The 1,153,433-nt window shown below is 41.8% G+C and overlaps 1 protein-coding gene and 4 long non-coding RNA genes across 16 annotated transcripts; 4 read left to right on the forward strand and 1 right to left on the reverse strand.

Annotated features, from left to right (window-relative positions):
- The first annotated feature begins 161,604 nt into the window (after positions 1 to 161,604).
- Positions 161,605 to 248,627, forward strand: LOC123370250. The gene is made up of 5 exons (XR_006579328.1): positions 161,605 to 161,710; positions 174,641 to 174,741; positions 244,096 to 244,152; positions 244,818 to 244,946; positions 248,085 to 248,627. It is a non-coding gene; the product is annotated as an uncharacterized LOC123370250 (long non-coding RNA).
- On the reverse strand, positions 185,650 to 233,730 carry LOC123370251. Its single transcript, XR_006579329.1, has 3 exons — positions 233,652 to 233,730; positions 231,174 to 231,233; positions 185,650 to 185,937 (listed from the first exon to the last, which is right to left on the reverse strand). It is a non-coding gene; the product is annotated as an uncharacterized LOC123370251 (long non-coding RNA).
- Positions 248,628 to 249,484: 857 nt separating the features above from the next.
- On the forward strand, positions 249,485 to 819,226 carry LRRC4C (leucine rich repeat containing 4C). Of its 12 annotated transcripts, XM_045016616.1 has the most exons (8): positions 249,485 to 249,616; positions 288,491 to 288,580; positions 436,537 to 436,605; positions 452,639 to 452,759; positions 667,657 to 667,743; positions 700,236 to 700,355; positions 784,356 to 784,474; positions 816,324 to 819,226. In XM_045016616.1, the coding sequence occupies exon 8, from the start codon at positions 816,365 to 816,367 to the stop codon at positions 818,276 to 818,278; it is 1,914 nt and encodes a 637-aa protein (XP_044872551.1). In that variant the 5' UTR covers positions 249,485 to 249,616; positions 288,491 to 288,580; positions 436,537 to 436,605; positions 452,639 to 452,759; positions 667,657 to 667,743; positions 700,236 to 700,355; positions 784,356 to 784,474; positions 816,324 to 816,364; the 3' UTR covers positions 818,279 to 819,226. The 12 variants fall into 12 exon arrangements, 10 of the variants coding, with proteins under 10 accessions (XP_044872551.1, XP_044872552.1, XP_044872555.1 ...); XM_045016617.1 differs by lacking the exon at positions 700,236 to 700,355; XM_045016620.1 differs by lacking the exons at positions 249,485 to 249,616; positions 288,491 to 288,580; positions 436,537 to 436,605; positions 452,639 to 452,759 and adding an exon at positions 537,269 to 537,334.
- Positions 819,227 to 829,432: 10,206 nt separating this feature from the next.
- On the forward strand, positions 829,433 to 847,923 carry LOC123370263. Its single transcript, XR_006579337.1, has 3 exons — positions 829,433 to 829,510; positions 844,218 to 844,292; positions 847,193 to 847,923. It is a non-coding gene; the product is annotated as an uncharacterized LOC123370263 (long non-coding RNA).
- A 107,187-nt stretch (positions 847,924 to 955,110) lies between these two features.
- On the forward strand, positions 955,111 to 971,628 carry LOC123368587. The gene is made up of 3 exons (XR_006578829.1): positions 955,111 to 955,236; positions 970,879 to 970,940; positions 971,346 to 971,628. It is a non-coding gene; the product is annotated as an uncharacterized LOC123368587 (long non-coding RNA).
- Positions 971,629 to 1,153,433: the final 181,805 nt, after the last annotated feature.

Raw genomic sequence — 1,153,433 nt, forward strand, 5'->3', positions numbered from 1 at the left:
TTAGATTGAAAATGCTTGCAAAGTTAGTGATCCAAAATTTGGGTTTGAGTGACACTTGTGCATACCTTATGAAGACTTGCAAATCCTTGTGTGTCTGCAATATTTGGCTGGAACTATCATGGGGACAAAATATATCACTATATTTTGGCACTTCCTTTTCTGGTCCCAGCCAGAACACAGACATAGTCTAATCAAAAATGAAAAATAATAATGAAAAATATAATTTGACAGTTTCTCAGGGGTGGCTTAAAAAAAGATCAGATAATATTTTGGGTTAGTTCATGCATTATCCAATCTTTATTTCAATTTGCCATTCCTGATTTTGGCTTATTTATGTGAAGAAACCTTCAAAGAAATACAGTGTGAGTAAAATTTTTGGCCAAAATAATCTTTCAAGTCATTTCAAGATTTTCTCTATCTGCAGGAGTAGGACTCAAATTATACCTCTTCAGATAGATTTCATGATTGTTAGTATTGGTTTTCCAAATGACATTGGTGGCTTGTTTAGCCAATAATTTCCACTTAAGTGCTATTTCCATAATATCATTATATTTATACTTAGTTGTATATTTGCCAATATTTTCCAAATTCTATGCCAAAATTTAGGCACCTAAATCCATTTTTTAAGTGAGCTATGGGTGCTCAGCATCTTTGAAAAATCAGGCCACTTTGATTTAGGTGCCTAAAATGGACTTAGGTGCCTAGCTCTTGTTTGAAAACATTGGCTGCTATAACTTCAACACCCCCTTATATATATTCTATACATATATTACAGCATCCCTGGTATATCATCAGACTGTTGAAGTCCATGGTGTTATATCGGGGCTGAGTATGGCTATAGATGTCTATTTAAATCAGGATACAGTTATCTTAAATTAGACAATATTTCATTCAAATTAGAGCTGAGTAAATAATTGATTTTTGTGGCTCAGAAGCTAACTGTGGGAGTGGGGGTGGAGGGGATGGATTATTTTGAGCAAAACTGATTCCCCACCCTCCCATTTTCTTGCTGACATTAAAAAAACAACAAAAAAATGTTCAGGTTGATTCAAATTGTCCCTTTTGAAACGGTTCATTTGAAAAGCGTCTAAATGAACCTTTTTGACTTTTTTGAAAACAACAACAACAAAACAACTATTCTTTTTTTTTATTATTCAGCAGAAAGGCCAAGTTGTTTCATTTTTCCTGAAAGTGCATTGTTCAGCAAAATTTGCTATTCATGAGGAAAAAATGTGGCCAAGCTCTAATTCCAGTAAGTCTGCTTCTGTTATACTGAATGAATTATGTGGATTTCATAATTTGGCCTGATACATATAAATGCTGTCAAAATAGGGTTGGTTCAGTGCACACCGTACAGGACCATGATCAGGCAAGAGAATGTGGTGACACAATAGTGAAATGATCTGGCTTTTGTTTGCACTATTGCCACATACTGAATAGAGTCAGAATTACTGAGCTGTGTATTTTTGGCACTAAACTGCTAATTGAGATTCTCCACTAGCTCAAGTATTAGACGCCTGTAACTTTTGTACAGGAGGACCTGAGTTCTCTTCCTGCTGTGGGGAAGTTCCACATGACCAGAGTATGTACTGCAGTGACAAATGTGAGGTTTCCATGGAGTTGCAGATTTGTTACATGGGGGCCATATAGAATACAGGAATAGACTTTTGGTTGGTGGCATGTGAGGTTTATATTCGTATAAATGAAATGTACCAACCTGAATTAAGTGGGGGTTGCTCTGCTGGGAGAGTACTGCAGCGGAGAATTTCCAGTTATGTTTCTGTGCTATGCTGTGTACAGTCAGGTCTGTCATTGTTGGAGTCATGGCTGACAACATGTATGGTTCACAATTCTTTCCACAGCCCTCCTCAATTGGGATTGAATACTGCTTGGCCTTCTATGTGGTCTCTTCCATGCTTTCTGTAACAGAGATACTGAATACAGTTAGCTCCCATCTACACCAACAGCCAGACTATATTCAATCCCAGCTGAAGGAGGAGACAAGGAGGCTGTGATTGATACCCATTCTCACCCAGGTTTCCAGATCATAGTGCTGGCACAGCTTTTTACCTGCTGTCAAGGGAAGATTCTGATATCCAAGGACACTTTTCTAGGAAGCATCCGTCAGAGTTTCCATATTTAGCTACAGGAGATGACAAATTGAAACATCACTTTGAAGAGTAAATAGCCTATGGTATTACCCCTGTACTGACCAGCTACTGTCTGACGGCTTAAAGAACAGACTCCTTGGTGAGCTCAGCTAACTGGAAACCAGCTTATTTTGACAAACCTGGTTCTTTAAAATGATGATGTTACCTTTATGAACAGCTGGATTTTTGACACCTCCCCACAATGCAATGCATACACCACAGCTCTGTACACGCAACCACAGAGATTGTTCACTGGGACTTAAGGTGGACTTAATTGTGCCTCAGTACATGGCTGTCTGAGGGGCTGGGTGCATTTATATGCTGGCTCCCTTCTTTTCCCCCAAATTATTAGTGTCAGAAAGAGAGATAATTACAAGGTTGAAGATGAACGGCCTAATCCTCTGCCTTGAATCCTTTCATTTTTCTGCATTATTCATATTTCTTGGCTGGGTTCAGGAAGCACAGGCTGAATACTAATGCTTATGCCACTTGCTGGCTGCTCGCTGCCACCATATTTCTTTCCAGGAGAATATCTCTAGTGAGTAGCTATTCTTAAATTCATGATTTTTGGAAGTGTCACAGCACTGAGTCTCTGGCATTCTTTTAATCCTATCCTATCCCCCTGCTTTAGAATATTCACACAGCATAGGAGTTTTCTAACTAGGAATGAATACAGGCGGTGCTATTGCCTGGGGAATGTAAGCATCCAGGAAGGAGATAATTTTGTTTGTCTGTCTGTCTCTTTCTCTGGTAGGTGGTTACCCTATGGCATGTTTTCTTTTTCTTCAGCTGTTCTGTTTTCCCCTCTTCTTACCTTCTGAAACTGTGCCTGTTCCCTTGTATGAAATGGAGTTCACACTATCTTACATTAGTTAGAAAAGCCCCATATTTTCACATCTGCCCCACTACTTCCCAGCATAGGACCAGCTGATGCATCATTTTGAAATGTTGCTCTCTGTGCAATAGGCAAGTCCCAGCTTCCAGCTTGCAGAAGTATAAATCCATCTGAGATACAGCTCGAGGAGGACCTTTATAGCTGTCCTTGTAAATCTGATATCTATGAGGATCTGAATTCAACTTCTAGCTGAAGGAATGTGCAAATCACACAGTCAGCAAAATGGGATTGTGGATGACGTTCACTCTGTTCATAGATTAAAGGTGAAAATCAATGGGAGTTCTGCTCCTAACTCACTTAGGGTGGAATTTTAATCACTTCGGGTGACTGGCCTTCACCTGAGAGGCTATCCCTGTTAAACCCTTGTGGATGTGAGGTAGAGTATCCACAAGTAGATGCATGGGAGAAGAATTTTATTTGCCCATTTTCTCTCTCTCTCTCTTTTTTTTTTAAATTTTTTTAATTTTTATTTTTAATGTGAAGGGGCAGAACGGTATCTGGAGAGCTACCCTAGTGTAATGATATCATGGAATTCACATAACCACAGAGATTGTTTTGGGCACTCTAGTACTTAAACTTCTGTGGCTAGGTTTTCACTGGCACAGATCGATGGCAACTAAAAGTTTTAACAGCTGTTCAGTGAAGTGAGTTTGTGCTATCAGTCCACTTCTATTGAAACAACATTCAATCTACATCCCCAAAATCACCACACTTCGAAATACTTGGCACCTTTGCTGGCAGAAACAGAGAGGACAAAAACTGAATGAACCACAGACAGTAAACTATAGAGGTTGATAGGAGGTAGATTTTCCATTTTATGGGAGATCTCATGATTTTTAATTTTTTTCCATTCTGAAATGGGATAAAAACAAATTTGAAATTTCCCACAAAATGAAATCCTGGAAAAAATTCCTTCAGGTGGACGGAAATGTTTCATTCTGATTTCAACTTTATAACCTGGAAAAAACAATGAGATGCAAAGTCATTTTGAAATGGAAAATTGAATCTTTCTGTTTCAAAAAAGTCACACTGGGACGTTTCAACCTTATTATAATGCTCTATTTCACTAAAATCAATGTTTTTCTGCAGAACATTTTCTGATTGGAAAAATGTTAGCTGGAAAATTTCTGACCTGCTCTACTGGGTTATCAATTCACACTGGGGTGAGTCCTCCGGGTCAGGATGGAAACACATTTGTGGGATAAAAAGTTATAGGATCTTTTAATGATCAAGTCTCATCCTGGAAGAACACCTCCAGGACAGCATCCTGTAATGCCACAGGGGGGCGTTCGGTTCAGTACTGGGACAGTGCCTCCAACTGAAATAACCCTTCTTGCAGTACCTGGATTTGTCTTGGAGACCTTCTATCCAAGTACTGACAAGGAGCATGTCTGTTCAGCTAGTAGTGCTCTATGTGCATTCATTTTGTGGTCTCACTGCTGAAACTAACAAAGATGGCTATTGTACCAACAGTTATGGTTTTATAGTAATGTGGGTGACTATCTGTGAGGGAGTACGCTAAAGCTTCTGGCACATGTCAAGACACTTGAAAGACATATAAAACTGAATTCTAACTAGGACTCTGTTAAAAGGTTTTCTGCTATGCTATAATCTTTCTCCGTGCACCCCCACTTCACCTCCCTGAGAGTCCAAGGGGGGAGAGATCAATGGCAGATATTGATATGGCCAGCTTAATTTCAGGCTGAGATACTAGACCCATCAGCAAACGTATGACTCTGGAGCCACCAACAGCACCAGCCCTTCCAATTAAAGTTGTTTCTGGGCACAGAGCTCTTGCAGCAGCAGTCAAGGGGTTAATGAGTGAAAGCCAGGAGTGATAACTCACAGCTCACCTAGGATGACCTCAGCTCTGTGAGAAAACAAATTAGCATCTTACTGACTGAAAAGCTGAATCCTGATTGTGCAATGTCTCCTTATCTGAGCCATGTGTCAGTCTGCACAGAGTCAGTGTGAATAGAATGCCAATTAATGCTCAAGTAATACCAGTGCATGCATAGCCAAATAATGCCTGAGGCACATGGTATTCCCTAGGAACAGTGACTGGTTGGGAGGAGCTGCATCTCATCCCTGGGCAATGCTCTGAGCTAAGGCTCTAATTGCAATTAGAATCTGAATCTAAAAATATGTCAGCGGGTATGTGGGAGCACTTGAGTTCAGTCAGGCTTTTGGATCCTCACTCCCTTCTTCCCAGTGAGAATAGGATAAAAAGAGAAAGTATCCCCTTCTCCATGGAGCAGTGATTGAGACAACAGGCATTCTCTCTTCTAGGTTTGAAGACAGAAAGAAGACCTGCCTGAGGAGCCCTGGTGCTGCTTGAGAAATGGTAGTTGAGGACTCCTTCACTGATAATGACATGAAAGAAGAGCAGTCACACCCTGGGTGTAGCAAGATAGTGTAGAATTTGCCTTTGAAACTTTAAATACTGGCCTAGATTGATTCAAGCATCCTTGTTTTTTACTCTGTCTCTAGGCATTTTTCTCACTCCTTCTTGCTGCATATTTGAGCTCCTAGAAAGACTCCAGTAGCTCATGCTATTTGCCCAGGGTGCTGTACATATTTTGCCTGAGCCTGAGAAGCTTTGCTTTCCCTTGTGTGCTGGTCTTCTCCCCTTGCACTGGTTTACCTGATACCATGACAGTTTTGGGTTCCCTCCATGTACTGGTTCCCCTCCCCTTGGACTGGAAATTGCAGATATGCCCATTGTGCTGGGTTTTTCCCAAGTGCTGGATTATCTCCTCATGCACTAGCAGGTTCAAGTATCCCTCATGTGCTGATTCCTCTCAAGAAACGGCAGTGTCAGGAATCCCACATGTCCTGATTCCTCTCTATATGCACTAGAAATTTCAAATTTTCCCCGCGCATTCCTTCATTTCCACATCGTGGCAGGTTCAGGTTTTCCCCACACACTTATTCCTCACCATATACTGTCAGTTGCTCTGTGTGTTTAGATTATCAAATTTCTGCCTGGCACTCTTAAGAACTTGCTGTTGGTGGGACTCTTTGCAGGCAGCTTTCTGGAATACTTCCCTTTTTTTATTATTCCATTTACTGAACGAATAGAATGTGGTGGAGCCAGCGATTAGGTGGGTCTTTCCCTCCTCCTCTCCCGCCCCCCCTTCACTTTTTTGTGATAAGGAGCATTGCTATCTCCAGCACATTAACTATTAATGACCCTCATTGCAATTTCTCTCTTTAATGTGCTTTATTTTGGTACCAGTCCAAGCTGTGGAGATGAAACCCCCCCCCCTCGGGACCTGATGTAGGATATAATTTGCTCTGCAGTTTTGGCTGTAAACATGATAATAAATTAGAGGATGCAATGAATATTCATTGAAGCATGCAAGGTTCCTTCTCTTCCCCCCACCCCCACTCCATCTCTACCCATCAATTCCCCCCGCCACCTCAACCCTGATAAAAGAGCCTTTCATGGATGTTGGCAGCCAGTGACTTGATGTGTTCACTACATTATAGACAAGATATCTGCCTTGGGAAAAATATTTACTATAAAAAAGGTCAGAGGTGCCTTGTTCTTACAAAACCCACTGCAGAATCCCCAGGTCCCCCAGCTTCTGTTTAATGTAGGTTAGCAAATTACAGGCCATAATAAGCCCTTCTTGATGTGGGTATAGCACCATTAACTTAAATGGGGCTATGCCTGCTTATATTGCAGTTGAATTTGGCTCCTTGGCTGCAGTGAGATCCATGTCTACAGCCCATAGTTTTTCAGGTGTACGTCTATCAGGTCTTGCTTCTCAGCAGGGTCACCACAGGTCAGTTTACAGTTAACTCGGTTAAAGTAAAATACAGTTTATAGAATAGGGAAAGAAATGTCCTGAGTTGCTACAGTAACATTTTAATGCATTTTCACCCTGTTATAGTAAAATTTTACTCCACTCAGAGTGACATTTCACTGTACTGCAATAGTCCCCCTTGAGATTATAACTTGGAAACTGTCACTGCTTTATGTGGAGAGGGGAAGAGGAATCCCTGGCTTCTGAATTATTTATCCTGTGGAATTATTGCCATCAGATGTGATTGAATCATCAAATACTGTGGCTGGATTTTCAAAAAGAGCTGAATCAACTGATGACCAATGATATTTGTATTCTGCAGGCTTGAAATAATGGCAGTGAAATATTGGGCTTCAGAGAAGAAGCTGATCACTTAGAAGGTTGGGAAATAATTTTTTTCCTATGCACAGCATTGAATTGGTAAAATGTATTATGGTAAGTTTTCACTTTCTGCAGGAAGGAGATTAGACTAGTGGTCGCATTTAGAGCTGGTTGGTGTAGAGAGATGTTTATGAAAGATTGTGATTTGGAGATACTTCCTCACAAAGGACTGTGTTGTGAGTGTGAGGATTTGGAAATGTGCCTTGGAGACAAGGGTTGGGAACAGTGCATGGCTGTGTGAAGCAGTTCACCAGAGATGCTCTTTAGTATTTTTTATTAAAGTTTTATTCCTTTCTCATTTACTGATTTGTTATTTAATGAACTCCAAGATAGTTACAGTTGGAACATATATGAATATAAGAAAGGTCTGACTCAATATGGCCAATGATTTATCAAGCCCAGCATCCTGTCATCAGACAGTGGCCAGTGCCAGATGCTTCAGAGGGAACGAACAGAACAGGGCAATTTATCTAGTGATCTATACCTTATCATCCAGTCCTAGAATATGGCAGTCAGAGGCTTAGGGACAGCCTGATCATGGGGTCGCATCCCTGATCATCTTGGCTAATAGTCATTGATGGGCCTATCCTCCATGAACTTGTATAATTATTTTTTTAATCCAGTTTAACTTTTGGCCTTTACATCCCCTGGCAATGAGTTCCAGAGGTTGACTCTGTGATGTGTGGAAAAAGTACTTCCTTTTGTTGGTTTTAAACCTGTAGCCTATTAATTTTCATTGGGTGACCCCTGGTTTTTGTGTTATGGGGAGGGCTAAATAACACTTCCTTGTTCACTTTCTCTGTACCATTCATGATTTTATAGATCTTTGTCATACCCTCCTCTCCCCCCTTACTTGTCTCTTTTTCAATCTGAACAGTCTATCTTTTTAATCTCTCCTCATTTGGAAGTAGTTCCATAAGCCTAATAATTGTTGTTGCCTTTCTCTGTACTTTTCCCAATTCTAATGTCTTTTTGAGATGGGGCAACCAGAACTGCATGCAGTAATCGAGGTATGGTCATAATATGGAGATAGATAGGTACATCTTTCTTAATTGTTCCTTACAATCTGTTAGGTTTTTTTAGGATTGCCACTGCACATTGAGCAGATGTTTTCAGAGAACTATCCACAATAACTCCAAGATCTCCTCCTTGTGTGGTAACAGTTAATTTAGACCCCATTCTTTTGTATGTATAGTTGGGATTATGTGGGAATCTCCCTCACATCCTCTGCAATGAAGACCAATGCAACGAATGCATTTATTTTCTCGCAATGGCCTTATTGTCCTTTAGATAATCATTTGATTATCCAGTGGCCCCACTGATTGTTTGGCAGGCTTCCTACTTCTGAGTACTTAAAATGTTTGTTAGTTGTTGAGTCTTTTGCTAGTTGCTCTTCACATGTTTTTTTGGCCTGCCTAAATACACTTTTACACTTGACTTCCCAGAGTTTATGCTCCTCTCTATTTTCCTCAATAGGATTTGACTTCCAATTTTTAAAGGATGCCTTTTTGTCTTTAATCACCTCTTTTACTCTTTTGTTTAATCATAGTAGCATCTTTTTTTGGTCCTCTTGCAGATTTTTATTTTCTGGTGCATCTTTACTTTGCTGAAGTTGAAACATTTTGCACAGGCATATTGGCCTATTGGTTTTCATTGGTTTGAGAACACTTTTAGAGAGACAGAGATTGACTCTCTTAAACTATAGTCAGCTGGTTAGGGCATTAGTTAGGGAGGTAGGAAACTGAGGTTAAAATCCCTGCTCTGCTTAATTTGGAGTGACCTTAGATGAAAAATGTGCTCTTATTTAGGCAGAGCGTGAACTTGAACCTGGCTAGGTCCCATGCCATTGCTATAGAGTGGGAGTCAGTTTCTCTTGACAGAAGTGACCAGAGTCCCCTGGATGAAAAATCCTTCCTGAGTCAAAAAGCTCTGAAAACAGACATTTCCACACAATTTTATTTTCAGCAAATAGCTGTGAAATGTTTCATTTTTGTTCCTCAGTGGAACAAAAATAAAATACGAAGCCCCCAAGTTGCCAGGAAGTGGAACTGTAATCCTCAAGACAGCTATAGTCTCATTCTGCATTCCTTTTTTTTGCTGTTGCTTCTTAAGATACTTCACAAAGAGGAGACTCAGATGCAATGAAATACTGTTTTACATATATATAATTACCTTGTTAAAGTTGCCACTACAACAGGATATTCTGAGTTTGGAAAATGGATTAGACGTACATAAATAGGAATATTAGCTGTAGTGACAATAGTGTAAGGAACCAGAGCACAGGTGGTCTGGCTTGAGTGAAGTAGTGATCCCACCAGGGATGGTAGTCATCAGATAGCAGTTGGAGGAAGAGGAAAAAAATAGGTTCCATAAGCAAGAGTCATGGTCAGAGTAAGGCCAAGGTTGGAGACCAGCGATCAGAGGTAGTGCCAGGCTGGAATTAGGAGGCAAGAGGGTCAGGGTCAGAGTCAGGCTGGAGTCAGAGACAGGAAATGAAGCGAAGTCTAGGATTGCAGCAGGCTGAAGTCTGGATAGCTGCCCAGACAACTTCCTGGGGCAACCCTTCAGGTTTAATAGGATGCTTGGCCAATCAGAGGGCCACAGGGTACTATCACTCTGGGTCTCTTGGTCAGTACTTCCTGTGTCACCTACTCTCCATAGTGCTCCTTGTCTGTACTTCTGCATGGCCTCCTGGTGGTACTGTGGGAATATCAGCTGTCCTGAGCTCTGTTTAAGACCTTATAAATAACTATGGCAAAAATGTTAATAGTTATCAATGTTTGAGCTTTGTAGTATATTCTGAAGATCAGCTAAAGTTGGAAAATATCCTCCAGTAATAAACTATGCACAGTTAGACACATCATGGAGATTTTATACCTTCCTGTAAAGCATCTGGCATTGATTTTATGTGTAAATCACATAAAATACCAGCTTTAGAATGACCATACCTCTATCATGATATGGCATTTCATAAGAAATCTGGCTCCCATTAGCCCAAGGAATGAAACTGGTTTATTTGCTCATCAGTATGTCATTAATACAGTGTAACTCCACTATTGTGTTTTGTAGAACACAAAACTACTCCAGTGCTGTAACATTGGGTAAAGAATACACCCCCTGCCTCAGTATTGCTAGCTCATGACCTGTTTGTAACCTCAGGGATTTGGATCAGCCTTGACTTCAGTACATCTTGCTGTATACATACTTTGTGTGTCAGTGAAACAATTCACTATGTAACTCCTGGTCCCTAAAGGGTATGGTGGGGAGAACTCATGTTAAGAAAAAGACGTATTTATTTATATTTTAAACATACAAACCTCAGAGAACCTATCCCAGGCTCTGCATGTCACAGACAAATAATAAAAAGTGCAATCCTATAAAGACACAGACAGCAGCGGCAAACTAACAATCTTTCCTTGCACAAAGTCACGAAACTAAAATTTTCCAAACTTCAGCTCCTACAAAAGCTGATTTCCCCTCTAGTAAGTCCTAAAGGTCTAAACATGGGACCAACTTCAGACCAAGGTGTACATGGAGGGAAAGGGATGAAATCCAAAGTGAAATGTCCTTCACAGACAATGCCCTGACAGAAGCAACCTCTTTTATTTACCAAATAGCTTCAGCTTGAGTGCCTCTGCACTCAACTGGGACATTAGGGCACAGGGAAAGAGTTGGTCCCTTGTGTAAACAGTTGTAATGCTCCTCAGGGGCACCCAGAGTTGTGAGGCACTCACCACCACCTGCCCTTATCTTGAGGAAGTCATGTTTGTGTCTGCTGTGGACCAGCTCCCTGAAACCAGCAGCCTCTGGCAGCACAAGCCATAACTTCCAGGCCTCGCTTGTTCTGTACAGGTAGCGACAGGCACACATCAATCCCTGAGTCCTCAGAGTGTTCCCTATAGAGTTCAGCCCCTTATCCACTGGACATTCACAGGATTACCAGACCTACTGTTCCTAAAGTACAGATCAATTTGCAAGTTTAAATTTAGGATTACTACTTTGCTTAATACCACAGCACTTGGAAATATTTATAGTGAAAATAAGAATAAATGTATTATCTCAGATTAGAGATTCAAGAGAGTAAGTATACTGGAAACAAATAGTTACATAGAAAAATCGTTAACATGCTTTTAAGAGACTAAACTTAACTAACAGGTTAACCTCCTGTCTAAAGAAGTTTATCTCACCCAAATTTCTCTCTTTTGTTTTCAAGGCTGGTTGAGACCCTTCTTTCATGAAGAAAATGTGCTGTCCATTTTCTTTCTAGGTAAAGGATGATTCTTTGCAGGGGCAATGCTAGAATAATTAGTTCAGGGGGATGAAGGGGTTGCAAAGATTGGGGGAGCAAGGATTTTGCTACACATACTTTATGGAATGGGGATAAATAATGTTTGTAGCATTTTATTTACCTTATTGAAGCTGGCTACACCTATTGTGAGCAGTAGAAAAGCTGTTGACAAATCTCTTCAGATCAAGAGACATTGACAACTATTTTCTTCTTATTATTATTATTTTTTATTAATAGCCATGACAGGAAAGTCCCGTAATTGGTCACGTGTCATGCAGTTCCTCAGGTAATCTTTCACCTGCTGAAGGCATGAAAATGTTCTTTCACATGCAGCACTTGATGGAGTAATATTAACACCAATCATACATAATTTATGCAGTTTGTGGAAGTCAAGTTTATATTTATCCAAGAAAATTAGCAGCTGCAGCAAACTGTCAATCTTGGACTTCTGTTATTCTTCATAACATTCAGTTACTATTAGCAAGAGTTTTACCTTGGTCTTCACAATGTTAATATCACATTCATAGTGTTCTGCAAGTGGCTTTCATTTTAGAAAGTCAAGAAAGTTCTCATACTTTGGGTTAGACACCAACAAGAAAAGATATTTTCAGAAAATCTTCTCTGAGGTTCTCTTGTTATTTGATCAAGCACTTGCATTTCCTGAAGTCTCCTTTATCTCAAAGGGGCTGTTCTGCACTTGACACTTCTTCAGTCAAAATGTTTTCCTGAAATTTTTAAGGCACTTTCATACACGGCTGTGTATTCCCCAAACTTTACAGGGCTTCAAATAATTTTGTGAATCTATGGTAACAGCTTACATAAGAATGTCCATATTAGGTCAGACAATGGTTCATCTAGCCCAGAATCCTGTCTTCTGGTAGTGGAAAGTGTCAGATGCTTCAGAGGGAATGAACAGAACAGAGCAATTTATCGAGTGATCCATCCTGTAGACGAGCGGACTCACCCCTGTGGTGCCTCCTGCTGGTGACTTCCGAGAATTAGCTTGTTCCAGTTCTGGAGCATCCTCTGCAGGCTGGTGATTGCCTGTCCTCTGGCCCCGTGTCCCTCCCTGGACCCAGTGCCCTTTTACATGGGGTACTGCCCCCTTGCAGGAACCCCTTTCTCTCAGGGTCTCCCCTCCCCGGGAAACCTCCACCCTCTATCCCCACCTCACCTCAGTATATGGCTACTGACAGTCGTCTTGCCCCTGCGCCCTAGGCAGACTGCAGTGTCAGCCTACTCATCACTGGCAAGGTTGGGTTTGGACCTTCTGCCTTGGCCTACCCCTGGGCTGCCCTCTGCAACCCCCAGTACCTGTTAGCCCAATGCTAGGCCACAGCCTGGGGCTTTCCAAGTTAGAGCTCCCCAGCTCCTTAACCTTTCCCCAGCCCTGCTTCACTCAGGTGCCCTGTGTCCAGCTCCCTGCAGCTAGGCCCATCTCCCTCTACAGCTAGAGAGAGACTTTTTTCTGCCCCTGGCTTCTCTGCCTTTATAGGGCCAGCTGAGTCTGTTTGGGGCATGGCCCCAGCTGCAGCCACTTCCCCCAATCAGCCGAGCCTAAAAGCTGCTTTCTCCAGCCACAGCCCCCTCCCAGGGCTGTTTTTAACCCTTCAGGGCAGGAGTGGGGGTCCACTCCGCTACACATCCCCTGTCATCCAGTCCTAGCTTCTGGGAGTCAGAAGTTTAGGAATGCCCAGAGAACGGGATTGCATCGCAGGCCATCTTTGCTAATAGCCATTGATGGACCCATCCCCCATGAACTTATCTAATTACTTTTTGAAGCCAGTTACACTTTTGTCTTCACAACATCCCCTGACAATCAGTTCCACAGTTTGACCCTGTGTTGTGGGAAAAAGTACTTCCTTACATTTTTTTAAAACCTGCTGCCTATTAATTTCATTGAGTGACCCCTGGTTCTTGTGTTATGTGAAGGGGTGAATAATACTTCCTTATTCCCTTTCACATTTATGAGCTTATAGATCGCTATCATATCTCCCCTTAGTCATCTCTTTTCTAAGATGAACAGTTCTAGTCTTTGTAATCTCTCATCATATGGAATCTTTTCCATATCCTGAATCATTTTGTTGCCCTGTCCTGTACTTCACTCCATATTTTATAAAATGTCTCTTCCAAATCTCTCATTTTCAGAAATTCACTGATTAGTGTGTCAAGAGATACATATGCCTGAGACAAGTCACACTCAACTGCCTGCAAGTAGTCAGATATAACTTTAAGCAGGCAAATAATTTTCGTGACCATGCAAAGAAGGACAATTAAGTCAGTCTAACACTGAACTAAAACCTTGTGCACCCACTTCCCTGTCTCTTCTTGACATATCTTGAAGTAGTACGGTGAGTGTCACAAGCATGGATGAAATTGTCTTTTTCACAACATTACGAGCAGAAACTTGGCATAGCCATTGAGTGTCAGAGCTTCTTCCAAGACTTTATTTTTGGGTTGCACTGGTTTTTTTTGAATGGCTATGAATTTTGCATATATAGATGATCCAGAGAGAAACATGTACAATTTCTCCAGGATCATGGGAAAAAATCATTTCCTGATTGTTTCCTTTGCATACACCAATAATACCTAAATTGAGCCTGTGACTGAAACAGTGAACATGCTATGATTGCGGTACTTCTTCCCATAAGAGAGCTTGCACACCATTAAAATTTTCCATTGAATACTGGCATCTGGGCAATGCAGTTCTGTGTATCAATACCACACAATGACAGTGTGTTCTTCATGTGCTGAAGGAAAGACATCAAGTGACTTAGCAGGATAGAAACCAAAACATCTTTCCCATACAATGCCATGCAAATAATATCTCAACATGACTGACACTTGTTCTACCTTGCTAATGTCTTTAGTTTCATCAACCATTATCTAGAAACATTAGCTGCTTTCATTTCTTGACTTATGCATTCAAGTACCATTTCTGACATAACATGAATAATTTCATTTTGTATTGATGAATGAGTGTATTTTGCATTCCACTTACAATTTTCTTTCTTACCATATCATTGCATTGGCTATTAGAGTCAGGAGCTCTAGGACATTGCCTTCCTGGTTGTGTCCATTCAGAGGGAAAGAATGGAATCCTGCTTGCTGGGGTGGGGGAAAGAGAGGGAGGGAGTCTGTATGTGTGACACTGTGACTGTTCATTGCAGCCACATAACCTTTGGAGATATTCCCCAAACAAGCAGGGACAAAGGATGGTCATCAGTGTGAATCTCACTTCTGCTGGTGTGTGCCCTGCAGGCTGCACATTGCAGCCGCAATCTCCTTGCTCCCTGAGGTAAGGAACTACCTGCTTATATTTCACTAATCACTTCTACAGTCACAGCTCACACACTATAGTAAGGGAACAAACTGCCTCTGCTGCTTATTCCAGTGGGGTAGTGGAAAGGATAGTACAATGTTTTTTTGTTTTTTGTTTTGGGGGGCGGGGTGTGCCTGCTACTCCTTGGCATCATCCCTGCTTCTTTGTCCCCCAATATACTAGACCAAACCTTTGATGTAAACCTCAAGATAGGGTTCTTCTCTCCCCTCCGCCCCCGCACTGTTTGCTTCTTCAGTTCTTCCTTAATATTCAGTTCAGACTGGTGGGAGGAGGCCCAGTGTGGATTATAGAACACTTAATGTATATGTAAACAGTCAGTTAGATAAACATTTAGACAACAAATCTTGGCTGGTGACCAGTACCTAGACACAGACTTTAAGAACATATTTTTCAATGTATATATATATAATTAGGGCCCTACCAAATTCACGGGCCATGAAATCTGGTCTCCCACCGTGAAATCTGGTCTTTTGTGTGCTTTTACCCTCTACTATGAAGATTTCACAGGGGAGACCACTGTTTCTCAAATTGGGGGTCTTGACTCAAAAGGGAGTTGCAGGGGGGTCACAAGGTTATTTTAGGGGGGGTCGCGGTATTGCCACCGTTACTTTTGCACTGCCTTTAGAGTTGGGCAGCTGGAGAGCGGCAGCTGTTGGCCAGGCTCCTATCTCTGAAGGCAGCTAGAAGCAGCGCAGAAGTAAGGGTGGCAGTACCATACCATGCTACCCTTACTTCTGCACTGCAGCTGCCGCTCTCCAGCTGCCCAGCTCCGAAGGCAGCGCCGCTGCCAGCAGCAGCACAGAAGTAGGGTAGCAGTACTGTAACCCCCCCTCAATAACATTGCAACTCCCCACAACTCCTTTATGGGTCAGGACCCCTACAATTACAACACAGTTAAATTTCAGATTTAATAGCTGATGTCATGAAATTTACGATTTAAAAAATCCTCTAACCGTAAAATTGACCAAAATGGACCATGAATTTGGTAGGACCTTATACATAACTCCTTACACAACATCCACATGTGAGTTTCACAATAATATTAATTACTTCTGTGTCACCAGCTTTTATTTCAGATGTCCCATTACACTCTTTGGTGAACTAGAATGTACATGCCAGACTCAAGAGATACCCATAACCCCTCCAGTTGGCATTAAGAGGTTCTTGGGTCACAACATACCCAAGTCATTTATGGCTTTATAGATTTGAATAAACCTGAGTCATGCTTACATGCTGCTTGAGGAGAGAGTTAATGCTTTGTGTCAGCTTTAGTTTTCAAACTGATTTTAAAATGGAGCTCCATGTGTAGCATATTGTAAGTGTCTAATCCTGAAGTGACAAAGGCATGGATGACAGTAGTAAGGTCCTTATTGAAGAAAAATGTCACTGTTATCTAGGCAACCATCAATTTTTAGTTCAGTGATCAATTCATATTACGGCAATTAATCAGAATGAACCCTAATATAGAATTACCCTCAAGTTGGTTGCAAGATGTTTTGTGTTACAAAGTTATGATCTATAATTTTTAGAAGCACAAAGGATGTTTTCCTAGTGGCAGCATGAGACCCCCAGCATGTGCCCCCAGATAGAAGTTCCCCAGGATAATGCAGTTTCTTTTTCTACACATTATAGATGCTTAAGGAGCCGCTCATTCTGTTCCTTTGTCTGATTGGTGGGTTGTAAGCGACCCCCACAAGTTCCCTATTTTGGGGGTTATCAAGTTAGAACATTGATCCATAAACATCCCAGCCTTCTATATCCTGTCCTTTTGAATTATCAGTAACTCTGAAGTAGGTAATGGTATAGTTCTTCCTCCCATTCTATCTTTCCTATATAGGGTGTATTCAGTGATTTTTTTTTACCATTCCCATCATGTAACTCATCCTATCATTCCTGCTCTGATCACTGGACAATACAGCCAATAACCTCAACTAATGTATGGGCATCTGACCTTCTGCCTTCCAAACCACTTTCAAATAAGAACTGGCTCACCCTATAGGCCTTGAGGTCAGAGATTCCTTGACAGCAACAGCTAATGAAGATCACATTAGCAGTAATTGTCTGTATATCTTGACTCTTAACCCCACCGGATTACAACTTTAACAACTCACTTCATTATTAACAACATGAAGAAAGAGAGCTGCTTTTCCCTGCCTCTTGAAATATACCTATCAATAGTAATTCAATGCATCAGGCTATTAAGCGAGAGGAGATAGCATGACCTTCGAGAAAATATGGGATTCACTGCAACCTCATGAATTGTATCAGCTGCCTTGCTCACATGGCCTGAGTGAGTGGAAATAAGATTGATGTCTCAATGGAGGCATTACTATGGGCAGACTCCAAGGGTTCAGAGGCATCTCACCACAGTGCTAGGTGAGAGAGAGGAGTTTCAAGTCCATGCCGAGGCTGTAGCTGCAAACTGTGCCATGCTTTTGAGGGTTCTATTATGGCAGTACTCCCTTGCAAGTCGGGCCCAAGGCCATTCTGGCCCTGATGAAAGGTGCCTTGATCATGCCCTTCATGCAAGTGCTGAGACCCTCCCCAAACCACTGCTAACAAGCACCCCAATTCCCCTCTCAGCTAACAAAACCTTCCAGACCTCCCACTGTTAAACACTGTAGCGCAGCACATGGTGTATTATGAACAACAGTCCAAGTGCATTCCTTCATATACTCCCCTGCACATCCTAGGGTCAGCACTGGCTGTTCAACCTCTGGGAGCTGGAGAAACTTTTTTTTTTTTTTTTGCTCTCTGGCTCTCCCTGCTCAAATGAATCAAAATCAACATTAACAGGTTCCTGATGGGAATGATGGTTGCAACCTTTCTTTGATGAGAATGGGCCAGTCTTAAGTAAAGCCCTGGATAGGGAAAGGAGAGAAATAAAGGGAAAACATAAAGGGGTCCTGACGTTCCCTTCCCTCACTCAAAACCAAAAACTCTATGAGATCTAGAGACAGACCTGAGCTATGAGGTTCCTCTCCTGAGGGTGTTCCATTCTTAGGCAGTACGCTGGATGACTCTCTAGGGAAAGCCAGGTTCTGAGAGCTGTTCTGCACTATTCTTGAAGGTGGGAATTCTATTTTAGACACTATTTCTCAATGTTTAAAATGCATCAAGTGATGTATATTAAATTATCTTCAAAGTAGCTGTGTCGTTAAAAATAGATCTTCACAGTCACTATCTGCTGTTAGATCTTCCTTCCTTCATTTCTCTAACTAATCCATTATAGGGCTACACGTGTGCCTCTCACCTAAAAAACTTCTCATTATCAGGGCAAGGATGTAAGCAGCCAGGCCTATAGGTCAGCATAAGGTGAGGGACTGGATCTCACTGCCAGGGTTCAGAACCAGGAGGTCAGAAACCAAGAGTCAGATACCAGGAATCAGATCAAGTCAAGAATTAGGAGGTCAGGACAGTCCAAAGCAGGGTGGAGCCCAGTTGTACAGCTAGCTTCCGTTCCTCAGTTTGTCTTAAGTAAGGGAGTGAGCCAATCAGGAGCTCTGGTGTTTCCCCAGTCAGAGCCCAGGGGTTAACTCATCTATCTGCAATGAGCTTCAAGAAATTCTGGTTCTAACTGATGCCAGTAAGCCATTGGATGGAGGATTGGAGCATAATGACCCCACAGGAAACCTGTGGACTTGGGTTTAAGACCCATAGGTCATGACACTCATACAGTCATCTTACATAACACCAGCCTTATGCCCACTCTCATAATATACAACATGCTCCCGAAAGAAAAGACGATTCTTAGTTTGGGAGACAAAATCTTGTTGTTTTCACTAAAGAAAGTCATAAAATGAAATACATGGCCCTTCCCTCTGATCTCAAAGCATTTTGTAAATGCCACTGCAAGATAGAGAAGTATCACCATTTAAAAACATATTAGCAGAGGGACGCAGAGGCAGTGATTTACTTAAGGACACAAAGCTGGAGGTAGAACTCTGCTATTAAGATCCTCTTCTTCAAGTACTAGACCACACTCCCCATTTGAAACGAGAGTGGGTAAACTAGTGGTGGTAGTCTGCATTACCAGGAAGAAAGTCTACTATGAATTCTAAAAAAGAGACATGGAGGACACCCAGGGAATTTTGTGTGGTGGAGATAAAATAATTAAGACAATGCCCAGGAAGAAGCTTAAATTGTAAATGACTGCACTTCTGATTGAGTTTACCTCTTCTACATGAAGATGCAGCATGTCATGACTTCTTCTTTCATATGATGATTATAGAACAATGAAAGCAATGGCATGATTACACTTGGTCTATTATCCAGCCCAGAGCAAAAGGAGTAGCCATGTGAATGGCTGCAACATGTCCAGGATGAGCATAAATTGGGCAATTGTCTGTGATGTATCCAAAAGTTTGCACCATGTCACAGTTGCAGTTTGGCAATTCCTGCATTTTCCATTTATGGAATAAGTATACGTATGTTCTGTGTCAGGTGTGGATATAGTTTAGAACTGTCCACATGCACCCTGGGGAGAAGTCCAGAACTTGCACCGTTGGGTCATTGATTAGATTTTTGTTTGGTATGTCGGCAGCCGCCCAGGCTTCTGACCATCTTCTGTGAATATTCTTATCTTCCACAAGGAGGGCTGTGGCACAATGTTATGACTAACCTGAAAGAACGAAGAAATATATAGAATCATAGATGAATTACTCTGTAACATCCTGGCTTAGATATCCCACAAGCCTTTATAGGATAGAATTTATATTAGATCTTAGTTCTTATTGATCTGGTCCTCTGATGACTGGAGAAGTGGAAATGAAACAATAAATTGGTACAGGTACCAACAGGTAATGGAACGAATTTCAGCTCAGTGGTAGATGCATGTGGGGTCATAGTTCAGATGACTATGATCTCTTTGTACTGTGTGAGTGCAATCATTAGTTTGCTAATAGCATATGGTTTTCAGACATCAGATACTTTACTAGTATACACAATATTTGGCTTGTACTTAGTATTGTGGGAGATACAGGAAAGTGAAAGTGATCTTAATGTCAGTACCCAAATAACCTTAAATATCAGTATAATGACTTTTTTAAACCAAATATTTACACTTAGGAGGGGAGAATTGGTATAGTGGTCTCCACCTATCATAACATTTCCATTTAAAATATCACATATATAAATTATGACAATGGTGATAAATACACATCTCCAAAGTGCTTTACACAAATGGATTAACTAAGCCTCACAACACTCAGTTGTGGGTATGTATCCTCCTCCTTTTACAGACAGGAACATAGAGGTGCAGAGAGGCAAAGTGACTTGCCTAAAGTCAGACAGAACATCAGTGGCATAGCTAATACTGGAACCCAGGATTGACTCCTCACAAGTTTGTTCCAGCCAGTAGCCAGCACTAGCTAGTATGTATAATACATCCATCCACATCTCACATATGAAACTGCTTTGATTGAAGTTAAATTTAGCTAGCAACTCTCTGAGGACACAGATTTATCAGAATGATTCAGCTGAGCTGAAATTTCTGGCAAGCTTTTAAATCCCTAGTATGTTCAATTAAAAGTGTGGAGGGGGAAAAGAAGAAAAGAAAAGAGAGCTATTTTTTCTGGTTTGTGTTTTATATACACTCCCCCCAAAAAAGTAATGAGGGAACTCCAGGGTATGTGTGGGTATCACGAGATAAAGTCAGGTTGGAAGGATTAGGTATACTTGACTGATCCTCATTCCTTATCACCTTCTTCTTAGGGATATAATAGTCTTCTGATAACTGCACCACTTTTTTGTGTCATTAGCGTTGCAGCAATTTTCTGTCAAATCCCGTGGTTAGGAAATTCAGGAATGGAAGTTGTGTAGGCAGGAACAGAATGCTTGATATAATGATAAATAATATTCTAGGATAATTACAGACGAAATTAATAAATGGGGAAAAAAACAAGATAAAAATTCAAAACCACGAAAATTTTCATGGGAAGAGATTAAAAAAAATTGTCTCAGAAGAACTGAAACAGAATTTTGCAGCTTCCCAGCCACTTGCCCAGAAGGTTCTTGTCAATTTCACTTTCTGCCTGCAAGAGTGCTCTGCCTCTTCACCCACAGACCTGGGGGGTGGGGGGGGGGTCAGGAGACTGAGTGGCCAGGCTCTCTGCCTCTCACATCCCAAAGCTGGGAGGGAGGCCAAGTGTACTGACTCTTTGCCTGTTTGGTCCCAGAGTTGGCGGGCCAGTGGGAAGGCAGGGAGGCTGGGGGAAGAGAGCTGGGTTCTCAGTCCCAACAGCCTTTCTGGAAGATTTTTGTCATTGTCAGTTTCTGCCTGCAGAATTGCAAGAGCCATCCAGGTGGGCAGCTGGGGAGCTGTCATCTCAGTCTTTTGCCGCAGAATTAATGGGGGAAGGGAAATAATTTTTTTCAGCCGGGAATGTTGATTTTGCAAAAAGGGTATTTTCTGTCAGCATATTCCAAACGAGCTCTAATGACAATAATGATGGGCTTTTTCACCGGATATATTTTCCAGTTTGCTCACTGCCACAGATTGACAAATGAAACAGACATTTCCAATTAGCATTTGCAAATGATTGCATAACACCAGCCAAAGGAAAGTAGATTAATGTTGATCTGTAAAAACAAATTATGCTGCAAAGTACAAAATGTAAATTGCTGCCTTTTTATTTCTGATGCAGTGAGGCCCAGGGTCAATTCATCGTTTGAAATGCCATGAAAAATCCTTTTATCTCTTTCATTAACTGATTCACTGCTGCTGAATTTGATAGGCACATGTCTTCAGTGCTGCTGAAAAGAACCTGTTGGAGAGGGAATGGATGCAAAGACTTCTCCCATTAAAACCTGGCCAACTCTGGTCACTCAGCCACCACTGAATCAGTGGTTCCTTCACTGATGAGTTGTTCAGCATGGAGAAAATATTTGCAGCCAAGAAAACAAATGCTGTGAAGGCTGGTTAGGGCTCCCATGGATTCTCCACAACAGTGGTGTGAAGGGGAGACAACCTCTTGATGTGTTGGATCTGGTGAGAGGTAGGTGCATGGAGATGGTCATAGGAGAGAACAGAAGATTATGCATAAAGTGGGGGAGCGTTGGGGAGAGGCCTGGGAGAGACAGATACACATTTTCTGCATTATTTAAATGTGTAACCTTAACTTTATACTAGCATAGGTGAGGGTTTTTTTTTTCGTGTACATTATAATTAGACCTAAGCACAAATTTTCAGTATGGATGTCCCCAAAGTTCAAGGCTGACAGTTGTGGGTATATGTTGCTATATACTTACAGCAAAAAAGAGGTCATTCTGTTTTCTTTCTACTATTTCATTAAAAGTAGACGTGTTTCTCTTTTTGCTGTGGCTGGTTCCCATTTTCTGCATTCAAATCAGATGTAGATTTGCTTTCTCTGAGCTTGCTTGCTTTCTCTCATGGAGATTTTGTATTTACCTTTTTTTTCTTTGCATTTTCCATAATCTAAAACAGTTAATATAGACTGAAAATAAGGAGCTTGGATCCAAAGTTTAAATTCTGAGTTTGGATTCGGATCAGACTCTATCTATATGAACTGTCCTTTCCTATTTTAATATAATACCTTAGTTTATTTAAATTGACTAATTATTATTAATAGTTATTTATATTAAGATGTTGTGCATACACACTAGTCAGGATTAGGTACAATTTTACTGTGTATTGAAAAAACCCATAGACTTTAAGGCAAGAAGGGGCCATCCTGATCATTTAAGCTGACCTTCTGCATATCTCTGGTCACAGAACCTCACCCACCCAATCTTATAATATACCCCAGTCATAACCTGTTGCTGAAGACCTCAAATCATGATTTAAAGACTTCATCATAGGAAGACATGATCCCAAAATTCTTATAGTCCAGCTCATAGGTGTACTGCTATTTTGTTCACTTTGTACTTCTCCAGGTGAAACTAGGCTGGTCAGTTTCACTTCCTGATTACTGTGCACTAGTCACAGGGGCGGCTCTAGGTATTTTGCTGCCCCAAGCATGGCAGGCAGGCTGCCTCTGGCTGCTTGCCTGCGGGAGGTCCCCGGTCCCCCGGATTCGGCGGCACACCTGCGGGAGGTCCCCCGAAGCAACCTGCCTGCCACCCTTGCAGCGACTGGCAGAGCGCCCCCCGTGGCTTGCCACCCCAAGCACGCGCTTGGTGTGCTGGTGCCTGGAGCCGCCCCTGACTAGTCAATTCTGTTGTGTTTGGGTTGCCAAAAATGCAGAGGAATATTTACATTTTGAAAGAGGAACAGAAGGCAAAACCTTCCCTGTTTTCTGTGTAATTTTTAAAATTCATGATAACACTTTTGACCTGTTTTGGTAAAAAGAAATATTTTCTCTCAAACCCTACACTTTTAGCCTAAATGAATTGGTATGTTCTGCTACACATGTAGTCTCATTTCCTCATCCTCCCCCATCCTCTACTCCAGAATGAATGGAGACATGAGCAAAGGAAATCCATTTATGATTGTTATGAGTAAAAATTGCATTGGTATTTTGAACCAACTTTTCCTAGTCAGGAATGATCTTTTCAGGGGAGTAATCTGTTAATTATATGAAAATAATAATAAAAAAGTAGCCATGAAACAATTGTTAAAGAGAAATTCCACACTGAGAAAAGTCAGCGTAGAATTACCTTGTGATTACAGACACGTAAACTCATCTTGAGATCTGGCAGTGCTGGTTTTTTTCCCCTAGCTCATGCGTCTTCATGAATAAAGATTATGCAACTCTGATTCTGTCTTCAGTTAGCCTTTTGCCTCCCATTGCCTTCTGTGGGGTTATAATTGAGGGCAGAATTTGAACATGCAAATTGAACTTCATTAACTATCTCCTTTGAAGATTCAGGAGCCAGAATAGAATCCAGCTCACTTGTCTGGCTCTGCAGAGCTAACAGTGAAAAGCAGTAAAAGCTTTAGTTGCTAAAGAAGTCAGAAAGAAAAGCAGATCATGCTGAGTAAGACTGTCTTTTTTTTTTTTTTACATTCAAAATGAACCTTGGCATTCTGAATTAATGGAAAGATTGGGTCATAATAATAATGGTTAGCACTTACAGTATCTTTCACATTATAAACATTATCTAACACCTGTGAGGAGCTGATGGCCCTCCTGTCTTTGTGCTTTGCTGGAGAGGATAGTGAGATGCTTTCCCGGTTGCTTGTTCTGTCTATTCCTTCCTTTACTAATAGGAGTGGGTGTGGTGGAGGAGTTTAGCCTCCAACATCCCCCTCTTCTCCAACTCACCACTTGCTCTTCCTCTTCCAACTCCCTTGGCAGCAAGAGCAATAGGCCATGAGTCTTGGTTTTCCTATTTTGGCTGTGGGAGGAAATGGGGAGCCTTTTCTTTTTTGGAGGGGAAGACAGCTTTATATATATACACAGTTCCTCCTTCTGGAAGCCAGGATTTAGGGATAGGCTCTTGGCTTTGGGCATCCACACAATAGCTTTGCCATTCAGTGCTCTGTGAATAGTAATGCCATCCCTGATTTAAAGAGACAGTACCTCTGTCTTGTTTGTTGGAATTACAGATCCAACTGAGATTATTGTGCAATTTATCTCAATTAGCAGATTAGTTTATATAAAAACAATTTGTCTCCTTCTTATTCACTCCCTTATTCCTCATGCTGTCCCTCTCCTTATTTGTTTCTAGTGTTGGCTGGTTAGTGCAGCAGTTCTTCGGGAGGTATCTTTAAATTACTATAGCCGGTCATTAAAAATGTACTGTGTTTTTCAGTCAGTTAACACACACAAAAGAAATAAAACCCCCACTGCTTCCTTAGTTGTTCAATTGGAGACAATAAAAATGAAGTGGCCTAATTGCCAATGTGAGTGTTTGAGGGAGGGGTGGGAGGAAATTCTTCTGTAGAGGAGAAAATATTCAACAGCAGCTTTAACATGGCATGAATATTTCACAAGAAACAAGACATAAAATCTTCTGTTTGCAGCAAAAGTAAACAAACAAACAAATAAAAGTCCATTCCTGTGAAGTGCTGAGTGCATTGTGAAAGCTGTTTTGTTGTATGCCCTCAGCTCCTTCTGAAATCAGTGAGAACTGAAGACACTTCCAGGATTTGGTCTTAAGCATCTTCAGGTGATATATTAACTTCTTTCAGGACAGAACTGGCATGCTGGACATAGAGTTGAACTAATTGTGGGATCATATTATTGCTACTGACCCCCTTCCTCTCTCTCTCTCTCTCTCTCCCTCCCCCACTTTTCTTGCCTGTCATTTCTGCTTGTTCCATTGGATATGAATTCAGATTTTAAGCTCTTTAGGGAAGGAATGTTTTCTCTTCTTGTTTGTATGAAGTATCTAGTACTGTTTGAGGTGCTCGCACATTACATATAACAAGGACAGTAAAGAACATGCTTTATGTCAGAACATGTTTACACTACAAAATTATGTCGCTGTAACTTACATAGGCATACAGCCATGACAGTTGTTAAATCACTTGTGTGTGCACACCTGGCTTTTGTGTCAGTAATGCATGTCTTCACCAAGGGTACTTGTAGCGATTGTATTGGCATTGTGGGATGGCTTCTGAAAGCCAGTAACAGTCACTGTAAGCAATGCAGTGTCTACACTGACACAACATCGACCTAATTACATTGACTGTGGCTCTACACCACTCAGGGAGATGGCATTACTTAAGCTATATCTACACTGTGCACCTTAAAATGGCGCAGCGGTGCCACAGCATTGTAAGGTAAGCAAAGGAGCATCTCTTTGTCACCAGGAGAGACCTCTCCAGACATCATTGGGAGAGCATCTTCCGCTGACGAAGTTCTGTCCACAGTGGCGCTTTTCATCGTTAAAACTTCTGTAGTTCAGGGGCAGGTTTTTTTCACACTCCTGAGTGACAAAACTTTAACAACGAAAATGCAGTGTAGACATAGTGTAAATCAGTATAGAGAGGCAATTAGGTTTGTGGGAGCCAAATTTAAGTGAAGACACTTCCACAGCTATGTCAACGCACCTAACCCTGAAGGGTAGACCAGGCCTCAGACTCTACGATAGGGTGGTGATCACAGTGTAAAATGGTTGGATAGTTTGGCAGAAGAAGGCAATGTAAATTCAGAAAGCACTAGGAACCTAAAGTAGAACTGATTAGGAACAAGAGCTGATTGAAAAACGTGTTTTTTAAAAAAAAACAAACTCCAAAAATTTGGTGGTTTTTCCCCCTGTTTTTAAATTTCGAAGTTTTGCTGAAATTTTAAAGTTGAAAAATTTCAACCAGCTCTACTAGGAACACCCTTGAGATTGCCCTCTCTACTTTCTCTGTCCAACATAGATAGGAAATGATAGATGCCTGTGTAACTCGTATAAAATAAGGACACTGTTTTACTCTTAAACTATTATTTTACATTTGCATCTCACCCATCTCGGACAGAAAACCTAGAGGGGTCAAGTTCACTTTGGCGCTAGTCAGTTTCATTTTCTAATTCCGGTCTATCGTGAATCCAGTCATCCACACTGAATAGATCCTAGTCTAATTCTACAAGACTATTGTGTTTAGTGCCCCATGTTAATGTAGATGATTATCTACAAAAACAACACTGGAACAGGCTGCAAATTTGGAATAATAAACATGTAATTGACATAAAAACTGATGGCATTGGTTAAACAAGGGGGGCAACAGGGGAATTGCAGGACAGGACTGAGGTGCATCGGAACTGCTATGTATGTTGGCAGGACCAGGACTGGAATAGTGTAGGGAAAAGCTGGAAGGGTGGAAGAAGGGGCAGCACATCAAGACTGAGCTGCACTAGTAAAACCGTGCAGTTGTCCAGGATTGGGATAGCAGGGTGTCTGCAGCTCAGCATTAAGATACATTAAAATAGCTGTGAGGGTATACAGAGTGTATTGCACAGTCTTTGCCTGCATTATGGTTATCTCTTGAGAGTAATGCATCCAGGATCTGACTTTTATAAGTACTACATTCACCCACGGACGAACAAAAATTAGTTAATTGATATTTCAGCTGTAAGGAAAAGAGGAATATCTGGTCTGTATTTCAGTATGAACAAAACGAGGACAAACAGATCCAGCTTCCCTTCCTTTACTGTACAGATGACACTGTGCTTAACCTCCCATTATTGAATTTCATATTACTAGCGTATCATATAGCAATGAAACATCTGTCCATCATTTCTGCTGAAGTTAGGTACCATTCTGCCAGGGAACAGTGGATAGGAACTGTCTGTCAGACACGCAGCCAGGGAGGCATCTAAACAACAGGTGCATTGTGAACTTGAAAAGTGAACAAAGATTAGCCCTAGTGTTTTAAATTAAAATAGTTATGATGCATGGATCATGAAGGAGGCAGATCTCATTCTCCCCAAATATGCTTTCATAAAGAAAAGAGAAGAGAGTGAGAGGATTTAATGAGGTCTGTTGTTTTTGACCAGATTATGTACTCAGTCTACTTCATCTCTTTCTGCTCTTGGCCTCTGCTGCTCATAAATAGTTCTTGGGATCTGCACACTGACAAGGCCACTGCAGGCAATAGGTTTCTTGCCCTTGCTAGGTATTATGATTGACAGTGTAATCTGTGAGAATGTTGTGGTGTCATGCCTGCAGTGATATATATGAAATTTCTATATTGGCTACTGGGCTTTTTCTTAATTGTGATGGAGCACAGAGCTGGATTTATTGATATGCAAAATATGGGCAGGCTAACCAGATTTCCAGCTTAACCTTCACAGATCTTCAGTCTTATTTCTCCAAGTGCCTAGGCACAGCAAGATCTTGAAAATAACTTGACTGCAAAAGCGTGCACCTTTCAAATGGATATTTTTGTGTTGATTTTATATAGCTTATAAGCATTCTAGTAACAAATCCAAGTGCTTAGATAGACACAATTGCTAAATAAATCATACACACATGGTTTAGGAAGCTGGGACTAAATACCTGGCCCTTCAGCTTCAGAAAACACAGGTTTTCATCACTTGAACTAAAGGAAAACTTTCTTATATTAGAAGTAGGTCCCATATCCCCTCGATGAGCTAACATCCAGAGAGCAAAATCACTCATTTGCCCATAAGCACAGTATCAGTATATTATAGTGACAGCTCCTAAATATTCCCCCTAACTCCTATCATCATGTTCTATTGTGATCCCAACCCTTGGTAACCTACCAACTCTCATCTCTGCCCAGAGCCATGTGCTCTAATATACATGGAAACATATATTTCAATGTGCAGGCAGGTCACCTGTGGACCTTGTCTGCACTGAGAATTTTCAGGAATTCTTCCAGGGTTAGTCTATGACCTGTGCAGCTCCTCAGGTGCTAGCCTGATAGGCTGGTCTCCACTCCTCCTCCTCCTGGTAGGAGCAGTGGTGGAAACTAGTCTCAGGTTGTGGTGTGTGTGTGGGTGGGAGGGGTTAACCACAGTGTCATGTAGAGGTACTCAGGGTTAGATGATGTGTTCGTAGAGGGCAGCAACATGTTTGCACTGCTGCTTCCACCACTGCCAGCACCAGTACTAGATCAACCACTGCAGAATCCCCTAAAATTCTCTTTGTAGATACAGCCATTCAGATGAAGGTGAATGCTCTCTTGACCTGAACCTGGGCTGGGCTGTGCTTTTTTGTTTTTGCACAAGTTTGATACGGAGCTTTTTACTCCAACCACTCACATGTGTATTGACTAGTAAACACACTATGAGATACAAGTAAGACTCTCCCTTTTTAATATTTCAGTTGCCCTGGGGTTACTGATAAAATACAACAGAGAACAGAAAACTAGCTAAAGTCTGCCCAGTAATTTCTTCCCACAGCTTTAAGGAGGCTGTAGGGTCAAATGGTTGTGTCAAAGCTTCTTTTCAATTCCTAGTTCAGCCAAAATGGAACATGAATGGAATACACCAGATAATAACCCCACAAAGGCACAAATTTCACAGTTAATGGTCTAAACGTTCTGACGTATCTTCAGTTTCATTTGGACTCACCTTAGAATGCTGGCCATAGAACTGGTTCCAGATCTTGCCCATACTACACAAGTGGCAAACTGATTAAAGTAGATAATACTAGTTGCAATAGTCCATAATGGAAATACAGTACATCTGATTTAATTGCAAGGAAATTGTATGGTCATAGGGGTTAGCCTCCAGGTTGCAGAGCCAGAACTTCTGTTTTTTATTCATGGCTCTACTACTGTGTGACTTTGGGGAAATCACTTCACATTGCTGTGCCTCCGTTTCCCCATCTGTGCCAAGAGTACAAACTATTATAACTGGGATTTAATCATTTATAAAAGTGCTTTTTAATCCTCAAGTGAAAGGAGCCTGTGACTGAAGGGTCATATCCTTAGGTGGTGTAAATTGTCATAGCTTAATGGAGCTATGACAGTTTCACCAGCTGAACATCTGCCCCAAACAGTTTCAAAGTCAGATTGTATGTCATATAGTAGGGTTTCTCAAACAGGGGTCGCCGCTTATGTAGAGAAAGCCCCTGGCGGGGCAGGCCGGTGTGTTTACCTGCCCCGTCTGCAGGTCTGGCCGATCGCAGCTCCCACTGGCCACGGATTGCTGCTCTGAGCCAATGGGAGCTGCTGGAAGTGGCAGAATGTAAGTCCCTTGGCCCATGCCACTTCCAGCAACTCCCATGGGCCCGGAGCAGTGATCCGTGGCCAGTGGGAGCCGCGATCGGCCGGACCTGCAGACGGGGCAGGTAAACACACCGGCCCGCCCCGCCAGGGGCTTCCCCTACACAAGCGGCGACCCCTGTTTGAGAAACCCTGCGCTAAGAGATACTACAGTGTATTGGCCTATGAACTCAGATCTTTGTTTCAGAAGAAAAGGAATAGAAAATAAAACCATGATTTCTTTGCAAAAGTCTAGCTTGTAAAGTTAATGATGCAAAGTGTCTGGCAGAACCTAGCCCTGTCTGACGTACTTAGCACAAGTTGCTGATGACTGACTTTATTTCTACCCTGTGAAGTCACTTGTTATTTCGGCTGGAATGATCCTTATGGTCTCACTTCGCAGCCTGACAAGGACAAATTTCGGAATATGATTTCGAACACATACAAAAAATGTGGTGGAGAATTTTGATATACTGTGGTTGCTGCTTTTCAGTTATTAAAGGAACCTCCTGCTATCTCTCCTGAATAACAATAGCCTTTACTGTAAGCAACAATGACAGGCCCATTATGGTGGGAACACAACCAAGGTTAATTATGGTGGGTCATGGGGAAATATAAAGAATTATGGAGTTACAACATTAAACAAACATTCTTCTCCCAAAAGACAAATACGGTTGATTGCACTGTAATTCACATGTAACTGGGTGGGGCGGGTGGGAAGTCAGAAAACTGTATTTCTACCTTGCAGCTGTGAATGTGGCAAAGCTGATATAACAGTTCCTTACGTGGGTCATGGGCAGGGTTTGATTATGAGGCTTTCAGCACCACAGCATACATCTCTGCCACTTGAGCTGGAGTAACTCCATCAGTTAGGAGCACTCGCAGGATGTCATTCTCTGTGTGCACTGGAGAGAGAAGCAGCACATGCTTTGTCACTCTTACGTACATCCCCTTGTTTGTCATAGTTCACCTATGTGTTATAACGGTAGGGCATATTCTAAATATCTGATAGGGAAGGCTAAAGCTGGCCTTTGAAGCAAACTCGTTAGAGAGAGACGGTAACTGAATGGTCAAAGGAGGTTGAATTCCCTGTTCACACACCTAGAGATTGTCCCACCAGACTGGGCTGCATACATTGATGCAGGCAGGAGGGGAAATAACTGTGTGCTGGAAACTTGCACTATTTCTGCTCCATGTTGTCTCCTTTCTTTAGTTGAAAGGGGACATAATTCTCCTGGGCATGTCACTATGGTACTTTTCAACCACGGTTTTTCTATCCTTAAAACAACAAGCAGTTTGTAAGGCGATGGTGGCTGAGGGCTGGGAGCAAGTTGAATTGATGCTCTGGTCTCAGCTCCTGTCTGTAGATGGCAACAAAAAGTCCTGTGGCACCTTATAGACTAACAGATCTCAAACCACTTTATAAACATTAATTAAGTCTCAGTTCCCCTATTTGACACAGAAGTGTTGATAGTCCATAGAACAGACAAGAAGACTGAAGAGACACAGACTGGTAAAAATCACACACACACGGTCTGTTTTACATCATTGAACAAAAATTGAAATTCTGATTTTTTTCTTGAAAATATGTTTTAATTTTCTGACCAGCTCTACTAGTGACTTGGAGCTGACATTTTAAAGAAGCCTGACTTCTGGTAAGTGCTAAGGCACTCCAAATGACTAGTCAATTTTAAAATTTGGGCCACAGCTTTAAGGCCATGTCTGTACCACCACTTATGTTGGCAAAACTAATGTCACTCGGGGGTGTGAAAAAACACACCCTGAGCAACATATGTTTTGCAGGCCTAAGAGCTCATGCTCACAGGGCTATGTTGGAGCCCCACCGACATAAGTACCACTGCTTGTTGAGATGGTTTTATTATGTCGATGGGAGAGCTCTCTCCCACTGGTATAGAGCGGCTACATAATCAATCTGACAGTGGCAACACTGCATTGGTACAGCTGTGCTGCTGTAAGTTTGCGAGTGTAAGTATGGCTTAAGTTTACACTCGGGTGTAGGCTCTCTTTGTTGGGTCCAGCTTGCTTTTCCCTGTGCAGCCAGACAGCTATGCTCACTTTGTGTGTGTGTGTGTGTGTGTGTAAAACTAAGGCTCTGCCTACTGCCCTCCCCCCCACACCTCCTCTGTGTGCCAGGCATCCCCTGGGACTGAGCCTCTGCATCATCAGACAGTAGGGGCTGTAGTTCTGCCAGTACTTATATGGCTTGTGCAAGTGAAGGGAAAGTCTTCAGAGCGCTGTTTTACAAGATAAAGAGTAGACAGAATTAGGCCTTTTCTTTGTAAACAGTATCCCAGGGTTACGTAATATGCAACAGCAGGTTGTAGATGGTCCAAACTACAGCAAATGGTGGCATAAGGGCATTGCCTAATAAATTAATCAGAGCATTCAGTCATAAGGCCCAAAGTAGAAGGAAAGAGAAAACAAGAGGGTTAGGTATGGGAGACATTTTCAGATGAAATTTGAAAACCGATACATTATCAATGAGGCAGAGAGATGCAGGAAGGCTGCCCGAGACAACAGGAGAATGCTCACGCAGCCACAATAAGCCACTTGCTTACAGAAGAATAGCTTCTAAAATGAAAATGTTTTCCCAGCAGTGTCACTGAGGCAGTGGCAGCTTTTCAACTGTCTGCTATTTTATTACTTTTTGGTTTCAAGACACATTGGTGCTATATTCCACTGCAGAGGGCAAACGTCAATATTTTCTAAGGATTAGTACAGGGGACCAGGCACGGGTTTTGATCGAGCTTTGCAACTAACTTGCTGTGTGATCTCTCTTCATGCCTCAGTTTCTTCATCTGGGGGGAGGGTTATGAGTGTTAATTAATTTTTGTAAAGTGCTTTTAGATCCTCAGGGGAAGGGCTAGTGTAGATCCACAGTGGTAGTATGACGGTGAAAGAGGAGCAAATTCGGCAAGGGCAGTAAAATCTCAATTCTCTGAGATGTTTCTCCATTAAACATTCTGTCCAACATAATCATTTTTTTTAAATAAAAGGATGAGGGGAAAATCCATCTTTTATTGGGTCCTACTGTCCTCCTAAACTTCATTAAAGAGACACACACAGTCTATCAATAATGAGATTCTCCATCTCAGCCAGCTTCATTGTCTATTCATTTTTCTTTCCCACCTGCACTCACAATGGTTGCTGTTTGCTCCCACATACATTCAACAAGGCATCATTTGTAAGCTGGCTCTCATTCATTTCATTCCTGTTTGAAAGGCCTGACAGAAAGCCCTGTTTAAAAGCCTTTCAATGCAAATGCCACTTTAATGACTTGGTTCATTCAGCAGAGGCAAATCTGCAATAACTTGACTTCTTCCCGCTGCAAATACAAGAAAATGTTTTCATAAAGACCCTAACGTGTCCCGATTGTTAATGAAATGCCTCTAGTTTGAAAACAAAAACCTGCAACTGTAGTTTTCAGTTAATAAAATCTCAGAGTCCTGCTAATATCTCACCCCAAATAAGTGTGTGTGTGTCCATCTGTCTGTTTGTCCATCCCCTGCTTTGGAAAAATCAACAGCTTTCTAAGGCTTTAATTTGGTTCATTTCCTTAACAGAATGGTATTTCCCCTTGGGGATTAAACCCTTGTTTGATTGGTTCTTTCTGAGCATGTTTAAATATCAAATTATTGGAGAATTACATGTGTAGTTACCCTTGTTAAAGCCAAAGGACAAACAGACTTAGTCTGTTTCAACAGCTTGGTTTGGAGTTTGGTTTCAGGACAAATATTATTTTTCTTAAATTAATTTCCTTTTATTTTTTAAATCTTTTGTTTACTGACTACACAGAGAAAAAGGAAAATCAATATATCAGTGGGACGCTCTCGTCAGATTGTGCATGTATGGTAGACACTTGAGTATATGGTTACAGCAGTGGTATCGCAAAAAGAAATAAACAGAATATCTGAGTTGTGTTTAAATTTAGAATGGACAACTTCATTTGGTTTATGGGGAAGTTCTATGAAACTGAATCAGGATGAAACCATCAGAACTTATATAGAAATATAAAAAATGCTTTAGAAATGAAACTTGCAGAATTTAACAGAGAATGATCTCCTTACGGTAGACTTTCTGAGCCAGTTTTTGAATGCAATGGATACCATTGAATTCTACAGGATGATTTGAATAGAATAACAGACTGTGAGGCAACAGCACAAGTTTCCCATAACTGCTCAACCAAGACATCTAAACTTTCACTAAAGAGAACCATCTCTAATGTACTGTTCACTTTCCAGGTCCATTCAAGCTTTGATCTTTTTAAAGCAACATTGAAAACAGGTGGCAGTTTAGATGATGGCTTTTGACATATGGATCCCTCTCTTATGTTTGGAACTTACAGTGATGCTTTCGAATAAAGAATAGAGCACAACATATCAGAGGCAGCTCAGCAGCTCTTACCTTGTTTTTCTATAGAGAAACAGACTGAAGATGTCTTTTGCCATCCCATAGCTTTAATGTGATAACTGTTAATGTGGACCCATCTTTCTGTGCAAAGTCATGCAGTGCATTTGTTTCATTTGAAAAGAGTGAAGCTTAACTCTGGTTAAGCTGAACAAGTGAAACTTCATTAAATTCCATGCACTGCTCCATCCATGTGGCTGAGTTATTTCCTGCCTAACTGCCTGCATTTCCTGTTTCATTAGTGCTGCCCCCACCCCAATAATAGTCCTTTGAGAGAAAAGGGCTCCTTTGACTCCAGTTCCACTGATTCTGATGCATCTTCACTATTTTACAAATATTTTAATATAAACATTAAAACAAATAATTGATGCCCAGACCCCCACCCCATGTCTTTTCAGCAAGAGGTTGCTTGCACATAGCCAAGTTGGAGTCTTGTCTTTAGCACAGACTCAGCTGCTTACATAGTCTTTGAGACAGTTTGGTGTTAGCAGGCACCAACACTGGGAGTGACCCATCTTTGTCTCCTTGTGACCTGTCTCCAAGTCTAGCAAACTATTTCTCTGTGGATTGTCCCTCTTCCCTGTGGGATTGGCCTCTGGCTGGCCCTCTGTCTCTCTGTTCTTTGATGTTCTCTGAACGTCTCTCAGGGTGTTATCTGCTAGCTCATTAGTACCTCTTGTTCCCTCAGGTCACTTTTACCTCTTGTGCGGTCACCTCATATAATTAACAGAACAGTATCTCCAGAAACATGGGCCCCTCTGACTTCAGTTCCCCTGATATAAGACCAAGAGCACATTAGGAAACAAGAGCAAAAATGGTTTAAATTAGGCCATTGAACTCCTGCTAGATAGCAGTCACATTTTGTCACTTCTGATCTAAGTCAGGTGCAAAGCAATGCCCCTTGTAGAATCTCCTTTGCTTGTGTATTTTGAAACTGGACTGGACAAATACATTATAAGGAAACATTCTGCACTGAGCTAAGGAAGGAAAATGTGGGGGGAATGGAGTGGTACGTAATAGGCTGTTGCTACATCTATCTTCTTAAAAGATGAAAGGTTTCACTTCTTATTACCAATCCCCTGAGCAAACCACTTCCCGAACACAATTTTAAATGCAATAAAAACAAAACTACTTTTGGCAGTATATAGTGAGGCACATTTTCCAGACATCATTGTAACACTTAGCAATTATGCAAAGCTTTTCATCTTCAAAGAGCTTCACAAATATTTGCTAGTTAATTAATCCTCACAACAGCCAGTGATGTTGGAAAGTCTCGTCCCCATTTTACAGACAGGGAAAGTGAAGCAGAGAGAGATTAAGCCATTTGAATAAGGCCACAGTGAGACTCAGCATAAGAGCCAGGATTAGAATTCTGCTGTTCCTGCTCCTATAACTAGAATTGTCTGACGTGCTAGGTTTGTTTTTGTTTGTTTGTTTTAAATCCTCAGTGAGTTTTTGCCATTTTATTTCCTTCTCTTTGTATGCAGAATTTCTAAGTGTAGAAACTCTTTTAAAAAGCCACAACACAATGCATGATTAAAAACACTTTTTCACTTCATGCACAGCATGTATTGCAGCTCAATTACCCTCACCCTTGTTAATTCGTTTCTGTGCTGCAATAATTTTATTAGGATGCATTATGAAACATGTACCACCATAAATAGCCATGGATCATGTCATGTTTTTGTGTAGTGTTGGTTGCTCCTGAAACAAAAAAGCAAATGAAAAACAAAATATTATGCAGTCTTTACCATTAGAGAATACGGAGGAAAAGATGTTGCACAGTAATTCATTTTATTAAAATAATAACAAAAGCATTTTGCAGGGTGTGATTCAGATAAATGAAAAAAAAACTGATCCAAAGAAGCAGCAGAGTATATTAATTGTATTGTTAGCATCTAAATAATTCAATTAATCCATTATCTATACATCTATAAACCTCACTGCCTTGTCACATTTATGCACACACTCCCACACAGTTTATCCCACTTAGGCAAAAGATTTTCTCTCTCCATACATCTAGGCCTTGTATATCCCCTACCACTGCAATATCTGTTTTTGTTGCAGATTTTTGGATCAGATTTTCATTATTCTTCTTTATTTGTATTATGGTAGCAGCTAGACGCTCCAACAAAGATCACAGTAAAAGATAGTTCCTACCCTGAAGAGTGTATAGTTAAAGAGTGGGAGGTGAAAGAGAGGCCCCAGTGGCTTGCCCAAGGACACATTGTCAGTCAGTGGAATAGCCACAAATAGAAACCAGGTATCCTGACTCCCAGTCAGGTGCCATCTGCTAGCCCATGCTGTCTTCATTGATCTCAATGTACACAGAGAATCTTTAGGTAGTCATGGAAGTGAGTGACATATATTTAAAACTAAATGTATCATTTAGAGTTCTTGGAACCTGTACAATGGTTTGGATTGCCGATGCTTTTGTTTTATCCTCCATTCTTGTGGAATCTTCTCCATTCACTCTCCTTGATGCTTCCAATTTCCAGAAGGGTCCCAGGATTCCCATGGGATCTCTGATTTTTTCCATGGTACTCCATCAAAGATTTTCCATCCAAGGCCAGTCTTTATCCTCCCCGATGGCCATGCTGCCCTGTGCATCACTACAAAGAGCACTTAAGAGTTATGTTTGGATCTGTTAGCTGAATGACAGTTATGAGTCTGACCCTGTCATGACTTTTTTTCTTTATTATCTTTTTTTCTTTGTGATTGAAACTCTCTGGAATACTTTCTTGGCACCTCTGCTACTCTGTGTAGAAAAGAGATCACAATGACTGACCCATTGGTTTCCTCATACTACATTATGACACAGCAACACAAGATATGAGAGGGAGCTGGGATCATAACAGGTACCTGCCTCATCCACTTTCAGGCAAGCTATCCAGAAGTCACGGCAAAGAGGGTGGGAGATTAAGGTCACACACACTCTCTCATACTCCTGTGGAAAAGATGGGTGCATCGTCCTATATACCGCTTGATGAATTTAAATCCAAACTAAGTTTCTGAGAATTTTCTTTCAGCATATTCTTTATAGCAATAAAAGTACTGTAACCCACAGGGAAAATTAGTTTCAGTGTCTTTACAATTCCCATTTAATGAAAAATATCATAAAGTTATTTATCTTTCCAGACTAATTTCTGAGATTCTCCTGCTACAGCTCAGCAGGTGACATTAACTGACACTCAGAGAATTGGAGGCAGCTGAATTCTATGTGTCTTTAAGTGTTTGCAATATAACTGTCTGGGGACCGCTGTGATAATAATTACTGAAAGAAAGAAAAAAACCTCTGAAATTTGTTCATTACTTCCAGAAAATTTGCGGTAATATTGTGTACTTACCACACGCAGCATTTTTTCATTTCAACCACTAAAAGCACTATACAAATCTATCTATCATCTGCTGTGGTTATAGAGGAAATCTGTGGCACAAGCCAGGAACTGAACCAGTGTTTCTAAGGTCCAGTCTAGTGTATTGGCCACTGAAACATATTTACTCTGTAATCCAGATTGGTGGGTGGTGCTTTACTCCCCCATATAGTCAGTTTCACTTTCTCATTCTCAAATGCTGATATGAACATAAGTTTCTTAGTTTTTGAGTTTCCAGTATGAGAAAGGATATTTAAATATCAATAATTTTCATTGATTTTGCTTTTAAAAATCATGATGCTATTGTTAATCATGTAAGATTTTGTAAAACACTTTCCCATCTCCTCCAACCCTCCTCCCCAATTACTACATTTTTTTCCCAACAAACCTTTGTTTATGGGTCTAAATCCTGGAGTGTAGTTGAAAGTAAACAGGGTGCCCACTTCTCACTCAAGGACTGTGGAGTTTAGATTAGGTTACCTGCATCTTTTTTTTTACCATTACTCGACAGCATCTAACTCCACTTTATACTGCCCATTAAATATATTAAAATAACCCCATTGCATTTAGTACCTTATGTTTGTTTGTTTTCCCTTTTTCTTTTCTTTGGTCTATTGAAACCCAGCACCTCCCTGCCCCTGCTCCATCCCAAGAGTTTCATTGCTCAACAGACTGCCATTCATTCCCTGGCTCACTCACGTATATGATTTTCAAACCACTTCTCTCAGATGAATGATCCAAGTCTTTAGGCTATGTGGCTCAAGAGACCAGCATATGCCTTGTAAGTAAAACAATTCACTTGTGGGAGACTGATAAACTTCATAGCACCATTGTTTTAGAAATACAAATTCCTATAGCCAATCAAAAAAAGAGTGATGTTTGAATACTACAGATGTAGCCCTGCCACCTGCTTTCAGGCATGGCTGCATTTATTTATGCATTTCAGGTTATTTTATCATTTATTTTAAAAATATAGCGAGTTAACACTTTTGTGTGTGTATATACTGCTTGTGAAAGATGCCAGATTGGTTGCTGTATCTGCTCTTTTTCCAAAGAGCAGATACTTGGCAGGCAACAACAGAGGAAACTTCCCCACTGCCCCCTGTGAGGTATCTCATCCTGACCTGGAATATTACCTTCAGGTACCTCCTCACCAGTTATATCTGTGGCCTTTCAGCTGAGACTGCCAGTGAGGATTCTAACTGTGCCGGTGCCTGTGTTTAATGTCCACCTGTTCCCTAGGAACTGCACTGAGACCACTAAAGGAAGTCATTGATTGTTAACTGTGTTAAATCCCTTCTATCTTGAGTCAGATTTGAACCAGCAGTCTAGAGATTTAATCTTAATCCCATTCCCTGTCCCTTGGACTATCTCGTCCCCAAACGTGTCTCATTTACCTACACAAACACATAATATGCTGCTTCAAGAAACAGGCTATAATGTCATGGTAGGGAGACATTTCAGACTATCCTTACAGGTATTAGGCTGACCAGCTAGTAAGTGTGAAAAATCAGGATGGGGGTGGGGAGTAATTGGCACCTATATAAGAAAAAGCCCCAAATATCAGGACTGACCCTATAAAATCGGGACATCTGGTCACCCTAACAGGTATGCTTCTCAAGATGTGCACTGTGTGTGTCTGAGAGGGAAAAATTGAGAACATTTGACTATGCCCCATGTGTGGTCTGTGGAGAAGGCAACTTCGGAAGTGTCCTGAGTGCCATTTTTAAATCTCACTGATGACCTCTCTCATTATTTTATCCAAAGTCTCATTATTTTTATGGGGTTTTTTCTTTGAGCCCCAACTCCTGGATTCGATTGATTAGGTGAGAATCTCCACTTTTTAATATATTTATGTATTTAATTATTGAGCAAGCTTTAGCCTTCATAGTTGCAGAGAAAAGCTTTAAAATGTGACCTGAGTGCACCCTAAAGGCTCAGAAACTGAAGGTAAATAATATGACTCCCAGATTATTATTTTTTTTTAAAAATGTAATGATTTTAAACCATTCTCACGTTTGTTTGGGCCTCACTGATCATTCTGAAACATTTTGGATCAGCAATACTGAAATCTGCCTAGAACAGTAACCTCTAGAGACCCATTGACTTTTTTAGATCTCTTCTAAAACTCTTAGGAGCCTAGGTCCCTTAACACTGTTTCCTTGTTATATAGAGATTGTTGTGTAAAGAAAAGCAAAGTGATATGCTTAGAGCTGCAGAGAATAGCTCTGGATGAAGAAAACCAGGAGCCTGACTTGAACATTACTGGTACAAGTGATCAAGATTGGTATGAAACATTATGGTTTCAGTGTGTAACAACCAGTCTCTGCTCCATTTCTCTATCAAAATGTGAGACTGCTCTAGCTTTAACAAAATGGCTTCTATGGGCTCAAAGATATTTGACAACTGTCAGCATTCAAATGTCTAGGAGAACATTCAGGTTTCAGACCAACAGTCATGACCTGGAGACCCAAAACCTGTAGTCCCAGAAGGGAAAAGGATTACCCCAAGCATTACTGGGAAGGGCAGATATGGAAGTATGGCCCGGCAAGGAGAGTTGGTTCTTAGGATAGTGGGTGTTCTTCAGGCCTTCTGTAGATTGGATTTTTGTCAACAGTTTTTTGCACAAGGAAGGGAAAGAGAGAATGAGAAGTGTGATTTAGGTCTGAGAAATAAAGCAAAAAATCTCCTATTCTGCACATATTTTTATGGCTCAATTGGATTCTGGCCTCCAAATCATTCCATGTACCACTTATTTGCTTCTGTTCTCTCAGAAAAGAAAATGCTTTGCATATCAGATGTGTGTAGGGATATGTAGCTGTGCAGTACCACAGGCTTGTATGAGAGTTTTAAATTTTACCCTATGTTGTGCCAGCAATCTCTTTCTATTTCTGTCAATGTTGAAATTATGCCAATTGAAAGGGAGAGAATATGTGCCCAAGAATGAAAAAATGGTGCAGAGGATATATCTAGTCTATGCAGGGAGCAAACCAAAATCTGCAAGAACAACAACAAAAACAATTCCCAAGGTATCTGTTCTTTGCTTCTTTCCTATGCTGACCAAAGAAAATAAGGAACATTAACTATTCTTTCCTGTAATCACACCTAAGTTCCCTGAAAGGTCACAGGTGGCAAACTGTATATCCACTAAGAACAGTCCTTATTGTGACAAACAGAGGATGTAGAAGGTAGAGATTTCCGGGAAGAACTATTGAAGGATATAACTTTTTAATATTAAAGAATTTTGGTGTAAAGGGTCTGATCCTGTATCCACTGACTTCAGTGGGCACAGAATCAGGCCTCAAATGCTTCACAGTAATGATGATGCTAGCATCTGGCAATTATCTCATCTACAAGCCACAGATCTCAAGCTGCTGCAAAACTTTATAAAATTAACTTTATATAGGGATCCCGCTACCTGGCACTGAAATTCAGCCACATCTGGGATAGAGTGTGGCCACATTTAAACTGCATTCAGCAATATTACAAAAACATTATAGATGTACAGTCTTCTTTATTTGAAAACAGAGAAAAAATGTGGGCTGAATGCAATTACCCTACTGGAATTTGGCCAGGACACCTTATTCTTTCAAAAAGTACTCAAGGGTGTGCAATGACCACAAGTGTTTAAATCTATCTTTTGAAATTTCATCTAGAAATCCAGTACTTCCTAATTCTGTGCTAGGGCATTGGTTCAGTGCTGACTCAGAAGGAAGACCACACCTTACTGAAGCACCAACACCTCTTCATACCTCCACCAGCATTTTCCCTAGGGGTCTCTTATGGAAGTGCCAGCTGGCCCATTTATGGAAGAAACCTGGCTTAATTTATGAGACTGAGATTATAGTGTGAGATGTGGAATGCCTGATTTGGCTTTCAAGGGCTGGGTTTATATCCAATCTCCTTCCCTAATCCTGCAAAGAAAATTTAATGTCAGCTCCATCACTACAATTGAGTTCCAGAACCACTGATCTACCCACAGAGCAGTTGCTGGTGTGCTGTACGAAAAACTAACAAGGGACTTTAATCTATCTAGGGAGAGGACAGTGGAAGACAAGTGTTTGAGTGGAATTTATGGTTTGGTAACATCTTTGGGATGCAATTGTGGCTGTTAGTTATATGGTGTCAGCTGAGGCTATTGACAATTAACAGGCCTGATGATTATATGGTTTTCTTCAGATATTTACATCCAGTAAGGATTCCAGATGACCAAAGACACCAATTTCAGTGATTGCTTCCTCTCAATATCTTGTTTTCAATAGCATGGGGAATTTTCTTTCCAAAATGCTGCTGAAAAGCTGTTTCCTGTTCCTTCATCCCCATGACAGTGGACCTGAGCGTTCTCAGCAATGGGACTCTCTATACTTAGACCCCATGAGTTCACACTTTGCAGCCATCTCAAGGCAAGGCCTGGATCTGAGGATCCATAGATAAACCTTTAGGTGTCAGTAACCAATGTCTGATTAATGGCAAATAGTGTTTAACTGTCAATTTCTCTTTCCATCAGGGAAAGGCTTACTTGACAAGGTAATAAATTTACCACTGTCACTAACAGACATGTATAATACCTCCTCAATTGTGATGCATTGCAATGTCATTTATTGCCTCCAAAGCACCCTTTTCATGAAGGATCATATAAGACTTTCCTGTTGGTGGCTGAGTGGAGAGCCCTGGGCTGTGTAATGGCTTCTGCATGAGTTACCAGAATGGAGGTATCTCTGGACTGATACTGGAGTTTGGTACCCTTTGTAAGCTAACTAGGAAAACAACTCGGAGGGAAGTGCAGATGCAGGCAGATGGAACAGTACTAGTGGAAGAAGCACCCCCAGTGGGTAGAGCTGGAGGAGGAAGAGTCAGAGAAATAAGTCTGAGTAAATCCATAGAAATGCAGGAGTTTTCAGGAGGGACCAGGAACTTCATGCATACAGTTTTTTATTAGATCTTATTCAGCAATTTGCCATAATATTATCCATTGGCCATGAGTTCCATAAGCCAAGTGTTTGTGTGTAGCATTTGTTGTCTTTGAATTTCAAGAATGCCTCCTTTTTCTTGCATTAGCAAAAAGGGTAACTAAGAGAGCCTGATATGGTAGAGACAAGGTCATACTTCTCTAATTCTTTTCCTTTCCATACTAATTACATCTGTTTAAAAAAAATCTTTTTATGTCCATTGCCTTTTCATCAGGACATTCTCTATTTCTGTCAAAACTAAATATAGTATTCAATATAAGAGGAGATGTCTGCATTTCAATAATGACACAGTTATCTATCCCTTCTTATTACTCCCTCAAGTCTTTTTTAAACTATGGCTGTCACTGAACGCTAAGCAGATATCTTCACTAAATTGTCAAATGAGGAATCTCAATCTGATAGGTTACAACTAGAACATGGCGGGAATTGTGTTTCTCCTCCCATGAAACGTCTCGAGATTTCAATTTTTGTTCTCATTTTAAATTGGGACAAAACCTAGACCTTTCAGTTTTTTTTCATGAAAAAACAGAGAAAGAGAGCTCTGCTCCAGAATGGCCAATAGCCCTGTGCTTCTCACACTCATCTAGAGGCATGAGCGACCCAGGTTCCACTCCCTGGTCTGAATCAGGTAGAGCAGGCACTTGAACCAGGGGCTCCCCAATGAGTGCCCTAACCACTGGCCTAATGAATATTTATACAAAGTGCAATAGCTCGAACAGGCGGGATTGAGAGAGATCCAGCCCAGAATCACCAATAGCCTCGGCTGAGTTAGTCAGAGCAAGGACTTGACTGTGGGTTTCCCATATCCCATGTGACGATCCTGACCACCCTGTAATTATGGTGTCTCTCTCTCTCTGGTTTTGAATAGAAATTCCATCATGGACCTGAGGAAAGTTTAGTCAAAATCTGGTTTGAGCCAGTGAAGTTTCCATTTCAACGACTCAGCATTTTTGATGAAGAAATGCTAATGAAAATTTCCCCATCAGCTCTAGTTATAACTAGGGCTCCGTGTCTGTCATGAAGGTTGCGGAAGTCACGGATTCCATGAATTTTCGTGCCCTCCATGACTTCTGCGGTGGCTGATCCCAGGGCTGCACAAGCAGCTGGCTCTGGGACCAGCCACTTGGGTGGTCCCCAGGGCCAGCCATGCTAGCCGCTGCTTAGGTGGCCCCAGGCAGCTGGTCCTAGGGTCCACCCAAGCAGCAGCCAATTTGGCTGGTCCTGGGGACCACCTGAGCAGTGGTCCCTGGGCAGCCAGAGCAGCCATGGTCGGCAGCCCCCAGCAGCAGTCCTGTGGCAGCTAGAGCAGCTGCAGTCGGCAGCCTTTGGCAGCTGGTGCCACTGCCCCCCCACCCCCGGTAGCATCCACCCATCCACCTTCCACAGCAGTGCCCCCCCAGACACCCTCCCTAGCAGCATCCCCCCAGCAGTGACCCTGCCCTCCAAGATTTAGTCAAGTGTATTTTTAGTAAAAGTCATGAACAGGTCACGGGCTGTGAATTTTTGTTTTATTGCCTGTGACCTGTCCATGACTTTTACTAAAAATATCTGTGACTAAATCGTAGCCTTATTTATAAATACATCAAGATACAGCCTCATAGGGACAAACTGTTAAAATCTTTCCTCCCAATGTTCATTATCTTCCACTTGAAATTCAAACTAGAGTCATCTACCACGTCTGTTGCCCAGTTACAATGTTTTTAGGCCTTTCTGAGTTCTTCACAATCTTCATACATCTTGATAGACCTAATTATTCTGTGCTTTCAGCAAATTTTGCCACTTTGCTCTCCCCTCCCGCACCCACTTCCATGTGCCTAATGAACTTGGGGATTCAAGACAAGATCAAGAGCTCAGGAAAGTGTATATTCTTCCTTTCTCATATGTTTGATTTGCTGCACAGCATAAAGAAAGCTGTACAATAGATATTAGTAATATCCATATGTTTGATGCTTTATCCAACCATTAACTGTCTAGGGTTAGGAAGAAATATCCTTTATAGGCATCTTATTGCTTAATAGTCTTTTATGAGCAGTCTACACTCACTTTGAAACATCTGGTACTGATCACAGAGACGGGATATCATGATATAACATTTCCCAATCTTTTGAAATATAAGTCTCACTTCAGGAAAATAAAACTTTTGTCTTTCAGAGGTGTCAACCCTCCCACCCCACCAAAAGACAAAAGTTTTCCTGCAACAAGTGCCAGTGTGAACAGCACATTGTCAGCAGGAGTGCTCTCCTGCCGACAACACAAACGCTGCTCTTTGTGGCTGGAAGTTTTTGTCAGCAGGAGAACCAACAAATAGTGCCTGTGCCACACAACTGTTAGCAGCATGACTGTAGCAACACAGCCATGTTGCTAAAAGCTGTAGTACATCACCCCCACAACCTAACATGTGCTGTTAAAAGTTCTGCACCTCTTAATTTACGTAAATCTTCCACACACCCAAAGATTTCCTTTGTAATCTGATACTCCCTCTCCTTTACAGGCCTTGATGATGAGTGAAAGAGTCAACAATGCTGACATTTAAAGTATCTCCATTGGCATCTAAGTTAGCCTCCATTCAAATAAATCAGGCCGTTCACCCCTCAAAGATTCTCTGTATCAGGGTATGTCTACACTACAAGACTATTTCGAATCAACTTAAGTCGAATTTGTGGAATCGACGTTATGAAGTCGAATTTGTGTATCCACACTAAATACACTAATTCGACTGTGTGAGTCCACAGTAACGGGGCCAGCGTCGACTTTGGAAGCGGTGCACTGTGGGAAGCTATCCCACAGTTCCCGCACTCCCCGCTGCCCATTGGAATTCTGGGATTTCCCCCCAATGCATGCTGGGGGAAAAATGTGTCGAGGGTGGTTTTGGGTAACTGTCATCATTGAACCGTCAATCACGCCCTCCCTCCCTCCCTGAAAGCACCTGCGGGCAATCTGTTCGTGCACTTTTCTGCTCAGTGACAGCGCGGGCGCCATAGCACTGCGAGCACGGATCCCACTGCAGTTATGGCCGTTGTCAACTCCTCGCACCTTATCGTCCACCTCTTCCACAGTCAGCTGCTGAGAAATCGGGCTACTTTTCAATTGTGCTGCGAGCACTGGAGGACCATGGGGGACGTTTTACCAACATCAATGTTGGGTGGCCAGGCAAAGTTCATGACGCGCGTGTTTTCAGGAACTCTGCTCTGTTTAGACGCCTGCAGGAAGGTAGTTTCTTCCCGGACCACAAAATAACTCTTGGGGATGTGCAGATGCCTATAGTGATCGTCGGGGACCCAGCCTACCCGCTAATGCCCTGTCTCGTGAAGCCCTATGCAGGCGCCTTGCACAGCGACAAGGAACTCTTCAAGTACCAGCAAGCAGCGAGCAGCATGACCTGTGACTGTTCAGTTTCTTTACATAGAAACTGAACCTGCCCCTGTTTCTTTACCAAGTTACTGTTGACTAGCATCTGCAGTTACATACTCCGTCCACCCCGCTTCCCCCACTTCCAACACACGTTTAAAAATAAAATACATGTTCCACTGTAACTTTACAAAGGTTTCTTTATTGATGACTTTGCGTTAAAGGGTTGAAACTGGGACGCGAACTGTGCTGGGTAGGGTGTGCGGTGATGTAAAGACCGCCTGTAAACTCGAGGAATGACAGGCTCCTGCTCCCAGAGCGGTCTGCAGTGCCGGACTGGTTGTTTCAACGGAGCCTGCCATCCCTCCTTTTTGGGACTCTGTGTGTGGGGGCTATGTGGCCTTTTGGCGGGGGAGGACGGATACAGATTCCTCTGCTGCGTGGCTCTGTGGTCCAGGACAGGGACCGTTGCATGAGATCTGTAACCCCCCTCCCCCGCTACAAAGTCACATACCCCCCCACCCACACAGAACCTGCAAACTACCTCCCATACCGACCAGGGTGCCTACTGATTGCACTGTGTGTGTGACCTGCTGCTGATCCTGCCCCCGTGTCTGTACCCTGGTAACGGTAATTGTCCTGTCCAATTACCAACCCCCTTCCCCCCTTCAAACACAGTCTCCTCTAAAAGAACATGACGGAAACAGTAATTAACAGAAAAGTATTTTTTATTATCAACTAGACAGTTAGGGGATGAAACTGGGACGGTGGCTTGGGTGAGGCGGGCAGGAAAGGACTTCTCAAAATTTAGGGTATGAGAGCTTTTGGGTACTTGAGCACTCTGCTGGAGTGCAGTGACAGTTTTCACGGCCCCTGGCGCCCCTCCTTCTGGTTATTTTGGGTGAGGGGGGTATGGGACTTTGTGGCGGGGGAGGGCGGTTGCAGATACACTGCAGGGGGGCTCTGTCCTCCTGCCTGCGGTCCTGCAGAACATGCACAAGGCGCCGGAGCGTGTCTGTTTGCTCCCTCATTAGTCCAAGCAGCGTTTGAGTCGCCTGCTTGTCTTCCTCACGCCACCTCTCCTCCTGTTCGCTGTGTGAGCGCTGGTACAGAGAGAGGGTCTTCCTCCACTGGCTCTGCTGGTCTGCCTCGTCTCGGGAGCACCCCATAAGTTCAGCGAACATCTCGTCCCGTGTCTTTTTCTTTCGCCGCCTAATCTTTGCCAGCCTCTGTGAGGGGGATGCTGTGGCAGGTCTGGAGACAGTCGAAGCTGTGTGATGGGAAAAAGGGAGTGAATTCCTTGCAAAGATACATTTTTGCGAACAATGAACACATTCTAGTCTGTGTCTGTGAACAAGGGCATGCACAGCACCTATCTCGTGCGCACTCCTGCTGCAGGAAATCCGGAAAGCATAAACTCTGCCCCTGTTCCACCCCATCGCAGTGTCCCCCAACCCTTGGAATTCCGGGTTGGGATCCCAGTGCCTGATGGTGCAAATTTCATTGTCGCGGGTGGTTCTGGGTACATGTAGTCACTCATGCCTTCCTCCGGGAAAGCAATGCCAGACAATCATTTTGAGCCCGTTTTCCCTGGATTGCCCTGGCAGACACCATAGCGTGGCAACCATGGAGCCTGTTTTGCCTTTTGTCACTGTCACCGTATGTGTACTAGATGCCGCGGACAGAGGCGATTCAGCAGCGCTACACAGCAGCATTCATTTGCTTTTGCATGATAGCACAGATGGTTATCAGCCATATTGTACCATCTACCATGCCATTGTAAATTGGCAAGGTGATGATGGTTACCAGCCATATTGCATTATACCTTCTGCTGCTGTCATAGGTGCCCCTGGCCGAGATCAGCCGGGGGCGCAAAAGACAAAACTGGGAATGACTCCCCGAGTCAATCCCTCCTTTATGGTATCTAAAAATAGAATAATTCCTGCATAGAAGACGGGGCTAGTGTAGTAGAGATCCAGTGTTTCAGAGAACCAGAGAGCACAGCCACTCCGTGTCAGATTATGCAGGAATGATGAGCTGCATGCCATTCACAGGGGGTGCTCCTGCAACAACCGCACCTGTTGCTTCCCTCCTCCTCCAGCCTTCCCGGGCTACCGTTGCAGTGTCCCCTGATTTGTGTGCTACAGTAATAAAGAATGCAGGAATAAGAAACAGTGACTTGTTACTGAAATGAAATGAGGGGAAGGCAGCCTCCAGCTGCTATGATTGTCCAGACAGGACATTAAGCAGTGTGGTGGGAGAGGAAAACAGCATCCTGCTGCTATGACAGTCCAGGCAGTACAGAATCTTTTCTTTACACATGAAGGGCGGGGGCTGATGGAGCTCAGCCCCCTGTTGCTATGATGAAGACGGTTAGCAGGCCGTCTACTTATGGGCTGATGACGAGGACGGGTACCAGTCGTATTGCACTACACCATCTACAGCAAGGCTGATGATGATGACGACGGATATCAGTCTTATTGCACCATCAGCCACCCATGAGGCGGGGGGGGGGGAGAGGATGCTACAGTACAGTGCCACAGCATCGCATCTACCAGCAGCATTCAGCATTTAAAAGAGTCAAGAGACAATTTCTTTTCCTTTTCCTTCTGGGGGTGTGAGAGGGGGGTACATTGACGAGCTATGCCCTGAACCGCCGCGGACAATGTGTTTGACTGTACAGGTATTGGGAGCTCAGCCAAGAATGCAAATGCTTTTCGGAGACTGCAGGAACTGTGGGATACCTTGCGTCCTCAGTCCCCCCTCCCTCCATGAGTGTCCATTTGATTCTTTGGCTTTCCGTTACGCTTGTCACGCAGCAGCGTGCTGACTCTCTGCTACGCCGTCTGTCCGGAGATTTTTTAAAAATACTTTGGACCAGGTGTAACATTATGGTAATTTTCCTAATTAGATGCAGGAGTCGCCAAGCGAGATCGCCCTGAGGAGGGTCACTGAAGGAGATAGAGAGCGCATGCTGCGTGAAAGCCAGCACAAACCAGGGCCCTATGCAGCCGTGCTCGGGGAGGCAATGCTCCCTGAGTACCTCATGAAAGCCTGGCGCGGAAAGGTGTGCTACCACGGAGCACCCAATAAGGCAGCTCTCCCCAGGAACCTCCTGCGGAGGCTTTTCGATTTCCTCCTGGAGAGCTTCGTGGAGATCTCCCTGGATGATTTCTGTTCTATCCCCATATATAGAGAGACCTCCTTTACACATACTTCAGATTCCTGTTATATTAAGAATAAAAGTTTACATGTTTAAAGCACTTACCGACTGCTCCTTCCCCTGATTCAGGGTCCGGGTTCACGGCCGGGGAGGGTTGGTAGGGGATCTCCGTGAGGGTGATGAAGAGATCCTGGCTGTCGGGGAAACCAGCGTTGTAAGCACTGTCGCCTGCCTCGTCCTCCACAAACCCTTCCTCATCTTCCCCGTCCGCGAACATCGCCGAGGAACTGGCCGTCGACACTGTCCCATCGTCAGAGTCCACAGTCACTGGTGGGGCAGTGGTGGCAGGCTCTGTAGCGTCCATTTGCCGGTTTGATTTTTTGGTAGCCTTGTCTGGGGTCCTTGATTTTCACCCGGTGCTGCGTTGCATCCCGCCTGTATCCTCTGTTTCTCATGGCTTTGGAGACCTTCCCGTAGGTCTTTGCATTCCGTTTTTTGGAGCGCAGCTCCGAAAGCACAGACTCCTTGCCCCACACACCGATCAGATCCAAGACTTCCCTGTCAGTCTATGCTGGGTCCCTCTTTCTATTCAGAGATTACATGAACTCCTCTGCTGGAGAGCTCTGCATTGCTGCCGGTGCTGCTGAGCTCGCCCCGATGTCCAACCACGAAATGAGATTCTAACTGTCCAGACAGGAAAAGGAATTCAAATTTTCCCGGGACTTTTCCTGTGTGGCTGGTCTGAGCATCTAAGCTCGGACTGCTGTCCAGAGCGTCAACAGAGTGGTGCACTGTGGGATAGCTCCCGGAGCTACTAAGTTCGATTTGCATCCACACCTAGCCTAATTCGACATAGCCATGTCGAATTTAGCGCTACTCCCCTCGTCGGGGAGGAGTACAGAATTCGAACTAAAGAGCCCTCTATGTCGAATTAAATGGCTTCCTGGTGTGGACGGGTGCACGGTTAATTCAAATTAACACTGCTAAATTCGAATTAAAGTCCTAGTGTAGACCAGGCCTCAGTCACACCTGCTTCATGCTATGAAGTTTTTCTTTGCAACCATAACAGCACAAAGCTTTTAATTGTTTTTAAAGTGAGTCTCTGATGAAACACTGTCCCTTTCCCCCACATGCTAATAATTTATGTTTCCTATAGTGGGTGCACCCACACTCTGGAAAACTGCTGTACTGGCAAACCATTGGCAAGCTGTTAAGCACCTTAGCTTTACTGGGTGAGCTGGATCTAAGCTATTAGGGTCTATGCTGAGCAGCTGGTCATACTTCAAGTCACCGTTTGCGTAGTTTACAGCAGCCCTAGACTTTGTTTTCAGGACTCAATCGCCCCATTTTTTTCATGTCTTCACTGACATGTCAAGTGTATCATTTTCAAGACTTGTCTGTAGCCCTATGTCATGTTCTGCCCATTCCTAGCAAAAGGATGGGAAGCTGTATGGTCTATTTCCAGACCTGCCATGAATATTTATATATTGCCTGCATCTTTACAAATTAGAAAGCAGCAAGATGAATGAGAGTAGTGAATCAGAGAAGACACACAGTGTAATGCTGGCAGAAATTTACTATCTCATTTTTATTTAAAACCTGATGACTCAGAAGGAGGCAGTCCACATCATTTCAGTAAATTCTTTAATGCTCCCAAACATGGAGGTTTGAATTTTATTGCTTGGTGGGGGCTATTTGATTTATTCCCACAAAGAACCAATAGATTAAAAAAAAACATTTTAAAGACAGCCCCAATAATTCTAGTTTAGCTAATCTCTAACTTGTCTCCTTTTCCAATACTAGGAAGCCATAGCCTCTGGCAGTAAACTATGCACACAGCACTCTTCACAGGTTGTTTGTGCACATATGATATGTGGTTTTGTTTTGCAAGTAAAATTTTAATTGGCACGTAGACACCATGGTGACTCTGTTACCTCATTGGCTTGTGATTGTGCTATGCAACAAATTCAAACTTCATGTCCTTGCTCTCAAGGACTTATCTAACTCAGCACCATTTGCATCTTTGGTCCGACTTCCATTTGCATCCCTCCTCTGTGCTCTTTACTCCCCCAGTGATGCCAGCCCAAATACCTCTCTTCCATCCTCCTTTCACAGCTGTGTCCTCGCCCCCTTCTTTGTGAGCCCTTATGCTTGGAACCTCTTTGTCAAGTCACCACCTTTGCCATATTCAAACACCTCCTAGAAAATTGTTTTTGCCATTAAGCCCATAAAAAGCTAGAGGGAGGTAAAGAAGATAACAACAAAGTAAAAGAACCTTCAAGATGTGTCCATGCCTCACTGAGTAGCCCCCTTGCTAGTATAATACTCATCATCCTCTTCCCTTCTCACCGTCTTGTCTTTTTTTGACCCTCCCTCATATAAAATCAGGGTTATGTGCTCATTTTATGAGCTGTCTGGAATGTCACTGATTGCTAGAGAAATATTAATGAGTAACTGTCAATATTATAAATAAATGAAAATACCGTGTTATCTCAGAGGTCAGAGAGCAATAACAGGGAAAACTAAAAAGCTACTGTGAGGGTGATGTAAAATTAATATGTGATAAAAATTAACAGTGAGTCCTAAGCAGCATGTAGTAAAATTGAATTGTAATACTAGATACTAACCAAAGCATTTTGTTCTGGGTAGTAGTGTTGCTTGCAAAATGGAAATATGTCTATTATTATAGAATTCTTCACCAACAGTGAAACATTGGGCTGCAAATACCCAGCAAATTTTACAACTGGAAGAAGCCTGGTACCAAAAAGAGGCCAAGTTATTGACTTAGGTCACATTTGACTCCCTTGTATTGATCTCAGGAATGAAAACTGCATATCCTTGAACTGAAGTCAGCCATGACCTACCGTTATCAGCACAAACATGAGAATACTGACTACATAAACAGCTCAGTGGATATTAATGATGATAATTATTCCTGGGAAACATGGGGCCAGATCTTCAGCTGCTGTAAATCTTCACAGCTCTAGTGAAGTCAGTGGCATGACATTTATTTACATCAATAGAGGATCTGGACTGGGTAGTGCAAAATGCACACAACATACATGCCAAATTTGCTGTTTGAAGATTTTTATTATAATGGTTGATTTTAATTGTGTTATGTTTAAATTCACAGAAGTAGGATATGAAATTTCCCTTTGGATACTTTTTGCTGGGAGGTGAAATGTCTGTCTTAGAAGTACAGTGAGGGATGTACAATGTTTTCACTCTTTGACTCTTGCTTAACATCACCCGTCTACATCATTACCAGTTGTACTGGCCAAAAAAGTGTTGAAAAGTTGATATAATGTGAATCTGAATATTTTCTGGCACAAAGGCAGTATTTGAGAGCTTCTCATGTAGTTATGGGTTCACTTTTAGGAGCTGGGAATGTGGATGTTGAGGAGGGAAAATTATATCTGTTCATTTGTTCTTTGAGCTCAGGTGGAGGATATTGCATACTAGCAAGAGACCATAGTGAGCCTGCATGATTTGTTGTTTCCAGCCTCTCAGTGGGAACTGGATAAGTGGTTCCTGCAGCCAGCTGATAGCACTTTATTTCACACCAGTCTCTTCCTTCGAGGCCAGATATTTCATCCTAATGCATTCCAGGGTATAAATTCATTGGCCTCTACTTTGTTCTCTCGAGGAGAGGTAAGACCCATGTAATAGTAATATAGTGTATTTGATAAAAAAGGGTAAACTTTATTTTTCACATGAAGAAGGAATGCAGTAACTGTCCTTATTGTTGCGGGGAAGGAAGGGTCTTTATTTGTAAACCAAGTAACTGTAGTGTCATTATTTTCAAATGGTCCCTCCAAAAATTCTCTCAGTACAATGTATTTCAATGGAGTTAACAGGTGTAATTTCTCCCCCACCCTTCACATTATAGCTTTCAGCTGTTGGCAGGTACAGCATGGGGTATGTGTTAGTAAACAGCCAAAAATGAAATCTGCAAGGGAATGTTAATCCACTCTGTGGAAAGTGTGCTATGTTGACACTGGCTGAATCTTCATAGAGAAGTCAGGTTCATTTATTTATAGGCATTTCTGGTGTGCTCATTACAATAGTATCTGGTTACCTCACAACATTAATATATTGCAGTAGGTAAGCAATACCCCCACCCCGCCCCCATTTATAGCTATGAATCTGAGGCCAGGGAGATTAAGGGAGTGATTTTCAAAAGCACAAGGGGTGATGTGTGCGCCTTTGAAAATCTCTTATGCGGGGCCAGTGCAAGGATGTTTTGCGCCCTAGGCGAAACTTTCCACCTTGCGCCTTCCCCCGTCCCCGAGCCCCTGCCCTGAGCCCCCCTCCGCGGCAGCTCCCCTCCCCTGCCGTGAGGTGCCCCCCCTGCAGCATCTCCCCACCCCCCACCCTCTGCCCTGAGGCACCCCCCCCCACCCCAGCTCACCCCTGCTCCGCCTCCACCCCGAGCACGCCATCGCTGCTTCACTTCTCCCTCCTACCAGGCTTGCGGCGCCAATCAGCTTAGGCACTGCAAGCCTGGTAGGTGGGAGAAGTGAAGCAGCCACGGCGTGCTCGGGGTGGAGGCGGAGCAGGGGTGAGCTGGGGCGGGGAGTTCCCCTGTGTGCCGCCCCCCCCTTACTTGCTGCAGGTGGCCCTCCCTGCACTCCCCTGCCCCAGCTCACTCCGCCTAAATGCCGGTGGTGACTGGGGCAGCCGAAGATCTGGCCACTGCGGTCACTGCCGAAGAAAATGCCACCCCCGAAATCCTAGTGCCCTAGGCGACTGCCTAGGTCGCCTAAATGGTTGCACCGGCTCTGCTCTTATGTGACTTAACTAAGGTCACAGAGGAAGTCTGTGGCAACAGGTGCGGCTCTAGGCACCAGCAAAACAAGCTGGTGCCTAGGGCGGCAAAATCTAGGGGGCGTCCCCTGCAGCCGGGGGGGGCGGTAGGCTGGGCCGGCGGACCTGCCGCAGTCATGCCTGCGGGAGGTCCACCGGAGCCCCGGGACAACTGGACCTGCCGCAGGCATGACTGCGGAGGGGGCGCTCGTCCCGCGGCTTGGCTGGACCTCCCGCAGGCATGACTGCGGCAGCTCAAGCGGAGCCGCCGGACCCGTGAACCGTCCGCAGCCGCGGGAGTTCCAGCTGAGCCACGCGGGACCAGCGGTCCCTCTGCAGTCATGCCCGCGGGAGGTCCGCTGCTCCCGCGGCTCCGGGGCGCCTCCCGCGCATGACTGCTTGGGGCGGCCAAAAACGTAGAGCCGCCCCTGTGTGGCAAAGGCAGGATGTGAACCAACATCTCTTGAGTACTAGTCCTGTGCTTTAACCACAAGGTCATCCTATCCTTCCTTGTTGCTTATAATCAAATATTTGTAAAGAACAGATTTCTTTACCTATGTTATGAATAACCGTGAAAATTTAAATCCAAAAGAATTGTTACATTGCAATGCACTTTTCTCCTCCATTTATTATGTTACTGGGTGTTATTATTTTGCATTCCTCTTTGCTTGAGCACAGGTGGAGGATATTACTTGGTAAGTGTCAAAAAATGGACTCATCAAACGCTTCTGTCTCTAGTCAGGGTATGTCTACACTACGGGATTATTCCGATTTTACAGAAACCATTTTTTTAAAACATTGTATAAAGTTGAGTGCACACGGCCACATTAAGCACATTAATTCGGCGGTGTGCATCCATGTACCGAGGCTAGTGTCGATTTCCGGAGCGTTGCACTATGGGTAGCTATCCCATAGCTATCCCATAGTTCCTGCAGTCTCCCCCGCCCATTGGAATTCTGGGTTGAGATCACAATGCATGATGGGGCAAAAACAGTGTCGCGGGTGATTCTGGGTAAATGTCATCACTCAATCCTTCCTCCGTGAAAGCAACGGCAGACAATCATTTCGTGCCCTTTTTCCCTGGAGTGCCCTGGCAGACACCATAGCATGGCAACCATGGAGCCCGTTTAGCCTTTTTTCACTGTCACCGTATGTGTTCTGGATGCTGTTGACAGATGCAGTACTGCAGTGCTACACAGCAGCATTCATTTGCCTTTGCAAGGTAGCAGAGACAGTTACCAGCCCTATTGCACCGTCTGCTGCTTTGGAAATTGGCGATGACGGTTACCAGTCATGTACCATCTGCTGCTGTCATGGGTGCTCCTGGCTGGCCTTGCTGAGGTCGGCTGGGGGCGCATTGACAAAAATGGGAATAACTCCCCAGGTCATTCCCTTCTTTATGTTTTGTCTAAAAATAGAGTCAGTCCTGCCTAGAATATGGGGCAAGTCTACTAGAGAACCAGAGAGCACAGCCGCTCCGTGTCAGAGCCCCAGAGAGCCTGCAGAAATGATGAGCTGCATGCCATTCTAGGGGGTGCCCCTGCAACAACCCCACCCGTTGCTTCCCTCCTCCCCCACCCTCCTGGGCTACCGTGGCTGTTATCCCCCCATTTGTGTGACGAAGTAGTAAAGAATACAGGAATAAGAAACACTGACTTTTTAGTGAGATAAAATGAGGGGGAGGCAGCCTCCAGCTGCCATGATATTCCAGGCAAGACATCTCCATTACTCATTAAAGGGTGGCGGGGAGAGGAGCGCAGCGTCCCACTGCTATGATAGTCCAGAATCTCCATTAGACATGAAAGGGGGTGGGGGGGAGAGGAGCTCAGCCTCCAGCTGCTATGATGAGGACGGTTACCAGCCCTATTGTACCGTCTGCCAGGACTGAATCTCCAGGACACAAAGCTTAAAGAAGAGAATGACCGGGAGTCATTCCCATTTTGCCCAGGCACCCCCGGCCGACCTCACCGAGGCCAGCCAGGAGCACTCACGGGATGATGACGAGGACGGCTATCAGTCATATTGTACCGTACCGTCTGCCACTGGAGAAGGGAGGGGAGGGGATGCTGCTGTTTAGCGCTGCAGCACCCCGTCTATCAGCAGCATCCAGTAGACATACGATGACATTGAAAAGAGGCGAGAAACGATTTTTTTCCCTTTTCTTTGAGGGGGGGAAAAGGGGTAAATTAACAACATATACCCTGAACCACTGGTGACAATGTTTTTGATCCTTCAGGCATTGGGAGCTCAGCCAAGAATGCAAATGCTTTTCGGAGACTGCAGAAACTGTGGGATAGCTCGAGTCCTCAGTCCCCGCTCCCTCCCTCCATGAGCGTCCGTTTGATTCTTTGGCTTTCCATTACACTTGTCACGCAGCACTGTGTTGAGTCCTCTGCCTATCATAGCCTGGAGATTTTTTCAAATGCTTTGGCTTTTCATCTTCTGGAATGGAGCTCTGATAGAACAGATTTGTCTCCCCATATAGCGATCATGATCCAGTATCTCCCATACGGTCCATGCTGGAGCTCTTTTTGGATTTGGGACTGCATGGCCACCCATGCTGATCAGTGCTCCACGCTGGGCAAACAGGAAATGAAATTCAAAAGTTCACGGGGCTTTTCCTGTCTACCTGGCCAGTGCATCTGAGTTCAGATGGCTGTCCAGAGCGGTCACAATGGTGCACTGTGGAATAGCTCCCGGAGGCCAATACCGTTGATTTGTGGCCACACTAACCCTTATCCGACATGGCAATACCGATTTGAGCACTACTCCCCTTATTGGGGAGAAGTACAGATATCGATATTAAGAGCCTTTTATATCGAAATAAAGGGCTTTGTTGTGTGGACGGGTGCAGGGTTAATTTGGTTTAATGCTCCTAAATTCGGTATATACGCGTAGTGTAGACCAGGCCTCTGTTTCACTTTCTGGCTTCCATATGCTAGTGCAATGCTGCAATGGTTCAATTACAAACTGCATGGGAATGTTCACATTCCCATTCTAGCCCCCATACCCCCAAAAAAGTAGTTTAATCCTTAATGGTGTACATTTTCAAAAGTGACTAGTGATTTGGGAGTGCCACAATTTCTACTAGAGACTTGACACCTGAGAAGCATTTGACTTCCAGCGGGTGGGTTGCTCAGTACCTGAAATCGGGTGTCCCAAAACTGATGCAACTTAAAATACTAGTAGCTCCTAAAAAGGTAGGCCTATGAAATTAGATTAATATTTGGTTTGGTGGTGCATTTTTTTCCAAACTAAAATGTTGGTTCTAAGTTACCTCCCAGTATATGCTTAATGGTAGCTGACACATTTTATTATCTTATTGTTCATATTATCCTTGATACTTCTGACTATGATTGAACTCATTAAATAGAGTATAAATGGAATATACCTGATAAAAACTTAGTAAGGTTGACAATATGACTGGGGCTGGCCATTAGGTACATTCTAAGCAAACATCTAGGCCATACGTTTCTGGGAATCTTGCTATCTAACCATACTTTGCAACTCCTGGGTTAACTGTGTGGGAAGGTGACCAAAGGGGGGAAAATCCCTGACAGTGAGCTGTTACTCATTCATTTCTTTACCAGTACCTTTCTGGCTAAATTCCCATGAAGCATTTGCTTATGTGTTATCTTCTCCTTGGCTTGCCAGGGATTCTTCTCATGGGGATTGTAGGCACTGGCCTCACTTCCCACTTAATTTTATTTTTTATAATCTAAGAGTCATTAATTTAAGGTGCTCTGCTGCTTCTGAATATTAATATTGCTTAAACGTAGAGGATCATCCCTTCCCATGTTTTCTCTTGGAAAGAGATTGCAGCTTCCTGAGCAAGTTGTGGGCTATGGTCACACATCATGAATGACCAATTATAATGTGGGGAGCAATGCAAATATACCTTTAGAACAGCCCATGCACATGGGCCAGTTCCGCAGTCTATTCCCCTGCTATTGAAGATATGGGTCAAGTTTAGACCCAGTTTTAATCAGGTCAGGAATTTGCAAGCAATTATATAGAGCATGGAATTTCACATGAACAGAACTCCATAACCTCTTTATCAGGGTGTGTAGCTACACTTATGGACACCAGGAATGTAACCTAGATAGAGACAGTATGTTAAAATGTATGAGCTAGGTTGTGATTTTTCCCTTATGTGGCTGCATGGCAGGGCTGAAAAGTGCCCCACAAGGAGCCTGTGGGAGGGCTACAGGTGCCACACAAGAGCAGATCACAATAGCAGTCACTGTAATGCTCGGGTCTTGCTCCATCTGGGGAGAAAATCATCCAGAAAGAGGCAAAGAGGAGGCAAAGCCATGGCCTCACTTCCTCTGGCTCTACAAGCCGATATGGACGGAGAAGTTCATGCTTATGTAACTCTTCTGCCCCTCTGAGTTGGCAGCAACAAGGGCTGGGTTCAATATCTAGGGGTTGCGTTTCAATAACGCAATGCAAAACCGGCTTGAGCCCCCACCCAGTGACCTGGGACAATTACATACCACCTCCCCGGGCGCCTCTAGGAGGCAATACTTCCCCTCTCACAAGCACGGAGTCTTAATGTAGCAAAATCCTTTTAATAAAGGAGGGAAACAATGCGGCATTATGTTGGGGAAACACCACAAACAGGATTCATAACACAAACCATGGGCAAAAGACCCACCCCAAGTAAGTTTAGCAATATCCTTTTCCCCTCAGGGTAAGTCCAACTACCCAAAAGATCACTCCAGAGTTTCTTGAGTCCAGCAACCCAAAAATCACCCAAAAGTCCAACAACCCAAAAGTCTCTGTCCCTGGGCAGTGCCGCCCCAGAGTTCAAAAGTTTATCTGCAGAGTTCTTACTGCACCCTCCCCAGCTGGGTGGAAATGGGGGCGGGGGGAGAAAGGGGCATGCAGGGTGTTAAGGGGCACCTTACATGGTTTGAGGTTAACTCCCCGCCTCTCTGTGGGGTCCTGCTGCAGCCTTCGCCACGAGCTGCTCCAGCCATCCTACAAACTGCTCTGCTCTGCCCTGCTCCACTCCACTCGCCGTCCCATGGGCCGCTCCAACCATCCTGCAAACAGCTCAGCTCTGCTCCACTTGCTGTCCCATGGTGTCATAAATAGTTAGTTAAGGGTTACGTTTCCACCTGTAAAGGGTTAACACATAGTACCTGGTGAACACCTGACCTTAGGACCAATCAGGGAAGAGAATTTAAAATTCCTAGGAGGGAACGTTTTCACTCTGTTCTTGTGTGTGTTGTTCTTAGCCGTTTGGAGTTACAAGGGTCCAGATGTTTAATCAAGTCTTCTGCAAGTTTCCATCTTTCTGAACTAATTTCTTCTAGTCAAGATAGTGAGTATTAGAAAGGTACTTTGTGTCCTCATCTAATAATCCTATGTTTGCAATTCTGTGTGTTTGTTATTGATTATTCTTAATTCTGCCTGTATTGTTTGTACTGAGAAGGAGGGAGGATTCTCTCCAGAAATTGATAAGGTTGAATGAATGTCCAGCTTGGACTCATAGAGATTGTGTATTTTCTTGTTTTTCTTTTAATAAATTCTTTCTATAAAGATTTGATTAAATCCCTTCTACTGTGGATACAGGGGGAGGGGGCTAAGAAACTCTCTCTCGGTGGTGAGACAAGCTTATCTCCGGGCAGAGAGGGGAGGGAGGAGACGGGGAGGTTTCTCCCTCTGTGAGTTGATCTGTGTTTCCCCAGGGAACGTCTTTGGAAAGAGGAGGGGGAAAACAGGGGTGTCCTGGCCCACGTAAATTGACCGGGTGGTGGCAGCAAAAAGGAGACCTACCCTAAGATTTTAGGGTGGGGGGATACATGCTGGTCCTCAACTTGAAACCCCCCAGTTTCAAGTGAGGGTGAGACCATAACACATGGTCCGCTCCAACATCCCACAAACTGCTCTGCTCTGCTCTGCCAGCTGCTTAGCAATATCTCTTCAGGCTCCCCCACTAGTTAACACAGCACTCAGTAATCTCAGTTCTTAGTAGTTTTAGCTCTTTAGTGATTTCTGCTGTAGTAGGGGGGCCCCAGTGCTGGTGCACCCTTGGCCTAAAGTGAATTCAGTACAGCAGCCTGTAACTAGACTCATAATGGAATCAAAATTAGCTCTGCTAGCCAACAGTACAGAGAGGAGGAAGTACAATTGGTGTTTCAGGCCCTCAAAAGGGACCCATACCATCAGGTACACATGCCTGTCCCCAACCTCTCTCAATTCACTGGGTTTTGGAACCCATGACCCTTGTCTAGCGAGTGCTACTTAGTTGATGCGGAGTCCCTCTGTCATAAAACCGTTTCACTGGCCTTAATTCACATAATCAGGGTAACAACACTTCATTCTTCCTGCCCCAATAACAGAGAAACTGGGGATCCCACAGCAGACAAAGTGACCATTTGGGCAGCTGTGGGCTCATGCTAAGTGGGGTGGGTGTGCCTATGCAAACAAGACCAGCCCACAACTCACCATAATTCACCACCAGATGTCAGGGTAGAGCTCATCCTGACTCTGCTTATACTTACAAAACAGAGTAACAGCATAGGCAGTCCTTGACACCTCCCCCTGCCCCCAGTAAAGACCCTGTGGTTTCAGGAACACATTTCTAATGTGACATAAAATAGCAACAAGCAGTGCACTCACAGAACAGCTGGTGGATGCTCTTTTCAGCTTCAGCTTTCATTCTGGAGGAAGTATCCTATATAACTTTCCCTTAAGTCAATTTACTGTCCTACACTGAGTCTACATGTCCCCAGAGTGAACACTTTGGATCATATTTTTACTTCATTCTGAAAAAAAAATGGGAATAAGATTTAAAGAGATGTTGCATATCGCTGTTAGATAACTTTCCATAACATTAAGAAAGAGGGTAATGCTAGATCCCTTCTGCCCAGACCACTAATGGAATTCACCCATGTGAAACACAAACATCTGCACAAGCTATTTTGGGTTAATATGTCTCTATTATATTTCATTTTTTTGCTTTCAGTAGAATGGTGGGAGATGAACAGATTTAAAAGTTTTGAGGATGTTTAATTTGGATAAGCAAAGTGGAACCTTATCTAAACTATCATCACCTCCCAAGATTGGAAAATCTGGGCTGGAAATCTCACAAAGAACAATAGTATATTGTGAGATTTCCAGTGCTTGTCATCTGCCTGGCTGCTCAAGACCATTTAATTTCAATTCACTTCCTGGGAAGCTGTGCTTATTTGAAAATATTTTCAGTATATCTGATCGTTTTGTCTAAACACAATACAATTTTCCCATTTGCTATCTAGTAACAAAAAAATATTTTCCTTCCAATGTCAATTAGAAAACCATTTTCCTGATCTAAACAATGTCAGTAGAAGAACACAATATGAGCAGGGTCACAAAATTTGAAGGGGTAACACGGCTACAGTTTCTTCTATAATTGTGAAATTGCTTTGTATTTAATCATAAATCTCAAAACCCAATCAAATACAGCAAATAAGCATCATTAAAATGTATGTTTTGGACAAGTTCTGAGAGTACAACTTGTCATCTGTCTATAAACCTTAAAACAGAACTAACTGTATAGGCTTGTGCACTGATTGTATTGTATGAGGATTTTTCCTAAATTCCTGTGATAGGGATCATTAAAATGCATCAGGTTATATTCAGTTTAAAGGGCCAAATTCCTGTGGTCCTTACTTGGCGTTTACAGGCAAACTCCTATTGAAATCAGTAAGAGTTTGCCTGAATGACCGAGTACGGTGTTCCCAACAGTATAGTTAACACAGCTGGTAAATCAGAACAAGAAGTGCTTAGATACAGTGGTAATTGGCCATCATAGAAACCCCATGATAGAGAGAGATAAGGTCTGACCTAGATGTCTATCTTGGCCTTTTCCTGTCTTTATTCGTCTCCAATTATTTATATGGAATACTTTTTCCTGTATTTTGCATGCAAATGCTGCTGTCAGAGCAAATTGATTGACTATTTTGAACGATAATTTACCAGATACATGTCTGTGCTTTCATTTCTATACAAGTTCCACTTCTAAGAACCTTTACCACTTGCTCTTCTTTGCCTTGACACCTAAAACAAAGTCACTGACTTTTGGTCTTGACTGCTTTGGACTTGTGTGCCTGGGTGTGTATTCAGCCCATGGGCAAGATAGTTTAGAGCAAGGCTTGAAAGAGCCACAGCACTTGTGAAAAGAATACATCTCTTTCAAATATACTTGCTCTGCTGGCCTTACAGTGGTCATCTGTTTCTGTCTGAGCATTTAATCTCGCACATTTCAATTTTCCTTGTTAGGAGACTGTAATGTAGACTCTGGGCACAATTAATTTGCAAAATTACTTCTGTCTGAATCTCTTTTAATATTGTTTTCTCTCTTGCCTTTAAGTTATTATTACACTTCAGACACTGGGGGTACAAATTACTATCAAGATGCCCTGTTAATATTTAGACAATTGTTTTCCCTTTAGGAAAGAACAGGACAGGATTTATAATCCGGACCTGGTCCCTGTATTGTGGTTATACCATGTCAGATAATGGTCGCCTTGGGAAGAGGTATTTGTTACACATTCTCCTAGTTTTTATTATATTTCTTTAAGTACATTCCTTGGCCAGCTGCACCGAGGAAAGTAAGATGCTATTGGAGGATGAGCAATAGACTGAGGGATGAATTCACCTACTAAATCTTATATAAACCATAAGAGGTTATAGTATATGTATACTTTAATAATAAATAAATCTGACCCACTCCTCAATCTGCCTTTAGAAAGTTAATCAAGTCATGCTAGAAAATACTGAGCATTTTCTGTGTTTAGAGCTTTGCATCTTTTAAAAACTTTATAAACATAAATGAATCCCTCCCAACGCTCCTTAGAAGTGGGTAAATACATACATACTGAGACATCAAGAAGTTCTGATTTGCCCAAGGATCCAGAGGGATCCAGTGGCAGAGCCAGGATTAGAGCGCATGATTTCCTGACTCCCCATAAGCTGATACTTGTTTTATTTACAGAAGATCACTGTGTAATGTTATGCTCTGTAACAGTTAATTAACATCACAAATTGTGTAATTTCCAATTTAATCATTGTATTCATCTGAGAGATAATCCAGTGTGATGTGTACTGTAGATATGCTTATAAAGCAATGTTTGTAGTTTTTCTTTTATTGATGTTTTTGCTTCTAAAGCTCTGCTGGAATAGCTTTGAGAGTATTTTAACTTTTTAAATGAGTAATATGTCTTGCTTGTCTAACTTTGATATCCAATAAGTTTGGTGCTTGTACCCTGCATCCTCCAAACACAAACTAGTAGATTTCTCAAGTCCCTAGTCTCCATGGCTCTCTCCCTTGAGGATGGTAGTTCATCACCACTAATGGAATTGACACTGATTGTTTATATGCCCCCATATAACTCTCAAACATTACTGCATTTATCCTCACAATACCCCTGTGAGATGAAGAAGTATGGAAAAAGGCTAATATAGTGCCCATCTTTTAAAAAGCGAAGAAGGAGGATCCAGGGAACCACAAGCCAGTCAGCCTCACCTCAGTCCCTGGAAAAATCATGGAGCCAGGTCCTCAAGGAATCAATTCTGAAGCACTTAGAGGAGAGGAAAATGATCAGGAACAGTCAGCATGGATTCACCAAGGTCAAGTCATGCCCGACTAACCTAATTGCCTTCTATGAGGAGATAACTGGGACTATGGATGAGGGGAAAGCAGTGGATGTGTTATTCCTTGACTTTAGCAAAGCTTTTGATATGGTCTCCCACAGTATTCTTACTGGCAAGTTAAAGAAGTATGGGCTGGATGAATGGACTATAAGGTGGATAGAAAGCCGGCTAGATAGTCGGGTTTAATGGGTAGTGATCAATGGCTCCATGTCTAGTTGGCAGCCAGTATCAAGCGGAGTGCCCCAAGGGTCAGTCCTGGGGCCAGTTTTGTTCAATATCTTCATTAATGATCTGGAGGATGGCGTGGACTGAACCCTCAGCAAGTTTGCAGATGACACTAAACTGGGAGGGAGTGGTAGATATGCAGGAGGGTAGGGATAGGATACAGAGAGACCTAGACAAATTGTAGGATTGAGCCAAAAGAAACCTGATGAGGTTCAACGAGGAGAAGTGCAGAGTCCTGCACTTAGGACAGAAGAATCCCGTGCACTACTACAAACTAGGGACCAAAAGGGTAGGCAGCCGTTCCGCAGAAAAGGACCTGCGGGTTACAGTGGATGAGAAGCTGGATATGAGTCAACAGTGTGCCCTTGTTGCCAAGAAGGCTAACAGCATTTTGGGCGGTATAAGTAGGGGCATTGCCAGCAGATCAAGGGATGTGATCGTTCCTCTCTATTCGACATTGATGAGGCCTCATCTGGAGTACTGTGTCCAGTTTTGGGCCCCACACTCCAAGAAGAACGTGGAAAAATTGGAAAGAGTCCAGCGGAGGGCAACAAAAATGATTAGGGGGCTGGAGCACATGACATATGAGGAGAGGCTGAGAGAACTGGGATTGTTTAGTCTGCAGAAGAGAAGAATGAAGGGGGATTTGATAGCTGCTTTCAGCTACCTGAAAGAGGGTTCTGAAGAGGATGGATCTAGACTGTTCTCAGTGGTACCAGATGACAGAACAAGGAGTAATGGTCTCAAGTTGCAGTGGGGGAGGTCTAGGTTGGATATTAGGAAAACCTTTTTCACTATGAGGGTGGTGAAGCACTGGAATGGGTTACCTAGGGAGGTAGTGGAATCTCCTTCCTTAGAGGTTTTTAAGGTCAGACTTGACAAAGCCCTGGCTGGGATGATTTCATTGGGAATTAGTCCTGCTTTGAGCAGGGGGTTGGACTAGATGGCCTCCTGAGGTCCCTTCCAAACCTGATATTCTATAAATATCATCTCCATTTTACAAACAGGGAAACAGTGGCTCAGGGAGTTTGATTTACCCCAAAACAGACAGGGTGTATATGGCAGAGCTGGGAACTGAATGCTGATCACTTGAGTCTGATCCATGGTTTTAAACACAAGGCCAGCCTTCCTGCAGACACTTAGCTACTAAGGAATGAACTGAGACTACCAGTTCCACATCTGACAGGCAGTAAAACAATCACTAATAGTAATGGCAAGATTTGACCCTGTGAGCTAGGAAATGGAAAATGAATATAGCGCTTTTCAATTGTCTGAGCTCTCCAGATACCCCCTATTTTTTATTTTATTTTATTTTTTGCTTTGGTGTCTCCCAGCCATTTCTGTCTTTTGTTAGAGCTCTCAAAGCCTGCACTTACTGCGAATGTGTTTATTAAAAAAAAATCTTTAATCATGCATTCTAACTAGATCAAAATTAAAATGACCTGACTCACGGAGAGGTGAATCAGGTTCTGTTGCAGCAGATTGGTGGAATAATAACAAAAGACAGCTCCACACTCAGTATGTCTAATGTGGTTTCAAGCAGTGTTAATTTATAAGTAGTGGTTACTATTAGACATTGGTACGTAATAGCAGAGGTTAGAGACTGAGTCTAATTGCGTAAATATTTAATACAGTATAGGGAATATGATCAGGAGATTTATACTGGGATATATAGAGCCTTTCACTCCTATACCAATTGTTTAACTCCAGCCCTTCGGGCAGAGAATGAGTTGTTGGTCCTACCCATATTTAAAATAAAACACAGTAATATTCCAGGTTATGCAGTCCTGAATTTACACGTGCTTATTTATTTGTATTACGGTTTGGTGCAAGACTCAGTTGAGACCGAGATTCCATTGTGCTGGATGCTGTATAAACACATAGGAAGACATTGTCCCTGCCATGAAGAGCTTATAATCAAAATAGATGAAACAAAGAATGAGAGAAAAGGGAGAAGTGAAATAATTTGCCTGAAGTCTCCTGACTCCCAGGTCAGTGCTGGGATTAGAATCTAGGTCTCCTGCCTCCCAGTCCAATACTGCATGCACTCTGATGTAGAATTACTCTGTAGTAAGTCTGTTTGGAAACCATGACCATTGCTGTAGATAATTCAGTATGCTTCTAAAGGGTGGTCCCTCCAGGTCAAGGTAGAGGCACATAGGTTGAATGTGGTACATTGGGTTGTCGTTCGCTGCTACTGCCCATGTTACACTTGTTGTAGGAATAACTAAGGCTTTAGTCTTCAGCATGTCAGGCTGGCACCTTTCACTAGTGCCCCAAATTTACTCTAGGAAAACATGACAAAATATAGATTTGCATATCATGTAGCAGTGATATCACTGCAAAAGATTCACCTGTCAAGTTGTGCATTAATATAAGGGAGATGGAAAATACAGAGCGACAGACAGATTTGTAATATATTGTGCCTGATTGCTATGGGGATATGTGTTTAAAAAGCACCTTTTTTGCTATGCATGTGTCAGACAGGGAGAGATTGAAATTACCTGATGCTTATTTTTAAATGAGGATGGAAGTTCTCTGCTGTCCTTCTGTCAGTGTAACTGATGAAATGCCAGAAGGAAAAGAAGGTGACGCCCAATCAGTTTTCATCCTGATGGATTCCGACCCTTTTCTTTTTTAATGTATTCTGCCACTTTTCTATTTCATGAAGAATATGAGACCATTCAAGTTTGGATATTTTTCATAACTTTGTTTTTCCAAATTTATCAGGTCTGACAAATTAATCTATATATTTTTGAAATGTAGAAGTTTCATAAAAAGATGTTTCTTTAAGCTCATGACAGTAGCAACCATCAGAGCATGAGAAACATTGGATAGTACGTGAAATACTGAAAACAAAATTGAATAATGTTACACTTCTAACTTGAAGATGATAAAGGCAAGGCACTTAGAGATGAGACAAAATTAAGTCTCTAACTTCTTTTGCTGCGATCTGGAAAAGCAGAGCTGTCTGAATGTGATTAAACTGTCACAGATGTTGCAAGGCCTGGGCACCAGGAGTGGCATAGGGATGGACAGAGGTGTTTGTTAGCCTCTGCATCTCTTGGAGTTAAGTTGGCACAATTGACAACACAACTTGGCATTAAGTTGACAACACAAATGCAATATGAACATTTTTTTTTGGACACTGGAATTTGTTTTATGAGGCGTGGAGTTGAGGGGGGGCATGGAGGGGTGGGGAAGATTTGGCCAGAACAGCTTGTGATAGGATCTTTTACTTTAAATTCATGTAGCCACCACAAGCCTTGGTGAAAACCTTTTCTGAAAAACTGTGTCTCTAGCAGTGAGGCTTCTTCCACCTCAGGATGATGCCTCCAGTGTTAGTACTGGATATAAAGTCAAAGGCTGGTATAGGACTCTGAGTCATAACCTGCTGGTTCAGAGGTAAGTACTGATAACCAAGCCACACTGAGACAGTATCCTTTCAGTATGGTGATTTGGAAATCTTCTGGTAACCAGGAAACAAATGTTTCCTAACAAAATGTCTGCCATTCTAAGAGGATTTCAAGCAAAAATTACTCTGGCAGATGACATTGGATGAATTGTATTGTCCATTGTGATATGCCTGCTTTGGAGAGCTAACTAGCATAGGGGACTAGTATGTCCTACAGGGCAAGTTTTCACTGTGCTAAATCCAACATGACTATTAACACTAATATCCTTCTGGACAATCTCAGTGGAGAATGAGACCTTCCTTACCCTCTCTCAGTTCTATGAATGGCTCCTCTGGGGAAGGGTTTAGACACAAAGAGAGTGCACTTGAAGGTTGCTTATGAAGAACCCATTCTGTAAATAACTAGAGTTCATCTCTCTCTCTCCAGGGTTATTAGTCTATTTTCCATGAACACTATTTTTTTCTTATCTCGCTAAACTCTATGGCAGCCAAACATCAAAAGTCAGTTTAATGGGAGAGGAGTTGTGTTAGGGGTTTCCCCCTCACCCTTCCCCTGGTTCTTGTCACACAGACAGAAAGCAGAAGACCAGAAGTCCGAAGTGCAGGCAATGTGCTGTTTATTGGGGTTAGTTCCAAGCAAGCATATCCATAGCTCTACATGCTGGCAGAGACTGTTTCCCAGCTCTGATGCTGCAGCATATTTGCTCCATGTCCCCTTCCCAGCTCTGATGCCGCAGAGCCTTTCCTGTGTCCCCGCTCCCCATTTCCCCCTTCCTCCTCCTTAGCAGGCCGAAGTATACCAACATGCATGCCCCTGGTCCCACCCCTTACAACATATGGTCATGTTCTGTTTTGGAGGGTTGTGAGTTTGGGGTCTTTTGCCCCACCTCTTTTGTATCCTGTGGGAGGGGTAAGGATTGAGGTTGTGTACTGGCCAATGCCAGGCTTTTCTTTGGCTTTTAGTGTGTCATATGCCTCCCCCCCAATCCTAACTGGTTGCTTGACCTTGGCTTGAGAGAGAAGCAAGGCAGCTTTCCAGTGTATGTGCATATATGACACTCCTACCATACCCTGTAACACTTTCAGCTCTACCCTTTGTCTTTTCTCATTGTATTTAAAGCCCCATCTGGTTGTGGGAAATGTAGCACAAAGTGTCTTTGTTCATTGTTCTTCACACATATTAGTAAAGATACAAGAGTATCAAAAGTCAAACCCCAAATTCTATCTCAGGCTGACAAGCAAGCCTTTGTACTAACAAGCTGTAGCGGGGGAAATGCAAAGCTACACAAAAACACAGCATTATCATTTTATTCCAAAGCATTCTGATTTTTTTTTTTGAGGAATGTTAAACTGTTGCTGGTTCTCTGTGTATTATTTTCCTTTTCTTTTCCCCAGTCAATGAAAGCTAGTTCTTCTTATCACCAGTTAGCAACCTGGGATATGTGAGTGCCTTAATTTATGGATATTTTATTAACTCCATGGACTAGACTCAATAGAACAGTGATATATGTAAAGCTCAGGGACACCGAATTTCACATTTCCCATGCAAGTGTTCACATATTTCTGACACAAGACCTTTGAAGACGTTATCCCTTCTGTCCCTGGTTTCAGGCAATATTCACCCAGTGTTAGTCATTGCTCTTCCGCTACATTAAGAAGTAATTTGTGTGAGTTTGGCTTCTCTCTGTATCTATATGTAACCAGTATCCCTAACTCTTAATTTTCACAAATGAACAGTTCACTACACTTAATTTCAAGGACAGAGTACCTGGGCTCCTGCTTAGCAATTTGCTACTTGGTTAATCAGTCCAAGGGTATCTAAAGGGCAACTCAGCTTACACGCAAAACCATTACATTAAAAACAGCCAGGCTCTCTCCCTCTTTCTTCTTCTTCTTGAAATAACAATATCTGCTGGGCAAATTCTTGCTGAGAGGAGCTGTAGACAAAAATAGCATCCATAAATAGGAATCACTGGTATTAAATTAGACAAGTAGCATACAAGGAAATGAACTTTATTTTCTAAAGCGCCTTTACACAGGGAAAGTGGTCCAGTGTTACAGCTGGTGACTAAGACCTAGGACTAGAGAGTTGCCTTCCTTGCTCTGGTACTGACTTATTGTGTGACTTTAGGCAAAGACATATTAACTTTTCTGGATGGGAAGCGGCAGCCAGCACATACCTCACCCGACGCCGCTTCCCACAGCCTCCATTGGCCTGGAACAGCAAACCACGGCCAGTGAGAGCTGCGATCGGCCAAACCTGCGTATGCTGGAGGTAAACAAACTGTCCTGGCTACCAGTGGATTTCCCTGACGGGCCGCGTGCCAAAGGTTGCCGATTCCCTGCTCTAAGCTTTAGTGGGGCAGATTATCCCACATCTGCCTACTTTGGGGTTCACCCACCTTCCTCCTAAAGCATTTAGTTCTGGTCACTGCAAGAGATGATGGACAGTGGATCTGCTTCAGTATGGCAGTTCCTATGTGACTTTACCCAAAAAATCAGTGGTGTTAGGAATCAGATTTTTGGCTTGGACCTGTCACTAATATTAAGAGTTGTTACTAATTGTATTTATTCATTTTTATGTTCCATTTAGTTGTATCACTGTGAAGCTCTCTGTTTTATTTTGTACAAGGACTTCCTCTACCTGCAAAGGCTGCCCATATCACAATCTATTTGATAGACAGGCTTCCACATGTATTGCCCATCCAGCATGTGTTTGGGGGCTGCATTGCCTCCTGAAGGGCATTTAGCTGATGTAGCTCAATATTAAGAGCAAACCTCAAAAGCTTATTTGCTGCTGGCTGTTGGAACACTAATGACTGAGGTACAGGGAGGGTGTTTCCTGGGTTTTAATGGGATGAGTAGATGGCTTATGGCAAAGTTTTGGGCCATTAACTATGCACAATGACTCATTAGACCCCATGAAATGTACTGTTAGGGTCATTATTGCTATTATAACCTAAACATAGTTTGAAATCACTTTACACTGGTACCTTTTTAGGTGTATTTTTCCTTGAATTTCCATTCTTTGTGCGTGACTCCATTGATTATGTTGATGCCGTTAAACAGCAATAACATGTTCAGCTTTGATTCATCTCATATTTTGTTGTGCTGATCCCTATTTATTACCAGTCCTTCCTCCAATCGCCTTTTAAAGACAGCTTTCATTTGGCACCAAAGTCAGTTATTCTATAAATAGGCTTTCACAAACCTAACACAAATAGAAAATTTTTATTTATTTATTTATTTATTTTAAAATAAACATTCCAACACTACTCATGGAATAAGTTGCTATTCAACATGCATAAAGTTAGAAAGCTGGGCATTATGATTTTCATGATTTATATAGTACTGTAATTGAACATGACAGTTACAATTAGAGCTGGCTGAAACTCAGGATTTCTGGTTAGCAAGAACTTTTGGCATCTTGAAATTTGGTTTCATTCTGATTTGGAACAAAACCAATTTTTTCAAAAATTCTCACACATCGGAAATCTCTTCTCCTCACCCCCCCCCAAATGTTTTAGAAACACTGACATGTGGTCCCTGGTACCAGAAGCTGTTGTATGAAATTGACATTTCAGGCAACAGCTGTCAGGATATCAAGAATCTGTGGCTGCAGGGCAGCCCCCCATGCAGAATGCCCTGGGGCCAGGGCAGTCTGAGTGGCAGGGCTACAGCTTCCCACTCCCAAGAGGAATGATGGTCCAGTAATTTCAGGCACTAGCATAGGACTTTGGGGACCAATGTTCAATCCCCTGCTCTGCCACTAGGTAGCAAATGCTAAAAATCAGGAAAGGAGGTGGGGGGTAAATATTGGGACTGTCCCTATAAAATCAGGACATCTGGTCACCCTATCTGCTACAGACTTCCTGTATGACCATGGGCAATTCATTTAGCCTCTTTGTGCCTCAGTTGCCTATCAGTAAAATGGGGATAATAATTACCTCCCAGGGTATTGTGAGGAATAAGACAATAGCTTTGAGATCCGCTGACTGAAAAATGTTTTATGACTTACATATTATTGTTATTTCCAGGATCCCTGCTGTGGAATTGAAAGCCTAGATTCAGAGTCCTAGTCAGAGTTGTTCTCCCAGGATTGCCCCAGAGCCATGGGCCCTAGAAGCATAGGGTCACTGACTTTAGGCTATGCCAGAGCTGTCAACCCTAGAAACCCGGGATCCTGGGCACCAGGGCAGGCCACTAGTCAAGCTGGCAGGGAATCAGGAAGATTTCTAACAGAAAACCCTGCCCATGGTTCAGTGAAAGTGTTTCAAGCCTAACTCACTTTCATGTGAAATTTCAGGTTCAATGGACCAACATTTTCTGATGCAACAGAGGAAATTTCCAACCACCTCTACTTGCAACCTGCAAAACCAGAAACATCCCAAACATTTCCTACCTGAAGTGTTACAGTCGTCTTAATCTGATAAACTGAGATCTCTCGCTGCTTTTCAAAATAGATCTTGTATCCCTAGGCTTTTCTGCAGATGCCATCTCCTGCTATCCAACCTTCCCCACTCTGACATCTTCTCTAACCTAAGAGACATCTGCAAAGTTCATGTTTGTTTTCCACTGCTCTGACCATGTCCAATTTTTCCTTCTGTGTTTACTCTAATTCCCTGTCTTTTCCCTCCATGCCCATGACATTTAAATTTCCCACTGAGTTATGTCCTTATTCCCCTCCTATACCATCCTTTGCTCCCTGCATTTCATCCATGCATCTCCTCTTGTCCTGACTGCTCCCTTTGGATCTGTCTGCTGTACAAATACATCAAAGCCAGGGGTATTGTATTACAATGTGGTTGTCCCCTGGCATCATTGAAACATGTTTGTAATGTATAATGTAGATGAGTCCTTTATTGTCTTCCATAACTGGGCTAACACCTTTTTCCCTTTGATAGCACAATGCTATACCTTTCGGTTTTGTATCTTTCACTCTGTGTTCATGATGGGGCAAATATGCAAGGGTGTTTGTTGGCATGTGGTTTTGTTGTTTTTAGTGAGTGTCTGCTTATAGTTTAAAAGAACATAATTTGCTACTGGTGAGTCATACTGCTACAGAATTCAAGATGAATACGAAAGAAACACTGATTTTTTTAGAAATATCATAAAATCTCTCCCAATTTGGGATATTGCACCTAGTGTTTCTAAATTCCATACGGCAAGGATTCCCAGAACCTCATGTTTTGAATTTATTTTGCATGAAACAAAATTTCCCCTCTTAGGACCAGAGCCTCAACTACTATAAACTGGCATAGCTTCCTTGACTTCAGTGGAGCTAAGCCAATTTACATCACCTCAGGATCTGATCTTCAGTATTATCATGCATAATACAGCTGGCCAGAAATAAACAATTCAATTTTGTGAAAAAAAAATTGAGGTTTGATTTTTTGTTGTTGTTGTTGTGATCCAGCACAAAATCAAGGCTTTTTGATTATTATTATTTTCTTTTTGCCAAAAATACATGGGAGAGACAGGCACCTCTTTTCTAGAATAGCCAATAGCCTGGTGGGAAGGGCACTCATCTGGAAAGTGGCAGGCCCTAGTTCAAGTTTGTGCTCTCTGTAATTCAGAGAAGGATCTTGAACCTAGACCTCCTAGATGTGTACTCTGATCACCAGGCTATTAGCTCTTTTCAAGTGGCAGTTGATTTCTAAATTCCATTGTGGACCTGAGAAAGCTGATCTGATTTTCATCATGATAAATATACTTGTGCAAAATATTTCAGTGTTGATAAAACTGCATTTTTAGCTGTAAAAAAGTTCATCAAAAAGTGCTGATCATCTCTCGCGTACCGTACTGAACATAAGAATAGCTATACTGGGTCAGATCAAGGGTCCAGCTAGTCCAGTATCTTGCTTTCCAACAGCGGCCTCTGTCCGATGCTTTATAGGGAGTGAGGAGGGTAATTTGTTGAGTGATCCATTCCCTGTCATCCTCTACCAGCTTCTGGCAGTCAGAGGCTTAGGGACACCCAGAGCGTGGAGTTGCTTCCCAGATTACCGTGACTAATAGTCATTCATGGACCCATTCTTCATGAACTTATCTAATTCTTTTTTAAAACCAGTTATACTTTTGGCCTTGACAATATCCCCTGGCCATGAGTTCCACAGGTTGACTGTGTGCTGTATGAAGAAATACTTCCTTATGTTTGTTTTTAAACTGCTGCCTATTAATTTCATTGGGTAACCCCTGGTTCTTGTGTTATGTGAAGGGGTAAATAACACTTTCTTACTCACTTTCTTCACATCAGTAATGATTTAATAGATCCCCCCATAGATTTTTTATCATACCACCCCATAACTGTTAATTCTTTTCCAAACGGAACAGTCCGGATGTTTTTAATCTCTCCTCATATAGAAGGTGTTCCATGCCCCTAATCATTTTTGTTGCCCTTCTCTGTATTTTTCCATTTCTAATATATCTTTTTGGAGATGGGGAGACCAGAACTACACACGGTATTCAAGGCATGGGTGTATAGTGGCATTATGATATTTTTGTCTTTTTATCTATCCCTTTTCTAATGGCTCCTAACGTTAGCTTTTTTGACTGCTGCTGCACATTGAGCAGATGTTTTCTCCCCCAGTGACTCCAAGCTCTTTCTTGAGTGGTAGCAGTTAACTTAGACCCCATCGTTTTGTATGTATATAGTTAGGAATGCCTTCCAATATGCATTATTTTACATTTATCAACATTGAATTTTATCTGCCATGTTGTTGCCCAGTCACCTAGTTTTGTGTTGCACTTTGTAATTCTTTGTAGTCTGCTTTGGACTTTGCTGTTTTGAGTAACTTTACATAATCTGCAAACTCTGCCAGCACACTGTTTACTTCTTTTTCCGGATTATTTATGAACATGTTGAATAGCACTTGTCCCAGTATAGAGCTTTGGGTGACACTGCTCTTTACCTCTCTCCATTCTGAAAACTGACCATTTAGTCCTACCCTTTGTTTCTGATCTTTAACAACCAGTTATGGATCCATGAGGGGACCTTCCCTTTTATTCCATGACTGCTTAGTTTGCTTAAGAGTCTTTGATGAGAAACCATGGCAAAGGCTTTCTGAAAGTCCAAGTACACTGTATCCTCTCAAGCACCCTTGTCCAGGTGTTTGCTAACCCCTTCAAAGAATTCTCATAAATTGGTGAGGCATGACTTTCCTTTACAAAAGCCATGTTGACTCTTCCCCCAACAAATCGTGTTCCTCTACGTGTCTGATAATTCTGTTCTTTTCTATAGCTTCAGCCAGATTGCCTGATACTGAAATGAAGAATACCGGCCTATAAGTGTCAGGATCAACTCTGGAGCCTTTTTAAAAATTAAAAAAAAACACAGCATGGGGCACTCTTTACACTGGCGCTTTGCAGCACTGAAACTTGCTGCACTCAGGGGGGGTGTTTTTTCACACCCCTGAGTGAGAAAGTTGCAGCGCTGTTAATCGCTAGTATAAACAAGCCCTTAGACTGCTACTGTCCTACAACAACAATGGTACTTTTGTTTGGTTGAGCATGAAGCTTTCTGGGAGACATGAACTTTGTCTCAAAGTAACGCCGTCTCCTGTCCCTTTTCCCTTCCCCATGCTGCATTCCATCACCACAAAATGACACAGTGGCACATTGTCATGTGAGCTCCCTATCATATACTTCTACCACTGATGATAGAACTCTATATCTGGTGCCTGCTAGCTCTGTGCACAATTTATATTACTAGATGTAAAATACTTTTGTACTTGTGAAGCATATTACTGAAGAGGAAGAAACAACAGCAAGAAGTGGTCGGATTATAATGCTTATGAGCTGCAACAGTCTGGGTTTTGTCTGCACTGAAAACATTTTCAAACTCAGTAGTAGTAATTAGCAATCTTCTGTTCTGACCAAATTCATTGTTACTATACTAGGTAATGGCATAATGGAATCTGACTGACCTCGGAGTCTCCCACTTCCTGTTGTCTGGAAAGACAGCACAATTCATTAGTGAGCGTATCTAAAAAGTGACACTAAAGAGCAGTGCAGTATATTAAGATAATGGGATGGAAAAGCAATCAAAGAAGAAAGCTGCTGATGGAATTCACACAGTGGCTTCATCCCAGAGGAATACATCGTAAATTCTGTAGAATCTCAATGTGGTTTTCGATGCAACCCTCACTGAAATTTTTTGCATTGACTACTAGACCTAAATGGTGGATATCAGGGGTAAAATCTGTTGCAGGGGAGTATGGTAAGCATAGAAAGTCATGTCATATTTAGCCATCTCTATAAACTTTGCCACTTCAGTTCCATTCTATTCTAGTCATGTTTGATTCTGCTTTGGTGTAGAATTTCATCATTACTATTTGTAGGAAGGCACTTGACAATAACCTTTAGGAAAACTGTTGAAGCTTCCCTTGTTGTTTCACTATATTTTGTTAGGTAAATCTTAGTGCAGAGAAGATCTTTATTTGGCCAGGAGTTGCAGAGGTTATTTGCCTTCCTGATTCGGAAAAGGGACTTTAACCTAGGTCTCCCACCTTCAGACAACTGCTCTGATCACTAGGCTAAAGAGTCAGTCTTTCTGTCTCTCCCAATTTACGTTTATTTATACAAAGTAGAACAGTTCCAACAGGAAAGCTTGAACCTGCTCAAAATTAGGTAGAGTTGCAACTTGAAACTGGTTTCCTGCATCCTACCTGAGTGCCCTGATGACTGAGCTATTCTGTGGCAGGTCGGTCTGTCTGCCTCAACCTTAAATACTATCCTAGAAGTAAGAAAATGTCATAGAAACATCTGTTTCTATGAATTGGCATTTTCTGATAAAACACTTGGTCAAAAAATTCCTGACCAGCTCTAGTATGTACTGTATGTAGATGCTTGGACAAATGTTTGTATTTCTGGATAGTATTTGTTACAGTAAATTCAATTGCTTTCTGGCCCTCAGGTTAGGATTAAATTGTGTTTGTATGATAATTCTGAGTTGTAGACATATAGAATGGCTTTATCAGTTGCAAATTAATTTGTTGGAGACTACATTTCTCTTTTGTGCTATACATATGCCCCGATTCAGCAAAGTATTTAAGCATACTCTTAAATGTAATCATGTGAGTCGTCTGACTGTAATGAATAGGACTACTCGTGCTGAAAGTTAAGCAGAGTCTTAAGTACTTTGAAGAATCAGGGCCATAGTGAACTCCCTTAAAGAACTTGCCAGTTTCCATTTTTACTACAATTTGCACTATTCCATATATTTAGGAAAGGATCACAAATGTAATGGTATCGGCATGATCAGATAAAAGTGATATAAACAAAACTTTTTAAGGGCACCTTCTTAAGCAGTGATTTGCTTGGCTGTCTGGAAACTGCCAATTTTCTAACTGCCAAGATTTTAACTCATAAATGTAATTGTGTGTTTTAGGTGGTCTGAATATAGCTGGGAATATGGGGGTTTGTCATGTGTAAAACCAACATTAATGTAGCCTGCCTAATAGCTTTCTGATGCAGGATGAAGATTAGAAGCACAAAAATCAACCATTTAAAAAAATCCCTGATCTTTATTCATTACCCAAATTCATTTAACATATTTTTCCATTCTGTTATTTCTAGCCGAGTAGCACAGATGGAATGTTTGGGGGTAATGATGAGCCCTGTTTCTGCTAGATAGTTGTGATGGTTGACTAAACATTGCAATCCTCATTTAATTTGTCACACTGGTGGCTGATATAGTCACTGGATATGCTCACCTACTTGGAAAAGCTTGGGAAACTAAAAGCTATGGCTTGAAGATTTCTCAAGGATGGAGACATGTTGGAAGCAGCTTGCTTGACGTTGCAAAACTGTGGATCATACAACTGTATATTAGGTTTCTGTGGAACCCACTGTTTCCAAGACATGCAAGAACACTGGCACTGGCCCACTTTTCCTGTGGAAGATGGAAACACTTTATCTAAAGACTGTAACAGTCAATTGCAAACTGTTCAAATCAAGCTACTTTTTACTAAACTGTCATTCACTATGAACATGCAGTCATATATTAATTAATTGCCAATTAAGTGGGTTAAGATTCTATCTTTGCTCCAGTTGGTTCAATAGATTCATAAAGTTTAAGACCAGAAGGTCTGATTGGATCATCTAGTCGGACCTCCTGCATATCACAAGACATTACATTATACCTGGTTACTCTTGAGCCCAATAACTTATGTTTAGCTAAAGCATGTCTTCCAGAAAGGCATCCAGTCTTGATCTGAAGACTTCAAGTGATGGAGGAGCCATCACTTCACTTGGTAGTTTGTTTCAAAGGGTAATCACACTTACTGTTTTTTTTAAAGTGCTTTCTTTCTAGAAGCTGTGATATCCTTTATAAATAAGAGATTCAGACACAGTCCACTAACATAACTGTGTGCTGTGACTGAGGTAGTCACTTTGGTAGGGGGAGATGAGTAAAATGCTGTGGCTAATTTAGATTCATACTGTACATTTACCATATGGTTCAGTGGATATGATTCTTCCCTTTTGAACAACAAAGCTAATTAACCTCCTGCCAATACTTGGACAGATACCTTAGTGTGGCTGATACCACGATCCAGAACAAGAACACTGCACAGTTGGGGAGGTGTGTTCCTTCACAGGAAACAGTATGCTGAGTTTCCATCTGTCTATTTTCAGCAGTTAACCAGTGTATAAAAAATATCTCACAAGAGGAAAGTAAAGGGGACAATAACTTCAGCATCCCAGTTAATGATCTGTCAGTGAACCTACCCCTCATGCTGCAATCTGCCCCCCTCCCCTTTTGAATGTACAATATTGTCCAATGCAGTAAAACAAATGAAGAGAAGAGCCCAGGAGACTAAAAGGCCAATGGATTATCTGTTAAGCAGCCCAATCTCAATATGCCTCAATTTGTCTAATGCTTGATTTACTGCCTTTTGTGCAAAGGTCAGAATCTGCCAAACTTTCCCTTGTGGTCCACCTCTCTTTTTACCAGCTCCATCTGGTTTGTGTAGATCCAAGCCATGACCACTGTGGACCACTTTATCAGTTGACAGTTATTCTTTGGAAATGACTTTTAATCAGCAGAGAGCTTTGACAATGTAGATAAGGAGAGGAATGTTTTGAAGGTTAAAGGCAAATGACTTAGGGAAAGCTAATCTGGTTAGCAGAGGACTAAGAGCCATCTGTAGTGTGCTGAATCCATGGGGCAGATAGCCAAGTTTTCTCTCCAGCCGTAGCCTGTTTGAAAAACAAAAAAAAAAGCCAAGGCTGTAGAGTTTCTGTGGAGCCTCTGTTTTTTTTCCCATTTGGAAAGCATGCTCAGTTCCCAATGGGTTAAGACAAATCTAGCACTACAGATTAATAAAAAGCTGTTAGAAGCAAGTCTGTAACACCAACATGATTCTGTCCCTCCTCCTCCTTATTAAACATGATGATTCCACTGGATCCTTATGCAATTGATGCCTTATTTTTCATTAAAAATAATGTAATTACTAGTCATAAAAGTGACTTTGAAAAAATCTGCATTGCCTGCCAGTAGCCAGAGAGAGGCTATTCTAATCAAGATGGAGCAGTGAAAGTTGCCACATGTCTTCATTGGCACTTTCCATGTACTTGCACTCACTCTCCCCCTTCTAATTTAAATTATCCTTCTCTCCACAAACCCTATCCCTCCTGCTAGTTAAAATAACAGTCTCCCCAAATACATAAACCCACCAACCAATCTGTGTCAAAATAATGTTCCAATTTTACACCTGCAAAATCCTATAGCATCCACTGTAATACCGTTGTTGTATCTTGGAATATGCCTCCACAGACTGGACTAGTCTTATTGGCTATATGTGTTATAGCACAGTGCCCCTCCATTGCAAAGTAGTGGCACATGAGCAATGAATAATTCCCTACGTCTGAAGATTCAGAGTGGATAAGCAGCCAAAGTATAAGTAGTTTCTTGGAACTATCCAAACCTTTTGGGTTTCCAAAACTGGACTCTAAAGTTTATGCATTGAGAATTTCTTGTACTGTTTTGTTCTTCACTTCCTGGTTCAGGCTGGTGCAGGGGTGGAGGAAGGGAGGGCAGGGCAGGCAGTTACAGAAAGGAAAAATGAAAATAACACTCAACAAACTCTGAAACTCAAAATGTGTGTGCGTGTGTGTTCTGGGGGTTGAAGTGCAGGGGGCTTTTATGGTAATGAAATCACCTTTGTCTCTAAGGGCAGGCTTGGAAAGTTTAGACTTTTATTGATTAATGTTGATAAACAGTGATTCGTCTTCCATATACAAACAGATTAATAAATATTTCCATCAAAGATGATCGAAATTTACAGACAGGGAAAGTAAGAAAAATGTTGATTGAGAACTTATTAGAGTTTGATTTAAGGCTAAACTTTTGACATACGGTGTTTACAGTTTGTGTTGTAACTGTTATAAAGCTTTTTTAACTTTCTGATTCTCAGTGTTCACTGTTGTTAAATAATTATTGTTTGACACCCCCCCCCCGCATTATCTGACCTGCCATAGTTTTCTGTAGCTGTGAACATTTAAATTAATAAAGATAAAATGCTTAAAATAAAAAAAATCCATAAAAAATGTAAAAATATTTAATTCTGCCAAGCCTATGGGACATATAGAAGAAGCTCCCACGAATCTCCACAAAAATTTCTGGGCTTCCTGTGTGACTAATGATTTTTATTTCCCTTGCCAGTGCCTCTGAAGTTCTGTCAGTTCCAGGTATGGGTAAAATGAAGCTTATGTTCAGAAGTCTCTAGAGAATGCTTGGTTTGGAGGCCCTGTTCAATTTCTTAGGCCTTGTCTACACTACAAGACTATTTCGAATCTACTTAAGTCGAATTTGTGGATTCGACCTTATGAAGTCGAATTTGTGTATCCACAGTAAATACACTAATTCGAATTTCTGAGTCCACAGTAACGGGGCTGGCGTCGACTTTGGAAGCGGTGCACTGTGGGAAGCTATCCCATAGTTCCCGCAGTCCCCGCTGCCCATTGGAATGCTGGGTAGAGCTCCCAATGCCTCCTGGGGGAAAAATGTGTCGAGGGTGCTTTTGGGTAACTGTTGTCATTGAACCGTCAATCACGCCCTCCCTCCCTGAAAGCTCCGGCGGGAAATCTGTTCGCGCCCTTCTCTTGTCGGTTACAGCGCGTACGCCACAGCACTGCGAGCATGGAGCCCGCTGCGATCATCGCTGCACTTATGGCCGTTGTCAACTCCTCGCACCTTATCGTCCACCTCTTCCACAGTCAGGTGCTGAGAAATCGTGCGAGGAGGCTCCGGCAGCGCGGTGAGGACAGGAATTCACAGAGTGGTGCAGACCTCTCACAAAGCAGGGTACGCCGCGCCGTGGAGATCATGGTGGCAATGGGTCAAGTTCATGGTGTGGAACGGCGATTCTGGGCCCGGGAAACAAGCACGGACTGGTGGGACCGCATAGTGCTGCAGGTCTGGGATGAATCACAGTGGCTGCGAAACTTCAGGATGCGTAAGGGCACTTTCCTTGAACTCTGTGACTTGCTGGCCCCTGCCCTGAAGCGCCAGGACACACGGATGCGAGCAGACCTGAGTGTGCAGAAGCGAGTGGCCATAGCCCTCTGGAAACTTGCAACGCCAGACAGCTACCGGTCAGTAGCGTACCACTTTGGCGTGGGCAAATCTACCGTGGGGGTTGCTGTGATTGAAGTAGCCCACGCAATCGTTGAGCAACTTCTCTCAAAGGTAGTGACTCTCGGAAATGTCCAGGACATCATAGATGGCTTCGCCGCGATGGGATTCCCAAACTGCGGTGGGGCTATAGATGGGACTCACATCCCTATCCTGGCACCAGCCCACCAGGCCAGCGAGTACATTAACCGAAAGGGCTACTTTTCAATGGTGCTGCAAGCACTGGTAGACCATAGGGGACGTTTTACCAACATCTTCGTTGGGTGGGCGGGCAAGGTTCATGACGCGCGTGTGTTCAGGAACTCTGGTCTGTTTAAACGCCTCCAGGCAGGTACTTTCTTCCCGGACCACAAAATAACGGTTGGGGATGTGCAGATGCCTACAGTGATCCTCGGGGACCCAGCCTACCCGCTAATGCCCTGGCTCATGAAGCCCTATACAGGCGCCTTGGACAGAGAGAAGGAACTCTTCAACTACCGGCTGAGCAAGTGCAGAATGGTGGTGGAGTGTGCTTTCGGACGTCTCAAGGGGAGATGGCGGAGCTTACTGACTCGCTCGGACATCAGCTAAAAGAATATCCCCGTAGTTATTGCTGCTTGCTGTGTGCTACACAATCTCTGTGAGAGCAAGGGCGAGACCTTTTTGTCCGGATGGGAGGTTGAGGCAAATCGCCTGGCAAATCGTCTGGCCATAAGTACGCTCAGCCAGACACCCGTGCTGAGAGAATATCCCAGCGGGAAGCGCTGTGTATCCGGGAGGCTTTGAAAGCAAGTTTCCTCGGAGAGCAGGGTAACCTATGACTCTCCACTTGCTTTCAAGAGAAACTGACCCTGGGCCTGTGTCTGTATGTGTCGATTTCGATCTGCGGTTACATACCCCGTTCTCCAAGTTTCCCCCACTTCCAAAGCACGTTTTAAAGCAAATTAATTGTAACACTCATTATTAATAAATCTTTGTTTTACTTTGCATTTCTGTTCAGATGTTGAAACATGGACGCATACTGTGCTGGGCACGGTGTGCACTGATGTACAGACCGCTTGTTCCATAGAGGAATGACATCCTCCTGCTCCTACATAGGTCTCTGGGGTGGGGGACGGTTGCAAGTGGTTGTGCATGAAGGGGAGGGTTTGCAGGAAGGGGTGGGTTTGCAGGAAGGGGCGAGTGGTGCCTTCGTTGGATAGGGGTTTGGATGACGGCAGTGGGCTGCGGGTTTGGGCGTAGGAAGGGGTGAGGGGTGTGGGGGAAGAGTGAGTATGTGTCCGTGGATGAGGGCTCTTGTTGGGGCTCAGGGCAGCGGAGAGGCTCGTTGCTACGGTGGAAGTGCATGGTAAGGGCAGCGTGCCTTAACATTAAGGGGGTGGCAGGCGCTAGGACCCTGGACAAGCATAAACATCACAGAATGACCCGGGGCAGCATACACCACACAGAGTGACCCTGGTGCCTACTGACTGCAGTGTGTGTGTGCCCTGCAGTTGATCATGGCCCCAAGTCTGTACCCTGGTAATGTAGGCTATACCGTGCAATTATAAATCCGCTCCCCCCCCCATACACAAAAAAATCCTCTGACACGAAAGACGTGACCGAAACAGTGAATAACAGCAAACAGCTTTTAATAATCTAATACACACTGGGGGGATGAAACTTGGATTTGGGACTGGGTGAGCCTGTAAGGGAAGCACTTCTACAAATTTATAGCGTGAGAGGTGTGTGGTACATTAGCGCTATGCAGTGGTGCAGTGACAGTTCTCACGGCCCCTACCGCCCCACCGTCTTGTACTTTTGGGTGGGGGGGGCAGGACTTTTTGGCGGGGGAGGGCGGTTGCAGATACACTGCAGGGGGGCTCTGTCCTCCTGCCTGCGGTCCTGCAGAACATCAACAAGGCGCCGGAGCGTGTCCGTTTGCTCCCTCATTAGCCCAAGCAGCGTTTGAGTCGCCTGCTGGTCTTCCTGCTGCCACCTGTCCTCCCGTTCGATGTGTGTGCGATGCTGTTGACATAGGGTCTCCCTCCACTGTCTCTGCTCTGCCGCCTCGGCTCTGGAGCAAGCTATCAGTTCCGCGAACATCTCGTCCCTAGTCTTTTTCTTTCGCCGCCTAATCTGCGCCAGCCTCTGCGAGGGGGATGCCGGGGCAGTCCGGGAAAGAGCCGAAGCTGTGTGATGGGAAAAGTAACTGATTTCCTTGAACAGATACATGTTTGCGAACAGTGAACACAGTCTAGTCAGTTTCTCTGAACAAGACCATACAGGGCAACAAGTCTCACGAGATCTCAGGACAAGTTCGAGATTTCGGAATACGCTCTCATTGGCTGCGGCATTGCACAAGAGAGCGGACAAGTGGGGAGAGACAGCTGAATCCGTCTAGCAGACAGTCCTGGTAAGCCTTACAGTACATTCTGCTTATCAGTTAATGGATAGCTGTGCCCTCCCGCTCAAGGCAATCTGGAAATCATATACTCTGACCCTTTTCCAGCCACTCCCGCCAGTGCACAGGAAAGATCAATGTATGCTTTTCCTATGTGGCCTACAACACGTGGCTGTTAAGCGAGGGTCATTGTTATGCAAAGTAAAAGTCAACCATTCACAACAGTAACAATACACTAATTGCCCTAATTAGATGCAGCATTTCATGAACGAGATCACCCTGATGCGGGTCCCTCGGAGTCACAAAGAGCGGATGCTAAGGGAAGCCCTGCAGAGACCAGGACCATATGCGGCCATGCTTGTGGAGGCGATGATTCCCATCTACATAAGGATGTCCTGGCGCGGAACAGTGTGCTTCCACGGAGCACCCAACAAGGCACCTCTCCCCAGGAACATCCTGAGGAGGCTTTTCGAGGACCTAAATGAGACCTTTCTTGAATTGTCCCTGGAGGATTATTGTTCAATCCCTATATGTGTGGACCTACTTTTCATATAGTTTTTCATTGAAAATTTTATATATAGTATTTCTATTTTTTTATACCTGTTTTATAAAAAATAAATGTTTACATGTTTATAGCACTTGCCGCCTGATCCTTCCCCTGATTCAGAGTCTGGGTTAACGGCCGGGGAGGGTTGGTAGGGGATCTCTGTGAGGGTGATGAAGAGATCCTGGCTGTCAGGGAAAGCGGTATTGTGTTGGCTGTCGCCTGCGCCGTCCTCCACAGACCCTTCCTCATCTTCCACATCGGCGAACATCGAGGAGGAACTGTCCAGGTTCACTATGCCATCCACTGAGTCCACGGTCACTGGTGGGGCAGTGGTGGCAGACCCACCTAGAATGGCATGCAGTGCCTCGTAGAAGCGGCATGTCTGGGGCAGGGCTCCGGAGCGTCCGTTTGCCGCTCTGACTTTTTGGTAGCCTTGTCTCAGGTCCTTGATTTTCACGCGGCACTGCATTGCATCCCGGCTGTATCCTTTCTCTATCATTGCTTTGGAGACCTTCTCGAAGGTCTTTGCATTCCGCTTGCTGGAGCGCAGCTCCGACAGCACAGACTCCTCGCCCCACACCCCGATCAGATCCAGGACTTCCCGGTCTGTCCATGCTGGGGACCTCTTTCTATTCTTGGATTGGCCGGACTCCTCTGCTGGAGAGCTCTGCATCGTTGCAGGTGCTGCGGAGCTCGCCCCGATGTCCAGCCAGGACGTCAGATTCAAAGTGCCCAGACAGGAAAAGGAATTCCAATTTTCCCGGGTCATTTCCTGTGTGGCTGGTCAGAGAATCCAAGCTCCGACTGCTGTCCAGAGCGTCAACAGAGTGGTGCACTGTGGGATAGCTCCCGGAGCTACTAAGTTCGATTTGCATCCACACCTAGCCTAATTCGAGCTAGCCATGTCGAATTTAGCGTTACTCCACCTGTCGGGGTGGAGTACCAAATTCGAACTAAAGAGCCCTCTAGTTCGAATTAAATGGCTTCCTGGTGTGGACGGTTGAGCGGTTAGTTCGAATTAACGCTGCTAAATTCGAATTAAAGTCCTAGTGTAGACCAGGCCTTAGAGATCTAACTGAAGCCTGGTCTACACTAGGCGTTTAAACCGGTTTTAGGAGCGTAAAATCGATTTAACGCCACAACCGTCCACACTAGGAGGCACCATATATCGATTTTAATGGCTCTTTAAACCGGTTTCTGTACTCCTCCCTAACGAGAGGAGTAACGCTAGTATCGGTATTAACATATCGGATTAGGGTTAGTGTGGACGCTGATCGACGGTATTGGCCTCCGGGAGCTATCCCACAGTGCAGCAGTGACCGCTCTGGACCGCAATCTGAACTCGGATGCAGTGGTCAGGTAGACAGGAAAAGCCCCGCGAACTTTTGAATATTTCCTGTTTGCCCAGCGTGGAGCTCCGATCAGCACGGGTGGTGATGCAGTCCGAAATCAAAAGAAAGAAAGAGCTCCAGCACGGACCATGCGGATGTGATCGCTGTAAGGGCAGGCAAATCCGTTCTATCAGCGCTCCGTTACAGAAGATGAAATTCAGAATCCTTTTTTAAAAATCTCCAGACAGACGCCATAGCAGGGACTCAGCGCACTGCAGCGTGACAAGCGTAACGGAAAGCCAAAGAATCAAATGGACGGTCATGGACTGGAGGACTGAAGCTATCCCACAGTTCCTGCAGCCTCCGAAAAGTATTTGCATTCTTGGCTGACCTCCAAATGCTTCTAGGGTCAAACACAGTGTCCGCGGTGGGTCAGGGCATAGCTTGGCAATCTATTCACCCCCCCCACCCACCCCCAGAAGCGAAAGGGAAAACAATCCTCTGACTCTTTTACATGTCACCCTATCTTTACTGAATGCTGCAGATAGACACGATGCTGCAGCCGTAAACACCAACATCCTCACTCCCCCGCCTGCCATGGGTGGCTGATGGTACAAAAGGACTGGTAACTGTCCTCGTCATCAGCCTATTGGCACATGGGGCAGTAACCATGCTGATTAGCATCCGTGGGCGCCTGGCCCTAATTTTTTCTGGTGGATGGTGGATGGTGCAATATGGCTGGTAACCATCGTCATCATAGCAACAGGGGGCTGAGCTCCATCAGCCCCCACCCTTCATGTGTAAAGAACAGATTCAGTTGCCCCTGGACTAGCAGAGGGATGCTGGGCTTCTCTCCTACACACTGCTTAATGTCCTGTCTGGACTATCATAGCAGCTGGAGGCTGCCTTCCACTCATTTCTCACTAACAAGTCACCATGTCTTTTTATTCCTGCATTCTTTATTACTTCATCACACAAGTGGGGGGACAATGCTACGGTAGCCCAGAAAGGCTGGGGGAAGAACGGAATCAACAGGTGGGGTTGTTACAGGAGCACCCCCTGTGAATAGCATACAGATCATAGTTTCTGCAGGATCTGACACAGAGCAGCTGTGCTCTCTGGTTCTATGATACAGTGGTTATCTACTACACTTGCCTATATTCTAGGCAGGACTGATTCTATTTTTAGATACCAAAAAGGAGGGATTGACTCAGGGAGTCATTCCCAATTTTGGCTTTTGCGCCCCTGGCTAAGAGCAGCCAGGGGCACTTATGACAGCAGCAAATGGTACAAAAGGACTGGTAGCCATAATCATCCTCAGTTCCAATTTATGGAAGGGTTTGGATGGTGCAGTATGACTGGTAACCATCTCTGCTGTCATGCAAAAGCAAAAGCATGCTTCTGTGTAGCGCTGCTGAATCGCCTCTGTGAGCGGCATCTAGTACACATACGGTGAGAGTCACAAAAGGCAAAACAAGCTCCATGATTGCCATGCTATGGCATCTGCCAGGGCAATCCAGGGGAAAAAGGCGCGAAATGCTTGTCTGCCGTTGCTTTCCCAGAGGAAGGAGTGACTAACGACATTTACCCAGAACCACCCGCGACAATGATTTTTGCCCCATATGGCACTGGGATCTCAACCCGGAAGTTCCAAGGGGCGGGGGAGGCTGCGGGAACTATGGGATAGCTAGGGAATAGCTACCCACAGTGCAACGCTCCAGAAGCCGATGCTAGCCTCGGACCGCGGACGCACACCACCGAATTAATGTGCTTAGTGTGGCCGCGCGCACTCGATTTTATAAAATCTGTTTTACAAAACCGGTTTATGCAAATTCGGAATAGTCCCGTAGTGTAGACGTACCCTGATACCTAATATGTTCTCTAATACATTTACTTATTTATATTCTTAATGGAAATGTAAAATTGCATGTTTCCCCTTTTTTGCATTAGCTAGTCATATTAAACCAGCTGGGATGACACTCAGGTGGCAGTAAATGCCATTAGAGAAACTAAAAATATCACCTCCTAAATATCTTCGGCCTCTGTTGGTGCACAAAAACATGCTAGGAGAATACACAGAGCAAGAAAAATAAGAGTAAAGGAAAGAGCTGGAGAGGAGCAAGAGGTTATTTACTGTGTCTTGGGTCCAGGGTAGAAAATGCATATAACAGGCAGTTGTTTGTTCAATAAATTAGATGTTGTTAAGATCTAGGTATGAGTTGTGCCAGAGCTGTATGTGGCCCTGTTTGTTACGTCTGGCAGAATGAAATCTGCATGAGAGTCATCTAGCACATCTCTCAAGTTCTGATTATGAAAATGGCAAGACGTCAAGCCCCACCATAAAAGATATTTCTGAAACAAATGTGCAGAAACTCAGGTAGCATATTCTAATCTGGAAGGTGGTGGGTTTTGGTGAGGACCCTGCGTTATACTGAAAAATGTGGTCACCTAAAGAAAAAATCAATGAAAAGGATTTATCGCTGTCAGACAAGTTAAGCTAGGCGAGTCGTATAACATTTAAAAGAATTCACTGAACTGTGAAGACTGACGTTTGAGTCATAAAACCAGACTTTGTTTAACAAAGGTAATACATTTTAAACTTGTTCTGTCTTTAGATTTAATAAAACTGGAGCAATGAGTGATTGCAGAATTGAAAACAGATTGGCTTGCATTTTAGACCACATCGGGTTTAATTTAACAGATATTAATTTTGATTTTTTTACAGTAATAGTTATGGAAAGTGCTTGTGAACAATCTGCCAGTTTTACCATTCATATGCACTGCAGATAAGGTCTTTAAACTACGTTGAGATGCCAAATAATTAGTTTCATGTCCTTCTTGGTACCTGTAGTTGATGCTTGTTGCTGAAAAAATGTTGGAAGCCTGAACAGATAGACTTTTTTCCTCTCTTTCCACAAAAACAATTAATTACAAAAATATTATGTTGCTGCTAAGAAACTCAGAGCAGGGTTTGCACCTGAAATGCCAGGTGCACTGGAGACTTGGCAATGTTGGGAAGTCACATTCTAACTTCTTTCCTCCCACTAGTCCATCCAGCTTAGCAAGAACACTTCCCATACCTTGACTGTACTTTATACTCTTCTGCAGTGGTTCATAAGATTTTGCATGCCAAGAAAGCATAAGTGGGTTCTGTGCTTGGATAGAAAATTTCAGAATAACTATTTAGAGGCTGCAGGAGGTTGTGCTGGTGATTCAGTAGTTGCCATTCTTGGTTGTGATTGTTGAACTGATACCCCAGCATGGTGCTAGAGGGTGCTGTATTGCTTGAGTGATACCATCTTTCAGAGAAGAAGTACCGTAAATCATTAGGGCCAAAATGCTCAAAAGTGACCACTGATTTTGGTTGTCCTATTTCCTGAATGCTTGGTCTGAGAAACCTAGTACCTGATCTTTTGTAATGGCTGAGCACCCATAACTCTATTTGGGAGCTGCAGGTATGGAGCTCGTCTGAAAATCAGACTCAAAGTTCAGCAGCTGTGGCACCCAAAATCAGTGGTCACATCTGAAAATATGGATCAAAATGTCACCAGTTTGGCTTCTTTTTTGGGGAAGGGGGTTTGATGAGAATGAAGGGTGTTAGCCCATGAATTGGACACACTCCTACCTGGATAATTCTAGAGCTGGGTAAATAATGGAGACAATATGTTAATTTATTTTCAGGTCAGTGACAAATATCAAATAATGTATATGATGGACATTAATCAACTAGTTATAAAGTTGGCTGAATAATAAACCAATTTATTAATAAATGATTCATTCATCAGTTGTATGAAATATTCTTGACTTCCATGGCTGAGTGAAATATTCTGACTGCTATTCAACCAAATTACATTCTGCGTGGTGTCTGTATTGCCTCTGTAGTTTCAGTGGGATACAGTATTACTTTAAAATGTGAATTTCAAAACACTTTCCAACAAATATTCAGTCAGGTTTTTTTTAATGACGTTGTTTTGACTCTTTTTTTTATGCTCTTTAAAAAATTTTCTGTCTATGAACATTATAAAAACATTATTGCTTGTAACTCAATATTAACTCCAGTTCATGACAACAGCCCTGTTTCAGAAGGGTACTTAAGCACATGTTTAAGGCATGCATTAATTAATGGAACTTGAGTACATACTTCAGTGTTTCCAAAATTGGGTCCTTTTAACTGAATATTGGAATAAAATTGTAGAATGTGAATTTTGAACTTGTACTCAAAATAGTAACACTGGAAACCTAATTCTAATATTTACATGTATCCAGTTGGGAAGTGAAATAATACCATGTGACTTCCATGTCCAATCAGACTAATAAATTTATCTTTTGGTTACTACTTGCAAAAGATTGATTTTGAACAAACTACAGAACAAGAACTGTTTACCAAAGTTATTCATCAAATGAGCAGTGGTATTTTCATCTTGCTCCAAATAAAGTCTGTGTTATAGAAAGTTACATTTTTCCACTTCATACAGTTTGTTTTTATTATTATTATTTCAGAAATTAATAACATAAACTTAAGCCTAAACTTTTTCTGTGGTGCTGGTTGTTCTAGGATATCTCTGATCTTAGTTTCCTCTTTCCAGATCCACCTTGCTCATTTCCTGGTGGAGTTCAGGGGCTGCACTAGCCAGAATGATTAAGCAAAATTTAATCATCAAGTTGACGATGCAGGGTTCTAACTCTGGCCAATAGGATGAAGTATGAGAAAAGCCCAACATTTCTGAGTAGGTTGTATATCATATTTAATGGGATGGTGTTGTTATTCCTGTTAGGAAATGTTATTGTAATCTATGTGTATACAATATAAATTGCAGTGTTCTCGCTCCAGTGTTTGCCAGTGCCCTCTGCTGGATATAATCAGAACAGATTAACTGTTACCACAAGTGCTATAGTGCCAACAGCTAGAAGAAATTTTCCTTTATCTTAAGTGGCAGACATTAAGAAGCCAGCTGTTGTCATGAGTGGCTGTATTCTGCTTCCTGTCAATTCCCTAGATGGTTATGAATATGTTAGCTTTTAAAAGAATCATGTGTCTGTTCCAGCGATCTTGCAAAATGACTAATATCAGGACTAGGAATCTCTTTTAAATAATTCTTCGGGGTGGTTCTTGAGCACTGGCTTGATCATTTGGATTCTGTCTACACTAATCTAAATTAGCTGCTATGGTACTGATGACAACAAGCAGGTGTGAGCCTCAGAAAAATAAGAATCATTAGGAAACTTCAGTCCGATAGCTGGAAGAATATTTAGAGATGTAGAATACAACCAACCACTGGAGTGACATTTTATCTCCTGCCTAAAATAAACATAGCATGACTGTTCACCTTAGGGATCCAATATTTGTTTCTTCCTAATACCAGGTTTGGGACCAGTGCATAGGAAAAATGCAGATTGTTTCTAACATAACCAAGATGGCTTCTGCTTCTCCTTATATTGTCTTCCCAAACTGACCAGCAACCATACAACAAAAACACTAACCCAGGAATCTATCCTTGCAACAAAGCCCGTTGCCAACTCTGTCCACATATCTATTCAGGAGATACCATCACAGGACCTAATCACATCAGCCACACTATCAGAGGCTTGTTCACCTGCACATCTACCAATGTGATATATGCCATCATGTGCCAGCAATGTCCCTCTGCCATGTACATTGGCCAAACCGGACAGTCTCTACGTAAAAGAATAAATGGACACAAATCAGACGTCAAGAATTATAACATTCAAAAATCAGTTGGAGAACACTTCAACCTCCCTGGCCACTCAATTACAGACCTAAAAGTCGCAATATTACAACAAAAAAACCTTCAAAAACAGACTCCAATGAGAGACTGCTGAATTGGAATTAATTTGCAAATTGGACACCATTAGACTGGGAGTGGATGGGCCATTACACAAAGTAAAACGATTTTCCCATGCTTATCTCCTCACCCCTCTCCCCCACAACAGTTCCTTATATCTCCTTGTCAAGTGCTAGAAATGGGCCATTTCATTACCACTACAAGCAGTTATTTTTCTCTCCTGCTGACAACAGCTCACCTTAACTGATCACTCTCCTTATAATGAGTATGGTAACACCCATTGTTTCATGTTCCCTGTGTGTATATATATATATCTTCCTACTGTATTTTCCACGACATGCATCCGATGAAGTGAGCTGTAGCCCATGAAAGCTTATAAATTTGTTAGTCTCTAAGGTGCCACAAGTACTCCTATTCCTTTTGCAATCTCACTGTGTTATCCCCAGACTCAGGATGACCTCACACTGTTCTTCCTTCCTGAAGACTTTCCATCCACTTGCTGATTCGTATGTAAATAGAGCTTCCATTGTTTTGGGTCACGCCTTGCTTAATTTCTTTGGAGACAGTTAGATATCTGTGAGAGAACCAGTTTCTCAGTGTGTTTTGGTCACAGACTTTAAAACAAAATATCAATAAGTATCCGTATTTTCTTATTTAGTGTTAATACATACATATTGCAATGATATTAATCACCAGTTGCCATTAGCTTTCAGAAAAGACCTTACCTGATACACTTCTATTATGCAATAATATTGTATATAATCAGTTAATTCAATTAATTATCATTTGATGGTCAGATCCCCCCCCTCAAGAGGCAACTTCCCCCCTTATAAGTGTTTGTTTACCTTTTATATAAATGTGCTTTCATTGTCGCTGCCTGATGACAAGCAAATACACATTCCTTTGTCTATGGCAGATTGGGTGTATGCACTGCTTTCCAAACACATTTTAAGAATATAATTTCAGCACATACTCATCACTCTCTGTACACACCCTGTAGATACACCATGCAAGAATAGTAATGATCAGCGAGTTGGTAGTTTTCCAATGATATTGTACATGACACAGAGTAGTGCACCACCAATGGGCCTGTGTGTCATAGACTGAACAAATACAATGAAGACATGCTTCATGCCCTGTGGAGCTCACTATCCTCTGCACTTCAGTTCTGAACTCCTAGAACCGTGAATATTCTAAATGCCATTTGAAAACTGGGATTACAAGCATATTGAAGGTGTACAGCATGTTGTCTAATTCTACCTCATTTCGGTGTGCTGTTCAAGACTTACTAGAGCTAAAGTGTTGGAGAAAGGCAATTTAATCAGAATGATGTGATTTTTTTTTAAGGGTGGATTTCTCATGTTGCAATAAAATTTAACTGACCCTTTTGTTTCATGAGAAATTGGGCCTCAGAATGGCCACTGGTCCCTCTACCCAAAAGTGCCATTTGGGCATTGCTCCAAAAATAATTCAGTAAGCTCTGCTCCTTGGACCAGTGACATTTTCAATCTCTAGTTTTGTATATATTTTTTTATTGAATTAAATGTAGTTATATCATGCTTGCTGTAAAGAAAGTGAGACGTAAGACTCAGAATAAATAAAGCAAAGATGTCATTTATTTTATGCATATACACTTCAGAGCTGTTGAAACCTCATAATTATTTATTGTTTCATGTAGCACCTTTCCTAGGGCTCATGAACACTTACATAATTGTTGATTTGCTGTATGCTATAGATACATAGTCCATTTCACCCAACACAAACATTGAGCCCTCTTTGGAGAGGCAAGCTGCAACCATTATAATGGCACTTGAAAGCGAACCTAACAATTTAGGGGCTACAGGAGAAGAAAAAAGATCCATCCAATTAAATCAGTAACTGTAATTCAGCTAGGACATTGGGGCACAAATCTTCCAAAAACTTCATGGGATCTTTAAAGACTAGGAATATAGTCAGGACCTTGGTTTTATATTTCATCCCCAAAAGACAGCATCAACAGTAGAATGCTGCAACAGAAGATCTCTAGCATGATCTTGACGGAGAAGAGCACCATGCACTCTATTGCCAACATATCTCATCCAGCTACCAACCTGGCTCAACCCTGCTTAGTTTGTAAACTGTAACAAGATGGCAGCCTGAGATGGCATGGCTGCAGTTGCTCAAGGCTAAACTTTCCTGCCACCTCACCATTTTAGGACAAGAACATTATTTAGGTCCCTACCTTGCAGTGAGCTGGGACAGAATCTTGGGGGTGTTCTTTCCATTTCAGACCAGTAACCCGTTTTTCAGTAGCTTTCTTTTCTTCACAGCAGATGCCAACTTGGCACGATGCAAGCTTTCTCTGAACTAGATGCCACTACTGTTTCCTAGACTGGTGAACAGGGAGTTTTTATGTGAGCAAGTGCAGCTGGAATCCTCTTTTCCATCCACCCTCTCTGGGACTAGAGAATATTACCTCTTTGACACACCGCAGGCTGCTGAACCATGGAGTAAGAACACAGAATCTCCTGCCAAAAGTGAGCCTTGTGCAAGTAGTGCAATGTGCCACAACTAAAATCCTGAGCTAATTTGGAACTACCACTTGATTCAATTAGATTAATATCTGATGCTCAATTCTGCATAGTAGCTATGCATGTAATCTGGCTGAAATGATGCATGACATACAGCACAGCCACCTGCCTCTCTTCCATTTTGATTTCCTTTTGCAGTTGATTGAAATGACTCCCCTGATTCTAAAAAAAGAACATTACGATTTCTCCTCTCCCTGCCTCCCTCCCTTTTTAAACTTTTACTGTTGCTTCTGAGACAATTAAGATATTTCAGCCATTTAGGAAGCAACAGTCACAGTGGTCTTAGAACCATTTACATTTTTAGTGTTAAAATGCAATAAAATGCCATTATTGCTTATTGGAGTGTTAAAGTTCTCTTATTGTGTTTGGGCTATGGAGACTGGCTGTGTTAAGTCTATGTGTTCATAAGGAAACTTGTTGCTAAGAACAAGTAGAAATGAAATGGTTACATTTTTAGAATTCCAAAGAGCCATTTTCTTGAGAAGGAAGTTTAGTTAAGCATTAATAATCACATTTAAATAGTGTGTTTCAACAGTAGATCCTCAGCTGCTTTACAGACGTAGTTAAGCATTAATATCCCTATTTTACAGATAGATAAACTAAGGCACGGAGAGATTAAATGACTTGCCCTAGGTCACACAACAGGTAGGTACAGAGTCTTGAATAGAGCCCAGGTTTCCCTGACTCTGACTCTAGTCCCTATCCACCTGCTCATCTGGGCTAAACATGATGTTGAACTTTCTGTGCACTGACTTCAGTAGAAGCAGGTTCAGACTCTACAATAGAAATATTCTACAATATCTTAAAAGAAACCCTGCTAAATAAATGTAATTCACATGTTATAAATATATATTTCTAATCCAATATTTAAATCACTTTGAAGCTTTTTATAATGTTTTCACAGTAATGGTTCAATGCTCTACTCATGTGAATAAAATAAAAGGCAGAAGAAAAGAGGGATCACCTATGGTTAAGAATATAAGATCGGCCATACTGAGTCCGACCAAAGGTCCATCTAGCCCGGTATCCTGTCTTCCAACAGTGACCAATGCCAGGTGCCAGAGGAATGAACAGAATCATCAAGTGATCCATCCGCTGTCACCCATTCCCAGTTTCTGGTTATTTTTGACTAATTCTTTGCCAGAGATTGTTTTTATACAGTGTCTGATAATTCATCTTACTATGCATCTTCCCCCACTGTCCACCTCCTCATCACCCCAACCCAAATGCAGTGTAGGAAGAGGCAAGCGATCAGCATTTGGGAGAAGCCTGGGTTGGTTGTTAAGGATGAATTAGTGTCTGCAGAACCAGCAGAGATAGCACAGCTAATCTAAAACCCAGGTACTGCCTTGTAAATGTGACTGTACTAAAGGAATTGTGATTAAATTCATAATGTCATGGCTCCAGCTAAAACATTACATTGTATTAATAGTGGATATTTTAACAAACCTGCTGGAAACAGGGATGAACTGATCCTTGCATTTGCATTATGGCACAAATTTGGGCATGTTTATATAGCAAATTAAGTTGTGACTATAGTGTGCATAGGCATACCATCGCTAACTTTAATTTGTCTAGCACACGTAACAAACCAGTGAAGACATTGGGGCATCAGCTTCGGCATGGGCTAGCCACCCCAGTACAACCCAGCTGGGAACCCTATGCACATTGTTGTGCTTCTAGCCTGTGCCACTAATCTTCACTGCTATTGTTACCTGTCCTAGCTACATTAAAGCTAATTTGGGTATGACTACCTGCACTACAATTATCCTTTGTGATGTAAACATACCCATTAAGTAGCCTTATATCCTAAAAGAGCAAGCAACATATTGGAAAAAACTACTGCAATTCTGCTTGTCAATTACAGGATGCTGCTTCAGATTTGTTCACTCTATCCGCCATCTCGCTGGGGACTGAATTATTTGGAATGTCTTGAGTCAAGTGTCTGGAATTTAACTGAAAGATAATACTTAGTGTGGGCTTTTGTACACACACGAGTTGTAGTTTCTGTGGTACACAATATAGTTAAAGAGGTACAGCTCCCCTAGTGTAGACAGAGCTATATTGTTACAAAAGTGCTTGTGTGTGTATAGCTTATTCCGGCACAGGATGGGGACTACACTATATTGATATAAAAACAACGAGGAGTCTGGTGGCACCTTAGAGACTAACAGATTTATTTGGGCATAAACTTCCATGGGTAAAACACCCACTTCAGATGCATGGAGTGAAAATTACAGTTACAAGCATAAATATACTGGCACATGAAGAGAACGGAGTTACCTTACAAGTGGAGAACCAGTGTTGACAAGGCCAATTCAGTCAGGGTGGATGTGGTCCACTCCCAATAATTGATGAGGATACAAAGCACTTTTAGCCTGGTACAACAGCATTCATACTATTCTATTGGTATAACTATGTCTATAAAAATATTACATCCTTAACTGAAATAGTTATGCTAGTACAAAAACTGATCTCAATAATGGGCATCATCGACTTGAAGGATTACTTGGATATGCTAGCCTTCTGAGCACCTGTCAGAGATGCTACCTAAAGGGATTCCTAATGGACAGGATCTGACCAACAAGCAGAATTCTAGCTCATCTGATTGTTCCTGTGTTGTTTTCTTTTTCTCCTGTATGTTGGTCTTTCATCCTTCCAGAATCCATTGTTGCTATAGCAGCAATGGGTTTGGAAGAATGGAAGGTTCACTTTAATTATTTTTTTTTAATCAAATACATACTTGTGTTTTTAATTTCACTTACCAAACCAATTCCCCCACCCCCATCAAAATGATCAGTGTTCAGAGTAAATTGAAACACCATGATAAGAACCAAACTTGTTTCCCGGTAATCTAGCCTATTCTCCCTACAAACATTATAGAAGTGGAAAGTATTATTGCTATTATTAGATGTTCTGTGTCTCAGGGACAGGAGTGTGAGGTGGCAGTTGCTACGGAAACTAGTACAAAATTATTATTAACAGCAAATCTCCTTGTAAGACAGCTGTCACTTCTGACACATAGATTAGGTCTATCCTCATTTGTGAGGCTCTCTTTTAGAATAAATACAAAGTTCTTGTGTTTTCCATATTTATTATGGGAACTTTCCTTCGTCAGTGTAACTTTGTCACCCATAGGAGCTGTGTAGCCTTAGTGGAGTTCATATAGTTTGACATATAAGTTCCTTTCTGTACCGGAGTGATGTTTGCTCTCCAAGGCTGGTGCTGCAGAAAAAGCTTTTCAGTTTCTCAAATACTGGAGATAATGACACCACATCATAGAACACTGAAGGCTTTTGTTGCCACAGTGGCAGAATTCTAGGTCCCTAGTCTCCAAGTTTTGATTGATTTCTGTCAGCAGAGGTGAATATCTCAGCCTCATAGGTTATGGGTATTTCACAGTTGTGCTAGGACTGCTGCCTTAGACTTGTGGATCTTTTTGTTATTCCAGTAGTTCCTGAAACATGTAATATATGAAGTTGCCATTGTAATTATCTTTTGCTAGATGATGTCCTCAGCCATTTGTAATTTAGCATGACCAGACTTGAGGTTGTCTAGGTCCTTCACATATCAGACAGAATGTCCACAGTTCTTCCATTGTATCCCTATCAGATTTTCACTCCTCACGTAGAAATTTCTTTACATTTAATTAATGCTGAGCCCATGCTGTGGGTCTGTCTAGTGCCGCATTCCTTTGCTCTCAAAACCCTTCTTCCTGAGCCTCTTGACCTGGGAGAGGAGAGAAGCAGATACAGAAAAGGAAGCTTTCATCCTCAAGGTTGTGAACATATTGACCAAATAGCCTCAATCAAGAAACTTAATCATGGGTCTAAATAAACTTTTCTAACTGGTGCAGGTGTAGGTGTATCACACCCTCGAGTTGTTCCCCACAAAAAGTCTGTTTGTTTTAGTCAGGTTTGATAAGGTATAGAAGTTTTCCAATGGACCATCACTTCCTATGCTCATCCTTCCCTATTTTTTAAAGCCTTCTCCTTAAGGAGAGCAGTTTTCAGAGCCATACCCCTTGATGTGATCTGTGGTGGATATGCATGAAAATTTTCCTTGCACCCATTGACTTTGGGAATTAAGTTTTTTTCTGATTTAACTCCCATTCTTAGTTTTTGGCCAACAAACTTTTTTTCATCTGCCTTATGTAGTTTTGGGCTTCCATGTGAATGAGTGTTTGTGCCTGCTGACTTTCCATTCAAATACCTTACCACTCTCTTCCCCCTACCCCCCGCCTTTTAGTAAGTAACTGTCTTCTCTGGATGTAGTAAGAGACATTAACTTTTACCTGTTTCATACACAGCACTTTTGTAGGAAATAAATGTTTTTTTGTTTGCTTCCAGGACCCAAAATGTAGGGTCTTCTGCTGTCACAGACCCATTAGACATTGGCTAAAGTCCTTATATGCTAATCTGACTTGTGAACAGATGTGAAAGACTCTGTCTCTGCCATGGAAGACCATTCTAGCCAGAATATTTCCACTTGCTGAGCTCAGAGGTCTGATGTTACCACTCTGGAAATCTGTAACACAGAACTATGGTCCTTTCATCACAATTGTGCCTCACTTTCCCAGGTGATTATAGATTATAGCTCCTAAAGTGTTCCTAGCATTCTCAAGCACATCTCCTCTGACTGGATAATTTGCTACATAGGCTTATTATCTGGAAAGTTCCACAGGATGGAAGAAGAGGATGACAAACGAGGGAAAATTACTCATTGGTAATCCAGTTTCTTGGAGTTCTTCCTCTTCTCCCCTCCGGCATCTCTTCCTCCTCCTCTTCTCAGTTGGAAGTAGAGGCTTTAAAACTTAACTAAAGGCTGGGTGTAGTGGAGGACATGTGGAAAGTGGAGTCTGCCTGTCTATCCTCAAACTTTCACTATGCTTGGACTATTTTTACCCTGGTAAAATATGCCATAACATTGATTGTCTGGAATGTCCCTCAGGATGGGAGAAAAGGAATCTGGATTACAGTGTATAAGTAGCTTCATGGAGAGAAATGCTGGGTACTAAGGGGGTCTTAAATCTAGCAGAGGAAAGCATAATAAGAAACAACGGATGGAAGCTGAAGCCAGACACATTCAAAGTAGATTATGGTGATTAACCATAAAAAAAAAATGAAGGAAGTGTGGGTTCTTGATGTTGTCAGATTAAGACTGAATGACTTTCTGGAAGATAAATTTACAATTGGCTAAAATATTTCAGCTCAGTCCAGGGGTAATTGAGTGAAATTTAATGGCCTGTCATATAGAGGAGGTCAGCCTCCAGGCTAGTCAATTATTTCTTGTCAAGGTCCAAATCTCTTGATAAAGGTCCTGAGAAACATTTTTCACACCACAATAAAAATAATGATAATAAGTACATCAAATATTTTGTGGTCCATTCAAAAGCATCTGGCGGTCTGGATTTGACCCACTATCTGACTGTTGACTAGCCTAGTCTAGACACTTGTGCAGAAGGAAAACACTAATTAATCAGTTAATGGTAGAGATTATGTAATAGGATGAAATCAGTTCAGCAGCACAGATGCCCATTAGAGGTTTGCATTTAATGACTAGATAAACATGTAAACAATCATTTAATTATATTAAGAGGTGAAAGACAGTATTTTGTTCTGATTTAAGGCAGAACTTTTCACATGACTGACAAGGCAGTCATCTCAGATTCTTCTGTTTCTGATACTGGTGGCTGGCATAAACATTGATAAGTAATATCATTTGCATTATTAGAAGTTTATTTCAGTGATATTATTGTTCCATCTTGAAGTGGAAAAGAGAGGTTCAGGATTTGAGAGACAGCTGCCAGTTGCATGCACTGCATTTTGTTTTCTGCTTGCTGTTCTTGGTTGTTTTTTTATTAAAAAATAAATAAATAAATAAAAAACTGTTCAAATTTGAGACCAGAAGATGTCAAATATCTTGCTCCCAGGAGGTGTGTGGTGCCAGGGTTCAAAATCTGTGCGTGACTGCAACACATCTCTGACTTTAGCTTTATCAGAGTGTGCACAACTAGGGAGAACAGCACTGAGGGAATTTAGTGAGAAAACAGTGTGACACTTTGGAGTTCAACCCAGACCAGTAAGGATTTGTGTCACCACCTGTTCTGCAGCTCTGGTTCCTTAAATGCTATGCTTCTGTGCCTCACACCCCTGACACCAACATCCAGCATACAAGCATGAAGGTCACTTCCTGGCTTCTACCAGCCATTTACTTTTTGCAGGGTGACCCCAATACCTGATACAGTAAAAAAAAAAAAATCCCAAACTGTCTGCTCTGTAGTTTCCAACCCTCTTGCCTAAAGAGAAAGTACACAGCATCTTATTACCTTAACTAGGGTTAACAAACACACTATGGTAATCAAAGCATTGAATTGATTTATAGAAAAAGTAAAATGAGTTTATTAAACAAAAACTCATAGTGTTAAGTGATACCAAGTGTAAGGAATAAAGATAGAAAGTGTTACAAGAAAACAAATGTAAAAATACAAATATGCTTCTAAGACTAAAACTTAATTTAATCAATTTACAATCTTTGCCTAAGCAGTTTCTCACCTACAGTCAGGTCTCAATGACATCAACCCCCTTGGGTGAAGGATCCATCATCATGTGATTTCAAGAACTCTGGCTCCTTTAGTCACTCAAGTGATGGATGAGAACATGGCCTTTCTCTTAGTTTATATCTTCTCAAAGTTTATTGACCCTGCTTCAAGAGGCAGGAAAGCTTCCTGAGGGTGCAATCTCCAACCCCTGTTGAGATTAAGTAGTTATCTATCTCCATTTCCTCTTCTGATGGCTTTGTTTACCATCCATGTAAATGTGCTTTTCCTTTGTCATTGGTCACACAGGCGCCGCCAACTTTGTCCTTTCTGGGCGCTGCTCAACCCTCCGCTCTGCCCCACACCCTGCCCCCACTCTACCACTTCCCCCAAGCTCCTATCCCCACCCCGCCTCTTCCCACGTCCTTCCACCCCCTCCCCGAGCACGCCCCGTCCTTGCTTCTCCCTCTCCTCCCCCAGCTCCTCCTGCATGCTACTAAACAGCCCCAGAGCACCCACAGAGTTGGCGCCTGTGGTTGGTCACACTTTGCTTACTTTACTTTGGAGACACATTCAAGCAAGCAGAACCACATTCTCTTGTTTGGAATCGGCATGGCTTAGGCAGTGCTTGCCAGATACATTTTAAGAGAATATTTCCAGCACATATATTTAAAGTCCTTTGTGGGTTTACCACACATACATCACACAAGAATATTAATGATCAATGAGTTAATCTGTTTTCCACTGATAAATTACATGTCACCTTTTGTGTACATATCATGGCAACAGTGTGCCAACTGGTATTGGGGTGCTCTTACGATCAGAGTCACTACCATATATATATATACACACACATAGTAACTCTCAGCAGTTTGAAATAGAGTGAAATCCATAGAAGAAACACACCTTAGTGATCACCTAAAATTATCTTCAAACATTCTAAATACAATTTTGCTGTATCGTTATTTTAAGACTACATTAGTTAAGCATCTAATTTCAATTAGTCATTGCAGCATTGCTTAAGACTACAGAAAAACTATTCCTAGTAAATAATATATTTGAATGTAGCCCTTTTTCTATTCATGAATTATCCACAGACATTGTTTTTACTGATTTATTTATGTGTATGTGTATTTGTGGGACTTTCACTTTCTGTGAACATTCTTGTGAACAAGAGTCACTCATACTAATATTCACTGAAAATAAATAAATAAAAGGATTATGAATACAGGCTTTTATTCCCTGCTTTTATTAAAATAAATGCTCATGAATATTTCTTGCAGTATTCACTCAACTGTTGTGAAAACAGATTTCACTGTAATAGATTTAACCAATGATTGAGGAACCGAAATATGTTCTGAGATTCAGTTCAAAATGATTATAACTTCTCGGGTCTTCAAAATTGGGCTAGAAATCTTGTGAGAATAGACTTTTGTCTACCTCGTGCTTCCAATGAGGCCCATAAAGTGTTTAGAATAGATTGTATTGAAGTATCAGAGGAAGGCTGGTTTCGTGTGTTAGGCATTGGCCTGTGGTTTGGGAGATTTACATTTGTTTCCTACTCTGCTACAGATGCCCTATGGGAAGTCACTTATGCTGGGATTTTCAAAGAATCTTAAGGGAGGTAAGTACCCAAATCCCATTGGAATTCTGTAGAAGCTGGGTCCCTAACTCTCTTAGGCTCACTTGAAAATCGCAGTCATGGTTTCTCTGTGCTTCAGTTTCCTATCTGTAAAATGGGGCTTATAGTACTTCTCTATCTCATAATTGATGATTGGTGTTGGATACTATAGTGTTGACAGCCATATAAGTACTTATGTAGATAGATATATTGTCACATCCTCTTCCACTCCTGGTAAGAATCCAGGCATACAGGTAAATAGCTGATTTTCCCTATTTTTTTATGGTAAATATTGAGTTTGGGGTCTTTTATTTTATCTGAACTGGTTCGGCCAGCCTAAATTTTTAATCCTTTAAACACCTTAGAATATGGCCAAGAATGGGATTGCTGTGAGCCCTTGTGACAGGGTATCTTTCCCCATAGTCTGGAGAAGCTGGGAATAAGCAAACCTGATTACAGAATGAGCACCACATGAGGGGAATCAGGCAATTCCCCATAAACAGCAGAAAGGGGCTGCAATAAAGAGGTAAAGCAGGTTCCAGTGCTGATAAATGGTAGCTGGAGAAAAAGCTAGAATGAGATCTAGGAGGGAAACTCAGAGCCAGAAGAAAAGCTCACCATGCATGGAGGCCTGGGAGAGGCCATGGCAAAACAGAGAAAAAATGGAAAATCTCCTTAGCAGGGAGGCATAAGAGAGAACCTGATTAAGCAAGGAAGAGACTGGGGGTCCCAGAAGGGAACTTAACAAGCTGGGTAGAAAGTGACCCAAGGAAAATTGTAGCTTGATTGAAGGAGCAGACCTAGTGGTTCCAGCCCAAGGCACTATGCTGAGTAGAGGGTGGGACTGGATTTCCCTACTGGCCCCTGGAAAGGAGGCATACAAGCCCATTGTGAGGATTATGGAGCCCAGCACAGGGGCTGCAGGCTAAGCCCTGAAGACAGGTTTAGGAATAGCCATGGAGAGAGTAGAAGGATTTTGTTTGTGTTACAGGCTTTTGGGGACTTTTCTTTGGACATTTGTAACCCCAGAAAGGGTGGACTTAAGATGGTGACCTGGCCAGAGGGCCAAAACATTGGAAGAGATGTCACCTCAGAACTGGAGCAACTGTTGGCAGAGGGTTCCAGAGAAGTGAGAGCTGCTACACCATGTCTTGCCATGAGGGGGCACTTGCTGGTGAGTGGACTCATTTATAACCCTAGAGATTTGCATTATGCACTGAGCATTGTGTGTTATTTTTAAAGACAGTCAGTCTAGACATAGAAGGAGGCATGATTCAGGAAGGTTTAAATAAAACTACAGCAGGGCAAGCCCCTTGGTAGCATAACATTTAGTTATTTTGCCTCAGTTTCCCTCCTGGATTTTCCAATAACTGACAACCAAGAGTAATTAAAATATTTCCTGTCTCAGGGTCTAATGTATAAAGTCCTTTATAAACTCAGTTCTTGTGGCCCTTTCAATTTCCATTTTTTTTTTCATTTCTGGGGCTTCAGGCCCTGGATCTCTTGGCTCTAAGCAGTAGAACTCAGCTGGTTCCACTCATTTCCCTGGCTTCTCTGGAGAGTCTCTTTCCTCAGGTCTATTCTCAGTCCCAATACTGGGTTTAAATTTCTTCTCCTTTGGGACAGGATAAACCGCATCTCTCTTTCTGGGGATTTGCTGTACTCCTAGTATACCCCAGTTTCCAGGTTCTCCTTATGGTGGATTCTGGGCCTCTGAGTTCTTTCTCCAAGATCTCATCCTTGCCCCAATCCTGGACTCAAACCTCTTGTCTGTTGGGACAAGGTAACCTCAGTCGTCATCCTTGAAACAGTGCTTCACTTCTGGCAGTCTTCCTCATCCTACAAGGATTAAGTTTTGTTCAATCCCTGGGCTATCCCTCCGAGTATGTACTTCTAGGCTCCCACTTGATTGAGCTCAGGGCAGGGCTTTTTCATGCCCTCTAGAAAATGGGGCCAGAATAGCTGTCATGTCGCTCTCTAGAGGTAGCTGTGTTTCACTGGTGGAAGCGTGAAAAGAACAAAACATATTCTGGGTTTACACTCAACATTCTTCTGTTCTATATAGGTTCTACACTCATCACCAGAGTATCTGAGCACCTTCCAGTAGCGTATTAAGCAACATGACTACATGTCTGTCACATAGCTTTCTATGTAAACGGATGTTTTCAGTGTGTGACACTGTTCACACTGGAAACACATTCGCTTGAGGTTCTGTGGATTAGGGAGGGTTGAATGAGTGGAAGGGCAGAAAGAGAGAGAATTTTATCTTACATGGGCTACATTTGAGGTCATTGGACCCATTTTATATTTTTCATATTCTGAAATATTAATACTTTTTTTCTGATTCAGATTAGGTCAAGGGAAGGGTTATACCCCAAAATTTGGGTTTTGATTTTAAGTCCAGGTTTTGGTGGTACTGGGATCCAAGGCTTTTGTTTGGTCCATTATAAAAATAGGGACCATCTTCAAATTTCAGATTAAAAAATCTCAAATTCAGCCCCAATTCTGACTGTTTGAATAGATTGTTATGCCACTTCCCATCTTTGTGGTATCTGAGCACCTTAACAGTTCTATTGCGAAGTACACAAATTGAGAGCCCATCTTGATATGCTTCATGTGGCTGCAGGACCGGCTCAGAAGATGGCTGGAATTACCCAGGAAGATAATTCACCACTTGCTTGAAGTAATCCAGATACAAATTAAATCATGCAAGACAAATAGTAGTGCCATAGAGATAATAATGAACAAGGGCAGCTCATTATTGTAACCACTGTCTATTAATAACCAATGTGCAGTATGGATCAGATGTCTGCATTTAAAATGTTTATATCTTATGATTTGCAATTGCTTTCACGAAACTTCACTCCATAACTCAAGTGCTTATTAATGTCTTCTTTGAATAATGGAAAGGCTTGAGAGAGCGTGTGCTTGCACAATAGTTTAGCTGTGATCACAAACCTGATCAATTCAGCTGTCATCATAGTAAGATTTGCCTATCATAGTGATTATTGGTGATGGGTTTTGTTGTTGGGTTTAATTCTTGTTGCTGTAGAATAAATCATGCATGACTTCAGTTAATTCCCTAAAATTTTTGTACAGCTTAAAAAATTGAAGATTGAATCCCCCTATATGGGCTTGATCATGCCAGATGCTGAAAAACCTCTGAAGTGAAAAGCCCCCTCAAGTTGCATTGAAGGATGAACCCTCTATCTTGAAACTAGCATGTTGGACTCTAGCAGTTCAAGCTTCCCTTCCACTGCGCTGTCCCCCTGAGAGTGCCCATCAGCTGTGGTCTGGAGGGGTTATGCTTGCATGTGAAAGATTATTTCAATTTCCTAAAACTGCAGCTAAGGTAGCAGTAGTGGTTTTGTGACTCTGAACATCACTTAATGGCTGACATGCCCTGAAGAATAGAGATTTATATCCCATGTATTAAGTCTTTCTAGCTGTAGATGTTGAAATTAGCCATGTAAATGATTTTTTTTTAATCCTTCTTAAACTCTTGGCCGAAATGACATCTAGTGACAATGGATTCAGGTGAATAAATACACATGGAAAAACATGTTAAAATGTCTTCTTCTTTGTGCCATTTTAGGGATGAAAGGCTCTGTACTTTTAGAATCTAAGGCAGGGCCACCCGGGGGGGGGGGGGAAGTGGGGCAATTTGCCCCAGGCCCCGCAGGGGCCCCCACGAGAGTTTTTCAGGGCCCCTGGAGCGGGGTCTTTCATTCGCTCTGGGGGCCCCAGAAAACTCTTGCGGGGCCCGGGCCCCTGGAGCTTCTTCCGCTCCAGGTCTTCAGCGGCAATTTGGCGGTGGGGGGTCCTTCCGCTCTAGGACTCACCACTGAAGTGCCCCGAAGACCCGCCCCGGGGGGTTCCTTCCACCCTGGGACCTGCCGCCGAAGTGCCGGGTCTTCCGTGGCAATTCAGCGGCGGGGGCCCCCCGCTGCCGAAGATCCCAGGCCCCCTAAATCCTCTGGGCGGCCCTGATCTAAGGTAAAATTTCCAAAATTTTCCAACTGACTTAGGCTCCTAAGTGTCTTTTGGAAATGGGACTCTCTCCCATACTTCCTTTTCCGCCAGCCAACCCCTCCATATGATGGCACCATTAATTATTTTGATAGTACTGACCATTATGTTGTTGTAGGGAGTAATAGGTGGAGCCTATAATAAGGGAGTTAACATTTTAACTCCTCTGTGGATGAAGACAGAGTGAAAAGATGGTCTCGTGGTTAATGTAAAAATATAAGGGGCACTGTGACCTGTTGGATTAAGCAGAGACTTAGTGTCAGTACAGTTTGGTTCTAATCCTAGCTCGATACAGACTTCTTTGTACATGGGATCATCCTTCTGTGTCTTTGTCTCTATTTTCTCCTCCCCCTACTTCTTTGTCAAGCCATGTGATAATACCCATAGTTTTTACAACAATACCAATCAAGTATGTTGGTGTTGGCCCGTTTGCCACTGAGAAGTAGATAGAAGTTCAGGTGGGAAAACCCTTGGCAATAAATGCAGTTGGCCTGCCTAAGTCTCTCTCTGCCAGTATACTATTGTCTGCTAAAGTTATAATTAAAAATATAGCCAATTATGGAAATTATTAAATGAGTTTGTTAGACAGTCAACCAGCTCAAATCATTAACTAAAAAAGTCTTAAATGGTGGTAATGGCCAATTTCTTGGGGATTATTGCTTCATTAATTATCCCATCTTGGCACTTCTATCTTATTAGAATTAGAATGTGGAAGTGTTTTTCTGCAGGCAGGCGCTGATTATGTCAGTGTATGCAATGAGCTCTTTGCATGGCCTTGTTTTTAAAGCATGGTGCTGGGAATCAGAAGATCTGCATTCTGTTCCTAGCTTTGCCGCTGTCTTGCTGAGTGAACCTGAGCAAACTATTTTCCTCTGTTTCCTCTCTATAAAATGAGAATACTAATACATGGCTACTATATAAATTAAATAATTGGAACTAACATGCACTTACCCATTGCTTTGCTCATAGATTATCAGAGTTGGAAGGGACCTTAGGAGATCATCTACTCCAGCCCCCTGTTTAAAGCAGGACTAATCCCCAAATCCCTAAATGGCCCCCTCAAGGATTGAATGCACAACCCTGGGTTTAGCAGGCAAATGCTCAAACCACTGAACTATCCCCCCTGTTTCATGCCTTTCCTCTGTCTTGCCTAGTTAGACTACATGTTTTTAAAAAGTGGGGTTTTTTTTCATAATACGTTTGCTAGGTGCTGTACAATAGGGCTTTCAATGCTGACTTGATCAGTGTCAGTTTCTGCAGTATACACAATAATGACAGCAATAAATGCAATCTTTCTTTCTAATGGTAGCCATGTTAATTGCACAATCTCAGGACAAGATTAATAGGCTCTAAGGCCTGACCTCCTGCTTAGCCCAAACTGTAGAATTTCACACAGTGATTCCTTCTTCTAGGTCTGCAATTTATGGTTGAGGCAGAGCATACCTTTTTGAAATTTTGATTTAAAAACAATGATGGAGAACATACTACTTCCCTTGGTAATATGCCTCAATGGCTAATTACCCTCATTGTTAACAATTTGCATCTTTTCTACAATTTGAACGTTGCTGACTTCATCTCCCAGCCATTGGCTCTTGTTATAGATGTATATACTGGATTTAAAAATCCTTGTGGTATCATATATCTTCTGCTTTTGTAAGTCACTATAGACTGTGTTCAAGTTGCCTGATCTTTCTCTCTTCCCTACCCTCCCCCCCGCCCCCCCCGCGCCCCCCCCCCGGCCTCGTGAAAAAAAGAAAAGGCTCTTTGAAGACTGTCATGGACCTGGCCCCAGGAGGTGCTCTGAGTTGGGAAACTTTCCACTCCTTCTGTTCTGAGGAAGAAACTGAACCATATCCCCTCCAGACCGCTACCAGGGCCTGATATAACTGCATAGGAGGGGCATTAAGACATCAGAAATGAGCCTGATGCTGGCCATACATGGCTGAACAGATATAATCTTAAAACTGAAGAATAGTAATGTTTCACATCTTTAGGTATAGATAATATTGCTGGAATTAGTAATATCACTAAAACCTGGAATGCACTTTTTACATAGGCCCACTGTATTTTAGACTATTTCAGTTACTTAGCTTTTGTTGTTGTTTGTTTGTTGTTTTTGTGGTGTTCTTCTTACCCATGTTTCCACAGTGGTGTTTGTTAGGGTGACCAGACAGCAAGTATGAAAAATTGGGACAGGGGTTGGGGGGTAATAGGCGCCTATATAAGACAAAGCCCCAAATATCAGGACTGTCCCTATAAAATTGGGACAGCTGGTCACCCTAGTATTTGTTGTTTTGCAACAATAATGATAGTGTATAGTAAAATGCATTGATTAGCTGCAGTCATCAGGATGCTAAAACTCAGGACACTGGACGCATGACAAGTTTAATTGTGGAATTCTGCAAACAAAGGCGCTCAGGTGGTTTAATTTCTCTGCAAACACTCAACAGATCCATCAGGTTTGTGTTTGGGCCCTCGTAGGGTCTAGTCTATGCTATTTGGGGAAAAATATTTTAAAAAGCATAAAGCCAGCACTTAAATGAAATTTTCGTACATTGGGATGTTAGAAAAAGAAAGGTAGCCTATTCCTTCACCAAAAACCTGAAGCCATGTCAAATCTGAACAAGTTTTCCTCCTTTTCCTTGTTCCATTAGTTTTCATGATTATTGACTCCAAACCACTGATCCACCTTGGACCAGAAGTGAAAGACAAACTTGGGGCTTGTCTGCATACTGTGTTAGTACTCATTAGAGGAGTGTAAACTGTAGCACATTCTAAAGTGTTGCACTCTAACTGCCTTGTGTAGACCCTGCTGAGGTGCATTAATGTAGTCTTGTTTGAAACATTAATGTATGCTAGGAACCTTTTAGAACATATCATCTGGGGCTACGCAGGGCAGTTAGAGCACACCACTTCAGAGCTCTGCGGTGTGCATTGTCACACTTTGTAGACAAATCCTTGGACAGTAAGCTCCTACAGTTGAAAAGAGAACTGGGGACATGACACATAGTATATATGGTTATAAGATTCTCCTCAAATGGATGTCTTATAGCTGGTTGAAATATTAACTGCAGAATTAGCCCTTTATTTTTCTGTTTGAAGAATTTTGTGAACCACTCCTAGTTGCTGTGAATTTCTCAAGTTCTTTCAGTGTTCACTGAAATTTATTTGCATGAATTATCTGAACAGGTTGTCAATAACTGTTAACTTTGAGTATTAGCAAATTCACTAAGATCTGTGACAGATCACCTAACTCACTTGCTGTTTCTGTTCCCTGATTGAATGTTGGAAAAAGGAGACGAACAAATGGGTAATGATATCATTTCCAGTACAAACTTTCAGATGAATAAATATTTGTGCTAAAAATTCATGAAACTTTTGGGATTTACCAACATACTCATAACTATCAGGAAGCCATCCAGATACTTGCAAACTACAAGTAGTATGATCCCAAAGTAATGATGAACTGAATTTCCTTCTTTTAGTCGCATAATAGTCATAGATCACTTTTGTGTCTTTTAACCAGTTCCAGATTAACATTAGTTGTATTACATTTGTGTTCCAAATGTGCTAGTCTCTACATGGAGATATAGTGAAGACCTAGGGTAAAAATTTCAAAGGCACCTTCATAATCTAGGACCATGCAACCCATTTTCCAAAAGGCTGTAATATTTTGGTCTCCTTTCATTTGTCTGGCTTAATTAGTGTGCATGTTGGGTGATGGTGGTGTTGGGCTGGATATAAAAGAGATCAGCTCAGATGATCTAGTAGTTGCTTCTGGCCTTAAGCTGTATGAATAGGAGTCAGATTTACATAGGTGTTTAAGCATCCAAAGATGCAGATAAGTGCTTAGTGGAATTTACAACATTTAATGGGTAAGTCAGTTAATTGTAAGGGAAAGTCAATGGAAGTTAAGTATCTACTGATATTTACAAAGGCACCTAGATGAGTTAGGTGCCTAAAAATCTAGATAAATACTTACATCTGGTCCTCATATTCAGGAGCCTAAATCTCATTCAAAATAAACTAGTTAGGTTTTTCCATAACTTGGGGATTTTTACCCACAGCCTCTGACCCAAAGAGTCTATATACGTAGAGGGGGTGGGGGAACACTTTGCACCAAACCATCATAGTAGTGCAAGCAAGTTCAAGTGAGGCATAGTGTGAAGAAAGTCCAGAAAACTACTCTGAACTTGACAATGTGCAGGAGAGATTTTTATCTCAGTCAGTTCAACTATTCTCATTTTGTCAGGATATTTGTCACACAGCTACAATGGATTTAAAAACATGAGTGAAGCTCTTAGAAAGAAAGAATATTCTTTCTAATAGGCACTTAAAGGGTTAAGTGTGTAGCTACCACTAGGTGTCATGCTGGGATCATCTACTGAAGCAGGACTGACTGTGGGGAAAGTGCTGAATGAGGGGATGGGACCTCTGTGCTGATAGGTTAGTTTCTGTCACTATTATCTTCATTCCCACAGAAGCTCCTCCAAACAGACTAATTTTGCAGGCTGTAATCACAGTGGGCATGTCCAGTGTGTCAGGAATATTTGTGAGAAGCCAAAATCATTAATGCATGGATCACTGAATTAGAAATGATCGGAGAAGAGATTCCATACACCAAGCCACACACTTACTGTCTTCTAGGAACTTTATTTATTCTCTTGCCTTTTAAAAGCGGGTGGGCAGGAGGGTTGAATTCTGAGACATCCACAAGCCAGAATTACCTTTTCCTAAAACAAAAAATGTGCTTCAACTCCCTGGAGAGACAGTTGTGATATATTTTTAAAAATAAACTTGTCCTTGCCTGATTACACAAACTTTCAAGGATTTTTTTTTAAACTCCTAATTTACTCTTCTTAACTTGTAAGATACTTGGGAGAGGAATCATCTTTGATACAGCCCTGAGCACATTGTCAAATAACTATTACTGTTCTATCCATCTTAAGTATTTTAATTGCCAATCACTATTGGATTTAGGTCTCCAAACCCAGTAGGAGGGCATAAATCTTGGACTTAACTCTGCTTATGCCATGTCCTGCTTGCACTTCAATCTTCTTGGATAATGAAACTCCTCAGTTTCAGTGGGTTTGTAATGTTTGTTACAGCATTTTACATCTTCAAAACACACTGAAGTGCCAAGCATTATAATCAGTTAAACTTTGTGATTCTCATAACAGAACAATGATCTTCTGTTTTGCAGGGAAATGTTTTGATTTTAAAAAAAGAAGAAAGTAATGTTTATATTGAAATAAACAAACACACAAAACCCCCTATCATATTATTAAAATGTTAGTATCTATGATAAGGTAATGTTTTGGCTCAAACTTTAATCCGTCTTAAAGTATTCAACACAGCGGATTGTCCTTCCATATTTTTAAACTTTGTTAAAAATGCCCTAACATTTTCCATGTTGCAAATCAAATAATTACTTTGGATTATCTAAAATGCTCCTTCCATTGTAATTTCTTTGGGGTCAAACTTGTGAACAACAAGCACAGAGACGCAACAATATTTAAACAGGCAAGCAAGCAAAAAGTCTCCTCCAGTCCCCTAAACTACCGGAAATGTTCAAGTTTGGTTTTATGTTGTGGGTAAGTCCTTACTTTTACCTGAACTGGTTCACCCCTTCAACAGCCACCTAGCAAAGACAAGCAAATCGGACATCCTTTTACTATTGGTTGTAAGTAATTCTATTTGTACAGTATATAGCGCACTTCCTGTTTTTGGACCCAAAGTAATTTAGAGAATGAAGAAAATAGGGATCATTCCACTCACCACTGATAGGCATTTATTTCTGAGGTGGAACATGGCAATTGTTGAACAGTGTGCCGCAACACTACCCAGGACTTTAGGACAGGAACTAAAGACCTTATGCATTTGAAAAGGCAGGGAATATTTTTAGATAGCGAAAGGTGATTACACAAATTGGAATCCAAACAGGACATCAGCATACGTGTATCTATGCCTGAGGGAAGTGTCATGGGATCTGCATTGACTGCAAGTGGGCTAGATCTCAATCTTCTGTTCCACTGAAAAATGGGTCATTAGAGTTTTGGGTTTATATGGTTAATTCAACTACTACATTAATGAAGAACAGCAGCTAACATATATAATAATAGTGTGACCAAGATTTTCAAAAATAAAAGCGTAAGGCTCACTTCTAACTCAATGTTTAGGCACCTAATAATTGGCCTGGCTTTCAAATGAACTCCCAACAGTTCCTTTTAGTTGATTGATATTGCTGCATACATGGTGCTTTTGAAAAGCCAGCCATTTATTCATGTGCCTTGAATATAGATTTAGGAGCTAACTGTATTTATTTACACAGCACCTCCACTCCCATCACTTCAGAGTTAAACTAGAAAAGAACTACAGTAACTCCTCACTTAAAGTTGTCCTGGTTAATGTTGTTACGTTGCTGATCAATTAGGGAACATGCTCATTTAAAGTTGTGCAATGCTCCCTTCTAATGTCGTTTGGCAGCCGCCTGCTTTGTCTACTGCTTGCAGGAAGAGCAACCCGTTGCAGCTAGCTGGTGGGGGCTTGGAACCAGGGTGGACCGGCAGCCCCTTATTAGCTCCCCCATCAGCTCTCTGCTCCCCTAAGTTCCCTGTGCAGCAGCTGCCCGGAGTTCAGCTGTGTCCCTCCCCCACTGCCATATGCTGCTCATGCTCTCTGCCTTGGAGCTGCTCCCTGAGACTCCAGCTTGCTGTGCGGGGGGGAGGGAAGGAAGAGGGGGGTAATGTCAGGGTGTCCCCCTCCCCCCAGCTTCTGCACCCTGCAGGGCCAGCACTTCCACTAGGCGACCCTAGGCGGTCGCCTAAGTTGCAGGATTTGGGGGGCAGCATTTTGATGCCCTCGGCGGAAATTCGGCGGCGGGGGATCCTTCCGCTCCAGGTCTTCAGTGGAAATTCGGCGGCGGGTCCTTCACTCACTCCGGGACCCGCCGCCGAAGTGCCCCAAAGACGCAGAGTGGAAGGACCCTCGCCGCCGAATGCTCAGAGGAGGAGCGCTGCCGCCTAGGGCGGCAAAAAACGTGGCGCCACTCCTGGCACCCCGCTTATCCCATCTTCCATAGAGCAGGGGGGACAGACCAGGACTCAGGACTGAGGGAGCTTGCAGCAGCTGTGTCTCAGCAAGCTGATTTAATTAACAAGGCAGTGTACTTAAGGGAAATGTGCATATCTCCCTCCATTCCTGCTGTCTTGTGTAAAGAGAGAGTTAACCCTTGAGGGCTCAACCAATTGTTAGTTTATCATTTAGCAGTAAGGAAAATATCCCACCCTCTGACTCCTCCACCTCAACCAAGCTTCACAATCATCATCACTGTGTACCAGTATTAAATTGTTTGTTTAAAACTTATACTCTGTGTGTGTGTGTGTGTGTGTATGTATATGTATGTATATACATTATATATATATATATATATATATATATATATATAATCTTTTGTCTGGTGAAAACAAATTCCCTGGAACCTAACCTCTTCATTTACATTAATTCTTATGGGGAAATTGGATTTGCTTAACATTGTTTCGCTCAAAGTCGCATTTTTCAGGAACGTAACTACAACGTTAAGTGAGGAGTTACTGTAGTGACCTACAGTGGTGCGGGGGGAAATCTAGTTCTAATCCTGTAGATCATCAGGCAGAGAGAATGAGTTGAACAGAACAGGTCTGATGTAGAGTTAAATATTGTACCACCGATCTGATCGAATGGGAGAAAAATAAGCTCAGCATAGAAAGACTGAGGAATGGTTCACTTGGCTAATTTTCTAGCCAGCCATCATTGCAAAGTCTCCATTTGATCACACTTGGGTTTCTTGTGCTTTACCTCTTGAGACCAAGGCAAGTCATCTCTCAGTGAAGGGAGGGACAGAGGTTCAGAAACTGTTTATGAAACTTTTTGGCAAGAATGGCTGGACTTAGTTTCTGCCTTCCAGTTTGCTACACGTTCTTTGTCATGATGCTAATGAAAGGAATCAGGCTGACCACAATCATGGAAACAATCTTCTGTTTTGTAGAGCACAAACAGGGCAATGCATTCTTTTCCAGCCCAGCCCTTCCAGTATGTTTCAACCCTGACCTGTAGGGACCACTTGTGTGGATGACTTATTAAAACTGCTTTGCTATAAAAAAATAGATGCGGGAAAGGTGCACAGGCAATGTAATATTTAGCATTTGTATGGAGCCTCCCACCTACGCAGCTCATGCTTTATGCATGAATAAACTCTGACCCAGACAGAACACTGCTGTGACAGAGGCAAAAGTTTTCCCCTTTTTTTGGATGGGGAAACCGAGGCACAGAAGTTAAATAACCTCAGATCACACAGCTAATCACTGTTAGTCTCAGTCCTGTGCTCTAGCTATTAGAAAATACTGCCTCTCCTGCCTGCGAAGAGCTATTTGGGATGCTATAGGAAGAGATGAGCAGTGTCTTGGTATATAAGGAATATTCCCTATTGCTTAATAGGGGGTTCCAGCCCTACTCTTGCTTTGCTCTTTGCTAAATCATAAATGTCTGATAACTGCAATTTTAATCAATTTCATTATTTCAGCTCCCACCAAGAGTATTCTATTTTAATTTCATTTTCTAGCCTCACTGAGGTTCCTTTCCTATCAGCAGCATAGCAGAGCTTCTCAGCTTCAACTGAGAACAGCAGTGAAAGCCTGCAGCCATACCTTGAAGGACTTGACTTCATTGCAAAAATATGCCCTGATCCTGTAAGAAGTTATACACATGCTTACATTTACTGTTAATAGTCCCATTGATTTCAACATGCAAATCTTTTCAGGATCAAGGCCTGAGTTACTTGTCATACATTCGGTGAGAAACATAATAGAAATGAGAGGGAGGGAGAGGTAAAAGCCACTTGGGTGCCTGAGTAGAACACAAGAACAAGCAAGTACTTGATCAAATTGTAGGCAATAGATTTGAAACTGAAATATGTATATTCTAGTAATGTTAGGTGCTTTCAATCTTCAGATCACAGGGAGTACATTAATTGTTTGCACAGGTCAAAAAAAAATTGCTACCACTGATTATTACTCCAACCACCACAGCTATTTGGACACTTATCGGAAAGAGCTTACCTTCATGCCAAATTTGTATTGCTTTAACTATGCTAGTAAAGCTACTGTGGTATAACTCCCGTAGTCTGAATGCAGTTACACTGATAGTCATAAAAATTAAAGGCTAGAAGGGACCAGGAGCTCATCTAGTTCGACCTCCTGTATAACATAGGCCCTCAACACCACCCAGCATCCACTGATCCCATTTCACTTGTTGGGTTTAAAATATTATGCCCCTTAGAAAATATGCTACAGGCAGAGAATAGGAAAATCTGAGGTGGAACAGTTTCTTAATGCCCCCCACAATGGCAGGGAACAGATTAAGTGAGATGTACCCAGATAATCCTGGCAAATAACCAGAAAAACCCTCACCCTCACTGCCAATATGATCTGGGGGAACATTCCTTCCAAACTCCACATATGGAGATCATTTAGACCCTGAGTATGTGAGCAACAATCAGCCAGCAAGGCACTGAGCGAGAGACTCCTTGGTGCCACCTCAGAGCTCTGGACTTCCCTGTTCGCTATCCCATCTCCAGTGTTTGCTATCTCTGAATCATAGAATCATAGAATCATAGATTATTAGGATTGGAAGGGACCTCAGGAGATCATCTAGTCCAAGCCCCTAAAGCTTCAGAAGAAGGAGACCCAACCCCTCTTTACCCTGCCTCCCCAAAATAGCACGTGTAGAGGGAGGGGGAATCCCTTCCACACCCCAGCCAGGGGTTGGTTAAAACCCTAAAGCAGAAACCTTTAGGAACATAAATGAGCGCCAGGGCTGCTGAGCTCGGCCCTTTTCCATTACAAGTATCCCTGTAATACAATCACACTTATAAATTTGTCCAGCTCTCTCCCAGAACTAGTTAAGTTGTTTTCCCCCACAACTGCTATTGGCAGGCTGTTCCAGAACTGCATTCTTCTGATGGTTGGAAACCTAATTTCCAGCCTGAACTTGTTTGTGGCCACTTTATATCCATTTGTTCTTTTGAGAACATTGTCCTTTTGCTTAAATAGGTCTTTACCCTCCCGGGTGTTTACCTTTTTGAGGTATTTATAGAGAGGTGCTTATACTTGCACAGGTAATTCCTATAAGGGAAAGGGAATAATCTGTGATGCTGTATACCTTTATACCATTATAACTGCATCCACACTATGGGCTGTAAAGGTATAATTTCCTTAAATAAACAATATGGAGGATAGGATCATAATTCAAAATGATCTGGACAAATTGGAGAAATGGTCTGAGGTAAACAGGATGAAGTTTAACAAAGACAAATGCAAAGTGCTCCACTTAGGAAGGAACAATCAGTTTCACACATACAGAATGGGAAGAGACTGTCTAGGAAGGAGTACGGCAGAAAGGGATCTAGGGGTTATAGTGGACCACAAGCTAAATATGAGTCAACAGTGTGATGCTGTTGCGAAAAAAACAAACATGATTCTGGGATGCATTAACAGGTGTGCTGTGAGCAAGACACGAGAAGTCATTCTTCCGCTCTACTCTGCACTGGTTAAGCCTCAACTGGAGTATTGTGTCAAGTTCTAGGCACTGCATTTCAAGAAAGATGTGGAGAAATTGGAGAGGGTCCAGAGAAGAGCAACAAGAATGATTAAAGGTCTTGAGAACATGACCTACGAAGGAAGGCTGAAAGAATTGGGTTTGTTTAGTCTGGAAAAGAGAAGACTGAGAGGGGACATGATAGCAGTTTTCAGGTATCTAAAAGGGTGTCATAAGGAGGAGGGAGAAAACTTGTTCACCTTAGCCTCTAAGGCTAGAACAAGAAGCAATGGGCTTAAACTGCAGCAAGGGAGGTTTAGGTTGGACATTAGGAAAAAGTTCCTAACTCTAAGGGTAGTTAAACACTGGAATAAATTGCCTAGGGAGATTTTGGAATCTCCATCTCTGGAGATATTTAAGAGTTGGTTAGATAAATGTCTATCCAGGATGGTCTAGACAGTATTTGGTCCTGCCATGAGGGCAGGGGACTGGACTCGATGACCTCTCGAGGTCCCTTCCAGTCTTAGAATCTATGAATCTATGAATACCACGTTCCTAAAGGAATTGTTATACCAATAGAAAAACTGCATATAGACTAGGCCTAAGTGAATTTGCTGTGGGGAAGTATTAGTCAACTTCCCTTTCTCTGAATGTTTGTTTTAAAAAAACAAACAAACATGCAACACCATTATGGGTCAATTCCTGGCATTATTGATGATAATAAGAGTTTTGTTATTGACTTGAGTGGGGCCAGGATTTCACCCCATATATTTATTTTCATCATCATCATATCTTTCCCCACTCCTCATGAAAGATGAAAGCAGGTTTACTCTGATGAATGACTCCCCTATTGTTGGGGAATGCTGTGGGGCTTTATGTGGAGGGGGTCATCTGAGAGAGGTTGTGGGACCAGAAAACTGCTTATCTGATGTATTCCTTCTTTCCCTTATGCTTTTTTAGACGTTATGCATTCTGGCCAGAGACTCTGTTACTCTGTGTTTTGAAAGAGCCCAGCACATCTTGAGAGCTATTAAAATCTAATTAATAGTAATTCAAGAAAATGGAGGCCATTTGCTCCTATTATGCCTTACTAAAGCATACAGGCAACAAATTGTAGAACAGAGTGAACCATTTAAACAGGAGAGAGCCTCCTCCCAAGAGGTCCAGAATACAGTTTTGAATAAGCCTGGGGGAAACATTAAACTTTTGAATGCTATTCTGAACCTAATTTGAACCGTCACACCTTTAGAAATTTACCTTTTTGCTAGTTATTTAGTCAGCCAAAAGGGTCGAAAGTCAAATGTTTTTCTTTCCTAAAAAGATTTGTATGGAATCTTTATGTGTACATGTTACAGTTAGCATCTCCTTTTCCTGCTGCTGAATGGAATCCTAACTGATGAGCTGTGTCATAGACTATATACTGCTAACACTTGGTAGACATTCTCTAATAGCAATTGGTGTGTGTGAGGGAAAAACCTTATTTCAGCCCTCTTGTGAGTATGCATTATGATATACTCTTTAATTACATGACCACATATTGTATTTTCCACAGGAGCCCTGCTTCATTCAGTACACAGAATGTATGATGCTCGTTAATCAGTAGCTATTCAATATGTTGTTTTCTCTATTTTTTGATTTCAATGTGTGGCCACATGCCTTATTTACTGCACACTATTCAAACCCTACTCTGAATACAGATTTATTTATTTCTTCTTGGACTTTTTTTATGTGATCATATAATTATAGACTATGTCATAATTAAAGCTAATCAGGAATTTCCTATTGGAATAATTTTCCAAAAATATACCTTTGTAAAATTGAAATTGTCCAGTTCAAAACTGACCTTTTTTTCCTAACACATTTTTAAATGGGAATGGATTTCCATTTTCTGGCCAGCTGTAATCATAAAGCATATGTACAAGGAGAATGACTTAAGGTTGCACAGGAAACCTTAACTGGCATGTCCTGACTTTTGAGTAATTGCCTTCACAACTTTAATGTTCTCTTAACATAGGCAATTGCGCACGTACACACACACACACACAAAACTAGGTTTTTTTCTTAAATGGAAACTGGCAAAAGAGAAATTCTATCATGGTATCCTGTTAACTCACAGACAATCAGCAACTTTGGGACACAGATTCACCACATAGACCACTGACATTTGAGTGAATGGAGTAACTGATAGAAGATGACAGACTACTATTGCTTTGTGGACCAGCACTAGTAGGGGATGAGACATAAACTTTGGCATAGGGTTCATAGATATTTGCTGACAGCAGAGGAATAGTGAGACTCAGATCTCTTTGGTTCTATTCCAGATGTTGGAGGAAAATATGTTCTAATAGGCACAGACTCTTCTGCCCATTTCCCCCCAGGTTTGACACCTTCTGCCCCATCTCTTTAACCTGGCCCTATTCCAGTACTGGCTCTTTCGAACCCTGGCTGCTTGTCCCAGCCAAATTCTCCTTACCTAGCTGCACCTTATCTCAACTCCTCGGGGTTCTCATTTCAGTCCCAGTCTCCTTGCCCAGCTAGTCTCAGTTCCTTCATCCCATCTCACTGTCCAAGCTGTCTCTTCCCTCCCCACCTCACTGGCCAGTCTTCCTTCCCAGGATTCTCATCCAATCTCAGCCTTCCTCCAACTCTCTTTCTAGCTTCTTGTCCCAATCTCTTTGAAATGTTTTGTTTGACCTGAATCATTTTTCCCCTCTAAACCACCAGTGAACTGGAAAAAAAACAATACCTGAACAGCTATAGTGGTGTCAGAAGAGATTGCCCCCAGGCTGCTAGAGGTTGTGGCCAGAAAGACTCATACTATGGAGGAGTAGGTGACACTTCCAAATTCCAGAAGGGAGGAGATAAGGGGCACTTGGCCATCTTGCCTGAGAAGGTCTCAGAAAGACAACCACAACAGGTTGAGACAGCTACGCAGAACCAGAACTAATGGATTTACTGCTGCCTGACAACAGTGCTGATGTCTCAGGAGAGACCCACATGTCCCCGCAATAGTCATGGTCAACTCAGATCCTGATTGAACATAATTTGTTTAGGTAGTAAATTGGCTATAGTAGTTGAATTTCTGTATTCTGTTAATGTTTATTGATAATGGTTTGGCTGAGGAAGGAAGATGCGGGGAACTGCATCTTTAAGGGGCTCTAGCAAGGGCCAGTTGGCATGTTATACAATGCTTATCAGTTAAAACTGGGACGCTGAATGATGCAGAGATCAGTGAGACTTTGTGGCTCTGAGTAATAAGTGAACTGGCCTGGAGGAGCCATTACAAGTAAAGCATGGCTTCACCCCTGTAGCTTGGGCTGGAGGGAGTATGCTCAGTTGCTTTGTGGGGATGGTGCCTGGGCAGTCCTGACATGTAGAAGTGAGAAGGGATGGAACGTGCTCAGTTGCTCTGAAGACATGGCACATGCAGAGTCTGGCCACAAGTAGGAGCTGTGAGGAGGTAGAGCATGCTCAGTGAGAATGGAATCTTCAGAGATTTTAGCTGCTAAGTCAAGAAGTCTCTACTGAGTAGATGTGAACTGTGATATTTCAAAGACTTATAACTTGGGAAAATTTGGAGGGATTTTCACTGGGATAGTAAAAGGTACCTCTTAGAAACAATGATCACCCCCTTTACCAAACTGCAAGTCCCTGCTCCAAAGTAGGGGGGTGCTACAGCTGTTCAAAACCAAAAAGTTACTATAATTGTTAACATGGAGGAAAACAATTTATTTTCCCCAACCCTTGTTCTTGGAAATGGCTGAGGTATCTTTGCTGAAATTTTCCATAATAATCAGCCTGAAGGAGATATCCAGCATGGAGAAATTCAATGCAAATGATTAAAATTTGGCAACATTATAACGTTCTGATATCTAGGGTGTTAGCCCAATGCTTCTCATTATATCTTAATAATAGTCAGTGCTACCAGCCCTGCCTATAATAATATTTCAAGTGAAGACTATTGAATTGGAATTATAGGTTTTCGGCTATACATAACATGCTAGAATGTGAAAGAAATTTGGTTGAACAACAAAAAAAATGGTTGTGTTGCATGCTGTTTTTAATCAATATGAACCATGAAGTGAGGCAATTTGGTGCAAGATGCTAGTGAATCTGCAGGAGAAGATGAGAGAAATATTTTGATGGCACTGCAGAAACAATTTGGATAAAAGTATCAATAATAAACTATGATAGCTTGGTGATTCCTGGGTGCACCTTACAATTTGGGAAAGTCAATTGCTCTTGTTTGTAAAAGCAGTTCTCAATCTCTAAGTAGGCTTGAATTTTGATCTTGCAGAACTTGAAATCTATTTCTAGAAGTAGTGCCAATTTAGTCTCATCCCCAATTTGTTCAATAATCTATACCATTAGAGGTCTTATTTCTTGGCTCCACTCAAGGAAGAGGCAAACAGGAGAAAAATAAGACTGAAGTTATAGAGATTCCGAGATCCAGCACTCCATGGTTTGTAATGCCCATGAGAGAAAATACCTAGGGAGAAAGTAAAATAAGAAATTTCAGTTCTTGGTAGGATGATTCAAAGGGAATATACACAGCTCCCAACATAAATGTGATATGAATTCTAATAATGAATATGAACTCTATACTACAAGTGTATGGCAAACAAGATCATTTCAGAATCAGTGTTAGAGAAGAGAAAAGTGAAATACTGCTGGATATTTCAGACCAAATTCAGAAGGAAACTGAGCCTCAGTCAGTTTAGAAGGAGTCTGACAGTGTATTTTTCACCTTCTTCCAGTTCCACAATTATCTTATCCCACTTCAAATAAACAAATCATAAAATTATATTAAAAGGAAATTATTTAAGTTGCAAAGTTAAACATTCATAAATTATAAAACTTCAGGTTTATGGCTTTCTATGGACCTTGAATCTTCTGTGTCCCTCCTGTGCTCCAAAAGAAGTTGGGGTCCTGAGAGAAAAAATAGTATTGGATCATGTAATTAAAGACTGCACCATAATGCATGAATGCAAGGGGATTGAGTTCAGGTTGCATGAGCAACCATATAGTTGGCACTTCCTAACTTTTAAGTTCTTGAATTTGCAACCTAACTTTTTTTTTCTTTTTATAGTTTTTTATATATAATTTCCTAGTTATTTTAAAGGAAAAAGTAAAACACATTCTGTTATGTTAATCTGTAATAATCCTTCCATCCTACCTCAGTAGGATTTGACCTCTAAACCAGTGGGCAACCTGCAGCCCACGGGCTGCACGTGGCCCAACAGGATAATCTGCTGGCAGGCTGCAAAACAGTATTTACATTGACCATCCACAGGCACAGCTGTCCGCAGCTCCCAGTGACCGCGATTCGCCTCTCCCGGCCAATGGGAGCTGTGGGAAGCAAAAGAAGGCTGTTATCCTGAAGGCTTGGCCCAGGTGCTGGGTCTGGGAGGGTGGTTGATGGAAGCTGGCCTGTCCACAATGGTGAAGGAGGAAAGGAAACTAACAGGAGGGTGTAAGAATAGGTAAGTAAAACCACTCATGTCCTACTGCAACTCACACCTTCTCATCCCTTTTTCCAGCTCCTCAATGTGTAAGTTTTGGGAAATGGGTGTGAGTAGGTCTAAAGAGAGTCTGCGTCTAAAAGCTGGAGTATAAGGGTGTGTCTGCCACATGATACCTTTTGAATTTTACCGTCTGGGTCAAAACAGGATAAGTAGTGATTTTCCCCCACCCCGTACTCTATCTTCTGAATGGACAATCAGTATTAAGAAACATCATGTCAATAATATTCCTTTAGACATTTTGCCTCTCATGATGCTGCCATTTGTGGTGCTTTGAAGACTCATGCTCTTGTGTCACACTGCTTCCTCTATGAAATGCTGGGGTTGCAGGTTGTGCTGTGTGAACTCTTTGGCAATTATTTCTGTAGCTGCAGAAGTATTTGGTTCAACTTGAGATCAGCCCTAGTTTGAATATGAATAGCATCCATGGAACCTCCATGTTTCCTATATGCCCCCAAACTGTTGATGCTTTTTTTCCCCCTTTACTTTATCAGTTTACCCACACACTTTCAGCTTGTTCTGAGATATGGTTCATTTCAGGACTGCTTAAATGGGATGGGCAGTATGGGGCAAATCACATGGTTATCTTTCCATTTTGAGTGGTCCTGCTTCATATGCAGTCAAGAAGGGTCATCCAAGCTTAGAAGCAATTTTCAGCTGGTTTCTCAGAGGAGGAAGCTACATCTCAGTTAAGCCTCTTGATCCATATAGATAAATCTTGGACTTAAATACTCTCCCCTAGTCTTAATTTCCATGCCTGCCTGACTCTGACAGGAAGTGGGATAATACAGTAGAACCTCAGGTATAAACATCTTGGGAATAGAGGTTATTTGTAACTCTGAACAAAACATTCTTTCAAATGTTTACAACTGAATATTGATTTAATACAGCTTTGAAACTTCACTATACAGAAGAAAAATGCTGCTTTTATCCATCTTAATTTAAATGAAACAAGCACAGAAACAGTTTCCTGACCTTGTCTAATCTCTTTTTAAACTTTCCCTTTATTTTTGGGAGTTTACATTTAACACAGTACTGTACAGTATTTCCTTCTTTGTTTCATCTCTACTGCTGCCTGATTGCGTACTTCCGGTTCCAAATGAGGTGTGTGGTTGACCAGTCAGTTCATAACTCTGAAGTTCTACTGTATGTTCTTTCTTGATTGAACCTTAATAGTAGGTTCAGCACTGTAAAGAACAAGATGTCTAAATAACATTTACTACCTTGTGTTATTCCTCTGGGAACAATTTTATTTTTATTTTATATTGGCGTGACACAATTATCTCAAAATGAGCAGTTTGTCTCATCAATAACAGCTCAGTTTTCTCTTGCACCCTGAGCATTGAGGCCTACAGAGAAGAAATGGCCCTGACTGATTAGAATATGAAAGAGGGAAGATGAGAAATTTTCACTTCTGTATCCTGTTTCCTATTACAGAACACACAAACTCTCCACATAGCACCAAAAGTTTAGTATGGAATTATAAAATGCCACATAATATTAAGGAGAATTATGGCAATTCTGTTGGTGGTCCTTCTCATGCTGCCACTAAGCAAATGGCATACTCAGTGTCTTGTGCTATGGTTGAAGACAGAGAATGGGCAAATCATCCCTTAACCCCAAAGCACATGCTTAACTCCAATAGCACCAGTAATTTGGTTTGCACCCATCAAAAAAAGTGCTGATTATCAGACTGTGGTTTTGTGTACATGTTAAAGTTTCAAAACACTTAGCTCATTGCGTAAACTAAGGTCTTGGACAGCAGAATGTTGAGCGGCAGCAGGTGAAATTCTCTCTAGTTTTTATACATGCTGTGGATGGAGGGTAACCCACATGATCCCAGTGTACTGTCAGGACAAGTGTTTCTGTTATGGATAAAGCTCTGCAGCAGCTATAGTAGCATGATATGCACCAAACTCCTGGTTGCTGCTCTTTACTTGTTTTCTTCTACTATCTTGTAATCAGTGATGATCTGGATGGTGCTGCTTGACAGCAGCGGCTGCATAGTGAAGGATGTCAACAACTTACCAAAGAACTGTAGGCTATGCTCATGCGCACACATGATTTTGTGCTTGTAGGAATGTGTGGCATTCTTTCAATTTGCAGCTCATGATTTGTACATGGCCTGTGCTGTCAGGGACAGGCTGTAAGAAATTGGATTGAAAATGTTCGCTTAGCTACAGTTTTAGGTATGTAGGACTGGAAGGAATCTCCTGAGCCACAGAGCCCAGTCCTCTGCTATCATAATAACTTAGTCACTTAATCCTGTTCATAAACATAAGTTAAACTAGTTTGGTTGCTTGCTCACACTGCTCCTATTGGGAGACTGTTTCAGAATCTCACCCCACTGGTGATTAGACAATCTTTTTTTTTTATCATGTCCAGCCTAAATTTATTCATGTAGAGTTTATACCCATTTGTTCTTCTGTCAACACTCTCACTAGTTTAAATAGCTCTTCTCTCTCCCTGCTGTTTACCCTGATGTATTTATAGAGATGTTCATATCACCCCTCAGCCTTCAATATTTTGGAACAATCCATACAGAATTAATGCATTATCATCTACCTGAATATTGCATGCTAGTTTTGACACTCCTAACCCAATTCCAACATAATTAAAGGTATGTCTACGCTGCAGTCAGAGGTGTGACTGCAGCGTGCATCAACATACCGGAGCTACCTTTGCTCTAGCTAGCTCGGATAACGGCAACACGGAAACCTTGGCAGCATGAGCTGTACAAGCCTGTGTGGGGCCGTGGGTATGTAGTTGAAGAGGTAGCCCATGCTCTTGCCTGCCTGTGCTGCTGCAGTTGTACTGCTATTGTAATTTGAGCTAGCCAAATCAAAGCTTGTGGGTAGGTCCACACATGCTGCAGTCGCACACCTCTGACTACAGTATGTACACAACGTATAAGTACACAACACTACAACACATCTGCCTCTACTGCAGCAAACTCCAAAAAGAGAGGACATAAAGACTGAAACCAAGGTGGGCTGGTCAGACACCTGTGTTGAGGACTGTAGGTGCATAGGAAGGAAATAAGAACATATAGTAAATGTATAGAGTGGATGGCAGAAATAAAAATGAAGGGATAGACATAAAGGTGCCAGGAGAGGATATGCTGCTGTTAACTGCAGCCTTTCATTGTTTTACTGAAAGACCATATACCCCACAAGGGAGTGACTCCATTTTTTTGCAGCTATATACATGGAGAACACTACACATGGAAGCATCTGTAACTTCTGTATGTTTTAGAGTGTGTAAGAATGTTATGGATTATTTATATAGCACTGAATGTGTTTGGTGCTGTACAGATAAGAAGAAGATGAGGTCTTTGCCTTGAAAAGCTTAAATTCTGAATAGATAAAATACTGATGAATGAGGAAGGAAAAGGGATGAGACAAAATTACAGACAAGATATGGTGGTGATGGCAGGTGTCGTGTTCCACTTCAGTTTTTATGCTTGCGATTCAGATTTAAGACAATGAAGTCTGATTCTCATCTGAGGCAGCATCACTTGTGCCTTCTATATTTGGATTATCCAATACTTTACCAGTTCCTGAGTGCTTCCAAGGGATGCACTGTAATGGGAAGTGGTGATATTTGTTGAAAGTATTTTTCTGTATCCTTGATTGTACAGGGGGCACCAGGCAAGGTGAAATTTATATGTGTGCACACGTAAAGTTATAATGTAGATGTATTTCCCCCTCCACTCTGAGAAGTAGTACTCTAAATCTTCCTGTATGTCGCTATCTTACACTGTGTCCCTTTGCACATATAAGTACGCAAGAAGACATGAGCTAAAGCACTGTCCTCATCTTACTAATGGGCACTTAGCTATGTTCTCACCTGCTAGACCTCCCTCTTCCTACTAGGCAAGAGCAAGTTGGCACCATTCAGCCATGCTCTTATTTCATGCAGGATTGGGGTGTCCTGCTCATCACGCTAAGTATTTCTTGTAAGCACAACATTTCACATCTGCATTGGGCAGTATCAGGACTTCCAAATCTATTGTATGTGATTTCATCATAATAGAATAATTCTATTTTTAAAACATGCTTCAATTATTAGTGTGTGTGTGAGGGGGTAAGTTCAGAAGATGGGAAGCAACCATGACCTTTATATTATCATTGTGTTATAAAACATAAATAATGTAACATTTTGCAGATCAGTTAGCAGAGGTCACGTGCATGAAGATCTTTTACTTTCACTTTTTTAATTAAAAAACAAACAACTATTTGGTTATTTCCTGCTGTCCAACATCTTGAACTCAAGAAGAACAGAGGGGGGAAAAAATCAAAGCCACCAAATTAAGCACCAGTTGGTTGGCTCTCAAAGTCTTGCTTAATGCACTTGACTGAAATTCAACCTCTTTTCCCTCCATTTTAATGCTATTTCTTGCTATAGTACACTATCCAGAATTCAATGCTTAACCTAAAACATAGTTCCTTGTACACAATAAATGATGGATGGCTGTGTAAATGTTGGACTGTTCAACAGCAAATGCATGGTGAGCTGTCCATTGAAGCAGCACAGAAAATGGTCCAAGTTAGGTGGAGATATTTGAGCAGTAACTACTTCCTCCCATCCTCCTTCTTTCTTTTTCCACATAGTGGAAAAGGATTTGGCTGCATTCAAGAACTTCTGCTTGTGTCTTCACCTTGCATCCTGTCTCTCTTCTCTGACCCCAAATCCTTTTTAAAAAGAATGAGCCGGATGCTGGAAGGTGAAGAGCTGCCACATCTCCCATTGGAATAGGTGGTATTTGCAGGTTGTGGGACCAAGATTGTGGTAGTAATAAATAGTAATAGTATTTTCTAAGTTCTAGATCCTCTTATACTCACTGGCATGTTCATTCTCAAAGCATGATGGTTACCATTAAAATATATCAACTCTGCACCATAGATGCCTCACAATACACTACCACCATTATTTCCTATGCTGAGGAAATGGAATACAATGGTATGCTAGGAACTGCTTGGTGATAAATGTAGGTATATACTGGTTTTTAATGGCAACTACTGGTTTTGGTCCACTTGAAAGTAGGAAAAATGGTGAAATCTTTAAGTCTATTCTTGATGAATTGCTTGTGCAACTTTGCAGATGCAGGAGTTTAGGATGATTTGAAGGTATGTATCCTCTATCTACAGATGCTTTCAGCTGGGCTGCATAAGTTGTGCTAACCTGTATATACTGAAAGAAGTCTGTTTCTGGGGGTCTGATAAAAAATGTAATCTGATGGAGCTTATTGCAAAATGGGTCTTAATGTTAATACTTCAAGAAACCACTACAGGCTATACTACATAGCAGAGACAACTTAGCTTTTCATTGCTGCAGTATGCAGCATTCTATTATTAAAGTAGGGTAAAATATAGGAATACAGGCTACATTAATTTGCATTACATTATGATAAAGTATCTATGTGTGAAAGATCTCTATTTCAAAAGTATGTAATTACTAGAGCTGGTCATTTTTTTTTTCAAAAACATTGGTGAAAAAAGTCAAAGTGAAGATTCAGGAGTGGAGAGAGGGATGTTGATTACTTTATCTGAAATGATTCACCTATCCTAATTCTCAGTCTGTCAGTTAATTTGGCAAATGGCCAGTAAGCAGAGACCCCTTGGCTCTCTGTTTGGGAGGAAAACTCTTTCTTTTCCTGGATATTTTTCCCCTTCACCCTAATCGGAAAAAAATGTTCTGCTGTCATTTGCTGAAGACAGTGGCCTTTGGAAGACTTATCTGTGCATTTGATATTAAGCACTGAGCTATCCCTTTTCCAAAAGAGAGATCAGAATGTTGGAGGAGGAGAGATCCTCTTTTATAATTGCATGTCACATTGAGGAATGGAGGGACTGCTGAATGGTAAGCCTTTGCCTTTTTCTTTCTTTTCTTTCTTTTTTTCCTTTTTTTTTAACCAGAAAGCCTTTGCCTATTTTATTATCTGACCTATTCTTATCCTGTCAAATCTGCTCTGGAATTTTCCCTTGGGACTTAACTGGCAGGAAATCCCACTTTATGCATCATGGAACCTTCAGCTGAGCCATCCTGAGTAAAGTGTGTGTGTGTAAGAGAGAGCACAGAGAGGGAGGGTGACTGATGTTTGTCTGTAGGTACTGAGATTTGCATCTCTTTTCCATAATTACCACTTGACTGCTGGCATTTTTCATGCTGCTTGTGCCTGTGTTAATCATAAGAATAATCTATGGAACCTAAATGGAAGTTATTATTGAGAAGTGTTCCTAAACCAGCCGTTCATATGTGGACACCCCTGAAATTTAGGATGTTCTAAATGCAAATCCAATCTAGCAGAGTTATCCCAGCTCTGTTTCTGACATCCAAACTTTCTGATGACAGTGAAAGGATATAAATTTTAAAATACATATATGTGCTGGATCCCATAGAGAAAAGGAGATAACCCGGTAGAAGTCTAATTGGGTCTGAGCATTAAGTGTTTTATGAGCAATCATTGTTGACTTGAGCACTCATTCTGAAAAGTAGTATTGCTGCCATTATTTTATTTGCACTGGTAACTACTGCAGCGGTGCTAGACTTTGAAACAACTGTCCTGATCCATGAATGGGAACTCTTAAAGAAGAAAGAGGAAAAGATGGGCAACCCTCAGAAAAAAAAATGTGGGATTTTCCTAGTCAGGATTAGTGGCAGTCAGAAATTTTCCATCAACTTTTTTCAATGAAAACTGGTGTTTCACCTTTGAAAAATTTGGATTGTACAATAAGAACATAAGAATGGCCATACTGGGTCAGACCAATAATCCATCTATCCTAGTATCCTGTCTTTTGACAGTGGAAAGTGCCAGGTTCTTCAGAAGGAATGAACAGAAAAGGGCTATTATTAATCCCTCCATCCCCGTCATCCAGTCCCAGCTTCTGGCAATCAGAGGTTTAGGCCTAGTCTACATTGGGGGAGGGGGTAATTGACCTAAGGTACACAACTTCAGCTAGGAGAATAGCGTAGCTGAAGTCGACATATCTTAGGTTGACTTTCCTCACATCCTCACGGTGCGGGGTCAACTGCCGCCGCTTTCCTGTCGACTCTGCTTCCACCTCTCGCCGCGGTGGAGTACAGGACTTGAAGGCAGATCAGACGTACCCTTAGGGTATCTCAGGAGTTTACAGAGGATGGATGGCTGCAAATAGATCTTCATACTCTGATAGAAGTGGCATTCCCCCCTTTAAAAATAACCTCTCACTTTATCAGACTTGGTTTTCTGGATGTGAACCAAGGACTGGAATGCCTAAAGGGGACTTTATGCAACCCTGTGCTCTGGGTGTCCGGATCGGCAAGTAGTGCTCAATCTATTGGAGATTGATTTATCGCGTCTAGTGGTGGTGGTTCAGTTAGTAACACACACAAACCAACATCTACTTCTTTCACAGAAAAACTTTCTCAGTAAGCTCAACCACTATAACAGCAAGGATAAATTCTGAATGGTGCCTGCCAGAGGATAGGTTTAATCTATTTCAGAATATAAATTAGACAGACTTGAGAAGAAAATGTAAGCTGTAGTATATCCAGAAGCAAATGTCTTTAATCTTGTGAGATATAAAGATATGAGCTGAGTGTGGGCATTGCAAAAATAAATGCCAATTTTAGATAAACAATTTTATGCATTTTTCCTTACACCATTTAAAAAAAATACTTGCTGGGAGAATGGAGGGAAAAAGTGTATTGCACAGAGTATGTGTAAAGGAATAAAGAATATTTTATAGCAAGGTTACCAGTTTGAATCCAGCACCGAGATGAAGTAGTGACTAAATGTCATTACCTTCTGATGGCTGTTGAGTGGCCTCTGTGAAGTGATTTAGGGTCCCATACAAACCACTAAAGACACCTTCATAATTCTTATTCTTGTTCATAGTCTTGAAAGAATGCCCAAGGAATGGGCCATGAATAGTGCATTGGGCTCATGGGCAAGGTAGGCAGGGCTAGTGCTGGGAGCTTGAAAGTCAGGAACTGAAGCCACAAGTCAGAGCCAGTATCAGCGTCAAGTGCAGGGATGAGTCAAAGTCAGGAATCAGGCGGAAGGTCAATGCTAGGTAACAGAGTCTGTGTTGGGGTTCTGGGGGTGGGTGGGGAGACAGAATCCAAGTCAGAATCCTGGTCAATAGCAAGAGTTCAGAAACCAAGAAGTAGCACCATCATGGCAGCTAGCTAGGGATCCACATTGGCTCCTTGATCCTATACAAGCCCATAGGGTGAATCAGGAAGCATCCAAGAAACAATCAGGCATCACTAAGACAACTGTCGCTCAAATCACTCAAGACAGAACTTCCCATGGTGTGCAACCTTTGTGGGCATCAAGGATCAGCCAGGCTACAGCACCAAAAGTTTTGTACTGTGCTTTGACATTTCAAACAGCAGTACAGCAGTACGTACAGCAGTACGCATTTCGTACAGCAGTACGTAAAGTGCACTACAAAACTTTGGGGAAGGGAGTGGTCTTCTTACATGTTTGTAAAAGCATTTCAATAAGTGGTGCTATATAAATTACAAATGATTCATTGTCATGTCTCTGAAGAGCAGACAGAACTCAGTTATTAAGGTTTCCCACGAACAGCTCTAAATATACCCCGTCCAGCTAATGGAGGGAAATGGAAGGGGTGAAACATAAAAGCAGAGAGATAGGACAGCAATGTTTTCCATGTATCTTATTGGCTGTGAGGGCTTCTTTACTTGATTTTTCTTTTTATGTGTTGAAGTTTCAATATCAGGTTCATGAAAGGATTACAAGATATTGTGCAAGATTATCAGGAACTCTTCAGAGTGTCTCCAATTTGGGAATGGGGCTTATTGCTTGAGGGTGGGGAGAAAAGATGAGGAGAACAATGGATCAGGACATGTGGATGAGGAAGAGCTTCATGGCAGAGAAAAGACAGGGAACATCCACATCAGCCAGAGGAGAAAGGAAGGATACAATATCTTAGTAAAGAGGAGAAGGAGATGCATGACTTGGTGTATGGTGGTTGTGTGTGTGCATGGGGGGAGGGGGGGAGGGAAGAGGGAGAAATTGAGTTTCTGCTGTCTCCTGTCAATTTTCCCTTTAAAGGAATTGATAATCTGGCCACAGGGCAAGGATTATTATTATTTATTTATTTATTGGAGGAAATGGGGGGTAGAGACATTAAGGACCAGATCTTCAGCTGTTGTAAGTCAGTGTAGTTCCACTTATTGGTTCCTGTGGCGCTATGTTGATTTACTCCATTTGAGAATGTGGCTGTAAGGCATTCATGGCAGTGTTTTTATGAGGAGGTTATCCTCAATACAGTAGTGAAGGAAAAGGGAATTTCACCAGTTGGATGTTATCATTTGCAGCAGAGATGGCTGTATTTTCACTGTAGCTTTGTGTGTGTAGTTTATGAAGCATATTGGGGTCCTTTGGAATGAAATGTGGTACCTGAAGGTAAAATACCATTATTATTATTCCCAGTTCTAAATTTTGACTGCTTCGAATGAAAATCCACAGCAGTGAATGTTCTTGCCTTAATTAAAATAAATTAACAATTTAATTTGCAGTACCACAGCACTAAAATAATCCAGTTGTGTTTTATCTGACCCCTCCAAATACTTCGGGCAAAGGAGTGTGATATAAATGTCTGGGTAAAGAAATAGTTTCGTTGTCTGGCTGCTTTGCATTTCATAACTGAATCCAAAATGCTAAGCATGTTCATCCCTAACTCCCCAAAGGAGGAGGCTGGGTAGTTAGTCAACAGGAATAACACACTCCTTTGATCATTACAGACTCACGGGTATTTGAACTGAGGTCTGACCATCATTATTTCTTCCAGCCATTCTGTTTATCAAGCTGGAAACAGATTACTGCTTCATTTTGCATCACTTTGCAATTTATAGCAGTAAATGTTTTCTAATGGCAGCCATAGATGTCAGGCCATAATAATAAAGCAGCAATATAATGAATCCCAGCCTGCTCTGTAGAGCTCATAAGGTAAAGCAAAAATAGATAGATTTAGATGCTCTGCCAATAAGGTCTATCTCCTCCCTCTCAGACCCTATAATAAAGCAGTTTGGACCCACCAGCAGACGTTTCCTTGATTGCAATTTGACCATGCTAGACAGCTATTTATTTTTAAGCAAAAATGTGAACCTTCATTTATCTCCAATTATTATGAGCAGAGTTTTGTCTGCATGAAACTACCAAATCTAAAGCCAACTTAATTTCGACATTCAGATCAGGATCCAAATCTGTATCTGGTTCCTGTCCTGTTTCAGAACAACCTGTAAGAGTGAGTTTCATTAATTCATTCAGTTATTAATTCATGTGTTTAAACTGCCAGCATGAGTGCCAGTTGTGGGGTGGACAGCTGTCCAAAAGGAGCTAGTCTTAACACCAACAGCTTAATTCATATACGTCACAAAGTGGGACAGTTAGTCTTCCTGTCTTTTAGCAACTATGGACCAGGGCATTATCCAAGACAGTGAACTAGAAAAGAAAAGATCGGTGTCTAATTCATAGTTAACTGGGGTCTCCATTTGATCTCTAAATCATAATTATCATACCCATTTAAAAATGAAAATTACCAAAATAAACTTTGTTGACAACTCCACTAAATTTCTTGTCCACCAAGGATTGCAAACACATGGTCATGTTTGACTCCTTTCTTTCTTCCCTATGCATCATAAGGTAGTTCTTCTGCTGTCTAACCATATTGGCATTGGTTACTGTTGGAAGACAGGATACTGGCTAGATGTACCATTGGTCTCACCCAGTATGGCCATTCTTATGTTCTCGTGCACCACTCAAGCCTTTGTTAATGACTTGGCCCCATTTCACTTTTCTGGGCAAATTTTGAGACAGCATCCATTCCAGTAGCTTCAGTGGAATTATGCAGATTTATACAACTGAGGATCTGGTCCGTGGTCTGTGAACGCTCTGCACTTCACCTCACTCTCCTTCAGTCCACTCAGCAAACTGCTGCTGCAATCCTCTTTCTGTCTTTTCTCTGCCTTTTTTCAGTTCCTTTTTGGGTTTTCCCCCTTACTTTCACCATCAGTTTCAAACTTCTAGTCCTCACCTTCAAGGTCCTTCCAAAACAATCTCCTCCTTTTCGGTTTGTCTGCACTCATTTCCTTCTAAGCCCCCTTTCACAAGCTCCACTCTGAATCCTCTTTCCTAACCACAACGTTTTTATCTTTTCCACCCTTGCCCCTCATGCTTCAAATTGTCTTTTTGTGCACCAGCCTCCACCTTGTCCTTTAGATCACTCCTCAAACTACATTCCTTCTGCAAAGCCATGGAAAAATGACCTCCCCAAGGGTATGGCTACACTTGCGAGTTGCAGCGCTGGTGGAGGCTTTCCAGCGCTGCAATTAGTAAGTGTCCACACACCTGCAGGGCACATCCAGCGCTGCAACTCCCTGGCTGCAGCGCTGGCTGTACACCTGGCTCAGCATGGGGAATAAAGATTGCAGCGCTGGTGCTGCAGCGCTGGTCATCAAGGGTGGCCACACACCAGCGCTGTTATTGGCCTCCAGGGTATTAGCAGATATCCCAGAATGCTTTTATAAATTACTCTCTTTGTTTTGTTATGCAGCCTCTCTTTGTTTTGTTGTGAACTCCGAGCTCTGTAGCTCCGTTGATCCGTTGATCCCGGAGCTGCTTATCTACAAACACAGCTCCTGTTTGCTGTGATCAATCTGTGAACAATCAAATGAGATAATGAGGCAGGCAGGGAGTGAGTGTTTGCTTGACAGAAACAGCGGGGGCAGAGGGGAGAAAGGGAGTCATGTTGGCTGCAGGCTGTTTGCAGTTAAGAGTTAAGGGTAAGGGATCGGGAACATGTTCTGATTTTTCAAGTCAGGAAGCTAACACACAGTGTTGGCTCCAAAAATCCCCCCTCTCTCTCTCGCCCGCTCCCTGTCACACTAGACCCCACCCCACCCCCCTCTTTTGAAAAGCACGTTGCTGCCACTTGAACGCTGGGATAGCTGCCCATAATGCATCACTCCCAACAGCGCTGCAAATGCTGCAAATGTGGCCACACACCAGCGCTGGTAGCTGTGAGTGTGGCCACACACCAGCGCTGGCCCTGCACAGCTGGATGACCAGCGCTGCAACTACCAGCGCTGCAGATTTGTAAGTGTAGCCATACCCCAAGAGTCAACCTTAAACTCTCATTGACAATTCAGTCTGTGCTATTTAGTCTATACTGGAGTGTAAGTTTCCTGGCACACAGACTTGCTTCTCTGTAAGTTGGGAGAGTATAGTGAACACTGTCAGAACACAGTAAGTAACTATTTACAATCATTCTGTTTATTATTGTCTGTTAATCTAGGTTCTCCTAGGATCATTAACCATCCTGTTTTGTGGGTTTGCTTGCTTAAAGACATTCCTCATGGGATCTGATCAACTAACGAAAAAGGTAATTCCAAAGTAATAGTGCATGAAACCAAACTAAGCCTTTTTCACAGGCCTGACTACTCTTAGGGTTCCCTTTCTGAGGGCTTCTCTTCCAAACCCTAGTTCTGAGTTCTATTCCTATCTCTCTCATCTCTGTGTGGGGTTATGATGCAACTGCTCCAGTAAGTCAGTAAAACTTTTTCATCTTTTCCCATTAGACCAATATTTACTAACTGGGGTGTTTCAAGCAAATGCTGCTAGCCTATTACACTCCACCCATTGCTATGGTATGTGTGAACCTCTACGGTATGTGAAAGGGAGACTCCATGTATTATAGCATCTCTGTCTGAATCAGCATTATCCAGTGCCCTGATTCAGAACATCACAACATCAGACATTCTTTCGCTTTTATCCTCAAAATGTCCAGCCAGCCAGAAAAATGTTTCTGTAGTTAATGGAGCAGGAACAAAGGAAATAGGAATAACAAATAGATGAACAATTGTTCAAATAAAATATCTTCATTTTTTCCCCTTCGTGTGTAAGTCTCGCTACTTTAAGAGAAATAAAGTAGCCTTCTCATGCAGGTAACAACAATAAAAACAAAATGGTTGCCAGATGAAGATGTAAAAAGAAATGTGTAAGTGGATGAGTGAAGTTCTGAAAAACATACTTCAAGGACCAGTCTTCTATAGAACGTGGGGAGGGAGGGGAGGGAATGGCATACTAGAACTCTAAATTGCCAATTAACTTGAACATGTGTTTATCCTCCCTCAAAAATATGTTTTCAAGATCATATCTGACGTCCAGTATTGCTTGGATGCTGCAGACATCTATTGACCACTCACAGCTCCAGCTCACGTCAATGGAGTTGCAGATGTTCAGCATTCATGAAATCAGGTCCTGTGCTTCAGAACATGAGTTTGAAATTCTAAATGGAGATCAAGACCTCTAGTATTGTTCAGATGATAACAAAATGAGTAAGAGGTGTTGCCAAATCATCTTAACTCTTTATGGGGAAACTACCTGTAAAAACCAGATCACAGAATTGTTAATTCAGATTAGTTGGTAGTGCTTGCTTTGAAGTTGTACATGAATGAACACATGGCATGCAATCCAAAACCTTCTGTTAGTGGAAAGCAGTCATTTCAGATAAAGGCTGTAGTTCATTAGTACAGGAAGACAGAATCTGTTCTTTCCAGAATGGGACATCTCAGCAATAGGCTTGATCAGAAAGATTAATTAAACAAGAGAAGGTACAAAAAGAGTGTTCTGTTGGTGCTAATCATATACTGTGTGTATGGTGTAGTAATTTCAGCACGGGAGTAGAAGTCGGGTGTCCTTAGTATTCTATTCTTGAGTCTGCCTTTGGAAAGTTATTTGTGTCTCGCTGTGTTTTTATCTCTTATACACTTAATTTTTAACTTTATCATTGTTTACTTTCTCTAGCAACAATGCACAGCATTTACACAGTGCTTTGTATCTAAAGAACTAAAAAAAGTGTTTCAGAAGTATTAATGACATCTTTAAGTAGTATCCTAGAAAACAGAAATTTGATAGCAGCATTATAAGCAATCTGAGTACTCTGTCTTTGTAATGGATCAAGATGACACAATTATGCCTGGAAAAAAAATCTTTCACTTTTGTACTGGAAAGATATAATCAAGCAAAAATGACTAGTTTGCTTGATAGATAAATACAACGAGATGGCCCATTCCTGCAAGACCTTACTCTTGGGTGTAGCCATTGCTCATAGGAGCAGTACCTGTCCCATCAAAGACAATGTAAATATGCCAGTGAGTAAGGATTAGGAGAATGGGACCCTCATTATGTCGCACATTTCTCACACCAATTATATCCCCAAAGACTTCAAGGTGGTACATAATAATAGGGTGTGTGAAGAGTTAAGTAGCCCATAATGATGGGCATGAGGAAGAAACAATAGGGGGATAGAGGATTCTTTCAGGTGAAATTTGAAAAGAGATGAGTGATAGAGAAATACAGGGGAAGGGACTACAAATGGCAGGAAGCACATCATGGACAATGGCATTACAACTGCTTCAGTACTGCCCTTTCATTGTTCTTTCACCATGCCCTGAGGGGGCAGAGTGTAGGAATGAGAGAGAATAGGCCATTCTCCAAGGCCCATTCAGTCCTTATTGTCTGTGATTATATTGTCAAGGAGAGAACCAATTATGAGGTGGTAGCTTTTGTGAGGACAGCTGTCCACTAAGAATTGGACTGAAATCATCTTTAGGATTATTTTTTTAAATGAATTGTAAAAGTGCCATGCAGTAACTGACAATCTTTGGCTACCAACAAACTTTGATTATTCTTCCTCTGGGGGAGAGAACTCCAAATCAATTATGTATAGGTACCAAGAAGCAGGGAGAGAGGGAAAAGAACCCTTGATCTTTTACATATTTCTGCTGAACTTACTTGCACTCAGTGTAGTGTTCAGTTCCAGGGCTCTCCTCCTTTAACCATCAAAAAGAAATCCACAGTCTGCTTCCACTATTAATTCAGAGGTGAGGCTGGGGAGCAGCCACTGCTAAGAACTTTTGGTGGATGAGAACACACAGAGAGAGAGGCTGTGAGGCAAATCCTCAGCTTGTATAAATCAGCATAGTGTATTAGGTAGGATAACATGATGAGCGTTTTCAATTCCTATGCTCTGTACATAATGATCACTATCTGGGATCTGGGGAAAAAATCTCCATTTCATAGCATATTAGCACTTGGGTTGGTACATTAATAGGGTTTAAAATTCCTTTGAACATCTGGTGTTGGCCAGATATTCTGACATAGGATGTTGAAATTAGATGGATCATTGGTCTGTTTGGGAATGACAAGGGCTGACAAAAGGAGCAACTATCAGAGTACCACTTCATATCCTTCATGTGATTGTGTGAACTAATTCATTTTAAGTCCTGTATGTATGAAGAGGCCCCTGAGAACTGGAGCTATTCCTTGGTTAGGTGGTAGTCTTCAGAGACTGAGGGCTGGCCCTGGATAGAATAATGTACACTTGATGGGAACAAAAACATTCTATTCACAGCTGCTTGAATAATCCTGTCACATACCCCAAAGCCTCATGTGGAGTGAAATTATTCAGTGACATTTTAAATATATGTCCTTGTCTATCTATTTGTCTTTCCTAAGTTTAGTGGATTTATTAGTAGTGAGGGAAGTTTCTTTTTTTTTTTCTTTTTTTTTTGAAGCCTGCTGGAAAGTTGTCAGATCAGCTAAAAGTTGCATTGATTTGAAACAAATAATTAAAGTTCATTTCATAACAAATTGATTTGAGCTGAACAGCCGTCGAACTGCTAGGAATTCAATAAACAAAGTGAGGACTCAAATGAGTTCAGCTATCAAGCCTTTGTCATTCATCAACAAGCTAATCTGAGTCATCCTCGGTTACAAAGTAATAATTGCTCTCGTTCATCCTTTGTGCTGCTGTTATTGTTTTGCTGTGTGATTTTTTTGGTAAATCGATTTCATCAAGAAAGATGGCCAGTTTGTGTGTGTTTAAAATTTGCCTTAGAGCTACTTGGAAGCAATGCTATGGCATAGCAAATAATGTCATCCTTGATTAGCAGGGTGTTCCGTGTAAGACTGTGCTAGAGTTGGAATGAACTACTTGTCCATTCCAGCATGCACACTAAGATCAAAGTACTGGTTGTTCCAAAGCTGCAGAACTGGTTTCTTTGCTCTGCTGGGGATAGAGAATGGCTCACCTAAAGATTTGTTCACAGTAGATTCTGTTTCTTTGAGGTATGAAATACAAAAGAACATAGTAATTTCTATTGTGGACCAGACCTGTGGGCCATCTAATTCAGTGTCCTGTCTCTGACAGCAGCCAGTACCACCTGCTTCAGCTAAAAGTGCAAAAATTCCATGTAATGTACAAATATAAAATAATGTATCCATAGGGGATGTTTCTTCCTTCCCCCCAGTCGGTTAGTGGCTTTTGACCTGAACCAAAAAGGTTTATATTCTTATTTATTTTTTATTTTTCTAATCCTGTACAATGTAACTGTAGATTTTCTCATCAGATATATATATATAAGGAATCCAGAAGTGAATGATATAGAACACATATATATATATATATAATATGCTTTATTTTTTTTGTCTTAATTATAGCTAGTGGCAATGAGTTTCCTGGGTTAAATTCATATTTTCAAAATACATTCCACAATTATCAGCTTTTCATTTGTGGCCTGATACAGCGCTTGCCTGATAGAAAGCCTCCCATTGATGTCAGTGGGCTTTGGGTGAGGTTCTTGCTTTTGTACTGAGGGGTATATAGCACCTGGTGTACTTGTTCTATATCATTCACTTCTGGATTCCTTACGTCTCCTCTTAGGCCTTGTCTGCGTTATCTTTTCTTTCTTAAAAATTCCCACAATTGTTACTATTGGTGCAGCTCCATCTGTCATAGCAACAGTGGGATTTGTAATGTAGACAAGTTGCCAGTAATCAATCTACATGAGTGCTACCCCCCCCCCAAGGCCATGGTGGAAACATATTAGGGGGGAAATGCTAGTGGTAATGCACCTTATTCATCTTCTTTCTAAATGAAATAATGTTAATCTTTTCATTCTTTGTTCATATAAAAGTATTTCCATGTCTCAAATCACTTTGGATGCCCATCTCTTGACTCCTATTGAATTAATGTTGATTTTTGTTTTGACACTTTAAATTACAGTGCACAACCATCATATAACTATTCTTTAATTACATGGTACTTTAACTCCCTTGTTGTTTTCTGCTGCATCTTTGGCATTGCAGTGAATTAAGATGGCATTCCTTAAGTGACAACAATCAATGGAATGTTGGCCCTTGAGAGGAGATATACTTGATACCATAGGGTAGACCTATAAACTTTCTCCCTGTGTACTGGTGCCTAGAGGTAGCTCTGAGGTGGCTAAGAGGTTTTGCCAGCAAATGTCAAATAATGAAACAGTATTTATGGGCTTTAGTGGATAGCAGTGTAATTTATGCTTAATGGAGTAAAAATTAACTAGTATGAAATCTGCCCTTGTTTTAAAAGATTAGGTAACTTGCCACGTTCTCACTGATGTGGCATTTATCATGGCCATCCTCGGTCACTGTATGTCAATTACTGTGCTTGCAGTTAAAATGTTAATAATGAGTAGGATATGAGAAGTAGTAATTCAGTACTATAGGGTGCACTTCCTCTTCTGTCAACAGAACTGAACTGATTTCCCATCATGGTACAAGGCAGCACCATGCTGCAGGAAGTACTACTTATCAGAGGTCGTTGGTTGTACATCTCATCAGAGTTCTGGCCATTAAAAGTCCCATGGCACTTTTTTCAGGTGTCTTTTTTCATGGTGTCCTGACTAACATCCAAATTGGATAACAATATTCTTCCTCCCTACATTCTCCCTAACTTTTCTGTGTAGGTATTTTATATTGTCCCATCAAAGTAATACATGGGCACTTCTGAAACATTTATGGACTAATCTTTGTGATAACCCTGTGACAGGGAAGTATCCTTATCCCCATTCTGCAGGTAGGGGACTAAGGGAGATTAAGTGTATTGAAATGATCTCACAGACCATACCGTGACACAGCTGGGAAATTAACCCTTTTGACTCAATCCATTATTTTAACTAGAGCTGGTTGGAAAATTTATATTGAAACAGTTTTCCATCAGGAAAGGTCTTTGTTGAAACTGATTTTTTTTCATGAAATCAAATCAATTTTGACAATTTCATTTAAAAATGGGAATAAAACAGGACACTCCAACATGTTTAGAATCTATTTTCTAACTAGCTATAATTTTCACCACAAAACTATCCTTCCTTTTAGCTATGATATTTTTTCCCCCTTGTCCTAAACTGTTGTGTAATGTTGCTGTATTGTGTGCTATTGGACAGCTGCTATGTTCCTTTTGGTGATGACTCCTCTATATGTACAATGCCAGATTCCACACTAAAAAAACTAAGATTTGATTTATGAAGTTGTATAAAATTACAGTATGTTCTAAGTGCAGTGTATTCTGAAATGTGCCCCAATCCAAAATGGTAAGTCACTGTTTCTCTAAATCTTTTGCCTTAGTACAGAGGATTCCTTTTCTTAGTCAGTCATGTTCCAGCTGCTGTGATGTAAAAGGAAATGGTTGCCACAGTCCTATCCCAACATCTCATGTTAGCACTAGCATGCAAACAAACAAGCCCTTTTTTCCAAAGACAACAATACAACAGCTACCAATGACTTGTAAGATTCTGTGCTTCTGATTTAGCCTGTGGTTTGCTTCCTTTACATGCATGCTATATAATGAAGGGGTCAGGGTAGTGCCACATCTTTTTAAAGCATCCAGTTTTTTTCTTTGATCACTTGAGATATGCCTCATTAATAGCATGTTGTATTCAGCTATGTAAATGCCTTTTGTTTTTTAGCCTCTGAAGCTCTTAATCTTTGTGAAACCTTTTGTCTACAGAGACAAGCAGTTATTTTGAGAGGCAGAGCTGCTGCCGCCAGTTAACAGAGGAGAAAGACATTGTTTTCTTTTATGTAGCCTTCAATTTTTTTTCTTGGTTTAGTTTCTTTAATCTAAAATAAAAATATTCTTACTGGTGTTTTCATATACCATGTGCTTGGTAATACCCTGAAAGGACTCCATATTTCTTAAACTAAATTGGCTCTTTATTAAGAGAACTATTTACAGAGATGCCACACTAGCAGCTAGCATTCCAATCATATGCACACAGACTGGCTTTCTGGCGTCTCCTCCAACTTCTTCCCTTTTGTAATCTGTGCTCCTCCCTCCAAGTTCCATGCAGATTGCTACAGCTGGAAGTGTCTGCTCTTTCTGTATAGAGAAACATAAGGTAGACCTGGAAAGTGATTCCCACCCCCCACCCCCCATGATAAAACTGATTCACAGGGGCAGCAACAACACATTTTCCACACACTACCCTGAAAAAAGAGTTTGAATTGTGACCTAGAGGGACCCGCTCTAGAAAGGATGCTCTGGACTTCATGTCTAATCATACCTGTCCTTTCTCTATTGTTGGGACAAGTGCATCAGCTGTGATGCTGGTTTTTGTGAGATGGTTTCCTTTGACTGAAGTCACCCATTTTGCACTTAGATATTTCTAGGGTGACTAGTAGTACCATGAACAGATGGGAGAGGGTGTACAAAAGTATAAGTGTAGCCCACTGAACAGCAATCTGATAATGTTTGATCATTGTCGGTTTGAACACAGTGATGACTAAATAACTTTATTGCCATTCAGCTGTGCACCCTTGTTAAATACTTAGCACATCTTACATTGTGTGCTTGTGTAAGGATTTTCAATGGTACCTAAAAGTTGAACTTCAGTGAGAGTTGGGTGCCTAACTTCATTAGGCTCCTTTGATTATCCCAGCCATTCACAGTAAGGACTAAGGCATAGGACATTTTGTAAGGGATTCAGGATACAGAAGGTATTGCTGGCCAGAGGTTCAGCACTTAAGTGCCATTAATTCCCAGGGAATGTCCTGCACTATATTATTGCTATTATAAATTAAATTTAATCACCAAAGATTTTTGTTATGGAAGCTGCAGTTTCAGGCTTCACACAGGCAGTATTACATGACAAAACTGGCCATTCAAATTCTGTGAATTTCTCTGAATTCATCTTCTAATTGGCATTTATTTTTTATTATTGCATTAGGCAAACGTGCTTCAGGGTAGCAACAGTCCCATAGCCATATTGATTGAATATGCTTTTAGTATTGTTAAGTAGAGATTGTGATTTGAACCAGAACTCTACCAAAGTTGAGAGCTATTTGAGTTCTTGCCAAAACAGACTCCCCTCCTCTCCCTCACCACTTTCTATTGATGATGATGATGATGATTAAGCTTGAAATACCTGAGGGGAAAAATGATCTTTTAGAACAATATAAAGCTGTCCAAAGGCACCTTTCTTTCAGACTCCAATACTGAGTGGGCAAATAACTCCGGTGCACCACAATCAGTGACTCATACCAGGCACCTTGGGAAACTGTAGTGATCCAATCTTGAATGACTTTGTAAAAATCCTTGCCTGAATTTTTAAAATAAACCGCCAATAAAAAAGAAATGCAGGGAATGGTCAGCCTTGGTTGTGAGGGTATTAGCTGTTTGCACACATAACAGAAGTACCTGTCCCTACACATGCTGGAAAATGTGTGGCTTCTGACTGTAGATACAATTCACAGAACCTGGTGTTGTATATATGCTTTACATGAAGCATCGCAAAGCACTTTACAGGGAGGGACTCAGTTAGAGGCACTGCCTGGTCAAGAATGTTGTTATAAATGTTTTTTTCTTTCTTGTCTTGTAGTTAATAACATTGTGTACTCTGGAAACTGACCACATTAAAAAATTTTCAAGCATTCAATTATGATTATTTCAATTTCAATTAGCTTAGATAATGAAATTAGACTGGTCAATTTCAAAATCAGTGTAGTGCCTTTTGTGTTCACTTCTGTTTATCTCAGAGCTTAGTTGTCCTGCACTGTGGTATCTTAGGGCAAAGTTCCAAGCAAACAAGTTTACTGGAAAGAATCAAAGAAACAGCAAATTTTAAGTAAATATTAAGGAATAGCAGAAAGTGTTTGAGCATTAGTGTGTATACTAGAAACCTGCTAAGAGTTCCAGAACCAATTTCATGTAGCCTTTGTGTACAATCAAAACAAACTATAACAGCTTAAATACTGTATACATAATACTCACAGTGAACTGTTCCTGTCTGATCTGTAGGCCAAGGATTTATTCAGAAATGTTATGTACATGTAAGCAGAGTCAGGATGAGCCCCACCCTGACATCTGGTGGTAAATTATGGGGAGTGCGGAAAGAAGTTTCGGTTATTTGCATTGGCACTCCCACCCCACTTAGCATACCGCAAAGCAGCATGGGATGATTATTTTCACAGCTGTGGGACCCCCAATTTCATTGTTATTGGGGCAGGAGCAATGAAATGTTGTCACCCTGATTGGGTAAATGGGGAACTACAAAATTGTCTTGTGATGGGGGGTTTCATTGTCAGCAGGATAGTGCTTGCTAGACGGGGGACATGGGTTCCAAAACCCATTGGAGAGAGAGAGAGGCTGGGGACAGGTATCTGTACTTGGTGGTGCAGGCTCCTTGTGTGAGCCAGAAGCACCAGTTCCACCTATGCTTCTCTCCACTGTGGAATGTCAGAGTTAATTTTTGATTCCCTTAAGAATCTAGATGCAGGTTACTGAGCAGAATTCACTGGTACTGGGACTCCCCTACTATGAGCTGAAATCACTGAAGAGCTGGAATCACTGAAGAGCTGGACTTGCTGAGCTGAGAGCACTGTGCTAATGAGTGGAGCTGAAATCACTGAAGAGCTGGACTTGCTGAGCTGAGAGCACTGTGCTAATGAGTGGGGGAGCCTGAAGCAATACTGGCAGAGCGGAGTGGAGCAGTTTGTGCAGCCACTGGGTGAGTGGAGCTGAGCAGCTCGTGAGGACGGCTGGAGCGGATCACAGGACAGCTGGTGGACCAGAGCAGCTGGCAGAGTGGAGCAGCCCACAGAGTAAGCGGAGCCGAGCTGTTTGCGGGGACGACTAGTGGAAGCAGAACCCCACGAAGAGGCAGGGCAGTTGGCCCCGAACCACGTAAGGTGCCTCTTTCTACCTAGGCTGGGAAGGGGGACCTCTGCAAAGAGACTCTTGAACTCTGAGGCTGCCTGACCCGGGACAGAGACTTTTGAATTGTGGGACTTTTGGGACTGTGGGTGATTTGGGGGGTTGCTGGACTCAAGGGCCCAGAGAGAAGGACACGGCCCAAGTTGCTGGGGTGGGTCTTTGCTCACGGTTTGACCTATGAACTCTAGTTAAGGTATTTTCCAAATTTAATGCTGCTTGTTTATCTTATGTAATTAAACCTTTTCTGCTACACCAAGAGTCTGTGCTTGCAAGAGGGGAAGTATTGCCTCCTTGAGGCACCCAGGGGTGTGTGTAAGATTTTCCCAGGTCACTGGGTGGGGGCTCGAGCTGGTTTGCATTACGTGGTGGGGAACGGACCCCTATGTATTGAACCTGGCCCTTGCTGCTATCATTTCAGCCTAGCAGAGGGGTTACATACAGATAAAGAGACCTGAAAAAACATACAATCTAAAAGATACATACAAATAATGGGATGCCATGAAGACTGGGGAAGTTGGGTTTTGTTCATATAAAGTCCTTGTGATCCTTACAGAAAGCAGGGAGTTGAAGAAAAACTTGAATATAAGAAGGAGATGGCTTTTGAAATGGTTTCAAATAACAAATGTAAGAAAAGCCTGATATAAACAGACAATGAGGCAAAAATCATCAAATAAAAAAATTGCTATGACTTATTTTTCCAGCTCTAGTAGTTAGTTCCTAGTGCAAATGTTTTTGGTAAAGCTGGTTGAAATGTTTTGCATCTAAAAGGGGTTTCCTGTGAAAAAATGATTTCTTTATAGAAAGCTTCCGACATCTTCAAAATATTTTTCTCACAAAATAATCCATTATTTATTCAATATTTTAATCAACATTTGTTGAACTCATGCATGAAATCATTATAGAAACTTATTTACTGAAAACACAATTTTATTAAAAAACATTGAATAAAAACATCATTTAAAATGTTATTTTTTTTTTCACAAAAAATATAGAATGGGTCCATTTCAAGCCCTGAAAAATAAAACCAGTTTCAAAATTTAGCAGAAAACTTTTTCTCCCACCACAAGCTCTACCTGCTGGGGAGTCTTTACGGTCCAAACACAAAAACTATTTCACTGGATGTTTTATTAAATGTACAAATATTTATATCTATGTTCGTTTTATAAAGCTTTGAGCTTCCCATATCCAAATGTTGAACCTAAATCAAACTGGCAATGCACCTCTTAAGGGGAAGAGGGCACTTTAGAGATAAAACTTGTAGAGAGGAAATGAGGAGGAAGTGAGAGAATTCAAGACACTTGGGGATCACAGACAAAAGATTCACCTATCCAGATGCCAACTCCACGTGGAGTATCACCGGGTCAAGGCTGGAGAAACAAAGGCGGGTGTCATTGCACTAGTTCCCTGGAGAGTTGTGCAGTCTAGACGTGGGTGGGTGGTGGTGGTGGTGTCTGTTTATTTTAAATGGATTCTGACCTGGGCTATGTTTTTTATTTTTACTTCATTATCTGTTGTTTTGGTATAAATGGCTATGAAGACATGAATTCAGCATGGTATCATGCAGCAGGCTCAGGAAGGATGGGAAAACAGAGTGAAGCAGAAAAAACCATTATTTATTTTTAAATAACAGTGAATAACAAACACATTAGGAAAATGAACTGGAATTTGTTTAAAGTAGAATATGCTTTGAAACTTTCCCTAGTGTACGAGTTATCCTTTAACCACAGAAATAATACTAGTTAGCATTCACATAGGATTTTTTTTTCCACATCCAGAGATCTTCACACAGCTAATTATTCTTCACGCTAACTCTGTGTTGACCAGGATGGGAAAGCAGAGGCAGACCTGTTACCCAACCCCTGTGCAGTAACATTTACCAAAGAAAGGATTAGAATTTGGGCGTTTCTGATTTCAGCTTGATTGATCTCCTGTTTAAACTACTAGCCCTGGCCACTTTCTCTGAGAATAGCCTAAGTTTGGTCTGGAAATATTTGAGCACTTTTGTGATTCATAGACTGACTGACTTATACCAGCTGATGACACAATTTAGAAGTAAATGGAACTAAACCAGAAAATAAATTGTCCCAGAGTTTCATTTCTAAATTGGGAAAGTTGGCATAGGAAAAAAAATCATGGGCCAGAAAAGTACCCGGTAGCTCCATTGATGTCAATGGAGTTAATTTTCCCCCATTTTTTATCATAGCTTTTTATCAGTACTGAACTTCCCTCTTCCCACCCTCAAAAAGGTGCAAAGCATAACAAAGGGATAATAAGTTTCTTGTTATACACATGGAAAATTGTGATATTGAATTCATTTTTAAAGCAAAATTTATTTTGCTTTCACACACTCATATCTCTTCTCGTCTTGTGTATCTCAATGGAGTTAGAATGCACTGCTGTGTGTTTTCTCTCTAAATATCCCTGTTTGTAGATTTTGGACCTTCAGGTTGATTGTCAGAAAGTAGAAAGTAGGCAACCCATGCCTGAATACACATCCACCATATACCTACTATGATCACCTTTTGACGGATGTAGGTTTTTTTGAAGATATTTGAGTTAATTTAATGAAACCAGGGCTCATTCAATCAGTCCCACACAATTCTAGTTAATAAAACAGAAACTCTTCCTGCACAGTGCTGAAATTCTCCCTCTGACTCAGAGATCTCCTTTCCTTCCCTCATCTTGGTGAGTCATCCTGCAGATTGTTTTGTTGTTGTTGTTGTTGTTTGTGTTTTTTTAATAACATTAGTTTGGATTGCCTTAAATGTGTATAGTGAGGAAGTACAGATTGTGTGGATGGATGGGTGGGACTTGCCTATAGAAAGTGTGATTATGAAGGCTGTGTAAGTTACACGTTAAATATATTTGAGCAAATATAGGGTCTGATCTTGCATAAGCTTACTCACATAAGCAATCTCATTGACTCCAGTAGGACTAGTCATGAGAGAGAATACTACTCAGAAGTGTAATGACTGTATTTGTTCCATATTCCTCTAATCCTGTCCCAGACACAACTGTAGCTTGTATCTGATTTCAAGGAATTCTATACATAAATTTGCTTCCATCCCACACAGACCTGGCGTTATCACACTGTTTTGTACAGTGAATCTTTGGTGTCAGAAGTGTTGTATCATGAAAACCAGGTTCTAGAAAAAATGGAGACTGGTTAAAGAAGTGACTACTGTATTACTTCTCAGATTTCTTCTTCCTTGACCCTTATTTAGGGCTGTTCACTGATTTTAACAGGCCATTCTTTAGCTATTTGAAGCACTGTGAGATTGTAATCCATTTAGTCTGGTATCCTGTCTACAAAATGCTTCAAAGGTCATTGTAAACACCTCATTCATGGTTTCTCACTTTGAAATATTACATGATAGGACAGAATGATTCATCCCTGATCTTGGCTGATGATAAGGTGATGCCCAAACATAGTGAGGATTAATTGCCCGTAGAATTGGTAGAAAATGGTATTTCTCCATTAAGGAAAAGAAAATAAATAAGACTATATAATTGATTTGTTCAATTTTTTCTATGGAGCTTTTTTTGATGGGGGAAGGAGGAAAAGGGCCAAAAAAGAGTAACTTTCAGTTTTCAGGATTGTTTTGTTTTTGTTTTTTGCATTTTTCTCCATTTTTTTCTTTTTCACCCCCCTTTCCTTTTTTGCACTTCCAGTCTCAGTCTCTCTCTCTCTCTCTCTCTCTCTCTCTCTCTCACACACTCACACACACACACTCTCACACACACACACACACACACACACACACACACGGGAAATGAGCAGGAAAAGAGTCAGAAAAAAAATATGGGGGTATTTTTTTTAATGGAAAAAAATCAAGTATGTTTAGTCAAAAAGCCATTTTTCACCATTAACATAAAATATATAACTTTTCAACCAGCTTTACATCCTAGTTAGTGTCTCTTCATATAGCATTGTTCTCAGTAAAGTTCTGAAAAGAATCAGCTCCCATAAATATGGCATCTGTAGAAATAGAGTTTTGTCATATAATAGGGCAATCTTTGTCCTCCCTGGTGGTGGTAATGTTGGCTTGAGCACATCCCACTGAGGGGTCTTTTGGTCAATATTATGAGCTCAGCTAATCCCTGTCTCTTCCATGCTGCCTTCATGCTGAATGTTGTGATAGTCTGAATACCCCCGAAGTCACTAGATGTAACTGTAACAGGCTGAGATTGCTTATTTAAGTAACACCCACAATTCTTAGAGTTACATAGTTCTGTAAGCCCCAAAGCAAGCTGTATGGGCCATTTGTGTAGGTAACAATGTGAAAATGACAGGTGCCATTTAAATGTCCAGTTTCTGTTCAAATTGAAAACACTTCTGTTCTGTTCAAATTGAAAACACTTAAACTACATAAATTGGCTGACATCCCAAATCATTAAATGATACAAGGCAGATTAAAAGATTACAAATAAAAGTGAACAGAGAGCAGTGTCAGTCTTTGTCCCAATTTTCCTCCATCCATACCCTCAGCGGTCTTGTCTAGACTAAGGATTTAAAGTGTGATACTAGCATGTGTTAGCCAACACATGCCAACTAGCACATTTTAAAAGTTAGTGTGACATTTCATTCAACATCTGCTAAACTGGTCAAGTTACGCTAAGAGGGAGCCTAAGCTATAACCGGAATGTAACACCTGAACTTTAGGTCAGTTAAGATTCTGATTCAGATCTGAGTGTCACAGGGAAACCTTTAATGTGGGTAAATTGAAATTATAGCTCCTGGCAATTTGGTGTCCTAGACATGCTCTGAATTGCCCCATCCTCATGCCATGGACCCACGCTGCTTGGTTTGATAGTGACCTTGTTGGGGTGGGGGTTTCTTCCTACAAAGGCAGGGACGGTAGCATGAGGTCCCCTTTGTCCTTTTAGGAGTAGCAGCAGGATCTCTTCCTCCAGGAGTACCAAGGCTGGCAGCAGGGGTCCTATCTCCCATGACCAGAGATGCAGAGAGTGGCAGCCTGGTGAGCCCTCCAGTACTTACCCCAGCTGCTGTTGGGACATCTGGTGTACCTGAGTGGTTAGTCTGGTCCCGCTGTACTCTTCTTTTCTTGCCAAACACACATGGAGGTAGGATTGGATTGTAGGGTTGCCAACTTTCTAATTGCACAAAATCTGCTCCTTCCGGAGGCCTCACCGCTTCTCTGACAAGGAGCCTGCCTAGAGTAGGAGGAGGGTTTGGCTGAGCAGGACCTGGCACAGGTTAATGACCCAGCACTTCTTCCCACCATGCAGTAATCAGGCTTTTGGGGTCTGGTCATTACATCTGACCAGACACTGCCAGGTCCCCTTTCCAACTGGATTTTCCGGTCGAAAACTGGGCACCTAAATGGTACCCAGAAACAGAAGCCAAAAACTGTACTGTCTGGGTAAAACCTGAACAGGTGGCAACCCTACCTGATGATGATGGCAGGTGCCCCCAGAAGGGTGCTTCTTGACATTTATATCCCACTGAGATTAATGTAGCATGACACACATTCCAGAACTGCTATTTTAGGCTCTTGGTAGACATTACTGGATTGATCAAGATCAGTTCACAATTTCAAGCTTTTTCTTTGTACTCATGAGGACCAGAAACATTCCCCCCCCCGCCAGTGAAAGCTTAGATTCTGCTTTAATCACATGATTTCAGGAGCTGGGGCCCCAGGCAAGGACCTTTAGGGTGTGCCTACACTGCAATCAGATGCCTGTGGCTGGCCTGTGCCAGCTCAGTGGAGCTTGCAGTGCTTGGGCTGCAGGGCTGTTTAACTGCAGTGTAGATTTCTGGACTTGGGCTGGGGCCCTCCCATCTTGCAGGGTCCTAGAGCTCAGGCCCCAGCCCAAGCCCCGAAGTCTACACCACAAACAGCCCCGCATACTGAGGCCCACGAATCCTAGCCAGTTGACACGGCCCAGCCACAGGTGTCTAATTACAGTGTAGACATACCCTTACTGCCTATGCCTTGATTTGAGCCTTCTGCTGTCTGGAGCCAAAATCCCTTGTTTGGGCACTGTTAATAATTGATGCAAATGTACACATTTTAAACATTAACTCTGGAATTTGTGGCAGATGTTTGTTGGTCCATAGAAGAAATACCTGTCACTATGACAGGCTCTTCATAATTTTCAATCCCCCAAATCACTTTTCTGAGATTGTTTTCAAACAGCTGTTTTTTACCCCTTCCCCCTTTTCTTTTTTCAACCAGAAGAATAGTGAGTGGGACAGATCAGAATTGCCGGTCTGAGTGCCTCTACAATTTGTGTAGGAAGATTTTTGTTTTATTTGTAATTGGCTTTGCTGAGAAAGGAAGAGCATTGGATGAGCAAAATACTGTGTGTGTGTGTGTGTGTGTGTGTGTGTCCTTCTCTCTTTTAAACCTATCATTCTTCCTATTTGGTTTTCCATTCTCATTCATTTATTCTGATTCAAGAGAATTTTGTCTCTTACAAGTTTGTCTGTTTCTTTAATCTACAAACAATTGCAAACAGGGTTCCAAATCACACCTCTTCTCCCTCTTCCATTTGCACTCTGGCCCCTATAGATTGAACTTTGTCTCCCTAAGTATTTTCCCCATGTGAGATAATCTTTTTTTCATCTCAAGAAAATCTTACGCAGCAGTTACAGCAGCCTTGGAAACTGGTAATACAGTGCCTTAGCTACCAGTAATTTTATTCCCAACTGAAAACTGTGTAGAAGTAGCTATTAAGTTATCGTCCATCTTCAGTGGATGAGGTATTTCACTGGTTTAACTCTCTAGCGCTTTAAGTTTACCCTTTCCTGGTACAGTATATATGGTTGGTTTGGGTAATTTAAATGAAGGCTCAGGTATCGCATAAGTTCTTATATATTCTATCTGTTAAATATTTGCTATTTGAAAGGAAACTCTAATAGAGCTCTTTATTCTGGTAGGAGGTGTATTGAAATGACCCCCTTAGCAAATGAATACTTCTGTCTGTTTCTGACCCTCCACCCCTCCTTAAGCCCACTGAGTACCTGGCCCTACTAGTTCTTTCAAGGAATCATACAGACACCAGGTATATGTGGGCAGCCCTGGAAGTCTGTCACATTACACCCCATAGCCCAGCAATATTCAAAGCCAGGGGCCCAGCTCCAGCAATATGTGGAGCTGGGTGCCCCCCCCCACGCCTCCCCCGAGTGTTCCGCGGCCCCGACTTGCTGCCCCCGGGCCCTGCTCCCTGCTCGTCTTTCCCGCGGCCCAGGAGCAGAGAATCACTGACTCTCTCTTCCCTGAGCAGCTCCATGTTGCCTCCCAGCAACTGCTGCTGCAGAGTCCTAGTGCCCCCCATCTCCATGGCCAGGGCAGACTGACTGAGCCTGCCCTCCCCACTCAAACCCTTCCCTTTTCTGGCAGGACCCGCAGGCAGCACAGGGGAGCCCCCCTCTGCCCGCAGTCACCACTCCTGCCCCAGTGAGGCTACAGTGACAGTGTGCTGCTGGGGGGCAGGAAAGGGGGCTCCTCCCCCAGAGCTGGGGGGGAGTCCTTCTCTCTGGCCCCTGTCCCAGAGCAGCTGGCTTGCACCCCAAACTCATCCCCAGCTCTGCCCCACCGTAGAGCCCCCCCACCACACCCTCCACCCTCTACCCTAGTCCTGAGCCCCTCCAGCCCCCCAAACACCTTATCCCCAGTCCCAGCCACAGCCCTCATCCCGCCGCACCCTGACTCTCTGCCTGAGCCGAGCCCCTCCAGCCCCCCAAACACCTTATCCCCAGTCCCAGCCAGAGCCCTCATCCCCCACACTCCTACTCTTGCCCTGGGCCCCTCCCAAACCCAAACCCCTCATTGCCAGCCTGAGAGCCCTCACCCCCTACACCCCTACTCTCGCCCTGAGCCCCTCCCACACTCCAAACCCCTCATCTGCAGCCACACACCACAGCCTTCACCCTTGCACCCCATCCCCCTGCACCCCTCCCATCCCCAAACTCCCTCCCAGAGCCTGCATCCTGCATCCCAATCCCCTGCCCCAGCCTAGGGTCTGCACCCCAGACCTCCTCCCTCACCCAAACTCCCACCCAGAGCCTTGGGCAGGTGGGGGGTGGAGTCTGGGGGCGGGGCGGAGTTTGGGCAGGGGTGGGTTCTGGGCACCACCAAAATTTCTTCAAACATGCCACCCATGCCATAGTCTGCATAGAAATATGCTTATGAGCTGAATATGGCATAACTGAGATGTATTTTATGCAAGAGTGGTAATGTGAGGTATCCTTGGAAAGGTGATGATTTTCTGAATATGATTATTCTATTTGTATGCGTGTTTCATTGTTGTATCTGAATTTAGGAATATAAACTCTGTATCAGATGCAAAGTGTTTGCATCTGGGAAACACCCACTAAATAGTAGGCAATCAGTCTGAATGGGACATTAGGAAGAACAGTAAGACTTTGAAGATATTAATCTCCTGCCTTCCTGAGAAACTTCCTGGGTTGGTGCTTTGACACTGCAGGATCATGTGATCATGTCACTTGGTACTAGACCTCTGTCTTGGGCTTCCAGTGTTTTTCCATTAAAAGAGGGGTTGGGGGTCGAACTGGGAAACAAAAGATTCCCAGCATATGTAAACGCTATTTAAGGCTGGGGAATGTATTAATCAGGGCTCTTCTCCACTGCCTCCCCAACTAAGAAGGAAGACTGCTGAAAACACCTGAAGAAACAAAGGAATTAAACCAGGGGGGCGTGGCAGGGGCTGAGCCCAGGCAAGACAGATCAGCCTGTAAAAGGAATCCCTGGAGATTTAAGCTGCAAGCAGTGCAGTTTACTTTCAAGAAACTCTGCAACCTGCTTGAAACAAAGTTTAGGGTGAGAAATTACTATTGGTAGCCAGTATTCTTTAGTGTATTAAGCTTAGTTTCCATGTTTTATTTGCTCAGTAATCTGCTTTGCAATAATCTCTTTGGTGCATTAAAACAAGGAAAAAGTCTGAGGCTTTAAGCAAGCTCTGTGCTGCGGGAGTGGAGAGTCCAACTTAGTTCTTTGTTCAGAAGGAAAGTCAAGATTATGATATCCATGATTGACATTTATTTGTAACAATAATGCTGTTTATTTGGTGTTTCTTCTACTAGGAAACTATTTATTTTCTTTTATCTGCTGTTCCCTTCTACTTCTAAGAGACACCCCCCTCCACCCCGTTGTCTTATATTGTGAATATAATATAAGACACATCCCTCGGCCCACACCGCTTCCTGAAGCTTCCATTGGCCTGGAGCAGTGAACCGTGGCCAATGGGAGCCACAATCGGCTGAACCTGCGGATGCGGCAGGTAAACAAACCGGCCCGGCCTGCCAGGGGCTTTCCCTGCACAAGCGGTGGAACAAGTTTAGGAACCACTGGACTAGATCATTCTTCCCCTGCCATCTGGTTGGTGGGTCTTGCCCATAGGCTCAGTGTCTAACTGATTACTATATCTGGCGTTGAGAAGGAAATTTCCTTTGGGTCAGATGAGCAGAGACCATGGTTGGTTGGTTGGCCTTCCTCTTCAGCATGGGGCATGCATCACTTGCAGGTTTAAACTAGTCTAAATGGTGGATTCTCTGTAATTTCAAATCATGATTTCAGGACTCAGTAACTCAACTAGAGGTCTATTATGGGAGTGGGTGGGGTAACTTCATGGTTATCAATAAAGAGGCAAATCCTATAATACTTATGAAAATCTCCAATTTAAGTCAGTTCATAGATTATTATGGTTGGAACGGACCTCAGGAGATCATCTAGTCCAACCCCCTGCTCAAAGCAGGACCAATCCCCAAAATTGCCCCCTCAAGGATTGAACTCACAACCCTGGGTTTAGCAGGCTAATGCTCAAACCACTTTCAGAGGTTGGACTGCAATTATTTAAAAATAACAAAATAAAAGATTAACTATCTCTCTCCTCTCCCAGAGATTGTAATAAAGTCAAGCATAATTCTCTGGAAAAATCTTCAGTAGTGATAACCTGGTTGTGGTAATTGCTTTCCCTTTCCTCACCAAAACTCAGACCTTCATGTTTGGATCAAGTTCATGGTTCATGACTCTGTTTGTTTAATATTAGTCTCTTTTCTCTCACTTCATATTGTCTCTTCACTCTTGCTGAAAGAACCATCTCTTCTGTAGCTTTTCCCTGCCAGTTTTTCTGCCTCTTTAGTAGAGCTGGTGAGATAATGGAATTTGCATCCGATGGGAAATTCTGACACTTCAAAAATTTTCATCTGAAATTGGGACAAACTTGAAATTTTGACATTTTTCAATTGCACTGAAATTAAAAACAAAATTCAGAAACATTGAAATGACATAGAAATGTTTCATTTAGATAATGGTGGAACATACAATGCAAAAATATATACAATTTAAATATAATAGTTATAACAAAATGAGAACGAAGCAAAATAGTCAAATTCTGAATTATTTAAAAAAAAATCCAATGAAAACTTCATCTAAATAGACATGTTCCTATAAAAAAAAAAAGTTTAACTAAACAGTGTTTTCTGATTGGGGGCTGGGGAAAGAGGGAAATGTTTCAATTGATTCTAGTCTTCAGTTTGTTTCCTACTACCTTTTACTCTAAAGAACCTTGGGAAGATGAGTATGAAATTCACTGTGCAGAATAAAATGGTCTTATATTTTAAATGCCTTCTCTCTCTGTCCTGCTACCAACTGTGCTCAGACGCATCCAAAGAGCGAATTTGTTCCTTTGTTAAAAAACTCTACGTGCAGTCCAGGAGAGTAAAGTAGCTAAGATGGTTATGTGATTGTGAAAAGAGGTGGAGCGAAGCCAGTTATAGCTTCTAATATCTCTGATACTTTCACAGCTTATTTAGGAATTTACATTAAAAGATTATGTGGGGGGGGGGGACTATCTGTAGGCTTTGAAATAATCTCTTTGGTGCATTGAGACAAGGAAAAAGTCTGAGGCTTTAAGCAAGCTCTATGCTGCAGGAGTGGAGAGTCCAACTTAGTTCTTTGTTCAAAAGGAAAGTCAAAAGAGTTTGCTAAGCCTTCCACAGTTATTAGGGGAGAGAAGCGTTCTCCGAGTTTTAGAAATCTCTCTTAAAAGTCCTTTGTTTCAGTTTCAAAGGCAGTTTAATTACAAAGAAAAGCTTGAATTCTCCCTTGAGGGGATAGTATTTTTTATAGCCATAATAATCTTTTTAATGTAGCAATCCTCTTGCAAATAAGAAATCTTCCTGTTTTTGGAGCACATTTGATACTTATTGAAATCTGTGCCCACTCCCACAGGGCTATTCATGAATGAAGATAGATATATTCATGAGGCCTGACATCTGTTATAATTGTATATTTACAGTTTGGACTTCCCATACTTGTCCTCAAGAGATATTGGAGAATGCTGACATAGTCTTTATACCAGTTGCAGATGGATGGAGAATTTTTTTTCTTCTAGGCAATTACCTATTACATCCATAAGAAACCCAAGAGCAAAATTATGGTTGTTTTAACAATGAAATGGTTCATCTTGAATACTTTGCTTCAGCTGTTTCTCTGTCACTGTACTACCTAATGCTCATCGCACATTGAACTGTATCCAACACTTCTCTGGAAATGCTTGGTTTCTCTGATTATGATGTGGGAAAGACTAATTCTACTGAATGCTTGAAATAATGGTGTTACCATTTTCAGAACCAAGTGGAATGTTAATCCTCCTTTCAAGGCCAAACCTCATGTGAGTTAACATCAGGAGCAATGTATAGTCACTAGCCTTTTATCTCGTATGCAATAGGATTTGTTTGGGTTTTTTTTGTTTGCCTAATTGCTACCCTTTACATGATATCTAGCTTATCAATTTTGGCATGTCTGTTTCAGAGCTTGGGACAAGCATCCAGAATTCAGACAGTTCTCTGAACATCTGTGCTCTAGGAAAACCGAGTTGAAATTTCTCAAAACCTGTCATTCTTGTAAGACTTTTTGGTTTCATCTGGGTTGAAAGTACATAGGCTGACTTTGATCTTCATCTCCCCTTGAAAACCATGGGGGGCCTTATTCTCTGTTGTCCAACCCCTTCTGCAGTCATGTAGACCTGTGTAAGGTGAGTGCAAGGTAGAAGTAAAATGATGCTATTCCGAAATGGTAGCATGTCACACTCTGCACAGATTAAAATGACAAGACTACCAAAGTACAAGTTAGTGGAGAATTTGGCCCTGGGAGTTAAGGGAGCTAACCAACACACAAGGTCAGACCACATTATGGGGATGTCGGGACTAGGTGTTAGATGGGGTTTTCATTGAGTTAAACTAATTTGACTTAAATAACTTGACTGGAAAAAAGCAACTTTTAATAAGACCTTATTAGAACATACCCAGTGTACCATGGAGATAGTACATTATTTCCATTTCCTAGCCTGGCCTGAAAAATAATGTAGCAAAAAGATATATGATCCACAACAAATGTTCAGGTTTTAGGAAGAAGCCTTCAATGATTGGGGAAAAGATGTGGCTTTATTTTTATAACACACAGCTTCACCCTTCTCTCATTTCATGGCCTCCCTCTCAAATCTATTTTAATCTTTAAAGCTGAAGCTATGCAGCTACCTTGACAACAATAAAAAAAGGAAAATGTAATTAAAAAATGAAATTGCTGGGATTGCTACAGCAATGAAGTTCCTGGCTGCAAGCCTTGTTCTTCTGTGCACATTTGTAAAATTGTAACTTTATTAAATTTTGTGAATGGGTGCCATGCCTTTATGCCAAGCACTCTGAAGTTCATAACATTTTCCTTTCATCGGCTTCTCTATTGTGGAATTTATCTTCAGAGGAGCCTCCAAAACTGTCTCCATAAAGTGTGTGCTTGCTCTACATAGTACGTGCAAACAGGTACTTATGAATATAACTGTCATATTATGCTCAATGGTTTTGCACACATTAGAAGTTTCACTTAAAAGGTTAAAGTTCTCTGAATCTTCTATTAATCCATAGAACTAATAGTGTATGAGCAGCAGTACTGATTGGTTCTAAAAGACCTGATTAGAGCTGGTTGGATCATTTCTGGTGAAATTTCATTTAGCCAAAATATGCTGGTTTGTCAAAACCAAATTGTTTCATGGAAACCTATCTTTTTTTCATTGGACGGGGGTGGAGGAGAAATAGGGAGATAGAGCTGTCTCACAGTTTGTAGCCTGATGATTAGGGGACAGGCCTGGAAAGTGGGAGATCAGATTCAAGTCCTTGATTTACCTGATTTAGACAATCTGGGATGGAAAACAATGCTCAGGATCAGACAGAGTAGGGATTCAAACTTGGGTCTCTCACATCCTGGCTAGCCTCTCAAACCTCATTTCTCCTCCCTTCCTGAATTGAAAAGCTAAGGTTTCACTCTGAAAAAGGAAATCTTCAATAAAATAGAATTGTCAGTGTTTGAAAGGTTTTGTTTTAATTCCAGTGCATAATGAAAACAAATTTTGATGCTTCAAAATTTAACAGAAAACAGAATTGTCATCAACCAGTTAGCTCTAGACATGATGTCTCAAGGCTGAATGCCTTTAGGGTTATGAGATGGAAGTATTGTCTCTGGGCCCAATGCTGAGTCTTACATTTAGAGTAAATTATAAACCTGTCTACTAAGAACTAGGATTTGAAGACATCAACTCATTTCACATATATTGCTAAACAGCCATCAATGAGTTTAAAACAGACTCAATGAGATTTAGATTTAGGAGACTTTTAATGTATGGTGGTGGTAAGTCGTCCTCCCTTAGGATATTTGCTTTCATCCATAACTAAAGCCGCCAATTCTTCAAAAAGGGTGTTTTAACCACCTGTTCATTTCTGATCTGTGAATAACAACAAAGTGCCCATTTATCTGTTGATTTGTGACGTGGAGGGTAAGCCCATTGAGACCCAGGGAGCCCTCCATGCAAACACCACACCATGAGTCATATCAGGTCTAACACCATTGTCCCAACATACTGTTGTCATAACTTGTCCTAAAGGTGTCATGTAAGAGATGATATGCAAACCGGTAACCTACTGGTCATTAATATTGTGTGTGTATGGGTGGTGCATAAAGAATTAAAGATGTGTGATGGAAATATGTTCTTAAAAGGTGTTATGCGCTGCTTGCAAAAGCTACACCTTTCCTAGACAAAAGGATGTTGTTTAGCCTGTTTTCCTGTCTCTCCAATGTAAATTGAGTCAGATATACTTTGCATTGTCCTCTGAGGTTATTTACATACAAGGTAAACTAAGTAATCATGCTATATGAGCAGGTAGTGGGGATTGGACTGCTTACTGATCATGACAGGATCTGACAGAGACAATAGACTTTGGGATATACAAGCAAAGGCAGAAAACCATTCTGGCATCCATTACTGAGGGAAAGATAGGGTACAGCAGCCTTTGAAGCTGGGTCCTCTTAACCTGGAAGGCAAAATTTGCTGGAGACTTAGGACTTGTCTACACTTACCAGGGAATCAATGCATCAGCGGTCGATTTAGTGGGTCTAAGGAAGACCGGCTAAATTGACTGCAGATCACTCTCCCGTCAACTCCTGTACTCCAGCAGATTGAGAAGAATAAGGGGAGTCGACGGGAGACAGTCTCCCATCGACATTGCATAGTGTGGACCCTGCAGTAAGTAGATCTAACCTACGTTGACTTGTTACGTTATTCATGTAACTCAAATTGCATAGCTTAGATTGACTTTTCCCTGTAGTGTAGACAAGGCTTTGTCTACAAGTGAGAAACCTACTAAGACAAAGATTGTAATTTGCTCAAATTTTTAGACCCTAGAACGTGTGCTTTGATTTTGTTTTAATAATAAGACATATGGTTGCATTTACTCATTTCTTACATCTCGGTTCTTTGTGAATATACTTACTCCTGGTTTATTACAAAACCATCTCCATGCTATATATTAAACTGAATGGTAAAATTCTCTGCTCAACTAACATGCTGGTGTGTGCTCTGTTTCTTTGGAGGCAACAAACTTGATGACTTCTATGAATATCCAGTGAGAGGGATTGGACACTGCTGAGGAGACAGTTTTGCAGAGATTCAGGACTGGAAGGGCTCTGGTGTCACCATGCAAGAAATAATCAGGCTGGTGGAAGTCAGGGTGAGGCTACTGTGCTTTGAGAAGGCTGCTGGTGTCAGGGCTCTCATACAAAGCTGCACAGCAAAGAAGCACCCAGGGTTATCAGCAAGGAGGTGACATAACTCATTAGCGATCTGGGTGAACTCCCAAAGCTTCCCACCAATATGGTGAATAAGGAGGGGTGAAAAAAAGGAAACACATTTAATCAAAGAGGGCCTTTGATTTTCAGTTTAAAGCTGGATGAGAAAGCAAACTGTGTAGGTGAATTTATCCTTTGTATATAGGGAAAGCTGATGAATAGGACAATACTTTGTTTACAGTGAACAAGGAATGGCCTGAGCTTACAATGTGTAGAGTATGTTAAACCAGATTTTCAGGCTGCATTTCCACAAGCGTCTTAATATTTCTAGACTAACAGACGTTTTGCAGCATGAGCTTTCGTGGGTGAATACCCACTTCTTCGGATGCATCCGAAGAAGTGGGTATTCACCCACAAAAGCTCATGCTGCAAAACGTCTGTTAGTCTATAAGGTGCCACAGGATTCTTTGCTGCTTCTACAGAACCAGACTAACATGGCTACCCCTCTGATACTTAATATTTTTAAGGATTTTTAGATGTTTTTTCAAGCTTATTTTCCAGAAGTTAGTATTTTTTATCTGTACTTATCCACTCTATAGTATATGGTAATTATGATGGCTAAGTTTTTAATGTAGATGTCTTAGATTTGATTTCCAAAGTAGCTTTTTTTGGCAGAAAGTTTTCACTAGTCAGCAAGACATTTAGCATTGTATTTGGTGCATAATGTGTGGAGGTGTGAGACTGGTACAGAAATGGTGCACCCTCTCTCCCAGAGAATAGAAATATAAGTAATCAAATGCTAAATGAACAGAAGGGGGTGAAGGAAAGGTGGGCATCCATAGGAGAAGGAGTAAGAGAGAAGAGAGACATTTTTAGATAAAAGGGACAGGGCACGAGGGGAGAAGCAACTAGTTGTGAAAGGGCAGACAGAGGGATGAGGCTGGCAGAGATAAGTTTTTAGGGTAGGAAGAATAGGTAGGCAGCTTAGAAATGAGGTAAAAGTTGGAGCAGGAGTGCAGCTTTAGAAGAATGGGGGAGTGGGAACAACAATGTGAAACCCCAGCTACCTGAAATGTTCTTTGCGTATAGCCAGAAACAAACCAAAGTCCTCATTTGCTATTAAGTTAAAACCAGACCCACAAATTAGAGGCAAGTCAGCTGTTAATGGAAACCCAGTGCATGGCCTTTTCAGCCTACAGCAATGCAGATGTCTGAATTTGGCAGCAATAGAGATTTGTGACTGCAGAAAATTGGGGCAGGAGACCTGCCAGCCACCCTGAAAGTGAAGGTATGTGCTCCTTTTTGACTCCAGATCTCTACATCATCTCTCTTTAGTTGCTCCCTCATGCTACCAATTTAGGCCATGTCACACTCTCCAGGTTCATTTAGGCGGTCTCCCTGGATACTAAATTACAGCAGTGTATTTCAGAAAAAGAAGCTGTCTTTCCAGTAATTCTAATGCTGGGGGGGAGGCATGTTTCAGGAATTCATTACCATACTGAATCCTTTTCACAAAAGACACTGAAAATCAATTACCACAGAGGGGTATGATAAGGGAAAGAACCTTAAGCCTGGATGAAACCTTAACACTTTAAAGATGAACATTAAGAATCAAACATCAAAATAATGGAGTTTGCCAAATCCCCGTACAAAGGGAGACATTGTTCAACTGACACTGTTGCTGATCTGGCATCATATATGCAGTGGAGTAAGGTTTGCTTTTTCTTGTGACTCACCAGCAAAATGTAGCTCTGGAGGGAAATTTAGGCCTTATCCAAAGTCCTCTGAAGTCAATGGGAAAAAAAATCTGCTAATTTCAGGGGCTTTGGATCAGGGCCTAATTTTGCTCAGGTATAAAACATTACTTTTTTGCTTCTCAGATCTGAAGCTGAAAGCACATAACTAATAAAATAAAATATGCCTAAAATACACTGTTTTCACAAATGTTCTTGACCGTAAGCTCATTTAACAGAATATAGAATGGAAACAAAACCAAAGGGGATTTGAACAAAAAGTATTGGGTTTTTTGTTTGTTTTGTTTTGTTTTTTAAATTTGCTTTAATTGCCCAGGTCTGCTAATGACTAGCTCTGGTGATGCACCCCTCAGTGTTGCTAGAATATTATTTGAATTCCATGAACATATAGGAACCCCATGAACCGAAGTCCTAAATGTGGTATGCATAGTGGAAACATAGATTAGAAGCTCTTTGAGGCAGAGACCTTTTTATAAGTATAAGACACCAGTACATTTGGATAAAACAAACCAATGGGGTGCATAGTATGATAGGCAATAGCTTCAGTATAATAGGACAACATAACGTTTCTGGAACTTCTAAAACTAATAGGATCATAATGTGTGTTTAGATTTCCCGCCCCCACACACACACTTTTCTTGAGCCTGATGATGTTCTACCCACACTCACTGATAAAATAAGAGGAAGCAGTAAGGGGAGTTTACCTACGTTAGGGTGATGACATCTTATGCAATACTTTGCAGTTGTTTTTTAAAACTTTCCAAATCCAAGAGGGGAAACTACAGAGCATTCTAGAAATGTGTGTAATAGCTGCTGCTAACTAAGTAGAGAGAAATTGTTTGTGTGCAAAAGTTATTACTCTCACATCAGGCCTCTTGTGGGAAAGAGGTTCCAGCCTGAGATAAATATAGTCCCAAAACAAGCAATACTGATCATATTCTATTTTTCCTAGATATTAGCTCTAGCATTTTTTCCTCAGCTGATATGTTTTTCAGTGGGCAAATCCCAGTGTTGTCCTTTCCAACAGAACAAACAGTGTTTCTGGCAAGGCAGCCAAGTTGGACAATGAAGCCTGTGCTCCTTTTAATGGAACTCATGCAATACCATCCAACAAGATAACCTATGTGTCTAGATAGTGACCCATTATCAGCTCTCACACTCACTTCGTTCTCCGTCATGTTACTTTCTCACATTTCTGTGGGTAAACGGTGATGAAGTGTATAGACCTGTGCTGCAAGAGTGACAATGGGGTTAACGGACAAAGCAGCTACTGACCCACCTGCAGCTAATTATTTAACCAGCAACAGCTGGAGCCAAAGGCTGCAGCTCAGGCAGAGAGGAGCTATTGCCAGTTAACTTGAGGAGCTCTTAGCAGTGACTGCAAACTGAAAGAAAGCAGTGCAAGAAGCCAAACCTCTAAGGACAAAACACTGGAATCAGCTGCTCTTTGAGGCAGATAAAGGTAGGAAATATCCCAAGGAAGCAGCTGTGAGTCTGAGGGAGAAGATCTTAGTTGCTTAATAGAAGGTTGCTGGGTTGGGATTCAGAGCAGATGGAGGGTCTGGCTTTCCACAACTTACAATCAAGGAAGGGAACGAAAAGCTCTCCTGGCACAATGGCTGTCTGAGCTCAAAGTGAGGCTGAAACGCTGACACAAGGTCACTGGACTGCTTGATTCTATTACTGTAGAAGGAGTAAGGGATGTGGCTATAGGGATGAGTTTGGACAAGGGGCAAACCACCACAGGCTTGGAATTGCTCTTTACAAGGGGTGCTTGAATCTAAAAGACTGATACAACACACCTAGCCCATGAGTAAACCTTCTAAAGTAATACACCATCAGCTTAATTAGCTGTTCATCTTTCCAAGGCAGACAATCATGTGGGTTGCTGTGTAAATGTCTTTTTTCAAAGGAGACCTCACATTTGTTATGTATCAATATTACAAATCCACTGATGCTTTCTATAAAAGTAAGAATTTGTCCCTTTGACTGGAATTTTATACTTTCCACACTGCTGTGTAGAATCATTATGTTGCAGCTCTTGCAGCCCTCAATCCCAGAGGTGGCTGTGTTTTTTGAGTTTTTGTTTTTTTTTATTTATTTATAATACACAAATAACAATGCACTATTGGGAACACACAACAACATAGGGTAAGATCCACACTGGGGGGTAGGGGTGGGGAGCTAAAGAACTGAGGAAGAATGAGAGGTTTCTTGGTAAATGGGAGGGCAGTTTTGCCTTCCAGTGAGAGACTCAAGAAACATGATCCCTAGTCCTCAAATCATTCTTGTGGTTGTTCTCTGAATCCTCTCCAATTTCTCATCAGACTTTCAAAAAGGAGATAGGAAAAATTTAGAGAAGGTTCAGAGAAGAGCCACAAGAATGATCTGAACACGAGAAAACCTTCCTTAAAGTGAGGTCAATCTGTTTAGTTTATTGAAGAGAAGGTTAAAAGGTGACTTGATCATGGTCTAGATGTACCTACACAAGGAGAAGATTTCCAGATTAAGGCACAACAATATTTAGTGGCTGAAAGTTGAAACTAAACAATCTCAGACTTAAAACAACAGATTTTCATAGTGAGTGTAATTAACCATTGGAACAATTTACTGAAGGATACAGGAGCTTCTCCATCACCCAAAGTCTTTAAATTGAGATTGGATATCTTTTTTTAAAAGATATGCTGTAGCTCAACCAGAAATTGTCAGGCTTGATGCAAGAATCACTGGGTGAAATTCTATGGCCTATGTTGTGTAGACTGGATAATGAAAGTGGTCTCTCTGGACTTAATGCCTATGAAACTGAAAAGCAAAGCTGTTGACGTAAGGGGAAAAAAAGTAAATGGAAGGAGGAGACAAAGCATTAAGGAGGGAGGATTACATAAATGCTATTTTCTCTTCCATGCATATTCTCTCTCACTCCTACTAATATGCAGCACATACCTTACATATCCTATTATTCATACACAGTGATTCATCATATCTCATACACATAGGTTTCCAGGTAAGATTTAGAATCTTATGATTCTTCTTGACAAGGTTGTTTGAGGGGAACTTAAATCCCAAAGCCAACAGGCCCTGAATATTTCTGTCTTCTTTCTCTAGCAGAATGTCTGTAGCTATTGCTTTCCTTTCTGAAGTTATATATATTTCCCCTCCTTAAATTGCATGATCAATGCTGCTCATTATTCTGACATTAAGGAAATGAAAATGCAAAAGCCTGGTCTGGTGCAGAGCAACAGTGCAACTTTTGGGGGGGGGGGTTGGTTTGAAGAAAGCATTAACTTTATTCTTAATTGATTGTGGCTGATTGAAATAATTTCCAGGAAGTGGCTTGTAACCTGCATAAAATCTATAGTTAAACTGGATGATATCAGATAAATGAAAGACACTGTTTAAGGTTTGCTAATGGTGTCCGTTTTATAAAGGGAAAATAGTGATGTGTGTTTCTAATGCCATAACGATGTATCATTTTGGGAGATAAAGATAATTTTGATTGTCACTATCCTCTTCACACTTTTAAGGAAACCATTTAAATGAAGTGTTTAAACAAACATTTTATGATCCTAGGATTGGGGTTTTGATGACATGCAGTATCAAATATAACAGCCTTTCAAAACCCTTATGCTTTTAGTGTAACATTTGTCCTTGTGCAAGGGGCCATCGTGGGGCATATGAAACACTTTAGTTCCATTTATGTTCTGTTTTGATGATTTAAGTGGAATTTAATTAATGCTATACAGACCTTTTGCTGGCCCTCTGCAACATGGTGAATTCCATCTTACTCCTTAGGGCACTGAGCCGTTTCCAGGGTGGATGACAATTGGATTCTAGACTTCTTTTTTTTTCCCCCTCCATAGGGGTTTGGGTTGCTGGTCAGGCAAAATGTGCTAACCTTGGGGTCATGGAGGATTTACAGCATCTTGGAGGCAGGCCGAGGCAGGGATCTTTCCTCCTTGCTAAACACACTCAGGTGCTTGGTACTGTACATGCATTATGCAGCATATGATCCTATCCAGAGGAGCTTACAGCCTCAAAACTATAAAAAGATGAGACCAGTTCCATTAAAAAGTCTGAGGAACATGACAACTTTATTTTAAATCTTAAAAAATGTTGGGATGGGGAGGGCAATTGGCCAAGGTTAGTGTCTGTAGATGGAATCAAATAAGTGGGTGGCTTCAGGAAGGAATTGAATGAGGAGGAGGCTGGTGCTTTATAGCCTGAGCTGGGGAGGGTGTTTTCTACAGGAAGGTGGCATAGAAGAAATAATAGAGGCGTGTGGGGGATGGGGATGGAGGGTTCTCATTACTGTGAGAGTGAAGGAGTGTGGGAGAGGGAGGGCAAACATATTAGGAGTAGAGATCTGAGATGTAGGCCAAGGTGGGGATATGCAGAGATTTGAAGGTGATGATAAGAAGTTTGAGCTTGATATGGATGAGGATGAACCAGTGCATGGACTCAAGGAGAGAAGAGTAACATGGTCTGACTGGCAGGCAAGGAAGTGCACAATAGCAGCTGTGTTTTGGAAGAAGGGAGCTCCAACTTGCGTTGTATCTCTACTGCTAGAAACCCTCCTTGACCTCTTGGATATTCAATCCCAGCTCACTTACCTTCCGGCTGCTAGGTATGATTCAGGTGGGAACACACTTAGGGGAAGTGTTTGGTAAGGTAAAGTGAATATCTGGGGAGACAGGAACTGCCGGAAGAGTCAGGTTGATGTAAAATTACTCTCAAGAAATTAAGGAAGATGAAAGTAGCTAGGAAGAAGTTTGTTCTCTTGTCAGGCCTGATCAGTGGTTTGAGATGGTAGGGGTAGCTTCAATTTCATAAATTCTACTCTATGTAGTGTAGGTTTAATCACTACAGTGGAGTGGGTTTTAATTGGTCAGCTGGTGAATGCACCTAAAGCACTGATGTATTTCATGCAAATGACTGGGTGCTAGGCCCCCTCCCACTCCACCTTCACCTGCATCTTTGATTTGAGACAATGTTAAAAGAAAAAAAGCAGAACAAGAGGATTTGTGAGCAACACTGAAGAAGCTCCTTATTTTATAAGCTTGAGATACCGGTATATTGTGCATGCCTCTTTTACGATACTGTTGTATTTTCAAGGCACTTTGTTGGATGATGAATTGCCCTGGCCATAATAAGATGGCAGATTTTTTTTTTGAACTGAGTCTTTGGCCTAACTTGAAAATTAATAGTGTGTGCAGGGAGGGGGTAGGAGGGAAGTAAACAGTTTAATTTTGTAGAATTATATTATTTTCCTGCCCCCTTTAGGATGTTAGCTTTTACACTGGGAGGAAAAAATATAGACCTTTAACATTGGTAGTTTCTGTTGAACTCCACAGCTGCTCTAAACTGTCAGCAGCCCACAGAGCTTTACAAACTGTTTCCTCTTCATCTCATGACCATTTGGCATGAACCAGTGCTAACTGTACTTCTAAAGTTGGAAGTACTGAAGGCCTTGTTCCATGACTCTCCCTCAAATAAATAAATAAATAAAACAGAAGTTATTTTATGGAACAGTCATTTAGGACAGTGGTTCTCAAAGCTGGTCCGCCGCTTGTTCAGGGAAACCCCCTGGCAGGCTGGGCTGGTTTGTTTGCCTGCCGCATCTGCAGGTTCAGCCGATCACGGCTCCCACTGGCAGCGGTTCACTGCTCTAGGCCAATGGGGGTGGTGGGAAGCGGCGGCCAGCACTTCACTCGGCCCGTGCCGCTTCCCGCAGCCCCTATTGGCCTGGAGCGGCAAACCGCGGCCAGTGGGAGGTGCGATCGGCTGAACGTGCAAACGCGGCAGGTAAACAAACTGGCCTGGCCTGCCAGGGGCTTTCTCTGAACAAGTGGCAGACTGGCTTTGAGAACAATTGATTTAGGATATATTTCCCTGATTATGGACTAAGAGGCATGACTTGCTTTCCAGTTGCTGTAATGATGCCAAAAGCAAGACAGCTGAGAAAAAAGAAGTTTCTTAGAGATTGTGAGAGGAGTGTGGGGAGGTGGACTCCTGTGAACCTAGGCACCCCTATATTTACATGCCACAGAGTACTGCAATAATATTTGTACACAATATGCCTTGTTTTCTATGAAAGCTAACATGCTGGTTATTAATATATTATAAATGCATGTATTAACATTACATGTGAAATTATGATACTGAAATGTGTTTGAACCAGGCAAGTCTTGGGAGTGGGTAAACAGGTTTTTCCAGACAAAGGAAAAGCCAATGCCAATCGTCTATCTGCCTCTATCCAAGTGCAGTCAGTCAAGTGGCCGTTCACTGACACATTGGAGGCTGCAGGGACAAACAAATTTGCATTGTAGAAAGCACCAGAATGGAAGAAACTCCATCAGATTGCATGGTGCCCCGGATGTGAGTAAAGGCACTTGGCCTTGAGAAGTATACATGGGACTATTAAAAGAGGGGCAAGGAACTCCAAGTTTTCACCAGAAACACAAAGGAACCAAGTAGTTTGTACTTCATGGGAGATCCTGACTAGTGGGGTGGTCAGCCCTCATTAAATAAACTTGGTTTACTTTTATTCTAAATCAACCCAGTGCTGTGTTTGACATGAAGTGATTAACTCTAGGTAAAGCAACAAGCTGCCGTCTGTTGGTCCCTTAAAGGAGCGAAAGCACCTTATTAGTCCTCTGAATGTCCCAGAAGAGGGCTGAACATTTCAGGGCAGAAGGTCTTGGAGAAATCTGGGACTGAGGGTGTGCTGGAGTCACTTGGCTAGCAGTAACCAAGGCAGGTGGAGAAACCAAGGCAGGGTATGTGTGTGGTGTAACAAGCAGGCTGCTACAGTCAGAGTTGCTGAACCAGGGCTGCTGCAAATGCATCTGCCCCTTACCTGTTGAGCTACTGCACCAGAGCAGTTTGAGGCATTCAAGGTTACAGGACAAGAGTGACCCAACCTCTCACTGGTCTGAATTCTACTCCCAGAGCATTCCCTTAAGGACCCCACTCCCTTAAGGACCATTTCCCCTTTCCAAAGACAAGTGAACATTTGACTCCTTACATCTGGTACTTTATCCTTCAGATGGAGCCTAGTATGATAATGACTGATCCAGTCAGCATGTCAGAACTAATTTTACACAGCCCTCCAGGCCGAACTCTGGGAAGCTACACAATGGGGCCTGAGGAGGAATCTCTAGCACAGTTGTTAATAGGGAGCATGGGCTGTAATTGTATTTGTGAATATCCCTTAACTCTTAATGCCTTCTGAAAGCACCGATGTGCTATATTCTTGAAGCAAGCAGCGTGCTGCTCTGATCTGTTACCACATGCTCCTGGATCAGAATGGTGCTAAAGAGCAATGGCAGGGAAATATGCAAGTTACAATTTCTCTCACTGAATAATAATCATGTTGAGTTATATGCACCGTAAATAATAAAAAATGCAGATTAATCTTCTGTTGATTCCTAAGTGACTCTCAGAGGCAACTCTTCCTGTGGCACAGTGTAGTCAAAGCCATTATCCTACCACACAGTGCAATAATGACAGAACACACGCAGTGTAATGTAAACTTACAACCCAGTTTTAGGCAGACACGATTAGTCTGTCATCTTTTCCAGCAGCAGCAGTGAAATAAATATAAATAACCTTATTCACATTTATTAGATGGCTTTTGCATTAGTTGAAGAAAGGGAAGTCTTGTGCCGACTTTTTTTTGTTTGGTTTGGTTTTTCTTGTCTCACTTGCTGGGGTTCAGATAAACCCAATTCACACAATCTTGAGAATGTGACCTTCAGAAGGATTTTTTTCCTCCTGCTTCTGAGTATGCATGAGAGAGTTTTGCTGTTGAAACAGATTTTTTGCAGGGAGGGTGGAGGGACAAGAAGGACCTGGATAAATAAACTTTTAGGGAATTAAGTTTGCTACACTAAAGATTGGTCCACTCATAAATGCCACATAAGCCCTTCATGTGGATTCAAAGCCAGGTCCTGTCAAAGACTGTCTATTTTAGATGCTTACACGCCCTTCATTACTACAGTAACTGAGCACCTCCCAATCTTCAGTGTATTTAACCTCACAACTCCACTCTGAGGTAGGGAAAACTTTGCATATCACAACATTGCGTGCCCATGGTCACACTGGAAATCTGTAGCAAAGCAGGGAATTGAACCACTGGGTCAGCTTATTCCCCAGTTTCACTGCTCCCATTGACTTCCTGGAGACCAGGTTATGGTGCTAAAAACTGAAATGATGGGCAGGCATTTGTCTAGGCCTTTAGCTCTGGTGTGAATTTCTCCTGTAGAGCTTCACATTCTCTTCGCTTGAAAATGTGTTGTTTAGTTATATAATCACATTGCCACGCTATCTGTGTTCGTGTGTGTACTATCTAAATTGACAGCTATGGAAACTCCAGCTTTCTGCTCACAGGATACATAAAAGAGGACAAAACATTTCCCGAATGATATGCCTTAACCTGGGGGGCAAGAGGGAAGACCCCTCTAGGCATGACAAGGGAGTTCATTCTCCAGGGGGTTGTACAGTACTAGGTCTGTGTGCTGACACTGCCAATCCATGTGCCTAAGAAATGCTATTTGTCAGTGCTCCGCTACCTCCTAGGTGGTGGAGAATTTCTCTCACTAAGAACTAGATCAGACAAGCAAGTCACTCCACCCAATCCCCAGAACATACGATGGTGTGATACATGGATCCGTTGTCATCCCATTTTCTCTTATCCCACATAATGACACCATGAATTATTCACACCACCTTCTTTGCCTGAAGCAGCCTCCTTGCTTCCCTACACGATGGAACATTTTATTTTTTCCTTCAAACCCTTCCTCAAAACTCCCATTGTTTGGCTGGCTTCCTATTACCAATCTCTACGTCAGGGCACTCTACTGCTTCTCTTGGCCTTGGCCATGCAAACAAAAAAAACCCCATAAAAATCAAGATATGAAACAGCCACTTGTATGATTTGTTTTCCTGTCAAAATAAAGCTGCCCTATAGGTGGGCTTCCTATCTTTTGGTTGCTGTGATTTTTCCTTCTTTCCTGTACTCCCACGTGTTTGTTTTTCCTGGAATTCTGTATAGACAAACTCCTGGGCATAGGGACTTATTAGATGTGTATAAAGCACAAAGTATGGCACTGTAAACAAATAATCCAGCCACAGCACTGGATTATGATATCCATAAAATGTGTCTGCCTAGGTTCCCAAGATGCCTAGAGAATAGGGTGCATGGGAGCTATCCCATCAAATTATTGCAGAGGTGGACATGCTTATAGTTACCTGTGCACAGTTATTGACTTTCTTACATAACCACTGGATATGTACAAGTCCAAATTTAAAAGGAACTTTTTCCATGTAGTCCTACTCTTTGGAAAGCAGGTTCTGTGTAGGTCCTATAGAAGCTACAAAATTTGCCATTTCAAGCCCTAGGAATGTCTTCCTCTTAAAGTAGAAGCATGTTACTTAGAGAGAGTTTTCTTCAGATGGTCTATCACATGGTGCTAATGTATTGATGTTTCTTTCTATTTGGCCTTTATTTTGAACATTTGTGTTTTGAGTTTGGCCTAAATTATGATTATTAGTTCTTTAAATTGCCCACAATTTGCCAAGGACTTCCCAAATCCTTATAAATATGTGATCCCAATGGAGCAGGGAATAAAGTCTAAAAACCAGATCAAAATTTCCTCTGTTCAAGAAGTGGTGTAGATCTGAGTTTGGTTTGACTTGGCTCATCATATGGATAAAAGCCAGCTCCAAAGTTCAGATGAGGAGCTTTGGGTCAGGCCTTTCTCTAATTTACAGTAAAGTTCTCTTTTTACCTATGCATGCAATCAGCTGGCAAGGAAAGTGCAACCCCTTAAATAAAATCTCAACTAACAGGTGAAATGGAATGATGTGTAGTTGCTTCATTGCTTGAGGTTACATTCCTTTGTGGAAAAGGGCTGTTAGAATGTTTAGCCAATTGAGTGATCTGATGGGCTGAACTGTTTTAGGTGCTTTACAATATGCATTAATCAGGTACTAAGTCTTCCAAATTGAAGACAAACACATGGGGTGGGGGGAAGGGGGAGAGACAAACAAATTAGCATTGCCAAGAAAGGATTGTGTAGCCCTCAGGATTTATTTCCAACTATGAACAGTTTTCCCAGTAGAGAGTAGGAAGAGGTAAATTTTTAAACAAGGAAATCCTCAGTTTGGCGAACAGATGGGAAGATCATCCAAGATTTTATTCTGAAACACTGCTGGAGAAAAGGGAAATGTTTTGTTAAAAAACACTCCCTTCCAAGTGGCTGTTTGATATTGCACATGTTTAGAAGAGATGGGCCAGGATAATAACTTCCCATCTGAGTCCCTTTTGAATTTCAGGGGGAGTTTCTCAAATCTTTGTGTCAGAAGCCATTGTTTACAGTCTTTGTGCCAAAATGGGGGTGATATTCTGATTCTAATTCGGGCACTTCTGAAATTTTGCCAGATCTTACAAGGTTTTTGCTATTTGAGAGTGGTTGGCCTTTATCAATTTCCACCACTTTGTGTCAAAATCTGATGAAAATTATGGTTGTTGTGAGATTACCTGCTATCAGATCCATACCCAAACTTTCACCTTTACTCCAAACCCTTGTCTAAATCTAATATGGCTGTATGTCCAAAACGTTGTTTCCTTTCCTCCATCTTTGTGGTGTATGTAGCTGTGATTGTGTTTTTACTTCATTTTTAAATATAAGTTGCTTGCCTGCTGTGCATGGGAGAGGAGAAAAAGGAGGGATAGGTGGTAGAGAAGCAGTCCTGTGAGACATGTTGAGATTTGAGGCTCTTACAGAGTGAGAGACTCACTCGGCTTTCCCTGTCATGGGGAGGTTTTTTTGTGTTGTCCCCTTAATCTGATCCAATCTGGATGGAAAGTATGTATTTAGCTCTGTATTCCTGTGAAATGATACAGTAACTACTGTTACCTCTGTTTCCCTAGAAACCTATTCAGGATTACACTTGTATTGGTTTTATTAAATGCCACTATTGGATCAAACTGAAAAGGGATGGAGCTTATTCATGAACTCATGCACTCACACAGGCGGAGAGTTACTGGAGACGGCAGAGGAAGCCGAGAAGCCGAGGCATAGTAGATCTAGTGTGTCCACCTGCGGTCACGGATCTGGGCCAGCAAACAGGTCAAGAAGCGGCAGCCTTGTGTGCATGCCTTCTTCCTTTTTGGAACTGGGCAGCTCCTGTCATGTACACTGAGTTTCCCTTCTGTGTCGGTCACTGAGAAGCATTTCCAGCCCTTGTTCCTTTCATGCATACCAGGTTCTTCTTTTCTTTACAGCACCCCATGATTGCCTTCTCAAGGCAGATTATATCAGACACAGCTGTTTCCTGTCTCAGGGCTCTTTTTCTCCTTTCAGTTCCTCTCCACCCAGTCCCACATACATTCCCTTGTTCACACTTTCTCTGATTGCATGATGGAATATCACAAAGCTTGGAGGTTTATACAAGTGGTAACTGAAAGGGTTACAAAGCTTGCAAAAGTTACAAAACTTAAAAAGCCTATGCTAACAATAACTAAAAAAGTTAAAGTTTGCAAAAGCTTACAGAACTTAATGATGTACTAGCAATGACTGAAAAGTTACAAATCTTACGATCATATTCTACTGGATTGAGCAGAGGCTTTACAAAACAACTACTTCTGAGTTACTTGAGTATGCCAGAAGCGTTGTTTGGAATCACAAGAGCATAACACAACACCTAGTTGATCAACCAGTCCATCTCCTGGCCAGGGCAGATTATGGCTTTTCAATAAAAGAAATAGAAACTGCTGCTTCTATTTCCTCCTGTCATCATGCTTGGATAAAACAGAATAATTCTACTGTCATGTCCCTGAGGGCTACACAATTTCTGTGATACCAATAAATATGTTTCTATTATACCTTCTGTAAAGATTCTGTGGTCTGCAGAAAAAGCAGCCATTTTGTGTTAGGTCCACTTCAGATTGTTAAATAGGGGTTGTGTATTGTCTGCTGTCTCCTGAAGACTTTACTTTTGTTTTCCTTTGAATTTCTGTGAGTAAAAGCATCTATTTGTTCTTTGACTTGGTAAAAACGTAAGTTTGACTAGTAGTTCTGCAGGTTAAGATGGGACATGCAAATGATCACTTGTTATCAACTCCAGACCATCACCACCCCTTTTAAATACATCCACTGGATCTGGCAGTATGTTGTCCGCCCTGTAGACCATATCTGTGCACGCACTATATCTTTATGTCCAAAGCTGAGCACACTGTCAGCATTTAAGTAATAATAAACTATAGCAACTTTCACAAGAATTCATAAGTTTGGTCAAGGTGTAAATATTTCACAGGCCTAGCTGAGTGCTCATGGTGAAAAATGGTAAATACCCCACTGAAATAAATGATTGTTCCTGTAACACAACTCCCTTTTGTGCTCTTGTCTCCCTTTTGTGGCTTGTCTGCATTAGAAAAGTGTTTACTCCAGCTGCTATCTAGAGGCATTACTCTGTAGTCTAAGTAGAAGTTTCTACTTTTAGTGCTAAAGGTCCCAGGCTCAAACCCCACTGATGGTTAGGGGAGTGTTTTAAAAGTATAAATTTGTTGCATAATAGGAAGAATAAATACAATGCTGCATAATGGAAAATGGAGAGAGAGAGAGAGAGAGAAATAAGACTGGGGGAAAAAACACACAGTGCCAAGTCATTTGAGATCATTTCACATCATTGCTGCTACCAATGAAGAGTATATCTGCTCTAATATGTGGCCTTTCAAAGAAGATCCAAAAGTGCTTTAAAATGTTAAATCATTAAACCCCATAACTTTGCAGTGTGTCAGGTTTGCCCCCATTTGTCAGAAAGATACATAAGCCCCTATTTAACTCAGGCAAAAAAACAAATAATACACATTAACCACTAGAAAATAGTGTTTTGTAGCATTTCTGGCACTTCTGTTTTTCTTTCTTTGGAGGAAGATAGTAGTAATTTCTCTTTTCTCTCTCTCTGGTCTAACGGGAAGCTAAAGATAAACAAGGCTGAGAAATGGCTCAATTGTCTGTAATGAAACAAATGCCTCAGTGGACACTTTCATTTTACAGCTATTACCCTTAGGACCCTCCTTATTCTCTGAACTAGCTTTTGCTGATGATTAAAGTCTTGACTGATGATTATTCTTTGGGTTGCTTTGGCAGGATTTATGACTTTGAAGTGGCCACCTTATTTGCTGCTAAGCTATTTCACTCCTCTTTTCCCACTCCACCACCTCCTCCAACCAAAAGGGGCAGGCTGAGCTGGAGCTTTATTGAAATTTGAATCATAGCAGCTTTGCCAGTGTAAATGTCCTGAGACCCAATTTAGTACTAAGGCAAGCTGGAAAAAACAGGTTTGCCATGTTTTAGATGATGATTATTCCTGGGGAAGGTTTAATGATGCCATTTGTGAAAGTCTTTTTCTACGTTTTACATTATTGTTGAAGTGAACAGGAGGTTTGGACAAATTTACAATGGAACTTATATTTCTTTTATGTGAACACAACAAGAAAGTAAAGAATTTTTTTTTCAGTAGGCTTCTGGCTTTTCTTCTTAGTATTAATAAAGAGTGAAATTGAGCATGCTACTTAAGAGCATATAAAGTAACTTTAATGACTTGCGTTGCAATGAGCACCAAAGAAAGTTCTAAGATACTGATAGTGAGGATCTTCTTCTTTTTAAAATATTAGTGGGTTTAACCGAGTTATATAATTTCCCAAAGAATTCAGATGTGACCTCATATAAGCCAGAGTCAAAGGGAGGGGAAACTAAGTCAGTTTTAACTGTCCATGACCAAAACACCTGGTGGATGTGGGAAAACTGAGGCACAGATAAATGGAGATGTGATTCCAGCCCCCACTGGGAGAAGGGACAATTAAAAGTAGTCAATGTTATACCTGCTGGAGTCCCAGATAAGTGTATCAACTGGTTGAGGAAGACAGGGAAAATGGAGATGGAAAATTTTCCATCTCAGTCTATAACTTCAGGTTGGTTAGTAAAGATGTAATTGAACCTGAGAGGGGTGAGGGAGCAAGCAACAGCCCAGCTCTCCTCAGCAGATGGAAAGGAGAAGGGGACTTAGCTCAGAGGGAAGTGGGGAGATTCTACTCCCCACGGGTCAGAGACCTCTCAGCTGCCTAAAGCACACTGTTAAGACCCATTCTGAAAGGGGTCAACCCTACTGTGGCTTCTCTTCCCAATTACAAGTACTAGGGTCATAACTGTGTGTGTGTGGGGCGGGGGGGCATGATCTTCCCCTATTTACTCCTTCCCAGAGGGTAATGAGGAAGAAGATTTGCATTATGTAGATGGGGAAACCTATAATGATTTCAAGAAACTGTATATTGGTCTAATCATTAGACTCTTACTGTATGAATGTATAATGTTTTAATCAATAACAGTAATGGCAGAAGTTCCTTCTCAAAGAGGATCTAAGAACTTTCCTGGGAGAAGAGTCTGTGTGCACCAACAAAAGCTTAAGAAGGCATCAGTACACCACTGGGTGAGTATCCAAAGGGGAGCTCTGACACTAGGCATTGGGACTGGCTTGGCAAAGAGACAGGGTCTGGGAGATGAGTACAGAAATGGGGGAGAGGGAAGTGGGAGCCAGTAGGTAGAAGGGAGGTGGAGATGTGATGAAGAACCAGGGAGGAGACTGGGACTGCCTGGACATGGAGACTGGGGCAAGGATCCCCACACGGGAGGTGGGAGGACAGACCCTGATATTGGACGATGTATCTGGGAAGAGTATTGGGACTGGGAAAATGAATGGGCGATGGAGGGGTACTGGAGGCCAGGGTGTAGGAGAATGACAGACTGGATGATCACCCAGGAAGGAACGTACTGGGACTGGCTGGACAAGGAGACTGAGGACAAGAAGCTTGCAGGGTTATGGGGGACTGGATGTGGCTGGGGAAAGAGACTGATGCTGGAAGGGGATACTGGGATAAGGAGTTTGAAGGGGGTGAGACTAGGACAATCTAAACAAGGAGTCGGGAACTGGAATTAAAAGCATGAAGAGTGAAGACTGGGACAAAGTCAGGGATGAGGAAGAGACAAACCTGGGACAGGGGCAAGTTTTAGAGGATGGGTTAGAAGGAGTCATACTCAGGGGGATTGGACATAAGAGTCTGTTTTCACTAGAGTCCACTGGAATGGAACCCAATCTTCCTGAGTGATACTATTCCTCTGCTATTGGCAAATTTGTCTGGTTCTGGTCCACGCAATCTACTATTGCTGTTGATTTATTTCAAGTGGTAGAGGTCTGTGTGGTGGATCTAAGGATTCCACCTGGCTGATGACCTTATGTGGGCATCTATATGATATCACATGATAGAATTTCTGATTTATTTATTTTTTCCTAAAATCCTTAGGTGTTTTTTTAAGTGTAGTTTCCTACGGTAAAACAACCTTATTAGGGTTGCAAAGTCAAGCATTCAAAAGATAGGACATTGAGAATTAAAGTTTCCTATACAATTGTACAAAAGAGAGAGAGTTGGGCACAATTTTCTTCTACTCAGCTATCTTCCACATCCCCCTCTATCTGACAAGTCTACAGGGGATCCTCTGTGTAGGTCAGAAGGTGGTAGTTAATCTCCATGTGCATCCAGTCCTTTTCATCCCCACTGTAACTGCCAGTGAAGATATGTTTTTTTGATGTCTGGTGGCCAGAGCTGGTCAATAATTTTTTTTAAAGAGACATCTGACATCAGAAAATGTCCATTTGTCAAATCAAACACTGTAGAAAAGGGTTGGTTTTGACAAATTTGCTGTGTGGGTGTTTTGTTTTGTTTTTTGGGGGGGCGGGGGGAGGGAAGGAAGGCAAATGCCTTGTTCTGACACATTTTAAAAGGAAAAGGTTCTGTTTCGTGAAGATCAAAATGGGGTTTTGGTTTTGAAATTTAAGGTAATTAATATGTTGTGGTTTTTTTGTTAAAACTCATAGATTCTGTGGCCAGAATGGATCATTATGATCTTCTAGTCTGATTTCCTCCTGTATAGCACAGGCCATACAACTTCCCCCAAATAATTCCTGGAACATATATTTCAGAAAAACATCCAAACATTATAATAATAAAAAAAGACAAACAATTTTGTTTGACCCAATCCATAATTTTGGAGGAGATTTTTTGTTTGCAAAACTTTGATATTTTAACTTTTTGTTCTCATTTGGAATTGGAATATATTTTTTAAAAAACCTGTTCCCTGCTCCGTTTCAGTGCTGTCATTTTCTGTGACCAGGATTACCTGTTTCACTAGCAAATGTTCTGATGTCCCCAGTTCATTTTCCTTAGACCACAGCAACTTATCAGATGAACAGTATTTCCCTCATGCTATTCACCTGGACTAGGACTGCATGGTGAAAAGCTCTATTTTACCCTCATTCCCTTGAGGCATTCAGCCCACACCTCTTGCAAGTCAGCAGAATTGCTGCCTTTGATGGTCCTCATTATTTGCTTTTGTCAAGCATTTAAATATGTATCAATTCCATTAGAGGAACTTAACTTGAAAAAGAACATCACTGCTGACTCTCCCACCTCTCCAAACCTATTAGTTTCTGTGATCCAGAGTGGATGATGAAAGCTCCAGATCAGTACCGTGCCCTGGCATGAAGGTCTGTGAGTGCCACTGATTAGCCTTGTTATGTGCTTTCCTCTGGATATGATGTCCACGGTTAACATTTTTATCATTAAGTGGCAGGGTTCAAGGACAGAGGAGCTGCAGTGAATGCAGGCTGTGAATTTCAATCCTGTGTTTACTCTGTGCCCTTGGAGAGATTACTTTTCAGCTATTGTCTGACACCCGCTGTGCACAGGGACATTCCTGAACGCAATGCCAGATTCTCATTCACCCTCAGTTAACAACCCAACATACCTTCTTCCCCCCCCCCCCCCCCCGATTAAAAATAATTGCACAAAGATTTTCCTTTCTCTCTCCCACACACCTCACCAAGCATCCCTGAAAAAAACTGGCTGAGATGCTGTTGCAGTATTGACAAGAAATGTATGAAGGACGACAAAACACACATGTGAAAGGTAGCTAATTGACTCCAGCACAGAGCACAGTCTCTCCAGGTGCAAGATGGGACAAAAAGGAGGTGAATTTGGTGGCACTATAGAAAGACCTTTTCATAGTACAAATGTACTAGCGTTTGTATTACAGATACAGCTAACAGCATTACATGCATCTTATGACAGAAGATTACTACAGCAGTGAGCCTCTAAAATATGGCTGTTACATTACCTGGAATTAATGGCTGGATTGTAAGTTAATGTCCCAGGGCAAAGCAGAGAGTCATTTGTGTTCTAACTAACCAGTCATTAACCATGGTAATGGCCATTTTTGGGAGAGGGTTATTGCTCTTATAACCATAACCAACATCATACAATAGCAATCCCTGCTACTTCATTTTGGCTGTTCATTTTTCTGAACTGTTGGTAACCAATGTGTCTGCTTTAGGAAATTGGTAATTTCTCACAAGATAATTATTTTCAATAGATTGATAAAAATAATACAAATTACAAATACAAATTATTTTGCTGTAGAAAATCATCCATTGTCTTGATGCGCACTGCAACGTGGAAGGAAGAATGTTGAGGTGGGGTCTGGCTGTCTCGGTGGCTTAATACTAATATACCTTCCTCTACATACCTCTAGAAACTTGATTTCAAATGAGTTTTGGTGGTGTGGAAAGGCACCACTGTTCTCTCACCAGCCTTAGTGTTTCTCCCCTCTGGTGGTGATGGGCATGGGGTAATCCATCCCACTAAGCCAGGGTTTGCCTTCCCCCTTCGGGGCTCCCTTGATTGTGTCTTCAGGGTGGGCTTAAGATGCGGGTGTGGTGCTGCTGGTTCTAGGCCCAGGGTTCCTTTGCTTCGGCTTCTTGTCTGGACCAGGCTCTCTTCTCTCCCCCACCCACCCAATCTTGCTGCCTGGTGGACTCCCTGGTTGCTTCTGCTTGGGGGAGGGGGGCTGCTGGCCTGCTCCCCGGAGGTGAAGTAGGGGACCGTGCCCCTGCTGTTGCTGCTGCCACCACCTGGTTTCCAAACTGCCTGCTTGTGCTGCTGCCTCTGCTGCTGGGAGAGCGTGCAGGAACCCTGCAGGACACTGAGTAACTTTCCAACTTTGCTCTTGCAGTGGGGGGTCATGACTGTTGCTGTGGGGAGAGCGGGGGGGTGTGGCATGGAGCCTGCCTTCTGGTCCATCTGTCTTCCCTACCCCCCCCTACCCCCCCCCACACACACACTTACCATCTGCCTCCACTCCTTCCTCCAGGACTCAGCTGCTTGCCTTGCCCCTTTTCCACTACATGGGCCTGTTGCAGCAGCAAACATGGACTGGGTTTTTGTAAGTGCACGTGCCTCCTCTCTCCCCTGGAACTGGCCCTTACCTTTCCTGCTGCTTTTGGCTGCTGGGCTTTCCCATCCTCTCCCTTGCGCAGCAGTTTGCCCCCCTTTCCTCTTGTTGCCTGTTTCCCCCACACACACCTTTTTTGTTTCGCCCTGGCTCCCAGTAGCTTCAGTTGGTTCGCCTGCCCCACACGTTGCCCTTGGGAGTTTTGCTTGTTTGCCTGCCCCGCCCCAGCCCCTGAAGCTAGTCCTTTCAGTTTGCCTATGCTGCCCCCATCCCACTTCTGGCTCATCTGTTTCTCTCCTCCCCATCTGCACGGCCCCTGCATTGGTTAGCCTCCTTGCACCCATGTCCCCTGCCACATGTTTGTGTCCCTCACCCTTTTATGTTGAACCCTAGTATTCACCGCACTCCCCAATGACATTATAGTCCTTCCCCATCCCTTAGTGCAGCTAGAGGAGCCGGTAATCCCATCTTGTGTGGGTGGTTGTCTAATACCAACAGACCCAGTCACCGGCAGGCAGGATCGAACCTGGGATCTCTGGAGATTAGTGCATCATCCTCTATAGCGTGAGCTAAAAGCCAACTGGCTGTTAACCAAGGTTGTAGATCAGACTCATTTTAGCTCTCTCTCTAAGTGGTCTCATTGAGACTAGATGGGACAGAACACCTCACCCAGGAGGTGAGAGTTACAACTGCACCCCTCCTTCCTTGCTTTGATAGGTGCCATGGTGTCCCCTCCCTGATCTGGCCCCTGATCCCAGTCCCATCCCTGTTCCTTATGCCGCTTCCATACCCCCACTTACTGTGCTGACACTGCCCCTGTAGTCATCTCGTTCCCCTTCCCTTTGGAGGACCCTTGGGGTGGCCTTCATGTTCCCCTATCCTGACCCCTTCACAGTTGTTGTCTTCCCTCTGCCACCCCCTCCTGAGATGGGATCTGAGATAGCCCATGTGGTGATGGTACAATGGGCACCATGCTGAGGGTCCGCCCCTTGCCTGCCCGTCTCAGTAGGCCACGGGGCTGTCATGGAGACTCCACTAGAGGACAGCCAGGGGCCAGTGACCCCATCCCCTGATAAGCTTCAAGATGAGCTGCGTATTTTTCTCAGGGATATCCATGAGTCCGGAATAAGGTGCAGCTCGCTCTCCAGTGCTGGGGGGGATTTCTGTCAAGTTCTCCAGGCCATGAGGGCCATTTGGGGGGAGGGTAAAGGGATCGGGAGGCAGGACACTTCGGCCTATCAGCAGGCCCGTGGCTTTCGAGACTCCCTGCTGACATTTGGGGTTGGTCAAGGATTGCTGCGAGTTCCAACAGGGGCTGCAAGAGCCCCTGCCAGTGAGGATTCTCCCCAGCCCTCACTATGGCACCAATCACCTTCACCCCATTAAACACCCAGGGCTGTAGGATGGGTCTCAGAAGGTGCCATGTGCTCTCCTTCCTTTGCGGGGAGGGGGATATTCTGTTGCCTTCCTGCAGGAGACCCATATGGATCCAGCCGCTGCAGCTAGCTGGTGGCTGGAGTGGGAGGGCAGGGTATATGTTAGCCATCTTATAGCTAGTACGGCTGGAGTGGCTACCCTGTTCTTCTCCGACCTATAGCCTGAGGTGCTGGGGGTTGCCAAGGTCATGTTGGGCTGTCTGCTACACCTCCAGGTTTGTATGGAGGGGCTGGCAGTGAACTTTGTCAATGTCTATGCCACAACATTGGGCCTGGAACAGATACGCTTTTTCCAGCAGGCATCCAACTTCCTCGGCTCCCTGGATTCTTGAGAGTGCCTGGTCCTGGGTGGGGACTCGAACACCACACTCGATGAGCATGACTGCTTGGGGACCAAGCAGTGCCCAGCTGCTGTGGACGTCATCCAGGAGATTGCTGACCATCACTCCCTGGTGGACATCTGGCATGACCACCACCCGGATGACGTGTCAGCGTTCACCTATGTCCGGGTGGAGGTACATCGGTCGCACCACTCCTGGTTGGACCGCTGTTATCTTTCATGGGCCCTCTCCTCCAACATCTGGCTGGCTCTGTTCTCAGATCACCTTTTGGGGACTGTGACAGTCTCTCTCGCCTCGGAGGGGTCAGGGACAGCCTATTGGCACTTTAATAACAGCTTGCTGGACCGGTGTTTTCAGGCGAGAGGTGTGTCAGAGGTGTCTGCTGTCAGGCCAGCTATATGCTCTGGCGATCGAGCCCTTCCTTTGTCTCCTTTGTTGGAGGTTGACAGGGTTGATGCTCTGAGAGAGCAGAGTTGCAGCTGGTCCTGTTGATGTACACTGATGACATGCTCCTCGCGGTCCAGGACCTGGTGCGGGTGGAGGCCTGCCAGGCCATCTACTCGGCAGCCTCCTCTGCCTGGGTCAACTGGGTCAAAAGCTCTGGCCTGGTGGTTGGGAATGGGTGGCAGGCAAGCTCCCTCCCACTCACGCTTCAGGCAAATCAGTGGAGTATGGGTCTGCTGCTCTATCTTGATGTTTACCCTTCTGCCATGCATCTATCTCCGTCGGAGAACTGGAAAGGTTTAAAGGACAGGGTGTCGGAGCGGTTGTGGAGGTGGATGGGACTACTCTGGTGCCTCTCCCTATGGAGGAGAGCACTGGTGCTCCATCAGCTAGTCGTGTCCATGCTCTGGCATCGGCTCTACACTCTGGTCCTGGTCCTTTATGGTGCAGGTAGTCCAGCGTGGAACATGTTGGCACACACCTTCCTGCTCGCTTCTGAGGACTCTGATATGACTGGCAGCTCCTTTATCTTTATCTGAGAGGTCGTCTGCGAGACCTCTCCAAGCTGCCGATCTTCTGCCAGGACATCCTCCGGACCTGGTGGCTGGTTTTGGTGACCAGGTGTGACGTTATTCTGGGACCATATAGAACATGGTTGCAGCCAAGGTCCTGTAGTGGCACCAAATCTTATGTAAAGGGGGCCATATAAGGCGTCTAAGACCACGTTATGGGTTGCTGGTTATGATTATGCTGTCTAGATGTATGTATCATCATTTTGTAGTTGAAGTTATAAGTATTGGCTGTATACTGTCTGTATTTCAAATTTGTGCTGTGTTTCTGGGAAACATCCCAGACAAGTTGGTGTTAGCTCTGCCTTGCCTGCTTGATGGCCCATTAAGGACCATCAGCTACACAACTGACCCATTGAGAGGAGGCAGATGTGCCTTGTAACTCAGCAGGGTGTGCAGGAACTTGCCCATGTGACTGCAGACTCCATTTTGCTGTAATTTTCCACAGTAAGAACAAAGAGGTTCTTACACCTGGAAAAGCCTATATAAGGCTAATGCCTCATCTCCATCTTGTCTTCAATCCTGCTTCTTACCTCTGGAGGGACTTTGCTACAAACTGAAGCTCTGCACAAAGGACTGATGACCCATCCCAGTGGGGGATGTTCTCCAGAGACTTGATTTGAACATGCAGTTTACTCCATCACTGCTACAAGCCTGAACTAGGAACTTTGCCATTACTGTATGTAATTGATTCCATTTAACCAATTCTAGCTCTCATCTCTATCTTTTTCCCTTTATGAATAAACCTTTAGATTTTTAGATTCTAAAGGATTGGCAACAGCGTGATTTGTGGGTAAGATCTGATGTGTATATTGACCTGGGTCTGGGGCTTGGTCCTTTGGGGTCGAGAGAACTGTTTTTCTTTTATTGGGGTGTTGGTTTTCATAACCATTCATCCCCAGGACGAGAAGGACTGGTGGTGATACTGGGAGACTGGAGAGTCTAAGGAAATTGCTTGTGTGACTTGTGGTTAGCCAGTGGGGTGAAACCGAAGTCCTCTTTGTCTGGCTGGTTTGTTTTGCCTTAGAGGTGGAAAAACCCCAGCCTTGGGCTGTGACTGCCCTGTTTAAGCAATTGGTCCTGAATTGGCACTCTCAGTTGGGTCCCGCCAGAACAGCATTGTCACACCAGGTCTGCGGCGGACACCTCATGGAGCCCCTACTACACAATCCCCAATTTTGTGTGCAAGTGGCAGAGTTCCCCTTGGTGTGCCAGAGGTTGGTCCTAGCAGAAGTCACCAGAATCAGAGACCTCCTGGACTATGACTGGGGAGACTGGGTGGATCTCCTGATGCTTGCTCAGCGCATGGGGATTTCCATCCTTTTGTACTCCTTGGCATGTACTTCAGGAGGTGAGGGTAGCCCGCCCTGCACCCTGGACCCTCCAAACATTTTCATCAGGCCTCTTCCCTTGTGAGTCTTCCCAGCCATCCAACCCATACACCATGAACCGGCTGCACAACTTGCAGCCAGTTCACTTCTGGACTGTGCCAAAGAAACATCTGTAATGCTCATGCTCCATGCCCTTCATTTCCTCACCCTTGTGTGCCACCCTGATACGAAGTGGCAGGAGCTATTACCACCTCTTGAGGGTGAGGAACCCCAGTGGGCCAGCCTATACTCCACTTTGGTCTCACAACCCACCGGGGATATCAGTTGGTGGCTCTTCCTTGGAGCCGTGAGCACGGGCCCGTACTTGGTTCGGTTCATCCCCATCCCTGACTCCTGTCCCTTCTGCAGCGTAAGGGAGACCCTGGTGCGCACATACCTGGAGTGCACCAGGTTGAAGCCCCCTATTCCAGCTCCTCCTAGACATCCTTTTATGTTTTTGGCTTCACTTTTCCCCTCACCTTTTTATATACGCACACCCTATCTATGGCCCCACAAAAGTCATGGAACCTCCTCTTCGACCTCCTCCTAGCGTGGCCATCTATAAGACCAGGAAGAGGAGGTTGGCTGAGGGTGTTTCCTATGACCGTGGGACCTATTTCTGATCCTTCCTCCATTCACGCATCCGGGCAGAGTTCCTCTGAGTAGCATCTGCTGACAACTTTGACCCCTTTGAGGAGCAGTGGGCGCTGTCCAGGATTCTCTGCTCTATGTCCCATTCCAGTTCCTTATTTTTGGCCCTTTGACCCTCACACCTGCCCTTGTTGTTTTTTCCATTGTCCCCCGTAACTACTTGAATTCCTGGGCCTTGTGAATCCTTCCTAAAAGCTGGGGGTGGGCCCTTTAGCAGTGGGTGGGCTTGCCCACTTCCCGGAACCCAATATGAGGACTAACCTCTTGCAGCCATCTGGCTTGACTTTATCATGGTGGCTATATCTCAATATGTCTTCGTTCACTTTTGTTTTAAAGACCATGCAATTATAGCATAATTCACAGCCTCTGATCTAGAGAGGTTCAGGACTAGAATATCAGAGGTTCTGCAAGTTAGGATTGAGATACATTGGCAGAGATGTGTTTGCGGAGTACTTGACTGGAATAGCAGAAGTGTTACATGTCTGCACTGAGATCCTTTGAAGAGATGTGTAGAAGGTCCAGAATTGGAATAGCAAGGCTTCTGCAGGCCAGAACTGAGGTGATTCGGTAGAGCTGTGTGTGTTTATAAGTGGGTGTTGTAAGCACTAACAAAGTTGATTAAATCTTATCTAGTATTTGCCTCCATTATCTGTCAAAGATTTTATTTCTTTAATATACTCATACACGACAAGCAACTAGTGAGACATATCCACTGAGGTAAATGTCTATGGTAAAGGTAAAGCCCTGTCTTGCTATGAAGGCAGCCTCTCAAACAGGGACACTGCCTTTGCTCCCTTTCTCCCTGCGCTAGCCTGCTCTCAAGAGAGGACTATAATTAACTGCAGGTGTCAGTGGGGAAAGCATGCATTTAGTCAGTGAGCACTATATATTTTGCCTAATGTATTGAGCCCTTGAAAACCTTCTTGAGAATATTTTCTATGTATGAGGAGCTACACCGTCTTTCCTTAAGGAAGATGTGTTACTTGGCTCAGTTTTTGGAAGCCCTTCCAAACTTCAGCCATGCTTTGCAATTAACCCTTAAGGAGCACAGTCTCTCAGTCATGCCCACTACTTGCTGCTCAATGTCTCTGTCTTCTGGAATTTTATGAGCTCTCATTCACAGGAGATGTTTCTTCACTGAGGCTTCCTCTATTATTCCCTTCAAGAATTTCTAGACTTTTTGTGTCCCTCCCCCCCCCACCTCTTAGCTATTGCTTAGCAGGGCCACCCGGGGGGGAGGGGGGAAGAGGGGCAATTTGCCCTGGGCGCTACAGGGGCCCCCATGAGAGTTTTTTGGGGCCCCTGGAGCGGGGTCATTCACTCACTCTGGGGGCCCCGGAAAACTCTCGCAAGGCCTGGGCCCCTAGAGCTTCTTCCGCTCTGGGTCGTCGTTGTCAATTCATCAACAGGGGGGTCCTTCCGCCCCGGGACCTGCCACCGAAGTGCCCCGAAGACTCTGGGTGGCCCTGTTGCTTAGCCAAGCTACACATTTAACTTTTCCATCTATTCCATGATCTTATGCTGTTGGGAAATATTCCTATTGATTGATCTGTTTGTTCCATCAACTTTCTGAACCTTGAGGGACATTTATGCGAATCCCTGATGCTAGTGAACAGGTTGTTTTGTATTTCTGCCACTGCCCTGCACTGCTTGGAATTGGAACAGATGAATTGTGTCTCAGGTTCTGTACTAGTAAAGGAGATTCTCTTTTTTTTTTTTTTTCCCCTCAAGTAATGAAGTCATATGCTTTTTGGAACAGGAGAATCTGAAGGGGCCTCGCTCACCATGGAGTTCCAAGCAGCCATTAGAGACAGCAAAGTGACAATTACAGAATCCTGTGTGGTAAAAGTTTTTTTTTTTTTTTTGCTATAATTTTTGGCAAAAAAATTATAGGTGGTAAACACTGGATTAAGTTAAACTAGAACCGGTAGAAATGATTAACGGCTCTCCAATTTTCTTAAAGTGATATGATCTCTGTAGCCAATGTGTGTTTGTTGGTCTGCCTATATCTAAGTATTTAGATGGTCCTCATCACTGTAATTTTAGAGCAACTCACATAACAAATTTATCATCACAATAAACCATGCATGTATTTATATACATTAACGCACAGATGGCATTTCCCTTACAGATGTGTTTGCTTTTATTGTCCAAAATGTCCTAAATGTTAAACTTAATGACCACATTACTGAGAGATTGCTGCACTGCCTCACTAATGCAGGGAGAGATCTGAGATGGTCTGCAAGAAAAAATCCCATTATACTTTAAAAATGGTCATTAGAATGGATTAGGTGTTATAACATTTGCTGCTCACATTTATGGTTGTGATCACAGAGATGGATTTAAGTTGTATGGTCTCCTGTTCTTGTGGAATGTAAAATCAGAATTTGAACCGTCTGCAAAACTGGATTGTAAAGTGTACAGCTCTGTGACCCATTTAATGTGATGATTTGGATATTCTGACTTCCTTGCACGGTTTAGTAGGTCCAGTAGAAGACTGGCATTCTCTCCCCATTGACAACATCCATCATCTGTAAAGAAAAGGGAACATGTAGTCAACCAGTGCAGATGCAAAATATTTAAGCATTAGTTTTGTTATAGTGTTTTTAAAAAAATAAAATAAAAAAGCTAGATTCCTCCCAGTACAAGTAAGACATGGTCTCTGTCTTGAGGTCTATTATAAAAGAGTGGATTTAGGAGGTTGCATGAATCTGACATTTCTATTAACACGTTGTATAGTATGTGATACAAACTGATATAACTCTGGTGATTATATAGATCACCAAATTGGCTAGCACATTTAGTGACATTTCTGTAGCACTTTTCATTCAGATATCTCAAAGGGCCTGATTCATGCCTGTTGTCATTAATGGGAACTGCAAGTGCTCAACAACTTTTGAAAATAGGCCCTACATAACTATACAAACAAGAATCACTTCCCCTCTGATAATCTCCATCCCCTCTAGCCTCTCTTCACACAAGCACTCACACCTAGAGCCAAACTGTGCACACATTTGCCCTAATGTAAATCTGGAATAACTGAGTTGAAGTCAGTATGAGTCTGGTTTTACACTACGTAAATAAACTCTAATTTGGCTTCTGCTGAGTGTGCTTGTGTGGAGAGTTCAGGGATGGAGTAGGTGGCATTTTCCTGCTAAACAAAAGGGAGGGAATATATGCAGTAAGCCTAACCAGTGCAGTGATAACAGAGAGATACTCTGATTGCACAGAGTGGTTTGAAGTTACCACCAGAGAACTGCCAATCAGCATGAGCAGTGAAAAGCACATGAGTAGAGCCCTACCAAATTCACAGTCCATTTTGGTCAATTTCATGGTCATAGGATTTAAAAAATCATAAATTTCATGATTTCAGCTATTTAAATCTGAAATTACACAATTTTAATTGTAGAGGTCCTGACCCAAAAAAAGAATTGTGGGGGTGTTGCGGTACTGCTACCCTTACTCCTGCGCTGCTGCTGGCGGCGGCACTGCCTTCAGAGCTGGGCAGCTGGAGAGAGGTGGCTGCTGGTCAGGAGCCCAGCTCTGAAGGCAGATTTGCTGCCAGCAGTAGTGCAGAAGTAAGGATGATATTGTGTGACATTACCATCTTTACTTCTGTGCTGCCTTCAGAGCTGGGCACCTGGCCAACAACTGCTGCTCTCTGGTACCCCAGCCCTGAAGGATGTGCTGAAGTAAGGGTGGCAATACTGTGGTCCCCCCTAAAACAATCTTACTACACCGCTTCAACTCCCTTTTGGGACAAGACCCCCAATTTGAGAGATGCTGGTCTTCCCTGTGAAATCTGTATAATATAGAGTAAAAGCACACCAAAGACCAGATTTCATGGTCCATGACAGGTTTTTTCATGGGCATGAATTTGGTAGGGCCCTACACATGAGTGTTGGTGTGGTGCTTTGTGGTTGCAGGTTTGGCAGCATTATCTGAACTGTCTGTGAAGCCCTATTGGCAATGAGATCCTCAGCCAGGATTTCAAATTTGCTCCTCTGCTAACATTTCAAAGATGCTTATTTTATAGTGGAATTTTATGGCAGCAGGACTAATAATTATAAAGAGAGATCTCCCTCTCTCTCCTTAGTATCACAAGTCACTCAATTCTCAAGTCATTAAAACAATTTCTACTATTGGCATGAGACTATATAAAAAACGCTGTCTCATCACAGCCTCTTACTCTTCACTGGCTGAAAGAAGCTCTCAAGTAACCAATAGATGTGTTTGCAATAAGCCTGGCAGGGCCTAATTTGTTATCTCTTCAGGAGTGGCCTAGAGTACTAGCGGAGTGGAGCATGCACCCTTCAGCAGTTCACAAGCCCAGCCTGACCGTGAAAGCCACACTGAGCTCAGGAGATGACACCTTGGCTGGTTGCTAGAGTGCAAGGAAACACTCAAGTGAAAGAAAACGTCTGGGCACTACCCCCCCCCCCCCGCCGCCCCCAGGATTATATGGGAATAACTTTTCAAATAGCCAGTAGGCAACACCCTCATCTCTCTCTCAGGTGCAGATGTGGGGGGGGGGGGAATAAACATGATGAAAGATGGTGATAACTGCATGAAAACCAGGAAGCTGCTCTCTGATACTAAATTGGTTGGAGTGCTGTGGTAAGGAAGAAGCAGGCAGTGCTTGCTGCACAGTGCTGTCTCTATTAGCTTTTAGACAGGCTGCTCATTAGCTTTGCCAAGAGCAGCATGTTGGCTTAGCCCCCTGAGTTTTGTTTTGAGCCTTTTCTTAGGGCTAGTCTACACTTACGAGCCGGGTCGACGCGGTGAGTTCGACTTCTCGGAGTTCGAACTATCGCATCTAATCTGAACGCGATAGTTCGAACTCCGGAAGCGATAGTTCGAACTCCGGTACTCCACCACTGCAAAAGGCGGTGGCGGAGTCGACCTTGGAGCCGCGGACTTCGATTCCGCAGCGTCTGGACGGGTGAGTAGTTCGAACTAGGGTACTTCGAATTCAGCTACACTATTCACGTAGCTGAATTTGCGTACCCTAGTTCGACCCCGATTCTTAGTGTGGACCAGCCCTTAGAAGGAACCTTAAAATAGGCGAGTTTCCCATTGTTTTGCATTTATTGCAGAGGTCTCTTATGAACTTTCTGGGGCCTGAAGTGCTGTAAAGGGACTTGTTATTGTATTTACAGGTGGAGCTGAGCCACAGATTTCTGTATCTGGATTGGGGATTTGAGTTCATATACATTTTATTGTGTTCCTGGTCAGTTTTAACACGTTAATCAGCAAGTTATTTGGTTCCCCTGAGTGTGGCATTGGGTGTGTGTGTGTGTGTACACATTCCTAAGTACAAATAAGTGATTTATTTTGGTCAGTTTACTGTCAATTAAACCAATTTTTGAGTCAACTTGAAAACACAACTTTTCATTTTTTTTTCGAGAATTGAAAAGTTTAAAATAAAAACAATTTTGGGGAGAACTAACTGTTCTGTTTGACCAGACACTATAGGTATGACTACACAGCAAAGAAAACCCTGCAGCTGGCCCACGCCAGCAGACTTGGGCTAGAGCTGTGGAGCTGTTTCATTGCAGTGTAGGCTTCCGGACTTGGCCTGGCGCTTGGGGTCTAGGACCCTCCCACCTCACAGGAACATCAAACCAGGTGAAATCAATTCATGAAACATTGTGACTAGGTGAGAAGGGGTTTTCACACAGATTTGTTTTTAGTGAGGTGTCTGAGATGAGTTTAATTAGCATGTTTCAACATGGACTTCGGCCTCACTAAGGCCTGGTCTACACTAGGCGTTTAAATCGGTTTTAGGAGCCTAAAACCGATTTAACGCCACAACCGTCCACACTAGGAGGCACCTTATATCGATTTTAATGGCTCTTTAAATCGGTTTCTGTACTCCTGCCCAACGAGAGGAGTAGCGCTAATATCGGTATTAACATATCGGAATAGGTTTAGTGTGGCCGCAATCGACGGTATTGGCCTCCGGGAGCTATCCCACAGTGCACCACTGACCGCTCTGGACAGCATTCTCAACTCGGATGCACTGGCCAGGTAGACAGGAAAAGCCCCGCGAACTTTTGAATATTTCCTGTTTGCCCAGCGTGGAGCTCCGATCAGCACGGGTGGCGATGCAGTCCGAAATCAAAATAAAAAAAAGAGCTCCCGCATGGACCATGCGGATGTGATCGCTGTAAGGGCAGGCAAATCCGTTCTATCCGTTCTATCAGCGCTCCGTTACAGAAGATGAAATTCAGAATCCTTTTTTAAAAATCTCCAGACAGACGCCATAGCAGGGACTCAGCGCACTGCAGCGTGACAAGCGTAACGGAAAGCCAAAGAATCAAATGGATGCGCATGGACTGGAGGACTGAAGCTATCCCACAGTTCCTGCAGCCTCCTAAAATTATTTGCATTCTTGGCTGAGCTCCAAATGCTTCTAGGGTCAAACACAGTGCCCGCGGGTCAGGGCATAGCTTGGCAATCTACTCACCCACCCCCCACCCACCCCCAGAAGCGAAAGGTAAAACAATCCTCTGACTCTTTTACATGTCACCCTATCTTTACTGAATGCTGCAGATAGACGCGATAGTGCAGCACTCAACACCAACATCCTTGCTCCCCCCCCCCGCCATGGGCGGCTGATGGTACAAAAGGATGGAAATCCATCCTCATCATCAGCCTCAGCTGATGGTACAAAAGGACTGGTAACCGTCCTCGTCATCAGCCTATTGGCCCTAATTTTTTCTGGTGGATGGATGGTGCAATATGGCTGGTAACCATCCTCATCATAGCAACAGGGGGCTGAGCTCCATCAGCCCCCACCCTTCATGTGTAAAGAAAAGATTCAGTTGCCCCTGGACTAGCAGTGGGATGCTGGGCTTCTCTCCTACACACTGCTTAATGTCCTGTATGGACTATCATAGCAGCTGGAGGCTGCCTTCCACTCATTTCTCACTAACAAGTCAGTGTGTCTTATTCCTGCATTCTTTATTAATTCATCACACAAGTGGGGGGACAATGCTACGGTAGCCAAGAAAGGCTGGGGGAAGAACGGAATCAACAGGTGGGGTTGTTACAGGAGCACCCCCTGTGAATAGCATACAGATAATAATTTCTGCGGGCTCTGACACAGAGCAGGTGGTTCTCTAGCACACTTGCCTATATTAGGCAGCACTGATTCTATTTTTAGATACCAAAAAGGACGGATTGACTCAGGGAGTCATTCCCAATTTTTGCTTTTGCGCCCCTGGCTGATCGGCCAGGGGCACTTATGACAGCAGCCAATGGTACAAAACGATGGAAGGTACAATATGGCTAGTAACCACTCTTGGCTTTTGCGCCCCTGGCTGATTGACCAGGGGCACTAGCAGCAAATGGTACAAAAGGACTGGTAGCCATGATCATCCTCAGTTCCAATTTATGGAAGGGTTTGGATGGTGCAATATGGCTAGTAACCATCTCTGCTGTCATGCAAAAGCAAAAGCATGCTTCTGTGTAGCGCTGCTGAATCGCCTCTGTGAGCGGCATCTAGTACACATACGGTGAGAGTCACAAACGGCAAAAAAAGCTCCATGATTGCCATGCTATGGCATCTGCCAGGGCAATCCAGGGGAAAAAGGCGCGAAATGCTTGTCTGCCGTTGCTTTCCCAGACGAAGGAGTGACTGACGACATTTACCCAGAACCACCCGCGACAATGATTTTTGCCCCGTCAGGCACTGGGATCTCAACCCGGAAGTTCCAAGGGGCGGGGGAGGCTGCGGGAACTATGGGATAGCTAGGGAATAGCTACCCACAGTGCAACGCTCCAGAAATCGACGCTAGCCTCGGACCATGGACGCACACCACCGATTTAATGTGTTTAGTGTGGCCGCGCGCACTCGATTTTATAAAATCTGTTTTACAAAACCGGTTTATGCAAATTCGGAATAGTCCCGTAGTGTAGACGTACCCTAAGTTTCCACTGCTCCAGAGGTCTTGTGCTGACCTCTTAGCTAGGGACTGTGCATCAGCTGCACCTATAATAGACAGCATTTAGGTCAGAGCATAAGATCAAGTGATCATTTATATTCAGCATACTGGATGCAACTCACTAGTGTGTTAGCTCCCAAATGAGATCTGGGCATTGTTTGCTTGCTTGTTTGTGTTTTGTTTTTGTGTTTTTATTTTGTTTTGTGTATTTCCTCTAAATTATAAAGTGCATGCAAAGCAGCCTTCTGTCAAGGAAGCCTGAATATACAGTTTAAATAAAATATTGCCCCAAACAGTCATAAATAACTTTGCTTTTAATGCATAATTAACACTGAGTAGTAGCTACTAACACAGTTGAATAATAATGCCACATTTTAAGGCTATTTTTTGCCTACGTCAGCCACACAGTCAAGCAGTTAAAATATGTCCAAATCTTCCAAATCTGGCACAGTAACTTTGATTTACAAATTCCCAGTGAGCTCTTTAAAAATCTAATTAGTAACAACCATTAGTGTTGGCTTATTCCTCTGCATTAGACAGTAAATAAGCAGCATGTGTTTGCAAAGTAAACTCCTCTTAATGTGTTCAGAATACTAACCACAGTGGTTCCTGCCCCCCCCCCACTCCCCAGTCCCTCTGGTTTATCTGCTGAACTGAACAGTTCAGTGGGTTGGAATTACACACACACACAATCCCTTTCAGTACACATGCACACACAGTTCCTTCTCTTGCTACCTTTCATTTTGATTTCTGCTCCCACCAGCAGCCCTTTTCTGTGTGCAAACATGGGGAAGTGTTTTCGCTCACAGAACTGCTGCATGGCAGCACTTCGGTCTTTTACCATATTTGTACAGTGGCCAACATAATGGTGTCCTGATCCTGATTGGCACCTATAGGTGTTACCCAAATGCCAATAATAAAACTGCATGCTGGAAGTTAGCTTATTATTTTCAGGCAGTCAGGGACAGGGGAGAGATGCTTCATACCTACTCCCCTCTCTGTTTTCTTGGTTAGAGGATATCAAAGCAGATCTACATTTATAATGGCTTCCATGTACTATACTTATGTTATAGAACACAGTCTGGCAACTTCCTGTCTGGCTCTTTGGCTCAATCATTGGCCTCTGCCTCAGTGCTTTATTTAACACTCATCCACATTCAGCGGGTAATGTTGCACCCTATGAGCATGTATGTTGCGATAACTCATGAACTAGTGGCCCTCCAACTATGCTGTTTTGAACATTGTCACTTAGGCACATGTACATAATTCAGCAGGGGAAAAATAGAAAGACACAACATTTTTCTGTATCAAAAAATATGTAGGGTAGAAATGCACCCCAAACATGCTACATCATGTATTTGTAGCAGTTCTATGTACATGTTTGCTTCCAGTGAGAGAATCTTGTATTGTAATAGGTAGCATTTGCTAACTGATGATGAATTGCAGTGACAGTGGTTGCGGCCTACATTCATCCGAAGGTAGAAGGTATTCCAGTAAGGCTTGTTCCTTCCAGTCTGGGCTGGTTAGGTATCCTTAACAGAGTAGACGGATGCTGGCTCTCTTTGCCTAACACTTTTTGAGGGGATTTTCTGTGGAGGTATTGTGCTCCAAACACTGCCAACTCAGGACACTCTCTTGAGAGGATTTTCTGTATTGTGGAATTCAAGATGGTGAACAAACAGGCCCAATATTTCTGCTTCTGACCCTATACAAATAATTTGAAACTCTGAAAGTGAGTTCTCATGTGATCACAGCATATTAGATTATACTGACTTTGTGCAAGATTATGTTGAGAGCTGCTCTGAGAAGGAAGACCATGTTTCCCTTGATTGTTCATCAGGTTCATCTTTGGACAATGGGGAGCTTGTATTTAGCCCTGGAGATACGTAGATAAGACTGGAAGATGTGTAGTTGGAGATAGCTTCTTCATTAGTATTAACTTGCTTAAGATCTACTCTCACCCTGGTTTCCATTGTTCCAAAGAAAGCATTATTACTGACTTGCCAATCGATGATACATCACAATGAGAGTGTAGAAGGAGACAAAAAGAAACCTCAGATAATTCTCCACTACAATGACACTAAAAATGGACAATGTTACAAGAATTAACTCCTGCAGGTGCAAAATAAATAGGTGGCCAATATTTCTTTTCTTCAACATGCTTGATGTTGCTGGCATTGCAAGTTTAATTACAGCAACAATCCTGGTTGGCACCACGCCCTGCCAAGACAAAGAACGTGCTTATTCCCCCTCAGTCTATATGCAGACAAAAAGAGATTAATCCTAGATGCCCATCATCTGACCATGCCCTTCAAAGTACCACTCTTGTCACTGGGCTCCTATTGAAAACCGCATTGGGTAGTCAAAGTAGTAGAGCTCTTTCTCCAAAACAGGTGATTTAGAGTGCACGTGGGCAACTGCTGTAGCTCTTGGAAGTGGCAGATCAATATCCTTCCTCAAGGTTCAGTTCTTTCACCAATACTGTTCAATGTGTGCATCAACAATCTCTTGCACAACTTTATCTATTCTGATGACATCTGCTGCAGCTACCAAGCTCAGTCCTTCTCAGCAATTGACAAGCTCTTGAATGGCGATATGAAGCTCATGGCAGACTATTGTAGTCAATGGGGCCTGCAGTTGAGCTTTTCCAAAACATTTCTAGTGTGTTTCATCTCCATAATGCAGGTGCAAACTATGAGTTAAACGTTTTCCTCAACAGCCAACGCCTGCAGCATGATCCAAACCCAGTTTACTTTCTATCTTCCTTTGGGAACTCACAATGAGATCATACATGCAGCTCAGACAAGCATACATGATAGATTACCTACAGTTGTATGGTGTGGACAGGTATTTGATTCTTTTTAAACAGAAAACAGCAACAAAACCCCTCTCTTGGGAGATCTTGATGCCTCTGTCAGAAAGAAGAAAAGATCAGTTGGAGGAGTTGTTTGTGAACATTGAATTGCCGTGCCCAGTTTCTAATCTGAATCAAGGAATAACCTGTACAAAATCTTATCTGATTCCTCCATACAAATGCCATCTAGTCTCTAAGGTAGGTATGACATCACTGGCAGAGAACATGCTGGGTGAGAGAGAGCCTGTAAAGCTATTTTATATTGTTAATGTACTGAATTCCCTATTACCCTGGTTACATGGGGAATTCAGCACGTATATCTAGAGCTCTTTAATTTACAATAAAATAGCTTCACAGGTCACCTTTAAAGAGCTCGGTTGGCAGTTGCTATGGAGCACACACACACTTCTCCCTAATAGGGGCCATACTGACTATATTATAGATGGCACATTTTCCACACTCTTCTGTAGACAATGCTTAGAACTCCTGTGAACGTTACAGAGGCACCTTGCAGAATTTGCTACTTTAAAGTATGTCTACACTGAAATTAAACACCCACAGCTGGCTTGTCAGCTTATTCGGGCTGTAGGGCTGTAAAATTTGCAGTGAAGATGTTTCACCACTAGCATATATGGTTGTCCCTCAGGGACCTTACACCTGAAAAAAATTGTTGCTGTTCCATTCCCCCATGCCTCCTCCCGTTCTCCTCCCTGTCCTGACAACCCAACCTTCCCCCTCCTTGCCTTTATTATGGGGTTCCTGGAACACCTGGCATAAGAGGAGGCACAACTGCCTCCTCTACTCCAGATTTATGCCAGTGGAGAACTTTGTTGTGCTGGGGGAATGTTCTACTGGCCTCTCCAGCCATTTTAAGGTCCCTTTGCAGTGCCAAATTGCCTTAGCAGACTGCAAAATCTGGCTTGTGCTGCTACTACCATCGGTGCTAGTGAAATACTTTTTCACAACACCAGAGAAAAGACTGTCTAGAGATTGCATTGTTTTAGGGGAAACGAGCCTTACACTTTGCTCTTTTCAGATGTGTAATTTGGCACAGATGTGTAAGTAGATCAGTAATTATTGTAGAGCTGTGAGCCTTGTGGTCTTGACATGCACAAAAGCAGAAAGTTGCCTTGAGGCATAGAGATGCTATGTTTCAGTGGGATCTGATTACTTTGCACAGCAGAAGAAGGGAGTTAATCGGAAACCAGCCAGTTGCCAAAATGGGAAATAATAATTCTGCTATCTGAAGATCTAAAAAGTCCTTTATAAATGTAAATGAATTAAGCCTCTGAACACCCTGTGAGATAGAGAGGAAGAAACCAAGATATGATTAACTGAAGTGGGCAATAGGTCCTATACCCGCTATCTCCCAGTCTTATGCCTTCACAGCTAGACCATCCTTCCTGCAAAGGGAAATTATTTGAAGTGCTCTGGATCTGTTGAACCTGCACTACATGTTAGAAGATGTGGTGGCTGGTTGGTTACGTGAGAGCTCAAAACATCTTCCCCGCTATTGCTCTGCTTATAGAACCTTTGAACAATCCCTAAACTAGATTTGTCATGGGTGAAATTCAAAATGCGTGCATAGAGGCTAACACAAGGGCTATACACTACTTAGTGCTCACTGGATGAATACAAATACACAGCAAAGGGTAGTTATCTTGGGAAACCAATAAATGACTACAAAAATGGTACTGCACTGCTAGAATGTATTAACATTTTACAGTCATTCTCAATATTTTTTGTTTGCAGAGTACTTTGAGAAATCCTCTTGTTGGCCCCCTAAGTCTCAGTCCTTGACAGTCCTCGCAATTTTTTTCTATCATTTTGATTGTCCTGTGGACCAAGGGTTCTTGCATCATAGTTTGGGACCCAATATATTATTCATAAGCAGCGAAGATCCCAACAATTACTTTTTTATATAGAGAGGAAGGATTGCTGGTGGAAAAGACATTGGGTGCCATCTCCTGCAGATGTTACTATTGGCTTCACCTGTTTTGAGTGTACCAGAGAGAAGCAGCTCAGGGAACAGAGAGGAAAGCCTGAGGCAAATAAAACTTATTGTAGCTAAAACTATGACACCCTTTTGAAATGATCTCCTCCTCCTCCTCCTCTGCCTCAACAATATCTACCTGAGATTTGATTTTTGGGGCTTTCTATTATAATAGGAGATCTTAGATTTTGAAATAGTCAAAGTCCCCTGTCTTACCTAGAACTGGGCAAACTATTCATATTTTTTTTTAGTTAGAGAATTTAGCCCCCCTCCCCAAATTAACTGTGAATAGACTCTCTGATTTTATATATTACTAATCCACAGTATTTAAAATGCTTCAACAAAGACTTTTACAGACTTATTTAAACTTCTGGGAAGTTCAAGCTATTTATTCTGAAGATGTCTTCAAGTGGTTGCTGTTTGAGCCACCTAAATGACATGGTGATGTTTCTACTTCCTAATTATATGACTGACATTTGTTATAAAGAGGAGGGAAAGCAACGATCTTACAAGGTGGTGGTATGCAAATGGTCCCACAAATGTTTATTAATGTGAATATTTGTGAGACATTTTTCCTCTCCTCAAGCAATTTTTTGGGGAAAAAATAGTGCACAAATGTTAACTGACAATGAATAAAAGGGTTGTAAATATCATTGAAGTGACTCCAGTGGTATTTTGCAGGGATTTTTTTTCTTCTTTTTTGCACTGACCCAGCTCTACTTTTCACCAAGAAAGGACTAATTGTTTGAGTTCCACTTCTTAGATAACAATCCATCCCATCTTTGTTTATTTTATAAACTTTTTTATTTTATTTTATCTAACACAAACTCTATCTGACAGATATGTCTCTCCCATCCACATTTTCTAATGAAGGCGGTGTTTTAGGGACAAGACTGAGGTTTGTAGTGAAATGAGAGTTTTCAAGGACTTAAGATGAACTTCAACTGTAATCATAAACTATCATCACAAATTATGCCTGTCATAAACAGATAGTTAAGGGTTAATGTCTCTTTTACCTGTAAAGGGTTAAGAAGCTCCGTAAACCTGGCTGACACCTGACCAGAGGACCAATAAGGGGACAAGATACTTTCAAATCTTGGTGGAGGGAAATCTTTTGTTTGTGCTCTTTGTTTGGGGGTTGTTCGCTCTTGGGACTAAGAGGGACCAGACATCAATCCAGGCTCTCCAAATCTTTCTGAATCAGTCTCTCATGTTTCAAACTTGTAAGTAATAGCCAGGCAAGGCGTGTTAGTCTTATTTTTGTTTTCTCAACTTGTAAATGTTCCTTTTTGCTGAGAGGATTTTACCTCTGTTTGCTGTAACTTTGAACCTAAGGCTAGAGGGGGTTCCTCTGGGCTATATGAATCTGATTACCCTGTAAAGTATTTTCCATCCTGATTTTACAGAGATAATTTTTACCTTTCTTTCTTTAATTAAAAGCTTTCTTTTTAAGAACCTGATTGATTTTTTCCTTGTGTTAAGATCCAAGGGAATTGGATATGGACTCGCCATGAATTGGTGGGGGAAGGGAGGGGGATGGTTAAATTCTCTTTGTGTTAAGATCCAAGGGGTTGGATCGGTGTTCACCAGGAACTTGGTGAAAAAGCCTCCCAAGGCTGCCCAGGGAGGGGAAGGTTTTGGGGGGACAGAAAGTGACCCAGACACTGAAATTTCTGCATGGTGGCAGTGTTACCAGATCTAAGCTAGTAATTAAGCTTAGAAGTGTCCATGCAGGTCCCCACATCTGTACCCTAAAGTTCAGAGTGGGGGAGGAACCTTCACAATGCCAGAGATGTGTCCCCACTATGGCCATAGCTCTTATAGGCAATTTGCTGTAAGGGCTGCTTATTTTGTCAAGTCATCTGAACTTGAAGCAAGACACTCTATGTGCCTGTATAATATCTATCCTACATCGCCGAAGGCCTGGAGTTAAGCAAAAGGAAATGCAAAGTGAAATATCTTGTTGACTTCAAAAACAACTAACAACCAATTTAAGACACTTGACTTCAGAACATAACATTATGTAGAGTTAATGTTGACTGGATGTTAATTGTCAGTAAGAATTAATCCTGTGCCATATAACCAATGACCATATCAGTAGTGGTTGACAGGACCAGTTACACCTGTGTCCCCGTTCTGGTTTCTGAGTGCACTCATTGAGATGACTTATGTCTTTACCAGTCCTGGGGTACAGTTCCACACTTAGCTCAAGCCCCGGGCTACCACACTCTGTGTCTCAACCATGCCTACCCAGCAGGGCTGCCCAGAGGGCGGGCAAGTGGGGCAATTTGCCCCAGGCCCCGGGCTCCATTCTCTGGAGGATGGTGAGGAGACAAGGAGCAGGATGGGTCGGGGATTCTGAGGAGGGTGGGCAGTTGGGGGGCAGGAAGTGGGTGGGGCCAGATAGGGGGCAGGGCCAGGCTGTTTGGGAGGCACAGCCTTCCCTACCCTAAAGCTCATTCAGCCCCCTGTGGCTTGCTACCCCAGGCACATGCCTGGTGCGCTGATGCCTGGAGCCGCCGCTGCATTCGCCATTGTCGGTAGACAGGATACTGGGCTGGATGGACCTTTGGTTTGACCCAGTATGGCTGTTCTTATGTTCTAACCTAAATGAACCCAAAGTTATGGAGACAGATATGAGTCAAGGAAGCCAGCAAAGTATCAGAAACCTGGAAAAATCTCTGACTGGATGGGCTCAGGCGTTTGGTCACAAGCTGAGGTGGTTCAAAAGTTTTGGATTTTTTTTTAAGCAGAATTTTTTTATTGTTTCTTTAAACAATCAAACACAGCAAGCAGCAAATATTTGGAGACACACTTCTGAAACCCCAAACCATATTCAGGTTTTGGCAGACTAATTTCAGCTTTTCAATTAAAAAAATCCACAACAAATTTTGAAGGAAAGCAGACATTGTCCGTGATTTTTTTCTGCTTTTTAAAACCCCCTAGTTTTCGATCCAGAAAAAGTTTTGACGGAAAATATTTGTCCAACCCTTTTAATGAGCCTTTTAGCACTAGCTGATGCTGAGAACCAGTGATACCTTGTAAAGAAGTTTTCTCAAAACTGGGTTTGTACCGAGATGCAGAAGGTTTATTTTTCCCTTGAGGCGGGGAGAGCAAATGGGGCAATTTGCGCTGGGCCCCGCAGGGGCCCCCACGAGAATATAGTATTGTATAGTATTGCAATTTTTTTTACGGAAGGGGCCTCTGAAATTGCTTTGCCCCAGGCCCCCTGAATCCTCTGGGCGGCCCTGCTATCCAGCAGGACTGACTGAGTTCTGCCACCTGTGTCTCTTCCCCTCAGAAGTGCAACCACTGATATACAGTGATCAGATAGCCTTCCTAAAACCAAAATATTGTTTGTTTTAACAGCAGAAACAAACATTTATAGAGAGAAGGATTTTTAAACAGTCTATGGTCATGTCTATCTTACTTAAAGGCTTACTAGCCCCGATGATAAGCTTGGCAGGCCTAACTTCTTCACACACCCCACCAAGTGCCTGTCTCAGTCTTGTTCCCCAAAACTACTCTCCTGAAAAAATACACCTCTCCCATGAGAGAGTCCCTTTTTAAACTGCTGTTGGCCTTTTGATGTCTGGTGTGTGCAGGCCTTTTCCTTTAGTAGCGTCGCTTAGCAACCCTCAAATGTTTGCAGAAACGTGGCCTTATCTTGAGCTGTTCTGTTTCTTTCCTGCTTATTTTTCCTTATAGCCTGCTATTTAACTAAACTGATACATATTCATACATTAAACCTTGAATAACCAGGTCAACATATGGTATTCATAAATTACTACAAAGCACCTCCAACTCTGTCACACACATTATAGTATATATGTGCAGAGATAAGACTGAAAGTGACAGTCAATGGGCTGTTGAGTATAAAATAGTGTGAAACGTCCATTGAACTCCCCAGTACTGAACTCCCCAAGACTTATTTTGATTTGGTGATAGGAAGGTGGTTATGGATTCTTAGGAAAGCTGTGAGGTGTGTATTTCAGTATTTAGATGGGTATATTTAAGGGTATAGAGATAATTGTGCATGTATTGCACGTGTGCATGCTCATAGCACTACTTTTTGCCAGACTGAATCAGAAGTACTCAATTGTGTTTCATGTGTCCGATGTTGGTAATAGCTAGTGGATATATTCCTTTATCTCCCGAAATGGCAGAGGCCTGTGCTGTTGAAGCAGAGGATCTGAGTTCTATTTTTGCTGTTGGAGCTGCATTTCAAAATAGCTGTGGTGTGCAGCGTAACAACAGTATTTTGGTCACAAGTAGAGCTGGTCATGGATTTTCTATCAAAATGCTCTTTTGATGACTTTTCACCAGAAAAAATTAAATGAACTACTTTATTTTGGGTCAGGGTGACCCAAATTGAAACATTTTGGTTTGTCAAACCTTTTTTAATAGGACTTAAAATTCAACATTGATTACATATTTGGAGATAATCACTGCAGTTTTTGATCCATTTACTTGACATTTAAAAGTCAGATGAGATTCTTATTTGTATTTCTCTTTTGAATGTTTTGTCAGTATTACAAGTTCTATTTGGTTGCTACCATGACTTGCTGTGTATAAAGATCCAAACCCTTTGCCAAAATGAGTGATAGTTTTCTGATTTGTGTTAGGGCGTCAGTTCTGCAGAAATAATGGGCTATTGTGATGGCTAACAATGGCTAATCGTGAACTGTCTGTCAAATTAAGTGTAGCTCCAGAATGAAACTAAGCCAGGGAGGAAGCATTTTGTTGTGGTTAAAAGACCAGGTCTTGACATAATAGTTTCATAGATTTTTTTGAAGCCAGAAGGGACCAGTAGATCATTTAGTCTGACCTCCATGAAAAGTCATCTAGTTACTGCTGTGTTGAGCCCAATAACTTGTGTATGACTAAAATGTACCTTCCAGAATGGCATCCAATTTTGATGTGAAGATTTCAAGAGAGGGAAAATCCACCACTTCCCTCAGTTGTTTGTTTCAAGGATTAATCACTTCTATTGGTTCGTGTTTGCCTTTCTTCACTAGGTTAAAGAGCCCTTTTGTGCCTGGTATTTTTACCCCATTAAGGTACTTATACAGTGCAATCAAGTCCCAATCTTCTTTTTGATAAACTAAACCGATTGAGCACTTTAAGTCTCACAGTGCTGGGTATTTCATAGAGTCCTTGATATTTTTTTTTAATGGCTTTCTGATCCCTTTCCAATAAAGCGGACACCAGAACTAGATTTAGTATTCCAGTACTGGTGTCAACAATGTCGTATACAGAGGTATAATCCTCTCCCTACTTCTACTCACTATTCCCCTCTTTATGCAGCCAAAGATTGCATTTCCTCCCACAGCATCTCATACTCAGTTAAAGAGAATCGGATTTTATTTTTTAGCTCTGTCTTTCTCTGGCCAAATCAATAAGTTTAAAATTTTCAACCTGGGCTGCCTAAAGCTAGGCACCCACATGTGTATTTAGGCACCTAAAAGTGGCCTTATTTTCAGAGATGCTGAACGCTTAGGGGATGTCTGCACTGCAGTTAAACACCCATGGCTGGCCTGTGTCAGCTGCATACTGAACTGTCTAAACTGAGGTCTATGTTTAATAGTTGCATTTTGCCAGTAGATTATGAAGTAGCTGGTTATTATGTTGGTACTATACATACTTGTTTGTTATTAGCTTACTCCACATTGAGTTTGCAAATTGCCTAGCCACAGAATGCAGTATACAGGGCTACAGATAATGAGTGTCATTGCAGTTCTCGAAAATAGGAGGTATTTCATATGCTTGTTCATTTTATTTACAAATAAAATGATTTGGCACAGCCAAAACGTGGAGTATAGAAACAGCTTTCAGCACTAATAAAAAGTGATGCACTCTCAAGGATACTTGGAAGGTCTTCTCCCCTACCCCACCCTCAATTTCCTGTGGCTATGTAAAGTGTTCTTTGAAACTGTACCTTTTGTATTTCTAGCCTTTTTCTAGTGAGACTAACTCTTCCTCCTCCTCCTTCTCTCTCTCTCTCTCTCTATCTGTGTGTGTGTGTGTGTGAGGGAGAGGGAGAGAGAATTTTTCGGCTGTATAACTTGATTCAGATAGAAATTGTAATGTTCTGATTATCTCTGATCCTAACTGATCAGCTGTCTGCCAAAATAGTTTGATGGATATTTTCAGTAAAGTAGAATAATTATAAGGCTTTGCTGCCACCAAGTTAACCTTATTTTAAATATTTAATGTTCAGGACTTTAGTATGTCTCCCTTGATTCCCCCTTTTAATACTAGTGTATATGATTCAAAAGTGAACTCTGTTCCCCCCCTTCTGTATATTACATCCATTATTATACATCTCCCCACAAGATCCAAAGTTAAAAAGTACTTACAGAGTCTTAGACTAGCAATGGTTATTTAACTGATATACACAACCAGAGAACAAAAACTGAATTAGGCCTCAAAGAAGAACAGCAGCTAGAAAACTGCTGAGCTCATTGGAACATAGCTATGAAAACAAAATTTCAATGAAAAATGAAAACACACAACAAACAAAATTCTGCTTTCCAGTTATCTCTGATTTTTATGTTGATATGAATTTAAACTTATGTTCACACCACATCCTTGTTTATAGTCACAAATTGTCTCTTGTCCCTTATCTAAGTCTTGAGAATGAGGGGTGCTTTTCCTTTATAGATTCAGCTCATGAACTTCCCAGAGACTGACTAGCGGGTAGCCTTTGATATTAAGAAATCAGACCTATCCTCCATTCATCAGATGAGCCTGGGACTTCATTTCCTCTCGAAGCACAACCTCCACTCAACCTATTTGTAAATGAATTCCCTTTTCCCTCCGGAAAAATATTAAAATGTGAATTTCATGTGTTTTCTTGCCAGCCACCTCCTCTCCCTTCTTGTCATTTACTCCTTTCAGTCACTTGCAGACAGTTATCATGGCTTACCCCTAGACTGGCCAATCTTACAAATGTGTGGTTCTTTAAATCTTTGCTTATTGGACTGTCCTTTGCACCTTCTAATCCTGTCTACTCTGCAATATGAGCTTTATTGCTTTGTGATTCTAGAAGGGGAAAGCTGGAAAGGAACACCAATTGCTGTCAGTTTAATCTCTGAGCACAGATTTTGACCTTTCACTCCATTCCCAGTGACACCACCTCATCCCTCAAAAACCCTCCTCCTAAAATGAACTGGCAATATAAAGTGTTCTGAATGCAATAAACATGATTTGCTGCCTCTGCTGGTGCTTGCACCTGTGGGGTTCCTCTTGCTCTGATGTGGAATTCAACATTTCTTTTTTTTGGAAGAGCAATTTTTGAGGCAGAAACTGAGAACTCAAGTTTTCATGCCCCTGCTTTTAAAATGACGCTCCCCTTTCCCCATTACGCCCTTTCCTCTTAGCATGTAAGATGCGTCTGAATTTTACCCTTGCTCGAGCTAACAAGTAAGCTTGTCACTGCATGCTAACACAGCTAAAGCAAAGGACAACATGTTTGCCTGAATTATTGTCTGATCTGTTGGCTCTCAGATTGTCTAGCTGGGAGTTCTCAATTTTTTTTCCCTGTGTCTCTTAATTCCATCGCTTAATCTCTTTATAGTACACTTTGTCCTTTCCCTGGCTTTGTTTATCCAGGCAGGTGATGGGAGTCACTCCAGCAGGGACACTGCAAACATAATGGTTCATTGCAGAGAGCTGAAGGCAATGGCCTTGAAAGGCATCCACCTCATTTCTATTCCCTACTATGGTCAGAGTAATTTTTCTTGTAGTAAGAGTCTGTTTGCTGATACAGTCCAGTAACTAAGATTTCTGGCCTGCATGTATCCCTGGTGTAAATCACTTCTTTGTCTGCAGTGAAGTTATATCTGAGACGAATTTAGTTCTTTCTCTCATTAAATAAAGTTCTTTCCTATTCCTCATTTTTCTTATTTCCCCACAATATGAAATACTGAAGCACTACCTTGGATCAGCTTTTTATTTTCAATGTGATATGTGCAAAGAATTGTTCCAAAATGTTGGGCTAAACTGCAGGTAGCAATATGATGAACTGCATTAAAATGTGTATTGAGGTTGTGAGTTCCTCTGGTACTTTGTGGAAGGAGCTGAACATGAGAGCTGCCTGCAGTGCAAATCAAGGCTTTTGAACAGTTGCTGAAGGGAAAGCCTCGGGTAGAAGAGGTGGGAGGAATTCAGTTTTGTCCATCCAGATTCATCTTTTGACCGTGTGAGGGAAACAGAAATCCTAAGAGCCAGCAGGGACAGACAAGCCAGTTGCATGGTCATTATTCAATACCCAGATGACTTTGGAAGGACCTGAATGTGAGAATAAATGATGTAGCTAGTCCTGGTGCCATCAGTATCTAAGCCCACACAAAATGGCCAGTGGGGGAAGATGGGTTGAGGACTCTCATGACCGTTAGCCTACTGAGTAGGGCACTTACTGGTGATGTGGAAGACCTGTGGAAGGTTCAGTTCTTCTCTCTGCCTGAGGTGGAGGTAGGGACTTGAACTTGCATTGTCCACCTCTCAAGTGAGCACCCTTGCCACTAAAACAGCTTAGGCTCCTAGAGAGGGTTCCCAACTGTGAAGCCGAAGTAGAGATATGTGCCTCCTTCTGGTCCAGACTTAAGCAACTAAGTCAATGAGAGGAACCAGAGTTAGGTCACACCCCTCTCCTCAGGATTTCCTCTTGGCTAGAGTAAGTGGTTCCCTGCTCAGCATGCTTCTTGTGAATCCCGGTCTTAGGCACATAACTCTCCCCATGTATTGTAAAGGGAGTCTAGGTGCCAGACTTGGACTGTGAAGTCCATTGTATGGGAAAGTCTATAAAGTTAAGCCTTGTGATATTGAAGTCCCTTTGAGGATGTAGCCCTTTGAGGATGTAGCCCTAACTATCTGTATTGGTATCCAGGATCTATTCTATAATGAAAATTAATCAGTCTTCAAAGTTCTAAGCTATAAAAGTGTCTCTAGGTGATTAATTTGAATTGTTTGACTGAAACAGATGGCTCAAAGTACAAAGAACAAGAGAGAAAGCCCTTGGCCTCAGGTTGGTAGTCACTAAAAATCATGATCTGATGGCTGGTGTCATGTGGAAATTTAGCCAAAGATTGAATGGACCATGGAATCTATACTACCTTCATACTACTAGAGGAAGATCTGTCCAAGCCATTACTGAAGCACACTGGTAGGATGAGGAGGTGAGCTGGGGTTGTTGGCTTGTGTTACTGGTGCTCCTGTCCTGTGAATAAACTTCATTTTGGGTTCCGGGGCTTTAAATCCATCATCTGTCACCAGGACCAAATTAATTGAGTAAACAAAACAATCTAAAAAATGTTTGCCTGGGGACACATTGGTGTTTCTTTGACCTGATATTAGGGGAGGAATGCTGAATACTGGGGATGTGAACTCAATGAATGCTTGGGAACTTGGGTGCGGAGGCGAAACATATTTTGGAGAGAGTTGATTTTGTCTGTTGAAGACACACACAGACTGTGCCATTCTGATAGCCATATACACTGAAGAAGAATTTTCTCTTTCACTTTGGCTAAAAGCTAGGCATTAAAGTGAGTGACTTTAAGGTATATGGAGAATTTAAGGGCTCAGCAAGAAATTATACATATGGAGGGAGTCGGAAATAAAATGAAGCTATACAGCTAGATTTAGTAAAGAGATCTGCCATTATACATTCTTATTAAGAGGATGAATTGCAGAGTTCAGCTCCAGACTTTCCCAAGCTTCAGGGATGTTAGATTTTAAGATTTTTTTTAATTTTTTGGGGGGGAGAGGGGAGCTTCTACAGCAGAGTATTAGGGTCAGGAGATTGGGGTTCTTTTCCTTACTGTATTACAGATATGAAGAACGACCCTGGGCACTTGACCTCCACCCATAAACTGGGGATAAAAATACTTCATAGATGTGTTGGAAGGCTTGATTTATTGTCTGTAAAGCTATGGTGCTCTGAGGGAGGATGTTACATACATGCAAACTATAATGCCCAGGGGACAGCACTTGCAGTTTGTATTGCTATATGTCCCATTTCACAGAAGTGGAAACTGAATGACAGAGTTAAGCAGCTTGCCCAAGGTCACTCATAGTTGTGATTAAAACTGAGAATCACCTATCTTCCTGTCTCAAGCTTGTTCAATTAAACTCTCTGCCTCTCTCAATCATGGATAGCCTTTCTTTGGGCCAGAGTCTGATACGCTTGCTCATGCTGAGTAATACTATACTCTGCAAGTAACCACATTAAAACTAACGAGGCATAAGGTACTATTCAGTATGAATAAGGATGGCAGGATCTAGTGCTTTCTTACCTTTGGCAATTTTCCTGTGTAAAAGAGGCTGGGCACCTATGACAATCTGTTCTATGTTAACCAGATTTCACAAGGCCTTCTCCGCAACTGTAGTATTTTAACCCAGTGTGTCAGTGTACCATCTGCACTGGGTAAGTGGATCTATATACTCCTTCTTTTATGTCTTGTTCTTGGAGTCACCCCCTAGGTCTCCCCATCATGCTGCAAGACATCTTCCTTTGATGTGCTAAGCACCATGGGAAGTAGGGCAAGGGATGAACAGGATACAATCTTTCTCAGCCAACCACTAAGGTCTGCCTGTCTAGGTAGGAGGAGCAGTGACAAAAGAGCTAAGCTTTTCCCACTAGGGGGGTTTTGATTCAACACTCAGTTGATTTTCCTCAGGGTTAAGGACAACCACCTGCTGTGCTGAAGGAACACTGAGGGGAGAGAGTGCTCTCTCTGATAGCTAAAGCATGTGCCTGAACTAGGGAATGGGTGAATCAATCTGAATAAGACAAAAAGCAATGTGGATTTTAGCAGAATTGTCAATCCACTCTATAGATCCCCCCCCACTTCTCTGATCATCTCTGCATCCTTTCCTCCTTAAAACACACTGATTCTGAGATGTCTGTAATTCCTAGACAAATAACTATTCTTGCTTCCTCCTTTCCCCTTCCTAGTTGGAAATTAAGCACTGGATTAAAAATTCTTCTATTGCTTTCATCCATTTTTTTTCAGGCCCAGGAAGTCCAGACACTTGGAATAAAGTTTATTATAGGTCTACCTGGTCAAACTACTAATTGCAAATACTGTGCGTTGCAAATGTCACCCCATTTTCTGTAAGTCAATCTTCTTGCCAACAGATCCCAATTTCTGTTAATGTTTCTGTCATTTGTAAATCCCTGCCAAATACTTCTAACAAATAATTCCCAGTCTGTGGACTTGAAACAAACTGTTGAACATGAACATGCTGTTTGTTTCAGTTTCTCTCTGTTCATTACTTGTGGTATTGTTTTTGTTCCTTGCCAGGATGCCAAAATTTTTAAGCATAAGAATCCTCTCCAGCTTCTACATCACATTCAATACTTCCTTAATTTTAATTCTCCACATACACAATTGCTATAGTCATGGTAGGGACATTGTTCAGTGGGAAGGGAAGTGATCCATATAGTCACAAAGAAGGGAGGAGGCAGTGCAGAGGATCAGGAATGGGACAAAGTATGTATGACTGTGAGATAATCTTGCTATTGAGATATAATGCAAACCATGAAAAGATGTGAAAAACTCTGATGGTTCTCAGGGTACACAGGACTGAGTCACCTAGTTGCTCGGTGTGTGTAGCGAGAGTGAGACTTGCCATGGGGCTGGATGTCAGCTCCCTATCACCACCAGCCTTTCAGACACTCAAGTACTCTCCTCCAAGTTATGCCAGCCCTGTCTTGGCCTTTCAGGCTAATCAGAGGCTAATCCTTGAGCCCTCTTAAAGCATTACCCTGTGATATCCAGTCCCTGGCACTGGCTACTCACAGAAATTCCCTGATCCTCTGCTCCTAAGGGAACATTGCATCCCAGTTTACCAGTTTTACCTTAAATAACAGCTCCTGTATAAACACACAGCACTTGTGAGTACTGAAAATAAAACAAAACTAGATTTAGTTAAAAAAGAATAGTGATTCAGCTAGAAACTGGAGAGTGTGATGGAAGCAAATTGTTACAATACAAAACAAAATAATAAAACACAAATTAGGGCCTACGCTACCTTTCCTATCTAATAATCTAGAGCCTCTTCCCCCCCCTCCCCACACCCCACATTTCAATCTGTTGCAGAGGTGGCTGGTTTCACAGAATACAGGGTCCAAATGTTCTGTTTCACAAGGGGTTTCCTCAGTACTAGGATTCAGAGGCCCTCTCCCATCTCTGTGTTATACTGAAACAATTGTTTGTCTTTATTCATACAAAGGGACATCCCCATCTGTTATAATGATCCTTTTTACCTTTTAAGTGGTTTTGATTATAGTTTCTTTAGGGGATTTCTTTAGGGGGTTTCCATTGACTTCTCTGTGTGTTTATAATGGTGGACAATTGAGCAATGCATTACATATTCAGCTAGCTAGGGAGGGGTGAAACTCTATCGCACTTGAATGGGTCACCACCAAGTCATATAATTTCCTGACGGCTCACTCTCGCTCCAGGAGAATAAGGGCATAATTTCAATATAGGTACATTATTTCTTAAATATCACCCAGGCATACATCTCACAATGATTGTGAGAATTGATACGTGACAAGCTTTTGGTAGAGACCTCACATGCTACACAAAGAAGAAAGGAGAGCAGTAGAACAGAGACCCTGGACTTCAGAAAAGCAGACTCCGACTCCCTCAGGGAACTGATGGGCAAGGTCCCCTGGGAGAATAACATGATGGGAAAAGGAGTTGAGGAAAGCTGGCTGTATTTTAAAGAATCTTTATTGAGGTTGCAGGAACAAACCATCCCGATGTGTAGGAAGAAAAGTAAATATGGCAGGCGACCAGCTTGGCTTAACAGTGAAATCCTTGCTCGTCTTAAACACAAAAAAACAGTTTACAAGAAGTGGAAGATTGGACAAATAACCAGGGAGGAGTATAAAAGTATTGCTCAGGCATGCAGGAGTGAAATTAGGAAGGCTAAATCACACTTGGAGTTGCAGCTAGCCGGAGATGTTAGGAGTAACAAGAAGGGTTTCTTCAGGTATGTTAGCAACAAGAAGAAAGTCAAGGAAAGTGTGGGCCCCTGGCTGAATGAGGGAGGGAACCTAGTGACAGAGGATGTGGAGAAAGCTAGTGTACTCAATGCTTTTTTTTGCCTCTGTCTTCACAGACAAGGTCAGCTCCCAGACAGCTGCACTCTGCAGCACGGTATGGGGAGGAGGTGACCAGCTCTCTGTGGAGAAAGAAGTAGTTTGGGACTATTTAGAAAAGCTGGACAAGCACAAGTCCATGGGGCCGGATGCACTGCATCCGAGGGTGCTAAAGGAGTTGGCCGATGAGATTGCAGAGCCATTGGCCATTATCTCTGAAAAATCATGGTGATCGGGGGAGGTCCCGGATGACTGGAAAAAAGCTAATGTAGTGCCCATCTTTAAAAAAGGGAAAAAGGAAGATTCAGGGAACTACAGGCCAGTCAGTCTCACCTCAGTCCCTGGAAAAATCATGGAACAGGTCCTCAAGGAATCAATTCTGAACCACTTAAAGGAGGGGAAAGTGATCAGGAACAGTCAGCATGGATTCACCAAGGGCAAGTCATGCCTGACTAACCTAACTGCCTTCTATGATGAGATAACTGGCTCTGTGGATGAGGGGAAAGCAGTGGATGTGCTATTTCTGGACTTTAGCAAAGCTTTTGATACAGTCTCCCACAGTATTCTTGCCAGCAAGTTAAAGAAGTATGGGCTGGATGAATGGACGGTAAGGTGGATATAAAACTAGCTAGATGGTCGGGCTCAACGGGTAGTGATCAATGGTTCCATGTCTAGTTGGCAGCCGGTATCAAGTGGAGTGCCCCAAGGGTCGGTGCTGGGGCAGGTTTTGTTCAATATCTTCATTAACGATCTGGAGGATGGTGTGGACTGCACCCTTAGCAAGTTTGCAGATGACACTAAACTGGGAGGAGTGGTTGATACGCTGGAGGGTAGGGATAGGATACAGAGGGATCTAGACAAATTAGAGGATTGGGCCAAAAGAAATATGATGAGGTTCAACAGGGACAAGTGCAGAGTCCTGCACTTAGGACAGAAGAATCCCATGCACTGCTACAGACTAGGGACCGAATGGTTGGGCAGCAGTTCTGCAGAAAAGGACCTAGGGGTTACGGTGGACGAAAAGCTGAATATGAGTCAACAGTGTGCCCTTGTTGCCAAGAAGGCTAATGGCATTTTGGGTTGTATAATTAGGGGCATTTCCAGCAGATCGAGGGACGTGATCATTCCCTCGATCACGTATTCAGCACTGGTGAGGCCTCATTTGGAGTACTGTGTCCAGTTTTGGGCCCCACACTACAAGAAGGATGTGGATAAATTGGAGAGAGTCCAGCAGAGGGCAACAAAAATGATTAGGGGGCTGGAGCACATGACTTATGAGGAGAGGCTGAGGGAACTGAGCTTGTTTAGCCTGCAGAAGAGAAGAATGAGGGGGGATTTGATAGCTGCTTTCAACTACCTGAAAGGGGGTTCCAAAGAGGATGGATCTAAACTGTTCTCAGTGGTAGAAGATGACAGAACAAGGAGTAATGGTCTCAAGTTGCAGAGGGGGAGGTTTAGGTTGGACATTAGGAAAAACTTTTTCACTAGTAGGGTGGTGAAGAACTGGAATGGGTTACCTAGGGAGGTGGTGGAATCTCCTTCCTTAGAGGTTTTTAAGGTCAGGCTTGACAAAGCCCTGGCTGGGATGATTTAGTTGGGTTTGGTCCTGCTTTGAGCAGGGGGTTGGACTAGATGACCTCCTGAGGTCCCTTCCAACCCTGAGATTCTATGATTCTATGATACACTTTAGGCATAAATCCCATGAAGGTGGTATATTTGATGTAGTGAGTTTGTCAGATCTGAGATGAGTTATATGCAAAGAACTGAGACCTTTTGCCAATGGGCCATTGTGTCACACCCTGTTTACACTATGGGCAGTTGGATAACTGTCTTTGTAATCCAAAAGTAGTAGAAGTTCTTAAACTAAGAGCTAAGTCATAGAGAGCATCTTTTTTTTTTATTTTCCCTTTACTTCTGTCTCATTTCCTTTTTCCCTTCTGCTCCCCCTTCCTCCCCAGCTCCTTTTTCCTCGTGGTGGATATCTGTTAAAAGAGTTAGATTTACTCAATATGTCCGGTCTACATGGCTCATGCTCTTTCTGTGTGTGTGTGTGTGTGTAATGTTATATGTGACATACTGTCACAGTGCAGGGCAACTGCACCTGTACAGTATTTCCTTTCAGTGGTCCAGCCAGGGCACGCACTCTCAGGCTTCCACCTCTCCAGCTGTGGCCTCTCTTGGGTGGAGAGCCATGTCTCTCTCCCTTGTGACTCAGTTATTTCCAGGCTGGATAGTTCCCTGCCTTCACTTTGTAATTCCCAGCAATGACAGTCTTCCTAAACAGACCTGCTTGCTTTCTCTTCAGAGACTGATAACAGTGTAATTGCTATGGATATAACTTACCACACAATTCTTTCTAAGTAAACTTACTTCATTCTTAAGGTAACATTCTCTGCATTACAGAGAAAACACATTAAAAACCATGAAAGAACCTACACTCAAGCTAATAAGTTTACCAGAGTTCGTCCAAAGTCTCACGTGGGTAATGGCAAGATCAGTCTTTCAACACATGATACTAGGGGGCTTCTTTGTGGTTACAAGTTCATCAGATCTTCAGTTCAGAACAAGCATACAGTCTTATGAGGGCGTACGGATCTGCAGCTGCTGATTTGTATCTATCTATCTATCTATCTTAGGTACCTAATGGCCCCCATTACTGCAGTATCTGAGTGTCTCACGATCTTTAATGTTCTTAACCTCACAACACCCCAATGAGGGAGGAAAGAACTATTTGCCGCATTTTACAGATGAGGGACTCAGGCACAGAAAGACAAAGTGACAAAGTAACTTGCCATTTCAAACAGCAGTTGGTCAAAGTCAAAAAAGCAAACAGGATGTTAGGAATCATTAAAAAGGGGATAGAGAATAAGACCGAGAATATCTTATTGCCCTTATATAAATCCATGATACGCCCACATCTTGAATACTGTGTACAGATGTGGTCTCCTCATCTCAAAAAAGATATACTGGCATTAGAAAAGGTTCAGAGAAGGGCAACTACAATGATTGGGGGGTTGGAACGGGTCCCACACGAGGAGAGATTAAAGAGGCTAGGACTTTTCAGCTTGAAAAAGAGGAGAATAAGGGGGGATATGATAGAGGTATATAAAATCATGAGTGATATGGAGAAAGTGAATAAGGAAAAGTTATTTACTTGTTCCCATAATATAAGAACTAGGGGGTCACCAAATGAAATTAATGGGCAGCAGGTTTAGAACAAATAAAAGGAAGTTCTTCCTCACACAGGGCACCATCAACTTGTGGAACTCCTTGCCTGAGGAGGTTGTGAAGGCTAGGACTATAACAGGGTTTAAATGAGAACTGGATACATTCATGGAGGTTAAGTCCATTAATGGCTATTAGCCAGGATGGGTAAGGAATGGTGTCCCTAGCCTCTGTTTGTCAGAGGGTAGTGATGGATGGCAGGAGAGAGAGAACACTTGATCATTACCTGTTAGGTTCACTCCCTCTGGGGCACCTGGCATTGGCCACTGTTGGTAGACAGGATACTGGGTTGGATGGACCTTCAGTCTGACCCAGTACAGCCATTCTTATGTTCTTACTACAAAACTGGTAGTGTGCAGCAGCAGGGTCCATGCAGATTCTTAGTTTGTGGCAGGATAGTGTGCTATAACTCTGCACTACAGAGGTCATTAACTTTGTGGCTGATTAGACAAGCCTTAAGAAACATCTGTTGTTAAAATAAGAATAATAAGTAACAGTGCACTTCATCCAGAAAGAGAAGCTGTAATTAGAGCTTACATTCCTGTATGGAGGTTCTATGTGGAGACAGATTCAGATCTTTGTCTTCAGAAGAAGACGACTGTATTAATAGATGTGAGGTATGAGATTTGGTACTTTGTTGAGTCATTCCCTGCAGAAACCATGAGCCTGAGACTAGTCCAGAAGTGAATTTCCACATATCTATCCAAGAGAAGACCCAATGTTCCCTCCCCTCCTGGTAGATCTAAAGACAAATGTTAGCTCACAATAGTAGCTGTGAGCCTTCGATCGCTTCTTCAGCCAGACGTTTTCATGCTACCAAAGTCAGAAAACGAGAGGGAAGAAAACCACTGGATCAAATGGAAAACTTGATGTTAAAAGGAAGGATTATTCCCCTGCCATGCTTTTCACTTCTTACTGCAGCCTTTGTGCTTCTTCATCTATTGTGCAATGAGAACTCGGAAAGTGGTGTCAAGAGATTATTGGAATACAAAGGTGCAAACCTTGCTTGGTGTTTTGTTTTTTTGTTTTTAATTTTAATTAAGTAATTGTATCATGTCTCAGAGACAGGCATGCCAATTAACACTAGATTATTTTTTTTTAAATGGGTAAGATCTAAAAGACAGCTGTTAAGTTTATTACTGTGTGTGTGTGTGTGTGTATGCGCGTGCACAATTGTATGCCACATATTTTCTCTGCTCAATCTTTTCTCCACAGTAAAAACACACACAGAGAAATAATGAAGGTGCAGAGTGACACACATTAAAATATGAAATATGGGTCAGCATGCAATTACTGGTATTATTCTATTGTCCATTAGCAAACGGCAGGTTTCATTTATACACTGAAAAACACAAAGACAAATGATGTGGATAAGTTGCACAGAAATATTAGAGGGAAGTGATGGAAGGGTATGTCTGGGGAGAGGTGCGGTGAGGAAATATGCATTAGACAATAAATGATGCCTCCATTTTAATCTTTCCACCTACACTCCTTATGGTCCTGCCATGTGGTTCTTTTTATCATTTTTGCTTGTCTGTCTTCGTAATTGAACAGCTTCAAACTTTTGAAAGGATGAATAACTTTGAGGTATAAATATCTGAAGAAAAACAACTTTGTCAGGCTCTGTCCACCAAGCTGCATTTGTGTTCTGGCAAACACTGAGGACATAAGGATCACTTCCAGTTGTTCCTCCCTTGTCAGCTTTTGCATGTTCATTTTAAAGACATATTTGGAGTCTGAGTAGACTAGCTTCTTGTGCTCCTTCCCGGGTGCACTTGAACACAAAGTGCAGCAAAGGAGCAAAAAGCATATGGGAATGGAGTGTAAGCAAAAGAGGATTTTCCCTAGAATAAAGATTCTGAGTGATTTCTTGGTACATTGAAGTCAATGGCAATTTTGGCATTGATTTCAATGGTACCAGGATTTCACCCTTTCTTTTCCTTGTATGAGTGCACAAGTAGGTATCCCTTCACCATGTCCTTGTGCACTGTGCAGGGGTCAGACAGAATCCTGGTGCTTACAGTGCAGCAGTATGCATCCCAAGGGTTGTGGCCAGGTCCCTGTCTCCCCAAAACAAATGCCAGCACTAGTGGAATACTTGTGATTCTGCTGTTAGTCTATAATCCCACCCCCAACACACCGTGTCTTTAAAAGCCACAGTCTGGACATATGTGTTCAGTGCAAGCACATGAGGGGGAAGAAGAGGAAAAGAGAGAGGTAGAAGAAAAATTAGCAGCCACAGAAAGAGAGGAATGCAGTGAAGGGAAAATGAGAGCAGGAGTGAGGGAGGGGAAAGGAGACTTGCGCAGGAATGAGACAGATGAGTTACAGAAAAGAAAGCAATACTCTTGACTGACTAGAACTCCCGCTAGAATAGGTGGGTATGTTTTATTTTCTAGACTTATTTTTCTCTAGCCAAGAAAAGGGGAGATGTGATTTGGAGAGGCCATGAGGCATGCTCCCTTTCTTCCTTTTAATCTCCAGCTGCTGCTTCCTTCTCTCCCCATCTTTCTTCAGAGGTGAATGGGCTGTGACTTCTGAGGGTACGTCTACACAGCAATTAAAAATCCATCGTTGGCCTGGGTCAGATGACTTAGGTTTGCAGAGTTTGGGCTGTAGGGCTGTAAAATTGCGGTGTAGATGTTCAGGCTCGGGCTGCAATCCCGTGAGGGAGGAGGGTCCCAGAGCTTGGGCTCCAGCCCAAGTCTGAATGTCTGACTCTACACAGCAATTTTCATCCCTGCAGCCTGAGCATCTGGAGCCCAAGTCAGTTGACCCAGGCAGCACCCTCTCAGTGTTTTTGCCCAGTTCTGTTCAATAAAGGCATGGTACTTATGTTTTGGTGAAGCTTTTGAGATACTGATTTAAAGAGATGATGGTACAGCTTCAGAATTTGCATCCAGATTTCAAACCCTCAAAGTCAGACCTATTCACACATGGATTTTGGTTGGGCCATTACAGAGGCTAAGGGAAAGCCAGACATAAAGTTTAGATCCGGATTTGGGTGTGGATGCTGAATCATCCCCAAATTCAGAGATCAGGGGTCTGGTTTTGGCCCATCTTTACTAGAAACCAATGACAGAGATGAACATTTAACAGTGGCAGGAAAAGTTGACCACTTCTCATCACCCTGGCTTGATTGACATGCTTCCTTTCCTGTAGAAGCTTCACTGTACTTTCCAATTGGCTTTGAAGGGAGTTAAAAGGCACTCAGCAACTTGCATCATGGAGCCCAAAATACACACTCAAGTGGGAGTTTTAAGGCATTTTCCCCCATTTCTTAGAATACTGATCTCTTTTACGTAAGGTGCCGTGAAGGTTTTGGGCGTGTGCCCTGTGATGTTCATTATAGCTCCTATGCATTACAATTTATATTAAGTGTTTTTATTCTGAAAGCTAAAAGAACTAATTCTTGACCTGCAGTAGTACAAACAAAAACAGATAATTAGAGAAGGAAAACAATTTCATTTAAAACATTACCAGAATCAATGTTTCCTTCATTAAATCATGGTATTGCCATCTGCAGATTTTTTTTTAAAGTAATATTTTTTCATACTGAATTTAAATATCAATGAATTGTAACAAATCTAGCTGTGTGTGTGCGTGTGTGTGTGTGTGTACTACTGCCTTCTACAGGATGAAAGCATAAATTGTTCTGCAGTGTTTCATAGGCCTTATACTCCTAACAAGTACTTTATAGCACAGTATATCTTTTAATTCAAGTTGAAGGGAACAGTGATTTTGGAGGAGGAGGATCTGAGTTCTATTCCAGCTGTGGTCATAAGGTTTGCTTTCAATATAGTGGTAAATACCTACACCTTACCACTCTCTCTTGTTATGTGTACTGAGTGCATAGATAAAAATATGAATGTCAGTTCCTTCAATGGCTTTTTTTCTTGCTCTTCATTGCATAAGGGCAGCAGTATTAATGAGACATGCTCCATCAGTGTCAATGTTACCATTTGTTTCCTTAAATACTTTAATAGTATAATCAATTCTCCTTGATTCTGTTGCATTAAGACAAAACTGCTTTCACCTTGTCAACTAGACAATGCAATCTAACTCACTAGCTGACACCACAATATTTTCTAGCTAGAATTACAGGGATATAGGGAGACAAGATGAAGTGGGAATGAGCTGAAACTCTAATGGAAATACCTTACCTAGAACAGCCAGAATCTGCTGGGAAATTAACATACAGAAGGTAAATCAATCTAGAGGCATGAAACAGGACTAGCAGTTGAGGTTTAAAAATAAAGGGGAAGGTAGCTGACAAGGGATTTTTTTTTAAAGACATTGACAGTTATTTCTTCATTTTGGTGATACCACTCATTCAAAAATCTCTGCTCACACACATTTTATTTATATATAATATAATGTTATTCAGTCCCCTTTTGTCCTAAACAGTATCAAAATAAATTTAATAGCATTGTTTTATCTGAAGTGTTAATTTGATCTTTATTGTGTCATTTTCAGTGTTAATGTTCATAATGTTCTGGCTAAACTCCAATCTAGGTAATTACATTCTGCTGCTGTAAACTCTCCTGGCAGTTTCAGGCAGAGTGTTCTTCTTCCCTTTCTGCTGTGCAGCATGACTGACCACTGTTACACCTTAGAAGTGGCTGCATGATTCAATGTACGGTGTAATGCATTGTTGGGGAGACCAAACATCTCTTTCAGCCTCAATTCTGAAATAACCTAATTGACAGACAAAACATCAACCACATTCAATGCTAACTTGCTCTAAGTTTCACTTGCTGAGTCTGGGAATTCCTGCTGCTCAGCTAACAAGCAGTTCAGGCCTGTAATTAATCAGCTGGGCCCTGATCCTGCAAATGTGTACATGGGTGCTTAACTTACTACCATCAGAAGTCCCATTGTTTTCAATGGGGCTACTCATGGTAGTAAAGTTAAACACATGCATAAATGTTTACAGGATTAGGGATTTTAGGTAGTGAGAGGGAAATCTCTTTAAGCCTTTAAAATTAGAAAATCTCCTTTCACAGTATAGTAACTGCAGATTACTTGTTTAGCATCATCAAGCTACCAAAGATCTTTAAACCCCAAAGGAACTATAAGGCATATTTTGTGTGTTTTTGTGCATGTAGGGTAGGGAGGAAAGTATTTTTATTGCATTGTGTTTTTATTGATAAACACATTTATGCAACATGACAGGCAAAATGAAATAAAGGTCCATATTTTTGGAGTTGTTTTTCAAAAATAAATATTCAGGTTTTCCCCTAAAAGGGTTTTCCTTATCCTGTCTATGCCACAAAGTCTTTCAAACCAGAAGTCCAGTGTTTCTCTGGTCTTGCATAAGATGGAAGTTCAGTCCCCTTCGCTATCTTCTGACTTCTAGTTTTGGCTTGCCCTTGTATGAAAGCCTTTCCCCAGCTTTTTTAGTGGTTGCTCCTTTAAATTTGCAAATGACATAGCTGTGTTCATATTTCCTCTAGCTGCTTCAGGCTGCAACTTCTTCCTTTTTGGCTAATAATTATTTAGTTTCTTTATGCTGTTTTCTCCTGTCTTTTACTCTGTGTCTGAAGAGCAGGTTATATATCTTCATAGTGGCTAATTCCAGATGCTTCAGGGAGAGAGTTATACTTTCCCCATAACCCCCAATCCCAGGCATTTAGCGCATGGCTTACATCTGGTAGCAAGAGGGATTATCCATTTTGTCTATCTTACGTTACTCAATATTATCTCCATTTTATAGATGCTTAAACTGAGGAATGTAGTACATGGATAATTTATTCTGAACAGCACTATTTGTGTGATCATATAATACATGCCTTCCAGATGAATACAGCCTAGGCATAACAGTAAATATAATTAATATTCTGTATTTGCAGAGCACTTGCATTATTGTGCTCAGTACTGCAAAGAGGTCCTTGCCCTGAGGAATTTGTTTTAAGACAAATCTAAACCACCGACAAAACATATAAGTGCTGGTGGGCATTGTGACGGACTGACAATATCCTATAGTATCCTGAACAAATCTTATGGAGTTAAAATAAACTTTCTTGAATTAAGCTAAACCTTATTGAATGTTGTTGAATGGGGTTAATACCTTAGGGGTACATTGTGTTTGTGTATTGTGTATGTGTTGTGGCATTGTATATACCTTAGTAGTGAAGGGGGCTGCTAATGAAGTCCCCCAGTTACCAGCCTTTGAAGCCACCCCCATACTAGTTCAAATTGAATTCTTCAAAAACCAACAGACAAAGAAGAGACTTTTGGATAAAAGCCTGGCTTTTAAACTGACTCAGGGTTTTAAATCTTCCTGATCCAGCAAACTGACAGGACCTCTGGTCCATGGAGGATCCCAGTCCTTAGGAGAGGATTGGAGAGACTTGGTCTACTGAGGCCCCATAGGACTATGTGCTTGCTCTGAGCTGAAGCTCTGATGAACTTGCAATCTCAATGAAATCTCTAGTGTGGGGTGATGCCCGGTAAGCTTATTGCATGTATGTAGGTTCTTTTATTTTTTTTTTAAATATGTTTTCTCTAATTATTTTTACCTTAAGAATAAAGTCTGTTTGCTTAGAAAGAACTGTATGGAAACTTGTAGCTGTAGCAATTACACTGTTGTCTTCTCTTCTGTAAAGAGAAAGAAAGCAGTTCTGTTTAGGCAAAGACTGTCTTTGGTGGGAAATGTACAGTGAAGGCAAGAAACTGTGCAGCCTGGGAATATCCTCATCAGAAGGGAGAGAGACAGGTCTCCACCCAGAATGGGAGCAGCTGGGGAGCTGGAAGTGTGGGTACCCTTGCTGGACCACTGGGGGGAAATACAGTTGCAGTTATCCTGCAACAACCACGGTGAGAACTCTGTTTTTTAAAAGAACTCTTTTTTGTTTTGTAAATGAATCATACCTCTTTTTTGGGGAGGAAGTGGGTGTGCAAAGGGAGATTTACACTGATAGTCTTCTAGTAAGTTTGCTGCAGTGTATGAGTTTCTCTTTAATGCCTAAACATTTTTTTTTGTGGGGCAGGGAGGGGAATCATCAAGATTACTTTAACAAATTCTGCAGTACCTTTGAAGTCAATGCATTGTAATGGAGACTTCAGTCTCCTGTGTTGTATTAACTGCAGCATGACAGCTCTTTTAAGCAGCCTTAGTCAGCCCTAAGTACTGATAAGGGAGAGCAAAGGCAAGTGGATAATTTATTAAATAAACAAGATTTTGATAAACAGTGTTAAGGGAGGGAATCATATTCACATCAAACTGTGAACTACATGTGAACATGAATTCACTCCTGTTTCATTACTTAAGGTAAAATGTAAGGGGATTTCAGAGTTGCCTATAGGGTCTTCATAGCAACAGCGATGAAATGTGGTTTTTGTTCTGTTTTTGATTTTTTTGGACAGCATGCTGTAATATGGGCTATAGAGAATTTAATCCAGCATTCCCCTGAGTATGCATACCAGTAGGAAAAGTGATAGAAAGATACTGGCTATTTATACAGTTCAACTGATAATGAGTTAAATTCTCTTACGGTTAAATTCACCGGTGTACAGGACTAGCAACAATGCACCACATAAGCCTGCAAAATAGGACTTAAGTGGTTCATAGTACAGTGTTCCTACCTCTCATGATTTTTATTAAGTGTGTCATAATATTTGGTGTTTTTCCTAAAGCACCAGCTCCTGGATTTATTTTTAATTCATACGAATCTCAGCTTTAATATAAAAATAATAATAAAAAAAAAGTTTGTAGCTGTGATGGTTGCAGAGATTGGCTTGAAAACATGAAGTGAGTGCATTCTATAAGCTAAAGTTTTAAAAAAATAACTAAAAAGCACTCCAAATCACCCCAAAATTACTATTTTAAAAACATCATGATTTTAAAGCCAATCTCATAATATTTGGGAGGCTGATTCAAAATGTTTGTATCCTTGGTATTTACAGTACTGTGAAAGTTGTCTTCTGGCTTGTGCAGGCCTGCTGGGATGAATTTTACCCCATAAAAGAGCATCCTTTTGACTGCCTTTCAGTTGAAACATTCAGAACTCAAAGGGAAACCCTCCTGCACACTGGGGCCTTGTGCAAATACAAGCAACAAAAAGAGAGGTTGAATCTAGTCACTAACTCCAACGTGGTGGTGATGACAGTACAAGAGACATCATGCCAGATGTGTTCATTTAAAAAAAATATGAACAAACAAAGCAGCCTCAAGAAATTATCAGCATAATATTTATGGAGGCACAGCTGCTCTCCTTAACACCTTTCTGCTCCATCTGTATTATGACCTTCTTATAGCTTCCAATTGCAGTGAGTGTACAAGAGCTTATTATTTCACAACCTTCTGAGTACAGAATTTTGGATTGTTTTTTTAATTAGCATTTTAATTGCTTATCAAAGTAATTGAAGACAGTGTTGGAAAAATGGAACATTTGCTAATCCCTTTGGTAACAGTCAACACTAAGCTTTTCCCAAGGTCAAGTGTTGTGCAGTTGTGATAGAGGGAGCTGCCTTTGCTGCTCCCTTACAGGCTCATAGCATCCTAACCTTATTCCAATGACTTGGTAGGGGGATATGTTTTGATTATGCCCTGCAGACTGCCTCTGCTTGTGAAGGGATAAAGAAAGAGGTGTCACTCCGTGCATAGCCACCTAGAAAAAAATTTGCTTTGAGAAGACATATTACTCTTAAGAACAACCATACTTGTTTGTACCAATGGTCCATCTAGCCCTGTATCCTGTCTTCTGATAGTGACCAGTGCTGGATGCTTCAGAGGGAATGAACAGAACAGGGCAATTTACTGAGTGATCTATCCCCCATCATTGAATCCCAGATTCTGATAGTCAAAGGTTTTAGAGACGCCCGGAGTACAGGGTTGTGTCCCTGAACAACATGGCTAAAAGCATTGATGGACCTATCCTCTGTGAATTTATCTAATTCATTTTTGGACCCAATTATACTTTTGATCTTCACAACATCTCTTGGCAATGAGTTCCACAGGTTGACTGTGAATTATGTGAAGAAATACTTCCTTATGTTTGTTTTGAACCTGTTGCCTATAAATTTAATAGGATGACCTCTATTTTTTGTGTTATATGAAAGGTTAAATAACACTTCTCTATTCACTTTCTCTATGGCATTCATGATTTTATAGACCTCTATCATATCCCCCCTTAGTTGTCTCTTTTCTAAGCTAAACTGTCCTCATCTTTTTAATCTCTCCTTGTATGGAACCTGTTATATACTCTTAATCATTTTGTTGCCATTGTCTGATATTTTTTCCAATTCTAATACATCTTTTTTTGGGATGGGGTGACCAGAACAGCATTCAGTATTCAAGGTGTGGGTGTACCATGGATTTACACAGTATACTTATGATATTTTCTGTCTTCTTATCTAGCGCTTTCCTAATGGTTCCTAACATTGTTAGTTTTTTTTGACTGCCACTGCACATTGAGTAGATGTTTTCAGAGAACTATCCATAATGACTCCAATATCTATTTCTTGAGTGGTAACAATTTAATTTAGACCCCATCATTTTGTATGTATAGTTTGGATTGTTTTCCAATGTGCATTATTTTGTACTTAACAATATTAAATTTCATCTGCCATTTTGTTGCCCAGTCACCTAGTTTTGTGAGATCCCTTTGTAACTCTTCACAGTCAGCTTTGGACTTAACTATTTTGAGTAATTGTGTATCACCTGCAAATTTTGCCACCTCATCGTCTATCCCCTTTTCCAGATCATTTACGAGTATGTTGAACAGCACTGGTCCCAGTACAGATCCTGGAGGGGGCTCTTTTCTATTTATCTCTCTCCATTGTGAAAACTATTTATTCCTACCCTTTGTTTCCTATCCTTTAACCAGTTACTGATCCATGAGAGGATTTTCCTTCTTATCCGATGACTGCTTAATTTGGTTAATAGCCTTTGGGTGAGGACCCTTGTCAAAGGCTTTCTGAAACTTCAGGTACACTATATCAACTGGATCACCCTTGTTCACAAGCTCAATGCCTGCCATAGCCAAAGCTCCCTTATTGCAAATATGGGAGAAAAGTTTTAGGAGGCTAAGACTGGTTGGGCAGTTGCTTTAATTTATGCACAGCTCTTGGACAGTGAGTGAACTCCAAGGGAGTGACTCCCAGGACTATCATTTAACTTTATACATCAGTAGAAACTAAACTAAGGCTCAGTCCTGTGACTAGAGGGTATTGAATAGGCAAATATTCAAATAGTCTGGGTCACATGGAGCTGCAGACTTCGGGGGCGGGGGAAGGCCTATGAGGCTAGTGGTTGGAACATTATAAATATATGTTAACAAGCTCACTGAGCCCTCAGAGTTTTCTATAAAATTCCATCACTAGACACTGAAAGATCTCAATCTCCTTTGAGGCCATTTTCTAAATTCTTTTTAACAGTTCTCCATTTCTAATTTTTATGATTCATCCTGTGATTAACTTATTAACTCCACTTGTGCTATAAAATCCACTTTGGGAGAAGTTAAGCAGCCTCTCGAGAGCTCACTGACCTCTAAGAGTACTGAAATGTTACTTTCTCCCTTTCCATTTTAAATGTACAATCCTCTGTAATTGAAACAGCCAAGGGATATCTTTCCTACTGCAGTGGAAGTAACTTCCGCTCATGCCAGTGTGAGCTGAAATCAGCATGAAATGGGGGGGAAATTGGACCCTGAAAATGTGGAGAAATTAAACATAAATCCATTTTAAAATTGCTCTTTTCCAGATTACTAAATAAATTTATTTTTAAGATTAAGGGTACACCCTTGTTTTCATTAAGGCCAGTGGCAAAATGTCCAGTGACTTCAATGGGAACAGGATTGGGCCCTCCCCCGAGGCAGCTCTAGCTTTTTTGCTGCCCCAAGCACAGCAGTCAGGCAGCCTTTGGTGGTGCGCCTGCAGGAGGTCCTTGGTCCTGCGGCTTTGGCGTACCCGCTGCCGAATTGCCACCGAATCCACGGGACCGGCGGACCTCCTGCAGGCAAGCCGCCGAAGGCTGCCTGACTGCCGCTCTCACAGCGACCGGCAAGCCGCCCCCCTGCGGCTTGCAGCCCCAGGCACGTGCTTGGAGCGCTGGTGCCTGGAGCTGCCGCTGGCCCTCCTCAACTTAGATATATACTAACCATATTCATGCAGCATTGTGGAATGGAAGTCACAGCTTTCTGCTTCCAAATATGCAGGCCTCTAGCTGTGTGAACTAAAGAATCCCTATTACCTGTTACTACCTGTACAGCTTTTTATGCCCATTATTTCCAAAACTGGCCATGGATTTTTGGGTATTTCAAATTTTGAATGCCTATTTTGAGATTCCTTGGGCCTAATTTTCAGAAGTGCTGAGCCTCCACAGCTGCCATTGAAGTTAGTGAGTATTGCAGGTGCTTAGCACCTCTGAAAATGGGGTCCAAGGTGTTTCATGTTATGTACCCCATAAAACAGTGACCATTTTTGAAAATGTAAGCCTCAGAGGTTTTAGTTACCCATTTGCCAGAGGGAAATTGATCAATACAAGGTTGTTCATTGCACTAGCTCTGGTAAACCCTAAACAGACATACCAGCTATAATAATGGTCACAGAATCTCAGAGGGCTAAGGAAAAACATATTGCTTGGAAACACTTTACATTTTTTTCTTCTTATCCCTCCTTGGTAAAGGGGGGTTAATATCTTGCTGAGCTTTTTATTCCCATGAAATGAAATTTTGCCAGCCATCACTGAGTAGAGTTAAGAGACAAAGCTGCCTGGCTAGTTGATTTGAAAGTTACAAATGCAGTCTGCCATGTTTGAAATAATAAAAGCAGCCAGAGTCTGACCCACTAAAATACCTCGTACTTTTCACTGCTGATGGGGGATCCTCAGCGAAGCAGAGGAAATTTAATTATTGACAGAGCACAAAGAAAACATGTTTGTTTGCCCTGTTGTAATGGGGACAGCTCAGCAGGCTTGGGCCTGTGTGTGCTAGATCCTGAATGAGACACAGGGTGATACGCTGCAGAGTTGGCAGGGGGTCTGAACCATTTAATTATAGGGAGTTATTTTTATTTGTGTTAACATCAGATTTTTTTTATTAAAGTTCAGAGTCTAGAATATTTAACTAACACTTTATATCTTCAAAGCACTTTACACCCATTAAACAGTTAGCTGATTTCCCATTTCCCTCCCCCCCCCGACGGGGCAGCTTGAGTTTAAAGCACAACCGCACTTGAGTGAGCTTTCGGTTGGGGGCAACACTTGCATAAGAACCTAAGGGAACTTTGCCGTGAAGACATGCCTTTGTGACTTTCCCAGTGTCACACGGGGAATATGTAGCACAGGAGGGATATAACCTGGTTCTCTTCGGGGTTTCAGTAGTGCACCGTAACCACTGGGCCATCCTTCCTCTCTAGTACTTGGCATTCCGGGTAAATTCTGCCTTGTAAGTGGTCCTCTCAATACCTATGCATGCTGTTTATTTAAATTAAGCTGATATTAATTTATACACAAAAGAACCCGGCTTCGCTTCCTCTTCCATTCATTTGGAATAATAACGGAAACCTAGAAGATCCATAGATTTTAACGGTCACAGACTGTGCATCTGCAAAATGCAAAATACTGGTAACGTTGGCTGGAGAAAATACTTTTAGAACTGTTCTGTTTTTGAAAGCCTGAAACAAGACAGGGAGATGTGTTCTGTTTCTATCTTTGACTTTTTTTAAAAAATAAATAAATTAGGGTCTTTTTAAAGTGTACTTCAGCTTGTAAAAATCTGTGTGTTTGATTATTAGGGTCTCATTTGTTAACCTACATTTGAAAGTATTTAAAATTCATAACCATTTCCCAATGGGTACGAAGCATGTGAAATCATTTTCTTTACTTACCTAAGATTCAGTTAAACAAAATGTTAAGTATTATGAGTCTTATCATCACTATGTCCAAATTTGGATTTGGAGCAGGAAGAGTATTGGGCTCTTCATTGAAAAATGAACCCTGAATCCCTGAACAGCCTTTATTTTATTTTATTTTATTTTTATTTATTTATTTATTTATTTTTTGCATGTGATACGAACCAGACTGCAAAATGTAACCCTTGATCTAAGGAATTTCTGAATGGAATTATTTCTTAAACAACTTCTGAATTAAGTAGAAATGTTTATTTTATCATTTCTTCTTACAAGAACAACAATTACTGAACTATTTATCTGAAACACCCTGTTAGCAGAGAAAGTGTTAAGTGGGTTTTGCTGAATGAGGCAGATGACTTTTTATCCCACTGCATATAATCAAAGTGAGAGTTATTCTCTAGGAGAGAGAGGATCTAGGATGTGAGCTGAGAACTCTTGATGGGGGAACCCCTGGAATAACCATGTCTGGGGAGTTGATCTTTGTTACCTTATTTTTAATATCTTTACTAATACAGCTAAACTTTAGCACGGGATGAGTTTCGAATTTGCATTGTGTCAACTGTGGATGTAGAGCAGGTTGGGAAAAAACACCTGCTTAGATACACCATATGTTCTGCACCCATTTATTAGAATCTAGGAAAGCAGAGACTCTAAAACATCTTGGAAAAGGTATTTTTTTATTATGGCTGATATAGGAATTTTAAATAGATTAAGAGAAGGGACCAGATGTCCCAAGAGGATGGTAGTCTGTGAAACCCACCCAGTTAGGTAACATAAAGATTGATGATTTGAGTCATCTACTAATTGCTGTCTCTCTCACCATGATATATATATATTTGAGTCCCCCGCACTGTAAATTAAAGGGGGCTTGTGGCCAGGTATTCTCCCTGAGGATGCCTCAGTTTTGAAAATTGCTGTCCCTCAGCAGCTGGACCTTGGATTTGTTAACTCCCCTCTGAATAACATATTTTCTTTCTCTTTTCCCTCAGGTTATTGAGGATGAACTATATTGTGAGTTGGAGCAGTTATATTAATGGACTGGTCTTTTATATTAGTTTGTGAGTTTTCGCCTATGATTGACATCCAAAGCATAGGCTGGGTGCTTATTGCCACATTAAAAATAAAAAGAAACGCATAATAAAATCAACTGTCCAAGGATGAACTAACTTGTAAAGAATCTAGGGAGATCTGATGACTCATAGAATCATAGACTTCAAGGTCAGAAGGGACTATTACGATCATCTAGTCTGACCTGCACAATGCAGGCTACAGAATCTCACCCACCCACACCTGTATCAAACCTGTGTCTGAGCCATTGAAGTCCTCAAATCATGGTTTAAAGAATTCAAAGTGCAGAGAATTTTCCAGCTCATAAGATTCATGAGATTTGCCATGACCTTTCACCATAGGGTACCTCTGTGGTCTTGGCCCAGTCACTATCATCACACAGCTGTTTGAACTATGTGGAATGACCTGGTCATCTCAGCCCAAGGCCTAAGGGACAGGTCATAAATGACATTATGTAGTGTAGTTGTAGCAGTGTTTGTCCTAGGACAGGGTTTCTCAAATGGGGGTCGCTGCTTGTGTAGGGAAAGCCCCTGGCAGGCCGGGTTGGTGTGTTTACCTGCCCCGTCCGCAGGTCTGGCCGTTCACGACTCCCACTGGCTGCGGATCGCCGCTCTGGGCCAATGGGAGCTGCTGGAAGGTTTCCCTACAGAAGCGGCGACCCCTGTTTGAGAAACCCTGTCCTAGGATATTAGAGAGACAAGGTGGGTGAGGTCATATCTTTTATTGGCCCATCTTCTGTTGAGAGAGACAAGCTTTTGAGGTACATAGAGCTCTGTTGAAAGTTTGTCTCTGTCACCGACCGAAGTTGGTCTAATAAAAGATATTATCTCACACACCTTATCTGTCACAAATGACATTATTGGCAAACTTAGCAGAGAGGCAAAGTATTGAGTGTGGGCCATGTAGACTCAGTTGTTTCCTCCAGGTCAGACTCATGGCTCATTAGGAACAATAGTGGGGGAAGCATCAATTGCTGCTGTCTGTGCTGTACTTGCTCATTACAAGATGACTTAAGTCTACATTACCTGTATAATTAGTACTTAAAATCATTCTCTCCCCTCCACCCCCAAAAAGATTAATTCTCTGTATTCCCTTTTGCTGCTTTTGGACTGATATTTTGTTTTTGTTTGTTTGTTCGGGTACTCACACCTCTCTTACATTCCTTCTAGTAAATTATAGTTTTAAAAATAAGCGTTGAAATGATTTTAAAAAAATCAATTAACACTTCTTTTTCATAAGTAACATCTTGTGATCTGATGAATGCACAAAATGTTTTTAACTATAAGGAAATGACTTGTGCCCCTCTCCACCTCATGACAATCATGTTAGAGCCTAATCACAAACAGCCATGGACCATTATCATGAGAGGGAGGGCAGAATAAAGGAATTCATTTAAAACCTTCTCCCTCCCCAGCTATGTTTTAGTGTAAGGATGCCCTGGTCAGGTCATGTGCAAGGATTGAATCTGGAACCTCCTCTTCAAAAAGAATGAGCGACTTGAGCTGAAGGACCAGGTCAGTTGTTTCAGAGCTAGTAGCGAACTCATAAACCTCTATACGGACACTAGAAGGACACTGAACACTAGAAGGAAACAAAGAGCCGCTGTGTTAAACATACACCTGATTGGGAACTTCCAAGCAAACATGTTTTCAATTGAAAGTGTTGAAACCACAAGGTTTCACAGAAACATTTTGGTTTTGACAAACTTCTGCTAAACACAGGCACAGGGTTCACCTGGACGGCTGCAGTGAACCCCCGCGCTCTGGGGTCTGCCATGAATTTGAGGACCCAAGGCTTCCAGGGTCCCTGCTGCAGAGCTGGGGGGAGAGGAGAAGCTGGCTGCTCTGTTTTGCTCAAAAAAACCCCACCTTAAATTGAAACATTTTTATTTTTCTAAAATGATGTTTGGAGGATTTCTGTTCCACTGGAAATTTTGTACGCAGCGTAGCGGTAGCCTCATCAATCCCAAGATATTAGACTCACCTTATTACTGGAAATTTTGAATTTCTTGTTTTTTCTTGTCTGATTCAGAACAAAATCTTTTTGGACATGTCAAAATTTCTTGTGGAATAGAAATGCCTAGTTTCAGCCCTCTCTAGTTAAATATGGGCTGCATCAGTAAAAATATTGACTACAGTTAACACGTTCCTCAGCCTGTTTGGTTCAAGTCAAGCATAATGATTCTGTAGAAATATGTGGAAAAACATTACATCTTCAGCAAATTCAATTTAAAAAAAAATCTTTGTTCTTGTCTTGGGTGGACAACAGGAGGTTCTTTGAGGTAAAAAATGGTTTTAGCTCCTCTTTATCCAGAAACAATTGAAATGTTTTTGTGTTCCCTTTTGTTTGTTTTTTCTTGGAAGAAATTTAATGATTTGGACTTGCATGAAATTAGTGAATGTTGTTTTGCTGAACATCAGAAAAAATATGTTGCCAATTTATTTTGCATGTTTCTGCATGCCTCGATTGATTGCTCTGTTATGGTTTCTCTCCTTTCCCCTCCCCCCATACCAAAAGCTACTGCAACTTGAAATATTAAAGGTATTTTCTGTCTGAAATAAAAGGGGGATGTAGAGGAAATGGATGTATATTTATGCATTTAAGGAGGATTCATTCCTGGATATCTCAGTACTGATTGAATGTTTCCATATCCAAAACTGATTTCCTTCCAAACTATCTCTACTCCCTCTATTCTCTGTTACTGTTGACAATATCATCCTCTCTGTGCCACATACCTATAACCTGGGAGTCATCGTCCACTCCTCCATATCCCTTGCTCCTTGTATTAGGCCAGGTTCAAATCTTGCTGCCACTTTGCAAAACATCTTAAAGATCTGAGCTTTTTGTTCTGTCCAGGCAGCTAAAACTATTCTCCATGCCCTTATCAGCTTGAAGCTTGATAATTGTAACCTCTCCTCACTGACTTCCTTAACATTCACTGTAGCCTACTGTCAGGGGTGGTGCAACCATTTAGACGACCAAGGCAGTTGCCTAGGGCACTGGCATTTGGGAAGTGCCATTTTCTTTGGGAGTGACCACGGTGGCCGGATCTTCGGCCGCCCTGGTCGCCGCCGGCATTTAGGCAGAAGGATCTGGGGCAGGGAAGCGCGGGGAGGGCCGCCTGCAGCAAGTAAGTGGGGGGGCACGCAGGGGAACTCCCTGCCCCAGCTCAACCCTGCCCCGCCTCCTCCCCGAGCACGCCGTGGCCGCTTCACTTCTCCCGCCTCCCAGGCTTGTGATGCCTAAGCTGATTGGTGGGGCGCTGCTGCAAGGGGGGTGCCTCAGGGCGGAGGGGGGGAGCTGCCGTGGGGGAGGGCGCCTCAGGGCGGGAGTGTGGGGGGAGGCGCAAGGTGGAAGTTTCACCTAGGGTGCGAAACATCCTTTCACCGGCCCTGCCTACTGTAGTTCATACGAAGTGCAGCGACTAAGATTAGTTTGGACTGTCATTATAACCATATCAGCCTACCCTCATCTCCTTGAATTTCTCCACCATCAGGGCCTAACATAACTATCTTCCTTACTTACTGCCCTCGTCCTTCAGCACATTTTCCCACTCCTTACACTCTGCTTCACCAATGAGGCCAGTTTCAATGCCTTATTTGTCCATTTTTTCACAACCATCTCCTTGTTGAGTAGCCATGTTTTCTTGATGTTACCTTTCTCTGTTACCCCTCCTCATTACATACTATCTAATACTGATTTGTAGCTCCTTGTCTAGGGACCTTGTATTTTTTTTTTTGTACTGCTGAGTGCTCAAGGACACTGTAAAGAATATTAAGTAGTAATAATACAAGCAGTATGCCTTGGTGGATTAAGCACAGAGCTATACTCTGGGAGATCTGTGTTCTTCTGACACTACCTTAGGCAAGCCTCTGAACGTCTTGTGCCTCAGTTTCCCTGTTTGTAAAATAGGAATGCTATTAACCTACATTAGAAAGGACTTCCTGAGACTTTACTACATAATGTTGGTAAAATGCCAGATAAGTGTAAGAAGAAGCAGGACTAGGACCTGGCTCTGTGGATTGCCATCACCTAACAGCTGTGGCAGCAGAAACACTAGGCAAGTCATGAGCCTCAGGGGCCCAACCACCACAGGGTGTGCCACACACACAAGGCCCAACTGAGAGGATATTTGTGATTGGCCCAGACATATTATTTTCGTTGGGGCAGGATACAGGCAGATCACCAGCTAGCTGCTGCTTCAATCCCTGCTTCCTCACACTGCTCTTAATCCCTGGGTCTTGACCTGGCTCCAGGACCCAGTTTCTGACTTGGCCTTTTCTCCTGTGTATGATTTCTCATTCCTAATCTCAGCCTTACCTCCCAGTACCAACTCTCCTGACTTAACCTTGATGCCTGACTCTGGCCCCAGGTTTCTGATCCTTGATCAACCCATGACTCCAATTCCTGCCAGCCTACTCTGGCTCTAGCCCCTATGCTGATTGCCCATGACCCAGTCTTGACAGTATTGTTAGTCAGTTGTAGAGCCTGGCTTCAAATTTAGCCCTGTGTTCAATCTAATGTACAAGTACATATGGAAAAATTGTCCAGTGACATTTTTCACAAAAAATTCTGATGTGTCATGGAAGTTTCATGAGCTTTAGATAGGTCAATTTTGTCAACAACACCACAAACCTTTTGCAATTAACATTTATATTTTCTGGGGTTAATCTGGACCTCCCATTTCCTCTTTGCCTGCTGCTACTTACTGCCCCATGGATGGACATTTGGCACTCATCCAGCAAGGTGGCACTGCAGTGGTCGGATACCTGCTTTAAACAAAAACAAAAACAAAAAAAAAGAAGAATCCTCGTTTAATTAGATGACCTAGCATTTGGCATGGACAAATCTTTTTTGCCCTGAAGTGAATGCTGCATGTGGCCCTCAAAAATTCATTGGATTACATGTCCCCATGAAAGGATCAGTGTCCAGTTAACCACTCCCCTCTGCTGGATGGGATCTGACCTATTTAAGTGTTCATTATGTCACCCTCTAGTCAGGGCCGGCTCCAGGGGTTTTGCTGCCCCAAGCAGCCAAAAAAAAAAAAAAAGCTGCGATCACTATCTGTGGCAACTCAGCAGGAGGTCCTTCGCGCCGAGCGGGAGACCATCCACCAAATTGCTGCTAAATACCTGAACGTGCCGCCCCTCTCCAGAGTGGCCACCCCAAGCACCTGCTTGCTAAGCTGATGCCTGGAGCCAGCCCTGCCTCTAGTTCCGAGAGGCAGGCCAAGAGGTTATAAGCACACCACCGCTACCAAATAATGGCAATTTGGGTGAAGTAGTAGATGCCTGAATTATTATACCAATGGGTTCTGAACCCATTTACACCTTCTAGAGATGCCTGATTTAAGTAATAGAGATCATGCTATCTGTATGTTTGTGTTTGCTACAGATTGGTGTCTGAATAGACATCTTAAACTTAATTCAGAAATGTAATCTGAAAGGAACAGTGCAGGTGAAGATGCTTTGTTACCAACTCTTCTGAATTTATCACAAGTCTCACAATATTTGCTGTTGTTTTTAAGGCCCCAGCTCTTGGAAACATTTTATTATGTGAGAATTCCTGCCTTCATTTTAAAAGAAAAAGTTTCTCGATCTCCTGGTTGCAGAGAAAAGCTTGAAAACATGAATCAGAACCCAGAAAGCAAATAATAAAAGAAAAACCCTCAAAGATTATTTTTATTTATTTATTTATTGAGAATCTCATTATTTTAAATCCAATATCATGATATTTTGGAGCCTGACTCATGACTTTCAGATACACGTGATGGGCAATAATGCAATCTCTTTTCCTCCTCCACATGAAGCCCTTTGCATGTGAGGAACCAATAGAAGATATAAATCTCAGCTATGTCAAGGGAAATAGAAATACCCCCACAACCAGGGTCAGTCAGCAGGCTAAAAACATGATCCAGGCCTTCTTGGAGTGTAGGCCACCCCCATACTGAGTCATCATCTCCAACATTATTCTAGTGAGCTAAGAGCATATCGCAGTGTTTGTGAAACAGAACAGCAGCTTCACATCCTTGGAGAGGAACAATAGGGTGCCACTGAAGTGATCCACCTCTTGTTTGTTGTTTCAAAAGTGCAACAGCAAAGGAGGAGTATCTATTTATAGCCAGATGAGAAAAGGGAGAGGGCTAGAGGAGAAACAGTAAGCAGACACTATTTATTAGTGTTACAGGAGAAGTGTCGTCAGCCCCACTTTTCTCCTTTTCTGGAGGGATTTTCAGATGCAAATTGTCTGATATATTTTTAAACTGCTGAGTTTTATTTTTCCTTTTTAAAACTTTTTTTGCAAACACGTTTCAAAGGAGCTTTAATTTCCACTCTTCCACCTCCATTCCAGAGATTATTTCTGTGCCTGAGTGACTGATTGGGAAGGTAAAAAGAGAATTCTATTTCCAAAGTTATAATTGGCTGGAACTACACATCAGTTATCTTCACAAATATCTGACCTGAAGTGGGGGATAATTGATTATTATTTTTAGCTAGAGGCATTTACCTGCTGGCATTATGTAAAGACAACAACAGGTAAAATGAAAGATATACTTATCAGAGACATTACCAACTGTTAATTTTCAGAGCTCATTTTGCCAAGGCTTCCCCTCGCTTCCCAATATACAAAGAATAAGAAAACAGCCTTGTGTATTTAGGCATTCAATAAATATTTGACACATACAACATGTGATGGTCAGACAAAGGTTCCCTATCTGTTATCAATAGTAATACTCCACAGCAATGAGGAATAAGTGTTACTGCAATGTCCTTTGATTCTCTGACACTCTAGTGGATATTGCAAAGCGAATCAGATGCATTAAATAAATTGAGATTTTTTATTGAACAACATTGTAGCAGAGACTTATCCAATCAGCTTTGGGCTTGTCCGCTGCCTCAGTTTCTCCTTCTTCCCCAGATAATCACAGAGGGTTTAGTCTCAATAATCTTCACTTTTGGGGAGTCTGCTTTATTAGCTTAAAGATCAAAACAATACCGATTTCCCACCTAAGCAGGATCACTACCCTTAGTGCAGGGTTCTAACGTCATGTACCTACTGAAACTTTCCTCTGACAAGATTTTCTTCCCTGCAGATCTCTCTCCCAAGCCTTCTTAAAAGGAGATCTACTCAACTTAGGCCTCTTCACTAGCCTTTCCCCCCCCAATAGTCTTTAACAAAGCACTCACTCTCAGAGCTGCTGTGTACCTGGAGTTTCCCTCATTGAATGCAGGCTGCTCTTCATATCTCCCAGCAGGCCTGGTTCTGAGTCACATGCTTCCATCATGTGACCCCTGGATTCATTCTCTTTGCTTAGGGAGTTGGGCCACACCTGATACAGGTGAGGCTGAGTTCCAACTTCCTGGAAGGGCCAGCTCATTATGTGACAAATACAATCAATATGCTAACTGCTGTGTCAGTTTATTGTATGTCATTCCCACATTTTCTGCTTTCAGGGTGTTGTGAATTTTTGTAATGGCATTATCTAACTGCATCATAGAAATTTTCAGGGGAAAGCTAGAGGCTCTGGCAGCGACGTAGGGCAGTTGGTACCAGGGAGGCACTGGAGGCAGTTTGGAATTGTGGTATAATCATATTACCTGAATATTGCTGCTAAAATGATCAGCAGTGAAATAATTAATAATGTTATTTAAGAAAACATCTTTAGATCTCATTGTTAACATAGTATTGTGAGGAATGGGGCTGTTCACACTTCTCAGTAGTTCCATGCTGTTTGGAGACTCAGAAAGTCAACAGTACATCAGTTTATATTTGAGTCTTGTTTTCAAGGTTATTTTTTTGAATCACAAGCTCTGGAAACATATGGCTAGACTCTCAAAAGTGCTCAGCACCCACAACTAGGGTCAGAGTTTCAAAAGTAGTTAGCTCTTATTATAGATGCATAAATGAAGTGGTCAGATTTTCAGAAGTGCTTAGCAATCAGAAACACTTAAGAAGAAAAATAGAAGCTGCTCAGAGCTACTGAGATTTTTCTGAAAACCTGGCCTCTATTTTGGGGCCTTACGTGGAAGCTGTGGGTCCTCAGTTCTTTTAAAAACATGACCACTTCAGTTCCAACATTGTTAAATATTTCTCTGCAGATCATTTTAGCAGCAATATTTTTCTTTACATGGTAGCTCAGATACTGGAGGTCAATTCTGCAGCAATGCAAATTCATGGGTATAGAATGGCAGAACACATGGTGCCTTGTTCTAGAGTATACATACTTATGGGTTCTACCTTCTTCCTACCCTGTTCCCTTCCTATTTCACCACAGGTTCCAGGCTTCAGCTAGAGAAAGAACGTGGTAAACTCAATTCTGCATGTTTGTTGTATGTGTTACAATATTAGATGGTACTGTTTAAACTACACACAGCTGGAATCTCAAGCACCAGGATTTTCTTTGACTCTTTTCTGTCTCTAACACATTGCAGTATCTTGTCAACAGGGACGGCTCTAGCTTTTTTGCCACCCGACGCACGGCAGTCAGGCAGCCTTCGGCGGCTTGCCTGTGGGAGGTCCATGGTCCTGCGGACTTGGCGTACCCACCGCCAAATTGCTGCTGGTCCCGCGGATTCAGCGTACCCGCCACCAAATTGCCGCCAAATCCACGGGACTGAGGACCTCCCACAGGCAAGCCACTGAAGGCTGCCTGACTGCCACCCTCGCAGGGACTGGCAGGGCGCCCCCCACGCAGCTTGCCTCCCCAGGCTTGGTGCACTGGTGCCTGGAGCCGCCGCTGCTTGTCAATTCAGCTCCAAAGTTCAATTTTTCTTCCTGAAAATCTATAAACACTCAAAAATGGAATGTAAATATGTGCATAGTATGTTTTTCTAAATAATGATTTACAAATAATTCATTGTTTAAATTGAAGTATGAATTCCAGTAATCCATGGATAAAGCAAGCAAATAAATAAACAAAACACGACCTCTTTAATCATCTTTTTTCCTCAGCAGCCTTTCATAATATGTTATATAAAGCCTGTCTTCATACTCTGATTTTTTTCCATGGGGGGTGATTTGAGCTGGCTTCTTTCCACACACACACCACTTCTCCCCCTGCCTTTGGTGTGTCTAAGTGTTTAATTTCCTTTGTCTTTATTTGTCTTGTGTGTGTATCCATAGCGCCGAGGAGCCCTAGCTATGGACCAGAACCCCATTGTGCTAGGCACTATACAAAAACAGAACAAAACAAACAGTCTCTGCTCCACAGAGCTTGATGTTGGAATAAACTCACAGCTGTTGTATGAGGACGCCAATCCATTGACTTCAGAGTATTTCTATACAGGTACACTGGATGCTGAATTTAGTCCATAGGGTTAGTTTGGTTATAATCTGTCCACCTTATTATTTATTAGAGACAAAGACAATATGATTCTATAGGAGTTATTTTCAGAAAATGTGTAAATTTACTCCTTTATGTGAGTTTATTGAACTATTCAACATTGAACAATCACAATTTCTTTATTCAATTCTACTAAATGATTCATAAATCCTCTTAATTATATAATTTTCTATTGAATTCTACATGACTTTTTTCATGAGAGAGAAAAAAACAAAATAAGTAGCTGTTATAAGCACCACACCACAAGGCAGTAATACGGTGAACAAAATTCAGCAAATAGGAATTCAGGAAACCACTTAGTACTGCAGCTTTACATTTCCCTTTTCACTGTTGGTGGGGTGACTGTTATTGAATATCACTGAGCTCCTGTTTTAAAAAAAAAATCTATGTGGTTAGACTGGATTATTTCATGTTTGTTTTTTTGTTTGTGCACCTTAGAATTTACTAGACATTAAACTAATAGGATTCTGTAGGCATTATTTTTAAAACCTTACATAATGTACTTCTTTTTTCTGAGTTTATTGAACCATCCTGTGGCATTTTCTGGCACAGATATAATTCTCTTATTTTATCACAAATTCCTGGGACCTTAAAATTCAATCTGACATGCACAATACTCCCTTTCAGCAGGTCAAGTTGAATTTTAAAGCTTCCGAACAGTACCTGTTGCACAAACATCCCTATAAGCATCCCATCTCTGAGGCTCATCTGCAGTCAAACATTCAGTGTTTGGGGGAGAGGTAGGGAGTTAGAGAGAAGAGTCTCAAGAAGAGCAGGAAGTTGCTCTAAGCTTCATCAGTTTGGGACCTGCAGCAATCCTGTGTTGTTTGGGTGGTGGAAAGCCCCACTCCACTTCTTCCTGGGCCACACCTTCTGCACTGCTGCCACACAATTGTGCAGTAACAATTTGTTGTGGAAAACACATAAGACAAATACTTTAAATAGGTAGAAAGGTGCTTGGTGTCAAGTGCAGGCAGGGCCAGCTCCAGCTTTTTTGCCGCCCCAAGCAGCGAAGGAAAAAAAAAAAGAAAACCCCGATGAACTGCCGCCAAAGTGGAAGAGAGGGATTGAAGGACCCCGCTGCCGAATTGCCGCCGAAGACTGAAGCAGAGTGATTGAGCTCCTGCAGAAGTACCGCTGAAGACTGAAGTGGAGCGATCGAGCTGCCGCCGAAGTGCCACCAAAGAGGAAGAGAGGATCCACCATCAAATTGCCGCTGCAGACCCACACGTGCCGCCCCAATAACAGACGGAGTGCCTCCCCTTTCTATTGACTGCCCCAGGCACCTGCTTCCTTCGCTGGTGCCTGGATCTGGCCCTGAGTGCAAGAAAAGTGAAGCATAATTTAGGATCACTGTTTGGTAGCAATGAAGCAAGCTCCCTCGGAGATATGGGTCTAGTTGCCTATAGCAACAGATAACTGCATTAAGTGCTTCACCAGTAAACAACCACACTACGTACACAGTTACTGTAGGAACTGGTGGGTAACAGAATAGTTCTTCCAGAAGTGCATTTTAAAATAGCAATGTAATTAAATTTTATAACAATAATTGAACATTCCCTTTCCTCCTCCCCCTTACCCAAAAAGAGGAAGATACAGAGTAGTTTAACAGGAATATTGGCTATTTAATTCATTTATGTTCTGTGGTAGGGGATTATACTGTAATGCCTTTATTAATCACTTACAAATAGAGGGTTACAAAACAACAGATTGTCTTTTCTACATTGAAGTCACTGGAAAGACTCCCATTGACTTTAATGGGCTTTGGATCAGAGCCTTATTGGTTATGAAAGGTAACAGATTGACAGCCTTTTATCCACAGAACAGGTATTATACAGGCATAAGCAGTGCAAGCATCCCCATATAGACCAACTCTAATGCACCTCAACCATGATTTGAAAGGAAACCCAGTCAAGAGAGTTTATATTGTCACTGCATAATTCTAAGGATATATTTCCCCCCCACAGCTGTAATTATGACATAGATTTTAAATTTATCTTCACTCAATTTTAAGCAACTGTGAACCCACATGGACTATACATATGATATATTTCTGTTTTTATGGGATACATTCAAGAGTGGCCCCTTTCATTGGACAATGTGCTATGCTAATAATAAAGGAAATTTAGGATACATGTTTAGGTTTCTTTGTTAGCCTTATGGATGCTGTTAGCATTGATTTTGCTTTTATTCATGTCTTACATACAGATATTAAATCTGATGCAGTTCTGTTATTCTATGAGAAAAGTAGAAAAATATGAGTTAGAATACTTGATTAACTTCTCAAATAATTAACATTAATATGGAAGCTGAATTATGTCATTTAAAATATGTATAAGGTGAATAAGCAGCCTAGGGTAGGGAAAATGGAAAAATATCATACACTTTTTTCCCAGGCAAAAGCAGTCAGACATTTAATTAATTTCAGTTAGTGAGAACACTGTATACTGAAGTGCAATTATACTCCAAATAGCAACCCTGTAAAAATGATTCTTATTCACTGTTTGTGGCTACTGTGTTTCTTTACAAGCCAAAAGACATTTCCTAACTGCCTAGTACTTCAAAGCCCACCAGGGATCTCAAGCTTCTTATTTCTTTCTGCCTCTTACAGTGTAGCATGCACTATGTTTCTGTTTTTATGGGATAAATTCCCTTCCTCTTGGAAAATGTGTTATACTCATTTTTAAAAGATGTAGGATAAGTACCGTACTTTAGTTTTCCTTGGCAGCATTACAGATTGCTTTCAGCATCATGCTTACTTTTATACTTCTATTGTATGTACAGATATTAAATGTAATGAAATGGAGTAATTCCACTGGGAAAGGTGAGATAGCATAGTCTAGTGCTTAGAGCAGGAGATGCTTAATCAGGAGAGTGGTGATTTGAAATCAGGAGAACTAAATGATCATAGACTTTATTTCTGACTTCTAAACTGTTGGGCAAGTTTGTTTTCTTATTTGTTAAATTAAGACAATAATACTTTCTCCCTTTTTTCTAATATTGTCTGAGATCTCAAGATTGCACCTGCTCTACGTTGCAGGTGTATAATAGTTATTTTAAATTGTTATCATAAATAAACTTTGTGCAATTAAATCTTCAGTCATATTTTCTTTATAAGGCAGAACAAGCATCCAGCTCTCTCCTTAGTGTCATTGGTTCTGCATGGCTAATACTAGGAAAAACTTGACATTATCAGTAATGTGATCAAAAGTGACTTAGGCACACTTACTTCAATGAGGTTCTGCCCAAGTGCAGTAGTGTGCCTGCACATAGTGAATTGGTGGATAAGGGCCTTAATAGCTATGTCTACACAGCAGCTGGGAGTGTGGTTCCCAGTGCAGGTAGACAGACCTTCACTAGCTCTGCATGAGTAGCACACTCAAAATAGCAGTGTGGCTGTTGCAGCACTGCCCCAGTCCTAGCCTGCCTGATCCCCTGGGTCTAAGTTTGGGTGGCTAGCCAGAGCCATTGCCAGTGCCGCAATTTCCACAGTGCTCTTTTTAGCTTTGTTGCTCAAGCTGAGATAGTGCAAGTTTGCCTACCTGCATTGGGAATCACACCTCCCAGCTGCAGTGTAGATATACCCAATGATAAACCAGGGAGCAGAAATGTGTTAATACTTTGGCAGAGTGTAGGTCATGTTATCCTTTAGGATCTCATCCACTAAAGGATGATAACCTCTCTATTCTGTGCAGGGGAAGGATGGGCCAGTGGTTAGCTTGCTGGCCTGGGAACTGAGGATACCTGTGCTGAATTTCCCATTCTGCCACAGACTTTGTCACTCAGTGCCTGAAGTCAATGGGAGCCTTAGCCTAGATTGCAGTGGGCACAGGATCAAGGTCTTAGTCTCTATGGGTCTACATCTCAACTGCAATAACACACCTGTGACTCAGGCTTCCGGGGCTCGGGCTGCAGGGATATACTGTTGCAGTGTAAGCAGCAAAGAGTCCTGTGGCACCTTATAGACGAACAGATGTATTGGAGCATGAGCTTTCGTGGGTGAATACCCACTTCGTCGGATGCATGTAGTGGGTCGGATGAAGTGGGTATTCACCCATGAAAGCTCATGCTCCAATATTTCTGTTCGTCTATAAGGTGCCACAGGACTCTTAGTCTGGATCTGTAAAAGCAGCAAACACAGCTACCCCTCTGATACTTGTTGCAGTGTAGATATTCAGGCCCAGGCTGTAGCACGGCTCCTGAGACCGTATGGAGGAGGGAAGGAGTCCCAGAGCCCAGGCTCCAGCTCAGTTTTATAGCCTCATAGTCTGAGCCCCAGAAGCCTGGGTCAGGTGACCCAGGCCAGTGGCGGATGTTTTATTGCAGTGTAGTTGTGTACCCTCTGTGTCTCAGTTCCCATCTGTACAATGGGGATAATAGCACTTTCCTACCTCACAGCGGTAGTATGAGGATTCATGCATGTATTCATGCTTATGTGACACTATAATAATGAGGACCATATAAGTATCTTAGATGGATAAGATAGTTAAAAGTTAGCTCTAGTGCTGCAGAGCTGAAAGTCTTGGGTTCAAATGCTGCTGATTATTCATGCATGGAAACATTACATTACTTTTCCCTTAGCTGTTTATTTAGTGGGGGTTCAAGGCCAAAACTTTTGGTGAAGCTCTGTAACTTACCTTAGTTACAAGCACTTGTGAAAGTGCTCTATTGTAGCTGCCAGGTTATTCAGTGTAGTCCTGCATTTGAGCTGCCTTCTGGAACATGCACTATACTCCCTAGGAACTTGTCCGCAGATCCTTCATATGGCAGAGATGTGGATGGTGCATAGAATTGGGACCAATCATTTTACTCCGGTGTTGCTTTTTTTATTTTTATGAATATACCAGAGCTTTATCTGCCTCACTGACAGAACCACCACCAGATTGATTATATATTATATCGCCCTTTGCGGCATGCTTCATAGCAACTGAAAAATGATCTCTTGAATGAGTGCCTGAATTTAATATGCACATCTAATGAAAGATTTTGGAACAGCTTCTTCTATTATCATCGATTAAGAAATTATTATTAAATGTCTTTTAAGCTAAAGTTTTATAAAGATCTATTAAATGATGTAGCTGAATGCTGTGTTTTGAAGGCATAAACTTCAGTTTGGCTCACTTGCAGGGCCCTGAGCATTTCATTATATGGTAAGGCCTCTTGTAGTGACAAGGTGAGTATACAAAAAGTAGTATGTAATTACAGAATAACTGCATGTTGTGTCTTCCAAAACACTGAGCAGGCTACATAATTACTTTTGGAGCGACTAAATGAAAATACACAGCAGTATTCAGGAACATGTAATTACTCATAGGATTTGCTTATTAAATCTCTAGCTTTTGTGAAAATAAGAATTATTTTCACTCGTACAGTACTGTCTATTGGATGACCTCAAAGCCCTTTACACATTTTGCTAAATGTATCCCCCATATAACTCCATTCACCTTAATGTTATAACATCAGAGGTTAAGCCTAGCCCATTAATTAAGCCTCACAACAGTCCTGTGCAGTACAGGGGGAGTATTGTACTCATTTTTTCAGATGGGGATATTGAAGCACAGAGAAGTTAAGCAATTTGGACACAGTGAATCAGTGGTAGAGATGAAAGCCTCACTCTAAGTCCCTTGCCCTAATCACCAGTCAACATTCAGTTCTAATATGTAAATGATAAATAGCAGTGGTGAGTTATTTATGCATTGCAAAATATGGCAATACTAAACACATACTCAAACAATTTACAAGTGGAACTTGCACTGTACAGCATCACGTCTCTTTCTATTTATCAAGGCTTATATCCATTTCTCACATGCCTTCTTGCAATACAGCTGTTCATTCAGGGTTCACAATTCTGCGCACTTTCTTTCTGAAGAAAGAAAATCATGGCCTCAAAGTAGGCCGTTTTCTCGCTGAAGGACAAATACGTCTGTGGGGATTTCAGATGCTGTGCAGCACATTTTCTAGGAGGAATTCAGTCATGTAGACATTTTCAACATGTAGTCAGTGCTGAGCTGTACAAATACCAATATACATCCAAGAAATTCATTTGCATATTAAGACTTAGTTTCAATAGTGTCAGGTTCCATCTCATTCATTGTTTTCTTTTTTGGTAAGATTTATGTTACAAAATACAGTTCAATCACCTGTGGAAGCTACAAGAATGAAAATGAACTGAAAGTATCTGGATGTGCCTAATAATTTATAGTGGACAGGGAAGAGCATACATTATTGACACAACAAGCCACAAAACACTGAGACAATTACATTTTACACTTTGTGTTGTAATGTTTCAAAAGATTGGTTTAATAATTGATCTGCTCTAATGTCTTAAAAGAGAGAGAATCTACTATGCCGAATAGTTAACTCAGAGGTTAGGGCGGCAAATTTTAAAGGCACTTGTGCAATGGGGGGGTTCGTGGAGAGGGCAACTGTACCTAGGGATGTGAGGTTTAAAAGTGGCCCAAATCAATGTCCCAGATCTAGCAGATGGAAAAGTACCTGGAGCTCACAACACACAGGATTGCATTTTCAGTAGGTGACGCTCTGGGCACTCAGTACACGAAAGAGCATGGTCAGTTGTGCATATTCAACACTAAAATAAATTAACTGAAACTTGTTTGCACAACTAGCTCTTCAGCGCACACCTCCAGGAAACTATATCTATGTGGGAACTGTACTCATGCCTTTCTACTAATTTGTTCCATGTACAATATGTTGTTCTTTTAGGCACCTTTGCCAGGTGTTGGCAGAGAAAAATAGTGGGTTTGAAGTAGAAGGTGTGTGTGTAAGGGGGAAATGCCAATGCACCCAGATGAAAATCAGGTACCCAGAAGAGGGGAGACTTGAAATGTGGAGTGCTTTAAGTTAGACCATTTCAACTAGGCGTACTCTGAAGATGTCTACTACCAGTAAAGTAGTAGACACCGCCTGAGTCAGTGGCAATATCTGAATGATATTGGATGAAAAATAACAAATTGTGGTAAAGTGAGTGGGAAGATTGTTCACTTGCAGGGGGTACCCCAGGGGCAATTGCTTTCTTACACTTTAGCAGTGTCTATATGCTTCAGCAAGGTTGCTGAGCAGGTCTTTACCACTTTACCATACAGGCCCGAGAATGTGGGTATGGAATATGTGTATTAGTCCACATTAAGTCCTTTATTTCAATTTTGGATAAGACCTCAGACTGAATAATAATGGCAGACTGTTTAAGGAAAACAAATTTATGATACATATTAATCATGAAAGGGGAAAGTGCAAGGCCTTAAACTGATTCCAGACTCCAGGAATAGGGACTTGTGAACTGTTTCCAGTGAGAACTTCATGTCTACAAAAAGCAGGGGTTCTCCCTTTACTTGCCATTGCCTTCAGATTGCTACACTGCTGGAAGGCATGGGAATAGGACACATGAGGTACTCCCCTCCTCTTGAGATTTGATCAATACTTTTGGAAAAGTAACTGGGCTTCTAATCAAAGAAACAAGATTCTTTACATTGGCCCCTGGACATTATATTTTGAGCATTAACAGTATGCTTGGTGGCGTATAATATGTAGAGGCAGATGCCATCTCTGTCCCAATCTGTCAGGTGAATAGAATTCTATTCACAAGGGCAACTTCAAATTACAGGGTTTGCTATATGATACATAACTCATGGGCCAATGGCAGATGGTCTGGATAATCTAACAGGCATTTTCCATCTCCAGCATTTGGTATCAGAAAATGCATGAGACCTCGCAGGTGATGTATTAACTGGGGTTCAAGTTTTATAGCAAGGTTCAAGACTTTATTTGTTCTCTTGCCTGGCAGTGTTACACTGCATACTGAAGAAGAATATTTGAGATGCTTTGCCACTCAGGGAGGATGGAACATTGCTGCAATTCTTAGTATACTTCAGCTGTTCCTTAAGTGCCTTTTTAATTCCTTGAGCAACTAGGTAAGCAATGTGCAATTTCTTGGAGAGGTAGGGATCTTTGTTCACCAGGAAATCTCTATTGCTATGTGCTCTGTGTACCATATTCTTGACAGACGTGGGGCCATGTATGAATGTACAGTGGGTTAGGATATCTTAAATTCTGGTGGGGGAAGTAAATCTACCAAGAGACAGGTTGTAGCAACACAAAGAAAGTTTAGGGCAGCAGTGACGGCTAAAGCAGCCCTAAATGTGGATGACACTGGCTGTGTTGGGGGCATAGTTCTGGCATTAGGGAGGAGGTTTCAGTGAGGCAGGATGTATTTCCCTGACCTGGAATTAGGCCATGACACTATGTTTAACCCTTCTGTTTCTTATTCAAAGTGCCACTTCAATGACTTCCCTTTTTACATCACATCCTGTGCCTAGAATGGTGGAAAGGTGAGTAAATCATCAGGAAACCTGTCCTTAATGTGCTGACTTAGCTATAATTTTTGCAGCTCACTGTGTGGTGACAGGTGCTTGATAGAGCAGGCAGCACAGAGGTAGATGAAAGCCGCACTACATCCAGCACTGTCTGCTAACTGTCTTCTATTTATGAAACTGACCTCCCATGAGGCTTTTCCTAATTTTAGCAGGAACTGCTCTGTTGAAGCTTACAAACTTCAGGCAGAGATACAATAGCAAGATGGATAATGTGTAATCAAAGAGTAGCACTTAGGAGGAACCTGTGGTGTCCTCATGCCAGCATAATGACCTTGCGTTTATTAAAATAAATATCCCCAAGCAAGGCAGTGCCAAGAAGTTTAACAGCAGAAATATTTTCCCCATCTTCCTGCTGGTGAGTGAGCTTAGTCTAAAGGTGTCATCTTCAACTGAGAGCAGCCTATGTGTTCATAACAGTTAAGGTTAATTTAGTTGCATATGATAAATAACTGCAGGCAGGAAAGTGGTGGTTTAAAGCAAAATTGAGAAATTCTCCAGCTGGCTGAGAAAAGCTAGCGAAGTCCCCTGCATTATTACAACTAGTGGTGATGATAAAAATGTTAAAAAGTAAAAATGAGCCAAAGCAGTTGCAAACCTTGTCCTGGTTTATGGGTTCATAGGCTGCTCCAGTGATACTCTTATATGGCAGTCTAAAATGTCTCTAGGTCCAGTAGGAATAATGCAAAAATTGCAGACTGATCATGCGAGAACTGATGTCACTAAACCAGAAGTAATCTAAGCACCCAAAGGTCAGAATCTATTTAACTACTCTTGATACTAGAGCTGGTGGGAAATGTTTCATCACAATGATTTTACAGATGGGGAAAATGGCCTTTTTCACAAAACTACAATTTCCTGTGGTAACATTTCAGTTTTCCCAAACATTTTCAGGAATGTTGAAATGATGATAGCTCCCTGACTGCCTGCTTGGATGCTTTTTTGTCAATTTCACTTTTGGCCTGCAGCCAGGACAGGAAATTGGCAAAAGCTTTCCCTTAGGGCTGCCCAGGCTGAGTGCCCTGATGCTCTACCTTTCAGTATCCCCTGCCTCTCCCCAGCTCTGAATCTGGAGAGGAAGAGAGCCCACTCTCCTCCCCAGCTCTTTGCCCCTCTGGGACCCAGAACTGGACAAGGAAGGCTAAGTATCGAGGCCCTGTGCCTCTCCAGACACAAAGCTATTGAGGGAGGCTGACTGATGAGACTCTGTGCCTCACAGTGTCTGAGATCTGGTCTACACTAGGAATTTACTTCAGTATAGCTATGTCTCTTAGGCTTTGGCTACACTTGCATTTCAAAGCACTGCCGCGGCAGCGCTTTGAAGCGCTAAGTGTAGTCAAAGCGCCAGCGCTGGGAGAAAACTCTCCCAGCGCTGTCCGTACTCCACCTCCCTGTGGGGAATAACGGACAGCGCTGGGAGCGCGGCTCCCAGCGCTGGGGCTTTGACTACACTGGCGCTTTGTAGCGCCGCAATTTGCAGCGCTGCAGAGGGTGTGTTTTCACACCCTGCTGCAGCGCTGCAAATTTGTAAGTGTAGCCAAGCCCTTAGGGGTGTGAAAAATCCACACTCTGAGCAACACAGTTAAAATGACTTCACCCCCAGTGCAGATGAGTGCTAGGTCGACGGAAGAATTCTTCCATCAACTTAGCTTCTTCCTCTTGGGGAGGTGGATTACCTATGCCAATGGGAAAAGTTCTCCTATTAGCATAAGCAATGTGTACACTGAAGTGCTACATTTTAAGCGTAGACATAACCTGAGTGACTCACAATCATTAATGAACATATCCTTACAACATCCCTGCAAGGGAAGGGAGTATTATCCTCTCTTCATAGTGGAGACTGGAAGTATAGAGAGGTGCAGTGACTTGCCCAAGTTCACAAAGGAGTTCTGTTGGCAGAGCTTGGAAATGAATCCACATCTTCTGAGTTTCAATCCAATCCCTTAACTTCAAGGCTTTCTTACCACCACCACGAAAGATCCATGTTATATATGGAAGCCAGCCAAGATAAGAATTGGTTAAATTATCTGATCAATAAACAAGGTCCTTCCAGGAAACCAGTTTCATTTGATTAATATGGCAGGTCAGGTAAGGGCTTTATTGAAATTCAGCACACATTTGTATTGCAAGAGCATTTTTTAATTTCAAACAGTCCTGAGTATGTGACTCAGTCAGTGAAAGATTTTATAGAAGAACCAATGCTAGACAGAGTTCAATTGCAGTCTGACAGTGACCCTGATTGCCTTGTGATCTATTACACCAACCTGCCAAGGATGCAAAGACTTAGCTGATTAGCACCATATGCATTCAGATTTCCATATGAAATTAAAAGGTTAATTAAGCCAGAGAGAGAAAGAAAGGAATGTGATGAATGGGCCTTGAAGTGGAACTTAGGTTATGGAGCATAAATCCCGTTTCTTCCAAAGACAGATCAGAGAGGAAAGTGAACGTTGTCAGATGGGTTTTACTAAAATGGGAAGAAAACAAAACTGACTGTGTTAATGTGCAACAATTGCCATGAAAATGTCAGCATTTACTCAGAGCTGGCAAAGAGTGATATTTGAGATACCATGTACCCCTCTTCCTCATATTTGCCATAGCATATAAGTGAGAGAACAGTGTTGTCTGTTGGTAAATATTTATTTTAATAGCAATGATTTTACAATGGATGTTAAAGTCTCTCAAATTTAGTTAACCATAAATACAGAGAGCTTATTAATGGGGAAAAATAGATCATTTATATTACCTTTTGGATAATGGGCAGTATTAACAAAATTGGTTGATCATCAAAGTACAGAAGGTCCTAAATTGTCCAGAAAGAAGTGGAGGTGATAGAGATTGGAGAGGAATAGAATGGATTACAAATCGGTAAATTCAGTCCCTTCCCAGCAGCCAGTATGGAGACTTGCATTTTTGTGTGCACTTGTATGGTTGAATTTGGAACCTGGAATTGAAGGTCACATTTATGAGATGGAATATAGTATCCTGGAATTCAGCAACATGGAAAGGGATTTTGGGGTAATGTTTGATAACCAGCTGAACATGAACTCCCAGTATGATGCTGTAGCTAAGAAGATAAAGGTAATCCTTGGATGTATAAGTAGGAGAATATCTAATAGGAGTAGGGAGGTGGTGTTTTGTCAATATAGGACATTAGTGAGACCATTACTGGAACACTGTGTCTAGTTCTGATGTCCACATTTCAAAAAAGATGCAAAAATATTGGAAAGGGTTCAGAAAAGAGCTACAAGAATGACTTGACATATAAAACCATGTCTTCTAGTGAGGGACTAGAAAAGTTTAATCTATTAGTTTATCCAAGAGATGATTAAGTGCTTATCTGTGGCCCTACAATTTGGACTATGGGGGTATGAATTACAACATGCACTGTAACTCCCCCTCGTGGATGATGCTGGCATGAAGTAAAAGGTAGCTAGTTCATGTTACTATAGTCCTTTTTAAAGAAGACTGTTAGTGGGAACTAGCTACCTTTTACTTCATGCCAGCACACTGTACATGGGGGAATTACAGTGCAGCATGCTAGTGCACTCTACAATTCATACCCCCATAGTCTGATCTGGGACCATGTAGACAACCCAAAGAGGTGAAATGATCATTGTTTACAAGTATGTGAACTCTCTTGTGAATAGATTTCTGATAGTAAATTACTCTTTAATCTAACAGAAAAAAGGTATAATGAATGTTACTCAGAGGCCCATTGATGGCTCACTACTCTGTGTCAGCAACTCTTATCAGGCCTAACATACTCACTATACCCAACTCATTGTTGTCATAACTTTTAAAACAGTGTTTCCCAAACCTGGGATGCTGCTTGTGTAGGGAAAGCCCCTGGCAGGCCAGGCCAGTTTGTTTACCTGCTGCTTCCACAGGTCCTGCCAATGGTGGCTCCCACTGGCTGCGGTTCGCTGGTCCAGGCCAATGGGAGCTGTGGGAAGCGGCGCGGGCCGAGGGACGTACCAGTTTTTTCCAGACAAAGGAAAGGGGTTGACAACTCAAGCCAGGTGTGGCCAAGGACATTGGGCTATTCATTTGTATCAGAGATTTAAAGACGATCATTTGCTTTATAAAAAATCAAAAGTGTGAGAGAAGGCAGCATGGCATCAATACCAGACAGCCTGGCTTCTATACACAGCAGGGGAAAGGAGCTTTATCTGGGGATACACATCAAAAGAATACATTTCAAAGGTTTACAGGACTATGAAGAGAGGAGAAGAGAACCTCTAACTTTATCCTTCACCTGAGGGAGAAAAAGTAACCCAGCTTTTGGGCTCTGTGTTGGATCCTGGCTAAGAACCATCCAACCATGCTGGAAGAATCGCTATGGTGAAGAAACTTTGAACAAAAGACACTGGTTTGTTAAGCTGAGTTTTGGTTTTGGTAGCATATTTTCACGTTTGTTTGTCTGTAACCATTTCTACCCCTATTACTTCTACTTGGTATCACTGAAACCTATGTCCTTATGTCAATAAACTTGTTTTACTTTTAATGTAAACCAACTCAGTGCTGTGATTGAAGAGAATGATGTGTTATTTCAGTTAAGTTAATAAATTGCTGGGCATTGACTCTTTAAATGAGCAGCAAACTTCATATAGTTTTGGGGGTGTTACAGCAAGAGGGGTTGGGCACTGCAAAAATATGTTTGTAGGGCTGGAAGTGTTGTTGAGGTCCCTCTGCGGAGCATTTAAAGCACCCAGAGTTGCAATACAGATGATGACTGAATACCTTACTGGCCTGGGTGAACTTCAAAGTGTCTCAATGACATCCAGTAATTGAAATCTGAAGCCAAAGTCAGAATAGAAATAAGGTGCAATTGTTAAGTGAGGGTAATTGACCACTGGAACAATTTACTGAGGGGTGTTGTGGATTCTCCATCAATTGAAGGTTTAAATTAAGGCTGGCTGTCTTTCAGAAAGAGATGCTGTAGCTCAACCAGAGATTATGGGTTTAAGAACATAGGCTTGATGCAGAAATTACTGGGTGAGTTTCTTTTCTCTGTGTTATGCAAGTGGTCAAACTATATTATCAAAAGGATCCCTTCAGACCTTAAAATCTATGACTATACACAAACTTGGGGTGGAGGATTTCTCCCTAAAATGTCACAACAAATCTGAATTTATTTATTTATTTTAAATCTCAGTTTTATGATCTAATTTGGAACCTGACTCCCCAAGAGTTTTGGACACCTGAGTTTGTCAATACTGTCCTTAACTGCATAAAAAGGAGGAAATAAGCCCTGAAAGACAGCTTGAGCAGCCAGACTTAGAAGAGAAGAGCTGGCAGCTGCGGCTTGTTGAGCTGCTGGGAGGCAGAACTGACAGCTGTGCCTCCTAAGCAAAAAAAACTGAGAAGAGAGAGAAGTTGCTCTTTTCCTAACCTAGAAGTCTCCAAAGCCAGACCACAGGTAAGGGAAAGGAGTAGCTGGGAATTCTTTGCCTTGTTTCTGCTGAAGATGACTATACTGGTGTGCAAAGAGTAATATTTACTTTTGTTTTCTCAACCTAGAACCTTGGCTTAATGAAACAGCCTTGTGTAGTTTGCAGGCAGTAGGAGTAAATAGAAAGAAAACACCATGCTTGGTTTGTTTCATTTGGACCTGTCTGTGATTATTTTATTCCCTCTGGAGGGGGGACCTGACTTATAGGGAACTCCATGGGAAACTAGTGATCCTACTCCATGATCCCTTCTTAAATACCATCTTTTTAGATAGTGCCTTTCCTACAGGATCCCTAATTACCTCTCCCTATCCCTGTGCCCACACATGTACAGGAACTGTCTTATCAAACACTGAAATTGAGCCTCCCCTTGGGTGAATCATGGTAGCTCTTTAAAAGTGTACAGCAACACTATGCATAATCTAAGATAGGAAAAGAAAAGTAATATATGTGATTGCAGATTCCTCTTCAGCATTGGGAACAGAATACAATTGCTTAAACTGAGAATGTGGACAAGTGCAATTAAGTTACTAAAATTAAAAATACGAACATTACCCATAAAAGACCAGATACCCCCTTCCATTGACAGTCATTCAGAGAGTTATGGAGTGGCCAGAAAATTCCACTGCAGTGTATTCTCCATATGGAATACCCTCCAAAGGGGGATGGTTTGGGAGCAAGAGCATGAAGGAAGATGGAAAGATTCCAACCTTCTAAATTTAGTGGATCATTGAGGAAGGACATACTATCACTCATGGAGACAGGATCTCTCCTTCACAAACTGCTCATTCTCCATGCTGCTTCAGGATCAGAGTCCTGGACATGCCTCCTTTTGGTTTTCTGCTGCTATCAGTTGCTTTCTCCTGTGGTTGCTTATATGCAACAGGAGTCCAGGATGTTTTAAGAAGGAGTGCAGGTATTACAGCTAAGCTGCCATTTTGTCAGACACCAGACTGCTGTGTTGGACTCAACCTTTGGATCCCTTATGTTTTTAAGCTTAGTGGATCTGAGCAGCACCCAGGTACTGTCTCTATGGGTATGCTTACACTACAGACTGGGGGTGTGGCTTCCCCTGCTTGCATAAACATAGTAATGAATATAAACAGTACTGTAGCCATGATATCATGGGTAGCAGCAGTGGAGGTGTGGCTTAGTCATGCAGCATATGTATCCACCAGTTTCAGGTGGGTTGTTAGCCCCTTGCTAGGTATAAGGATTCTACCCAACACCTCCTGAGTGTCCTGATCAAGAGGGAGGCTATGATGCAAAAGTGATGGGTGCAAAACAGTGTACAATCAAAATGGTGTTCACCACATGGAATAGAGTTTCCAGATTGATTATAGGCATTTTACAGATGTACTAAATACTCACACAGGGAATATAGAATGACACCATGGAAATGGCTCTTCTGTCCCCACCTTTATATGCCAGTGAAAAGTTCAACCTCATTATGTTGCTTTTTTTCATGGAAGTCAAGGGGACCATTTGAGCCCAGGTCATGCCACCCTCCTATCTGTGGTGGTAGTGACAAATTTATTAATTTTAGAAGCCCACTTTCAAAGATGGAGAAAACATTGTGATCCCTTTGAGCATGTGACTTGTAGCCCTTGCTGCCCATCTACCTCTTCAGCTGATATGCAGCTGTTTGAAATGTAGACTGTTTAATCAGAAGACAATCTTTGTGAAAACTAGGTTGGAATGACTGATAACATTGGGGATTTTAGTCTGTAACAACAGCCAAGTGCCTAGACAGCTTTATTGATGTGTTATCATGACGTGGAGTGAACAAACCTCAGCAGGAGAGGCAAGGACATGTTCCTTGTGTTTATTGATCTGCAGTCTCTTATGTAAAATACCACATTTCTGAATTTCTTGAGTGGTGTTATTGATGTAACTTCTGCCAGCATAAGATCTGAACTGCAGCCACCAAATTGATTTGTCTTGTCAGATTTGAAACGCCAATCTCCTTCACAAAAATAAATAAGCAAATAAAAAAATAAATAAAAAAATAAATAAATAAATTTGAAAGGTTTGTGCAATATCTCACTGCCCCATTCAGGTCTTGCTACTACTGTGAAGAGCTGAAAGAAAACAAATATCCAGGCAGCCAGCCAGTTGGCCCTGAATGCACTTAGAAAGCGTGTCGCATATACTCAGTGCAACATATGATTATGTTGAATAATGGAATCCTATGCAGGGGCTCAAAAGATGGTTGTTTATCATCATTACCTGGCCATCCTGTCAAGGGTAGAGCTGTCATCCAAAATGATCACCAAACTGCCACAGCAACTTCATGAAGGGCCAAAGTAATTTCATTCCCCAAAACATCAGGGGGTAACTTTCTTTAAACAGTGTGAATGACTGATTCAATCAAGCAGGCCAACAGTGTTTTCTTTCTGGAGTTATTCAGATACTTTTTGTTTTTTGAGGGTGTGATTTTTGTTTTACTGTAATGAAGAGTCTGTATTAGTGCCCTTTTGTTTGCTTTACATGGACATGCACAGAAATACATCTTGACAGGAGCATGTACAGTTACAGTGAATTTTAAGCAAACATTAAGGAATATTCACAGAAAGCTTTTAACTTATAAACACGAGTATTGTACCCAACACTTGATTGGGAAGCTATAACTTCTAATCAGGGAGTTGAAACAAAATCATATATCCTATGCATGAATTCAAATGTACTGGGTGTGCTGACACTTGTATGTTTCACCCACAACATCCTTTTAGCCCCAGTGGGGTTTGTGGGCATACATTCTAGCACTTGCATGTCTTTGAGAGTTAGATGTCTCAAAGGGCTCTCGTGTAACTGTTAGCAGGAATTTGCACTTGTGAAGTGTAGGCACAAGCTATGGCTAACACAAGTGGACGCTGAAGGCTGGAAATATGTCCCCTTAATGCCATATAGTACCTGTTAAATCAATGGAAGTGTGAAAAATGTTTCTCTTGCTGTTTCTTTGGAACAAAATTGTGCTTAGCTGTTTGGTTCATGGAAGAATAACCTCATCCCAATACTTGTGAGATTTCTATAACTTTTGCAGTACCGTTACCAAACAGATGTGTTCTTAGCTGCTAATTTGCAATGCAGATCAAAGAGCACTTCAGCAGCAAGACTTCAGTGTTTTGCCAATAACTTAAATGTTCATTTAAAACAATGTTTAAGAAGTGTTGAGAAGAGAACATAACAGAACTCATTAAGGGGGAACATCAGTGTAATATACAAGATATTCTAATCGCCGCAACTAATTACAAAGAAGAATACATATGTAAAAAAGCTGTTTTCAGAAGTGTCTTAAATATATCGAAGCAGGATTAACAATAAAACAAGAAGATGACTATTTGACAGATGTAAAGAATGTCTCAGCGAATTGGCGTCACAACTAGAAAGCATTTGAAATAGAGAAACTTTACAACAAATTTTGAATTTCTCCATTCCAATCTCCCCTCAGACTGTAAGGTTGGAGATCCCACTTAAAGAGATGACTCCTATAGGCTGATGGAAATATTGAAACAGTGATAGTCATTTCTTAACATTCACTATTTAATGTATATTTTTAATCTAAAAAATATTTAGCCCTTTAAAATATTCATACTGATGGATTTTACTTTGCCACTACATTGTCTATGATCCCTGCAGTCTCCCATTATAATCCCACAAATAATCCTTATTTGTCCATTTACAAATTCTTATGATTGTTACTGTCTGTTTCCAGCATCACCGATTCCTATTCATTTTTCCTGCCTGCTGTATTATTAGTACAAGTAAAGATGGACTGAAATCTAAATTGTCAAAATCTGGACTTGTGGTTTTAAATCCAGGTCCAGAGCCAAACATTCCCAAATTTCCTGAGTATTCAGCCCATTTTAGAAAGATTTCAGTCAGAAACTACCATCTGAATCTGGTATCATGAATCAACCTGAGGTCCAAGCCCATCTCTAAATAAAATAATTTTGCCAACTCTTGAAATATTTTGTGGTTTTGTTAGTGTAATATTTTATAATATTTTTTTAAATTATTCTAGTCCTTATGAGTTCAGATAAAACTTGAAAATGTGACTGAAAAGCTCAAAAACCAGAAGAAAAAGAACACAACATAAAAAAAAATCTAATTTTTGAATGGTTTGGTTTGGCAATGCTGGTAAGAGATTCTCCCACCCCATTAATTCATGGCTTCATCCTACAACCATTTGCTACTCATCTTAGTGCTTATTAATATGAGTAATTGTTTTAGTCTACTCACAATAAGAGCCCCTCTGCTGGTGATAAGCATTTGCTTCTTTGGGTTTCTTGTCTCAAGAGGAGTCATCTTTAGTGAAACATAGTGTAAAATGGTTACTCTTTACATTAAATTTCCATGCTGACCAGAATAATTTTTGCTTTCTTTATTAAATGCATATAAATAAAAATATTCAGTCAAAACAATGTACTTGGAAGGGGTTGAAATACTCTTCCTACTCCAGCCAAACAAGCTGATTTGAAAATGGAAACAAAATAGTGAGGAGACAGAAATGAAACCATAACATGTTATGTCAGGAAATCTTTGCCTGTGCAGACAGGCCCTTTGCATAGAGTGTTAGGGGCTTGTCCATCATTCCACACCAATGATTTTCAGAAGCATTAAACATACTCAAGTGTGTGTTTTTCTGCAAGCAGTTTCACTTCAGCCTGCTGGCTAATTTGATGATTTTGACATAAAAAGATTGTTAAAGGTAAACTGGAAAGCTTTATTTTATGTAAATTGTTTAAGGTCCCAAATCAGTAACCAAATACATGAGTAGGGCTGAAAAAGTAACAAGGGATTACAATTTAAAACAAGAGGGTTGAAAATCCTGCCACAGCAGCAATTGATGGTACAACACTGTAACGGCTCCAGTTGTTCCTCCCCCACTGAACTTGTTCATGTGAGGTAACGGTTCCTGCTCTATGAAGGCTCTCCACTGCAGGGTCCCAACTATCAACACTTCTCCTCAAGACCTACATGAGAACACTAGGAGAGACAGAGAGATGCCATGGGCTTGGCTGCCAACACATAGTACGCCAACTATGCTAACTATATGACTCATTCTCAAGTGATGCAACCATTGCCACTACTAAAATATCAAGCTGCATCTAGGAAATGAACTCTTGGATGGAGAGCAGCTGGCTCAAGTTGAACCCAGGCAAGACTGAAGTTCAAAGCAGAAACGTTTCAAAGAACTGGGCATGAGGCTTTTTCTGCCTCCCATCAAATCTATACACTTCCCATTCATCATAGGGGAGCAATATGTTAGCTCATATTTCCAAAAATGTCATCTTTCACCTCCAGCTGGCTAGGAAACTTCATCCTGTCCTCCTGGAGCAGGACCTAGCCATGGTAATCTATGAATTTGTCACCTCCAGGCTGGATCACACATAGGCTTTAGCTGGTACAGAATACAGCTGCCCACCATGTACATGGCTCAAGAGTAAATGGATCAATCCATAGCTACATCAAAGACCAAATTTTGTTGTATGAGCCATCACAACAGATATAGACTTCTGAGATAATCAGACCCCTGGAGGAAACTTATGAGAGCTGAGGACAAACCATCATCTGTCAAGGGGATCTAGATATGTGAACAATCTTCCAGAGAACTTCAGGCAAATTCAGAGTCTGACTATCTTTAAGAAATGCTGTAAAGCCCTTCTCTTTGAGAAAACCTTTCCACCATAAGTGATGCTCACAATTCCAACACCCCTTTTTATTACTAATTCTCTGCCAATGCCTTCACACACACCCTCCCAAGAAAAAACCCTCTCCCAAACAGAATTGACCCAAGAAGGAGAAGACTTAATGAAATCCACAAGGGGCTTCATTATTGCTATTAATTTTACAGGGAAGGCATTCAGATACCACGATGGGTGCGCCATACAAAATTCTGAAGAAAATAAATGAAGAGGAAAACTAGTTTGTAGTTTAGTTGATTGATTGACTTTTGCATGAGAGATACAGAATTCTGACACGTTTTGGGACTTTTAAAAACATATATTCTACAGAAATTGGCCCGATTATTGGCATGATGCTATATTTATATGATATCTTTATACTCTGCTGCAGGCAGAATCCAGGGAAATCAACTATGACATGGAATCACCGAGAGAAAATACATGTAGAACCTTACAAGGTCATCTTTATGTTTTTTGGGACTGTCTCCTTACTGGAGTGTGGTGTGAATAGTGACTCTCTGAAAGTGGGCTACCAGGCTTCTGATGTCCTCTCCATGAGTCAAAATCAAATTTGCCAATTTTTAAAATATATTTCCTAGTTTTGTTGTTTTGTTTTTCCATAGCTGAAAAACTCCTACTTCAGTTTGGAGAATTGGGATGAATACTTTGGTTCTTGTGGATCATCAGCACCAATAATACAAGATATAGGCAAAATCATGCTTGTTACATTCTTCTATTATGCCCTCATTTACAAGTTTGCAACTCCATTATGCTTCATTGATGTAGCGCAGGATATAAATGAGAGACTAACTTGGACTTTTTCACTAGTAGGGTGGTGAAGAACTGGAATGGGTTACCTAGGGAGGTAGTGGAATCTCCTTCCTTAGAGGTTTTTAAGGTCAGGCTTGACAAAGCCCTGGCTGGGATGATTTAGTTGGGTTTGGTCCTGCTATGAGCAGGGGGTTGGACTAGATGACCTCCTGAGGTCCCTTCCAACCCTGAGATTCTATGATTCTATGATTCTATGACTTCAGAGTCTGTATTACTGATGATAATGTATGAAGAGGAAATAATCCACCTTGACTTTCAGATTCTCAGTAGAATTTTCAGGGCTGGCAGTTAGAAAAACATCTTTAACTTTTAAATGGTGAGAACAGGGTATTAGTGAGGACACTGTAAACACCATGATGCCATTTTTACATAAGCACCAATCTCTCTAAAATGAATTCTTCTTTTAACCTGAAGTCTGCTCATGCAGAGGCGCAAAGAAGGGTCTTAAGGCATATCAGAGAATTAGCTGTTCTGGAGCTAAAAGCCTGAGGAAGGGCTAGAATTGAAATACTGAAAATCAAATGAGAAAATGTGAAGTTTTGCTGGGAAAGGAGATACCTGGCTAATTTTAATTAATAAGAATTAATCTCTGGTTTTCTTATGAAATTCATCTTCTAACTCCACTTGGAGAGACTTTGATTCCATCTCCAGTTCTTATGGGAGCCATTGTTCCTCATTAAAGTAATAAGAATTACTGGAGTAAGGAACTGACTTGGCAGCTTGCCTCTTCCCAGCAGTCTTGATGGGAGTTCTCAGAATGTAATAAAGGATAACAGAAAAGACCCATAGTCCTCTCTACTGGAAATCTGACCATATGGTACAATCTTTTTTTAAGGGTTAAGACGTTTATTGCAGGGGTAAATTGGATCACAATCTTTATTTACTCAAGACTCCTCAGCAAACACACATCTTACCATGATGCAACCATTTACTGTAATTTCATCCATAAAAGCTGCAAGTCTAATTAAACATAATCCAGCAAATTGACTTTTATGCTATTCCAGGTTCTCTCTCTCTCTCTCTTTTTTTTTTTATGACAAGTTGTTGACATCTAGGAGAGGAAGCCTAGTCCATGCTGAAAGTTAAGAGTCTGCAAAATGCAGGCTATGAGAAAAGAGAACAGAAAACACATCTTTGTTACTATAGCAACAATAAGGAACTTTCCCCACTCCTATTAACTTAAAAAACACTCAATCTCTCCCTTCTTCTCCCACCACCATTTCTGCAATAAATTAGATATAAAACATTAGCCTTAAAAAAATTCCCCCATCTTGACTGAACTGACTAGTTCCTTTTTGAAAGTAAAACAACAAAAATCAGTGTGTTAGCCCAAGGGTATCATAATGATGTTTTTAATTATCCTCAACACCATTTTAATTTACATCTAAATTATCAGGATTTTATAGAAAAAAATCAAAACTCCAATAATTTTAACTTTCTCTTTATCTTAACCTTTTTTTTTTATAAGAAACTAAACTAAAATCCTGCAAAGCTGGAGCAGTGTTAATGAGTGTCAGGTCCAGATCAGAGGCACATTTCATTACCATCCGAGGAACATCAGTTGTCATAGTGATTGGATACATTTCTTTATTACAGCCATTGCCTTTAAATACAACAGCCTTTCTTGATTCTGCTTTTCTGCACTGATCTTTTTCTGCCAAGGAGAGAGCCAGTGGCTTTCTGACTGCCCTGAAGTTTACCACAGGTTTGTACTACCCATTATCTGCATGCAAAGCTTCCTTCGGTTCCTGTAGGAGTAGCATGCACATTCTGAGGGACTGTCTATGGTTGTCAATTGGTATTAAAAATGTAAAAGGCTGCAACCATATTAAAATAAATGAAAAATTGCAAGCCTTCAAGTGCAAAGAGGTTGAAACTCATTCCAGTGGTTCCCAAACTTTAACAACCTGTGAACCCCTTTCACCAAAATGTTAACTCTCGCGAACCCCTCCTAAAAAAAAAAAGAATATTTCCAGGAATTTTCTCCTTTACCCGAGTATAAATTATAAAAGCAGTGATCTTGGAAATATAAAATTTGTTTTTATGACTTGCTTATTACACACTATTTATTATTAATTATTTATCATTACAGTACTTTTATTACATTATGAAAATAGCAACACTCTTTCAAAATCTCACTTTCGTAGCTTGTATCACTTTGAGTAAGCCTGTTATAAGACAAGGCTCCTATGTTTCATCAGGGAGTATGACTTAGAATCATAGGGTTGGAAGGGACCTCAGGAGGTCATCTAGTCCAACCCCCTGCTCAAAGCAGGACCAATCCCCAGATTTTTATCCCAGTTCCCCAAATGGCCCCCTCAAAGATTGAACTCACAATCCTGGGTTTAGCAGGCCAATGCTCAAACCACTGAGCTATCCCAGATGTGAAACAGTATGAAGGTATCTAAGAAGACAACTCAAAAAGTTCCTCTTATACAAGCATTCAGGTCTTGAGCAGTTCAGACAAACACCACAGGTTACAACAAAGGTTAAACTTGTTCTTCATAATAATTTAAAAAACAATACTAGCTGCCTATTTAATTTAAAAAACAGCAAAAAATATCCATCTCCCTTTCCATTTTTTATGAGTCTTGTAGTTTAAATCTCCTCAGTATGATAGATATGCTTGCTTTGATCTGCTTAGCTCTGGGAAGTCCAGGGGTCCGGGCTGCTGGTCCATGCTGCCTGTGGTCCCTAGGGACAGCTCTGTCCGCCGTTAGGGATTTTTTTCCTGAGAACCCCCTGTAACATATCGCAAGCCCACAGGGGTTCATGAACCCCAGTTTGGGAACCACTGATCTATGCAAAGCTTAAGACTCTGGTTTCATTGTGATGTACATTGCATCAGTCTTTACTGATCCTCTGTGCAGGACTGAAATTCACCTGGAAGCAGTGGTAAGCTGGAGCCGGTTCCCACAGGTTCCCAAGAACCGGTTGCTAAAATTAGACCTCCGTGGAGAACCGGTTGTTAAAGGGCCAGGAGGTGGGCAAAGAACTCCAGTCCACGGGCCGGACCATCCTGTTGTTCCCAGGATTCCCAGCTGGGGAGGCTGAGGCTCTCCGGGCCCCTCCCCCGCTTCCCCCCAGCTGCAGGGTGGCCAGCCACCCGCACCAGCTGGGCAGCTCAGCTGAGCTCTGGAGTTGTCCTGCTGCGCTTTTTGAGCAGCTCAGCAAGGTGTGTGAGTGTGTGTGTGTGTGCGGGGGCTGCTGCAAGCTCCAGGGCTGGCCGGAGGGGAGGGGGCAAGTGGGGCAATTTGCCTCAGGCCCTGCAGGGGCCCCCGGCCCCACGAGTATGTCTCTCCTAACCCCGGCCCCTCCCCCACTTCCCCCCCCCCATTAAATCAGAACTTTTTATAGGGAACCGATTGTTAAGATTTTGGCAGCTCATCACTGCCTGGAAGGACTATGAATAGGGAACATTAGATCATACATTGCATGTCTCCAGATCATTTTGAATCAGTCACTGAACATATAATCCATATTAATACTATACAGACAATCTAGCAGAACTATTTTGATTAAATCTGCAGCTAGATCACTGGAGTGTACAATATATCCAAGATTAATAATGTTTCACCTGAAGATTCTATTTTTTAAAAGAAATCCCTCTAGCTCCCTCACTTAATTTGTCTGCCAGCTATGTTTTTGTTTCTTACATATGTCTAAAGATATCAGATTTAGTGGACACAATTGAATTTGTAAAATCATCTCTGTATCCACCCCCATTGTTTCCTCCTTCTGGTTTTTATTGTATACCTGATGTGCTTAGTGTACCAGTCAAAACAAGATACAATATCTATTGGCCCTGGCAGCACAGTCCATCATCTAGAAATCCAGTTGTGTTCTTTCTGCTTTTAGAAATTATCACCAGTCATCGCTGAACAATAAAATCTTGGAATGGAACTAAACTGGCCAAATGGCATGCTTTGCTCTGGTTACATTGGCTCAGTAGTGCTGATTTCAATAAAAAAGTGTTTTTGTCAGTAAACTAAGCAGCTATGATGCAGAAGGGAGGTGAGGCCATCCACTACAGTTGATATATGTAATAACAAAGTGCCCTTTTTTTTTTTTAACAGATTCAGTTTTCTAGCCATAACTGTTTTATGTACCGTATGCTGGGTAATAACATGAAGAGGATTCTATGCTTGTAAAATGAAACTTTCTTTATTAAGAGAACTATTTACAGAGCTGCTGCAACTGTAGCTAGCATTCCAGCCATTTGAATACACAATGACGTCCTGATACCTTCTCCAAACTCCTCCCTACATGTTCCATGCAGGCCGCTGCTGTAATCATACTTTGTGGGTTTTTTTCTCATACCACATAGACTTTTATGAACATTTGACTTGCCACACCAGAATAGACTAAAGGTCCATGTACTGTGATAGTAACTCCTGCCTCCAGCAGTCATGACAGTTACACATGGCCAGTTTTCCAATGGTGCCTGTGAGAAAAGAAAGATTGTAGCATAGTGTAACGTACCGGATATATGAGCACTACTGAACTTCACTGGATAGAGTATCAGAGGTGTGCATGACTTCTGATCCAGTGACTACAGTCTAGAGAAGATGTAAGATCTACTACAAAACAAATAATGTTCTTCTTTAGCTCAAATGGTAAACAAGTGATCTCTTGAACAAAATGCATCCTGAATTGTATCCTTGTTGGTAACTGATTTGTTTGTACAGTTATGGTATGCAGAATAGTTGATGTCCGTGAAGTGCTGTTTAGGCATGGTGTCACTACAGTAACTAGATTGGCTATACATTTTCTTGGCCAGTTCCCACACCCTCAGTTTGATAAGCTGGGTTGGGTTTGAATACTGGTGCTGAGAGGAAGAATGGTTTTGTGGTTAAGGGTCTGGACTTGATCTTAAGAGAGCTGGGTTCAGTTTCTGGATCTGCCACAACTTTCTAGGTGATCATGTAATCTCTCTGTACCGCCATTCCCTATCTGTAAAATGGAGAATATAAAATGTCTGTTTTTATATTGCAAGTTATTTGGGGAGGTACCCCAGCTTATGTGTTTTGTACAGTTCTTAGCACCACACATCCCTGATTTCAGTTGGGAGCTTTTGAGCACTGTCAGAACCCATATAATGGTCTTAAACCAGAATTACCGGGGGGCACCAAGTCAGTGGGAAGTTCCCAACTAATGGGACAATAGTTTAAATAACATTGTTAAGGCTCAAAGTCCAGTGACACCTTGTGCTGACTGACAGCAGTGTGGAAAAGTAACTAGATTCTCCTGAGGGTGAAATAGAACACGCCAGCTAAGCACACATTCCCCTCCAGCCTCCTACTCCCCATCTGGCATTTGCGGTACAGGGAGGAGGTCAGGTACAAAGACATGCACTGAATCTTGGTCTTTATTGCTAGCTCTTAGCACACATTTATCTCCTAACCCAAAAGTAGTGGAAGGGTGCTTTTCTCCCCTCTGGACAGAAATAGGGCTGGTCAGGAATGTTCACACTACATTTTGACTTTGACCAACTTTTGCAAAAACAGGCAAGTTTCCATCAGAAGCCTGGTGGGCTGGCAGGGAGACTGGGTTTCCATAGTTCCTGGCTCAGGGGCAGTCCCACCATGCAGGCTGCCCCAAAGCTGGGGACCCTGGTTCAATAACTGTTCCACATGATGGTTTCAGTTACATATTTTTTTTTCCAAATGAAACTAACTCCTTGGGCTGCTCCTGTCTCTTAGGGACTTCCTGGGCTATTCCTGGTGAGACAGTGGTAGCCTATGGAATCATCGAGGGTGAGTGGAGTCCCACACAAGTAGGGACTCTAGAAGCCTTAAGAGTTCTGACTGCCGCTGGGGCTCTTGGTGCTTCCAGGCTTCCTTCTATGGAGGCAGGGGCCTAGACCCTGCAGCCCTAGACTGACACATGGCATTCAAGTTTCCTGCCAGAGAACTGGGAAGCCAAACAAATTGGAAACTGAAACTGTTCGGGTTTTTTCAGATTTTTTTTTTTTTGCTTGGGGCAGCAAAAAAGCCAGAGCCAGCCCTAGGTGAGGCAACTTGGGCCCAGTATTCTCCTTTAACCCCTCTGACCCAGTGTGACATTTGTGTAACCCACCACAATCTCTTTATATCTATGCTTTAGAGTATATAGATTGCTAATGAAAAGGGGTACAAATGATGTACTGAATAGATAAAACAATTCCTCACTTATTTTTTTTCTTATAGCACCATTTTGTTACTTAAATTGCAAAAGTTTTAAAAATTGAATGTGCTTTGACTTAAATATGCCTTTTCCTCACTTTTTTTTCTATCATGTAGTGTGGATAATAAAATGAGATGGGACAATCTCACTTCTTAGTTTGTCTCCACTGTCTATGCCAGGTTTATAGTGGGGTGAATCCATTAACTACAATGGACTTACCCTAGCATAAAATCAGAGTAACACACTGTTCAATATGTCCTCTGGTTCTCATGTACAAGCCTGATGATGATGTTTAAGTTCACAACACCATGGGGAATAGATAATTACAGGAAGGAAAATTAAAAAAAAAATCAACAAAAAATATTTCTATTCACATAGGGTTTAGTTACTATTAGATCTTTGTTCATATTCATTGGAATTATTCCCCCAACCCCACCAATAGTTATTAAAAGTGGAAGGAAAATATCATTCAACTACCTATGTTTGTCAGCTGCAGCCACCTTCATCAACCTTCTTTCAGTATTGCCCATTCTAATAAAAACAATATTTCCAAGTCAATGAGCACATAGTTCTGAAAGACATAAGAAGACATTTGTCTTTTACTTGAACATGTTACGATGGATGTTTTTTGTTAGATGAATTTGTTTCAATTAAACGAGGGTTGCAGATACTATGGTTTTATTACAATATACTGTACCCAGATGTTTCCTTTCTGTGTACCATCATCAGACTTCTGCTGCTGCTTTTTTCTCTCTGTCTCCTGAACCAGATTTTGGTGTGCTCCATTTGTCCTTTTAGGGGCTGCCATTGCCTTACGTGGATATGATGTCTTTGCAGTCATTGGGAAACAGCGTGACTTTTGCAGCATGTTTCCCTCAGTCCATTTCATATCTCTTGGGAAATAGTTTATGTGAAACATAAATAGTTAAATGTGAAACATAATTAAATATTACACATGAGCAAAATGTATGTACAGTTAAAATATTCTCTCTGTAGATTGACTAAATATGAAAATACCTCTTGTAGCCTCAGAGGTGGGGGATGTGTTTTGTTTTTGTTTGTTTCTCTCCTTTAAAAAAAAAAAGTGAAGGACACAGGAAGGCAAATCCCCAGTCAAGCTGTGATTTAATCACGTCTCCGCTTCAGAAGCTAGCTGTGGTTCCTCAGCTGGGGTATTTTAGGTAGTCAGAATAAAAATACTGTCTCAGTGCCCTAGGCTAATTTTTAGTTTAACATTCCCATCTCTTACATAAAGTTCACCCATCGCTAAGGTCTCCCTATTGACTCAAATTGAGGTAATCTAATTTGAGCAGCTGACAAAGGTGGATGTTCCACAGCTTCTGGAGATTCATCTCCTATTGCCTTCATAGAAGTCTAGGGTAGAGCTGGTTAGAACAGCTTTGATGGAACAGTTTTCTTTTTAAAATGCTGTTCTGTCAAAATCTAAACACTTTGCCAAATTATCTCTTTCACTGCAATTACATTTTGTATTTATAAAAAAAAAAAGTAGGGGGTGGGGGCAAAGTTCCAACAATGTCAAAACATCCTGTTTCAACATTTTCAGAATGAAATGTTTTAATTTCCCACCTCACCTCTTTTTCCTAACGTTTTGTAAAATGCATAAGTAACTTAGGAGTCTCTCACGGAAAACTAATGGGACTTAGGATCCTCAGTCACTTAGGCACTTTTGACAATTTTACTCAAGGTCTTTTTTGGTTGGTAATTACTAGGAACTTCTCTCTCTTTTCCCACAAGCTTTTAAAAAGTGCTGCTATTAATAGGTCAGAGAGCAGCAGGCTGGTTAAAATGTCTTCTGACAGATACACATACAGTAGATACACTGCAGACCTACCACATCACAGAGTACTCCCTGGTAACCGTGTTTGTTCTCCTTCTGATGCTTGTGCATAGGTAAACAAGAAAAATTAATTAACCAGAAAGTTAAACATCAGGAAGCAAATGGAGTTCTGGAGCAGGTGATTAAATTTAGGACTGTATGTTGTACCTCTCTGATAATGTATAAAACAAACATACACAAACACACAGGGAACAAAGGTTTGTGAAATATAGTAAGTCCATCTCCTTTAATTTTCAGTATTTACATATATTAATTATCCTATTGCAAGAGAAGAACATTCACTTAGATCTTATCAGAAGAAATTGTGAGTGCATACTCTTTATGATGAAGAGGTACATGACTGAAATGTGTGGAGGAGGTAACTAAGAGCTAAGCTGTGTGGATCTGCTCAATACCTGGATTGAGAAGGTCCCAGGGAGGGTTTCAGGTAGTGGTTTTGGTGACTCTGTAAGTAGTGCTCTTCCTTCTCTGTTAAAACTATACTGATGTTCTACCTGGGATAGCTGCTTGAAATTCAACCTTTTTATTTAAGATTTAAGCAGAATCTCTGGATACAGTTCATTTTTGTGTGGAGTTCTTTAAAGATCTTGAATTGCCTCAGTTGCTTAATCTTAGAACTCCTTTAAAAGATGGCACCTTCAAAAGCAGTGTCCCTGATTCAGAGGGAAAACATTCACCAAAATAGCCAACTTCCTTTCCCAGCAGCTATTTGTGCCTGGTTCTAGAGACAGAAACTTTTTCAGATTCAGTATACTTATTTAAATCACATGTTTCCCCAAGTCAGAGCAGACTGGTGGAGCATGATATTTAGTGAAACTCTGCCTAGGTCAGCAAAAGGTAAGAAGGAAATGAATATAACCAAGCCATGCACATACAGCTGTAGAACCAAATGGACACATGTGACTGTTTGGATGGAAAAAGCACAGATTGGGTGAGTCTTTCATCAGATGAACCCAAATGTATTATGGGAGACTAGAGAGCTATCCATTCTTTCCATAGAAATGACCCCTTCCAGCTCTAGCTCCAATATGTCGTATTCATTGTATCTTAGTTATTTCTGTAGCACTTGTCACCTATGTATCTAAATACCCCAAACATTACAGGTGGCTGCTGAATGATTTGGGCCTCCTAGATACTGCTGTGAAGTGGAGTGGTCAAACTTACTGTCCTAATTTTGGTATATCCACCATTAGAAATACTGGGAGCGCCACATATAACATGGAGTAGTACAAGTCATGGACCTCATTCTCCTGTCACAAGATATTAGTATTTCCCACTGGGAAATATAAAACCATGGAATAGGAACTCAAGATTTTTAAAGATATCCACTGTAGGTAAATTTTATTACCTCATTTCACAGCTGAAGAAACAAAGGGAGCAAAAGATACAGAAATTTGCACAAGGACACAAAAAGAGTGTGCAGCTCTTCTGATCCCCAGACTTGTGCCTTAGTCACTTTTCTAACTACAAATACTTTAATATATATATTTAATAAAGATGGCCCTATGATTCTCTTTAAAACTCAGTTCATACATCTATTCTGTAGTTAATCTCCCTTAATTGTTCCATAACAGTTTACCCAAGAGACGATTTGCTTTTTTGTTGCTTTTTTCAAATGATCAGTTCTGTGAACTCCACCTAGAATTTACACAAGCTGATTGTTTTATTCATGAAGAGTGATTCTGAATGCAGGTTAAACTGACCAAGTGGAATTTTATTAAACTCTGTACACTGCTCTACCCACAGGCTGGAAGCAACTCAGCCACAACTCTCTCTGTTCCCTGTTCCACGGGTGTCCCGTGAATAACAGTTACTCTAAGGAACATGGACCCTCTGAATCTAGGACATTTTCCCTATTTTATAATAATTTAAACATAAACATTACAAGCTGATCATTGCTGCCCAGGCTGCTGCTCCCGCCAGAGGTTGCTAACACAAAACTGAGTTGTACTCTCATCTTTACAACAGGCGCCGTAAATAGTTTGCTCTCCTCAGCAAGCAACCACACTGGGAGCGACCAGTCTTTCTCCTATCTCTAGCAAACTCTTTCTCTGTGGAGTCACCTCCCTCCCTGTGGGGTTGGCATCAAAATGGTTGTATGTCGGCTTTCTCTGGGTGTTGTCTGCTGGCTCGTTAAGTGCCTCCTGTTCCTTCAGATCACTTCTCTCTCTCTTGTGTAGTCACCTCATATGACCTCATGACTCCTTTAGTCCACTCCTTCTGGTATCTCTCAGATGGCTAGATCCTTACAGGAGTGCCTGTCTCCATGGTAGGTAGGTCCTGGGTGGACCTGTCATACTCCTGTGCCTGCTTTGTCTGATTGTTGGCAGTGATGTCCTCTCCATGGTGTCCCCATTCTTCTGGAGGAAATAGGTCTTCCCTCTTTGGTAACAGGGTTTTGGTCCTTCATCCCATCAGCACCTGAGCTGGACTATTTTGGCACTCCATGATGGGGTATTCCTATCTGCCAAAAATGCTAATAAGAGGTCTGATCCAGAAGAAATGGTCTTGTGTGAATTTCTTAACTGTTTTCACAGCTGATTTCACCTTTCCATTACTCTGTGGATATACCGGGAAGGAGGTGTAATGGTCAAGTTCCCATTTATGTGCAATTTTTTTGAATTCTTCTGAGGCAAATTGGGCTCTGCACTTGGTGAATGCAGTGTCTGGAATACTCTAACTTACAAGATGGGCCTTCAATTTGTCAATCACTAACTTGCTTCTTGTATCTGACAGGATTCTGAGCTCCCAAAATTTGAATATTAGTCCACTGTAATCAAGTATTGCTTTTCACGGAAAGTAAATAAGTCCTCTCTCACCTTTTTCCTATGCTTGAAGGGGAAGCTCATACGTTAAATCTCTTTCTGCTGGTGGTTATCACATGACAGGCAGGTGTCAGACCCTTCTATCAAGGAGCTGAGTTGTATATTCATTCCCACCAAGTCAACACACTCTTGAGCCTAAGTCAGCTCTCAATACCCAGGTGTGAGGCATGTATTATTTTCATATTTTACATATGGATGGAGAAAAAAGCTCTCTGTCCTCCAAATATGATTTCATCCTTCACATCCAGGTCATAAATTAATAGATTCCAAAACCAGCTCAGACAATTGTGAACATGAAGTCTGACCTGTATAGCACACGCCATAGAATGTCCCCAAAATAATTCCTAGAGCATATATTTTAGAAAAAAATCATCCAATCTTTATTTTAAAATTGCCAGTGATGGAAAATCCACTAAGACCCTTGGTAAATTGTCCCAATGGTTAATTAGTCTAATTTAATTTCCAAAATAAGGTTCTGCCCCTACGGGTACTTGACTTTTGTCTTCTGGCCACCCTGCTAATATCGCTTTCTTGATTCTCTGCCACTGGATATACTCTTTCCATAGCCTCTTTGATTTCCATCAGCCTTGCTGTTGAAACTGGGAGATAGTGGAGCATGTAAATGGATTCAGTGTCCTGATTCCCTTCCCCATACTCACTGATGCTGGATACAAGCCCTGCTAAGGGTCCTGGATAATACCTGATCTCTAACTGGTCTCACTGGAGGCACGTGAATATGTGCTGCAATGTCTGGGGAGCACTAAGAAAGGCTTTGTAATGATTGTCTCTAGGTTTGAAGTCTGATTGAATTATTACTGGGTGGCAAATACTACAGCCAGAAGCTCTCCCTCCAACCCCTGGCATTTGGGCATATCCTTTATCAGTCTCTGACAAGGCTTAGCTGGCATAAGCAACCAGCTGCTCCTGCAAAAGGGTGATTTCCAACCCTTCTTCCAGTACATCTCACTTGAGTATCAGTGGCTCTTCTGGCTGGTAGTACTTCAGGACAGGGGTATCTATTTTTTTAAGCATATCAAATTCTTGCTATTGGGGACCTGCCTGGTCCCACTCAGCATCCTGCCTTGTGAACTGACGTATAGGTTCTCCTGCTTCAGCCAGGTGTGGGCACAGCTTGAACAGAAAATTTGTCATTCCTAAGAAGTGCTGTCCCCCTTTCACATCCAATACAGCTGACACGTCTGAGTGTCTTGATCCTGTTGAGATTCTGCTTTCCGTCCCTGTGCTATGAGCAGATGTTCAATGAATGTCATCTCACACTGTTTAAGTCACATTTTTCTGGGTTGAGATTTATGTTCTTGTCCCTGAATCACTATAGAAAAGCTTGTAGTTTTCTGCCATGAGCTTATTCAGCTTTTGTATTATTCTCCCTCCATCTATAAGAAGGATATTTTCTGCAAATATTTTCACCTAGGATGAATCTTTTCTGGAACACCTCTGGTGCTGGGCTGATGCTTATTGATGTGTTCAGCCATCTTTATTGACCAAATGGTGTTGCAAAGGTTACCAGCATGCTGGACTCTTTTTCCATGTTTATGTGCCAAAACTCATTTTTCAAATCACAGACCATAAAGTTTCTGGCTTTGGAAAGTACTGGCAAGATGGTATCAATTGTGGACAGTGTATAGTGGCAGCTTTCCGATACCAGTGGCTTTAGGTCTATGCAGTTATGTAATTTGCCTGATGGCTTCTCTGCCACTATGATGCTGCTTACCCAGGCTGTACTGGCCTCTACAAGTGCTATCATAACACTGTTCTGCAGACTTTCAAGGTTCTTGAGTGCTGGATTACATAGTGCCACTGGAATTTTCCTTTGTGGTAAAAACACAGTTCCACTGTTGTCCTCTTGCATGGCTAGGTATATGTACAACTAAAACGCCTCCTTCCATTGGGTCCATTGCTGAGCTGGGTTTGTTTCTGCAAAATGCATGGCTCTGTGGGCTTCAGACCAAGTTCCCTGGCTTATGCTGACAGCTTCTGAACTTCACACACCTCACAGCTCAGATGCTGCTGTGATGGGTTCGGTCACAAAAACCCCCTTGGGACTGTCACCTGCCATGCTGGAATTACCTCTTAGCCCATTTTTCTCTGCCAGCTTGGGACTCCAGAACCCTGCCTTGTTGAGACAGACATGCAAGTCTGCTGCAACGCAGACACAGCATCTGAACCACATCCCCAAAGCTGCAGACTTTAACCAAAAACTGCTCAGCAAGTCATTTATTTCCAGCACCCAGACACTCAGTTCCCATTGGGACCTAAACCCCAAATAAATCTGTTTTACTCTGTATAAAGCCTATACAGGATAAACTCATAAATTGTCCACCCTCTATAACACTGATAGAGAGATATGCACAGCTGTTTGCTGCCCCAGGTATTAATCACTTACTTTGTGTTAATTAATATACAAAAGTGATTGTATTAACACAGAGTAAGTGATTAATACCTGGGGGAGCAAACAGCTGTGTATATCTCTCTATCAGTGTTATAGAGGGTGGACAATCACTTTTGTATGTTAATTAAGTATAAAAACTAGGATTTGAGTGGTTTTAAGTAATAACAGACAGAACAAAGTAAGTTACCAAGCAAAATAAAACAAAACATGCAAGTCTAAGCCTAATACATTTAAGAAACTGAATACAGGTAAATCTCACCTTTTGAGATGTTCCAATAAACTTCTTTCACAGACTAGACTCCTTCTTACTCTGTGCCCAATCCTTTCCCCTGGTGTAGTTCTTGTTAGTTCCAGCAGGCATCTTAGGTGAAAAGCAGGGGATTTGACATGACTGGGACCCTGTTTCTTCTCTTCCACACCCTTTTATATCTTTGACACAATAATCCTTTGTCTCTCTCTGGGTTCCCACTCTTCCTTCTAAATGGAAAAGTGTACTGTTTAAGATGGATTCCGGTATCATGTGACATATTCACATATCCTGTGAGATTTCATTACTCATTGGCTGGCACCCAGGTATACAGGAAGGCTTACAAGTAAACAGAGCCATTTACAATCAATTGTCCTAATTAATGGGATTCATCAAGATTCCAAGCCACCATTAATGGCCCATACTTTGCATAGTTACAATAGGACTTCAGAGTAATATTTCATATTTCTAGCTTCAGATACAAGAAATGATACATTCATACAGATAGGATGAACACACTCAGTAGATCCTAAGCTTTGTAATGATACCTTACAAGAGACATTTTGCATAAAGCATATTCCAGTTACATTATATTTAAACTCATAAGCATAAAACACCATCATAGAATCAAGAAGGGATCTTGATGGGTCATCTAGGCCAGTCCCCTGCACTGATGCAGGACTAAGTATTATCTAGACCAGTGGTTCTTAACCTGGGGTGCACGAACCCCCAGGGGGTGCTAGATGCCCTTTCTGGGGGTGCAAGACATGCCAGATTTTTTTGAAGGTAAATCATCAAAAACACAAATTAAGCACAGGCACATAAGTACAACTACTTTGTTTCATCAAACCTATGTATGTATTAACAATTTTTTAACGATTACTGTAATATACAAACAAAAATATATCTAGGTTTAAGGGGTGTGAGAACATATTTTTATTTTTGATAAGGAGTGCAAGAACATATTTTGAGAACCAAAGGGGTGCAGGCTGCAGTAAATGTTAAGAAGCACTGATCTAAACCATCCCTGACAGGTGTTGTCTAACCTGTTCTTAAAAACCTACAATGATGGAGATTCCACCATCTCCCCAGATAAATTGTTCCAGTGCTTAACTACCCTGACAGTTAGGAAGCTTTTCTAAATGTCTAATCTAACTCTTCCTTGCTGTATTTAAGCCCATAACTTCTTGTCCTGACCTCTGTTGATAAGAACAATAATTTATCACCCTCCTCTTAATAACAACTTTCCAGTACTTGAAGACTGTGCCTGCTTAGTCCTCTCTTTTCCAGATTAAAGAAACCAATTTTTTAAATCTTTCCTCATGTTTTCTAGATCTTTTAATCATTTTTGTTGATCTCCTCTGTACTTGCTCTAATTTGTCCACATTTTTCCCGAAGTGTGGTGCCCAGAACCAGACACAAGACTCTTGTTGAGGCCTTATCACTGCTAAGTAGAGTGGAAGAATGACTTCTAACCTCTTGCTTACAACACTCCTGCTAACACACCCCAGAATGATTGCTTTTTTTTTTTGGCAGAAGTATTACATTGTTGACTCATTTTTAGTTTGTGATCCACTATAACCCCCAGATCTTTTTCTGTAGTACTCCTTCCTAGGCAGTCATTTCCCATATTGTACTTGTGCAATTGATTATTCCTTTCTAAATGAGGTACTTATTGAATTACATCCTATTTATTTCATACCATTTCTCCAAGATCATTTTGAATTCTTATCCTGTCCTCCAGAGCATTTGCAACACCTCCAAGGTTAGTATTATCCACAAACTTTATAAGCGTACTGTTGAATAGATCTGGACTCAGGTCAGATCCCTGTGGGACCCCACTCAGTATGCCCTTCCAGCTCAACTGTGAACCATTGATAACTATGTTCTGAATATGGTTTTCCACTGAGTTGTGCGCCCACTTTATAGTAGGTTCATCTAGGCTATATTTCCCTAATTTGCTTATGAGAAGTTCATGTGAATGAAACTTTTGATCCTGTTTAAAGTTGAGAAATATTACATCATCTGCTGTCAAAGCAGGATATTAGGATTGTTTGACATGATTTGTTCTTGACAAATCCATGTTGACTGTTACTTATCACCTTATTATCTTCTAGGTGTTTATAAAATGATTGTTTGATTATTTGCTCTATTATCTTTCCTGGTACTGAATTAAGCTGACTGGTCTATAATTCTTTGGGTAGTCCGTATTCCCCCTTTTATAGATAGGTACTATGTTTGCCCTTTTCCAGTCCTCTGGGATCTCTCCTATTCTCCATGAGTTCTCAAAAATAATCACTAATGGCTCAGAGTACTCTTCAGCCAGTTCCTTAAGTATTCTAGGATACATTTCATCAGGCTCTGCCAACTTGAAGACATCTAACTAGTCTAAGTAATTCTTAACCTGTTCTTTCCCTATTTTAGCCTCAGATCCTATCCCCCATTTATGCTGATGTTCACTATGTTAGTTGTGTGTCCATCGCTAACCTTGTTGTCTTCCCTCCTAATTGAGTAAATAGACCTACCTGGTCCTTGGTCTTTCTCTTGCTTCTAATGTATTTGTAAAATAGTATTACCCTGTATGTCCCTAACTAGTTTAATCTCATTTTGTGCTTTGACCTTTCTAATTTTGTCTCTGTGCTTGTTTTTCTTTTGTTTTGCTTTTTGAATATTCATCCTTTGTAATTTGACTTAATTTCCACTTTTTGTATGACTCTTTTTTGAATTTCAGTCACTGAAGAGCTCTTGGTTAAACCAGGATGGTCTCTTACCATATTTCCTATATTTCTTGTGCATCTGGATAATTTGATCTTGTGCCATTGAAATTGTCTCTTTAAAAAACTGCCAAACCTCTTAAACTATTTTTCCCCTTGGATTTGCTTCCAATGGGATCTGTCTTACCAATTCTCTGAATTTGCTAGAGTCTGCCTTCTGAAATTTCATATTTTTTATTCTGCTATTGTCCCTACTATCATTCCTTAGAATCATTAACTATCATTTCATGTTTACTTTCACCTAAGATGCCTTCCTCCTTCAAATTCTCAACCAGTTCCTCAGCAGAACCCCATGTTTCATTCACAAAGAGTGATCCTAAATGCAGGTTAAATTGACCAAGTGGAACTTTATAAAGCCCTGTGCACTGTGCTGGCCATGTGACTGAATATCTTCTAGTGTAATTCTCTGTGTTCCCTGTACCCAAGGTGTCACTTTGATAACTGTCCCTTCTGGTATCATGGACCCTCTAACTCTAGTGCCACTGATCATAGTCTGCTGGTGAGAGCCTTCTGCTTCTTACATAAAATCTGAAATTTGGAAGTTGGCCAACACTCTTGTTGACGATGGATGTGTCCCACTAGAATCTAGTTAATACTGCTGTAGCAGTAGTTACATTGGCTCGACAGGGCTAACTGTGTAAAAACATGTTTGTATAGGTAAAGCAACTCAACTTGGCTAAAAGATGCACAGAGGGGAGCACATATATGAAATAAGAAAGTGCCATTTTTATAGTCTCTTTTTCTGCCCATAACTGCACTTCAAGTAATTATCAGGAAGACAGGCTGGATGCAGAGTGGAGCTCCTGAGCAGAGTCTATCTAGTCAGTCAGAGGGAAAGCAGTTCAGTGATACAGTTGTCATTCTTTACTTTAATAAAGTTCCTTGCTGTTTGCTGAAGAGTGACTGTGTTATTGTGTACCACAGAGACATGAAATACACTGTGCTATCTGTTACCACTATTTTTTTTTGAGCCAGCACATGGGGGATGTTTTTTTTTTTCTTTTTAATTCAGAAATTCTCATAATCTAGAACCTCTGTAAGGATTCTGCCTTCTATCATGTACTTCTATGGGTCAGGTTTTCTTATTCATTCAATGTCACTAGAAAAATTCTGATCAGATGTAGCATCCAGTTTCAGAAAAATGAATAGCCAGGTTGTGAGACTGTCTGTTTCAAGAAATGTCCCTAATATAATAGTCTAATAGTGTTGTACCTGGCACTGTGCTGTGGATGTTTAGTGCCAAACATATAACTGATACCTATCCAGTGAAAACAAATGGGTTCAGGACTGACCAGAATATTCATGAGTGAGAGGTAGCCTTTATATTGTTGCTTGAGAGCATTGTGGAATAGCAGGGATTTGAGAAGTTTATTCAGCTTATCCTAGGTTGATAGAGAGGCTATTGCAATGCAATCAGCAGTCTCCTGTATATTAAAACCACTCCTTGACTGAATCAGAACTGTGTGTTAGGTGCTCTATTCTTCTAACTACTTATAGTCTCCTTAGAGGAATGGTTGGAGCCTGTGCTGCTTGAGCAAGAAGATTGGAGTTTTATCCTTGCTGTCACCGTGAATCTCCAAGGCACAAGCCATAGTGACAACCATGAAGCTTTAGGTGACGGTGGTTTTATTACCTGTTACTACTCTTTCTCCTTTCCATCTTATAATTTCCCTCCATACTTCTGAAGTCCATATTATAGACCGGTGTGGCTAGTAATGTGACTAGTAATTTCCTGTGTGGCTAGTAATGCATATACTGGGGATTACACCATCCGTTGTTATATGGCAAACAGGTTTTTCAGCAGCTGCCACTCTGTTGGATTACACTTCTTTTCACTCTCTTTGACATACTCCAGATGCCAAATTGTTTTCAGGTTATTTATTTGTTTAGATGTTTTCTTCCTTCTCTCACTTTCAGCATTGATAATCTACTATCCTTAACTGGGGCTTCAGCCACATATTCCCCTCTGTGAGGTCTCCTTGCAGAGAGCTTTTATGTCTTTCTAATTCAGGTCACCTGTTCAAGATATCAGCACTTACAAAGTCCTGGAGACATTTCTTCTCGCAGTTTCATTACACCATTTTCTCCCTTTACGCTTCAAGGAGGGCTTTCATATTCCCTTGCTTGAAATTTTCTTGTAAGACTCTCTTAAAGCTGTAGCATGTCACAGAACTCTGCTACTAACATAGACATTTGGCATTATGTTGTGTTCATTCTAAGGTGTATATTTTCACTGAGGTTAGTTTCCAATTCTTTACCTTTGTAATATTGACAAGCACCTGAATGGGATAGTGAAAGCTGTTTCTGCTTCATTTAATCTTTGCATTATAAGGTAAAATAAAACCAGTTACTGAAGTAAAAAAAAAAGGGGGGGGGAACACAGTGAGATTACAGGAACACTTGTCAATTAACAGTATCACTGTATCTTGATAAGATATTGCTGCTAGGATAATTTGATTCATGTGTAATTAAGCCATCGGGATCTTCTCTCTTGTGTCAAAATGTTTAGGGCAGCTAGAGAACATGTACTGTACTTTCTCCTTACAAAATTTATGAGATACTTTTTAATAGGAAGAAATAAATGGTCAGTTGCAGATCCCAGGAAAATATTTACAATAGGTAGTTATTAGACTGCTGAACAGTGGAAGAGCATTGGATAATATACTGTAGAGGGGGCAGTCTTACACTGGGAAGTGGGAGGATAGATGGCTTCACAGAAGATGAACTAATAGGTCTTTCCTGTGTACAAATTCTGATCATAATATGGTGATAGCTGCATTATAAGGCCAACTGAGTTGGCTGATACCAGGCACAGTATGGTTTTTTGCATACAAGAAAAGTTCTTCAAATCAGTTTTCAATATCCTTGTTAATCTGGAATCATTTCCCCAAGATATTGAAAACAGCTGTTCCTCTAATAAGTATTAATTATACTGACATATATCTTTGCTATATAAAATTTTCAAACTGTCATACTGTTTAATTACAACACAAACATGAAATACATTGATCAAAAAAAGAATATAGGATGTTCTGATCACTACTGAGGAGCACCTGCCCCTAATGATTCTAAAACCAATATTTATTCAAAATTTTAATGATGTCATAGTATGACGAATCAGAAGTAGTACTGTATGATATGACATATTGCACTACTGCTGACATGTAATGAAATAATGTAAAAATAAGAGTAATAAACAAGAAAATTTTTGAAACAATATCATTCTGAATTTTTTTTAAACGTTCTGAAATGATTTTTTCCAGATTTTTGTTTCAGAATTTCCATGTCACAGGAAATTATGAAAATATGTATTTTTGTTACAATTTGGAATTAAAGTAATTTTTTAAAATGTCCGGAAAAATGGAAATTCTGAGTTTCAACCAACTGTAGAAATAAGCCCTTTTTATTGAAAAGTAAGAGTTTTCTCTGCCTCTTTTGTCTTCTTCCCAAGCATGTACAGGGAACATTCATTCTATCACTGAGACTATCTCCTTCTCATGTGTGTTGGGTATCCTCTTGCTGGGCTGAGGAAAGTGCGTGCCTGCTGTGACTAGGTAAGAGCACTTATTTGCCCTTATGATCACTTTGAGTTCTTTAATGCTTGCTCAGCAGACCATCTTTGGCAGCTTGGGACTGAATTGACATTTCCTTGACTAGAGGCAGTGCATGCGAAGAGAAACTTGGCAAATAATATTCAAAAGCAAGCAAGTCCTCAAACAGCACAGATATGCCTTCTGTTGATCACAAACTCTGTGCTTGGAGCATTGCACTGACAGAAAATTCATCAATTTTCCATGCAGTTGTCTGAAATTTCAAATAACATCTCCATCTTAAAAGAGAAGCTTTTTTTAAAGACTACAATGTAAGATGCTCAGGATATATGGATAAAAAAATACATTCTGAGTCTTTGTAATGATAGAATATCAGGGTTGGAAGGGACCTCAGGAAGTCATCTAGTCCAACCCCCTTCTCAAAGCAGGACCAAACCCCAAGTATCATCCCAGCCAGGGCTTTGTCAAGCCTGACCTTAAAAACCTCTAAGGAAGGAGATCCCACCACCGCCCTAGGTAACCCATTCAGGTAATTGAAAGCAGCTATCAAATCCCTCCTCATTCTTCTCTTCTACAGACTAAACAATCACAGTTCCCTCAGGCTCTCCTCATAAGTCATGTGCTCCAGCCCCCTAATCATTTTTATTGCCTTCCTCTGGATTCTTTCCAATTTTCCACATCCTTCTTGTAGTGTAGAGCCCAAAAACCAGATGAGGCTTCACCAGCGGGAGATAAGCTACTGAACTCTTAAGTTTCATGGGCTGGAATGGGGGATGGACCATATTACAAGGTATTTTTGGTACAAATGGAATGAAGAGAATTTGGCACTGGTCTATGTTATATAGGAGGTCAGACTAATTGTGTCTTCTGGCCTTAAATCTATGACTCTAGAGCCACACAGGAAAGCAGAGGTTGGGTGGGGGGGAAAGATTATGAAAAGTGAGGTAGCATACTATGTGTGTTTTATGTCTGGCTTCATATTGTGCTAATTTTCCATCCCAAACAAAATATTTCTCATGGTGGAGCTGTAGGTAGTAGCAGGTGTCCATAGGGTGGTATTTAGTTTAATTAGGCAAAACTTGACCAGAGTCACCAGTCTGACATGCCAGAGTGTGGGACTTTCAGAGCCCATATCAGCCAATGTGTTGACACTGCTTTGATTCACCACAGGAAATCAGTATTAGTGTAACAGTTTGGGGGTTCTCTCTGTGTACCACTTCTTAATTGTATCATGAAATTACTATCATGGAAGTGTGTGTAGATCCACCAAAGGAAGGGTCAATTAGAAAGGGACAATGCATTTAGGAGGTTTTATTGTTTTGTATGTTCTATACTCTCCTGTGCTTTTACATGATTAAGGATAAACAAGCATAAATATCCCCCCTGCCCCAAGTCTAATGTGTGTCTTTCTGTGTGTGTTGATAGTGTCACAACTACTCCATGCGTGTCAGAGAGTACACCTTTTGGATGGAATTTTGGAAAAGGGGCATGATTCAAATAACCATGAGTCTGAAGGGTCATTGCTGAGTCTAAGCAGCTTGGCAGTAGATTCCAGCACCCATGGATTCCAACACTCAGAGGCTTGTGCCAAATGGAAGGTCTGTGACCAGAGAGTATGACTAGGGATCACAAGATTGGTGTAGTGTCTGGACTGCTTTTAAGCTCCAGGAGCTTGAAACATCCTGCAGATCCAGAGCACAGAGGCTTGGATTTCCCTCACAGCAGTCCTAGCAGGTGACTGGGAAGGGATGCCTGCTAGGATTCGAGACAAATGAGCATGATACATATTGAAATGCTCTTCAGATAGCAGCAGAATTACAGCAACACTCTTAGGGATTGACTAGGATCTAAGCCCCAGCATCTGCATCTCTGGCTCTATTCATCATCTGATTCTCTGGTTTCTGGCTTCTACCACTGGAAGATTGCCAGGAGAGTGTGATGGTGGCTTTTATGGAGGACGGGAAGTATACTAAGACTATGTCCTGAGGGTGAATTCTGAAAGAGCTACGTGGCTGGGCTATAAAATGGACATGTCTGAATGCTAACCAATCTCTGTTTATCACTTGGTGGCTGAACACCCAAGGAGAATTAACTTACTAGCCAAACACCTATCTAGTAAATGTGTGTGCGTATTTATCTTGTGCATTGCTGCATATGAGAGTTGAATTTGGAACTCTCATGGTCAAAGCTCCTGAGTAGGACTGGAGCTGAGCTTGTCTCAGCTAGGCAGTCATATTTGTCTATAGCGGACCATTACTGCTGGAAATGTTAGTTGTTCACTGTAGCAAGGCCTTAAGGACCTTAGGCTATGTCTACACTACAGACCTGACAGGGGCACAGCTGTACCGCTGCAGCTGCACTGCTGTAAGGTCTCCTGAGTAGCTGCTTTATGCCGATGAAAGAGTTCTCCTCTCAAGTGCCATTGAAATATCAGGCCTTCAAACAATGATGGTATCTTTAACCATTGCATGTGAGCTGTAGAAGTAGCCAGCATCAAAGAAGATAAATTACCACAATTCTGTACAACAACTAGGAAGGAGAACACCTGAAGTAAACAGCTCATGTTAGATTGTAAGAGAAACACCATGGAATGAATGTGTTCTGGATACAAGACAGGACCACTCATTTGTCATCACTAACCACATTAGGGCTATAGTGCACACTGGTAATTTGTTGGCATGCTGCTTCCAGAACTGTTGGATGCTTTTTCTGGCCAAGCTAGTCTCTCCCCACCCCCTCAATCACAGTTATAAATATAGCTATGGAATCCTTGTCTTATAGTCCCCATTTGAAATTTGCTGATATAGTCCAGATACAGTCCAGATACACTATTTCTGAATAGCTTTAGGGGGGAAAAAGGAAATGTTTGGTTTTTGTATCTTCTTATGTGTAAAGCCAGGTATGTCAGAGGGAGAGAGAAATCAAAATTAATGCATGTAAAACACCTCCAAAATTGACCTAAAATAGCTTTTCTAGACCTAAAAATATTAATTTAAGGTCATTTATCTCAGGAACTTCCACATCTAGAAGTGAGTTCTGTCCCATTTCTAGTCTGGCAGGACTGCAAGATATCATACTTTCAAAAGAATGGCATCTCTGTCTAGAAAAAGCTGGCACTTCCCTTGAGGTGAATCTTAAACATCCTAAGCTTTGGATAGAGGCAAATCCAATATTTGAATGCAGCTGGGAGGAAACATTTCCCTTGCTGGTGGATTAAAACAAAGATGATGAAGCTCCTCAGGGTCTGGGAATGTTAAGATAAGTCCCAGATAGGGAATATGTGATGTGGTCAGCAGTATGGGTTAAATACTTGTATCACATGTATATTGCCATTCTATGTATGATATAAATTCTAAAAAGAGGTTTTGAAAAGAAGTCCCATATTTTATATTCTCCTTTTAAACAAATAGTTATGTGCGTAACCCACTCTAGAATAAAAAAAGAGCTATTTTGAGAGCTATTGATATTTGAGAGCTCTGAATTTCAACGGTGGATCTGTAGCAAATTTCCAATCACAGGTGTTTCAGTAATTATGGTACTCTTGAAATTTCACATTGTTCAATGGCTCTTGGTTCAAGGGTTCTCAGACTCTCATTCACCGTAATATAGTCTACTGTCAGTAAGCTGCACTGTAAAGAAAGAAATAAGATTATCAACTGGCTTGAGAGATCCAAAACAGATTTCCCTCTACACTCTGTCTTTATCATCTAAAGTGTTTCTGTTTTGTATGCAAAAAAAGGAATGTTAAATGGGGAGCAAGATAGATGTTATGAAACTGGTTTTGAAACAGGGAGTCTCCTGGTTTCTCAGGTGTATTGACACAGGAACTGATGAAAATTTATTATAGTCACCTCAAACTGCTTTTCCACTATCAGTCTCAGGTGAACAAACCATTCAAAATGTCATATACTCTTTTAGCCTAGATTAATGCATTCAACTTTCATTGATATTTGAGTTCTGCTGCAGGATGCAAAACTATGGTCCTTGCAAACTTTCAACTGTTAAACTTAGGCTTGCTGTTTACTGGTTGCTATCACGATTAATGGTATCAAATTATAATCTGTTACACCAGTGTATTTTCATAGATTTCAAGGCCAAAAAGGATGATTGTTCTCATCTATTCTGATCTCCTGTATAACACAGGCCAGAGAACTTCTCTGAAATAATCCCTACAACATATGTTTTAGAAAAAAAGCAATCTTGATTTGAAAATGGTCAGTGATGGAGAATCCACCACCACCCTTTGTAAATTGCCTGAATGGCTAATTATCATCACTAATAAGGCACATTTTTTTATTTCCAGTCGGAATTTGTAAAGTTTCAACTTGGATCTTGTTATACCTTGTCCACTAGACTGAAGAACCCATTATCAAAAATTTGTTCCTCGTGTATTTAGTTACTGACAGTGATCAAGTCATTCATTAACATTATCTTTAAGCTAAATAAAGCAAGCTCCTTGAGTCACTTCCACGGCTCTTCTCTGAACAGTCTCCAATTTATCAACATTTTTGTTGAATTGTGGACACCAGAACTGGACCCAGTATTCCAGCAGTGGTTGCACCAATGCCACATATAGAGGTAATATAACCTCTTTTCTCCTACTTGAGATTCCCTTGTTTTTGCATCCAAGGATCACATTAGCCCTTTGGCAACAGCATCACACTGGAAACTCATGTGCATCTGAGTATCCACTGTGACCCCCAAGTCACTGCTTCACAAGATTGAGTCTCCCATCCTGTAAATGTGGTTTACATTCTTTGTTCCTAGATGTATACCCTTACATTTAGCTAGATTAAAAAGCATATTATTTGCTTGCACTCAACTTACCAAACAATCCAGGTTGATCTATATTGGTGATCTGTGATCTTCATTATTAACCATTCCCCAATCTCCATGTCATTTGAAATCTTCAGTGATTATTTTGTTTTCTTGTAGGTCACTGATAAAAATGTTATAGTGTAGGGCAACAATCCTGCAGGACCCCACTAGAAACACACCTGCTTAATGATGATTCCCTATTTACAGTTACATCAGTTAGCCAGTTTTAATCCATTTAATGGGTGCCATGCTAATTTTCTATCATTCTATTTTTTTTAATCAAAATGTCATGTGATACCAAATTAAGCATTGTATGAAAGTCTAAGTATATTACATTACAAGTTTCATAAATGTGTTAATCTCGTTAAAAAAAATGACACCAGGATCTATTGACAGGATCTATTTTCCGCAAACCCATGTTGATTGGCATTAATTATATTAGTCTCCTTTAATTCTTTATTAATAGCGTCCCATATGAGCCACTCCATTATAACTACACTGGTCATCCCACTTACCCTTTTAAAATATTGACACAACATTAGTTTTCCTCTAGTCTTGTGGAACTTCCCCAGTGTTCCAACATTTATTGAAAATCAGTATTAATGGTCCAGTGAACAACTTAACCAGTTCTTTTAGAACACCTGGATGCAATTAACAGGGGCATTTATATTAGCACCTCTTTAACATCCTCATGAGTTACTACAGGAGTGAAATGTGTCACCATCATCATATATGACTACATCATCTCGCTTTTTTCCCAAGTATAGAATAGAAATACACACACACACACACACACACACACACACACACACACACACATATATAGAATGTTTCTGCCTTCTCCACATTATCATTTATAATTCTACCCTTTCCTTCTTGTAATGAATCAATAACATTGTTGGGATTCTTTTTGTTCATCGTATCTATTTTAACTATATCTCCTTGTGTCCCTTTACTTCCCTTATCAGTTTTCTGCAGTTCCATGCTTCTGATTTATAATCATTACAGTTGACTTCCCCTTTTGTCCATTTGTTATATATGCATATAAAAATAGCTGCCTTCACTTCCTCTCTAATCCAGGTCAATTTTTTTAATCAATATGGCCTTCTTCCTTGATTCTGGTTTTTGGAGCATCTAGTACAGTATTCTTTAAGCAATTCCAAGTTATTCTCCTTCTTGTTTGATTAAATTCTTCCTCATAGTTGACATGGCTTACAAATCTTTTCAGCTTTATGAAAGAGGCCCTTTGAGAGCACCATATATGTATCACTGGTTTAGACGTTGCTCTGTTTTGCACATGACAAATGTGACCAGGTAATGATCACTTATACCTAAGCTACCAATAATTTTTAGTTCTCTTATCATTTTTTTATCTTCAAGACAAGATCTCATGTAGAATTTCTCCATGTTGGATACAACAGTTTTTGAGTTAAGAAATTTTCATCTATAATATTTAGAAATTCCAATGACATTTAATACTGGCAGTGTGAGTTCTCCAGTATACGTCACTCAGATTGAAGTCCCCCGTGATTACACAGATTTTTTTTTCCCCACACATTATAGATAGGTGTGTAACAAGCTAGTCGTCCTGTTCTCTAGTGTAATTAGGCGGTCTGTAGCAGACACCAACTAATACCCCATATTGTGCTTTTTTTCTATTAGGATATTGAACCACAATATTTATATTTAATTAAATATTTAAGATTCTTTTCTTCTGAGTTGTTGGTGACTCAAACAGTTAATGGCATTTCTGACACAGAGTGCTGCTCCCTCTCCCCTCTTGCCCACTCAATCTTTTCTAAATAGGTTATAACCATTGATTTTAACATTCAAGTCATGTGAATCATCCCACCAGGTTTCAGTAATACCAATTAGATTGAATTTATGCTCTTAAATGAACTATTACAATTCCTTTTGTTCATTATTCAAGCTCCTAACATTGGTATATAGGCAATTAAAGCATTTCTTCTCATCACCTCCTTTATTTACGTGATTAATTTTGTTCTCAATGTCTCGATTTTGTGCTACATGAGGGTTCACTTCTTCCCTCTTTTCACTCTTCCCTTTTGGTATTAATGTAATGCCCTCCTGACTAGTCTAGCCCACTTGTTCCAGAGAAGCATGGTTTCCTTTCTGCTTAGATGGGGCCATCTGAAGTATACGGCCCTCTCTCTCCCCATAGAAGATGGACCAATGTTCCACAAAACGAAAATCCTGTACCCTAAACCACTTGCCTAGTCAGCAGCTCACTTCCAGAATCATCTGCTTTCTGTTTTCCTTCACTCACAGGAGAGAAAGTATCTTTGAGAAGATAATTTGGATGTTCTTCCTTAATATTTCTCTGAGTTCCCTGAAATCATTACACAGTGTCATTTATATCTCTGTGAACCATCATCAACCAACACTTGGCCATTGACTTCAGAAGCCTATCTTATCGTAGAGTGATGTCTTGTGTACTGGCTCTGGAAAGACAGCATACCATCCTGTTTTCTGCCTCTCTCTTGCAGAATATTCTTTGTTATTTTTAATCTAGAATCAGCAACAAGGATCATCTGTCTTTTTTAGCTGATTAGAGGTCTTTGTAGGCAAGCTTGATTTTCTTACAGGTTTGGCCATGCAGCCATCTTCAGGTGTTTCCTGTGCATCTCTCCATTCCCCTAGACCACCTGGATCTTCAGAGAGATCTTCCACAGTTTCCATACTGAGGACTTAGCATGGATTGGAAACTTCTAGCTTTGTGGAATTCTTCCTGGTCCTCTTCTCTCTCTGGTGGCCACACACAGCCTGCCCATTCTCATCTGTGTCCAGTCAAATAGAATGCTGCCTTGATCTCTTGCCTCTGGTGTCTACAAACTGTCAAACCTCTTCTCTAAGTTCCTCTCTTTCCAAATCCTTTATGGCCAGTTCCATTCTTCCTTGAACCTGGGGTACTCATGTTTCCTGAAGCTGGTTGTCTAGGAAAACCTCAGATTCTTTTATTCTCTATTTTCTTCCAGCACAGCCACCAGCTTGCTGTCCATTAATAGAAGTATCTTCTGGCTTGAAGCAAAAAAGCAAACATGGCATTTCCATTGCAGATCACCACTATTGTTCCATCACTTGCCAGCTAGAATTAAACATAGACCTTGAAGGAAAACCTCTCACAATCCCTCTTCAAACTCTTTCTGAAACTCTCCTGTTAGCTGTTCATGGCTTCTGACTTTTTATGCCAAGTATCTCTACTAAGCTCAGTTCAGTTCCACTCCTCATCAGGGAGTGATTAACCACTCAGGGACTTTGGCCAGTGAAGTTACTCCTCATTTACACAGGTATAACTGAGCTCAAAATTTACAGGTAGAAAAGTTGCATTATATTGTTTGGTCAACCTCTTTAGAAAAATAGGATCAGACCCTGTTAAACATGGGCTTTGTCCATACCCAACACCAATCTCTCTATGTACCACAACTGATGACTCCTGACAATTCAAATTGTCATTTATCATCTTTTTTGTTTGTTTTTTAAATGCAGGCCAAGTTAACTTAAATTACTTTAGAGAATAAGATTTCATGAGACAATGTACCAAATTATTTCCTAATATCTAGTTATTTTACAGCCACTGCTTTCTCTCCATTCGCTAATTTAGTACTTCTATTAAAGAAGAAATCAATCAACTTTTTCTAGTAAAATCTAGTCTGTAATAAGCCTCAGTGCTGTCTATTGTTTGTTTCTGTTATGCTCTAGAAATTGTGATTTATTTTCTCTTACTGTTTGTTCCAATATTTTTCTAGAGATAAAAGTTAGATTTTGGGATGGTGATTGCTGTCATAATACATCCACTAGCCTTACAAGAAAGAGAGTCTGCGGAAACTATTTACATTTGCATTGCTTAGTCAGCTATATTTATTTGCAAAGGCTGAAGTCAAATGAACAACTGGGGGAAAAAATAGGTGTGTTCAGAATGGGGTCATGACGCAGGAAAGATAACCTAAAGCCACATTAACTATTGTACTACAGCAAGTGAGATGGAGGGGGGGCTGTGACTGAGCCTTGAAATTGCATTTTTAACACATCTGAATTGTGCAAAGGGTGTCTAATGGAATGACAAATGAGTGTTGATTGAAACTCAGAACAACATCTTTACATGCTGTTCTCGCTCCCAATAAGCTATTGCTCAGCCAGAACATGCACAAATAAATAGTCAACTTTGAGAAAGACCTTGGATGGAGGTAGCACGTTGGAAGACCATGGAGGCAGTCTCTCAAGAATACATTGGTGGAGCTACTATGCTTGCTGCTAAAGTTGTCTCCCTTTACTAATATTCTGACCACATCACCCCAAACCTACCACCTCAAATCTCTTCTGACATCCCACCTTTTATCACATTAAGTTCAAGTTGTTTCCCCCCACCTTCATAGCTCTTCATAATTCCTCTAATGCCCTTTTCATCTCACAAACTATTTCTTCTTAGTCTTACTCTTTACAGTCATCTCAGTTCTATCTATAGTCTCCTTCATTCACTTTAAACTTTGCAACTTCTTTCATCCCTCCCCTGATGCTTGGAGTAACCTCCCATTTGTTCTGTTCAAAGTGTCCTTCCTCTCTCTGACCTTTCAAATCCTTCTTTAAGCACAGGTTTGGGTTTTTTTTGCAAAGACTTTCATAATTTTTTGCCCTCTAACCAAATTGTTTAGCAAGGAAAAAAATGTCTATCCTGAACTTTACTTTTCACACAATATTAAAAAGGTACAGTGCCATAATTACACCAGTAGGTTTCCCCAAATGATAACATGTCTGGAATTGTTACTGTGTTTACTATTTATTGGTCTTGATTGGATTATAAATTTCTTGAGGCAGAGCTCATGCCTTTTTATAGTGTCATGCTTTTTCATGGTGCTCTGTAATTAATATAATGATAATACACTGTGGGTCCTAAAACAAGGATGGAGTGAATAACTGGGGGAATAACTTGGTTAAAAAATGTACGTGGATTAACAAATTGTGAAACCCTCAAATATATTTCATGTTTGAAATTATAGTGAATTTCATTAATCCATAACTGCTTATCTATAGACGATTCATAAAAAAAATCTTGGTTTATAGTTAAATTTAATTTAGCACTGGTCAATTATATCAGTGACATGGCATTGTTTTTCTTTATTGAATGACTCTTGACTAACCAATACCAGTGCAAATTTTGAATTGAATATTTGAATACATTTTGCACTTTACATAGTTGTTAGTTTACTCTGCAATTTGAAATTTGCTGTTTGTGAACATTCAATGTCTAATATTTGCCTTTTTAAAAGTGTTCATGTTGGTAAAGGCTCATTCACTAGAATACTCACGTAAAGCAAACTCCAAAAAGGTAGCAATGTGGTCAGAGCAAACCTGTTTAAAAATTCAAATGACTATTTGCAGAAAGTGATTGTTGATCCCATGCTTTGGCTGTTATCTGCCTTAAATGCTGGCATACAGCAAAAGGTTACCTCAAGTCACATGAGCACCACCATTCAAAGGACTTCTGTGAATCTGTTTTCTTTCTATCTATGACCATGATTCATGAAAGCACCTAAACCCATAAGTAAGTACATCCCTATTTAGGACAGCACGTTAAGGCTGTGCTTATGTTGAGGAATGTGTTTAAGTCCCATTGACTTCAGTGGGATTTAGTCGCATATTTAAAGCTAAGCTTAAATGCTGTCCTGAATATGTATGCTTTCTTGAATTGAGGTCTAAGTATTTGGCACTCATCATCCACTGAGTTTGTCATTCTTAGTCTGCTTTTGAAAGCCTGAAATTGGGGGAGGTTTTAAATAAAGCTCAATCTGGTGGAATTTTGCCTTACTCTGAACAGAATTTCAGAAGCAGGGTTTGAAAAATGGCATAAATCAAAGACCAGAACCTATTCTTCTGAAGATAGACCTGCATATATTGTTTATTTTTATATATTTCACTCATTTCTATGTAGAACTCTATCTTTTCTCATTGATAAATGGGGAAATAGATGACAGGACAAGGTTGATGAGAGATATCAAAAATAGGAGGTCCTATCCTAGGAGTTGCTGAGTGCTTCTTTTGTGGTGGTGAGCATCCTTAACTCCCTTTGACTTCAGGTGGCACTCAATTGCTTGAAGGATTAGGTCCTAAATGCACTGTTTTGTTATCCTTGTTTATTTCCAGTGGGGCACACAGACCTATTGTGTTTTTGGTTTTTTTTAATAGATTAACATTCAGAAGGGCACGGTAAATTATGTGACTAAAATGGAAAAAAGACTAAATAGCACAGATATTAGAATAGAGTACTCTGTATATAGCTAGCGTACCAAATTGAAACAAACAACACACAGCAGCCCTTGTTTTGTACTCTGAAGAGCTTCTGATGTCTTTTCTGTCCATGGTGATAAATTTTGGACGTAGGCACAATAAACTAGAAATTCTGTCACAGGGAAGTGTCTCACATTGTTGAATGCATTTTTGCAGGGAGAAGAGGGCAAAGGAGAGAGTGAAAGGCTATTGATTTGACAAAAGAACCAACTCATGAACTTTTGTATCTCACTTGTGAGAGAGATTACTGGCTTTAAACCCAACCCAGTGCTTCCCAACATCATTACCATACCCCTCTGCATAGCACTTTGTACAGTAATTTGAGTCAACTCTCACAACCTCCTCTACTCATGTAGAAGCTTAAAGTGGTCCAACATTCAACTGCTTAGCCTACTTTGACTGTTCCTTACGCTGGTGGTGTAAGATGGGAGAAAGAGATGTACAACAAATTGTGTTAGTGAATCATTAGGTCCTTTAGGAAGTCTGCCTAAAGCTGACAACTGTCACCTCTGCTGCAGGGTTATATAAAAAATAAATAAATAAATATATGGAGATATACCTGTCTCATAGAACTGGAAGGGACCTTGAAAGGTGGGATTTTCAAACGCTTTTAACACAGATCTAACTTTGCTCCCATTGAAGTTAATTTTAAAGCTACCTTTGCCTTCAGTAGGAGCAATTAGGCCAGTGCTAATCACTCTTGAAAATCCTATTGCACATACATACTTGCTAGTGCCTTGTCCGGTATATTTGAAATGGTCAGGCTTACACCATTTCCCCAGGGAGACCATTCCAAAGTTAATTAGATTTTACTGATAGAAGTTTGGCTATTCTATTTCCCTATTCTTCATTTGCTCCTATTAGTAGCCATTTCAAAAGTGTAGAAACAGGTGCTATTCTGGATTACCACCCAAGCAAATTCCTTCAAAATCCTTCTGTCCATATTGACCAAGGTGAAATGTCCTCATTTTCATCAGGCAATGACCTCTTGATGACAATAATGGCACAGATTAATGGCCCTCAGCAAGCCTGTAAAATGGAGGTGTTTTGTCACAATAGAAAATTCACTCTTTTTTCCAGAAAAGCATAATTTATTTCTCAGAGGAGAAAAGAGAGGGAGAAAAAAACAACAACCAAACAAAGAAAAACTACTCACCGTCAAAATTCCTTGTTTTCTACATATTAAAAAAGATTGTGTCAATTATTGTGCCACAATAATATCCTACTCTCTTTATTTCATTGTGATTTCCTCCCCACTCCCCCATAGATGTGTCAATTGGGAAGGTTTTGTTTTTCAGCACAATGCTGCTTGTCACTTATGTGCAATCTTCACTGGTCTAACGTAATGCCTTTTTTTTAATTTGTCTTCTCCAGAAATGAAATTCTCTCTTGCAAGAATTCAAGATAGTTTAGTGATGTGGCAGCCAAACAAGCTGACATTCAATTGGATAGTCTGAACATCATGTGAGTTCAATGGGTTTATTTTAATGATGATTGCATGTGAGTTTAGGCTAATGGGTGTGACTGGTTTTAAGCAAAGAGCTAATGGTTAGAGATTTCAAAAAAAAGTTTGGCTAATAGTAGCACCCAAAATAATATGAGAAATTTTGTCAGAGGTCAGGCCTTTCTGTTGCCTTTACTGTAATTTTGTCTTATACCTTACGGTACAGTGTCTCTTCTAGGTGAGATAAGTCCAGATAACATCTTGTAAGTGAAAACCTCAATTTTCCTTTAAAAAGAATTAAATTTTAAAAGGAATTAAAAGGTCCATCTGCAAGATAGACTTTGTTTGGAATCCTCCTTAATGATTCATTTTCTGTCTTCACTTAATTGAAATTAATGGGAATTGTTTTTCCTCAGGAATCAGGCCCATAGGTACAGGGGTGGCTCTAGGAATTTCGCCACCCCAAGCATGGTGGCACGCTGCGGGAGGTGCTCTGGCAGTCGCTGGTCCCACGGCTCCGGTGGACCTCCTGCAGACGTGCCTGCGGAGGGTCCGCTGGTCCCGCGGCTCCGGTGGAGCATCCGCAGGCATGCCTGCGGGAGGTCCACCCGAGCTGCGGGACCAGCGACCCTCCGCAGGCACGTCTGCAGGAGGTCCACCGGAGCCACCTACCGCTCTCCCGGAGACGGGCAGAGTGCCCCCCGCGGCATGCCGCCCCAAGCGCGCGCTTGGCGCGCTGGGGTCTGGAGCCGGCCCTGCATAGGTAAGCTGTATTAGGGAACATGTAGAGGCAGCAAGCCATGAAGCTAGCCCTCCTCTTCTGGACCTCTGGCGGTGTTACTGACTTGTGTGTCAACTGAAACATGAATGTAAGGCCATACCCTACTAGATGCATGGTCATCAATGGGAATTCTGTCTCTGCTGAGGATGCTGTCTCTTAGCCTGGCTCATAAACATTAGTCTTCATCACATGCTACTATGCAGTAGATAACTTCAGCTCAGGGAGAATCCATGACTACACAGGCCAGGATTTATGATAATTCATAAAACTAAGCACTAGAGAAAATTACACAGAGCCTGCCTGGCCAAAGTCTAGATAGACCTTGCTATTAGTTCTTTTGCCCAAAAATAGCATCATCTTGACCTTTATGTAGCAGGAATGCTACAAAGTAAGCTACAGAGAGGCAGCCAGTGATGTAAACTTTGATTAAACTTTTCAGCTCTGAGAAGATCCTAAGTAATATTAATGACCTTCTCAGGTTTAATGTACTAATACACCAGGGAAGGACAAAAGGCCATTTATTCTAAGTCTCACTGCAATATGCACAAAGCACGGTCAGTCTGGAATAGCAAAATCATTTCTGATATTGCTGTTGGTGGGACTGTAATTCTTGATTTTTTTTTTTCCCTATTTTTGTTGGACATCAACTGCTTAGAGCCCTTTTGGTCTGATATAGGTCCAGTGTAAGATTCCAATGGAACACTCTGTTAGCTCTGTTTGGATTCTGCATAAGAGTTTCTGTGAAATTTCATTTGAATTTTGAATGGTGGGTTGGTTCTACACTGTTCATAGTCTTGTTTACCTCCCTCCTGCCCCCCTTCCCCTCAACACTATTCATAAACATTTGTGAGAACAGGTTTTGCTCACCCAAATACTTGGGAATTGGATGTTTGTCCTGTAAATACCCAAATTCTCATGACTGCAAAGGATTTTGTGTGTAATCAAAAAGGTTCACTGTTTGATAGTTGCTGTTCACTGCTTATAATTCTTTATTAGTTATTCTTGTGCTTAAAAAGCTCCAGTGAGGGAGTGGAAATGATACTATGTGACTTAAATGACCAGTTACTATTCCAGAATAGTGAGTAGCCAAATTGTAAAGTTTTGTAAACAACCAATACGCTAACATTTGTTCACAAACATGTTTCAAACAATTATGAGTAGTAGATGAAATAGTACAAGTTGATCTGTTCACAGATGACTTATGAAAAGAAATAAGGGCTAAATTCAAATTCATTGAAGTTCTTTTGCAACTAGTCATTCAACTATCTATCTCTGGTATCCAAATTCATCCCTTTAACTAGGAAATTGACTACATTTATTGCAAGATTAGATTGCAGAGGAAAACAAATATTTTCATGAGTCTTATCTGTACATCAAAATGTTTCTGTTAAAAAATGTGTTTAAAAGATCAACAGTAATGTGGTTTAAGTTCAAAATTTTCATTGTTTTGGAGAGAGAATAGATTTTTGAAACTTAGTATGTTCACTAAAATGTCCTTAGCGTGTTTTTAAGTTAATTTTTTAAAAACTTATTACAATGCTGAGGTCTCAAACCCAATGCACTCTTGTTTTAGAATGAGTGAAACTGACCATAGAGCAGTTTAAAAATAAAAATGAAACTACTGACTATATGATCCTGGGGTGGAGGGTTGAAAAAGAAGCGTCCCAATCCCCTTGCACACCTGCATACAGTAGCAGTCCATTCATCCTCTGCCCTCTGGGCTGCACAGGGATTACTTGCTCCCACTCTCCTTTGAGGACCAGGAGAAAAAGAAGGATGCAGAGATAAAGAGGGGCATGCTCCACCTCTGTATCAGCATACACAGCAGAGCCAGGGCACCAGTGGGAGCAAGCGTAATGGGTGGAGCACATCATTCACATCCTATACGCAAAATTTCTGCCTCTGGCGGCACATGTAGACGTTCTTGTGGTAGCTGTAATCTAGCGAGTTCAATCAAAATAGATGTGAGGATGCAGAGGTGTGGGTTTCAGCACAGGCTGACAAACATATGTGTATCCCGAGGGGTCAGGCAGGATTGTGCAGTCTAGGCTGAAGCCTTTGTCGCTGTGTTCTCATGTCTGTTTTTAGTGAGCTACCTAGAGTGCAGCTAATGTGGGTATGTCTATACAAACTACAATGTAGACAAACTGTAAGTGATGTCCAAAAAAAATGAACAAGATAATTAAACATGCACCAGTGTTGGGATTTTCCAAAACACCCTGCATTGGCTTGTCTTTATTCCCAGTTAAATAAAGGTTAAAACTCCCACTCACTTTCAGCAGTGGCCTAACCTTGCTGCTGTTGAGCATTTTAAAAATTCTTTCATTTTTAATAATCTGGGTGGTGCTAGTGGGAACCCATATAAGGAATATCTTCCAATGTTTTTTTTTATGTTGACAGTTTCATTGTAAATTGAATGCATTGAGGGATGATAGCAGGGGGTGTCTCTCTTGTAAGAGAAATGACTTCTAATTACCGGTACAAGATGTACTACTATTTGCAATTTAATATAAAATAGACACAACACAAAACACAAAAATGAGCAACAATATGTTTAAGGGGACACATGCAAAAATAATCTCTGTTTACCAAGGCTCCAGCTTGCATGTGAAAATGCAATTTAGCTGTGATAATAGAAATTACACTTCAATCAATATGCTCTTTGCTATTAATCCATTTTTTCCTTTTTCCTCTGAAGAGCCCTTAATAATATGTTAGACAAATCATACTGTTTAAAAAGTAATTTGAAACAGAAGTGCCTTTGAATTCTTGTGATTCAGGCACTCATTTTGCAGGAATAATAATATGGTCTCATGCTGTTAATGTATGGATTCATACTCATATATGTGCATTAGCATCCTTTTTTTTTTGGTCTGGTTATTATTATAAGCAATTGTTGCTGAAGATACAGAGTGAAACACTTCATCCACTTGCTCCCTCCGCAATCACACTTCCTAAATATCAGAGATGTAGCCAAGAAGGAAAGGCTCTGGAGTTGAACTTCCCCACTGTAAATGATTGTTTGGACAGAATGCTTTTGGTTAGAGTGAGAAGATAATCAAGGAGTTTGATACAACTGTAAATTATCCCCAAATTTCAGAGTGCTCAGATCCCAGTAACTTGGTTTGTCTTCATATAAATAAAAACAACCAAAGATTCCTACCTCTCTTGTATATTGGAAAGAGGCCATATTTTTATATCATTCCTGTTGTGTATGTATCTCTTGTGACTTGTTTTCTGTCTAGTATACCTTTTTACTATAGTAAATGGAGATAATCAGCTGACATTTTGTGTTCTGCTACATCCAGCTACACACAAACACACACCAACTCCCACAGAGAATTTGCTTTTCCTCTCTTTTGTTTCTTCTTTTCTTTAATTCTCACTCAGACTGAGGCTATATTGGCAGCTGTTACCATTTTGCCACTGAGTTACAGTTTGCATCTGGCCATCTCAAAGTGCTATGTAAACAACAATTACTCTCCTCTCCCTCCCGAGTTGTTATTTGAGATTTTTCATATCCCTCTGCCTGTAAGTCAGATGCCTTCTCAACCTCAAATCCAACTGTAAAGATCTCAGTGTGTGTGTGTGTGTGTGTGTGTGTGTGTTTGGGGGGGTGGGGGAAGTAAACAAATGGATTTGATATGTTAGAGTAAGTCCTGGAGAGATGGGAGATGGAGTAATAATTAGGTGATGTAGTCATAAATATACGATAAAGAGTGTAGGCATTTGATAAATAAATTGAAGCATGCAATTGATTGCACAGGCATATAGTAAATATATTACACATTTCTTCAGTTAATCTTATTGAGACCACCTCCATAAACAGGGTGGATGGGCGTGTATATACACATTGCTGTATAGAGAGTGAGTGTTCTGAATGGAAGCAGGAACTATGTGAAATGTCATGAGATCTCCAACCAAATATTGCAGAATTAAGTGGTTTGGGTAGTTCAGATAAACACTCCAGTTTCAGACACTTAGCAGAATGCGAACTCCAACTCTGCATGAGATTTGCCAATGTTTGCAATAATGAACTCCACATATGTAGTGTTTGTGCTTCTGAATTCCTGGCCAGGCTTGCCATTAGCTTTGATTTATGCTGTAACTTCTATCAAACACTGTAAGGACGAATATAGCTGTTGTCACACTAAAAACATTTGAGATTAATCAAACCAGCTATGTGGCTTCAGACGTTCTCGCTCTTGCACACAAAGAACCTGACAATGGATCACTTCCATTTGGTGAAATGTGTCTAAACCAATCTGGACAAGAGAATCAGAGAGCTGCCACAAGCTGTCTCAGGGCAATAGTAGTAAAATACTTCAAATATCTCCTTGGCTAAGACTGGAAGTAGCTGATCTCAACATAGTTTCTTTTTAATCTGCAGCAAACTGTTGCAGTCAGGACACTGATCTTCAGTTTGAGTGAACCAAGTATCAAAGCAGTCACAGAAGGCATTTTTACATTGCCTTTACATTCAGAGTTTTAAAGCATATGGAGCTGAATGAACTATGAAGAAAGAAAGAAAGATAGAAAGAAAGGAAGAAAGAAAGGTCTGGCCAGAAAACAAGAATTCCAATCTCCGGAAAATGTTGAGGTTTGATTATTTATTTTCATTCCAGTGAGGAATGAAACTGAGACCACTTAAATGTATTTATGAGGAGGGGAAAAAAAAACATGAGGGGAAGGGAGGAAGAGAAAGATATGGGGATGGGGGGAAGGAAAGAGAGACCCACCTATTTTGGAGTAGTCAATAGTTCCATGGGTAGACCCTCATCTGGCAAGTGGAAGACCCAGGTTCAGGCAGAGCCTGGGAGTCTCTCATCCCAGGTGAACATCTCCCACCTAGCTCTTATGTGATGGGGTCTCTCCCTCCTGGACCTGAGAAATTTTTATCAGACATGATACATTTCCACAGAAAGTTTCACTTTTGACAAATTGATATTTGCTGACCCCAAAAAGCTTTGTTCAAAAATTCCCTACTGGCTCAAGAAAAACGGGGTGGGGGGGAGAAGGAGTTTCTGAAGTCTTAAGATTCTAAACAATCAGACTTAATTTAAAAGTTTGGGAACCTCTATGTCACCTGTTTTATACCCCTCATTCCACTGTGTGTGTGTGTGTGTGTGTGTGTGTGTGTGTGTGTGTGTGTGTGTGTTAGTCAGTCAGTCTGCAGTCATTGGGGGGTGGGGAATAGATAGGGAGTACACCTGGGAGGCATCAAAGAGTGTGAGAGAGTAGATCTTTGATGCCAGCTACAGGATCTCTGGGCTGGAACCTACAGTAGAGGGAGGGCCTGGGTTCCCCTACCAGCCACCAAGGAAGGGGAGGGGAAACCCTCTGAAGAGGTATAAAGATAATGGAGCCCAGAGACTGATCGAAGACTTGCTGTAAGGCAGTGTTTCTCAAACTGGGGCCGCCGCTTGTGTAGGAAAAGCCCCTGGCGGGCTGGGCCGCTTTGTTTACCTGCCCCATCTGCAGGTCCAGCCGATTGTGGCTCCCACTGGCTGCGGTTCACTGGTCCCGGCCAATGGGGGCTGCAGGAAGCGGCGGCCAGTATATCCCTCGGCCCGAGTTGTTGGAAGAGAGATCACAGCAGTGATAGAACAGCCATCAGTAGAGGAAGCTATATGGGGATACAGTTACTATGATATGCCAGGCCATGAGGAGGTTCTCTTGCAGCGAGTGGACCCCCTCTGCACTACCAAAATGGTAGTGTCACTATACCAGGTAGGTCAATGCCAAATATAGGCACTAAATCTAGGAATCCTGCTTCGGTGCTCTGCAGGATTGATGCTCTCCAAATGCCTGATTTTCACACAGGTGTCAGGAGCTCTTCAAGACCTTTTAAAAAAATACAAAGAATTTGTACAGTTGAAAATATGGTCTAGACCATACCGGCTGGCCACAGCAAAATACACATTTTGTCCAATATAGAGTGCAGGTAGCCTTTTATGAATATTTTGCCTTGATTTGAGGGTGATCTTTGTGTCTCTCTTTCATTGTAGGAAGTTCAGTCACAAACTGAAATGAATCTTAGATTAATAAAGCAACTTGCATAGGACCAGATGTTCATCTTGTGTAAATCAGTGTAGTTCCAATCACTTCCATGGAACTATAGTAGTTTACATCAGTTGAGGATCTGGTCCTAAACATTGCTAATTTTTTGTGGGGAATCTTACTGGGCACTGTGAGAAGAACTCTCTGCTCTGTTTACTATATGCAGGTATCTTCAAGCGGTGCATCATCTTAATGCTATGAGGCATAGTACTAGCTTTGTTGTCTGTGCTATAAGTTAAGTCCTGCTGAGATTCATCACAATGAACTCGTGTGAAAAGCACTGTCCAAATCTGGGTGCTCACCTCAGTTGTGTGAATGGAAGGAGAGGGATAGCTGAATAAAGAAGTTACTGTCTAAGAACAATCCTGCACTGCTGGAGGCCAGCCCTGAGCGCAGAAGAAAGAGAAGGCTGTTCCCCATTGGTCTACCATTGACTGCCACTGCTGCACTCCCTGGGTGATGTGCTCTAGGGCTGTGGGTGGTGAAGTGGATTCATGTTTGATGTACATTTGTGGTTGGTTCCGGAGTGTGAATATCTTGTATTCCTCTGTCCAGCGCTTGCTCCTCAGCATTACACAGTTGTTAGGACACTGACTGGACTGAGTCACTGGCTCTAGGTTCTACTCTCAAATCTTTCACTGACTCACTGGGTAATAACACTTAATCAGTATGAGACCTATAGATGAGAGAAGTGATATGTAAGTGATAACGATTATTATTTGCTTTATGATTATTGGACAGAATGGTAAGGCGGGGAAAATGTCTTGTTTAAAAACAAAACACAAACTCTTCCCTCTTCCCCATTGACTATAATACCATTCAAAGTTATCTATCACCTTATCATGTTTCCACTTTCATTTCTCAAATTAAAGCATTCAGCTAGTATAGGCTAGCAGGAGTCAAAAATATAAACAGCAGGTCTAGATTTCCTACACAAACAGATGCCCTTATTATCTGCCAAGCCAGGAGAGCTGTGTCTTTGCAATTGTCAGTCCACAGGTTGTTGTGAACAGGAAGCGACATGGAAGGAAGACATAGACAAACTTATTTCTGACTATACCATATTTTTTTTATCTCCTTTAATTCCCAGTGTCCACATAACTCCTCAGGCATCTAAAAACACAGTGCAGAATAGCTTTGGATGATTGCTCCTGATATGAGGTCTCCCTCCTCTACAAACTGCCACAGAGTTTGGACATGATTTTTCTCTTTTGCTTTAGTCCTGTAACCTGATGTCTGAATCATTCACAATGTGCAATGTCCTTTAATTTCAATAGACATAACCGAGTTGCTCATTAACATAGATACATAAAGCATCTGAGAGAGTTCATCTAGTCGTTATATGGTGGGTTGACCACTGTGTAGTTTAAGATGCTAGTTGGTACAACCCCAACTGGAGGGTGTTGCTTTTGCACTGTTTAGATGAAGAAAACAGTTTGATATTCCAACTGGTGATCTTTTACCTTCATAAAAAAAGTAGAATCTTGAAAATTATTATGGATTTTTAAAAAAAAATGCTCAACCATGCGTTTTAGTGTCTTAGCCTCTGAGCCTGATGGCATTTTCTTTGTTATGGGGAATGTGTGCTCACATCTGACATGAAACATTTCATATTATAATGTATTCATCAAACACCAGTAGTGGGCTTGGCACTTTTCAAACAATTGAGACCTTATGGTTCCTTTCCAAGGGGCTTACAATCTTGTGTCATGGTCTGTTTGATTCTGTCCAAATTACCCAAGTGGCTGTTATCAGCACTGGAGCAGAAGAACTGCTGTCAGGTGGAGTAAGCAATGTTCTGTATCGGTTCATATATCCTCTCAGAGTACAGGATATAGTGTTTGGGGTTTGATTCCCCCATGCCTCCAGCATCTGCTTGAGATCATACATCATCTTGTGCAGTTCATAGTATAAAGTGCTGCCATTAAGTCAAATGGGGTCATTACACAACAGTGTTCTATTTTAAGATCCAAGGTTGGGGAAGGCTGCTTCCTGAACCTTCTGACTGCTGCAGACTGCCAGTCCATCAGCCCTTCCTCACCTTCAGTTCTCTGGGCAAAAGAGAGTTGTGCAGCTGCCCTGAGCATTTGCTCATATGCAGTGTATGAGGAACAACCTCAAATCTAATAATGTTCATGTTCAGTCTCATTTGTAAAGTACCTTATCATGCAAACAACATCCCAAGGCGCTGAACACTTTGAAAGGGATTATACATGAGCGCAGCTAAATGCAATATTAAAAAGAGAAAAAGAGTCTTCATCTTCCCTTTTAAAAACAGTGTAGCAAGTGAACTTCACTGACTGTGAGGAGTTGAGGTTGCTTTGCAGATAAAAAGGGCAAGCTGTGCAAAAAGCCTCATTAACCAGTTGAACAACAAAGGTAGAAGAGCTTTGGAATAGCAAGTGACTGAGAACCCAAGAGAACCCTAACTGGCATAAGTTTAGGGGAGGGGTTAGGAAACCTGTGAAATAGGACAATGCAAGGTAAACAGAGGTATTTCTGGGTGAGAATTAAGATTATACAATCAATATTTTGGCAAACTAGCACTGTAGCTCATCCAAAAAACAAAACCACCAGAAGAATGATATGACCAGATGATGGATTAATGGACAGGAGCATGTCTGGCATGATTGTCTGCTAAGTTGAAGGTACAGAACTAGAACCATTTAAAGGGGCCTTCTAAACATTCTCTGAACTGACAAATAAGACAGTGAGGAAGTGGAGAATAATTTGCATGGAAATACAGCACAAACAAAATTTAGGGTGGCGATCTGGGTTCTCAGAGTGAGGCTTGTAGAGTGGGCCTCTTTAACCCAGGAGACAGGATGTTGCTTTTAAAAATTAAAGGTTGAGGGTGTAGGGCACAACTGGGATGTTTCTTCCCATACTGAGGTTTGTTGGTACAAGATTTTTTCACAGAAGGAAGCGTCTCGGGGGATTTTTGGAAGTAGGGGCCTGATCTTCATAGGAGACGGAGAGGCAAGTGCAGTCATTCTGGCTTTCTTGAGTGTTTTTTCCCCTGGGTTTCATTGCTAGGATTTTGCATGGTTTCTGAATGAAACAGAGTGGACATTTTTAGTGGAGAAGAGAAATATTACAAGAAAGGTCACTGAAAACTAGAAAACATGACCTGCAAAGTAGGAAATGGGGGTCCGGATAGTATTTTACACATATATTTATATGTTTTCAAAAGTAAAACAATTAAGAAGAGAGAGGAATTAAAAGTCATGCTGTTTTAGTTTTGTTGTTTTTTTAGTGTTTATTTTTAGGAAATATTTTGTTCATTTCTATTAATTTTTTTAGTTTGGAAAAAAGAAATTGGGTGTTTTGTTTTGTTTTATTTTTTAAATCTATGGTTATGATTTCCCTCCATGAATTATATAATAAAATAAAAATTGCCCTTCCAAAGGCTTTCACTCCTAGATTTCTTCAAGCATTTTTTAACGTTACAAACAAAATATAAGGTATTATTGGTGTATGTTTTCTTAAAAAAACAAAAAACAACCAAAAAAACCCTCAAATATTTGCTTTACTTGGGATTTCAAGGAAAAGGTTTGACCAGTTCAAATTGAATTTCTCAAATAAACAAGGAATTAACGGAAGGTAAATAGTTACTGAAGTTTTAAAAATGATCAATGAGCTTAAGAATTGGAAGAGTTTAAATAATAGATAATCACAGGGAAGGAAACCAGCCAATTGAATTAACTTTAGGAAAGCGGGAGGCTTGCTGGGGCCAACAGTCATTCTCTTATTTTACAAAGTTCTTATTGTTGTCCGTGACATTTGACCATGATGTCACCTGCTGGGTTTCACTTTTCCATTGATTAGGCTATTGGTATAAATACAATAGGGAGAGCAGTATATTTAGTGGTTAGAACAGGAACTGAAAGTTCGAATTTTTGTCCTATGCTTGTTGTACTACTGACTTGCTGTGTGACCATTTAACCTCCTTGTTTTATCCTTTTATAAAAAGGAAATAGTCATATAAATGTTGCAGAGTTGTTGTGAGAAAGGTTTGTAAAATGCTTAGATTTCCTTAGATGAAAGGTGATCCAGTCGATATATGAGTGCAAAGTACTATTTTTGTTACTGGCTGACACTTGTGTACCCACTGCATTCTACTAGGCAGTCGAATTGATCAACTGTGTGTTAGACTGTATGTTGCTATAAATGAAAAGAGATTCTCCTTTAGCTGAAGTATTAGAGGCCTTCGCTTTCAGAGCAGGAAGATCAAATTTCTATCTGTGCAATCACTGAGAATTTCTGGGTAAACACTGTGACTGATATTGCAACCCCATGCAGTATCTTTTTAGGGAACATATTGTATTACAGTTATGTATGGTTTAGGTATCACCATAGGCCAGGGATTATATGAAACACAGGGGAGAGGGTTGTCTTTAGATCCTCCAGGAACTAAAAACAGCAGGGGTGATTATAGTGAACTACTCAGGTTATAAACACCTCTGCAGAGGTACTATGCCCTAGGGAGAATTGCATATACTGATTTAATCTGGGGTTTCCAGAGATCAACAGCCAATAAAGATCTTCCAGCATAAAAAGCTATACTGATTTGGGGCTTTTTTTCTGATCCAGCCAACAGACAGGATCTTCTTTCCAAGAGGGGCCCCAACCCTTGTGGAAGAGTTGGAAAGACTTTGGTCTATTAGGGTCTGTGATGGGGTGTGCATCCAGGGCTGCCCAGAGGGGGGGCAAATGGGGCAATTTGTCCCAGGCTGCGCAGGGCCCCCATGAGAATATAATATTCTATAGTTTTGCAACTTTTTTTTGTGGAAGGGGCCCCCAAAATTGCTGTGCCCCAGGCCCCCTGAATCCTCTGGGCAGCCTGTGTGCATCCCTTAGCAACTCTGATAGGGTTAATGAGGCCAATTAGGTCAGCCTCGGTGAGGAATGGCTAGGACAGCACTATAAAGCCAGAAAGTTCAAAGGGGTCTGCAGGGGAAGGATGCTGCAATTGCTCATTGGGATGAGGGAGGTGCTGGGGATAAGCAAGAAGTCCAGGGAGAGAGTAAACCCTGAGATCCTGCCCTGCAGAAAGGGGATAAAGTAGCCGTTGGTAAAAGAAAATGCTCCTATGGTAAACCCAGAAACAGTCAATGGAAGAGAGAGATGCTGGATAGGAAGGTTCCCAGGAAAACAGCAACAGGGATGAGGAGTGAGCAGACCTGGATTGCTGGTTAGAGTTCCCGGGCCAGAACGTAGTGCAGCAGGTGGGCTTGAGTTCTCCTGCCAGCCAGTGGTATAGTGGCAAAGAGCCCACGGCTGGGGCTGAACACTGTCCAGAGAAGCATTTTAAAGTGGTCCTTTTGGATTTTGTAACCCCAGAAGGGGTGGACTAAATGGAGTTCTGGTCAGAGGGCCAAGTTACCAGGAGAGACTTTTGTAGAGTGAGCAGAGAGCAGAAGGGGGCAACCAAGGCCATGAGACAGTTTTCCAAATCTAAACACAAGGAGGTGCACTAGCAGTGAGTGAGAACCCTGTAACAGGGCCCCATAAGACTGATTGGTGACTTCTGGTAAGGTTTTAGCCTGCATACAGGAACTTTTATTAATAATATTGTTTGTTTATTTTATTATATTTTTTTCTGAAATGCTTTTACCTTAAGAATAAATTTGCTTGCTTAGAAAGATCTGTGTGGTAACTGATAACTGCTGGCAATACACTGGTCATAGCTCCTGGTGAGAAAATAAACTACAGGCAGAGTGGTTTGCTGGGGATATCACATTATAAGGCAGAGAACTGTACAGCCCTAAAACCCTTGGTCAGAAGGGAGAAGGGTAGGGGCAGCTCTAGGTATTTTGCCGCCCCAAGCACGGCAGGCAGGCTGCCTTTGGCGGCTTGCCTGTGGGAGGTCCCCGGTCCTGCGGATTCGGCAGCACACCTGCGGGAGGTCCGCCGAAGCTGCGGGACCAGCGGACCCTCCGCTGGTGCCCCAGGCATGCGCTTGGCGTGCTGGTGCCTGGAGCCGCCCCTGGAGAGGGGTACAGGTCTCTACTCAAGAGAGGTGACAGCTCGGAGCTCGAATCCTTAAAAGGTTCCTTTGAAGGACCAGGAAGGGGGAATACAGGTGCAGTTATCCTGAAACTGTGACAACTAGAGCATGCAACCTAGTTACAATATTCATGAAGTAAGACACTTTCCCTGCAGTGAATATTAGCCAACCTTTTAGACCTGGAATGGTGCCAGCAATAATGAGATGTATATGTATGGTATATTACAGTAACTCATTAGCAAATGGTGTTAATAACAAGCCTATTACCTTTGCAAGTACTCAGTCACCTTTACAGCATGTCAACCAGTGACAGCATTTTAAAATCAACTGTTTCTAACGGTGGAAAAACTGCTTGACACGCTGTCAATATGTTGTGCATGAAATATTCTGAAACAAGAAGGGAAAGGAGCACGTTCCATTCTAGAGATGGGTTAATACAGCAAAAAGTATTCACAGGAACAGCAGCTGATGGCAGGACTCAGGAGAATATTTTGTCAGTTTCCTAATTGTGTGCTTGTTTGCTTTTTTTGGTACTTAAAGGTTTAGTATTTGTGAGGAAAATATTGGCAATTATTTTTTGCAGCTAGTCTCCATTTAACATTTTAATACCTCAGTGTGAATAGTTGCTCACAAATTCTGTATTTGCTGATTTTTATATTTATAGCTATTTATCATATGTTTAATCTAGTGAGCAGGAGATTTAAGATACTTGAAAACAAATAACTCTTCTGTAGTTAACTTCCCATAGTGGTACAAAACGGTTCCAGATATAAACATCACAAGCTTGTTGTACCAGCGGCTCAGAGACTGTATCCAACATTGTTCTATAGGATACATAACTGGAGCCACAGAAAGGCCTTTATTTTCTGCATGCAGAAATGTGTAAATGGATAATTAGGGATCTAGTTAACGGAGAAGCATGTGCAAATGCCCAAAGGCTAGACTATGCATGAGCTAGTACTAGGACTCAGAAGATATAAATTCTTTCTTGGCTCTGCCATAGATTTCATTATGGCTTTGTGAAAATCCCTTAACCTCATCATGACTCAGTTTCCTCAAATGTAAAATGTGGATGATATTTACCTCAAAGTGGGGCTGTTGGGACACATTCATGAATGTTTTTCGATGCTTGGGGAGCATCAGAAGGAAAGTGCTATGGAAGCACAAAATGGTGTGGTGGTTATTTACCATTCCAAAGTAATTAGTATCAATGAAGTGTTTTAGATACTATTTCAAGTAGCTGTCACTTTAGGTGTGTGCATGCCCTTGTTGGCACTTGTTTGGATATTTTCGGTAACAGTGCCCATAGAGTCTTGCACCGTAATCTTCCTCGTGCTCTAACCCAAGGGCATCCAGGGGAAGGCTGACCACTGCTCCAGTTCACCTCTAGCTGCAGGTAGTTGAGTAGGGAGTTTTGCAACCTCCATTAGCGTCAAGCATAGCTACCTTACTTATCTTTATCGTTTTTATTTTATTTCAATTTAATTTTATTTATTGATTTATTAATTCCTTGCACATGCTGTGTGTGTTTTGGGGGCTTGAGACACAAGGGCATCCTTGAGCAAAGGCTCCCCATTCTTTGCAAACAACTCTTATCTCAAACTTGACAAATTCACTACATCAAATAAATTCTTAATAGGCTATTTTTCCATAAAGAGTAACATGTAAGGTCTCTATTGAAAGCTTGCAACTTACTGATGTTCATAATCTTGGCATGATCTGTGTATGGGTAGTATTTAATGCATAATATTACTATATTGAAATGTATGCCCTTGTCATCTAAAGGTTAAAAGGAGTCACCAGGGAGTGATATTACTTGATGATGGCCTATTCATGCAGGAGAGAGTTGCCACTCATCTCTTGTTAGCTCGTGATGTAACACAAGGCTCAATTGTCTACCATTGCCCCATCACAGACCAGTCAATGGAAAATCATAAAAGACAACTGCAAACAACTGAAACCACTTGGAGGTAAAAAAGAAACATAATTCATAGTCTATTATAAAGACAAAAGACTGATTCAGAATATCACGGTGGAGAAAGACACACTGCATCCATTCATTGAGGAGACATGTTGTGAAATGGTGGTGTGTTTCATAAACATTTGGTTCCTGGCTCCCGTGAAGTCAGCCAACTCTGCAACAGACTGACATCTAGATGGAAAACCTTTTATTAGGAAAGGTAATTATTGATAAATGTAGCCCTATTTTGTATCTTGTGATTTTTGTTTTATGTTGTAGCTATTTGTTCACATCACATCACTTTCTTGTTTCTAGTGGAGTTTTTCATTAAAAAAAAATCTCTTGTTTTATTGTAAGTGCTCTCAAGTGCTGTGCATTATACAGGAGCAGTGCCTTCAGGTTAAACCAGGGTACACTGTTCCTCTGGGAGCAGGGAATCCATAATTTCTGTATGTAGCCCCTGTCAGAGCTAGATATCAGAGAGGAACACTTCAAAGAGACTTGGGAACTGGGGTTAACTTGTAAGGCAAAAATCAGGGCTGGCATTACCCATGGCAGAATGATTGAGTGGCTGTCAAGCTGGTGATATTAAGGAGCTAGACTCCATCTAAATGGAGGTAGGAAATAATAAGGTGATTCCCACTCCAGTGTACCCTGAGAAATGTCAAAGGGGACAGCAGTCCCTCCCACTTTTTTGTTTTTGTGTTTGTGATTCCCTCACATCCAACCTTGGCTGCCTCTCTTTGCCTGTGGCCTTCTATCTTCGGGGGTATGCCCAAATTCCAGGCTTCAAGGCCTGCCAAAACTGAAGTAGATCTTTTTCCCACAGAGTTGGACATTCCAGCTTCTTCTGCTGTGTTGGAGAGTTCCACAATCTATCTAAGTGCAAGGACTGCATTGGCTTTAAGAGCAGATCCAGGATGCTGAGGAAAGACAGGCTCAAGTTCCTCTTTTTGGAATGTTGCTTGAAACCTGCTACCATTTTGTGGCCCAATTCCTTCCCCTCTTTCCTCCACCCTGGTACATCACCCTCACACCTGTGTACCTGGGCAACTTCCATTTCTCCAGCTTCAATGAGAAGAGACTTGAGGCCACCTTGAGACAGTCTGAAATTTTCTCAGAACAGAACTAGATCCCACAATACAGAGATTCTGCAGGTTATGGTGGAAGGAGCCCCACAATATTTGCAGGGGAGTTCTGTTCTTCTGTGCCTTCCCTCCTCTACCTCCCCCCAGATCATCACCACAGATGTCTCCTTAGCAGGCTGGGTAGCTCACCTTCGGAACCTCACAGTACAAGGCATGTGGGGTCTCAGTAGTTTCCTCTTTACATCAGTCTACTTAAGCTTAGAGCAGTTCACTAAATGTGCAGTCACTTTCTACCCAAGATCAAGGGTCACGCAGACAGAGTCCCATTAGACAACAAAGCAACTACCAAGGAGGAGCAAGATTCAAATCCTTGTGTGCAGAGGCAATAAAATTTTGGAACTGGAGCATAACCTACTGAATCAATATCTTGGCAGTACGTCTACCAGGTCTGGAAACCACCATAGCAGACACAGTGAGTAAACATTTTTGTCAGGACCATGAATTGGAGCTGAGTGATCCTATCCTATGGAAGATTTTTCTCACTTTGGGCTTCCCTGGGATAGACCTCTTTGTGACATTGTCTAACACAAAATATTGTTGATTAAGTGTGAGGAGAGAACATGGTTGAAACTCTTTAGGAGATGCCTTCCTTGTTTCTTGGCCTCAAACTATGGTATATGCATATTCCTCAACATCATTGTTCTTCAAGGTCCTGAATAAACTAATGCATGAGAGAACAGTAATCATCCTTCTAGTATAAGCATAGCCAGGGTGGGGATGGTTCCCAGAACTAATTCACCTATCTCTGTAGTCACCTCTTCACCTCCCTCTGACAGCAAGCCTACTGACCGGGCATAACTCACCCACAGTTTCTATATACTATATCTCAAGGCTTGGATCCTCAATGGCTCTCAGGTGTAGAAAAAATGTTCTTTATAAGTAATAATAAAAATAATAAAATATTATTAAGTGCAGAATGTGTTCTTGCATAGTGGAAACCATTCACAATAAAGATTAACCAGTAGAAGTGATTCCATTCCTAGCACACTCAGCAAGCATTATCTCCTCCCAAATCACATTTCACTCACATTTTCAAATATCTGCTGAATGTAAAAACCCTGGGTTTGTCAATGAGCTCCATTCAACTCCACTTGCCTCCTATTACAGCCTTTCACCTACCATTTGAAGAGTTTTCAGTATTTGCACATCCTAAGACTTGATGTCTTTCAGGGTTTGACCTACCTTTTTCCTCATGTCAGAGAACCTGCTCCACCTTGGGACCTTGATCTAGTTCTCAATGCATTTGTGGCAACATCCTCTGAGTCATGGATAGGTGTTCTCTTCTGCCTTTATCCTTCAAAACCTCATTCCTAATAGCCATTACTTCAGCCAGACGGGTAGCAGGGTTATCCCAGTAAAACAACCTTATGAGTGGTTTTACTGGGACAAGGTATCTCTACATCCCAGGCCTCACTTCCTGCTCAAGATCTCATTGGACTTCAACATCCACCAGGACATTCAGTTGACCATCTTCTACCCAAAACTTCATACTTCAAGGGAAGAAGTTATTCTTTGTACTCTAGATGTGAGAAGAGCCCTTGCATTCTATCTTGGAAGGACAAGGCCCTTCAGAACATCTCCTAGACTCTGTCTCTTTCATAGACAGAATGAAAGGAGCTTATATTGCCAGTCAAAGACCATTGGGTGGAATGTGTCTGTTCTTTTGACATATTAAGACGCTTCTGGAGTGCATCCCCCACCCACAGTGACTGCCCGTTCCATGACGGTACAATCCACTTCTATTGCCCTGATTAAGAACATATTCATTGCAAATGTTTGTAATGCTGTAGTCTGGTTATCTGTGCACATTTTTTCTCAGCACGATGTGATCATGGATACTTCTGGGGCAAGTGCAGCTTTTGGTGTGAATGTTCTGCAATCTGTAATGGATCAGTGTCCTCAGCACCCACTTCTATAGATGGAATGCTTCTCTGGAGTCACCTAAAGTGGAGCACCCATGGGGACAACTAATTATGCTTCAGGTTATGTTCCTGTATATTAGCTGGAGGTCTTCAAGATGTTTTGTCCCTATGAGGTCTCCACTACCTGCCCACCACTGGAGAGAGGAAGGAGTCCTTCCCTTGACAAGATTTTGTAGTTGAGAAGGAACCAGAGTGGTAAGGTTGCCACCTGTATGGGTATTGGCTTCTGTGTCTGGGTGCCAGTTAGGATTGCCATGTACCTGTTTGTGTACCAGAAAATCTGGTAGAAAAGGGGACCTGTTAGTATCTAGTCAGATGTACTGACTGGATACCAAAAGTCCAGTTACCAAGGTACAGGGGGAGGCACCGGGTCATTAACCTGCACCAGCCCCTGCTTAGCCAGGGCTGCCTCCTACCTGCAGGCAGGCTCCTTGTGAGACTGCAGCAGCTCGTGTCCCAGTCCTGGAGCAGAGGCAGCCAAGGGAGGAAAGAAGATAGAGACAATGGAACAGGTGGATTAGGGAGAAAAGTGAACAATAAGGGTCAGGGTCTTGGGAGAAAGGGGGGGGCTTGGGGGAAGAGGCGGGACAGGGCCTCAGAGGTCTGGTTACCTCCAATTAGAAAGGCGGAAGCCCTACATAGTGGTAGTGTGTTTGCCCATCACTGTATGCCCTCAGATCAGAGCAAAAAGATGTATGGGCCAAGGCATGGATACTGCTACAAAAAATCTCCAACCAAATGTGCAGAAATGTGCGCACACACCTAAAGTGGAGCACCCATAGGGAAAAACAACTCAAACTCCAATTACTATATACCTAAATTAACCTCTCCTTCCTCCACAGTCTCACTAATTGCTTTTAAAAGTAATTTTAATTGCATTTTCATTTAATTTTACATTTTAATTGCTACCACTTCTTCACATAATTTTTAGGGTGCAACTGATATATTCACTTTTCCCCCAAGCTCATTCTTGGTGCCCAGTCCTAGATGTTAGTCCTAATGGCTCCTTACATTTTGGATTAACTGCTCAGAATTTAAGCCCAAAACTCCAAGGCAAATCATTGCTTTGACAACTAGTAAATATGTGAAAATCCATGTTAAATCAAATATATACACTTTCATATTAACAAGGAAATTGACAGATCACTTAGTTTACATGCATTGTATGACCGCAGATTAAAATCTTGGTTTGCACACATTTTTGGAGTGTTTACAAATACATAAATTGGACACCTTTCAAATCAAAGTAATGTAAATCAGTATTTTATATACAAAATGCAAACTAAAATCTCATTTTCCATGCAGTAATGGAATACAAACTAATACATCCCTACTGGAAAGCTGACACAATGTTCCAAAATTGTTTTTCTCTGACAGTATCTAAGATAGACCTGGTTAGAAGTTTTCTGTTGGAACATTTTCCAATGGAAAATGCTTATTGTTGGAAGTGAAATGTTTCACAGAATCTGTCAATTTTGAATAAAATTCTGTTTTGGGGGGAAAGGAAAAATTGGTATTTCAATATGTCTGAAATATTTTGCTTCAGCCTTTTTGTAATGGTGCATTTTGACTTTTCTGTTTTGAAATGGCTTTTCAATTCAAGTTTTTAATTTTATATTATATTTAATTTTATATTATATTATGAGAAAACTATCCCATAGTGTAGGAAAGATGGGAAGTACGGCAAGAGACCACCCTGGCTTAACCAGGAGATTTTCAATGATCTAAAAATCAAAAAAGAGTCCTACAAAAAGTGGAAACTAGGTCAAATTACAAAGAATGAATATAAACAATATAGCACAAGTATGTAGGGACAAAATGAGAGAGGCCAAAGCACAAAACAAATCAAACTAGCTTGAGACATAAAGGGTAACAAGAAAACATTCTACAAATACATTAGAAGTAAGAGGAAGACCAAAGACAGGGTAGGCCCGTTACTCAATGCGGGGGGGGGGGGAGAGGGAATAACAGAAAATGTGGAAATGGTGCTTAATGACTTCTTTGTTTCGGTTTTCACCAAGAAGGTTGGTGGTGATTGGATGTCTAACATGGTGATTGGATGTCTAACATAGTGAATGCCAGTGAAAATGAGGTAGGATAAGAGGCTAAAATAGGGAAAGAACAAGTTAAAAAATTAGACAAATTAGACATCTTCAAGTCACCAGGGCCTGGTGAAATGCAACCTAGTATACTCAAGGAGCTGACTGAAGAGATATCTGAGCCATTAGCTATTATCTTTGAAAAGTCATGGAAGATGGGAGAGATTCCATTAGACTGGAAAAGGGCAAATATAATGCCAATCTATAAAAAGGGAAATAAGGACAACCCAGGGAAGCTTAACTTCTGTACCCGGCAAGATAATGGAGCAAATAATTAAGCAATTAATTTGCAATCATCTAGAAGATAAAGTGATAAGTAACAGCATGGATTTGTTAGAACAAATCATGTCAAACCAACCTGATAGCTTTCTTTGACAAGGTAACAAGACTTGTGGATGGGGGGAAGCAGTAGACGTAGAATATCTTCACTTTAGTTAAACTTTTGATATTGTATTGCATGAACTTCTCAGAAACAAACTAGGGAAATACAATCTAAATGGAGCTACTATGCGTGGGTGCAAAACTGGTTGGAAAACTATTCCCAGAGAGTAGTTATCAGTGGTTCACAGTCATGCTGGAAGGACATAAGGAGTGGGGTCCTACACGGATCAGTTCTGGGTCTGGTTCTGTTCAATATCTTCATCGTTGATTTAGAAAATGGTATAGATAGTACACTTATAAAGTTTGTGGACGATACTAAGCTGGAAGGGATTGCAAGTGCTTTGGAAGATAGGATTAAAATTCAAAATGATCTGGACAAACTGGAGAAATGGTCTGAAGTAAATAGGATGAAATTCACTAAGGACAAATGCAAAGTACTCCACTTAGAAAGGAGCAATCAGTTGCACACATACAAAATGGTAAATGACTGCCTAGGAAGGAGTACTGCAGAAAGGGATCTGGGAGGTCATAGTGGATCACAAGCTAACATCATTCTGGGATTTATTAGCATGAGTATTGTAAGCAAGACACAAGAAGTAATTCTTCTGCTCTACTCCATGCTGATTAGGCCTCAACTGGAGCATTGTGTCCAGTTCTGGGTGCCACATTTTCCTTCCAGTCGTATAGTTATATAATAGAACATGAAATATAAGTCAAAATGGAAACAAAATATTTTGATCAACCTTAAATGTTTTTAATTTTGTTTCCTGGGAGATTTTTTGGGGAAAAAATGGTTCTGTTTTGGAATGGGGAAAAAAAACCAAAATGGAGGAGTTTCTTGAAAAACATAATATCAAGTATTCTCCAGTTGCTAATCTTGTGATTTGCTAATATTAAATCTCAAGATTTAAAAATAAATGTGTGTCACATCCTAAAAAAGCAGCTGAATTGACTTCTAAATCTCAATTTACTTCAGTGCTTGGTGCTAGGAACTCATCACTTCTGACTAGTTATTGAGGAGGCTAACTTGAGTTACGTGCTTTTGAAAGTCTTGGGCTGGGTGACTAAATATTTCTTCCTTGAACTGTTGCCTTCTCGCTTTGCCTACTTTTGATGTTCACTTTGACTCCATTACACAGGACATGATCAATCATAATTTTAATAGGATGTTTTTACATTGTTCTCCCCCCATCTCCACACAATTCTGCTGCCTTGAGTTTGACAGCTGCTCCCTTGATACCTTCCCAAACTGGTCAGACCTTATGAGTAAATGATGACAGGCAAACTGAGACACAGTGCGGGATTTGCCTCTTCACCCAGCTATCTTTCATGCTGACAATCATTTTTCATTCCCAGAAGAGACTGTCAGTTTCTTGGCTGACCGCTCAGGCTTGCTGCATTGCAGCTGCATTTGTTTTTTATTTTTGAGAAGTTCAGGAGATAGAAATGTGAAATGAATGACCCTCTTCCTTCTTCACTTTGAAGAAGAATGAAATTGACAAACTTGTGTCACTTTCAGAGTTAGTTCAGCATTTTTTTCTTTTTCCTCCTTCTTTGATCTGGGGGGGAAAAAAGTTTTTCATTGTGCCATATTAGAAATGGGCAAATACAGCACAAAAAGTATTCATGAATATTCTTGGAAACACAGCCTGTCAGTTTGCGACACTCACATTCATAATCTCTTCAATTGAGAACTCTTGCAAAAATGGGAGTAAATGTATATAAAAAACAAAAATTAACATTAATATCCTGTTAATGAATAATGTATATACTGAAAACTGAATTATTCCTGTTTTTTGATTGGATGACGTACGAGCAATACCATGCGAATTATATGACCAATCACATGCAAGAATAAAAAAAAATCTAAAAAAATCATTAATATCAAATATTAAATGAGTTAGCCATCAGTTAAATCATATTTTCCCAGTAATTAACAATAATGGAAAAATCATTTTAAAAAAAAAGACCTCTGAATATTTTGCAAAAAAGGGAAAAACAACAACACTGGAATCAGGAAATTCTGTGCATGAGCTTGGAGCCTGTTCTCATAAGGAACCCATCCCACTTACTGCAGACCCAAAAGTTAAGGATATTCAGAAGCCACATGTTATGCTTATCTGAAACAAGAAATTAACATTGTGGGATTTCCTATTGCTACATTTATGGCATATTTATGGTATATATTTGACAGCTTCTAGTTAACCAACATACATAGCAGTCTGTTTCAATGGCGAGATATTGAAGGTGTCATTTTGGTTATCATACTGGGAGCATGTTAGAATTTCAACTTTCTCACAAAGGAAGGTGGCCCCAACATCCCCCACAAAAGGCCTATACCTCAGAAAGCAGAACGTGCTGTGGTGCAAATGAATGTCCACTGAAAAGAGGAGAGAAAAGGGGAATGTGCCTTTCCATGATGTGTTACTGACATGTGCAGCTGTGTGATTATAAGATAATATTGAAGGGAAGGCTTCAGAAAAGGATTAGGCATTTGTAGGGGTAATGAACACATACACAATTCTATTAAATATGAAACAAAAATGTGTAAGGAATGTGATACCTTATACTTATACAGAGACCTCGTACAGAGCATAAACCAACCCCTAGCAGCCTAGATGATGGGAAGAAACTTGCCATTAGCAAGTTATTCAATAATTGTGCATGTTCCGCTGAAATATCTAGGAGTGTCCACTGTGGGGGCAGAATAATGGACCAGCTCTGATCTGATATGGCATTCCCAATATAGTGAATTTACACAGGCACTATCTACTGCCGAGAATAGGAGGTGGGAGAGGACATAAGTGGAAGGAGAGGAAAGGGAAAGCTAGAAAGAGAAAGTGTTCAACAGTGTGAACTGCAAAGATGTTCTGTGATGGATGTCTTTGTCTTGGCATCACTGAGACTCATTCTGCATTCAGGTAGTCACAATACAATTTTTATAGCTTACAATTATCCTTTTATTGTAGGGATAAGCAACAACTCATTAAGCTAAAAGGAAGATAGTGGTTATAAACAATAAAACAACCTGTGAGTTCATACATACCCTGTACAGTTTCTGCAAATATTAAATGTTTGTTTCTAGATGTTTCTTCTGTCCCTTATAGTGTAACTGCATATTTGAGTCTATTTTCATTCATCACTCATTCAACAGGTCTAAAGCGCTAGAGAAGTATTTTGGGGTGCAGAGAATCTGTATTTAATTGGCAAATATGTTAAAACTCTGCAACAGGCATATGTCCTTGCTGCAGCATTGCAAAAATAAATAAATAATAAATCCCCAATGCATAGTGGGAACGAGACTGTGCTCCATCGGGGCAATTACTTTATTGAGGAAGAAAACTGAGAAATACTGATAGTATTACACTATCTCTGTATTCAGAACTAGCGTTAGATACTTGGAGTGTTGGGACATCAGTAGAACAGAATACCTGTCTCATTGTCTTGCAATTGTTACTATGTGCACATCAAACAAATACTGCCTCTTCAGTCTAGCTGACTCCTAAATATAGTTATTAATCGAAAACATTAAACTTCTTAAAATTTCTAATAGTATTACACAATAATTAGTATTTTGAATATATGTCATTCAGATCTCAGTAGTGTAAATAAAAGGTTCTTTTGATTATTGATTGATTGAGACATCGATTGGTTAAGCTCAGGTTTGATTTAATAATCATAGATGAGATGTCTAAGATGAAACAGAAAAGGCTAATTTTCCAATTCCAGGGTGCCAAGCTTACCTGCCCCAAAAAGTCTGAGGTGGAGTAGGACACAAAGGGTTTATATAGACTACTTCTCCCTTGTTTCTCTCATATTAGAGTTTGTGTGGTTACAGGGCCGGTGCAAGGATGTTTCGCGCCCTAGGCGAAACTTCCACCTTGCGCCCTCCCTCGTCCCCGAGCCCCCGCCCTGAGGCGCCCTCCTCCCTGAGGCGCCCCCCCCGCGGCAGCTCCCCACCCTCCTCTCCGTCCTGAGGCGCCCACCTCTGCCCACCTCCTCCCCGAGCACACAGTCACTGCTTCACTTCTCCCGCCTCCCAGGCTTGCGGCACCAATCAAGCCTGGGAAGCGGGAGAAGTGAAGCAGCCATGGTGTGCTCAGGGAGGAGGCAGGGCAGGGGTAAGCTGGGGCAGGGGGTTCCCCTACGTGCCCCCCCTTACTTGCTGCAGGCGGCTCTCCCCACGCTCCCCTGCCCCAGCTCCCTCTGCCTAAATGCCGGCGGTGGCCGAATATCCGGCCGCTTCGGTTGCTGCCGAAGAAAATGCTGCCCCCCAAATCCTAGCGTAGGTGATCGCCTAAATGATTGCATTGGCCCTGTGTGGTTACTTCAATCATTATGCCCTAATACACTACCAATTTCTAGCATAAGTTTTGACCTACTTTAAGATGGGCTACATTCCATCACGTCTCCCTTTTCATTTTTTTATGTTTTTACTCTATTTATCCCTTTCTTGTGGTTTCCATTTTAATCTATAACTTGTTATTCAAGTCTCTTAGGCAATCAGATTTTTCCTAGCAAGCACATATGCAATTAAAAACAACCGTATGCCACTATAACGAAAGGTCATGATTTAAAAGTATTTCAATTTGAAAAGCAGTTTAGTTCTTATTCATTAATAATTCTATACAATCTCTTTTTAGCATTACTTTTTGGCATAGCCATAATAAATACTTAGGGTTTAGGCCTTGTGTGCCAACAGTTGGAATTGGGGAAAACTTGTACAGAGAGCTATACAAAGACATGTAAAGAGAACCTCAACTCCGGAAAGCTGATTCTCTTAACAGATAAAGGGTTGTAGATATGGAAATGATATATAAGCAAATTAATATTGAGGTGAGCTGCACAGTTACATGTTAGTTATATGTTTTACTGTTTTATTTTAAAATTGGGAGAAGAATTAGGGCAAATGACAGTGATGTGACATCTTAGATAACCCTTACATTAGATAATGTAAAAGGAGTATTTGTGTTCTCATCTAAAGCCTCACCAGCTTAAAATATATGTTCCTCACCATGTGCAAAAAGAACCGCTTGTGGTTAACTGTTTGTTTCACACTAGTTTCCAGAAGCCCCAGTTAAGATAAAAGTCTATTTGTGCAGGGCAAAAGAGTTACAATCTTTTTGGATGGAACAGTTTTCAGTTAAAAAAAAATCATAAATTTGTGTGAACATGTTGACTTTTGTCAAAATATTTAATAGTATGAAAGATAAAACAAAGTGCTGACTTTTTTTATCTTTTTAATAAGGTCAAAACATCTCTAATTTCAGACAGTGGTGTTTTCACTCTATTGTTTTGATTCATTTTATTCTGATATTTTAAATAATATTTCAATAATATCAAAGTTAAAAAGACACATTTCTCTCAACATAAAATGAGTAGACATTTTGTTTCAATAATGTTTCAATAGACCCAAAAGAAACATTTTCATGATTATTGTTCCCTGGGAAATTTTGGCATTTTTGGTCTGATTAATAATATTGTGTAGAAGGAAAGTCTTCAAATGGAATTTCTATTGACAGTGTCCTTTAAGTTGATTGGTTCATGTCTTTGTGTCCAGGTGTGTAAATATAAATATATAAAAGTTGGCATTTCCTGATTAATAGAGATTCATGTTCCCAACAAGCTCTAGTGCTGCATAATGAGAAAATGCATATTAAGGCACAGCTTGTACCAAAGACTTTATGGACTAGATTGACAAGATGCAACAGGTGGGTTTAGCAGATGACTGTATGTGTTGGCAAGGGTTGATGATAGGCAATGGCAGTGACACTGAGCAGGCTTGCATGGTGGTTAAAGCACCGCTGACTGACCCTGATGGTTTTATCAGCAATAAGAAGCAAATTCATTTCAGTAAGAAATTATGTCTCTTTTTCTGTTTGCAATATATCTTTCTAAGATGTCATTGGATGTTAAATGTGGAAATGGAATAAAAATTCCATTAAAAAAAATATAACCAAGCCTAACTGAAAATATAACCCTCCAGTCAGGAGACTCAACTGTCAGTGAGCTAAACAAAATATAAAAATATAATTTCAAAGTGAGGCATTTGTACGTCTACGTGTATCTACTTTGTAGCTGTTATTTGCAGTTGACTCAACTACATTACATTTTTTTGCCCTGCACAATATGTGAACCCCTTTAGCCAGTTGTTAAGCAGATACCTTAGGGTTTTAGCTGCTCCTAATGATAAAGTTTAAAACTGATAAAATGTATTCTAAGCACACTAGCCTGTGTTGTAACGGGATGAATCTCAAAAGGTTCAGAGTCCAAAAATGTGAATACTGATCAAAACTCGTTTAGAACCCAATCTTGTTCCCATCCAAGTAATTAGCAAATGTATAATTGTCTTTGATGCAAGGGAAAACAAATTATATAAAGTCAAAAATAATATTTTGGTTTTTTTAAGAAACATTTTCCATGACAAGTCAGTGACTTTTTAAATGGTGATTCTCCGTCCTATGTCATTTGAATGCTGTTGAAAGAATGCCCATTGATGTTTCTGGAGGCCCTACAACCACCCCAGAAAAAGGAAACTGCCTTCAGCAGTGGATTTGACTGTAGAAGCATGAAAAAGTATTGTGACTTCTGTTTTATTTATGTGCATCTCATTTTGCAGCTGAAGATAGGTTAACACTAACCGCCTTTGAAAGTGTAAGCAAATATTAGTCTCATCTGGTGTGTAAAAAATATAAATACTAAAAGAAGCGGGGGATTGGAATGGAAAACAAATGAAGCTGGAGTGCTAATGGAAATCTGATGATTTAATTATTCTCCAGGAGGAAAGGACTGACTATTTTTGTTTGATTAATCTTAGTCATCATGAATTCCATGGGACAAAAATGTGCAAAGTAAGATTTTAGGCCTACTGGTGAAAAATATCCCAATTCTACCAGGCTAGGGAATAATTTACCAGTGGAAGATGATTCTCTCAAGGAATGTAGTGGAACTGCTCCTGTTTGGCTCTTGTAAAGTACTAGAGAATATACCATAGAAACCTGGGCATAGACTACGGACCTTGTTCTCCAGTGCCCTTCATCTAGTGTAATAATTTACATATATGCAAAGTGAGTGCAAATTGGAAGTAAAATGCTGCCACCAAAAGTAAGTCGGTGGAAACTTCATGATTGGGTAGTGTTGTATGTCTGTTTTGCTTAAACTGTAGAGAATCTGGCACCAGGTGACCTGATATGCTGCTGTTCTTGAGGAACTAGTTCATCATGAGAACAGGAAAAAAAATCTGTAAAATGAACCAATCCTGGGTTAGGATTGTGGAAGATAGTGAAGAAACTTTTCTACAACTTTTTTTCCTTCTCACAATCCATTCCAAGTGACTACTTTCTCCTGGGTCTCTGCAGGTCACTTCCATCCTGGGTGATGTCTGGGTGGCTCTTTAGTAGCTTGCTGGCAGGAGCTCCTTTCTCCAGCCTCCTCACTCCTCTAGTAGCCACCTCACCCCTCTGCTTCCCAGCCCTTTTATTCTGTCAGATGCTGAGAGGGTTCCAGTCATCAGTGGCTGGCTGTGCCTTTAATACTTTGGCTGCTGGGGCATCGTGAGGCATGTACACCACATGACAACTTGTCACACAAGCTGGCTCTGTGCTATACACTTAAATATTTCCTTTTATTTGTTTTAGAGTTTCTGCTGTATTTTGAGACCAGTTGTTTTATTATGGAGCAGCATGAAAAGGAATTATTCACTTTCCAGCATAGAGCTTCCGTTATTTTAAATACAGGATAACCCTGATCAACCAAACCTTCAAGAAGACTGAATAATCAGGGCACCTTTCAAGCACAAACTTTTTTGAATAAGCACATTGTTCTGCTGGCAGACTAGGTGCCACCTCATGCCAAGGCCCCTAAGACTCACTGAACGCTGACACGTGTGCCTGGAACCAGTCCGGCTCACCTGTGTGTTAGCATTGTTTAAATAGATGTTAAATTGATAAGAATGTGTAGCACTTAGACTTCATGAAATGCTTGTAGGGTTCTGTATGTGTTAATCTGACTTATAACATCTGTAGCCCATGGTATAAAGCTATATTACATTGCAAACTTCAGTAATTGGGTAGCTCACCAAACAGGAAAGAAGCATTAATTAGCGTAAAATGCTGGTTTCCTACACAAGGTATTAAGTCTTGCACACAAGCAGACCTACTGAAACCAAATGAGCCATTCTGAAACATTGAAGGGCAAAGATTTTGTTGATTGCTCCCACCCACACCCAGGAAGTGGGGACCTGGGTCAGCTTGAACTCTGTGGGAAGAGAATAACAATGTCTGACCAGAAAGAACTGTATCACTATGTTACTTTTAATTTGGAGAGGGTAAGATTTCTAAGTATAAGCAAGGGATCCGCAAGCTGCTTAGTTTGGGTTAGCCCTAAAGGACGTATAGAGCTTGCATATATAGCAGCAACTATCACCTTTTGGAACCTAAGACTGTAATTTGATCGTGTGTGTATGTTTACTTTCTTTAACCTTGTAGATAACTATTTCTTTTTCCTAGTTAACAAACCTTTAGTTAGTTTACTATAGGATTGGCTCCAAGCACTGTCTTTGTTTTGAGATCTTCGGTGCAATTGACCTGGGGTAACTGGTGCTTTTGGACTGGGAGTAACCTGAATATTGGTGTGATTTTTGGTGTAAGGGACCATCTGTCACAAAGGCAAGCTGACCATGGTGGCAAGATAGACCAGAGTACTCAACAGGACTGTTGTGACTCTATGTTAAGGCTGCTGTAGTGCTTGGAGAGTTCACACTTGATATTTGGTTGTTGAAATCTAAGTATAAAACACATAACCAATTTGGGGTTTCTGCTGTGTTTCTTCAGTCTGCCCTGATGTTAGTGTAACCCACACACCTCCTGAGTGTGGTGTTCTGTCCCATCTAGTGACACTGAGACCACTTAGAGAAAAAGAAATTAATGAGTTTGTTCTATAGCCTTAGCTAAAAGCCATATGGCTTGTAGCTTATGCAGTAGAGGCTCCAAAGATCCCAAGTTCAGTCCCACCCACTGATAACCAGGGTGTGTCAGTATTACATTAGCACCCATGGTCATGAGCTACTCTAGACAGCTTGACACACACACATCTTCCCAGTTACAGAAAGTAATCTAGATTTTCCCAAGACTCACAAGCTTTTTAGCATCACTCCTGCTTAGGAATTTGGTAGGAATATCATTTTAGTCATATATTGCGGGGAGGGGGAAGGATAGATTTTATTTTTAAGATAATTATTGTATTTAGTAGCCAGATACCATCCTGTTGGTATCTGGCTGACTCACAAGGCTCATGTTGGTGCATTGAGATATCACCAAGGAAGACCGAACACTACCTGCAGTTTTAGCAATGAGATTAGAAACCCCGATTTAATAATTTGGGAAGGCCTGGACAAAATAGTGATAATTTCTTTCTGAAAGTGGGCATATCTAATATTATTTGTTCAGGGAAGCAATTTCCAGAAGCACAGACCCTGCTACCTGGAAAGGCTGAATAACAAAGGGGTTTTTTTTGTTTCATTTTCTCTTCTTTTGTTTTCTGATTTGCATGATACTTTCATCAAATCCACTTTACAGCATAATACATCATTTTTACTATTTCAGTCAAATCCTTCCCAAGCTAAATAATCTTAGTTTTATCACCACATATAACAACACAAATACCTATGACATGTAACCTACATTGATGAAGGTTAACACAGTATTAAGTTTCAGAAATTAATCTGATCATCTGTGTAATGCTTCACAGTTGGCATTTTTGTCTTTCTCTGAATTATGTATAATATTGGCTCCAGGAGCAGAATATTGGATGAGACAAACCAATGGTATCTTTCGCTTGAAAGCCAAAAATTCTCTATGCTGCTTTAAAATACTGCTGAGGTTATATCAAAAGAAGTAGTAGTGACCTCAGGAGACAATAAAACCCTTAATATTTTATAACTACTGATTCAGCTATGGATGAAAACAGTTTAGATCTTAAAAATATGAAGGTGTGGATGTTCATCAGAGTTGGAGAAATTGGATTAGGCAATTAAAGGAAGGAGAGGGATTAAAAAAAGAAACATTATGCTTTAAGTGACAGTCTGATTTTTTGGGGAGGGGTGGTTGCAAATGTAAAATCAATTTCAGCCCATATTTAATTCCTCTGCAGTCCGTGGACTTAAGCATCAATTGAATTTGATCTTGAAGCTTCGTTCACTCTTTGTAGCATAAAAATGCATCCCATATCACAAGTACAACTTCAGTGCCATAGCTTTGCTAACATAGTGGACTCATCAAAGATCTCTGGATCCTGCACCATGGGAGCAGCAGATTCCCAGCACTGCAGCTGTGCGCTGTCATTTTAATTTTCAGATTTCTGTTGCACTCCATGCAACATCTGTGGCTTTTAAAGTGACTGCCACCTTTGGGAGGGTATGTGAGTGGCTAAGGGGATAGATGCTGCATGAATGGCAATTCAGCCACATTAAGGATAATGCTTGGGCGCAGGGCCGGCTCTAACTTTTTTGCCGCCCCAAGCAAAAAAAAAAGAGCACCGTGCCGCCCGAGTCCCCATCCCCCACCCCGATTGTCGTGCCGCCCAAAACAAAAACAAACAAACAAACAAAAAAACAAGCACCGCCCTGCCCCAGGGTGCCGCCCCAAGCATGTGCTTGGTTGGCTGGTGCCTGGAGCCAGCCCTGCTTGGGGAAGCACACAGAGGAGGAGTAATCACTATATTTTTTACAAGACTAAAGAATGTACTTCTATGCTAGCCAGTGGTCTGGGCATAGTGGCAGGGAAGGAAGATACTCTTTGTGTTCTCTAGCACGAGGGTGATGTGAAAGTTCTTGTCTTCACAAATTGCAAACAGTACACAAGGCATTATATGGACCCCCTGCACCCTTTTCCCTGATCCAACCTAGGGGACCGAATTGTAGCTTTGTTTTTATGTTCACAGCGTACAAATAGAAGTTAGATTTAAAAAAAGAAACCACATAAATACTCTTGATGGAAGGTTCCAATGTAGCACTACCTTATTTCGGAGAATTCAGAATGTTTTGGGGTTCTTTCATGTTATCAAAGAGAGAGAAGAATGAGATACAGTTCACCTCCACCTCACTTTAAATGGGCTCTCCCCAGACTGCACCTGCTTGCACACTTTGCTGTAGATCCCTGTAGCCTGCAAGCAGGACCAGGGAACTGACTCCCCACCATATTGTACTCTTAAGCCATAGCTTGCAATTGCAAAACTGTCCTCAATACACAACACTATTTCATTTGAAAAACCTGGGTAAAGCGGTATCTGTGCCATATCACACACGCTCTAATAAGCTTTTCAGGAAAAATTTGAAATGTTTAGAACAATTGAAAGCATCTGCATTTATTTTCTCCCTCGAGGAACAGATCCCACATGGTGGCTGGGATTTGGCAGTTCACCTAGGACCCTTCAGACTCCCATATCCTGTTCTGTTGGGACAGTGTAGATTTCAAGGAATGGCCACTGTACTGTTTACATTACATAATACACAATATGCATGCGGGGTATAGATACGCATCAGCCACTGAATCTTGGCAGGCCTCTGAAAGATTAAATTTAGATTCTAGCTTGCAAATTGGGCATGCCTGTCAATTTGGATCTAAATCTGGTTTCAATTTCAGCTGTTGACATTCCTGCTATAGTATTGTATGAAGCCTGACTTAAAGCTGTTAACAAAACGATGAAATTATGAAGCTGAGAGATCCAGAAAAACCTATTTACAAATTTGAGAATGGGATTTCTATGGCATTTGATAAGCTTTATTCTTCTTTCATCACAATGGCAATATCTGTTGGAGAATAGATCTGCTTGTTCTCTTAATGGGCATAGTGTTTGTAAGAGGTGTACCACTAACAGTCCTGGAGTCAGGTATGGCACGCACAGTGCAACCTTCCTATGCTGATGCCCACTACAATAGCTTAACTCTGAGTTAGAGCGATCAGCTTTTGAATTAAAGCAAAGTTCACTCTTGTCTACTCAGTTCTTGGCCTCTATGCCTGGGGGGAAGGGGGAGCAAATTCATGCTACTCTTTTTCTCACGTGGATACCTGTCTACTGTGAATATGGCTATGACTAGGAAACACATTCCTCCCAGGCAACTGAAAAGCCATAATAATTTTTGCTTGTTATTAACCTGGGCTGAAAGGATTCAGAGCAGCAGCCCAGAGAGTTAAGCGTTCATATTGCATGACCCTTTGAATCACCCAATCTGTTTGTGCTTAAGTTGCAACCTACTTGTGTGTAAGATTCATTTATAGGCCAACTTTCACATTTTTGGTAGGTAAAGCTTTTACTTTATAACTGTAACGGGGTTCGGTCACAGAGACCCCCTTGGGACTGTCACCTGATGTGCTGAAACGGCATCTGAGCCCGTTTTCCCTGTCAGCTTGGGACTCCAGAACCCTGCCTCGTGGAGCCAGACATGCAAGTCTGCTGCAACATAGAACCAGCATCTGAACCACATCCCCAAATCTGCAGGCTTTAACCGAAAACCATTCAACAGGTATTTCTGTCTCCAGCACCCAGACACCCAGCTCCCAATGGGATCCAAACCCCAAATAAATCTGATTTACTCTGCATAAAACTTATACAGGGTAAACTCATAAATTGTCCGCCCTCTATAACACTGATAGAGAGAGATGCACAACTGTTTGCTCCCCCAGGTATTAATCACTTACTCTGGGTTTAATAATAAAAGTGATTTTATTAAGAATAAAAAGTAGAATTTAAGTGGTTTAAAGTAATAACGGACTGAACAAAGGGTATGGCTACACTTGCAGCTGTACAGCGCTGGCAGTTAAAGCTGTCTTCGTACAGCTGTATAGGGAAAGTGCTACAGTGTGGCCACACTGACAGCTACCAGTGCACTGTTGTGGCCACATTTGCAGCATTTGCAGCGGTGTTGGGAGTGGTGCATTATGGGCAGTTATCCCAGCATTCAAGTGGCAGCAACGTGCTTTTCAAAAGAGGGGGGTGGGGTGGAGTGTGACAGGGAGTGTGGGGTTGACAGAGAGAGTGGATTTTTGGAGCTGACTCTGTGTCAGCTCCCTGCCTTGCAAGTTCCGACCCCTTCCCCCACCTCTCTAAATGCAAATAGCCTTCTTTGTTTTTTTCCTCACAGACCAGATAAGCAGCTGCTCCGAAACGGACACCCCCCCCCCCCCCCCCGCCCGCCGTGCTGCTTCTCTCCTCAAGCAAACACTAGCTGTGGACATTCCAAAGGGATCCCCCTGCCTGCCTCTGCTCAAGCAAACAGTAGCTGTGTTTGTTTTTTAGATAAGCAGCTCCAGGAGCCCCGATTCACAACAAAACAAAGAGTGTTATCTTTACTTAAAAGCATTATGGGAAGGTTCCGGAGGTCAGTTACAGCGTAGTAAGATTAATCACTGTTTACACTGGCACCCCAGCGCTGCAACAGCAGCGCTGTTCTCTTTATTCCTCTCGTCGAGGTACAGTAAAACCATCACTGTGGCCAGGGAGATACAGTGCTGTATGTGCCTTGTCAGTGTGGATGGGGAGTAAATTACAGCGCTGTAAAGCCACCACCAGCACTGTAACTCTCAAGTGTAGCCAAGGCCAAAGTAAGTTACCAAAACAAAATAAAACAAAACATGCATGTCTAGGCCTGATACATTTAAGAAGAAACTGAATAGAGGTAAATCTCACGCTCAGAGATGTTCCAATAAATTCCTTTCACAGACGAGACTCCTCCTTAATCTGAGCCCAATCCTTTCCCCTGGTACAGTCCTTGTTCCAGCTCAGGTAGTAACACAGGGATTTCTCATAACTGGCAGCCCCTTTTTATAGCTTTGGCACAAGGAGAGAATCTTTTTTCTCTCTGGGTCCCCACCCCTCCTCCTAAATTGAAAAGCACTAGGTTTAAGATGGATTCCAGTACTAGGTGACATGATCACATGTCACTGTAAGACCCCATTCTCCAGTCTTTCAGGAGAATGGCAGGTACCCAGGAAGGTTTGTGAGTAAACAGAGCCATTCACAATCAATTGTCCTAGTTAATGGGAGCCATCAAGATTCCAAGCCACCATTAATGGCCCACACTTTGCATAGTTACAATAGGACTTTAGAGTAATATTTCATTTTTCTAGCTTCAGATACAAGATACATTAATACAGATAGGACACAGTCAATTACAAGCTATGTAATGATACCTTACAAAAGACCTTTTGCATAAAGCATATTCCAGTTACATTATATTTACACTCATAAGCATATTTCCATAAACATATGGAGTGTAACATCACAATAACATCATACAATTTTCATAGGGTTATTTCAAAAAGTAGCCAGGTTTTGTAAATATTGGCAAAACTAGTGTGCCTTCCTTATTTTTCTGTTTCACCATATTTAATCATCTTTCATTTTACAATAAACTCGCTGTCCCAATTGTGAATTTTGAAGTAAGAAAACAAGATATCAAATTATGGGGTGATTTTTTTAAAGGGATACTGCCAACCTGAAGATTACATTTCCACCTGAAAATGTTGTACTTACTAGTTACAAGTAAATTCTAAAAATGTTGACTGAAATATTAAATATTTAAAATCTTGTTTGGTTACTTTTTACAGTTGATAACACTTTATGGGTAATCAGTTTGTTTTGTTGATGAGCTGTACTCTTCCCCAGGACCTGTGAGAGTCTTTACCAATACCAGTGGCAGCAAATCTGAAACTGAAGAGTCAATAGTCAGAAGTGTGCATAGAGAGAGGAGTGGGGAGAAGTATTTAAATCCAAGTACCAAGCAATGTTGCTCATGGGTCCACTAAAAATATCCTGCTAAACATCAACAGAGAACAGAAAAAAAAACAAACAAAAAACCTCCCTCTTATAACAACTTTAAAAAGTAATTACAAACTATCAGTATCTGCTATCTAAAGGTTCTATATCATAAAACTTGTTTATTTCTTCAGACAGTTAAATAAAATTAAGTTGACAGTACTCCTTTAAACTTATCAGCCTGGAAAATAAATAATATTTAAAAAAATCCCAGCCAAATTTTGTTTCAGCTTTAAGGGCACAACCCAACTCCTTTGAAGTAATTGGAGTCTTTTCAAAGATTTTAGTGGTTGTTGAATTGCGTTCTTGGTGCAAATCTTTTCATAAGAACATAAGAATGGCTGTACCAGGTCAGACCAAAGGTCCATCTAGCACAGTATCTGTCTACCGACAGTGGCCAATGCCAGGTGCCCCAGAGGGAGTGAACCTAACAGGCAATGATCAAGTGATCTCTCTCCTGCCATCCATCTCCATCCTCTGACAGACAGAGGCCAGGGACACCATTCCTTACCCATCCTGGCTAATAGCCATTTATGGACCTAACCATCGTGAATTTATCCAGTTCTCTCTTAAATGCTGTTATAGTCCTAGCCTTCACAACCTCCTCAGGTAAGGAGTTCCACAAGTTGACTGTGCGCTGTGTGAAGAAGAACTTCCTTTTATTTGTTTTAAACCTGCTACCTATTAATTTCATTTGGTGACCCCTAGTTCTTGTATTATGGGAATAAGTAAATAACTTTTCCTTATCCACTTTCTCCACATCACTCATGATTTTATATACCTCTGTCATATCCCCCCTTAGTCTCCTCTTTTCCAAGCTGAAGAGTCCTAGCCTCTTTAATCTTTCCTCATATGGGACCCTCTCCAAACCCCTAATCATTTTAGTTGCCCTTCTCTGAACCTTTTCTAGTGCCAGAATATCTTTTTTGAGGTGAGGAGACCACATCTGTACACAGTATTCGAGATGTGGGCGTACCATGGATTTATATAAGGGCAATAAGATATTCTCAGTCTTATTCTCTATCCCCTTTTTAATGATTCCTAACATCCTGTTTGTTTTTTTGACCGCCTCTGCACACTGCATGGACATCTTCAGAGAACTGTCCATGATGACTCCAAGATCTTTTTCCTGACTCATTGTAGCTAAATTAGCCCCCATCATATTGTATGTATTGTTGGGGTTATTTTTTCCAAAGTGCATTACTTTACATTTATCCACATTAAATTTCATTTGCCATTCCTACCATTCTAATACAGATCTGCTCCAATGAATCTGGCTTAGATAATTGCAGATAACATATATAACCTAATAATGATACATATATTCTTTAACTGTCATGTCATCATTCATCACTTGCTGATGTTACTAAATGAATAATGAAAGTGCAATTTAACATATGCACAAGTACACCATCCTGACCAAGAATACAGGCTGTTAAAAATACATGATCTAGGATAGTTCATGTGAAGAATTTAACTATCTACAACTTAAATTTGTTGTTAATGATGTTTTGCTTTTTTTTATTCATCATTTGGTATGAATCTATTGAATGATCTTATTGCTGTCCTCCATTCCCCTCCCTCTTATCCAATTATAAATTACCATGTGATGTCTTAACTCACATGATTAATGCAGTAGAAATCCCATGCAAATATTTGTTGCTATGTAATAATGGTAGTTATTTTATCTGCGCTGTCTCCACTTCTCCATGCATTTTCCTTTATAAGCATCAGCTCACTCCAAGATTCTTTTCTTTTAACTCCCATTAGGCTTTTTGTTCAAATCCTACAAACAGATCCTTGCCTTGTCCATTTCTCACTCCTTCCCCCAGTCCCATAAATTCTAATAGGAAATCATTATCCCTTGTCTCTTCTCTTTGAATCTTTCCTATTTTTTTTTCTTGCACCAGCTGAATTTAAAAAAAACACAGTTCAAAGGAAATGCTACAAAAACAAATAAAACCAGCTTCTTTCTTGGATTGCTTATACTGAAAATATCAAGAACACAATAGGGACCAACTATAAAAATGTTTATCCTGATTATATGAAAAGATCATGTAAAGTTCCTAATAGACAGACAATGGCCGAAGCTAAATAGGCGTACAACGTTCTGTGATTCCACCAATGAAGCTTACTTTGAAAAGAGAATGTGATGAAGCCAATGGAACAGAACAAAATGTATTGGATTATAGCTCTCTATTTTTTATTCGGTCGAGGCTGCATCCTGAAATTCACTTCATTTGCTGGTTTGTGCTCTTAATTCCAAGGATATTTACACTTGAGTTTAGTATTAGAGAGACAAATGATAAAGGTTGTTATAATGAGTTAATAGTAGTAAATTCTTTCATCTCAGAGGCTCTCAAAGAATTTTACAAAGTATGCCAATGGATGTGTGGTTTTTTGTTTTGTTTTGTTTTTTAAATCAACATGCAGCAATTGCTTTTTCCATTACCACAGTTCCTTAGGGAAATATGGCAGCTTTTCAGTGGTGCATATGAACTCTGTCATGGTTACAGGGCAAGTTGCACTTTAGACCTTGTTTATCAACTATGTTAAACAAACAGGCCCAACTGTGTTTGGCACAACTTAGCCTTTTTTCTTCAAGAGTCTGTGACAGTGGCTGATTAAAGTGACTTGAAAACAGTTTATTCAAAGCAAAACATTATTTATTCTTTCACTGACAGGTACATAGCAGCAGAGCAAAGGCTTTTTAAAAAAAGTCTACATACACATTTCTCCTCAACCTAACCTTAATTTCTCCTTGCAAACCTTAGTAAATTCCATTCAGACCATTTACGTCCATCTCTAGGTTGGCAGACAGCCTCCTTTCTGCACTTTCTCTGTGGGCTTGGCTACACTTACAAGTTGCAGCGCTGGGAGTTACAGCGCTGGTCATGCAGCTGTGGAAGGGCCAGCGCTGGAGTGTGGCCACACTGACAGCTACCAGCGCTGCAGTGTGGCCACACTTGCAGCACTTTCCAGCGCTGTATTGAGAGGTGCATTGTGGGCAGCTATCCCACAGAGCACCTCGTCCCGTTTTGGCGCCGTTTTGGCGCTGAGTATTGTGGGAAGGGGAAGGAAGTGTGCGGGTCATTCCGCTTCCTGTTTGCCAGCGCCCCGTGGTGCATCGCTTCACATCCCAGCATTCACTCTTTCCAGCAGCGTTTGGCGCCATTGTGAGTGTCTTTCTGTTACTCTCTGTGTGAATCGCGATTTCTGTGGCAAATGGAGCCCGATCTGCTGAGGACTCTGCTGATGAGTGTCACCAGCACAACACGTTTGGCAGTCCAGCTATTCCTTCAGCTCCAAAGTGACAGTGAGGATTCCGACGATGATATCAATATGGATTTGCCTGCCGCGTGTGACACTAAAGTGCTTGCGGCATTTACGGAAATGCTCAGCACCGTTGAACGCCGCTTTTGGGCTCGGGAAACAAGCACTGAGTGGTGGGATCACATCGTCATGGAAGTCTGGGATGACGAGCAGTGGCTGCAGAACTTTCGTATGAGAAAAGCCACTTTCATGGGACTGTGTGCTGAGCTCGCCCCCACTCTGCGGCGCAAGGACACAAGATTGAGAGCTGCCCTGACGGTGGAAAAGCGAGTGGCTATTGCAATCTGGAAGCTGGCAACTCCAGACAGCTACCGGTCGGTCGGGAACCAGTTTGGTGTGGGAAAGTCGACCGTGGGAATCGTTTTGATGCAAGTTTGCAAGGCAATTAATCGCATCCTGCTAAGAAAGACCGTGACTCTGGGGAGCGTGCAGGACATTGTGGATGGCTTTGCACACATGGGTTTCCCTAACTGTGGAGGGGCGATAGATGGGACGCATATTCCTATTCTGGCCCCCCCCCACCTGGCATCAGAGTACGTTAATCGGAAGGGGTATTTCTCTATGGTTCTCCAGGCGCTTGTGGATCACCGCGGGCGTTTCATTGACATTTACACAGGCTGGCCTGGAAAGGTGCATGATGCACGCATCTTTCGGAACAGTGGCCTGTTCAGGAAGATGCAGGCAGGGACTTTTTTCCCAGACAGGAAGATCACAGTAGGGGATGTCGAAATGCCCACTGTGATCCTTGGAGACCCCGCGTACCCGTTACTGCCTTGGCTCATGAAACCCTATACAGGGAAGCTTGACAGGAGCAAGGACCGGTTCAACTACAGGCTGAGCCGGTGCAGAATGACTGTGGAGTGTGCTTTTGGGCGTTTAAAAGCCCGCTGGCGTTGCTTGTATGGGAAGCTAGACTTGGGGGAAAGCAGCATCCCCGCGGTTATATGCGCTTGCTGTACCCTCCATAATATTTGTGAAGGGAAGGGTGAAACATTCAGTGAGGCATGGACCACCGAGGTTCAAGTCCTGGAGGCTGAATATGCACAGCCAGAGAGCAGGGCTAATAGAGAGGCCCAGCACAGGGCTACAAGGATTAGGGATGCCTTGAGGGAAGAATTTGAGGCTGAAAGCCAACAATAATGTTTGCTGCCTTGCATGGGAGTGAATTGCACTGCTTACACTGTTATGCTATTATCCATAATAATAATATGATTTGTAGTGCCTCTTTCTTTACTGGGCTAAGGTATCTTTCACTATCTGCTATAATAAAGACTGTTTTCAAAGCCAAGAATTGTTTTATTGAAAAGAAAAAAACTTCCTTGACAGACAGACAGACACACAACATTTCATGAACACAAGAGGGCAGGGGTGTGGGTTGGTGAACTGTACAGTCACAAGTTTGCATATGCCCTGTCTGGATTGCTGTTTAATGAATCCTGCACTTCAGGGTTCATATACTGCATGGTGATGGGGGTTGAATGCAGAGGGTAAGGGTGGTGGTAGGTATCAGGGCTGGTTGGGGAACGTACAGGTGTTGGAGGCAGCTGGTGGTGGTAAGAACCTGGATGCTGGGGAAAGGTGGTTTGAGCTGACATTGGGGCACAAGGCACAAAGGACGGGGCGGGTGGGGGAGTAGCACGGTAGTGCTCTGCTTGCATGGCAACGAGTGACTCTATAGACTCCGCTTGGCGCTCCAGGATGCTTAGCAGCCGCTCCGTGGTTTTCCTCTTGGCCACTGCATTTCTCTTGCGTGTCCTGCTTTCTTTCTCTCGCCAATCCTTCAAGTCCTTACTCTCTCGAGCAGACTGATTAAGAACAGTTTTCAGCATGTCTTCTTTGCTCTTTCGGGGATTTTTTCTCAAATTTTGAAGCCTCTGTGATGTTGAACATCTGGGCAGTCCAGTAGTCAAGGTCACTGTAGAAACAGAAATGACAACATTTAACACGGGCAGCATTGTATCCACTATCTCCAGACATGAATTGTTACACTGAGGGAGTGAGTTCTTATTTAAGCATTCTTTTACCCACACGCATAACACTACAGAAGCCACGACATGGTGAGTGAGCAGTGCTTATATGGGGAGAAGTGGGGCTTGGGTGTAAGAGGGGAGCTGGTTGCTTCGGGTAATCTGGAGTGCTAGAGGGGTTGAGTGAAATGAAGATGCAGATGCAGGGGTGATCTTATCTCCCTATCTCTTCACTAAAGAGTCTCCCAACATTTTTCACAGGACTTAATCCTGGAAGATGTTTCCCTACTGCGAGTCACTAGGGAACAGCGGGGGGCTCTTTTAGAGCAATGTGGATTCCGCCCGGGACCCTATGCGGCTTGCCTGTGTTCAGAAATGGTCCCCCCACCACTGGCAGAAGAGTGGCGCGGACGCGTCACCGTCACTGGGACAAGGGACACAGTGGCTCTGCCTATAAACCTGCGCAGGCATATTGCCCACGCTCTGGATGAAGCTTTTGCTGAGATAACTGAGGCAGATTACCGCGACGTGATAGACCACATCAACGGGCTATTCCACATCTAGAGGCTGGCATGCATGCATCCATAACCCCCCCTCCTCTCCAGAAACATTTCACCCAGAAAATAAAAGCCGCTTACCGGTAACACGCTCCTCTGCTTGTCCTTCTGCAACTGCTGGCTGCTGCGATTGGGTGCTTTCCTCCTGGCTTGAGAAGAGCTCCTGGCTGCATGCCTCCAGGGAATCTGCGGTTTCTTCCCCCATGCCAGGAGCTTCACTCGCGGTTTCCTCCCCCCCCCACGCCTCCGCCTCCGCCGCCTCCTCCTCCTGTCCCCCAGCCTGCTCAGAAGTGTCCATCGTTATCCTGGGATTGGCAGTGGGGTCACCCCCAAGTATCTCATCCATCTCCCTGTAAAAACGGCAGGTCGTGGGAGCAGCTCCGGATCGTCGATTCCCCTCTCGGGCTTTGTAATAGGCACTCCGCAGCTCTTTAATTTTCACCCTGCATTGTACTGCGTCCCGATCATGGCCCCGATCCAGCATGGCCCTTGATATCTGCTCAAAGATATCGTAATTCCTACGGCCGGAGCGCAGCTGTGCCTGAACAGATGCCTCACCCCAAACACTGATGAGGTCCTGCAATTCACCAGTGCTCCATGCTGGGGCTCGTTTGCCGCGTGGAGGCATGGTCACCTGTAACTGATTAAAACTGATTGCACTCCACACCTGGCTGCAGCAAACAGGAAGGAGATTTTTAAATTTCCCGGGGCATTTACAGGGCGGGTCACCTGAGGCAAGAGCAGTAGAGTGCAAACTGATGTGCAGAGTGGCTGAACAGGAATTCTGGGATACCTCCTTATTCCCTGGAGGACAGGTAAAGCGCTGGTGAGTGTCCACACCTGCTGGGCAGCGCTGGATCACCAGCGCTGCAATCCTTATACCCCTGCCGGGATGGGTTTTCAGCCAGCGCTGCAACCAGGGAGTTGCAGCGCTGGTTGTGCCCTGCAAGTGTGGACGGGGTGTTGTTGCAGCGCTGGAAAGCCTCCACCAGCGCTGCAACTTGTAAGTGTAGCCAAGCCCTGTGTGTCTTTCTCTCTGTCAGTGTCTCCCCCCTGGGAAGCTGCTGACAACCCAATCAACACCCTTTCTTCCCTAGACTAACATATTTAAAGTTTTAGTGTCCTTTTTTATTCTAGGCTCACATGGGAAGAGTAAATTTTTGCCATCCTGGTTGGAATCAGGCAGGGTATTCCCCAATTAATAGCTTCCCCATTGTTTCCTCAAGGAGCCCTGATATTCTCTAGATTACACCATATTTCTGCCATTGTTTTGTTTCCCTCCATCAGTTTCCTTTGATTTAACTCTTTGCAGCCATAAAGGATAATATCACACAGGTGATAATATCAAACTGAGGTGCATATAATATTTATTAAAAAAAACACATACCTTGCTCATTGTCTACAAATATTATAGAACAGAAAAGGAATAATAGGACATGAAATGAATAATATTGTCACCAAATGGGGATATATAATGGGAAAATAATTTAATAACAATGCTTTATATTTCTGATGCCTTCCATCCATTGCAGCTTTTGATAAGCACTAACAAATGTCCACTCACAATACCCTTGTTAGGTAGGATTGCATTATCCATATTTTATATCTGGGGAAATGGAGATACAGGAAATCAGTGGCAAAGTAAGGAATTAAAAACAAATCCTCTTTATTGTGTTCTTTAGTCACAAGGGTATCTTTCCTTCTGCAGAAGGTACTACTGTTGAGCTTTTTGGAGTGGCTCAAGCATGTGAATACCAACATCAGGGCAGACTATTACACATCAAGGCACAAAGCCTAAACTAGTTGTGAGTTCTATACTTAGATTTCACCAACCAAGCTTGAAGTGTGAACTCCTCAGGCACTACAACAACCTTAACATGGAGTCACAGACAGTCTCCTTGAGTACTAGGTCTATCTTGCCAGCTAATCACGTCAATATTCAGGTCACTGCCAGTTGGAAAAGACCAGTTGCTTACCCCAGGTCAACTGTACCTTAGATCGGACACCAAAGACAATGCTTGTATCCAATCCTATAATAAATTAACTAAAGCTCTGTTAAGTGAGAAAAAAGAAATGAGTTTTTACAAGGTTAAAGCAAGTAATCATATGCTTATAAGCTCTGTATATCATCTAGGGCTAACCTAGGCTAAGCAGCTGGGGATCCCTTGCTTGTGCTTAGCAATCTTGCCCTCTCCAAGTCCAAGGACTATAGAGATGCAGTTTCTTTCTGTCAGGGATTTTTATTCCCTTTCTTCAGAGTACAAGCTGATCAGACAAGTCCCCATGCACAACATCTCTTCATGGGTGCGAGGGGAGGAATTAACAAAGACTTTTGTCCTCTGATGTTCTACAATGGTTTGTCGGGTGTCTCTATGTCTTTTGATTCTATGATTCTTTTGTTTGGCAGGAGATAACACCTCCTGTAGTAAACCAGTATTTCACATTTGGTAATGCATCTCTACTGACTTTGGGGGTTTAGAGTTTCAGAGCAAACATTTAAATATTCTTACAACATGAGATACAAATATTATAAGTGAGATTTTCATAAACATAATACCTATTTTAACAATTCTAACACAGAGTGAGCCAGACTGGTTTCCAGCTCTTTGTCAGTGTTCACTTAAGGCCTAGGGGCTTTGGCATGAGCTGGAACCTGGTCTGCCAGCATAATAACTAGCATTCAACCTGCTAAAGTACTCCCACCTGAAAGATATCAAATTCTTAGTGTACTCCTCAGGACAGAATTGTGATGATGACTCATACTATGAATTCTCAGGTTTATCAGGAACCATACTAGATCAGTCCAATGGACAATTGAGACTGATATCCTGTGACTAACAGTGCCTAATACCAGAAGCTTCAGGACAAGAAACCCTGAAGTGTGGAACTATGAAATAACCTGCCCATAAGAAAGTATGTCCTTTGCGAACGGTAAAATGGCAGCTTTACTTTATTATGGGTTAATTTTGGTTCAGCATTTGTAAAAGATGTGAATGTTTATCGGAAAGCATAGTACTTCAAAATGTTACATCTCAGTTTCCATTATCTACAATGGTTACCATTTAGAAAGTGGTTACTTAGACTGAGAGATAATTAAGTTATCACAGATAACCCTTCACAAATGTTAACCTTTTAATGGTGACTTTTAGTTCCCTACTTCCAGTATATCTGTCTCAGGATTAGTAATAATAATTGTGTGGTCAATTTTGCATAATAATACTTCAGCTTTGTATACCTACTATATTGAATTTGAGGATCAGGGTTTTCCCATCCTAATTGGACATCAAAACAAATGTCAAGGGTAGAGTGTAGTCACATTCAGGCTGATAAGATTGACTAAAATTAGTTAAAAAGAAACAAAATCTCAACTCGTTGCAAGAATTTCATATAGTATTATAGAACTGAATTAAGGAAAAGCCTGTATAAACCTTTTCCCTTGCAGTATGGAAGTTGCAGGAAGGGTGACCAGACAGCAAGTGTGAAAAATCGGGACCGTGTGTGTGTGGTGCCTATATAAGAAAAAAAAACCAAATATCAGGACTGTCCCTATAAAATTGGGACATCTGGTCATGCTGGTTGCAGCTGTAGATGATATTAGCAGCTTCCAGATCACATCTGATACCTGACATTTTAAATGGTTAGGTGGATGAAGTCATTAGGAAAAAAGATACCTAAGTCTTTGCCCACAATTCAAATCCTATCTTTCCTTCAGGTTCAAAACAGTCTGGTTGACTTAGGCCTGGTCTACACTAGGACTTTAATTCGAATTTAGCAGCGTTAATTCGAATTAACCGTGCACCCGTCCACACCAGGAAGCCATTTAGTTCGACCTAGAGGGCTCTTTAGTTCGAATTCGGTACTCCACCCCGACGAGGGGAGTAGCGCTAAATTCGACATGGCTATGTCGAATTAGGCTAGGTGTGGATGCAAATCGAACTTACTAGCTCCGGGAGCTATCCCACAGTGCAACACTCTGTTGACGCTCTGGACAGCAGTCCAAGCTTGGATTCTCTGACCAGCCACACAGGAAACGACCCGGGAAAATTTGAATTCCTTTTCTTGTCTCATGTCCTGGTTGGACATCGGGGCGAGCTCAGCAGCACCTGCAACGATGCAGAGCTCTCCAGCAGAGGAGTCCATGCAATCCCAGAATAGAAAGAGATCCCCAGCATGGACAGACCGTGAAGTCCTGGATCTGATCGCTGTGTGGGGCGATGAGTCTGTGCTTTCGGAGCTGCGCTCCAACAAACGGAATGCAAAGACCTACGAGAAGGTCTCCAAAGCCATGAGAGACAGAGGATACAGCCGGGATACAACGCAGTGCCGTGTGAAAATCAAGGACCTGAGACAAGGCTACCAAAAAGTCAGAGCGGCAAACGGACGCTCCGGAGCACAGCCCCAGACCTGCCGCTTCTACGAGGCACTGCATGCCATTCTAGGTGGGTCTGCCACCACTGCCCCACCAGTGACCGTGGACTCTGAGTATGGGATAGTGTCGAGGGGCAGTTCCTCGGCGATGTTCGCCGATGGGGAAGATGAGGAAGGGTTTGTGGAGGACGACGCAGGCGACAGCGCTTACAATACCGCTTTCCCCGACAGCCAGGATCTCTTCATCACCCTCACAGAGATCCCCTACCAACCCTCCCCGGCCGTTAACCCGGACTCAGAATCAGGGGAAGGATCAGTCGGTAAGTGCTATAAACATGGAAACATTTATTTTTTAAAAAACAGGAATAAAAAATATGTAAAAACTATATAAAAACTATTGCTTAAAAAACTATATAAAGAGAAGGTCCACACAGATAGGGATGGAACAGAAATCCTCCTGGGACAGTTCCACGAAGCTCTCGGAGAGCAGCTCGAAAAGTCTCCGCAGGAGGTTCCTGGGGAGACGTGCCTTATTTGGTGCTCCGTGGAAGCACACTCTTCTGCGCCAGGCCATCCTAATGTACAGCGGAATCATTGCCTCCACCAGCATTGCAGCGTACGGTCCTGGTCTGTGCAGGGATTCGAGCAGCATCCTCTCAATCTCTCTCTCCGAGTGACCCGCCTCAGGCTAATCTCGTTCGGCGACTGCTGCATCTAATTAGGGCAATTAGTGTACTGTTACTATTGTGAATGCTTGACTTTTACTTTGCATAGCAATGACCTTCGCTTAACAGCCACGTGTTGGAGGCCACAGAGGAAAAGCATACAGTGATCTTTCCCGTGCACAGCCGCGAGGGGCTGCACAGCCGTGCACAACCGCGAGGGGCTGGAACAGGGTCAGACTTTATGCTTTACAGATTGCCTTCAGCGGGAGGGCACAGCTATCCATTAACTGTTAAGCAGCCTATAGTGTAGTGCTTACCAGGCCTGGCTGCTACACGGATTCAGCTGTACCGCCCCGCTTGTCCGATCTCCTGTGCAAGACCGCAGCCAATGAAAGCGTATTCCGAAATCTCGAACTTGTCCTGAGAGCTCGTGAGACTAGGTGCCCTGTATGGTCTTGTTCACAGAAACTGACTAGACTGTGTTCAGTGTTCGCAAACATGTATCTTTTCAAGGAAATCACTTCCTTTTTCCCATCACACAGCTGCGGTTCTTTCACGAACTGCCCCGGCATCCCCCTCACAGAGGCTGGCGCAGATTAGGCGGCGAAAGAAAAAGACTAGGGACGACATGTTCTCGGAACTGATGGCTTGCTCCAGAGCCGAGGCGGCCGAGCAGAGACAGTGGAGGGAGACCCTATGTCAGCACCAGCGCTCACACAGCGAACGGGAGGACAGGTGGCGGCAGGAAGACCAGCAGGCGACTCAAACGCTGCTTGGGCTAATGAGGGAGCAAACGGACACGCTCCGGCGCCTTGTAGATGTTCTGCAGGACCGCAGGCAGGAGCAGAGAGCCCCCCTGAACTGTATCTGCAACCGCCTTCCCCTGCCACAAAGTCCTGTCTCCCCCCCCCCTCACAAGAAGGAGGGGCGCTAGGGGCCGTGAAAACTGTCACTCCACCCCAGCAGAGCGCTCATGTACCAAACAGCTCTCATTCCCTAAAGTATGAGAATTGCTTCCCTTCCTGGATCACCCAGTCCCAAATCCAAGTTTCATCCCCGCACTGTGTAGTTGAGTATTAAAAGTAGTTTGTTGTTATTCACTGTTTCAGTCACGTTTTCCTTGTCAGAAGACTTTGTGTGAAGGGGGGGGAGGGTTTTTTTAATTGCATAGGACAGCCTCCATTACCAGGGTACAGACTTGGGGGCAGGATCAACAGCAGGACAGCTGACTGTGGAAGAGGTGGACGATAAGGTGCGAGGAGTTGACAACGGCCATAAGTGCAGCGATGATCGCAGCGGGCTCCATGCTCGCAGTGCTGTGGCGTCCGAGCTGTAACCGACCAGAGAAGGGCGCGAACAGATTTCCCGCCGGCGCTTTCAAGGAGAGAGGGCGGGAGTGACGGTTCAATGATGACAGTTACCCAAAACCACCCTCGACACATTTTTCCCCCCAGCATGCATTGGGGGGAAATCCCAGGATTCCAATGGGCAGCGGGGAGTGCGGGAACTGTGGGATAGCTTCCCACAGTGCACCGCTTCCAAAGTCGACACTGGCCCCGTTACTGTGGACTCACACAGTCGAACTAGTGTATTTAGTGTGGATACACAACTTCGACTTCATAAGGTCGATTCCACAAATTCGAATTAAGTTGATTCGAAATAGTCTTGTAGTGTAGACGTACCCTTATTTTTAACAAACCTCTGGAGTTCTGGGCTACAATCAAATACAAATTTGCTGAAATAGTTTGAGATTGGCTCTACCTGTGAAATTCAGATCTGGTTCCAAGTGCTGTCTAGATTTAGATACTGTGTTTTGGTTTAGCATATCCCAGAGATGGCAAAATTGAGACTGGCTCCAAACTCAATCAAATTTAATATCCTAGGCTTTCATCTCTAGAGAGAATCTGCTGTGCTAGTTCAATCCCAACTAGAAAGACCAGATATGTCAGGAGGGAACTCCTTTTCCTGACCTTTTCAGCTCAGTTGTAAAGGCCAAAGAACATTAACTGCTCATGTGAATCATCTTGACATATGGGTCCTTCTGTGAACATGATATAAGTATCTTCAACATTCCCTTGTTAATTATTCACGTCATAATGTTTTGTTCTCTTTCTCTCACACTATCTTGGGTCTTTTAAGTTGAGTAGGTCTTCCACTGAATAACATTGAATTCTTGCCAAAAATAAACAATCCCCTCTTTCCCTTCCCCTTCCTCCCCCCCCCCCCCAAAAACCACTGCCTTCCTCAAGTATAAGAGGATTTTAAAGGGCCAAAATTGTATATATCAACTTTTTATCCCTCAAAAGAGTTCCTGCCTTATTCGTGATTGGTATACTCCAGCTGATCATGAAATCTGCAGCAAGTGCACTGGGAAAGAATTGAAGTATCTTCAAAACAACACTGTTTACATTCTTTTAAAACTGTTCTTCTTCTTCTTCACTAGGGCAAGACTAAAACCCAGAGAGTCATTAAGGCCATATACACCATTCTATTTTCTCCCTTAGCCTGTGTTAAGTACTTAAATTATTTTCCCTCTTATTCTCTTAAACATCTGTGTTGGTGAAAGTCTATTCACTGACAGTCCTAGAGACTAACACCTTTTAATTATCTACAGACCAAGTACAGCATAGGCAACTGTTGTTCATGTTTCCTACACATTGCCAGCATCTTTCTAACCTGACCTGGAGAAATCTCCTCTGGATGGCAAAGACATTTCAGTCTCCATGGCCACTTTGCTGGATGGTTCATGATGAGGAGATTTGCTAGTCAGTATACTAAGTAAAGCTGGTCAGAAAACAGATTTTTCTGTCCCGTGAAAATTTTGAGAGTGTTGTTTTTGTGGTAGCAGGGGAGAGGGGAATCTCGAATCAGGATGAATAATGAAAATGTTTATTTGTATTTGTCTTCAAACAAAATACTGGCAGGGTATGGGGGGATCAAATCAATCAAAATGTTTAGTTTCTATACATTCAAAGCATTTTTGTTTCAATTTCAACTATTCTTTTTATTTTTTTACATGAAATACATTTGAATTAAAAAAATGAAACTTTACATTCCAAAAGTATCAAAATGGGGTGCTCTGGCAGTTGCAAAACATTTTTTTCTATTTTTTAAAATAAAATTTCATTGAAATCAAAACAATTTCACAACACAAAATCTGTTTAGGAGAAACAGCATTTTTTGACAAAAATCTCGTGTTACTAAATTTTTTTTGACCACCTCTAATACTGACACCAACAGACACATTTCAGGGAAGAGGAACCTTCAAAAACTCACTGGATACTAAAAACTTGCTTGGTCACTATAGAGAACGTAGAGGTTAAAAGCCCAGTATCTGTCTGAGAGTCCCTAGAACTAGGCACGCCATCTTCTATGTGCTTTTTATTGCTAGTGTGTTAGATTATTTACATCTGGTCTTTCCGGGGGCTGGATTTGAGCTGACACTTACTTTTAAAGTTGGAATAATTATAAAGCAGAATTTATTAAATAGCAAAATCTCATCTGCATTTCCAATATGGTACATACATTAAAAATTACATGTGGTCTCTGCCGTGAGTAATCAGTGCTGGAGTTCTGGATTTGATTCAAATTACATGTACAATATTTGCAGCTCTTCTTGGATATTTTTTTAATGAGGCATTAGATTCTAATTATAAGAAGTTAAAACTTGCTAAACAGAACTGCTTAAAAATGGTAGTTCATTTAAACAAAATACGCATTTTTCCTTTTTCTTTAAATGTCCATAACTTTTTTTCATTTTTTAATATTCAGTAAAAATATTGAAAACATAAAAATGTTTTTTGAAAATTTTCCTTTACCTAAAGGTAGAACTTTCTGTCAATAAAAAAGTCAATAACAATTTTTTATAATTTTGATAGCAATGCTGGGAAAAAAATATATTCAGAGATGGCACTTTGTTTGCCAAACACCATTAATGTTGACTTTTTAAGGCAGTATTTCAACAAAAACCGTTGACCAGCTGCATTGCTTTGTAATCCTGTTGGTCCACCATGGCAGTAAGGGGTGCTGTTACCTGCTTTGCCCATTACTTTGGGGTATTCTCATTTATTAGGGTTACTCTTCTGGGGTGGATGTCTGTACTTCTGTCAATTTACTGCTTGTGTCACTTGTGTTCTCATATGGAGCTCTACTTCTCCCTGCTACAAGTTCCCTCCCAATGGACCTATCCTGCAGGACCTAGCTTCCCCAGGGCTGGATTCTTCCAACCCCAGAATCAGACGAACAGACACGTTAACAGAGTGCATCTGAGAGGACCAGGTTCATCAGCGCACCCCTTGTATGTCCCTGGACTCAGCAGGCTGGGTCGAACAGCACCCCCAAGCTGTCACCCTCATATGCCAGGGGTCCTGAACCAGAAGAGAGCATGCCTGAGCAGGCTGGGTGAAGCAGCACTTCCAAGCTGCCACCCTCATATATCCCAGGTTCAGCACATCTCTATCCCCACTTTCACATTACAATTGTTCTGGTAGCAACCCACTTGATGAGCAAACCCCACAGAATTTTTGGGTGCTGCAGGGATCTTTTAGCTTAGGTACGAGGAGCATTGCTGCTGAGTGAATGAGGAAACAAAAAAACACCCATGATGGGCAGAGGGGGAGAGAGAAAGAGAGACGCAACAAGCTTCATCATGAAAGTTATTTATTGCCAAGTAATAACCACAGGGCATCCAAACAAAGCAGTTATAATATTAAATCTAACTTAAACTTGATTATAAAAGTCATGTTTAGAAAACTATAACTGATCACAAAAGTCAGGGTCAAATGGCTATACTTAGAGAGAGAGAGAGAGAGAGAGATGGGTTCTCACCACTCCGTGAAGCTTGAATCAATTGGGGTTCCCAGGTGGTGGTGATAGCTGAGGGAGACAGGCAGAGCCCCCAGCATGATCAGTCAGGAGAAGATGAAGTCCTAATGTAAGTAACTGATGCAGAGTTTGGATGCAGGCATCAGAACACTTACTTGAGCATGGGTAGGAGTTTTTGTAGCGAAACAACAATAGTTTAAGAGAGAACACTAGATTTGCTTATGGGTAAACAAGGGAATATATCAAAGTTGTTTTGTTCAGGCTTTACCATGGGAACTGATCATTCCTGGCTATGGGCGGTGTTCCTTGGTGGGAGCTCACATAGCAATTAGGGAGCTTCACTATTTTGGATACAAATAAAGGATTTATTATTAGAATTGGTCTGATAACTGCTGAGCTGGGTGTGTGCAGGCGTTGGTTCATTAACATCTGAAGCAGAGATCCCCCATCATGCACTGCTTCCCTCTTTTTCTGGTCCCAGAGTTCTGTGTGGTTCTTGCATTGGAATCTCTGTTCTCCATTCTGTATGCTAATGGAGATGCCTTCTTGTCCCATCTTTGATGCAGATGAGGCTAGGGGAGTTTCCTTAATCCTGTCACCCTTATCCCAGGGGTTAGATGTGTCTCTCCCTGCCTTTTAATTCTTTTTTCTAAGTCTTTCTTCTGATTGTTTTTGGTTCAAGCAGAGGCTGGGGGTGGGGGTTGGGAGGGAAGGTCTTTCATGAGTCAGACAGGCTGAGTACTGTGCCTTGGTTCCCCAAGAACACAGAGCTGCTAGGTAACAGTATTATACAGTTAGAATATGACCTTTCTCAGGGGAAGTAACACCAAGGCCAAGACTCCTTGGTTGGGATCCAGTCCTGTGCTTATTTACAAGTATCTCCATTGATATCAGTATAACTGCCCATGTGAGCCAGGACTGCTCAGGTGGATAAAGGTTTGCATAATGGAGCTCATAGTTTGAATTATGTATAGCACTTTTAGGCTTGTGAAATAATTTATTCAGAAAGTAGCCTTTTGTTTATTACCTGGAATTAGCATATTGAAAGTTGGGGGGCAAGGAGAGAAAATCATGAAGGTTAATCCGTGTAAGTCATAAAACTGTCTTTAAAAGAAATAAAACACTGGAAAGGGTCCACAGATTAACTATGACAAAAGGCCAAATAGTGATATTTCTAGACAAAAAAATCAGGCAAAAATAATTTCTATTGTAGGAGTAATTTTAATGAGATTTCCTTGGCACCAAAGGAAAAAAAATGGATGAAATGGTTGCCAAAACTCAAAGACAAAACAAAAATATTTCCATCAGGATCTATTTAGTTCTTGGGTAAATTCTTTTTAGTACTGAGTCAGAGTAAGTAATTGGAACAAGTATATTTTATCCTCTAGTCCTAGCATACTTCTTCAATGTTTCTTTCTTGGGGGGTGGGGGGTGTATGAGAGAGACTTTAAAGGTAGCAATGTTTGTGTATAATACTCTTCTAAGCTGTTTGAGGCAGGGACTGTCATTTTGTTCTGTGTTTGCATAGTGCCTAGCACAATTGGGTCCTGGTCCAGGGATGAGCCTCCTTCATGGTACTCAATACAAATTGTTTTTGAGTGGTGGGAGGTTTTGCTACTCTTGTATCACCTGCTCCACTTCAAACTTAACCTGAATTGGATAGTAGAGGACATAGAAAGTTTATCATTCACTGGAGGAAAAATCACTGTTATGAGCCAACATGGAACTTAGATTCAGTTCTCCCTGAACTCAACCTGCTACAAATACCAGCCCAAAAACTCTCATCACTTGGAACTGTTTAGTATTGTCACAGGCAAGGACCAAGGCCTTGTCTACACTACAGGACTATTTCGAATCTACTTAATTCGAATTTGTGGATTCGACCTTATGAAGTCGAATTTGTGTATCCATACTAAATACACTAATTCGAACTTCTGAGTCCACATTAACGGGGCCGGCGTCGACTTTCGAAGCGGTGCACTGTGGGAAGCTATCCCACAGTTCCCGCAGTCCCCGCTGCCCATTGGAATGCTGGGTAGAGCCCCCAATGCCTGCTGGGGGAAAAAATGTGTCGAGGGTGGTTTTGGGTAACTGTCGTCATTGAACCGTCAATCACGCCCTCACTCCCTCCCTCCCTGAAAGCGCCTGCGGGCAATCTGTTCGTGCACTTTTCTGGTCAGTGACAGCGTGGACGCCACAGCACTGCAAGTATGGAGCCCGCTGCGATCCTCGCCGTTTTCTCCTCCTCGCACTTTATCGTCCACCTCTTCCACATTCAGCTGCTGAGAAATTGGGCTACTTTTCAATGGTTCTGCAAGCACTGGGGGACCATAGGGGACGTTTTACCAACATGAACGTCGTATGGCCGGGCAAGGTTCCTGATGCGTGTGTTCTCAGGAACTGTGGGCTGCTCAGACACCTGCTGGAAGGTAGTTTCTTCCCGTACCACGAAATAACTGTTGTGGATGTGCATTTGCCTATAGTGATCCTCGGTGACCCAGCCTGCCCGCTAATGCACTTGCTCATGAAGCCCTATACAGGCGCCTGGGACAGCGACAAGGAACTCTTTAAATACCAGCGAGCAGCGTGACCTGTGACTGTTCAGTTTCTTTACAGAGAAGCTGAACCTGCCCCTGTTTCTTTACCCAGTTACTGTTGACTCTCCTCTTCGGTTAAATACCCCGTTCTCCCCGTTTCCTCCACTTCCAAGACACGTGTAAAAATAAAATACATGTCACACTGTTACTGAGGAGAGGTTTCTTTATTCATGACTTTTCGTTAAAGGGTCGAAACTGGAACGCAGACTGCGGTGGGTAGGGTGTGCGCTGATGTAAAGACCGCCTCTAAACTCAAGGAATGACAGGCTCCTGCTCCTACAGCGGTCCGCATTGCCGGACTGCTTGTTTCAACGGAGCCTGCCATCCCTCCTTTTTGGGATTCTGTGTGCGGGGGGCTATGTGGCCTTGTGGCGGAGGAGGACGGATACAGATTCCTCTGCTGCGTGACTCAGCGGTCCACGACAAGGACCGCTGTATAAGATCTGTACCTGCCCTCCCCCGCTAAAAAGTCACATCCCCACCGCCCACACAGAACCTGGAAACCACCTCCCATACCGACCACGGTGCCTGCTGACTGCACTGTGTGTGTTACCCGCTGCTGATCCGGCCCCCGTGTCTGTACCCTGCGAAAGGTGCCTGTCCTATGCAATTAGCAACGCACTTCCCCACGCACCCCATTCAAACACAGTCTTCAGTGAAGAAACATGACGGAAACAGTACTTAACAGCAAAGTATTTTTATTACTTAAGTACACAGTTATGGGATGGGACTGGGATTGGGACTTGTTTGAGTCCGGAAGGGAAGGACTTATGCAAATGTAGGGTAGGAGAGCTTTTGGTTACTTGAGCACTCTGCTGGGGTGCAGTGACAGTATTCATGGCCCAGGGCGGGCATCCTCCTGGTTATTTGAGGTGAGGGGGGAATGTGACTTTGTGGCGGGGGAGGGCAGTTGCAGAGATACTGCCGGGGGCTCTGTCCTGCAGCGGTCCTGCAGAACATACACAAGTCGCCGGAGCGTGTCCGTTTGCTCCCTCAGTAGTACAAGCATTGCTTGAGTCGCCTGCTTGTGTTCCTCACGCCACCTCTCCTCCCATTCGCTGTGTGAGCGCTGGTACAGAGAGACTTTCTCCCTCCACTGCCTCTGCTGGTCCGCCTCGGCTAGGTAGCAGCCCACACATTCATCGAAAATCGTGTCCCTTGTCTTTTTCTTTCGCCGCCTAATCTTCGCCAGCCTCTGCGAGGTGGATGCTGTGGCAGGTCTGGAGACAGTGGAAGCTGTGAGATGGGAAACAGTTAGTTAATTCCTTGCAATGATACTTTTTTGCGAACAATTAACTGAGTCTAGGCTGTCTCTGTGAATTTTTTGTTGAGACCCCTGTGCCTGCTGTTGCACAAATCATTTGCGCGGTGGATTCTGGGTACATGTCGCCAGTCATTCCTTCCTCCGGGAAAGCAATGGCAGACAATCATTTCGAGCACGTTTTCCATGAAATGCCCTGGCACACGCCATAGCGTGGCAACAATGGACCCGATTTTGCCTTTTGTATATGTCACCGTATGTGTACTGGATGCCGCTGACAGAGGCGGACCAGCAGCGCTACACAGCAGCATGCTTATGCTTTTGCATGACAGCAGCGATGGTTACCAGGCATACTGCACCGTCTACCATACCATGAACTGGTAAGAAGACGGTAATAAGATGGTCATGGTTACCTGTCCTTTTGCACTGCGCCATTTGGTGCTGTCATAAGTGCCCCTGGTCGATCAGCCAGGGGCGCAAAAGCAAAATTTGGGAATGACTCCCCGAGTCAATCCCTCCTTTTTGGGTATCTAAAAATAGAATCAGTCCTGCCTAGATTATGGGCAAGTGTACTAGAGAACCACTGTATCATACAACCAGAGACCACAGCTGCTCTCTGTCCAATCCTGCATAAATTTTGAGCTGAACGCTATTCACAGGGTGTGCTCCTGAAACAACCCCAGCTGTTCATTCCGTTCTTCCCCCAGCCTTCCTGGGTTCCAATACCATTGTCCCCCCACTTGTGTGATGAAGTAATATAGAATGCATGAATAAGACACAGGTAGTCGTTTGTGAGAAATGAGTGGAAGGAAGCCTCCAGCTGCAATGATAGTCCAGAGATGACATTAAGGGGTGTGGAGGAGGGAGCCACTCATCCCTCTGCTAGTCCAGGGGCAATTGAATCTTTTCTTTACAATGAAGGGTGGGGGCTGATGGAGCTCAGCCCCCTGTTGCAATGATGAGGACGGTTACCAGCCATACTGCACCATCTACCATGAAAAATTAGCAACAGGCGGCCTTGACCGACCTGTTCCAAGCAAGTTGGTACGGTCGTTATGGTTACCAGTCCTTTTGCACTGCCCCATGTGCCAATAGGCTGATGATGAGGATGGATTTCCATCTTATTGTACCATCAGCCATCCATAGCGTGGGGGGAGCAAGGATGTTGGTGTTGAGTGCTGCACCATCGCGTCTATCTGCAGCATTCAGTACAGATACGGTGACATGTAAAAGAGTCAACAGAGGATTGTTTTCCCTTTAACTTCTGGGGGTCGGGGGGCTGCGTAAATTGCCGAGCTATGCCCCGACCCACCGCGGACACTGTGTTTGACCCTAGAAGCATTTGGAGATCAGCCAAGAATGCAAATGCTTTTCGGAGACAGCAGGAACTGTGGGATACCTTGCGTCCTCGTTCCCCCCTCCCTCCATGAGCGTCCATTTGATTCTTTGGCTTTCCGTTATGCTCGTCACGCAGCTGCGTGCTGAGTCTGTGCTATGCCGTCTGTCCGTTTATTTATTTAAAATACTTTGGACCAGGCGTAACGTAACATTTCTTCCCCTACTTAGATGCAGGAGTCTCCGAGCGAGATCACCGTGAGGACGGGCACTGAAGGAGATAGAGAGCGCATGCTGCGTGAAATCTAGCACGAACCACGGACCTATGCAGCCGTGCTCTGGGAGGCAGTGCTCCCTGAATACCGCGTGAAAGCCTCGCGCGGAAAAGTGTGCTACCACGGAGCACCCAATAAGGCAGCTCTCCCCAGGAACCTCCTGCTGATGCTTATCGATTAACGGCAGGAGAGCTTCGTGGCGTTCTCCCAGGAGGATTTCTGTTCTATCACCATATATACAGAGACCTCCTTTTCACACACTTCAGATTCCTGTTATATTAAGAATAAAAGTTAACATGGTTAAAGCACTTACCGACAGATCCTACCCCTGATTCAGGATCTGGGTTCCTGGCCGGGGAGGGTTGGTAGGGGATCTCCGTGACGGTGATGAATAGATCCTGGCTGTCGGGGAAACCAGCGTTGTAAGCGCTATCGCCTGCCTCGTCCTCCACAAACCCTTCCTCATCTTCCCCGTCCGTGAACATCGTCGAGGAACTGTCAGTCGACACTGTCCCATCATCAGAGTCCATGGTCACTGGTGGGGCAGTGGTGGCAGGCTCCGTAGCGTCCGTTGGCCGCTTTGATTTTTTGGTAGGCTTGTCTGGGGTCCTTGATTTTCACGCGGCGCTGCGTTGCATCCCGGCTGTATCCTCTGTCTGGATCATGGCTTTGGAGACCTTCTCGTAGGTCTTTGCATTCCGTTCGTTGGAGCGCAGCTCCGAAAGCACAGACTCCTCGCCCCACACACCGATCAGATCGAAGAGTTCCCGGTCAGTCTATGCCGGGTCCCTCTTTCTATTCAGAGATTACATGAACTCCTCTGCTGGAGAGCTCTGCATTGCTGCCGGTGCTGCGGAGCTCGCCCCGATGTGCAACCAGAACGTCAGATTCAAACCGCCCAGACAGGAAAATGAATTCAAATTTTCGCGGGTCATTTCCTCTGTGGCTGGGCAGAGAATCCAAGCTCGGGCTGCTGTCCAGAGCGTCAACAGAGTGGTGCACTGTGGGATAGCTCCCGGAGCTACTAAGTTCGATTTCCATCCACACCTAGCCTAATTCGAACTAGCCATGTCGAATTTAGCGTTACTCCACCTGCCGGGGTGGAGTACCAAATTCGAACTAAAGAGCCCTCTAGTTCGAATTAAATGGCTTCCTGGTGTGGACGGTTGAGCGGTTAGTTCGAATTAACGCTGCTAAATTCGAATTAAAGTCCTAGTGTAGACCAGGCCATAGTGTGGCATACATTTAATCATGATGGTACTGAAGTACACATATCTGATACACAGATGAAGGCTCTGTTTATTGTACAGTCTATATGAGAATTAATACTTTTTAGCACATAAAAGGGCCTGTCTGAAGATCTCAATGTCATTTCTAAAGATGGCTAAGCATTATTAATGGCTTCTCATTTTCAGATCAGGAAACCAAGACATAAAAGTTCAGTGACTTGACAAAGGTCACACAGTGGATCAGCAGAGTCAGAACACAGAGTATAGAATACTGGACTAATAGCCTAACATCAAATAAAATCCTGTGCTGACTCATTCATGTACTATACAAGTCTGTGCAAAGCCTTTGTCATTCGGGTATATATAAAATATATTTGAAAACAAGCCTGAAAACTCCTTCAGTTTTTATTTAAAAATATAAAATCAAATCCATCAATTCAATTAGCAGTGGAACACACTATATTCTCAGACATTATTTTTTAAAAAAGGGTATAATTTTAAACAGTTTTCTTTTCAAAAATTGTTTTACTAAAATTGATTCAAAAATTTTAATTATGATACAAATTTTAGCCCATGGCAAAATTTTTAAGGCTCATCTATAAATCATTTAAAATTAGAGTTAGCAAGATAGTAGGCTGAATAAACTGTGATTATATACAAACCTTGTGACACTCTTTGCATAAAGTCTTCCCCATTTTTTTATTATTATTCATCCAGTTCTAGGCTATAAAGAATGTGCAAACCTGACTGTCAAATGCAGCAGTATGACGGATACCACTGAATTACATCATTTATTGTATATGTAGAATGGCTTCTTTGTTGCCTGTTTCTCTCTGATATAATAAAGCTTACAGGAAGATGACAAGTTTTGGTGACTAGAGACTGTATCTTCCTCTGTGTTTGCACAAGGGTCCCTCTGATGCGGGCATTTGGTCACTTTCTCAATACAAGAGATGTTAAAATAATAAACTTTTGATCTAGCTGGGGAAAACCAAATGCCAGGAACACTCAAACAGCTAGTAAAAGGGAAATGCTTTCTAGACTACCAAGAGGACATAAGTAGAGAAGTTCTTTATATGTTGTAAATCACTAGCAAAAAAATGTATGTATAAACACATGCTTGAAGCTTCCTCCAATAAAGCCATTTATTGGGTATTTTGCTCTATTAAATGACAACAGCTTTAAAACAAAAATACATATCAGAGGATTCAGTACAGTAGAAAAATCACCTCCAGGGTTTAGAAGGTAGTTTAGCCTTCTTGCTGATATTTCATTTAACGTTTATATTATGGTAGCATCTAATGCCCACAACCAGCTTGGATGCCATTGTGCTTGCTCCTATACAAATGTCATAACCAGCACTCATGTTCTATTCATTTTTGGGTCTGTCTGCTGAAGAAGCAAACAGGAGCCCAATTAAAGCCAACTTTGCTAGTACTTTTTGTGGAATAGATTTGTGAAGTATGATCACTCACCGTTTCATATAGGAAAAGCCATAAGAAGGTAACAACCAGAAATGGGCCTGAGTCACAAAACCTAGATCGAGAATCAAATTTGAATTGTAATGTACCTACTGTTTCCAATGTATGTAGAGGTAGTGGTTTGAAACAGTAAACATCTAGTGCTGAATCCCTTGAACTGTGATGAAATTCATATCCTACTCTGTATTTGGGGGCTTGGGCCTGCCTCCACCAGATAGCAACCTTCCACAGCCCCTTTGGCATTCCTAGTTTTGTCCCACAATATTAGGTCTGTTTTGTAATAAAATGTACACTGACCACATGTTTCAAAAGTGACTTGTGAATGTTGGTGCCTCAATTTTGGGGTGACTGTCTAGGCACATTTTTGAAAATCAGTCCCCTTTTTAAAGGCATCTTAAGTAATATATGCAACAATAGAGGTAAAAAAATCACTAGTCACACGACCCAGTAACCATAGCACGAATCTAGGAAAAACTAGAAGATAAGTCATTTACTGAATAACACAGTTGGAGGACACAGGAAATGATGATGATCTCAAGACACTGTAGAATGAGTTTGATTCAGATGATAACTTTGAACAGGAAAATAAAAGTGTAAGCTATTAAAAAAGAATTAACTCGGAAATGGTACTCACAACATTAACTTTGGACATCTTTTTCTTTTCACTGACATAAGTAAAGTTAGGCTCTGTCTTTTGAGAACATAGCCCAGTCTGACTTCAGGGGTATGTAATTCTGACACACAAGATGGATAAAAGTCATTTTGCTAGCACTAGGAATTCTAACCAGTCAATCTAATATAAACAATGAAGTGCTTCCCTAAGCAAATTTGTTCTGCCTCATTAGTTAAATGAACTTAACATTTGATAAAGTAAATAACACTTTGTCCTTCTATAATGCCTTTTATCCAAGTGTCTCAAAGCATTTTGCAGACATTGAGTTACAGTACCCCTACAGCAGAGGTTCTCAAACTGTGGTCCACAAGCTCCATTCAGGTGGTCCGCAGATAGTTCCCTCTAAGGTGTGTTCCTGGGTGGCTGCACACAAGAGAATGAAGGGCCACCCACCTAATTAGTGGAGCCGCGCAGGTGTGGCTCCACTTATTAGATGCCTGGACCCTGGAAAAGACGTGCATGTCAGGTGAGGTGGTGGCCTTTGGGGGAAGAGGAGGTAAGTGGGAGGAGGCAGTGGGGTGAGAAGAGGGGGTGGAGGGAATTTGGGATGTGCAGGGCTGCAGCGGCCAGAGAAAGAGTCAACTTTCTCCAGCTCCAGGGCTGTGGCTGCTGGGGAGAAACACCCCCTCCTTCCAGCCTCAGCTCTGTGGCTGCTGTGGCAGAGGAGGAACCCCCTCTCCTTCCCAGTCCCAACTTGGGGGCTGCCATGGCAGGGGAGAGAGGGCACATCCATTGCATTAGAAAGGTAAGACTACTGATATTAAAAATGAGTTGTGTGCTTTTATTTGTAGAACAAAAAATGTTAATGATTTTAAAGGGTTTTTTTATATAGCACTTTTATCCAAAGCGCTTTACAATAGTTAGCTAATGGTACAAACAACATTTGGAAAGATCATTAAGTGGTCTGCCAAGACCCTCAGCAATTTTCAAGTGGTCTGCGGGAAAAAAAAGTTTGAGAACCACTGCCCTACAGGAGAGATATTAGTGCTAATTAACAGATGAGGAAACTGAGGCATGGGTAAGTGAAGTGACAGAGAGAGACCTGAAGAGCAGGTGCATCTGTAATGGAACACAGTTGTATAGGAGTTACACAAACAAGGGGGTTTCCGGTGTCTTTGGGAGCCCTCTAGAATGTTACATACATACAGTTTCTGAACTGGTTTAGTCTGGAGGCCTCAGTTGTTTTCCGGCGATCCTTCTTACCAAGATTTAAGCACCACAAGCAACAAGCTTCCCTGCCTCTTTCACAGCAACTTACTCATTTATCATTACATAATTGTTCCTTCCTTACAAGCAGGCCTGCTCTGTATTTGCTCCCACCATCAGGCAGAGTTCTAGAACTTTGCCTTTTAAAAGCACAATTCTTGTACTATAAGAATTCATCTTAGTGGTTTGACAATGCTTCTAGCTGCAGTTAAGGGGGTAAAAAAGGTCACAATTTGATTCTACTGCAGCTTTCTTCAATGTCCAATATAATTTAATTGAGGTTATTTATTTATTTAGACTTACACTCAGTAAGAAGTGCCTATCCTTTGTGCTCGGAGCTACTTGACAATGCTTAAATATACAGCTGTAAAGAACTATTCTCTTGTTTTATGGGAGTCTCTTCAATGGTAATACTTCATATTATTAAATCCATCTCTCCTGTCTCTCTGAATATGTATCTTATCGCATACTTTATTCTAATACACAACAATCAAAGTGTGCAGCTCTTACATTACTTACCAAGACCAATATAAAATTGCTGTTTCCTGAATTTAATGTCCCTAAGGCAAAAGCTGTGTGCAAAAGCTGGTTGAATTCATCTGGCAGACTGCTTCCCTTTCTTCCCCCACAAGCAATCTCGTGTTTATAATCGGCTAGCACTGTTGCTAGATTCTTTTTTACTGAGATGACCATCCACCTGAATTATCACTATGGCTGAGAGTGGTGCTGGTTTTTACACATTTGGCAGAGAGACTGTACTTTGTCATTGGTTCTCTTGATATTGCTGACAATGTGATAGGACACAGGCAAAGAGACCTGCTGAAATTAGATAGGGGAGGAGGAGTGACCGAGAAAGCAAGATAAAATACAACACTGCTTCATTTGGCAAAGTGTCTTTAAAAAAAACTTAATTCCAACTTTATTTACCAAGTTTAAAAGTGGCAGAAATTAAGAGGCTTAGGCTATGGAGAAGTGAGCCTTTTTCAGACATATTTCAAAAAAAGAGATGGAGAAACTTGCTGCTGCAAAATCGGCAGGAGCTGCAGCGGAGAAGGTTGTTGTACCAACCGCAGCTAGATTATTATTATTTATTTTATTTGTATTGATTGTGGAGACACGGATGAGGGCTGATTTTTAACAGAGTTGGGACAGTGTTTTAAAAAGAACAGAGACAGTAGGTCTGCAGGAGAAAATGCAGCCTAGTGTATAGTCAGATCTAAAAAGGAGATCAGTATTGAAAACAATCTTAAACAAAATATAAATCCAGTGGAGCTTGTTGAACATGTATGTATTTTGGTAAAACTCCTTTTTCTATGCAATGGACACAGAGAAGAAGGGCTAGATAATTTAAAAAGCAAATTCCACCATCAGCTTTTGCAGGACATTAAAAAAAATCCTGGGTAAATAGAAACTGCTAATATACATTTTCTCCATCCCCCACTAGGAGATAGACTGCACGGTTGAACAATAGGATGCCAGCACCTTTCTAACATTTGTCATCTTCAGATTAGCAATGTTTAGCTCTTACACTATCATAAAATAGCAAAATATTAATTGTGTTTCCTGTAATAGCTACAATCCATTTTAGACTGTCTTTGAAGAATGATTAAATTCAAATGTTAGTCCTTGTGGCTATATTCAACTATATCTTCTCTGGATCCACTCAGTTTTGACCGATGATGCCAGTTTACGAGCTAATGCTTGGAACATCTGTCATCCAACGACAAATACCTGTACAATATTAATCTGTTCCTACTAATATGACACTGTACCTGGCTAATTATAATGCAAAGGAGGATGCTGATGACTTAATTTGTCAAGGACACTTTTTTTAAACAGATTGCCAATGGAATTCTTGATTTATAATCAAGACAAATATACTTTAAAATGTATTTAGAAATACAGTGCGCTTAAGCTTCAGATTGGATAACCCAGCTCGGGAAGTGATTCCTAGGTAACATAAAAAAAAAATCTATAATAAGTAATGTTGGGTTTGGGATCTTATGAAGTTCAATCGGTTAGGCCAGCCCTTGAATGGGAGACCTCTGTGGAATGGGAGACCTCTGTGGATGCTACATATGTTGACTTAATATGTGGTGTTCTGTCTTACTGAACCAGTATTCAATCCAATGTTCCCATATGGTGATGTATTTCTGCAGATACCATATTTTTAGTGAGTTAAAATGATGGTCCTGAACACTTGTGATCATTAAAGATTCCACTGTACTTTTTTTTTTGTAAGAATAGGGAATGGTTAGTTTTTATCTCCTAGTAAAATTGCAGTTTTGATAATACTAGTCTAACTGTCTAAATCCACCCTGTAACTTTAAATGAATAAGGATTCTGTTCTAAAGGGTTCCCAGTGTTCCTGAGTGCTGTTAAACAATTGCTGTGTTATACTCCAGAGTTGGCTGCATTCTGGTAGTGAATGAAAAGGCTAAATGTATTATCTAGTTTGTTACACTAGAATTTATGATGCCTTACCTCAACATCATCTGCCCCTAAAACAAAGAAAGAAATTAAAATAATTGGCATACATGTTGTTAATGGGTTGATACTTCCATGAGCATTTTTTATTTATATTATCATATTAGAAACACACAAGTTCTGAGAAAGAACTGATGTATGCAGGACCCTCTTGCCAATTTCTTAGAAGCACACTGTAGAGGTCTGAACTCAGGAAAAACAAACTCACATTATCTGGGATGATCTTGTTCCCTCTCTAAATGTTGGGCAGGTGGAGAATTTACATGGCATTGTATGCGTCTTCTCTGACATTCCCATTTCTAGAGTACACCGTTTGTAAGAGGAATTTCAGAATTTCAGAAAGTAAAGGAATTTTCTTTACAGGTAAGTAGAGGTGTGTCATAAACAGATAGTTAAGGGTTAAGGTCTGTTTTACCTGTAAAGGGTTAACATGTAGTACCTGGTGACCACCTGACCAGAGGACCAATCAGAGATAAGATTTTTTCAAATCTCTGTGGAGGGAAGCCTTTGTCTGTGTGAGAACTGTTTTTGGACCTAACAGAGGACAGTCATGTCTCCAAGTTCTCCTGGAGTAGTTTCTACTAATTAATAGTGAGTATTAATTAGAAAGGCGAATTAGTCTTATGCTTTGATTTCTACATTTGCAATTGTGTGTTTGCTAAAGGAAATGCTTTATTCCTGTTTGCTAATATTGCTTTTACTGAGAAAAGGGGGAGAGGGGATTCTCTCCAGAGATTAATAAGGTTATACCCTATGAGTGTCCAGCTTGGATTCATAGAGATTCTGTATTTTCTTTTGTTCTCTTAATAAATTCTTTTCTTTTCTTTGGACTTGGTTAATTCCTTCCCTTGGGGAAATTCAGGGGAAGGGGAGGGGGAAGTGGGCTGCTTCCCTGTGTGTGTGAGATTCAAGGAGTTGAATCAGGGGGGAGGGGGAAGGTTCCTCCTCTGTGAATTGATCTGTGTTCCCAAGGGGGGAAACAGGGGTGTCCCGGCCCACGGAATTGACCGGGTGGTGGTAGCCGAAGGGGAGACCTACCCTAAGATTTTAGGGTGGGGGAATACATGCGGGTCCTCACTTTGAAACCGCCCAGTTTCAAGTGAGGGTAGACTCTGACATGGTGGCAGCGGAGTTTCGAACCCATTGTTACAAGGAGTTTTTTTCAGCTAGGCTACGCTGAAGGGAGCTATTCTCTTCTTCTATAGCAGGAAAGCAACCTGACAGAAGAGGGAGTTTACAGTTTCAGCCAGGTTGGCTGGAGGAAATTAAGTTTCCAGCAGGCTTTGTTGGGAAACAGATTTTCTTTCTTGAAGCAGTTTTCAGGGTTAGGAGGTTTTTTTTTCTCTGCTGGCTATGCTGAGGAAAAACTCTTCCCTAGAGGTGTGTCCTTCCTTTGTGATATCAGGTATCACTCAGGATTCCTAAGGTGGGGGGAAGTGCTCGACAAAGTACATTCCCATCCAACAGGGAAAACAGGTTTGGGGGAGGGGGGAGAGACAGAAACCCTCCAGCCAGATTTTTTTTCCCTGTGTCTTTTGAAATCCTCTGGAGCCAGGGAATACAAATCTCTGAGAGGATTTACTACACTTTTCTGCAGGTACTAAGTAGCACCAGCCGGTCAGCTGGACTTATTAGTAAGATTGTTTTTTTTGAAAACAGATTTTCAGCTGGGTTTAGCTGAGGCATAAGGTTTCTAACAGGCTGTGTTAGAAAAGAATTTTTTTTTCCTTCTTCTTTTCTTTTTTCTCCTTTTTTTTTTCTTTCTGTCTGCTTAAAAACAGCTAGGAAAGAGGTGCAAGTTTTTCTAGGAGGCTTGTTAGAAAGGACCCCCACTGTGAGGTACTTAGCAAGTGCTAGAAACAGGACAAACCAGTTTTTTTTTTGGTCTTCTCAGTATATCAGCAAACAGCAACTACACATTTGCAAATGAAAAGGTTTTGTTTCTTTTCTATTCAGTCTCTCCGGAATAGAAAGGGTTAGGAATTGGGGAAACCAATTCCCTGACTGCAAAGGGGTGTGGCCAGCACCAAAAAGCAACACCAGCAAGCCACACATAAAATTCACTGACTGCAGAGGGGTGTGGCCAGCACCAAAAAGCAACACCAGCAAGCCACACATAAAATTCACTAACTGCAAAGGGGTGTAGCCAGCACCATAAGGCACTGTTCCCCATCCCAAGAAATTTCCCACCTACATGGCAGGTGAGAACACTAAGGCCTTCTTCAAAAAGGTTAAAAGGACCTGCCATGGGTACAGCATCCCTGAAGACCAGTACAAGGACTGGTCAGGAAAGAGAACTTTTGCTGTCTATTACAATTATTCCATCCCCATGCTACTGGGGGAAAACTTGGCCAACCATGTGCAGCTGGCCAAGAGTGGGGGAGTGGTCACCTGCGGCCAGGCCAAACAAGCAGGCACTCCCATCCCTGTTCCTGAGCCATCCACCAGGACCCTGTCTGTGTTACCAGAGACCCAGACAGAGGTGGTGAAACCGGATCTCATGCCAACAACTACAGCAGCCATAGTACATCCAGTTCCAGGACCGGAACTGGAAAAGCAACCAGCGGCAGAACCAGCGCCGGCACTGACGCCAGCGCTTGCAACTCCACCGCCAGGGGGCGCCAACGGGCCTAAACTGGCAGAAGCAGCAGACAACTCTACCCAAGAGGCTCAGCCAGAGCCTGATATATCACCTTGTGCACCAGCGGAGAGCGGTTCACAGTCAACGAAAACAACCTCATCACCTACATCGCTTCCAGAGGGACCAAGCCCAAGTCCACAGTCTAAGGAGGAACTGGTGTCTCCCGCCTCAAGGGAACAGTTCCAGACTGAGCAGGAAGCCGATGACAGCCTTAAGAAAGCTTGGGCGGCGGCACGCAGCAACCCACCGCCTCTCAGCTCTTCTACCCAATTCCAGTTTGTTGTAAAACAAGGACTTTTATATAAGGACATTCTTTCTGGTGGACACCAGGAAGGCCAGCATCCTCAAAGACAGTTGGTAGTTCCAACTAAGTACTGGGACAAGCTCTTAAGCTTGGGCCCTGACATCCCAGTGGCCATTCTGGGGTCAACAAAGCAAAAACAGGTTAAAAACATTCCTTCCACTGGGAGGGGATGGGCAAGGACAATGCCAAGTATGTCCGCTCAAATGCATACAAAGTGTTCTTCAGTGTCAAATATCTTGTTGTTTACATACTTAGTAGTATATGTAATAGTGCATGTGTTTTGTTTATCTGTTTATGTTACAGTGCTAGGAGGAAATCACCACCAGTAGTTCCCACTGTTGGCGATTTGGGGGGCGTGTCATAAACAGATAGTTAAGGGTTAAGGTCTGTTTTACCTGTAAAGGGTTAACATGTAGTACCTGGTGACCACCTGACCAGAGGACCAATCAGAGATAAGATTTTTTCAAATCTCTGTGGAGGGAAGCCTTTGTCTGTGTGAGAACTGTTTTTGGACCTAACAGAGGACAGTCATGTCTCCAAGTTCTCCTGGAGTAGTTTCTACTAATTAATAGTGAGTATTAATTAGAAAGGCGAATTAGTCTTATGCTTTGATTTCTACATTTGCAATTGTGTGTTTGCTAAAGGAAATGCTTTATTCCTGTTTGCTAATATTGCTTTTACTGAGAAAAGGGGGAGAGGGGATTCTCTCCAGAGATTAATAAGGTTATACCCTATGAGTGTCCAGCTTGGATTCATAGAGATTCTGTATTTTCTTTTGTTCTCTTAATAAATTCTTTTCTTTTCTTTGGACTTGGTTAATTCCTTCCCTTGGGGAAATTCAGGGGAAGGGGAGGGGGAAGTGGGCTGCTTCCCTGTGTGTGTGAGATTCAAGGAGTTGAATCAGGGGGGAGGGGGAAGGTTCCTCCTCTGTGAATTGATCTGTGTTCCCAAGGGGGGAAACAGGGGTGTCCCGGCCCACGGAATTGACCGGGTGGTGGCAGCCGAAGGGGAGACCTACCCTAAGATTTTAGGGTGGGGGAATACATGCGGGTCCTCACTTTGAAACCGCCCAGTTTCAAGTTAGGGTAGACTCTGACAAGGTGTTTTCAACAATACATTTCCCATGGAACCCACAAAGCAAAACGTAACTCTTAGTGTCCAGCAAAACCTTAACAGTGATCTCAGCAGTGTTAAGGCAGAATAACTTCCCAACTGCATGGACTATGTGACGGTCAGATGTCCTGATCTCTTGTTACAATTGATCTTAAAGCTTAAGAGGTCACTATTAAGGTTCCGCATTAGAGTGAAAGTAGGATGTATTACGTTTTTGTCTGTCTGTTAGAGAAAGAAGTAACAGCCTTATGTTATGTGGAGCACTGGAGTGCATTCCTGATAGCATTTTAGCCAATGTGGAGGTGGAAAGGAGTACACAAGTCTTTCTCCTTAACTACTTATTTTGTGTTTTTAAAGTTTTAGGTAGATGGAGTGCGTCCTGCCACAATCTTAACTGCCACTAAACCTACTTTTTCTTTGTAAAAAGAGATATCAATAAAGGAATAAAATAAAGCTACCAACATTTTAGGCTGACAATCAGGACACGTTTCCAGGAAGTGACCTTGAAACGATCTCCCAGGGGATTTGGTGGAAGCCCCATCAATTCAGTTATTCAAAGGGGCCTGGATAAAAGACTGGAGAATATCCTATACTGGCAGCAGGATGAAGGAAATAGTAAAGTCCTAATAGAACTTCACTGTCTTTAATTTCTGTAGTTCTGTGAACACTGTCAAGAGGGGACAGAGTAAAATGGTGAAGATTTTCAATTTCAAACTGCAGGCAGAGAGACAATATCCAAAACAGAAATAAGTAAAACAAAATGATTCAAGAAATAGATGTAAAAGGACACTTAGGGAGCAACAGTCAGGTTTTCCCCCCGCTTTTCACTGTTATTTTATGTTAAACAGTTGGCACCTTTAAAACTGAAAGCTGCTTCAATACTGAAACAATCCAAACGCATTTGCTAGGCAAAACAGGGCAGCCAAAGAAGTTGGAATATGGTCTTGACTATGAAAAAGTGCTGGAAAAGGATCACATTGTTTACTGTTGTAGAAAAACCAAGGGCAGAGATAAATCACCAGATGGTAAACAGATTAACATTGCTTCTAATGATGTTTGTTATAGTCAACTCTATGTTGTTTGCAATTTTATGGTATTTGGCTTTCAAACAACTATTTCATTCATGTGAAGTATCTATTATGAGCCCATATAAAATACTTCTTTTGATGTTCAAGTCGTAGCAGTGAGAATGTACATGAGTTGCAAAAACAAGGCTTGCATTTAAGGTACAAAGAGTTTGAAGGACCTTCTGTGATGTATTTATAGGAGAAACCTCTTGCTCTGTGGCTGCTTGTGATTTATGCTAGAGGTGAATTGATGGGGCAGAATTTGGGGAAGATCAGTGTAGCTGTTTTTTGGATGGAGGACTTTCATTTCCAGGACTGTAGATGTCCATCACTTTTCACCAGCACTAACATTTATAAAACAAACAAAGTAATAAGTAATTTAAAAAAAAAAAGAATGTGCTGTTCTAAGTAGGTTAAGAAACTCCAGCGGAGTCGCAGTCAGATGGCATATATTGACAAAATCCAGTCTCTTTCTGCATTACAAAGCTCCAATATGCAGCATGTTAGGAAAGAAACACATGGGCTTCTCTGCACAGCAGATACAGAAATTATGATTCATGTTGGTGGCAAGGCTAAGTTGCAACAGGGACCAAGAGGAGAAGCAGCATCAGTTGTGTTTGAATAAATAGATTCCAGGTGGTATTATCTCCAAATATTGGCTGCTAGAGGGAACGTAAATTTTTCATGGTCCCAGTGGAGGACAGTCTGAGATGAAACATTTTCATCAAGGCTGCAAATATTGAAAAGTTAAATGCAATGCCAAGTACATTTTCAGCAGTTGTTTCAATTAGCAAAAGCCATCTGAAAAATCTCTTAACAAATGCAGAAAGAAAAGCACATGCACACCCCTCCCCCTGCCTCTGTCTGAAATGTTCCCTTTTCTGTCTGTCATTGTAAGTCCTGAGGGATCCTGATTATGAAGGGATTTGCATGCCATATAAAAGTAAAGGTCACAGTTCAATTACAACACTGAGAATAGTACAGAAAAACAAGGACTTTTCTGGCTATAAAGCCCTAAAGCATCCCAGCTGATTTGTGATTACTCTGGTACTAGTGGAAATACTCGAATGTGCACTTTTGGCTTTTTTTGATTTCCTGAAAATTTGTTGGTACACAGTGTCTTTTCAGAACAACAAGGGGCAATTGAACTAATAGCCTCGGGGTTCTGGAAGCCTGTTTCCTGGACACCTGGGTCAAGAATCTGATCTTAATATAAATTGGGAGTAACCCCACTGAACATATTTCCATAGGTGTAAATAAGATTAGAATCTGAATTGTGTGGTCTGCCTGGATTTGGGGATCTTTGAGATTCTCAAATCATCTCAGCCATTATTTTGGCTTTACTTGAGGAAACCTGTTCCTCACCTGTCCTTCACAAGAACAAACCTCCAACTCCCTCCCCCCCCGCCCGCAACTACTCACAAGCTAAAAACTAACTTACATTATCCTGAAGCAAACTTATACTTGTTTTAATAGCAGTTCTGTATTAAAGATTTGCTGAGTAGGTTTGGGCAGGTTCACCCCTTAACTGTGCTAGTGTCTCCCACTAACCCTAGTATGTACTACGCATTGAAAGGAGCAAAGATGCTATTATTTGTCAAGGAGTGATAGGAAATTATGTGGGATAATTCATAGAATCATAGGACTGGAAATCTCTGGCAGGCAGGACTAATGTATGGCAGGACTAAATATTATCTAGACCATCCCTGACAGGTGTTTGTCTACCCTCCTCTTAAAAATCTCCAATAATGGAGACTCCACAACCTCCCTAGGCAATTTATTCCAGTGCTTAACCACCCTGACAGTTAGGAAGTTTTTCTTAATGTCCAACCTACACTTCCCTTGCTGCAATTTAAGACCATTGCTTCTTGTCCTATCTTCAGAGGTTGAGAACATTTTTTTCTCCTTCCTCCTTGTAACAACCTTTTATGTATTTGAAAACTGTTATCATGTACCCCCTCAGTCTTCTCTTTTCCAGATTAAACAAACCCAGTTTTTTTCAACCTTCACTCATAGGTCATGTTTTCTAGACCTTTAATCTAGACTGTATTATGATTATTAAAATCTGAGCTACCAAAATGAAGAGCAGATCTTTTAAATTAAATCTCCTAATAGTACAATTGATATATCTGTAATGGACCAAATTCACCAGTGGCATAAATGCAGCCAGAATGTCTTATGTCACTTTATGCTGACATAAACAATGGTAGAGAGGGCTAGAATTCACTGTCAGAAAGTGGCCATGTTGGCTTTATAGAGTGTGGAGCCATAAACAGTCAGTGCAACAGCAAAGTTAGGTGGAGTTTTGTGCTAAAAGCGACAGGCAGATCAGCAGAATGTCCATGATACAGTGACCCTGGCTGGAACTTTTACAATGGAGTGCGTAGTGCAGGGTTTCTCAAACAGGGGTCGCTGCTTGTGTAGGGAAAGCCCCTGGCGGGCTGGGCTGGTGTGTTTACCTGCCCCCTCCACACGTCCGGGTGATCATGGCTCCCACTGGCTGCAGATCGCTGCTCCAGGCCAATGGGAGCTGCTGGAAGTGGTGGCCAGTAAGTCCCTCAGCCCGTGCTGCTTCCCGCAGCTCCCATTGGCCCGGAGCAGTGATCCGGGGACAGTAGGAGCCGCGATCGGGCAGACCTGTGGATGGGGCAGGTAAACACACCGTCCCGGCCTGCCCCGCCAGAGGCTTTCCCTACACAAGCGGCGACCCGTGTATGAGAAACCCTGGCCTAGTGCAAGTCAAAGCTGCCTATCTATACCTCTTGTTTAACCCATGTAGGACACAGTTCGGATTATGGTCTGCTAGAAATATAGGAATTCTAGGATAATCATTTGATTGGGGAAATAAAATACTGAAGTTCTCAACAAATCACGCTGACAAGAAACTCTTTAATCAGTTTTATTGCCCATCTCCTACAAATATTAATTTGGCCCCTGCTACAGAGGGCTTTGCTCAAGAGGTTAGCTATACCAGTAGCTCTCAACCTTTTCACATTACTGTACCCCTTTCACGAGACTGATTTGTTTTGTGCACCCCCAATTTTCACCTTATGTAAAAACTACTGGCTTACAAAATCATACATTCACACTACTGAAAAATTGGTTACTTTCTCATTTTTACCATATAATTATAAAATAAATCAATTGGAATATAAATATTGTACTAACATTTCAGTGTATAGTATATAGAGCAGAATAAACAAATCATTGTCTGTATGAAATTTTAGTTTGTACTGACCTTGCTAGTGCTTTTTATGTAGCTTGTTGTAAAACTAGGCAAATGAGTTGATATACCTCCAGGAAGACCTCCACCTACCCCCAGGGGTACACATACTCCTGGTTGAGAATCACTGAGCTATACAACTCTCTGCTCCAATGTAGCTGAATTTGGTCCATCAGACATTTTATTTGAAAATAATTAGCCATGTTCAAAAGCATATTTCTACAGAGACATTTCTGCGACTATCCTTCTGAGGATCTGCTGCATTTTATATTCTACACTTTGGCACATTTCAACAAATGGTACATTTTTTAAACCTACAGTCTGCCTTTATGTATTGACATTTATTGACTCACGTCCCAACCCTGCAAACACTTACCCCTAGTTTAATTTTACAGGTTAGTCACCTCGTTGATTTAAATGGAGCTGCGCAAATGAGTGTGTGTGTGTGTGTGTTTTCAAGCTCTGGGTATTAGTTGTTTTCTTGGCTGAGTTTGGTGATCAGTAAATCACTTGACTAATTCCACCCTCTATAGATGGCCATGGAGAGAGGTCTCCAAATTCAAGGAAAAAGGAAAGGTCCTCCATAGTGCAGATGATCTTAAATGTTCATATTCTTCCTTAATTTGAGCAAGGATCTGCAAATTCATGTCCACCAGGAGTTGTAGAAATTGGATCAATTTTTTCCTCCTCAGCAGTGCCCTTTCTAAGAAAATGGCCTTTGAATACAAAGCTTAAAATTTATCAAGATTTGGAATCCAAATATCAAAAGTATCCATTTTTAGCGTGCATCTGTCATGAAGTTTCTTTAGCAATAAATAATGATTTGCTTTATTTTATTTCCTCATTTTACCCCCTCTCCTCATTAATGCTTACTTGTTTAATTGGTATCACAGTACCCCTCCACCTCCAACAAAAAAAGCCTAGTGTAAAGAGAAATTCATATACCATGCGTGTATGTCCTAAGCTATTTAGGCTCACATATTAAGACTTCTGTTGAGAGTTGTCTTATGCTTAGGTCAATCTAGTAAGGTGAATACAGTAACAAAATTACTGCAATGGGACCGAGAGAGACCAGTCACTTAATAATTCCGGACCTAATTTTCTTCCAGCATAGCTCTATGAAGCTTCAGGGGTTACAGTAGAAGAGAACTTGACCTGCTAAATCTAACTCTTAAGATTGGGGCAGGACCTATATCTTTGTATGTGTTTGTAGAATACCTAACACAGTCAAGGAACTGTTACAAATGGGGAGTTTGGGCACTACTACATTATAAATAATCTACTAATTTCAGCTGTTAATATTTTATTTTTACATTTATTAATTGTAAAGTCAATTTAATGCTGAGGGGAGGGAGCTGCTTCTATATGTCAGAAGTGATGAGGATACTATAAATATCCAGCAGAGATTTTGTTTTTTGTTTCCTCCAAAAGACACAGATTTAGTGGATCAATTTATATGCAAGTCAGCTTCTATACAAGTACATCATGTATGATTCAAGTATCAGAGGGGTAGCTGTGTTAGTCTGGATCTGTAAAAGCAGCAAAGAATCCTGTGGCACCTTATAGACTAACAGACGTTTTGGAGAATGAGCTTTCGTGGGTGAATACCCACTTCGTCGGATGCAAGTCCACTTGCATCCGATGAAGTGGGTATTCACCCACGAAACGTCTGTTAGTCTATAACAGGGGTCGGCAACCGGTGGCTCGCGGCTCGCCAGGGTAAGCACCCTGGCGGGCCGGCCCGGTTTGTTTATCTGCCGCGTCGGCAAGTTCGGCCGATCGCGGCTCCCACTGGCCACGGTTCGCGGTCCCAGGCCAATGTGGGAGGCAGGAAGCGGCGCGAGCCGAGGGATGTTCTGGCCGCGGCCTCCTGCCTCCCGCATTGGCCTGGGACCGTGAACCGCGGCCAGTGGGAGCCGCGATCGGCCGAACTTGCCGACGCGGCAGATAAACAAACCGGGCCGGCCCGCCAGGGTGCTTACCCTGGCGAGCCGCGAGCCACCGGTTGCCGACCCCTGGTCTATAAGGTGCCACAGGATTCTTTGCTGCTTTTAACATGTATGATGTGCAGAGAGAGAATATATCATCTAAGTAATGTACAGTGTATCTCAGATTAAATTCCACAGTCTTTTGTCCTGTGCAGATATAAAACAAAACAATGTTTAGTTCAACTGGCAGACAGCAATAAAAACAAAACTAACAAAAAAGGTGATCCATAATTATTACAAATCATATCTTTTTCTATAGTTTTTAGAAATACCTTTTACTGTTTCACTATCTCTATAGATGTGAATATTCTCTCAGGGGAGGCTATTGCTGTTCTGAATCTTCCCAGCTGGGATTGTAGTCTGACTATGTAGAATGCAGCGATGCTGCTCTCATTTTCAATGCATGCTGTTGCAGGGGTAGAAGTCACCCAAATTATGAATTCTCTTAAATATTGCATGTTGTTAAAGCAATAATCCTGCATTGGAAGGCAGAGGGACTAGATGACACAAAATAGTCTTTCCCCTTTCTAACTTGTATGATTCTATGATGATTAATTGGGCAATTATTAATAATTTCTTATAGATGTAAAATCTTATAGTACATTTGAAAGGCCTTTGGCATTTGTCATGAATTAAAATAGAAGATCCGTTCCTGTATGTCTTTCTGAGAATTATCAGAATGATAGCATCATATCTGATTACTATTCCATCTTCATTATATGGACCAGATCTAGAGTTGTGCTGATTTATACCAGTGGATGGCTATTTTTTCAAATTCAGGTTTATAAATTTAGTATTGGTTAAGTTATAAGAATGGAGAATCTTTTTAGCCACAGGTGAGATATGTACAGGTAATAGCAGTAGAAGCTGTTTCACAGTGCCACCTGCCCCAAGAAGGTGTGTATGTGGGTATACCACTGTCTTTGACTAGGTACAGTCAGAACTGTGCATCTGTGTGTCATATGCCCTATACTGTTGATAGTTAATGGGGGATTGTTCTTGAGAGGTTTGTATATTTGAAGCCATAGAATTGGTGTTCTATCTGTGCTGTCAGCATGAAAGTCTTAGGTGACCACGGTTTTGTTACTATTTTTACTACCTGAGAATTCTCCTTTTATGGGAGAAATGACAGTTACTGGTGGAATGGGAAAAAATGTGCAGTGAAATGTGGTGGTTCCCTGCTCATAGCACATATTGTATTTGCTTGACATAGATGGGTTCAGTGACCAAATTGAAACTTGTAGCAGGTGTTTGATATGAACTGTTGTGTGATTTCCTACTGTTACACTGTTGTCTTTACAAGATAAACCAATCACCTGAATGACATTAAGAGAATCTGTTCTTTTTGTTGCTCTGCCTGACAGTTTAGCAGATGAATTGTTGTAAACATTACTGCATTGACTGGATTTAAGTTTTAGGGTCATTGAAAGGGTCAAGTTTTTCTTTGAATGTGCAATATTGCTTTCAAATCACTCCATATAGCCCAACACCTCTCTTCCTTATTACTTGCAGTAAAACATCTTTGACTGGGGATGTAATCTGAGCTGCATTTGCAAAGGACACACGAAAGATGCAAATGACATACATGCCTGCTCTTTTCTTGGGTCGCTATATTTGTGAAGAACCTGCTGATGTCATTAAGTAGCCTGAATAATGCACCTCTCTGCACTCTTCCAGGGAAAACTCTTACCTGATTAATTTGCTTGGTGCTTTACCATACCATGAATTAGTGCTAGGTGCACCTCAAAAACTTTAGGTTTAGATTCCCTAAATACCTTACAAACATGCACAGGAAGAAGCTTGGTTGCTTATTAACTTATTGAGTTCCCTTGGATCTGTGACTTGGAAATCTCAAGAGAAATGTAGCTCTCACAAGTTGCTTGAGTACTTCCTACTTCTAGTCTATCTAGTATTTTGCATTTTCAGTCTTGGATGGATCCCCAGAAGTACATGAAAATAAAGAATAATGTGGGAGAGGTTGTGGGAGAAGGAGTCAAGTTAACAATCACTAAAGTTTTTGTAATATACAAAGAAAAATGGGGATCAGGTTTGATCTACATTTTATGAGAAGATTCAGTATTGGTTTGAGGATCCTATCCAGACTAGATTGGACATCTTTTCCAAGCAGAGTTAGTATCTGTGAATAATTTCTGAAGTCTTACTGTCCCCCTACCTCACTAGAACTAGGTAGATGTCAGGGAAAAGGTGGAAAGATACCAACCACCATCAGGCCTCCTATTGATGAAGGGTATCTAAGTTGTTAAATGATAGGAATGGGAGTTAGGAAGTTGTAGATTCTATTTCTACCCACAGACTACCTGTCCTACTTGATCTTGGGCAAATCATGTATCTTCTCTCTGCCTCTTTTTATATCTCTCAATTTAAGAACATAAGAATGGCCATACTGGGTCAGACCAAAGGTCCATCTAGCCCACTATTCTTTTTTCCATCAGTGGCCAATGCCAGGTGCCCCAGAGGGAATGAACAGAACAAGTAATCATCAAGTGATCCATCCCGTCACCCATTCCAAGCTTCTGGCAAACAGAGGCTAGGGATCCCATCCCTGCCCATCCTGGCTAATAGCCATTGATGGACCCTATCCTCCATGAATTTATCTAGTTCTTTTTTTAACCCTGTTATAGTCTTGGCCTTCACAACATCCTCTGGCAAAGAGTTCCACAGATTGACTGTGTGTTGTGTGAAAAAATACTCCCTTTTGTTTGTTTTAAACCTGCTGCCTATTAATTTCATTTGGTGACTCCTAGTTCTTGTGTTATGAGAGAGCGTAAATAACACTTCCTTATTTACTTTCTCCACACCATCATGATTTTATAGACCTTAATCATATCCCCCCTTAGTCATCTCTTTTCCAAGCTGAAAAGTCCCAGTCTCATTAATCTCTCATCATATGGAAGCTGTTCCATACCCCTAATCATTTTTGTTGCCCTTTTCCAATTCCAATATATATTTTTTTTTAGATGGGATAACCACATCTGCACACAGTGTTCAAGATGTGGGCGTACCATGGATTTATATAGAGATAACATGATATTATTTATCCTTTTATCTATCCCTTTCTGAATGATTCCCAACATTATGCTCACTTATTTGACCCCTGCTGCACATTGAGTAGATGTTTACAGAGAACTATCTACAATGACTCCAAGACCTCTTTCTTGATTGGTGCCAGCTAATTTAGATCCCATCATTTTATATGTATAGGAGGGATTATGTTTTTCCAATGTGCATTACTTTGCATTTATCAACATTGAATTTTATCTGCCATTTTGTAGCCCACTCACCCAGTTTTGTGAAATCCTCTTGTAGCTCTTCGCAGTCTGCTTGAGACTTAACTATCTTGAGTAGTTTTGTATCATCTGAAATTTTGCCACCTCACTGTTTACGCCTTTTTCCAGATCATTTATGAATATGTTGAATAGGACTAGTCCCAGAACAGACCCCTGGAGGACATCACTATTTACCCCTCTCCGTTCTGAAAGCTGACCGTTTATTCCTACTTTTTGTTTCCTATCTTTTAACCAGTTACCAATCCATGAGAGAACCTTCCCTCTTATCCCATGACTGCTTACTTTGCTTAAAAGCCTTTGGTGAGGGACCTTGTCAAAGGCTTTCTGAAAATCTAAACACACTATATCCACTGGACCCACCCCCCCCCAGTCCGCATGCTTGTTGACCCCTATCAAAGAAGTTAGGTAGAATGGTGAGGAATGATTTCCTTTTACCACAAACATGTTGACTCTTCCTCAACAAATAATGTTCATCTATGTGTCTGACAATTTTTTCTTTACTATAGTTTCAACCAGTTTGCCTGGTACTGAAGTCAGGCTTACTGGCCTGTAATTGCCAGGATCACCTCTGGAACCCTTTTTAAACATTTGTGTCAAATTAGCTATTCTCCAGTCATTTTGGTACAGATGCTGATTAAATGATAGGTTACAGACTACAGTTAGTAGTTCTGTAATTTCACATTTGAGTTCCTTCAGTGAATACCATCTGGTTCTGGTGACTTATTACAGTTTAGCTTATCAATTTGTTCCAAAATCTCCTCCGACACCTCAATCTGGGACAGTTCCTCAGATTTTTCACCTCAAAAAAATGGCTAAGATTTGGAAGTCTGCCCCACATCCTCAGCCATGAAGACTGATGCAAAAAATTCATTTAGTTTCTCCAAAATGGCCTTATCGTCCTTGAGTGCTCCTTTAGCATCTTGATTGTCCAGTGGACCCTATTACATTTCAAGTCTTTGACTAGCTGTTCTTCAAATTCTTTTTGGCTTACCTAATTATATTTTACACTTTTTACTAGAGTTTATGCCTCTTTCTATTTTCCTCACGAGGATTTAACTTCCACTTTTTAAAGGATGCCTTGTCTCTCACTGCTTCTTTTACTTTGTTGTTAAGCCACAGTGGCTCTTTTTTTTTAAATTTGGGGTATATGTTTAAGCTGAACCTCTATTATTGTGTCTTTAAAAAGTTTCGATGCAGCTTGCAAGTTTTGATGCAGCTTGCAGGGATTTGACCTTTGGCACTGTTTCTGGCACTTTTAATTTCTGTTTAACTAACTTCCTTATTTTTGTGTATTCCCCCCATCTGAAATTAAATGCTATGGTGTTGGGTTGCTGTGATGTCTTCCCCACCACAGGGATGTTAAATTTAATTATATTGTGGTCACTATTACCAAGTGGTCCAGCTATATTCACCTGTTGGACCAGATCCTGTGCTCCACTTAGGACTAAATGAAGAATTGCCTCTCCTCTTGTGGGTCCCAGGACTAGCTGCTACAAGAAGCAGTCATTTAAGGTGTCAAGAAACTTTATCTTTGCATCCCATCCTGAGGTGACATGTACCTGGTCAATATGGGGTAGTTGAAATCTCCCATTAGTATTGAGTTTTTGTTTGTTTGTTTGTTTGTTTTTTATAGCCTCTATGGAAGCCAGGTATATTACCGTACATCATAGTTCTAACAAAACACTAATAGTCAATGGACTCCCTCTCAGCGATGGGCAATATGACAGTATATGTGTGTGTCTAGCCTTTTCAATATATTTGCTGTATTCTACACGTCTAAATCTGAACCATCTGACTCATCTGGGTTCACACTGGCAATTGGGGTTCACATTGGCAATTTTGTAAGCATTATAACAATCCTTACCACTGGCACACAAGCAAGTTGTGTTCATGCCATGCTCTGTCTTGAAGAACTGCAGTTGTGCACTCACATGTAATGAGTTTAAGAGTGCTTCAGGGGCAGGAGTCTGTGTCATTAGTGTTGGAGAAATGTGTTTGTCCTTGTCATGATGCCAGCCATCTCTAACTGGGAAAGGGATGTCAGGCTAACCCTCCATAGCATGTCTCCTGGTAAGGGTCTGGCAACCTTTGTGCTTGGTCTGTTGTAGGAAGGGCCTCATTCAGGCCTGTTTATGACAGAAAAGCTTATATTTCACACCATTTACATCTGCTGAGTTAGCAGTTGAGTAATAGAGAAGAGTTATCAGAAGTTCTACTGATTTCAGCTGTGCAGGAGTAGCAAATTGGCAAGGCTTCTAAACTTGTGTGGATTCTTACTGACAAGCTTCCATGGCTTTAGTTTGCCAACTTTTGTCACTCTGTTGGTCGAATCAAACCCAGTCAGAGTGTGTTTTGCTGGCAACATTCTGAATAGTTGTTGGCCAAGTTCAGTTGCTATGGTGTGGATTGGTATAAAATTGGCTTTATCTTTCATACCGATAAAACCCACATCTCTTGACTTGTTTCCAACTTGTGAATAAAATGTACGCAGAGAATTGCAATGTCTGTGTCTGGAGACACACTACTGCATGAGGGTATACTTGGAAAGCATATGCAACATGAAGTATAAGTATCTGCTTCTTCATGCAATGGCAATAGTTCTTTTTGTACTACAGCACCATATGAAGTGACCATGTGAGAAATAAGACCATCCTTGAATTGACCTACAATAGCTATTTTCTGATTATGGCCAAATAAAGTTTCTGCCATATTGCACCATGATTCAGACAAAATTGATTAGATGTTTTATTTTGGAGATTTTCAGTGAACTTAGTCCATGGCATTGGGGTGGGTGTTTTGGGACCATGGATTTGGACTTCATTTCTTTGTGAGCATAGCCTGTGTGCACTCTCAAAAGCTTTAATTGAATCTTTAACATCATATCAAAGATTATATGTACGCTTTTGCAGTTCATGTAACTCCGTAAAGCCAGTGTACAATTCTGAAAACAAGTCCAGCAAGTTCTGCAAATTTAGTTGCACTTCCTTGCCTGACTATTTACAGAACAGCCATGCCATTCACATTCATTATCCAAGCTATGGGTATGTTGGGTGCTGACAGCTGATACATTGACTTTGTGTTTTTTTCTAATGTAGGCAATAGCTTACTTTTGCAGTTTTGTTCTGGGTAGCATTAGAGTGGAGAATATGGAACTGTGACAAGCTCATATGTGAAAAATTCCTTCAGACCAATCTCTTGTTTTTGTAGTTACTACAAGATTGCCAAACAACGACATGTCTGCTCTTATAGTCACTGTCTTATCAATATTACCTTTAGATTTAATCTTCTTGCTTAGAGACGCAAATGTCTTGATCTTGAACTTGTGCTGTTGATCAAAGAATCTAGTGGTATTTTGAATGTGTGTATTTATGTCTGTGATGGTGACAGTTGATACATTGACTCTGTGTCTTTTTCTAATTTAGGCAATAGCTTACTCTTTGTAGTTTTGTTCTGGATAGCATCAGAGTGGGGCAGACCACTTGCCAGCTCAAGCCAAAGCCCCTAGGCCTCAGATGAACACTGACAATTGCATAGCTGGAACCAGTCTGGCTCACCAGTGTGTCAGTATGGTTAAATTAGGTATTAGAGTGATAAAAATGTGCTTAGTGTTTGGACTTTATGGAATGCTAGTAAGTCGCTGCATGCATCAATCTCATTTATTATATCTGTGTCCCATGTTATGAGGCAATATTTAAGTGTTTGCTCTGTAACTGTAAATCACCAGACAGGAGAGGAACATTAATACTAGTTTGCTACACGAGGTGGTATCTCCTGCCTAACAAAAGAAGGCCCATCAACACCAGATGAATCATTGTGGAACATCAGAGGACAAAGACTTTGTTCTCACCTCCCCGACCCACCCCTCTCCATGAAGACTTGCAACTGAATTTCTCCCAACAGCTGAACTTGCAACTCAGAGTAGAAAGAGGGAAGGAATAAAAAGCTCGAACAATAAGAACTTCTATGGTACTTGGAACTGAGGGGCAAGATTTGCTTCTCATAAGCAAAGATCCCCAGTGTTTGGCCTGGTTTAGCCAGAAAAGAGACAGAGACCTTGCTTATTATAGAAGCTTTTATTAATATATGAAATTTAAGACTGGAATTCATTTGTGAGTATGTGTGTGTACCTGCTTTAACCTTGTAAAAAACTCTTATTTCCTTTTTATAGTTAGCTTAACACTGGCTATCAGTGTTTTCTTTAGCATGAGATCTAAAGTGAAATTGACCTGGGGTGAGTCACAGGCCCGTTGCGATTTTTTGGGTGTAAGAGACCATCTATCTGGACACTACACACCGTATTCTTCATAAAAAATATTGTATCGTTTTTGTATCCAAAGTTAGGAATATTGTCTTCACCTATTACAAATGTGTTTACACCTGGGGAACGCCCACTGGACAGGATGGAAACTGTCTAGATTGCTGCCTGGAAATGGTCATTAGGAAGAACAATAGATCTTAGAAGATGCTAATCTTTCATCTGGAAAGCTTTCCTGGGGATGTTACAAACAGACTCTGAGTTATGGCTGTAGGGTCTTGTAATCAAGTCGCTTAATACTGGACACCATGATAATAATAGTATTTTTCCACTGGCTAGGGGTGGGAATCACACTAGGATTCCTGCCCTATATAAAACCTATTTAGGCAGGGGAGTTACATTATGATGGTTCTTCACTGCATCCCCACCCAAGGTGACTGCTGTAAACATCTAAAAAACAAAGACTGAACGAGGGGAGAAAGTTGTCTAGCCTGTGAATGAAGTATCTGATGGTTTAAGCTGCAGGCAAGTGCAGCTGGTTTTCAAGAATCTCTGCAATCTTCCTGAAACAACATTTAGGGTGAGAAAATACTACTTGTAAGCAGTTTCTTTAGTATCTTAAGCTTAGATTGTGTTTTTGTTTTATTTGCTGGGTAATCTGCTTTGATCTGTTTGCTGTCCCTTATAATCACTTAAAATCTATCTTTTGTATTTAATGCACTTGTTTTCATTTTCTCTAAAACCCAGTATGTGGAATTCATAACTGGGGGGGGGGGAAACTGTTGCATATCTCTCTCCACATTGAGGTAGGGTGCGAATTTCATGAGCTTACACTGTATAGTTCTCTGTACAGCACAAGATGGTACAATTTTGAGTCTACCCTCTAGAGGGGGGGCATGCACTTGAGTCTTCCCATGTGCAGGGCCAGCTCCAGGCACCAGCTAAGGAAGCAAGTGCTTGGGGCGGCCAATATCAAGGGGCGGCACTCCGGCCGCTACTGGGGTGGCATGTCCGGGTCTGCGGTGGCAATTTGACAGTGGGTCCCTCAATCCCTGTCAGAACAAAGGACCTGCCGCCGAATTGCCGCCAAAGAGTGGAGCGGCGCAGTTGCGCTGCCGCGGCTCTTTTTTCCCGCTTTGTGAGGCAGAAAACCTGGAGCTGCCCCTGCCCGTGTGGAGCTGATCTCAGCATCTGTGTGTGTAAAGCTGCAGCTGGGTGTGTCTCTACCTGTATGTGAGCTGGTAAAGTGCAGTCTGAAGCCTGAGGGAGGGCTTGGCTGGCTTGCCTCAGCAATATAGTGTGAAGGGAGCCCAGGCTGGTGGGTCAAGCATGCTCAGAGGTAACCCAGTTCCAACTGGCACCCCGAAGGGGGGGAATCCATCACACTATCTCAAAGGCAAACTTCCCAAGATGACAAGATAGATTGGAGTACCCAAGGGACTCTCTGTGACTTCCTGTTTACACTGATAATAGTGCCTGAGGAGTTCACACTTGATACTTGGTTGGTGAAATCTAAGTATAGAACTCACAACTAATTTGGGATTTGTGGCCTACTTCTTAAGAGTGTCTCCTGAGGTTTGCATTAATGGTCATGAACGACTGCACGACAGCTTGACAATATCTTCCACAAACTGTTTCATTGTTTTGATTCCTGTATTATTTTCAGTAACAAGCTTGGTAGAAACCTCTGTGGGTGAAACAATACCAATTGCAATGTTGAGTGAGTGCTATCAAGTCAGCATTCAGATCAAATGGTTTTGTCATGGGGTTGGTGAAAGCATGAACAAACTTATTTACATTTCCTTCATCAAGTTGCACGTGTTGTGATGCAGTATCCTTGTGTTTTCCTTGTGAAACAGCTGAGTCTACCATATCACACGTTGCCTTAATGGAAGTGATGAAGCTTCTAGCCAAAGCTTCTGGTTTCAAAGTGAAACCCAGTAGTACTCATTTTTACCTTACTATCACAGTGTATTATTTGGTTGAGTGCCATATCTCCCCAGACTTTGCTGAAGTTTTAACTAGACTGAGCCACAGCATGATTTCCTTGCACAAACTGCTTATGAATTTCAGGGGCATAATTTGGCAGAAGCTTCATATCACTCATCTGCACAGATACCCAGCAGGCATAACTGGTGCAGTGAAAGGCAATAAATAGCAGTAGTATCTGTGAAAACACTGCAAGATGCAGGTTCTGGTTGCTTTCATGTTCTGCTCTAATGAAACACATTAGGATGCTAACCATTTCTGTGTAAGCAACCCAGGAGGCAAAGGCTTGGGAAGTTGCTGTTCCAGTCCGGAATCTGTGCAATACATCTTGTACTTTCTGGAAGGCATCACTGAGTGTTGGTGTTAGACTTGTTGTGTCATTGTTAGAAATTGCATTTTGACATTCCTGGAGCTTGCTGTTGGTGAGGTCTACATCATAGTCAATCTCATTTTCTTCTACCCATTTACAAAATGCTTGCCACTGCAGCCTGGACAGTGTCTCCATTACCAGCTTGAGGGCCCTCATTCCATGGTTGGATTATTTGCCTTGAAGTAGAGTGCTTGCTGTGTTTCTACCATACATCTGTGATTCTATGAGGCTGTCTTCTAGACCACTGTCTTCATAGTTCTTTCCAGTTACAGCCAGAAATGTCTGTGCTATGTGGAAACCGCCATTCTGTAGATTTCCCTTGCACCACCACCCCCTGAAATTCCTCTGTACACCTCCATTGAATCTCTTTGACCTTAAAATAGATAGCCTCATCAAATATCAAGACACTATAATCTTGGCCAAGTGTCCTAGACATCTTGCTGACGTTCTTCATTACAGGGAACACTGTACTCTTTTCAATGGGAGATGTAGCAGCACTGGACAGTAGCCATTACTGTTGGTATGGCAGATGAAATCATCACATTAAAAGCTGTCCATCCTACTACCTGCTGAGCATTCACCGTTTCAAGCTCAACCTCAAATAAAGTGGTTGGGCAGTATCTTGCAATTATCGATTGCAGATGAAGGCTGGCGGTTTGTTGGCAAGCCTCAGTATTTGTATACCAGTTACTTTTTACTTTGCCCACAAAGTTAGGTATAGGGTGTTTGTCTAGCCAGTATGAAGACATGCTTTGTCAATGTTCTATTGCTATTAAAACATACTGAGAATTAGCTGTTATTTTCTTAGAAATTACATTGTGTAAGCAGATCATATATAGACAAACCAACAAGCAGAGAACATATTTAAAGTTACATTTGCCATCATGAAATCAATATAGTCTGAAATCAATGTATAATTGCACACGCGTTAAAGGAGAGTAATTACTTTGACTTTTTCAAGAAATTCATGAGGGCAACTTGACACGTTTTACAAAACCATCCATAATTCTCAAAGTTAACACCGCATAATGCCACATCCCCCCCCTAAAATCTATCATAGGGGTTACTCCCTTCATAAAAATGTGTTAAAGCTTTTCTGAAAGGGAGATGCTATGAATTTCAAATTTAGGCCTGGTTATCCATTTAGGCCCCCAGACTAAGAGGAGTTTCTAGGCTCCAGGTCTTCTCCCAGTCCAGCATCTCTCCTGCAGAGCTTTTAAATCCTGCAGACTGCTCCCAGACTAATGGTCCTGCCAACCCTGTATGGTTTCTGAGTTCCCCAAGGGTCCCTGGTCTGGCTTGTCTCACAGCCTTGTGGAATTTCTATGGATCATCTCCTTCCCTTCTCCCAGTATCTCTGTGCTTAGGAATCCTGCCCCCACCCAAGAAAATATCTGTACCTATTTATCTTTGCAATTCGATACTTGAATGGAAAAAAATACTGGGATACAGAAATAAACAGCTCAGTGGTGGGTTGGAAGAATTGCTTCTACACTAGATTTGTTTTGAGGCTTCAGTAGCTCTTTAATAATTTGAGCATGAGAAAATGAAGCTCTGGAGAAATCCCAATACTAAACTCCTTTAACCTGATTGTTTTGCTGCTTTAAAGAGACTCTTCCTCACTTCTCAGAATAATACCACAGGATGTTAGTGAAGTAGCAGCAGGGTTCCACTTCAAAACAAATCCACATTTGCAAGGCTCTTTGCTGTTTATGTGAATTTACCTGCTGAAATCTGAATGCCCAGCTGATAAAGGCTGGGAGTTCAGTGACTAATCCAAATGATTAGTTTGTTCCATTCACACCCACAAAACATAGGCAGCATCTTTAGTTTCTTCTGAGGTTTCAAACCAGGAGTCTCTGTGGGTTTTCATTTCCCCACATTTTTAAAGCAGGAACCATATTTTCAAAAGAGGCACCACCTGCTAATTTCATAGCATCAGGTGAGAAGGGGTGCTGTACAGCTAGTCTGTAGAGAACCAGCTGGTCCCATGCTGTCTCCTATTCCTTGTTTCCAGCTACTGAATCACACATTAAAAGGTCAGTTGTACACAACATTATTTATTTATCTTTACTTTTCCATGTAAGGAAATGCTGTTGGTGCTTGTAGTGGGGTGGCTCCCCCCACTCCAGCAGAAAAAGGGTTAAAGTCAGCCTGGGGAGAAGGTTGTGGCTGAGAGCTGCTCAGCTGGGCTGATTGGGGAAGTGCTGCAGCTAGGCCACACCCCAATCAAGCCACAGCTGGCCTGTATAAAAAGGCTGTGAGCCAGAGGCCCAGAAGTCTCTCTCTAGGCTGGGAGAGAGTAAGGCCTGGCTGCCTGCAGAAAGGGTACTGGGAATGAGGCAGGGCTGGGGAGAGCCAGAGGAGCAGGGAAGCTCCAGACTGGCAACTCCCCAGGCTGCAGGACCTGGTCCAAGGCCCATAGAGGTACTGGGAGGCAGAGGAAGGCAACGGGTCCAAGCCCCCTTGCCCATGGTGAGTGGCTTTTATACTGCACAGGGGCGGTTCTAGGGATTTTGCCGCCCCAAGCATGGCAGGCAGGCTGCCTCCGGTGGTTTGCCTGCGGAGGGTCCGCTGGTCCCGCAGCTTCGGCGGACCTGCTGCAGGCGTGCCTGCGGGAGGTCCTCCGGAGCCGCGGGACCAGCGGAACCCGCAGGCATGCCTGCGGGAGGTCCACCGAAGCCGCAGGCAAACTGCGGGAGGCAGCCTGCCTGCCGCCCTGGTGGCGCTGGCAGAGCGCCCCCCGTGGCTTGCCGCCCCAAGCACGCGCTTGGCATGCTGGGGCCTGGAGCTGCCCCTGATACTGCAGTCTGCCTCAGTGAGCGGGGGCTCAGTGATGACTAGCAGTAGCCCAGACAGAGGCAAGGTGGAGATAAGAGGGTTGGGGGTTCCCTGGAGAGGGGAGACCCAGATCTGTGGGGGTACTGTAAGGGGTAGCACCCCAGCCTGATAGGGGCACTGGGGTCCGGGAGGGACATGGGGACAAGCGGGACACCGGCCTGCAGAAGGCGCCCAGGCTGGAAAAGAGCTAATTCTCCTAGATGATGAGCAGGAGATGCCACAGGGGTGAGTCCTGCACGTTTACAGTGCTCCAGAGATTGCATGCAATCACAAATAGGAGAAGAGATGGGGCATACATGATTATGCAGAGGAAAGGAGGTGTTAATAACACCATCTGCCTTTTTAAGACATGGCCACACTATCAAACAGTTTAAGAATCTCTGATTTAAGATACCTTATTATTGTTTTCCCCTAAGACAACTTCAAAATGTGTCTGCTTCTAATGCTAAAGCCCTCCCACTGTAACTACTGTGACATCCTTATTCCTTGTCTCCCTCTGTCTCTTATCACTCCCAGCAAATCTTTCCAACATGCTGCAGCCAAATATCCCTCTACATAACTCCCACCCTTTTGAATCCTTTTAGTAGTTCCTGATCTCTTCCTTTTGCATTATATTGAAACTACTCCTCTTTATACTTGTATACTTCTAATCCTGATTATGTCTTGTTTCTCATCACCCTATTAGTATTTAACTTATAAAGAATGCAAAACCACTATATCAGGCTGTCTTCTTCTAGTGGCAATGCCTGCTCTTTGGAGACCATGACTGAGGCCTTGTCTACACTACAAGACTATTTCGAATCAACTTAGTTCGAATTTGTGGATTTGACCTTATGAAGTCGAATTTGTGTATCCATACTAAATACACTAATTCGAATTTCTGAGTCCACATTCACGGGGCCAGCGTCGACTTTGGAAGCGGTGCACTGTGGGAAGCTATCCCACAGTTCCCGCAGTCCCCGCTGCCCATTGGAATGCTGGGTAGAGCCCCCAATGCCTGCTGCGGGGAGAAATGTGTCGAGGGTGGTTTTGGGTAAGTGTCGTCATTGAACCGTCAATCACAACCTCCCTCCCTCCCTCCTTGAAAGCACCATCGGGCAATCTGTTCGTGCACTTTTCTGGTCAGTGACAGCACGGACGCCACAGCACTGCAAGCATGGAGCCCGCTGCGATCATAGCCGTTTTCTCCTCCTCGCACTTTATTGTCCACCTCTTCCACAGTCAGCTGATGAGAAATCGGGCTACTTTTCAATGGTGCTGCAAGCACTGGGGGACCATAGGGGACGTTTTGCAAACATCAACGTCGGGTGGCCGGGCAAGGTTCATGATGCGTGTGTTTTCAGGAACTGTGGGCTGCTCAGACGCCTGCAGGAAGGTAGTTTCTTCCCGGACCACGAAATAACTGTTGTGGATGAGCAGATTCCTAAAGTCATCCTCGGGGACCCAGCCTGCCCGCTAATGCACTTGCTCATGAAGCCCTATACAGGCGCCTGGGACAGCGACAAGGAACTCTTAAAATACCAGCGAGCAGAGTGACCTGTGACTGTTCAGTTTCTTTACAGAGAAGCTGAACCTGCCCCTGTTTCTTTACCCACTGACTGTTGACTCTCCTCTTCGGTTACATACCCCGTTCACCCCGTTTCCCCCACTTCCAACACACGTGTAAACATAAAATACATGTCCCATTGTTACTGAAGAAAGGTTTCTTTATTCATGACTTTGCGTTAAAGGGTTGAAACTGGGAGGCAGACTGTGCTGGGTAGGGTGTGCGGTGATGTAAAGACCGCCTCTAAACTCAAGGAATGACAGGCTCCTGCTCCTAGAGCGGTCCGCAGTGCCGGAATGCTTCTTTCAACGGAGCCTGCCATCCCTCTTTTTCGAATTCTGTGTGCGGGCGGATATGTGACCTTGTGGTGGAGGAGGACGGATACAGATTCCTTTGCTGCGTGATTCAGCGGTCCAGGACAAGGACCACTGTATAAGATCTGTAACCGCCCTCCCCCGCTACAAAGTCACATCCCCCCCGCCCACACAGAACCTGGAAACCACCTCCCATACCGACCATGGTGCCTACTGACTGCACTGTGTGTGTGACCCGCTGCTGATCCTGCCCCCGTGTCTGTACCCTGGGAAAGGTGACTGTCCTATGCAATTAACAACCCCCTTCCCCACGCTCCCCATTCAAACACAGTCTTCTTTGAAAAAACATGACGGAAACAGTAATTAACAGCAAAGTATTTTTATTACTTAAGTAGACACTCAGGGGATGGAACTAGGATTGGGACTTGTGTGAGTCCGGAAGGGAACGACTTCTGCAAATGTAGGGTATGAGAGCTTTTTGGTACTTGAGCACTCTGCTGGGGTGCAGTGACAGTTTACATGGCCTCTGGCGCCCCTCCTTCTGGTTATTTTGGGTGAGGGGGGTATGGGACTTTGTGGCGGGGGAGGGTGGTTGCAGATACACTGCAGGGGGGCTCTGTGCTCCTGCGGTCCTGCAGAACATCCACAAGGCGCCTGAGCGTGTCCGTTTGCTCCCTCACTAGTCCAAACATTGTTTGAGTCGCCTGCTTGTCTTCCTCACGCCACCTCTCCTCCCGTTCCCTGTGTGAGCGCTGGTACAGAGAGACGGTCTCCCTCCACTGGCTCTGCTGGTCCGCCTCGGCTAGGTAGCAGCCCATAAGTTCATCGAACATCTTGTCCCTTGTCTTTTTCTTTCTCCGCCTAATCTTTGCCAGCCTCTGTGAGGGGGATGCTGTGGCAGGTCTGGAGACAGTGGAAGCTGTGAGATGGGAAACAGGGAGTGAATTCCTTGCAAAGATACATTTTTGCGAACAATTAACTGAGTCTAGGCTGTCTCTGTGAATTCTGGGTTGGGGCACAAATAATTTTTGCGGTGGATTCTGGGTAAATGTCGCCAGTCATTCCTTCCTCCGGGAAAGCAACGGCAGACAATCATTTCAAGCCCGTTTTCCCAGAATTGCCCTGGCATACACCATAGCATGGCAACCATGGACACTGTTTTGCCTTTTGTGTATGTCACTGTATGTGTACTAGATGCCGCTGACAGAGGCGGTCCAGCAGCGCTACACAGCAGCATGCTTTTGCTTTTGCATGACAGCAGAGATGGTTACCAGCCATATTGTACCATCTACCATACCATAAATTGGTAATAAGATGGTAATAAGATGGGCATGGTTACCTGTCCTTTTGCACTGCACCATTTGGTGCTGTCATAAGTGCCCCTGGCCGAGCAGCCAGGGGCGCAAAAGCAAAAATTGGGAATGACTCCCTGAGTCAATCCCTCCTTTTTGGTATCTAAAAATAGAATCAGTCCTGCCTAGAATATGGGCAAGTGTACTACAGAACCACTGTATCAGAGAACCAGAGAGCACAGCTGCTCTGTGTCAGATCCTGCATAGATTATGAGCTGTATGCTATTCACAGGGGGTGCTCCTGCAACAACCCCACCTGTTCATTCCATTCTTCCCCAGCCTTCCTGGGCTACCATAGCATTGTCCCCCAACTTGTGTGATGAAGTAATAAAGAATGCAGGAATAAGACACAGTGACTTGTTAGTGAGAAATGAGTGGAAGGCAGCCTCCAGTTGCTATGATAGTCCACATAGGACATTAAGGAGTGTGGAGGAGAGGAGCCCAGCATCCTGCTGCTAGTCCAGGGGCAATTGAATCTTTTCTTTACACATGAAGGGTGGGGGCTGATGGAGCTCAGCCCCCTGTTGCTATGATGACGATGGTTACCAGCCATATTGTACCATCTACCAGGAAAAATTAGGTTCACCTGACACTGGGGAACCTGACAAATAGTAGTCGGCATGGTTACCAGTCCTTTTGCACTGCCCCATGTGGCAATAGGCTGATGATGAGGACGGGTACCAGTCATTTTGTACCATCAGCCATCCATAGCGTGGGGGAAGCAAGGATGTTGGTGTTGAGTGCTGCACCATCGCGTCTATCTGCAGCATTCAGTAAAGATAGGGTGACATGTAAAAGAGTCAAGAGAGGATTGTTTTCCCTTTCACTTCTGGGGGTGGGTGGGGGGGGGGGGTGCGTAAATTGCCGAGCCATGCCCTGACCCACCGCTGACACTGTTTTTGTCCCTAGAAGCATTTGGAGCTCAGCCAAGAATGCAAATGCTTTTCGGAGACAGCAGGAACTGTGGGATACCTTGCGTCCTCAGTCCCCCCTCCCTCCATGAGCGTCCATTTGATTCTTTGGCTTTCCGTTACGCTCGTGTCGCAGCAGCGTGCTGAGTCTCTGCTATGCCGTCTGTCCGGAGATTTTTTAAAAATACTTTGGACCAGGCGTAACATTACAGTAATTCCCCTAATTAGATGCATGAGTCTCCTAGCGAGATCACCGTGAGGACGGGCACTGAAGGAGATAGAGAGCGCATGCTGCGTGAAATCTATCACGAACCACGGACCGATGCAGCCGTGGTCGAGGAGGCAATGCTCCCTGAATACCGCATGAAAGCCTCGCGCGGAAAAGGGTGCTATCACGGAGCACCCAATAAGGCAGCTCTCCCCAGGAACCTCCTGCTGATGCTTATCGATTAACGGAAGTAGAGCTTCGTGGAGATCTCCCAGTAGGATTTCTGATCTATCACCATATATAGAGAGACCTCCTTCTCACACACTTCAGCTTCCTGTTATATTAAGAATAAAAGTTAACATGGTTAAAGCACTTACCGACTGCTCCTTCCCCTGATTCAGGATCCGGGTTCATGGCCGGGGAGGGTTGGTAGGGGATCTCCGTGACGGTAATGAAGAGATCCTGGCTGTCGGGGAAACCAGCGTTGTAAGTGCTCTCGCCTGCCTCGTCCTCCACAAACACTTCCTCATCTTCCCCATCCGTGAACATCGTCGAGGAACTGTCCGTCGACACTGTCCCATACTCAGAGTCCATGGTCACTGGTGGGGCAGTGGTGGCAGGCTCCGTAGCATCCGTTGGCCGCTTTGATTTTTTGGTAGCCTTGTCTGGGGTCCTTGGTTTTCACGCGGCGATGCGTTGCATGACGGCTGTATGCTCTGTCTGGATCATGGCTTTGGAGACCTTCTCGTAGGTCTTTGCATTCCGTTTGTTGGAGCGCAGCTCCGAAAGCACAGACTCCTCGCCCCACACACCGATCAGATCCAAGAGTTCCCGGTCAGTCTAAGCCGGGTCCCTCTTTCTATTCAGAGATTACATGAACTCCTCTGCTGGAGAGCTCTGCATTGCTGCCGGTGCTGCTGAGCTCGCCCCGATGTCCAACCACAAAATGAGATTCTAACTGTCCAGAAAGGAAAAGGAATTCAAATTTTCCCGGGTCGTTTCCTGTGTGGCTGCTCAGAGCATCGAAGCTCGGACTGCTGTCCAGAGCGTCAACAGAGTGGTGCACTGTGGGATAGCTCCCGGAGCTACTAAGTTCGATTTGCATCCACACCTAGCCTAATTCGAGCTAGCCATGTCGAATTTAGCGTTACTCCACCTGTCGGGGTGGAGTACCAAATTCGAACTAAAGAGCCCTCTAGTTCGAATTAAATGGCTTCCTGATGTGGACGGTTGAGCGGTTAGTTCGAATTAACGCTGCTAAATTCGAATTAAAGTCCTAGTGTAGACCAGGCCTGAGAGATGGAAGAGATGCTCAAGGTTCTATAGTTGTTCTTAGTCTTTCTTCTTCTTCGAAGCATGACAGCAGGAGGTTAAGCAGCTGATGCTTCGTAATGTGCTGAGATGTTGCCTGTAATGCCCCTCTGATATGAATGTATTATTTGTAACCTGCCAAAATAAAATAAATAGTAAAGTTCAAAGTGAAAAAAGAAAAGCGAAGAAGGGGGAAATAAACAAACAGGATTAAATAAGTATATAAATTGAAAAGGTCACAAAATTCATTTTGCTCATTTAAAAAAGCTGCTACATCTGTCAGTTTTCAAACACATTGTGGGAAGTATTAGTAGGTAGAAAAATTATATGTTCCTTCTATGAACAGTTTTGCCTGTGAGCAAGAAATCCTTGTGTGAGAGATTTAAATCCTAGGGCTACAAAGTCTGAAGTGCAGAACACAGCAAGGATGTTGGAATAAAATTCTCTCCAGCCCATTTTTTTTTTGTTTAATAGCTGCTCTGGTGGAGATGGAAGACCCTCACAGGACTTTACAAACGAATAAAGAGGATGATGCCAGCATGCTGACCAACATTTCCTCTTATACTATAAAGAGGCATGAATTACCAAAGTTGCATTCATCCTAACTCATCATACTACAGGAAACCTTGAGTGTGAAAGATGGTTTCTGACAGCAAATTGTAGTTTAGAAACCAAGCTGCTGTACTGTGTTTTGGTACAAGCCATTAAGCTCTTTCAGCAGCAAGAGAGTTGAGATTCTCCAACTGGCCTGAGCTTGATTATCAGATGTTTGAATGGAATGATGGATGAAAGAAATTTGACATTTTCAATTATTTTAATACCTTCAATTTCAGTGGCTTAGGGCCAGGTCATGGCTGACCCACATAGGTGGAAGCCATGGGGTGGAATGCAAGCCTCACTCTTCAGAGAGATGGCAGTGACAGGGGTTCTGCAGTGCTTGATCCCAAATTGATGGAGCCATTCATTTTACTATAGGAAGGGGCAGCATGAAACCCTGGGTGAGGACATCCCAGAACTTTAGGGAAGTTTGGATTTCGATCCAGACTGTGATCTGAACTTTATAACCAGTCCTTCCCTCTCACTGTAACTCCAGAGCCAAACCTCACCACAACAACCCCCTTTGAAATTTGGTAAAGTTCACATCCAGATTTTAATTGTAGCTTCCCCAAACCCTGACCCCATGATGTTGTAGAGGTTGGTCCGTCTGTGGTCACTACAGGAGACACTTTTGGTCTCTTATGTGCTGTCCTCTGACATGTTTTGCTTCTTCTGTATATAGTAGTGAGGCGGCCTTTAGTTTCTTGACCGCTTTGGGATGCTTTTGCTATTGGTTTAATTCACCTCTGTGCAGAGGACCAACATAAGGCAGAGGCATTTAGGGCTTAAATGGGACTAAAAGCTTCATAGGCCTTGAGCTGGCCCACTAATAGGGATAAATGTCACTGTTTATAAATGTAAGATGCATTTATTTATTTATGTAATGTTATCATTTTATTAATTCTTAAGAGTCTGGGGGTTTTTTTGTTTGTTTGTTTTTACTCCTGTGATACAGAAATCAAACACTGACTCAGGGAATTATTGTACCTCCTTTGAAATTGTCAGTGGAGCAGCATGAGCATCTCTCTTCCCTGACAAGTGGGGAACAGCAGGGCCAGCAGGGAACGATACAGCCAGTCACATCTCATACCCATCTCATCTGATGGCTGTGTGCAAGGACTCATTTTAATGCTCATGTCAGCTTGACATAAATGTGGATACTACTGCATAGCTCTGTGCAAGTAGAAACTGGAGCCCTGCTGAAACTGCAGAATCCCCAACCCCATTCTCCTACACTACATCACAGAGTTGTATGCAGTGGAAAAGTTAATGGCATTATTTTGTACCTTATTTTATTTATGGGGAGGCGTAACTGGTGGGAGAGGAGGAAGAAAACAAGCTGGAAAAGGGGAAATAAAAGAAGCAAGTAGGTATTTTCCGCCCCCCCCCCCCCCCAGTCTGCGTGACAGCTCAAGAATCTCTTTTCTGTCTATCACTAAGACTTCTCCTCATCCAGATAAATATTGTCATCTTGCCACAGCTACAGACACGTTAGCAGGTATGTTTGCCAAACAAGACAAGGATTATCAGGTTTGTAGTTAACTATCACCTGACTGATACCCTTTCAAATGTACACATGATTCTGCCAAAAATGAGAGCTAAGGAGGATATTGTGTGGGAGGCCCTGTTTAACAATCTAGCACAATAGGAAAAAGATAAGTTTATCTATAGCAGAATCTCTCTAACTGACACTTACTATTTAAGAAATGAGTTTTAAATTGCTGAATTTTACAAATTAGCAGGTTTAAGAAGATTTATAGCACTTACACAGTGCCTTACATGTCAAGAAGACTTTCCAAGCAATAACTGATTAATCCCCACAACACTGATAAGCGCTATGTAAGTAAGCAGTTTTATTCGAATTTTACAGATGGTGAAACAGAGGCTACATGACTTCCTCAAAGAAGCCTACACTGATAGCACTGGAGCCAGGACTATAAATATCAGGTCTACTGAATCCCAGTCCTATGCATAAAACTCTAGGCCATGCTGCCTCTTGAACAATTCGCTAAAATAAGAGAGGCTAATGTATCACAAAATTTACCTTGATAATTTGTTTGAAGAAGTGTAGTTCACTTTTAATTATTTACCAGAGGGTTGCCAGATGTCTGGTTTTCAACCAGAATGCCCAGTTGAAAAGGGACCCTAGTGGCTTCTGTTAGCACCACCGACCGGGCTGTTAAAAGTCCAGATGGCAGTGCTGCGGGTCTAAGGCAGGCTAGTCCCTACCTGTCCTGGCACTTTGCTTGGGGTTACCTTGGGCAGCTCCTGATCAGCAGCACAGCGGGCTAAGGCAAGTTCCCTGTCTGTCCTGGCACCGACCTGAAAGCAACCAGCAGGTCTGGCTCCTACGTGAGGGAGCCACTGCTCCGAGTGTGCTGTCCCCACCTTGAGCACTGGTTCTACACTCCCATTGGCTGGGACCATGGCCAATGGGAGCTGAGGGGTGGTACCTGCAGGTGAGAGCAGTGCACAGAGTCTCCTGGCCCCACAACCTTGGAGCTGGTCCTGCTGGCTGCTTCCGAGCTGCAGCAAGCTGCCAGGACAGGCAGGGAGCTTGCCTTAGCCCTGCTGTGCCACTGACCGGGAGCTGCCTGAGGTTACCCCAAGCCCCAACCCCCTGCCTTGAGCCCCCCTTCCAAACAGGGAGCCCGCTGCTGCACTCCAAACCTCTCATCCCAGGCCGCACCCCAGAGCCTGCACCCCCAGCCCAGAGCCTGTATCCCCTTGTCATAGGTTTATTCCCCACTTTGAACTTTAGCGTTCACAAGATGGGGACCTGCATGGACTCCTCTAAACTAAAATCCTAGTTTACATCTGGTTCTTGCTGCCACTAGTCAAGTTTTAAGTGTCTGACACACTCCCTGTTCCCCCAAAACTCTCCCTGGGGAACACAGATTCAAACTTGAATCTCAACACAAAGGGAAACAACCCATTTCCCCGCTCCCCTCTTCTAGTGCTTAGGAGAGATACCTGGATTCAAATTCCTTGAATCAAAACAAAGAGGGATTCACTTTTCCCCCTCCCCTTCCCCTGAAAATCCAAACAAGGGAAGAAATCAATCAAGTTCTAAAAAGAAAAGATTTTATTAAAAGAAAGAAAGAAAGTACACTATCTCTGTAATACCAGGATGGAAAAATACAGGGTCTAACTTATAAACCTGGAGAGGCTCTCCCCCCCCCTTCCTTTCTCAGAATAATCAAAGTAACAGCAAACAGAAATAAAGATATTTCTTCAGCAAACACACAATTGCAAATGCAGAAATTAAATTATAAGACTAGTCCGCCTTTCTAATACTCACTAGACTGAATAGAAGAAAATACTTCAGGAAAACTTGGAGAACTTGAAGATGTGTCTGAGAGAACGGCAAATCAAACAAAGGACACAGACAAAGCCTTCCCTCCACAGAGATTTTAAATTATCCTGTCCCTTGATTGGTCCTCTGGTCAGGTGTTCATCAGGTTACTGAGCTTGTTAACCCTTTACAGGTAAAAGAGACCTTAACCCTTATCTGTTTATGACACCCTTCCTGCACCCCGCCCCCCTGCTTCAACCCACAGCCCCCTCCCACATTCTGAATCCCTCAGCCCTAGCCTGAAGCCTCCTCCTGCACTCCAAACCCCTCATCCCCAGCCCCACTCCAGAGCCCACACCCCGAGATGGAGCCCTCACCCCCTCCCACACCCCAACTCCTTCCCCTGCCCAGAGTCCCCTTCCGCATCCTGTACCCCTTATTTCTGGACCCACCCCAGAGCCCATACCTCCACTTAGAGCCCTCACTCCCTCCTGCACCCCCTCTCCTGCACCCAGTGAAAGTGAGTGAGGGTGGGGGAAGAGCAAGCCACGGTGGGAGGGGGAATGTAGTGAGCAGGGGGTAGGGCCTCGGGGAGGGGTGGGGCAGGGGTGGGGCCTCCAAGATGGGGCAGGGCTATTGTGCTTGGTTTTGTGCGATTAGTAAATTGGCCACCCTAATTTACCATCCTACTTCATAGTGTTTCTTGAGTCTTAGTAATATGAGGTTTCATTAAATAGCACTATCTTAGCTATTTAATCTATGCTGAGAAGTGAGGAAGAATGACCATGGTGTTCTTGTGTGTGAGAGCTAAGAACTGTGTGAATAAGCAATGTTCTATTATAGCTCCTTTCATGTATATAGAATTCTATGGGTAATAAAGGCACAGCAGCTGACTGTGTGGACTCTGTTATCTAATATGATTCTTTCAGAGATGATCTGCTAAGACACTCTTGCATCCCTTCAGTTAAAATAATTTCACACAATGCACAATGCACTTTGATATGCAAGTGTTTCCTGGAACCTGCTGCAAGTATTTGACAGGGCAGCTGTTTATAGTTTGCCTATCTTCCTGTGGCATATTGTAACACATTCTTGTCTTTTGCAGTTGACTTGACACCATCAATGCCATCCATGCATTCATTTGTTACAGAGTGACTCTGGCGCTCTCAATTTGGAATCCCACTGACCTTTTGGTCTCCTTGAGTAGCACTACCATAAGAATGAAACTATTTGCTTGCTGGAAAGGAAACTGCCAGCTCTCAGACTGGGAGATTTAAGGTGGATATGTGTGCCAAAGACATCAATTGATTTTTGGTTTCAGTAATTTCTCAAGTAGTTTATGTAATAAAGAGATACAAATAAGCACACGAGACTACCAATATGTGTCTAAGTTTTTTTATCTGATCACTAGGTGTATAAAAACTGTATATTCCTTCCTCCACCCCACACATCTGAGGTTTAGTGTTTTGTTTCTTGATTTGGCTGCTTCAAATTTTGTTTACTTTCAGGCTGTAAACTCCTTGGGGCATAGACTGATTTTTCTTCTGTGTTTGGAAATTCCTCGGCACACTATGGACAATAAATACCACAATATCAAGAATAAATAATCACCCACATTTTCAAACTTAGGACAGGATTTTTAAAGTGGGTACCTAAAGTTAAGTTCTGAGAATCTTTCTTTAAGTGTCTAGGCATTTATATATCTCTATCTATCTATATATATCTCTATATATATAGATATATAGATATATATAAGTACTAAGCATTAATGTAATTAGGAATTTTTTGAAAATCCAGACACTTTTGAAAATTTGGGCCTTAAGTGCCTAAAGTTAGACTCTTAGATCCATATTTAGACACCTAAGAGCCACAGTTACAAAAGGATTGCACAAAACTGGATGACTGGGCAACAAAATGGCCGATAAAATTCAATGTTGATAAATGCAAAGTAATGCACATGGGAAAACATAATCCCAACTAAACATATAAAATGATGGAGTCTTAAATTAGCTGTTACCATTCAAGAATGAGATCTTGCAATCATTGTGGATGGTTCTCTGAAAACATCCACTCAATGTGCAGTAGCAGTCAAAAACAAACAGAATGTAGGAAATCATTCAGAAAGGGATAGATAATAAGACAGAAAATATTTTGTATAAATCCATGGTACTCCCACATCTTGAATTATACATGCAGGCATGGTCGCCCCATCTCAAAAAAGATATATTGGAGTTGGGAAAGGTTCAGAAAAGGGGTATGGAATGGTTTCCATATGAGGAGAGTTTTCAGCTTGGAAAAGAGATGACTAAATATGATAGAGGTCTATAAAACCATGACTGGTGTGGAGAAAGTAAATAAGAAAGTTTTATTTACTCCTTCTGGTAACACAAGAACTAGGGTCACCAAATGAAATTAATAGGCAGCAAGTTTAAAACAAATAAAGAGATGTATTTTTTTCACACAATGCACAATCAACCTGTGGAACTCCTTGCCAGAGGATGTTGTGAAGGCCAAGATTATAACAGGTTTTAAAAAAAAACACATGGAGGATAGGTCCATCAATGGCTATTCACCAGGATGGTCAGGGATGGTATCCCTGGCCTCTGTTTGCCAGAAGCTGGGAATTGCAACTTATCACTTAATGATTACCTGTTCTGTTCATTCCCTCCAGGGTACCTAGCATTGGCCACTGTCAGAAGACAAGATACAGGGCTAGATGGACCTTTGGTCTGACCCAGTATGGCCATTCTTATGTTATGCTCTTATTTAGACACCTAAATAAAAGTGACCCGATTCTTAGATGTGCTGAGCACCTGTGGTTCCTATTGACACGAATGGAAGCTGCAAATGCCCAGCACTTCTGAAAATATATCTTGATCATAGTAAGGCTTTTGACACAGTCCCGCATGATATTCTCAAAAGCAAACTAAAGAAATGTGATCTAGAGATAATTACTATAAGGTGGATGCACAACTAGTTAAAAGATCAGCGTGAAAGTGTAATTATCAATAATTTTCTGTCAAACTTGTACGGTGTATCTAGTGGGGTCCCACAGGAGTCGATCTTGTGTCCAGTACTAGACAATTTTATTAATGAATTGGATAATAGAGTGGAAAGTGTTTTTATAAAATTTGCAGAAGATGCCAACTTGGGAGGGGTTGCAAGCACATTAGAGGGCAGAATTAGAATTCAAAATGATCTTGGTAAATTGGAGAATTAGTCTGAATTCAACAAGATGAAATTCAATAAAAACAAGAACAAAGTAAAAGCAGCAAAGAATCCTGTGGCACCTTATAGACTAACAGACGTTTTGCAGCATGAGCTTTTGTGGGTGAATACCCACTTCTTCGGATGCAAGTAGTGGAAATTTCCAGGGGCAGGTATATATAAGCAAGCAAGAAGCAAGCTAGAGATAACGAGGTTAGATCAATCAGGGAGGATGAGGCCCTGTTCTAGCAGTTGAGGTGTGAAAACCAAGGGAGGAGAAACTGGTTCTGTAATTGGCAAGCCATTCACAGTCTTTGTTTAATCCTAAGCTGATGGTGTCAAATTTGCAGATGAACTGGAGCTCAGCAGTTTCTCTTTGAAGTCTGGTCCTAAAGTTTTTTTGCTGCAGGATGGCCACCTTAAGATCTGCTATAGTGTGGCCAGGGAGGTTGAAGTGTTCTCCTACAGGTTTTTGTATATTGCCATTCCTAATGTCTGATTTGTGTCCATTTATCCTTTTCCTTAGAGACTGTCCAGTTTGGCCGATGTACATAGCAGAGGGGCATTGCTGGCATATGATGGCATATATTACATTGGTGGATGTGCAGGTGAATGAACCGGTGATGGTGTGGCTGATCTGGTTAGGTCCTGTGATGGTGTTGCTGGTGTAGATATGTGGGCAGAGTTGGCATCGAGGCTTGTTGCATGGATTGGTTCCTGAGCTAGAGTTACTATGGTGCGGTGTGCAGTTGCTGGTGAGAATATGCTTCAGGTTGTCTGTGGGCGAGGACTGGCCTGCCACCCAAGGCCTGTGAAAGTGTGGGATCATTGTCCAGGATGGGTTGTAGATCCCTGATGATGCGTTGGAGGGGTTTTAGCTGGGGACTGTATGTGATGGCCAGTGGAGTCCTGTTGGTTTCTTTCTTGGGTTTGTCTTGCAGTAGGAGGCTTCTGGGTACACGTCTGGCTCTGTTGATCTGTTTCCTTATTTCCTCGTGTGGGTACTGTAGTCTTGAGAATGCTTGGTGGAGATTTTCTAGGTGTTGGTCTCTGTCTGCGGGGTTAGAGCAGATACGGTTGTACCTCAGTGCTTGGCTGTAGACAATGGATCTTGTGGTGTGTCCGGGATGGAAGAACAAAGTACTTCACTTAAGAAGGAAAAATCAAATTGTGCAACAATAAAATAACTGGCTAGGTGGTAGTATTGCTGAAAAGGATCTGAGGTTTTTAGTGGATCACAAATTGAATACAAGTCAACAAAGTGATGCAGTTCTGAAAAAGGGTAATATTATCCTGGAGTGTATTAGCAGGAGTTTTGTATGTAAGACCCAGTAGGTAATTGTCCTACTCCACTCAGCACTGGTGAGACCTCAGCTGGAGTATTATTTCTAATTCTTGGAGCCACGCTGCAGGAAAAATGTGAACAAATTGGAGAGAGTCCAAAGGAAAGCAACAAAAATGATAAAAGGTTTAGAAAATCTGACTTGTGAGGAAAGTTTTTAAGGTTTTAGCAGTTTTTAAGGTCAGGCTTGACAAAGCCCTGGCTGGGATGATTTAGTTGGGGATTGGTCCTCCTTTGAGCAGGGGGTTGGACTAGATGACCACCTGAGGTCCCTTCCGCAGGGCCAGCTCCAGACCCCAGCGTGCCAAGCGCAGCGCTTGGGGCGGCGTGCCGCGGGAGGGCGGCAGGCGGCTCCGGTGGACCTCCCGCAGACATGCCTGCGGACGGTCCGCTGGTCCCGCGGCTCCGGTGGACCTCCTGCAGGCACGCAATTCCTAGAGCTGCCCCTGCCCTTCCAACCCTGATATTCGATGATTCTATGATTCTATGAACTGGGCATGTTTAGTCTTCAGAAAAGGAGACTGAGATAGGGACCTGATAATCTTCAAATATGTTAAGGGAAAGAAGAGGATGGTGATCATTGTTCTCCATGTTCACTGAAGGTGGAATGAGAAGTAGTGGACTTAAACTGCAGCAAAGAAGATTTAGGTTACATAATAGGAAAAAAATTCTGACTATAAGAGTACTTAAGCGCTGAAAGAGCCTTTCAAGAGAGGTTGTGGCATTTCCCACATTGGCAGTTTTTAAGAACAGGTTGCACAAACATTTGTCAGGGATGGTCTAGGTTAACTTGGTTCTGCCTCAGCGCAGGGGCTTTACTAGATGACCTTTCAAGGTCCCTTCCAGCCCTAAATTTCTGTGATTCTGTAAAAATCAGGCCAATTTTATTAAGGTGATGAAGTATAGGTTTAAGGTCCTAAATCTAGGAACCCAAGTTTGAAAAGGTTGCATTTTAATAATAAGTAGTTGACCTCTAAATATTTCCATTTTTCCAGCCCCTAAAATCTCTGAAGAATTTCATTCAATAATTGTGACTAGTTGGGGGTGGGGAGCAGCTTATGTTCTATTAGGCAGGCTATTTAATTAATATGTTCACAGCTGGGATGTGAGAATGTAGGTCATGTCTCTGTTAGAACACACCTAATCAAATAGTTCAGATAAAAGTGTCCCTTTTTATAACATGCTCACTTTCTTGATGTTAATCTGATGGTTTGTCGGGCAGGAGTTAAAGAATAAGGTGCAGGTCAACCAGTGCACTGGGGTGATGCTTTTCCCATTGAAGCCAGGCTCAGTCAAAGCAACAGGAGTCAGTTTTAATGAGACTGATGCTGCCTGGGACAGACATGGACTATAAAGTAACAGCACAGGAAAGAAGAGACATAAAGGGATCCAGAGAGGAAATAAAGCATGCTTGGCTGACAAAATAAGGTGGCCTCCTACTGAGGGCAATCACAGGCCTTCCAAATGAAAAGACTGTGGCAGTGGAGCTACTGTCACTAAGATAAGATTTTTTTGACGTGAATTATAGTATATTTGTAGGGGCGTGTGTGATAGGGAGACAGAGAGAGGGGATTTTCTGGGTTCTTGGTGTACTGTCTCCCATCCCACTCAAATAGCTTGGATTGTATCGAGGTTTGATTCACCTCATTGTGGTGACAACAACACAGAGCATAAAGAAATGCATGCCTTGAAAGTGCCCGCTTTTGAACCTTGATTGAAAAGCTTTAATGTGGACTCATGGAGGTTAGTAGTTAAAACTGAGCATTTTGAATGCAGCTCCACTCCGGAGAAATGGGCTCCCCTCTCTCAGTGGACTGGCACTTTCTTGTAGTGTTCCCTTTCACCTTTCATGTGCTCTCTTTCATCATGAACATTTGTAAAGAACAGGATCTGCAGACATGTTGCAAAACAAATAGATAATTAAAAGCTCCCTCTGCCCTTTGGTGCTTTAATCTTTGCTTATTCTAATGTTGGTAATCATAGGTTTTCATTATCCGCAGAAGCTGCTTTTATGATGAGAGAAAATTAAATTGTGTGCTGGGATGCTTGCCATTGGAGCCTTTAGCCATGAGTTTCTATCACCTACATGTATTTGCCCTTTCCCAGGAGAACAGTGGTGATATTTATTTTAGGGATATATTTTTGGTAAAAGAGAAATAGACCTCTCTCTTTTCTTTCCTTGTTTAAGCTCAATGCTGGGCCTGATTAGAACAATATCAAGAACCTGGATTTAAACCAAAATCTATTCTCATTCATTAGTTTTCCTGGTAGCCTGATATAGAAAAAGTTTGGTAGGCTAGTAGGTATCACCATAGCATTTGCTTGCCCCAAAAATATTAATGAATTTATCCTCACAGCACCCCTATGAGTCAGGGAAATGCTGTTACCCCCATTTTACAGCTGAATAACTGAAGCACAGTGAGATTAAGGGCCAGATTTCAAATGTGATTAGCATCCACAATGGGGGCCTGATATGGAAAAGGGTGCAGCACCCACCATCTCCCTTAGTTCTAGCTGCTGTGTGTTTAGTTCATTTGCCAATCTGGTCACTTGCATAGGTGCTGAACTGTTGTGAAATTAAGACAGACAAAAGGGTTAAAATCCTGGTCCTATGGAAATCAGTTGTAGTTTTGCCATTTGCTTAATGGAACTACATTTCATCTGAGACTCAGTGAGACTAAGTGACTTGTCCAAAGTCACACAATAAGTCTGCAGCAGAACTGAAAATTGAAAATGCCAGTGTCTCAGCCATGATACCATCCTTCTTCCTAATGAAGTTTAACTTCCACAGAAGGAATTATTTCATTATACGGAGATATTTAGTTGCTGGGGTTTTTTAAGTATCACTCTTGCTCAAAAGAGAACTCACTATAGTATAGTTCATATAGTATAAAAATGACACATCATTTTCACATAGTCTTCAAATTTTATTGAAACACATTGAAGTTGGTAGCCCTCTGTGGAATAGTTTGATTATTGTTTAGCAGTAGTGCCAATCCCAAATTGGCCAAAATCATGAGTCAGATCCCCAAAATGATGAGATTGGCTTAAAAATAATAATTGTAAATAATAAATTTTAAGTTATTTTTCTTTGTATCTGGTTACTGAAACTTTAGAGTACATTTGGGTCATTTTCAAGTTTTTCACTGCAACCATGGGGCTGGAAACAAACCCAGATCATGACACTTGTGATAATAATTTGAGCATTGGCAATACTTATTTAGTGATTTGAGATTGATGATTTATTCAAAAAATCTACTTTCTGCAAGAAAGGTCTGTAAATACCAGAATGTTATATATGATTGAAATAAATCAGATATGTGTATTTTATATATTGTAAAGTGTGTGTGTGCGCGTGCTCGTGCATGCTCAAAAATCTTTCTTAAGAAACTGTTGGACAGCATGACAGCATATCAATAACAGCATTAGACAATTTCTCAGAGCTTTGGTGGCAAAGATGACAGGGGTCCCAAGGACAATCAAACATTTCAGATCCATTCTGCTGTTCTGTGACACTTATGTGACAATCTTTTTAAGAATGCACCCCCCCTCAAAAAAAAATCCCTAGAACTCTTTAATTTATTGATTCTTTTCTCTCACTCACTGAATTGATAGGGGTCACAGGGGAGATAACTCCAGCCTTGACCTTGTTGTGCTATGAACAAATAAACTGTATATTTCAAAGATCTCCTTTGACAAGGCAAGAGTCTTGAGCATGGCATTTCTCCCCCCCCCCCAGCCTGCTGAACAATTAAACTTCCATGCTCTAAAAATAAACAAAGCCGTCTTCCAGAAGAAGTAAATATCGCCAAACTGCTTGAAACATTGAAGGGTAGGTCATTTCCCTTATATTTTGTTTTAATCCCTAGTTACCTGATACTGGCTTATATACAAATTAATTTAACAGAAATCCCAGTTTTAAGAGACTATGAGAGCAAACCAATAATCTAGAATCTCTGCCTTTCAGGGTCTTAGAGACTGTGGTAATCTAAAGCTCACCATGGCAGTGTGCCATCTGTAAGCAAACACAGCTCTATCTGTCTTAGAAAGGAACGGCCTGTCGTCTTGGCTTGGCAGATCCATAAATGTTTCTGCTTCCCAGAGTTCTAGGGCCTTGCATAAATGTGCAACACTGTTTTGTTTACTCACTGCCAGTCTCACAAGGTGGGTCTTACAAGATGCTTAACAGATGTGGAATATGTTTTAATGACAGTTTCTGGAATGGAGCTGAACATAATTTTTTTTCTGGCTATTTTTGCAGTGAAATTATATTCAACATCAGTTCAGTCAAGCCTGCAAATTTCACCCATCCTGAGCCACAGGTAACATTTGTATTGTAGACAAGCCGTTGGTTTCTGCAAATCTTATGGATTTCCTGTTCTTAAGCTTCCTGGAATGTGAAGACATGCTCCCTGCATGCCTCTAAAATTATTAACAATGCTACCATTTAAAGTGTGTTATACAGTTTTCAAAGTTAACTGAAATTGAGATGAAAGGGAAGAGACGATCACACTTCTCTTACAGTGATTGTTTCAGGCTGTCCTGTAGCAGATGGAGCACAGAGTCAGTTTATACGCCGTTCATGTTTAGAAGGTTTTCTTCACAATCATAAGGGCTTGAAACACATTTTTGTTGTTTCTTTTTTTCTTTAATTAAAGCTCAGATTGTCCAGATACTGATCATCCTCAGTGGAGTCTGCATGCATTTCCTCCCTCCTCCCCAGCCTCGCGGTCGATTCTTCCATGCCCACAGCAGTACTCCTAAGAGGCTTCAAGAGAGGTGCTGAAATGCCTCTACTCCTGTTGAAGTTACTCAGAGAACTCAATAATTCACAAGATTGGGTTCTTAAAGAACAAGGTGTGTGTGGGTGGTGTTTTTTGTCTTTTAACTTTTGCAGGCAAAAGCCCTAGCACATCCCATGAATAGATAATTTCAGATTTATTTGTTTTCCAGCTAGTACAATTTGAACCTTGCTCCCCAGTTTGGTACACAAGTTGTAAAATTGACTTCACACCAGTGAATGCTCCTTTCCTGGGCTTTGTCAGCAGAGAAGGGACAGTGGTATGTAGCAAATGTGCTGCTCTGTGCTGGAGTTAGCACCAGAGGCGGGAAGGGAAGATGCAAGCTTGTTGTTTTTCCTCTAGTACTGAAATTTTTCATTTCAGTAAGCACCAAGAAAATATAAGCAGCAGTCTAAAGAGCTGGTTTGTCTCTGTGAGTTAGTCCTGTACCATCACTCCCTGCAGCAAACAGTATACTTTAATATAAATCCCCTGGATGTTGAGAAGAACAGGACAGTGTATTCTAGTGTTCACTATCTATCGCCCACATACACTGATTAGGTACTTTACTTGTTTCATTTCCTGTTTCTCACACAAACTGTGTATTAATGAAACTGAAATGAGCTCTCTGTGTACTCAGGTCAGATACTATGGCTGGATTTTAAAAAGTCTGTGAGGATTCATGACCCACAGTAGCATTTGTAGCTATCCAAGTCAAATTATAAGTCAATATCCAAGTCAAATAACGGAGTATAGATACTAATCCACCTGTAATAGGTATCTTCATGTGGTAGAATATAACACAATTGACTGTTGGACAGATTTTCAAAAACTTTAGGTGCCTAAAAATGCAGACAGATTTCAATGGGAGTAAGGTACCGAACCGCTTAGGTTCTTTTGAAAATCCAACTATGTAGTGCTCTGTACTTTTAGGTGCAAAATACCTTTGAAAATCTGATCCTATGTGTATTAGGTACTTTTTTCACCTTCCTCTAAAACATTTGGAATCAGATATTACCCAGGGCCTGATCTCGATTAAGATGGACCAATTGTCTCATTGACTATGTCAAGTCCTATGTTAAAGCTCAATATGTTTCCGTACATATCTGACATTAACAAAGCTGAATCATGACTGACATTTCTTCTCTTCGTGCACCACTAGGGAAGGTGGAGGGATAGGAGGTGCAAGTGTAATGCTGGCAGACCCCAGTCATTGGAAGGTGGGATCGAACCTGGGACTTCTGGAGCTAAATGCATGAGTCTGTACTGCATGAGCTAAAAGCCATATGCCTGTTAGCTAAGGCTGTAGAGCAGACTCATTAATCTCTCTCTAAGTGGTCTCGGTGCCACTAGATGGGACAGAACACCACACCCAAGAGATGTGTGCGTTACACAAGGACTATATTTGGCATGTCTCATGTGCTACTAGTGACAACGCTGGAGGATGTGAGAGGGCCTTTCCTCCTCCTAATAGTGGCTGTGGCCATATCAATAGCAGGAGCAACCTGCAGCTCAGCCTCAGCAGGGGCTGCCAAAGTTAACATATCATGCCAGCATTAGCATTTTTAGGTGAACCTTCCAAATAGTCCCACCCCTCCAATATTTAAGTTATCATTGTCTGCCAAGATCACCATTGTACTCAGGGCTGGCCTAAAGATGCAGGGGGGGGATGCGGGGGGATGGCCTTGGCAAAATGAGTCTTTGGGGTGTGTTCCAAATTTAACTGACCCATTTTACATACAAAATGATGCTCATTGTCTGCCCTTTCTTTAGAAGTGCAGCCCAGTTTTTTGTTCTTTTCCGTTTGTCATTTTATGTTTTCAAGGCTTTTCACAAGGAAATGGGATAGAAAGGTTTTGTTTTGTTTTGTTGTTTTTTTTAAACCCCCTAGTAGAAGATGAGGTGGTTCTTCATGGAGATTATAATCTGGTTCTGTTAACTAGGGAGGGGTGATGCAAGTTTCCTCCATCTCCTCAGTGAATCTGATGCACCTTCCTCTTAGGTCAGTTGCATAGCTCTCATTAACGTCAATGTACCAGAATTAGGTCATTTTTCATGTACAATAGGAAATTCTAATGTGTTCATGGACTAAAATGGATCTAGATAGTTTACAGGAAATCAGATAGACCCATTACCTCTGTAATGTACTAGATCTGTGTGCATGCCTGTATAATCTTCTACTGCCTCTGCCCACCCTGAGGATAAGAACTACTATTAGGAAAAGCGACAGGAATTTTTTACCTCAGGTTGTTGGGGCCTGTAGTTTTGAAACTGAAGCACCAAGGTTTTAGCACTAGCTTCCCTGCATGTGTGAATTCTTTTTAATAATTGTGCCTATGGGTTGTACCTCATAACTTAACTACATCACACACTTTACACTTTGAAAATGAATCACGTGCTTTAAAGTAACATGAATGGCCTTTCCATGAGCATGGAAAACAACAGTATGTGAGCACCCTGAATCGATAAGCTTTGCAGGTGATGCTTACAGCCAAGATATCGATCCATCGCTGGGTAATGCCCATAAGGCTGACAGAGTACTGAGCAGTGAGTCTTCTGTGCTCTGCTTCCCTACCAAGGTTGTGATCAGAAACAATACTGTCAATAACAAAGGCCTTGTTGCTGTTGTATTCTGCAGTGTTGTATTCTTATTAGGATGATTGGTACTATAATTAACCACCAGGGAAAATAAAATTAAAACAAAAAAAATCCATTATAATTAATTTTCACAGAATGTCTTGGAAATCTTACAGGGAACATTATTAGCCAACATCTTGTCTGTTTATAATTAGCATATCACAAACACTAATGGATTTCCCCAACAGAGACTGTGAATGGAAAATTGTTGTTGTTGGAGTGTCTGAATGGATTCACTCTCTTAATGTGTGTCCCTTTAAGGGTACGTCTACACTACAAGACTATTTCGAATCTACTTAATTCGAATTTGTGGAATCGACCTTATGAAGTCGAATTTGTGTATCCACACTAAATACACTAATTCGACTGTCTGAGTCCACAGTAACGGGGCCAGCGTCGACTTTGGAAGCGGTGCACTGTGGGAAGCTATCCCACAGTTCCCGCACTCCCCGCTGCCCATTGGAATGCTGGGTAGAGCCCCCAATGCCTGCTGGGCGGAAAAATGTGTCGAGGGCGGTTTTGGGTAACTGTCATCATTGAACCGTCAATCACGCCCTCCCTCCCTCCCTCCCTGAAAGCGCCTGCGGGCAATCTGTTCGTGCACTTTTCTGCTCAGTGACAGCGCGGGCGCCACAGCACTTTGAGCATGGATCCCGCTGCAGTTATGGCCGTTGTCAACTCCTCGCACCTTATCGTCCACCTCTTCCACAGTCAGCTGCTGAGAAATCGGGCTACTTTTCAATGGTGCTGCGAGCACTGGTGGACCATGGGGGACGTTTTACCAACATCAACGTCGGGTGGCCAGGCAAAGTTCATGACGTGCGTGTTTTCAGGAACTCTGGTCTGTTTAGACGCCTGCAGGAAGGTAGTTTCTTCCCGGACCACAAAATAAGTCTCGGGGATGTGCAGATGCCTACAGTGATCGTCGGGGACCCAGCCTACCCGCTAATGCCCTGGCTCGTGAAGCTCTGTGCAGGCGCCTTGCACAGCGACAAGGAACTCTTCAAGTCCCAGCGAGCAGTGAGCAGCGTGACCTGTGACTGTTCAGTTTCTTTACAGAGAAGCTGAACCTGCCCCTGTTTCTTTACCAAGTGACTGTTGACTAGCATCTGCAGTTACATACCCCGCCCACCCCGCTTCCCCAACTTCCAACACACGTTTAAAAATAAAATACATGTTCCACTGTAACTTTACAAAGGTTTCTTTATTGATGACTTTGCGTTACAGGGTTGAAACTGGGACACGGACTGTGCTGGGTAGGGTGTGCGGTGATGTAAAGACCGCCTGTAAACTCGAGGAATGACAGGCTCCTGCTCCCAGAGCGGTCTGCAGTGCCGGACTGGATGTTTCAACGGAGCCTGCCATCCCTCCTTTTTGGGACTCTGTGTGCGGAGGCTATGTGGCCTTTTGGCGGGGGAGGACGGATACAGATTCCTCTGCTGCGTGGCTCTGTGGTCCAGGACAGGGACCGTTGCATGAGATCTGTAACCCCCCTCCCCCGCTACAAAGTCACGTACCCCCCCACCCACACAGAACCTGCAAACCACCTCCCATACCGACCAGGGTGCGTACTGACTGCAGTGTGTGTGTGACCTGCTGCTGATCCTGCCCCCATGTCTGTACCCTGGTAAAGGTGATTGTCCTGTCAAATTACCAACCCCCTTCCCCCCCTTCAAACACAGTCTCCTCTAAAAGAACATGACGGAAAAAGTAATTAACAGAAAAGTATTTTTTATTATCAACTAGACAGTTAGGGGATGAAACTGGGATGGGGGCTTGGGTGAGGCGGGAAGGAAAGGACTTCTCAAAATTTAGGCTATGAGAGCTTTTCGGTACTTGAGCACTCTGCTGGGGTGCAGTGACAGTTTACATGGCCTCTGGCGCCCCTCCTTCTGGTTATTTTGGGTGAGGGGGGTATGGGACTTTGTGGCGGGGGAGGGCAGTTGCAGATACACTGCAGGGGGGCTCTGTCCTCCTGCCTGAGGTCCTGCAGAACATGCACAAGGCGCAGGAACATGTCCGTTTGCTCCCTCATTAGTCCAAGCAGCGTTTGAGTCGCCTGCTTGTCTTCCTCACGCCACCTCTCCTCCCGTTCGCTGTGTGAGCGCTGGTACAGAGAGAGGGTCTCCCTCCACTGGCTCTGCTGGTCCGCCTCGTCTCGGGAGCACCCCATAACTTCAGCGAACATCTCGTCCCCTGTCTTTTTCTTTCGCCGCCTAATCTTTGCCAGCCTCTGTGAGGGGGATGCTGTGGCAGGTCTGGAGAGAGTCGAAGCTGTGTGATGTGAAAAAGGGAGTGAATTCCTTGCAAAGATAAATTTTTGCGAAGAATGAACACAGTGTAGTCTGTCTCTGTGAATTCTGGGTTGAGATCCCAGTGCCTGATGGGGCAAAAACCATTTTCACGGGTGGTTCTGGGTAAATGTCGTCAGTCATCCCTTCCTCTGGGAAAGCTACAGCAGACAATCATTTCAAGCCCGTTTTCCCTGGATTGCCCTGGCAGACGCCACAGCGTGGAAACCATGGAGCCTATTTTGCCTTTTGTGCCTGTCACCGTATGTGTACTAGATGCCACTGACAGAGGCGGTCCAGCAGCGCTACACAGCAGCATGCTTTTGCTTTTGCATGACAGCAGAGATGGTTACCAGCCATACTGTACCATCTACCATACCATAAATTGGTAATAAGATGGGCATGGTTACCAGTCCTTTTGCACTGCACCATTTGCTGCTGTCATAAGTGCCCCTGGCTGCTCTTAGCCAGGGGCGCAAAAGCCAAAATTGGGAATGACTCCCTGAGTCAATCCCTCCTTTTTGGTATCTAAAAATAGAATCATTCCTGCCTAGAATATGGGCAAGTGTACTACAGAACCACTGTATCAGAGAACCAGAGAGCACAGCTGCTCTGTGTCAGATCCTGCATAGATTATGAGCTGTATGCTATTCACAGGGGGTGCTCCTGCAACAACCCCACCTGTTCATTCCATTCTTCCCCAGCCTTCCTGGGCTACCATAGCATTGTCCCCCCACTTGTGTGATGAAGTAATAAAGAATGCAGGAATAAGACACAGTGACTTGTTAGTGAGAAATGAGTGGAAGGCAGCCTCCAGCTGCTATGATAGTCCAGATAGGACATTAAGGAGTGTGGAGGAGAGGAGCCCATCATCCTGCTGCTAGTCCAGGGGCAATTGAATCTTTTCTTTACACATGAAGGGTGGGGGCTGATGGAGCTCAGCCCCCTGTTGCTATGATGACGATGGTTATCAGCCATACTGTACCATTTACCAGGAAAAATTAGGGCCAGGCGCCCTTGATTGACCTTACCGATGCTAGTGAGCATGGTTACCATCCCTTTTGCACTGCCCCATGTGCCAATAGGCTGATGATGAGGACGGGTACCAGTCGTATTGTACCATCAGCCATCCATAGCGTGAGGGGAGCAAGGATGTTGGTGTTGAGTGCTGCACCATCGCGTCTATCTGCAGCATTCAGTAAAGATACGGTGACATGTAAAAGAGTCAAGAGAGGATTGTTTTCCCTTTCACTTCTGGGGGTGGGTGGGGTGCTGCGTAAATTGCCTAGCTATGCCCTGACCCACCGCGGACACTGTTTTTGACCCTAGAGGCATTTGCAGCTCAGCCAAGAATGCAAATGCTTTTCGGAGACAGCAGGAACTGTGGGATACCTTGCGTCCTCAGTCCCCCCTCCCTCCATGAGCGTCCATTTGATTCTTTGGCTTTCCGTTACGCTCGTCACGCAGCAGCGTGCTGAGTCTCTGCTATGCCGTCTATCCGGAGATTTTTTAAAAATACTTTGGACCAGGCGTAACATTACAGTAATTCCCCTAATTAGATGCAGGAGTCTCCGAGCGAGATCACCCTGAGGACGGTCACTGAAGGAGATAGAGAGTGCATGCTGCGTGAAAGCCAGCACAAACCAGGCCCTATGCAGCCATGCTCGGGGAGGCAATGCTCCCTGAGTACCTCATGAAAGCCTCGCGCGGAAAAGTGTGCTACCACGAAGCACCCAATAAGGCAGCTCTCCCCAGGAACCTCCTGCGGAGGCTTTTCGATTACCTCCAGGAGAGGTTCGTGGAGATCTCCCAGGAGGATTTCTGTTCTATCCCCATATATAGAGAGACCTCCTTTTCACATACTTCAGATTCCTGTTATATTAAGAATAAAAGTTTACATGGTTAAAGCACTTACCAACTGCTCCTTCCCCTGATTCAGGATCCGGGTTAACGGCCGGGGACGGTTGGTAGGGGATCTCTGTGACGGTGATGAAGAGATCCTCGCTGTCGGGGAAACCAGCGTTGTAAGCGCTGTCGCCTGCCTCATCCTCCACAAACCCTTCCTCATCTTCCCCGTCCGCGAACATCGCCGAGGAACTGGCCGTTGACACTGTCCCATCGTCAGAGTCCATGGTCGCTGGTGGGGCAGTGGTTGCAGGCTCCGTAGCGTCCGTTTGCCGGTTTGATTTTTTGGTAGCCTTGTCTGGGGTCCTTGATTTTCATGCGGCGCTGCGTTGCATCCCGCCTGTATCCTCTGTCTCTCATGGCTTTGGAGACCTTCTCGTAGGTCTTTGCATTCCGTTTTTTGGAGCGCAGCTCCGAAAGCACAGACTCCTCGCCCCACACACCGATCAGATCCAAGAGTTCCCGGTCAGTCTATGCTGGGTCCCTCTTTCTATTCAGAGATTACATGAACTCCTCTGCTGGAGAGCTCTGCATCGCTGCCGGTGCTGCTGAGCTCGCCCCGATGTCCAACCAAGAAATGAGATTCTAACTGTCCAGACAGGAAAAGGAATTCAAATTTTCCCGGGACTTTTCCTGTGTGGCTGGTCAGAGCATCCAAGCTCGGACTGCTGTCCAGAGCGTCAACAGAGTGGTGCAGTGTGGGATAGCTCCCGGAGCTAGTAAGTTCGATTTGCATCCACACCTAGCCTAATTCGAGATAGCCATGTCGAATTTAGCGCTACTCCCCTCGTCGGGGTGGAGTACCGAATTCGAACTAAAGAGCCCTCTAGGTCGAATTAAACGGCTTCCTGGTGTGGACGGTTGAGCGGTTAATTCGAATTAACGCTGCTAAATTCGATTTAAAGTCCTAGTGTAGACCAGGCCTAAGCTATAAAGATTGATGTCCAGGTGGGGCAAGCTCAATACCATGCCTTCCATCTCAGCCAGAGGGGGAGACATCTCCTTGTCTCATGAGACAGCTGCTGCTGCATGTGGACCATACGTTTCTGCGTTGAGCCTCATCTGCAAATGTATGCAGGACACAGAGCAAGCCTAGCCACTGGAGGAGGGGAATTCTGCTCTTAAGTTCATTGTAATAACTGATGGTAGTTCTATAAGTGGTAAAGACAACAGAGATGAATTATCCCTTGTTCACTGCTATTTACCCATAAATATGAGCAACAGTGGGATGGGAGCACAGATTCCCAGTTGCACAACCGTTACATCTCAATCTTGCAAAGTGATGAGCACTTTGCCCCAATCCAGTAAAACACTTACTTATCTTGAAGATCAGTGGCACTTGCACACGTACACACTTAAAGGTAAGTACATGATAAAGAACTTTACTAGATCATGTCCAGAAAGCTCATTTTGCAAGATTGAGCCTTTAGTAATGATTTTAGAATCTCAGCACATCTTTTAGTTTAGACTTCATGGGCCAATCCTTATATATTAAATACCTAAAGGTGGAGCTTGCAGTCTGCCACATCCACTTTGTGCCGTGTGTAGAGCTAAATGGAGGATGACAATTCCATTTCATAACAATTTTGATGTTTTGAAATTTTGTTTTTGGTCCACTAAACGAAACCTTTTTGCAAAAGTTAAATTGTGTTGTAATGTCCATTTTCAGAGCGAAACCTGAGTTTTTCAGTTTGAGGAAGGGGGTTTGTCCTAACACCAGGCTATAGAGTGAACTGATACATCCCTACAAAATATTTCAACTTCAATAAAACAGCATATTTTGGTGAAATTTCATGTAGCTGAAGGTGTTCCAACCACCTCTAGCTGCATCGGCTTATGAAGACAGCATGGCCACTTCCTGTGCCAGCTGTCCCCTGCCTCCCTAGTACAAAGAAGACAGAGGGGGTATGAAACAGTGTGTGTGTGGCGGGGGGAAAAGGTGGGGCAAAACTGAGTGCTGCTACACCTGATGATCCCTTGCAGTTCTAATTTATGCCAGGGTTGGGATAGTCAGCACTGGAAAGCTGCAACTGGCTGCATTGTGGTTATCCTGTCACTGCAACCAAATATCACTGGCCACTGTTTATTATCTTAAACATATTTATTGACATTCATTTATCTTACACACCAGTTTCCTTTTCATATAAATATGGTGGGGGAGGTTGTTGTTTTTTTAAATCAATTGGTATTGGAAAAAATACAAGTGTAATTCTCTTCCTATTAAATGTAACTACTTAGAATTAAAAAGAGATCAGTATGATACTAAAGCAATTGCAATTGATGACTAAACAAATGTTTACTGTGATTTAACTAATAGTTGAGCAAAACATGTACTTTACTTGATTAATTTAGCTTCTCTCTCTTTCTTGGTAGGGTATCTTTGAACACATAATAATTGATTCATAATCCGTTAATATTTCTGACTTTCTTACTCTTTGGATTGGTCATAAATATTTGAAATTCAGGTTGTGTGCCAGGATTGAGAATGGTCCAATTAGTGATATTGTTTCTGTTAGCTGATTAGATGAGGTCATGAGCATTTCTTGTAACCTGCATCAGACTATGGCTCCTTTCTGATGCTTCAGAGAGAGACAAAAAAGGGTTACTGTGTGACAGCATCTTGGGCACCCATGATGTTTAATCAGTTGTATCTATGCATTGCTGTTTGTGAGCTGGAAAAAGCCGACTGAAGTTTGCAGATGATCAGTATGGGTCCTGAAGTGTGAGATTTGATCACGCTTGTAAAGCTAGAGAGCGAGCTATAGAGTAGCAAATAGGAATAGTAGTCAGATAGTTATCCAGTCTTTTTACATTCCAGATATTGTATTTATCTCAGTCTCTTGTGAAAGCCACAGAATGTATACATGTATGCTTTTGAAAAATACTATTTCATACAGTGCATCCTGCTAGATTAATTCAATAGCTCAATAAATCCCATATCCTTACTGTTTTGTTTCAAGTTAACTAGCCCTTTGTTTCAAGTGCTCGCTTCTTGCTGCATTACAATGAGAGAGATTAAAAGGAAACACTTTAAAAATAAACTTGTACAAGAATATAAATTAAATCAGAAAACCGTAAAACAAACGGGTCCAGCAGTTCTCACCTAATTCATAATCAGATCACAAGTAGCCTAGCTGTTATCAGTCCAAGTACTGTAGCTCACCACGGTGTAAAACCAAGGAGAGACCAAACATTGTGGACTCTATCAGGAAGCTATAACCATTAGCATTACAATATGAATACGCAATATTATACCCGCTATAGGCATACAGTTCATAGAAGGAATGAGTGAGATATTATAGAGGGAGGGGAAAAAAGAAATGTGGGAGAACAACTTAAACTGTCTGAACATCTAAAATTGCTTGGTAATTTACAAATACATCTCTTCATGGATGCTGAAGAAATTGCAGCAACACTGTTGGCATTTGTACAATAATCAATTAAAATATGACAAACAGTCTTGAAAAAAAACTTTCCAAACTTATTTAGCACAGAAAAAGAAGCTAAACTATGTTATATAGTTATGGGTTATTTACACTATTAACTGTGGTGGAGAGAGAATTTATTCATTGATACTAATAAGACCTGCAATATACCCTTTAATGTTATCACTTAAAACAAAATTTAAATAGAATTGTTAAATGGTTTACAGTTGTTCCATTTAACATATCTAGCAGCTGTAAGGCTAAGAGTTTAAAAATTGAAGTATATATTATTATGATCGTTTATTATATTGCAATAGTTTCTTGAGGCCCTAATCAGGGCTTTGGATCTCACTGTGCTAAGTGGTTTATAGCATATTCTTGCCTACAGAGCTTAAAATCTTGGTTAATGACAGGAGGCAACAGGGAGATGAAACAAAAAACTTGGTTGGAAGACGGGGAAGGAGTGGGAAGAAGAGTTGGTAATGATTCTATGAAAAATAAAGGGAAAAGACGGTCTAAATTTACACTCTGAGGTTTATTGTCAGTCCTAAACCTGAAGGAACCTGAAGGCCTCTTTAGTGAATTATATGATTTCAGACACTCTGAGGTCCATCTGTTATCTTATATATAGTATTAATTCAGCTAATCCATTTACAGGGGCCTGTTGTGAGTCCACCAATTGCTGTGCAAACAAACAAAGCATTAGCCACGAAAAACACAAAACCCTAACGAGCCCAAATATAGAACCAAACAGCATAAAGAAAAACCTGGCACAAGGGCAAACCAAATTTCCATCAGGCAAACTACCGATCTCACAAAGAGATAATTTCTCAACTAATGCAAGTCAGGGGGAAAGGCTATAAAAGATGCAAAAACAAGGGGGGAGTCAAGAATAAGTTGACTGAAATGGTTAGGACTTACAACATGCCCTACTGAAAGACACTGAGGGATTCCTCTGGGACTCATATAGGAGTGAGTTCCACAAGCAAAGACCTTCAGCTAAGAAAACACTTATCCCAGCCTGGTACCAGTGGAGCCTAGGAACCAAGTACAGATTTCTCTCCTCAACTGCAACTGTTGGACAATTAAAGAGGGCTTTTAAAGAAAATATACCACAATGGTACAGCTGTAGGAGAAATAATAAAATTGTGAATGTGCTTTCATGGAGAGTCACAGGATTGCACATTACTATAGAAAGAACAGGAGTACTTTTGGCACCTTAGAGACTAACACATTTATTTGAGCATAAGCTTTCATTGGCTACAGCCCACTTCTTCAGATGCATAGAATGGAACATATAGTAAGGAGATCTATATACATACAGAACATGAAAAGGTGGAAGTAGCCATATCAACTCTAAGGGTAGGTCTATACTTACCTGCCGGGTCGACACGTAGCGTTCGACTTCTCGGAGTTCGAACTATCGCGTCTAATCTAGACGCGATAGTTCGAACTCCGAACGCGTTCCCGTCGACTCCGAAACTCCACCACCGTGAACGGCGGTGGCGGAGTCGACGGGGGAGCCGTGGACTTCGATCCCGTGGCGTCTGGACAGGTGAGTAACTCGAACTAAGGTAGTTCGACTTCAGCTACGCTATTCGCGTAGCTGAAGTCGCATACCTTAGTTCGACCCCCCACCCTAGTGTAGACCAGGCCTAAGAGTCTAATTAATTTAAATGAGCTATTATCAGCAGGAGAAAAAAAAAACTTTTGTAGTGATAATCAAGATGGCCCATTTCAGACAGTTGACAAGAGGTGTGAGGATACTTAACATGGAGAAATAGATTCCAGTGGTCTGTAGCCCACGAAAGCTTATGCTCAAATAAATTTGTTAGTCTCTAAGGTGCCACAAGTACTCCTGTTCTTTTTACGGATACAGACTAACACGGCTGCTACTCTGAAACCTGTCATTACTATGGGTTTGCTGTCAGAAAACTCAGCTTTAAAGGAAATGCTAATTTTTATATTTCCATATATTAAGCAGTGTGGATGCAACAACTTTAATCAGAGTTTTGACCTACACACTGGCAGTAGTCCACTTTTGGCTGCTAAACTCAGCTTATTGCCATTTGTGCACATTCAGTACCTGATTTTAAAATTCACAAGCAAATAGGCAATATCACCTTGTTTTTAAATGAAGCTTCTTATCCCAAAATATCCACCCTCCTCCCAGTATTTTACAAATTGGAATAATTTTGCTCACCAAAGATCTGCAACCACCTTTGAGGTAGAATATGACATCTGGTTAGTATGTACAGAATTGCTTCAGTAAGGACATGGTCCTGCACAAACTTTGTACTTAGAATGCGGTGACAAAACAACTGTAAATGCTCTGAAAGCTTTCAGGAGACAGAAAGTAATTACCAAAACTGGATTTGACCAGGCCATGGAACCTAACATAACCAGTCTAATAACAAGTGACACTGATTTAAAAAAAAAATCACACGTGAATGGAACCTCTCTGTGCATGTGTATGTAATTATATATCCCACCCCACACCATAAGCTATGGGTCTCATTGTGAACTCACATTCAGTGGTAAAAAATCAAGAGTAATTCAACTGAAAACAATTGAGCTATACCAGTGCAAATATAAATGTAAATAATATTTAAATAGAGCTTAACCAGTGCAAAAGAAAAAGTGTAAGTTAGAGGAGAATCAGGCCTAGATTAATACAGTAGCTATACAAACAAATAGATCTATTTGTGTGTACATGTGTATGCAATATATATACGTGTGTGTGTGTGTGTGTATATACTGGAAATAAGCCTGAACCAAAACTTCAGATTGGAACACCCTTGAATCCTGGGAAAATATGGCTCTGGATAAGAACTCTAGTTCTGACTCATCTCCAATATATGTGATAAAGCCAAAATTAAGACTAGAATGAATCAAGAATAGAAACTACATATTAACTGAAATCATCATGGAAAAATATAAGGTACTATAGTTAAAAATAAGTTACATTTTTAGGAATGTTTTCTTATTTTCACATTATCTTAACACAGAACATTATTATTTGCAATCAATCCAACAGATGATTATTAATTAATAATATTTAAATGTATCTTCATGCCTGTATACAGCCAGTGATACTGTATGTCATTTGGGAATAATGATCCTACTATTGACAATATCACTGTGTTTACTTCAAAGAACAAACAGTCCACGCAGCAAAAGAAAGCATTGATTTATTTCGTTCTGATAAAGGCAGGGTACACATGTAAAGCCAGCTTTCACAGGCAGAAATCAATGGGATGACTTTGATGTTGAAAAGTTTATTGGTCCAGTGGCTTGTATGGTACTTTGGTTCACCACTTTCTTGGAGACCTAAAATCTCAGTTAGGGTTTGGGAACATTGGCACTGATCCTGCAAATTGCTTAGCACTCTGGCTCTGATCCAGTGAAACACATAACCATGTACTTAATTTTTAGTATGAGTAGTACAGATGGTCAGAAATGTTTCAATGAAGTTTTTTGCCCAAAAAGCCTGATTTCTGGAATAGGGGGTGCATCACCAAATCTCACTCAAAAAATGTTAAGGAGGAAAGTTTCAGAACTGTCTAAATTTCATGTTCTGATAATGTCAAAGTTCAGGATTTTCACTTCAAAATAACTTTTCGTTTGTAAATTAATTTTATTTACACTAAAAGAATGGGTTGAAAATGGAACAAAAAGTTTTGAAAATATCAAAATAAAATATTTAGATTGACCTGAACTGATGTAAGATTTTGGTATGCAATTTTTTTTTTTGAGATATCAACTTTCTATCCAGATTTGAGATGGGATTTTTTTTTATATCTTGACCATTTTAATGGGACCGGGAAATGGTTTCCCATTCAGCTGTAATGAATAGACTAATTTAAGTCAGTAGGACTCACATGCTTAAAGTTAAGCCCACGTGTAAATGCTCTGCTGATTGATGCCAGCATGCCCAGTACCTTGCAGGTTAACAAATAAGAGTAGTTATAAATAATAAGAGTTGTTAACTAGTATCTGTGTTTAATATAGCGGCTAATCTGTGTGCATACCACTAACATCTACTAGACATGTTCAAACCCTGCTACCACTAGAGCTAAAGGTGATTCTTCTTCAGCTCAAGTGTTTGAAGTCTGGGCTTCTGAAGATTTGGAGGCCTGGTCTAGCCTGCAAAGTTAGGTTGACATAAGGCAGCTTACACCAACATTACTCTGTAAACACTTACACTAAAGCAGAGGTGGGAAAACTGTGGCTCATGGGCCACATCTGGCCCACGGGACCATCCTGCCTGGCCCTTGAGCTCCCGGCCCGGGAGGCTAGCCCCCAGCCCCTCCCCTGCTGTCGCCCCTCCCTCACAGCCTCAGCTTTCCATGCTGCCAGTGCTCTGGGCTGTGGGACTGCAAGCTCCTGCCGGGCAGCCTGGCTGCAAGAGCTGCTGGCCTGCCCTGGTGCTCTAGACTGCGCGGCGGCGTGGCTAGCTCCGGTTGGGTGGCACGGCTGCCAGTTCTGGTGCTCTGAGCAGCAAGGTAAGGGGGCGGGGAGCAGGAGGGTGTTGGATAAGAGGCAGGGGGTTCTGGTGGGGCAGTCAGGGGATGGGGAACGGGGTAAGTAGGATAGGCGTGGGAGTTCCAGGGGGGCCTATCAGGGGGCAGGGGTGTGGATAGGGGTCAGCGCAGTCAGGGGACAGGGAGCAGGCGGGTTGATTGGGGGTGGGGTCCCAGGGCAGCAGTTAGGGGTGGGGGGTCCTGGGAGGGGACCTAGTCAGGGGACTAGGAGCAGGGAGGTTGAATGGGTCAGGAGTTTTGAGGGGGGCAGTCAGGGGGTGCGAAATGGGAGGGGGAGGATGGGGGAGGGGAACAGGCTGTTTGGGGAGGCACTGCTTTCCCTACCCAGCCCTCCATACAGTTTCAGAACCCCGATGTGGCCCTCAGGCCAAAAAGTTTGCCCACACTTCCACTACAGTGTAGCTCCCACTGATGTAACTCACTGACTTAACTCCACCTCTGCAAGAGGCATAGTATTTAGGTTGATGCAGTGTCAGGGTAGACACTGTATTGCTTACATCAACTGTTCCTGTCTTTCAGAAGGCACCCCACAATGCCCCCACTGACAGTTAAATTGATGCAAGCACTGCAGGTGAGTATGTGTCCCGCTGACACAAGGAGTGTAATTATACTGCACAAGGAGTGCAATATAATTACTGCGGTGTCTATATGTTGATGTAACATAGGTGGGCTTAATTTTGTAGTGTAGGCTTGCCCTGAGTTCTATTCTGACTTATGGCTATATATGAGTTGCCATGAGTTTGTTACAAGCCCAAGAAAGAAAAGGGAAAATTTGGCTATGAATCACTCAGTCTAAATGTGAGTACAGCAGAATTTTATGCAGAAGTCTGCATAAATGTTGTGATGTAAACTAAAAAGCTGTGTTGGGGAGGAAATACATTTTCAGTACCATTCTGACTTAAACAAGGGAAGGCAGCAAAATGTTGCAGTGGTGAGGTGAGATGTTGCTGAAAGCAAATCTGCCAAAAACATAATTAGGGCAAATGAAAGTCCTAATTAGTGAAACCCCTTGAGAAGCTGACTAGAAAAAAAAGTTGTTCAAAAAGTATTGTTGTCTGAAAGCGAAATCAGCTAATTTTGAGGGAGATAAATGTTTAAGCATTCATTGTCATCTGGAAATTAAATTAAAGTAAAGGATTGCAAATCAGAAGCACAATAAAAGGTGCACGGAACTAATGGAACCTTTTTTTCAAATTGTAAATGACATTTCTGAAATTCCACAGTAAACCTTACGTGAGGACTCTATTAATTACAATGTAGAAGCTCTGCCATTTCCCTTCCACTCGCTCAGCTGCCCTGCTGCATTCATCTGTGACTTTCTTTACCATGCATTTCAGCGATGGGGAAGTGTTAACTCGTCACTGAAAGACACTCAGTGATTTTGATGATAGATTTGCAGTGTCTCTTCCTGATCCCTGAGACTTGGGAGTCTTCTGTAAAAGAGGAAGTTAAGTAAAACCTGAGAGAGTGTTGTCTATGTTGCTGTTCACAAGGCAGTGAAACTACTAATTGAGTGAATGGGCATATCTGTTTATAGTCTCTTCAATGTGGCAGAATTGGGCAAGTGCTCTTTTTGGTAATGTAGAAACAGTCAGTGTAGTGTATCCTACCTCTATCTCTATCTTAGGCTATGTCTACACTGTTTACCTTACAACGGCGCAGCTATACCATTGCAGTCACACCATTTTAAGGTAATCAGTGTAGCCGCTCTCTCTCGATAGGAGAGAGGCTCCCGCTGATGAAGCACTGGCACTTTTTGTCGTTAAAACTTTTGTTGTTCAGGGGAATGTTTTTTCATGCCTCTGAGCGACGAAAGTTTTAACGACAAAAGTACCAGTGTAGACAAAGCCTTATACTTATAGTTTTCTGAACCACTTATCTCTAGTGTGTAAAATATGAGGTATATCAAAATTGATCATAGTATTGAAGATGAGGTAGCCCAAGAAAATATACCATATGGGAAAAGCTGGTACTATTAGAGGATGAAGGTGACCTATTAGTTCTTTTCCATAATTGTTCTGAGTCTATGCTCATTGATTTATGTAATGCAATTCTGATATTTTCTGTAGTATTCTCCTTCTTCTTAATCACTTTGGTACTTCCAAATTTCCTGGGTTATAGGTCAAAATGTCTCCACAAGTGCTGCCTTATGTACTTCATGCATCTTCTCTGGACTATCAGCATCCTAATGGAACGTATCTGAATTTTGCAGGTGGCAAGATCACTGTAAGTAGAACTGGAAGTAGGTGGAATAGTGCACCAACCTTTAATATCCGATGTCCTGCCTTCAAATATGGCTCACGAGGGGCTTGCTAGACTCTGAAGAATAAGATAATAATTTGTAAACTCACTAATATCCATTGCTTAGGCTTTCTTCCAAGAAAGAGACTATTACTGCTAGTGGCAATGAGTGCTCTGGTTTGTCTCCCAACTCCTTCTCAAAGATAAAACTGGTCAAAAATGATAGGGATCTTTCCTGGAAATTTTTCATTTTCTCGAAAATTTTCACAAAAATATCTAAATTTTCTGATTTTTTAAAATCAAAAATGGAAAATGCTTTTCTTTTTTTCAGTTATTTTCTTATTTTCATTTTTCTTCCTTTTTCCTTCCCCTCTTCTATTCTTTTTTTTGTCTTTGTTTTTGTGATAAAATCAGAAACTTAAAATAAATAAATCTGGGAACATTTTGTCTTCCAGTGTAGCCAATTTTTCAGATTGTTTTAAAAAAATTAAGAATTGGAAGTTGTACTGAAATAGTGATGAGTGTGAGTTTTTTTGATGGTGCCCATGATTTGTTTTGTCTGATCCTGCTTCCCGAAAATTTCATGGCAAAACTCCCATCTACTTCACTGGAACAGGATTGAGTCCTTAACATCTCTGTACCGATTTCCCATTCTGTACATTTTTTGGATAATTCTTCCCACTTAATAAATGCTTTGAGCTGTCCAAATGAAAGTTGGTATATAAGAATAAAATGTAATTAATTCACAATCCTTTAATCAAACAGATATTCCAAATTGATCTACATCTAGAAATCTGCAAAGAGAGACTGTCCCAAATAACTGAGATGATGATTTTAATTTACTCAGGAGTGTTTTGCATTTAATAGGTAGTTTGTTCATTGTGTTGAAAATGTGAAGTACTGTGCACTTGATCCTATACCAATGAAGTCAACGGGAGTTTTGTCATTAATTTCAATGGGAGGAGGATCAGGCCCAATAAAAGTGTTAGCATACATTACTGTTACATCTATAGGGAGCAAGACAAATAATTATATCATGTTTAGAACATGGAACTTGGAGTCAAGAGTTAAGGGTTTTCTTCCCTTAACTCCCTTTTTCTTCTGTACCTTAATTTTCTGATTTGTAAAATGGAGATAATAAAATGTGAGTTCTAATTAGTGTTCTTAAGTGTGGTGAGTTTCTCAGATAGAAATTACTATAGAAATGGAAAAAATGATAAAACAATAATCATGTTAGCTTAGTTCTGTGACACTAATCTTCATTCATCAAGAGATATACCATAAATCACTCCACGTCTTGTGCATTATTACTTCTCTCTATTTTGAGATGGATGTCACATCAGCATCAAACCACCATGTATTTTGTATACATGTACAGAATATTCCTATGATATGTGAGAGAATAAATGTTTCAGATTTTTGCTGAATATAATTCATATTCATTGATTGCAGTGACTCCATTATTCCGAGTGGCATGTTCTGTTTTTACCACATCTTTTTTAAAAACCTGTTCAATATTTTGAATGCACAGTTGTCTTTTGTGGATCCAACAGACTGTGCCATTGGGAAGTGAGGCACCAACTGATACTGTGGCGGCTGAATTAATTAGCATGGTGGCAGTTCTGATATACAGTACGTAAGTTGTTGAGTAGTATGTGTGGTGAAGGCACATAATTTATTTCAGAAGTGTATAGGTATAATAATACAATTCCACACCATGATTCTAACTACATTAATTTATATCATACATTAGGGGAAATACAATACTTTACCTTAAAGTTTTAGAGGCTATTTACCATTGGCACGGTGCCCAATGCATTAATTTTCTGGAATAAACTAGAAGAAATACCATGTATGATATAATAGGGAGTCACCAGATGACACACTTACAATTGATTTTACAAGTTCTGTTTGCACTGTATGGAGAGATTGTGGAGCAAATATTTGGTGTTAGTTGTAGTGCAATTCTTCTGTGTGCTTTTTTTTAACAGTGATAAAAGACAAGTCAAGTCCATTCTGCTTTAGTCTCTTTGAGAGAATAATTTTCTAGATGAAGAAATGATGCCTACAGGTTAGTCCGTTGCAAGGAATCAGAAATATTGCATGATGCCAAATTAATACATGTAACTTATAGACATACTGTGGGAGCACAACAGTTTCACTGGATCAAGTAGAATATTTACATAATATTGTGAATTACAGCATTTTCAGGGCGTAAAACTGTAAATTAATATTCATGTTAAGGCTACATTAAATTGTTTACAAACTTTATGCTATGTTAACTAATTTACATCTGTTCTTTACACATGCAGAGGTCTTTATTAATGGCTGATAGATTAGACACTAATCGTGTAAATCATTAGTTTACACAATGTAAATGATATTCACTCTATTTTTTCTACAATTCAATGAACATTCATACAAATATTGCATATTGTACACTCAGTGAAAATTTCTCATAAGTCTTCACCTCCAAAGCCAAGCCCCTCTCTTAAGTGACCATTTTAATGTATACCTAGCGTTTCCAGTACAAATTTGCTTGATCACAAGTCAAAGGCAAGGGGCCCGATCCTTCTATCATACTAGGAGTACAGGAATGACTCTACTGAAGTCAATGAATTGACATGGATATAAAACTCATGTAACTTACACCAGAATCAGACCCTGGGTCTATTAGATGGCATAACTTGACTGGTTCCATGGGAGATTTTTTGTTCAAAACAGGCTTTGCTGTGTATAGGGTTATGATTTGAGCTAGGTGAAATTTTTCAACTGAAACTTTTTATCAGCAAAAAATGCAGATTTGGTGGCACTGGAACATTGTGAGAATTCATGTCAGTTTGGCCAAATTACTTGTGTGTGTGTGGGGGGGGGGGAATAAACCCTAACCAAGATTCTAAAAAAATCTAAATGTTGTGTTTCAATATTTTCTAAATGAAATGTTTCAATTTTTTTCCAAATGACTTTTTGGTTCAAATTTCCTTTGATTTTTAGATAAAGAAAAATCTAAACAAAAATCCAATCAAAAACATTTAAAAATTATCTCAAATTTAAATTTAGTGTTTCCAGTTTGTCTAAACAAAATGTTTCATTCAATCCAAAGTGCATTTTAAAAAATTTTGATTCACAAAAAAATTAGAAAAAATATGTTTGGTTTGACCTGATGTGTTTTTTGTTTTTTTCCCAATTCTTTGGAGTTGGCAGTGAACCAAAAATTTATTATTATTAACACAACACTAGTTGTGGTTGTATAGATGAGTTATTGCCCTGCAAGGGGTATTTCTTGAGTAAAGAGTATAAAGAGCCCATAAAGAAAAATCCCTTGACTTTCCTTGAGTTTCTGTGGAAAAGATGCACCACAAGATGAAAGTAATAACACATTCAGGTGACCATATCTGCATGCGTGCAGGTGTGCATTTCAGAACTGCTGCAAAGTAAAGTTTGGTTCCTGATGTGAAGTTTTCCAAATTATAAGGGCTTGATTCTGTATTGCACTGCACCTTGTGTGGTCAGATAAGTGCAAAGTGACTGAAAAGTGGGTGTAATATGTCAAAAAGTAGCATATTACACACACTTTGCACTAGTGTGAGTGGCAACCAGAGGTGGAAGGCGAGAGAATGGTGTCCTCAGAAACAGTAGATAGCACCCGTGTGTGTGCATATACACATGCATGTGTGCACACCTGCTTTACCTTTAGTACTTCAGTTTTTTTCTGTGTGTGTGAAGGAACACATTTGCCAGCATTACATTTTGAAATAAAATGTGCAAGTTAATGCAAGTGTCTTTAACTCTATTAATGTTAAAATTTGATGTAGAGTGGATGTGTTGCAACCTGTTTAACCTCCAGTAAAGAAGTTGTTGCCCCAATCAGACTAATTTCATTTATGGCACAAGCAAATGGAAGTGATTCATCCCTGACAACTCTAATGTTTTCATTAACTTTGGTACATAATGAGAAAAAGGGTATCTTCGTGTAACATTATGACTAATGCAGAATACTTAATTTGGAAGATAACATTTCTACTCACAAAACAAGACTTTAGCTTGTTAATACATTTTGATCTGAGCAGGATTATTTTTCCACTAATGGAAACAGTGGGACCGTAATACTGTAATGTTTTGCAGAAGCATCATTTTTTTTCATCTGATGTGGATTGCAAATATTAAACTGCCCTACACTATGTGAGGTACATAAGGGAAACACTGCTGAGAAAGGCTTGATCAAGATGGTAGAGACTTTTGTTGAACTCCTGGTTTTATTGACATCAATAGGAGTTTTTCAGTTGACATCCGTGGAGACAGGACTTCACCCGTCAAATCTTGATTTCCTTCTCTCTAGAGCTGAGTTGACCAGAATTGGAAATCACACAGGTGCACTGAAGATTTGATTTGTTTCTTTGGATCTGTGGATCCTTTCACTTAATTACTCAGCCTCTTTGAGAAGAAAGTTGATTGTGTAAGCAATTTTTTCTGCTTTTGCAATAAATGATGGGTGAACAATGAGTTTCTTTTCAAATAGTTTACATGAATAGTTCAGCATTGTTGGCCTCCCACAGTCTTTCCTCACCATTTGCTTCCAGGGATTTTTACAGGGTAATAACAATCTGAATCCAATCCACAGCTTACTTCTGTTTTGTGTATGACTCTTTTTCAACAAAAAGGCCACGTTTACAAGGCACTGATTAATTTTGAAAGAACCTACGTAAAAGGCAACACATCAGCCTTTGCAAGTTTCTATCAATATCTAGTGGTGAATAGTGTCTAATGAAACAAAGATCTATTCAGGGGGTAATGAAGGTCCTTTCATTCAATAAAAGGAAGTGGTTTATTGTAGTTAAATGTGGTCTGTTAAGGAGATTTAATTTTCTTTGCTGGTGTTGAAGCTTGTTGTGACCCACAATCATTTTATTTTTCTTTTGAGGCTGCTCTGTGTTTAGAATATCATTTAAGGATGAAAGACAATTTTGACAGCAACCAATAGACTTTATGTAGGAAATGGCAAAGCCATTTTGCCAAGCTCTGAAGTCTACTGTAAGATTGCAGGCTTGACCCATATTCACATGCCGTTTGGTTTTCCTTCTGTCTGAAAGATACTGTGGGGAAAGAAATGGTAAGAAAATATCCAAGGGGGGCGGGGGGGAAACTGGGCAGACAAATAGAGAAGAAAGAAAATCTGGAAATAAGGAGAAGAGAGAAAACATATACCGAAGACAGAGGGTGGAAAATACAGCAGAGTACAGGGCAGATTGAAAACTTATTTCAGAGAGATTGTGAAAAAGGAGAAGATGAGATGGAAGAAAAATTGTAATATAAAATAAATACAGTTGGTCACTTCCTTCTTTACATTACAGTCCAGTGGCATAAAGGGACTGAAAAGCTGGGGTTAGACATTGATTGGATATAATAAATCAAATGCCAAAATAATAAAAAGCCTATGAGAAAACCTCAAAGTAGCAAAATCTTGAGTTTGTATTGTATTGCCAAAATGGGAGTGTGCACCTAGATAGCAATGATCAGAAGTGAATTAACACTGACATGCTAAATGTGTAATGAGAAGTTTCCTTCAAGCTTTGGTCTTGTTCTGAGATAGAAAAGCTAATGAGAGACCTTGTCAGCATCCAGCTGTGGTCAAATTCATCTGAGTACATCAGCTAAGGTAGTCATGGTACTATTTTGAGTAATGTTAATATAGGAATCATAGCTTCTATAAGTGATACAGTACCTCCTGAGAGTGATGTTACTATAACAGATGTCAATTTCCTGAAATATCCTGAATAAACTTTATTGAATTAAGTTTAATAACTTTGGGGTCCAGTGTACTAAAAACACAATATTTGTGTGTTATTGCGGGATTGTATATATAGAAGGAACTTGAGAGGCCGCCTTCTTGATTGAGCAAATGGACAGAACATCTGGTCCGTGAAAGGCCCCAATCTTTAGGGAAGGCTTGGAAGGATTTGGCCTACTGAGGCCCCATAAGACTGTGTGCTAGTTCTGAGCTAAGGCTGTTATAAACTTTTGGCCACAAAAGAGGACCCCTTTGTGGGGGAGGGAGAGGAGATCTTGGTTGGGCAGGGGGGTTGGAAGACTTACATGATAGAACCCATAGTGCAGACAGTTGGGGTGATCTCTGGTAATCTCATTAGCATGTGTGTAGGTTCTTTTATTGTTTTTAATATGTTTACTTTGTAGTGCTTTTACCTTAAGACTAAAGTAGGCTTGTATAGGAAGTACTATGTGGTAATTTGTAATGTAGCAATTCAACTGTGCATTGTCTCTGAGGGAAGAAGTGAAGTAGTCTTGCTTAGGCAGACTGTCCTTTGCTGGGAATAACACAATGAAGGCAGGGGACTCTTTTGCCTGGAAATATCTTGGTCAGGAGGGAAGGAGAGGGACGTGGGTCTCCACCCGAGAAAGTCAACACTAGGTGGACAGAAGCCTAAGAGTGGGTACCTTTGAGGGACCACTAAAGGGAAATATATGTGCAGTTTCGCTAAACTGTGACACTCACCATGTAGTCCAGTGCAGTTGACCCTTGCTACTGACCATCAGTTTTGTCAGATGAACAGGCTTATGATGCTGTGATTCAAAATGGTGATGAGCAAGCTGTTACAAAGGGCATATCATGCAGTTAAACATCTCTTCATTGGAGGGAGGACTCCATGATAGACGATAGTGGGAAAACAAACTGTTAGTTCATTCACTCCCTTTTTCATTGGCCAGAACAGGATGGTTCTCTACAGAGCTATTTTCTAGTGCTTTGTCTAGGCTACTTGTTAATGTCTCAAACTTTCACCATATTTCTTTGGAGACCATTCTGCTGTTTAAAACATTTTCACCTTTTTTTTCTAACATGCAGCCTATCTTTTTCTTTTCTTAAAGTCCCATCACATTATTTCTAAAATTATACCCCTTAGAACATGTTGACTAATTATTCTTGTGCTTTCAGAACCTTATGGCTACCTCTGTTCATTATATAGCCAAGCTATATGTATATAATTATTTTAGTTCCCATTAAGTCAATCCCTCCATCCTTTTAATTATGTATACTTTTTTTCTCTGGATTCCCTTCCAATTTCCTTGAAGTCTCATCAGTTTTGGAGAGGCCATCCCAAGGATTGACCAGAGAATGAGACAACTTCATGACTTGGGGAGTATTCACCAGAACTGTAACTAAGCGGCTCACCTTCCATGTCAGCGTCCTTGTCTAGCAGCAGGTGCTGTAAAGTTAAACACATTAATTTAAAATAAAATGAATCCCAGTTGAATCGTGCTGGTATATCACCCATGAAAATACAATTATATTGCTTTGGCTTGTGGAAAGCTCTTCATCATCACATTAAAAAAAGTACTTTCCCCCATTCATGAATAAATCATGTTCCTCACGGTTTGTGAAGAGGATATATTAGTGGTGGGGGGAGGGATGCAGGGACAGGAGAGTGTAGATATATAACTGTTAAGATAAGGGGAAGTGTATTGGGTGAGTCTAGCCTCCTAGGGCTTCCCCAGAGGCTTTTGAAGGTTGGAGCACATAACCTAAGGATATTGTGTACATTGGGCTTGTTAGGTCCTTAACCTGAGAGGTGCTGATCAGCAAGAAATCCCACTGACTTGAGTGGAGGTTGAAAGTGCTCCTCACCTCTCAAGATTAAGCTCTTAATGGAGGTGATGTTTTAGACTATAGAATAATCATGAGCCTAAATTGTACTATACCAGAAGCTCCTCTTAAAGATTACAGGAACATGTGTCCAGATATGAACAGAGAGTGTCATTTGGGAGTGTGGTAATAGTGTGTGGATATAGTGGGGGTCAAACAGGTCCCTGTTTTTGACTGATGTATTTTGATGCATTATTAAGGATATGAGATGCCCATTGATGTATGTGCTTCACCATCCCTTTTGATATATAAAGATTCTACTGTATAATACAGTAATTAGACCACAAAAAATAAAAATAGTGTTCCTACAGTAGTGTAAAAATATAATTCCTATATATCTAACCTATCCAATTTTTATTTATTTATTTTGCTATTTGCCTCTGTTAAATACCTTCCTACTACACCTAGCTGTTGCTTATTTTTGCTCAGAGTAAATTCTAACAGGCAGAAGCACAAACTCATTCTGGGATCTGAAATTCCAGGTGTATTTTTGCTTTCTCTCACAGTGGTCACCATTCAAAAGTGAACTTTCATACAGTAGTATCTGAAATACTTCATTTATTTCTGGAGTTGGTTGACCCCACTTAAAAGTTTCAATGACATTTTTATTTGTTCCCACCAAAAATCTATTTTGACAAAAAAAAAAGTCATCACATATTCAAAATTGGGGAAATATGGACCAGTATTATAGTTAGCTGAAAAAAATCCAACCAAGAAACAAACACACAAACAATAAAAATTTGATGAAATTTTTCAAGTCTTTTCCCCTGCCAAAAATGTTTTTTTTTGTTTTTTTTGTTAAAAAAAATTCATTGAAATGTGAAAGTCAGAAAATGTTGACCAACTCCAGTTATTTTCTTTTCTGAGTAGAGTAGGAACCTGGCTATTTCCACTGTTACATTTTGATAACAGTAGCCGGTTGTCACTTTGGAATGCTCATCAGCATAATAAAGTTTCTGTTTTCAGAACTTATGTGATAGCATTATTGATGTTTCTTAAGAGTGTGTGCAAAATTATGCATTATAAAACACACCCTACTCCTCTGCAAATGTATGTACCCTGCAGGGTTCGAAGGAGCACAAAGTTACAATCATGGAAAGTCAGCAGATAATGGCTCAAAGCTGCACAGGGACCAGATATGTTGAGTGCCATTTTTTAATAGTTACTCTTCTGAATATGACAGCACTTTAAATTAATGTCAACTTTTGTCTGCTACTGAGTAATGCACCTAAACTGTCCCTTCATCTTCTCTTGTAAGAAGACCTGAACTAAATATGTTTTCAGTTTGCAGTAATCCTTTCCAGAGCTATGATCTAGCATTGCCATTAAGTACTTTTCCCCCTGCCTGTTAATGATGATGATTACATGCTCACAATTTACAAGGTATTTTACACATTTCAGCTGACAGCAGAAGGGAATTACTTCACATTTAAATAGCGTTCATATTTTGTCCAAATAAATGATTCATACTTCTGATTTCATGATGTCTTTTGTTGGTTTCTTTGAATGTGATCACCAGCATGTGAAATGTGGAGAAATTCACATTTTGAAAATGTTATAAAATTATATGTTTTGGCAGATGAAAGATACTATGAGATATAGTTTTTTAATCCTTCTTTGTTCCTTCTGGATGTTGTTACTCTAGCACTTCAGGCAAAGAAGAAAGAATAAACAAGGGAGTAGTAGGTCAGGAGGAGTAAGTTAATGTTTGGGGTACTTTATAAATGATTATTTATGTATGTCTGTTGTAATGCCATTCTAATAACGGCTCAAATCCTGAAGTGCCTACTTAGTCCTTGGGTACAAAACTTCCCTTGCCTTCAGATCAGGACTTGGTCCACATAAAGTAATTAATAAATAACAATATTTGTTTTCTAGTACCATTTTGGGGACCCTTTGTACTAGTAGTAGACAGGCCCTGTCCCTACAAGCTTTTAGTTGAGATAGACAGGACCAACAAAGAGTAGGAGGGGAGACAGGTACAGAGAGGTGAAATGACTTGTTTAAGGTCTCAGAGATGGGATTAGGCCCCAGGGGTGACATCAGTAGGGCCAGGATTTCATCCCAGATCTCCAGATTCTTCTCCCAGAGTCCTGGAGCTCACTGCCTCTATTGAATCTATATATTTCTAATTAGTAATAAATACTAAGTTCATACCAGAATTCCACACCACAGTGATGGTGGTGGTGATGATGCTAAGGGTTTTGGGAATGTCTACAATGCAATTAGACACCCATGGCTGGCCCATGCCAGCTGACTCAGGCTCACAGGACTCGAGCTGTGGGACTGTTTAATTGTGGTGTAGACGTTCTGACTTGTGCTGCAGCCCAAGCTCTGATACCTTCCCACCTTGCAGGGTTCTAGAGACTAGGCTGAGCCCGGACATCTACACTGCAATTAAACAGCCCCTTACCTGGAGCCCTGCAAGCCTGAGTTAGCTAACATGGGCCAGCCACAGGTTTTTAATTGAAGTGTAGACATACCCTTAGTTTTAAAAGGTAGTTGCAAGGAATATCCTTAAAAATGTATGGGTATCTGATAATCCTTGCATTGCTGGATATACGTTAGCCAATCACCTGATGACAAGGTGACACGTACTTGATTTCCTAAATTCCCATTTTTCATGTGTAAATATGGGATTCCATAAGTACATTAGCTGCCACAAACTTTAAATAAAGGCGGAAGGGTATCTATATGAAACTTGGTAAATAAATGGAAAATTAAATTACAATAATAATGCATTGAAATTTTGCCTGAGCCAAATAAAGCTGCATGAGAGATGTCAGTTCACCATGTGTAGGGTGAAATGAAAAGCTTCTTTTCAGCATGATTATAGGTGTTCTTCACATTTGAGTTCCTGAGGAGTGAGATGGCCACTACAGTAGGATTGCCATGGAGAGCAGCTATCCATCCTTCCCCTTGTTATAAATTTTTAGGCTTCAGTTCCAAGAATAAAAGAACAGGAATATTTGTGGCACCTTAGAGACTAACAAATTTATTTGTCTAAGATGCCACAAGTACTCCTGTTCTTTTTGCGGATACAGACTAACACGGTTGCTACTCAGAAAAAAATTCCAAGAATGTCATCCATTGGCATGTCTTCAAGATCACTCAGGCCACTTTGCCCATCGATCTACATTTTAGAAATAATGCAGGGAATGGTAACTTCATATGTAGCAGGAGGCCAGATAAGACCGATTTGGGAGATGGAGCAATTTAACAACATAGTTTCTAGATAGTTCCAAAACTTGTTATTAAGTCTCTCATCCAACTGTTTAATGCTTGGTGCAATGTTTAATGCTTTCTTTTCTGATGTGCTGACTCCAGTGTAGCTATAGAGGGGGAAAAAATGCTGAAAGCACTGATCTTGGAACCCATCCAGCTTTCTTTCACCCGTAACTTGTAACAAACAGCTGTCAGGACTCCAAGAGTCCCTACCTTTTTACAACAGTGTGTGCTCATCACACATGCAGCAAAAATCAATGGTGTCCTTGGTCAACAATTTTAGTGAGGTCCAATCCATGACTGTATGGAAAAGTGTTAAGGTCCACAGACATGTTCTGCTTTCTGTAAGGGAGAAAAGAGAGAGAGCAAAATGTCTCTGATGCTTAATTGATCTGGTGATCTTAAATGGCTATCCGGGGCTGTAGAAAGCACTATGGAGATGGCTGGACTCAAATGTCTTCACATGCCTTCCACTGTGCTGAGATGAAGTGTCTGTGAATGTTAGGAGTTGTAGCACATTTCATTGTACCTTCATTCTAGGCAGATGAATGAACAAACCTCCCTAACCTCAAGATTTTAGCCTAAGAATCAAGTTTTTGTGGAATTCCTAAATCAGTCAGGTCTGTCTTCAAAATTTCAGAAGTTTTGATTGTACCAACAGCCATGAAAGTGATGCTGAACTGAAGGGGAAATAGAGGGGCTAAAAGAATGTAAGATGGTTTTAAATTAGCATAAGGGACAGAAAAAGGGACACATTTGCATCTCTTAATGTGTTGTTTGAGGGCAACAAATCGTGTGTGTGTGTGTAATTATTTGTACCTAACAGTACATTTAATGTTAGAAATACTTTACAAACATGAGGCCAGATTCTCAGCTGATGTAAATCTATGTAGCATGCCAATTTATATCAGATGAAGATCAGTCCATTGTCTATGGTAATTAATTCTCTGTGATGTAGACAAGTAAATTATTTCTATTTTATAGATGTGATCTTGAATAGGAGTAGAAAGGCTTATGCCTCTAAATTTGGAACTGGTGTGACTGCTGCTGGAATACTGAGTTTTCTTCTTGTGTCCACAATTCAAGAAGCGTGGTGATATATTTGAGAAGGTTCAGAGAAGAGCCATGAGAATTATTAAAGGTTTAGAAAACCTGCCATATAGTGATAGACTTAAGGGTGTCAAGCCATTTAGCTTAACTATGAGAAGGTGATGAGGTGACTTGATCATTCTATTAAGTACCTACGTGGGGAACAAATTTTTAATAATTGACTCTTCAATCTAGCCGCCAAAGTATAACAACATGACCCAATGTCTGGCCGTGGAGAAATAGAGACTGGAAATAAAGCATGCATTTTTAACAATGAGAGTAATTAACCACTGGAACAACTTAGCAAGGGGTTCTGGTGAATTCTCCAGCACTAAGATTTTTAAAAATAAGATTGGATGTTTTTCTAAAACTCTGGTCTAGGAATTGTTTTGGGGAAGTTCTACGCTCTGTGCTATGCAGGAAATCAGAGAGATGGTCACAATGGTCCCTTCCAGCCTTGGAATCTATGAATGTATGTGCTGAGGGAGAGAGATGGAATGATTTTTGCACAACCACAGAGAGAGAGTCTGATTAGGATTATAATTGAGGACTTTCCTGAGCTTGTACTTTGCATCATGGACCTCACCATTCTCTCACTTTCTGTAGTAAACTGCTGTGATGCACCTTTTATCAGATGCAATGTTCCATCACAGACCTTGAGGACATGCCACATATTATGGAACAAAGGATGATTGTGATGAATGGGGAATCCAGAGTTCAGGGTGGGAGATAAAAAGGGGAGAAAAGGAGGAAGAAAGGGACATATTATAGTACCGATCAACAGAAATACTTTTTTACACAATATGTAATTGAACTGTAGACCTCATTGCCACAGGAAATTATTGAGGCCAAGGATATAACAAGATTCAAAATTAAATTGGATTTTATATGGATATCAAGAATATCCAAAATCACCATTATTAATAGCACCAAAAAGTTTGGAAGGGATAGTAAACCTTGTGCTTCAGGGCTTCAGCCAATCTCTAACTGAAGAGATCAGGATGGCACCTAATGTAGGGAATGACATCTGCCTACTGCAGGGTCTGCTTGTGAAGCAGCTGGTACTGGCCTCTCTCCGCTACAGGATAGTGGAATAGATGGACTTGGGTCTGATCCAATATAGAAATTCCAATGTTCCCATGTGGGCTGGCCAGGGCCGCCATGGATATCCTCCTGTTGCTAGTTATCCATCAAAGCTCACATTTACTCTCTTATTGATGTACTCTAACTTCTCCCAAGTAGCCTCCCTTTTTACCCAGCATACCTGCTATTTGTACGAATTCACCCCTTCTGTTATATACTGTCTTCCCTCTTCATAGCTCCCTGCATCTCCCCAGTAAGCCTTCTCCAACAGAGCTGAGGAACTCTGGTGCTGTGGGACTCCTTCAGGAGACAAGTAACTCCCACGAATATTAGGAATATTTATGGGAAGAGGATGTGTCAAGTGGGCAGCAACAAAAAGGAGATTTCATATGGCAGCTCCCACCCCCCATATTCCTATTCTCCTCTCTTACCCACCAAACCTTGCTGTCACCCCAAAATTCCTCAGGATCCAAACTCCTAACTTCTACAAAATCCCAAAGTATATTGTGACTGTCATCCTTATCCTTCAATTATATTCCTCCCCCCATAATGGTTTCCCAATAATATTGACCCCTAGGATCATCTGCATCCTAGTGTAGGGTGATAAGTGACAACTATTTGAATGGTCCCTTGAAATATGTGTTAACAAATTATGCTAGAACAATCGGTTATACCCTGTATTTAGCTGTGATACTCTGAGAATGTTTCCCATACCCGAAGAAGAACTCTGTGTCTCTGTCCCCAACTAAAGTTGGTTCAGTAAAAAAAATATTACCTCAATCATTTTATCACTCTAGTAACTATAGTGTAAAATTCTTTAGGCTTAAATGAATCATATATATGTCACCAATGAAAAGTCAGTGATTGCCAACAAATATTATTACCAAAGTTATTTTGTCTTATATAGGGATATTCTGCAGAATTGCAAGGACCAATATGTAGAAACTATTGGCAAATTTTGGACTTCTTAGTGATGATTAGTAAATATATTTTACTTTGGTTATTCTCTGAAGTTGCCTTTCTTGACCCTTTGGACATATTATAACACTGTCTTCCATGACTATTTCTTCTTCTTGAGACTAAACATTTTAAGGTGGGGGGAAAAGGTAAGTGAATCTTTCAGACTCTTCTGAGCTTTACTTTTAATGGTGTGACATATTAATGCTGCCCTACAGGAAAATAATCAAAGGACTTTAATATAATACTGTGGTTCAGAAAGGAAACATGACAGCCGTACATTACTGCAAATTGAATTTAATGAGCTTCTTAGTGCTACGCAAGTGACTCTTTGAAACAGAAGCTATTCAATTTAGATAATTTTGATTATAATTAAATCATTTTACATTTACCGTGGGCAAATTTAATCTTAATTAATTAGACACTTGTACAAAAAGGTGAGGCCATAACATCCCTCTATATATTTGATTAATCAACTATTAATATGCTCAAAATATCTAAAATTTTATATTTAAATTTAATGTAATTTTTTTATTTTATATATTTAATAAGTAAATAAATAAATAAGTGGTAGGACTTCCTCTAGTAAAGGTTTATGTACAAGGGCACTTCTTGTTTCTGAATTGGGAGTATAGCTGATATCCATGGAAATGTCTACATACCCACAATTTCCACAGAGTGGCATCTGAAATATCAAAGCACTTATCTATCCATGCCAATATTTTGTTCCTTGGTCCAGCCACTAGAGGGGAAAAAAGCCAGGCCCTGTCAGGATGGGGTACACTGATACTTGGAATAGTTAATAGCTGTGATTAGCCCTTGGGTATCTGTAGACACATGCCAACTTTTATTAATGGCAACTCTTGTACACCAATGGAGAAAGCATAAAGAGTCAGTAAATAAATCTATTTCTCTAACTGGCTGTTTTTATCTATTATATGTCATGCAGTGGTTTCTCTTGTAACTAATTTGTCATTATTTATTAAAATTAGTAACTGTTATTTCTTATTTTCATTTGCCTCTAATGCCATTATTCTGCATAATGTTTTAATGAATATAATTTTAAAAGCCCTTATCCTGAACTGGAGTCTAACATGTTCCCATTGCTTGGCAAGGCTTAGTGGGTGTCACCTTTCCTCTCACTCTTCACGTGTCCCTGACAAGTTTTTGCTCTGCAGGAATGGAGAGCCGAACAATTGCTCTCTCTCTCCCATGATGAATCTCTCTCTCTTTAGCAGCACTCTCCTGTCTGCCTTCCTCTACACAGAAGGAAAAGGAGTTTGTTCCCCGCCTTCTTTCCTGTTGGGCATTTAAAGGTCCAGATAGGTTAAAGGAGAGAGATTGATTCTGTCCTGGCCAAGGTGAAGAGCCTACCACCTGATGGCTTTTATCCTTGCAGAACTATCTCAGGCAGTCCTCAGGGTGGAATAGGAAGGGGGCTGAAAACCCCATCCCCCAAGACTTGGAAATAAAGTCTGCAGGTGTATTGTAGGAGGGGAGACACTGACACATTAAATCACTTTGTTGCAGGTAGCTGGGGATGCAAGAGGGGCAAAAGACCTTGACTAGGGTGAGACACAGGATGGCTGGACGTAATTTGTGGCATTAAAGTTTATATGGTGTTCTTTGCACAGGAAGATGTCTGAGGATTGTACATTTGACGGTGATTGTGAGAAATAAGGTATGTGCATTGTGGTTGGTTATCTGTTGGAAATGTAAACGAGTTGTTGTATCTGTAAGTGTATTTGTATTATGATGTTTGAGTAGTAACACATCAGTTGTGGTCGGTGCACATGGGATTGGGACCTAAGTTAAGGACATTTATTTGTGTGTGTTTGTGTATGAAATTTATGTCCTTTTATTTAATTTAAGCAAATATTTTCAAATATTAAAAAATAAGCTCTAAAGTTAAGTGTTTTCTGGAGGATATTTTTGATTGCAGGCTGGGCTGTTGGTTCACATTCTGACATAACAAAAGCTGGGTGGAGGCCTATTAGAAATGAGAAATTTTGCATTTTTTTTGTTTGTTTCTTTAAATTCATTTGTAACTTTAACTTCGAATTAATTTAGGCTGTTTTTTGTTTTGTGTTTGTGGGGGAAGGGGTGATTTGATGCTAAATTATTATTACTCATTGGGCATGAGGTCAGAATTCATGCAAAGCTACTTCATCTGCACAGGAAGCACAGTCACCTTTCACATATGACATTATTATTATTTATTTATCACTTGACTTATTGTGGCACCTGGGAGCCATGGTTATGTACAAGGATCACATTGTGCTAGATGCTGTACAAACACAGAACAATCAGCTTCAATCAGACAGTGTGGGAGTTGGAGCAGAAAGGATTGGTATTGGAGCAGAGAACAGTTTGAAGGAGTTGGAGCAGAGAACAGTTTGAAGAGAAAGCAGAGGAAAGTTTGGAGGAGTGCTGCGGTGGGCTAAGAAGTCCAAGACCCTAGGTAAGGGGCACCTGGCTTGTGCAGAGGGAGGGCAGGAAGCCCCCCTCCACAAGCTGAAGGGCAGGAGAGGGAAGTAGCCCAGGGGAAGGAACCACCAGTTCAAGTGGTTCACCACTATCCTCAGGGCCCCTGGGCTGGGACCTGGAGTAGAGGGCGGGCCCAGGTCCCTCCCTCTCCACTCCTCTCCTCAAAGACACTAGTGGGGCAATTAATATTCCAATTCAGGGGCAAGAAATGGTTCCCTGAACCCCCCCCCCCCGCCCAAAGAAGAGAAAGCGCGAGACCCATCATAATAGTGCCGGCAATTTGCCACACCACATTGATCAAGAAAGCAGGTAGTGGAGATGGCTTGGTGGGAAACGTAAGGGCTCCGATTTGCTTGAGCCAGACATCCATGAAGAGATGTCAGAGAATCCGGCTGAGGTTTTATCTTGGACAGTAGAAGACAGGTCTGGAGCACCGAAAGTGGCCAATTCCAGGTGCCCCAGAGGGAGTGAACCTAACAGGTAATGATCAAGTTATCTCTCTCCTGCCATCCATCTCCATCCTCTGACGAACAGAGGCTAGGGACACCATTCTTACCCATCCTAGCTAATAGCCATTTATGGACTTAGCCACCATGAATTTATCCAGTCCCCTTTTAAACATTGTTATAGTCCTAGCCTTCACAACCTCCTCAGGTAAGGAGTTCCACAAGTTGACTGTGCGCTGTGTGAAGAACAACTTCCTTTTATTTGTTTTAAACCTGCTGCCTATTAATTTCATTTGGTGACCCCTAGTTCTTGTATTATGGGAATAAGTAAATAACTTTTCCTTATCCACTTTCTCAACATCACTCATGATTTTATATACCTCTATCATATCTCCCCTTAGTCTTCTCTTTTCCAAGCTGAAGAGTCCTAGCCTCTTTAATCTTTCCTCGTATGGGACCCTTTCTAAACCCCTAATCATTTTAGTTGCCCCTTTCTGAACCTTTTCTAGTGCTAGAATATCTTTTTTGAGGTGAGGAGACCACATCTGTACACAATATTCGAGATGTGGGCGTACCATGGATTTATATAAGGGCAATAATATATTCTCAGTCTTATTCTCTATCCCCTTTTTAATGATTCCTAACATCCTGTTTGCTTTTTTGACTGCCTCTGCACATTGCATGGACATCTTCAGAGAACTATCCACGATGACTCCAAGATCTTTTTCCTGACTCGTTGTAGCTAAATTAGCCCCCATCATGTTGTATGTATAGTTGGGGTTATTTTTTCCAATGTGCATTACTTTACATTTATCCACATTAAATTTCATTTGCCATTTTGTTGCCCAATCACTTAGTTTTGTGAGATCTTTTTGAAGTTCTTCACAATCTGCTTTGGTCTTAACTATCTTGAGCAGTTTAGTATCATCTGCAAACTTTGCCACCTCACTGTTTACCCCTTTCTCCAGATCATTTATGAATAAATTGAATAGGATTGGTCCTAGGACTGACCCTTGGGGAACACCACTAGTTACCCCTCTCCATTCTGAGAATTTACCATTAATTCCTACCCTTTGTTCCCTGTCCTTTAACCAGTTCTCAATCCATGAAAGGACCTTCCCTTTTATCCCATGACAGCTTAATTTACGTAAGAGCCTTTGGTGAAGGACCTTGTCAAAGGCTTTCTGGAAATCTAAGTACACTATGTCCACCGGATCCCCCTTGTCCACATGTTTGTTGACCCCTTCAAAGAACTCTAATAGATTAGTAAGACACTATTTCCCTTTACAGAAACCATGTTGACTATTGCTCAACAGTTTATGTTTTTCCATGTGTATGACAATTTTATTCTTAACTATTGTTTCAACTAATTTGCCCGGTACCAACGTTAGACTTACCAGTCTGTAATTGCTGGGATCACCTCTTGAGCCCTTTTTAAATATTGGCGTTACATTAGCTAACTTCCAGTCATTGGGTACCGATGCTGATTTAAAGGACAGGTTACAAACCTTAGTTAATAGTTCCGCAACTTCACATTTGAGTTCTTTCAGAACTCTTCGGTGAATGCCATCTGGTCCCGGTGACTTGTTAATGTTGAGTTTATCAATTAATTCTAAAACCTCCTCTAGTGACACTTCAATCTGTGACAGTTCCTCAGATTTGTCAGAGTTGTCAGCATAGGGATGATAGCTGAATTTGTTTGTGGACAAGGATACTGAAAGATAAAATGTGGAAGGAGAAGAGAAGGGAACCAAGGACATAGCCCTGTGGAACCTGCATTTGAGCTGTATACGTGCATCCTAAATGTGTTGCTTAAACAATTCATGTTTTATAGGACATGCCACTAACACATGCTTCATTAGTTGAAACTTGATCACTTCAGTGATTTTTAGATCATAAACTTGAGTTAAAGGAGGGGAAAAAAAAGAATTCAGGTGAATAGTCAATGAAGATGGGCTAGATCCAAGGCAGAGGTACCATTCTGGAAGAGTGTTTGGAGTATACATGGAATCAAAAGAAACTTGGCATACAGCATTTCCTACCACTGAATTTGAATCTCTTCAGTCAGATTTGGGGCTGACTGATTTTTTTTTTCCAGAATGCTGACTTAATTGTCTTTTGTGTGATATTCATTATTGACAAAGTGGGAACTCTGGACCTGAGTCCAAAGGGACCCCTTTAAACCGGGTGACTGGGCAACAAAAAAAAAAGCGCTAACAGAACGTTGGGAATCATTAAGAAAGGGATAGATAATAAGATAGAAAATATCTTATTGCCTCTATATAAATCCATGGTACGTCCACTTGACTACTGCGTGCAGAGGTGGTCACCCATTCTCAAAAAAAGATGTATTGGAATTGGAAAAGGTACAGAAAAGGGTAATACAAATGTTTAGGGCTTCCATATGAGGAGTTATTAATAAGATTGGGACTTTTCAGCATGGAAAAGAGATGATTAAAGGAGGATATGATAGGGGTCTATAAAATCATGACTGATGTGGAGAAAGTAAATAAGGAACTGTACTGAAGGTGAACAATATACAGGGTTCAAAAAAGAACTAGATATTTTTATGAAGGATGGGTCCATCAATGGCTGTTATCCCCAATGGGTAGAGATGGTGTCCCTAGCCTCTGTTTGCCAGAAGCTAGAAATGAGCGACAAGGGATGGATTACTTGATGATTACTTGTTCTGTTCATTTCCTCTGAAGCACCTGGAATTGGCCGCTGTCAGAAGACAGGATACTTTGGTCTGACTCAGTATGGCTATTCTTATGTTCTGTTCTGAGTCTGATTTCACTTACTCTGCTTTTACACATGTGTAACCCCACTGATCTCAGTGGAGTTACTTGTGATTTACACAAGTATAACTGAGATCAGAATTATGCCCACAGTAGCATGTTTGCCTCAGACTTATCTAACATAAAATCTAGGAACAAAAAATGTAGGCCATACGTAGAAGATGGGTGACTCTATCTTGGGAAGCAGCGAATCTGAAATAAAATAGGGAGTTCTGCTGGCCAATCAGCTGAACATTAGTCCCAGTGCAATGCAGTGGCCAAAAAGGGCTAAAGTATGATCCTTGAATGCATAAACTGGGGAATCTCAAGTAGTAGAGGTTATTTTAGCTCAATGTTTGGTACTGATGTGACTGCTGTTGGAATATTGTGTCCATTCTGGTGCCAACAATTCAAGAAATATATTGATAAATTGGAAAGGGTTCAGAGAAGAGCCATGATAATAATATAAAGGATTAGAAAACCTGCATTATAGGGATAGACTCAAAATGCTCACACTATTTAGCTTAACAAAGAGAAGGTGAAGGAGTGGCTCGATTAGTCTGTAAGTACGTACATGGGGAACAAATATTTGATAATGGGATCTTCAGTCTAGGAGACAAAGTTTAACATCATCCCATGACTGGAAACTGAGACTTGAAATGAGTAAACTTTTAACAGTGAGGGTAATTAACCATTGGAACAATTTGCCAAGTGTTATGGTAGATTCTCCATTGCTAGAAATTTTTAAATCAAAACTGGATGTATTTTTCTAAAAGATATGTGCTAGGAACTATTTTAGGGAAGGTCAATGGTCCTGTCAGCTTTTCGTTTTAATTGAATATAGCGTTGGTGAAAGATGCTGTGTTGACAGATCTGGAAAACAAATTTTTCTCTCTGTTCCCAGAATGGACATAATTCAGAAAGGAGTAGTTCAAATTTCCCCCTGCAAATGCTTCCACTTTGTTATGGAAGGACAGCTTCCTCATGGTTACCAGTTATTTCAGGGTTCACCTTTCTGGGAAGTGTCAGCCGCAACATGAAAGATTTGAGCCCAGATTTTAAAAAATGGCTGTTAATTTGGGGTTCCTTAATTTTGAGGTGCCTGATACAAGACACCCAGGGTCTCATTTTTCAGAGTAGCTGAGCACCAACAATTTCATTTTGAGACATGGAAGATGCTGGTGCTCATCGCTGAAAATTAGGTGCCAGGTATCTCAGGTTGGGCTCCCAAAAGTTAAATCATCCAAAATCTTCACTCATGTTTGAAAATGTTGGCCTTTAACATTCTGGAAACTGAATAAGCCTCTTATCTTTAATAATGGCACCTCCATATCCAGGTGGGTGGTGTGGTTAAAGGAAGTCTGTAGTGCTGTTGCTCATGGTGTCTCTATTCTGTGAATAAATAGAGGACTTAATCCCCATGGCTGTCAATCCAGCATGAAATTCAGATATTTTTACAATTATTATTTTAGCTCTGTGAATCATTCTGTGATGTGTTAGGAGATGTGCAATAAATAGATAATGGGTGATGTATAGCTAAAGTGTTGAGGTGTGATACTTGAGATGCATTGCTAACACTTTGTGCCTCTGTAGCATTTTATAGAGATATTTCTGGGCATGTGAAAAACAATGATTCAAACCTGGGCAACAATTTCTCAAACTCAACTCATTGGTGGTAAATTTCAAGACCTACAGAAAATACAGTAAAAACCATGTTATTGCCATATCAGATCAGATGATTGACTCCCCATATTCAGTATTCTGTCTCGACTCATGACCAATATCTGATAGTTCAAAAGAAGGTGAATATCCATTTGCACCTCCTCTCCCCGCAACCCTGCACACAGACAGACAAACTAACCCAAGGCCCATAATGCTGTATAGGGAAGAGGGAGCTGGTGATGGCAATTGTTTTCCTGACCCCAGTAGAAATCAGTTTTCACCAAGGTTGGGATTGAGAAACACTGGGGAGGAGGGAATTGCAAGGCTGCCTCTTTTGCTGTGCTTTGTCCATGCAGGGAAGACTAATTGGCAGTATAAGGTTGATTCATTAAGGGCACACCTCAGAAAAGTGTGTATTGCCTCTTTTATGAACAGGAATCACTCTTTGTACCAATTGTATACTGTTTATATATCACAATCACATCCATCAGAAGAACATAATTCATTACACTTTCAATACTATATATTATATTAAGTCAGTAAGAGGAAGTAATGTGAATGAACGCAGCAAATAGTTACTTGTCAAAGTTAAAAGGAATTTGTGATACAAATCTCCCACCAGGTTTATAAAGTGCCTCTTCAATACTAGAACCTCTCTTATTTCCTACTGCCAGGTGGCTAAAACTAAAATTCCTGATGATCAACTGTCCTTTCCTTTCCTTTCCAGCAGTGTTGTTTATTCTTCAGAAAAGCATGTTGCTGTTAAAAAAAAATTATTTATTTATTTTTGAAAAGTCAAGATTTCTTATTAAATTTAAGCTGTAGAGGTTTATTTTAACTTTAGTTCCTTGACTAGTAAATGTGTTCATTTTTTGTTGCTTTCCTCCAGTTGTAAAATAACTAAAGAGAAGCTGCTTACACCCCATAGTACAAATTATGGCGAAGCACAAAGTGTTTAGAATTGTTCCATTGGTACCAATAGCAGAACTGTAATGAGACAGCCAACCCTCACACAATGGGCTTTTTCGCTCTTAACCCCCCCACCCACCATTCCTTGGTGGTGTGCAGACTGTCATCTTGTAACATCATCTCACATACTCACTTTCCCTTTCTTTCTATGATCTGGAGAAATTGCTCTTCAAACAGCTTAACCTCTTATTTTTGCCACTGGCATATAGGGTGACCAGACAGCAAATGTGAAAAATCGGCACGGGGGTGGGGAGTAATAGGAGCTTATATAAGAAAAAGCCCCCAAAATTGGGACTGTCCCTATAAAATCGGGACATCTGGTCACCCTACTGGCATACAGTATTAAGATTCGGAAACTCTTATATCACTTGGGAGTCAGCTTAGGATAACTCTTTCCAACAGTCTATTTCCTGAGTGCTGATTACTAGTCTGGTGTACACCAATTATCAGAGTGGCTATTTTGATATATTTATCTTAATGAAGAAGGGGCATATGGGTCAAGAGGATGGGGTGGGGAAAGGACACATTTGAGTGTGCCTGCAGGGTTTCCTTTGTTCATAAAGAAACCAGTTTTATTCCCTAAAAAACATGTTAAAGAACCATTCCAGGAGATCCCCAGGGAAGAAAATTTGTGAATGTCAAGCTAACTGTAACAGGCAGATTTAATAAGGTTTACAGGTTCTATCTGGATAATCAAACATAGGTTTGGACACTTGCCTGAGCTCTTTAATCTAGGAATTTGGGGAGAGTGGTTGGGAGATGGTCGTGTAATCTCCATGACTGTTTCTAACATTGAACAGGAGGAAAATCAAGTGAGAGAGGTTACAGCAAAGGAGAAAGGAACAACAAAGTTTAGGAGAATGGATCAAAGAGGAAAGATAGTGCCAATATCAATAATATTAACAGCAGGTAGGTGATACTGGCAATAGAATAACTGTATCTAATAGGGTGAGGAACCGGAGAGAAGCAAAGGAGAAACAACTAATATGTATGTGCACCAGTGAGATGAGCCTGGATAACAAAATGGAAGAACTGGAACTACTTTTACAGGAAGTGAAACCAGGTATTATAGGGATAACAGAAACATGTTGGAATATTAGTCATAACTGGAGCACAGGTGTTGAAGGTTATAGGAAAGACAGAAATAAAGGTATAGGTGGTGGAGTAACATTGTATCTTAATGATGATTCAGATTGTAAAGAAATTAGAAGTGATGGAATGGATAAAACAGAATCTATTTGGGTCAAAATCATTTTGAGGAAGAAAGGTACCAAACAATGGTTCCACTGGGATAGTGGTTGGGGTCCGCTATAGACCTCCAGGATCCAGGTTAGCTATGGATAGAAATCTCTCCAATATTATTAAAAAAATTGGAATTATGTGATTATGGGCGACTTTACTATCCAAGATATAGGTTGGAGGACAAGTGCTACTGATAATGGTAGGACCCAGATATTCCTGGATGTGATAACTGATAGATATCTTCACCAGTCAGTGAACCAAAAAGAGGAGATATTTTAGATTTAGTATTAGTAAGTAGCAAGGACCTCATAAAAAACTGGTTGTAGAGGACAGCCTTGGTTCAAGTGATCATGAGCTAATTCAGTTTAAACTAAATAGAGTGAAAAACAAAAATAGGTCTACAACTAGGGTCCTTGATTTCAGTTTAAAACATTAAGGGATTTAGTTAGGAAACTGATTGGATTGGACTGAAGAGCTCGAGGATTTGAATGTGGAAGAGGCTTGGAGTTATTTTAAGTCAAAGTTGCAGAAGCTATCTGAAACCTGCATCCCAAGCAAGGGAGGGGGAATCATGTGGAAGGGTTGCAGGCCAAACTGGTTGAACAAACATCTCAAACTGCTTATTAAGAGAAAGCAGAAAGTCTACAAGGAATGTCAGATGGGAAGGATTAGCAAGGAAAACTACCTGTTGGAGGTCAAAAAGTGTAGGGAAAAATTGAGAACTGCCAAAAGCCAAGCAGAATTGGACCTTGCAAAAGAAATTTAAAACTAATAGTAAAAGGTTCTGTAGCCATATAAATAAAAAGAAAACAAGGAAAGAAGAAGTGGAACTGCAAAGCACAGACGATGGGGTAGAAATTAAAGATAACCTAGGCATGGCTGAACAGCTAACAAAATACTTTTTCTCAGTTTTTAATAAGGGTAATGAAAAACTTACGGGTAGTGGCAGGGTGGCTAATGGAAATGAGGATATGGACATAGAAATGACCACATCCAAGATGGAAGTCAAACTCAAACAGCTTAATGGGACCAAATCATCCAAGAATATTAAAGTAATTGGCACATGAAGTTGCAAGACCAATAGTAAGGATTTTTTATGAGAATCCATAAACATATCCTATAACTGGAAAATTGCTAATATAGTACCTATTTTTAAGAAAGGGAAAAAATGTGATCTGGGAAACTACAGGACCATTAGTTTGACCTGAGCTGTATGCAAGGTTATGGAACAATTTTTGAAAGACAAAGTAGTTAAGGACATAGAGGTAAACAATAATTGGTTTTACAAAAAGGTAGATTGTGCCAGACCACTCAGATCTTTCTTTGAGAAAATAACTCTTGTTTTGTTTGTTTTTTTAAGAAAGGCATTGCAGTAGATCTAATCTAACTTGATTTCAGTAAGGCATTTGAAGCCTTTAAATCATGACTGAGGACTTCAGTAACTCAGCCAGAGCTTATAAGCCCACTACAGGAGGGGGTGGGAGAGGTTGTGTGTCGTGCAATGTGCAGGAAATCAGACTTGATGATCACAGTGGTCCCTTCTGGTTTTAAAGTCTGAGTGTTAGAGCTGCCAAAATATTATAAAATCATGTTCAGGAATAATCATTTCAATACTTCATGGCTGTTCAATATTTGAAGACATTTATGCAAACATCTTTTTCACACACATGTTTGCAGATGGGTTATTCTTCATTCATACAAAACCCCACAAATTTTACTAACAAGGTTATTGACATTAGTTTCTCACTATTCATTATACTTCTTAGAAAGTATGTCATCAGTGCTAGATTAAGGTGATCTGGGGCCCTAGGAAATGATGACATGGGCCCTCCTGGCTCTGCCCTCGGACTGTGACCCTGCTCTCCTTTGAGCAGGCATGGGTCTACCTCTCCTCCTAGAGAGGTAGATGCATGCAGTGACATGGGACATCTTCTCTATCTTTACAGATTAGGAGTCTCCTCCCTTCAAGATCAGCAGTGGTGATCCCCACAGCACTTACCCTGGAAGTCAGCAAGGTTAGCCTGCTGCATTTTTCTTCTTTTGCCATGTGCAGTCTTCTCCTGGGGTGTGATTGATGGGGCTCCCCTGATGAGTAAAGTTTTGAGCTAACACCACACTGAGGTGCATTGGGCAGTTTATGCTCTTCAGACATACAGTCTTTACTTCTCTCTGCAGACTCACACAGACATCATTGTAGTAGGTACACTTGGGTCATGTCATTTTACTTAGGCAGCAAGTCAGACACCACAAATAATGACTAGTGACAGCAGTTTATGAACAAGCCATAATCTGAAAACAGTTTGGCCGAATGATTTGGTGACTACTTCTGAAAAATAAAGATGGTCACAGAAATCAGGATTGGTTTGTGAACAATTCACAAATATATTGGATTTTATACAATGGTTGGACAATAGCAATTAATAATTACTTTGGACCTACAAACTATTGAAACTCATATATACATTTTAAGAACTGAGCTGGATGTCACAAAAGAAAAACTGTTTCTTATAAGATTCCTGATGGCCAGTCTGGAAATAGCAAGGTCAATGCTGCTGTTATGATCATTGTTATTTCACAATGTAAACGTTCCCATATTCATAATTATTTATGCATAGCTCCAAAGTGTCAACACCCATTAAACCTGGGTATCTTTAATGGATTTTAGAAAAATTACCACTCACATAGAGCTTCACAATGGTAAGTAGTTAACTCTTAAAACACAGCATTAGGGAAAGGAATAGAATATGCTGATACACATTGTTGGGCTCTAAATTAGTTGTAGTCATAAGAAGGAAGACCTGAGGCATCACTGTGGACAGCTGTTTGAGCATGGATGCTTAATGTGCAGCAGCAGTAACAAAAGCAAATAATGCTAGCCCAGAAGAGCCCATGCTTTGGGTCTGACTCTGGAGGATAGGCAACAGACTGTGGTCAGCCAAGAAAAGCCCTTATCTTTGGATATTCAGCCCTAGAACTCAGGGAGAATGGAAGAACTAGATGCTCCTCTTGGTTGATTCTCTGTTGCTAATCACAACTTCATGAAAGAGCTTCCAGAGCACAAGACCTTCTACCAACCATCCTTCCCCTGCCAACCATACTCTGGGTAGGAGCTCCCAAATCAGAAACACTTATAAAACTGCCATGAAGCAGTCCTTCTTTGCCAAGAACTGATTGCTGTCCTGCCACCAGCTCTATGGGAACAAGCTGAAAGAACACTAAGCTAGCCAAGTGACACAATGGATTTATCAGTGCATCATGGAACAAATAAGTAACTGCATGAAACACTTCAGGCTGAGTATATTTCCTTTCATGGCTGCTGAAAGTTTGAATCCAAATATTTTCAGTTTTGTCCTAAAAAGTTCAGTTCCTAGGCTGAAGAAAAAGGGGAGATACTCAACTTTGTCCTTTATTTTGCCTGTTCATTTTTTCCCTTTGCTCATATTTTTTCCCTCCTTCCCTCCCTCCCCAGTTCTCTCAAAAACTATGTTTTGTTTTTAATCGTAAGTTTGGAATGTATGAATGTAGAGGAGCCACATGAAATTCACAGGTTTGTCTATTTTGCCTCTTCGAGTCCAATAAAGTTGCACCAGGGATAAATTTGGCCCTTGAAACCAATAATAATTTGCAACCACAGTTAAATCCAATCCTAGTAAGAGCTAGGGGATGACCCAAATGAATATCAAATCATTTCAATGAGCTATTGATCAATTTGGCATAGAAAGACTATCCTCCCCATTTTTAGCCCCACCCAATGAGAGAAGCATTTTCACATCAGTTGAGATTAGATGTTGTGACTTGAAGGGAAAACAAGCTGCAGTGTTCACAACTGACATACCAGCCTTGCTCTGTGGCCATCTGCCCCGTTTGCATGTCCAAAGGGTGCTAACAGCGGTGGAGAGAAGTGAAAGAGAGGCTGCAGGAGAGGGATCAATAGAGAGATGACTTTTATTTTCTTTCTCTCTCCACCCACTCAGTGCAGACATTGTCAACAGAGCTATTATTCCACTCATTGGTCAATATATATTCATTTTCTGCTGACTGCCTGGGGAATCGATGCATTGTATGCTGATCTTCTTCTCGGGTTCATTTTCCCAGGGACAGTAATGTCTAATCCTCAGTTCATCTGCATCATGCAAACATCCTGATTATAAGGTTTTCAGAATGCTGAAATAATTATTCATCTCTGTGGTGACTCAAGGACAAAAGGGACTCATAAAAAAGTGCTCTCAGTGCCTTTCTTAAAGGAAACTGCAGATTTTTTTTTTAAACTTTCATTTTCCCCCTCCTCCATTTCCTTTTTTTGTTTTTGTTTTGAGGAAAGCAGATTTGTGGTTTGACCCTCTGTATGGAACTTTAAGAGAAACAAAGATAAAGGAAAGCAAACAAACTAACTTGGAGTGTTTCTCTGCACTTTTTAACCCAATCCACAGTTTCTAAATGGATGCTGTGCCATTAATGTAAAAAAGAATGCCCACTCCATTAAACAGCTGTGGCCTGTGGTATTATTTCTTGTAGACTTTCTTTGCCAGATATATATAAAAATCGCCTATGTTTTCAGAACCAAAGGACCAGGTTCTAAACCCAGCTCAAGAGGAATGTATGATTTGTCTGATATTTGCTGTGTATGGATTAATTACCCTAGGAAATATGTAAGAAAAATTTAAAAGTTGTCAAACTACTTATGGTAATAGGAGAAAATCGAACAGTGATGGAAGAGTTCAAGTTGCATAGTTAATACCGGACATATCTGAATTTATATGGGCAGCATGATGAGATTCCATCTGACCTGGCCAGTAGCAAGCATGTATCTTATATTAAGAGAAGTTCACAAGCTAGTATTGGTCTGTCCAATGCATTTGTAATGCAGATCAATATCTGCCCCTAAAGGAAGGATAAAGTAATACTTTTGACAATTATTATTTTTATTGTATTTGCAGACTCCACTGCTATTTACAATGCTTTATTACAATATAATAGTAATTACCGCAACCTCTAGATAATCTGTATTGTAGGATGCTACTTATTTAAATATTGTTTATCCAGATACATGCATTTATGATAATAAGATAATTATCTTAATGTGAATTAGATATGGAGTAAAGTGTTCTAAGTGTATAGGAAGTTTGTGTATATAAATAAATCATGTGATTTAGATAGTACAGTTGCTAACTGTATGAATATAAATATGAAGCTTATTTTTCAAACCATTTACACATTAGGATCTTTTTGGTTTAAGCCATCTTTATAAATATAATAACATTCAATATAAAATTAGAGACTGGCTTGTCTTGATAAGTGGGAAAAAATTGCATTTGCCAATCTTAGTGTCAGAGATGAAGTTTCAATCTTCACATATATAAATAAATCATGCACACATTTTTTTCTCTTTGTCTGGATCCTTTCCTTCTCTCTAGTGAGGGGACCTATCTCTCTTTCCTAAGCTAATAGGGTCTAGCACAGAATAGCTTGATGAAGAATTAAGGCTTGTCCACATGCAAATTTGCTCTGAAATAACTAATTCTGTTGTAATGCACAACTTCAGTTATTTGTGAACACTTATATTTCAGAATAAAAGTGCCATGTTTTGATTTAGCTTGTCAGTACAAAAATAACTGGAGCTAAATCAATATGGGGTGCACTGAAACTGAAATAAGAATGTCCACACACAGATTTGCACTGTAATAACAAAGTGTGAATTACAACTGAATTAGTTATTTCAGTGCAAATGCGTGAGTAGACCATTTCTTAAAGGCTTTCCTGCCCATACTCAGCTATGTGGCATTCTATTGATTTCCATTCCATTTTGCTACCCAGCATGTCTGGCTGTTGTTGTCACCTTTTTTGAGGCTAAGGGGAATGGGACTGGTCATCATTTAAGTGGGAAATCTCCAAGGAAACCCATTCTGCTGCAGAGAATATAAATATATCAAGGCCTACTCTCTATCTGGACTGCTTCACTTGCCGTTTAGCGGGATGCTCTATTGCTGGTGTTGTCTTTTGGATCAGATATGAAGATGAGTCCCTTACCACTTAACATAATTGAATACAGAACTCTTCACACTGCCCTTTCAATATAGGTAATCATTACACATGTGTAAAGTGGGTTTAAAATGATCCCTTTCTGAAGTGGTAGCATTATACATCTACATTGTATTCAATTTGCACAGGTATTACTGGCTACACAAGGTGCTGGACAGTGGAGAATCAGACCCATCAGTGGTAAAAACAAACAAACAAACAAAACTCTTATTGTGTTGCTGATTGCTTCATTTTTTAAAGGGATGGGGGAATAGGTGACATTTCACATAGAAGAAAAATATGCCTGAAAGTTATCAGGAGTGAATGGCAATATCAGGCAGCATAGAAGCCTGGAAAATAAATAAATAATTAATCACCCATTTCAAAGCAATTGTAAGAAAAGGTATTCAAATAGAATAATGCTAAGGAGGACACAGCCATACTATGCACCATTTAAAACAAAAAAAAAGTAGTTTATAAGCCTGCCTTTGAGTCAGTTAATCTGTTCTCTATAGGGTGACCAGATAGCAAGTGTGAAAAAATCAGGACAGGGGTTGAGGAGTAACACACGCCTATATAAGACAAAACCCCAAATGTCGAGACTGTCCCTATAAAATCGGGATGTCTGGTCACCCTAGTTCTCCACTTCACTGAAGATATTTGGATACCCCATATTTAAAACCCACATATTGCTCCCTATAAATACATCAAGAGGCTAGACACCAGAGAGGAAGAAGAATTTTTAAGCAAAATGACAATATATGCATAAAAATAAATTGCTATAAACTGTCCATAAATAAATTTACTCTGGAACTGAGAGAGAATCTAACCATTAGAGTGGTAAGGTTCTGGAAGAGAACAATAGAAATAGTGGGGGCAAACAACCTAACTAGTTTTAAGATGGAGCTTGATAAGTTTATAAGTATGATTATTTGACAGACTTGCTGAGATAGCAGGGGGCTGGACTTCATGACCCGGGAGGTCCCTTCCAGTCCTGTGCCTGTATTCCTATGCTGTACGTATGTGAGACAATGTTTATATTGTGGGTGTGTATTCCAAATTTGCATGATTTTCACATTCTACTCCACCATAGGTGTTCGTCACATGATTAAAGAACGTTCAGTAGTAAGCAGACAAATGAAATCTCATACCACCATCTTTGTAATTGATTGGTATGGAGAGCATGAAATGTTATGTTTGCAGGCATGAAGATGGAATAAGAAGAAGCTTGTCATCTCTGGGGGCTATTTTTTCTATGCAGGTCCATTCCTTCAACAGAAACTGACCAGTAGCAGGTCTCCTAACAAGGGACAGCTGCTATTAGGTGCCAAGATTGTTGTGTATTTGGTTGTCATGGTTTTTGTTGCTATGGCAACTGAGTTCGATTATTATGGGTTAGCTCAACCGGTTTCAACCGGCTGAGTGAGCTCTCTGTATATCTGTAAATAAAATGGAGGTTTTGGTTAGCTGCCTGCTCTCTGGCCTCAAGTGATTGCTTCCTACACCGGCTGCCCCAAGGATATAACACTGGCGACGAGGGTGGGATCCTGGTGCTGCTCCAGTAACAGAAGGAAGTAGAAGTCAAGGTAAAGAACAAACAAACAAAAAAAGCTGCTTGTTTGCACTGACTGTGAAAGTGAAACTAAAAATCATGGCTACTCTGACCAGGCCCCTGGAGCCTTTTGATGAGAATACAGAGCAGTGGCATGTGTATACTGAGCGTTTTGAGCTTTTTGGTATTGCAAATGACATTACAGAAGCGAAGAAGGTGCCAATATTCTTAACTGTTGTAGGGGCTAAAACCTACTCTCTGCTACGCAGCTTACTACACCCTGTTAAGCCTGAGACTAAATCTTACAGTGATATTGTGGAAATCCTGGGGTCTCATTTCTCCCCAAAACCACTGGTAATTGCTGAAAGATATAGGTTCCACAAAAGAGACCAAAAGGAAGATGAAACAGTTGTACAATTTGTAGCCATTTTAAAAAAGCTAGCAGAACACTGTGAATTTAAAGAGATGTTAAATGATGCCCTGCGTGACAGGTTAGTGTGTGGCCTCTGCAGTGAAGCTATACGGAAGCGCCTACTGACAGAGGCTCAGCTTACATTACAGAAGGCTGTTGATATTGCTGCCTCCATGGAACTGGCTACAAGGGAGGCACAATACATCGGTGCATCCCCTAGGGTGCAAAAAGTGTCACAAGAACTGACCCACAAAACGGTGCAGAGTCAAGAATGTTACCGCTGTGGTAAGCTGGGTCACCAGGCATCAGAATGCTGGTGTAAGGACCTGGTGTGTCGACACTGTGGCAAAAAGGGACACATTGAGTATGCCTGTAAACAAAAGAAAAAGAGGCCTGTGGTCTGGCCGACAAAAAGAGGAACCTTGCATACCCTAGAGCAGACCCAGGATGATCAAGGTGACACCTCCTCACAAGAGGAAGTGCCACTGCATGTTTTGTCTTTGGCAGCGGGCTCACATGAATACTGGGTAACCCCTTTATTGGAGGGCAAACCTATACGCATGGAACTAGACACCGGTGCAGCTGTCTCGCTGGTTCCTGAGACTGTGTATAAGGAAAAGCTACAGCATCTTCCGCTTAAGGCAACAAAAACTGTTCTGAAGACGTATACAGATGAAGCTGTGCCCATGTTGGGCACTATTGATGTTAAGGTGGAGCTCAATGGACAGGCAGCTAAATTGCCACTGTTTGTGGTGAGAGGTGACTACCCAGTCTTAATGGGTAGGTCTTGGCTTGGGAAGATTCAACTGAACTGGGCAGAAGTGCACCGGATGACTAAAGAAGAAACCAGTCTAACCCCTATTCTAAGGAAACATGCTGCTGTTTTTGGAGATGATTTGGGAAGTATGAAGGGAATCACTGTGACATTGAACATTAAACCTGGCAGTCCACCAAAATATCTGAAAGCCCGAACTGTGCCATATGCCATCAGACCAAAAGTTGAAGCAGACCTGGAGCGCCTGGTCACCAATGGAGTCCTAATACCAGTTACCCATAGCTCATGGGCCACTCCTATCGTTCCAATCGTGAAGAAAGATGGCTCTCTCCGGATTTGCAGTGATTTTAAAGTCACTGTCAACCCAGTGTTGTGTGCAGAGCAATACCCGCTTCCCCGCATCGATGACCTCTTCGCAGGCCTGGCTGGGGGACAAAAGTTCAGTAAGATTGATCTGAGTCAAGCATATTTACAGATGCACGTCGATGAAAAGTCCCAAGAGCTGTTGACTATTGTGACTCATAAGGGGCTTTATCGATACTGTCGCCTACCCTTCAGAATAACATCTGCTCCCGCCCTGTTCCAGAGGGCTATGGACCAGATCTTGTGTGGCTTGTCAGGAGTTCAGTGCTATCTGGATGATATCCTGGTCACTGGAAGAAATGAAGAGGATCACTTAAAGAATTTAGAGGCTACCCTACAAAGACTGGAAGAGTATGGCCTACGAGTTCGCAAAGACAAGTGTGAATTCTTCAAGCCCTCTGTTGAATATTTGGGACACATCATTGATTCTGCAGGTCTTCATAAGGCCCCTGCAAAAGTTAAAGCTATTGTGGAGGCTCCCCCACCTCGAAATGTAAGCCAGCTGCGCTCGTTTCTAGGACTCCTGAACTATTATGGAAAGTTCATCTCACAGTTAGCCACACTGCTAAAACCACTTCATGAGCTCCTTGGGCAGAACAAGGCCTGGAAGTGGACTGAAGCCTGTGATGTTGCGTTTAACAAAGCTAAGGATGCATTGCTAAATTCTGAAGTTCTAACGCACTTTGATCCATCCTTACCGCTGCAATTGGCCTGCGATGCCTCCCCTTATGGAGTGGGAGCAGTCGTGTCACATATTATGCCTTCAGGAGAAGAGAGACCTATTGCTTTTGCTTCACGCACTCTAAGCAAAGCAGAAACTAACTACGCCCAAATCGAACGTGAGGCATTAGGAATTGTTTTTGGAATTCGGAAGTTTCATCAGTACCTGTTTGGGCGAAAATTTACTCTTCTCACAGACCATCGACCTCTGACATCAATTTTTGGACCCTACACAGGCATTCCCCCATTAGCTGCTAGTTGTATGCAACGTTGGGCATTGTTACTTTCAGCACACACATATGAAATCAAATATCGGAAATCCACTCTGCACGGCAATGCAGATGGCCTCTCAAGGTTGCCTTTGCCGGTCAAACACCAAGATAGTGCCCAAAAGGAAATCTTCTACTTTGAACAGGTAGAGAATACACCCATCACTGCTACTCAGATAAAGAAGGCAACTCGCGTTGACCCAGTATTGTCCCACGTTATGGACCTGGTGATGCATGGAAAATCTCGACAAACCTCTCCGGTCTCATCCGACCTTGTTCCCTACATGTCCAAGCGGACGGAGTTATCGGTCCAATCTGGTTGTTTGTTGTGGGGGAGACGTGTCATTATTCCACCACCACTGAGATCACAGATGTTAGAACAGCTACATTCCGGTCACTGTGGAATAGTGCGCATGAAGGAAATTGCACGAAGCTATTTTTGGTGGCCTGGACTGGACAGTGCTATTGAAGAGAAGGCAAAAGCTTGTATGTCATGTCAGGGTGTGAGGAATGCACCCCAGTGGGCACCCCTACACCCATGGGACTGGCCTGAAAACCCGTGGCAACGTATTCACGTTGACTTTGCTGGCCCCCTTGAAGGAAGCATGTTCTTGGTGGCAATAGATGCCCATTCTAAATGGCCAGAAGTCTCTATAATGCAGTCCACTTCTGCAGAGAGTACTATCCAAAAATTACGAGGACTCTTTAGTCGTTTTGGTCTGCCAGAACAACTTGTGAGCGACAACGGACCGCAGTTCGTTTCTCAGGAGTTTCAAAATTTTATGAAGGCAAATGGGATACACCACATCACGTCAGCACCATATCATCCGTCCACCAACGGATTAGCTGAAAGATTTGTGCAGACAATGAAAAACGCTTTGAAATCAGCAAGGGGACAACACTCCATTCAAAAGCGTCTGGATACCTTTTTACTTTCCTACAGAAACACACCTCATGCTACGACCCACGCATCTCCGGCCTTTCTAATGATGGGACGACAGCTGCGCACTTGCTTTGATCTGCTGAAACCTTCTGAACCCGACAAATTGTGCAACATCAGCAGCAATATCAAGTCATCAGACGGGCACCCAGAGCAAAAGACCGAACCTTTAGCCCGGGACAGCCAGTTTTGGCTCGGAATTATACTTCCAGAGCTAAATGGGTCCCGGCCACAGTCATCACTCAAACAGGACCTGTTTCCTACACAGTCCGGACTGCAGAGAATCTTACCTGGCGGTGACATGTAGATCAGCTGTTGCCAGGTCATGCCAGTCCTCAGGACCCATCTGCAGTTGAGGGGTCTGACTTCACCTCTTCTAGTGAGGGACCGAATCACGAGTCACCTGTTTCTGACTGTTCTCCTCCATTACTGCCGGCGGCTGAGATACCCCTTTGCCCAGCACGAGCTGATACCACCTCCTCACCTGTTCGTGCTGCGGACCCTGAGCCCCTAGTGCTTTCGGGTGCAATAACACCAGAAGTTCGCCGTAATCCACCTAGAGACAGAAGGCCTCCTCATCGGCTGGATCTTTAGCTAGGGCGAACCCACGGTTATGGGGCAAAATAATCCCCAGGGTTTAGCCGGGAATGGAGGCAGTCTACCCTCCTTCTCTAGTCTAGTGTGTGTTTTATTTAGGGGATGTTCTTATTAGGGGGGGAGGAATATGTTGTGTATTTGGTTGTCATGGTTTTTGTTGCTATGGCAACTGAGTTAGATTATTATGGGTTAGCTCAACCGGTTTCAACCGGCTGAGTGAGCTCTCTGTATATCTGTAAATAAAATGGAGGTTTTGGTTAGCTGCCTGCTCTCTGGCCTCAAGTGATTGCTTCCTACACCGGCTGCCCCAAGGATATAACAAAGATGACACACTGAGATCTGGTTTTAGGTGGGATGGATGACCCCATTGGCCAGGACATGGGTTTGATGATCTAATAGATCTTTTCAGTCTCTAACTTTTATGCTTTTATTATTTGAAATGGGAAGATGAAAAGAGTGAGTTGCAAGGGTTTTCTTTCACTCTTTTTTCCTTTCTCTTTTGCAGGTTATCTTTTTTTTTTTAAGTTACTGTGACTGATCAATATAAATAGAAAAGGGATCAAAAAGGGAAACACTCAACATTAAACAGAATAAAAGAGAGCCTACAGCTGGAAGCTAATTGATTGAATTTGCATGGATGATTATGCTAAATGCCCTTGTTGAAGTTTGAGTACTAAGAAACAAGTTTAATCCTTTTCTTTTCTATACATAGAAAAGAGAAAGTAGTGTGTATTTAATGCAAATTTTATAACTGTGACAATTCCAGAAGGCTGCATGAGCTGTTAGTTAGATGAAGGGAGTAATACCTATAAGAATCATGGGTTTAAATCCCACTGAGTCTACTACAACTTGTTTGACTTTGACCTTGTATCTCCTGAACGTAACTTGAAAAAAATTATTACATAATTTCATAAAACCAGCAAGACCTTAGTGAAAACCAGATGCCCTGTAAATACAATGCCTTTCATGAAAGGTTATATGTTGTTTGTTATTTTATTTTATTTATTACTGTTTTGTATAATCCACATTTGTAATTTCACACACGCACAATTCTGGATTTTCCATGTGTTTAACTCAAATCTAAAACTCCATTAATCAGCAAACATAATACAATGGAGTTTCTCTCAATTTACACCAGGAGATCCAAAAGCAGAATGTGGCCTAATATTTCTGTAGGGAATATGAAGGTGCAGCTATTGCCTCTTACTCTATTTAAATATAAAACAGGCAAAGATGAATACTTCGGCCTTTCTAAATAGCGTAGTCTCTGTGGCAGAGCTGGTTGAAAGATGAACCCAAGTGAGATTCATATTGAGATGTCAATGTTTATAAAGCAGAAAATAGAAGCTGGTGAGGGATGACATCCTCTTGACAAACTGCCAGAAAGCATGGCCCAATCAGAATCTGAAATGCAAGGGCCACAAAGTGAGCTGAAGTGATTTGGCTGACAGGTCTTGATTGAAATACAGTGGAGGGTGGTATGTGTTATAACCTCCTTCCCATTAAAAAAAAAAAAAAAAAAAAAAAGGGCGTGCTGCTGATGGATGAAAGGTCAGTCTTTCCTCAAAGACTGCTACATTGGAGCAGCTGGAAAAGCAGGATTAGAAGCTGAGTTTCTGGGAAGGCAGCGGAAGAAGAAATGAGCCATCAAGTATCTGTTTTGAGGTTAAGGATATTTAAGTGCTCACTTTAGTAGCACTTTCCAAGTGTAATATATGTGACATTGAGAGCCAGTTTCAGGAAATTTGCTGTAGAGGGTTTAAATTCAATTGTATTTTCCCTGTGTGTTCAAAATAATTTTATTTGACAATTAAAAGGGGATATAAATAATGATGGAAACTGGGTATGTGATTTTCTTGAGGCTGAAAACCATTCTAAAGAAAGCAGAACAGAAAGTATGAGCAAGAGATTGAAACCCAGAATGCACAGTACCTTTCTTAAGAATAACATTCCATATTTAATCACTGAAACTGGAAAGAAAGGATGGAATAGTCTGGCTTTTCAAAGCGAGACAATTGGGTATAGAGTCCCTGCCCTTCCTTCCTGGAAAGCCTCAGGTGTTCCAACCCTGCCTTGCAGAATATGAAATGTTATCCCTCTCCTACATAATCAAGGTTACCCCTACCCTACAAACCAACATAGTTTTGAGGTTATATTTTTTATTTCCAAATAGAATATGCATTCAGGCTGCAATCAGGAATCTAGCTACAGTTAGTTAGTCCAGTTTAAAATTACAATTATCTGAGCTATTCTTACCCTTAACTTGATAGTTTAGAAGTCTGGTTAGTGGGTTCTTGTAGTATTAGAATCACCATCACTATGTAGTATTTTCAGATGTTTTTCAAGATTTATATTGAATTTGGATTTTACTCATTTCCAGAAAGAAGGTACCATACACTCTTCGCAAATATGAAACATAGTAAAGCAAGAAAACCCCCTCACAAAAAACTGGTTTTGATTTTGATTTGTTTTTAAAATAGGCATATGTTTACACATGGCCATTAAAAAGTCAACAGTTCCCACTTGTTGGTAATCTTCACAGCCTGAGTTTAGTAAGCCTATACTAATAGTTCAAATTATCTAGTAAATAAACTTACAGTTACACACCTTTGCTGAGCGCATAGTTACATTGATCAAGTAATACTAGAGTAACCATAAGAAGGATTTGTTGTTACTGCTGTAGTGGCTAGAGGCCACTGTTGTGCTAGGCATTTTACAAATCCATTGTAAACACACAGTCCCTATCCCAAAATGTTTACAGTCTAAATGCACAAGTCAGACAACAGATGGGTGAAAGGAAGTATTACTGTTCCTATTGTACAGGTGCTGAACTGAAGCATAGAAAGACTAAGTAACTTTCCCAAAGTCACATAATGACAGTCCTAGCCCAGTCCTTTAACCACTAGACCATCCCTCCTCTTAACTTTTGGGCAAAGGCATAATAATTGTGGGTAAATGATGACTTAATAGTGACCACTATACACATTAAGTATAAAAATAATGAAAAACTTATAATGTTACAATAGCTCAACTAACTTGAGTTGATGTTACAAAGTTAGCATGATTATTTAACATATTGTTAACTCCAGATTGCTAGGCGCTATTTATCTTGGTGATATGCATTAATTAAGAGATAGAAGACCTCCTGGAGACCAGGCCTGAAAATCTCAGACTAAAAGGGGTTTTCTTTGTTTTCATTCAAGCAAAAAAAGTATTATCTTCTCATCACTTTGGCATTCTTAATATCAAGGGACAATGATGAATATCATTATTGCAACAGGATTTAATATCTTACTCTAGGAAGGGAAAATGTGTGAATTTGTTTGGCAGTCAGGATTGCATCTGATCCATTTCTATTCTTCATTTGTGTGCATTTGTCAGAGGCGCTGTGTAACATCCTTGCAGGAGATGAAATACCGATGGCAGATACATGTAATAAAAGATTTGAAATTCATTTATGCTTTAATAAAACAATATTGAAAGATGAAATATACCTTCCTGTTCCCTGCTGGCAGGTTGGCTCTCATAATTTTCCATTACACGTAATATATGTTACAGGATCATTTTCTAATAACCTTTCTTTGGCTTCACTTTTTGCTTTGGTTTCAAATGTAAGTGGAATGTCTGACATGTTAATACTAACATGGGACCAAACCCTGGTCCATGCACAGAGCCTGAGTAAACTGTTTGTCTGCAGGGAAAGTTTTTGGGAGAATCTTGTCCCCCAAGCCTTAGAATGCCAGTAAATTTTGCAGCAGCTGCTCTGTATATATGGGTAGGATAGAGTAGCATGTGGTGTGGCCCATTAATTGATGTGATCATGGATACACTTGGACATACCCCCTTCCTCACTGAGCTATTTTCTTATCATGAATCTTCCTTATTTGTAACGGCAGATTATTTCTCCCATTGAAAATAGAAGAGTGGCTGCCCAAGTAGGCATCTGAGTACATTTAACCAGTAATATGTATTTTAAGCTATGCCTTAATGAAAATGCCCATTGCAAATAATAAACTGGTTTCTGTGAGTTCCATTTAGCAGCCAGGCTTTAGAGCAACGGGTACTATAGGTACAGCTCTTCTAGTAGAAACTACAACAGGTCAGTAGCAATCAACAGTGAACAGAGGAAACCGAATGAAGAATTCTAATAGAGTTCATTCATATTTTCACTAGAGCAAGCTATGATAATAAGGGCGGTCAATGATCAAACCTGATTCTCCAGGATATAAGCTGATGATGTGTAGAAAAGAGGGTTGTTAGTGTGGTCAGAATTTTTTTTCCATGTTAAGCATTGCACATTAGGTAGATGCATTTTCTGCTTCCCTGGAAATACTGGGTATTGGTCATTGTTTGTGATATAAGGATATAAGATGTGATGTGCCAGTGATGAGAACCAGCGTGGCAATTCTTATATTTCCAAGGAAAACAAAGCAAATATTAGTGTGTCTTGGATAATACGAACAGATCTGAGTTAAATGTGATCTCATAGACTTTAACGTCAGAAAGGATGAATTGCACCCTAAGCCAGTTCACAGATGACACTAAACTGGGGGGAGAGGTAGACACGCTGGAGGGTAGGGACAAATTGGAGGATTGGGCCAAAATAAATCGGATGAGGTTCAACAAGGACAAGTGCAGAGTCATGCACTCAGGAAGGAAGAATCCCATGCACGGCTACATGCTGGGGACCGACTGGCTAAAAAGCAGTTCTGCAGGAAAGGACCTGGGGATTACAGTGGATGAGAAGCTGCATATTATTCAGCAGCGTGCCCTTGTTGCCAAGAAGGCCAATGGCATATTGGGCTGTATTAGTAGGAGCACTGCCTGCAGATAAAGGGAAGTGATTATTCCCCTCTATTCAGCACTGGCAAGGCCACACCTGGAGTATTGTGTCCAGTTCTGGGGGCACCACTACAGAAAGGATGTGGACAAATTGGAGAGAGTCCAGTGGAGGGCAATGAAAATGATAAGGGGGCTGGGACACATGACTTACGAGGACAGAATGAGGGAACTGGGGTTATTTAGTCTGCAGAAGAGAAGAGTGAGGGGGGATTTGATAGCAGCCTTCAACTACCTGAATGAGGGTTCAAAGAGGATGGAGCTAGACTGTTCTCAGTGGTGACAGATGACCAACCAAGAAGCAATGGTCTCAAGTTGCAGTGGGGGGTCTAGGGAGGTCTAGGTTGGATATTAGAAAATACTATTTCACTAGGAGAATGGTGAATCACTGGAATGGGTTACCTAAGGAAGTGGTGGAATCTCCATCCTTAGAGGTTTTTAAAGCCTAGCTTGACAAAGCCCTGGCTGGGATGTTTTAGTTGGTGTTGGTCCTGCTTTAAGCAGGGGATTGGACTAAATGACCTCCTAAGGTCTCTTCCAACCCTAATATTCTATGATTCTATGACCATTGTGATCATCTAGTCTGACCTCCTGCACATTGCAGGCCACAGAACCTCTCCTCAAATTACAGAGAATTCACCACTGACATTAGTTTAAACCTGCAAATGAACCATGCCCCATGCTGCAGAGGAAGATGACACCTCCCCCAAGGTCTCTGCCAATCTGACGTGGGGAAGAATTCCTTCCCATCTCCAAATATGGTGATCAATTAGACCCTGAGCATGTGGGCAAGACCTGCCAGGAAGATACTCAGTAGAGAATTATCTATAGTAATTCAGCCCTCCTCATCTAGTGTCCAGTCTCCAGCTATTGAAGACTTTTGCTACTGGCAGTTGCCAATGTGCCCACATACTATCATAGGCAGTACCATCATACCACCCCCTCCATAAACTTACCAAGCTCAGTCTTGAATCCAGTTAGGATTTTTGCCCCCACTGCTCCCCTTGGAAGGCTGTTCCAGAACTTCACTCCTCTGATGGTTAGAAACCTTTTGCCTAATTTCAAGCCTAAAATTGTTGACATCCATTTGTTCTTGTGTCCACATTGGCACTTAACTTAAATAACTCCTCTTCCATAGTGGGGATGGAGGGGCAGAAAGGAGCAAATGGGTTGCTAAGCCACAATGTGGGGAGGCATGTGGCACAACCATGGATGGAAGAGGGGCAGGACCGCAGGCGGAAGGGGCCACTTGCTGTGTCCTAGGGTTCCAGGAAACCTTGATCAAGCTCTGCTTTTAAGAAAACAAATCAATAAACATAAAAACTGTACTTCAAATTGAAGGAGTTATTTTTCATTTCCTGTCCTAAAAAAAAATGTTAGATACAGCTGCTGTCAAAATAATCTTGCTGAATTTCATTCCAGAGGCATCTGCATTTCAATAGTGGGTTAGGAAATTTCCACACTTACTGACTGTAAAGTGTTCTGGAGTCCATCAGGATGAAAAGCTCTGTATACATAAAGTGCAATTATTATTTCTTTTTATTATCCCCTTTTTTGACACAGGTCACCAGGGGAGCAGGAATGGCCGTGAAATTTGTTGGTAGGATATATCCTTGCCAATGAGAAAGAAAGTGGAATCCACTTTGGCAAAGAAGAGAATTGTCCAATGAATGACCAACTACAGGTAAAGTGAAAGTCGTCTTCATTCATACACCCTTAAGATGTGCTGATGTTGTATGTCTAGTTAGATCTGACATCTCCATCCCACACATCACTGTGTTTACCCAAAGTCTTGATCACTGCAACCATATTTTTTTTTCTTATTTTCAAGAAGTGAAAAATGATTGTGGTGCTGGTGATTTATTCCTGTAATGGGTGTCCAATTGACCTCAGTGTGATATTTTTAGGCATCTCACTGGGAGCTGAAACAACAAGAGGTTGAAGTGCTTAGGATTCATCTTAGGAATCTTGCAAATGCGCTTTGTTTTGCTGACAGCGTTCTGTGTTCTGTATGTGGGTGCCAATTGTATCATTAATGTGGAACAAAGTGTTTTGGAAAACTGTCTATTTTTGAGAATCTGGCTTTGGCAACTCTGTGCTGCAGTGAAATGAAGATGTTTTCTGTTAGCCTGACATAGAGGCTGCTGCATTCTAATCAAGAGCGAGAGGTAATTCAAAGTCATATGTAGAGTTTTCAAATCAGAGGAGTTTTTCTGAGATCCGTGGTGACCTCAGAAATGTGCACTGGTATATGCTGTGTTTAGAGAAATAACACACACACCCCTGCAGAATACGGGAGGCTACGAACCAGAATTTCTCAACTTTGTTTAGTCCTAGATCTGTAGTAACCAACATTACCCATAGCTAATGAGAATGGATTTCACTTTCGGGGGGGCGGGATCCAGTGGACCTATTGTACTTAGATTTCCAGAAAGCCTTTGACAAGGTCCCTCACCATAGGCTCTTATGTAAATTAAGTTGTCATGGGATAAGAGCGAAGATCCTTTCATGGATTGCGAACTGGTTAAAAGACAGGGAACAAAGGGTAGGAATAAATGGTAAATTTTCAGAATGGAGAGGGGTCACTAGTGGTGTTCCCCAAGGGTCAGTCCTAGGACCAATCCTATTCAACTTATTCAGAAATTATCTGGAGGAAGGGGTAAAAAGTTTGGTGGAAAAGTTTGCAGATGATACTAAACTGCTCAAGATAGTGAAGACCAAAGCAGACTGTGAAGAACTTCAAAAAGATCTCACAAAACTAAGTGATTGGGCAACAAAATGGCAAATGAAATTTAATGTGGATAAATGTAAAGTAATGCACATTGGGAAAAATAACCCCAACTATACATACAACATGATGGGGGATAATTTAGCTATAACTAATCAGAAAAAAGATCGTGGAGTCATTTTGGATAGTTCTCCAAAGATGTCCACGCAGTGTGTAGCGGCAGTCAAAAAAGCAAACAGGATTTTAGGAATCATTAAAAAGGGGATAGAGAATAAGATGGAGAATATCTTATTGCCCTTATATAAATCCATGGCCCACATCTTTGAATACTGCATACAGATGTGGTCTCCTCATCTCAAAAAAGATATACTGGCATTAGAAAAGGTTCAGAGAAGGGCAATTAAAATGATTAGGGCTTTGGAATGGGTCCCATATGAGGAGAGATTAAAGAGGCTAGGACTTTTCAGCTTGAAAAAGAGGAGACTAAGGGGGGATATGATAGAGGTATATAAAATTATGAGTGATGTGGAGAAAGTGAATAAGGAAAAGTTATTTACTTGTTCCCATAATATAAAAACTAGGGGCCATCAAATGAAATTAATAGGCAGCAGGTTTAAAACAAATAAAAGAAAGTTCTTCTTCACACAGAGCACAGTCAACCTGTGGAATTCCTTGGCTGAGGAGATTGTGAAGTCTAGGACTATAACAGGGTTTAAAAGAGAACTGGATAAATTAATGGAGGTTAAGTCCATTAATGGCTAGTAGCCAGGATGGGTAAAGAATGTCCCTAGCCTCTTTTTGTCAGAGGATGGTGATGGACAGCAGGAGAGAGATCACTTGATCATTACCTGTTAGGTTCACTCTCTCTGGGACACCTGGCATTGGCCACTGTCAGTAGACAGGATACTGGGCTGGATGGACCTTTGGTCTGACCCATTACAGCCATTCTTACATTCTTATGTTCTAACCAGAGTTCTTCATTTAGTAAATATGAATATTATTCAATAGAATTCATGAAAACTTCTATGTAATTTTTGGGTAAGTTGTGGGGCATGGTATCAGAACAAATCTAATATGATGATTTTAGGACTATCTGCTATTCTGGGTTTGTATAGCTTCTAGAATAATGGGGTCATGGTCCATGATTAGGATTTCTATGGTAATACAAATTAATACAAATAATATAGTAGATGTTTCATCCTTTGACTACAGAAACCTCTGAAAGGCAGTACATCTGACACTTCACTATCTAGCAGCTTGCATAATCACTTATACTGCATCCACTTTTCACAGATGTAACACCAGGTCAGAATAGGAACAGTTTATATTTACTTTGCACAGAGATAAATGACTATTCAAACTTTAAGGCAGGGGAGGATCAGGCACAATTATTGTTTGCTTTTATTAGAGGGAGCCCCCAGTGCTTATGAGTTTGTTTTGTGTGTGTGCTAAGCAATATGAAGGCGCCTGAGAGAGTGAGCTCCACAGTCCTCTCTCTTGACTAAAGGATTCCAGAAATATGTGGGAATAAATAGAAATAAAGAGACTAATGGAGAAATATTTTAAAGTAATTACTGAACAGTAAGGAATACACCATGTCAGAGCACTTTTGGCAACAGGCTGGTTAAACAATACTTTGAAATAAACAACAAACAACAGTTTTATGTCCCATAGGTTTCTTAAATAAAGTTCTGCCATCCACATGTATACATACTTCACATCATAGGCGCATAATTACATAGCAATGAAGCTGAGAGCAAAGGAAGAGAAGTTGTTTAGTTATGTAGCATGCAATGCTGTTGAATGTTTAGATGTTATCTTTCTGGCAAATTATCCCACTGAGTACAACAGTGACTCTCTCATATTTTGGGCTGTGGTAAGAGACTCTTTGGGAACATCAATTAATGTTTTAACACAATGAAATCAAGGACTTTTCAATGCTGGTGGTAGGGATGAAGCTGAGTAAATATCAACTGGCTTGTAATTTGGGTACAGTAAACGAACCCCTAAGAATGATGAATGTTGTAAGATAATTCCCAAAGCTAAAGAAGTGAGAAGAATGAATGGGGATGGTAATGGAGAGTGGACTGATTTTTGTGTGTGGTTCTTTCCACCCCTGTGGAGAAAAAACTAAATAAAAATCTGCTGTGCACTGTAGATTCTTACTATAATATTTCCAGTTATTTTTATCTTAAGGCAATGTCTCAGGCAAAATGCTTGTCACCTTCCTGCTGTGGTGGAGCCTTGCTTTTCTATTTGCGTGCTTTGCTACTTCAGTTTGTTGCCTGCTCACTTCTCCCAAGAATTCTTCCCTGCCTGAGATTTTTTCATGGGTAGCAGACTCAGGCTGTAAAATATAAAGAATGGGAAACCAGTGACCTTGACCTCACCATGAACGTTTCTATTCTAACTTCAAAATATCATGGACCTGCATGGGTGTTGGAAGGTGATGAGCACCTCTAAGGGGGGAACCCATCAGACATGGCTTTTAATAAGTCCATGATTCCAAGTCAATATTTCTTGAGGTGCCTAAGGAAGTTAAGATTCCTAAGAGAGGTTTGTTGTGTAATGCTAACATTAATGGAGATTCTTCTTCAGCTCAAGTAGCAGGGTCCTAAGCTTTTAGAAAAGGAACATCATAATCTATCCCTCAATGACTAAGAAGTTTTGAGGAGCTATAGTAACAACTGTGAAGTCCTAGGTGACAACAAACTGGTTGCACTTACAATATTTAAGATAGAGTGAAATAAATACTCTTTTAATGAAGCCATTTTTCCATGGACCATCATCACTCTAAACGAAGTTACCCATATCCCTATTCATTCTAAGCAGGTTCCACTGTAATTACAAAGAAAACTTGGATTTGTAACAAATTTTAATTGTAAAGAAATACAACTATGAACTGATGTTCACATCCATCAGTTAGTCAGTGCTACTCCAGTAACAGCAGTATGGTTTTAACCACGTTCCTTCATAACAATTTTCACACACACACACAAGGTATTATTCTCCTTATGTGGGTTATCCTAGGGGAAATAAAAGTTTTACAACTTCCTTTCTAGAGAATTTTCATATCTTTTGAAAAGAAAAGCAAGGCCATTATAAGTTCCCCTGAAAAATGAAACAACAAACTCCTCCTTTTAAGAATTGGCCCACCTACCAGTCGCTTGGCAAGATTTCCTCCATCTCAGAAATGTTTCAGAGAGCCCTTAGGCTGAGTTATATCAGTCTGTTCCATCATCTCAGAAGATGAAGAGATGTGCTGTAGGCATTTTTCTCTGAGGTGCCGTATTTAGCATTGACTCTCAAAAGTCTGGGTAAATTACCTTTCTCCAGAGAAGAGAGGGCTAAAACTCCAAATACTCTTTGGCAAAAAAATCTCCCTTGAACAATGTATCAATACATTTAATTTTCAATAAATTTCATGCCATGCCTGGAAAATGAATTGAACCTACTCTGCCCAAGCCCTAAAGATATTACCATATTTCACCCTATCTTTACTTAGGCAAAATTGCAGTGAACTTGTTTGAGAATTTTGAGTAAATAAGGATCTGAGGATTAGGCTCCTTGTGAGTATTGCACTGTGAGGCAAGCAGAAATTATTCCAGCAGTTTCAGGTATACTACAAATGCCAAATGTTAGTTCAAACTGATTATTCTGTATTTATTGGCATTGTAACCCAGCTAATATATCCCCCAAATCCTCAATGCAACACTGAAAAAATAGTTACAGATACTCTCTAAGAAAAACATTGATCATGTTACTGAATTAATTTACTTTGGATGGCCTAGAAATTCATCTCTTAGATTATTCTGAATTGGTTCTGGAACTATTTGTCTTTATCCAATAGGTATTGATTACCCTGAGCAGACTATACTCTGGATAGGGAAACTTACCTGGCCATGAACATAGGCCCTTTCCAACCAGTGTAGTTAAGAAGACTATTTTAGCAACAGCTCCCAGTTCTCAGAGCTAGTGTAAACCTCATTAATTTTTATGGTGGCTCAGTGGTTATTGAACTATAGCTGTCTGAAACAGAAAATGCCATCGTACTATTGACTTTGAAGGAAGAAAAAGGTAAAGAGAAAACAGGAAGTAGGAGGGTTGAAAGTCTAAATGCTTGAAGCCAAAATCTGCTAGTTTATACTAGTATAACTTAATTCCAGCTCAACATTCAACTCTCTAGCTCAGTGAAGTTACTCTTTATATAATCAGAGAGCAGAAATTCAGCTTCATTTTTGGGATAAATTGTCAAAACATATTCCAAGTTAAACTCAATCAGTGTCACTTTGAAACTCAGCACTTTACATTTCAAGGAGGATTGTGCAAGCATTCTTTAGTGTGAGTTCTCTTGAGCTCACATCTTTTGAGTTTGGTTTGGAGGCATTTGATTCAAACAATCCAAAGTGTTGCCAGAGCCATCATGTTTTGCCCAGTTTCACCTGGAACCATAAATGCCTCCCTTTCAGCCTCTTCCCTGGGAGAGAGATGAATCAGACCATGGTCATCAATATAGTTTGAAAACCTCTGGCAAACCTTGCCTATGTTTTCGGTTCATAATGAACCTTAACAACAGTTGAGCTTTTCATGTTTTGGTTTGTTACAAATTTATTTTCTTTTTATTAAATTCTGAACTCTTTATTAATTCTCAAATTAAAATGATGGCTGAAATAATTGAAATATCCTGAAGATGCTTCAGATGTCCTTCAGTTATGTCACATCAAAAGTCTTACTTTAAGAAATATCTGAAGTAATCCTTTTGCTGACAAAATATCCACAGGAACAGTAACCCAATAGAGAGATATTCTGTCTTTTTTTTTAACTTTGCAGTGTGCCCTCTTCATATAAATTAGTTTTTTTTTATTGTCATGAAAGGTGAGGTTTTCATAGTACAATAGAGATTAATGGAATCTGTGAATCTAAGTCTCCTGGGTGGCTTTGAAAACATCAGCCTAAATCTGTGTGCATGTGTATCCTTATTGTAATATAGAAGGTGCATGGATACATTTTAGTGGTTTTAGTTCTAAGATGTGGCATGAATGTACCTTTAATGGCTTGTAATTAGGAACATCATAGAATTCACCATAAAAGGAAAATTGTGAAGGAGACATAATATGAGTGCTGAGTTCTATAACCCAAAAAGAAGTTAAATTGAAATTTACTTATCTGTGTGGCTTGGCAATTATCACAATATAGTGACACATTGAGAATTTCTTACAGTGGCAATCCAACCTGTGATGCAAAATGTTTTCATGCTGGTGTACTGTGGGATGGATTTTTCCAGCTTGCACAGGACAAGAGAAACCTCATAACTGCTGGAAGCCGTTTACTGAACATATTTGATAAAGAGATGAAATGGTGAACCCTCTTAATAGTCATCAAGGGGACTTTGTTTTGTTTTATTTGTTTGTTAGCTAGTTAGGTAGGTAGGTAGGTAGTCAGCCAGCCAGCCAGTCTAGGACAGTGTATGAAAAAAGAAAATCATACATTGTTAAGGTAAGCCAAGCAATAATTATTCACTTTTACTTTTGTAACATTAGAAAATAAATACTATTAGTTAAAAATATATAAATACATGAAAGCTCCTCTGGATTCTTGCAGCTATTCTTCCCACTTTCATTCCCACTCTGAGGTTCTGTTCTCTAAATGTGTTGCTTTTCTTCTGGCTGCCTTGGGATTTTCCAAACCATGGTGGAATGTTGCAGGTCACCTTTGATATTTTTGATTTTGTGTTGGAAAAGGCAGCCTTAGTGTGTGTGGATGAAATTCCACTGAGCAGGGCCAGTATAACCACTAGGCAAACTAGGCGGCTGCCTAAGGCACCAAGATTTGGGGGTGCCAAAAAGCGGTGCCCCCCAATTTTTTTTACACTATTGCTTCCGGTGGGGGGACGGGCCGCTCGCAGCTGCGTTAGCACCTACTTCTGCGGGCATCCTCTGCAACCGCGGGGTCCACCACCTCCCACCGCCATGCCCCCCATCACTGCCCACCCGTGCCTCCCTTGCCAGCCTGGAGCCGCCTCCTCCCCGAGCCCCCGGGCTTCCGCATCGCTCCCTAGCCTGCTCCCTCCAGCTCTGGCAGTCCTGAGCCCCTTGCCGCAGCAGTGTCTGCTGCCCAAGGGCTGCTGGCTGCAGATTGGAGCGGGTGACATCAGCCCGCCTGCAGCTGACCCTATTGATAGCAGTGCAGTGGCGGGAGGGGGGGTAGGGGTGGAGGGAAAGAAGAAGAGACCGTGGCCACTGGTCCACCTGCAGGGGTGGATCATGGCCCTGCCAGAGGATACAGGGTTAAAGAGCTGCAAAAGTGTAACCGTCCTCAGCACATGCCACCTTCCAAGGCTTCATCCCCATCCATCCCTGCAGCCCTGTGGAGCAGGTAAATAGAGCCCCATTTTGGGGGAAACTGAGGCAGAGAATAGGGACATGACTTGCCCAAGGTCACCCAAGGAGTCATTGGAGTCCTGCTTTGAACACAGGAGATCGAGGCTAGTTCTGCACTGGCTCAGACCATTAGACCAGAGTCCTCCAAGCCCTGAGCTCTGCACCTGCCCACACAAGGTATTAATCTGGGATTCAGGGGCAGCACACTGCAAGTTTTCAGTGAAGAAACACGGCTGTCTTGAGCCTTTATGGCTACAAGGAAAATCTTCCAAAGGAGATGGGCATCTAGTTCTGTCTGCCTGAGTCTGCAGCCAGCCTGGGACAACAGCTCTAGGAAATGTGGCAGTAACTGTTAAGTCTAATTACAACACCGTCAGAGCCAGATTTTCATGTAACATGGGTGACCAGTTGCGTGGTGCACAACCACTGCAAGTGTGCGAGCAACTCAGGTTAAGTGCAGCTGAACCCTGGGCAGGCTGCAGCACCCAAGAGATTTTTGTTCTCCCACTGAATGACAGCAGATGCACCAGTAACTTTACTAGGTAGAAGTTTAGTGACCACATTAGGGCCATATTCTCCCCACTCCCAGCATTGGGTCAACTGCCCTTCATCATTCTCCTGATTGCTTGTATTGTTATTCATAGGAGATCTGCTGTGGATTGAGGGATGTATATGGACCTTCCTTTGCAGACTCAGTCCTGGCCCAGCATTTGAAATAAATTGCCCTGAGTTTCAGAAGTGCTGAGAACCCTGCAGTTCCCACAGACATCAGGGGAACTGCAGGTGCTCAGCATCTCTGAAAATCAGGCCCAGAATGACACTGGCACCTCTGCCCTGGGCCAGAGCTCTCTGAGTAAGGGGCTTCAGCAGTGATTGGCATGGGGCAGAGTAAAGCAACCAGGACGGTCATGATGGAGGCTGGAACTCTGTCCTCGCCTCACACTTGTGGGGAAGACAGGCCTTCAGACACCTCCTCCCGCCTGCATTGCACTTTCCAGCCCAGGAGCAAGGAACCATTTCACACCTTAGCGCTGCGGGGAGCTGAAGCCCAGAACAGGGAAGTAACTTCCCTGAAGTCATCCAGTGAGTTGGTTCCAGGGTGGAGAATAGAAGCCAGATCCCAACTCTCAGCTCTGTGCTCTGATTCCCAAAACAGCCCTTTCCACATCCATGGGGGGGCAGGGGCAGGAGGGCCTCTAGCCACGTGCAGGAGACCCAAGGCCATTTATTTTCATTAAATATGTAGACTAAATAATTAAATTAATAAATTTTCAAGCCAAATGTGTATTAATTCTAATGAACAATGCCACATTATGCACTATTAATTTTTGAAAGTTTATAATAAGTGATGCTCTGGAGGGAGGGGAGAAGGAGAGGGGGCGCAAGGTGGAAGTTTTGCGTAGGGCACAAAATATCTTTGCACCAGCCCTATGCCTGAGTTGTTCAGTGGTGGGCTTAATGTGTTTCCAGGTCATTACAGTAGACTCTGCATGATGCAGCTAGCAACTTTCACAGTAACTAAGATATTTCTATCCATGAGTGATTGCTGTTAACAGGTGACAATTATTATTTAAAATTGATATTGCAGTAGGATCTGGGATCATCATCTGGGCTCCAGAGTGTTAGATGATGTGCAAACATATATGAAGACACAGTCCTTGCACCAAAGAGATTACTACTCAGAACTGTTGTCACTGTACAAGAGATAAGAAGAAAATTTCAAATATTATGAATAGAAAAAATAATTACTAGTGCCTTCCATTTTTGTTGCTGGGTGACTCAAACTCTATTTCATCTAGATTGCACACATACAATATTAGCACCTAAAAACCAGTTGTCCAGGTCACTTCAAACAAGTGCCACTCAAGCTTCATACCACACCACACAACTCCTATAGTCTGCGTGCCACTATTTTATAAATATTTTTGAGCATTGTTTGTTTGTTCGTTCATTCATTGACTACTTTTCATATGTGGCTGCCTACAGCTTGCCTTTGTTACCATGAGTGCAAGTGTACAGGCCCTGGAGGGAGAAGGAAATTCTAATTCACATGTTTTATAGTCCTCTAAAGATAACTGGAAATAGATTAGCTATTCAGGTGCAATATCTTGGTCCTTCCCAGGGATATATAGAGCAAATGTGTTCAGTTGAAGGAAGGGAATCTCCTCTTCCCCACATTTCTAGCTCTTCAGAGTTATGGGATGTAAACCTCCTGAATATAGGATTGCTGATTTCCAAGCTAGGACATTGGATAGCTATAAGGTTAGGGAGAAATTCCACAGTTAAGGGGAAGAGCATGAAACTTTTTCTGGCATGTTGTTTTAAAATACAATGGTTTGAGGCTGCTCAGAAGATTAGAAGTAGATACTGTAAAGATAGATTACTGGGCAGAGTGCAGGTCAGAGGTTTAAAGGTGCATGATAAATGCACTTTATCATGTAAAAATGACCGCATATGATCTATGTTTTTGTAAGGCTGGGAGGGCCTTTCTGGAAGATTACTTTAACTGCCTTGGATGCTATATTTGATTTAATAAATGTGGTTTAGATTTAAAAAAAAAAATTTACAGATATTACTGATGGGGCAATACATCTAAATTATCCAATGTGTATTATATTTTTGTACACTGAAGTTAGGCTTAAGGAGATTCATTGTAAAGAAAATAAGAAACAAAACCCCATATAAATACAAGCTACACCGTTCTCACTTAATATTGGAGGTCTGTGATGAATTGCACGACCTGTATAAGTCAGACCTCTGAGCAAGACTGACGTATTACTGGTAATATCCTGTGGGGAAATGTACAGTGTAGCCAGGTAATAATATCCCTACCTGGGAAGTAAAGGTCACATACAATAGCAAATGCCAAGAAATAATCATGGATTTTTGTAGAGCCTAGTGGGTCAGTAAGACCTCGGTAGACTTAGGTATTTCTTTAGCTTTGCAAGAGTGTGGGACAGGGAATTTTAAGGAATTGAAGGTAAAGTGCAAACAAATGTTTTGCTATCCTGAGCGAATATAGCTTGCTCTTCTAGGAGGATGTTTTGGGTTAGGAAGTTCAGTTTTATCACTGTTTTTTCTTTGTAATTATTGAGTAATTGGCCTGATTTGCAGAAGTGCTGATCATCCACAAATACAGGTATTGTCAATAGGAGTTATAGGTGCTCACTACCTTTTGAAAATCAGTTCTTATGTTATATGGTATTTTAGGAACATATGTTTTAAACTGGCCATATATTTAAAATTGTTCTGAGGCACTGGATTGCCTAGGTGAAAGGTATGGATGCAGAAACTTTTCCCATTAGGTCACCCTATTGCCTCCTGCAAAATAGTAATAAAAGTAAGTGGCACTGACAGTTGTTCACTGACCTTTGTTAAAGAGTTAGTGGGGCTCACTCCAGTTTCAGATGGGTGAATGTTCACATCACAAAAATAACCACCATACATAACTGGTGTTAGGTTGGCCCTTGCTGCTAGTCTCAGCAGAGAGGCCAAATGGAAGAATGGATAGTGAGGTAATATCTTCTTCCAAGTGTTCGTGTGTACACATAAGTGTTGAGTCCTATTGGCATGAGGGAAATTAGCAGTGCCATTGCCTATGCTATGCTTGGATAAATAGAGAATTTCAGTGCCCAAGGCTGTCAATCCAGCAGCACCTTTCATGATAATTATAACTAGCCCAGCTACCCTAATTGCTCTTTTAAACATATTGATTGACATACACACCATTACTTATATACAGAAATATGTGAATGCTTCTGTTCATGTTTGTGTGTATGCAAAACATAACATTACTATCAGAAAACCATTATCCTCTGCCTTTCGTTTTGATGACCAAATACTTTTTCAGTATGAAATTTCAGTTTGTCAAGTGTTCATCTAAATCTAACCAATATCTTTACATCCTCCGTTGTAGAAATTGTTCTACCTTGATTTTGAGCAGAATCTCCTTGCTCTCAAAAACCTGACTTACCATGGAACGCTGTTGTGTTTTGTTTTTTTTTCTCCTCCAGGTCATGAGGTGATGGCTGGATAACATATCTAAGATAACAACCTTTCCTATCCGCTTCCATCCAGATTGTCTTCATGTCTATCTCCATTACTGCAACATCCTTCTCTCTGGCCTTGACAAATGCAATATTGTCACATTCATATCCATTCAGAATGCTGCTGCAAAGATCATTGCCCTTGCTTGTCGCTTTGACCATGTCACCCCTCTCTTTGAATCCCTCCACTTGCTCCCTCTATTACATCAAACATAAGCTACTTGTCTTCATTTTCAAGGCCCTTAATGATCTATTGCAGACCTTCCATCATGTCTACAAAAAAAGTTGACAATGATTAGGCCACTGGTGTGCTGAGAACACTGGCCATTATTGTTTTCTCGTGCTCCCCTCTTGGCAGCATCCATCTGCTCTCCCTTATCTTATAATTAGTTGTAAGCTCTACAAGGCAAGGACAGTCTTTTTGTTCTATTTGTACAGTGCCTAGCACGATAGGGTCCTGAGCCATGATTAGCATGCCTAGGCATCACGGTAATACAAATAGTAGCAGTAGTAACAATAATAATAATAACGACAGACACTTCTTATTTATTATTTTCTGATAGGATGTGAAGATTGCCTATGTTTTGTTTTGGGGATACAATTAAATGCAGATAGCTTATCTTAGAGGAAAGTACCTCCAAGGTTAATCACAAAAAGAAAACCCAGGCTGTCAATTAAAGCTCTTTGATATTCCAAAAGAATCTTCTGAACCATCTAGACAAAAAAAATGTATCATCTGTCAAACTAAACTATGTCTAAATGCTGGAGGGAGATGAAATATTTGTTGGTATATACCATAAAGTTGTATCTCAATCTGTCACTATAAGAATCAGAAAGCTTGGAACTTTGATAGATATGATCTTTACTGGACCATCTAATGGAACAGTAGTAACAAATTATTGTTAGCAAGGGCTTTCAGGGCCTTATCTAACTCCCACTGAAGTTAGTGGAAGTCTTTTTGTAAAATTATATCTGACTATCCTTTCAGTCATCTCTCTATTTCAGGGTTTTGTATAGTACCAATACCCAATTTAAACTCTTAGGTTTAATCTGTGTATCTCTATATTACTTGTGTTTGTGAAGCACTGACAGTGTCGTTGGCAATTTCATGCTACTATATAAATAGAACGTTGTATTTTATTTTATTATGTTAAACTATGTTGTTCATCCTGTCTCTTGACCAATGAAAGGGAATTTCTTCTTACTCACTGTATTTAAGACTCCTTGTTAACAATAGTTGGTTGCTATTCTATAATTCTATGGTTCTTTAGAGGCTGTATTAATGGGTATTAAGAGTTTTCAGTATTTCTCAAGTGCTGAGCACCTTATAGGATTGGACCATAATATACCTTTGATTACAGGTGTGCTAAAGTGAATAAAGCAATTAAAGCTGATCTTGATTAATATATTTTTGGTACACTGTCAGTGCAATTGGGTGATATCTATGTGACACTGAAGATCACTCATGAGATTAATTCAGTAAGCATAGTACTGGAGTAATACTACTAAGTCTCATTCTTTAAACTTCTAAACTATGACAAAGAAACAGATTCTTGGGGGGGAGGGAGGTGGGATGATTCTCTTCCTCTACTCCTTGCCAAATGCAGCACTCTGGCATCCAAAAAGTTGTAATTCTGTTTCTTCATTGTCAGTTGTTGTTCATGTGAGATATAGCTGACCTAGCAAGAACATGTGGGGTCAATTATCTCTTGATGTGCAGGCTTTTCCCCAGGGCAGGTAGTGTCTGCTAGTTGCATTTGTAACTCCAGTTCTAGTACTTTCCTCTCTCTGTGTTGCCCAGTATGTCTTGATTTAATAGTTTATCCATCAAAAGTTACTATGGCTTCCCAATGTCACTTTTTTTCTTCTGTAGAATTCTACATGTTGACACTAATGCAATAAGAGGAACTGTTCTTTACTAGAACATCTTTGTACCTTTGACTTTCCTTTGATCTTTTAACCATTGATCTTTTAATCACAAGACTTTCTTTGGGAAGCTGGGGTCCTCCAGATAAAGTCGTCAAAGGCTTTTATAGCAACATTTTACTCTTTATTTGAACAGTTTTCCATAGTTTAAATAATTAAGCCTTTAAACACGTATTTTCAATAGGGTAAGCATTATAATCCCCATTTTAGAGATAGAGAAATGTGAAATAATTTCCAGATGTTAAATAGTAAGTCACACAATTGATATGGCAGAGTTGAGGACAGAACCCATCTAGTACTATAATTTTGTCAGTAGGTCATATATTCTCTCATGGGAACCTAAATTTCTTAGGAGATTGGTAATGGACCATGAAGCTTTTCACTTGTTCACATCCAGCCTGTAAAGAAATGAGGAGTCCCTTTCATGACTTCTTAAACCAGAACTTAGGGAGACAGGCTGTATGGTTAGACTGAGAAATGCAGAGCCTTAGAAGAATTACAGAATTTGTGTTTATCCAATAGTTTAAAACAGAATTCCTTTTATACACATTACAACTGATTGCTTCCTGTCTTTTCTCTACCATGAATGATGCTACACATTCCAACTTGTGAGGGATGCAGTCATTACACTCTGTTGGTCAGGGCTATCTCCAGCTTTTTTGCTGCCCCAAGCGGCGAAAAAAAAAGAAGAAAGAAAAACCCGATTGAGCTGCCACCGAATTGCCGCTGAAGAGAAAGAGAGGGACTGAGGACCCGACGCCAAATTGCTGCCACAGACCCAGACTTGCTGACCCAATAACAAATGGAGTGCCGCCCCTTTCTATTGGCTGCCCCAGGTACCTGCTTCCTTAGCTGGTGCCTGGAGCCGGCCCTGTATGTAGTGGCTTATGTGAAATGAGTTCCTGGTCTCACTCCAGTTTCTAATGGACACATGTACACATCACAGGTGACGCTAAGTGGGACCCTCATTGGAAGACTCATCAGAGAAGCCATGGGATAAATAGAATATCAAAGCTGAACCACTTTTTCATCCTTAGAGGGGTTCCCTGTAGATAAGGGTAGAGATGCACTCACAGATATTGTTCGGGGATGCTTGCACTGCCCTTGCAATTGCTGTCTCTGATGAATGGAGCAAAAGCTTACATTGTTTGACTGTTAAAAACTTTATATTTAAGTAAATCAAAGATGAGCTTTGTGAACCAGGTATGCACTCAGCCTATCTTGCACCAGACACCTTGCCTAAGTCTGAGAAGGATCCTCTCTGTCGTACCCCCAAGCCTGGATCTCATTCACTGCATTGTTAGCCTATAGAAATCTAGAACAAAAGCACTATGTAACATGTAAGGATTTGTTTTTAGATGGCTTGTTTTTACAAATATATGTATATAGTAGAAATAGTGTGCTAAGTGCTGTACAGATGTGTACGGAGAGAAGATCTGTGCCTTGAAAAGCTTACAGTGACGATAGACAGTGTGCAGTGAGAGGATGGACAGTGGAGCTACAGAGGAAAAAAAGCGTATGTCTTAGTGCTGTGATTTTTGTGGAGTAGAGGCAAAGTGATTAACGATTTTCCACTGCTTATCATGGTCAACACAAGATATTAGTTTCAAGAATCCACCTAAGACAACAAATCAAACCACTCCACCTGATTGCAGAGGGTGCTCTTGCAACATTTTCCCTCTTCAGTGGTTTAGCAGGGTAAATTCATGGCTTGTTTTAGACCACGTGCTGATTGCATGCACGCTCACACTGAATTTCATTGAGTTCCCTACGCAGCCTGAGGCTTGTTAAAACTCAGTCAGCTCTAGCCCATCTTGAGCAGAGCAGAGAGGAGGAGGAGGAGGAAAATATATAGTATACAATTCTGCAAGAGATATTTCAGCTCTTTTCTGGAAGAGAGCTTGCAGCATTAGCAGCGTGCTCCCCTCACTGTGGAGTTTCACTTGAGGGATTGCACAGGCAGATTAGAGAATCAAGCGTCTTTTCCGCTATTCTCCAGATGGAGTCAAGTCAGGGTTGGTTGGTTGGCTGTTTGTTTATTATCATTTTAGTGCTTTGAGGAATTGCTCTTTCATTGAAACAGAATGCCTTCAATTATCTAGCATCCATTGAGTCGAGGAAGTAAGGAACCCAATGTGAAATTGAGTGTAGTCACAGGGGTGAAGGGGTGCGTGTGAGAGAGAGAAACAGATTTTTAATTTCAAAACTCCCATTCAGTATAGCAAACAGGTATGCTGGGAAGAGAGAATGCCATTCAGGCTCTGAACTCCCCAGCTCTTGCACAGTGCAAGTGGAGGCATAGTATGGGTATCAGAAAGGTACGGTACTAGGTGTATCCTTTGCTTAGTGTTAGTAAGTCTCAAGTGCCTTACACACCTACTCCCTTTATGCACAAGAATACAGGATAAGATGGGTCAAGGTTTAGGTGTAAAATGGGCTTGAATGAGGAGACATGGATTTAGATGTAATCCTTGTAGTAATAAGGTATCTAGTCACCCTCCTATCTCTCTCACTTGCTACTAGGCAGCTGCAACTTGATACCACATAGCAGCAGTCTCATTAATGCAGGATCTTAGCCCCCTGCACTTCCATCATTGCTCATCATTTTTTACTTGACTTTTATTCATGCAGGCAGCACTATGCACCCAGTCTGGACAGGATCAAGTCCTCACTGACACTGAAGAGTCCTGGGCACTGGAATAAACAGTAGCTCATGGTGCAAATTACTTGACATTCTAATGTTGCAAAGAGTGATGAAATCCCAAAGGAAAAGCCAAAGCATAAAGGGAAAAGAACAAAACTGTGTGCAAGTTGGATCATGGTACAGACTGCAGTAATGACTTCTAGGTGTCATACTGTCAAACTGGCTCTGCATGTAAGGAAGAGGCAGACAGGAGCAGCATCTTATCTTGAGCTGATCAGTCTGTCTGTTTAATATGATATTTGCCTGCAATATCCTCAGCCCCACTCCCAGGTCTGTCATTCTGGAGAGAGCTGGAGGCTTGCTTCTCCCTGCCTCTCTCTGCTGATGGAAACTGTTTTTGACTTGGTGTCATCACTGTGTAGATGCAGAAAAATGAATGATGAGGTGTGTCTTGAAAACTCCCAAATCTACAAACAAGAAAAAAAAATCTTTCTTTGCTTCAGAGCCCATGCATACAGATATGGGAGGATTACTGGCAACGAGGAGGATGATTTGTTTTAGATGAATTCTAAACTGCAAAGTGTTTGAACTTCACTAAACTTTTTACTTGTATGCTTGACCCATCATTGCACCTTGAAGCATGTGGGAATAACATTCCACAAGGCTTTCTCTGCTTGGAACCCTCCCTCAGCTCCATATCCAAGAAAGGCCCAGATGCAGTATAAGTTCTGCTCTGGTATTTTGTGGAGGGAATGTATGTCTGTGGAAGTCACTTTTTCTGTGCCTTTACAAATTTGCCTCCCTCCATACAGCACAACATGGGGAATATGTGGGCCAATTGCTTCCACTTGTTCCAACCCCAGCCATGCCTGGAACTAGCCATGAGAAGCTGCCATCACTTCTGGTTCTATTGGCCCAGCAAAAGCCCTATGTGGAAAAGAGTAGCTAAAATTTAGTTTGACTGGCCTATGAATAAGACACTGAATGTTCTGTATTCCGTTTAACTATATATGCACAAAGACGTGATTTAATGCTGTTTAATTGCTGATTTATTTATTTATTTAAGAAAAAAATATCATGAGACATTTCATAAATAGATAGGCTGTACCCTCAGCTAATGTAAATTGGCATAGTTCTACTGAAGATAGTGAAGCAGCACCAGCGTATACAGGATGAGGTTTTGAGCCATGTACCTTTTAAAGAGAAATTATTTGTAAGGAAACATGCTAGATTGATAACATTTGCAGTGCACAGAATGCTTCCAAGCATACTGCCCCCTCAGGTAATGTCTCGCAAGTCTGATCTGTAGGGGCCACCTCTATGTAATTTGGCCAATAGTAGTAATAATTAAAATAGTCTCCATGACTATCAGCCTGTGGCTTCTGCTAGGAGTGCTAGTAATGGTGCCAGTGAAATTCTAGTGGCTATGGTGATGTTTATGAACACCTGTTTGCCAAGAACTGGGCTAAGATCCATCAAACTAATTTCAAATAACAAGTGAAAAAAAAATCCACCATTCTTAATATAAGGTTTGTACTCAGATCAAAGCTGTCAGACAGATTCTATGATTTCAACATCTATACTGATTTCTACTTACAGAATAAATGAGTCATCAGCTGAAACAGCATTGAAGACCAACTGGTGAAGATCATGTCCATATGTATATCAGCCCTTAGAACAAAGATATATATTCAGAGCTACAGTTGTTTAAATTACTGGTTTAGCAGACTCAAAAGGGGCTAATTTAGTTCAGGGATTAACTTTATAAAACCTTTAAAATGAAAATACGGATGTTAAACAGATCCCTTACCAAAATGCTTCCTGTTGTAATTTCAGGCTGTAAAAAAAGACAAGCCATTTCCCCTTCCTACTTCCAGAGCACTGAGTCACAAAGCTTCTGAAAACACAGCTTGCTTTTTCTTTTTTCTTTTTTCTTTTCAGCAGACAACACACAGAGGCATTGGATTTTGTGTGCAGTGTGTGGTATATTAGATAGGTAGTACCCAGTACAGATTAGCTGAGTTGGTTCAGCAAATTTGACACCTCCAAACACATGTACGTATTGGTTGAGAGTTAAATCAGAGTACATTGGTATATGAAGATGAGAGAGGCTGACTATGGCTGGAAGAAATGGAGACAGATTAGACATTAGTAACCTAGCTGAGGATAGCTGGGATGGGGGCGGTGGATGGTGAGGGATGTGGAAAAGTGAGAGGTCAGTGTAGCATGAGAACTGGGTAGACATAGCTATTGGAGATTATCAAGTAATATAGCTGGAAATATATATGTAGATCTCATCAGGGCTAGCTAGACATGGCCAGTGGAATCTGAGGCATATAGCTAGCAGTGGCTAGTGGGAGCCAAGAAATAGGACTGGACACCACCGGGCGATGTTCAAAGACACACACTATGGCAGATACATCTGTGAAAGCAGATGTCTCATGCATATAATCACTCTTTTAGGATGAGTGGATTGATGGAAAAAAAATAGATCCAGTGGTTGAGGAGAAGAAGAAATTCAAGTGGCTTATTAATCTGCCTTGGCATTTCTGGGGAAAAAAAAAACACCTGGGTGACTGGACAACAAAATGGCAGATGAAACTCAGTGTTGATAAACATAAAATAATGAATATTGGAAAAGACAATCCCAAATATATATACAAAGACATGGGGTCTACATTAACTATTGCCACACAAAAAAGAGATCTTGAAGTCACTGTGCATAGTTCTCTGAAAACATCTGATCAATGTGCAGGGGCAGTCTAAAAAGCTATCATTCTTAGCAAAACATTAGAAAAGGGATAGATAAGACAGAAAATATCATTATGCCACTATATAAATCCATGGTATGCCCACAACTTGAATACTACATGCAGCTCAATCACCCCATCTCAAAAAAGATGTATTAGAAATGGAAAAATTATAAAGAAGGACAACAAAAATTATTAAGGGCATGGAACAGCTTCCATATAAGGAGAAATCAAAAAAGACTGGGAGTGTTCCTCTTTGAAAAGAAACGACTAAGGGGGGATATTCATGAATTTATAGACCTCTATCATGTGGAGAAAGTGAATAAGGAAGTGTTATTCACAAGAACCAGGAGTCACCCAATGAAATTAATAGGAAGCAGGTTTAAAAACAAACAAAAAAAGCACTTCTTCAGACAATGCACAGTCAGCCTGTGGAATTCATTGCTGGGGAGGATGTGAAGGCCAAAACTATAACTGGGTGCAAAAAAGAATTAGATAAATTCATGGAGGATAGGTCCATCAATGGCTGTTAACCAAGATGGCCAGGGATGCAACCCCATGCTCTGGATGTCCCTAAACCTCTGAATGCTAGCAGCTGAGACTGGACAACACAGAATGTATCACTTGATAATCACCCTGTTTTATTCATTCCCTTTGAAACATTTGTCAGTGGTCACAGTCAGAAGAGAGGATACTGGATTAGATGGACCATTTGTCTGACCTAGTATCACCGTTCTTATGTTATGTTATGAATGGTTAACTCTTTATCTTTATTTATGGCTGCAGAGACAGAGTGTGTGTGTGGGGGGGGGATTGGCAAGGTGAGGTTTACTCTGCCAATATTAATTGTAAAGAGTCTGAAAACATCACAATAGCCTGTGTTTTCCACTTTCTCACTTAGCAAAGTGTATATACCCAGTCCTGAAAGCATTCCCATCACATACAAGTTTGCATCTGAAACCACCATGTACAACTCCTGTGGGCCAACTATGCAGAATTTATTTAACAGAATAAGCAGTTGTCCATCCAATAAAAACACATTTTGCTCCAATACACAGGGGCACTTGTATTCTGGAGTGCAGGAGCCACAGCATTTCCTGGCATGCACTTAGACAAGAGTTTGTGTCTGTGTCTATCTCTGCTTTCCAGGAGCCAGCACAATAAATCCAAACTGGGATTAAGAATTCAAACCCACCCAGCTAAAACCTCTTCTTTGAAGTATCACTGCCTGCCTTCTCTTGGGTTGTGCAATTCATGAAAGCATAATAATGGCTTTCATACAGCAATGACACATTTTCAGACTGTGCCTCTTGTGAGCGCTTGGGTAATTTGTCACACTTGCAGTTTGTGGTCAAAGTAAGTCACATCACGTTGCTAATGGTGTCATGTTATTAGCTAACCATGTCACCTCATCAGCAGGTGCCAAAGAATCCCCATAACTGGGTGTTCAAAGCACTACCTTAAGACGATGTCATGTGATATTAAGCTAAATCTATCCTCATTACACTGTGACTATAGCTGGAATATTATTTAACAAACTTGGCATTTTTTCAAATTATTTGACAAAACTTTTATTTCATGGTTCACACAGGGTGAAATCTTAACTTCACTGAAGTCAATGACAAAATTCTCTGTTCTAACCAGACGGTGAAATAATTTGCTGATGAGTTATGCAAATAACTTGTTCAACTAATATTATGAAAATTTTCAAATAAAATAGTCAATTGATATTTTTTCTCCCTGGTATGTTAACCTCTAAAGGCAGCCAAACATTCCTAGTCAGGAAGGAAGGAATAAGAAAGGAAAATTTTTTTGGATGGTCGCTCCATTGTGAGCAAAAAACTCAAATGCAATACCTATCTGATAACCTAGAGGGCACTGTGGCCAGTATAACACATCATATATACCATGCATGGGATTTTCAAAAGCTCTCAGTATTGACCTAACTGCTCCTATTGGTGCTAGGCCAACTGTTAGTGCTGTTGAAAATAACAAACCGTATTTTTGGGGGCTGAGTGAGTCCCACAGGATATGGTGCTCATGGTACATTTAGGGAGGCAGTGTGACCTCAGGGTTAGCGGAGAACACCTTGGGGTCAGGAAACTTGTATTCTAGTCCCAACTCTTGTCAGATGGCAGCTCTTTAAGCTCTCAGGGCCAGATTCACTTAGCCTATGCATTACAAGACCTAATCTTTAGGTCAACCCCAAGTTATGCACATAGGCTCCGTATACGTTGCTGGGAAAGTTTAGGTGCTTCAAAAAGGGATCCACAGAAGCCAGATGCTGAGTGCAGAGTTGCCTAAGTTAGCCAGTAGGAAGTGCCAGGAAAGAGTGTGGCCTAAACCCCACCTCCCAAAGGGAGTGAGGTGCATAAGTGTGCTGCCTCCCTCCACTCAGTATTTACAGCGGTGAACTGAGGTAGGTGCCGAAGGTCCATCTTTTCTTGAGAAAAGTCAAGGAGGTGGTGGTGGCCTCCTTTTACTCAGTCACCCAGTGGTTACAGCACTCACACAGGCTCTGCAAGACAGGTTCAAATCCTCACTTAGTCTGATGTGGAGCAGGGACTTGAACCCAACTCTCTAAGTTTCCAGGTGAGTTCTCTGTCGATATCTCCTGTTAAAGCTGTTCCATTTGTTATACAATATTTCAATATTTATTAAGCATGGGAGTTACTCTAAAGCCCAGTGGTTAGGGCATTCACCTGGGATGTGGGAGACCAAGGTTCCAGTCTTTGCTACAGTGATCATGTCAATGGGATCAGGTGAAATAGACAGGGAAGAGCAGGGCTTAGATGTGAATTAGGCACTGAGTTTCTCAGTAGCATCAGGACTGAGGCAGCTGTGCTTATTCCCACAAGGAGAAATTTGGGCATCTAGAGAACTTCATCAATGAAAACTTAGGCACCAGCAGGGTTAGGTGGCAGCTGAGCAGGGATTTTGAGGATCTACATTTTGGACTCAGGTGCCTAAAGTGGCAATCAGGTACCTAGATCACCCTTGTGAATCTAGCCCTCAGTTCTCTGTCTGAAAAATGAAAATAATTGTATTGTCTACCCTTTTGTGAAGCACATTGGGAATTTTCAGATGGAAATACTTTATAAGAGCAAGATACTATTTATAGTTTATTACTGCTGTTTTATTTTATTATTGCTACCACATGGTCCAAATACTGGGCCAAGTTGTCCCTAGTGTAAACATGGCAAGTCAAATAATTTACATTAAATTGACCCAGTGACGTTATCTGATCTCTACCCAATTCCTATGTGAATGGACAGGAGATAATGGAGAGTCAGGAGCACAGTTTGTGGGCCATGTTCTCAGCTACTGTAAATCAATACATTAATGTTGCTCCATTGAAGTCTGTGCTCATCACATCAGCTGAGAATCCTACCTGTGTTATTAAAACTGCATTTGTATTACATTGTACTGTAAAGCTCCTGGGACTTGATTTCCAGGAAAGCTGAGCACTCAGATATCCAGGTAAAGTAAAGGAGAATGATTGTTCCTCAGCAATCTCTAAAAATCAGGTCTTTGACTTCTAATAGGTGAGCACTGTGTATAAACATAGGGTTAAATTCTGCTCTGACTTGTACCCACTGGGGTTGTGTGATTAGATGGTATATCCAGGAAGAGTGTGGCTTTTATAGTCTGAGTAAATACCATTTGTTTTCCAGTTTTATTTTGAAGACATTTGTTTTGTTCTCAAATAAAACTTGTACATTTCAGTCCATCATATCCTTTTGTATTCCCTGGACTTGAATGTATTTTTGAGACAGGCTGCCTGGAGAAGGAAGACAGGTTTCAGGAGAAAGGGATTGGCTGATGACTTTGAAGAGTTTGGGGGGCCTGAATAAGATGTTTGCTGGTGGGGGGGGGCAGTGGAGTTTGAATGCCAATTCCCTTCCACTGAAAGCAGACAAATTATTTCGGAGTTTGGCCTCTATCTAGTGCAGAGAAGTAGCATTAACAAATGTCAAGTCCAATTGAATTTTGCCCATGCTATAATCTATCCATCCCCAGGACACATGTTGTGCATGAGGGTAATAGAGAAATAATTGCTTTTTTCCAACTGCAAGTTGTTTTCACACAAGCATTGGGGATACTGCTGATTCCCTCCATTGGTTACTGCTAAAAAAAAAAGTGTTATATACTAAGGCCAGTTTGCAAGTCCTGTTACTCTGGATATGGGGGGGAGGGGAGAGGAAAGTCATGGGGCAGAAGTCAAAAACCCGAAGTAATGTAAACTTCTGTTACACTTGACATTTGAGCTTTTCCAGTGAGTTCTTTGTCTACAAGTCCATTCCTGGGCATTACTGTCACTTCTGCTTTCACTATGGAACATTAACTCTGTTTTTGTTGCTCACATCTAGTAATAGCAGATGGAGCATGGCATATTCAGGCTGATAACCTAACATTTTCTTTCTTTTTAAACAAACACACACACACAGACACACACGAACATACACTTTCCCTCTGCTTTTGCCGAGATTCTGGTTTCCAAATAGAAGAGAAAGAAAGTAACAAGACATAAATACATGCACAGCCTCTTCACTCATAGAGATTTTCCGCTGGGACATTAAGGGATTTATTGCGTGTGATACTGAGCATTATCTTCATATGACCCCTATCACTCTCAACTCCATTTCACAGGACAGAGAGAATTGTTCCGAGGACCAAAGGAGTTATTCACTATTAACAATATGGGCTTTAATAGGATGGATGTGTCTCAATATTCTAAGGGTTCTAAATGGAGGGTGGTTAGAAAAAATGTCTCCTAGGGAACTAGGAGTGATGCAGTGAGTTAGCACAATGACCTTTCACCTCTAGAGACCTGATTCTGGTCTAGGACACTAGTGAAACCTCAACTTAACACACTGTTTGTACACATCACCAAACTGCTGCACTATTCCGCATGGTTGCCAGTCACCTAGCTCTTTTTAAGAAAAACCCAGATGTTGCAGCTGGAGATTAAGGCACATTGACAGAGCCGTCTACCTGGTTGGAATTGGATGGGCCAGGACAGGATTGGATTGCGTTGGCAGAGCAGTGTGGGCCTGGGATGTTCTAGGTCTGGCTCAGGGTGAATCAGAGTTGTTTTTGGAGGTGAGTGCTGAAACCTGCGAAGTTGAGAGTGCATTGTGCCTTGATCTGTTCATAGTTATCAATGCCGAACTTTTATGCCAACTGGCTTGTTAATAAGTTTAAATGAGTGAAGCTGGTCCAGGAGGCTAGAGCAGATCATTTGATGTGAGGGTTTAGGAATCTTGGTCTCTCTTTCTGGCTCCTTTACTGATTCTGTGGCTCCAAATAAACTGCTTAATCTGGCCATAGAGAATTTTCTATCTCACAGGTAGATTGTCCTCACAGGTGGTTCTGAGAGTCATAAATAATGTTTGTAGCATATTTTAAGATCTTTGGAGGACAAGATCTGTGCTTAAACTGGAAAGAGGATTGTGAGGGCACTTGTGCAGTTTAACAGCCTGTTAGGCATTGTTCAAAGTAGAACATGGGGAGGGGATTTAGGGCCATTCTGAATCTCAGATTAACTTCTACATTTCTATCCACCCTTTTCCGCACTATAGTCTTAAAAGGGAGAAAGGCCAAGGATAGAATAGTCCATAAAATTGATCTATTCTAGGTAAGAGTTAAGACCCTGGCTGGATGACCAGATACCATAGTGATAGGAGCACTAGAATGCTATATATTAGGTAAAGCAATATGGAGGAAGTTACTCATCCTGTCAGTGTTGTAAGGCTTCTGTTGAGCACTGGGTGTAGTTTGGCTTTGAATAGAAAAGCCTCAAGTTTTGCTATGTATGTCTCCTATGACTGAAATCACTAATACACTAGGATTTCCTTATGTCCATAAGAGGGTCATTAATTTTGTGATTGTGAATTCTTCACATAGAACTGTAAGCACTTTGAGATTTTAGAGGCAGCCAAGTGTGTATGAGCTTCACTAATTTCCATGACTATGTTGAAAATTATCCAAAATAATTTGCCTTAAAATTTGAATTTCATATCTGCACACCTTCCATATACCACTGCTGCAAATTAAACTCACTTGTACACTAGGAATGGAGCCAATGCAATCACAGTAGAAGGCTAAAGTGCTGGAATGATGTCCTGGCTTTAAGCTAGCTCTTTTGTTGCATGTCTTGGCACATTTTCAGCACCTCACTTTCACTCAAGCATCACTCCCCAAATTAGTAAAACCCCCAAGAGTCATCTGAATATATTACTAGTATGATTTGTGGGGTGGGGACAGGGCTGGTGCAAGATGTTTCGCGCCCTAGGCGAAACTTCCACCTTGCGCCCTTCCCCGTCCCCAAGCCCCCGCCCTGAGGCGCCCTCCGCCCTGAGGCACCCCCCCGCAGCAGCTCCCCCCCCCCTCCGCCCTGAGGTGCCCACCCCTGCCCGCCTCCTCCCCGAGCACACTGTCACTGCTTCACTTCTCCCGCCTCCCAGGCTTGCGGCGCCAATCAAGCCTGGGAAGCAGGAGAAGTGAAGCAGCCACGGCATGCTCGGGGAGGAGGCGGGGCAGGGGGTTCCCCTATGTGCCCCCCCCCCCCTTACTTGCTGCAGGCGGCTCTCCCCACACTCCCCTGCCCCAGCTCCCTCCGCCTAAATGCTAGCGGCGGCCGAAGATCCGGCCGCTTTGGTTGCTGCCGAAGAAAATGCCGCCCCCCAAATCCTAGTGCCCTAGGCGATCGCCTAGGTCGCCTAAATGGTTGCACCGGCCCTGGGTGGGGAGGATGTGAAGCACACACCGGGAAGTTAATCTGATATTATGGTAGCACTTTCAAACTGTGCATTTGCCAGTTATGAAGAATGTGTTCTTATGTATGCACATTGTGTAACTCAAAATAGAGGGGCAAGCTAATGACTCCTCCTTCACAAATGCCACAGGGGCTGTTCCTTGTGAGGACATCTGACATCTAGTGGAGCAGACCTTCTTATTTTTTTCAGCTATTGGACCAAAAGCATCAAGTTTATTGGCTCACACAGATGTAATCTGTGCCAGAGCCATACCACTCACTGAAAGTTACTAATTCAACCAAAAAATTACATATTTTTGTGCCCATTAAAGTATTTTGTACAGCTGGTTAATTTTTTAAGACCTTTCTTCCCCAAGAATATTTTTCTGACTTCTTAGACATTTATCATTTTTTACAATTTTGAATTTAATTAAGTTTAAGTATTTGTGTAATTTTTCAGTTATTGATCAGTAAATGAAAAATCTATACAGTGATATTTATCGCATTTCAATAAAAAATTCACAAATTTTGAACGAAGAAAAAAAATGTTAGTTTCAAAAACTGCAAAATGAAAACACTGAAATGCCAATTCTGGTTTCCACTTTTTTTTTTTTCATTTTTTTGACCAGGCCTAAAATTGTGTGTACTTAAAAGCAGATTTCCTTCACTAATGGTTTCAGTATAAATACGTCCTCATCCTCAAAAGAAATCTGCAAAACACCTTCAAAAGATGAGCTTGGATACTTAAATTAATAAGTCTGCTAGACTCTAAAAACCATGGACTTAAGAGAAACACTGGTTTTATGGCTCATTACAACACCACTCTACTGGGGTGCTGATGTTAATTAGACACTTCATTGTAAGTGGTATCCTACAGCATGTGTGAACCCTTTATGCTTAATCTATTCCACTTTATATTTAGCTTAGACAATCTGCTTACCTTCTCCAGAGTTGAAGAAGAGCTCTATGAAGCTTGAAAGCTTCTCCAGTCCACCAGCAAAATTTGGACCAATAAAAAATATTCTTTCCTGCATTGTTTTTCTGATGATGGATTAGATCATTCCTGTCTTTTTTTTCTTGTTTGTATGGGCCTAGCACAACGGGGTCCTGCTCCATGTCTAGGATTCCAGGTGCTACTGCAATACAAATAAATAAAAATTAATAATATAGGACTCAGATGGCTCTTTTAGTGACAGATGCACCGGTGGGCGGGGGGTATAATTGCTGCCTACCTGAACTGAGATGGATGGAGGCATTATGCTAGTACAGGCAGAAGCAGAATTAATACAGGGACACTGGTAATAGTTAGCATATTGCTTTGAGTTACTATACTTTTTTCAGAGTGTAGACTGTGTACCTCTCACTATTGCCCCAATAGTATGCAGAATAGGCAAGGCCACAGAGAAACTCTCCAAACATAAGATCCTATTATTGTTAATAAATGGGCATCAACAATTTGGGTTCTCACCTTTATCTCAAAACCTATAAAATCATTTTGACCCTCTTTTCATTAATCTGTTTTATATATCATAATGAAAAGCTTGGATCAGGAAGCTGAGTGCATTAGAAAGTGGGGTACAGAGGGCAATGGAGTTCAATTGTCTGAGCTTTGGGCTGGAGTCTTCTCATTATTAACATGGCATAAGCCGATCGTAAAACTCATAAGTTGCATTAATTTGCAGTGCAAAGTTGTACCACATAATGTATTGTTAAAGCCACAGCAATATATTCATGTGTCTACAGTCTGTCTTTCGACCTAGTAGCTTCCATACGAAGATCAGACCAAAGCTCTGCCTAGTCTTGTACACTCTGCTTCTGTCAAGGTCCCAGTACCTGATGGTTCAGAGGAAGGTCAACCCTATTTCCCTCATAATGTAACTAGGCTGTTGAGCAGTGGTAGGGCATAAAGAGAAGAAGAAAAATTGTTTCTCCCCCTGGTATGTCTGTCTTGAAACATGAAGCTTGTGCTCCATAAGCAAAAGCTACTGATCTCACCTTTACATGCACAGAAAAATCAAATCTTGTTTTGCATTATGCCAGTCTATTGGCTTCCGTATTTAGCAGATCTGTGGATCACACCTGTGTATTGTACCCACACATACTGTAATATTGCACATGAAGACATCTGTTCAGTCATGGGCAAATCTTGCTTCTATGCTCAGTGTCTGTAGCACAACCAGCCTGGTTCTTTTGGGCTAAGGGAGCAGAACACCTGGAGCCCACACATGGTGTGTATGCTTGTATGCTGTACCACCATATAGGACAGGTTTTGTGGAAGTGGTGAGGCTGAGGTATGGGGCAAGACCCTACAATCCATGATTCCAAGGATCCATTGGTCAGTCCTCCATCTGTAAAGCAACAGTGGTGCAGCACGAGGGCAAAAGATTTTCTCCTTATCCTATGCCAAGCTCGTGTTGGTGGTGTATTAGTCCTTGGACTCTCTTAACAAAGAGAATATGTTTTATAGGGAGATTAAGCTCTCTTAGTGAAATATCTATCTCCACAGGGTTACTTAAACTAGTGTATGCATATACACTCTCTTACCCAAGGGCCGAGTCAATTCCTTTCAATTCAGAAACCCTGAACAAACATGGCTACATACTCCAGATAATAGGCAATTTTACATGTATTGAATGCATACCCAGATTCAGATAGAGCAGAGAAATAGGGCCAATTTTCTTACATGGTCCATCCACCTTCCCTTAGTGCAGAATTGTCTCCTTCAATGTATCTGGACTTCCGAGCCACTGAAGGAATATGTTAATCCATCCTTGGGAGAGAGCTGAATGGATAGAGACAAAGGACATTTTTCCTTGTCTATTTTATTCAATCTGACTGAAATTCAACCCATGCACAGATGAGGAATAGGAATGTGAACCAATTAAGCACTCAAAATTTCCTTCCTTTATCCTAAATAAGGGCAGCAAAAAGACAGAAGTAATTCCGCTCTCATAACCTCGGTCTCTGAACATTTTGTCCATCACCCATTGTCCCCAATGGGTACGAATACTAACACTGCTGACAATGGTACACTATTTAACATTTGCATATTCAAGTGTTAGCAGCTGTTGTGACTGCAAAGTATAAACACAAGTTTGTGCACACACAGGTAAAAACTAAAAGTCGCAAATGTGCCCATGTATATCTGACATTCATATCTCTTAGCCCCCATCCTCAAATACATGTCTCCTCTCAAAGGGAGGAAAGCATTCTACCATGATAGGTATCAAATCATGCAGCTCTTGGCCATGCCTACTGCTTGGCAACCCCCAATGCTGATGCATAATAGTATGTTGTTTATTTTCCACAAATGAACTGCTAGCCTACAGGTGGACCACATTGAACTGTGTTATCTCAAGCTCTATAAGCTAGTAAGCAGCACTGGGCTGCTCTAGATATGACTCTAGACAAACCTAATGGAGGCAAGTGAGGAGAGGGGGGAAGCTTGTAATGCCATTTGTGACAGATCCAAACCAGTGGGGTACAGGAGTCTGGTATACTGGTCACTGGCTGAGTAGTTTTCTGTTCCCAGAGTGACCAGAGCAGGGGCTGCACTAGAGTAATCAGGAACCTGCTAGAACCAATTAAGGCAGACAGGCTGATTAGAACATCTGCAGCCAATCAAGGCAGGCTAATCAGGGCACCTGGGTTTAAAAAGGAGCTCACTCCAGTCAGGTGAGGGGGAGACAGAGGAGAGGAAGTGTGTGTGAGGAGCTGGGAGCAAGAGGTGCAAGGAGCTGAGAGGGAGTGGGAGTGCTGCTGGAGGACTAAGGAGTACAAGCATTATCAGACACCAGGAGGAAGGTCCTGTGGTGAGGATAAAGAAGGTGTTTGGAGGAGGCCATGGGGAAGTAGCCCAGGGAGTTGTAGCTATCATGCAGCTGTTATAGGAGGCACTATAGACAGCTGCAATCCACAGGGCCCTGGGCTGGAACCCGGAATAGAGGGCGGGCCCGGGTTCCCCCCAAACCTCCCAACTCCTGATCAGACACAGGAGGAGCTGACCCAGACTGTGGGGAAGATCACTGAGGTGAGCAAATCTGCCAATAAGCGCAGGACCCACCAAGGTAGAGGAGGAACTTTGTCACACATTGTAAGTTTCTAGTACCTCTTCCATGAAGGAGAGATGGATGGATAGGCAAAAGAATTCAGTCTCAAGTGGAGGGCCCATCGTGAACACCTAGTCTGACCTCCTGCACATTATAGGCCACAGAACCTCACCCACTCCTGTAGTAGGCCCATAATCTCTGGTTGAGTTACTGAAGTCCTCAAATAATTGTTTAAAGACTTTGAGTTACCGAGAATTCACCACTGACAGTAGTTTAAACCTGTAAGTTACCCATGCCCCATGCTGCAGAGGAAGGTGAAAAAAAAACCCAGGGTCTCTGCCAATTTGACCCAGGGGAAAATTCCTTCCCGATCCCAAATATGGTGATCAGTTAGATCCTGAGCATGTGGGCAAGACCCACCAGACAGGTACCTGGGAAAGAATTCTTTGTAGTAACTCCCCTCCCCATCTAGTGTCCCATTTCCAGCCGCTGGGGATTTTTGAACTGGCAATCACCAATGGGCCACATGTCATCATAGGCAATCTCATCATCCCCTCCCCTCCATAAACTTATCAAACTCAGTCTTGAAGACAGTTAGTTTCCCCCCCCAACACACTGCTCCCCTTTTAAGGCTGTTCCAGAACTTCACTCCTCTGATGGTTAGGAAACCTTTGTCTACTTTCAAGCCTAAGCTTGTTGATGGCCAATTGATATCCATTAGTTCTTGTGTCCACATTGGCGCTTAACTTAAATAACTCCTTTCCCTCCCTGGTATTTACCCCTCTGATATAATTACAGAGAGCATTGCTATAGGAAGTGCCTAGACTATAGAGCTACAGTGGCACAGCTGCAGTGCCATAGCTGTGTCATTATAGTGCTTGTAGCATAGACAGGTCCTAAAGAAGCTTGATCTGCATGGGAGTTGTGTTGGGTACTCACATAAGGCATCGTCAAGAGACGGGAATTAGAGAGGACCTTCCTCAGGCCTAGCTGATTGGTGTCTAGCGTAGCTTGAGCTGGGATGTAGCATTTCTAAACTTTGTCAACTTTAATGGGAACTAGTTATCTAGGTATATTTATGTCTCATCACTGTAGTTTCTGAGCGCCATTTGAATTTCTTTCCCAGACATGAACACATTTTCAAAATTTGCTTTGGATTTTATCATTTTAATTTACACAGAGCAGTGACAAAATGAGTCTTATCAATTTGTGATGCTTGTTTGAGCCTTATGTTGCCCAAAAACCATAGGCTGGGGGGGTCCCTTCCCCTCCCATGAGGAGAAGAGTACAAGAGGAAAGCAGCAGCTCTGAGGATGGAAGAGTCTCTGTGTGGATACCATGTCATTGGGGATCTGAGCATTTGGAGGGGTGTAACAGGGTAGAAGAGTGGCTGCTGTAGGCGGCATGCTACTTTGTGCAGAAAGACTTAAATCTGTAGTACTTTCCCCGGACATTATCTCATAAGATACCCCATCATGGCATTAACTACTGTAGAGGGAGTTGTAGCTGGTGAACCGACATATAAGAGCCATCCCTTGCTACCGGGGCTGGCATGAGGCCAGCAGAGTACAGTGTGAGGGTCTTTTGTGTCACAGGTCCTATCAGGATCTGCAGTGTAGGATTGTATTTCCCAGCAGATACTCAGCTTAACTTTCCCTTTCATGAGACCACCCACCCTACATATCTGTGGGAAAATCACATCAGACTCCTCACTCACAGCGACTTTCTCTCTCCTATTTTTTTTTTCATGTGGGAGAGGATGATAGATCCAAACACTGAATAAATGTTCTTTAGTTGATATTGCAGACTGAGACAGTCAGTATTTGGGAATATAGAAGGATCTAAAAGTTGGACAGTACAAATAGCTGGTGGGCCTATAAAAGGACATATATTTTGTAATGTTATAGTCTCTGTAATAAAAAGATCAATAAAGATGTTGGGTTATGCCAGACCTTTCAGTGTTACCTTATCATACTTTCTGTGCATTAATTAATATTAATCAGGATATGTTTTAAGTTAAAAAAATGTTAATTTAACTCACTGGTCTCTTGGCTCATTAATCTTTTCAGTGGTGCCATTTAGGATCAAATGCCTCATCAAATAATAGTGCTTCAATCAAAGCTCACACAGTCCAAAGGCTCTCTCAGTTCCTAACATTCTGTTTCCTAAATGGGACCAACTGTTGTCTTTCTCAGCTCATTTCAGATGAGCAAAATAATCCCTTACTTTCACGTAGAAACTTTCACCCTTTCTGAGGGCAGTGTATAGGCTGCCTATACAAGCTCTTACTTTATGACACTTTCAGAATGCATTCACCTTTAGAGTAGAACTCAGTAGCCATTTGCTGCTACTCAGTGATAAGGGTACTATGCATTGTAGAGAGATGTTTATGGAAGATTGTGATTTGAAGATGCTCCCTCATAAGGGACCGTGTTGTGAGTGTGAGAATTTGGAGATGTGCCCTGGATGCAGAGGTTGGAAACAGGCCATGGCTGCATGTAGCAGTTCACCAGAGATGCGCTCCAGTTTGTTTTATTAAAGTTTTATTCCTTTCCCATTCACCGATTTGTTATTTAATGACCCCCACAATTGTTAAATACATTACCTTTATAGTGGAAAAAGCAAATGTGGGTACCTTGTATTTTAACGGCCACACTGATGATGTGATCTTGGGCTACTTCAGGAGATCAGGGTGCTCAGCATTTCTTGTTCTCCTAGAGTGCCTTCAACTAGCCATCTTATAGTGCTTTATGATAATGAATGAAACCTCAAAGGGCACGTATGAGATAGGAGTGATGGCTTCCATTGAAATGTAACATTTATCCACAGTTACTATACAGGGATAGCTGACACCACTGAGCACCTAACTCATGCCTAAGCCCCAATGAGATTCACAAACAAGGCATTTCCCCAACTACCTTACCTGCAGGGCCTGATCTGTTAGACGTACTCAGAGGCCACTTCAGAGCATACCAGATCAGTCCCCGACAAAACAGGTGGTGGTGCCAGTGCCACCCTTACACCCCACATGTGAGAGAATTGGGCTCAAATCCCCACTCTACCTGATGTGGAGTAGGGTCAGTAACCCAGCTCCCCTATGACCCATGTGAGAGCCCTAACAACTGGGTTAGAGGTATTCTGGAGTGGGTCTCTCTCAATCTCTCCTGTTGATGCTGTTCCACTTAGTATAAAATACTTAAATAATCATTAGGGCAGAAACTTTAACTTGGGTCTCCTAAGGGTGTGCCCTAACCATTGGGCTACAGAGTTTCTTTCTCTGTTGCAATGATACCCCACAGCCCAGTGGTTAGGGCACATAATTGGGAGGCAGGAGACCTACGTTCAAATCTCTGCTCCCCACCAGGCATAGGAGGGATTTGAATTTGTCTCCCACAGCCTAAGTGAGAGTTTTAACTAGTGGGCTATTATTATAAGGGGTGGCATGACCACCTGCTCTCAGGATTTCTTGGAAAAGGGCTCAACTGGCTTAGATTCCTAACTCCAGGAGAGGGTTCACTGCTGTGAATCACAATTGGAGCAAGGCACCTACTTCCCCCTGAAGGGTGGTACTTAGGCCACACCCCTCTCCTTGACATTTTCTATTAGCTAGCTAAAGCCGCTTCCCACTTAGCACATGGTCTTCTGTGAAGTCCTTTTTAGGCACCTAAATCTTCCCAGCATAGTATAGAGATTCTGGGCACCTAAATTAGGGGTTATGAATTCCATTTGGCAGGAGGATGGATAAAAGTTAGGTACTACAATGCTCAACCTAAGTCCCCCTTGTGAATCTAGCCCATAGTAATTGTGACTTGTCTCATGTCAGCAGCAGATGGGAAATAGACTCTACGAATCCTACTCCTAATCTCCTCTTAGAACAACTATCCTGCTCTTTCCAGCTCCTGTGTTAATCATACAGTGAGCAGTCTTAATAGAAGGCTGAGAGATTAAAACAACCCTCCAAAATGAGCTGCAATTAACTAATATACATTACCATCAAACAGAGTCCAATCCTGACTTCATTATAGCTGAGGAAGCAGAGGGAAATGCAGTTCCTCTTTCTTTGTCATTTAGATTAACCCACAATTCCGGCACTAGGAGGTTAAACTCTTTCTCTGTCACACATTTCCTTGGTCTTATTTTCATTCTTCATCTCTCTTTTTCACTACCTTCCCCTCCTCCATTTTACTCATGCAGATTAATGCACCCCAAAGGAAACTTGACTGTCCTTCCCTTGAGTTGCTCTGACTCAATTTCAAATCCCAGCTTCATTGGGAATCCTCTGATTTACACTCCCAGCCACTACAGCTGTTGGACGATCAATTTGGCTACAGCACCTATTGAGACACATACAAAACCTACTTTTACTTGTGATTTATGTCATTTGGGACAGATAAACAACTGATAATCTTCCGGAGAGTAGACCAGCTGAATTTTTATTCCAGTGAATTATGGCAGTTCAAGATTTATTCCCATTTCTTGCTCTTTTTTTCACTTTTCTTTTTGATTTTGCTGCCCATTATGGGAAATCTCATACCCACTATATATTGTAGGAAGTAGTCCATATGAAAGCTTGTGCATCTCTGCTAGTGTATCCAAAGTGAGTGATAATTTATTCCATTACAGATCCTTGTAGTGCATGTGGGAATGATATCTAATTCTCACAAGTTTGTAACTTGGCTAAGTGTATGTGATCTCTGGCACGGAACCTTTATAATTCCTTACCAGTACAGTATTTTCAAAGGTCTACAAACTAATGTCATGATTGTATATCAAGCAGAGAACCACAAAAATATTTTTATTGTTGCTATAGCTATATTTTCTAGATATATAGCTTTCCATCTATATATATATATATATAATGCACAATAAATTATAAATATAGAATTTATAGAATTGTAAATGATTAAATATTTTGTTTATGTACTCTTGCAGCTTAAAAGCCAGCTCCATTCTTTTTAGTGGTATTTCAAAGTTATTAGCACAATTCCTTAAAAAAATGAAGGAAGAACAAAACAATTGAATGGCATAATTTTAAGATTTTAAAAGCTTCTAACACATATGTGCCTAGCACTTTTTTTTTTTGAAGAGTATTGACCCTGATGTCCGGGTGAAATTTCAACTTGGGTAATTCAATTGTGCCTCCCACAAATCCCCTTCTGGTTTCAGTTAGGTAAAGTATTCTGCTTAACTTCCAGTCCCAAAGTATTTTGTAGGATCGCTGTGTATTTTTAGGACCTGTTTCCACTCCAATTGAAATAAATGGGATTCTACTATTAATTTTAATGTGGGCATTATCAAACCTTTAATCAGCTGCTGCATTTTATCACAAAAGTGGCAGCATTTCAGTGGTGGATAAAGTAATTCCTGTAGAGTACTTTGGGGTCCCTCCAAAGAAAAGACGTGCTACATAGGTGTATATTAATTATCACCATAAAGCATTTTTCTTTCACATTCTAAACTATATAACAGAAAGATGACTTGCAAATGTTCTGAAGCTGTTAATATGCTTCCCCCAGCTTTTCAGACTCATTACTAGACTTGCTGTGAATGCATTCATATTAAAATTAATAGAGCTGTAGACAGAACTCATTTTTGGCTGTGTCTGCAGTTGGAGCTAGGGGTGTGATTCCCAGCTCACCTAGACATACCTGTGTTCGCTCTCATCGAGCTAGTGTGCTAAAAGTAGTAGTGTAGCAGTGATAGCACAGGTACTGGTGAGGAGCAGCATGGGCTGGCTGTCCCAGGAGGGCCAGCACATTTGCACATGGGTGGCTAGTCCATGCCACCACTCATTGCTGCCCATGATTACAGTGGCTACATTATGATTTTTAGCATACTAGCTTGACGACAGCTAGCATGAATATATCTCCGAGAGCTGAGAATCACACCCTTAATTCCTAGTGCAGACGTAGCCTAAGTCTGAACAGGTCCATTGATCTGGGATTGGGTGTGAATAAGGTCAATATTTCATTGCGTATCAATGGCAGAACTTCTTATCCTTTTTTTAAAGACTTAAACCACATTGTTCACTATTCCGTATGCAATTAAACCTGAAAAAAATATATTTTCAGAGCACTGAAGTGATCTGCACATTTGTAATTCAAGTCCTTCCATAACTAGTCTTTCACCACCACTGTCTGCTGCTTTCAAACTTCAACCCTTTCAACACTGCATTTTTCATTCTTCTAGTGCAATAAATGCTTATGACTCATAACTTAACACTGCATGGTGAAGAATGTCATATACATATACATAAATAATAACAATATACAATGATATCAGTAAGCATTAGGAGCTACTAGTAGGTGGTACATACTAGCTACATGGATGTAGCTAGTACAGTTAATAATTCAGCAGCTGGACAAACATAGCTCACTAAAGAACACAGCAGGTGTACTTGTGTTCTGGTGCATTCAGTAGCATGGTAGCCTTGTTCTACCTGGATACACCTGCTATTCAGGACCACAGTAAGTGCATTCTACCTGGTAATACTTGGTATATACAGCAGTTGTGTTCTGCATGAATGTATATGATACATCCAGTATCACAACCACTTACTCTACCTAATTTAACAGTTAGGTCTGGTCCACACTAAGAAGCGGGGTCGAACTAGGGTACGCAAATTCAGCTACATGAATAGCGTAGCTGAATTCGAAGTACCCTAGTTCGAACTACTCACCCGTCCAGTCGCCGCGGAATCGAAGTCCGCGGTTCCAAGGTCGACTCCGCCACCGCCTTTTGCAGTGGTGGAGTACCGGAGTCGACCGCGGCGCTTCCGGAGTTCGAACTATCGCGTCCAGATTAGACGCGATAGTTCGAACTCCGAGAAGTCAAACTCACCGCGTCGACCCGGCTCGTAAGTGTAGACTAGCCCTTAGAAAGAGGTTAGCAGTAATGGGAGTTATTTGAACACCCATCCATAGGTAAATATACTGTTTAGAATGTGGCTTATATCCAGAAAACAAAGGACATTAAGACTTAAAGCTGATACTTTAAACTTTGCTATTCTTCTTGAATATCTCCCCGGTTTCTAAGCATTGAGAGATATCACCTGCAATATACAGGAATAAGGGGAGATGTAAAAGATGGAATTTCTATTCCTTAATGAATTTAAGTCAATAATCTGGCTAATACCAATTCAAATGAACATAGTTATTTATTGTTTTAACAAATGTAGGGGCAAAAATCCTGTCCCAGTGAAGTCATTGGAAGTTTGTCACTGACTTCAATAGGACCAGAAGATGATCTGAAGTTATTTGTGAAAGAAATATTGTTTAGCAAGGTGATGGCTGTCCATGGTTGTCCAGTCTTTATCTTGGATTTAACCAATGAGTGGATTCTCCTTGTCCCATAGACTCACTGCCAGTGAGTTTGCATGAAGCACCTTATTGCAGCTGGGACTGGATCCGTAGTCAACCATGGGAGAAATGAGCCTCCCTCTTGGCCGAGTCTGTAGGAGCTGTACTGAACTAGTCTAAACATGCGCCTCTGTGCTTATTTTTAAGTAATTCTTACAGTTCAGGGTACATCTTGTAGTTCCTTATGCATTTAGTATGTTCCTTCTGCCGGCATTAAACCATCATGTAAATAATGTGGGCTTGTTTGGGAAGTAAGGTATGGGATATTTCAAATTATTTTTTCAGCCTTATGATCATTAATTAATATTCACCCATCTGTCTCTTTGCACTTCCTGCTTCTCTACTTATGCAAATGAGACTGTCAATTAATTTAGAGGCTGGCAGACCAATAAGGGGCCTTTTGTACAAACGTGTTGCAAACACAGACTTTTTGTTTCCTTAGTTAGAAGACTCCTACATGGCTTAACACTGAGTGTGAAAACATAAATAACATCTAGCATCAGTTCTTTGGAATGATCTATATCAAAGGTTTATGTGAAACGTGCCAGGAATGTTTCAGGTGTATTGCTGCAAGAGTTTGGATCAGTGAAATAAGATGAGGAGCTCATTATAAAGCAAACCACGGAGGCTGTTGATGGGGTTAACCACTCTCTTATGGTACCTTGCAGCCACATCCAGGCATAGGCAGGCTTATCTGATAGCTTCTTAAGCTCAAGCACTTTACGCTTCCCTGATCCGAACCCCCTTGTTGAGGATTATAAGCCTTTCTGTTTTGTAGGTGGGAAGTACATGAGAGGAGAGAGAGTGACAAGGGAGTCAAGACTTGCTTCACTTGAGTTCTAATCCAAACCCTGATTTGTTGTGACTGAAAGTTAGGTACTTATATGCCCCTTACTTCCATAATACTTCAGTGCCTCACAACCTTTAATGTATTTAAAATACTTGTGAGATAGTAAAGAGTTGCTATCCCCATTTTACAAATAGGGAGCTGAGGCAAAGCGAGACTAAGGGTACGTTTATACTTACCGCGCGGGTCGACGCGGCGAGTTCGACTTCTCGGAGTTCGAACTATTGCGTCTGATCTAGACGCGATAGTTCGAACTCCGGAAGCGCCGCGGTCGACTCCAGTACTCCACCGCGGCAGGAGGAGTTGGCGGAGTCGACCTTGGAGCCGCGGAGTTCGCTTCCGCGGCGTCTGGACGGGTAAGTCATTCGAACTAGGGTAGTTCGAATTCAGCTACATTATTCACGTAGCTGAATTCGCGTACCCTAGTTCGACCCTGGGGCTGTGTGTAGACCAGGGCTAAGTGACTTACCCAATATCTGTGGCAGAGTAGGGACATAAACCTAGGTATCCCAAGTCCAAGGCTAGCACCCTGAGCTCTGGACAATCCTTTCTCTAAAACATAAGGCAAGTAACTTCACCTCACCAGTATCTCAATTTCCCCATAGGTCAAATGGAGTTAATAATGCCCACTTATTTCAGAAGAAGTGGTGTGAGGCTTTATCAATGCTCGTAAGTGTTTTGAGAGATCCTTGGATGAGTTAAATGTGCTGTACAAGTGTAAATGAGAATTATTCCCCCTCCTAGGGTATGTCTTTTTGCTACTGTAACTTCAGATTTCATGTTCAACAAGAACCTTAGAACCTGTGGTTCTATTTCCAACAAACAGGCTAAATCATGAGTTCGCCTTATTTTTCTGAATCTATATGTGTAATCAAATATATGTGCTGTCACCATATGCATATTCTTTGTGCCCCTGTTGCATCTACATAGCATTGATTTCTAGCACCAATTAGAAATTTCTCCTCACCATTACTTTTTCTCTTATATAACATTAATATATATATAAAAGGCATATTATGGATGGATATCTGCATAGGGTTCATAGAATCATAGAAGATTAGGGTTGGAAGAGACCTCAGGAGGTCATCTAGTCCAACCCCCTGCTCAAACCCTGACCAATCTCAACTAAATCATCCCAGCCAGAGCTTTATCAAGCTAGGCCTTAAAAACCTCTAAGGATGGAGATTTCCACCATCTCCCTAGTAACCCATTCCAGTGCTTCATCACCCTTCTAGTAAAATAGTTTTTTCCTAATATCCAACCTAGACCTCCCCCACTGCAACTTGAGACCATTGCTCCTTGTACTGTCATCCACCACCACTGAGAGCACCCTAGCTCCATCCTTTTTGGAACCCCCTTTCCAAAAGTAGTTGAAGGCTTCTATCAAATCCCCCCTCACTCTTCTCTTCTGCAGACTAAATAAGCCCAGTTCCCTCAGCCTCTCCACATAAGTCATGTGCCTCAGCCCCCTAATTGTTTTAGTTTCCCTCCACTGGATTCTCCCCAATTTGTCCACATCCTTTCTGTAGTGGAGGGCCCATAACTGGATGTGATACTCTAGATGTGGCCTCACCAGTGCTGAATAGATGAGAATAATCACTTTCCTCGATCTGCTGGTAGTGCTCCTATTAATGCAGCCCAACATGACATTAGCCTTCTTGGCAACAAGGGCACACAGTTGAGTCATATCCAGCTTCTCATCTACTGTAAACTGTCCTTTTCTGCGGAATTTCCGCTTAGCCAGTCGGTCCCCAGTCTGTAACAGTGCATGGGATTCTTCCGTCCTAAGTGTAGGACTCTGCACTTATCCTTGTTGAATCTCAGCAGATTTCTTTTGGCCCAATCCTCTAATTTGTCTAGGTCACTCTGGAACCTATCCCTACCCTCCAGGGTATCTACTTCTCCCCCCAGCTTAGTTTCATCAGTGAACTTGCTGAGGATGCAATCCATCCAATCATCCACATCATTAATGAAGATGTTGAACAAAACTGGCCTGAGGACCATCCCCTGGGGCACTCCACTTGATATTGGCTGCCAACTAGACATCGAGCCATTGATCCCAACGATCTAGCCAGCTTTTTATCCACCTTATAGTCCATTCATCCAATCCATACTTCTTTAACTGGCTGGCAAGGCTACTGTTGGATATCATATCAAAAGCTTTGTTAAAGTCAAGGTATATTATGTCCACCGCGTCCCCCATATTCACAGAGCCAATTGTCTCATCCTAGAAGGCAATCAGGTTGGTCAGGCATAACTTGCTCTTGGTGAATATATGTTGACTGTTCCTGATCACCTTCCTCTCCTCCGAGTGCTTCAAAATGGATTCCTTGAGGACCTGCTCCATGATTTTTCCAGGGACTGAGGTGAGGCTGACCAGTCTGTAACTCCCAAAATTCTCCTTCTTACCTTTTTTTGAAAATGGGCACTATATTTGCCTTTTTCCAATGGTCCAGTTTAGAAGTCAGTGGGTTTGTATATGTGTATCTGAGGGCAGAATTTGTTCCTATGTGCTTATATGAGTGTTCAGACATAACAGAAAATTACCAGATGAACACAGGAATTTCCATACTGGATCAGACCTATTATCAGTCCAGTCCAGTAACCTGTCTCCGATAGTGCCCAGTATCAGCTGCTTCAGAGGAAGATGCCAGAATCTCTGAGGTGGACACTTATGAAAAACAAAACAAAACTTATTGTTAACCTCCATCAGTTAGTGGCTGGTTTATTCCCAGTGGTAGGAGAGTTTATATCACTCTTTTAAAAAATTACCCTACTTCATGTAACTGTGAATGTTCTCATTTAACACATATGTGTCTAATCTTTTTAAAAACTATTTCTAACCTCTTGGCCTCAGTTGTCTCATGTAGCAGTGAATTCCACAGATTTAAATACAGTGCCTCTTCAAACAAAAAAAATGTTTTCATCAATTTAAAATGTGTTGCTTTTCTATTTATAATTTAACATGTCCCTGTTCTTATACTACTAGAAAAGATAAATATGAACATGCACTTTCCTTCTTTGTACCACTTGTTATTTTGTATAGCTGTACCATCAGGGGATGGTTCCATGGTTTAAATATCAAGCATGGACTACCTAAACTCCGTGGCATAATCCCTCCAAAAGCCCAGGGAAAGTGCGTATTCTGCACCTTCTCTTTGACCAGCTCTTTGACCTTGTATAGAAGGAGAAGCAGGGCCAAAGGCCCTTGATCTCTTCTTTGAAGTGGTTTGCACTAGGGAGGGAGACGATTCAGTGAGGAACATTCTATCCTGGAGCTCCCCTTGGTGGGTGCATATGTGCCTCGCCTCTGACATGTGCTGTTGCCTAAATGGCACCATCTTGTCCCAAAACAGTCAAAGCTGGAGCACTCAAGATAACACTCCTAATGAAGTCAAAAGGGGGTTATCCTAAGTAAGTACTGAATACACTACCCTTCATTAGAGTAAATAAAATTAGTGGTTAAGAGAAATTACACATCTGGAAGTGTTGGAGTGAGAAACACTCAGAGGAAAGACAGTTATCTATCTGCTCATCGGAATAAGATAATCAAGTGCGGGTGGGGGGGAAGGAGAGAGAGAGACAGAACACCTGCCTGACAGTATATTGAGTAATATATATGTATTGGATGAGATTGTTATCCAGATGGAACATATGTACAAAAATCCAAAGTTCAAGGGTTGTGTGTGTGTGTGTTTTGTACTTATCACTTTTATTTTTAGTAGCTGAAATGGTCTCTTAGGCAACATCAGAGGAAGGCAGATGAGAATGTGAAGGTCAGAATATGAGTAGTAAAATAATGCTGGGCATTTCAGAACTCTCATAGCTCCAATCTGTGATCTAAAGACAGCTGTGTCAGCAGTTTAAAACATTCATATTAAATTCAATTGGTAATAAGAATCACTAAAATAATCCCTTTCTTTTCTTTCCTCTTGCTTTTTGTCCCCACATAAGTTGGTTTGGAGAACTCTTCCAGCACCTTATGCAGCTTTCTTCAGGAGAGATTTTAGAGAAATTAGCAGATTTTCTGCAGCTCCTTCATATAAAACTATAAACCCAAGGGGACTGAGTTGCAAAGTAATTCATTAATGCAGTGATCGCTTAACACAAAGAGTCACTTGCTGATGTGTCCACTGAGGAGAAGGGCATTTGTAGAAAAAGGGGCTCAGAAGAAATATCCAGACCAGTGGGCATTCTCATCTCAGAAGAATATTTAAATAATAATAAACCAATTCCAAAGGAAAACATGCTGGTGTGAAGGGCAGCTGAGGACATTTGCAACAAGGAGAAATTCAGTTAGTAGAACTTACATTTAGAAGTTAGTAACACACTTTAGACAGTTGGTGCTCAGATAGGGAGCTCCACTTCTAAACAAACAGCCTGATTCTGCAAATACTTACCTCCAGACATAGATTAGACCTATTTTGGGTCCTACCTGTGTCCAGTTTTGTGCCCTAGACTACAAGAAGGATGTTGTCAAATTGGAAGGAGTCCAGTGGAGGGCAACAAAACCGATTAGGGGCCTGGAACACATGACTTATGAGGAGAGGCTGAGGGAACTGGGATTGTTTAGTCTGCAGAAGAGAAGAATGAGGGGGGATTTGATAGCTGCCTTCAACTACCTGAAAGGGGGTTCCAAAGAGGATGGATCTAGACTGTTCTCAGTGGTACCAGATAACAGAACAAGGAACAATGGTGATAACGTGATTTAGTCAATAGGTCAATAACGTGCCACCACTGGTAATTAGTACCGAGGGTCAATGTTGGGATATTGAAAGTATTTTTCCTGAGTGTCTGGCTCGAGAGTCTTGCCCACATGCTCGGGGTTCAGCTGATCGCCATATTTGGGGTCGCGAAGGAATTTTCCTCCAGGGTAGATTGGCAGTGGCCCTGGAGGTTTTTCGCCTTCCTCCGCAGCATGGGGCAGGGGTCGCTTGCTGGAGGATTATCTGCTACTTGAAGTCTTTAAATCAGGATTTGGGGACTTCAACGTCTGAGTCAAAGGAGAGAATTATTTCAGGAGTGGGTGGGTCAGCTTTTGTGGCCTGCATCTTGTGGGAGGTCAGACTAGATGATCATAATGGTCCCTTCTGATCTTAAATTCTATGATTCTATGATTCTAAGTTGCAATGGTCTCAAGTGAGGAAGGTCTAGGTTGGACATTAGGAAAAACTTTTTCACTAGGAGGGTGGTGAAGCACTGGAATGGGTTACCTAGGGAGGTGGTGGAATCTCCTTCCTTAGAGGTTTTTATGGTCAGGCTTGACAAAGCCCTGGCTGGGATGATTTAGTTGGGGATTGGTCCTGATTTGAGCAGGGCGTTGGACTGGATGACCTCCTGAGGTCCCTTCCACCAGGGCCGGCTCCAGGCACCAGCATTCCAAGCTGGTGCTTGGGGCGGCATTCTGCAAGGGGCGGCAGTCCCCCTTGTTTTGCTCCCAAGCAGCGCACCGAATTGCCGCCGCGGGTGGCAGGGGGGGGGCGCAGTCCGTGTGCCCTTAGGGCAGCAGGCACATTTCCACGGCGGCGGCAATTCGGCGACAGCTTCTTTGTTTAGCTGTCCGGGGCGGCTTCAGCTAAACATAGAAGCTGCCGCCGAATTGCCGCCGCCACGGAAATGCGCCTGCCGCCCTAAGGGCACATGGACTGCCCCCCCTCCCCCCCGCCCAGGGCAGCAATTCGGCGCGCTGCTTGGGGCGGCGAAAACTGTAGAGCTGGCCCTGCCTTCCACCCTGATATTCTATGCTTCTATGATATGAGCACACATTAATTTACCATGCTCAGAAAAATGAGCGTGTGAAATAGTGTGGAGTGACAGTTAGAGACAGGGAATAACTATAAGTCAGGGGGGGCCTCTGGACCTGTGTGAGGCAATGCTCTCAATTGACGTTATCTCTAAAAAAATGTATTCTTGCCACCCTGTGACCTGCTGTCCTGGTACTGTCACTGCCAGAGGCAGTTCCAGATTGTCCCACCATAAAGGATAACTGGAAAGAGAGATTGTGCCACACACTCTCAAAGAAACTGCGGAACCACCTGATCAACATCCTATACAGCAAATAGGAGAAGATCAAGAATGAACTCTCATAACTGGAAAGGTTTTGGGAATTGCTTCTTCCTATGGACAGTCAAAAGGACCGAGCAGCAGTTCGTTTTAGGTATTCGAGACAATATATTTGTTTTGTTCTCTTATGATGGACTTTAATGTAATAACTGAAACATGGTAAACTTATTTTTCTCTTTAAAGAAACTGACATCCCTTCTCTATGTATTAAATGTGAGCTATCAATGTTATATTTTCATTCAAGACTTTATCATTTAGCTCACCATTTTATTAATCACAAAGGCATTGGAAGGATTTGTACCATAGCTGAGCAATAACTCATTCAGATAGTATTTGAACCCAGCAGGGGATGTGTACAACAACTTGCACTATTTAAGGTAACACAGGCATGAGGAACCAGCCCTCAGTACCTCTGGGCATTATTCTGAGTATAATGGTGACTTTGAGCTGTGTTTGTCACACCACCCCAAGCCCTGCACTGAATTCAGCTTGGTTGGACTGAAGGATTAGGTCCACTAGCTTCAGGGGGACTTTTTACAGTAGCAACACCATCTCTGCTGTGACTTATGGTTCATACTGGTGCAGTCCATCTACATTCATGGCTAAAAATTCCTGTGTAGACAAGATCAGGTAGTAGAACAAAAGTGCAGTTTTCATGGGATAGAGTAGAGCATCTCTCCTCTCTCAAAATGGCTGCTACTATCTTCAAGTATCAGGGTTCTTATAAATTTAAAGGTGCCAATACTCAGAAACTGAGTCATATAATTTACATAGCTATATACAACTAGAACTGGGCTGGAAATGTGTTTCCCATCACACACAACTTTTAGAAAGAAAAAAAATGTTTCTGTTCTGCATTGAGTCAAAGCTGAGATCTTTTGAATTATTATTATTATTATTTGCAAAAAATCAAGAAGTGAGAGATTGGGAGTGCTCTACCCCAGAATAGCTAATGACCAGGTGGTTAAAGCATTGGGATGTGGGAGACCCAGATTCAGGTCCCTGAGTTGGAGCAGGGTCTTTAACCTGGGTCTCCCTCATTCCAGGCAAGTGCCTTCACCACCAGGCTGTTTTTTTGTTTTGTTTGTTTGTTTGTTTGTTTTGTTTTTTGTTTTTTTTTTAGTTTTGATAAGAAATTCCACCCTGGACCTGAGAACCCTTTCCCAATGAAAATTATATCAAAACAATTTTGGTTTTGATGAATCTGCATATTCCAATGAAAAACCATTTGGTCAATTTTTTTCCATCCAGATCCATACAAAACACATGAACAACTTAGGATCTGTTTGTACTCGCCAGCTCCTATATACATGAAACCAATGAGTTGTGTGTTATATGCATGTGTAGTGCTTTCAGGATCTGGAATAGTTCTCAGCTACCATCAGGTCACCTTGGACTTGATTATATATTTAAACAAGGCCATTAATACTGACAACACATTAATGACTCTCTACCCGTTAAAACCAAGATCTGTGTTGATAGTGTCAAACAAAAGGAGTTGAAACATGAGGCTGACAGGTTGTGAGAGGGTAAAGATGCTAAGACTTGACAGACTTAGATGGATCAGCTTTCTTAAAGGGTTCTTTGATTGTTCTTTTGAAAGTAATACCTGCCAGGGCAACAATAATAATCTGACATCTAATAAATTCAGCCTAGGAGGGTGGAGAAAGGGGATAGAGTGAAAGGAAATTGTTTTTTTCATATCTTATCCTTTTATAATTGCTTGATTGCTGTCAGTAGGTTATCGTGCAAACAATTTCAGGATAAAGATGCTTGCACTAACACCTAGGAGTACATGGATGCTCCCTGTCTACTGAAGGGAAAAGCCTGTTCCACATGTGAATCTCCATTTCCAGTTACAACACTGAGCTGGTTTAAGTATATATGTTCCTGAGATGACAACTCTTACATTAAACGTTCAAACTAGCATTTGAGGCCAAGAGAAAGAATGGAAATGCTCAGACTTGAAATGGAGAAAAGAAATGGGAAGATAAAATAAAGCAAGAGATGGAAATCACTGGTGTGTAGTGATGGATCAGAGAGGGAGAAACCCTACTACCAGTTTGCATGGGAATAGGAATCAGGAGATCTGTGTTCTGTTCTTCATTCTTTCATTGACCCCCCTGTGAAAACTAAGGGCAAGTCTCTGCACCTCACTATTCCCAGTGGGAATAATATAATTTCCCCACCTTTTAAAAACACATTATGATCCTTAGATAAAAGCACAAAGCATTATTGTTGTTTCCAGTGTTAGCTCCAGAGGTTTTCAGTAGAGCTAAGTCAAATCAACTTCTAAGGCCATTTTATGCATCCCAGCCAGTACACTGATACATTTATACTTTGTTTCAAGGTACAAAGGGGTTGCTAAGAGATTTTTTCATTGATTGAATGGTGGCTATATCACTGCAGTCTCTGTTGGGTAAGTTCTCGGCATCAGTATGGGTGGCAACACTGCTAAGGACATACGTTGTCTCTGTCTATTGTCTGCCCTGTCTGACTTTAATAAGACTAGCATGCTTAAGGTTTGGCTTGGACTTATAGACCTTCTGAATCATGGCTGTAAACTTCCTATATCCTCATAGAGCATGTCACCGTATATGTTTGCACAGTGCCTAGCAGAATGGGATGCTTAGGTGCTGCTGAAATATACATATTAATTATAGGACTTTGCCATAGAAGGGACTCAGATGCTATGCTATTGTTCACCAAAAAAAAAGAAAATAGCTAAACGGATAGATTCCTAGAAATTCAAAGCATATGTGAATATATGGGAGAGAGACAGTTGTGTTGGCCCTGGTGGCAGAGAGGATTGAGTGGACTTTATTACCTAATAAGTCTTTTCCACCTCTTGTTTTTAGGTTTTTCTGAGCAAATCATTTTCACATTTTGTTTTTACTTTCAGGGTTGACATATTAAGATTTATAGAAGTGCAGCTTTTATGGACATTGTACTTTTAAAAATTACATCAAGAAAAAAATCTGGAAAAAATGCTTAGTTCTAATAATCTGATTTTTTTTTCTGAGTCGTTAGAACTTTACTTTAAATGGCCAAATTGAACATATCATTTTGTTGCATGTATGTATTTATTTTATGCCTTAAGAGTAGGGAGTCACATATGGTTGTGGCTGGTTGCAATCCTGAAATTGGATTTGAGTGATCAAGAGCCATATTAGCTGAATGAGTTGTTCATTTCTTCTAATGAATCAACTGACAGACTCTTTCCATGGTAGTATACTTTATTCACACCAGAGCTTTCCTCCAAAAATTTGAACTCAACATTGTGAAGCCTGACTTCATTAGAGTGGCTTTAGCTCTGAATCCAAAGGACTTAGCACTTGCTATACATTAAAAAAATAGCAAAAGGTCCTTGCAGTTTTTAAGTGTCTTAAGCCTCACAGGCCTCTTTCTAAATTTAATAAAACATGAAGTGCAAAATATGCAAATGTGTTTTGTCATTCTCCACTCTGCGATGCCTCTTAGCATTTCATTACAGTAAGCATGATTAGGTTAGTATATTGGTTTCCCCACAAGAACTTGTTGTGCATAAGAAAAACTGAATTGTTCTGTGCCTGGGAAAATTGTCTTATTTTCTCTCCATGGAATGACATTAACATTGACAATTATAAATATATGATAATCTCACATGCCCAGTATTATAACAGTAATTCTGATCATATCATGTATGGGTAATATCAGTGGGTGTATTCTATTAGCTCTTTCTTAGAGTTACTACTGTCATGGGCACAGTATGAAAATCTGAATAGAATAGAGCTTGTAATAACTCTAGCCCAAATGTCTGCATGTCTTCCAGATGGACACTTGGAAAAGCATAAGGAAGGGTGAAAGTCTCTGTGAAGTACCCTTCCTGATGCTTCTTCCTTATTCTTTCAGCAGGGTGGTGGTGGTGGTGATAGGAATTGCCCCATGAAAAAAGCAACACCATCCTGCATCATTAGGGTTTGAACCTACCTGGCAGCAATGTTATCTGTAAATGCATCAACTAGACTGGGGTAATGTAACATAGAATCAATGAGGTACATGCTCTTCCTGACAGCAGATGCTCACAGAAGAAGGATGGTCTTGTGGTTAAGCCACTGGTCTGCTGCTTAGGAGATCAGGGTTATTTTCCCAACTCTGCCACAAGCTTCCTGTTTGACCTTGAGCAAATCACTCAATTCCCCATGTGTAAAATAGGTATATAATAGAGGTTTTCTTCCATAGTTTGTCTATTTGATTTTAAACTTTGCTTGGAAATAGCTGTCTTTTTCTATGTGCAATACTTAGCACATTTGTGTCCTAGTCTAATTTGGGGGACTGTAAATATAAATAATATATTTGTAATTATTTATATGTAATATAAATAATAGCAAAAGGGCTTCCAGAATTCAGGTATTAATTTTTCAAAGATTCTAACCCATCTGGCATGTTATAAACCAAAAATTTTCAGCACCATAGAACAAATCTCTATAAGTGAGCTAAAGGAATCTTTCCCTTGGCTAGCAGTGGTAGTAGGATGTTATTCTCCATGGCATACTCAGAAGACAGGCCCATGGACTGCTGAATTACAAAACAGTGGAGAAATAGCAGAACTGCAGGGCAGAAGGAAAACTGGGAAGATCCCCCAGAAAATCATCCTTGATATGATGATTTCTGCAGTGGCATTGTGGATGGACTGGAGCTAAGTGAGGAGAGAAGCAGAGAAGAGGACTTTGAGACAAATGAGGCAGGAGAAGATCAAAGTTTGGAAACAAGTTTCAGCAGTAAGGATAAATAAAAAACAATGTATCTTAAAGATGTTGCAGCGAAACAACTGACTGGAGTCAGCAACATCAGAGATGTGTGGTGGGGGGACAAGTAAAACAACTGACATGGGACAATGCGACATTGAGATTGCATTGCCTGGTGATAGGGAGGATACTGCAATTATCAACTGTGGTGGTGAAGAGAAAGAGTCTTAAGGAAAGACCGAGATAATTAGCCATGTGTAGCTATAGAAATTACAACAAATATCCATAAAACAAATGGTCAGCTATCATCACAATAAAATCTGCAGCAAATGATTTCCAGCTTTGCACAACACCTACTGAGTCCATCTAGGTGCAGACTCCTTTGGTTCACTTGGCAGATCTGCTTTTTCCCTTCCTCAAGGGTCCTGGTTCGTCTCAGTTGAGGAAAGGTGCAAGGTGAACATATATGCAGCATGACCCATGGATGGAGGTTTGGCTGATTGTTCCCATCTACAGTGGTGTTTGCCCTCCCGTTTGCAGACAGTAAGTGTTACTGGCTACTCAGCCTCTACAAAGCACAACAATATTTTTCCCTTCCTTTCCTTCTCCACCCCAATGTAGTCACGCAGGCAAGTCAACCATGAAAGGTGAACCAGTTCATTGAACTCAACAAAAAGCTCAAGTTAGCAAATGCATGGCCTCAGGCAGCACTCTTGATGGCTTTTTCTTCTCTGTTGTTGTTGGTAGCTTTTTTTAAACTCAGTTGCTTTTTTATGTCTGTGATGGATGGTGTGACACAGGGATTCTAACAAATTGTGAATACAAAATGCATAGTGGGGGCCATCCCACCTTTGGCTAGCACTGGGAGCTGTGCAAGGGAGCTAAGTGCATGTGTGTGCTTGCACTGAGGTTTGCATTCTTCAGGAGGGCTTTTTCATGTATCAAAAGGCATTTATGTAGAAGCTAAAATAACATGGGTCTTGTTACCTTGTGGTATTTCAGTTTATGAATAGTGGGAATACCATGACTGAAGAATAGATCTCAATTCATTTTAGCCCTTACAAATAGCTGCCTGGAACAAGAAAAGCCAGTGGGAAAACATGCAAACATATAATTGCAGTAATTCAGCGCTACACAATTATCGAGGAATGAGGATTTATTTAGGGTCTCAACAAGAATTCATAGCCACCCCTTTTCCACACACCTAGTGATGTTTCCTTGGCTCATCTTTGTAGTAATAATACATCATAATTTTGTCTCCCAGGTGACTGGGGCACAAAGCAAACAGTTACAAATAATTGTGAGTTGAAAACATTCATGAAACTACTTTATACCTATATCTGCCTTCTGAGAACCTCAAATCACTCTACAAACAATTAAGCCTCAAACATCCCCTGAGGTAAGTAAATGTTGTTATCCCCATTTTAAACCAAAACTAAAGCACAAAGAGGAAAAATCACTTATAAAATGTATGGATGATACCAAGCTGGGAGGGGTTGCAAGAACCTTGGAGGACAGGATTCGAATTCAAAGCAGCCTTGAAAAATTGGAGAAATGGTCTGAAATCAACAAGATAAAATCAGTAGAAACAAGTACAGAGTACTGTACTACACATAGGAAAGAAAAATCAAATGCACAACTACAAAAGGGGGGATAACTGGGTAGATGGTAGTACTGCTGAAAAGGATCTGGGAATTATAATAGATCACAAATTGAATATGAGCCAACAGTGTGATGCAGTTGTGAAAGGGGCTAATATCTTTTTGGGATGTATGTACAGGAATGTTGTATGTAAGACACAGGAGGTAATGGTCCTGCTCCACTCAGCACTGATGAGGCCTCAGCTGGAGTATTTTGAGTGCCACACTTTAGGAAAGATGTTGACAAACTGGAGGGAGAATAACAGCAATATAAAATTGGTTAGAGAACCAGACCTATTAGGAAAATTTTAAATTAAAAAAAACCTGTATGATTTTGAGAAAAGTAGCTGTTAGAAAGAGGCTGTTAGAAAGAGGATGGTGATCAATTGTTGTCCTCTTCCTGTGAATGTAGGACAAGAAGCAATGAGCTTAATCTTCAGCAAGGGAGATTTAGGTTAGATATTAGGAAAAAAACTAATGATAAGGATAGATAAGCCCTGGAACAGGCTTCCAAAGGAGGTTGTGGAATCCCCATCATTGGAGGAAGAACAGATTAGACAAATACCTGTCATGGATGGTCTAGGTATAGTTGGTCCTACCTCAGTGCAGAAGGCTCAACTTTATAATCTGTTGAAGGCCCTTTGAGTTCTACATTTCTATTAAGGAAAATATATATATTTTAAAAGATTGCAGTTACCATTTGCAAACATTAACCTTCCAAAACAGAGTATTTTCAAATAGGGTCTGAGGGACGATGTTCCATGAGTGAATTAAACACCCTATGGGCCATCACAACAAAGGCTTGGTAACAAGACCTCTAGAAGGCAGGTGGTGTCCAGACATAGATATCCACCAAGATAAAGGACCATGACCTTGGACCTGGAATATACTTTGTCCCTGCTCATTGTTGTCTGAAAATTCCAACACAATAGTCTTCACAGTCAATGTGGCTCTTTGGAAGCAGCCAGTATCTGAGTAAGATGCAAGAGTCAGCAGACCATCACTGGGCATTTTAGTAATCAAATTCCTTACCTTTCAGCACAGAGGCTGAGTGATCAGAGATAATGGCTCCAATCGAAAAGATGGATAGATAATGAGAGAAGGATATTTGGGGGTGGGGAGCATTTCTCTTTTCTCACTTTGGTTTTATTCCTATTATAGCTGCTTCTCCTACTTTATCATTTTTCACTTTGTGGCATTATTTTAACTTTCCTTCATTCCCTTGGAAATTCTCCCAACTTCTCTTCAATCATCCACTCCTATTTTTTCCCTCTCTTTTTCTTCTTCTGTAGAACCCCTTACAATCTTCCCCAGTCAACTCCAGCATCCCCCATACACAATACGATTCTTTCCCTCTGTATTTCCCCAGCTTCTCACACAGTCTCTCTCCACAATCGTGCCCTTTCCTTGTAGTTTATTTCTCCAGTTCTTCTTTCATGTAATTCTTCTTTCCTTCTACCATTTGCCTCACTTCCTTGAAAGTCCTCTTTACTCCTGACACAGACATCCTCTTTGCTTCTCAACAGTGCCCCTTTCTCGTAGTCCTCCTCACGTTTTCACAGCACCCTGTTCCCCAAATCCTTCTCTTTGCCTCTCCAATCTTTTCATCAGTCCTCTCTTCTCCTCACACCACAGTTCTCTGCTCTCCTGTGTGTCCTTTCCCCATTAACTTTCATGCTACAATGACCTTCCTCCATTTTTCTTCTCTTTCACTAGCATAATGAATGCTGCTGATCCCAAGGGCTTAATGTGTGGGAAGATTCTGACTGAGATCTAGTGAGTGTTGCACAAAGCATCTGAATATTTCACTTTCCTCCTTGCCTGATGATGAATCATAATCTCTCCCCTACACCCACCACCATGCCCCGGAACAAAAATTGCTTTCCACTTAAAGCAAAATGTGAAGGGATTTCACTGGGCAACAAGTGATATTTTTCACTGGATTTCACAACTGAGGTGAATAGGAACATTTACTCATTGTTTTCTATGCCTTAATCTGGAACTTTGATTTTTATTTTTTGCACTTATTGTTACCTCCTCACATTTGTATCAGTGCCACCTGTGCAATGCAAAGGGCACTGGAGGCTGAGGCAGAGAAGACTCTGTCTCTGAGCATTAGTCTGCCAGTATTTGCACACCAATCCCCGCCTAATAAAACATCTGGCTGAGTGCTGCTGCAGCATTGTAGGCTTGCAAACCTTAAGAGTCCCAGGTGGAACGAACAGGTGGAGTTCTCAGGGATTTCAACTGAATCCAAGGCAATTGATGTGATTCAGGCCTGTCACTTTGTGTGTGAGGAAGGGAAACAAGTTTATGGCTCTGCAGCAATAAGTACTACTTTGTGTATCAGGTATAAATAGCATGGCACTATAGTTAAATAAATCACAATGGTCTAGTTAGAGCAGGAAACCAATAAATCCTTTCCCAGGTGCTGCCACTGACTCACTGTGTGAATTTGGGACCATTTTCCTGACTTTTTCCATCTTAAAAAGACAATGATCAGACTGAATTTCTCACAGGGTGCTATGATGTTCATAAAGAGCTTTAATATCCTCAGACAAAAGTGGCTATATAACTGAAGTTATATTTGTGTTTTGTTGTTGCCAATTTTGTGTTTCAACTTCTTGTACCTCCTAATCCAGCCTGATGATAAAAGATTGAGGACTTTTCTCCATGGTACAATTGACAAAGCAGTATATTGATTGTAAATACAAAGTGAATATAGTCCACGCACAGAACATGATAAAGGAGGAGGTAAAACTTCTGGATTGTGTCATTTTTGGAGTTTGCTCATTGTATTAGTGAAAAATTCATTTAAATTATGTTCCAGTTTCCTGGACTGGAGATCATGATACTCAGCACTCCCAGATCAGTTCAGTCTCCATCTCTACTGCTGGAAAGGCGGTCCAGAGTGAAAAACTGCTCAGTGGAGCTGAACTGGAAGAGTAGCAGCAAAGAGTCCTGTGGCACCTTATAGACTAACAGACGTATTGGAACATGAGCTTTCGTGGGTGAATACCCACTTCGTCAGATGCATGGAAGAGTAGGAGGCTATTGGAGGGGAAAGCAACTTTCTTCTAGATCCCTCCCCACCTCCAACAGTGTTACTAAGGGGGAAGAGAACTTGTAGTCTACCTTGCTCCTTGCATACTTCCATGTGTTTGAAGTTTCAATCTTGCAAAAGTCCTGCTGATCTAAGTGACACATATGGTTTCTCTACGAAGTCAGTGAAAGGTGCAGCTAAAGAACGCTTAACAGCAACATTTCAGGACTGTCATCCTTCTGGGATTTACCAAGATAGCCTCTGAGTGGCCCAGTAACCTGTTAAATTCAAGACTTTTTGTGTTATCCAAATAATACATCTTCTTATAATGCAAAATACTTTTCAACCACATAAGTAACATAACCTCTTGTATCCTTTCATTACTGATGAGAAAACTAAACTGAACAAGGCAAGACTTTTTTTTCTGTTTACTTTTCCAGTGTCCCACTTTTTTCCCTCTCTTCTTTTCCCCCTGCAGTCAGCAGTTCTTTTTTTCTTCCTGTCTAGTCAGCTTCAACATAGCATCATAGATTTTACAGTTGCAAAAGTTCCATGAGGTCATCTTCTCCATCCCTAAAGCCCAGTGCAGGATTTTTTTTCCTTCTAGTTTATACTCGAATGCTTTGTTCAGTCTAGTTTGAAATGTCCCAAATGATGGGTTTTTCACCCCTTCCCTTGGGGGAGGCTATTCCACTGTTTATAACCCTTACTGTTAAGAAATATTTCCTGATATCTAGCCCCATGTTACCTTTTCTCAGTTCTATTCATCTGTGTAATGTGCCCAACCCTATAGTATCTAGGTGTTATTTTAAAATAACTTGACAATTAAAGCTCAGCACAACCTTTCCATTACACACAGGCACACTGTATGCCTGCACACTTTGTCTCTGAATCTGTGAATGTGAAAAGAACATTAGTTGATTATTGTGATACTAATGCACTGTGTTACTATACATCGCTGTCCTGTTTTCCAAAGGTGGCAGAGCCTGAGCTACTTGAAACAGCTAACACTAGATGTCATTTGTACAAACCTTGCAACATTTGGCAGAGCTTTGCAGCAAGCAGTAAATCACTAATTCCTCAAGTATTCTGTGTAGCATTAATTGTGGTATTTCCTCAAGAATCCCCTTGTAAATTTGCATCAAGATCCACTTGATGCAAAGTTTTTGATGTAGCAGAATCATCCAGTCTGAACCTACATGATATTAATTAAAGAGACCAATGAGTTTATTATTTTTAATGTATATGTTGCATCTTTCAAGTGGAATATTGGGTATCTTTTGAAGAAAGGGAAGAATGCTATGCAGCTAATGATAGAAAATAGAGCTGAAATATTTCTTCCTAGCAGACCAAGGGCTATTGATTTTGGATGTTCTTATTGTAATCAACCATGGCTGCAGCATTTCAGCTCTTACCACATAAAGTGGTGAAAACTACCTCTGTAGCTCCATCTTCCCCCCCCCGCACCCACACACACCTTCTCTTGCTCCCCACAGAATCACTCCCATGTAGATGAGTCTCAGTGGAGTTCAGAGAAGCTGGAGCAGGAACATTTCTGGGTTTCATGGCACCTACTGTGACGGGGTCCCAAGGTGCAACCTAGAACTGGGCTACCACTGAGACCTCTATCCCTCTGATGTGGGCTCCTTCTCTCACTGTGATGCTGTAACAAACTGCAAACTTCTGACAGGTACTGCACTTACACAGACATCCACGGGCAGGGACACATGAGTTACCTGAATGCTCCTCCCAGCCATTCAGGAACTAACAATAGAGAGGCTCCAGACAATACCCACCAGACTCCTCAGTCTATCCCCCCTGATCTGTACCGTTCTGCCCTGGTCTGAAGCCTGACCAATGTAAGTTTATAACCCAGTCTGCCCCTCCCTCAGTGTGGAGAGGACATGCACCAGCTTTGTACTTGAGCTGAGGTTTCCCAAGCACTTCAAGCAAAATACACTGTCATATTAACTACAGAAAGATAGATTTTAAGTTGTTATAAGTGGTAGGTATAAAAAAGTATAATCTAACTTTTAAACCATATTACATTCGGCAGTATTCAGATCATCAGTTTTCTCACCCCACTGGATGTAACCATTCTTAATACACAGGCTTCCCCTTAAGCCTGGACCAGTCTCCTCAGATGACCTGTGTTTTCTTAGCACTCCAGTTGCTTCCAGCATAGGTGGGGGAGGAGAAGGGCCAAAATATGCTGCCACAGTCCTTAGGCCACGTGCCTAGAAGACACTTGCTGAGACACGTCCTGGTGGGCTTTGCTGACTCACTGTGCTGGGCAATCCCCCTGGTGTGGTCTTGTGTAACTGAGTCATAGAGTTGAGCTTGGACAACTGTCATTGAATTGTAAATCTCCTGTTTACAACTCCCCTGCTGATTCATGGTCGTGGGCTGGGGTCCTATGTATCCCACTAGCAAATTTACAGAATATTTCAGTAATAACCATTCAGCAAAATCTCATAACTTTATACATGCTAATGATATATATATATTTGGACAGAACAACAGGTTTCAGCAGATCACGACTTTTAATCTGCTATCTTACATGGCATGCTTTGTATGAAACAGCACAACCATGTAAGAATGATGAATCTAGGGATTCCAGAGTGCTGCTTTGAGGCACAGAGTGTCACACCTCCCTCCTATTTACACCCTCCAACGTCCAAGTCGATATCTTAGTGGGAGACAGCATTGCTTGAAGAAGCGATAGAACTTCAGTGGAGCCGCTTCAGGGGGACAGGGTAATGTCCTTACGGTTCCTGCAACTGCAAGGGGAGGAGGGTCACTCGAGCAGCATGGGAGGGCACCTGACAATACAGGAGAGCTCCATCCTCCACCAATTTAGGACTCCCTGATCCATGGATCTCCAGGTTTTGTGGGGTTAAGAAGTCTTGCTTTCTGCCAACTCTGTGGGTCAGCAAATCCCTACCCCTAGAGGGATGCTTCTTAGAAAATTCTGTGAGGCTTACCCCCTCACTGGTTCCCTCCCTTGTTTTCTTTTCCCTCCCTCCCCCCCCCCAAAAGGTGTGATCTGGCCCTTAGGAAATCTCCAGCAATATCAACTGTAATAGCGTAGTAGTAATTACATGACAGAAAGAGGGCTCTAAAAGCCTGCTCATTTGCATGGGGCGTGAGAGACCTCTGTGCATGTGGGAAAATAACTCAATCTGAAGAAAAATAACTCCTACAAAGTTATTCCTACACCGAGATGGTAATATGAGTCTCACAGGGGGAAGTACCTGAACAGGGAGGGAGTCAGGCATAGTTTGGGGAGGGGCACTTTTTAGGGATAATTCAAGTAAGAATTCATATGCAATTTCTGGAACATTTTCAGATGTTCTTTTCACTACATATAAGCAAACAAATCCATCCCACAGAAATAGTGAACCTACTGTATGCACATTGTCCTTACTCCAAAGTATTCTGCTTTCTCACCAGTGTAAATCAGGAGTAATTCCACTGAAATCAGTGAGGTTACCCTGGTGTAAAATCTATGTGAGATTACAGTCAGGTCTTTTGTTTTTAGATATTCAGAGGTTCTGAACAACCATAACTCCCAATGACTCAGCACCTCTTAATGTCAGACCAATACTGTGCTTATCTGCTGCCTTTTCCAGCAAATAGATCCCTAACCGGTCTGCAAACTTGTGAATTCACCTGACCCCCCTATTTAGTTTTCTTTTCTTTGCTATAATTTAGCAGCAACCAGCAAGAAATTCTATGCTTGTCCATCGGGAACTGCACTTGATTTTTTTTTATGTCACCTTTTCCCAGATATGAATAAATAAACTGTGAAATGAAATAAAAGAAAGAAAAGAAGGAGAAGGTTCTATTCTGACATACTAATTAAATCTTACAAGACAAGCTTATGCACTGCAGGACTCAGATAAAACAAAATACCACATAGAATGTAATTGTAGTTTTGTTTTCAGAATATAAAATATTAATGCACTATCCTTCAAAGTACATTCAAAGGTCTGATGGACTTCATAAAAATTTTAATCAGATCCATCTTAAGCACTAGGCACCCTTGGAGACCTATTTACATGCAGAAAACTGTGGCGTTTTTAGTGTTGAGAGGATTTGTGTTTCTGCTGAGAAAAGAATAACTGACATGTTTGTAGAATGCCTTTGACCGAGATACTCTCTTTTTTAAACAATAGTTATTTTTTTTTATTTTACCTTTCTTGTATAAATAGAAACCTGTGACTATATTTATTGTTTCCCCTGGTCAGTTGAGGCATTTTTCCTTTGGCATGAATGGGTTGTTGTTTTTTTCTTTCCTCCTTGATTTGATTTGATTTGAGACTATCCAAAATTAGCAAAGCTGCAACCGCAATCTCTACAGCATTAAATATATATTCCCTTGTTGTACCAAGTTATCTTTGTTTATGTACCTGTATCAATGATTTGATCACAGTCCGGAAAAGAATGTGACTAGTTCATAAGAAAATCTCAAACAATTTAGGCCCCCAAATTAGGTTGTTTTTATTTTTGTAGCTTTTTTTTCCCTTTGGGAGTGGGAGGGGGAAATTAATGGAGGATGGGAAGGATTTAAAAAATCTGAGATAATGAGAAATATTTTCAGGTTTCTGGGTTGTGTTCTTGTTTTACTTTGATTTCAATGAAGGGGTGAGTGTGTGTGTGTGTGAGAGAGAGAGAGAGAGAAACATTTTCCTACTGAGCTGGACTCTCATATCTTGCAGCATTATGCACCAGACATAGAAAGTGAAACTGACTACTACTACTATTATTTTTTAATTTCATTTATTTGACAACTATCACCATGGGATGTGGGCAGGGATTAAGATAGAAGATTTTTTGATATCTCATTATAGACATCAAACGCTTTCTGCCTGATTAATCTATTTATGTATTGAAACTATTCTCAGGACTGTAGGATTTACATTAGAAGCTCTTTGAAGAAAGGACCATGTGACACTTATCTGTACTCTGACATATCTAGCAAACTTTTAGGCCCTGTAAAATAATAAAAAGTGAAGAGCTAGATTAGATCATGGCTTTATGATTCATTTGATCTATGAAAGCATCCACTCCCTTTCATAGATCTTGCAGGTATCCATATAGATTGCAGAGGATGGTGAGAAGTGACCAAAAGAGAAGAAGGTGGCCTGGGTTGGATATATATCATTTCCCTTGCTCCCTGCATAATTTTTCCCTTAAATTTAATACAGCCAGAGGCCGTCCCTCCACAGTGGCCCTCTCTCCCCTTTTAATGCAGGTTTGGAGATAGCCACATCCACAGAAGTCACTGATCACTTTTAGGTATTCTCTGTTAAAAAAACAGTATCACAACAGAGCTTAACTGAAACTGGCAAAAGCTAAGGAACTTTCATCTAGGGTTCTTAAGCACAGGGAAAAATTTGGACAAGGACTCAAAGAGCAAAGCAGCAGTAGATGATGCTGTAAGAGCATGTGCAGGGCCAGAAGAGCATTGGATGAACTGTGGACAAGAATATTGGAGTGTTGGTGGGGAACAGATGCACAGGAGAGCAAGGACAAAATAAATGAGAATTCTGTAAATAAAAGCGTATGCACATCCTCTATGAGGACTGATGGTGCAAACAAGTTCTTAATGTACTGTGTGGGGCAGGTATTCACAAGGATATTTATCTGAGACTAGTAGAAAGGTCGGTAGGACATTTGGGTTACAGTAATTTATGAAAAGAACAAAAGAGAATGCACCTTACATGGATAACTTGGAACTGTGAGGTTATATATGCTGGAAGGGTTTTTTTTGGCATCATTGTACCCATCAAATTAATACTTATACTTCGGTGACAGGTCCCGGGGTGGAAGGACACCCCCCCCCCCGCCGCCGAATTGCCACCGATGACCCAGAGCGGAAGACGCTCCGGGGGCCCGGGCCCTGCGAGCGTTTTCCGGGGCCCCTGGAGCGAGTGAAGGACTCCGCTCCAGGGTCCCCGAAAAACTCTCATGGGGGCCCCTGTGGGGCCTGGGGAAAATTGCCCCACTTGCCCCGCCCCGGGCGGCCCTGCTTATATGGTTGGTGGTGTTATGTGTATAAGTCTTAGTTGCAGCTCAGTTTTGCAGTAGCATTTGTGTGTGTGTGTGTGTGTGTGTGTGTGTGTATATCTTATTCACATGACAAGAAGTGTCAATGAAAAGGTCTTGCTGTGTTTTTAGAATGAAAATGCTTTCGTGTATTCAAGCCGTATGCATTACACCTGCAGGCAGGTTGCCACAACAGATAAATGATCTCTCAAGAAGTTTAAAAGCAAATTATGACTAAATCAATGATAAGGTTGATTGCAAAAGACACATGGGGATAGCAAAGTTGCTCTTTTTCCTCTGACTGTCTCCTGCCTCTGGTACAATGAAAATGAAATGTAAACAGTAAACATTCTGCTATCAGACCCAGAAGATCAGTGGCATTTTTGTAAACCAGTCTCTGCAGATTTGGAGAGATACAGCTTCTGGCATAAAACATAATTTCAAACAGTTTACTGAGCTTACTTAGGGACAGTTGTGTGTGTGCGCCTGTCTCTCTAATGAAATCTGAGTGCACTACTGAGGCAATGGCCTTTTACTTCTGATCCTTGTGCAAACAGCGCACGGAAGAGCATCACAGTCTGTGTGCTGGGTTAACATTTCTGTGGCTTTAGAAATACTTTGTGCCAAGGCAAACAAAACAAATTAAACTACTGCAAACCAGTGGTGGCAAACAAATACAGTTGTGTTTGGCTCCTCATCTAATTGGGTCTTAAGTGAGCTGCCCTATTGGCTGGTCAAAGGGCAAAAAAAACCTAACACACACCAAAACTGTCAGCACAGCTAAAAAGTGGCGAGAAAATCTATTAAGTAAGGATTAATATCATGGGTGGTCCCCCCTCCATTTCCTTCATTTGTAGAGTGCTTCAACAAGATGCTCCTGCTGTAGGGTTGGCTCATAGTGCCCAATTAGTCCATATATACAACCTTCAGTGATGGGATCCCAAGGCATCTAAATTACTAAGTTTCACGCTTCCTTGGGGTAGAAGATATTGTTATTGTACTTTTACACCTGGGTAAAGTTAGGCATGGAAAGGTTACATGGTTTGATCCACATTTCCGTCAGTCACCTTCAGAAATGGGAGTAGTAAGAATCCAGGATGTCTTGACTTCCTGTTGAAATGAACTGCATCTGCTGTAGGATAGAGGATGACTGATTAGAGGTGACTCATTGACTGACTTCTTGATGGGTCACTGATTCTCTGCATTCATAAACTTTATCTCTTCATATATACCACTGTCCTCTAAAGTTGCTCTTTTTTGCTCTCTAAATAGATACCTGTGGGTTTTGAGTGCCAGAGACACTCTTGAGCTTTAGTTCTGGTGTTTCACAGTTGGGGCTGGTCGCAGCCCACACTTTATGTGCAGGTATTGGACCATGGATTTGCATTTTATGAAGGAGCTGGATTTTGCAGGGAGGAGTTGGAGAAAGGGTGCTAGAGAATCGGTGTGCTTCTAGAGCTGAGAAAGTGGTCCTTAACTGAGAGAGGCTGTGCCTGGATAGTCTTTTGACTCAAGTTACTTTAGGTTCCTCATCTGGTTTAGATGAGCAATTGTACTATTTTGGTTGAAACATATTAGAGCTGAAAAATATTAGTGATGAGCCCTTTTGTACCACTGGCTTATGCTGGCTTCATCAGCTATAATGGACTCTGCAATTCAGATCCACATGTTCCATAGAATCTCTATGGATAGAAATTTCAAGCTCTAATAAAAATATAACATTAGGGATCTATTATCACCACCTGACCAGGACAGTAATAGTGATGGTGAAATGCTAAGGGAAATTAGAGAGGCTATAAAAATAAAGAACCCAATAATAGTGGGGGATTTCAATTATCACCATATTGACTGGGAATATTTCACTTCAGGATGAAATGCAGAGATAAAATTTCTCAATACTTTAAATGACTGCTTCATGGGGCAGCTGGTATGGGAACCCACAAAGGAGGAGGCAACTCTAGATTTAATCCTGAGTGGAGCGCAGGAGCTGGTCCAAGAGGTAACTATAGCAGGACTGCTTGGAAATAGTGACCATAATACAATAGCATTCAACATCCCTGTGGTGGGAAGAACACCTCAACTGCCCAACACTGTGGCATTTAATTTCAAAAGGGGAAACTATACAAAAATGAGGGGGTTAGTTAAACAAAAGTTAAAAGGTACAGTGACTAAAGTGAAATCCCTGCAAGCTGCATGGGCCCTTTTTAAAGACACCATAATAGAGGCCCAACTTCAATGTATACCCCAAATTAAGAAACACAGTAAAAAAACTAAAAAGAGCCACCGTGGCTTAACAACCATGTAAAAGAAGCAGTGAGAGATAAAAAGACTTCCTTTAAAAAGTGGAAGTCAAATCCTAGTGAGGCAAATAGAAAGGAGTACAAACACTGCCAACTTAAGTGCAAGAGTGTAATAAGAAAAGCCAAAGAGGAGTTTGAAGAACGGCTAGCCAAAAACTCCAAAGGTAATAACAAAATGTTTTTTAAGTACATCAGAAGCAGGAAGCCTGCTAAACAACCAGTGAGGCCCCTTGATGATCGAAATACAAAAGGAGTGCTTAAAGATGATAAAGTCATTGCGGAGAAACTAAATGGATTCTTTGCTTCAGTCTTCACGGCTGAGGATGTTAGGGAGATACCCAAACCTGAGCTAGCTTTTGTAGGTGACAAATTTGAAGAACTGTCACAGATTGAAGTGTCACTAGAGGAGGTTTTGGAATTAATTGATAAACTCAACATTAACAAGTCACCGGGACCAGATGGCATTCACCCAAGAGTTCTGAAAGAACTCAAATGTGAAGTTGCGGAACTATTAACTAAGGTTTGTAACCTGTCCTTTAAATCGGCTTCGGTACCCAATGACTGGAAGTTAGCTAATGTAACGCCAATATTTAAAAAGGGCTCAAGAGGTGATCCCGGCAGTTACAGACCGGTAAGTCTAACGTTGGTACCGGGCAAATTAGTTGAAACAACAGTTAAGAATAAAATTGTCAGACACATAGAAAAACATAAACTGTTGAGCAATAGTCAACATGGTTTCTGTAAAGGGAAATCGTGTCTTACTAATCTATTAGAGTTCTTTGAAGGGGTCAACAAACATGTGGACAAGGGGGATCCGGTGGACATAGTGTACTTAGATTTCCAGAAAGCCTTTGACAAGGTCCCTCACCAAAGGCTCTTACGTAAATTAAGCTGTCATGGGATAAAAGGGAAGGTCCTTTCATGGATTGAGAACTGGTTAAAAGACAGGGAACAAAGGGTAGGAATTAATGGTAAATTCTCAGAATGGAGAGGGGTAACTAGTGGTGTTCCCCAAGGGTCAGTCCTAGGACCAATCCTATTCAATTTATTCATAAATAATCTGGAGAAAGGGGTAAACAGTGAGGTGGCAAAGTTTGCAGATGATACTAAACTACTCAAGATAGTTAAGACCAAAGCAGATTGTGAAGAACTTCAAAAAGATCTCACAAAAGTAAGTGACTGGGCAACAAAATGGCAAATGAAATTTAATGTGGATAAATGTAAAGTAATGCACATTGGAAAAAATAACCCCAACTATACATACAACATGATGGGGGCTAATTTAGCTACAACGAGTCAGGAAAAAGATCTTGGAGTCATCGTGGATAGTTCTCTGAAGATGTCCACGCAGTGTGCAGAGGTGGTCAAAAAAGCAAACAGTATGTTAGGAATCATTAAAAAGGGGATAGAGAATAAGACTGAGAATATATTATTGCCCTTATATAAATCCATGGTACGCCCACATCTCGAATACTGTGTACACATGTGGTCTCCTCACCTCAAAAAAGATATTCTAGCACTAGAAAAGGTTCAGAAAGGGGCAACTAAAATGATTAGGGGTTTAGAGAGGGTCCCATACGAGGAAAGATTAAAGAGGCTAGGACTCTTCAGCTTGGAAAAGAGGAGACTAAGGGGGGATATGATAGAGGTATATAAAATCATGAGTGATGTTGAGAAAGTGGATAAGGAAAAGTTATTTACTTATTCCCATAATACAAGAACTAGGGGTCACCAAATGAAATGAATAGGCAGCAGGTTTAAAACAAATAAAAGGAAGTTCTTCTTCACGCAGCGCACAGTCAACTTGTCAAACTCCTTACCTGAGGATGTTGTGAAGGCTAGGACTATAACAATGTTTAAAAGGGAACTGGATAAATTCATGGTGGCTAAGTCCATAAATGGCTATTAGCCAGGATGGGTAAGAATGGTGTCCCTAGCCTCTGATTGTCAGAGGATGGAGATGGCTGGCAGGAGAGAGATCACTTGATCATTGCCTGTTAGGTTCACTCTCTCTGGGGCACCTGGCATTGGCCACTGTCGGTAGACAGATACTGGGCTAGATGGACCTTTGGTCTGACCTGGTACGGCCATTCTTATGTTCTTATCAAATTTGAAATTGGGGCCTTGGCCATATGTTAGACATCCCATGGTGTTTTTTCCCGTAAGCTTCAATAGGTTGGTAAAGTATTATTTATAACTTCACAATTATTAATCTGCAGAAGAGAAGAATGAGGGGGGATTTGATAGCTGCTTTCAACTACCTGAAAGGGGGTTCCAAAGAGGATGGATCTAGACTGTTGTCAGTGGTACCTGATGACAGAACAAGGAGTAATGGTTTCAAGTTGCAGTGGGGGAGGTTTAGGTTGATATTAGGAAAAAAAATTTCACTAGGAGGGTGGTGAAGCACTGGAATGGGTTACCTAGGGAGGTGGTGGAATCTCCTTCCATGGAGGTTTTTAATGTCAGGCTTGACAAAGCCCTGGCTGGGATGATTTAGTTGGGAATTGGTCCTGCTTTGAGCAGGGGGTTGGACTGGATGACCTCCTGAGATCCCTTCCAGCCCTGATATTCTATTATTCTATTGTGTGGTATGCAGCTGCTGTGGTCCACCCTAGTGGTGGAAAAAGTGATTAAACATTGTCAGTCTTGAAAAGGAGATGTGGATTCCTTCAGGATTAAAAAATGCAAAATTAGGGCTTGGCTACACTTGAAAGTTGCAGCGCTGGGAGTTACAGCGCTGGTCATGCAGCTGTGCAGGAACAGCGCTGGTGTGTGGCCACACTCACAGCTACCAGCGCTGGTGTGTGGCCACATTTGCAGCATTTGCAAAGCTGTTGGGAGTGCTGCATTATGAGCAGCTATCCCAGCATTCAAGTGGCAACAACGTGCTTTTCAAAAGAGGGGGTGGAGGGTGGTGTACTGTGACAGGGAGCGGGGAAGATAGAGAGAGTGGATTTTTGGAGCCAACACTGTGTGTTAGCTTCCTGGATTGAAAAATCACAAAATGTTCGCGAACCCTTAGTCTTAACTCTTAATTGCAAACAGCCTGCCTCCAACACGGACTCCCCGCTGTTTCACTCACTCCCTGTGGTGTACTGTGACAGGTAGCGGGGAAGAGAGAGAGAGTGGATTTTTGGAGCCAACACTGTGTTAGCTTCCTGGATTGAAAAATCACAAAATGTTCGCGAACCCTCAGTCTTAACTGCAAACAGCCTGCATCCAACGCTGTTTCTCTGTCAAGCAAACATTCACTCCCTGCCTCTCATTTGATCATTCACAGCCAGGTACAGATAGCTCCTGTTTGCTGTGATCAGTGTTTGTTTTTTTAGATAAGCAGTTCAACGGAGCTCCGATAGGAGTTCACAACAAACCAAAGAGAGGCTGCATAACAAAACAAAGAGAGTAATTTAGTTAAAAGCATTCTGGGATATCTCCTTATTCCCTGGAGGCCAATAAAAGCGCTGGTGTGTGTCCACACTTGATGAGCAGCGCTGGATCACCAGCGCTGCAATCACTACACCCCAACCTGACCAGGTGTACAGCCAGCGCTGCAGCCAGGGAGTTGCAGCGCTGGATGTGCCTTGCAGGTGTGGACGGTTACTAATTGCAGCGCTGGAAAGCCTCTACCAGCGCTGCAACTTGCAAGTGTAGCCAAGCCCTGAGTGTTAAGAGAGTATCACTGTAGTTAGTATCAAAGCTAGCAATGTTGATTTTAGATCTTAGAAGGCACTAGCTGGTTACAGGTTATGAATATGAATTTGGCTTCCACCTAGAGAATAATAATAATAATTCCATAGCACTGTAATAATTTTATAGCACTGATATCACTGTCATAGAGCTTTCCATAGAGGGTAGATATTATTATTATTCCCTTGAGGCACTGAGAGATTACACTGTTTGCCCAAGATCTCACATTGAGCTCATGGCGGAGCTGAGTGGAAACAGTGTCACAGTTATCAGGGGGAATGCAACTCTGATCCCTTCTGGTCTCACTGAGTACACCTTTCTCTCAGGTCTCAGGCCTCCAACTGTCACCTGGCTCCCACTCTCAGCCCAGCCCCAGGTTGTAGTGTGTCAATGCTAAAACTGATTTACCTCAACAGGTCTTATGTAGGTCCGGACCGTGCAATTCTGTTCCCTCTGGGGCAATAAGACCAAACAGCCTCTTTAAAGCAAAGTATCATTTATTCAACAAAATAATTGAACAGAAAAAATATCTTAAGAACAATAAAGGAGCCTCTAAGCATGTCTGCTTTCCAGGTGTTTAACTTTCTTCCATGTGGGGACCCTGGAAGGACTGACTCCCTTCAGACTTTTCCACAGAGCCTCACTCTGTGTCAGATTGTCTCCCTGTCAGAACTCACTGACAGCTCCCTGGGCAGCCCTTGGCAACTCACTCCCCTTTACAGAAATCAAGTCACCTTTTAACTGCTTACAGACCTTTGATTTGGTAACTCCCAGCTCTGGCAAAACACGGTTTGCTTCTTTGCCTGAGACAAGATCTTTGAATGTAGTAATTTGCCCATTGACTTTCAAATGCATGCTGGGTGTTCGTATTGGAAAGCCATTGTGTTGTTTCCCTGTCCTTCCCAGGCCCTGCAATATAATTTAGATCAGTACAGTCACCCAGGAAATTCTCATACAATAACTTCCCCTCCCTGACCCATTCACATACAGTGTTCATAAAACTGTTACATCTCAGCATTCATACCGCTATTACATATCACTTCAACTTTTGCTGCAAATTAGACCAATGATGTCTTAACTTCGCCGCACCACATTGCCTCCCAGGTAATCTATTACTAGTTGACTAGCTACCATAGTTTGTCTGTATACACTAATAAGCTATTAATCTAGGAATGAATACTGCATTTCAAACAGACCTTTGTTCTGTGGATGAAGCAAGAAGACAATGGTTAATGTTGTCATTGGCCATTTTCCTGCTGGCTGCTGGAAGCACATAAATAGTTTAGACTCAAGCAACTTGCTGCCTCTAATTGCTTACAGTTGTTTTCATTAGTGGGTGTTTCAGTAATCAGTAGGAATTTACTTTGAGTGAAATGGGCTAATTCAGTTACATAAACCATAAAGAGAGTTATTCAACCTGTCTTCCTCTTTTCTTGATTTAAGATTGAACACCAATGAAAGTCAGAATGATTCACATAACCTGAATGCTCCCAGCAGCTAGACAGTTGCATAGTAAACCTGCACTTAACAAGGAATCTTAACCTAAGGCTCTGTCTACACTGCACTTTTGTCGGTAAAACTTTTGTCAGTCAGAGGTGCGAAAAAAACACACCCCTAACTGACAAAAGTTTTACCGACGAAAAGTACTGGTGTGGACAGCGCTTTGTCAGCAGGAGACGCTCTCCCACCGACAAAGCTACCACCTCTCGTTGTGGGTGGTTTTATTTTGTCAGCAAGAGAACTTTCTTGCTGACAAAGAGCAGCTATATTGCATACCTTACAGTGGCACAACTGTAGTGGCACAGCTGTGCCACTGTAAGGTGCGCAGTGTAGACATTGCCTTAATCTATGTAGGTAAAACATCTCCTCAAAATGACTTTCAGAATAGCTTGGAAGAAGGGAATGGGTTGCTCAGGAACCTGGAATAAGGGTAGAAATTCATAGATATAATTCAAGAATTCATAATGACTATCTAGTCTGACTTCCTGTAAATGAAGCCTTTCACCTCTTAATCACCAGTTCAAATCCATCCCAGAGTAATTACCAACTATATATATGTGCTCAAATAAATATATTAGTCTCTAAGATGCCACAAGTACTCCTGTTCTTTTTGCGGATACAGACTAACACGGCTGCTACTCTGAAACCACTATATTATGTTTGTTGTCCAGTGGGAAATGAATGTGATGGTCTTAGCCCAGTTTCTAATGGGTAAAGATCCACACAACACAAACCACCATTACATTTTACACTAATTGTCAGCCTCAGCAAAGAAGCTAAGAAATCAGTGGGTCATGGAAACTAAGCTATCCTTTTATTCCTAGAAAGGCATTCTCTTCTGATTAAGGTCAAGATGCAGAGTAGGAGAAGTTTTCATGGCTTTTTCCTATACAATACTACTTCCATGGAAGGGACAAGCTGGGTAATAATATATGAGAACAAATAATCCAGAAATAAAATATATTATATCATATAATATATGAGCTAGTTTGCTTTTCCTCTAGCCTCAAGCCTGAGGCTCCAACCAATTTATTTTGAACTAATAGGCATGGAAGTCCACTGAAGTCAATGGAGTTGCAGCCACTTGTACCTGGTTCTTATTTTCTCTGACTTATTAAAATAATTTGATGGCACGTGAAATTACTCTGTTAAATTATATTTCATTAACAAGGGCTGTGAGTAAATTTTGTATTATTAAATTATGTGGCCTTGAATCTGGGGAGAAAAGCAGTCTCTTGCATCTGACAAGTGAAGCAGGTACCTGTTACAGAGTTGACAAACATTAATAATGGCCTTTGATAATTATTTAAATAACATGCAATGATTCAGATTTAATCACACACTGAAATGCACAGTTAGGACAATTTTAAAATGTTAACTGCAAAATCTTCTAATTTGTTATTTCACCTGCACCACCTGCTATTCACCTTGAGGTTTCTGAAGCTGCCTCTTCTAGCCATAGGGCACCTCATGGCGACAGTTACACACGTATACTCTAGGATTATTTTCCCCATGATGACACCTAGCTACAAGAGCTGAAGTGACTCACCAACGGTCATCAAATAAATGAAGGCTGAGGAGGGAATAGAATGCCTGACTCACCGTCCCCTGACTCTAATCATAATCTCACTCTCTCCCAGTGCTGGAAAGGGAACTCAAGAGTCCTGGCTCCTAATTTTACAAAGCCATAGCCAACCCCTTTCAAATCCTCTCCCCCTCACAAAAATAATTTGTTTCTTCTTTAATATAATGGACCAGTTAAAAATCTGTTCAGTGCCTTGTTCTTTGTGCTACCCCTCAAGCAACCTGAGTTAAGTTCTTTATCTTCATAGATTACAGGGATATTTGGGTATTGGTTAACCCCCATATCCTAGTGGTAAACATGTCTCTTGATGCACCTGTATCACTGATATTAACAGAACCCTAGAAGTGTTGTTTGATTTGAAGGAAAATTAGGCACCAAAATTAGGACATTTAGAGGGGAAAAGAGAATTTACAAAAACTAATGTAAAGTAAATAGACATATTTTTGCTTTGTGTTCTCACTTTAATTTCAATGAAACCTAACCTGGCTGTGATTTCTTTCATCTTTAGGTGTATGTAGCTGTCTCCGGCTTTGTAGTCTAGTGTTTAAAGTTCTGTACAGCCATGCAAGGACCTTGGTAATTCCTTGTCCCATTCCTTAGGATCAACTAAATCTAAGTTTAGTAGCACCTGGCTGCTGACCTGTATCACCTAGTCACAGCAGGTAGTTAGTACCTCTGTATTTAAGAGATCTTGCTGAAAATTAAATTTGTTCTGGATGCAATTGGGAATGGATATCATTGGGATTGAAACCACTGGTAAATGGCAAAAATAAAACATTCCACCTCATTTCTTCCACTGTGTAGTACAAAATATTCTAAGAACATTTTCTCCTGGTGTCTGGAGGCCAATTTGAGACATTGTCTCAGTTGCATCAGGAGCTTTGACAAGTTACTTCTCCCGACAGTAAAGCCAAAAGGCACTGTTCACCTAACTATTGTCAGATTCTGCATCAAATGTATACTGCCTCTGCCGGGGCCTGACATCTCATTTTCCCCCTCTCTCTCCAGGAGGGAGACTCCAATGCCAAGCCTACATAAAAATAGCTTATGGCGTGAGTGGTTTGCATCTTAACTCTGTGCTAGCAGGTTTCATGATTTCCCATTGCTGAGTTTCAAGCCAAGAACGAGGGATAGTCTAATACCTGGTGCTTCAGAAGTTGGCAAACTGAAATCACACCGCATGCAGCCAGTTGTACAATGCTGCTATCTATTTTGTCTAAGCCAGTTTGTGCTTCCCCAGTTATATTCTCCTTTCAGTGTTCAGAAGGTGTATGAAAATTTTCCTCCATTAAACCTGTACCAGCAAGATTTCTTTGCAGCATGCACATCTTGCCATTCCTCGTGCTCCCACAAAGGCAGGTGATGTGTCACTGCCTTACATTGCAAGCTTCTCTGATCAGATATCATGCTGTTTCTGTGTCTTGTAGAGAGCTGAGTTTAGTCAGTGTTTTACCTATCTATCCCATGCACATCACTTTGGTGTTTAAGCACCTAAATTTTCCTATTGCCATTAGAGATGGCAAATCTGTTGCATTATGGTATTGTCATGTTTGGGGAGTTATGATGCTTCTCCGTGAAGATGTTTCAAGATTTAGACTTGAGTATAGCCAATGGTGTCAGGATGTGCCTTGGATAATAGATGATCTTTTAACACTTGCCCCAAAGTTTCCCTTTTGCAGAAGAACCTACAGATGGGAGAAAATAATATAAAAAGGCATGAGGTTCACTTCCTGCATTTGAACATTCTCACATCTAAGGAAATGGTTTTTTGGCCTTCCAGACGGTAGACGTCTGTAAATCTTGTGGGACCTAAGATATCCTGGTGGGTGGTCTTCTTTCCATAGAATATTGGGGTGCCCCTACTCTCTGGGGTATCTTCAGCAAAGGCAGCAAAGCTCTCTTATAAGTAAATGTAGAGAGAGTTCCTCATCTAGTGGAAGTCAGAATAGCTTCACTGAAGTCGCTGGAACTATCTTAGTTAGCTCCATTGACTTCAATGCTCCTTTGACTTCCAGTTTACACCAGATGAGAACTGGTAAAATCAAGTGTGTATGGGTGTATCAAAAAGGAATCTAGGTTCCCCTTGAGAAGAGGGGAGAGGACAAAAAAGGGCCCTGGGAAACTAGTAACAACCAATACCTTTCCAGAGGAAAAAGTACTGTGCCAATAGAATAGGTCTAGCTGGTGGCTGTGCTAAGGGATAAATATTAGTTATTCCAAAATTTACCAAGGTGCTAAAAGAAATGTAATGTGATGCCCTGTACCTTATTGTAGCCTTTTATTTAAAGTGAATTTAGTAATGGTGTATTACACCACCGTATGTTTGGCTTTGGTGGCTTCAGTTTCAAGTTCAGAATGCAAGTTTCCTCTGCTACTTGCTTCTAATTTAGAGCCTATAGGAATACATGAAGATTAAGAATAGTGACCACACATGCATTCACAAATACTAGGTCTAGTCTCTTTTACAAGATTTATTAAAGTTACAATTAAGGTTATGATTAGTCGTGCATATAGAAATCCTATAAAGACCTATGCACAAGTAACCAATATAGTTATACTCACATCCTTAACAATGTTCTTAGGGTCTGATGGATCCCTTGCCAACCGATCATCAGTAGAGGGAAGGTGCCTGCTGGAGTTTCCCATCGGTAGCCCATTTTACCCCATCCAGGAGCCCTCTTTTATCTTGTGATTCTAACTACACCTAACACTCTGTGCATGTGTATGAAGGTGTCAACCCTCTTTTTCCTTATCTGTATTGCACCCCGTAAGAATGTTGGGGTGCCCCATTTTTCATAGGTTGTTATATTTTCTTTTATTCTTATTAGCATCTATGCACAATATGTACCCCGTGGTGAGGACACATTAGAAAAAGACATTATAACAAGGTATCTCATGATTTTTGAATGGTACATTGCAATCAGTTTTTCACATTACCCATTGGCACACCTTTCTCATGATCTTGTGGCATAGAGTCATTCTTTGGTCACTTACCTTATGTCAAGCATTTCTTAAGCCTATGGCCTAGTATGGTTAAGCTGACATCTTACAGGCCTCAGCCTGCCTGTAGGCCTTGCTTTTCAGCCCTGCTTTTACTTAGATACCTGCTGCATACTTATCATTTCTAAATAGTTATTGATTTTATACTTCTTTGACCCTACACTTGAATCTATTTAGCATACAATGATTATATGTGGCACAGCAGATGAGTTAATCACAACATCACACAATATACAATAAATGAATGATCAAATGAATCCATTGGCTATATTACTGTGAAATGTTCAGGCATCAAGTGCCCATTAAACCATAGCATCACTGCTACATTCAATTTGCCTTGTTGACTGAATAAAATGCTAACTACAATAACATGAAGGAGGACAATAGTTACAGGCAGTCACTAATGGTAGATGCTGCTGCTAAAGTTACCATTGTTAATGGGTCTGTCAGTATTTTCATTATAAGCTCTCCCACCCTGCAATTTTCAAGGTTTATAACAGCCACGAAAATTCTCTCAGGGTGAAAGTTGACATCCAATATCTTAACTCAGGAACATTTTTAAAAATCATCTTTTGTTTTGCAATTTTTAACTTGATAAAATATATAAAGCCTTTCTAATCCTTCCCAGAGAACTTTTGAGAACCATTGTACTCAGAAACAGCTCACGCCTATGTGGTATATTCTCCCCTCTCTTATTTAATGTGTACTTGCACAGCAACAGGAATTTTGCTTTCAAGACCTGAAGAAGAACTTTTGTAGCTCAAAAGCTTGTCTTTCACTAACAGAAGTTGGTCCAGTACAATAGATTACTTCACCCACCTTTTGTCTCTAATATCCTGGGACCAGTGTGACTACAAAAACACTGAATATAGAAGATCATTCTGTTAGTGATTTCAGTCCTTTCTACTGCATTCAGCAAGGAAATTACAAACCGAAGATTCTGATTTCAGAAATGGGAATCAGCAGCAGCAGAAGGTATGTTTTTGGAAACAAAGATCCAGGAATACATTCTCACTTGTCCTGTGCCATAGAGTAAGCAAGCAAGGAGATGGGGAGGTAGAGAAAAAAGCTGAGCACTACTTCAAACCATGGACATTCAGGAATATGCTTCACTTCACTGTAATTAACTAAATTATCAGCTCACTACATTCAATGGCTTTCTGTGATTCAGGGGCAGAACAGAATACTTACAAGAAATTAGCTCTTGGATGAAGAACAGCTGTCTCAAGCTGAACCCAGGCAAGAACAAAGTGATGCTGATCAGAAAGGAGAAACTCTTCAAATAATTGTCCAAGATATTGTCTTCTTCTCCCATTGAAGGCATATAGCCCCTATTTGTCCAAGTTTCAGAATCCTGTTTGACTCCTCACTAAGCTTGGGTGACCAGGTAGCATCAGTTTCAAAAATGCCTTCTTTCAGCTCTATCTTGCAAGAAAACTTCATCCCTTTCTCTTGGAAAAGGTCAATCCGCATGTTTTTTGCCCCTGGGCTGGATTACTGTAACTCCCTGTTTCTGAATCTGAAGACACTACACAGATTCCAGCTGATACAGAATGCAGCTGCCATTCTTCTCAGTGGCTTAGGCCACTGTGAGTGTATCAGGCCCGTGCTCTAAGCCCTTGTGGGGTGATGTGTCGGTGTGACAGCTCCGTCTTCTGGCCAGGCATGGTGCAGCCCCTGGGCTCACATAGCCCAGCAGGGCTATCAGTCTATTCTTGTCTCAGGAGTCTGAAAACCCTTTCTCCCAAGTCCATCAGGGGGTGGGTGGAGGAACCCAGGCCCACCGACTCCACTGGGTTCCAAATGAGGGCCCTCAAGTTAGGTAAGCAAGGTCAGGGTTCTTCAACTCTGACAGTATCCTGAGTGTCTTCCTACCTTCCCCTGGATTTGTGCAGGCTCTCCAGCCTATTGGTAAATTCATCCCCTCATGAGCTGTTGCCTCTAGGCAGCTCTTTAAATAGCTTGCTGGCAGGAGCTCCTTTCTCTAGTCTGCTTTCTCCTCTGGTAGCCAGCCCACCCCTCCGCTTCTCAGCTCTTTTATCCTCCCAGATGCTACGAGGCATCCTATCAGCAGTGGCTGGCCAGGCCTGTATTTAACCCTTTGGTCTCTGGGCCAATGTGGGGTACATACCCCGCGTGAGAGCCCTCCACTGCCTCCTGGTCAGCTTCTGAGGCTGTTTAAGGTCTTAGTACTAATTTTAAAGCAATTAATTGTCCATGTCATAGCTGCATCAATGAGCAAGTTTCAATATATGAATCACTGTAACAGCTGCATTCCTCTGGGACAATGAATATCACAAAGCCCAGTATTAACTTCAGTCTATGCAAGTAAGTGTGTGTGAGTGCTGGGGGAAAAGTGTTCTCAGTTCCATCGCTGGATCCCCTTAACATTCTTCCTGAGGAAAACAGCTGAATTTAGAATCATAACTTTTGTAAGGATGGTCAAAGCCTGAGGGTAGGTCTATACTTACCGCGTGGGTCGACGCGGAGAGTTCAACTTCTCGGAGTTCGAACTATCGCGTCTAATCAAGACGCGATAGTTCGAACTCCCCACGCGCTCTGGTCGACTCCCGAACTCTACCACCGCGAACGGCGGTGGCGGAGTCGACCTTGGAGCCGCGGACTTCGATCCCGCGGCGTCTGGATGGGTGAGTAGTTCGAACTAGGGTACTTCGAGTTCAGCTACGCTATTCGCGTAGCTGAACTTGCGTACCTTAGTTCGACCCCCCCCCCCCTTAGTGTAGACCAGGCCTGAGAAATGAGAGTCTTTCCACCATAACATTCACAGTATAAATACCCTTTCTATTCCCAAACCCTGTTGACCCCTATCACTGTCTGGGGTTGTCACACTGCCTACTCTGTAACCTTGGGTGCTTCACAATGCTTTGCTGTTGTAGCTCCCAACTGGACAACTCACAACCAGACTACCAGCATTCAGATTGCATCCTGAGTGTGTCTGTGCTAGGCAGCCCTGGTTCAGCAGCTCTGATCCCAGCAGCCCATCCGCAGCTCCACAGCCCAACTCTGGGTTCCACCAGCCTTGATATTATTTTCAGGATGACCCCAACACACTCCCAGTCCCAAATTTTCCCAAACCCCTGTGCTCTGCAATGTTCAGCCATCTCCTGGACAGTTCAGAGAAATAATATGGTTCATTTGCTCCTTTAAGGAACCAGTACATACCAATTTGTCACATTAACTGGAGCTGACATTCAGTTTACAGCAAACACAACCCTGTTGGTTTAGATTAATAGTAAAACAAGCTTATTGGTCACAACCCTCCCCTCCCTCTATGGTTCTTGGCTCAATGCTATGTAACATTTTTATTAATGACCTGGAAGAAAAAAAAATCTTCCCTAATAAAGTTTGCAGATGATGCAAAAATTGTGGGAGTGGTAAATAATGAAGAGCACAAGTCACTAACACAGAGTGATCTGGGTTGCTTGGTAAACAGGATGAAAGCAAACAATATACTTTTTAATATGGCTAGATATGAATGTATACATCTGAGAACAAAGAATGTTGGCCAGAATTACATGATGGGGGTCTCTATCCCGGGAAGCAGTAACTGAAAAAGATTTGGGAGTCATGGTAGATAATCAGCTCAACATGAGGTCCCAGTGCAATATAGTGGCTAAAAGGGCTAATGCAATCCTTGAATGCATAAATAGGAGAATCTCAAACAGGAGTAAATAAGTTATTTTACCTTAGCGGTTCCCAAACTTGGTTCATGGATTGTTCAGAGTAAGGCCCTGGCGGGCCACAAGACGCTTTGTTTACCTGAGTGTCTGCAGGTATGGCAGCTTTCAGCTCACAGTGGACGCGGTTCGCTGTTCCAGGCCAATGGGAACTGCGGGAAGCTCTTCATGAATAAAATTGGCAAAATATGACCTATAAAATATTGAGACAATGAGATACATAATTGGAATTATCTGTAACTATGATGTTCTACTTCCTGTTCCTAGTCAGTTTTGCTTGCTGTAGCTCATACACTAGGTTCCCAACACTGATTAAATCAGGGAACATATTTTCAATCTTAAAAAACCCTGACATTTATGTTAGTTGACATTTGGGTCCTGAACTTCTTGGTTCTTTTTTTACATATTGCCTAAGGGTGTTTTTACCAGCTGGACCATATGGCTCAAAGTGAGCACTGCTATCAGTGAGAGGAGTTACCTTTTAACTATAGCTCTGAAATTGCTCTGCATCTATTGATGTTAGTGAGACCTTGAACATTATTTGAGCTTAGTTTATAATTATTTTTGTATGGTTTCAATAATTAAAAGGTTTTAATCATATTCACTGTGGGCCTGATCCAATGCAATCGGTTGGTGTACTTCTGCTTACTTTACCGGGCTTAGGATCAAACACCATATTGTTGTAGTCTTGCTCACAAAGTTATTTACTATATATGTTAATAAAAACAGTGTGTCACAACCTGGCCTGGGTACCCAGTACCAGTCTATTACAAATGGACCCACTCACTGGGTCCTACATGCTTTCAAGCCAACTGGGTGTGGTTAGAGTCTAGTCACTGTTTCTGGGGGTCTGGGGCTTTAGAGCACACTCCCAGGTGCCGATCTCTTTTACTGATTCCTTTCCTTGGGATGTCAGATGCCACTTCCCAGCCTAGACCCTGAAAACTGATGTCTGAGTCCTCACAAGCCCCCCAGTTGCTTCCACATGCTTCACCACAGCTCCAGTCAGACCTTCTAGTTTAACCCCTTATGGGGACGATGTGTCAAGAGAGAAAGGAAGACAGGTTTAGCAAAGGAATGTCTTAACCACGCTTACTTTATTTTTAAAGTGCTTGAGAGTTATAGATCTTTGAAAACAACAAATTCTTGAGACACAACTCTTCATGTCTGATCTCACCTGTTCTATGAGTCAGAGATTTGTAAGAATTTCAGACTGAGCAGTGTCCCTCCTGCCCTCTCTCTTTTGCATGTCCTCCTGAAGTTTAGCAATGATTGGTCTCTTCTCAGAACAGCACCATGCTCTTAAGTAGTAATTCTCTTTTTCCATGTTCTCAGGGCTGGTTCAATGCATAGGCAAATGAGGCACATGTCCAGGGCCCAATTTGTGGGAGGACCCTACATTTTCATTTTATTTTTTTTTACTGATGTGGGAAACAATTCCACTCACTGATGTGAGTAGCATTCCAATCTGGTGCATACGGTTTCAATGCCCCTTAAATTTGCCCAGCACACCCCTCCTTCATGATGTAGGGTGGCTAGGCCAAATGTAAGTGGTGCTGTGATCATATGTGCCAGATTGCAATGCCACAAACTCGATGAGAGAAGTTCTTTCAGTTTGTGTGTAAATCCACACCAGCAGATGAAACGGGAGAGGTAGTCCTCATACCCAGCTGAGACTCACTTCGCCATTCCCAGCAGAGCCACTGATAGAGGAGGACACTGGGTAAAGAAACCATTTTCTTCTCCAACAGCAGTAAGAGAACAGGCTGGGATGGGGATTTGCTGCACTGGAAAGTATAGGAGGAACATAACTGAAATGCATTTTCCCCCATCTTTCCACTTCTTTCCTTCCATCTCTCCTCCTTCAAATTAGAGGATGGGGCCAATAAGTGTATGTTTGCCGAGGAGCCAGTGATGGGTTAATCCAGCTCTACGTGTGCTCCTTTCAGATGTTCTGGCTCTTGTGTAGGGAAAAAAAAATGCTTCCATGAGGTGGCCAGTAATTGAGAGACAATCAAAGTCAATGACTTGCAATTGCAATCTCCATGGCTTTTCTGTGACAGTCTTTTGAGGAGATTTTAAGCACCTTTCCCAGGTAAGGCAACTCTCTGGAATGCAATGCAATAAGCTGTCCTCAGGCAAGTTTAGTCGTGTGTTCAACACATACTACAAAATGGAGTTCATAATTTCATACAGACAAATCCACTCGGACATAAGATACTGGTCAGTAAGGTTTGCTTGTGTGTGCCTGTGAAACAGGAGTCGTAGAGCTGCCGCTGTGCAGTGAACACATTCTTTTGCTTTTTGCTCTTCATTTGTGTAATCCATCTCCTTTGTATGCACTGAAACACATTCAGTACTATTGCTGCCAGATTTATATATAAATAAATGCACTTCAATCTGGTAATAGTACTGAGTGTATAATATAATATGAAGCATTCACAGGGGCAGGATGAAGTCTGCTTCATTCTTCTCTTAAATAAATAAATAAAAAATTAAAAGTCTCAGCAAGCCAGCAATAAACTTCACTCCAGTTGTCGGATTCAGCAGTAGAACTGATGAAGCACACCCTGGGTGCATGGTGATCTCACCTGAGATTCTGCAAACATGGTCTGTTTCTGTCAAACACTGTAGAGGGAGAAAGAGCTGGCGAGGAAATAGAAGAAAACCTAGTTTGGGGGAGAAAAGGGGAGATACAAATGTTCAGTATTAGCCATGTAGAATGTCTGAGACAGTAATGCAGAATGGGGATAGAAAGGGGAATGCATGGCACACATACATCAGAAAAGGAGGTCAGGCTACAGGTTGTCCCAGAGACAATTGCAATTGCATTAGCAGTGCTGAGCTTGACATTAAATGTCATGTTCAATTGCAGCTTATTTAAGGTGATGCCTGTGGCTGTAGAAGTGGTGAAAAGGCAGATGAATGTTTTATCTAATAATAACCGGGAGATCAATGGGAGTTTGGCCAAACACTGCTGAAAGGGAGAGACAAAAATGTATCCACAACTGTGTATTACGAAGCTGCATTTTCCTGACTTGAATCTTTGATCTATTTTGAATCTCTCTTTCTCTCTCTTTTTTTTCCTATTAGAAAAGAAATACAAAAGTGTTCAGGTGAACAAAACACTTTAAAATATACACTAGGGAACAATCCTGTATTTTCAGGGAAATGGACTGCATGATCAAATAGCTCTTCTCCATCTCTAAAGTCTGCAGTGATATAATACAATACAAGGAAACTACAATTTGTTTTTTCCAGTCAAAGTAGGATCTTCCTGCATCCATTGGATCAGAACTCATTTTGAGCTCCAGCCACCGCACACCACACACAAGGGGAATGTAAACTTGAAAGATTGCATCATCCTTCTGCACCCACAGTGCACCATCTTAGTCCCTGTTATCTCTGCCACTCAGCATCACCATAGCCTTTAGCCGCTCCAAAGGGTGCTGGGAGGATAAGGTGCCATAGCACCATCCTAGAGCTGAATATCAGAATTGGTGCATGTGCAGGGGAGCACGTACTGTACTATTCTATGGGATAGAATGGTGAACATACTCTGAGGGCCTGGGATGGGGCAGCTCCACATCATTCCCAAGAGTGGGGTAGTTAAGCCCTTTGGATACATTTTTAGTGGCTGGTTCTCCTCCCTACTCCAGTTTCTTCCTTTCATCCTTGTGATGATGTTGAATAAGCTCAGGAACTATTTATTTAATCCTTCCTTGCAAGCAGTCTCTAGAACAAGCTGAAGATTCCTGCAATTTCTTCAAATCTCAGCACCTGTTTCAGAGTTTGCATTTTTGGTAATGCTGGCATCAGGCAGAATTAATTATTACATTTAATTGCCTCCCATCTGGAACTGCTATGATCTGCTTTTTATTGACAGATCTTATAAAGGATCACCTAAGCAGTGAAGGCACCTACCCTAAGAGAGACTAAATCTATAAGAACATAGGAATGGCCATACTGGATCAGGGCCACCCAGAGGATTCAGGGGGCCTGGGGCAAAGCAATTTCAGGGGCCCCTTCCATTAAAAAAAAGTTGCAATACTATAAAATACTATATTCTTGTGGGGGCTCCTGTGGGGCCCGGGGTCTGGGGCAAATTGCCCCACTTGCCTCCCCACCCCCCGGCAGCCCTGTACAGGGTCATCTAGACCAGTATCCTCTCATCCACAGTAGCCCATGTCAGATGGAGTGAATGAAACAGGGCAATTATAGAGTGATCCAACCCCTGTTGTCCAGTCCTACCTTCTGGCAGTCAGAGGCTTAGGGACACTGCGGGCATGGGGTTGCATCCTTGACCATCTTGGCTAATAGCCATAGATGGACCTATTCTTCATTGGTTGACTGTGTATTGTGTGACAAAGTACTTCCTTATGTTCATTTTTAAACCTGCTTCCTATTAATTTCATTGGGTGACCCCAGGTTCATGTGTTATGTGAATGAGTAAATAATATTTTCTTATTCACTTTCTCCATGCTGTTAATGATTATAAATACATTCTGATGAATTAAGCATTAGATTCTTATTCACAACTAATTTAGAAGAGCCATTATTATTATTTCTATTGCGGTACTAACTAAAAATCCCAGTTAGGGATGAGGGTGCCATTGTACTGGTTACCATACAGACAAATAACACAAAAAAACGGTCCCTGCACCAGAGAACTCACAGTCTAAGATTTAGGCAAAACACGATGGGTGAATAAACAGACAGACAAGTGGATAGGAAAGAGGAGAAGAAATTATAATAGTGACAGGGGTGTATTAATAAATTACTCATAACAATGGTCTCAATAGGCACAAGCAGCACCAGCCTAAGCGGTGCCAGATGGTAGTGATCTATAGGCATCATGCCAGAGGCAGGTATTAAAGAAGGATTTAAAAGAGGATAAGGTGGTGGCTTTGTGAATTCTGAGATGGAGTTTTTCCCAAGTATAAAGGGTGAGTTGGGAAAAAGCATGAGGGTGTTTATGGGAAAGGTGTGATCAAAGTCAGCATCACTGGGGGAGTAAAATCGGGTGCTGACATTGTGATAAGAAAGTAGATTTGAAATATAGGGAGGGCTTTATGGTGGAGGGGGGGGCGGTCGCTAAAATGTGAAGATGAGGAGCTTGCACTTGATGCAGTATAAAAGCAGGTGACAGTAGAGGTACACAGAGATGGGGGGGAATGAGGTAGTCAAAACAAAAAGCCAAGGAGTTGATTCTTGAAGGAATACATTTTGAATGGACTTAGTGGCAAGGTTGGAGGCATCCAGCTCAAAGAGGAAGAGATTACTGTGATCAAAGTAAAAGCAGCAAAGAATCCTGTGGCACCTTATAGACTAACAGACATATTGGAGCATGAGCTTTCGTGGGTGAATACCCACTTCGTCGGATGCATGTGATCAAAGTGTGAGATAAGGGCCTAGATAAAAGTGTTAGTAGCCCATATAGACACAAACAGCCAGATCTTTGAGATGCTATAGAGAAAGAAGCAGCAAGATATAGATACAGTCTTATATCCAGGGATGAGGGCTAGAGCCAGTGGAAACATTTTTGACAAATGACATTTTGCCACCGTATGCTGTTTCAATGAAGCTGAAATGTTTCATGAAGATGTATTGCTTTTCACAAAACTTTTGTTGGGAAGATTTTGAGAAAGGTAGGGAGAGGGAGACATTATTGCTGGGTAGCTAGGGTACTGTGTGGGATGTGGGAGAGACAGCTGCAAGCCCCTGATTTGGAGTCATCTAGGATGAAAGCACTGCTCTTAATCAGATAGAACTTGAATGTGGGTCTCCCATAACAAAGACCAGTACCTTAACTGCCAGGCTATAGAGTGACACGTACACACATTTTCTTTTTCATGAAAACATTCTAAAAGTTTTGATTTCATTCCTATTGCAGCGAAGCAGAATTGTATGCAGTGCTGTTGTAGCCGTGTTGGTTCCAGAATATTAGAGAGATGAGGTGGATGAGGTAATATCTTTAATAAAATATATTTAATAAAGATGCCTTGAATAAAGATATTCCCTCACCAACCTTGTCTCTCTATGAAACAAAATTGTCATCTTCCAGTCAACTATAGAGAGGCTGAGTCAATGATAACATCCAGATGATGAGCCTGAGTGACAGGCCATTTCCTGGAATCCTTTATTCACATCTGATTTTCCCCAAACTGCCAGATGTGTATTGTGATGTAGATTAGGAATAGGTAAAATGGTTCCAAAGAAACAACAACCTTATTTCCACTAGAAACTTTGCTCATTTCAATATCTGAACACTTAAACAGGCTCTAAAGTATCCAGTAAATGTTTCCCCAGTGTTGTTTATTCTCCTGCTCCTCTGCACTTCTGAGCTCTGATCGGGGTAAGAGCAGCTGAAACACCATAGCAGAGGTATTTACAGCCCAGTCAGAATCAAGATAAGTAGAAAGTACTGGAAATTTCACAGGATGTGATTTCCAGACTAGATCTAGTGCTGCAGGTTACCTGCTTTAGATACCTCTGCAGTTTCCTTCAGGGTAAAATAAATCAGCTTTTTTTCTTTGCAGTGTCCAGAATTCTCTGCTTTCCCTTTAACAGGTTAACGTCATCACTAATGACTTAAGGCACTGTAAAGGGTACACCTCCCTTTCCCTGATTTTCAGTGTTGCGTATTGATAACAGCTGTTAGAAACACGTAACCGCAAACTCAGATCATAACAAATAGAAAAATTTTCACATCACCGTTAAGGTCTGATTTTTCAGAAACAAGCTTTAATTATTGTGGGTGCAACTTTGTACCAACAATTAACAGAAAGTGCAAATGGTAGCGTTTAGACATCTAACTAACTGATTTCAAGTGTAATTCAGGTAGTTATGTATTTAATTGTCATCAAACATGTACTACTTTGTAAGTGGTATTATTTGTGGATATAGAATCCGACACAAGAGTAAGGTCATTTTAAACATAAGTTTTTCAGTTCCTAGTGATGAATATATGACCTGTGCACATATCTCTAGTTACAGTACGAAACAGCAACGACAAGACCTCAGGATGTATTTCTAAAGCATTTATAAAACCTCTTTCTTCTTCACATTTTAACGGTAAAATTCCAACTATGCTTGCTGAGAGCACCATGCAAAATATGTCTTTAGCTCTCAGTGGAAGTGGAATGTATCGTTTAATAAGGATTTTAACCTGTCAAGGTCTTATATTACTGTGGCACTTGGTAACATTGTTATGATTAAGATATTTTATTAATAGCCAACCATCTATCTCTTATAAAATGTTTATCAGGCAGAGGCAGAGATGGGGAAGATTTGTAAGTAGAGCTGGCCAGAAAATGGAAATCCCTTCCTGTGGGGGGGGGGGGAATCCATTTTTAATTTTTCTTTTCTTTCCTGAATTGGGGGGAAAAGTCACAAATATGCCCCTCCTCCCACTGCCCTCCCCCCAAAGGCATTTCCATAAACATTCTATTTTAGAAGAGTCAAAACAGTATTTTTCAAGTTGCTGGCTGCCCTCCTGGAAGGTTTTTCTCAATTTTACTTTCTCCCTGTGGAAAGATAGTGAAATTTAACAAGAGCCTTCCAGCTGGGTTGCTGTGGGTTGTGCACCTAGGCTTCCCTCCTCCTGCCCAGCCCAGCTGCTGAAAAAGCAGCTGGGTTGCAGACCAGGCAGAGAGCCAGGGTGCTCAGCCTGCCCACCTCCCAGCCCTGCAGCCCAGCTGCAGCTCTTTGGCTTCCTGCCTGGGTAGCTCTTGTCAATTCCACTTTCAGTTTTCCCATGGAAAACTCTAATTTTGCAAAAAGGTAATTTCTGTTGGAAAATTCCTGACTCACTGTACTTATAAGGCAATCTATCTCCCTGTTAGGACAGGATTTCTCCATAGAAATACACATCCTCCAGCATTTTGCCCAGTCTACTTCTAAATCACCCAAATAATAGGAATTATGACTTGGGAAACTATTCCACATTCTAATTAGATTGATCTACACCTGATATTCCTCTCATTTAACTTCATTTTAACTCCATTGACATCAGATGAATTACTGATGATTTACACCAATGGAAACAGATTCTTGCCCATTATTTTTCCTGATATTCAACATAAACTTTCCTGATTTGGAAGCGTGGGATGACATCCTGGCCATACTGAAATCAATGTGAGTTTTACCATTGCCTTCAATGTGGCCAAGATTTTACCCTATTTTTATTTTTCTCAGTTTCGTCCTCTTGTTCTTAGAAGATGAGTTCAGGTGACTCCAAAACTCTTACCCTGGCTTGTGATTCATCCCAGTATGGTCATGACTCTCATCACTTTTGAAATACTTATCACAATCAGATTCTCTTTTCACTTGCACTGTGGTGCAAACCAGAAGTAACTCCACAGAAGTCAGTAGAGCTACCCCAGTATAAAACCAGTGTAAGTGACAGAAGAATGAAGCCTTTTGATACATGATATAAAGTTAAATGCAAAGCAACTTCTCTTTACAGTACTGAGACATTAATTTGATCATATTTTGCAACAAGGTTTAAATTAAAACAAAGAAAATCTATTGTTATATTTACACTAAGCAGTGATTGAAGAATTTCTATTTGCTGAATAAATTGCAGAACATACTTCTGTCCAAAAATGGTGGTGTTAAGACAACTTGCAGTATTTTAAGACATGACATTAGCGCACACAGAGAGGAAAGTCAAAAGAGAATGAGAAGCTTCCTGACTCTTCTAATGTGTTTCAAATAATGTCAATTAGCACCTATGTACCATAGCATCAGCCTTCTGCTGAATCACTAAACCTAAGGATCTAAGATGCTCTAACTTTCTTTGTAAGCTTCCAGCCATTTATATCTCTATAAAACTTTGTAGTCAGACAGGGAATACTGGATGTCCTGCTTCACATCTCTGAAGTTCTCAGAAACCACAAATCTTATTGAAGTTCACAGGAGTACAAGTCTTCAGCACCTCTGGAAATCAGACTACTTTCACCTTGCTGTTCAAGGTGCTGTACGAAGATAACAAAGTGATGGTCCCTGCCCCAAAGAGGTAATCTAAGTACAAAGATAACTTTAATTTTCCCACATTGTGCACAGCTTTTCACTAGGATAAATTGTTAATCTCAAATCCTTGCCAAATTCCAATTTAGGTAAAACATTCTGCCTACCTAAATTCCTTCCATAGTTTTTAGATGAATACAGGATTCTTCTGCATTTATTTCTTAAAAGTTTTCTGTAGGTTGCTATGTACTGCCACTTTCTACCTCCACTCTGCACTTCATAGGCAGCTAATATCTGTATGTGAATTTTGGCAAGGATTTGGGATGTATCAGCTTATTCTTGTGAAAAGTTTCCATTACATTAAGGAATCAGGAAATGCAAAAAGTAAGGCTCCTTGGATGATGTTGATGATTATTTATTATTTGTATTGCAGAAGCATGAAGCATCTTCAACTCCATTGCACAAGGTGCTGTCCAAGCATACCAAATTGATGGTCTCTGCCCTAAAGAGGTAATCTAAGTGAAGAGATTACTTTCAGTTGCCCACATTGCACATATGGGGAGATTTTCAAAAGCACCTAAAGAATTTAGGTTTACAAATTCTACTGACTTTCAATGGGATTTGTGCTCCTGACTCCCTATGGTGCTTTTGAAAATCATCCTCCATATGAAATATTCTGAAAGACAGTGAGCTCAATTTTGCCTTCAAATATGGAAACATTTTCCACTGACTTTAAAGGGAGTTTCAATTATCATGATTATTACAGTAGCATATAAAGGTCCCAAACAGGGATCGGATGCATCAAAGGACTTAATTGTAGTTATCTATCTATCCACCCATATGTGCACACAAACACAGTACACTACTACACAGTCTATTTCAATGGCTGATTTTAGTTAATATCTTGAGTTTTCTCTAAATTACACCTAAAAAGAGTAAGCAGGGTAACATTTTGTGGTAAACTGGAAAAAAAGACTTAACAGCTTGATAGGAGCATAAAGAGAAATGAGAACAACAAAGAAATCAGAGGGCACAAGTGTGCTACTGTAACATGTATGACTAGGTCTCAGTCTACAAAAGAGCATGCAGCTGAGTTTGAAACCATCCTTCCCTAACTAATTTCACACAGGAGAGGCACTAACTACTTAATGGAAGTTCTGGGTGGGAGGTGAATGTGGAAATGGCTAGTTTTCAGTGGAGCTATGTGAAACATTCTGTATCTGTAGCCATGCAGGTAAAATTTAACCTCGTTCATGTTTTTAATGTAGACTAGGATCTTAGTAGCACTATTCATCTTAGAGGCCCAGAGTGAGTCAAGAATTTTAAAGCCACAAAGGGTCTAAATTGTGTCATATTTTCAGTAGGAATGCATGCACAAGGTGGTTTTGATGAAATAAGGATTTACTTAAATCTTTCTGAGGTTGGACATTTTCAATTTTTTAAAAAATTATATGTCATTTTTATACACTTTTGGTATCCGGGTTCCCAAGCCGAGAGGCCTCCATCCTGTCTGTATGAGAATTTCAGCCCAGCCTTGTCACAAAATTGGATCTTGGACACATTAGTATTTTTCTTAAAATTTCCCACACAGCATCTTTCTTCCTAGTGCAGCCATGTGACAGCTATGTTTGTGCATCTACAGCTACCATACTACCTCAATCTGTTTGAATATGCTCTGGGAAAAACAGACCAGGTTTCTCAGAGTGCCTCAATAAAGTGATCAGAGATCATGTACTCTGACCCCAATTCAACGTGTCATGTGGGGTACTTTGAAATGTCCTGCTGCATTGGAAGAAGAAATAGTAAAAGGTATTGTTCTAGGGTTCTGTCTAATTTGTTGTTTATATTGCGGGGGGGGGGGGGGGGGGCGGGTGGTAAAGCACTGTGCCAAACCATTTATATACCTTGCTATGCTAATAGCATCAGGAAAACATTTTTACCCACTATGGTTACTAACTACAGGTAAACTATGTATTTACATACTAACACGTTAACTGTGTATGTAGAAACAAACATGTTTAGACTTGACTATGTTGCTTGCTGGTTACAAACTCAGTCAAATATAATGTTGTTTGGAGGGTCTTTGTAACTTTTCAATTCTCTCTTCTCTTTTGGCATCTACCTCTCATCCTTTTTTCTACTCTCCCCATCTTTTTTATTTATGTTTTCGCTCCAATTTCGTTCACATTCCTGATCTTATCTACATAAAAAACTAACTACATAAATAAACCATGCAGATTAAACATGTTAAAAACTAAAACAAAACAACCCACTCCTCTTTGTATTTTTTTAAAGAGTGACATAGAAAAGAACTGCTAGGAAATCTCTCCTACTCTGTATCCAAGGAAAGCAGCCAGCTGTAATTATACTCCAACTGCTAGTTGCCTGGGGACAAACACATTCAATGATTTTGATGGAGTCCACACTTTTGGCTGTGGTTTCTGGTTGGCACAAGTTTAGCCTCGGTGTTGTTCTCTGTAGGACATATTCTGCAACTGAAATTGGGATAACAGTTAGTGGAAACTGATTCAAAGTGGCCTGTATTCAGGGTATAGCCACAAGAAAATTGTGAACTGTCGACACAACGTCGGCCTCATCACACAGCACTGTTAGCTCCCATGTTCAAGGGAACGTAGTGGGGAAGCAGAAAATAGCTCTGAAGGTTTTAGGAGTCCAGGGCTCTTCTCTGCAACTTCTTTCTCCGTGAGCCTACTCCTTGCCTGCTGTAGTATGTCCATCAGTTTTAAAAGGCAGTAAAGCTGGAAGCCCAAGTCTATGAAGGTTCAAGCCACATAGTGTGCAATAAGTTCAGCAAAATTACCCAAAGCTATGTTACATAACCTTGTCCTTTTCTTTTAACCCCTAAACCATTTACCAGTGACATCAAATATTCCACATGCCTTTGGCTGGTTAGAGCAAAAAAAATCAGCCACAAGCAAAGGCTTAGCAATCAAAGCATCAGCCTCCACCTCAGGGTGAGATTCTGTACTGTGACTCCAAGAAGCATAGCTCAGAAGGAAGTTGAGGGGAGGGAGGCAGCACTCATGTGGCTCTTTAATCCATCTGTGTGTCCTCCAGATGCTGGGCTGCTCCAGGGCCCCCAGCAGAATTTACACAGATCTGGGGACCTGTCTAAGTTATAGCACTTATCTCAAGCTTCCTTTGATGTCAATAATTTCCCTGTGAAAGATCTGTCCCTGTATCTAGTAGTCCATGGTTCCAGAATCTCTGCAGTGCTATATTTGTGACTCTACCCTAAGCTCTGTCCCTGCTATGTCCTCTTTACTTCCGGGCTTGCGAGGGGGCGGCCTCAGAAGTTAGGGGATGAGAATCCTCCTTCACCTTGATTCCAGGTCTTTTAGAGCCCCTTTTCACCACTGTGGCCTTTTAATCTGACATAAAGGAGGCCAGAGCAGCATGGGGATCTCACCCCTAGATTCCGTATAACCACAGGTTCAAATCTAGGCAGGTCAGACACAGCTCTTCATTCTCCTGAGGTAGATAATCCAAATTCTACCCAGAGTGTGGGTATTTCTGAGAAGTGACAAAATGAAGTTCTGTCTGCTCTACAGGGGCATTAAAGGTGTCTTGGCACTTTTTCTAAACATAAAGGATAATATTCTCTTTCTCCCTAGTCTTATACTGTATGCTATTCAATGGATACTTGCAAAGGTGCAGTTACACTGCGGGGATGGGATGGGGGAGCTGATGAGTGGAAGAGTGGATAAAGGGTAAGCATTAATGTATCCTGCAGCAACAGAGGGGAATTTTAGTAGGATAGTAAGAAATTGGTGGGATGTGGTACCCTCATTTGCCTAAATGTGTGAACCAATGGTTAGTCACTGCCCTCCAACTCATAACTGGCTATTTTTCAGTGATGCTGTATACCTAGTATACCATTTGTTAAATGCTTTGGTTCCTTTGGAGTGAAGAATTCTATATATATGAAAAATCTCTCTAATAGTAAACTATGTGGGTCTCTCTCCTCCTACAAGGTATATGTGTGTGACATGTTGTATCCCCTTTCGGGGTGCCACCTGATGTATTGGGGTCCCACTAAGCCCACCCATTCCACCAGCCTGGGCTCCCTCACCCCGTCCTGCTTCACACACACACGCACAGACAGCGACACACCCAGCTGTAGAATCGCACGCAGTCTACAATCAGCTCTGTGTGGGAAAACTCAGCTCAGGGAATTTCCCAGCACTCAGGTGCACACACCTTCTGGAGTGTAAACCCAAAATTATATTGGCTTGCTCTATACAGAGAAATACAGTGTAAGCTCATGAAATTCACTCCCTTCCTCAATGTTGAGGAAGATATGCACAGTTTCCCCCCCCCACCACCCTCACACACACACACCAGTTATTAATTGCACAAACTGGGTTTTAGAATAAACAAAAAATAAGTTTATTAGCTACAAAAGGTAGATTTTAAGTGATTATAAGGGAGAGCAAACAGATTAAAGCAGATTACTGAGCAAATAAAACAAACACGCAAACTAGGCTTAATACATTAAAGAAATTGGCTACAAATAGTAATTTCTTACCGTAAATGTTGTTTTATGCAGGTTACAGAGTTTCTTGAAGGTAAACTGCACTGCTTGCAGCTTTAATCTCCAGGTCACATGCTGACCTTTCTCCCCTGGGTTCAGCCCCTGCCTGCTTCCCTCCAGCTTAGTTCCTTTGTTTCTTCAATGTTTTCATCAGTCTTCTTTCTTGGGCAGGGATGCAGTGCAGAAGACCCAAGATTAAGGGTATGTCTTCACTACCAATGTTAAAGCACTGTAAAAAAGCCACTCCCACGAGGGTAGAAGCTACCAGTAGGTTCCCAGCACTGGTGCACTGTTTACACTTCCACTTTACAGCACTGAGGGGGGTGTTTTTGCACACCTCTGAGCGAGAAAGTTGCAGCACTGAAAAGTGGCAGTGTCGACAAGGCCTAACTCACTTCTCAGCCTTAAATAGGAGTTGCAGATGGCGGGAATCCTTTGTTTCCTAGTTTGCCCACCACTCCCTCTTAATGGAAAAACACTAGACGTCCAAGATGGGGTCTAGTACCAGGTGACACAATCACCTGACCAGGGCAGCCCGGGGGGGGGGTGGCAAGTGGGGCAATTTGCCCCACGCCCTGGGCCCTGCAAGAGCCCCACGAGCCCTGGCCCGGCAGCAGTCCAGATCTTCGGTGGCATTTTGGCAGCAGGGCTGCCAAAGACACGTAGCGACTGAAGGGCCCCCAGCCACCAAAATGCTGACGAAGACCCGGACTGCCGCGGGGTGAGTACAATCGCCGCAGCTCCCCCGCTTTGCCCCAGGCCCCCTGAATCCTCTGGGCAGCCCTGCACCTGACCCTGCAGTGTCCAAGCAGCATCCCAGGAAAATTCTCAGGAAGGAGGGAGATTAGTATCTTCAAAGTCCTATTGTTCTTCCTAATGGCCCATTCCAGGCTGATTGCATACTGTCTGGTGGGCATTCCCCACGTGAAAACACAGTTGTAATTATTACATAGTCAATATTTCTAACTTCAGATAGAGAAATGATACATGCATACAAATTGGATAATCACATGCAGTAAATCATAACCTTTTCAATAATACCTCACATGTCCCATCTTCCATAAGGCATATCTTAGTTATGTCATATTCATATCATAAGCATATCTCTCTGAAGAATATGGCACAAAGGGTCACAATGTGCACCACTCCCTCCTACTGGCTACGTAAGTGAATTTCGTTATACCACTTTTAATGGGTATAGATTACAGAGGGTGCTAATGCTACAAAGCAAATGTTAATGTTTACCAAATTGCTAGTTAATTAATATGATATAAAATGGATATATATATAGAATTAGAATACAAACAGGCAAGTAAAAGATAAAAAGAACACTACAGTAATGTTTTACTGAAAAATGTACTGTTGTATTTACCATCGGATGTATCTAGTAAGACTATATAAATATTGGTGTCTAGATACTACAGTAATTGGTGTATTAAAAATGTCTGCAGTAAATAGAGAGCAAGAGCTGATAATCTAGCATGAGAAGTCAGACAATGTTGGTTTAGAAGTTGGGTCTGGCTTTTCTAAAATAGTGCAGAGTTGAAGGTAGCTGATCAGCTGGAAATTGACAGATAGACTGTCAGTTAGTCACCTGATCAAAAACCAGTCCCAGTAGTAAGCAATAAAAGCAGGCTGTGAGGGACATAACCTCCACCGTAACAGTTATAAATAGGTGTCAAATAAAGTGAACTTTCACTTCTATGTGTTGAAGTCTGTGCCAATCCTTTCAAATCCAAGAAGAAATGAAATAGTACAGAAACTGATGGAATGAAGCTAGCAAAAAGAGCACCAGAATTAATATATCTAAGACCTGAATCATAGGCTTGTGATTAGATGCGACTGCAACAATAGTAATAAATTAATCACAGATCACAGTTTCTGGTGTCAGTGACTTTTAGCTGCATCAAGGTAACAGTACTTTTTACTTGACCATTCAACCACGTACCTCAGTGTTCCTATTCTTCCAATCCTTTCCACCTCTTTTTTTTATACAAAACTTTTCCAACTACATGATACTCCAGCCTATCCTGTTGTCCTGGCCATCTATACCATAATACAATTGGTTGGAGTCTCACATTACATAAAAATTACCCCTCTAAAGTACCATTTCTGCCCACATAACCTACTAAAGTGGTCAATAGTACTCCTTTTCCCTCTGGTTAGCCTTGACTCCAGTGCCTTTATGCAGGTTCCCTTCAACAGCTGGGCATGTGAGATCACATTTACCATATATGTTTAAACATTACAAATCATGTTTGTTCCCCAGAGTCCATTCTGATATGTGTTTGGTACAATTCTTGTGGCTTGGGTGTGACATCGTATATGATTAGAGTAGTGTCCTTAGACCAGCCTGGAAAGTTCAGGAACTCATATGTATGGATGATCTTCCTGCAGATAACATTCTTTAGGGTGTATCTCCAGGCCATAATGACGTTATAGCTAGGCCCCTACCAAATTCACAGTCCATTTTCATCAATTTCACAGTCATGACATTTTAAAAATTTTGAATTTCATGTTTTCAGATATTTAAATCTTAAATTTCACGGTGTTGTAACAAACATGAATATGTATTTTAAAATGGCAAAATATAAACTTGTAAAGCCTTTAAGACTCAGAATTTCTTAAACTGGGGGTCCTGAACCAAAAGGACTAGGCTATTGTCGGGGGCACATGGTATTGCCACCCTTACTTCTGTGCTGCCTTCAGAGCTAGGTGGCTGGGGAGCAGCAGCTGCTGGCTAGGTGTCCAGCTCTGAAAGCAGCACTTCAACCAGCAGCAGCACAAGATGGCAATACTGTAGCCCCTCTACAGTAGTCTTGCAACCCTCTTTTGGGTGGAGACCCCCAGTTTGAAAAAAAACCTGTGTTCCTTTGTATAATTTTACCCTATAGTACCCTATAGTATAGGGCATTTTATAGTATATTGTAAAAGTACACAAAAGACCAGTTTTCAGAGAGGGAGGTGGCGGTGTCCATGACACATTTTTCATGGCCGTGAATTTGGTAGCGCAACAGTTAGCATTGAGATTCATACAGGTCACTTGCCTTACCCCACACCATTATAATACAGTTGGGTTATTTAATTGCTTTATCTGTCCATTCACTGTTTCTTCTTCATGGCATTCCACTTTTAATCAATTAGTAGGAAAATGCCTTGTCCTGGGCAGCACTGGAGAATGCTGCTCCTAAGCAGAAGCCTCCACACGATTTCTGCATATGGACATTGTCTTTTGAACAGAGTCATTTGATTGGCATAATAGATGTTATCAACCTTTTTGTTTCTCATAATTCTAATATTATACACTGATGAGCTTCGTTTAGCCCTAATACAGCATGGACCAAGCTATTTGTGACATAAGTTATGCTCTGATACAGCGTATGACAGAACCATGACCTGGTCTCCTACCTCCCAATATTTTTTTATTTAAGTGACAGCATTAAGTTGGGCAGATAATCACTCCAATTCCTGATAGTCTTGTGGAGTCAGTGACTTGGGGTAGGGAGGAGGAAGTGCATGAGCTGGCCATGGGTAGCGAGGAGGGTTAGAGAATGATAGCGGTCCTTTGCCAGACCAATCATATTGCTGCCCTCTATTTGAGCCATAATTGAAAAATCCTTCTCTTCTAGCCTGAAAGTTTTCATTTTGACAACTCTCACAACTATATTTCCCCCAGCTGGGAAATGCCTGCCATCTTTCCCCCAGGACTTTCAAGTGTAACCGCAGCAGCAGCTATCGCTACCCTTTTTCTTTCTACTTTGGCCTTTCCTGCTATTATGCTGTGATATGTCCGAGTGATTAATTCCAAAACATCATTTACTCTGCAATCCAGTCAAAACAACAGCTCCACCTAGTTCATTGTGGCAGCAATTAAATTCTTCACTAACAGGATAATATAATTAATATCATTTGCTCTATTGTCCATTCCATTTCTTAGCTGCACTGAAGCCAACTATTCATGATAACTCCTGGGGACTTCTCCTGGCTTTTGTTTTAGTTTCGCTACTAAGGTAATGCATACTTGTCCGGACTGCAATATGTTTTAGAGCTGAGATATGGTGCCACTAAAACTCATCTCTACTATTTTGTAGACATGAGGAAGAGCATTCCATGTGGTTTGTCTCTTGTCATCTGCACTACCTTAACTAAGTCTGTATCCTCTAAATCAAACAGCTGTGCCTGTTGTGCAGTCCTAGTCCCGTGCACTGCCACTAGATCACCCTTTTTATTATCCTCACCCTTTTTGGTACTAAACCCAACTTCTTTATATCAGTGGATGAAAGTGTATCTCCCTTTTCTTGTTACTTATCTGGGGCAGAGTCAGGTGGGTTGTTTTTTGTTGTTGTTGTTGTTGTTTTGGGAGGGGAGGCCTCATCATCCAAGTCAGGACAATTTCTATCATCCTCTCTTGGATTTTCAGTACTCCTCCTGGCATGTAGTTCCCTCCTCTTTTTCTCTGCCTCACTTATTGCTACCCTTTGCCTCCTATTTAATAGAGCTACAGGAATTTTAATCTCCTTTTCCACTTCTATGTTTGGCTCTTTATTATCTAACTAGGGTTCATCCCATTCATAGGCATGTTCCTAGTCATCCCCATAAGGGGAATTTGGATAAGGAGGCATGGAAGGCCATGTATTTTCAAGCTTCAGTGCCACCATCTGTCCCTTGAATGCACAAGACTCCTCTTTTATAATCTCCTGTTCCTTTCTACATGGTGTATGCAGTGATTTGCCTTATTCAACTCCCCCCTGGCTACCAGGTAAGCACCTTCGTACTCTTCTGCTTGCTTCTGCCAGGTCAATCTCTGTCTGTTCTCTTTGTTGTATCGGATCCGGATCCTTTATTTTCTCTACTATTTTCTTCTTTATTTCTTTTAAGCTATGTGCTAGAGATGCATTTAACCCACTTGCATTTTCAAACTATAATCTTAATTCCACATTCTGTCCTTTCTCCCTTTCAAGGTTCTCCTTTACTTTCTTGAGACCCTTTTCCATATCTGTAACTGTATAATCTAAGGCTTTACAGGCAATAAACCAACATTGTACAGTCATACCTTTTATCTTTGTCTTTGACTTTTTTTCCTACCTTGGATGCAAACAATAAACACATATGACTCCACAGGTCAGAGTCTTGGACCCTGACCAGCACAATTGAACCCCTTCATTGTTCAACTGTATATTTACAAACAATTCAATACTCTCGTTATTATTTATTTATTAGTATTACTCCTATTAGCTAGTATTTTATTCTTTATGGTATTTAGTCTAATTAGCATTTCAATTGATTATATTTTTTTCTTATATTCCTTATTCAGTAGTATTTTTCTCTTTTTGTTCTTGCATTTCTTATTCAAGCTTTCTTTTTTAACATTCTTATTTTCCAGCTTTCCCCCACCCCAAAGGCTCCATGCTGCAAGGACTCTGTGGTGCTTTATACATCTGAACTGTCCCAGCCAGAGTCTAGACCTCTAACACTGTTAGCTTTTTCCCCGATAGGTAGATTGCTCTGTCAGGTTTCAGTCAATAGCATGGATATGAGGCCCACTCAGAGTGCCAATTTGTTACCAATTCAGGTTTAATCTTGTTTAATAATTAAGGAGACCTCCAATACCTACACGTGAATGGTATTTATTCATCAGTTATTAGTACAGCACATAACAGAAAGATATATACGTCTGTGGAACCAAAACTTGAAGACAATGACAAAGATGACAGACTGATCTCAGGTCTGTCTAGTTCCGCTGTTTGCATATTTCTTGGACTACTTACAGCTAACGTGTTTACAATTTACAACTTCCTCTTTGCTGTCATAAGAATAAAAATATATGTTTGCCTGGTACATATCATAAATTTCCAAGTTCGTGATCACACATCTGTTGCTTAATCATAACCTTTACTGTTAGTGTATTATTTGTGCCTTTCTGTTTGTTTTTGTGATTAGTACCTTCCTTGCAAAATCATTTTGTAACTCAAACAACAGGGTACTGGACTAAAGGTTTCACAATCTGGCATTTCCACATCCTTCAGCAATCAACAGCCTTCTTAAAAGCATCTTGGGAGTTTGGTTCACCAGTAGGCTTTATGCCTATTACACATCTGGCCTGCACATATTTGGTATCTTTTCTGCACTAATTTTGAAATGCTTAATTAAGACTCAAAATACTCCTGCAAAGTAGATGATATTATCTCCATTTTACATATAGGAAACCTTAGTCATGGAGAGGCTTCATAAGTTGCTAAAGTCATCACCCTGAATTTGTGGTAGAATGAGGAATAGGACTCACTCCCAGACTTCTGCCACAACCACTAGACCATTCTTTCTTTCTATCTCAAATGGTTATTCTGGGCCTAAATCTCTGTCCACTTCACCGTGTGTTGTAATCTAAACATAGTAAGGTGAGTGCAGAATGAGGAATAGGACTCACTCCCAGACTTCTGCCATAACCACTAGACCATTCTTTCTTTCTATCTCAAATGGTTATTCTGGGCCTAAATCTCTGTCCACTTCACCGTGTGTTGTAATCTAAACATAGTAAGGTGAGTGCAGACTGAGTGTAAAATGCTACTAAACCAAAATTCTCTACTCATTTGCACCAGTAGTAGGGATTTGCACCTATTTTGCACTTGCACTTACTCCATATGTTAGTGTAATACTATAAAATAAATAACATTAGACTAGCATAAAACTGATATAACGGAGTGGAGAATAAGATTGTTTGTGTCCAATTATAAATGACTCCACATAATGCAAGGCAATGGAGAACAAGACCTACTGGGTGGAGAGGTACTTAAAGGATCTAAAGACTTCCAAAGATCATTGAGTCAATGGTGTGATGATTCTTAATAGACTACAAACAACAGCATGGAATCAAAAGGAACGTATGTGGGTATCTGTAGACTATTGATACTCCTTAGATGTATGCTAATTGAATTCACACTGTAAATAGGATGTTTGGAAGGGGTTGTCATGCACGTTCTGAACTTCTCTTAGAGTTGGGATGGGACTTGGACATTGAAATGAAGAATGTTAAATGTTACCAAAGCATTAAGTAGGACCAAATATTTAAGAAACCCATAGTCAGACCAGCTATGTAATGGAAATCATTCTCACCAAATTCGTACACAAGAGAAGCACCAGAATGACGGTGGGTTTAGAAATTTGGTCTCCGTCTTTAGCGTACTCAGAGGAGAATGGCTCCCCAGCCAGCAAGCCAGAAACTTTAGTCATGTTCTTTGAATGTTAACCTGATCCTGAATAAGTAATGCATGCAAGATGTAGTATGTTAACATTTGATTATAACTTTGTCTTAAAAAAAAAAAGATAGAAAGAAAAATAAGAAAGTCCAACTCCACCGTGTAGCTGATACCAAATAGAGACTGAAAAACAATTCATTATAACCAAACTATTAGTTTTGGCATATGATATCATAAAGACAAAATACTGCTGTTAAAGGAAGGTACTGTAGTAACAGAGTTATTATGTGTCATGCCAGCTGAGTTGCTGGTCTTGAATGGGATACCTCCAAGGAAACCTCAGGTGATGCAAGAAGTGCTGCTGGTGATTCAATAGCTGTCACTTTCCCCTCTGAGTTGGAATGGAACTGATGGCACATTCAGGACCATGTGTGGTCACTGCAGATTGAAACACCATGGCACTTTTTCCAAAAGTACTGGTGCCTCATCTCCAGACCAATTTCTAATCCTGATAATTATATTCTACCTCCCTTCATTCCTGTGTAGCTTCAGTAATGATGAGTATGGCACACTGAATTTTTAAACAATAATATTATTTTGTCTCTAAGGTAGCTGTATTTTAGTGATTGGTTGAGAGACTCTGTACTTCTTTAGGGGGGTAACTTTTAAGATGAAGCCTCGGTCTCCCCATCTTTAAAGTGAGGTAATAATACTTACAACAGCCTACCTCACAGGACTGTTCAAGGATTGTGGAGTGGAGTGGTTATAGAGTTCCTGGTCCTCCACAGTTACCATAGATGAGCAGAATGTGTTGCAGTGGTGCACTTAATAAACATAAGAACTGCTTGGCTAAAGAGGTCTCTAGTTGCTACTTAAAAATGTCCCTTTGTGTTTGTCCTTTCACAAAGATTAACTAATATCTGGCTAGTGCTTTTTAAATTAAAGGTGCTGTAGTATGAAGTACTTTGGAATCCTTCAAAGCAAAAGGTATTGTATAAATATAACTGACAGCTCTAGACCTTGATGGTCTGATGACACCTTTTTGAGACTCATCCAAGACTGTCTTCCTGTACTATATTTGGCATCCTTTTTTTTTCTTCACTTGAGGAACCTGTTCAGTGACCGGCATGGTCCATCTGTCTTCTCTTCAAAAGAATAAAATGTTCTGACCCACAAGAATCATTTGTGAATCATGATCCTGATTGCCAGGTGTCCTGATTGGTTGTTATGGAACATGCCACTATAATTCTGAAAACACTTTGCTCCATGTATCCCTGAGTTACTTGTATCTTTTTGGGAGTTTGCTTGAAGTATTTCTGACTCTCCTATCTCAAGGACATGCTGAAGATGGAGTAATACCCTCCTTAAACAATTTTCTTCACAACTTGATGTGAGGAAGAGGCATCCCTGTGTAATTCTTTAATCAATTACAATAAATTTAGTGAAGGGAAACTGGTCCAGAAAAAAGAATCCTTCTCTCTAATATCTATGTTAAGACTGGAAATAAGAAATTAATTTTAACAGTGAGAGTAATTAACCATTTGGAACAATTTACTAAGGGTCGTGGTGGATTCTCCATCACTGTCCATTTTTAAATCATGACTGGATTTTTTTTCCCCAAAAGCTATGCACTAGGAATTATTCTGGGAAAGTTCTATGACCTGTGTTACAGGAGTTCATACTAGATGATCACAATGGTCCCTTCTGGCCTTGGTATCTATCAATTATTTTTATAAAGCATGTATGTACTGTGATAGTTGCCAACACAGGGATGTTCAGAGCTAAAAGCACAGCTTTTGTCAGTTTAAACACCAGGCTTTCTAGCGGGCTATAACAGTCACATCCTCTGTGGATCAGGCACTAACAAGGACCCCTACTAGCAAGCTAATTAGTGGTTTACTTATTTCCATTGGACAGAGGACTCTTTTCCCAGGGATGTGAGGCCCACATCAGGCAAGCCCCCACTTTTGTGACAGCAATTATATTAGCCAAAACCAGGATTGAACTGGAGACCTTGGAAGTATATTAGTCTTTACAGTTTGAGCAATAGAGTCAGGTTCTGTACCTATGGACTATGAAAGAATAGCACAGTGATAAGGCAGCCTTCCTCACCAGTCTGATTGTCCAATTGAATACAAACAGAAAACAACAACTTCCAGCTGGGGTTTTCTACTCAGCTACTAGTCCCAGTGCTCATTAAACTGGAGTCTTCACTCTGCAGTCCAGTTCACTCCCTGTCCCAACTGAGCCACTTGCTAACTTTTATAATCACATACTGTCTTTCCATCTGTGTGTGATAAGTGACCAGGGCTGGCTAGCCCCAGTCCTCTGGCTCTTAAAGGATCAGGCCACTTTGCTCCAAGCAATCCTCTGTGGTTTGGGCACACACGTGTAACACACAGACTAATGGGTTACAATAGCACACACAGAACTGAGTGGGGAAAGGAGTTGAAGAGAGGAGTAAAGCAAAAGTGACTGGGAAGAGTGTAGGAAGTAAGTGGGCAAGTTGGAGAAAATGAGGACAGTCATAGGCGGAGGCAAATTGTGTAAGGTCTTGTAGGTGATATTGACTTGATTCTGATGTGGTTAGAGGTAGGAAGACTTTGACAATTTCTAGAATACAACCTCTAAAATGTCAAACTAGCTAAATTTACCCTCAGTATTTTTTCCTTTTCTTACTCTTCTCCACTTACGGGTACCAGAGAGGAATGAGACTGGAAGCAATGTAACACCAGGACAAGATATATTCATAGTATTTTGTTCTGTCCAGAGCAGAAAGTACCATAAATCTCACATGGAAAGGTCTGTTTTCATGTGATTTCCAACTTTGTATTTCTAGACTGAAGCAGTTCAGATAAACATCTGAACTTTCCATGTACTTAGCTTATTATAGTTTCCATACACAAATCACAACCACCTATTTTTACTCGCAATCAATTTTATTTTATATTAAGGAAAACAACAAAAAAGAGACAAGCAAAGCAAAATCTCCATAAGAGAGCAGTGTGTGTCTGTGTCTCCTCCGTAAAAGACTGCAGCAACTTCATGATCAAAACAGTTCCTGTCTCTGCAGGCATGCAGAATCCTTAGAAATGGAAAGGTGCAGTACACCAGCAGTGTGTTCACTGTTTCATAATTTACATAAACTACCCTATTTATGCCTTTTCAGGTTCATTTGTTACCTGTGAAAATATGGTGAAAATACTACACACAGAGCCGGAACTACCCCATATTATTTCATAACAACTTTTGTGCTTTGTGTCTGCAAAGCTGCTGATTCAAATAAATGGGAGGACTTTCCAAAGTAGAAGTTAGAAATGCATCTCACTGCCTTGGAGATGCCATGCTCATGAATGTGCTGTGAGTTTCCTCAATAACTACAAGGCTGGACTATCTTTTCCTTGAAAACAAATTGCAGCTGATGTGATTCTAGCTGACTGTTAATGCCCCATCAAGCAACAGGGCAGACTATGAAGACATAAATTATCATATGTGTATTAGGTAAATTAAATATGACACTTTCAGGGTTGTGACTTGAAAGAGTTACAGTGCAAAAGAGAGGAAAATCTGGGGGTAGGAGGAAAAGAGCAAGGAATGTTGTATCTGGAAATAAAGTCATCTTGTCATGTTGCATAGCAGGAGGCCTTCAGAATGCAAGGCACAGGGACACTACATTGGGATTAAGTTTGGCACTAGGGGGCAGGTTTTTAATGCTATTTATGTGTCCCAAGAGGCAGATAGTGGGTTTTTCAAAAACACCAATGCACCTATTAAAATCTATGGGCGTTAGGTGCCCAGTGGGATTTTTGAAGGTGCCTATCTCCATCTTTAGGCACATAAATAGCTTTAATAAATGTGTCCATAGATGACATGAAAATGATCCTGAGGACATGAGGAGGTCTTGCAACAGCCATCCTTCCCGCACTGGTGGTGAAACATTGATAGTGATCCCAGGTCAAGTCCATGATTTGCCCTCCCAGATGAAAAGAGTAGGAGTGGATAAAAGGACTAAGGGAAAGACTGAGATGTGTGAGGCTCCTCACAGCATCTGAGTGAAGCAGGATACAACAAACACATACAAAATGATTGTCTTATAGAAATCTGGCTCAGTAGTTTAGGAAGTTGGGTTGATAAGGGTGGGAGGGGGGACTTCATGACTTTTTCTACAGTGTAGTAAAAAATCTGACATGGAGAGAGAGAAAGCGGATGAAAAGGCTTGGATGGAGGAACACAGACACACAAGTAAGCAGTGTTACTAGTTCTTGTTATTTTTATTGCTAGTTTTGTGATATTTGGCGTTATCTCTTAGAGGCGCAACTCCAGGAATCAAGTGATTAGATAAGAGCTCATGGGTTGAGTTGGGTTTTGTTGACGTAAGATTCTGGTCCTTGTGGTTGCAAGGAAAAGCTTGAAAATGTGAGGTGAATGTATCCTAAGGACTCAAAACCAAAACAAAATAAAAAAGAACCTGAAGTTTATTTTTAAAAATTCATGATTTTTAAGATAATCTCGTAGTCTTGGCGGGAACCTATCATGTAATTTTTGAAAGTGTGGCAATGCTGAATAGGAGAGATCAAGAAGGGAAGGAAGGGGAGGTCTGGACTGGGCTGACAGGCAACTGCCCAGTTTGCCAGTCCATTCCATGGGCGACTGGGTAGCCCATAAGATGTCTTTTTTCACTGTAACCCCCTGCTGTGTAGCTCATGGCGGCAGCAGTAGAGTCTGAAGAAAAAAGCTGCCCAAAGTGCACTGTGTTGTGTATTTGGTTGTTATGGGTTTTGTTACTATGGCAACTGAGTTAGACTATTAAGGGATAGCTCAGCCGGTTTCAACCGGCTGAGTGAGCTCTCTGTTTCTGTAAATAAAATGGAGGTTTTGGTTAGCTGTCTGCTCTCTGGCCTCAAGTGATTGTTTCCTACACCGGCTGCCCTAAGGACTTAACACTGGCGACGAGGGTGGGATCCTGGTGCTGCTCCAGTAACAGAAGGAAGTAGAAGTCAAGGTAAAGACCAAACAAAGAAAAAAAAGCTGCTTGTTTGCACTGACTGTGAAAGTGAAACTAAAAATCATGGCTACTCTGACCAGGCCCCTGGAGCCTTTTGATGAGAATACAGAGCAGTGGCATGTGTATACTGAGCGTTTTGAGCTTTTTGGTATTGCAAATGACATTACAGAAGCGAAGAAGGTGCCAATATTCTTAACTGTTGTAGGGGCTAAAACCTACTCTCTGCTACGCAGCTTACTGCACCCTGTTAAGCCTGAGACTAAATCTTACAGTGACATTGTGGAAATCCTGGGGTCTCATTTCTCCCCAAAACCACTGGTAATTGCTGAAAGATAGGTTCCACAAAAGAGACCAAAAGGAAGATGAAACAGTTGTACAATTTGTAGCCATTTTAAAAAAGCTAGCAGAACACTGTGAATTTAAAGAGATGTTAAATGAAGCCCTGCATGACAGGTTAGTGTGTGGCCTCTGCAGTGAAGCTATACGGAAGTGCCTACTGACAGAGGCTCAGCTTACATTACAGAAGGCTGTTGATATTGCTGTCTCCATGGAACTGGCTACAAGGGAGGCACAATAAATCGGTGCATCCCCTAGGGTGCAAAAAGTGTCACAAGAACTGACCCACAAAACGGTGCAGAGTCAAGAATGTTACCGCTGTGGTAAGCTGGGTCACCAGGCATCAGAATGCTGGTGTAAGGACCTGGTGTGTCGACACTGTGGCAAAAAGGGACACATTGAGTATGCCTGTAAACAAAAGAAAAAGAGGCCTGTGGTCTGGCCGACAAAAAGAGGAACCTTGCATACCCTAGAGCAGACCCAGGATGATCAAGGTGACACCTCCTCACAAGAGGAAGTGCCACTGCATGTTTTGTCTTTGGCAGCGGGCTCACATGAATACTGGGTAACCCCCTTATTGGAGGGCAAACCTATACGCATGGAACTAGACACCGGTGCAGCTGTCTCGCTGGTTCCTGAGACTGTGTATAAGGAAAAGCTACAGCATCTTCCGCTTAAGGCAACAAAAACTGTTCTGAAGACGTATACAGGTGAAGCTGTGCCCATGTTGGGCACTATTGATGTTAAGGTGGAGCTCAATGGACAGGCGGCTAAATTGCCACTGTTTGTGGTGAGAGGTGACTACCCAGCCTTAATGGGTAGGTCTTGGCTTGGGAAGATTCAGCTGAACTGGGCAGAAGTGCACCGGATGACTAAAGAAGAAACCAGTCTAACCCCTATACTAAGGAAACATGCTGCTGTTTTTGGAGATGATTTGGGAAGTATGAAGGGAATCACTGTGACATTGAACATTAAACCTGGCAGTCCACCAAAATATCTGAAAGCCCAAACTGTGCCATATGCCATCAGGCCAAAAGTTGAAGCAGACCTGGAGCGCCTGGTCACCAATGGAGTCCTAATACCAGTTACCCATAGCTCATGGGCCACTCCTATCATTCCAATAGTGAAGTAAGATGGCTCTCTCCGGATTTGCGGTGATTTTAAAGTCACTGTCAACCCAGTGTTGTGTGCAGAGCAATACCCGCTTCCCCGCATCGATGACCTCTTCGCAGGCCTGGCTGGGGGACAAAAGTTCAGTAAGATTGATCTGAGTCAAGCATATTTACAGATGCACGTCGATGAAAAGTCCCAAGAGCTGTTGACTATTGTGACTCATAAGGGGCTTTATCAATACTGTCGCCTACCCTTCGGAATCACATCGGCTCCCGCCCTGTTCCAGAGGGCTATGGACCAGATCTTGTGTGGCTTGTCAGGAGTTCAGTGCTATCTGGATGATATCCTGGTCACTGGAAGAAATGAAGAGGATCACTTAAAGAATTGAGAGGCTACCCTACAAAGACTGGAAGAGTATGGCCTACGAGTTCGCAAAGACAAGTGTGAATTCTTCAAGCCCTCTGTTGAATATTTGGGACACATCATCGATTCTGCAGGTCTTCATAAGGTCCCTGCAAAAGTTAAAGCTATTGTGGAGGCTCCCCCACCTCGAAATGTAAGCCAGCTGCGCTCATTTCTAGGACTACTGAACTATTATGGAAAGTTCATCTCACAGTTAGCCACACTGCTAAAACCACTTCATGAGCTCCTTGGGCAGAACAAGGCCTGGAAGTGGACTGAAGCCTGTGATGTTGCATTTAACAAAGCTAAGGATGCATTGTTAAATTCTGAAGTTCTAACGCACTTTGATCCATCCTTACCCCTGCAATTGGCCTGCGATGCTTCCCCTTATGGAGTGGGAGTGGTCGTGTCACACATTATGCCTTCGGGAGAAGAAAGACCTATTGCTTTTGCTTCACGCACTCTAAGCAAAGCAGAAACTAACTACGCCCAAATCGAACATGAGGCATTAGGAATTGTTTTTGGAATTAGGAAGTTTCATCAGTACCTGTTTGGGCGAAAGTTTACTCTTCTTACAGACCATCGACCTCTGACATCAATTTTTGGACCCTACACAGGCATTCCCCCATTAGCTGCTAGTCGTATGCAACGTTGGGCATTGATACTTTCTGCACACACATATGAAATCAAATATCGGAAATCCACTCTGCACGGCAATGCAGATGGCCTCTCAAGGTTGCCTTTACCGGTCAAACATCAAGATAGTGCCCAAAAGGAAATCTTCTACTTTGAACAGGTAGAGAATACACCCATCACTGCTACTCAGATAAAGAAGGCAACCCACGTTGACCCAGTATTATCCCAAGTTATGGACCTGGTGATGCATGGAAAATCTCGACAAACCTCTCCGGTCTCACCCGACCTTGTTCCCTACATGTCCAGGCGGACGGAGTTATCGGTCCAATCTGGTTGTTTGTTGTGGGGGAGGCGTGTCATTATTCCACCACCCCTGAGATCACAGATGTTAGAACAGCTACATTCCGGTCACTGTGGAATAGTGCGCATGAAGGAAATTGCACGAAGCTATTTTTGGTGGCCTAGATTGGACAGTGCTATTGAAGAGAAGGCAAAAGCTTGTATGTCATGTCAGAGTGTAAGAAATGCACCCCAGTGGGCACCCCTACACCCATGGGACTGGCCTGAAAACCCGTGGCAACGTATTCACGTTGACTTTGCTGGCCCCCTTGAAGGAAGCATGTTCTTGGTGGCAGTAGATGCCCATTCTAAATGGCCAGAAGTCTCTATAATGCAGTCCACTACTGCAGAGAGTACTATCCAAAAACTACGAGGACTCTTTAGTCGTTTTGGTCTGCCAGAACAACTTGTGAGCGACAACGGACCGCAGTTCGTCTCTCAGGAGTTTCAAAATTTTATGAAGGCAAATGGGATACACCACATCACGTCAGCACCATATCATCCGTCCACCAACGGATTAGCTGAAAGATTTGTGCAGACAATGAAAAACGCTTTGAAATCAGCAAAGGGACAACACTCCATTCAAAAGCGTCTGGATACCTTCTTACTTTCCTATAGAAACACACCTCATGCTACGACCCAGGCTTCCCCAGCCTTTCTAATGATGGGACGACAGCTGCGCACTTGCTTTGATCTGCTGAAACCTTCTGAACCCAGACAAACTGTGCAACATCAGCAGCAATATCAAGTCATCAGACGGGCACCCAGAGCAAAAGACCGAACCTTTAGCCCAGGGCAGCCAGTTTTGGCTTGGAATTATACTTCCAGAGCTAAATGGGTCCCGGCCACAGTCATCACTCAAACAGGACCTGTTTCCTATACAGTCCGGACTGCAGAGAATCTTACCTGGCGGCGACATGTAGATCAGCTGTTGCCAGGTCATGCCAGTCTTCAGGACCCATCTGCAGTTGAGGGGTCTGACTTCACCCCTCCTGGTGAGACACCGAATCATGAGTCACCTGTTCCTGACTGTTCTCCTCCATTACTGCCGGCAGCTGAGATACCCCTTTGCCCAGCACGAGCTGATACCACCTCCTCACCTATTCGTGCTGCGGACCCTGAGCCCCTAGTACTTTCGGGTGCAACAACACCAGAAGTTCGCCGTAATCCACCTAGAGACAGAAGGCCTCCTCATCGGCTGGATCTTTAGTTAGGGCGAACCCACGGTTATGGGGCAAAATAATCCCCAGGGTTTAGCCGGGAATGGAGGCAGTCTACCCTCCTTCTCTAGTTTAGTGTGTGTTTTATTTAGGGGATGTTCTTATTAGGGGGGGAGGAATATGTTGTGTATTTGGTTGTCATGGGTTTTGTTACTATGGCAACTGAGTTAGACTATTAAGGGATAGCTCAGCCGGTTTCAACCGGCTGAGTGAGCTCTCTGTTTCTGTAAATAAAATGGAGGTTTTGGTTCGCTGTCTGCTCTCTGGCCTCAAGTGATTGCTTCCTACACTGGCTGCCCCTAGGACATAACACTGCCAAAGCCGCGGGACCAGCGGACCCTCCGCAGGCACGCCTGCAGGAGGTCTGCCAAAGCCGTGGGACCAGCGGACCCTCCACAGGCAAGCTGCTGCCCTCGCGGCGACCGGCAGAGCGCCCCCAGTGGCTTGCTGCCCCAAGCACGCGCTTGGCGTGCTGATGCCTGGAGCCACCCCTGAATTTGAGGAATGGGGGTGGCAGGTAGACATGCAAATTTTATTTCTTTAAATAAAATCTAATGTCTATCTGAGCTCTGGACATAGTAAAAATTTTAAATCACAAGCAGGAACAATATCCTCAATCCTGAAAACAATTAAATTAAAAATGCAAGTGCTCTCAGCCAAACTAAAATATGCCAGTTAGATGGTCCATTTAATAACATAATATGCCCTGAATTACCAGCACAAAATAAACTTGTATATAATGTATAAAATCTACCACATGAAACAAACAACCCAAATCACTCACCTTGCTCCTCAGGTCATACATGCCTACAGAGTGAAGGATGTCAAGATATGTACTCTAAGGATTAGCTAGCATGCTATAGTGAATTGTCATAGTATAGACTTAATAGATACCAAGCCACTTATAAAAATAAGGACATAGATCCAAAACAGTGTGTGTGGGAGTAGGGTGACCAGATAGCAAGTGTGAAAAATCGGGACTGGGGTGGGGGGGTAATAGGATTCCATATTTTAAAAAAGCCCCAAATATCAGGACTGTCCTTATAAAACCGGGACATCTGGTCACTCTATGTGTGTGTGTGGGGGGGGGGGGGGATAATTGGGTATTCAAAGAATGGAATTAACAGAAGAGATGGAAAATCCCACCCTCCTTATTCTATACATTTATCCATGCATCAATATCAGTGCCACCTCTACATACTAATAGTACCATTAATATTCATCACTATCCTGCTTTAAATTTGCAGATAAAATGAATTGGCCAGCAGAGACAAAAAAATACACCCCAAGTACAGTTCTGCACTATTTATTTCAATTACAGGTCTGAGGAAAGAGCACTGCCATTTCAAAGAGAAAAGGTTTCTAAGAGGAGTTTCAGATGGAACTCATAGAAAGTTCTGATGAATATTTAAACACAGCAGCTGCTACCTGAAGAATGAATCTGTTGAAAACAGTGATACTACTGTAGTTTAGTATGAGGCCTAATGATGGCCTAGTATGGGGGATGACAGGATTTCCTCTGAAACTTTCTAAGAATGAAAACACTTCCCACGCAGACAGTTGATTAATTTGAAGAGGCACATTGATTCTTCCCATATTCATCTATCTTGATATAGTCTTGGGTGAACTGGTTGCTAAGTGACACACTATATGGAACAGCACTATTGGGGTGGCAGTGTGTGTCAAGATGGAGGGAAGGATTGGTAGACAATAAGGATTGTTTCTCATCCCCATAGTCCTGGATCCTCTTGTTCCTGGTGCACTATGCATTTTCTTCAATACAAGCTTGGGAAAGGCGGTGGGGAGCTCACTTTAAAAAAAAAAAAAAAGCACTTAGACATGATAACCAGAGTTCAGCAAGGGCCTGAGATAATTAATCCAGCAGAGAGTAGGCATGGGTTTCACAATCTCCAAGAATAGATCCCTTGAGATAATCAACATTAGCAGAACTTTCAGAATGTGTGTGATTCATTTCCTTAAGCATGTACGTTACATGGCAATGTACTGTTTGATCAGATTGCCCTACTCTGTAGGTCCTGAAGTATTTGCCCAGACATTCATTTTCATAGTGCCTAGTTCCCTCTTGGAAATGGCTGCAGATCTGGATGCTCAGCTGGTGAGTGAAGATGATTCCACAAAAGTGCCTGAATATTATTGCTAAATCATGGATATCACTGCAGAAGATGATGTCTGTTAATTATGCCAAAAAGAATTTAGCAGGTGATATGTGGGGTACACACATTAAATAGCCTGTTGATAACTATCTCTTTTACTTGGGAGTCTCTAAAGAGTAGTCAACATCAGCTGAATCTCATTCATCCCTCAAACAAAACAAATCAGCTGGAGACAGAGAATAACTACAACCCCTCTTATTTCCTGTAAAGAATGGCCTAAATTACTCCTGGGGGAACTCTGCATGATTCTGCCCACAGAGACTGCCTCCCCACGCCACAAAATTCCTGTGCTTCTCTACATAAAACAGAAGGGAAGCAAAGGGAAGTTAAGCGGGGACGACGGCCATGGGTGCAGTTTGTTGTTGTTTTTTTGTGGGGGGGGGCAACAGAGGTGAGGCATGTGGGGCACATAGGGTTACATGCTACTGCCCCACCCACCCCCATTTCTGCAAGTGCAGAGCTGACCAGCTGAAGGCGGCTGCTTCTGGGCTCTGCTGACTCGGCAGCTGAACGCTGCTTCCTGGGTCCTAGTGCTAGTCGTGTTCCCCTTCTGTGCTAAGAGCCTTCCTGTTTTTGGTGCAACAGTGAGTGCCCGCAGTGGGGCTGGGTTAAGGGGGGCAGAGAAAATGAGGGAAGGGGGTGGGGTGGGAAAGAGGCAGTGGGGAAGGAAAATGGTGGAATAGGACAGAGGGAGAGGAATGTGGAGTGAGGGGAGGGGGATGGAGATGAAAAGAGGATAGGAGAATCATGGAGGGAAGTGGGAGCACAGCATGCAGTGTCCCCTCGGCAGCAGCTGAGGCTCCCCTGTTAAGCACGCCCATCAAACCCTCACCCTGACAAACCCTACCCATCTACACCTGGACCCTTCTGACGAGCCCTCCACACCCAGACTCCCACCCCACTGATCCCCAGTCAGCTGCACCTGGACCCTCACCCCATCAAGCCCCACTCCCCCAGCACCCAGACAACCCAGATATCCCCACTGCTGAGCCCGAACCACCTTTATCTGGATCCCCTGCAGAGTCCCATCGCCTCTGCACCTGGAACCCCCCCAATGAGCTCCTGTGCATCCAGATCTCCCACTGAGCTGCCTGCACCCAGATTGTCCTACATAGAAAACTCTCACCCCACACCTGCATCCCCCCAACACTAAACCTCTCCATACTTGGATCCTGTTGGGCTGAGCCTGCCCACCCACATCTGGTGCACCTGGTGCAGGGCTACAGGGTGTTTCTGGGGCAAGACCAGCCTGTGTCAGGGTCAGGTGCAGCCTCATTGCCAAGTCCCTGTACTGGGTGAGGTGGGGGGCTTCATGGTGATCTCCCACCTCAATGCAGTCAGTGGCCTGTGCTCACTACTACTGTGCTGGAGCCACATGTTTATTGACAAATAAAATTTGCAGAATTTTGTAGAATTTTAAAATATTGTACACATAATTTTTATTTTTTTAGCACAGAATTTTTAATTTTTTGGCACAGAATTCCCTGAGAAGCATGTAAATACATCACTAAACTTGTTGCTCATTGGTTTACCTTATAGCTGTGTCCCTTGTCCAGAATCCAGTGGCATGGAATTATAGCTCAGAGGTGATGATAATCACAAGTGCACACTTCTCACGGTTAATAGGACATAATGTTATACTGAAAACTGGGATTTGAAAAAGCTAATAATTGTAGCTAGATTCTTCATTATGAGGGTTCTCTGGGCCTGACTCTTATCACATTATGGAACTCATCACATCTTCTACATAACCATTGTTCTTCATTTATTTTGTCATCCTTTTCATTTTAGAATAAGCTTTTAGAAGCAGTTAAAGTAGAAATAAGGATGGTTTCTAAGATTATTATAATGATTTTTTTTATATTGTGGTAGTAACTAGGATCCCCAGGCACAAAAGTACAGTGTCTGTATCAGGTAATGTGGTACAAGAAAGTAAGAAAATGTGTTTTTCATTTTAGGATTCTCTGTCAGTAGAATATAACCCAGCAATTGAAAACCTCTTCTATAACTTTTTTCCTTAAAGGATCTTTTCTGGAGAAAGCCACATGTTCAAAACCTCTTGGTTTACCTTCTGTTACTATATATTTAGAATCCATTTCAATACTTTAATCACCACTTTAAATCATAAAAATGTAACAATTGAAATCCCCCAAATAAACAGTGCTACTTATGGCCTGTCCTTAGCCATGAGTCATAGTAAAACAACCAGAAAGATGTGCCTCATGAAAAACTCTGAAAATAAACAAATTGATTCTGATGACTCTGATGGGGCACACAATCAGGGACATTGCACTAAATATTTCAGATCACATTTCTAATTAATAACAAATTCCTCACTCAATCTCTGTAACAGGAAAAGTGATAGTCTCTAAGGCAGTGGTTCCCAACCTTTTTCATCTGGCGGGCTGTACTATTGGGTGGAACCTGCTCCTGCTGAGAAGGGGTTTAAAAAGTGGCCTGGCAGGGCTTGAGAGCAGTGGCTCTCAAGGCTGAGCGGATCAGGGAAGTGGCTGCAGCTGGGGGCCACGCCCCAAACTGAGGAACAGGGCCTTATAAGAAGGCAGGGAAGCCAGGAGCCAAACAGTCTCTGTCTTCAGAGAGGGATGGGCCTGGCTGTTTAGCTTGAGGCTGAATACCTGAGTGCAGCAGGGCTGGGGAAGGCTGGGGAGCTCCAGCCTGGAAAGCCCCAGGCTGTGACCTAGCAGTGGGCCAAAGGTACTGTGGGTTGCAGAGGGCAGCCCAGGGGTAGGACAAAGCAGCAGGTCCAAACCCTCCTTGCCAGGGATGAGTTGGCTGAGACTGCAGTCTGCCCAGAGTGTGGGGCTAGACAATGACTGGCAGTAGCCATACATTGAGGCAAGGTAGGGATAGAGGGTGGGGGTTCCCTGAGAGAGAAAGGGAGACCCAGAGAGAAAGGGGTTGCTGCTAGGGGGCAGCACCCCATGTAGAAGGGCACCGGGTTCAAGGAGGGACACGGGGGGCCTACGAACAGGTGGATCACCAGCCTGCAGAGGGTGCTCCAGGGCTGGACTGAGCTGAATTCCCAGAGCAACCAGTAGGAGGTGCCGCAGGGGTGAGTTGACCCGTTTACATGGGCGCCAGACTAAGGACCGTGGCGGCGGTCAAGCATCCACCAAAATGCCACCGAAATAGCGGCATTTCGGCGGCAACGCCTCTGGATGATGTCGCTTGTCGACGGCAAGCGGCGTCATCCAGAGGTGTCACCACCGAAATGCCGCCAAATTTCAGTGGCATTTCGGTGGATGCTCAACCGCCGGCCAGGATGCGGGTGCATTTAGATGCGGGCACTGCGTTGGGGACCCCTGCTCTAAGGCCTGGTCTACACTATGATTTTAGGTCGAATTTAGCAGCATTACCTCGATTTAACCTTGCACCCATCCACACGACAAAGCCCTTTTTATGACTTAAAGGGCTCTTAAAATTTATTTCTTTACTCCACCTCCATCAAGGGGATTAGTCTGAAATCGGCCTTGCCGGGTTGAATTTGGGGTAGTGTGGATGCAATTTGACGGTATTGGCCTCCAGAAGCTATCCCAGAGTGCTCCATTGTGACCGCTCTGGACAGCACTCTCAACTTAGATGCACTGGCCAGGTAGACAGGAAAAGTACCATGAACTCATGTCGTATAGTATGTGTAATGATTTGGTGATTGTAGTTTAGTTTGTAGTGAACTGGTATCCATGTTGCAATATTAAAACAAAACAAAAAAAGCACACACAAACACACACTTCAGTCATAACTGGCACCCTTCTTGTCATTATCATTAAACAGGCCTGGATTGATTGATCCATGGATAATGAATAAAGTTTCTTGTCCCTAAAGGAGGCACTGTAACTGCCTGTACCGTATCCATGTAGTTGATATACAGGAGGTCTTCAGTCTGTCCAGCCTGAAGCTTTCCTCTGTGCTAAGTTAAAAACAAAACACTGGTGGTCATTTGTATTCACCTTGTATTCTGCCATGTATATACACACCTATATACTTAGACTAGCTATCAGTAAGTCAACAATAAACTTGTTGGTCTAATTTTCACTGCAAAGATCTAATATGCTTGGATTTAGATTTTGTTTCCCCTGAAAGATTTATCTTGTTTTAATGATGTTGGAATAGAGAAAATTGAAGCAGTCTTGATGCTCAAGGACCTGTGTGGGAAAGAGAATGAGCCTTGGAAACTAGCAGAGATGTAGCCAGCTACTAAATAGCACAAGAGACCTGCTGAATTATTAATAGGCCCTATTATTACTCTGCCATCCCCACAGGAGTAAAGCAGAATGTTTTTTTCAGCTTATCCCTCCTTTATCTTGGCAGCTTAGTGTAAATGTTGGTCTCCTTTGTACTGTGTTTGGCCATCTAACAGACCTCAAAACTATGCGGCTAGTTATGCTCCAGTTTCTTTGATGGGGAACTAAGGAGAAGTTTCCTGGAGGAAAGGAAGCTAAAGTTCTCATAATGTTTTTCCCCTCTCAGGTTTCCTTTCTCTCCTTTACTCTCTGCTAACTGGAGGGATAACTTACTGCATAACAATGTTGTGGTAGGCCAAAGTGTCTCTCCAGGGGGGACTCATGGCATTCTGTACTGTCTGTCTAAAAAGGGAACTTGAATCCAAGGAGCAGCCAAGATCTTTTATCAGGATGTCATCTTCTTTACACTAAAGGTTGTTGCCCTTTTCTTTGATGTCAGTGCTAGATTGAAGGCAGGAAGAACATTTCAAATCAACTGGTTCAGCAGGACATTCTAGAGTTCAGATGAAAATCGTATGTTAATGCAAGTCATCTACCATTCCTGCGCTTCTTTTTAGTAGAAAGCTATGCCTTCTACCTCCTTTTTCAGTTAGTTCTGGTCAATGTGGAAGTGACACATTCTCTTGCATGTATACAATATTCAGTGCGTGTATTTGTAACTTTTTTTCTTTTGCACCTTCTTATTTTGGCTCTGAATCTTACCAAGTCCTTGTTTGGCCTCTATTACCCCCAAAATAAGGGAGCCTATTTCATACACATGGAGCCTGAGCTACTATTGAGTCCATAATGCTATTGACTTAAAGGTTCATAAACTTTTTCATTCCAAGGCATGAACTTTAACCACTTACAATCAGCTCCTCTTCAGAGTGACCTCAGAACCCTTACCATTACTTCCTGCAGTATTTCCTAGGAGTCTTTTGTAGGACCTGGTGAATTGATTTACGAGGAGATAAGTTATTCTGAGGATGACTGTTTCAAGTGGCTCAGCAAGTCCACTTCAATAGCATGTCAGAGACAAGAGTATTGGACCTGGTTGGGAATCCCTCAGATAAATAGTGCTGATTCTGGGATGTTTTACTCCACAGATTAACAGTTTAAAATATGTTAGACAAACATGTATCACCCCCAAAACATTGTACAAAATATCCTAGCTATGGGCTTCTATTGAGGCTCAGGGAAGACATAGGATATATCCTGGAAGAAATTATATAAAAGTCTAAAAACTATAAATCCAGAATTATTTGTTATTTTTCCAGCATCTTTAAAATCAGAGTAATTCCAGCACTCCTTTGTAGCATAATAATGAGTTGTGTAGCCTTTGATGATTCTTTGTAATGGTATTGGGGAATTAATGATAGTCAGGTGTTGTACATGTTGTTAAAGAACAACTTCCACTTGGTCAGACTTAGGACATTTTCTTGTGTTGGAAATGTTGTTGAAAACAAGTTTGTAATAAACAGAAGGGGAAATTGCTTTTTGATGGGGCAGCCCATTTTGGTTTGAAACATGTTTCCCTCATCTAGCACATCTAGTTCAAATCTGAAAGACCATATTAAAGGTATATACAGATTAACTCCATTTCAGTAAATTCAATACAAGCCAAACTGAGGAAATAGTCAAAAACTGGAGACTATGGAGGAAGGTTGAGAACAATACATAGCTTTGTCCATGCTGTTCCTCCACCTTTTTGATGCTAAAAGAATGGAGCCAAGTGAAATATGGTTATTGTTAAAAAATATGTAAAAATGCTCAGCTTAACTAAACTGTTCCAAGTGCATCTTGAAGTCATCTCTATTTGTCAGCATTTTACTGATGCAAGTGTTCATTCTTGCTAGTTCTGCATAGCAAATAGTTATTTGACAGTGAACTGGGCTCTATTCTGTCTCATGCACTAAGAAAAGTATCCATTAAATTCACATTGCAGAATATTTGCTGCAAGGGAAGTAGTACGTAGTAGAAAGAACACAGGTGAACACAGATTTTCAGACCGTAGGTGGGATTTGTAATGACTACAGATAGAAAAATCACCTTCCCACTTGAAAACTGAGCAGACTTTTCAGTGTGTGTCATTGGGAGAGAATACTTATAATATGGAAGCTCACAGTGGGATTGACTGAGCTCCTATTGAAAGCTTTCCATTGACTCCTATGGGAACTGGATCAGACTCAATGTCATTTTATGGGCTATGACCATACTTTAAAATTTGTCTTGTCCTCTTCTCTTAGCTTCATTGAGACATTAGGAAAAAAAATACCATTTTTAGTTCCTGACTCCTCATGCCCTGCCCCTTCCATTCATGTTTTACCCTCCTTTAGCTGCAACAGGATTTAGATTCCTACATTTGAGAACAAATTTGTGTTCAGAATTAGATTAGATTAATTGTTCCAATTTTTCTATTATTCTCTTATCTAATTGGCCTAGATGCTATTACTTGTGTTGGTAAAATCTCAATTGTAACTTAGACATCCTTGCTCAAAAATGACAATATCCCAGTTTCTTACCATCTCCAATGCTACATTTTTCAAGAGGGCAAATATGACCTCTGAGTCTCCTTCTCACTCTTATCTTTACTCTGTCATCTATGCTCTCTCCTACACCTCAAAGCTTATCTTTTACAAGATGGCCACAAATGTTAGCCCTGTGACTTCTCTGAGGTCCCCAAGTCTTCAATGTCTTCTTTGCTTTTTTACAACACCAAACATGCTGAAAGCATGCACTTAACTGTTCAGGCAGGAAAATGTTGTTCTGTAGAAATAATAATAATTAAAAAAACATCGGGTTAATCATGATACCAGAGAGGGGCTGCTACAAAATCAGGCACATAAGCATCATGCTCTGTTTCACATCCAGGATCATCCTTTCCTTTTTTAAAGGAACAATGCATATGGTATATTCCTCAAAGTATGCAAGAGGTTAAATAGTGATCTGAGAGCCATAAGATACATTCCACCCCGCCCCCCCAAAAAAAGACAGAAAAAAGTTGCAGGTTTCCATATAAGAAGTGGAAGAATTTCCTTATTAAAATACCCTGTGACCTTAATCAGTTAATTACATTGATCAGTAGATCAGACCCAGCTTACATGTATATATGCATGCCATGTTCTATCATGGCATCAATGTGGCAACATATGTTGCTGATCTGCTGCCTGGCCACAGTGAAGTTGTCCATTACTGTGCTGCATAAATAAAGCTGGTGATTGATGGGCCTTGACATTTTGTTACAACATATGGTGTTGGATTGCCAGGTATTCAGATTTTAATTAATATTTTAGCCAGAAAATTAGTTCTGATTCAGCCCTTCCTTCAAGAATATGAGATTCTGTGGAAGATTCATGACATCAAGCAGGTTTGATTCATATTTGATGCTCTGGAATGTTAAATTACAAGACTAAAAATAAATATTCTGTGGTATTATTAAATAATTTCTCTTTTAAATATTAGTAAATGTGTGTCTTCTGGATGGGACATAAAACCAAGCCCTTGAACCACCATCTTAGCACGTTAAAGATTCTATGGCGTTTTTAATAATGTTAATCCCATTGTCCTGGCCAAATTCCATCTTGGTTAATAGTTATATTCTGACTCCCTTCAAAAATTTCTTCTGTGTTTTCAAGTGGGAAACCTATGTGGCTTCATTTTCTGTCCTTAACTGTCAGTGTTGCTGTGTGCTGTTCACCAAGTTTGGCCTGTATTTTAACTTTGGTGGAGTTTGGCTGTGAAGGACGGGGAGGGCTTCTGGCACCACTAAGTGATCAGGCAAGGAAGTGTTAGGTGCTCTTCATTATTAGTGCCACTAGTTTACAGTCATTCCTGCCCTGCAGTGGTCTGTCCCATTTTCTGTGACTCAGCCCTCCAGCTGAGCCATGAGTTGCATCCACCCATTGAAGGGTACCCAAAGAATCCAGCCAAGGCTAGTTCCATTGTCTGGCAAGGGGTTTCAGGCCTCACCTGGCCAAAGTTCCAATATCAGCACTCTCTATGCTATGGGGTCTTCCTAGTCCTGGGTCTCTGATATCAGGTATAGGCTTTTCACCTTATCAGGACGTGGGTAGGGGAACCTAGGCCCACCCTCTCCACTGGGTTCCAATCCAAGGCCCAAAGGGTAGGCAGCTAAGTCTTGTACCTTGAAGTGCTATGCAGCTGTCTCCCTAGATCACTTCCTTCTGCCCTCCCTGTACAAGAAAGAACAGCAAAGGCATGTAAACAAAATAAATCAAAGAATGAGTCTCCAGCCTTGCAAAAGTCCAGAGTCTTTTTCCCTTAGCAGGTCTGGTCGATCATCAATAATCAATGCCCCAGCATTTGGGCCTCCCATAGTGCTCCTTTTGCAGAGCTTTAGAGCATAAATCTGAGCATATCCACTGGCTGCCTACAAATGAGCTACTCTTTTCTCCTATTAAGCTCCTCTTCAGCCAGTGCATGCACTACAGATGTGGCAGAACAGGACTGCCTGAGCCCAGAGCAGTTCCTCAACCCTTGTCTCTCCAGAGGGGGTTTTGCATACCCTAATCTCTATTGGGCTACACTTTTTGAAATCCTTTCTACCAGTGTAAAATGAATTATTGTTTGTCCTTCAAGTTCAAAGATGACCATGACATCACTGGTTGGTTTGACTTCTGTGAACACATGAGTGGCTGATCAGGACAATTTGAGTTTTGAACTGTCTGTGGCACACTGAACAAGAGATGCCATTATGGGTTACTTGATTAACAGCAGATATACTGTTGTGAGTTTTACGCTGCTCGTACCTCTCCACTGCCTCGGCAGTTCTTCTCTGCTCATAAATTGTAGTTCCAGTATGGATGAGGCTTCACCAGGTAGAACGATCATTAGCGAGATTTTCCCAAAACTCTGGGTCAAAGTGATTCAGCTTCATAGCCTGGCGTCTGTATGCGTCCTCATTTTGCATGTACACATCAGAGTTGACAACACAATGGTGTTTTAGACCTTCAGTTTTGTTGATGACTAATGCCTCTACTCTCCCACACATTTACACATAGTCTGCCAAAAGGCGCACTTGCTTTGGCAATTCTGGCATTGGTTTCATCATCAATGTGAACTGAATGTGACAGTGTATTGCCAAAGTAGGTAAACTTACCCACTGCTTGGAGGGTTTGACCATTCACTGTGACAGTAGGCTCTACACAATGTTTTCCTGGTGCAGGTTGGTACATCACTTCTGTCACCTTGATGTTAGTTGTGAGCATAGGTGTTGACTCCATGGGTGCTCCAGGGCTGGAGCACCCACATGGAAAAATTAGTGGATGCTCTGTGCCCACTGGTAGCCAAGCTCTCCACCCTGCCTCACCTCATCTCCGCCTCCATCTCCTCCCGTGAGCGCGCTGCATCCCAGCTCCTCCACCTACCTCCCAGTGCTTGCCACCACCAAACAGCTGTAGCAAGCTCCGAGAGACATGGGAGAGGAGTGGAAACATGGCGCACTCAGGAGAGGAGGCACGTCCGGGGCGGGGATTTAGTGAAGGAGTCGAATAGGGGCAGGGAGGGGGCAGAGTTGGGGCGGGGTTGAGAGGGGTTGAATGGGGATGAGAGGGGGCGGGGAATGGGTGGAGTCAGGGTGGGGCCGAGGGGAGTTGAGCACCCACTGGCACCATTAGAAGTCGGTGCCTATGGTTGTGAGACCAAAGTTGTCACAAATTGAAGAGAAATAGTCAATACTCCACTGCCTGACAGACTCAGGTTTGGCATTCAGGTAAACAGTCATCAGCAAAGAGAAAATCATGAACAGTCACTTCCTGTGCCTTGTCTTTGCCTGTAGTCTCCTCAAATTGAAGAGCTGACCATCAGTCTGGTATCTGATGCCAATCTCAGTGTCAGAGTCAAAAAAAGGCATCTGTAAGCATGGTGAAGAACATCATATTGAAGAGGATTGGGAGCAACACAGAGCCCAGGAAATTAAAGTAGAAGTAACACTATCAAATCATAATGCCCTGTAGTGGCTGCAGTACATAGATGATATAAGCCCTAGAACTATGATAGCTAGTGAATGGTGTTATGGTGAATGTCCTTCAGCTCAAGTGCTTGTGATCCTGGGGCAACAGATCCTGATTTCTATCCCCACTGATGATCATGGATGCAGCCAAGAACTCATTACTGATATGAGGGTGGTATGAGAATGAGATACTGGAGGAAGGATACACTTTTTACTAAAATATAATAAACCACCTTTGAATTTTCAAAGATTATTTTAACAAAAAATAATTCCAGGGGGGAACACATCTGAGTAATAGCCTCAACAGCTTTTGGAAAGGCAAAGCATGATCTCCACCTGGATGTGTATGTAGGGTGAAGACACAGGGGTGGAAGCTGGAAGCAGGAACTCTGCACCCCCAACAAGATTGTGATAGTCTTGATGAGTAGATTGTGTGAATAATTATTATTTTGTTTTGATGGGCAAACAAAAAAGTAAAAATAATAAACAATTGTTTTGGGTCAACTTGAATTTTTTTTTAAATTTATTTGCAAACTGGAAAAAAAGTTTGAAAAAATAGTTTTGAGTTAACAAAACATTTTGTTCAAACTGAAGCAAAACTTTTAATTTTGTTTTCAATGTTTTTACAGTTTTTTTTAAATAAAACCAGTAAAATTCTAAACAAAAAGTGAACTGAAAAGTCATTTACTTTTGAAAATATCAAAATAAAACCTTTCAGTTGTCCTGGATTATGTAAACAAACAAACAAACAAAAATGGTGAATTTGACCTCTATTCGCAAATCATTTCAGACAACCTGTATTTGCATTTTTTGGCAGAAAAAAAGTCTTTACTGAAAAATTTCACACAGCTCTACATGTGTGATTAGACAAAAGGGCTTCTGGGGCCCTTCAACCAAAATGTGTTGCTTTGCCCTTTCCTTAAGAATAATGACAATCTGGGAGCTCAATGTCCCACTGACTGATCCCCAGAAAATACCCTGCCTTATGATGTTTATCTCTTTTACAAGGAAGATAAACAGAATTATAGATTATTTTTATGGATGATGCAAATTCAGACTGGTATGTAAAAGGAATTGCTGGAAGCTGAATGCCCAGTACATTAGCTATTTCAGCTATTAGCTATTATTACTACTGTTACCTGTGTGAGCTCTCAGTAGTCCATCCAGCTGGTCATGGGGCATATATTGCAATAGTGCTTTATTCCTTCTTGAAAAATACGTGGTGATACCAAAACCCTATGCCACTGTGTGATCCATTGCCAGGGCTCAAGTTCAAGCAAAGCAAGTTTTCTTGAAATGTTAAGGGAAGACAGATAAGTAGCCACATTTATCATTTTTCTCATTATCACAACATCCTAGGCCTTTTGCCTTGAGGGTGTATCTTTACTCTGTAGAGCAGAAACGGACCAAGACCCAGGCTCAGATAATACTGCATTGTGCTCCCAGGCTCATCTAAGTGTAAACATTTAAAGGCTGTGATGGCTTTTCTGTCCAGCAGCCCTTATTCAGATGACAACAATGTGAACTAATAACCCAATGCAGCGAGTGATGAAACAGAATGGAAAGAGAGAATCACAGCACTGCCCCACTAGCTTTAGAGCCTGAGGATTTTTAAATGATTATTTCAGTCATTTAAGGGATTTTTTCAAAACCACAAAAACACATAATTATTGAACAATGACAGAAGAGTTGAATGATGTTTTCCTGCAAATAATTAAACAATGAGGAGTTTAGGACCAGTGTGTGACCCAGCCTCCTTACTCCCTGAACCTTACCCTTCTGCAGTGGCTGCCTGTGCCATCAGTAGTTGTGCAGTGGGGAGAGCTGCTTCTGTGATTCCACTATGTCCCCTCTCCCCTTTTATGTGGTTAGGGCTCTGGTTGGCTGGCTGGCAAGCTGGGGGCTGTACACTGTACCACCTAGGGCTGAGGAAGGGTACACCTTCCATGACTCTTGAGTCAGACTCTACCTGGTGGTCAGCTGCTGGGCCAGTGGCCACACCCATCAGGCTCATGGCAAAACCCACAACTGAGCTTTAATTTTCTAGGTATATTTATAACAATTGTCCTTTGCATTTAGATAGTTTGTTTCATGTGAGAACCTCAAATCACTTCTACATTAAAGGAGTAAACTTCACCACAGCCCAGAGAGGTAATTATTTACCTCGGATTTGCACATGGATCAAATGTGTCACAAAGGGTGAAATTCACCTTTGGCCATAGCATCCACACAAGGCCTATGCACCACTCAAACTCACAACTGGGACTTAAGTGGAATGCATTTCTTTCGCTTGCCCTCTGCACAGGACTGAATTTTCCCCCACAAGAGCACAAAGTCCAGATTTTCAAAAGTGGCCAGGCACACTTATTTGCAGAGTTGGTGAGCACCCACAACTCTAGCTGAAGTCAACGGGAGTGGCAGATGCTCTGCATTTGAGAAAAAAGAGGCGCAAAGTATATCAAATTGACCCACTCCCATCCCCCCACACACTATTTTAAAATGATTTTTTTTAATAATCTTTGAAATCTCCTTTGCTTTCCCCAAAAGAACATCCCTTATATTAAAACAATCTTATACTCACAGTTAAGCTGAAAGGGAAATTTCTCCTCCCAAAGTGTAGAGATGACTCCGCTTTGTTAATGTGATTTCTGCCAGGGTGCCCACAGGACAATACATCTCCGTCTGATATGAAAGCTTCTGTCATGCTCAGCATGTACGATAAAAAGAAGGTGTCTGTTTCATGCAATTGCTTTTTTACAGTTATTTTTGGGCAAAATTGTGAGGAAAGACTAGCACAGATGGTCAGTATCCTTTCAGGTTACTTTGATACCACTTCATGTCCTTTACAGAAGGTGGAAAAAATGAATAAACCGAATAATAACGCTATCATCCAGCTGCCTTTTGTTTTCACATCACCTCAAAAAATAGTAAGAACCATAATGGCATGCTGAGTATGTCTGGCAATAAACAAGGCCCTGAAATGCTGAAAACCACAAGTCAACTTGGCTATTGACTCTGTTATAGAAGTCAAATAGCAAAAAAAGACGGGTCTGTCCATTATATTGCATAGAACTTATTACTGGTAGATATAATAATATAATGATTGCTATGTATAATAATATCACTATAGCACTCTTACTCTAGGAAGATTCTGAGTGACTTGGCAGACTCTGGCCCTGAACCTTGGCTGAGGCCAAGGAGGCTAGGAGGAGAGGAAGGATTGTCCGGGGTTAAACTGCTGGGGTCAGAGGGCTTAAAAGACCCAAATTCAATTCCGTGGTCTGCCAAATGCTTCCTGAATGACCTTGGGTGAATCACTTTGTCTTTCTCTGGCTCACTTCTATAAAATGTGGATAACAATATTGCCTACCTCACAGGGAAATTATGAGAATAAATACATTTAAGGCTGTGAGGCTTTCACATATTATAGTTATGGGGGATGTCTACACAACAAGCAGCAGCCTGTGGCAGAGAGTCTGAGCTCTAGCCCAAGCCCAAATGTCTACAAAGCTATTTTTAGTGCCAGAGCACAAGTCCAGGACTGTAGATCCAAGCTCTGAGACTCTCTGCTGTGGGCTTCTATTTCCTGTATAAAGGGGTTCAGGGTAGCCAAGAAAAACACAGAGCATAATCCAGGAGACTAGGATCATGCAAAGTTCACTTTAGGCACTACTTTGATCCTAGATTGGCTGTGCACTGGACCAGTCCACCAGTATAAATTAATGCAACCTTGGGGGTGCCTTATTTTATTCTGGCTGTCAAAGGCCCCAGTGGGTTTTTATAGCAACAAAAGAACGCAGGGATACGGGGAATGGCCTGGTATTGCCTCAAAACTTGTGATCCTCCCATAGCCATTTGTCTTCAGGGTCAATTTGTTGGTATTGAGCTGTGCAAAATGGCCAGACCACAGCAAGGAGCAAGGAACTATTTCTGCTGGGCACAGTAAAACAAATTACACATTCCACTCGACTACAGAACAAGATTTAGGAAGGGAAGTGAATAACTTCTCCAGTTGAAAAAAATAGAAGGGGAAGGAGAGAATGTAGGTTATCAAAATATATCCATCCATTCTAGAAACTGGTCAGGACATTAGTTGCTGTGCTTTACCAAAGGCACTGTGGAATTTATAAAAACTACTAATTGTCAGGACTTGGGTTTTACAGCTTGTCCAATGAACAAATGTGTAAAAAAACCTGGAGAATGAAGTATGCAGCTTTTTATATTTATGTGAAATTGTGCTACATTCCACCGGTGCATTCACAAAGACATAGACAACCCTCATATTTTTTACATTAATTTGTATGGCATATATCCTCTCCAATGTGACAACTAGTCTAGTTGTCTTTTGTTTGTCTGTCTGTCTTTTTGTTTGTTTTTGTTGGGTTGGGCAGCAGTGTGATGGTCCATGATCAGGTTCAGATTTCCAAAACAGGACAAAAAGAAAACAAATAGACTTATTCACCAATTGTCTCCAGTGATGCTGTCCCTAACATCTGTAGGTGGCACCATATTGCCTTTCTCACAGAAATCACCAAGAATTAGACAGCCCATGGATACTGGAAGATCTTTTCATTCTCCAAATATCAGACATGTAAGGCAGGATTGAGGCATAATAGAAGCTCCCTATATGGTTAACCATGTTGTACCCGTTCATTACACCAAATCTATAACTATTAGTTTGATTAGTATTATTTTTTTCAGTTTTATTATTTTTATTTGTGTAGCACCAATGAAGTTCTAGACACTTTGTAGACTTTTATGAAGACCAAGTCTGTGCCCTGAGCGTCTTTCACTCAATATCCTATCTTTTTAAGAGCATTAAATGCATTTTAAAACACAACTAAAGCTGACCAGGAAATGTTTTTTCTGTTGCATGAAAATTATTGAGATTTCAGTTTTATTTACTATTCCACACTAGGACGAAACCAAGCCCTTTCAGAATTTTTGTGAAGGAAACAGAGAGACAGACCCATAGACTAATCAAAAGCTACTAGGGCACTCACCTAGGATGTTGAGACCCAGTTTCAAGTCTCTTTGCCTGATTTGAAGTAGGGACTTGAATCCAGGTCTTCTGTATCCCAGATGAGGATCCTAACTACCAGGCTACAAGGTCAGTGTTTCTTGCCTAATGAATGTTTAATTAATTATACAAAGTGGATCAACTCCAACAGGAAAATTGAAAAAGAGAGACTGACTGCACAGCCTCATGGCTAGAGCACTCACCAAGGATATGAGAGACCAGAGTTCAAGTGCCTGCTCCAAATCGGACAAAGCAACAACTTGAACCTGGATCTTCTTCACCTCCATTAAGTATCCTAACCACCAGGCTATTCTGGGGTGAGTTTTTAACAAGACATTTTTAACAAAAAAAAAAAAAAAAGTTGAAAAATTCCCAACCAGCACTAAGTCTAATCATGATGAAAGAAAGCCTGCTGTCAGATAACCAAGTCTTCTAGGTTTATCACAGTGAATTGAATATGTTGTGGCATGTCTACATAGAATAGTAATATTACCATGAAGATGTGATTTTTTTTTTTTTGACCAGATCAGGTCTTCCAAATCTGATTTCAGCTTGGCTGCCATCTTCATACTTGCTAAGAAACTGAAGTCCAACTGGCAATGACTGAATGGAAGCAGAAATTATTTTTACTTCATATCTTGGATTTCAGGAGAAAGACTTTAAATATTCAATGTTTGCAGGCGTATTGAAATATCTGACATTACTGATGAGGAAATATATGGCAGGTGAGAAGAGAGGTGTACACTGCAGGGCTTCTGCTTGTTTGGTTGCCAAGCGTATTGAGTTGCAATTCACTTGAAGTGAAGATATGTCACCTCTGCCAGTGCTTGATGGTGCTGCTGCTTTTGGAGGGACAAATTACAGAATATTTCCTTAGCAAGGGATTATTAGTGGTTCATTAAAGGACCATTCTGCCAAATAAGGAACAGAAAGTGACAGACATTTACTTAAATGTTTGTGAAAATGGGGGATTGTAAGTTTGTAGCTTAGTCACTTAGAGTATGTCTACACTATGCAATTAGGTCAATTTTATAGAGGTCGATTTTTAGAAATCGATTTCATACAGTCGTTTGCATATGTCCACACTAAGCACATTAAGTCGGCAGAGTGCGTCCTCACTACCGTGGCTAGCATCGACTTACGGAGTGGTGCACTGGGGTAGCTATCCCACGGTTCCCGCAGTCTCCGCCACCCATTGGAATTCTGGGTTAAGCTCCCAATGCTTCTCAAATCTGTCTCATTAAAGTGAAGTATAGCATGCATCTAACATGATAAAATAATTTATCTTTGGTAACTATTGCAGAAACATGAGGATACAAAGTCTCAGTACATTGTAGCTTATTATTTTGACAGTAGAGTTAGGATACCTATCCTGAAGTAATAGAAAATACTATGGCATAGCAGGAAATTACCTGTCCTCTCTTAATAAAGCATATCCAACAAACTTTGAATACATGCTCTACATTCTGTGTCAGGATTCATATTTGTTTGTTATTACAATTAGCATAGCCTTCGAGGGGTTTCCAGTGCTTTACTGATCAATAGGCAAAAACTTGTGATGTGGGTCAAACTAAGCTAGACCCAACCAAGAAGAGAGGAAATAAATGTAGGCTGTGAGGAGCAATTATAGACTTTGAGTAAATCCTGGCTGTGAAAAGTCCAAATTTGGGGGGGAATTCAGAAGTACCTAAGTTATTTAGAAGCTTAAGTTGTTTTCAGAAATGACTTAGGGCCAGAGTTACATAAGTATTGAGAGGCCTAAAAATGCATATAGGTTCCTAGTAGATTTTTCAAAAACATCAGTTAAGCATCTAACTCCCATTGACTTTCAATGGGAGGTAGATACCTAACCTTCTTTGGAGCTTTTGTTAATCCCACTAAATGCCTTTGCATCGGTAGGTGTCTAAAAAACTTTGTAAATCTGGTCCTTAGTCACTTAGTTCAGCCCAAGTCTTACTGAAAGTCAATGGGTCTTAGTCTCTTCAGTGTCTAAGTCAGGTTTGAAAATAGGACTCATGTTCCTAAGTCACTGAAGCACTTTTGAAATTTTTACCCCTTGTCTGCAAGAAGTCCTTTTGCTTGAGCTCTGGGTGTAGACAGTCCCATTTCCTTAGGTTATTGGAACTCTAAACCTTGGGAAGATTGCTCTTCACCGTAATTGTCATGGCCAATAAAGGGCTAAATTTGTAATACATTTTCACCAAAGATAGAGTCCTTCAGACAATTCCCATCCAACACTGAAGATTTACTTTACTGTATTCATCAAAGGATTGCTTAGAAGAACATTTCCTTAGCTGCTTATCTCTGGAGTGAAGGAATGCAGTCAGAATGCATTAGCAAAATAGATTTTAAACACAGTTTGTTCTCAGGGACATTTTGGTTTAATTATCAGCTTTTTTATTATTATTACAGTCTCAGCATAAAAATTCTATTGAGAGGGAGACATGGAAAATCTATTATTTCAGCTGTGTCAATGACACTCCAATAACTGATCATGATGATTGTTCTCTTTCTATTTTCAGGTTTTTTCCCCAAAAGAGAAAATAGACAATATTAATTAGGATTGAATGTTTTAATGTTCAGACTGTTTAATGTACTCAGAAATAATTATTTCTTTCTGATTTAAAGTCACAACAATGATTTGAACACTTATTCCCATTTCAATTAAGTTGAAGTGCAAGAAGTTTACCCTTGGCAAGACTGGAGTTTAGCTTTCTGAGTGTCTTCTATTGTTGCTACCGTTAACTCTTAAAGTCAGCTAAATGAATGCAAGATTTATTTTTTTGTATTTGCATTATAGTAGTACCTAGGGGCCTCAATCAAAGATCAGGGACTCCTTGTGCCTCACACTATACAAACAAATAATAGAAAGTGAGTCCCTGCATCAGAGAGTTCATAAATCAGGTTGATGACAAGACGCACCAAAACAAACACTTCAGATTATGCATGGAAGGAGGAAGTTATAGTACAATGCAGATGTTTCATGTAAAAAGTAGCATTCTCAGTTCTCACCCTGCCCAACCATTGTTCACTATGTAGCTAAGGAATGCAAGGAAACTGAAGAGTGCTGCTCTGAATTGGGTGTAGTGATGTCATCAACTGTTACAGGGGAAACAAAGACCTGTGAATTCAGGACTTGGGCATGCTCTTAATCTAGTTTGATTTAAAATGTTTTTATTTCCAATATTAAAAAGACGCTATTGTCTTTATGTAAATCAGTCATTACAGTTAAGTGATTTTACACTTGCCTCCAAGCTTTCTGGACCATTTTTATGGTTTTACAACCACATTCTCCTGTCTTTCTTTTCCCCGTAGCAGTGTGAAAACGTCATATAAACAACAAGGGAACTCACCAACCGACTGACATATGGGGTGGGGGGAAGGGGGTGAAACTGACAACACAAAAAATACACAAATTGTGCTATCAAATACACAAATTAAGCAAGCTGAAAAGGAAAGCAACTAGTCTTTTTTTTTAATGGTTGTCTACATAATTTTAGGTTTACTAATAATAATTTCACAGAGATGTGATTTTTAAGCTGGCGTCCTTTTAAAGGTGAATTGCAAAGTTTGCAGAATAAAGTAAAATGAAATATAAAAGTCCTACACATTTTATTGCAAGATTCCAGAGGGAACTTTACCTAGGTATTTTATCTGTACAATCTATTATTGCTTAATTCTGGACAATGCAGAGTACCCTCAACTCCCAATCCCTCAGAGTATTTTCTAGTTTACATTTTCAAGCAGTTTTTTAAACAACTCTCCAGTGTTGGGTTTTTTTGCTTGTTTGTTGTCTTTGTCTCTGTTCAAACAACGTAAAAGGGAAAAAACCCACCTTCCTGTGTACCATCATTGCATCCAGATCCTTTTAGTCATTTGGTTTGGTGGAGTATTTGTGAGCTCTCTAGCTATTCTACAAAGTCTTCCTTTTCTGATCAAAGATGGGTTACTTGGTCAGAGGTCTAGGTAAAAGAAGGTGAATGCAACAGTTAGCTTGTTTGGCTTTAATGAGGTCTCATAGGGTAGAAAGGCGACTGACTGGGGGATGTTCTTAACTTTTCCTCCTTTTATATTTTTATTTAATGATTTGATATTCTATGACAATTATCATAATTTCTTCCCATTTTTTCCCCTCTGAAATAGTTCTGACACAGATCAGTGCATCTCAGTATCCATTTTTTTTTAACTATAGCAGCAACATTACACACTGACAGCTGGAAATCTTAATTGATCCAATAACAGAAAATGTAATGACTATTCACAGAGTCATTTATTCTTTCTGACCTTGCTGTTCAATCAAAAGTTAAATGCTCATTTTTATTTGGGAATATTAAGGATGCTGAGAGAGGGAGATGAAAAAATCACTCTTGTGAAAAAGACATTGATATTGTTAAAAGGGCCAAATAAAAAAAAATGAGCCTCAGTTATGGCCTGGAGGAGCCACCTCTTAGGGACTTCAGGACCATTTCAGTGGTAGCCCTGCCTTCTGACACTGCCCATAAAAGTGCTGGATGCCTTGTGGATGTCTGCTAAGATGCAACTGGATTAAAACTATCAATTAATTTAATAAAAATCATAAACATTAGAATGACCATACTCAGTCAGACCAATGGTCCATCTAGCCCAGTATCCTGTCTTCCGACAGTGACCAATGCCAGGTGCTTCTGAGGGAATGATCAGAACAAGGAATCGTGTCATCCAGTCCTTTGCTTTTGTCCATTCCCAGCTTCTAGCAATCTAGCCCAGAGCATGGGATTGTATCCCTGACCATTTTGGCTAATAGCCATTTATGGACCCATCCTCAATGAACCTATCTAGTTCTTTTTTAACCCTGTTATAGTTTTGGCCTTCACAACATCACTTGGCAATGAGTTCCACAAGTTGACTATGCTTTGTGTGAAGAAGTACTTCCTTTTATTTCTTTAATACCTGCTGCCTATTAATTTCATTAGGTGACCCTGGTTCTTTTGTTATGGGAAGGAGTAAATAAAACTTCCTTATTCACTTTCTCCAGACCAGTCACGATATTATAGATCTCTATCATATACCCTCTTAGTCCTCTCTTTTCTAAGCAGAAAAGTCCCCATTTTTTAATCTCTCCTCATACAGAAGCTGTTCCATAACCTTAATATTTTTTTGCCCTTCTGTGTACCTTTTCCAATTATAATATATCTTTTTTTTTTGAGATGGGGTGATCACAACTATATGCAGCACTCAAGGTGTGAGTGTACCATGGACTTATATAGTGGCATTATGATATTTTCTGTCTTCTTATTTATCCCTTTCCTAATGGTTCCTAACATTTCTTTTGCTTTTTTTACTGCTGCTGCACATTGAGTGAATGTTTTCAGACAATTATCCACAATGACTCCAAGATCCCTTTCTTGAGTGATGACAGCTAATTTAGACCACATCGTTTTGTATATATAGTTGGAATTATATTTTCCAATGTGCATTACTTTGCATTTATCAACATTGAATTTCATCTGCCATTTTGTTGCCCACTCACCCAGTTTTGTGAGCTCCTTTTGCAACTCTTCGTAGTTTGCTTTGGACTTAATTTTTCTTGAGTAATTTTGTATCATCTGCAAATGTTGACACCTCACCATTTACCCCTTTTCCAGATCATTAGTGAATATATTGAACAATACTGATCCCAATACAGATCCCTGGGGGACACCACTGTTTACCTTTCTCCATTCTGTCTTCTAACCAGTTGCTGATTCATAAGAGGACCTCCCCTCTTACCCCATGATTGCTTAATTTGCTTTAAAGCATTTGGTGAGGGACTTTCTTCAAGTGCACTATATCCATTGGATCACCCTTGCCCACATGCTTGTTGATAACCTTAAAGAATTCTAACAGATTGGTGAGGTATGATTTTCCTTTACAAAAGCTGTGTTGACTCTTCCCCAACATAACATGTTAATCTATGTTTCTGATAATTCTGTTCTTTACTATAGTTTCAACTGTTTTGCCTGGTACTCAAATTATGCTTACTGGCCTGTAATTGCTAGGATTGCCCCTGGAGACTTTTTTTTTTTTTAAATGGTGTCACATTAGCTACCCTCCAGTTATCTGAAATAGAAACTAATTTAAACGATAGGTTACATACTACAGTTAGTATTTCTGCAATTTCATATTTGAGTTTGTTCAGAAATCTTGGATGAATACCATCTGGTCCTGGTGACTTATTACTGTTGAATTTATTTATTTGTTCCAAAACCTCCTCTATTGACATATCAATCTGAGACAGTTCCTCAGATTAATCAGTTTATGTCCTGAAACATGAGTTACTCTTAAGAATATAAGAATGGCCATTTTGGGTCAGAGCTATCATCCATCTAGCTGAGTATCCAATCTTCCAACAGTGGCCAGAAGACCCTTACCACTGTCTTAGTTAGTATGGCTACAGGCATATGAGAAATCTTAAAATTATTTGTTTCTTTTAAACATTCCATTCAGAATCCTTGTTTGGCAGATCTGTTTCAGTGGATTGAATTCTGCAGGGAAACTATAAATTGTCTCATAAATATAACCTTTTTATTATTGCTATTCTTACAGATTTTGCAAAGAAATTAAACAAAAACAACACAAACATGCAGTGACTATTTTTGATTATATTTCCAATGTTAAATCAATCTCTAAGGATCTGGGTACTGCTGACCAGTAGCAGCATTTCATGCCTCATTTCAATTTATTTGGGCACTACTATGTAGATGTATTCCAGTAGTGAAGAGAATGAATGCTTGTGTGTACTGGTGTGTGTGCATTAATTTATGTAGGTGTGTGTACAGTAGTGCAGGCTTTCACCTCATCTATTACTCTTTCTCTGGGTGAAAGATCCTATCTTCCAGCCCATCAGTATTCACATCACAGCTTCGCTTGATCAAACACTGTCCTCTGTGTCAATGAGACTGGTTTTATTAGTGGAAGGTACAGGCCTTGTTTTGTGTCAGAATTTTCACAACTGTCCATGTTTGCTCGTTTGCCAAAGGAAAGTCAGAGAGGGTGTGGGAGGAAAAAAATCAGTGAGTCACCCATTAGATATTAATATGGAATATATAAGTGTTGCTATTTGGTGCTAAGGATGCTCTATTTGGAATCTAAGCTGAGATACAAAATGAAAATATATTGGACTCTATGGAGGGCAGACCCTTGGTAAAAGCATCCCATGCTCTTTAGTACTGTTGACAAGCTTGACAGCATAGCTTTTATTAATCCAGGCAGTGCAAGGCACTTCCCTTTTAACTCACCTAATTGAGCTGTTGTCTACAGCCTCCTGAGTGAGCCTTGGCTACAGAAACCTGGAGGACGATCATGTGTTGACTTGGGTTAGAAGGGGCTCCACTAAGTAGTAATGGCTGATCTAGTTTTGACAGATGTATTATTATACTGAGTTGTAACAATTTCTTCACCTGCAAGAAGGGTTTGATACATCTCTGGATAACTTTTGTTGGAAATGGTGTATTATTGATTATTTGGCAATCTGTTTTTCATACAGGCTTATGGTACTATCAAAAGTGAAGACATTGCTTTCTTATACACCAGGCCTAATCTCGCAAGCAAAATAGGCACAAGCCTGAACAATTTTTGTATGGGAGGTTTCCAGGTTGTTAGAAGACATGGTAATGGTGATGTTGTAGGTAACATTTTTCCTTTTGAGTCCGTATGAGCTAATTCACCAGCGTATTGGTAGAATGTATTGTGCAGCTGGAAATGAAGTTAGAGAAGGTCTTGACAACTTTTGGTCATTACAGATCCACTGGTGCTTTTTGTAAAAGTCAGGGTATTAGCCTTAGTATACTGGCCAAATTTGAGTTGGCTAATTACATTCTGCTGCTCTGAATTGCCCTGCTGTTTCCACTGTATATAGTGAGCCTGATTCTCTGTTGCCCTGCACTTTGTGTAGTCATTTACACAGTGCAAAGTGAGTGTGGAAATGCTACCAGATCAGAACAGTAGTGTTTTACCATTGCATTGGTGTAAGTGACTGTGTTAGGTGCAGGGTAATGAAGAATCAGGCCCACATTTTCTATCCTAAGTGCTGTCTGATGTGCAGTGTTAAACAGTTTCCATGTTCTACCCCAGAGGTGGCTGAAACAATTCCTAAAAATCTAATGAGCTGAGGTGTGCTACCCATGTGCAGATGCTCCAGTGGAGGAGAGATGGCTTCTTTCCCCCACATATAGCATACCCATACATGAGGCAGCCAATATACTGTCTTATAGCATCTCTGAGTTGCAAGGCACCTCCGAAGGAGTAAAGAGTGCATGCTACAGCCTCCTAAGGAGTGTCACACTAATATGCTCCCTCTATGTGCTGAGCAGCTATTGGAGGCATTGTTCCTCTCTGAGCTACAATGAATCCCATAATTATCCCAAAAGATGGTGTAGTTTCACCTCCAATATGGGCCTTTGCCTAATAGGATGATTAGGACTTAAAGGTTTATTAGAGAGCAATAGTTTGTCCCCAGTGTTCGTTAACATATTTTCCCTACACAGTCAAAATATCTCTGACTCCTTCAGTTCATTCTCTACATTCTGTCTTATGCACCTCTGGCTGTGAAAGAGAATTTGGCCTGTGGTTTGAAACACACTTTGGAATCCTCTGGGAATCAAAGAGCTATATAATTGTGAGATGTCATTATTATTACAGTATGTCAACTCATTTTCCTGTGCAGATGAGTTTCTTTGTTTTACACTTGCTCCTAAAAAGGCTGAACAAAATCTATTTGCTGAAATCCAGGGGAGTAGCTAATTCTCTAGGGGAGCAGAAAGAAGAACCTTTCACTGACTCTTCTTTCTGCATCACTGATGTGCAGTGGTGGGAACAAGTAGTAAACTTAATTAATAATGGATTTTTGGACCTCTCAGCTTCCAAAATGGAATGTTTCTCCTATTTTATAGGTTTTTATTTTATTAGCCACAAAAAGAGAAATAATGGTTCATTTAACTATGTCAAAGACAATCTAAACTCTCTGCTATTTACTTTCCTTTGTATAAATTTTAATGCATTTTTAATTCCACCCCACTGGTTGGTAAACCAACCATTGAAGTTATTGCTGCCCTGTAATGTATTTCAGTCATTTCTAATAAACCTGGACTTTAAGATGATTTATTATTATCTCTGTAAGCTATGAAAATGTATTCACTGCCTGCACTGGAGTAGGAGCTACAGCCCTTTCATTACTTAGGGTAGATTTTAGTGAAACTGAACCAAACAAAAGTGACCAAGTGTAATACAGTCAGTTTTTAACTTTGCAACTTTCTTTGATGGAGGAACACAATTCTATCTGACTCAGTCACACTATAAAATAGTGCAATCCTAAAATATAGGTTTTGTGGGGTAACAGAATAAAAGGCAATGGGGTTTTATATAATCTAATATGAATATATTTTTTCATATCTTTTTTTAATTTCAAAGATCTTTTTTCTATTTGAACTTTACCCCTCCAGCAGTTTGTAGTCTCTTTCTCCTTGACTTAGTGTTTTTTCTGGTAGTGCTCAAATTTCCTTTGTGACTAAAATCAGAGAAGGAATCCTACACCTTAAACATGAACATTAATAATTGGAAAAGTGTAGAAAGTAAAAATAATCAAGTAAAATTACAAAGTTCCACACTAAAATGTTTTATCATGAGATGCACAATTTTTCTATAGAGATAATCTTCCCTGATTGGAACTTGTACCATAATCATAGTTCACTCAGTTCTTAATTCCCTGAAACGGTATTAGATTTATTTATTACTATTGTTGTTTGTTTTTGTGTTTACTACAGCAATGCCTAGGAACCATTGGAGAATGGGTCCCCATTGTGCTAGTCACTACACAAATGGAGAATAGTAGCTACTCCAGTCCTTGCTGTTGCAATTCACAGCTTCCTAAGAGTTTCCTCTGTTTCTTTTACAACATGCTTGCATCTAGAATCTTCCAGTTCCTGAAATCGGCAGCTTCTTACACTCCAAACACTGCATGTATTATGATTTCTGTATGCAAATGATTGGCTACGCAGCTGGTGATTTTGACTGGCATCTCAGCAATTTTCTTTCAAGAAATCTTTCTCAATTCATCCTGAGTTTCCCTCACTTAAAGATTGCTCAGGTACATTGGCAAGGTAACGTGGACAAGCTTACGCAGCCATTGTTCCTGCTGTCAGTCTTTCCTTATAAAATATACTTAGTGCTGGTAGAAAGTGAAAGGTCTGTCTTAAAAGAACTAAAGGGTTCATTTTTTCAGGCCTTTGAAATGCCTTTGACCATAATTTCTAGAGTTGAGCTATTCAAGTAGCTAAGTGATTTCTTATGAAATTTCCCTTAAACCTTTGTTATAACTCTTTCTCTCTGTATATGGCAAAATACATACATTTATATTAAGCAGCTGCTCTTTCTGACCTGTTTACCGGAATCTGCCTAATTCAAAGCTTTCATAATTCAAATTTATATTACAATTCTTTTAAGAGGGCCTTCCCTCCATCCTCTTCTCCCCAAGCTGAGTTAAGGTACGCCAAGGGACCATCTTATGAACAGCTAGCCCAGGCTAAGATGGGTGGGTGTGTGCAAAGACTTCATTTCTAGGATACCTCCCCACTCCCATATTAAGCTGAGTTGTATGCTTTTTTTGATGGAAGATACGGTCATCATATCGGGAGTTGAAGGCAGTGGCAACCGATTCTGTTTCTTTTTTTGTTGTGGAACAAATAACCTCACCTCTCTGTGACTCAGTTTACGTATGTTTTTTTAAAAGGTAGATAATGACAGTGTCAGAGAGGTGTTGTGAGGATTATTTTATATTAATTGCACTAACGATATTCTAGATGCTGTTCAAATAAGTTGAAATACATCCCTGCTCTGAGTAGCTCACAACCTAAAAAAGATTAATTAGTTAATGTTTAAAAAGTACGTTGGAGTGCTAACTGTTATGATTCATTCAAATGACTACCAAATACCATTTCATGATATTCCGCAATTGCTACTCCGTATTTACAGACACAAGCCAGATCACTGGTGGAAGGAACCTGGCACACATTTTATTGATACATGTCAGCTACAGTCAGTTGGCTTTTCATAACAGTAATAAAAAGTAAATGACTGGCTATTTATTTTCTATTGCAGACCACAAACCTCATGAATGGATATTGACTATTTTGATTCTGATCTTTACTGTACTGCTAATACAGTTAAGATCTCCTTGTTCATGACCTGAGGTGGTGTTTCCACTATCAGATTGCAGTTGGGATGGAAAATCGGCATTTCTGCTTCCCAGATTCATGTCAAGTATACATCCTCTGATTTGTGACATACGTTTCCATTTGCTGAATTTGTTCAGGATGAGACCTGAAAATCTAAGAGATGGTGGGGGCAGATAATAAAAAGTATGTAATAGGTGGATAAGAGCAGCAAGAATGATTAGGGTCTGCAGGGAATGATTTATGAGCAAAGATTAAAAGAGCTAAATATATACTGTATAGCTTAGCTTAATGATGGATTGAGTTGGGGAGAAGGGATCTAAGGGAGAGACATTATCATCATCTGCACATCACCAAGGGCTGAAATGTGCCAGTTAGTTGTGCTGGGAATAAGCCACAGTGCATGGGTGAGAGAAATACACTCACTGCTCCATTCCTTGGCAAATCCTAGAGTGTTGTAACCTGCTCTCCCTGGCATGTTGGATAAGCTTCATGGGCTGGTGTGGAATGGAGTACAGGCATGATCCCACATCCTTGCCTCCTTTGGGATAATTTGTGTCTCAAGAGGCAAAGAGAGAGAGAGAGAGAGAGAGCACTTCCTGCCCTCCTCTGAATGCAAGGGCTCTGATTGTCCCTGGTTCTTGTATAGGGTACGGAAATAGGGAGCAGTGAGAGGTATTTTGTGCTCACCCTCTCCCCACACCACCATGACCAAAAGTACATACACACCCATGCAAGGCATTGGAACAATCAGGCCCAAAGTGCCAGGCAAACATCTTAACGGTGTGATCTACCAGTTTTTGAAATAGCTTCCCTATTGGTTGGAACATTAAGCACTAGAAAATAAATGGCAGGGACTAACCTAATAATGACTCAGAGATGGGCCAAATTATTTAATTGATCCTTTCTAATGTTAGAAGTGGGATCTGAACCCCATAGAATATAGGGGAATTTAGGGCCCAAATCTGGATACAGACTGTGCGTTTAGAGCACATCTTTACATTAAACTGGAAACTGAGATATAGACACCCTGAAATTTAATCTGAATTTCTGAGCTCCAGCCCTTCCCCACCTCTGACATCTGTAATCCTGTGAACAATTGCCACTGCTATTACAGCATCTCAAAGAAGGTGACTAACCTGAATGAATTAAGCCTCACAACACTTGTGAATAAAATATCTCCGACTTGCAGATAGTTGAAATGTGGCATAAGTGATATACCTCAGGCCTGCAGATCAATTCAGTGGTAAACATGAGATTAAAATCCACTATTGCCAACTGTCATCTCCATACTCTGACCACATGTAAATACAACTACTGAGCTTCCCTATTTAGCAGATCTTCCACAGTATTTCTAAAGGTCATTGCAAGTCCATTGCTTCTTTATTTCTGTTGGCAGTATTGTGCATTGTTTCTACTGCTGGATATTGACTCATCTAACTGAATGCAGATTAGAAATGTATCTTACTTTGCAAACATCCATGTTAAACCACAAATTTAACCTGTGACATTGGCTGCAGGAAGTTCATTGCAGCATTTCCTTAAGACTTGACTTTTAATTCTGCATGTTGTGAGCTGCAGGTTTATGTTGTTAATGGTTTTCACTGTTAATGGCATTCATCTCTGAAAATCTTAGGCATAATTGCTTCAAACATTAATTGACACCTCCTCCCCCCGCTTTAGAACTCCTGTTGAGCTTCAGCTATAAACTTAGTTTTTGCAATGATGTTTATATTTTGTTTGGGTAATAGCCTGGTCTCTTACATTAATGAATTCTTTATACTGATTGAGTTTGCTTGCTGGATTTGTTTAAATAGCTTGTCCATATTTCAAGGTTAAATACCAAAACTATTGGTTGGCGCCTTATGCTCCACAGGGAGTGAATAAGAAGAAGAAGAAGAAGAAGAATTGCTGACTATTAATTCTTTCTTTGAATGATGTGCATAGTTTGATCTGGTACTAGCGATTAAATTAATTTCTACCACTAGTTTAGCCCAGACTTTTTTTAATTCCCCCTTTTTGTTATGAATCTATGGCACTCATGCTCATTTTGATAGGAATGAAGAAAACTCATAAAAATGAACATCGAGTCCTCATTAAATTGATGAGTTGTAGAGGCCTCCTTTGATCCAGTATATTGAAATATTACATTCCTGAAGAATGAGTTTAGCTATAAGAAATTCAGAAATGAATACAGTGCACCAAAATCAATCAAAAGAACTTAAATATCTCAAGGGCAACTGGAAATGAAAATGGATAGTTTTTTTCCAAATGATGACAAACAGGAAAATCAATACGACAAGCTTGGGGTTTGCCTCCACTAAAAGCCTAGGTCATTTCTCAAGTAGCATATGCCTTTAGAAATCACTCTAGTTTTCTGATTCTGCTAATCTAGATACTTGGAATCACGTAAGATTCCTTCCAGCTTGTTCCTCTTTATGAGTTTGGTTTTTTAGCCTTGACTGAAATTCACATTGGACCCAGGTATTCATAGCATCAGACAAGCCTAACTGATGATGTGTATCTCTGTCTCTAGAGTGGATGTTTCTGTTTTGAAAGTATCTGTATCAAAGATATACACAAATCATTAGGACACATAAAAACTCATGTGGCAGGTGGGATAAATAATCTATTGCAAAATGAGCAATGAGGGAATAAATTCATCCCACACCTATCATCTTCAGTGTATCTCTTGTTATACATATACATACTTTGCCTGGAGTGAGAGAAACAACTAATATTGATCCCTTTCATCTATCTAGGGATATGAGTCCAACATTTGTCAATTACAATATTTCATGTCCCATGTTGCCAGCATTGGCACAACATTTGGATTAACCAAAGCAGCAAAGGTGCCTCCTCAGTAATGTATGGTTCTCATCCAGATTCAGTAAACAATATGAATTTATTAAGTCCTCTAAACTACTCTCTGGCCAAAGAGATTATCTTGGTTTTGTTTTGTTTTTAAAGGATTTGCTTTTCCAAGTCTGTTGTGAATTCTCTTTGGTTTGAAAGTCCCATACAGGGATAGAAATAAATTCTTTCTGTTATCTGATGCATCAAATGTGTGGCTATCTAGCACTAGAATTGAAATTCCTTTTCACCTAGACTAATTTGTATCATTTGAGACTACTGAAAGCCCCTTAAAGCTCTCCAATTTGGAGAATGTGCCAAGATCGGATTGTGTCATAGTCTATTGCCTTACAATATCTTAAATCATTGCAGATATAGAGCTTGATTGTCCAGATGTCAGAAGTCCTTGGATGTTAATGGTGAAATACACACACCTATGTGTAGCTCCCACAAGTGCACATAAATAATGTTTAAGTAAAGATGCCTCGCTGGATATCTAGGCATACAAGTGCTGAGTTGTGAAACTGGTCACAAAATTAAAAAGAAGTGGGAGGGGGAGGAAAGGAAAAACAAAATATTTTCCTTTTGTATTTTTTCTAGTCTTGAAATGTTGCTGAAATATCAACATTTGAAAAAATTCAGCCAGCTGTACTGATTTGAGTCTGTGCAATGTAGATAGTTATAGGAAACAATATTTCAAAATATTCCTGATGATGTAATAGGTCTTTTCCCGTCCCTTCTCTCTCTGACTGTATGAACTGTTCATTCATTCTAGGTGCATAATTGCATGGATGATTTTGCTGGAAACCCTGGGCTTCTGCTCCATTTACTAGAGTCTCTGTTTACTAGAGCTAGCATTTGCACTAGTGACCATGATCCAACAAACCCCATGCTTAAATTTAAGGACATGAATAGTCCCATTGAATGCAATGAGATTACTCATCTTCTTAAATGCTTTGCCAGGTTGGGACCAGTATTATGATAAAATAGAATGAAAATTGGTGTAAATCCCATCACTGTTAATCCCAGGACTAAACACTGATGTTAGTTACATTTTGCATAACTGCCATTCAAAACTTTGTATGTTTCATTCAAATGATTTTTGACAAAATTAGGTTTTTAGGCTTTTTTTTCCAGTTTTGATTGCTGTATGTTTGCACCCCATAAGCTTAGTTGGAGTCTGGGGTTCAGACCAATGCAAACGTTAAAATGAAAATTTGGTTACGACTACTAAGCTTCACCTGGTTTATAAAAGAACCATAAATTGAACCTACCTTTGCATGTAACCAGGCCCAGTTTTACTCAGAAGGTTCACAAAACTTTTGAAAAAGCAGGGCTGAGTTTCAGGTTTGCAGAGAAATGTCAAGTTTCACACTGTTGCATACTACAATTTTTCCCCAGTTTAATTCATAATAGGAAAATTCAGATTCCTGTGCTGGAGAAAATATTGATACGTTCGATCCTTACAGTATACTTCTTCATGATGAGCTAATTTATGTTTTTCCCTGGTAGTTTTCTCTTTCATTTGTAATAGGCAGATAGAGTGTGATTACAAGAGCTGGGTAAATAATTCATAGGAAATTATTGAGCAAACTTTACCTCTTTTTCTTTTTCTACCTGTAGACTGCAAGTAGGTTTGTATTTTCTTGAATGTATTTATTTGAAATTATTTGCAGACTAATTTTTGCAGATAATTTATGCTTTGCAAATTGAGCATGAGCAATGTATTGTGATTTATTTGATATTCAAAATATGATAAATTTTGCTTAATTTTGATTGGGCTCAGAGGTCACACGGAATTGTTTCTGTTCCTTGATTGGATGAGTATTACTGTAGGAATCATGTTTCCATTGTGTATATGAACAGTAGATGAATTAAAAAAAAATTGTTGCAAATATTTTCCACTATATTCTCTTTTAGAAAAAATTTCAGCCAGAAAACTCATTTGCTATAATATTTGCTTGCTAAATTAAAGGGAATCACCATCTTTCCCCGAAGCATCTGGTATCACAGTAACAGAGGCACAGCATAGCACCACCTTGACCATTTGTCTGGCTTGCTGTGCGGACTAATATCTTTACAATATTTAGTACAGTATGTAAAACTTAAAAAAAACCCCACAAAGTTCATTTCCTTGGTGTATACATCATGAAAGTCTTCCTTCCTCTGTTCCTACTTTTTGCAGAGAGGATGTGGAAAAGGGAATGATGTTTCTTGGAATGCCTGCCCTTCTTGAAAGAAGGGAGCCATATGTCAGGTCCCTGGCATTACTGTATATGGTATCTATGAGGACTACCCCTCTGAGCAAGAAGCTTGTATCTAAGGGGGTATGTCTACACTGCAGTTACAGCACCGGGAGTTAAAGTGCCACTCAGAGAGTGCTGAAGGGAAACTACTGCTGTGTGTTCACACTGTCAGCTGCCTGCACAATAGCATGTTCACACTTGTGGCACGTGCAGCTGTATTTGGAGCAGTGCACTCTGAGTAGCCATCCCACAGAGCATCTCTTCCTCTTCTGACACTAAGAGTTGTGGGAAGGCAGAGGGGGTTGCGAGGCATCCTGAGTCCTGTCCCAATGCCCTGTGATCCATTGTTTTGCATCCCAGCAATCTCTGTGCTTTCATCCACATTTGGCACCATCTTTCAATGGTTTATGTATTGCGCACTCTGCTTGTGGCATTCACGGAGGTGCTGATGACAGTGGAACGCCACTTTTGAGCTCGGGAAACAAGCACTGAGTGGTGGGATCACATCGTCATGCACATCTGGGAAGACGAGCAGTAACTGCAGAACTTTCGGCTGAGGAAAGCCACATTCATGGAACTGTGTGATGAGCTCGCCCCAGTCCTGTGGCACAAGGACACAAGAATGAGAGCTGCCCTGCTGTTGGACAAGCGCATGGCAATTGCACTGTGGAAACTGGCTACTCCAGACTGCTACTGATCAGTCACTACTGATCAGTTTGGAGTGTGAAAGTCAACTGTTGGACTCGTGTTGACGGAAGTGTGCAGAACCATTAATTGCATCCTGCTCTGAAAGACTGTGACTCTGGACAACGTGCACAACATTATGGATAATTTTGCACAAATGGGGCTTCCCTAACTGTGGAGGGGCAATAGATGGCACGCATATTCCAATTCTAGCACCAGAGCACCTAGCCACCGCGTAAATTAATTGTAAGGGTATTTCTCCATGGTTCTCCAGGCGCTTGTGGATCACCATGGGCATTTCACAGACATTAATGCAGGCTTGTCTGTAAAGGTGCATGAGGCACGCATCTTTTGGAATACTGGCCTGTTCAGGAAGCTGCAAGCAGGGACTTTCTTCCTGGACCAGAAGATCACCATAGGGGAAGTTGAAATGCCCATTGTGATCCCGGGAGACCCCGCCTATCCCTAATGATGTAACTTATGAAGTCATACACGGGGCACCTTGACAGCAACAAGGAGCAGTTCAACAACAGGTTGAGTGTGCTTTTGGCTGTTTAAAGGCCCGCTTGTGCTGCCTGTATGCGAAGCTGGACCTGGCCAATGACAATATTCCTATGTTTATAGCCACATGCTGTACACTTCATAACATTTGTGAAGGGAAGGGTGAAAGCTTCACTCCTGGCTGGACCACTGAGGCGCAGTAACTGGAGGCTGAATTTGAACAGCCAGAGACCAGAGCTATTAGAGGGTTGCAGTGCAGGGCCATAAGGATCAGGGATGCCTGAAGGCAGCAATTTGAAGTTGAAAGCCTCTAATATTTGTTGCTGTGCTCGGGAGTGCAGTGCTTGTACTGCTAGAAGGTGATTGTGATTGGTGCAGACAATGCAATATGAAGGTTTAAGGTAATTGTCTGTTGCTTTGCAGGGCTATGTTTACTTTCAATTAATAGAATAAAGATTGCTTTCAAACCAACACAATTCTTTTATTAAAAACAACTGGAGGAGAGAGACAAACAACAAAACACATCATCACTGAGGGGGATGGGGGAAGGGAAGGTCCCAGGAGGAGGTGGGGTCCCGGGACGGTTAAAGCTTTGTGTATGTCCAGGGATCATATCCAACCTTCTCCTTTGGAGTACAGTTCAGCAGGTACTGTACTTCAACAGGGCTAAACTATAGAGGGACGAGTGTTGAGTGCAGTGGGTACTGGGAGTCTGCAGGGCTGGACTCTGATGGGGGAGGAGTGGAATGCCATAGGTACAGACTGGAGCCAGGAGGTTGATAAGAGTGTGGTGGCAGTGTCTGGAGGGGCACATGGGAAAGAGTTTTGTGACAGCATATGCTACGGAGTGGCTCTTAAATATTATGGAGCGCCAAGAAGACACGCTCCAGGTGATATTAGCACTGCAAACCGAGCAGCTTCATTCTGGCATGTCATGTTCTCCTTTCAGCCCCTCTTCTTGTTGTCCAGCCACTCCTTCGATTCCTGTTTTTCAGCCGCGGAGTGTATCATAACCTCACGCAGAAAGTCCTCTTTAGTTCTTTGTGGCCACTTTCTAATTCTGTGCAGCCACTCAGACGGCGATAAGAAAGGGGGAGGCTGGGCTCCCAAAGTCATCTCTGTGAAGCCAAAATGCAACATTTTACAGCAGTATTGTTTGCAACACACAGAATACTGATTTAAAACACAGCCACTATTCACATACCTGTCACTAACTGGCTGACCCAGGCAAGCACACATGATCCCACAAGACCCCCAAAATGGCGAGTAGCCACAGGGGCAGGATAAATCAGTATTCCTGGACCATACTGTACAGTGGTTACATGGCTCTTGGGGAGAGCCAGCATTGTACAGGAGGCCTGATAATCATTCTTGCCCCCACATTTTCCACAGGCTGTGTTCATTATGGAAGATATCTTGCTGCTGAGGGTGAGCAGGGAATCAAGAGAAGGTCTTCTCCAAGACTGCTGCTTATGCGGATTGCTTGTGTACAGCAATGGACCCCCTCATCCGGCAAGTGATGGCAGAGTGGCACAGGAAAGTTACCGTTAATGGGGCAAGAATCAAAGCAGCTCTGCCAAAGAACTTGGAGATCTCTGAGGCAGATTCCCGTAAAGTGATGGAGTCAATCAACAGCCTGTTCTGCCACTCAGACTAGGCATGTGGTGGTACACGCATCATACAGACACAAGCCTCCTGCCCCCACAACACACTTCAGAGATTCCAGGGGCCTCCTCACCTGGGGGCCTCCTCTCCTGTTTTCTGATTCACCAAGATCTGACAGCTGTGACTGGCTAGCCTCCTCCAAGGTAGAAAAGAGCTCCTGGCTGCATGCATCTCTGATTTCCGAGTCATCCTCTGCCTTTGGGATCCCCCTCCACATCCTCATCCAAGATTTCTTCCTCCTGGCTCAGTCCACTCTCAACTGGCACATGAGCTACTGAAGTATTGACCGAGGCCTTCACAGTGGACGTGGAGTCGCCACAGAGTATCGCGTCCTGCTTTGTAGAACCAGCAGCTTGTGGGCGCAGCACCTCCCGTGCCTTGTGGCAGGTGTTCCGCAGCTCCTTCACTTTGACCCTGCACTGTAGTGTGTCCCGGTCATGGCCCCTTTCTATCATGCATCATGAAATCTGTCCGTAGTATCATAATTCCTATTGCTGGAGCACAGCTGGGACTGCACAGCCTCCTCTCTTTAAATGCTGATGCGGCCCAGCAGCTCGGCATTGCTCCAAGTGGGGGATTGGAAGTGTGGTCACCTGCAAAGATGCACTGAGACCACTGCACATGTCATTGAGCAAACAGGAAAGGGACTTTCAAAATTACAAAGGAATTTATGGGGTGGGGATAATGGTTGGTCACCTGAGGGCAGGGCAGTAGAGTTCAAAACGATGACCAGAGAGGCAAGAACAGGCATTGTGGGACACCTCCAGGAGGCCAATTGCAGCGCTGAGGTCAACCAGGGTATCTACACTGGCACCGTGGCGCTGTAGCCACGGCACAGAAAACTGTACACCTCTCATCGGGGTGTTTTTTTTACAGCATTGCAACTGTGCAGTTTCTGCACGCTACATGACTTGTCAGTGTGTACACCTCAGGAGTTACACCGCAGAAAGCTGCTTTACTGTGTAGAAACTTGCCAGTGTAGACAAGGCCTGAGAATGATAATAAAGTTGATGAATGGCCTTCACTGTGCTGTCTTTGGACCTGGTTTTGGCAAGTCTGAGACATTCCAGGAGGCAAACACTCTCACTGCTTCATATAGCAGGCCCATTTAAGCAACATGCTAAGTGATTTAATTCAGTTCAAACTGAGGAAGGAAAAAAATACAAAACACTGTGAAGGCAGACTTTGCCAAGTAATAGAGCATGCCAACATCCTTTTGTTGGAAAGATAACATTTCATATAAATAATTGGAGCAACTGATTGCTCTGCATTTAGTGAGCCTGCTATTCAATTTATTAGGGATGGAAGCACAACAGCGAACGATAATAAATCCCTAGAGGAGAGGAAGGTGTAGGCAACTCTGGGAATATTTAAAATTCTCTTTTGGCTCACAATCCACACTTTCTAACATGCTCAATTCTGCTTAATGACAATGTTCATTTCTCCCTAACATTAATGGTGTTGCATTTTATTGCTTTCCAACAAGGTCGATCAATGTCTCTACTCACTCAGATGTGTTTGCAGGAAACAAAGTGTTCTTTTTAAGGTATTTTGTGGGAGATGGGTGTGGGGAGGGGGAGATTTAACCACAGTTGCCAGGGCTGAGAAATGAATTTTATTTTTGAAATCACATCTCTTTGGCCAGCAAGGCTCAGCCAATGATGACAGCAAGATCTATTAGGATGTGAAATAGTTTCATGAAAGAAGTGGTAGAATCTATCACTTAGTCTCCAGAATTGAAGTCAGTAGGTAGGAGCATGGGATTCTTCCAGGGGGAAAAATAGGATGCTGTAGCAAGTAGTATGGGTGATTTAGTAGATGACATTTTTCTTTCTAAGTCATAATGGAACCAGCTTTGGCCCTAGGGAAGGTGCGGTGCATCTTCATGTGCCGCCTTTCACACAAAGTGTAAATCTGAACCTAATGTGTTGACCAAATTCCAACTCCGACAATTATGTTCTGTTCATTTAGAATCCCCTTGCTGTTTCAACTGAATTACTCTTCTTCACCTCTTTTTTCCTTAACTGTTACAATGTGACTAGTGTCATCATTCTAGCTGCTGTATCCCACAGGCTCCATTTCAATGCAAGGTGAAGTGGTCTCTGCACATTCCATGTCAATGTCCTTCAGCAAGGTGGGAGTTTCTTTATTATAAGCACTGGGTGTTATTCAGTGCAGTGCACTCTTCACGGAAGGTAAAATGTTAAAGTTCCAGGATTGGGTATATATTTATAATTTTGTAAAGCACCTTGATATTTGCAAAACTGCCGTCTATACCAAAAAATAACTAACACTTACCCCAGCACTTGATCTGGTGGACAATACTCCAACACCCAGAAGCATTCAGATTATGAAAGGGTCACCCACAGTCTTGTCTCATGTCTTCCTCTTATCTTGTCTTGTTACTAGAGGGGTATATTGGGAATCAGTGAACTAATCCCATCAAGGTGGAATACTGTCAGGTCAGCTAGAATGGGCTGCCCATCTTCCTTCAGATTTTATGAGCTGAATATTTTTGATAGTTTCATTTCTATTTCATTACCGTGCAAACAAAATGAATTGACAGAGAAAGCAATCAGCACATGATGCATCCTCCGGAACCTTTAATGTAAAATGTTGGCTGCTTCTGCAAACATTGCCAATTATCAGAGGAACTCAAAATGGAAGCAATAGCCTTTTGCAAAATAAGCAGCAGGGCATTATGGACCACATCCCACATACCTATTACTGTGTGGAAAGTGGGCATAATATCTTGGAATATTTTATAAATCAATCATTCTGGACACGAATCACATTCATACCACATAATAGCAAGAATACATGCTGGTGGACATACTCTATGGGAGACTGGAACATTTACACTAAATTTTAATGAAATGCATGTTTATTTTTATCAGGCTGTCCCCTCACTCTGTTCCTTTCAACCCTTGTCCCATTCTGTTTTGCATATATGGTAGTTTTCCTACTAGTTTGTCTTACTGATGGGACTGGAGTAAAAGTATGAAAGAGCCGAGAGCTGAATGAGAAAAAACAACAAAACTGGACTGTATTAATAAAGATTCAATTAACTGATTTCAACTGAAAATGCATAAGCATGAGACAGTCCCCTTCAATGTAATAAGGGACAGATTTCATTTGTCCTAAAAAGTTCTTCCCACCAAGAGTCCCCAGCAGGATATCGCATTATAAGGAGCCTCAGAACTAGCTCTCAGTGGTTGATCATAGCCAAGAGCATGACACATGCAACTTCAGAAAGCTGCTTTTACTAATTTCATTATTTTTTTAAAAAAATGTGTTCTAGTTCAAACAGCAAGTAATTCAGGGAAGTCCTATGGCCTGTGTTAAACAGGAGGTCAGACTAGATGATCACACAAGTTCCTCCTGGCCTCAGAATCTATGAAATTAACCATTTAATGTGTGAGTGTTTTATACATTCAGGTCAGAATCAACAATTTCCAACTGAATGAGCTGCAAGTCCTGACCTAGTTACTCTCTACACTGTGGGTAAACAACTAGCTGAAGAGGGAAAGATCTTCAGTTTTGAGAGTAAATCCTTAATCTCTGTATTTCCAATTTGACATGCAGAAATTGCATATGATACCCTATGGCCTTGTCTACACTACAAGACTATTTCGAATCAACTTAGTTCAAATTTGTGGATTCGACCTTATGAAGTCGAATTTGTGTATCCATACTAAATACACTAATTCGAATTTCTGAGTCCACATTCACGGGGCCAGCGTCGACTTTGGAAGCGGTGCACTGTGGTAAGCTATCCCACAGTTCCCGCAGTCCCCGCTGCCCATTGGAATGCTGGGTAGAGCCCCCAATGCCTGCTGGGGGGAGAAATGTGTCGAGGGTGGTTTTGGGTAAGTGTCGTCATTGAACCGTCAATCACAACCTCCCTCCCTCCCTCCTTGAAAGCGCCTGCGGGCAATCTGTTCGTGCACTTTTCTGGTCAGTGACAGCGCAGACGCCACAGCACTGCAAGCATGGAGCCCGCTGCGATCATCGCCGTTTTCTCCTCCTCGCACTTTATCGTCCACCTCTTCCACAGTCAGCTGATGAGAAATTGGGCTACTTTTCAATGGTGCTGCAAGCACTGGGGCACCATAGGGGACGTTTTGCAAACATCAACGTCGGGTGGCCGGGCAAGGTTCATGATGCGTGTGTTTTCAGGAACTGTGGGCTGCTCAGACGCCTGCAGGAAGGTAGTTTCTTCCCGGACCACGAAATAACTGTTGTGGATGAGCAGATTCCTAAAGTCATCCTCGGGGACCCAGCCTGCCCGCTAATGCACTTGCTCATGAAGCCCTATACAGGCGCCTGGGACAGCGACAAGGAACTCTTCAAATACCAGCGAGCAGCGTGACCTGTGACTGTTCAGTTTCTTTACAGAGAAGCTGAACCTGCCCCTGTTTCTTTACCCACTGACTGTTGACTCTCCTCTTCGGTTACATACCCCGTTCACCCCGTTTCCCCCACTTCCAACACACGTGTAAAAATAAAATACATGTCCCATTGTTACTGAAGAAAGGTTTCTTTATTCATGACTTTGCGTTAAAGGGTTGAAACTGGGAGGCAGACTGTGCTGGGTAGGGTGTGCGGTGATGTAAAGACCGCCTCTAAACTCAAGGAATGACAGGCTCCTGCTCCTAGAGCGGTCCGCAGTGCCGGAATGCTTCTTTCAACGGAGCCTGCCATCCCTCTTTTTCGAATTCTGTGTGCGGAGGGATATGTGACCTTGTGGCGGAGGAGTACGGATACAGATTCCTCTGCTGCGTGACTCAGCGGTCCAGGACAAGGACCGCTGTATAAGATCTGTAACCGCCCTCCCCCGCTACAAAGTCACATCCCCCCCGCCCACACAGAACCTGGAAACCACCTCCCATACCGACCATGGTGCCTACTGACTGCACTGTGTGTGTGACCCGCTGCTGATCCTGCCCCCGTGTCTGTACCCTGGGAAAGGTGACTGTCCTATGCAATTAACAACCCCCTTCCCCACGCCTCCCATTCAAACACAGTCTTCTTTGAAAAAAACATGACGGAAACAGTAATTAACAGCAAAGTATTTTTATTACTTAAGTAGACACTTAGGGGATGGAACTGGGATTGGGACTTGTGTGAGTCCGGAAGGGAACGACTTCTGCAAATGTAGGGTATGAGAGCTTTTGGGTACTTGAGCACTCTGCTGGGGTGCAGTGACAGTTTACACGGCCTCTGGCGCTCCTCCTTCTGGTTCTTTTGGGTGAGGGGGGTATGGGACTTTGTGGCGGGGGAGGGCGGTTGCAGATACACTGCAGGGGGGCTCTGTCCTCCTGTGGTCCTGCAGAACATCCACAAGGCACCTGAGCATGTCCGTTTGCTCCCTCACTAGTCCAAACATTGTTTGAGTCGCCTGCTTGTCTTCCTCACGCCACCTCTCCTCCCGTTCGCTGTGTGAGCGCTGGTACAGAGAGACGGTCTCCCTCCACTGGCTCTGCTGGTCCGCCTCGGCTAGGTAGCAGCCCATACGTTCATCGAACATCTTGTCCCTTGTCTTTTTCTTTCTCCGCCTAATCTTTGCCAGCCTCTGCGAGGGGGATGCTGTGGCAGGTCTGGAGACAGTGGAAGCTGTGAGATGGGAAACAGGGAGTGAATTCCTTGCAAAGATACATTTTTGCGAACAATTAACTGAGTCTAGGCTGTCTCTGTGAATTCTGGGTTGAGACCCCTGTGCCTGCTGGGGCACAAATAATTTTCGCGGTGGATTCTGGGTAAATGTCGCCAGTCATTCCTTCCTCCGGGAAAGCAACGGCAGACAATCATTTCAAGCCCGTTTTCCCAGAATTGCCCTGGCATACGCCATAGCGTGACAACCATGGACACTGTTTTGCCTTTTGTGTATGTCACCGTATGTGTACTAGATGCCGCTGACAGAGGCGGTCCAGCAGCGCTACACAGCAGCATGCTTTTGCTTTTGCATGACAGCAGAGATGGTTACCAGCCATATTGTACCATCTACCATACCATAAATTGGTAATAAGATGGTAATAAGATGGGCATGGTTACCTGTCCTTTTGCACTGCACCATTTGGTGCTGTCATAAGTGCCCCTGGCCGAGCAGCCAGGGGCGCAAAAGCAAAAATTGGGAATGACTCCCTGAGTCAATCCCTCCTTTTTGGTATCTAAAAATAGAATCAGTCCTGCCTAGATTATGGGCAAGTGTACTAGAGAACCACTGTATCATAGAACCAGAGAGCACAGCTGCTCTGTGTCCGATCCTGCATAAATTTGGAGCTGTATGCTATTCACAGGGGGTGCTCCTGCAACAACACCACCTGTTCATTCCGGCCTTCCCACAGCCTTCCTGGGCTACCATACCATTGTCCCACCACTTGTGTGATGAAGTAATAAAGAATGCAGGAATAAGACACAGTGACTTGTTTGTGAGAAATGAGTGGAAGGAAGCCTCCAGCTGCAATGATAGTCCAGGCAGGACATTAATTACTGTGGATGAAGGAGCCCATCATCCCTCTGCTAGTCCAGGGGCAATTCAATCTTTTCTTTACACAGGAAGGGTGGGGGCTGATGGAGCTCAGCCCCCTGTTGCAATGATGAGGACGGTTACCAGCCATACTGCACCATCTACCATGAAAAATTAGGGCCAGGCGCCCTTGATCGACCTCACAGATGCTAGTACGCATGGTTACCAGTCCTTTTGCACTGCCCCATGTGCCAATAGGCTGATGATGAGGACGGATACCAGTCGTTTTGTACCATCAGCCATCCATAGCGTGGGGGGAGCAAGGATGTTGGTGTTGAGTGCTGCACCATCGCGTCTATCTGCAGCATTCAGTAAAGATAGGGTGACATGTAAAAGAGTCAACAGAGGATTGTTTTCACTTCTGGTGGTGGGTGGGGTGTGTGCGCAAATTGCCGAACTATGCCCTGACCCACCGCAGACACTGTGTTTGACCCTAGAAGCATTTGGAGCTCATCCAAGAATGCAAATACTTTTCGGAGACAGCAGGAACTGTGGGATACCTTGCGTCCTCATTCCCCCCTCCCTCCATGAGCGTCCATTATATTCTTTGGCTTTCCGTTACGCTCGTCACGCAGCTGCGTGCTGAGTCTGTGCTATGCCGTCTGTCCGTGGATTTATTAAAAATACTTTGGACCAGGCGCACCATAACAGTAATTCCACTACTTAGATGCATGAGTCTCCTAGCGAGATCACCGTGAGGACGGGCACTGAAGGAGATAGAGAGCGCATGCTGCGTGAAATCTATCACGAACCACGGACCGATGCAGCCGTGCTCGGGGAGGCAATGCTCCCTGAATACCGCATGAAAGCCTCGCGCGGAAAAGGGTGCTATCACAGAGCACCCAATAAGGCAGCTCTCCCCAGGAACCTCCTGCTGATGCTTATCGATTAACGGAAGGAGAGCTTCGTGGAGATCTCCCAGGAGGATTTCTGTTCTATCACCATATATAGAGAGACCTCCTTCTCACACACTTCAGATTCCTGTTATATTAAGAATAAAAGTTAACATGGTTAAAGCACTTACCGACTGCTCCTTCCCCTGATTCAGGATCCGGGTTCATGGCCGGGGAGGGTTGGTAGGGGATCTCCGTGACGGTGATGAATAGATCCTGGCTGTCGGGGAAACCAGCGTTGTAAGCGCTCTCGCCTGCCTCGTCCTCCACAAACACTTCCTCATCTTCCCCGTCCGTGAACATCGTTGAGGAACTGTCCGTCGACACTGTCCCATCATCAGAGTCCATGGTCACTGGTGGGGCAGTGGTGGCAGGCTCCGTAGCGTCCGTTTGCCACTTTGATTTTTTGGTAGCCTTGTCTGGGGTCCTTGGTTTTCACGCGGCGATGCATTGCATGACGGCTGTATCCTCTGTCTGGATCATGGCTTTGGAGACCTTCTCGTAGGTCTTTGCATTCCGTTTTTTGGAGCGCAGCTCCGAAAGCACAGACTCCTCGCCTCACACACCGATCAGATCCAAGAGTTCCCGGTCAGTCTATGCGGGGTCCCTCTTTCTATTCAGAGATTACATGAACTCCTCTGCTGGAGAGCTCTGCATTGCTGCCAGTGCTCCTGAGCTCGCCCCGATGTCCAACCACGAAATGCGATTCTAACTGTCCAGAAAGGAAAAGGAATTCAAATTTTCCCGGGTCGTTTCCTGTGTGGCTGCTCAGAGCATCGAAGCTCGGACTGCTGTCCAGAGCGTCAACAGAGTGGTGCACTGTGGGATAGCTCCCGGAGCTACTAAGTTCGATTTGCATCCACACCTAGCCTAATTCGAGCTAGCCATGTCGAATTTAGCGTTACTCCACCTGTCGGGGTGGAGTACCAAATTCGAACTAAAGAGCCCTCTAGTTCAAATTAAATGGCTTCCTGGTGTGGACGGTTGAGCGGTTAGTTTGAATTAACGCTGCTAAATTCGATTTAAAGTCCTAGTGTAGACCAGGCCTATGATGCACCAGCTCTTTTTGTTCATCTGCTAGTTGAAAAAATGACTCTTGTGTAAGTCAGGCCTGCACAACATATGGCCCACATGGGCTCACTCTGCGACCCACGGGGGGTGAGTAGGCAAGCGGCGGGGTGGGACAAGCCAATGGCTGGCTGGCTGGTGGGTGGGCGGGGTGGTGAAGAGGCCAGTGACAGGCTGGGGAGTGAGGGTGAGCCAGCGGCAGGGGGTGGGGGCAGCAGCAGAAGGTAAGAGGCCAGCAGTGGGCAGGCAGGTGAGTTCGCAGCAGGGGGAGCAGGCAAGCCGGTGGCAGACAGGCAGGTGAGCTGGCGGCGGCAGGGGGGGCTAAGGAGGCGAGCGGGTGGCAGGGGATGAGTAGGCGAGCTGGGGGGAGTTGCGGGATGACGAGCCAAGTGAGCGGGCAGTGGGGGGGGGGCAGGTGAGCCAGTGGTGGGGGAGGGGGCTGAGGAGGCGAGCGGATGGCGGGGGGTGAGTAGGTGAGCCGGGGGGGTGAGGGGATGATGAGCCGAGCGGGCGGGCAGTGGCGGGGGGCTTTTGTACTTGGGGGGAGAGTGTGAGGAGGCAAGTGGCAAGTCTGTGGCTGACCTGTTCTACTGATCTTGTCTCTCATAAAAATTGGTCCTTTTTGCTGCTTTTCTCAGGGCTGGGGGTTGTCCCAATGCTGCAAAGAGGGTGTTCCCAAAGGAAGGTGCTTGCTTCTAACCCCTGAGGCCATCAGTGTGTCTGCTCTTCTCTAGTCAGCCCACTTGACAAGTTTGATTGTCCTAGGTCTGGCTCCCATCCTCTCTCCAAGGGTTGCAGCTGTCTAGAGGTGCTGCCTTCCACGCCTTCCTCAGTCACACCTCATTCATTCAACAGGGCAATTGATCACAAAGTGGGAGGAAGATCTTATTCTACTTCTAGCAAAAAGACATTTTTCTTTTACCTTAATTATACTACCTTAGGGGCCCGCTATAACATATTACCAAGGTTCAATACCGCTGTTTCGGCGGGGCGGGGCAGCGCAGCATTGGGGAAGGAGGGTTTGTTTCCGTGGAGTGGGCGGTGCTGGGGAGAGGGTTCGGGGGGGCTGGGCGGCGCTGGGGGGAGGTGTTTCGGGGGGCTGGGTGGGGTTCGGCCTCAGCTGTTTTCTTTGGAGTAATATGGCCCTTGCTTAGGCCTGGTCTAAGTGTTTAATGTGAGATGCTGATGCATCTATCTAGGTACTTATATGGCCCCCATCATTATAGTATCTGAGCATCTTTAAGTATTTGGAAATACCTGGATGATGAAAGAGTGATAACTAGCAGCCAGCATGAATTTACTAAGAGAAAATCCTGCCAAACCAGATTAATTTCCTTCTTTGACAAGGTAACTGGTTTGGTGGATAGGGGCAAAGTGTTGGATATAATATACTTGGACTTGAGCAAATCTTTTGGCACAGTCCCACATGACATTTTCATAAGTAAATTCCTGGGCGGAGTGTGACCCCTGCATTTGGAGAGGCTGGGCATAAGCACCTGAAACTCCCTAGAAGCAGGGGGGAGGGCCACCAGCACCCAGATCGCAGCCCCACCCCATGAGGCCTACCCCCACTCAGCCTCCTCCCCCCGAGGCCCTGCCAACGCTCCACTCCACTATGCCCCAGGCCCCACTCCTGCTCGGCCCCTACCCCCACCTTCATCTCTCTGCCCCCTCCCCTGACGTCCCTCGCCTGCTGCCTATGCCTCTTCTCTCCCTCCCTCCCCCGAGGGGACCCCCACCAGCTGCTTGCACCTTTTCACACCCTCCTCTGAGCACACATCCCCGTGCTGCCAATGAGTAAACAGGAGAAATGCGGGCTCATTAGAACTACTATTAAGTGCATACATAATTGGTTAAACAACTGCAAACAAAGAGTAACTATTAATGAAATGATGTCAGATTGGAAGGTCTCAAGTGGGGTTTGACAGGGATATGTTCTGGGACTGGTGTTATTTAACATCTTTATTAATGATTTGGATGTAGGAATAAAGAGAATTTTCAGGTGACACAAATATCTGGGGCAGGAGTTGCAAACACTTTGGATGATAGAGCTAAAATTCAAAGGGACCTTGATAACTTGAACTGGGCTATAGACAACAAAATGAAATTCAGCAAAGACAAATGTAAGGCACTACACTTAGGGAAGAAAAAAACCCGAAATGCATAAATACAGAATGGGGGAATTGGCTCGTCAGCAGCGCTGCTAAAAATGATCTGGGAGTTGCAGTGGATCACAACCTCAACATGAGTCAGCAATATGATTCTGTTGCAAAAAAAGCAAATGCTACTTTTGAGTTGCATTAACAGAGGCATAGCATGCAAGTTATGGGAGGTGATAGGTAAGACTGCAAGTCTGTCACGGAAGTTGTGGAAGGCATGGATTCCATGACTTTCTGTGACTTCCACAGCTGCAGCAGTCAGGGCTGACCCCGAGGCGGTCCCCAGGGGCAGGGCCAGCTCCAGACCCCAGCATGCCAAGCGCGCGCTTGGGGCGGCATGCAGCCGGGAGGGCGGCAGGCGGCTCCGGTGGACCTCCCGCAGGCATGCCTGCGGAGGGTCCGCTGGTCCCGCGGCTCCGGTGAACCTCCCGCAGGTGTGTCTCGAGGGTCCGCTGGTCCCACGGCTCAGGTAGACCTCCCGCAGGTGTGTCTGCGGAGGGTCCGCTGGTCCCGCGGCTCCGGTAGACCTCCCGCAGGCATGCCTGCGGCTGCTCCACTGGAGCCGCGGGACCAGCGGACCCTCCGCAGGCACGTCTGCAGGAGGTCCACTGGAGCTGCGGGACCGGTGACCGCCAGCGTGCCACCCTGCTTGGGGCAGCAAAATTACTAGAGCCGCCCCTGCCCAGGGGCAGCCTGAGCAGCAGCCAGTGGGCAGTCCCAGAGGCCTCGGAGCAGCGGCCAGTGGGCAGTCCCAGAGGCCTCAGAGCCTCGGAGCCAGAGGCAGTTAGCCCCTACCGCTGGAGCAGGGGCACCCCAGAGCATCAGCGCCCTGGGGCCTCTCAGAGCAGTGGTGCCCTAGGAGCAAGTAAGATTTAGTCAGGGGGGTTTATAGTAAATGTCATGGACTGGTCATGGCTGTGATTTTTGCTTATTTTACTTTTACTAAAAATACCTATGACCAAATTGTAGTCTTAATGATAGTACCACTCTATTCGGTGCTGGTTATGCTTCAGACAGGGTACTGTATCCAGTTTTGGGCACCAATGCATATAAAGGATTTAGAGAAAATAGAAAGGATCCAGAGACAAGCAACAATGATGATCAAAGGGATGGAATGCAAGCTACATGAGCAAAGGCTGAAGGAACTCAGTATGTTTAGTTTGGAAAAGAGGAGATTAAGAGGGTATGTAATAATTATTTTCAAATAATTGAAAGCCTGCCATAAAAAAGATGGAGAAAAAAGTTTCTCTCTTACCATGGAGGGCAGGACATGAGACAACAGGTTCAAACTTCAGCATTGCAGATTTAGATTAACTCTCAGGAAAAACTTCCTAACTGTAAGAACAGTAAAACAATGGAATAAACTACCTAGGAAAGTCATGGGAGCTCCTTCGCTGGAGGTTTTAAAAAAGAAGCTGGACAGCCATCTGTCTTGGATGGTTTAGACACAATAAATCCTGCATCTTGGCAGGGGGGTTACACTAGATGACCCTTGTGGTCCCTCCTAACCCCAGGTACTGTTAGCCCTGTTTTACAGATGGGGAATTGAGCCAGAGAGAGATTGAAAAACTTGTCCAAGGTCACACAGGATGTCTACGACAGAGTTGGAAATTGAACCTGGTCTCTTCAATCCCAGCCTGATTCCTTAACAGCAGAACCATTCACTTGTCGTGAAAAATAGAGAGACTCCTCACAGATTTTGTAAAACCTTGTCAGAAATCAAGAAAACCTGTGGTATAAGAAGACATTTTTTCCTGAAACTAAGGATGGCCTGAAATTATTATAAAGCACCTGTTTGGTCTCCAGTTTGGAGAATTGGTGTCTGTGACACAGGAAGATTATAATTGCCTTGGAGAGACTTCAAGCTAACTGTTCGGAAGCTTTATGATGAGCTCTTTATTAAGTAAGAAACAATGTGCAAGGCAATTTTTAGCATTCAAAAATATGGAGATTTATTCAGTCTTAGCAGATGAGTAGCCTCTGAAACACATCAGGAAAAAAAAATCCTCATTTCCTAACTAAGCAATGTCTTTTGCACTGCCAGGTATTATAATGCTATTGAGTGGGCAGCATCTGGTGCTTTGTTATTACTGGACAGTATCTCTAGTCTTCAGCATGATTTCAGGCACTGGTATTTACTAATGCTGCATTTTCTGTTCACTTGCTGTGGACGGGATAATGCAACTATCCAGTATCTTGATTTGTAATCACAGATGGAAAATTATCATTTTTAATAACCCATCTGTATCATCACTGGCATACCCCCTTTTTCCTTTCTTTAAAAGCTAGTCCAACACACATTGTTTAAAAGACTGTGGAACAACATTTTGTACAGAGCCTTCCAACCAGAAGAGCCCTAAAGTGTTTCACATACAGATGGACTGGAGATGTATTGTCGGAAACGGATCCTCAAGTATGAACTCCTCCTTTGGATTGCTGAGAAATATAGACTCGTATCTCTGGACTTGAACGCTGATTAGAAACCCCTAATATGGATTTGAACACTGCCTCCGTAGGCTATAACTAATTATATTTATCAATCATTTCATCTACAAATGAAATCCAACTATTTCTGTATTGGAATATTGCTGGGGGGGTTTGGTAGAGGGTATTAATGCCAAGTTGGGCCGTTGGATTAGTGCTGGCTCAGAGATGACACCATATGCAGCAATACCCTGGGATTTCTCTGGAGGTCTCTTTTCCAAGTATTAGCCAGACACAGACTGCTTAATTTGTGAGATCTGATGAGCTCAGAGCCCAAGGTTGTATCACTGCAATCTCTTCAGTGTAAAGATAGTGCTGTCTGCAGTTAATGTATTTATGAAGTTTCCATTCTGGGGTGCAGTTCAGATCAGTGAACGGTTGTGTCACTGCTTGTCCTTAAAATGCTCTGCTGCTGCAGCTCCCTGTCTGGATGCTCCCAGCCAGCATACAGGCATGTACTCAATGTCTGTGTGTTGAGCAGCCCTGGTTTAGCAACTGTGAGTTCAGCAGCCTATTGTTATATAGCCTCAGTCACACTCTGATCTCCACCAGTCTTGGTTACTGCTAGCCAAGTTACCCTAACACACCCCTAGGCCCAAATTTTCCCCAAACCATCTGCCTTGAAATGTACAGCCCTCTACTGGAACATTCAGAGTAACAAGATCTGTTGCTCCCTTAAAGAGTGAAAAGCACAGCAGCTCGTTGCTTTAATCACTTAAAGCCAAACACAGCACTGGGTTGATTTAGAAAAAAATAAAACAAGTTTATTTAATCAAAAAGAGAGAGGTTTTAAGTGAGATCAGGTATAAGGGATACATTCAGAAATGATTTCAAACAAATAAAAGTGAAAGACACTTTCTAGGGACTAAGACTTAACAAAACTATAGTCATGGTTCAAGGTAAGATTCTTACCACACCTCCTTGCAACAAGGTGCCTAGCCACCACCTTGCTCATGATCTCCATCAAAGTACAAAGTGCTTAGATCGTTTGTCTTCTTAGGTGAAAGGTAACTTAGAGTTCTTTGCCCCTCTATTTTATAGTCTGGTCAACTTTTGCAAAATAGTAAAAGCTTTGTTATCCAATATGTTCGGAGAATGGGGGTGCCAGTTAATCAAAAATTCCAGTTACCTAAGAGTTAAACTTACCAATGGAGGGAAGATGTTTGGGTGTGGGAGGGGGCTCAGGGATGAGGGTTGAGGCATGGGAGGGGGTGCTGGGTGCTGGATCCAGGCAGCGCTCACCTCAGGCGACTCCCCGCAACCAGCAATGTGTCCCTGCTACTCTTAGGCAGAGGAGTGGCCAAGCAGCTCTGTGCGCTGCCTCCGCCCACAGAAGCTTACCCCGCAGTTCCCATCGGCCATGTTCCCCAGCCCAGGGGAGCTGCAGAGCCAGTGCTTGGGGCGGGATGGGGGCAGCGCACGGAGCTCCCTTGGCTGTTACTCTGCCTAGGAGTAGTAGGGACATGCCGCTGCTTATGGGGAGCCGCCCAGATCCGGCACCCCGAAATGCCAGTTTCTAGACATTTCCGGTTGGTAAAGTACCAGATGATACAGCTTTTACTGTATATCCCTCTCAAAGTTCAAAGCTCCTGCAGTAAGGAAGAGTACCATGGAGTCTGATGGAAAAGTTTGAATTCTGGTTTCTTTTCCTGTGATGCTTTCTACAATGCAAATTGATCTGTCCCTGCCACCTCTCATATGCCAATGAATGGCTACTTGACTGTGATTTGCCTATTGTCTGTGATTGTGTTTGGATGGAAACAGCCTTTCCTTTGTCTGGGGAAAAAAAACCTGTTTACCCTCTCCCCAGATCTTTCTGATTCAATCACCTTTTATTAACATCATACAGAGGGAATTCATAACTTCACTTATAATGCTAACACATGCATTTTACAATGACATTAATAACCAATGTATTATTAGCTTTCATGTGATAACTCACCCGGCGTATATTGTACAAATATTACTGCAGCAGTGTGTAAGGTGTGAATACAGGAGTGCCTAGGGTCACATGAACTTATTCAGATTTCAAGTCCCATCCCGAACCGAGAGTATTAACGCGCCGTATCTAATTCTCTGACCTTACGTCTTCCTCCGACTACTTATAACATATTGATTTGGCCCAGTTAGTCTGTATAGAAGTTCCTTTTTCAGCTGTTCAATGCTATCTCCTAGACATGTAGCCCAGTGAATTTGTTTAAATCACGTTTCCTGTGTTAATTTTTGACACAAAGAGCTTTATCTCTCTCTTCATTTCCCAAGCTTTATCAACATAGTAGCAGATTTCTACAAGGCTTGGGCATCCCCATATGACAGTAGGCAGTGTCAGGTGTGTTCATATTTGGAAGCTGTTTTACAGCCTCCGCCTTGTGTTATTTAAAATGGAAATTACTTTATTGAAAATAACTTGGTTTGCTTCCGTGCGTCTATTTCTATGCAACAGCAAAGGCTCCTATGTCCTATTAATACTTGCATTATGCAGCACATTTGGAAATGTAATAACTCAGGTGGAATACCCTCACAGGAACCATATGTATTGTTCCTGCCTCACCTCTCATTCTCTGTATATGTTAAGTTGTTAAATGACCTTCAGGTTTCCCCAACATATTTGCATCCAGAATCCTTAAATAAGGATTATTCAGGCAAATAATGGAGAAACTGGTTCCTGTAAGAGGGTAAAAGATCCTGGTATAATTCTGTTTTCTATCAGTTCACTACCTCTTCTGAACTGTTCCATTCTTTTATAATTAATATTTAAAAGAGAGGAAGAGATAGATACACAGCTTTTACATTTCCTACAACTGTTCATCATGAGCTTTGTCCTCTACCCAGCTATAACTAGCAGTAGCTTTGGGGCTATTTTGATCTGGATTAATTATTTGTAATAATAATATTGAAAATTGTGGTATTTTTTTAAAGTAGGTTGGATTATTTTGTGGCCATAGCAACAGTGTAGTTATAGTACACAGTCTAATGGAAGATAATCAAATCTGAAGCTTCAGCTGATTCCCACAAAGGTCATGAAGGAATATATTCCCCCCTCCTCATCCAGCTCCCCATAAAACCAATGGCATAATTCCCATTTTCATCAGCAGTGCAGGGTTGGTCCACAGAATGCTGCTTCCCTAGCTAAGTGCACTGTGGGACTCTTTCACCTCCTGCTCCTGCATCTTCAGTTGCAGGCACTGCCAGGTTTAGGATATTGGTTGTGATGGACCAGTGCTCCAATGTGTTGCAAATCTTATGTTCTGCTATGCATGTACTGGCTGTCCTCTTGGTTAATAAGAATAGCTCTGGTTCCCATATCCCTAGGCTGACTGAATCTAACATGCATCTCTGCACAAAATGTTTAAGTCAAAGATATTTTGCCATATTTTAATTTCCATTCATTCAGAATAACATTTCCCTTGGTCACCACATCTCCGTTCTCCACCCAAAATTTTTACAAGAGAATGACTTTGACTAAATAGGCTTTACTGACGCAAACTTATACAATAGATGAGCCTGCTTCAGTTGGAATAATGGTTTGTCCAAAACAGGGGTGTCTGATTTGTTAGTAAACACTCAAGTAACCATTCTGATCAGTGACCAAATAATTATGTTTCTTTACTCACCTTTGCCAGACCAAATCTCACATGCACTAGGATACATAGGCCATAAAAGGCCTTATGGCAGCCAATATCATGCCAATATTGCATGTGTTTGAACACCAGCATGGGCTTCTGTCCCCCTTCAGCCTTCACATTTATTTCAGGTGTTCTGATGGGGATGTTAAGACAACATATGGCAGCTACTGCAAAAATGTGCAGTGTTTTCCATCTGATTTCCCTAGATCCCTGAGGAAGAATATGGAAAAGAATATTGTGTTATACCATTGGCTTTTTATAGACTCTTTGAGTCCCAGACTCCACAGTATTTCCTTGGCCTCATACAGATTAACAGAAGGAAGATTCATTTTGTTTACCATTCACTTGGATATCAATATAATTTTTTCAGAAACAAAGTTGAGTGACGTAGGATACCTCCAAGGACTTGTAATGAGATAAAAATCATTTCATACCCATCCCAAATGAGCAGCGACTCAGTACTGTCTATATACCTGTCAGATGGCCAATTGATATGAGATGCATTGGTGATATCATTATTTACATGGTATTATACGAAGAAGAAGACAAAGAGCCCTTGAGGAGTTTACAATGTAAATTACCATCACAACTAATTTGGCACCTTGCTGACAACCTCATCAGACCATAATGAAAGGACTCATGGCCTCTCCTCCCTGGAGATGGTCCCTCTATGTTAAGGTTGAGGCATATTCACAGAGTTGTTTGTAGGATGCTCATTCGATTGCTGCTTTTGCTGTGGAGAAAGTATTTCAGTCTCCAGGGCTGGCTATTTCACCAGCATTAAATTCACTAACACAGATTAGTTTGTTTTCCAAAGTTAGAGTGTATATGAACTACGTATTTTCCCTTTTAGTTTTTTTTGTTTGTTTGTTTAAAACCATCATGACTCTTGACTCATTCACCCCAGGCCTGTTTGAAATGTAAACCAAAGTTATCTTTGTGATGATGATTTCTCTGGGTCATTCTTGAATTGATATCCAGATGTCAAGTGCCTGCATGTAGCCAATAACTCAGTTTTGTTTCCCTGTGCTTTGCCATAGAAGCCCTAATAAAATTCTGACAACTTGTTCTGTATTGTGGATTTTGGGACAGGAGGTACAGCCCTGATCCCATGTGAGTGAAACTGTTTATGACAGCTACAGTGTATAATTTATTGAAAGGCCATGTTATCCTGTCAAATTAATCATTGTATCATATCCACTTCCATCAAGGCTGTGACGTTACTCTTTCTCCCCCGTCTTATCCTTCTGGTCTAGAGGTACATCTTTAATAGTCCAAATTCCTCAAACAAACAAGGTCATTTGTTTCCTCTTTTGACTTAGGGAAGAAAAAACAAATTGTTTCTGTAAAGAAAAACACTCTATAATGGCTCAGGTGTTGTTTATATAACTGTTCATCTACCCTTAAATAGGAAATTAAATAATTATAAGGTTTATAAAGGATGAAGACAATGTATTTTGTGCATGAGTACAATAATTGTAAGGTCCTCTTTATGCATTCTTAATATCCCATGGAAACATGTGAGATTGCAAAGAGATAATCATGGTGAATGGACCCCACCTATCTGAATCAATTTAATGGATAATTAATTAACAGTTGGGCAGACCCCTTCAATTTGCATGTCAGTGAATAGCCTCTGTTTGCAAGTAATTCCCATCCCCAGGCTAACTATTCAACATTCAATGATTAGTTGAAGAGAGGGGGAGAAGTGTGACGATGTCTAAATGACAGTCAGTCTCATCTGGCAACGTTTAAATACTTTTGGCCCATTCCAGTAAGGTGCCACATACCAATAGACCTCAAGTGGATTCAATGAAATGGAAGGTATAAGGGTCTTCAATACATTTCAGCAGATGCCTAGCATCGCACAGGATTGATCTCTTTGGTGCTTAAATGGGGAGGGATTATATTGTTGGAGGGGGAAGGGTGATGTTAGTATTCACAGATTTTTTTAATATATGTCAGGTTTTTGTCCAGTTATTTTTTCTCAATGTAGCCTTGCTATACCAAGCTAAACTAGTGGGTTTCCAATAAAAAGCTTGCCAATATTATGGTTTTCACCCTTTCAGTTTTTTTTTTTTGAAGTTTTCCTGATTCCATAGGAATGACCCTTCAAGCTTGTGGGGCATGACAGCATCTGAATGACATCTGGTTGTGATGTGCTGATATAACACTATGATTTAGCTATTTCATCTGTATCTAATTTATCTTTAATCTAGGTTTATCTAATCTATCACTCTAACCTATCTCTGAATTTCACTGATAATCTTCATAATCACTGAGTGTCATGGCATAGTTACATAAAGATTATCCGGCAGGATGAAACCGTTAGAGGTGTGAACTCTCCTCATCTGCAGTGCTGTTACATAGCAGAAGGTCAGTTGTTAGAAGAGTACTACTTTCTAGCACTTGCAGGAGAAATCTCCCAAGAGTTGACTTAGATATAGGACATTCCAACTGTCAGTGTTTATCCAGAAGATTAAAACAGCAGAGCTCAGATATGTGAGTTAAAAAGAGCAACTTCCCAAAGCCCAGACAGTAGCTATTGCTATTATGTTCATTCAGCTGGTAATACTTTAGGATGCAGTTGAGGTGTGTTTGTATGCATTCTGAACCTAATAAAGTCAGGACAATAGATCAGGACATAATTTGTCTTGAAAAAGTAAAGTCACATCCCAACGGATGCATAAGAGTGACTAATAGATTAATAGATTTGTGACCTCATTATTATTGACTCAGACCAAGTTGATCGTTTATTTCCTGTTGTAAATGACAAAATAATTTCAAATGACTGTATTTACTGCCCCATTTCTGAATGAAGGTTAAACATGTTGGAAGACATATAATAAATAAATAAAATGAAGACATATTCTGGAGATCTGCTGCTTTTCTTGTATATAATGTAGATTTAAAATAAATAAATAAAAACGGATAAAGGTTGAGAGGGTTCATTATGGAATAAGACGGGAAAAGCCTTATAGAACACCATATTTCATTGACAAGTCATTCATACCACAGTGAAGACTAAGCACAGGAGGTCAAATAAGATGTAAATGTTTTAAGACAAAGGGAAATATCTATGGAAATAAGTTTTATTTCACACATTTTGTGGTGGGTTTTTTGTTTTGTTATTTTACTACAGTATTACCCACCCAATAAGTCATCTTACAAAAGAACTTAAAATCTATGACAACATACCTAGCTAGAACTCCAGGTATTTTGAAAGTTATATGTAAAGGATGGGAAGGGGCATGGAAGGAAAGCATTGCTACTGGTATGATTATTACTGATACCTCTAGTAAAGTCATGACTAATTTGCTTCCTCTGACTTTCATTTGATCCTTGCTGTGATAGGGTACATCCCCATCCCAACCAGGAGAAGGCTAATGAGCTCCTCTGGGCTCATTTGCTACCAAACAGACACATCTATATACCCTGCTCCAGCTGGAAGAAGCAAGTTTAAAAAGGAGAATTAGTCACAGAAGGGATGGCAACCAGGAGAAAATCTGCACCTTGGAAGGAGCTAATACTTGCTACAGAGTAGCTGAGAGGGTGTGACTGAGGTGTGATTCTAACGGCATCCCAGTGCAAGAGAGCCAGGGCTTCATTGGTATCTGGTACAGTTTCTAATGGCCTGACCAGTTCAATGTACCCCAGCTCATTAATGCCTTAATCTGTATCTAAAAGGTGCCATGTAAGATATCAACAGAAAGCTAATAACTACTGATCATTAATATTGTGTGGTGTATGGAGGACAAATTCAAAATTACACACATAGTGGAAATTATCAAAGTGTGTCTTCCAGGCAGGCTACTCCACCCTAGACAAAGGAATGTGGTTCAGCCACCTGCAAGTCATCTCCAAGGTACCTTAAGAAACAACAGGAATGCAGATCACTTAGAAGGTAAACAGGACTATCAAGATATCAGCGGGAGGAGATTGTAGGAAACAGATTGTGGGCCCTGTTTCTCTATAGCTGCCCTTGTCATTCCTTTAAAAAATGCAAAAATCAACTAAATAGATTTTTTAATAGACCATTTGATATTTCTTCTAACAAAGGCTATCACTGGAGCCTTGATACTGAGCACAAAGTATGTATTACTGCTCTTACTTTTATCTGCAGGTCCCTAATGGCCTCATCTAATGCCTATTGAAGTCAGTGGAAAGTCTCTTGTTGAACAGGTTCTAATTTTCTAGTGGCTATCAAATAACTGAAGGATTCAGTCTCCCTTTCCTTTGTCTTCCTCTCTCCCCAGTGTATGGGGACTAGGTGGCCCAGGGTGGCATTAAAAAGACATGTGGCTTTTTCTAGGTCTGTAATAGAAATCTACGCATGGATCAGTAAATCACAAAATACGTTACCTTCTGGTGGCTGTTCAGTGGCTGCTATTGACCTGGTGGAGTCCAGGTCCCACTGGCCATGTTTCTTTCCACACTGCTAAAATCATCACAGTTGCCACCAGTGGTTGCCTCAGCCAAAAGTATAAGGATTGAGTGGTCATGGAGAATGAATTATCTGCTGGTATTGAGAGGTGGTTCCTCTATGTTGGGGTTTAATCGTATTGGCTGGATAGCATGGGGAAGATTTTGCTGTTTCTGCCTGTGCTGCACTTGTTGGGATAAAAAGAACACCAGAAAGCAAATGTATAAGCGTGTATGTCCAAAGCTAGGGAGGTGAGAGCAAACTTTGAAGCTTCAATTTTAGATAGTGGGAATCATGTATGTAAATCTTCACATGGTGCTTAATAATGTATCAATAAAAAGATGAGTTTTATAGTCTAGTATTGAATATACCCAGTGTAGGTTATACCACCAGTTGCTTGAAGCTTTATGTAACTGAAGAGAATACTACTTGCTGTGGATCCCATGGGTGCTGCAGGTCAGGATTGAGGTGTAGCAGCAAAGAAGTATGTGTAAAAATTGCTCAGCACCAGTTCCCCACAATTGTTTGGCTCATCTCTCACCTTCATTAGCACTAAGTGCTTCATGATTTAGGAGCCTAACTGTTTGTTTACATGGTGCATTAGCCTGCACCAAAGGCGTGTAAATTCTAGGGTGCACTAGCAAGTTGCACACTTACTGTCCCACGTGGACCTTGCTGGAATGCACAAAAAGTTTCCTAGTGTGCGTTAATGTAGTCCTGTTTCAAACAACATGCTAGTGTGCGCTAGACTTTACACCTCTAGTGTGGACTAATGCACCATGTAGACAAGCCTTAAGTCCCATATTCAGAAGTAATTTAGGCACTTAGGATCCTAAGTCCCATTGACTTTCAAATGGGCTAGATTCACAAAGGGGACTGAGAGTCAGCATTTCAAAGTCTAATGTTAAAGTGCTCCACTGCCTAGTGGAATCCTCAGCCCTGAGTTAGGCACCCAGACTCCTTATAAAATGCATTTAGAGAGTTAGGCACCTAAGAATGGGATCAATGAAAGCCAGCATGCTGAGTGAGCAACTGCCTAAACTAGCCAAATGGAAATACAAAGGAGAGGGGTGTGGCCTAAGTCCTGCCCCTCAAAGGTATGTAGGCACCTAACTCCAGCCTAGAGGGAGGAACTTTCCTCTGCTTGGGATTCATGCCATGAACTAGCTCCCCAATTTAGGTTCCTAAGCCAAATCAGACATACCTTTCCTATTGGTTAGCATACACATCCAGGATGTGTAAGATGCAGCTTCATATACCCAGTCTGCCTAATGCTGAGTAGGAATTTGAACCCAGGTCTCCTACTTCTTAGGTGCATTCCCTAATTCCATGGTTTTTTCTGAGTTAGGTCTCACTTTTCTCCTGTTGTAGCTGTCCTGTTGTGTGTAACTATTTAAATATTCATTGGGCCAGAGAGCAGTAGGTATAGCTATACCTCAACATGGAAGTTAGGCACCTAAATCCTTTTGTGCATCTAGCCCTAATTGCCTATTTTTTTTAATTTTTTTTTAAATGGGACTTCTGAATCATTTACGTGCTTTAAAAACATTTACCTTAACTTTGTACATAAGTTTTACAGACTTGTGTATGAATAGAATTTTGTATGGAATTTTCTGCCATCAGCCATGGTCTCTGTGGTTGGTTTCATGCATGCAAATGATAGAGATGTAAATGAACTGCATACAAAATGTATTAGAAATAAATCTCACAACGTCACATTTAATGAAAACATCAGCACTTCTACTCAGCAAGCTAAAGGAGCAGATCCTCTGGGTCCACTAATAGAGTAAATTGATATAGACAGTGTTTTTGTTATGGAATATATTCGGCTTGCTGACAAATACCTAAGATCACCAGCCCAACCTAAAGAACCTCACTCAGTGTCATATATTTTGATTTTGTTATAAGGGTTATCTTGTACATCACCATCTTTTAAATCTTATGTTTGGTCCACAATAAAGGGGAAAGCAGTACCAATAACAATTGGATCACTAAATACGCACCCACAGTTGTTTATAGTGACCGTTTGATTTATATCAAAGGATTGGGATTTTTTTTTCTTTTAAGTTTTCTTGCTGGTTTTAGAGAGACTTGTTTTACCCTTGGATTTCTCCCTCAGTGGTAAAAGACAGAACTTTCCGATGTCACAACCACCAAACAGCAGGAATGAACATCTGCTCCCTTCATAAACTTATATTAGAAACCTTCCTGTATAGAAGCATCCTAGACCCCTGAGTATAAGCTTGAGTGTGGCCATATAACTGTATTATACTGAAGTATTGTCTGGGCCAGATGGTTTAATTAAATTAATTTATTTATATCACACTGCCAAATTTTTTAAACATACATGAAATGATCCATAAAAATACAGTCTAAAAAAGGGAAAGAGCCATGGTTACATTAATTTAGGGGCACTTGACACTAAAACAGTTTAGGGCTATCAAAAATGTACCCAGTAGTGTAAATCTACAAAGTGGAATGTCCATGATGTGGGTGTACCATTGATTTATATAAGGGCAATAATATATTCTCTGTCTTATTCTCTATCTCCTTTTTAATGATTCCTAACATCCTGTTTGCTTTTTTGACCGTCTCTGCACACTGTGTGGACATCTTCAGAGAACTATCCACGATGACTCCAAGATCTTTTTCCTGATTTGTTATAGCTAAATTAGTCCCCATGTATAGTTGGGGTTATTTTTTCCAGTGTGCATTACTTTACATTTATCCACTTTATATTTCATTTGCCATTTTGTTGCCCAATCACTTAGTTTTGTGAGATCTTTCTCAAGTTCTTCACTGTCTGCTTTGGTCTTAACTATCTTGAGCAGTTTAGTATCATCTGCAAACTTTGTCACCTCACTTTTTACCCCTTTCTCCAGATCATTTATGAATAAATTGAATAGATTGGTCCTAGGACTGACCCTTGGGGAACATCACTAGTTACCCCTCTCTATTCTGAAAATTTACCATTAATTCCTACCCTTTGTTCCCTGTCTTTTAACCAGTTCTCAATCCATGAAAGGACCTTCCCTTTTATCCCATGGGAAATATTATAATTCACAAGAAAAGACATTTTACAACAGTGATGCTTTTTTTCCATTCCTACTTAAAATGAGGATTAAAATGTGGATTTGGTTAAAAAAATTACAATGTAAAAATTGCACCTTGAACCACTTTACTCCACATCTGTCATCCCAACTGAGCCTTTAAGTCTTATCTGTTGACTTCACTGAAGGGGAAAAAAATATTTTTCAGCTCTGGGTTGGAATTTGTGGTATTGGCAGTTAGAAATAAATCATCCTTTGATTTGTAAATTTGAGCCAATTTGCTATGGAAGTGATTGGGAAGGGATAAATATGGAATAACATAAGAGTGCAGTAAGTATTTTGACTATAAGACACTTTAAGCTTCTGTTCATAGATGCTGGAACTAGGGGTGCTGGCGCACCCCCTAGCTTGAAGTTATTTCCATTATAGACAAAGTTTAGAGTTTGGCTCAATGGCTCTCAGCACCCCTGCTCCTGTGTACATGGAAAGGATAAAGAGTACTGTGACATTCCCCAGGGTACCACCTTAAACACTGAACTGCTGTGTCACCTTAATTCTCCAGACCAGGGTCTCTCTTACACTGCTGTTAGTGAAAAGCAGCCTCTTCAGGCCCTCCTCAGACAGCCATTATCATGTAAAGGCACACCCAGAAAAGTGACATGAGTGCTCTCCCAGCCAGTTATGAACAGGGCAACACCAGCATATCCCTCAATTCCAGCCTTGCACCCCATAAATGTGCATCTTACACTGTTCTAGGCCTGCTCTCCCCCCACCCACCCCACCAACAGTGCAAGATCATTAAAAGTTCTTCATTCCAACAAAGGGTAATGAATATGTAACAGCCTTTGTTAACCTGAGTAGGGATTCCCCAGCCACTTCAACCAAAACCACACTGGTTTGGATAAACAATGAAACAAGTTTATTAACTAGAGAAAGATAGATTTTAAGTGATTATAAGTGATAAATGTATACAAGTAAGAATTGGTTACAAAAGAAAATAAAAGTATAAAACCACATTCCAATTCCTAGACTTTACCAACCTAAATAGGATTTGAAAGCAAAAGGTATCTGTCACCCAGAAAGTTTCAGCAGTCTACTCTAACTGGAAAAACTACCAGTTAGGATCAATCCTCCTAGTTCAGTGAAGGTTCTTTGTCTTTCAGATGGTCTTGCTACCATGTGTAGAGATGGGGGAGGAGAAGTAAATTGTGTGTTCTCCATTCGTATACACTCCTCCTCTCTTTGAGGATTACTCTCACCCTCCGCTGAGGTGTAGACAAAGCTGTCCCCTGTGTACAAGTGTCTTTCAGGTGAATTGAAAATTTCTTGTTCACACCTTCTGTGTTTGAAACTTCTCAGGAATGTTATGCAAATATTTTGTTTACCATCCCCCCTGATGGCGAACGGTTGCTTCAGTAGCTAATAGTTTTCAAACATCAGTGGTCAGGCCTTTGTTGACACTGAGGAGCTAGCCTGTGACATTCCCCAGAATTACATGTTTCAGTAACGAACGTATAGCAAAATCTCATAACTCCATACTCAATGTTCATACACACCTTTTAACAAGACGATGCTCAGCAGATTGAGTTTTCAAATGATTACCCCACAAAGCATACTTTGTACAAAATATAACCATACAAAAGTAGTGAACATGGGGTAGAGTATTATATAGGGTATATGGTGTCACAGGTACATTCTATCTAAAAGAAAATTCATGGGTAAAAGTTTGTCAAATGACCGTTCTGTGAGTCTACTCCAAATATCTTCTTCCATTAGGGCCTGTGGGGAGAAAGAACCCTTCTCAGTTTCTATAGATAAAGCCAAGGAGCCCAGGTGAAGACTGCTTTGGCATTCAATAAGGAAATCTTAAGTTTAGACCTTAAATAACCTCTCTGATAAATACAGATAACATGGTGATTAGAACGATCTTGAGCCTCCCACCTCTGCCATCTTGATTTGAATATGAAGATGTGCCGACTAGAAACTGTAGATCCAAGCATGCAGTGCTGCATCTTGAGCTGAATGAAAGTTTTCTTGGATCAAAATGCAGGGTCCTGTAGTCTTCTTATGCCATGCCTCCCTGATCATGAAATAGGATAAAGAAAAATATTTTTGAGGGAAGAAGATTGATGGGGAAGATTTAATTTCTTCTCTCTTCATAACAGTCTGAGGGACTTACCTTCTTTTGACGTTTATTTCAACTCTTCAAAGAAATGTGCACTGTATTGGCTTGTTTTGTGTCTTCTTTAACTAAGATTTCAAACTGTGTTTTAATTCAATGTCAATTATCCTTGCTTAGGAGGTTTAGTAATAGCCAAATAAATAAAATTAAATTACTATTACACTCTGTCATTTCAGAAATCTCTCTCTAGCACATGTTTTAATTGAACTGGAATGTGTGCCCTTTTTTTTAATCTCCAAACTTTTAGATTTAGGCAAATACAAAATGGATCAGTTGGCATCTGATAGATTCAGTCAAGCTGCCAGAATCACAGCCTCAACTTGAGGATATCAACTGTTATAAAGTGAAGTTAGGAGAACTGATTGAAAAACAAAGATCTAATCTGATTTTCTTAACTCCTTAACCTTTTCAGTGAGTTCCACTCCTGAATTCCAACCAGCCTGAAGAAAGGCAAGTAACTGCATTGTGATAAGGAAAGCTGCACAGAAGGATTTGCCTGAGGCTTAGAAGACTGAATGTCCAATAAAACCCCAAAAAGTCCATGAGCCCCAGAAGGCCACTGAGGCTGGATCTGCTGCAAGCTAATGAGCTTAGAGGAAAGGTCAGCCAGTTGTGGAAGTGCAAACAGCAGACCCTGTCTCTCAGCTCAGCAGTTGAAAGAGTCTAGCATCGAAATGGGAGGGATTGGTATAAGAGTTTCCCCTGTTGCTCTAGGCCCTAGAGTCTAGGGTTTTATTTTACTGCCTTCTATTTTACCTTCCCTATTCCCTAGTCACCTTAGTAGGTGGTTGTGCTCCAAGTGGACATAAATGGACTTTAATGTGAGCCTCCTGCACAATTGCTATGAGATAGGAAAAACTAGGGGTGCCAGGCCCATTCCTCACCTCTACAGTTTTTTTTCTCTCTCTCTCTCTTTTTAATCATTATTTTATATTAAAATGAAAGGGAGGGAAGCTCAGTATACCCCCAGTACAGAAAAATCATCCTGTCCTTTTCACTCACTGATGTTAGGGGTGTTTCCAGAGTAGAGGATGGGCATGGATTGGGCTCTCTTATGCCCCAGCAATCCCGTAGTCTCAGCATGTCCTGTTGAGGCCATTGGCAGTCACCAACATTTAAAGAAGCCCTCAGCTTTAACTTAGGACTGGAACCGGATCAACATCTCCATAGCTTCAATCAGGAAAACACAATGGTAGCTTCAAAGCACTGTTATTGACCATCACCCCCACCTTATCCCCATCCAAGCTGTTCCATGCACTTTGGCTGCATTCCAGGATCTTGGCCATGTGATGCTTTGACAGTCCTTCAGCCGTGAGTTCCACAGGTGGTGAGTACACACTGAGTGTAGTTTTCCCTTTCATTTCTTATAAATCTGGCATCATTCATTAGGGTGAACACTCTGGCTGTTGATTATGGGACTAGGGTAATAGGAGAGACTAATGAGATGTAATGCAAAAAAAATCAATTATCCATTTGGTATATGCTTCTATTTCATAATCTCTCTTTATGATCAGAGTATTTTCTTTCCCCCAAGATCTGTCTGTGTCAACCCCTAAAGTATTGCAGAGTGGAAAACTATTTTCGCCGAGGGACTAATTCTTCTTTCCAACCAATTCACTGATTCAGGCTTGCTAGAATGCCCTTGTGGTCTAAAATTATATTCATCCTCATAACCTTTGGATTAAATACATATTACACAATCAGCGGTTACAAAAAAGATATTCAGAGGATGCTTATGTGGTTGTCAAGGAAACTATATAAGAATTCTCTGTGTAGCAGTATTTGAACCATGTGGAGAGTGGGGGGTTTCTATTAATACCTAACTAAATGCCGTTTAGCTCATAATTTTTTTTTTCATGGATGAAAGACAGCAAGGGGAGCTCTCTGTACTACTATTCATTATACTTTCAATCTCATTAGCAAGTCCACACCCTTTCCCCCCTTCTTTATATATTTTTTTCTAAATGACCAATTTGTATGAGTTGGTGTTAGATTGGCAGCACTGGAAAATGAAGTCCTGCTTATCCACAAAACAGATAACAATCTTTTTTCCTCTGCCAAAGTACCTCAGTCTTGGCTGGAGAGAGTACCTATAGGGATGAACTGTGACCTGATAAGTCAAATTAAGTCAACACTTAGTGATAACCATTGGTAGTGGTGACCATTTTGTAATGGACAATTGAGACCAGCACTACTTCTCACAAATGGCTGCCACTAGATAATTATGATTTTCAGACAATAATTATCAGATCCAAACTGATGACTTTCACTAGATGTAATGGTGTCTTGCTCTCCTGCTCAGAGGGAGGCCACTCAGGCTGGTCCTGTCAGGCCAGGACCAGAGTCTGCAAGATAGGCAAGAGCCCCCAATGGGGCTGGGTGATTAATAATCCCTACCAGACTTTTGTCTGGGTTTGGGTGGCTCAAGCAGTCAGCCCTTAAACTGAATCTATTCAGGCTGGCTGTGGCCTGGGCGGAGCTCAGACAGCCAACAAAGAAAACAGTCTCTCAGGGCTTGGTTTGGCCTGGGTGGAGCTCAGGCAGCCAGCAAACCAAAACGGTCTCTAGGTGAGCCAGGCCTGGGCCTGAGGAGGCTCAGGCAGCCCACAAGCAAAACAGTCTCAGGGCTGGGTTCAGCCAGCAAACAAACAGTCTTTAAGGGGAACTGGGTCCTGGGCTTTGAGAGGCACAGGCTGCCAGCAAGCAACAGTCTCACAGCTGGCTTTGGCCTGGGCAGAGCTCAGGAAGCCAGCAAACAAACCAGTCTATAGGTGAGCTGGGCCTGGGCTTGAGTAGGCTCAAGGTGCCAGCAAGCAAAACAGTCTTTTAGGGCTGGCTTCAGCCTGGGTAGATCTCAGGCAGCCAGAAAACAAAACAGTCTACAGGTGAGTGGTAAGGGAAGCTCCTCTTCAGAGCTAGAGCCTCCTTTCTTAGTGTAGGGGGGTCGGCCACCCCGGGGTCAAGTGGCAGGAGGGACATGGGCCCACCCTACTCTACCGTGTCCCAGCCCAACACCCTGGCAGGGGCAGAATCAGCTGCCCCTGAATCAGTGGGGATCCAGCCACAACACGCCAACTGGGCCACCCCTGGCTCTGCAACCAGCTGTTTCGGGGCTGCTCCTGGGCCACTTTCTGCCACCCTGGGGTTTGGTACCTCTAGCCTCCAGGCCTCTTCTGGCTCCTCAGGGTAGACAGCAGCAGGCACTCTGGGCCAGTCCTCGTTGGCATCTGTGGATTAGGCACCGCCTGGTGAGGGTTCGTCTTGTGGACGCAGCAGAGCATCCATCCCCTCCACAGGCTCTCCCCCAACTGTGATGCAGGGCCGGCCTTTTATACTTCCGGCCATGCCCCAGTACTTACGGCAAGGGGGGGGGGGGGGCGGGGTGACCTAGGCTCTGCCCTTCAAGGGGAGTGTAATGGTCCCTCAGAGGGAGGCTACTTGGCCTTGCTACACTAGGAAATGTCCATAAACTCAGCACTTTTGAGTTGGTGACACACTCTGCATTTTTCACATTCACTGTCCACTGTTCCCTAGCTTTTTAGAAGAGAACCTATGTACTCACAGTGCAGATAGAGGTGTGAAACCATTTTCAGGCTCCCTGCACAGAAGGATTTGGAAGAGCCCTCTGAGGGAAGGTATCAGAAAGAGACCCAATTGGCCAGAAGGCATGGGATGCATTGTCCTAGGGATGGGGATTCTATTACCACCACTCCCCAGAGGAGGATATGGGTGGTGGTGGTCAGGGACTCCCTCCTAAGGGGGACGGAGTCATCCATCTGCCGACCAGACTAGGAGCCTCGGGAAGCATGCTTCTTGCCTGGAGCTAAAATGCAGGATGTGATAGAGTGTTTGCCAAGACTGATCAAGACCTCGGACTGCTACTCCTTCCTACTTCTCCATGTGGGCACCCATGATACTGCCAAGAATGACCTTGAGTGGATCACTGCACACTACATGGCTCTGGGAAGAAGGATAAAGGAAATTGAGGCACAAGTCGTGTTCTCGTCCATCTTCCCTGTTGAAGGAAAAGGCCCAGGTAGAGACCATCGAATTGCGGAGGTGAATGAATGGTTATGCAGGTGGTGTTGGAGAGAGGCCTTTGGATTCTTCAACCATGGGATGTTGTTCCGGGAAAAAGGATTGCTAGGAAGAGATGGGATCCACCTAATGAAGAGCATCTTCTTAGGCAGGCTTGCTAACCTAGTGAGGAGGACTTTAAACTAAGTTCACCGAGGGATGATGACCTAACCCCGGAGATAAGTGCGGGAGTGGGATACTGGGAGGAAACACTAGTAGGAGGGTACAAGATGGGAAGCCACCTGGTTCATATTGAGAAAGTAGGGCAATTGGCTAGTTCTCTTAGGTGCATGTACACAAACGCAAGAAGCCTGGGAAACAAGCAGGAAGAATTGGAAGTCCTGGCACAATCAAGGAACTATGAGATGATTGGAATAACTTGGTGGGGCAGTTCACATGACTGGAGCACTGTCATGGATGGGTATAAACTGTTCAGGAAGGACAGGTACAGGAGGAAAGGTGGAGAGCGGTATGATTGCTCAGAGCTCCAATTTGAAACTGGAGAAAAGCCTGTTGAGAGTCTTTCAGTTAAGTTTAAAGGCAAGAGCAACAAGGGTGATGTCATGGTGGGTGTGTGCTATAGACCACCAGATCAGAAGGATGAGATAGATGAGGCTTTCTTTGGACAAATAACTGAAGTTTCCAGATCACCGGCCCTGGTACTAATGGGGGACTTCAATCATCCTGACATCTGCTGAGCGAGAAATACAGCAATGCATAGACAATCCAGGAAGAGAGTGTTGGGGACAACTTCCTGGTACAAGTGCTGAAGGAACTGACTGGGGCTGTGCTCCTCTTCATCTGCTGCTTACAAACAGAGAAGAATTGGTAGGGGAAGTAGAAGTGGGTGGCAACCTAGGCAGCAGTGACCATGAGATGGCTGAGTTCAGGATCCTCACAAAAGGAAGAAAGTTGAGTAGCAAAATACGGACCCTGGACTTCAGAAAAGCAGACTTTGACTCCCTTAGGGAACTGATGGGTATCCCCTGGAAAGCTAATATGAGGGGGCAAGGAGCCCAGGAGAGCTGGCTGTATTTTAAAAAAGACTTATTGAGGGCGCAGGCACAAACCATCCAAAGTATGAATTGTAAATATGGTAGGTGACCAGCTTGACTTAACAATGAAATCTTCGGTGAGCTTAGACTCAAAAAGGAAGCTTACAAGAAGTGGAAATTTGGACAGATGATTAGGGAGGAGTATAAAAATATTGCTCGAGCATGCAGGGGTGTAATCAGGAAGGCCAAGGTACAATTGGAGTTGCAGGTAGCAAGAGATGTGAAGGGTAACAAGAAGGGTTTCTACAGGTATGTTAGCAACAAGAAGAAGGTCAGGGAAAGTGTGGTACTCTTACTGAATGGGGGAGGCAATACAGTGAGAGATGATGTGGAAAAAGCTGAAGTACTCAGTGTTTTTTTTGCCTCGGTCTAGACTAGACTAGATTGGGCTGTATTACTAGGAGCATTGCCAGCAGATCGAGGGAAGTGATTATTCCCTTCTATTTGGAACTGGAGTACTGTGTCCAGTTTTGGGCCCCACACTCCAAGAAGGATGTGGAAAACTTGGAAAGAGTCCAGTGGAGGGCAACAAAAATGATTAGGGGGCTGGAGCACATGACTTATGAGGAGAGGCTGAGGGAACTGGGGTTATTTAGTCTGGAGAAGAGAAGAGTGAGGGAGGATTTGATAGCAGCCTTCAACTACCTGAAGTGGGGTTCCAAAGAGGATGGAACTAGGCTGTTCTCAGTGGTGGCAGATGACAGAATGAGAAGCAATGGTCTCAAGTTGCAGTGGTGGAGGTCTAGGTTGGATATTAGGAAACACTATTTCACTAGGGGAGTGGTGAAGAACTGGAACGGGTTACCTAGGGAGGTGGTGGAATCTCCATCCTTAGAGGTTTTTAAGGCCTGGTTTAACAAAGCCTTGGCTGGGATGATTTAGTTGGTGTTGGTTCTGCTTTGAGTAGGGAATTGAGGTAGATTGCCACTTCAGCGCACCCTCTCCTGACTGGATGTAGCATTGTAGTGCCCTTTTGCCCCAGTTTTCCCCACTTTCCTTTGGCCAACTCCAGTTGTGAGAGTACCCTGGCCCTCCACCCAGACCAGTTTGCCCCTTCCACCCCCACAGAATCCTTTACCAAAGTCCAACAGAAACATACAAACTAAGCCTTCAGACCAGCTGAGCTCAGCTAGTATCCACCTCAGCACAAGTGTTCCTCTGCTGCACTAGACCACCCTCATGTCTAGCCACAGGCTTCTGGACCTCGATCAACATCATGGTCCAGGGGCTGGCACACTCCTCCCCACACTCAGGGGTTCAGACATGCCCATCTCCAGTGAGGTGGAAGCCTGACCTCTGAAGAAACGTCTCTGCTCCACTTCTCAGCCTTCTCTCAGGCTGCTTGAGAGAGAAAACTCTATCTCCTCTCCCTCAGGTTTCTCTTCTTCAACTTTGCTCACCCACCTCTTATGGAAACTAGCTCTCCCACAGCTGAGCTTTGTCTCTAATTAGGCCTGGACCACCATCCAGGTGTACCCAATTTGGGTAATTTGCCTCTCAGGATCATATTAACCCTTTCCTGGTGTGTGTGAGGTAAATACCCCATCACATACAGCTACTGCTATATACCTGAGTATCGGTGATTTGCTACCAATATTTTTACAGAGGGCTCCCACAGAAACATTAAAACTCATGTGCTGTGTTGTTTGTACTTGCAGAAAGGATAGTGTCTAAGGGATCTGCTCACTACTTTCCCCATTTCCTCACAAGTGTAACACATGTCAAGGAAAGCACCATTTGGAAAAGAAAGTTTTTAAACTGTGATAGTACAGAACTCTGTCCATCTTCAGACCAGATCCTCAGCCTCAGTTCTGACTGCATTGCACGGGCTAGGAAAGCCAGCTTATCCAGCAGGCCTGGAAAATCTCTAGATGAGAGAGAGTAGGCATAGCTGGCTCTTACATCACCCTGCTTCTTTCATAGAGAGACTCCTGGGTATGCGGTCAGGAGAAAGGGGGCCAACCAGAGCCCTACTGTGCTCCAGTGATCCCCAATGGTCTATAATCAGCTGGTACCATTTATAGCAGCTCTGAGGCTGCTCCCTTGTCTGAGCACTAGCTGTAGCTGTGCTCAGACAACACATAACACTGTGGGGTGAGTAAGATGATTTTTGGGTGGAGCACAAAGGCATCTCCTTGGAGGTATCTGGCCAGTGTAGAAGCCCATGAGCCTACTTCCTCCTTTAGGGTGGCTACAGTTGTCAGACAGAAAAAGCCCTTGGTCTCAAAGGAGAACAAAAACTGCAATTGTGCCCACCCTCTCTTCTTAGGGAGGCTCCTTGCACCTTTCTGTTTCATGTCCAGGGACGCAGGATCTGACTATATAGTCCGAAACAAAACAATGTGGATGGTGATTTGGATAACCAAAGGGAGATTGCATGGAGGTTGTTTCCCTGTTTTAAATAGGAGCATAAAAACTCTGATAACTGCTGGGTTAACACTGTGTGTACTTTTGCCATAAGGAGTGTGTTTGAAGCAGGATTTGAACAAGGATAGGGTGTTTGCCTTGCACACAAGAGCTGCTTCATTATAGTAACAGAATAGTCGTCAAAACCACCAGTGGCCATTGTTTGGCTTTTTTTTGTCACCTTCTTCCACTAGTCAAAGGCCATTAGTGACTTCTCTCACCAATAGCATTGCATGCAAGGCACTTGAGGATACTCTTGCCTTTCTGTGTACAGTAAAATGTTAAGTATCAGAGGGGTAGCCGTGTTAGTCTGGATCTGTAAAAGCAGCAAAGAGTCTTGTGGCACCTTATAGACTAACAGACGTTTTTGAGCATGAGTTTTCGTGGGTGAATACCCACTTCATCGGATGCATGTAGTGGAAATTTCCAGGGGCAGGTATATATAAGCAAGCAAGAAGCAGGCTGGAGATAACAAGGTTAGTTCAATCAGGGAGGATGAGGCCCTCTTCTAGCAGCTGAGGTGTGAAAACCAAGAGAGGAGAAACTGGTTTTGTAGTTGGCAAGCCATTCACAGTCTTTGTTTAATCCCGAGCTGATGGTGTCAAGTTTGCAGATGAACTGAAGCTCAGCAGTTTCTCTCTGAAGTCCGGTCCTGAAGTTTTTTTGCTGCAGGGTGGTAAAATGTTATTGCTCAAGGAGTCAGGTGCCTTGAAATGGCTTCTTCTGAGAGTGAATGCCTGTGGCAGTGCTAAAAGCTTTCTTCCTAACAGAGACAAAAACTGTGAAAACATGCACAAGCATGTTTTTAAGCTTGTGAAAAGAGCCAAACAGGATTATGAAGTCCTCTGTTTATCCATAACACATTCACAACACAGGCAGAAGCAGCACAAGCTTCCCACATGTGTTGAATCTTTTTAGTGTGCCTCAACCTTATTCCAGAGGGAACACATCTAGGTTTAGACTGTTATTTGTTCTCTTTGATCACTAATGTTCTCTGAAACATGCTGGCTTTGATAACACCAACTGTGGAGCACATGGAGAAGTGCTATTTCATACTGGTGCAGGGATTTGATGGTTTTTACTCTTGTCCGGCCCCAAATTCCCTGGTCGTAACTGCAGTGAATGATAGAGCTCAGCAGGGCAGATTTAAGTCCACTCCCAGGCATAAGGACTCTAAACAAATGGACCTGATGGGTAGGAAGATTTACACCTTCTCTTCCTTGCAGATGTGTGTTGCTAATCAGCAGCCATTGCTGTCCAAATATTATTTTATGAACTGGATGGCTGTGTCTAAGATTGCAGGCCAGCTGCCTGAAGCCTTGAGAGAGGCATTTGGGGCCTTTATCACTGAAGGAAGCTTGGTGGCTAAGACTTTGTTGAAGTCCATGCTGAATGTCATGGCTACTTTGGCCAGAGTGGCCTCAGTGGTGACCATGAGAAGGGTGTCTCGGCTGCAGAATTTGGGCACTACTCCTGATGTGCAACAAGCCATAGGGGATTTGCCCTTTGGTGGCCTAGTGCTTTTTTTGGACAAAATGGATGACTCTGCATTCCTTCAAGGACTGTAGGGCTACATTATGTTCTTTGGGGGTGTACACACTGGCAGTGATCATCATCAGCTATATTGTCTGCTTGGTCAGCCTTTCCCTCCTCCAAGACAGCAGGGTTACCCCAGAAAGTGGCATAGGCCCCAGAGGAAGAGGCATTTGGCTCAGGGGTATGGCCAATCCATACACCTTCCCCAGGCATCCCCCAAGCACCAATTTTGACTCCTTGGTCCAGGGCAGTGTTCCAGTCATCGCTTCCTTCTCCCTGTCCCCTGATTAGGGGACAGGCTAGCTTGCTTTCACAATGCTTGGGCTCGATCACCACCGATAGCTGGGTCCTAAGCATGATCAGATTGGGCTGTTCCATCCAGTTCCTTCCATTCCCCCCCACTCCCTCCTCAGGGATCCCTCTCATAAGATGCTCTACTGGCTTTGGGAAGAGTGAAGGGGGTTCTGCTAGAACACTGGGGTCAGGGCTTCTATTCCCAGTACTCTCTGGTGCCCAGATTCAAGGGAGAGGTAAGACCCATTCTTGACATTTGTGGCCTTGACAAATATCAGATACATGAGGTTCTCAATAGTCACTATCGACTATCTTCCCTGCATTGTCTCAGAATGACTGGTTTGCTGCTAAGGACCTTCAGGATGCCTGCTTTCCTGTTTCAATTCTACCGAGCAACAGAAAATTCCTTTGATTAGTCGAAGCAGAGCTCCATTTTCAGTATATGGTGTTTCCCTTCAGTCTTTCTTCAGGTGTTTTTACCAAATACATGGTTGTGGTGACTGCCTACCTCAGGAGGAAAGGAATCCACATCTCCCCATACTTGAATAACTGGCTATTGAGAGGCAAGTCCAGAGAGGAAATCCTTTCTTATGTCAACACTACACTGCTCTTGCTAGACCATCTGGTCTCATCCTAAATGCCAGGAAGTCATCTTTGGTTCTCACTCAGAAAATTGAGTTAATTGGGACCCTAATAGACTCTACAAGTTTCAGAGCATTTTTGCTGACTGATCACTTTCAGGGGATTTGTCATCTGTTCCTCAGTTTGTGATGTCAGCCTTTCATGACAATTTGGATGTGCCTGAGGCTCTTGAGCTATGTGTCTGCTTGCACACAGGTGGTCCAGTTTGCAAGGTTTTGTCTTTGCCCCCTTCAAAAGTAGCTCAGAACAGCTTACTGACAGACTGTTCACTCCTTGGACAGATTGGTCCATCTCCCTCCACTGGTCCTGGACTCATTGCAGTGCTTGATGCTTTCCAAGAGTGTTTATCAGGGCATTCCCTTCGTCCAGCCCTTACCAACAAAACAGTTGTCACTCATTACAGAGGCTTAGACCAGTGGTTCTCAAACTTTTGTACTGGTGACCCCTTTCAAATAGCAAGCCTCTGAGTATGACCCCCCCCTTATAAATTAAAAACACTCTTTAATATATTTAACATCATTATAAATGCTGGAGGTGAAGTGGGATTTAGGGTGGAGACTGATAGCTCGTGACCTCCCCCCCATGTAAAAACCTCGCAACCACCTGAGGGGTCCCGACCCCCAGTTTGAGAACATTTGGCTTAGTGGTTCACATACATTATCGTGGTGGTATTGTCACTATCATGTCAACAGACAAGAGGGAGCATTCTCCAGGATGCTATGCCAAGAAGCAATCAGGTTTTGGCAGTTCTGCATTGAGGAGAGTATTATTCTGATAACTGACCACTTACTCGGGGTCCAGAATCATCTTGCTTACCATCTCAGCAGGTATTCTTCCCTGAGTCACAAATAACCCGGAGGATACTTGCCTTTAGTGACTATCTTCACAGATTGGGGCATTCCGATGATCAATCTCTTTGCTACAAGGGAGAAAGGAAACATCATCTGTTCTTTTCTCTAAGGGAGCCTCAATCTGGGCTCCATGTCTGATGCTTTCCATCTCAGCTGGCAGTTGTCTCTCTTGTACGCTTTTCCCTGATCCTGGTCATCCCAGAGGTTATCTTCAAGCTAAAGGCGGACCTGGCCAAGCTCATTCTCATAGCTCTGGCGTGGCCGAGGCAGTGCTGGTTCTCTGACTCTCTTGCACTGTCAGTTCAGCCTCCCATACCTCTTCCCCTCCATCCTGTCCGACTCTCACAGAATCATGGTCACACCTTACCAACCAAATAGCTTTTGTTGACAGGATAACAAGCCTTGTAGATAGGAAGGGGGGGAAAAGCAAACATCATTCTGGGATGTATTAGCAGGAGTGTTGTAAGCAGGACATGAAGGCAATTCTTCCACTCTAATCCACGCTGACTTGGTCTCAACTGGAGTATTGTGTCCAGTTCTGGGCACCACATTTCAGGGAAGATGTGGACAAATTGGAGAAAGTCCCAGAGAAGAGCAGCAGGAATGATTAAACGTCTAGATAACATGACCTATGAGGAAAGATTGAAAACACTGGGTTTTAGTCTGGAGAAGAGAAGACTGAGAGGGGAGACGTAATAGTTTTCAAGGATATAAATGGTTGTTACAAGGAGGAGGGAGAAAAATGGTTCTTGTTAACATCTGGGGATAGGATAAGAAGTAATGGGCTTAAATTAAACTGTCATGGGATAGGTCCTCTTATGGATCGATAACTGGTTAAAAGATAGGAAACAAAGGGTGGGAATAAATGGTCAGTTTTCAGAATGGAGAGAGGTAAATAGTGGTGTCCCCCCAGGGGTCTGTTCTGGGACCAGTCCTGTTCAACATATTCGTAAATGATTTGGGAAAAGGGGTAAACAGTGAGGGGACAAAATTTGCAGATGATACAAAACTACTCAAGATAGTTAAATCCCAGGCAGACTGTGAATCGCTACAAAAGGATCTCTCAAAACTGGGTGACCGGGCAACAAAATGGCAGATGAAATTCAATGTTAAGTTCAAAGTAATGCACATGGGAAAACATAACCCCAACTACACATATAAAATGATGGGGTCTAAAGTAGCTGTTACCACTCAAGAAAGAGATCTTGGACTCACTGTGGATAGTTCTCTGAAAACATCCACTCAATGTGTAGCAGCAGTCAAAAAAGCTAGCAAAATGTTGGGAATCATTAAGAAGGTGTTAGATAATAAGAGAGAAAATATCCTATTGCTTCTATATAAATCCATGGTATGCCCACATATTGAATACTCCATCCAGATGTGGTCGCCCCATCTCAAAAAAGATACAGTATATTGGAATTGGAAAAGATTCAGAAAAGGGCAACAAAATGATTAGGGGTATGAAATGGCTTCTGTATGAGGAGAGATTAATGAGACTGGGACTTCTTAGCTTGGAAAAGAGATTATTAAGGGGGGATATGAAAGAGATCTATAAAAACATGACTGGTTTGGAGAAAGGAAGCGTTAAATAAATAAGGAAGTGTTATTTACTCCTTCTCATAACACATGAACTAGGGGGTCTCCAAATGAAATTAATAAGCAGCAGTTCTAAAATAAACAAAAGTATTTTTTTCACATGAAGCACAGTCAACCTGTGGAACTCCTTATCAGAGGGTGTTGTGAAGGCCAAGACTATAACAGTGTTCAAAAAAGAACTAGATAAATTCATGGAGGTTAGTATGGAAGAATCCCATGCACTGCTACAGACTAGAAACCAAGTGGCTAGGCAGCAGTTCTGCAGAAAAGAACCTAGGGGTTACATTGGACGAGAACCTGGATATGAGTCAACAGTGTGCCCTTGTTGCCAAGAAGGCTAATGGCATTTTGGACTGTATAAATAGAGGCATTGCCAGCAGATCGAGGGACGTGATCATTCCCCTCTATTCAGCATTGGTGAGGCCTCATCTGGAGCACTGTGTCCAGTTTTGGGCCCCACACTACAAGAAGGATGTGGATAAATTGGAGAGAGTCCAGCGCAGGGCAACAAACATGATTAGGGGGCTGGAGCACATGACTTATGAGGAGAGGCTGAGGGAACTGGGATTGTTTAGTCTGCAGAAGAGAAGAGTGAGGGGGGATTTGATAACTGCTTTCAACTACCTGAAAGGGTTCCAAAGAGGATGGATCTAGACTGTTCTCAGTGGTAGAAGATGACAGAACAAGGAGTAATGGTCTTAAGTTGCAGTGGGGGAGGTTTAGGTTGGATATTAGGAAAAACTATTTCACTAGGAGGGTGGTGAAGCACTGGAATGGGTTACCTAGGGAGGTGGTGGAATCTCCTTCCTTAGAGGTTTTTAAGGTCAGGCTTGACGAAGCCCTGCCTGGTATGATTTAGTTGGGGATTTGTCCTGCTTTGAGCAGGGGGGTGGACTAGATGACTTCCTGAGGTCCCTTCCAACCCTGATATTCTATGATTCTATGACTACAGTCCTTGACCTCACTGCTGAGAATGCCAGTAAAGGTTCAAATGATGTTGTTCTTGTGACTTGGACCATCCTTGTCTGAGAATTGAACTGAGCCACTGACTTATTTCACATAGGCCACCACATGGTAAAAAATTTCAAGCTTGATCCAGATTTGAATCACTGACTTTCAAGTGAAAAGCTTTGTATCTTAGTGCCACTTCTGCAACAAATCTAGTGCGCCCCCCCCCCCCCAGCTCTTACAACTTTTCTGAGCACACGAAAGAGTAGGGTAGCACATGGCAGCCAGCCCTTTTAGCGTATTGCAAACAATCTGAGACAAAAACAGCAGTGTTATTGTAATCAGAAGAAAAGAAACCATACTTCAACCCTAGTGGTGTAGGTGAGGTGTAAGAAAATGATAGAATAATGGCCAAGTGTCTGCCTGCAGGATATTTTGGGTTTGCTAATCTTTTTAAAGGGGTTGGAAATGTCTCCCTAGGTGCAATTTTTGTAGATGCATTTTAGAATTAAAATTAAGCATAGCTGGACAAGGAAGGCAACAGTGCTTAACAGATATTATAGCTGAGATTTTCAAAGCCGCCTCTAGGGCTATGTCTACACTGGCAATTGAACAACAAAATTTTGTCTTTCAGAGGTGCTGAAAAACATCCCCCCGAAAGACAAAAGTCTTGGCAATAACAGGTGCCAGTACGAACAGCTCACTGTCGGCAGGAGTGCTCTCCTGCTGACAACGCAAATGCCGCTTGTTGGAGGTGGAAGTTTTTTTGTCAGCAGGAGAGCCGACAAACAGCGGCTGCACCGTGCCACTTTTAGCAGCACGGCTATAGCGACACAGCTGTGTCGCTGAAAGCTGTGTAGAGTAGACATATCCTAGGAAACTTTGAAAATCTGAAATTCTAGCTGATTGCTGAAATCCCTCATCTCTAAAAATAAAGAAAACTACATTTTTAATAATTTTGATTGTTGAGCACAGAAGTGAGGAGACTGTGCCTCTATCGAAGGGGTAGGGTATTTGATTGATAATTAGAGCTGAGTGGAGAAAAATAATTCCTTTCTGGACGATTTTGATATTTTGAAATTTGGTGTCATTCCAATTTGGAATTAAAACCAGAAATTTCAAAATTCTCCTAAAATGTTAATGGAGCTCTGTATATAACAAAGTCTGGCAAGTGGGCAACCTGCAGCCATGTATCCTGGAAGTCCTGGGATCCCCAACTCCAAAGCTGTCTAGTAGGCAGGCTGCTGAGGAGCTGGACAGGCAATCTGACAGGAAACCAGGCAGGAGCTTTCTCACAACTGAACTGTCTCCACAAAACATTTCAGTTTTGACAAACTTAACAAATTCAAATGAAAAAAAAAATCCTCAGGTTTTTTTCCAGATAGCTCTATCCAGAGCCTTAAGACAAGCTACAGGAATATGAGAGAACCTTCACACCAATATGCTGCTTTCTACCAAAAAAAAAATAAAAATTGAAGAATGGAAAATAAAAGGGTGGCCTTGGAGAAAAAAGGGACTAGTACTGCCTTCCTCCAGTGACATGTCAGCATTTTCAAAAACTTCATCTTCCTGATTAGACAATGCATAGGCCTGATTCTGAGGTTGACTGCACTTGTGCCAATCTGGAATAACTCCATTGAAGTCTTTGGGGTTACCCCTGGTTAACACCTGTGTAAGCAAGTTCAGAATCTGGGCCATACAGTCCAAGGGTGAAGGCCCCACATGTTTGTTTGTTTTTTCCTGTGTTTCACTATAAATATGGCAAACATAAAAAAGCCTCTGAGTATCTCTAAGCCACGTCTTACTCAGAGAGACAAGGAGGGTGAGAGAGTATTTTTTTATGGCACCAACTTCTGTTGCTGAAAGAGACAAGCTACTGAGCTTATGCAGAGCTCTTCTTCAGGCCTGGGAAAGGTACGCAGAATGTCACAACTAAATAAAAAATGGAACTGATTGTTTAGCACAAGTAGTTAACACATATTGTAAGAATCTAGAATCTGTGACCTGTGAATTCTTGTGATTGTGGTGAGCGGGAACATTTGCGATCTCTCCTGTTCACTTCAAAGTTGGTAACTTTATCGATTCCACATATGCCAAATACTACTCTGCAGCATCTGGCTGTTAAGATGTTTAATCTCCTTGAGAGTATCTTGGTTTAAGTCCATGACTAACAATCATATACAAATATGTCAAAGCCAGATGTCTTTCAACTTGTATAGCTTTTGATATTGGGGTGTGTACTCTAGTTACTCAAGTTTTCAGAATATGCTCCAAGCTAACCAATCTTTCTCTTTTCTTTTTTTGCCTGCAACTTCTATAGGAAGGACTTTTGCAACCTAAACCTATACAATATTTATTTGGTTCCTCGACTTTAAAGGTTAGAGAGCTTGAGGATGTTTCCTATATCTCCACTTTTGTCTTGAGAGAGTTGATTCAAAGGGTTAAGATCATTGGTTATTCTTTAGTTTTGGGATGATGCTCTTGTGATACTTTGGGTTGGAGAGCCCAAGATCTGACATGCCATGTTAGAGGATAAATGATTTAAAAAAACAGAGAAAAAAGCTAGATCACACACCAGAGGGGAGCTAATTAGTGCTTGTAGATGAATAAGAGATGTTTTAAGGGTGAGCACCTGTACAAATATAGAACAGAAACAATCCTTGTCCTGAATTATTCCTTCTTTCTCTGTAGTGGGAAATTCTCAGAAGAGCTTTAGAGTAGGAACTTTTACTTATATCTTGTTTACTCTTGAAGATATCACTTTAGTCTTTTAAGCTTAATAAAATATTTTTACATATTTTAATCAAATCTTTTAAAGGGTGATTTGTATCTTTTTGAGTTTGGCCAGGAAATTTGCTTAAGCATTCCACATAACTAATTAATTCTCATTTAAAATACATATATAAAGCCGATTGGAAATAAAATTAGAAAGAAAGTTCAAAAAAGAAAATAGAAGGAAAAAGGGTAGAAAAAAGACAATTAGGGAAAAGAAGAAAAAGGAAATAAAAAATTGAATAAGAGAAAATGGAAAAATGAATACCTATTAATTTAGTTGCACATCACCATTGTGTGGTAAGTTAAGATGTTTATAGCTGGTGAAAACACCTGGGATTTTTTTGGGAAATGCCCTTTCAAAATTTTTCTATGGGAAAATTCAAAAATATGTAGAGTATTTTTCCTCCATGCTTTTCCATAAATACTTCATTATTCCCCAGTTTTATCCAGTTGGACATTAGTAAGAAAGAGTGAAAAAATGAGAAGAAAACATTTCTCACTTTTAAAAGTTACACTCGCATTCAGCTGCTAAAATTTTACTTTCTGTCTAACTTTCTACTTTTCCAAAAAGCAAAAGTTGAAAAAGAATAAGAAAGTGTAAGAAAGTGTTTTTCACCAGTTTCTTACATTATTTGATTTTTTCTAACTTCCAAAAGTTGGAAAACAATCATAAAGTGGGAAAACCCCACAATTTTGAAACAAATAACATTTATAATTTCACCAAATATTAGTTTTAACTACATTTTAAAAATGGAAACTTGTTCACATTTTTTCATCTAAAAAAAAAATCGGAAGAATGAAAATGTTGAAAATATTTTTTTTTCTGTGAAAAGAAAATATTTTTGGACAAACCCTATTTTCTGCACAGTAGTAATTAAATCATAGGAGAGTTTTCATCCAGATCTAATTATCCCCAATTTTCAAATGTGGAAACCAAAATTCAGAGAGATTACTTGATATACCCAGGGTCAGACACAAATTTTGTGGGAGAACTGAGAACATAACCCAGAAGTGGGTGGATGTACTTCTACGGTTTGCAATGTGCATAAGGTCAGTCGGTGATCATGATGATCCCTTCTAGCCTAAAAGTCTGATTCCAAGTGTCTTTTAACCCTGTTTTTTCTTGCTTCAGTAACTAACTTGTATTTTTTGGACCATTACTATAGAATGGGGTGTGTGTGTGTGTCTGTAAAAATTCAGTAGTGGGTAAATAATATTGTGAGTGTGTAAAAGACAATGGGGCCTACGAAAGATGCATGTCCTTAAAGTGAATTGGGAAATATCATAGAATCCCAGCCCACAATCTGAACCACATGATAAACAGTCACTAAATGTTTTAATACCTTTGGTGATTCCTATTCATGAATTAGGACAGAACCAGCACCGAGGGCTCTGTCTCCTTCTGATTAAGATGTAATAAATAAACTCATTCTATTGGATGAAAATACAGCTAGCATTATTTTCCAGCAGATTCCGTTTAAAAGGAAGTATGAAAAAGACCATATCCAACTGAAATTATAGAAAGGTTTTGGGCAGGAAGAATGTAATTGCATAAATGGAATTTGGTTGACACCAACCTTAGTCTTGTTAAAGGTATTATGGCCTCAGTTATACATCACACCTAGAGAAAGGTACCTTTAACATTGGCACAGCATTGATTCAGGGGCATGTGTGCCAATTACTGAGGTAAATTTTTCAAAGGGCTAAGGCCTGTAAAATTTGCACTCATGCTTGTGCCTGCAAAAATCTATGAATGATGATTGTATGTCTTCTGTCTTCACATGTGGAGGGGGAAGGAACAGCAAAAAACAGTTCCTGGGGCATCAGCAAATTCTGTGACAGGCTCCAGTTCAAGCCCTAAATAGCGTATGTCTGAAGATATCACATGCTAAAGTAGATTAGAATCGTAGGGTTAGAAGTTCTGCCAGGATCATGTAGTCTAACCCCCTGCCAACATGCATGATTTGCTGTGTATAAACCATCCAAGCTGGATCCTCTAGGTATTTGCAAATTGAATGCTTTATATATTGCTGTAGAAGCTTCCCAGGTATTGAAGTCAGGCTGACTGAGCTATAGTTCCCCAGCTCTTCCTTTCCCCCCTTTTTAAAGTTAGGCACCACACTAGCCCTTCTCCAGTCTTCCTGGACTTCTCCTGTTAACCATCAGTTTGTAAATATTATTACCAGTGGCTTTGAGATTTCTTCAGCTAATTCCTCCTCAGGTGAATAGCATCCAGCCCCGCTGATCTGAATTAATTCAGTTTGGTCAGAAGGTCCAACGTATTCTTTACTTATCCCAATCTGCATCCTTTCCCCTTAATTGTCTGTTACTTCACCAGTTGTCTGGTCACATGTTATTTTTTTGTGAGAAGACTGAAGCAAAGTAAGCATTGAGCAGCTCTCTTTCCTATCATCTTGTTACAGCTTACCTTCTCCACTGAGCAGTGCACTCACACCATCCTTGATCTTTCTTTTTTGTCTGACATATTTGAAGAAACCCTTCTTGTTTTCGCTAACATTCCTTGCCAGCTGCAACTCATTCTTTGCCTTGGCTTTCCTGATTTTGTCCCTAAACACTCACACTATTCCCATGTATACTTCCTTGGTGACATGCCTCTCCTTCCATTTCCTGTATGTATCCCTCTTAGTTTTTAGATAGCCAAACCACTCCTTATACAGCTACATTGGCTTCCTGGGCAATTTTAATCTTTCCTTTTTGTTGGAATAGCTTGATGCCGAGCTTCCAGTATTACATTGTTTAGGAACTGACATCCCCCTTCAACTTTTTTTCCTCCTAATTGGTCTTTCCAATGGGATCTTCCCTACTATTTCTCTGAGTCAGTTGAAATCTGCCTTTCTGAAGTCCAGTGTCCTTGTTTTGCTGTTCTCATGTTCTCCTTTCCACAGGATCTTGAATTCTATCAGATTATGATCACTTCCTCCCAAGTTCCTGATCGTCTTCACTTTTGCAACTAATTCATCCCTGTTGGTCAAAACCAGATCCAAAATGGATGACCCCCTAGTTGTTTCCTCAACTTTCTGAATCACAAAGCTGTCCACTACACATGCTAAGAATTTGAAGGGCATATTATGTTTCGCTGTAATAGTCTTCCAACAGATATCACAGAAATTGAAAATTCCCATTAATACTAGCGCATGTGTGTTAGCTAATCCTATTACTAGCTTGTAGAATGACTCATCCACTTCCTCTTTCTGATTTGGTGGTCTATAATAGACCTCAACCATAACATTGCCACCCACAGACTGAGTAGGTCTGTTGCTTGCTTCCTCTTGGACCTTGAGGCAAGTGTATACATTTTGGATGTACAATGCAATACCTGCTCCTTTTTTCTCATACCTATCCTTTTGGAACAAGCTCTATTCCTCAATGCTGGTACTCCATTATTAGAGCTGCCCAATATTTTCCACCTATTTTTTTTAATTAAAAAGTCCTTTTGTTTAAAAAAATCTTTTTTGCAACTTTTGACAAAATATTCCAAAACAAAATTTAACATTTTTCAATTTTTGTGTGTTCAGTTATTGTTCCCCCCTCTATTTTTCCTGTTATCAACTTTCTACCCCCTTTTAAGCAGCAAAATGGAAAAAAGGATGTAAAAAAGGCTAGGAGAAAAAAAAGGGGGAGAAAAACATATTTAAAAACATTTGGTTTTAGTTTCAAAAACATTTTTGTTTGGGGGTTTTGTCCAAAAAAAAAATATCAGAAAAAGTTGAAATTCTACACAGAAATTCTTCACGGAAATTTCAAAACAAAATTATTTTGAAACTTTTTATGGAATATACTTGCCATTTAATCACTAGCTGTAATTCTTATGTACTGTCTGTACACCAGTGCATAGTTTAACTTCTTGTTAGGACCACCAACTCTCAAAGAAGAGAACAATTCAGTCTCAAAGTGTGTGTGTGTGACATTCCCCTGTGACGTTATCTGGACTGGTGATCTGCTCAGTCACCCCAATCCTTGACTCTGGGAGCCAGCCTTACCCTGCTCTGCTGTGAGAACCCCCCTCCTGAGCTGTTCACGCACAGCCTCTGGCATGTAAGCTGCTCCCAGATACATGCAAGTGAATAACACTAGCCAATATCTCTGGTCCCAGAAACAGCCCTAGGAGCCTCCATCTTGCAGTGTCCAGTTATGCCCACTGGATGCTGCAAGCTTATATAAGTTCATCAATTTAACAAATAAATTGATATGTACCAGTCTTGTTATCCCAAGTGACATACTTCAAACCAAATGCACTGCTTCAGGTAGAATAAACAGATTTATTAGCTATAAAGATAGATTTTGAGTGATTATAAGTCAAAGCATAACAAGTCAGCTTTGGTCAAATGAAATAAAAGCAAAACTCATTCTAAGCTGATCTTAACATTTTCAAAGTCCTTAAAAGCTTAGATGCTTCTCACCACAGGCTGGCTGGTTACTTTTCAGTCAGGCTCTCCCCTTTGATCAGTGTTTCAGTCACTTGGTGGTGGTGGTGGTGTCTGTAGATGTAGTTGGATGAGAGAGAGCATGGCAAAATGTCTCTCCCTTTTATCATGTCCTTTCCTCCCTCATGGCTTCCCCCTCCGCTTTCAGAATCAGGTGAGCATTACCAGATTCTTTTGTTGATGCCTAAGCCAGTGTCCATTGTTCCTGTGAGGCTGGGCTGGGTTTGTCCCATCTATGCCCTGACGAGGTGTGAACTGCCTCTCTGTTCTTGGAGAGTTTTTGCATGGGCTTGCTTTAAGCCATGAGGATACATTTTCAGCCCCATAACTATATACATGAAATTATAACCTATAACCTTACTGTAACAATTATATAACATCACTATAACAACCATGCTCAGTGCATTATGAGCCTGCTGAAGACACCCAACATGACAAACTTTGCATTGGATACTACACAATCATTTTATAAAGATGAACATGGGGGTGTAGGGTGTTCCCCTGAGGTACAGAGCATCACAGTGTGTACAATGATGTATTTCATGTTCATATACTGGAAAACATTATCTAACTTTTTGTCTACAAAAATTGTCTTCACTGATTGCTGACTAAAAATGAAGCCATTTTCCTTGCCTCTCATTATAGCTAAAGCTGTAATCTTTTTCTACCTACCTCACATTTGATATAGGTGGTTGTGTGGCTGATCCATGATTTCAGTTTTATACAGGACTTATGAGACTCATGATAGTTATGTCTAGCCTATTATTATTATTATTATTTAATTGATCAAATCTGACTAATTTCCTCTCTATCGCCCCATTGGCTGAGCTTTCTACTCTACTCCTGAGGGAATTCTGTTTTAAAAAAATTAAAATTCTATGCGCAATATTTTAAAATTCTACACATTTTATTTGTCAATGAATAAATGTGGAGGCTCCAGAATGGCAGTGGGGAGCACAGGCCACTGGCTGCACAGAGGTGGGAGATCATCCTGCAGCCCCCTGCACCTCTCCCAGGGACATAGACTCAGCAGTGAGGCTGCACCAGACTCTCACACAGTGCAAGAAACACCCCGGGGCCCTGCTCCCTGTGCCACATGCACCAAGTGCGGGCAGACAGGCTCAGCCCAGCAGGATCCAAGTGTGGAGGGGCTTAGTGTGGGGAATCCAGGTTTGGGTGAGAATTCTGTGTGGGGCAGTCTGGGTGTGGGCAGCTCAGTGGGGTGGTATGGGGGATCTGAATGCACAGGAGCTCGTTGTGGGGTTCTGAGTGCAGGGGCAATGAGACTCTGCAGGGGGGTCCAGGTGAATGTGATTGGGGCTGAGAAAGGATGTTTGGGTGTGGGGGAATGGGGCTCAGCAGAGGGGATCTGTGTGCAGGGGGTGAGGCTCGACAGGGTGGGGTTTGGGTGCAGAGGATTTGGTGGTGGTGGGGTTCTAGGTGCAGGGGCATGAGGCTTGGTGGGGGGTCAGGGTATGGAGGTTCCAGATGCAAGGGGAATGGATGGAGGAGCAGTTCCCCATATAGTTACTCCTCCCCCCGTGGCTGAGGAATAATGGGGGCAGGAAATGTGGGGGAAGTGAGGAGCTTCCTGCAGCCAGTGGAGGTTTGACTCAGCCCCAGCCACTCCTTGCAAGGGAAGAGGAAGTTCCGTCGTGTCTTGCCCAACTAAGACTAGCATCTGAGCCCGGTGCAGGGTTGAAGCCACCAGTCAGGGCATCCCCAGCTTCCCTCCATGCTGATCTACCTCCTCAATGGCTACACTAGGTGCCCAAAATGACACACCCAGGGTTCTGGGGAGATTCGTGTGACCGCTCTTGTGGCTTCCCTTTGCTTCCCCGTCAGAAAGTCATTTTTCTGAAGGGAAGCAATAGATCTGCAGGGGACATGAATTCTGAACGCGTGCAGTGCTGCCGAATTCCCCCAGGAGTACTACTCATATCATCTGTTTAGCTAAGTTTAATGATTATCCTACCTCACAAGCTGGTCTTTTTGCAAAATGTTTTGGAAGATTGCAACCAGTGGAAAATTCATTTCTCAGCAAAGCCAAGAGTCCATCGCCATTTGTATTCAGTTCTTCATGAGCCCCGTGACCATCCTATGCACCAAAGTATCCAGTGCATGTTTCTTAAATTAACTATTAATAGATGAGACAGGGTAGGTGAGGTAATATCTTTTATCTATCTAATATCCTCGGAACGGACATGGCTACAACTACACTGCATATTAATTTTGCAAAGTTTAGAGTTATCTACTTACTCATAATCCATCCATCCAGTTACTATTCAGGATTGGTGGCTTTTATTTTTTTAAATCTTCACTCTCAGTAGGTTCTTTCCATGGCTATTAAATAAAAAGAAGAAAACACTTTAGCATAGTTTTAAGTAAATGTAAGATCATAATGCAGATTGAAAATAGAATTGTCCTGCCTTTTGTTCTATTATAAAACATCTAAAGTTAATTGCTGATGTGGAAAATGATCTTTTGAGTTTTGTTTGTTGTTTTAACAGCCATTAGCACTATAATAGAATAAGAGAGTGTCAATATGTTAGTCTATAAGGTGCCACAGGACTCTTTGATGCTTTTACAGATCCAGACTAACACAGCTACCCCTCTGATACTAGAGTGTCAATATATCTCACTAAAGTTGGTGTCAGATGCTTCAGAAAAATAGGTGCCCCTTAAGCTAACCAAATTCTTGAATCCATTATGTGAAACTTTTGTATGATATCTAGGTATTTCATAATGAAATGCCTCCAAATTGTTCTTAAAGTAAAGCAGTATTATAGGTTTGAATATTCCTATTATTTTTACAGACAAGAGTGTTTCACATCTTAATGTTAGCATTGGACAGAATGTAGTATTTCTTTTTAACCTGTGGCTCTGAAAGGCAAATTCTCTTAGTTGTGTAGAGAGAATTAAGTATGCATCTCAAGTTAAAAATAAAAGGATGATTAACTCCTCATTCAGCCCTTCAGCTCTGAAGTTCTCAGTGCATGTTTTGTGTACTGATGGATGAACTTCAAAAGGTTTGGAGGTTGAAATGATTCTAATTGGATGTGGCTTCTTTCACTTTGAACTAAACCCACTAGACCTGGCATTGCAACACCCAACTATTAGGCTTCTTGATATCCAGCGGAATCCTCCACCCTGAGCTAGGTGCCCTGGCTCCCTATACAATGCATCAGGAGAGTTCATTGCCAGGAATGGAATTCACAGAGGCCAGTATGCTGAGTGGGGAGCTGAGTAGGAAATGCCAAGGAGAGCGCCGCCCAAGCCCTTGCCCCCCCCCAAGTGCCATGCTGTGCTGCCCAAGCCCCCACCACCTGAGCACCGCGCTGCCCAAACCACCCCCCCCGAGCGCCGCCAAAACTCCACCCCCGAGCGCCGCCCGGCCGAAACAAACAAAAAAACCCTCCAGCGCTGCCCAACCGAACCAAAACAAAAAAAACCTGAGTGCCCTCCTACCCCAAGGTGCCACCCCAAGCACGTGCTTGGTCGGCTGGTGCCTGGAGCCGGCCCTGGGGCTAATGTGTATCTGCGAGCTGTGAAATCTGGCTCCTTGCTCACAGTGTAGCCCTTGTGGTGAGTATTGCTACTTGCATATATTGTATGACACTGCCAACATCTCTGATATGTTATATTTATATAATAAATATAAGATCAGAAACACACCCAGGAAATTAGATGCTTGGGAGGGCTCTCCGATCTTCTTAAGTATGCAAACATGGGCTGGAAATCTTGTAGAATAAGTATATTAGGCCACAAACACAAAAGGAGTAATTCCACTTTTTGTCATGGTTGTAACCAGAAAGGGCCTGATTTTGGAAAGTGAGTACCCACGACTCTCATGGCTATAAGCAGGGGTTGCTGGTGCTTAACAGATCTCACAGTCAGGGTGCTAGTAAGACTATTTAACATTGGTATACAAACAGGATTGAAACTTTTCACAATGGCTAGTTATTAAAAATGATTGTTTCACATAGTGGTCATTCGGGTGGAGGCAATACCCAGTATACAGGTCAGTTTCTGTCCTGCACACACAAAAAGCTGCTTATTTTCATAGGGTGAAATGCTACCCTGTACAGAAGACTCATGCAAGGTATTATGTTAATTCTGATGGAATAAAATGAGCCCAGAGAGTCAAAAGTGTTAACATGACCTAGTTATTGTACAACATTAGACCATTAAACATGGTTTGGGATTTTGGCCTGTGGACCACTGATGACTTGAAAATAGATCTTAAATAATATGCAAGTGTCCCTAGGCCTTGTATTGACCCACAGAACAGGGATGAATTCTAAACAGATTACTGATTGACATGACACACTGACAAGCATAGTAGGAGACCATAATAATATTGAAAGACTGCTTTGTACAGAGTGTCTGGGATGTGCATTATGCACACAGTTTGAAAACATATTGTCCTCACTGCTTTGGTGTCTGAAGAGAAAATGAGGAAACCCTGAAATGATAGGAGGCAAGTTTCAGTATAGATTTCTTAGCACTTTGGAATCTGAAAATGCAATACGATTAATAGTTCCCACGCTTAGAATCTGGGTGGTTGGTTGGTCGGTCGGTCGGGGCGGGGTAGTAGGGAATTCACATCTAATATGAACACTTCCCCTTGATATCTTCTGAATCTGAAGCAGGCCTGCTATGCACATGAATAAGTGTCTCAGTGTGAGGACTGTATTTGAACTCAATGCTTCAAAAAGTGAATGTACAGTTGCAATTAAATATGACTCACACAGCATTAAAACTCTGCAGAGGACTAGTTTAATTGTATATATAAAAAAGAGAAAAAGGTAAAACCCAAAATAACTTCTCATAATAAAAGAAAATCTCTTTTTTTCCCCCAACAGAAAAGTATTCTATCTATCCATCTATCCCAAGTGCCGTATTCCAGGTGGTGGTCAGGATTTAGCCAAAGCCTCTGGGTCCCCATCACTGGTGTGATATGGTCAGGATGCCTTTCAGAATGAAAATGAGGACAGTCAAGACCAGTGGCATCAGGGTGGATTCTGGGGTTCCAGGAAATGGTGGGAATGGCAGCCATGATAGTAAAGCTCGCTCCTTTTAGTCCCATAGCTACATTCTCTTGATTTCCTTCCCCACTCCAAGTCTCCATTTTAAGGTCCCCAAAGGGGATGATGGACAATCCCCACTCATCCTATCATCTCTCATTTAATACTGAATTGTTGATGCTCACCTCCAGTTATCACATAATGCCAGCCTCCACTGCCCACTTGTTAAATTTTCAAACATCTTTTCATTGTCACCCAGACTGCCACACATGCTTGGGAGGGTTTCCCCATAAACTTCTGCAAAGCTTCCTCATTATCCATTTTCAAATCCATCCTCAAAACTTTCCTTTGTCAGTTTTTTTTGTAGGCATCATGGCAACGGTTAGGTAGAAACCACTATCTGTCATGCTGACCAGTATTGTCTCGTTGTTTAGTTGTACGCTCCCATCTGTCTGTGTCCATATATTGTCTCTTGTCTTATAATTAGTTTGTAAGGTCCTTGAGTTGGGGAACATCTTTTTGTTTTGAGTTTGTACAGTTTCTAGCACAGTGAGGTTTTCAGCCATGAAAATGGCATATAGGCACTATGGTAATAATTGTTAATAGTCAATTATTAATACTATTAGCCCAGTTTTACAGATTAGGAACTGAGATACAGAAAAATTAAGTGACTTGCCCAAGGTTACACAGGAATGCTGTGGCTGTGTACAGAATTGAACCCAGGTTTCCTGAGTCAAAGGCTAGCACTTTAATCAAGTATCATCTCTTAAAAATCAAATTACATTTTGTTTAGGAATTAAATTTTTGTATGCTTTACACTTCTAATTGCAAATTATAAGGAGGAAAAGAGAAACACTTTTGAGGAACTGTTAGTATTCTAGCTGTAGGAAGTTGAGTAAAAGAATGTAACCACTCAAACTGTTGTTTGGCATGTTAGCTGTACGATGCAGACCACGTCTTTTGAAAAGTGCACGGAACATAACATTTTTATCATTTCCCCTCACCTATGCTTTCCAGGAGCCTATTCTTCCTTCCCTAACCTCTTTAATAATATACCTCTCATCCACAGAATGGGGGTGTCAGAAGTCTCCAATGTCTGCTAGGGGCATTCTGGAGTGCATTGGGTTTATAGCTGTGAAGTTGTACTCCATATCTTTATGGAAATATGCTTAGGAGTGTAAACATAATGTAACTGGAATATGCTTTATGCAAAAGGTCTCTTGTAAAGTATCATTACAAAGCTTATAATCTACTGAGGGTGTTCATCCTATTTGTATGAATGTATCATTCTTGTATCTGAAGCTAGAAATATGAAGTATTATTCTAAAGTTCTATTGTAACTATGCAAAGTGTGGGCCATTAATAATGGCTTGGAATCTTGATGTCTCCCATTAACCAGGAAAACTGGTTGTAAATGGCTGTTTACTCGCAAACCTTCCTGGGTACATGCAGGCCATCCCTGAAAGAACACAGAATGAGGTCTTACAGTGACATGTGATCATGTCACCTGGTACTGGAATCCATCTTAAACCTGGTGCTTTTCCATTTAGAAGGAAGGGTGGGAACCCAGAGAGAGACAAAGGATTCCCGCCCTGTGCCAAAGCTACAAAAGGGGGTGCAGTCATGAGAAATCCCCTAGCTACCACCTGAGTTGGAACTAACAAGAACTGAGACAGGGGAAAGGATTGGGCCCAGACCAAGAAGGCGTCTAGTCTGTGAAAAAAGCTTATTGAAACATCTGAGGCTGAGATTTACCTCTATTCAATTTCTTAATGTATTGTGCTTAGACTTGCATGTTTTTGCTTTATTTTACTTGGTGACTTACTTTGTTCTGTCTGTTATTACTTGAAAACACTTAAATCCTACTTTTTATACTTAATAAAATCACTTTTGTTTAGTAATTAACGCAGAGTAAGTGATTAATACGCGGGGGAGCAAACAGCTGCGCATCTCTCTCTTTCAGTGTTATAGAGGGCGGACAGTTTATGAGTTTACCCTGTATAAGCTTTATACAGAGTAAAATAAATTTATTTGGGGTTTGGATCCCATTGGGAGCTGGGTGTCTGGGTGCTGGAGACAGAAATACCTGCTGAGTGGTTTTCAGTTAAAGCCTGCAGCTTTGGGGGCATGGTTCAGACACTGGGTCTGTGTTGAAGTGGAGTAGCAAGTCTGGCTCAACAAGGCAGAGTTCTGGAGTCCCAAGCTGGCAGGCAAAACGGGCTCAGAGGTAGTTTCAGCACATCAGGTGACAGTCCCAAGGGAGCGTCTGTGACCGAACCCATCAGAATAGTGATATAGTCTTTTATATATATAATTTCTCTTCACTAACCTATTAAAAAAAGTCAACAACCAACATTGGAATAGACTTCAGGATTTAATCCAGTATTGGTACGGTAATGTGACATCATCTTCACTTTATATCATTATCGCCCAACTGTGGGCCGAATTTAGCATTGCCCTATTCAAACGGGTGTAAAAAGTGGCTGCCTTCTATTCTGACCAGTAGTGTTTTGCACCCATTTCATCCTCATGCTGCACAGATATAAATGATAACATAAGGTGCAGGGCACCAGTAAACTGGACCCTATTTTCAGTGACGTATCCAAAAACATTCCAGCTAATAAAGCTTAGTTCTATGGATTGCGTTCCCCTTTAGCCTACTTCTATACATTCCTGATAGGGCTCAATGCACAGAGTTTAGGATTAAAGCATTCATTTGGTCTGACTGGTAGGATGAAGGTTTGTCTCTGTAGGATGACTTTCAGTACTAATAGCTTTATTAATCCAACGATATACTGATATAGATTTTTTTCTTATAAAACCCACACAAGTACTTTCAATGACAAAGAAAAGAGATTGCAGGATGCAACGATTATTTGTACCTCATCATGTATCAACACTGGCACTTTTCAAATGTAGCATGAAGAGCTGACTGTCATCAGTGTGAGTCATATACAGTGACATTTTCCCTCATCTTTATTTCTTGATGTAAAATTACTCATGTTTCCCTTCCCCTCCCTCCCCTCCCCTCCCACTTTGCTACCCCAAAATATAACCATGAATGGAGCTGGGACACCTAGTGAGGTGTCTGGTGCAAATAGTCATGTCTTTGGGGTGCATGGTCTTTTCCTGCTGCTAAAATGTAGGATTCTGTATAAGTCTAAGGAGGAAAATGATGAAACCAGGAAAAGGAAAATTTAGACTAGCAAAAAAAATTCTTAGTGGTGTCATCTGTTCCACTGCAGAATAGTCACCCAAGAGAAGTGATGGAAACCACATTGCTCAAGTTATTTGATGCTGATTTTGTATCAGGGAACATAAGCATTAAGAACTATAACATAAGTATATTCCTGCAATGGCTAAGAAGACAGACAAAAAGGGCCAAATTTTCAAAAAGTGACATTTAAATTTGCATTTGCACAAGTTTTTACGACTGAGTTATTGTACATGTATAAACTGTATGTACCCTGCCTGTAAAGGTGGGTTGTCAGATTGATGAACTGATTTACATGGGCACCTACAGTTTGTGAGCATTGCCATATTTCTGATATAGGTGTAAACCTATTGTGAGTTTTTTAAATTCTAAACAGACTTATTTATACTGCATTCCAGGAGCCTCAAACCTCTCCTTTTAAAATAATAATAAGAATTAATTAATAAATAATACATGATTTATTTTTATAGAGTCTCCTCATGGATTCTCACAATGTAAAACCCCAATGGTTTTCTTGCAGCTTGCAACAGACTGACTTGTTTTTCTTAAACAGAAGCCATAATAGGATGAATTAATTAAACCAGTGGCTTAAGCTGACGATGATCACTTGCAAGAGAGAAATAAACTGTTTATGGTCATGTGGGAAGCAATCCCTGAGTATGAGGTGCAGAAATAACACAAACTCACTCCGAGTCAGATATCCAGAGCTTTTGGTAACAGAAATGAAATGATTTTCTCTGACGTTTATTTTATACTGACCATTAGTAGGTGGTCAATCGAAGAAGTAGGTGGCTATATGTGAGACAGAGCTATTTCTCTAATCCTAATGACAGGAAGACTATTGCTGAGATCAATAAATTCAAAGCTAGGTTATTGTTTTGCTCAAAGATAAACAATTGCACATTTATGAGATATCCATTAAATATATTTTTCCCCTCAGCACCACATCTCGTTCACTTGGGTGGCAACTGAAGTGTGCAGTAATATGCTGAATTAAGTGAAGGGCTAAATGAAGCAATTAATTCCATTCTCTCCAAGACAACGAAAGTACCAAGCAGAATATAGAGTAGCTGGATTTTGACACTTCCTGCTATTTGAGTGAGAGCGAGAGAATCAAATGTGATCATACAATGTTTATCCAGGATCCATTCCCCAACCTGTCTTTGCTTGTTTTGTACCAAATATTTGAACCTGCATGTGGAGTAGTTGGGCTGCACATTGGGGAGCTCTATAGGAGCTAGGAAGGAATCAGTCCTCCCTGCCAGGCCATGGTGCCACATCACATATTCTTCGGGGATGCAGTAGCCCTCATGGCCACTGCACTCCCCTTCATAGCACGATGACTAGCTGGTGAACAGTTGAAGACCCCTATGCATGTATAGTAACACAGATATTTGCATTGAGAGGGAAGTCACATAACTATACAAAATGCCCAAACCCTGCTCCTTTTCCACAATAGAACTACATTGGCTTTCCATCTGTGAAGGAAGGGACAGGACTTATTCTTACTTTCTCAGTGATTCTGAGAGCAAACATAGCTCAGGTATGACAGCAGTCCAGCCCATGGAATTCTACAAAGCAATCTTCATTTGCAATATAGTAGTGCAGGCCCTGGGGACTGCAGGTCCCAGTATGTAATACTCAGATCTAATCCAAGAGGAAGGCTGCTCAGCATGGTATGCTGAGAGCTGGAGTCCTTAAAGGCCTCAGAGCCATACTGAAAGTAAGAATGCTTGCAATCTGTTTAATCCAATGCAAACAGGATGTGGCTCTCAAGCCCTGAGGCAAAATGACAGTGCAGCCTTTAGCAGCGTCCCTGATCTAATGCTTTGTGCTCACTCTTTGAATTTGTGGAAGGGCCCTTTGAGTTTTTTTTTCTTCAGCTAGCTCTGTGCTTTTCTCGCCAAATAAGAATAATTCAAAGATGAATTGGTTCAGACATTTCAGATTTAGAACCTAAGACTGAAGCGAAAGTATTATCGGGGGAAACACACACACAATATGTTTGGGGACATTCAGAGCTTGTGTTTTGGTAATAGAAACAATGGGACTCAAATTTTCTCAGCACTGTGGCTGTCCAGATCTAGGATTTTGATTCAAGATCATTTCAAATTTTTTGTTACCATCTGATGACTCTTTGGTGGCTTAGGTTATTTCAACCTACTTCCCAGTCCAAAACCCATAAACTATCACAATAGTTGCCACTAATTTAGCAACCTTATAGTCAGAGAGGCCCCAGATTTGAAGGAACTCTTGAACTTCTCTCCTCACTCCTACAGGTAGCCCTTAGTGTCAGGGTTGATGAACTTTAGAGTGAAAAATCAGTGTGGAAGTGGCTAAGGAGAATGAATGCCTGTGGAGTCTGGAGAGGTCCATCTATATTGGGGTTGAGGCAATTAGCAAAGCAGTGGCGATAGGGAAGTTTGCATTGTCATTGTCCTTGCTACACTTTGTTTTTTATTCAACAGAGAACTTAAGTCTTAAGAGTTATCAATATTACACCATCTATCCATACTCATTTACTAAATTTACTCTGAAAAATAAAGATGTACACATTATTTGGTTTATTTTTTTGGGGGGGGTGGAGTAATGAATATGAAATGGAAAATCTGAGGTTGATATACTGTATTAATTAAGCTTTTCTGTTCATCCCAAACATTTCCATTTACAGGGGAAAAGAATGTCGGAAATAAAACAGAATTCAAAATGTGTGAGCTTCTCCTTCCTATATTTCCTTCATTGTCATCTTTGCTTGCAATAACAATTTCACCTCTAGCTGAGACCATAGCATTCTAACCCTGAGTACCAAAAACAAGGTGAGAAACTGTAACACAACAGGAAAAACTTCCTTTCCCAGCCTGGGCCAGTATACTGCCAAAAGGTCAGGTATGACTCACAAGACTCTTCTCTGTGAAACAGTAGTATAAAGATTACTCCTGCTAGCATTTCTACCATATCTACCGTTATGTAATGAAGAATGTTTGTTACATTAGAGATCTGTTGAAACAGCGTGTGTGAGTCTCTATCTCTCCCTCCCCCCACATTGTTCAAAATTGTATCCACATAGCCTAGTTGATGAGTTAGATTTGTTTATACCAAATCAGTTTCTGATCTTGCTAGATTTTATAAGTCAAGGAGTATGAAATCTAGTCTATTTGGGGATGGAAATCTTCAAGGCAATGAAATACCAGGTCCTGAGTCAGTTTTGACCCAATACTCATTTATTGGGGCACGCCACGCTCTTGAGTATTGTGTTTTTAGGGAGTGTAGCGATGCGGGACTCACCCCTGCGGCATCTCCTGCTGGTTGTCGCTGGGAATTAGCTCGTCCAGCCTCCAGAGCACCCTCTGCAGGCCGGTGTCCTGCTGCCACTTGGCCCCCATGTGCCTCCTGGACCCAGTGCCCCATTATCTGGGGTGCTTCCTGCTGGCACCCCCCAAGAACCCCCAACCCTCTATCCCCACCTTGCCTCAGTCGTGGGCTACTGCCAGTCACCAACTAGCCCCCATTCCGTGAGACAGACTGCAGTATAAGCCACTCGTCACTGGCAAGGAGGGTTTGGACCTGCTGCCTCTGCCTACCCGTGGGCTGCCCTCTGCAACCCCCCAGTACCTGTTGGCCTTCTACTGGGCCGCAGCCTGGGGCTTTCCAGGCTGGAGCCTTCCCAGCTCCTCTGCCTTTCCCCAGCCCTGCTCCACTCAGGTACTCTGCTCAGGTCCCTGCAGCCGGGTCCATCTCCCTCTACAACTAGAGAGAGACTGTTGAGGTCCTGGCTCCCAGCCTCCTATATAGAGCCAGCCGAGGCCTGACTGGGGCATGGCCCTGCTGTGGCCGCTTTCCCAATCAGCCAGCCACAGCCCTCTCCAGGGATGCTTTGAAGCCCTTCCAGGAAGGAGCGGGGGACCACCCCGCTACAGGGAGATGCAAATACTTAGGTCCAGAACTAATCAAACCTCTGTTCACTTTTTGCAAGAGTTGGAATTTTAACCAATGTGTTCTAGCCAAATTCCAATGAGGGTAATTAAATTTTGCCTATCTAAACCCTTCCTCCCTCACCCCCCACATTTTCAGGTGTATAAAGCGTTTATTATTATAAACATCATTACACAACAGTTAAGGCTAGAAAGGGAAAAAAATGAAAATAAACAGCTGCCACATTCCAGTTCAGAGGTAGTTGTGTTGGAGTGGTAGGAAATGGGATTCCCACCTGTAGTTTGTAAAGCATTTGGAAGTCCTTAGGAGTATTAGTGTAAGTTGTTATAATTAATCTTCCTCTGCACAACCAGATCTGAAAGGGAGGAGGGGGCTGGTTTAAAACTTGTGGGGTTTTTTAAGTTCTCTATATATGTTTTTCTTTAATTCTTTTTGTTTTGTTTTGTTTTTTTAAGATTTAATGTGACAATTAAGTACAGCTCCATTGAGGTGGGGTGGGGAGGAGGAGGTTGAGAGAGAGAGAGCTGAAAGCAAAGCACCCTAACACTGTTAATAAACAGTTCAGTGTAAATCATGCACAATCCAGTGAACATGAGTAAAAACAGCACTTTACCTTCTCACAGCTGCTCTTCCATTGGCTTGTAGCCATGCCTTATACATTTGGAAAGAACAGGGTCGATGTAAACAAAAGTGTACACTGCTATATTATCCATCAGTGTCTTTTGCACTGAAGCCTATACAGAGAGAGCTCCTTGATGAGATAGTATAAAATAACAGGTCCTTTAGGAGGCTTTTACAATCAACAGTTGTTCTTGTAAATAGGTGATAAAGAAGAAAAAAATCCAGTTCCCTTTTACTCTGCTCTTCTCATGAGTTGGATTCTATATCATCTGTCCTTAGTATTATGGTAGTGCTGGCAGGCAGCATTGGAAAGAGAGTATCAGTGTTCTGAGACATTGCTGTATTGCTTGTCTGATCATCGGCACAAGACTTACAGTTGTTGGTAAATACCTGGATTTATGTGCTGATCCCTAATAGGGCTTCCATGTCCTTTGATGATTTCCTTTCTATGTCCTTTTGTAATTTCCTCATATCTCATATGGATCCTTGTAAGTTTTACCAGTGATGTCTCAAACTTAATTTCTCGGTGTTAATATTTACCACCAAAATTCCAGAGGACAAATTTCATTCTGCCTTTAAAAATTAAGAGGTCTGTAAATACACACATGTATGTGCATTAAACAAGAAATAGTTGCAAATGTAAGTGTCCACAGTGTAATAAAAAGGGTCAAATCCTGCTTAACTTACTCTTGCAATTCCACTGAAATCACTGCGGCTACTTATAGGAATAAGTGCAAGCAGAATTTGGTCAGTAATATTAAAAAAGAGAACTGAGAATCATACTTTGATACCTCTGCCCTCCCACTGAACCTAATCTACATTGTACTAAACCAGAGCCAAGGATCTAGTCTCTTTTTTCTAGTACTAAATGGGAGCAAAATATTTTAATATCAGCACTAACTATATATTCCCTAATATATCAGTATTCTGTTACCTTTGTCTTTGTGTATCTTGTAATTTCTGCCATTTTATTTGGATTGAATCTTGGATTTTCCTCTAATAAAAAGAAGCTCGCCTTCTTTCTTAACTACCAATATATGAAAGAAACTTTTAAGATATCTGCATCAAGAGAGAGAGATTTCTGCAGTGCTTATTTCACAAACCTTCTTCTTTCGACCCTGACTACTTCTAATTTGGAAACCTTTCTTTTTGAGACACACTTAAATGTCAGCCAGAAAAAACCTGTCTACATAAACCATAAATAATAGCATACATTTAGAGAACAGTTTCATCCAGCAGGATCCAAAAACAATGCTGTATTTTGAAATGTGGCCACCTCTCAGGTGAAAAAGAGGTAGCCATTTTGTGCTAGCCATGCTCCACAACATAGTTTAAGGTTGAGAGGAACTTCTGCAGTTGAAAATGTGGCCATGACACCAGAACACCATCTGTACCTGCATGATTTCAGTAAGGTTCATAGATAATTTTCAGATATCTCACAACACCTGGCTAATAATTTTACAGATATTATCACTGCTGTCAGTCACTCTTGTGTTAACAAGATGTTATTGGCATGAAGAATTTATGTTGTTCATTTATAATTCCTGTCTGAGTCACCTCTGCAGTATTTTCATTGCGATGAATGGGTGATAGAGCATTTCTCTCATAAAACATCCCTGTTATATGGATTAGCACAGTTGATGCTGTTTTTCCTTGAAAAAAATGCACCAGACTCCCAGTGTACACAGCTTCAATCCCCTCCTTACAATGGTAAATTCAGCACCAAGGACAGCAAGGAACAGCTGCCACAATGCTGAGCTTCCCTGGAACATCACTGACTGTCTCACAGTTCACACACTTCATGCTGTTTTGCCCCTCACAGAGATTAAGAAGAATGAATAAATCAGAATACTACAGCAGGAGCACCACATACTGGGATAACATCATCCCTCTCAGGTTACTTTTATTTAAGCTGCTAGTCAACAATGCAGCTGCCTTCTGCTGTCGTGTGACATCATGGCATGGCCAGTCTACACTCAGATTGAAGCAGGTTTAATTAAACGTTGACATTCTAACAATCTCTGTGTAGGATTAACTGTTATTTTCATTTTTCCCATGCCATTAGCAGAATATGTAATGAGTTACAGTCAGGTATGGAAATAGTTCTGCTTATGAGGCAAAACATTTTATTATTCATCCAGGGCTTCAACTAACAGAGAATTTCTCTCTTCTTCCCATTGGGCCCATGGCATCTTTCTTATAGGCACAAACATACTGTGAACACTGTCTCACAGTCATGGAAGTTACGTACAGCTCCAGCTGAATGATGAGAAATGGCCTAACAATGATTATTTATTTCCTCTATCTATAAAAACAAGTGTTTAGAACTACAGAACATGGAAGTATTTTTCTCCCCATAGTCCATTCCCACTCTCATTCAAAGAGTAACAATGTTGAATGTTATGAAGAATTATACACAGAATAGACTATTAAGGGCACATTCAAGCAATTTGATTTGTTAGTTTCCAGGATTGCCTTAAAATTTCCAAATAAAGTTCATCCTGTACCTTTTTGCCAGCTGCAACACTGCCTCTAATTGTGCTCTTGTCACCACTCACAGGCTAAATATGGTCAGGTATGGTTGGTACTTAAATGAGAGACCTACTAGAAAAACTGGTGATGGAATACTAAAGGTGTTCTCTTTCTTCTCCTGAGGGAATTCTGCACCAAAAAAGTAAAAATTCTGCACACAATATTTTAAAAATCTGCAAAATTCTGCAAATGTTATTTATCAATAAATAAATGTGGAGGCTGCAGCATGGCAGTGGGGAGCACAGGCCACTGGCTGCATGGAGGTGGAAGATCACCCTCCAACCCCCAATTCTGGGACATGGACTCAGCGGTGAGGCTGCACCTGACTCTGACACAGCGCAAGGGCCTGGCCTGTCCCAGAAACATCCCGGGGCCCTGCCCCTCCATACCAGGTGCACCAGATGTGGGCAGGCAGGATCAGTTCAGCAGGATCAAAGTGTGGAGGGGCTTAGTGTGGGGGTATCCAGATGTGGGTTGAGAGGGTTCTGTGTGGGACAATCTGGGTACAGGTAGTTCAGTGGGGGACCATGTGGTGGGGATCAGGATGCACAGGGGCTCAATGAGGGGTTCAGGATGTAGGGGGAATTGGCCTCTGCAGGAGTGAAAGTGGTTGGGGCTCAGCAGGGGGTTCTGGCTGTGGGGGGATGGGGCTCGGCGGGAGGGTCAGGGTGCAGGGGGACTTTTGATGCAGGGGGTGAGGCTTGGCAGTACCGTCTGGGTAAGGGGAAGTCCAGATGCACAGGGTTTGGGCAGATGCGGGAGGAGCATCCCGTGTAGTGACTCCTTCCTCTGTGGCTGAAGAAATAACAGCTGAGCCTGGTGCATGTTAGGAGCCACTGGCTAAGGCTTTTCCATCCCTGCCTCCCATACCCCACACTGATTTACCTCTTATGACTGCTCCAGGCACCTGAAACAACCCACCCCACACTGCTGGGTAGGGGTGCGTGCCCATTCTTGCAGCTTCCCTTCGCTTCCCCATCAGAAAGTCATTTTTCTGCAGCAAAGAAATCTATGAATAATCTAAGTATTAGATTAAGGCTGGATGAAATCTAAGTATAATGAATTCTATGTGTGTCAGAGTCTACCCTCGCTTGAAACTGGGCGGTTTCAAAGTGAGGACCCGCATGTATTCTGCCACCATGTCCTATGGGATCTCACCCCCACTTTGAGCTTGTGGGTTCAAAGATGGGGACCCGCAGGTATTCTGCCACCATGTCAAAGGTCTCACCCCCACTTGGAACTGTTGGGCTCCAATGTGGGGACCTGACTTGGTTTCCCTTTAAACTACCATGTCCTGGTCTGCACCCTCACTTGAAACTTGGGGGGGTTTCAAAGTGAGGACCAGCATGTATTCCCGCACCCTAAAATCCTAGGGTAGGTCTCCTTGTCGCTGCCACCACTCAATCATGAAATGTGGATTGAGACACAGTCCTTCCCCAAAATCCTAGGGGATTCCAAGAGCCCCAAATCCATGGAGTTCTCACACCCAGGAGAAACAAACCATTCCCCCTGCTTCCTCCCCCCTCCCTTTTCCTAGGAGAGATACCGGGATCCAACTACAGAGGGATACCTCCCCCTCCCCTTTCCCTGAGAATCCACCCAAGGAAAGACCAACAAGTCCTTAATAGAAAATAATTTATTAAAGAATAAAAAGAAAATACAGAATCTCTATGAGCCCAAGCTGGACACTCATAGGGTATAACCTTATCAATCTCTGGAGAGAATCCCCTCTCCCCCTTTTCTCAGTAAAAGCAATATCAGCAAACAGGAATAAAGCATTTCCTTTAGCAAACACACAATTGTAAATGTAGAAATCAAATCATAAGACTAATTCGCCTTTCTAATTAATACTCACTATTAATTAGTAGAAACTACTCCAGGAGAACTTGGAGACATGACTGTCCTCTGTTAGATCCAAAAACTGTTCTCACCCAGACAAAGGCTTCCCTCCACAGAGATTTGAAAAAATCTTATCTCTGATTGGTCCTCTGGTCAGGTGGTCACCAGGTACTACATGTTAACCCTTTACAGGTAAAACAGACCTTAACCCTTAACTATCTGTTTATGACACGCCCCCCAAATCGCCAACAGTGGGAACTACTGGTGGTGATTTCCTCCTAGCACTGTAACATAAACAGATAAACAAAACACATGCACTATTACATATACTACTAAGTATGTAAACAACAAGATATTTGACACTGAAGAACACTTTGTATGCATTTGAGCGGACATACTTGGCATTGTCCTTGCCCATCCCCTCCCAGTGGAAGGAATGTTTTTAACCTGTTTTTGCTTTGTTGACCCCAGAATGCCCACTGGGATGTCAGGGCCCAAGCTTAAGAGCTTGTCCCAGTACTTAGTTGGAACTACCAACTGTCTTTGAAGATGCTGGCCTTCCTGGTGTTCACCAGAAAGAATGTCCTTATATAAGAGTTGTTGTTTTACAACAAACTGGAATTGGGTAGAAGAGCTGAGAGGCGGTGGGTTGCTGCGTGCCGCCGCCCAAGCTTTTTTAAGGCTGTTCTCGGCTTCCTGCTCTGTCTGGAACTGTTCCCTTGAGGCGGGAGACACCAGTTCCTCTGGGAGCGATGTAGGTGATGAGGTTGTTTCCATTGACTGTGGACCGCTCTCCACTGGTGCACAAGGTGATATTTCAGGCTCTGGCTGAGCCTCTTGGGTAGAGTTGTCTGCTGCTTCTGCCAGTTTAGGCCCGTTGGCGCCCCCTGGCGGTGGAGTTGCAAGCGCTGGCGTCAGTGCTGGCGCTGGTTCTGCCGCTGGTTGCTTTTCCAGTTCCGGTCCTGGGACTGGATGTACTATGGCTGCTGTAGTTGTTGGCATGAGATCCGGTTCCACCACCTCTGTCTGGGTCTCTGGTAACACAGACAGGGTCCTGGTGGATGGCTCAGGAACAGGGATGGGAGTGCCTGCTTGTTTGGCCTGGCCGCGGGTGACCACTCCCCCCCTCTTGGCCAGCTGCACATGGTTGGCCAAGTCTTCCCCCAATAGCATGGGGATGGAATAATTGTTATAGACAGCAAAAGTTCACTTTCCTGACCAGTCCTTGTACTGGTCTTCAGGGATGCTGTACCCATGGCAGGTCCTTTTAACCTTTTTGAAGAAGGCCTCAGTGTTCTTACCTGCCATGTAGGTGGGAAATTTCTTGGGATGGGGAACAGTGCCTTCTGGTGTTGGCCACACCCCTCTGCAGTTAGTGAATTTTATGTGTGGCTTGCTGGTGTTGCTTTTTGGTGCTGGCCACACCCCTCTGCAGTCAGGGAATTGGTTCCCCCAATTCCTAACCCTTTCTATTCCCGAGAGACTGAATAGAAAAGAAACAAAACCTTTTCATTTGCAAATGTGTAGTTGCTGTTTGCTGATATACTGAGAAGACCAAAAAAAAAACCTGGTTTGTCCTGTTTCTAGCAACTTGCTAAGTACCTCACAGTGGGGGTCCTTTCTAACAAGCCTCCTAGAAAACTTGCACCTCTTTCCTAGCTGTTTTCAAGCAGACAAAGAAAAAAGAAAAAAAAGAAGAAGCTGGTGCTACTTAGTACCTGCGAGAAAAGTCTAGTAAATCCTCTCAGGGATTTGTATTCCCTGGCTCCAGAGGATTTCAAAAGACACAGGGGAAAAAAATTTGGCTGGAGGGTTTCTGTCTCCCCCCCCCAAACCTGTTTTCCCCACTGGATGGGAATGTACTTTGTCGAGCACTTCCCCCCACCTTAGGAATCCTGAGTGATACCTGATATCACAAAGGAAGGACACACCTCTAGGGAAGAGTTTTTCCTCAGCATAGCCAGCAGAGAAAAAAAACTCCTCCTAACCCTGAAAACTGCTTGAAACTGCCTTTTCCTGAAGCTGCCTGTCCAAGCAAACAGAAGAAAAACTGCTTCCAACAAAGCCTGCTGGAACTTAATTTCCTCCAGCCAACCTGGCTGAAACTGTAAACTCCCTCTTCTCTCAGGTTGCTTTCCTGCTCTAGAAGAAGAGAATAGCTCCCTTCAGCGTAGCCCAGCTGAAAAAAACTCCTTGTAACAATGGGTTCGAAACTCCGCTGCCACCATGTCAGAGTCTACCCTCGCTTGAAACTGGGCGGTTTCAAAGTGAGGACCCGCATGTATTCTGCCACCATGTCCTATGGGATCTCACCCCCACTTTGAGCTTGTGGGTTCAAAGATGGGGACCCGCAGGTATTCTGCCACCATGTCAAAGGTCTCACCCCCACTTGGAACTGTTGGGCTCCAATGTGGGGACCTGACTTGGTTTCCCTTTAAACTACCATGTCCTGGTCTGCACCCTCACTTGAAACTGGGGGGTTTCAAAGTGAGGACCAGCATGTATTCCCCCACCCTAAAATCCTAGGGTAGGTCTCCTTGTCGCTGCCACCACTCAATCATGAAATGTGGATTGAGACACAGTCCTTCCCCAAAATCCTAGGTGATTCCAAGAGCCCCAAATCCATGGAGTTCTCACACCCAGGAGAAACAAACCATTCCCCCTGCTTCCTCCCCCCCTCCCTTTTCCTAGGAGAGATACCGGGATCCAACTACAGAGGGATACCTCCCCCTCCCCTTTCCCTGAGAATCCACCCAAGGAAAGACCAACAAGTCCTTAATAGAAAAGAATTTATTAAAGAATAAAAAGAAAATACAGAATCTCTATGAGCCCAAGCTGGACACTCATAGGGTATAACCTTATCAATCTCTGGAGAGAATCCCCTCTCCCCCTTTTCTCAGTAAAAGCAATATCAGCAAACAGGAATAAAGCATTTCCTTTAGCAAACACACAATTGCAAATGTAGAAATCAAATCATAAGACTAATTCGCCTTTCTAATTAATACTCACTATTAATTAGTAGAAACTACTCCAGGAGAACTTGGAGACATGACTGTCCTCTGTTAGATCCAAAAACAGTTCTCACCCAGACAAAGGCTTCCCTCCACAGAGATTTGAAAAAATCTTATCTCTGATTGGTCCTCTGGTCAGGTGGTCACCAGGTACTACATGTTAACCCTTTACAGGTAAAACAGACCTTAACCCTTAACTATCTGTTTATGACAATGTGCAAGTAGTGGTGCAGAATTCCCCCGGTAGTATCTTTCCTGTGTGTGGACCCAAAGTCCTAACGTTGTGAAGGGAGCATGTTGTGCTGCTTGCAATGTTATATTCCAGATTAAAGATGGTTGGGATTTTACTGACAAAATGATCATAGAATCATAGAATATCAGGGTTGGAAGGGACCTCAGGAGGTCATCTAGTCCAACCTCCTGCTCAAAGCAGGACCAATCCCCAGAAATGATCTTTCATTTGGAAAATGCTGATTTGCCAAAACCAAGTATGTTTCATAGAAACATTTTTGTTTTAACTAACTTCTGCCAAAATACAGGTTGGTTTCCAATGAAACAATGCCTACTAGGGCTTACCTTGGAAACCTGCCTGACTTCATGCCAGCTTACTTGGTGGGCTGCCGAGAAGCCCAGGCTTGCAGGCTCCATGGCTCAAGGACAGCCCATGTCATGTGAACTGCTTCAGAGTTGGGGATCCTAGAGCTTCCAGACTCTCTGCTCTGGAGCTGAGAGCCTGGCAGCCCTGAGAGCCTTAGTTCTTGATCAAGGTTTTCAGGGCTTCTGGAGTCCCTGCTCTGTGATGGGGGACTTTCTGGGGAGTCAGGGCCATCTAGGAGATCCACTGGAGTGGGGGGAGTTCCTGGGAGTTGGGCAGCATGAGGCTGCTCAGTTTCATTCTGGAAAAAAATAAGCAAAATATTTTGACTTTCCAAAATGAAAAAAAATGGGATTTCCATAAGAAATATTAACATTTCAAGTTTTTGTTCTTTTTCAAAATGTCAGAATTTCCCACAGAATGGACATTCTGAGTTTTCACCATCCATGTGGTCATTAAAGAGTCCAGAGCATGTTTTTCTTTTTCCAGAGTTATTTAGCTGGTGATCTGGCCAAATTCTAATTTTTGTAATTATGTTTTGCCTATCAAAATTTCCATGCAGATAGATCTGGAGACAATATTCTTTCTTTCCTGTAGAAAAGTGTTCCATGTTGTCAGCTCTTAAGCAGAAGTTGTGCTCCTCTGCCACTGCTGGATATGTTTGTTGTTGGTGAAGTGATTCCTACATAATGATTTTTGATGCATTGTGATGAAAAGTACTATATGAATACAACAACTTCTGCTTTTGTTATTGTTATAATATTTTTAAAACCTATAGATGCTTTCATATTATAATGCTAATAACAAATGATGGATGATGTAAGGGACTAATGGTCATTAGCTCATATTAGCCAGTCATTAGTCCCCCAAGAAATTATCTGCACCTCCAACATTGTTGCTTATATGTTGCTCTAGTAGGGATAATTACAGTGGGATTTAATGTAATTTCTATTGAAGCTGGTTATCCATAGTATTTTGAAAGAATCAATTTAGGGTGGCTGAAGTGTAGATCCGACTAGAAAACTTTGGCACCAACTGCTAGAGGGAAGAAAGCTTCCACTGAGGGCAGGGTGAACTGACTCTACAGTAGTGCCTCCCTGACCTGCTAATTGTGTTTTAGAATCATTTCCTCACGTTGACTTTTATTTTTCCCCTTCTTAACTAAAGATCAGAAGATTAGAAATACATAGTAGGTACGAACTGAAGCTAGATATGGGAAAGGAAGGGAGAAAAAAGCAGGAAAGGTAAAGCAGATGTTACCAAGGGTAATCCTGTGAAAGCAACAGTTTCTGAGGCTGTATGGTTTAGAAGCTAAGCCATAAATTTAAATGCATTAATGCTTGGCCTAGTAGTTAAAGCAGTGACCTCAGTGGGTTCAGGAATGAACTTTTGGGTTATGTTGCAAATTTTGAAAATGAGATACTAGGAAAATCAATTACTGTCTCTGAACCTCAGTTTATACGTTTATAAAATGAGTACAGCAAGTGGAAAATGGGGGATGACATATTTGAGAAAATCGCTCTCCCCATTTTTTCATCAAAAATTCAAAATTTTAACAAAAATGTGTTGACATTTTGAATTTTGTCAACCAGCTGTCAAAATGAACTTAATACTTTGTCAGTCTGAACACTCCAGAGGCAGGCCATTCAGATATAAATTAAGTGAACATCTCACAAACATTTCACAAATGTTTTTTCTCTTGAATTGGGGGAGGCTAAATGAGATTGTCCTTTTGCATTCACTTATTTATAATATCCTAGCAAATAAATTGTAATAGAAACAGCAGATAAGAGACTGATAATAGAGAATGTTCTTAGAAAATACATTTCAAATTTGTGTGAGGTTTTTGTCATTAATTTTTTTGTACCAGAAACGTGAGTTTTCTGGTTAAAAAAAACCCCATAAGCTGCCATAACCAGACTAAATTAATCTAATAGAATTATCCACTATGAATGATTCATTTAGCTCTGTCTCTACATCAGTTTTGAGGCACTCTTGAAAGGGAGGGGACATATGTGTGTTGGAAGTTTGTATGGCTGTTGTGTGTGCTCTGCCTGTTCCCTGGGTGAAGAGTGATGGGCAGTCTCCAGAGCTCTAAATCCAGCACCTTTCACCAGTACTAAAATTGTGTATTTTTTTAAAAGTAGAGATATTAAAACTCTTTGTGTTGATAAACATTCCAAATTGGCACGGAATTGTGAACATATAGTTTTTAATATTTCAGGCTGCATTTCTAAATAGTTCATTAGTTGTGAACTTAGAGCTTTAAATGTTGCATTGATGATTGGACAATTTAAAAAATGAAACCTGTGCAGCAAAACCTGGGAATTCTTGTTCCAGCACTCGGACTCTCCTCCTGACCAATTACCTTTTTATTTCTAACGTCCATCTCCCTAAGGATACCTGGACTTGTCGTCATCTGTTGTTGCCCTTTCATTTAGTAACCTCTTCTCAATCAAATCCTCTTTGGATTTCTCCTCTTCCCCTCTGACTGTTTTCAGACCCTTTCCTTCCCCACTCTTCATTTCAGTCTTTGTCTTCCCTCTCCCTCCAACTGGCTATTACCTCTTTTCTATTTTTTTGAAATCTGACTGTGACGGCTGGCTCTCTTTTTGTCTCTCACCTTAATCCTATATATTCATCCTGAGAGATTTAAATTTCCATACTCACTTCTTTGATTTTTCCCTCTGAGGTCCCTTCTCATTAACCTTCTCACCAGACAGGAAAAAAATGCAGAAATTGGGCTCATTTTTGGCTTAATTGGCTTGTGAGTTGTTTGTTGGCTAGTGTTTGGCTTGTAGCTTGTTGCTTTTTTTTTTTAATCGGCTCCCGGCAAGCAGGGGCAAGAAAGGGAGAGAGTCAGGGGTGCACAGATGGCCCACCACAGTCCCAGACTGCCTGCTGGGGGATCTAGTCACATAGAGTATTGAGGTTCTTCGGGATTGACTTGTTTTGGCCTTGTTTTGAAATGGGATTAGCTTGGCTTCTTGTGAAAGTTGGGATGCTTATTTACCACGTGAAAGTTGGTAACTGTGCTCCTCACTCAGTCTCCAGCTTTGGGCTGATTCTCCTACTAACTGTCCTGGGTCAGTCTCTTAAACTGCTAGTTGTTCAGTTTCTATAAATTCTATAAATTCTAGACCTGGTAGAATAGTAGTCAGTGAATTCTAAACTTGTTAAATTGTGGTCCTTTTTCAATTCTTGAAGCCTTCGCAGACAAATCTTGATTCATAATTTATTTATGTATTTCATTGGCTGTTAGTACCCTTACTCACATTACCAGATGCATTACACAAACACAGCAGTGAATCCGAGGCCTGGAAGATGACAGAAGCATTTCCAACCCAGAGACCTGCCTTCACTTTCAAGGCTTCTCATTGTTTGTGTGCTCTGCACTGTGCTTTATGACAGTTGCTCTGAGTAACACCACACGCAATGAATAATAATGTGTCATAGCTGCATATCATCAGACCTTCACTCTCACTCCTACTTCTGTGCCTAACAAACTCCTCTACACCCACACTGTTGTGAGACAAAGGGCCAACATATATTTACATTCAACAAAACATGGAACTCCTGTCCCATATCACTTACAACCCATGGGCCTCATCCCATGAGTTACAGGGTAACTATCCTATAACAATGGAAGTTGAGGGTGCTCAGCAGTACTTTTCAGAATCTGGACCCCAAAGATATGGGTGGGTACAATACAGAGCAACACAAGCCCAAACAAGCAGAGTGGTTGTTAGTTCATTGCACTTGGGATGCATAATGAAACAGGTGTTTGAAGATTTTATTAAAAAAGAGAGGGACAGTGCTTAAAAGCTTACATTTTCTCCATCCCAAAATAGCTGCATGTTCTCCCAAGTAAATTTGAATCTTCTAGTGCACTGTCAAAGGCACAATCCCTCTGCACATTCCTCCCATACCAAATTCTTTTGCTGACCAGAAAGTTCAACTACTGAATTATAATCCCCCTGTGCACAGCCTCCCAGCTCATACTGCATGCTGATAACAGGCTAATTATCTTCTGCTCAAAGGAAATAAATGCAACATCTTCAAATGACAGGAAAGAAGCTGGGGCAGGGGGAGAGGAAAGAACCACCATTGTCCTAATATCATTAAGATGACTTGAAAGATACTGATTATCTTTCAGATACCCCAGGGTAGGCTTGGGAAAGCCCCAAAATCTTAAGCACTCAGCATATATTCTACTTTCTGTGGCTATATTAACAAAGCAAAAGCATCCTTGTTTGAGGGTGTCTCCAAGATGCACAGATGTAAAGTCAAAGAGAATTAGGTGCCTAACTCAATTAGGCACTTTTGTAAATCTGACCGGGTGCTGATCTGCATATGTAGGCATCTACGTACCTTTATAAATCTGGTCCAGAGGCTTCATTTACAGAATAAAGTTAACAGAGGTAATAGGTGAGTTTCATATCTGAGATATCTCAGATTTGAAAGAAACAAATCTTTGGAATTTATTAGTAAAAAGAAACCCAATTTAAATTGTTGCTCAATGTAGCCCTGATCTTCAAAAGGGCCACCTGTTACATAAAATTATGTGCATAAATGTTTGCAGGATCTATATATTTAGATCTTGGAAAATAAGATTGTAGTGGTAGGTTCAAGGCCTGGCTCTAGTCTTTTCATTATTGATCTTTTTTAAGATCTGTGTTCAATGATTATGGCAAGTCAAAAATTACTTAAGGGGATGGATTTTTTTTTTAAAGAATACCAGATGTTTGGAATGTTCTTTTATTAAAATAATCTCCTCGTGCAATTGTATTGCTCCTAACATATCTTGTAAATAAAGGTTACATAAAAGGATGCAAATGTTTAAGGTAAGCATTCTGGAGATAGTCATGAACACACACACACACAACACATATAAACAAACAAATAAATAATACACAGTAAAGAAAGAACCAAACCAAATCTTGGCTCTAAAGCAGGAAACTGGAATTTCTGTTTTACCAGAAATACTGCAATTTTTAAATTTGTTTTCATTGCAAAATGGAAATAAATTTGGAGAGAGCATGATTTCAAAATGAAAATCAAAACATTCTGTTCTGAAATTGTTGAAATGGGATGTTTCAACCTTATCCAAATGGTTTTCTTTAATTTTGTTTTTCAAAACAAAGATTCATTAAAATTCACATGTTCCTCTAGAACAGTGGTGGGCAACCTGCCACCCGTGGGCCACACTCGGCCCATAAGGGTAATCAGCTGGCAGGCTGTAAGACAGTTTGTTTATATTGACCATCCGCAGGCACAGTCGCCCACAGCTCCCAGTGATCGTGGTTTGCCGTTCCCAGCCCATGGGAGCTGCGGGAAGACTATCAGTTTGTAATGTATGGTATTTGCCAGTGCATTCTAATCTACTACATGGCAGCTAAGTTTATCAGCATTGTAAAAGGAATTCCACACTACTGAAGCAATGAAATGGAAACATATGTAAAAGTGAAGAAACTCAGTTCCAGAATAAAATAGTGGAGAAGGAAGGGGATTATTATAGAAAATGACAAAGAAAAAACAATTCCTGCATGTAGCTAGAGATGCCCAAATTCCTACTTATATGGAGCAAGCCCAGACTTTCGCATATCATGGACTGTGCTTTCCTGCATTGTTGTGTAACCAATATGGGCAAGCTTGTAATATCTGTGTTTCTTTTCTTGCAGGTGTTGATGCCCTCTTCATCACCAGAAATCCCTCTCTTACGAGGCAGCTCTTCCCTAGATCTTGAAGATCGGATCAGATTTGTTAAGGTAGGGCTGTATGTTATGTTGCACCAGGCACAGTGAGAAGGAAAGGTGGAGACAGAGAGGGAAGAAAGAACCAGAAAGATCTCTGTATTAAAACCCTTATCACTTTCGCAAACCTGGACTGAAGAGGCTTCCCATTTTATTATCCATGGACCTAATGGACAAACAGAATAGAATGAGAACAGTTCACAACAGCCAGTTCCTATTATATGTTTTTAGAGAACCCTGTCTTAGTAGTATGTATACATATACACCTATAACAAGTATATTCCCCTTGGTCATTCCAGAGTATATGTTCATATTTTTCCCCATATAATCCTCAGTGTATTTTATTTTAAATAAATTCAAGATGTATACTGCTTGGATAACAATCCAATATTCTGGCATATCATGGGCAGATTATATATATATATATATAGCTATCTGTATGTCTGTCTATCTAAAATACAGCTAGTAGTATGACTCAGGAACCTTCTTGTAACCTCTGTGAAACCCAGATGATTTAAATACATAGTAGTTCCAGGAGTATATTTCAACACCGTAAGGCTAATTTGATTTCTGAACACTAGAAAACCATGCTGCATATATTTGAAGAAAGGAAGAGAGAGAAAATAAAATAACCCTTTGTGAAAATGGGTTATTTTTTTCCTTCCTGAAGAATAGCTATTTTCCAATCACATTTACTGCCAGAGAGTATCAGGTATTGTAAACATGTGACCTAACTTTTCTTTCACTTACAGAGCTGTAAAACAGGAGTGAACTATATATTATGAGATTTCATACACCTTCCTCTGAAATATCTGATACTGACTCCTCTGAAATAGATGGACCATTGGTCTGATCTGGAATGGCAATGAATTCATTGTAAAAAAAAAATGTTATCGTTATTACTGGAGTTTTCCATCCCCCCGCTATCAGGGGCAGTTCCAGGCACCAGCGCACCAAGTGCATGCCTGGGGCGGCAAGCTGCGGGGGGCAGCCTGCCGGTCGCCATGAATGCAGCAGTCAGGGAGCCTTCGGCAGCATGGCTGTGGGAGGTCTGCCGGTCCTGCGGCTTCGGCGGCAATTTGGCAATGGGTACGCCGAAGGCGTGGGACCAGCGGACCTAATGCAGGCATGCCGCCGAATCCGCGTTACCAGCGGACCTCCCACAGCCATGCTGCCGAATCCGCGTTACCAGCGGACCTCCCACAGCCATGCTGCCGAATCCGTGTTACCAGCGGACCTCCCACAGGCATGCTGCCAAATCTGCATTACCAGCGGACCTCCTGCAGGCATGCCGCCGAAAGCAGCCTGACTGCTGTGCTTGGGGCAGCAAAATACATAGAGCCGCCCCTGCCCGCTATAAGATGGTATTGAAAGGGGATTGTGTATTTCAGATGTCCTGTGATCTTTATAGTACTGTTCAATTTCAATATAAAGAACAATTTTAATAAGGGTATGTCTACACTACAAGAGTAGTTTGATTCAACTTAAGTCGAATTTGTGGAATCGACCTTACAAAGTCGAATTTGTGTATCCACACTAAGGACACTAATTCGACTTTGTGAGTCCACACTAATGGGGCAAGCAACGACATTGGAAGCGGTGCACTGTGGGCAGCTATCCCACAGTTCCCGCAGTCCCCGCTGCCCACTGGAATTCTGGGTGGAGCCCCCAATGCCTGCTGGGGGAAAAAATGTGTCGAGGGTGGTCTTGGGTAACTGTCATCATTCAACCGTCACTCCTGCCCTCCCTCCCTGAAAGCGCCAGCGGGAAATCTGTTCACGCACTTTTCTGGTCAGTGACAGCGCGGACGCCACAGCACTGCAAGCCTGGAGCCCGCTGCGATCATCGCTGCACTTATGGCCGTTGTCAACTCCTCGCACCTTATCGTCCACCTCTTCCACAGTCAGCTGCTGAGAAATCGGGCGAGGAGGCTCCGGCAGCACGGTAAGGACATGAAGCTCAGAGTGGCACAGACCTCTCACAAAGCATGGGATCCCGCACCACAGAGATCATGGTGGCAATGAGTCATGTTCATGCTGTGGAACGGCGATTCTGGGCCCGGGAAACAAGCACGGACTGGTGGGACCGCATAGTGCTGCAGGTCTGGGATGAATCACAGTGGCTGCGAAACTTCAGGATGCGTAAGGGCACTTTCCTTGAACTCTGTGACTTGCTGTCCCCTGCCCTGAAGCGCAAGGACACCCGGATGCGAGCAGCTCTGACTGTGCAGAAGCAAGTGGCCATAGCCCTCTGGAAACTTGCAACGCCAGACAGCTACTGGTCAGTAGCGAACCACTTTGGCGTGGGCAAATCTACCGTGGGGGTTGCTGTGATGCAAGTAGCCCACGCAATCGTTGAGCTACTGCTCTCAAAGGTAGTGACCCTGAGAAACATCCAGGTCGTCATAGATGGCTTCGCCGCGATGGGATTCCCAAACTGCGGCGGGGCTATAGATGGAACTCACATCCCTATCCTGGGACCGGACCACCAGGCCAGCCAGTATATTTACCGAAAGGGCTACTTTTCAATGGTGCTGCAAGCACTGGTGGACCATAGGGGACGTTTTACCAACATCAATGTCGGGTGGCCGGGCAAGGTTCATGACGCGCGTGTTTTCAGGAACTCTGGTCTGTTTAGACGCCTGCAGGAAGGTAGTTTCTTCCCGGACCACAAAATAACTGTTGGGGATGTGCAGATGCCTATAGTGATCCTCGGGGACCCAGCCTACCCGCTAATGCCCTGGCTCATGAAGCCCATACAGGCGCCTTGGACAGTGACAAGGAATTCTTCAACTACCGGCTGAGCAAGTGCAGAATGGTGGTGGAGTGTGCTTTCGGACGTCTCAAGGAGAGATGGTGAAGCTTACTGACTCGCTCGGATCTCAGCGAAACCAATATCCCCATTGTTATTGCAGCTTGGTGTGTGCTCCACAATCTCTGTGAGAGCAAGGGGGAGACCTTTATGGTGGGATGGGAGGTTCAGGCAAATCGCCTGGCTGCTGATTATGCTCAGCCAGACACCCGTGCGATTAGAAGAGCCCAGCGGGAAGTGCTGTGCATCCGGGAGGCTTTGAAAGCTAGGTTCTTCAGCGAGCAGCGTGACCTGTGACTGTTCAGTTTCTTTACAGAGAAGCTGAACCTGCCCCTGTTTCTTTGCCCAGTTACTGTTGACTATCCTCTGCAGTTACATACCCCGTTCACCCTGTTTCCCTCCTTCCAACACACGTGTAAAAATAAAATACATGTTCCATTGTTACTTAACAAAGGTTTCTTTATTAATGACTTTGCGTTAAAGGGATGAAACTGGGACGCAGACTGTGCTGGGTATGGTGTGCAGTGATGTAAAGACTGCCTCTAAACTCGAGGAATGACAGGCTCCTGCTCCTAGAGCGGTCCGCAGTGCCGGACTGGTTGTTTCAACGGAGCCTACCATCCCTCCTTTTTGGGACTCTGTGTGTGGGGGCTATGTGACCTTGTTGCGGAGGAGGACGGATACAGATTCCCCTGCTGCGTGGCTCTGTGGCCCAGGACAAGGACCGCTGCATAAGATCTGTAACCGCCCTCCCCCGCTACAAAGTCACGTACCCCCCCACCCACACAGAACCTGGAAACCACCTCCAATACCCACCAGGGTGCCTACTGACTGCACTGTGTGTGTGACCTGCTGCTGATCCTGCCCCCGTGTCTGTACCCTGGTAAAGGTGACTGTCCTATGCAATTACCAACCCCCTTCCCCACCCCACCCCTTCAAACACAGTCTTCTGTACAAAAACATGACGGAAACAGTAATTAACAGCAAAGTATTTTTAATAATCAACTAGACAGTTAGGGGATGAAACTGGGATTGGGGCTTGGGTGAGTCAGGAAGGGAAGGACTTCTCAAAATTTAGGGAATGAGAGCTTTTGGGTAATTGAGCACTCTACTGGGGTGCGGTGACAGTTTTCACGGCCCCTGGAGCCCCTCCTTCTTGTTATTTTGGGTGAGGGGGGTATGGGACTTTGTGGCGGGGGAGGGCGGTTGCAGATACACTGCAGGGGGGCTCTGTCCTCCTGCCTGCGGTCCTGCAGAACATCCACAAGGCGCCGGAGCGTGTCCGTTTGCTCCTTCATTAGTCCAAGCAGCGTTTGAGTCGCCTGCTTGTCTTCCTCATGCCACCTCTCCTCCCGTTCTCTGTGTGAGCGCTGGTACTGAGAGAGGTTCTCCCTCCACTGGCTCTGCTGGGCCGCCTCGGCTCGGGAGCAGCCCATAAGTTCAGCAAACATCTCGTCCCGTGTCTTTTTCTTTCACCACCTAATCTGCACCATCCTCTGTGAGGGGGATGCTGGGGCAGGTCTGGAGACAGTCGAAGCTGTGTGATGGGAAAAAGGGAGTGAATTCCTTGCAAAGATACATTTTTGCGAACAATGAACACAGTCTAGTCTGTCTCTGTGAACAAGACCATGCACAGCACCTATCTCATGCGCACTCCTGTTGCAGGCAATCCGGAAAGCATAAACTCTGCCCCTGTTCCACCCCCTCACAGTCTCCCCCGACCCTTGGAATTCTGGGTTGAGATCCCAGTGCCTGATGGGGCAAAAATCATTGTCGCGGGTGGTTCTGGGTAAATGTCGTCAGTCATTCCTTCCTCCGGGAAAGCAACGGCAGACAATCATTTCGTGCCCTTTTCCCCTGGATTGCCCTGGCAGATGCCATAGCGTGGCAACCATGGAGCCTGTTTTGCCTTTTGTCACTGTCACCGTATGTGTACTAGATGCCGCGGACAGAGGCGATTCAGCAGCGCTACACAGCAGCATTCATTTGCTTTTGCATGACAGCAGAGATGGTTAGCAGCCGTTCTGTACCGTCTACCATGCCATTGTAAATTGGCAATGAGATGACGGTTACCAGTCCTATTGCACTATACCTTCTGCTGCTGTCATAGGTGCCCCTGGCCGAGATCAGCCGGGGGCGCAAAAGACAAAACTGGGAATGACTCCCCGAGTCAATCCCTCCTTTATGGTATCTAAAAATAGAATCAGTCCTGCCTAGAATATGGGGCAAGTGTACTAGAGATCCAGTGTATCAGAGAACCAGAGAGCACAGCCGCTCCGTGTCAGATCATGCAGGAATGATGAGCTGCATGCCATTCACAGGGGGTGCTCCAGCAACAACACCACCTGTTGCTTCCCTCCTCCCCCAGCCTTCCTGGGCTACCGTTGCAGTGTCCCCCCATTTGTGTGCTGAAGTAATAAAGAATACAGGAATAAGAAACAGTGACTTGTTAGTGAAATGAAATGAGGGGAAGGCAGCCTCCAGCTGCTATGATAGTCCAGATAGGACATTAAGCAGTGTGGGGGAGAGGAGACCAGCATCCTGCTGCTATGATAGTCCAGGCAGTACAGAATCTTTTCTTTACACATGAAGGGCGGGGGCTGATGGAGCTCAGCCCCCTGTTGCTATGATGAAGACAGTTACCAGACCGTGTACTTATGGGCTGATGATGAGGACAGATACCAGTCCTTCTGTACTATACAATCTGCCACAAGGCTGATGATGAGGATGGGAGCGCAGTCCTACTGCACTACACCATCTGCCACAAGGCTGATGATGATGACAGATATCAGCCATATTGCACCATCACCCACCAAGGAGGGGGGGCGAGGATGCTACAGTACAGTGCCGCAGCATCGCGTCTACCAGCAGCATTCAGTACACATAGGGTGACATTTAAAAGAGTCAAGAGACGATTTTTTTCCCTTTTCCTTCTGGGGGTGGGGGTGGGGGTACATTGACGAGCTATGCCCTGAACCACCGCGGACAATGTGTTTGACCCTACAGGTATTAGGAGCTCAGCCAAGAATGCAAATGCTTTTCGGAGACTGCAGGAACTGTGGGATAGCTTGCGTCCTCAGTCCCCCCTTCCTCCCTCCATGAGCGTCCATTTGATTCTTTGGCTTTCCGTTACGCTTGTCACGCAGCAGCGTGATGAGTCTCTGTTATGGCGTCTGTCTGGAGATTTTTTTTAAAATACTTTGGACCAGGCCTAACGTTACACTAATTCCCGAGCGAGATCACCCTGAGGAGGGTCACTGAAGGAGATAGAGAGCGCATGCTGCGTGAAAGCCAGCACAAACCAGGGGCCTACCTTGCCATGCTCCTGGAGGCAATGCTCCCAGAGTACCTGAGGATAGCCTGGCGCGGAAAAGTGTGCTACCACGGAGCACCCAATAAGGCAGCTCTCCCCCGGAACCTCATGCAGAGGCTTTTCGATTACCTCCAGGAGAGCTTCGTGGAGATCTCCCAGGAGGATTTCTGTTCTATCCCCATATATATAGACCTCCTTTTCACATAGTTCAGATTCCTGTTACATTAATAATAAAAGTTTACAGCACTTACCGACTGATCCTTCCCCTGATTCAGGGTCCGGGGTAACTGCTGGGGAGGGTTGGTAGGGGATCTCTGTGAGGGTGATGAAGAGATCCTGGCTGTCGGGGAAACCAGCATTGTAAGCGCTGTCGACTGCCTCCTCCTCCTCATCTCCTTCCTCATCTTCCCTGTCCGCGAACATCGCCGAGGAACTGGCCGTTGACACTATCCCATCGTCGGAGTCCATGGTCACTGGTGGGGCAGTTGTGGCAGACCCACCAAGAATGGCATGCAGTGCCTCGTAGAAGCGGCATGTCTGGGGCTGGGCTCCGGAGCATCCATTTGCCGCTTTGATTTTTTGGTAGCCTTGTCTCAGGTCCTTGATTTTCACGCGGCACTGCGTTGCATCCCGGCTGTATCCTCTGTCTCTCATGGCTTTGGAGACCTTCTCGTAGGTCTTTGCATTCCGTTTTTTGGAGCGCAGCTCCGAAAGCACAGACTCATCGCCCCACACAGCGATCAGATCCAAGACTTCCCGGTCAGTCCATGCTGGGGCCCTCTTTCTATTCTGAGATTGCCTGGACTCCTCTGCTGGAGAGCTCTGCATCGTTGCCGGTGCTGCTGAGCTCGCCACGATGTCCAAACAGGAAATGAGATTCAAACTGGCCAGACAGGAAAAGGAATTCAAATTTTCCCGGGGCTTTTCCTGTGTGGCTGGTCAGAACATCCAAGCTCGGACTGCTGTCCACAGCGTCAACAGAGTGGTGCACTGTGGGAAAGCTCCCGTAGCTACTAAGGTCGATTTCCGTCCACACATAGGCTAATTCGACATAGCCATGTCGAATTTAGCGCTACTCCCCTCATTGGGGAGGAATACAGAATTCGAACTAAAGAGCCCTCTAGGTCGAACTAATTAGCTTCCTGGTGTGGACGGGTGCACGGTTAAGTCGAATTAACACTGCTAAATTCGACATAAACTCCTAGTGTAGACCAGGCCTAAGAGTGGAAGAATAGGAAAGTGAAAGAATGGGGAGCTGGCCACTGTGTGGGGAAAGTTCAGAGAATTCAAGGTTAAGGCTGTTCTTTTAACTATATTTTAATACATTTGTGTGCATATATGCAGAGCCTCACATCTCTCTTCATTGTGGGCTAAATCCTAAAGCCTGTACTCAGTTTTTAATCAGCGATTACTCAGGCAAACACTTGTTAAAGTAAAGGCATGTTCTATAGCAGACATCGATCTCAAAGCATTTAATGAAATCGAGGGTTGGTCTATTCTGGGAACTTACATCAGCATCGCTATGTGTCTTGGGGAGGTGAAAAATCCAGTCTAGTGTCCTATTCACTTGACCACACTGCCTCAAGAATTGGCTATTAGAAAACAGTGTACAGTGCATATACATTACACTTATGCTTGACAGATTTTGATTATTTTTTATAATTTTGACAGATAATATTGATAATTAGTTTTAAGCATTTAAAATAAATTTTCACAGTTGTGTAAAATTATGGAGTTTGAGCATTTTTTAAATTGACTTGTTTATTTATTTAAATAAATAAAAGTTATTTAATAACAGTCAATGTTGAAATTCAAAAAGTTAAAGGACAAATTGTCACCATCACATGTCAAAATAGACAAAGTATTTATCCTTAAATCAACAAATCAGACATGGACTAGCAAATGAATTGCAAAAACATTTGTAACAAGCCTAATTCAAAAGTCTAAATCCCTAGATTTTGACATGAATATGTTTTCAGGCAATTTTTTTCTTACTTTGATTATCTGTAAATTTTGATTATTATTGATGGAAATAATTTTATCAGTTTGTGTGTGTACAGTGAAATAGATATTTACCAACAATTATCATTAAAAATATCATCTTTATAAGCATAAAAACACTATTTTCAAATCTTAGAACCTGAACATGTCTAAACAAATTTTGTCCCACCTGCTAAAGGCACTTTTGCTTGTTGAGGATGAAGTATATGCTAGGTATGACATTTTTAAAGAGGAGCCTTCTTTAATGTATATGGACAGAAAAAAAAAAGCCTCTGAAAATGTCTTAAACGTTGGGAAAATACCACTTATTTTATGTTGAGAAATCTCAAAAAAAGGTCAGATAGAATTTTGTCTGATCTCCAAAAACTATGATAATCTTTTGGGCTTAGAACATGTTGATAAAATTTCAATCCAGAGATTAATTTATTTGGAAAGTTATAGCACTTGAAAATAGAGGCTTAAAATGAAAGTATCTCCTAAACTACTGTGAAGTCTAACAACTTTCATCTGTGAGTACTTGAAAAGAATGTAGGAAACTTCACCTAAAACAGATGTGTAGGCACATTATTATATACTTATGCCATCAATATTTTTCCTCTTGGTAGGGATCCTCTCTATCTCTGTCAGGTTGTTCACATACAGACCGCTCCTGTTTCCTCACTTTATACCTTTCTTCAAGGGCTTGCATTGCTGCCTGCAAAGCACTATCCTTCTGGATGATGGGGTCTTTGGAACCAGCTTATGTTCCTTCATCCTTGGCTCAGAGTTCTCTGTTAAGCAGTGTGAGGCCCTTTTCCTCCTCAGAACACATCATTCTGAACCTATGCTGAGCAAGGAAACAAGACAGCAGAACTTACACCTATATATTTCCTGCTTGGCATTGCAGAGCAACATGGCTGCTTGGTTGTCTTCTCATGAGTACTTTTAGGCATATACAGTTAAGATTCTAGTCTCAAGTAAATAAGAATTGTATTTTCCAGTCACAATAACTTCTTAGGAGAAGAAATTAAGATGGCTGAAACACCCCTCTCTATTTCAATGCATCATATTCTTGCTACTTAAAAAACATGGGGGGGGGAGAAAATTGCTGTCACTTTTTAAGTAAAAGCGATAATTCCCAAAGTACTCTATTATGCATGTCCATGTCTTCTTGTCTTAGGGTTTGCAATCTTATGAATGCAGTTTAGTAACAACAGAGAGATATTCTTCCTGTTTGCTCTACTGGCATTTATAAAAGCAGCTATACATAGGATGGTGCATGAACATAATATTAAGGTCCAAAAATATGTCCCCATGTACACCTGTAGAAATCTGGAGTGACTCCATTTAATTCCAAGAAGTTCCTCCTCACTTACACCAGAGTAAATGAAATCAGTCTCTGATCTCAGTGGGGCTCCATCTTGGTGAAGGAGTCCACTTTTGTGTGCCTCATACTGTAGGATCAGGACTTGAGGCTGCAAAAGTGACAAAACTTTGAAGTGGGAAATTTTGAAGTAAGCATTTGGTTCCAAGCCATTTTGTGAATTAGAACTTCTGTGGATTTTTGTGGAAAATAGGGTCATTTATGAGCGCAAATTCATCAATGTTCACTCATAACATTGTCAAAACATGACATGTTATAGGAAATTTGCAAAACGTGGGCATTTTCAAACACTCAGAATGAAATGGAAAAACCTTTTGTTCTTAATTTTTTTTTCTTCAGGGTGTGTGTGTGTGTGTATGTACACAATACTCGTTGTTTGCTATGGCTACCACTGTGAAAGCACATTTTGTCTGCCACTACGCCTTTGACTTTAGGAATGACTTTATAATTTGGAGAGCCCCAGATTGCCATGGTGGTAGGAATCAAGCTATGTATTTCTTCTGTATCTGCTCTCATTGCTGTAGGGGAAAATTAAACCAGTTTGTGATATGAATTTAATAAAGGACCCAGAGTCCCAAGATGTCATTTGTGTAATTTGTACCTAATGCCTGTCCAATTTAGTACATATTACTTTGCCCCACTCTTTCAGCATCCCATGTTCTTAAGAGGGACACCTACTTTGCCCTTATGCCTTAAATTCATAGGAACCTACATTTATTTTAGTAAAACCCTGGGCACTAGACCTCTCAATTTGGTAATATTACAGTCCAAAGAGATGCTTAGAAACAATTTAACTCTCTATATTTCTTATAACTTTGTCTGTTTATACCCTTTCATGAATGCAGTTTTTCTTCACTTAAATATTATTGACATATTTCTCCTCACAGATCCACAGTGCTCATCTCTGTTGCTCATTCTGTTCTCATTCTATGTGCAGTCCTCTCAGGTGAAAAAGAGAACCTCATTACAGATTGGAAAGGAGAATTTTGCCCCAAGAGTAGAGGGCTTCTTGCTTAATTTCACAAGACTTTCAGTCACTAAATATTAGGCCCCTCTTGCAAAGAAACTCAGATGCCACTGAATTGCTTTTCACAGATCAGCTGATCTTTCTATGCAGCAATTTGTTTCTCATTGAAGAATAGTGCACTAAAACCCAGACATTTTTAACTGCAGATTGTGATATTTGTGTCTGCAGCTGTCCAGTTGGATTAGCAACACAAAATTCAAACAAACATGCTGAGAATTTCACTGTGTGAAGTGGAATCAAGTTTACAAGGAAAATCTTTACAAATGGAAGATGCAGCATCTGGTATTTTCCTTCCAAGCAAATATTTTATAGATTCATAGCTTAATAGGGTTTAAGGACAGAGGAGACCAACAGACCATTTAGTCTCATCTCCTGAGTATTTCAGGCCATTAAATTTCACTGTTACTCCTGTACTAAGCCCAGTGACTTGGGTTTGACTTCTCCTAACCCACCCCTGTGTTCCAACAACTATATAGCGGTTAAACCGAATTTCACATCTGGGAATTGTGAATAGGATAAGATTAAACCTAAAATGAGCTGGGGGATCCTTATATATACAAAACAGTATGTCTGGACTCCTAATGTTGAAGGCTTTGGAGCTTAATTTTGGTATTACTCACACTGGAATAAACCAATGATAATCAGTGGAATTGTACATGTGAAACATTGGTGTGAGGCAGATCAAAGTCAAGCTTTGATTTTCTTACTGTAGCACAATCTCCCTAAAATATACCACTGGATTCTCACCATCGCTTAGTTACTGAGACACGCTGGTAAGTGAATTAGAGTAGAAAGGGCCTAATCCAAAGCCCACTGGAGACAATGAAAAGTTTCCCATTGACTTCAACAGACTTTGGACCAGATTTAGGCAATTTTCTTTCTTATTAAAAGTATCAGACTGAAAAGAACCAAAAATGACAGTGATGTTTCTATGCCCAAATAACTTCTGGTCAGCAATGCTTTATAAGGAAGGAGGATTGTTTTCTAGAGTTGTTTTTGTGACTATATACAAGGAAGGTGAAATGTAATTGTGTCAGAGAAGATAGATAGCTCTGAAACTGCCTCTCACTGTCCTTTTTATAGCAACATTGTCTAATTTTCCTTTTTCACTCCTCTTTCTATACTTTGCCAGTTTTTGCACTCTTTCTTTCCCCCTCTGCAGGCTTTTCTGATCATGCAGTTGATGGCTATCTCACCCTATTTATCTGCAGGTCATCAGCATTGTATTAGACTATTTGCTTTCCCAGGGGCTAAAGATATTTCTCTTCCAAATCATTGACAATGTTGAGTATCTAGTCTTTTACCTTTAACCATTCTCAATGCCACTCTGATATAGAAGTTCAGTTCTTTAGCCCCAATTTCCTGCCAATAAGGGACAATTGTGTTATTGCAACCTGCTATTATGTTGCCAGTCGCATCAACACTTGCTGCACATGCCAGTAAGCATTGATATTCTCCCTTACCTAGGATCAGGGAAACCTGTCCAGTTGATGAGAAACAAATGTGAATTGTTTCAGTCCATTTGTCAAAATGCTACTAGTTATCTTCACTGATCAACCTCTTGGTCCATAATGCGCTTGGTCCTTAAATGGAACTGGAAATCATTGAGGCTATGATCATGGCCTTTGTCCATGTGCATCACCAGCTGCAAGATAATGGACTTTAGCTGCACTGTGGTAGGAGTGGTCTGTGGCTCCCTATGAGCAGCCAGAAGTGCTAGTTGTCCAGGGGCTTCATCTCCAAAGCATCCATTTAGGCCATAAGCTGTGGCTTCATCATTCAGACAGCTACTACCTTCCTTAAGACCTTCCTTCTACCTAAATGGATCAAAGGTGAATGACGATGTAAAGATAGAACTAGAGTACATATATCCCTAGTCACTTCCTTCCTTCCCCACTTGGCCTTGTCTGTGTCAGTATTTGTGCTTTGTAAGTGTGTGGATTGATGTCTAGGTGTTATTCTATTCCTTCCACATGATCCAAGATATCTCCCATGGTACTTCCATGTGAAATGTAGAGCTATTGTAGAAGTGGATTTTGCAAAAAAACAGCATAAAACAAACTTGAGAAAACAATTAGTATAGTGTCAGGGGAAAAATATTTCACCCAACCAAATTTGACCAACTTATAACCATTTACTTTCATGATGGATGTATGCATTGATTAATGATTAAATATGCTGATTTTTTTTAAAATATGTTTTAAAGATGTTTGGCACCTAGCTGACTAACAAGCCTGGAAATCCGATAGTACAATTTAATTCCAGTTCGCTTTGAAGTTATGTTCTGAGTGACTAGTCGTTTTATTATCTTTGTTTTATTTGTTGATAAACTATAGTAAGCATATTAAAAATAGCAATTTTAAAAGAGGAAATTATAATTTTAGTCTACTTAAGAATGGCTATATTGGGTCAAACCAATTATCCATCTAGTCCAGTATCCTGTCTTATGAAAGTAGCCAGTGCCAGATGTCTCAAAGAGAGTGAACAGAGCAGGGAAATTTATCAAGTGATCCATCCTCTGTCATCCAGTCCTAACTTCTAGCAGTCAGAGGTTTCAACACACCCAGAGAATGGTGTTGCATCCCAGACCATCTTAACTAATGGCCATTGATGGACCTACCCTCCATAAATTTATCTAAATCTTTTTTTGACTCAGTTATTTTTTGGCTTTCAAAACATCCCTAGGCTACGAGTTCCACAGGTGGATTGTGTGTTGTGTGAAAAAGTATTTCCATATACACCTCTATCCCAGTATAACGCGACCCAATATAATACAAATTTGGATATAACGCGGTAAAGCAGTGCTCCGGGTGGGCGGGACTGCACACTCTGGTGGATCAAAGCAAGTTTGATATAACGCGGTTTCACCTATAACATGGTAAGAGTTTTTGGCCCCCGAGGATAGCATTATATCAAGGTAGAGGTGTATTTGTTTTAAACCTGCTGCCTTTTAATTTCATTGCATGACCCCTGTGTTTTTGTATTATATGAATAGGTAAATAACACTTACTTATTGACTTTCTCCACACCATTCATGATTTTATAGACCTCTGTCATATTGTCCCCTCATTCATCTCTTTTTCAGTCTGAAAATCCCAGTCTTTTAAATCTCTCCTTGTATCTCCTTGTATTTAATCTCTCCATACTCCTAATAAATGTTGTTGCCCTTCTCTGTACTTTTTCCCATTCTATTATATCTTTTTTTTTAGATGGAGTGGTCAGAACTGCACTCAGTATTCAAGGTGAGGGCATACTGTGGATTTATAGAGTCTCATTATGATATTTACAGTCCTTTATCTATCCCAGGGGTCGGCAACCTGCGGCTCCCGGCTCGCCAGGGTAAGCACCCTGGCGAGCCGGCCCGGTTTGTTTATCTGCCGCGTCGGCAACTTCGGCCGATCGCGGCTCCCACTGGCCGCTGTTCGCGGTCCCAGGCCAATGCGGGAGGCAGGAAGCCGCGGCCAGAACATCCCTCAGCTCGCGCCGCTTCCTGCCTCCCGCATTGGCCTGGGACCGCGAACCGCGGCCAGTGGGAGCCGCGATCAGCCCAAGTTGCCGACGCGGCAGATAAACAAACCGGGCCGGCCCGCCAGGGTGCTTACCCTGGCGAGCCGGGAGCCGCAGGTTGCCGACCCCTGATCTATCCATTTCCTAATAGTTCCTAACAGTCTGTCAGCTTTTTTGAGTGCCCCTGCCATATGAGCAGATGTTTTCAGAGAACTATCCACAGTGACTCCAAGATCTCTTTCTTGAGTGGTGGCAGCTAATTTAGACCCCATTATTTTGTATGTGTAGTTGAATTATGTTTTCCAGTGTGTGTTACTTTGCATGTCTCAACATTAAATTTCATCTGCCACTTTGTTGTCCACTCATCCAGTTTTGTAAGATCCCTTTGTAAATCTTTACAAACTCTTTACAATCTTGAGTAATTTTGTATCATCTACAAACTTTGCCACCTTACTGTTTACCCCTTTGGCCATATAATTTATGAATACATTGAACAGCACTGGTCCCAGTACAGATCCTTGGAGGATCCCACTATTTACCTCTCTCCATTGTGATAACTGACCGTTTATTCCCATCTTTTAACCAGTTGCTGATCCACGGGAGGACCTTCCCTCTTATCCTATGATTTCTTACTTTGCTTATGAACCTGTGGTTAGGGACCTTGTCAAAAGCTTTCTGAAAGTCCAAGTACTATATCTACTGGATCACCCTCGTCCATGTGTTTGTTGACAACCTCAGAGAATTCTAATGGTGAAGCATGATTTCTGTTTACAAAAGCCAGGTTGCTTGTTCCCCAACATATCATGTTCATCCATAAGTCTGATAATTCTGTTCTTTAATATTGTTTCAATCAATTTGCCTGGTTTTGAAGTTAGCCATACTGGCCTGTAATTGCCAGGATCATGTTTGGAGACTTTTTTAAAAAGTGATGTCACATTAGCTGTCTGCCACTAATCTGAGTAAAACAGAGGCTGATTTAAATGATAGGTTACATACCACAGTTAGTATTTCTGCACATTCATATTTGAGTTCCTTCAGAGCTCTTGGATGAATACCACCTGGTCCTGGTGACTTATTACTGTTTAATTTATCAATTACTTCCCAAACCACCCCAAAGCACTTCAGTCTGGGATAGTTCCTCAGATTTTTCAACTAAAAAGAATAGCTCAGGTGTGGGAATCTCCCTCACATCCTCTGCAGTGAAGACTGATGCAAAGAATTTATTTAGCTTCTCCACAACGGCCTTGTCTTCTTTGAATGCTCTTTTAACACCTTGATTGCCCAATGGCCCCACTGATTGTTTGGCAGGCTTCCTGCTTCTGATGTATTTTAGAAAAATTTTGTCAGTTTTTGTGTCTTTTGCTAGTTGCTCCTTAAATTCATTTTGGGCCTGCCTAATTATACTTTTACACTTGACTTGCCAGAGTTTATGCTCCTTTCTATTTTCCTCAGTAGAATTTGACTTCCATTTTTAAAAGGATGCCTTTTTGCTTCTAACCACCTCTTTTACTCTGTTGTTTAGCCATAGTTGTATTATTTTTTTTGGTGGTCTCACTGTTTTTGTTATGGTATACATACAGTTTGAGCCTCTGTTATGATGGGTTTTTTTAAAGTGTCCATGAAGCTTGCAGCCATTTCACTCTTGAGACTGTTCCTTTTAATATCCATATAACTAGCTTCCTCATTTTTGTGTAGTTATTCTTTTTAAAGTTAAATGCTATTGTGGTGGATTTCTTTGGTACTTCCCCCCCTTATAAGGATGGTAAATTTAATTACATTATGGTCACTATTACCTAGTGGTTTAGCTATATTCACCTCTTGGAACGGATCTTGTGCTCCACTTACAACTAAATCAGAGATTGCTTTTCCATTTGCCGGTTCCAGGACCAGCTGCTCCAAGGAGCAGTCATTAATGGTGTATATTTCTGCATCTGGTCCTGAGGTGACATGTTCCTAGTCAATATGGGGATAGTTGAAATTCCCAATTATTATTGGGTTTTCTGTTTTTGTAGCCTTTCTAATCTCCCTGAGCATTTCACAATCACCATCCTGGTCAGGTGGTCAGTAATATCAGATCAGAATGTATATAAGCATGACATTTCTATCCATAAAGATTCTATGGTACTGTTTCATTCATTTAAGATTTTTACTCTATTTGACTTTACTTTCTTTCACATACAATGCCACGTCCCCACCAGCATGACCAACTCTGTCATTCCTATATGTTTTATACCCTGGTACTCCCATGTCCCATTTATTATCATCATTCCACCAAGTTTCTGTGATGCAAGTTTCTGTGAGGCACTCAGTTTCATCTCATAGAATCATAGAATCATAGAATCTCAGGGTTGGAAGGGACCTCAGGAGGTCATCTAGTCCAACCCCCTGCTCAAAGCAGGACCAAACCCAACTAAATCATCCCAGCCAGGGCTTTGTCAAGCCTGACCTTAAAAACCTCTAAGGAAGGAGATTCCACCACCTCCCTAGGTAACCCATTCCAGTTCTTCACCACCCTACTAGTGAAAAAGTTTTTCCTAATGTCCAACCTAAACCTCCCCCTCTGCAACTTGAGACCATTACTCCTTGTTCTGTCATCTGGTACCACTGAGAACAGTCTAGATCCATCCTCTTTGGAACCCCCTTTCAGGTAGTTGAAAGCAGCTATCAAATCCCCCCTCATTCTTCTCTTCTGCAGGCTAAACAATCCCAGTTCCCTCAGCCTCTCCTCATAAGTCATGTGCTCCAGCCCCCTAATCATTTTTGTTGCCCTCCGCTGGACTCTCTCCAATTTATCCACATCCTTCTTGTAGTGTGGGGCCCAAAACTGGACACAGTACTCCAAATGAGGCCTCACCAGTGCTGAATAGAGGGGAATGATCACATCCCTCGATCTGCTGGAAATGCCCCTACTTATACAACCCAAAATGCCATTAGCCTTCTTGGCAACAAGGGCACACTGTTGACTCATATTCAGCTTTTTGTCCACCGTAACCCCTAGGTCCTTTTCTGCAGAACTGCTGCCCAGCCATTCGGTCCCTAGTCTGTAGCAGTGCATGGGATTCTTCCGTCCTAAGTGCAGGACTCTGCACTTGTCCTTGTTGAACCTCATCATATTTCTTTTGGCCCAATCCTCTAATTTGTCTAGGTCCCTCTGTATCCTATCCCTACCCTCCAGCGTATCAACCACTCCTCCCAGTTTAGTGTCATCTGCAAACTTGCTAAGGGTGCAGTCCACACCATCCTCCAGATCGTTAATGAAGATATTGAACAAAACCGGCCCCATGAAATGGGACTAATCTGTCTTAGTATTTAGTTTTCTTGCATTTGTATAAAAGCACTTTACAAAATTTCTCAATATTTATTTGTATTCCTTTATGTGATGTAATTCAATGGGTCTCTCTTTCATTTGACTGTTTCTCTTCAGTTCCTACCTGTAGCTTATCAGCATATTACTGCCCTGATACTATTTTTTAGGCTAAATCATGTCTACTTTAGCCAATATATTATTTCTCTCTATATATTCATATACATACTAGTACCATTAAAAATTCACATTTTAATGCCATTTGGAACGACATCAAAGCTGCATAAAATGCTAATTTCTGGTGAAAGGGTAAATGGATATTAGTCTGTGTCCAAAAAACTGATGTATCTACTGCAGATGATTGCATTTGAGAATCAGATTAGATCTGCAAAAGCTGAGCATCACCACTGACAAAGACCATTTATTTGATTTTAACAAACAAACAAAAAATTTCAGATTTGTTCACAGATTCTTAGCTTTAGTAGGCAAGTGTTAAAGGCACCTTTAAAAACAAAGCGAAAATTTTTAGCCAGATTGTTTGAATATTAACCTGATCTTGAATAAGTAATGAGTAATGTACAATGTAGTATGTTAACATTTAGTTGTAACTTTTCTGTAGTAAAAAGTAATTTAAAAAAACATTGATGTAAATATTTATTGGGATGTGATATTTTTGCCCTTCTGAAAAAAAAAAGTTTGTTTTATATTTATTTAGATTAAAATAGTAAAAAGATAAAAGTGCTTATGCAAAGCTCTAGGAGTCCTAACGTTTGATTAATATCACAACATAAGTTCAGTAGCATCAAACAGTCAGATAGGTAGGAACTTGAACAGCCAGCTACCAAAAAATATTCCCTTCTATCCCTTCATCAGTTCTAGTGCAAACACTCAGCCACCTTCACAAAATCCTATTGAATAGCATGCCTGAAAAACCACCAAATGTGGGCCGCGTGTTATTGATCCAGGTCCTGAGCCTTCACCCATTTAAGTCAATGTGTATATGCCACTGACTTCAATGAAAGCAAATCAAGAGCCCTAAAATACATGATTGATTAAGAGCCAGATGATGATCCCCTTATTCGCACTAAGCAGAATGTTACTTCACCAATTCTGTCACTGAGTCACCACAACTAGAAGTAATGGAGTCACCACAACTAGAAGTAATGTACAACTGGAGACTGAGCTTCATGGTCTTTGCTACTGATCCAGTAAATTTGTTACTGAACTAAAATTAACCAGAAAATATACTCTACAATTAAATAAATATGTATATAGCTACATGTTTAAGTTCCATGTAACCATGGTTAAGTAACCATGACACGTCCATTCTCTCTTCTTCTCATTTTCACTTTTGCCAAGTTCATATCAAAGAGCTAGATTAACTAAGGATATCTAATATATATATATATATATATATATATATATATATATATATATAAAACTATTGTAAAGAGCAGAGTGAAGGTGTAGCTGTGTTATTGCATGCTAAAAATAACTGGAAGCAACTGTTTGATTTATGGAATCCACTATAATTACCATCGAAGAGCCTGGCTCATTTTTTGGGGAGGGGTGAAAGTGGAGGAGTTGGATCTATAAATACTTTCTTTCTCTTATGAGAGCAACAAATGCAGGAGTAGAGTGTATCATCCATACTCTGCTTGCTTGCCTTGCTCCTATAAACATTTCCACTTATAACTTTCCACATGTGAGAACTTCCACTGAGTTTAGGTGGGTCCCAAACCTACAAACACTTATGAACATGCTTAACAGTGAGCATGTGAATAGCAATTCAATTTACATCAAGTTAAACACATCCATAAGCATTTGCAAGATCACAGGCTTAGTTTGTAAACTCAAACAGAACATTGCATTACAATTCCAGTCCCTCTTCCCTTTCCCCCACCTCTGAAAAATCCTAGGTCAGATTCATCCCAATGAAGTTACACCAGAAAATCTGTGAGTCTAGTAACTGGGCTGGTCTGCACTGAAAACTTAGATTGGTGTCGTTACTACACTCAGGGGAGTGAAAATCCACTCCCCTGAGCACTGTAGCTATGCTGACCTAATCCCCAAGGTAGTCAGTTAGGTTAATGGAAGAATGCTTCCATTGACCTAGTGACTGTCACTCGGGGAGGTGGAGTTTCTACAAGGATGGGGGAGAAAAAAACCCTTCTGTTGCTATAGTCTGTGTCTACATTATGAGCAGGCTTGGAAGGATTCAATTTCTATCTGTAAATATCAGTAAATGTCGATTTCACCAAACATACACAAACTGACCAAAAAAAAAAAAATCCATCAATAATAATTGAAATCAAGATAGGCAAAATAAGAAAAATAATGCTTGTGAACTTATTAGAGTTTGATTTAAGGCTATCTCCTTTGTATATTCTGACATGTGATGTTGATACTTGTGTTGTAACTGTTATAAAGCTTTTACCTTTTGAATCTCAATGTCTACAGGCATTAAATAATTATTGTCAAATCTCCCATAATTTCCCTTAATTGTTAACATTTAAACAGATAAAAATCAAAAAATGTTTAAAGCATATCATTTTGCACTACTGTGAAAATTTAAATGGTTAAAATTTTAAAAAATGCTGGAAAATAAACATTTAATTTTGCCATACCCAATTAGGGGATTACAGAAACATGTCTTTGGCATTGTAGCTCTGCTGCTGTAATGCTGGTAGTGTAAACATGGCCATTATATTGTGATCCTACCACTTAACTGCTCACAAATCTCCTGAAACCATAAGACACTTTAAAGATCTTCCAGTCTGTTAACGTGCAGGTGTTTTGTACTGAGTGATACTTGGGTTTCTTCAAATTATGGCGATAAATGGTTTAAATGTGTATGAATGTGTGTTTGGGTGTGTGTACTGTAAACATGTGTGTATATGTAAAGATATATATGGACATCGTGTTCACAGGTACATGCCTAGCCACAAAAGGGGAGAGAAAGTTACCGAAGTAAAATGAAATATATAACAGGTTTCTAAAGGGTGATTTTATAGAAAATCATTAACTTTCCCTATCCTTCTGTGGCTAGGCATGTACCTGTGAGCACAGCTGAGCTGCCACAATCAGGCAGGCTTTTAAGAAAATGAGTTTTGACATTCCTTTCCTCAAGACGAGCCTTTGTTTTTCAATTACTCCTTCCTCACTTGGAGGTTTCTTGAGGTAACAGTGAGCCTGTTCCCAGACTTTCCGCCGGGTGGCAGCAGTGCCCTATCACAAGAGCTCCTGTCCCCTTTTCCTTGACATCAAGTGTTAATGCAATTGACCAATCAGTGCTAAGATGATGGGAGGTAATTGGGTAATTGTATTTTACTGATCACAAGCAGAGAAAAGGAGGAAGGGGGGAAAAAAGAAGAGAGAATTGAAGACGGGAGAAGGGACGAGTGTAAGCAGAAAGGCTGACCCTGAGACCTCTGGAAATACTGAGGTGCCATTGCAAAGGTGGGGAAGGGAGTGAGTGAGAGAGAGAGCGAGAGAGCCAAGCTACTCCCCGCAGCAGCTGATTGGAACTGGATATATAAATACATATACATACACACATATAAATATATATAGGTAGCGTTCGAGCTGAAGCTGATGGCAGGAAGAAAAGGTTTCTGCTGTGCATTTCTGGGATAAGGAATGAAAGAAGCGGCTGCGCTCCTGGGAATGTGTCATCTTGGAGGGGAGGGAGGAAGGGGGAAGGTAACTGGAATGTGGAAGAAGATGGGAGCCTAAGCCACTGCTGTGCAGAAGGGGATACCAACTTGTAGAGCTGAAATATACCAGGCTGATCTTGGCAATGAGATCAGAACTGCAATTGCAATAGATAGGGGGAGGAAAAGGGAGGCAGAGATTGGAGGGCTCTCTCTGTGTGTTTCTCTCTCTCTCTCTCTCTCTCTCCCAAGAAGAAATAGAAGAAGTTTATCCGTCTCGATACTGCTGGATCTTTATTGCTGCTGGACAAAAGATGGAGAGGAAGCCAAAATGAAGAGGAAGGGGAGCCCCGTGCTTATGAAATTCAGAGTTAGGGAGGACAAATCACGCCTCCCCAGGGAGCTTTTGTGCCCCATCGGGGGAGTTTTAACGTCAGGAAGATTTTGAGAAGTGGGGGCAAAGAGAAGAGGGAGTGTCAAAAACACCCACCCCACGTGTGTAAAAAAAACGAAATAAGGGATGGATTTATTCTTGACAGCTGGTGGGAACCTTGAATTTTCCTCCACTCTCCCTCACCCCATTTCCATTTAATGTGAGATTATGAAAATGCAGAGGAGTTGGAGGGAAGGCAAAAGGATATAACGTGGAGTTTGAAGAGAGGAGAATGGTGATGATGCTGTGGATGGCTGGCTTCTTGCTGAAATCAAAAATCCAATTGCGCACTGGGTTGTGATTGGAAATCTAATCAGATCTTTGGAGGGGGGGAGAGAGAGACCAAAAGTTTATTGTTTTAACATTCTAAATGTAAGAGGAGACGCTGGTGAAGGTGTGTGTGGAGGAAAATAGGGAAAACAGAAGAATGGGAACCCCCGATCTAACGTGGAAACACATGGATTGGATAATTGATAGTGCAGCAAAGAAGGGGGGAGAAGAAAATTGCCTGGCCAGACCTGGATCTTAACAGTCACAACAAAAAAAAAGGCATTAAAAGCAAACGGCATCATTTCAGATAGAGGGTTGTTTAAAATAAAGAAACCTCTCTCTTCCCTCCAAAGAAAAAAAAATAGTTGGCAATGGAGAACATAGGAGCCAGAAAGGAAAAACCCTCAACGAAAGGAAACTAGGAAAAGGATCCACACTGGAATGAAAAGTTTCAGAAAGGAGAAGGACCATTCTTGTTCTGAGGGATTTTTTTTAAATGTTTAGTTTTTAAAAAAAAAAAAACCTCCCCCAGGAAGACAGGATTTTAATGATACAACTACGACCATTTCAAGCAGAAAAGTTAAGAGCGACGGGGGAAAAAAGGGGATGGGAGTGGAAAAGAAGAAGAATCTGGTGAGGGAGAAAAAAAATCAGCAGGTTGGGTTGGATTGGAGCCTGTGTGGACTGGAATTGACGGAACATTGAAGTTGGATATTTTATTTTTAATTTAATTCCTTCTTTTTAATTTTGGCTTAGCTGCTGCAATGAAATAGTTTGCCACCTCCTGCCTTTTTCCCCTCCCCCCCTTAAACACTCGGATTTCCATCTGGATAGGCTTCTGTGCAATCTGAAATACAGTGAGTGCCTTTGATATTTTTTTATTCTTATTTCTGTGGAAAGAAAACATGCCCCCGCTGATGTTTGCCCTCGCTTTCTTCCCTTCTAATAAAATCTGGAGGAATTATAAGAACTGGTTTGGCGGGGCGGTGGGGTATAACCAATAACTTACCGTACATCCAGTGTTATGGTTAGTGAAATCCAAGCCCCGGAAGGATGTTGCAGATGCCTGGGTCTGCAGGGTTTGTAGATGTTCACTAGCAAAGAAATCTCCCAAGGAAGCCCCTGCAGTGTGTGGTGTTGTGCTGCTCGATCCCCCCAAACTGTGCAAGCGCGGCAAGTTGCACGGCAGCCTAAGGAGTTTGATGCACAACGATTTTTGTTTTCTCTTTTGACCATTGGAAATCGAAGGGATCCGATTTAATTTTTATTATGCAAATCTGACATTGCAGCTCAGCAGGGTGTATTAACATGGACATATGATAATGAGGCAGGCAGGTGAAGGATGGATGGCTTTTGGTGGGGGGGAGACGGGGACGCCGAGGAGGCAGTCTGGGGAGAACTGTGCACAGAGTGTGATGAAGGATGGTTATCAGCAGAGAGAGGGGATGGGTGTTCACTATTGAAGGCGAGTTTAAAAAGCTGCTATACTTGCCACAGATGTGCTCCAGATCCCTTAGGCAATTTGCTGTGGTTCGGTGGTAAATCCTTCTCGCTTCCAGAGGGCTTTCGCAGCAGTTGTAGATTTACAGTTGATAGGCAGATAGTGTTCCGCATCGTTAGGAGTTAACATAAAAAAAAGAGAGACCTTGTCTCCGGCCGAGTTTACGGATTAGGAGTGATGGGTAGATAATGGGCATGGGCCGAGCTAGTATCCAGTAATTATGTCTGTCCTTGCTTACAGAAATGGGGGGGGGGAATAAAAGTGAGATAATGTTGTTTGAAATAACTGGGGGTCCCTGTGTGCTAGTGGGGAACAGTGCCACTTTCCTCCTCTCTTTTCTGCTGGTATAGCTGCTGGCTTATTAGATATTCTCTTTCCCTGCCCCCAACCCTGGCCTCCTCCATGTGCAGGGACACAGACTGAAGGTCTTTACTGGAATGTAGCGAAGAAGGAAGTTGGAGGGGGACCCCAAACACATAAATAAGTGACCCATTGAGCAGATAATGGCTATTTTTGCCAGGCAATGTGCAGAATTAGCATGGTCACTGATTTCCTCCCCCCACTCCCTTGAGCTGCAATCTCAGAGGGGAGGAAGTAAAGAGGGGGAAAGATGTTGAGTAGAACTCCTCACTTGCTGACAATCTTTCCCTCTTTCTCAGCCTTTCTGTCTCAGAAACCACAAGTGCTGCATAGCTAGAGCTTCTGGCAATAAAATAAACATGTTAAAAAAAAAGCTTATTTGACAGAAACCTTACTGAGCTTACAGGTTTAATGGAAATTAGAGTTTCTGCCTTTAAAAAAATCCCATTCTTCTGCTCCTCAGAGGTCATGTCCTTTAAGCATTTGTTACTTGGGAAGGATGAAAGATGGGGGGGGTGCAATCCTGCTCCCAGGGAGGTCCATGGGAATTTTTGTTTTGCCATGGGTACAGAATCAGGCACTTTATTCTGCTGGGCTTAAAACAAGAAGCAAGTTGGCACAATTAAAAAAAAATCCCTTACAGCCACATCTATTCTTACCCTTCTCTTAAGTTCTTAACTAAGCATGTGTAGTATGGAATGTTTTCAGTCTCATTTATTTTTCTGGGCAGGCGTTTCCTGTGGGGTCACTGAGTGGGTAATAAATTTGTCAATCTGTGAAAACAATCACATTGTTTTCCTCGACCCCCTGTAGGGTCCTGAATATCTTATCATAATTCCTGTCCCTATTGGGGCTACACTGACATCACCAGTTGCAGTAATAGAGCAGTTAAATGTGTGTTTAAACTGTTGCTGAGTAATTACTGAAAAAGAGAGAAGCTGGCCAAGCGAGGGGGGAAAAAATCTTCAAGCTTTTCACTGGATTGTTGTGAAGCAAGCCCATAAACAGAAAACCTCTAGGGAAAGCCAGTCTAGCCTTTGACAATAGGACGTCTGATTCATTTTGTACAGTAAATAGCATGAGGGGTTTTTTTATGTGCTGAAGAAAATGTAGACACAAATCTGGGCTGTGAAATAGGCAAAGCTTGTCAACATTAGAAATCTGTAGATGCGGCTCAGCTTCTAAAGATGCAATAGTTGCACACTTCCATGAATCACTCACTTGGTAAAGTAGCCAAAGACACATGGAGCAGCCTGGAATGTAACTCTTTCAGTGATGTAATGGAAGAGTGTTGAGCATTCAAATAATTTGCACTCAGATCAGATGTTGTCTAGATCTCAAGGTGCTGGGCAAGATAAAAATGGCAAAAATATGATAGATAACCTTAGAAAACAAACAGATGGAAAGTGAGGATTTCATAGTAACCTGAGTACAAATGAAAGCTGATTGACTTTGCTATTTCCATCTCTTGTGTCAGAACACCAGTGTAGCATTCAGCAGTATATGATATGCAAGCTGCCTTCATTTTCAGAGTGTTGGATAAACCATCTGTAATTACCTAAGCAGATAGGAAGCTGGTATGAATAGTGTGTATGAAGAGAAAATACAGTATGAATAGTGAGCAGTTATGTGAATAGTAACATGTCAAATGCCAATGCAGAAGAAACTAGAATACCGTGTATGAGGGCCCTATTTTATTTATTGTATTTGCTCCTCTGGGACCAAAGATCACTTAATCTAAAAATGCAACCTCTCTTGGTAATCTGAAGTTATTGCTGATATAAAGCCAAGGCAATCCACATCTTTTCACACTTCGGAAATGTCTTTCACTGATGGAGAGTGGGCCCCAGATTGTTTTTTATTGCTGAAGTAGCCTCTGGATCACTGTGACTAGGATTGTAATCTTGGTGGAAAAGAAGACTTGTAAAGGCAGTTAAATAGAACGTCAACATATTTATATGCTATATAGACAGAGATTTATAAACTTGTATTTTGCTCCTTCAAAGCAAACTAAAGGTTGTGGGAGAGATTTGCAAAATATTAAGAGTTTAAGATAAGGTGTCAATGTCTTTAAAAATAAATTCTATTGTACATGGTTAGCCAGTGTCATTCTCGCAGTAGTTACAGCAATCAGCAGTATGAAAATGGAGACCCTCTATAGAAAGACATACCAGTAAGTGTGTGGGATTTCAGGAGGGTTAAAGACAGTGACTTGTGCTTTCATTAAGATTTGTTTCCCCTTATTTAAAATGTAGAGAAAATTTGATGCTGGTGAAAAGCACCTGTTTGACAGCCCTGGAGACTGAAGTCCCTAGTATATTTTTTGGGAGTGGGGGGAGAAGGTTGGAATGGATGGGGGGAAGAGTACACTGCAACTAACTGCAGTGTAAACTTCACTCCCAATCCTTTCGATGTGTTTTCCACCTTGGCCTGGAGAGATCCCTTGACCTGTTTGCTGAGATTTACAAAAAAGAGGCAATTAGCACTAATTTCAATATGGACACCTGTCCACCAATAAGAGGAATGGAGATTCATCAACCTATTTCTAGAGCATCCAAATATCTGTCAAGCAGTAGTGATTTAGGTCACAACCTAGCTGGGGCCTGATCCTGTGTATCCTTACTCATCTCAGCAGCCTCAACGAAGTGAACAAACCCTGCTGCTTTAAAAGGTGATTGATTACTCATGTGATTAAGAAAGGTTGGAACTAACCAGCCTTGTACAATTCCATTCACCTCAGCAAATAACTTCTTGAAAACTGTCTTTAGGAGGGTCCCCCTGACACATTTCCCCAATATCAGCATCATGGAGTAGAGGACAGGAAAGTAGCTTTTTTTGCCATTACTGATAAGTTTTTGTAAGAATTCTGCAAGACTGCCTTTCTGCCATGACCAAAAATGAAGGGCTCCATGTTTCATTGTACAGCTCCAGAGCTATTTGTTACCTCTCTCCTTCAGAGAGTTTTGGTGTATATTGTATTCCCCCCCACACACCTTTTAATTGCAGATGTACAAGCTGTGATATGTCTGGATAAATTAAAAAAAGTGATCCAGGATATAAGAATATTCCTGATCCAGAAGCAGGAATATTCTCATATCCATTAGAGAGAAAAGCCAAAGTCAGGCACACATACACACAAAAAGAGGGAGTGAAGATTTACATTTGGTATCCAAGGAAGCAAGAACAGAATCCTGCAGGGTTTTCTGTTCATTGTTTAAATGTTGCCATGGCAATATCTCGGGGCACAAGTTACATGTTTTTCCACTTTCTCTAGTTGAGCTTTTCTTCTTTCCCTTTTGATCTACTTAACAACAATAAATATTCCCATTGAACTTGGCACAACAATAGGCAAAAGAATGAGATGGCCTCATTGTCTATCCCTGCCCTTCTGCAGTTCTACCCTCAGGTTTGTTAGTGTATAGGAGACCTAATTAAGATAGAACTGCTGGATGGAAGTGGAGTGTGAGGCTGCTTCTTGTTGTAAGGACACCGAGCATATTACAATATTTTGTGGAGTGGTGATATGTTAATTGGATAGCTGCAGGCAAGTGAAGTGTAGCAGTCGCTGACAATTAGAAAGAACAATGAACTTGCTAGGACTCAATCCATTCCTCTAATCGCTGGGTGGATTAAAATGCATTGCAGGCATAGGCTAGTGTTTTTGTAGATTTGAATGCACACAATTCTACGAGCTCTGTAAATTCTGTTTTCATAAAGCAAGGACCAGCTTTATCTTGCTGTCTGTGAAAGAGAGAGAGGCAGCACTGGATCCCTGAGCAAACTCTCTGTTTGCATTTGCTGCAGAGCATGTCCTACCATGCAGGAGTGTCTGTGTGCAAGGTACCACTGAAATCAGTGCATTTTTAAACATAACACTGCTGTTGGCCCCATGTCGAATTAGTTAAAAGCAGCTCAAGAGAGTTATTGCAAAAGAAGTGAAAGACTTTTGTCTTGAAAGACATCAGAGAATCAGGATGTTGGAGATGCCCTTTGTGTGGAGGGATCTCCCTTTGGTTATTTTTTGCAGCAGCTGGATCCATGCAGCCTGGTACAACAAAATAACTCATGGAAACCAGGATATGTTTTCCTGTCATGCTCACGTGGTAAATTTAATGTGAAATTGACTTCTAAAGAGCCTCAGTAGTTAGTGCTTTTTCACCGCTATATGTATAAGAATAATTCTCGGACACTTTGAAGGTCACACCCAATCCTGAGACCCTAGTACTGTATTAATTTTAAAAAAGGGTATTTAGTGTAGTTCAGGTCTTCTCATTTAGCCCTGGTGAAATGTAGTCCTCTATTTATCCACAAGATTAAGTACAGCACTCTCATTAGCTGTCTGAATGCCTCAGACATAACCCTAAGGTAAGGTTCACCTTTAGAACTGGTACAGGCTCTAAAACAGTTTCCCTAATTTGAGCAATCTTTGGGATCTCTGAGATGGGCAATAAAGGTTGCCAATCTTTATTTGGACTAAGGTCATCAATTCGCTTCATATACCTAGGCAACTGACTAGCCATCAGATGGTTAAACACGTTCAGATGCTGCTGACTTGAATGGAATTTGAACTAGTGACCTAGAGATGAAAGTTTCTTCCTCCATAATCAGTTCTCAGAGCCATGCAGTATTATACATTTTGATCTACAGGGTAATTTATTGTTGGGAAGGAGTAACTGGCAAGGTGGAGTATTTGTACAGTATAATAAATAACCCTAAATCACCCTAATAAAATAAATCACCCTAATAAAATCATGTACAATGACAAAACTAGTATTTTGATTTTACTTATTTGCCATTTATCTGTTCTGTCTCTGATGCACTCACCACTATAGGGTCCAGGTGCTGGCCCGTTGTGCTGTAATGCCTCAGAGCAACCACATGGTTTCATTTCATGTATGTATTTGTTCCTCTTTTGTCCTTTATTCTGCAATGCCAATCTCTGGTCTCCCGCTGATCTCAATGAGAGTTTTCTCAGTGACTTCCAGAAGGGAAGGATTGATCCTCTGGTTAATTTTTTGTTTGTCTTCTTTCCCTGCCCCTTCCCCCAATGAATTGTGAAACCTGTTTAAGTTTCCAAATCAATAACAGGTTAAAAGTTCAGGCTTATATAAACATAAGTATTATCAACATTATATTCTGAATCACAACATTTGGAAAGTTCACTTCCTCATCTATCTTATTTGCCGAGTGTTCTTTGTTAACTTTGTCATTCTTGATGTCATCCCAAGCAGTTAAAAAGGGGAAGGAACATTTCTCTCTCTTTGCTGTTCAGGTGTTAGTGATCAATGCAATTTCAACAAATCTTCATGCATTGCTTCAGAAGCACAAGTCCAGTGAACCTGAAGGATAGATACATTTTCAGGTCTTCTGTTTATAAAATGTCAGTGCTTCATACTTTAAGGCTGAGATACTCAAAGGAGCCTAAATTAGGTGCCCATATCCTTGCACAGAACATTCTATTACTGATGTAACCTAGTTATTTTATTTAAAGCTTTGTCATTTACCTTTGAGTGACTATAGAGGAGATTGGAAGATGGAACAATGGTGCAGAGAGAGAAAGGAGTTAACTTAACATTCTTCCTCTCTCATTGCATGAGAGTTTGAAATGGGAAGTGAAGAAATATATTAAATTCTCTAACCTTCTTTGCCAAAGGGCATACGTGGTATGCTAGGTTCTTTCCTAGCTGTTTGGTGTTTCAAGACTTTACTGTGACTGTAAAGCCGATTCTGAATCCTTATTTGAGGAGCAGGCTCTTAGACAAGAGGTAATATATTATTTGTCTGGAGGCAAGCTTTTATTTTCAATACATCCTTAGGAGAGCTGACTTTCATTTCAATTGGGACTCTTTACTTCATAGCAACCAAGGAGGTTTGCTAGCTTCATTAGCCTTTTAGGCTGCTCACATGTAGTGCCCACTCCCTTCAGCAGGTAGAACTCTCTTTGAAGCCCATGTGAGGTTTGTATGTACATGACGTATGGAATTATGGCCAGAATGGTTTTCTCTTTTGGGTTGGAAAAAGTGTGGAGACTCTCATCTTCGAATATTGTTCTTTTTGATATTTTTCTTTCTCTAGTGTGAATCTCATGAAGGGGAAAGCTGCTGGCTTGACAGCCTTGGAGACGAGAGTCCTCCATATGCTAACTACAAAGCCCTGGAGGGAGTACTGGTGGGGGTCTCAGACAGACGAACACGAACTCACAAAACCCAACACAGAACAAGACGAGTTGTTACTTCAACACCTGTCTGTAATATATGGAAAGAAAAACTATTTTGATTTGGAGAATTTCAGTTTGGGAGACGTATGCTAGTGGTCTCCTGCAGCCAGCATTAAAACATTAGTGTTCCTATTTTATTTAAGGTAATTTTCTAACACAAAAGGTATGGTATCCAACATGAAGTCAACCTATTTTGGCCCTAATTATGATGGCTAACGATGAATTAATCATTCAAATGGCAGTTGTTGGTTGCCTAGGGAGCAGTGATCATGACCTGATTACATTCTAAACGACCAAACAGTGGAAAGTCCCAAATAGTAAAGTATATACTTGGTACTTCAAAAGAGATAATTTCCTGAAGCTGAGATAAATTGTGAGCAAAATTGATTGGGAGGATAAATTTAGACAGAAAAATGAGAATAAAAATTGGGAATTATTTTAAAAGAGTGTATTATGTGGCCAAAATCCTACAATCTCCCAATCAAGAAAGAAGACAACTTTGGCTAATAAACCATTTTGATTCAGTGGCAAAACAGAGGCAGCAAATAGAAATTTTAAAAAATGTAACCAATGGGAAAGGAGACAATAGAAAGAAATTGATATAATTAGAAGTTACGAAATGCATATCATTGATAAGGGAAGCTAAAGACATCAAAAAATCAGTGGCTGGCAGAGTTAGGGACAATAAGACAAAGTTTAAACTATATTAGGAACAAAAGAAATCCTAACAATGGTATAGGCACATTACTTGATGTAGATAGTAAAACTGCTAATAATGACAAGGAACAAGTCTTCACTAAATATTTTTTCTCTATTTGGAAAGAAGTAGAAGAATGTACTTGTATCATATGAGGATGATGAAGTACTTTTCTGTCCATTAGTAACTGAGGAGGATGTTAGATAACAGTCTGCTAGTATTAACATTTTTAAATCAGCTGGCCCAAATAATTTGCACCCGAGAGTCCTAAAAGAGTTGTCTGAGGAGATTTCTGGCCACATGTTATTTTTGAATAAATCATAGCATGCTGAGGAATGTCAGAAGACTGGAGCATGCCAGTATTCAGAAAAGGCAAGCTAGCTGACCCGGTGACCTATAAACTGGTTAGCCTGACATAAATCCCAGGCAAAATAATGGATAAACTGATATGGGATTAAACAGATGAAGAATTGAATGCCAATGAGCACGATGTTATGGAAAATAGGTCTTTTTGAATAAACCTGATTTAATTATTTGATTAAAATAGAAGTTTGGTTGATAAAGGTAACTACTGCACAGATGTAGTAGATTTTTGTAAGCCATTTGGCTTAGTATTGCAAACATTATTGCTTAAAAATAGCATTATATAATATCTACAGAGTAAACATTACATGGATGAAGAAACGACTAACTAGCAGATATCAAAGTAATTGTGAATGAGGCATCATCACTAAATAGGGGCATTTCTAGTAGGATTTCACAGGAATGGATATGCAACACTTCCAGCAATGATCTGAAAGTAAATATAAAATCTCTAATGATACATTTTCTGGGTGACACAAAGATTGGCAGAGTGGGAAATAATGATGAGAACAGGGCAGTCATACTGTGATCTGAATTGTTTGGTGACCTAGGTCCATTCAAACAAAATATGTTTTAATACTGTCAAATTCAAAGTTATACATCCAGTAACAAGGAATGTAGGCAATACTTACAGAATAGAGGACTGTATCGTGGAAAAGAGTGACTCTGAAGAGGATTTACATGCCATAGTGGACAAGCAATTGCACATGAGCTCCCATTGTGATGGCAGAATGGGCTAATACGATCCCTGTATGTATATAGAAGGTGGTAAGGCGTAGGAGTTGGGAGGTTATTTTACCTCAGTATACAACAGTAGTGAGAGCAGTACTGGAATGTTGAAAAAGGCTGTTCAGAAAGTAGAGAGGGTGCAGAAAAGAACCACAAAAATTATGTTAGAACTGGAGAAAATGCCTTATAGTGAGACATTTCAATAGCTCAATCTGTGTAATTTATCAAAAAGAAGATTGAGAGGTGATTTGATTACAGTGTATAAGTACCTCCATGGGGAGAGACTACCAGCTACTAAGGGGCTCTTCAATCTAGCAGAGAAAGGCATAAAAAGAAACAATGGTTGGAAGCCAAAGCCAGGTAAATTCCAAATAGGCCCAGAACTAAATTTTGAAGTATCAAAATCGTACATGAAACAGAATTCCCTTTCTCTGCCCACCTCTGCTTATTTTATACAGATCGCTGAACAATTCTGAGATGATCTGTACAATAACGGTGTCTAACTCTTCCTTCCCAACCTTTAGTAAAAATAGTTGATTAGTTTATGGGTTTTTTTTGTTTGTTTGCTGTTTTCCTTTTTTTCATATATGTGGGTGTGTGTTTTTGGTATTTGTATAAAGAAATTTGTGGGGGAAAACTAAGTCAAAGACATGTTCTACATGTAGTGGTGAGATCTGTGGTCATTCTTCCCTCTTATAGGAGAGAGTTCTGTAGTCTAAATCTAGTTTCTGTGTAAATTCTGTCTCCTAAATTCAATATCCTGCCTTAGTGGTTGGCATTTTCATTGTTCCAGTTGCATGTAGTTATCATGAGAGGTCATGGGCACAGAGAGAGAAGCAACCTCTTGGGTATCAAGGGCAATCCATTGGAGGTAACTATATTCAGTCACTACTGACTGTGAATTGTTAGCAGGTTCCATATCCTGAGACATCCAGTTTCTGTATCTACTTCCTTTTAGAAAATACTTGCCAAACTTGCAAGTCTGTGGAGATCCCAACTGAAAGTTTCCAGTATACTTTCTCTGCCGGTGATGCTGCAGCAGTAGCAGAGTGGGAGGAGGTATATCATAAAGTGGCAGGTATTGCTTTCTTTTTCATATCACCTTCTTACCCCTATTCACCACCCTCTATCCAAGCAGTATAAATCTACCTTAATTAATACACGAATGTAATGAAATATGTAAATAAAATGGTATCCTCTTTGGAAACTAAATGTAATACTCTCCTCATTACTGTTCTTCAGACTGTGAGTGAATAGGATAATGGGATATATTCTTCTTACAGTTTGCCTTCAGGAAATGCTATAAGGGGTACTGAGTCAGTGCATTAGGAGGAGAAATGGCTACATGGGGGGGGGTAATGCACCCTGTGAGGGGTTTATTGTTAAAGTGCACTAATACTGCACATTAATGGGTCCAGATGGACCCTGCTGGAGTGCACTAGAGGCTCCTTACAGCTCTTTAATGTAATGCTATTTCAAATGGTACTGTATTAAAAGTGCACCAGGGAACATTTAGTGCACACAAGCAGGGTCTACATGGAACAGCTAATATGCAACACGATAGTGCACTTCAGAGATCACACCCTACTAGCATGCATTGCTGTTCTGTGTAGACAAGGCCCAGGGCTGGCTCTAAGTTTTTTGTCGCTCCAATCAAAAAAAAATGTGGCTGTCCCACCACTCTTTTTTTTTTACACGTTTTCAATGTTTTGTTTTGTTTTTGACTGTTTAAAATTTAAAAAAATGAACACAGAATTTGTAGTTAGTGAAATAAAACAATTTCCTACTAGTGTATTCATTTACTCACTGAGCCGGCCAAGGAGTGAGCTGGGCTGTGTCTGCCTGGGCAGAGTTGGGTTGTGCCTGTGCCAGAGGCCTTGGCATAGGCAGGATGTCAGCGCCAACCCCAGGGCTCATGGGGTCTGTGCGGGTCAGACCAAATTATGCTGCTGGTGGGCTACCCAGCCTGGCTGTCGCTGCTGAGTAGCCAGAGGGGCCTGGAGCTGCATGGGAGACACCGAACAGCTCTGCCTCCTGCCTCTCCTTTCCTGCAAAGCACACCGGGGGCTTGGCACTTCCCTCCGGAGCTGGGCGTTGTAGCCCCATGATGGCAGGAGCAAGCAGCGGGCGTGGGGGGGGGGAGGAGGCTGCCCGGTCCCTCCAGCCAGGGCACAATCACCTCCTCTCCCCCGGTGCCAATCCCAGGCTGAAATGGCTGTAGCAGCCCTGCCCATGGTCCCACATCTTGCTATGCAGCACGGGGAGGGGAGGAGGCTCTGAGAGCAGGGCTGCGGCCCAGCTCCCACACTGGCCTAGGGCCTCCATGGCTGGAGGGGCAGCGGATCCCAGGGAGCCTGGCTTGGGGCGGCTTCAGCAACACCCCAGAGTCCCGGGTGGTCACAGCGTGGCTGGGGACAGAGCCAGCCGGGCGGGGGGCACCACGTGTAGCACTCATGCGGAGTGAGCTGAAGCGGCTGAAGGGTTCGGCTTCCAGGGCCTGGGGCAGAGCAGCCGGTGGCTGGGCAGCGTGCCCAGGTCTCCCGCTCCCCAGGTCCCCCAGGAGCCAGCCGCGGGCTCGGCCTGCGAAGCAGCATGAGTTCGGCTCAGCCCGGGCTGCTGCTCTCCTCCCCTGGCAGGAGGCGGCACAGGGAGGAGGAGGTGGAGGTGGGGACAAGCTGAGGAGGAGCCCGCAGCCACCGCTGGAGGAGCTGCCTGCCCGGCCGTTGCAATACTATAGAATCCTATATTCTCATGGGGGCCCCTGCGCAGCCTGGGGCAAATTGCCCCACTTGCCCCCACCTCTGGGTGGCCCTGGTACAAATAGGGTGTCAGATGCTACCAAACCCAAGTAGTAGAATTTTTCACTCATTTGGAACAGGTGGGAAGAACTTTATGCAAAGTACAGGAGAATCAAGTCCTTTGTAAGGAAATTAGATTCCCCAGCAGTTCTGCAGGGACTGCTGGTCTTGGCCAAATCAGGAATATTTTGAAATGCAAACATCTAGGTAGAGAAAACATCATGCCTCCAACAAAATTAATGTCTCACAATAGCTTTATCTATTTATTTTGCTGCTCTTGTAATTTGGTGGCCTTGAGAAATTGTGTGTAATTACTTTTCCTTTTTAAGTTGTCATTTTTTTCTTGATTATTTGTTTTACTTTTATTCTTTCCACTTCTTTCTCAACTTCCTACCATAGCCCAGTGTCATTCTCAGATATATCATTTTCATTTTTTTAAAAAAATATTCTCTTTAGTGGTTTTGGAAAAACATTCCCATATTTTCTTAGGGTAAGGAAGGCTAGATCTAAAGCCTTCTAGTGTGGATTTTCATAGGGGCCTAACAGAGTTAGATGCCCAGATCTCACTGGCCTAACCCAAATCTATGGCCTAACTTCCCTAGGGTCTTGGAAATCCTATTAGTTTCTGCATCTAGGATTTTTCTGATTCTCTTTTCATTCCACCCCCTAAGAATCCATTATCTATTTATAGTTTTCTTTGTGATTTTGTATTGTATTGTATTTCCTTCTTTATATACACCCTTCATTTTATCATAGATACTTATGGCTTTCTTCCACTCATTAGACTGTGAATATAATAGGGGAATTAATTGTAGCTGAATATTTGTTTCATGTTACTACTAACTCGTTATTGTCAGTACCCATTTGAATGTCAAATAAATGAAGCCATAGTCTATTAGTGGAGACTCGACCAGAACTCTTCACCTCCACTCATATCTTCTTGCCTTCCCACCCTTGATAGTGATCTAACCTCTTCTCAGAACCATTTATCCATCTGTGAAGCAGCCAAATGACTGAAGCAGCTTCCAGTATGAATTTAGTTTTATTGGCAAAACTACCTTTAGTCATTCCACTCCTCAGACCCAGAGCTGAGTTCCTCCTGGGTGATGAGATCTCTGTGATGTCCCATCACTGGTTCCATAGTTGATATTGTAGAGTGACAAGTGTGTGTATTCTAAAGCAGGAGTAATTTTAGGATACAGATGTCCTAAAGAACCCAAGAATCTAGTAGTCTGGTTGCATCTAGACTCCTTATCCAGCCTTCCTACAGCATAGTCGATGGATATTGACTATAAAGCCAGATGTTGAATCTAATTTGTTCTCCTTGACTGATCTCATGATAACCAGAAGCAAAAGATACATGTATTGCAATTTGTCACATTTTTTTTCTTACTTAGTTCTCAGTCTTGCAAGCTGAATGAATGTGGTAGGCTACAGAACGCATGTGGACCCATATTGGCTTTGATGGGTCTCTGCAAACGGTTAAGGGTCTGCCATTGGTGATCACTTTGTAGGATCAGTGCCTGAGGTAGCTCAGTTTCTGACATTTTTCAAATCAAGTATGTTAAAAGCTTTCACTTTTCTATTGCATCTTAATGTGTTATCTGAAATCCTAAGTGTCTGTGAATGAAAATGAACCATTGCAAACATGTATGTAATGAATACACTGCATAAAATATCTAGATAAGTTGTTCCAAAAAAATTGCAAGATTTATTTATTTATTTGTTTGTTTGTTTGTTTTTAAAATCCTGGGTAAAACTTATTTTTTCCTACTGTGTTTCCTATCTAATAGTGGGGTTACTCACAACTGTAAAGTTAACATTTAACCAGGTGTAAGACTTTAGACTGTAAGACTTTAGGGGTAAAGCCCTGCTATCAGTATATCTGTTAAGACAAACCCAAGAAAGAAACCAACAGGACTCCACTGGCCATCACATACAGTTCCCAGCTAAAACCCCTCCAGCGCATCATCAGGGATCTACAACCCATCCTGGACAATGATCCCACACTTTCACAGGTCTTGGGAGGCAGGCCAGTCCTCGCCCACAGACAACCTGCCAACCTGAAGCATATTCTCACCAGTAACTGCACACTGCACCATAGTAACTCTAACTCAGGAACCAATCCATGCAACAAACCTCGATGCCAACTCTGCCCACATATCTACACCAGCGACACCATTACAGGACCTAACCAGATCAGCCACACCATCACTGGTTCATTCACCTGCACGTCCACCAATGTTATATATGCCATCATATGCCAGCAATGCCCCTCTGCTATGTACATCGGCCAAACTGGACAGTCTCTATGGAAAAGGATAAATGGACACAAATCAGATATTAGGAATGGCAATATACAAAAACCTGTAGGAGAGCACTTCAACCTCCCTGGCCACTCAATAGCAGATCTTAAGGTGGCCATCCTGCAGCAAAAAAACTTCAGGACCAGACTTCAAAGAGAAACTGCTGAGCTCCAGTTCATCTGCAAATTTGACACCATCAGCTCAGGATTAAACAAAGACTGTGAATGGCTTGCCAATTACAGAACCAGTTTCTCCTCTCTTGGTTTTCACTCAACTGCTAGAACAGGGCCTCATCCTCCCTGATTGAACTAACCTCGTTATCTCTAGCTTGCTTCTTGCTTGCATATATAAACCTGCCCCTGGAAATTTCCACTACTTGCATCCGAAGAAGTGGGTATTCACCCACGAAAGCTCATGCTGCAAAACGTTTGTTAGTCTATAAGGTGCCACAGGATTCTTTGCTGCTTCTACAGAACCAGACTAACACGGCTACCCCTCTGATACTTGTTAAGTACCATTCATCTAGAAGGTGAAGTGTAATAATAGCATCAAAATCCCTCAAAGAACTAAAAAAAAATCAAATATTCCATTTTCCTGCTTCTTTAATAATAGGATCATTGTAGTTCTTGCTGCATGATGCACACTAGGGAACAGATAAAACAGTCAAGTAGCTGCTCTTTTCCATATTGTCACAGCCCAAGGGCAGATGCAGGAAGAGGAATACAGATTTCCTTAAGTGTGTTTCTATCCATTTCTGAATCTGCGTATCATGAAAAGCTTTTGCACGATCCAGTCATCCAAAATGCATCAGTATTTGTCTTTACAGACACAAAACATTTGGCTTCGGCTCAGTTTATTAAGATGCTACTGTCCTTAACACGAAAATATGGAGTTTATGTTTCATATTGACATAAAAAAATAAAAATATATTTATTTATCTGGATATGCTGTATATATATATGTATAATTTTGAACTAAACCTTTTGGAAGAGGATATATACCATGTAAGAAGTGGAATTACATTAGCAGCTGAATTAGTTTGAGAAGGCAGGCTGCAGCTTCCCAAATGCTGCATTCATTTTCTATAATGATCTATAATAAAGCAGAGATAAAAGAGATGCATGTAGCTGTTTTAATCAAGAAAATATGTTTGGGAACCTAGGAACTAGGAATTCCTAAATTCTAATCCTGGCTCTACCACTGACTTGCTATGTGACCTTGGGCAATTCCTAGCCCCGGGATCTCAAGCATTTTTGTTTTCTTCTGTAAAATGGAGATACTACTTCTCTATTTCACAGGGTTAGTGTGATGATTAATTAGTTAACATCTGTACATTTTTTGAAAACATACAGTGTACTGCCATATCAAGGCTGTCTCTTGGTAGTTAGGAAGGGTAGTCTTGTTGCTAAGGCACAGAAGTTTCAGGAAGGTCAGAAGGTCTGGGTTCAGTTCCTGCCTCTGCTACAGTCTGTTCTGTGGGATATTGGGCAAATCATGTAGGCCCAAATTTAATAACAAGGGACTTTGAGTGCCTCAGTTTTTGGCTGCTAGAGATCACATGCATCAGCTAGATAGAAATGAAGTCCAAACCAGTAATATAGAGATTTAAAGTGGCCAATTTCACAAAACTGAAAACAATTATGAGCCAAATCAGCTGGGAGGAGGGATTTACTAGATGCCCCAAAAGCCACAGGAGGGAGGCCATATTGGTTAAACAAACAAACAAACACACACACACACACACACACACACACTGGTTTGCAGTCAAGTGAAGGCAGCTATTAAAATAATATATAACAAATGAAGAAAGGGGAAGTGGATAATGATGAATATAAATCAGATGCTAAGAATTGTACCAAATCACTAAGGGAAGCAAAGGATGCATGAAGAAATCTATGGTCAGCAGAGTTAAGGACAATAAGTAGAAGGTTTTTAAAAGTGTATTAGGAACAAAAATAATCCTAAAAATCAAGTATGAGAGGGGTAGCCATGTTAGTCTGGATCTGTAAAAGCAGCAAAGAGTCTTGTGGCACCTTATAGACTAACAGACGTTTTGGAGCATGAGCTTTCGTGGGTGAATACCCACTTCGTCGGATGCATGTAGTGGAAATTTCCAGGAGCAGGTATATATAAGCAAGCAAGAAGCATGCTGGAGATAACAAGGTTAGTTCAATCAAGGAGGATGAGGCCCTCTTCTAGCAGCTGAGGTGTGAAAACCAAGGGAGGAGAAACTGGTTCTGTAGTTGGCAAGCCATTCACAGTCTTTGTTTAATCCCGAGCTGATGGTGTCAAATTTGCAGATGAACTGAAGCTCAGCAGTTTCTCTTTGAAGTCTGGTCCTGAAGTTTTTTTGCTGCAGGATGGCCACCTTAAGATCTGCTATTGTGTGGCCAGGGAGGTTGAAGTGTTCTCCTACAGGTTTTTGTATATTGCCATTCCTAATATCTGATTTGTGTCCATTTATCCTTTTCCGTAGAGACTGTCCAGTTTGGCCAATGTACATAGCAGAGGGGCATTGCTGGCATATGATGGCGTATATTACATTGGTGGACATGCAGGTGAATGAACCGGTCATGGTGTGGCTGATCTGGTTAGGTCCTGTGATGGTGTCGCTGGTGTAGATATGTGGGCAGAGTTGGCATCAAGGTTTGTTGCATGGATTGGTTCCTGAGTTAGAGTTACTATGGTGCAGTGTGCAGTTACTGGTGAGAATATGCTTCAGGTTGGCAGGTTGTCTGTGGGCGAGGACTGGCCTGCCACCCAAGGCCTGTGAAAGTGTGGGATCATTGTCCAGGATGGGTTGTAGATCCCTGATGATGCATTGGAGGGGTTTTAGTTGGGGACTGTATGTGATGGCCACTGGAGTCCTGTTGGTTTCTTTCTTGGGTTTGTCTTGCAGTAGGAGGCTTTTAAAGGGAATCAGATAGTTCCTCTATGGACAGGATATCTCCACTGTAGGAAAACAGCAGGGAGGTTTTCCTTTTGATTTATCTGCCAAAGCACCAGATTCCATGAACCATTTTGTGGGGGAGGGAATAGAAGTCTTCACATTTTACTCAGCTGGTACTCTCTGGCATTTGAAGCATTGGGTAATACTGTAGCTAGCTGCAGTGAAAACTGTTATTCAAAGGAAATCTGTTTTAAAATGATTGGCTTTTTTTTCTTGCTTTGTTTTGTTTTTTCGCAATGTAGCACTTCTTAGATTTTTTTTCAGAAGAAGTTATGCGTCAGTGATTATGTTTTTCCTGATTTGATATTTTTTATTTTAAAGGATAAATGATAAAAGGAAAATCATAGGGATCTATTAGGCTGGAGGGAACAGTGCTCAAGTGCTAATCACAGAGGATTGAGAGTCAGGATTCATAGGATTTTATTCCTAGTTTGGCCTATGATTCATTGCATGGTCTTGAACAAGTCATTTAACCTCTTTTGTACTTCAGTTTGTCTCTTTGTAATATGAAAATAATCATACAGTATTTATAAACCCTGAGCCAGATCCTGCACACCTTACACAACCAAACCTGCCCTTGAAGTACAGGTGTTCATAAAGGGTTCGGAAACTAAGTTAATTTATGATTGCTTGGTACTTTGCAATCCTAGAATGAAAGGCATATAAATGCAATAATTACATTCACTGTCACCATATATAATACATAACACTTCAACGTGGAGTAACAGAGACAAAAGAGCATGCACTGAAATATTTTATTAGTTATACAGTTCTAGAAGCAGAGGCCATTTCTTCCTTCTTATGCCTCCATAGTAGCAAATTCTTTTTTTTCTAAATTTGCCAGCATTTTCATTCTACCCCTAACCACTTCTTAATATTCAGACTTTTAACAATTGGATTTTGTTTTCATGATTTATTTTGCCTGAGACATAAACTGAATTAAAAAAAAAATCTAGGTTACAAGCCTGAGAGTTCTTACTCATGACAGTAAGTGCTTACACACATGAGCATGGAACCCTAACTTGTGCATGTAGTCCATTGATTTCCATGGACCACCTTGGTGAGTAAGAAGTATTTGCACGCATTAAGAATTTGTAGGATCAGGCCCTTGCACTTTCTGGGCTGGATGTAATATTGATTTATATTTAGTTTACTTTGTACAATGGAATGATTAAAAAGGTGCCTTAACTCTGTTTTCATTGGACAATGTGGAATTTTTAATTATATTCCTAAATGCTGCAGTAGCTTGCGAACTTTAAAAGTGGCTAGTTCAATTTGCCATAATCTACAACTTTGGTGTTTCTGTGGGAGGCATGACTGGTTGTTGTATTCAGTCCATGCACCACTGCCGGATGGAAGAATTTTAAATCATCCCATGATTATATAGATTTCCTCTGTTGACTGAATGAGTGGAACTGATCACTTTAGCTCACTTTAGGAGAAGGTCATGAGTGATTGATCCTTGATGATGTAGGCAGCTGACTCATGAATGGTGGTGTCTCTCTGTAAGTGGCTAGGGAGAGTTTAGCTGCATTAATGACCAGGGATCTGATTCTGCAAATCTTTCCTCAGATGAATGGTACTTACTCATATTAGTCCTTGCTTTGATTTTTTTAAGAATGTGCTTATCTGGTGCTCTAGGCCAGTGGGGGGCAACCTGCAGCCCGGGGGCTGCACGTGGCCCGTCAGGGTAATCCGCTGGTGGGCTGGCCAACGGCCACAGGTTGCCCACCACTGCTCCAGACGCATGTACTGATAGTGATAAAAAAAATCATCATTTTGGACTGATGCTCAATAATAATAAACGCTCTGAAAACATATCAGCTGTCCTCAACATACACACACTCACCAGCCACCTCTGCCTAAGTAGGCTTTTCAATGTGACCCAAAGATCAATAGACTCAGACTCCAAGGCAGGAAGTGAAATTCACAGTTGAAGGTATCTAACCATGAGCATCCTGCCTCTTGCAGCCTTGTATTTGAACCAAAGGGGCTGGTGATAGCTTGACCCGACAAATGATGTCAACTGCCCTGCTACTAACATAAGGCTTTGGGGGATCAGTTCCTAGGAGACTGTTTCCTTTAGGACTGGACAGCTTCTATTTCAATCAATGTTTTTGTCCTGATCCTGCACCCTTGACTTATCCAAAACACCTGTTAAAATAAGTGTACTCAATAAAATGAAATTAAATGGGAATTTTGGAAAGACAAGGAATGCAGCATTGGGACATAATGAGTACAAAACCATCTAAGTTGTGTGTGCTGGTTTTGTCTTTTATTTTACTATACCATCAGTGGAAGTAACCTGTCAACACAATTAAGACACCTACATCAGTATCACCAACTTCCTTACATTTGCTTGGTACATTCAGTATCTTTTCAGAAATTGTATCTAATATACAGAGTTGTCTTTTTGTTCAGGAAGGTCTTTTGAATGGCTTTTAAGAGTTCATTAATTGCTTATTGCTCTCAGAATTATTCTCTGGGGTTGACTACTCCTGATATTTGTCTCTGCATTATTTAATGCTGCTTTGAAAGTCTAGGGTGAAATTCACCTCTGCTTAGAGGGTCAAATCAAGGTGCCAGCATCACTCAAACCTCACTACGCCCAGTGTTAAGGATTTCAGTGGTATGGAGGGGCCTCTGCAGTTAACCAAATAATAAAGGAGAAGTTGTTCATGCACTGAGTTCATCTGCCACGTTCCAGACAGTACATTGTTGTTGTGAGTTTTTCAGTCAGCTACTCCCACTGGGACATATTTATCTGACAAACGTGTGTGTTAGACAAAGAAATATCTGTAAAATCTCCAGTTGATGGAGAGAACAAGATATTGGAGGGTTTTAGGTAACATATTTACCTTATATAAAATTCCTCAAACATATAACTGCCCATGTTTTGCCATTTACACACCCTCATTACCAGTGCAAAAAGCAATAAGATGTTTATCTTTTCTAGGACCATGGACTCATTTCAATTCCCTGGAGATACAGTATTATGTGTTCAGTGGCAGGCAAATGTGGCACTAATGTTTTAGATTCTCTCTCCCCACCCCCAACCCCACCCCCACCCCACAGGGTATATGAACATAATCACACTGCAATGCTATGAAATCACTGTCCTGACGCTTCTCCAAAACTCTGCCCATGGAAATAACATGTAACTGGTGTCCCACTGATTTGTAACGTTGTGGCCAAAATTGTCATTGCGTTGCCTAGTACTTCATATCTGGCAAGAGTCAGATTGTGCCAGCAATATATACAGTACGATAGCTTTTCTAAAGATAGGCGCAATAACAGAATGTGCTTTGGAACAAGGGCTCCCAAGCAGTATGCAAACTAATGGAAAGTGGCTGCACTAATTAAATGAAACATCACTATTTAAGTGTGATTGGCAGAAACAACAAATAGTCTGCTGCATCTGTCTTCTGTAGATGAAAGTGGGTTTCTCTTGTGAGAGGGAAAATAATATAGCACGGTATTTGGGAACATATCTTTAAAAGGTCAATGCCAAAATAAAAATCATACATTTTAAAAATGCCCTCAACTGTGGTACAGTCAACACCTGAGATTAAAACTGAAATAATTGTAAAAATCTAATTTTTCACAGGGGAAAAAAAAAGCACTTTGCTCAACATGGACAATAAAACCAGACTGGTCAGTTTAAATCATATTTAATTAGTTTCACTTTCTGGTTTTCAAGCAGTATAATGAAGTTGTTGTTTCACAACCCAGCATGAGGATGTTTAATTCCAGGAGAAAATACTGTCTCTGAAATTTAAAAATACCATGAAAACATTTCTGTTCATGGTAGGTTTAGATAAACACTTAAATATAAATAAATAACAAATCTTACAGTTTTGGCGTCACCTGGGTTGCTTGCATCCCATTCATTTGCATTCCAGCTGTTTATTATGATGGATTTAAAAGTCTTACCTCTAGTAGTAGTAACCTAATATTTGTGTGTGTGAGAATAAGCAGCTGGCCAATTTGATTCAAAGTCCATCACTTGTAAAATTGTGGTCCAGCAGTATAAATTTTTATTGTAAATCTGTTGGGGTAGGCTGAGGGGGGTTCTAGCCCTTTCAATTGCAAAGGAAACCTTGGAAAAAATGCACCAAGTATAAACAATGTTTTCCAGAGTCTGCAGGCAGCTTGAAAAATAGCTGTTGGAGATGTGATTTGTCCATTTCATTTCAATGAGAGATTGACTCTGAATTCTAATGATGAGCATTAAAACTAGTTATAGTTTATCTCATTGCTAATCATTTTGGCAGAAGCCTCCAGCTAATGTACATATCTCACCATTCCAAACCACTTCCCAGGTCTTTTCAGGTCTCAAAAGCCCAACCTAAATATTTCTTTATAGTTTGTTTATTATTAATAAGATATATTTGGTAGTAAGCACTGAAAATATAGGAGTGGTATAAAATAAAATTGATTTTTTTAAAATAGACACAAGACACTGATTACCTTATTCAATTTCATTTTTATTTACTTAAAAAATAACATCTAGATTTTAATTTAAATTAAACCACATAATTTCCATTCTGCCATAGCAGAGCATTAGGGTGACCAGATGTCCTGTTTTTAAAGGGCCAGTCCCATTTTTTTGGACTTTTTCTTATATAGGCACCTATTACCTCCCCACCCGCTGTCACATTTTTTTACAGTTGCTATCTGGTCACCCTACAGAGCATCAAAGAACCCAGGAAATTTTCAGCAGAATTTAGACCCAGCTTGCCATAGAGCCTCAGCTGTAATCAGTGGCTATGCTATAGGCAGCTATAACTAAGATAGAAAGTTCAAGAGAGGAATGAGCATGAGCAAAAGGGAAGGTGAATGAGAAATAGAAGAAAACAGAAAAGCAGAGAAATGGAGGAGGAAATCTTTCCCAGCTGCTTGGTCTCTGTGGTGATGTAATTTACTCCTCAGCCAGAATACACTGTTCAGAACCCTTTTCCTATGCTTCTGTGTCTCTCTTATTTAAAGAGATTACTATCTAGCTAAGGCATGTGCTCTCTAGAATGTCCCATGACTTGGTTTCAGCAAGTCCCAATGGTTTTACCGTCTCAGATACAAAAAGAGGGTTCAGTAATACCCCAAAGCTGTAGCTTACAATTTAAATAAGGTTAATTGAGAGTTATGATGTTTGAAAAAAAAAAAGGGGAGGGATTTTTCACTACACAAATTGTAGATTTTGAGGGGATTGGGAGGGAACGTGATCAGGGAAACAAACAAGAATCCCAGTTGATTCTATATAATTCTGTATAATTATCAGCTGTCTGTCAGAGTATTTCTGATCCATGAGATCAAGGTTTGCACTGTAAGAAGACCAGAGGTGACACAGCCAGTCTAGTCATTCAGAGGCATCTTTCAGTTTTGCATTTATTTCTCCATAAAGCTAAGTTCTAGAAACCATTTTCTTAAAAGCCTAAAAGCAAAGCACAATTGTATAGCGGAATCTGTATGGGAGTGGGGATGGGGATGAATAATCCTACCCCAGCTCTGCTGGTTGACCCCTGTCCCACATAGTCACATACCCACATAGTCTCTCTGCCTATGGGATGTAGCAGAGGCTGTGGTCCATGAGTCCCTGCACAAAGCTTTGGACACGGATATGTGTAATCCATGCACAGAGCCACTGGCCATATCTTTGCCTACCTGTGAGACCCAAGAAAGAGCCACTATGCAGTAGCACTCTGCAGTATGAGTATTGGAGTTCTGTACATCCTCTCTGCAATCTGGCACTTCACCACCTGCAGCAGAATAGCACTGATTCTGCTGCACTTCAGGACTTGTGTTCTCAGCAGCATTTGGCTGATACAGAGTTTAGCACTCATGAAACATGCTGCATTGACAGTGCTGAAGACTCTTTGTCCATAGTACATATGCAGCACAAGCAATAACGAGGCTGTGCCTTGTGTGCTATGCCTCCAAAGAAGCACAGCATAGAATCAGACTGAAAAAGTTTTAGTGACATTAGCACGGGGCATCCTGCAAACTTTAGCCAAGCTAGTGTCAATTAATATGGGAGAAGTTATTATGTATCCTGATCAAAACCAAAAAGCAAGGTCTCAAAAGAAGTTAGTATCTGGGTGGGGGGATTTATTAGTGCACTGGGGCCAATACAATTGATTCTAACTTTGGAGAGTTTTGATTAGTAGTTTCTTTACCTCAGTTACTCCTCATCCATTATAGAATGCCATAATCTAATGCCCTTATGTGTGAGCTGAAGACATAGGCTAAAATATTCAAACTTGGGTGATATGAGTTAGACAACTAAATCCATATGTAAGTAACTAAACAAAAAAGGCCTGATTTTTCAAAGATTTGGGACACCTGCAGCTCTCATTGATTTCAGCTGACTTCAACTTTAGGAACCACATTTAAAAATCTTGGCCTCTAACATAATGCAAAGCACCTATTTCATTAAACCTGTCTCTCAAATTTTTTTTACTGTATTTTAGTTTTACATTTGCCTTTTAAAATATTATATTGCTAGATTATATGTCAGTGTGCTGGAATAGATTGGAAGATGGATGATTAGTTTTCAGTTTTGAGATACAGGCTGTGCTTATGAACACTTAAATCAATCAATAAAAGTGGTTTAGCTTAGTCGTACAATTCCGTGTATTGCTAGATATATTCTATATAAGCAATACACATATCACATCTAAATCCAAACCTGATACAAAATAATATATTAAAGTGACATGCACAATGTTTGTGTGGTACAACTTATCTTTATTCTTCTTATAGCTTATTCCTTTAGAAAAACCATTTTGTGCCCCTAAATGGAAAGTGTATTATGGAGGGCATATAAAGCAATGAGTTATGAGTGCTGCTGCCTTATCTACTTTCATGATCACTGTGCAAAATATAATTAGGTTTAACATCAAATATGTAATCAAGAAGCAGCTAGATCTCATAGCAATACCCCATGGCTGGCCAAGAAAATTAAATGGGAACCAATTCTGTAATTGGACACCCTCTTCCTGTGTGTCCTAACAGGTGACCCTATTGCAATAAAAGAATTAGAAAAAAATAATTTAATAAGTGTATAAAGCAATGTCAATGCTCAGGAAAGGCTTGATATTTTCTGTACTTATTTTTTTTCTGTAGCATCGATTCCTAGCATTGGTGAATGGATGGCTAGAAAGTGGGGCACCAATATAGCATTGGTTAGAATTAAGCATATCACAAGTATACACTGTGCATGCTTCCAAACATTACAAAATTCCATATTGTGAATACATGTATATTCAGTTATTGCATACAATTATTTGTCTATGATCATATCTGTTAAGTAATTACAAATAGTAAAACAAAGGAGAAATTGACTTCATTAGGTGCAAAATATGCTTACTATAAAAATATAATGAAAAACTTGGACTGTCTTGTAAAATGGAAAATATTGTGTGTATAGAAATAACCCTGTCCATGTAAAATGTATTGTGCAATTAGGACATGACTGCGAAACTCATACTTATGTGAATAATCCCACTTGCTTTAATACATGAAATTCAAATTATTGCATTGGTATGAGTTAGCAATACAGATGGCCCTAAATTAAGAGATAGACTGAGCAACTGAAGAATGAAACTGCACTATCCAGGAGGAAGCCTGGGGAAAGGAATCATGACTCAGTCACAATTCCTACCCTTCTCCTGCCTTGATCCATGGGGGAAATAATTTATGGCAGTGCACTGAAGGGTTCTTATTTCCCTCTTTGCACTGGCTCAGCTCTGCGTGCTTGTGTGTTGGAGGGAGAAGCCAAAGTCTTGCCCACTCCACTTCTTGCAGCCTCCTCACCTAAAAGTGAGTGCAGGAGAAGTGGAGCCACAGCATGCTCTCCCTACATACCTATAGTTTGTGGTCTGCTTAGGTAAGACGGTGGGGCCTGCAAGAGTCAGGGCTGTGCTACAGAGTAGCTCCTGCACGAAGTGTAGAGATGCCACACTTTTACACTCTAGAGATGCAGTCTTTGGTTTGCTAGGCTGGACACACTTCCTGTTTGGGCAGAAACAAAGACAACCAGGAAAGGGGAGTTGCATGCTACAACTACACAGTGTGGTTTTGTTACCTCCTTGGTGTACATAGTCCCTGTATATAATAAAGGGTTTATTTTGACCAGGGCAATCATTTTTGCGGGGGCAGAAGGGGGGAACATGCCACAAATTTTGGTAAGTCATCATGGGCAGCACATTTCTACTATATTAATGGAGGGGGTGTTGGGTCTGGGAGGGAGTTTGGGTGGAGGAGGGAGCTCCGGGCTGGTGCACATTGTTGGGGTTCAGGAGAGGGTGAGTAGTGTGGGCTCTGGGAGAGAGATTGGTGCAGGAGGGTGCTCCAGGCTGGGGCAGAGGATTGGGGTGCAGGAGGGGGTTCAGGGTCTGGGAGGGAGTTTGGGTGCAGGAGGAGGTTCTGATCTGGTGCAGGGGATTGGGGTGCAAGAGGGGGTGCGAGGTGCAGGCTCTGGCCAGAAGGCACTTACCACAGGCGGCTCCTGGCCAGCAGCGCAGCAGGGCGCTCAGGCAGGCTGCCTGCATGCTGTGGCCCCATGCGACTCCCAGAAGTGGCTGCGGCTGGCTGCTGCTTGTGGGGAGGGGGGGCAGTGGGTCTCTGTGCACTGCCCGTGCCAGCAAGTACCACCCCCACAACTGTGAGGATAGTGCTGGGGGTGGGGGCAGTGCCCAGAGTCTCCTCCTCACTGCCAGAGGCGCACAAAGATGTGCCAGCAGCAGCTAGCTGCTTCCAGGAGCGGCGTGGGGCCATGACAGGCAGGCAGCCTGCCTGAGCGCCCCACTGCACCGTGGGACTTTTAGCGGCCTTGACTTGGAGATCACAAGGGGCAGAGGAAGCCAGACAGAAATGTTAGTCATGGCGGGCTGGACAGAAATGTTAGACTAGACGGGCCAGATCCAGCCCATGGGCCGTATTCTGCCCACCCCTGATCTTGACACTGGTCTGCTCATCAGTGAGATACTGCCTGATACTGGACGTGAAACATACAGCATGCTGGAAGACCCAGGGAGAGAGGTAGCATGGCAATGGGAGCTACAGAGCCTATGCCTAAGAAGCAGGGGAAATGCTGAATGTGTCTGAAAATGGTTCAAACAGCAATTTGAGCTATATATGAAAGCCCCAGTGGCAAATAAACTGGAGAATTGGAAAAAGATTTCTCTGCTCTTAACAATGGGAGGCACAGAAGCCCTAGATGTATACTATGCATTCCATACAAATGGTGGTAGGGAAAGAGAACAAAACTCTGCAGAAATAACAATAATGTTTGAGAATCATTCTGTCCCTTAAAGAAAGACTTAAGACGATATATGTTCAGGATGTGAATACAGTACCAAGGGAACAAGTTCTGTAAATATGGAATATTAATCTCTTATTAAGGGCCAGATTGTTCCAGGGTTTAACCATGAAAAAAGGGCATGAATGGTTACTAAGGGAGATGGATCTGACACTAAAAAAGGCAATATATATATGCCAAGCAGCAGAAAAAACAGAAACAAACAAAAAGCCTAGAGAAAGGCACAGAGCACGTCTGTGAGTAATGTAGTTAAATCAGCAGCGGAAAAGTTACTTGAAATTAAAGTGGCCAAAGACAGAAATGTGGAAAGCAGGAAACAGTGCCAGCCATGTGGCAACCCACATGATTATAGAAAATGGCCAACATTCAGGCAAATGTGTAGAAACGATAATAATCCCAAATGTTGTGAAGAGTGAAGAACTGTTCTTAAACACAGGACTGGAAGAGGCTGAATTCTCCAAAAAGATTAATTAAAAAGTCCACAAAAGGTTTTTATCTGACATGCAAGATGGACACAAGCTCAGAAGTAAGTGTAACAACAGAAACTGAAATAGAGAGATGTAAGGAGCAAATATAAAAGTGGAGGAGTCAAAAGTGAAAGACTATCCTGGAAAAACAATCCCAGTGATGGGTGAGTGCACACTGACACTCATATAAAGGGAAAACAATAAAACAGGTGCTTGTCATGGTGCCCTGAGGCAAGGAATCAGTCTTGGCCCTATGCACTTGTAAGGTCCTTCATGACGTTAAGAGGATGTATGCCACAGAGAGGCAGAAAGGCAACATATATGAAAGTGTTATAACATCATATGAAGATATATGCACAGGAAATGGGTGTTCCCGGTAACGTACAAGAGACAATTAAGAGAAGATGTAGAAGCTGTGGTAACACATCTTAAGAAAGAGGTTAGAAGAAAAGCTGCAAAATATGAGCCAAATTCTTCAGCAAATTAGATGCATCAGCGTGATTTTGGCAGATCCCCTTGGACAGTGAGAGCTGCAAGATCTGCACTTTCAACGCACCATTTGGCAGATATTGCTTCCTAAGATGATCTTTCAGAATATGTTCAACTCCAGAAATATTTTTCTGTACAATGACCCATACGCTAGAGGGTCTAGCAGTCACGAAAGTGTACATTGATGACATAATAATTTGGGGAGCACTGCCATTGAATGATCAGGAACAATTGAGGAGAGTACTGGAAATTGCAAGAGCTAATAACCTTAAACTGAATAAGGCCAAATGTTTATTTCAAACAGCAGAAATAAAATACTTGGCAGAGAATAAAATACTTCCAAAGGAATCTTGCCTGATGAATTAAAGATTCAAGCAGTAGTGTACATGCCAAGAGTAAAGTTAAAAAGGGAATTAAGAGACTGCTAGGCATGTTGACTTATGTCTGCAAATTCATACCTAACTGTATACAACTCACCTAAGACATTTCCTCCACAAGGTCAGTGAATGGCCCTGGATGCCAGAGCATGAAAGAGAGTTCAGTGATTTAAAGCACGTTCTGACATCAGCTCTAGCATTGCAATTTTTTGACCCATCAAAAGGTATCAAACTCTCCAAAGATGCTTTGAAAGGAAGTCTGGGAAAAGTACTGTAACAGTGTTATGGAATTGATTGGTTACCAGTCTCATATGCCTCTAGGGCTATTACAGATGCAGAGAAGACGTAAGTACAAATTGAAAAGACACTAGATCTAGCAGACATAGTTCTGGTACAAGATTTCATGACTTTCTTTATGGTTTTAGCTTCCAAGCAGAAACTAATAAAAAACCACTGATTGGAATACACAAAAAGGAACTTGGAGAAACACCACCAAGGAAATAGTGATTACTTTTGAAATTACAGAACTATCATCTCACCCTGGAGTTCCAATGTGGATGCCACTTAGTAATGCCACTTAGTAATGCCACTCAACTATACTTCTACTGCTGAATTCCTCTACAACAGACATATAAATACTCAATTACTAGATATGCATCAGAATGCTTCCCGCAGCTCTCATTGGCCGGGAAAGGTGAACCGTGGCCACTGGGAACTGTGGGTGGCCGTGCAAATGTAAACAAACTGTCTGGTGGCCAGCCAGCGGATTACCCTGATGGGCTGCGTGTGGCCCACAGGCCACAGGTAACCCACCACAGCACTAAACAATCCTGTTATCAACCAATAGACTGAACAGTCTTACCAACAAAGATTTGACTAACGAGTGTTTGCATACAGTAGATTGGGAAGACTGCTGAAATGCCCTAAGAGACTGATTGAGACATGTTTAAGCAACCTGAGACTTAAGTCAGTTATTGTAATAGTTTGATAGTTTTATTTTAATAGTGTTTCAGTTGAGGAAGGATATTTTAAAAAGAGATCTGAAAAAGGGAAGTGTGCTATAGAGTAAGTGTTCCAGGAAGTGCAGAGGTGCCACGCTTTGCTAGTCTTTGGTTTGCTGGGGCACACTTTCTGATGGGACAGAAACAAAGAAGGCAAGATCAGGGCAGTCACAAGCTGCACTACACAAGCAATAGAAAGTTCTGTTGCCTCATTTCTGTACATAGTTCCTGTTCATAATAAAGGGTTTAGCTTGCCAATACTCTGTTCATCAGTAAGATATTACAAGATATTACAAGGGCAGGCTGGTGGTGTTGGAGGGCTTTACACCTCCTTACTCTCCTTTATGGATTCATTGGGGCCAACCAAATCCTGAAACTAAGGACCCAGTCAAACAAAGCTTAACTGGATCTGGGCTCTGCATCTGACTGTATTGAGACCCATATGAGAAATATAAATTGATGTAATTACTCAAGTGTCCATTGTAGGCTGTAGTTTTTCAGCGCCTTTCAGGATCAAAGATTATTAAACAAACAAGAATGATTTTAGATCACAGGCATTGTGTGCATTGGAACTTGGGTTCATTATATTTTCACATATAAAAAAACTCTTGCGCATTATTTTGGAGTATATAACGTATAAAATTTAGTTTATTGAACATATAAAGCAAATTATTGTGCATGTGCAAATATTACTGAATGTATAAAAACAATGTTGCAGATTATTTTTGTGTTCAAAAGTTGGATGTTTAAATCTGTGGTTCTCAAAATGTGGCCAGGGTCTATGTCTAAGGGGTCTAAAAAAGAATTAGACTGAACAAAATGCAACTCTCTCTCTCTCTCGCTATATATATATATATATTCCAAGGATTCCACACCTCCATTTGAAAGTGTTTAGGCATCTTCAAATGGAAAAAAAAATGCTGAGAACCATGGTTTAGATAATACTGAAGTTTATATTCCTGTTTTGAAATATATTTTAGGTAAATTTTTCAAACCTGGGTGCCTAAAATTAGGGGACCTAAATAAAAATATCCTGATTTTCAAAGATACTAAGCACATTTTTGCACATATTTACTTGTGTTTTGTATTTAATTATTGAATACATAGTGTATTCTATTGGAAAATGTGTGTATGCATTACTCTCCCTACCGAATGGAATCAGAATGGCACAACTGTGTCATAGGAAGGATGGTCTATGGGTAAGGGTGCTGACTTTAGATTCAGGAGACCTGGATTCCTACTCCACCACAAATTTCTCTGTGACTTTGGGAAAGTTTTCTCTCTCTGCTATACTTTCCTATATCAAGGAAGACAAATGCATTAGAGATTGTGAGATGCTTAGATTTTATTGTAATGGGAACCATATAAGTAATACTTCTGGGGGCATTCTGCACCAAAAAAATGAAAAATGCTGTGCACAGTATTTTAAAATTCTGCAATTTTTTGGGTCAAAATAACACTACATAATCATGCCAGTTTACAGTATTTTGTTAATTTATTTCAAAATACTTGTCAGCAAGTATGTCTGTAACAATACACACACACACACACACACACACACACACACACACATTCCCCCTGAAGTGGAGTGTTAAAGAAACCTCTATGACAACCCAGTTCCAATTTCTCTGTCCCTTTACACTCCCAGAGCCCAGCTGGGGGGCCAGACACCCACAACCCCTCCCCCCAAAGCCCACCTGTGCCCCCCCAGTCAATACACCAGAACTACCTCCTCCCCAGAGCTCAACTGCAAGGAGGCACCCAGCCCAGATACCTGCACCCCATCCTCCCCAGAGCCTACCCGTGCGGGTCCTCCTTGCCCAGATAGACACCCACACCTCTTTCCCGCCAAGCCCAGGGATCCACAGGGAGAAACAGCCTGATGCTCAGTCCCAGACTTGCAGAGTTTCCTGTGCACCACCCTCTCCTTCCCTCCGGGCATGCTGGGAACTGCAGCTGCCAGGAAACCTCTAGCTCCCTCTCCTTCCCCCCAGCAGTGTCTTCTATGTGCGAGTTGGGCTCTGCTGGGTCTAGTGTCCCCTAGGGGCAGCTAGTAGCACTCTAGCCCATTTCTGGGCGGGGGGAGGGGAGAGAAAATTCTGCATGCACAATGTTAATTTCTGCAAAATTTTGAATTGTGCAGTGGCGTAGAATTCCCCCAGGAGTAAAGTATCAAGAAAACATAGGTTACTAAGAGGTAATTGAGATTCCTCTTTAGTTCATGTAGTTGGTAGGGGTCTGGGCTTGAGAGGAGGATTGGAGCTCTATCCTCTCTGCTGCTGTGAAGTTCTGACAAACTACACTATTGAATATAGTGTCTCCTCTGTATTTCATGTGCGGGAAAATAACATAAAAGGACTCCATGCTTCTAAAACTAAACTTGCTCTTTATTGAGAAGAAAACTATTACAGAGATGCTGCAATTGCCACCAAAATTCTAGCCATGTAAATATAAGACTGAATTCATGGTGCTACCTCCAAACTCTTTCCTCTTGCAACCTATGCTTCTCCATCCACATTCATGAATGATCAGCTGGCCAAAGGTTTGTAACAATATGAATGTACTTGTCACTGTGCCTCAGTGGGTCACAGCTGAGAGTACCAAATTCAGGAAAAAACTCCTGAGAAATAAGGCAGACTCACCCCAAACTGATGTATATTCTCCCATTAGATATACCAATCCAATAACAAAAGTAAACTTCTGTCTCACCATACTGATTAACAAGAAATAAAAAATGCAGTCTCCTTAGGCATTCCAGCACTTATTTCATCATCCAGACACAAGACTTTATGATGAGTGGTTACTGAAAACCAATTTCATTTAAAAAAAAAAAGCTGCTTCTGATCCCAAGAGATCAGCCCCACAGCCAGGTCAATATATCTCATATTTTATCCAATAATCATGCTGTTGCCAATCCTTTAGTAAATAAAATCTAAATGTTTGTTTATAAAGAAAAGGAGAGTTAAAATGGTTAAGGAAATCATACAGATAAAGTAATTGCAAAGTTTTTATATCAGGTTTGAAGCATGGAATAAACTGCTAGTTTGGAAAAGTCTCTCTAGAAATTATCCAAACAGTTTGGTTGTCATCAGTCCTTGTTTAGAGCTTCTTTGTTAGAAATCTAGTCCAGAGAAATGAAGCAAGAAATGGAGACGGTTCCCGGGTCTTTTATACCCTCTCCCATGTGGATGGAATTTTACTGTCCAAAACAGTGCTCACAGTACAGTTTGTGGAAAAGTCCAGGCACAAGATGAAGAGTCCAGGGTCACATGAACAAGTCACATGCCCTTACATGGCTTGCTGACTCACAGGAGCAAGCCACTGGCCACTTAGACTCATAGATTTTAAGGTCAGACGGGACCATTATGATCATCTAGTCTGACCTCTTCAGGGGCGGCTCCAGGCCCCAGCACGCCAAGCGCATGCTTGGGGCGGCATGCCGCGGGGGGCACTCTGCCGGTCGCCGGGAGGGCGGCAGGCGGCTCCGGTGGACCTCCCACAGACGTACCTGTGGAGGGTCCGCTGGTCCCGTGGCTTCGGTGGAGCATCCGCAGGCACGTCGGCAGGAGGTCCACCGGAGTCACGGGAGAGGCGACCAGCAGAGCACCCCCCGCGGCGTGCCGCCGTGCTTGGGGCGGCGAAATGGCTAGAGCCGCCCCTGGACCTCCTGCACAATGCAGGCCACAGAATCTCACCCATCCACTCCTGTAACAAACCCCTAACCTATGTCTGAGTTATTGAAGTCCTCAAATTGTGGTTTGAAGACCTCAAGCTGCAGAGAATCCTTCAGCAAGTGACCTGTGCCCCATGCTGCAGAGGAAGGCGAAAAACCTCCAGGGCCTCTGCCAATCTGCCCTGGAGGAAAATTCCTTCCCGATCCCAAATATGGTGATCAGTTAAACCCTGAGCATGTGGGCAAGACTCACCAGCCAGCACCCAGGAAAGAATTCTCTGTAGTAACTCAGATCCCACCCCATCTAACATCCCATCACAGACCACTGGGCATACTTATCTGCTGATAATCAAAGATCAATTGCCAAATTAATTGCCAAAATTAGGCTATCCCATCATACCATCCCCTCCATAAACTTATCAAGCTTAGTCTTAAAGCCAGATATGTCTTTTGTCCCCACTACTCCCCTTGGAAGGCTGTTCCAGAACTTCACTCCTCTAATGGTTAGAAATCTTTGTCTAATTTCAAGTCTAAACTTCCTAGCGTCCAGTTTATATCCATTTGTTCTTGTGTCTACATTGGTACTAAGCTTAAATAATTCCTCCTCCTCCCTAATATTTATCCCTCTGATATATTTATAAAGAGCAATCATATCCCCCCTCAACCTTCTTTTGGTTAGGCTAAACAAGCCAAGCTCTTTGAGTCTCCTTTCATAAGACAGGTTTTCCATTCGTCGGATCATCCTAGTAGCCCGTCTCTGAACCTGTTCCAGTTTGAATTCATCCTTCTTAGACATGGGAGACCAGAACTGCACACAGTATTCCAGATGAGGTCTCACCAGTGCCTTGTATAACGGTACTAACACCTCCTTATCTTTGCTGGAAATACCTCGCCTGATACATCCTAAAACTGCATTAGCTTTTTTAACGGCAATATCACATTGGTGGCTCATAGTCATCCTGTGATCAACCAATACGCCAAGGTCCTTCTCCTCCTCTGTTACTTCCAACTGATGTGTCCCCAATTTATAACTAAAATTATTGTTATTAATCCCTAAATGCATAACCTTGCACTTTTCACTGTTAAATTTCATCCTATTAGTAGGGCTGGGGCCAGGTGTGGGCTCTGGGAGGTAGCCCAGGCCAGAGCCCTTCAAATCCCGCCCGTGGCTCCAGCGGCCAGGCTGGGGCTGAGATTTAAAGGGCTCAGAGCTCCCGCGGCTTTGGACAGCCCCAAGCCCTTTAAATCCCGCCCGCGGCTCTGGTGGCCAGGCTGGGGCCGGGATTTAAAGGGCTCGGGGCTCCCCGCAGTGGCAGGAGCTCCGGGCCCTTTAATTTGCCCCTGAACCCCAGGGGGATCCCAGCCACTTCTTCAGCTGGGAGCCCCTGTTTGATTTAAATGCCCTGGGGCTCCCAGCCACAGCCGGTGCCCCAGGGCCTTTAAATCTTGAGAGGCCCCGCCTCTTCTGGATGAGGCCACGCCCCCCAGGACTCCAGCAGTACGGGTAAGTCCTGTAAATTACTTTCACCCCTGGATAAACATAAACACATGCTTAAAGTTAAGCACATGCCTAAGTGCTTTGTTCAATCAGGGCCTATGTGCCTTAAATTGCTACTTAGATGTAATAATGAAAGTATGTAGAAAAATGGGATTTAGGATTCTTGTATTTCAGACTACTCATTGCAAGAGAATCATAAAAGCACATAGTGATTTTTGTTTTGAAAAGGTGACAGTCTAAGTGGTGCATGTTAGTTGTGAGAGGAAGATACCCTTATTTGAGACTGATGGTATGAGCAGCTGTTGAAGGAAAAGGTAATATCAGGATGCCTGCAACTATTGCTGGATTATATATTTTTTTCTTCCTTTGCCTTTGACATTTCAAAATGTATTTGTACTTTTATTTTTAATATGAATGTGACTTTTCAAATTAAAATCTAGAAAACCACCAAGCTTTCTTTTTTTAAAACTAGAGACTTCTCAGAACACTGAAGCTAAGATTTACAGATACCAGGTATTTCTTATCAAGTATTTTAAATGCAATTTCCCAGTAAAGGTTAGGATATTTTGATTTTTTTAAAAACATGCAGAGATAACTATTTATTTTCCTATGATATCAAAAGCTTTTGGGTCCTGCTTTCTATAGTTGCATTAGCATGGAATCTTCTATATCACATACTTACAGTTTTGTAAACTTTTTTCCCCTCACCTTTTAGAAAGCTTTTGACTGCAGCATTGGTCTTTTGTATTTTAAAGAAAAGTGTATGTGTGTGTTGGGGGATGGAAGACAGTCATGGCATTTAGCAGTTTTTCTGCCCAAGCCTTTCTTCACTCATCTATCTAGCTATCTAGATTTTTATAAGGTCACTAAGATACCACGGTGATGGGTGACCTTATAAAAAAAATCAGATGAGTGTAGAAGGGCTGCATTTTGCAGGAAAAATGCTAAATGCCTTGGCTAGTGGCTGCATAAAAGAGGTTTTCAGAGATAGAAAATGAGTCAAGTACGAAAACATTAGGATAAATATAGTGATTACATAAGCTCTTTATTTAAAGTAGAGGGAAAGATAAGAAAAAACAAGGTCACAAAATTATATGTTTTGATGGCTTCTGTAAGAGTGCTGAAACACAGTGATATTCAAAAACAATTGATTAGAAGGAACATTCTCACAGAAATTAGAGATCTAAATAATGACATATTTAGATAATCTAGTACACTGGGGTGTTGGGGACAGTGCATGATTGTTTCTCTCTTTCTTGTGCTTTATCTACTCTATTTTCAACAGTTCCAAGCAAGAGGTCTAACACCATTCCTCTCAAAAGATTATTTCACAGCCTGATAGATCTTACTCTTAAGAAAGTTTTCCTAATATTCAGCCTACATTTTTCTTTCTTTATTTCATCCATTTGCTCCTAGGTTTTTTTATTCTCATCCTCCTTATATCACACTAAATAATTCCTCTCTCTTCTTGATGTTTATACCCTTCCCTTTTGTATAAATGACAATGGTCCCTCTCATGCCAGACTTATTTAGCTCTTCCAATCTTTCCTCATAGGTCAATACCTCCAGTTTCCTGATCATTACCTTCTGTTTGGTAATGAGGTACCCAGAACTAATGCAATTTTCCAGGTGCCTCAGACCCATGTAAAGAGACTATTGCTTTTCTACTCCATTATGTGATGCTGCTGGATTTGGCTAGTGTGGAACATGTATCTGAAATAGCTGATTCAGGATTTTCAGCTATCTCTTTCAACCTTCTTCAGATACAAGCAATACACCTCTCCATAGCCATATCAAAAGAGTTTTCATCTCTACCGCAGTGATGGCCGCTTCTTTTCATGGATGGGGGCAGGGCGTGCAGTGAGTAGCTGGCACTGTTGTTGTCCAGGATGGTATTTACTCTGTGAAAGAGAATTTTAATCCCCAGCATCTTTCACCCATATAAATGGCTGAGTTTGGGGGGTCCATTCTCCACTCAGCATGATTCCCATGAGCACTTATGGGAGCAGTAGATCTGTGTCAAGGATGGATAATGTATTTTACAGCTAAAGATGTAATATAATATATATGTTTTTTTTAATAATTGAAATAGGAAGTAACAGTAATATGCAACAATATAATAATAATTAGCATTTCTATAGGTTCTACTGTATGAGGAGCTCAAAGTGTTTTACAGATATTAACTAATTAAGCCTATAACTCCTATGAAGTAGGTAAGAATTGTTATTTCTATTTTAAAGATGGGGAACTGAGGCCTGGTCTACACTGGGGGGGAGGGGTCAAACTAAGGTACGCAAGTTCAGCTACTCGAATAGCGTAGCTGAACTCGAAGTACCTTAGTTTGAAGTACTTACCCGTCCTCACGGCGCGGGATCGAAGTCCGCGGCTCCCCCGTCGACTCCGCCACCGCCGTTCGCGGTGGTGGAGTTCCGGAGTCGATGGGAGCGTGTTCGGAGTTCGATATATCGCGTCTAGATGAGACGTGATATATTGAACTCCGAGAAGTCGATCGCTACCCACCGACCCGGGCGGGTAGTATGGACGTACCCTGAGGCACAGTGAGGTTAAAGCCCATATTTTCAAAAATGTCATCTAAGTTTGTGTTCTTTGGTCTGTGGATAACCAACTTTAGATACCTACAAGGCCTGAATTTCAAAAGTGCTCAGCACATATTACTCTTATGGAAATCAGTGAGAGCTCAGCACAACTGAAATGGAGGTCTCTAGGCTTCCAAGAGCGGACACACATGACCCGAGGCTCCCTTTGAAAATTTGACTCTAAATGACTTACTCCAAAGAATCAGGAATTCTGTGGAAGAGCCTTGAATATTATTCAGATCTCCTGGCTCTCAGACCCCACAAGACCATTCTTTCTATTATAAACACAAAGTCAGGAATAAATATATTAGACTATTACAAGCCTGCTCAATAATACTTTGTAGACAATAAGCAGTAACCTGAAAATTCAGCTGCAGAGGTGTATTAATTTGAGAATATATGTCATAGGTTGCTGCATTATTTACAACCAGTAGTGCTCATAATATGCTAGATGCTTTCCAAACAGGAAAGCAGACACAGCCCCTTCCCCCAGGAACTCATAATCTAGTTATTACCTATTCAGTTTGTTGTAGAAGGAAGGAAAACTATTATGACTCGCTTAATATTTTGCATAATAGTAAGAGAGGAGACAAATTTAATAATAGTTGTTTTAAATGTATGGGTCTTGCCTGCATGTCATCCTGCAGATATACGTTCCACTATAGTTTCTTCAGTTGTATACACAGACGTTGAGTAACATATTGTCTACTGGTCATTTTGGGTACTATCTGCATAACATAGATATGGCTCGAATTTCAGTTTGCCAGTGTGTACAGTACTTAAGCAATAACAATGACACCAGGTCAGGCCTTTCATGGCAGCTAATGACTGGCTACAGCCCTTGAGGAATCTTAACCCAGCTGGTTACTAGCTATGAAGAATGGCCAACCTAGAGGCCATTATTGCTATTATAAACTATGACAATATAGCAATGTAAAGGGGGAAAGAAAACCCTGTTTTCAGTCTACTGTGTCAATGTTTTTATCTGCTGCTGGTGGTACAGTTGCATTGTCTATATACTTTTTAGAGAAAGACAAAGTAACCATCTAGAAAATGGGATTTTATGCTCCAGGCTGCATTACGTTTACAATGAGGTGAAGTAGTATTATTGCATGAAGTCCCAGGTGAAAGGTACAGTAGCAACAGAAGTTCCTTAATTGTTCCATTGATTTTATACCTGGCCTAAAGAAACCACAGTTAAAACTGGTGGTGACCAGCGAGTAAGTCACCATTGTCACAAAAAGCTTTTAAAAACCCCTGCTTCTGCACAGCGAACAAATTTTCCCTTATTGTAGAAAAAAGGTGCTCAATTTATTGATTATTAACATGGGGTAACATTATTTTTATCTTTTAATTGGATTATTTTTTGGCCCAGAATTGGGAGATTTAAGGTCTATTCCTGGCTCTACCACAGACATCCTGTCGGCCCTTGGTCGTGTCACTTTGCATCTTTGTGCCTCAGCTTCTTCATCTGAAATATGGAGTAGTAATATTTGTCTGCCTCAGAAGGGTGTTATATAGCAAAACCTACTCTTGCATTTTCTGTTTAAGACTATGGAGAAGCTTTTGGCAGAGCAACTCTGAGTATCTAAGTGTTTCATCTCTCCTATATCAATCCAGTATAAACCTGTGTACCCCACAGAATCTTCACGGGTGTGAATGCTGATTTTATTAGATCTATTATCTGCCTTCAAGCCCTAATGGGAGTAGATGAGGATGACTTTCAGTGGCTTCATTCCTTTCTCTGGTGGTTTGGGGATTTGGGGCTGGGAATATTTAGTGCTGTTTGCTTTTAATTATGTTCTGTTGTGTTAATTTGAGTTAATATGGGGTCCCCACTCGCTCCCTTTGGAGTCACTGCGAGTATTTTAATTGACTTTCATAAGAACAGGATTAGGAATGATGTCTAGTAGTTTTGGTGTGGGCAGAATGTGTGTCATACTCTTATGGTGTCTTATTTAATTTATCTATTAAATATTTTAGCATTCCTGACCTGATCCAAAGTACACTGAAAGTGCCCATCTGACATGGTGATAGATGTTGCATATATCATATGTATAATATTTATATAAAAATAAGGCACATTCTTTTAACATGAGGGTGATTAACCATTGGCACAATTTACAAAGGCTTGTGGCCTTTAAATCTAGAATGGATGTCTTTTTGAAACATGTGCCCTAGCTGCAGAAGTTATGGACTTGATGTGGATATGAATGAGTGAGATTCTATAGCTTATGTTATGTAGGAGATCAGGCTAGATCAGGGGTCGGCAACCTTTCAGAAGTGTTGTACCAAGTCTTCATTTATTTACTCTAATTTAAGGTTTCGTGTGCCAGTAATATATTTTAAAATTTTTAGAAGGTCTCTTTCTATAAGTCTATAATATATAACTAAACTATTGTTGTATGTAAAGTAAATAAGGTTTTAAAATGTTTAAGAAGCTTCATTTAAAATTAAATTAAAATGCAGAGCCCCCCCGGACCGGTGGCCAGGACCCGGGCAGTGTGAGTGCCACTGAAAATCAGCTCCTGTACCTCTGGGCTAGATGATCACAATGGTCCTTTCTGGCCAAAAATTTTATGAATCCATCTAATTTGCATCCATTGTTTTCAAAGCACTTTACAAAGGAAGGTAAATATCATTAGGCCCGTTTTTTTAAAAAGTACAGATGGAGACAGGAAGAGTGAACTGATTTCCCCAAGGATAGAGGCAGAGCTGAGAATAGAATCCAGATCCCCTGACTTCCAGACTAATCTGTTGGACTGCCCAGCCTGCCTGCCATGGTGATAGATATAATATCTATTGTATTACTCTCGGGCCCTTCTGTTATTTAAATCACATCTCTTCTTGCCATGGTGGTTGCAAAAAGTGGCTCATTGTGATCCTGCTGGGTTTAGCAGGAGGTGAAGGTGCTCGGCACCTTACAGGATTGAGCCCTGAGTCAGCACAGTTATTAAGAGCCCGATTCTACAATATGCTGAAGGCCCTTCAAATCCCACTGAAGCCAGTAGAAGTTTGCTGAGCACTTTCCAGTGTTAGTGGATATCATAGCTTGCTTAACACATGTCAGCGTATATAATGTCATTTGCAGTATTTGAATAATGTGATATTTCTTTGTTCTCACCATGGACTTTTTCTAGGATTTTTTTTTCCATTTACCATGCTCAGAACTTTAGCCCCTTTCTCATTTAACAACAACTTTCTATGGCCCAGGGTTGATGTAGCCAGTAATAATAATAATAATTAATAATTCACAGTGCCGGAAGAGAAGAGAGTTGTGATCTTTTTAATAAAAATAAATAAATAAAAGTTACTTGGTTCCCTGGCCATTTTGTCAAAAAATAAAACCAAAGTTCAAAGCAGCTGGTGATTGAGACAATGTAGCAGTAATCATAAAACTTAATTTTTCAACTGGCATTGTCATCCCTTTGTCATTATTTTAATATTCTTTGTTTTGATTTGTGCATTCCCACAGTCTGTGCAATGCCAGCAATACATAGGATGCACTTTTCAAAAATAAGTGTATCCCTGGAGCCTAGGGGCATCGTACTGCCCTTTTGTTCTATGCAACCCATTCCAGAGCTACTCCCAGAATGACACCTTCTGCTGTATGTCACCTTATTGCTTTATTATTAGCCTATATAAAGGTCAGATGAGCCTGACTCAGACACACACAAAGAACAATACTGTACACAGTTGCTTCCCTTTATTGTCTGTCTCTGGAAGCCTTTGTGTATGTTTGGTCTGCAAAGAGTATTTTTGATATTGTGTGGAAATTGGAGAACTGTTCACAATTCCCATTCTGATAATCAATGAGATGTAAAATTGCAGCAGTTCCGTGCTGCCTAGAGCCCATCCTGACAAACCTCATTTGGTTTGTCAGAATGCATAAAGCACTGTAAGACCATAGCATTAGCTCTCTTTCTCTCTGATGTGATTGAGCAGAGAAATAAACCAGTTCTTAAGGAGACATTTTTTGTTTGCTTAAATAATCCGGCCATAGCTGCACCACAGCACTATAAATCAGTGATATCCTTGTATGTTGGAATCTATATAGAAACCCAGTATCTCTCTACATACACAGCTGATGCTGATATTTGGTGAACATATGGATGACTTCATTCACAAGTGTACCAGAGCCATTGGTGGTGGCCATCCATAGCATTTTATATATTGTAACAAATCCATGGCTACCTACTAAAAATACATTTATCACTATAATGCATTCTTTGACCATTTGGAACGTCATAGAGGAACATGGGATAGAATTTGAGGTGCAAGTCATGTTCTCATCCATCCTCCCTGTTGAAGGAAAAGGCCCAGGTAGGGACCATCGAATTTTGGAGGTAAATGTGTAGTTACACAGGTGGTGTCGGAGAGAGGGCTTTGGATTCTTTGACCATTCTTGTTCCAGGAAGGAGGACTGCTAGGAAGAGATGGAATCCACTTAATGAACAGAGGGAAGAATATCTTCACAGGCAGGCTTGCTAACCTAGTGAGGAGGGCTTTAAACCAGGTTCACCAGGAGACAGTGACCTAAGCCTGGAGGTAAGTGGGGAAGAGGGATACCGGGAGGAAACTCAGGGAGGAGGGTGCAGTGACCATGAGATGGTTGAGTTCAGGATCCTGACAAAAGGAAGAAAGAAGAGCAGCAGAATGTGGACCCTGGACTTCAGAAAAGCAGACTTTGACTCCCTCAGGGAACTGATGGGCAGGATCCCCTGGGAGGCTAATATGAGGGGGAAAGGAGTCAAGGAGAGCTGGCTGTATTTTAAAGAAGCCTTATTGAGGGTGCAGGATCAAACCATCCCGATGTGCAGAAAGAATAGTAAATATGGCAGGCAATCAGCTTGGCTTAACAGAGAAATCTTCAGTGAGTTTAAACACTAAAAGGAAGTTTACAAGAAGTGGAAACTTGGACAAATGACTAGAGAGGAGTATAAAAATATTGCTTAAGAATGTAGGGGTGTAATCAGGAAGGCAAAACCACAATTGGAGTTGCAGCTAGCAAGGGATGTGAAGGGTAACAAGAAGGGTTTCTACAGGTATATTAGCAACAAGAAGAAGGTCAGGGAAAGTGTGATACCCTTACTGAATGGGGGAGGCAACCTAGTAACAGATGATGTGGAAAAGCTGAAGTACTCAATGCTTTCTTTGCCTCGGTCTTCACAGACAAGGTCAGCTCCCAGATTGCTGCACTGGGCAGCACAGTATGGGGAGGAGGTGAGCAGCCTTCAGTGATGAAAGAACAGGTTAAGGACTATTTAGAAAAGCTGCACATGCACAAGTCCATGGGGCTGAGGGTGCTGAGGAAGTTGGCTGATGTGATTGCAGAGCCATTGGCCATTATCTTTGAAAACTTGTGGCAATCAGGGGAGGTCCCAGAGGATTGGAAAAAGGCATATGTAATGCCCATCTTTAAAAAAGGGAAGAAGGAGAATCTGGGGAGCTACAGACCAGTCAGCCTCACCTCAATCCCTGGAAAAATCGTGGAGCAGGTCCTCAGGGAAACCATTTTGAAGCACTTGGAGGAGAAGAAGGTGATCAGGAACAGTCAACATGGATTCACCAAGGGCAAGTCATGCCTGACCAACCTGATTGCTTTCTATGATGAGATAACTGTCTCTGTGGATATGGGGAAACCGGTGGACATCATCTATCTTGACTTTAGCAAAGCTTTTGATATAATGTCCCACAGTGTTCTTCCCGGCAAGTGAAAAAAAGTATGGATTGGATGAATAGACTGTAAGGTGGATTGAAAGCTGGCTCATTCGTCGGGCTCAAAGCTAGCTAGCTTGGAAGATTCTAAAAGTAATGACATTTAGGCAGTAGTGTTATTATTTAACACTGGTATGTAGCTCTTTATTTGCTCTGTAAAGCATTATGCACACCGAAAGACAAGGAGGGCTATCTTTGCTATATTGAAATTAGTGGGAGTTTTGCCATCTTTGTGCCACTTTTTGTTGGTTTGTTTCATTAATATTCAAACAACTCATTTATGAGCATACAAATACATGTTGGGGAGACTTCACCCATGAATGTGGTTATGTGAGTTCATGAACGGTTAGGGATGTTCACGTGCAATTGATAATATTATTCACATCAAAAGTGTCAGTGTGACAAGAACAAAGCAAATGTGAAGTCTGCTACCAGTGTCTCTTTGCCCCTCAGTAAGGGAACACAGCTGATTTTAAATCCGACGTCCATGTACACAGCCAAAATACTCTTTCTTGAGGACAGGAGTATATTTGAAATTTCTAAAGTTTCCTAGGCCTGCAATCTCTCTCTTTTCCTCTACCAAAGGGATTCAAAGCCCCAGTGACTTATCTTGGTGTGCCTTTGATCTGCAAAGCATAGTTCATCCACTCAGGGAACAGATATGGTACCGTGTGATTTAGGTGACCGATCACACACAATAAATACTAATAGATTCATGAAGTGCCATTATTATTATTATTATTATTTTATTTAAGAAATGTTTTGGAAAAATAGTTATTATAACTAAGAAATCAAATAAGAAAATTGGCAATTGTTGCATGAACAGTTAGCAGACAGGATAAAGGGCTAATTTCAGTGAATAAACAGTTTATGATTACTTTGCTCTACTCTACTGGAGCAAAATGAAGCAGTAGTGTGTTCAAATACTTCTGAGAAATAATCTTTCAATCTAGAGTGTCTAGAGGATTTTAATGGTGGGAGTGCATAACATGCTCTGCTCTGTCTCCTTTTATTCTGTTGAAACCTATCCCAGCCTTTCCATAAAATATTTTGAAGCATTTACCTGACACTCAAACTCCTTTGACTTCAATTCAGAATATTGCAGAGAAACTTAGTTACACACTTCCTCCTGCTTCCACTGAAGTCTCCACCTCTTTTCATATAAACCAATTATTTAAATTGCTAATGACATCTTACTGATGCTTTTATTGTTGCTCTTGCTTGGCAGATTTGGTTTTTAACTTAAAACTGCTTATTAGAAAAAAAAAGTTAACTGGCTCTGTTTTTTTTTTATTGGACCAACTCCTGTTGATGGGAGAGACAAGCTTTCAAGCTTACACAGAGTTATTCTTCAGCTCTGTGTAAGCTCGAAAGCTTGTCTCTCTCACCAACAGAAGTTGGTCCAATAAAAGATATTGCCTCGCTCACCTTGTCTCTCTAATATCCTGGGACCGACACGGCTACAACAACACAGGGGCAAGGGATAACTTAGTGGTTTGAGCATGGGCCTGCTAAACCCAGGGTTGTAAGTTCAATCCTTGAGGGGGCCACTTAGGGATCTGGGGCAAAAATTGGTCCTGCTAGTGAAGGCAGGGGGCTGGACTCAATGACCTTTCAAGGTCCCTTCCAGTTCTAGGAGATTGGTATATCTCCAATTATTACCTATAACACTGCATTTATCCAATTTGACAGATGACAGAAACCAAGTTAGGAATTTTTAACTTTTTAAACATGATAATTAGTTTATACCCTTTCATGATCTATGAACTGAACATTGTGCATATTAACCCAAAGGGGTTGATTTTCAGATTGGTTATGATGATATGGTGGTAATGTGGTAAACTGCCAGAAAGGTTGAAAATGAGACTTCAGTTCCATTAGACCCAACTCAGATTTTTATTGAGACCCAACAGCTGTGCAATTTAATACTCAAGGTTAATATTATTAAATGGAATCTAGCGCTTAATTAAAATAATTGTTATTAAAACTAATTTATATTGCAGCATAAATTTGCATAGTGCTTTACAAACACAGAATAAGACATACTCCCTTCATGAATATTGAAAAATTGCATAATGTCTTAAAAGCATAATGTGTTTCTGTAATGTTCTAAGATAATCATTTAATCAGTTCAGAGGGAATTGCACTGAATGAGTTAGTATGTGCTTTGTAATTAAATGTATAGTTGTGCAGTTGCACCCTTTCCCTCTGTTGGATAGAATCAGTACTGCTCAACTGTGGTCATAAACCCTATACAGCTAATAACTAATGGAGATCCTTATTTACTTTTGGAACACAACAATCTGAGTTCTACCCCGTCACCACTGTGCATTTCTTAGAGGCCAGAGTGTGAAGTATAATTATTATTGTGAAGTTTCTAGATGGCCAAATTCTTTAAGTACATCTAAATTAAACAGGAAGTCATTGTTGAAGCTGTATTATTCATTAATAAGTAGGGTTCTGCTAGCTAATTCTAGTTAGCAAAAACATGGATATCTAGCTATTTGTCTACAGAATGTAAGGATGAATGCTATTTGTTATTTCTATTTTGTTTTAAGATTGTCATTTTTATGACATCTATGAACTCCAAGGGGGCTTCCTCCTTCCTGAAGTGATAGGCCCACCTATAACAATAATCCATATACATGGGCATATAATACAGAAGAAAACATGTTCTTCATGTCTTCATGAAGGAGAACTGGCATTTTGTAACTAGAGAGGTATCTTCCTAAGGATTTGCTCTCACTAACTACAAGGAAGCATTCCCTTCTGGGTACCTCTACACCAATGGTTTTCAAAGTTGGTCCGCCGCTTGTTCAGGGAAAGCCCCTGGTGGGCCGGGCCAGTTTGTTTACCTGCCACGTCTGCAGGTTCGGCCAATTGCGGCTCCCACTGGCCGCGGTTCGCCGCTCCAGGCCAATGGGGGCTGCGGGAAGTGGCGCGGGCTGAGGGATGTGCTGGCTGCCCTTCCCGCAGCCCCCACTGGCCTGGAGTGGCGAACCGCGGCCAGTGGGAGCAGCAATTGGCTGAATCTGCACACGCACCAGGTAAACAAACTGGCCCGGCCCACCAGGGGCTTTCCCTGAACAAGCGTCGGACCGACTTTGAGAACCACTGGTCTACGCTACCCGCCAGATCAGCGGGTAGTAATCGATCCAGCGGGGGTTGATTTATCATGTCTAGTCTAGATGCGATAAATTGATCCCTGAGTGTTCTCTCATCAACTCCTGAACTTTACCACCACGAGAGGCGCAGGCGGAGTCAATGCGGAAGGGGCAGCGGTTGACTCACCGCAGTGAAGACACCGCAGTGAGTAGGTCTAAGTACATTGACTTCAGCTACGGTTGCATAATTTAGATCGATTCCCACCCCACTTGTGTAGACCAGGCCTCTGAGTGTGACAAAAACACTTGTCTTTCGGTGTGTATAATACTCCAGTGCTTCTCATGTATTGGCCTGGGAGAGTGTGGGGCAGAGGATGGAATAGACAATCTGGTAGGTCTTTTCCATCTCTGATTTCTCTGAAACTCCTTGATATTGTTACTAGCACTAGCTAGATTAAAGCTAATTTGGATATGTCTACACATGCTGTAGTCATACCTTTGATTGCAGTGTAGATATACCCTAAGTGTTTTTTTATGACATCTATGGAGATGCATAAGACTTTGAGCAAGTTGACTTATCAGAACCTCATTTCTTCATTTATAAGTGGGGATAATGTTCCCCTACCTACCACAGATGGCTATGTGAGCCTTCATCAATCTAGGTTTGTGAAATGGCCTAGGAACCTTGGCTGGAAGCTGTTAGAGGAAGGCAAAATATTATTATCATTAATACTGAAGAGTGGAAGAATACCAGGTCTACCATCAGGGATAGAGGTCTAAAATGACACAGCTAGTGCCAGGGTACAGTTCAACAGAATAGACTCTAGTGTGGCTGAGATTGTGGGAGACTGGTCTCTTCATCCATGGTTTACTTTGCAATGTGTCTATCCCATCCTTCCTCTCCCATTTCAGTCACTCCAGACTTAGCGGTTGGTGAAGATAGCACTAATTTATCTCTCTCACTGCATTTAAAATGCTAGACAGAACTATTGAATGCTCCTCACTTCTAGTCTCTTTTCTTCTCTGTGAATGTCACACTGTGTTGTAGAAACACAGCAGGGATGAAAACTAACACAACTACATATTTGTATCTACAGCACATAAATGTGTATTTATAATGCACAAACCAAGGGAAACCTTTTATAAGCAGAACTGTGTTAAACAGCTATTTCTCAGAGGAGTATTTGGAAAGCAGTATTTGCTAGGAGAGCTGGTCAGAAAATAGGGGGAAGAAATGGAGGAAAATCAGCAAAACATTTTAAAAATGTATCTTTTTTGGTCAAAATTTCATTTTTCCATTTCCAGCCAACTTCATGGTTTACTAATTTGTAAAGTCCTTACTCCATTTCACACTGTACTTAGGTGCACACCTGTTGAAATCAATGAAAGTTTGCAGTAATGAGTGAGAATGTAGTAAAAACTTAGGATTTGTCCCTAAAACAAAAAAGGCAGTCAATGGTTAGTAAATTAAGTTCCCCGCTGTATATAAAAGAACCTCATCCATCAGGTTTAGGTAGGCTTTCTCTTACATTAGAGGGGAAGGGATGGCATACACATGTGACAAGCCTCCTATTAATTATGGACCTGAAGTGTGAGGAGGAGCAGTGTAAAAGAAAGGGATCCTTTGCAGTGCTCTGTCCTAGAAATTTCAATTTGAACTGTAGTTCGGATTGGTAATGATTAAAATGGTCTGATGCCTTTGTGATTCTCTCTGTGAAATTATAATATGTGATATTATTAAAGGTTCATGTATAGTGCACATAGGTGTCATCCTGCTTCACAATGTAAGAAAGATATGGAGTCTTCCCCAAAGACCAAATCGATAATGACAAGGCCTGGGTACTTAGGGAATTAATTACAGGTAAGAAGGGAGGCCAGGAGGAATACCCAGAATAGGGTTAAATGAACACCTATGCTTAGGATAATGCAGCATATAATTTTCTAGCTCTCTGCTTGTTTTTGTTTTGAGTTGGGAGGTATCAACTCAATTTCTAGTAGACAGATACATCCGCAACTCAAAACTCCTCCCCCCATCATAAATCATGGAGTTGGATGGGCATGAAGACTGAACAACATTCCACATCATCAGTTTGAGGCTCATTCATAGTAGGTGACTTTACACTGTCGCTGCCTAGGCTATCCCTGTTTGTGGATATATTATTGTTAGTTATTTAACATTTATGTTGGGGGTAATGCCTGAACGCCACACCAGGTTGGTGCCCATTGTGTTAGGCGCTGTACAAAATTAGAATACATGACTATCCCTGAGCTAAAAACTTACCTTTTATTCTCCAGGGCTGTCAATCTGGCATTTTCCATAAATTCTAATTTCACTTTACATCATGACAGTTTGTGGTATTATCTCCAAAATCATATATAGCAGACTATAATCCCTTTTGATTTCACTACACCTTGTATTCTAGCACTTAAACTAGTGTTGACCAGGAGAAATTGAAATGGTCAAAGACAGTGTTTCAGATCATCAGGAAACCCATGATAGCTGGATATTGTGAAATCACTCAGGATTCATTCACAGGAGGAGAATTCAGGTTGCCATCATCATATCCACAGCTACTAAAAATATATGGCTGTAAAGAGAATATCTGCATTTGCAACTGTACAGAGCAGCTTTTTCCTCTGTATCTGGAAGGACTGTTAAATGGTTTATGTGGGCAGATAACACTGTGACTTTCACATTTTAATAACGTTGTCCTCACTGTGCCTACTAAAATATAGATGTAAACATCCAAAGTGCATTTATTTTTCCTGACAATAGGTCTCATCTCTTGCTTTATAATGTAGGTAGATTCTCAAATGCTGTACATTTCCTTAAAATAGTGGATTTGTTGGTATTGGTTATGTTTGGTTCTATCTATGTATTTTTTATTATGCCATTACTACAGTACATATAAAGTTTTTATGTAAGTACCTCTCACCAAACTTACTTTGATCACAACTTTCTTTTTATCACTATCTTTTTGTTCAGGTAACTGTATTTTGAGCATTTAACAGTGCCTGAATAGAGCATTTTGTGACTTCAGTGATTTAATGTCTCTTATTTTTCCAATATGTTTATAGTTGATATTTAAAGAATTGAGCCAAATTCTGATCTCAATTACACTGCTATATGTCTGGAGTAATATCAGGTAACTGAGATCAGGATTTGACCACTGGAATAATGTTTCCTGTTGTTAAAAGAGCTGATCGGGGTGGAGAGGAGGAGGCAGGCCAAAGGGACAGTTTGTCCCTGGCTCTCCATTTGAGAGGGTGGCATCATGACCTGGCACACTCAGTCACAGCACCACTCAGGTTTGGCCCAGTCATCCTTCTGTCATGATGGAGGAGTGGCCAAGCCAATCCTGAATGGCACTGCAGCCCTGGGTGCCAAATCACAACTCCTGGAGCAGGGAGCTGAGCATAGCCCCTCAGGACAGGAACACTGCTGTGGGGTTGGTTCAGGGCTGGTTTGCTCTCCAAGACCCACACATGGCCTCCTCTCGGTGGTAATGTTTTTGGAGGGATGTGGTGAGGGGACACAGTTTCAGATTTTGCCCTCGACCCTCAAAAACGTCTGTGCAGACCTGTTTGCAGTCTTTCAGATTTAGGGAGAGATCATAAATTGCAAACCAACCCAGTTTGCAACTCTCTTTCCCAGGAGGGTGAAGTGAGATCCTGGCTGTACTAATTTTTTTAAACATAAAAACCAAGGCAGTTGGGGTTTTCCTTCTTTAAAATCTACTTTCAATCTTCAGAAATTAGGATCTGACCATCTTCTAATATTCTTTTCCAATAACCTGCACAGCCTTCTTTTTTTCATTAGAGTGGTAGCTAGTCTGACTTTTGCTTACTTCCAAAATATTTTCTCTAGATCTGTTTTGGTGCTAATCTCATTTTCTTCATTATGCAGTTGAATCCATTTATTAGAATCTTTGATAAAAGTATAAAAGCTTTGTGCAAGTTTATTTTTGATTGTCCATTTACATGATTTCAACTTGGTTTCATGGTTGATCCCTCACCTGGGTGAATGTGACGGTAGACATATGAGTTTGTACGTCTGCTGCTGTTTATTTGGAAATGGTTATCTGAAAGGTTAGGTTCACAAGCAGCAGCATGAGATGTTACATTTATTCTTTGCAAGAGGAAAGAGCGAGCAATTTGATTTTTGTTTTAAAATGAACGCTGATTTTGACAGATATGATACCTGGGAAGTGTAAGGAGTTTGAATGACTATATTGAAATGTGCCAGACAGGCATGGACTTTTGGGACAATAATTGTGTTTCCTGAGAAGTGGTTAATGCAAATTTCACAAACCTGGTTATGCAAAAATCCAGCCTTTTGAAGCTATGTCCTGTGAAGATAACCATTGACCAGTGATTTCGTGTTCCTGGAGATTAGATCAAAGGCTCGAGCTGTATAAAGAAACAATTGAACTGTCCAGTTGGGGTTTGGTTCCTGATCTAAAAACTGCCGTGAACTCGCAACCAAGGGGGAAAACCCGGGTGGGGTGTGAAAGACTGGAACCTACCAGAGCTCTATATTGGAATTGGGGATGACCTCTAGTAAACTTTTAGCATGCATGTTTATGTTTATATGTGTTTTCTCAGTAATGCTTTTGCCCTAGGAATAAATGCGGTTTGCTTTGTGAAGGCTGGTTGGTAACGTGTGTACACTGTTAGAGCCTCTGGAAAAAGGTTAACCGCAGATGCTGGACCCAGGTCATACCTGCTGGGAAGTCACAGTGAGGTGCAGAATGACTGCAATCCTAAACCCCCAGTCTGAAGGGAGAGAGATATGGATATCCAACCCAAGAGAGGTGACGGCTAGGAAACCTAAAACCTTAAGGAAGATTGGCCTGGGGTCAAAGGTGTAGTTTACCATGGAATTGCAACACTTATACTCAGTGGAAAGTGGACATAAAACAAATTGCTTATAATTAGAGCTGATCAAATATTTAATTTTGAATAATATTTATTATTATTTCTGTGTATTATGGTAGCAGCTAGAAGTCACAATTGAGATCAGGGCCTAATTGTGCTAGGCACTGTACATACATATGGTAAGAGATGGTCTCTGTCCCAAAAAGTTAACAGCAGGAGGATAAACAGAGGCACAGAGAGGTGAAACAACACTCCCTATCTGTGGCAGAACCAGGAATAGAATTTAGGTCTCCTAATTTGCAGACTAGTAACCTCTGTTTGCCTACATTGACTAACTTAGTCCCCTTTTTAGATAATGAATAGTCTGCAGATCTATTCCATTTTCTGTGAATGTCTTCATTATTCATAAGTATCCATAAATAAATAAAACATTTGAAGGCTGTGGCTGGTCTCTGAATGATTTTCAAACACTTCTTGTTTGTTTGATTGGTCACTTAAGTCATCTGATATTGTTTCTGCTTTCTGACTGTATAATGGGAATGTTTTTTTCAAATGAGAATAACAGATAGCAAATATCTCATTTCCCAGTACAAAATTTTGGCTAAATAAACATTTGTACTTAAATGCAGGCAAATGCTAAGATTCACAAACATCTTTACAATCCTACAATGGTTTGCATGAATAATATCAGCCCGTGAATCACAGCAAAACAATGCAGGCACCTTTATTTAATTAATTAATTTATTTTTTAAAATAAGGTGGTTTTTGTTATTGTCGTCTTTGTTAACTATTTACCCAGCCCAATGTGTTAAGGAGATCTGGGTTCAGTTAAATTACTCTACCTCTTCATGCCTCAATTTCTCCATCTGTATAACAGGGTTATTAATATTGACCTACCCCGTTATGGGGCAGGATGAAGTATTGATCCAGTGATATTTGTAAAGGTCTTTGATAAGCCCTGGTTGAAGTGACAAGAGAAGGACTAATTATTAGTCTTACTTTGCAGAGGGGAGGAGGTATTCTGTGCAGCCATCAATACATGGCTATGTGTACACTTGGAACAGGGGTTCTGACTCCCAGCTTGTGTAGATGTACCTGTGCTAGTTCTGCTGCAGGTAGATTGCTAAAAATAGCAGTGTAATCAGGGTAGTGCAGGTGCTGGCTTGGCCTAGCTGCCTGACTATGTACCCAGAAGGTCCAGGTGGGTATGTACTTGGGGTGGCTAGCCCAAGCCACTGCCCATGTTAGCCCAGCTACACTGCTATTTTTAGCACACTAGTGTGAGCAGAGCCAGAACAGATAGGTCTACATGAGCGGGGAATCATACCCCCTGTAGATGTAACCAAAGAGCAATTAGAATCTTATAATCAACAATAGTAATTCTTTATAAAATGGGGAAGAGAGTCAATCAAAACAAGACTGAGGCAATAATACCCCTCCAGGAAAAGCAGAAGGAAGTTCTATTTCCTGTCCCTAGCTTGATAGAGCAGCACATATCCATAATTCCCCCCTCCTCATTGGATGGTGCAGTGAGACACGCCCCCATACCTACTTTAACCACAGCCCCCTCCAAACCGTCAGGCCTTGAAGAGCAGACACAGTGAGAGATTGCAGAGTTTTAAACCTTGTTTCCTTCCATGGCATGGATGCTGTGGTAGGGGTCTGCTAGTGAGTCAGTATTGCAGTAGTGAAGCATGTGCATATTATTCAGGAACTCCATGGCTATTGGCAAGCAGGAGGCTTACACAACACTTGATATTCCAGAGTGAAAAGGCTTATGCAGAATCAGTAAACACAATTAAAGAGGCTGAAAAAGAGCAGTGCCCATTACTGCCAGGAGCCACTGGAAGGGTTCCAAAGTCTACCTGCCTTAATGAAAAGTAGGGCTTGTTCAATTTCCCAACAAATCCAGGGTGTGGTGGTGGTGGGTTATTGGATCAGTGACAGCTATGTTCCTCAGGGAGGTGGGATGCTTAGGGTCTGATGTTTGATAGAGAGAACAAAGAGCTCTTTGTTTTCATATCCTCCTTATAGACATTCCAATAAATAAAGAAATGAAAACCCTCCAGAATCAGTATAGACTAAGAAAGCTCTGTTGAGGTTGCTAGGCAGCAGAGGCCAAAGGCATAGAAAGCAGGCAGGGCTTTGAAAACAAAATCAGTGACTTATGGGTTATCTGGAATAACCACTTATTGTGTCATCTTTGTTATAAATAAGTAAATGTGGAATTTATGGTTTTTTTCCCCCTTGGGTAGATGAGCAGCATCTTTAAGAGACTTGAAATGAAAGACCTATTTTCGTATCTCATTCCCATTAAGCTTTTGGGATTATACATATAACTATTATTTATAATGATACTGATTGATTTAATTGAGATTTTTGACTCTGCAATGTACTGACTTGTGCCTATATTCTGGAAGCAGTTTGGGGCAGCAGGTTGGTTTGTTTGTTTAATTGTTGCTTATGTTTGATTTTATATCACTGTATGTATTTATGCATATATACATAAAAAGGACCCAACAAGGGTCAGAGCACCGCTTGAGATGTGCTTGCCTCTCACTGATATCAGTGGGAGGTGAGGCACCTCAGAACCTTGTAGGATCAGGCCCTATAATGAGATCCCTCACTATCAAACCGTTGCACTAACACAAGGCTTTTCCTATCGCCACTACCCGTATTACAAGGCAATAGCACTCCCAATAGCCAGGGAATTCAGATGCAAGGTTAAAATTTCATCCTGATGGGCCAGTTGATCTCCTTGACATCTATGTTTAAATAAGTGCATTCAGGTTTCTCTGGAGAGGACTGTCTCCTCAGGGTCAGCATGTGTATGCTTATGGAAGGGTCTAGCCACCTCTGTGACACTGTCTTTCACACCCCTAGTATTCCAAGGGCCCCGCAAGATGAGGAAGTCCACGGGTGGTTTGGAAGTGGATGACAAGCATCATCTACCGCAGCTGGTAAATCCACAGAAAAGGTTATGCAGTGCCTGGGGTACCTTGTATATAGTCTGCTTGCTGAGCTCTGGAATACATCCTTCAAGAGGGGTTCTGGGAACATCCACCACAGGAGAAGACTTGGGATTATGCTGGAGGGAGAGGGGAGCACAAAGCTCCAGAAGTATGGAGGCCCAAGTCCTCTCCATGGTTTGTCCTGTACCTTCTGAAGAGCTCCCAGTGTCCTCAGGATTTAGGGTCCCAATCCCCTTCTTTTATGTGTGAGGCAAAACTTGCCCCGTTTCATGGGATAATTCAGAGGAGAAACATCAGAGAAACCTTCTGTTTTTTTTGTGTGTTTGATTTTTAGACCCTCTGATGGTCCTGTTAGGAATTGCATCTCACAGGTTTCCAATGGTAATCCATACAGTACTGTCCGCTCCTGGTAATACAACCATATCAGCTGTATAACAGTCTTGAATAATAGGACCATTTGCTAGGGAATGGGGAGGATTGAACTGTAAATATTCTTGTCTGATTAGCTTTATTCCAGCCCCTTGCCCCAGGTTTAATTCTCTTGCTTGGTGTGTGATTTCTTTTTTTAAACCACTCTTGTTTATGTTAATTGTCAAAGCTTTGAGACTCCAGAGAATGTACGGACTGCAGGTCCATAGTCTCACAGCATCAGGGCCAAGAACCAGGAGACCCAAAACATTTGTAAGCAAGATGATACCATCATCCTTATTGCATCCTGTAAAGGATGTGCCCGCTTCCCACTGGGTCCCGTGTCCCTCCCAGGATCTGGTGCCCCTTTACCTGGGAGCTGCCCCCTGGCAATACCCCCACTAGTCTCTATGGGTCTCCCCTCTCTGGGAAACCCCCAACCCTCTAATCCCCACCTTGTCTCAGTCGTGGGCTACTGCCAGTCACCATCTAGCCCCTGCTCACTGGGGCAGACTGCAGTGTAAAAGCCACTCATCATAGGCAAGGGGGTTCAGACCTGCTGCCCTCCTCTGCCACCCAGTACCTCTGTGGGCCTAGGACCAGGCCCTGTAGCCTGGAGCTCCCCTGCTCCTATGGCCTTTCCCCAGCCCTGCTTCACTCCAGTACCCTTTAGGACTCAGGCAGCTAGGTCCATCTCCCTTCTCAGATAGAGGGAGACTCTTTGGCCTCTGGCTCACAGCCTTTTTATACAGGCCAGCTGTGGCCTGATTGGAGTGTGGCCCAGCTGTGGTCAGCGACTCACTCAGCTTCTCACAGCTGTCCTCACTCTCTTTCCCTGCTGCAGCCCTCTCCAGGCTGCTTTTAATCTCTTCAGAGCTGAAGCGGGGTGACCACCCCGCTACACATCCCAATCGAACTGAGCCATGACATCCCAAATGAAATAAGCCATTGTATTTTTCCATTGGCCCAAATACTCAGTCACCTGGTGTGAATCTGCCACTTAGTTCTGAGCGCTGTTAGCTTGCAGTGGTATTTTCACTACATACATATTTATTGGTTCTCAGCTAAAATTAGGTTTGCTGAGCAAATAGATTTTGTGCACTCATCCTAAACAGATTATTTCCCAGGATGCTTTAGGGAAAATGTGACAAGATGACTCATTCCTTTCCTTTATGGTGCTATAATACCTGTGCAGGGAGAGAAAATGTAGACAATGGAAAATCATATTAATTAGATAATGCAAACTCAAATGGAATTTCTGATGGAAAAGTTACATTAGTGGTGTCTTTCCACTTCTGACTGGGGGCAGGGGAAGCTAGTTAGAATGTTATCTCAGCTAGGGAAGCTTTTGCCTCTGCTCAGCACTCAGTGATGTAGATAGGCTTGGCTGGTTGAATAATAGGCTGGGCTTTCAAGTGTCTCAGGGAAACACCTTCCTTTTTTCTTGCTGGTGAGCTCCCTCCAGCTCCCTGGCATCCGTTAATTAAAGCCATTCAGAGTTACCGCTGCTGCAATTCACAAATTGCTTCCATGCTTCACCAACCTTGGCAGCCACAAGGCAACAGACCAATCTGCAATCAGAATCTTGCTGAGAGTTACATTTCTACATGGCCTGCAGCCCTGACAGAGAGTGAGATCCTGAGGCCTCCATGTCTAAAAAGAGCAGCTACCTTTATTGTGTTTGACTGAGACGAGCTAATAGATACATTCCTGCGGGGAGGGAGGGAGGGTAGGTGGCTGGGGGGTTGTGGGGAAGGTAGAGGGATAGGATGGATCTTACATTTGCCAATGTTCAGATCATTCATTTTATTCCCCCACCCGCCATGGATGTATAGAATTTTGGTTTTCTGCCTGTTCCACCTTCCTCTGCAGTTTTGACTATTGGCCTCAAAATGTTCAGCAAATGTAGCATTGTATATTTTATTTTGTTTTGAAGGTGTCCAAAGAGCCTGCAGAAGTTGGTTTCTCATAAACTGATGCCAGCAAATGAAAGGAATAATGTATTTAAGGAACTGGGCTGGGACTCAGGTGATCTGCATTCACTTCCTAGCGCTGTCCCAGATGTCCTCAGTGACACCAGGCAATCTATCTATGCCTCTATTTTCCACCTGTGAAATGGGGCTAACAATACTTCCTTACCTCGGAGAAGTTTTGTGAAGATACCTTCATTAATGTCTGCTAGCTACTTTGATACTACTGTGATTAGGACCTTGAAAGTACCTAGATAAATAATCCTGGTGCCAGTTATGATAGTAGGCTTTATACCCAATGGAAAAAATGATTTCCTCACACTAAGGATGTAGCTAAATGTGTGAGAGAGAAGTGTCTGAAGTTAGACCAGCTGGAGTTGAGATCTTCAACTGCCCATACTAATTAGGGATAGCACTTAATCTTAAAGGGGGAAAAAACAGGGTGCTGCAGGGAGTGGGGTCAGTGGCTTAATAGAGAGTGCTCTTCAATCTGATTCACTACAGAGCCAATGCCCCAGTGGAGCAAGGGAGGCACTGTGTGGTAGGAAGTGTTGTATTTGGGGGGGGTGAGATACAAAACTGAGCTCTTGATTGTAAGTGATTGTTTAAGACTTGGCTCCCTAGTTAATGAAAGATTTTGTTTTAGATGAATTCTAAGTTTGGATATTTAAATAGAGCCTCCTCTTGCAGCTTCAATTGAATATGGTATTCTCCCTCAGTTCTGACCAAATTCTGCATCCAGTTAAACATGTTTAAATTTAATATAAATCCAGTGGAGTCACTCAAGTTTCACATTGGTGCAAATGTGTACAGAATTTGGCTCTTCCTTGCCTCAGCTCCTGTATAATATTTCTGTGCACTATTAAACAGCTGCCCCATTCAACCACAGAGGTGGCTGGATTTCACTGTTAATCTTTTTGACTAAATAATTTGTTTGGGTTCCTTAAAGATGAAAGATGCTAAATGTTAGATATATGGGATCACAGTCTCAACTGGTGTATATCCGTATAGCTCTGTGAAAGTCATGGCTCTGTGCTGAACTACACTAGCTGAGCAATTTGCCTGTTATTTGTATTCCTGTGGTTTATGGTAAAGTGTAATCACTTTGTGGCACCTTATAAGAGAGTTTGATGTCCATCTTGAAAAAAATGGCAGTTACATGACATGTAGCAAGTGTTAGAATGTTTGTTATAAATTTTGAGTATCACTATAGGCATTGTGAGAAACCTGTTGGACCCTAATTGATTAAGTCCTATGCGCAGATAAAGTTAGAAGAGTAAAAAAGAGACATTCAAGTAATAGTGAGGGCTCACTTCTCCCCACCCCCGACAAATCCACATACCCACGTATAGACCTATGCATGCCAGACATATTCTAAATGGGTACAGATTTTAACCTGCACATACACATCTATTTCTGGACAGGCAGAAAGTGGTTGGGAGTTGACAGGACCACAGTCATCATCAGGCAGTTGTAATTTTTAATTTAAAATTGTGTGGGCAGCTTCCATTGCTACTAGGCAAATTTAGACAAATAAAATGATCAAATAAGTAATTTTTGATATTCTGTATATGTATAAATGAAAGCTGGGATGCCTCTTTTACTACTAAGATGTCTGGGGAGATTTATTTTAGAAGGAAGGACCCTTAGATGGAACCAAAGTCAATAACCCTCAAGAGACAAATGCAAGCAGGAGAGCTTAGTAGCAATTCCTTTTTATATTTCAGGGCGGAACAGAAATAGTGACATGACACGAGTAGATCATTTTGGATCTCCTTGGGATAAACTGAAAAGTGAAATGCAAAAGGAACAAGCTTAACCTGGTGAAAATTACAAGTCCAATCAGGCAGTCCTTAATCACCTGCCATACGTGTTACCCTTTCCCTGTCCAAAGCACAATGTTGTTGCTAGAAGTAGCTTACCCATTGTATATCATAAATTTTAAATGTTCCTGGCATTTGGGTGAAATTCTGTCCCCATTAAAATCAGCGGCAAAACTCCCATTGACTTCTGTGGGGTAAGAATTTCACCCAGTGTCTCAATTATCTTTTTTCATTCTTGAGACTTTTTTTTCAGTGTGTTTTTTTTCTTTCTGTGCTTCTGCCACTATCTTTTAAAAATTGTCACTGTTTTCTTTTTCCTCTTTCATCCTTTCTGTTATTCTCTCTCCACTGTTATGTCTCTTCCTTCCATTTCTCACCCACCATGGTCCTCTCCTCCATTTCACATCCCATCCTTCCCATCCCTCAAGTGCCTCTGAAGTTCTCTTAGGAAGGGGAATGGAGTATGGATTTCCCTCACCCTCCAAATGCAGGCAATGTGTGTGTCTTGGAAGAGGATTGTGCGGGAGAATGAATATGCATGTTTCACCCTCTAAATGTGGGTAAGACAGCTCTGCCCCATTGAAGTCAATGGTACCACTCATGGGCCAGATCCTAAAATACCTACTGTGTTTTTACTTAATGACATCAATGGGAATTTTGCCTTGGCTAAGGGCTGAGTAAAATCTTGAGGGCCCACTCACATATCTCTGATCTAAATGGAGGGGACCTCCCCCCCCATCCCAAGATTCCTTCCCTTTTGGATATTTCCTCTCCTTATCCCCCATGTGGCAAGGGAAGATCAGGCTCTGAACAAAGTACTTCTGAATTTTGGCAATATGGGAGTTAGGGTATGTCTAGACTGCAATTAAAAATCTGTGGTTGGCACATGTCAGCTGACTCAGACTTGCAGGGCTTGGGCTACGCGGCTGTAAAATTGTGGTGAAGAGGTTTGGGCTCTGACTGGAGACCGGGCTACGGGAACCTATCCCCTTGTGGGATCCCAGAACCTGGGCTCCAGTCTGTGCTTCAATGTCTATATTACATTTTACAGCCCTCAGAGCCCAAGCCCAGTGAACCCAAATCAGCTGACATGGGTCAGCCAGGGGTGTTTAACTGCAGTCTAGACATACTCTTAGTGACTACAGGTACAAGCCCTAAATCATTTGAAATCTCTCTACACGGCAGGCTAGTTTCAAATAATAAGTTCAAGATTCTCTTCTAAGGAGAATTTTAATAGTCAATACCCCTGTTTTTCTTCCACCCACCTACAACCCACTCATGTTGCTAATAGAGTCTTGCTACAGGTTTGAATTCTGATAACTGTAGATTTACTTGTACAGATTTTTGGATTAACCTCCAAAATAAAAGCCATTTATAACAAACAAATAGCCCTGCATTTCATTCCATAAAGCAAGCAAGCACAAACAAACCCTTAATACATGGGATGCAAAATATACCAGCTAAACACCTAAGTGCAATTAGCTAAAGGTAACTTAAAAAAAAAAGATTCTACAATATGTTTCATGTGAGTATATTTTAAATATACAAAAAAACTTTTATTCCATAGCAATGAATCAGGAAGCTTTATTTAATTCTATTAATGTATAGGCTTTTTTTGTTGCTTATAACCAGAGTATCTGAAAGCTTCAGAAACTGTAATTAATTTAGATTTATAAAATAAGAGAAACCTCCCTGAACAGTCTAGCTACATCTGACCAATACTTAAAACTACAATACATGAATAAACGAAACAGCAACCTATGATTTACAAGTATACTAAATAATCAGCACAGAAATAATAAAAATTCCTAATATTTCCTAAATATTGCACCTATGTGCTTGTGTAGCAGTCCTTCTTAAAATATGTCCCTTGTGGTATACTCTAAATGTTAGCAGATCAGTGACATTATCTTTGTGCACACACCCCGTAAGCATTATAATTGTCCCATTTTACAGATGGCGAAACTGAGGCACAGAGATTAGGGACCTGACTGAAAGCCCATTGAAGTCAATCAAATGATTACCAGTGACTCCATTAGGCTTTGGATTGTTCCCTAAATTACTTGGCTCAAAGTCAAGCAGGAGGCCTGTGGCAGAGTTTAGAATAGAACCCATATCTCCTAATACTGATTAAACAAAACAAAACAAAATGGCATCTTCTACTTTATGGCTCCAGTCCAGCAATTTGATCTACTAATGTGAACCCTTTTTCCTGTGCACAGCCCGGTTGGGGCTAGCAAGAATCCCTGCTTCCTAGTGAGACATACAACACTTGTTTGTATCCCTTGAAGGTTCTATTTCATCAGACTTCATGTTTGTGACACGTTGAGGTAAAAAAAAAATGCTTTTTGTAGGTCATTTTTGGAGGTAGTTATATAAATGTTTATATAGATCACTTCCCCTTCCAATTCCTGTATGCTCTTTTAACGGTGGGAGAATTTGAAGCTCATTAAAGCAAAGAGCTAATACCTAAAAGCAAGCATAGTAAAGACTTGCTGCTTTGCAAATTTCCCCCATGTTGTTCTGCTAAGAGAGCTAAAGCTCCAATGCTGCTCAGTCAATGTGTTTTGAGTCCTGATCTACAGCTCCTCCTACTATTCTAGTCCTGAGCTGCTTCTAAGCAGGCACTTAGTATTGCAGCTGATTTCATGGTTGTTTAGTAATGCTGGCAAATATTCACTAGCTACAGAGTTGAGCCCCACCAAACTCATTTCATTCTTTTACACCAATTAAGCCATGAATTGAACCCGTATTTCCATAAATGAAAAATTTAAGCTGTTATTTTAGAAAAGGGAAAGAATTTGAGACCAAGCTGGTTACTTGCAAATGAAGTTTCAACCTGACATGTAGCCAAGCAATATACCTCTGAGAAATTGGGCTTATAATATATATCAAATGAACCTGAATTGTGTCAGCAATAATTAATGAAAGCCACATAAAGCCCTTGTGCTTCGTGCAAGGTCACAGAGTGAAAGCCCCCAATTTCTCACTTGTTTAAATCTTAGTTCTAATTAGCATGATTAAGGGTAAGTTTAGTTTTTGTTTTTTTTAATGTGTAATGTGTTTATAAAGTCATGTCAGCTAAGTGATGGCCTCTACTCCAACAGACCTACCATACCTGCTGTATGAGACACATGCAATTGTCTAAGGATTTCCACTTGAACTTTCTCCTGAACTCAAACCGTAACCTGAAACATTTCTGAGCAGACAGAAAATTTGGCAAACTTTTTTTTTAATATGCATAGACCTTGATATTTCCCAGAGTAAGAAGTGCCAGAATGCTGTCAGAAATGCTCTTCTGATGAGATTTCCAGCATCCCGGTTTTCAGCTTCATGAGGTTCATAACCAAAACAAGCTGAAATTAAGGACAATTGCATTTTACTTTGCTTTGTTTGGTATTTGATTGTTTTTGTTTTAATTCAAACTGAACTATAGATAAAATAATGCAAAAATACTGTTGTTTGGGTAGGTGAAAAGTGAATCCCAACTTTGTGTGGGATTTAAGCTGGTATCATGGTGTTATAAACTGAGTTTCACAGTTATTTAGATATATTAGTAGAACACATTGATGTGCATCGTCAGTTGCATCTTCAATGAATGTTTCCATCAGCTACCTTTGTTCAGGGATCTGGATGTGATGGAGAAGGGAAGATCCATATTTCCATGGCTTATCTCAATGGTTCTCAAGTAGGGGTCTGGCGCCCCCTCAATGGCTGCAAGCAGGTTTGAGGGGGGCCACCAAGTAAGGCCAGCATTAGACTCACTGGGGCCAAGGGCACAAAGCTTAAGTCTCAGAGCATAGGGCTGAAGTCTGGGGCCCTGAGCCCTGCCACCTGGGGCTGAAGCCAAAGCCTAAGCCATGTAACTTTGTGGGGCACCCTGTGGCATGGGCGCCTGGACAGTTGCCCTGCTAGCTACCCCCTAATACTGGTTCTGGCTTTTATATGCAGAAAACCAGTTATTGTGGCACAGGTGGACTGTGGAGTTTTTATAGCATGTTGGGGGCGGGGCGGGGGGAGGGCTCAGAAAGAAAAAGGTTGAGAACCCCTGGCTTATCTGACTGGCAAAAAGGTTCAAAGCTTTTGAGCCAAGGAAACAGGAAGCAGAGTTCCAATTGTTCTTTATTCTATCATGTTCAGAAATTAACTCACTGAGAGAAGTAAACTTCTTTGGCCTGGTCTACACTAGGAAAGTAGGGCGGTATTCACACCCCTGAGCAACACAATTAAATGGACATAATCCCTGGCATAGGCGATGCTAGGTCAACAGAAGAGTTGTCCTGTCAACCTAACCACTGCCTCTTGTGGAGCTGGAGTACCTACACCAACGGAAGAACCTGTCCCATCAGTGTAGATCAGGGGTCCCCAATGTGGTGCCCGCCGAGATGTCTAAGTGCACCCACGTACTGGCCGGCAGACGGCCATCCGCCGAAATGCCGCCAACAAGCTGCGTCATCCAGAGGCATTGCTGCTGAAGTGCCGCTGATTTTCGCTACTTGTCGGCAGCATTTCGGCGGCAACACCTATTGACGTTGCCGCTTGTCAGTGGAATTTTGGCAGATGCTCATCTGCTGCCACGGTCCTCCGTGGCTCGTCGACTGGCGCCTGCCAGGCAAAAAAGGTTGGGGACCACTGATGTAGATAGTGTCTTCAGTGAAGCACTACAGTGGCACAGCTGTAGTGTTGCAGTGTGGTATACTCTCTTGCTCCACCACCTGCACAATCGGCAGAGAAATGTCAAGTTAAAAGTAGTTAAAGCCAGGGAACAAGTAATAATTAAATCACGGATCATCCAATTTCCAGGCTTACATTAGCAACCTAACCTGTTTTTGTCTCTCTGAAATGCACCTCCAAATGTTTTCAGAGTGATTCATTACTCCTAAATTTTGGAGTCTTCAAAGGAGGCAAGAGGGAAATGAGACAAAACCCAAACCTCCTCAGGAACATGGGACTTGCCTACACAGGGCATGATCTGAGGCCCGTTAATGCTGATGGAAAGACTCATTTTGACTTTGCAGGGCTTTGGGCCAGCCCTGAGAAACAGACTGTTAGTGATTTGGGAAGATGTGTGAAGAAGTATTTCCCTGAATTTGTTTTATTCTCCTTATTCTCACATTTTCCCCTCACGATTACTAATGAAAAACTCTTTTGTGTGCGTATGTTAATTCCAATTTCACCCTCACATTTTAGTCTCATTTTCATAATGCTCAAGATCAAACATAATCTTCAAATGTATGAGAAATGTCTAAAAGGATGGGAAAAAGCACTCATTAGACCTAAAGGGAACATTATTACTATTATTATTATCTATTAATTAGTCATTCAAGACTTATATTCAAGGAAATATAAAAAATCTGATTCTGAAAAATGCTGAACATTCCCAACCCTTGCTGAAGTCAATGGAAATCCATGATTGATGAGGGTGCTAAGAACCTCCAGCATCACGCCCAGATTGTCACAAATGTACACAGTGATTTACAAATAAATAGAAGAACATTCACTCAAATAAATATATATAATATTCTCTTTCTGATGTGGGTGCCTATCTGCCAGTTATAATCATAACTCATGTCTTAACTCATATAATTATAATTATAGTCTTAACTCCTGAACATGCTAGTAGGAAAGAGATCAAGCTGAAAGATTTTTTTCTGTAAACATAAAAAAATACCCTGTATGTTAAAATAAAGCAAACCAATATGGGATGCGGTTAGAAATCTTGACAGTATGTAAATTATTTTGAACTTTTAAGTTTATCCATTAGCTTCATGATTTTAACCTCTACTACTCCTAATGACAGAGGTATTTGTGCTTATCTCACTCATGTTATACTAGGAGTCACCAATGTAATTAAAGGTGGAGTGTAGCATCCATTATAAACCGCATTTTCTCTGTTGCTCATAACTGTCTTCAGTAAATCCCATCAGGGTGGAAGTTTACCCTGCTTCTTCTCAACATAGTAGTAGGCATTATTTTATTCATTCATTCATTCATTTATTTAATTTCAGCAAAATCTATTCACCATTGTGAGTTTTGTCCAAATTAAAAACTGAACACTTGTCCCATATTGTCTAATAAAAAATTCTGTACTCATAATTGTCAGTGGCTGAACTTGATTTGTTCCTTAGATCTCTTTGATTTTGTAACATTTCAGTGTGAGATTTTGCAGTAGTAACATTGTATTAAGCCTAATTCTTCATCATGGAATTTATCTTTGCGGGTGTCTCCATGCTAAGAAAAAAAGCTGTTTTCATATCTCATGTTAAGTAGGTAAAATCCTAAAGAAGACAAGGCAGTTTGTCATTTTTACCTCTGTTAGCACGTTGAGAGAGGCGGGAAAGCTTAGGGTTTAACCTGACCTGCTAACATGCATTAAAACTACAACTTTCTTGTCTTCTCTAGGATTTCACCTCCTGTTAGTTAGCACGTTATCCAGGATGTGGTTAAAAAAATCACGTTTTTTGTAGTAAAAACAAAGTGTGTATGCAGGTGTGTGCGCTGGTGTCAACCCTTATTTAGAGTGCCTAACATTTTCCATTTAAAATATCCTTGGGGCTTTCCTTGAGAAACTCTTAACACCTCCATTGCTTGCAGTAGGCCTTTAAAATTTGCCACGGCCTTCAAAAAGAAGAGTGAAGTGCCTTTTCTGTACTGCGTGAAATTCCATTCAGGTTTGACTGAGTTATAAACTGTTAAAAATAGTCATTTCTCTTGCTTTGGAAGAGAACATTTTGGCAGCATGAACAATAACTAAACACAAACAGTCTGAAGAGCTAGGCTCATGCCAACACCAAAGAATCAGCAGCCCTGGGAATGTCTGGGAGCTGACTTAGTAGTGCTGGGGGGAGGAGGAAGGTCAGGTCAAGATAGGCTCCTCCTTCTCCTCTCTGAGCACACCTCCCCAGACTTGGAACAGGTCCTAACATCCCATCCCTCCTTCTGGGGGCAGCAGATGAGGCAGGATCCCACTCACAGCCTGGAGAGTGGGGAAAGGAAAGAAAACCAGACTAAACTGGGTTTCTCCCATCCACCTCCTGGATATCCAGCACAAGGTGCCAACAGTCCATCACCCTCTGGGATAACATTCTTTTCTTGCTGTCAGCTCATATAGTTAGTCACAGAGGTCAAGTTGTAGACATCTGTACTACATTCCTGAATGTTCAGGGTTCAAACCCTGCTGATGATGCCTGATCGAGGGATTATTACAGTTATACATAACAGAATTTGCTTTAACATTTTTCTGGGAGGGCACCTTATGAAATGACCTAAAAAATCCTACAAGGCAGGGTTATTAAAAAACATTATTTTAATTGCAAAAGGTCAAATACTTGAAAGGTAGGAATTCCCATATTTGTCATTGTCTTGAAGTACATGATCACACAAACTAGTTGTTTTTGTTTTCCACAGGACCCTACCTCATTCAGTGCACATTTGCATAACGGAGCAGAATTATGGTTGCAGGAGCAATCTTAAATCTGACATTTCCCAACTTTTGAATGTTTGACTTTGCAACCTAAATAATATGTTTCAACTAAAAACTTCAACTTTCAGCTGATACCCACAATGCAGATTCTTAACTCTGGAAATCCACTCCCTGTTCAGAAACAAAACTGCCCCCCGCCAGAAATAAATAGGAGATTTGGGCATCTAGAGACAGTAGAATATTGCACTGAGCTCTGGAGAGATGCTCAAAGTGGAACATTTTGCCCTACGTCTGTATTTCCTCAGGTTGTGAGTACTGTGAGTTTTAAGGGATGGTGAGAGTGAAACATTCCCTATGCCTGAAGAGTGCAGTTAATTGCTTACCTTGTATTCCTTCAATCTCTCTTCCCAGAAGACACTTGTATGTACTTTTCCTATAATAGAATTTACCTCCTCCTCTATTTAAACCTGATATTATTTGTGAAAGTTAAAAGGAGAATTGATTAACCTTCCAATTGCTTACCCCCATCCAAAGTCTGAAGAGATGCTCTTGCTGTCCTTTGATGTATTCTTACTCCCTTCCCTGCACAGTTAATCAATGCTTCTGTATTTATTTGGACTTCTCTGCCCTTGCTAACTTCAAGAGCCTCATCATACTTGTGTTCTTCTAAAACCCTCTTGGAAAACACTGAAAAACATTCTGCTTGGAAACAATTCTACTTACATCTCATTGACTCATTAGCATCAACTTGTGTGATCTTCTTTGTTGCGGCTGCTGATTCACCCTGTCCTTCTGTGCCTCAGATGTGTGTCCTGTCTCTGCTGACTCACTCTGTCTTTCAGACCTATGTCCTAGTCATGCTCTGACTCCTGGGCCTTCTCTTCCCCATACTCTGTCATCTATCCCCAAGCCTCATATCTTAATGCCACACCCGCTCTACTCTCCTCTATAAATAAATTGTCTCCTCCACTTACTTTGTCCTCTAGTGACCCTTTCAGCATCCTGTCATTCTAAGGAGAAGCACAGTAATCAGTATCTATTTTCCTTTCAGTTGTACAGCAGCAATATTAATCTATTCATGAAGTTCATTAAGCAGTTCCAGTCAACTAGGCACAAGAAAGGTGCAGCATTCAGGAGTGAAATATAAGAGACCATGGGCCAAAGCCTGGGTACACCACAAACATCAGAAAAGTGACTCCATAAAAATGCCACTTTCTTAGTATAATCTGTTCCCCATGGATCTCCTGATCAGGGTGAACGAATTCACTGACAAAGACCCATGTTTACTCAAACCCTGCTGAGCCAATGTGGCTATTGGGGAAGGAGCTGTCTTCTATTCTGCTGCAAGCACTGTCATTTTTATCAGTTCCATTCTGATTGCTGGCAACTTCCCATCTGGTAATGATGTAAGAAGCAGAAAGCAAGCAGCTTGATTCTAAGGTGAAGTTTGTGATGCTGTCAGGAATTCATATATATTCAATGGCTTGTAACTGCAGCAAATTTGAAAAGGAAGTTGCTGAAGCCATTAGTGTAACTTCTCCCACTGCAACTGCACTTTAAGCTGGACTTAAATGAGAAACATTTAGCAAGGGAAAACTCTTACTTCCTGTCCTCTCCCAGATCTCTGTGGGCTCTATTGTGGCTTTTCATGTTGCAGCCTGTGTTAGGGCTGCGGTGCAGTGACAGGTCTTGAAGTATTCAAAGCAGCCAGAGTTCATGCCGGGAGAGTACATGCATTTTTTTAAGGGACACAGCATGCATTCCCTTCTAGTCCAACAGTGCTGCAAGGCCTCTTCTCCGTCAAGCCATTTGTGCTGCAGGTTTATAATTGGGGTTGGGATTTAGCCTTCACTCTCCAAGGGCCCAGTCTCCAGCTCTGGCTTGAACTAATTGGCAGTGGGAGGAAGAAGTCTTCCTGCATCCTCGCTCCCTCTGCCAGCTGTGTGCTCTTCATTTCAGCAAGAGGAGATGGCTCTCACTCTCACTTTGAGTCCTTTCCTGATTTCCTCCCTTAATCCTCTGTTAATCCCATTCTTGTTTTCTTCCAAATCCCTAGTAGAATGAGAGATGCACCAGTAATGGCCCCTACTCCCAGCACTGTAGCTCTTGCTCCTAGCAGCAAGCTGCTCTCAAAGCAGCTATTGCTTTTCTCCATTTGTTTCTCATCCCTGGTGGCACTGTTCTTTTTGCTGTTTTATGGTAACTTCGCTATTGAACTCCGCAGAGGAATATATCCCCAAACACTTCTTGAGCTTCATGTAGAGAAATATGAGATCTCTTCTCCTTTGGTCGCCAGCAGGAGCTTCTTGCTTGCTTTTTATGTTTCAGCTACTCTACACACACACACACTTAGGTTTGACTGCATTGATAAGGGCCAACCTAATGATCTAGCACAGGGAGTGGCTAATGGCAATGCACCTGTAGCTCCTCTCTCTATAAGATTTCTCACCTGGTTGTAAAATCCAGCCCTCTCTTTTCTGCCTCAGACTTTTTAATTAATCATTAATTAAAATTTATGATTTTATTATTATTTTGAGCACTTATAAGGTATCCGGGTACTTGTGCACCAATCTTCTTGCCCATATTGCAATTGGATTCATACCACTGACAATTTGCTTCATCCCAAGGGTGGCTTAGCCTCTTTCTACAACCATTGATCTGAAACCTTAATTGTTCCACATCTTTCAACACTTCCTTAGTGCCAGAGATGTCCCACATTTGAAAGCCAATGGGCCAAATCCTGACAAGAGAGTAGAACTGCAACAGTGAGGTCTAAGTTCAGCTTCTCCCTGGAGATGGTCCCAAATTGGCTCCATCTCAAACATGCCTGCTGTTATTGCTTGTCACTGTAAATGATTCCCATCAGAAATGCAAAGCTGCAACATCCTTTAGTATCAGAATGTGGTGTTGGCATGATATTGTAAAATGGGCTGCATTCACTTTTTTTTTTTAAGTTTGTGGCCAGGTAAAATCTGATAATTACATGATATGACTGTGACTTGATGTGGGCTATTATATGACTAATTCAGCCACGTAGTATTTGCCCTTGCCTTTAATGAAGAATTTGAGTATAGTTTTCTTTTATTATTTTATATATTTTGGTCCTGATGTTTTTGGTGTTTATTTGATTGTTGAGTGAAAGCCAAGACTATGCTCGGGGGGGGTGGCCTGGGGGACACCGTGGGTGTTGGGGGACGGGACCCCAGCTGGTGCTGGGGAAGCAGGGGTTGGTGGGGCTGGCAGACTCCCTACTCAGCTCCGTGCCTTCCGGGAAGCAGCAACATCACTCAGCTCCTACGCGCAGGTGGAGGTGCAGCCACGCAGCTCTGTGTGCTGCCTGCCCCTCGAGCACTGGCTCCGCATCTCCCATTGGCTGGGAACCATGACCAATGGGAGCTACGGGGGCGGTGCCTGCAGACGTATGCAGCACGCAGAGCCCCCTGGCTGCGACTCCCCCAGAAGCCGAGGGATGTCACCGCTTCCAGGGAGCCCCCCTGATGTAAGCGCCACCTAGAGCCCTCACCCCCTTCTGTGCCCCAACCCCCAGCCCTGAGCCTCCCATCCAAATTCCTGCTTCTGCTGGGTGAGGGGCGGTGGCCCAAGAGTGCCCCAGCAGTGGCTGGTGCAGCTGGTCACTTCAGAAGTCATGGAGGTCACGGAAAGTCATGGAATTCATGACTTCTGTGAGTTTGTCATGCAGGTCATAGCCTTAGTCATAACATATATTCATATAATACGTACTCCATGAACGCCATTAGGGTCTTTGCTATTGATTTTATGTGGAAGGTGCTCAGACACTTTAGTACTAGGCAGCAGAATAAAGCCCTAAGATAGACACAGCTAGCTCTTAAATAGCACTTTTAATCAGAAGATCTCAAAGGATGTATGTGTAATCATGCCCTGTTTTACAGATGGGGAAACTGAGGCACTGAGTGGTAAAGTTACTTGCTGAAGGTCACCCTGTCAGGTCGAGGCAGAGCCAGAAATAGAACATAGTCTCTTGTGTCTGAGTCCAGTATCCTATATGCCTGTCATCTCTGCAAGGCAACTGCTACCCCAAAGTATCCCCAAACCTAAGTACAATTCTAGTTTAGTTCCATTAAGCAACTAAAATTTATCAGCCCCTTTAGCACTCACATAAGAAAGTTTTTATTGCACCTATTTTTACTAAGATAGGTCTGATTCTTGAAGGGCCTGAACATCCTCAACTACCGTTGAAGCTGATGAGATTTTAGGGTGTTCAGTACCTCTCAGCATCAGACACTGTAATGCTCTACATCAGAGATGTCTGGTGGCTTACACTTGTTCTATTATCCAAAGACACTTTATCTTGAAAGTGAGAGAGCAGCCAAGCTTTGAAATAGAAGTTGTTGAAAATACTTTATGTTAAAGTAATTGATTCCTGATCATTTTAACCTCTCTGCCCTCTTCTTGTTCTGGTGCCCATCATATTGTGTGTTCATGACACATCTGGACCTTGGCTTAATGGATTTGTTAATCGATCATGCCCCTTTTGTAGTGACTCTGCCAGTCAAAGAACTGGCTGTGATGGGAATTACATCTCCTATGCCAAAGGCATATAGCAGATGTCAAGGTCAATTATCAGGTAGAGGAGTTTGTATTGAAAAGGAGCTACAGTAGTGCTACTAGGCTTTGCATTTATACACTGCTACAGGCACTCATGTTTCTGTGTGGGTCTTTAGAGATCAAAGGGTTCAGGACCAGAAGTGTGTAGAAGTTGCCACCAGAGCCCTATGCACAGAATTGACAGGCAAGTGGTGATGAGTGGATATGTAAATTAAGGTGAGTTGGGACAGAACACAGATGGGGAAAGAGTAAGATGCTTCATAAAGAGCCCTGTGAAAGCTAGAACTGTCCCTGAGATTAGATTTTGAGAATTTTAAATTCCTATGTGCTTGTCTACTTGGAGCATTGAGTCAGTGCAATTGTATGTGCAGTTGCAGCAAATGCATGTGCAGTTCACTAACTTTTAAACACACAACTGTGCATGCAAATTAGACACACAAATACACTTGCACAATTCTGAAAATTTGAATCATCACTCTTCCTGTTCACATTACACAGAGACCAGTGTTAAAAGAAACAGGCTGATTCTGATGAAACATGAACCCTCCAATGTGCCTAACTATTTGAAAGTGAGTTTGACTGGCTGCTGTTCTGATGACATTTTCTAATCCAATTTAATGATTCCATCATTTTCCCAAGCTGCTACGAAAATCTCCCATCGATTGCTACCCATGTTATCTTTTCATCTGCTTGGTTTTTTTTACTTCTGTTATCATCTCCTACTCATTTTGTGCCTTTTGATCAGATGGGTCTCCAGCAAATGCCTACTATCAACTTAATCCCAATATTGCCTACAATTTCCCATAATGATTCTGCCCCACCTCTAGTTCACATTAGGTCTTCTCTCTCTCAGTTACTAACTAAACCTTGCTTCACAGAAAAAGACTTCTCATTTCCCCTCCATTCCTTTCAATCTCCAACTATTTCCTTACTCCTCCCTGAGCTTTGATTCCCTATAATGTATTATTTTAAATCCAGGATGATCAAAATCCTTTCTGCATGTACAGAATATATTTGCATTTTTCCATATTCTTCACTTTGTTTTTTGAAATATATTTTTACAGACAATAGTCAGTGTTGTCTAATTGTCAGAGTACCAGGATTCTTCTTCTGCTACTGACTCACTATGTGCCCTTAAACAAGTCACTTAAATTCTCTGTGCCTCAGTTTCCCAATCTATAAAATGGATGCCATGATATCTAATTCAGAGGGTGTTTGTGTCTAATTAATGAACTATATGAAAAGTGCTTTGAAATGTTAATTTGAAAGGTGCTGTATACGTACATAATAATAATTTCCTTTAATTTCATGGGTTTCATCCCTGTTTCCTGAGGGTTTATTTTTCTCTCCCACACACACACTGCTTCATTTTTCTAGGTCATACTTATGTTATTTCACATCTTAGTTTTGCCACCAAATAATGACTGGGTATCGTGTATACATATATCAAAGAGGATTTTAAGGATTAATTATTCATGTTCCATATGAACCACTGGAAGTCTTAAATGATAAAATAAGCCTTTTGAAAAATGTAGTTTATTTTCTTTTCACCTTTGTCTACCTTTTGGAGGCATACGGTGATAATAACAATATCATAAATTAGGCTGTACGATACTAAAGTGATGGAGGAACTAGGAAAGATACTGCAATTTAAATTTTCAAGAGTGAAAACTGTAATTTTAACTTTCTCCATTTCTGGGTGCCTGTAACAGGCGGGTCCGGGGCTCAACCCTCTGAGGGGAGGAGGGGAGCCACACCGGCCCGCTGGTCTCGCAGGGGTTCTGTCCTGTCTCTTTAAGGCTAGGAAAGGCCCAGGCCCTCTGGTGCAGGGGCTGGGCGACAAACAGTTTAGAAAAAGGCCCAGGCCCTCTGGTGCAGGGGCTGGGCAGCAAACAGTCAGGATAAGGCCCAGGCCCTCTGGTGCAGGGGCTGGGCAGCAAACAGTCTGGATAAGGCCCAGGCCCTCTGGTGCAGGGGCTGGGCAGCCAACAGTCAGGAAAAGGCCCAGGCCCTCTGGTGCAGGGGCTGGGCAGCCAACAGTCTAGGAGCTCAGGCCTCTTGCAGCAGGCTGAGCCAGGAACAGTACAGGGGCTCAGGCCTCTTGTGGCAGGCTGAGCCGTAAACAGTGCAGGGGCTCAGGCCTCTTGTGGTAGGCTGAGCAATAGGGTGAGGGGGATAACTGCCACCCGTGAGTGGGGTGGCAGGGGGGACACAGGCCCACCCACTCCACTGTGTCCCGGCCCGGGGCCCTAGGCAGCTGTCATCACCACTGACGGTCAGTGGGGATCCTGACCGCAACACACTGACATGGGCTCGGTCTGGTCAGCAGCCGGACTGAGGTCGGCTGCCCCCGGGCCACTTCCAATGTCCCCCTCTTGTCCTACATGGTCCACGGCGTCTGGCCCCGGGAAGTCCCACTGCATGGGTTCCTCACAACCCGGGCTGGGGGGTAGATCGGGTAGTTCCGCGGGGAAGTCCGGCCAATCCTGCTCCGGGGGTTCCTCGGGGTAACAGCACGGCAGCGGGGTAGCTCCTACTGGCTCCTCGTCGTAGGTAGCACGGGGAAGCTTCGGCAGGTCTTCCCAGTAGCGGGGTAGGGTGCTCTCCGGCCAGTCCAGGCAGCTGCCCGGGGCTCCAGCGGTTCCTCCGTCGGGAGCTCCCTCAGACAGGTCTGCTCTCTCCTGTGGCTGGGCACTGACTGGGCTGGAAGGCCCGGCTTTTATCCTTCCGGGTCGCCGTCTGACCCTCTGAGGGGCGGGCTCACCACGCTGTAGCCCCGCCCCTTCCTGTGTCCGGGGCTCAACCCTCTCTGGGGAGGAGGGGAGCCACACCGGCCCGCTACAGTGCCCAATTTGAAACATTTTAAAAAAGCCTAATTTTCAGAAGGTGAATGCCCAGCATTTTCTGAAAATGAGGGTTCTTTAAACTGTCTCAAATTGGGCATCAGAATCACTAGTCACATTTGAACTTCTAGGCCTGTGCCTTTTATCAGAAAGGTTTTACAAACTCTTACAGATACCCTGTAATCTCTGAAATGCAACCCCAGCTAGAGCGTAATATGAAAGCTGTTTAACACAACAACACTACACAAAATTCACGACAGGACGTGAAGAAGAATATTGAATGCAATTGAAACTGTAGTTGGAATATTAGACTGGCAGCATATGGATTTGGGCAGGACTCTGAAGTTAAAGGTGCTATTTCCCATGTGCAAGATGCTGTGGGATCTTTAAAGATCACAAGTTGTGAATAATCAATTTTCAGTTTTCTATCTCATCCTAAAGACCTGGCTTTATTTTGTGTACACCAAGAGCCAAATACTAGAAACATTCATGTAAATAAATTTACTAAAAAAACAGGCAATTGCAGGTTCAGGACCCAAGACTTGGTATCCTTTTCGTATCTTGTAGCAAATGGCTCCATTTTATTTATGGCTTATATAGATGTATATATATTATTTTTTCCTTCATTTCAAATTATTCCATAAGCAAGAACATGGGAGTGAAGAAATGGGATGATTTCAAAGCTAAAGTGCTTTTCAGCAAATTATACCAGTTACTTGCATCATTCACAATTTGCTCCATACCATTATACTTAACGTAAGATGACTAGCTTCAATAAAGCTTAAATATTAACTCGTGTGAGAGATGGCCAACTATGGACTAGCAATGACTCCATCCTCAATTGTTGCTTAATCATTTGTAATCATCAGGCAAAAATGCCTTCTCCAGAATAAAGAAAAAAATATATTTATGGATATAAAAATAGATGCCAACAATTACTGTGTAGCTGACAAAAGTAAAAGAACATCAGAGACTTTGAAAAGATTTTAGCACATTCTAATTAACATTAGAATTATGTGAGGATAGATAGTGAAATGGAAAAAAATATGTTCGTAAAAGAAATAAGAGAAGGACAATTGTTATGATACCAAGATAATTATACTTTGCACTTCTGCAGCATCTTCCCTTCTGTACATTTACAAATATTAATTAACCCTCACAGTGCCCCTGTGAATTAAGTATTTTTAGTCCCATTTTACAGACAAGATATACAGAGATGAAGTGAATTACCCATTATCACCAAGCCAGATGCTGGTACGGCCTTGTATAGAACTTAGAAATTCTGCCTACAGATTCTTTGTGCTAACCCATAAAATATAGCCTCTCTTTGTTATTTATTATATTACTTATATTTGAACTGGCAGAAGAAGTTCAAATATTTATTTTTGTATTTATAATAATCTCTGACTTTAAATGTTACAGAAAACTGAGACACCTGCTTGTGTTCCCTATGAAAATAACTAGCTGTACAGCAAACTGACTCTTATATTTAGCATATAACAAAAACTTATTAAGCATAAGACCACATTTTCAAATGTGGCCACCTACCTTTCAGTTACATAGTTTATCACAAATAACAATGCAGGTTTTCTATGAGCAAATGCGCAATTAACATAGATGTACAATACTCTAGATTTCCATGCACATGTACCTTCATTCACATACAAATATGTGTACTTTGAGTGTACAAGCAATGCTACAGTTACATTGCCAAGGACCACTTTGAATCTTCTTTGGTGTATGGCTTCTCACAGCAAAAACAATGAATTAGGTATTGGATAAGTGATATAGCTATAGCAGCAGCATCTGGAGACATGAAGTGCAGCCATCCACCATCAAGATGATAAAGAAGTCAGTCCGTAACCAGATGGCACACTGTTTGTGAGTTCCATGGGGGGAAGGGGCAGGGATAGCTCAGTGGTTTGAATATTGGCCTGCTAAACCCAGGATTGAGAGTTCAATCCCTGCGGGGGCAATTTGGGGTTTGGTCCTGCTTTGAGCAGGGGGTTGGCTAGATGACCTCCTGAGGTCCCTTCCAACCCTAATAATCTATGATAATAGGTGCACAAGAAACCCCAAAGCTACAGATCTGAGTTAAATGATGCCCATGGTGTATCCAATTGTAACTAAAAAGAATCTTTCAGTTTATATAATTGCTTTGAGGGACTTGCAAGAGCTGAACCAGAGAGAGTAGGACATGCAGATCTGAGCTGTCCAGCTGCCAAGAAATGCACCACCAATCCAAAATGCTGCCCCACACCTTCTGTTGTCACTCTTCCTTAGAAAGGTTGTGTCTGATATACTGTCAACTATTTCAGAAAAGGGACATCTTGACTTAAACCAGTGTTTCTGATGTAGTTTTGAAATACAATTGTCAAGTAAGCTGTCTTGACAGTTGGCTGCATGCAGTAATGCAGTGAAGACCCTGATTCGACACCTAATTGCTGGGAGAGCAATGCCAGCCAGGATTGGAAGGTTGGACACCTTATATATGTATATACAAAAGATCATCAGAGTGAGTACAGATCCCTGTGGAAATCTTGTTCATATGATGTGGGTGAGATGATTTATATGATGTGGGCTATTTGAAGTATCTCCACACTTGGCGATCATTGTTCTGTTAGAAATCATCTGGATAGTAAACCGTACAAGTTCTTGTCTGGGACCATGGACTAGTCCATGGTGCCACACTGTGTTGTATGCCCACAAAAAGGTCAACAAAAACAGTGCCAACCTTCTGTCCTGGCTCAAAGGCATCCTCAATTTTAAAAACAGTCTAATCACTTGATCCTCAGCACCACGGCCAAGTTGGAACCCTGCCTGGTAATGAGGTAACTGGGAGTCAATTAAAGAAAATAGTAATTTGCATACCAGTCTCTCAAGCAGCTTAAAAGTGATGCTGATCAAAGCGGTAGTTCTTCGGGTCATCCGCCTTCCTTCCAGGCTTAAGAAGAGCCACAATGTGTGACCTTCACCAGGGCTTTAGCACTGTACAACATTCCAGACAAGTATTATAGAGCCTTAGCAGAAAATCACAACAGGATGAACTCATGGGATGCAGGAACTCCCCATGGATGTTGTCAAAACCAGGAGTCTTGTAAGGTTTTAAAAAGAAATAGCTGATTCCAGTTTCTCCCTAATGAATGACTGGGATAAGCTGGAGTTGGCAGTGGGGTTTAACAAATCCTTGTGAGAGCCGACAATACTTCCAGTCATGATCTCTGTTTGTGATTCCTGGTCAGCTGTTGGCCACAAGATGAACTGCTACAGCATTTGCTGAGACACATATAGGGCATTTAGGGGTCTCCTCTGCCTGAACTTGAGGAAGGAGGCCCCACACTGGATGGCTTGAGTGCTAGATGGCTTGAGTATGTGAAGTCAACACTTTCAATTCATGTCACCTTTCCTGCCTCTTAACACTAAGATGTTCCATTAACATATTAGCTGCTTGTTTGTCCCCTCAGGTGAAGCAGACTTTTTGATAGAGGTTGTCACAGACATCATCCCAGCAGAGGATAAATGCCCTATGAAAACCATATGGAATGAACTTTCTAGCTGCACTTAACAAAGTCTTACAGAAGACCATGTAAGCAAAGTTCACATCATCAGGCACATGTTGTGATTTTCTGACAATGAGGAATTTAAATATTTTTCTTCAATAGTGACAGGTTTCAGAGTGGTAGCTGTGTTAGTCTGTATCAGCAAAAACAACAAGGAGTCCTTGTGGCACCTTAGAGACTAACAAATTTATTTGGGCATAAGCTTTCTAGCCCACAAAAGTTTATGCCCAAATAAATGTGTTAGTCTCTAAGGTTCCACAAGGACTCCTCATTATTTTTCCTTCTATAATATCCTGTAGTTTGGGAAACAAAAGAATTAAAGATGCCATGATTAAGGGCCTGATTCTTTGTTTCACCACTTCAATAATTGGCCTGATTTCCTAATGGGCTGAAAACCAGTGGTACCCTTTGAAGTTAGTGACTTATGAGCCTAAATTTGGGCACCCATTTCTGAAAATCTTTTTCCGTGGAAGTCTGTGGGGATCTGATATAAGCAATTGATTGCTTATTGATATAAACAATATCAGAGTCAGGACTCAGTCTTTTAAATTTCCTTTTTCCAGCAGTCATAGTATGAGCACAACTATTATGCAAAGGAATGATTTTTTAAAAAAATAGGTAAAAAACAGTTGTGGGAAACATATATTTTATTTTTAAAAAGCGAATCAGAAAATACCATGAGAGTGATAGTTTAATTCCAAAACCTTTTTGTTCATTTTTTATTATTTTCTGTAGTAAAATATTAATAGAGATGGTTTCTCTTAACCAAAGTCATTTGTATCATCTCACTAACCTACATGGAATTAAAGAAGAATGAACTTCAGCTTTTTAAGAGAGCAGCAGATAACAATGCAGCATGACAGAGAAATGATTGAATTGCCAGCAGTATTTGTGCAATGCTTGCTAATTTACAAGGGCATTTTCAAGTGTTTCAGCGGCTGGCATTCCTCAGGGGCAACTCACTTGGGCACTGAAACTGAATCAACGTTTAAACAATTTTATTTTTAGAGTGGCTTAAAAAAATCCAAAGTAAATAGATGTTTTCATAATTAATACAGTAACTGCAAATCATGCAAGGACCATTTGCCTTTGAGGGAGAGAGAGAAATACATTCTCATTTGGCTGGGTCTTGTGCACTGTGTTTGAGTAGAAGTACAAAGAGGAAAACACAGGTTGCTGGGTTAAGATCACTCAGTTGTTTACCAAAACTGGTCTGTATCTAGTGCCTCTCCTTTTATATATAATGCATCACTAGTGGAGGCACAGTGGTCTGCTGGATAGGGTATGGCACTGAAAATCAGGAGACCTGGATTTCCTTCCCTGTTCTGCCATTGACATGCTGGATGACCTTGGGCAAATCACTTCATGCCTCTGTGCTTCATTTTCCAGATATGTAAAATAGGACTGGTAATGCTCTATTGTAAAGTATTGCACAAGGGCTAAGCATTAATATTATGTGTTATTGGTTCACACAGAGCCCGATACAGGCAGAACTGTTTCCACTTCACAGAGGACATCTATTCATCACATCGCTGGTTCATGCTGTGCTAGTTATGTGGGGCATTGTATCATTTATAGTCTTACTGAATGTGTCAACATTCTAAGGGGTCAGTATGAGGGGAGCTTGCATTGCTTTTGCTCCTACTGTATTTTCTCTGGGCATTTATGGAGAGTTGTTGTAGCCATGTTGGTCCCAGGATGTGAGAGAGACAAGGTGGGTGAGGTAATATCTTTTATTGCACCAACTTCTGTTGGTAAGAGAGACAAGCTTTCAAACTCACAGAGAGCTTTTCTTCAGGTTAGTTGGTGTCATTCTTCACACTTGAGAGCAGCATCAATTTAAATCAGCTGAAGATCTGGCCCCAGAGCTAAAGTAAACTTGTTGGGTACCTTACAGCTGGGCTGCAATCGGGCAAGGTGATTTCTGAATTCCACGGCTATGTTTGAATTTGGGTAACAGGGGGTAACTCCTGTCTCTAAATAAGCACTTCTCTTTGTTAGGCTAAGATCAGTAGAAAACAGCTGGGAGACCTGTTATTTTGACACACTGAAACAGATGTGTTTGTTTATTTAATTTAACTCCAGATAACAGCTGTCAATTTCAATTATTCTTAAAAAGTAACTGTGAAGTACTGTGCCCAGTTTTGGGCACCACATTTTAGGAAAGATATGGACAAATTGGAGAGAGTCCAGAGAAGAGCAATACAAGTAATGAAAGGTTTAGAAAACCTCACCTATGGGGAAAGGTTGAAAGAACTGGATATGTCTAGTCTAGATTAGAGAAGAGAAGGCTGAGGGGGTCCTGGTAACAGTCTTCCAATATGTAAAAATCATTACAAAGAGGATGTTGATCATTTGTTCTCCATGTCCACTGAGAGTAGGACAAGAAGTAATCAGTTTAGTTTGCAGTAAGGGAGCTTTAAGTTAGTTATTAGGAAAACTTTCTAAGGGTAGGTCTATACTTACCGCGCAGGTCGACGCGGAGAGTTCGACTTCTCGGAGTTCGAACTATCGCGTCTAATCAAGACGCGATAGTTCGAACTCCCCATGCGCTCCGGTCGACTCCGGAACTCCACCACCGCGAACGGTGGTGGCGGAGTCGACCTTGGAGCTGCGGACTTCGATCCCGCGGCGTCAGGACGGGTAAGTCAGTCGAACTAAGGTAGTTCGACTTCAGCTACGCTATTTGCGTGGCTGAAGTTGCGTACCTTAGTTCGACCCCCCCCCCCTGTAGTGTAGACCAGGCCTAAGTATAAAGATAGTTAAGCGCTAGAAAAATTTACCTAGAGAGATAGTGGTGGTTTTTTGGTTTTTTTTGTTTGTTTGGTTTTTTTTAGGACAGGTTAGACAAACATCTCTCTAGGATGGTCTAGGTTTATCTACTACTACCTTTGGGCAGAGGAATGATCTAGATGATCATTTGAGAGCCTTTCCAGACCTTCATTTCTATCATTCAGTGAAAGAAAGAAACAAATCAGTGTATCCGTCAGAGATTGAGTGGCACTGAGGATTAATGGCCTGGAATATGGCCTGTGAAAACTACAGGTCAAATGTGAAATTTGTTTGGTAATGCAAGTTTTACAGCTCAGTTCTGTCACACACACACACCTTTTAAGGTATTCTGAAATATTACCTAATATTTTAAATACTGTGTTGTAATAATTTGTTTGATGGAAATTTCTGATTTAAAAGAACGAAACTGTGGTTGTCAGAGGCTGTAATAAAATCTCTACAATTTCTTCTCCAAGGGTCCTGAAATTTGCCAGTAGCAAAGGTCCATACTGTTACATTATTGGAATAGTTGAGGTCTAGTAAATGACCCTGAGTTTGAGAGGAGACATAACCAGTTAGCAGAGTCCAGTCTGGTGACTGGACTTGCTGTTGGTGCTCCCGTCAGCTGAGACTCTCACTAGAGCCGTTGTGGCTGTCTCTGAGCCAAAGGGGACCTGGTAGTAACTATGCTGAGCTAATCTCAGTGGGAAGTTTTCTAAAAATAACTGAAGCTTCCCATAGAAAACAATGAGTTTACACAAGAAGCTATAAACTTATCATAGAGGGAAGGTTTGTGAGACCCAGATTCACTGCAAACTTTGTGCAGGATAATACAGATCCATTTTTTTTATCTCCGTTCCTGTTTTCCCAGCAAAGCATAAAGCAAATATCCTTTGAGTCTCACTTTGGACCTATCAATTTTGAATGGGCTAGAAATTAGGCAAAATAAATTGCCTTATCCCTATTGACTGATGATGGGGGGTAGCTTTGAGGCCTGTCCTTCTGTATCCATTATTTGGAAGTACTTGGGCACCATTGTCCACTGGATGTCGCTGTTGCTGTACAGACAAGTGACTGCAAGCCCATTTCACCGGCTGAAGATAAGCTCCTTGGTTTTTGCTTATTACTGCACGTCTTTCATAGCTCATCAGCTGTCCAAAGTCAGTGAAACACTCAAGGGATATGAAATGAGGGGGTTTAATGAGGAATATAGGTTAGAAAAAAGTGAAATAAAACCATGACAGGCTAAAGAGCAGTTTAAACATTGAGGCAATGCACAGTTGTTCTCTAACCAGGAACGATACCATGTTTGCAAGCTTTCTCTTCATCAATAACCAGCTCGAATATTGTCCAGGGGTTAGATCAAGAAACAGTGCCACTGGTTTCGGTTTCTGTGCTTGCCCCTGATTTTTTTGCATGGCATTGGGCAAGTCTCTTCAATTCTTTGTGCCTCCATTTCCCCACCTGTAAAATGACTCATTATGTTTTGCTTTAACCTACTGCAGGCACAACTGTGGCCTCCAGCTGCTACTGCTATGCAAATACGACTACAACTAACCATTAATAATTTAAAGTGGTTGACTCATTCTTGCATGAGTTATACTATAGTGCAAAATATGTATTATTGTTCATATTAATGCATTCGCTTTGCTTCAGTGAGTCGAGCATGTGGCTGTTCAGATGTCCCCTACAAAACTGCTATTCCTGGCTGTGACCAGCATTATTAATCACTGATTGCTAAATCCATTCCCAAATAATACAACACTTTTCATGTCACTATGTTTTGCTTTTTAATTTGGAGTGAAGGAAAATGTGTGTATGTTGTGGTACGGTAGGAATAGCTTGATCCCTGTTTTCCCTCCTTTAGCTGTAATCCCAGATATTAGCAGACACTGCTAAAGGCACTCAGGTCAGGTCATTGATTTTTTAATCTAAATTGTAGTTACCATACAGTAAGGCATAGCACCTGGCAGGTTGTAGAGAAGAGTGATGGGATTACGGTAATTACTCATATCCAGTAGCAGCAACAGTTCATTGCCCTTAAACAGTAAGGAGAAGTGGTTTGTAATTTCTGGGAGACATCGTTATCCAGATTCCTGAGCAGGATTTATGGAACAACCAAGGAGACTGCCCGCTCAGAGAATCCTCCCCAAGTTTGGTTTTACACTGGACCTTGTGTATGCTGAGAAGTCTTGGGGGGGGGGTGTTAATGAGTACACTCATGCATTCTAGATATTATCAGTAAGCATAATGGCTTTAGATTAACATATGGGTTGAAGAGATATAAGAACTCACTCTCCTCTTTTAGGCTCCCTTGAAAATTCCAACCATAATGTAAATAAATAACATATTGAGACTCAGCAGTAGCTTGATTTAATGAGCTCCCAGTCACCTAGTATATGCTTATCATTATTTATTTTATAGTAGTGTTTCTCAACAACCAGTCTGTGGACTGGTGCTGGTCCCTAAGATCTACCTGATACAGTTCAGGAAGGCAACAAGCCAGTCTGTACCAAAAAATTGAGAAACACTGAAAATTGAGAAACACTGTTTTAGAGTGTTTCCCCCTAAAGTGTGCAAGGCATCTCCTAATACAGACAAGAAGACACAGTCCCCTCTCTTTAGAGCTCACACTCTGGTTGCAGACATGACACATGAATAAAATTATGGGATTACTCAGCAAAGACTATTGCACACCAGAAAGATATCTGTGTACCAATACCCATACAAATAACATTAAATGACATTGTTGGCTTGTGATAGAAACCAGCCTCCGTGAAGATGCATTTGCGTGCGGAGCACCATTAACTAATCAACTAACTCTTCATTCCCCTTGATGGCTACAATCTCATGCACCTAGCTAAATGATACACTGTGCTTTTGCATTGTAGCTTTGTTTTGATTAGGCACAGATGCATTTAATCAGCAGTTTGTTTGATCAATTAGAAAATGAACCCTAAAGTCACCTTCTTGCTTAGATCTGCTTTGAGCAAGGATTTTAATCACAGTGACAACTCCTAAAGAAAAGAAGGGGAAACAATATAATTAAACCATTAGCACATAGAAAAAAGCTTTACCTGACTATGCAGAATGGAAATAAAAATATTTTAACTCTAAAATGTAGAGATTACCAAACAAGACTGAAAGGCCAAAAGTTCAATGTATGGGTAATGGGAGTTCTTTTCACCTCTTTCATCATTAGTTTGGATCTCATCTAGGTCAATTATGATTATGGATGAAAATTTCAGCAATACTTACCATTCACCTAGATCTGCTCCTATTTCCATTGATTTTAATGGGAGCCAAGTTAGGTCAATGCTGAGTGCTTTTGAAAATCTAAAAAGTCACTATCATCAGAATGTTGTTTAGCCAATGTAACTCTAACTCAGGAACCAATCCATGCAACAAACCTCGATGCCAACTCTGCCCACATATCTGCACCAGCGACACCATCACAGGACCTAACCAGATCAGCCACACCATCACCGGTTCATTCACCTGCACGTCCACCAATGTAATATACGCCATCATATGCCAGCAATGCCCCTCTGCTATGTACATCAGCCAAACTGGACAGTCTCTACGGAAAAGGATAAATGGACACAAATCAGATATTAGGAATGGCAATATACAAAAACCTGTAGGAGAACACTTCAACCTCCCTGGCCACACAATAGCAGATCTTAAGGTGGGCCATCCTACAGCAAAAAACTTCAGGACCAGACTTCAAAGAGAAACTGCCGAGCTTCAGTTCATCTGCAAATTTGACACCATCAGCTCAGGGTTAAACAAAGACTGTGAATGGCTTGCCAACTACAAAACCAGTTTCTCCTCCCTTGGTTTTCACACCTCAACTGCTAGAAGAGGGCCTCATCCTCCCTGATTGAACTAACCTCGTTATCTGTAGCCGGCTTCTTGCTTGCATATATATACCTGCCCCTGGAAATTTCCACTACATGCATCTGACAAAGTGGGTATTCACCCATGAAAGCTCATGCTCCAAAACATCTGTTAGTCTATAAGGTGCCACAGGACTCTTTGCTGCTTTTACAGATCCAGAGTAACATGGCTACCCCTCTGATACTTGTTCCTAGACAGTCTCTTCCCATTCTGTATGTGTGAAACTGATTGTTCCTTCCTAAGTGGAGCACTTTGCATTTGCCTTTATTAAACTTCATCCTATTTACCTCAGACCATTTCTCCAATTTGTCTAGATCATTTTTAATTATGACCCTATCCTCCAAAGCAATTGCAATCCCTCCCAGTTTGGTATCATCTGCAAACTTAATAAGCATACTTCTATGCCAATATCTAAGTCGTTGATGAAGCTATTGAACAGAGCTGGTCTCAAAACAGACCCCTGCAGAACCCCACTTGTTATACCTTTCCAACAGGATTGGGAACCATGAATAACTACTCTCTGAGTACGGTTATCCAGCCAGTTATGCACCCACCTTATAGTAGCCCCATCTAAGTTGTATTTGCCTAGTTTATTGATAAGAATATCATGCGAGACCATATTAAATGCCTTATTAAAGTCTAGGTACACCACATCCACCACTTCTCCCTTATTCACAAGACTCATTATCCTATTAAAGAAAGCTATCAGATTGGTTTTATATGATTTGTTCTTTACAAATCCATGCTGGCTATTCCCTATCACCTTAGCTCCTTCCAAGTGTTTGCAGATGATTTCCTTAATTACTTGCTCTATTATCTTCCCTGGCACAGAAGTTAAACTAACTGGTCTGTAGTTTCCTGGGTTGTTTTTATTTCCCTTTTTATAGATGGGCACTATATTTGCCTGTTTCTAGTCTTCTGGAATCTCTCCTGTCTCCCATGATTTTCCAAAGATAATAGCTAGAGGCTCAGATAGGGAGGACTCGGGTAGTCTTGTGAGTAGAAATGTTTTAGGGAAAAGACCAGAAGGGTCGGGGCTAGTTGAGAAGCCCACCCTCCTAGCTAAACTGGTAGTAACAGGAGGATATTTGGAATGGTGATTTGAATTGGTAAGTGGCTGTTGGAAGACAAAGCAGGTGATTTAAAGGAAAGTGAAAAGTTGACTCTGTAGTTGCTAGAGGGAACAGCAGTTGAACTTTGTAAACATGCCAAAGAGAAAAGTTTTTGGTGTCTTAAAAATATTTGTAAATAAATTCAGGCAAAGAAATTATTAGATTGCAATCATTTGGCTATGAACTATTTTGTTAAATTAGTTGAAGACTGTATACAGTGCTATGTAATGAAAATTGTATTAGGCTCTAAGGACACTGTAAGTGGTGATGTTTTCTTTCAGTGTTTAAAAGCAAAAGTTAAAAGTAAAAAGCAAGCCAGAAAGCATCTGTGTTAATGTTGAGTGTCAACTCCAAGGAAAACTCCATTCAGGGAATGGAAACAAAGGAAACACATGGAAACAAATGGACACTTGTGAACAGTGAGGTCCTCACAGCTCTAGTGATGAACTGGCATATTGCAGGAAACCACAGGCAATCCTAGGGGCATGCAAATGTATCACATGGCAGCTCCTCAGTGACCAAGGTGCAGTGTCTGACAAGTGGGGGCATAAAGAAAATTATATTATTGTTGTTATATATTAATACAAAAAAGAGAGAAGGGGTGAGAGTGTTATTGGCAGAACAGCTAAGCCTTTGATGGCAGAGGGAATGAATGTGATTAATGAAACCAGTGGGCTGTTGCTGTTTATTATTATTCATTGGTATTAGTGTAGCACCTAGAAGCCCCAACTGAGACTGGAGCCACATTGTGCTAGCCACTGTATAAATAAATGGTGAGAAATAGTGTGAAATCTACACAAGACAGATAAAGGATGGTGGAAGGGAATATTATCTCCATTTTATAGAGGAGGAAGTGAGGCACAGAGATTTAGGCTTTGTTAGAAAGGGAAATTGACCAACATAGTTATTGCAGAATAAGCTATTACTCAATAGCTCCTTGTGTGGAATTCTATTCTGGAATAAAAGTGATTTTATTGTGGAATAATTACTCCTCTTTGTGAGCTGAGTAACTATTCTGGGATAAAGTTACTTTTATCCTGGAATAGAGTGGCCACCTGGGGAGTTTATTCTGCAATAGCTATACCCATCAATTTCCTGGGTAAACAAGGCCTAAGTTATATGCCCAAAGTCATACTGAAGGTCTACAGCAGAACCATGAACTGATTCCAGATGTTCTGAGTGCTAGTCCAGGGCCTTAACAAGATGATAATTCCTCTCTGAATATCCTATTCCTCTGGTGATTCTCACATTTTATCTGGCAATATGTAAGTCCAGCATAGATGGGAACCTTCTCTCCCCAGAATTGGTACACCATTAACTTCAATACTATTGAACTTTTCTTAGGAAAGGAAAACATAATGTTTTTTGCTGTTTATCTGTACTGCCGGACCTTTGCAGTCACATCTGCAAAGTATTATGTATTAAACTTGTGTAATTTTATTTTCCTGAACATGAAACTAGCAGGCTCCAGAATTTCCTACTCACAGATCATCATCAAATATTTCCCTTTACTGCCACTGAAAGTTGGTCTAGAATAACAGTGTCTCCAGGCTTCTGTGGGAATGCTCTCAAACTGCAAGGAGGGAGGTAGGAAGCCCTCTGATCACAGGGAAAATATGGTAGGTAAATTCACTGTGGGAGAGGGAGATCCAAGGTGGAGTAACATGGTTTTAACCGGGGTCTATCAGCTGAAACTGCAGTAGAAAACAAAGGTAATTATTCAGATTGGAATTTGGTCAGTATACCAGGGCTAATATCCCTGCAGTTGGAAACATGCCATAGAATTTTTCACAGCCACACATGGTCAGCATCTCTGTTTGAGCGGTGGTGATACCTCCACTAGCCAACACACTGTCCCTTCACACCACACTTGAGCATTGATTCAGTTTACTCAGAGGGAAGAATGTCACCTTCTAAATCATTTATTTGCAGGTCTCACACCTCAGTACTGAATAAGGCTCAATCCTGCAAGTTGTTCTGCATGAGTAGACCCCGCACTAAAGTTGTTGAGGCTCCATTTAGGCATGGAAGTCTGATGCAGAGCTTATTGAAGAACTATGCTCCAAATCCTGCTAAGATAGTGCTAAGATAGTGAGATCTCAGAAGGTCACAGTCCAGTGGGAGGACCCTTATATATGCTATATAGGGAAAATGAACAGTAGGGTTTCTGTGTGAAGAGAAGAAGAAAATACAAATTTTGAAGGACTCAGATTTATACCTACTTTCTTCAAGATTCATATTTTGTTCTGTTTCTATAAATCTACAGTGCCATTTCCAGCTGCTTGACAATCCAGAGGGTGCTTCCACTGGACCCTGCAGCTTGGGACATTAATAAGGGTTTGGACTGAATACAAAGGAAGTTGCTGTGGCAGACAGCCTGCTTTTTTCTTTTTTCAAATAGCTACAATTACTAAATCAAACACCAGATTGTCAAAGAGTAATAGTCCCCTATTGTGCACCCAATGTTAGCCAAATAAATAAGAAAACAGGGCTCAGAAGAGAAATCTGAGTTATTTGAATTAATTTAAGAGGCAGAAACTTAATCCAAATAGAAGCTGGGAATCAAATAGTATCAAATTTGTATACATATACTCATCAAAAAATCCTGGTGTTAAATACGCTTCCATCCACTGTGTTTCGTGTCATCACGGTTACTTGGCAGCTTATTTCCTGAAAGAAGACTAACCCTCCCCTTTTCACCTTTCTACATACTTTACTATGTGATATTGGTAGGATACGAGCTGTTTAGCAATGGAAAAATAAAATTGCTTCTGTCACCCCATTGTGACTTAAATGTTTCACTCAAATGATAGTAGTGAATGGTGTGCTGAGAGGTACCGTTCCACTGGAGAAATTTGATTCAATCTCTCTTTCAAGGTCCTAACCTCCTATACAATGGGGATTTTTCTAAAATTATCTGTTAATGGAAAACATCAGCACTAATCAAAATCCACCTGAGCTCTCTCTTCCACCTTTGGTGTTTGAATTTAAAAATATAGTTTGTTGTAATAACATTTATAGAGGCACTTCTGAGATAAAAGAAAAAATGAACTACTATTTGTTAGGAGATTCCTTATCTTTGTGTAACAGGTTGGTATTATTTACCTGAAATATCCCACCCAGTTATTGATGCAGGTATTGATGCAACTGGACAAAGGTTAAGAGGGTTCTGCTGACCCTCTTACTCCCAATCCCAAGCATTCAAAAATCAGGAGTCAACCCCACCAAAATTATGAGATTTAAAAATAGGCACATTTGAGGAGAGTGGAATGCTTATTTTTTCCATTTTCCTTATGGCTTTTGACCCTTTTACCAACTATTTGCCCCCACATTTGTGTGAGCATTTCGAGGTCAAAATTCAATCTGATATGCGTACACAAAAATGCAGGCTTCTCCACTGGCTGCTAAGAGTGGACCTCCCTATACCTTCTCCTAGCCATTGGGTGGGAGAGCTGCCATTCTATCCCTCTCTGTCCTCCTCCCTTATTGCTACCCTGTCTCCTTCCTGAGCCCACCCGGGCTTCCCACAGTCTCCTGATCCCAGGCAACCCTCCATATTTCTCTCCCTTTCCCTTTACACTCTTGTATCAGTTGCATTTTCGCTTGCATTCCTGCATTTTACTTGCATGTTTCTCAGCACCTCTTCACAGCTCCTCTTCAGGATGTCTCCTGCTTCTCACATACAGCTGTCTCCTCACAGTTTTCTATCCAGAATATTAACCATAGCACCCAGTAGATGTCCATCTTCCTTGAAGGCAACCTGCTTCACTCTCATTTAAAATAACAAAATGTAGTGGCCATCTTTACTAGCAGTCTCTTTTCTACAGTCAAAACCTGTATGAAGTGATGGCTCTGAAGGCTGAGGGATGTTTGGCTTTAGCCCCATTTAAAATGATGGGTAATTGCAGTCATTTTGAATAAGGGAAATTTCTTTATGTCTGGACCCAGGAATTGTCAGAATTAAAAAAAAAGTTAATGAGACATGATAAAATCATGAGTTGGCAACTGTGTTCTGAGGCAGATAGCTCATTACCTTGACATAGCTATAAGGAAAATAGGAAGAGTTCTCTGTGGAGAGAGGATCTAGTATGTGGGCTGAGCAGTCCCGAGGAAGGAAACCTGAGAGCAACTAAGCCTGGGGAGATAGTCTGAACTATATGTTATATTATGGTATGTTGTTAGTTTCTGATATATAGTAAAGCCAAATTCCAGGAAAATTCCTGGACTCTGCACATTGTATGGACTTTGTTTTGGAGCAATCTGGGAAAGATGCCCGGGCATACTGTGTTACTAATAATACCCTAAGTTATTAAAGCTGATAGAATTTTAAACAGACAATTCCCATTGAGCATTTGTGCTCTTTGCACTCTGCACTTCACTCAGCTTGGCAAGACTAGTCAGTTTTGCTTCCTATTTCTCATGCACTAAAACAATGTTGTGATTTGGGTTCACTGCAGGGCTGGCTCTACAGTTTTCGCCGCCCCAAGCAGCGCGCCGAATTGCCGCCCCAGGCGGAGGAGGTAGTCCTGTGTCCTTAGGGCGGCAGGCGTGTTTCCGCGGCGGCAGCAATTCGGCGGCAGCTTCTATGTTTAGCTGAAGCCTCCCCGGACAGCTAAACATAGAAGCTGCTGCCAAATTGCCCTCCCCACGGAAACGCGCCTGCTGCCCTAACGGCGCACGGACTGCCCCCGCCGCCCAGGGCGGCAATTCGGCACACGGCTTGGGGGCAAAACAACAGGGACTGCTGCCCCTTGCAGAATGCCGCCCCAAGCACCAGCTTGGAATGCTGGTGCCTGGAGCTGGCCCTGGTTCACTGCACTATGGGGGATTGTTAAAAATGTTTAAAACAACTGTTTGTTTAAATTAAGTTTCTGTTGACAATTAAATCTTGTAAAATCCCCTTCTTTAATACAAAACAAAATGTAATGTGGAAACTAATGACCTACCATCCTCATTCTTCTCAGTGTTTTTAATGAAGGAAACCCATTTGTATTTATCAGAGGGGTAGCCGTGTTAGTCTGGTTCTGTAAAAGCAGCAAAGAATCCTGTGGCACCTTATAGACTAACAGACGTTTTGCAGCATGAGCTTTCGTGGGTGAATACCCACTTCTTCGGATGCAAGTAGTGGAAATTTCCAAGGGCAGGTATATATAAGCAAGCAAGAAGCAAGCTAGAGATAACGAGGTTAGATCAATCAGGGAGGATGAGGCCCTGTTCTAGCAGTTGAGGTGTGAAAACCAAGGGAGGAGAAACTGGTTCTGTAATTGGCAAGCCATTCACAGTCTTTGTTTAATCCTGAGCTGATGGTGTCAAATTTGCAGATGAACTGGAGCTCAGCAGTTTCTCTTTGAAGTCTGGTTCTAAAGTTTTTGTATTTGTGTATGTAGGCAAAAGGTTAATTTCTATGGGCCTGTCATATTTTCAAAATGAGTTCCCCAGCACAGATATCTTTATGTGTGCAAGTGATTGGACACACCTTTTGCACACTGTCATTTGTGCACATGAACAATAAAATTTAAAGATGCAAAACTGGTTTGTATTTGCAGATCTAGGGTAAATTGTTTTTTTGTAACACCTATAGTTGCATACACAAGCGATACTACATTAAAATTGTATGTGCACAAGTTGAACCCACTTGGTTAATTTAATGATATGATGTTTGATAACTGGGCATTGGTTTGTAATACAATCAGGCACTTTGAACCTTTTTTTTTTAATCAGGCAATTACAAGTAAGGCTGTTGGTATGCTAAATCAGTCAGACTCACAGATATGGCAAAAAAAATAGAGCTCTGAAGTGAATCAGAGACATGGTAGGTTTCTGGCAAGAGGCTGATCTGAAGTAATTGGCAAACAAGGAACATATTGTTTACTACTTAAATTCCTTGGTGTTTTACTGAATATTTCCTGCTCTTTTCAAGAAATGATGCTGCTAGAAACGGGCTCTAATGTTCTTGTGTATGCTCTGGGAATGAGCTTTGTGTGCATTTGAGTTTGGAAATAAAGGTCATGCTTTTATTTTGGACTAAGCTCTTAGAGGCTGGTATCACTGCTGTTTGCCAAGAGATTCAGCGTCACTTCATACTGTGGTATTACCACTTTGGGTCATATCTCTGTGTAAGTGAAGGCAGCTGCTCAGTGTTTCTGTGATAGGCAAGTTCAGACCATTTCATCAGGGAGCCCTATTCTCTCTCTACTTCCACCCCGTGGCAAGGTACAAGTAACTGTCAGTGAAGTCCATGATCTTTTTTCATATCCTGCTGAGGGAAGTCTCCACTGCACTCTGCAATAGCTAACATTTAAGAGACTCCTTCCCTGCAGAAAGCAGTAGCACTAGAAATGATTAAAACAAGTCCTAAAATGCTGTCTTAGCCTAATGAAATTCCATCATCAATCAACAGAGAGCTGGCACTTCTCTGAGACTTTTTAAAGCTCAAATGAAAAAGAAAGTTAAATTTAAAATGGGAAAAAAACAAAAATAAAATTGCCTTTTTCTTGACAAGAGGTGACTGCAGGGTGTTGATGGTTCCCCATACAGTGAGCCTAAAGGAGCATAAAGAGCAGCTACTTGAACTACGTTAGGAGGTCAGTGGAGTATCTCTTATTGCAGTAAAAACACAGACCCCTGAACTTGTCAGTGTTTGATATGCAAGTGACAGGAGGAACTGATTTTTAAATATTGGATTTGGGGAGGGAGTGTTAAATGGAGATTTCAATGAGGCCTTAAAGGAATACATTTGAGGAAGGATCTCATTTCAGAGCCTACTGGAATAGTGACCCCTATCACAGAGAAATGCCCCTCTCTCCCCCTACCTTGGAATTGGTTTGTACTCTTATCTTTGAGCCATCTCGGAAGAAAGAGGAATTGTCATACTTGATAAGACTCGTGGTCTGTCTAGTCTAGTCTCCTATCTCTGAGGGTACGTCTACACTGCAGTCATGGGGTGTGACTGCAGTTTGCATAGACCTACTCGAGCTACAGGCACCAGACCAGTGGACGTGCAGAGTCCAGGCTTGTACAGCCCAAATGAAGGCCAAAGTGCTGAGGCTTCACTGCTCTGATAACTAAGCTAGCTAGTTAGAAACTAGCTTGACTATGTCTACATGAGCTTCAGTCATACCCCATGACTGCAGTGCAGGCATACCCTGAAAATGGCTAGTACCAGATGCTTCAGAGGAAGATAGAAAATCTGCGTAGCTTGTACCTTCTCTTGGATACAAAGCAGGATTTCAGTCTCCAACATGGGAACTCCAGCACCTTTGACCAGCACTAAATTCACAAAGAAGAACACACAGAAATATTTCTCTTTGTAATGCTCGTATCCTTGGGTCAGGATCCTGAACAGCTTTTAGGATCAAATGAAAACAACAGTACTGCTCTGAGAGTCCCTGCCCACCCCAGCATTTCTCTCTCAGCTGCTCAGGCTCTGCGTGTGAGAGTTCAGATGTAATTTTGCATTGGGCACCAAGCCAATCTGTGGAACACTGAGAGAAGTGATAGTTCAGGGCTGATCTTTTACTTCTTTTCATCACTGCTGAATGTTGTTTTACTTTCTTCATTTCGGAAAGAAACTGGTCATCCAGTGTGTGGGCTGTCAGCAGCTCCCTGGGTCTCTCATTTTTCCTGCAGCAGCCCAGGGGGGATTGCCAGCAATTCAAAATGTCTACACAACCTAGCTGATGCATTCCTCCATTCCCTGCACCCCACCACTGCCTGCAGTGCATACCCATAAATCCCCTAAGGCAGACATGCCATTACACGCAATATGATCACTAAGGCAGCAGCTGCAGTTACATAAAGAGATCTAGCAGCATGCTGCATAGGAGCACAGGTTTTACCATATTAGATCAGATCATCGGACCATTAAGTCCAGTAGCTTGCTTCCATGAAATAAAGCTGAAGGCACCATACTGGGTAACTAGGGAATTGTGCTATACTATATGTGTGAGGAACAGAGATTTGTTTCCTGAGTCCCTTAGCAATGAACCAATGACCTGAAATTAAAGTACGATTACCCCTAGATCCAAGTAGTCAGAAGTCCCTTTGATGAATGCTGAGTCCATGCTAGGATATAAGGAGACCCTGTGTGATAATACCAGGCAGCACAGGCTGTGTGCACTAAGTCTGGCAACTAAATAGAGAGAGAGGGAGCCACAGAGTCTATGTATGTCCACTGGCCTCAGTAAAGAATCCCTTTTATATCCATTACAATCAAGTCTCTTCTGTAACAGGATGAAGTACACATGATGATATTGGTCATGAAATTATCCAGCCTTTTTAAAATCCTACCATGGTGCTTGACTCAATATACTCCTGAGGCAGTCAGTAAAATCTTACCCCTGCCCCAATCACAAGGAATGCTGTCTGTACTAGGGTGGTTTTTTTTCCCCTTTCAGGGTCAAAGGCCTGGAGCTGGCCAGCCTCTTACAATTAGCTCTTCCTGCCACAGCTGGGATGGGGTGTGTAATTTAATTAGTAGAATTAACTGGGTTTGGGACAGTTCATTCTCCTATAAAGAGCAGTAGAAAGCTGAAGAGTGGAAGAGGGGAGTCTGGTTCCCCTTCCTCTTTACAGCTATGCCAGGCAGGGCTGCAGGCCACTGACCCAGGAGGGGACATGCCACCCCATTACACTGCCCTCATCCTCTTCAAACCCAGCTACCCACCCACCCATCCCCCCAAAAATAAATATTCCATGGAATGTACTAGAAGATCCTATCTACTCTGAAGTACAGTTTCCACCGGGTTTCACTTGCTTTGTCTGTCTTGATTAAACTACCATTAACCAAAAGGTTGAGCAAAGCTCTTGATTGGTTTCATAATGTGGTCATTAGCACAGTTCTGCCATGTCACTGTTACTCCTGGGGGAATTCTGCAACAAAAAAATTAAAAATGTTGCGCGCAATATTTTCAAATTCTGCATAATTTATTTGTCAAAATAACACAATAGAATCACACCAGTTTCACTTATTTTTGGACATTTATTTCAAAGTACCTGTCAACAAGTATGTCTGTAACAATAGAGACACCAAAAAAGATTCAGGAAATGTTTTTTTGACAAATAGATTCCTTACTAGACATAGTAATACAGAACTCTGAATAATAATTCATTTAAACTGCAATACAGAATCATATTTCCCACACCCCTGATAAGTAGTGCAAAGACTTGGAAGAGTCAGGGAGTAATAGAGGTTCTGAGGGAGAGGGAAGTAATTTGTGAACTTGGAGGGATGTTGAGTATGGGTGGGAAAAATATGGAACAGTTTTTTTGGGGGGTGGGGAGGGATTGTTAGGAGGCTTCCACAATGCAGACCCTGGCTGACCTCTAGCCTCTCCCAGTCAGGCACATCTGCCCCCATCCCCATGTGTCTCTGTGCCCCCACTCAGCCACCTCCCTCTCCCCTGTGGCCCTGCAGCTTCACTCCCATTCAGGCCCTGCCCAAGTCTGTCCTCCCACACTAGCCCTTATGAGCCCCTATCTGTGACCCCCTCAGCAGCCCCACCACATCTGTCTCCCCATAGCCCCTGTCTCCTGACTTGGCCCAACAGGTGCTGTGAAGAAGGCACTACAGGCTCTTTTTCTTCCGGAGTTGGCCGGGAGCTGCTGCTCTGTGCTATTGCCACATCACCCTCTGGTGGGCAAAAGGCAGAACTTCAGCAACTTTCTGGCAGAAGGTTTTTTCTGCACCAAAAATTAAAAATATGTCTGGCCCATTAATTATGCATGCATGCAGTGGCGCAGAATTCCCCTAGGAGTAGCCCATCCACAAAGCACAATAAGGTGCTTGAAGGTCTCTACACAGCGTATCTGAGCTATTAGGTATCTTGTCTGCCTCTGTCAATCTTACGTCTCTGGCCTTCCCCAGCATTGAACAGCTTAGCCTTATATTCCCCCCAAATTGCGGGGTTTAGGAGATTAGTTTCTATGCTGGTGGGAAGCTCTTTGCAGGTAATTTCTTCTTGGATAGGAGTGAAAGGATATCACTTTTTTAATGAGTCTTTTATGGTAATATAGATAATTGCAAAAGGAAAAAAGCACTCTATGCAAAAATTAATGGTTAATTTGCTTTTCAGCCACCTCAGGCAAATCTGATTGTGGTTGTAATCCAGTGTAATGACTGGTTTAGGGAGAACTGTCCCATATTGAAATTCCTTTTTTTCCCCCCCTGTAATGTACAACTTTGTTTTCTTCCTAGTTGCTGTCAAACAGTCAGCACAGCCAAGTGATCTTGTGTATCCATCAAATGAAAGCCTACAGCAGTACAGTCTCAGAGTGAAGTTTAGGAGGGGGACACAACCTGGGAGAGCTGGAGCCAAGCTGAGCTCTGAGGCAAGCCATGTTCGGTGGAAGGCAGCGTTGTCAGGGGACTGCATGTCAAGGCAGCTAGCTTCTGTTCCTAGTTCTGCCACTGAGTTGCTGTGTGATTTTGGACAAGTCATTTAAGCTTTATGTGCCCTAGTTTCAATATACATCTCTGAAGTCCTCAGATGAAAGATGTTCCACAAATGCAAGCTATTGCCTTTATTTATTTAGGATGACAACCAAAGAACTGCATTCTTGAATACTAACTGCACCGATCAGGGGGCCAGGCTACAGTATGCACAACTTTTCAATCAGCAGAGGTGACCAAAGAATCCACTGACAAGCTACAGGTGCGTACTCACTGACACTTTTAGCAGGACTACAGTATACCCCACTCAGCAAGTGGATGAGGTAAACCTAGAGCCGGGTTGCAGCAGTATGTGGGATCTTTACCCTCAGAGAGCAGCATAACTACACGGGTATCTCCAGATCAGGTAGAGTACTGCTTTAATGCTGTTGAATGTAGGAGGCAGGCACATCATACAGACAATTGGTTTCAATGAAACATTAACAGGGACCATGATATCACAGTGAGTTTAGTGAAGGACAGACAGACAAATAATTAAAGCCTGTACCCAGTAAGGTAGGGGGGGAATTTTCTTGGACTTCTATTATAAAGGGTGAAGTTATAGCTGATTCATTTAAATGACCCTTTCTGGCATCCTGGCTCTTGTGCTAACTTAAGAATTCATTCTAATTTGGACCCTCTTATTCCTGTTTCTTTGGAAAGCAGCCTTACTCCTACATTTAAGGATTCTGAAAGGATAGATGCTTAAGTGTATATATACATGATCATCTGGGTAAAAAGTCTCTTCTGTAATTAGTGTCTTAGATAATTACACAATTACTTTACTGTGAAGCAACAACAATAAAAACCTAAAATATTTGTATCAGATCTTAGTTTAAAAAAAAATTATTTGACTACAACTTGTTCACCAAATCAAGAGACCAGCCCACCCTGTAATATGGACAGAGTGGGTGGCTGCTCAGAGGTATGGGAAGACCTTGCTATTGACATACACATTCTCACAGTTACTCCTTGCATTTCCCCCTCCCTATCCCCTGCCTGATATGGCCCTTCTGGAAATATCACATTCCTCCAAAACCTTTGTAGAGCAGAGAAGGCAGAGATGGGTAGGCAGGGGAGTGCTGCTACTGCAGCTAATATAAATACAGTCTGGACAACTCTACTCTTCCCTGTCCGGTATCCTGGCTAGTGCCTATTGCTGGAGGCCTGCCTACCTCACCATCCTTCCTACCAACTTAAGGGATGGCATCCTTGAAGACTGTCTTGCTTGAGCCTATCACACCCAACTACGTTTTGCTTTGGTAATCAGGTCAAACGACGGAGAGACGAGAGACAAGATTGCACAAATCTTGATGGATAGGTACCCCAAGCTAGAGTCACCCAGCTACTAAAACCATCCCTAGACTTCATTGGTTTCTTGTTACTGTGTCTATATACAAAATGGAGACACACTAGTCCCTAAGTAATTTTACATGATGCCAGTTCTCCATAATAAGTTTTATGGGCCAGATTTTCAGATGATATAAAATGACATCAGCAGTAGAGCAGCCCTGAATGTGTGCAATAATTGTGAGGCAAGTTATGACCTATAACTTACAAATTGACATCAGGGTTGGGAAGATGTAAAATTAGTTGTGTGTGTGTAGAGCAAAGGCTTAATGGAACAAAGAAAATATAAGCACACATTTTTTTTAAAGAACATATTGCCTTCCTGTATTACTGATATTAAAAATGAAATTATTTTTAAAATCATTTTTTGCTTGGCAGCATTGCTGGGTTCTTCACTCTTAAAAATCTATCACAGTTTGAGGAATGAAAACAGAAGTCAGTTTGATTTGGATTTATAGTCAATTTCACTCTCTGTTCTTTAAGCATTAATGCAATGCTGATGCCTTATGATTGGAAGGGCTACAGGGGGATGTTTAAATCCAAACAAGCAAAGGAACAACCAAATTAACTCTGTTTTTATATTTCAAAAGTATTTTGTTTTAGCTATAAAAACATTGCTAACATTATTATATTTTGTAAAATATTTGCAATATTGCAAAAACATCACAAGATTTAAAAAAATAATAAATGTAGAGTTCTATTCATTTGATTGATCAGGTTTGGACCTTAAGGGGATCATATTTGCAAGCATTTCAACTTAATATCTCTTAAATAGAAGCCCAAATTTTCACATCATGACATGACTCTGGAGGTTTGGGCTTTGAGAAAAGTGAAAACAATCACAAGACTTGCAATGAAATCACAAGTGTTGAAAATATTACATTTACAAAATGGAAGAATGGATAGTAAAAAAAACCCTAACTTCTAGCTACAGCATCTTTAAACATAATTTAGATTTTAAGATGGCAGGCAGGAGGAATGAGTTATGAGCCAGACTATTCCACATTTTCTGATGTTTAGTACTTTACTCATTGTTTCATCGTAGGTGTGACAGAATCTGGCTCTTTACATATCACTTAAACAACTCGTATTCAACAGAAAGAAAATACAGACAAGTTGGCAGTAAGAACTAGAAACTAGCCAAACTTATTGAATTATACTCTGCTTAAGCTGGGGCATTGTGCTGTTAACGTAGTTTCATTATATTTTATTGCTGATTTCTGGGACACTGGTATGGAACATCGTGTGTTCAGATAAAGCTCATCTAAAGTGCCAATTTATTGAAACAGTGGAACCCTGATAGCAATGTGCAAGTTAAGATAGCTTAATGGGTTATAAATGCACTGTCCACCCTAAGGCTATTCTTGGAATCTGATAATATTTTCCTCATTCTAGCGATTGTAAAGTGATTGTGTGTTTTTTAGAAAATGGTGATCTTCATGGACTTTTTGAGTTGTTTTAATTTTGGTTGAAAAATGTGTGCTAATTGTGATTTTGTAACCATATTATCACAAGCTATGATCTCATTAACTAACCAGGATTGAGATGGTCAATACATGGTGGGAGACTAAAATGTAAAATCTTTGGTGCTGTTGGTGTTGACTGTTCAGTAGGAGGCAGTCATACTTCTTTATACATTCCAAGACCAAGACCATTGTGATCATCTAGTCTGTATAGTACAAGTCATAGAACTTCCCCAAATTAATTAAACATCCAATCTTGTTTTTAAAATTACTAGTGATGGACAATCCACCACATCCCTTGGAAATTATTCCAATGTTTAATTACTTTCACTGTTAAAAATGTATGCCCTATTTCCAAACTGAATTTGTCTAGCTTCAACTTCCAGTCATTGGCTTGTGTTATAACTTTCTCGGCTATATTGAAGAGCCCATTATTAAATATTTCTTCTGCATGTACTTGTAGAGTGTAATCAAGTCACCCCTTAACCTTCTCTTTATTAAGATAAATAGAGTAAGCAACTTAAGTCTATCACCAGAAGGCATGTTTTCTAATTGTTTAATCATTCTTGTGGCTCTTCTTTGAACCCTCTCCAATTTATCAACATCCTTCTTGAATTGTGTGCACCAGAACTGGATACAGTATTCCAGCAGTGGCTATAGCAGTGCCAAATACATAGATAAAATAACCTCTCTACTCGTACCTGAAATTCCACTATTTATTCATCTCAGGATCATATTAGCTCTTTTGGCCACAGTGTCAAACTGGGAGCTCACGTTCAGCTGATTATCAACCACAACCCCCAAATCTTTTTTATAGTCACTGCTTCCCACGATAGAGTCCCCCATCCCTACATTCTTTGTTCTCAGACGTATACATTTACATTTAGCTGAATTAAAATGCATGTTGTTTGCTTGTGCCCAGTTTACCAAGCGATATAAATGGTTCTGAACCAGTGACCTGTCCTCTTCATCATTTACTACTTCCCAATCTTTGTTGCATCTGCAAACTTTATCAGTGATGATTTTATGTTTTCTGTATAAGATGTTAAATAGCACAGGGCCCAGAACCAATCCCTGCAGGACCCCACTGGAAACAGACCTGCTCAATAATGATTCCTATTTACAGTTACAATAAGTTTGAGACTTATTAGTTAGTATATTCTAAGTATATTACATCACCACTATTGCCTTTATCAACCAAATTTGTAATCTCATAAAAAAGGTATCAAATTCACTTGACATAATCTGTCTCTCATAAATCCCTGCTAATTTGCATTAATTATATTACCTTCCATTAGTTCTTTACTACTTGAGTCCCGTACCAGTCCATACAAATTTATATCCCAGCTCAGTGTTAGGGGATGCTATTCTGCTGGAGATGTCATCTTTCAAATAAGACATGAAACCCAGAACATGATCATTTGTGGACATTGAAGATCCCATGACACATTTCACAAAGGTAGTAATGTCTTACTTTACAAAATGAAGAAAGCCTCTCCAAGTGATTTGATACTATGAAGGCTGAGGTGAATATTAAAGTGAATGTGCAGAGTCTGTTTTTTTGGTTGATGGGCCTGTTTTCCAAGGCTACTCAGTCTGAAAGATAAACTGGGATTTGAAGACATTCATTAACTACAGTAACTAAAGGTTTGAGCTAACAGCTTCATTTTCTTAAAACATTTATTTTTCAATCCCTTAAGAACAAACATTAGACACATTTGATGAGGATTTTGATTGTACCCGGAGACTGAATGGAATTCTCCTTTTCTCTCTGGCTCTGTTCTGATGCAGCACACCACTAATTAGAAATATGTTCGTTTGGTTCACTGTACACAGATTAGCTTAATTTTGAAGGCATAATATTGGGTGATTGAATTAAAAATAGGTGCTGCAGATGTTTCTCCAGAGCAAAGCACTTTGAAATATTTCCTTGGGTGTATAAGGTTCTGTGCATTTGTGCTTAGCAGTGGAGCATAATTAGATTTCAAATTAATGGGTTGCATATGACTACCCTGGAACAAAGATGAGCTATGGTGATTCAGTAGCTAAGTGACTTAATTTTCTCCTTTGAGGTCCTAATTCCAGTCCTTGACTCTTTGTGAGTATGTGTACATATGTGTTTTGTATGTACTCTGTATGTGTGCATTAACACCTTAAACTAATCACATAATCTGCAGTCAGTTGTGCTAATGCTCTCAGCAGGAAGAAACTGTGTATGTCAGATGTTGTGATGTGGTCTCCTGAAAAGTGTGGGAACTAGAAGAAGTTGCTAAGAACCAACATTAACAAAATGAGAGTATCTGGCCAAGGTACTCATTCTGCATTGTAAAATACTGTTGTTCTGGGACCTTCAGTCCCAGCTTTGGAAAGAAGCTGGTGCTAACAATGAGAGGAGCTAATACCAGCCAAACACATACAAGCAATGAGAGAAGCTAATACCAGCCAAACACATACAAGCAATGAGAGAAGCTAATACCAGCCAAATACATAGATAAAATAACCTCTCTACTCGTACCTCCTCCAGTATGTATCCATGAAGGGAGCTCTAGGGCAGTTCTGCAGCTTCCCACATCTTTCCAACTGGGGTGCACTGCAGTGCCTGGAGAAGAGAGGAAAGATTGGGGATAAGAGGGAAATTACTTATTGGAGGAAAAAAGAGGACTTCACAATCTCTCCAGGAAGTAAGATTTAAAAAAAAAAAAAAAGGTTTCAGGCATTACACCAGTCTCCAAAATGATTTTATCCTTCGGGTTTTTTGTTACTTCTATTGCCCTCAATATTTGTATTCTCCAAAGAGTCACTCAGCCCCTTTTCTCTCCATGTGTCTGTATATTTAGCTATGAACACAGTACAAGGAGGAAGTGGGGTGGGAAGAGGATGTCAGAGAGAGATGGAGTCTGTATCTCTGATGAAATCCTCTAGCTTTTCATAGGCATGGAAACATCATGGTTCTGTAGAAATTAAACAGGGTTCTACAGAAATTATTCTAAAAACATATCCTGGTCCTACTGAATCTAGAATTTTTTGAGAGGATCAACAAAAAAAGGGGTAAACAGTGAGGTGGCAAAGTTTGCAGATGATACAAAATTACTCAAAATAGTTAAGTCCTAAGCAGACTGCACAGAGTTACAAAGGGATCTCACAAAACTGAGTGACTGGGCAACAACATGGCAGATGAAATTCAGTGCTGATAAATGCAAAGTAATGCACATTGGAAAACATAATCCCAACTATATATGCAAAATGATAGGGTCTAAGTTAGCTGTTACCACTCAAGAAAGAGATCTTGGAGTCATCATGGATAGTTCTCTGAAAACATCTGCTCAGTGTGCAGCAGCAGTCAAAATAAAAGCAACAGAATGTTAGGACCCATTAGGAAAGGGATAGGTAAGAAGGCAGTAAACATCATAATGCCACTATATAAATCCCTGGTACACCCATACCTTGCATACTGCATGTAGTTTTGGTCGCCCCATCTCAAAAATGATATATTAGAAATGGAATAGTTACAGAGAAGGACAACAATACTGATTAAGGTACAGAACAGCTTCCATATGAGGGGAAATTAAAAATACTGGGACTATTCAGTTTGAGAAAGAGACAAATAAGGGGGGATATGGTAGAGGTCTATAAAATGATGAATGATGTGGAGAAAATGAAGAGAGAAGTGTTATTTACCCCTTCACATAACAAAAGAACCAGAGGTCACCCAATGAAATTAATAGGCAGCAGATTTAAAACAAACATAGGGAAGTATTTCTTCACACAACATACAGTCAACCTGTGGAACTGGTTGTCAGGGGATGTTGTGAAGGCCAGAACTATTGCTGGATTCAAAAAAAAGAATTAGATAAATTAGTGGAGGATGGGTCTATCAATGGCAATTAGCCAAGATGGTCAAGGATGCAATCCTATCCTCTAGGTGTCCCTAAGTTTCTGACTGCCAGATGCTGGGACTGCACAACAGGGGATGGATCACTTGATGATTGCCATGTTTTGTTCATTCCCTTTGAAGCATTTGGCATTGGCCACTGTCAGAAGACAGGATACTGGGCTAGACGATCCATTAGTCGGACCCAGTATGGCCGTTCTTATGAAGCCAGTGACAATTTTCCTTTTGATGTCATTGGGGGTCAACATTTCAACCTTAGAATTTAATTGGGAATTTGAAATGCTCTTTTCTGTAGCATTGTTGAGTCGTCCTTAGAATTCTATAGCAAATTTATCATTCTCCATTAAAGTCTATGGAATAATATTTTAAATATAGGAACTTTTTCATTTTCTATTAAATACTATAAGTCTTTTCGCAAGGGGATGTGAAAAGTTTTTCCTGGCCTCTGTCCAGTTTATTATTACCAAAAGTATTGTGTATGTTGCATTGCGTTGTATAGCAGGCTATAGTTCAATAGGTTTTGTTCATGGTTTCTTTGGAGGGGAAAATGGGATGGAATAACAAAGCATTCAGAATCAAATAAGTGTCAAGAGGACATAACTTATTGTCTACCTGCTTTGCTCTTAAATTATAGATAATTCAGGTGGGTTAAAGAGGTAATTAACAGTCAATCAAAGATTCCTCTTCATTCATAATTATGAAAGAGCATCCTTTCATTCAGTGTACTCAGTTGGTGTGGAACCTTTTCAGTTCTGATTTTGCACCACATGAGTCAATGGTACTAATGAGCTGGTTTTGGCTATAGTAATTAACTCTGATCATCAGCTTTTTTTTTTCATATTCAGCTGAGCCTTTATAGAGGAGGACCATTTAACTCCATGATCTAGAGGCAGGAAGCTTCTCTGCTGAACTTCAAAATCAAATCTGTTTCATCACAGTTTGTGTAATGACCCCCAGCATGTTTTTTTCAGAAGGGTTTGAATCTGCAGTCTTTATCTCTGCCACACAGACTTTCGCTACTTGTACTAAAGGAGTAACTCCTTTAGCTGTAGCAAGTGGTAAGTTGTTTTCTCCTCTGTAGAGCTCCCACTAGAGGGTGATGTGAGACACACTATTCAGGTGTGTTATGTCTGGGCAAACAGTGGGAAAATTATTCACAACAATGTTTTCAAAATCCAACTCATCATTCCATCCAACCACATTTGTGCACTACTGTGTTTACATCGTAGCAAAAATAATTGACCATATTTGTTTGTTGGGGGGTGAGATTTTTATCTTTGCAAATCCACGACTGTGTGCAGCTGCATGAGAAGCACTCTCTTGAGTTCATCCAAGTATGGAACAGACACCATACCAGGTGACTGTTGACCAGTCATACAGATCATGTGATGAATACTTAAAACTTAATATTATAGTTATGTGAATAGTGGTGAAAAACCCGTAGGCCTGAATATGGTTTGTATATTAGAAATAATGAATAAGAAGTTCATTTGGGAAACTCACCATAGGTCTGTAGATAATTAGGAAACAAAAATAGGGCCAAATTCAATCCAAACAACTCTAGTTCTATCCCATAATAGTGTTTTTAGAATCTGACTCTTTCTTTTTATTCAATATTTGTCCTCTTCTTCAATGCCCTGGATAATTCCGCGCTGCATACATATCTGACTTAATCTCTTCTGGTATCACCTTTTTTCTTAAATGTAAATGTGACCAGTCTCATTTGTCCACTTCCCCACAATGAACCTCTTGTTTGTCTTCCAATCTGACCCATAGTTTTGGAATTTCTCCCATTTGCATTCTTCTAAGCCACTACTCACTACTTTATTTAAATCCCCCTTAAGCCTGATATCTCCCATAAAGCCTACAAGACACTAGGCAATAATATCTATAGATAGAGATATAGGCTAGGCAATTCAAAGCAGTCTCAGGGAGTTGGCGCCTACATCCCAGTGGAATCCAATGGGAGTTGAACATCTAACCACACTACAAACTGTGATTGACTCAAGTTATATTGATGCCAAAATTTATATATCACGTGGGCACACGCATACCTGGCTGCTTGGGTCAGTGTTGCCTGTCCTCACCAGAAGTATGTATTCCAGTGTGCCATGCACCACTATCTGGCACAGTCTGTTTTTGGAAATCTTCTCCCAGTGCTCTCGCTGTTGATGTGCTCACCAAGGTGGGCAATCAGGGAAAGGCAGGGGATGGCTTCCCATCTTTGTGACCCCAGGACTCTAAAGTTTAAAATAGTGACTGCAGTGGTTACTGTCATAGGGAATGGGGCATTGTGGGACAGCTGCTGTTGGACTCAGGGTTGACACAGATCATGGAGTGTCCATACTTGTATTGCATCAACCTCAGTAGATCGAGCAAGGCTCCATACTGTTTGAGGAGGTGGTTTTACTGCGTCGCTGGAAGGGAGCTTACATCATCAGACAAATCTGAGTGTAGACATGTGCAAACATAGGTCAATGAAAAGCACTTATGCCGACCTAACTGTAGGGTAGACCAGGCCTAACTCCCATACGCTCCTTTGAGAATCCCAGCCAAAAAACGTATTTGTATTACTAAAATATCTGCATAGCTACTGAGCAGCTACATGAACTTTTTACCACATCCATCTTCACCCCCATCCCTCCCCTACAGCTTGTTAAACCCATTTATTGCATCACATCTACAATTAGATTGCAGTCTCTTGGGGGCAAGAATGTCATCCTTTTAGTTGTGCTGTCAAATGTCTAGCACACATTATAGCAATGATTAGTATCTTATATACTAGGAGTAGATATGCAGGGGTGCCTGAAACAACCACAGGGAGCACCAATATGGAAGGGACATTCTACAGCAGGTTCCAGTATATGGTGCACCTATTCCTTCCATCCACACCCCCATAACTTCCCATAGTCACTGTGCCTATCTCTGACCAAGGATCTAAACACATTTAATCACATGGAAGCCATGATTTAGGTTGCCTTCCATATGCAGACAAGTCAATGGCATTATTAACATCTCTGTCTGATCAACGTGAGAAGCAGAGAATGGGCTTTTATTAGCATCCAGTTCTTCTGAAGTGAAGCAAAAATCTAAGCTTTCATTTTGTTAATGAAATCCCCTGCTGCTATAAAAATCCCTCCCCACACTAATCCCATAGGAGATGTTATCTGCTTTCATCTGTGGCAACAGAACTTTAGCTCACCTTGTGACAGTGCATATTTGGCCAGAACAATTAAAACCATTTATACATAAAATAGGAATTGATTTACAGTTTATGTGTAGTCTTCATATCTTTTTTAGGCCTTGCTGAAATTTGTGCATTGTGCAAGAATTTTTATTATTATTACATAGTCACTTAAGCAATCTGTGAGTAAAAAGACTTTCCTGGCTCTATTTAAAAAAGAGGAACCAGAGTGTGGCATTATCAAAAGGCTTGCCTAGCTCTGTTAAAAAATTTAAAAGGCCTTATGTAAGCCTCAAGGCTGTACTCTGCGTTTTTTAAGAGAATAGCAGATTGAATAATGGAAAAATTTATTTGTGAACAGTTTATTCAATGATCGATGGGAAAAAAATGTTCGCCTACTATGATGTGATCATCAAAAAGGTGCTCAAATAATGAAAAAATGCATATTTCTTCCCCATCCACTCCTTTTGTGCACATATGTAATCCCTAAGGGTTAAACACCACCCGTTCTTAGATAGTACAGTTAGAAACACTAAACATAGATACAGTTGAAGGGATTGAGGCATAAGTACAGCAACAACAACAACAAATGGTGGGTAGGGGGACAAAGAATGGTTTATTTGGACATGTGCCATTTTCCTGTCCGGAAAGACTAGAACTCTACCCTTTTAAATGAAAATGAATCATTTCCCCTCTGCTTAAATGTTGTGAATGACACTGTAACGCTAGCAAATCATACTTTTAAATATGGTTTTTGACAATAAACTGCAGGCCTTCAATCAACCTTAGGTTAATTTCTAAGCTACCGTCTCTTGGCAAAATGCTTTTGTAGTTTCCAGATTTTTCAGCCTGCTGCTTTGAATAACAGAAAAAATTCTATTAGCTCACACTTGCCTTTGTCTGAATAAGAAAGGAATCAAAACATCAAAGATTGTGGTTACCTTTTTTTAATACAGCCCTGATATTTTTGCACACTTTGTTCTAACTCGTTTGATGTGCAGTCAGACCCTATTAAGATCAAACGTTCAAGATAATGGAAGACTGTGATCTTCTCCAGTATGTATTGTTAACTCATGTTTAAAACTAATCTGCAACTTTAAACAAGATTAAAGGTTTCTGTATATCACACAAGAGAATGTGATATTGGTAAGGCATATGGCATTGCCTGGGGGCAATATGGTAGGCAGCAGCTTAATAGAAACATGTGAAAGGAGCAATTATAATTTCTGTTCTGGACTGTCCTTAATCGGGCTCTTGATAAATGGCCCATCAGTTACCCTTGCGTAAAGTGACTAGGGAAACGGAAAATAGAATCAGTTCATTTCTTTTCAGTGCCTCTAAACAATTGAAAAATGTCACATCTGCTTGTGAAGAGTAAACTGCGTGATTGGTGTGGTATTCGATAGGGGTCATTGGTGGTTAGAGGAGAAGACTTGGATTTAGGACCTATGAGTACTGTTCCTGAGTTTGTCACTTACTCACCAAGCAACTTTGGCAAGCCATAGTGAGTCAGTAGAAGAGTGTAGAATGGCATTCAAGTGTCCTGATTCTGAATGTCTTGTTCTAACTGCTCCCACTGGGGAGACAGCACCCTCACCAGTTCCAAAAACCTGGCCCTTTGTGACCTATTCCACAGAACCCCAAAACCTCCTGTTGCTGATTCTTGTGATACAAATCCAACAATCAATCCAAAGGACTATGGAAAAGTACCATGGAGGTTTGCAGGATAATTGTATTGGTCATTCTGTGGGCTGAAGATCAGTAATTTTGAGAACCACTGCATTAGATAAGACTATCCCAAATACAATGAACTGAATACTAGCTAGTTAAGTATTAGGGGGACTATAACATCAGAGGATTAATTTACATTGATATTTAATAAATAAGGACATTAGACTTGAATGAATAAAAAAAGTAGAGAGGAAAAATATAAACCAAACCAAACCAAAAAGCCAACAACTCCCAGAAATGAGCACTATGGGACAAAGAAAAGGACAATGGACACTGGGTTGTTGTTTTTTTTTCGTATTTCCATCTGCTCCCAATTGTCCTTAGTCAGCATACGAATTAAAACACGAGAGGATATGACTGGACAGTGTTAGTGAGAGGCTGTCTGAGTCCTATATGGAGCCAGGTCCTCTGCCAGTATGATCTGGCATAGATCCACTGACTTCAGTGAAGCTGCATCAATTTACACAATCTGAAGATTTGCCTCATGAGCTGTATCTTTGACAGTAAGTGTGACTACAGCAATGTCAGGACTTTTTACAATCATTGTTCATATCACAAAGCATTAGACCTGCATCCATAGCCCCAATAACGGTTGTGTTGCTTCTTCTATACAGGCACCAGAGGTCTGATAGCTCTATTCTCTTTCAATTGACTTCAATGGAAAATTCTCATTGAGACAGGGACCAGAAATGTCCCCAAACATTGTAATCCCAAGTGGATACGAAGGGGGAAAATACATCATAATATTGTCTCATAAAATATATAATACAATCTTCTTACAATTGTTCTTTTATTTTCTATATTCTGAGGGATTAAGGGTCAGATTATCCCAAGTGGGGTGGCACAGGAAAGTCTGAACCCAAGGAGTTTCAGGTAACTTATCCGATTAGGGTTTGGCCCACTGTGGAATGGAGAGAGTGGCATGGCCTCAAACAGTGCATGGAGTATTCCATGGGATCCCTTTGCAAACTCACACAGCTGCAGGGAGAAAGAAGGGATGGGATACTCTATGGACTCCCAGATCACCTTTCACAGATGTCTCTGGAATTTGTGTCCAGATCCATATTGCCCATTCTCAGATAAGGGTGTGTGTGTGTGCGGGGGATTTCTTACTCTTTTACTGCAGATAGTTTTATGATAGATCAGCATTGTTCCTTTGCAAGTTATGACGGAGATGATGCAAGACCCCACTGAGAGTCCACAGATTCCTAAAGCATAGAGGGTGCTTGAATGGCTTCAGGGAGAGGAGAATAGTGCAGTTTCCCCACCCTAAACCCCTTGTAGAAGTATCAGCTACTGCTTATGTCTCTCAGTCCATGTTACCTTCTTCCTTTACTTCTCTACTTTATTTTCCTGGTTTTACTGAGGAGTGAAGTGTGATCAAATTCAGTCTAGCAAGCGCCTTTCTCACACTTAATTGCTGTTGGTTTAATTTTTGAAAAATGAAGCCGTTATTCCTGAGAGTGTGAGGGAGTTTGGCAAGGGGGAAAAAAAGCCCCTAAACCATTTAAAAAGCTATGCTTTTTGGTGCTATGTAATTTTCAAATGACTAAGCAATTTGCCCTGTGTTTGAGGGGAAAAAATAAATTGCAACTGAACTGACAACTTGGATGCCAAACTGCAAGGAAATGCGCTTTTAAAGGTAATATTTAGAATCCCTTTGGAGAAAAAACGAGATTTTAGATTAGAAATGCTTGACAAACCCTTAATTAAAGTGAAAGGTGCATTGTTGTGCTGCTGTAATATTTTAGGGAGAGACCATTAAGATGGCCTCTCTGGTTACAGGATACTGCAGTCTTGCAGTTTTCACTGATGGGCTGCAGCCCAGGGTGGCATCCAGAGGCCAGAGAACTTCGCCATTTTAGACAGCATTAAATGGTTAGAGCCAAATATTGCTGTGGTTGTATTCTCTTGTTCTTGTGCCTGCCAATAGTGAGGAATTTAAAACCCAGTATTTCTCATTGCACAATGCTATAGAGTCACCCATTTTCAGCGTAGGGCGATACAGTAGCTACCACAGGTACCCAAGGAAGTGAATATTGAATTTTAATGGCACCACCTAGATGACAGTTGACTTCTTACACTGTTTACACTTCTTCATTTGTAAGGAGAGAGAGAATAACAAATGGCTAAACAGTTCTCAAATAATCCCTCATCTTCTGGATTATGAAGATAGATATCAGAGACCAGCTAGTCCATATCTTTGTAGTGTCTGAGAAATAGATTGGGTACCAATATGTATATGTTACTATTGTTTCCACCAAGTAATAAAATTGTGCTCAGACCCCCTTGGATAGTTAGTTTACTGTGTATCCTAAACTGAGCAACATTGTGTTTGCTCAGCATTTTCATGGGAGACATCCAAGGAAAACACAGAGAGTTGCAAGAAGTGAATTTGGTGACAATAGGAGGGAGTCTTTCCCTTTTAGCTAGTCTAGAGACAGTACTCCAATACTGTGCTATTGGAGATACTATCTTTCAAATGAGATATAAGAGAGATGTCCTTTCCACTTTGGTCATTAAAGCTTCTATTACACTTTCCAAGTGGCAGCGATGTTAATCCTATTGCCTTGGCTGAATTTCAAAATATAATTACATTGTTGTGATGGGTTTGGTCACAGAGACCCCCTTGGGACTCACCTGATGTGCTGAGACTACATCTGAGCCCATTTTCTCTGCCAATTTGGGGCTTCAGAACCGTGCCTCGTCAAGCCAGACATGCAAGCCTGCTGCAACACAGACTCAGGGTCTGAACCACGCCCCCACAAAGCTGCAGACTTAACTGAGAACAGTGTAGCAAGTGCTCCTGTCTCCAGTAGCCAGACACACCTAGTTCCCAATGGGGTCCAAACCCCAAATAAATCCATTTTCTCTGTATAAAGCTTATATGCGTAAACTGATAAATTGTCCACCCTCTATAACATTGATAGAGAGATATGCACAGCTGTTTGCTCCCCCAGGTGTTAATCACTTACTCTGAGATAATTAATAAGCAAAAGTGATTTTATTAAGTATACAAAGTAGGATTTAAGTGGTTCCAAGTAATAACACACAGAACAAAATAAGTTACCAAGGAAAATAAAACAAAACACGCAAGTCTTAGCCTAATACATTAAGAAACTGATTACAGATAAAATCTCACCCTCAGAGATGTTCCAATAAGCTTCTTTCACAGACTGGAATCCCTCCTAGTCTGGACCCAATCCTTTCCCCTGGTACAGTCCTTGTTAGCTCCAGCTCAGGTGGTAACTAGGGGATTTCTCATGACTGGGACCTCCTTTGTTCTGTTCCATCCCTCCCCCAGTTATCTAGCTTTGGCACAAGGCAGGATCTTTTGTCTCTCTGGGTCCCCACCCCTCCTTCTAAATGGAAAAGCACCAGGTTTAAGATGGAGTCCAGTACCAGGTGACATGGTCACATGTCCTGTGAGACCCCCCAAGCCGTCATTCTTCCTGGCCTGACTCACAAGGAGGCTTGCAAGTAAACAGAGCCATTTACAACCAATTGTCCTAGTTGATGGGAGCCATCAAGATTCCAAACCACCATTAATGGCCCACATTTTGCATAATTACAACAGAACCTCAAAGTTATATTTCAGATTTCTAGTTTCAGATACAAGAATGATACATTTATACAAATAGGATGACCACACTTAATAGATTATCAGCTTTGTAATGATACCTTACAAGAGACCTTTTGCATGAAGCATTTCCAGTTACATTACATTCACACTTATTAGCATGTTTTCATGAAAGCATATGAAGTGCAACGTCACAATTGTATCTTCCTAATTTCCCTTTGCAGTTTGAATTTAATATGTTATTCTTCATCTCTTCCTGCCGTGTTGTGGTGCACTGTTAACAGGTGCTGTATTTCTGCCCAGAATGGCTGCATTTCAGTGGGGGATAGGGTGTTCTTGGTACAATATGTATGTTGTTTATCAATGCATTTTTAAAGCCCACAGGGATCCTTCATGATGAAAGATGCTATATAAATGTAAGCAATTATTACCTATTAGTCAATTTAAAGCCTCCTAAATCCCTTGCACACCAGACATAACACATTATAAAGGCTGTAGATAAAGACCTCTCTTGATTCATCATAGTGCATGCCTGTCGTATATTATTTTGCAGCTGCCGTTGCAAAGAGGCATCTCATGTTAATAAGGAGTGGGAGGAAGGGGGTTGCTTATCATTTGAGAAAAAAACTAGTTTTCAAAGTTTATTTTTACAAACTAAAAATAAATGCAGCCTTCTGATGTGTTATTATCCCCCTTCCAGCATTTTAGCAATCTGAATGCAGATCTCTTTAATTAAACACAATTAAAACAAAAGTGTTTATATCATCTTTAACAGTACCAGCCTATTTTTATAAAGGGTGCTTCATATTAGTAATTTGTTATCTAAACTTCTCAGTTTTAATTAAGGATGAGTGAACCCAGTGCAGAAAATAATAAGGGGCCCAAACCTCAGCTGCTGTATATTGGTATAGTTCTGTTGACTTCAGTGCAGCAGTGTCAATTTCTACCAGCTAAGCAGTGGCCCAATATTCATAGAATCATGGGGGAAAAGATTCCCTTGCACTTCCTGGAGTGGAAGGGGGGAACCCAAGTGATGTCTCTGTGACATTCTTCTCCACAGAACCAGGGAATGGGGGTTGGGGAGAGGGGGGAGGGGGGAGGGGGAAGGGAGAGGCTCATGTGTAAAGGGTTAATTCTTTTTCAGGTTATGCAAGAAAAAAATAAGCCTAAAGAATTAGAGCAATTGTCTTACTAGTACGTCAGGTTCCTATGGCTATGCCTGTTCCTTATCTGACACCCAGAAAACCTCCTGCCTTTGCCGAAATCCATCTTAGAGATTTAGGTCCCAGGCCAAAAGTCAGGTCCATTACAGACCTTTCCATTGGTTATAGGTACTATTGTCATATCATATCGAACTGATCCAAGTTGGGGGGAGGGATAGCTCAGTGGTTTGAGTATTGGGCTGCTAAACCCAGGGTTGTGAGTTCAATCCTTGAAGGGGCCATTTAGGGAACTAAGGTAAAAAGTCTGTTTGGAGTTTGGTCCTGCTTTGAGTAGGGGGTTGGACTAGATGACCTTCTGAAGTCCCTTCCAACCCTGATATTCTACAATTCTATAAAAAAAAAAGTCAGTTCCTGGGCTTTCTTGGGTTGTGGTGGCATGAGGAAAGCAATACATAGTTGGAAGTAACAAGGAGGAAAATACAGTAATTTTGCAAAGTTTCTATAACTCAGGCTTTGAGACTGCTCTGTCAGGTTGTGGCTGGACAACCATTGCCGCTTGGTAATAATCATCACTGTATATGTGTGCACAAGTACATATTCCTGGGGATCGAGGATGGGCTGCAAACAGCAGCTCCAGTGCTGATGATCCATATACCAGCCCCTGTAAAGTGCTGACATTCCATGTATTCAACTGTACAGGCCACATTGGGAAATGAAATATTTCCTCTACATAATAATATCATAATTTTATGGTCCCATATCTTACAATCTACCAGATCATGAAATAAGTGTCTTATCTCATTGGTAAAGGCATTCATTGATTCCTAGTCAGATACAATTCTCATTTTTAGTCTTTGTAAGTCCCAAGATATTGGACCTTAATCAAGTCCTGGGTCCAAGAGTAAATTTTGCTCTTCCTAAGTCTCACACCATTACTGATTTGGAGTACAATTCTGCATTTGGGAGAAAGAAGGAAACATTTTATAGTCAGACTCTTCTTCTAACAGTGCAGTTTAAAACTGCTAAGAGCTATGTAATGATAACAGTAGTCCCTGGAAGAAAGAGTAATGGGCAGAATACAGATGATATGATCAAAGTTGCATGATGAATGTAGTAGTCAAATGTCTTTGTCATTTGTCATGCAGATTTAACCATGCTGGGTGGCATAGATTTGAAAAATATTTAGCAAAATCTCTGGCCAGCAGAGTTAAAGACAATACAAAGGAGGGGTTGTATGTAAATTAAGACCAAAAAAATCTTCCTCAGTTGTATAAATCCATTACTAGATGGAAATGGTAGAATTGTCAAAAAGGCAGCAGTGTTCAATAAATATTTCTAGTCTGTGTTAAGGAAAACTATTAAACAAAAAAATAGATGATGTAGTCATATCATATCATATATGATGAAACACTTTCCATCACAATAGTAATTCAAGAGGATGTTAAATAGCATCTACCAAACTTTGATATTTTTAAATCAGCAGCTTGCATAACTTGCATCCAAGAATTTTAAAAGAGATGGCTCAGGATGTTGCTGGATCACTAATGCTGATTTTCATTAAGTCTTGGAACACTGGGGAAGTTTCAGAAGACTGGAAGAAAGCAAATGATGCTTCTATTTTTCACTTCCTTGGAGCTGTCTGAATAATTATCTATGCTTCAATCCTCAGCTGCGCCCAATAATTTCTGGGTGCAGTGGAGGACATGGTAGAGGATGGTCTCTCTGATCCTGGGGCAAGTTCAGCCTTCTGCTCTAAACTATGTCCATTTAAGGCCATCCATCAGCCAGAGATTTCTGGAGTTCATTGGCATTCCAGCCACATGCACGCACACACGCAGACAGACACAGGGGAATCCTCAGTTAAAAGATCTTGATGTTCTGTTTTGGAATGACTCAGTATTGAGGTCTGATTAAATGGTAAAGCCTCCAAAATCTCAGTGTTGGCTATCATCCTTATATTTAAATAATTCTGGGATATAACGTTGGATTACATTCTAAAAATTATTTTAAAATCCCAGTATAGATATAAATAAATTATACACACAAACCTATGTGAAAAGAACATTATTTATGTTTCAAAGTCAAACACTCACAATTTAGGAAATGCCAGGCCCCCTTGTGCATATGGATTATTATTATACAGTCTTTAATTATATGAGCATATGCTATTTTTTTCCCCACAGGATCCCATCCATTCAGTGTGCAGAATACATGGGCAACTTTAATTCTGGCATCTCCTGACTTTTGAAAGTGTGACTTAGCAAACCCAATAATGCTCTTTTAGCAATGTTTTTGGTGTAGGGTTTTTGTTTTGTTTGTGTGTGATTTCTTAGCTGTTTGAAAAAGCAAACTGAAAAAATAGAAATTCCAAATCTTAATTGACACCCACATGAATCAGCAGCAGGATTGGAATCTTTAGATCCACAACAAAAACCTGTGCCACTTGAGCTAATAGATAGCTGTAGTAGGTTGTCATCCTCTGAGTGGACTAGCACTAGAGGGGACTGAGATTTTGCCAGTGAGTTTCACAGATATTTGCTGACAGCAGAGGGATGGTGAGGCTCAAGAATCTTGGGTTCTATTACAGGCTCTGGAGGGGAGTGTGTTCTAGTGGGCACAGACTCACCCATTCCTCCCAAGCTTGACCCTTTCTGCCCCATCCCCTCCCTATCCCAGTCCTGTCCCTTCTTCACCCCTGGCTCCTCATCCCAGGCCCATTCGCCTCACATAGTCAGTCCCAGTCTCCTATCCTTGTGATTCTCATCCCAGACCTATTCTCCTTGCCCAGCAAGTTCTAATATCACCTCTCCGAAGCCCCATCCCACTTCCCCCTTTCTCCTACTCCGTCTCTTTGACAAACCATTCCCAATCTCCCCCATCCACCCCAGCTCCTTGTTCCCAGTCTCCTTGCCCCACCAGCCCAAGTCTACTCCCAATCCCTCATCCAATCTGTCTCTTTCACCCCTAGCCTGCAGGCACCCTGCCTGCCCAAGTTCTCTTTATCCATTGGCTCCATTCCCAATCTCTTTCCCCAGGCTCCTTGTCCATTTTTCTTGTCCATTATCATAGTCTCTTTGCCCATTTCTCCCCTGTACCGCTGCTCCTCGTTAGATTTGTTTTTATTCCCCTTTCATCTCCTTGCCTCTGCCCACTAGTTCTCAGTCCCAGTTTTCTTGCCCTGCCAATCTCAGTCTCCCCCTACCTACTAGTTCCCATTTCTCCCATTTCACTCCATGATAGCTCTAGGTTGGGTCCATACTATCATGAATTAGTGGGGAGGTGGCCAGAAGAAAACCTACCTATTACATGGTCCACATTATGTGAACATTTGAGAACCACTTATCTAGTCCATTTCCTTTTAGTGCAGGAGTTTTTCAAGCAGTATGAGATACTGCTCTCTGTGAGAGAGGTGGCAAGCTTCTGAGGAATGCATTAGAATGATTTAAGTCTTTCCTGTGGACGCATCCAAAGAGTAATGATGTGAAACTGCACCTGCACCACTAGACCTCTCACTTAGAGGCCCACAGGATCAATTCTCTGTCTGGTTCTATTCAACATCTACATGCAGCCACTAGCTGAACTGGTAAAATGACATGGTCTCTAATGCCAGCATCAGTATGCAGATGACACACGGCTATATTTATCTTTCACCACATATGAACATACCCAACCACCAAAATGGCCCAGAACTTGGATGGGATCAGCTCACAGATGAAGAACAGCTGACTGAAGCAAAACCCAAGCAAGACAAGTTATTACACTGGTGGGAAAAGGAAGAGTTTGAAGAATTTGCAGCGACAGTGTAGTCTTCTTTGGTTGAAGGTTCACACTCACAACTAGTCAGTTCAGTCTGTAGCTTGGGAGTTCTCCTAGATTCCTCACTGATGCTAAGCTTTCATATCCATGAGTAGCACTTTCTACCACCTCTGGTTGGCTAGAAAACTCTGTCCCATGTTGGCAGATGGTGACCTGGTGGATGGATGATCAGTTACTCACACCTTCATCACCTCTCAGATAGATTACAGCAATGTGATAAACCAGAGCCTGAAACCATCAGCTCTTACGAAACTCTAGCTAGTACAGAACAGTGCAGCACACTCTATTATGAGCACATGAGACCTGCTCTCTACAGTGGCTTCACATAGACTATTGAGTCAAGTACATGCTCTTGGCATGTATTTTCGAGGCACTCAATGGCCTGGGCCCAGAATATCTAAAAAATTGTCAGGCTCTATAATGAATACTTCATTCCTTGAGCACAACAGAACTTTCTACCATTAAGGTGAAACTTGTCGACGTTTTCTCAGGGGCTGGTCCAAGAATATGGAATGAACTTCCAGAGGAACTAAGAACTAGCACAAATCTCAACACGTTCCACTCCAAGTGCGAGGCACACTCCTTCAATCTTGCCTTGTCTGACATAAACGCATAGCAGCATGTACGTACAAACAAACAACAATTAATAAAAACTACCAAAACAAAACACTCCACTGCATATGCAATTCTTCTCTGGGGAGAGGATTAAAGACAGAACAAATTACATGGGACATATTTTAGTCACATCATTTAATGCACTACTTGAAGGTGCTCAAATGCTACGGTGATGAGGATAGCATAAGAACCTATATAAAATAGAACAGAATACAATATATTTTCTAATGCTTTTACCAAAGTAATTTTAAATGTCATAAGAAAATGACAGAACTTCACTGAGAAGATCATTTGGCAGCCTAATATGGATGAAGTATGTTCTTGTAGGAGTAAGAATCAGTAGATGTAGGTTTTATTCCCACCTTTTTCACTGACCCCAAATCATTTTAATCTCTCCATGCCTCAGTTTCCCCAGCTATAAAATAGGGATCATATTACTTTCCTCCTTTACAGGGGTATTGTGAGGCTATATTAAAGTATGTTATCTCATTAATGTCCTCTGGTCAAGGGCACTATGGAACGCAAATAATCATTTTAATATCTTACCACTAGACAGTTGTTTCTGATACTAAATGCATCCTCCTTTTGAGCCTTAAACAATTCCTTTCCTGGTGCCTAAGCTTATAATCCTTGTGCAGCCAAAGAGAGAATGTAGTATCAGGTCAAAGTTTATTGTTCACACCCATGAAATACTTGTAGGCAGTTGTTGTATTTACCCTGAGTCATCACAGAGCTTCACTCTTAATTTTATTTCACTTGCTGTCTCCTACATTGACTTGAAATGTTTTCTTGGTTGTAATATTCAAACCTGTACAATTATTGTGTGCAGGAGCTTTTGTGACCTATTCATTGGTCAGCAATGATAGATCTGGTAATAATGTGCTTGCTATTCTAGCTGTGCTGCACTTTACTAACACCAAGGGTTTAACTGAAAATACAATCTGACCTTGGTTTTGTTCACTGGGTACAGAAAGGATGTAATTGCTATGTATCTGCTGAAGGACGCTATTGAGAAATGTCACATTGCTAATTTTGGCTTCTCGTACACCTTCAGAATCTCAGATCCCAGTAAAAAACAATGTGTTGCAATTGCATAAAACTCCAATAAAACTAGTAATTTTCCAAAAAATTAACTTCTTATTTCTCTGTAGCTATTCGTTGTATCCAAAATTCTATCACAGTATGATAATTGCATTGTCCCTAACAGTCTCATATTCAATCATAATTAAATAAACAGCTTGTAAATTGCAGACCATAAAATATCTGTGTTCCATTCTTACCTTAAGGGGTTTCCATAGTTACCAAGGACAAGAAGTTTAACCATCATTTGTTGGACTCCAGGCTATTCACAGCATTAACTTTTCTCTCTTGTCACCCTTTTCTCCCTATCTCTTTGTTTATTAACAGAACAAGGGAGTAATTTGGACTCCGTTAGTAACTGCAAATGCAATAATGCAAAATGGACTCTCATGCTTCAGTGTCATTTCATTATTAGCTGGATATGTTGCTCCAATATATGTGGGAAAGAAGTTTTCTCAGAAGAAAACATGCCAGGTGGATGCAGCCTGTAGTCACTAAGGTTATGTAATACTGTTATTCAGCAACAATCCAGGTCAACACAGTATATTGAGACCTTGCTATTATAATACAGTGGTGAGGGCCATATAAGTACACCTTTTAATTCACATCCCAAAATGCTGACTTATGCCTATATCTCAGTAAAGGTTTGATACAAGATCATTGCAGTGAGACCTCATGTTACTAGGCAGGCCGTCATTATTTTTTCAAAATATTCTATTTTGCACATTATCAAATACTCTTCTTGTCAAAGTAAATGATCATCCATATCACTGCAATGGACTTTCCACCTTAACTTCAGCTGAACCAAGTCCTCTGTCTGGTTTATCTTAAGACAATGGGAAGAAAGGAAATGGTCTTCCTCCACCATCTCAAAGTTTGGTCAGAACATATCTGTTGCATCACATATGTAAGATGCTACTAATTCATGACTGCAATGCACATTCATCACTCTGAAATATCAGGCTTCAATATTTTTGTCTCCTTTTTAAGTTTATTGTGAACAGGAGTAGGGTTTATATCAGGGGTAGGCAACCTATGGCATGGGTGCCGAAGGCGGCACGCGAGCTGATTTTCAGTGGCACTCACACTGCCCGGGTCCTGGCCACTGGTCCAGGGGGCTCTGTATTTTAATTTAATGTTAAATGAAGCTTCTTAAACATTTTAAAAACCTTATTTACTTTACATACAACAATAGTTTAGTTCTATATTATAGACTTATGGAAAGAGACCTTCTAAAAACATTAAAATTTATGACTGGCACGTGAAACCTTAAATTAGAGTGAATAAATGAAGACTTGGCACATCACTTCCAAAAGGTTGCTGACCCCTGGTTTATATAATACATTGAGTTCAAGAGCTCAGCAAGTTTCCTAAAAGGATTGGACCTTTATATGGATAGCAAGAATATCCAGAGTTATAATAGTAAATAAATAAATAGCATTTGGAAGGGACATAATTCCTCATATTTTAGGACATAAGATAACCTCTAACTTTTGGAGGTTAGGAAGAAGCTTTCTTTAGGAACAGAGTATCCCATAACTATCTTCTTTCCCCGGACAAAAACACTCCTTCTGAGATACAACTTTATACACCAATACAAACAAGTTACGTATCGTCCTTGACATATCAGGGTGCCACCCTCTGACGTATTAGGGTGCCACTAATTGCCTTGTACTTGTAGGTTTGATCAAAACATCTCTATTTATCGTGCTGTCATCCTGACCTTATCCTTAGGATGGGTTATCATGTTCCTGTTATCTTTGGGGAATGTGTTTATCAGGGTGTTCTGGTACTACCCATCTGGAATATGCTTTCGAGTGTTTTGTGCCTAGCACGTCTTAGGAATATGTGTTTTTGCAATATCAACCCTATCCTTGCCAAATTCTGTGAGCAGGGTCTGCCTCTTGCTCACAACTTAACTTTGCTTTATATCAGCAAGGTTTTGAGTAATTTAGCCCAGGCCTCAGATACAAGGGCTCATGTCTCAGGCTCTCTTCCTACTACAGACACGTGTCAGAGTGCACTAGCATATAAAAGCCTTACAAAGTTTTCCAGTGTCCTAACCTGATATCGCTGTCAGAACATGCATGTACTGACCGTCCCACTTGGAAGAATATGTACTTGGGCATCATTTGATTTAATTGAGACTGTGAGGGGAAACTACATAAGAAATTAGGAAGATGTAAGGGAGAAAACAAGAAACCCTGTTGGAAAAGACAATTAAATAAACCTATTTACTGTAAAACAAATTGAGAAACATGATCAGAAAGAGATAATAAACCAAATTCATCCCTAGAGGATTCAGTGGGGATTCAACAGGGATCAACTTGGCCCATTGAATTCAGATCTTTTAGGGGAGTATCCTACCACAAGTGGCTGGGCTGAGTGCTGGAGATAGGGTAAGAAGAGGAAGGGATTTGTGGAACTGAAGTATTTGCTGTAGTTCCTGTACTCATGCTCCGTGAGAGTCCATGGTGTCATAAAGCATAGCAGTGGATCTCCACACTTGCTTCTCTCTTATGCCATTCCTGTCCCCTGCATAACAGAGATACTAAAGAACTAGGATCTGAAGCATGCAAGATTTAGATTCCTTTGTAGATGAGTCCAATGCTGGATTTACTCCTAGGCAAATGAGCATTAATAAATAAACCACAAAAGTAATGTGGTATCCCCTGATTTCTATTATGAGGGAGAAGGAGTTGTGTGGGAAATACAGAGACTGCATCCTCCGAGGCTCACAGGGAACATAAATCACCCCAAAGATGGCACCATGGCCCCTCTCTCACATGGGCTGGCTAGTGCTGCTTGGTGAAACAAGCTGCACTATCAAGAGATGGTATATTGTGTGCACATCCCTCTCATGCTGTGTCACTCAGGGAATGACTGTGAAGCATAATCTCCTCTCTGAGATTCACCTGAGGCTGAACACTTCCACTCTGCTCTTAACTCAGGGCTCTGCTTACCCCATGCTATGTAAAGTCCTTGTTTTTAAGGTCTTCTGATTAAAGAAACTGAATATATTTGATACCTTTTGATGGATAGATTTTCAAAAGTGCAAAGGGTAGCAAAGTGCCTATTTCCCGTTTGTGCCTTTGAAAATCTGCCACTGAATTTGTAGCCACAGAGATCATTCTCAGGGTGCCCAAGAACTTGCAGAGCTTAATAAATGCAGATACCTTTGGAATGTTTTGTCTTGCTAAGCTCTTCAAGAAGGCTATGCTGTACATGGACGCGTGGTGTGAAAAGTACACTGAAGGTGCCTTTCCCTGATGCATACATGTTTGGTTAACTTTATGTCAAAAGTGAACTTGTATGGCATCAGGGAGGGATACTGCCTTTGGATACGTACCTTAATGACTTGATCTCATGCTATTACACAAATAACACAGGATATACAGTTTCTCTACAACCTGCATATGGGTAGCAGCTTAGAGTATCACATGCTGCTTTTTTGTGTGCCAGGTGCACAGCATCCACCAAAGTGGGCAAGAAGTAACAGAGTAAATTGTATTAAACAACTACTACAGATTAAGACCTAGAAACTTGACAATGGCTGAGCTTGAGGAGTGTTCAGCACATCTGAGGAGGTTGGCACATAAATGTGTACTGAGCATTCCCATGCTTTTTTCATAGATTCATAGATTCTAGGACTGGAAGGGACCTCGAGAGGTCATCGAGTCTAGTTCCCTGCCCTCATGGCAGGACCAAATACTATCTAGACCATCTCTGATAGACATTTATCTAACCTACTCTTAAATATCTCCAGAGATGGAGATTCCACAACCTCCCTAGGCAATTTATTCCAGTGTTTAACTACCCTTAGAGTTAGGAACTTTTTCCTAATGTCCAACCTAAACCTCCCTTGCTGCAGTTTAAGCCCATTGCTTCTTGTTCTATCCTTAGAGGCTAAGGTGAACAAGTTTTCTCCCTCCTCCTTATGACATCCTTTTAGATACCTGAAAACTGCTATAATGTATCAGTCTTCTCTTTTCCAAACTAAACAAACCCAATTCTTTCAGCCTTCCTTCATAGGTCATGTTATCAAGACCGTTAATCATTCTTGTTGCTCTTCTCTGTACTCCAATTTCTCCACATCTTTCTTGAAATGCGGTGCCCAGAATTGGACACAATACTCCAGTTGAGGCCTGACCAGCGCAGAGTAGAGCGGAAGAATGACTTCTCGTGTCTTGCTCACAACACACCTGTTAATGCATCCCAGAATCACGTTTGCGTTTTTTGCAACAGCATCACACTGTTGACTCATATTTAGCTTGTGGTCCACTATAACCCCTAGATCCCTTTCTGCCATACTCCTTCCTACACAGTCTCTTCCTATTTTGTATGTGTGAAACTGATTTTACCTTCCTAAGTGGAGCACTTTGCATTTGTCTTTATTAAACTTCATCCTGTTTACCTCAGACCATTTCTCCAATTTGTCTAGATCATTTTGAATTATGACCCTGTCCTCCAAAGCAGTTGCAATCCCTCCCAGTTTGGTGTCATCTGCAAACTTAATAAGCGTACTTTCTATGCCAATATCTAAGTCGTTGATGAAGATATTGAACAGAGCCGGTCCCAGAACAGACCCCTGCAGAACCCCACTTGTTATACCTTTCCAACAGGATTGGGAACCATTAATAACTACTCTCTGACTATGGTTATCCAGCCAGTTATGCACCCACCTTATAGTAGCCCCATCTAAACTGTATTTGCCTAGTTTATCGATAAGAATATCATGCGAGACTGTATCAAATGCCTTACTAAAGTCTAGGTATACCACATCCACCGCTTCTCCCTTATCCACAAGACTCATTATCCTATCAAAGAAAGCTATCAGATTGGTTTGACATGATTTGTTCTTTACAAATCCATGCTGGCTATTCCCTATCACCTTAGCTCCTTCCAAGTGTTTGCAGATGATTTCCTTAATTACTTGCTCCATTATCTTCCCTGGCACGGAAGTTAAACTAATTGGTCTGTAGTTTCCTGGGTTGTTTTTATTTCCCTTTTTCACAAGGCCTGTCCCCAGACTTATATTAGAGCACCCTGCATTAGCTGCTAATGCCCGCATCTGGCAGCTAGGAATCACCAGTATTGGGGAAATCACAACTACACTCCCTTGCTTCCTTCATCTTCAGTGGAATGGTGGAAGGACCTTGAGTGAGGTATAGGGGAACTCCTATCCCATTCCTTGTGCTGGCTGCCAGTGTCAAAGGTGTGGCTGGAAGCAGACCTTTGACACTGGCAGCCAGGAGAAGGAGTCGGGTAAGAGTTCCCTTATACCACTCAAGGTTCCTTTCCCCACTCCCCTGAGGACGAGGATCCTTCAAGTCTTTGATTTGCTGGATTCATGGTCACGGTACACTGGGAGAGTCGTACAAAGAAATCAAAGTGCAGCCCAGGATTGGGACCTAATTACACATGACTGAGTAACAGTGAAAATTTAGCATCTTATAGAGGCTACCTAAATTTATGGTTAAATTACAATTATAGTTAACTGCCTTTTATTAGAGAGACAGGGTAGGTGAGGTAATATCTTTTATTGGACCTACTTCTATTGGTGAGAAAGACAAGCTTTCAAACTTACATAGAACGCTTCTTCAGGTCCGAGAAACTTACTCAGAGTATGTTACATCTGAGATACTGTGTTCTGCATGTATGTGCAGGTAGGTTAGCTTTGCAATTACTGTAACTCCTTCATCCCATGAGTTGCACCTAAGGAAAGCTTAGCTAAGGAAAGCTAGCTTCATCTTTAATTGTTCCGTCCCCTGTTTTGCAACTAAAGAAGGCTGTGCTGGCGGCTGAAAAGAAAACGTAAAGTGCACAGGACCTGACTGAATTATTAACATAGATTCCTCAGAGAGAAGAACACTTGTGTAAAAAAGTCTGTTTCAGTAAAGTTCTTCAGAATAATTGACAATGAAAATAATATAAACAGTCATGAATGAAACAAAATATTACAAGGTATGTGTGTATCTAAGGCTGCAGAATAAATATTATGGCATTATAATGCATTATTTAACATGTAGCATGTGATCCTATAATTAGAGCAGTATCACAAGTCATATACTCAAGGGACAGCATTGTAGTTACTCATGCAAACTTAATTCAGCAATTTCCTAGCTGCTGTGGGGGTTAACTGTGTAACAAGAAAATTCTCAGCATTTTAATGGAGTTTTAAATATATACAGCAGAGGGCAGCAGTGTTATTGAATTGACCATAGAGTTTGTACCTTTGTTACTAGGAAAGAGACAAAGAAAACTGAGAGTTTAAAGGGGGATCAAGAAGAACTGGAGAAACCAGTTGACTGTCCATGAATGCTGTTCCTGCCTGGATTTATAAAGCCAAACCTTTATATATCTCTAGCACAACTGAGGGAGATACGGAATAGCAAATTGCTAAAATACAAATTTGCAGTTGGGTCTTTATGTGAACCCTGTTAAAAATATCACCACAATATTTTTTTAATGCTTTAAATGAATTTTCCACATTTTTTATAGTGCCATATATTTTTCAGTATCTTATTAAGGTGAAATTGAGCCTGACCTGTACGAAAACTTCCAAACTGCTTAAGTCCTGAGGTGAAGGAGCCACCAGCAAAACAGGGAGGACCATTTGTAACCTATATGCACTGCAGGGGTAATCTTTGTGCTAGCACATAGCCTGGTGCAAAGGCAGCAGGCCAGGGATGAAGATAGACCAGAGGAGATTGCAGATAACCGTGGCTGTTACACAACACACAAGTGTGTTGGCATGACTACTGCTATTCCCTCCTCCCTCTTAGTGGCCACAGGGGCTGTTCTGTGGCGTCAGACCCCAGTCTGGGGAGACTAGATTTGACCTTCCCAACCCTCCCACCCCGGTACTTCAGCAGCCTGATTAATGGCCTTATGCTGATGAAGTGAATTTCACCTCATGTACTTGAAAGAGAAAAAATATTGAGTTATATAAACAAGTCCAAAAATAAAATCAAACAGTAGCTACAATAGCTAAGATCCCTTCACCCCTGAAATAAGATGCTTGTTATATAGATCTTTAACACTTGCATGCTAAAAAAATCCAGAATAGGATCTAGAGATATTGAGAGAGAGAGAGAGAGAGAGAGAGACAAAATGAACAAATACCCATGATATGTGTTAAAACAACTGCACATCTTTCCTCCTCTTTATCTTCTCATTATGGACAGTTTGCAAAAAGTATCTGGCTTTGAAAAATTAAAGTACCCATTTAGTTGACCAAACTATATAGGTTGTGATGCAATTGTGCATGCATTTGAAGGGTGCAGAGCAATTGCTGAAGGTGCTTTCCGAGAGCGTGGTCTTGGTGCTTGGGTGTGGATTATATATGTTTAGCACAGGACCCAAGGGGGAAAGGTAAAGATGGCTGCAAGCCCGGGCACTTCCTTGAGCAGGTTTGCATTCAATGAAAATTTGAGCAGTTCTTGGCAGCACCACATGTGAGGCTTCTTATGAATTAGTCACCAATTCCTTAGTTCCTGAGCAGTGGCTATTCTTCCATATTCACGTGAAACAGATGATGGGAGAGCTCCTAAGCATGCACACAGACCCTGTTTATAGGACGATAGAAGAGGCAGCTGGAGGAGGTCTTGCCTCTCGCATGGGTGAAAAGGAGTACATGGAGCAGGGTTTTTGCTGAGGGAGGGAAAAGTGTTCTTGGTGCAACTGTCTAGGGGAGGATTTGGTAGTGGAATTCGTGGGAAATGCCTTTTGTAGCTTGAAGGTCTTGTCTAGGGCAGCTGGGGGCATGATTTAAGATGCCTATGGAAGTTGGGTGTGTGGGAATTAGTGGAAGAGTGTATGAAAGTGGGAATGGATGTTGGCAATGCCAGTATTCTTTCCCAGCCTTGTCTTGCTCTTGCTGCTCCCTCTTGTACTACTGCCACTGCCTCCCTGCTTTTGCAAGCTGCCGAGGACTGAGGAGAGAGCCGAGTAGCAAAAACAGTGACAAAAAGGGCACTTGGCAACCTGCAGACCAGCCACTGCAAAGTAGGCCCTTGATGGTGACGGGACGAGGAGTAACCACAGAGCTATCCCTACAGCTTTTGTGGATGCATGAGGGAGTTCCTGAGTGCATGCCATGCCAGATGCACAATGACCCTTGAGAGCTCTTATGTTAAATATAGTGGGCCAAGTTCTCTTCTCAGCTACACTGAAGTCCATGGAATTGCACCAAAGCAATTGAGGGGGGAAAAATGGTTCTGTTTCTTTGTTTCATTGTTTGCTGATGTGATTCATTATTGAAGCCAAGATGTTTTGGGATAAGACAATAAAAAAAAATCACAATACTAAAAACACAAACAACAAAAACTTAATAAAATCTTGCCCAGTGTTTCAAAAAATATAATTATAGCATGCAATTCAATAGCAAAATCTATCCAACAATATCAATTCATCTTATAAACAATAATGGTCTGATTATGGTGTCATACCAGTTTTACACTAGTGTAATTTATTGATTTCAGCAGAGTCACTCCTGTTTTTACAACAATGTAGGAAAAATCAGAATCAGGTCCTGATTAATTAAACCTTATCACTTCTCTCTGAGGTTGTTAATATTGACCTTTGTTTTCAAGTTGAAGAAATTAAGACATGAAGAGCAAATGGGACATGGAGAAAGAGAGACAAGTGACTTATGCAAGGTTGCAAGCACATTGGTGTCAGTTTCATCAATAGATACTACAGTGATTGGTGTCTATAAATAACAAAAATAGACTAGATAAAGCAGATAGATACAGCCCAGATCTCCTGATTCCCAGTCCTGTGTTTTAGCTGTTGGACTATGATAGTCAAGTTTTAAGAGTGCAAAAGAAAGCCCTTGGTAATTCTGAGATATTGTTGCAAATTACTACCAGGCATGCATAATTAAATTCATAAATATATAGTGTCAGAACATATGATTATAAAAATTGTCTTTCTTTAAATGGACTGCTCTGATGTACAACATATTTTTTTTTAACTAAGATGGCTTTTTACTACAAAATGAAACAATTTGAGGTCTAAAGTGAAAAACCTTTAGCTGATAGTTTTTTGTTCTGCTGAATACATGTATTATGCATCAGGGTGCTCGGGGTTATAAATGTGCTTTCAGCTTGCTGTAATTTATAAGACTTCACTTGTGGCTGATTTATAGGAAATTTCATTAATCTCTACAGTGGAGGGACCTTGCAGATAGCAGCAGATTGAAAATGAACCCAAGGCTGGGGGCTTTAGGAACTACCACAAATGAATCAGCACTGAAAAACTTTGAATGGTGATGATCATTTGCAGAGTGTAAAGGTCTCTCCCCCCACCACCCCTTATACTAAGATCTGAAGGAAAATTTTTGGAGGTAACAGTGAAATTACCAACCCTGCAGCTACCAAGATATATATTTATATATTCTTTATTTCTGTGTTCAGCACACATTTACTAATGAGTGTTTCTCTGCTGTTGCTGCTGCTACTAAACCAGAGAATGGAGGAGGAAATATGAAATTGAATGAGTCTGTTTAATGATGGGGGAGAGCTGATGCTCAGCAGTTCTCATAAAGCTTTTTTTTTAACTGCTCCCCTGAAATAAGCAAAATGTTTTACTAGCATTTTTGTGACCTTCTACATCCAGTTGTAAAAACTTTGCTTGCAATAAAATCCCCGTCTTGTTGTCACATTTGCAGTGGTGTACGGGTTCACATATGCAGTTCTGATTTAAAACAGGGAGTTGGGACTTTCGCTTGCACCTGCCAGTGTGTCTTTTTAACAGTTCTTTTATTTAGAATGTGCCCAGCAAGTTTAAAACCATGCATAATTTGGGGGTTCCTATCCTAACCATTATTACCTGTACTGGCTTTTCAGGTTCTTGTCACTGGAACTCTGGGCTTCCCTTCTGTATCTTAAGGATGAGTCTCTCTGCTAAGCACTGTTGAGCTGGTACTGGCTATCTGTCATCCAGTTATACACATTATAAACTAAAATGAAGTATGGACTGAGAGTCTAGTTTCTGGAATGGCCCAAGCTCCATTGCAAGTTAGAGCATGCAGAGTTGCAAACATTAAAATCTGTGCCTAATAGAATAGGTAGAAGTACCTAATAGGTAGAGGTTGACTGAAAAGTGTGGAGAAAAATTGATCTATAACACTGTAACTTTTAATATTTAGAGTTAATTTAATGTTATTTTTCCCCTCTTCCTTTCTTTCTTTCAGACGATTCAATTCCAGAAGGACCAACACCAAATAAATTATGAATGTTGAACAAGATGACCTTACATCCACAGCAGATAATGATAGGTCCTAGGTTTAACAGGGCCCTATTTGACCCCCTGCTTGTGGTGCTACTGGCTCTTCAACTTCTTGTGGTGGCTGGTCTAGTCAGGGCTCAAACTTGCCCTTCTGTCTGCTCCTGCAGCAACCAGTTCAGCAAAGTGATCTGTGTGCGGAAGAATCTGAGAGAGGTTCCAGACGGCATCTCCACCAACACACGGTTATTGAATCTCCATGAGAACCAGATCCAAATAATTAAAGTGAATAGCTTCAAACATTTGAGACACCTGGAAATCTTGCAGTTGAGTAGAAATCACATTAGAACCATTGAAATAGGGGCCTTCAATGGTCTGGCCAATCTCAACACTCTGGAACTTTTTGACAATCGTCTTACCACCATCCCTAATGGGGCTTTTGTATACCTGTCAAAACTGAAGGAGCTTTGGTTGAGAAACAATCCTATAGAGAGCATCCCTTCTTATGCTTTTAACAGAATCCCTTCCCTACGTAGATTGGATTTGGGGGAACTAAAAAGGCTTTCATACATCTCAGAAGGTGCCTTTGAAGGTCTATCCAATTTGAGGTATTTGAACCTTGCCATGTGCAACCTTCGAGAGATCCCTAACCTCACACCACTCATAAAACTGGATGAGTTAGATCTTTCTGGTAACCATCTGACAGCCATCAGGCCGGGGTCCTTCCAAGGGTTAATGCATCTTCAAAAATTGTGGATGATACAGTCCCAGATTCAAGTGATTGAAAGGAATGCCTTTGATAACCTTCAGTCACTGGTGGAAATCAACCTGGCACACAACAACCTAACACTACTGCCTCATGATCTCTTCACACCACTCCGCCTAGAAAGGATCCACCTGCACCACAATCCTTGGAACTGCAACTGTGACATTCTTTGGCTCAGCTGGTGGATTAAGGACAAAGCGCCCTCCAATACTGCATGCTGTGCTCGCTGCAACACACCTCCCAGTTTGAAAGGAAGGTACATCGGTGAGCTGGACCTGAATTATTTCACGTGTTATGCTCCGGTGATAGTGGAGCCACCAGCAGACCTCAACGTCACAGAAGGCATGGCTGCAGAACTGAAATGTCGAGCATCGACCTCCCTGACCTCTGTATCTTGGATTACTCCAAATGGATCGGTTATGACGCATGGGGCATACCGAGTTCGGATTGCTGTGCTCAGTGATGGCACATTAAATTTTACAAAGGTGACCATGCAAGACACGGGCTTGTATACCTGCATGGTGAGTAACTCTGTTGGGAATACTACAGCTTCTGCCACACTGAACGTCACTGCACTGGACAATGGTTACACATACTTTTCAACTGTCACGGTAGAGACTATGGAACCTTCTCAGGATGAGGCACGGACCACAGAGCAGATTGGGCCCACACCAGTTATTGACTGGGAGACCACTAATGTGACAACTTATCTTACTCCACAGAGCACAAGGTCGACAGAGAAAACATTTACCATCCCAGTGACAGATGCAAGCAATGGGATCCCAGGAATAGATGAGGTTATGAAGACTACCAAAATCATAATTGGTTGTTTTGTGGCTATCACTCTCATGGCCGCTGTGATGCTGGTAATTTTCTACAAAATGAGGAAACAGCATCACCGGCAGAACCACCATGCTCCAACACGGACTGTAGAGATCATTAACGTGGATGATGAGCTTACAGGTGATACACCCATAGAGAGTCACTTGCCCATGCCAGCGATAGAGCATGAGCACCTAAATCATTATAACTCTTATAAGTCTCCTTTCAACCACACAACAACAGTTAACACAATAAATTCAATACACAGTTCAGTGCATGAACCGTTATTGATCAGAATGAACTCAAAAGACAATGTACAAGAGACTCAGATCTAAAATATTTACAAAATTGGGGGGAGGGGAAATACAAAAAAGACGGTTTATAAAACAAATGACACAAATGACTGGGCTAAATCTACTGTTTCAAAAAAAGTGTCTTTACAAAAAAAAGAAATTTATTTATTAAAAATTCTATTGTGATCTAAAGCAGACAAAATTATGTGTATTCCTCAAAACCTCTTTTTGCTGCACTTATTTACCCCTCTTCCTTCTTTCTCCCTCCCCTACCTGCCCCAACCCCATTTGCCATATTTTTCATAGGAGATCTTGATTCCCTAAAAGAACTGGTATAGGAAATTTTGTAAGAATTCTGTCATACTTTGGGAATTTTTATGGTGAACTCTAGTGGTGAGAGTCAGTCGATTTTGTCTCTTTTTTCTGTTTTATTTTTTTCTTTTCTCATACCCTTCTTGAAATGGTTCTACAGGGAATGGAGCATTAGCAGTAGATTTGTAAGTGAGAAACAAGGAACAAGCAACAATAACAACAAAAAAGCAAAGTCTTTTTTTTTCATGTAATGACCTGTTCTGTATTTGCCAAGAGGACCATTCTGTGGAAGAAGAAACAAAAATCTAAGAAATTAATTTACTTGTGAACATCTACAAAAATCATGATCTTTTAAACAATTATAGAACCAGAATTTGTAGTTCAATCACTAAAATAAGATTATAAATAAAATATTGTTGTTTTTTTTCTGTACTCGGATACAGCTTATTTTCAGTGTGGCTTTAAAAAATTAAAAGTTTCTTAGAAATTTTACAGTATTCTGCTGTGATGGTCTAAAACACGACAGCTTAAGAGTATTCCTGCTGTATTTTGGATCATTACTGAAGAATAGCATTGTTTTTATTTTAGTATATATAACAGCGTACTAGATAATAAAAATACCTGACATTTAATGCAAAATTATAATGACTCAGTGTAAGGGAACTTTCAATTGTCTCCATTGTATTCAAAGAAGTATTCTGCAGTCTGCGAAAGATATCTACACAGAGTTCAGGTACAAAAGGGCTGACTAGACAATGGTGGAAGTTTTGTTCTTATTTTAAATGTTACTTGTACATGGGGGGGGAAGGGTTGTCAAAAATAATAATATTGCTTTTAATCTTCAAAGCCAGACATTTTGATTGCCTTGGAAGGTCTCCTACTTGTAAATATGAAATCTGTTTAGATACCCAAGATACATCTCTGAGTCCATATTCCTGATGGTTGCAAAATGAAATCAAGGTGCTTTGAAAGCAGTGGATTAACCCAGAAGAAAAATCAGTCTAACACACCTTTTTAGCCAAATTCACAGATGAGTCCAAGTTGCTGTAACCTGCACCTTCTTTTGGTCCCCTTTACATATATGTGATGCCCTGACTGAAAGGATAAATGCTCCAGCGAATATTACAGCAGAAAGTCTAATCTAAAGAGGAAACCGGAGAGAGGTGACACTGAATAACAATATGCAGGAAGCATAAGTATAGTGCAGAGGGAAACCCGAAGTCCTATAATAATCTCAGAAAAATATTTGGAGACATTATCCTTCAATGTATTACATGAAAAATAATATATACTCGAAGGGAATTTTAATAGGGAATGAAGAAAGATCTGGATTAGACATACTGAAATACTGGGGAGAAGGTTGTTTTATGACTACTTTGCTTGCTAGTCCTCCACTTGAAATGCACTGCTCCATTTTAGTAGTGTTCCTATTGAATTCCATATGGACTTTGTGGCATAGTCTATCCAGAAACATTGCAGATGCATTTTGTTCAAGGTAAGGTGTTCAGATATTATGGTGATGAGAGTGGTATAAGAACCTATGTAGAACAGAGTCTCTAGTCTATACAGGAGGTGCATTTTGCCTAAGGTGTCTGCTCCATCCAATAGCACCGGAGGTGTATTAAATTTTTGTCTCTTGTGCCTTGGCCATCTGGAAGCAGCAGATTGGCTGTTGGGGAGCTTTCCATTACAAAAATTGTGTCCACTTTTTGATTAAAATGCTGCTGAGCACTATTTTTTTAAAGCATAAAATGTTAATTGAACTACAGCTTGACCCTATTCATAATCAAAGATTTTAAAGAAATAAATAAAAATGCATAAAAAATTGTAAAATACTCCCTCTCCCTCCCTCCCCCCATGGATATCCTTAGCTGCTCATTATAAGGTTAAGGAAAAGACCCCATTGGCATTATCTTGGGGGAGGAGAAGAGGAGAGGATGGTGGCTTATGCATATTAATGCAGAAAGGGGTTGGAAAGGCTTAGATGGCTCCTCCACACAGAGTTTATTTAAGTTTAAAGTAGCTATAGGTGATCTCTGAAGCTTACTTGGATAGAAAAGATGTTACTAAAAGTCTGGCTATGATGTGCATTAATTTAAAAGAGCCCTGCAATTTCAGCTTCTGATGTTTGCATACTGTTGGGAGATGTCCCACAAATGGAAAGGAGACTAACGGAGTACACCTGACTCTATGGAAAATCCCCTCCCCCCGAGATTAACAGACACTATCACCTAGATTAAGGTGCAACATTTTGATCATGCACAGGAAGCAGGAAGTGAAACTAACTGGTCTAATTTTACTTGTCAAATGAAATGCAAAAAAAAAATAAACATCAACAAGGAACAGTAAATCAGTATTTTAAATGCTCTTGATTTGAATAAATAAGGTGTTCTTAGTTATATGGTAGTGGATTCTCTCTAACCATGCTTTATTACAGCTGACCAAAAAAATGGCAATTATTTTTCCAGGATATTTGGGGAGGGGAGAGGAGTTTTGTTTGTTTGTTTGTTTGTTTTTGGTCAAAATGTCCTGAGAGAATTTTTTGGTTTTTCGAAAAATAACTGTAACCGAAATTGTGGATGGGAGGGTGGGGAGAGGAAGTTTTCAAAAACGGTTTTTGATCATTATTTTTGTACTGAACATTTTTTGGTTCTGATTGTTCATCAAAATTATTTTTTGTGAAAAAAATTAATCAGCCAGCTCTACTGATCCATTTGAAACCACACCAATGCTGACACCCACGGGGGGCTCTGCATTCTTGTTAGCCCCTGAGGATTCCTTTTGTTTTTCCCTACTTCTCTGCTACCCAGCTGTGGCACTGTCATTGCCTTTCCAACCCAGAATAACTGCACAGGGTCCTCCCCAGAGCTAGTCAACACCATACCTTTAATGCCAGAGGGGATGTGGAATAATGTGAGAGATGTCACTAGCTGCGGCAGCTCTGCCACTTCAGAGTTAGAAGCTGAGAATGAAGCCTATATGTCCTGTATGGCAGAGGACAGCTACCAGGTTGCTATAATGAATTTGCTCGTATTGGTGACACTCTAGATGAGCTATGAAATATTATTTCTTGCACAGGAGCAACAAATGTAATCTTGATTATGAAGTGTCATTTTTTTTAGTGTACACGTGGGAAAAGGTAAAATAATTTTCAATTCACCTGATCAAGTTATACAGAGTTAGCTGCTTTCTTCTACAAATACAAATTGCAGAGGATTTTTTCTCAGGAATAGTCTTCAAATGCACAAAAAGAGGTATGATTATAGGGCTTGAAGTATGCAGGAGCGTGAGAAAAAACAAATAGGTTGCATAACATGAGCATGTTATATTACTCTGAAACACGCTAAATGTACAAAAATTGTTATGTTGCTGGATTTCTCTTTCTACAGAAAATAGTCTGTGCATTAAAAAAATAATGTGGAAGGGTTTCCAGATGCCATTTTACATAGATGACACTGTGGGTCAGGTGCAGTATAAGAAAAAGGGGAAAACTAAACTGATGTATTTGGAATCTGACAGTCTAGATTTGATGTGGTGTGTGAAGGCTTCACTGGTGTGAGATATGAGTATGATTTACCACAGTCCTTTGGACAAGAAGGATGAAGAATTCCATAAAGCTGTTTTCCCCTTCCCTTAAGTGCATATTCCCATATATTCATGTCTTAAGGATAGCATTTTTTATTAATTAATTAAGGCTTGCTTTTCTTTTTGAGATCCAAAAGATAAAGGTCCAGGAAACATTAGAAGCGGAAGGGGCAGAATCTGTACAATTTCACTGCAAATAAATACATAAAACCAAGTTTTAGCCTAGACTCCATGATATAGTAAGAACCACATATATTACCAGTTGTCTCAAATGTCTCTGTTCCTCCTCGGTATAAATATGCATGTATGACCAAAGATGCACTTAATCCAGTGGCACACAGCTCTAGCAGCTCCATTTACAGTTGTTCTAGTAACAACCAGGAGATTAATGTTGTAATGAGTACTGAGTTCCAGTGATTACAGTCTCTGTATTGGCATTAACTGGCAAAAGCCGCCACTTCTGCTGCTATTCAGATAATGCAGAACTATTGAGGGGATTATGGGCATGCATAGCTTTGGGCAGATACTGGAGAGCCTACCCAGGGGGGCTGCAGTGCCTGGGCACCATGAAGCCTGTCTTTGTGGTGGTTCCCTGTGCATGGCCACACAGCAAGGATCCGGATGGGAAGAGTATTGTTGTAGGGGTGTAGTTTCACTGGCTGCTCCCCACCTCGGAGGACAGATGCAGTAGTTAGTAAGGACTAAAGTAATGCAGCATCCAGTGCATAGTGACTGGAAATAGGAGGGTGGGATTTCCTTCTTTCCAGTCTCTGGTTAACTCCGCTACACCAAACCAAGCTCCAAGTCTTTAATTCAAGCAATAAGATTTAAGCCTTAGTCAATATGGCTGAATCCCATACATTGACCTACATTGTGAATTTTGCATCAGTGGCAAAGTCATCATATTTTCATAAATGTTGCTCTGGAGCAGTCTGGCCTAGTGGGTAATGCACTGGAATGCGACTCCGGACACCTGTGGTCTTTTCCTGGCTCTGCTATTGTCCTGCTGGGTGAGCTTGGACAAAGTCTTTGCCTCTGGGTGGGGCAGGGTTCCTCTTACAATGTCTTTGCTTCTCCTGGCTCCCTGGTCAGGAGTCCTGTGGAGGTTTCGGCTGGCTCTCAGTTGCAGATGCCAGGCTGGATCTCTGCCTCTCTGGCATCTGTAGAGCTGGAATTGCCATCACTCACACACTAGATCCCACAGCACATCAAAGACTCCCTTTGTGGGGAGTAGGAGTTAATTAGACTCCCTGAGCTCTTCTGCTTCTTGCTGAGCTCCAACTCAAAACTGAAATTAAACTTAGTCTCTTTGTTTCTCAATCAGACTGTCCCCTCCCACTGACTCATCATTGGCCCAGCAATCTCATCCCATGCAGAAGCCTCCATAGTGGCCTCTGCAGGAATTGCTAGTTCATACTGTCCCCACTACTGACTCCAAGCATGCTGGAAATGGTGTCGGAGGGTGCTAGTAGCCATTATTGCTGTAGTCCATAGGGTAGGACCCCCCTAGAGACCAGTCTAGAGTTCCAGAAGCTGGAAAATTCCAAGATGAGGTTATACCTAAGTGATTTACATCAAGCAGGATTTGGCCTGTGGCAGTCAGCAATCTACCAGAGCACATGTATTCTTGCTAGCATTCCTTTATAGCTTACATTTATACGGTATGGAGTATCCTGAAAGCTCCCAAAATGCTTTACAAATGGCTGGGTAAGTGAACCTATTTTGAATTCTATCTGAGGTTCACAAATGTTCCATCCCTATTCCAGTACTTTATTTTGGCTGAATGAGGAAACACTGAAGTACCCAGAGAAGTGACTATGGTTATTTTATATAGACAAGGATAGGAAAAAATCTATATTTTTTGCAACTTTGAAGAATTTCATGTTAAAAATATGGTAGAAGATCATTACATTTTTTCTGACATGAAGAAGGAATTTCTATAGTGATTAAAGCATGTACTGGTAGTCAGGACTCCTCTGGGGGTTCTGAGAAAACATATGCCTCATGTCAGCCCTAACACTCTCTAGTACTAATGAAAACATTTCTCCATACTCAAGGACTGCAAATACAAGGATTCCGGCTGCCCTCTGTCTACTGCTGATGTGTGTGGACTTCCTGGACCTTCTAATTTGCTTGCACACTCATACAGCAGCATCCAGAATCTGATCTTTCAGCTCTGGAATACTCTCCCAGGGAGAGCAGATGCAGAAAACCTATGTTAGGTCATCTAGTTTCTCTCCCCATGTTCCCCAGCCAGCACAGGTTCACTCCCTGTGATCTCCAGGGGTTGCTTGTGTCTGGTTCTAAAGGGCTCAACAATGAAGTTTCCTGCATTTTCTCTGATTCTGTATTTCAGTAACAATATTTTGTTATGTATCCAGGGCTTCAGAAGGCTATTTTGGATCTGGTTACCAATCAAAAGAGTAAGGGTAAGTTATAGTGGTAGTTTAATAATTAGATTATTATTAATACAAATGTACTTTAGTTCCCTGTCAGGGGGAGGCAGTAATAAATTATAAATAATTTATTATGATACCAGAGAGCAAGCAAGAGAGTTCACATACTATGAAAAAAATGCATGTGTGTGCATAGAATCATAGAATCTCAGGGTTGGAAGGGACCTCAGGAGGTCATCTAGTCCAACCCCCTGCTCAAAGCAGGACCAAACCCAACTAAATCATCCCAGCCAGGGCTTTGTCAATTCCCATCCATTGTATAACTCTGTTCAGGAGTAGTGTTCTTTGATCCAGCAGCAGAGGCCATCACAATGTGAACAGTGTGTGTTTTTTAATAATGGGACTATACTCAGTACTATGTGCTATGCACACATGAATTCCTCATTATTCCTTCAGTTGAACAAACCAGTTTTATGTTTGTCCCCAAGACTTCTAAAATCAGTAGTCAGTTTTCTGAGTGCCTCAGTTTTGGGGTGCTCAACCTAAGCCACGGTAAAGGGCCCGAATTTTCAGAAACTGCTGAACTCTTTAAAAATCAGAACCTTTTAAGGCATCTCAGGTTGGGTAACTCAAAAATCAAGGAACTTAAAATCACTTGTCTCTGTTAAAAATCTCAGCATATGTCACTTCGGAGCAACTGATCGTTTTAAACACCACAGACATGGGCAGATTTTATTTTGGATGCCTATTCATTTTGCCATGGACCTGTCATTTTGGTATGCTACACTGCTTGTAAACCACATTAACCCAATATGGGTCTTTGACTGCTTTTAAAGATGTATCTGCTGCTAATGGACCTTATCCTTTACCTCAAGCAATAGAGGCAAATGGTTTTAAATCTGGAGGTCCTAGGTTCAGTCCTCATAGAAAAGCCAATTAGATGCATTGGCTAAAATGCCCAAAAGTACCTACGTCATTTTTAGAGCTGAAATCCAAGCGACTTAGGTACCTGGGAGTCTAAGTCCCATTGGCTTTTATGAGACCTAGAGTTCTAAATGCCAATGTCGCTTTTGAAAATGGAACTTAGGTTCTTAAGACACTTATGACTAGATCAAAAAAGGACTTAAGTATTAAAACTCTTAACTTCTAGGTGAACTGCCACCTAGTGTAATCCTTGGGCCTGAGTTAGCTGCCCCGGCTGCTCATACACTGCGTGAGGGAAAGTAAGCATTTAAAAAACAGTCATCATAAATCAGTAAGCATGAGGGTGGGATTTAGGGCCCAGATTCACAAGGCACTTAGGAGTCTAACTTCCTTTGATCTAGGCCTTAGGCACCTCACTGACAGGTTGGAGGGAGGTGCCTATCTTTGTTCAGGATTCGCAGCTGTGAATTCGCTCCTCAAGTTGGGTGTCCAAACCAGGTCACCCTTTCTCACAAAGGATACGTCTGCACAACCTCTGGATGTGAGCCTCCCAGCTGGGACTGACAGACTCAAGCTAACAGGCCTTGTGCTAGTGCTCTAAAAATAGCTGTATAGACAGCACTTTCAAGTTGTGACTTGGGCTGGAGCTCAGGCTCTGAAGCCTAGGAGCTGGAGGCGAGGGAAGGGTTTCGGAACCTGAACTTCAGCCTGAGTCTCAGGTTCAAAGCACTGTCAACACAGCTATTTTTGGAGCACTTGCATGAGCCCTATTAGCCCATGTCTGTCGAGCCATGGTTTTGAGAATGTCAGTGGCACCTAAAGGTTGGACTTAGGCACTTAGAACCTCTCTGGATCTAGCTCTTAGGCACTTTTAAAATGCTATGCATTGTTACACTTGGGTAACAACCCTCCTCATGTCCTTGCAGCTAGTGTCTCCGTCTCTTTCTCTGGTACCCTACATGTTTTTGTATTCAAGTCTGCCATTTCTAAACAAATTGGCTCTGAGAGACAAGTTTATGGAATGCTGCTTAATTTTTCCAGTGCTACACATCTCTTTCCTTATAATCAAGTATGCTGTAATGCCATGGGTTTGAAAACAAGAATTATCTTCTCTGGGCATCTGAAATGTTAAAGCTTGCAAGTCATGTCTAGGCTCATCTTCTAAAAAACGAGCAAATAAAAGTCCTCTAAAGTTGTTCAAAAATAATTGCATGAACAAGTGATGCTTTTTCCCACTCTTTTTCTCCCATCTTTTCTCTTTCCTCAACAGCTGCTTCTCCTTTGACTCTGCATCCAGCTCATCAAGGCTCCTGTCAAACTGGCATCAAGTCTAAGACTGTCAGTCACCATGGCCTGCATGTAGGGCTTCAGCAGCCTCACAGAGATCTTTTCTTCCATTATAAATGTCATTGCCTAGTTCCAGAGTGTTCAGCACAGAATGGATGTGGGCATTATTGGCAGTCATCTCTTATTTCTTCTGCCTGGAAAATATTGGCTCAGGGGAGTTTCCCTTTCTATATCCCTGCTGATTTCTGACACTGCAATGGGGAGACAATCAATTCTTTACCAAAAAAGGTTACCTTAGCTCACCCAGAGCTTTCATTAATGAGACAAAGTGGCTGCCTGCTCAGAGAAAGAAGAATGGAGTAGAAGGTACAGTGGGTGGGGAGAAAAGAGAAGGGTGAAATGAGCACTATTGAGAGAGAAGACTATGATGAACAGAGAAGGGGGATGTAAAGAAGGGAGAGAGAGAGAGGGTAATCCCCCCTTTCATGCCTCTCCTTGTCTTCTCTCATTCTTTTTTTTTTTTTTGCATTCCATCTTCTTGTCTCCTCCTTGATGCAAGAAGATCCCACGGTGGTTGGCGTATTATAGAGAGATTAAATTGAAAACTCTCAGAAGGACCATTTAAAAAAAGGTAATGTAAAACTAACACATAGGACTGAGTACAGGTGTCTAATCAGGTGTGGGTCACACCCATCTCAGATTATTTTTTAGGGTGTTCTGATGTTATACAGCTAAGAGAAATGGGATGACAGTAAACATGTGAAAAATTAGGCTGAATGGTTGGAAAATATTCCAAATAGATTTGTTAGACTGGAAAACAGCCTCCCAAGGGAAGTAATGGAAAATTTTATACCGGGGTGGCAAATCCGTGGCTCTTTTACAGTTAAAGTGCAGCTAGTAGAGTTCCCACCCCCCATTCTCTGCCTACCAGACTTGGGGGCATGTGTTTTATTGCATTATCCTTCAGGTGCTTTTTGACTTTACTCTTTATATTTTCTTTGTCTCCTGTGTATGTTCCCTTCTTTGCCTGTCCGCTTCCCCTCAATACACATCCTTTTCACCCAGATAGTCACTCTGTGGTGCAGTAAAATTTAAATACAGGATGCATCTAATTAAAAAAGAAAAAAAAGAATTTTATTAATGAAACCTAATGTCAGATAATATATCCCTCCAACACATCAACTTCCAGTTCTGACCACCACCAAGGCTCCTGACTCTCAAAAAAGATGAGGATTCACATAGTAGATACGGTCTCTATTGCATAGATTGGGTACACCCTTTTATAGGATCCTTTCCCAGAATGCTTTTCTTGGTAGCTGCTCCTTTAAATTAGGCAGAGACAAGCCGCTACAGCTTTAAAATGACCCTTGTCCATATGACTGCTACAGACTACTCCTCCCTGCCTTCCAGCTGGTAAGTATTTTAAGTGCCTGTTATATTTTCTTCTAGTGTTCCATTTTCTTTTAATAGTAAGGAAGTAATTTGCTCTCCTGCTCTTCCATCTTCTCTCCTTCCCATCCTTTCCACTTCCCCTAAACCCCATTATTTTCTGCCCACTATTTTCCTTTTGGAATTATACTTGCCTTCCCATCAGTTTTGTTCCTTTCATAAACTTGGTCTGCAGTTTGGGTGTACACTCTTAAAGAGCTATTCTATTTCACCCCAGAGGAAGGAACTTTTAAACAATAAATGAATCTATCCATCCTTAAAGTTTGCATAACAGTTTATATGATTTTGAAAATGCTTTGGCATCCTTTGGTGCAAATGTGAGGCCATGATTTTTCAGCTCTCTCTCACTGGCTTGCCTCTTTTCTGTGCCCTCCATGACTTTTTCATATTTATTTGTCTTGGGTTAGAATTTCTTTTATCTACCCTGTCTGGCACAATCTGTGCGTATATTGTTTTAAAAATATTATTCTGGTTAGTAGTACTAATAAAAATGGTTGGATTAACAGGCCTGAAGACTGAAGTCTTCTATCTATATACCCACCACACAGATACAGCATGGCAACTACCAAATTCCTCACACTGCTCCACCAATATACGGTCCTTCAACTCTGACCTTATGGGTACACCTCCATGTGTGAGAGAGGAATTTAGGTCCAGATCTTCAAAGGTATTTAGGCATCTAACTCCCATGTATTTCAGTGGGAATTAGGCACCTAAATATCTTTAAGGATGTGGCCTCCAGTTTCCATATCTTCTCTGCTGTGAGTGTAATCAAATGTGAAAATTGGTGGCAAATGCAGTGGTGGTTTTTTGTATGTGAACATACATTTGCTAAGAACAAACTGAGACCACCAAGTTCATTTCAAATAGGTCTCCACGTATCCATCAGTTTGTAACAAATTTAATTCTTCATCCCTGTTTGGTTTGATGCAATGGTTAAATGTTCTGTATCCCAATACCAATCCAAAGAACCAGGAAGTTCTCAGTATCAGCATAGTTAGAAGGGGATCTCAGACTTCAGCTTCTGAGGGGAAGATATTTAGACAGACCACCATGTATAAGTCAGCCAAATGCAAGCCACTCTCTATGCACCTGTGAAGGAGCAGAGAAACTGCTGCCTCATACAGCAGGGGTTAAAGAAAACCTGTGGGTTCAGCTAGCCCCTCCCTGCTGTACCTGCAGCCAATGCCAGGCCTGGAGTGGGGAGAAAAGGGTAGCCTGGCTCATCTGGTGCTGACTGGCAAGGAGGCAAGAGCTTGCTGTTTGCCTGCCTGAAGGGACGCAGCAGCAATCTGCCACCCAATGCAGCCACTGGAGACAAGTAAGCCTTCCCCTTGCCAAAGGGAGCTTTCAAATAAGCCCCAACTGTGGGGTAACTAGACTAGAGGAGCCACGCCCCAAACTAATGAGACTTTAGTAGGAAGTAGCCCAGGGAAAGATCCCACTGAAGGCTCTATCACAACACTGTTCACTATAGTCACTTCCTATAGCTACATTTCTTTGCATTCTTAATTGAGAAGTTTAAATTTCTTTCTTCCATTTAACCTCTTTGGGTGCTTTAGAGAAATGAGACAGGAACTTCTTTTATGAAATATGACAAAAAAGTGCTGGTGACTTTGTTTCAAAGGTATATATCAACATAACAAATGTTTGCTTGGAGAGCCCATGCAAGCAGCTATTATAAGAGAGAGATCAACTCAAATGTGAATGCCCCAAAGCAAGTGTAAATTTCTTCCTTTCCTCCATTGTCTTCCTTTATGTGTAATGGTATTTGGCACATGTATATTGTAAACCAGTGGTGACTCGCAACTGATAGATAACTGATCCTAGAGATTTAGCCTTCTCTCTGGGAAGCAACATGATTCAGTAGTTAGGGCACTAGACTCGGAGACCTTGGCTTTATTCTTGGCTCCGGCAGATCTACAGTGTAATCATGGCCAAGTCAGATAATCCCCATGCCTCAGTTTCCCCATCTGTAAAATGAGGATATTGCTAATTTCCCTTATTTGTAAAATGCTTGAGAACTATAGATCCAAAATACAATGTAAGTGCTAAATGTTGTTGTTGTTCTTGCAGAACTAACAGTTTCTTCGAGTTCACTTTTGGTTCAAAATTATTTAGCATTTTTCTTTGAGAATTTCAAATCTAGGGATTGATCATGAAGAGTTCTGTAAGTACAATCAGTGCACTATTGGAACTGTCTTGGTTTACTTGTCAGATAAATCACATGGTGTTTCTGTTTCTGATTGGATGCACAAACAAGTGTTTCTGCAACAGATAATGGCATGTGCAAATTGTGGCTGGTCCTAACACAGGTATGTCTACACAGTATTATAAACCGAGGTGTCTGAGAGACCGGGTCATGTAGACTTGGTGTTCCCAAGCCCGCCCTTCAGCATCCACACTGCATTATAAGCCTGGGTTTACAATTGCTGGACACAGGTCTCACAGCCATGCTAAGGCATCCATACTGCACTATGCAAAGCTTCTGACTCTGGTCTGCAGCTTGAACTGTATCCACACTGCAAAATGACAGAACTTGCACGTGAGTCATAGAGTGAGGTTCTGACCCACCCTCATAGCAGTGTTCTAGGACTTGGATCCTGAGTGCTTGTTGACCCGAGTCAGACTAATTTGTGTGTGGACAGAAGTGGGGCTTAAACCAGAAACTGGGTTTAGTGTTCAATGTAGACATACCCTTAGGCACATAAAAGGGAGTAAGATGCTTCTCCCCAATCCCCTGTGTAGCCTCCTCAGACTTTGACTTTTGATGCAGAGGTGTAGCAGACTGCACACAGCTGATAGTCCCTACCCTCAGCAAGGAGGTGGAGAGAAGCAGTAAATGGGAAGAACCTTGACTCTCTTCCCCCAAAATACCAGTCAGAAGAGATGAACTAGCATGAGTGAGAGTAATGTGCTACGCTTGGTAAGGGGCTGTATCACATTACACTCACTCCTCCCCAAAGCTGGGCTGCTCTTGGGGCAGGGCTGCTGTACGCCATCACTGGCCCTTACACAGGGCTGTGCCAAAGAGCACACTCTAGCCCTTCATTTTGATTTTAGAATTTGCTGTCTACAAACATGTGTGCAGAGTAAAATGCAGGAAATGTTTGTGGAAAGGGAATACAAGAGGTTGGAGCATCAGTGAAGCAATATTGAAAAAATAAATGAATATTCATAGTTTTTGTTTTTAAATTAAGCATTCAAGAATCTTTCTACAGAACCATTCAATAAGGGGTTTCAAAACCCTTTACAAATATTTACTCAAAGCCTCTTCACACCACTGTGCAGTAGGTATTTTACAGAGTTGTGTATATATAGAGCAGGGTTTCTCAAACAGGGGTAGCTGCTTGTGTAAGGAAAGCCCCTGGCGGGCCGGTGTGTTTACCTGCCCCGTCCGCAGGTCCGGCTGATCGCGGCTCCCACTGGCCACGGATTGCTGCTCCGGGCCAATGGGAGCTGCTGGAAGGAACAAGTTTACTTTCCATGTTTTCAGCTCAAACATTGTAACATTTTTCCAATGCATAAAAGAGGGAGCATAAACCGACCAGAAGCTGACTAAAAAAAGACCAGAAACTCACTAATCTCTTTCCTTCACTTTTTTCCCCAAGACAAAAAGGCAAAGAATAAACAAACAGGATAAATATTGAAAATTTAATTAGATTTAACTAATGGTTTCATCTTAGATGCTGCTTTAGATAATTACCAAAATGAACAATCACTGATATTCAATCCCATGTTATTGTCATAGCTTAAGCTTTCACTCATGTTCCTTTTATCTGACATCCAATGTGCCCCCCCTTCTAACAAAATAGAAGTATTCTGGAAGAGAGATATGTATGGAAATTTTATAATGTATAAAAGATCAAACCATTTTTCTCTGTTTCAACCAACTGAGTGGTAGGAGTGTTGAAAGTGTTATAGTGAGGCCATTGGACAACTTGAATTGTTAGGCTTCTGTGTCATTATTAGACAATCTTCTCTAAGTAAATACAAGGCATACTCTCTAGCCCCAAAACGTGTGTCCTGCTTCTGTGCAAAAAAACAAGTGAAAAGGGATTGATTTGGGCTTATCTGCCCCCCACACCCACTTTTTCACATGGCTCTTCTTCCAATGCTGGGTAACTTCCACAGGCTGTACATGATTTCATCACTGGGATGATTACCATTTGGTGAGAGACTTTGTGGTTTAGGGTGGGTGAATATATTGGGGGGGGGGGGGGAATTAAGAACCAGCTTGGATTTTTACCCCAAAACTTGAATTCAACTCCTCTCTCTGCCCCTATCCATGGAATAAATAAATAAATAAATATAAAAATAGAAATGTTAAACTAAATTTAATTTTTAATTTAATACCTTTTTCATCCACCTGGCTCAGGTTGGAAATGCTAATGCCAAAATTCCATGAGGGGTGAGATTTATTTCATGGTGTGTCTAGCCAACCTGAACGGCAAGGATTCATACACAAGCAGGAACTTCTTTTATGAAATATGACAAAAAAGCCTTTTTTATTAGATTTACAGCCCCATTTTTCAGACTGTTGACTTGGGTCATTCTAAATTTTGGGATATTTTTTAGTCACTGTGAATTGAGCCTTCTAATCCAGGGGTTGTCATGGGCCATAACCATCTTTCCCTTCTCACACTATTAAATTGAAAAGGGGTCCCGGCTTCATCTTTACTAAATGGGAGACAGCCCACCCCCCTCCACCCACACACACACCCACGCTGAGGTCTTGGGGCGGGTGGGGTGGGAGGGAGGGATTGAAAAGCACAGCACTTGAAGTTTTCACCTCTCATTAATTTATAGCACAAAACCACACAGGATGAGGTTGTTTAAGTACTCATCTATGAACAGAGATGGGGCTGAACCAAAACTGTGATCCTGCAAAAAAATTTGAATATCTGCAGAATTGAGATGCACATCCTAGCTGGCCTATGTGGACTAAGTCAAACTGATCTGAACGCTGTGCCTTGGGGCTTGTCTCTACTGTCTATTTGCACACCGTTCTGTGATATAACCACTATATGTGTTCCGGTCTCCTCCAGCTCCTCTTTCGTCTGAGGATTTTATAACAGCTTTCTGTATTTCTTAGCATCTAACAGTAAATTAATAAGAGAGTCCACAGCTTGAGACTTTAGCTGAAGAAAAAGGGGAAGTGGGGAACACTCTGAAGTTTCCTAACAGATGGTAAGGATTTCCAAGGCTTTTCTGGGGGATGTTTCATGCTGTTATGTCCTGAGTGCGTACAACATAAACACCACAGTTGAATGCTGTTTTCCCAAACAAATATTACCCTTAACCTAACCCTAACCTATACCTTTTTAAAAAAAATAATCTGGAATTATTGGGAGAATATAGGAGCGCCCTACAAATAAAAAGCCAGGTGTTCAAGCAACCGTGACCAAATTTTAAATTGCTTGATTAGTTCTCTGTGATGGCTGACCTGTTTTATTGTCTGAAATAATACAATGCTGTTACATTCCACTTCCATCTCTAGTTACCACAAAAAGAAATTAAACTGGCTTTAAATATGTTCTGGGTGATAATTACGTGAAAGAACCAACAGGAATTGTGGGGTGGTACAGGATGGAGCTGAAATCTGATTCATACATTGGCAGCCAGTGCCTGGTGGGCACTTAATCCACAAGGATTTTTAATCCCTTTTGTGCTGCACCCCATATGCCCTGGACTTTAAAAGGTTTCTGTTTACCTACTGCTTAATGGAAATCAATTGTGTTGTGATGCAAAAGGATGGCTGTAGCTCATCTACCAGAGGCCCCTTCTCACCCACAAGACCTTATGTTGAGTTGCATTGCAAAGACATACAGGGCCAGCTTCACCCCCAGATGAAATGTACTGAATATGACCCATTGTGCATGCAAAGACAAAATTGTATCTTGTCCTCTGTGGGCATGGAGGGTCCTCTGGTAGTGGAACCTTTGTTGTTTCACTGCAGTGAGCAACAGGGGGCTGGAAGTGTCGTGATTTGGAGACACAGACAGCAGGTATGCACTCCGTGCGTGATGGAAAGCTACATTTGGTGGCAGCTTTGCACACACTGTCATGAGTGGGGTGGGAAGATCCTCCGCTCTGCAGATCCTCCCTTGCCACAGAGGGGTTGCATTAGAGACAGTTAAGAAGGATACTGCAATCCTGAGGTTGCAATAACAGCTGCAGAGTTGGTCCACTGCTGCTTCATAGTCTCTTGGGGTTTACACAACATACAACTCGCTCTGACATAGTGCCTCGATAGGAATGCATAGAATTGGTCACAACAGCACTTACTAAAGGTTAATGGTGGGAGGGGAGATTTTCATAGTTGCAGATGGGAATTAGATGCCCAACTCCCACTGGAAGTCAACTGGAGCAGGTGCCCAACTCTTATTTGTACCTTTTGAAAATCTCATCCTTAGACCTATAGGAAGCATCTGCATTTTGTATCCAGTGTGAAGCCTGTTGTGAAGTTCCACACAGTTTACAAGCATCTTTGCTCTTCAGAATGTGCTCCAGTTCCCTTGGGGTTTGTTTTATAACAATCACCATCTAGAAATGTTTGGTTGCTTTGGGTGGACTTTTTGTCTATGAATGTCTCTATTTTCATGAAGCAAATATCATTTGTGTGTCTCTGGTAAAAAGAGTTTGCCCAAATTAGATTGGCACAAGTCACATTTTCTAGTATGTAAAATGGGATAAATGATGGTGAGAAATATTAAATAAGGAAACAACCTGCCATTGGGAAGTGAGAGCCAAATGGAATCAAAGCCCTGCTGCATTCTGATGCTTTTTATGAGCAGATTGTAAATGAAGATTTGAAAAGCAGCTAGTGTGAAAAAACAAGGTGGGTGAGGTAATATATTTTATTGAACCAACTTCTTTTGGTAAGAGAGTCAAGCTTACACAGATCTCTCCTTCAGGACTGGAAAAAAGTATTCAAGCAAAAAGTGAATTCCAAAATGCAGCTCAATGCAATATCATTAGCAACTTCTCCTCCCCTTTTCCTAGAATGAGAACCCAGAAAAAGGAAGTAGAGGAGATGTCAAGATCCATGGAGTGAAATCAGTTCAGTAGTCCTACTTCTTCTGAAAAGGAAATATCTGAGACATTGTCAGGATAAGTGCTTTATTCCATCCACCAATGCCTCACCAACATCGAAATCCTAATCTCTTTGAAACAAACTGTATGGCAATTAGTCAGGGATCTCCAAAGGAGAGAGGCACCTTAAATCTCATTAGGATTGGAAGGATGACTCCAACAATACTCATTTTCTATTTAATACAATGTTTTAAAGAGTGCTTCGGGAACACTGGCTGTGTAATGCAGAGAAATTATGGAAGGATTCTTGTTAGAGATAGGTGTTTGCATTTTGGAATATGTGGCTTGTCAAATTCCTTCCAAAGTTTCTCAGTAAAATGTGAGTGAATGAAGCTGACGGTATTAGGTGCTATTAATAAGTAGCACCACCATGAAGGGCACTCACACATAATCTGTGTTTTTCTCTGATTTTAATTTGGTGCTTCAGAGGGTTTTTTGGAGAGGAGAGTGTGTATCTATGACATTAACAAATACAATCTCATTAACAACTTTTCTCTTTCCTTCTCTGTGGCATTTGCAGTTGAGAATGGTTTCCACTTAATAAACTCCTAAAGCTTTCAGTGCAATGCTTGCAGGCCTTAGAAGTCAAGCAATTTCAGGATTTTCAGTGTACACGGAAAAGGACAATTTATTTATTTTTCTCTTTTTTTTTCTGTGTTAAACATCTGCTGTGGCTGCCAGCAGAAGCAGCTCTCTCAAATCCCACTATAGAAACAAATCATGGGCCAAAATATTTATGTATTTAGCTGGTTATAAGGGAGGTCTCAAAGGATGAGCCAACACTTTCAGAGTGTATAGAATAAGAGACCTCTAAATTGTCACACAACACTCATTCAATTTGATTGTTGCAGCCTCTGGGGTTCAAAACATTTAATGAGGTTTTTTTTAAAACTTTTTTTTTTCATTATTATTTTTTTAAGTTTGATATGACAGCAGAAATGCTGAAATATCAAGGGGGGGGGGAAACCTGTTCATATGGTATTTCCAGCGAGGCCAGGAGGTCATGCAAATGTCACAAGAAAGTGTATTCTCATGGTATTTCCATCCTAGGGCATGATCCTGCACTATGGGAGTTTTTTTTCCCATTGACTTGAGTGCGAGCAGGACAAACCCCTAGTGAATTTCTATTGAGCTTCAGCTAGACATCCAATCTCTGAAAGTTTTAAGGTTCAAATTCTGCAACTTACACTCAACACAATTATACTAGTAGCAGTACATAGAAAATGGAATGCTGGAAAATGAAAATGGTGCTCAGATTTAACCCTTGATTATTACTGAGATGTTTCTGTTCACAGTAGGATTAGAGACTGACTAATGCAGGCATATTCATAGTGAGTATTATGACTATTCTGAAAATTCTCATAGGAATCTTGCAAAATACTGTCACACCCATGTGCTTTCAGATTAATGAGACTATGTATTCAGTGTCACACTCTGCAAACTTGAAATTTAGCTAAGGAAAATACTGTGGATGAAATCCAGGCTCCAGTGAATTTATTGGGAGTTTTTCCATTGATTTCAATAGGATCTAGGATTTCACCCTGTATACTTTCCCCTGTAAGTAAAGTATTGTTGGGAATTTGTTAAACATTTTTCCCCCTTGAATGGCTTTAGATAAGAGTTTCATTGCAATTGGTAACCGTGATTTTCTGTGGTTTATGAATGCTGACTTCACCCCTGTGTTGGCTTTGTGGATGAATTTCATCTCTACAGAATGATCATAAAAGTAATACCCACATGTCTGCAGTTAAACCTTATATATGTGGCTAGGGAAATAAAACTTAGGACTTCTGCTCTGAAAACAGTCCTCCTTCAACCACTTGCTCTAAGGGAGGTTCTCTGTTAACGATCAGTAATTTAGGGCTTCTACTCAGCCCCAAATCTGTGTGCTTGCCACATATATTTGTCAGTGTTTTGGCTAACCTGGGCTGCATTTTGAATAAACTCAGGCTGTGTTATGATTTTGTGTGGAAACCACACAATGTGTGAACGTCTTCCCTGATTTCAACTAAAACCCAAGCAAATGTTGTTTTGCTTTGAGTGTTAGGGAACACTTGACACTGGAATGCTAAATAAGTTACTGGTGTGTGTAAACAAACCCTGCCATGGATTGCACAGCTATTTCTTATAGACTTTTTGCAAGCCTCCAACCACCCTGCTCACAAAGGCTCGAGCTGACCTGATTCCAAATCACAGGACACTGGTGCACATAAACACTGTATATTACATATTTTACACTATTCCCCACTATCCCCAATTGGGCACAGTTGGTGTGCAGGGCTCACAGAAGTTTGGCTCAAGATGTGGTTGCTGATATATTACAAATCTGTTCTAAGTACAGACACTAAATGGTGACTAGCTACAAGGGGGAAAAGCCTGAGCTTAAGTAGCAGAGTCCTGTATTTTGGGATGAGAACTCCTTGAGTTCTGTTCCTGGACTTTGTGGTTTAGTTGGTGATGCTGGTATCTAAGATCCAGATCCTCAGCAGGTGTAAATCAACATAGCTTTAAAGGAGCTATACCAATTTGTTAGTTGAGTATCTGGCCTCAGCTATCTAGTACATGACCCCAGATTCATGTAACTCCACAGCCTCTCTCCTGTTAATATTTTGAAGCTTATTCTACATCTCTAAAATAATGGGAGCAGATCATGGAGCATCATCAAAAGCTGGATACAAATTCATATCTATTCCAAGTACCAGCAATTATACACCTCCAGGATAAGAGAGTTCTGCATCACAGTCCCCCTGGCAACTGCAATCATCCATGCAGCACATAGTTTACATCATTCCCAGACCAGAGTTTTCTAGTCAGGGTCACATTTAAAGTACCTCAACACAATTCACATGACAGTCAGGGACAGGAGGTCCAGGCAATCTAGGTAAATTAGTTCCTTTGAAGTAAGTGGAGAAGCTTTTTGCAAATGTTGAATTAACATCACTGAAGATTCCAAGGCAGCAACTGAATTAAGAGCATAGATTCAAAAAAATCACAAAGGTCTTGACATTTTAAAACAAAATACATTGAATATTAGGTCCAGTGTGATCAGGCTTCTTGGACTGAAAGTGAAATGTGCTGTGACTAGCATGGGAGTGTTTTTGTTGGTGGTATCCTCAACTGTTAGAGTGCAAACATATAATCCTGAACACAGAATTTAATTATAATGCTTAGCACTTATACAGTGATTAACATTGTTATTACCTGGGTAGCACCAATAGGGCAATGGCCACAGTAGAATTACCAGCAAAAATTTCTCATCTAGTTCTCAGTGGTTCCAGATGTCAACGAAGTTGAGAACCGACCAGTGGGTTCTGGGGTACTGGGTGCTACAAATGAAATGAATAGAGTCCATTGGCATTTCAACTGGGGAGCTGCTATGATTACACGTATGAAAGCAAAGTCTCTGTCCCTAAAAAAGCTTATATGAAGTAGATAATGTACAATTTGGGTATCCCTAAACCTCTGACTGCCAGAAGCTGGGACTGGACAACAAAGGATGGATCACTCGATAAATTGCCCTGTTCTGTTAATTCCCTCTGAAGTATCTGGTACTGACCACTGTTGGAAGACAGTGTACTAGGCTAGATGGACCATTGGTCTGACCCAGTATGACCGCTCTTATGCTCTTAAATGGTGAGATGGGGTGCAACAAAAGTAGGATGATTGTGATTTGTAAGGTTAGTATGTATCTTAGTAGTGTTATGTTTTGTTTTCTTTGATTACATAAATATTAACTCTCATCTAATTTGTTTACACTTCTCCGGAGGGCAGAATAAAGTTTTGAGGGAAGAAATGTGTTTTGAGAAATGTCTTGAAGGTAGAAATGGCCACAATTTTTTCTTTCTTTTTTTTTTTTAAATGTTGGTTTGTCAAAATCAAAATGTTTTGTTGGAACATGTCAGTGTTCGTTAAGCTTTTTTGTCAGGAAGTTTTCTCAGCTTCTGGATGGAATTTCTGATCAAAAGGAAAGACACACCACAGGATAGGCAACTGTGTGGTTAGGGTACTCACCTGGGAAGTGGAAGACCTATGCTCAGATCTCTGCTTCAAATCCAGCAGAGCAGGGACTTGAACCTCAGTCCCTGCTGTCCTAGATGAGTATCCTAGTGGACATTTTGGGGTGACCATATTTTTTTTCATAAAGTTCAATGGTTTGTTTCATCCTGATGTGGAACATCAAAATGTTTGAAATCTCAAATTGTTTCTGATCCAGTTTTATCTGAAGAGTGGGATTTCATGAAATGGTGATTAGTTGTGCATATTGAGCTGAGCAAAAAGAATGATCATGATGGTCTATGACCTTGAAGTCTGAGTTTATGAGAAACTAGTTGAAAGTGATATATCAAGACCTCTTTGAGGCAGGTAGGTGACTAGTTGTACATTTTCCGCATTTAACAATTAAGAAGAGTGAGATTAAGTAACTTGATCATAGCCACACAGTGAGATAATGGGAGTGTTATAAGAGTAAAGATTTGCCATTGGCCAAAATTTGCAGTATGCAATATGCCACTGTTCTCCACTCCACAAATGCTGATGTCCTATTTGGAGTAAAAACTGAGTCAGGACTTCAGGAGTTGTGCAATAATTTACTGTGAACTTCTGGGATGAAAAGCAATTAATAAATACACAGACCACACACATACACTCTCTCTCTTATATAAAATAGTATTTTCTCCCAGCATGTGTGAAGATTTAGAGATATTTTTGGGCTTGTCAGCCAGTGACTAAGAAACACTGTTCATAATAGTCCCATGCAATGCTTATTTCTTATTAGGTACATAATCTTCTGACAACAACGATTATTTAGCAAATTGCTACATTTTGTACTCATGTGGTAATTACTGTAAATTCACTGAGCCTTTGACAAGACGACTATGCTTCTCTTCATACACAAACTTTAGAGATGTGATTTGCCCATCAGCTACCAAATACTGAGTGTAAGGGCCATAGGTATTCGCTTGTATTAACAAAAAAACAAAAGTTCATGCCGCAAACTAGCATTCCAGCTCCTAGCTAGCTTGCAAAGCTGTTCCTGTTACCTAGCAACCAACAGGAAGCATGTCAGAGAGCAAGAGGGGTCTGAATCAATATGGATGTGTTGGCAGCAGCATTATTAGTTTAGGCAAAGTAGACTGGAGATGGGAGGCAAAGGAGAAAGACTTCCTAACTGTACTAGCTTTTTCAATGTATGCAAATAGTGTGAGGAGCAATAATTTTAATGAGGGTCTGGGGTGTCTGTGTGTCAGGGGTTGATATAGTGATGTGTTCATTACTCCTTCTCCCCAAACCTTTCAACTCTCTTAAAAATAGCAGAGTAAACTGAACTTATTCCCTCTATGAAAACAACGGTGCTCTAAAGAATCAGCCACTTCTTAAGGCATCTATGTAAGCAGGCATGTTCTTTGGCACTGTGAAATGAGCACTAATGCAATGATTTCAGGTGTTCTGTGGGCTGACACTGGCAGCTACTGCTATGAGCTCCACAGAATGGAAGATTGTGTGCTGACAACACTTCAGGTCTATAGAAGAAGAATGTAATATCAGCAGATGGGTAGCAAATGCAGAGGAGCAGAATAGAGCACTTAGACTGAGATTAAATTGGCTCTTATCAAATATACAAGAATCTATTTTTTTCCTTTTAAAACCAATAGTGTGTATAGTGGAGGAAAAGGTATCTCATTTTAGATGAGCACCAAAAGTATTAAACAAACCTCCCAAAGACTGAGGCTTGTTTTCATTTGTTTAAACTTCTTGAGTCTGCAAAACTAGACTGGAAATTCTATGACAAATAACTTCCCACCAGGATTTCTTTCTGGTCAGGCCAGCAGAATGGCTTTTTGGGGGATATTTCTGCATTTCCTTGAAAGGAAGGATTGTCTGGTGATTCTGTGTAGAACTGCGTTGTATTTGGGAGATCTGGATTAAATTTCTGGTTTTGCCAAAGATTTTAGGCAAAGCAATAAACCCCTTGGTACTTCAGTTCCTCATCTGTAAACTGAGAATAATAATCCTTTATTTCTCCTATCATTTGTCTGCCTTGTCCATTTTAGTTTGTAAATTCTTCAGTGCAGGGACTTTCTCTCTTTTTATGTTTTTACAGAACCTAGTTCATACAGGTCCCATTCTCAGATGAGATCTCTAGCAACTACCAGCATAACTATTATTATTATTAATAATAATAATAAATAATATCTGGTCAGAAAAATTGTATTTTCCATACAATTTTCTGAGGGGGGAAATATTTTTCATTTTAAAAACATTACAGCAATTTTCTGTTGGGTTTAGGTCCTGTTCTCTTATTGATAAGAGGTCAAATAATCAGGCTCAATCATCATTTATTAATCAAATATTGTTAATCAAAGTTTAATATAGAAAGGAAGGCTATAGACTATAGAAGTGACTGCAGTTCAATTCACTCCTAACTCCCATGAACTAAATATAATAATAGGAGATATACCAATCTTCTAGAACTGGAAGGGACCTTGAAAGGTCATGGAGTCCAGCCCCCTGCCTTCACTAGCAGGACCAATTTTTGCCCCAGATCCCTAAGCGACCCCCTCAAGGATTGAACTCACAACCCTGAGTTTAGCAGGCCAATCCTCAAACCACTGAGCTATCCCTCCCCCCTCTGCTCTTAATATGCTGGACAAAGGAAATTCCTTTCCCATAACTGTTCTATACAAGCAATTCCTGTTATGGTATTGCAGCATAACTATTCAATAAGCTAAAGATATTGGTAACCAAGTTCTTGCTATACAAAACACCTGATCATTATCACGTCCATTGTGAAATACATTTTCAACAAGTATCCTTTATTAATCATAAATAGTTCCTTTCTGGACACATTCTCCAAGACTAATAGAGTCAGAGCAAGTGATTACACATGTTCCATTCTTTAATCATGCATGAGTTCAACCTAAATTCAGAGGACCTTGAGTTATAGATACAAATCACTAGACTTACAGCTACAAACACTTTAGGTCCTGCACAGAGGATCATGGGGTTTTGTATACAAAGAATTATGGGATTATAAAGAATTGCGTTGAGTCTGGTTCATTTGCTAACACTTCCAGTTTGTAATGGAAAAACTAAAACCTTTTGTGTTCAAAAACTGGGACAATTTCATCAGAAAATGAAAATGGAAAACACAAATTTTCCGTTTAGGAAAAATGGCATTTTTCATTGAGGAAAAACAAAACAAACAAAAAAAAGATCTATTCCAGAAATAAGGAGTGAACATTCTTCCAGTTGAGCTCAATGGACTCTTAACTCTCAAGCATAATGATAACAGATGAAATATCAAATCAATAACAAATATCAATATTAATATTTGAAATATGAAGTGCATTGGGAATACTTCTGATTATTCTATCAGAAACAACAAGTGAATATGAAAATGTGTGGGGAGTTTGAGTAGAGTGATAACTACTATTTTTCTTTATTGTGAACCAACTGAGTTGAGTCAAAACTCTATCTGCATATTTAAAAGGTAATTTTTAAACCAAGTCACAGCAATATAATTTTTATGTATATTCTCAATACAAATAACTTTGTACTTAGATAATATCTTTCACTGAAATATCTCAACACACTTTACAAGCAGAGGCCGTGTTTTCCTCAGTGCATATGACTGGTAATCAGGGTAACTTGGTTTGTTGGTGGCTTTGCAAATAATGTACTATGTGATCTTGTGCAAATCTCTTTGTCTCCCCATGACTCAGTTTCCCCGGCTTTAAAATGGTATAATGATACTGACCTTCCTTTGTAAATGGCTTTGAGATCACTAGATGAAAACTACTATAGAAGTGCTAAGTGTCAGTAAGAAGTTTCTTTATATTCCTGAGATGTTATTTCCCTTTTACAGATGGGAAAACTGAAGTCTGCTTACAAACAAATTTTGTACTGCTATAACTATTTTGGTTAGGGTGTTTTTTTTAACTGTAATATTTATGCCAGTATAACCCCTACTGTGGCTGCAGTTATACCAGTATACTTGTTTCCTTTCTCATATTGGAACAAGTATACTGGTATAACTGCATATGGGAATAGCTGTAATGGTCTAAATGACCTTTATGCCAGTATAGCTGGCCCACACTAGGGGGACTGTATCATTTTAGCTATACTTTTATAGTTAGAGATACAACTTTTGTGTCTAGAGAGGGCCTGAAATACACACAGGTGAACTGACTTGCTCAGGACACACAAACTTAGTGGCTGCATTAGGAATAGTCCTGACTCCAATCTCCTAATCAAATATTGTCCACAAGACAATATTCCTTCCCATTATCATTCCTGGTATAGCACAGTGACAGACAGCTCTGCACACTGAGTTGAAGATATTACCTCTGAGTCTTTCCATTTCTTCCACCTCTTTTTCCATTCTTCCAACACTTAGAAGTAAAATTTCTCCTCCCCGCTCCAACCTCTTGCAATAGATCCTGCAGCTTAAACACTTACAACTTCCATAGTATAAAATGTTTGACAGTTATTTTATGTTATTTAATGAGATGTCATAAACTAAAGATATAGGTGATCCCCTCTAATCCTGCTCTGTAGCATCCTCCTTAGCCTGCTGCTGTAAAACATTAAAAGCCTTCTTTACCTTGCGTTAATTGGTATAAATGGGGTTAATCTTTGTAAAGCAGAGATTATCTTGCTTTAGGCTGACATACAAGGAAAGACTTAATTAACAAAGAAAAAAAGAGAGAGAGCAAAAGAGACTTACATACTGATGAAGTACTATATTTCCATTCCCTCTCTGTATCGTGTAGTGCTGCTATAGCTGCCTTGTCCATTTCAGGGACCTGTCAAATCACTTGTGGGATGGTGACTGGAGTGGCTGCCTCAGGAAAGAGATGTTTGGTTGGTTTTATTTTGTTTTAAACAAGTCCCTAATCTCAGTTAAATGGGATATTAATTTTCTTTTATCTAAGGGGACAGTTCGTGCCGTGATGGGCCTGGTGACCTCCAACTGAAGGAGAATCCAGATGGAAAACTCTCAGAGAATGGTGAGAATGCTTTGTTATTTTGCTGCAGCATCCAGAAAGCATCAATTTAAGGCAATGAGGTCATGAGGACTAGAGATAAAGAAGAGTAGGAGCATGCTGGGGACATAGCAAGGATGGAAGGGTAACATGCATTATTTAACTACAACGTTCTTAAGCCAATAGTCTAATGGTAACATAACACAAAACATGAAATGTTACAACATCTCATATCGTCTTATAAAGGAGCATCTGCAGGCTATGAAATACTAAGGCGGGAGAAGTTTGTTTGGGGTGAGACAAGGAATCATGGGATGTGATTAACCATACTAAAAGGTACTGTCAGGAGTCAGTCCTACAAAAAGAGTTCTATTGACTGTGGTGTAATCTCTCATGCAAAGCAGTGGAAGGCCCATTGCTTCATAACACTTAAAACTGGACTGGAATGTACTTTAGAAGGACTCCTCCTTTTGGAAAAATAAACCACCTTGCCCAAAGAGATACAGCTTAAATTGGATAAATATAAAAAACAGGGCCAGTCTAATATTTTGAGGGGCCACATACAAATTAGCATGTGCAAAGCTGCATCCAGGTTCCCTCGCAATTTATACCCAACTCCATAGAACCCACCACTACATACCCAGAATACCTTCTGTCTCGTGTCTTCTGCTTCTTCCTGCCTATGTCATCTACCTCCTTTTAGGCTAAGATATTTGTATCCCCTCTTTCTCAATCACCACAGCCTCTGGCGATGGAACTTAAGACACTGTTGCTTTAAAAAGGTAAGAGCTCTATCCTATAATCAATCCTACTGAGTCTTCTGCTGAAATTTGCCAAACTTTCCAAACCTACTGATCATATTCTGAAATAACTCCCCCTCAATAGTTGTTTGGTGAGGCTAATTACAAATAAATGCATAGCTCTGGAGCAAGGGGACTCTTAAATTAAATATGACTATTAGGTCCTTCAGCATCAGGCTTTTATACACTTCTCATGAAGGAGGATTCCAAGTGTTTCGATGTGGAGTAGGTCTTGGGAAACTGAGCTGAAACAGAACTTGTCTCAATGTCACTGGAATTCCACGTGGTATCATGTAAACTCTGAGTTTGACAGCAGTTATCTTGTCTTCATGTGCTGTCATACGCAACTGCTGTTTGGACATTTAAATTGTCCAAAAAAAAAATCCCTGAAAGAGAATCTGTGTTGGACTTATAATTCTAACCAGGGTTCTCGTCTGCATCAATTTCACAAATGCACCCTCCCGGTCCAAAGATATTTAACTTTAGGTCACCAATCTGCCTTATAAAAGACATTTTAAAAAAAAGCCCCTTGTCTCAGGATCACTTGTCCTCTGCAAGAAAAGGCAAAACACAGAGAGATCATTACAACAAACTTAATGCCCAATGCTGTCTGCCCTCAAATGCCCAGTGACTTCAAAAATCAAGCCAACGTTTATCTTCTGAGATGGTGGTGAAAGGTAACTGCAAACATTTCATAATATTTCTGATTATATCAGTACCTTAAATTAAAGAAAAAAATACAACCCATCAGTCTCAAAATCCTGCATAATAGGCCATTAAAATGGTCAGACATTGGGTAAAAGCTTGTCCAAACAGATACATTTTTACACTGGAAATGCCAAATTATGTCACTGAAGCAGCTCCCTTGTTGTATAGGCAAACGTCTAGCAACCTTTTCTTAACCTTTTGCAGAGTGTGGACCTTAGAGCCAGATCTTCAGCTGGTGTAAATCACCAAAATTCCATTGAAATCAATGGATTTCACCAGCTGAGAATGTGGCCCATAATGTTAATGTCTTACAATTGTATACACCTTTCATGTAGAAAGAACCCAAAGGACTTTGAAAGTTTTATCAAATCAAGTTACAAACTCTGGCCCTGATCCTACAATCAGAACTGAATGGGCAGCCCTTGCATCCATGTGAAGCCTCATTGAGGGTTCCTCTGCAGGTCATTGCATCCCCCACTGAAATACATCTACTCCTAAGTTAGGTGTCTGAAAATTGTTGGGCAGTGGAATACAGCAGATTCAGAAGAAAAGCATTGTGTTCTAGGCTATCTGAGCCTTACTGTACAAAGCACACAAGGAGCAACAATGCACTTGAAGTCAGAATTCCCATTGTTTTATCTTCAGAGAACAAAACTAAGAACAGAGAGCACACTCAGGATGTCACTTCTGTAGCAGTTTGCATATTGTCACAAAATGACAACTGCCTATGCAGCAGAGAGGGGGATGACTCCCCATTTAAAATGGTAGACAGAAAACAGTCAGAATGATACCAGCAACATTTTCTATATGAACACAATGGTCTTATCCATGTCTAGTTTCCAATGAAGTATACTATACATAAGATACATCCTGCTGAGCACTCACTCCCCTGGCAGTCTGTGATATGGCAGTATTCAAAGGGTTATGTTTGAGGTGGGGGGAAGTAATTCCCATATGAACTGGCGATATTGTGAGTTTTAAAGTAATAAACATATTTTACCCCTGAATTTGATGATATCGCTCCAATACATTCACAATATATTTCTCAGTGTGCATAGTCAGGGAGCCAATTATCATGGTGCTTTTGAATTAATGATAAAAAGCCAGCTGCTCTTAAAAAAGAGGGGGGAAAAAAAAAGCTAGGAGATATTTTGCCCTTGGAGAATAATTTGTTTCCTGTGCTCTCTGAACAGATGCTGCGTAATTTTAAATACATTAGCCATGTTAAACAATTGTCTCTCTGTTTGTAATGCACTTACCTGTGTGTTTGTGTATAATACATACACACACACACACACACACACACACACACACTGTAATGTACGTACCATATATAATGTGTGTGTGTGTGCTTTTGAAGAGTTCTGGACTGACAGCCTTGCAGTCTGGAATCCTCTGGATTTTTCCTTGGAACAGGTACAGCACAGAGAGCAGCAGAGGAAGCTTCCTCTCATTGAACCACCGACCCCCTCTGTGCTTGGGGAGAAGACTTACAGAAGATACGACCATCTTTCTCTGTGCCCATTCCCAGTGCATGCTCCCTGCTGAAGCTGTCCCTGCAGTGGTGGTTTTTATAATGGGGTTGTCTGTCCTCTCAGAGTTGGCTTGAGACCCAGCACTTCTTTTCATATAGGACACCAAACAGCCTTCAGATGAAAATTATTTTTATCATGATTCACCTGAGCCAATTTCAAGCCAGTGTCATAGTAGTGAAAGGCCAGTCCTTGGGACTTACCCAGTCAAATCTATTTTGTGATTCAAAACCTTGAAAAATTTGCTCTTTTTATGGGCTTGAAAACAAAGAAGAAATTTATACATTTTTCACTAGTGAAATGCTAAAAGATACATTCCAAAACAAATTGACCCTAATCTAGCTCTTCAAAAAACAAGTCTATTGGTTATTTACAGACACCAGTGTGTCAAGTAAAATAAAGTTTGTTCCATTGATGAAACCCTATTGACAACTATCTGATAGTCCTGGATGTTATTCAAGCCTCTGAGAACATTAAGAAAGGAGAGGTAAGGTTTTAAAATGATTTCTACTCTCAGAACGAGGCTTGGAAGCACTACCTGACCTGAATTTGTTATTAGCCTTTTAACAGTCTAGCTTATCAATGTTAGCATTAATTTTCTGAGACTATACACAAGCAGCAGGAAATAGCATAGGACAGTGTTCCCAGAGGTGTGTTGGCATGTCCCACTACTTTCTAATATGAACATGCCTATACTGTTACTTTAATTACTAGAAGTTGAGCTGAAGGCTTTAAAAATGAATAAATCCAAAGAGTTTGTGAATTCAAAACTCAGCCTCAGAATAATATTCTGGCAACTGCAGTTTTACAAATAAGTACATCTTGAAATGATTTAAGATATGTTATTTCTTTAACAATCTTAAAAGAGCTCAGTTCAGAACATTGATGTTCGCCTGTATCATCTAATTGTAGGGTTATATACTGTCACCCATTGCCACTCAAAACATATCTGATGATATTACTAATGTGAATGCAGCAGAAGGAATGCAGCTCCCTATCAAACTATTTACATATATGTCCCTCATAGTATATGAGCACATCACAAATTTGTGATATCAAACTACATTAAATACATCTGTGTGGTAGGAAAGTGTTCTATCAATTTTGTTATGAGGAACTGAGGCAATACGAGCTATCAAGTAACTTGCCTAAGGTCACAAAGGGAGTGTATGACAGAGTCAAGAACTTCTGAAATGCTGTCCTGTGCTTTCCCCACAAGACCATCATTCCCTGATTTACAGCTCAGCTCTACAAAGGGCAGAACACATTGACAGTTGTGGAGTATCTTCAACTCCCTTAACCACTCTCACTGTGCAGTCTGATGGAATTCAGCACAAGATAAGGCCACTCTCAGGATCAGGTCCTTAATGGGTAAAATCCTGTTCTCATTGAAGTCAATGAGAGGTTTGTGGTTGATTTCAATGAGAGTAGGCTCAGACCTGTTAACAGTTGTTGCTGGAAAACCACAGAGACTATAAGCTGGGCAGGTAGAGAATTTTTCAATGAGGGCTCAATCCTGAAAAACCTTTATGCACAGAAGTAGCCCTTAATGAAGTGATCAATCTCTATGATATCAATGGGAATATTTGGGTAAATAAGGATTTCTTAGGGTCATGGTTACAGTATAGAAACAGAGGTGTTAGATTAAAAAAACCCAACCCCCATGAAATACTTTTTCTGGTAGGCTGCAATGTAACACTACTTTACTTCTTTGAAGCTAAGTTTCTAATAAAAGAATCAGAAACAGAGAGAGACAAAGCAGGCTGCTCCATGAGGCAGAACTCACTCCTCCTTGCTCTAGACGGACTCTTTACAGACTGATTGCTGAAGACCCAGACCATGAGATTCTCTACAGAGCCTTCCCTAGCCTGCAAGCAGGACAAGGAAAATTCCTGAGAATTTAAAGTGATAGCTTAGCATTTGAACTCAGTTTTTACCACCTTAATATGTAAGGGTTGTAAGATGGGCCCCCTAACTTTTAAAGCAACAGTAGCTTTGGCTTTTTAAACTTCTTTTTCCAGTTTTCCTTATTTGGGACAAATACTTTAGACCCAGACTTCTCTCTTGTTTTCTGCACTCAGCATGACCACTTACTTTAAGTGGTCATCAGACGCTCCCGGTGTGATGCTCTGCTCTCTTCAATGTTGATATCAATCTGCTGCGTGCGTGTTCCCTCTGTGTGCTGTCCCAGCTCTGTGCAGATAGCTGACACAGCAGACCCTGAGAGAACCCCCAATGACCACAGACTCCGATAAGGTATGAAGGCACGTTGGGCCAGGTTTATTGTCGAAGAGAAACACAGTCTCCAGCTTTCCCTGGCATAGAAGTCCAAGGTGCTGCTAAGGGGCTGCTAGCTTGTACATAAGTGCTCCCCGACAATGGACTCAGCTCAGTCAGTGGCGGGACTTTCCACTGCCCCTTAGGCTGGACAAAGACACCGCCCCAGGGATGCATTCTTATACACAGGTACAAACAATTTGCACATCACTCCTGACGTATTGAGGTGCAACCCTTCTATGTAGCAATGTACAACCCCTCTATGTAGTAAGGTGCCGCCTCTCACCTTGTACATGTTGTTTCGAACAAAACAACTCTATCCATCATATTACCCTTTTGGCCCTGCAATTGGGATGGGTCAGCTTGTTCCTTGTTATCTGTTTGGAGTGTACAAGTATGTGAATGTTCTGATATCTGGTGTCCAGTACCTTTTAGGTAGTCTCTTTTTGCAGCATCAGCCCTTTCCTTGCCAGCTTCTGTGAGCAGGGCCTGCCTCACAGCTTAACTTTGCTTTATGTTAGCAAAGTCTTGACTAAATCCAGTCAAATTTAGTTCAGGCCTTAGGCCTCATACCAGGCCTCTGATACCAAGGGTTTATGTTTCAGGGCCTCATCTTAGTACATTTGTCAGACGATAGCTACCCTGCATTGCAAATTGCTTAGGAAATATGACTTCAAGGAAGGAGGAAGTCATTAGCAAACAGAGGTATAAAAAAGGTAAAATGTGCATTTAGAATGAAGCAGCAATCTCTGTTCTGATATCTAGAGTTTTATCTATTTGCTGTTACCAACATTTCCCTATGTAAATGTTTTCTGATTCAATAAGCTAAGGTACAAGTCTGGCTTATTCCAAGCTGCTTATTTAGTGCTGATTGATAACTGGGGCTGTGGGGGATGGAAGCAGGAAATAAAGTACAATGTGCACAATCTAAATCACTTTTTAAAAAAAGTTATGGTATCAAAGAAGTTTTACTTGAGTTTCATCAGATTTGTAACAAAGGAACAGGCCTTGGTGTATAGGTTGTAAATGATAAACTGATCTGCTCCATTGTTAGGCTGTACTCTTGGCTTTTGAGCACAGCCCACACGGTAAGGGGGTGCAGAAGGAGCCACATAGTAATGGCTGTTCCTGGGGGCATTCTCATTGACTCAGCCAATGACTTTGAACAAAAGTATAGCAGAGCAGAAGCTCCATCAACCTACTCCAGGATACAGCATGCCCTGCTTTCAAAAGCCAGAGCCACACATGATCATCTTATCTAATCTATCAGATCTTGTGCATGGCTTTCCCATCTATCTATATCACTGTTGTAGCTATCATGTATAACATGCTTTGGGGGGCCCCACAGGCCGGCACAGTTGGTCTCAGAAGTGAATTCGTCACTTCCACCTTGGGCCCTGTACCCAATCTAAGGACAGCCCTGCATGTAGGTGAAATGCTGGAACTCCTTTAGCAGCTGGTACCTTTCAGTTAGGGTTGAGATTTATCATGGGGTTGTCACTAGCCAGTAACTTACAGCTTGGGGACTCACTCTAGGCTACATAGTAGCTTTAAATTCTGCATTTTTGAGACCAGTAGGAAAGATACATTTGCATTCACCTGACTGAATTAACAAGTTGTAGAGGCTGAACAGTGGACTCTTAATTTTTATATTTTTTTTCTTTCAGATGTTGTGCCTCAGAAAGCCCTTTAAAATTTTGCATGTACAGTTCAAGTCTAGTATTTAGTGCACATCAGGCTGATATATAATATATAATATAATTTAATGCTCAATACCAGGATACTTTCCTTTGGAAACAAAAATTACTGTGCTGCAAGCTTCCCACCTGTTTACCCTGCTATGTTCTTTTATTTGAGCAGATGAAGCAAATTCTGATTTCGTAAATTCCTCTCTTCCCTGCAACATAGCACCTTTCCTCAAGGAACTTTATGTAATTAGACTCACAGCACTAGGAAAGTATTATGCCAATGTTGCAGGCAGACAGATGAAGAAACTTTCCCTAGGTCACAGAGTGAGTCAGTGGCAGAACATCAGGCATCCTCCATTCAAGTTCCAGGCTCTAGCATTGGCATGCTATAGAAAAGTCCAGCTCAGCCACTGAATATTAGTAAAATGTTATGTGTTTGCTATTTGCATATGTAGTAGAGCTCACCACATTAAGTTCTCCCTATTTAGCATTGCAGCATTTTGCTACCATCCCAAGATAACGTCAACAATTTCAACTGTCCTTGGTAACTTATAAGACTGTTCCCTTTTTCTGTAAAGACTACAGTGAAAATTGGAATTAATTTATTTCCTATCACAAGGTTTTACAATGGAAGTATCATGCATAACTTACTATGCCAATGATCCTCACCATTTATTTGCCATGGATGATATTAGGTATACTGACTTATGCCACTATTCTGGTGTATTACAGCTCCTAACCTATCATGGTGGCTTCCTTTGTATATCAATATTATTGTTTTCTATTATTAAAGTAGACATATAGGTGTCGTAACTGGAATTTAGGTGCCTAAACTCTGATTTAGACACCTAAGTACCTTTATCATTCTAAGCCATAGGGCCCAGTTCCTATATAACTTAGACTGGTGTAAATCAGGAGTAGCTCCATTGTAAACCGGTGAAAGGTAGCTCAGACTTAAGCTTATCTAATCTCAGCTGTATATCTAATATTTGTTATGAATCTTCAGCTATGAAGCATACAGGTCATAGTAACTGATTTTTTTTTCTTCCTCTGCAATTTTTATCATAGATTATGGGTTCCTCAGAAGGCTGTTTGCATGCCACATATACTGGAGTTTCATGTCTATTTCTTATTTATAGTAGGTGAAATTCATTTTCTGATATGCGAAAATTCTTGTGTTGAATTCTCACTAGATTAATGGAAGGGTGGTAGCAAGGGACTGTACATTGTACAAAAGGAAAAGTGAATGAAGTGAAATGAGCATGGCTTGCCCTGATTAAAATATACCTTTTTATTTTTGATTGAACTTAACTTCTATACTCTGTCCCAGCTATTGCCATGTACTTCTGAAGTCTATTGACCAAAATATAGGAAGAATATTACTCTGATAAATTGTATTTTAAACATCTAATTTAGAGCTAGATGCAGAAAGGTGCTCAGCATCTGTGAATCACACTAAAATAAATAGGCCCTTAGTGCTTCCCAGTTCTGTAATACTGTAGTAGAATTCTCACATAATATAAGAATTTGGACATAATATACTGTGAATGAAATCCTGATTCCATGGAATTCGTCGGGATTTTTGCCATTGAATTCAATGGGATCCCAATTTTACCTTCTTTATGTAATCAAAATCTTTTGATTTCCAAGTACAAAATGCACATGCTGTGTCTGGCAGATAGGTACTGCATAGGATCTGTGGATTAAGCACAGACTACAGATAGCTTTATTTGCAGTTAAATTTGCTGATTTTTTCATAATGGTCCCTTCTGGCCTTAGAATCGATGAATTTCTTTGGCATTACAAACCTTGAAAATATTACTAGAGAAATTCATATTACAAAGGACTCCATTCTTTCTAATGCTTGTGTAATTTAAAACTTGAAATGGCAGAAAACCAGACAGATTAGAGACATGCTGCACCTAGTTCAGTTTCAGAAAGAAAGAAGCAGCTGAAAAATATCACTTATTTCTTATAACTTACCCAAATAATTGCTTTCATCCTGAGATTTTACATGTCAACCTTCAGCTCAGAGTGAAGTTTGCACAGGGACTATGGTCTAGTGATTATAGACCTGATCCAAGGCCCACTGAAAGATTCCTAGGGATCAGAGCCTAGGACATCTGGAGCCAAGGCCTCAAATCTGAATATCCCTGAATTGTGACCTGGGATGAATGTTACGAAATACTTGTGTGTATGTATATTTAACCTTCAAGTCTGATCCAGAGCCCAACAAAGTTAGTGGAAAATTTTCCTTTGACTTCAATGAGCTTTGGATCAGGCTCTTAGATACTGAGGTGACAGGCACCTTAGATTAAATGAATGGCACCCTGTCTCTGTTTCTCATGGTTATCATATCTATGTATTTCATAGGGGAGTCCTAGTAATCAGTGGGATAAATTCTGGAGTTGCAGTTAACTTTGTAGAAGTGTTTTGAAGTACTCAGGTGAAAGGGGACCTATAATGGACATATTATTATCATTAGGTCATAGCTGTAAAATTTAACTCTTTTGCTGACAACATAGTCATCAGGGTTGTTTGTTTGATTTGTATGCTCAGTGATTCCCAAAATACTGTTCAGCCATGTGGTGCTGGCTGTGCCCTCCTTGTTTCCAACTGTTATTAAAAATCAGATCTAAATACTCTCCAAAAGTTTTTTTTTTCCAAGTAAGCCATTGCTATACTTCACACAGGGATGTTGTATGAACCCTAACAGGATGGGAGATGGTCTGTATGATCATGAATAGAAGGAGATGATGTATCCAAGCAATTGAAAAAGAGATGCAGCGTTTATGATCTATGTAGTCACAAATGTAGGGAAGTGGGGCCAGAAGACGGAGGAGTCATGGTCCATGCAATCATGAATGGTCTATCTATACAATGGAGAACAGAAGGGGAAGTGAGTTGTGTAATCAGAATGGGAGAATGGATGATGATGAATTGGTCCACACAAATATGAAAGAGCAAGGATGTGTCTACTACATGGTCTCTTCATTAAAATGTGGACCATACTATAAAAAAAAGTTTGAGAACCTGTGCTACTGTAATTTATTATTCACTCTCTAAATAAATTAGATACAGAGCATGTATACTGCAATTAAACATCACAATGTGTTTGCACAGCCACACATAAAACAAAAAGCTGCCATAGTGATAATTAACCTTACTTTCACCCCAGATTGAAATTAAGTTTATGCCGTTCTTTAAAGGGGGAGTCTGTCTCCTGATTTTCCTGTTTTATGGCTCCCTTGTTCTTTTGCAAATACAAAGCAGAAAGGATATAGATCCTGAGCTGTTTCAGTCAGTGGTATCTTTAATTAACTCACAGAAGGTCATGTGAATGTTCCTGTGATACACATGGCAAATGCTTTAACTAATAGTTATTGGATCCAATCACTATTCATCATCAAAGTTTCATTGGGGCTTGAACTGCAGAGAGGAAACAGCAGTTTTTCCTATGCAGCTCATTGAAGTTGTTCTTGTTTTCTCATTAACCCTTATGAGAACACAGTATTAAAGCTGTTCCAGGAGCACCTGGCATTTTTTCAGCACATCAAACTCTTTTGGAGTATGTACCCTTTGTGAGGTTTCATAACATGTTGTACTTTGAAACCATGAACAATGTAGGAACCACTGCTATTGTTGGGTGAACCCCAAGGATTTATATAACAGCATCAACAGTGTGCTCAGCATTGTAAAGAGCATACCTACAATTTCTGCTCAAGGAGATTTGGGCCTGAAACTCCCATTGACTAACTTTAGGGCCAAATACTCAGCTGATATAGCTCCATTGACATCAGTGAAGTTTGAGGTTCTTGTCTTAAGCACATAGTGAATAATAAGTCTCTCTCTGTCTCACACTCACACACACAACTGCTTATGGTCCTGTTCCAAGCACAATCAATAATAATGTTTTACATTTATATCATAACTTTTTTCTCTTAGGAGAAATATTGTGTGATCCAATGGTTGTATGTTGCCAGGGTCTCTTTTTACATCTCACCCAAAAGATAGCACATTTGTCAGAAACATGCTCCTCAAACCACCCCCTCTCCACTCACCATGCGGCAGCAGCTCCTGTACCACAGGGCAGTGCCCAATTTCCTACTCTGGGTGTTGCAACCTGGCACATGGGATAAGTTTTGGATGTGTGTGTTCACTTGTATTTGCTTGTAACCATTTCTAACTTCATCTTTTGGACTTGAATTCACTTAAAATCCTATCTTTTTTTTAATTTTATTTTTTTTATATAAACCCAATCTAGTGCTGTATTTAAACTGAACTGATTGGTTATTCCAGTTAAAGTAACAAAGCTTTGAATATTGATTCTGTACAGAAGCAACAAGCCTTAATATCTGAACTCTCCAGGAGTGGGCTGGACATTGCTGAACATGTCTTTGGGAAAATTTGGGACTAGAAGTGTGTTGGAGTCATGCTGCAAATAATAACCAAGGCTGATAGAAGCAAGAGCATCACTGGTGCACTGCTAACATGCTCTAGGGTCAGACCTGCTGGCTCAGGGCTATAGCTCTCGCTCTGTCTCTTCTCTTCATGTGTCGGTATAATAATGTCTGCATCTGTAATTTTCACTCCATGCCTCTGAAGAAGTGGGTTTTTACCCATGAAAGCTTATGCCCAAATAAATCTTAGTCTTGAAGGTGCCACCAGACTCCTTGTAGCTATACATATACTCAGGGTGTGACCTAAATGCTGGTAGGCTGTTTGTGAGCAGCCCAGGTTGGGAGCTACAATAGCAAAGCATTGTTAGGCACCCAGGTTTACAGAGCAAGTAGTGACACACTGGACCAGCTCCAGGGTTTTTGCCGCCCCAAGCAGCAAAAAAAAAAAAAAAAAAAAAGTCGCGATCTGCGGGAGCTCTACCGCCGCCTCTTCACTCTTCGGCAGCAATTCGGCAGCTGGTTCTTCCCTCCGAGAGGGACCGAGTGACCCACCGCCAAAGAGCTAGACGTGCTGCCCCTTCTCCGTGGCCCACCCCAAGCACCTGCTTGCTGGGCTGGTGCCTGGAGCCAGCGCTGGTGACACAACCCGTTACTGGTCTGGATTAAACCTCACAATGTGACAGTAATCAAGAGCAGAATTTGTCTTAGAGTGTCTGCGTCAACTTTAATAAGTACCTCTTGGAAGAAGATCAATGAGCACTTTATTATTACATTTCATTGATTCAAATGGCATTCTGAACCTTGCACTAGAGAATATAGAGGAGGGTGTGTGTGTGTGTGTGGATAGAGAGATCATAATCTCACTTAGTCAATGACTGTTTATACTGACTTTATGGGTCCAAGATTTGACTCCATTAGTTTTCACCATCAGAAGAGCTTCCTAGTGGAACACACATTGAGCTGATTGAGCTTCTGAAGTCCATAAGGTAAGAATATGGAATTCTTCAAAGGCAGGATAGACAACAGTCCTCGTAAGCAAAACCTTTTTGTTATGGAGTCAGCTGAATGGGAGTCAAATGAGATACAAAGCAGAATTCCTTCCTCTGTCTTGCTTTTCGTGCATTCTTATCCCAATCTGTTAGAATAGCTTTTGGGTAAACATGTGACACTCAACCCTTATGCCCAGTTCAGATGTATGCAATCAAAACTGAAACAAAAGACAGCATTTTCAGCCCTAGGATTAACTGTGAATCTCCCATAAATGTTAATGAATTATTGTACCACAAGGATCATATTTGCCATTTAGTAGCCTCTAAAAAAAAAAAGTCTTCAAAACTTAAATAATTGTCTTTGATGTTCCATGTATATTAAGGTTTGAATGCCAATGAACGGTGGATGCCCAGATAAATAATTTCTAATAGTATCCCTTTAAGATGCACATGTAACTCACCCATTGATTGCAGTGGTTTTGCTTGTGCTTGTGAAGCAAAGAATAGACCCTGAACCAGTGCTTTGGGATTCAGTGCCATGCCACAATAACTAATCAGCTGCAAATTGTATGTACAATCTGTTCCTGATTCAGTTACTAGGGGCTTGGTTTTTAATCAGGCCTTCCCTTCTGCAGGCAGAGACTTTTGTACCAGAACAAATTATCAAGAAAAGAGTGAATGGGTTGTGGTGTAGAATTGTGGACACAATTCATTGCAGGTGCAAAAGTGTGTCTGCAAAAAGAGAGACCTAATTTGGAAGTGAGTTTGAAAGCAACTTGCCAAGGACACCCAGTAAGTCAAGGTTAGAATGTAGGAGTCATGGCTCTTCATTCCTGGATCTACTCTCAAGAACACATTCACTGTGTTGGTCCACATCAATCCTTGTTGTTCCAAGCACTGACTGTCCAAGGTCCAGAAGAGAAGAATTTCTTTAGCAAGCAGGGTGAGAAGGGATTGAACAGCACTGAGGAAAGAATAGTAATGATGGTGGCAGCAGCAAAACTTCTGGCTATTTTTGCGGTCTGAGTAAGCAGACAGCTACTGAATCTGAGTCCTGCTAATCTTATTCCTTCACTTGTCCTTAGCTCCTTAGAAGGCAAATAAAATAATCAAAACATGCCTAATATCTAACTGGAACTTGAGGAACCAAAACCATTTTTCCCCTGGTTGTTCTGCAGGGCAGTGAACTCAGGATGTGTAACATAAAGCACAGCAGGTAGTTTCAAGCATAATCTTTAATTCATTGCTAGGAATATGACCTTCTGCTATTGCAGGTGCTATCACTATAATGAACATCATACATTATGTACAGTTAGAATTTATTTCAGGCTACATCTGGAGATTTCTGTTTACTTGTTACTTTTTCCCCCTGTCAGCATACACTGTGCACTGCTATTGCTTATTTGGTTTGATGCAGATGCAGAGCTCGTGATGCTGAAGAGCCTTGAGAGACTCCACTTCCCTATCGGAAGTAATTTTAAATTTGCAGGAGATGTTTTAAAGGGAAAAGATCATAATCTGTTTGTTAGCCCTTTGAAACCATCTCAAGAATGGTCTCTTTCTCGTGTGTGTGTGTAAATTTCTCAATTCACAGCAAATATGGGTAGCATGTAAAGCTGCTAGATAATAGTTAATACTAGGGAAGAATGAAGTGATAGTTACCTCCTGCCACACTCAGGCATCAATGTGAATGTAAATACCAAGGAGACTCTGAGAAGCAGAGGTGGGTGTTATAAATAGTTCGGCCAGCTCACATGTGACAAGGTAGCCAAATGCCTTTATCTGATCCACAAAGAGAAAAATGTCGATCTCATCCACCTTGGATGAAGAAAAGAAAAACTCCTCCTCTAGAAAATAATCTATTCAGTAAACGAGCTTAATATATGCCTAGTGAACTGCCTGACTTTGCTTTGATTTGCAAAAATTATTTGTATTCAATGTTTTGTAAAAATGCTATGGGGATAAAATGGAGAGAAAAATTGTTGGCTTCAGCAAGCCTACTTTAGTTAATACTCTGTTTTTAATGTTCTAATAATTAACTATGGGCCAGCAAAGGAGGAGGAAAGCTCCTCCAGGCTTGCCCCTCATGAAATGAGTCATGGGGTCTACCCCAAATCTCTCAGATTCCCCATTGCTTACAGAGATCTTTCAGCCAGTGGTTGCCCCTGCAGATAATCTCCCTCTATGAAGAAGGATCCCCAGGGGAGGTATGTGTGTGCAAAGACAATATGGTTAAAATATATGCTTTCTGTGATTAGCACCAGTGGGGACATGAGGAGCATAATGTGCATCTCCCTAGGCTGCACAGTCCTCCCTTGCTCTACCCCATTGCAGTTACCTGGATAAACCAAGTCCCCTCAACAATTATCTTTGAAAGGAGCCTGAGGCCTGTTCCAGTGTGGGAGGGAAAGAATCTACTCACAGAAGGTCTCTGAGGCATGATTAGGCCAAATAATACTTGGCACTTGAGGACAGCTGGGTGCTGAGAGACTATTTTATACACACAGAAACCAAGCCACAGAATGTGTAAGGCCATTAAGAAGAAATGACCTCAATTTGATCTCCAGTTTTGCACCAGAAATAACTTCTGCTGCAATTCTGCAGAGCTAAGAACTGTGAATGTATAGCACATGTATGTTTAACTAGCTGGTAGCACCTGCAGATCACAAAGTTAGAAGTCTGAATGCTCTACAATGCAGTAGCCAAATTGGAAACCAATTTTCATAATCCGACCTGGTGAACACAATTTTCAAAAGTAGCAATTTTTAAGGTCCCAACTTGTGAGACCTTAAAGGAGCTAGACGGGGTGTTCAAAACTTTCTGAAATTCAGACCCTTTACGCTGTCTCAGAGTAGGGCGCACACAACCACTTAATGGGACTCATGCACCCAGTACCTTTGGGTACCTGGGCCTATGTGACTAGCACTGTGTTACAAAGAAAGTCTATGGCAGGGTCTGGAATTAAATTCAGGCCTCTTGACTTCCAGTTTGGCATCTTCACCATAAGATGATTCTTCTTTCCCTTCACAAGATATTAATGCCAGTTTTCTTAAATGTATCTCATTTTAGTTTCCCTGTTTAGAAAACCTATGTTACCTCAGATACTGTATAGAAAAAGTAAACAAAGAAAATGGTTTATAAAATACTGATAACTATTGTAATTCCAATCTTATTAATGCATAGGACAAAATTCTGATCTTAGTTGCACAAGTGAAAAGCAGGAGAAAATCCATTGTAACAGAGTGGGAACTAACCCTTAGTGTTTAACAAGAATCAAGTTAATCCACAAAGGAAGTGCTGTAAGTACTATAGCTATTCCTATTTTCATTTTAAAAAGAACAAGCTAAGATACTTAAGAATTCCCATACTGGATCAGACACAGGGTCCATCTAGTTCAGTATCCAGGCTCTGACAGTGTCCAATACAAAGTGTTTCAGAACAAGGTGTAAGAACCCTGAAGTAGACAGACATGATATATTAACCTCCTATATTAAGTGGTCTCCTGATTGGCCTAAGTCTTGAATCATGAGGCTTGATATCCCTTGCATATATTTGTTATAATTAATTATGATAATTCTGGATATTGTTGACATCCATATAAACTCTTTTTGAATGTTAAGTTCTTGGCTTCGATGATTTCCAGTGACAATGAGTCCCACCATGTAAAGTCATGAAGTGTGAAAAAGTATTTCCTGTTATCACTTTTGAATTTCCCACCAGGTTTGAATTTCCTATCTTGCAATCAACCTTGTGTAAAGACCACTAGGCTTGCTTCTATCTTGATCTTCTATGTTTCTAATAGCACAGAGCTGCTCTGCCTTTCAAAAGGATAAAAGCCTCATTACAGTCAGAGTTGATAAGTAAGGGAACAGAATTTTTCATTTGTTTTGAAGTAAAGTACGCATGGGTACAGTACTTGCAAAATATTAGTTCTGTAGTAAAGTGAAAAGCCTGTGGAGTCTGGTGTCAGGCCCGCAAAGTATTTTTTAAATTTTTTTTTTTAATATATTTTTTAGGTGCTGAATGGAGCTAGTGGGGAATTTTGCAGCAAAATATTCTTTGCCGATAATTGTCAATTGTAAAAACTGCAACTCTTAGCAAAATAGAATTGGGATAGACAAAACACCTGACTTGAAAAAAAAATTGGTTAAAAAGCTTGATTGGCAAAATGTGGTGTTTGTCCTTTTTTGTTTTGAAATTCCATTAAATTTACACTAAAAATAATAAAAAGGGCGGGGGGTAGGCCAAAATCAAAACAAATTGTTTTGATTGACCTGACACACATTTTTTCCTATATATATTTGGTTTGCAGAAATTTTTGAGACTCTCGTCATTTTGACATTATCAGAGTTGGTATGCTCTATTCCAGTTGCTGTCTCTCAGATAAAAATCCAAAAGCCAGGGAAAGCGTAGCTTAAATACCATGACAGAGCTCGTAATACAAAAATACAGGGAAAGATGGATTAGATAAATATAGGTAGATGACCTAGAACTAAATGGGCTAAACAAAATATCAGCATGAGAAAATCCCCAGAGTATCCCATTGACTGAACTCTATATGTTGGTAGGAGTGGCAGACTTTACAAAGTCTCTGAATCTGGAATGGGGGGACAGCCTGAGAAATGATGGATAGACTGATGGACTTTAAGAATCAATCCTCTGGCTATTAAGAATCCATCATTTTTAGGTAGAGTAACAGACCAATTTATGTTTTCTAATTAACTGTAAAACTCAACAGTAGGTGATTTTGCACTAGTAAATGTCATCAATATAAGAAGTACCCCCAAAGTGTTTTATGTCTGATCATTGAGACTTATGTTCAGTTGTTTCAGCTCCATCCTCCCTGCAATGACATACACATTCCAGCTAGGGTATTATTTCATCTCATGAGTCCTTTCTTCCTATTTTACATTTCCAGGCTCCTCTTACCAATTTTCTTTCATTAGTCTCTCATTGAAACTCCTGAAAGCAAACAGAGCACACTTGGGGTTCCTTGTTATCGTACCTGTTTTCTTTGTTATATACTAGCATACCCATATGCCTGCCGAGACTTTCGCCTGCTTATCAGGCAATGTACAGCAGTGGAGGGTGTAGGAGCCATTCATAAATACTTGCTCGCCTGGAAAAGGCAAGGAGTCATCAAGGGTTAGAACTAAGGCTGACAGCAATAAAAGATTAGGCTGTCTGGAGAGAGAACTGCATGAAAGGGCAAAAAGTCAATGATAGGAAAGAGAACGAGGTACCAAACAGAGTAAAAGTCCCTTCCTTTCCCTTCTATGCAGTGCAGGTGTATGACATTTTATTGTCCCTTGACTGTAGAGCTCTCTGAGCAGCTCAGGGAATTAGAGAAACTGCAATTTACAACCTTTCTTTTTCTCTCCATATATGCAATTTAACCTAGCCCCTGTAGCTAGAAAAATGCTTTAGCAATAGAAAACCTAGAGGGGATTTTTAAATCTGCAGTAAAGACAATACAATCTACCTGCATAAAAAATATTAATTCTGTGGGGGCTATTAAAACTCAGCATGTGGCACTGCACAGCAATTGTGGTTACTGCAGCATCTACCTGTTTCAAGTATACCAAGATGGGATAAAGAATGCAGATTTTTTTTTTAATAGCACTGATAGTACCTTGCTGCTGCTCAAGTTCTGATTTCAGATTGCTGCAGACAAACTGATATACTTGGGACCTGACTCTGTAATGAGCTCCTCTCAGCCAGATCCCTTCACCTGCATGTAGTCCTACTAGGTCTCCACGCATGCACAGATATCTGTTCATCTGGAGCTCATTGCAGGATTTGTACCAACTGGAAAGAATCTGGGAGCCTGTTAATCGCTGGTCATTTTGTAAATGACCAATATTCAACTAGCCTATGGATTGTCTCAGCTAAAATATCACCTTTCCCATGTGTGGGCTTCCACTGGTTGTGTCAATAAGATTTCCAGAATTTTTAGGGCTTGCATTAATTTTCCAAACATGGGCCTAGTGATGTCTGACCTCCGTATTAAGCGCTTCGAGCTGTAGTCCACCTCAGCTCTGACGGTTTCATACCATTGGCAAATTATTGTGCTGGCTCAGTTACAGCTTTTAAATCCAGGTTCACAACTCATTTGTTTGAATAATTCATAATTAATTGAGTTGCTAATTTTGCCTTTTGCTAAAGCACCCTGGGATGCATGGCATTAAAGGTGCTATTGAAGTGTGGTCTGATTAACTGATTGATAGATTTGACTTTTTATAGGTACCTCTTGGAAATGTGAGTAAAACATTCCATCTTCTACAGAAAAAAGAGGCAACTCAGGCAGAGGAAATGCTTTGGTCTCTTTATTTAATTAATTTAGTTCTCTATGAAAAGGCCAGATTCACAGTGCTAGAAAACTAAACCTCCTCTTTACTCATAGAAGAGATGCGGCATAGGCAGTAGTAGCGCTAGCGTCAGTGAACAGCCTCCCCCCCCTCCCCTGAAACACCCATTAGCACCATGCTCCAGCCTCAATCTTGAAGGACCCTTCCTTGGGCAGGAAAGCATAATTCAGTCTCTGCTACGCTTTCAGTTCTTGGCATTTCTGTTGAGACCGCTGTCTATTAGCAATTTGTGCCTGTGCTGGTGGTGGTCTCTACTGACGTGGAGACTAGGACCTGGACTGAGACCAATCCAAACATCTTTCTTTCACACAGTCCTCCCAACCGCTTTCCAAGGATTTACATTAATGACTAGGTCAGTTCCACATCTCCTGTTTCCTATATGCATGCATATTTCAGATAACATTAAGTAACAAGTAGGATTTGGCAAACCCTAGAGTATTTGATTCACAAGAGGATTTGTGACACACATGCTTGAAGTTCGGTTCTGAAGGACTGCTTTGTCATACAGTACTGATTTTCTTTAAGGTTTGAGTTTGCAACCAGCCCTTCTTGTTTGTTTCTAGCTCATTCCCACCACAGGTCCTCCCAAGGATGACTCTTCTTATACTTGGATTTTTCTCTGTAGAGGTGGTTTGTTTCCCCTATACCATTTCTTCTTCCTGAGGCCAGATGACTCTTTGTCTTGGTCTTTATGGGGCCCTCTCTCCCTCTACCTGTGATGTCTTTAGAGGCAGCTAGGTCTCAGTTTCTTGCCTAAGCATAAGTGGTCTTCAGGGTGAGACTTAAGCAGATTATGCACCCTTGAACCTGTATGTAATGTAATGTAATGAAAGAGAACATTCCACACTCCCCTGCCAGCTCATAGGTAGGGAAGCAGATTCTAGGAATTACCATGCATTGTCCCAGTGGAGGGATGCAGAATTTTTGAGAACATTTGCAGCCCATGTTCACCAACCTTTACACCTGGGCTGAGGTTTATGAACCTATGCAACATGTGGCTTCTCTGACCAATAACCTTGAGACATGATGTGAATATTCTGCACATGTCTAGTGATAACTAGATGTAGGACCTATTTATATAGGGCCTATTTTTGTCAGTGGATTCTTATTTGAGTATCTGCAAGTAGGATTAAAAAAAGATCCAGTTCATTTGATCCAATAGCTACTGAATCTATTTCAACTAACTAAGCACAAGAAAATGCATTGGCCACAAGCTGAGCTGGAAATTACAACTGTTTTATGAGATGAGGAAGGATTAAATTCTGATTTGAGTATGTGTGACTCCAAAGGAGAAGACTCAGAGAACTAAACCACTCATTAGCATAAGTAAATAACACTAGCTGAGAGATACTGAGAGAGCCAATGGTGGTCTAGCAGCCTGCTGCTAGGGGTAGTGGCTAAGCAAGGCCTGCAGGAAAGAGGCAATGAATTATTAGAGATACAAATTCATGCGAACAATTCTTATCTTCTGCAGAGAATTGCAGACAGGTACTATATGCTTTTGTACAAGTTGTTATATTCCAGGTTTTTGTGCACCTTTAATACACTAAGACTTGGTATTAAGGTAAAGATCAAGCTAGTGGAGGTCTATACACAACTAATTAACTGCTGTCATAGGACAGGATACTTTGGTTATTTATCTTGTTTCCCAGGGACTATTTTTACTCCTGAGGGCTGCTCTAAGTTATGCCAGCAGCAAACAGTCCCAAGTGATGATGCAGTCAGGGATCAATGGGATGTAGGAATGCCCCAGATATACCATCTTTCCCCCTTCTCTGCCCTCTACACTGGCTCTGTGCCACTAGAGGCTCCCAAAATACAGTAGCAATCCAACCATGCTTTCAGGATGCTTTGCATAAGCAGCCCAAAGGAGCTACAGTACAACACAGGTTCTGGCAAGGATCTTCCCAGGAAAAGAACACTTCAGTTCCTAAAACTTTGGAAAATGATCTTTATGAAGCTTGAATTCTACTCTAAAAATGAAAGAATTTGCTGATTAATTGCTGTAAGGCAAGCATCCTAGGAGGCTCCATTGATTCCAGAGTTTATTAAGAGCACAAGACCGACACCTAACTTGCTTGTAAAAGTGCATATTTTTAAAAGTGGAAAATAACTGCATACTACATGTAACAATGATATTTACATGTACTTATGTTTTCCTGGATGGATGAATAAAAATTATTTGCTGATTGCATTCACTAGCATAAAAAGTTCTGTAGCTGGTCAGCTTCATTTTACAGAGAAAAGTACCTTCAATATGTAGCATTTACAAACCGCACTAACGATTCAAAAACTACAGTGCAGAATCACTCAGTAATCAGGCAAAACAGCCTTTGCATTCTATTTCTGCAAGGACAAAATTTAGACCTAGTAGAACAAATGGTAAACAAATGGCATCCCTGATAAGCATCTTTAATTCTGGAGTGACAAGCCTCGGAGCATAATATTGGATGTGCATGCTTAATTCTACCTCTGTTGTTCCAGTCCACTTCAATCCTGAAGTACAATATAGCTGTAATTTCAGCCCTTACCACCTCCTTACATCCACCCCACAACGTGTCTTTTAGTGTGTGATATTTTTAGTCTGTTTGCCCCTGCTATTCAGATGTGAGTCTGTGCACAGAACTGTCTTTGTGCTTTATTCTTGATTTGCAACACCCTGAAATTCCATTAGAGCTCTCCAAAAGCTCTGCTCATGTGCATCAGTCTGGTCCTTCACCTTCTCCTATTATTCTACTGCTGCTGAGCCTCTCTTGAACAGGGACTGGTGGTTTACCCAGAAATATGTAGAATGCTGTCATGATGTGCATAAATGGGGAGTGGGAAGAAGCTATCTGAATTTGTTTTCACTTCTGACTGGTGCTGGGATTTGAAAGCCTAATCCAGGAAGTAAACTCTTTTTTCAACTATAATCCAAGACTCAACTTTATGCAGTTTTGGAATAACAGTTAACTTTCTTTGGGAGGGTAGAGGGGATTCAGATTGGGGTGGCAGTCCCATCACATTAAAAAGTGTTGGGATATAATGGGAGATGGTGAGCAACATTGTATAAAAGAAACCCAGGCACTCTTGAATCCAAAATGTTCTCTTTCTTTCTTCTCCCCCCCCCCGCCCCCGCCCCCAAAGAAGATTAAATTAGTTCAGTACAGCTCTGGCTATAATGATCTGATTCCTGGAGTTACTGTGATTAAACTGGGTGCATTAAAGTAAGCAATGATAAATTAAAAGCACAGTAGAAATCTTGGTGGGTGTGAAAAGATGAGTAATCTTAATTGGAAATAAAATATGCCCATTATGCTATGCTATAAATGGAGTTTTATATTATGAATTGCAGAGATAAAGACTTGATGTGTGGTGCAGTGCCATGTTAGTTGGAGATAAATTCATTACAAGTGTAATGGGTAAAGACTTTTCTTAGACTATGAAGGACAAAAGCTTTCAGAATCTCTCAGTGATACTTCTCTTGCTCTGTATCTGCAAGAGGAGATACAAACACTAGCCATATTCAGTGGTATGTAAGTTTTTCTTAAGGTACTGGGCCCTAACACCCAGTAAGTACCTTTTCCCTTGAAGTGGTGATTCATGTGTATCTTTGCAGTATGGAGTGAAATTATTATTTTATGAATTAGAAATGACTCTAGAAGGTAATCTTAATATATGGGTTGTGTTTAAGATGGGACTCAAGGGTTACAGTAGAAGTCAAATCAGCATTACAATTTTGGTTTCATGGAAAAGGAGGGAGGATTCTGTTATAATGAATATACAGGAAATTCTTGATGCTGCTGTGCAAAACAGACCCTATGGTTCTCTCTGGATCATTCATCCAAGTTGTGAGAGATCTGAGTTCACATCCCCACTCTACCTGATGTGGAGCAGGTAATTGAACCTAGGTCTTCTAGGTAAGTGCCTTAACCATTGGGCTGTGGGGTATGTTGGGATGAGTTTTTAATCAAGCTCTTCTGTTGAAGCTATATGATTTCTTTTAAGATATTTACATACTGTATTAATTGGGTTATAGAGAGGGTCTCTAGAGCCCAATGGTTAGGTTCATAGACTCACTCTACCTGATATAGAGTAGTCACATGAGCCCCAATCTCCCACATTCTGTATGAGTTTCCTAGCTGTTGGGTAAAATAGGGGAAGCATTGCTTCCTTGTTTACTTGTGCGAAAGGACTGACCTGACTTAGATGCCTCACTTGAAGACAGGGTTCCTGGCTGTGAATCCCAAGTGGAAAGAACCACCTGCCATTAGATACCTAACTCATTTTGAGGGGAAGGACTTGGGTCACATCCCTCTCTCTGGCATTTCTTATTGGTGAGTTTTAGCAGCACCCCAGTCAGCATGTTAGCTTTTATGTATCCAGGCATTACATAGAGACCCTGGGTGCCTAACTTGGGGCACTTAAAATTTAGTGTTTCAACACCTATGTCACCCTTGTGAATGTAGCCCCTAGAAGACTTTAGATACTTACAGAACTAGGCAGCAGCTGAGCAATGGTTTTTAGAATGTCCGTGACACACAAATATTGAACTAAAGAGGCAGTTAGGGCTAGATTCACAAAGGGCATAGGCATCTAACTGTCTAAATACCTTTGTGAATCTAGTCAAAATGCTTTTGAAAAGCCCACCCTGTGCATAACTCAACTTCAGTTTAGAGGCCTCTTTTGAAGTTTCAGCTTTATTTACCTCTAATGATTAATAATAATAATAGTCTATACTGTACTTGGATGTGTCCCTTAGGTGCTAGTTTTAGGTGCTGACATTTGAAGGGTTCTAAAGCAAAACAAAAATGCTACCTTAATAATAATACTTAATAATTATTAATAATAATGGATTAACATGTCATATCAGCTCAAGTAAATTGCAACCCTAAGTATGCAAAGTATAACAGCTCTCTTCAAAGATCCTTAGAATGTTTTCTTTGGGTTTTTTTTCCCCCCCTTCAAATCCTCCTTTCCTTCACCCTTTTTGAAATGAATTCTTTATGTGATCTGTAGCTGTAATTATGTAAATTAGATTGTAAACTACTCTTGTTCTTTTTTTATATTTGTGATCGCCATGCAATCCTAAAGTGTTTAATAATAATAACTATTAATAATTAACAATAATAAATTAAACATAGAGAAAGAGGACTACAGGATATTACACCAATCATTATGTTAATGTGATTTATCCCCAGCACTACTTTAAAAATATAAGATAGAGGAAGATTGTTACTCTTTCTAGAAACTTTCTTCTCCTGGTTTTTCTCTTGTTTTAGAGGAAGGGCAGCTCCAATTCGATAATTTGGTACGAGCTGTGAGCCTTTCTCTCTGGATATATCTAAGGTGACAGTGCAGATGAATGAAGTTCAAGTTGCCATTGGGGGGACCCAGTCCCTGGGTTTGACTGGGTTCAAAGCTTAAGCAAATCCACATTGGCCCTTCAGCCATAACTCTCCTAACACACCTTCCATGGCCCCTATTTTATGTTCACCTGCCAGCTAATTACCAGCCTGTTAACCTGAAGCAGCTTTGATATCAGATCTCTGCACCATAGCTATTAACAGTATACTTTGAAGTATATGTTTCACAGAATATGGGACAACTGTGAAAATGTGGGGAGGAGAGGACTGGATGTTTTTCTACCTTTTATCTGTCATTGCCATGTTCTGAAATTCCTGTCCCTCCTCTCTAATAGACACTCACCGGGGAGTTGCACAGTGTGCTACATGATCCTGATACAGAGGCTACCTGAACAGGAACCTCTTTTATACTTGATATCAGATGTCCTGGTTTATTTACTCTGCCAGGTCTACTGACACAGATTAATACAACACAGTATATACAAAGAATGCAAAGTATTCATCACCAGGATCTCTCAGATAAGAAAAATGATAATAATGGATGACCCAATCAGTGCATCACTAATTATAGGCTTCTAAAAAAACTAATATATTGAGTTTGATTACTTGCTAGAAATGAGAGCCTTTTAAGAAGCTAATTAAAAAAGGCTGCTGTTTGTACTATTATAATGTGTTTACCACCTCACTAAAGGGGTTCCTATTTTGGTAGGATTATTATTATTTGGCAATCATAGCTCTGGCAGGGACCTTGAGAAGTCATCTAGTCCAGTCCCCTGCCTCATGGCAGGGCTAAGTATTGTGTAGATCATCCCTGACAGCTGTTTGTCTAACCTGCTCTTAAAAATCTCCAATGATGGAGATTCCACAACCTCCCAAGGCAATTTATTCCAGTGCTTAACCATCCTAACAAGAAGTTTTTCCTAATGTCCAGCCTAAACCTCCCTTGCTGCAATTTAAGCCCATTGCTTCTTGTCCTATCCTCAGAGGTTAAGAAAAACATTTTCCCCTCCTCCTTCTAACAACCTTTTACGTACTTAAAAACTGTTATCATGTCCCCTCCCCCACACCCGGTTTTCTCTTCTCCAGACTAAACAAACCCAATTTTTTCAATCTTCCCTTATAGGTAGGGGAGGAGTATGGGGAGGAGGTGAGCAGCCCTCTGTGGAGAAAGAAGTGGTTCAGGACTATTTAGAAAGGCTGGGCAAGCCCAAGTCCATGGGGTTGGATGCACTGCATCCGAGGGTGCTAAAGGTGTTGGCGGATATGATTGCAGAGCCATTGGCCATTATCTTTGAAAACTCATAGTGATCGGGGGAGGTCCTGGATGACTAGAAAAAAGCTAATGTAGTGCCCATCTTTAAAAAAGCGAAGAAGGAGGTTCTGGGGAACTACAGGCCAGTCAGCCTCACCTCAGTCCCTGGAAAAATCATGGAGCAGGTCCTCAAGGAATCAATTCTGAAGCACTTAGAGGAGAGGAAAGTGATCAGGAACAGTCATCATGGATTCACCAAGGGCAAGTCATGCCTGACTAACCTAATTGCCTTCTATGAGGAGATAACTCGCTCTGTGGATGAGGGGAAAGCAGTGGCTGTGTTATTCCTTGACTTTAGCAAAGCTTTTGATACAGTCTCCCACAGTATTCTTGCCAGCAAGTTTAAGAAGTATGGGCTGGATGAATGGACTATAAGGTGGATAGAAAGTTGGCTAGATCATCGGGCTCAATGGGTAGTGATAAATGGTTCCATGTCTAGCTGGCAGCCGGTATCAAGCGGAGTGCCCCAAGGGTCGGTCCTGGAGCCGGTTTTGTTCAATATCTTCATTAATGATCTGGAGGATCATGTGGATTGCACCCTCAGCAAGTTTGACACTAAACTGGGAGGAGTGGTAGATACGCTGGAGGGCCAGGATAGGATACAGAGGGACCTTGACAAACTAGAGGATTGGGCCAAAAGAAACCTGATGAGGTTCAACAAGGACAAGTGCAGAGTCCTGCACTTAGGATGGACGAATCCCATGCACTGCTATAGACTAGGGACCGAGTGGCTAGGTAGCAGTTGTGCAGAAAAGGACCTAGTGGTTACAGTGAACGAGAAGCTGGATATAAGTCAACAATGTGCCCTTGTTGTCAAGAAGGCTAACAGCATTTTGGGCTGTATAAGTAGGGGCATTGCCAGCAGATCAAGGGATGTGATCATTCCCTGCTGTTCACTATTGGTGAGGCCTCATCTGGAGTACTGTGTCCAATTTTGGGCCCCACACTACAAGAAGAATGTGGAAAAATTGTAAAGAGTCCAGAGGAAGGCAACAAAAATTATTAGGGAGCTGGAGCACATGACCTATGAGGAGAGGCTAAGGTAACTAGGATTATTTAGTCTGCAGAAGAGAAGACTGAGGGGGATTTGATAGCTCCTTTCAACTGCTTGAAAGGGGATTCCAAAGAGGATGGATCTAGACTGTTCTCAGTGGTGGCAGATGACATAACAAGGAATAATGGTCTCAAGTTGCAGTGGGGGAGGTTTAGGTTGGATATTAGGAAAAGCTTTTTCACTAGGAGGGTGGTGAAGCACTGGAATGGGTTACCTAGGGAGGTAGTGGAATCTTTCCTTAGAGGTTTTTAGGGTCAGGCTTGACAAAGCCCTGGCTGGGATGATTTAGTTGGGGATTGGTCCTGCTTTGAGCAGGGGATTGGACTAGATGACCTCCTGAGGTCTCTTCCAACCCTAATATTCTAAGATTCTAGGTCATGTTATATTTATAAGAAGCACATGTGATCTTTATAGGGGAGAAGGCAGCATGCCACTTTTATTGAGAATACAACAGTTAGCATATGCTTTTCAGTCACACACACACACACACACACACACACACACACACACACACACACACACGCTCGCGCGCTCCTGCCAGTCGATGTTCATAGTTACCAGTCCAGAGTCTGGATCAATCTAGTGGCCAGCCAGATTGGTCACAGAGGAGAGCAGGGCTCTGTTGGTCGATGGGTTTGTCTTGCCACACTCCAGGAGCAAAGTCCCATGGCAAAGCACCCTGTTCTTATAGTCTTTTTTTCTCTGTTGAAGTCTATGGATTTTGCTGTGTCAGTTTATGACCGGTTACTCCTTAATTGGTGTTATCTTTTGATGTAAACATTTCAAAACACCTCAGAGGGCCATCCTGTCCCAGATTTGATTTAATCAATTGTCTTTAGGGGTGCTAGCCTCCACCTCAGGGTCGTCAATCTGCCCTTCCTCAATCACGGATGTGCATTGGTGGTTCTCTGGCCTCAATAAGTCTTGATAAGTGTCTTCACTCCTCCTTTCTTGACCATCTGGTTAACAATGGCCTTCACACCTTATCTTTTCCTGATGCATGCATTCCTCATTCACACAAACAGTCTTTTCCAGAGACCTCTGAGAATACAAACAGCTGTATTTTATATCGAGAAAAAAGACATTTTAAATTTAAACCTTGCTAAATTTTGTAACCAAAACAATTCACATTGAGGCCCAGGCCTCCAACATTCCTCTAATCTACTTCATATAGACACAATACAAAATGCTGTCTCTTACTAGCTAGACCTTAAAACAAAGAAGTAAAAGGGCCTAATTTGTAATGCATGGGAAACAGAACCTCTCCTAGCCCCAAAGGGTCATTTCTGCTATTTAAATGGGGTGGCTTTTAGAATGCAATCAAGACATACATTACAATCCTGCTCCTACAATGTTTTCTAGACTTTTAATCATTTTTGTCATTCTTTCTGGACTTTCTCCAATTTGTCCACATCCTTCCTGAAATGTGATGCCCAGAACTGGACACAATATTAATCAGCCTAATCAGCATAGAGTGGAGTGGAATAATTACTTCTTGTGTCTTGCTTACAACGCTCCTGCTACTACATCTCAGAATGATGTTTGCTTTTTTTGCAACAGCATTAACTGTTGACTCATATATTTAGCTTGTTGTCCACTATGACCCCCGGATCTCTTTCCGCAGTACTCCTTCATAGGCAGTCGTTTCCCATTTTGTATGATTGTTTCTTCCTAAATGGAGTACTTTGCATTTGTCCTTAGTGATTTTCATCCTATTTACTTCAGACCATTGCTCCAGTTTGTCCAAATCATTTTGAATTTTAATCCTGTTCTCCAAAGCACTTACAACCCCTCTCAGCTTGATTTCATCTGCAAACTTTACATGTGTACTCTCTCTGCCTTTATCTAAATAATTGATGAAGATATGGAACCGGACCCAGAACTGATCCATGTAGGACCACACTCGTTACATCCTTCCAGAATGACTGTGAACCACTGATGACTGCTCTCTGGGGATAGTTTTCTAACCAGTTTTGCACCCACCTTATAGTAGCTCCATCTAGATTGCATTTCCCTAGTTTGTTCATGAGAAGGCCATGTGAGAGAATATCAAAAGCTTTACTAAAGTGAAGATATACTAAGTCTATCACTTCCCCTCCCCGCCCCCAAATAAATCATGGTTTCACATGATTTATTCTTGACAAATCCATGCTGACTGTTATCATCTTATTATCTTCTAGATGTTTGCAGATCAATTGCTTAATTATTTTCTCCATTATCTTTCCAGGTACAGAAGTTAAGCTGACTTGTCTGTAATTCCCTGGGTTGTCCTTATTTCCCTTTTTATAGATTGGCACTATATTTGCCCTTTTCCAGTCTTATGGAATCTGTTCCACCTTCCATGACTTTTTAAAGATAAATACTAATCGCCTCAGTCAGCTCTTTGAGTATTCTAGGATGTATTTCATCAGGCCCTGGTGACTTGAAGACATCTAATTTGTCTAAGCAATTTTTAACTTGTTCTTTCCCTATTTCCCTAAATCAAAATTTATATAAAGGATTTTATTTAAATGTAAGCAAGATAAATCAAGCAGTTCCCCCACAATAAAGGCCAGTGGGTCTCTATTAAACAGTCCACAGTTACCAGCAGTTAGACACTGGGATAGCGTGCCAGCTACCACATGATGAGTCAGCCCTATAACCTTATCCCAGAAACAGGGTGGCATATTAGAGCTCTTTTTTTCTCCGTATTTCACATGAAAGTGACTCTAAATGCATAGAAATGTCTCTGGGGCAGGATAGGAAGGAGAGATGCTGTATTTATTGTGTCATAGATTTCAGATGAAATTTGCAAATAAAAGGATTTTTTTCTAATGTCTAGGGCTACAAATTCATTTGAAGATCTGAAAGTCAAGCTGGTTTCTTTCCATTTCTTGTGTGTTGTGAGCAAGACGCAAGAAGTCATTCTTCCACTCTACTCTGTGCTGGTTAGGCCTCAACTGGAGTATTGTGTCCAGTTCTGGGCACCGCATTTCAAGAAAGATGTGGAGAAATTGGAGAGGGTCCAGAGAAGAGCAACATGAATGATTGAGAACATGACTTATGAAGGAAGGCTGAAAGAATTGGGTTCCTTTAGTTTGGGAAAAGGAAGACTGAGAGGGGACATTATAGCAGTTTTCAGGTATCTAAAAGGGTGTCATCAGGAGGAGGGAGAAAACTTGTTCACCTTAGCCTCTAAGGCTAGAACAAGAAGCAATGGGCTTAAACTGCATCAAGGGAGATTTAGGTTGGACATTAGGAAAAAGTTCCTAACTGTCAGGGTAGTTAAACACTGGAATAAACTGCCTAGGGAGGTTGTGGAATCTCCATCTCTGGAGATATTTAAGAGTAGGTTAAATAAATGTCTATCAGGGATGGTCTAGACAGTATTTGGTCCTGCCATGAGGGCAGGGGACTGGACTCGATGACCTCTCGAGGTCCCTTCCAGTCCTAGAGTCTATGAATCTACAAATCCTCATAATTATTAAAGGTTTGGCTTGTCAAAATCTGCTCACAGTGGTACGTATGCAACTATAATTATATTCATGGTGTTTTACTGGTGGAATAAATTTGATCCTTCCGGGGAAGGCATGAATCACGAACACCATCTTATGATAATGTGGGACACTAGCACTGTTGCTGCCCATACTTGTCCTGCTTTGTGATGCCAGAGATGTTTACAGACTCCAAGGCTGTCAATCCAGTTCTTTTCTCTAGCAGTGAAATTCACATTAAAAGAGAAAAAAGCAACCTAACAGATTAAATACCCAATGACCCTCCAATTCCAATCCCAGAGCTATCTGCAGGAATCCTAGAAGAGTCAGGCTGTGTGATGTTAAATGAATGCTTGGAAGCTTTTATTGAAAAGCTTCTCTTGTTAATAAATGCAAAACCCCATTCTTTGAAATGTTTCTCCTCTGAGCTCTAAAGCCACAATGAGAAAAGCACAGTATACTGGGTTTCCAGGTCCTTATTAACCTATTAAAACAAGGGTCACCACTGCTGCCTTGCATGAGAGCTCCCCTAGCTATCCAAAGGACAGCATGGAGGCAGTGACCCACTGTCAGTTAAGATAAATCAGGTCACACTTGATACTAGCACATGCCAAAAAGAGAAATCTCATATTGCTGAAGTCTACCCAAACACAAATCTGGCTTTCTAATATGGATTCTCCTTTTAACCTTACTGTCTTGGTTTATTTAACAAAGTCACAGAATGTGGAAATTCTGCTCTCCCTGATCTCAAAGGCATTGTCTAGACAGGATTTACAGGTGTGATGCTGGACTGTGTAAGCTAACATCTTCTAACCATTATTTGGAAGGTCCAATGTAGATGAGGCAGTGCATACTTTAAAAGCTTTAACTTGACCATATTAATGCAATGTCTTGTCTACACTATGCTTTTCAAACAAGTTACTTAGAACACATTACCTAATAGATCCTACCAATATACCATTCATCCTAATGTAGCTAAGGCTATAGTGGGTACAGGATTATAAGTACAAAATGTTAAAGGTGGTTCTTGAGAGGTAGCTATCATTAACTCGTACAGAGGAGCTCTTTGTTTCATTAATATTGTGCACTTTCATAATATTTAAGCACCTTAAACAATAATGAATTAAGTGTGAGGGGAAGTATCTTTATCCCCATTTTACTGATAGGGGAACTGAGATACAAAGCGATTAAAATGATTTTCCCAGGGTCATACCCTGAATCAGTGGTAGAGCCAGGAATAGAACCAAGCAGTTTGAATTCCCAGTTCTCTGCTCTAACTTACAACACTTCATTTAACATCATGAGCTGACTTCTCCTACTTGGGCATCTAAGGGTTCTTGGTTTCCCCATTTGGGTGCTTAAATAGTAATATGGATGTCCTTAATCAGGTGGGCACATGTGGAACCTGAGCTTGTCAGAATATTCATTTCATTGTGATTGTGAGCAATATAACAAAAAGCACTTGAACCTATACAGACAGTGAATTAGGATTTCCCATGCTATTTTGTAGAATGAAGTTGCATTGGTGATTTTCTCCAGTTGGTACCAGGAATGTCAGAGTAGAGCTGGGAAGGAAGTGATTTTCTAGGCCTGTGAAAATTTTCAATATTTCACTTTCCCACCTCGTTTTGCATTGGGATAAAAGTGAGACCTTTCCATTTTTTTTCATAAAAACAAAAGAGGGAGGGAGAGAGCTTACCCAGAATAGCCAATAGTCCAGCACTAAACTATGGCTATTCTGGGGTGGGTTTCTCTCTCTCTCCTATTGGAGCTGTTCCACTCTGTATAAATTAAATATTCAGGGCGACAGACTCTAGGTCAGTGACTAGGAATGTGGAGCTACAGGTTCATGTCCCTAGCTGCCTGAATCAGGGATGTGAACCTGGGTGTCCCACACACCAGGTAAGTGCCTTCACCTCATGACACCTGTGTGGCAGGCTTTTTGCTGTCCTCTCTGGTTTTGAACAGAAATTCCATCCTGGACCTGAGAAACCTTCCTCAACAAAAATGTCATCAAAATTGATTCATTCCCACAAAACATTTCAGGTTTAATGAACTGCCCTTTTCCAACAGACTTTTTTTTTCAGAAAATTTCCAACCAGCTTTATCACAGAGGCACAAGAGGAAAAAGTAAATATTTAAAGTAAAGACTAAATTTTGTTCTAGTATATGCACACACCACTGTATTGACTACAATAAGGGATGCACAGGTGTATCCAAGGGACACAGCTTGGCCTTCAAAGTTTGAAAGCAATGCAGATGATGATGCTCTGCTTTGCTGGACTCAAAAGATGTTGAATAGTTTTACAAACTCGGATGGCCCTTTAATAACTCTCTCAGCAGTGGACATCTTATTCAGAATGAATGGACATAATTAACAGATTGGAGATCTGCAAGCAACAGGTAATTGGATTATCTTCGGATAATTTGTTTCCACAGACATTTTTACTATCTGCCCATCTGCAGTATTTCATTCTTATCTTTTTATTCTAGGGAAGATTGCCTTCAAAACTAGGTTTATCCTGTATGATCTTGGCTATTATGTTATTGCTAGGGAATGGATACCACATTTTTTTATTTTCAAAATGCCAGGGCCCCCATTTTAACTACATATGACACTGGTTTCCCATAGCCTTATGAAACCTGTACTGCCAGGACTGTATTATGATAACTAGGATTAGGAGCTTTTTTACTTTACAGACCCTAAGTGTATTAGCAATGTCTACCTTATATTAACCATCATAGTCAAACTTTTACGAGGAGAGTCAATACTATAGATGCCTGTGGGAAAGTTTAGCAAAACCTAACTCACTGGTGAGTGGGCAACATTATGGCAGATGAAACTTACTGCTGACAAGTGCAAGGGAATGCATATTGGAAGGAACTCTACTTATACACATTGCTGGGTTCTACATTTAGTAAAACTACTGAGGACAAAGACTTGGGCATCAGTGTGGCAGGTGAGTGGAAACCTTTGCTCAATGTGTAGTATCAGTAAAACAGTAAACAAAACGGTTGTATAAAGCAAGCTGTTGAGAATGCTATTCTACAGCTCACAACACCATTATACAAATCAAAGGCACATCCTCATCTGTGATCAGTTTGGGTCACCCAGTCTCAGAAAGGATATAGCAAGAATAGAAAGGACTCAAAGATGAAAATGAGTTCCGGCTTGGAAAGAGATTGAAAAGATTAGGACTGTTCAGTTTAAAAAGAAGACAAGAAGGGACCCGATAGAAATATACAGGAAGGTAGACCAGATGCATCTATTTAACTTTTCCTATCAAATAGAACCACGGGGCCTCCAATTAAAAATAAAATAGAATAAAATACTACTTTACAGTGTTTGCCTGTGGAATTCACTGACACAAGATACTATTGATAGGATTTTTAAAAATATTGGACATTCAGGACCCTCACATCAGTGACTACCCAAGTGAGTAATTGTATTAAAGTCAATGGGGCTGTTTTTATAAGTAAATGCTCATCCACATGACTGAAGGGTTGCACAGTCAAGCCCTTATATGGTTATTGAGAATAGGCTAAAAAGGTATATGATCTAAAAATCACTGAAATTTCAGGGTCCAAGCCAACTGCTAGGTGACAGGGCACAGGAAGAAATTTCCTCTATAGGCATGTTCCTCCATCATAGGTTGTCTTGCACCTCCCAGTGTCAGAGACTGGATACTGGACTCAATGGACCACTTCTCTGATCCCGTATGACAATTCCTATACTCCAATATATTATTTAGCATTTTCCATAATCAAATGTTACTGTTTCTAATTTCCCCCACTCTTTATAGGTGCATTCAATCTTCTCTCCTATCTGTTTCCCCCTCTGCACCTTACTGTTTCGGTCCTGTTCCCCCACACTGTCGCTGAGAGTTGAGATTCCACATCTCCTCCTCCTACCTTTTGGTATAATTGTTTTCTCCTCTAACCCCATAAAACTCACGTCATTCCAATTCCATCACTTTACAACAGTTGGAATTGAAGTTCTCTCCCTCCCTACATACAGGTTAAAATTTCAGTGTATACTCTTTTTTTTCCCCACTAACAGATGGAGTTTCTGTTCGTCTCCCACCTTCCACCCATTACAGCTGCATTGTTTGCTTTCTCTCTTTCTCTCTCCCTTCTATGTAGGCTTAAACAGTTCAAGAACTGGTCCTAATGATTTTCAGCAATATATGTAGTGAGTGCCTGTGGCCAAATTATTATTATTTTTTTAAAGATTAATGTTAATGTCAAATGTATTTTGTTTTTCTCCTTAGGAGCTGTTTTAATGACTCTGTCGGTGTGGTAATCCATGGTCTTTGAATGCAAACCAAAGTACATTGCTTCTCTCTGCACTAACTCAACAATCCATTCAGTTGGAACAGGCAAAAAGGCACACACAGCCTAATAACATTTGTATTGATTGGATGTGAATTTCAGTTATTGCAATTCAACTGCCCGGAAGTAGAGAGGATTTCTGGGTTATTTTTATGAATATATTTTTTTTATGGGGCGGTGGGAGGTTGAATGAAAACAGCAGGGTTCTTTATAGATGCTTACATCAGTCCATCTGACTCCTTTTCTGGTATGTGTTTTAAACCACCCTCTGCTATTTGCTATACAATGTACTTTCATTCACACTGGGAATGGGATGGTGGAAATAGCCTGCTAGTTAGATTCCAGTTCCTCGGCCTGACCATTTTTCTCTCTCCTTTTGTCAAGAGCCGTGGGTCATATGGATAACCATTTCTGATGAGCTGAGTTAAGCTTATCTCTTAAACCTAGTGCCACTGGGGTGATCCGAAAAGCTCATCTCATTTTGGTGTGGTGGGTCTCTTGTAATATATATTTCCAAATGAGAAACTCTGACAAACTTAATATGAAGAGAGCAAACTTTGCTCTTCTATACTCTTTATACTAAGCTTTCCTATAACCCAGGAAATAAAACTTCTTGTGTATTCATGCCTTCCACCATTACAAAAAGTACTTGAAAATAACACCAATGGATAAGAAGCATATTCAAACTAATCAACATTCTAAAAATAAACCTTTCAGATTCTGGTGCCATCTTAACCAAATATGCCCTTACTGCAGTCTAATCTCCATTTGACCAACCACAAGTTAGTCATTTTGTTTTAGCCTAACTTGATAGAGGGTAAATAAATGACAGAACAAAAACACTGGCACTGTAGCCAGTTGTGTGAGACACTAACCTTTCTCGATGTGTATTCCATGGTTTGAAGCACCACAACTGCCTGCAACATTCTGTTTGCTTTTTCCAGGCATTGTGGGACCTGCCTGTCCTGTCTGGTGATAGTGGGTGGAAATGGTCTAGGCCTTTGTAATACGTTTCCTGGGAGGACACTTGTTACCTCCTTGGGATGAAAGATGTGGATTACATTCATTCTAACAACCAGGACCAACAGCATCTTTTTTTTTAATGGACACGCTATTTCTTTGTGTCTCTGAAGAAGCTGGCTCCAAGGAATGGTGGAGGGTGTTTAAGAGGAAGCTTTCTGCCTGGGGAGCAACAAGGGCTTGCTTTTAAAAGAAGAAGAAAAGCTCAGTGCCTTGCAAATGTGGAGACGTGGACCCAGCTGATGCTGTCCATGCAGGGCATCCCACCCACTCATCCCCTAGGTAGACTGCTGCTTCTGGACCAGGATCACAAGCAGAGTGTGGTGGGATTATGTCATGATGGAAATGTTCTGAGTCCATGGCTGATCATCACTTTTATATGAGAAAATCTACATTCCTAGAGCTGCATGAGGAGTGTTTGTCTTGGCTTTTCAGCACCAGCATAGCACCCAGACGAGAGAGGTAATTACAGTCCAGATGCATGTTGCTATTATCCCGTGGAACCTGGCAACTGGCATTGTTATAGATGTGGTGTTTGGGGGTTGGCAAATCCACAGTTAGCTTAGTGGTCATGGAAGATTCCAAGGCAATTATGGCTTTACTGCCTGGGTATTATCCTCAAAAGAATGGTGGGTTTTGAATGGATGGGATTTCTGAACTATGCAGGTGTTATTGATGGCACACACATACTCATTTGATTCCTGCATTTTGAGCGAGTACATTAACAGGAAAGTATACAACAATGTTATCATAAAGGTGCTTGTGGACCATAGTGGCAGATTCATAGACACATATGATGTACTGTCAAAGTGAATAATATGAGGGTGTTCTGAAGGTCTAGTCTATTTTAGCATGGGTAAGTTGATACATTATTCCCTCCTAGCAACACAGTCACCAATGTGATGTCAATGCCTACTGTGATTGTAGCTGACTATCTCTACTCTCTGCTGCCCTAGGTGATAGATTTATCCTGATTTCCACCTGCCTGGCAGGACACAATACATCTACATGCTGAGCAGGTGCAGGATGGTAGTGGAATATGATTTTGGCTGAGTGAAGGCAAGATGGAGCTGCTTATGGACTCATCTGGACTGTAATGAGTATAATGCAACACAAGTTAGTGAGACATGTTGTGTTCTTGAGGATGTTAGGATATGGGGAAATATGAGGCAGAATAGACTGAGGACACCAAGAGTTTGGAGTCTGCTTACAGACAGTACCTAATCCATCTCTTGATGCTGGTGCAGTAGCAAAGGCTATAAGAGTTTTGGCACTGGGGTAACCCTCACTGGAATACTGTGTCCAGTTCTGGTATCCAAAATTTAAGAATGATGTTGAAAAATTGGAGAGGGTTTAGAGAAAAGCCACAAGAATAATTAATGGATCAAAAAACATGCCATAGACTCAAGAAGCTCAATCTATTTAGTAGAGCTAGTTGGAAATTCTCCTATCAAATGGTTTTCCAATGGAAAATGCAAATTCATCTAAATCAAAAGGTGTTCCAATTGTTACTCTCACTGTTGAAAATTTGGTCTTCTATTATGAAGTTGTCTAGCCTCAGTTTTCAGCCATTGGATTTTGTTATACTGTTTCTGCTATATTGAATAGCACTCTATTACCAAGTTTGTGTTCCCTGCGTAGGTACTCATAGGTGTTGATCTATTCACCCCTTAACTTCTCTTCGGTAAGTTAAACAGATAGAGCTCCCTGACTCTTTCATTATAGGGCACGTTTTGCAATCCTTTAACCCCTTTTCTTGGCTCTCCTAGATCATATTGGTGTGTTCTGACCTTCAAATCTATTACTAATGTTTTAGCAATGGGATTTTCCATTGGTGGAAATGTTTTAATCAAGATTGAATTTCTTTTTGAAAAGATATGCTCTAGTTAAAACAGGAATTAATTCAAGCAAGTTCTATGGCCTGTGTTATACAGGAGGTCAGACAGATGATCATAGTGGATGCTTCTGGCCTTATCTGGTAATGTATCTGTTCTTTTCCCCCAACATTTGAACAGAGGTAAAGAGCAGCAGATACTGCTCATAATGTGTAGTTCCATTGCTCATTGACTGTTGCGTCCCCACAAGCCAGAGTTTCCCATAGGTTGTAGGACATGGTTCTGTGAAGATAAAGCAACAGAATGGGGCATGGATGGGCAGGTGGTTTGGGCAGGAGAGATGAGACAAATTTCTCATGATCTTGAAGAGTCATTCAAAAATGTCCCTCTGAAACACCACATCTCACCTCCTCATTTCCTGATCATGAAGAATACACTCTGTCAGCAACTTCTGCTCCAGCTCCTAGTCCTCTTTCCTTCTCTTTGCAGCTATCCATGTGTCATGGTGTTCTTGGTAGTGCCTCTAAGGATTGCATTTGAGCAAGATATTTTTTGCCAGGGCTATGGATGGCAATGTTTTTACGTCTTTTGCACTCATGCTTTTCTATTTATTTAAATTGTGATTGTTATCAATCAACATAAGCTGCTCATTTACAATTTATTTTCCCTCTCTTGTCTGCTATATTGAAAGTGTTGTTGGCCAACAGGAAAAAGGAGTAGCAGTGGACAGAGGGACATGTGTAATGGCACTGCAATGACCTGCAGCTGAAGCCACCATTGGGATTAGTACACATATTTTGTTAATGTATGCTATATGCATCCCATACTCAAACACCAGTTCCCAAGCTATGTTATCATACTGATGGGCATTCCTCTTCTGGGTCCCAAAGTTGTGAATCTTGCTTGCTTCAGCCCAAAGACTGACAAAGCTTTGGTATCACTGTCCCATTAAGTGACTGTGCTGATAAGTAGTATTCTTGCCAGACAGTCTTTTCACTGCTGTTTCGGAGACCAGAGATATCCAAAGCTGAAGGTACTGCACATAGTTTGGGACCCAGGACACTAAGGAGAATCATGTGAAGGTAGGATACTTCTGGTCAGGATACAGAGCCCAGGTAGATGGCAGATAGGACACAGATGCCAAGTGCCCTGAGGGTTTGTGGAAAGGGGTTGGCAGACCATCATCCGTAGGTTGTTGTGACTAGTTGAAGCCACATGTTTTCAGTGCAGATACGTCAAGTTAACAAAGAGTGTGACAAGCAAATTTGATGATTGTTCTCTACCTCAGAGCATTGCCACTGACTCATTTGGCATGATTGAGAGAGTTTGTAATTGATCATGGAGTGTGTTTAAAAATAAATCTCATGATTCACAATGAGTTAAATCTCTAGTGAAGACAAAGCTAAGATAGCATACACTCCTTTCATAGCAAAAAACTAGAGAACCAAAATTTACATCCAAATACAATGTGTAATTCACTTTTATGTAAAATCACACAGAAACTGCCTGAACATCAGAATAACAATAAATCTACATGTATATCAGAACAAACAATATCCCCCACCACTACCCTTGGATGTCTAAGGCCTCTGGGAAGAGAAAATCAAAATCAATAATGAGCTAGACTGCTATAGGTCCCTGTGCAAAACTTTCACACTAGACTACTCCACCACAGTGACGTGTAAAACAGAGTTAGACTCTCCAAATACAGAATCAGTATGGGGGGAGACAAAGCAACAGCATAAACCCAGAGAGAAGCATCTGTGACACCAATGTGATACAGGAAAAACTGAAAAAGAGAATAATTTTTTACTCCAATGTCCGAAACTCAAAGGAGTGTGCACAATAAGAATGACCATCCTGGGTCACACCAATGGTTCATCTAGCTCAATATCCTGTCTTTCAACAATGCCAGAGCCAGATGCTTCAGATAATGAACAGAACAGGGCAATTTATTGAGTGATCCCCATCCCCTGTCATCCAGTCCCACCTTCTGGCGGTAATATATTTCTTCAAATGATAAGAAATTACTTTTTCAAAAAAAAAGTAATAAAGAAAAATGATGCATAACTGTAGGAATAATTAAAAATATGGCTAAGAGCACATTATGTTGCAACCTGCTGCTGAATCAGAATTGGTTAATAATGACTAGAGAGAGGCAAATATTGCAAAGAAATATTTGTGAACATTGGTTCTCATATAAACTATTAATTTACTTTGCAATTCTTTTTATGTAATTTCATGGATATCTGTGAGCCAAATTTAGCATGTTGCAAATATGACTGTGAATATATATATTTACATGTGAATAACTGTGCAAATTTGTATTAACTAGAGTTGTTTGAACAAAACCTTTTTTTATTTTAAAGAAAAAAATAAAATAGTGAATTTTTTTTTTCACAGTGTTCTCTCACCCCAATGCCTTTAGGTCTGGAAAACAGGCTTTATAGGGAGACACTTGAAGCTCGATCTTTTTACTTTATCCATGAGTAGATTAAGAGATGACTTGATCATGGTTTCCTGATGGACAACAGATTTCTGATGGTAGATGACTTTATAATTTAGCAGAACAAAGGCATAACATGATTCAGTGGTTGGAAGCTGAAGCTTAAAAAAAAAAAATCAGATTGGAAATAAGGTGCAAATTTTTAACCAGGAGGGTGATTAACAATTGGAACAACTTACCTAGGGATGTGGTGGATTCTCCATCACTTCAAGTCTTTAAATCAATGCTGGATATTACTATTTATTTATTATTTAGAAAGAAAGAAATGCTGCAGCTCAACCAGAAATTATGGAGTTGATGGAGAAATTAGTGGGTGGGGTGCTATGGCCTTTGTTCTTCAGGAAGTCAGACTAAATGATTGTAATGGCCCCTTATGGCCTTAGAATCCATGAAGAGTACTGAACTCTCCAGCCCAGAAAAAACACATGAAGTCAGTGGGACTATTCGTATGCTTAAAGCAATGCACATACTTAAGTGTTTTGCTGACTCAAGCTAGAGTGCTCTGCAATTTACAGAACTGAGCAATTAATTGTTTGCTAAATAGAGATGAACATAGAGATGGGCATGTGCTTAACTACTTTGCTGAATTGCAGCTGAGATTTGCTCACTTTCTTGGATGGGGTGCTATCAGAAACCGAATATGATTAAGAGAAGTGGAAGCCAAGTGAATGCAATGTTACTTTTAACAAAACAACAATGTGCACACAACAGGACAAAGAGTCTAAAACACACTGAAGGTGCAGAAACGGTTGTTTAATAGATAGGTGGCAAAAGGTAAATTTTTCCTTTGTTCATCAAAGCTCACTGGTGTTGCTAAGCTGCTTTATATCTGATGCTGAAGAGGTAGAATCTCTCTTCAAAGGCATTTAAGACAGGAATAAACTTTGCAACATCTAAAGAATGGAAAGAGCAATGAATAATGAGAACATACTTGGATTATTCCTCAGATCAAAAAGAAATTTGAAAATAGTATTAAGAAAGGTTTAGCTATCCAAGGTGCCTTTTTATTAATAAGGGAATGGCAGAATGTTTTAAAATACCGATCTGTTTCATTTGAAAATGTTGGAAAGGACAATTTTTTAATAGGATAGTGATCCTGATTCAACTTTTACATCCTTTTATGTGCCTTTATTTTTTTTTCAGGCTTATAAAAATGCTTGATTTTTGTTTTCTCTCAAAATGCAGAGAGACTATGTGCCAGAATACTTGTTTAGAAATAAAACAGAGCTAAGAGATTTGTTCATGGAGATTTGTTTTTCAATACTATGTGTGAGACTTTACTCTTCCTGCTAGGCAACTGGGACTACCACTGAACCTGTGCAAAATGTTGATGAGGAGTTATTATCAACATGTCATGCAGCTGATCCAGCAAAGCACTTCTGTGTGTGTTTAACTTTAAATACCTGACTTGTTGCATTGGTTTCATTGAGACATCTTGTGTGCTTAAAATTAACCATATGCTTAATTGTTTCTTTGGATCTGGGTCTATATCCAGGTCAGTAATATTGGACATTTATTGTTAAAGAAATGTATGGTCTTCATATAGGACCTGACCCAGTGACTGCCTGCCTGCCTGTAGGGAGCACTCAAATACAGGATTGAGACCACCATCACTTATAGGCAGATGTCCACAGCACCTCATCAGAATAGGCACTAATTGACCTTGTTTGTGATCTCAGAAAGGGGTCTAATACCTCTTCATTCACAGATATGGCTTCTCCAGGACATGGAGAACACACGAGGGCAAAGGGGTGGGGGGCAGGAAATGTATAAAGATGCTGCTCATGTTATACCTGTTTTGACCGCTTCAGGGATACAGCCTTCAGGGCTAACAGTGAAATCCCTTTCATGAGCACAAAATTCAACAAAAATAAAGTATCCATTATTCATGCTGATATCACCTTCTCTGTAATGCCACTGCCATTTTAGCGTCTTCATTTTGTTTGTTGTCCTTCCTCTTAACTTATTTGCATGTTTCTTCATTCGCTTCCCTCTCTGATCCCCAATATACACTTTTCCATTCTTTGTTCTCACTTGTAATCCATCTTCTTGGTGTGCATCTCTGTATCTACCCTGGCCAGCACTACACAGATGTCACAAGTCGTCAATTCAAAGCAGACATTTATTTTTTTTTGCCCTTCATAGTTCAGTCTTCCAAAAAGTTTTCCATTTAGTCTTGATTCTTCTCTTTATGTCCCATTTCACCTGACTTTTAAAATAGTACATATTTTTCTCAGGTACAACCCCTTTAGGAATCTTTTTTTGTAAAATGTTTGCAATAAACAGGATGTGCATATTCATACACATTCTTTGCTGCTTTTACAGATCCAGACTAACACGGCTACCCCTCTGATACATATTCATACTGAGTAGTCTATAACCAAGTTATTTTTGTTTAGTTCTCTTGATCAGGAATTAGGTGATTCAACAGAAGAGAGTTATACCAATTGCAAATGTGGGGTAGCTCCTGGTTCTTAAAATAGATCAGATGGAGCTATCACTCCCCAATTAAGGGAAAGGAAAAACTCCCCATGTGGTCTCTGATAGCCTGGAAAATGAAGCTCTCTATATAGCTCAATCTACCACCTTTCACGAGCACTCGTCTTACTTTTCTTCTTTTGCATATCCATGCACTTCCAAAATTATTTATTTCTCTTACCTACAATATAGTTAAAAATAGAAAATAAATATTCAGTGGGACCACACACCCTTGAAACTGAATCCCCTTTCTGCACCTCAGCTGGAGACTCTCTAAATAAAGAGAAAGGGTCATGAATATTCCTTCATATCATTGTAACATAAATATATGAACGTCTACACTTAAGAACAGCCAAAGTACAATCTCTGGGCTCTTTTTCATGCCATACAGGTATGATCCAAATTAAATCAATCATAAATCAATGAGTTTATCAATTTGCCAGAGTAATCACTCATATGGTGTATAATATGGACCAGTGCATAATTATCAATATCCCATCTCTATAAAATCCTAAATGTACATTTGCCATTAATAATTTCTGTCAAAATATTATTGAAATAATTCAGAACATCAGTAAATGCTGATGGATAATAATTGACACTGATCAACTGAGCAAATAATTTTAATCCAATTCTGTTCTTTTGCAATGCTAAAATTAGGCAGTTTCTCTGACAAAATTTTGAGTATATAGTCTCTGAAAAAGTAAAGCTAGACAAAATCTGCTCTCTAGATCCACTGAAAATATTAATTGTGAATAGAGCAGGTTAAAAATAGAAAAATTAATGTATGGGCATTTTTCTCTTTTGTCATCAACATTTTGGTTTTTATTTTTTTCCTGACCAACTTTATTCACAAATAAATTATCAGGTGAATTTATCCCCCCACCCCCACCCCCTTTTTTTTTTTTTGCTTATGAGCAGTTTTCAGTCTATGAATTGTTTTCCAACTTTTCCAACTCAATGTGTCTTTTAGTGAACATCTAAATCACCTAATATTCTTTTTGCTTTTTGATTAGATCACTTGGATTCTTTAAAAAGCAGAATAAAAAATAATAGGGAATACTGTTTTTCTGGATGAATAATAATTTGTGGGAACAATCATAAAATGTCCAGGCTTTGGAAACATTTCCCTGAATAAGGAGCAGTCATCCAGAAACGTAGGCATAACAAATAGTCTGACCTTACTAAAGTGAAGCCCCCCATGTTTGTTATGAAAACACTCACAAATCATTTTTTGTACTATCTGACCAGAAGTAATACTTTCAATTACAGAGGTTTTTGCTCACTTAGGATGAAATCTTGGCTCCTTTGAAGTCCATGGCAAAATTCCCATTCACTGAAATGGGGCCAGATTTCACCCTCTGTATTTACGAGATTCTTCTAGCTAACTAAAATCATAGGAATATAATTGCCATACCTAGCCAGACAAGTTCATTTAGTCTCTAATAGTGACCAGAACCAGATGATTTTGAGGTAGTTGCAAGAAACCCCATAATGGGCAATAATAGAATAATCAGTCCATAGGGAAAATTTCTTCCTAAACTTAATCAGCTAGTAATTGGCTTTTGCCCTGGAACATCATGGTTTATGTGCTTTCTATATTTATATCCTTTATAATTATAGCTTGGATTTTTGATAGGAGTTGGGCACCTAACTTTCTTAGGTTCCTTGAAAACTCCTAGTATCTCTCTCTCTAGCTCTTCTCATTATCCATAGTATATAAGAACCTAACTGTTTCTTAAAACCTATATTTTGGCCTTAATGATATTTTGTGGGAATGAGTTCCACAAATTGACTGTGCATCATGTATAAAAGGTTTTTTTGTGTGTTTTTAATTTGTTGATTTGAACATTCACTGCAATTAGAGACCTTTCTACTTTAATACCATTTTATTCATGTTTATTCCTTTAGAAACTAAGAAGCAGAAGTTTTTTGTCCTCTTTGTTTGCTGATATTATTCTGACAGATTACACAATTTGTGTTCCAGAAACTATGCATCTGTTAAGCAATGAACGCATCATTCATAGCAACTGTTGGATGAAATACACTCATTCCGTCAGTGTTGTTTGTTTGTTTGTTGTTTGATATAGTTTTTATTTAAATATTTATTTATGGTCAGACATATATTTCTGCCACCTAATTTTATCTCCTATAATCCTGCACTTGATTGACTGAAATGTCCCTTAAAAATCTGTCAATGACCCAAATAATTGAAATGTAATGCTTCAATAATAATTCATTTAAATATTTGTAACTATTGGCATTTTAAACAGTAAGTCGCTTGTCAAGTCAGTTTGCCTGATTCTTTTGTAGAGAACATCTCCAAGCTTATCTCAGCCAACAATAATCCCCTCTAGGATTCTTATGCAGAGAGGAACATCTTCAAAGCTCATCCCCGCCACCAATAATCCTCTTGGGTCTGGAGCTCAGAATGCAGCAGGCTGTGCCATTGCTACTTCAGTTTTCAATACTCTCTTACAGCAGCTCAAATATCCATGAAGTTTCTGCCCATGGGGGGAAATGGCAGAGTTGGATAGGGATTAATTGACGTGGTAGTGCCTCTTCATCCTCTGACCAGACAAAACAAAAATGTGAAAACTTTTTCAATTTTTTTTATTGACAATCAGCATGGGAAGCAAACCCTATAGTGTGTCATTTTGTAGACATCTCCTGAAGGGCAAATTGAAACATTTTGTGAAAGAAATTAAAAGGAAGCAAAGAAAAAAAAAAAGAAATAAAAAGGGGTAGGGGAGAAAAAAGGGAAAGAAAGCTAAAGGAGGGAGAGAAATTAATTTCAAATCCAAAATCAGTAATAGAATGTGTGTATTGAGAAATTAATATATGAAAGACACAGTCCTGCACACAGGTACACGCGTTAACTGGGTAAAATCTCCATTGAGATAAGTGGGCCTTAATAAGTAAGCACTGCAGGCTTGCCCCCAAATAAAGGTTAAAAGACTCATTCCTCCTTTATTCCTCTTCCAATATCTGAATGAAGGGGTTCTGTGTTTCCCCTGCATCAGCTCCTGACATCACTAATGCCTAAAGTAGGTAAAAAATGCAGCTGTCTGCACAATTTTAGGATTTTAGTAATGTCACCAACTGTGGCAGGAGAAACATAAGCCCCTGAATTTAAATCTTGGCATGGAGAAGCAGTTCTACTCCATTTATAGTTCTGGGTGAAAAATCCTGACTCCACTGAAGTCAATAATAGTTTCATATATTGATTTCAATAGGGCCAGGACTTCACCCCCACCTCTGGGATCAGGCTCATGTTCTTTGTATTGTTACATTTTTTTTAACGGGTGGTAAAAGTTGTAGATTCTTCTACAAGTTAGGGATGTCACATAAAGGGCAACAGACTTTTGGAAACAAATATCTGTTGCAAATGGTCAGAGGAATGGATGACTACGTTTGCACTACAAACCTGAAAGAAAAGCACAATGTACAGTCATTTGTGCCAAAAGAACAGCTTGCTCTAAGAAGACAGCAGAGTGGATGAGATTCAGAAGTTTGAGTGAACATTGAAGAAAGAAAATGTATCCCACTGTTTGTTTCTTTTCACAAAATTGTGAATATCTACATAGTATTTCCTGTGGGTGAAAAGCATCTTTGTGAACAGGACTTGTGCTGACCCTGTGCACAGGACTGAATTTCACCCTAATAGAACAGAGAATATAGTGATTCTCAGATATAACATAGTTGTTGCTATGGGTGAATGATGTATTTATAATGGTGATGACAGTATATGCTGGGAAATGAGTCTTCACGTTTCATGCTTCAGGACATCGTTGGTCATCATAGTAGTGAGAAAGGGAACATATCCCCGATATACTGCATTGCAAAAGCAGCAAGATGTATTGTATTTGCCTTCCTCTTGAACATCAGGCATAGTCCACTGTTGAAAGCAGGATATCAGACCCAATGCTCTACTGGTCTTATCTGGTATTTCCAACACTATTGCATGTTCCTATCATAACCACACTAACCCAGTGTGCAGGAGATGAGAGTTCAGATGGCCTGTTGTTTCTCAGGTGACAAACTCTCCCTCCTGCTGCCTGATGTCTTGGAGAAATATTGACAGACCCTGGAGGAAGCTTCATCTAATCATTGTCAGCAAGATGGAGAATTGCAGTGCTTTGACAGAGAGTGGAAAGCATGTGGTGAAAAATATAGGGATGGTTTTATAAAAATGACAACTGGGCCGGGTAGTCACCTGGAGTGATTAGGAGAATTGGAATCAAGAGGCCTTGGTAGCATTCCTGGCTCTGCCACTGACTCAGTATGTAACCTTTTACAAATTTCTTATCTTCTTCGTGCCTCAATTTTCAACTGGTACAATGGGTACAATTATACTGCTCTACTTTGAGGGACAAGGGGGATGTTAGTAGGGTTAATGAATGTTTCTAAAGCTCTTTCAGAACCTTGGATAAAAAAGCATCACAGAAGAGGACAGTATTATTACTGCTGAGTTTGTTATACAGTATGTTATACAAAGGGCCTAATTCTACAGTGCTTCATTCTCCCCTTGCTCAGACAAACCTAGACTGAAGAAAAATGGGTGTTTGCATGAGGGTAAGGATTGAATAAGAGACTGCAGGATTTGGCACAACATTTGTTTTTTAATTGCCAGCTCAGCCCAACCTCTGAAATCAAGTAATGTCATTTCTCTCCATTTCAGTCCTACCAACCAGTGTCACAAGACAGAATCGGAAATTGGAAATGAGATGGAAATTTTTTACACTCATGAGACAGAATCAGACCCAGCTGTGCCCTTCTGCAGCTGCATTGACTCAGCAGTGCTGACTGTGGTTAAACAACAACAAAACCCCTCTTTTGTGTCAGTAACCTAAGCAAATATGACTCACAACACAAGATATGGGCAGTAACAACCAGCAAGATATGGGCAGTAACAAGATGCTATTTTTATAGGCTCTGTTCTGATCATATCCATACTTTAAAAATCTCATCAGTCTCTATTCTTGTTCTGTTTGGGGGGGGCAGAAATAAGCAGTGGATCTCCTGCAAGTGAAAAAATAAGTGCTGTTGTTCGGGGTTTTTTTTAAGTTGACCCTTATGTGTTCAGTGAACACATGAAGGAAGGCAAAATTTATCAAGTAGCACGTGATCCTGAGAGGTGCTGAAATAGTTGAAATTCACCCATACAGGCTAAAGTCAGACTGAAGTGATGCACAGGCCTTGTACTGATACTCTAAACAGGGCTGAATTTCACCCTTCAGTCAGGAGCTGAGCAACAACAAGACCCACTGATTTGAGTAGGTGTCCATGACCCTTGGCACTCTGACGCATATACACAGTACTCCCAGATTTGGGACTTTGGGAAGGTCTGGAGAGTTATACTGTGAAAATGATTCAATATCAACTGTCTTGTTATAAAATGAACTTGTATTGAGTTTCTTCTCAGTGGTTCTAAATATTCCAAACTGTCCTGCGCAGTATTGTTTTTAAAAAGAATAAAAACAGCAGAAAGAGGATGAGGGTGGTCCAGCTATAAATGTAAATTGCAAATGAGCGCAGGAAAGTTTATTTAACTGTAATAAATCAGTGATATACGACTATCCCCAAACAGCACAGCAGTCTTTAATACCAATACTCAAGCATCTGAAATTTTAAGTTTTCAGTCAGTAAAGGGAAATTTAGGCAGTATCTCAAGAAAATATTACTAACAATGAGCATACTTTAAATCATAGGATATTCTCCCCCAAGTGGAAGGTTTTGCATGCCAGTAATACATCTTAACGTTTTTAGAAGGTCTTGTTCTATAAGTCTATAATATATAACTAAACTCCTGTTGTATGTAAAGTAAATAAGGTTTTTAAAATGTTTAAGAAGCTTCATTTAAAGTTAAATTAAAATGCAGAGCCCCCCAGACCAGTGGCCAGGACCTGGGCAGTAGGAGTGCCACTGAAAATCAGCTCATGTGCCACCTTTGGCATGCATGCCATAGGTTGCCTACATCTGCTGTAGGCTGTATCCAAACAGTCTCCATTCATAATGACTGCTGTTATGAACTGTCCTTGCATAACTCACATAAGTGGAGGGAAGCTTTTTGTGCCCTGGCTGTGCATGCTTACAAGGAGAGATCATCATCTGGCCCACTGTTAGTAGGAATTAATCCTGCATTCAGAAGAACTAAATAGGCTTATTCTATGTCTAATTACTATGACTGTATTAAACCAATCGCAAAAAAATATTTGCATGAAAAATCAGTGATGTGCAAAACACAAGGAAGTTGTAGTTGAGACCTTGATAAAGATTCAGACTTTTTTCCCCTAGACTTATTCACCTATTTCTTGCAAACAGATTGTTTTAGCTGGTTGAGAAATGGGGGGGTATATTTATTTCTCAAAAAATACCTTGCTTTTTTCACAGAAAATAATTGAAATTCAATTTTTTTCTATCATCTCTAGATGGTTTTACATTAGAAGTGCAAGAAAAAATATGAGAGCTATGGCAGAGCCCACTTAGAAAGAAAAAGCTTCAATGTGATAGGAGGAAAAAAATTCTTTCTTAGCTTGAAATATGCTCCTGCATAAGAACACCATAAAATGAATATCTGAAGAAAAATAGAAGAAAAAAGGTAACCATTGTGAGAAATGACAACACAGACTCTCATCAGTAGCTAATGCTATTAAAGAGCTGCCTACAATATTGTGTGCATTGCTAACGAATCAGTTACAGTTGGGGCCTATTCTTCTCTCATGATATAGATGTAACTCCTACTATTTCTAACAGATCCTCCAGATTAGATCTCATTCATGTATCTGAAGCAAAACAATGATGATGCAAGAGAAGCCATTTATGTAAGGACTTTTACACATAATCCAAGTCTAGTCTCCTCTGCAGGGCTCTGATCCCAAAACGTGCCTCTTAGCTTTAACAGAGTGCATTATCTTTAATTACAGTGAATTTACAAGAGGCATCCCGTGTCTTGCATGTGTGAACCATAAGCATACATGTTACTGTATTTGCCAAAGAGAGTGCTCTGCATGTATGCAAAGAGTAAAGAGTAGAACAAACTATAAAGGGTTACTTCCTTTTTATGAGGCAAGAGAATGGTTATGTACAAAATTCAGTGTAAATCATGTTGCTAACAATTTATAATTATCTCATATTTACCAGCACTTGCTGATCTGAAAACTCCTACAGCACTTTACAAACTTTAGACTATATTCAAATGTGACAAGATGGTCTATTAGATAAATATCTAAATTAGGGAGTCAGAAGACCTGGGTTCTGTTCCGTTTGACCTTTTGCAGGTCTCCTCACCTCTTTCATCTCACTGTTTCCTCATCTTATCTGGTGAGTCTGCAGGTTAAGTATTGTAATACTGTAACTATAAGGGTGTTTCTTACTATACATTTGAACAGTGCCTCATATAATGGGGTGTCTATGTACTTCTGTGCTACATATAATAATGAAGTCTTTTTTCTCATGGTATTTTTAGAATTTGTCTTAGTGGTTCCCACCAAAACAGAAAGAAAGAAAAAAAATATTAAAAGTTAGAAGAAAGAGTTACTGACATTTTCTGAAGCACAATTAAAACTCAAGGGGTTTGTGTTTGCGATTGAGGCCAGAGCTGGTTGAAATATTCATTGTGTGTATTTATGGTGAATTGAACCCTTTGTCTGGCTCACTATTAAGTGTTAGAAAACATATTTTGGACTGAATTCTTCACCGACTTTCATCCTGTGTATTAATTTGTGCCTGTGCAAAGTGAGTGCAATATGGATGTAAGTTGCTCTGGTTATGGTTTGACAGTGTTTTGAATCCACTTTGCAGAAATGTAAATAACACAAGGTGCAAGACCATGGAGAATCAGGCCCTTTGACTGATAGGAGTCTATTTGCTATCTGTAGTTATTCAATTAGCAGGTTGTATAAATACATTTCAGTGTCTGGGTTGTCTATGGGCTGTTTGTGACAACTATTCCATATTTGTTGTTTATGGTGTGTCAATGGGCACCCAAGTCACATGGTATTCTTTCTGCTGACTGACTGGATGACTGAACATTGCTTTAATAGAGAGAATAATGAATAACAGATAGGTACAAAGATGAGTATGCATATGATGGACAATCTTTCACCAGATATTTGTGAGAACAAAAACCTCTATGCAAATGTTCATGAATAGCAAATAACAAGAATGAATATAGTTGAATTAGACACCTATGCAGTATTTCAATGAATGTTCACAGACCCTGTTTTGCACTGTTTAACCTGTTCTAGTTATTTAATGTAAACCAGTTTTCCCCATCATAGCCATCTGCCTCACCATCAGTACATTATGCAGAAAAGGTTGCCCTTTACGTCTCACTGCACAGAACACCAACTTAACAGGTCTAGAGATGTACTTGATGCTCCCACATTACAACTAAACATGAAGCCATTATCAGGGATTTTTAAAATCTTGCAGTCTTAGCTGTTATTAACCATTGTGATTTTCTGATGGGTCTGATTCATTGATTAGTTATAAAAGAATGTGTGCATGCCAGCTGAAGAAATGCCATGGAAAAGATTCCCATGTTATACTTCATCATGCCTCAGTAGCTCATTTAGTACTTTCTGTTTCATGTAGCACCCATCACTATAATATTTAGGATCTCAATTTGGGAAATCACTTAAGCACATCCTTAATTCTATCCCTATTCTGGAAAACATTTGTGCTTACGTTGAAGTCTTATATGCTTAAGTGCTTTTTTGAATAGGGATACTGTCCTGAACTGAGGCATAAATGCTACTATAAAATAGTTATAATCAGGGAATCAGAGCTATTTATCAGTTTTTGGTAGAGAGTATGTTTTTTTTAGGTACTGGGCCAAATACTAAGGGTATGTCTGTCTGCACAGCAAGTGCTTTGCATGGGCTAGTCTACCTCAGCTCGGCTGAATCCCGCTACCGCAGATAACAATAGCTGTGAAGACAGTGCAGCGTGGGCTTCAAAGTGGGTTAGCGAACAGAGTATCTACTCACGGACTCTGTCAGGCTGTACTACCCCCTACAAATCCATGGTTCACTAGTGTAGTATTATTATTATTCATGACAAATAAAAAACATCCAGACAAAACAAAACAGTTCAAACACCTATGAGTGCTACTGATTGAAAACAGAAATATTTATCCCAGCTCCCTTAGATCTCTGGTCCAGAATCCAAAATAAGGCACATTCAGGTTCTACCCATGAACAGAAATGTGTGGTATGCTTTCGCACCACCCAGTACATTACACACACCATCTAGCAAGATACAGAGAATTCCGTATGCAGCACTGGGGGGTCCTTCAAGAGATGAATTGTTAAGAAATTGAGAGAGTTTAGTACATAAGCAATGAAGTTGTACTGTGTGCAGCACAAGGATTCTTCTGTTTTCCATAGGAGCAAGAACCATGCCTTCCTATTTGTTTGCACAATACTTAGAACAATGGAGTCCCACACCTGACTGGAGCCATTGCACAATGCTGCTACACATATAACTAATAATTTTAATTAATAATTAAGTTTCTATACCCTGCGGCGCCTCCTGCTGGTGATCCTTGGGAATTAATTCATTTTCCAGCCAGGAGTGCCCTCAGCAGGCCAGGTGTCCTGCCTGTCGTTGGCCCTCGTGTCCCTTCCGGATCCTGGTGCCCTTGTCTTGGGTGCTGCCCCCCCCCAGCAGTACCCCACTCTCTCTGGGTCTCCCCACCGAGGGGAACCCCCAGCCCCTATCTCCACATTGCCTCAGTCATGGCTACTGCCAGTCACCATCTAGCCCCTGCACCCTGGGGTGGACTGCAATCTATCAGCCAATCATCACAGGCAACAAGGGGTTTGGACTGGCTGCCTTTACCCACCCGCAGGTTGCCCCTCTGCAACCCCAATACCTATTTGGGCCTATGACCAGGCCCTGCAGCCTGTGGAGTTGCTGGCCTAGGCTGGCTTCCTCGCCCCACAAGACCTTTCCCCAGCCCTGCCTCACTCTAGGTCCTCAGGGGAGTTCTCCAGCAGCCAGGCCCGTCTCCCTCTCCAGTCAGAGTGAGACTGCTTAGCTTCTGGCTGCCCTGGCCTTCTTATAAGGCCTAGTTGCTCAGTTTGGGGCATGGCCCCAGCTGCAGCCACTTCTGCCAGTCAGCCAAGGTTTTGCTCCCTTCCGTAGTCCCAGCCCTCTGCAGGGCTTTTCCAACCCCTTCAGGGCTGGAGCAGGTGTTCACCCCGCTACATCATGCTTAGGCAAGTAAATAAGTGACCTGAATTTCAGTACTCAGCAACTCTGAAAAAAAACAGGACATTTCTTTTGTTGCCTAAATATGAATCTGGGTGATCAGCTCCATGCACCTAAGTTCCAAATTTTGCCCATGGTATTTCTCACAGGGCTTTTAACATGGTTTTTCTAAAATTTACAAAATTGTACAAATGTAATGAGTGTCCTGTTACAGGCTCACGGCCTCTGGATTGTCAAGTACCTCATCTTCACAGCACCTTGCATGATAGATAAGTAAGTACAATTTTAAATCTGCTTTGCAGATGGGGAAACTAACAGTATTGACAAGAAGTAACCGTTGTCTTCATTATTGGGGATGCCCTGACAACAGTGAACATCCCTAGACTTATATAAGAGCATCGAATTCACAGCCTATGAAAGAATGAGCCTACTTGAAAATTGTCAAGAGCCACCCACATACAATCATTTCTTCTGTCTTAAATGCAGAACAAATGACAGAAATACCTTCCTCCATGACATTAAAGGACAATATGGTACTAAAAAAGATCCCACCAAAAATATCTATCTATCTATCTATCTATCTATATTAACCAATGCAGTTTCCTGAAGGACAGGTTAATTGTATCCATAAGACTAAATGAGAATGGCAGTTTTAGAAATGCGCTGAAAAGGAATCAAATAAATCGGTCTGAATCTATTTTAAAGCATATTTTAAATATTACTCCCTGATCTCCCTAGGTCTGAACTATTTATAAAAATTGCTGCAAAACAAATATTTAAAAAAATAATTATATCCTGTTGTTGTTGGTTTTTTGATGATGCTCACAAAAAAGCAAGATACTTGGACCAATACAGGCTTTTGTGAATAACTCAGAATAGGGTTTTCCAATTTTTTCCGGGTAATCTATGTTTTTCATAAAACAGAAATACACTTTAGAAATCTTTACAACATAGCCTGAATTTGTTGCAGTTTTTTCAAATAAGAACCAGCAAGATAGCAGGTATCTATGGCCACTTGCTGAATTTGACATTACTATGGTATACAGCTCTAGATGTTCTTTTAAATATTTTCTCTGTTTCTTTATATCTAAAAGAACTACATTGGCCATTTCATCTTATTTCTCAATCAATGAAATACAAGCTAAGAGTTTGATTCTGTGACTAGCTGTGCTTCCTAAATTTTCATTGCTGAAAGTTGAGGGAGGTAACTACTTTACAGATGTTTATTCCAAGTGTGATTAGATAAATAGGGAAAATATGTACCTATGATTTTATCTTCTCTGAACATGATACTCAGCAATATAGATAGTTTAAAGTCCTAAAATGTTTAGCTAAACCAGCTGAATGCTTTGATATTCCATGCAGACTTTTATTTTTATTTTTCTCCTTGGTTTGCTTTTGGAACATGAAATGGTATAATTTTCTCTTGTGATTAAATGTTCCCATTAATTGGCTCAAGTGCTTTCAATGGTGATAGAAAATTGTTTGGTTTGCATTTATTTGGAGTAATACTCCAATCTACTGACTGTCAGTTTTGCAAAAAGTTAAGAGAAATATAAATATTACACAAATACACCCTGTGGGTCATTTTGATGACATATACTTTAATGACTGATTACTATTAGGACTAGAACATGGAGAAATCGTGACTTACGCGTAGAAAGAACTGAAATATTTTTCCTTTCTAGGGTTTTATGACAGGATTTGTAATCAGGCACTGTCATTTGTTGTGGCTGTATTCCTAGAATTTAAACTGTACAAACCAAAACCTAGTGAAAGCTATGGGAGGAATGACCTTTTCAGAATGCTTTTATATTTATTTGAATACATTTGTAGTTTGGGGATCTTAAATATCTACACAGCCTCTGTATTGGTTCTTTGATCAAAAGGGCAAATGATGATAATGATCTTCCGTTTATATAGCCCCCTTTCATCCAATCAAAAAGTGCTCTATATACTTCACTGACTTATAAAGTACGTATGGGTGTGATCCTGCTGTCCTTGGAAAGAGCTATTCCGTGTTTGTGTGTGTGTGGCATAAAGCTTCCATTTCTATTCTTGATAGGTCATTAGATGTCAGATTCTTAGATGTTAGATCTGTCGCTGTAAAGCACTGAACTTTCTCCATGCTAGACTTTTTGAGCCATGGTCATTGGGTGGTGGGGAAAGAGGATACCATATTTTGGGAGGAAAAGAGAAATAAATGTCTGGTAGTTGAAATTGCTTAGACCAAGTGTTCTCAAACTGGGGGTCAGGCCCCCTTGGGGGTTGTGAGATTATTATATGGGGGGGGAGTCATGAGCTGTCAGCCTCCACCCCAAACTCCACTTTGCCTCCAGCATTTATAATGGTGTTAAATATATTAAAAAGGTGTTTTTAATTTATAATGGGGAGTCACACTCAGAGGCTTGCTATGTAGAAGGGGTCACCAGTTCAAAGGTTTGAAAAACACTGGCTTAGACATTTGTAATATTAGAAGCAGCTCTGATAAGGATGGATTAGTGGATAAAGTGCAGGGGAAGTAAACGCTGTAATTTATCCCATGGTTCTGCAATTTATCACATGAATGTTATAATTACACATATGCAATATACATATATTTGATAAGTTGGTAAATTTAAATGGAGAACTGAAGTGTTAAATACAATATGGTGGGGCTGATGGTCAACTGTGTACTAGATCCTCCACTGGTATAAATCAATATAACTCCACTAAATTCAACTGAACTTTGCCAAATTACACCAGTTGAGGATCTGGCCCTGTGTCTATTAGACCTCTAGATAAATAATCCTTTTCAACCTGTGGACAGATAATAAGAAACAATTATTCTTGGGAAGAGATAATTTGCCAAAAAAAACGGGGGGGGGGGGGGGCTCTAGATAACAAATGAAATAGGAAATTTGATAAAATATGTTAAATTAATCAATGTGATAGCTTGATTTTTATTCTTCCAGCAAAAAATAATCAGTTCTGTTTCTCATGTGTTTTGTGTGGGGGCAGGAGGGAGAGTCTGTCTCTTTCTAGTTTTTTTCCCCTAAATTCTGAAAGCTCTGAATGAGAGCAAAATGAGAGTTCCACAGAAAGAGAGAGAACATCAAAGATAATAGTGAAGAAAAGAAATTCATAAGAAATGGATCAAATCCCAGGGCAATAATATTTAAGGTCTGCAATTCTAAAACAAGTTTTTCTTTCATGCCTAGAATAACTATAGGTATTTGGAACATAAAGAAACAAAACCTTTTCTTTCATGTAACACAGTTTTCAGGTATCATTGAGATAGATATAGATTGTAGGTGAAAAATGAAATATCTATATCTATCCATCTATATCCAGATATATCTACAGCTATATCTAGATATAAATACAGATTATATAGATCTATTTATCTATATGTATGTGGCTTAGGGAGGGTTGTAAATAAAACTCCCAGAATTTAACTAAGATTGTAAAATATATAAGCACAAAACAGAGGTGAAATAGGAGTACAAGAAAGGTTCTATATAGTATTTATCCAGCAATGTCCAAATATAGAATAATAATTTTATTTATTAGCTATTATTATCAGATGGAGGTACTTAGTACAACTGGGGAGAAAATTCAAAACTTTGGGTTTGGCAGTTTGAAAGCTATAAAATAATTTCTGTAAAACTCTTCATTAAAGTTTGAATTGTCAAATGCATAGGACCCGATTCAGTCTTCCAGATATAAGATGTGCATATTAGGGACTCCTAAGGTTTACAGTGGTGTCATTGTTCTGGGCTCACACTCGGAAGGGGCCTATTATGGGTGCCAGGCAGGAGCACTGGAAGTTCCCCAGAAGTGAGGGGGCCACCGGCATCCAGACCGTGGCCCTGCCAGTGCTCCACACTTCCCCGCGAGGTCCCACTTGCACTCCGCCCTTCTCCCCAAGGCCCCACTGCGCTCTGCTCCTTCCTCTGACCCCACCCATGCTCTGCCCCAAGGATCTGTCCCCTCTCAGCCTCTTCCCGCAAGGCTCTGCCCATGTTCCACCTCTTTCCACCCCTGTTCTGCCTTTTCCTCCAAGGCCCCGTCCGCTACTCGCTACTCTCTGCCCTCTCCCCTGTTGCTTGCTCTTAAAGCAGTAAAAACATGGTAGGTCCATGGCCCCCTGATCCCCCTGCTCTGGTGCCTCTGTTGCATGTTGCCCTGTTGTCTGGTTTTCGATCGGAAAAGTCCAGTTGGAAAGCAGAGCTGGCAGTGTTTGGTCAGCAGTGCTGACCGGACACTAAAAGTCCTGTTGCAGGAGTAACTGCAATCAGCCTTCCTGCCAGAAGAGTGGGAAGAACAGCTCTGCTGCTGCTTGGAGGAGCTGCTGCTCAAGCTGGAGCGAGAGCGAACTGGTGGAGAGAGGAAGGTACTGTCTCCATGTTGCCTCTGGGGGATCCTGTCCACCCCTCTACCCAGCTGTGCTTGTTTCCAGCCTCTGCCTCACTCCAGGGATCAACTCTTCCCGCCCCCCCACCCTGTGCTCTTACCCCTAGTCCCTGGCTGGTTCCACGGACTGACTCCCACCCCCACCCCCAGGGGGCCCACAAAAATGTTTGGTGCCAGGCCTACAAAAGTTTAATCCGGCCCTGTGTACTCCTAGCTCTACAACAGCATGGAATTTGCAGTAGAGGCTGCCTGGGAAAGGTGATGATTCAGCACATCTACCAGATGACCTTGCCCAAATCTAATTTTGGTTGTGCTGGCCAGCCACAACAAGGACCTTGAACATAGTAGGGATTGTCGGTGATTTGTGCCAGTGTATCCACCCTCAAACTGGACTTCTTGCTGTTCAGGGCCCAGACCCTGAGTTCCACTGACTCAGCTGGCCCCACAGTCTGAAGAGAACTTGGTCCTGTAAAAAAAAATAAAAAAGGTATGGAACAAAATAGTATCTGGATTTATTGACTATAACATTCAGCACAATACTGAATTTATTGACCAGCCTCTGCTGATTCTCCATTCTGTCATCTGTGTCGCTGTGGTGTATTATTATTTATCGTTTGCACTAGAAGCTGAAAGCCTGTACTGTCACACAGGTGTAATTTGTAGAGTTGTGTGTAAAAAAGCCAAAAATGAGGGCTTTTGTCTTCATGCACTGTGTTGTTGTGAGGGTTGTTTGTACAGGTTCCCCGAAGCACGTGCACAGAACCAACCCTTGGCTGGAGTCACAACCCCCTCGTCTTGCATCCGACAAAGTGGGTATTCACCCACGAAAGCTCATGCTGCAAAACGTCTGTTAGTCTATAAGGTGCCACAGGATTCTTTGCTGCTTTTACAAACCCCCTCTTTGTTACCTCATGTGGCTGTTACATCTATTTTCTCTGATCAACGACCACACTCCAAATGCCGCAGAACCTTTGAACTCCAACATTCTAGCTGGTCCTCACAGGGCCCGGTGATGATTGAACTTGGTGATAGTCCCATGCATGTAGATGTTTCTATCACTTCATTCAACCTGATCAAACAGACAGAACGACAGTCCTGGAAGATTTGTGTTGAGTTTTTGTGGGTGGTGAATGAGGAGTGTGTGCTGCAGTGAGACTATGTATGTTTAGAGTTATTGTGTGTGCTGGTTATGTTGTTGTGTGGGTGGTTTGGAGAACTGTGCAGTTGGGTAAAGTAATCCACAATCTGTGCAGTTTCCCTCATACAACCAATGAAATTGTTGCATACAAATTAGCTGTAGATTAAGGTGGGTGATTGGTTGAGTTACCTCTATCACAGTGGTCTAAGACTTTTGGCCAGGCATAGAGGGATGCATTATTGTAGCTGAAAACCAATGCTTTCCAATGAGTGCAATCTGTAAAGTCAAAATGGCTCTGAATTTACAAACTGGCTGGTAACAGACTGCAAAACCCAGTGATGGTAGCAAGGTTTAGTTAGAGAAAAACCAATCAAATGGGAAAAAAGAAGGGAAGCAGGTAAGGAGACAAGGCAGGGAAGAAGAGGGTAATGGGGCAGAGGTGGAATGAAGCTGAACTGAAGAGACTGCGAGGGAGGAGGAGCAAACAGTACGGGGCAGAGAAATCCAGTCAAAACTACAGGATGTTGTTTACAGGCCAAGGGTCCCTGCTTTGGCTGCTTCTGCCCTTACCAGCTGGAGACTCTGGCTGGCTCCTGTTTGCAGTTTATGCCTAAGCTCACATGGCATGGGGATGGGTCACCGCCTGGGTCCTAGTGCTCCCAGAGAACAGGGATCTATTCTGCAGAATTCTGGGTCCACTGGGGAGGGGATGGGAGAAGATGGGTGATGTTCCACTGAAATTGTGATGGGGCAAGACATATCTGCTATGGCCAGAGAGCTAAAGGTGCATTTTGCTCAGTATATAGAAGTCACCACTGAAATGTTTGCAGCTTTGCCTCGTGCTTAGTTAAGGATACTGTGGTATTCACAGTGTGCTGAACACAGCGAAGGTTCTGAATACCACAGTATCATTCATGACTATTGTAAAGACTGTGTAATCATCTAATCAGCTCCAGGGAGTGAGGATTTCTGTGGTTGAATTAGTGGATTGAGAGGCTGTGTGACCTGGAGTAGTAACTAAAGAAGTGGTGCATTTATACCACACAGGGTTGTTTTGAGGTTTAATTAACTCACGTTTATAAAGTACTCCTATGTTCTCAGTTGAAAGGCACTAATGAAGGGCAAAATATTGTGAGAGAGAACACATGTCAGCAATGGAAGAGTAAATGAGCCTAATCATTTTGGGTCAGATACTGATACCTCAGGACATTGTTTTCCACTGGGACTGCTCGTAGAGTAGGGTGTTATTAAATATGAGTAGGAATATCAGAATCTGGCCCTTTGAAATTAGGATCTGTGTCTTATTAGGTTCAAATATATAGGATAATATGGTAGATTTGCACGTTTAACCAGCAGGCTCAATTTGCAAATCTATACATTCAAAGATTCTGAAATGCAGTAAGAGAAGAAAAGAGAGGAAAAGAAAGACAAAACAAGAAATGATTTAGTTAAGAACGTTTTGCTTTACTCAGCCAGTGGAGTATTTGTCTGTAAAGATGATTGCAAAACAAAAAAATATATAACCCATTATAGATAGGGAGAAAATGCTGTCATAGGAAAAAACATAAAGAATGAGTACTGGACATCATGGAATAACGGTTACTCTCTAACAGTGATGGTTTCTTGATAGTAGTTTCTGATTATCCAATATGTCTGCATAGTTGTGTATTTGAAAGTTTTAAACCAATGTTAATCCCATCACTTCTATGGCACTGAAAGCCAAATTTCAATTTTGGTACTATGGTGCTAGATCTGACCACCCCACACTTTTGAAATGAGACATGTCCCCCGCACTAGCCAGAGTCTCCATTTTATGTGTCATTCAAAGGCTAGAAAGCATGAAGGAGTTCAAGAAAGAATGAACATTAGTTTATGTTATTGTGTTAGGGCCCAGGCACTCCCGTAAAAGATGCACTGGAAATGGAGAGAAAATAAGACAGATTTGCCAAAATGTGGAGTTAACATTTGAACTACTTTGTGATGCTCTCAGCCCAACTATGTATTTTTTTTCACTCTAAATCTAAGTGAAAATCCCATCCAGTGGCTAATGCTCAGTGCATTCTGAGTCCCTTTGCTCCCCAGGCAGTCAGGGCTGGGAGCATATGATATATCTACACCATTGCTGGAAATGGTGTTCCTTTTCAATTGGCATGTCTGCACGTCTGAGAATTACTTTTCCAGGAGCCCTCTTTAAGCACCTCAGTGAGGCTGGCAAAAATGTAACACAAGTCTTTAAAAGGACATCTTTCAGTGTGCTCCGAAAACAGCGAATAAGGCTAGCAGTCTCAAGGAGCTGGTGTTGGAAGGCATGTTAAGCAGCACATCGCCGGCTTGTTTCATTAATTGGTACAGATTGAAAGAGTGTTTCATTTCTATTAGATATCATTATGAAATAACCTTCTTTCCCCAACAGCCACCTTAATTTAATTAACGTTTCACCCATTACTGGCTGAATTCATAACATTGGCAGCTATATTGCAAATGGAGGAGTGGGAATGACTTGAAGCTGAGGTCACTAGAGCTCTCTCCCTGAGATATGTTACTTTGCTTAGTACAGCAGTGACTAATAAGAAACTTCAACTCAAGTGCTTTATGGATATTTAAAAAAAAACCAGTGAAGCCTGATGTCAGGGATCCATTTGTTTCTGCTTATGAAAAGATTGATTTGCTTTATTTCACATTGGTGATCTGCAACAGGGGAGGAGAGGGTAAGATGTAGAGAATGGAGAAAGATACTGAATTCTGTGGGCTCCAGCAGAAGTTTGTCTAAGTCTAAGAAGTACTCATTATTCCGATGAATGAGTAATCACACAACTATTAACGTATTAACCCTCACAATACCCTTGAAAGGTAGGGAAATGTTATTTATCCCCACTTTACAGATGAAAAATTGAGACACAGAAAAGTATCACAGAGAATCAACAAATGTAAAAGGTGAAAACTACAGTGCTGTTTTTTATGATGTCTTCAAAATGTTTCAAATGAATTGTGTTGAAGGTTTAACTCTGTTTGATGGTCTGTGCTCATGTGCTTCAGTTCTGATGTATAGCAGCCCTAAATCCCCAAGCCTAAATTCCAAACAATCCTGATCTGCAACTACAATATAATTGCAGCTTTGATTATTCCTCCACAGCAGCTGCAACTGGTGTACTTGATTTCTGATCTATATTGCTTCTTGTTATTCCAGCCTCCCAGCTTCTATCATGACCTCTGATGCACTTCATCCCTAACTTGCATCACCTTCTGCTATTTCAGATCTGGCTGTTCAAAAGTGTCTGTCAATGTATTTCAGTCTGATTGCCACCCACTCTATAATACTGAAAGTGCCCTCACCAAGGGCACCAGTGACCTCTCCTGGGTGAAGTCTCATGATCTCATCTCAGTTTTCATCATTATCAACTTATGTGATGTCTTAGTAATTGTTGGCTCACTCTCCCTTATTTCAAAATCTCTCTTCCCTGAGATTACATGACTCCTGATTGTTTGCTTAACTCTCTAAGCATTTCCTTTAATTGTTCTTTCTCCTTCCTGCTCTGTTCGGGTCCCCAAGGAATTTGAGGACCTTGAACTGTCTTATATTCTCTTTGTATACCTTAGCCCAACCAATCTTGCCTATGTTCAGGGCTTTAATCACCCTATCAGTTAAATCCAGATCCACTCCGACCATTCCGCTGCTGTTTAGTCATGTACCTCTGAGCCTGTCTAGTATGTCCTGATTCATATGCAAATGGTTTAAATGTGAACACCTCACTTTTCATCCCAAATCTTCAGACCTCTCATTTCTCCATTACTGCCGCATCGCCATCTTCTCCCAGTCCTTCCAGGCCACAACTACAGCTGTTCAGATATGGATTTTTTTTGTCTTTTGTGAGAGATTTTGACATTTCAGAATTGATTTCTGATCTAAATCAGAATGAAAAGTCAACATTTCACCAATTTCAAGACAAAAATAAGAAAAGCTTCAAAAGGGAAATGTCAAAATAGCAAATTGCAACTTGTTCAGTTGAACCATTTCAACATGTAGAAGTAAAGTGATTCCATGTGTCAAAATGATTTTTTTAAATTTTGAATTGACATTTCAACATGGGGGGGGAATCATTTTTGAAATACTAATTTGAAATGAATTTTTTTCAGTTCAGTGTTCCCAATTGGAAATTTGAAAAAAAATCATGGAAGTCAGCATTTCAGGTTTAGATCAGTTTTGCTTAGACAGGCACCAAGTCCTTTCAGACAGCAAGTATTGTACTAGTAGGAAACATTACTGGCCAGAACTAAAAGAGGTAAGCAAATTTGTATATGTGGGTTGTGGAAGCCAGTAAATAATTAACAAGGTTTGAAGAGATCAAGAGGACTCTGATTCAGCTGCCATACACTAGTAAGGTGTCCTAGCATCTCTTTCATGCTACCTTATTATTCCCCACAAAATCAGCTCCTGTTTAAAGAAAAATAATCTTTTTTTCTAAGTGTTATGGTTACTGAGAGAGCCTCAAAAACATGAATTGAGTGTAAATGATGCAGACACATCTGCCTGTGTTTGCAAAATTTGAAATAATAACTCAGAAAGATGTGAACTGACTCATTTATCTGAATGGAAGCTAATTCAGATACTCATTGAAAACAATGTTGATATTTAAAGAATTAGCCATGTCACTACTCATCAAGGTATGTAAGAAAGCAGAGGTGGTATTGTATTATGAAGAGCTGCACAATATACTGCAAGTGACAGCATATTTTAGCACCATGAGTAAATGGACTGGGAGTTTGCCACCATTTATCCCTGCTCCACAGTCAAAAAGTTGCCAGACCTAAGTTGCCTAACAGAGCCCTGTGGTGCATTGGAGCCCCCACAAGTGACCCCAGCTCAAAAAGTCCAAGGGGCATATCAACCTTATTGACAGAAAATTCAAGCACAAGGGGCACAGAAAAACTTATGAGTGTATTGAGATATAGTGAAAGAGCATATATGTGACCATAGGTTAAATGTCTCTGCAATCTTCTATGGTGTCTTAAATTCACTTACACCCATTTAAAAAAAAAGTTTATAAAACATCAACCCTGGAATATAGAACATTAAACACTGACATTCTAAGCAGGACCTTGGCTGATATGATGGATAATATTTTGACCAAGTCAAGACTTATTTTGCATTGTTATTATCATCCTTCTTTAATCCTGAAAGGTCAGCTGTCAGAAAGAGTCCAAGTTTATCATCTTTTTTCCCCTCCCCTCAGGTTTTTAGTTAGCAGGAAATAATGATGAATTTCAATAACGAGTACTATTTCAAGTCTTTCACAAGAATGGAAGTAAGTCTACAGGCTGCTGCTTTTCATGTCCACAGAGTTTTTTGCCAAGTGCACAGGACAAGCAAAAGTGGAGAATGTTAAAATTGAACCTGCTTTAATGCATAGTCTTGCAGATCAAAAAATAAATCAATAAATAAAAAATCAGACATAGCCTTTATGTTTGTCTCATCCACAGACAATGTATTCCAAACACTATATTCACCAAAAATTTGTCTAATCCAGTTTACAACAACTCAGGAGAGATGATCTCTTTCACATTTGGTAGAAAATAATTACTAGTTAAACAAGTGCCTAGAATAAACATTTTTATTTTGGTAAATTATGAATCATATTCTAACACACACAGAAACATCAGAGGAAAGGGTCAGTTGTTTAGCATTCAAAAATTTGGCAATGGTTAGGCAGTTGGGCTGGTTACTGTTTCCACTTAAGTTACTATTAAAACTTTCATTGATCTCAGTGATGCTAGATCAGGCCCCTGGTGTACTGGGACTAGGGTGACCAGACAGCAAATGTGAAAAATCAGGACAGGGGGTGGGGGATAATAGAAGCCTATATAAGAAAAAGACCCAAAAATCGGGACTGTCCCTATAAAATTGGGACATCTGGTCACCCTAACTGGGACCACTGTGTATCATGCTGACCATTGTTGTCTTGTGCTCTCTGCCATCGTTTGTTCAATTCACCTGTCGTCCCTTGTCTTATACTTAGGGATTGTCTATGTGGGAAAGTTATACCAGCATATGCTAAGGTATACATTTAAATCAGTATAGTTATACTGGTATAACCCTCCATGTGAACGTTCTTAATCAGTGGGGAAAATGCCTTTTTCAGTTTAGCTTATGTTGCTTAGGAAGGGGTTTAAGTTAACCTGAAAAAATCCATTCTTGTACTGGAATAAGATTGTCCATATCATGGGGTATTCAGGCAACACCATTGGTAAAACATTCCCATGAACATAAGACCTTAGACTGTAAACTCTTCAGAAAAGAGAATGATATTTTGTTAGGCATTTGTGCAGCGGTTATCATAGTAGAGCCTGTTTCATACCTGGAGACCATCGGCACCACCACAATATAAATAACTAATAATAATAACTAACAATAATAATGCCATTTCCAGTAGGCACAGTGGTAAGGGAATTAAGGCAAGAGGGTATATCTGAAAAGTCTAAAATAAGAAGAAATGTCACTGATTTAATCTGCAAAATTAGTTCCTGTAAAATGTTCTCCAGTTAAGCAAATACTGTAAGAGACAAAGGCTTTATATCTCCTGAGATACTCACAGTATCAAGAAACTGTACCCTTAGCCGTGAGGAGGAAGGTTGGTCTTGTGGTTGCGATACTGAACCGGGATACAAGAAATCTGCATTCAGTTTCAAGCTCTGTCATAGACTTCATATATTACAGTAACTCCTCACTTAACATTGTAGTTATGTTCCTGAAAAATGTGACTTTAAGTGAAATGATGTTAAGCGAATCCAATTTCCCCATAAGCATTAATGTAAATGGACGGTGAGGTTAGGTTCCAGGGAATTTTTTTTTTTGCCAGACATTCCTCTGATGGTTAGAAACCTTCATCTAATTTCTAGTCTAAACTTCCTAATGGCCAGTTTATATTCATTTGTTCTTGTGTCCACATTGGTACTGAGCTTAAATAATTCCTCTCCCTCCCTGTATTTATTCCTCTGATACATTTATAGAGAGCAATCATATCTCCCCTCAGCCTTCTTTTGGTTAGGCTAAACAAGTCAAGCTCTGTGTGTCTCCTTTTATAAGACAGGTTTTCCTGTAGTATGGCTGCTACATTTTCCAAAGCTTAAAAAATTACCCCCAGGGCCAATTCATATTCTGTTAGAGCTTTGCTTGTAAAGCAGCTACGCCTAATCTGAGGGTATGCGTACACTGCAATCGTAGGGTGTGATTGTAGGTCCTACCTGAGTTAGCTTTACTCTACTTAGCTAGATACCAGCAGCATGGGCTGTAAAGGTCCACCTGGAGCCTTGGCTAAATACTCAGGTGGCTAGCCTGCACTGAAACTTGTGCCACAATGGTTTCCCTGCTCCAGTACTCAAGATTAAAGCTAGGTCAGGTATGTCTACACGAGCTGCAATCACGCTGTGAATGCAATGTAAATATACCCTAAATATGTAAGTTGATCTATAGATCAAATTCGGTTCCGGGGGAGAATACAGAAAGTATTCTTATAACCAACAAGTATCCTCCTAAGCTCACCTAGATCAGTAAATGATTTTCAAATTTCCCTTGCTTTTATGTATAAGGCATATTCTAATGGCTGGATTATCTACAACCTTTCAGCTTGCACTGTCATTTACATCTGTGCTAAATAAGTGTTAAATGGCCTTGTTTTGACTTGATAGTATTTTACACTCACTTTGCATAGGTAGACATGAAGATGCAAGCTGCAAAGCAATAGGAAATCAGGCCCAAAATGTCTATTTCAGACCCTTTCTGTACTTCATGTCCCTTACATGTCAGTCACTTTTGGCAAAATCGGTCAGACCTTCTTGTGCATACAAATGATATTCTGTTTTGACTTGCTATGCTTCAGTAAATGATTTATATAATAACAGAGTCAACAACAGGCTGATTTGGGATCTGGAGCCCTGGACTGAATCCATTTCAGACTCTGGCACTGGCAATTCTTGATTGCCAAGGTTCCCAATGGCAGTATTGGCAGGGTACTGAAAAACCCTCATTTCTGTTTTCCAGGCTGCTTCCTTGAAGTGCTTGTGACTTGCCTGTTGCTGCAGACCCTAATTCTTGCAGCTGAACATTGGCTAATGGATGGGAGTGGGGAATAAATTCAGGCAAATTAACTGAAAAGACTTATCCACCTGATTCTCTAAATGGATAAAGGGTGAAATTCACCTTTGTGCATAGGGCCAACACAAGGCCAATACATTATTTATATTTCAGTTAAACTCTAATTTCAGGGCATAGATGAAATATAAGTAGTGAATAAGCTTTGTGCTTAATCTCTGAAAAGGGGTGAATTTCACCTTAACTTAGTTAGATGCTTATCTGAGGAAAGGAATGTACATATTAAAATTAATATAATCAAGTTTGCTGGCTCTCTTGTTGGTCTAGATTGAACAGACATAGATGCTGTGCTATTTGTTGACAGTTCATGAATAGTCAGTTCATACATGTACAGTACTCATATATCAAATGTGTGTTATGTTGACAGAACACTTTCTGGTTAAGATACATGATTATATTTTTTACAAATATATTATAAGGAAACAATATCCATACGGTGTTGCAGCAATCAGTAACTTGATGGCAAATAGTAAGGGCAGTAACAATCCAATACAAAACCCAATAAATGAGTAGAAAGCTTGGGTCAGGCCCTAACTGATATTTTGTTGCTGTTAGTTTTTATTATAGTCAAGGGCCAAATTCAGTGCTGGTGTAAGTAGAAACTGCTTCTCAGATGTTAGTGATTATATTTTGGGCTCAATTAGAAAATCATAATTAATTGATTAGGAGAACTTAAACTCAAGAATTTACCAAGAAGTTAATTTGATAGATTTATTATTTGGTTTAAAGTGATGCAACAGGCCTTCAGGTGTGTCACAAAAAGAAAACAACATTAAAACCAGTATATTTTAAAGGATATTCCTCTTCAATCGACTGGGTAATGCAGCATACAACAGAAGACATGCCAAAAGGCATTAAATAGACACCATTCTCATCTCTTGAAGACCTGGACTTTGCAGATGATTTCACTCTCCTATCACATACCCAACACCATATACAAGAAAATTGAGAATCCTCTCAACAAATGAGGTAACAAAGCTAATAGAAAAAAGCCTATTAAAACCAATCTTCTACTAATCCATCCTATCCCAGTGCAAAAAAAAAAAAAAAACCCACACAGAATGTGAACTAAAAAAGAAATAACCTCGTCACTGATGGATATATTAGGGGGGAGGGATAGCTCAGTGGTTTGAGCATTGGCCTGCTAAACCCAGGGTTGTGAGTTCAATCCTTGAGGGGGCCACTTAGGGATCTGGGGCAAAAATTGGTCCTGCTAGTGAAGGCAGGGGGCTGGACTAGATGACCTTTCAAGGTCCCTTCCAGTTCTAGGAGATTGGTATATCTCCAATTATTACCTATCTTAAGGGAGGGACCATTCCAGTCACAGGCTCTTGAAAGAGAGGGCCCATCTCTTCTTCTTGAGACTACACCATGGAACAATCAGTAGGTCCGGCCATGCTGATCAGATGTCCCATGGCAGGAGACAAACTGAGGTGGACTATCCCAATATTATTTATTTTAAAGTTAATGTAAGATATCATTACATGGTATTCATTGTAATAAGCCTTTGTTTTTGGACTACAGGCCTGGAGCCTTAATTTCCACCTTTATTATAGGAGTGGATTGTCAGTTTTTCCAGGAACTCAGTATTTTTTAATGGAATTCACCCTACGGGAGAATAGCATTCAAAGTTGTACAGATATATAGGGAATTCTCGTTAATAGATTGGGAGGTCAGCAAAACCCAGTAATTCACCAGGTTCATCCAGGGCTGAAGCACAAATCATTGTCCTGATAAGAGAGAGCAAACAAAAAGAAGTGTTATTAATATCTTTAGTCCTCAAACATTACACTGGAACTTGCAATAATGTTAACTGAGCTTCTCTTTGCTATTTGGGTCTCATTATGGTACAGGTTAGTGAAGCTATTGAAAAGTGAAAAATCTGTATAATCTATACATTTAAACTATATTCTGGGATTGTATGTTGAGGTTGGGCTCAGTACATAGTGTGGCTTCAATAAAGCTATGTATATTTACACCACCTGAGGATGTGGTCCACAGAGTAGCAACATCGGATCATGATGTGATGTTGCATCACACTGAGATATGATGCAGTTTGCATAACTATGCAGGCCTAGAAGAGTCTTGTGCTCTAACATTCTAACTTCAGATGGTGGAAAGGAGTTTTGGTTTACCATATATAGCTACACCAACCCATACCAAATTGCAGCACTTCCATTCCCCCATACTTCCTCACTTCTAGCCTAGACGACACACAGACTTGAAGCAAACTCTGAAAGAGTCTCAATGATTGCAGGAAGAAAGGATAGAGAAGATATAACACTGGCTGACAGTGACACTAGTATTTTATGGTAAATCATTTTTATAGCTTTTTTTCCCCCAGTCTACTCAGTATTCTGGCTGGACCACAATTGAAATGGCAAAAACTCAATCATAAATTTGCAAAAGAAATTGAAAGTTTTCAGGGGGAAGACTATAGCTGTGCACAGACACAAACTGGTGTTTGATTCAGATAACCTTCCGGTGGTGTCAGAAGGTGAGCAAAATTCAGATACAAACCGCAGGCAGCCATGAGCCCTCAGCTCAACTTTACCTCTTCCTCAGTAAAATAGTTTAAGTGATACTGAGAATTTTATATTCTTCAGCTATGGCAAAAACTGGAAGATTAAAATTGTTGAGTGTAGGGGTTACCATGTAGTAAAATAATCAGTAGAGTTATGTATGGCTCTGATCTGCTCAGATTCTGTAAAATAAGGAGGCTTGGGATCTGGCTGGTATCTGGTTGCCAGATTTACAAGAAAAATCATGGTACTCTGGGAAGCTAGATTAGTGATTTAGTTGTTGATTTCATTGAATTAATATCCCAGCATGGTGCTGGAGCACAGCATCCTGCTGCAAATGCTGCCACTTGGATGACATATCAAAACAATGCATTGACCATGTTGTTGTTATTCATTGTGCTTAGGAACAAAGATCAGCCACCATTGTGCTAGGCACTGAACAAACACGTAACCAAGGAGACTGTCCCTGCCTCTGAGAGCTTACAATCTAGATGTCAGACAGGTTATAACAAGTGAAGAACACAGACAAATGGGATGGAAAAGGCTTAAGTAACAATAAAAGAGTTTTGCATAAAAGTAGAAGCCTCAGTTTTCTTAACTGCCCAGACAGTAATCACTTGGGAGCATCACAGCCGAAGCAGATTTTAAGGAGGTATTTAAAAGTGGTGACTTTACTAGTTTTGATGGGGAATTTTCCCCATGCATAAGAGGTGGCTAATGACAGAAAACAAGTAGGTGCTTGAGGGAGAAACAGAACTCTCTCACATGGTTATTAAAATAATGACTTTTTTTAGCTACAATAGGGGAATTATTCCCAAGATTTTGACTAAACTCTGTAGTTTTAACTGGATAATATGCACATGATATTATGCATGTCTTATCTTAAAATATTGTTTAAAACAATGAAAAACCTTGATGGTTTTTTTACCTTACAGCTGTCTTTATTTCATTGGTGGGTGAATTGAATCTTGAATGTTATAAAATGTTTAGGCATTTTTCGGGGTGAAACGTTATTTAAATATGAAATACTGCAGTAAAATTGTGCCTCAAAAGGGCATATCCAATGATTTAGAAAGTGAACAGCAACAGAAGTGTTAGGAAATTTTTACTGGGCATGTGAAATTTGTGGCATGAAATTGAAAGCAGTTCATGAAACCAAGTGCAATATTTCCTGAACTGCTTTTACTATCCTTCCCTCCACTAGGTTACCAATTTGATTTAACTGATTCATGCAGATCAGTGGAAACCCATTTTCTTTGCTGACCTAGCATCAGTCTATAGATATTTTTGTACATCTTCCTTTGCTTTGTTTTTAATCTTAAAAGGACATTTGAGAGCTAAAATGGATGATATTGTAGTGTTTTAATGCTGTGGGAAAAGATTGTGTTTGGTAAATAAGAGAGAGAAGTTCTGTTAGATTTGTTTTTTAAAGTGACAGCTAGAACCATGATGTGAGCCAAAATATCAAAACCATAAATTTGAATCAGCCATTGATGGGAGTCTAATCCTCTACCCAATTGTTGTTCTTATTATGAATAGTTCTGAAGGGGCCCAATTCTGCAAATACACATGCATGCAGCTTTTCACATGTGCATGGTCCTTTCAATGGGAACAGTTATGTGTGCGAAGTTAAGTATGTGTCTTGGAGTTCCAGTGCTAACTCACAAGGGCTCTCACTTAACAGCAGTGCAAATCTATAGTAAATCCAAAATTATTCCTAATGTACATTGTGTACATTGCAGATCAGAATTTAGAGTGACTGTATATAGCTATTCTTTTTATATGGAAAAATATAACATGAGAAAATATAACATGGTTCTGGTACTAACTTAGAAATCAGCATGCCAGCTACTGAATCTTCAGGACCAATTCTTGAATCTTCTCAGTTCTCTGGGGAGGGCTCCCATCCAAGTACCAATAACCCACCGCGGCTTTTTTCATTTCTAGTGTTGTAGCTGCAGATGTTAAACAACCAGAAAGCATTCTTTTGAAATGAAAAGTGCCTGAAAGTATTTTGCAGCCAGCATTTATATGCACATAATAGAACAATAAGTCAGCAGTTCTCATCCCAGTTCATCCAGGTGCTAATTGTTAATTACACTGAAAGTAAGATTATTGCTAGGGTTCATTGTACAAATAACTTCAGTTAAGTCACTTACTGAAATTGCCAAGATGCAATAAATATTACATACTTGTTAGTGTACTAATATAAGCCTAGTTTTACTAAGCTAAAATAATTATTTACTACATAATAATTATTTACTAAAAATAATTCAATTTTCTCTCATTTCCAGGAAGAGTTTAATACTGATTCGGATTAAATCAGCATTCTTTTAATGTTTTAAAGAGCCCTCATCACAGTATAATCATAGTTGCATCATACACATTAACTGAGAATTCCAGCAGGGAAAAGTTAGGAGGAGACTAGAGCAGTCATGTGGTGAGAGAGACCAAAAGTTGTAAAAGAACAGCCCTCTCCAGGGTTGTATGTTGTTGGATTCAAGGTTGGCTGAGCATTAACAGCAATCACTTGACTAATCTTGCTGTTGATCTAAAATTAAGGGCTAAGCTAATAAAAGTAAATGTTTTGCTACTTGATCTTGGAAGGTAATTAGGAAACCATATAAAAAGAACAACTCTACAGCGAACCCTAAATATGGCTGAAGCTTTTATAGCTCAACTGTCTTTCAGCAATATATAAAATAGCACATATTCCATGGATTAAAAAGTGGCTCTTTGATTGCTCTCAAAATTTATTTGTTAATGAGGGGTCTTAATTGATTGGGTGTGTTTCTACTGAGGCCCTGCAGGGACTGGTTCTTGGCTCACCATTTAATATTTATATCAATGTTCTGGAGGAAAATACAAAATCGTGAATCAAAGGGGTTTATTCATATCCTGGGACAAATCCTGAGAAGTGATGAGCACCTGAAGCTCTAGGTGTATATCTACACTGCAATTAAACACCCATGGCTGGCCTATGTCAGCTGACTCAGGCTTGTGGGGCTTGGGCTCTGAGACTGTAAAAACTGCAGTGTAGATGTTTGAGCTTGGGCTTGAGCCCAGGCTCTGAGATCCTGTGAGCAGAGAAGGTCCCAAGCCCAAACGTTTACACTGCAATTTTATAGCTCCTCAGCCAAGTCCCATGAGCTTGAATCAGCTGCCATGGGCCAGCCATGGGTGTTTAATTGCAGTTTAGACATAGCCTAAGCGGCAACTCCTGAGGTACTCACTCACTCACTTTTTTTTTTTGAGTCCTTATTTGGGCAGACTTCTAATGATGTCGACTGGAGTTTGTCCTTAGTAAGAACAGCTGAGGCCTAGATCCCATTGCGGGAGAGGAAAGAGTTGCATATATGAGAGAGATCTAAGGGAATAAAACACTATAAGCATCTCTGTAATAGAACTTCCCCCAAATTTTTCTATCAGGGAAGCATTGTTAGCCCTTCTGCCTTCCTGTGGAAGAAGCAGTGGGTTCAATGCCCAAATCCTTCAGATCCCTTGAGATCCACCACAGATCTGGGGGATTTGAAGGAGAATGGGACAATCCATGTGGAGTTCCTGAGCCTTGACAGCAGCTCTCAGATCAAATCCAATGGAGAGTATTAACAGGTTCATCAGGAAAGAACATTCCATATCGTGGAGGAGCCTACACAATAAAGACAAGACAGCCTGTGGCTGTATTACTTTTTGCATAGTTTTCCTACAGTGTTTGTAAGGAAATAATGCATGTCCCACCATCCTCCAATATCACTCCTAGCCCTGACTTGGCCCCTCCTCAAGCATGGATCCTTGACCTAGTGAATAACTCCTGAAAAAAAGAGTAGTCTGAGACTATGGAATGATTTCCCCCAAGAATTAAGGACCATCACAAACCTTACCACCTTCTTCTCCATGTGCAAGGCACATTTCTTCTACTTTTCTGGAGAAAGAAAGAAAGCTGGATTGGGGATTATTTAAACTAGTTATTTTCAAGAGATGAATTTCCAATTTAGGTTAAATGTGCTATTATTTAGTAGAAGGTCAGTGCTCAGAAGAAGGCTTGTTTGTCAACGGTTTACTCTGTGTGTGTGTGTGTGTGTGTGTGTGTGTGTGTGTGTGTGTGTGTGTGTGTGTGTGTACACATATAAAACAACAACAAATACATTGACAAACCAAGAGAGGAGAGGATGAAACAACACGACAGATTTGTAGTCATATTGCTTAACACACTAGTGCAAGCCCTCAGATACTGTGGTGATGAATATTGTATCAGAGTTAAGCCTTGGCTACACTTGAGAGTTACAGCGCTGGTGGTGGCTTTATAGTGCTGTAACTCACTCCCCGTCCACACTGGCAAGGCACATACAGCGCTGTATCTCCCTGGCTACAGCGCTGCTTGTACTCCACCTCCCTGAGAGGAATAAAGAGAATAGCGCTGCTGCTGCAGCGCTGGGGTGCCAGTGTAAACAGGGAATCATCTTACTACGCTGTAACTGACCTCCGGAACCTTCCCATAATGCCTTTAAGTAAAGATTACGCTCTTTGTTTTGTTGTGATGCCTCTGTTTTTGTTGTTGTGAACTCCGGGCTCCCGAAGCTGCTTATCAAAAAAACACAGCTACTGTTTGCTGTGAATGAGCTCCCTTTGGAATGCCCACAGTTAGTGTTTGCTTGAAGAGAGGGGGGCTTGAGGAGAGAAGCAGCACGGGGTGCAGAAGGGAGCGGGGGTCGGTCTGTTTTGGAAAGGCTGCTTATCTGGTGCTTTCAGTGATCGAGAGGGGGTGGGGGAGGGGTCGGAACTTGCAAGGCAGCTGCTGACACAGTGTCAGCTCTAAAAATCCACTCTCTCTCTCCCTCATGCTCCCTGTCACACTCCACCCCCCCGCCCCTTTTGAAAAGCACGTTGCAGCCACTTGAATGCTAGGATAGCTGCCCATAATGCACTGCTCCCAATGCCGCTGCAGATGCTGCAAATGTGGCCATGACAGTGCGCTGGTAGCTGTCAGTGTGGCCAGATTGCAGCGCTTTCCCTATTCAGCTGTACGAAGACAGGTTTAACTCCCAGCGCTGTACAGCTGCAAGTATAGCCATACCCTTAGATAGATCCACACAAGGTCTGAGGCATTTAAGATGGGAATGATGGTTTTGTGAATAAGGTATTTATCACTTGACCAGTTGACTTTGGTGTGAGTTGGGGATTCTCAGCAGGATATTCCCCAATATTTCTACTTTTTAAATACCCCAAGAAGTACAAATCAAACACAATAATTTAGTTTTCTGTCCAAAAGAAACTCTATATTCAGATTAGGAATGAATTCAGTTTCTTGCCCTAATCTTACTGCTCTTTAATATATTTATACAATTGTTATTGGACATGGATTTAGTTAGCTAGCTTGGTTTTTCTTTTTGCCAGTGCAGGTACTTATGAAAATTAAACTTGGAAAATGACAATTGCCCTTTGACATAGACAAGCTTTTGTGCTCCAGAAGTAAGTTATCTTATAGTCAAGGCCCAGAGTGTTCTGCAAATTGGCAGTTGCAGTTTTCCCTGCAAATTATGGGCCTTCTGTTGCAGAATTCATAAAGGGCAAAGTGATATACAGATGAAAGCAGAACACATGTTGTTTGGATCATTGCGGCAAGGGATGTGCCAAGCAGAATCTGCTGTAACATCATCTCAGCCAGGACTGAAGAACTCTAGGAACCTAAAATGTCCAGATACTTCACTATGTTGTTCCAGTTTTATAATTCCATTGAAGTCAAGTGATCTATAATGGCATAAAACTGCAATAAGGTAGTGGAAAATCAAATGTAAGTGCTCTTATAATGCATAGTCATTTTCAAGAGAGTTGCCATAAAATTCCATGGACCTAAGACTTCAGTAAGTCAGTGTGAATGGTCACTGCATCTGCCATTTATGCTGTAGAAGCTAAACATAAGGAAACATAGATTGGGAGCAGTTGAGATCAGATTTTTATTCCTAATTTTGAACATATGGGCTTTTGCAAACTTCTGTCAGCCCTTGGACTTGGTGTGATTTGGATAACATTTCGGAGGGGGGGGGGGGGTTTGGTGGCTTAGCTCCTGCTGGAACATGAGTATCTAACAATCTATGTTGTGAACTCCTGCAATCTTTTGTCTGCTCTTATTTCCACCTACGCAAGACAAAATGTCAGATGATTGGTTGAGGGCACACATCTTTCTTCTGTAGGAAAGAGGCAAATGAGAGAAGATATATGAATCTGGACATGACAGAAACATGAAGAAGCCCATGTTAATTAATACAGCATTGTCCAATAGAAAATAAGTTTAAAAGATTTTTTTTCTTGACAATATGCGTATTTATTTGAGGAATTTTGAAAAGCCCAGAGGAAAAGGGGTTGTAGATTTAGTCAGAGCATTGCTTCGCCTGAGTGAGCAGGAACAAGTGTCTGCCTTTGGTAATTCTGCAGACATCAGACTCTGAATATTAAAGAGTGTTGGCAGCTACAATATAAACTGGGGCACTTGCCATTTCTGGACAAACCCTGTTGTTCTTATTGGGCAATCAGCTAGTAAATGCTCCAAAGTTTTCTCGCTTGTGTTTGTTCTCCGGGAAAAAGAAAAATGAAAGAAAGAAAGAAAGCTGAATTGGGAAATATTTAAACTAGTTATTTTGAAGAGATGAATTTCCAATTTAGGTTTAGTAGAAGGTCAGTGCTCACAGGGAGGCTGATTTGTCAGAGGTTTACTGGAAGTATAATAAAATGCTAGATAAATTCTCAGATAATAGAGAAAATTGGCTGCTCTGGTTGTTACAAACCCTCCAAGTAGTTAGGTAAATCAGCCAGCAGTATCCCCCTGTCTATCAATATCAACCCAACCACTGGTCTGTGTCCCAGTACTAGTATTTCAGGTATTTATTACTTCATTTAGGATACCCATACCTTTCTGACCAGCATGTGTCCTTAACTCTGGTATAATTAATGCCTACTTTCCATTTAGTTAGTATGTCTTCTAATCCTCAATGTAACTTTTTGTTTGCGCTGAACCCCTGCCTGCCCAGGGAGTTAGAGTCTGCATAGGAAATGACAGGCACTGGTCTGAACATCCAGGTCTAGTGCCTAATCCTGCTCCCCCGAAGTAAGATACAAAATTCTTACTGACTTTGGTGGTTGCACAATCAGGCGCTTAGTCTGGTGAGGCTGGTAACCACTCACAGCCTACTTCTAGACATCTGCTTGCCTTTCTATTGACAATGAGTACCCTGGTTAATTTCACACTGATTGTAATAGGCTGCAGGGCTGCAGGACTGCAGTTATAACTGACTTCAGGTGGCTTGCAATGTTATTATATTATTTTTATTATTATTATAGAGTAAATATATTTGTGAACTGCTTTGATTATTCGCGTGTGAGGAGGAGGTTGGCAATTTTTCATATTTTGCTTTTTTCTCCACATTGTTTTTTCTTATGACCTTGACACTTTTGCTATGGGATCCTCATGTACAAAAATTCTCCTGAACTCAAACTGACATCTTGGCTACATTTAGGGGTTGAGTTAAACTTAGTTGAAGCTAGTGGATGTAACAGATGCCTTTCATTCATGACAAATGTAAAAAGCACATGAACTCTTTTATGAAATAGAAAGCTGAACCAATAGGAACCTCTGCCCAAAGCAAAGCCATGTAGAAGGCTGGAGTTGGAGGTAGCCTTGTGGCCCCAAATCAAATTAATCCACTGTTAATCTGATAAACTCAGGGGTGAGAGACTGCTTGGATTGGAATGGTGTGTTTGTGTGTGCGTGAGAAAGAGAATGTGAGAAAAACCAACAAAACCCCATTCCCACAAGACACTGAAACAGAGACAGAGAAAGACGACAAAGCCAAAGACTCAGCAAAATAGGCACTGAGACTGTCTCTGAGAGAGTCTACCAAGAGAGCTTTCTGGGTTGAGTACTGTTTGAAAGAGGCTTGGAACTGTGAGGAAAGAATCCTGTTGTTTGATTCCTACTAAGTTCTGGGAAATAGGACTTTGCGTACATTCTTTGTAAATAAACAAGATTGCAGCAAATTAAATACTTGACTCATCATCTCTTTCTTCTCTGAACCAAAACATCCTGGCAGACACCCAATATCGGCTAACTACTCAGATCAAAAAGGGATGACAAATATACATACATCCTGTAGTCTAAAAGCAGAAATACCTTGATATTTGAACAATTAAATTTTATGACTATATCTATTTGTGCCTCTTTCTTACTGTGATTCTTGGAAATACTGGTATGATTTGACAGAATTTAGTTTTCACTTTTATTTGATATTTTCCTGGCCCTAATATTGTTCCTTGATGCATCCCTTTCTGTTTCCCTCAGCCTGACGGTCACAATTACACTCAGTGGAAGGAAAAGCTGCAATCCTCTTTCAAGCTTCTTGAAGAGCTAGATAGAATATTCCTGCAGTCTCCTCTACACTTATTCTTTTATTTCACTTCTGTTTCTGTTTCCTACTTACTCTGGATTACTTTGATAATCATAATAATATTTTACACTTCAATAATATCTTCCATCCCAGGCTGAGAAAATGCTTAGCAAACATTAATAAAGCCTAATATTGGGAATTTTTCAACAAAACATTTTTTTCATTGGAAAATGTTGATTTGTCAAAACCAAATTTTTTTGTGGGAAAGTGTTAATTTTTGACAAATTTCCATTTTGGAAAAAAAATGGAAAAAAGTTTCAAAATTGTTGAAATATACCCTTTTTTGTCATTTTTGAAAGGATAAGTTCAAATTTTTTGGTGCGAAACTACTTTTGTTTTGAAATTTAAGTTAATTTATTGATAAAACATGAAAAGTAAAAAAAAGTTCATAACTGAAACAAAAAAATTTAAAATTATTTAAATGAAATGTTTTGATTGACCTAAACTGATTTTTTTCAGATGTTTGGTTCACAAACATTTTTTGAGATTTGACTTTTTGTCTTAATTCCCAAAGAGAAAAAAAATCAAAATTTCATTTTTTTCCATAGGATGGGAAAACCAGTTCCCATCTAACTCTATTGTGAAGTAACTATAATCCCCATTTTATGGAAGGGGAAAACTGAGCCACACAAAGGTATGAGTGCGTTAACAAAGATCAGAAGGCAAATGAGTGGTAGGGAAAGGAATAGAATCCAGGAGTCCTGTCTCCTAGTTCTCTGGTATAAGCACTATGTCATATTGTTTCTAATATAATGATCAAAATACACTTTCTGGATATTTTCTAACCTCAGATCAGATCATTTACAAATTGTATTAGCCCTATTTCACAGATGAGGAAACTCACACAGACAGATGGTAAATAAGATGCCCAAGAAAACAGGCAAATTCAGGTCTGCAAAAAGCAGAATTCAGGTCATCTGATTCCCATGATGCTGTGCTAACCACTTGTCTATGTTGCCTCCCATTACTGAATGCCTTTAATTAATGTTAGACTAATCTGGGATTATGGAAACATTGATTTTCATTGGCTATATTAAGGTTTAAGGGATTTACCCAAAATGAATTGATTCTCTAAATTAGAACTTCAGCCTTTACTAATTTATACAAATTACCATATTGTCAAGTGTTAATGTTGTCTGTTGTATAGTATGATAGCACACTAGTTCAGAAACAACGTAAATGATCATGTAGTTTAAAACTATAGCAAAATGCATACATATGTAATACTGTATACATTTTGTAATACAATATACATACACACAGAGAGACATTTAAGCTAGTTATTAAAAGAAAAAGCATATTGAGTTTGAGCTTGTTTTCATCAAGGTTTTGGTTTGAAATTGATCTGATCTGATAAGGTTTATAGACAGATGACATCAGCTGTAATGCTAGGAAGGAGACAATGCAGAGTAATTAGTCCCAAAGCTGTTTTCTAAACCCTGGATATAGGAGTTAATCCTGAAAGGTGCTGCCATCTCCTGAGAGATGCTGTGTGCTCACAGCTCTCTACTGGACGATGAACATGCTTGGCACCTCACAGCAGTGCTCAGCACCTGTTAGGATCAAGCCCTTAAAAATCAGCATGCACACTGGCCCATGAGAAATCTGATCCAATATTTTAATTTCATTTCTGCTCCCCAGAATCAGGAAGTCCATCAGTAAGATCCGCTGTCATTTGGCACAATAGGATTACAGAGTCAGCAATTAGATGTTGTCATAATGACAAAACAGTTATCACTGGCATTCCCTTCCCCATTTAGAAATTATCATCCCTGCTTAGCTGCTCTTCCTCAGAAATTATGTTCATAAGCTGTAAACTGGACATGGTTTCTTTTTGAGGGATAAAGGCTTATAGCAAGTGGTTTAAGAGAATTTAATATGATGGTGCATTATATCATTTAGACACAAATAATTTTGCCAGTAACTCTAATTTTCTAATTCTTGAATAGTCAAGATGTTTTGAAGTTCAAGTGGTATATTAAGGCCCATCAAACAGGATGGTCTGTGGGAGGTCTGCACTTCTGGAGACCACACTGTATCTCACCCTTATAGACCATTATAATCCAAGCAGAGATTTTTGATCTCCAGGAGAGTCAATATTGAAAACTTTTCAGTAGGATTAAAATTACTTATAGTAGAAAAGGGAAAAAATATTTACAATAATTAAAGTGAGAGAACAATATGATTTGGGGGAAAGGAAGTAAATTTGCACTTATATTAGGGGCAATCTTTAAAGGGTTAGGATGTAACTTTATGATCTGCCTTAAGTAAGGGATGGCACATAGATGCCAATAAAAAAAAAGGGTTTTATGGAAACCTGAGACTCTGTTTTCTCCATAATATTACAATACTAAGGGATATTGCAAGGTTTTATTTAATATTCTTTGTCTAGCATTTTAAAATGTTTAGACAGATCACACTGCAGAAGTGCAAAGTGAAATGATGCATGCCATTTCTACCTCACAGGAGTGTTCTGAGGTTAAATTTATTAATATTTGTAAAATGCTTTGAAATCCTTGGATGAAAAGATGCTATGAAAATATTTTACTCTATTGTTTACTATGTTACTCATGTGGCTACAGGCCCCAAAATCCACTGTTTATGAACATTCAGATGAAGAAAACTTGCACCTTAAAAACTATCACAAACCGTGAATATTAAGGGGCACAAGAGATTGAATTGCACACTGCTCAGCCAGCTCTATGGACAGCTATTATTCCTTAGAATACAAAGAGTGCAAGAGAATCATTATTAAGCATTAGAAATGATATTCTCTAATCAGGTGGCACCTATATCAGCACAGTGCCTCTCTGCAATATGCTCAACTCAGAGGAGTGAATGCCACCTGCCCATCACCAACACTATTTCTGAGTGTACGTACGTTTTTCTTGGTCATTTGTCTTTTTCCAAACACAGGTCCCAATTCTGCAAAGACTAACTCTCATGCTTAAAGTTGTGTGCCTTGAGTTGTTCCATAAGAGTCAAGTAGTAAAAAAAATTAAAATCTGTATCAGAAAACAAAGTTTGTGTGTATTCGCAGAAGGAGGCTACAACAACTCCAATAACAAAATTACTCCTGTCTCAACACATAGCTGAAATGTCATGATGAAGTGCACAGAAAACAGACACACCACCGTTTGCATAGCTTCCCGCACCAAACTGTTTGTTATTTGTGTTACATTAGAGTCTAGAGACCCCATCATGACTTGGGCTCCATTGTTCTAGTCATAATAACAATATAGTAAGAGACTGCCCATGCCCCAAAGAGCTTAGGCCCGGAGCCCCAAAGGGACTTAGGTGTTTTGGATTCATTTAGATGGAATAAATGGGCCAAAGATGTTAATGCAACCCAGTCACTGTCCAAACTAAACAGTGTATAAAAAGGTTTAGGTTTGACATATTGAGACCTTAACCTGCTTAGTACCATGGCAAACACCATTAAAAATCCTTTTAACCCTTTATTAAAGATACAGAAATGAAGGAGAAAATAGTTAAAGCATTTGAAATGTAAAGTGTTAAGTAAGGCTTTCATTTTAATAATATCTTTTGTTCCCTTCCCTTTAGCTAGAAAGAGTTCTTAGATGGAAACCCCTTGTTTGACAGTCTCCTTGATGGTATTAAAGATGGTAATAACTATCCTTTTTGGGAAAAAAGAATAAATTGAGATGAACTGGAGATGTTGTTTGTTTTTTAGGTCTGATCCTATTTTATCCCATGTAGTGTTTGGGATTCAGCTGGAGCTGGTAGGGATGGTGATGTCATCTGGATTAGGATTAAGAAGAGCTAGGATTCCAGGAAATAATTGGAGTGGCAGGCATGATGGTGAAGCTCACTCCAGTGCTTAACCCTCATAGAAATCAACAGGAGTTAAAGCAATTTTCTGCACTATCTGAGCCATACATTCTAAGGCCATGATTCAGGAAAGCACTTAAATGTGTGAATAAGTCCATCCCTATGTACGAAAGCACTTACACATATGCTTAACTGTAAGTCATTAAAGTTACTGATATTTAAGTGCTTGCCTGAATGGGGTTGCTTTCTTCAATCAAAGACTATATAATCATGCATACCAAAGGGTGGGAGAAAGGAAATAGCAGTATCTCCATTTTATAGGTGGGAAGCTCAGGCACAGAAAGCATAAAGGCCAGTTTCTCAAAGGTAGGTAGACTCCTAATTTCCATTGAAATCAGTGGAAGTTAGAAGCCTAAATACTTTATGGATCTGTGCTTAAGTGACTTGCCCAAGGTCACACGAGAGGACGGTGGCAGAGCTGGGAATTAAGTTCTATCCTATGCTTTAACCACAGAGCCATTCCTCCTCCTATAAAAGTACTAACCAGACTTATTTTATGAGATTTGATTAAATTAAAGCACTTGGTAGAATGGGTTTGGGCCAATTTTCTTTTTATAGTATTTGTCACAATTTCAGGGTACCTGCTCCTGTATTTCCCTCTCTGTGGTGCCTTGAGGGCACCTAATTCAAGATTTCCAGTTCCCAGTCATCACCTGTCTTGAGCAGAAATCTGCATCTCACTCCTTCCTGACTGGGGGGTTTAAGACTGTATAGCTCCCTGGATTATAATGTGATAGTTCCAGGAAGCCAGTCTGCCTAAAAAGGCCAATGCCTGCACTTTGCTTTCTCTTCAATGGCTAAGGACACTGGACTTATCATCAGTTACAAGTTACTACATCATTTTCCCCCCCTAAACAAGCACGGTATGGGGAGGGATAGCTCAGTGGTTTGAGCATTGGCCTGCTAAACTGAGGGTTTTGAGTTCAATCCTTGAGGGGGCCGCTTAGGAATCTAGGGCAAAATCAGTACTTGATCTTGCTAGTGAAGGCAGGGGGCTGGACTCAATGACCTTTCAGGAGCCCATCCAGTTTTATGAGATAGGATATCTCCATATTATGTTTATTTTTCAGGTAAAAACATTCCTAAAATCTTACCAGAGGTCACCCTATAACTTATGGGGTTTTACCAGTCTTCTGGGAACTGAGAAGGCAATCCTTCCACAAGGTTTGGGTCCCACTTGGACAGGCTGTCCTGTGCATTTGCTGGATCAGCAAGAAGCCCCTAAATCAGTTTAAGTTCAAGCAATTTGTCCTGACTTTCTTTGTCTGTTGGACAATTCAGTTGGAACCATATGTCAGAGTGGTGGTACCTCTATGCAGGTGTTATAACCTAAGTGATTTGCCTTAATCATTTTTCATTTCCTGGAGAAGCTGAGGCAACCCTCTCCTCGTGTAGTGCATACAATCCCTGGTCCACAATGAAACATAAACCATTCACATACTTAAAACAATATAGTCTCCCAAAGATATTGCAGGAAGTTGTCCTACCTGTCACAGTATTGTAGAAATGATGGTAAGTAGTCAGTAAAGCTGCAAAACCTCAGTTTTGCAGTTTAGCAGGAAAGATTACCTAGTAGCCAGGTTATTCTATCATACAGACAGAACAGTATAAAGGTCAGCAAAATATCTAGTGGCTCATTAGTGTGGAGTTGGGATGAGTGGATATGTTCTAGCTTTCCTTAAGGCAGCAAAACTCTAGGGCTGGCACATTCTGCTCATAAACCTTGTGCAATTTTAGATGTCTTTCTGAATTTCCCAGTTCTGAGTATATTGTATTGTGCAACAGAAAGGTAGCTTACGAGCACACCTGCACTGTTTTCTGTTTATAGAATTGGTAATTACAATGACAGTGTTGAAATAAAAAATCTGCTGGATAGGAATTAAATAGTGAAAACAATGATGTATTCAAAACTATTTGCATGTCAGTCATTCCATTCATCAAGACTGCAATTAATCTAGTCCCATTCAAAGTCATTGTGGCTGCAACAAAGACAGATATCCTAGCATCTGGTTAGTGATAGGAAGAAAGGATCCTTATAGTTTGCTTTCTTTTTTTTCTTTTTTTTCCCCATAAAACTTTGTAACTATTGTGTTTATGAGGTGCTTAAAAATTCTCCAGTGTTCAATGTTTTATCTTTACTGTGCTCTGGACTCAAGAGAATTCCAGACCAGCGAAAAGCAGCAAAATACTTGATTAAAAATATGCCACTTAAAAACACTTTCTAGCCTTTTTTCCGTCTGCAGTTTCCATGGAATTCCTATAGTAAATTGCCAGAGAATGTGATTTGGTTTTATTACTTTTAAAAATAACTTCACTTTAATACCCTGGTTAATTTTATACTTGCAGGGGAGAAGAAATGGCTGGGGAATGATATGCTCTATTGATGAAATGGAAACCTGACTCCGAAGTTATATCTTCAGAGACGTAGAGAAACAGCAATAAGAAATTACTGCAGTGCATTAGTACATCCAAAAGTTAAAGATCCTCTAAGGAATCTGCCTTCCATAGTTTTGAAGAGTGGGTTCTTCCTCCCAGATCCAAACACTAACAGACTTGTTGCTAACCATGATCCAGCCTATGAGCCTCTGGGACTTTATCAGTCTAAATATCTGGATAATGTGGCTTTGTCTGAAGGTGGTGAACTGGGTAGCTCGCCATTGTTTTGACATTTGAGGAAGGAACAACAGTAACAGTGCGGGTTTGGACTCTCCTGTCAGCCACAAAGTTAAAGGTAAACAGGCAAGACCTAAGCCTGCCCTCTTCCTTTCTCCCACATTCTGTGGATACTCTTACAGCAAGGTTCTCCAGCCTCTCTCTTCTCAGCCAGGAACTTTGACATTGCTTTTAATCTGAAGTGATAATTGTACAGTAATGCAGTGTAATGCAGTGTAACACCTTAGTAAAGTAAGATGCCACAAAGATTTTCTGCCATCACCTGCTAAGCCCTAGACCCTTTTAGCCTACATCTCTGATCCCACCTCTTAGTCTTTCCTCCCTTGACCCCATTCTGTCTGCCAACAATACGATCTTCAACACTGACTTCTTGTCCTCCTTCCACTCCTCTCTCTCTGCCTACTACATCCTGCCTCTAATGCATGGAATGGTCTCGCTATTCCAGTGGGCCCATTCCCTACTCTCTTGTCATTCAGATTCCTTCTAAAGATGTGTTTCTTCTTCAATACCTAAAAAACACAAGCTCCCTTGTATTGTGTTAGAGAAGAAATTAGGTCAAAATAATGTACACACATTCTTAGCTTACTCACTTCTCTAAGCCTCCCAGTGCATCTTGCCATCTCTGTGTTGGTCTCTTCCCCAGATATCTTATCATCTAGAAAACAGTCTTTATGTTTGTCTTTCATTTAGCAACACTGAAAACACTGTTACTTCTTAACAAAAAGAGGAGGAGAAAGAAGATGGCAATGATTTTGTGGCTCACTGTATAGATGGGTGCTGGAACATACTTGCCACAAAAGGGCCTGATTCTCCATTCACTTCCACATGTATACAAGTGTTGTAACTATATTATCTTCAATGGAATTAATTCCTTATTTATAATAATATAGATGTCAGAAGAGTCCTACTCAAAGTGTATATGGGAGCTGTGCTATGAAATATTTTTCTAGCTACTTTCTAGCTTTGAAAAGTTATGCTTTACTGTGGCCAGTGCCATATGTCATTCAATAATGGGTATCTGAAACCTGGAAGGACCAATCAAAGGGCTGACCCACTAGAACTGGGCAAATATTTTTTTAACTGCATCGAATAGTTTAATTACTAGATATCAAGACAATTGCTGAATACATTTGTGATCCTAAGAGCCCTCACTGCCATATAATGGCAACTCCTGTCAACCTGACAAAACTCACTACACCTATCACTTTCCATTTATTATGCTTATCTATAAAAATGTTGCATAAGATATCAAATGAAAACCTATATCACTGATGTCATCATAGGCATATGTGGGTGTTAATCAATGATGTATGTGTATACTAAAAATATGTTTAAAACAACATAATCAAGTAGGGTTGATAAACAAGTCTTCCCCAGCCAAGAAAATATTGATTTATCTGTCTGCCTAGATATCCATTGTGAATCAAGTATTGTGAAACCACTACAACAGATTCTTCATTTTCATTTTAAATCAACAGAAAAAGCAAATAAATGGGTGAATAAGAAAACAGCATGATGTCAGCTCACTGGAGCACAAAAAGCAGAGGAGAAGATCTGTAGCTGGGGATACTCTTCAATGGATTTCAAAGGTTTATGGGACTATGAAAAGAAGAGGAAAGAACCCATTTGTTTTCTGGCAAACAAAGATCAAAGAAGTTAGTGCTCTGTGTATTCCATTAATTGTGATCCTTGGCCATGTGGGGTGAGTGATGCTGAAAGAATGCTTTAAGTAACTAAATTGTCTTAGTCAAGGACTGTAGCCAATTGAATAGAGTTTTAGTCACTACCGGACACATGATTATACTTTTGTTTTACCTGTAACCATTTTCTGTTGTTATTATCACTGGTAAGTATCACTTAAATCTTTGTTCTTTATTGATAAAGTTATTCTTCTTTTATTTAAATTAATCTGTTTTGTTATATTTAAGTGAGATGTGCATCCTCAGCTGAACCAACAGGCCGGTATATATTCTGTCTTTGGTGGATTTTGCAATTTCCCAGGTGTCCAGTAACAAGGGCTGGATGCCGCAGACAGATTAACCCACAAGGCTAAATTAGGACTGGTGGAGTCCTGAGGAGTTTGTTTGGCTGGTTAACAAACTGGAATGGCAAGGAGCTATCACACAGTTTAGCCCCAGCAAATTCCTCTTTTGCTGAGGCAGAGGGGCAACATTATTAAATCCAATATTATATGACTAGCTCTAGTTTCCACACCGGCAGATGGGAAACAAGTGTAGAGGAGCCTAGGAAATACCTTACAATTAGCCCTTTCAGATTTCTCAGGAGGTAAACTTCTGGAGTCAAACTGCCAGCGCCAGCAGCTAAATCAGAATTAAACATATTCCAGAACTGGTGGATCTTGTAGTGCTATGAAACTGTATTTGTTGTTCTCTTCAGGGCCAATCTATGGTGTTGGTTGCTGATATAATTACAGGAATCTTCAGTGCAAAGAAAGTCAGTCCAATTGTATATGATTGAAAACGCTCACATTTGTATATTGTAGTGACTTGGTAGTGAAATTAAATCCCTTGGTTATTCCACATGGTGCACTGTTATTATGCCAGTTGATGAGAATTTAGGAAAGAAGACATTACAATAACAGTTGACCAGAGAGCACCAGTAATAATGACAATGGTGGCAACTGTCAAAGGACTGAGGAAAAAAGGGAATATTGCGATTGGGTGGGGAGGATGGAAATCATTGAGTATTCAGTACAGTGGGAGTTAATTAGCACAAGGCGCTGTTATCCAGCTGGTTCATTTACACATGCAGGTTGTGTTTTAGAAGCCAGAGTATTTGTGTTGGCCTAAAACACTCACAAGTCTGAACTAGTTCCAGCTCTGTTTTAAACGGAATCTGATTTAAATTTGAATCTCCATAAGTTGGGCTGCGGTGGAAAGGCTGTATTCAATAAACCACCAAGATTAGCCTTGCAACAATAATACCCGCAGGCCCTTTGCATTTTTTTCAGTGAGTTTGATATTGTGGTACATAGGGAGAAGAATTTATTCCCAGAAGCACAGTCTACAGGTGTCATGTTTCTTAATTCTATTCCTCCATCTTTTGCCTAAATTAAACCATCAATATCAGAAATATGAATTCTCAAAACTAGTTGTCACTTGAGGCAAAGGTAATTTGCTTGACATTTCATGCTACATTAGTGGTCTGTTCTCACTACACATAGAAGAAGACTATTACCATTGTCTTTTTTCAGTCGTATTGGAGATTCTGCTGTCTTGAGCATACATTCTTTAATAATTGATATAAGAATATACCAATATTTTTGTCTATTAGGATTATTTTTAGGGGGTTGAAGAAGAGTGGACTAAGATTTTGTTTGATCAAGAATCCCAACCAGATCTAGTCAAGATAAACTGTTAGGTTTTTTCCATCAAAAAACTTCAGCTACTCTGAAAACCATGCCTCTCAGCGAAAAGGTTGGATGCCAGCTGTTTATATTGATCCCATAGGTTAAAGGTGTTTTATGTTACATTCAAAGTTAAGGCAGAATCTGGCCCTTTGTATGCATGCTAATGTTTCATTCTTTCTGTAGAAAGTAGAAAGCAACCAAAGAATGGATTGTGGGGAACAAAGATCAATTGGCCCCCAGGGAGAAGGTCTACATAGAATAATTGGTCTATTTCTCTCTTTCCTTTCCTAAGAAAAGAGCAGCCACAGAAGAAAGAAAAATCAGAAGTTCACTATTTATCAATAGGTCAAGCACAGTTTCCACTTTGTTCTGAAAAGCCTTGCTTTTTAAGGGGGAAGATTTGCTGATTCATGTGGCATGGAGAGTGCAAATGTCTTCAATTTCTGCAGAGTAAAAACATCAGCAATTTTTCAGCATGAGGAGGCAAGAGGTTTGACTTAAAAAAATACATGAAAGCAAATTTGGGAGAAGCAGAAAAAAACTCTAAAATTATTTCTTGCATGAACAAAACCTATTTAGGTGTCATAAAACTGCTACCAGAATAAGTGGTCCAGTATTTCTATGGCTTTTATTAGGTCAGCCATTAAGCCTGTTTTTCTCTCAGAATGGCTGATGTCATCTAGCACAGTCTGGGCCAAATTCTGCATCCTTTATTCAGACAGTATGTTCTTTTTATTTCAGTGAGGACACACATATGAGTAAGTGCTGCAGGATTGGACCCCATGTCAGGACAGGACCCTTAACACAGCAAGTTTTAGGGACCAACATTCCCTTCATGGCAGGGAGCGGGGAGGGAGTGTGCAGAAAAACCTGCCAGCAGTCAAGGTGGGGTTGCCACTCAGAGAAGAATTTCATTTGGGGCTTTGTGACACTGTCCAGCTTTTTGAGTGTCTCTGTGTCAATGTTTGCTTGATGTTGCATGGCCACGTGATGGTTCAGAATCATACATGTAAATGTAACATCACACAACAAAGACCCAAGTGCCATAACTCTGTAATACTGCATCACAGCATAGTGGTACGATGTGGGTTCATGGACATCCCTATAGTATATTAGTCTTGCAGAAAAGCTTCCTAAAACTTAAAGATGATTCTGCTTGTTAATGGGAAGGGGAAGAAGAAAGGAGGAAATGACACTTCTTTGAAAGGAATCTAGACAATTACCAGGAATAGCTAATCCTAAACAGGTTTTAGATCCACCAAAATGTGTACCTCCACTCCCATCTTCCTTCCAGCTTCCATAGCATGGGTCTCGTCATTCCAGAGTCCTTTATTTTTCTTGTGACACTGTCCATCCAGCAGCAATCACCTTTGTGCTGTACTATCACTTGTTGTTCTTCCTCTCTCTAGGTGTATGGCCCAGATCCCAGTAATCCAAAGAATATGTCACTTTCCCTGGCACATTCTGAAACTAAGATCTATTTAGAAAAAAAGTAGGATTGGTGCTTCAGAGTTTTATCTAGATGCAGGAGCAAAGCAAAATAAATATGACCAGGGTGGCTTTTCAGAGCAGTCTTGCAAAATGAGACTGAGGCCAGTTATCTCCCAGGTATTTTTTTCTGATCCTATTGTCCATAAAATGTCTTGGGATCTTTGAATGAAAGATATTAGAGAAGGTCAAAGAAGTAGTAGTAACATTATTTATTCCAACCGGCAGTCCCATGGTAAAAATTAGAGAGAAAGTATATCATGTTAAAAAGCCAGGGAAAGATATGCCAAATCAGTTGTAAAACCAAATATTTTGCTCCTCAAAAGTATTGTAGCCACTTCCATAACCAAAGAAATAGTCCTGATGCAGACATTTCCCAAGGTCACATGCTGCCTTTTGAGCTATTATTGCCTGCAGTGCGCACACCATTCCTGGGAAAGGGAAAAGGATGGTTCAAAACCCACCCAAATGTTTGTTTATTGGGAGCCAATTTACCTGACATTCAGCTTGTGCTGACAAAACAGTTTCTGAAACCAGTTGGTTTCATGCCAAACTAATATAAAGAATTGTTACTGATGGCAAAATTCCTGATCTCTCCTTTTAATTGTTGGCATCTGTTAGTGATTTTCTTTCAGAAAAACTTTGAATAATCTTTGGGCACTATTGGATACTTGTTCCAAGAATAAGACACACAGTGTGATTTTTGTATTGGCAACATAAATATCCTTCACAGTGGAGGCCAGAGGACCAAATTTAATCCACCGTCCTGTATTTTTTAAAGTCAACGGCTGAGTAGTTTGTAAATCCCCAGAGTGAAGATTATTGGGTAGAATGTATCATGACCCTTGGGGAAAAAAAAATAACCTAAACCCCTCTCTTTCTCAAATCTCTTATGCATGAAGCAAACAAAAAAACAAACAACTCCCACCTGTCCCATGCACACAAAGTCTCTAGCTGTATAAATACAAGTATGTGGGAATGAATAGTAAAACAGGAGACCAATGCTTAAAATAGTATCACATCTCACTGAGACCTATATCAAATAACAATTAGTCCACCTTGACAGATATTTTAGAGCAAGCTATGCCTGCAAGAAATAATGAACCTGGACCATTTTTAGTTCTCTTCTTGGGGCAGTAACTGAGGGACATATCCTTCCATTCCAAAGAAAAACTCTTGAATACGGTGTTGTATATGATAAGATTGACAGATAAATTGAGAGAGAGATCACAGTATATTTTTCAGAAATGTGAAAGTGTACTGGCTCTAATGCCTTCAGAAATATGGCATCGCTTTTCCTTGGTTTTTAACTCTAGTCAGTATATTGATGTGAAATCAATTTGATAACATGAAAGGGCTTCACCTAAAGAAAGCTTTGAGAAGTATAACCTTACATTGAACTCTGCATAGGTTTAGCCCTGATTTTTCCTCAATAACAATATACCCCCTCATTCCCCCCCAATCCAGTACAAACTCTCATGATGATGGCAGTAACTTTTTTTTTTTAAATCCAACCTCAAGAAAATATTGTCTTGTTTTTTGCTTTATAAAATTAAATAGGTTTTATTGGGGGGTGGGCATAGCTGAGGCACTGGAGAAGGAAGACCTCTTTATTTAATGTGAGTATTTGTTGTGATGATGTCGGAACTTAAAGAAACTCCAAGAAATCAATTCAAATTGAAAGGGAGAGGGAATATCACATTTTGATTTTCAGAGAAAGCAGCTGACGAGCGGAAATAGTTTATGAATAATAGTTAATGGAGTATGCTTAGCTTTTTTATTTCATCTCCCTTCTGGTGTTATAAATTCATGCTGGCAGGAATAGCATATTTTATTTGTTAAGCCTCTTGGGAAGGGGAAATAAATAAAAATTAGTATTTGAGGAAAATGATCAATATGAGATCCGCATTAAATACTTAGAATTCAGTGGGTGATGGATATACTGCCTCTCACTGCCTAAAAGTTATTTAATGATCTAGTTGAAATGACTTCCATAATAAAGGAATACATGAAAACAAATATTGCAAATGGCTGTTGTACTGTCCATCTATCTGTCTGGCTCATAGGAATTTGTGCTCTAAAGGGAACTATGGGAAATAGGAAGCTCTTTGGATACATATAGAGATCATACAAGCAGAAGTGAGTAAAGATGGTCTTTATATTGCTTTTAAAGAAAAGTGACAGAGGGATATGAAAGGGTCCACGCTTTCCATCTCACAGTGTAGCTTCCAGCAGGAGATTTATATCCTTATCACAGTTTTGATCACTGGGAAGCAGGATCTGATAATTTTCAGGCTTATCAGAGACAGGTGAAAGATGTGCATCATAGATGTTTAGAACTAGAAGAGATCTGTTGAGTATATAGTCCATTTCCCTGGAGTCACTGCAGGATTGTTCTCTACTGATAATTGGTTGTGTTTTGTCTAGATTATTTTTACAATATATAAGGTGATGAGGTTTCCACCACATCATTTGGGAGACTACAGTCACAATTACTGGGGAAAAAAAGGAAGAAACGCAGAGTCACATGAGGTGAAGATGGAGAAGAAGTCGTCTAATTACAATCACAGGAGAAGGACCACATAGATTCTCACTCCAGTACTCCCTGGAGAAAATGTGAAATTCCCCAGGATCCCTGTTCTACAAATGTGCCATAGAATAAAATTCCCTCACCACCAAAACTGGCAATCTCTTCAGCCCTATACATGTGAATAAGAGTCACCAGAGTCAAGAGAACACAAGAAAACATAACTTTGCTGGACAGAAGACCAGTACCAGGACTATATCCCACATAAACCCCTTTTGGAACTTAGGTGTTGACTTTCTGCACCAAACAAGTATTCTCGAAAGATGATACAGGCTGTGGAAAAAAGGAACAAAAGTAAATGTTCAGCCAATTGATAGTTTTAGACAAAAGTAATATAAGGTTTCTTTGAAAAATACATTCTGGTGAATTTTGAGTTTTGGAAAATTACTGGATTGTTGCCAGTGCTGCAGACTGAAATCCTTTGTTTATTTGAAACAAAATCTGCTTTTCTGTTCTTGGTTAGGATGTGAAAAAGTAGAATTATGGAAACATTTGACAAAGATATATTAACCATTCAATATTTGAATATTTTAGCATTTTGCTGCAATTTGGTCTTATTTAAAAAAAAAAAAGAGGTCAGAGAAATCACAATTTTTGGTGCTCTTAAATTTTGATGCTTCAGTGAGTCAATATTTAAACACGAGGAGTCATGAAATGTCTAGTAAAATTGGGCAGAATTAAAAAATGAAAATTGCCTGACTTTAGCAAGGTGGAATGCCAGAGGGAAAAAAATGGTTAATTACCTTGTGTTAACAGTGTTTTTCAAGATGCATGATCCCTATCTGCATTCCACTGTCCGATACATATGTGGTCCTTGAGGCTGAGACTGGAATTCTCACATGTATTCATCATCAGATGATCCTAATTCTACAGGTGGACTTCCTCTATACAAAGGGATGTAGATCTCCCTTGTTTGTTGTATAAAATACAGTTGTCATATTGTTCAATCTCACATGAACAAACTGGGAGTGAATAAATGGTAAGAATTTTTTGCCGGCTTCCCAGACTGCTCTCCGTTCCAGGAGATTTCTATGCATCCTGGAGATATGAGGAGTCCAGTTCCCCGCACTGTGATCATTCTGACGAGTGCCTCCGACTGTCAGAGAGGCATCCATAATTAATGTCTTCTGAAGCACACCCATTTTTTTGTTCTACCTCCAAGCCAGAGAGTCTTGTACCCTGAAAGGGATTATAACTAGCTTGTCCTTACTGGGCTTGCTCAAACCAGAAGCCAGGCCTATACACAGCAAAGTAGGAGTCTTGCAAACAAGGTCACATAGTGTAATACTATGTGGATGAGGATGAGACATGTCCAAACTGATGTTTGTGGACTCTTTCTGAACTGATTGGTAGGAATCTTAATTGATTTGGAACCTGTCTTTGGGGAAGTAAACTTTACCTCTGAGTGAGTCTAGAGGTGCTCTGAGGAAATCTATGATCTGTATTGGAACTACAGTGAACTTTTATATACTTAATCCACCGGGGTCTGCTGTATCAGCTATCTGCGCAGAGCTGGGACAGCACACAGAGGTAACACATGCACGCAGCTGATTGATATCAACAGTGAACAGAGCAGAGCATCACACCGGTAGCATCTGACGACAGTTCATACCTATCATGAACCTCAGGGACCTCCTGTGAGAGGGAAGTATATTTCTGTGGAAATAGCAGTCCTTTAAGTCAAGGGCCATGAGCCATTTGTTTCTATTGTGGCAAACCCAGGACCAACAACTACCGGGGGTGGGGGGGAGTAAGTAGTCTCAGGGGGTTAAAAGGCCTCTCCCAATCCACTGAGGAGAGATAACCAAAGGGAAATAAGGTGCAACTGGAAAAGAGGTTACCAGGGAACTAATTAGGTTCAGCTGGCTCCAACTGCTTGAGACCTTTTTAAACCCTCCCCTGCGTGGAAGGGTGGGGGGGAGAGTGAGAGAAGCAGGGAAGCTGCCAGTAAGCTTGGTGCAGCAAGGCTCTGAACCCTTCCAGCAAGGAAGGCTGCACTCTGTCCCCAGAAGGGAAGAAAAACAAGCACAAGGGACTGACTGAGGGAAGGAATAGCCAGACCCTGTGCTACCTACAAGGATTTGCTTTGCCCAAGCCTGAATCTCCAAGGATAAAAAGGACTGAGCCTGCTGAGGAGAAGAAAGGTACTTTGCCACACTATTTAAAGACACGATTTTCTATGGCAAGGTGACCATTCTGAATCTCAGAAGAAGAGAAGAGAGACATCTCTTCTCTCAGGCAGTACAGACATCTCTGATGGGCATTGCTGACCAGGAAGGCTTGTGGAGAGGAAATACATATTTTGAATCCCTGTACTCTGTCTGTAGCTCGATCTCTGTGCTGGGACAAGCGCAGGGGCAGAGGAAGTCCCAAAAGGGAACAAGGACTCTTTTATCCCTAATTGACTATACTAAAAAACTTAACGTATCTAATAAGAAAAAGATATTTATATAGTATTTACAAATAAAGTCAAAAGAAGAGATTCAGGGTCACTGGAGTGTTAGATCTCAGACCATGTGTGGTAAGAAGAAACTGAGGAGTACAAGGAAAGAGTGCAGATGTGTACCAATGGACACTACTACCAAGAATCTTCCAATCTTAGGCACATAGAATGCATGTGTATCCCACAGTGGAATACACACAGGAACCAAAACTCAAAGAAGAACCTCATTTTGTGAAATGTCATGAAAAATGTGAAGGATGAAATGGCATGAAAAGAAATTGAAAATAACCCCCCACTCAAATGTTATAAATGTGTGGAGCCTTATCAAAAAAGGTGGGAAAAGACTGGGAGGAGGTCAATGCTCTTGTGTGATGGAAAAGAAGGAGATGGAGATAAGGAAATCCCACAAAATGGAATGGGCTTGGCGGAAGCAGGAAAAGAAGGAGGAGGTGAGATGGAGAAAAATAAAATGTACACCCTACTACTAGGATGTGAAAATAGTAGTTCTTCTTTGAGTGCTTGTTCATGTCCATTCCAATCAGGTGGGTGCATGCTTTGTGCACACCAGCCAGAATATTTTTCCCTTAGCAGGGTCCATAAGGTGGGCCTGGGTGCCCCCTGGAGTCGTGTCTTCATGGCACCCAATATAGCGCCATGCGCCAATCAGTGGATGACTCTGACCCCACATCCTGAACTTTGGCTTGTGAGTCACTCGATTGGAATGGACATGAACATGCACTCGAAGAAGAATAAACGGTTACTCACCTTCTCGTAAGTGTTGTTCTTTGAGATGTGTTGTTCGTGTCCATTCCAATACCCACCCTCCTACCCTTCTGTCAGAGCAGCCGGAAAGAAGGAACTGAGGGGGTGGGGGTCAGCTGGGTGCTATATTGGGCACCATGAAGGAGCAACTCCAGGGGGCACCTATGCCGACCCTACAGACTGTTAAGGTAAAAATCTTCTGGCTGGCGTGCACGCGGTACGCATACACCTGATTGGAATGGACATGAACAACACATCTTGAAGAACAACAGTTATGAGAAGGTGAGTAACCGTTTTTCCTCTTTTATGTGAGGTGGAAATAGGAAACTTCACTACTGCCCATCCTATCCCATCTGCAATGAAACAATCTGCTCTGCAATTGAGTTTGGCTTAGTGGCTCTTCAGAGACTATGACAATCTCATTCTTTCAGTCTGCCTAATAAAGGAGCTGGAGAGAGATGTGAAGCATTTCCTATCTCCATGCCATTGACCCAGACCTTTCAGTCCCCTCTGCTCATCATCTGAGAGTGAGGACAAAGATTAAAATTGCATCATTCTGAGCCTGTAATTGCAGACTCCCTCCTTCCCGCAGTCAACTAAAGCAAAAATCTTGTCCACACGGAACATTACATAATTGCAGAGCAGGGCCTTAAAAGTTCACTAACACATGCGAAACTCCACTACACTAAACACCACACAGGCTGTAAACTTGCTGGTTTATTCCCTCTTTAAACAGACATGGGGAAATGAACTTTGTAAAAATCACTTTGTATATAAGCTAAACTCTTAAATCTAGTGCCTGACCTGAACAAGAGGGTCAAACGCTGATGACACGTACAGGGAAGAGGGAAGTAGAGAAAGAGGAATACTCAGGGCCGCCCAGAGAATTCAGGGGGCCTGGGGCAAAAAATTTTTGGGGGCCCCTTCTATAAAAAAATTGCAATACTATATTCTCCTGAGGGCCCTTGTGGGGCCCACGGCAAATTGCCCCACTTGCTCCCCCCACGGGCGTCCCTGGGAAAAATAAACCTTTCGCATTTCGGCACAAACCCAGTTTTGAGAAAACTTCTTTACAAGGTATCACTGGTTCTCAGCATCAGCTAGTGCTAAAAGGCACTAAAGCTCATTAAAAGGGTTGGACAAATATTTTCCATCAACATTTTTTCTGGATCAAAAACTAGGGGTTTTTAAAAAGCAGAAAAAAAAATCATGGAAAATGTCTGCTTTCCTTCAAAATTTGTATTTTTTTTAATTGAAAAGCTGAAATTAGTCTGTCAAAACCTGAACATGGTTTGAGGTTTCAGAAGTGTGTGGCCAAATATTTGCTGCTTGCTGTGTTTGATTGTTTAAAGAAACAATAAAAAAATTCTGCTTAAAAAAAAATCCAAAACTTTTTTGAACCACCTCAGCTTGTAACCAAACACCTGAGCCCATCCAGGCAGAGATTTTTCCAGGTTTCTGATACTCTGCTGGCTTCCTTGACTCATATCTGTCTCCATAACTTTGAGTTCATTTAGGTTAGAACATAAGAACAGCCATACTGGGTCAAACCAAAGGCCACCCAGTATCCTGTCTTCTGACAATGGCCAATGCCAAGTGCCCCAGAGGGAGTGAACCTATCAGGTAATGATCAAGTGATCTCGCTCCTGCCATCCATCTCCACTCTCTGAGAAAAAGAGGCTAGGGACACCATTCCTTACCCATCCTGGCTAATAGCCATTAATGGACTTAATCTTAATTTACCTGTTTCCTAGAGACTGGCTCCATGTGGTTCCCTCACAAACTGGAGACGGTTACTGTGGGTTTGTCTTTAGTATAGCTTATGTACATACTCCATGAATTGAGCATTTGAGCTTTTTCCAGAATCTGGGATGAGCCTATGTTGTCAAAACTGAAATGCTCAAAATAGCACATGCATGTGAATGGACACAGGGTGCTAAAATTAAATTAATCCAGGGGTTCTCAAACTGGAGGTCAGGACCCCTCAGGGGGTCACGAGGTTATTACTGGGGGTTGTGAGCTGTCAGCCTCCACCTCAAACCCCACTTTGCCTCCAGCATTTATAATAGTGTTAAATATATAAAAAAGTGTTTTCAATTTATAAATGGTGTGGCGGTTGCACTCGGAGGTTTGCTATGTGAAAGGGTCACCAGGAGAAAAGTTTGATAACCACTGAATTAACCCCTCTGGAGCCTCAGGGAATGCAGGGGAGGGGCGGGGGTCTCCCTTGGTAGGGTTGGGAAGGATATTGCTCTTCTCATGTGATCCCTCCCCCCAGTGGCTAATTTTAAATGAAGCTACCCTCCCCTGACATGAATCTCCCTATGGCACTGAAATTACATATAGACTATAATTTGGCATTTGAGCAGTGAAAGGGATGGTAGCTCTAATGGAAAAGCTAACAGCTTGGCTCTCCTGCAAGCCTCAAACTGCTGAATGAGCTTTAGGGTAGGGAAGGCTGTGCCTCCCAAACAGCCTGGCCCTGCCCCCTATCCGACCTCCACCCACTTCCTGCCCCCTGACTGCCTCCCTCAGAATCCCTGACCCATCCTGCTCCTTGTCCCCTCACCGTCCCCCAGAGACCCCCCACCACCACCATGGGACCCCAACCCTGCTCCCTGTCTTTCCCAACCCCTATCCACCCCCCAGAATGCCCACAATCCAACCCCCCCATTCCCTGCCCCCTGACCGCTCCCCTCCCTGTGCCCTGACTGTCCCCAGGACTCCCTGCCCCTTAGCCAACTCCCCCGGCCCTAGCCTCTTACCCCCGGCTCCCTCCTCACCCAGAGCCTCAGCGCCTTGCAGAACAGCTGCAGCATGGCCCCGGCGGGGCCTGAGCCCCGCCCGCTCTGAGCCGCATGGTGAGGGGGCGGGGCTGGGAGCTCCACGCCGAGCGGAGGGAGCTGAGCTCAGCCTGGAGCTTGCAGCCCCATCCCTCCCCCCACGCGGCTCTGAGCCTGGTGGGGCTCAGGGGCCCCGCCGGAGACACGCTGCGGCGCTGTCTGAGGTCGCCGCTCGATGCGCTAGGGCTCCAGGAGAGGGGCGGAGGCGGGAGCCTCAGCTGTTCTCTTGGGGGCCCCTGCGGAGCCCAGGGCCCGGGGCAAATTGCCCCACTTGCCCTCCCCCCTCTGGGTGGCCCTGGGAATACTTACCCATCAGGCCACTGGGGGAATGCTCCCCAGAGGTAACCTCAGGCCAGTGGTGCCCCTGTCTTTGGTCTATCCATTCCCCATCCCTTCCAGCCACTGTTTATGGCTACAGAATAGGACCCCATACTATGGGATGCAGTGCATACAACCTTCGTGGCAGTGCTGCATTAAGTACCTCCTTATGCAGTGGAACCACGAGACATTTAAATTATTGGATGCTTTAGAAAATGTTGACCTAAGTGACTTGCCAAAGGTGACATAGCCAGGCAGTGGCAAAGCCAGAGCATCCTCTCCCCCTACCCCCTATAGAGTCTTGATTCTCACTTTCCTGCTCTAACCCTTTTGGCACTATTCTGTGCACTAATATTAGCATGACTGGTACTCTGCAAATAACTTGATGGGGCTAGGTTAGAATCAATATATTGAATTTCTCTTAAGTGACCGGGAGTTGTGCTGTAAATATTTTATCACATTTATTTATATTCTAATTTATTTAAAAATGAACCTATCACATATATAAATAGGGCACATCTGCAGTAAAAAATAATAACAAGTTGTATGAAAGTATTTAACCAATATCAGCCTAAAATAAATAGATTTCTCCCTTCAAACCAGTCATAAAAATGACATCAGGACTTACAACCTCAAGCCTTCAGGCAAAAAGGTTTAGAAGCGGCAGTGAACACAAAATTAAACACAATTCATTTCTCCTTAAAAAGTAATTTTGTACATATCAAACAAGTTACTTTATAGAATACAGTAGATGGGCCTAAATAAAATACCTATCTGAATTTCCTCTGCTCCACTCCTGTTTATAAATCACTCGGTCATGATTATGTGAACATAACTGTTGATTGGTGAGTTACAAGCTTCTCTCTTCACCCACCTGAGCCATCTATTAGCCCATATGTAATGCCTATGGAATTATATCTGACATTTCTATTAGCACCAGAAGCGCTTGTCTGTGATTAACACTATTGCTATGAATATTAAAAGAATTAATAACGATTTACCACTTATTGTAAAGCATTGACACTTTCACAATAACTGGAAAGACACATTGCTTGAATATGAATTACATTAATTCCTGAACTGTAACTATGCAGTACTGTCTTCCATTGATTTTTTTTTTACTCCTTTCAGACTGTTTTTTTTAAATCTTCCCCTGACTGCTGCTCTCATTTGACTGGTGTGGATATATCTTTTGCCTCCATACTGTGTGTATGTGTTTAAATGATTAATTGTCTCCTTGGTAATTATTCTGAAGCTATGCAAAACTGGAGGTTAGGAAATGTCTATGAAGGTGATTGGCAAGTGGGGATGCGCTAGCTTCCAGCCCATGACTAGGGGCTGGAATTTGCTCGTTTTCTTTGATATTATTGATTATTATTATTTTTTTCAATAGGACTGGGTCTATATTTATCACCAAGAACATTGTTTAGCCACTTCTTTGCTCCTATCCCAAGGCACATGACAATAGTTTTCCCTTTGAAAGGTAGTTGATTCTAATAAATTGCAGGACAATATATCAAAGAAAATTGATGTGCGGCAAATACTGAATATGTTAAATGGGCTCTTTCAATCCATCTAAAATCCCAAATGATGTTTTCTTCAACAAAGATACATTTCATGCACCTAGAGCTGGGCAAAATATTCTTAAGTAGACAATTTATTTGATCATTTTAGCCCTTAATTATTCATAGAAAGACTTAAACTTTTTAAAGTATGCTTGTTATGTAATGGAATTTTTACTGTAATTACGCCAAAAAAAAAAGAAATGTATGCAAAGTTATTCCAACACATGAGATATTGATGAAGTGTTCACTACAGCAAGGCCTTTGACTATTGGTTAGTCATTGCCTCATTGTTTCCTCATGCTCCTCCATCTGTCCATCTATATCCAGCTGTCATCTCTTGTCTTATGCTTAGACTCTAAGCCCTTTGGGAAAGGGACCATCTTTTTGTTTGATGTTTATACAGTGTCTAGCACAGTGGGGTCTTGGTCCATGATTAGGGCTCCTAGGCGGTACAGCAATTCAATTAAACATCAACATAAATAATCCGACTGGTCTCTAAATCACATGCTGTTAATTCTGCTCCTGGAGTGGGTGACTAAAACTTTGTTGAAAGGTTGTGGGCACTTCTGAGACAGATTAGGGTAATTAATAACTGGAACAATTTATCAAGGGTTGAGGTGGATTCTGCATTCCTGGCAATTTTAAAATCAAGTAGTACTTTTTTAAAGGAATTATTTTTGTGTAGTTTTACGGCTTGTGTTATATAAGAGATCAGTCTTGATGATCACAGTGATCTCTTCTAGTGTTGGAATCTCTGGAATCCTGAATTTGTGGGAGAGAGACTTTTTTACACATTCAAATACATGAGTCTGCAATAAGAAAAGCAGTAGACCATTTTCCCCTGAAATGTAAAGTGCTTATAATTCTAGCTGGTCAGAACTATTTTTAATCAAGAAACATAAATTAAAAATTCACTTCAAAGCTAGTTCAAATTATTTTTAAAAATCTTACTGGGTTTTTTAAATATTTTTCAATTTTTGAAAAAAGTCATTAAAATTTTGAATTAAAAAATCAGTAAAATAGTTGACTTTGTTTTTGAGACTTTGCTTTGAGAAAAATGACTTGATTTTGATCACTGTGTGCATTAAGAAATCAATATGGTTGTTTATTTTCAATTCAGGCTTTTATACCCAAGACAGAAAGTGCAGAGCGATTTTTCAATCACTAAAATGGCAGCAGAGAGAGAGGATGAAAAAACCCCACCTGATTATCATTGATGGTAACTATTTTTGCCTTCCTTTCCATTCCAGTATATCTTTTCTCCCTCCTCCCCTTAAAGTAATTCAGTTATCCACTCCGCTTTATTCTTGACTGCAGTGCTGTGAAACGCTGTTCTTAAGTGATGCCTCTGCTAAAGAAAATGGTTACATGCTGAAATATTTAATTACTACTAGACACTCAGGATGGGCTCCCAAAGGTTCCTAAGTCCCATCTTTAGGCCCCACTGTGATCCACAAAACTGCTTGGCTGCTGCCTAGCCCTGTAGGGGGCTAAACTCACTGAGTGGTAAAGTTTTTGCTTCTGCTCATGCACACTAGTACGTCATGTGAGGAACCTAGATGCTTATCTCCCACCTGAGACCCAGAGCAATGCACAAACTGGAAAAAGATAGACATTTGGCTGCCTAAGTTGCATGCAGGGGCCTGATCTGATAAGTAGCCTCGCAGGGATCTGTGAACTCTCAGGTGAGTGCCCTAATCACTAGGCTAGAGAATATTCTGAGTTGGGTCTCTATCAATATATCCTATTGAAGTTGTTCCACTTTAATTGAAAGATTGAATAGTTAAATATAATTGGGACAGAGAAAGATTTAGAATGACTCTAAAGCCAAAGGTTAGAGCACTACCCTGAGAGGTAGCAGATCTCTGTTCAAATCCTTTCTCCCTTCAAGAAAAGAGGGGACTTGAAGTGGCGGATCTCCCACATCCTGGGTGAGTACCCTATCCACTAGGCTAAAAGTTATGAGGGAAGTTGTTGCCACCCTCCTCCCAGCACCCTGTTTTGTTTCAGGCCCCACATGTAACCTAGGCAGCCAAATGCCTGACTTCTCCCATTCATGGATCGCTGGCAGAGTTAGGTACTGCCCTGCAGCTCGGATTTAGGTTCCTATTTCCAAGATAAGGGCAGGGATTAGCACACACCTCTCTGGTAAATGTCTCCCATTGGTTAGCTTAAACTCCTTCCCAGTTAGTATGCTGGGTTTGTGGACTGCATTCTTAGGTGCCTAGCTTTCTCCATTCAATGTATAGGGATCTTAAGCATCTAACTCAAGTTGTGGATAGCAGTGATGTTCCTGTGTATTTCTAGGCACCTAAAAGTTAGGTGCTGCGATGTGCAGCATTGCAAACCTTAAATTCCTTCATAGAGCCCACCTTTAGCTCCCAGACTTCTGAAAAGGAATGTCATGGGAACATGGGAATTGCCATACTGGATCAGGGCAATGGCCCATCTAGTTCACCTCCAGTCTTTGCCTTTGGCCAGTACCATATGCTTCAGGAATAATTAATTTCCTCCATAGGAAAGTTATCTGGTTATGTTCCAAAGAATCATAATTAGTTATCCTATCTGCAAACTACAAAACTGATCCCTAATTCCACTGACATCAGGGGAAAATCTCTGATTTCAATTGGTTTTGATATAGGCTCTGTATTCTCATACTGCATTATCAAAATGTTTCAAATGCTGTCTTCTTCCCTGTGCATTTCTTTGAACATGTGGATCCTGATTTTTAACTATCAATTCTATTTTTACTCCAGTGTAACTCCATTAACTGTAGAGCATTTACTCCTGGTTTACTGCAGTGTTCATGAGATAGAAGTCAGGCCTAGAGAGTCTACCTCATTAGGTAATATGTCTTTGGTAACAAAGAGGTACTGAGAATGCCATGATACCTTGTGCTCTTATTACTTGAATGTATGTCATGAGTTTACTGAAGTTTTCACTTAACTTCACCTTTCAAAGCCTACTTTAATACGCTAAAACCCTGATCCTTATGCATATAGTTAACTTTCAGTAGTCCCACTGAGTATTTGCAGGATTGGGGTCTAAGCAGTATTTGAAACATGCCCACTTGGAAACAGCAGCAGGAGGAAGATTAGAGGCAAAGAAGAACTGGGCTGGAGAGAGGGAAACTTGCCTGAGCATACTGGATTGCGTTAATGGTACCCAGGCAGCACCACACAGTTGGTTGCAAGCACCAGGTCCTTTGGGAGCAAAATTTATGAGCCATCATCTCTTTCTACAGCAGCGACACCAGTGCCAGCAGCATCTGGTGAAAATGTAGATATCATGCCTGATGTCAGAACTGGATCCTAAAAGTCTACAAACAGGCACCATGTGATTCTTTATACCAACAATTAACTTCTCCTGTCTTCAACCTCACCTGCTTCCCACTTTCCTGTACCTGCTCCTCACTTCCACTCTTTGTTCTTATTAATTTTTGATATTAAGAAACTAGTGGCTGAGCACTAGACGAAGTGACAAAGGCAAAATTTCAGAAGTGCCCTCAAATTTTAGGTGCCTCAATTTTTTTGATGTCCAATTTTAGGTACTTCTAGGGCAGTGGTTCCCAAACTTGTTCTGCCGCTTGTGTGGGGAAAGCCCCTGGCAGGCCAGGCTGGTTTGTTTACCTGCCGTGTCTGCAGGTTCGGCCGATCACAGCTCCCACTGGCCACGGTTTGGGAGCTGCTGGAAGCAGCAGCCAGTACGTCCCTCGGCCCACGCCGCTTCCAGCAGCTCCCATTGGCCTGAAGCAGCGAACCGCGGCCACTGAGAGCCACAATCTGCCAAACCTGCAGATGCGGCAGGTAAACAAACTGGCCCGGCTCACCAGGGACTTTCCCTGCACAAGCGGCGGAACAAGTTTGGGAATCACTGTTCTAGGAAATGCTTTTTTGATGTGTTAAACTCACACAGCTCTTTAACTGAAAGTCAGGCTACATACAAGTTTAAAATTGGTGACCAAGACTGGAGGCCACTCTGGAAAAAATTGGGCCCTATAATTTTTCTGCATTTCAGTTTCCCTTATTTGTGTAATAAGGATCTCTCTCCCATACAGAGGTGTTGTGAGGATTAATTAGTTAATGTTTGCATTGTTCCTGGAAGATGTGAAGTGCTAAGTATTATTATTATGGTGCTATGATGATGTAGAGTGCCAAGTGTTATTATTTATTATTAACAATGCTCTTGCCTATTTTCTTTTGTCTCAGAGACAAAATAGTAATTTCCAGGCTTCTGAATTTTTGGCGCATATTGTGATTTAATTCCATTAATGTTTCCTATCTGTTTGTTAAAATGTATATCCCAACATCTGTGAAATACTCCTAACTGTCTATACTTTTAAGGTAACCAGATAACCTGAGAACATCAACAGGGATGTAAGGATCACACAACACTATGTATGCCAATGCATATGTCTGTTTAGTGACGACTGCTGAAGCACTCCCAATAAGATAGGATTGAACCTGTTCTTCCCTCAAGACATTATCTGTAATTTGACAGGTCAACATTTAGATATGATAGTTCCTTCATTTTGTATTTAAGGAAATAGCCAGACGTAGTTAAATATCAGTCAATCTTTTCACAGACATAAATCATATAAAGGCCCAGATCCACCACTGAAGTCAGGGAATGCTAAATGCAGCTGTGGAAATAGGGGTACAAAGATTTCTTCTCCTCTAATCCTGGGGCCCTACTTGTGCCCAGCCAGTTCCCATCCAGGCGCCAGTCTGATCCCAGTGCGCTTTAACTTGTAATGGCTGCCTGTGACCCCTTGGAACTGTTGCAATAGCCAGAGATCACTGAGGTGTATGCTGGTAGCCATGAGGGGATAATATAGGAACTACTATCATGGCTCAATGACATCCAAGGATTCTCTTGTGCAGTGGCCAGTTAAACTGGCCAGTTAAACCTTTGAACTGCAAGAGCTCTGCAAGTCTTCCCTGACACATAAGAGTCTAGCCCTCAGAATATATGCCAGATTGTGATCTCAGTTATATCGTTTGTAACTCCAAAACACCACAATTGAAACCAATATGATTCCAAAATTTATAGCAATGTAACTAAGATCAGAATTAGGCAGTGCTTTGGTTTTAGATAGTATTGCTTTCAAATCTGCTTGTTACTTTAGTCTCGGTGAAATATCTTAATGATAGACACATTAATTTGTTTTGAACTCAGCAATTACAAGGCTTATCAGACTACCCTTACTCACTTGAGTAGTTCTTTGTATTAAAGCAGATTGCTGAAGTGAGTAAAGGATGCAGGATCATGTCTTGCTAGAGGATACGTTTTATGGAAGCAGGTAGTGAAAAAACTAACAAGTGGGGCTGGGTGAAAAAGTCAAAAGTAATTTCATTAAAACTGTAAAAAAATTGGTTTTATTTGTTTTGAAGTTTTTGAAACTGAACCAGTCTTTGCTTCTAAAATTGTTATTGACCTGAACTGGTTACCTACAAATTGTATTTACCAAAACCAGTGTTTTTGTAAATGATTTTTTGTTTTGTATTGGACTGAATAACTTTATTTCCAAGAAAAGGCCAATTTTCTGCAGAACATTTTTCATTTTAAAGATTTCAACCAGCTCTGTTCACAAGGAACTCTGTCCTGAGATTAGAATTTCTGGCTAATTATGCAGATTCAATGAGTTCAGGTAATATTCTACTAGACTTACTCACACTCCAGAACTTTTCAACCCAATGTGAACCTCATAACTTCAAGCCCCATTTCTAATCTGAACAGACACTCCATTTTCTTGCAGTCTCTCACTATATATTGTGACTAGTTTGTTTTTTCTGTGAGATTGCATAGCTTGATTTAAATCACATTGATTTGTTTGAGAGCCATATTGGTCTTATCTAAAATACTGTGTAAGAAAGCTTTGTATAATCTGATACAATTGAAAATGATGCGTGATATTATGTAATTTATTGCTTCTGTGTAAATTATCATTAGCAATTGGAGCAGCCTGGTTTCTGTATATGATTAATTGATTTTTTTCAGTGTGATATATCAGCGTTGGGTTGTTTATATATGGAAGTACACAGGCCTGCATGGCTTTATACAATAAATCAGGGTTTAACTTCACATATTGACTTTCATTCTTGTTTAGGGGAAGAAAATATAGGGACCCTTCCTCATGGGGTATGAGCAAATGTAGTGCAGTGTACTCAGTTTATCAATGAAACCTCAGAATCAGATATCAGTGTCAAAATATCCACAGTGATTATCGTGAAATTGATTGCTAGATAAGGCTTCTTCCATAGTCAAATGTGTCACTCAGTTTTAGGGTGAGAGATCTATGATAAAAGTAAAATTCTTTCTTAATCATGACATCTGCATGTGCATCATTCTGCAAACTTATCCACTTTTTAAAAATTACTAATGGGAAAAACAAACCAAAATTAAGGAAGCTAATACATCTTCCAGTTAGCAGACTGATTCTTTTGTAGGAGAGAAACATAAAAAGAGGAGCCTGTATGTATGAGAGAGAGAGAGATGTGTGCACGTGCGCGCGCACACACACACACACACACACAATCACTTACTCAATACTAAACTGCAACTACCTCTGGAGTGGAATGGAGCAGTGATTCTGTACTAGTAGCACTTGACAACACAGGAAATATAGAACAGCTTCTCCAAATGAATCTAAAAATGCAGTTTCAGGTAGTTAGAATGTAATTACCCAGACTGGTATTTGGTCTGGACTTTGGGAAGAACATCTGTGCTCATGTGAAAACTGTGGGAAAACATGAGATCAACAATGGCAGTGAGTGCCTAAGGACAAATTTATATCTCACCCAGAATAGGGGACCTCCAGCTATAGTGCCAGCACCTGTATGACAGTAGGTCAATACTACAGCTGGTCAAACATTTTCTTTCTTTTTTTTTCTTTCAAATAAAAAATGGCTTGTTTGAAAATGAAAATTTTTACAGGAAATGTTTCTTTCTAAATGTTCAGGTGTGTGCGGGGGGGGGAGTAAAAATAAAAAAATGAAAATAGAATAATTAACCAAAAATTTGTCAAAAATATAAAAGAAATTCAGTGAATTGTCCTTTAAAAATAATTTTAAAAATCATTTCTTTTAAAAATATTTCTCTGAAAATGTTTACCATTTTCCAACCAGATCTAGTCAATACTGAGGCAGAGGAGACATCACCACCAATACTTCAGGCAACATCTCGATTTTTCTCCCATCCAAGTACTGACCTGGCCCAATCCTGCTTAGTTTAATGAGATCTGTTAAAATCATAGCCTGAGGTGATATGGCTTCAGATAAATTGAACAGCTGGGCTTGCCATGATTTCTGACAAAAATTAAATTGGATCAAGGCAATCAACTAGAAATTAAACAGGTCAGAAAAGAATGAGTGGCTTAAAGTCCTGAGTCATTTCAGCAATCTCCTTCTTTGATGGAGCTGCCCCAGAAATAAGTTTGGTAAATTTAAGTACAAATAAAACTTCTGTGCCAGGAATAACTCCAATTTTTGTTTCATTTTGGTTTTATGAGTTAATTGCAGGACAAAGTACAGATTCTGATACCCTCACTCATGTTAAATGGTACTTCTCTTTATGAGTAGTCTCATGGAATGTATTGGGAGAAACGTTCTAAATAAGGGTATCAGATGTTAGCCTTAACTAATTAGCGATGAACAACTGTCATAATTAAGCCTTACTTTTTTGCGGGGGGGGGGGGGGGGTAGGGGAGGAGGAGGTTTAGCCTGCAAAGCAAAACATTTCATCATGAATCCCACCTCCTCCTGCAGGGTTCCCTAGAGTGCATTGCCACTAACACTCAGAATGCTAGAGATTTGTGCCTTATAATCTCTAAGAGTTTGGGATTTGAACTTCCTTATCTATAGATATTATTTATTAATTGTATTTTCATAGTGGTTAGGAGTCCCAGTCCTGAGGCAGGACCCATTGTGGTAGGTGCTGCACAAACGCTGAACAAAAAGATGATCTCTGTATTAAAGACTGCACAATTGGAGTGGCCATGATTTCGCCCATATTATCTATATGGGTCCAAATTCTGGTCTCTGGTAATGGTTTGTTCTGTTGATTGGAGGAAAGAAAGGTCTAGGCTTTGGGTCATATAGCTGCTTTCATAAATTGACCTGTAAATTTGTGTGTGTGCTGCACATGATTCAAATACATCTACTATTTTCTTTCCTTCAATCAACAGAACAAACTATTGGTCTGAGAGACTTTTTGAAAAGGAGATAGTGGAAAGTGATAAATAGGACCTTGTTCCTCATATTAGAAATTATCAGAAAGATGAATCATTTCACATCAATACACGTGCCCTGCTCAACAAGGTCTTTCAATTCAGCACCTCCCTTCCATTATCAGTGGAGAGGAGTAGACGAAAAAGACCAAGCAGAAAGGCTGCACACTAGCCTGCCCTGCGGCTAAAGTAAAAGCATTTAAAAACAGTGCTAAACCACAGTGACAAGAATCGTGTGCTCGGAGGAGGCTGCCAGAGAATCCAGCTGGAAAAATTAAAGCTTTTTGTGTGGCAAACACTTAATAACCTCTTTGTTGTGTTGATGGAAATGAGTGATGCAGTTCCCACTGTAAGTTGTGCATTTCAAAGAAAGTAGCAGTCAGAAACTGTCTTGTCTCTGGACCATTTGGATGTACCCTAGCTGGAGGGAAACAAAACCCTGGAGCAAGTTGAATGCAAGGAATACAGGCAGTCAAGCCCTACCATTATTGAACTCAAGCCAGCAAAATGCTGGGGTAACACAAGTGCTTATCTCCAGCTGATGAAAGTAGTCAGACTTTGGGACTAAGATTGTTTCCTGAACACCTCTCTTCTTATTTGCAATCATGTAGCAAATTCAGTAATCCTGGCATAAAACAGTGAATTAGGTGTGTATCTTGGCTATCTGTAACATGTTGAGAGATTTATTCATTTTGTAAAAAAGTTACTATATAGTTTTCTTGTTGACACCAATCAATCAGAAGTGCTCTTTAATGCATCATGCATAATATAATGGAAAAAAAGTAAAGTATATTCTCCTTTATCTTAAGAGGTTGGGGCCTGCACTTTAGTAGTAGAAGAATCTGTTGTATTAATTCTAGCCACTTTTCCACAGTTAAGTTCATAGCTGGGGTAGGCTTAGTAGCAGGGGCGGCTCTACAAGTTTGGCCGCCCCAAGCAGTCATGCCCGGGAGGCGCCCCCGAGCCGCGGGAGCAGCGGACCTCCCGCGAGCATGACTGCGGAAGGTCCGCTGGTCGCGCGGCTCAGCTGGACCTCCCGCAGCTGCGGGCAGTTCGCTGGTCCGGTGGCTCCGGTTGAGCTGCCTCAGGCATGCCTGCGGGAGGTCCAGCCGAGCCGCGGGACCAGCGAACCGTCCGCAGTCATGCCGGCGGGAGGTCCACGGGAGCCGCCGGCCGAGCGTCCCCTCCGCAGTCATGCCTGCGGCAGGTCCGCTGCTCCCGGGGCTCCGGTGGACCTCCCGCAGGCATGACTGCGGCAGGTCCGCCGGCCCAGCCTGCCGCCCCCCCGGGAAAGGGCCGCCCCAGGCGGGTGCTTGCCCCGCTGGGCTCTGGAGCCGGCCCTGCTTAGTAGGCCCTAATTACAACAGAGGCCCACTATGGCAATGAAGTTCTGAATGCCCAGGGGTGTGCAGAAGAGTGACAGCTGTGAAGTCCTAGCTTGTCATGGTTTTGTTACAATATCATGATGTTCCTTGTGCTTCACTCATGTATTTAACTTTAAGCTAGGTGTATGATTCTCTCTATTTTACAGCTGTGGGAGCCTGGGAAAACCAGCCTGGTGAGCAGGTTAGCTTTTATTATATAAATAAATACATTAATTTAATTAAATAAAGCTCACAATCCTTAGGAAGAACTTAATTAGACTCAATGGAGAAATTTAAAAATGAGGCCAATGAAAATGTAAAAAGGAAGGGAGATATTACAGAATTAAAAAAAAGTCCAGAGACCTAGCTATGAAGTAAGTTTGGGCTGAGTTGAGCTCACACAAGCTATAGATGGACCCAAGCACATACAAATGAGAGATGGACCTGAGCCAACACGTTAGGCTCTGGATCCAAATTCAGATCCGAACTTGCCCAAAACGTGGGGGATGAAGCCCATTTTACAGTTAAGGACCAGCTACACAGTTGATCTGAACAATGCTCAGTGGTATGCTACCAGCAGTAGCTGTTCAAGCTACTATCCCAAGTCCTACTAGTGCACCCACACCCTTATCTGCAGGGACCTCTCAATGTGAGAGAGGAAGCTGCAAGTTACATTCTGACTTGTGGCCTAACACTGGACGTTTCATAGCCCATTACCAAAAATGCTCAGAACCTTCTCTCAGGAGATGGAATTTTGTTTTCTATTAGTTAGATTAAGAGAATGGGAGCCAGAAGTCCTGATTTCCATTCCGAGATCTGCCACTCATTTAGTGCATGGGACTAAACAAATCACTTATTTTCTATGAGTCACAGTTCATCCGTATGAAGCTTGATTGTTTTAAAAATGCTTTGAGAGACTCAAATACAGGTATGTTGGTAGTGCAGAATGTTACTAATTAAAGGCCTGATCCCATGCTCTTTGAAGTTAGTGGATGGGTTCCTGTTGAATTCAATGAACATTGGATCAGGCTCTAGGCTTCCACATGTGGCCACAGCACACACACATGATGAAAGCCTTCAGAAATGTTAATTGAAACCATGCATAGAAATGGTAGTGCCATATTAAGGCACAATCTGGGCCAATTTAGGCTTTACTGATCCCTGGTATTTCTAAACAGAAAAGCCTGGTTGATTTCTCATTTTGTGTCCCGAAATACACAAACACGCTCCATTCCCTTTTGAACTGATTAACTATGAAGTGTCATTTTCAAAATCAAAGCCATTATTGAGCTTTTGGAGTCTCTGAAACACAATATCTCTATAATTAATTGCTAAATAAATTCATGAACAAGGTATTTTGTTGAGTTGATACAGCTGTAGTGCTGGTTTCATGCTCGGCAGTAGAGCTGCCATAGTACATTGTCTTAAAACACCATCACAGATATATATATAGCAAACAAGCGAGTTGCCCCTTCGTCCAACACCATTATCCAATGCTTAATCTAATGTCAGTACTATGCAAGTCAGCTTCCCAGTAGAGGAGACATCAGTGACACAGTCTGGGTATTTGAAGGGCCTGTCTACACAGTGAATTTTCCTGGTATAATTATACTCACACACTAGGCTATGCCTACACTGTACACCTTACAGTGGGGCAGCTGTGCCGCTGCAGCTGTGCCATTGTAGCTGCTCTTTATCGCCAGGAGACAGCTGTCCTGGCAACAAAATAAAACCACCTCCAACAATGGGCAGTAGCTACGTCACTGGGAGCATGGCTCCCACCGACAAAGCACTGTCCACACTGGTTCTTTTCATAGTTAAAAGTTTGATCATTCAGAGGGGTGTGTTTTCACATCCCTGAGCGACAAACGTTTTAATGATGAAAGTGCCAGTGTAGACAAAGCCTAAGTAAAAGAAATTGGAGGAGTATGCATTAACAATGTCATTTGGTGTCTCCAGCCACAACATCTATCTACGATTAGCAAAGAGAATGAACTGAGCTTGTCATTATTGTGGTAAACAGAACTGTGATAGGAACCAACAGATGAGGATAATCTGGTGTCATAGGGTGGCCCCACTTGGAACATCCTCCAACACAGTGTGACAGATGCAGGTTCCTCAGTTTCCCTCCTTCAGTGTCCTCAGAAACACCACAATAACTGTTGTGCCTAATAATAACCTCCTTGAGAGCTGTTTATTATAAAAACAAATTGTCCATAACAAAAATCTCCAAATATAGGCCATTTATCAACCCCTGTGCATATAGTCCTTAAAATCCCATGATATTACACCCCACATACCACACTCCAGCATCTTCCACCACAACTGAGCTCTTCTTCGGTTCTCTTCTGTCCTTTAAGCCACCCCAGCCTTTCTAGGTGAAGTGCAACTCCACGCTTCCAGAAAGAACCTCCCATAGCTCTATACTTGGAATCCATCCATCACTCCCCCTGGTCTTCAGCTTTCTCTAATGCTCTGATTCCAGCATGGAGACATCAACAGGTAAGCTCCTCTACAGTTCCACTGCCTTCAGCCCTCTGTGGCCCTGGGCTTTGGCTCTGCAGCTTAGATGTCAGCAGGCAACTCCCAATGCTGCTCTCTAGCCTTCAGGCCTCCATCAAACTCTGACTACGGTTTGAGGAAGTGAGTCAGCAAATAATTATCTATCTCATAGAGGGCTAGTGTTAAAATTAATTCTTAATATTGGTAATAAGCTCTGAGATTCCCCAGGCTGAATGAACTACAAAGGTTGAAAATATCTTTACTTACGAAGCTGATATGGCTGTTTTGTGAGCTAAATAGCCTTGGAAACCATTTTCCTATTCTTTAGGTGGTATTATCAAAATAAAGCATCAGGAATGGGGCAGAAAGATTGCAGATAAACAGAACTAACTATGGACGGAAGCACTATTAGCTTATGTTGACAAATTGCAAGATTTCTTTTAATGCTGTGCTGTTTACAATATGATCTAATCAGAACTTCAGTTTGTGTGACCTGGAAAATAATGAACGACTCATGGAAAAGCTCACATCTTTATTTTTGTTTGTAACAAGCTAAGCAATACTATCTTAACTTTGTATCTTTGGTCTTTAAATCCACTCAGCCACTCTATGAATAGATTTGGCATGTGCATAATCTGCTACTAAGATTTATGGTGGACATTTATTAAAGGATTAAGGAGCAATGAAGCCTTTGATGGCTGTGCTACTACATTTGTACTGAGTATTTACCAAAACAGAGTACAGATAAACATGTGAGCCTCTCAGTAATTTAAATTAAAACTACAATTTTCTTCATCTTTATTATTGCTTAGGAAATTCCAACATAAATTGATTTGGAAAAAGCACCTTCTACAGTAGCTTTGCAATAGAATATAATCATTTTGCTTTGATACTGTGCTCTTCATACCGAGGTATCTTGTATATGGAATTAAGTGGTGAGTTAAATACTGGGTTTGCAATAATTGTGAAATGCACAGAACCTATTAGGTTTTCAGATGAGCTCTGAAACCGAAGTTCTGATGCATGGTTCATGTATTGAGCTGTTTGCACCAAAGTCCTGGCCACCTGCCAACTTTCTGCTTGCCTACATTTCATCTGTATTTTCAAGTGGAGAGAGAGAGTTTTTGTCTTCATTTCCTGCTTTAAAGTCTTATGACATTTTCCTATATTCTGTTAAGCACCTTACATGATCCACGCCTGAAGAGGCTACCCTCCAGATAGGTATAAATTGATTTCTGTATATAGTATTTAATGTTAGAGTCAGTATATAAATATAATATAGGATTGTAAGAGCTCCAAAAAAAATTCACTGAGACCATTGAGAACTACCAAGTTAAACCTAGGTTGAATGAGCAACTAAGAGCGAGAAAAACAAACCAACAAATAAATCTTATGGTTTGTGATGTGATCACACCTTCCAGGACTGAGAGAAATAAATTGCTGGCTTAACAGCATAGTGCTTTTAATTTTATTTATTTATAGGCTTTTCTCTGGTACCCATTACTTTAGTTTCTGAGCATCTCATAACCAACAGTGGATTTCACGTGGCAGGAGAGACCACCTCATGTTTCATGAGAAAAGCATGACCTGGCATAGGCACCTAACTCCAGGAGACGGTTCATAGCTGTGAATCCCAGCTGGAGACTGCTGCCTTCCTCTGACCCAGAGTTAGGTATCTCTCCTTGGCATTTCTTATTGGCTGTTTTAGGCAGCTCCTTGGCTTCTGTGTGCATGCTGTATGCATTCATGACTCTCCCTGTGATGTTATTGAATGAACTTTGACGATATAGATCATTATTGCAACCAAGGTCCTATAGTTGCACCAAATTTTGTATAAAGGAGGTCAAGTAAGGTGTCTATTGAAAGGTTGTAATTTGCTAGTTATGATTATGCTGTCTGTATGTGTGTATCATTTTTGTATTTGAAGTTATGAATCTTGGCTATGTGCTTGTATCTCAATGTGTTTGATTCTAAGTAGCATCAGTGAAGCATTTGGTCAGCTTCTTGAGAAAGGACTATTCTGAGTAAGTGCCCAATCAAGAAACACTTAACTGACAATGGACTTTGGGAGATGCTTTCCTGGGAACGTTCAAACTAACATGTAAACAATGACATTGGCCCGCAAAAAGCTGAATCATTCATGGACATGTGAATTGCCCAAGTGGAAACAAACTCCATCTTGTTGCTGTGATTTTGCACAGAAGAGCAAAGAGGTTTCTGCCAACAAGAGAGAGAATATAAAAGGCCCAGGAAGCCTCTCCATTTGGTCTTCATCTGGCTCAAGGGATGGCCTCTCCACCCGAAAGAGATGCCTGAAAGAAAATGGAACAAAGGACTGTAACTATGGGGATGTGAGTGATTGCTGGACCCAGGCCATAAATCACAACATTGGTCTGAAAAGGATTGGGCCCAGACTAGCAAGGAGTCTAGTCTGTGAAAGAAGCTTATTAGAACATCTCTGAGGGTGAGATTTGTTACCTCAGTTCCCCTAAAAACCAGTCCAGGGTCACACTTGTATTAGTTTTATTACGATGCCGCTGTTGCATGATATAGAAAAGAGATGGTGCTTATCCACACATGCACACATTCACCACATTCATACCCTCATGCACCCACACACTTACACAGGCAGAGAGTTACCAGAGACAGCATGGGAGCCGAGAAGCCAAAGCATGATAGATCTGGAGTGTCCTCCTGCAGTCATGAATCCAGGCTGGTGAGCAGGTCAGGGAGCAGCAGCTTCTGTGCATGCCTTCTTCCGTTTTCTGGAACTGAGTGGCTCCTGTCACGTACACTGAGTTTTTCTTCTGTGTCCGTCATCGAGAAGCATTCCCAGACCAGTTTCTTTTATGCATACCAGGTTCTTCTTTTCTTTACAGCACCCCATGATTGCCTTCTCAGGGCAGATTACATCAGTCACCCCTGTCTCCTGTCTCCCGGCTCTTTTCTCCTTGCAGTTCCTCTCCACCCAGTGCCACATACACTCCCTTGTTCACATTCCGTGATCTTCCCCACATACTCCCTTGTTCACACTTTCTCTGATTGCGTGATGGGATATTACAAAGTTTGGAAGTTCATACAAGTGTTAACTTGAAAAGGTTACAGAGCTTGCAAAGGTTACAAAACTTAAAAGGCTATGTTAACAATAATTGAAGTTACAAAGTCTGCAAAAAGGTTGTAGAACTTAATGATACAAGTTACAGTTCTTACAATCACATTTGAGCAGAGGCTTTACATAACAAGATTTACCTGTGTTCAGTTTCTTACTGTATTAGGCTTAGACTTGCATGTTTTGTTTTATTTTGCTTGGTAACTTACTTTGTTCTGTCTGTTATTACTTGGAACCATTTAATCCTACTCTTTATACTTAATACAATCACTTTTGCTTATTACTTAACCCAGAGTAAATAATTAATTCTTCAGGGAGCAAAGAGCTGTGCATATCTCTCTATCAGTGTTATAGAGGTTGGACAATTTATGAGTTTAAAATTTATAAGCTTTACACAGAGTAAAACGCATTCATTTGGGGTTTAGGCTCCCAGAAAGACTGAATACTGGGTGCTGGGAAAATACCTGTTAACTGAGAAACTTCTGGACTAAGGGTATGTCTACACTACAGGAGTAGTTCGATTTAACTTAGTTCGAATTTGTGGATTCGACCTGATGAATTCGAATTTGTGTATCCACACCAAGGACACTAATTCGAATTTGTGAGTCCACACTAACGGGGCAAGCGTTGACATTGGAAGCAGTGCATTCTGGGCAGCTATCCCACAGTTCCCGCAGTCCCCGCTTCCCATTGGAATGATGGGTAGAGCCCCCAATGCCTTCTGGGGGAAAAATGTGTCGAGGGTGGTTTTGGGTAACTGTCATCATTCAACCGTCATTCCCGCCCTCTCTCCTTGAAAGCGCCGGCGGGAACTCTGTTCGCGCACTTTTCTGGTCAGTGACAGTGCGGACGCCACAGCACTGCGAGCATGGAGCCCGCTGCGATCATCGCTGCACTTATGACCGTTGTCAACTCCTCGCACCTTATCGAACACCTCTTCCACAGTCAGCTGTTGAGAAATCGGGCGAGGAGGCTCCAGCAGCGCGGTGAGGATGTGAAGTGTCAGAGTGGCAGAGACCTCTCACAAAGCACGGTACGCCGCGCCGTGGAGATCATGGTGGCAATGGGTCACGTTCATGCTATGGGACGGCGATTCTGGGCCCGGGAAACAAGCACGGACTGGTGGGACCGCATAGTGCTTCAGGTCTGGGATGAATCACAGTGGCTGCGAAACTTCAGGATGCGTAAGGGCACTTTCCTTGAACTGTGTGACTTGCTGTCCCCTGCCCTGAAGCGCCAGGACACCCGTATGCAAGCAGCCCTGAGTGTGCAGAAGCGAGTGGCCATAGCCCTCTGGAAACTTGCAACTCCAGACAGCTACCGGTCAGTAGCGAACCACTTTGACGTGGGCAAATCTACCGTGGGGGTTGCTGTGATGCAAGTAGCCCACGCAATCGTTGACCTACTGCTCTCAAAGGTGGTGACCCTGGGAAACGTCCAGGTCGTCATAGATGGCTTCGCCGCGATGGGATTCCCAAACTGCGGTGGGGCTATAGATGGCACTCACATCCCTATCCTGGGACCGGCCCACCAGGCCAGCCAGTATATTAACCGAAAGGGCTACTTTTCAATGGTGCTGCAAGCACTGGTGGACCATAAGGGACGTTTTACCAACATCTACGTCGGGTGGCCGGGCAAGGTTCATGACGCGCGTGTGTTCAGGAACTCTGGTCTGTTTAGACGCCTGCAGGAAGGTAGTTTCTTCCCGGACCACAAAGTAAGTGTTGGGGATGTGGAGATGCCTACAGTGATCCTCGGGGACCCAGCCTACCCGCTAATGCCCTGGCTCATGAAGCCCTATACAGGCGCCCTGGACAGTGACAAGGAGCTCTTCAACTACCGGCTGAGCAAGTGCAGAATGGTGGTGGAGTGTGCTTTCGGACGTCTCAAGGGGAGATGGAGGAGCTTACTCACTCGCTCGGATCTCAGCGAAACCAATATCCCCATTGTTATTGCAGCTTGCTGTGTGCTCCACAATCTCTGTGAGAGCAAGGGGGAGACCTTTATGGCGGGATGGGAGGTTGAGGCAAATCGCCTGGCTGCTGATTACGCTCAGCCAGACACCCGTGCGATTAGAAGAGCCCAGCGGGAAGCGCTGTGCATCCGGGAGGCTTTGAAAGCTAGGTTCCTCAGAGAGCAGGGTAACCTATGACTGTCCAGTCTCTTTACAGAGAAGCTGAACCTGCCCCTGTTTCAGTTCCTATTGTCTTTTTTCAGCGGTTACATACCCTGTTCACCAGGTTTCCCCCCTTCCAACAGACGTTTAAAAATAAAGTTATTGGAACATTTTTAATTAACAAAGTTTTCTTTACTAACGAATTCTCGTTCAAGGGTTACAACAGGGATGCAGACTGTGGTGGGTACGGTGTGCAGTGATGTACATACCGCTTCTACACTCGAGGACTGACAGGCTCCTGCTCCTACAGCGGTCTCTGGGGGGAGGACGGTTACCGGAGGGTGTGCAGGAAGGGGTGGGTTTGCAGGAAGGGGTGAGGGGTGTTTGGGAAGGGTGAGTAGGTGTGGGTGGATGATGGCTCTGGCTGGGGCTCAGGGCATCGGAGAGGTTCATGGCTAGGGTGGAAGGGCATGGTATGGGCAGCCTGCCTTGCCATTTGTGGATGCCAGGCGCTCGGACCCTGGGGCAACATACACCTCCCAGACTGACCTGGGGCAACAGACACCTCGCACAGTGACCCGGGTGCCTAGTGACTGCACTCTGTGTGTGACCTGCTGTTGATCCTGCCCCCATGTCTGTACCCTGTTAATGGTGGCTGTCCTATGCAATTAACAAACCCCTCCCCCACCCTTCACACAAAGTCTTCTGCAAAGAAACATGACGGAAACAGTGATGAACAGCAAACTATTTTTAATACTCAACTATACAGTTGGGGGATGAAACTGGGATTTGGGATCGGGTGAGCCAGGAAGGCAAGCAATTCTCATACTTTAGGGAATGAGAGCTGTTTGGTACATGAGCGCTCTGCTGGGGTGCAGTGACAGTTTTCACGGCCCCTAGCGCCCCTCCTTCTTGTGATTTTGGGTGAGGGGGGGACAGGACTTTGTGGCGGGGGAGGGCGGTTGCAGATACAGTTCAGGGGGGCTCTCTGCTCCTGCCTGCGGTCCTGCAGAACATCCACAAGGCGCCGGAGCGTGTCCGTTTGCTCCCTCATTAGTCCAAACAGCGTTTGAGTCGCCTGCTGGTCTTCCTGCCGCCACCTGTCCTCCCGTTCGCTGTGTGAGCGCTGCTGCTGAGAGAGGGTCTCCCTCCACTGGCTTTGCTGGGCCGCCTCGGCTCTGGAGATGGCCATCAGTTCAGAGAACATCTTGTCCCGAGTCTTTTTCTTTCGCCGCCTAATCTGCGCCAGCCTCTGTGAGGGGGATGCCGGGGCAATTCGGGAAAGAGCCGCAGCTGTGTGATGGGAAAAAGGAAGTGATTTCCTTCCAAAGATACATGTTTGCGAACACTGAACACAGTCTACTCAGTTTCTGTGAACAAGACCATACAGGGCACCTAATCTCATGTGCTCTCAGGACAAGTTCGAATTTTCGGCATTCGCTTTCATTGCCTGGGGTCTTGCACTGGAGATCGGACAAGCGGGGCAGGACAGCAGAATCCGTGTAGCAGCCAGGCCTGGTAAGCACTACACTATAGGCTGCTTAACAGTTAATGGATAGCAGGGCCCTGCTGCTGCAGGCAATCTGGAAAGCATAAAGTCTGACCCTGTTCCAGCCCCTCGCGGCTGTGCACGGGAAAGATCCCTGTATGCTTTTCCTCTGCAGCCTACAACACGTGGCTGTTAAACGACGGTCATTGTTATGCAAAGGAAAAGTCAAGCATTCACAATAGTAACATTAAAGTAATTCCCCTAATTAGATGCAGCAGTCACCGAGCGAGATCACCCTGAGGCGGGTCTCCAGGACAAACAGAGAGCGAATGCTGCGTGAATCCCTGCATAGACCAGGGCCCTATGCTGCCATGCTGGTCGAGGCGATGCTCCCATTATACCTCCTGATGGCCTGGCGCGGAAGAGTGTGCTTCCACGGAGCACCCAACAAGGCACCTCTCCCCAGGAACCTCCTAAGGAGGCTTTTCGAGTACCTCTCAGAGAGCTTCGTTGAACTGTCCCAAGAGGATTTTTGTTCAATACCTATATGCATTAAACTTCTTTTTATATAGTTTTTATTCCTGTTTTGTTAAGAAATAAATGTTTACATGTTTATAGCACTTACCGACTGATCCTTCCCCTGATTCGGAGTCCGGGTTAACGGCCGGGGAGGGTTGGTAGGGGATCTCTGTGAGGGTGATGAAGAGATCCTGGCTGTCGGGGAAAGCAGTATTGTAACCGCTGTCGCCTGCCTCGTCCTCCACAAACCCTTCCTCATCTTCCCCATCAGCGAACATCGCCGAGAAACTGCCCCTCGACACTATCCCATCCTCAGAGTCCACGGTCACTGGTGGGGCAGTGGTGGCAGACCCACCGAGAATGGCATGCAGTGCCTCGTAGAAGCGGCATGTCTGGGGCTGGGCTCCGGAGCGTCCGTTTGCCGCTTTGATTTTTTGGTAGCCTTGTCTCAGGTCCTTGATTTTCACGCGGCACTGCGTTGCATCCCGGCTGTATCCTCTGAGTGCCATGGCTTTGGAGACCTTCTCGTAAGTCTTTGCATTCCGTTTTTGGAGCGCAGCTCTGAAAGCACAGACTCATCGCCCCACACAGCGATCAGATCCAAGACTTCCCAGTCAGTCCATGCTGGGGCCCTCTTTCTACTCTGAGATTGCATGGACTCCTCTGCTCGAGAGCTCTGCATCGCTTCCAGTGCTGCTGAGCTCGCCACGACGTCCACACAGGAAATGAGCTTCAAACTGGCCAGACAGGAAAAGGAATTCAAATTTTCCCGGGGCTTTTCCTGTATGGCTGATCAGAACATCCGAGCTCGGACTGCTGTCCAGAGCGTCAACAGAGTGGTGCACTGTGGGATAGCTCCCGGAGCTAGTAAGTTCGATTTGCATCCACACCTAGCCTAATTCGACATAGCCATGTCGAATTTAGCACTACTCCCCTCGTCGGGGTGGAGTACCGAATTCGAACTAAAGAGCCCTCTAGGTCGAATTAAATGGCTTCCTGGTGTGGACGGGTGCACGGTTAATTCGAATTAACGCTGCTAAATTCGAATTAAAGTCCTAGTGTGGACCAGGCCTAAGTGAATCTTAGTTTCTGTGAACTGCAGGGGGCGTGGCCCAACCTCTTGGTCTGTGCTATAGCTGACTGGAGTGTCTAGCTATGCAAGACGGGAGTGGAGGGAAGCCTTCTCTGTCAGGGGGGTTTGTTCTCAGTGGTATCCCAGCACATCTAGAGACAGTTTTGAGGGAGTTTCTATGACCAAACCTGTGTCAGTGGCATAGTCAAGCAGGATCTGTGCACAACTGATTGCTTTGAGACACTGGTAATGATTTTAAGTGAGTTTTAAGTATGGTGGCTGGAGAATAGACAAAGTGGTTACTGGTTTGTTATTTTCTGTTTGTTTATTTTGGGTGAGAGAAATAAGCACAAGAAAGCAGGAAAATGACTACCAGTGAGGCAGCTACAAAACTAGAATTGGCCAGACTGGAAGCAGAAGAGAAGGCAAAAGACCGCAAGTTTCAAATGAAGCTCAAAGAAGCAGAGGCAGCCAGGGAGGAGGCTGCTCACAAAAGAGCCATGGAAGCCCAGAAGTTAGCCCAACAAGCTGCTCAAGAAGAGAGGCAGCAAGCCCTGGAACTCAGGCACCTGGAGGCTGACGAAAAAAGGCAGGAGAAGGAGAGAGAGAGAGGCAGCTAGCCCTGGAGTTAAAAGACAGAGAAATACAGGCCCAGATTGAGACCTAGAATCATAAACTGACTGTAACGGAGTGGAAGAGACAAAATCCTTCATCAGCTAGCTCAACTTCCCCAAAAATCCACAAATGGGAGCAGTTATGTCCACAGTATGATGAATCCAGTGATATTGCCGAATATTTCAATCACCTTTCAGAGACTGTGTACTCTCCACGTGATTCCTGAAGATCAAACAATGACCACTTTAGTTGCAAAGCTGACTGGCAGAGATCTGGACATATTCAATAAGATGCCTATTGATGATACTTCAAACTATGGTAAATTTAAGGAACTGGTTTTGAAACAGTTTCAGATTACACCTGAAACCTACACGGTTAAATTCAGGAGTCTTAAGAGGGGATCTGGATTGAGTAATGTGGCTTATGTAAATGAAATGAGAGATTTGTTAGACAAGTGGGTAAGGGGAAAAGGCATTACAAGCTTGGAAGAAATGTGTGATCTGATTACTCAAAAACAGTTCCTGAATATGTTCAATTATGATGTAAAACAGTATTTGTGTGACAAAAAGGTAGATGCAGTGGAGGAATTAGTGGGGTTTGCAGACTCCTTCAAGAAATCACAAGCTGCAATTAAAACATAATCCATTGGCAGAGGGGTAGAGGGTTGGTGGAAAGCAGAATCACCGTTTTACCCCTGGGAAAAAGGAGGCTGATCATTCACTTCCCCATTCCCCTGTTACTCATCCCAAATCTCCTGTACAAGCAGAGGAGCCCAAAAGAGCTATCATTGTAAGTCCACTGAGCACCTGAGGAATAAATGTCCTTGGCTGAGTGGGAACAGGCAGCAGGTAACACATGAAGCTGCTGCTTCTCAGAACACAGAGGTATCCTAGGCTGCTGCCTCTTTCCACACATGATTTGTAAAAGTTGCATCTGCACAACCAAGCAGTGAGCATATACATGCTATTAAACTTACTGACAAAGTGTTCCAAGGATGGAGAGACACTGGTGCAGAAATTTCTGTGGTCAGAAGGGACCAATCCATGAAAAGGATTTGATACCAGGGAAAATGGCAGAATTAGAATTGGTGGGAGGTTACAAAGTCCTTGCACCTTTAGATAAGGTACACATAGAATCATAGAATATCAGGGTTGGAAGGGACCTCAGGAGGTCATCTAGTCCAACCCCCTGCTCAAAGCAGGACCAATTCCCAACTAAATCATCCCAGCCAGGGCTTTGTCAAGCCTGACCTTAAAAACATCTAAGGAAGGAGATTCCACCACCTCCCTAGGTAACCCATTCCAGTGCTTCACCACTCTCTGAGTAAAAAAGTTTTTCCTAATATCCATCCTAAACCTCTCCCACTGCAACTTGAGACCATTACTCCTTGTTCTGTCATCAGGTACCACTGAGAACATAGGAACTGTTGATTTGCAGGCTGAACTGACTGCTGCAGCAGTGGCACACAATTTTGCAACATTTCTACTGAGGAATGATTTCTTTGATGTGGCAGAATTTGACCCAGGGTTCGTTAGCAGCAAGAAGGAATCTTGTGCTAAAAGCCCCAGGGGGGAGGCTGAAATCACATGTGCTTCTGGGGGAATAGGAGAGTGTCTCTTTAATTCCTCTGTAGCAGTGGAGAATGCAGCTTTGGGGGCAGGGATGGTGGTAACCACTCCCTGTAACACCAGGGCTCAAGGCAGGTCCCTGCTGGAAGGGCTGGATAGAGCCAACTCCTGTCCTGTGATCATCTCCCTGGGGGAAAAGGGATGTTCCATTTTGTAACAGGGAGGCCTTCCCATCTACTGACTGCCAGGAAGTTGCAGGTCAGCAGAGGACAGGGCCTGCCCTGGGGTGCACAGAGACATGTATCCTGGAGATGGAAGTTGGGGTCCTGATGACCGCTGCGGTGGAAACAGACCTGAAGGGCTCTGTAGCTGGAAGCAGGCCCAACCTGAGTGAAAGGAGGGGATTTTGCTGATCAGTGAAGGATCTGTCATAGCTGGTAGCTGTGAGCCCACCGGTGGATCAGGGTCACCTTTCCTTTCAGGGGACACAGTAATGTCAGCCTCAGAGAGGAGCCCAGAGAGGGAAGTCCAGACAGAAGGTAAGGATTGTATAGAGAGCCTGGGTGCCTAGATTGCAGGTGAAGATTCTGCTGGGCAGCAGAGCACCTAAAGTTAGTTGTTGCAATGCTGTGCCCAAGTTCTCTTTGTGGATTTAAACAAAGATCACACAAAATCTGTGGCAGAGTTGGGGATAAAAGTAACATTTATCAATCTAGCGTCCTAATCACAAAACAACTCTTCATCCCCAAATGATCCTTCAAGTGTTTTAGTCTATTAGTTGAATGCTATTATATGATTTTAAACAGTTTTTATTGCAAAATAAAGACTATTCTGATGAAGACAATGTGTCTTCTAGCATTTTTTACTATAAATCTATGACTTTTGCCTTTTTTCTTATCAGCTTGTAATATTTTGGTATAATTTGAGGCCCATATGTAAAATTAATTCCTCATTATTAATAGCTTATATGGCATAGAAATGTGCAATCTGTTTCAAAGAAAGGGAATGTTAGTCAGTTCCTCAGAGTTATCCTATACTCTGTGATTTTTTTAAAGTAAATTTTACATATATAAGTTGCTGAATTTATAGACCTGGAGAATGTAATCCTTTCTTTTAAGTAGGTACAGAACAAAAAGTGGCAATACATGACAGTCCACATTAGCACTCATCACTGTGTCTCCAACCTATGCTGGAGGAACAATACCAAGGGATGAGAGAATGGAAGACTGTGAGTGAGAAAAGCAACTTTGAAGAAAGCCTGTGCCTTGCTAGATTAAGTTTTTAGTCACTAGAAAGATTTTTTTTCACTTTTATTTGTAACTATTTCAATCTCTATTTTTCATATCTGATCTCACTTAAAATCCTATTTTTAATTCATAAACTTCTTTTACTTTTCATTTCATTCATTTCACAGCATACTGTGGTTGAATTAAAGTGTTAGTTAACTACAGTTAAAGTGGTAAGCTGTACATTTTGTGTCTTTAGAGGGACAAACAAACCTTATTATTTCCCTGACTGGTCCAGGAAGGCCTGGAAACTTCAGGGCAGATGCTTAGGGAAATCTGGGACTGGTACTGTGTCGGGATCATTTTACAAGTTGTAACAAAGACTGGTGGAAGCTAGAGTGGGGCTGGAGACAGGTTGTTGGGGTCAGAGCTGCTGAACCAGGGCTGGCTGCATAGCACACAGACACTCAAGGTGTGATCTGCATGCTTGTTGCTGATTGTGATGGTCCCAGGCTAAGAGCTACAGTAGTAAAGCATTGTGAAGAGTTACAGGGTAAGAGGTAACAGCCCCTCTTTTCGATCGACTGCATCCCGAAGTGTGACAACAAGCAGGGCAGAATAGCTGAAGAGGGACAAGATTAATGTTGTTAAAAATGGCAGAAGGCCTGTGATTAAGGCACTAGAGTGGGGCTCAGGAGATCTGGATTTAGTTTCTGGCTCTGCCACAGACTTCCTGTGATCTCTTGGACAAGTTACTTAAATGATCTGATCTCCAGAAGTGCATCTATATATCCCATTAAAGTGAATGAGAGCTGCAGATGCTCAAAATTAGGCCATTAGTCTCTCTATGCCTTGGTTTTCCTATGTGAATTTGGCCAAGACATATAATTCCTCTTGGGCAGATTTTGATATCTTTCTTTATGTTGAACAATTCTTTAGAACACAAATATCCCCACTGAAGTCAGTGGGGCAATTTGTGGAGTATGGTGTTACTAATTGGAGTATAGGCATGAGATTCTTGCCCTCTACATCTCAGCTGTAGAATGGAGATAATCTATTTGTTTGTATATCTTTTGTATAGAGACTGTAAATTCTTTGGGGCAAGAACTATCTCTAACTTTATGTTTGCACTGTGCTTAGAACAAAAGGATCTCAAACTCAGTTGGACGTTTTCTGTCCTCTTTGAATACTTACAATAATCATAATTAATAATAAATTAGTTAATAATTTTGGTTGAAAGAAGTCAATTTCAGGATAAAACAAAATCTGACATCAGAGTACATTAAACCATATTAACAGGATAGCCAAATTCTTACTTTATGTTTAAAAGATTTGTTTCTGATTGCTGTTGAGGAACTGGAAATAATTCACGTTAGCAATGAAATACATTCAAAGAGAAGTAAATGTATGCCCAATGTCATGTTTGCCACCTAGCAATGAACACAGCAAGAATATTAATAAAGAAAATACAAAGCCGGTATAGCTAAAATAAGAATTTGGCCTATCAAAACAAAATCATGTCCAATATAGCCCTTTGGCAGGAAATTTCATTATTCTTCATCACATGAAGTAACAGTGTGAGGTATGTTATTCCATTTGCTTGGCAGTGGGAATTTATAGAAGTTGTTTACTGGAGAACAATATAATCTGTGGAAATAAGCCGAAGGTCCATACAACATGATCATTCCTCATGTGTAATGGAAAATGGTTGCAAGAATTAATAGAAGTACATAAACTCTTTTGAAAGGGTGGCACTAATGTTAGCCAGAGTTGTTGAGGAAACCCATTAGAGAGAATAAGAGGAACAAACGGGAATACGTAAGAAGTGAAATTTGGAGCATTTTTTATTCATAATATTGTTTACACCACGGAATCTGGAATGGCTAATAACTATATGGAAACCTATGGGAAATGGAATATATGTAAGTGAATGAGCTTTTAATAAGCCAGATGATTGTAATTCCCCTCCAAATAATGGTCTCCACATTATATAAATGACATTTGACAAATTGGAGAGCATTCAAATAAGGCCAACTAGAAGAACACAATAATTAGATGGCCTGGAATGGGAGACCAGGGGAGCTTAATTTAGACTGTCTGAAAAGCAAAGAAATATAGCAAGATACTGAGCTACATCTGAAAAATGCTGAGCACAGTGAAATCAACAAGAACTCAGTGAAGTCAAGAGGAGCTGGTGTGTCTGAGGTGACTTATTCCATATCTTTCTGAATCTGTCACCCAGCAGAAAGGGGAAACAATATAATTGTGCAAAATAGCTTTTATTTTTCCCCACACACTTTGGGAATAACACAAAGTAAAAATATAAGTTAAATGTTCCGTATCTCAAAGATGACCAGAGAGTTTCCCAATAAATTCCTTCAGTTATATCTATTTAACATCTATTCACTAAAGGTTTTCTAAACTTCTTGCCCAGACATCTAATACTCAATCTAATGTATAAACATGCTGAATAGAGCTGATCTGGAATTTTACTAGTTAATGCTTTTTTGTAAGAAAATGTCAATTTGTCAACATTGAAACTTTTTGTAGAAACATGTTTCTTGAGATGAAACCTTCATCAAGAAGGTTTCTGAGGTCTAGGATGGAATGTATGCTCAATCAAAGAACAAGTACTGATGCTGCTTAGAGTACTTATGTGAGCTATAGGAGACTCAAGTCCCTACTCTACATAATTCTTTCTCACCCAATGAATATTTAATAATTCTCTGCTACGAATCAGACAGAGCACATATTGTAACTTTGGTCTCCCACATCCCAGATTAGTGCCATTGCTATTGGCTTATCTATCTTTTTTTTCAGTTGTTTTGAAAAATCTCAATTTCATTCTGATGTGGAACAAAACCAAATCTCAAAACTCAGACATTTTTCACAGACCAGAATTTTTCTTTTCCAGCCAGCCCTAGCTCTCTGAATTATCACCAGAGCTGGGTTAAGAGAGACAGTTCTTCTGGGGTCATTCAGCCCCACTTGACTTGTCAGGAGCACGTTGTACAGATGACAGCCCTGCAGGTTTCCCCATGTCCTGCTTCCTGTTATTGTTCTATGAACATAATGCTAAGAGGGTAATTTAGTCTTAATGGCCCATTTAGTCTATAACCTCTCTTTTGAGGCAGCCAGTGACCAGAGCTAACAATTAAAATAGTGTCTTTTGTGATAAAGATGCAAAATAACAAATGGTAGGAAAAAAATGCAAAATCCTCAACCACTGTAAGAAAGAAATGAAAACTTTCTTTTTACACCAGGCTGATGCAATAGATCACACTCTAGTGCATTTTGCTCAGTGTCAGGGCTCCAAAAAATAAAAATGAATTCATGTTAATTTTGAGCCTCCAGGTTCTCACTTATGGGGTACTACACTCACCAGTGATTAATTCAGAAGCTTGGCAGGCAGTAGTACTTTGCCTGCCACTGTGCCAAAGGGAGTTTTACTCTGGCACAGAGACTAATCTCAGATAAAAAGGCTGTGAGGAAAAGTCACAGAGAGAAGGCAATATTCAGTATTTGCCATTCAGGGACATATTTCTTAGTCCCCATCATTGCCCTATAGCATCTGAGCATGAAGAAAAACAGGTGTATCTACAATGACATTCTTATACAGTAACATAATAGCAATTAATTTTACTGTAGTTGGAAGAAAGAAAAAGCTCTACTTCTTTATAATACACCATCTCTGTAAATCAAAAAATTATACCTTGGGTTAGATACCGAGCTTGTGTAAATTGTCATAACTTATGGAACTACCCCCAATTTACTCCTGTTTAGAATCTAACCCCTTCTTTTCTAGGTAGTACTTAAGGAATGTAAGCATTACACATAAAGTGCTTCTTACCCACAGGAAAACAGAGTTTGAGCTGCTTGTTTTGCATTCATTCCATTCTGAAAATGATTCCTAGAGTTGTTTCCACAGGTAAGAAAGTGGCAGTGGCATGGCAGGGAAGTTTGTGAATTCTGTTGCATTCTGGAAAGCAGGTAAATTAATTGTTTTCTACAGCATTTTAAATAGATTGGGTGTGTGGTTTTGTTTATTACAGAGATGGAGTTGTGGGTTCCTCCTGCCCCCTGTAGCTCTTTGGGAAGATAGTTCAAAGCTATAAATTTCTTCAAGGGAGGAACATAGAAAAATGAAAGAATTAAAAAAATCCTCACTCCCACAGAGTGGTAGGAAAGAGGTATGTGTGAGGACTCCTTCTTTGAATCACATGGTGCACAGCTAATTCAGTAAGCCTATTATTTACTGCAGCATAAGAGAAGTAATAAGGTTCATTTCCATATGTAATTTTGAAATGTGACAACTCACTCACTTCTTTTTTGTCTTTTAAAAAAACTGCATGAAATCCCCTTGAATCACTCAACATTATATATCTCTCAATACAGAGGCCACTGTTGAATTATCTACAGCTGAAGATCATGCTGTTCATTCAGTAAGGAAGACATGGTTTATGAGCTGACACCCAAGTCTCCTGGTAAATTTGGAACCTGTGGATAGGGCTCCAGCTGGTACTTATGCCCTAAACCCGGGAACACATATTGTCTACTTTGCACTATCCCATTTACTTTTAGTGGACTGTCTCTGCAGGGGAGTTTAGAAATGTAATGAAACAGCCCATACATAAAAAATGTCAGTAAAACAGGGTTGGGTACATTGAAGATTTAAACAATAAATATGCCTTTTCTTATCAATTAGTAACTTTTGACACTTACGATATTGGATCAAATGTTTTAACATAAAACTAGAAATTAAAATGTTTCCATAGTTACTGCGAATGGTCATAAATTTGTCCCTTTCAGATTTACTAACATTCCAAGCTTAGCCATAATTTCTAACGAAAAGTCCCAGTGGCCCAATATACCGCTTCATATCTTTTATGTCTTTCCTTAATGGTGCTTAGTGACTGAAAATCATTTTTGAGGAAACGGTTGCTTTATATTTATGTATAAAATTGGGGTAAAAGGGATTAGAGCCAATTTTTCTTCCAGTGATTAATGGAATCAAAACTAATATTTCAATTTTCATAATTCAGTGCATATGGACTGCTTTTGGAATACTATTACTAAAGTTTTAACAGGTGGTAATCGTGGTATTGCTAGTGATTATTATGTTAAAGAAATTCTGGGCCTGATTCTCCAATGCCCATTGGATTCCCATTGTCCATTTATACCCACAAAGAATTTGGCCTAAAGAGGTTTTTTCCCTAATACATTTATCACAGCAGTGGGTTTTTTTTAAATGACAAGCCTTATAAATTCATGGATAAGGTACATTTACCACTGAAAATTTGTCACTGTATCATTTCACATGATTATTTACTACCTACATATCAACTTTGACATGTATGGTATTTTATAAACCAAATAAAGATGGAGTCCTTGTTCCAAAGGGTTTACAGTCCTTGGTCTTGATATTGCAATGAGGTGAATTCAGAGGAAAAATAATTAGGCCCACAAGGAGTCCCACTGAAGTCAATCTCATTGGAGGATCTGGGCCTCAGAGTACTACAGCTGAAAGAGATGGCATCACATGGAGAGGTTTTGAGCTGGTAAGCGGTAGAAAAATTCCAGCCAAAACTTTTTTAGGTGAAAAATTTAGATTTGGTGACACCAAAATGTTTCACCAATTTATGTATCTTTTGTTCAGCTGTTTGTTTATATATTTTTTAAAAAGTCCAAAAAGTGTTTTTTAATTCAAAACAATTTTTATTAGTAATTTCCTTCAATTTTAAAAATGCTCAAAGTCAAAATGAAACTTTTTTGGGGGTTGAACAAAACATTTTATGTAACCTGAAATTAATTGTGCAAGACATTTTGTTTACTTTTGATTCACTGAAAAATTAGAGATTTTTTTTTTCAGGTCAACCTGAAACAATTTTTTGTTCTATTTTTTTTTAAATTGACAGCAATCTGAAAAATCAGTTATTCACACAGGTCTTGTAGGAGGACAAGAAAAAATATGTTGGTTTGGAGAGTAATACATGGATCTCTTATTCTAAGTATATGGGGGGGATTTTCCTACACCCCACCCCAAATTCTCCCATTCCCCTCCTCCCCCAGTGGGCAAAACACATTGTGGTTACTGCAGATACCTGGGATGTTGAATTTTAGACAGAGGCCAAAAAAATGGCTGGCTTAAATGTTGTTTGATTTTTGTAAACATGTTTGAAAGTTATTCAAGAGAACACATTTAGAGGACTTTGAATTATGAGGCTTACGGAGTGACTTTCACACTGTTCTATACAAAACAAACACATATATGAGATTTAAAGGGGCACTGTCAAGATAAGAATCATGTAATGTATCACAGTTGCTTTTCCTCTCAAGAGATAGCCAGGGCTTTAACAACTGTAGAGTTACTAAAACAACAAGGAGTCTGGTGGCACCTTAAAGACTAACAGATTTATTTGGGCATAAGCTTTCGTGGGTAAAAAAACTCACTTCTCACTTTTTTTACCCACGAAAGCTTATGCCCAAATAAATCTGTTAGTCTTTAAGGTGCCACCAGACACCTTGTTGTTTTTGTGGATACAGACTAACACGGCTACCTCCTGATACTTGTAGAGTTACTACAAGACTGAGGTGCATTGTCAAAGCTGTGTGAGTGCCCAGACCTGGAATAGCAGGGCTCCTGCAAGTTAGAATTCTGGTGTGTGGCAGAATTTTTTGTGGGGAGCTGATATAGCCTCTATCTGTGTATTTGTCTGACTCCCATCAAAGTGCCTCTAAACACAGCTCCTTGGACATTATGACCATCCTACTTGAAGGTGATTGAGTCTTATGCATGATTCAAGTCAGTGCTATATGTACCTTGTTTACATTAATATGAAATTCACACTGAAGCAAAAAAGCAAACCATATAGTATGTAAATGGCAACAATCAGCCCCTCCATCTCTCAGTTGCTGTCTTCTTAATAAATGTGGAACATATCATAAAAAAATAAATGGCAGTTAAGATAAGAATCTTCTCCAAAACCCAGAAGGCCAGATTAAGCCTGTGTAGCTGCATTGACTTGAGTGGAATGACACCGCTCTCCACCAGCTGAGGATGTGGCTTTCTGTTAGTTTGTTCTTCATGGTCAGTGATGGGAATCACAGAAAATTCTCCATTTTCCTGCAAAAGTGCGAGTAACAGTCACAAAGATTTTTATGTTGTTTGGAAAATTTATGTTGTTTGGTAATTTCCAGACTCAGGAAATTAATTTTATTTCTAATTAGGCAGAAATGAATGCTGAAATTCAATGAACCCAAGCAGTAACTGTGGGGGGAGAGTGAGTTACCTTTCTCTATTAGACTATAATAATGTTATATACTATATAAACAGGCCATCATGACCTTTAGAGCCACTTCAGAATCCAATAAATGACATTAGCCTTGGCTCTGTCAGCAGCATAGATTTTTATCAGGATATTGCTGTTTACTGCCACTGTACTGGGCTTTCAAGTCTTTTTCTGCCATTTTTGTCTGACCTCAAATTCAGAAATGTTCTAAAACTTATTTACACATCACATTTTAAGCAGTTGTTAAGTGAAAGAACTACAGCATTCACTGGTCTTGTACCACTAAACTTATCCAGCTTACATGGTTTTTCATTGTTTGTCTTATATCTAGTCTGAGTCTACTTAAGTGTAGAACTGAGTGAATGATTTGTCTTTTTGATTTGGTGACTCAGGGACTGTCAGGACCCTTAGATTCCATGACTGGCTATTAGAGGGACCATTATATAGTGGCAAGAGCAGGAGACTGGAAGTTAGGATGGCTGAAATATATTTTTGGCTCTGGCACTGACTCTTTAGGTAGCCTAAACCAATTGCTTCGCCTCTCTATAAAATGACCACTGTAACACTTACCTCAAAGAGTTCTCTGCAGAACTGGATAGGGATGATTTTTTTTCCACACTAAATTTTTGATTAAGATGATTTATTTTTTTTTGCTTTAGTAGAAAGTTTTCTATGATTTTTCCCCAAAATTTTTGCTGAAAAAAAAAAGATTGTAAATGAAAAAAAAGGGGGGGGAGGGTTCCAAGCAAACAATGGACATATTTTGAAAAAAAAATCTGTTTATCAAAAGCCTGGGGGGAGGGGAGGATAAATGCTATGAAGTACAATTTTTGACTAGCTTTCATTCCCTGTAGTCTTTGAGATACCTTCCCATTATAGGCAGCCTAAGAGAAAATGAAAAAAAAAATCTTAAGTTATGGCACAGGTGAATGTGACCATATTGCTACCCTGACTACAGAAAGAATAAAGCTACTGGCCAAGCAACTGATTAGATTCTCGCTACTCAAATTTCCATAAAGCTGGCATCACTTTCACTTATACTGTACAAATATAACAAAAACAAACAAACAAACTTCAGTGATATTGTTTAACATTTTGGAAAAAAGACATGAGAAATCTTCATGAGTTTACATCTGGAGAGATGACTACTCTTATCAAAGGAAAAGTAAGTACACAACCAAATGAGGCAGTCAGTATCACATTATAAAAATACCTCAGATTGGGAGCATTACAAAGAACCTGCCTCTGCTACTACAGAGTTAAAACAATTCACCAAGCATTAGAGTAAAGCTGCCATTTTTTCATTTACTAATTGGTTTTATCTTCCACGGCTGTGCATTCCTATTCCATTACTTCTGTTTATTATTTATGGAAAACTTTTGATCTATCTCTGATTGCTGGCCACTGCACTTGCAGTCTCCTGTGTTCCATACTGAAATTAGATGATCAGTGAAACTTTAAATCACAAAAAAAACAAAAAACCCAAACCCCCCCAAACAAACAAAACCCCACAACAACAACAACAAACAGAGGTTCAAAGGAAAAGAGCCTTATGTATTTCTGCATCTGCATCCATGTGATGGTGGTTCAGTGGCATATGTGAAATGAATGTGATCTTGGTCCAGTCTCTACTGGACAAGTGTACGCACAGGGTGACCACTAGCCCTTATTTTAAGGCACAACCCTTATTAGGATCCTAGTGCCCAGGGTCCAATAAGGAGATACCGAGAAACATTTGATCAGAGATAACATTTGTTTATAAACAATGAACATGCAAAGGATCATACAGTGTTATATATAATTAAAGTGTGTGTAAGAGAGACAGTGTGAGTGTGTTTTGTGTTGGTGGGATGGACAAAATATTGTGAGGTGATGTCCCATACAAGTGACTGGTGTATCCTTGAAATCTTATTGCTCACCCTGTACGTTCACCAGATAGGAATCCTATTTGGCATTCTCAACAGTGAGAACAAAGACTGAATTGTGCCACTGAAGCCAAACTACCATTCAGGTAGGCCCTCCAGCTCTGGAAAAGTAGGCATTGTTTTTGACTGTACTGTATCTCTTCTGGGGATACATAAAAAAAGTCAGCTTCCAGGGCTATTGAAATGCTACACTCACCAGCACAAGTGAATGGTATTTTTCATGTCCTTAAAGTTAAGCACCTGCTTAAGTGCTTTGCCTAATAGAGGTGATGTTAGTTACTTGGTCAGTTTTCTAAAGGAAAATAAATAGTCAATTAATTTAAAATATTTAAACATAGCACTTATGGCATTTATCTGCAAATAGCTTTTAACTAGTGTGTGTGTGTTACTTATAAAAAAACTATGTTGAAATAATGCTAAGATCCCAAAACCAAGCATTCAAAAATTAGGAAATATCAGAATTAAGATTATTCTGAGTATGCGTTTGTTTAAAAACTGTTTAACCTCCTGGAATAAAATAAATATATTATTTCTATTAGGGTATTACTTAAAAATGCTACTAACTTAATGTTGAACATTGGTTTTTTACATACCGTATTGTATTAATGACATTCTAAAATGCTTGATCTGGAAATCTCTATAGTGGTTAAACGTGTTTAAAATCTAAGGCTATATAATATGGTTATTATGTTAACGAAAAGTAGGAGGTGGTTTTGATCTTGAATATTTTGCTATATGCAAAGTAAGGTGGCTTTAATTAGGAATGTTCAGCCTTTTGTAAGGATATCTAGTACTTTTAAATCTAGTTACGTTTTTTTCATATAAATATCTACTGCAACTTAGCATAGCATGATTAAGCATACAGCACTATCAGTTTTGTTTGCAAACTTACTTAAGTTACTGTTAAAGGCGGTTGGGGTTTAGCAGGTGTACTGCCCAAATAAATGTGCTAGTCTCTAAGGTGCCACAAGGACTCCTCGTTGTTTTTGTTGATACAGACTAACAAGGCTACCACTCTGAAACCTGCAGGTCACAGCTGATGTACATGAACAAAGCATGTGTGGGGGGGGAGTAAGGGAATCCCTTTCCCTTTACTTGTCAATATCTATGCCTTGCACAAAGCAGTGCTAATTATCCTTAACCTTTTCTAACCCTACCTTCAAAAATTGTTAAAGCCCCCATGCAATGAAGAACCACCAAAAATAATACCCGAAAATAATAAAGCACAATATAAAACATAATTTATCTGTGAAAGCACAATAGAGGGAAAAATCAATTCTACTGTGTGTCCGTTAGCCAAATGGCCTTTGCAGAGTCTTTAGTTTCAATGGGAGTTTACAAATGCTAAAGAAATACAGCTGGACCAACTTCTGGTCCAGTCAAAGGTATTGACCTAGGGGTTACGGTGGACGAAAAGCTGAATATGAGTCAACAGTGTGCCCTTGTTGCCAAGAAGGCTAATGGCATTTTGGGTTGTATAAGTAGGGGCATTTCCAGCAGATCGAGGGATGTGATCATTCCCCTCTATTCAGCACTGGTGAGGCCTAATTTGGAGTACTGTGTCCAGTTTTGGGCCCCACACTACAAGAAGGATGTGGATAAATTGGAGAGAGTCCAGTGGAGGGCAACAAAAATGATTAGGGGGCTGGAGCACATGACTTATGAAGAGAGGCTGAGGGAACTGGGATTGTTTAGCCTGCAGAAGAGAAGAATGAGGGGGGATTTGATAGCTGCTTTCAACTACCTGAAAGGGGGTTCCAAAGAGGATGGATCTAGACTGTTCTCAGTGGTAGAAGATGACAGAACAAGGAGTAATGGTCTCAAGTTGCAGAGGGGGAGGTTTAGGTTGGACATTAGGAAAAACTTTTTCACTAGTAGGGTGGTGAAGAACTGGAATGGGTTACCTAGGGAGGTGGTGGAATCTCCTTCCTTAGAGGTTTTTAAGGTCAGGCTTGACCAAGCCCTGGCTGGGATGATTTAGTTGGGTTTGGTCCTGCTTTGAGCAGGGGGTTGGACTAGATGACTTCCTGAGGTCCCTTCCAACCCTGAGTTTTTATGATTCTATGATTACCTCACTCAGGGCCGTCTCTATCCTTTTTGCCACGCCAAGCAAAAAAAAAAAAAAGCGCCGCCCGCTGAACCAAAAACAACAACAAAAAAACCCAGCGCCGCCCCGCCAAACCAAAAACAACTCCCCCAAGGGCAGCCCCACCGAACCAAAAAGAAAATCAACTCCCCCCCAGAGCGCCGCCCCGCCGAACCAAAAACAACAACAAAAAAACCCAGCGCCGCCCCGCCAAACCAAAAACAACTCCCCCAAGGGCAGCCCCACCGAACCAACAAGAAAATCAACACCCCCCGCTCTCCCCGGAGTGCCGCCCCGCTGAACCAAAAATAACAACAACAACAAAAACCCCGAGTGCCACCCCGCCGAACCAAAAATAACAACAACAACAAAAACCCCGAGTGCCACCCCGCCGAACCAAAAACAACAACAACAACAAAACCCAGCGCCACCCTGCCGAACCAAGATTGGCTGCCCCTTATAAGGTGCCGCCCCACGCACGTGCTTGGTTGGCTGGTGCCTGGAACCAGCCCTGACCTCACTCACCTTATCTTTCTAATATCCTGGGACCAACATGGCTACAACACTACATACACAGAAATACAGTGATTACATATGTCACAACACAGCAACGGGGTGGAGAGGTTACTGCTGGAAGATACCAATATCCAGTTCAATTGCAATCAACATTTTGACTCAATGGTTTTCTTTGTGTCTGAAAGAGAAGCCTCGGAAAATCCCTTATGGTATCCCATTAAGGTAAAAGGAAATACAAGACACATAGTCAAAAGATGCCTGGCCTTTTTATAGACGTCTTGTTGAAATGGTTACCATTTTGCACTTCTGTGATCACGAATTGCAGCAGTGCTGGGTAAGATAGAACAAAGTGGCTACTCTGCATGTAAAATAGGCCTCAAAGTGCCTCTTTTTGAACCCTCCCCCCCACCTTTCTCCCACTAACCCACTCCTCCAATCTCCCCCTTGTTGTCTCCATGGTAACAGCAGAACTGAGATTCTGTTGAAGTATGTTTTGAAAGCTGCCTTTACTCTGGGAAGTTAGCATTTGACAATTCTGTCCATTTTCCTGGTTCTGTCAAACCCAACTAGTTTCTGTAGGCAGGAGAAGTCACCTGTAGAATTTCACTGTAACTGAAAGTCTGTTCAGCTATTAAACACACTCCAAAGAGCAGCTTTCCTTACGCTTTGCTGCTTCTTTTGATTGCAAATGGTTTCTGATGACAGGAGTTGAAAAGCTTTGTATCAGTGGAACATTGTGCGAAAGGATTAAGTATATACAGGTTTGTTTGCACAGGGGGTTAGCAACTTAGCAAAAACAAGCAAGGCAAAGACAGCACTGTGTACTGCCTAAGAAAATACATATATGTCCAGATCTCTGATGTGCACTCTGATCCCATTAACTTCAGTGAGGTTACATAAAGGCTACGCCACTGGTGGATTTAACCCATGTGCAGCATATATATGTGGGGCCCAAATTCAGTGCTAAGGGAAGCCGACACGTTGAATTCACAGGCATAAGTTGGCCTTAAGCTGTTCCTACGCTGGAAGAATTTCCCTGCAGGCCTTAAGCCCACTCTCTGGCCCTTTTCACCGCATGAGGAGCATAAAAGGAACACAGAATGAGCCAGAAACTGGACATTTGTTGTGTTTACATTCTGGGTCTTGATCTGTGAGGTGCTAAGAGTCCCAGGTGCTCATTCACTTTGATGAGACAGAGGGTCTTCTGTACCTCTTATTTGGTGCTCACCACCCTGATGAATCAGGAAGTATAAGTTCCTTGTGAGGGAAGGTTTCTTATTGTTGGATCGCGTTTAGAATCCTCCATGGAATGTGTCTGGAGGCAGAGTTCCATTAGGCAGTCTGCATTGACTGTATAAATTCTTTAAGTACTAACAGGCACAATGTTTTTCTTTTTCCCCTGTGTTCAGTATTCTCCAACAACATCTCACATCCCCTCGTTGGACCTTCTGCATTTTGTTTCAATAATCACGACTATCATTTGGGTTTCGTTCAGCTGAATCTTATAGTCTTTCTAGCTTTCTCCCTTTCAAAGGAGAGGAAAAACTCCATTACCCCCTAGAGATGGGCCCAGACCAAAAACATATATACCTGCACATCTAAACTTGGGGAAGTTTGAATCCATATCTGAATGTGGTGGGCTGGGCCTGTCTCTGCAATAGCTGAACCAACCCCCCTGGATATGATCACTCGTAGTGCTGGGAGTTAGAAATCTAGGCCTAGTGTTTGAGACTCTTCTTAATAATATTTTGTAGTCATTTCTACGTCCTATTTTCAGACTGAAGGCCCCACAAAAATATTACAGCTACAAAGATACAATCATCACTGAAATGCAGCTACCTCTGGGGTACAGGTTGGTAGGTGGCAGAGCAATGAAGAAAATCACACTGCACAGTGGGAGAGGAGGAAAAATTCTGGACAAGGACACAGAGACAAATCCTGCTTTAGGAAAACTATTATGGGCCTTTAATGTCCAGGCAGAGCACACAGGATCATTGAAAGACTAATATATAGGCTATGAGATGGCATGCAGGTTATGTCTTTTGTCTCCTGTTTAAGTACTTCCCATAAAATAGAGTCCTTCCAAGAGTCCTCTCTCTTATATTATTTACCATCCTGGCATGGGCAGTCCTTGTCCGCATGGACTACTAAAAGCATGTTAGCTGTCTAACATCATGCATTTGTTTCTCCAAAAAGCACCTTTACACTGTCCTATATGCTGGCCCATATGCATGGATGATCTCCCCCAAACCAATCTTCAAAAGCCATTAGAACTCTGTCCTTCTTCAAATCCCTTCTCAATTCCAGTTTTGACCATGATTCCTATGGTATATGGCATGTGACCTGTAAAGACTAATTAAAATCTTATATTTATTGGCATCTACCAAAACAAATAAAGAAATAAAGGAAGGAAGGAAACCTGCAAATTATACACACAGTCATTTAACCTGGTCCTCACATCCTCTAGGCCAGTGCTTCTCAAAGCTGGTCTGCCGCTTGTTTAGGGAAAGCCCCTGGTGGTCTGGGCCGGTTTGTTTTCCTGCCGTGTCTGCAAGTTTGGCCAATTGCGGGTCCCACTGGCTGCGGTTTGCCATCCCGGCCCAATGGGGGCTGCGGGAAGCAGCGCGGGCCAAGGGATGGCTCTGTGCCCCATCCCCTCTATGGTTTGTTATATCTATCTGCAGCATCTTGTCTATAATTAGATTTTAAGATAATTAGAAGTCAAATACTGTCTCTCTCATATATTTGACCAGTGCAGTGGGGCACTAGTTCTAACTAGGGCTTTCTGGGCACTATCATAACACAGATCAGAATAATAATTAATTCTCTCAATCTACAAAGTGTTGTTTTTTTAAACCACTGGCATTTAATTTAGGTTTTTTATGAATGAGAACACAAGCGAGCATCGACTTCTGAGCTTAAATTCCATACAACATGCAAAGCAGAGAGAGAAGAGACGTGAAGTCAGACAATGAGAAAGAGAGAGAGACACAACACATGCCCGCACAGAGACTGATTGCACTGATGATGGGGGTCTATCAGGAAGTGGTTAGAGTGTCAGTGGAAATGCAGTGGGCAAGGAGTGCAGCATGAAATAGAAAAGAAGGATTTAAAAAAACCCTGCAGCCACAGTATTTGACTTTCTAATAAAGTCAGTCTCAGAGGAGATCAGGGATGGAAATGAGAAAAGGGTGTACTTGTGATGCAGTTATTCTTTCTGTCACTGCTTTTATGGCTTTTCAGTAGGCCACAAAAGGCCAATCCACTAGAATATGAATCAGATACAGTTAAGGCCCCCACAGAATAAGTAGGAGGCATCATCACGCACTGTTTGGGTTCTAATAGCTTTTTCCACCTCAATAAACTCTCTCTGTAAACAAAAAGCCTGTCCCAGTCCCGTCCCCATTCCCCCCAACACACACTTTTCCTTTGGTGGTTATTTTGAGGGGCCTTGGCTAATTGTCAGAGAATTAACAGCCAAGGAAAATTCCATGAAGCAGCACCCTTTTGAAATCAGTTTTGTTCCCATCATTGGGACTGTGTTTTTAACATTCAACTTTATTACTTGGCTATGTGTGGAGAGATATGATAGGCAGCAGGGAAAATGTGTTAAAGGGCAAAGGGAATTCGAAGCTCAAGCATTTTCTCCACTAATTACATGATTCAAACTCCCCGTAAAAGACTGTTAGGGTGGATAGAGGTATTTTATTAATGTCTCTGGTGGGGATGGTGGGCATCATTGTGCTACACCACCCTGATCCAAACAATTGCACTCCAAATGCTGTCAACTCAATCCAGTGTATACAAAGCTATTCTGATGAACTGTTCTACTGCTGTCAGTTTTTGCAAGTCTCAACATAATAGAGTCTTGTCAGTCAAACATACAGCACAAGGGAATTTAAGTTAATTCTGTTAACCACCCGGTCTTAAAATGGGCCGCTGGGGTGTGTATAACTATGATTCCACAATTTCATTTTTTTTGTGCTATACCTTTAAAAATAAAGGCCCTGTGTTCCTCCATTACTGCACCAAGAGGCGGATTGATGGTAGCTTTTCACTACCTCTGTGTTCCCCGTATTCTGGGACAGTGGAGGGGAGTGAGGGTGGAGAGAGGGCTGTTTCTCACCCCATTCAACTGTAAGCTAGGGCTTGTCTACACTGGCACTTTGTAATGCTGCAACTTTCTCACTTGGTGGTGAGCGCTGCAAGTTTCAGCGCTGTAAAGTGCCAATGTAGACAGTGCACCAGCACTGGGAGCCATGCCCCTCCTGGAGGTGGTTTTTTTTAGAGCACTGGGAGAGCACTCACAGGGGGTGGGAGGGAATTACCAGCAATGGTGCTGCAGCTCCAGCCAGGTATCAGAAGTTCCTGGGCAGACACGCCCCCACCAATCAGCTAGTAGATGGCTGTGTTAATCTCCTATGAGCTGTTTAACTTTTGTGGCCCCTGGGTTTGCTGCAGCAGAGGCTGACCCAGCCCTGCTTCAGCCCTCGATGGGGCCCCTCCTCCAGCAGCCTCAGAGAGCTGCTCCACTGCTCCAGCCAGGGTTAGGGGGGAGCGCAGGTGTCACTCTGCCCTGCAGAAGACCAGCCAGATCATCACCAGTGAAACCCTGCTCACTTGGATCGTCCCACCTCCTACCTAAATCTCCTGGGTAAGCTCCAGCTCCCAGGCAGCACTAGGTGAGTCCTGTTTCAGGCAGAGGGAGGTGGCTGCAGTGTCAGGAGAGGGAGATGGGAGTCCATCATGGAGGCAGTTTGGGGGTCAGGGGCATGTAGAGTCACTGCCACTCCCTTCCCCCATTTCTGCCAGTGCTGAGCTGCTCTGATCTCTCTAGGTGGGGGAAATGTCTGTCCTCAGGGGTGCCACTTAGGGGCAGGGAGACTATCCTGGCTATCCTGTCCAGCATTGTAAAAATCTGGGGGAAATTTCTCTCTCTCTCATCCTTCCCATGCATCCTTTATCCAAAATACTCATTTGGCACTGAGGTTAAATAGGTGTTAACAAAATCAGACAAAACAGAGTTTTTCAAAGTGTGATTTAAAATCCCTTCCCCTCTCCATTGCTCAGTTTTCTGTCTCTTGACTCTTGTGATGTTATCATTTCACTAGTTCTCCTGTTATCATAGGCTTTGTCTGGACTAGCATTTGTTCTCCTGTTGAAATTGACTGCAAATTGCATGTTAAGTGACTGTAAATGCTAATCTAGACAGAAACGTTTCCAAAGTATCAGGACATGGTGGCTCAGCCTCAGGCAAACCACAAAACTTTGTGCCCCAGAGCAAACATTTGTGGAGAGCCTCAGTTATCAACACAATTAGCATTTACGATCACTTAGCTCTAATTATAACAGGATCACAAACTCTAGTCTAGACAAAGCCAAAGCCTGAGTCCCCCATGCTGTCAGGACCTGGATTTTTAATATAAAAAGAGGCAACAAAAATGTATTCTCCATCCCCAAAACAAACAAAATCAAACAAAGAAACAAAAAAACCCACCGAGGCTCCCAAATCTTCATGCCTTCCTTACACATCAGAAGAAAATCAAAGGCACAGGCTCAGTTATTGCCTCTTTACAGATCACCTTTAAAAATGAAATTATCCTTTACATTCCCAATTCCCAAAAATCAGGGTAACTGCTGATTTTGTGCACTGAAAGACTGGATCTGGTTGTGAAAATTTGTTCCTTTCCACCCTTGCATGTACATACAGAACAAAGTACTGGGAGCACAACAGAATAGGTTAGGGAAGGGGTCCCCAACGTAGTGCCCGCGGGAGCCCTGGCGCCTGCTGGGGCGTCTGAGTATGCCCGCATACTGGCCGGCGGACGAGCATCCGCCGAAATGCCACCGAAAAGCTGAGTCATCCAGAGGCATCGCCGCTGATTTTAATCAGTATTTTGGTGGCGACGCCTCTGGATGACGCCGCTTGTCAGCGGCATTTCGGCAGCGACGCCTATTGATGTTGCCGCGTGTTGGTGGAATTTCGGCAGATGCTCATCCGCCACCATGATCCTCCATGGCTCGTCGTCTGGCGCCCACCAGATGAAAAACATTGGGGACCACTGGATTAGGGTAAGAGAAAGCCGATTAGGGGAAAGAGGTCATAAAAAAAAATCATGTCTTGAAAATAGCCACAGGGTTAGTTTAGTAATCAAGATTTTTGAGGTTGTTCAAGTGAGTTACAGTCCCACTAAAATAATCATGTAACATCCAAAGTTTACACTTCTTATAACTTTTTTTTTTTTTTACACATACTTGGGGCTCAAACTATGGCTCTGGTCCTGATATTACTTTCTCAGGCTCAATAGTAGATAATTTCTACCACCCACTTCCCTTTTGGGGAAGCAATAATTATAAAGCTGTTCAGGGACTGGGGTAGAATTTATGGTGCAAATTTAGGTCATTTGATCAAGAGGTTCCAAATTTCTGTTCTCCTCGTGCATTATGAGCTTCTTTGAATTTTCAAAGTACTCTAAAATCCACATGCATAATGAGATTATCTAGTATATTCATAAGAAGAACAGGAGTACTTATGGCACCTTAGAGACTAACTTAGAGTCTCTAAGGTGCCACAAGTACTCCTGTTCTTTTTGCGGATACAGACTAACACGGCTGCTACTTTGAAACCTAGTATATTGATATGCCACTACAGGGGCAATGGTGCAAATTTGAAATAATTTGATTCAGGCATTCCTTAGATACTGTCCTCCTCAGTAACAGGAAAATATTAATATTCCAGTTGTCCTAAAATTGACATGCATAGTGAGATTACCCAGTGGAGGATTTGGAGTTAGTGGGTTCCTGTGCTCAGCTTCATTTTTAGGGCTCCTCCTTGGGACCCAGCCAATAAAACAAACATTCTCTCTTATCTCCCCTTCCCACCCCCATTTTGAATTCTTTTTTTCTTCATCCTCCTCCTATAACTAATAGGAAGTAAATGAAAATAAAGTGAGGTACCTTGATTATTTTTGTAGTCTAATTTATTTTTCCACAAATCACTTGAAAATCGCTGAGGGTCTCGGTGGGCCACTTAATGATCTTTCCAAATATTGTTTGTACCATTAGCTAGTTACTGTTAAAGCACTTTGGTTAAGAGCGCTTTTTTAAAAAAAATGTGTAAAAAGTTGGGTTGTGGGGTCTCAGGGCTGAGGCAGGGGTTTGGGGTGTGTGGCACTTACCTGGGGCAGCTCCTGTTTGGTGTGAGGGGTACAGGTGTGGATGTGGGGGAGTGCAGGAGTCAGGGCTAGCAGGGGGCTGGGAGTGTGTGGGGGGTGCAGGAGTCAGGGAGGGTAGGGGGCTGGGGGCATGGAGGGTGCAGGAGTCAGGGAGAGTAGGGGCTGGGGGCGTGGAGGTTGCAGGAGTCAGGGAGGGCGGGGGGCTGGGGGTGCCCATCAGTTATTATCCTCCTTTCTTCCCATGGCCCTTCCAGCCCTACTGGGGGCATAGTGGGGCCAGGAGGAGGGCAGAGCTGGTAGCTAAAGTGGAAGATCATTTCTCTCCCACAGGTGCCCTCCAATCATGCCCCCTCACTAATGCCTCTTCCTCACGAAACCAGTTACTTAGTGCACCTGGTGTCCACTAACACTTCTTCCTCAAGAAACAAGGGAAATTAACTGCTCCAGAACATGGTTAATACAGGTCTTGTTTACACTTCAGTTTCTTTGCCAGTATAGCTATGCCAGCTAGACTCACCCCTGCTTAGTATCCTCTTCAACTCAAGAAGTTTGATTCAGATTCCTGCTGGCACTGCCATTCTGACGTGCCTTCTCTGACCTGTCAGATTCGTTTTATATCTGCTTGTGAACAACAGAGATAGTCATTAGACTGCTTCCCAGGCTGGTGAATCACTTGTGGTTCTTTAATTTTATACCAGTGTAACTCCACTGCTTTCATTGGGGTTGCTCCTGATTTACACTGCTGCAAGTGAGGAGACAAAGAGGCCTAGGCACTGACTCCATGGGTGCGCCGGGCTCAAGCACCCTCGTAAAAAAATAGTGGGGGTGGTCAACAGCCACTGCTGTTCAGCTGGGACGCCATTCAGCTGTTCAGCAGCTGGTATGGGGCATTTGGGGAGAGGGTAGAGTGGGGCAAGTAGAGGTAGAGTGAGGGCAGGGCCTTGAGAAAGGAGCAGAGTAGGGACAGGAAGAGGTGGAGCTAGGGTGGGGCCTCGAGGGAGGAGTGGAGTGGATGGGGCCTTGAGGCGGAGTTGGGGTGGAGCACCCACTGGGGAAAAATAAAAGTCAGTGCCTATGACAGGACGCAATGTCTACATAGACACTGCATAGCCCTAACCACACCAACATAAGTCATATGCCTCTTGTGGAGATGGAGTTGTTATATTGGTGTAGTAAGGCATTTACATCAGCATAAGGAAGACTGCAGTGTAGACACTGACATACTTAGGTCAACATAAGCTGCCTTATATCAATCTAACTGTGTAGTGTAGACCAGCCCTTATGCTTAGTTCCAGTAGTCCTCTGTAGGCTGCATAAAGAGAATAATGGGAGTGCACATATTCTTCTTTTTCTGTCTCACATTCTGGGGTACAGTCCAGACCAGTGATGGGTTGTGTCACCACCTGCCCTGGAACCTTGGGTGCTGCACAATGCTTTGCTATTGTAGCTCACAACCTGGGCTGCTCACGAACAGCCAAATAGCATGCAGGTCACACCCTGAGTGTCTGTGTATAGCTGCAGTCCTCGTCCAGCAACTCTGACCCCAGCAGCCTGCCAGCAATACACCAGCCACACTCTGGCTTCTACCAGCCTTGGTTTCTACTTGCAGGGTGACCTCAACTTTTCCCCCAAACCTGTGTTTGGCACTGACCAGCACTCTCCTGGACAGTTCAGATATTAGAGTTCCTTTGCTCCTCTAAGGGGTCAATCTCCAACAGTTTGCTACTTTTAACTGGACTTACCAAACAGTTCAGTTTAAACACAGCACTGGATTAGTTTTGTTATTTAATCAAAACAAGTTTAACTACAAGGCGATAGATTTTAAGTGAGTACAAGGATAAGGTATTAGAGTGAGAAATGGTTAGAAGGCAAATAAGGCTAAAACACTGTCTAGTAGCTAAAATTTAACAAACTAGATTTTGTTCAAGGTAAAATCCTTACCACATGGTCCCAGCAACATTACTAACCAAATTTTCATGTCAGGATCAGCTCCCAAAGTCAAAAGGTTTGTTCCTTTGTCTTCTTAGGTGAAAGAGGGAAAGGGCGTGTGTGTGAGAGAAAGATAAGCTAGGGTGTTTTTGCCCTTCACTTTTATAGTCCAGTCGCCATTTGAAATGCATTTTCCTGTCCGGCACCCCTAGATAAAATTCATTCCCATTGGGAGGACAGAGTTTCATGGTGAAAGAGGTTCCAGGTTATTGCTTGCTAAAATGTAGATTGATCTCTTCCTCCCCCTACCTTGCCAAAGAATGGCCACTTGACTAGTGATTTCCAATCAACTTTGATGACACCTGGCTAGAAGTGTCAGATTGTCCTTTGTCTTTGTGAAACAAATTTACCCCTCCTGCTGTTACAAGGACCCTGCTTATATGTAAATTGAGGTAAACACACATTTCTTTGTTTAGGATAGATCTGTTTAACAACTTCTGCCTGGTCATGTGCTAACATCATCATAGAGGGAGAATTCATAACTTAACATATAATGATGCTACATACATTTCAGCATGATATTATTGACCAATGTGTTATTAGTTTTCAAATGATACTTCACAAGACCTATTATGTACAAAGATTATTACAATAGTGTATAAGGTATGAATACAGGGGTGCATTTGGTCACACTCTTCAATATATTTTATATTGGTTGGGTCTTTTTTCTTTCTTAATGTGAAATACAAATAATCTAGTCTAAAAGAACATGTTGCTCCTTGAGTATCAAAATCAGAACATTAGTTAAACAAATTTTTGCATCCACCAAGCATAACTGACTCCTTTGTCTTCACCATGAAAGGGCTGGCTGAAGGATTTGGAGAGCTGATCCCCTGGGACGCATGCAAAGTTAACATCCTCATTAAAAAAAAATGGCATCAAAATCTTCCACTCACATCCAGCCTTTTGCTGCAAAAGAAGAGAAGCGCAGCTGCTTCTGCAGGTATCGTTGTATAATTTCTTAACATTGAAAATAGGTTATTTTGAAGGACAATGCCAAAATCAGTCAAAGGACTCAGAATCTGCCAGTCTCCAGGGAGCTTTATATGCATTGTGGTTATTTTTTGCACGAACATAGTGTTTACAAACATTACTTACTTATTTACCTACCTTACAGCATTAATTATTATCCTCATGAAGAAGGGGGATTGCAGACACAAAGGATAGGTAGCTAGACCAAAGTCATATCAGAATATCAAAGCCAGGATTACAATGCATAAATTCTTTGCTAGACCATTCTTCCTCTCATACTGTTGTATTGCCCAGGGCTGGCTCCAGAGCCCAGCGGGGCAAGCGCCCGCCTGGGACGGCCCTTTCCCGGGGGGGGCGGCAGGCTGGGCCGGCGGACCTCCTGCAGTCATGCCTGCGGGAGGTCCACCGGAGCCCGGGAGCAGCGGACCTGCTGCAGGCATGACTGCGGAGGGGACGCTCGGCCGGCGGCTCCAGTGGACCTCCCGCAGGCATGACTGCGGACGGTTCGCTGGTCCCGCGGCTCGGCTGGACCTCCCACAGGCATGCCTGCGGCAGCTCAACCGGAGCCGCCGGACCAGCGAACCGCCCGCAGCTGCGGGAGGTCCAGCCGAGCCGCGCGACCAGCGGACCCTCCGCAGTCATGTCTGCGGGAGGTCCGCTGCTCCCGCGGCTCGGGGGCGCCTCCCGGGCATGACTGCTTGGGGCGGCCAAATTTGTAGACCCGCCCCTGGTATTGCCAGAGGCCACATCTAGACTAGTCAGCAAGGAAGCTGGCTGATCTGCAGGCTAAATAGAGATAAATTCATAGATGCTATATTCAAAGTTAATCATTTGTTATAATGATTCTGTCTGTGGGTATGTATATTATACACTGCACAAGTACATCTGTCTCCTTACAAAAAGATTTGAGTTAGTGGAAGACACAAAACTCTCCTGAGTTGTGGTTGCAGCTAATATTGCCTGCCACTGAAGGAACTAAGCTTTATTGGCAAAGTGTATTTTGCATCCTCAAATTGTTTGATCTAAAGCACCTTGTATACAAAATAGTTTGGGACACGGTATACTTTATTGATTGACCAGATTGTGGTGTAGAAGAAAATGAGTCTTTGACATGCACTGGCCTAGGGATTTTGGAGCTAATATGTTCATTCAGGGTGGATTAAGTTGTTTGACAAAATACATTTTTATACACCGTGGATATGGATTAAGGCGATTTCTGCAAAATGAGAATCAGATCAGTTTAACCTATTTCTACAAACCAAGGTGGGGGGTGGGAGGACGACACACTGAGCAAACTGGTGCATTTGAATCAAAAACATTCAGTGTTGTTCATTGTGTGAAGTAACCAGCACCTTTCTAGCATCCACATTATAAACATCTGGGCCAAAAAAATACTAAGGATATTTTGTATTTAAAATAAAGAAGAACTTTCAACATTTCAATCCAAATCCTTGCAGTGGGACAACTCACATGTTTAAAGTTATGTATGCATTTAAATGCTTGTCTGCATCATGCCCTATTACTGATAAATCCATTTTACATTTTGATAAACTGAGACATAGTGATTTTCTGAGTGCTGAACACAGCATGTCTCAGGGAGAATCAGGAATAGAATCTAACTCTCAGTCTCTCTTCTAACCATACTTCACTCCTACCACACAAAAGAGCAGATTCTGGTTTTATTTACACTGTTAATTTGCAGTAATCTGCATCATCTTTAGTGCAGTTACATTGGTTTAGGACTGGTGTCAATGAGATCAGATTCTGACCCACTGTCTTCATTTATTTATTTATTTTTGCTGTATTCTAATTTTAAGGAATTTATTCCGTATCCTTTGTTTCAAATATCCTTCTGCATTATCTAACATCTCTGCATTTTTAGATGTGGTACTCCTCCTCAAAGAAAATATGACAGTATTTACAAATTCTGTTCTTTATTTTCACAACTCCATGTTCATAACATGAGAGAGCAAAAAGCTTTACCTCCAAGATAAGTATTACCGTATTTTTAAGACCAAAAGTTCTGGGGCCAGGATTTATACTTTCATCTCTCATCTTCTCTAATCAAAGATCACAAGAAAATAAAATTGCAAACAATTAAACAAAAAGAACCAATACAACTGAGAAGCACCCTGAGCAGACATCCGAATCTCTCATACTAGTCCCACTTTAACACCTGGCTTGGGGCACTGTCTGGGCAAGATTGCTTTGTAGTGCTGGCTTTAGGCATAGAAAGCCAGTTGTGTAGGGTAACTATATAATTAATAATTCTCCTAAATTACCTAATTTAGGGCTTGTCTACATTGGCAAGTTTCTGCACAGTAAAGCAGCTTTTTGTGCTCAAACTGCAGACGTGTACACACTGCCAAGCCACTCTGTGCACAGAAACTCCTCAGTTGCAGCGCTGCAAAAAAAACACCTCGACAAGAGTCGTAAGCAGTGGTGAGCTGCAGCCGGTTCGCACCGGATCGCGCGAACCGGTTATTAAATTTAGAAGCCCCCTTTAGAACCGGTTGTTCCTGGAGGGACAACTAGTTCCAAAAGGGCTTTTAAATTTAACTAAAACTCTAGCAGCTCCCTGGCCTTCCCCCAGCCCCAGCTCACCTCACTCCTCCTCCTCTTCTGAAGCTCCTCCCGCTTCCCACGAATCAGCTGTTTGCGCAGGAAGCCTGGGAGGGCTGAGAAGAAGCAGCGCTTCCACCAGGTGAGCTGGGGTGGGGGTGCCAGCAGGAGGAGGGCTCCAGACGGCGGTCCCGGCGAGACTCTGGGGTCGGGTGGCGTGGCTCCTGCCCCCAGGGTCCAGCTGCGACCTCGGCCAGGCGGCGGGGTTCCTGCCCGGCCGCCGCCGGGTCCGGGCGGCAGGCGGTGCGGCTCCTGCCGCCGGGTCCGGGCGGGGGGGCGGCGCGGCTCCTGCCGCTGGCTCCTGCCGCCAGGTCCGGGCGGGCGGGGGGCGGCGCGGCTCCTGCTGCTGGCTCCTGCCGCCGGGTCCGGACGGGCGGGCCGGGCTGCAGCTCCGGCAGCGCAGGTCCGGGCGCGGCGGCGGGCCGGGCTGCAGCTCCGGCAGCGCGGGTCCGGGCGTGGCGGCAGGTTTTTACACACCTGACTGTAAAGTCAGGTGTGTGTGTTTAAAAAACAAAAAAAAAAGGGGGGGCGTCAAGGAACGTGGGGGGTGGGCCAACCAGTTCCCTCCTCACCCTTCTAGGGTGAGGAGGGAACCGGTTGTTATGATTTTGGCAGCTAATCACTGGTCGTAAGGCTATTTGCACAGAGGCTCCAGCACTCTGTTACCTGTGTAGACACTTGATTGCTTTCTGCGCTGTAATTGGCCACTGGAGCTGTCCCATAATGCCTCACGTTCCTTGTTTTGAACAGTTCATTGTTTTGAACTCGGCTGCCCTGAAGACATGCTCCCCTCCTCTTTCAAAGCACCATTTCTGACAGCCTTTGGTTGCTGTGCTGATCTGCTCTGGGACACACAGCAAACCATTAATGTGGAATGTTTGTGCTGTTGAACATAGAGGCTGTGTGCGTGTGCGCGTGACATTGCTGTGCAGAGAGCCCAGGGAGGGAGGCAGGGGCTTATGTCAGGGTTTCCTCCTCCCCTTGCCTCAGGACTGGTTGCTTCCTGCTGCTGCCTGAACTTACAAGACAGCATGCTGACACACTCTCCCCCAAAATACACTGTCTCTTCCCGCCCACTCCCTCTCCCTCACCCCTACTTCAGTTGAAAAGCAGCTGGCAATATAGTAGGATGCCCATGGAACAATGAGATTGGGAAACCTGCATCATGTGATGCTGTGCCTGCCCCATGAGGCATTGCAAATCCTTCCCAAAGCACCCTGCGGTCAGTTGCACAGTGGGATAGCTACCACTATGCACTGCTTGCGGTCGCAAGAGCTGCTAATGTGAATGTGCGCCTGCATCACAAGGAGCACAGTGTGGACACGCAACAGTGGCTTAATTCCAGCGTTTTAATAGAAGTAGTATAACCTGTGGCGCAGAAACTTGCTAGTGTAGACATATCCTGAGTCTGAAGGAAGCGTGCTTCTCTGCAATGAGGTGTTACTGCAAAGTCTCATGTACAGCATGTTCCACACAAAGCATATCCCTCGGATTAACACTTCATCTTCCTTTAGCTGCTCTACTTTACAGCAACATCAGCTCCCTCCAAGCCCCTATGACTTTCTCCATCCCTGAATTGCTATGAATAGTAATTTTGGGGCTCTGTGTTTTTGTTCAACTTAAGTGTGCAGTCTGTGACATTACCATAATCTATATCATACTTCCCACAATGGGCATTTTTGTCAAACAACTTAATCAGACCTAAATAACACAATAAATCTTAAAGCCAAATTCCATCATTCATATGAACAGAGGCTACCAAATTAAATCATACTATTGACATATTAAATATTGCATCTGATCTGCAGCAGTGATCAATGCCTAATGCTTAGATGGTAGGAAAAAGAGGAAAGAGCCTCTAATGAACCTCGTCAGTTGTGTAATGGTATATTTATATGGTAAGTGGAAGGAAAATCCCTTCTAGACCTCATGTGACATTTAGGTTCTATGCTGATGTATAAGATTTCATTACCCTTATATCAATGGAGCTGATCAAAAAATACATAATTTTTTAATATATAGAAAATGCTTTTTTTAAATCAAAATGAAAATGTTCAGGACAAATATTAATTTTGGTCAACATTTTTCATATTTTGCAAGTGGGGGGGAATATTTCTCTCATTTTGATTCTTCTCATTCCTTTTTGCATAGGTAAGAAAGTGAACAAAAGTTGTGGGGTTTCTCACAAAAGGATTTTTTCCCAAAAAATAAAAGAAATGTTTTGAAATGTAATTGCAAAATAAATAATAGCCTCCCCCCGAAATACTTGAATGAATCCAAAAGTTTCATGTCTTTTGATTGTTGTGTATAAAGCATTCTTAACTGTTTTTCAAACCAGCTTTGTTTTTTTTTAACCTTATCCTTCATTACTATACATATTACTGGTTGTATTTATCCATCCTTTTGAAAAATTCAGCTTCAATATTTAAATCATTTTCCTCCTGGAGCAGGAGAAGTTGAGTTATATTCCTACAGTGTATGCATGGGTTTTAAGTGGCTGCTGTGGTGTCTCCATGGCCAATAAATTCAAAGTAGCAGCAAAAATCTCTTGAAACAGTGTTTCCTTGTGTGAGAGCCATCTGAATTTCCAGATTAGAGTTTAAATGTGTTTAGACATGCCTTGAACCCTCTGGAATGTGAACTGAACTTGTACTGACTGAATCAATATGATAAGCCTCTTGAGGTCTACACATCTTTTACATACACTGAATCAGTGTTACCCAATGATAGAGGTGGTTGAATTGTATAAAAGAATGGTTTAGTGAGTATTTTGGTGAATATAAGTACTGCATTCAATAATATTCTCGATCACTGCGTCCTATTATATGTTATTGATGAGTATTTGGATGACTGCCGGATTAAAAATGCACACTGATTCTCTATATCATGATTTCTTTATGCATCTATTTCTTCATCTGAAAATTTGTCACTGAAGTTTGAAACAAAGTGTTTGAAGTAATATCTTTTATTGGATGACTTCTGTTGGTGGGAGAGACAAACTTTCAAGCTGTCACATCTTGGAAATGCTACATGGGAGCTCATTGCATAGACTGGAAGACTTAGGCTAAGTCTACACTACAGTTTATGTCAGCATAACTTATGTCTTGCAGGGATGTGAATAAACCACCCCCGAGTGACCTAGTTACACCTACATAAGGGCTGGTGTGGACAGTGCTATGTCAGCAATAGAGCTTCTCACTGCTCACAGAAGTGGTTTTATTATGCCAACAGGAGAGCTCTCTCCAGTCAGCATAGAGTGTTTTCACCAGGCACGCTGCAGCAGCACTGCTGCATCAGTGTATCTGCGTCGCTGCAGCACTGTATGTGTAGACATGCCCTAGATGTAAGAAATAAAACAGAGTGACAAGAGAATTTCTCATCTCTTTGCTGATTGAACTGTCACAGGGACAGAGACTCTAAACTGAAGTGAGATCCCTTAGGGTTAGCCTGGGATTTGCCCTGAAAGACATTTTGAATTAACAGATCACTACAACTGTCATTCTTAGGATTTAGGTTACAACTGTGTGTGTATGTTTGCTTGCTTTAATCTGTAAATAACTTTTATTTCTTTTCCCTAATTAATAACCTTTAGATAGCCAATCCTGTAATAAACTACAGACACTGTCTTTGGTGTAAGATGTAGAGTATCAATTGATCTGGGATAAGAGACTGGTCTCTTGGGACTAGAAGCAACCTGAATATTTTGTAATTTTTTGGTATACGTGACCATTTATCACTAAGGCCTGGTCTCCACTACAGAGCTGAGCTTACGTTGACCTGTGTAAGTGTCTACACTAAAATTTAGCTTGTGCCGATGGCCCAGCTACACCTACTTAATAACTCCACCTCCACAAGAGGCATTGAATTGATGTTAATGTTGTTAGGTGAACACGCTGTCAGTGTAGACACTGCGTTGCTTACAACAATAGTTACTGGCTTTCAGAAGCCGTCCCACAATGCTCTAAACTGACAGTACAATTGGTACAAGTGCTTCTGGTGAGGAGATGTGCTACCAAACAAGAAGCCAAGTGTAGACGTGCACAAGCAATGTAATTACTGCAGCAGCTGTATGCTGACGTAAGTTAGATCGACTTAATTTTGTAGTATAGACATGCCCTAAGTCCAGCATGTCTGGGTGGCAAGATAGACTGGAGAGCTGAAGGGGACTTTGTGATTCTATGATTAGACTGAAATGGTGATCCAGGAGTTCACGTTTGTTACTGGGCTGATGAAATCTAATTATACAACATACCACCATTGTGGGACGTCTACCCAGTTTTCAACAGTCTGCACTGAGGTGGGCACTCAGTCATGAGCCACTCCAGACAGCATGAAAGACACTTTTCTGAAAGTGTGGCACCAAGAGCTGGACACGGTACTCCAGTTGAGGCCTCACCAGTGCTGAGTTGAGTGGTACAATTACCTTCCATGCCTTACATACAACACTCCTGTTAATACACACCAGAATATTGGCCTTTTTCACCGCTGCATCACACCATTTATTCATAATTAAATTTGTTATCCACTATAATCCCCAGATTCTTTTCAGCAGTACTACTGCCTAGCCAGTTATCCCCCATTTTGTAGCTGTGCATTTGATTTTTCCTTCCTACATGTAGTACTTTGCATTTTGTGCAATAGTATGCAGCAATACAGAAGCAGTTTCTGCAGTAAAAATAAATAAATAAATAATGACAATTTGCCCAAACAGTACACAGAGCTTTAATGTGAAGTAGATGTAAAAATAACAGGCATATACACATTTTCTTACCTACTGACATGACTTAGTTTTGCTCCCTGTTCTCTCTAGGCACCAAGTTGCAGCTAGGTTGCTGCAGGCCATGCCTCTCAAGTCAGTCTGTTTGTGTATCCTCCTCCCTGCATGCTGACAGTGTCCCTGCTGCTTCTAGCTGATCTGACCACTCCCTCCACCTCCCTTTCTCTCAGGGGCATCTTTTTAACCCCTAGGGATCTTCTGATCTCCGATCGAGCATTGGGAAGAGAAAGATATCCCAATTTGGATGGCACACCAGGTAGGTTTCATAGGTTCATAGATTCTAAGGCCAGAAGGGGCCACTGTGATTATTTAGCCTCATCTCCTGTATACCATAGGCCTTAGAGCTTCCCCTAAATAAATCTTAGAGCAGAGTTTTTAGAAAAACATCCAAGCTTGTTATAAGAATTGTCAGTTATGGAGAATCCATCATGATCCCTGGTAAATTGTTCCAATGGTTAATTACTCTCAGGAAGAAATGGGATGTTCTCCCCCTAATTAATGGCCCAGCTATGGTTGTCTTAACTCTTTTGAAGAACCTGAAAGGTGCTTATCCATATCATTGCTTTAGACTTTCTGAGTTCCTTAACAATCCCACTTTACAACTTCCTTTGATTTGACTTCATGCATTCAGCCAGGCAGAAATATAAAATCGAACAGAGAAACAATGTTGTATATAATATTCCTAAGAAATAATAGACATTCTCCCAGTTTGTCACAAGGGAATTTTCACATCTTACTTTTTGTTGGCAATGTAAGTAAGTACAGGAAGACAGAAGGAAATAACTAAAACGAGCAAGAGAAAAGGCAGGAGAGAAAGATGAAGAGGGGAAAGAGGAAGAACAGGGAAAGAGGGAAGCTTGTGGGAATTTTAAACATACTTGAATGAACCTGTTCGCCTATTGCTGTGTATCTTTCCTCCTCCCTGGCTGAGTTGATAGCCACTGGAAAGTACTGTATTACTCAGATCAACATCTAGCTAGCAGATAAATCTATAATTCCAAGCAAAAAAGACAAGAGCCCTAGCAGTAACCACAGCAGAGAGATAAAGCATAGTGGTCTAGAAACCGGGGCAATTCCCATGTGCAGTGGTAGGATGGTGCAAAAGGAACTCCAGCAAAGTTCAGTTACATTTATGTCCCTGTACTGGCCTACCTTAGGGGCCAGGTTAAGAATTACAGTATTAGGGCATGTCACCAGGAATGTGTCCATCGACTGAAGAGAGGCAGTGCAGGGGGCTGAGAGCCAAGGCTCCCAGCTAGGAGCCGCCCAGGCTTCTCGTCTCCCCATGGACAGCTGCCTGGGCTTTATACCTCCACATTGGGAACCCGGAGCACAGGCAGCAGCCTGTCTGGGAGCGGGGAGCCGGGATGGGGGGGGGGGCCTTCAGGCTCTAGTTGGAGCCCACCAGCTGCCCCGGGGTTTCTTGTCAATTTACAGCTTCAATATGGAGCTGTGAAATTGACAGGAATGATACTTACATCGGCTGTTGGCTAACACAGTGTCTACATGGACACTGCATCACCCTAACTACACAAACATAAGCTGTACACCTCTCATGGAGGTGGAGTTATTATGTCGGTGTAGTAGGGTACTTCTATCAGCAGGAGCAAGGCTATAATGTTTACACTGACATAATTAGGTCAAAGTAAGCTGACTTACATCAACCTAACTCTGTAGCGGGGGCCAAGGCTTAGACTGATTTTCATAGAATATTAGGGATCTCAGGAGGTCATCTAGTCCAACCCCCTGCTCAAAGCAGGACCAATCCCCAGAGAGATTTTTACTTCAGTTCTCTAAATGGCCCCCTCTCAGGGATTGAATTCATGACCCGGGGTTTAGTAGGCCAATGAGCAAACCATTGTGCTATCCTTCCTGTGGGGGAAAAAAATAAATAGGAAAGCTATTCCTAACTCATAGAATATCAAGGTTAGAAGGGTCCTTAGAAGATCATTTAGCCCAATCTGCTACTTGAAGCAGGATCCATCCCCAGACAGATTTTTGCCCCTAATCGGCCCTCTCAAGGATTGAACTCAGAGCTGTGAGTTTAGTAGCTCAAACCACTGAACTATCCCTCCCCTAAAAAGTGATGTCAAATAACATCCTGAAGAGATGCCTTCTTCAGGTTTTGGGGAAATATTAAATGGGGAAAAGTTGCCTCTTTACCTGACCAGGGACTTGAACCCTGGACCCTCAGATTAAAAGTCCAATGTTCTACCAACCGAGCTAGCTAGACTCATTTTATTAAAACTCTTGAAATAATTATTTCTAGGTTATTTGCATTTGTCATAGGCTGGCTAGCCCTTTAAGGCAAGCTAGATTCAGTCTTGCCTGTGACCTAGCAGCTAGCCCCCAGCTGATGGTGATATGGCAACTTAATGATCATGACTGGTCCCATCTGCAGGAATCAGGAAAGACTGCTTAAATAGAGCTGGGAAATCAGTCTAGGGAGAGAGACTCCAGTGAAGGCAGGACTCTCTTGCAGGGAGGAGAACCCACAGAGAGTTGTTTAGTCTCCTGTGGGGGAACCCTGAGATAGGGTTTACAAAGATCAGAGAAACCCCTAAGGCAGGGGTGGGCAACCGGTGGCTCGCGGCTCGCCAGGGTAAGCACCCTGGCGGGCCGGCCCGGTTTGTTTATCTGCCGCGTCGGCAAGTTCGGCCGATCGTGGCTCCCACTGGCCGCGGTTCGCGGTCCCAGGCCAATGCGGGAGGCAGGAAGCCGCGGCCAGAACATCCCTCGGCTTGCGCCGCTTCCTGCCTCCCACATTGGCCTGGGACCGCGAACCGCGGCCAGTGGGAGCCGCGATCGGCCGAACTTGCCGACGCGGCAGATGAACAAACCGGGCCGGCCCGCCAGGGTGCTTACCCTGGCGAGCCGCGAGCCACCGGTTGCCCACCCCTGCCCTAAGAGAAGCTGCCAGAGTTCCTGGGAGAGGGAGGCAATAGTAGACTCCAGCCGGGGAAGAAACATGATAAGAGAAGCTCTTCAGGGTTCAGGAGAAAAGACTAAGGAGCAGAGGACTTCACTGAAGCCTGAGAGGCAAAAGAATTATTAGTTTGGGCACTTGATTGGGATTTTCTGTTGAACCTTTAGTTACTCTGGAATGGGAGTCAAATTTTATGAGTTGACTGAAGGGCCAGACCACAAAACACTAAGGGTATGGCTACACTTGCAGCTGTACAGCGCTGGGAGTTAAACTTGTCTTCGTACAGCTGAGTAGGGAAAGCGCTGCAGTCTGTCCACACTGACAGCTGCCAGCATGCTGTCGTAGCCACATTTGCAGCATCTGCAGCGGCATTGGGAGTGGTGCATTATGGGCAGCTATCCCAGTGTTCAAGTGGCTGCAACGTGCTTTTCAAAAGAGTGGGGTGGGGTGGAGTGCGACAGGGAGCGTGGGGGAGAGAGAGAGTGGATTTTTGGAGCCAACACTGTCAGCAGCTGCCTTGCAAGTTCCCACCCCCTCCCCCACCCTTCTCTCACTCACTGAAAGCAAACAACAGCTGTTTGGTTTTTTCCTCACAGACCAGATAAGCAGCCTCCCCAAAATGGACCCCCCCCCTCCCTCCCGCACACCGTGCTGCTTCTCTCCTCAAGCCCCCTCCCTTTCCCTCTCTTCAAGCAAACACTAGCTGTGGGCATTCCAAAGGGAGCCTGCCTGCCTCTGCTCATTAACAGCAAACAGTAGCTGTGTTTGTTTTTTCGATAAGCAGCTTCAGGAGCCCGGAGTTCACAACAAAATAAAGAGAGGCATCACAACAAAACAAAGAGAGTTATCTTTACTTAAAAGGATTATGGGAAGCTTCCGGAGGTCAGTTACAGCGTAGTAAGATTAATCACTGTTTACGCTGGCACCCCAGTGCTGCAGCAGCAGCGCTATTCTCTTTGGGCTTGGCTACACTTACAAGTTGCAGCGCTGGTGGAGGCTTTCCAGCGCTGCAACAACACCCCGTCCACACTTGCAGGGCACAACCAGCGCTGCAACTCCCTGGTTGCAGCGCTGGCTGAAAACCCATCCCGGCAGGGGTATAAGGAGTGCAGCGCTGGTGATCCAGCGCTGCCCAGCAGGTGTGGACACTCACCAGCGCTTTACCTGTCCTCCAGGGAATAAGTAGTTATCCCAGAATTCCTGTTCAGCCACTCTGCACATCAGTTTGCACTCTACTGCTCTTGCCTCAGGTGACCCGCCCTGTAAATGCCCCGGGAAATTTAAAAATCTCCTTCCTGTTTGCTGCAGCCAGGTGTGGAGTGCAATCAGTTTTAATCAGTTACAGGTGACCATGCCTCCACGCGGCAAACGAGCCCCAGCATGGAGCACTGGTGAATTGCAGGACCTCATCAGTGTTTGGGGTGAGGCATCTGTTCAGGCACAGCTGCGCTCCGGCCGTAGGAATTACGATATCTTTGAGCAGATATCAAGGGCCATGCTGGATCGGGGCCATGATCGGGACGCAGTACAATGCAGGGTGAAAATTAAAGAGCTGCGGAGTGCCTATTACAAAGCCCGAGAGGGGAATCGACGATCCGGAGCTGCTCCCACGACCTGCCGTTTTTACAGGGAGATGGATGAGATACTTGGGGGTGACCCCACTGCCAATCCCAGGATAACGATGGACACTTCTGAGCAGGCTGGTGGACAGGAGGAGGAGGCGGAGGAGGCGGCGGAGGCGGAGGCGTGGGGGGGGGAGGAAACCGCGAGTGAAGCTCCTGGCATGGGGGAAGAAACCGCAGATTCCCTGGAGGCATGCAGCCAGGAGCTCTTCTCAAGCCAGGAGGAAAGCACGCAATCGCAGCAGCCAGCAGTTGCAGAAGGACAAGCAGAGGAGCGTGTTACCGGTAAGCGGCTTTTATTTTCTGGGTGAAATGTTTCTGGAGAGGAGGGGGGGTTATGGATGCATGCATGCCAGCCTCTAGATGTGGAATAGCCCGTTGATGTGGTCTGTCACGTCGCGGTAATCTGCCTCAGTTATCTCAGCAAAAGCTTCATCCAGAGCGTGGGCAATATGCCTGCGCAGGTTTATAGGCAGAGCCACTGTGTCCCTTGTCCCAGTGACGGTGACGCGTCCGCGCCACTCTTCTGCCAGTGGTGGGGGGACCATTTCTGAACACAGGCAAGCCGCATAGGGTCCCGGGCGGAATCCACATTGCTCTAAAAGAGCCCCCCGCTGTTCCCTAGTGACTCGCAGTAGGGAAACATCTTCCAGGATTAAGTCCTGTGAAAAATGTTGGGAGACTCTTTAGTGAAGAGATAGGGAGATAAGATCACCCCTGCATCTGCATCTTCATTTCACTCAACCCCTCTAGCACTCCAGATTACCCGAAGCAACCAGCTCCCCTCTTACACCCAAGCCCCACTTCTCCCCATATAAGCACTGCTCACTCACCATGTCGTGGCTTCTGTAGTGTTATGCGTGTGGGTAAAAGAATGCTTAAATAAGAACTCACTCCCTCAGTGTAACAATTCATGTCTGGAGATAGTGGATACAATGCTGCCCGTGTTAAATGTTGTCATTTCTGTTTCTACAGTGACCTTGACTACTGGACTGCCCAGATGTTCAACATCACAGAGGCTTCAAAATTTGAGAAAAAATCCCCGAAAGAGCAAAGAAGACATGCTGAAAACTGTTCTTAATCAGTCTGCTCGAGAGAGTAAGGACTTGAAGGATTGGCGAGAGAAAGAAAGCAGGACACGCAAGAGAAATGCAGTGGCCAAGAGGAAAACCACGGAGCGGCTGCTAAGCATCCTGGAGCGCCAAGCGGAGTCTATAGAGTCACTCGTTGCCATGCAAGCAGAGCACTACCGTGCTACTCCCCACCCGCCCCGTCCTTTGTGCCTTGTGCCCCAATGTCAGCTCAAACCACCTTTCCCCAGCATCCAGGTTCTTACCACCACCAGCTGCCTCCAACACCTGTATGTTCCCCAACCAGCCCTGATACCTACCACCACCCTTACCCTCTGCATTCAACCCCCATCACCATGCAGTATATGAACCCTGAAGTGCAGGATTCATTAAACAGCAATCCAGACAGGGCATATGCAAACTTGTGACTGTACAGTTCACCAACCCACACCCCTGCCCTCTTGTGTTCATGAAATGTTGTGTGTCTGTCTGTCTGTCAAGGAAGTTTTTTTCTTTTCAATAAAACAATTCTTGGCTTTGAAAACAGTCTTTATTATAGCAGATAGTGAAAGATACCTTAGCCCAGTAAAGAAAGAGGCACTACAAATCATATTATTATTATGGATAATAGAATAACAGTGTAAGCAGTGCAATTCACTCCCATGCAAGGCAGCAAACATTATTGTTGGCTTTCAGCCTCAAATTCTTCCCTCAAGACATCCCTAATCCTTGTAGCCCTGTGCTGGGCCTCTCTATTAGCCCTGCTCTCTGGCTGTGCATATTCAGCCTCCAGGACTTGAACCTCGGTGGTCCATGCCTCACTGAATGTTTCACCCTTCCCTTCACAAATATTATGGAGGGTACAGCAAGCGCATATAACCGCGGGGATGCTGCTTTCCCCCAAGTCTAGCTTCCCATACAAGCAACGCCAGCGGGCTTTTAAACGCCCAAAAGCACACTCCACAGTCATTCTGCACCGGCTCAGCCTGTAGTTGAACCGGTCCTTGCTCCTGTCAAGCTTCCCTGTATAGGGTTTCATGAGCCAAGGCAGTAACGGGTACGCGGGGTCTCCAAGGATCACAGTGGGCATTTCGACATCCCCTACTGTGATCTTCCTGTCTGGGAAAAAAGTCCCTGCCTGCATCTTCCTGAACAGGCCACTGTTCCGAAAGATGCGTGCATCATGCACCTTTCCAGGCCAGCCTGTGTAAATGTCAATGAAACGCCCGCGGTGATCCACAAGCGCCTGGAGAACCATAGAGAAATACCCCTTCCGATTAACGTACTCTGATGCCAGGTGGGGGGGGGGCCAGAATAGGAATATGCGTCCCATCTATCGCCCCTCCACAGTTAGGGAAACCCATGTGTGCAAAGCCATCCACAATGTCCTGCACGCTCCCCAGAGTCACGGTCTTTCTTAGCAGGATGCGATTAATTGCCTTGCAAACTTGCATCAAAACGATTCCCACGGTCGACTTTCCCACACCAAACTGGTTCCCGACCGACCGGTAGCTGTCTGGAGTTGCCAGCTTCCAGATTGCAATAGCCACTCGCTTTTCCACCGTCAGGGCAGCTCTCAATCTTGTGTCCTTGCGCCGCAGAGTGGGGGTGAGCTCAGCACACAGTCCCATGAAAGTGGCTTTTCTCATACGAAAGTTCTGCAGCCACTGCTCGTCATCCCAGACTTCCATGACGATGTGATCCCACCACTCAGTGCTTGTTTCCCGAGCCCAAAAGCGGCGTTCAACGGTGCTGAGCATTTCCGTAAATGCCGCAAGCACTTTAGTGTCACACGCGGCAGGCAAATCCATATTGATATCATCGTCGGAATCCTCACTGTCACTTTGGAGCTGAAGGAATAGCTGGACTGCCAAACGTGTTGTGCTGGTGACACTCATCAGCAGAGTCCTCAGCAGATCGGGCTCCATTTGCCACAGAAATCGCGATTCACACAGAGAGTAACAGAAAGACACTCACAATGGCGCCAAACGCTGCTGGAAAGAGTGAATGCTGGGATGTGAAGCGATGCACCACGGGGCGCTGGCAAACAGGAAGCGGAATGACCCGCACACTTCCTTCCCCTTCCCACAATACTCCGCGCCAAAACGGCGCCAAAACGGGACGAGGTGCTCTGTGGGATAGCTGCCCACAATGCACCTCTCAATACAGCGCTGGAAAGTGCTGCAAGTGTGGCCACACTGCAGCGCTGGTAGCTGTCAGTGTGGCCACACTCCAGCGCTGGCCCTTCCACAGCTGCATGACCAGCGCTGTAACTCCCAGCGCTGCAACTTGTAAGTGTAGCCAAGCCCTTTGTTCCTCTCGTCGAGGTGGAGTACAGCGCTGTAGCCAGGGAGATACAGTGCTGTATGTGCCTTGCCAGTGTGGACGGGGAGTGAGTTACAGCACTATAAAGCCACCACCAGCGCTGTAACTCTCAAGTGTAGCCAAGGCCTAAGAGAGGGAGACTCAGAAATAGACACAGGGTGGAAAAGGCCATTAGAGGGCTGCAAAGTATCTGCCAGGGGTTGCAATAGAAGAGGACCCTTTGCATGCTAATTTGAGAACTTTTGATGAGATTAAAATTTGCTTGTTACAGGTGACAGTGTTCATGTAATATATGTAAGGTGTTTGACTGGCTACTGAATGATAATTAAGAGTCCAGATTAAGAAACTAGAAAGATATAAAATTAATATGGCACACATTAAATAGATTACCAATAGGTCTTGATGTTGTTGTAAAAGAGGAATCATCATAAAATGGCTATGCTTCTAGGAGGGTCCTGCAGGGATCAGTTCTTGAGCTATTTAACAATTTTAAATATGACCTGAAAGAAAGCATAAAATCATTGATAAAGTTTGCAGGAACCCACAAAAATTGCGGGAGTGGTAAGTAATGAAGAGGACAGGTCACTAATCTGGATCATTTGGTAACCTGGGCACAAAAACAATATGGTTTTGAAGATGGTTCAATATAAATGTATACATCTAGGAATAAAGAATGTAGGCCTACTTACAGGATTGGGGACTCTACCCTAGGAAGCAGTGACTCTGAAAAAGATTTGGGGGTCATGGTGGATAATCAGCTGAACATGATCTCCTAATGTGGTGCTCTGGCGAAAAGAACTAATGCAACCATTGGATTCATAAACAGGGGAATCCTGAGTACGTTATTTGACCTCTGTATTTGGCACTGGTTTGACAACTGCTGGAATACTGTGTTCATTTCTAGGATCCACAATTTAAGAAGGATGCTGATAAATTGGAGAGGGTTCAGAGCAGAATCATGAGAATGATTAAAGGATTAGAAAACATGCTTTACATTGACAGACTCAAGACGCTCAATCTATTTAACTTAACAAAGAGAAGGTTAAGGTGTAACTTGATTACAATCTATGAAAGCTTACATGGGGAACAACTATTTTATTTTCATTCTAACACAGAAAGGAATAACAAGATCACAAAGGCTGGAAGTTGAAGCTAGACTCAGACTGGAAATGAGGCACACATTTTTAACAGTGAGATTAATTAAACATTGAAACAATTTTCCAAAGGCCATGGTAGATTCTCCATCACTGGCAATTTTTAAATCAAGATTGGAAGTTCTTCTAAAAGATATGCTCTAGGAATAATTTTGGGGACGGTCTATTACCTGTGTATTACTGGAGGTCAGATTAGGTTATGACATTGGAATCTACAAATTTAATCAGGTGGAGTGCCTAGTTGTAGACATCAAGGTGTTGTAGTCCTTTAAGACACTCAGTCTCGGCTTTCATGTGTTCATTTAACTTGTTACTTCTTGAAACATGAGTGATGAGATATTATATGATCTAATTGATTGATTCTTGTTACATGCATCTGTCGTTTGGGCCTCTTGAATTACAAACTTTTGAATTAAGCCAATATTTAAAGCCAAAGTAACTGCACAGTACATCGTTAAAACTAAATAGACACAAAGATATCCTTTAGATTCCCATATCAGATCTTAATGTTCTCTCTACAAATGCTATAAAGTGCATACTTGCATTGTTATTACCTTCTTCAGAATAAGCATCCCCTTGGCAAATTCTTACTTCACACACAGTACGCTGCATGCCATATTATTATATCTCTTTTAACTTTAAAAGGGCATAAAACATAATCTGTAAACCTTTCCTGCCCCAGATATTGTCTTGGGTTCTGTTTCTGTATCAAAGCCAGTTTGTTGTAACAGACAATGTTTTGATGAAAGAAGATAAAGTGAGTGATTTTAAAAAATCTGTAATTAAGGCCAAAGGAAAGCCGAGCTTTAGTGGTCAAGGATATTCTGCCTGCATCTTCATGTCCCAAAGGCTATAAAAATATATCCAGTGTTTTTTTTTTCTTTCAGAAAACTCCATCTAATGGCCTCAGAAAAGCACCAGAAAAAAAAGTCAGTTTTTTTTATAACCCTCAACAATTACAGCTGTTCTCCAGAGAAAGAAAAAGCCGATTACTTAGTGACCTATTGGGGTGGAAGAATATCAACAAAAATATAAGTTGCTCTGAGGAACCTTTTAATTATTCAGTAGAAAAAGTAGTAAATATCATTTACTCATGGAGTTGTAATTTTTTTTTAAGCAAAAAATTCCTGTATCTCCTCTTAATCTTCTCTTTTCTTTCTGTGTTTTTTTAACCCTGATTTGAATCTTAGTTTCACCAGCCATGCTAGAAGTTAGAAGGGGCTAGGAGGCTGGTTTCAGCCACTCTCTAATTAAAATTTGTCAGTGATGAGATCATATGATGTCCTCCAGGGTTAGTTTTTTGGCATCTATGTGTGGCAGTGACATGTTCTTTAGATCAAGAATGCCCCACTGAGAAATGAATTGCCTAATCCATGTAGTAAAGTGTTAAACTGTTTCTGGAGCAATTCTTTACCTAAAATGGCTGAAATGTATCAGATCACAGAACTCTTTTTCTGGATGTATTGATCAGAGAGCAGAGAGTTCAGTGACAGCAAAGCACACTGTTAACCTGAACATCTTATCTTTCTGGCATCCACAGCAGAATGAAGACAACAAACAGTGTCAACAAGAATCTCTCTCTTACAGTAAATTATATCATAATGGCCTGGGGACAGAGGCTACTGTTTAACTTCCTCATTCCATCTGTGTCAGCTGCAGCCTTTCCTTTCCCAGTTTTCGATTGGTCTCAAGCTGACTCAGGCAAGGCAGAGCTGAAGCTGGTAGGAAGAGGGGAGAAAACTTGCCTCCTCTGTAACATCTCCCATTTTTTACTCCAACACCACCCCTTAACATCTCATCATATCCCCTTCCCACTTTGGTCCTGTGCCACTGAATTCCAACAGAGGGAACATAACCTACTGTATACAGCCTTTACATATAGCATCTTAATTTTGAAATATAACAATGAAAATATATGAATGTAAGGGGACTTTGTCCTGGGAAGCAGTGACTCTGAAAAGGACTTGGGGATCATGATGGATGATCAACTGGACATGAGCTCCTAGTGCAATGCTGCAGCCAAAAGGGCTAACGTGATCACTAGGTAGCTAAACGGGAATACGAATTAGTAGTAGGGAAATTATATTATCTCTTTGTTTGGCAGTGGTATGACAGCTACTGGAATCCTGTGCCCAGTTCTGGTGTCCACATTTCAAGAAGGATGTTGATAAACTTGAGACAATTCAAAGAAGAACCATGAGATTGATTTAAAGGATTTAAAAAAAAATGCCATAACGTAAAATACTCAAGGAGCTCAATATGTTTAGCTTCACCAAGAGAATATTAAGGGGTTATTTGAGCACAGTCTGTAAGTATCTTCATGGGGAACAGAAAGTTGATAATAGAGGGGTCTTCAGTCTAGTAGAAAAAGGTAAAAAAAGATTCAAGTAGGTAAAGCTAGAAAAATTCATACTACAAAAAAGGTGTATATTTTAAATTATCCATTGGAACAACTTACAAAGGACTGTGGTAGATCCTCATATCTGCAAATTTTAAACACCACATTGATTTTTTTTCCTAAAAATATTCTGTATTCCAAACATGAATTAATTCACAGAACTCCAGTGGCTGATCACAATGGACCCTTCTGGCTTTACAATATACTAAAATGAATTTTTCAGGCTGTTATATAATTGCCAAGAACAAAGGAATTACAGCTGTTTAAAACCCAGTTTAACATTTTAGAGTTAAAGTACAACATTTTAAAACAATTATACTTTTTGTTTGTTTGTTTGTTTTTACTTACAATTGGGAGTGTCACAAAAGGGGGATTGGGGAGACTGTTGTAGATAGCTGGGGAATGAGACATCAGCTGCCAGAGAATTCACAGTACAAAATGTGAGCCACTGGTTTATTAATGGCAATGAACCAACATCATATGTCTTTGATATCATCTTTCATACATCTGCTGATCATGTCAGTTACATCTTATGCAGGAACAAAATAACCACAATGTGACTGACTCCACCAACGCTAATCTCCTGCTTGTTCCTTCAGTCTCTCCATTTGAATTCACCCACTGCAGACAATTCATTTGGAGCAGACACCTTTGTGCCCCTTGAATAGTCTCTTCTCTCTATATATATACAGTTTCCTTCCTGAAGTGGCAAACCAATGCTCTTGGTGAAAGACATTTTTGCAAGGGCATTCAGTTATCCTTAAATAACTTCTGCTCAAACTGCTTCATTCTGAAAAAAAGACAAGTGCAGTTACACGCTATTGACCCCTACCCAAATGTATTCAAAGGTGCTGAATAGATCTCGGTATTTCCAGTAGCAGGATTTGGTACTCCTCAGTCATTCCTATTCTCTACTTCTGGCACATAATAATCTAGTCCAGGGATCGGCAAACTTTCAGAAGCGGTGTGCCGAGTCTTCATTTATTCACTTTAATTTAAGGTTTCGCATGCCGGTAATACATTTTAACGTTTATAGAAGGTCTCTCTCTATAAGTCTATATATTATATAACTAAACTATTGTTCTATTGTAAAATAAACAAGGTTTTCAAAATGTTTAAGAAGCTTCATTTAAAATTAAATGAAAATGTTGATCTTATGCCGCCGACCTGCTCAGCCCGCTGCTGGTCTGGGGTTCTGTTCACCTAGGCTGGCAGCGGGCTGAGCGAGGCCTGCGGCTGGGACCCCGGCTGGCAAGGGTCCGGCAGCCAGAACCCCAGACCGGCAGTGAGCTGTGCATGGCCGGCGGCTGGGACCCCGGGCCGGCAGTGGGCTGAGAGGCTAAGTCCACTGCCGCTCAGGGGTTCCATCCGCCGGCTCCTGCCAGCTGGGATCCTGACTGCTGGATCCACTCAGCTCGTGGCCAGTCTGGGGTCCCGGCCCTGCCCACATAGAGTGGGTACCTACCTTCTCCCTGGTTCTGGCCCATTCTCTTCCTCTCTCTGCACTGAGCTGAGGGGTAGGGGGAGTGCACTGAGCACAGGGCTGGGGGTGAAGGGTCTGGCCAGGAGCTAGAATGAGGGAGGGGGCTCAGGGTTGGGGCAGGAGGTTTGGGTGTGGGGCACTTACCTGGGCAGCTCCCATTTGGTGCGAGGGGTGCAGGTGGGAATGGGGGGGAGTGCAAGAGTCAGGATGTGGGGGTACATGGGGTGGGGGGGTGCAAGAGTCAGGGCAGAGGGCTGGGGGCATGTGAGGGGGGTGAAGGTGTCAGGGCGGGGGGGGCGGGTATGTGTGGGGGTGCCAGAGTCAGGGCTGGAGTCATGCGGTGTGTGTGAAGGAGTCAAACAGAGGGCTGGGTGTGTGTGAGGGGGGTACAGGGCTCAGGGCAGGGACCTGGGGGGTGTGCAGGGCTGCGGGGCATGGGCCTGGGGTGTGTGCAGGGCTGCGGGGTTAGGGGCAGAGGGCTGGGTGTGTGTGAGGGGGGGGTCAGGGCAGGAGGCTGGAGGGGATATGCCCCTATTCCACCCCCCCTTCCCCAAGGCCCTGCCCTGCTTCTTCTCTGCCTCTGCCCGGAGCAGTAAGCACCCTGACTCTGCTCCTTCCCAACCCCCTCCCTCGCAAGGGCCATCAGCTGATCGGCAGGGAGAGAGGGACAGAGAGGCAGAGGAGGGGCAGGAACCCAGCATACTGCAGGAAGAGGTCAGGGAGCCGGCAGGACCAAGCTTCCGCCCCTTGCCCCCTGCCCCCGTGGGGTGGGGTGGGGCAGGGGGATCAGAGGGTGGAGAAGAGAGTGGGCTGGGCCGGGCTGGGCAGGATTTTTAATGGCATGCTGCTGCCTGCCGGGACTCTGGCAGGCAGCAGCATGCCATTAAAAATTGGCTCGCATACTATCTTTGGCACGCGTGCCATAGGTTGCCGACCCCTGATCTAGTCTCCTGTTGGCTGTAATACATTGGTCTGATTGCAGTTGTTAGGGTAGTGTGTTGTTTCTGGGTGATGCTAGTGGCCTGTGTTATACAGGAGGTCAGATAAGAAGATCTTGTGGTCCCTTCTGGCCTTAAATTCTATGACTGACTGATTTACATCTCTGACTTTCTGACCCAGAGATTAGAATTTTTCTTACTCATCTCTTGTACAACAAGGGGATTGTTGTGGCCCTCACAGTAATCCAGGAGGTAAAAAGGTGGTTTAATGCCCCCACTCAACCCCTTTGGGATGAGCCCCTTGTTAGGCACCTCTCAGGTGGCTCAGCACAGAATCTACCCCTAGATATTTTTAATTTAAAACTTATGTAATTTTGTAGATATATCAAATGTACACATATAATATTGTAATTGTATTGTAATCACATCCCTACCACAGGGTGACCAAATCATCAGACAAAGAGGGAGCCATCATAGTTCTCAATCATGATGACTAAGGCTGCGAGTTTGTCACAGAAGTCATGGATGCGGTGATTTTCTGTAACCTCTGTGACTTTTGCAGCGGCCAGTGCGCCTGGCTCAGGGGCAACTCAATCAGCCCCTGCACCAGGCACACCAGCCACTGCTGGGACAGTGTCTCCCCCCACCCCCCCAACAGCAGAGTTCGGGTGTGGGAAGGGGAAGGGGTTTGGGGCATTGGATGGGGTGAGGCAGGCTCTGCGCAGCACTTACGTGGTGGGCTCCCCGGAAGCGGTGACATCCCCCTCACTTAGCTGCTAGGCAGAGGCGTGGCCAGACAGCCCCCGCCCCCAAGCAGCTGGACCGCCCTTCCCCAGCACCCATGGGATCCCCGGGCAGCTTCCCCCGCCCCATGTTTTATTCACTGGTATTTTTAGTAAAAGTCACGGACAGGTCACAGACTGTAAATTTTTGCTTACTGCCTGTGACCTGGATTGCGGGGGTGGTCAGGAGACAAGGAGCAGGATTGGTCAGGGATTCTAAAAAATTATCATTTCATTTGAAATGTTTAGCAGGGTTTTTATTTGTTTGTTTGTTTTTGTTTTTCTGCTTCTTGGTGAAACAAGAACTTAGACTTTTACTAAAAATACCCATGTCTAAAACGTAGCCTTAATGATGACTACATTAGCAAAGCCAACAGCCAATTCTCCAACATCACCTACTATAAAGAACTCTTGAAGACCCTACACCATAATTCACATAGGAATCTTCCCCAAACAACTCAAAGAAAACCTCTAAAGCACATCCCCCACAAACTCACCCCAATGACCTTCTACGTGCTTCCCAAGATACACAAACAAGGGATCCAGCCTCATTAGAACTGGCCATGGAACTCTTATTGAAAGAATAGTGGGACTGTTAGAAACCATCCTCAAACCACTCACCACCCAAAGGGCCAACTTCCTCCAAGACACTACCAACTTCTTCTAGAAAGTCTGCAACATCATCCCTGCCACCATGGATGTCACATCCCTGTACACCAACAGCCCTGACTATGATGACATCACTGCCTGCCTCAAATACCTATCAGATAATGAACAATGGTCAGAAATCCACCCTAAATACATTGTCAGACTTACCCATTTCATTATACTCACAGTAGCTTTACATTTAACAAACACATTGTCCAAACCATAGGAACAGCCATGGGCACTAGAAGAGGCTGGCATATCAGAGAGCCATCTAGAGGAAGAATTTCTGGAAAAATGCACCGTGAAACCAACAGTATACCTGAGGTACATTAATGATATTTTCACCTTCTGAACAGATGGCCTAAACAACTCCTTCAGCTTTCCACCACAACTTCAGCAACCACCACCCATCCATCAAACTCTCGCTAGAACACTCCCGCACCAGCATCAACTTTCTGGACACCACAATCAGCTTCAGCAATGGAAACTTACAAATCACTATAAAAAAGCCATGAATCACCAAACTCACATCCACGGACCCAGCAATCACCCCAGATATACCAAAAAATCTGTAAGAATGGCCCTACTGGGTCAGACCAAGGGTCCATCTAGCCCAGTATCCTGTCTTCTGACAGTGGCCAGTGGCCAGTGCCAGGTGCCCCAGAGGGAATGAACAGAACAGGTAATCATCAAGTGATCCACCCTCTGTCGCTCATTCCCAGTTTCTGGCAAACAGAGGCTAGGGACACCATTCCTGCCCACCTTGGTTAATAACCACTGATGGACCTGTCCTCCATGAATTTATCTAGTTCTTTGAACCCTGTTATGGTCTTGGTCTTCACAACATCCTCTGGCAAGGAGTTCTACAAGTTGACTGCATTGTGTGAAGAAATACTTCCTTTTATTTGTTTTAAACCTGCTGCCTATTAATTTCATTTGGTGACCCTTAGTTCTTGTGTTATGCGAAGTAGTAAACAACACTTCCTTATCTACTTTCTCTACACCAGTCATGATTTTATAGACCTCAATCATATCTTCCCCTTAGTCGTCTCTTTTCCAAGCTGAAGAGTCCCAGTCTTATTAATCTCTCCTCATACGGAAGCCGTTCCATACCCCTAATCATTTTTGTTGCCCTTTTCTGAACTTTTTCCAGTTCCAATATATCTTTTTTTGAGATAGGGCGATCACATCTGCACACAGTATTCAAGATGTGGGAGTACCATGGATTTATATGGATGCAACATGATATTTTCTGTCCTATTTTCTATCCCTTTCTTAATTATTCCCAGCATTCTGTTTGTTTTTTTGTCTGCTGCTGCACATTGAGTGGATGTTTTCAGAGAACTATCCACAATGACTCCAAGATCTCTTTATTGAGTGGTAACAGCTAATTTAGACCCATCATTTTATATGTATAGTTGGGCTTATGCTTTCCAATGTGCATTAGTTTGCATTTATCAACATTAAATTTCATTGGCCATTTTGTTGCCCAGTCACCCAGTTTTGAAAGATCCTTTTGTAGCTCTTCATAGTCTGCCTGGGTCTTAACTATCTTTAGTAATTTTGTATCATCTGCAAATTTTGCCACCTCACTGTTTATCCCTTTTTCCAGATCATTTATGGATATGTTGAATAGGACTGGTCCCAGAACAGACCCCTGAGGGACACCACTATTTACCTCTCGCCATTCTGAAAACTGACCATTTATACCTATCCTTTGTTTCCTATCTTTTAACCAGTTACCAATCCATGAGAGAACCTTCCCTCTTATCCCGTGGCAGCTTACTTTGCGTAAGAGCCTTTAGTGAGCGATCTTGTCAAAGGCTTTCTGAAAGTCTAAGTACACTATATACACTGGCTCTCCTTGGTACACATGCTTGTTGACCCCCCCCCAAAGAATTCTAGTAGATTGGTGTGGCATGATTTCCCTTTACTAAAACCATGTTGACTTTTCCTCAACAAATTATGTCCATCTATGTGTCTGACAATATTGTTCTTTATTATAGTTTCAAGCAGTTTGCCCAGTACTGGCGTAAGGCTTACAGGCTTGTAATTGCCGGGATCACCTCTAAAGGGATCACCTTTTTAAAAATTGGCATCACATTAGCTATCCTCCAGTCATCTGGTACAGAAGCTGATTTAAATGATAGGTCACAGACTACAGTTAGTAGTTCTGTAATTTCACATTTGAGTTCCTTCAGAACTCTTGGGTGAATACCATCTGATCCTGGTGACTTATTGCTGTTTAATTTATCAATTTGTTCCAAAACCTCCTCTAATGATACCGCAATCTCAGACAGTTCCTCAGATCTGTCACCTAAAAAGAATGGTTCAGGTTTGGGAATCTTCCTCACATCATTAGCTGTGAAGACCAATGCAAAGAATGCATTCATGTAGTTTGTCCTCAATGGCTTTATCATCCTTGAGTGCTTCTTTAGCGCCTCAATCATCCAGTGGCCCCACTCGTTGTTTAGCAGGCTTCCTGCTTCTGATGTACTTTTAAAAAAATTGCTATTACTTTTTGAGTCTTTGGTTAACTGTTCCTCAAATTCTTTTTTGGCCTTCCTAATTGTATTTTTACAGTTCATTTGCCAGTGTTTATGCTCTTTTCTATTTTCCTCACTAGGATTTAACTTCCACTTTTTAAAGGATGCCTTTTTGCCTCTCACTGCTTCTTTTACTTTGTTGTTTAGCCACGGTAGCTCTTTTTAGGTTCTCTTACTATGTATTTTAATTTAGGGTATACATTTAAGTTGAGCCTTGTGACGGGCCCACTAGCTATCCCAATAAAGTGCAAAGAGGACTCCAGTTATGCAGCTCCTGTGTCTTTATTTACACACACAGTTCTCCCACCACCAGTGTTGAGCTATATACAAGGCTTTTTTTTTTTTTTTTTTTTTTTTTTGCGGGGTTAGTTCCCTCTTTTCCTGCAGTCAGCCCACAGCTAGGAGACTGACCTTTCCCTGGCTGGCTTTTCTGCTGGCTCCCAGCCCTTATAACTGCTGGCTTATCAGGCCCGCATGTGGAGCCAATCCGCAAGTCAGGCATCAGGTCTGTTTCACCAGCCCCAATCTATTTCTCTTGATTGGAGCTGGCTGAGCAGGAGTAATTAGGTGCTTTTGCACCAGCACCCTGCTACAAGCCTCTATTATGGTGTCTTTAAAAGTTTCCATGCAGCTTGCAAAGATTTCACTTTTGGCACTGTATCCTTTAATTTCTGTTTAACTAACCTCATTTTTGTGTAGTTCCCCTTTCTGAAATTAAATTCTACAGTGTTGGGCCGCTGCGGTGTTTTTCCTGTGAATCCCTCCCACAACACAGTTTTCAAGATCCATGGGTCCAACACCTGCCTATCATAGCATGTAGTATACCTCATCCAGTGCCTCAAATGCCCCAACAACAACAATGTGGGTGAAACCAGACAATCAGCACGCAGGGGACTAGACTAGATCACCTCTCGAGGTCCTTTCCAGCCCTAGGAGTCAATGATTCTATGCTTTCAAACAAACTCATACAGAAAAAATGATTAAAAAAACAAAAGCACCCTATTACCTGCGGGCATGCACTTTTCAAATATCTGGCCTTTCAGTCCTCATCTTCAAAGGAAACCTTTATTAGAATGTATGTTAGCGATATGAAAGAAGTTGGCACCAGAAAAATAGCCTTAAGAACACTGCGGATCACAGCCTGATACTGATTCTTTATGACGAAGTCCCACTGAAGCCAATAGGAGTCCCAGATCTTGAATGACAGCAGGACATACTCTGTTGACATCCAAGACCAATGGTGATTTGGTCTGTGAGGATTTCCAAAATGGGAGAATTTCACTGTAGTGGAGAACTGGTATCCTCTTTTTAAAAAAACATAGGTAAAAATGTACAGGCTCTAAAATTATTATTATTTATTCTTAAATATTGAAGGTTTTAAGTCATTACTATGGCAACTGTTTGCATCAGAATACTATTTTTCCCTTGAGTTATTTCAGGCTCATTAAATACTTGCTAATACTTTATTATTTGCTATCTTTTAAGCCATATGTATTTCAGTATCTAATTTACTTAACAAATTATGTCTGACAAAAGAGAAAAATGTATAGTACAATAAACAACACTATTAATTACTCTGTGGCGCAGGGAGCCACTATGTTTGTCAGCAACATTATGCCTTCAGAATAATGGCACCCAGTAATTAAGTATGAATGTGTTCTATTATTAGGACATATATCCTTTTCTTACATTTATTTATTCATTATAATAAAGAAAAGCAAAGTTGCATTTATTACAGTGAAGGCCTTTATCCTGCTAAAACAAAGCAGGAGAAAAAGAACAAAAAATATCATTCAGCCTGACAGTATGTAAGAAAAAGTATGTTGCTATGGCAACAGAAATGTAATTTGTTATACTTTACTCATTAGCGCATTAGAGGTGACTTTATGAAAGAGCAAGGAAAAATCCTCTAAATTTCAGAAGGTGGTCTAGTAAGAAATACTTATTTCTAAAAGGCTACTTCGGTTGGTTACATTTATGGGACAAGTCTTGCACCCCTTATTTGCATAATTACCATGCAAGTAGCTTCATTGATATTACTGGCACTACTTGTGTGAGTTACTCTGTGACGAAGTGGGAATATGTCTGTACAATTTATGAATTGTGGGTGATATTATGAACACTGTGGGTCTGTGTAAGTTGCAAACTCCATTTTGAACATGCTACGTTTTGCCTTCTTTATGGTCTGTTTGCCCCAAGTTCCAAACGCTGGTGGCAAAAAAATAATAGCGTGTAGATGGCTCTAAAGTACCCACTCATTGGAAATCTGTTTGCTCTAGACAAAAGACTGGTCTCTGCCCACAAGATCTGGTTCAGAAAGGAGGAAGTCACCTTAGCAACAGTCATCTCAGGGTTTGTACTCATGTGAGGAAGCTGGCAAGGGTGTCACTTGACACAGGCTACTCTGTCTCCTTTGGGGGGAAGCAGGGACGTTTTCTCCAGGCAGAGACGACTCACCAGATAATTTCTTGCATGAGGAAAGGGAAACCCTGCCTGTCTGTCTTCCTAGACCCTGATAGTTCCCCAGGGACTTACAAGGGAAGGGTGATCTAGAAAGGGACTGTAATGTAGCATATATTATTTTGTATCTATGTTCTCTTCTGTGCTTTATATGGCTATGGATAAAAGAACATGAAGATGTTAGACTGTACAACAACGGTGCCCAAACTTTTACCCTCCCCGCCACCCCGGAACGGAATGTGTCCGCGCCCCCCTCCCCCAGGCCAGCAGTGCAGTCATGGCCAGGCTGGGGAGGTGTGGGCTGAGAGTGGGGATCAGGGGCTGGGAACCGAAAGTGGGGACTGGGCTGAGAGTGGGGGCAGACAGCCGAGCCACAGCTAGGAGCAGGGGCCAGGGGCTGAGAACGGGGGCTAGTGGCCAAGAGTCAGGGCCAGGAGCGGGGGCCGATGGCTGAGCAGCGACCAGGGACCTGGAACATGGACCGGGAGCAGAGCTGGCCTGCAGCTCACCGTGCCCCTCTGAACGTTCTTCCATGCTCCCCTGGGGGGGCACACCCCACAGTTCGGGGACCGTGGCTGTACAAAGTATATATGTACTTACTGTTTCACAGCTTCTGTATGTCCCTAGAAGAGAGAAATTGCAAACCAATCACACTGCTGGGTAGAATTCTGGCCAAGGGGTGTGTTTAAGTATGGGGGAGTCTGAAGGGCCAGTGCTGCGCCCATACCAGCTCGGTAGTTGGACAATGGGTTCCAACACTCCGAGGAGGGTGCCAGACAGCATGTCTGCACCCTGCGAGTGTGCATAAGGACCCTCAGATTGGGGAAGTGGCTGGACTCCATTCAGGTTCTAGAACAGGGGTGGGCAAACTTTTTGGCCTAAGGGCCACATCTGGGAATAGAAATTGTATGGTGAGCCGTGGGTGCTCAGAGAATTGGGGTTGGGTTGCGGGAGGGGGTGGGGGCTCTGGTTGAGGGTGCAGGCTCCAGGGTGAGGACAGAAATGAAGAGTTCAGGGTGCACGAGGGGGCTCCAGGCTGGGGAATAGGGTGCAGGGGGGGAGGTGAGGGCTCCAGTGGGGGTGCGGGCTCTGGGGTGGGGCTGGGGATGAAGAGTTTGGGGTGCAGGAGGGTGCTTAGGGCTAGGACTGAGGGGTTCAGAGGGCGGGAGGGAGATCAGGGCTGGGGCAGGGGTTGGGGTGTGGGGAGAGGCTCAGGGCTGCAGGATCTGGGCAGCACTTACCTGAAGCAGCTCCCGGAAGCAGCAGCCATGATCCCATTTCAGCTCCTACATGGAGCCGTGGCCAGGCAGCTCTGCGCGCTGCCCCGTCTGCAGGCGCCACCCTTGCAGCTCCCATTGGCCGCAGTTCCCAGCCTGGGGCGGGGACAGCATGCAGAGCGCCCCCCCTCCCACCGGCTGCCCCTACACGTAGGAGCCAGAGCGGGGCCACTGCTTCCGGGAGCCACGTGGACCCTGAGCCTGCTCCCCAGCTGGAGTGCTGGAGTGCTGGAGCAGGGCAAGCGCCAGACCCTGCTCCCCAGCAGGAGCTCGAGGGCCGGCTTAAAACGGCTGGTGGGCCGGATGTGGCCTGTGGACCACAGTTTGCCTGCCCCTGGTCTAGAAGCTTAAAACACCTGCTGGATCTAGAGCACAGAGACTTGGATCCCCCTCACAGCAGTCCCAGTGGGAGGCCAGGAAGGGGCTCAAGCTAGGATTTGTGACTGAGCTTTGGCACCAGATACTTTATACCAGTCTAAATCTGGTATAATTTCATTGACTTCAATAAAGTTACTCTGTATTTACACCACTGTAACTGACATGAGATTCTGCACCTTAGTACAAGAACAAGCCCAATCCTGCTCCCAATGAAGTGAAATCAATAACACATTTCTCACTGGTTACAGCAGGAGCGTACATTTGAGTAGCCTGTAGACAAATATGTAGACTTTATTTTGAATCAAATTATATTTTGAGTTCCTAGATTTCGCTATTGGAAAACAATAGGAAGAAAGAAAATTCCTTGGCAAGACAGACAAAAAAAATTATAATATTCAATTTTCTTTGAGGAGCCCACCAGGCCACATAAGTTTAATGTGCCATATCTTTGGTGAGTCAAATCATCTTCCATATGCTTTACTCTGCTGATGACATGCACCTGCACAATGCCAGATGTAATGCACAGTGATATTTGATGGCTAATGTGATGCCCATTTTATGTCCATGACATTCTAGCTTCTATCTGAACTATCACTGTAGTTGCTACACATACCTGAAGTAAATTCTTACTCTTGTCCTTTTAAATACTTAGATACTTAGAAAGGATCTTTTGTGTTTGAGTTATACCTCCTAAGCCCCTTAAATCCACTTGTGTCATGCAAAAACAAACAAACCAACCAACCAACCAAACAGCAGAAGTAAAGGAATAATTGATTGCAATTTCTATATCTATGGAGCCCTTTGAGGCCAACTCTCTCCTTTGTGTCTCACTTGTAATAATTTCACCCCACTTAGTTCTTTAAGGGCTACCTTGAATTTATGAACCAGACAAGTCTTTCTACTGTGATGGTATAATAACTAATCCTAATGCACATGTCTGGATTGTATTTTTATTTAAACCATTAATTTAGCCACCAGCTGGCCAAAATGCTCTTGGTGATAACAACATTGGCTCTTCTTTATAGGATTTGCCTGAAAATATCTCTGTCCAGGTATAAAATGCCCAACTGCTCACTGTTGGGGTGTTTGGAGCAGTAGTCCATTTTTAGAAGTAAATTTTTAATGAGATCTCTGTTCAGAATAGATTATCATTCCAGTGATAAAGCAACCTCCTCAGATCACATGCACTTATGATTCAGTAACTACTCTGCAGTAGTACTGTATGTGCACATATGTAATTATTGCAATTGTGCTAGCTTTCATGCTTCTGTGTTATAGGCTGTCATTGGTAGCTTCTGAGTGATGAATTAGGTAACATTTTAAACACTGGTTTTTTTATGTCCTCTGAAACAAACATTAATTATCTGAACATTTTTAATAGTTAACCAAAATAAAATAGTATATCTGATTGATAGATAGATAGATACAGAGTGCCACCAACCATGATGCTGTTAAGGTACATCTAGCAGCTGGTGTTCTGTTAGGGGTGTATGTTTGTATCCACATGCAGTGATTACAAATTGGGAGTTGTTACATTTGTAAGCAATTGACTATTCCACATAAGTTGCTAAACATGGTCAATTTACAAAAAGCAGTAACAGCTCTTCATTTCATTCCAGTGGCTAATAAAATTACAGCATTTGAGAAAATAACTTTGAAAACACATCACTTCTTGAAAAATGTGTCTGCACACCCTCCCCTAGCACTTTGCACTGCTAGAGTGATTCAGGACTCAGGGCTCATAAAGGCCTTTCCTTCAAGATGCCCTTTCTTTTCTAGTGAGCCACCTTCAAGAAAGCTAATTCATTAGCTAATTCATTAGCTCAAATGCAAGTGTCCATCATTAATCTCTATTTCCGGCTTCACTGTTCAATACATGTTGCCAGACCTTTAGAGAAGAAGAAAAAGCAATACCAGGCTGTTCTTTGCTACATGGAAAAATGTTCTATTCTCAGAACAGAACCATTATATGAGTTGTGAATTATTTAACAAGGCGTACGGAAAAAAGAAGCTTGCTCACTCTTTTTTGTGCTCGTGTGGCAGTGCCCCCATGTTTACTACCCTCACTGAGCTCTGGGAACACGTGGGAGTACTGACAAGTGTGAGTGTGTGTATTCATGTAGCTCACAATGTGTTCCCTGCCCTCAGCTGGCAGTGAAGAGGAGGAGATGGAGGAGAAGGATGCTGAGAATGACTAAACTGCTTAACCCAATGTGTTCTTCGATGCCTGCACTCACATGCCCGGTGTAATGGGGTGTACAAACCCCACACTGGGTAACAAGGGGTTAAGGGATTATTTGGGGCTCAGACAGCCCCACCCCATCACACTTGCAGCAAATGCTCCATCTGCTGGAGGAATTTAAAGACAGGGAATTAGCTCTTTTGGGTGGCAGAGCTGGAGGTGAGCAGACTTGCAGCCCACAGCTCCAGCAGTGCAGCGAGAGGCATAAAGGCCCTGACATAGCTGCCCAAAGGGGCCCTCCCTGAGGGAAGGGAGGACCTACCTGAGATAAAACCAGAGAGGGAAGTATCCCCACTCCCCCATCTGTGGAACCTGAATATTGGTAATCCCCTCTTACTTATTTTGGTTTGGACTTCCCCAACAGGGGAAAGGCTTGGATTAAGCTGACAGGGGAGAGGGGGGGGGGAGATGAGAGAAAGAGGCCCAGTAAGGGCAGCCTTAGTTTCCAGATCACTGTAGCCAAAAGGGCCCTGGATCAGAGCCTTGTGGAGTGGGAAGGCCTGGGCTCCCATCCCCACAACTCCCTTGGCAGTCAGGGGTTGCATAACAGTTCCTAGAGACACAGATAATCATCATCATCACTCCCATAACCGCACTGGTTGTTCTGGTGCCATCATTGATGAGCAATCAACCAATTGTCTCCACCCCGATGATTGTGTGTCAGTGCTTGAGTCTCCGTGAAGTCTATTCCTGTCCACTCTTTTACGTTGTCAATCCATCTCTTCTTCTATCTACCTCTTTTTCTCTTCCCCTGTACTGTCCCTTGGAGGATAATCTTGGATGGGCCAGATGATCTTGTTACATGGCCGTACCACTTCAGCTTGCACTTCTTCACAGTCATCAGGAGGTCTTCATATGACCCAGCACATTGAGTGATGATGTTGTGGACCTCTCCATTAGTGACGTGGTTGAAGTAGGAGATGCCCAGGGTTTTACAGAAGCATCTCATCTCTACTACCTGTATTTTCAGTTCCAGTTCTGACATAAGGGTCCATGTCTCGCACTCATACAAAAAAATGGAGATGACCAATGTGTGCAGCAGTTTCAGTTTGGATTCCAGGGAGATGTTCTTATTCCTCCAAATTGGCTTTAGCTTTGCCACTGCTACTGTTGTTTGCACAGTCTTGCCCGAATTTCTGCCTTAGATCCTTCATCAGTGATGATTGCCCCCAAATACTTGAACTGTTTCACTGTCTCCAGCTCTTGTCCACTGACAGTGATATGTGAGCTGATCCATCAGGTTTGTTTGTCATCAGTTTGGTTTTCTCTGTACTGATTTCCATGCCATATTTTGCAGAAGTTTCATCCAATCATTTCACAAGGTTGGCAAGTTCATCTTTGCTGCCTGCCAGGCCATCAATGTCATCAGCAAACTGAAGATTTGAGATTGTTTGCCCCCCAATGCTGACTGTACATATGTGATCTTCTAGGGCATCAGTCATTATGCACTCCAAGTAGATGTTGAACAGCATGGATGAAAGAAGCAGCTTTGCCAGCCTCCAACAGTGGTGCAAAACCACTCTCCTATTGTGCCATTGATGAGAACTGCACTGCTGGCCTTGGCATACAGTTGTTTAATGGTAAGAAGAAGAAAGCTTACGACCAACATTGTACTTCTTCATGGTTGCCCAGAGAGCTTCGTGCCATTAAAGGGTAGCCCCCCACAAAAGCTGTGTTGGTTGGTGAAGGTATTGACCAGTTGGAGATGCATTAGTGAGCCCACTTGCAGCCCTGGCCAGGACAGAATGCAATGGTCTGGTGACTCATAGGCCTGGCCTTTGCTGCTCCTGATATTCTTCCCCAAAAGGTTGTGGGACAGCTGCACCAAAGGCCAGGTGACATGGTGGTTCCCAGCCATTGCTGCTACTATGAGCGGAACATTCCCTTAAATGGATTGCTGCTGGGAGGGATGGTCAAGCAGGAGCCAAATTGGCCCTGCATCACCTAGCCCTGCTGTTCCCAGATAGTGTGGGGGAAAGGTTGGGTAGAGCGCTCTTTGAAAATTCAGTACCAGAGACAGCTGCCCATGTGGCCTACTCCTAATGCCAGCCCAAATAAAGCAACCCAAACAAAGGGAAAAATCTGGTCCATATGCTGTGTATATGATGAAGAAGAGAGAACAAGAAAATGTAAGTGAATATTTCATTAGTTGGAAGGCCTGCACAGATATGACAAGTATTAAAATAACTGTAGTAATTGATATTTTATTCATAATTTATGTATATAACAATAGCACCTCAATGTCCAAGTCAGGTCTGGGTCCATTGTGCTAGGCACTGAACAGATTTGTAGTGATTGACAGTCCTTGCCCCAAAGAGTTTATTATCTAAAAGGTGAGACATCACAGTGAGGTGAAACAAACCAATGACTAGGAGGGAAGGATGCCTGGATAACAACAATAATATTAATTAATAAGATATTTGCGTATAGACTGCAGCAAATTCATAAAAGAAATCAAGGTGATTTGACTGAGCAGGAACTCTGTTCAACAGAACGCAAAAGGAAAAAGAAGAAACAGAGAATATGATGGAATCAACATAAAACAAAAAGGAGAATGAATTTTTTAAAAACATTTAAATAACAATCAAGCCAGAGAGATTAGAGCATGAAAGTGAACAAATAGAAAGCGGAAGTAAATATCCATTGGTGCTAATGACAAAAAAAAAGGAAACAATACTAAAAAGGATGCAGGGCACTTGGAAGTCACCAGTAGAGCCATGCAAAACTTTTTGTAACTACAGGAACATTTCACAAACTAAAGCTGAATTTTTGGCAAACCAGGTATAGCAGGGTGGTTACCCCGCTCCTGTCCTGTAGGGCTTAAAACAGCCCTGGGGAAACGTTGTGGCTGGGAGCTGCTAAGCTGGGCTGATTGGGAAGTGGCTGCAGCTGGGCCACGCCCCAATCAGGCCACAGCTGGGCCTGTATAAAAAGGTTGTGAGCCAGGAGCCCAAATGCTGTCCCTCTGCCTGTAGAGGGAGAAGGGCCTGGCTGCAGAGAGCTGGAGACAGGGTACCTGAGTGGAGCAGGACTGGGGAAAGGCTGGGGAGCTCCAGCCTGGAAAGCCCCAGGCTGTGGCCTAGCATAAGGCCAACAGGTACTGGAGGTTGCAGAGGGCAGCCCAGGGGTAGGCCAAGGCAGCAGGTCCAAACTCAACCTTGCCAGTGATGAGTAGGCTGACACTGCAGTTTGCCCCAGTGAATGGGGGCTAGACGATGACTGGCAGTAGCCTTATACTGAGGTGAGGTGGGAATAGTGGGTGGGGGTTCCCTGGGGAGGGGAGACCCTAAGACTGAGGGGTTACTGCCAGGGGGCAGCATCCCACGTACAAGGGCACTGGGTCCAGGAGGGACACGGGGGCTAGAGGACAGGTGGATCACCAGCCTGCAGATGGTGCTCTGGAGCTGGAAGGAGCTAATTCCCAGAACAGACCATCAGGAGGTGCAGCAGGGGTGAGTCCGCTTGTCTACAGCAGGGTTAGGTTTTGAGTTATTCTATCAGTCCACCTACCTACACATCTCGTATTGGTGTTTATCACTGAAATACCTGAGTAAATGTAAACTAGTGTTTCAAGCTAACCTGGAATAATTTGGGGTATACATTACAACAACCAATATATTTTGACCAATAACTGGGGTAAATTTGTTGGTTTCAGTTGATTATAAATTAGAGGGCTGAGTTCATTTAAAGATACACCTCAAACTGAAACTCAGATAACATGAAGCTTCAGGAACTGAAACAAACAAACAAAAATATTACAAGGACCTGTGGAAATCAAAGCCACTTAATTGCACACAGCTTTAGGCACAGATGGATAAAGCAGATAGTGTCACCAGTTGATCTCACCATGGTTTGTTGGTACAGTAGGAGATATCAACTAAACCAGAATGTGAACAAGAAAATAAACAAAGTTTTCATCCACTTGTTGTAAACATGTTGACTTTTCTTTCTGTTAGTTTGAATGAATTATTAAAAATATCACTGCAATAGGCACCATCTGCAAGATACACCTGAACAATACCATGTGAAGGTACTCTTGAGATATTAAGGATATATTGGAATCCCCTGGTGGTATGTTTTTCTCAACAACCTTGAATGAATGTGCCATGTAATGAATGAAGCAGTCTGTGATGCCGTGACATTTCCCATGCAGATAGACAATTTTTCAGATATTATCCCTACATCCATTTTACAGTGATTCTGATAACCAGTGGGCTACTGGCTCTTGGTAGAGATCTTGCATGCCACTCTTTGGTGAATTGTTGGGCTTATACTTGACCCAGAGGATCTCTGTAAAACTCTGTGCTGCCCTGAGCCCTCTGCCAGTTGGCACACTGAGTCACAGATGAGGCTATTTCCCATGACCTGTTAGGCAAGGTATAAGAGACAGTGCAGCAGTAAATAATGGATTCATTGCCTCCTGGTCAGAGGAGGTGGATATAGGTAAAGCTCATTAGGCACCTGGGCCTTATAAGGAGTCAGAGGGAACTCAGTAGAGAAGAGACTGTACAAGAGACAGGATTCTTCTGTGGTGAGAGAGCTTCAGAGAGCAGGTCGGGCTTGGTGGGGAGCCTGGAGATAGGGATTAAGGAGGCAAGACACCAGATAAGAGGATTCACAGGGAGCAGATCAGGGCTGTCTGGGGAGGACCTGAGGTAGAGTCAGTTAACAGCACTTCAGTGGTGCTTGAGAGGGGTGGAAGTGTGATTAGTTCAGCCTAGAAAGGAGAAGCTGGGAGGATCTAGCGACCTGATATCCAAAAGCACAAGCTATGGGAAGCAGCACAAGGGGACCTGGAGGTAGGACAAGTCCCAGGGAAACAGCAGCATGCCTAAGGAAGCAGACCTAGCTGCTCAATACAGGGTCCCTGGACTAGAACCTAAAGCCGAGGGTAGGCCTGTGTTCCCCTATCAGCCCCTGAGGAAGGGACATACAAGCCCAATAGAAGGAATATTGAGCCCAGGATGGGGTTCAAGACTGATTCCCCAAAAGGGGTGGCTGGCAGCTCTTTTGTGTTGGAAAGTTTTGTGGCCTTTTAATTGAACCTTGTAATCCTGCAAGGGGACTGCTCTTTATGTGATTTGTCTGGAGGGCCAAGCTACAGAAGATCTGGCAAGGGGAAGACCGTCAGGAGGGTGCTATGGGTCATGAGTGCACTACCTTACCCAGTCAAAACTGGGATTTCTAACACCAGAAATTCAGAAACATTTACAATACTTTTCTAAGCAGGGGTTATTTCACTGTGGTCTTTCGTCACATTCTGTACCAAGGGAATAGATCTAATGCCCTTGCGGTAGAAAAGTCTAAGTCTCTTGCTGTAGAAGGCTTTCATGTAAACTTGAATTAGTCTGACTACATCATTGGTATCATTTCTTCAGGGAATTTCCCCTTTCTTTTAAAAAAAGACAGGGTTAAATTGAGCCCTAGTTATGAAAGGCTCCAGGAACAAGGGAATATGGGTGCATAGCAATGCAGAGAGCCTTCTTCCCTCCTGAAATCATCTACAGAAGCTGGGTACAATCATAATTACTGGGCTCCCCTTTCTTTGCTGACTCCTCAAAGTGGGTGGAGGTGGGTGGATTGAAAATGGCTTCCCGGTGCACCAGGCAGAAGAGCTGGTCCCACCTAAGAGGGATGATCGACATATGATGCACCCTGTCAAATGTTATTGCAGTCGATATGCTCCCTTTGCAAACCAAGAAGCATTACCTAAGGCTTAGTGCCTTCCGGGGATCTCTCTGGGTAAGTGCTTCTCAGTACATTTCCCTATAGTACACTTTGCCTTAAAGTGCTTTATGGGGGAGCTTTTTAGCCCTAATGCCACCACAAAAAGATGAGATTGGGGCATGCTTTGCCCCGGTGCAGGTAATGGTGCCCTTGAAGTCTTCCCTAATTCCCCATCCCCAACACACAAACACCTGCCATAGCTCCTATGGGGCTAGGAAGAAGTAGAGACTTGCCAGAGCATGGGTTTGCTTCCTCCAGATCCCAATCTGATCAGTCTTCTTCCAAGCTTACTCCCAACATATCCATGGTTTATAACAAAATGTCCCTTTGCCAGTTGGTGCAGAGTTGGTCACAGTCTATATCAAGACCTAACCAGTTTCAGGGGCATTTAGACCTGGAGGATTGTAGTGAGGTGGAGTGGGCTCCCATGGACCCAGAAGCAGAGGAACCACTCTCAGAGCCCAGGTGGGCAGAGCCAGGCCATGCTCACCCCTCTAGCCGGAAGTCAGTAGGTGGGACAGGAAGTATAAAAGGTGGGTTTGAAAGCTCAGCTGTGGAGCAGCTGCTGTGGGAGCTAGATGCCTCCTGCCTGCTCCTGAGCTGGGAGACTGCCACAGACCCCTATGGAGCTGTGAACTGGCCAGGGCTGCTGGAGACATATACCAAGCAGACCACAGAGGAGTTACCAGGACTGCCACAGGCATTCTACCTGGGTGCTCTGGAGGGCCCTGTACAAACCCAAGTACACCCTGAGGGGGAGTTAGGAAGTGGCCCAGGGACAGCCGACACTAGCCTGATTGCATTATTTCCATAGACCCAGTCAGCTTGTTGCAGTCAGGATCCCTGCTGACCCAGTGGCAGACCACGCTGCCACTGTTAGGGCCCTGGGCTTCGGGTGGCAGTCTTGCCCTCTCTAGGCCAAGAAGCCAGTGCTTGTCTGCCATCCGCTGGACCTAGGATGCCAGAACCCCTTGCTGCTCGACCCTGAGTACAGGCCAGAGCCTTAGACTCTCATTGCCCTTCCCTGACTATAGGACTGGGCTACCAGACTGTTTATGTTGCTTGGCCCTGACCACGGGCCCGAGCTATAGCCTAGCCTTGCTCTGCCCTGACCAAGAGTCTGAGCTACCTAGCTGTGTTTTGTTGTGTGGCCCTGACCATAGGCCCGAGCTACAGACTCTCACTGCCATGCCCTGACTAAGGGCCTGGGTAACCTCACTGTGTCTATTGCTTGCCCCAAACACAGACCCAAGCTATAGACTCCTGTCGCCCGCTAATTCCCCACGGTAGGTGACACTCAGAGATGTAGTGAGGCAGAGTGGCCTCCCACGGACCCAGAGGGGGAGGAACCCTTGCTGCAAACCCACTACAAGGGTTTATTCAGAACCATCTATTTAGTCTTATGAACCGTTTGTTTTCTCACTTAAGTCACATCAGCAGTTTGTGTGGGTTCTCTTCCATTTTTTTCAGGTTGGCATGTCCATTCCTATCACTTTGTTACTGTACGAAAGTTAGTGAACTGCTTATTGATACCCCTCATGGTTATAGCACATACATGTGTCTCCAAGAACATGTTAAAGTGCATGACCTTTCCAGTTTCTGCCATTATTCAGCAGCAATATGTCTTCCTCCGAGTTACCTCTCCATCTACCTCCCACTGCAGAGGATCAGAAGTGGATTATACAGAAAACATGAGTTTAGTCTTGATTTTACTGTGTTACTAATGGGGTGATTTGTATTTGCAGATGAGTAATATAAGTATTGCTACAGATCACTGAATCTATTTCAAGCTTTTGCGTTAGTGCTACAATGGAATAAAATCCACATGGGAATTCAGTTGATGCTTAATGCTATTGATTCATAGCATAGATGGAGCAGGCAGGAAATGAAGTGCTTTGGTGTTTCTTTTATTATACAGAAGGAATTGTGCATTGTAGTGCTTTCTACTTAAACATCATGGGGTCAAACCTCAACAATGCCAGAGAAAAGGTTGGGGTAGCTGCAGGAGGAGGACAAAGACAAAGCTGTCTGTAAGACACCCTTCTGTCTTCCTTGATTCTCAGGGAGAGGGCACTGAATCAGCCCATAATGGCTATTCCAAATTTCCTCTGGCTTTCAGTGGCCATTGTGGCAGATATGGCAATTTCCAAATTCCTATTGAATTAAGTTCAAATAGCTGTGGAGTCAATTGTATTACAAATACAAAGTTTATATATTATTGTGGAATTGTATGCAATTTCTGTATGGGGTAATCAATACAACTATAAACCCTGGGAAGTGTTATGAGTTTCAAAGAACTATTTGAAACAATGTAACAAACAAGAATGAATTTATGTGACAAACAAAGTTAGGTGTGTTTCCCCAGAAGATCTCAGGGGCGGGGAGGGGAGGGCGTATGTGTAGGCAAATATACTGCCTCTGGTTATGCAAGAACTCAGCCTTTTGAAGCTTTCACCTGAGGAGGGGACTCATACACTTTAAGGTCAGAAGGGACCATTGTGATCATCTAGTCTGACCTTCTGCACACTGCAGGCCACAGAATCTCACCAACCACTCCTGAAATAGATACCTAACCTCTGGCTGAGTTACTGAAGTCCTCAAATCATGGTTTAAAGATTTAAATTTACAAAGAATTCATGATTTACACTAGTTTAAACCTGCAAGTAACCCATGCCCCATGCTGCAAAGGAAGGCAAACCCTCCCAGGATCTCTGCTAATCTGACCTGAGGGAAATTCCTTCACTACCCCAAATATGGTGATCTGTAAGACACTGAGCATGTGGGCAAGACTCACTCGGCAGATACCTGGGAAAGAAGTCTCAGTAGGAACTCAGAGCTTTCCCCATCTAGAATCTCCTCTCCATCCAGTAGGGATTTTTGCTACTGGCAGTCACTGATGGACCTCATGCCATTGTAGTCATTCCCATCATACTATCCCCTCCATAAGCTTATCAAGCTCAGTCTTGAAGTGAGGTAGTTTTTTGGTTTTGGGTTTTTTTTGCCCCCACTGCTCCCCTTGGAAGGCTTTTCCAGAACTTCACTCCTCTGATGGTTAGAAACCTTTGCCTAATATCAAGCCTAAACTTGTTGATGGCCAGTTTATAGCCATTTGTTCTTGTGTCCACACTGGCGCTTAACTTAAATAACTCCTCTCCCTCCCTAGTATTTATCCTTCTGATGTATTTGTAGACAGCAATCATATCTCCCCTCTTCCTTCTTCTGTTTGGCTTGTTTAGCCTAAACAAACCTTTTTCTGCTGATCATCTGTCCCCAGAGTCCCAATATCAAAGGCCCAAAATGTATAAAGGAATGACACACATATTTATGTTGGTGCTTGTTCTGAGCTTACAGCAGTTATGAACTTGTAACCACAGAAAAACCTCTTGGAGGGGTTTAAAGTACTGGAGCCTACAGTAGGTGCCCTTGCTGGACCATGGAGGGGGAATACAGGTGCAGTTGCCTGGAACTGTGACAGCCATTACAGTGGCAAGGATTGGTAGAAGCTCAATCAGGCCCTTTAATCCCCTCTCCACCTCCACATGCCCACAGCTCAAAGAGGCTGGTGTGGAGATGTACACTAGCTGAGGATTCCCCCATATCAAGGGAATCCATAGCTATGCATTTAAGGCAGCTTTAATATCACTTTGCATCAGTGTGGTGACACAAAGTAGACTTAACATCCATAAACTAAGATGTATTAAATTAAAACATTTACTCTGATGGCAACTGTGTTGTGTGTCATGGATCAATGAGACTACAGGCCACACTTCAAGTTTTGATCAGTGCAGGACTGACAGACCTGGAGAGTGAAATAATCTATTTCTGCACATGTTATGTTACGGTATGTTATGGGTAGTGGCAGCCCAAGCTTCCACACTGGCTCGTCAATAAAACAGTGCCTCATAAGCAGGGTTGAAAGATATTCTTTGTGCTTTCTGCTTTCTTGTCAGTTCAGGCCCTGGCCTCTCTGATGAGATTTAAAATGGATAATTCATGCCAACTTGAGTGTTTGTGTTTTGTGTTGTGGACACCTGTCAAGTAACAACTAGATCAGGGGTAGGCAACCTATGGCACATGTGCCGAAGGCGGCATGCAAGCTGATTTTCAGTGGCACTCCCACTGCCAGGGTCCTACCCACTGGTCTGGGGGGGGCCTCTGCATTTTAATTAAATTTTAAATGAAGCTTCCTAAACATTTTAAAAACCTTATTTACTTTACATACAACAATAGTTTAGTTATATATTATAAACATAGAAAGAGACCTTCTAAAAACGTTAAAATGTATGACTGGCACGCGAAACCTTAAATTAGAGTGAATAAATGAAAACTCGGCACACCACTTCTGAAAGGTTGCCGACCCCTGAACTAGATTAACACCAACAGCTCATTTTACACAGTCCACAGATTGTAACTGGTGCATTTGATCGCTAAGGGCTAGATCCTCAAAGGCATTTTGGTGCCTAACTAATAATATAAATTCCTATTAATGGTATCTTTGAGGATCTGGGCCTTACAGCCTGAGTTGAATTTGAAAGGATGACCTAAAAGTGAAAGCCCCCCATGCTCTATTCCCAACTTCTGAACAATCTAGTCCTACTTGACCATATTTCCCCCCATTAAAATACAATGTGAAGCTATCTTTTCATAAAACAATATGATCTATTTTCACGATCAGTCATCTCAGAGAGTTAGTCAATGTTTTGTAATAGCTACTCCCCCAAAGTGGGCGAAAACCCAAGAGCAGCAGATGCTGTTATTAATAGAGCCCTGCAAAAATGATCAACTCGTGATTTTTGGTCAAAAAATAACTTTTCTACCTATGAAAATTTTCTGTTTGCTTCTGAAAAATAATTTGGCTTTATTGATACTATTTATAATTTAACTACCTTAGTTAAGTGCTTAGTACTAGACCATGTGCAGGTATAAATAGTTCCTGCTCAGAGATTACAGTCCAAAAGACAAGTAGAGTTTAGATGAGAGTTGTTAATTTTGGGGAGAATTCTCTTTGTCTCTCTCCCCTCCTAAAATGTCCATATGTCTGATAGGTGGTGGAATCTGAGAGCATTGGGAATGAAGTTAGGAGGTTGTTCTGTGTGTAGGGGGGGCAGCACAGTAGAAAGTCCCAAAGTGAGAATGGGAGAAGGAAATGAAAGGAGTAGTGGCCTTGGTATCACTGGCAGAGCAAAGGAAGAGAAGAGAGAGACAATGAGAAACAAGATCCCCAACATAGACTGACATTGTGCAGGGTCTCAAAGATGAGAATGAGAAGTTTAAAGATGATATGATGGCAAAGGGAAAAATGACTGTAGGGATTAGAAGAATGAAGTGATTGTCCTGATTAGTGAGACTTGTGAAATTGTCTAATTGCTACTTTAGAGAATTAATCCCCAACTAATTCATCCCAGCCAGGGCTTTGTCAAGCCAGACCTTAAAAATCTCTAAGGAAGGAGATTCCACCACCTCCCTAGGTAACCCATTCCAGTGCTTCACCACCCTCCTAGTGAAAAAGATTTTCCTAATATCCAACCTAAACCTCCCCCACTGCAACTTGAGACCATTATTCCTAGTGTGGAAGCCAGTAAATAATTAACAAGGTTTTGAAGAGATCTTAATGAATGTTAGTTAGCATGAGTTAGGTTAACTGTGACCCTGGTGACGTGAGGAAGCAAGATAATGTAAGACAGAGTGAATTGTGTGAAAGTTATTACGACCTTGCAATATGCAGTCTTGCAGTCTTGTTTTTCTAGTGAGATAGCAGAAAAGCTTATGTATAAACAAAATGTATTTGTTGCTTTTTACTGTCTGTATTATTGCTAGAAATTGTCTGAAACAACGGTATAAAGGCTTGATGTAATTGTTTACCAGTGGAGAGACCTGTCCAGGACCCTGTGTCCTATGGCACTCTCTCCCTTCATGGTAATTACTGGAGAAATAATAAAGAATTTGATTTTGCTGCACCCAAACAAAAAGCGAGAACTGAGTTTTTCTTCGACAATTTGGGGGCTCGTCCGGGATGGCAACGCCCATGGACCCACAGACGGCTACTACGGATCATTCCCCTTCGAACCCCATGGCGCCACATGAGAGGTATGAGACCTTTTGAAATCTCTATTGGGGTATCGGAGGAGGACTTTCCGTGAGAACGTCTGTCTCTGTTGGGCTCACGCCATCTGAACTTATTGACTGTGCAGCAGGATCAGATGCAAAGTGGTATTGGGGAGAGGCCCCAATAAGGTTAGTTATAGCAGTACTGGGAACTGCTGAGTTGGCCAAGGAAATGCATAAGGTAATGCATAAGGTAATGCATAGGTAAATGCATTAGAATGCACCGGTGCTGAGGGGTTTTTACCGCCTCAAGAGGGGTTGTCATACCGCCTCATGGTATTGGTCCGGACCAGGTAAAGATGCATCATGGTTACAAAAAAAAAAAAAAAAGAGATAAAAAGGGTTAAAAAAAAAAGAAAAAGGAAGAAAAAGAGGCCTTGGTGTGTGTGTGTGTACACCAGTGTGAGTGGCTGTTACCGGGCTGGCCCGGTAACTAGTGGATCTTTAGGAGATCCGACCCACGGTGGGCTGACTCAGCCTGGCATAGTCCGGCGAGGAAGCTGCCTGGGTCTAGGGGTGTGTGAACCCATCTTCCCTCCCCTTTCCCTTCCGTGTGGGCTACTGACAGTCTGATCATTTCCTTGGTTTTTGAGCCGCTAGCACGGACAGGACACCCTCTCTGTGTGTGTAAGTGGAAAATGGGTAAGGGACAGTCTAAATATTCCACCTTACCCCCTAAGGGTGCCCCAGCATATTACATGTACGTACATTATGGTCCTAAAACCTGCAGGTATTTAAATGATTGGAATCTGTACACGCGTGAAAATTCATTTAAACAATGCCCATTAGACGGTACCTTCAATCTAGATAAGATCATATATCTCAGTGGAGCTTTAATCACAAAGAAAAACCTCTGTCACAGTGTGAGCAATTTGTCTAGGAACGGGTTAATTTGAAATTCGGCTTAGCCCTGAGATAAAGGAGAAGTTGTTTTGTCTTCAAGGTCATGAATCAGTGCGGACTATGCTAAGTGCAAAGGCTGTACAAGTTACAGAATTGGAATTATATTTGCAAAGCTTAACTTCCCAGTGAGACATGTGTGAGTATTAAAGTGGTTTAAGGCTTGGGGCATTCATGTTTTTCCTGTGTGAGGTGGGAGCATTCCCAATACTCTCCATTGTTGTTTTATTATTTTTAATGAAGCTTTAAAATTTGATTGTATGCTCTGTCGGTCTGATCACCTGACATGAGGGATAAATTAGTAACAGGAATTTGTCACAGTTTGGTGAGCAATTAAGAATGGGGGGCACTGCAGAATTTACACCATCTATCTGTTTTACCCTTGTTAGTTTATGTTTGCTTTGTTTGGTTCTGTTGGTGTTATGTGTTAAGAATAGCATGATTATAGGTGAGCTCTAATAGAATAAGGAAACACTATTTGGTTTTGGTGCACTATTTAGCTTTGGCTCTGTTTTGTTTAACCGGTTACTGATGTTTTTCTGCTCTGTTCATTTGGGCGTTAGGTGTGTGAGCGGAACTGAACTTCTCGTTCGTAATTCCTCAGGGTGGAAGCCATGTGTGCGATGAAGCTCTGAGGTTGTCCTGAGATTTTTACAGTCCCGCCCCCCCCCCCCCGTAGCGGACAATATAATAGAAGTAGAAAAATTTGGCTTAGACTGTAATTTTTTTGCTTTCTGTGTATTTTCTTTTCTGTTTAAGTGTCAGCAGACAAATGGGTGGGTCTCTGGGTAGACCCCCTAAGGGGTTTGGATTATGTGTTAAGTGAATGGCCATGTATTTTTGCCCAGGTGGCAAGCCTTACTAGGGAGGACTCAGGTAGTCTTGTGAGTAGAAATGTTTTGGGGAAAAGACCAGTAGTGTGGGGCTAGATGAGAAGCTCACCATCCTAGCTAAACTGGTAGTGGAGCAAATTGGTGCAAAATGGAAGGGACGGCTCAGCGAGAAAAAAGGATCGGGCCCAGGCGAGCAGGCAACAGACAGAGTGATTGGAAAACAGGTTGGAAACTTTTGAGGGTGTAGTGGAAAAAAGGAGTTAGTGAATATAAGCATGAGAATTTCAGATACTCAGAAGTATATTTGGAATGGTGATTTGAATTGGTAAAGTGGCTGTTGGAAGGGAAAAGCAAGTGATTTTTAAGAGACAAGTTTTTTTTGGTGTCTTTGAAATGTTTGTAAATAAATTCAGGCAAATACATTTATTAGATTGTAATAATTTGGCTGTGACCAATTTTGTTAAATCAGTTGAAGACTGTATACAGTGCTATGTAATGAAAATTTTATTAGGCTCTACAGGCACTATAAGTGGTGATGTTTTCTTTCAGTGTTTAAAAGCAGGAGTTGAAAGTAAAAAGCAAGCCAGAAAGAATCTGTGTTACTGCAAATTAACTAACTGATAAGGTAGAGGCCGCTGAACCAGGGCTGTCTAAGAAACACATACGAGAAAATATGGGGTAATTCCTCTGTTTTGCCTAGAATCAACAAGAGTATTTGTATATTTTAAGTATTTAACTGCCCGGAAGGGGTGGACCTCTGTTTTTGTCTTTCAGATAATCAAAGAAAACTAATGCCAGCTGCACAACATTCAACGTACCTTGATTTACTGGCACAGTAAAAAATTATGTTGTGTGTTCTATGTTCTGTCTTGTTGTGTTTTTTTTCGTGGCCAGAATTGTTGTGTTTAATATTTTCATGAGATGGTCTGATTTGATATCAAGCGGAAATGTTGGATTGAGATGCTGATACTTGTTTTGTTCAATTTAGAATACAAAGTGTTTGGTTACATCAGAAAAATGTGATATACTAAAGTCTAATACATTTTCTTCAGTAAGAGAAAGAAACTACATTGGCCAAATCTTTTAATTGAGAATTGTTGTTAAAATTTGCATACTGACAGTCTTTGGAAGCAATGACATGAAAAGTTAACCCACTCCCCATATTGTACAAGGGATCCTTCTGGCTACCTCAGACTTTTAGCCAGAGGGCTGGGGATGGTGGATAGCTATTGGACTAGAAGTTATATTAAGTGAACTTCTCAAAGTGGGTGTGCTTGTCCTGGCTTGTTCTTCCAAAGTTCTGTAATAAGGTTATTTTAGTGAAAGGGTATATGTGGCATATATTGAATGATAATATTTTTGTACTGTATAACAGTACTGTTTATGTGTTCATGGTATGAAAAAGGTGTATAATTGTTTACTTGTGTATAAAAGTTTCCTTTGTAGGTTAAATGAAAAAAAAAAAAAAAAAAAAAAAAGCCAAGAAGAGAATGGCTAACATGCGCTGGCCCCAGTCAAGGACACCGCTTGGCTGCCTACCAAGAGAAGGGGGGGGGGAATGCTTGCTGCAGTTACACGAGATTGGTGTGCAGCGACCAGCCCACTCTCCTCCTTGAGGACCTTTTGTAAATATTCAGATTGATTTTATTTAAATGTCTAAATGTTGTGGTTATGAATATGTATTAGTTTTAGTTGATGTATTTACCACTTGGGTTGAAGCTTTTCCCTGCAGGACAGTAGATGTCTTTGCTTACAGATTTTGTACCACGTTTTGGCATCCCTGTGACTATCAACAGTGATTGTGGAACTCACTTTACTGGACACTTTACTGGACTGTAAAGGAGTTATGTACAGTTTTGCAGATCCAACACAACCTTCACTGCCCTCATCACCCACAGTCTGCTGGGACAGTGGAACGCCGGAACGGGACTTACAAAAAATGAACTGGCCAAGATTTGTGCTGAGACACACTTAAAGTGGCCAGATGCCCTTCCTTTGGCACTGATGTGTATGAGAGCCATTCCCAATCGAACGACTGGACTCAGCCCTCATGAAATTTGACAGGACACCCAATGCTGACTACCAACTGCACCCCCACTAACCCCAGCTCAGATGGACATTCATTTGCTGGATAACATAATGCTTAAGTATTGTCAGGCACTAATGCAATGTGTTAAGTCTTTTTATACACAGGTGAAGGAAGCACTACCGAAGGATCCTGTGCAACCTTGCCACTCGTTGGGACCAGGAGCCTGGGTCTACATAAAGATCCATCAGTGAAAGACTGCCTTGGCTCCACGCTGGAAAGGCCCTTTCCAAGTCCTGCTGACTACCAACACCGTTGTGCAGTGCCACAGACTGACTGCTTGGACCCAGGATTCTCACTGCAAAAAGACCCCTCCACATCAGAAGAATTTTCCTATTGATGATTAGCCTATTCTTTCTTCTAGTTCTACTGTGCTTCTGGACAGCAGGGAAAAAGCTCCCTTGTCCACTGACAGACCAACTGTGCCTTTAGACTTTTCTAGAAAAAGCAAAGCCATTACAGGGTGATATGTGCTGGAAACCTCTCCCCTGTAGGATGCTAAACCTTGATTGTTTTGGGAAAGAAGAAAAAGCACTCACTCCACTGACATTGCCAAAGTCCAGGAATTCCTGACTGAAAAGGACACTGAGAACTGACCCTGGTGAAGGAACAAAGAATTACATACTGGCAGGAAGAAATTTGTGGGACCCATGCTTGGGACTGTGGTATTAATTGAATTTTGGGGTTTATTCTACAGGCTGCGCCCTGTGTTTTGGATAAATCCTTCAGTATGTATTGCCCTCCCTAATTGGATTTTAACTGACATTGCCCTTATCCAGTTTTCTACATACCCAGATTGCTCACAAGGGGCTGCCATTAGATTAGCACAACAAAAGGCATGGGTTATTTCCTCTGGAGAGAAAGAGAATTGAGCAGATCCCTGTGGGCTAGGGCCAATATCTTAACAGCCAAGAACATGATAAGAAATTGGGCCAACTAGAAAAGGCTACTAGCCTTATTCTTGAAACTCAGCTATCTTGAGTACAGGCTGAAGTTGGTGAGTTACATGTCATTTCCACCCTTAGTTCTATGACCCAGAAGGAGACTGACAGAGATGGTATTGAATATCACTGAGGCTGGGAAGGCATTGCAGTGGGATCTGGACCAGACTTGGCCCACTGCCCTTACAGACACGTCAGGAGTACCATCTGATCTGTGGTCATGAAGACATACTTGGACACTTTCTGGATGGAAGTGGGGACATTCCGAGTGCTCCTTCCAAGCATATGGACCGGTTAGGGTGGGTGTGGGTTCCCACGTACCGAATCCTGCTGGGTCCATGGGGAGGATGCTTGTGGAACTGAATTATTTGCCGAGCCATCTGGGAAATTAGACCACCTGGTATACCTACTTGATTTCTAGACAGTACCCCTAGAATAACACCTGATGAGATATACATATTGATCTTACCACTGCTGCAGGCAATTTTATCATTTACTGGCCTGCAGATAGATTGCAGATAGAATGTTGTTAGTAGCTCTTAGATTTCAGGTATATTTTGATTGGACTAGGGTAGTGCCTGATCGGTTTTGTCTAGTTATGTCATCTCTACCACTGAGAACAGTCTAGATCCATCCTCCTTGGAACCCCCTTTCAGGTAGTTGGAAGCAGCTGTCAAATCCCCCCTCATTCTTCTCTTCTGCAGACTAAACAATCCCAGTTCCCTCAGCCTCTCCTCATAGGTCACATGCTCCAGCCCCCTAATCATTTTTGTTGCCCTCCGCTGGACTCTTTCCAATTTTTCCACATCCTTCTTGTAGTGTGGGCCCCAAAACTGGACACAGTACTCCAGATGAGGCCTCACCAATGTCGAATAGAGGGGAATGATCACGTCCCTCGATCTGCTGGCAATGCCCCTTCTTATACAGCCCAAAATGCCGTTAGCCTTCTTGGCAATAAGGGCACACTGTTGACTCATATCCAGCTTCTCGTCCACTGTAACCCCTAGCTCCTTTTCTGCAGAACTGCTTCCTAGCCATTTGGTCCCTAGTCTGTAACAGTGAATGGGATTCTTCTGTCCTAAGTGCAGGACTCTGCACTTGTCTTTGTTGAACCTCATCAGGTTTCTTTTGGCCCAATCCTCTAATTTGTTTAGGTCCCTCTGTATCCTATCCCTACCCTGCAGCGTATCTACCACTCCCTCCCAGTTTAGTGTCATCTGCAAACTTGCTGAGAGTGCAGTCCACGCCACCCTCCAGATCATTAATGAAGATATTGAACAAAACCGGCCCCAGAACTGACTCCGCTTGAAACTGGTTGCCAACTAGACATGGAGCCGTTGATCACTACCCGATGAGCCCGATGATCTAGCCAGCTTTCTGTCCACCTTATAGTCCATTCAGCCAGCCCATACTTCTTTAACTGGCTGGCAAGAATACTGTGGGAAACCATATCAAAAGCTTTGCTAAAATCAAGGAATAACACATCCACTGCTTTCCCCTCATCCACAGACCCAGTTATCGCCTCATAGAAGGCAATTAGGTTAGTCAGGCATGACTTGCCCTTGGTGAATCCATGCTGACTGTTCCTGATCACTTCCCTCTCCTCAAGTGCTTCAGAATTGATTCCTTGAGGACCTGCTCCATGATTTTTCCAGGGACTGAGGTAAGGCTGACTGGCCTGTAGTTCCCCGGATCCTCCTCCTTCCCTTTTTACATATACCTTGTGTGTGGGAGAGAGAGAGAAATGCACACTGCCCCTTTAAGTAAGCTGACCCACTCTTAAGTGCATTGTCTTTTTAAGTGGATCAGGAAGTTCAGAGAGCAGCTGCTGCCCCAGGCTCTCTCTGTGTCTGTGTCCCCACCCTGCTCTATATGGAGAAGAAGAGGTAAGCAGGGTGTAGGAGCAGGGGGGAGGGGACACCCTGACATTAGCCTCCCCCCCCCCCGGCACAGCAAGCAGGAGGCTGCGGAGTGGGGAGGGGGGAGGAGCAGCTCCAAGGCAGAGGGCAGGAGCAGCACATGGCAGTGGGGGGAGGGACAGCTGCAATTGCTAGCTTGCTGGCAGCTGCTGCACAGGGAACTTCGGGGAGGGGGGAGCTGATAGGGGGGCTGCCGGTCCACCCTGGTTCCAAGCCCCCACCAGCTAGCTGCAACGGGCTGCTCTTCCTACAAGCAGTGGACAAAGCAGGCGGCTGCCGAAGACTTTAGAAGGGAGCATAGCACAACTTTAAACGAGCATGTTCCCTAATTGATCAGCAATGAAACAACTTTAACCGGGACGACTTTAAGTGAGGAGTTACTGTACCAGTGAATATAGACCTATATCTCTACTTCTATGAATCCATGATTCAGCAAATTGTTACTTGAAAATCTTCGTATTCTGGCATCACAAATAGCTGATGTGGCTTTAGCAGCTAAAGTGCACAGTATAGCTCACTGTCAGCTTTCCCTACCATGTATTATTCCTGAAGCCACCAGTATAACAACAAATATAACAGCATCAGGAGAAGCAAAAGTTCCATGAACAGGGGCAGTGTCTTTCTGTTTGTGCAGCGCCTTGCACAATGAGGCCTATGCACACAGCTGTAATGGAAACATTTAACAATAACAACACAGTCTGACACTTTCACACTGCTCCAGCCCTATACACATACTTTTACCCAGCCAGCCCAGCTTATGTGTTATATGGGAGCGACTATCACTTTAGAAACAGACAGTAACAGCTTTCTGGCTATGGGTGGGTCATCATGTAAACTTAATTGATGATGGGCCTCAGTGGCTGAGAAGTATTGGTGACCTGCTTCCAGTTAGAGGTTAGCAAGAATATTCTGCTCTGAAATGGGGGAAAAAAATGCAATTTGAAAACTTTGATGAAGCTGTCATGCTCTGAAAGGCAGAGACTACCCTGGGGACAAAGATAATATTACTGAGCAGCACAAGCCCTGTTTGGTGAAGAAAGAATCCATTCTCTTAGAAGAGTAGGCGGGGGATAAAAAATCTTTTAAGTGATTTTCTGACGGGATTATGCTGGCAATGGTGCTCTCTCTCTCTCTCTCTTTTTAATACACAGGGAACTGGGACATCATCAATATGACAGTTTCTAAAGAACTTTTCAATTATCTAGTTTTCCACTAGGGAAGGGCAAATGGTTGGTGTTTAACTTCAGTTGAACATCATAGGTTGAAATTTTTGACTAGAATTTGAGTGGATTAATGTTCTGACTTGGAAAAAGTGGGGGTGGCAACGAGAGGAAAGAAGTACAAAGAGATTGCAAATAAACAGAACAGAAACAGACTAGAGTGAAGAATTCTAATGGCTCTTAAATATATCATATGAAGGACACACATGTGTTAGCCTACCTTCATGTGATGGTATGGCTGGCTCGGGGCTTTCTATGCCCAAAACAGCACTTGCCATTGAAGTGTGAATATTCAACCAGTGATATTTATCTCAAAATTTTCCTTCATGGTATCTGAAGTACAATTGTGTGATAACTGTTGACAAAAGTAAACTTTTTAATGTTACCTACAGGTTGCCCTTTAGCTTTGAAACAGTTTTTTAGAAATGAGCAAAAACTATATATTTTTTAATCCAACCTTCCTAAACTGTGATTGATAAAACTGGACCTAGATAGGAACTGCTCCTAGACTGTAAACAACTGTCTGTTATTAAGGAGTTGATTATGAGCCCCCAAGTACAGATTGTTGTTGTATGGATTGCACACATGGATTTGTTATGGTAGGGTTGCTCATGAGCAATGGGCAGATAACTGTTCTATTTTCCTTTTCTTTAGTTTGCCTAGAGCTCTGCTTTGTATTTGCTTTAAGGAGATCGAATCGTTTGAAAGAATATTCTTTGAATTACATTACTCAGTTTAATTACATTAGAAATATCTAATATTATGTCTAGCACAAAGTGTTACAGATCAAAATTGGGAGATGGGGAGCACAAACTCAATAATTAAAATAATATTACAAGTTTCTCTGAAACAGAGAATAAAGCATGGGAATTCTCGGGCAAAGCTGTCATTTAGTTCTCAACGCTCAGCAGTGCCTACATCTGACTGCTGTCTGTCTGATCAAAAATCAGATGCCCTCCAGATCCGCATGCTGTGTGACCATTGTTATCAGCAGGCCAAATCCTGTGGTCCATGCACCTGTTTTACCTGTTTTACTCACTCTGTGCCCAGGAAAAAACTCCCCTTCACTTCAACAGGAGTTTTGTCTGAGACTAGGTAAGAACAGAGTGAAAACTAAGATTTGAGGATTTGATTGAGTAGGAACTGTGCAGCTATATGTTTATAATGTTACTCTTATTTTAAAAAGTAAAAGATTCAGAAATTTCATTGCACATTACTGAGTATGATCCCACATGATGCTGATTTCCCGCAACTCTTCCACTGAGAAGGATGAGGCCTTATTTTCCTAGACCCATAGTCACTAAGATTGCTGTATTCCAAGTGGCCAACAATATTTGAAGCACTATACTGTGATAAAGACACAATAAGGTGTTGATTTTATTAATAGTTTTTATAAATATACATCAATGGTTTGGGGCCTGACTCTAGGCTGAAATGTCTGATTATATGTCAAGCAGCACACTGCTTCTGCGTTTTACAGAGAGGAGTTAGGCTGCATTAGAACAGCTGGCTAGATGAGATAGCCACAGATGCTGTGAAATTTTCATAAGGTAACTTTTTTTCTTTTACATAATATACTTAGTTATTCATAATATATACTAATAGAGTAAATCGCATGTTATTATACTTGATATAGTTTTGCAGAGTGAATATTTTTATCAGATAATTGATATCTGAAGAATGTTGATGGAACTAAAGAAATTATATAGAGTTAAGCTATTTAAAGCATCCTGCAATAGTCCCCTGCAGTTTGAGGAAGTTCTGTTGCCAAGACAACTGTAAGAATAAGTGTTACCATAGTTTGGACAGGGCTATTTTTAAAATAAGAAATGTGATCAATAAGAGCATTTACCTGAATAATTGGCAGAGGTATAAAGATTTATTTTATTTTTTATTTGTTTTTGTAATCTATTCAGTTCATATGTCAAATAAAACTTACCTTTGAGACTTTTACTTAACAATTTTATCAAAAAGTTGTTCTAAGGTTAAGTGAGTACAATGCCTGTCTAACTGATTGATTACCAGCTAAATAGATACCACTTCATAATTCTAACCTTACAGTTGAAATAAAGAAAAGTTACTAATACGGAGGTGTATATCGTAGAATCATAGAATTCAAGATCAGAAGGGACCATTATGATCATCTACTCTGACCTCTTGCAAGATGCAGGCCACATAAGCCGATCCACCCACTCCTTAAGCAAGCGACCCCTGCCCCATGCTTTGGAGGAAGGCGAAAAACCTCCAGGGCCACTGCCAATCTACCCTGGAGGAAAATTCCTTCCCGACCCCAAATATGGCGGTCAGCTGAACCCCGAGCATGCGGGCAAGACTCTCCAGCCATACCCTCTGGAAAAAGGCTAACAATATCCTATCATTGACCCATTGTACTAATTACCAGTGTGGCACTTAATTGACCTATTGACTAAGCCCGTTATCCTATCATACCATCTCCTCCATAAACTTATCTAGCTTAATCTTAAATTCATGGAGGTCCTTAGCCCCCACTGTTTCCTTTGGTAGGCTGTTCCAGAATTGCACTCCTCTGATGGTTAGAAACCTTCGTCTAATTTCAAGCCTAAATTTCCTGACTGACAATTTATATCCATTTGTCCTCGTGTCCACATTAGCACTGAGCTGAAATAATTCCTCTCCTTCCCTGGTATTTATCCCTCTGATATATTTAAAGAGTGCAATCATATCTCCTCTTATCCTTCTTTTGGTTAAGGAAAACAAACCGAGCTCCTCAAGTCTCCTTTCATACGACAGGCTTTCCATTCCTCGGATCATTCTAGTGGCCCTTCTTTGTACCCGTTCCAGTTTGAATTCATCCTTCTTAAACATGGGAGACCAAAACTGCACACAATACTCCAAATGAGGTCTTACCAACGCCTTATATAACGGGACTAGCACCTCCTTATCCCTACTAGAAATACCTCGCCTAATGCATCCCAAGATCGCATTAGCTTTTTTAATGGCCACATCACATTGCCTACTCATAGTCATCCTACGATCAACCAGGACTCCTAGGTCCTTCTCCTCCTCCGTTACTTCCAACTGGTGCGTCCCCAGCTTATAACTAAAGTTCTTGTTAGTCATCCCTAAATGCATAACCTTACACTTCTCACTATTGAATTTCATCCTGTTACTAATACTCCAGTTTACAAGGTCATCCAAATCTCCCTGGAGGATATCCCGATCCTTTTCCGAATTTGCAATACCTCCCAACTTGGTGTCATCCGCAAACTTTATCAGCCCACTCCTACTCTTGGTTCCCAGGTCAGCGATAAATAGATTGAATAAAATAGGACCCAAAACCGAACCTTGAGGAACTCCACTGGTAATCCCCCCTCCAACCCGACAGTTCCCCCTTCAATACGACCCTCTGTAGTCTCCCCTTTAACCAGTTCCTTATCCACCTCTGGATTTTCATTTCGATCCCCATCTTTTCCAATTTAACCAGTAATTCCTCATGCGGTACCGTATCAAACGCCTTACTGAAATCAAGATATATTAGATCCACTGCATTTCCCTTGTCTAAAAAATCTGTTACTTTCTCAAAGAAGGAGATCAGGTTGGTTTGGCACGATCTACCTTTCGTAAATCCATGCTGTAATTTGTCCCAGTTGCCATCGGCCTCATGCTCCGTAACCACTCTCTCCTTTAAAATTTTTTCCATGACTTTGCATACTACAGATGTTAAACTAACAGGCCTGTAGTTACCCGGGTCACTTTTTTTCCCCTTCTTGAATATAGGAACTATATTAGCTAATCTCCAGTCAAACGGTACAACCCCCGAGTTTAGAGATTTATTAAAAATCATCGCTAACGCGCTTGCAATTTCACTTGCCAATTCCCTTAATATTCTAGGATGAAGATTATCCGGGCCCCCTGATTTACTTCCGTTTAGCTGTTCAAGTTTGGCTTCTACCTCAGATACCGTAATGTCTACCCCCATATCTTCATTCCCATCAGTCCCTCTGTCACTATTCCTTAGCCCTTCATTAGCCTCATTAAAGACCGAGGCAAAATATTCTTTCAGATATTGTGCCATTCCAAGATAATCCCTAATCTCCACTCCGTTTAAAGTTTTAAGCGGTCCCACTTCTTCCTTCTTGGTTTTCTTCCTATTTATATGGCTAAAAAACCTTTTGCTATTGGTTTTAATCCCCTTCGCTAGGTCCATCTCCACCCGGCTCTTTGCCTTTCTCACTGCTTCCCTACACCCTCTGACCTCAATAAGGTAGGTTTCTTTGCTGATCCCTCCCATTTTCCACTCCTTGTACGCTTTCTGTTTTTTCTTAATCACCCCTCTAAGACGCTTGCTCATCCAGCTCGGTCTAAAACTGCTACCTACGAGCCGTTTTCCCTTTCTCGGGATACATGCCTCTGACAACTCCTGCAACTTCAACCTGAAGTAACTCCAGGCATCATCTGCCTTTAGATCCCTAAATATGTTAGTCCAATCCACTTCCCTAGCTAGTCACCTTAATTTAGTAAAGTTAGCCCTTTTGAAATTGTATACCTTAGTCTCAGATGCAATTTTGATTATCCTCCCATTTATTTTGAAACGAATTAGCTCATGATCACTTGAGCCAAGGTTGTCCCCTACAACTATTTCCTCAACAAGGTCCTCGTTACTCACCAAAATCAGATCTAAAATGGCATCCCCCCTCGTCGGTTCAGCAACTACTTGATGATCAGCAACTACTTGATGATATACCTGTTCTGTCCAAGTATTTCATGATCTGTTGGATCATAGTGATGGTGGACCAAGTAAATTACCCAAATTGTGTGCACCAATATGGTTTGCAAACAAATATGGCTTAAGAGTTTTGTATGTGAACATTGTGGACAAAGAACACATTACTGCAAGCAAGAGTAAATAATTACTAGAATAAGGAGCCTAAAAAATTGTGCCTTATTCTTTCATTAGATAGTGGGAACATAACCTAAGGTACTCAGTATTCTGGTTGGGTCATTTCAAATCTGCATAAGAAGTGCGAACTGTGTGCTGATAGGTCTACATAAACTTTTAAAATGAGAAAATTTTGTAGGACTATTTCAAGTCTTCACCAGAAGCACAGGAGGCTCTCTAACTTGGTCCCATCAACAAGAAAAAACAGGCTGCAATGCCTATCGGAAACTGGATCTAATAAAATCTGATGTCCTCAGAACTTCACTCTTGAGCTGGAACATCTGGAGAAAAGATTGAGGGAAAGTCACTATTGGCTGGCTGAATATCATACCCCTGTTTAGAGACAGCTAAAATCTTGTCCTAAATTAATACCTTTTAAACTTTTTTTCTGAGAAGTCCCAGAGAGACATCTGTGAAATTCTGATGTAAATTCAGAAACTTTAAGGCCTTTCTTCATTATCCTCTGCCTATCTATTTGCTCTTTGCCAATCTAATAAGGTCCATTTCCCCACTCCACTCTGCCAACAATGACAGGATTAATCAACCATTTGTTTCTTCTTTCACTATCACCTTCATGTTTTCTCCCATGCTATCTTTGTATTGAGCACCTTCTCTGAATTGGTGCTTAAATCCACACTGACCTCCTCAAAATGCTGATCGCATCTAACTAGATGGCAAATAGACACTTATGAATGATATTTATCTTATTATTTATATATAATCTGATAATTTCAATTTAACTGAAAACTGTCCAACCGTGAACATATCTGGCTTTTGTCCCTCATTACTCCCAAATCTGTTACACTCACTTGGCTTCTCTTGTCACAATTAGATTGTAAGGTCTTCAGGGGAGCAGCCAACTTTTATTCCTTGTTTGGCTGGTGCCTTGCACTATGTGGTCCCAATCTTGATTGGAGCCAGCAGGCATTACAATAATATAAATCATAAATCATAAATGATAATATATGAGGTAAACAAACTCATTTTACCACATCCTCTTCTACTGCATAGTACTAGTCTAGCTGAACACTGGGTACTTGCTTATTTTCTAAAAAGAAAATGCTTTCATTATTATTATTTTTTTAAATTGCCTCATGGGTGACTGACATGTTAGCTACTAGTAATTTGGCATTTGGCACTTCAGAAGCTGAATTTAAAAGGAAACATGATTTACATGCTCCAACCTGCCACTTTCATTCTGCCATACAATTATGTCCTGAACATGAAGACAAGGTGGCATCAGAACTTGTCAGCTCTCTGTCTGCTGTGATCACGTAGCTTGCACTGCCCAGTGGAGAAAAAAGCAGAGGCATTTTTGACAGTGTGCATAGTGCTGGAATGATAGCAAGAAATTATGAAAACCTCTAATGCAATTAATTTTTTTAATTTGTCATCTGGATATTCAGCTCGATTGCAAATTTAGGCCTTCTAAATTGAGAGATTGGTCATTCTAATTATGGAATTCTATACAGGAGTGTTGGAACAATTTGTATATTTGGGGAGGGGGTGCTGAGAGCCATAGAACCAAACTATGAACCCTGTGTATAATGAAAACCACTTAAAGCCAGGGGGTGCAGCAGCACCCCCAGTACCCTGAGTTCCAGCACCTATGGATCTATATATATAGATTACTGATAATCCCTGAAAAGTTATAGGCACATATGCTTAATAACAGTAGTGAAAAAGTGCTAAAACTGTAGAATACATTTAAATGATTTTTAACTGCATTAGTTGAAATTGGTATGACCCTGGGTATAGTTTGAACCAGTTCATGTAAGAGGAGTATCTGGTTTTTTTTCTGTAAGTCTATGTATACCTTTCCCACAACAACAACAAAATGTTCACTTTATTGGTTCTGAATAAAAAAAATTTTGTGGCTAAGGGTGAAAGAGAAAAGAGCTAGTTCTGCAAAGACCAGTGAAGAAGGTTTCTAGGAATTTTTTCTATCTCTTACCAAAAGGAGGCAGAAGAAAACCGAAGGGAAATAAAGTGAGGAAGAAGAGCGTGAGGTTGAAAGTAACAGGTATAATTCAGCAACTGGGCCAATAAGTGAATATCTAGGCTGGAGATTAAAATTCCTCACAACAAATGCTTAGGACTGATAACTCAGCAGTTTAATGAGAGGCAGAATCACCTATTATGTTACGGAAAGACACTTCTTTGCTTTAAGGATTAGTTACGACATCTGGAGGTGTCCCCAGTTCCTGCTGAGTCCAGAAACTGGATCCAGATGGAGAAAGCAGTGCATATTATACCTTAAAAAATCAGTACAGAGTGAAAAAAAAATAAACATACCAAGCCAGATTTAAGAAGTGAGGAATCTTGTCCTATATCTAAAGCCAGCTGAATCATTATGTATCTGGGACTACGTTTGGACAGAGACTGGGTATTACCTCACAGTCCTTAAATATTAAAAGCCTTGCTGGAGTAACATCTAAGACTTCCCACCTTAAATCCAGCTAAGCATCCTTGAAGATACAGATAGCTGAAATCTGAAGACAGCAGAAATAAAAGAATAACAGTTAAGTAACTTTTCTGACCCAGAGGTGTTATATTTTCCTTTCCACAGTTAGTAATAAAAGTAGAATTTACTGTAGCATGTGTTGATCTTGACTCCTCTGTCTTCAGGTATATCAGATACTAACTAATATAGGCTTTCTGAGAACATTAAACTGTTAAGACATTGTTTTGCCTGGATTTCAAGTATCTACTAGTTGCTGCAAAGTCTCAGTACTTAGCAGATAACTGATTTAGTGTTACGTGGCCTTACAAATAAGCTGGAAATTTCTCTGAGAGCAGGTTTCCATGAGACATCTGTACCACTGTACACTGTACACTGTTTCTGGCCTGACAGTGCATTTCTGGTTAACAAAAAATTTGGTAAAAGACTAAGTTAGTTAAACTTTTTTCAACCCCCGTTAACAGTTTTGGGATTTAATTCCAGATTTGGCCAAACATTTGGGTTAATTCTTATAATATCCAAATGGATTTGCCTATCCTTAAGATAAAGGCACTGGCTGGAGTCTTTTTTTTTTTTGGAGTCCCTGAAGGATAAAGGCATCGATATGTTTACTATAGTAGCAATGCTTATTGATTTCTGTTGGCAAAGATAAAAATCAAGCAACAGTATATTGCAATGTAATAAGGAACAACATTATCATGCATGGGCATTTTATATGTAGAGATTACAAGGTGTTTTACAAAAGGTAGAAAACCTTAATATCCCCATTTCATAAAGAGAGCACAGAGATTAAGGGCCACATTTTTCTTCAGGGGAAGTTGTGGTTACTCCTGTAGCCCTAGATGACTAAATAGTTAATTTTGTTTAATGTTATTCCCAATAATTAAGATACTCAAATGAAGAGGCCATTTTGAAAATTTGAGCCTAAGTGTCTTGCCCAGCATATTGCAACAGACTTAGGAATAGAACCTAGATCTCCAGACTCCTAGCTCATTATTCAGTTGTTGTTTATTTGTATCTTTTTTTCCTCAGATCATCTAATAAGAACTTTCCCAGTGTATCACCACTTTTAAAGTCGATATGTGTTTTGACTGAATTCCACACATTTTTTCTTTTTAGAAATGGCAAAGGGACTTTCTCTTCTGAGAGTGACATACCAAACCAAAGATTAACTTTTACCAAGGTGGAGAGGTGCACAAAGAATCATAGTCTGTTTTCCATCTAGAAGTTGCTGCTGCTGCTGCTGATGATGATAATAAAAAGGAAAAAAGAGCATATTTTTAAAACAGTAATTCCTCAGTCTAAAATAGTCGCTAGCAGGATGGTGCTGCAGCTAGACTTCTGTAAAGAAGGCTACCTTTGAGTAAATGAAGAGGCTTTTTACCTATTAGTGACAACTGTATTTGATAAGGAAGATTACTGCTTCATGGTTCTTCGTATTAATGACCATGAATGATTGTAAGGTGTGAAGGCCAATAAATAGGAAGGTGGCTATTGTGTAAACACCAGGGATGCACAGTACTCTCCTTCTACAGCTGCAATTGTTTGAAAAATGTGTTTAATAAGACCTCACACATTTTTCATGGTTAGTATTTTAAGGAGTTATTCAACAGCAAAGGTCCGAGCCATTGAGCATAATGGGAGGTTATATGTTCAGTTTCTTAGCCTAAAATGACTGATAGTTTAGATTATGTTTTGGAACTGTTTGTTGGAAAAGTATGCAATAATGACCTATGGTTCTGGGCCTGTTTAGCCTCCCGCTTTGTGTGTGTGTATGTACACACATCAATGCAATTTACTGAATTGAATGTCAGCCCTCCTCAAATGTATTTCATCATGTGCTGTATGACAGCAGAGTCAGAGTTTAAATAATATGTGCTTCAATACAAGTTTCTCATGAGGTGCTGCAAGTAGTAATACAGTATATTATGCATACATAGTGTAGTTGTTTGGGATCCCAGTGTCAAAATACTGTCATACCTGCAGTGGAAGACAATTTGTGTGAAGAACACCACACAATAGGAGTTAAAGAGGAATTTTGGGAATTACACATAAACAAACCGATACTCTTAAGAAAAGAGCCAGGGGATCTTTAATATCCATGCAGAGCAGAAACGTTTTTTAAAAAAACCTTATCCAGTGGATTCATATACAGCAAACTCTATGGTACTTTAAAAAAAAAAGGAGCAAATTGATCCTGGGGAGGTTTTAATACTTTATTTCCAGAAAATCTAATCACTACTAAGCCAAACTTTAGCCCAGTGAGGCATCATCCCTCCTGTCAGTTGCACCCACGCAATTTTTGGTTGACTTTTGTAGGATAGTAAATGGGTGTGAACTAGGAATAGGATGATTGATTTAGACAAAACATTCTACAGATCCAAACTAGAATAAAATCCAGTCCCAGCATTTTTTGAGGTACAGAAATAGATACGTGTTTTCTCAAATAAATTAAAATTTTAATTTCTATATCCCTTTGTAGTTTCTGGTAGTAGCCACAGAACTGCAACAAAAGCCAGGTTCTGAATGTCTGAGACTGCTGACATTTCTGCTGTTGAAATAGCTGCAGGCTTTGTGTGGCAAATGTGAATTTACAGACACCTGTTGAGGCTCTGGGACAAACTGCTTGGAAATATAGCCCTATCCCTATGGCTAATACTACAGTCACAAACAAGGGTAGCAACTTAACTGATATATGTGCAAAATCAACTGTCCACTAAGATTGTTTTCAATAAATAAGTAGGAATTTACATTCTGTACAGCAACCAAGCCTGCTGCACTGTTTTTTTGAGAGTTATCATTTTCGGTACAGGTAGTTTTTCAATGTTATGGGCTCAGCTGTGGAGTTTATGCAAATTTCTGTGATAGGGAACGATCTCATGAAGCACGTCATCCTCGGATGGCGGGTAGTAGGTTAGATTCCCTACCACTTATCGCTGGCTCCATTTTGGGGGCTTGTGTGAAGGATGGTGAGCCCTGGGTCTGGCTTAATCTCTTTCAACCACTGCTTAGAGCAAGGACCAAGTAGTTCATACTAACAGGGACTGCTATTATGCTCTGTAGTTGAAGAGCGAATGTAGGATGGGGAGATGCTCCTTGCATCCACAAAAGACAAATCACAAACTGGGTTTAGTTACCATGATTCTCCATAGGGCATATACTGAGCTGTGTCCTGGAGAGTTCTTAGGGGCCAGTGGGGTAGGGCAGTGGAGCTATTCAGTTGTTGCTATTGCAGCCTCAGGGCTGCAGCAACCATTACACTTGTTCTTCCCATTCATCAGTCTGGCTGTAGCCTTTCCCCACTTTTTAAGTCTTTTCCCAAATCTCTCTGCTGTTGTGGGTGTGGGGACTATGAGCAGGGCACAGCTTTGTGATGTTCCAGGGGATCTGCATGCACACCATGCACGGTATCCTATAATCTTGCTTCCACCCATGCAATGGCACAACACTGATTGCAACCAGAGCTATCTGCACTCGTGGAGAGTGGCCAGGATTTGGCTTTTTATGACAGGCAGTCATGATAATCCTTAGGACCCAATCCTGTGATTGTATCACCAAGGTGGACTCTTGCACCTGTGAGGAGCCTTGTTGATTTCTCCTGGAATCCACACAGATGTAGCGGACTGTCCATGCGGATCCAGTTGCATGGGTGAGACCTTATCTGTTACATAGCATTTTATAGTTTCAGAGTGCTGTATAGATCTCAGTCACTCATTACTTCATTATACTTTCAGTAGATGGATAAAAATAGGCTGAAATATTGAGGCAATTGGCAAGAAACACAAATATATTTGAGTACCAGCACCAGAAAAATAAAATTATACAAGATAAACCCAAAAGTTAAAAAAAAATTCACTTAAAATACAGTTATGTTGTTTTTCTCGTATAGTCTGTAATTTCCAATATCAAGTTAAATCAAATTGAATTAGAATAGGACACTTGATTATTCCAGCGTAATCTGGTAATTTAAAAGAATGGGTATGACATTCTGGGTTGCAGTCCAGGCCACTGAAGGGCTTTGTCACCTCTGCCCTGAAAAGTTGGGTGCCTCACAATGCTTTGCTGCTATAGTTCCCAGCTGGGCTGCTTACAAATATCCAGAGAGCATGCAGGTCACACCCTGTGTGTCTGTGTATAACTGCAGCTTGCCAACCATACAGTGATCACACTCTGGCTTCTTCCCGCCTTGGTTACCACTTGCAGGGTGACCCCAACACACTCCCAGTCACAGATTTTCCCCCAAAACATGGGTTCTTGGCAGTCCAGATATATTAGATCCATTGCCCCCCTAAAAGGATCCATGTAAAACAGTTTGCTGCCCTAAATGGACTTACCCACACTGTTCAAAACACTGAATTAATTTTGTTTAAAGAATAAACCAAGTTTATTTATGTAACTATGAGGAGATAGGTTTTAAGTGAGTATGAATATAAGGCATTAAAGTCAAAAATAGTTACAAGAAAAATAAAATAAAATTAATTTTTAGTACTAAAACATAACAAACTAGACTTGGTTCAAGGTGAAGTCCATGTGTTCCCCAAATTCTGAGACCAGGATCTGCTCCTAAAGTCCAATGGCTTTCTTTTGTCTCATCATGTGAAAGAAAGAGAGATGGCTAGGGAGAGAGAACTTGGGGTGTTTTTGCCTCTCTCTTTTATACTTCAGTCACCCTTTGAAATGCATTTTCCTAAGGTTTACCCCTAGATAAAGTTCATTCCCTCTGTGAAGATGGAGACAGTCTTGTGGTGAAAGAAGTTCCATGCTGTTGTTTGCTAAGATGCAGATCTGTTTTTCTGCCCCCTACCTTGCCAAATAATGCCCATCATCTTTGATGACACCTGGCTAGAGGCATGACCTTGACCTTTGTCTTTGAGAAACTGATTTATCCAGACTTGTGTGGTAAACACATTTCAGACCTAATTTCAGCTTGTTTATAACTTCACATACAATATTGCCACACACATTTCATTATATTATTGACCAGTGAGTTATTAATTTTCAAATGATACTTCCCAAGGCATTACAAAGGTTATTACAATGGTGTGTAGGGTGCAAATACAGGGGTGCATTCAATCACAGTGGGTGTGTCAAGCTATTACTGATACACTGGTTTCATGTAGTCCATACTGAGAAAACATCTCTTCATCAAATGAGAAGGGAACGCCAAGGCTCATAAGGTCACCATTAAAAATGGACACTACTTGCTGGCAGTGATACAATGTGTTCTCCTGTGACACAGAAAGGAAATCTGCGTGTTTGTCTGTGTTTATATTTATATAGTCACTGCTCAGCCTTAGAACTGTTCTTTGAGCTCGTTTGAGATCTCCAGCTGAAATAAATGTCACCTGCTGCTGAATTATTATAAAAATAATTCTGTTTATTTACAAATATGTCAGCAAGCTGATAACTTACATAGACTCCCTAAAGGATTGTCAGACTTTGCAGAGGCATTCCTAATGGAATATTTTCCTTTATGCTTGAATGACTAGTTGTAATGTTTTAAGTTCAGCTATTAACTGCTTGTTTAGACATGTATTCTCTCATTGATTTGGAATAAAGACACTCTGAGATATTAGGATAATATTCCTTATTAATGATCAACATCTCACTCTGTCCCTTTTTCTCTTTTTATAGCCTTTTTTGAAAGTGAACTGTTATCTGGATATCAGTGGGATTAAAGCAGGATCAGGAAATGGAACAAAGTCTAGATAATGGGATTTAAAAGTAAAGTATCATATTCAAAAGACCATGATGTTGAAATGCAGGATATTGTGCTTCTTGACAACACTTTTATCACTCAGTAGAAGTTGTTTTCAAATTAAGTAACCACAGCAAGATTAAAAATCCATTCCTACTTTTCAAAAACCTTTATTAGTTACAATTCAGAATAAATATCTACTTTAATTACATAGAAAATATTGTGGTTAAAGTAGCACTCAGTTACACAGAGGTCACCATTGTGGTCATCTAGACTGGCCTTCTGTTTAACACGGGCTATAGTATAGGCTATAGAACTTCCTCAAAATAATACCTAGAATATATCTTTTAGCAAAAGATCCAATTTTGGTTTAAAAATTGTCAGTGATGGAGAATCCACCATGATGCTTTGTAATTTGTTCCACTGGAAAATATACAAATTATTTCCAGTCTGTATTTGTCTAGCGTCAATTTCTAGTCTTTAGATTGTGTTGTACCTTTCTCGGCTAGATTGAAGAGCCCAATACTAAATACCTGTTTAGTTGTAGACTTTAATCAAGTCACTTCTTAACCTTCTCTTTCTTAAGCTAAATAGATTGAGCTCCTTGAATCTATTACTATAAGGCGTGTTTTCTAATCTTTTAATCATTCTCATGACTCTTTTCTGATCCTTCTCCAATTTACCAACATCCTTTTTGAACTGGGAACCACACAACTGGTGTTCCAGTCTTCAAGTAGTGGTAGCACCAATGCCACATACAAAGGTAAAGTAACCTCTCCATGCCTATTCAAGATTTGTCTGCTTATGCATCTAAGAATTGCATTAGCTTTTGGACTATAGTGTCACACTAGGAGCACGTGTTCATCTGATAAAGTTTGCGGATGACGCAAACACTGGGAGAGTGGTAAATAATGAAGGGGACAGGTCACTGAGACAGAGCAATCTGGACTGCTTGGTAAGGTGGACTCAAGCAAATAATATCTGTTTAATTATGGCTATATGTAAATATATACATCTAGGAACAAAAAGTAGACCATACTTACAGGATGATGCACTCTCTCGGAAAGCAGTGACTCTGAAAAAGACTTGGGGGTGGCACTGGATGCTCATGTTCACCTGATTACATTTTGAGACCTCTCAGCCACTTTTTAATCCATTTAATGTATGACATATAAATTTTATACATTTCTAGTTTCTTAATCAAAATATCATAAGGTACCAAGTCAAATGCCTCTCAGAAGTCAAAGTATATTATCTCAACACTATTACCTTGATCAACTAAATTTGTAATCTCAGGGGAAAAAAAGTTAGTTTAACAGGATATATTTTCCATAAAGCCATGTTGATTGGTATTAATTATATACCCCCGATTTAATTCTTTATTCATGAGTCCCACATCAGCTGCTATATTATCTTGCCCAGGATCAGTGACAAGCCTATAACTAGCTGGATCATCCTGTTTACCCTTTTCCAATACTGCACAACATTAGCTTTCTTCTCGTCTTCCTGAAGTGCTTTTTTTTTTAACCATAACAACAAAATAGAGAAATATTGGAGTTTGGCTAAAATATTAAAAAAAAATCTATTTCATTTTTGTGGGAAATAAAATACATTTCTGCCCCATTTTTTAACCTTTTAACCTTTTTAAACCCATTTTTTAACCTTTTTTTTAACCTCTGGAAAAAGCAAAGGGGAATAAAATGAGAGGCTTGTTCCTCCCACTAAGGTAAAATAAGGTTGTGTTTGTTTTGTTTTGTTCTCCCAGAAATTTCCCACAAAATTCATTTTGAAAGTTTTCTTTGAGGAAAATTAAAAAGTTCAAGTTCAATGAAATATATTCATTTCTTTCATTTTCTTCATGAAATATATGTACCATTTTTCAATCAGGTATAATACTACAAATAAAATTATACATGCTCATAAGTATTGAAGGAATTTGCAGTAGTTCACATATCTCTTATGCTCTTGTAGCACTAAAAATGGGCAGTCATAGTATTTTGCACTTTTATTTTGCAATTCATGTGACAAATTATGTGAATTTCATGACATTGAGATACATAAGTTTCTTATTTAGGCAAACCATTAATAACTAACTATTAACTAACTATTTTACTTATCGGCCATAAAGAGGGTATGACTTTCTCAAGTTTAATCATTATGCAAAAGTTTACCAAGTAACTTCTGTGAATAAGTTCTCATCTGTATCTTGTTTATGAACAGTTCAATGTAAGTATTCTATATTTAAAATTAAACATTTTGATTGGATTCATAGGACACATGTCTCTGTTGGCATATCCTGGAATAAGAATATTTACATCAATTACCTGAATTACAAAGTCAGAATTTGCTTCTGTGAATATTCACAATATTTGTCCCCAGATTCTCTCCTATAGTGATCGTTCTGCTAAATACATTTAAAAATGCAAGCAATACTGAAGTACAGCGAGATTAAACTCTGTGAACTAGTGGCAGGATTGAGAACAGAAAACATGAATTCTGACAGCTAGTCTTCAGCTTTGACCACCCAGCTATATTCCTTAAATAAGTACAGAATGGAATTTATAAGTGTTTGTTTTAAAGGGTAATAAATTTAAAGCTAACTAATCTAATCTAAAATGAAGGAGATTAAAAATAGGTCAAGATAGACAATCTTAATGTATAAAGTACTGTGTAAGGCAACACATACAAAACTTTGTCCAGTGCTGGGTACTACATTGCTAAAAAAAATATCAAAATTTGTGAAAGGATGTAGAAGAGGCTGAAAGGATTAGAAAATCTATTTGATAATCTGTGCCTGTAGAGTTTTCTTATGTATGGACTTGAAAAAAAGAGTAGGGGATTTGATTAGTGTATCTATATTTATTTAAGAAGGTTTCAGAAAGCCCTTGAGAAGGCCCTGTTCCCTCTACAGCAGAGGTCGGCAACCTTTCAGAAGTGGTGTGCCGAGTCTTCATTTATTCACTCTAATTTAAGGTTTTGTGTGCCAATAATACATTTTAACGTTTTTAGAAAGTCTCTTTCTATAAGTCTATACTTATAGACTTATAGACTATATAACTAAACTATTGTTGTATGTAAAGTAAATAAGGTTTTTAAAAATGTTTAAGAAGCTTCATTTAAAATTAAATTAAAATGCAGAGCCCTCTGGACTGGTGGCCAGGACCCAGGCAGTGTGAGTGCCACTGAAAATCAGTTTGCGTACCGCTTTTGGCATGTGTGCCATAGGTTGCCTACCCCTGCTCAACAGTGAGACAGCAAAAGGAAAAGGCATGATCTGAAACTTGTAAAGAAGAAGCCTGGAGCTGATGACAAGATGGTTTCTTTTCTCCAGTCGGAGATCAGCATGTGGAACAGTCAAAGAGGTGTGACTGTTATTGCATGAGGAATCTTTATTTAGAACATTTGGGCCAAAAATGAGGGCATATTTAGACACGGGGGTGATGTGTTCAGAAGGTCATATCAACCTGTTCATTTACACATTGAGCATCCTTTGATGTTAATTATGGGACCTTATGCTTCATAATGTAGTGCCTAATAATATTATTGGATCTTTATGAAAAACAGGAATTTCATATCACGTGTCAGGAGCACCAACCAAATGGATAAAAGTTTTCTCTCTCTCTTTCTATTTAATGCACCCATCATGGTCTCTGACAACCAAATTATAACCACAAAAGTCAAGATATTAAAAAATAAATAGATCCTTGAGTCTAAATTACACTCTGCCTCCAACCCTAGTTGACAGTCAGTAGAGAGAAATGTTCAGGGGATGGGGGCATAGCAGTTCATTATGACTCTTACCGTTCTCAGGGCACAGTTCCAAAGCTCTCCCTTTGCTCAGGTCTCGCCTCAATAACAGAACTGTAAACTGACCAGCAACGTCCATCTGGAAGACAAGCTCCAAATAATAAGCCCAAACAGAAGGGATGGAAAGAATGTGGGGGAGGGCAGGAGGTGGTCAGAAGCAAAGTGATTCTCATGTTGGGCTAGATCATCTTTGCATCTTTTATGCTGTACAACAGAGAGGAACTTAGACCTGTCTTAAATGAATGGCTGAAGAGTCTCCTGACACAGAGCAATCTCCAAGCAGTGTTTTCACCTACTCTTCCTGGCCCCTCCTATGTGCTGAGCATAGGATGCTGTGCAGCCAGAGCACTCTGACTTCTGGTGATGCATGCTAGCTTAATGGCCCCTAGGGGGGAGTGACAAAGTGGCACAATCTGGGCCGCTGCTCTAAGTTGGTCTACAGTTGCCCAGAGAATCAGAGTAGAGGGTAGGGTGGTGGAAAGCCTCTTTTGTATCCCCCCCATTAGGTATGATAACAGTAGCTCCAATGCATCTGAGAATCTGGTCAGGCATCTAGCTACTAAGTCTTTTAGAAATGCATATAAAACATGAATGACTTGTTGGGTATTAAATACAATTCCACTGCAATTAAAATATCTGTTTAAACCATTTCCCTTTGAGGCTGAATGCTGAAAAACCAGGCACACCAGTGTGAGGAAATGTACTAGAAACAGAGATGGGGAAGAGGACATGGGCACAAGCAAATGAAGAAGAGGACAGAAAAAAGTAATAAAAGAAATAACAGAACTACTGTACGTATGCAAGAGGGAAAGTCAGAACAGTGTTTTGCTACTGAACTCACGTAGGTGTGGTAGCAAATAACACATTGACCTTCTTCTGGCAGCTATGTATGTGCTGGAGTGGAATTGTTGAGCCAATGTTTTTTGTAACTTTTGAACTAATGACTATTAAACTGAGAAAGGTGAAATCATTACCATTAAAACTAGGACACATAATATTATGTACTTCTTTTGGAGATAGCTAGGAGCAAACTAATGAGTAATATTGGCCCTTGACCTTAAACTGTAGCATTATAAAAAAGAGGGAAAAAAAAGAAAGAAATACCATATGTATTTCCTAAGTAAAGTCTACATACTTAACTGTTTAAGCAATCTACTAGTACATTTACACTCTGGGCTGACTAAACAAAGCCAAAAAAGCCTCTTTGTAGGCAGGCAGAATACTCTTACGAGGATTTCGGATCCCTAATTGAATATTTTTGGCCTCATTTAGATCAACATTTTAACTCTGTCTTGCTAAAGAGCTTTAAGTGCTTTGTCTGGGTCACTCTTTTCTAGCTAATTTATAACTAAACTGCATAATGTCCACTGATAATTGGTACTGCATTAGAAGGCGAAAGGAGACAGTATGTCATAAATATCCTTTTTCACTAGAAAGGGACCCTGGAGATAGTAGTAACTCAGAGCTGCTTTTCTGCAGTTATAAAGAGGCATGCTCCATCTTCACTGTCCTGCAAACAATAGCATCTGAAATAAATTCCTTAATATATGTGATAGGATGATATGCTTAATGTGCTTAAATATTTAATTTCTTGGAGAATGACTGAATAATTGAACCCCCTTGCTCTGGCCCAGGCTTCCTCTTCTGTACTTAAAGAAAAAAGTAACATATGTACCCCACTAGATTAAGGGAACTCAATAATTGCCTGCTTCCTAATCCCAAGAAACAATAGATAATGTCACATTTTGTGTCACAAATAAAATGAAAAGCAGCTTCTCCAGTGTCTTACAGCTACATTGGCAAAATCATCAAACTGTCAACCATGCTAACTTACTGAAGAGTTAGACCAGGGGTCGGCAACCTTTCAGAAGTGATGTGCCAAGTTCACTGTAATTTAAGGTTTCGCGTGCCAGTAATACATTTTAACGTTTGTAGAACATCTCTCTATGTCTATATTATATAAATAAACTATTGTTGTATTTAAAGTAAATAAGGTTTTTAAAATATTTAAGAAGCTTCATTTAAAATAAAATTAAAATGCAGATCTTATCAATTTAGTGTGATCCTTGCTGGGATCCTTGTCTGGGGTTCCAGCCACCAGCCCCGCCAGCCTGCTGCCGGTTTGGGGTTCCAGTCACTCAGCCGGCAGCGGGCTGAGCAGGACTGGTGGGGGCCTGAGTGGCTCAGTCTGCTGCCAGTCTGGGGTGCCGGCAGCACTCAGCCTGCTGCCGGTCTGAGGTTCCGGCTGCCGGCCCTTTGCCAGTCAGGGTCCCAGCCGCCGTCCCGCTCAGCCTGCTGCCAGCCTGGGTGAGCATAACCCCTCGTTGGTAACGGGCTGAGTGGTGCCAGCAGCTGGGACCTCAGACCGGCAGCAGACTGAGCCACTGAATGGAACCCCAGACCGGCAGCGGGCTGAGCAGGGCTGGTGGCTGGAATGCCAGACAAGGATCCCAGACCCTGCTCAGCCTGCTGCCGGTCTGGGGTTCCATCCGCCAGCTCCTGCCAGCTGGGATGCTGGCTGCCGGCCCCCCTCAGCCCGCTCCCAGCCTGGGGTTCTGCACACCCAGGCTGGCAGGAGGCTGAGCAGGGCCGGCAGCCAGAACCCCAGACCAGCAGCAGGCTGAGTGCTGCCGGCACCCCAGACTGGCAGCAGACTGAGCCACTCAGCCCACCGCCAGCCCCACTCAGCCCAGCTGATTGAATAGAATCCCTGGCTGGCAGCCGGCTGAGCGGCTCAGCCCGCCGCTACTCTGGGGTTCCGGTCACTGGCTCCTGCCAGCCGGGGTCTCAGCTGCCAGCCTGCTCAGCCCGCTGCCAGCCTGGGGTTCCCTGGGGGTCCCCAGGCCAGCAGTGGGCGCTGAGTGGGGCCGGCGACTGGGACCCCGGCTGGCAATGAGGCAACAGCCAGAACCCCAGAGTAACAGTGGACTGAGCCGCTCAGCCCGCTGCCACATGCCATCAAAAATCAGCTCACGTGCTACCTTTGGTTGCCGAGCCCTGAGTTAGACCATCTTGAAGAAAAAAAGAACAACATTTATCTGTGCATATAAACTTCAGACCATATCGAACAAGGCAGCAGGAAAACTCAACGGCACACAGTGACAGATCCAAAATGTTGGGATGATTATTTATTATATTGCCTTATTAACAGTCGTCTGATATTTACACACACACTTTTCTTCGAGGTAGGACAACTTGGCAGATGTGTGGATGAAAGGTAAGGCCTGCATTATACAGGATGTTAGACTAGATGATCTAATGGTTGCTCTGGCTGTACATCTGCGAAATACACTAAAGATTACAAGGTGCTCACATATTAGGGTAATGGAGGCCATACAAATACCTTAGATATGTAGAATGTGTTTACTGCCCGTATGTGGTACATTTTTCTTGTCAATACCGGTTGTGTGAATTAGTAAAATTAATTTTTTTGTTGTTTCTTTTCAGCAAGTTGATGAAGATTTGGAATTCAAAAATAAATGGCAAAAAAAATCCCCTGAAGTCCCCATTACCTTTTTTGGGAGGGACTATTTCTCTGGTTTAGCAATTATTGAGAAGTATGATCTAGTAGTAAAAGTAGGGGGACAGATGCTCTTTGGACTCTTGGTTCTACTTCTGGCTTTGCCACTGATTTGCTATGATCTTAGGCAAGTCATGCAACATCAATGTTTTTCAGTTCACCTATCTTTAGATCTTAGAAGCTATGTGATAATACTTTATTTCACACAGGTGTTGTGAGGCTGTTTTAATGAATATGTAGAATGTGCTGTGAGATCCTTGGATGAAAGATGATTTCTAAGATTAGAATAGGACAAAAAAAATCCAATCTCCTCATCCACCCAAGGGACACAGAAATACTATTTTCCCAGCTGTGCTCCAATAAATGTGTGTATTTGAATATCTAAAACTCAAGGGCTTCTTTTTTGTCTTTTCAAATCTCAGCTGGAAACATTAGTAAAGATTTATGAACATTTCAAAACCAAAAATAAAAATAAAAACATTCAGACCTATAGACTTCTGTAGACTATAGATGTCTTGTACTTTCTGAACAGTTTCTTATTATAATTCCAGATAAAGAACCCAGTGGTGGCAGATTTATGATTATCAAACTCTCATAATATCCTTTGCTTTTACAGTGAAGGAGTCAGATTGATGCTCATTTAAGTTAGTATAGTGGATCCCCTTAATTGACACAGACCCTGCAGAAAAGAGAAGCGTGCTCCGTTAGAAGTAGTGCAAGGTTGTCAGAATCTCACAGAAATACATAATGCTTGGAGACATTCACTGTGATTTCCCTAACTGGTTCTAAAATAAACACATACAAAATTAACATATTTAAGATACTGCATTAAGGGGAGGCTGACTAATTTAGAAGCCATAATACAGCAGGGAAGGAGCCTGTAACCAGCAAAGGGCTGAACTGTGGGAGGTTTATGCCATCAAACAACAATTTACACCTGTTAATTACTGTGAGGAGACTTGAAGGCAGCACTAGGCATGACATGTATCCATTGTTTAGAGGCAATAATAATCTCATATTTTACATAAGTGATATATGATAACTGAAATTCTTGACATGAACTAGTTTCCTGCATGTCATTTTTCAGAGAGCCTATCATGGGCCTCTGGCCATATTTTTAAAGGTATTTGGGCACCTAAACATTAAGATAGGCACCAAGTGGCCGATTTCAAAATTCCACTGGGCCCCTATTGTCAACCTTAAGCATATAAATAGATTAAAAAATCTTGGCCCAGACCCTCAAAGGTGGTGCACCAAGTTAGATGCCTCCCATTGACTTCAACAGGAGCTTTGGCTACAGAACAATTGAAGGCTCAGGTCCCAAAGCCATATTTACTTTAAGAACATAGGAGCTGCCATACTGGGTCAGACCATGGTTCATCTTGCCCAGTATTCTGTCTTCAGCAGTGGCTCCATCAGAGCTTCAGGGAGGTGTAGAAAACAAGGCTTTTATGGAGTGACCTATCTCTATCTTCACTTACGGCTTCTGGCAATCAGAGGTTTAGAGTTGCCTAGAGCAGGGATCAGCAACCTTTGGCACGCGGCCCACCAGGGTAAGCCCCCCCGGTGGGCCGGGCCAGTTTGTTTACCTGCCGTGTCTGCAGCACCTGCAGGTGCCAGGAGTGCACAAATTCTCCCTAGCCACCTATGTGCCTAGCGGCTGCAGGGACCTGGCAGCTGCTTCCGGATGCCATGCAGAGCTAGGGCAGGAAGGGAACCTACCTTAGCCCCGGGCCCCCACTGTACTGCCGACTGGACATTTAACGGCCCAGTCAGCAGTGCCAACCAGAGCCGCCAGGGTCCCTTTTTGACCAGACATTGAAAACTGGACACATGGCAACCCTAGACCAGTTATACATCAGTATAACTACTGTATTAAACTATGGTACTCATAGCCATGGGATGTCATCAAGGACCAAGACCTATAAGATTCAACAGATGGTTTCCATGTTGTTTATATGGATAACAAGAATAGTCAGAATTATAATAGTTAATACAATAAAAAGAAGAGTTTTTGAAAGGATATAAAACCTTATGTTTTAGGGTTTAACCCAATGTCTAAGAATTAGGAATTAAAATGGGGCCTTCGTGTGGGCAGATTATCCCAGATCTGCCCACAGTTGAATTTATTGTACCTTCTTTTGGAACATCTGGTGCTAGGCATTGTCAGGGACAGGATAGTGGATTAGATGTACCATAGTTCAGATCAAGTATGGCAATTCCTACTTTTCTTTTAGTAGAGTTACTCCTGATATGCACCAGAGTGACTGAAAGCAAAGCCAGGCCCAGTATTTTTTTGTTGAGAATGATTGTCAGCTGTGGGTGCAGTTACATGGATACTGAGTGTGGTCTATATCCAAGGTCAAATTGTATTCAGTAATAATTCAGAATCTATGACTGACCTTTACTTTGAGTAGATGTTAGCCACAGTTTCTGAATTGGTGCTGAACTCCATTTGTCCTCAGCTGTACTTGAAGTTAAAATGTATTCAGTTCTTAGTCAGCTGTACCCATTGCTGACACAGTGGAGATAGTGTTTAAGTAGATTCTTCTGTACTGATATCTTATTGATATATTAACACTGAAATAGATGTTTCCTTTATAGGCAAAACCATATCAGAATAGACAAATGGGATGTCTAATAGTGTGTCTTGCCTCTGGCACAGATGTTTCAGAGCAAAGTGACATCCTCATGCATCTAAGTATGCAATATTGTATTTAGGGTGGGAATTATTTTCCTGATCTAAGCTGATGATCAATTTATGCCCTGAATTATGAAGATTGATAGCTCTTGTTATTTTATCGTAGCTCTGGCAGTATCACTGCAGATGAAATTCCTGATCATATCTTAATTTCAGTTCTTAATTATCTACCTACCCCTAATTTTCATCTGACTGGGAAAAAAAAATGCTGTTCTACTTTACATATCCCATTTTACCTATCCCTGGAGTTATGACAGTAATTATTCAGTAACTTTGCCATTGTTGCGTCTTCTAAGCTGTGCTAGAAAATGGAGGCTATCACAATCCACCATAGTCATACACAAATAAAAAAAAATTATAACCAACTGCTTTTTTACTGAAGCAATATTAAAAAGTGCTGTAATGAGGGAAGAGCTAATGCCCATACCTTTCAATACAGATGCCTCTAAAAGGTTAACGACCAGTTCCTGCTAACAAAGGAATGGGTCAGCCCACATGTGAGTGCACTGCATTGAGAGGCAGCCTGAGGTAGAGAGTAAGTAAAAAGGATTCCAGATACTTGTATATAAATGAAGATGAAACAAATGAAGCAATAATTAACTCATATCTTCGTTTCACTTGCAGTTTACACTAGTTCCATTTTTTACAAAAAAAGACTTGTGTGAAACTTAAGAGTTGTATATACCATATGATTTGAGACCTGGTTTTTCCGAAAAGATAAAAAAAACCCATCAACAACCCAAAACAGATTTTAGATACAGTGAAGATTTATTAGCTTATCTAATCTGTCCGTCTTCTAATTCTAGAGTGTTCCTCAAAGTAATATGCTTTGTCAAGTCAAGTTTTAAATTACCTGATCAATGGGCTTTCACTGTTTCTCTTAAAACTCATACAATAGGGCTTTTACAGCTTTTCTTATCTGATGGATAAAATCCCTCCATGATAGGCTTGATCTCATTAGTGAGACTACTCACATGCCTTAAAATCAAAATCATTCAGAGCCAGAATGTAGGAACTGACCCTCATATGCAGTGACCTTTTACAGATTCCCTTCCTCCCTCTTTGTAGACTTCATATCATCAGTGGCTCTTGTTGAGTGATCATTGCCCTGTCTCTTATGCTGCACTTTCATTGACAATAAGCAAGACTGAAAGCCTTGCACACAAGCACCACTTCTCTTTTTACAAGTCATCTGCGTCTTTGTGCTATCTCAAAGGAGAGTTTTATTTTATTTTTCTTCTCCCCATTGGAATGTATTTTCCTACAAGGTAAAACCTTTGGCTCGATTTTTTTCTAGAAAGACTTATAGAAAAAAGCATTGCTCAATAAAGGTCTGGAGGCTAACCATGAAAAAAGGCTTCTAACAAATTCTGGCTGGCAAAGTGTAAAGAAAAAGTCTCTGTACACCCACAAGCAATGTCCAAAACCTTTGTCTGTTGCCTGATCTCAGAGTTTGATACTGCTATGAAACACTAAAGATTTATAAGAATTTCCTAAAGGCTTACATGCAAACAAGTCTCACCAAACCTTCTCTACTATATTGGAATACCTGGACCCTTCCCAAGCCCTGTTCCTAACTTGGTAAATACACTGGGTGAAATCTTAGGCCCATATAAATAAAATTTTGTCATAGGTTTCAATGGGGCCAGGATTTCATACTGTTTACATTGTGTGAGCCTGTTGGTGAGGCCTTTCTTCTCAATAGACCCTTTCTATTATATAGTTGGATTATAGATCTCATAAGGTTTTTCTTAATAAGATTAGGGGGATTAGTCTGGTGTCCTTGATGAGCGGTTTCCTCTTCCTCCACTCACTATTTTCTAGATTTTCCTAACTGGGACAAGATTTCAGTAATATGCTTGTGAGAATCCATCTCTCTCTCTCTCCAAGAGCATTCTGAATTTTGCTATTTAAACATCCTTATCCAACTAATCTTTTCAGGGTCCATCTACACTTGTGACTGTACAGGTTCAGGTTACATATGTGTTGTTGTGCCATAACCCCCCCTTATTTTCCTCATCTGAAATATGTTCCTGAGGGACAGCCTAGCATGTGAAAGCTAGCATGCATGAAGAGTGTGAGTATGTACATGATTCTGCTGTGGCATGGCCTGGTACCCATTCTACAGTGCAGTGTGGGCAGATGAAAGAGGCATGGGTACCCATAGTGCTCCAGGGCCATTCCCACAGTGCATTGATTCCCTTATTGCCTGACCATTGCCCAAAGGTATAGAGGTCCCTGACCTCCCCCGACCACCAGCAGTCACTGGTAGTAGCAACCTGTGCTGAGCACTTCAGAACAGTTTTCTGCTGAAATCTATTGATCAGGTAAGACAATAATGAATCACGGCCTGAGAGCAGATATCTAGTCTCTATAACACAAACAAGTGCTGCTCCATGTGTGGTCAGAGTACCCTTTGCCTAGGATGGCAGGAACATTCATCTGTACCAGGAAATTTTATGGAGGCTGGAGGATGCTGGTATTCACTGGAGTCTGTTCCAGTGTCCGGAGCACATGAAGCACCTGACGCTCTGTACGGGAGGGTGAAAGACTCCAACAATCACTGCAGGAGGGGACCTAACACATGCCTCTGCTATGATGAGCTGGACCAGGTGCTCTACAGAGCTGAGAGTATGGAGCCTCACGTGACTCATGACCCCCTCCTCAACACTGCCAGGTCTCATTGTACAATGAGGTGTCAGTGAGGGGCAGGTGAGGAGACAGCAGGGACCTCAGAGAAAGTCCTGGAGAAAGCCCCAGGAGACACTGAGGAAGAGGAGCATGTGGTTCTGCACCTCTACCCACCAGACCATGTCAAGGAACCCTCCCTAAGGAGCCTCAGGACCCAGAGCCACTGCAGGAACCTGAATCTAATGCTAGTGAGCTTTACAATGGATCCTGACCCTCCCCAACAATATACCCTATTTCTCTGGTGGTACATGCCTCAGCCCATCCCTCCCACCACATCCCCACACACACCCCACACTCCACACAGACATGGTCCCAGAGAAATACGCAGCTGTAAATTAATCATTTTATTGGCCTCCCATGAACCACTGTAAAGCATTTGGTAGAAGCTATATCAGGTGATTAACAAGTAGTCACTGTACCTCAATGGGTGAGGAAAGTAAAAGGAAGGGAGGAGGTGGGTTTTAAAAGAGCCCAGGTAGGGAAATAATAGTTTTATTACACTTATAGTTGTGCAAAGACCCAAACCACCCCAGTATCCTCCCTCTGCCCCCCTGCCTTTCCTTTTCCTTATGACAAGAGCTGTGCAGAAAGGGTATGGGAGTAACTGTTGGCTTGTGTGTGAGAGCCCACCTCTGGGAAATGAAAAGGAACCACTTGGTTGTCCAGAGAAAGTCAGAAAGGTCCATTCTCTATGTGACCATTTCAAAGGTTTTTTTTTTACCATTCACTGTCCCTGGTATCTGTCCTCTCCCCATGTTGAGTCACTCTGCAGAAGCTGGGAGAAGCAGGAGAAGCATCCACTGCAGCAGTTGCATAAACACAGTGCTGTGTCCCTGAGCAGTGGAGAGGTGATTGACTTCCAGTATTTAGCCAAAAATGCGTGGAATAAATATACTTCTGGAGTCTCTGTTTCCCTGTCCTTTTCAATGCTGTTCACTGGACATGGTGGCTGGACTCTCTGGCAATGCAAGAGGGGTTAGGGGTGAATGGATGTTTTCTGTGGTTCTTTGTTCCTCTTTCATGGGAGTTCCATCTGCTAGCTTAGAACATAGTCAAATTTCTTTCAAATTGCCTCCTAGTTCTGTTAGCATAATTCAGCAATTTTTTGGTGTAGAAGAAATTCAAGCTGGTTCCTCAAGTTTAGCTGCAGGGCAAATGAGCTTTGTACTCATTTGTAAAAATGTGTACTTCTGTAGCTCACCAAACCCCTCCACTCAACAAATATGTAGAACTGTCACCATTAGCAGAAACATCTTTCTCTAGGTGTCCTGGTGTCCTCTGCAGTACTGGAAAGTCACTTCTCTTTTCCATTCTGGTATCTTCAAAAATGCTATGTTCTATAATACATGTCCAGCTGTTGAAGAAGAAAAAGATGACCGATAATGATACTGTTGAAAGAACAAAATCCCACCCCAATTGACCCTTTGATGCACTGTAAACATTACATCATTTTAATAAAACTAATACAGATATCTTACCATTTATATCATCAGGTCCTTTTTCATGGGCTACAAAAGTAGTCTGAAGGAAGAAGGCTGTAGCAGTTGCATTCCTGGGATTCTGAAAAGTATCAATACAGCCAAGTTGTATTATATGAGGGGAGTCAGGTATCTTCCATGGACAATTAAATATAATGATATCCTTGTCTATGACTTGGCAGGACTTTCTGATGCTGACAAGGAACCCATTCTGGTGGTATGGCAGGAGTAGCACTGCACAGATAACAGGAGAAGAGGCAGAAGGACTGGAAAACCTGCTTCTTGGTACAGATAGGAGGAGTTAAGAGCAGTTTAACTTTCTCAGGGAGAAGAAGAAATTGGCTCTTTGGGAAGATGAGGCATTCTGCAAATGGAGGGACAGCACAGACAGTGGAAGTATGTACAGAGGGAATGTGATCATGCACTCAGGCAGTAGTGGAATGCTTTTTTATCTTGCCTGCCTCTGTGGCCACTGATCTTGTACGGGAACAGGCATCATCTCCTCCTCCTCCTCCTCTTCCTGCCCAAGCTACTGCTGAGGAAATCTGACCTTCCACCCGTGCCAGGAAGGAGTATGCTGGATGCCTGGCACAACATCCTCTGCAGGCACCAAAAACCCTTCACAAGGGAACCCCCCGGAGCATTCATGAGGGGAATGCTGAGCCCAATCCAGTCACTGTAGCTCAGCCTGTGTTCAGCCCCCAAAGCCCATGCAGAAGATGTCCCTGTTTGTCTCTCCACACAACATTCCACAGTTGTTCCTTCTGGTCAGGGGGAGGGGAACAGTGAGGAGACATGCCACAGACTTTAATGTTTGTCCACTTCCCAGGGAATTCAGCTTTTTGTTTTTGTTCATTCGTTCCTTTTACAAACCATTTTAGCTCTATGTTTGATGTATGTATGTAAATAAAATATACTGTTCACTTCACTTGTGTGTACTTCATTTTACAAGTGTGATCGATGTGATACTTCTCAGCGGTTTGAGATGGAGTAGCAGAATCAACAGCACATGAATGATTTCTTAAATGTCTAGTGCCAAGGAAATACAAAGAGTTTCCTCCCGCCTCCAACCACTTCTCCTCCCCAACCATCCATGAATTTGTTTTTTTTTAAAGGTTATGACAATGAAGTAAGCTCTGAATTAACTGAAAGAAGAAAGGTTAACTGAAGCATCTTTATGGCTTTGTTAATGATTTAAGTGATAATAGAGACAAGGGAAACAAAACTAAATTAACACGAAAGATCTCTGACACTGAACAGTGTTTTTATGACCCCTCCTTCCTCACCCCCACCAAACAGTGACCACTGGAAACCATGGGAATAATCATGCATAGCACCTGATAAGTGCTGTCAGAAAATATTGTGAGGATGAAATATGTGAAATCCCTCCCAAAATTTTACGGAACTTTTAAAACATTACTTTAACAACGCTTAAGTGCCCCTGCGATGCTTTATTTGGGCATCCAGAACTATAGGTCACCCTGTTACCCTCCTGCCTCAGTGAGTGAGAGACTTGCTGGTGCTAAACTGGGTGACAGTTCCCTGTCCCTCAGTCTGCTAGTTGCCCAGACAAACTTCTCAGGGATCTTCCCGCCCTTACTTTGCCTTGCAAGTTAACACTTGGTGTACCCAATTCCTGAACTACCCAGAAGCTTCCCCCTGTAGCATCTAGCTCTCATAACTTAACACGCTCAAGTCTTCTGCCTCCAGAGAGACAGTGTACACACCAGCTTACTTGATTCAACTGAGAAGGCACTCGCCTTAATATCACAGCAGTGAGATGACTGTACAGTCAAAAGAGAACAAGTCTATTAACAAGGAACAGAGATTCACATATTCAAGTGAGTATTGAGTAAGAATAATGGAAGCAGTAATAGTTACTGATAAAACAAAAGGATAACACACTTCTAGGCGATTAAACATAATTTAATGTTTAACAGGCTAAAACTTTATGCAAGATTAGATGCTTACTTAAAGCAATCTCTCAGTATCTCCAGCTGCCAGGATCAGGATCCAACTTTCATGGTTATAGCCCAGCAAGCCTTTGAAGTGTATCCTTTTGAAATGTACACCCAGCTAAGGTCTTTCTTCCCCTTTGCTTTGTGCTCTGGTGCACTGACACCATGCTGCTTTGTCATCCTGTTAACTTGTTCATCCTGTTTACCTGAGATACAAATGAACTTCAATTGCATTTGGCTTATCCTGCTTAATTTACATAGGCAGCCAGGTTAATCAACATTCCTTTGTCTACCAAAAATATGATTATCAACTCTGCCTGGTTACAAATTTTAAACATATTTTTAGTACATGCATACAACGTCTTGACTGACACCCGTACATACTTTTCACAATGTTTCTGATGACTAGTATGCTATAAGCCTTCATTGGCCACTCCCACAAAGCATTATTTGTAGAGGAATACTATGACAACAATGTGTTAAATGTACTGAGTTTGTCAAGTCTGATAGCAGTTGCTGTTACATGACAAAGCCCCCTTAGCCAGCTGGCACTGAGGGGCTCTTAGTGTCATAGCTCCCAGTAAAGCAACGCAAAACAGAGAAGTTAACATAGAACAAAAACATCATTAAATGATGCCCTTAAAGTGCATTAAAATTTAGCTTTCCTATCAGCATCGTAGTGCATAGGCACAGACTCCATCTGTGCTCTGGGACTGGAACACTCACAGAAAAGAAATAGTGTGTGCTCAGTACCCACTGGTAGCCTCACGGATCAGTTCCTCCCATTCCCTCCAGCACCTCCCGCTCACCAGCGGTTCCTGCTTATCAGCTCCTCTCCCTCCCACCCAGCGCCTCCTACCTGCCACAATCAGCTGTTTAGCAGCATGCAGGAGGCATTCATGGGAGGCATGGGAGGCGCTGGGGCAGGGTGCTCTTGGAGGAGGAGGTGGGGGCAGGAAGAGGCAGGGCAGGGGGCTTGGGGAAAGAGGTGGGGTCGGGGGGGTGGGGGTGGCGGAGCGATGGCCCAGCACCACCCGGCAAATTACAAAGTCAGTGTCTCTGCTGGAGCATCACAGTAGTGTCCTCGACACAGTCCAAAGACACCTTCTGGCTCTTTGCTATTCCATTATGTATGAGCACATAGCATCATGAATATCCCTGGTCCACCGGGAATCAGGTGATGTGTGCACATGGGTAGGATCTGGTTGCCTATATAGGCTTTGTAAGACAGGTAAATCCTGTGCCCACTCACACCATGATAATGCAAACCATAATGGCAACATTGCATCCAGAAGGGTCCAGAGGCATTGCCCACCAGGCATTCAGCCATCTAAACATGGACTCCATCACCATTCTGCAGCTACTCAGTCTCTAGTTGAAGTCCCTTTTTCTTAGGTCAGTGATGACAGGATACAGCTTCATGGGCCATGGTAAGAGCCCCCAAAGTAAATGTTTGCACAGACACACCAACATAATTGCAGCATTTCAAGGAAATAAAGTGTCTTCTTTCCCTGTGCAGTACAACCCCAACCTCCTGGCACCCTTACCTTATGGACCTTTCCCATGTGTCCAGTGTTCATGAACTGGCCCCTCTGGTCCACTAACCCTTGAGAACTAGTACAGAGTAATCTTTTGGTTCATGTATTCACTGGCCCCTTTTGGTGGGCAAAGTATAGGGATGTGTGTTCCATCGATGCCCCCTAAACAATTTGGAAACGTGGCCTTGGAAATTTCAATAATTTCAGGGACTGAGATTATGGCAGCTACATCACAGTATTGATAGCTTGGCAAACCTGCACAACCACTGTTGACTTCCCAATCCCAAACTGGTTTACAATTGACCACTAGCTGTCAGGTGTTGAAGAGCAATAGACACACATTTCTGCACTGGGAAAGGTTTCCAAAATCTAGTCACATGATGCTGGAAGGTTGGTGGAAGCTGTTCACACAGCTCCATTAAAGTCTCCTTCACAGGCATCGGCTTTCTCTGGGCCCTGGAGGTGCTCATACTCCTGCTCCACCCCAGGCCCTGCCCCCACCCGACCCCTTTCCCCAAGCCACCACCTCCACCCCACCTCTTCCCACCCCAGCTCTGCCCCAGGCCATGCCTCAATCTCACCCATTCCCCCAAGCCTCCACCCCCGCATCTTCCTACCCAGTTCCACCCCGTCCCCCGAGTGCACCCCATCCCCACTCCTCCCTCTCCCCCCCCCAGTGCCTGCTGTACGCTGCAGAACAGCTGATCGTGGCAAGTGGGAGGCACTGGGAGGGAGGGGGAGGAGTTGATCAACGGGGCCACCAGCAGACAGGAGGTGCTGGGAGGGAGGGGGAGCTGATTGCTGGTCCGTGCTAAGTACCCACTAATTTTTTGTGGGGATGGAGCACCCACAGAGTCAGGGCCTATGGTCACCTTCCTCATTTTGAAGACACTGGCTTTCATCCCAGGTTTCCAAGATGATGTGGTCCCACCACATCTTGCTGGCTCTCCAGAACAAGAAGGCAGTGGTCCATGGGCATATCATTGCAAACCTGGCACTCAATACCTTGGGACCACAGTGAGTTTTCATGCCCCACTCTGGTTCGGAGGTCTTCACCATCTCAAATTTGTCTGGACTGAGTGCATCCAGTATTGCACCACATAAACATTTGTCCAAAGAGAAGGAGCACAACATATACTTACTCCATGTTTCCAATCCAGTTTGGCAGAAGGCAGAGATGACTGGGAGTTGTCATCACCAAATGTGTGAAGGTGGCAAACAGTGCCAGCAATGAGCAGGAAGGCCATTCCCAGAGGGTCTCCACCCTGAAATGGTAGCAGTTCTGTGACATATCAAAGGGCTAATGTGGCTGTGTGTATATGCTTGTGTACAGTGTGCCGTGCCGAGTTTGGCATATGTGGACACTTGGTGTGGATACGGGGTAGATGTACTAGCAGTATACAGAAAAGAATCTGTTAATTACGCAAGTATAGATATAGCCTAACTCTATCTCTCTATTTATTTAATCTTTCTAGTTTCTCTTTCCTAATCCCTCTAAATGTGTATCTATCTAATCTATCTTCATATATTTTTCTAAGGTATCTAGCACCTTTCTCTGATACACTACAGGGCAAAATACATGTTCTGATTTCATATTAGGCCTTAGAAAATACTGCTCTCTTTTAAAAATCAGTGATTGGTGTAGCATCAGTGGATAGAGGAGCCATGTGGGAGGCTTTATCACTTATTTATATATCACTACCTAGAATGCCCTTGCAGCTATTTTGCAAGCAGTCTTGGTTTCTGGTGGCACAATGGATTGGGTGCACTTTTATGGGTGCATTGAGTTCTTTACTATAGAGTGCTTTGCCTGGAAAAGCATATAATTTGCCTAGTCTTCACAAAAGAAACCTAGGGGAGTCCTGGATTTCCTGAGGTTAAAACAATTTAAATTAGAATTGAACATTTTGTCACTTGTTCATCTCAATAGGGTGCAGATAAAGCTGGATGGCCATCTGTCTCTTGTTTCAGCTGCCAGCAATCAGCCACTTGGCAGGGCTAAAGCAAAGAACATCTCTGTTATATTTAAAGATACTGGATATTTCATGGTGAGCTTCATACCAGCACTTATATACTTTAGGAAACCTTCAGTCTGGAAGAAGAAAAAAAAGGCAAAACTGAAGGCAAGTAGACTGGTTCACACTCAGACCTCAGAATAAATGCTGAATTGAAGTGAGCCGGGGGGGGTTTTGAGGATTAAAAAAAGTTAGGTAAACTTACTCACAGACGTCTCATGCCTCAGCACTTCAAAACCCTGGCAAGAACTGTAATTGCCAAATTATCAGGAGAGAGTGCTTTAGGTAGGACTAAACATTTCTTGTGAAATCCCTTTCTTGCGAAGCAGCCAACCCAGTTTCCAGATCAAAGTAAGATGGGTCTGATCTCAAACTGCATCTAACTACACCTGCAGTTAAGTTTGTATCTATTTCTGCACTTTGCTTCTGGCCCTTAGCTCCATAATGAGTTGGTCCAAACCTCAAATAAGCTGAACTTTGAAGTTGTTCAAATATGCATCTGGACTTTGGGACCCAATCCTGAGTTGTAATGATTACTTATCACTCCCACTGGGGTTAAACAAAGTTGTGGTTCTTATCACCCCTCAGAATTAGACCATCTGAAGTTCAAAATCATCTTTAGTTTAGACAAATTAAAGCTAGACATTTTCTATTTACCTACTTATGCAACACTTAAAACCATAGTATCTGAGCACCTTGCACCACCCAGTGATGTAAGGAAGTATTTACTGTCCTCCCGTTACTGATGTCGTACTGGAACAACCCACCTAGCCTGTACCTTTTAAGACTCACCTATCACTACTTAAAAGCCCTTTGGCAAACAACAGTTTCAGCTTGTGCAAGATAGTAGGGATAAGAGTCAGTAAAAGTGCTACTATAGACTGAATTATAGATGTGATAGATGTGATATAAATACATTTCAGAAATTGTCATGGAGCATTTAAATGATATTGCTTCAGATGTTACTTTTCAGACCTCAGTTATTTAGCATTTTGGGTAGAAAAATAAACCAGAGTTTGAATGGATTTTCCCAAGGAATCTCATAGACTTTCCCTCTCTCTGGTCATTTTAAGGAAGGACAATTCTGCCCAATTTTATTTCTATAGGACTCTTTCTTCTTCCCTACTGATACATAGCATAGTTAAAATATAATAACTTGACTTAATGAAGAACTTGTAATGACAATATAATAATGTGAGGTCCATGACTGGTTTATCAAGTGGCCCAAGTTACAATATCATATTCTTTTGAATGGGAAATACCAGGCAATGGTACAGCATTGGAGTATTAGAGTTCATCTTCCAATAGGAATTTATCTTTAAACTTTCCCCTCAGTGAAATGTTCTGTGACTCCTGAGGGCATGCCATTCACAAGATGGCTTTCCAAACCTCCAAAAGCATGAATCTTAGGAAAATATAAAACAAGAAAAGTACATTTAATGAGCTTAAATTTTCAATTGCCAAACGAAATTTCAGAACATTCTTTTGGTAGGTAAATGATCAACATTTCCACAATGTAAATATCTTGGACCAAATTTACTGCTGGTTTAATGCTGTTAGAATCGATGGAGTTGTACTAGGAATCAATTTAGCTTGCTGAAGGATAAGTATGTGCGCATGTGTGGGGACTTGTCTTGACTCATTTATTCAATGGAGATGTGCAATGAGAATTACAGAGAAATTCCAAAGGAAGAAAATATGTGTGTGTCTGATCCATTAAGGATTAACCAATCTTCTTCTAATTAAATGGCATCATGCCGAAGCCAGGACTATCTTGGGAATATGAAGGTGTTGCTTTTTTTTCTTCCTCCCTTCCTTTTTTTTTTTTTGAGCACTTCATAATGTTGCCAACAATTTCACTCCTGTGCAGTAGCAAAACTAATTGCCATATGTTACAGAGACACTTGCCTACCATGTAACTGCTTCCCTCATCCTTTATCTGTCGGTTGTTATGCGCTAATTGCAGGGTTAGAATCTGTATTATTCCCCTTTAAACCCTCTAGACAATGTGTAAAAGGTCAGAGTTAAAAAAATAACATCATTCCGGTGAATGGTTCTGGCTTGACAACTCCAGATCGTGAGGTTCATTTTTATGCAGTCAAGAACATATCCTTGCAAAGTTTCTCACATTGCTCTACTAATGGGCTTTCACCCTGTCTTAGATGCATGCCCCAAAAAGCCTGAAAGACTAGCTTAATTTCATCATACTTTCAGTTAATGGCTCCTCTGCTCAGACAACCAGTATGACAGTGAAATTTTTGCTCTGTGAGTACTTATGGACTAGAAAAGGGAATGGGATCACTGGCTACTTTCATATAGGGTCTGATCCAAAGTCAGTTGAAAGATTCCCATTTACTTCAATGAGCTTTCGATTAGGCCCATAGTCCATCAAATACTCATGAATTGGCAAAGAATTTTCAGTCATTGCCTACTTGAGCTAAAATAGATCAGTGACCTAGAGGTGAAACATTCCAAAACATATTAACTAGATCCCCAGGGCCATTGTCTAGCCTCTTAGTGGAGGTTCCTGTTTTAGATAAACTTTTCCCAATTCCACCTCATATATGTTCAGCTTATTACAAAACAAATCAAAAACAACCCACCCCCGCCCATATATTCAGTTTCTTTCCCCTCTCAAGTTGCCAGCCTACTGTAGCTTAAATAAATCAATTTTGTCCTTGTGTCCTTTTAGCTCATCCATCATTCATTGCCAGTTTAGAATCTGCAGTTGTTTTTCACTAGTTGACTATTCTGATGGTGATGTACTGGAGGTCACAGAGAGGAGAGAGACTGATTTTCATAAACTCTAACACTGAAAGTAATGAAAGAAATTGTTTTGTTTCTTTAATAAAGTGTTGTAAGTAAAGATGATATGGGATTATATAGAAATAAAGTGTGTGCAACTACAAAGTTTATACTTCCAGAGTTTCTTTCTGTCATTCTTGGGAAGGCTTTTTAAAGAAAATAAATAAAAATATGTTTATATATTCAGCCTGATGGAAAGGGCCAGTTTCTCAGTAGGTGTCAATGGTTATAGCTCCGCTGATAATAAATATATGCCCATTTACTCCATCTGAGAATCTGACTCGTATAGGCTAAAATCTGGCCCGTACATCAGACTAGATTCAGTTCAGGGTGTCTACTGGAAGAAGTCCTCATTGGTGGAAAGAATACTGGGGTATAAGGTTACAGTGGTCATAAGCAGTTGCAACTTCATACTCATTGGGTTAATGGGTAGGGTACTGTAAGGAGCCAGGACTGCTTGAAAAATGGGTGACCACTGAATGGTAAGAGCACATGCCCAGAGCCGCCATTCATTCAAAATGTCTCCTCAGTTTCTCTATCTAATCTATCAATCTAGGTTCTATATCACATGCAGCTGTTCTGAATCTGCCTAGGAACTTTTAATAACAAAGGAAATTTTAGTTGACATGGTCACCAAGCTTCCTATTGATTTCCATTTGTATACTTATTTCATAACCTCCGCCTCCATTTTAATCCACGGTGACATAGCCAGGAATGGGGTAGGTAAATTGACATTAGAAGAGTTGTATCTGCATGTGCTAACAGTGGACTTAACCCAGTAGATATAAGGTTAAGCTGAGAAAGCATATCATTTGCTCTGCTTTTTGGTCACATGTAAAGAAATCAGGAATAAACAGGGGAAATATTTCTTGATCTCCTCTCCCTACACCTTCCCAGTTCCCAGTTTCCCAAATAGAATGAGGTCAATGGGAGCTACTGGCATCCTGTGGTGGAATAACCATCCCATGATATGTATCCTGCCAAATCCGTTTCTTTCTTCTGAAACTGACATCTCCTTTCTTTGTCTCCTTTTCTGCTACCCTTTGACACTGTCTATCCATTTCCCTTCTAAAAGCTGTTTTCCTTATAGGGCATGGCTACACTTGCAGATGTAGAGTGCTGTGAGTTAAACCAGCCCTTGGAGAGTGTGGGTATTTGGGGGGCTGAGAGGATGTCAGCATGCTATCTTGTAAATTCAGACAGCAGCAAACCCCCTACTCCCCGCGCCTCTCTCTCTCTCACACACACTCACAGCAGCAGCATTCCACACTAATGGTTGCTTTGTCCCAGAGCAGATAAGCATGCCGGATGTCAGAAACGGAGCTTTGAAAGGGGATATCTGCATTCCTGCAGCCGATTCCAAAACAATGAGAAGAGTGGCCACTTGACTTAAGGGGATTATGGAACGTTTCCAGAGACTGATCGCAGCACAGTAATTGCAACACCTAGTCTACACTGACGCTGGGGCATTTCAGCCACGGAGCAGCAAGTGTTATGCTTTTCATGGAGGTGGATTACCAGGAGCACTCCATCTGCAGAGTCCAGGTGCTCTAAGTGCCTTGCCAGTGTGGACGGGTCGTGAGTTAGGTTGCCTGGGGCTGCTTTAATGTGCTCTAACTTGCAAGTGTAGCCAAACCCATAGGCAACCTGCAAGAGTGGATTCACTGTGAAATAAAGGATAAGACTGTTCATCTTGTTATCTTTAACTAATGACAAATTTACTGAGTGCAAAGCATCTGTTTCTACATTGACATAAGGTTAGTGCCCTAAATCACTGGTAATCATTTATATCCATGCTTCTTTTTCCATTCTATGGTTGAAGACAGTAATAGAAATCTACCGTAGGTAAGCCAGCAAGACTACTTTTGATTTTTTCAGAATTACTCAGCTGAAGGGGACAGCATTTCTCATTCAGAGTGCACAGTGACTACGAAAAGCAGCTCTCAGACTGGGGTGAAGTCAATGGCTGGCTGGATATTAATTTTTCTAAAGGTTGGGCAGTTCAAGCATCTTTGCTTTGATCAACTCGACTTGTTGGCTGCCAAACTGAGCTTTTATTTCAAATCTTCATTTCACTGGGAACTATCTGAACCTGTGCATTTCCACTTAGCATCCCCCAAATCCAGCTTCACACATCTTCATTGCCTTCTCATCCACTCATCAGTGGTGCATAGAAATTATAACTGAGGTGTGGGAAGAGAGGGGAGGGAGGTTGTTTTAAAACAATTGTTGGCAACTCAATTGCCTGCTATATAGAGAATTGTCACTAAAGAGTTAAGAAATATTTTTGATGGGGCTAGGTATCCCCTCCCCCATTTTTTCCTGTTTACTTGTTTCCTAAAAATGCACTATATGAACAGTAGAGAGCTTCAGAGAAAATCATTTGCCATAAAAAGTGCCCATTACAGAGTGTCAATTGATGTGATAACATGCATAATTTACCTTGGGGGAGTATGTAATTAGAAAATTAACCTTTTACATTTCTCTCTTTAATCAGCTACAACAAATGACTGGAATATAACACATCAGCAGTACATTTACTGTATTTGGATTTTATTAACAAGAAACTCAATATGGCCAGATTAGGGAAAGAGGAGAACATAGTGTGTGACCTTTGAAAGTGCGGGGATTTGAAATGTCTTTATAGGAACTGACATGATCATCCTTTCTGTTTCTTTCTTTCTTTCTTTTTTTCTTGTAAATGTATGGTTCATAAAAGGTTCAGAACTGATATCACTAAAGAATGATGTCTTCTGTTTATCCATGAACAGCACAGCTACAGGTAGCGTAAGCTTCCTTTGTATGCACACACATTGTCCTTTGCCAGTGGGCTTCAAAACTACCAGTAACTTGCTGGAACCTCTGCAAAAGTCAAAGGTCTGCATATCATGGTGAAGGGTGTCTTAAGGGTGAAGGAAATACTTAAGAAAAGGTGGTAATTAGTACTGATTTTGGAGGTGGTCTTTATGATGTGTGCACTTCTGTGTTAGGAAATGGATTGACACCATCAGTTTAGTTTACATATTATGGGCCACTTTTAGATGACTTTCAACCACAGACAACTTGATTTGGAGTGGGGGAAACTTGAAGTGAAAGACTATATTCCACTACCAATCCCCTGAGTCATCCTGTTCGCCCCCCCCGCCCGTTGTCAGTCACATGAAACCTCATTTCTGTGGTGACTCGAGAGGAATGTTGTGTGATAGCAGGAAACATAGGCACTAGTAGTGGAAGACTTACTGGGAGCCAAACTGATAACAGCTATGACATAAGATCATGCAAATGCCTTAAGGAGGCTGAAAGACTCTTCTTCTCTTCCCTTCTCTTTCCAGATTGGTTGACCAAGTTGGCCTCTGCCACTCTGCAAACCTGAATACCTCCTACCAAAAGAAATGTTCATAATTCTTTGCACAGCAAATCTGTTATAACCAGAGAAACAAAATGAGAGTGAAAAGCAGCAATCAGGCTATGGCTTGAACATGAAAGCAGAGTTCTTGAAATTCCTAAGGAGGCATATACTGCTGTCTATGAATTGTACCCATGACCCTCATGGACGGTAAAATCCTACAGGGAAGAAGACCTCAGTCTACCACTGATCAGAAACATTAATGTCCCACTAGTGACTACTGGGCCTCCTTCCTTAGTAAGAAAAATTAGAAGACAGTAGCAAGATGACTCCAGCAGCATTGGATCTGTCTAGGTCCTCTGTAATGTTGGACAAGTCCCTTCACCTCTATAAGCCTCAATTTCCCTATTTATAAAATCAGAATAACAATTCTTCCCTATCTCACAGCGGTGTTGTTAGGCTAAAATCACTAATGGTTTTTAAGTGCTCAGATGCCATTACAAAAAGCATCATAAAAACACTTATAAATAAATATGCACTTTTCTAGACATCTAATTATGAAGGTCTAGGATGATTTTCTGCCAGTATAAGAAATGTCATATACAGCATTAATGCCTCATATACCTGATATTCAAATTAGACCCAATTAACACCTACTGCTGTACTCCCTGCAGATATAAAATGGATATGTTGTCAATCTTCCAAGATCATTCTACCTACCTGTCTCTGTTTCAGTCTCTTGTTAGCATATAATATCTCCTCTGTAAAGCCTCATCATGCAGTAAGTGACTCTCCTGTGCATTTGTGTGTGGCAAGGAGAAGTGTGTGAGGAATCATGTAACCATACATTCTTATCTGTGATTTGTGCAGTGGCATATTTCCTTGTTCAATTACTAAATTAAAATCAATCATAACTAGAGCACACAGATACAGCAAAGATGAATTCACACTGAAGTGCACAAATATTTGGACTCGGGTATCTGAAAACAATCAGTCCTTTGATATGTGGAGAGTAGAGGCTGATGGGAATGATACAGTATGTGGGCCAATGAAATGAACCTAATGCATAATGCAAAATTTTATTTTAGGAACATTGAAATGGGTAGGATAATCTAAGTTGCAACCACAGACTTAAAAAAAATCTTTCCAAATGTGACATTTAATGAAGAGATTTTATTTATTCAGAGTAGTTATGCACCAACTTTTCAGATAAGGTCAATACGTACTACTCAACCTTTTGTAGGTAACTCATGAGTGGGATGATTTTAGGCTTGGTGTTGTTTTCCCCTCTACCTGTGTTATGTCTTACGTACAGTCTGGCCCCAAAATGGAATTAACCTGTGTTCTGAAAGTTCCTGAAATACTGTTTAATTTGGAAGGGAGATTGACACCAAACAATAGCAAATCTTGAAATGTTTTAATCTATACTGGGTGGTGTCAATCTGACACAAGCGAGGAAACAGAGCTAGTTAAGGAATTGAAATTTGAAGAAGAAAATTAAGGCACTAACTGGCTTTATAATGTTCCTATTGGAGTCAATGGCACTGACTTCAGTGCGGGAAGATCTGACCCTGAACTTCAGTTTCATTGTAAGGGTGCTGGAAACACAGCACAAGTGTGTTGGATTTCAATGTGATGACATTAAGTTAGAATAAAACCAATAATTTCCCTCTATGGATAATGTGTGTAAAAAAAAACACAAAAAAAACTGGGCCCAGTGTTCAAACACAGAAACCAAGGCCCAAGTAGTCTAATGATCTCCATGCGGGTTGACCCAGTTGAGCTACCAGTAGGGCCTTGCATGGGCATAGAGATCTGCTCACTTCAGCATTGATTTCAGTCGGGTTCCACACAGGTACAGGGGTCAGCCCAAAATAAAATGTCATAAGCTCATATCTGAATTTTCATATCAGCCTTTGGGTGCATGAAAGGGAACATTTGCATTACTAAGTGCTGTTTTTTACAGATTTTTCTGCTCTACTGAAAAATCAGGCTCTGTATATTTACATATCTTTAAAACAACCCTTGTCTGTATTATTTTAACATCTATAACCTTGAGATGGCCATTATTCATATCATTTTTTTCATTTATTATCTTTCTCTTGCTCTTGCTAGTTATTCGTTCAATAAAATTTTCATCTCTTTTCATCAAATCAAATGCTGCATGCTTAGAAGCTTATTCTAAAGGGACACTGGCAGGTATATTTTATAGTTATTAATTTTGTTTTCTACTCTTCATTATTTATGATATCCTCTTAAAAGCTTGCAAATAACATTTTGTCCCTGGCTGGTTTTTGTCTTTTTGGTAATCATTGATTTTTCTCTATTTTTTTTTCACATCTATTGTTCCTGGAGCACACACCACAGAAGTTCCACTTTATTAAATTCTCTGGTATGTAGTCTGACCTCAGTTACTTGCTTCAGTGGAGTTACTCCAGATTTTCATTCTTCTAAATGGGGTCAGAATCTGGCTCTGTGTTTGTTTATCAGCATCATTGATACTAGCATTAAAATACATGGATAAGAGCTTAAAATGTGACCTAACTTTTTCATGTTCCATCAAAATCAGTGAGGTTATATGGCTGTAAATAAAAGCAGCCTTTATTTCAGGGTTATTAAGTGTGCTTCAGTGGCTATCTGATTTACTCAGCTTTAACAAGACAATATTTAATTAAACTAGACCCTATATAAATGGAATATAATTTTGGTTGTTGTATCTCAGCAACAGAATGCAGAATACTTAAAACGTGCCTGCGCGCGCGCACGCACGCATGCACGCACACACACACACACACACGCACTAAGTCCTAATAAGTTATAACAATTTAACATAGATCAAAATGTTGGTTTCTACTATTTGACAGGCTGGCCCCGAAATTTAGACTAATGGGCCTAAAATAAACATCAATTCTGTTTGGTTGCAAAAGGCTCCTGCCCACTGGAAATTGAAAGTAAATTGTTATTGTCATATTCAATAATATTCAAACCTTTTTTTTTCTATCGAAGAGGGCAGAAACAGTGGCAAACATGATTGCTTAGAAAGTAGTTTTGTAGACCCTATTCCATAATCTTTATGGCCTATTAGGAATTTTGGCAGCTTTCAATAGAAGTGTTGTGGAATTCATATCCTTCTTCTTTACAAAATAATAGGTGAAACAGAATCCTGTGTATTCTGCATTAGTGTCTCCATTCAGCCAAGCACTGAAGCATGATCTTAATGTTAAGCATATCCTTAAATCAATCCCTATTCATTAAGGCATTTAAACACATATTTTTACTTAAGTATCTTCTTTATTTAGAAAGTTTAAAAGGTTTCTTTTACAGTTACGTAACAGGGACCACTAATCCTGCAGCCTGATTGTATTAAAGACAATTATAACTGGCCCAATATTTTTCCCATACAAATCAAAGGTCAACCCCACTGTAAACTGCATTCCTGTTATTACAAAAATCCTGTAGTTAGTACCATTTACTCAGGATCTGGATAATAGAAACATCTGTTCCACTGAGATGTGTGGTCCAGAGCCAATTTCATATAATTAGTTTAGTAGACTTTTCGTTTTGTTTTATTGGGACCCCATGCTGATCACTGGTGATGTCTGAGAACTTATTTAGTAGCTTGTTAGCACTCAAGCTATACGAGTGCTAAGTATTAGTATTGTAACCCTTCTGCCAGGCCGAATTGATAGCAGCAAGGGCCGGGTTCAATACATAGGGGGTCCCTTCCCTACAACGTAATGCAAACCAGCTCGAGCCCCCACCCAGCGACCTGGGAAAATCTTACACACACCCCTGGGCGCCTCGAAGAGGCAATACTTCCTCTCTTGCAAGGGCAGAGTCTCGGTGTAGCAGAAAAGGTTTAATTACGTGAGATAAACAACAAGCATTAAATTGGGAAAACACCTCAACTAGAGTTCATAGATCAAACCGTGAGCAATGACCCACCCCAGGAAATTGGGCCGTGTCCTTTTCCCTGGGCTCTTGAGTCCAGCAACCCCCAAATCACCCACAGTCTCAAAAGTCCCACAATCCAAAAGTTTCTGTCCCAGGTCAGTGCAGCCCCAGAGTTCGAGAGTATCTGCAGAGGTCCCCCACCCGCAGCCTGGGTAGAAAGGGGCACCTTACGTGGTCCGGGGCCAACTGCCCTGCCTCTCTGTGGGGTTCTGCTTCTGCCTTCTTCACGAACTGCTCCGCTCTACCAGCCACAGCTGCTCTGCTCCACCAGCCGTCCCGTGATTCGCTCCAGCCGTCCTCGCAAACTGCTCGGCTCCGCTCACTCCGTGGCTCCACAAACTGCTCCATTCGACTCTGCCAGCTGCTCTGCTCCACAGTATTGCTTCAGGCTCCCCCACTAGTTAGCACAGTACTCATTGCTCTCAGCTCAGCAATTCCAGCTCTTTAGTGATTTCAGCTCTTAGTGATTTCAGCTCACAGTAGGGGAGCCCCAGTGCCAGTGCACCATTAGCCCAAAGTGAGTTCAGCCCAGTAACCTGTATCTAGATTCTTAAGGGAATCAAAAATCAACTCTGATATTCCGTAATGGAGAGAGGCATAGGTGGAGCTGGTGCTTCTGGCTCACACAAGGCGCCTGCACCACCAGGTACAGATACCTGTCCCCAGCCTCTCTCAATTCTTGGGTTTTGGAACCCATGTCCCTTGTCTAGCAAGTGCTATTTAGTTGATAATGAAACCCTTTATCATAAAACAGTTTTGTAGTTCCTTATTTACTTAATCAGGGTGACAACATTTTATTCCTCCTGCCCCAATAACAAAGAAATTGGGGATCCCACAGCTGTGAAAATAACCATCCCAGGCTGCCGTGGGCTATGCTAGGTGGGGTGGGTCTGCCAATGCAAATGCCTGAAATTCCTTTCCACACTCCTCATAACTTATCACCAGATGTCAGGGTAGAGCTCATCCTGACTTTGCTTACAGTATTATTTAATGAATCAAGATATAGGCTAAGAAAAGAGACTATGTGCAGAACAGCTGCTTTAATCCATGTTATTACAATATATATCACGTTGCTCATTGTGCTCTCAAAGTGCAATGCTCTTCCACTGGCTGAGAAAATATAGGTCCTAGATGGTGCTGGGTGAACCTCAGAGACTTCAGATGTTCAAATATACACTGATACTTGCTTCTATTTGCAGAACTAGTTTGGAACCCTCTTGAAAACAAGGCTTGTCATGGTACTTTCAGTTCATTCCTGTCCAGCATAAAGTAAGGCAGAGAGATGTGAATTTCAAAAACAGTGTACAATCAAAAGGTTTCAGGACAAGTTAATGGTGAAAATCTGGGGACGGAGAAGTCCTGATTTATCCAAACAATTTCCTCCACTTTTTGCACACCCCCCCCCAAATATTTATCGTTCCTTTAATTCCTCCTATAGCAGTTGCCAAAAACATCAGGGATCTCAAAAAAACTGAGCATAGAGGAATCGCCTCGCAGGAAGAGTGTACTAGCACACTAGATAAGTAAAAGCTAATTGAAAATGCATGTGCAACTGTGGTGGGTGAGAACTTTCTCATCTAATTCTATTACTTCTATCCAAAAAGAGAAGAGCAAGGTTTTCCTTGAGGAGTTGTCTTAAGGAATAGGCTTTAGGAATAGGCTTTTCTATTGACTCTGTCTGTACAGTGCCCAGCACAATATTTTGGTTGATCTCCAGATAATACTGTAATGAACATAATAAATAAAAAGAAATTGCCCCATAAAAGGGAACTGATAGGATTGAGTCTATGGTTACTTATAAGGTGGACGGTGGATGGGGCGATTTTGGCAAACCAGTAAAGTGCCTGAAACCACTATGACTTATTGCTAAAAGCAGCCTAGTCAGCAGTCTCAGCTTGACTAAGGCAGGAGGGAGGGGGTTTTGAAAGCCACAGAAAGGGCAGCTTGACCCCACATCCTTCCTGATAAGAATTGTGCATATTTCCATAAAGCCTTATGGGGGGTACCATTACAGCTTCAACACAATTCTAGTTATGTTTATATATACATACATAACATAACTAGAATGTGTTTTATACTACATATGCCATGTAACATATCTCTCTAAAGGTTATGATCTACTGAGTCTATTAATCCTATTTGTATGCATGTATCATTTTTGTATTCAAAGTTATGAATATTGGTTGCATACTTGTTTGATTCTAAGTAGGCTGTAGTGAAGCAGTTGGTCAGCTTCCTGAGAAAAGACTATTCTCAGTAAGTGCCCAGTCTGGAAACACTTAAGCCAACAATGAACTTGGAGACACCAATACACATCTGGGCTTTCCGAGGAATGTGGCTTGGCTGGTAAGGAACTCAGTCATGCATGGACATGTGACTTGCCCAGGTGACTCCAAAACTCCATCTTAGAGCGATACTTTGCATAGGAGAGGGGAGTGGGTCTCCACCCACAAGAGAGTCTATTTAAGCCCGTTTTGTCTTCAGCAGGCTAAGGAGCTAGCCTCTCTACCCCCCAGGATACCTGAAAGAAACTGGAACAAAGGGAAGTGACTACAAGGGGGGGGGTGTGATTGCTGGACTCAGGCTAAAGGAGATTAGTCTGTAAAAGGGAGCATTCTGGAACTGGTGAGGATCTTATATGTATTCAGTTTGATTAGACATAGATTTGTGTGTTTTAGTTTATTTTGCTTGGTGACTTGTTTTGTTCTGTCTGTTATTATTTGGAACTACTTAAATCCTACTTTTCAAATTTAATAAAATCACTTTTTACTTATTAATTAACCCAGAGTATGTGTTAATACCTTGGTGAGCAAACAGCTGTGCATATCTCTCTATCAGTGTTATAGAGGGTGAACAGTTTATGAGTTTACCCTGCATAAGCTTTAGATGAGTAAAATGGATTTATTTCGGTTTAGACCCCATTGGGAGCTGGGCATCTGAGTGTTAAAGATAAGAACATGTCTGTTAGCTGTTTTCAGGTAAGCCTGCAGCTGTTTGGGGAAGCGATTCAGACCTGGGTCTGGATTTGCAGCAGGCTAGTGAGTCCGGCTCAAACAAGGCAGGGCACTGAAGTCCTAAGCTGATGGGGCAGGAAAGCAGGGGCAGAAGTAGTCTTGGCACATCAGGTGCCAGCTTCCAAGTGGGGTTCTGTGATCCAACCCATCACACGTGTGTTTTAGGAGAGCAGGATGTGCCCCGGGAATGTCTATTGAGGCCTCAAGGCTGCAAACTCTGGAAAAGCCCACCCCTGGTTAATCAATAATCAGAAAGAACCTCTTGCTTGACCATTGAAACTGCTTACTTAACAAGTTTTCTTTAAGGGCTATATCACTCTCTTACTAATGTATAAATAAGGGGAAAAAGTTTGAGGTAGTTGGACTCTTTTGGGACTTGTTTGGACTCTCCATCTAGATACATCTTGTGGTCCCCACCAGCAGACAGAAGCCTGCTGCTGTGTCACTCGAGAGCCACACTCAGCTTTGGTAATGATCAAGGGTTGGGGGGGGGGTTACTAATCTGTTGCGGACATGCGTAAGTGCTTGAGACTAAGTAAAGTTTAGCGTTAAGTGAAAGCACTCTTGTGTTGTCCTGTTTGTGCCAGCCATCTATTGGTCGGACGGCCGTGTCTTCCCTGATTTATTTCCTGACACCACGTCGCACAGAGTAAAAGTTACCAGGAGCTTTGGGTTGAAAGAACCCTGGGTAACAGAATTTGGAGGCCCCAGCGAGGAGTGGTAGAGAGGAAGGAGATGGATGGTACAAACAGTTTGTAGTTTGTCCATTGCAATAGGAGGTAAAAGATGGCGGGGTGGGGGTCGCTCCCTACAAGTTCCCGTATCACAGTTCGCAAGTTAATCTATGGATACATTCCGTTACTGGGACTCAGAACTCATTGCCTGCTCGAGTGGAGAAATTATGTCCTGAGACAGGGAAACAACTGGAAATAATGAGCAGTTGAACATGATGTTGGGAAACAGCTTGACAGATTTTGTACAAGAGTATGGTGGTAATGGACCCTGGAAGCCTGGTGCCTTCAATGGCCCTGGAGCCTTCCTGCAGCTCCACAAGAAATGGGATATCTGGGTTAGTGCAGGAAGGTGGGGAGGTCTGAATGTTAGGGCAAAGAAAAAGGCTGCTTTGCAGGGGTTGTGGATGGTTGCGACAACACTGGATCAGGAGATAGATCAGTTAAAAAACCAGGCGCAGGAATTGGAAAGAATCAGAGCTGAAAAGGAAAGTGAAGTGATTAATTTGAAGGCAGAAGCTGATGCTCTCAGAGCTACGTCTCTGACACAAGCAGCACAGATTGTAGGAATGCAGAAGCAGGTATGTGACAGTGAGTGGGTCAGTAATAAGTTTTAGGGGGAAGTGTCTGAGTTGAAACAGCAGACAACGGAAAGCAAAGCTGCAGTCAGAGCCCTTTTGAAGGATTCACAGAGCAGAACCCAGGCAGACCACGGGGAATGCCGGAGACAGATTTGTGCCCTTAAGGCTCAGTTGGGAGAGCAAAGGGAGATCGTGGCAGTGGTCAGAGGGAATTGTAGCTGGGAGGAAGACATAGAGTCAGAGGAGGATCCCAATGTATCCCCCCATTATTGCAATTATGAGCTGACGGACCCTGGTGAGTTCACCCTGGATCCCATCAGGCAGTCTCCATATAGCCCCTACGGGAATCACTGGAAGAGCTGCAAAGGCCACCCCCGATGGCCCCCCTAGTCAGTACCTCTGTCACAAAAAGGGGACCTCATGGAGGTCAGGGAGGAACAGAGGAGCGGGTGGAGATTAGACCCTTTACCCTGACCAGGTTAGGGCAGTAGGGAAATCAGTTGGCCTGCTGAATAGGAGCACAGCCTTGGGGTGGATGGTAAGAGTATCTGGCATGGCTGGAGTCACTCCAGCTGATGTGGCAGCTATATGCAGGAAGTGTATGTCCCCCAAGGATTTTGCAGGGCTCCTTATGATATCCAGATTCCCCACCCCCCACCCCAGAGCAGATGATACAGAGAAGCATATAAATGTGCAGAGGGAAGTAATACACATCCTCTTCCCAGGAGAAAACCCCACAGTTATATTTCACCAGGAGAAGCAACAGGCTGGGGAGAGAGTAGAAAGTTATGAAGCCAGAAAGAAATTGGCATGGAGACATTCTGGGCTGACAAATGTCATTAACCCAGACTTTGCAGCCTTCCCTTTCAAACAAGCTTTAATCCAAGGATTTCTTCCTTTAATTCTTATGGCCTTAGTGGGTATGGATCTGGCAGCAGTTCGAACAAGAATTAGTGAGGCTAGAGCAAAGCAGACCTATGAGGTCCAAAAGGATATGCACTCTCCTAAAAGGAAACCTGATAAGATGGCTGCTATAGCCCCTCCAAGTAGCATTCAGGGAAAAGAAAAAGGAGACAGATCCCATAAGGGTCGAGGCAGAACCCCTGACCCATGGCGTGGGGAAATTTGGAAGCAGCTTTTAAAATACAAGCAAAAGGAAATGATAGACCGGCTGCCTACTGCTGAACTTCTAGTGAAATTGGCAGAACATGAACTGGCCGAGCATCGAGGAAAAAGCACCAGCACACAACCGATTGCTGTCCTATAGGGAGACCGGGCGCCCCAGGATCCCCCAATTGTGGCACACTTAAACACCGATGAGTGGGGGAGGTTCACAGTTTATGTGAAGTTTGCAGGAAGGGTGTTCGGACAGAATTTACTAGTGGACTCAGGTGCCATCTACTCCCTAATTAGTACCCAAAATAAACACCTGTTTGGACCTCTGGCTGGAGTCAAAACCTTGCAGGGATTTAATGAAGCACAAAGCATCGTCCCCTTCTGTAAGAAAATCCCATATATTGTGGGGACAAAGAAAAGCCAAGGGCAATATGCCTTGATGGATTTGCGGAGAGAAGGTATTCTAGGAATAGATGCTCTGAGGGAATTGAGAGTGTTGGTTGATTGTGCTAACAGGGTTTTGTGGGAAATGCCTCCTGGCCCCCCATGGGAGCCTGTGGAGATTTCAGCCAGCTATCGCATAGCAGTCCTTAAGGCATCTGAAGAAATGGAATGGTCTGCTTGGCCCCCAGCAGTTTTGGCAATTGCAAAGAAATACCAGGAGGTGTGGGCCAAGAATAAAATAGAATGTGGTAAAATTGATGCAGAAATCCTAGTCACAGGCCCTGATCCTCCACTCCAGAAGCAGTATCAATATCTAAAGGAGGCAGAAGCCAGCCTTAAGGAAACAATAGATGGGTTTTTGAGCCAAGGAGTTTTAGTGGAACAGTCCAGCACTAACAATACTGCCCTATGGCCCGTCCTTAAGAGTGATGGCAAAACCTGGAGGCTTGTGGTAGATTTTCACCCCCTTAACTGGGCGACTGCACCTATGGCCCCCGTAGTGGCTAAATATCAGGAGGTAATGGCTTCCATTGTAGGAGGGGCCCAGTGGTTTTCAGTTTTAGGTTTGGCTAATGCAGGATTCGGCAACCTTTCAGCAGTGCTGTGCCGAGTCTTCATGTATACATTCTAATTTAAGGCTTTGCATGCCGGTAATACATTTTATCATTTTTTAGAAGGTCTCTCTATAAGTCTATAGTATATAACCAAACTACTGTTATATGTAAAGTAAACAAGGTTTTCAAAATGTTTCAGAAGCTTTATTTAAAATTAAATTAAAATGCAGATCTTATTAGTTTAGTGTGAGCCTTGCCCTTGCTTTTCCTTGCTGAGTTTTCCAGTGTCTGGTGGCACGTATTTAGATACTTAAAGCTGCACACAGGCTTCTGAGTTATCAGTTGATAACTGGCTGGCAGGAGGTCAGCGGCTGGAACGCCGGATTGGCAGCTGAGGTGAGTGGAGCTGGCAGCTGGTAGGGCTGAGCAGGGCCGGAAGCCTGGACCCTGTCTGGCAGGGGGCTTGCGCTGGAAGCAAGGTGAGTGGGGCTGCGGCGGGGACCCCGGCTGGCAAGGGGCCAGAAGCCGGAACCCCAGAGCGGCAGTGGGGTGAGCGGGTCAGTCCGCCCAGCTCTGGGGCTTCAGGGGTGGGCTGAGCATCTCCGCCAGCCCCCATCTGGGGTTTCAGCTGCCGGCTCCTGCCAGCCAGGGTCTCAGCCCACTGCCAGCCTGGGGTTCCTTCACCCAGGCCAGCAGCGGGTGCTGAGTGGGACTGGCGGCGGGACCCCAGCTGGCAAGGGTCCATCAGCGGGAACCCCAGAGAGGCAGCAGGCTGAGCAGATCAGCCTGCCACCGCTTTGGGGTTTCCACCACCAGCTCCTGCCAGCAGGGGTCTCAGCCCACTGCCAGCCTGGGGGAAGGAACCCCAGGGCAGAAGCGGGCACTGAGTGGGGCCAGCCGTGGAAGCCTGGCTGGCAGGAGCTGGCGGTGGAAACCCCAGAGTGGCGGCGGGCTGAGCGGCTCAGCCCGCCCCGCGTGCCATCAAAAATTGGCTCGCATGCCACCTTTGGCATGCGTATCGTAGGTTGCCGACCCCTGGGCTAATGCTTTTTTTGCTATCCCCTTACACTGGGACAGCAACTATAAATTTGCTTTCACTTTTCAGGAAAAACAGTTGTGTTTTGCCCGAGTCCCCATGGGATGGAATAACGCACCTGTTATCTGCCATGCCCATGTAGCAAAAATGCCTGAAATGCCTTGAAATGGAATGCCTGAAAGAGATAGTGTGATTTCTTATGTGGAAGATGTCCTGGTCTGTATGTAAAGGTGTTGGACAGATGTAAAGGTGTTGGACAGAGTGCTGCAAAAGATTCAGGAAACAGGGTTTAAAGTAAGCCCTAAGAAGGTCCAATTGTACTCCCAGCAGGTACACTATCTTGGGGTGACCCTGGGACAAGAAGGGCGCTCTCCTGACAAACAGAGGGTTGAGTTGATTCTCAAACGCCCAGCCCTCACAGACGTAACCACTCTGAGATCCTTCCTGGGCATGGTTAACTTTTCCTGAAATTTTAAAGAAGAGTTTTCAGAAAAAGCAGCCCCGCTGCATGAATAGTTAAAAGAAAGGGGCAGAATGGACCTGGACCCACAGCAGCAGGAAGCCATGGCCCAGTTAAAACAAGCCTTGGCCCAAGCCCCAGCCCTATCATATCCCCGGGTAGGAGAACCATTTGTATTACAACTAGCAACTACAGACAAGGGAATGGGAGCTGTGCTAAGCCAGAACCATGGGACAGGTCTCCAACTTGTAGTTTATGCCTCCAAGAGATAGCGCAGGTACCTACCTGGTTCTAGCCCATTCTCTTCATCTCTCCCTGCACTGAGCTGCCCCTCCTCCTGCAGCAGCAGGACAGGTTCTCTTCCAGCTTCTGGGGTGAGTGTTGGGAGTGGGAGGAGCAGAGGTTAGTGTGGTTACTCCTATAAACGGACTTTTAGTTTCTAGTCAACGCTGCTAACTGGACACTCCGGTCCTGTTTTCTACTGGAGTTTCCAGTCTAAAACTGGATACCTGGCAACAGGGCTTCCAGAAAAGCCAGGGTGTGGGGGGGAAGAGAGCAATCATTTTAAAGCAGGGGCGGGGAAGCAAGTGGTGGGTGGGCTAAGGAGTGGAGAGGAGCTAGTGGGCAGGGCCAGGTTTGCTATACTGCCCAGGTAGGTTGGAGACTGTGGGGATCAGTCAACACAGTATCCCCAGCTCAGGTGACGTGACAGCCAGTGGTGGATTTAGAGTTAGTGGGGCCCCCCAGCCTTGTGCTCAGCTTCATTTTTGGAGCCCCTCCTTGGGACCCAGCCAAGAAAAAGAACATTCTCTCTTATCTCCCCTACCCCTGTTTTTCATTCTTTTTCTTCATCCTTCTCCTATAAGTAATAGCAAGTAAATGAAAATAAAGTGAGGTACCTTGATTGTTCTTGAGCCTAACTTATTTTTCCACAGACCACTTAAAAATCGTGGAGGGTCTCGATGGACCACTTAATGATCTTTCCAAATATTGTTTGTACCATTAGCTAACTATTGTAAAGCGTTTTGGATAAGAGCGCTTTACTTAAAACATGTAAGAAAACGTTGGGGTGTGGGGTCTGGCCAGGAGCTAAGGTGAGGGAGGGGGCTCAGGGTTGGGGCAGGAGGTTGTGGTGTGGAGCGCTTACCTGAGGCAGCTCCCGTTTGGTGCAAGGGGTTCAGGTGGGAATGGGGAGGGGGTGTAGGAGCTCCCGTTTTGTGCTCAAGGTGGGGGTGGGGATGTGGGGGGGGTGCAGGAGTCAGGGCAGGGGGCTGAGGAGGTGTGAGGGAGTGCAGGGCTCAGGGCAGGGGGATGGCGGTGTGTGGGGTGTGCAGGAGTCAGGGCAGGGGGCTGGGTGTGTGTGAGGGGGGGTGCAGGGGGCTGGGTGTGTGTGAGGGGGTGCAAGAGTCAGGGCAGGGGGCTGGGTGTGTGTGAGGGGGGTGCAGGGGGCTGGGTGTGTGTGAGGGGGGTGCAAGAGTCAGGGCAGGGGGCTGGGGTGTGTGATGGGGGTGCAGGAGTCAGGGTTGGCAGAGAGCTGGGGGTGTGGGCTGGGGTCATGGGAGTGATCACGGCTGGGGGCCAGAGGGGGTATGCCCCGATTCCAGCCCCTTCCTCAAGGCCCCGCCCCCACCTCTTCTCCTCCTCCTCTCCAGAGATGGCTCTGCTCTTCCCCCTCCCTCCTGCTGGCAAACAGCTGATTGGTGGCAGGGAGATGAGGAGGGGAGTGTAAGGGTCCGTGTACGGGTCCCCTTGTCGGGTGAGGGGTCGCTCTTCGCCTTCGGGGTGCCTGGGAACCAGGCTGCCCCACTACAGGAGGCTGAGTAGCCATTCAGTCTTAAAGTCCACACCCTAAATCAGGGCGGGGCAACAGGCAGTAGTCCTGGGCTCAGACCCTCGGGCAGGGGCTGAGTAAACACACAGCACTTCAGTTTGTCAAAGCCCAAGCCCTAGCTCAGGGCGGGGCAGCAACAGGTACAGGGCTCAGACCCTCAGGCAGGGCTGAGCAGCAAACACGTAAGTCCAGGCTTCTAAGCCTGACCGTTGGGGGTGAGGGGGAGACTGCCACCCGTGAGTGGGGTGGCAGGGGGGACACAGGCCCACCCACTCCACCGCGTCCCAGCCCGGGGCCCTAGCAGCGGCATGGATCCGCTGCAGTCAGTGAGGATCCTGGCCGCAACACACTGACATAGGCTCAGGGTCGGCGGCAGCCAGACTGGGGTCAGCTATGCCCGGGCCACTTCCAAGTTCCCCCTCCATTGGTACCTGTGTCGTCGTGGCTTCGGTAGGGGGGTCTACCAGCATTGGCTCCTCAGGAGACAGGTGCACGGGTGGGCTCGGCCAGTCCTCCTCTGGGTACCGAGCTCGGGGCAGGCTCAGCCAGTCCTCCTCTGGGTACCGGGCTCGGGGCAGGCTCAGCCAGTCCTCCTCTGGGTACCGGGCTCGGGGCAGGCTCGGTTCAGCAGGAGCTCGGGCACCAGCGTCTGTCCTCTCCAGCGGCCGGGCCGCAACTGAGCGTTGGGGCTGGGACTTTATACTTCCTGTCCCACCCCTTGACTTCCGGGGGAGGGGGGGGGGAGACAGGCGGCGGTGACTCCGCCCACTTCGGCAGCTGTGCTGGTTCGGCCCCCTCAGGTGCAGCTGGGAGCCAGGCCGCCTCACTACAGGGAGGGAATGGAGCACCCTCCCGGGAAGAGGTGGAGAAAGAGCTTGGCTGCTGGCAGAGCCTGCCTGCTGCAGCAGGAGCCGGCAGCATCAAGCTTCTGCCCCCACAGGCGAGAGCGGGGGTAGGGGGCAGAGAAGAGTGGGCCAGGGCCCCTTTGGACTGTGGGCCCAGCGCTATGGTACATTCAGTATTGGCTCTGGACCAAAGGACAGAGTTAATGAGCAAGAAAACTGGGGAAAAGTTCCTATCTTTTCACTTTCATTTCTAGCTGCATAAAATTGTCACATACCGTACAATTTCGATTTAACTATTTTTAAAGGTATGCATGCAATAAAAGTACAATTATAGCACAATTAAAGTGCCAGTGTAATTAAAGAAGTTATAGGACAATACATGCAAATTTGGTGGCAAGTCTTTGGGATTTTAATATTTGTGCATTGATGTTCCCTGATATTATTTTATATGAACTCCACCCCTACCCCAACCTCTGTTGCTAGGGAAATTCCATTAATGGGGATAATTCTCTGTCCCTCTTTCCAAATTCTATCACATTTATAGAGCTGGTTAAGAAAGTGAACTAGATCCCCATGACTGCCAGAGCAGTGCTTAATGCATTTAGCAAAGGGTGAGACACAGGTGCCTTTACACCAGATTTCCACCCCCTTGGCCCTGGCAGTTACTGACAGTCAAACTGGCTTCCATCACAAACCAAGACATCCTCAGGGCTCCTCTAAATTGCACCAGTGGATAACAGTTTCCAAGTAGCCACTCCACCAGTGAGGATCACTAGAGTACATTGTGCACAGGGTCCATGTGCTCCTGCCCCTGCATGTTCCTTCCTTGCCCCTAGCCTTGTATACTGACACAGAGGGAGCTAGTCAGGAATTCTCAGCTGCTGACTTAAAGCAGTTACAAACATTGTATTGCTGTGGTGGCTCACTGGGGATTTAAGAGGGACTGAGGATCTGGGCCAGTACTTTTAAAATCCTGCCTACAATGTGAACAAGGCCTCAGGCACTCCATGGCAGAATGGACCCAATTTCTGTGGCAGGTATCCTTAAATTCCAGACAGGAAAAACTCAATTCCACTAGGTTAATATTTTGATTTTTCATAATACATTGCTGTGTCCTTTCTGGAAGTGCAGAGTGGTTTAGATAAACCAGGAGAGCTTTTGCCCTACTTTCTGGTCTGCTCTTTTTATGTGCAGCAGGGCACAAGAATATGCTGCTTATATAGTGCACTTTTACTGTACGGCAAAAGCAGCAGAGAAAGAGACCGTTGCACTCAGGTTCTAAAAGGGCAAAGACAACAAAAAAATCAGGCACCTCTCTGCAGTAAAATACCAAATTCCATGACAGAAAGGTGGAATTCCTCATCAGTTTTGCAAAATTGCCAAAGTCTGTGGAAAATTCCATGCACAGACTTCACAGGGTCCTGATTATGCCAGAAAAATACCCTAGTAATAATTGTAGTTTAGAATGTTGCCAGCAAAATTGAGGCACTGTTTCTTTAACCAGTGTGGACAGCCAGTTGTTTTGCCTTATAGCTATGTTATTAACCTCTGCTGAAACCATGCTAAGGCCATTGCCAACAAGTTTTCAATTACAGGGCAAAATTGTGCCTATCAGTCTGCAGCCTGCCTTGGGGTAGGGTGTGGCGCTCCACTACATCAGCAGGAGGTCTGGTGCCTCTGTAAGACAGAATGCTTCATGATACTACCTGGTGTGCAGGGAAGTGTCTGGAACAAAAGGGTCTGAGATGAGAGAAAACTACATATAGTCTACAAGAATAAACAGAGCTACAGAATCTCCAACCAGTCCCAGGGATGGGCTAACATATTTAACAGCCAAATATTTTCAGGTGAAAATTTTGAAATACTTGATTATCTGAATTTCACTTGTGTCCAGCGCATACATAATTCAGCTTGCTTATTCTTATCCTCATGGGCTAAGGCAGCTTGCGATGGTTAAAATTGAACTGATGTGTATTTTACTTTTGTCTATAGTAATTAAAATGAGCTCTTTACACCGTTAAAAGGATGCACATGTGGATCATGGTGTGCATTCTGACAAACAGAGAGCAGAGGGGAAAAGATTCACGGTAAGGTATTCGATTATTGTAATACAAATCACCAAAGAAACTGATAAAACAGAAGAAATAAAAATCATGAAGAAACCTCCCTTTTCATGAATCCACGTGCCTTTGCTATAGCAAGAGATAATCACCATGGTAAAAGCTTCAGAGACAGAATAGGAATGGGGGTAATTCTTGGAAGATAAATTATTATGGGAATACTATGCAGATTACTATGTCAGGAGGGCTAAATAAGTTAAAGGAGAAATTTAGACTGGCTAAAGCTTAGGCAATCAAATATTTCAAATGGTGATTTGCAAAACATCACCAGTGATGCTAAACCCAATGAGATTTGAAGTTATTTTTGTTAAAATGTTCTCATTGAAGTCTGTGTCACTTATCAGTTATATAGGAGAAAAAAAATAGGCATATAAGAGGTTTTCTGTATAGTAAATACTCTCTGCCCCATTCTATGATAAGGATCCGTGTTATTCAGCAGTATCTAAGTGGCAATGACTAGTTCTGAACTGGTGTCTAAATATTCCTCGAATATTGCAGACAGAATAGCTGTAGATTTCCAAGGGGGCTGTTTTTGCCAGTAGGGACCATCTGTGTTGTAACTAATACAGACTGTCAGAATCACCTGAAAATCAGTGACATGAATCCTCACTGACCATGCATACCCTCATATAACCGCATCACACTACTACTACTACTACAAAAAAAAAATTCTGGGTGTACAGACACAGCTGTCAAGACCAGTAGCATAAGCACATGCATGGAGCACGAGGAACAAAACTCAAGTACAGTGGATTGAGATTCTTTAATTCAAGAACCTTTGCTTTTAAAGCTGTAGTTCCTAAGACATATCTTCTATGTGGGCCACATGAGGGTGACATACTCACCAACACTTGAGCAAAAGAACCCTAGCAATCCACAATCCCCAACCTTCCCAATATCAGGTGCACTCTGTGATGTCTCTCAACCTCAGAGTGAGGTAAATGGCCACTGCAAAGCAACAGTAGTACCGAGAGGAGTCTTTACTGCTGTAGAATATGAGGAGGAGAACATGTAATCCACTAGACCGCCCAAGCTTTGAAGGTTAGAGTTAAAGAAAAGCATTGTCTGGTATAAAAGGAATTAAGAAACCTTGATTCTATTCCCACCAACCGCTGACTTCCTGTGTGATCTTAAACAAGTCATATCACTTCTTTATGCCTCAGTTTCCCCATCTATAAAATGTGAATAATTATGCATATCTACCTTTGTAAAGTATCAGAGGGTTAGCTGTGTTAGTCTGGATCTGGAAAAAAATGACAGAGTCCTGTGGCACCTTATAGACTAACAGAAGTATTGGAGCATGAGCTTTCGTGGGTTAATACATGTGTCTGACGAAGTGGGTATTCACCCATGAAAGCTTATGCTCCAATACTTCTGTCTATAAAGTACCACAGGACTCTCTGTTGCTTTTTACCGCTTTTTACCTTTGAGTTCTATCACTGAAAACCACTATGTAAAATCTTTGCACTATTACTATTAAAGAAAGTGGGAACGGTATGGAGTGTAAGTACTTCCTGAAGTATAGTGCTTATTAAAAAAACCCTCTTGCATGTTTTGCAAGAATAATGTTATTCCCAATACCCTGACTAAATTTCAGCACTTCAGAATTTCAGATTAATTTCACACTGGCCTGTTTATATTTTCTGTAGTTTGAAACTGAGCAGTTGCTTTTTATTTACTGTGATGAATTGTGTAGTATTGGTAAATGGGTGCCAACTTCCACACCAGAGAGAGCTGCATTTTAAGAATGGTCAGCTAACTGGATAGATGAGAGAAAATAAAGTATAATTCCCAGGGGTCCAGTTGTTATTCAAAAAAGTGATATCTAACTATAAGGTATTGTTATTGTATTTCTTGTATTGTTATTGTATTTCTTATTTGTGATTGCTCTGTATTTTGTGGGTTGCTTGAATGCATTTTGACACCACAGGGTATGGTTTATTGGACTACTAATGCGTATCTTCTGTGAGACATTGTGTGGCATGAGGAGTGCACTTAATTAAAATATAGATAAAGCCCAGTTCTTTGTTCCATGTGTAGTCATCTGCAGTTCTGCAAAATGAGCACAAAGTACACACATACACACACGAGTTACTTAGAGTTGACCTGGACCAGAGAATTTGGAACGGGATTTCAAACACTGCAAAGTTAAAGGGAATTCACAGCTAGAGTTTCAGTTTGGGTCTGTGACGGGTCTGACACCCCAGCACCCCCTTGTGGCAGGGGGGGCTGGGGGCCTAGCGCCGCGCCACTCACTTGTCCTTCGGTCTGCCCCTGGCAGCCGGCGTATTACGGCCTACCGGCCAGAGCCCATAAACGCCCCCTTCGGGGCAGGGTAGCGCGGCCTAGCGGCCGGAGTCCATAAACGCCCCCTTCGGGGTGGGGTAGCGCGGCCTAGCGGCCGGAGTCCACAAACGCCCCCTTCGGGGCGGGGTAGCGCGGCCTAGCGGCCGGAGTCCACAAACGCCCCCTTCGGGGCGGGGTAGCGCGGCCTAGCGGCCGGAGTCCACAAACGCCCCCTTCGGGGCGGGGTAGCGCGGCCTAGCGGCCGGAGTCCACAAATGCCCCCTTCGGGGCGGGGTAGCGCGGCCTGGCGGCCGGAGTCCATAAACGCCCCCTTCGGGGCGGGGTAGCGCGGCCTAGCGGCCAGAGTCCATAAACGCCCCCTTCAAGGCGGGGTATTAAGGGGTGGGGTAGGGGGACTCGGGCCCGCCCTCTCCACCGAGCCCCGACCCAGGGCCCTGATTGTGGCAAGCTCTCCTTGCCACCCGCTCGGCGGGGATCCGCCCGCAACACGCCGAGCGGTACTGCAGCTTTAAGTCTGTCAGTCTCTGCAATCCCCTGGGTCACTTCCTACCCTGTCTAGCCGGACGTCGGCGTTGTGGGAGCGGTTCCCCCGTAGGTCCCCTCCGGCCGGCGTCCCTCCCCGGGGTCTCCGGTACGGCCTCTGCTCGGCTGACGTCCCGGTCCAGGCTCACTGGCTCTCCTCCCGCAGGAGCTGACGGTCTGCGTCCTTCTCCCCCGGTGGTCAGCCCAGACTGAGCAGACCTGCAGGCTTTTATACCGGTCTGCCAGTTGGAGCATGCCCAGCAGAGCTTCCTGGGCGTGGCTTCCTCTGCTAGCAAAGAAGGGTTAACCCCTGCTGTACCAGTGCGGGGCTGTCCTGCCCCGTCACAGGGTCCAGTTCTAGATTATTAAACCCAGGCATATAGTGTGACTCACTGATGCTGAATGGATGTCTCCAGTGTTGGCTGCATTTCAGCACTAAATGAAGTGATCCATGACTATATTAAGTGCTTTGAGATCCTTTTGATGAAAAACACTCTATAAAAGCCTCAGCCATAATAATCCCATACAAAGTAAGATAGAATACTTTCTAACACTTTGCCATTGATCTTGAAACAAAAGGTGCACACAGAGCAATAAACTCTTAAACATGTGCCAAAGGGATGGAATTGTAAAAACCTGGTAATACAATTCCATTACTCCAGTGGGGAACAAGGATTGATGCTTACATTGTTTCCACTGAACTTACTTTTTTTTTTATCTTTACAGTTCCTCTCCAAGTACTGGATCTCACCTTCATTCAGAATGAAAAATGGAACCACCATGCAACATTTTTTTCTTACAAATTGCAAAACATCTGAGAATAAGACCCATCTGTTACTATCATGTAAACAGGCCAAAAGTACTAAAGGAAGGGAGAAAAAGGCTGGCACACTGGCTGAATCAGCTGGACCAGGTCTCTGCCAAACCCTGGCCCCAGAGCCTCTGCACACTATAGAGAACTGGCCTCTGGCAGTTCTTCGCACGCCCTGCCTGCAACCTGCAAAACATCAATGAACAGATGCAGGGAACAAGGGTGGTAAAACAGATTGTGCAATGAATGATGGGCTGATGTCAGAGTCATTAGGTCTTCCTGATGAATGGTCTGCAAATTAATTGGTGGTCCCACTTATTAAATCATTTATTTTGGTTGCTGAAGAGAACAGGCGAGGCGATTATCATTGGTGGCGCAGACTAATATATAATTTATGGACAAGGATTCATCCAGTACCAGCAGAGCTGAGTTTTACAACATAATGACACTGAGCAGCTCTTTCCTTTAATCCCTCTCCAAAATCTGAAAAGTGATTTATAAAATTAATTGTGATGGTCACCATCCAGAACTTCCTAATGGTAGGATCTTCCACAATGAAGACTGTTTTCGCCTCTGGGAAACAGTGGAAACTTCCATTGGTTTGAATATGTAAAACTAGATTGGAAAAAACAGTAGGAAAATACTGTGGATTGTAATCCTGTTCTGGCCAAAAGAATGGACTACATGCATACAGGTTTGCTTTCCAGTTCTAATATCTTTAATTCTGTGATATACAGGGTTTTGGTGGAGGAAGGGCTGAAGTTCTCAACCTTGCAATGTCAGTCCATGAGGAACTCTGTGTGGGTACATGTGCATGTTCCAGGTACGAATTATCAAACTGCTTTATGAAAACTAAATGAAAAGAAAATAGAAATGCCAGAAAGTCTATCAACCTGAATAATACATTTTCTGCCAGAAGGATTATCAACCTAAATAATAAATAACAGGCCTAATTAGAAAGTTAAAGGTTTATTTTCCAAATAGTGTTTGGGAAAAATACTGTAGCTGAAAGTATAACCCTAGAGTTTCCATTACAGTATTACCATTTATCTAACTGTGTATGATTAGCCATCCCAGAAATGAATGTCTTGCTTAGATGAGATTGCTCAGTCTCTCACAGATCTAATACCAAAGTAAAGTCAATAGGAATTGAGGGTACTGCTCCTTGCAGAAGAAATGCTCAGGGCCAGGGGACAGACTGTGGCTTGACTTGAATGGCCGCCCAAGTGAGTAAGTGGGTGTTAAGCCTCCCCTTACTCCCTTGCTTTGACTACTCAGAGGTGGACTGCAAGGAGAAGAGCAGCCTCCATGGGCTACTATGTCCCCAACTCTGTGCAAGTGTTTGGTGTGGGCTGTGACATGGGCACAGCCTTAGCTCTGCCACCCCAAAGCACCAGCTAGCATAGCTACACTGGTGTGCTGGAAGAAATACTCTATACAAGCAATAGACCTAGCATGTGGTACTATCCTTTGGAGCAAGGGGAGGTCCAGAATACCAATACCAATCTCCTAGAACTGGAAGGGACCTTGAAAGGTCATCGAGTCCAGCCCCCTGCCTTCACTAGTAGGACCAAGTACTGATTTTGCCCCAGATCCCTAGGTGGCCCCCTCAAGGATTGAACTCACAACCCTGGGTTTAGCAGGCCAATGCTCAAACCACTGAGCTATCTCTCCCCCAGACTTTGACTTCCAAAGTCTGCCTTCTTGACTGCTTTAGGAGTAGTGCAATAATATGCCAGGATCACAGCAAAAGACTGAGCCTAGAGTCTACTAGTTCTGGATGCCTTGAATTTGGGTGCCCAATCTGAGATACCTAAGTGCCAGATTTGCAGAGTCGAAGAACATTTACAGCTCCAACTGAAGTCAATGGGAGCTGTGAGTGCTCAGCACCTCCGAAAGTCAAATTCAGTGTGTCTTATGTTGGGCATCAACATTAGTAATCACTTTTGAAAAGATGAACCTTAATCGTAGAACATGCTGTGACTTATTATACCCACAGTTGAAAGTTTTCCTTATTGGGGGTTCATATCCCAGAATTTCAGTGAACTTCAAAGATCTTTATAATGCATTAAAAAACAAACACACAAACACAAAACATTTTAAGAAGCTTCAGATCAATCAACGCAAAAACATATATACAAACAGCAATCTCTTAAAATATAACCAATTGAAAATTCGCCTTGGCTTGTTAGACTGTAACTGAACCAAAAATTAACCTTTGTTTAGAAACAGTGCACTGGAGTGTTCCAGACTATAGGGAAAGGAATATCCTCGATTTATCAGTACCAGCCTAGGCTGTCACTCTGCCAAGTATGTTGTTAGATATAGGTCAAATCGGAACACCGGACCAGCTTCCATGACTGGGAAGATTGGTTGCAGCACAAATAGTTTGGTTCCTTTATTCAAAGATGGGGAGGCATAGATTCTGGACGCCTGAACTAAGGGCTTATTTCCCCTGTGTGCCATGGAGCTGTGCTTAAAGGTGCCCCTCTGGCCCAAGAGATGCTGTTGTGATGCTTTCTCAGGCTGTCCAGAACCGTAAGCCACAGTGTTACCCCTCTGCCACAGCAAGAGAGCGCTTTGCTGGAGCTTAAAGTGTGTGTCAGCTCCCTGACATACCAATCTATTTGCTTTGCCAGCAAACACCTCAAGACTCTGCCAATCTTAACCTTGCCTTGCAGGTAACATTCAGTGAACACCAGTTCCCAACCCCTCTGGAAGAGAATTCCTGTGCTGTATTCAGACTTTCTCACAGGACACTCACAGAAATTTCCACGACCATTCCCTCCAGAGAGACAGTGCATACCCCAGCCTGTCCGTTTAGCTGATGATCCACACTTGTTACTATGGTAAAATTAAAAATAAGTTCCTTAATAAAAAGCACAGATTTAAGTGATAGCAAGCAAGGATAAAGCATCAGATTACAATCATGCTCTTAGGCAATTTCTCATGTCCAGTCAGTTTTCAGCATGCTCCACCCACATGGCTAAGGGATCCACCTTTCATAGCTTCCACGAGCAGGGGCCTCCTTGTCCTTTAAGTCAGTGCTTCTCAAAGTTGGGCCACCGCTTGTTCAGGGAAAACCCCTGGTGGTCCAGGCCAGTTTGTTTACCTGCCGCATCCGCAGGTTCGGCCGATTGCAGCTCCCAGTGGCTGCGGTTCGCTGCTCCAGGCCAATGGGGGCTGCAGGAAGCGGCGCAGGCCAAGGGATGTGCTGGCCGCCCTTCCCACAGACCCCATTGGCCTGGAGCGGTGAACCGTGGCCAGTGGAAGCCGCGATCGGCCGAACCTGCGGATGCGGCAGGTAAACAAACCGGCCTGGACTGCCAGGGGCTTTCCCTGAACAAGTGGTGGACCGGCTTTGAGAAGCACGGCTTCAAGTGATGGGTACCAAAAGGTCTTTTTGCTTCTCCTTACATTTCCCAAAACTCATTCTTTTGCCCCCAGAGTCAGGATGACCCTCTGGTGGTTTTCTCTTCCTGTTCACTTCCTAGCTCCCCTGGTGATTTTAATGTAAATGGTGCTTCTATTGTTTTGGTTCCACATCACCTAATTCACATTAGAGACAGGGAGATAGATACCTTCCTTCTTGCCTGGGAGAAAATTTGTTTCTGCATTTGGTCACAGATTTTAAATTATAATATCAGTTAGTAGCCATAATTTCTCATATAGTGTTAATATATACATTTTCCATTGATATTATTCATCAGTGTGTCCCACGAAGTTTCCTAGAAGACCTTACTTAATATACTTTTATAGTACAATAATATACAATCAGTTGATTCAGTTGCTTATTCTTTAGTATTCAGACCTCATGTTCTCTCCCTCGGGTGTCTGGACCCTGATTGTCACAGCAGTGTACTGTTGAGCCAGAGTAATAAAAGTGGCTGTGGGTCTGCAGCTATGTAGCTCAGTGGTCCTTCCCCCTTTCTGATGGGTGGCCATGGGGGGAGTCATAGGAGTTCTGTAGTCTAGGGGGGAAGGATCCGCAAAGCACAGTGTGTGTGCTTGGTATAAGGTTTGCCTTAAAGTGCTTTTTCTAGGCAGCCTTCTTCTTTGCACCTGAAATCTAACATAACATGTTAAGAAAACAGTGAAGAGATCTAACCTATACAAAACTGTTCTTCAAATTACCTTGTAGGATTTATGTAGTCCAGCCTGCCAGATGTTGCCTACAGTGAAAAGGTGACTATATTAAACTCCCATAATAACACAATAGTGAATATAAAGGGAGACCATTTTTTCCCTTTTGTGGCCAGTGGTGTGGCCTCTGTGTGTTTCCTGCTGGTGGTAATTGGCCAGCAGCCATAAATGGAAAGAACTATTTACTCACACCTTAGGGAGATATTATTGTGACACATCTGGGCATGTGAAATAATCAAAGACTATTGCATCAACTTTATAAATGTTGCATGTATCTTTATAGGCTAGGGCTTGTATTTGGGCTCCATGGAGGAGGTACAGGGGTTTCCTGTAGGAACTACAATTTTTTGGGGGGGCGGGGAGAATTAATTAATAAAAAATCCATAGGTGGGTAACAAATCTGGAAAAGTCTCACCTTTGGGAAAAATTCCATAGACTAGTTTGACCTAATTCGGGAGACCTGACAAACAAAGAACTGAAAACTGTATAAACTGAGCACTCTGTGACAGGAAAGAGGTAATTCTCACCAAATCCAAAACTGACATGAAACTGTGATGAAGAGAGACAAAAGAACCTGAAGTGCCATGGTCCTCTCAGGTGGTCTATGTGGAACATGGATGACTGCCTGGTAAGCTAAGACCTTCATATAAGCTATTTATTATTTTTCAGATATGTATTTTGCTTTATGAAGGCTATTTGGTCACTGGTTATCCCCATTATTTACCCAGAGAGAACGGGACTACAGTCTGAACTAGACTGCAGAGAGTAGGACTAAAGTCAGACTTGCTGAGATGATCACAATGAATTTCAGTATTCTGCATCCTAAAACCCCAGTGTGGAAGGAGAGGAACATGGATTCTCATTCCAAGAAAGGTGATGGCTGGAGGCATGAGACCTTAAGGAGGTCATAAATGAGTCAGAGGTGCAATTAGCTCTGCAGTTGTGACAATTATCAGTGGTAGGATGGGATCAAATTTAAAACAGTATCAGAAACACTGAAAAATGTACAATAAAAAGGATTGCTACATTAGTAACAAAGTTCAGACAATTAAAAAAAATAAACTTAAAATGAACTTTTCTCTTAAAAATGGAGGGGGGAGAAGCTGTAAAATTCAGGTTTTGATACAGATAGATACAGATTTTGAAAACTCCAGAAGTGTTCATATTTAGGGTTTGGTCAACCCATTAATAGAATACAAGCCATTTGCAAAATTCAGATCTAGGTTCAAATTTTGAACACTTCTTTGGTTTAGGCCCATGTCTAATTTGAAACAGTGGTCTCCACGAAAAAGTCGACATTTGTCAAGAGTTACTGCATTTTTATCAGAGAAGATACAGAATTTTACTAGGAAATAACTATTGGTATCTTGTCAAATGTTGACTTCTTAATAGCAACTATTAAAAAGGGAGATTCATTTTTTTTTCACTGAAAAAAGCATGGAAGGAGAAAATATTTTTTTCTGTGAGCCATTCTGACTCAGACCTTCTTTTTACTATAAATTGTGATGTAATTAAGAAATATGTATATCAAGGGAAAATGCCATAAAATGTTCCTGTCACGTATTCGCTTGGGGGTTCCATCTATAGGAAATCTGGGCACGAGGAAAGAGAATCTCGCCCAACATATATGCATCAGTTTTGTTCATCTTAATTTCACTTCCCCACTTTTTTTTTAATGCTCCTTCTGCAAAAACAAATGTAGATGTCTCTTGAGCTCATTTGTCTCTGTTACATCATAAAAGGCTTTCTCTTTTATTTCAGCAATAAAGTTTAAATGTAAAGTACTTGGGCCTGATTCTGATCTGCCTTATATTGCTGTAGATCAGCAGTAATCACAATGAAGTCAATGTATTAACACTGGTGAAAAAACAATGTAAGGGGGGGGGTCAGAATCAGGTCCTTAGATTTCATAATACTCTTAGTCTTTAGTTCACACTTTTTATTTATTTATTTATTTATTTAGCCTACACCATTCTGTCCTTCAGAGCCTTTCTAAACTGCCAAAAACAGCTCATAAAATGGGTTGACATTCAATGGAAAAGCCTTCACTAGAGGCTGAATATTTGGTTCACTGATTAGTTCAAGATGACTTCGTTTAGGCCGTGAATGTTCTCACACCCTGGTAAGACCTAAAAGATTGGAATGTACATAGTAAGTAAACCAAGCTATGACAACAAGAGGGTGAAAAAAGTCACGCATGCAGTTATATGTAACAATAAATAGGTTGTCACAAGTTCACAGCTGAGAGGTCAGTTCATTTCCCAAGTTCCTTTTGTTTAACTAGACGCATCTTCTTAATCTTTGGGTTAAAATGAAATATTCATAACTTCTCTCTGAAAGCTCTAAATATCTATAGTAGCGGAAAATGAAGAGCTTTCAACTGCAGAGTGCAGAAGTTCTGTGCCTTTAAGGGCTCCATTACGTATTGAAAACATGAATTATTTATGGTATTTTTACAGTATGGTACAGAGGAATTTCCCCCCTTTCCCTGCCCTGTGTTCTATAGTTTTACTTAGTTACTTATTTGATGATTTTTAGCAGCAACTTTTAAATAGTTCACTAGAGTCCATTCTATGATCTGCATGTGTATCAATCTAGACTGACTGAGTCAATGTTGATTTCAATTACATGCCATTATAGTAAAGCATAGCTACCTAACATCTGATGTTATTGTCAGCACTATGCAAAATGCAAGCAATGGCTTTTTATAAATGCATCTCAGCAAGAAAGGGTACATCACTCAGAAAAGCACTATGCAACAAACACCGGTTGATTCTGCCATCCTTACTCATTTGAGACTTTCCAGCTACTTACATTGATCTCAGCTTCTTTTCTGTATTTTCAGGTTGTTTCTTCTCTTTCTGTAGAATAATTCTATTTTTTTCAAAAGTATTTCTGTTGTGCAGCTATTGCTGCTCGTGGGTTTGTTGGTTTCATTGGCCCCAGTGGTGGTGATTCTGGTGGTTGTGCCTGAGGTTTAACTTGCAATATCATTAAAATCATATTGTTTTTTTACTAAATGTTGCATTTAAAACAAAAAGAACAGTCAATTTGTGCAGAAGTTATGAGATGTCATCATTAGTTCCATCCCTGAATTCATTTAAAATGAGACCGCATAGCCCTACATTTAGCTCAAGGAAACAACAGAACTAAGGGGGTCTCTTTTAAAAAAAAAAAAAGGATTCCCCATTGCCCTGCACCTTGCATATGATTTAAATCAGTACCATATGAGTGCAGAGTGTATGTAACCCCAAATCACAATGGCAACATTTTACACACACACTTTGCATTGGTACAAATCACAATACAAGGTGCAGGGCATTTGCCAATCAGGCCTGAAGTCTGATTCTATGGACTAAATTCAATCTTGAGGTAAGCCCATTGAAGTCTTACATCAGAGATCAGCAACCTTTGGCATGCGGCTCACCAGAGTAAGCACCCTGGCGGGCCGGGCCAGTTTGCTTACCTGCCATGTCCACAGGTTCGGCCAGTCGCACTCCCACTGGCTGTGATTTACCGTCCCAGGCCAATGAGGGTGGCGAAAAGCAGCGCGGGCCGAGGGATGTGCTGGCGGACTGCATGCCAAAGGTTGCAGATCCCTGTCTTACATGAAGGGTGAATTTGGTTGTAAGAATATACTTCATTGGAATGCATTTACTGGATTATTTGGTTTTCTCTTTTCCGAGAAGTAAAAAAAAAAAAATAAGGGGGGGGGAAGAGTGTTTTGTTTTATTTCTGTCCCCAAAGTAGCAATCATCCACTCAACACATATACCGCTCCCGCAAAGAAAATGCTTGAGAGAAGAGAAGAGTCCTAGCAGTATGTTGTAAAGGTCAACAGATTCAGCTTCTGTCTGACCACATGGGAAAAGCAAATTCCCTTATTTCTGGCTATGGAAATTTCCTTCCATTTGCAGAGTTATCTTCTATATTTCATTTCTATTATTTCTAAGCATATGTTTTATTTTTATTAAACATGATCTTTCTGAAGATCATGCAACATGTTAGGCATGTTTTCCATTATGTTTTTGCTTCATTAATTGTTCCTCTTATTACATTATTTAAAATTTTATCCTCAGACAGACTAATGCTTTCTTCTTTTCCAAAAGGTCATATAATAAAGAACTTTGCTGCACCATTTAAAAACTGTTCCAGTGAACTCCTCTCTGTGAACTGTAGCTTTCTCTGTTAAAAAAAAACCCCATAAATAATATATCGTCAAGTCCTTGCAAACTGTTTCTAGGATTCTAGAAGAATTAGTCTCAGGCAAAGACCAGCCCTAACTCTCAGCCTTTATAATGAGAGGCCTAGTCTACATTATAAACTTAGGTCGATGAAAGCCATCTTAAGTCAACCTAATAATGAGTGTGTCTAACTTGCCAGGTCCTTTCCGCTGACCTAACTTGCGTGTAACATTGACTTAATTACTCCACCTCTGTGTGAGATGTAGTGCTTAATTTGATGTTGATGGGCTGACAGAGAGTCAGTGTAGACGTTGTGTAAGTTGACCAAATTGGCCTCCAGAAACTGTCCCACAATGCTCCGTTGTGACCACTCTGGAGATAATTTTCAACTCTGCTGCACACCAGCCAGATACACAGGAAACAACCCCTTCCCTATTATAATCCCAGGAACTTTTGAATACTCACCCCCCGTTTTATCTGTGAGGAGAACTTGCCAACCCAGCTGATCATGGCGACTCAACTCCCCAAACACATTTCATGAGTACACAGGAGGTGGTGGATCTCAATTGTTTTTCCACAGCATATGAAAGATTTAAATTTCACCATGGTCATTTTGAAGAACCGAAGAAAGTGAATGCATTTCTCACTGGTCTGTCAGTTGAAATGGACAAAGCTGGATTCCCTGATCGCTGCATTAAAAGCGCATCCTTGATGAAGTGGCATGGGATCTCATAACTTGAATAAGTATCTTATTTTAGAAAATTTTCCAAGATTGAATGGGTCATCCAGTGAGAAAACAGAAAAGGAAAAATATACGTTCCAGGAACATAAATGATTAATAAGATGTGTGAGGGCTGGATAACCTTTCACACCGGTAAAGAGCAGTGGTACTGGAGCCAGAAGCCAGTGAAAATTGGCACTAAGAACCACAGAAGTCACTCTAGCAAGTCAAAATGCTCTGAAAGGTCTTCTTCTTCCATGGTGGGAGCTGAGATTTAAAGTGATAAATAATTGAATAGAGCTGGAATCCAAGAGTAAAATGTTTCAAAATGGATAAAGTCTTTGTGACGATCCAAACTTGGGAGAGTAGAGAGTGATTGGTAATCCATTTGGATCCTGCTTCCATGACCCCCTAGAGCAAACTTATGAGATGGAAACAAGGTAAAAGCTCCAATTATTACAGGAAAAGTCGTTTTTTAAAAAAAATTAGTAGCTGGGACTATTTTTGGTGACATTGGAAGAGTAGGTGGGGACCAAAAAAAGTTGATGATAGCAGCAAAATGCATGTCAGAGGTATTGCAGGGAAAAAAAAAAAAACCTGTAATGGAATCCGTCACAGACAAACTGTGTGGAGACATGCCATATCATTACATCAGATAAAAGGAGCAGCAAAGTTATAACCATTGGGTGTAGGACACGGGTCCCCAACGCGGTGGTGTGGGCACCATGGCGCCCACCGGGGCGTCTAAATAGTCCCAGCTACTAATTTTTGGCCAGCGGACGAGCATCTGCTGAAATGCCGCCGAAATTCAGCGCCTGCCAGATGAAAAAGGTTGGGGGCCACTGGTGTAGGGTGACCATCTAGTCTTCTTTTCCTGGGATTATCCCATTTTCAGCAAGGGCATTTTAGACCCTGGATACCAGGCCTGAAGCATCTTAAGGGGTTCTGAAATAACTCAGAAGGGTGTGAAAACTACTCTTTGGAAATGCACTGAAGATTTTTCATGCTGGAGAATTATTGTAAAAAATCTAGACAGGCAAAAAAATAAATAAAATCTGGTTCATTGGGGAAACTTTGATGGAATCATATTCCATTGAAATATGTAGTTGTGATTAAATCAGAACGCTTCACAAAAAAAAATTAGGAAGAAATTTTTAGGAGACAAATTTTTTTGTCTTAAACAACTTTTTGGGTTTTTTTGTAATTTGTATTATATTATATTAATGTATATATGTACACACACACACAATAAAAGAAAAGTTGAAATAAAAAAAAATTAAATTAATCAAAAAAAATCCTTTATGGAGAATTTTGAAATTTTCAGTTTCACTCTGATCAGGAGTTTTTAAATCTCTAAATCCCTCACAAAACAGAACTTTCATCTTCCACCCAGCTCTAGTATAAATGTAGATTTCAGATATTTGAACTAGAATAGGAAAAAAAATCCTTCTTTCCAGTTAGATTACATTTCATCTTCTGTTCTGCTCCAAACTACTGCTTGAGCTTTCAGTGCTAGTCTAATTGTCATCTTAAAAACAACTCTAATGAAATTCCTAAAAGCTTTTATTTTTCTTCAAAAAAGACAAGGTGCTAAAACCATCCATTATTTCAAGACTGAACTGTAAACACCAGCCAGGGCACTCATCACTGCAATGCCAAATTGAATGCTGAGGAAGGTTTGCTTTATTGTCTCTCAGATTTAAAATTGATTGAAGTGCATACACAAATGGAAAAGCTGTCAAAAAGCAGTCAGTGGTATGCTGATAGCTCATCTTCTCATGCTGACCCAAGGCTTTAATGCAATTCCTTGCCGGTGGGAAATGGCAGAGGCTGGTTTCAAATCCTCACAGTAGGACAGTATACTGAGTGCTGGTGTCTCACTGAATCCATTTTCTGTATGCTAAATCCTCCCACTGGTTCTGGAGCATCATATATATATATATATATATTACCATCTGCACAAGAGCTCAAAATACTGAGGTGCCAAATTCTCTGCTGGGGTCAATGGACTTGCTCCAGTGTAACCAGTAGATAATTTTGCCCCTCGATCATAGGGCCTGCAGGGTGTGTTAATGTGTGCCATTTTTAAAATGGTCTGTAACAAATGAATTAGAGGTAGGACCAAGTCATCAACCCTGGCTGCAGAGATAACTCCCTTTTCAAATACAAACTTAATGTAGCTGCTGGCTGGGGGCTGGTCTAATTTAAAGTCAGGTCAGTATAACTACTGTGTTCAGGGGTGTGAAAAATTCACACACACACACCAAGCACAGTTGTTAAAATGACCTAATCCCTAGTGTAGATGTGGCTAGATCAATGCAAGAATTCTTCTGTTGACCTAGCCTCCACCACATGGGGAGATGGATTGCCCATATTGATGGGAAAAAAATCTTTCAGTTGCTGTAGGAGGCAACTACACTACAGTGCCACATTGGCACAGCTGTGGAACTGTAGCTGTGTGGCTGTAGCTCCTGCTGTGTAGTCATGGACTAAGAGTTTGTGAGGTAATGGGCTAAATCCATCTCTTATGTAAATCTATTGACTTTGAGTTACACTAGCATTGGATTTGACCCATTAAGTCTAATGCTTTGTTTGCTGTAAACAAAGGACATCTGACACAAAACTTTATCCTTTTTCTTGCCTCCTACTTATCATTGACCATTGCACTGTTGCAACCTAGTGGAGAAACTCTACTTGTTCATTCCCTGGGCAATTGTTTTTGTAAAGTGTGGGATACTCTAACCCTGGAAAAACTACAGTAAAATAGATAATATTTTGCTTTTAGGCTCTCTTTCATTAAACATGCCGAATCTAAAATACAAGCAGCTAGACAACAAGGTTTAATATCCTTTGTACCATATTGATTTCCTATGTAGCATTAACTTAAGCCCTGTTGAGCCTTTTTATTCATCCTATTTGTACTGATCGTCTTATCACCAGTTGCTTGCAGCTGATACTTCTGTTGTGTTCCTTACTGTTTTTTTATGTTCATGAGCTGCTAATGTCCTTATGACACTTTGAAATAGCAAATGATTAAAAATAAACATTTTGGGAGGAAGTGTGACTAACGGTTAAACAGGGGATTGGAAATCAGGACTTGTTGGTTCTCTTCCCAGCTATTGCACCAAATTGTCTGATTGTGGACATGTCACTTAGATAGTGACAACTCCTCTTTGTAAATGCATCCACATGCACGCCCAGTGCGGGGCTAGCCACAAAGCACCCACTGTGCTCTACTGAGACAGTTCCAAAGGAGAAGAAAGATACATTTTTTGTTGAAGATACTAAACTGAGACTCAGAAGATCTAGGTTCAATATGTTGTTCTGTCACAGATTTCCTATGTGATCTTGGGTCAAACTATATATGTCTGAACTTCAGTTTCTTAGGCACTTACAAGCTTACAGAGGCACAGATGTACCAATACAGCTGTGCCACTGTAAGAGCATTTGTGTAATCCCGTCATGTCAAAGGGAAAGAGCTCTCCTGTCGACATAATAAAAGCAGCTCAATGAGCGGCAGTAGCTATGTTGGCGGGAGAGCGTCTCTCATCCACATCGCACTGTGCACAAGAGTGCTTATGCTGTCAAAACTTGTCGCGCTCAGGGTTGTTTTCACACCCTTGTCTGACAAAAGTTTTGCCGACATAAGTACTAGCATAGACATGGCTTTAGAAGTAAAATGCAGATAATACTTCTTTAGTTTACAGGGGTATTTTGATGACAACTTCATTAATTTTGAAGTGCTCTGGTTCTGTGATAATGGGGACCACAGAATGATCTAGATAGACAGACCCTGTGATTGTGGCTAGAAACTTCAAAGATGAATCTTTTCCTGTCTGTGGACTTGTCTTCATTGCTAAAGGTGTATTTTATTTTACCTCGGGGAAACTAACAAATGTGAGCTATCCTGAGCTAAAAACTCGGTGAAGACAAGGGGCTTTAGTTTTACCATGAGATAAACTTGGCAGGGTTAGCACTATACTGTCGCCTCAGGCTGATTGGCGTGGCAAGCCTGGAAGAGAGGAAGAAGTGGAGCGGCAGCGGCACGCTCAGCGAGGAGGTGGAGGCAGAGTGGAGGTGACCTGGGGTGGGGAGTGGTTCCTCTCCCTATCCTGATAAAACGCGTTCTCACCTATAACACAGTGAGATTTTTTGGCTCCTGAGGACCATGTTATATCGGGTAGAGGTGTACATAGATTCAAAGGCCAGAAGGAATCATTGTGATGATGTAATATGACCTCCTGTATTACACAAGGCAAATAATAATTCCTAAAGTGTATCTTTTAGAAAAAAAAATCCAGTTTTGATTTAACAATGGTCAGACATAGATAATCCACCCTGACCCTTGGTAAATTGTTCCAATGGTTAACTACCCTCACTGTCAAAAATTTACTTATTTCCAGTCTGAATTTGTCTAGCTTCAACTTCCAGCCACTCGATCATGTTATACCGTTCTCTGCTACATTGAAGAGCCCAGTATTAGATATGTGTTCCCCATGTACAGTTATCAAATGAAATCAAGTTACGCTTTAACCTTTGCTTTGTTAAGCTAAATAGATCAAGCTCATTGAGTCTACCACTAAAGGATGAGAAAACATTCCTCATAATCATTCTTGTTGCTTTTCTTTCAATGCGCTCCAATTTTTCAAAATCTTTCTTGAACTGTGGGCACCAGAACTTGTCACAGAATGCCAGCAGTGGTTGTCCCAGTGCCAAATACAGAGGTAAAATAACTTATCTGCTCCTATTTAAAATTCCTCTGTTTATGCATCCCAGGATCACATTAGCTCTTTTGGCCACAGCATGACAATGGTAGCTCATGTTCAGCTGATTATTCACCATGATCCCCAAATCTCCTGCAGATTCACTTCTTCCCAGAATAGAGTCTACCGTCATGTAAGTATGGCCTATGTTCTTTGTTCCTAGAAGTATATGTCTACATTTAGCTGTATTGAAATACATATTGTATTGCAGTTTTCCAAGCAATCAGGTTGCTATGAATCAGTGACCTGTCCTCTTCATTCTTTACCTTACCATCAATTTTTGTGGCTGCCAACTTTATCAGTGATGACCTTATGTTATCTTCCAGGTCATTGATAAAAATATTAAATAGTGTAGGGCCAAGGACTGAGCTATGCAGGATCCCACTGGAAAGACCCACTTGATGATGATTCCCCATTTACATTTAGAGACCTATCAGTTAGCCAGTTTGAAATCCATTTAATGTATGTCATATTAATTTTACGTTGTTCTAATTTTTAATCAAAATGCCATGCAATATTAAGTCAAATGCCTTACAGAAGTCTAAGTATATAATGTCAACATTATTGCCTTTACCAACTAAATGTGTAATCTAATTTTAAAAGTTATTAAATTATTCTGGCAGGCTCTATTTTCCATAAACTGATATTGCTATGCATTAATAGCATTACCCTTCTTTAATTTTGTATTAATTGAGTCCCGTATCAGCCACTGTAATATCTTCCCCGCGATGCATGTCAGGCTGACAGGACAATAATGACCTGGATCATCCCATTTATCCTTTTTTTGTAAAAAAAAAAAAAGAAAAAAAAATTAGCACATTATCTTTCCTCCAGTCTTCTGGAACTCCCCCAGTGCTCCAAGACTTACTGAAAATCAACATTAATGGTCAAGCAACCTCCTCTGACAGCTCTTTCAAAACTCTTAGATGCAAGTTATGTGGACCTGCTGCTTTAAGAATGCCTAACTTTAGAAGCGTCTATTTAACATACTCCAGAGAGACTGGTAGAAGGGAAGGAGTGTTATCATCACCATATGATGAGATTATATCATATGCTTTTTTCCCTAAATACAGAACAGAAATATTTATTGAACACTACTGTTTTTCTGCATTATTATTGATAATTTCCACCTAATAATGGTCCAAGTGTTCTTAAAGGATTCCCAATCATTAGTCACATTTTTCTGATTAAATTCTTCATCCAAGCTGATTTGGTTCATAATTGTTTTCAGCTTTGTGAAAAGTCTTTAGTCCGTTTGCACATAATGGAATCAAATCATGATCACTTGTACCTAAGCTACCACTAATTTTTAGTTTTGTGTGCACTACCTCTAAGCATTTGACTTGGTACCATAGAACATTTTGATTAAAAAAACAAAACAAAACAAAAACCCTAGAAGATACAAAGTTAACATGACACATGTTAAATAGATTAAAACTGGGGAAGTTCTATGGCCTGTGTTATACAGGAAGTCAGACTAGATGATAATAATGATCCCTTCTGGCCTTAGAATCTATGGCCTGGTCTACACTACGGGGTGGGGGTCGAACTAAGGTACGCGACTTCAGCTACGCGAATAGCATAGCTGAAGTCGAACTACCTTAGTTCGAATTTCCTACCTGTCCAGACGCTGCAGGATCGAACTCCGCGGCTTCCCCGTCGCCACCGCCGTTCGCGGTGGTGGAGTTCCGGAGTCGATGGGAGCGCGTTCGGAGTTCGAACTATCGCGTCTAGATTAGATGCGATAGTTCGAACTCCGAGAAGTCGAACTCTCCGCGTCGACCCGGCGGGTAAGTATGGACCTACCCTATGAATCTATAATAAAGAATTCCCCCCTGTTGGCTACAACACTTCTTGAATTAGGAAACTATCACCTATAATATTTAGAAATGCCAGGGATGTTTTAATACTGGCAGCATGATACCTCCAGCGTATGGCACTGAACCTAACGTCCTCCATGATCACATAGTTTTGTTTTGTTTTGTTTTTTCTTACACATTATGGATAGGTGCATAAGGAGCTGGTCATCCTATTTCTTAATGTGATTTGGTGGTCTATAACAGACATCAATTTATATGTTAAGACATTGATCCATAAACATTCTAGATCATTTTCTTCCAATTTATCAGTGACTCAGGCTACATCTACACTACAGCCAGGATCGACGCTCTGAGATCGATCTATCAGTGGTCGATTTAGTGGGTCTAGTGAAGACCCACCAAATCGACAGCAGATCACTCTCCAGTAGACCCCTGTACTCTACCCCTGAGGAGAAGAGTAAGGTAAGTCGATGGAAGAGTTTCTCCTGTCGACCCCTTGTGGTGTAGACCCTGCAGTAACTCGACCTAAGGTACATTGATTCCAGCTACGTTATTCACATAGCTGGAGTTGAGTAGCATAGGTAGTGTAGACATAGCCTCAGAAAGAGGTAATGCCAATTACTTAGATTTAAATTCTTGGCTTTCAGATGAAGGCTCAATTAGTATCCCTTTATTAATCTTTGCTTCCAGAGCGTTAACATGCCAAACCCAACCCTGACCCTTGGAGACTTTTAAATAAGTTCACAGAATTTTTGCACTTTCACATTTAATGACAGGAATACACAAACTGCATGCTTAGCTAGATCCACATAGTGTAAACTCATATTCAGTAGAACCTCAGAGTTACGAACACCAGAGTTATGAACTGACCAATCAACCATACACCTCATTTGGAACCACACAGCAGAGACCAAAAACAAAAACATAAAACCCCATGCAAATACAGTACAGTACTGTTGTCCTGGGATCTCACCCCCACTTTGAGCTTGTGGGTTCAAAGATGGGGACCCGCATGTATTCTGCCACCACCCTAACCCTTAGGGTGGGGTTCCTTCTCGCTGCCACCACTCAATCAAGAAATGTGGATTGAGACACAGTCCTTCCCCAAAATCCTAGGGGATTCCAAGAGCCCCAAATCCATGGAGTTCTTACACCCAGGAGAAACAAACCATTCCCCCTGCTTTCTCCCCCCCCCCCTCCCTTTTCCTAGGAGAGATACCGGGATCCAACTACAGAGGGATACCTCCCCCTCCCCTTTCCCTGAGAATCCACCCAAGGAAAGACCAACAAGTCCTTAATAGAAAAGAATTTATTAAGAGAACAAAAAGAAAGTACAGCATCTCTATGAGCCCAAGCTGGACACTCATAGGGTATAACCTTATCAATCTCTGGAGAGAATCCCCTCTCCCCCTTTTCTCAGTAAAAGCAATATCAGCAAACAGGAATAAAGCATTTCCTTTAGCAAACACACAATTGCAAATATAGAAATCAAATCATAAGACTAATTCGCCTTTCTAATTAATACTCACTATTAATTAGTAGAAACTACTCCAGGAGAACTTGGAGACATGACTGTCCTCTTAGATCCAAAAACAGTTCTCACCCAGACAAAGGCTTCCCTCCACAGAGATTTGAAAAAATCTTATCTCTGATTGGTCCTCTGGTCAGGTGGTCACCAGGTACTACATGTTAACCCTTTACAGGTAAAACAGACCTTAACCCTTAACTATCTGTTTATGACAACTGTGTTAAATGTAAACTAATTAAAAAAATAAAGGGAAAATTTTAAAAAGAGATTTGACATGGTACGGAAACTATTTCTGTTCTTGTTTCATTTAAATTAAGATGGTTAAAACACCATCTTTCTTCCCCATAGTAAAGTTTCAAAGCTGTATTAAATCATTGTTCAGCTGTAATCGTTTGAAAGAACAACCATAATTTTTTGTTCAGAGTTACAAACATTTCAGAGTCAGGAACAACCTCCATTCCTGAGATGTTTGTAAATCTGAGATTCTACTGTAGGTCTATTCACTTCAGTGGTTTACCATAGCTGGCCCATGCTACATAACTGTAATTTAAAAAATGTATCAGTCCAGTGAGACCTGGTGATACTAACTGAATGCAGGCTGACTGGACCTAGAGTATTATCTCAGAAAGGGAAATTCACAAAAAAAGAATACTTGGTCATACCAAGCAACATCAGAGTCACCCTGGTGCTTTAGCAGCTCATAATTGGAATAAACCTAAATTTTTCTCACAATAACTTTGAAATAATGGGACATCACATGTCAATAGTTTTCTATTACATAACAAAAACGGCAAATGGGAAAATATTTTCTGGTCAATCTCACAGAAACAATTAGGGGACAACTGCCTCTCATTACTATAAGATTTACACTGCACTACTGGGTTTAGACCATTCCTTCTTATCATAATAAGTTATAATTGTATGACTGTATAATGAAATGCATAGCTGAAAATGGACATCGCTTTGATGCAACAATATTATGCAAATGCCACTGCCTTAGTGATGTGTGTATGGCACTAGGACCTACTGCTCCCATTTACACTAGTGTAAATCAGAAGTAACTCCACTAAAGTCATTCAAGATAGACTGTGTAAAACTGGTGTAAGTAAGTTCAGAATCAAGCCCACTAGTAGTGTTCAAAATCTGGGGCCGGATATTGTTGGACACCATCAGATCCAGTACCCTGAGGTTTACCTCTGCCTAAGGGAATCCTTAGGTGAAAAAGAACTATCCTAGAGGCTCCTGTGCCAACTATTCCTCATCCTCTGTGTTGTTGCTTGGGGAAGGAAACAACAATGGAGCATCTTTATGAAATGGCCCCTGGAGGCTCTGGACAGCCAGATGATATTTAAAGCAGTTGTTAGGACTGATCCACCCTTCAGCCAGTAGTAGGATCTGAGGATTGATCCCTATCCTGATCATGCACTGAGCACAGCTTGGCCAGACTAGAATTCTGGACCCTGGATTGGAACTGAATTTCCTGACTCAACCCTTGTTTAACAGTATATATGTTACTGATGTCTGTCTCTTCTATTTCCTTCTTTTTACTTATGTTTAGAGACAAAAAAGGCCATAAGGGATTTTTATTTAAGATGTATTTAAAATTAACAAAGTGGATGTCTATACATTAGAAAACGTGTTACCCATATCACTCATGTTACACAAAATGGAAATCCAACTGAAAGTAGAATAAAGTTACACTTTAAGTAGATTACCCTACAAAGGACATACTGAATGCACACATGAATAAGGGTGGAAAAAACATTTTCTAAAAGCATTTTTATTGTTAGTACTACAGAAGCTGAAATCCAGCACTCAGGCAATTCATAGGTTTATCTATTCTATTTAACAAATTTATCTTAGGGTTTCAATGGCGTGCTACATTATGAAATCTAAGCTGGAATTTTCAAAATCCAATTAGCTTCTAATGTTATAAGGGAATAAAGATAGAAGTGCAAAGTATTGCAAAAGAGGTGAGCATGGACCTGATGTCCTGGCCAAGTATGCACCAACATTATCTCTCTAATGTCCAAGGCTGCTTGAGAGCTATTGTTGAAAGCATAATAGGTGCTCTCTTTCCCTACACAGTCACTGCAGTGCTAGCAGATCAGAATGTCCTCTTACTTTGTTAAATGCTTTTTTGAGATAGCTTGAGTATGAAAGGCACTATGGGAAACCATAATTCAATTCTTTTCTGCATATTTTTGGTACATGAATAAATAATTAAGAAAGTGTTTTCTTGTATCAGTATCAAGTAGCTATGAACTTCTGTCTTGCAGCTTTTTCAAGTGAATTTTTATACTTTAGAGTTTGTGGAAGCAGGGGTGTGTCTAGACATTTTGCCGCCCCAAGCACGGCGGCATGCTGTGGGAGGCGCTCTGCCGGTCACCGGTCCCGCGGCTCCGGTTGACCTCCTGCAGGCATGCCTGCGGAGGGTCCACTAGTCCCTCGGCTTTGGTGGACCTCCCGCAGGTGTTCCTGCAGAGGGTCCGCTGGTCCCGCGGCTCCACTGAAGCTGCGGGAATAGTGGACCCTCCACAGGCACGCCTGTGGGAGGTCCACCAGAGCCGCGGGACCAGCGGACCCTCCACAGGCATGCCACCCAAGGCTGCCTGCCTGCCACCCTCCTGGCGACCGGCAGAGCGCCCCTGCAGCATGCCACCCCAAGCACGCACTTGGTGTGCTGGGGCCTGGAGCTGCCCCTGTGTGGAAGTGCCAGACTGAACTGACAGTCCTGGAGAACTAGTCTATTCAAGGATGGCACAAGCAGTGACAATTCAAGTCTTCAAGTTTCCACACCTCTGCCCAAATTGGTTCAACTGTGTCCTAATAGGTTACCCATACAGGTATGTCTACACTGGCAACTATATATGTATCTGTATGTGGGCTTGAGTCATAACCGCACTATTCTCCACACTGAAACCCCTGGACCACATGTCTCAAGGAGAATAGAGGGCGAGCAAGCTAGCATGTCTGAGGGCAGTGAGTAAGTAGATGTATGAGTTGAGGCCTGGCCCCGTATCTGTGCCAGTTTTCATTGTGGATGCGGGTAAGGGGTGGGTACCAGGTCTCAAGTTTCACTAGTCCTCAACTCCCTATTCCCACAATGCACTGAACCTTTTTCTTTTTGATTTTTATACAATCTATAAAGACCTCTGTCTCCCCCTCACTTTCATTTTAACCGGTAGTAGAATGCTGCACTGAACACATCAGAACAGTTTTCTTCTGCACTCTTTATATATCAATACAAGAGTCAATGGTCACGGCTCCAAGAGCAGCCACTTGGCCCACCGAGCATACCCACACACTGATCGATGTCTGGGCAAAGTACACCATCCTCCACAATTTCAGCCTGAGCAGCAGGAACATTCACTTGCACTGGGAAATTTCATAGAAGTGGAGCAGGCAGGCATTCCACGGACTGCTCAACGCTGCTCAGATGGATTAAGAACTTGAGGGTTCTGTACAGGATGGCCAAAGTCTCACATAGTCATTCTGGGAGGGCTTGTGGCGTACCCCTTCTATGAGGAGCTGGACCAGGTGCTGTCAAGGGCCACCAGTACTGAGCCTGAAATGGCTTCATGATGTCCTCCAGCCAGTCTTATTGTCCAACAGGACACTGGGGAGGGGAAAAGCAAGGAGGCAGCCAGTCTTATTGTCCAACAGGACACTGGGGAGGGGAAAAGCAAGGAGGCAGCAGAAGACAAGGAAGACATTATTCTCTACCTTAATCAGAAGTTCAGGTTGCAGAAGCCACTAATAATGAATCTGAGGAGAATCCTGTACCACAGCAGGAACTGAAATCCCAGACTGGTAAGTTACAATGGCCTCCCACTTTCTCCATCAATATTCCTTCTTGTTGTGGGTCTCAAGTCCTGATTTTAAGATGAAGGGGGAACGTCCCGCTTGGGAAAGGGAACAAAATTGTAGAAAACTTTACAGTAGATTGTCTAAGGAAGAGTTACTTACAATCACCCTTGGAAATCGAGGCCTGGTCTACACTACAAAGTTAGGTCGATGCAAGGTAACGTGTATCAACTTTGTTGTGCATGTGTCTACACTTAAAATTGTCTCCCACCAATTGTAAATGCCCATTTATGCCAACATAGTAATACCAACTCTCTGAGTAGCACTGAGCTATTGTCGATGTACTTAGGTCAACGCAATACAAGTGTAGACACTGTGTTAATTATGTCGACCCTAACTGTCCTCCAGCAGCTGTCCAATAATGCCCCACACTGACCAATTTGGTCAGCATTATGAACTGCATTGCCCAGGGGTCACAGAGACTGGAAGCACCTCTCTGCCCTTTAAGGACCTATGAATTTTTGAAATTCCTTTTTCCTGATAGCCAATCTTAATGAGCACACCTAGCCCCTCTCCATTGTTGAGTATAACTGTCCAACTACACACTCCAGCTACAGTCCTGCCATGAGTTGACAGGAAATATTGTATCTTCGGGCCTGTGGAGAGAAGAGGCTGTGCAGGCACAGCTCTGAACCAGTTATAGGAAGGTCAACATTTATGAGCAAATTGCTCAGGGGATGAAGGAGAAGAGCCATATGCCATACTTGGAGCATCTTAAGTTTCACTTTCCATAGTGAATACCCTGACAATGGTACCTCTGTGCGTTGTTTCTGGACCAGCAGCAGTGCCACCTGAAAGCCAAGGAGCTGTGGCAGGCATACCAGAAAGCCAACAATTGATCTGGTGCCAAGCTTGCCACTTTCACAATGAGCTGCATGCCATACTTGGAGAAGATGCCCCCCCCCCCGCCATTAGCATGGTGGATACCTCTGAGGAGCCCCTCACAGGACCCTGCCATGAACAGAAAGGAGGAAGAGGTGGATGATGAAAGAAGAGGAGGAGGGGGAGGGATGGGGGATCCAGCTGTGCAGCTAGCCAGGACTATTTTTTACTCCAACACAGTCCATCCAGTCCTGCCAGTTGAGCACAGGTGAGTTCAGTGCAAGGAAAGAAACTTCAGGTAAGTGTGTAGATAGATTTTTTAATTACAGGGATGGCATCCCAAAAGTAGCAGGACACATCTTTTGACTTTTCATTAATTTACTTGTGCTAGAAGAAGTAGTGGTACAACCAAGAAAGGTAGACTTGCTATCTGCTTTTCATTCCCCTCTAGCTGGGGGGCGGGGGATAAGGGGGCATGCAGAGCAGTTGTGTATGTACATAAAGATGTCCCTTGAATCATCCTGAGAGATCTTGATGAAGCTTCCTGAAGGTACTCTGCAATCCTCTGACAAAGTTTTCTGGGGAGGGCTGCCTTGTTTCTTCCTCAGTGGGAGGACACTTTCCCATGCCAATGAGTGATAACTTCAGCAGACACCATTGCAGTACACAAGCTAGCAACATATTAACCATGGGGTTTCAGGATGTCAGCAGCAGCTATGCATTCTCTGTCTTTGTTACCCTCAGGAGTGAATATCCATTGAAATCACCATCATCTGTGGAAAATGGTGTTAGTATTCAGTGCCTTTGCCCTATACTATTAGAAACATCTAACCAATCAGTTCCCTCCTCATTTCACCAATACCCATTGGGCCGCACTCACCACAACTGGTACTGTGACCGGAACCGTGCACAAGCAATCCCAAGCAGAACTGAGAAGGTAGTGCTTAAAACTTCTGGGGAGCAAGGGGAATGAGTTCAGCATCTTAAGTTTCGCTTTCCATAATGAAGACACTGACAATGGCGTTTCTGAAAGTTTTATCTGCAGCTGCTGCCATTGTGGCCTTCAAAGTCTTCCCCCATGACACCCATGGAATGCCTGAACCAGGTAAGAAGAAAGAAGAGGACTCGGGATGACATGTTCAATAAGATCCTGCAAGCCAGTGCTGCATTAGACCATGAGCACAGGGCTTTAAGGATGAACATTGCTGATGGTCTGGACAAGGAAAGAGTGGTGGGGCTCAGGAGTCCCAGCAAGAAAAAGAGAGTGAGATGCACTAGGTCAGAACAGGGCTTCTTAGGAAGCAAACACAGATGCTATAGACTGTGGTGGACCTGCAGATTCAACTATCCCAGGCTCAACTCCATCTGAAGCCACGGGCAGCAGGTATAAGAGACTTGTCCCCAAAGGGGCAAGAAATGTTGAATTCAGCGCATCTCCCTTTGGAACCCTACCACCAGAAGCTCCCAAGAAGTAGGGAAGCCAAGCAGGGTTGGGGCCTCAGAGTGGGGGGGTGGGGCACAGTCCAGGCACTGGTGACCCCCCAAACTTCTAGGGAGCTTCCGGAGCTTATGCCCAGCCTCCTCAAAACCAAGAGTCACGCAATGCCTATGTCTGCAGCCCATTGAGAACTCAATATCAGGACCTCCCTCTACCTCCGTTCAATATTTCATATAGCATCAGGGGTCACTACACTATCCCTATCACTCCAACTTGGGGGATAGTGAAGACAATCACAGCTTCACGTACATTGACCTGTGAAAACCATGAGTGGTATGTATGTGTAGCTGAAATTGACATGAATGTTCTTTCCCCTTCATAAGTTCTGTTCTCTTAATTTATTAAGATTTTGATGTATTTGGTGTAAAATTGCACAGGGTTTTTGTTTGTTTGATTTTTGGCACTGATTTTCTTACAGAATAAAATTCTGTGGTTGTCATAAAAAAATCCAGAAATAGTAGCTGGTTTTCAGAGCCTAAAGTTTTCAAACTGTGCAGGGGCCATTGATGGGATTTATATCACAATTGTTTGTCCACCACAAGGGGCAAGTGATAATGTGAGCCAAAAAAGGTTACTATTTCATCACTCTGAAAGGCTTCATGGACCACAAAGGCAGATTCAAGAATAGCAACATGGGTAATGCCGTAAAGGTTCGTTCATGACACCAGGGTGCTGAGGAGATCAGGATTTTAACTGATGTGGTAAGAAGGGACTTTATTCCTCAGAAACAGTATTGTTCTGTACAATGTCTCTGTCCACTGTTGTTTTGGGAAACACCACATATCTGCTCCAGCCTTTTCTCAAGAAACCATACCCTGATGCCAATGGCCCTGGAAAAAGTGAACTTTTTTTATGACAATCACAGTGGGTAAACCACAGTGTTAATTGCTTCACAGACCTGCACAGCCATGACCCCAACAGTGGATTTTCCAACCCCAGAGTGGTTTGCAATATACCTATAGCTGTCTGGGGTAGCCAGCTTCCATAGGATAACAGCAGCCTACTTCTGAAATAGTATGGCTTCCTTAACTTGCGTATGCTGGCACAGGAGGGTTGATGCAAGCTCCTCACACGGCTCCATCGAGGTATGTTTCCTCATGCAGAAGTTCGGCAGCCACTGCTGGTCAACTTCAGGTTTCCAAGATGATGTGATCCCACCGCACCATGTTGGCTGTCCTGCACCAAAAGTGTCAGTCAACCAGAGGGTATAACATGGTAATGGCAATATTCAGCATTTCCGTCCATTGTGACATACATAAATTGTCATCATGCTTCAAGGACTGCCCTCTTTGATGAGTCTGAAAATGCTGCCAAAATGGCATCCAGCATCTCACACAGAGTCTATTCCACTGCATAAACATTATTCCACAATCAGGAACAGGACCTCATCATTCAGCTGATCCATTACTTTGACCCAGTTTTCCAGGGACACAAGTGAGTGCCTACGTGATCTGGAAATGCCATTGGCACCTGTGTGTAGGTGGGGAAAGAATACCAACAACACACAACAAATTGGTTCTTAGTGTGTCTCCCTGTGACACACAGAATTCTGGGATACCACCCCTGAAATGATAGCACTAACGTCACGTAACTGGATTGCCAGCATGGATAAGGGTATTTGCATGTGCACAGCATTATAACCATGTCCAGCACATGTGTGGATTCTTGGACTCTGATTTGGGGAGCACATGCTATCATGAACATGACACAATACTCAGGTATGCATGCCAGTGTAGACTTAGCCTAGGGGTGCAAAGGCTGCACCTAGTATAATTTTTCCACTTCTAGAATCTGGGTTCTGCCCTGCCTCAATTAACCTTGCATGCTGAAAATGGCTGCCTGGAGGGCATCAAAATAAGTCTCCCAATGCTGCAACAGCTAGTGCAGTTGTACCAGGACAGCAGTGGGAAATTTTTATTTAAAATGTCCTTGTATCCTCAGTCAGAAAATTTACTTCCGCAAGATTTGTTCTTGAAGGCAGCATATGCAACAAACAATTAAAACTGTCCAGTATAACCAAAAATAAGTCCTCCCCTGGTAAGGGTTCAATCCAGTCCTATATCTAGTGAAGTGTTTGCCAAAAGCCACTCTGAGCCCCTGTCTGCACTAGATAATGTTAGCAGAAAATTCCCACCAGTATTGTTGAGCCAATAGAATCATAGAATGGTAAGACTGGAAGTGACTTTGAGAGGTCATCTAGTCCAGTCCCCTGCACCTGTCTAGACCATCCCTGACAGGTGTTCGTGATAGTAACAATGGCATTTTTTTTCTACAGTTCCCTAGTGCAGACAAGAACATACAGACTTTCCCTTAAGGACCTGTGCAAAGAGAAAGGAAGCTGAGACTAGTTAACCCCTGGTCTTTGTTATACTCCACCCCACCCCCCACATCCTGTCTCCACCAGAAAGGTTTTTGCTCTCTCCAATTAGACTTTTAACGGTTTGTGCCTGCCAATCACTGGATATTTTATTTAAAGGAGAAAATGGGTTGTCTGTTTTATTTTTTCTTCAGAAAATTGCAGACTAATTTGAATGCTTGTGGATATTTACATTACAAAAGATGACATATGAAACAACCATCTACAACACAATAGTTTCTCTTTTGTAAAGCACTTAATTTGTGCCCATCCTTTCTACACAGCACTGAATAGTGCATTCTCAGATCATACAGGAAGGTGGGTCATCTCTCTTATCCATTCTAAGTTGACATACCACTCACAATTAATAGAACTAAACAAATGGGAGGAGATACATCCTTTTGCTTAATGAAAGACTCCTGCGGCTGTATCAATTTGTTTGCTTGTGTATCTTTCACTCCAAAATGTGCTGTAGCTCTGAACCTCCAGCTGACAGTTAGCTCCTCACCAACAATTGCTTGGGCATTTTTTTAAAATGTTTTTCTATCCACACAGCTCCATTAGCCTACAAGTTAAGTGAAGTGAAGAGCCTTTTGATTTTACTATTTTTAATTTCTAAAAGCTATTTTTTGGCTCCTTGTCTTTAGCTGGATTGAATGTTCTTCTGATGAAAGGCTTATTTAGCAAAGCACAATAAATGTCAAGTAGTATCAAAGAACCGATTTGCAGCAGCTGTATATATTGTTCAGCTATACACTTGGGAGTAGCTGCTTGCCCGGAAGCTTGCAAAATTTGAGAAAAGATTTCCCTTCTCACACCACCTAGTGCCAGGTCTGAGTGCAAAACCCAGGTGATAGTACTTCAGCTGTTTATGAAACGGCAGAGTACATTCAGAAATGAAGCTTTATTTGGCAAAGGTTCTCAGCAAAATAAACTGCAGAATCCTTTTAATTTCCTGTGACCTAATGGCTGGGTTAAGCCTCCTTAGCAAAAACACTCAAGTTTACAAAAAAGTCAAAGACATGGTAGTATCTTTGTGCCTTTGTAGGGAGAAAAGAGAGATCAAACCATACAAATACGGTTCCCTGTTTCAGGGAAATAAAGTACAGTATACTGATTTTCCTTTAAAATGCCATTTCATCCTGGGAGTCAATTCCATCTAACAGATTAAACATAACATTATTTGTTACTGTGTTAGATAAATTTGAGTTTCTCTCCTTAAAGGGGTCTTTCACATGGAGGCAAATATGAAATATGAACATTAACACAAAAAACCAATTCACTTTCACATTAACTACACCTCTACCCCGCTATAACGTGACCCGATATAACATGGGTTCGCATATAGCGCAGTAGCAGCGGGGCTCCAGTGGTGCTTTAAAGGGTCCGGGGCTCTGGCTGCTGCGGGGAGCCCCAAGCCCTTTAAATCACTGCTGGAGCCCTGCCCCGCTACCCTGGGGCTGTGGCAGTGGGGCTCCGACGGTGATTTAAAGGGCCCAGGCTCCCCGCAGTGGCCGGAGCTCGGAGCTCTTTAAATCACCGCCAGAGCCCTGCTGCTGCTACCCCGGGGCTGCGGTTGTGGGGCTCCGCTGGCGATTTAAAGGGCCTGGGGCTCCCTGCCGCCGTAGCCCCGGGCTCTTTAAATCACTGCCAGAGCCCTGCCACTGCTACCCTGATATAACGGTGTTTCACCTATAACACGGTAGGGATTTTTGGATCCCCACGACCGCGATATATCGGGGTAGAGCTGTATCCATATTTCTCAGACTTTACTGAAAATGATGTGCTTGAAACTGAAGAACGTTTTCCTTTCTAGCCTAGTTTCATCCTCTCTTCCTTGTGCTGCAGTGACACTATCACTTAATATTAAAAAAAAATAGGATAAGCTAGAACAACAAATCTAACCTCCTACCTCACCTTGAATGTCATGGGGCTCCAATCTGAAACCTCATGTTCCAGAACAAATCCAATATTGAAAGGTTACTTTTGTTGCCCCCAGAAATCAGAATAGATGCAACCAAAGACTGCAACATAGACAGGCCAGATGCCAGTTCTTGCCTAGGCTGCAGACATCAGCTAAGAAGTGACAAACTCATAACTGGAGAGCAGACCCTTTTACCTGTATATTAGTTTTGCTCAGAATAGGTATTAGTCTTACAAGAATTTATTTAGTGTTTAGACTCTATAAAATCCTTATAAGTTACTACATGCATTAATCTTACTTGCAATGTCTGTATTCCATGCTATAAGAAAATATGTAAGCTTTGCTTTAGAACTTTGAAAATGTTTGCTCTGAACTCGTGAACTCAGTAATGGGAATCACCCCATCTGCCAAAATCAGATGGGCCATCAAGGAACATTGCTATACAAATGATTGGTTAATGACTCCATCACACCTGAGAAATGCTATGTGCAAGGAAGCTCCTCCTGTGGACTTGGAAACTGAATGAAGGAAATAAAACAAAGTCACAGGAAAATTCTCCATCTTTTTGGTTCTTTGAACTCTGATAGGGCCAGAGACTTCAAACTGAAGCCAGAGATCCCCAGGGGCTGCCTCCTGGGTCTGCCTTGAAAGACAGTTTGAACTGACAGATCACTACAACTCTGTCACTATTAGGACTTAGATGTTTCCTTGCATTAATCTGTAAATATCTCTCTTCTTCCTAGTTCCTAGTTAATACGCCTTTGGATAGTTTGTTATAGGAGTTGTGTTTGGTGTAAGTTCTAGGGTACCAATTGATCTGAGTTAAGGGACTGGTTTCTTGGGTCTGGGAGCAAACAATTTGGTGTGAGTTTTGGTGTAAGTGACCTTTTTTCACTAAATCCAGTTTGTCTGTGTGGCAAGATAGACTGGAGGGTCTAAGAAGACTGTCTGTGATTCCATGGTAAGTCCGTTAAGTCATCCAGGAGTTCACATTTGTTACTGGTTTAGTGAAATCTAATTATAGAACCAGTTTGGGATGTCTCTCCTGTTTTTGAGTTTGTTGTGAGGTAGGTACTCATGGTCGTGAGGCTCTCTAGACAGTGTGACAGAGACAATGAAAATCTCATGAGATCTGCCAGATTCATATAATTATTTAGGCCAACTCACAAGTTTTTAGCACTAATGAACCCAGACTCTAACCCTGAATAATCCTCGGATCCAAACTCTGAACTCAGGATAAAAGTATTTATGGCCTGAGTCATAATCCAAGCAATTTTCCTTAAGCCCATTTTAGGTGTATAACTTTGAGGTGGCCTGTGAAAAACTAGCCTTTAGAGTCAGTCCAGGTTTTACTTCTGGGGGAATTCTGCACCACTGCACATGCACAGAATGTATATCCCATGCAGATTTCTTTGCTTCCCCGCAGAAAAATGACTTTCTGATGGGAAAGCATAAGGAAGCCACAGGAGTGGTCATGTGACCTTCTGGAGCAGTATATTTCAGGTGCCCAGGGCAGCTGGCAGAGAGGTAAATCACTGTGGGGCAGGGGCGGGACTGGGGAAGATCTAGCTGGTGGCTCCTACCCTGCACTGGGCTCAGCTGCTAGTCCTGGCTGGGCTGGGGAGGATAGGACTTCCTCTTCCCCTACACTGCATCCAAAGCCATGTCACACCCACCATGAGATTTCTCCCTCGGAGTTCTGTAAACTCCCCCACCCCCTGTGCTTCCTGCATCCATCACTCCTCAGTTGCAGGGGGAGGAATCACTGTACAGGGAGCTGCTTCCACATCCACCCAACTCCTGTGCATCCAGAGCCCCTCATACCCAGACCCTCCTGCCAAGCCTCACCCTCCTGAACCCAGAACCCCCCTGATGAGCCCCACTCACCCTGTCTCTGGGCTACCCCAACAAGCCACCCACACCTGGATCCCTACCCTACGCTACCAGTCCCCAACCAGCTTCACCTGGATCCCCACCCCTCTGAGTCCCACAACCCTGCATCTGGACTCCCTCACTGAGCTCCACACACCCAGAACCTCCTGCCGAGCTCTATCTCCCACCACAATGAGACCTGCCCCCCCGATGAGCCCCAACCACCTTCACCTGGACCCCCATGCAGAGTCTCATTACCATTGCACCCAGAACCCCCCAACAAGCCCTGGTGCATCCAGATCCCCCCCACCGCTGGATCCCCCACCAAGCTGCCTGCACCCAGATTGCCCCCACCGAATCCTCTCAGATCACACACACACTAAGCCCCTCCACAACTGGACCTTGCTTTGCTGAGCCTACCTGCCCACACCTGGTGCACCTGGCATAGAAAGCAGGGCCCTGGGGTGTTTCTGGAGCAGGCCCAGTCCTTGCGCACTGTCAGAGTTGGGTGCACCCTTACTGCTGAGGCCATGTCCCGGGGTAGGGGGGAGCTGCACAGTGATCTCTCACCTCCATGCAGCCAGTGATCTGTGCATCATAATGCCATGCTGGAGCTTCCACATTTATTTGACATATTAAATTTGCAGGATTTTGCTGAATTTTAAAATATTGTGTGCCGAATTAATTTTTGGTGCAGAATTTTTAATTTTTTTGGTGCAGAATGCCCTCAGGAGTAACCAGGTTACTTTATAAATGGCTATTTTATAATCTTCTGCACAGTCAAGTAACAAGGATAGGTATGTACAATCGGCCTGTATCTACTGTGAATCTGAAGTTTTTAGAATAGTGGGGAAATCAGGAACATAATCCGTATATTTAATTGGATGAGTTCTAATTCTACCAGTCCTGCAAGGTTCCAACAGCACGTCTGGAGTGGTTGGAGAATCAGAACAATTCACACTATCTTCTGTGGGGAGCCCATTTTGTGAATTTCCCCTATCTCGTCTCTCTTCCCATTCAGTTTCCTCAAAATGAACACTTTGGTTCAGATCAAACTCTCTTGCCAGCAGGCTAAAATCAGACTACAGAGATGAATCAAGTACAGATTCATCTTCATCCTCCATCTAAATGACCACTCTTGTGGTTTTCTGTCTAGTTCTATCACTTACAGGAGTCTTTAACTGATTATCCTCCATTGATTTATGAACAGAAATATATCCACATGGTCTTAGCATGTCCCTATGAAGAATTTGGATAGGGCCATCTCCTGATTCTGCCTGTACCTTATAGATGGGGATATCTTCTTTTAGTTGCTCCAGTACCACATGTACACTGACTCCCATCTATCTGCAAGGTTCTGCTTTTCTCTAAGACTCAGGTTTCAGACTAGAACCCTATCTCCTGGTTCTATTATTGACATAATTATTTTGGCATTCCATCTTAATTTGTTGGTTAATTGGCTCCTTTCACTTTCTTTAGCAGCTAGGTCATATGCCTAACGAAGCCTGCATCGTAAATCTCATACACATTCCTGATGAGTCACTTCTTCTTGTCCTCTGGCTTTAATCCCAAAACACAAATTAATAGGTAATATAGGTTGCCTCCCAAACATCAACAAAATATGGGGAGTGTCCAGTAGTATCATTTCTGGTACAGTTATATGCATGAACTAATGGCTTAACATACTTCCTCTCCAGTTGGTTTCCTTATACACTTCAAGAGTGCCTAACATATTTAGTAGATTAAACCTCTTCACTGGATTCCCTTTGGGGTGATAAGGAGTTGTGCGTAATTTTACTCCAGTGATCTTACTTAACTCAATAATCAATTCCAATTCAAAGTTGGCACCCTGATCACTGTGGCTCCGTCGGGGAAAACTACAGTGAAGGATAAAATTCTCCCAGAGCACACTTGCTACAGTTCTGGCCATCTGATCCTCAGTTGGCTAAGCCTGAGCATACTTAGTGAAATGATCAGTCACCACAAGAATATTCTTAGTGCCGAAAGCATCTGGCTCTAACATTAAAAAGTCTATGCAAACCAGTTCCATAGGAGCATATAATTTAATTTTCACAAGCTCGGCAGCTTTTTCCACTCAAGCTTTTCTTTGAATACAGTGCTCATAGTCTTGGCATTTTCTTTCTACTGCTTTGGTCATTCTAGGCCAATAAAATTGGTCTCTAGCTAATTCCAAAGTTCTCTGAATCCCAAGATGACCCATTTCATCATGAATGCCTTCTAGCACTCTATCCTGATGTGTATAGGGGATTACCAGCTCGTCTATATCCTATCCTCTCGGTTGTGCTTTCTGGTACAAGACCCCATTTGAAAGGAAAAGTTTGGACCACTCCCATAAATATAACAGAGTCTCACATGCCTCCTTTTCCTCATCTGGCTTTGGTCTATAACTTGCCTCCAGAAAGTGAACCATACGGGCTATATATTTGCCCCATCACTGTAAGACTTTCCAGTCAATAGGAACTGAGTCTGGAACACTGAGTCTTTCTGGCCAACTATGTGGATCCTGTAACTCTGATGGTATGCTTTCTTCATTACTAGGCAAGGTCTCTACAAAACTTGTAGCGACAAGTATTAATTTTTCTTCCTCAGCTTCCAAATCTTTCTCATGAGATTTGCAGAGTACTGTGTGAACTTTCATAACTGCTTTGCAGACTTCCTTATCCTACTCATCTGAACTGGATTGAATTCGAGAGAACATTTTAACAATTCTTTCGGTCTGCTCCATGTCATCTTCATCTATCTCTGGAATACCATGTGGTCGCCGAGAAAAAGCATCAGCATCAACATTGGCTTTGCCAGATTTATAAATTATATCAAAGTTATATAGTGACAAGGCTGCCACCCATCTATGACCAGCCACATCCAACTTTGCAGTCTTCAGGATGTAAGTAAGAGGATTGTTATCAGTCATTACCTTAAATTGGGCTCCATACAGGAAATCATGGAACTTATCACAAACGGTCCACTTCAAGGCTAGAAATTCTAATTTGTGAACTGGATAATTATGTTCACTATTGCTCAATCCTCTACTGGCATAAACGATAACTCGTAGCTTCCCATCCTGTATCTGATACAAAGCTGCACCTAACCCAGTAGTACTGGCATCAGTATGAAGAATATATGGTAGCTTCCAATTAGCAAACCCAAGGATTGGTTCAGTAATCAGCTTTTGTTTCAAGGTTTCAAAGGCCTCTTGGAAAGCTGCATCCCATCTACTCTCAAGTGGCTGTTTTCTGTTCCATCTACTTCCTTTAGGACCACCAGCAAGAAGATAATTAAAAGGTTTTGCAATAATAGAATACCTCTCTACAAATCTTCGGTAATAACCAGAAAATCCTAAGAATTTACCAAGTTCTCTGAGAGTAGTTGGAACTGGCCAAGTGATGATAGCATCAGATTTTTCTTTATCTGGACAGATCCCATCTTGAGAAATGATATGACCAAGATATTTCACTGAAGTTTGAAATAATTTACACTTTGATGGTGCAAGTTTTAAACCATATTCCTGAAGTCTTCTCAAAACTTTTAGGAGACGTTCCTCATGTTCTTCCAAAGTGGTTGAAAATATGATTAAGTCATCCAGGAATGCTACAACTTCTATGAGAGTCATGCCAGACATAACACATTCATCATTCGTTGGAAGGTAGCTGGAGCATTAGTCAGACCTTGACGCAACATTTTGAATTGCCAATTACCAAACGGTGTAGTGAAGGCTATCTTCAGACAGTCTACTGGAACTTGATAGTATCAATTCTTTAGATCCAATATAGAAAACCATTTAGATCCTGCCAATCAGGCAAAGGTTTCTTCTATCCTGGGTAATTGATAGGCATCCTTTCTGGTAATGCTGTTCAGTTTTCTATAATGCACCACCATCCTAAGAGCTCCAGTCTTCTTATGCATCAGCACCACAGGTGATGCATATGGACTATATGTTTCCTCAATCACTCCCAGGGCCACCAACTCATATAGATGCTGACATAGATCTTCAAAATCTGAGAGTGAAACCCTTGAGTTCTTTCTTTAAAAGGCACATTATTTGTGAGTTCATTGTGATGTGTCACTCCTGAAACTCTTTCAAAGTATAGATCATGAACAGCAAAATCCTTATAAGCTTCCTTACTGATAGTCTCAGCAATCATTTCCCTCTCAGTGGCACTGAGAGGCGATCCTTCAAAGTCAAGTGACAGTATGACACCATCTCTCTCTTTAGTCACAGCTGCTGAAACCTGGGTTGGCACTGGTTTTATCCACTCAACTGCTTGCCCCTTCACAATGATGGTGTGAGGTTTCAATATGACATCCTTCCTTGTTAAGTTTTTGACATGTACTCCTATTCTCATACTGGAGCCAGTGATTTGAACAAATTGAGGAAGAACTGCTAGCCTACCAGGTCCATTTGTGACACCTGGATCTTCCAGCATTACAGCAGTCTCCAATTCATTCACAGCAAATTTCAGAATTCCTGGCACTGTTTTGGATGTGCCAGGTGGAATTGTCACTTATTTTCTTCCTCTCAAGACCACTTCAGCCCCTTCATCAGCTTCTTGCTGTAACCTCTGACTGAGTAAAAATGATTGTTTCATTTTGTATTGAAATCCTACTTAAGAATTCAGGACTGCATTTCTTCTTAAAGATGTTTCAGAATATTGATGCCTATAAGTGCTGACACTTGTTGATTCATATGTTGGTCTGGGCAAACCAAGACTAGTACTTCATGTTGTTTGTTAGTCCCACAGACGAACTTTGGGAATCGTATCTTCAAGGTTATATATCCCAGGTATGGATACATTTGCCCTCCTGCCCCTTTTATCTGAAGTATACTGCCAATTGACTATAACTTTTGATAAGATAAATGCTCATTATAGAAAGTTTCACATATGCAAGTAACTTGAGAACCAGTATCCATTAGGTAGGTAATCTTTACTCCATCTAGGTATACATTGCCGTGACAAGCAGGTCCCACTAACTGCCGGATGGCCTCACTGACACCCATTTGGGTAACATCTGTCTCCTGAATCCATTGACTAACAACCTTGCTCTGAGAGTTCTTGGTTTCTTTTCTTCTTGCCTCAAACTTGCTCTGATTTCAATGTCTACCAGATAGCTGCTGATGTATTAAATTGGATTAGGAGAATTCTGACATGTCCTATTTGCCCACAGTTAAAACAAAATGTTTCTTCTGTTAAATCTTGGTATTGCTTGTTTATTAAATTCTTTGGGTCTTTGAGGAGTAAATCGTGTATCTGAAATGGACATTTCAGAAGTTGGCTGGGTCAACTGCAGTCTTACCAACTGTTGCTCAGCCTGCAGATATTTCTCCTTCCAGTCTATTGCAGTGACTTCTTCATGGGCACTGGGAGTATTTCATATGCCTTTATCAACTGCAACCTACTCCTACTCAATGCCCTTCCTTTTTCTTCTACTTCTTGTCAAAGTTTTCTTTTTTGTTTATCAGAGTACTCTCTTTCAATGGATCTCACCTCAAAAAGCAGCGTGGCATAAGAGATGCTCTTTTTTCTACCACTACAATTAATCCCCTTTAATAAGAGTGTATTTAATAAGGATTCAGGAGAACACCCATGGAAAAATTGATCCTGTATATAAGAGTCCAATTCAGTATCTTTTACTCCACCAGCATCCAAAATTTCTTGGGCTAATATGTGTAGTCTAGTCAGGTATGCAGAAGGTGGTTCTCTAGTGTGTTGGTGAGTCTCAGGCCTGGTCTACACTATGGGGTTAGGTTGAATTTAGCCGCATTAGGTCAATTTAAAAATGACCATGTCCACACAACCAACCCCGTTCTGTTGACCTAAAGGGCTCTTGAAATCAACTTCTGTACTCCTCCCTGGCGAGGGGAGTAGTGCTAAAATGGATCTTGCTGGGTCAAATTTGGGGTAGTGCGGATGCAAATCGATGGTATTGGCCTCTGGGAGCTATCGCAGAGTGCTCCATTGTGACCGCTCTGAACAGCACTTTGAACTTTGATGCACTAGCCAGGTACACAGTAAAAGCTTCGGGAACTTTTGAATTTCATTTCCTGTTTGGTCAGCATGGCGAGCTCAGCAGCACTCAGCAGCACAGGTGACCATGCAGTCCCAGAATCGCAAACGAGCTCCAGCATGGACCGAAAGGGAAACACTGGATCTGATTGCCCTGTGGAGAGAAGAATCTGTGCAGACAGAACTCTGATCCAAAAGAAGAAATGCAAATATATTTGCCAAAATCTCACAGGGCATGTTGGACAGAGACTACACCAGGGACACACAGCAGTGCTGAGTGAAAGTTAAGGAGCTCAGGCAAGCCCACCAAAAGACAAAGGAGGCAAATGGTCACTCCAGGTCAGAGCCCCACACATGCCACTTCTATGAACAGCTGCATGCCATTCTAGGGGGGGACCCTACCACTATCCCACCAGTCTCCATGGACACCTGCCAGGGGGGAATCTCATGGAACACGGAGGAGGATTTTGCGGATGAGGAAGAGGAGAAGGAGGAGAATGCGCAGCAGGCAAGTGGTGAATCTGTTCTCCCTGGCAGCCAGAACTTTTCATCACCCTGGAGCCAATAGCCTCCCAAGGTGGGATCCCCGACCCTGAAGCCAGAGAAGGTGCCTCTGGTGAGTGTAGGGTGACCAGACAGCAAGTGTGAAAAATCGGGATGGGGATGAGGGGTAATAGGAGCCTATATAAGAAAAAGACCCAACACTCGGGACTGTCCCTATAAAATCGGGACATCTGGTCACCCTAGGTGAGTGCAGATTTGTAACTACACTACAGGGTTTAAAAGCAATGGTGTTCATGGTCATCTGGTTGAAATAGGGGAATTTTTGTAACTGAACAGTAAAAGAACCCTGTTCATGTTGGGCTGTTTGCGCTTGGCTAAAAGGGATCATCACAGTGAATAGCCACGCAGTGGGGTGGGGGTAGGTGTGTGTTGCACATCTACCCAAATACTGCAGCCCTTCCTTTGAAATGTGAAACCCAACCCATTGCTTGCTCTGGGAAAGGGGGGTGCTGCAGTTTGAAAACATTCCCATATGTTATGAAAGTGTAAGAAGCCAACCCAATTTTACTCTCCCTTTTTATCTCCCCCCAGGTGCAAATGTTTCTACACTCCCCCTATCATCTCCGTCTCTGTGGTTATCGCTGATTAGAAGGCGGGGAAAAAAAACGCACTTGTGATGACATGTTTTCCGAGCTGATGCAGTCCTCCCGCACTGATAGGGCACAGCTCAATGCATGGAGGCATTCAGTGGCAGAGGCCAGGAAAGAATTGAGTGTGTGCGAAGAGCGGAGGCAGGATGCGATGCTGAGGCTAATTGGGGAGCAAATGGACGTGCTGAAGCCTCTGTTGGGGGAGCAAACAGACATGATGAAGTGTGTGTTAGAGCTGAAGGAAAGCCAACAAGTGCACAGACCCTGCTGCATCCACTGTATAACCGCCTCCCCTCCTCCCCACATTCAATAGCTGCCTCACCAAGATGTCCAAGAACGCGGGGGGGAGGGGGGGGAGGCTCCAGGCACCAGCCACTCCACTCCAGAGGATGGCCCAAGCAACAGAAGGCTGTCATTCAAGCAGTTTGATTTTTAGTGTGGCTATAATAAACAATGTGATTTTGTCCTTTCCTCCTCCCCCACCCCACCCAGGCTACCTTGTCCGTTATCTATTTTTTTTTAAATTATTAAAGAAAGAATGCATGGTTTCAAAACAATAGCTACTTTATTTCGAAGGGGGTGGGGTGGTTGGCTTACAGGGAATTAAAATCAACAAAGGGGGTGGGTTTGCATCAAGGAGACAAACACACAACTGTCACACCAAAGGCTGGACAGTCATGAAACTGGTTTTCAAAGCTTCTCTGATGTGCAGTGAGCCTAGCTGTGCTCTTTTAATTGCCCTGGTGTCTGGCTGTTCATTATCGGACACCAGGTGATTTGCCTCAACCCCCCACCCCACCATAAACGCCCCCCCTTACTCTCATAGATATTATGGAGCACACAGCAAGCAGCAATAACAATGGAAATGTTGGTTGCACTGAGGTCTGATCTAGTCAGCAAACAGCAGCAGAGACTTTTAAACATCCAAAGTCACATTCTACCACCATTATGCACTTGCACAGCCTATAGCTGAACTGCTCCTTACTACTGTCCAGGCTGCCCGTGTAAGGCTTCATGAGCCATGGGAGCAAGGGGTAGGCTGGGTCCCTGTAGTGGGGTGGTCACTCGCTCCTGCCCTGAAGGGCTTGATATCAGCCCTGGGAGAGGGCTGAGACTGTGAGAGGGCTGCTGCTAGGAAAGCAGCAAGCCTAGGCTGATCGGGGAAAGCAGCCTCAGCTGGGGGCCATGCCCCAATCAGGCTGAAGCTGGCTTAATAAGGGCCTTTCAGAGAGAGAGGGGCTTGGCTGCTGGAAAGCTCAGGGTGCCTAGAGTGAGGCAGGGCTGGGGAAAGGCCAGAGGGGCTGGCATCTCCCTAGGCTATAGGGCCTTGTCCAAGGCCCCACAGAGGCACTGGGTTGCAGAGAGAGGCAGCAGGTCCAGACCCAACCTTGCCTATGATGAGTGGCTGACACTGCAGTCTGCCCCAGGGCGCGGAGGCGAGTTGGTGACTGGCAGTAGCCTACGACTGAGGAGAGGTAGGGATGGGGGTGGAGGTTCCCCAGGGAGGGGAGACCCTGAGACTGAGTGGTGTATGGCCAGGGGCAGCACCCCAGATAAAGGGGCACTGGAGTCCAGGGAAGGACACAGGGGCCAAGCGGCAGCGGGATACCAACCTGCAGGGCGCTCCAAGGCTGGGAGAGCTAATTCCCTGGATAACCAGCAGGAGGCGCTGCAGGGGTGAGTCCCGCACTGCTACAGTCCCCAAGGATAACTATTGGCATTTCAACACCCCCAATGGTAATTTTCTGGTCTGGGAAGTAAGTTTCTTCTTGCAGCTGCTCGAGCAGCCCGGAGTTCCTAAATATGCAAGCACCTTTCTGGGCCATACCATGCTGATGTCTGTGCTTGCAGCACCATTGAAAAGTACCCTTTGCGGTTTATGTTCTGGTTGGCAAGGTAGTCTGGTGCCAAGATGGGGATATGTGTTCCGTCTATCACTCCACCACAGTTAGGGAACCCCATTGTAGCAAAGCCATCCACTATATCCTGCACATTTCCCTTGTCACTACCCTTGATTACAGAACATCATCAGTTGCATTGGCTACTTGGATCACAGCAGCCCCCACAGTAGACTTGCCCACTCCAAATTGATTCCCGACTGACCGGTAGCAGTCAGGCGTTGCAAGCTTCCACAGGGCTATCGCCACTCGCTTCTCAACTGTCAGGGCAGCTCTCATCTTGGTATTCCTGTGCTTCAGGGTGGGGGAAAGCAACTCACAGAGTTCCAGGAAAGTGGCCGTACATGTGCGAAAGTTTCGCAGCCACTGTGAATCATCCCATACCTGCAACACTATGCGGTCCCACCAGTCTGTGCTTGTTTGCCTGGCCCAGAATCGGCATTCCACTGTATCAATCAGCCCCAGTGCCGCCATGATGTCCCAATTGCCACAGCCCGAGCTTTAAGGAACATCTGTGTCCATGTCCTCATCAAAATCCTCCTCGTGCTGGCGTCTCTTAGCCCGGTTCTGCATATACTCAAGGATAATGCGTGAGGTGTATACAGTGCTCACAACAGCAGCGGTGACGGTGAGCTGAGAGGCTCCATGCTTGCTGTGGTATCATGCCTGCAGGAGAGCAGAGTTGCAGCAGAAGCGGTGGATGATGACAGTTAGCACTGCGCAGATTTCTGACAACTTGGAGAAATTTGCTATTGAGACTGAGCTAATTTACAAGAGCAGGAGAGCAGAGTTGCAGCGGAAGCTGGGGATGATGACAGTTGGCAGTCCTACTGCACTGTCTGCTGACAGCAGTACCAAGGACACAACAGTAGCGGTGATGGTGAGCTGAGCTGAGCAGGCTTCATACTTGCCGTGGTATGGCATCTGCACGGGAAAAAGGCGTGAAACGATTGTCTGATGTTACTTTCACAGAGGGGGAGTGACTAACGACAAATACCCAAAACCACCCACAACAATGTTTTTGCCCCACCAGGCATTGGGAGCTTAACCCAGAATTCCAATGAGCGGCAGAAACTGAGGGAACTGTGGGATAGCTACCTGCAGTGCACTGCTCCGTAAGTCGATGCTAGCCACGGTAGTGAGGATGCACTCCGCCAACTTAATGCGCTTGGTGTGGACATACACAATCAACTGTATAAAATCGATTTCTAAAAATCAACTTCTATAAAATCGATCTAATTTCGTAGTGTAGACATACCCGCAGAAAATTGAGCCTTAAGCTCAGATGCGTTTATGATACTTCCATATGCCTTCTCTAAAATATCAAAGCATTCTACAGTGGATTCCTTGCTACTAGCTCCTAAGGCCACCTTCAATGCTGGTGGTAATAAAGTCAAAAGAAGGAAGATTATTTAAAGTTTATCAGAAATCTCACTGTCTTCCATCATCTCTTTAGCTTGTGCTTGCCATGTAGGATAATCTACTTCTCCACTGGGTCTGGGTGAATTACCCAAAAAACATTTCAGTTTAAATTTCACATCAGTCACAGTTTAATTGGCAGATTTCAGTACTCTCTCTAACAAAAGATGCTGCACACAGAAGAGGCTTCTACTGGACCTCAGTCTATACCTGGTGTAGCATCCATTAACCACCCTAGTCTGGCTATCACCCACGGGTGTAAGCACAGCCTATGTCTCAGTCTTGAACACTCTGTCAGAATACACAGAATATCCCTGATTCCTGCACTGAGGTACTCTGGGCACAGAACCATTGGATATAAATTCCAAAGTCTCAAAGTGAATAGGAGTCACATCCCATCTCTGCCCTAGCTTCTGCAACACACATTTCCTTCCTATGTGTATCACAAAAACAGTGTCTTCAGATTCACAGAGAATCATATCTTTTTGTTCTCCCTTCACCCACTTCATATTAGTCACATGACCAAAGATTCTAACAGCCCTCTTAATTTCTGCTGTACTATCAACAGGGGACACATCACTGACCAAAATGGTCCTATAGGGATCTAACCCTAACTGTGTATAAGATTCCATTATCTTAATAATATCAATATAGTGCACAAATTCAATAATGTTCAATAACACCACATTCTTTTATAAATAACTGCAATATTCCTCAAAAGAATCCAGAGGTGAGCTCTGAGCAATCCTCAAGTCTGTCTGTACAGGTGCCAATTTGTAACATTTGGGTGGGCTAGAGCAGTGGTTCTCAAACTAGGGCCACCGCTTGTTCAGGGAAAGCCCCTGGTGGGCTGGGCCGGTTTGTTTACCTGCCGCGTCTGCATGTTCGGCCAATCGCAGCTCCCAGTGGCTGCGGTTCACCACTCCAGGCCAATGGGAGCTGCAGGAATAAGTGCGGGCTGAGGGACGTACTGGCTGCCACTTCCCGCAGCCCCCATTGGCCTGGAATGGTGAACCGCGGCCACTGGGAGCTGCGATCGGCCGAACCTGCAGATGCAGCAGGTAAACAAACCAGCCTGGCCCACCAGGGGCTTTCCCTGAACAAGCGGAGGCCCTAGTTTGAGAACCACTGGGCTAGAGTTCACTTCATTTCCCATCTCTATTGCCTTAAACAAAACAAAACCCAACTCCCATAGAAAGTAGCTGGAGACCCAGAGTTCAGTCTCTAAGGATTTTCAGGAAGGATTGGATAGGGTCAACCTCCCCACATTCAAGTCCGAAAAGGAACTAAAGAATAATGAATTTAATTAAATAACTATATACAATCTTATGATAAAGAAACAAATAATAATCTAATTTTTACAGCATGACATGGCTATTTTATAATCCACAGACATTACCTTCATAGTTAAACATAAACATAAATAAAGAAAACAAATTAAAATCTGAACAGTTCAGTCCCCACAGAAATACAGTGAGAAGAAACTGAAGGTTCCCCAAAGCTTAGGTTTTGTTCACCTCTCAATTAGAGTCTTTGATCATCAAATCTATACAGTCTGCTGAGTCTAAAGAAACATCTTCCCTCCATTTGCTTGTAGGAATCTTCAGTGGGAATCCATGCAGGCTCTTCCTCTGCTGAAATCACTACTAGTCAGTCAGCTGATTAACCACTCAGTTAAGTGTATAGATTTAAAGAAAACCCTGTTACAAGAAAATACAAAACTGAGAATAGCAAAATATAAATAACTCTTCCCCCATTACTACATTTAAAGAAAAGTTGGTGAATCAGACTAGTTGAGACAATTTAACTAGCACAGTTTGGCTAAAATCAAAACAACATGCAAAACATACAATTACAATAGGTTATTTTTCCCTCCCAATTTCCCCTTGCTATAATTAGCATTGCCCATGCTTCCCTGTTAGAGGGTTAACAATATCACTAACCTGCTGCAAAATGCTTCAGAGTTAGGAACAACAGCCTGCTTTCTGCTCCTGGGCTCATCTTCTCCCAACTCACATAGGGCTAGAATAGGAAGCAAATAGACAATGCTTCTGGAAAGCAGCTGCCCTGGCTGCTTGCCCTCATAGAATCTGGCGCCTGCAACAGGGAACCTATTGAGCATACCCAAAACTACCACACCCATTCCAGAAGCTTCTGGATGTGGAGTGCTTAATCTGCCTACCAACAGTGACCCAGACACAACTCACTCCTACCTCCCCGCAATGGGTCTCTTAAAGAGATATCTCCCTATTAGGCACGAGTTACACTTACAGCCTTCTCTCAGGAAATATCTTATATACATTAATTGCTAGTATTGTCTACCTATCATTGCAGATGATCTAGTAACTACTGACTTGGAAGCATGAATCACATGAAAATATTCAAAAACACCAACAGAGGAAGGCAAAATGCACATTTACAACAAAGTCCTAGATCTATGGAAACATTTATGTACCTGCATAACTTTATTCAGATAAGTAGTTCCCATTGAGAGCTACATATATGATTAATGTTATGCGTATGTCTAAATGTTTGGAAAATCTGGAGCAATTTTTTTCATTTATGTTTTGGAAAGTTGATCCAATTTAGAGCTCATCAAAAACTGGATCACTAACCTGAAACAGATCTGCTGTGTCATTTTTAATTATGTTAAATACTGAGCAGGATGTACAACCAGATATATTGCATCAGAAGGATCTGGAAACCACACTCTATTTTTAATCAAACCTTCTGCAAAGAGGAGTGAAATTGTCAGGCATAGAGAAGCACATGAATTAAGATGGGGAAAACCATAGGAAAAGAATCACAAGAATAGTGTATATCAGAGCACATCTCCAAGCTTCAACTAGAAAGCAGTTGAAAGCAAATTTCTGGACTGGAACATCTTCAAACTTTGCAGTTATGTTCTAGCTCTTTCATGAGCTGAATAAATAAAATTAGGAACCAATAACCCTACAAACGTTAGGAATGTCTGGATCTTAGTCTTCACTTGGAGGCTGAGACCCTTCTCATATGTGTGATAACTCTACTGGAAACACTGAGGACTGAATTTCTCCATGGTAGTGGCCAATGTATCTTAATTCAGTTTGGAATGAAAAATAGACAATGACAATTCTTCCCCAGCCAATCTATCCCTGGTGTGAATAAACTCTACTAGAATTATCAAATGATGCTCTCTCCTCCTTGTGGACTTCAATAAATTCACCTGAACAATAATAAAGCAATGTCTCAGACTTCATACACATTGTCTTCTGCTGTATTTATAGACAAATGAAATAGAAATTTACACAAAACAATTGGTGAATCTGAAAACGACCAAAGATTATAACATTAGTTTACAGGTTTTGATAAGAATAAAAGAGTTGGAAGCTCATCAGAAACCTATTCAGACTATCCAAAACATTGTGGTTGAGATAGCAAACTTGAAATTTTGCAAGAACAGGCTTTTTTGGCAGTTTTCTGGTAATTGGTTCTGGACTGGTCCCACATATAATCATAGAATATCAAGGTTGGAAGGGACCTCAGAAGGTCATCTAGTCCAACTCCCTGCTCAAAGCAGGACCAATCCCCAACTAAATCATCCCAGCCAGGGCTTTGTCAAGCCTGACCTTAAAAACCTCTAAGGAAGGAGATTCCACCACCTCCCTAGCTTACCCATTCCAGTGCTTCACCACCCTCCTAGTAAAAAAGTTTTTCCTAATATTCAACCTAAACCTCCCCCACTGCAACTTGAGACCATTACTCCTTGTTCTGTCATCAGGTACCACTGAGAACAGTCTATATCCATCCTCTTTGGAACTCCCTTTCAGGTAGTTGAAAGCAGCTATCAAATACTGCCTCATTCTTCTCTTTTGCAGACTAAACAATCCCAGTTCCCTCAGCCTCTCCTCATAAGTCATGTGCTCCAGCCCCCTAGTCATTTTTGTTGTCCTCCGCTGGACTCTTTCCAATTTTTTCACATCCTTCTTGTAGCGTAGGGCCCAAAATTGGACACAGTACTCCAGATGAGGTCTCACCGGTGTCGAATAGAGGGGAATGATCACGTCCCTCAATCTGCTGGCAATGCCCCTACTAATGCAGCCCCAAATGCTGTTAGCCTTCTTGACAACAAGGGCATACTGTCGACTCATATCCAGCTTCTTGTCCACTGTAACTCCTAGGTCCTTTTCTGCAGAACTGCTGCCTAGCCACTCGGTCCCTAGTCTGTGGCAGTGCATGGGATTATTCTGTCCTAAGTGCAGGACTCTGCACTTGTCCTTGTTGAACCTCATCAGACTTCTTTTGGCCCACCAACTCAAAGAGGGAGCAGAGCCTGTCAGAACAAGAGCTGCAAAACCTGCAGACATCAACACCCCCGCCCCCCAACACACCTGTCAAGATCCATGGGTCCTACACAGGCCTGTCACAGCATGTGGGATACCTCTGCCAGTGTGTCACAAGGACAAATTTTATCATGGTTTAAATACTAGCTCTTTCAGCTGGCATGATGAACCTCCACTCACAAAAAATCCTAACTGGATTTTTTCAAATCTCAACAAACTCCGGTGCTCAGTTGCTGTTCCTCTCCTTCCTTCCATAAACTAGGGCTATGTGTTCTCACAGACTACTTAGCTTTGGGTTTCTATTCAACTCTATTCTAATCAGAAGTGACAGATCTTCAGGAGAATGTTTATAGGATGACCAAAAGACCATCAAAAACTGAAACTTGTTAAGGACAACGAAAAAAGGAAAATGGGGGGGGGGGAGTGGGGGGAAAGAGATTTCATAAAGAGCTACTGAAAAGAGCATTTATTCTGAAATCTTGCTTATCCAAAGTCACATTTCTCCTGTAATGCAATCCAAATTAAAAGGCAGCAGGTTTAAAACTAACATAAGGAAGTATTTCTTCACACAATGCACAGAAATCTGTGGAACTCATTTTCAGGTGATGTTGTGAAGGCCAAAAATTATAACTGGATTTAAAAAAAAGTATTAGATAAGTTAATGGAGGATAGGTCCATCAAGGGCCATTAGCCAAGTTGGTCGGGGATGCAACGCCATGCTCTGGGTTTCCCTAAATCTCTAACTGCTAGAACAGGGATCGGTAAGCACCCTGGCAGGCCGGGTCGGTTTGTTTACCTGCCACGTCTGCAGGTTCGGCCAATCACGGCTCCCAGTGGCCATGACTTGCCACTCCAGGCCAATGGGGGCTGCAGGAAGCCGCGGCCAGCACATCCCTCGGCCTACACCACTTCCTGCAGCCCCCATTGGTCTGGGACGGCGAACTGTGGGCAGTGGGAGCTGCGATTGGCCGAACCTGTGGACACGGCAGGTAAACAAACCGGCCCGGCCCGCCAGGGTGCTTACTCTGTCGAGCCACATGCCAAAGGTTGCCGATCCCTGTTCTAGAACATTGGACTGAACAAATTATCACTTGATAATTGCTCTGTTCTGTCCATTACCTCTGAAGCATCTGGCACTAGCCACTGCTGGAAGACAGGATACTGGGCTTGCTGGACCATTGATCTGACCCACTATGGTCATTCTTATGTTCATACTTTAGCTATATTGCATATGGATTATTTTTGGTGGATTCCAGTTTCAGAGTAAAATATTTTTTTCATCTTAGAGTTTTCAATGTTGCCTATCACTGTAGTATCTAAGTGCTTCCTTGATAAATGATATTGGCATAGTGAGGCCTCAAAGCCTTTTGTTCTTCTCCTTTCTCTAGTTTTAGGAGGACTGGTTTGCAATTCTTCCTTCGTTGGTTGTAGGGGGCCCAGTCCATTCCTTTCAATTAATGTTATCAGAAGGAACATCAGTCACCAGCCACTGGTGCCTCCATTCCAAATAAAAATATTTAGAGACTGAAAATAAGTCTACAAGAGAATATATGACAAACTGTACTAAAATGGCAGAACAGTTTCATTGAACTGATCAATTCTAGGCCCAGGAATAAAAATTGTAATGAGTGCACTTGCCAATTTAATAGGAGGAAAGTTAGATGTTCTTACAAACTACAAAGGCTTTGTAAGTACACTAGCTTCCTTTAGTGCCTGGCTTTTGGGGAAATAATTGCTTGAAACACACTAGGTAACCAAACTTCATACAAAAGATTTAGAACCCAACACCTTTTTTAGCAGGTTGAATTCTGACTCTGTATTATTATTGGTAATATTATTATTGATGATTTTCAAGCTGTCTTAATACATCTACTAAACTGAAATAATTGCTGTGTGTATTTTTACCTTTGACTCACATAGAGAAGGTCAAATTAACATAAGAAAATATGCAGTGCTGACACACATTAATTACCATTCTGTGCCTTCTACAGATAGTTTAATCATCATTTAACATTTTGTTGGTAAATCAGTATTTCCAGTGGGAATAAGACTGTTAATATTACCAACCAATATGAGAAACCATAGATTTACATTAAGGTAGTGGAACTGCTGTAAACTAAGGTCCAGATTATGAACCCCTAGTCTCTCATTAATGAGTAATTATTCACAAAAACAATCCCATTGATTTGAACTCTTCTTGCTTCCCCTGTAAGAAACTACTTACTCATGTAAGTAAGGAGTTTCCAATCTGGTCCTAAACTATGATATTCTTAAACCCACAGCTCTTCAAAATCTGAATCCTCATCATTCAACTTAGTTTTCAGATATCCGTATCAGGATCCACTCTGCCCCTCTCAACGAGAGGGTGGACGTTCAGCATTTCTGCTGTGTTCATATTCAAGGGGCAGAATTAAAAAAAATATAACTCCATGGGTGGTAAATTTGGATTGTGGCTAAATTTTTGTTTTCATGAATGGTTGTGGGTGTTAGCAAAGTTTGAAAAAGACCACCTTGTTTATCAGATAAAATGCATGCATCAAATAATGAACAAATCTAATAAGTCCTTTTACAATTGTATACTTACTATGAAATTGAAAAATATATGGTACCTACTACTTTTTCATGCACAATATTACTAAACCAAGCATTCAAAAATCATGAGTGAGGCTTCCAAATACCACTAGATTTGGCTTAAAATCATTAGATTTAATCATCATCATCATCTGGTATCTGAATCTTTAAGGCTCATTCTTTCAAGTTTTTCTCTGCAACTATGAGAGCTAGAAATTTAGTTAAAAACCAAACAAACTGACAAGACAAAAGAGAGACAATGAAGAGTAGAAAAGTATCTACTACACTACATGATCAATATCATAAAGTGGAAGAAAGTGACTGGTAGAAGGTCTCATCATTCCAGCTTTAGTATTCACATGTGCACTATATTATACTCTATTTAAGCTGTAAAACAAGTTTTATAAGAATTCTTTTCTAACAGAATAGATTGTTAATAAATAAAACAAATTTTAAAAGCCATAACTTTTGATTCTCACATAATCCTAAGACTCTAGCATCTAGGGCTAGAAGAAAAACACCAGATATTGTGAGACTGAAAATTAAAACTGACAGCTTCAGGTACCACCATAAACATAATTTAAAATGAAACGTATCAGCATTATAGTTAGTTCATATTTTGGTGCCTGCACTGCCAAATGGTGGCCTGACACTAGAGTGATCTGATCAAGCTATTGGTATTCACAGTTCTTCATCCAGCAGCCAGACTGGCTGTGGATCATCTGTGTATTTCCACACCTGAGTCTTGAACCACAACTGAATTTGAAACCCTCAACATTCTGTATGCTGCAGATCTAAGATGTGATCAGAGAGGAAAGCCCACCTTGTGGTTAAAACCCTGAATTAGAACTCAAGACATTTGAGTTTGGCACAGTGAGATAAAGTGACTTGCTTAAACAGGCACAAGAAGGCCATACTTAAACTTAGGGTGACCAGACAGGAAGTGTGAGAAATCAGGACAGAGTGTGGGGGGTAATAGGCATCTATATAAGAAAAAGCCCCAAATATTGGAACTGTCCCTATAAAATCGGGACATCTGGTCACCGTAGTTAAACCAGAGTGGCTCATCTGTAAAATAGACTAATAATGCATCCTTTCCCTCCATCCTTTGCCTGTATTGTCCATTTAGATTGCAAGCTCTCTGGGGCAGGGACTGTCTCTTACTATATGTGTTTGTACAGCTCTTAGCACAAAGTAGCCCCACTTGTCACTACTGCAATATGAACACTAATTATCCAAAAGAGAACATCTTTCTCTCACTTTTTAGTTGGAAGTGGCTCTTTGAATACCATACACCATGATCAATGTGTACTTGGTTCATAGGGATGGAATTAAAGCTATTGCTAATGTATGTGCTGGGATCTTCCTAATGAATATTTCAGCCACAAAGTTCAGTGTGTAGATCTGTCTAAGCTGCACTGAAACAGACCAAAGCCCTTATGATATCTCAAACTTGACACCAGCTTAGAGAAATGTCCATCTTCTCTCCTGGAAAGAGAATGACCTAGTGCTGACTTGAAGTGTGTTGACTCAGGAGTTCCCAATATAAAGGAAAGCTACAAATTCAATGTCAGAGCTAAGCAGTAAAGGGTGCAAGCTTTCCCCTCTGTGTCCTGTTGCCAAATTGCAGCCGAGAAACTTTTGCAAATTGCAGCACATGCTCAAAACAAATTTAATTAAACAATGAAGAAAAAGGAAAGTAGTGGCAGCAGAGGCAAGCTATTTGACTGAAGGCTAGAAAGAAGAGAGAACTGAAATCCATCATCTTTATAAAGACCATATTTTAAGTAATCAGATGTCATGAGGAGGAGGAGTATAAACAGTTAGCTCTTTCTGTCCCTATATTGAGAATACATTACAGTGGTGTAATATCTAGATTATAATGGGATGTCAGCATTATTCATGAATGAGGAAGCCATGAAGGAGCCATGCAGGCTGGTTCAAATGAGCAACAATAAAATCTTTACACGAGATCACACCATCATGTTCTCCATATATGTCACCTTTTGTTGTTTTTTTGTCCAGAAAAAATAGTTGAGAAATAGTTTAGAGAATTTTAAACATTTTTACAGGGCTATATTTCCCCCATGTTCTTCTACTTTTAAAGCTAGACTCCCTTTATGCAATTAGGCCAACTACACAGGACTTTGAAGGAGAGAAACATACTATTACATTTTTAAAACATCTAATGTCCCTATTCTAAAATCCAATAGCTCACAATCCTACAAGGTTAGAGGCAAATTTGGTTTTGCCATTTGGAAGGATCAAGAGAGAGTTTCTTGGCTTCCTAATAATGCAAAGCTCACACATCTAGCATGATGGGTCTTGAGAAACGAGGCCTTGAACCAATCCTTTGTGTAGGGTTGGATAGTACCTATCTTTCTCCTCACATCAGTGTAATTTTGAAGGAGGAAGTCTACATTTGTAAGGAGAGGAGGAAACATTACCTGGCAATTTCATTTATTAGAATGAAAACAAACAAACAAAACCTATGTAGCTTTTTGGAGCTCCTGAGAATTCTGGACTAGTAGAATTAGTCTCTGTGAAGACTGATTAGAGGACCAAATGCAGAGGAGGTGATAAAAAGTGGATGGTAAATGCAGTTTAACACTTGGCTTTGGAATTTATTGCATGGATATCACCACTGCATAAGCAGTATTTATATAACATTACATGTTGTTGTTATTAGTCATAGAATATTTGTATGACAGTAGTGCCTAAAAATTGGGCCCCATTGTGCTAGGCACTGTACAAATGCATAAGTGACAGTCCCTGCTGATAGTCAAACAATCTTTAGGCCACATGCAGACTCTCATTTGGGTTCCTTTGTGCCAGCAGAGAAGCACAAAGTGGTCTTAAAACCCCTTATTTTCGCAGCCTTTTCCAGCATCCTATCATAGGAGATGCTTAGGAGGCATACAGGAGTTAAGGTCAAAGAGCTCTGTACATTGACAATCTTCATCAGCATAATGGCCCCCTGGCAGTTTTATGGAAAATACTAGCAGCAATTAAAGTCATCCAAGCAAAATCACACAGACTGAAGTACTTATAGAATTATAACTATGCATTAATTAAAACCAACAGGGGAAAAATAAAATAAAATAAATCCTGCTCACTATTTTCTTACATGATATCTTGGTTGAATATTAACCCAATTAGCAAGAGTCATTTTCATTTTTACATATTCACACACATGTTGTGTTGGCAATTTCTATGTTTACTACAATATATATAATTATTACTGAAAATGAGAAAGACACAAATTAGATAAAATCCTTTGTAGGCACTTTGTTGTGTAACATGACTGTTTCTCCAAGCCTGAATAATATAGTGAATGTATATTATAAATATACATTTGTTGTGATAATGGGCCTACAAGTTTAGCCTATTGTTATTTCAACTGTACAAAATGAATGAAAGTTCATAAAATGTCAATAACCAATAAAAACAAATGTTGATGGGAAAAAATGCAAAAGTGAGACAGAAAGACTGAATTAGTCCAAACATTAGGACCTATTGATATAATTCCAGGACTGTGTTAAGATCATATCTGGTACACAAGAATAGTGTGAGACCGAAAATCAATGAAGCAAAACTGGTATGTCCAAAATTGGCCCGCTTAGTGGACAAAATTATTAGTGGATGGGTTGTTCCACCCAACACTACATTTTGGGACCCATAAAATAGGATTTGGGGGAAGGCAGGTTATCACAATGATGGCTGACTGAAAGATGAGAGAAGGCGAAGGAGTGAACTTCACCATCTTGGCTACCACCGTAACCATCTCCTGGGACACCAGACCTTCTTCATCCTCATCTGGAGAGTTGTCCTAACCAGACTGGGCCAGAGAGAGGGACTCAGATGACTTTGCCACCTCCACCAGCTCAGTTTAAATTACAGACACCACTTAGGATGTGAAACTTCATCATTCTCTGCCTCCGTATGTGTCCTTTTCCTTCCCTGACTTATTTCTTCTCTTTTCTATCTTCCCCCCTTTGCCTTCTGTCCAATAGAAGAGTCTGGCTTAGCTGCAACACAGCTATAAGTCTGTGACCAGAAAGGCAACTAAATACAATCCCCTAAACAGCCTAACATTGGTACAAGTTTGCCAGGTCTCATGGGTGATAAAACCATGTGCTGTGCCTGTGTTTTCTGGAATGTGAGAGTTGACAGATTTTTTCACCAAATAGTTACCAAACTAGCAAGAGATTATGCCATTTTAGATTAGTACTAGTAAGTAGCAAGGACCCCATAGAAAAACTACCTTGGCTTGAGTGATCACAAGCTAATTCAGTTTAAACTAAAGGGAAGAATGAACAAAAAATAGGTCTGTTGCTAGGGTGCTTGATTTCAAAAGGACAAACTTTAAAAAAAATTAAATGCATTAGTTAGGGAAGTGGACTGGTCTGAAGAACTCAAGGATCTGAATATGGAGGAGCCTTGGAATTACATTAAGTCAAAGTTGCAGAAGTTATCTGAAGCCTACATCCCAAGCAAGGGGAAAAAACCATAGGGAAGGTGTGATGGGGTGTCCCATGCTGGATGTCCCAGGGATCAGCTGTGCTAGCCAATGCGCCCTCTTCCGGTGGCATCTTGCTGCTGTCACTTCAGCTCCAGAGACCCATGTCACTCCCAGGACTGCAGCATCCTCTTCATGACACAGCTCTCCGGCTGTGCCGCAATCTGTGCTCCCCCCTTCTGGGGGAATGTTGCAGTCCCTTCCTCAATGGCTAGTGGGGGTAGAGGGAGTACCTGGCCATGTGGGTCCCGGCCCAGGGACCCTGTAGATGGCTGCCGCTTGCAGCGCCCCCTCCAACTCCTCAGTTTCCCTGGGCCACTTCCCCAAAGGGCTTAGCACCCTCTTTCCCCTTGTCTCAGGGCCTCAGCCTGCAAATCCCTGCAGCCTGCCGGGTGCTGCCTGCAGCACTGCTCTGTCCAGGGTGCTTGCTACCTTAGCCTGCAAGGCCACCAGTCCTCCTCCCTCCTCAAGCTCCAGGGAGTGACTGAAGCTGCTCTGCAGCTCTTCTTATATGGGCCAGCCCAGCCCTGATTGGCTGCTCCTCGCAGCCGCTCTCTGATTGGCTGCCTCCTGTGCAGCCTCCCAAGGGCTCTATTAACCCCTTAGAGCCCAGTTTGAGGCAGGCACCCAATCACAGAAGTTCTGCAGCCCAAAATGCATGAGCAAACATTTCAAACAGGCGATTAAGAGAAAGTAGAAAGCCTGCAAGTGATGGATCTTCAAGGAAAGCTCTTTCTTGGAGATCAGAAAGTGTAGGGAAAAAGTGAGAACTGCCAAAAGCCAAGCAGAGTTGGGCCTTGCAAAGGCTATTTAAAGCAATAGTAAAGGTTTCTATACCCATATAAATAAAAAGAAAACAAAGAAAGAAGAACTGGGGTCACTAAACACTGAGGATAGGATGGAGATTAAAGATAATCTAGTCATGGGACTCTAGAGGGGAAGGGATCTGAGTTACTACAGATAATTCTTTCCTAGGTGTCTGGCTGATGGGGCTTGCCAACATGTCCATGGCCCAACTGATCACCATATTTGGGTTTGAGAAGGAATTTTCCCCCAGGTAAGATTGGCAGAGACCCCATGTTATTTTTTGCCTTCCTCTGCAATATAGGGCATGGGTCACTTGCAGGTTTAAACTAGAGTAAATAGTGGATTCTTTGTAACTTGAAGTTTTAAAATCATAATAAAATAATAATAATAAAAAAATAAAATAATAAAATAATAACTTCAGTCACTCAGTCAGAGGTTATGGGCCAGAAAAACATAAGAACGGCTATACTGGGTCAGACCAATGATTCATTTAGTCCAGTACCCTGTCTTCTGACACTGGCCAATGCCAGCTGCTTCAGAAGGAATGAACAGAATAGGCAATTATTGAGTGATCCATCCCCTATCATCCACTTCCAGCTTCTGACCCTCAGAGGCTAGGGACAGCCAGAGCATGGGGTTGCATCCCTGACCATCCGGGCTAATAGCCAGTGATGGACCTAGCCTCCATGAACTTGTCTAATACTTTTTTGAATCCCACTATAATTTTGGCCTTGGTTGTTTTAAACCTGCTGTCTATTAGTTTCATTGGGTGACCCCTGGTTCTTGTGTTATATGAAGAGTAAATAACACTGCCTTATTTACTTTCTCCACACCAGTCATGATTTTATAGACCTCTATCATATCCCCCTGTAGTCATCTCTTTTCCAAGCTGAAAAATCCCAGTCTTTTTAATGTCTCCTCATATGGAAGCTGTTTCATACCCTTAATCATTTTTGTTGCCCTTCTCTGTACCTTTTCCAATTCTAATATATCTTTTTTGAGACAGGGCAACCTGAACTGCACACAGTATTTAAGGTGTGGGCGTACCATGGATTTATATAGTGACATTATGATATTTTCTAGCTTCTTATCTACCCCTTTCTTAAAGATTCCTAACACTGTTAGTTTTTCTGACTACTGCTGCACATTGACCAGAGAATTTTCCACAATGACTTCAAGATCTCTTTCTTGAGTTTTTACAGCTAATTTAGATCCCATCATTTTGACTGTATAGTTGGGTTTATGTTTTCCAATGTGCATTGCTTTACATTTATCAACATTGAATTTCATCTGCTATTTTGTTGTTCAGTCACCCTTTATCTCTTTGTAATGCTTCACAATTTACTTTGGAATTAACTATCCTGAATAAATTTGCATTGTCTACAAATTTTCCCACCTTATTGTTTACCCCTTTTTCCAGATAATTTATGAAATGATGAATAGCACTGACTCCAGTAAGGATCCCTGGGGGACCTCGCTATTTACTTTTCTCCATTCTGAAAACTGACCATTTATTCTTACCCTTTGTTTTCTGTTTTTTAACCAGTTACTGATCCATGGGCGAACCTTCCCACTCAGGCCATGGCTGTTTACATTGCTTAAGAGCCTTTGGTGAGGAACCTTGTCAAAGGCTTTCTGAAAATCCAAGAATACTATATCCACTGGATCACCCTTGTCCAC

This window comes from Mauremys mutica, chromosome 4 (genome assembly GCF_020497125.1).
Source record: "Mauremys mutica isolate MM-2020 ecotype Southern chromosome 4, ASM2049712v1, whole genome shotgun sequence".
Taxonomy (NCBI): Eukaryota; Metazoa; Chordata; order Testudines; family Geoemydidae; genus Mauremys; species Mauremys mutica.

Excerpts from the sequence above, each read along its gene's own strand:
- LRRC4C (XM_045016616.1), top strand. The coding sequence starts at position 816,365 with ATGTTGAACAAGATGACCTTACATCCACAGCAGATAATGATAGGTCCT.